General features: G+C 33.6%; 50 protein-coding genes, 11 long non-coding RNA genes and 1 other non-coding gene across 111 annotated transcripts; 28 read left to right on the forward strand and 34 right to left on the reverse strand.

Annotated features, from left to right (window-relative positions):
• The first annotated feature begins 21,558 nt into the window (after positions 1-21,558).
• On the forward strand, positions 21,559-32,021 carry LOC123670613. The gene is made up of 2 exons (XM_045604126.1): positions 21,559-21,673; positions 30,158-32,021. Exons 1-2 carry the CDS (start codon positions 21,665-21,667, stop codon positions 31,751-31,753), a joined length of 1,605 nt encoding a protein of 534 aa, XP_045460082.1. The 5' UTR covers positions 21,559-21,664; the 3' UTR covers positions 31,754-32,021.
• A 1,778-nt stretch (positions 32,022-33,799) lies between these two features.
• LOC123682321 lies at positions 33,800-37,599 on the forward strand. The gene is made up of 2 exons (XM_045620889.1): positions 33,800-33,954; positions 36,233-37,599. The coding sequence occupies exon 2, from the start codon at positions 36,233-36,235 to the stop codon at positions 37,556-37,558; it is 1,326 nt and encodes a 441-aa protein (XP_045476845.1). The 5' UTR covers positions 33,800-33,954; the 3' UTR covers positions 37,559-37,599.
• Positions 37,600-38,304: 705 nt separating this feature from the next.
• On the reverse strand, positions 38,305-39,057 carry LOC123684701. Its single transcript, XM_045624114.1, has one exon. The coding sequence runs from the start codon at positions 39,055-39,057 to the stop codon at positions 38,305-38,307; it is 753 nt and encodes a 250-aa protein (XP_045480070.1).
• A 2,182-nt stretch (positions 39,058-41,239) lies between these two features.
• LOC123679921 (DNA polymerase delta subunit 2) lies at positions 41,240-43,230 on the reverse strand. The gene is made up of 3 exons (XM_045617489.1): positions 42,679-43,230; positions 41,811-42,614; positions 41,240-41,448 (listed from the first exon to the last, which is right to left on the reverse strand). The coding sequence occupies exons 1-3, from the start codon at positions 43,061-43,063 to the stop codon at positions 41,333-41,335; spliced, it is 1,305 nt and encodes a 434-aa protein (XP_045473445.1). The 5' UTR covers positions 43,064-43,230; the 3' UTR covers positions 41,240-41,332.
• Positions 43,231-43,334: 104 nt separating this feature from the next.
• LOC123679905 (dipeptidyl peptidase 3) lies at positions 43,335-48,809 on the forward strand. Of its 2 annotated transcripts, XM_045617468.1 has the most exons (8): positions 43,335-43,576; positions 43,675-44,008; positions 44,717-45,010; positions 45,450-45,748; positions 45,813-46,039; positions 46,891-47,039; positions 47,710-48,078; positions 48,159-48,809. In XM_045617468.1, the coding sequence occupies exons 2-8, from the start codon at positions 43,676-43,678 to the stop codon at positions 48,597-48,599; spliced, it is 2,112 nt and encodes a 703-aa protein (XP_045473424.1). In that variant the 5' UTR covers positions 43,335-43,576; position 43,675; the 3' UTR covers positions 48,600-48,809. The 2 variants fall into 2 exon arrangements, with proteins under 2 accessions (XP_045473424.1, XP_045473432.1); XM_045617476.1 differs by lacking the exon at positions 43,335-43,576 and having other exon boundaries at positions 43,645-44,008.
• Positions 48,810-51,764: 2,955 nt separating this feature from the next.
• LOC123674638 (rho guanine nucleotide exchange factor 18) lies at positions 51,765-143,609 on the reverse strand. Of its 13 annotated transcripts, none has more exons than XM_045609640.1 (25): positions 143,271-143,598; positions 133,542-133,592; positions 88,341-88,592; positions 82,041-82,220; positions 79,032-79,146; positions 78,788-78,968; positions 74,464-74,624; positions 72,214-72,312; positions 65,906-65,960; positions 65,735-65,843; positions 63,704-63,777; positions 63,549-63,652; positions 62,319-62,375; positions 61,920-61,979; positions 61,139-61,382; positions 60,871-61,081; positions 60,270-60,811; positions 58,947-59,104; positions 58,696-58,802; positions 56,990-57,168; positions 56,699-56,932; positions 56,207-56,608; positions 55,813-56,077; positions 54,001-54,275; positions 51,765-53,812 (listed from the first exon to the last, which is right to left on the reverse strand). In XM_045609640.1, exons 3-25 carry the CDS (start codon positions 88,504-88,506, stop codon positions 53,591-53,593), a joined length of 4,200 nt encoding a protein of 1,399 aa, XP_045465596.1. In that variant the 5' UTR covers positions 88,507-88,592; positions 133,542-133,592; positions 143,271-143,598; the 3' UTR covers positions 51,765-53,590. The 13 variants fall into 13 exon arrangements, with proteins under 13 accessions (XP_045465596.1, XP_045465604.1, XP_045465564.1 ...); XM_045609648.1 differs by lacking the exon at positions 143,271-143,598 and adding an exon at positions 137,342-137,421; XM_045609608.1 differs by lacking the exon at positions 133,542-133,592 and having other exon boundaries at positions 72,214-72,300.
• Positions 143,610-143,892: 283 nt separating this feature from the next.
• LOC123681966 (G2/mitotic-specific cyclin-B2-like) lies at positions 143,893-146,178 on the forward strand. The gene is made up of 2 exons (XM_045620353.1): positions 143,893-144,095; positions 144,827-146,178. Exon 2 carries the CDS (start codon positions 144,827-144,829, stop codon positions 146,057-146,059), a length of 1,233 nt encoding a protein of 410 aa, XP_045476309.1. The 5' UTR covers positions 143,893-144,095; the 3' UTR covers positions 146,060-146,178.
• A 2,227-nt stretch (positions 146,179-148,405) lies between these two features.
• Positions 148,406-149,652, reverse strand: LOC123681977. Its single transcript, XR_006747746.1, has 2 exons — positions 149,346-149,652; positions 148,406-149,212 (listed from the first exon to the last, which is right to left on the reverse strand). It is a non-coding gene; the product is annotated as an uncharacterized LOC123681977 (long non-coding RNA).
• Positions 149,653-162,514: 12,862 nt separating this feature from the next.
• On the reverse strand, positions 162,515-163,227 carry LOC123684372. Its single transcript, XR_006748137.1, has 2 exons — positions 163,094-163,227; positions 162,515-163,044 (listed from the first exon to the last, which is right to left on the reverse strand). It is a non-coding gene; the product is annotated as an uncharacterized LOC123684372 (long non-coding RNA).
• Positions 163,228-173,541: 10,314 nt separating this feature from the next.
• On the reverse strand, positions 173,542-180,319 carry LOC123684205. The gene is made up of 6 exons (XM_045623378.1): positions 180,124-180,319; positions 179,062-180,047; positions 178,770-178,994; positions 176,639-176,872; positions 175,199-175,431; positions 173,542-174,997 (listed from the first exon to the last, which is right to left on the reverse strand). Exons 1-6 carry the CDS (start codon positions 180,206-180,208, stop codon positions 173,788-173,790), a joined length of 2,973 nt encoding a protein of 990 aa, XP_045479334.1. The 5' UTR covers positions 180,209-180,319; the 3' UTR covers positions 173,542-173,787.
• A 452-nt stretch (positions 180,320-180,771) lies between these two features.
• On the forward strand, positions 180,772-182,069 carry LOC123689031. Its single transcript, XR_006750149.1, has 2 exons — positions 180,772-180,835; positions 181,966-182,069. It is a non-coding gene; the product is annotated as an uncharacterized LOC123689031 (long non-coding RNA).
• On the reverse strand, positions 180,862-181,973 carry LOC123689030. 3 transcript variants are annotated; one of them, XR_006750147.1, is made up of 3 exons: positions 181,640-181,973; positions 181,434-181,580; positions 180,862-181,179 (listed from the first exon to the last, which is right to left on the reverse strand). It is a non-coding gene; the product is annotated as an uncharacterized LOC123689030 (long non-coding RNA). The 3 variants fall into 3 exon arrangements; XR_006750146.1 differs by lacking the exon at positions 181,434-181,580; XR_006750148.1 differs by having other exon boundaries at positions 181,434-181,973.
• Positions 182,070-187,994: 5,925 nt separating the features above from the next.
• LOC123671343 lies at positions 187,995-190,017 on the reverse strand. Its single transcript, XR_006746082.1, has 2 exons — positions 189,547-190,017; positions 187,995-188,770 (listed from the first exon to the last, which is right to left on the reverse strand). It is a non-coding gene; the product is annotated as an uncharacterized LOC123671343 (long non-coding RNA).
• A 1,523-nt stretch (positions 190,018-191,540) lies between these two features.
• On the reverse strand, positions 191,541-193,740 carry LOC123671342. Of its 2 annotated transcripts, none has more exons than XR_006746080.1 (5): positions 193,312-193,740; positions 193,003-193,194; positions 192,571-192,928; positions 192,262-192,463; positions 191,541-192,212 (listed from the first exon to the last, which is right to left on the reverse strand). It is a non-coding gene; the product is annotated as an uncharacterized LOC123671342 (long non-coding RNA). The 2 variants fall into 2 exon arrangements; XR_006746081.1 differs by having other exon boundaries at positions 191,548-192,212; positions 192,571-192,765; positions 193,312-193,449.
• An 8,416-nt stretch (positions 193,741-202,156) lies between these two features.
• LOC123671341 (LHFPL tetraspan subfamily member 3 protein) lies at positions 202,157-228,092 on the reverse strand. Of its 3 annotated transcripts, none has more exons than XM_045605115.1 (7): positions 227,921-228,092; positions 225,516-225,615; positions 225,298-225,445; positions 224,459-224,577; positions 224,339-224,405; positions 202,639-202,869; positions 202,157-202,392 (listed from the first exon to the last, which is right to left on the reverse strand). In XM_045605115.1, the coding sequence occupies exons 1-7, from the start codon at positions 228,010-228,012 to the stop codon at positions 202,196-202,198; spliced, it is 954 nt and encodes a 317-aa protein (XP_045461071.1). In that variant the 5' UTR covers positions 228,013-228,092; the 3' UTR covers positions 202,157-202,195. The 3 variants fall into 3 exon arrangements, with proteins under 3 accessions (XP_045461071.1, XP_045461070.1, XP_045461072.1); XM_045605114.1 differs by having other exon boundaries at positions 224,456-224,577; positions 227,921-228,090; XM_045605116.1 differs by lacking the exons at positions 224,339-224,405; positions 224,459-224,577; positions 225,298-225,445; positions 225,516-225,615; positions 227,921-228,092 and adding an exon at positions 212,134-212,676.
• Positions 215,665-222,155, forward strand: LOC123671340 (RNA polymerase II-associated protein 3). Its single transcript, XM_045605113.1, has 6 exons — positions 215,665-216,332; positions 216,390-216,638; positions 218,114-218,241; positions 220,657-220,867; positions 220,942-221,659; positions 221,969-222,155. Exons 1-6 carry the CDS (start codon positions 216,204-216,206, stop codon positions 222,058-222,060), a joined length of 1,527 nt encoding a protein of 508 aa, XP_045461069.1. The 5' UTR covers positions 215,665-216,203; the 3' UTR covers positions 222,061-222,155.
• A 6,781-nt stretch (positions 228,093-234,873) lies between the features above and the next one.
• On the reverse strand, positions 234,874-258,586 carry LOC123671251 (ATP-binding cassette sub-family A member 2-like). Of its 2 annotated transcripts, XM_045604992.1 has the most exons (23): positions 258,370-258,586; positions 257,965-258,289; positions 257,695-257,883; positions 257,381-257,637; positions 253,606-253,846; positions 252,546-252,716; positions 251,067-251,263; positions 249,425-249,644; positions 249,070-249,224; positions 248,854-249,009; positions 247,712-247,922; positions 247,403-247,652; positions 247,289-247,341; positions 247,131-247,228; positions 245,021-245,276; positions 244,652-244,948; positions 244,111-244,332; positions 242,378-242,731; positions 240,978-241,411; positions 240,678-240,825; positions 240,380-240,623; positions 236,363-236,711; positions 234,874-235,901 (listed from the first exon to the last, which is right to left on the reverse strand). In XM_045604992.1, exons 2-23 carry the CDS (start codon positions 258,287-258,289, stop codon positions 235,629-235,631), a joined length of 5,100 nt encoding a protein of 1,699 aa, XP_045460948.1. In that variant the 5' UTR covers positions 258,370-258,586; the 3' UTR covers positions 234,874-235,628. The 2 variants fall into 2 exon arrangements, with proteins under 2 accessions (XP_045460948.1, XP_045460947.1); XM_045604991.1 differs by having other exon boundaries at positions 248,854-249,224; positions 258,370-258,566.
• On the forward strand, positions 258,203-273,128 carry LOC123671252 (peroxisomal leader peptide-processing protease). Of its 4 annotated transcripts, none has more exons than XM_045604996.1 (7): positions 258,203-258,340; positions 258,902-259,533; positions 266,551-266,717; positions 267,122-267,228; positions 267,290-267,461; positions 271,519-271,812; positions 272,740-273,127. In XM_045604996.1, the coding sequence occupies exons 2-7, from the start codon at positions 258,902-258,904 to the stop codon at positions 272,805-272,807; spliced, it is 1,440 nt and encodes a 479-aa protein (XP_045460952.1). In that variant the 5' UTR covers positions 258,203-258,340; the 3' UTR covers positions 272,808-273,127. The 4 variants fall into 4 exon arrangements, with proteins under 4 accessions (XP_045460952.1, XP_045460949.1, XP_045460953.1 ...); XM_045604993.1 differs by lacking the exon at positions 258,203-258,340 and adding an exon at positions 258,567-258,703 and having other exon boundaries at positions 258,895-259,533; positions 272,740-273,128; XM_045604997.1 differs by lacking the exons at positions 258,203-258,340; positions 272,740-273,127 and adding an exon at positions 258,567-258,703 and having other exon boundaries at positions 258,895-259,533; positions 271,519-271,595; positions 271,648-271,806.
• Positions 258,789-258,862, forward strand: Trnai-aau. Its single transcript has one exon. It is a non-coding gene; the product is annotated as a tRNA-Ile (tRNA).
• A 96,398-nt stretch (positions 273,129-369,526) lies between the features above and the next one.
• LOC123683497 (ion transport peptide-like) lies at positions 369,527-379,986 on the forward strand. Its single transcript, XM_045622591.1, has 3 exons — positions 369,527-369,780; positions 378,423-378,543; positions 378,927-379,986. Exons 1-2 carry the CDS (start codon positions 369,527-369,529, stop codon positions 378,541-378,543), a joined length of 375 nt encoding a protein of 124 aa, XP_045478547.1. The 3' UTR covers positions 378,927-379,986.
• A 4,678-nt stretch (positions 379,987-384,664) lies between these two features.
• On the reverse strand, positions 384,665-389,127 carry LOC123688773 (calcium-independent phospholipase A2-gamma-like). Of its 2 annotated transcripts, XM_045627434.1 has the most exons (8): positions 388,978-389,127; positions 388,549-388,922; positions 388,355-388,492; positions 388,033-388,303; positions 385,926-386,131; positions 385,665-385,856; positions 385,186-385,405; positions 384,665-385,036 (listed from the first exon to the last, which is right to left on the reverse strand). In XM_045627434.1, exons 2-8 carry the CDS (start codon positions 388,861-388,863, stop codon positions 384,783-384,785), a joined length of 1,596 nt encoding a protein of 531 aa, XP_045483390.1. In that variant the 5' UTR covers positions 388,864-388,922; positions 388,978-389,127; the 3' UTR covers positions 384,665-384,782. The 2 variants fall into 2 exon arrangements, with proteins under 2 accessions (XP_045483390.1, XP_045483389.1); XM_045627433.1 differs by having other exon boundaries at positions 388,549-389,047.
• A 1,125-nt stretch (positions 389,128-390,252) lies between these two features.
• On the reverse strand, positions 390,253-395,559 carry LOC123684950 (calcium-independent phospholipase A2-gamma-like). 4 transcript variants are annotated; one of them, XM_045624490.1, is made up of 8 exons: positions 395,053-395,559; positions 393,786-394,188; positions 393,496-393,633; positions 393,081-393,357; positions 392,727-392,932; positions 392,482-392,673; positions 392,215-392,428; positions 390,253-390,652 (listed from the first exon to the last, which is right to left on the reverse strand). In XM_045624490.1, the coding sequence occupies exons 1-8, from the start codon at positions 395,103-395,105 to the stop codon at positions 390,384-390,386; spliced, it is 1,752 nt and encodes a 583-aa protein (XP_045480446.1). In that variant the 5' UTR covers positions 395,106-395,559; the 3' UTR covers positions 390,253-390,383. The 4 variants fall into 4 exon arrangements, with proteins under 4 accessions (XP_045480446.1, XP_045480438.1, XP_045480460.1 ...); XM_045624482.1 differs by having other exon boundaries at positions 394,902-395,099; XM_045624504.1 differs by lacking the exon at positions 395,053-395,559 and adding an exon at positions 394,460-394,754.
• A 1,572-nt stretch (positions 395,560-397,131) lies between these two features.
• Positions 397,132-401,543, reverse strand: LOC123671696 (protein tamozhennic). 2 transcript variants are annotated; one of them, XM_045605669.1, is made up of 5 exons: positions 401,523-401,543; positions 400,542-400,704; positions 400,242-400,441; positions 400,006-400,185; positions 397,132-399,852 (listed from the first exon to the last, which is right to left on the reverse strand). In XM_045605669.1, exons 1-5 carry the CDS (start codon positions 401,526-401,528, stop codon positions 398,569-398,571), a joined length of 1,833 nt encoding a protein of 610 aa, XP_045461625.1. In that variant the 5' UTR covers positions 401,529-401,543; the 3' UTR covers positions 397,132-398,568. The 2 variants fall into 2 exon arrangements, with proteins under 2 accessions (XP_045461625.1, XP_045461626.1); XM_045605670.1 differs by lacking the exon at positions 401,523-401,543 and adding an exon at positions 400,933-401,078.
• Positions 401,192-406,672, forward strand: LOC123671697 (protein FAM166C-like). The gene is made up of 4 exons (XM_045605671.1): positions 401,192-401,506; positions 401,566-401,727; positions 405,288-405,397; positions 406,445-406,672. Exons 1-4 carry the CDS (start codon positions 401,336-401,338, stop codon positions 406,596-406,598), a joined length of 597 nt encoding a protein of 198 aa, XP_045461627.1. The 5' UTR covers positions 401,192-401,335; the 3' UTR covers positions 406,599-406,672.
• A 64-nt stretch (positions 406,673-406,736) lies between these two features.
• Positions 406,737-413,176, reverse strand: LOC123671698 (glycine-rich cell wall structural protein 2-like). Its single transcript, XM_045605672.1, has 3 exons — positions 412,924-413,176; positions 410,435-410,771; positions 406,737-406,932 (listed from the first exon to the last, which is right to left on the reverse strand). The coding sequence occupies exons 1-3, from the start codon at positions 412,985-412,987 to the stop codon at positions 406,929-406,931; spliced, it is 405 nt and encodes a 134-aa protein (XP_045461628.1). The 5' UTR covers positions 412,988-413,176; the 3' UTR covers positions 406,737-406,928.
• A 162-nt stretch (positions 413,177-413,338) lies between these two features.
• Positions 413,339-414,416, forward strand: LOC123671699. Its single transcript, XR_006746157.1, has 2 exons — positions 413,339-413,511; positions 413,704-414,416. It is a non-coding gene; the product is annotated as an uncharacterized LOC123671699 (long non-coding RNA).
• Positions 414,417-415,782: 1,366 nt separating this feature from the next.
• On the reverse strand, positions 415,783-446,517 carry LOC123671700 (ankyrin repeat and LEM domain-containing protein 1-like). Of its 3 annotated transcripts, XM_045605674.1 has the most exons (7): positions 446,226-446,517; positions 427,979-428,137; positions 426,894-427,132; positions 418,178-418,496; positions 417,605-418,120; positions 417,297-417,517; positions 415,783-417,130 (listed from the first exon to the last, which is right to left on the reverse strand). In XM_045605674.1, exons 1-7 carry the CDS (start codon positions 446,306-446,308, stop codon positions 416,499-416,501), a joined length of 2,169 nt encoding a protein of 722 aa, XP_045461630.1. In that variant the 5' UTR covers positions 446,309-446,517; the 3' UTR covers positions 415,783-416,498. The 3 variants fall into 3 exon arrangements, with proteins under 3 accessions (XP_045461630.1, XP_045461629.1, XP_045461631.1); XM_045605673.1 differs by having other exon boundaries at positions 417,605-418,496; XM_045605675.1 differs by lacking the exons at positions 426,894-427,132; positions 427,979-428,137; positions 446,226-446,517 and adding an exon at positions 423,686-423,826 and having other exon boundaries at positions 417,605-418,496.
• On the reverse strand, positions 420,987-423,595 carry LOC123671701. The gene is made up of 2 exons (XR_006746158.1): positions 421,089-423,595; positions 420,987-421,030 (listed from the first exon to the last, which is right to left on the reverse strand). It is a non-coding gene; the product is annotated as an uncharacterized LOC123671701 (long non-coding RNA).
• A 273-nt stretch (positions 446,518-446,790) lies between the features above and the next one.
• On the forward strand, positions 446,791-459,458 carry LOC123681912 (inhibitor of Bruton tyrosine kinase). Its single transcript, XM_045620277.1, has 8 exons — positions 446,791-447,304; positions 447,376-447,782; positions 447,892-448,253; positions 454,839-455,250; positions 455,761-456,408; positions 457,493-458,435; positions 459,012-459,169; positions 459,245-459,458. The coding sequence occupies exons 1-8, from the start codon at positions 446,962-446,964 to the stop codon at positions 459,389-459,391; spliced, it is 3,420 nt and encodes a 1,139-aa protein (XP_045476233.1). The 5' UTR covers positions 446,791-446,961; the 3' UTR covers positions 459,392-459,458.
• Positions 459,459-461,022: 1,564 nt separating this feature from the next.
• On the reverse strand, positions 461,023-462,212 carry LOC123679934 (UDP-N-acetylglucosamine transferase subunit ALG13 homolog). Its single transcript, XM_045617514.1, has one exon. It carries the CDS (start codon positions 462,187-462,189, stop codon positions 461,701-461,703), a length of 489 nt encoding a protein of 162 aa, XP_045473470.1. The 5' UTR covers positions 462,190-462,212; the 3' UTR covers positions 461,023-461,700.
• Positions 462,213-464,766: 2,554 nt separating this feature from the next.
• LOC123681259 (U6 snRNA-associated Sm-like protein LSm6) lies at positions 464,767-465,285 on the reverse strand. The gene is made up of 2 exons (XM_045619550.1): positions 465,037-465,285; positions 464,767-464,986 (listed from the first exon to the last, which is right to left on the reverse strand). Exons 1-2 carry the CDS (start codon positions 465,125-465,127, stop codon positions 464,838-464,840), a joined length of 240 nt encoding a protein of 79 aa, XP_045475506.1. The 5' UTR covers positions 465,128-465,285; the 3' UTR covers positions 464,767-464,837.
• A 5,834-nt stretch (positions 465,286-471,119) lies between these two features.
• LOC123683776 lies at positions 471,120-473,282 on the forward strand. The gene is made up of 3 exons (XM_045622668.1): positions 471,120-471,172; positions 471,230-471,748; positions 472,206-473,282. Exons 2-3 carry the CDS (start codon positions 471,290-471,292, stop codon positions 472,302-472,304), a joined length of 558 nt encoding a protein of 185 aa, XP_045478624.1. The 5' UTR covers positions 471,120-471,172; positions 471,230-471,289; the 3' UTR covers positions 472,305-473,282.
• A 405-nt stretch (positions 473,283-473,687) lies between these two features.
• Positions 473,688-475,210, reverse strand: LOC123683768 (phosphatidylinositol glycan anchor biosynthesis class U protein). Its single transcript, XM_045622657.1, has one exon. The coding sequence runs from the start codon at positions 475,084-475,086 to the stop codon at positions 473,734-473,736; it is 1,353 nt and encodes a 450-aa protein (XP_045478613.1). The 5' UTR covers positions 475,087-475,210; the 3' UTR covers positions 473,688-473,733.
• Positions 475,211-482,751: 7,541 nt separating this feature from the next.
• On the reverse strand, positions 482,752-521,731 carry LOC123686249 (NACHT and WD repeat domain-containing protein 2). 3 transcript variants are annotated; one of them, XM_045626270.1, is made up of 20 exons: positions 521,251-521,731; positions 508,047-508,261; positions 505,114-505,308; positions 503,609-503,776; positions 503,404-503,554; positions 501,474-501,681; positions 500,923-501,078; positions 500,574-500,869; positions 500,206-500,440; positions 499,531-499,902; positions 499,208-499,439; positions 495,623-495,810; positions 495,185-495,258; positions 492,273-492,803; positions 490,531-490,778; positions 489,795-489,867; positions 489,544-489,680; positions 487,363-487,563; positions 485,801-485,935; positions 482,752-484,364 (listed from the first exon to the last, which is right to left on the reverse strand). In XM_045626270.1, the coding sequence occupies exons 1-20, from the start codon at positions 521,316-521,318 to the stop codon at positions 484,150-484,152; spliced, it is 4,098 nt and encodes a 1,365-aa protein (XP_045482226.1). In that variant the 5' UTR covers positions 521,319-521,731; the 3' UTR covers positions 482,752-484,149. The 3 variants fall into 3 exon arrangements, with proteins under 3 accessions (XP_045482226.1, XP_045482232.1, XP_045482238.1); XM_045626276.1 differs by having other exon boundaries at positions 508,071-508,261; positions 521,251-521,730; XM_045626282.1 differs by lacking the exons at positions 508,047-508,261; positions 521,251-521,731 and adding an exon at positions 505,576-505,615.
• A 4,108-nt stretch (positions 521,732-525,839) lies between these two features.
• On the reverse strand, positions 525,840-747,719 carry LOC123676265 (rhophilin-2). 3 transcript variants are annotated; one of them, XM_045612077.1, is made up of 9 exons: positions 747,321-747,719; positions 549,153-549,397; positions 536,238-536,533; positions 534,488-534,729; positions 531,502-531,871; positions 529,887-530,081; positions 528,335-528,564; positions 527,839-527,991; positions 525,840-526,937 (listed from the first exon to the last, which is right to left on the reverse strand). In XM_045612077.1, the coding sequence occupies exons 1-9, from the start codon at positions 747,390-747,392 to the stop codon at positions 526,746-526,748; spliced, it is 1,995 nt and encodes a 664-aa protein (XP_045468033.1). In that variant the 5' UTR covers positions 747,393-747,719; the 3' UTR covers positions 525,840-526,745. The 3 variants fall into 3 exon arrangements, with proteins under 3 accessions (XP_045468033.1, XP_045468025.1, XP_045468017.1); XM_045612069.1 differs by lacking the exon at positions 747,321-747,719 and adding an exon at positions 648,394-648,891; XM_045612061.1 differs by lacking the exon at positions 747,321-747,719 and adding an exon at positions 566,427-566,909.
• LOC123676284 lies at positions 680,286-681,233 on the forward strand. The gene is made up of 2 exons (XR_006746903.1): positions 680,286-680,587; positions 680,796-681,233. It is a non-coding gene; the product is annotated as an uncharacterized LOC123676284 (long non-coding RNA).
• LOC123676277 lies at positions 684,952-689,341 on the forward strand. Its single transcript, XM_045612087.1, has 2 exons — positions 684,952-685,522; positions 688,688-689,341. The coding sequence occupies exons 1-2, from the start codon at positions 685,232-685,234 to the stop codon at positions 689,156-689,158; spliced, it is 762 nt and encodes a 253-aa protein (XP_045468043.1). The 5' UTR covers positions 684,952-685,231; the 3' UTR covers positions 689,159-689,341.
• Positions 747,720-755,084: 7,365 nt separating the features above from the next.
• LOC123676654 lies at positions 755,085-873,806 on the reverse strand. 5 transcript variants are annotated; one of them, XM_045612754.1, is made up of 23 exons: positions 873,608-873,806; positions 833,583-833,770; positions 832,491-832,593; positions 821,666-821,845; positions 820,120-820,311; positions 819,886-820,062; positions 810,296-810,478; positions 807,329-807,508; positions 801,000-801,201; positions 800,683-800,852; positions 800,425-800,629; positions 792,367-792,848; positions 788,714-789,046; positions 778,491-778,721; positions 776,678-776,984; positions 776,449-776,621; positions 774,407-774,592; positions 767,211-767,457; positions 767,006-767,157; positions 764,649-764,822; positions 758,589-758,768; positions 757,851-758,021; positions 755,085-756,109 (listed from the first exon to the last, which is right to left on the reverse strand). In XM_045612754.1, exons 1-23 carry the CDS (start codon positions 873,660-873,662, stop codon positions 755,901-755,903), a joined length of 4,680 nt encoding a protein of 1,559 aa, XP_045468710.1. In that variant the 5' UTR covers positions 873,663-873,806; the 3' UTR covers positions 755,085-755,900. The 5 variants fall into 5 exon arrangements, with proteins under 5 accessions (XP_045468710.1, XP_045468703.1, XP_045468730.1 ...); XM_045612747.1 differs by having other exon boundaries at positions 776,678-776,996; XM_045612774.1 differs by lacking the exon at positions 873,608-873,806 and adding an exon at positions 833,879-833,942 and having other exon boundaries at positions 776,678-776,996.
• LOC123676678 (cuticle protein LPCP-23-like) lies at positions 780,819-781,995 on the forward strand. The gene is made up of 2 exons (XM_045612784.1): positions 780,819-780,889; positions 781,346-781,995. Exons 1-2 carry the CDS (start codon positions 780,878-780,880, stop codon positions 781,805-781,807), a joined length of 474 nt encoding a protein of 157 aa, XP_045468740.1. The 5' UTR covers positions 780,819-780,877; the 3' UTR covers positions 781,808-781,995.
• On the reverse strand, positions 785,183-785,785 carry LOC123676682 (nuclear pore complex protein Nup58-like). Its single transcript, XM_045612799.1, has 2 exons — positions 785,637-785,785; positions 785,183-785,563 (listed from the first exon to the last, which is right to left on the reverse strand). The coding sequence occupies exons 1-2, from the start codon at positions 785,646-785,648 to the stop codon at positions 785,225-785,227; spliced, it is 351 nt and encodes a 116-aa protein (XP_045468755.1). The 5' UTR covers positions 785,649-785,785; the 3' UTR covers positions 785,183-785,224.
• A 10,418-nt stretch (positions 873,807-884,224) lies between the features above and the next one.
• LOC123688938 (myosin-2 essential light chain) lies at positions 884,225-886,859 on the reverse strand. Of its 2 annotated transcripts, XM_045627694.1 has the most exons (5): positions 886,718-886,859; positions 886,631-886,658; positions 885,975-886,156; positions 884,715-884,861; positions 884,225-884,576 (listed from the first exon to the last, which is right to left on the reverse strand). In XM_045627694.1, exons 1-5 carry the CDS (start codon positions 886,718-886,720, stop codon positions 884,493-884,495), a joined length of 444 nt encoding a protein of 147 aa, XP_045483650.1. In that variant the 5' UTR covers positions 886,721-886,859; the 3' UTR covers positions 884,225-884,492. The 2 variants fall into 2 exon arrangements, with proteins under 2 accessions (XP_045483650.1, XP_045483649.1); XM_045627693.1 differs by lacking the exons at positions 886,631-886,658; positions 886,718-886,859 and adding an exon at positions 886,214-886,532.
• A 26,170-nt stretch (positions 886,860-913,029) lies between these two features.
• On the forward strand, positions 913,030-915,800 carry LOC123681570 (DNA translocase FtsK-like). The gene is made up of 3 exons (XM_045619781.1): positions 913,030-913,174; positions 914,891-915,401; positions 915,493-915,800. Exons 1-3 carry the CDS (start codon positions 913,160-913,162, stop codon positions 915,669-915,671), a joined length of 705 nt encoding a protein of 234 aa, XP_045475737.1. The 5' UTR covers positions 913,030-913,159; the 3' UTR covers positions 915,672-915,800.
• Positions 915,801-947,440: 31,640 nt separating this feature from the next.
• LOC123670558 (gamma-gliadin-like) lies at positions 947,441-952,168 on the forward strand. Its single transcript, XM_045604053.1, has 3 exons — positions 947,441-947,819; positions 949,911-950,436; positions 951,840-952,168. Exons 1-3 carry the CDS (start codon positions 947,769-947,771, stop codon positions 952,076-952,078), a joined length of 816 nt encoding a protein of 271 aa, XP_045460009.1. The 5' UTR covers positions 947,441-947,768; the 3' UTR covers positions 952,079-952,168.
• A 15,722-nt stretch (positions 952,169-967,890) lies between these two features.
• On the forward strand, positions 967,891-970,822 carry LOC123671216. The gene is made up of 3 exons (XM_045604942.1): positions 967,891-968,084; positions 968,385-968,745; positions 970,488-970,822. Exons 1-3 carry the CDS (start codon positions 968,070-968,072, stop codon positions 970,631-970,633), a joined length of 522 nt encoding a protein of 173 aa, XP_045460898.1. The 5' UTR covers positions 967,891-968,069; the 3' UTR covers positions 970,634-970,822.
• A 2,977-nt stretch (positions 970,823-973,799) lies between these two features.
• Positions 973,800-975,398, forward strand: LOC123671215 (probable deoxyuridine 5'-triphosphate nucleotidohydrolase). The gene is made up of 3 exons (XM_045604941.1): positions 973,800-974,512; positions 974,587-974,738; positions 975,260-975,398. Exons 1-3 carry the CDS (start codon positions 974,161-974,163, stop codon positions 975,314-975,316), a joined length of 561 nt encoding a protein of 186 aa, XP_045460897.1. The 5' UTR covers positions 973,800-974,160; the 3' UTR covers positions 975,317-975,398.
• A 781-nt stretch (positions 975,399-976,179) lies between these two features.
• On the reverse strand, positions 976,180-976,802 carry LOC123671217. Its single transcript, XM_045604943.1, is given in 1 exon segment — positions 976,180-976,802. A coding segment is annotated over 1 exon segment (468 nt). The 5' UTR covers positions 976,663-976,802; the 3' UTR covers positions 976,180-976,194.
• A 402-nt stretch (positions 976,803-977,204) lies between these two features.
• Positions 977,205-977,849, forward strand: LOC123671218 (adenosine 5'-monophosphoramidase HINT1). Its single transcript, XM_045604944.1, has 2 exons — positions 977,205-977,381; positions 977,480-977,849. The coding sequence occupies exons 1-2, from the start codon at positions 977,271-977,273 to the stop codon at positions 977,747-977,749; spliced, it is 381 nt and encodes a 126-aa protein (XP_045460900.1). The 5' UTR covers positions 977,205-977,270; the 3' UTR covers positions 977,750-977,849.
• A 1,729-nt stretch (positions 977,850-979,578) lies between these two features.
• LOC123671214 (mothers against decapentaplegic homolog 3) lies at positions 979,579-992,391 on the reverse strand. Its single transcript, XM_045604940.1, has 8 exons — positions 992,032-992,391; positions 990,410-990,606; positions 988,914-989,040; positions 987,926-988,077; positions 986,920-987,097; positions 985,237-985,442; positions 983,394-983,538; positions 979,579-982,398 (listed from the first exon to the last, which is right to left on the reverse strand). Exons 1-8 carry the CDS (start codon positions 992,232-992,234, stop codon positions 982,275-982,277), a joined length of 1,332 nt encoding a protein of 443 aa, XP_045460896.1. The 5' UTR covers positions 992,235-992,391; the 3' UTR covers positions 979,579-982,274.
• Positions 992,392-997,829: 5,438 nt separating this feature from the next.
• LOC123683414 (angiotensin-converting enzyme-like) lies at positions 997,830-1,025,999 on the forward strand. 3 transcript variants are annotated; one of them, XM_045622434.1, is made up of 9 exons: positions 997,830-998,269; positions 1,006,417-1,006,713; positions 1,007,318-1,007,561; positions 1,011,266-1,011,572; positions 1,014,524-1,014,676; positions 1,015,681-1,015,826; positions 1,015,882-1,016,057; positions 1,023,491-1,023,774; positions 1,025,624-1,025,999. In XM_045622434.1, the coding sequence occupies exons 1-9, from the start codon at positions 998,144-998,146 to the stop codon at positions 1,025,910-1,025,912; spliced, it is 2,022 nt and encodes a 673-aa protein (XP_045478390.1). In that variant the 5' UTR covers positions 997,830-998,143; the 3' UTR covers positions 1,025,913-1,025,999. The 3 variants fall into 3 exon arrangements, with proteins under 3 accessions (XP_045478390.1, XP_045478397.1, XP_045478406.1); XM_045622441.1 differs by having other exon boundaries at positions 997,832-998,269; positions 1,015,681-1,015,805; XM_045622450.1 differs by lacking the exon at positions 997,830-998,269 and adding an exon at positions 1,003,111-1,003,227.
• LOC123683428 (transcription initiation factor TFIID subunit 8-like) lies at positions 1,025,565-1,029,436 on the reverse strand. Of its 2 annotated transcripts, none has more exons than XM_045622463.1 (6): positions 1,029,181-1,029,435; positions 1,028,945-1,029,093; positions 1,028,788-1,028,886; positions 1,028,542-1,028,729; positions 1,028,321-1,028,474; positions 1,025,565-1,026,717 (listed from the first exon to the last, which is right to left on the reverse strand). In XM_045622463.1, the coding sequence occupies exons 2-6, from the start codon at positions 1,029,084-1,029,086 to the stop codon at positions 1,026,443-1,026,445; spliced, it is 858 nt and encodes a 285-aa protein (XP_045478419.1). In that variant the 5' UTR covers positions 1,029,087-1,029,093; positions 1,029,181-1,029,435; the 3' UTR covers positions 1,025,565-1,026,442. The 2 variants fall into 2 exon arrangements, with proteins under 2 accessions (XP_045478419.1, XP_045478429.1); XM_045622473.1 differs by having other exon boundaries at positions 1,025,945-1,026,717; positions 1,028,945-1,029,096; positions 1,029,185-1,029,436.
• A 3,117-nt stretch (positions 1,029,437-1,032,553) lies between these two features.
• Positions 1,032,554-1,035,086, forward strand: LOC123685279 (oocyte zinc finger protein XlCOF6-like). 2 transcript variants are annotated; one of them, XM_045624939.1, is made up of 4 exons: positions 1,032,554-1,032,710; positions 1,032,996-1,033,104; positions 1,033,174-1,034,515; positions 1,034,578-1,035,086. In XM_045624939.1, exons 2-4 carry the CDS (start codon positions 1,033,036-1,033,038, stop codon positions 1,034,865-1,034,867), a joined length of 1,701 nt encoding a protein of 566 aa, XP_045480895.1. In that variant the 5' UTR covers positions 1,032,554-1,032,710; positions 1,032,996-1,033,035; the 3' UTR covers positions 1,034,868-1,035,086. The 2 variants fall into 2 exon arrangements, with proteins under 2 accessions (XP_045480895.1, XP_045480891.1); XM_045624935.1 differs by having other exon boundaries at positions 1,032,695-1,032,946.
• LOC123685286 lies at positions 1,035,038-1,039,045 on the reverse strand. Its single transcript, XM_045624943.1, has 2 exons — positions 1,038,607-1,039,045; positions 1,035,038-1,035,623 (listed from the first exon to the last, which is right to left on the reverse strand). Exons 1-2 carry the CDS (start codon positions 1,038,851-1,038,853, stop codon positions 1,035,280-1,035,282), a joined length of 591 nt encoding a protein of 196 aa, XP_045480899.1. The 5' UTR covers positions 1,038,854-1,039,045; the 3' UTR covers positions 1,035,038-1,035,279.
• A 1,614-nt stretch (positions 1,039,046-1,040,659) lies between these two features.
• Positions 1,040,660-1,047,759, forward strand: LOC123686612 (ATP-dependent RNA helicase Ddx1). The gene is made up of 12 exons (XM_045626848.1): positions 1,040,660-1,040,814; positions 1,040,867-1,040,918; positions 1,040,973-1,041,145; positions 1,041,210-1,041,432; positions 1,042,628-1,042,844; positions 1,042,914-1,043,093; positions 1,043,146-1,043,338; positions 1,045,086-1,045,273; positions 1,046,069-1,046,549; positions 1,047,121-1,047,236; positions 1,047,294-1,047,395; positions 1,047,447-1,047,759. The coding sequence occupies exons 1-12, from the start codon at positions 1,040,799-1,040,801 to the stop codon at positions 1,047,690-1,047,692; spliced, it is 2,187 nt and encodes a 728-aa protein (XP_045482804.1). The 5' UTR covers positions 1,040,660-1,040,798; the 3' UTR covers positions 1,047,693-1,047,759.
• A 584-nt stretch (positions 1,047,760-1,048,343) lies between these two features.
• On the reverse strand, positions 1,048,344-1,050,455 carry LOC123686684. 4 transcript variants are annotated; one of them, XM_045626915.1, is made up of 9 exons: positions 1,050,267-1,050,455; positions 1,050,157-1,050,208; positions 1,049,984-1,050,100; positions 1,049,869-1,049,926; positions 1,049,637-1,049,737; positions 1,049,319-1,049,530; positions 1,049,148-1,049,260; positions 1,048,686-1,048,999; positions 1,048,344-1,048,575 (listed from the first exon to the last, which is right to left on the reverse strand). In XM_045626915.1, exons 1-8 carry the CDS (start codon positions 1,050,275-1,050,277, stop codon positions 1,048,704-1,048,706), a joined length of 960 nt encoding a protein of 319 aa, XP_045482871.1. In that variant the 5' UTR covers positions 1,050,278-1,050,455; the 3' UTR covers positions 1,048,344-1,048,575; positions 1,048,686-1,048,703. The 4 variants fall into 4 exon arrangements, with proteins under 4 accessions (XP_045482871.1, XP_045482880.1, XP_045482888.1 ...); XM_045626924.1 differs by having other exon boundaries at positions 1,048,344-1,048,582; XM_045626932.1 differs by having other exon boundaries at positions 1,048,344-1,048,996.
• Positions 1,050,456-1,050,840: 385 nt separating this feature from the next.
• LOC123686678 (E3 ubiquitin-protein ligase RNF113A) lies at positions 1,050,841-1,054,161 on the forward strand. The gene is made up of 5 exons (XM_045626897.1): positions 1,050,841-1,051,084; positions 1,051,151-1,051,374; positions 1,051,512-1,051,677; positions 1,053,548-1,053,854; positions 1,053,942-1,054,161. The coding sequence occupies exons 1-5, from the start codon at positions 1,050,952-1,050,954 to the stop codon at positions 1,054,120-1,054,122; spliced, it is 1,011 nt and encodes a 336-aa protein (XP_045482853.1). The 5' UTR covers positions 1,050,841-1,050,951; the 3' UTR covers positions 1,054,123-1,054,161.
• Positions 1,054,162-1,060,193: 6,032 nt separating this feature from the next.
• Positions 1,060,194-1,064,499, forward strand: LOC123688687 (vacuolar fusion protein MON1 homolog A). The gene is made up of 4 exons (XM_045627310.1): positions 1,060,194-1,060,747; positions 1,060,816-1,061,013; positions 1,061,066-1,061,309; positions 1,063,604-1,064,499. The coding sequence occupies exons 1-4, from the start codon at positions 1,060,443-1,060,445 to the stop codon at positions 1,064,315-1,064,317; spliced, it is 1,461 nt and encodes a 486-aa protein (XP_045483266.1). The 5' UTR covers positions 1,060,194-1,060,442; the 3' UTR covers positions 1,064,318-1,064,499.
• A 2,588-nt stretch (positions 1,064,500-1,067,087) lies between these two features.
• On the reverse strand, positions 1,067,088-1,068,988 carry LOC123689088 (pre-mRNA-splicing factor Slu7-like). Its single transcript, XM_045627887.1, has one exon. The coding sequence runs from the start codon at positions 1,068,817-1,068,819 to the stop codon at positions 1,067,179-1,067,181; it is 1,641 nt and encodes a 546-aa protein (XP_045483843.1). The 5' UTR covers positions 1,068,820-1,068,988; the 3' UTR covers positions 1,067,088-1,067,178.
• Positions 1,068,989-1,069,046: 58 nt separating this feature from the next.
• LOC123670542 (flavin-containing monooxygenase FMO GS-OX-like 4) lies at positions 1,069,047-1,124,491 on the forward strand. Of its 5 annotated transcripts, XM_045604029.1 has the most exons (8): positions 1,069,047-1,069,195; positions 1,070,422-1,070,487; positions 1,114,725-1,114,920; positions 1,116,384-1,116,525; positions 1,116,581-1,116,880; positions 1,121,030-1,121,174; positions 1,121,227-1,121,390; positions 1,123,893-1,124,491. In XM_045604029.1, exons 2-8 carry the CDS (start codon positions 1,070,433-1,070,435, stop codon positions 1,124,184-1,124,186), a joined length of 1,296 nt encoding a protein of 431 aa, XP_045459985.1. In that variant the 5' UTR covers positions 1,069,047-1,069,195; positions 1,070,422-1,070,432; the 3' UTR covers positions 1,124,187-1,124,491. The 5 variants fall into 5 exon arrangements, 4 of the variants coding, with proteins under 4 accessions (XP_045459985.1, XP_045459987.1, XP_045459986.1 ...); XM_045604031.1 differs by lacking the exons at positions 1,069,047-1,069,195; positions 1,070,422-1,070,487 and adding an exon at positions 1,109,524-1,109,650; XM_045604030.1 differs by lacking the exons at positions 1,069,047-1,069,195; positions 1,070,422-1,070,487 and adding an exon at positions 1,111,634-1,111,776.
• Positions 1,071,053-1,073,759, reverse strand: LOC123670543 (RNA-binding protein 34). The gene is made up of 6 exons (XM_045604033.1): positions 1,072,980-1,073,759; positions 1,072,125-1,072,267; positions 1,071,572-1,071,813; positions 1,071,435-1,071,515; positions 1,071,283-1,071,366; positions 1,071,053-1,071,222 (listed from the first exon to the last, which is right to left on the reverse strand). Exons 1-6 carry the CDS (start codon positions 1,073,642-1,073,644, stop codon positions 1,071,163-1,071,165), a joined length of 1,275 nt encoding a protein of 424 aa, XP_045459989.1. The 5' UTR covers positions 1,073,645-1,073,759; the 3' UTR covers positions 1,071,053-1,071,162.
• On the reverse strand, positions 1,086,423-1,094,069 carry LOC123670544 (senecionine N-oxygenase). Its single transcript, XM_045604034.1, has 5 exons — positions 1,093,645-1,094,069; positions 1,090,688-1,090,826; positions 1,089,953-1,090,252; positions 1,087,762-1,088,070; positions 1,086,423-1,086,859 (listed from the first exon to the last, which is right to left on the reverse strand). Exons 1-5 carry the CDS (start codon positions 1,093,830-1,093,832, stop codon positions 1,086,548-1,086,550), a joined length of 1,248 nt encoding a protein of 415 aa, XP_045459990.1. The 5' UTR covers positions 1,093,833-1,094,069; the 3' UTR covers positions 1,086,423-1,086,547.
• LOC123670545 lies at positions 1,119,245-1,120,097 on the reverse strand. The gene is made up of 2 exons (XR_006745924.1): positions 1,119,510-1,120,097; positions 1,119,245-1,119,451 (listed from the first exon to the last, which is right to left on the reverse strand). It is a non-coding gene; the product is annotated as an uncharacterized LOC123670545 (long non-coding RNA).
• A 25,502-nt stretch (positions 1,124,492-1,149,993) lies between the features above and the next one.
• LOC123670548 lies at positions 1,149,994-1,150,429 on the forward strand. Its single transcript, XR_006745925.1, has 3 exons — positions 1,149,994-1,150,109; positions 1,150,164-1,150,272; positions 1,150,342-1,150,429. It is a non-coding gene; the product is annotated as an uncharacterized LOC123670548 (long non-coding RNA).
• Positions 1,150,430-1,153,433: the final 3,004 nt, after the last annotated feature.

Below are 1,153,433 nucleotides of genomic sequence, written 5' to 3' on the forward strand. Positions count from 1 at the left end.
TTTTATGACAATTTCAGCAATAAGCCAAACTTCGGGTAAAAACTCAACGGTTGATGAGTGAATGAAGACTCGCTTTGAATATTTCTGCTGAAAATTTTTTTTTTCGAATAAACCTTTTTCATTTTCGATTCTACAAATACGTTGTATTATAAGACTGTTTGCAGTTTGGATAAACAATGTACAGGGTGGGCAAATTTCGATGTTTTAGCACTACAACTTTTAAATCAAAGGAGATAGACAAAATCTGATACCCCATTCTCGGTTTTTTTTTCTGAGAAACTAAACTAACAAGGGTAGTATTCATTTTTGGCCACCTTCTTTTGTTTTCGAGTTATAAGCGAAAATTGGCAAAATGGCGATATCGAAAAACATTTATATCTCCGCTAATACTGATGATAGAGCTCTGAAATTGAAACATTATACAGGCACTTTTTCACGTAAAATCCAGTGGCGAGCTCGTCTTTCCAAAAGGGTTTTTTATTACGAACCTATGACCCAAACTTATGTTTTTTCAAATGGGAACACTACATTTCTGTGCCATTTATTGAAAGCTTATTTTTTTCTGATTTTAAAAATATATAACATCGTATGGTTTGTATTTAAAAAAACAACAGAAAATGGTCAAAAACCTTTTTTTATCTAAGAGTCCCAATATTTCTATGGTTTCAACTGTTGATGAGCACAGAAAAATTGAGCTTTCTATAACAAGAGTAGTGTCCTGTCGTCAATCTGATTATTTCTATGCTTTTTACTCATTTCTACAAAATTCGAATGTAGATATATTTCATAAAAATAGTTTCGAAAATATAAATGAACTCAGAGAAATTTTCCTAGGTTGCTTGAACACAGTTTCCAATATTCATCTATTGAATTCGGTGCGAAATATCGAGAAGATGTGTCGACTGTGCACTGTTGTCATTATTAGGTTAAATATTATTTCTTGTTTATTCCCTTCCTAATTACGAGTATATTGTTGAGTTCAATCATATATGCGTTGTTTCATATGCTATTTAAAATTGATTGGTACTTGTGCGTATTCATTCTGGAGTATTATAAAAACAATCTTCTGATACATCCATCTCATTACAACTCTTTCGATTGAAACATTCGATCTTGTGGATCTTTTCGTTATTTTCAATTCAATTTTTAGATAAAAATTTATTAAACATATCTAGATTCGAATTTCGTAGAAATTAGTGAAAAGCATAAAAATTATCAGATTGACGGAAGGACACTGCTCTTGTTATAGAAAGCTCAATTTTTCTGTGCTCATCAACAGTTGAAACCATAGAAATGTTGGGACTCTTAGATAAAAAAAGGTTTTTGACCATTTTCTCTTATTTATATCAACACAAACCATACGATGTGATATATTTTTGAATTCAGGAAAAATTGAGCTTTCAAAAAATGGCACACAAATCTAGTATTCCCATTTGAAAAAACATAACTTTGGGTCGTAGCTTCGTAATTAAAGACCCTTTCGAAAAGACAAGCACGCCACTGGATTCTACGTAAAATGTGCATGTATAATGGTTTCAATTTCAGTGCTCTACCATCAGTATTAGCGGAGATATAAATGTTTTTCGATATCGCCATTTTTCCAATTTTCGCTTATAACTCTAAAACAAAAGAAGGTGGCGAAAAATGAATACTACTCTTGTTAGTTTCTCAGAAAAAGAGATCGAGAATGGGGTATCAGATTTTGTCTATCCCCTCTGGTTTAAAAGTTGTAGTGCTAAAACATCGAAATTTGCCCACCCTGTACAGTTAATAAGAAGATCATGAACTTGGACAACTCAAATTCATCAAAACTCATGATTTCCAAATTAGAACCTTTATTTTTTATTATTTCAGTCAATTCTACGTACAAATTTAGTAGGGGTTACTCGAGCAAACCCTATACCTAAAATTAATACTCTAATAGTTATCGAGGAAGAACTTTGAATGAGGAAAAACCTCAATTCCTAAATGTGTGGCGTAGTCTATGACTTCCGGAAAACAAGGAAAGAAACTAAAATACGATGTTTGGATAACAAAATTCAAACATCTGATGTAAAATATCTGGTAATAACACAAGATAGTAGGCATATGTGGAAGAAGCGCATTGAGGTTATTGCTAACAAAGCAACAAAGGCCTTGATGACTGTCTGTCTGGTAAAACTTGGGAATGTAACCCACAAATACTGCGGTGAATGTACGTCATGATAACCTCTGGGGCAACAGTCTGGCATGACAGAGCAAGTCAGAACAGCAAGAGGAAGCCCTTGATACAATACATAGGTTAGCCTGTGCTTGTATCACTGGAGCTATGAGAACGAGTCCAACTAGTGCAATAGAGATCATTGCAGATCTCATCTTGTGATAGAGAGTGGTCTATTAGGCCACTCTAAGACTATCCAGGGAAGGAACCGGCAAAGAGTGAATTAGGAATCAGAGAGTCTTGTCCTCTCTGACTATTCACTTATTATCAGCGAATGTTCCCAGTGACAAGATGATAAAGAAAATTAGCATCGAGAAAACCTTCATTGCGATACTAATCAGAGAAGACGATTTGGAAAGGGAGTCCACAATCCCATTCCTCAAGAAGAATACCATTAAATGGTACACATATGGTTCCAATACCACGACGGAAACTGGCGCTGGATTATTCGGGATTGGCACCAAATACTCACTATCGTCTGGCCGCTATCTGAGTATCTTTCAGGCAAATACTTGCAATAGAAAGATGTGTGAACAACCTAGCAATTGTGATATAGCGATATATTCTCATAGTCAGGTTGCAATCGAAGCACTGAGCTCACATATCATCGATTCTAAGGTGGTATTGAAGTGCCGAAGAAAACGCAATGAAATAGGTAAGAATGACAAGGTCTAGTCTAGATTCCTAACCACTCAGGAATCAGAGGAAAAGAAGAGCCAACACACTTGCAAGAAAAGGACGCAAACTCCTTTCACCTTCCTGTGGTATAGGCAAATATACCTACCAGAAAGAGTATCAGGAGAAGAAAAAAACCGAATGAGAAACACTCTGGCGAAATCTTCCTGGGTAGAATCATTCCAGAAAGTTTCTTCGAAACTTTGAGACTGCGAAATCCAAGAAGTACCTGAATCTTAGCAAAAAACCTCCTTACTGGATTCCCCACAAGGCATTGTCACCTTACGAAACACCTCATGAGTTTCTGTAGGGAGGAGGAAGCAACTCCGGACCACCTGGTGATTGAAAGCCCTGCCATCCCTAGCCATCGCAGAATCTGCTTTGGACACTAACTAGTAGAAGTGAGGAATTGGCCTCCTTGAAGCCTTTCCAGATGATTGAGTTCATTGGAACTCTGGATTTGGAAGGCGAGCTGTAGATCACGTTATGGAGAGAATAGCTCTGATGCGGGGTACAATAGACCATTAGGTCGCAGTGAAACGGAACCTCCTTAATTAAATCTTAAATCTTAATCTTTCTATTTCGAACCATCCTCCCAAGCTGATACAATTCGAATCAGTGGCGTACCCAGATATAAGCATTGGGGGGATAAAGAGTTATAAACGAAAAACATATTGGTTATTCGTTTCCAATTTTCTTTGAATTTTCTTAAAATTGATTTTCACCTGTCGAAGTGTCACCTGCTTTATTCAAACGTGAAAAACTGAAAGATTCGCCTGCATCAATGTTCCTTCTCTTGAAGAAGCTTTCCAAAGAAGTTTGCTTACTCATAATAAGATTTTGATTAGTTTTGCAAAAAAAAATAAAAAAAGTTAAACATAAAATATAATAGAAAAATTTCATCTCATCCACCTCAAACTAATCAACAGAATATACTTAACCTAATGACCTATCTATGTGGTTGAGGATGTTAACGCAGTAAGTAATGGAATCTAATGTGCCAACAAAAAAATACTTTTCGACAAAGGGATAATCTATACTATATTAAACTCGTAAGCGCTCCTCCCACCGAAAATCGAACGATTTTGGACCGATTTTGCGGTCGAGTGTTCTCGGCTCTGGGAGAGATACGAGAAAAACTAAAAGTACGGAAAGAAAGAGAAAATGTCGAATTAACTAACGCGGATATTCCCGTTTCCCGATTTTTCGGGATTACCTGGGAATGAACGGATAAAGTTTGGGAAATTTCCCGACGAATTTCCAGATTCACGTCGACGTGAACGACCAATAGGAAAATACTACGATGTCCTTGGGTAGCAACGGGCCTAGCAACGTCCGCGGCAATTGACGTTTCTAGAATATTTCTAATTGTCGATCGAACCGGAAATAATGATCAATTCAGTTAATTATATCGATTCAATTACAGAAATTCCATATTTGACTAAAATATCGATACTAAATATGCCCCGATGGATGCTTTTCGAATTTTAGAAGCTGCAATAAGTCAATACTTGGACAGAAGACGACAAATGTCAAAATTTATTCATGCCGTGATTTCTTTCCATAATTATGATATAAATACGAAACGTCAGATGATATTCGACTAGAAACATTGAAATTTGGACGAATTCAGAGGGAAAATTCAAGAAACGATGATTCAGATTCGATTCAGATCCGTTTTTCGAGGTATATTTGATGATATTTTCAAACAGAATCATTTTGTGGCAGTCGAATACATTGGTTTGCTGAAGCTTCTATAGGAGTCATTTTGGTTATTTGAAGTGTTTTCAACGAGATATTCAAGCAAATAATGAACGGGAATGGTAGGAAACGTCCTTTTCTGATGGTATTTTTGCATTTTGTTGAGATTTTCATGGAAATTGGTGAAATCTTATAGCATTCCGTTTCATGTGAGTTGTCAAGGAGAGACTTGAATTTTTCATATAGGACTTATAAATCGGTAGGTACAGATATAAATATTCGATTTCCTTCATATCTAACGGTTTTTTAGACGAAAATCATGAAAATTATTCATATTTATAGAATCTCTGAGACCTGTGATTTTGATGATTCCCTATAAGTAGCACAAATGCACAAAATTACGCAATGCCATTCTGGCCGGGTGGTTAAGGATGCGGTCGAATGATATGAAGCCTCTATGGGCTGCAAGTTCAAATCTCGCTGCTGGTTGAAATTTTTTTCTTATTTTTTCGCCACTTATTAATTTTTATATTATTTGGCAGTGAATACTTTGGAATAGTGAAATGGATCAAATGAAGTCAATGATGATTTTAAAATAATAGGGATTCCCACATTCCCATTTCATACAGGGGGTACAATTTTCAAGCGTCAATTATACATTTCTGGAAAATCGAGACCTTATAAATCTGAAAATTGGAATTAGTGCTTCAGGTTAGTTTTCTTTTGCATAATTTGCGAAGATATACATGCGATGAATATTTTTTATACAGAGTGCACAATTTCCGAGTTCCAATTGGACGACTCTGAATAACTGAAACCTGTTGAAATCTGATTGTTGAGATCTTAGATCCAGGTTATTTTTTTTACATAATTCTTGGAGGTATACACTGAGTGGTTGACGATTTCATACAGGGTGTATTATTTTTGAGTGGCAATAAGACATTTATGCAAAATTGTAACCTATTGAAACATCGGATTATCAGCTTAAGGTTATTCTTCTTTTGCATAATTTGTGAGAAAATATATAATAATTGATTTAAAATTATATAGGGTGTATAAAATTGGGATACCAATTTGATATTTTTGGAAAAATAGGCAACCTGAAATCTATAAATTTGGATAACAGACAGCTTTAGGTTAGTCTTCTTTCTTTTACATAATTCGCGAAAATAAGTATGAATGAAGTTAATACAGTGTGTACAATTTAGAATGTCCCAATTAGACATTCCTGAAGAATTCATTCCGCATGGAATTCGAAAATTGGTTTCATAGCATTTGCTTTTTCTGCCATCTTGAAGGTATTCGATTAACGAGTCGGGCATGTCCATTGGTGTTTTTGGTTCCTTTTTTGTGTTTCAACAATAACTTCATATACAGGATGTTTCATGTCGACTTGATCATAATTATTCCTCAAATTACATACAGACTGTGCGTTGCTAACGCGTATTTATGGAATTACTGAAACCTTTGAGTCTCGCTGTATATTAGTCCGATATCGATAATACAGGAGGTATGCAGTATTTGAATGAATTTTATATAGGGTGTACATCTAGATCTGTGGCCAATGCAGATCTATGGACAATGTGGATCTATGGACAAAGAGGATCTATGGGCTATGTAGATCTACCTACAAGGTGTATCTACGGGCAAAGCGGATCTGTGGGCAACATTGATCTACCTACAAGGTAGATCTATGAGCAACATTGATCTACCTACCTATTGATCTATGGGCTACATTGATCTACCTACAAGGTAGATCTACGGCGCGTACTAGTATACTATATTAAACTCGTAAGCGCTCCTCCCACCGAAAATCGAACGATTTTGGACCGATTTTGCGGTCGAGTGTTCTCGGCTCTGGGAGAGATACGAGAAAAACTAAAAGTACGGGAAGAAAGAGAAAATGTCGAATTAACTCCCGCGGATATTCCCGTTTCCCGATTTTTCGGGATTACCTGGGAATGAACGGATAAAGTTTGAGAAATTTCCCGACGAATTTCCAGATTCACGTCGACGTGAACGACCAATAGGAAAATACTACGATGTCCTTGGGTAGCAACGGGCCTAGCAACGTCCGCGGCAATTGACGTTTCTAGAATATTTAGGTTTTATATTATTTTTACTGTGTCCATTAGAGGGCTCTTGATGAATAGAACTATTTGAAATATGAATAACTGTATAATAAAATCAAGGATCAATCTAATAATCTATTCAAAATATTCTGACGTTTTAACCAATTCTGTGCTCATTCATGAAATCGTCGAAATACAGAATGAAAATGGGAAACGTCAGATGATATTTTAATGGAAATGTTGAAATTTGGACGAATCGATAGGAAATATGCAAGAAAAGATGAATCAGATGCGATTTATATCCCTTTTTCCATGTATATTTTATGATATTTTCAAGCGGAATCGTTTTGTGTCAGTGGAAAGCTTGGTTTGCCAGAAGCCTCTACAGGAGTCATTTGGTTATTTGAAAAGTTTTTAACGAGAAATTTGAGGAAATAATAGACTACACCTGTATGTACCGCCCTTTTATGATGGTATTTTTGCGTTTTGTTGATATTTTCATGGAAATTGGTCAAATCTTGAAGCATTCCGTTTCATGTGAATTGTCAAGGTAAATATATCATTTTGGAAAGATATCAGCATTTGAGGCGAAGAAAACTGGTAGGTAGAGATATTTTAATTCGATTTCCTTTATATTTAACGATTTTTTAAACGAAATTCATGAAAATTCATCAATTTATAGAATCTCTGTCACCAGTTATTTTGACATTATTCTTATAAGAAGCACAAATGCACCTAATTCTGCAAAGGCATTGTGGCCGGGTCGTTAGGGATGCGGTCGTACAATCTGAGGTCTCTTTTGGGATGCGAGTTCAAATCTTGCAGCAGGTGATAATTTTTTTTTTCTTAATTTTTCGCCAGTTATTAATTTTTATATTATTTGGCGGTGAATGCTTCGGATTATTGAAATGGATCAATTTTTTGTTTAGTCTATTGTGTGAATGATTTCGTAGTATACACATATAATTATGTTTTTCAAAGTACATATAAGAATAACGATTATACATTGTTTTTTTTCAAGTTGCCTATTGGAGGTTTTTCGATAAATTGACCATATTATACAGGGTGTACAATTTCCGAGCGCCAATTATGCTTTTCTGTAAAATTGAAAACTTATGAAATCTGAAAATTGAAATTTCAAGTTAGATTTCTCTCACATAATTTGCGAAGATATACGTGCGATGAATAACGTTTATACAGAGTGTACAATTTCCGAGATGTCTCTGGAGAACTGAAAACTTTTCTTATAGTTGTCATGTTAGCTCTATAGGTTATCATTCAATTGCATAATTCTTGAAGGTATACAGGTGGGGATTGACGATTATATACAGGGTGTACAATTTTCAAGCGCCAATTATACATTTCTGGAACATCGAGACCTTATGAAATCTGGAAATTGGAATAAGAGCTTTAGATTTGTTTTCTCTTGCATAATTTGCGAAGATATACGTGCCATGAATTTTTTTTATACAGTGCGATATCGATTTTACAGGAGATATGGAAGTATTTATGAATGAATTAAAATATGGATCTATGGGCTATATTGATCAACCTAAAAGGTAGATCTATGGGCTATGATGATCTACCTACAAGGTAGATCTATGGACAACATTGATCTACCTATTAGGTAGATCTACAGGATATATTGATCTACCTACAAGGTAGATCTATGGGCGTACTAGTACAATATTAAACTCGTAAGCGCTCCTCCCACCGAAAATCGAACGATTTTGGACCGATTTTGCGGTCGAGTGTTCTCGGCTCCGGGAGAGATACGAGAAAAACTAAAAGTACGGAAAGAAAGAGAAAATGTCGAATTAACTCCCGCGGATATTCCCGTTTCCCGATTTTTCGGGATTACCTGGGAATGAACGGATAAAGTTTGGGAAATTTCCCGACGAATTTCCAGATTCACGTCGACGTGAACGACCAATAGGAAAATACTACGATGTCCTTGGGTAGCAACGGGCCTAGCAACGTCCGCGGCAATTGACGTTTCTAGAATATTTAGGTTTTATATTATTTTTACTGTGTCCATTAGAGGGCTCTTGATGAATAGAACTATTTGAAATATGAATAACTGTATAATAAAATCAAGGATCAATCTAATAATCTATTCAAAATATTCTGACGTTTTAACCAATTCTGTGCTCATTCATGAAATCGTCGAAATACAGAATGAAAATGGGAAACGTCAGATGATATTTTAATGGAAATGTTGAAATTTGGACGAATCGATAGGAAATATGCAAGAAAAGATGAATCAGATGCGATTTATATCCCTTTTTCCATGTATATTTTATGATATTTTCAAGCGGAATCGTTTTGTGTCAGTGGAAAGCTTGGTTTGCCAGAAGCCTCTACAGGAGTCATTTGGTTATTTGAAAAGTTTTTAACGAGAAATTTGAGGAAATAATAGACTACACCTGTATGTACCGCCCTTTTATGATGGTATTTTTGCGTTTTGTTGATATTTTCATGGAAATTGGTCAAATCTTGAAGCATTCCGTTTCATGTGAATTGTCAAGGTAAATATATCATTTTGGAAAGATATCAGCATTTGAGGCGAAGAAAACTGGTAGGTAGAGATATTTTAATTCGATTTCCTTTATATTTAACGATTTTTTAAACGAAATTCATGAAAATTCATCAATTTATAGAATCTCTGTCACCAGTTATTTTGACATTATTCTTATAAGAAGCACAAATGCACCTAATTCTGCAAAGGCATTGTGGCCGGGTCGTTAGGGATGCGGTCGTACAATCTGAGGTCTCTTTTGGGATGCGAGTTCAAATCTTGCAGCAGGTGATAATTTTTTTTTTCTTAATTTTTCGCCAGTTATTAATTTTTATATTATTTGGCGGTGAATGCTTCGGATTATTGAAATGGATCAATTTTTTGTTTAGTCTATTGTGTGAATGATTTCGTAGTATACACATATAATTATGTTTTTCAAAGTACATATAAGAATAACGATTATACATTGTTTTTTTTCAAGTTGCCTATTGGAGGTTTTTCGATAAATTGACCATATTATACAGGGTGTACAATTTCCGAGCGCCAATTATGCTTTTCTGTAAAATTGAAAACTTATGAAATCTGAAAATTGAAATTTCAAGTTAGATTTCTCTCACATAATTTGCGAAGATATACGTGCGATGAATAACGTTTATACAGAGTGTACAATTTCCGAGATGTCTCTGGAGAACTGAAAACTTTTCTTATAGTTGTCATGTTAGCTCTATAGGTTATCATTCAATTGCATAATTCTTGAAGGTATACAGGTGGGGATTGACGATTATATACAGGGTGTACAATTTTCAAGCGCCAATTATACATTTCTGGAACATCGAGACCTTATGAAATCTGGAAATTGGAATAAGAGCTTTAGATTTGTTTTCTCTTGCATAATTTGCGAAGATATACGTGCCATGAATTTTTTTTATACAGTGCGATATCGATTTTACAGGAGATATGGAAGTATTTATGAATGAATTAAAATATGGATCTATGGGCTATATTGATCAACCTAAAAGGTAGATCTATGGGCTATGATGATCTACCTACAAGGTAGATCTATGGACAACATTGATCTACCTATTAGGTAGATCTACAGGATATATTGATCTACCTACAAGGTAGATCTATGGGCGTACTAGTATACTATATTAAACTCGTAAGCGCTCCTCCCACCGAAAATCGAACGATTTTGGACCGATTTTGCGGTCGAGTGTTCTCGGCTCCGGGAGAGATACGAGAAAAACTAAAAGTACGGAAAGAAAGAGAAAATGTCGAATTAACTCCCGCGGATATTCCCGTTTCCCGATTTTTCGGGATTACCTGGGAATGAACGGATAAAGTTTGGGAAATTTCCCGACGAATTTCCAGATTCACGTCGACGTGAACGACCAATAGGAAAATACTACGATGTCCTTGGGTAGCAACGGGCCTAGCAACGTCCGCGGCAATTGACGTTTCTAGAATATTTAGGTTTTATATTATTTTTACTGTGTCCATTAGAGGGCTCTTGATGAATAGAACTATTTGAAATATGAATAACTGTATAATAAAATCAAGGATCAATCTAATAATCTATTCAAAATATTCTGACGTTTTAACCAATTCTGTGCTCATTCATGAAATCGTCGAAATACAGAATGAAAATGGGAAACGTCAGATGATATTTTAATGGAAATGTTGAAATTTGGACGAATCGATAGGAAATATGCAAGAAAAGATGAATCAGATGCGATTTATATCCCTTTTTCCATGTATATTTTATGATATTTTCAAGCGGAATCGTTTTGTGTCAGTGGAAAGCTTGGTTTGCCAGAAGCCTCTACAGGAGTCATTTGGTTATTTGAAAAGTTTTTAACGAGAAATTTGAGGAAATAATAGACTACACCTGTATGTACCGCCCTTTTATGATGGTATTTTTGCATTTTGTTGATATTTTCATGGAAATTGGTCAAATCTTGAAGCATTCCGTTTCATGTGAATTGTCAAGGTAAATATATCATTTTGGAAAGATATCAGCATTTGAGGCGAAGAAAACTGGTAGGTAGAGATATTTTAATTCGATTTCCTTTATATTTCACGATTTTTTAAACGAAATTCATGAAAATTCATCAATTTATAGAATCTCTGTCACCAGTTATTTTGACATTATTCCTATAAGAAGCACAAATGCACCTAATTGTGCAAAGGCATTGTGGCCGGGTCGTTAGCGATGCGGTCGTACAATCTGAGGTCTCTTTTGGGATGCGAGTTCAAATCTTGCAGCAGGTGATAATTTTTTTTTTCTTAATTTTTCGCCAGTTATTAATTTTTATATTATTTGGCGGTGAATGCTTCGGATTATTGAAATGGATCAATTTTTTGTTTAGTCTATTGTGTGAATGATTTCGTAGTATACACATATAATTATGTTTTTCCGATTTTCAAAGTACAACAAAGTACAAGAATAACGATTATATTTTGTTTTTTTTCAAGTTGCCTATTGGAGGTTTTTCGATAAATTGACCATATTATACAGGGTGTACAATTTTCGAGAGCCAATTATGCTTTTCTGTAAAATTGAAAACTTATGAAATCTGAAAATTGAAATTTCAAGTTAGATTTCTCTCACATAATTTGCGAAGATATACGTGCGATGAATAACGTTTATACAGAGTGTACAATTTCCGAGATGTCTCTGGAGAACTGAAAACTTTTCTTATAGTTGTCATGTTAGCTCTATAGGTTATCATTCAATTGCATAATTCTTGAAGGTATACAGGTGGGGATTGACGATTATATACAAGGTGTACAATTTTCAAGCGCCAATTATACATTCCTGGAAAATCGAGACCTTATGAAATCCGGAAATTGGAATAAGAGCTTTAGATTTGTTTTCTCTTGCATAATTTGCGAAGATATACGTGCGATGAATATTTTTTATACAGTGCGATATCGATTTTACAGGAGATATGGAAGTATTTATGAATGAATTAAAATATGGATCTATGGGCTATATTGATCAACCTAAAAGGTAGATCTATGGGCTATGATGATCTACCTACAAGGTAGATCTATGGACAACATTGATCTACCTACAAGGTAGATCTGTGGGCAACATTGATCTACCTACAAGGTAGATCTATGGACAACATTGATCTACCTATTAGGTAGATCTACAGGATATATTGATCTACCTACAAGGTAGATCTATGGGCGTACTAGTACTATATTAAACTCGTAAGCGCTCCTCCCACCGAAAATCGAACGATTTTGGACCGATTTTGCGGTCGAGTGTTCTCGGCTCCGGGAGAGATACGAGAAAAACTAAAAGTACGGAAAGAAAGAGAAAATGTCGAATTAACTCCCGCGGATATTCCCGTTTCCCGATTTTTCGGGATTACCTGGGAATGAACGGATAAAGTTTGGGAAATTTCCCGACGAATTTCCAGATTCACGTCGACGTGAACGACCAATAGGAAAATACTACGATGTCCTTGGGTAGCAACGGGCCTAGCAACGTCCGCGGCAATTGACGTTTCTAGAATATTTAGGTTTTATATTATTTTTACTGTGTCCATTAGAGGGCTCTTGATGAATAGAACTATTTGAAATATGAATAACTGTATAATAAAATCAAGGATCAATCTAATAATCTATTCAAAATATTCTGACGTTTTAACCAATTCTGTGCTCATTCATGAAATCGTCGAAATACAGAATGAAAATGGGAAACGTCAGATGATATTTTAATGGAAATGTTGAAATTTGGACGAATCGAAAGGAAATATACAAGAAAAGATGAATCAGATGCGATTTATATCCCTTTTTCCATGTATATTTTATGATATTTTCAAGCGGAATCGTTTTGTGTCAGTGGAAAGCTTGGTTTGCCAGAAGCCTCTACAGGAGTCATTTGGTTATTTGAAAAGTTTTTAACGAGAAATTTGAGGAAATAATAGACTACACCTGTATGTACCGCCCTTTTATGATGGTATTTTCGCGTTTTGTTGATATTTTCATGGAAATTGGTCAAATCTTGAAGCATTCCGTTTCATGTGAATTGTTAAGGTAAATATATCATTTTGGAAAGATATCAGCATTTGAGGCGAAAAAAACTGGTAGGTAGAGATATTTTAATTCGATTTCCCTTATATTTAACGATTTTTCAAACGAAATTCATGAAAATTCATCAACTTATAGAATCTCTGTCACCATTTATTTTGACATTATTCCTATAAGAAGCACAAATGCACCTAATTTTACATAGGCATTGTGGCCGGGTAGTTAGGGCTGTGGTCGTACAAATTGAGGTCTCAATGGGTTACGAGTTCAAATCTTGCAGCAGGTGATAATTTTTTTTTTATTTTTCGCCAGTTATTAATTTTTATGTTATTTGGCGGTGAATGCTTCGGAATATTGAAATGGATCAATTTTTTTTTTGATCTATTGTGTGAATGATTTCGTAGTATACACATATAATTATGTTTTTCCGATTTTCAAAGTACATATAAGAATAACGATTATATATGGTTTTTTTTCAAGTTGCCTATTGGAGGTTTTTCGATAAATTGACCGATTTGAAATTTTAAAATGATAGGGATTCCTACATTTCCATATTATACAGGGTGTACAATTTTCGAGCACCAATTATGCTTTTCTGTAAAATTGAAAACTTATGAAATCTGAAAATTGAAATTTCAAGTTAGATTTCTCTCAGATAATTTTCGAAGATATACGTGCGATGAAAAACGTTTATACAGAGTGTACAATTTCCGAGATGTCTCTGGAGAACTGAAAACTTTTCTTATAGTTGACATGTTAGCTCTATAGGTTATCATTTCATTGCATAATTCTTGAAGGTATACAGGTGGGGATTGAGGATTATGTACAGGGTGTATTATTTTCGAGTGGCAATTAGAAGTTTAGGTATTCTGTCTCATGGAGGAAATCATTGAGGAAATATTTAATAATTGATTAATAATCATACAGGGAGTAAAAATTTGGGATACCAATTCTATATTTGTGAAAAATTAGACTCAATAAAATCTGAAAACTAGATTAATAGTTTTGAGTAAGTCGACTTTTAGATAATTCGTAAAGATATGCAGTACTTATATATTTAAAATTTATACATCTGTGGCCATTGCAGATCTATGGACAATGAGGATCTATGGTCAATGTAGTATGGTCAAGGTGTATCTACTGGCAATGCGGAACTATGAGCTACATTGATCTACCTTCAAGTAAGATCTATGAGCAACATTGATCTACCTACAAAGTAGATCTATGGGCAACATTGATCAACCTACAAGGTAGATCTATGAGCAACATTGATCTACCTACAAGGTAGATCTATGGGCAATGTGGATCTATGGGCTTTATTGATCCACAGGATATATTGATCTACCTACAAGGTAGATAAGGGCGCGTACTAGTTAGATATAATAATTATTTTTTTACTTTAAGGTCCTAAAAAATTAGAAAAATTGTTATCAGGGGTGCCGTCGATTCAATTCGAGTTCGGAGCTTTTAATTTAAGATCTCATTAATTTTTGCGCGATTATTAATCATCAATTTGATCCGAATGTAAACAATGATTTGATGCATTCGTTGATTCAATTGTTCGCACGATTGAGCCTTGTGATTTATAATGTATATTCCTTCTGGGGGATACTTCCCATTATCTCCCCTTGGGTACTTCACTGATTTAAAAAACGGAAAAATATTCCAAATATGAACTCATGTTCAACTCTGAAAGATAGCATTAAATGCAAAAATATAATATCGTTCAAACATAGGAATGAAGAAAGTGTTGTTACTCTCATTTGTTTAAACAAAGTATTGTGTATTTAATATTAGGTATACAGGACGAAATAAAATAGAATTTTTTTTTTTTAATATCCCACATAAGGAATCGGACGAAACTTTCTATATACCGACTATTGAATCTATTTCATCATCTGATGCCCGACGCTTCAACCATTTCCCAGTATTTCCCAGTGCCAGAAAAAATGAATGAATAATAAAACACTATAGAGCTCACCTACTTCAACCTCGAGACAAAAGGCAAATAAAAAAATTCAGATTATAAGAACACTCACTTTTCACATACAATATGATAAAAAAATATTTTTTTTATAATGGAATGTGGTGTGGAATAACCAAAATTCTTATAATTCTTAAGAAGGATGAGTTGGAAATGGTGAAATGGAATCGTTTCTCATATATTTTGTATTCCATTCTGAGGAATCAACATCATGATTTGAGAATTGAAAAGAAAAATAATCCAGAAGCCACCCCAAAAAGGCAATAAAATTCGACAACGTTTAGCAAAGCGAACGCCGAAAAACCTAATGAGTGCATGTGTTTTTTTTCGTCAATAATTCCTAAACAGTTCTATGAGGGTATTTTGCGACATCTTGATATTTATGAGTATAATGCATAATGCGGCATTTTTGATGGTTTTTGATGTTAATTAAATTTTTCGGTATTTCTTCCTGTTGTTGCTGACCGAATTAAATCTCATTTGGTATTTTGAATTTCTACTCATGTGATTTTCGTTGATCAAGCTTGAAATGCCGCCCTTGAATTTAGGCGTCCTAGGCGACCGCCTACCCTGCCTCCCCCTCTAGCGACAGCCCTGTATATACCGATATAGGTACCTATAAAATTTCAGTCCCATTTTTGAAGACGAATTTACGAATACGTTTTAATCCTCTTTTTCTGTACAATTGAAGAGTACTTCTCCTATTATAAATATTTATTTCTCGAAATCAGCATCAACTATGGGAGAAGCTAGTAAGCAAATATAATCTTCGCAGATTTATAGGCAATTTTACCAATTAACTATTACTTAATGCCTAAACCATATTCGACCTCAAAGGTAGGTACACCGAATATTTAGGTCCTAACTTTTAATCCATTTTTTCGGTATCATCGTATTTAAGATATTGAAGATTTTTAAAGAAATGATAAAAGAAATTCGAAGTTGAAGATTTTTTATACAGATGTATTTATAATATGATTATTCCTTTACATCTATTTCAGAAACTACTGTTTTTTCGAAGCAGGCTTTTATTTTAAGGGTACTGGACCGACTGAATCGACTGATATTGTGAAAATAAGACCACTTCGAACTGTTCCCGATTTTCACCATTGTAAATCCAACTTTACTCATGTACTTTGTACTAACAATAATAGGAATAAATATTAGTACAGATAGATACGTCGGCAATAAAATATGGACCATAACTTTCATCAAATGCAGTCGTGGACTATTTGAATAAGATCTATGAGTGCATAATCTGAAATACCTTGGCTTAAATAGCCTGTATCCACTATTTACATTAGAATAGATATGAGTTCGATGAACCAAACAGACGTTAAATGAAGATTGAGAATAGAAAATATTATTACCTATCGAAATTGGGTCAAATAGAATGATAAGTCCGGGATTATTCTATTTTTCAATGGGACCTTCTTGGGGAAAACGGGTAAAAGAACATCTGCGGATAAAACAGAAATTGTTGCTTCGTCCTTCTCGCTTCTAAAAAGTCAGTCTCCTACAGTAAGTTATTTTCGATCTTGTAGCACTTTGATCTCCCGAAAGTATATAAGTTACGCATGCGCACAGCAAACACAAATTCCATCAAAATCGGAAGAGTAAAACACGAAATATTGAGATTCCGGGAAATAAATATTGTGTAATTACTAATAATATTGAGTTTCTGTGCCAGTGGATATTTGTTTTCTTCGGTGTCTTGTGTTTCCTTGGGGCTTTTTCATCGTAGTCGCAAGCCTTCCTTAAAGGTTCGCGTGATTTTTCACTTTGTTGAAGGTCTTCACACTTAGGTCTTCTAATTGATAGTCTAAGAATGGTTTGTGGAGGTCTTCATGCATCCGTACATTGTTGACAAAACATGGTCTCAGGAATGTCTTAGGAATGTATTCTGCACGACTTGAAGTTTCTATAGTTGAGACTTTATCATGACCGGACGAGTGGTGGACTTTGTAGAAAAGTTTGTTGAAAAGAGACATTTTGATGTTTTTACAAAGTAGCGGTGGAAACGATGCCTTTGTTGTCTTTCCCTTCGTCATAGCTGATATGACTTATTGTTTCCAAGTGAGCTTCTTGTCAAGTATCCCTCTCAGATACATAGCCTTGTTTTTCCATTCCAGAGAACATTCTTGCTCTTCTCAGGGTTCACTTCAATTCTCCTTCGAGCGAACCATGATTGAAGTCTTAAGATGACTTTTTGGAGGTACTTCTTTACCATTTGGGACACCAAAAACTGGCAAGAATGACGGTATCCTCAGCGTAAAGTACCATGGAGAAGTTCTCCATTTTCGGAATTTCGGATACATATAATGTAAACAATAACGATGACAGCAGAGATCCTTGAGGGACTCCGGCTTAAAGTGCCCGCTCTGAAGATAGTACTCGTTCAACGTTGGCTCTAAACTTGCGAGAATACAGGAAAGAGGCTATGTTGAACTATGGAGAGTCAGAAACCGGCCGCAAGCAGTTTATATAGCAGATCTTTGTGCCATACTTCATCAAATAACCACGTCCAAGAAATCCATTCGTGATTCATCCACTAATCGAATCACTTGTTGCACAGTGGAGTGTTGGCTTTTAAACCCGAACTGTAACAGTGAATATCGATTGGACTGGACTGAACTCGCCATCTTGTATTTTCCTGTATTTTTTCTATTCTATTTCTTTTTTCTTTGGTTGTTTTAGTGCACTTTCTTCTTACTTTAATCTCCTTTTATTTGACATTTAGGTCCCCGGTTAATGGATTTGTGTGTGTCTATCGATTGTGTCCAGATGCAGATTTAATACTTTCTCCACAAGAGAGGCTATGTGGTTATCCCCTACATTGTGGCTAATTCTGTGAGTTTTAGTTTTAGTACGATTTGTTGCTGGTAACTAGGCGCTATTAACATAGGTGTTCCTTCTCTTCAGTTGATGTTATTTTGATGTTTGTATATTTCAATGGCTGTCATAATCCTTCTTGGGTAATAGCTCTCAATATTTGAGATAAACATGAACAGAAGGGAATAAACACCAATGGTTCATGGTGCTTGTTTACCAACAATAGATCGCACTCAAATTAGCCTGTCAGAAGTAGAGAGGATGAACCCTAAAGCAATGCCTCTTCCGTTATTCGGCGAAATCCAGTGTTGAGTTATAATCTAGAAACTGACTACACCCGGGACTAAAGCTATAAAGCCCAGAATTGTCCAATTTTGTTGAACTAAAAAACATATTTTTTCTTGAAAATTTTATTTTATTCGTCAACATAGTCACCTAGAATGATACATGTACTCCAACGCTGACCTTACCTCAAAAATAGGCAATCACTTCATTAGAACCAAATGCCTTTCCATGGAGCACCTTTTAACTGTTATTTTCGATTAAACAAATGAATAACACCTATCAAGCCATTGCTATGTTGGCTCAGTGTTTTTTCCTATCAACTAACAATGTTTTGTGAATTCATGACACTTGTTTTTATCCATTTTTCAAACAAAAACAACTGTAGCATCACGTGGATTTTGAAGCTTGAGAAAATATTGGTATGAAGCTAGAGGTATCATCTGTGTGCCAAGGCCGGGATTTGAGTTGTACAATTCAATTGTTTTATTCATTTTTCAGTATTAACCTTCAAAGACTAATATTCTTTAAACAGCTGGAGATATCCTGTATTCTTGATGAATTCTGAGAAAACAGTAGTCTACTAATTTTAGAATCAATATCTTCATTTATGAAATAATTGTAATTTTTCAAAAATTATCACTATGTTTTTTTCAACGACTAACATTTTGCATGATATTAATTGATCAAATATTTTCCTATTCTGATCTAAAGTATCACTTGTTACATTATGGACGATAAGTTATGAGACATCAATCTATAAACAAACTACTTTTTTTAAAAACAAAATATCATGTTCTTTTGATATTTCAGTTATTAAACTTTTGAACTCAAATAATATGAATCAAAATTATTAGTATTTGGATGTAATTATTTTGCAATGTATGACTTTTCAGAAATAAATTTTTAGAATTCAATTTTCTACTTTTCCCACTGATGGATCAAATTTTTGAGAAGTGATATATCAATCAATCTTTGGGGCCTATCTAAATCACTTCAATGTTTTAGGCGAACAGATTTATTTTAGGGATCTATACATATATCCGAAAGTCGATATGATTCTTTAGGTTTCCAAATGGATGTCATTTTTAACCTAATATCAATTAAGACAGGAAGATAGTTGCATTCAATACATTTAAAATATATACATTAGAATCTTATAAACCGTTTCTTTACCTATTGATCTGAAGAAAGGTCAATGAAATGAACTTTATCTTCTCGCAAGTTTCTTTAGGCAAGCAATAATTCATAATATGCAACTGTGAATTGATAAACTTACCTAATTAAATTTCTTTATCATACTAGGTGCTCATAATCTTATTCATATTGTCATCAGCAAATAATGGAATAGTTAGAGATGTGAAAATTATTTCAAATTTTGCTCTAGATTCGTATTTCGTATCTAACAAAAAGATTTATAATTCCACTGTGCTTCGTTTTCTTCATCAATATATTTAATATGAGAAAATTTTGATGGAATTATTGCGATTCGAACCTGGATCGTCTAAATAAAAACACATAACTCAAAATTCCAACTGCCAAACATAAAGATTCTTGAATATCTTCAACCCAAAATCTCAAATCTAGGTATGGTAAAGAAAATATTTAAATATTGCATAATTTTTTTACAATATTCATCTTACATTTTTAATGGTTCTGGTAACGCTATCAACACAAAATTTTGCACCAAACTTGGGAATTACTTTTCCAATATTGTCCTTGAATTTCCTATTGATTACGCGATCAACATTAAATTCCGTACGAAGCTTGGAATTGTTATTTCGTATGAACACCTGAAACCTCGCACTGTCTGTTCTGTGGTTGCCGAAAGAATAAGAAATGTTTTTCGATGTTCTTGTTGAATTCGAAATAATAATTATTTAACTAGCATATATTGACGTTAAGATTGGATCAACAGGGAAACGCCCTATCATCTAAGGTGAGTAGCGATAGACTGGTTTCACTCTTTTTGGAGCTCATCAGTATTACATAACTCAACGTACGATGGCAACCAAATGAAAATTGAAGATCTTCTACTGAAAGCCAGCAGCAGCATTAATACTATATGTGACAATGTGACACCTGGTGTCCATTAATTTAAGTTTTCTTTTTCTTTTGCGGTCATTCGAAAATATAAGATAGGCATGAAATAGCAATATTGTAATAGTCATTTTCCTACGGAAAGCGGAAAGTTGTACTTTCCCGCACGAGATTGCTATTGCCTGAACGACGCGGAGCAAAAAATCGAGTGCGGGAACAATATATTTCCGAAACCGTATTATAAAAAAACTTAATGTTTTTTTTGTTCAATAAGCATTTGATCATTGAATAACGTGACCAAAGTATATTTGGATTGAGTACTTCATTAAGATCAACAGGGTACGCCAAAAAAACTTCCTCTTTGAAGCTGTTCACTTTCTTAACTTTGCGCACTAGTTTTTCAGACATCTCAACACAGATCTTAATTGTCCAGTTCTCTTTGATAATGCAATAATTCTCAAACAGAAAATTGCATTAATATTTATATAAATATAAATATTTACTTTCCCGCACTATTGCGAAAAAGTTACATTTGTCGAATCGAAAACAATGCGGTAAAATAGTTATTTAGAACCAAGGATCTATTGTAGAAAAATTAGATTCAATGAAAAATTCACATTATACATTCTAGTGACTTTTGTATTGTATCTTGGGATTTGTTGTGACTGTTACCAAAATTGACAAAATACAGAATTTGAATTTGAGTCGTATGTTTCGCATTTTGAAATAATTTTTAATTACGCATGAAATTCTTGGATTATGTCTGACGAAATCGATTCAACACCACCATTATTAAGAGAAATAGCGAGTAATGTTGTAAATCATTTCACCTTATCGAAATTATATTATATTGACAATTGACATGTGTTGAAAACAATGCTGTAATGAGTTCATTACAGCACTATTTTTAGAACTGTAATGAACTCATTACGATACTGAAATATAGGAATATATTTTGAAGTTTAATATACTTTTTGAAGTGTTAAAATGGTATTTTTCATTTTATTCATTACATTCATACAAGAATAATATTTAATAATTTTAGGATTTCATTATATACATTTTCTGAAATGAGTGCGATCTAATTAATTGAGTAGGTCATGGAATCATTTTTTGAGCGTAAGAAAAATTGTCTACTATCGATCGATTCATTCAGATCACTTAGCCAATCAAAAATTTTCAAAGGTGCTCTAGACGTTCTGTGGCTTATCACAGGCAAAGAATAGAAGGGAGATATTCGCATACCTATCAAATAATTTTCAGTTGAGGTATTCACTTGTTATCTCACGTCGCCAAAAGATACCTCTTCATACAACATGAGAACGGTGAGTTTGATGATTTCCTTCGATCTGATTCTTGCTAGTTAAGATATTTGTCTTTGATAAGATTCAAACACTTAGGTCAATAGCCGCCTAGAGAATCGCAAAAATAGTCATATTTTCTTTTTTTTTCTTATTGTGCCGCTTTCTGTGTGGTGATAAATCTCTCAAATGAATTGGCTTCATATCAAATGATGAAGTGATAAGAAAGGAAACAAAAAGGTAATAAAATTTCTTCTCAACTAAATTTTTGTTGCAAGAGTTTCAAATCTTAATTGAAATCCTCATAATGCCACTTATATATTTACTATTTGATGTTTTTCATAAGATACCATTGGATCATTTCATTTTCCAACATACTTTTTCAACATGAAATAGGAGAAAAATATTCCTTTACTGATAGATTGTGTTCAAGTAATAAATTCTTCCTAATTCAATAAAAAAGTTGTGAAAAGGTTGCTATGATTTGAATATTGAAGGATTTCTTAGAATTTCATATGATCAATGAAAGTGAAAAAATATATCATCCCATACTATGCCAGTATTTTGCATTCAATTAAATAATTTTTTTTTTATGCCAATCATTTTTGTGATTCAATTTTTTAATATTAACTGCTCCAAATTCACTATTAACGTCCTCAAAAGATCAAAATTGTATTTTTTTCATATTCTCAGCCTTTCAGACCTCATAATTTCCGAAGAAAATCTATGACATAAAACAAAAAATTCGAATTGCACTATGCTAAAAGAAAATATAAAATTTGCGATGTTAATTTTTTTTCATGTTTGAGACGCTATCGAAATCGAAATATTTCCTAATTCAAAATTATCATTAACAATTTGCAGTTATTCCAGGAAAAAATTTATTTATGTTTTCAACAACTATACAAATTAAGTTGAAAAATCCATTCATCTTAAGTTGTTCATCGCCCTAAGGTTTTGTCGAAAATTATAGGAGATATTCGCATTAAATTTAAAAACCAATCCATAAACCACATGAGTTCTTCTAGCTCGATTCATGAAATTCAAAGGCTGAAAATGAAAGTAACAAATAAAAAAAAATTATTTTCAGAAATTGAAACATTTAGGTATTGCTTTCCGGACGAATCGGAACGAAGTTCTAAAAATTTTGGAATTTTCATTCTGATTTCAAAATTAACGGGTTCAAACACATACAAGAGTTCCATTCAGTGCATGATTTTCTTCATATCAGATTAAATATGATGTGATCGAAAAATGAATAACATAAAATTTTCAGTATTTTCAGCATTTTAATCTGATGGATTAAGATTTCAAGATGTCATGATCAATTTAACAATCGATTTTGATATCTTATTCCGATAAAATTGTACCACATTGAGCCAAAGACAAACTTTGGGAGAGTTTAAAAAATTTGTCTTGATATTAATGCTTATTATTCAACACAACTAAATAGAATGAGACTACTACTTAAAAAATTTGTACGTACGAAATTTGAATTGATAGTAGATACCTATGTTATTTGATCTGAATGAACCTTATCACAAATCTCTACTCCTTAAAAATTAGTAATAATTGAAATTATAATTGTAACTAACAAAATGAATCGCAGAATATGTCAAACGAAAATGAATGAGGAAAGCATGAAGTCGCGAGCTTTTGAGCGCTCGATTATTCATACGCCAATTGCATCTTTGGAGATCAGAGAACTGTATATTGTAGGCATTTGTGGTCTTCAATAGCACAATTGGTGCATGAATAACGAGCGCTCAAATGCTTTCGTCAGTGCTTTCCTCATAGAATTTTTTATAATTTTGAGTACGATGAACAGGAAATTTTGAGTAAAGGATGCAAGCTTGCAAAATCTCAACTCAGTACGATCTGTGTCAATGAATCATTAGGTTTTTTTATCGATATTGTGCTTGAATTTACTGATGGTATCAGCACGAAATTTTGCGAAAGGTTAGAAATTGTTATTCTAAATATACACGCATAATCTTGTCCTGGTAGGATCTATTTCGAGGTAATGTTAAGAATTTCTTTTTCAATATTCTTCTTGAATCTTCTATAAGGTTCTGATAATGTAATCAGGTTGAAATTTTGCATGGAACTTGGTTTTTCATATCTGAACACATATGAGTAATTGAGGGTAATTCATTTCGTCCTTGTATTTTCTAGATTTTTGGCTAATTGATGAAAATTAAAATCTGCACTAAGCTCAAAATTGTAAAATTACAAATATTGTATTGAAATGATAGATCGATCTGTAAGGAGAAAATAAAAAGACTGAAGTAGGTAACAAGGATTTCAAAGTAGACTATAAAGATTCGGAATTTTCGTTGAGAGTCAATTTCAATTCAATATTTCTAATGCTAGGTACTTATATTGATTTACTCATTTATTTTATCAGATTTTCAAATCTATATATTTTCAAATGTCCATCAGAGATCTGATCTATTTGGAGGTCAATTTCATGAAATCTTTTGCGGGCCAAATCAACATGTTGAATAGGCCTACTTATCTATCGCTAAGGTTTAAAATAATTGAAAAGTTACTACTACAGTCTCTTTCATTTGATTCATTCAATTTTGTGAAGATAGTCCCATTAGAAGCATAATTTTTTTTGAACAATATCTCAAAAAGTATTCGACATTCGTAGTACCTATAGGGTTTATAAAAATAATGAACCATACAATCGCATCTCAACCAAATAGAGGAAAAAAAAATTAAAATCTTTTTCAAATCTAATAATGATTTCCAATTAATTTAGAATAGTTATGAATATCCTGAATAAATTTAAATCAATTCAAATAAACTATTTTTGAATAGTTCATTTGAATCAATTCAAGTCAGTCAAAGAGGAATAGAATCAAATTTTTTCAATTTAGAACGAAACTACAAATAGTTTCGTTCATTAAGTCTTTTCCCGAATATTGTTGTGATAAATAAATTGATCTGATTCCTCCTTGACTTTGCTCCAACCCTGTACAATAATATAATGATGTAGGTACTATTGTTTTCAAAGAGGCTAGCGTTGCCATGAGTCTGTAACTCGACAAATAAGCCGGTTAAGGCTTGACTTTATCAGAAATTCTGAGTATGAATGCCATTCTTCATTCATTGTCACATATCGACACAAAAATTCAGGTTTATTGCACTTAAACAATATCAATCACTGCTCAGAATCATTAATACGTTGTTGCTTTTAATCGATTGTGAGCTCACGCGGCACCCATTTGGCACACATTCTTCTCATGTACAGATATTCGTGAATGATATGATGTACACGTTGAGATGATATCTTCACAGGTCTCTATCTCGATCAACTCCACTTTACGGTCATTCAAAATTATTTTGTGAACTTTTTCTATTTTTTTGTCGGTGACAGCCTTTTTTGGGCGTCCACTGCGTTCGTCGTCTCCGGTGCTCATTTCACCACGTTTAAACTTAGCATAGCAATAAATGATGGTTGATTTTCCTGGTGCAGACCCCGAAAACTCTTCATCAAGCCAATATTTTGCTTCAACTGTATTTTTTTTTTCTTCAAAAAGCAATATTTTATCAATGAAATTTTGAAGAAATTGAGTCATTATTGAGCATCATTGGGGCTTTGAGTGCTTGTTCATCTTGGAAACCGCATATTCGGCAATTGGCGCATGAATGAACAGGCGCTCAAAGATCCTGAGTTCCCGTCAGTGCTTCCTTCATTTATTTCATTTGAAATTTTCAATGGTGTTGGATCAGTTTTTTCAAACGATTTCAAACGTTAATTATTGCAAGTTTATCATTCATCATTTCATCATAAGCAATTCCTTTAAAGAATCATTTGATAAATATCGCAAAATGATTTAAACCTGGGGTCATTAAGAATATTCTCAAAAATGAGGAAAGCACTGACGTGAAGTTGGGAACTTTTGAGCACCCATTAATGCATGCGCCCATGGAGACCACTTATGCCATTATACAGTTCTGCGGAATTCAAAGGAGTAATTGGCTCATGAAGAGCTTTCCTAATTTTTTCCGAGGTTTATTGTTCGGAAGACGCTATCCATACGAAATTCAACACAAAGCTTGAAATTATTATTTTTATATATGCTCGAAATAACATAATAACCACCTACTTGGATCCGTTGTCGCGGAAATATTGGGTATTTCTTGAATATTCTATTCTGATTATGGGATCAGCTTGAAATTTTTTATATTATTATATTTTCTTGAATATTCTATAATGATTATGTGATCAGCTTGAAATTTTATTTCCACACTCAAAATTTTATTTTCGTCAGATACATGCTCACAGCAATATTGGATAATTTTTTTTTTCAATTTCGTTCTTGAACTCTCCATGATTTTTTTGACCAATCGCCATTTAATTTGGCGTTAAGCTTGAAATTTTCATTTCACATCTAGAAGCAATTTTTTATTTCGATCGAATCTGTAGTTTAAAAACTATAGAGAAAACAAAATTTCGAATAGCCTAATTTACGGAACCCTTAGTCAAATTTTGTCGAAACTCAACCGTGACACTCGAGATCCGGGAATTTTTTGGATGTCTGTCGGAGAAATATACTGTTTACAGACGGACAGAATTAAATTGGGGGTATGATTCATCATAAGTGAGTAGAACGTACTCGTTTGAGACCATCCTCAGCTCGAATTCAAAAATTACATACAAGATCCGATCAGTCTGAGATTTTACTTGTATGTATTATAGAATAACCATTTCAAACTTGGTGTAGAATTTCATTTTGATATCGTCATCAAAACCATAGAAAATTTTTAAAGAATATAGAGAATAAATTAGGAAAGCACTGTCGCGAATTCTGGAACTTTTGACTACTTATTTATTCATGCTCCAATTGCATCCTTGGAGACCATAGGATATGCATATGGTATTTGTATATGTAAATATGTGGTCTCCAAGGGCACAAATTGTATATGAATGATCCTGACTTCACGTCAAAGGATTTCCAATAGGTAGGTATATCTCAAAACGAAATCTGAAAAAATTTGAGGTAGAATAAAATTTTTGATTGAACTTTTCAGAAGATTAATCATTAGACAAATGAACTGAAAGAAGAATTCTGACTATCAAGTGCATTTTCCTAAAATTGATAAGAAAAACGATGTATTCATACGGTGGATTCGAGAGGACGATATTTGGACAATTCTATTTTAAATAAACCTCTACATCCGATATATGCGTTTCGAATTGTGACAGATTATCTATCTCTAAGTGTGTCAATACGCCTTTATGTTGACCTTCCCGGTAACATCCAAAAATTCGTTATTGTAAGTACAGTAAATATCCAGTTTGTTCAAGATATCAGTTTACGGTTTACTTATCGATTTTGGGTGTATTTGTACTCGGATCGATTATGCGAATTTTTTGGGTGAATTTTATAAATAGGAAGCGTTGTCATGAACTAATGAAATGAATTTCATTCAACACGACAATAATTTTTTGCACTTATACATTGGTATAAGTATTTGAATCAAAACGTTCACAAATTCTAAATGGTTCATGGTAAAAGTGTCAGATGAACAATTCCTTCAATTCAAAATTAAATTCTTCGTTAGTATCAATACTTTCTATTTGTAACAACGATAATTTGTCAAAAATTTTATGAGATGGAAAAGGACATATTTTCATCAGATATAAAGACAAATTAAATAAATAGTAGTAAAAAGTACGAACTAATTTCAAACGGTTAAAGCCATCCAAATTTCTCCTTCGGACCTTTAACATCATTGAAAAAAAAATGGTTAGGCTATGTGGGACAAAATTTTGAAATTGAGCTGTCGAAACATTCCAGATGGTAATATAAATTCATCATAAAAAATATATAATTGTACTTTCAATGACTCTCTGATGAAACACCCTGTATAGTGTGCCTTAGATATGCGAGAACTTTAAATTAAACGGACTCCTAATATTCGCGTAGAATTGGTCAGAAAAAATACACTGATTCTGTTACCTTGAAGTGGCAATTTTTTGGAGTTTTGTGGAAAAAGAAAGAAGTGGTTGTACAATAAGTTTGTTGAGTTTTTGATCAAAAAGTCTTTATCATAATTCAAACAAATGATTTGATATTTTTCGATGGAACACGCGAGTATGTAACATACATTTCCAACACGTTTGCACATGGAGTTCCAGGTGCAATTCCAATTCCAATTCAAAGCATATCCCTCGTTCAGTATTTCCATCTATTGTGAGAATTTCAAATACACTTCTGTTTACCTGTTGACTTGGCATCAGGGGCTTTCAAACGCTCGTTAATTAGATCGGTCACAGAACTAAATAAAGGTATACAAGGTGTCCCAAAAAGACCACGTCGAACGAAAACGGAATGTAGATCATAATGTGCTCTACTCTACTTGGTGTGAAAAAATCGTTCGTATGAAAATCTCACAGTTTTCAAGATATTTGATGTTTTATGAAAATGTTGAATTTTTTCACTTTAAATCCTTTCTCTCATTCATTTATTCATACGGACAAGCCATTTTACATTATAATAAAATAAATAAAAGAAATACTATTCAAAACATAATATCACAAATAAACATGAATTTCCAAAATTCTTTTCGCCGAATTTTCATCTAGTGATCAAGCCTTGAGATTCGAAATGTCGCTTTAGTGAGAAAATTGATGCAAAGAATAGATCCATGTCGCAATCATTCGCTGAACGAAGTGCACATTCATAGTGTAGTTGGTAGGGTTGAACCTTACGTGAAACGTTTCCCTGGATCCCTGGATTTCCTGAATGCCATAGGTACAATACAATACTTTTCGAATCAGTTTTTTCCTTGAATTTTGTTGGATGATTGCTTCAATTAATGCACTGATTATAGCACAAAATACTATACCCACAGGATTCTGAAAAAAATTGTTTAAAATTTGGATCTTATTCGTTCTAAGGTGGTGAAAAAAAACAGGACCTTTTCTGTATGTAATGAGTCGAATATAATGCCTATTCTGTGTGGATTCCGAAAAGGTAAAATACAAGTTATAAACTCATTCAGAAATAAAAGATATTCAAATGTTTATCGAAAATGGGACATTGAATATATTTTTCTCTGAATGAGGTGTATCACCTGTATTTCATCTTTTCGAAATCCTCGCAGAATAATCAATTTTTCAATTCATTATGCAGAAAAGGTTCAGGCCCTTTTTTTTACACCACCTCAGATCGAATTCGGTACAGAAAAACACTTTCTCCAAAAATGGAATTTTAAACTTTTTTTTTAGAATCCTTGTATTATATTTTATGCTATTTTTCAGTGAAAAAATTGAAACAATCATTCAACATTATTCACAAAAAAAATATGATTCGAAAAGTATTCAATAGTACCTATGGCATGAGACAAAGTTGATTCAAAGTAAAAAAATTCAACATTTTCATAAAATATCAAATATTTCGAAAACTGTGAGACTTACAAATAAACTATTTTTTCACATCAGGTAGAGCACATTCTGATCTACATTACGTTTTCGTTTGACGTGGTCTTTTTGGGATATCCTGTATATATATAGTGCTCCTGATTTTAGTTCAATAACTTTGGCGTCGGACAGAACAACTCTTTTCATGAAAAAAAGTTCTTATAAACATATATCCTAACAAGCTTCGTTTTCGATATACAGGGTGTTGAAGTTTGGAAAAAAAATAGTTTTTTACTTATATCACTGGTATTATTACATTCATTGTTTTAATTTTCAAGTATTGAAGTCTAGATGATGTAATGTTTCAAATTAGGTGTCTCTTGCCAAAATTATTCAGTGGCATAGATATAGGGATGCGATGATCCTTTTCCTATTGAAAATCTTTTTTCGAGAAAATTATTTCATTTCTGAAATCAACAGAGCTTCAAGAAAAAAAATTTTTATGAATGTACCATTTTCGAAATAATCGAGAACAAAGCAACCACTATCCACGAAAATCTCCAAAAATTATTTTTAAAATTTTCCCAATAGTGATAAATCAAAGTACAAAAATTTACGTAGTGTATTATAACGCATTCAGATGACATTTAATTGAACATTTCAGAAAAAAAATTTATCAGACACAAACAATAAATAGTGCTGAATTAAATCCCATTTGAGAAATTAATGATGATTAATTAACAGCAGCGGTCCTATCACCGAGCCTTGGGGAACTTAGCCTTTAAATTATCTAATCATCGACCTGATATTATCAATATTCAATCCAAATTTTCTATTTGCCAGGTATCATTTAATTAATCTCGTAAGTTTGGTTAGAAATTTCATCAACTTCATTTTGTAAATCAGGCCTTGATACCACATTTTATCAAATGCCTTTTCTATGTTCAGAAATATTGCACCAGTGTCTGTAGGGAGGTTCATCTGGTCTTTAATATTTTGAGTGAGTCGTACCAGTTGATGGATCGTTGAATGTTCTTTGCAAAACCAAAACTGGTGATCTGGAATTATTTTCTTTTCTTCTACGAACTCAGATATAATACGTGGTGAACTAATATTCATTTATTTTGCAGCTCCTCCTCCTGGCGTTTCTAACAACAGCTATATCAGTTCAAGAAACATTATCAAAATGTTCCAGTCAACTTGCTGCTACAGAATGCACAGCAACAGAATACCAACATTACGTCGACTGTGTTCGAAATCGCATGAAAAGGAGCGCTGATTGCTATGACGACGACGAAGAAGATTGTTCTTCAGGTCAATGTGGGAACTCTTGCGATAGTTGCAACTGCGATGAATGTACAGCGAGAGATTGTGGCAATTCCTGCAACAAAAGATGCTGCAGTTCCTGTTGTGAGTTCAGGCAATGTTCAACAAACCACTGCTGTCACAGACTCTGTCACACTTCTTGTTCGACCTCTTCGTGTAGAAGCTCATGTAGAAGATCATGTTACAAATCAGTAAGGGAAGAAAAAGAAAGAGATATTGTTATCCCAGGAAGTCAAAAGTCGTTATCCAATTCATCAAATGTAGTGACTAATAGGGGTGCCCATAACATAACGACAGTCATCCATCTGCACAACCTCATCAACAACACGAATCTTATCGATGTACCTATAAACTTGAATAATTCCAATGTGAATAACATCACTGTTGAGAGTGCACAAAATGGTTCATCCACCTTTGGAGCCAACAGTAACTCCCCCTGTTGCAACGTTGTTGAACCACGACAATGTGTACCTACAGCGACGTATCCTTTCATCAATTGTTTCCATTTAAGAAGACAGCAATGCGGCCAGTTTTGCAGGAGTCCAGTCGTTCACAAAGTAGCTCAAAATGTTTGCTACAACTCTGCCAACAGTACACCTATTTGTGGTCAACAAGTGATATATGTTCCACAACCCCAATCATCTTGCAGCTACCAGAATCAATGGCCTTTCATCACATGCAACAATCAAATTGGAGGTTGTAATGGTTGCTATGACTACCTACTCAATCCTTTTAAAACGCAGAGATCATGTGGACCATCTTGCTACAACTATGGGATGAACCAGGGAATGATGTACCGACAAGGACCTGTTTTTGGACCAGGGTATTCACTACCACCTCCAGTCATGAATCCAATGATGCCATCTGGTTGTAATAGTTACACTGGATGTGGTTTAAATAACATGGCTAATTATATAAATCCAGGAATGTACTATGGAATGAATAATTATAATAACTACGGAATTTATGGAAGCTTCGCACCACAAGGAATTCCAGCTTATGGTCAAGATTTGGGGATGCAATTACAGGGATATGGAGGTAATATGATGGAATCATTAGGTGGAGCTAATTTAGGAAATATTCCTCTTCCACTTGAACAATTCGTACCTATGAATTTCACGTCTACAAATTCCACAAACATACTATATGGATTACTTACCAACCAGACATCACCACTAAATCAATTAAGTGGTATTCCTGATAATATGTTTGGTCAAGCAATAACTATAGATGAAGAAACCTTCAAAAAACTTTTGGGGGGACAGGAAGTCGTCAAAGAGACAAAAATCAGCGAAGTGGAAGTGGAAGCAGAAGCTAATCCTAACAAAGAAGATGAGGTTATAATGACTCCTAACAATGAAGATGAGGTTGTAATGACTACAACGTCGTCTTATTCATGAGTTAAAAATATTTAAATTTAAGTTTACATTATCATTAATTATGATTTATGTTTTACAGTAACAGTTTGATCTGTGAAAAATTTTCAAGAAAAAAATACATATTTGATATTTTCTTAATTTGGATCTTTTAGAAATGTTGCAAATATTCCATTCGAATTCCGTTGAATCATTCGACTTTTATCAGTCAGAATTAACAGTATACTAATATGTCTATGTGTAAAAATAATAACATTTTTCAATATTTTATTTAAATAAAAACTAAAAACTAGTTCTTAATGCATTCAATTCAGTCCTTCTTCACTCAATGATGTGTGACTAGAGGAAACAAACTGAAAAGAATATAGGAATAAATAAGTTCATTGAAATAATTGAATATGTTTTCTACGAAATATTTGAGATTAAGTATATATCTCTACAGTAATCATAATCATTTGCTAAATAAAGAAAAAAAAAGATAAAATTAAAAATTCATTTAAAAGCACATAAACATGAAATTAAAACATGTTAGCTTCTGTGATAATGAATAAAATATTTTCTCTATTTCAGTATAGTACTGAGTTCATTACAGTACTAAAAACAGTGCTGTAATGAACTCATTACAGCATTGTGTTCAGTTACATTTTTTAGTTTTATGGTTGTCTACAATGACTTCTAAACCTATCAAATTTCAACACACCTCAATTGTCAATATAACATAATTTGGATATAGTGAAATGATTTGCAACATTATTCGCAATTTTTCTCAATTCTAATGGTGTTAAATCGATTTCGTCAGACATTATTCACGAAATTAATGCGTAATTATAAATCATTTCAACATTCGAAACATACAATTCAAATTCCGTAATCAGTCAATTTTCGTTACAGTCACACCAACTGTCAAGAGACAATACAAAAGTCACTAGGATGTATAATCTGCATTTTTAATTGAATTTCGACAATATTTCACAAAACTTGACTGAAAAAGAGAATATATCATCTAATACTCGTTGCAAAAGGCAATTCCAACACTCATGCGTTCGAAAACTCGCTTCTCGTCGCTCGTTTTCGAATTTCGCATTCGTGTTGGAATAGGAGCCCATTCTGCAACTTTCGAATCTATTATCACTTTTTATTTTTTTACTATTCCATTGTAAATATTATTCTACTGTTCTTCACAGAAACGCATTACGAGAAATCATAATTATTGAAAGAGAGAAAATTATTTGTGTTTCAGTGTTATAATTATGAACTGCCACATGAAGGCGTTAAAAAAATATGTTTCCAGTGCCCATATTTGATCATTCGTTCTCCAAATTTCCAGTTGTGCTAAGAAATTTTAAGATTATATTGACTGGTATATGGTGTAGTTTGAACTTAGGTAATCAGGGTGATTTTTATCATGATTTCTGACAATATCAGAGAAATAGAGTTCAGTCCTGGAAATTGATAACTTCCCTTAGCCGTATAGACATCAGTGTAGCCCCCCTCAAAATTTCATGACTTTGTGATAATTCGTTCACCAAATAGAGCATTTTGAAAAAATGACCTAAAACTGGAAACCTAATTCAAACAAATGGTTGAAGACTGTGCTTGTGGGGAATTTTTAGAACGGCTGAGTGTTCTTTACCTGTATATGGAGTATGTACTACTCAACAGAGTTCACCCTGTATAAAATAACATTTTCAACCTCCATGCAGAATTTCAAGCTAATCAATAAATAGAATCATAGAAAATTCAAGAAGAATATTGGAAAAGAATTACCTAATACTTTCTCACAACAGATACGAGTAGTTTGAGACATGGTGAGGAGGGCCACCACCAGGATCGGGCGGACATAGTTGAATTTGGTCACGAATTCATCATTACCCACATTATCCTATGAAACTACATCTGGCTCAAAATCTAGAAATACATAGATTGCGACAAAATGATGTGGGATATACATCTATTTGAAAATCAGCATAAATATCGACGTTTGGTGAAAAATAAATCTTTTGGGCGCTAAACTCTTTTTAACGATTCTTTTTATCTCTAAATTATTTCTAAGACATCCAGCATAACAATTTTTGCCTTGACTTATGGCGTAGATTATCAGTGTTATCAATCATTCAAATTTTATTTTAGAATTCGGAACATCCTCATGTCTAAATTATCAACTGTAAGAGAAGTTACGTTCGTTCCTGTAATCAAGAAGGAAAATCCCTTTTTGCTCATTTAAGGTAAGTTGATAAATTTATATTTTCATTTTAATTTCTTCTCGAATGCAGGGTGGATCAAATAGTACAGTCTCTCAGAAAAATTTGAATTCCCCATACCCATCAGGGGGTATTCGAATATGCTACATGTTTGTTTTTTTGCAAGTTAAATTTTTACTTTATCTACTCCATCTTCAAAAATTCATATCTTTTTTTTTGTAGGTATTTTTCAGTGTTTTTTCTTGTTTCATGATTGCTTTGAATGTTACTTTCATACAAAAAATGATGAACTTTCTAACATTCCTACAAGTTACTCAAAAAAAATGTTTCGAAAAGAAGAATTTAAGTTTTTTAGTGGGATAGGCTTAAATTTCTAAATTCAATATAAAAATACGAAAATATGTTTTCATAGGTTCTAATTGGCTTTAAAAACTAAGCAAAAAACATTAACAAAATGTAACTTAACGGGCTATTATTCGCTGTAATCGGTCCGATAGGTTAAAAAACCGTATGACTGAAAGGATATTATTTTTATCACTCCTGTGATAAACTTCAGAGAAGAATTCATTCAAATAAACGCAAATTGATTGATTATTTGTTAAAGCTCAAAGAGATATGGTGTCATTTACTTTCATTCGATAGATAATAGACACAAATCAATAAAATAATTCTTTATTAAAACAAATTTTGGAAATTACGTCCTTCAACCTGAATACATAGTCGAGAACGTTATGTTTCTACTGTTGAAATGCGCTCGAATATTCTTCTCCAATTTTCTTTTCAGGTTATTTCAGTTTTTTTCTCAATTCTGCTACATTGTGGATTTTTCGCGCGTACATCAGTTCTTTTTTAACGCTTTTTTTCACGCTAAAACTAGCGGTGTTGAAAATCGGATGCCCTTGTCGGATTTTCGATGGCTCAGCTATGGTACTAGTATAGTATATCCAAAGTCACTTGAACTGATCCATGAAAATGCTTGGCCAGATATCCCTTTGAAGTAACGGGTGTTTTTTTTTCGAGGTATATAACTTTAAGTTGGCATTACTGTTCAAGATGGAAGATGGCGACCGATTTAACAGCTGCCAAGTGATTTATTCTCAGTTTGGTTTGGCAATTCATCATGAATAGATTCACGCCTGAACAACGCTTGCAAATAGTGCAATTTTATTTCGAAAATAATGGTTCTGTGCGGAATACGTATCGCGCACTACGTCCATTTTATTTTGTTTAGCGATGAAGCGCACTTCTGGTTGAATGGCTACGTCAACAAATAAAACTGCCGCATTTGGAGTGAAGCTAATCCTCAATAAGTGTATGTCGAAACACCGTTACATCCAGAAAAACTGACTGTTTGGTGCACTTTATGGGCTGGTAGAATCATTGGTCCGTACTTCTTCAAAAACGATGATCGCCAGAACGTTACAGTCAATGGTGATCGGTATAGAGCCATGATTACTAACTTTTTCATTCCTGAATTGAACAACCATGATGTCCAGGAGCTGTGGTTCCAACAAGACGGCACAACATTTCACACAGACCGTTTGGTGACCGCCTAATTTCACATTTTGGACCTGTGAATTGGCCTCCAAGATCTTGTGATTTAACAACACCGCTTGACTACTTTCTGTGGGGCTATGTAAAGTCATTGGTCTATGCGGATAAGCCACAAACCCTTGGCCATTTGGAAGACAACATTCGCCGTGTTATTGCCGATATACGGCCACAAATGTTGGAAAAAGTCATCGAAAATTGGACGTCCATATTGGACTACATCCGAGCCAGCCGTTGTTTTATTGCAATTTAAAGTTCTATAGCTCTAAAAAAAACACCCTTTGTAAGCCGGTTAAACAAGCATAATAAGTCTATATTGTCTATTTTAGATTGGTTTCACCAACTGTTAAATATTTGGCTCGACTAATTCCACTCTACTTGAAGGTCAATATACTTTTCCAAAAATGTATAAGCAACTGCATATTGAAAAAAGTAACATTTGGTACTTGAAATGAATTTCTTCTCTAAAATCTCGCATCACCTGAAAATTTGTCGAGTGCCTTCAATGATAATTATATTTTATAATCAATTGATAATGTGAAAATTTTTACAACCACAACCTCAAATTATGAATTAGGTATAATATCCTCATTATATCATTATCGTTGTCCAAACGGCGTTGAACATAATATATCATTTATATTCAGTTGAGTGTAATAAAGAGTTTACTTTGATCTGAATATTTTTAATAATATTCAGCCTCCTAGCATGTCTGGTTTTCCAATTTATCAATTTATTCTTTTCTTTCCAGATGAAACATTTTGTCTTTTTGGGAATATGCCTTTTATTGATCATCAGTTCTATACCATATGGACAGTCCGATTCTTCATGCACTTCTAATTGCGATGATGATTGCAGCAGTTCAAATTGTTCATCAGGATGTACTACGGACTGTCAAAGACCATGTAGAAAAAGATGTAACAACAACGAGTGCCGTAGTAAATGTGATGTGAAAGAACCCGAAGAACCAGTTGTACAGAAAACAAAAGAAATCTTAATAACACCTCAAAAAGATTCGGGAAGTAAAACAAACAGCGTAAACGATATCAAAAATGACTACAACGTTAATATTAATCCGAACATCACTCTGACTAACACAATAAGTAATATTAACAACATTAGCGTTCCTATAAATGTAACATCGATAAACATGAACAATATACGTGTAAGTACTGCTGATGCCAGAAGCACTCAAACAAATATTACGGCTGGTGGTTGCTCTGGGAAGAACCCACCTCCTGATTGCGGAAGGAACCAAAGGCCGATAATAATCCTCCCATATCCTCAAAGGACGCAACTACCTCCTCCACAACCTAGGGTTATTGTGCAGCCTATAGTTCGGGAACCAATAATTGTCCAGGCACCTCAAACTCCACCGCCACCTCAACGAATTCCAATTATTGTTCCTACTCCCATAATACAGCAAAATCCCGTTCCAGTTCCTGTTCCTGTTCAACCACAACCTATTGTTCAGCCCATACCACAGTACTACTGGTTTTCTCAGCAGTATATCCGACAACCACAACAAACTATAATCGCTCAACCTCAGCAACAAGTGATATACACGCCACAACCTCAACCTTGTGGTTCTCCTGAAGGACTATGCGGTTCTAGTTGCTTAAATCAACCATGTTCATCTCGAACTCAACAGATGATTCCCATAAATTATGGAATTCCCTCATCAACCTGTCAAGGAGGAGGCTGTCCAAGCAAATTCATGTACGCTCTTACTAGCCCTTATATTTCATCAAACCAAGTAGCTCAGTACAGTGGTGTTAATCCTTATTATGCAAGAACCGGTCTCCCACAGTATGGTGCAATTGGTTCCATAGATGCAAGAAATGGACTCTCACAATATGGTGCAATTGGTTCAGTAGATGCAAGAAATGGACTCTCACAGATGGGAGCCTTGACTTCGTACGCTTCAAGAAATGGAGTACCACAATATAATAATTTTCAAAGTAATTTCATGAATCAACTACCAGTTGGAGTAGATTCATATTTTATACCAGATCAATTGTCAAGTTATCAGATACAAGGTGGAAATTCCACGAAAATTGCTAACACATCAAATTGATGTGTGATATTTATAAATAAACTCTTATGCTCACTTCTTAATCATAGACGTTATTCTTCATCTGTTCTATTTGAGAACTTCAATCCCCGAACATAATCTGAAAAACAATGTTTGATTATGTATCATGATCATTATTTAAATTCTTAAAATTGGGACATAACCTCTCCCCCATTAATTAGAAGAAATAGAAAAAAGTTGTAAGTAACAATTTAAAAAAAAATTATAAATAATTGAAAGATTTTGCTTTTTCAAAGTGTGGGTAACCCCCTTATGAGTCAAGTCTAGTTACGCCAATGAAGACTATGGTTTGCATATGTAGGGTACCTATTGACGTTCTCTTGAGAAGAATCAATTTTTCTTCATCAATCTTTCTTGTTTTTAAACTTCTACTATTTTTCTAATAGAATTATAATAATTCTATTTTATAAGTTGAACAATATTGAAAATATTAATTACTGGTATTAACCATTTATTGTTTGTACATCAGGTACAATACCGGTCAGAAAGGTTGATAACACTGGTGGCAAATATGACCTTAGGAGAGCACTTGGCGTGAGCCCAGAGAACTAGAGACCACCTTATACTTCGTTAATCTATGGACCACATCGGGCACAGCTTGGCGATATGTTCATATTAATTTGTATGTTGAATTAATGATTCAAGATTGACTTTTTTCTTCTTTTTCTTCTTCTTCTTCATTCTTCTTTTTTAGGCGATTCGCCTGTTTCTTTCCGTCGAATCTCTGCCTACACCGACAAATTGTCGCTCCATCGCTTTCGAGGGCGTCCTAAACTTCTGCGACCTAGTGGTGATTTATCGCGTGCAATTCTGACCATCCTTTCCTCGTCCATTCTACTTATGTGGTCGTTCCATTCTCTCTTTCGACCCAATACCCACTCATTGATATTTTCCACCCCGCATGTTCTCCTTATATTTTCACTTCTCTCCCGGTCGAGTAGTGTCTTTCCAGCTATTCTGCGAAGTACCCTCATTTCGGTGGTCTCCAGTAGTTGTCTTGTCCTCGCTGTGTCTGGTCGAGTTTCAGCGGTGTATGTCATAGTTGGTCTTACTACTGCTTTATAAATTCTGGCCTTTGTTTCCACTTTGATGTTTTTATTTCGCCACACCGTGTCACTCAAACATCCCGCCACTCTTGTTGCCCTCACAGTTTGTGCCCTCACTTCCTCCTCAACATCACCACAGCCTGATAATTCTATGCCCAGGTATTTGAATTTCATTTCTTGTTGGATGATATTGCCGTCGACTTCCAGTTTGCATCTTAATGGTGTTTTTGATGTTGTCATGCATTTGGTTTTCTGGGTTGATATTGTCATATTGAATGATTTGGCAGTGCAATTGAAACGATGTAACAGCCGTTGGAGGTCGTCTTCACTCTCAGCCACCAGTACGGCGTCATCGGCATAGCAGAGAATTTTTATTTCACGGTCGCCCATTCCGTATCCCTTTAGTGTCCGTACATTCCCTATCACCTCGTCCATAATGATGTTAAAGAGGAGAGGGCTCAAGGAATCTCCCTGTCGAATGCCACGGCCCACTGCAATTGGCTCAGTCAAGGTCCCGTTTATTCTCGCCCGAATCCAATTTTCCTTGTATACGTTCCGAACGGTCTGAATGAGAAAGAGAATGAGAAGACGTCCTTTAACTGCACACGATCGAACGCTTTCTCTAAGTCAACAAAACACATATATGCTGGCCTGTTGTATTCTATTGATTTTTCCTTGATTTGTCTTAAAACAAACACCGCATCCGTGCATGATCTACCCGTTCTGAATCCCTGCTGTTCGTCTGCTAAGGATGTTAAGCTGATAATTTTGTTGGCCATGACTTTAGTGGTAAGTTTCAGATTGACTTTTTTGACGATATTTTATCTTTAATTCCGAATTTATATTATTTATGATTATAATTTCAACGCTATTGCCAGCTATAATTTCTAGTTGCAGGAACATTCATTAAAATTTAATGCCACATTAAAATCAATCCTCCATTAAACGGTGCAGGTAGGCTCCTAATACAGTAGGATTAAAATTTTAATGACATCATTAAATTAATTCAATTAAATTTTAACTATTCCATTTTTGAATTTATATACAGGGTGTTCCGATTAAAAAAGTGTTACTTTGATCTATATCTTCGTTTTCTAACACTGTATATATGAAAATAATTTTAAATTGTGCTTCTTACTACCCTATATACATCACAAAGAAAGATTTATATATGTATAATATATCTTCATTTAAGGCTCCCACAAACCAATGTGTCAAATGCGAATATTAGTACCACGTCTGAGCCTCGATCCTATTGATTATTCAATTCGTAATTTTCTGTTACTCTGAAAATAAGAGTCGAAAACGATTATTTTATTACCACTATTGTTCTGAAGCCAATTTTTATAGTCTAAGATCCAGCGGATGGCAGACCACACACTAATAGAATTATTAAATTTCACCGAAATGTATTATTTTTGAATGAATTAAATTTTTATCCTACTACGCCACTTCTAAGCGGAAACGTGAGTCGGCCATATTCAGATACCCTTCTGATCACCCCCTGCCAGTACTGACGATGCCTCAGAGGAAGAGGCGAAGAGGAACGAAAGTTTATTCGAGGAGAAAGAGCGAGTTGTGAGGACGGAAAAGCAATGCTTAACATGCCATCGGCGCTGTCGCTGCGAATTCGCATCAAGTGAGGGGCTTTGAGTTGTGCCATGCGCTGCACATGTTGATCAAGACGCGAGGAGCCGTGATGTTGAGTCGCCACAACACAACGTTGTGCAAGCTGGTTACGACTTTTTCGCCCCACGTCGAGGCGAAGAGTTCTCAAGACAATTTTGGTTCGCCCGTTCTCGAAGGGATTGGGTGTTTCAACATACCCTCACCGATGGTATAGCCACTCAGTGATCCCTGCCAAATACTCCTCTATCTCCATAGCGGAGCATCGTGCCTTCCGATAGATGCGCAGCTCACAATGTCATCTCTCAAGCAAGCAAAGAGTAACTTCATCCATATTCTTATCTATTATGTACTCAGGCCAATTTTTTCAATAGCTATTTTCACTCAGTTGCCCTAAGTGAAGAGATCCCGTGCACAAAGTAATAATAACGATTGTGGTAATTTGGTATATTACTGTGATTCTTTGTGCTGAACAACATCAATTGTGTTTTGAAGCATTGCAATTTCTTGGGTATGTCAAAGAATAGATTCATAGCGGCAATGCGAAGTTAGCTAGAAGCTTCGAGGGCAAACTTAATGAACTCGAAAAAGAGAACAACATTAAGATTTCCCGACTTTCAACAAATGTATCATGAAAAAATGGAAGTCTTCTAACAGCAATTGATATCAGTACTGTACCTCACAACCCGACAAATATAAACGACCAACTTTCTAGCAGACCACTATCCCAACTCTTGATCCTAGGCCTCTGTGAGACTATTCAGATGCTTAGTACTCTTATAAAAATAAGATTTTGTTTTAATTATACATATCATAGTTTTATTGTATCTAATTACTCTGATTCAAATAATTCTTTTCACTACAATTGGTCATCATATTGTATTCAGGCATAAAGCAGATACTTTATAAGATGATAATTATACAAATATTCACTCTTTTGCAATTCACAACCACTTTATTTCATTATATTATATCCAATCACTAAGATTTCTAATGAAAATTAGGTTTATTTAAATGATGCTGTATATTCACAATGATATATCAATAGAAAACAAAAAATTAAAAATTAATTCATAATCTTAACTCAAGATGAAAATAAAACTGGAAAACATTCTGAATTTTTCAAATTTAACAAACATGCTTGATAAGTAGTTGAAAATTCTGGAATTGATAGCAAACATACTTCTTGGCCATCAGGACCTGAAATGTGAGAATAATAAAATATTAACAACAACTTTCTAGCACCATCGAAAGAAATAATTTCAATTTGAAGTTTCAACAAACCTCAATTAGAACTAAATAATACTGAAAAAATTAGCTTTGAATATTTTAAACCACTTAATTCCAGTTGAAAATTTTTTGAAGCAAGATATTCTATCAAAAATTAACATTAGAATTTGAGAGATCAAATAATCATTCTTAGAAATATAACATATGCATTTAAATTGATATGAGTCCTAGTAATACCTTTACATTCTGAATTAAAATGGTATAATCATTTGAATAACAATAAAAAGAGAGAATTTCTCGAATCAGTGTACAGTGATTGAAATGAAACTCACCTTTCACTTTTCTTGTACCAAAATTCTCCTGATTCCCTGCAAAAAATACATGAGGACAATCGTCAATTATGAATGGATCCTCTTCATAGAAGGGAAAGCAACCTAATGTGTCAGGAGCAGTTGGGGCCAAATGGGACCACTTCAGACAACTTTCTAGTGCATCGAGAGGATCTTTCAGTTCAGAAAAACGTAAAATATCTCTTATTGGTTGTCCAGATGAACCTAACACCGTCAAACCTCCTAAAGAACATTTATATGGATTTGGAACTTGATTGAATGACTTATACTTCGAAGATTCTGGGAACATACAGTGATGGAGAGGCTGCTGTGGCAGGATATGATTTGAAGGATCATTTTCACCAGGCATAATATCGACATCAATAATTTGGCATAGATTGACTAAGAATCCATCTAAAATTTTTACAGCATCAATAGTATCAGTCGATTCTGGAACTCTGGAAGTCATGGATATTGTAGGTTTAGCCTTCTCAGGAATTGTCCTTATACTATTTCCAGCTATAATTACTCTGCATATATCTTTAGAGTTAATTTCTTGATTTAAAAGTATCAAACCAGACAGCCATTGTATTATAATTTGTAAAAATATATTAGTCTTCTCTAAATGAACCAAATCTAATCCACTCAGAAACAAAACATAAATATTGTGTTCAAAAAGAGGACGTTGTATCTGATTATGAAAACCCACAAATATATAGTCCTCGACTGTAAATTTTCCTTTACCAATATCAGAACCTAATAAGGCACATGTTATACCTGTAACGAGCTCCTCTTTTTTCAAGTTTCCTGAAAAAATATATATATCTCAGCATTCATTAAAAGTAAAGGGCAACTTAAAATGATAGCTTACCTAATATCTGATACCTCTGCAATTCATCTTCAATCAATAAAACATCTGAATCATCAGTGAAATTAGTGAGTATTGGCTGGGGAACTAATTGATTAGCTTCTGATAGTTGTTTAACAATGGATGGTTTGAGTTTCTGATCCTTAAATAATGTTCCAATGACTATACATTTATCACAGTCTGTTTCTGAAAGTTTATGTAGTTTCACAATGAGATATTCTTCTCCCCATTTCTCTTTAGCTTTTTGAATAAGAACATTCCGCATAAGTTCAAGGCGAGTTAAATATATACTGCAATATTGTTTTTTGTAATTTCTAGTTGATGTTATGAACTTCTTCGAATGATTTTCATATATAACAGAAGATCTTTTCACTAATGTATTGTCCATTTCCTGCTACTTTCAAATCTATGGAATATATTGATGATATATATTAAAAAAGATACTTTTGTAAAAGCAAGAAATATCATGCGGGAAACTCAGAAAGGAAACATGAAATATTTATAGTGAATAATAACAAATAATACCCTTCTATTGTTCTAGGTTAACATTCAAATTAACCGCGAACACCAATTTTTTTCTTATTATCTACTGAAAAAATGCAAAAGATCTACTAACAGAAGGGATACTTCAATTTATACTTATGGCACTATTGAATGTCAGTGGCAGTCAAAATAAAAAAAACAGTACAGTGCTTTCGCTTTGTCAGCATCAGCTGTACCTAGTTTGTCGTATATATGTGTATACATCACATGAACTTTTTAACCACTGTTTATGCTGACAACTTGGATATTTTATATTAGAAGTCTCTGAGCAATATATTTCACAACAGAAATATACACTGATAGATCTCATATTTCCAGAAAGCATCCTATAATTTAGGAGCGTTAGAAAATTCTTCAGGTGAGTAAGCAAAAAACTGATTCTTCACCCCATATATTCTATTGGTATATAGCATTTAATTTCAATAGATAATACCTAATTCCGAAATTTTTCGGCAGAATGAGCGATACATTAGATAAAAGTCTTTATACTTTGCCGTCTGATCAGCCAATTGTAGGCTTAGAAGTAAAATCTGCTTTCGATGGATTGACTGACAAAGAAAAAAAATATGCTCATTTTTTGAGCAAAGCATCTTGGGTTGGGGGCTTAGTTACCATGATTCAAACCAGTTTGGAATCAGGGCCCATCTTTGTATTACTACATAAACTTTTCTCCAAACAAAGTTGCAAAGATTTCAAGGATGTTTGTCTTGAAAAAGGATTCTCAGAAGAAGATATCAACGCCCTGTTAATTTATACTTGTGGTGTTTTTGCAAATGCGGGTAATTACAAAGTAAGTTCAACTTTATTCATTATAATATTTTATTATTTTTGTGTTCATTTTACAACCAGTTGCATTAACGTTCATTAAAATTTAATGCCGTCATTAAAATTTTGACTCTCCAATAGGCTTCATCAATTTGCTACCTGCACCATTTAATGGAGGATTAAAATCTTAATGCTTTATTACATTTTAATGAACGTTCTTGCAACTGGGTGTTAATAAATCTATAAATTACTATTTCTTCAAAATCTGCCAGTCAAATGAATATTTTCCTCAAAATATATTTTATTCTGAAGATAAATGTAATTTGAAAATAATAAAATAAACATGTTATTTTCAGATTTAATTTCTTATCTGAAAAACTGATAAAGGTTTATTATTTAATCACATCAGAATTAGTAAAAATATATTTTCAGGTACAAAATCAACAACATATGTATTAAAAACCAAGATAACTAAGAATAATAAACCAAGATAATTAATTCTGAAAGATTAATGAATATTTTTCTCCAAATTTCAAGTTGTGCTTCAAATGACATTCAACACAAAATATCCATTCTTATATAAATATATAAAACATGTATATCTTCAATTACATTTTTTTAATTTTTGCTTGGACAAGCTTCTATAGTTCAAATATAATATGCAGAAAAAATAGTAATCTAACCCTGTTGGCCTATCTATATTCATTAAATCACAATCATTGTTTCTATTTAGGGCTTTGGTGACACCAAAATTATCCCTAACATTGAGTGCACAACATTTGAAAATTTGATCAGGGTAAGCAGTGTTTGGTCAGAGCTTGAACCAATATGGAGCCAAATAAAATCAGATGTTTATAATTTAGAAAAAAGTAAAAGATGTTTAGGTTGCAACCCTGAAGGCTGTACAACATACTTATCGAAAAACTGCACTAAAGAAGATAATGAAACTGTTACCAATTGGGTAAAAAGTAAGGATTTGGAATTATGGAATACAAGACTTTTCAAATCTACAACAGAAGATGGGAAGGTATATAAAATTTATTTTGGCATTAGCTTCATTCAGTGAATTTGGGAAAATAATGTATGATACTGTTCAGAAGGCTGTTTCTAACACTTGTTCATTCAAAATTCATGGGAGAATATTAATGCCTTCTGCACTTGTATTATAAGTATCATATAAATAACTATTCTTCAATGGTTTTGAAATATTGAAAAAAATAAATACTGTTTGCCTATTTTGCCAATTAATAATGATAAGTAAATGAAAGAGAAATGTACTCAAAATAGCTCTGTGCTTGTGAGTTCTTTGGTGAATAATTTGCATTTTTTGTCCAATTAACGTCATCAATATTATTACATAGTATAAAGCTTATTATAAAAATAATTTGAAGTATTTACCTACTTTCACATATAATTGAAGAAAATTATCTATATTTTTAATTGATTATAAAAATCATGATTATTAGGTAGAATATGAAATTCGTTTAGCTTCGAAGGAGGCAAAAGAATTGAAAAAAGAGACTGTAGGAAACATAACGTATCGACTCACATCTGGTGATTATTCTCCTCTTATGTCCAAAATTGCTGAACATCTACAACAAACTGTGTCATATGCTGCCAATGAAACACAACAAAAAATGTTAGAATCTTATATTTCTTCATTTACTAGTGGATCACTAGATGAGCATAAAAATGGATCGAGATTTTGGATTAAGGATAAATCACCAGCTGTAGAAAATTACATTGGTTTCATTGAAACATACAGGTAAAATTAGATAGTCTTGTAATAACTTCAAAAATTCATATTTTAATTGATAACATTATTTTAGAGACCCTACAGGTGTGAGAGGAGAATTTGAAGGTTTTGTAGCTGTTGTCAACAGGGAAATGTCAGCGAAATTCAACACTCTTGTATCTGAAGCAGAAAAATTCTTGCCTTTATTACCATGGAACAAAAATTTTGAAAAGGACAAGTTCCTCAAACCTGATTTCACCTCTTTGGATGTACTCACTTTTGCTGGAAGTGGAATACCAGCAGGAATCAATATTCCCAATTGTAAGTTTTACTTCAATCAAATGTTATGTTCTTTAGTCTTAAATTCTGATGTATTATTATTATTGAATCGGGGACATTACTGCTGGATTGAGTCGTTGATACATTAAATAAAACTAATGACATCCTAAGTAGCTTTGGTTTTCACTTCGTGATTATCCAGCACTGACTTTTCCATATGAGTGGTTCTTAGACTAGTCAACCCCGAACATTTGTATACCATGTGTTCGGCTGTTTCTACATCTTTCCCACAGAGCCTACAAATCTCAACTGCTGACTTACCTATGCGGTACAAAAGATATTTGCAATGACAGTGTCCTGTGAGCAGTCCCACCATTACCCAAAGCTCAGCTCGTGGTAGTTTCAAGAGCTTCCTGGTATAGGTCCGTGAAAGCACCACAAATTTCTTTGCCTGAACAAGACAAGGAGTGTTCCTCCAGAAGGTTATTCTATAATTCCACTCTCATTGTTAAACTGCTGCCTTACTCTTCTTTTCCAAGCCCACAGAAAGATTAGCTTCTGATGTAAGGATCGCATTTTTATTTTAATCGTATTTGAATATCTGTAGCAATGGGAATAAATAATCAATCTTATAAAAATTAAGACAAGAAGCTGAGAAATATCAATTAGTAATGTTTGATCTTCATGTGTTCTCGAAACCCAATTAATTACATTGTAATTACATAATTATTATTATTATTATAGCTTTTATTTCATCTTGTTGAGATTGAATAACCAAACTCACATCGTTTCAACTGAACTCTTAATCACCATTTGAATCATTAATGAAGAAAAGAAAAAAATTGAACAATTATTAATAATACTGTGCTCTAATTGAATTCTTCTTCTGATAGATGATGACATAAGGCAAACAGAAGGGTTTAAAAATGTGTCTTTGGGAAATGTAATTCCTGCTAGTTATCAAGCTACAGTGAGTCCATTTTTGAGTGAAGCTGATGGAGAATTACTACAAAAATACAGAATACCTGCCTTTGAATTACAGGTATTTATTAATTCAAACATAACTGTATTATTCAATAAATATAGTGTTATTGTTGGTTAACAATAATTTTTTGGTAATTGGTATAGTTGAATTTGAAATATTGCTTCTTATTCCTTGGCATACTGTTATAATAATAACTATTTGACGAAGCACTCTAAGCCAATTTTGAAAGTGCGCCCTCTCTCAGAGGATCGCGGTCTTTTATTCCGGAATGACTGATGGAATCATCAGTATGTCAACATTATTCCTGTCATATTCACCTCTCATCTCCATAACGAAGCATGATGACATTGCCATAGAACAGTAGACTTTATGTTCCAAGCAGTGTCGTTCTTTCGAGAGATGCGCAGCCCACCAAGCCCTCTCAGGCTAGTAAAGGGTCACTGCACATGTCAGAAGTCAGTACCGATTGAAGAAGTACGAAGGTATATACGAGGAGAGAGCGTGAGCGAGTTGCTGTGAAGCCGCAACAAGTGGGGGGCTGTAATTATGCCCTGCGCTGCACATTTTGATCGCTTGTGTCCGAATCGCTCTATTCAATGAATATAGAATAAAATTCAGTAACAAGTCTCAACAATTTTTTTTTTCTTTTTTGACTTTTTGTCACAAGACTTAATATTTTAACGATAATAATGCTTAATATTTATTTCACATTTTTTTAATCTTACAGGTTGGTTTGCATGAACTCTTGGGCCATGGATCTGGTAAACTATTGAAAAAAGAACGTAATGGTACCTTTAACTTTCCATCTGATCTTGTTGATCCTTTGACAGGTGAAGTTGTGTCCTCCTATTATGAATCAAGTGATACATATGATTCTAAATTTGGATCTCTCAGTTCAGCCTATGAGGAATGTAGAGCTGAGGCTGTAGGGTTATATCTTAGTTTAGAACCCTCAGTGTTGAAGATTTTCGGACATGAAGGAGAAGAAGCTGAGCATATTGTGTATGTAAATTGGTTATCTTTAGTGTATGCCGGTGCAGGCAGAGGCTTAGAGATGTGGGCCCCAGGAAGAGGATGGCTACAAGCTCACTCACAGGTAGAACACTCTATTTTATAGGTCTTCAATATGAATATCACTTTGTAAGCTTTGTTACTTTCATATTCATATTTTTTCAGGCAAGATTTGTACTAGCTCAAGTTCTCATCCAAGCTGGAGTAGTCAAAGTTACTCAACCAACGAAAGATGATCTTTTGGTCACCCTTGATAAAACACAGATAAGAGGTGCTGGAAGGAATGCTATTGGTCATTTCTTACTACAACTGCAAACATATAAAGCTACTGGAAATATCAAAGCTGCAGAAAAGCTCTTTAATCATTATTCTGAGGTGAAAGAACCATGGCTCAGTTGGAGATCTATAGTTTTGGCTAAAAAGCAACCAAGAAAAATATTTGTACAGAGTAATACTTTTATTGATAATGAAAAGGTTACTCTGAAAAGTTATGAAAATAATGCAGAAGGTTTAATTAATTCCTGGGTAGAGAGATTTGATGAGCCTGATATTCTATACAAGGCTCTTTTGGACTTGTCCAAAAAAGATGCACATCATTTTGCTTGAGACATTATTACTGAAAAATTAAATACTCTCCTACAACAGGGAAATATTTACTTTAATAGAAAATTCTATTGAAGCAAGTTAGCAATTTAAAGTGAAATTTTTTAATGTATTTAGTAGTTTATGCTTTGAATATAATTTAAAAAAAAATTATGCTGTAATTTTATAAAATGAGAATTCTATATAAAATTTATGAATAAAATATTATCCAAAGTAAACTTTTATTACCCCTGTTCGGAAATAAAGTTCCAAGGTTGTGCTCCTATTACATAGATGTGGAATATCGTGATAGATGAATTGGACAATGAAGTTTTTTTTTTATCTCAGTCACCGGACCTCACTTCATGGTCAATTGCATCTAACGCTTTTCAAAAAGTGATATTAGCAATAATCTGAAACAAAAATTATTGAAGAAAGTAGGGCGATTTCCACATAGTATGAGAGGAGTACATAAATAAATTTCTTTAATCTCAGGAAGTACATGATGCACATTTGAAACACTAATTTCATCAAAACTCCCTTGATTAAAAAGGAAACTAAAATTTCAGAATTCATTTTTTTTATCCATCAAATCAACATAATACTTGTTAATTATTTTTTATCCAAACACTGTAAGGTTAAATGGATGTAGATTATATATAATTATTTTTTATAAATTTCAAATGAGGTAAAATTTGGTAGCCCCTTTTGAAATTGTTGGTCAAAGTACAGTAGAAACCCCTTTATCTGGACTAATTTAATTGTTGTCATTAGACATTTGGATAATCAAAAATCTGGATAATCGATGAGAGATTATACATATTGCAAAAGTTGTGATTTACTTTGACTTGTACTTATATTTTATCTGAAGATTCCTGAGGTCAAAAAAAACTTCCACTCCATGGGCGAAATAATATAACTAAAAGTTACATTTTTTTATGGATTTTCAACAGCCTGTATCTTATCAACCAAGCCAAATCTGAAAAAAATGGTAAAGGAAATTAGTGTTTTCTTTGATCTCAGGAATCTTCGGTTGAAATATATGTACAAGTCGAAGACTCACCCTATATATTGATTGAGGGATGCCACTTGGCATTTTTCTAGATCTATCCAAGGCATTTGATTGTGTGGAAATAGACATTTTGTTGAAAAAACTCGAAAAATACGGAATAAGGGACAAACAATTGAAGTTGCTCGAAAGTTACTTGAAGGAAAGACCTCAATCAGTGGAAATGAATATCAACAACAACAAATATCAATCAACTAAAAGGAAAAATAAAGCAGGTGTACCGCAGGGAAGTATCCTAGGCCCTATTCTCTTCCTGGTATACATAAATGACCTCCCTCTGGTCCTTAGACTAAGGTTACTCAAAAGAGTCTTGGCTGAACTGATTGCCTTTGCGGATGTTGCAAATTGTATGCTAACGTCTCCATTCCTGACACTAACAATCGAAGAAGCGAATTCTATACTAGGAAACATAAACAGATGGTGTGAAGAAAATTGCCTCGTGATGAATATGAAAAAAACTGAATGTGTAGTTTTCAACTGTAATAGATCTTCAGCAGACATTCCCACCAATATCAACAGGAATATATCAGTGTCCAGCACAGTGAAGTTCCTAGTAATATATCTGGACGAAAATCTCAAGTGGAACACACACATAGAAAATCTGATTAAGCGCCTGAATTCTGTGATATATTCAATGAATGTGTAGAAAACTAAAGTTGATTTGCCAATTCTGAGAATCGTTTATTTTTCAAATTTTCAGTCTTTAGTATCATATGGGATAATTTTTTGGGGAAGTGGCTCAGGAATTGAAACTGTGTTTCTGAGGCAAGAATTCATTTTGAGAATCATATTGAAATTAGGTTTTAGAGAATCATGTAGGGGGCATTTTAAAGAGAACAAATTTTTAACATCATATGGTCTATACATACAGGGTGGCCATTTGAAAACGAAACAGACGAGATTACAGACGAAATAAAGTTTTTCGATAGAAATGCTCGGACAGGTCGATTTCTGTTTCGAGGGGGACAACTTAAGATGTAGGTTACGGACGCATAGCGCTTCAACCCTTGCTGCTACAACCCCCACCCCCAATTTTTGAATAGGGAAGATGGGGTGAGTGATACCTCAATTTAAAGGTATTTTTATACTGATTTCAGCACAGTAATTGTTTTTTCATTTTATGCATTAGTTCTCGAAATATTCATGCGTTAGTTAGTTAGGAAGAAAGCCACAGTCATGGTTGTTTTGAAGCTCAAAATGTCGATTTTTCACAAAACACTACAAGTGCCATGAAAACACCACTTCATTTTCAAATACTTAGTTAAGAATATTTCGAGAACTAATGCATAAAATGAAAAAACAATTACTGTGCTGAAATCAGTATAAAAATACCTTTCAAATGAGGTATCACTCACCCCATCTTCCCTATTCAAAATTTGGGGGTGAGGGTTGTAGTAGCAAGGGTTGAAGCGCTCGAAACAGAAATCGACCTGTCCGAGCATTTCTATCGAAAAACTTTATTTCGTCTGTAATCTCGTCTGTTTCGTTTTCAAATGGCCACCCTGTATATAGGGTACTCATTTTCATGATAGGTCATCCAGAATACTTCCAACAATATTTAAACTGTAACAATACTAGGCGCACAGACACATACTTGTATCCACGTCACTCTTTAACCTTAACAGAGAAGTCGCCCTTGTACATGGGTCTAAGGCTATTTAATGCTCTGCCTCAAAGTTTGAGGGGCACATCCAACTTGAAAGTTTTCAAAAGAACTCTGTATAAAGCAATTGTCGACTGTGAGCCATATTCTATAGGTGAATTTTTTGATTTTTGTAAGAGTGGCTAGTCTTGAATTATGTATTTTGTTTTGACGAAACCAACCTTATCGTAATTTCAATAAGTTTTTGATTGAATAAATATATTATTATTATTATTATCAATAATAAATTTTTTTTTTTGTTCTGATTTTTGAAAAGCCAGTTTGAATCTTTTAACTAAGGAGGGCAGACATTTATCATTATAAGATCAACGGTTCTCAAGATGAGAGTATCTAGCACTCTTTTCATTTCCTATTATCACACCATACTACAAAATTTTCACATTGTTTATAAACCAGAAAAAAATTATGTTTCAGTCCATGGGCGTACTGACGCTGGATTTAAAAAAAAAGTTTTAAATAGATATTTATATGGATTTAATTTCAGTCTATATCTATACAAATGTCACTTCATTATAGGAGTGATAAAAACTGTGAAATGTGTACATAGTTTCTAAAAACTGAAAATTAAAAATATCTTAGAATAATGTATTGTCAAGATTTGAGTATGTTATATAACATCAATACTGAAGATTAAGGAAGACCATAAAATATATTTTTGAATACTATAAAACATTCAAACGAACTATCACTTTATGCTACAGTTCATCAATTCAGAACTATTCTACTCCATTTAAATGAGCAAGAACGATAGTCAGTTATTTGTAAATGTCACAAAAATAAAGTCTATACAAGAATTATATCGGAAGTCTTGAACACCTTTGGAAATAATCACTACAAATACGGTTATTGGGAAGTATCTACATTTGATGAAATTAATTATGCAGAGGAAGAATATTATGGTTTAGATCAATACACAATTTCAAATTGTTTTCAGATTCACGTCCAAATTATTGCCTATCAATGTGTGATACATAGATTTGTTTTCAAACTTTACAAGAACAAAAGGTGATATCCATTAATTTCAAAACTAGTTTTGGTGTTGGAACTTGTTGATAACAAAAATTCTTTAAGAGTCTTCAATTTTTGCCAGAATCTTATTATATTTAATGCAAAAGTCATAAATATAATCTGCCTAATGATAGTATATTTTTGGTTCGAAATTTTCCGAAAGAAAATTAAAAGATCACTTGAAAACAAATTAATTTCAAATAGAAGATTTTTGGATTGAACCTGAAAATCAAAAATTAAAATTGAGATGTCGATCAATTTTCTTATGATAAGGTCTCCACTATTTGTTAAAATATATATTGGCACAACCTTCCAATACATCTTTTCTTACAACTTCAAACCTCAATAAATTTTAGAATATATAACAAGGAACAGTCAATTGGTTTTGAAAATTGTCAACAAATATATCTCGAAGTTTATCTTCTACATTCAAATCTAAAATAAAGCAAATATATAAACATTATATAAGGCAGAATGCATTTCGCTAGTTTTATTAGAATATTTCATCATATTATATACAAAGTTTAAGACATAAATAAATAAGAAATAAATAAAAGACATATCAATAGAGAACAAGTATTAAGTAGATACACTAAAGACATTAAAAAAGTATTTTTACAATTATTTGGAAAGTGTATACCACACAATAAAAAACAACCAACCTTCTTCATATTTCAGTGATGACACATGAATAAAATGAAATTTACACATTATCACAAATGAATTCTCAACATTTATAATTTCAAGCGCGATTAGTCATTAATGTTAATAAATAATACAATCAGTCAATTTGTATAAAAAAATATTGCAAAATAATAAAAATTAACATACACATAGATAAAGAAGGATATTCTTCAACTGTTATCGAAAAATTGAAAATTAGAAAAATTATATTCATTATGCTTAAATGAGCTGTTATGTTTTTCTGATGCAATTAGCAATAAGTATAAATGAGAAATGAAAGTTATTGAATGTTTATTTGAAATATTGTTCTCTTTAAAATTATATAAGTTGAGATGCTTGAGTTCAAGCTATTTTTTTTATTTTCCAACAATGGTTTTATAAAGTTGAAAATCACATCTTAAATAAACCTTTCTAAAAACTCAAATGCCATTTTTCTGCTTCCATTGAAAGATTTAAAACTCAGATGAATGTTTTTTTCTTGATCTGAGATATCAAATGATTTTTTTTATTGCACACTTCAAATATTACCATATCGCATCTTAACACGCACCAAAAGATGTTGGGTAAGATAAACTTCTTACATCCTTTTTGTCAGAAATAAATCACTTCTTCTTCAGTAGTTTGTTGTTGCTGCTGCTGATTACTTCTCACTCGAAATTTATCGGGAAATTTAGGATAGGTGTTGGTGCGAGATGCTTTATTACTCGAATTTTGTTGCATATTCTGAGGATTTTGGCCAGTTGGTGAAGAACACTGTTGTATCAAGGCTGGGCTTGATCCAGTTCTACTATGAGCATGTGGTAACGTTGGAGTCTATAGAAAAGAAAACTCAATTCAATTGGGAACTCGTTTCAATTTACAAAGAATGCATGCTAATAAGTTATGGTAAGAATTTAGGAATCAATTTTCTTCGATATTTTCTCCCCTATTCTCCTATATAACTCTGTAGCTTATGAATTAGAAAAGGAGGGATAATTAATTGATTTAAGATAGTAACTCACGGTTTCTCCCGATGTAGGACTGAAACTATCTGAACCCAGTCTTTGGTAACCAGAAGTACTTGTTCTACGTTCTTTCTCATCAAGTTGACTGAGCTTCAATGGCAAGACTTGTTGGACCCCAACTGGGCTAGTTGCTGTTCCTGTATTTATACTTCCGGCACTAAGCCTGGAAGCTAATTTAAGAGGTAATTGTTGTCTAACTGCACTCTGAGATACTTTGTACTGATTTGTGGTACTCATTAAATTCATCGGTAATTGGGATTTCATTTGATTTCCTTCAAGAAAAAAAAGATTTATTACAATGTTACTGTGGACCACCACCTGGCAAAAACTGGTTGAACAAGTATGTTAGTTCGAAACAACTATTTACCCTTTGATAAAAATTAATATCAACACTTTTAATCAAACCAAGATGAATTTCCATCAAGTAAGGAACGAATTCATTAAATATAAACTAATTACTTTTATGTTAAGTAAGAGTTTTCCAATCAATGGCTCAGTCTGTTAAACTATGTACAGTGCATCCCATTTTGGGTGAGACAGCCAGGTTTCTCGCTTGTTATTTAAGATAGAGCCTTGCGGTTTTCACGTTCCTGTCCTACTTTTTCGTGAAACTCAAGTTGGTCTAATCAGAATAACTGTTTCCGTTCAAGAGATACAGGGTGATTTTGGAAATTGATACTTTTCAGACCCCTCCTTTATCTCCGAAGTTATTGAAAATAATGCTGAGGTAAAAACTACGTCTGAATCAGAATTTTGCGTAGAACCCAGTGGCGTACTCTATTTTTTTTTCGGGGTATGGTTTTGAAGATTCAACACAAACCTATATTTTTTTTAATGGAACACCATGTATATCATTACTTCGTTGAATTCGTTATTTTTTTCCCTTCAAAATGATGTATGATACTATATAGGTAGGATGTTCAAAAATCTCAAAAAAACACTAAAACATCAAATAATGATAATTTTTTGTAAATGGGCCATGAATTTTCTAGGTTTCAATAAGAGGATTATTACTTTTGATTTTTGAAAGTAGTAGGTCATTGATGATACAAATATCCTTGTTGTTATTATGGTTACTAAGTATTTGGGAGCATTGTTTTATCAAGTAGGCATTGGAGGAAAAAAACCAATCTGATCTAGCTGTCATCGCTATGAATTATTATTATTATTATTGATTCTTCTTTTATATGGGAAATCCATTGCCCATCAGCAAAAAATCATCATTATTTGATGTTTTAGTGTTTTTTTTAACATTTTTGAACATCCTACCTACATAGTATCATACATCATTTTGAAGGGAAAAAAATAACGAATTCAACGAAGTGATGATATACATGGTGTTCCATTAAAAAAAATATAGGTTTGTGTTGAATCTTCAAAACCATACCCCGAAAAAAAAAATAGAGTACGCCACTGGGTTCTACGAAAAATTCTGATTCAGACGTAGTTTTTACCTCAGCATTATTTTCAATAACTTCGGAGATAAAGGAGGGGTCCGAAAAGTATCAATTTCCAAAATCACCCTGTATCTCTTGAACGGAAACAGTTATGCAAAATCTGATTAGACCAACTTGAGTTTCACGAAAAAGTAGGACAGGAACGTGAAAACCGCAAGGCTCTATCTTAAATAACAAGCGAGAAACCTAGCTGTCTCACCCAAAATGGGATGCACTGTACTCAAATAAGATTGCATTTTACTTTAGAGAAAATGAATGAGCTCTTCCAAGCTCCCGATACCAAGTCAGTGTTTTTCTCGAATTCTTATACCAAAATTGCAACATACTAAATTTACAAATTGTAGTAACTTACCTTTATTCCATTTAGAATCCTTCCTTCTTTCTACAGTCGAGGTACTGTAGGTGCTTCCTGAGAGAGAAGTGGAATTGGAATTTGAACTATCTGATTGTGGACTATTTTCTTCAGAAGTTTCTTTACTACTGTCATCAATTTGTCCCGTAACAGGTAGAGCAATATTAGGAGAAATCAATAAACCCTGACTAGTAAGAATCTCCATTTTTCTGTATAGCTGATCTCTTTGCTGCTTAATGTCATTTTGCTCAATTTTGATCTGCTCCTGATGAAGAAAAAAAATTCAGTATTATAATTTTGTTGAAGGAAACGTATTTTTGACAAATGCTAGTTCATACAGAATAGCAAAAAAAATCATTCGAGCAATCAATTTTTATTCTATTTTTAACCTTACTTGCACTCTTTGCAGTTCTTTCCGTTTTTCTTCTAACTCCTGCATTTCCTGTTCCTTTTGTGTAGCCCATTCTGCTTTTTCTTTGCTTAATTTATCCTGCAAATTTCTCAATTCTTCAAGCTGCTGGTTATGTTTGTACTGCTTTGAACCATCAGAATTCTTGATTGGCATTGCTTCAGCCTGTAGACATTCATTGGTGGTCATAAGTTGTGAAATTATACACAGCAAAGTGTAAACATAATGTGATAATTGGATGGCTGCATACTGTTGTTCTCTACCCAATGAGATGAGATTAGCATCAGTTGGGGGTCCAGGATTCTGAGCACCGACATCATTATTATTTGGGTTACCATTGGTTATTGAATTCCCACTGATGACATAATTCCTGAAGGGTAAGCTCTCCTACAAAGAAATTTTATTTTATAGTTACTCATGGAATTACTATTTGTGAGCAAACACTGAAAACTAAATATAAATTAATCATTGCCTCACCAATAATTTTGAATCATGTGGCCTCAAGTTCTCGAATTCATCAGGCGAATTTGATTTCCGATTGAAAAGTCTGAAGCCTACTTGATTGGAGTTGTCAAAACCACCAAATGTTTCAGCCCTTTTAGGAAGTACAGGAGACACATAAGTTTCACTGTGGTGTTCCCCTGCTGAACTAACACTTCTTGATAGATTTGTTCCAGTGGTATAAAGTGAACTAGCCAAGTGTGTAACTTCCTGAAAAGTAATTTGTATTTGATAATAGCCCCAAGTTTAAATTCTCTAATCACTTACCTGAACTGCCATAAGAACTTCTTTCCACATTTTTTCAGTATTGGCTGTCTCACTCACTAAATGACGATAAGATGGAGGTGATGGCGGATCCAACCCTGCTACAGCCATAAGGCGTAACTGGAGGGACATTTTTTCTTCTAATAATAACGCTTGCTCTACATCCTTCTGTCTCAATAAGCCTATAAATTTAGAAAACATTATTAACAGAGATTTAAAAATACTCGTGATTATATTATTCCTAATGTTATATTTTTATTTAATAACTAAATTTAATTTCCAAAAAATCACCTAAGTAATTTTAAAAACCATTTGAAAAAAGATGCTACCTTTCAAACTCCACTAGTAAATAATAAAAAAAATAATGAGGTAATAACCGAAATATCACATACACCTATATATCTCCAAGGCATTAGTGCATGATAAACGAACGCTCAAACTATATGTATTTTTTTTCGGTATTTTTCTTGAATTTTCTATGGTTCTGGTTAATCGATAAAAATGAAATTTTGCACGAAGCTTGAAATTGTCATCCTACATCTCGATCATCTCGACCAGTTTCAGAACAAAATTATAAAATTACAGTCATTGTGACAAAATGATAAAGCGATCTATTTTGAGAATGAACGCTTAAAGATCATCTATATAGGGTATGGTCCGTATATCGCCGAGAATTTAAGAGCCGTTACTAGTAGTTTTCAATGCGTCAGGTAACCTGCTTCGTATTCACAGACCACTTGTCAATGATCAACTAATTTTTCATTGACAGAATTTTGGAGGTTATAAATGGTTGATCCATTTTGATTTGAAAATAACTAATAGTTCTTGATGGCTATGAATAGTAATTGTTTCATCATTAAAATAATACAATTTTTGAGTGTTAGATGTCATGGAAAATATTCATAAACAATAATCTGAAAATAAAAATGACAACTGCCAACCGGAGTGGGCGTGGTTACCGAACCTAACCAGAATAAAAGTACGGTTGCTCTGGTGACAGAGAACTCACCAAAGTTTGAGGAAATAGTCACCAAGGGATTTGACATATACGGACTACCAACTCACTAACCATATTAACCAAGGTGATATACAAACCATACCCATAGTTACTCTAAATAATTGGTCTATACTCAAAGACAAGTATGTGTAACGAGAGTTTTCATATAGATTGAAAAATAATATGTAATATTAACAAATTGAAACTGTAGAATTCTTAAAGGAAAAGATTATTTGAAGATTCCACTAGTGTATCTCTAAAATGCAGCTGATACTGTTGAATAGTTTTTAGTTATGTGAGCTGTCATCATTCATTTTGAGGCAAGGTTAATTATTTAAATAATCATGCGGCTAGTTGGCTAGTAGTCACCAAAAAATTGAAATAACATTTCCAAAAAATTATCAAATTGTTCAAAAAGTTGGGTTTTCAGTGCATATGTTATATGTAGGTAGAATGACCCCTGAAAGAGTTGAAAAAATATAGGAAATATTTCAAAGAAGTTTTTTCAGTGCAAACAACATTCATCTGTGAATATTTATATTATGAAGCATGCACCAACACCAATTACCTTCAATATCCAATTCCGATTCTGTTGAATACAACACACAAATATACATTAAAGAATTTGTATGAGAAGAAGATACAACAATATGATAGTAGACTTGCTGTTACATGCAAGTATTCAAAAAAAGGACAACATGTTTAGACATACCCACAATATGTTTGATTTGGTTTTGTCTGTGAAGCAAAACCAACTTCTCATCAGAACTCATAGCTAATTCCTCTTCTTCATCTTCTGGACACATTTGAACAGCTTTCCTGAAAAATGAGGAAATTACAATCATAAGTAAAACGTCGACCAAAATTTGAAAAATTATTGACAATTTCCTAGAAGAAAATTTTCTTTCTTTGCAAGAATTCAAAACTACCAATATTTGAGGATAGTATTATCAAGCTTATCACCTTATTGCTTGAATCCATGTCTGCTTATCTTTGGGTTTGTGAATTTTCAACTCGAACATTTCAGGTTCAGCTGGATTGGATGAAATCAGATAAATACCTCTAGAATCTTGACCTGCTTTTTCCCTAACCAATAGTTTCTGTAGAGACACAACGCCAGCCTGAAAAATGGTTGAATGTTTTAAGAATTCATTATATACAGTAAAACCTCCCAACTTTGTGACAAAGGTTCTAACTTTGCGACACAGAGAGTTCTTGTCATATTAATACTCTATTCCCTCTATTAAAAATTATAGTTATTAAGGCCTCTTATGTGTAGTCTTATTGCAGGTATTGTTTATATCTTATATCATCTGGATTATTTTTATGTGTCAGTAAGAATTACTGCAACTTATTAATGGTGAAGTTTTTGAAGAGTTGGAAAAGTATTGTTGGGCTTACTAAGGTCTACTAAGCTGACAAGTATGATTATACTTTCTTAACAATATTATAAGCTACAACCTTTATGGATTCAATAGGATAGAATGCAAACTCCCTTGTTTCTACTTTTTCACATAAATTTGTTTTTAAGTCATCATCACATAGCTGAAATGTATCAGAATTCAAAGTAAAATACACAACATTCTATCCAGCATACTGATTACTGAGAAAGTTGTATTTGAAAAACACGGAAAGTGTCACATAGTTGGAGGTTTTATAGTACATATTTTTGTAATGAAATTCCTATAGAGGTCATTTTTACATCACTTTGTTTTTTTCATTTTAATTTCATCATCATATAATTGAATTTTGAATTATATTATTCTGTTATTATAATTTCGTTTTTGAATCTCATCTTTGATATTCGTTCTTTAAACTGTTCAAGATAAGGAGCTCAGTGGAGAACTGCAATCAAATGCTATATTTGAAAAAATTAGCTCATATAGTCTCCGAAAAAAACCTGTATTGTGAACCAAAAACGGTGGACAGACAGTTTTTTCTTTCATTTTTAATATGTGCAACACTTCATGATATATAAAATAAAAATTTCAAATTACAATCGAAATAATTCTAGGACTAACAAAAATACATTAGTTATGTTCATATCCAATATATATCGAACCAACTATATGTCTAATTTGATTTTAATGTGTTTAGATTTGGAGGACTATTGACTACTGAACACTAAAGACGATATTTTCGGTCAAACTCTTTTTTATTGTCAGAAAACTGCTAATCATATATTCTCTTTTTTAAATACTAACTTGATAAACAAATAATAAAATTCTATACTAAGGTATCTGGGAATTCTCAGATAATATATAAAAAAAAAGGACAAAAACTAACCTTGTTATCCGGAGTAAAAAAAGTATATTTATGTGAATTCTCCTGGAGGAAGAAGAGCACATCTGATAGTACAATAACTAAAACCAACTGCATCTTCCCTCTACCTTGCATCAACATAGCAACGCCTTCGAAGCTTAGTGAACGATTACCTTGTAATATATCTGATTTTTTGAACTTGTGTCCTCGATGTATAGTATAGGATTTTGCATCAATTCTATTATAAATTTCTAATTTTCGGTCTTCTTGTTCTTTCTCAGCCACCTGGGCATTCACTTCAACTAGTATATCTTTCACAAGAGTTAAAGCTTTCTGTAAAATATCTTGTTCCAGCTTATTGTCTTTACTTGTTTTTATCAAAGGTTCAATCAATAATGGATATTTAGTCAGTCTATGAGTAACAAACAGAATACACTCAGAGATTCCCCTCTTTTTCAATAAAGGATTGTGTTGACAATGTCTAACGAACTGACCAAATCTTGGATCATTCTGCATATAATACTTATTAATCTCTAAAGCATAGCCATGCCTGCTGCACAATTCTCCTGTGAAGGAAGTATAATATAATTTGAAAAAAAAATTAAGAGTATAATTTAGAACTTACCATATGCAGATTTCAGCTTAGCAGCATAAGTACCAGAAAACATGTCCAATAAAATATCTGCGATAGAATTTATTATTGGCCCTTCCTTTTGCTTCTGTCTCAGTCTTGTTAGAAATCCCATATGTAAATCGATCAAATCAGCTAATCGAGGAAACATTCTTTCTAGATTTGCCCCTAGCTGAAAGTGTTTCTGTAAGCCTTCCACAAAAATCTGAAATAAAATTATTGTTTCATTAAAGAATAAACTTCAACTCAATATCAATTTTACCTTCTGCATCACTAATAGTATCATACAGTGGTGTTTTTCAGTCATAATGAATTCATATATGTGCTCTTGTCTTTTTATTTCTTTTTCTTTCAGTTTTTTCGTGACTTCCCTCCCAACACATTGGCTCCATGATTCTGGTTCTGCTTCACTAAATCCTAAACTATAATCACTGCACAAGTCTGAAGCTATCAGAGGAGAATCTGATAAAAATTCCGAAGGGACTAAAGGTACATCATCTGGAAAACTTAAAATGAAAAGATCATGTTATAAAAATATAAATTTTATGAATCTATCTAGATATAAATAATCTCATCAACCAATATTGTTGTTACTTATTAGTAAAATCAGTCGAAATCGATAAAAATCACTTCACTCAATTAAAAGTAAAAGTGATTTTTGACAAATTCTTGTTAATTTTCTTAGTGTTGTACACTCTGAATTCTTGGGAGAAGGTGAAAGAGTGGATAAAGGATATTATCCAACCATGAATCCATGATTATCGGTTAAATATTCAATGAATCTTATCGAAACCCCATATTCCCTGTATATGGCCTCGGCCTGTTTTTTTTTTTGTTTTTTCAAACCTCAGGTTACCACTCATGAACAACCATTCTTCACGAATATTTCACTTTTTTTTTGATTTGTTGGCCAAATTCCAGAAAAATTTCTGACATATATTAAGATCGATATGTTTATAAGATAATTTAAGTTACTACTTAATATGTTAATATTATTAATATATTAATATGTTAGCGGTTTCAAATATAAGTTATAGGCTTACTTCACTGACTCGTGATGTCCATGAGAATCATTATCCTTATCATCTCCCATCAGTATTTGGCTGTAAAAAAATAAGAGAAATTAAATTGGAGAACACTAGATCATATTTCTAGCCCACTGCGAAGGTTAGAGGTGAAGAATACTGCTGTCACAACACACACTGCTCTTCTGATGGCAGAACGGAGCATTTTAGCGCAAATTCAACAACTTACATAAGAAGAAACTCGTGCAAAAGAAAGCTATGAGGAGAACAGATAAGCGGATATAATGTCAAGACAATAAAAAATTTGGTGTTGGTCCAACAATGAGAGTAGTATGAGAGAAGAAATGAGGTAGCTTCGTGTAAGAAACAGTTGATGTTAGAAAACATTGGGCTACAATATTAAGGGGAGGGACTTACTTCACTCCCAGTTTAGTGGCAACTCGCCGCCATGGTGAATAGCACAGTTGACTCCTCCTATTGCGGAGGGACCAGGCAAAAGGTTAATTGTGTTAGCCAATCCATCAATATATTTAACACTTAAATGATCCAATGGGTGAAGTGACTCAAATTTGTGCATTTTTAATTTTGAATTTATATATCGAGTTTGGTAGGAATCTGTTTTTTGGATATGTCCCAAGGATTGTGATGTATCTTAGATATATTGTGTAAACTCAAAACTATGCAAGCAAAAAGCAAAATAGATTATTGAAGCGAAGCAAAAGAAATTAGTATTTTCTTATATTCACGACAAAAATTGATGCATATCTACAACTATATACAAAATATTAAATCTTTTGTCCTCGCTCAAGAGAATTTGAATCATTAAATCGATTGAAAATATTAACTTGGCCCACATAACTAGATAATTCATAAACGCTTCTCCTCAATCTTCTTGAAGAATGATGATTACCAGAATCCTGAGCGCAATAAATTTGTAGATTCATCAAAACATATATTGATTGATATCATAAACCATCGTTCTCAAAGAGAAAATATAGTTTTATTAGTTGTAATTTGTGAAAAACTCTACTGATCAGTATCATAAATAGAAAAAATTTATTTAAAATTTCATGCATTGTCCTTTTTTATTGCAGGCTCTTAAGGGCATGACAACAATAAACACTACATATTCCTTCCAACTGATATAAATATTATCCATGGATTGAAAGAGGAGAATGGCCAATGGAATGGTGCATTAAATCGAAAAACGTGCATTTCATAGGTGTGCAAAAAAATTATTTAAAAATCCACATAGTTCCGAAGACTCTATTGATGAAGTCGAAGTATTGGAATTAATATTCCAAATAAAATCCAAACCAACCTTCAGAATAAGTGCTTGACATTTAATTGCAAAGAAAAACTTTTTAATATTATTATGGAATACGCAATTTTAAAGTTATTCAAAACTGCAAGATGAGAAATGCAATTCGCGTAAAAGAAAAATCACTTCGTTAAGTTAGCCCAGCTTAGATCATTATTATTAGTTATTAACATGACATTCACTAGATATAATTATTAGTTAGTTATTAATATGACATTAATGAAGACATAGAAAAATTTAGACCCAAAAAAGAATTACACTTCTAAAAGTACTCTCTTTTGCTTTCATTGTTAGTAAAAATATGTATAAAATTATAATCTACAAACCTGGAAGAGTTGTACATCCCTGGAAGAGTGCCTGATCCTCTTTTTAACATGGAATTCTTATTGTTAGGTAGAGTCACTGAGAATGTTGCTAGTTTTCCTGAAGACTAAGAAGGAACATTCATTATGGAGTAAAGAGAATAATAATTTCAACTCACTTTCATTCCTTTTGGTTTTGTGCATTCTAATATGTTATCTTTACAGCTATTTTGGTGGACAGTAGTACCACAACCTGAAATCACCAATAGTTGAAATAGGTTTGTCAAACTTTTAGGAGAACACCATTTATTATGAGCAGTTTATTTATATTATGTTGAAAATTTGGTATTATTTTTTCACACGATTCCGCATGTATCTTTTACTTAATTAATGAACATGAAATGACGTGATATGCATTAAAACCATTGAGATAGAATATTCTATCTCGATAATTAGAACAGAGGCTCCATTTTGAATTGGTTGTCATCTCTGTTGGGTTGTACGTAAGATGCCTAGAAACCCTGCTGTGTCTAGTTATACCTTCTAAAACTTTGGGACAAAACAAGATATTTATGCTTACTTGATTTTGAGAGATCATTTGAGTTTTAGATGGCACATACATCGTTTATGTTTGACATTTCTCGTCTCGACATTTTCTCGCGTGACTATGTAAAGAGGGTAGAGATATATCTCTACCCTCCATACCCGTGACCTTTGAGTATAGAATAATAATATTTTATGTGCTCTGAATAGACCAATAGCCGTCTGTCATTATATTCGATCCAATAATTTCATCATAAATTCGATATGAACTAATATGTAATTTTAGAGATAGCCAGAATTCGAACAATTTTGGAGAGAATCACCTTACAGAACTCAAGTAAGTTCTGCCCAAAGCAACAGGTGGACCATCTCAAAAAGTACAAAACAAAATCGAATCAGTGCACGCACCAGGGTTTTCCGGCATCTTAGTTGTACAATACCAAATTATTTAATAAGTAGAGAGAGGAATCGACTCTAACAGAAAGGTGAGACGTAAGATTTTTACACCTTGTGACCAGAGACCCAACCAACCTAGCGATGTTTTGATTGGTTGAACGTTTCTAGGAGAAATACAATATTTTTGTCATACACGAACATTTCGGATCATGTGATTCGGCTTCCCTTATCATTGATTGAAATTTAAACATCTTTATCCCCTCTCTCGGGATCACGTGACATGAGGCTCAATCTTTATCTCTCTAATGTTGGAGTCAATGCTTCGACGACCACCCAAGGGCGCATCAATGTATTATTAGATCACTGATATGCTTCAAAATGAGCTACATCGATCTATCGCTATTTACCTCAACCCTTGACGTATTTGTCAATGGTCGATCCCAGTCACAGCTTTATTCTTTATTTTATTGAAACCAACAATGTGGCTTATCAATGCCATTCCATTTTACCTGAGAACTTGTCCATTCTATATTCTGTTTTGTATGAAATCGCGAAAATGTAATTTTGAAATTAGGTTTTCAGTTTTATTTTTGTATACAAATCAAGAACTATTGAAGTGTACTTTTTTGAAAAAAAAAATTTGCATGCCTGATTTAAGTGAGATCATTGTAAGGCTCAAATTATTTGAATAATTTACCACTAGTAGCCTTCTTTCGAACTAATTTAAAACTTCAAAGTTATCGAAAGAACGGTGACTTATAAGTTCAGCTTGATTAGATGACTTAGATTGATTCGAAAGAACGCTACTACTATATTATAGTAGCAAATTATCTTGACCAAATCTAAAGAGTTAAATGAAGAAGTCTTGATACATTCATTGTAAATAATATATTGAATTGAATATTAAAAATGTATGGATTAATGAAAAAACTAAACTCCGAATTTCATTCCTTATCATAGTTTTCTTCAATTATTTATTCATTTATATTTGAAATTCTTTGTTGGTAAATACTAATTTATGATCATAACTGAACTTTCAGATAAATGGGTTTCCCATGTGTTCTATAGTTAGATTAAATATTCCAAAGGGGCACTAAATAAGAATAATTTGAAGAACTCTCTGGAGGATTTCTATGAAGTGGCGCTTATAAAATAATGCCCATATCATAAACAATATTGGTAATGCAATAATAAATTATAAATACTTTCAGAAGTGTCATTCTACGTCGAAGTATGAATAAAAAATGTAGAGAAGATATAACCTCACTTACATTCACAATACAAAGCCGGTTTATTGCTGAGTTCTTTATTGCAGGAATCACAAACTTGAGATGAGCCATAGCATGCCGAAACCCACTGGTGCAGTTTCTTGCTTTTATCCTAGAAATAAAAATAACGTTATCATTATGATTTAGGGAGAAATACGTGGTTGAACTACGTGCCTTTTTCTTCCTGAAGAATAGACTTCCCCTTTTCCTCCTCTTCTCTGAGCCAACTCTGGAATATTAAGAAATTTCAAGTATTGAACAAAAGGAATACGAAAATTTATTGAATTAAATCAGATGTAAAATCATCAATGAAACGTCAACGTTTATTTCAATAATATTTGAATGTCCGGGAAAAATTAATTGAAATTCATCCATATGAATTGGGAAAGTTCTTACTGTAAGCAAAAACAAAAACTAGCATCAAATCCAAGAAACCTTTCCACGGCAAGGTACCTATTAGGCCAATTGAAAAGTCCCCGGTCTGATGCACAGATGGCGGTGCTAGTATTAAATCCATATGATTTTTAGTTAATACCAATCTTCAAACGATACGTGTCAAAATTTGATAGCAGTCCTACCCTTAGTTTGTGAGATATTGCGTTGTGAGTGTAGCTACTTTGGTTATTTGAAAAAATATGAAAAAAAAGGATTTCGTGTGCTGATAAATATTGCTTTTTGAAGGGAAAAATACAGTTGAAGCAAAATCTTGGCTTGATGAAGAGTTTCCGGGGTTTGCACTAGGAAAATCAACCATCATTGATTGGTATGCTAAGTTTAAACGTGGTTAAATGAGCACCGAAGACGGCGAACGCAGTGGACGTCCAAAAGTGGCTGTCACCGACGAAAAAATCAAAAAAGTTCAGAAAATAATTTTGAATGACCCTAAAGTGTAGTTGATCGATATAGCAGACATTGTGAAGATATCATCTGAACGTGTACATCATATCAATCACGAATATTTGTACATGAGAAAGCTGTGTGCAAAATGGGTGCCGCGTGAGCTCACAATCGATCAAAAGCAACAACGTGTTAATAACTGTGATCATTGTTTGAAGCTGTTTAAGTGCAATAAACCTGAATTTTGCGCCGATATGTGACAATGAATGAAACATGGCTCCATCATTTCACTCCGGAGTCAAATCGACAGTCAGCTGAGTGGACTGCACACGATGATCCGAATCCAAAGCGAGGAAAAGCACAACAGTCAGCTGGCAAGGTTATGGATCAGTTTTCTTGGATGCGCAAGGTATAATATTCATTGGTTACTTCCAAAAGGGACAGACCATCAGCAGCGATTATTATATAACGTTATTGGATCGTTTAAAGGATGATATCATTAAAAAACGGTCCCATTCGAAGAAAAAAAGGTTCTGTTTCATCAACACAATGTGTCGGGTCACAAATTAAAGAAAACAATGGCAAAATTATATGAATTGGGCTTCGAATTGCTTCTGCATCCACCGTAGTCGCCAGATCTAGTCCTGTTCTCAGACCTCGAAAGAATGCTCGCTGGAAAGAAATTTAGCGCCAATGAAGAAGTAATCGCCGAAACTGAGGCCTATTTTGAAGCTACAAAAATGGTACCGAATAGTTGGAAGATCGCTATAATCGCTGTATCCCCCTTGAAGGCGACTATGTTGTTTATATAACCGAATTTTTCCAAAAAAAATGTGTTTTACTATGGTAGACCGAGGACTTTTCAATTGGCCTGTTAAATGGTTGAACGGCAATATCAATAAAAGAGTAGAAAAAATTCAATTTCAAGATTTCTCTATAAATTATTTTTTCATAATCGATATGTTTATGTTTCCAAAGAGGTTCAAAGACTTATTGAAAATAAGAGCCGACATGAAGAATACATCATTTAGCTTTTCTTTTGCGAAAAAACCTGCACTTGATTATCGATCAATCAATTCTCACAATGTCTTAAAATGAGTGTGGACGTTCTATTGATGGGAGAACTTCATCTGATGAATGCGATGGAATGGGAGAAGGTTCCATCTCGTTAAAAAAGATTTCCTTTCTTCCTAAGTGTATTAGATGTTCCCCGAGATCGAATTTGCAGTGAGAGCTTACGTGTTTCGACTTCATTCTTTCCCTAATTTGAACACCATACAGCTCTTGTGCACATATCGACTCTGGTTCATGAATCACGAACTTTTCAGTCTGTTGAGGGATACCCGAAGATTTATTGTTGGGAACTTTTCTCGATAATAGCGTTGCTTTCACAATTCCAATTTCGTGCAGATTAAGTGAAAGGTCAATATTTTAAAAGTCTTCCTTCAGGATAAACCTTTTTGGTTCATTCATTTTCAAACATTGAAACAAACTGAAATGTTTCAAATTTAATATTAAATAGAAAATTCCTATCCGCCGTATGTATCGCTTTTTTTTTTTGTTTATAAGTCTTTGTATCCCCCCAAGACTTATGTCATGGTACGCCACTGGCCTGTGTTTAAAAGTTAGTACAAACAATACCGCATTCACTTTTCAGGTTTTTAAATCAAAATCTATCAATTGCATTCAGTTAATGGTTAAATGATATTCTGTCAAGAAACTATCAGGAACTATTGATCATTTGAAAGGATGTCGAAATCCTATTTATTACTCAATGGGATCAGCAATCCCTTATACTCACTCGAGGTTTGAGAGTTCAAGTTCAGTTCAGTTTCTTAGTGCTAAATTTAATCAATTTAATCCAAGTTCCTAGGTGTTACGATGCAATGTATCGGCTGTTCCAAATTCGATTGTCTAATGAGAGGATCTCAGAATCCCTTCGAGCTAGAAAAAAATGAATGGCACATTTTCGGACTCGATTGTTGAGAGAATAAATTAACTGAAAACCGTAACCGCATAAATTCAACTGTCAATTTGCTATCAGACAAAATTAGAAAATGGCGTGAAATGAACAGTTTCCATATTCTTTATTATAGGTGCTACAAAAATGAAATAACAACATTCTAGAAGCACTTTTTTTTGTAGAATCCATTGGTGTTATCATATGTTTTTTTATTGTAATTAGTTTTGAAGTTATAATACGAACTTTTGTTTTTTTAAATGTAAACCATAAAAATTTCAATATGAAATGTCTTCTTTTCCATTTTTAATAATTTTTAATACAACAGTTAAGTTTCACACGTAAAATCAACGAAGTGCTATGGTGAACTTCAAATACACTGCTCAACAACTGATAGGGATCACTTACTTGTTCTAAATTTATTTCTGAAATATTCGCTCCAAGATTATAAATTTAGTCAGATATCAGAGTATTTTCAGTTGATAATATGGTTCACTTGAGAAAAGAATGAAAAAATGGAAAGTTGGAGAGAAAAAAGACTTTATTAGGAACACTCAAAATTCTGTGTTTGAATAACATAAAAATTTTATGATGAAACCACAAGAAGGCTGAAGTTTCGGTTAAGCTAGTACCTAGTTGGTCCCTCACGAGCTCGTCTCAAGCATTCTACCCTACGAGGCATACTTTCGATCAAACGATTTATAAAATTTTGGGGCAAATTCGTCCAAATATCCCGTAAAGCGTTAGAAAGGTCCTCCAGGTTATTGATTGGTTGTTCTAAGGTTGACAATTGTCTAGACATCTCAGACCAGACATGTTCGATGCAATTCATGTCTGGAGAGCGAGCTGGCCAGTCCATCCTATCAATAGCATGAGTTTCTAGCGCTTCATTAACCAGACGACTACGGTGTGGACGGGCATTATCGTCAATTAAAATTAAATTCTCGCCCACGGCAGCCGCAAACGGAACAATTATGGGTTCAATAATCATATCGTGATATCTCTGGCTGGTCATGGTGGTGTTCTGCAGAACAACCAACTCTGTGCGTTGGTTCAAACAAATGCCTCCCTATACACATATAGAACCTCCGCCAAAAGCTGTTGTGGGTACCATAAACTGTTCTGCATACCTTCGACCTCTTTCCCTCCAAGCAAGAATACGTCCATCGGAGTTGACCAAACGAAATCTAGACTCATCCGTAAATAAACATCGGCTCCAATCTTCAAGTGTCCAATTGCGGTGCTCCTCAGTCCATTGCCGTCGATGAACCCGGTGTTCCCTATTCAAACGGGGATGTTGTACCCTCCTACGTACTCTCAAACCACGAACATGTAGTCGTCGTCTTAAAGTCTGGTTCGAAATTAGAACTCCTGTTGCAACTCTCAGTGATCTATTGAGCCGCGACGCCGGGTAAGTGGGATTTCTCCTAACATTGAGGATCAAGAGACGATCTTGGGCAGCTGTTGTACTGCGCTGCCGACCTCACCCATGAACATAAGCTACTGAGTCGTTTTGGATGAACCTATTCCAAGCCCGACTCACGACACTTTGCGAAACATTCAACCGCCGGGGCACTTCTCGCTGGGACAAACCTTCCTGTATCCACCGTATGATTTGGTCCAGTTGCACAGGAGCCAAACGTCTTCTCGGCATGACTGATAAGCTGATATTGTTCTCATTTATTCAATTATTGTCACCTTATGTGTTTGAACGAGAGAAAAAAACAGATTTAATAACAAATACCACATTGCTTTTCACTCCACCTGTAACAACCTACAGATAATAATCGATTTTGTGAACAAGAGCCGATGAAGTGAGGAAGACTTTGATTCAATCAACTCAAAACATCTTACTTTTTCCTTAGAGAACATATAATGTACAGATATTCACGAGATAACTTGAAAAAAATACAAATGAAGAGAAGTTCATAAGTGATCCCTAGCAATTGTTGATCAGTGTAATTAAAATATTCGGTAAGCACCAAGGTCTTCGGATTTAACATTGTTAAATTCTCTCGAATATTGAGCCAAAAATGTGCCATTCATTTTTTCTATCTCAAAGGGATTCTGAGATTTCCTCACTAGAAAACGAATTTGGGACACCCGATAAATAAATATTCAACAAAAAAAACCGTCTTAAATCTTGCATTAAAAAAAGAATTTCGTGTATACGAGTAAGATACGGTTTTCCTTTTATGATACCGGCCCTATGAAATAAATATTATCAGTTTGAGTGATCAAACCTACTGATCAATTCCCATACCACTTAAATATCCTCATATTGTATAATGAATTAACATTCGATTTTTTTTTTGTTTCAGTCATAACAAATCTGATAGCATTTTCAACTTCATTTTATTTATTTTATATTCAGGCAGGTAAAATTCTATAGAATCAAAGAATTTCTAAGAATTCGGACACCTGTGACATCTATTGCCATTAATCTGGAATGGACAGTCTTCAAACTAAAGCTTAAATTGTGTCGAATTATGTTTAAATAGAAATCAGTTAATTAAGTACAGGGTGTCCCGAATTCTATGCTCACTGAAAGCATCTCGAGAACTTCAGAACTATACGATGAATGGCGGTACGTACTGACTAGAAGGTATCCCAAATTCGATGCTCACGTAAAGTATCTCAAGAACCATAATGCCCGCCACTCACGAAGCGTTTTTTCGAGCGTTTGGTAGCAGGCGTTCAAGAGATTCCAGTCGGGCAGTCGAGTTCATTCTCTGATTTACAGTCGTGCGGTCGTGTCCCGAGCTGCCCGACTGTAAAATTATCGAAACGCTCGAACCTGGGCGCATCGTGAGTGGCCGCCTTAAGACTTAGAGCAAACGTTTCCAAGGATACCCATCCATACCTAGAAAGAGATCATAGATATCTTGGTTCGTTCTCAAGTTAGAGGCCGTTTCTGAAAAACTACTGTTTCAAATATTTCGCAATATCTGGGTTTCTGTTCGAGATATTCGAAAAATTCTGAAACGTTTTTTTTTTCATTAATTGTTATGGATATGATACTCGTAACAGATGGTAGAAATTAATTAATTACCAAGTAGGTGATTCTTGAATGCGACACCCTATATTTTTCAAGGCAACCATAAAAATTATCAAGATATAGCGAAATATTTGAAACGGTAATTTTTCAGAAACGCCCTGTAACTTGAAAACGAATCAATATATCTATGATCTGCTTTCTGTCATCTTATTATTTCAAAACAAGAGATCGTGGCTCCAAGTCGTATATCGTCGGCTAAGAGTGTAAATCTGCTATGTCCATAATGAACAATTTTACAGGAGACAAAAAAAAACCGTACAGTACAGTGTTATAATAATAATGATAAGAGAGTTTATTCATGAAAATACATTCAATAAACTCTATTGGATGTATTTTCTAGAATAAACTCTCTTATTATTATTATTATAACACTGTACTGTACGGTTTTTTTGGTCTCCTGTGAAATTGTTCATTATGGACATAGCAGATTTACACTCTTAGCCGACGATATAATTCTCGAGATGCTTTCAGTGAACATCGACACCCTGTATAGTATTCCAAAATATCGACATGCACTATCACGAGAACATGTTTTATAGACAAATATACATCAATACAATGGACAGTACATAACAAAACAAACTATGTAGGTGGTGCAAGTTAAGCACATGCGTGCCATATACTCACTTGTGAATGATGTGAGAGTTGTACATTGCCCTCACCAACTGGACGCTTTCTTCTTCTGTCTCGCTCTCTGTACAGCTAGGTCGGGCCCTACACAACAAGCTAAGCACATGCACTACACCATAATATTCACAAAAAAATATATATATCTACAACAAATAACATTGATTGGAGGTCCATCCCAACCCTTTAATACAGACTCACAAGAATAAATAAATCATAAGATCGAATGAAAAAACAGATCGTTCCAATAAAACTGAAACCAATGATTTCAGGTGATGCGGAAATTCTTTGGAAAAATGTAATGTATCTGATTTTTATTTCACCTATTCTATTTGATATCATCGCAAATTCAATTCGACGAAAAGAATAAATCAAAAATTTATCACTGCCAATTAAAATCAACATTTTTGTATCACCTGAAGAATTTTTCTAGTTTCAATTGTGCCAACCTGTATTTAAATAAGACTTTGTTTTTTCTTTATCATTCGGGTGCTTTTTTTTTGAGCTCTCCATTTTCATTTCTCTTGATATTGATGTATTTTCAAATGAAAATTCATAATTATACAAATACTGATTTGTTCATAGGCTGTTTCTTTATGAGATGAATACAACGGAGAAACTTGTTGAATCAAGAGAATGAAAACAGAAGCGATTACAAAAAATCTGCATAAACATACATTCAGCATTCAAGCGATGCAGATGTGTGCAACATAACAATAGGCTAGATGACAGGGTTTGATAGTATAATTCATTATCAACCTTATTTCGGCAATTAAGTCAAATTTTAATCAAATTTGTTTTTCTTGTTTGCATTTAACGCGCAAACGCACATAGGTACATGGCTCATGACGTAATGGTTAAGTAAACCTTCCACCTTCCCATAAACTTTCATTGTGTATTTTGTATCTATGCTGAACCATGAGCAAACGATGGACAACAATTTATTAAGACAAAAATCAACATCAGAGGCAATAGTAATACTACCACCCCCAATCGTATGATGTACATAAATGATTTTCATATTTCATCCTACCACCAGACAATCCAAGAAAAACTGCATGGAAGACATTTCAATGAGTTGAACCAGGATCATATCGACATTGAAGCGTCGAACTTTCGGCTCACATCAGGTGAAATGTATTCAGAAACGGAAGGATTTATGCTACCAACCAATATCAAGTGAGCTTAATGAAAAACTACAGCAAGCATATCATAAAGGATCCGACCATATTAGGACATTCTGAAAAAGTGACGTACTACAAATACAGGCTGAACACCACCCTGGAAAACGAACGCTGTTAACTGAAGTAAAATCGTTCAGTTCTCAATGACAAAATAGTTCCCCTCAACAGAACTGATATTTAAATAGTAGATAAAGATGAAAAAACAACAATACTTATCGATGTAGCAATCCCAAATAATAACATGAGCCAAAAAGGAGTAAGTACTAAACATTTCAAAATACATATGGGGGCCTGGAATTTCAGATAAAGGGGTTGTGGGGAATAATTTCAACAAGACTATACCAAATATCATCTCAACCATGATTTAAGTACCTAAAAATCTCAAGAGTAATATCAAGCCGCTAGGACTTAGTGAGTATATAGTATAATGCAGTGCGCTGTTCTTTTAATTAAAGCAAGGACAGTGAGAAAATTCCTGAGAGGCGACCGACAGGTCAAAGACTAGCGGAATCGAGAGGACGAGGACCAGAAAGGCGTCGAAGGCCGGACACGACCGATGTTTATCCTGAATATCTAGGATTGAGTAAATGTTCCCCTTAGCGCACATGAATATAAACATGAATAATTTATTCATGTTTATATTCAAAAGTGACGTTTCGCTCTGGTTATTTCAGGTAATAAGACTGATTGCTCTTTTTCATTGAAAATCTAAATCGATTTCAATGTTTAAATTGAAACTGAGACTTTTTCAAGAATCCTTTAAACATATATTATTCTCTAAGAACAACACTCCTTGAATTGTCTAATACTGCCATCTAGCCTATTATGTGATCGTTAAGCCCAGATTTTTTTCAGTGCGTTCGAAAACCAGGTATTTCCAGAAAACGCTTTCGTTGTTGGTGCTTTTTCGTGCTGAGTGATATTTACAGGCGTTCTAGCAGAAGCTCCTGAAAACGGCCCAAAACATCACAAAACAAACGGTTGCCTGAGTCGAAAAAACTAGCACAAGAAAGCATCTTGTTTACGCAAAACACACAAGATTACTTTTAAGACGTCTACAACTTACATGGGGAGCGTCGGTTGGGCACCCACTAGCGTCGGCTCGACAGCTAGATCCCCTGCAGCTATTATTGATGGCGTCGAGATGGATTTTTGAAGAGGCAGTCTCTGAGGCGAGAGTCTCAGTTGTTCCGCTTCCCTCTTGGCTTTCACCTTGTTGAAGTCATTCTGAAAACATGTGAGAGAACATTTCAGTAGGTTAATTTCAATAATATTATCCGAGGAAATGTGTTTAAGTAATCTCGAATGTCATGTCACAGATCGGTTGCAGTTAAAGTTAATGAATATAACCCAAGATGATAAGGGAAAATTCAAAACATTCAACATACATATAAGGAAATAATTAATTCAGAAATTAATTTTGTACTAATTCAAAATCATTTTTAAAAGGCGAACAAATTGGGAAAATTTATGTCAACAAATTAAACCCAATTGTTTTTTCAGAGATAAGTTGCATTAAATTACACTTGTAATGGATCGCATCAGTATACAGGGTGTTTCCAAATTAGACGTGAACCTTCTAAGGAGGTGTTAGTATTTGCTCCCCATTGAGCCATGTTTATTTATAACCGAAAATAAGCACTTTCCGAGATATTTTAGTTCTTGTGTTTTTCAAAATATTTCTCACCTTACTTCATTCTTCGTCAATTTTTTCTACGTTGACCAAGTTTGATTTAAATTTTGGATTATTTCCATCAGAAAAGGATATGATATGTACGAAAAAAGCTAAACTATGCTGTATGAGATGTTGAATAAGAATTAGTATGATTTGAAAGTTGATATATGAAGAAAGGAGAAGTAAATTTAGGTCTTTACTACATGAAATTTCTAATATGAATTCGACAGCAACTTTTGAATTCCACAATTTATGTAAGACAGAATAATTTTAAAAATTCGCCAAATTCCTTATTTATTCCCTAAAATAGTTTCTCTATTTCAGTATCGTAATGAGTTCATCAGTTCTAAAAACAGTGCTGTAATGAAGTCATTACAGCATCGTTATCAGTTATATTTTTCGTTTTGTGGTTGTCTATACTGATTTCCAATCCTATCAAATTCTAACAAACGTCAATAATCGTCAATATAATATAGTTTGGATATAGTGAAATGATTCGCAACAATATTCGCAATTTCTTTTAATTCTGGTGGTGCTGAATCGATTTCATCAGACATAATTCACGAATTTAATGCGTAATTGTAAATTTTTTCAAAATTCGAAACGAACGATTCATATCCAAATTCCGTAATCTGTCAATTTTCGCAACATTCACACCAACTGCCAAGATACAATACAAAAGTCACTAGGATGTATAATCTGATTTTTCATTGAATTCCGACAACATTACAAAAAACTTGACAGAAATAAAGAAAATATCGTCTAATACTCGTTGCAGAAGGCAATTCCAACACTCATGCTTTCGAATTTCGCATTCGTATTGGAATAGGAGCCCATTCTGCAACTTGTTTTAGAATATACTATTTCGTTAGAATGCAGGCACTAGTTTTGTTTCTGCAGATTTTGATTCCAAAGGAGAAAGAAGCAAAGAAAATAAAGTAACGAATTGAATATTTTTTATTGCAATTAAACTCAGAATTTCAGTAGAAAATGTATTCATAAATTATGCTTGAAATGACCTCATTCCTTATACAAGCACGTGCCCTCTTTCTTATTTCTTTAGTTGTTACTTTCCGACTGAAATTTAATTCTAACGGTGTTAGATCTAGGCTTCTCACTGGCCAAGAAAATAATCCAAAATTATAATAATGTCGTCATCGGAGAGATAATTGACGAAAAATGAAGTAAGGTGAGAAATCTCAAGAACTCAAATATCTCGTAAACTACTGATTTTCGGATATCAATAAATATGGCTCAAACGACAACAAATGACTCATATGAACACATCCTCCAAGGTTCACGTCAAATTTGGAAACACTCTGTTTATTATCCTCCAAAATTAAACAGATTAAAAATCATTAACTGTATTGTATGATAAGATTAGATAAGGTAACAGGAGGGGTGATAAGGCCTTGTTAACCTCGGGGACATTTTAACCTAAAGATCTATTTATTGTGCTTCCCCGCACTGTTTAGCAGCAGGGGCGGATACAGAGGGGGGGGGGGGCATGGCCCCCCCTCGCGGACCTTATAAATATAAAAATGTATCCTGAAAAATCGAATGAGTGTAATAAAAAGGAATTCATTATTTTTCTAATAGATGGATTTAGTTATCTGTATCTCGTGTTGTACAAGTCCGATCGGGTTTCACTATATGGCTTCGAAAAGATGAGATTTTGCACTACAAAAACGTTCTGACAGTTTTGTGATGAGTTGACGCAGTTAAATTTGAGCGCGCCACAAAGATGGACACTAGCAGAAATAAAATACGCTGAATTTTATAGTTTTTCTTAGATAAAGACAAAAATACCAGCCAGACGGCTGAAAATGTTGATAGTGTTTTTGGACCTGATACTGTTATAGCCAATCACGTGCAATTTTGGTTTCGTCGATTCCGTTTCAGTTTTTTCGATGCCAATCAGGGCCGCACATTTTGCCGGGGCGCCAAATCGTAGGGTCGGACAATCAGTAAATAAAACATAACTTTTTGCACCTTTAAGAACTCGTTGTTTTTTACTATTGATTTATAAATAGTGCGTCATACTTTTAAACAATGTAGGACGTTTTGATATATTTGAGAAGGTGATTTTAAGTTGGAAAATACGATTTCATATAAAAGTTAAAAAATGCCTGAAAGGAATAACAGAGGCTCCTTCAAAGAAAATTTAGATAAATTAGCCAAAACAGGGCGGTGAAATTTTTTATTTCGCCGGGGCTCTAGAATGTCTGGCGGCGGCCCTGAGGCCAATTGTCGAAAATATCGATAAAAGAATGGACATTGTCGAGTCCTGTTTCGATTGCTCAAGAGCTTAAGAGTGCACAATTAACCGTTTGGAACACTATTTGCATAAGGGTGATCTCAAGAAGATGCTAGATGTATGGATACCACATGAGCTAACGCAAAAAACCGCATGGACCGAATTTCCACTGCGAACGAGATTGCGAATCACTGCAGAATCGCAACAAAATTGTCCAATTTTTGAAACGCTTTGTACCTGGTGATGAAAAGTGGATCATTTATGACTACATCAAGCAAAAACGGTCGTGATCGAAACGCGGAGAGCCTTCGGAAACGGCCAGGAAGGTTTTGTTGTGTGTTTCGTGAGATTGGCAGGTAATTACCTATGAAGAGCTGTTCCCCTAAGGCACAACTGTTAACTTGGAACTGTAGTTATCGAACGAAACAGCGCATAATTGACCCCTAAATTGGATCATTCTAACTTGTTCCTCATGTAAAAATAATGTTTTTCTTTTTACTACACCTTATTCTTTCTTGCACCTGAGGTTTCTTATGAAATAAATCTACATATATTTATGAAATATGTGAAATTTTTTTTTAACTTGTTTTTGTCCTACAATAATTTTGGAAACTGAATATGATATACTTTACTAAAATTCATCTTTCTATAAAAAAAAAACACTTGACCCAGTAGGTACCAATAAAAATTTCCGCTATTTTGCTAACCTATATGAGCCGTGACTTCCTATGCCCCCCCCCTCAAACATCGTCTGGATCCGCCCCTGTTTAGCAGTCGAGCAGCAAAGTCGCCATAAACTTCACTTTGAAAACCACGAGTTAAGTATTGAAGCCATTTGCAATGGACATCTTCAACATTGCAAAGCAAGTATTCAGATGTTGCAGAGGTTTCTTGACAGCAACATTCATGTTCCGCAGATGATAATGATTCACAGGTCAATGCAAGTGAACGCGTCTTTTCTTCAGTTCTTGTTTACTGAGTTAGACAACCTTTTTAGTCCAGCTCTTTAAGTGGTATAACTTGGTCTGACTTTATCCACTTTATCTCCATGCAAGCTTCCTCTTTCGTTTTTCCATTTCTTAATTGACATCGACTGATGGCTGGTTGGTAAAAGACTCTGGTCCAATGAAAGGAGTTGTTTCAGCTTCTCCCGTCAGCTGACTTCTTCGAGTGCGTTGAGTGTCATTGAGATTTGGCCGAACTTGAGGTGAGTCAAGTGCTAGTAGGGCCGCTCTTCTGTGAGATACTATGTATATTCTCTTTTTTCTTGCTCTGCTTCAACATTACTCAAAGATCCCCGGCGAAAATTTACCGTGATAAAAAACTCCGCCTTTTCTAACCTAACAGGGCATATATTGGTAATTTTAGGCCGGCTTTTTACAATAAACATCACCTGACGTGTATTTTTGATGGCCAATAAATTAATATCCATGATTCATTAATATGTACAGAACTTACTTGTAAATCGGCTTCATTCAATGAATGTGTACTAGCCCCTCCCCCGGATGTCCTATTGACACGATGTCTTATAGAAACAGGTCTCTCTGGTCCAAGAAGGCGAACTGTGCTGCCATCTATATTATCTACATTTTCCCATATAGATTCGTCGGCTTCGGACTCCATACTACTGAGCGAAACGCTAAGAAAGTCATGAAACGTCATTATTGAACAATTTCAGTTCGAAATTAAAAACAAGATTTACCTTCTTTGTCTTCTCTGCTTAACCTTCTCTCTGCCCTCTCGCAAATCTTCAAGTGCTGTCCATGACCTCCGCCGTTGCCTGCTGGTATCTGGCTGACGTAGCCAATCTTGTGCACCTTCAATAAAACCAACACAGAATTGAAATGAATGAAACTAGTCATTTATATAATATATATATGAATGCTATATATGCAATATATATATGGTATTGCAAAACATAATTTGAATTTTGAGACTGAGGGCAGGTTTTTTCACATTCGAATTAGTAAATTTATCCCTGCAACGCAGGATTTATTTGCAGATGAAGGAGTTTACTCGTAGATAAAACCTGCGCTGTAGGAATAAATGCATTTATTCACATGTATAGGTGAAATTATATATTATACGTATAGCATACTTTTATTTCATTTTTCATTGAAGGCTCGAAATTATTAAAGTAATTCATTATTATTATTGTCTATTTATTTATTTCATTCATTATAATTTCTAATAAAATCATATATTACAAAAAGTATATATCATAAGGAAATATCAAAATAAATCGAATATTGAACGCTACAGATAATCATAAAATTTCATAGTTCTACCTAATTACACACTAAGGGCTGATAAATAAATTTATCCCTACAGCTCAGCTTTCATTCGTAAATATACTCTTTTAAAATTAGGAACAGTTAAGTCCAAAGTTTCGTAGGCGCAGAATGAATGGTGATCCATTCGACGACAAAGGCTTACTTCATCAACTACATGCATATAACTCTCACCGAAAACAATATTAACAACTTCACTCAAACTTATAATCTACTTCGGGTGATTAAGCACTGATAAAAAGTAGTTCTTGGAGATTTCGCTGAAATATTCGTGTTGGTACAATAAACCGAATTCACTTCATCGAAATGTTTCGAAATTCATGACATAATAGGATATCCGATATACAACTCGGACAAACCACATAGGATGTCCATACCTAAAATAATCTCAAATAACACTGAAACCACTCAATAAATTCAGATTTTGAAGTATTATACTAAAAACAATTTGTTACCTTGGCGATCAAACCACATTCATATACAGGGTGTTCTGATTTGTTTCCGACAAACTGAAACGGGTGATAGATCACATCATTTTAAGCAAAAAAGTTCCTATGAACATGGGTCCGGAAATGCTTCGTTTCCGAGATACAGGGTGTTAAAGTTGAAAAAATAATTCGCGTTTTCTTTGATATGTTTTGACTGCTTCGAAATCCTTTCATGAAATTATTCCTATTCAAATATTAAATTTAAATTCATTTTGAAAATTTCTAAGGCGAAATGCATGCGGATTTTTTATTGCCCACTAATAAGTAGAAGTGGTATGCTATGTAATTGTTGTTTTTAAGTGTTCTGAATATTCCGTTTCCTGAAATATTGCGTTGTTGGGATGCTTTACGAGTTTTTATTTTCTTCGAAGGTCTGTAAAATCCTATTTCTCTGTAGATGATTTCTTCTTTGTATGCTTCGTTCGGGCCTTTGGTAACCAATACCATTTTCCTGTATTTGTTGATAAGCTATTAACTTAGTTAACAATAATTATAATTAATGACATCTGAACCTAACACACTTTAAATCTGTCATTGTGTATAGCCATTTTAAATCTATTGCCGCAACAATTGTTGAATGTAAAACAATCAATCATTCGAAGATGTCATTTGTGCATTCAACAGAACGGTGGACATTTCGAACACCTTGTTTAAAAATTATTATGTTATTTTGTTTTGTTCTAAATTGTTACTTCTAAAAAATATTTAATTTAAAATTATTACAAATTTGTTTCTACATGTTTTAGAGATTACAAAAATATGGATTTGGCTTTAAATGCGTTTTTCTCTGAAACGGTTGCCCCTAGCAACTTAAATGAGTTATACCTTTTTTAACTAGAAAAGTTAGGGGAATCGATTTTTTTAGTCCAGAATGACGTACAGGGTAGCACAGAAAAGTTGCTACGGTTTAAAGGGGACGAAATGATTGCCAGTGGCGCCCTCTAGAAAATACAACCAAATCGACCACAAATTTGAATTTCTCACCTCAAAAAACCCTATGTACCAACTTTCATGCAATTATTTGGAATCAGTCGAAAGATATTTAAGAAAACGCGAATTATTTTTTCAACTTTAACACCCTGTATATCGGAAACGAAGCATTTCCGGACCCATGTTCATAGGAACTTTTTTGCTTAAAATGATGTGATCTATCACCCGTTTCAGTTTGTCGGAAACAAATCAAAACACCCTGTATGTATATTAATTTCGATGGCATATGAGATTATACATTTATGCAAATCACCTGCATACCACTTTATAAAAATAATAATAATATATCTTTATTGAAGTTGACATAGAATAAATCAGTTGATAGAATTCTACTGTTTTCCTAATGAAATGTTCATTTGAAAATAATGAATAATAAATTGAAGAAAAAAGTTAAGTATAGTTGAAACAAAAATGAAATGATAGATTAAAATCTAGAATATAGATAGAAGGAACGAAAAGTAAACATTTGTGCTCGATCCCGAATACATGAGAGATGGAAGTTTAGTTTCACCAATCAGAATCGGGCTAGCCGATTGTGTGTGCGAGCATGGAGAATCCTTATTTGATTGTTGAATGCTTTATCGGGAATCCTTTTTTTTTTCACAATAGATAAATAATTAAACTGAGAAAAACATTGAACCTTTTGAAACACGAAAGAATTTTTATGAATAAATCACATTGTAAACTATTATTATTAATCAAATTATGTGGCTCTACTGCTATAGTGTCCCGTCAGACAAGGAGTGACGAATGTTGGCATCAAAACAAATGCATCAGTTACAAGGCGATTTCCATTCATCTCATTAATGTTTTAAGACAATACAATAATAATATACTTCTTTTAGCTGATGTCACTTTACGACATCGTATTCGAACTGAATGAGAAAAAATTTTGACACGTTATAATAACAAGCTTAAATTGTGTTATTCGCGACAACATACCACTGTTTTTTCTGCTCAGGACAGGGTGCATGGGAGAAGAGCCAAGTGATCCTCCTAATGTCTCGAGTTCTGTCATCATTTCGTTCAGGGCTGGACAGCTGGCACTAAGTCTAGCCACCTGCGTCAGGAATGGGTTCAAAGCCGATACCGGTATCTCTTTTATGGGAGCAACGGCAGAACCTGGAACACAAAACGGGCCTAATTTATATTTGAATCCCGCACTATGAACATCCGTATTATAAAAATCGCTATCTAATGTCGCAACGAAAACGGACTGAAAAATAAAAATTTCTTTCTGGCGAAGAACTGGTGTTTGAGCGATGGTTTAACGAGTGGCATAATTAAAGAGCGATCATGAGCAGACGACAGCACTTTAAGAATTCGTTCATGGAATTCCGCAAGATAATGGAATCTATTGATGAGTTTCTTTTGAAATTCGAGAACTTATTCGTAGGCAAGTCGAAGAGGTTATTTCAGCCTTTAGCTCCCAGATACATCTACTGTGCCAAAGAAAAGTTCTTTCGTTATCGCGATATAAAAACCAGAATTTTTGTTGCAAACAATCAAGTCTTCTTCGATCAATTATTGAACATTTTCAGCACTTCATCAAACGAAATTCTGTTTCATATCTAAAAGCCTATTGATAGGATTAGAAGTGAGAATGACATGGATGAAATATTGAAATTTCCACTGATAGTGTGGATACTAATTTCGACACCTACTAAAAAAAATGAGAAAAGCACTGTCGTGAAAGCAAGAGCTTTCGCGCGTTTGATCTGATTTTTAATCATGTAATTTTGTATGAAATTTCAGATGAACCTCAATTCCGATACCCTACAATGAAATTCAATCATCTGAATTCTGAACACAAATCTTAGTTTTCAGATTTTCAAAATAAGCGTGCACCTAAGTTTCCTTTTAACAATCATAATAATAAAATGAATCGGAAAGGACCAGGCAGCAGCCTAATGGAAATTTTGTCACCGGTTAATTTTTCTGAAAGTTGTAGAATATCACATCCTGAACAAGAAAGTCTATGGGTCCAACTCAATCCTATTACTATTGTAGTGTCTCGTCTGCTCACAGATGGAGCTAGGCTGTTCGCGCCACACTATATCGGCCCCGGCGGATTTGAATCCTTTGAACTTTGAAGGGGCCGTCGCGTTGCAACAGAGTCACTTCTCCGAGATGGTGTGATTTAGGCAGAGATCGCTGGAATGCCTAACCGATGAGTCCACCAGCGATCTCGTAATTTGACTCGAGAACAACTCGCCAAACTATTCTTAGAGATATACTGTGTCGAAGTTGAAAAATATAATTTCTTTGAAGTAACATTTCTCGTAGGAAAACATCTTGAAAAACACTTTTTAGCGACAAATATTGCATACCCATAAGATAACAATTTTAGACTCCCACTAAACATGTAATAATGTAATGTTACAAAATATTGCCACAATAATACTTAATTGATGATAATATTATGAAAATCCTGGAAGGGTCTAGAAAAAACTTAACCTGTTGAATTGAACTGCACGCACTACTTAAAAGCAAATTGAATACGTGTGTATAGCAATGAGTAAACATCGCTTGTGGTGCTGTAGATTTGATTCTTGCCTGTAAACCGTTTACTTCTCCCGACATTACACTAGCCCCATCATACGTTTGAGCCACTCATTTGGAATGTAAGTCAAATTTTCCAAATTTGGCCAGTGGCGGCTTGTCCTATGACACAGGTGAGGCAGTGTATCACCAAAGAAATTCTGGAAATTACACGTATTAATCAAATATTTTATGAATCCATTTCAACCTCAATTTCTGTCACTTGGTCTCTGTTCCATAATAACCATATCAATCTCACGATTCTTGTGTGTTAATCTCATAACCCCTTTAAGAAGTAAACGGTCTGCGGCATGCCTAACTCGCTTCCTTGTCTAGCATTATAAACATATGTTCAATGTTAGGGCTACAAAGAAATATTTGGAGAAGGAGAGAGGAGAAATATGCGTCTTTACTGCTACCAAGACTCACCACCTCTTTTTTTTTATCGTTACTAGTTTCATCTCTATATTTTTATATACACTATCATAGTATAAGGAAAGGATAGTAAGCCAGTGTAGTGCTTTTTTCAATTTTGTTGATGTTGAGCGCCATCTAGTTGTACTCACTTTTTACTCGAATTTTACTGTCAAAAATTGGTCCGTAAAGTGGAGCCCTCTGAAAAAATCGGTGTTATTTTGGAGAACTAAAATATTTGAAATAGAGTGGTCAGAAGATTTCTATATTTTGATATTTTTTCTGCTCTGTAATAAGCATTTACGCCAGTGGCGTGTATTTGTGATAACTTAATAATAACATAAAAATTGTTGGCAATGTCATGCGACCCCTGAATGCCACTGAATGAATTATCGTATTATTTCTGCGCCATCTATAGCTCATGATTCAGCGCTATCCATTATCGAGTTACTTCTCCAAATCCAAATCCAACTACCGTAGCGACCCCTGGTGACTATTTCCTTACCGTCAAACGGCGGTTGGCTTACTATCCTTTCCTTATACTATGACACTATGCTCGCCGAGATCAAGTTTGACATTATTGAAACTACAATTTAACCATGTTTCTGTGAGCAATATCACATCCAAATTAACATTGGACACTGACTTTGCAAAATTGATCATTTTTGTTCTTAAACCTCTCTTCACATTTTGGTAATAGCAATGGATTTTGAAATTACCTACCCGGAATTTATGAGTGGACGATCTAAGGAAAAATTCCTTTTCTTTCTGTACGAAATGGTCTGATTAGCGTTCCTTCAGGCCAAATTTCATCCGCAAGTAGCTGTAGGTCCAAATCTCTACTTCCCATATTAATGAATTTCCTTGCATATTTCGACTTAAGATCAAAATACAGAATGTCATATTCATTTCAAGCCACCTCCTAACTCAAAATTTGAGATTTCTACATAAACAAAACGCTTACCTGCACACTTCAAAGTTTCATTAGTTACTACCCAACATTAGCGGACTAGTGTACATAGAAAGCAACAGATGACGCTAGGGGTATCGTTTTCGGTAACTCATAATATTCTCGAGCGACGACCACAGTTTCTAACTAAGTAAATTTTAATTTCAATATGATAATTCACAAAGAACGTATGTCTGAATTGTGTACCGTAGGTCTGAAAGGGTTAAGAAAATGACCTCACAACATAATAATATTATGTATGAGTTTACAGGGTGATTTACCCGGATGGCCTATTAGACGTTTATGGAAAACATCATTTTGAGCTGAAAATTTGCATATTGGGTTCGAGACAATGATCTGTCTCCCTGAAATATTTTCAGATCTCTACAACTTCCGGTTGTACCGGAAGCAGACTACAACTTCCTTATTCCGAATGGCACACCCAGTATATTATTGCATTATTAGATAGCTTTTTTGATTTTTTTTTCAGCAATATGCCATACCTTGGGTATAATATACCCAATAGTTGATGAGATTCTTATGAAAAAAATGGTGGCGACAAGGTCCAACATTTTTCTGAATATTTCTGCAGAAAAAGTATTTTTCGATTCTGTGAATACGTAGTATTTTGAGACTTTGCGGTTTGGACCAAAAATGTACAGGGTGGGCAAATTTCGATGTTTTAGCACTACAACTTTTGAACCAGAGGAGATAAACAAAATCTGATACCCACTTCTCGATCTCTTTTTCTGAGAAACTAACAAGGGTAGTATTCATTTTTGGCCACCTTCTTTTGTTTTCGAGTTATAAGCGAAAATTGGAAAAATGGCGATATCGAAAAACATTTATATCTCCGCTAATACTGATGATAGAGCTCTGAAATTAAAACATTATACAGGCACTTTTTTACGTAGAATCCAGTGTCATGCTTGTATTTTCAAAAGGGTTTTTAATTACGAAGCTATGACCCAAAGTTATGTTTTTTTAAATGGGAACACTAGATTTTTGTGCCATTTTCTGAAAGCTTAATTTTTTCTGATTTCAAAAATATATAACATCGTATGATTCGTATCAAAATAAATAACAAAAAATGGTCAAAAACCTTTTTTTACTTGAGAGTCTCAATATTTCTATGGTTTCAACTGTTGATGAGCCTTCCTATAACAAGAGCAGTGTCCTTCCGTCAATCTGATTATTTCTATGCTTTTCACTTATTTCTACAAAATTCGAATCTATATTTAGTTTATACAAATAGTTTCGAAAAGATAAACGAATTTGGAAAAAGTTTCCTAGGTAGCTTGAACACAGTTTCAAATATTCATCTATTGAAATATCGAGAAGAGGTGTCGACTGTGCATTGTGCAATTGTTGTCATTATTAGGTTAAATATTATTTCTTGTTTGTCCCTTCGTAATTAAAATGTTGAGTTCAATCAGATATGCATTGTTTCATATGCTGTTTAAAATGGATTGGTACTTGTGCGTATTGATTCTGGAGACCTATGTAAATAATCTCCTGATACATGCATCTCAATACAACTCTTTCGATAGAAAAATTCGATTTTGTGGTTTCTCCGTTATTTCCAAATCAATTTTTAGATAAAAAATTTATAAAACATATCTTGATTCGAATTTCGTAGAAATAAGTGAAAATCATAGAAATAATCAGATTGACGGAAGGACACTTCTCTTGTTACAGAAAGCTCAATTTTTTTGTGTTCATCAACAGTTGAAACCATAGAAATATTGAGACTCTTAGGTGAAAAGAGGTTTTTGGCCCTTTTCTATTATTTATATTGATCCGAATCATACGATGTTATATATTTTTGAAATCAGGAAAAATCAAGCTTTCAGAAAATGATACAAAAATCTAGGGTTCCCATTTGAAAAAACATAACTTTGGGTCATAGCTGCGTAAATAAAAACCCTTTCGAAAATACGAGCACGCCACTGGATTCTACGTAAAAAAGTGCCTGTATAATGTTTTAATTTCAGAGCTCTATCATTAGTATTAGCGGAGATATAAATGTTTTTCGATATCGCCATTTTTCCAATTTTCGCTTATAACTCGAAAACAAAAGAAGGTGGCCAAAAATGAATACTACCCTTGATAGTTTCTCAGAAAAAAAGATCGAGAAGTGGGCATCAGATTTTGTCCATCACCTCTGGTTTAAAAGTTGTAGTGCTAAAACATCGAAATTTGCCCACCCTGTACAGGGTGTATTTCAGAAGATTATGAACTTGGGCATTTCACATTCATCAAAACTCAAGATTTTCGAATTAGGACCTATATTTTTTATTATTTCAGTCGATTCTCCGTACAAAAATAGTGGGGGTTACTCAAGCAAACCCAATACCTAAAATGAATACTTTACGAGTTATCGAGGAAAACTATAAATGAGGAAACACCGCAATTTATAACGGTTAGGAGTAGTCTGTGACTTCTGGTAAACACAGAAAGAAACTAAAATTCGATGTGTCCATAACTAAATTTGACATTTCAAGAATTGTAATGAATTATTCGTAATTGAAAATTGTATTGCTTTATGGATTTCTCAACAATCCCAACGAAAAATTAATTATAATTCATGAAATGTAAAATTTAGTTGTCCAAACATCGAACTTCAGTTTCTTTCTGTGTCACAGCCTATTCTACACAGTAAGGAATTGCGGTTTTTACTCGGTTCTTCCTCGATAACCATTAAAGTATTCATTCTAGGTATAAGGTTTGCTTAAGTAACCCCTACTATTTTTGTACGTAGAATCGACTGAAATAATAAAAATGTAGGTTTGAAAATCTCGAGTTTTGATGAATTTGATTTGTCCAAGTTCATGATCTTTTTATGGACACCCTGTACATGTTTAGTCCAAATCGCAAACAGTCTTATAATACTACGTATTTGCAGAATCGAAAAAGAAAAAAACTTTTTCGAAAAAAGCTTTTTCGAGCTGTCGAGAAAATTCAAAAAAACAAAATTTTTTCATAAGAATTCCATTCCCCTCATGAACCATTGAGGTTTTCCCCAAGATATGGCATATTGTCGAAATTGTCATCAAAAAAGTTATTTATTGATGCAATAATAAACTGGGTGTACCATTTGAAATGAGGAAGTAGTAGTCTGTTTCCGGTATAACCGGAAGTTGTAGAGATCTGAAAATATTTGGGAGAGAAAGATCATTGTCTCAAACCCCAATATGCAAATTTTCAGCACAAAATTATGATTAGTTTTCCATAAACGTCTAATAGGCCATCCCGGTGAATCACCCTGTATATGTTTACGGCTGGCGTAACCGTGGCATGTTCATAGTCTAGTAAATCAGGAAGTCACGGGTACTTACTTTGCGACATAGACTGGTGTCGCATCTGGTGTACGGTCTCCGAGAGGTCTCGCACCTGCCTCAAGCTATCCTCCAGCACAGGGTATGTCTTGTTGGCGGGCGAATGGGGCGTCACGCTTATGGTCGGAAGAGGGCCATGGACACCCTGCCCGCCCCCAGATCGCATCCCACCGGCAACGACTGACGCCACGTGATATTCTGTCACAATGTCCTCGTCACTGTCGGCCTCACCTCCACTAGCCCCGCACTCATCTTTAAAAAGAACAAAACAAAGGTTAGAAAGATGAGAAACATAACATAATTTTGATTCTATTACAAATGATAATAATAATAATAGTTTTATAAAATAAAAGAAAAAAAAATTATACCCAAACAAAAATTAAATCAGACAACAACTGAACTTAAATATTTATTTCTGCTATAAAAGCATCTCTCCGCTAGGAGTGATTTCACATGTTTCCTGAAACTCCTGTGTTGCAAAACCTTCAGCCTAAGAGGCAGATGATTGAAAGGGCTGCTGAAATTTAGTTGTACGGTGCCTTGAAAAACAAAGAGTTTCTTTATGTCTGGTATGATATTCATGATATTCAGAACATTTTAACATTGAATTAAAATTTGTATGTATATACAGCAGGGATTTCAACATGTATATGCAAGGTACAGTAAGAATTCTATAATTGATAAATACGGGTCTACAGGACTCCCTTGGTTTAAGATTGAACATCAGTCGAATTATTCTTTTTTGTGCCACAAAGACTGAATTGATGTCAGGCGATTCACCCCCACAGAATCACATTATAATTCAGGTGAGAGTACACTAGCGAATAGTATACTCCCAATAACGAATTCAACGGCAATATATTTTTTAATGCTCTTATAGCATAATAAGAACTACATAAATTTCTACAAACACTATCAACATGATTCCTCCAATCAAGAGTGATATCGACATGTAGACCAAGAAACCTCGAAGAGTCGGATGATTGCAAGTCTCCTGAAGGGACATTTAAAATAAGTCGCCGACCTGAATCACGAGTTTGAAAATAAATAAGATCTGTTTTATTAACATTTAATATGAGAGAGTTCCTGTAGCACCAATCAGAAAAGATTTGCACCAACAACTCGCACTTCATCTTGAGTTCCGTCAGATTCCGCGCTGTGGTGAGAAATGAGGTATCATCTGCAAAGAGCAATACTTTGACGGAAATATAAAGTGACGGGTAATACTTATTTATATGATTGGGTAGATCCTTCACAAATATGATAATGATGAATAAAAAGGGTCCTAGAACAGATCCCTGCGGGACACCAATCTTCACAGGATATCTACCGGAATCATGCTGATCCACACTCACATAAAGGCATCGACTAGTTAAGAAACTATGGACCCACTCTAGAAAAACACCCCTGAATCCACCATTCCATGGTGAATTATTGATTACACTCAATTTGTATCGTGCAAATAATGATAACTGGACAACATCATAATCCATAACTACACTCCTGGACAAAAAAAATACATTTCCCATATTATTTTGGATTTGAGTCTTGAATGCTTCAAATGGGAAGGAAGTAAACAATTATATTAGAAAGCGTATATTGATAATAAAAATGAAGAGAGCACTGACGTCCTAAACGACCATCTGAAAGACCTGAGCGTGAAGACCTTCAGTAAGATGAAAAATCACGCAAACCCTCTTATAAGGAAGGCTTGCGACTATGATAAAAAAGCCCCTAGGAAACGCAAAAGACCGAAGATGGCACTTCCCTAGGAAGTGTGTGTTAAAGCCAAACTCCTAATGGCACAGAGATTGTGTAATGTTTACACAAATCTTCTGAGTGGCATATTGCCACCTGCTAGAGCAGATCAAAATGGCTCACCAGAGGTGAATTATATTGAGATTGAGCAGTAAAAGGCTAATAGCCTGACTGCAAAAGAGAAAGAAGTTCCAAGTTCCTTGAGCACTGACGTGAAGTCAGTATCTTTCGAGCGTTGGTTCACTCATTCGCCAATTGCGAATAGAAGGATCTCCAAATGTCTAATTAGTGCAGGAATGAACGAGAGATCAGAAACTTCACGTTGGTGCTTTCTTATTTTTTTTTTGATTCTGCTTGAATTTTATACGGTTCGAACGAAGCAAGAAAACAAGAAAATGGTTATTCTATATTAAGGGTGTCCTGAGAAGAATGCGACAAACGGTAGGGATTCGTTAATCGTTAATGTAGCTTGACATTTTTACCAACTACTTGAGCTTGGCTTGACTTGATTTTAGATATTTATTGCTTGACTTGATATGACTTGATATTACTTGAGCTTGATACGCACGGCATATATTTTTGCAATCTCGTGCGGGCTTAGACTCAATAAATGGATTCTTAGAGCGCTGAGAAACTGAAGCATTCGCCAGTGTGACTTTATTAGTAGTTTTCTCACAATTCTATGAAATCTTTTTTTAAGATTTTGGTGGTTTCAGAAATATCTTTCTCTAATTCTGTGGTTACTCCGTTCATTCTTCCACATCTTGTAGAACAAAATCGTGCGAGAATATATCAGAAACGCACAGTTTTCATGGTTATATTTTATTATTATATGTTGGTACTCCGAACTTTCCGCCACGGCTTTATCTGTCAATTCATCAATTTGCCAAGAAATCAGTTCTGCCAACCAACATTTTTCAAGCCAAAAATCACTAAATGATATTTATGGAAATATTTCATTAATTTCAATAAGAATGCAATGAATTAGAGAAAATAATGTATAATACTCGTACAGAAGGCTCATTCTACCACTCGTTCATTCAAAAACTCGCCACTTCGTGGCTCGTTTTTGAATTTTGAACTCGTGGAAGAATATCGATGCCTTCTGCACTTGTATTATAAATAACTATTCCAAACTTGGTCGAAACGGCCAAGGATTTTTTATCAACGCCAGCATTATCAGCTCCTGTTGAAAAATAATTTTCCAAAGCTGCTCTTACAGTTACAAAAACCCGCAATAGGTTAGGCGACAAATCTATAAGATGTCTCATGAGTTTTAGATCCTGGTTGGAAAATTAAGAAATCAAACAGTCTGGAGGTTTCTCAATATTAAGAAACATTATTTTTTTATTATTTTTCATTTTGTTATGATTTATAGTGATTTAATTTATGTTTCTATTAAAAAAAAGTTGATATTTTATGTTCTTTTATACAATAAGTTGAATAGATAAAAGTGTTTTTTTGCAAGGTTCCTCCTCATTTCATCCATTTTTATTGATGTTACACTACTCAATAAAACTGCTGAAAATCAAGTAGCTTAATATGATTCAAGTACTTGATATATAAATACTTGACTTGAGATTGAAAACTACTACTTGATTTGAGCTTGACTTGAAATCAAGTCAACTTTCATATTAAATAAATTTTGCAGTTTTTCATCCTTTATGAATGCCTTCCTTAATTTTTGTTACATTTTTAGTAATGGCATAGTTAATTGTCAAATGTCAAAAGATGACAGCTTCAAAGGTTATAGCTGCCTAGATAATGAGCCTTTCAAAATGAACTAACTGGTTATTTTTTTTTCTATTTGAAATATCAAATTGATTGCTACTATTCAACCCCACAGAGCTGAAAATACTTCAAATCAATAAAACATAACCCAAGAAATCCAAATTTCCATGTTATCCTCATTTCGTTTCTCAAGAAACGTATTATAGGCCATAGAGTTTGGAACATCCTGTCTGTGATATAATAAATCCTTCGAATATTACAATTTCTTCGTAAATTGTCCTCAAATATTCTACGACATAAAAATATCGATAAAAAACTGCATAACATTATCGTACATAGCGCTTTATCAACGTTTTCTGAGAATTTCATGCTACTCCGTTCAACCAAAATTTTTAACATTAAACGTAAGCTCCACGTAAACAGAACAGAATAAACAATCGACCATTTAAGTACCGAAATTCGTCGACGTCGATCATCTACCAAAACGTGTAGGAGAGAACAATTGCACGGTCGATAGTTGGAAATACCTAACTGCTTACTGCATCGCATCGCAACAACATTTTTCACGGTTCGACTTGTTCATTTCTTGTAATAAAACCGTTTATACCTTCATTTCCGTATCTTAGTGTGGGTAAACTGTAACAATAGTATGACGAGGATAGCAAGAATGTTTCCCGCGCTATATCCGTTCTTTCGAATATTTAACGGATACTCGAAATGCATGCTCATTGCTTCAGAATAAAGAGGATCTCCAGTTCCGGGAATGTTCAAGAATTGCGCTGTATTCGCTTTCGACGGACTTGGTGAACAGAAGATCCAAAAATAAAAAAAATATTGAAGGGGTTTTTGTAGCTACAAGCGAAGTTCCGATGGTTGTTGTCTGTAAAGATTGTGTTGATATTTCTGTTCAGTTTTCAGTAAAATTTGGCAATTCATCAACATAAATCGTTCAACTCTAGGACAATAACGCTTCCAAATTGTGGAAATTCACTTTGAACAGATAAATCTGATCGCGAGGCTCATAGATCACTTCATCTATGTTACGGTCAATAGAGCAAGCAACTCGTGCAGTCATCGCACTTATTTTACTCTTCTAGATTCAAAACCATCAAACAAGACAAAGAAATGTGCGTGCCAAAGAAAATATTGCTACTGTAGTAACACACAAAAAATCTTCTGCCACAACCGTAATATGTAGTAATCACTTCAAAACAGAGGACTATTATGTCAATCTCTATATGGAACCAAAATTTTGAAGGAAGGAGCCATACAATTATGATATTGAGAACAAGTGTTACTAAAGTAATAATGAAGACTATACAGCAAGTTCCTGCCATTCATAGATACGCAGTTATGAATTTTTGACCATGATATTCCAGTTTCGACGCCTTGATTCGAATCTCTTCGTCGGATGTTAATCATAATTTTTTTTATATTGATATTTATTATATGTTTTTTTTCATATGTGCTTGCATATTTGATGATGAAAGGTAATATAATAAACCATGTATAAAATTTGCAGTACTTTCTTAAACCGTTAGAGTAGAGTATACTTTTGGATTGTAAGGCTGAATTTGTCCTTTGATAGGAAAAATATGGCACTTTCATTCCCAATAACACTCACTATCTCATTTCCTCAGTCGATTTCTGAAAATATTTGAGCTATTTTTTCTGAAGATAAAATATATAAAATTTTAAAAATTTCTTTTGTGTTTTTACTTATCACAAATTTTGAATTTCCTAAAGCTCAGTTAAACTTGTAGCTACATTATATCGAATATAAATTTAATTATCTATAATATTATTGATATACTGAACTATCTAAAAACTCAGGAATAGAAATTGAAAAATATTTTCGGGTAGCACTCAATAAAATTCATCTTTTTCTGAAATAAATTTTAGATAACATTAAAATCTATGCCATACAATTCCTAAATGTGATTCATTTAGCTTTTTCAATACTATTCTCATCCGAATATCTCAATATTTTTCTTAAAAAAAAAATCAAAAGCACGTTATTCCCATAGCCATATCAAGCTATTTCAATTCTATTTCCATACGAATAACTCAATATTTCTCATTAAAAAAATTAAAAACGTTTTATTCCCATAGCCATTTAGCTATTTCAATAATCAACTAATGCGAAACACTCAATATTATTGTGTGTTAAAGAAGACGTCGATACGTCGCCGTTCTCAACTTGTTGGTCTATGTCCTTCGACTACGTGAAAATCATGATTGATGTGTCTATGAAATTCAGCTCGTGGATGAATTAAAGTCAAATGGCCATCGCTACGTTAAATTTTTGCAGATTGGGATAATTTGAAAGTGGACGAAGATGAGCATTTTGTGTATAGTAATGAAGCTCATTTATGGTTAAATGAGCTTCGTTAATAAGCAAAATTGCTGTATATGGAGCAAAGACAATCCTTAAGCCATTAACGAATGGCCATTACATCCATTAAAATTAATTATAATAAAAATAATAATATGGTCTTTATAATGTAGTTTTCATTAGATCACTAGAGGGCGAAGTCTAACAGAGCTTCAACTTAATCCCGACGATGCTCTGTTCTTAATCCATACAATTTACAAGTTAAGCTAGAAAAATAAACAAAAAAACGAACAAACCAATGATGCAAGTTAACTTCCAACAAATTTTGTCTCGTATTGTTATTTAAAGTTCTCAAACTCTTAAAAAACAAGCACTGTTAAAAAAGCTGAAGCGCCTTAATATTTTCATTCAAATAGGTACTAACTGTAGTTAACTGAGTTATAAGATCTAGGTTTCCAAGCATGTAAGCACTCAAACACGGAATACCAATGGAACGATTATGAGGGCATCTTCGCATGCCCCCTTCACTTGGATCTATATTGCCTTTAAACAAACTGTTTAATGACATGTTTAATTGTCCTCATCTATTTGTTGAGTGTAATTTTTGTTTCGTCATTCTATACTCGAATCATGTTTGTTTTTCATCAGACAACACCACGTACAAATTACATAAAAAACCAAGTAAAACCGTTTTCGGCTTGTATCTTTGTTAAGTCTTATTTGTATTGTAATTGGGTTTCGGTATCCATCAACTAATTTATAAATAATTTTTTAAATATTTTTTTCATCAATTACTGTAGTCTTGTTTCAAGTAAGTAAATACATAAGTACCTACATTAAGATCGTTCAGATGGAAAATTCAAACTAGAATCCTTGTGACGATTCGTGAAAAATAGTTCTTACAAAAATGTTGTATTTTTTGCCGTAGAATAATACGAATATGCAATGAAAAACGGGGTTTCCCTTTTGAAATTCCAAAGAGATTCTGGCATAAGTGGACTTCCCCCTCAAAATCGTCAACCTTTTATTCGAAACATTTTTCTGTAAGAAATTTCCTTTTCGAGATTTTTGTCTGATTCTTCTTCTTCAACTCGAAGAAATCATCCGGTATACTTATGATACACTGAATGGTTTTCCAGAAAATGCAAAAAAAAAATTTCTAACAGGGATTTCAATACAATTGAAAGCATTTTGAATATTACCTCATGTAACGAATTACTTCTCATAAATTTTGACAATAATCAGTGAACATATCATATACATACAGGATGATTCAACGCGATGGCCGATTAGACATTTATGGAAAAATAATCATAATTTTGAGTGGAAGCAGTCTGCTGAAATTGTCGTCAAATAAGCATCTAGTGATGCAATAATAGACTTGATGTGCCATTTGAAATAAGGAAGTAGTAGTCTGTTTCCGGTATAACCGGAAGTTGTGGAGATCTGAAAATATTTTAGGGGGAAAGATCATCGTCTCAAATCCCAATATGAAATTTTCAGCTCAAATTTATGATTAGTTTTCCATAAACGTTAATGATGAATCACCCTGTATATGTAAAATAATTTATTTTTATTGAACTTATACTTTAGTCAAGAGTTACAAAACAGTCAAAAATGTAACCATACTCGATAAAATATTACCCCACATATAAGTTAACGTTATCAATATCGCCTAATGTTCGGCAAAAGAATAACAACATAAGAACAGCACAAAGTGGAAGCGTAGAGAATTACCGAGCAGTGTAAATCTTTATTTCGGCGTAATACTCTTGAATAATGCAGCAGCGTGGTGTAATAGATTTTCATATGGATTCTCGGGTGGACTTTCCTGAATTACCTACAACGATTTTCATGGAAACGAATAAGGCATAATCGAATTAATTTCTTACTGAAACCCTATAAGGTTTCCGACCTCTGGAAAACTACGTTGTCGGCTGGTTTTCGTGGAAATCTCTACTTCGAAGTTTTCAACGGTATTCTCCAACTACGGAGTTTCTGTATTTGAAATCTTTATCACAATGCGATTTCCATAAAGTACAGGGTGGGCAAATTTCGATGTTTTAGCACTACAACTTTTGAACCAGAGGAGATAGACAAAATCTGATACCCACTTCTCGATCTCTTTTTCTGAGAAACTAACAAGGGTAGTATTCATTTTGGGCCACCTTCTTTTGTTTTCGAGTTATATACGAAAATTGGAAAAATTGCGATATCGAAAAACATTTATATCTCCGCTAATACTGATGATAGAGCTCTGAAGTTAAAACATTATACAGGCACTTTTTTACGTAGAATCCAGTGGCGTGCTCATATTTTCAAAAGGGTTTTTAATTACGAAGCAATGACCCAAAGTTATGTTTTTTCAAATGGGAACACTAAATTTTTGTGTCATTTTCTGAAAGCTTGATTTTTTCTGATTTTAAAAATATATAACATCGTATGATTCGGATCAATATAAATAATAGAAAATGACCAAAAACCTCTTTTCACCTAAGAGTCTCAATATTTCTATGGTTTCAACTGTTGATGAACACAGAAAAATTGAGCTTTGTATAACAAGATCAGTATCCTTCCGTCAATCTGATTATTTCTATGCTTTTCACTTATTTCTACAAAATTCCTTGTTAGTTTCTCAGAAAAAGAGATCGAGAAGTGGGTATCAGATTTTGTCTATCTCCTCTGGTTTAAAAGTTGTAGTGCTAAAACATCGAAATTTGCCCACCCTGTACAGTTTTCTATATCTCTTTATCTCGTTTACCTATATCAAAATATTCATATTCCAAAATAATCAATCTTTGGAGGCTTATAATTCTACATAACATATATACAGGATGTCTCAAATTTGATGCTCACTGAGAACATTTGGAAAACTAATTTGAAACAGTAATTTTTCAGAAACGCCCTCTGACTTGAAAACGAATGAAGATATCTATGATCTGCAGCTTTCTGATATCTTTTTATTTCGAAAACAGAGCACGGGATCTTTGGATATTTTTTCTTTATTTTTTGTAGTTTTCAAGATGCTTTCAGTGAGCATCGAATTTGGGACACCCTGTTCATAGTGTTCCACGTAAGCTGGTCATTGGATTTTGTGGCTTATCCTTCATCTTCAAGCCAAATTGAAAAGTGACCCATCGATATGATAGTATATTTAATGGGCTATCCAAATATGTTATTGGAAATACTATCGAACCAAGGCATGGAAAATTACTGAGGAAAATCCATTTTTCAAAAAAAAAAATGTTTTGAAAATTTGACTGATTTTCGAAATAAGAAGGTCTATTAACAATTTCTCATCAATTGTTTCTTCATTTGAACTTTTTGATTTTCAGGAAAACGAAATTTTTTTTTTTGCAAAAATATATTTCATAATATTTTTTCGTATTTTCTGAATGCCCAATCGATTCTGAACCCAAATATGTAAATATATTGGTAGTTTTAATTTTTTTTCAAGCTATTCTATACACAAATCAACCTTAGGCAATACAGATTCCATATTCGGGAAATAAATCTATGCTGTCTATAGATTTATAAATATTTGATTGTCAAATTTTGAAGTCTCTAGGCCTTCTTATTTTGAAACATTTGCAAAAAAATTCCTTTTTTTTTTGCAAAAACGGATTTTCATCAATAACTTTCCATATCTACGTTCGATAGTTTTTCCGATAACATATTTGGATAGCCCGTGAAAAATACTATTATTGTGATAGGTCACTTCTCAATATCACTCAAAGGATAAGCCACGAAATCCAGTGATCCGTTCACGTGAAACACCCTGTACATAGGGCGAGGACTAAATTTATTTAATTCAACCAAAATATAAAATACTATTATTTCCGTGACAGATCCGTACTATGTAATTGAAATATTGCATATATAGACTTTACGATAACAATTTGAAACTTGATGCAAAATTTCACGTTGATGCAGAACCAGAATCATAGAAAAATCAAACAGAAAAAAAATGCCAAAAGTATTAGTAACCGCAGTACTGATTAGGTTGAAATTTATTTAGTATTTAGTTCGTTCAATCAGAATTCCTCATTTATATAAAATAACGAACAAAAATATCATCATAATAAATGACATTTCATAACATATACCGAAACGGTTCTGTGGTCTCCAATAGTCGCATTAATATCGTCAAGTTAGTGATTTCTCAATTTTTTTAAAAGGCAGCTTCATTTAAAAGTCTCCATATTTTAACTGTTACATAATTTCTTCAGGTGAAGGTTAACATTGTTGAGATTTGTAATAAATAATTCATAATATTGTTCTATCGATTAATAAACAAAGCTCAAATAATAAAAGAGTGAAATCATCGTTGATTGGGCGAAACTGTAGACGAGAACCTATAACCGGAAAAATGACTATCTCAGTAAAAGTTACAGGAGAGACAATAAGTTTTATTCGAAGAATCAAACGAGCAGCAGTTTTGAATAATGAAACAAAAAATTCTTTCGAGAATAATCCCATTCCAAGAATAAGGAATCACAAAAAAAAAAGCATTTTTAACATGTTATAAAAAAATCACGAATCAAACCTGCCATGAAGGTCTGGAATTAATCGATGAGTAGTAAACACATCACCAGAGGGTGAAGCTATAAATAACCCAGCAGATGTTCCTTGGGCATGGGCATCAATTCGAACCATTTTTCCGGTGAGATATAATGAGTTAAAAAATAATAATAATAAGATTTCACTTTTCGACTGACAGTCGAAAATTAACCTGAAGATGCCTGAAGTTTAAGCGAAACTAGTTATATTAAAATTTTCGGGAATTAATTTTTCATATATTTTTGTTGTATTGGTAGGGATGTTAATAACTCTTTGATTCATATAGGTCATACTTACACAATTATTACTGATATTTTTGGGAAGAAAACGCGTTTTCGAAAAAATATTGAAATATTTTCTCAATATTATTCACATCTTCTTCACATCCCAAAAAAAAAATGTGGAAATGTAGAATTTTTGATTTCAAGAAATATCAGAATGGTGAAAAAATTCGACCATAATTTTTAAACTACAACATTATGTCCGATTGCGTTGGATTCTGCGAAGAAAAATATTGATTTATCATGATTATGCTCCTAAATTCAATAATTTCCGAGTTATTTGATATTTTCTTGATTAATGTTGAAGTGTCCTATATATCGAATTTGTATTCTTACATTATATTCTTATGAAACAAATTGATAATAGAACATAGATTTAGAATATTGATACTAAGGGTAGTTGATGATAATATAATAATAATAATGATGAAGAAAAGGAAATTAAGTGTATTAGCCTATTTCGAAACTAATGAAAAAAAAATTAATCCACGTATCGGTTTTCTCAAATTCATAGTCTAGTGATGAGATCTCAGAATCCCTTTTAGCTAGAAAAAAAATTGAATGGCACATGTTCGGGCTCTATTTTCGAGAAAATTGATTTGGTGAAAACCGCAACCCCATAAGATCAATTGTTGTCAAGCTATAAGAGAAGATTGAAAAATGGTTTAAAATGAAAAGTTCTCATAACTTCTTTATTACTGGAGCTATAAACATTCAACAAAAACATGATAAGATTACGTTGTCGGATTGTGATATATTTTCAAATCCAAAATTTTACTATATCATTATGAATGTATAATATAGCGAATGAAATTCTTTTATTTGAGTGATTCTCAAATTCGAATATTTGGAATCTGATATTTTTCCTAATTGTCGAATTTATAACAAGCAGAATATTTATTATTTTCTGTATCTACCTTCTGAAATCCAAAGTTTGGCAACTTTTGCTCTCCTAGTGTCATCAGTTGTTTCACATCGTTTGGCGGGCTTGATGTTTGTTTTCTGAATTTCTGATATATTTAGGTATTTATTTCAATATATTTTGAGTAAATATGATTCACTATGGGACAAAAGAAGTGCGTTCCTTGTGGAGAAACTCGCGAATTGAGTGAAATATCGTATCACTGATATGTTTTCATTTCTGCGCGCTTCATGTCAAATTTGATAGTTCATGTTGGGGACAAAATTTGCTTACTGAAAATTACATGCTCCCTCTATCTATGTTTATTACTTTGAGTGACTGACATCTATGTTCTCCATAGTCGTCGTGTCGGGCTCACTGAGAATAATATTCTGCTCTAAGAAAATAATGTATGTAATTCTTTTCAAAATAATGAGGAGTCATTTCGTGGAATACGAATAAACGCAAAAATAATGTTGATATAAAATCATATTATGAATATATTGTTTTCAATACTCGAATGAGGATAATTCAAGGTTACCAAGGCATTACCTTATGTAAGTTCACTACTGAAAAATCGGTCTAATGGGATATTCGAAGAAGACAAAATAATACTTTATGTTTGCCTTGAACTAGAAATGAATTTCACCTTTATAACACGCAGAAGAAAGTAGGTATATAAATATTCTCCTGGTTTTTTCAAACAATAAAACAATTAAATAGATAGCAGTAAAGCTATTTGTCGAATTCCTTTCAGGTGTAAGTAAGCGAGAAAATGAATATTCAACAAAAACAATAAACAGAAGGCGATTTTTCACTTGGAATAATAGGTATGTCTGTTAAACTTGCAAGAATTTTTTTTTTGTCAGATAATAACTCGGCATGAACAATTTTCAGTGGGCCGTGAAACTGATCAACAGAAAGAGGATATATTTTTATTGGCCAATTGCTATTCGACTATAAGAAAGCCTCATGCGTGACCGTTTCAACTTGCTGAAGCAAATGAGAGGAACATGCCTCTACATTCTCAGTCTTTTTAAGTGTCATACTTGAAAATGGGAAGATGGATTTCGAAGGAAGAAATCGTGAAAAATAAGAATCTGTACGGTTATAGAAATGAAAATTTAGCTATTGCGGAATTGACATATTAAGAGATTTTTGAGAAACATGGTGTTTCAACACCGCCAAATTATTAATTCTTTGATGATCATTTAGTACAAAGTGATTGTAATTAATACTCAAACATTAACTACAACAAATAGCCAAAAACTTCCTTATTTCAAATGGAACATCCGGTATTTCTATATCTTATGGACCTTAAAAATTAATTATCTTTGTTAGGTTTGCCTACATCTAAAACTTATAATTTTTTAGGCGGTGTCATTTATAATAAGAAAGAGTTAGGCCATTATTTGTGGTTAATGTTTGAATATTAATTATGTTTGCTGTGTAATCAATCCAGAGTTATTTTTTGCTCTGTATAGAAATATCTGATATCTCTACTCGAAAAAACGTTGTATCAGTGGCGTAACAAGTATCTTTAATAGAGGGATTACCACCACGTGGTTTTTCGCGTATCAGTCAAACTTTGGGACCCATTTTGGCATCATTGCGATATGGAAACACTGGAAACTATGTATGGTATACGAAGTTTAAATTTACTTCATCTTCTTTTTTTTTTCCTCAGAGTAATAAACATAGATAGAGGGAGCAGATGTCATTTTCAGTAAGCATATTTTGTCCCCAACATGAACTATCAAATTTGACATTGAGCGCACGGAAATGAAAACATATTAGTGATACGATATTTCACTCAATTCGCGAGTTTCTCCATAAAGAAGGCACTTCTTATGTCCCATAGTGAATCAACGTTTCATATCAAATCATAATATATTGAGATGAATACCTAAATATATCAGAAATTCAGAAAACAAACTTCAAGCGCGGCAAACGACGTGAAACAACGGATGACAGCAAGAAAGCAAAAGTTGCCAAACCTTGGATACTATAAATTCGGCCATTAGGAAAAATATCGGATTCCAAATATTCAAATTTGCATATTTAATTGAGAATCACTCAAATAAATATATTTCTCTAATTCTATGGTTATTCCGTTCATTCTTCCACATCTTGTAGAACAAAATCGTGCGAGAATATATCAGAAACGCACAGTTTTCATGGTTATATTTTATTATTCTATGTTGGCACTCCGAACTTTCCGCTACGGCTTTATCTGTCAATTCATCAAATTGCCTTAAAGAAATCAGTTCTGCCAACCAACATTTTTCAATGCAAAAATCACTAAAATATATTTATGGAAATATTTCATTAATTTCAATGAAAATGCAATGAATTAGAGAAAATAATGTATAATACTCGTACAGAAGGCTTATTCTACCACTCGTTCATTCCAAAACTCGCCACTTCGTGGCTCGTTTTTGAATTTTGAACTCGTGGAAGAATACCAATGCCTTCTGCACTTGTATTATAAATAACTATTCACTCACTATAAAATACATTCATAATGATATAGTTAAATTGTGGATTTGAAAATATATTACAATCCGACAACGTAATCTCACCATGTTGGGGACATGGAAATTGCGTATACTCCCTCTATCTATGTTTATTACTCTATGATTTTTTCGAAGAAAATAAGTACATGACAGCACTGTAAGACGACTTTCACGGAATTATAATTTTAACTTTTTTGTAATGGTTTTTGATAAGTTTTTTCACGAATATTTTGAGAATATATCAATGCTTCGTACAAAGTACATATCATCAATTCAATTGTCAAAGACGGTAAGTTACCAAAATTTTCTCTTTTTTTTATTTACAAATTTTTTGTGGAAAAACGTAAATATTTTTATATTTACTTTCTTCCACGCAGATTATTGTTTAAGGAAATTATGTGAAAACCATTTCAAACTCAGTTACTTGTAAGAAGAAATATCTCTAATTCCGTTTTGAACTGAACAACCACGTGGTGTTGTTCCCTTTTAATTACCATTTAAAAAAACATTTTTTTCAATTTTTCGCCATTTTTATTTGAACTTTCCTTTCCATATTTGAATCCATGTATTGGGTGTTACATTGAAAAAATTGTAACTTTGATCTATATACACCCTGTATACATGAAAATAATTTTAAATTATGCTTCGGATTACCTCATATACACGTCACAAGAAAAGATTTTCAAAATATCTTTATTCACTCCCTTAAAATGAGATCCGCCCATGTGGTGAGCCTCCCGGTAACTATATCCAGTTATGTGGATTTCAAGGGCTCATTCGGCGATTGAATGAACGACCGCTCAAAAGTGTCTGCCTTCACGACAGTATTTTTCCTAGTTTTCAATATATTATACGTCCTAGTAATTTCGACACCCAACCATAATACATCACACGTCAAAAGCTCACCCCGTATATTTCCTATTATACAGAACACATTTACCCACGACAAAACAGCTGAGGCCCATGGCGGAGAGCACGACCTTCTTGATCCTGCTGCAAAATCGGCACCCACCTAAAGGGAGTCCCGTCAGGATCATATCATCCCCATTTCGTTAAGCACATCGCACACACACACATACACGCGCTGCTCTCGACTTCCTTGCAGGCATACGCAACGAGATCCGCACGATCACCATCCGAAGAACTATACGACCGAGCGAGCATTCGCGAGAAGACATCAAGTCATCGCAGGGGGCCTGTGAAATACTAACAGTCTCTTCATTTCAGAAACAATCACAATTAGACCAAGAATGCGTGGTGACTGCCTCGCCAGTGGCAGCGAAGTAGGTGGAACTCGGAAGGTACAGTTATGGTGCGGTCTTCCGGTTCGACTTGGTATATCACAATAGGTGCAGCTCTAATTGACGGTCATCGATTAACAATTAGCAAGTTAACGAGTTGAATTTCGTATTTCTAAACGTTCGTTCCCGATCTCATAATTTCTGTACGATGTCAATTTTTAAATTTTAAAGCGGAAATGGTTGATTACGATAACGTTCGACTCGCTGATGCAGTAACGGATCTTGGATTTTATCGAGGGGTGACAAAATCTGAGAAATATCGCCCTATCAGCAAATGCACCCTTGCCATTATTATCAATCAAGAATTTTCAGCCAAAGACGTCCATAACGTTAAAACTTCGCTCGCAGCTTACCGTTGCAGTATGGAACGTATATATAGTATAGAGTAAATTCGTAGTGTAATACAAATCCAACTCCCTTAGTTTCATGTCTGTTATCTCAAATCCAAGTAAATTTTGAAATGTATGTAATGTTTTCTCTTCAGAATGTTTAATTTGTTTTTTTTCCCTCAAAATTTTCAAAACTAATGATCTCTGTTCACGACTTTTTCTGGAATTTGTAATTTTTCATATTTAATTCTATTTGTTTTTTAATGAGAATATTCTGTTTTTGGTTGCTCTTGATTTTTTTTTCTTTTAATTTAATATTAGACCTAAGCAGATTCCAGTTTACTGGAACTCTGATAATTGAGGCCTTTTGTTGCCCCATATGAATGTGAGACTTAACAATGAATGGATTTATTATTATTATTAAATATTGAAAAACGCATCCTGTAACTTGAGAGTATAGATGTGTTGCAGGAGATCAAAAGCGTTAGCTTACCTTATATTCCTAAATGAAAGTTGAGATTGATCTTCAAAAACACTAGACGTTAAAAACGTCCTGTCAAAATTCGACCGAGTTTCTTGGGTGTACATATAGATTAAGAATTTTAAGGTTTGTTCAAAATTTCAAACAAAACAAATCATTAGAATCGTGAAAAATTCGAGACGAATATAAAGGGGCCCACTGAACAGGCTTCTTTTTGAAGCATTCGGAGTCGGGTATCTCGGGACTCGGGCGCCCGACTGTAAATCAATGACTAAAATTGACTGCTAGACTGGAAGGGGGTTCGAATGCTCGAAAAAGGCTCTGCCTGGTGAGTGGCCACTTTTAGAAAAAACACCCAATATGTCCATTACAATAGATTTTTTTCGACGCAGTATTATTAGGCTCCATTAGAGGTGCACTATCAAATACTTTGTAAATATAGAGGTGGCATTTAAACAAATGGACATATATGACCAAACATATGTTTTTCAATGAATTTTCAGATTCCATGGAATAAACGAACCGAAACTTTGGTTTGATATGCTTGAAACAGGCCGTTTTTGAAATATTTTGATTTCTCATAAATTGAAGGGTCTTTGAAATAACCTGATCCCGAAATAAATTAATTTATTTCAATTAAATTTTGAAAATGAATCCCAAGAGGAATCGGGATAAGTACTGACTTTCTGATTGAGAACTCTACTGAGTGTTCAAAATCAGATAATACATGATGACTCATTCAAACATTAATATCTAGCTTATTCCAAATGGCATACGCTGCATTTTATTTTTTATTAAATAGCAAATTTTATAATTTTCTAAAAATTCTCTATCAAATGGGAAAATTAAATATAATTTGTGCCATTTGGAATTAGTCGATTATTGACATTCGAATAAATCATCACATTTTGAAAACCCAGTAGAGTTATCAATCATTATCAAAAAGTTAGTACGTCTTTCAATGGCCCTCCTAAGTAAGTACGCCGGTTAGTTTGAATTATATGAAACTTTGAATATTGAATTCAGTCCTTACTTGATGAAAATTCATATTAATTTTATTAAAATAAGCACTTAAATTCCACAGAATATGTGGACATTAAAAGTGTTCATCTTTATTAAATGAAACCTTGAACAAAGTTGGGTTCATTTATTACATAGAATCTGGAAATCAAATTGAAAACAAAATGTCCCATAAGAAAAACATAGTTTGGTAATTCACACAGGTAAGAGCAAGCTAGGTATAGATATTCAATAAAAACAGTAAAAACTGTAAAAGCTAATCACTAAACCACTCAACGGATTTTTTTTAGGTATATTGTTCAGCCCAGGGTAACAGTAAGACTCTGTTTCATTGAAATCGAATGAAATTTAAACTATAATCGTCGTTCAAAGACAGAATTTTACACGGATGGAGTCGTGTTTGAGATCAATCTATTTTTATATGAGCAATCATCAAGCAGCAGGTTGATGTAATCCAGAAAAACAGAGGAAAGTCATCCACAAAGCCTTCTTTAACTGATTTTATCAAGAAGATAGATAACGGTCCAAAATTCGAACCATGCGGAATTCCAAATTTAAAATTTTGTAGTTATATTGTCCGGTTATAAAATTCGAATTCAAAATGTAAAGTATATTTCGTCGAAGGAAAATGTTGATGTTATTCGGTACAACAATTTAATGAAACCAAACAATACAGACTTATCAGAATCAGATTTTTTGAACGTAAGGTTTTTTTTGCCGTTGGATAGGTTAGGTTAAATTTTTTGGAGAAATCTACTACTGATGATTTTTAGTGTACGAATTAAATTGTCTGTAAAATATCAGCTAATGGCTTCTGATGAAAAACACCAAGCACTGTAATCATCTCATATCGAGAGGAAATAACTATGAGGAATACATCTGTGCAGCCTAGCAGTTCTTCAAGAAAAATATTGAAATACTCATTGAAAGAGAATGCTGAAATGAATGGAAATTCTGGTCAACCAACACAATTTTCCGACGCCACTGGTGCCAATTCACATCATTCACGTCTCTTTGTGGTTGAATTCAGATAGCGCGATACTATTGTTGCTCTTTTCACACCACGGTTCTTTCCAGATTGATAGAGGCAGCCGAGCACATGGAAAAATGTTCATAATATACACAAAGTTCATTATATTCGCTCTTATGCGGGGCGGGCACCTTCTTTATCCAAAAACTGTTATAATAGCGCATTGTTGCCGCTAAATACAATATTTATAATTGAAATCGCAATTGGCGCGTTTTCTGGACAATGACCGCGTTTTCGAAGAAGTTATTATTACTCAGGTCTCAGGTGGTGAAGGGGCATACAATGAGAGTAATGATAATTTTAAAAATAACTTTCCTATGATGTGAATCAGTTCTCAGTGGCTCGGCACTATACTTAAAATTAAGAGCTATCTCTATTACCCTTTGCCTGACCTTCATTTCAATAGAGCACTTTTAGAGCAAGATATAGGTATTAAAATAAATGGCATAACAATAAACAATTTTAAGATATGCCTATAACACGGTTGCAATTGTAGAAACTCCAAAAGATCTTCAGATACTAATTAATAATATAGTAGAATGCAGTGAAGAATACAGATTATCAGCAAAACAGAACAAATTGTGCATGGTCAAAAAATTGAACGTGTGAGAAAGTAGAATTACCTTGGAACTGTTATCAACGAAAATAACGGTAGCTCTGAAGAAATGAGATTCAGACTGGAAAAAGTCACATTTGCTAAAATAAAAAGGATATTCTGTGAATAAGATCTAAGCCTCAACCTTAAAATTCACCTTGTGAGATGTTACGTGCTATCAATTCTTTTCTACGGAATGGAAACATAGACATTGAAGAAGATCGATACCAGAAGGATGGAAGCATTTGAGATGTGAATGTACAGTAGAATACTAAGAGTATCGTGGTCAGAGAAAGAAACGAATGTGGAAATTTTACGAAGAATGCAGAAAGAGAAAGAACTGACTATTAAAAAGATCAAACTGCAATACCTGGGACATATTATGAGGGGAGATAGATACCAGTTGCTTCAGTTTATTGTCCAGAGAAAGATAATGGGCAAAATATTAATATGAAGAAGAAAGAACTCATGGTTGAAGAGCTTGAACTACTAAATATAAAGTGAAAATATACTTGAAAGAATGGTACAATTGCAACACTTGCCAATTGTTTACATCTACAGTATCTAAAATAGGCATAGCTTTGATGATAGCCAAACTTCGGAAGGAAGGAGACACGTGAAGAAGATGTTCATTTTTCTAGTTAGCAAAATGAATAACATATCATCAACAACTGTCAGAGTTGAACCACGAGCTACTAATTTTGGGTAAAACAAGAAAACTCCCCAAGTTCACTTCTTTTCAATATAATCATAGACGAAATTATAAGAAATGTGCGTGAGCTGAGAGGATACCCAAAGGGTGAATAAGAAATCAAGAATTTGGGTTACGCAGCTGATGCAACCCTGATCGCCGAATCTCTTACAAATGTACAATCGAGCAGCCAAATCACTCAATATGCTAATTTCACATCTAAAACCAAATGCATGACAATATAAAAAATACCGACACGTTACAAGCTGCCTATTGACGATAAAATCATCGAAACAGTGAATGAATTTTAGATATCTGAATATAGAAATGTCAGGATATGGGGATGTAGAAGCCGAGGTAGAAGAACAGACCAACAAAGCCACTAGAATATCAGCATGCCTTAACAACTCAATTTGGCGGCAAAAAAATCTCCGAACAGAAACAAAGCCAAGAATTTATAAGGCTACAATAAGACCACTAATGATCTGCACTGTTGAAACTCGTCCAGAGACGGCAAAGACTAGAAGAGTACTGGAAAGGGTAGAAATGCGGGTGGAGAATTACTGAGAAGACATTTCTGGAGCTGGATAGGGAGCGAAGCGAGCAAATCAGGAAAACATGTATGAGCGGATAGTGAATAGAAAAGTCGAATGGATGAGGCCTAACCTAAAGTACCTAATTTAGAGAATGAAGAAGAAGAGATTGTCAGCAGAAGTTAAGAGTTAAGCCGTAGCCAAACAAAGGAACAATTAGCGTGAGGGTCATTAAGGACGTTGTTGGTTCCAGTTTCATGAACGCGTTCAATTCGTACGTCAGATGGCTCAGGCAGCAGTGGTGTGCGACTATGAGTGCATTGGATTTTTGACGTGTTTTTATTGTATTGTATTTTATAGTAGCTTAAAAATTTTTTTCTGGATGCACTTTTGTTTTTATCTTTATATCTTATATTTTCCTTTTTTTTTGTGAATATATCGGGTGTCCCAAGGTGAGTGGCCTATTAGATTATTATGGAAACTATTGATGGTAAAGATTTCAAATTTTGTGGATAGATATTTGGCCATGTAAGGTACATTTTTAAAATAATTTTACATTTCCAGTGTTGCCGGATGTACGACAATTTGGCAACAACTTTGTTATTTTGAATAGGACATCCGGTATTTATATTTTTTTTATGATACTCTATAAAATATTGAATCTATTCACTCTTACTTTTCCATCCCTATCTTCAACGGTTTTTGAGTTATTAATTATTTTTCGAAATTTTAGATAAAATTGGCGTATTACGAAAATGACTCTAGTTCGCTCAATATTTGAGATTTAACTCAGAAATTTTGCAAGTCGTTAGATATTGATCTGATCTGTGTCACTGCTTTTGAATTATGGTTGTCAATAATACAGGACGGACCAAAAAAAATCATCATTTGCCAAGTTACAAAATTGTAAAAAAGTCTATTTTTTCAAATTAGATACCTAGTATATTTTTTAATTCCTGGAATCAGTACAACACACTCTACAATTTTTCTATTCACGTCCCTATACCTATCTCAACTGGATTCCGAGTTATATGCGTTATATGTGTATATCTTTCTTGAGCCATTATTTATAGAAAAACCTCGGAACAAAACACCTGTTAGGCAATAATTGTTTATTTTGACATTTATGGATTGAACTGATTCATTGATATATCGATCTATGAACGACAAAGAGAAAATAACAATACAAAAGAAATTAACACTTATTGAATCAATGTGAAATCTAATAAACGCATATAACTCGGAATCCAGTTGAGATAGGTATAGGGACGTGAATAGAAAAATTGTAGAGTGTGTTGTACTGATTCCAAAAATTGAAAAATATACTAGGTGTCTAATTTGAAAAAATTGACTTTTTCACAATTATGTAACTTGGCAAATGATGAATTTTTTTGGTCCGTCCTGTATTATTGACAACCATAATTCAAAAGCAGTGACACAGATCAGATCAATATCTAACGACTTGCAAAATTTCTGACTTAAATCTCAAATATTGAGCGAACTAGAGTCATTTTCGTAATACGCCAATTTGATCTAAAATTTCGAAAAATAATTAATAACTCAAAAACCGTTGAAGATAGGGATGGAAAAGTAAGAGTGAATAGATTCAATATTTTATGGAGTATCATAAAAAAAATAGAAATACCGGATGTCCTATTCAAAATAACAAAGTTGTTGCCAAATTGTCGTACATCCGGCAACACTGGAAATGTGAAATTATTTTAAAAATGTACCTTATATGGCCAAATATCTATCCACAAAATTTGAAATTTTTGCTATCAATAGTTTCCATAATAATCTAATAGGCCACTCACCTTGGGACACCCGATATAATAATATCTATTAGTCTATTGATATTGATGGCTTAACAATTATTCATGCAATTTTCGAATGATCTGATGATTCTTGAAATAAAAATGTTATAAACAGTGAACGGTGACTACTAAAGCAGCATTACTGGCAATTCTAAATGGTTATTATTGGGAAAAATTAAAATAGCTGACATGTACAAAACATTCTGACTATCCATTGTATATTTCCTTTTCACCTATTCATGTTTAAAGAGCCCATATTACGCCCAATATATGTATACCTAGAGTTCAATACATAAAAATAACATTCGAAGAAAATGACTCACATCCTTTTCCCAAAAGAGATTCATGAACCCATGATAATTAAAGGAAATCCTACGCCCGTCAAATCCAGTAATATTTTGGAACAAAAATGAATCATTTTTAACGATCCCGAGATGTTTACAGATCGATGCCAGAAGCGAAATACAACAGGCCATTATATTTTGGTGTTTGGGTGGATAAGACGGAAAACTCGTAACAAAGAACGTTGGCCCTTCAAAATAGTGAACACAAATGGTTGATTATTTCTTTCTCAAGCGCGAAAATCTCATCACCATTTTTTTAAAATCATTACAAGTATGATGTACTGATGAACATAAAACTCTTAATTGCATGTCAATAGATATGCGCAATAATGAGCACTAGGAACCCACCAATGCCGCAGCAGATAGGAATTCTGCTAAGGCAGACAATCTACTTTGCTACCAAGTTGAACCTATAATTTTTTTCTTCGATTGTTTATAATGAGATGGACAACCTAAGACCGTACTAGGCAAAGAAGAGAAGAAAGAACAGGGAACAAGAGTTAATACGTAGTCAAACAAAAAAACAACATATGTAGAATATTGTATTTGAAAATTTATACAATTACCAGAATTTTTAAATTTTTCCTTATAAATTTAAACAGATTTTGATAGAAATCGCAATTGATGGAATGGTTGGTTTCTATGAAAATGACAGTCAGCTGAGTGGACTGCACATGATGAACCGAATCCAAAGCGAGGAAAAACACAACAATCATCTGGCAAGGTTATGGCATCAGTGTTCTGAGATGCGCAAGGTATAATATTAATTGATTACCTCCAAAAGGGCCAGACCATCCACAGCGATTATTATATAGCGTTATTGGATAGTTCAAAGGATGAAATCGTTAAAAAACAGCCCCATTTGAAGAAAAAAGGTGGTTTTTCATCAAGACAATGCGCCGTGTCACAAATCAATGAAAACAATGGCAAAATTTCATGAATTGGGCTTCGAATTGCTTCTGCATCCACCGTATTCGCCAGATCTGGCCCCCAACGACTTTGTCCTGTTTTCAGACCTCAAAAGAATGGTCGCTGGAAAGAGATTTAGCGCCAATGAAGAAGTAATCGCCGAAACTAAGGATTATTTGGAAGCGAAGGACAAATCGTACCACAAAAATGGTATCGAAAAGTTGGAAGATCGCTATAATCGCTGTATCGCCCTCGAAGACAACTATGTTGAATAATAAAATCGAATTTTGCAAAAAAAAATGTGTTTTACTATGGGAAACCGGGGACTTTCCCCTTTATTCCCTGTTATTAACCTGCAAAATATTACTTTTTCGGCCTAGGCAGCAAAGTGGAGAATTTCCTATCTAGGCTGGAAAAGTATTATTTTGCTGATTGATATGTGAGCAAGCAAAGTGATATGCATAGTTGATATGGCAGCAAAGTGAGGACGTTCTTGCCTAGGCAGGAAAAGTAATACTTTGCTGATTGATATGTGCCTGCAAAAGTAATATTTGCTGTCAATTAGAGAAAAACAAAATTGTTCAGGATTATCTGAAATTAATCTTGCGAGCCTAACCTGAATTATTTTTATTCCAAAAATGATTGGAAGCCAACTCTGACGACAACAACCGACCATGTGCAACGACCCCAAAGAGCGACCAATTGTGAAACCTGCCTCAACAGCCTCCCACAAGAGTCAAAAGACGAAGAAGATTCAGAATACTCATAATAGAACTGGGGATAATTACTATTCGATAACCATCTTATAATCGAACGTTCGACACAATCGCAGGAAATATGACGATATAATCCGGTTGAAGATATAGAATAACTCCTATAGACTAAAAACCCCATTTCTTATCCGAAGAGATCGAATAAGATCTGTAAGCCATTGTTTCATCTCTCGGCTAGTGCGCTAATTGGGAATTCTGTTTCATCCGAATTGAATACTGCCAGCAGTCGGAACAATGGGGATTCCAATTCGTGAAATCCGATTCTTTCTGGGTTAAGGGGAACGACAGACCGCAGCTCTCGTGTACGCGCTGCTGATACACTGAGAGAAGTGTTTATTTGATATCATCGAAAATGCATTATAGTTAATGAATCATTTATTGGATATATGGACAAACAAATATTAGTTTAATGGAAATAAATAATTCATTTGAAATCCCACCAATAATCATCATTTATTATTACACTTCATTTATTTACGCATAACTTATATCAATAATGCTGAATAAATATCCATTTGAAGGAAATAAATATAGTTGAAGTTTATATATAATTGAGTAATAATTGATAAACCTTATTTATATGTAATATGTATCCATGCTTAATAAAAATCATATTTCAATTCAGTAATGGTTATCGTATTTCTTAGATAATTATTTTGGTTGTTTCTATTATCCGATTGTTAGGGACCGAGGAGAACCGTTTGCCACACTAGCTAATTTTTTAGAGTTCATATTGAGGGAATCCGAGTTTGAACCCTAGTCATATTGATTGCATCTGTTCTGCCAACATCACTAATAAAATAAGCAGGTATAGTATATCCAAAGTCACTTGAAGGAAGCCTGAATATTTCAATTATACAAGGGTTGTCCAAGTTTTCAAAAATTCCTTTGGAATTCATGAAAATATTGCTATCAATACTCTCAAATAAACCCCGGTATTTAGCATATCGTCTTGGAAACAAGAATGTCCCGATTTGATTGATCTCATTGGCTGAATATTTCCCCTCGTATTCCCCTTTCCACTTTGAGAGCGTTTTGGTTACACTCATTGGCTACATCTATCACTTCTTAATTACCTTCTAATAATTCGCATAGACCAGTGTGGTCCATAGGGGTATTATTGAAATGCATTTTTACGTAGTTTTAGTTCGTTGTGTGACTGATGCTTTTAATGATTTCGACTATGATGTTTGGCACAATTCTATGGCTTATGTAAAAAAAGATGAATATTTCGCAATCAAATATATTCTTCCATTTACTTTCAAAGTCAGATCCATATATGACGGTTCTGAAGAAAATTATTTCGCATCCTAAATATCTTCATTCCACTGAAGGAAGAATTGATTAAAATGAGATTAAACAACAATTTTTTCATTACATTTTCTTATTTTAGCAATGTTATTACTGGTTTGAGAAATCATGTAGAATAGGCATATGATGTAGAGGCTCTTAGTACGTCAAATTAGCAGCTACGTAACCAGATCGATAAATCAATCAGGTATTGTATAGAAAATAGAAATATTTCACCATTTCCTGCCATCAGTTGGGACAGTTTTAATAATAGGTTACATATATCTTTGAATATTTATTCTGATTCTGAATACGAAAAATTTAAGAGTTATCGAGGAAAAACTTAAACTGAGGAAATACTACAATTTCTAACTGAGTGGAGTAGTCTATGACTCGACCTATGACATCAATTATTCGTAATTGAAAATTTTATTGGTTTATGGATTTTCAACCATCTCAAAGAATAATTTATTACAATACGTCTTATAGGCCATCGCAATGAATCACCCTGTACGTCATTATCATTCAACCTTCTGCTTTCACTGAGGAACATAAATTTTGCCTTACAATAACGAAGAAATAAAATTCAATTCGGCAACGTAGCTGCTAATTTGACGTAGAAAATTCGATGTCATTCAAGCATCTCAAGGTCATGCACCTATTCTACTCTAGTTTGTCTTATATTCAGACACTACATTTCCGAATTCATCTCAAACATATTCGTGCTCTTATAATTCTATGCAACGATCAGTTCATCATCGTTGATAACGTTCCTTGATAGTATATTACAGGTCGAGAATAAATAATAATCAAATTATAACACCGTAGAATGACATAGTATTTTTTTTGATGTAACAGCAAAAGCTACTCACGTCACAAATTTTCTGAAAGAAAAAGAATCGACATCTGAGTCCCATACATACGCAAAAATATTATTTTCAACTCAAGGGTTTGAAAAGTGTGCGCCTATGGTTTATGACTGTTTTGCAATTATCTCTGGCGAAACGTTTTTATAGACTAGTTCAAGTGACTTTGGATATACTATACAAACGATCTAAACCCAAAATTCAGAACAGATGTGCTAAGCGGCGTTCTATAAGCCCATAGTAACACAGATTTTATGTTTTAAAAGGAAATTCAAATCATAGGAAAAGTTCAAGGACAGATCCTTCAAGGAGATGTGCTTCTCTTTGAGGGATGTGTCCTTAAACTTTTCCACAGATTGGATCGCTAGAATTATGTTAGTTTGTTAATTATAAATAAATCCTATATTCTGAGTGAATCAATTATTGAATTCTTGTAAGAGTTTATTCATAAATAGCAAATGTTCTTTAACTACCAGTTGAAAATTTGTTGACAATGAGTCTATGTTATTTGTGGAGATAACGTAAGTTCATATAAATTATTTATCACCGAAATATATTGAATTGTATCAAATACCATGTAAACAAATATTTATTAATATCTATTAATATCTATTAATATCTATTAATATATATAATAATATCTATTAATATCTTTTAATAAACTTTTTTGAATGCATAATTCAACTACTAATGAATATATCAAATATAAATCTGCTGTAATAGTTGTGAATAAATAACCTCCAAATAAGTGCTTTATTAATAAAAAAATATGGATTTCTCTCAGTGTAGGATTAATGGCAGCACCGGAGGATGTTGGCTCCTTTAACCGTTGCATTTTCCGTAAGATTGCGTTACGTTCTCGCGTAAGGAGGCGGACGACGACGTGTTCCGTGAAGCGTGCTCCACAATGCCTCGTGAAAAATGATCTGATACCGATGAGAATAGCGATTATTATGATTAATGGTGAAAGGTTTCGAAGTTTTCCTGAAGATACACGACTTTATCTAACGGGATGTCAATGGTGGAGTTCTACGTGAAAAACTATAATGAAATATATTTTGTCAAGAAAGTATAGACAAAATTTGAAAGGCCTGGTTAGAGGGATTGTAGATAATCTTTTCATCGCCGTGAAAATGACCCTTACCCTATGTCCTACGTGAGCGACTAATGTTACGACGCGAGCGACGCCAATTTTATGTACTACGCGAGCGATGTGAGCAGCGCGACTTTTTTTGTCCTACGTTGAAATCTACAAACGCGACACGACGCGACATAAATATGGTAGGGTTGGGATTGTTCATTGCGGAAGATCAGTCCGTTGTCATACGCTTGTAGAGAAACAGTTATAATGAGGTGGTCAAGAAAACGTAAATTATTCATATGTGAAAATGTGGCTTTAAAAATGCTAATTGTAAGACGCAGAAAAATGGGAAGATAGAGAAATCCAACAAATAAAATTTTTTTGGAACGAATGAATTTTGGAGAGTTTCACCACTTATATAAACAATTAAGGACTTCTGTAAATTTATTCCACAGTTATTGTAGATTGCTTCCTACAACATTTGACTATATAGTGAACATTTGACTTTATAGAAACAGTCAAAAAAAATCTAAGAAATACGTTAACCTTTACTGAATTGAAATATTTTTTTCAATCTGCATGGATACATATTACATATAAATAAGATTTATTTATTATTGCTCATTGATATATTAACCTCAACTATATTTATTTCCTTCAAATGGATATTTCTTCAGCATCATTAATATAAATTATGCGTAAATAAATGAAGTGTAATAATAAATGATGATTATTGGTGGGATTTCAAATAAATTATTTATTTTCATGAAACTAATATTTGTTTGACCATAGATCCAATAAATGATTCATTAACTATAATGCATTTTCGATAATATCAAATAAACACTTCTCTCAGTGTATATAATACTATAGTTAATTCGTCAATCTTACTTGTTTCACCCAGTTCATCGGCAATTCTACTCTATTCTCTATCCACCAACAGTCGATTATGATATCTTTTATCAGTCTTGTCCCAGAGTATACTGGAATTTCTAACAGCCAGTATTAAAACTTCGTTTAAATCATTCATTGTAGAGCGGTCGAAGTAAACGTGCCTGCATCAACAAGAACTACTGAAGTTCGCGCGAATTCCACATGGAAATATCAATCAATTTGATCGCCGACAGAGCGCGAAACAGTTTTACGACCGATACGACTGCACGTAGGACAGCGCTATTATATTCCAAGGTTTGATATATCGCGTTTGGTCGCGTCGCTCTAATCGCTCGCAATAATTCGCTCACGTAGGACACAGCGTTAGAGTTTTATCGTTAATTATCAATCAGTCTCTAATGCGATTTTCACAACCCCCTTGATTGAGCTCTACGTGCTGGTGACCAGTGGGTCGGTGGATATAGATTTGTTTCATGTTACAGTTTTTAAACTAAAGTGTTTTTTTGAAGTGTTTCATTAATTTATAAACTTTTTTGGTTGAGGTTTTATTTCTGATTGTTTATTTTTTCAAAGAATTTATGTAGCCTTGGTTAATCGATCGTCTAGAGGTATGATTCGATTACCTGGCCTTTCGTCTTTTTTTCCGTGACTTTGTTGGATTTGCAATAATTAAACTCTTTTGAATTATTTACATCTATTTACAAAGCCACACTTATACAGTACAAACTCAGTATTGAGAAGATCTTAATTACGTCTTAATTACAAGTTTCCCACTACGGTACTGAATTTTGTCTTTAACTCTAGTTTTAATTACTCGAAACATCTTCGATTATCACGTCTTCGTCGTACCTCAAGTTTTCGGTCGTCTCGTCTCTAACTTGTTCGCGACTCGTCTTAATCTAGTCCGCGAACCGTCTTTTCGTCTTACGTCTTAAGCTGACCGACCGAACTTGACTCGTCTTCGTCTTAACTTTACCCGTCTTCGACTTAATTTGAACTCAACTTTCTGCCGATTAGAACCTACCCTGTCTCGAATATCGACCTCCCTTCTTTCGGCTTGACTACACCCTTAGGGAAAGTACCATCCCCTAGTCCAATAAGAATTTTGCCGTACCGCCCGCAAAGATCTTCGCGGATTCCTGGAAATCGAATATTCTCGAAAGACTAGAACCTGATACACAGATGTTACACATCTGGTACGACCGCGTTGTCTTCTAACTTTCCCAACCCCCCAATAAATCTCTTCAAGATTCACCACTCCATGACATATCTTCGACACCTCGAAGAATTACACATCCTTTTTACATTATCTGTACAATAACAATTCGTTCCCTGTAAATTCATTGAAACTGTCATGCCCTCGACACTAGAAGAAACTAATAGGTCTCCAAGCATCCGGTTGACCATCGCAATTATTTACAGGGAACAATAACTGGATCCTACATTTATGTTAATTTTTATTCTATACTTCATAATATTTGTAAAATGGCAAGTCCGTTTATGGTTACGGTCTTAAATTTTTCATTGCAAATGGAATTTCGTTTGTAGAAGGCTGAAAATGTTATGAGAGGTTCACGATGAATGAACTAACAAAAACATATGCACATGGTACAGGGTGTTCCACGTAAGCGCGTCACTCGATTTTGTGGCTTATCCTTTGAGCAATATTGAAAAGTGACCCATCGCAATGATAGTATTTTTCAGGGGCGATCCAAATATGTTAACAGAGAAACTATCCAACTAATGCATGGAAAGTTATTGAGGAAAAACCATTTTTTTTTTTTTGCAAAATTGACTGGTTTTCAAAATAAGAAGGTCTAGGGACTATTTCTCACCAATTTTCTCAATATTTTCCCTTATTTTCTGAATGCCCAATCGATTCTTAATCCGAATATATAAATATATTGATAGTTTTTCATTCACATCAAGCAATTATATTCAAAATCAACTTGAGTAAATTCAAATTCAATATTCGGAAAATATTTTCATTCTCGATTATAATAGAAGCGAAAATATTAAGCCTGAATTTTCATTCAAAGCTCTCAATATGTTTACTCTTGAAAAAAGAAGTGTTATTTTGGAAATAGTTCTCCAAGAGTAAACATATTGAGAGCTTCGAATGAAAATTCATGCTTTATATTTTAGCTTTTATTATATGAAACCTTCAAAATTTGAAAATCAACCACAAAAAACATGGATATATTTTCCGAATATTAAATCTGAATTTCCTCATGTTGATTTTGGATGAAATTGCTTGGAATAAATGAAAAAAACTACCACTATGTTTACATACTCGGATTCAGAATCGATTGGGCATTCAGAAAATATGGAAACATATTATGAAGTATATTTTGCAAGGAAAAATTTTCGGTTTCTAGAAAACCGAAATTTCAAATGAAGAAACAATTTGTGGGAAATTGTCTCTGTACCTTCCTATTTTGAAAACCAGTCAAATCTGCAAAACAAAATTTATTTAAAAAATTGTTTTTCCTCATTAAATTTCCATGTCTTGGTTCAATAGTTTTTCCGATAACATATTTGAATAGCCCGTGAAAAATAATGTCATAGTGATGGGTCGCTTATCAATATCGCTCAAAGGATAAGCCACAAAATCCACCCGCTTACGTGAAACACCCTGTACAGTGCAGTCATAAAATTTGCTTAGCACTTCTTGGTTATCAACGCCCCCTATTAATCTTTTCAAATTATTTGAGTTAACAATTAATATCAGAAGGTGGAGGTGCTGAAGAAATGCTAGAATGTGTCAATTTCGGTCCCATATTCGTACTATCAATTAAACCTCTGTCAAAAAGATCCGGCCTAATAATTAAAAAACATTTTTTCTTGAAAATACGACTTTATTCAGCCACTTTCAGATTTTTCATGTATCGGTTGTCCTAAATTCGTTATACAGTTAGGCGATCTATGAATCCTCTTGAACTAGAAAAAAAATTATCTACATTATCATGAAAACAAAATTCCAAACGAAATTGTTTACGGAACCCTAGACGAATTATGCTCATTAACGAATTTAATAGGAACAGTTGAGATCTGAACCTACCCTAAATTTCTAGGTATTCCCGTTCGTGTGTGAAAGGACAAAATAGAATTTGAGATTCTTCATCATTGAATCTAACTTTATCGTTTAGAAACATTCCCGGCTCAAAATTAGAAAATTACGGACATTGTGACGATCTGTTGGCTGAACGAGCGCTCAAAAATCCCTGTTAGTAGGTATTTAGTATTAACACAAACATTGCGTTTAAAAGAGTTGTGAACATTGGATTTTTATTCGAGTGTTTGAGTATCTTTTATTTCGAAAGGAGCCTACTTTGACGGCAGTTTTATAAATTTTGACGAGTAATCCATACTTTTCTATGATTGTTTAATTTGGAGATTTTCGGTTCTTTTCAAAGACTAGTTTTTACCAACAGCTCAACTACCTAAATGAATTTTGATAATATTTATTGAATGAACAAAATTATGAGGATCTTTGTGAAGGATTTTCCAATAAGAAGTTTTATTTTGATATTAACAGTTGTAGCACCATATCTTTTTCATGGAATACTCCATGAACAGTTCGTAAGGTATGCTAATCAATGTACTCAGTTGTTCTTGATCGACGCACACAGTTTCGATTTTTCCCAACAGCTCAAATTTTTGACCAGTTTCACTATTGCCGGCAGAGAAGATGATTCACGACGACCCTAAAGAGCTTAAGTTTTGTGAACTGTGACTGCAAAATATTCACCATTTTTGTGGTTAATTTCAAACAATTTCAATGCATAGTTGAAGAGTGTATCATTCCATTTTTAGTGATGACGAAGTTTTTACTTATCGAATGTTAAAAAATGGCACCTTCAAAGTTGGCAGCTGCCCAAATAGATGGAAATTTAAAATGAAATCTCTTATTGGAAAACCCTTTATTAATCTCGAATCAATGTCAAAAACTCGGTTAACTTTTTCGACAAAACTTTCAGCAAATTTTTTTTTCCAAATGTTTAACTATAAAAATAGATCTCCGTTTATACTCCTATGTTAACCCTTGCTGCGTCTAAACAAGGAGATATGAATATAATTCATTGTTTCAGATGTTAAAGGGTAAATCTGTCAAATGTCACCACGAACGATGTTGCAAGTCCTGATTGCCTAGAAACATATTTCAGCAAGCTTATCTCCGTCTCCCCTAATGTTCAACGTTCATCGGCATTCGGCAGCCTTACAAAGGCCTTGACATACATGCGAGGTTATTGTTTGCTTTCTCTAGTTGTAGGCATTATTATTCTGCGTTAACAAATTATCTACGGGAATTCAGTTGCATTCGACCATTCTCGACGATTCAATTAAGTCAATTCAAGAAAGATAATATGATTATTGATTCACGAAATGTTGGAAGAAACCTTATTTTATATCGGACAGATGAAATGAATTATTCTATTTCTTTTTTGCTGATATGCTAATAAACAAATTTTAATTTCAATCAGAATTTTATTATATCTGCATAAAATGATGAATTAAAAAATCATCAACTCCATTAGCTGGAATGGGCATCAAACAATGACACTTTTTAGATGAATTGCCTTTTTCCGAAACACCAAAATTTTTTATTATTATCCTAGTGAAAGTGGCCTTAATCATTGAGAATGTTTTTTCTCTAACTCTTTAGCAAATCCTTTCATTGTCGTATCTTGTAGAACAAAATTGTGCAGTAATATCTCAGTTTCACACATGTTTCATGGTTATATTTCATTATAATATGTTGGTACCTACTCTGAAGTCAGGGATTTATCTATATCAGTCAAATTTATGATACAGAAAACAGTTCTGCCAACCAACATTTTTCAATGCAAAAAAAATTTACGAAATTTATGGAAATATTCCATTAATTTTCAATTTCCTCCACATTTCGGATATGCCTTCAAAAAATGTCATGATAATAATCACCCGCAGATTTAGATTGGCTGGCTAGGGAAATATGACATCAACAACGATATGGTGAATGGAATTGGACCAGTGGTTTGTCCACCTAGGTCAACGGATCTAAATCCTCTGAACTTCTACGTCTGGGTGAAATATAAGATGTAGTAAAATGAAATCCATTATATTTGCTTGAAAAACAAGGCTTTAATTATCATAGTTAGATTGATCCGATTTAGGTAAAATAGGTTTTTTTCGATAGCCCCTATTGCAAAAAAAATGAGACAGTTGATTTTTACAAGCCACTGTTAAAGCGATTTCTTCTTCAGAAAAATTGTTTTCCATGAACAGGAACAAATATTAATCACTTGGTGCTATGTCCGGACTAAAAGGTGGATGCATAAGAACCTCCTAACCAAGCTCTGTCAAGTCGCTAACGATGTGGGTGGCCTGGCGTTGTCATTAACCAAATTCCCCTCATATTGGCCAAAGCTAGACGCTTCTGGGCGATTGCCAACAATTATGCCGTTGGGGAGCAGCTCATACTAGATAATTCTCTGCCAATCCCACCAAATACACAGTGAAAATCTTCCTGGCCGTCATCCTAGTTTGACCATCGTTTCCGCCAGCCCACCGCGTTTCGACCACGACCGTTTTCGCTTGACGTTGTCGTAAAATATAGCGTATTTTCATCAATAGAATTCAAACTCTTTGTTTAGTTGATAAAAAAAGAAAAGAAAGCTTTCTTCTTACAAATTAAATGCGGAATTCGAAATTGATATTTATTCAAAAGAAAAGCAGTGGCGTAACAATTTTTTCCTAAAAAATGTCCATTCACGCACTAGTGCGGACTTCACTGGTATTAAAAAAAATTGTTGTTTCCATCTGAAAAACGTGCTACCATGAAGGAAATAGAAACTCAGAAAATTTCATTCGAATATCTTATGATATGAGTTTTCTCGTTCATTAATAAAATTGTGATGCACTATCTGAACCAACTAAAATAGAATCAGGAGTACCACAGGGAAGTATACTGAGTCCACTGCTTTATCTCATATATTCATCCGACATTCCAGAGAATCAGAACACTACAAAAGCATCGTTTGCAGATGACATAGCAAAACTCACAATCCATGAAAATGCGGCTACAGCTTCCGTGAAGCTCCAAGAACATCTGAATGAACTGGCGAAATGGTATCGAAAGTGGCGCCAAACTATCAATGAAACAAAATCAGTCCGAGTAACTTTCACCAACAAACGAAACATATGTCCACCAGTTAAAATAAACGGAAATCAAATCCTGGTTAAAACAGAAGCCAAATACCTAGGAATCCACTTAGACCACGCCTCACCTGGAAACAACACATTTTAAAGTAAAAAGGCGCAAATAAATATCAAATTCCGACAAAGGTACTGGCTTATAGGCAGAAAATCTAAGCTATCCCTCCAAAACAAGGTACTGATTTACAAAACCATAAATAAACCAATATGGACATATACGGCATTCAATTTTGGGGAATATCCAAATGATACAGAGACTGCAATCCAAAATACTTCGATCGTTAACAAATCCACCATAGTACGTTTCCAATTCGACCATACATAATGATTTGAAAATCCCCTTTAGTAATGATGAAATCAAAAAAAGATCAAGAAAATATCAACAAAATCTATAAGGGCATGAAAACAACATCATAGACCAACTAGCAAAAAACCCGTTCAACAGAAGGAGACTACAGAAAATTTGGCCAATTGAAGTTTTGTGAATAAGAAGTGTCAATATGTTTGATAACTTCTACATGTCATTTTAAATTCACCACATTTACTTAATACTTGTGTAGAGTAGATTGTAATTTCTAATAAAGGCTATAAAAAAAATTAATAAAATTTAGTGTTTGATTGTCTCAGTCTTTACTTTTCGGAAATTCATCTTGATGATTAAAAAGTAAAACAACTTATTTCCGCTTTATATATTTATTTTCACAACAATTGTTTCGTCATGATAACATGACTTCGTCAGGTGAGCATGGTAACTAACTACATATTTGGGATACAGTTCTTTAAATAGTTGAAAAAATATGGTGTGAAATATAATAAAATCATGGAAATTCTTGAGTTTCAAAACAGGTTAAGTAAGGGTGATTTATTTAGGTCCGTTTGGTCGTTGAGGAGAATCTGTTTTTTATGGTACCTATTTATCTCCATTGCTTCAAGGAAGTTCAATTTTAGGGTCTTATTTTCTACGTGCAAAATTTCGAAATTGTTGTCGAAATCATGCCCGGTCTCTAACAGATGTTCTGCATATGTTGAATTACAAGTTCCGCTAACGTATGCTTTCTGATGTTCTCCTATCCTAGTCCCAAATGATCTTCCTGTTTGACCAATGTATACATATGGGCAAGTACCACAATTCAACTTATAGACTCCAGACTTTCTATCTTTAGCGACTTTATCTTTATTGTTTTTTTTTTCATTAGGAAATTTAATAAAAAACAATAAAGATAAAGTCGCTAAAGATAGAAAGTTTGGAGTCTATAAGTTGAATTGTGGTACTTGCCCATATGTATACATTGGTCAAACAGGAAGATCATTTGGGACTAGGATAGGAGAACATCAGAAAGCATACGTTAGCGGAACTTGTAATTCAACATATGCAGAACATCTGTTAGAGACCGGGCATGATTTCGACAACAATTTCGAAATTTTGCACGTAGAAAATAAGACCCTAAAATTGAACTTCCTTGAAGCAATGGAGATAAATAGGTACCATAAAAAACAGATTCTCCTCAACGACCAAACGGACCTAAATAAATCCTTACTTAACCTGTTTTGAAACCCAAGAATTTCCATGATTTTATTATATTTCACACCATATTTTTTCAACTATTTAAAGAACTGTATCCCAAAGATGTAGTTAGTTACCATGCTCACCTCACGAAGTCATGTTATCATGATGGAACAATTGTTGTGAAAATAAATATATAAAGCGGAAATAAGTTTACTTTTTAATCATTAATAAAATTTATATTATTTTTCGATTCTTCTGGCTTCTCGGCCTTTTGAAACTGAACCACCCTCTAGAAAAATGATATGTAACTAACATCCAGGAGTTGATACCTGCCGGATTAGGATCGATGCGCTCACTCCTTTTGCTCCATTTTTCAGTAATCCTTCCACGCGCCCGAATCACAGATCAAGATGAAATCTTCCTCTCGCATCCTCGGATCACATTTGAATAACCTCTCGAGCTCTTCGAAATGAAAATTACTATTTTTTGAGAACGGCATCCGAGATTCAATATCGGGAACGTGGAATCCGTGTGAGCAATAAAGTTTTATGCCGTAGGAATTACAGAAGAAAGTATTTGATTGCTTTATTCATTCGGAAATGCGTGAGAGATTCATATTCAGAAATGATTATTGTGATCTCGGTCGTATAAATGAAGGTGTGAACTTTTTCTGGCACAAGGGAATGTTATTGAAGAATCACGAAAGCGAGCTTATCGGGGACTCATTTCCATTATTTCTGTCCCACACAACTTATTTTCTATGGAGAATTAAATTTTTTCCGATGAAAAAGTGATGAGTTTCATTCTCACTGTTGATATGCAATATGTAAATGTTCTATTCAGGAAGTCGTAAGACCTACTGAGTGATATTCAAAGTGGCAACAAAGATATTTTTTTTTTAGACGAACGCGTTACTAGTATTCATTATAAATTTCTTTTTTCTTCGAGTGCCTATCCACTTCCCTCAATTCTCTGCCCTGCATGTCCGCTGCCAACCGGAAAAACTGCCTGGATCTCTTGCCAAATATGAATTCAAGCTTATCTATCGATTATTACCTGTTGATTTGAAGAATTGATAGGGGTGGATAGAGTAGATGTTTTTCATCATAAAATTGTTTAACATGTTTATTTTAGGGAACAGAACGTCTCATGAAATAGAAAGTAATCCTCAGAACCAGTTTCACCACTTGCTATACTAAAATTCCTGATATATACAGGGTGTCTCTTTTAAAAGTGTCCACCCTCAATAACTCAACAACGAATCAGAATTTGTGAAAACACTGAGACAGGTCGATTTTTGATGACAGGGGCACAGGATCTGGGATACAAAGTTTGTTTCTACTAGCAACCCCTTGAATAGGGAAAGTGGGTAGTTTTGTAGCACAAATGTATGCATGGATTCAAATTTGTATAAACCTACAGTTTGTGTTCTATGAAGTGAATATTCACAACGTTACAGAGTGTTTTCTATGGAATTATGGTACCGATAAAACTAAATGAAACAGAGATGTTCTAATTGATCGTATAATTTCTATTGAAAGAAAAATATTTTTCTTCGAAGACGAAGCAAAAACAAACAAGGAGGCGATTAAAAAGTGTTAAATGACCTTTTTTCTCTTCATGCTTTTCAGAATCTGCAATGCCTGGTGTAGGCAATACGCAAAGAGATTATTGCTTTCAGAAAATTTCGTTTCAGTATTCTATATTGCAGAATTTTCAGACGTGCGTTTCTTAATGAAAATCACAAAATGGTTTACACGTTGGAGGAGAGAAAAAAAATGTTTAAAATTAATTTTCAGAAAAATGACTGTGCTAGGACTACTGCGAGGATTTTTTTGGAAACTAGAAGGGGTATGCTAGTGTTGAGTTTCATTTATAAACTTGTAAATAATGGGATAGACTGTCCAGCATTGTTGGAGAATTTACCAATACTTGTTCCACGTTTAGAGAGCAGAAACAATTTATTTTTTTATTTGAGAGCAGGAAAAACAAATTTGAGTTTAAGGTCACCAATTCACTACATGTGTAGTACTTATATTAAGATAGCTCATAGATGTGACGTTAACATTGAACCTCTGTATAAATTACTCCAAGTTTATGTAGAATTGGATAGGTAGTTCCTAGATTTAATTCTGTAATTTTTGGTTTTTTCTATGTATACCCATTTTGAGTATGACTTTGTGTTGTTGTGTTTATTATTGTAATTGAACATTTTTTTTCCTGTAATTGGGTTGTAAACCTGTTGGAGAATAAAGGCTTATTATAACTAATGGCTGAACGGAAACAATGTGGAAGTGTTAGAAAGTTGTCACATCAGGAAACTGGATATTCAAGGGCAAGTGTTCACAGAATATTGAAGCTGGCTAAGTTCCATCCTTATAAAATGACACTTGTTCATGAACTGAACGAACATGATGGTGATCGAAGAATGGAATTTTGATAAATAATTTTGCAAGAAATGATTGCAAATCCTGTGTTTTTGTACAATGTGTGCTTTACCTTAACGGAAACGTCAACAAATATAATTGTAGGTTTTGGTCCGATGAAAATCCTCACCTTTTTAGGGAGCACCATTCTTAACACCCACAAAAACTCAACGTCTGGATAAATATTTTGGGAGATCACTTGATTGGGTGATCTTTTAATCACCGAAGCTTTGGAGGCAGATGAAAACCTTTTAGAAGATGAGTTACGCTTTCAGCAGGACGGAGCTCCGCCATACTTTGCAACTCAGTTGAGACAGTACCTCAATGATAGGTTTCCTGGACGTTGGATAGGCCCAGTGGAGTGGCCTGCGCGATGGCCGTATCTAACACCGCTTAATTTTTTCTCTGGGTTCACTTGAAATCACAAGTTCATAAAACCAGAATTGCAGATTTAGATGACCTTAGAGCATGAATTGTGGCAGAATGTCGTAACATTACTCCTGAAATGCTACAGCATGTACGAAATAATGTTGAAGAACGATTGTATCGCTGCATGCAATCTAATAGCGAGCACTTTGAGCATTTGCGGTAGAGTTTTACTAATACTGTTCGTTAAAAATATTTTTCTTTCAACAGAAATTATAAGATCAATTAGAACATCTCTGTTTCATTTAGTTGGTGATTAAAATTCAGTTTTTTTTTTTTTCTTAAATTCCAGTGAAGCTAGAAAATAGATATTCTGTAATTTTCGTGCACTGGCAAAGAACTAACCACGGATATTTTTCAAATATTTCTGTTATATTATATCGGGGTGAAATTAGCAACCCTTACTTTATTTCATATCAAAACTTTCAAAAAATTTCATAATAAAATTATAAATTAAAATCCTTATTTTGTTTACATTTTTTTTTATTCTTGATTTTTTTTTCCCAAAACCAATAGCTGAAGAGAAGAATCATATTTTATAACCTTTCTGATAAATTGAGTGGAAAACAGTACAGATGAAAGATGTGGAAGGATTCAAAATAAATGCTGGAAATGACCACCTCTATCTTGGAATTTTGAAAAAAATACCTTTGGTTAGTCCTTTGCGAGTTCAAGAAAATTACAGAAATTCAAGTTTCTGGAATTTTAGAAAAAAAAATAAAAACTGAATTTTAATCACCACCTTTTGAAGGTGATATTTCGGAAAGGGTTGAGCTGAGGAAATTTGGTTATAGAAAAGACCCATTTTAATTTCACACGAGCATTCACCTCCTGAATTTTGACGCATGAATTCAGGAACACCCTGTAGGTAACTCTATTGCGAAAGTAAGTTTTATCCAAGTTTCATGACTCAGAAATTATTATACATATTATAATAAAAAGAAAATTACTGTTGAACGACAAGCATCTTATGGAACAACCTCAGAAAGTAATTTCGAAGAGACAAAGGTGGAAAATGATTCCCTCGAATCTTTCACGCTTGCTGAGCGGTAAGCTCCTCTTTTTTAGTCTGTTAATTGAAACTTCCGCCCGATGGAGAAATTCAAAGGTCAACGAAACAGAATATCTGCGCTTGAGAGTCTTCGGCCGTCTCAACTTTGATTTGCCGCAACAACTTCATCCTCGCCAGTACTTTTATCCCTGGGACGTCTTCCTGGAAGATTGATTTTCACTGCGAACAGAACTAATGAGGGACTTAATTACTGATCACTCCGTCTATCTCGACCTTAATGGCATTTAAGGAGTTTTATCATTGGTTTTATTGATGTGTTTATTATGCCTGGCATTGGATTCGAACGCGATTCGCAGATATAACTCACTGTTGTCTTTTCGACGATCGTTTCTTCTTGTTTGTTGATGTAGAACGGTATATTTCAATCATCGACGCAAAAACATCTCGAAAAAACTATTTTTTCAATCAAGGTGACTAGTAAATATGCTGTTTTTCGGGCTGAAATATGTTAGATAAATTGGCTGTTATTGTGCAGGAACATGTTGTTTCTATTAGAACTACAATTTCATCTCATATATCTATATACTGTATAAATAGTTATGTGGTCCCGAGAGCGTAATAGTCGCATGAACCAACGAACGCTCAAAAGCACCTAACACCAAGTAAGCGAGTCTCCAAGGATCGAATTTTTATAGTTGGACTCACTGGAATCACTGAATACGTAAATTTTGGAAGAAATTCATTGTAATGGTGAAATATACGTTTCGGTTATTCTTGCTCACTTAACCAATTCATACTCTGGAACATATTTTCCCCGCAACCCTGAATTGACGCCTATGGAATTTTACCTGTGGTGTTTCCTAAAATCTAAAGTTTACGTTTGTAAACCAACTGGCCCATTTGAGAGAAAACAACACCTCGTGTCTGCACAGTTTGAAACGAAATTAGAGATATTTCTTTTAACGAATCGCCGATTATTATGGGGTTTTCACATAATTTCCTCGAATTTATTTTATTTTGTTTTTCCCAAAAAAAATTGATGATATCTAATTTGTACAGGGTGGGCAAATAAGCGAGGTAAGCGGCTATATCTCAGGATCCACTCATCGTAGAGACTTGCGGTAAAAACACACTGGAAATTGTTTTGAAGTTCATACCTCTTCCGCTAGGGGGCGTAATAGCTACCGTCGAGTAGAAAAATGAATTTTACTCGAAAATGTTTCGTATAAAGTTGAACAAAAAATATCATCACTGTAATTCTTGAAAAATTCTCTATCTTTTTGAATTGTCACTTTCGATTTTACGACGAATGCCTGTAACTTCAGTTTGTTTCAACATTTTTGAGCAAATTAGATCTCGTCTGAAAGATAATATCTTGTTGATTGATGACAAAATATTCTCATGATAAATTTGTTTTTGCTGCTTTCGATAGGGAGCGCTAAGTCAGAAGTTCATTGTTTGGTTCGTTTTACTCCGAAATTTCAAATGTGATGATAGGATTTTCTTAACAGAAACAGGAATTCCATCAAATTTGCATGAAAAAACCTGGAGGTCGCAAAGCGATAGTTTCAGGCGTTCTGGAGTTATGGCCGAAAGAAGATATTCTTCAACTGATGCACTGAAAAACTAAATTGTGTCTTCTTTCGGCCATAACTCCAGAACGCCTGAAGCTATCGCTTTGCGACCTTTTGGTTTTTCCATACAAATTTAATGGGATTTCTGTTTCTGTCAGAACTTAAAGACACAATTTGGTTTTTTGCAGTGCATCAGATGAATAATATCTTCTTTTGGCCATAACTTCAGAAGGCCTGAAACTATCGCTTTGCGAGCTTCAGGGTTTTTTAAGCAAATTCGATGAAATTTCTGTTTCTGTTAAGAAAATCCTATCATTACATTTGAAATTTCGGAGTAGAATGAACAAAACAATGAACTTCTGACTTAGCGCCCCCTATCGAAAGCAGCAAGAACAAATTTATCATGAGTATATTTTGTCATCAATCAACAAGATATTACCTCTCAGACGAGATCTAATTTACTCAAAAATGTTGAGCCAAACTGAAGTTACAGGCATTTCAATCAGTCAGATTTATCCCTTTCACCTACCCTTATTTGATGTCGTAAAATCGAAAGTGAAAATTCAGAATGATTGAGAATTTTCCAAGGATTACAGCGATGATATTTTTTCTTTAACTTCATATGAAACATTTTCGAGTAAAATTCATTTTTCTACTCGACGGTAGCTATTACGCCCCCTAGCGTTAGAGGTATGAACTTCAAAACAATTTCCAGTGTGTTTTCTTGTACACTTTAGTGTTTGAATTTTTACCGCAAGACTCTACGATGGGTGAATCCTGAGATATATCCGCTTACCTCGCTTATTTGCCCACCCTGTACAAAGTACAAATATAGTTTTAAAATATTTATGAAAAAGAAAATACCAGAAATCATTACAACATGAAAAACTATAATTTCGTGAAAAAAATAATTGACCGTCATACAGTGCTGCCACTGCTGCCGTCTACTTATACGCTTCGATAAAAGAAAGAATATACAATGAATGTACAACTTCGTACACCGTGCAAAGTTTGGTCATCGCTGGAGAGCCAGAAGAAAAATGAATGGGTACCAAAGTTTGACTGATACGTGGTGGTAATTCCTCTTAAAACAAAATATTCGCCATGAAATTGGGGCCTTCACAGAACATACTTGCAAAGCCGTCATCAAGAATCAGAATCAATCAGAAATAAGTCTTAGATTTAATAAGTGTCGCGAACGAGAGGGTAGACATTTAGACGACATTATTTTTAAGTAGTAATTTGTAAAATATGTTTTCAAATGTATTTTCATGATTAATTAACATTTTTTTGACAAACCCCTTATTTTATTTTGATCGCTTTTCACATATAAATTTTCTTTCGACTCAATTTGTATATCAGGAATTATTTTCATCTTTTCAACTTTTGGAATCAAGCATAGAGTAATAAACATAAATTTTTACATTACAATTTATACATGTTCCTAACATGGTTAGATTACGTTGTCAGATTGAGAAATATTTTCAAATCCACTATTTTACAATATCGTTATGAATATATACTATATTGAATGAAATATATTTTTATGAGTGATTCCCGATTGAATATGCTAATTTGAATATTTAGAATTCGATATTTCTCCTAACTGTGCAATTTATAATAAGCAGAATATTTATTATTTTCTTTATCTACCTGCTGAAATCCAAGATTTGGCAACTGTTGCTCCCCCAGTGTCATCGGTTGTTTGGCCCGCTTGAAGTTTGTTTCTGAATTTCTGATATATTTAGGTATTCATTTCAATATAGTTTGAGTTAATATGAAACTCTGATTCACTATGGGACATGAGAAGTGCGTTCTTTGTGGAAAAACTCGCGATTTGAGTGAAATATCATAACACTGATATGTTTTCATTTCCGCGCGTTTCTTGTCAAATTTGATAGTTCATGTTGGGGACAAAATTTGCTTACTGAAAATGACATATACTCCCCCTATCTATGTTTATTACGCTGAGTAATCAGGCAAGGAAAAACATGTCTTAACTCTCCTTGGATATTCTACAGTTTACGTTTTGTTATACTCGAATTTAGAATCAAAATCGAACAACAAAAACCGACCGTTCTACATCGAAATACACAGCCAGGATTTCCCTGCACTTCCATTCGAAATTCTCAGCGGGCTTTTTCGAAACTAACAGTTTTTTTCAGTAGAATTTCGTTCACCTTGAGAAACCTCGGACTGCACGTTTCCTCGTATTTTCATACCTATTGTGCATCAACAAGTATGCAAATACCTCGGCCATCACAAAGTTGACCGTAACCCAGATTTTACGTAATCGGGGTAAGCGAAACGCCAGCCAGTGGGTGTGCGAGTGGCCAGGGAAGCTTGCGCAGGGGCGGCAAAGAGATTCAGAATGTAGTATAGCCGATCATCTGTTAATATACGCCAATTATAGGGCCGGAATTGCATAGTTGATAGTCTGCTAATTTTCTGAAGTGCACCTAAGAGCGAAACCCTGTTCAATTGATCAACCAATAGCATCTTATTATGACGGTAATAAATTTTGGAGAACATAGTTACTAATGATTACAAAGTGTTCCCTAATAATTACTAATGATTCTCCAACAAAAATAAAAACCACTGTAAATGTTCTTTACTTTTTTCTACTAAGTATATAATGGGTTAGAGGAGAACTAAAGGGATGTCGAAAACCGTGAGATACAGGCCTATATGGCGGTAATAAATTTTGGAGAACATAGTTACTAATGATTACAAAGTGTTCCCTAATAATTACTAATGATTCTCCAACAAAAATAAAAACCACTGTAAATGTTCTTTACTTTTTTCTACTAAGTATATAATGGGTTAGAGGAGAACTAAAGGGATGTCGAAAACCGTGAGATACAGGCCTATATGGCTTAAATTACAAAACGTTATTTAGGGATTACTGTGTTGGTGTTACCAGATGCAAAATATCTCCAATGGTTCTCGAGATATCTCGAAAAAACTAAAAATGGAGATTTTTCTTTATTACTCATTTGTTTCTGGAGATAACTTCACGAAATTCGGTTTATAGCCATTATCCAATATAGAAATTCTAATGGTGTCGTCAGATTTTTTCTATTTTCCATTGTTCCAGAGACGCGATAGTCATTTTTTTTTCTGATGGTTTTGCTTATGAGGCAATGAAGAAAAAAAAAATCGAATTCAACAATGTATCACACCCTACAAAAATATCGAGTGCAAATTTGAACTTCCTTTTTATTTTTTTGTTTGAGTAATAGGCTGGTGCCAGAATTGTCAAATAACTTGTTCCTTCGTTCAGTTGTTATGTGAAACCATCACTTAATATTTGCAAAAACCTAAATCCTGTTTGATAAAAAAAGGTCTATTAATAATTGTTCTCGGTAGAGCTAGATAAATGAAAAAATCACTTGGAATCGTCGAACCTAGAAACTTCAAACATCGTACAATGTATACCTCGGACTGCGGAGTTCAATCCACATAATACTCGAGGAATCCGGCATGATAGACTGTCCCTTAACAAGGGGTGAGAAAAGTTATTACGAGGATAATAATAAACTGAAACTACACACAAAATCCAAACAAACGAGTCCATAGAAATGATCTGATCAATAATGCATGCATTAGCAAATTTAAAACGTACCTAGTACGTGGTGCATTAACAAACATAATGAAATTCTAAGAAAACTGTTTCTCAATACCAAATTAACGTGAAAACATAGCTGGTTCAATGTAAAGTATCAAATCCAATGAATCAAATCCATTCAAATTGAGGAAATATTTTTCCGGAGAAATTCAATTGATACTATACAAAAACACAAATTTCATCAACTAAATGATTTTTTCATTTCAATCGAAATGTTTTAAACATTTTTCCATCATATTAAGGGAGTAAATACATTATATCTACGAGATCCACAAAAACTCTAAAAAATCAAAACTTGTGCAATATTCCTAAAAACCATCAAATCAGGAAAGCATGTGCAAAAAACAAGCAGGAAATACAAAAAATCAACTTAAATCTTGCATCAAGCACAATGTACCTGTTGTGATCCGGTCAATTCAGATATTCTTCTCCGGAGTTCTGCTATACGCTGAAAATGATTGAAAATGAGATCTGTAATATCTACTGAGCATAGACAAAACAACATACCCTGATGATATAACACAAGTTTTACTTGAAGTATTAGAATAAGTACAAGTAGGTTTTGTGGTAAAAAAAATTCATTAAGTTAAGAGGGTGTCAGCAATTGGTCAATTGCAGATTTAGGGATTAAAAATTCACGATAATGCACAATCTCACTAGGGTATCATTACGAATGAATTTCTGGTCCAAAAACTCAATTCAAGACAGATAATTTGATCGTAATTTCAACCATTGCAAAAATCGCAAAACATGCGTGACATGATTTGCAAAATAGAACACTATAAACAAACTGAAAGACAGGTGGTGCTCTACTCCACTTGTTTATAGAGTGCTAATTATTCAATTGTGGAGTGCTAATTGATCAATTAGTACTCTATAATCAAGTGCAGTGCAAATTGATTAATTAGCACTCTATAATCAAGTGGAGTAGAACACCACCTGTCTTTCAATTTGTTTATAGTGCTCTATTTTGCAAATCATGTCACTCCACTTGATTATAGAGTGCTAATTGATCAATTAGCACTCCACTTGATTATAGAGTGCTAATTAATCAATAAGCACTTCACTTGATTATAGAGTGCTAATTAATCAATTAGCACTCTACAATCAAGTGGAGTGCTTATTAATCAATTAGCACTATAATCAAGTGGCTAGGAGGATCAATGCGATATAGCAACCGATTTTGTACCAAATTACATGCCAATAGCCCTTCAGTTTCTGAGAGAAGGTCTGAAAGTGGACGGATGGATGTTTTATTCGAAATGTGGATTCTATACATTCCAAAACGTGACCTATGAAAATTTCAGAGGAGATAGAATTTTTACCCACCAACGATTCCAAAGATTTATTATTTATTGCAAATGATAAAACAAAATTTGAGAATCACAATTATTAACGAACAATAACATAAAATCATGAATTTTTCACATTTAATAGTTTCAGAGTCATTAAATTTTGGATTGTTCAACTCATATTATTTTAATTGTTAAGGAATTTTTTTGTCATGCAGCTTGCATGTGAGATCTCAACACCATGAGAACTGAAAATATTCAGTTTTCGAAATTTAAAAGAGAACAACTTACTATTCCAAGACAATTCTCATCTTTTCTTTAGAAAATAATTGCCTTTTTGTTGGCTAGCCGGATGGACGAGATTAAATCAAAATTCTTCATCAGTGAGTCTAATCCAAACGTTCAAAACTTTCGCGACACAAAGAAAAAAAAGTGCACAAAAATATTCGACAAATAGGTCTCTGAAATCCGAAACAACAACATTCCCAAAAGGTGAACATTTTACAACAATTTAAACAGGATGTCCAAACACTGATCATAAAACGAAATGGGTATACAGGTTGTAAAATGGAATGTCAAATAAGCACTACCTGAACTCAAAGCACCAAGATTGTCACTTGTACCGAATTGCTGAGAGGTACAAAAAAAATAACCTTGAAAATAGAACCGAAACAAAAATCGACCAGAAAATAGGGGTCTATATCTTGCAGGTGTCCTAAAGAAAAAATTTTTATCTTCATTTAGAAAGACAAGAATTTCTGAAAATAAATCTAAAACTTATGTTTATACGAACTTTTGTCATGAAATCATTCATACAGGGTAGTTCACCGCAAAGGCTTATTAGACGTTATTGGAAAACTAATCCTAATTTCATGCTGAAAATTTGCATATTGGGGTTTAGGACAATGATCTTTCTCCCTAAAATATTTTCAGACCTCTACAACTTCTGGTTATACTGGAATAGACTTCTACTATATAATGCAGTAGCCAGTATTCAAATAAATTCACAAATCAATATGAAAATTAATATAGAAAATTTGGTAATCGCAAGTCTCGTAACATAATAAGTTTTTGCATAGAAATTAATAAAAAAAATTCCTACAACTATGTTTAAAATTCAACTTGAAGCACTCAAAAGAGTTCGTATAGAGCTTCACTTTTTGAAATGAGAAAAAATAAATTAATGTCAAACGCGTGTGTTTCCATCCTCTTTACTTCACACACTATTCGCATGAAGTGTTTGAAAATCTATCCTACATACAAAAAAAATGTCCACTTTTGGAGATATTAAGAACAAAGTATAATGAAGTCAAGTTTCATAAATAATGTATCATTTTTTTATACAGATCATATCAGATGAGAGCAACTCACAAACTACTTTTACCGAATATTCATTTCTATTACAGAATAATTTTGTATACATATTCAGGGTGCTTCAAGTTCGACGGCCTATTAGACGTTTCTGGAGAACGGGGCCGATTTGAAATCTGAAAATTCGGAATATGAAATTGTTCATGTCGCCCTATTCATTTTAAATATTTTCGAAGTTCCGGCACTTCCAGTTATACAAGAAATAAAAAAAATTCTTCGAAAAAAACTTTTTTTTTTCATTTTATATCTCAGATATTGTCGAGATCTCCATTCTCAATTACTCTTTTTTAAAATTATTGCGTTAGTCCTTATAGTTTTCAAAATATTAAGAAAAAAACAAAAAAAAGAGAGAATTTCCTAAGTCATAATTACGTGAATTATTTTCACTGTCAATATCCTATGCGTATACTCAATTAACATTCTCAAACTAGAATGATATAGGAATATCGTGCATATCTTGAACTTGAGAAATATCATCACATGGTGTTTCAAATATTGTGCCAAAAATTGTGAACAAAATTTTATCATCATCATATCAATTTTTTTTTAAGAATTTTTTTTATTTCTTGTATAACCGGAAGTGACGGAACTTCAAGAATATTTTAGATGAATAGGGCATCATGAACAATGTCATATTCCGAATTATCAGATTTCAAATCGGCCCCGTTCTCCAGAAACGTCTAATAGGCCGTCGAACTTGAAACACCCTGTATGTAATACGAGTATGAAGGTCCTTTTTCGCTTATGTAATGGTAGCATTCGTTGAAAAAATACTTTTTCACCACTTGCGTCTCTTTCTAAATTTCTCTCGAATTCGAGAAAAACCCCTATAAAAAGTGATGGAGAAATGTGATTGTACTATAGCCTTTGAATTGAATCACTGAATTAAGGCTAGAACAGTCGAGAAGAAAACTAAAAAGTTTTCATCTAAAATTATACACCTACTTACACTTAAATAATTCAAATTTTCGGTGTTCTTCTTCCACAAATGAATGTTTTACAAAAAAATTCAACTAGTAATTTGATATTCTAGTCTAGTGAATATAGGATGCATTAATCAAAAAAAAAATTCTGAAAAATTAGAGAACTTCACGAATGAATCTAGTTGGTTGGAATACCAAGATTTGATTATAAAAATCATGAGAAAGAATTTCCGCAAGTTTATAACTTCAAAATGTCCCAATGAAAAATATACAAACATTGGAAACGAAGTGAATTCAAAATTAACAATTAACAATTTCGACAAAATTTGAAACCATTAACATCCTTTGTTTATTTGGACAAACACGCGGTCTTTTTAGATGAAAAGTCATTCATAATATACACTCAAGATAATGAAAATGGTAGCAACTCACAATAAATAATTCCGTAGTAGAAACGAAAAATAAATCGCAATGATAAAAACAAAAACGATGAATCGCGACAAATGAAATACCCTTGAACAAAGAGTTGAAGCCAAAGTCAGCGATGTCGAAAATCGACGTTCGCTAAAATGGCCCTCGAGTCGAGTGCCCACTTAAAACATGAAAAATACCTGTTGTGCTCACCAAGCGGCGACGCTGGTCGCGAACGCTATAACCGACGTTAGGAACGTAACGGGCGTCCCGACGTGACTGCTAGTCGGTACAACCGGGAGAGGCGCCGCGACGGCCGATCGATGGACGACGCGGGCGCAGAATACGGTGAAAATCCACCGCACGGCATCGGAAATTGAAAATTCAATGGACACTATATTTACATAGCCGGTTAATTTATAAACCAATTAATAATCGGCAAACAATGGTAATGAGACCTGGAAGTTCAAGAAGAAAAAAATCAGTAGTTACTTCAGGAACGTCAGCCACCTCCATTGGTTCTTAGGAACAATAAGCTTAGGTATTTGTAAACATAACGCCATCGAAATATCAGTCAAATTTGTGTCTGCATCATAAAGTTATTCTCGATTAAACATGTCAGCTTACGAGCCAAATTCTCGTCAATGGACTAGTTTAGTGATGTTGATAATACTATATTTGACACGATAGAATTAAAATATAGAGCAAAACTGATAAATCAGTGAAAACATTTTGGAAATCCATCAATAAATGAGAAATAGATTATTTAAATTTACGTATTTTAGCGCGGAACGTCTTTGGTCTGTGACGTCACGGCACTTGCCTGTGATCGCTACACCATAAATTACGTTTAAATACTTAGCCGCGCCAAGGCTCTCGCGCCGTTTGTAGTTGTACAGTGTAGTTTTAACTCGAGTTTTGTTTTTATGTCACCATAATGGAAGAAGGCTTCGTGAAAGAACAAAGTGACAATTTGCCTAAAATAGATATATTCGCAGTGATGGAGTTTTTTTCTTCAAATCCATCTTATGTCAGTGCTAAAATAAAAGGAGTTCAACTTCTCAAGTAAGTATCTACTTTTGAGTTTGCTTCATCATGGTTCAACTTATAACGATGATTTATTTAAAAAACGTTTCATAAACAGTTTGTAGTTGAGTACTGGTTGTTGAAGTCTATCAATGGCAAAACATATTTATGTGTGGAGTAAAAAGTAAAAAGAGAAAAAAGCAATTTATATGTATGTATATAGTAAGTTATTTCAGCCATCGTGTAACGAACAAAACACGACACGAACGGCACAAGTGATTGTACACCAATGAATTCGTAAGCACTCTGCGAATACCAGTCGTCTAGTGTGTGACGTCACGCCACTACACGTACTATGAAATTATTCTTCCAAGCGCAACTTCAAAGTCCCATAACTTTTTCATTTCTAGAGATATTTCAATGATTCTTCCACATTTTTGTTTCATTTTACTTAAATTTTTAGAATTAATCCTCAACAAAAAAATGAAAACTAGTCCATTGCGGGAGGTTTTGATTTTCTGCTTCAATAAGGAGAAATCTATGGCTGAGGCTCATCGAATGCTCTCAAATACCTATGGTGAGGCCGCTTTTAGTGAAAGAACGTGCCGAGAGTGGTTACAACGCTTCAAGAACGGTGATTTTGACGTCGAAGACCAGCATGGCGGTGGCAGAGAGAAGGTTTTCGAAGATGCAGAATTGGAGGCATTATTTGATCAAGACTCGTGTCAAACGCAACAAGAATTAGCAGAATCATTGGGAGCAGCGCAACAAGCCATGGGAAATGATTCAGAAACAAGGAAATTGGGTGTCGTACGAGTTGAAGCCGAGAGATTTGAACGGCGTTTGTTTGCTTGTGAACAGCTGCTTGCAAGGCAAAAACGGAAGAATATCTGCATCGCATTCTGACTGGAGATGAGAAATAGAAAATTCAATGAACACTATATTTACATAGCCGGGTAATTTATAAACCAATTGATAATTGGCAAACAATGGTAAGAACTGGAAGTTCAAGAAGAAAATGATCGGTAGTTCCTGCAGGAACGTCAGCCACCTCCAGTATCTTAGGAACGAAAAATGCTGCAGACAATATTTTATGAAGGGCTTCAAATATTGTTGTGAATGACTTGAATTTTCAATTTAACAGTCTCAAGTTTGGATGCAGAGTTAACAAAATTCAAATGAGAAATGGTAATACACAATTAATGATTGTTAATTTCGGAAATTTATCATATATCGCTTGAATTTCTTGAGTTGAATCAGTTAAAAATTCGAGAAGGAAACATCTTAAGGGTTTCTCACTATGTTCTTCGGTTCAGATTCATTTTGATTCTGTGCAGAAATCGCTTGATCTCCCAATTTTTTGAGAAACCTTTGAATAGCAGTTCAGAATGAACTCACTGATTTTTTTTCACAAAAAAATTTATAGTTTTTGCTTCATATCACTTTGAAAATTGAGAGGTTTCTCAATGGTATCTCAAATACCTCCTTGATGTATTTCAAAATTTCTGGAATTTTCACATTCTGACAAAAAAACACATACAATGTATTCAGAATTTTTCCTAAGAATTTATAAGTTCACGAGTATTTCAATTTGAAAATTTGGAATATCAATAAATAGAAATCCTACCAAATAAGAAAGCAATAAATTACTATTGGCTCAAAGTAATGTTTTAGAATTAGTAATTTCATGACATTGAAAATATTTTGATATTCATCATTGAAATAGTTGAGTTCCGTTTGGAAAAACTTACAAGTGTACAACTTTGCTTCCGCCGTTTTGCAATAGATGGGTGTAGCGTTAAGTGGTAGTCGAAATAAATAGATCGTAGATATCATACAACAAGCTTAGGTATTTGTAAACATAACGCCATCGAAATATTAGTCGATTAATGTCTTCACCATAAAGTAATTCTCGATTAAACATGTCAGCTTACGAGCCAAATTCTCGTCATATGCGGGAGCTTTCGATTTTCTGCTACTATAAAGAAATCTATGGTTGAGGCTCAACGAATGCTCTCAAATACCTATGGTGGGGCCGCTATTAGTGAAAGGACGTGCCGAGAGTGGTTTCCACACTTCAAGAACGTTGATTTTAATAAAACTATTTATCACATGAAAGTTCGAAGCTTGGGTCATTCTTCAAAATGTGTTCAAACTTCACTTTCAATCTAGGCGAATCACCTTATCTGATAAATAAATGGAGTGAAAGACATCTTAATTGAAACATGAAAGAAACTACTTTTTTGAAAAACTCATATGTAATTCAGAAGATTATTTATTGTATAATTCAACTTAATCAGGGAAATGTGTTCACTTATCACTTAATGAAAGTGCACAGCTCTTCGTTCGGAGCCAATTTTGATTTATTATTTTCGATAATAAACTATTGAAATCGGTCGAAAACAATTTTCACATTCTACGTGTTGAAAAGTATAGGATCCAAAATTCGAAATCGAATAAGAAAATCGGCCCGTGTCGGAAAGTAAAGGATCCAAAATTCGAAATCGAATAAGAAAATCGGCCCGTGTCGGAAAGTATAGGATCCAAAATTCGAAATCGAATAAGAAAACCGGCCCGTGTCGGAAGGTATAGGATCCAAAATTCGAAATCGAATAAGAAAATCGGCCCGTGACGGGAAGTAAAGGATCCAAAATTCGAAATCGAATAAGAAAATCGGCACGTGTCGGAGGTAAAGGATCCAAAATTCGAAATCGAATAAGAAAACCGGCCCGTGTTGGAAGGTATAGGATCCAAAATTCGAAATCGAATAAGAAAATCGGCCCGTGTCGGAAAGTAAAGGATCCAAAATTCTAAATCGAATAAGAAAACCGGTCCGTGTCGGAAGGTATAGGATCCAAAATTCGAAATCGAATAAGAAAACCGGCCCGTGTCGGAAGGTATAGGATCCAAAATTCGAAATCGAATAAGAAAATCGGCCCGTGTCGGAAAGTAAAGGATCCAAAATTCGAAATCGAATAAGAAAACCGGCCCTTGTCGGAAGGTATAGGATCCAAAATTCGAAATCGAATAAGAAAATCGGCCCGTGTCGGAAAGTAAAGGATCCAAAATTCGAAATCGAATAAGAAAACCGGCCCGTGTCGGAAGGTGTAGGATCCAAAATTCGAAATCGAATAAGAAAATCGGCCCGTGTCGGAAAGTAAAGGATCCAAAATTCGAAACCGAATAAGAAAACCGGCCCGTGTCGGAAGGTATAGGATCCAAAATTCGAAATCGAATAAGAAAACCGGCCCGTGTCGGAAAGTATAGGATCCAAAATTCGAAATCGAATAAGAAAATCGGCCCGTGTCGGAAAGTAAAGGATCCAAAATTCGAAATCGAATAAAAAAATCGGCCCGTGTCGGAAAGTATAGGATCCAAAATTCGAAATCGAATAAGAAAATCGGCCCGTGTCGGAAAGTATAGGATCCAAAATTCGAAATCGAATAAGAAAATCGGCCCGTGTCGGAGAGTAAAAGATCCAAAATTCGAAATCGAATAAGAAAATCGGCCCGTGTCGGAGAGTAAAAGATCCAAAATTCGAAATCGAATAAGAAAATCGGCCCGTGTCGGAAAGTATAGGATCCAAAATTCGAAATCGAATAAGAAAATCGGCCCGTGTCGGAAAGTATAGGATCCAAAATTCGAAATCGAATAAGAAAATCGGCCCGTGTCGGAAAGTATAGGATCCAAAATTCGAAATCGAATAAGAAAATCGGCCCGTGTCGGAAAGTATAGGATCCAAAATTCGAAATCGAATAAGAAAATCGGCCCGTGTCGGAAAGTATAGGATCCAAAATTCGAAATCAAATAAGAAAATCGGCCCGTGTCGGAAAGTATAGGATCCAAAATTCGAAATCGAATAAGAAAATCGGCCCGTGTTGGAAAGTGTAGGATCCAAAATTCGAAATCGAATAAGAAAATCGGCCCGTGTCGGAAAGTAAAGGATCCAAAATTCGAAATTGAATAAGAAAATCGGCCCGTGTTGGAAAGTGTAGGATCCAAAATTCGAAATCGAATAAGAAAATCGGCCCGTGTCGGAAAGTAAAGGATCCAAAATTCGAAATCGAATAAGAAAATCGTCCCGTCAGCCGTCCATAGCTATTCCTGGAAACTGTCACAGCTATCAGTCTATGCACAAACTTTCCATAAGAGTTTAAGAGAAGATTTTTACAGTTAAATACGACCAGAGTTAATGCCTGAAGAAAATTTTATAATAATTTTTTCTTGAACCACCCTATAACAAGTATTCCATAAAAATCTCTATGAATTATGAAACGGTATAAAATATTAGAATATAGAATAATTTCACAACGAAGGACCGTACTTTTTAGTAACTTTTTTGTTGCGAATTGTCGGTAGAATCATCTTGTGGAATTTGACCAGTGATAACTTGGGCATCCTGTGTTTACATTAAAAATTTTCAACAGAAGCATGCAACCCTATAAAATTTGCTCAAGAAAAGTTCAAATTCCTGATACAAGTTATTTCTAAAATAATGTGAATGATTTCAATTAGTGGTATTTCAGCCAAACGATATGCTTCACATAAAACATGCGATATTTTTGCAAGAGGCATTTATTACACTTTAAATATTTATAAATGGCGAAGACACTTTTGATTACCGGACTTGTCATTCAATATTGAATAATACCTTGGGAAATTATTTATGTGTTCAGTTAGTTGGCTAATCTACTATTTTACTTATAAATAGAGTAATATATAAACAGGTATTGCCATCAATTGAAAAAGTTATTGTTGTTATTGAAAATCTCTCTCACTATGTTTTTGATTCCGTCATATTTCAAAAATAAATTGAACTTAATAAAACAGTGAATTTCAGCAATATTTGACAGAAATGTCTGAAGTAAATCAATTGATACTGAATTGAATTCAAGATCTAAGCAATGGTTTAATTTCAATACTCAAGAGTATGACAAGTTCTCATTTACAAATAAAACCAGAAATATATTTTTGATAATTCAGTTTGAATACTGAATAGAACATGTTATACGGAAATTGTGTGTGCTAGTTAGAATACTCTTTTAATGTTGCTCTAACTTCATATATAAATTAGAAAAAGTATTTTTCAATATAGAAACTTACCGGAAGAAAAATGAAGCATATTTCTTGAAGAATTACTATCCATCATCTCAAATATAAAATATATAATCCTTTTAGCTATCACACAAAACTCTAAAAGAAACCAATGAAGAATGTTGTGTTTGTAAATAGCACCATGTTAGTAAACAAAAAAAGGACTAATTTGGAGTAACTTCAGAAATTGATGAAATAAGGAAAAATAATCTAATTCTGGCCCTTTATTGCCAATTAATATCGTTTTTACACAAATACAACTGTTTGCACGAAAATAGAAGTTTTGACAACAAGACAACTGTTGCATCGCCATGTATTATCACAGAATTTGATACCACAGCAGGCCACAGATTGCTAGTTAGTCTTTGATAAAAAAATACACAAACATCATAAACCAAGTGATACCAATCGTTAAAAATCAAATTTTCACGCAATCAAAGTTTTTTATATTATGCATTCATTTTATCAATTTTCGAAATGCTGAGTTCATAATGTCTGCTTTTGTTGTTTCTGATGATTTATTTGACATTGAAATCAGTTATAATCTCAAAATTGTTCTTTACTGAAAATGTAAAATTATTCTCGGCTGTTCCTAAGAATATTTTTCTGTGATCGCTAACTATTCTATGCAAAAAGCCGTTGCGATATTAGTACGTTTTATGTGTTTGTAGTATACTTCTAGTTTCAGTTTATATAGTTATAAATATAGATTGTGAAATTAAAATTTAAACATAGTTGTCATAGATACTTTTGCTGTCTTATTTTGAAAATCTCTTCTACTGAAAGTGGAATGAAAACTATCTTTTATTTCTGGAACTAAAATCAGTTTGAAGGGTATGTTGAAAAAATTTAATGCACCTTCAAATTATTCTTCGTTTGTCCATTGAATCTATTTATATGTATGCTCATTATTATGTATTGCTCTAGAGCTATATCAGATTTTGAAAAAATTATTCTCTCAGTTCTTATCATCCATTTTATTTACCTTTGCAAACACAGATGTTCACACTTTTTGTTGTGATTAAATATTATTGTAGATGCAATTTATATTTTGACGATTATATGATATTGATCAAATTACGTCAAAATCATAATTGTTTTTATAATATCGAAAAATTTCGTCATTCTATAATATTCACCCTTACCTATATATCAATCTTTTGATGAATTATGGAACGAAAAATTTCCCTAATTTATAGCTAATATCTTTCACTTGGAACACCATTGTTATTTGTTTGATTATTTGCATTTTTCCATATATTTTTGGCTGAACTTAGTTTTGGATATGGCAACCAGCTTTAGTTTTCAGATACATCCTGATAATGATCATTTTGTACACTTGTTTCCTCAATTATATTCTTATTATTTTGAGCAAACATAACAAGTACTATTGGACTCACAATAGTCCATTATCCATCATAATCTGTCCAGTTCTTATCTGTTCTTGAATCAAGATAAGTGTCCTGCCCAAATTTTGTTGGGCCGTAATATTTATTATATTATGCTCAAACCATAAAACAAAACACCAAATGTTAACTGCAGGCAAACATGTTTTTTTTTTTCAGATGGAATCCAGAAGATTAAGAATACCTCTAATCAGTGACCAGCATCGTGAAAATGTTATAATCGGTAAAAAAGTAAATAACAGTACACAAGCAAAATTCCCTACATGCAGACCTGCGCTTCGAGATCTCAGCAATAAAATTGGATCACAGATATCTAACAATGGACCTTCAAAAAATATTGTGAAAAAGCCTCTTGTGAAAGCAATCCCAAATATTGACTCTACTAATGATAAAATAAATAAACTTAAAATTTCAACTAATAAAGTTGAAACTAATACAACAAAAAACAAGCCGGTAAAGCCTATAGCACCCCCTAAGCCATTAAAGAAGCAAGAAAGTTTAATTACTATACCACCTGCATATTCTTCAAAGCAGTTAGTTATTTATGATCCTGATGAAAATACTAGAAAAGATGTTTGTTCAGTGACCGAATATGTAGAGGACATATTTTCATATCTTCGTGAAATGGAGGCAATGTACAAAATTGAAAAAGATCATTTAGAGGACCATAAGACAACACCCTCAATGAGATCAACTTTAGTAAATTGGCTGATAGAACTTCAAATAAATTTTAAACTCAATATGGAAACTTCCCATATGTGTGTATCTCTCTTAGACAGATATCTTCAGGTGAAAAAGGACATTGGCAGAGAAACTCTTCAGCTTGTGGGAGTTGCTGCTTTAATGATTGCCTGCAAGTACGAAGAGGTTTACATACCTGAAGTTAGTGATTTTGTTTATGTATGTGACGATTCATTCTCAGCACGAGAAATCTTAGCAATGGAACGCAATATTTTAGCAACTTTGAAGTTTGGTTTGGGGAAACCAAGTTCTATTCATTTTCTGAGGAGGTATAGCAAGATTGCAAGAGCTGATCTACCACAACATTCTCTTGCAAAGTATTTATTAGAATTGGCATTAATTGATTATGAAATCAGCCATGTTCCACCATCTTATCAAGCTGCTGCAGCATGCTGTCTGGCTATTGCTATCTTAACTGATGAAATGGATTTATCAAAGATCTGGTCCCCAACACTAGTGCATTATACAACATACAAACTTTCTGATTTTAGACATATAATTCGTAGATTTGCTATATTATTAGATAGAGAAGAAAAATCCAAATATCAAGCTGCATCAGTAAAGTATGCTTCAGCTTCAAACTATAAAATAAGCACTAATCCAAAACTGAAATGCAAACTTGTGAAGAAACTACTTTTAGAAAAAAATTGAGGTATGTTAGTTTTATATATATAAGATATTAACGTATATTGATATTTAGATTTTATATTTTATGTGTGAGTGTACATTTTAATTTCTTTTTCAAGATTTAATAAAGATCATCCAGAATATATCATTTTATTTTTCATTTCTCATGGAAGTAAATAAATTGATGTTTATGTTCAATGTGAAAATTAAATTTTATGACTAAATTGTTAATTTTACAGATTAAGTAAAATAATATTAACTGTGAAACGTAAAACAGTACTGGTAATCTATTTCAGTACCTTTTTTTTTACTAATTGAATTGAATATTTGATTGATTGTATTTTTGTAGTGTATTAATTAGATAGGTAGATGATAAAGAATGAATATTATATCAATATATGTTCATTACAGTTATATTGTATTGTTCTTAGTGTTTCACAGGTCCAAACTACCTTTAGGTATCCTTAGATATATGTGAACTTAATTTAACAGGGAATTCAATGGTAATAATATAAATTAATAATAAATATTTTTATGAGATATTCAGTATTCGATTCTATAAATCTAAAATGAGTGTTGGTAATTTCAATTGACAGTCATTATTGTATATTATATAAATGTTACTATGTATATAATATGCAGATATCAATATAGTCCACATATACCTAAACAGGTCCATCACATTTTGAATAAACATCCTTTTTTTCAAAATAAATGTCGAAAAAAAAAATTAATTTTTAAGTGTGTAGATGTTTAGATCGATAAATATTTGATAAAGCTTTAGAACTAGTTAGTATCTGCTTTTTGATTTGATAAGTAATAGCATATCCTTTCCAGTTATATTTACTTTTTATTTATTAAATAACTTGATCAAAGAAAGATGAAAAATTAGGATCTTTAGCATCAATTAATTCTTGTACTAAATTTAATAAACCTATTTATCATTGATCCTAAGAAATGTTATATGTCTATGGGTGACAGAGAAATACATTTACCTATTATAAGAGCTAATACAACAAAATTTCTGTCACATCAAACACTTTCACATATTAAAAAAAATAAGAATTTGTATATAAAGAACAGACAATGATTGTAGCACTATGCTTCAAATCCTTTTTGTTTTTAAAATCACTTCTCTACAGCAGTAGGCTATTTTCGACCATATACCTGAAAATTAAAATGTACTCATGGTGTCGACAGAATCCAAACAATTTGTGCAGAACGCGAAATATGGTCGATATGGAAATGCATACCAGGCATACACGTTTGTGTATACTGTATAGGCATCTGAAAATTACAGTGACTATATTACCACAGTGGCGACAACTGGCCATAAAACTGTCAAAAGTCCGCCATGTTTCGTCAAGACGTTTTTGGCGGTATTTTTGAATTGTATATCGGTAACTTACGGCAGTATTTCATATTATGGGTCTCAATTTCTTTAGAAAGTAACATTATGTTTCATGAATTCGATCCAAGGTACGACATTGCAAATGAACTGAATCGTGCTATCTATTTTTCCAAAGATACAGATCGAAAATATTGGTTATCTTTAACTTCTAACTTAAATAATTATTGAGAAAAAACTCAACTACTACATGCACAAGTAAAGATTATTATTTTCCAATAATAAATTCACCTGGAATGACCAGCCATGGGCTTACTGGCCATAACTCGTGTTTTTCGACTTCATTCTTAATCTGTAGACAACAAAACGTCTTATTATTTTGAATTCGATCTTCGATCCAATGTATAACATCTCAAATGAACTGGTAATCATGCTATCTATTATTTCGAAGATACAGATCGAAGAAAATAATGATTATCTTCAACTTCTAACTTAAATTATTATTAAGAAAAAACTCAAGAACTAGGTACATAAAAATGTAAAGATTATTATTTTCCAATAATAAATTCACCTTGAATGATCAGCCATGGGCTTAATGGTCATAACATAACTCTCTATAGTCTTTTTTGACCTTTTTCTTAATCTGAAGGCAACAAAACGTCTTATTATTTTGAATTCGATCTTCGATCCAATGTATCACATCTGAAATGAACTGAATCGTGCTATCTGGTTTTCCGAAGATACAGATCAAAATTATTAGATATCTTCAACTTCTAACTGAAATTATTATCAAGAAAAAACTCAACAACTACATGCACAACTAAGATTATTATTTTCCAATAATAAATTCACCTGGAATGACCAGCCATGGGCTTACTGGCCATAACTCGTGTTTTTCGACTTCATTCTTAATCTGTAGACAACAAAACGTCTTATTATTTTGAATTCGATCCAATGTATTACATCTCAAAAGAATTGGTAATCATGCTATCTATTATTTCGAAGATACAGATCGAAGAAAATATTCGTTATCTTTAATTTCTAACTTAAATTATAACTAAGAAATAACTCAAGAACTACACACAAGTAGGAATTATAATTTTTCATTAATAAATTTACCTGGAATGACCAGCCATAGACTTACTGGCCATAACTCTGGAAAGAAGTTTTTTTTTTTTTGACCTTATTCACAATCTGTACACAACAAAACGTATTATAATTTTATGTTTCAAATTATGACGATGGTTTACAATTTCTGACCGAACAGCAATCATTTTATCAATATAAAACTTCTTTAGTTCTACATTTTGATTTTCAATAACATTTATATATTGAACAAAAATAGATTTTAATTTAATGAAAAAATTGAAGGTTGTTTCATTGCAAAAGAACAAAGAATGAGTCCTGAATCTTTTCAATTGTGTGAAATTTGAATATTTATTATTTGTAGGACTTTTTGATCCAACAGAGGAGATGCAAGTGTTACACACTCTCCAGGTTCTTTTGATGCTTGTTATCAGGTATCCACATATGTTATAAAAGGAATTGAGTTCAACACTTTTCGGAATTTTAACTGCATCACATTTATAGATCTTTGGGGTAATAGTGTCTAAAAATCCTGATAGAAACTCTCTATCATCATTGTCGTAACTACTATTACTTGGGTTTTTCAAATATTGTGCAACAGATATCAGCTTCAGGTTGTTTTTTACTTGCAGAGCATTGGGTACTATCTGCTTGCTTCTCATTATTGTATAGGAAAGGAAATATTGTAGGAACAGCATTGTTTCAACTCTCACCTTCTCTCACATATCAGGAGCGAAGTGTGCCTGAAATATTTTATGTTTAATAATATGTATAACCATTTCTGGGTACCCTTAGAGCCCATATTAATTGCATAGAAATTATATTTCTTAGAAATTTGGTTTTTTATTTGAAGATTAACTAGTAAAATGAACTTACTTCACACAAATAAGAATTATTAGTGGGGAACCAGTTAGCTCGTCTTGTTCTTAATGCCCAATCATTTCGTCTGACAGGATCCCTTGGAAAGCATTTCATAATGAAACCCTTCTCTGTAGAATTTGAACATCCAACAGCTGCATTTTGAAATATGAAAAATTCGGATAATCGAAAGTCGAAGCCGGTAATTTCCACAAACTTGACAACTCATCTGCTGAACACGTTTTGACAAATAAACATAAACAAACTAAATCTGAAATCTGCGCAACTCCGACGAAACATGGCGGCCAACCAATAGAAAATGAGATACGAGTTGTCGCCACTGTGGTAATAAAGTCACTGTACTGAAAATAAGAATGCAGCGCCAAGGTGAGCAGACGTAGAACTATAAATGTTGACATTGGAGTGTTTTGTTGTATTAGTTGTGTGTGTATTTGCGTTATTAAAATTTAATTTTACAATAAATATAAAAACTTTTCAGACTTCTATTGTGAACAAGTGTGTTACTGTGTATATAATATTTTCATTTTAGGTAAAGGCGGTAGGTATCGTCATTTGTTTCAGTTCAGTCTAGTGATATTGAAAGTTATGCAAGGATGGAAGACTTCGAAAAATGACGAGTAACAATCGTGTGCATATAATATGTGAACGGTTCAATCAACATTATTATACTACAGGATTCTAAAAATACCTTTTTTAGGTCCAAATGGCAAGACTGAGTTTAATAGAATACTTGGGGTATCTTAAAGGCACAAACACTGCTAGAAGTGTTTATAAAGGTGAAGAAGTTTTGAATGCTGGTCACATAATAAAAATGTTACATGTTATTTGCATGACTAATAAACTTTAGTTGAAAGGTTTTTTTACTTATCCGAATTGATCATTTCACGTTACCCTTCAATTATACAGTCCCAACAAAATATTACAAATGCTAATGTATTGAATATTTTTAGGAATACTTCAGAAAGTCACATATCCATTTTTATTTATTTATTAAGAGATAACTCAATTTACATAAAATGTTTCTAAAAATAAATTTATATAACTAGGTTACTTGAAACTACTCATATTGATACCTATTTATCGAATTATATTATTGCTTGACTAATGAATCATCAAAAATAATGAGAATTCAATTGAAAATATTTCACTTATGAAATGTGTTTATTTTGAAAATATATTCGGCATATTATACAACTATTCTAAAATAATTAAAATGTGATAGAGAAGTATCATCAGTGTGCCCTGAAAAAAAAATATATAGAATTTCATTGTACATGTCCATATTTCTAAGGAATTTTTCCAATATTGTGTAAAGGTACCTTAGATTTGAAGACAATGTATCTTTGGCACAATTCTTGTGAAATGCCAAATAAAACAGATAATGTCACATATGAAAGATCACATTTCAATTTTATTGAAACTAAAACAATACACTGCTTGATTGTTAAACGATGTGATCTTTGATCACTGTAAATAGATTGTACTGCTTCTTCTATTGTATCTAATAGTTTCATATCATTGAGACCAGTAAAACTGTTTAGAGCACTATCTGTTGTTATCAGGTCACACAAAGAAGATACTATTGAAGCCTGAAGCTTTAGAGCATTGAATATTTGTATGTCAACATAGAACTTGTTGATTAGTTTATTAATCGTAGTAGTTTAAGAAAAAAAAAAGAGAGTTGAGTTATATTGATTGAATAAATCAGTCGCAAAAACGAGTTCGTACTTCTTATTATTTTAATCTAGAAAAGATCTGTTTATTATACTTCAACATGGTAGCAGAGCGCGGTTTGTAGATTATAAAACAGAAGTCTACATCTGGAAAAATAAAATAATAAAAAAGTTTCGTAAAAGGTATTTGTGACAGAAAGGTTTTCTCCTTCAATAAGAAGTAAAAAAGTATTTTGGTGGAGTAAATAATGGATGCCAGCAAAGTACAGATAGGCTTACTAGAGGGAAAAGAAAATTGGTCGACTTGGAAGTACAAGATTGGTATTTTACTGAGGTCAGTGAAAGGAGGATTGGAAGTTTTAGAGGGCAAACTTCAAGCTCCTAAACCCTTGGAAGAAAATGCAACGCAAGAAGACAAATCCGAGTATGACAAAAATCTTATGGAATTCAATCAAGCTGATAGCAGTGCTCTTTTAATTTTGACTGTCAATATGACACAAGAAACTTTGGAAAAAGTCATGCGTTTTTCGACTGCAAGAGATGTTTGGCTGGAATTGCACAGACTTATGGATGGAAATGTCGAGAAAAATACATATGATGTTTGTATGCAATTTTTCAATTACGTAAAACAAGCAGATGATGATATCGCAATGCATACTTCGAAGCTGAAGAATTTGTGGAACAGTTTACAAAAAGAAATTTCCAAAGATAAAATTACAAATGGAAAGACATGTAATTGTGAGTTACCTGAAATTCTTCTCATTTGTAAAATATTAGACACGTTGCCTGCAGAGTATTTCTCATTCAAGTCTAGCTGGAGCTTAATGTCCGATACAGACAAAAATGTGGACAATTTGACAAGCCAGTTATGTGTATATGAGAAAGCACTAACAACAAAGTCTGAAAGCCGACAAGAGGTTTTTTACAGTGGTACATTCAAGAGAAATAACTTGATCTGCAATTACTGCAAACTGGAAGGGCATAAAGTGAAAGATTGTTCAAAATGGAAAGCAGATGGCAAGCCACCAAAACCTGTGAAACCTAAGAAGAACAATGGAGTGAAAACAAAAAACGTTTCTTTATTAACAGTCTCCAGTGATGTGTTGTTGTGCGAGAATGATAATGACAATTGGTATGTTGATAATGGGGCAACAAACCACATCACCAACCAAAGTGAGTTGTTTGAAACCTTCACACCATTTGATCAAAATCACCAAGTAAAAACAGCAAATGGGGACTCCGTACCAGCGATTGGATTTGGTAAAATTCGTGTACAATCTTGGGTGAATGGAGAAAAATACGAGTTTTTTCTATCTCAAGTATGGTATGTCCCAAGTATAAGAAAAAATTTGTTTTCAACATTATCAGCACAAGATAAAAACCCTGACAGTGAATTTGTTTCTAAGGCTGAAGAATGCTATTTCGAATTATCTGGAGAAAAATTGATTGTGGGTTCGAGAAGTCTCTCAGGAGGCCCATATAAACTTGATATGAAAGCCATAAGAGCAGAAACTTCGAATGAAATCAATTTTATTAATAAGGAAAATGCATTACAGCTCTACCACGAAAGATTTGGCCACCAGAATAAAAGACATGTGAGAACAGTATTGAAGCGTGAACTAGGCATTGAAGTCAACCTAGATAGTGACGTTTGCGAGGGGTGTATTTATGAAAAAGCTCATGTACTCAAATTTGGTACAAGAGAACGAGCCAGCTCACCTGGTTTACTGATACATACAGATGTTTGTGGACCTTTCGAAAGCAAGTCAAAATCTGGTTACCGCTACTATGTGCTATTCAAAGATGACTATTGCAGATACCGTTTTGTCTATTTTATCAAGCACAAATCTGAAGTTGTGGAAAAACTGAAAACAGTAATTGCTGAAATCAAAGCTGAAGGATATGGCATAAGAGAGATTTTGTCAGATAACGGCAGTGAATTCGACAATGGGCAAGTGCGAAAAATTTTAAGCCATTATGGAATAAGACAGAGACTAATTATGCCATACACGCCTCAACAGAACGGTTGTGCTGAAAGGGAGAACAGAACAGTTCTAGAGACAGCAAGAGCTTTGATGCACTCAAGAGAAGGATTATTCGATCAGACTTTTTGGGCAGAAATGGTGAATACAGCTACATACATTTTAAACCGAACAAGCAATTCAGGGATCGATAATCAATCACCTTTTGAGGTATGGCACAAGAAGAAGCCTAATCTCAAGCATCTTAGAATTATAGGTAGTACTTGCTATGCTCATGTTCCGAAGAAAAACCGGAAGAAAATGGATAAGAAAGCAGTCAAAGGTGTTCTCATGGGTTATGATAACGACGATGGATACAGAATTTGGTCATTTGAAAAAAGGAGATTTTTCAGATCAAGAGATGTCATTTTTGATGAGTGTAAATCCTTACAGATAATGAATGAGACTGAGAAAGAGAATCTTTCTACACTTCCACAAGAAAATGTTCTTGAATTCATAAAAAATAAGGATTCACTGAAAAATGATGAATTTGAAGATCAATCCGAAGAAGAAATGATAGAAGATATCCATGTAAATCCAGAAATGAGAAACACACAGAGAGAAGCTATAGAAGCAAAGCAAAATGTTCTAGAAGACGAACATATAACTGAAGAGATTGTCTTTGATGAGATTAAAAAAGACGACATCGAATTGAGGAGACAGCTGAGAAATAGAAGAGAAACGAAGTTGCCTAAACATTTTGAGAATTATGTCATGGCAGTTGCAGCAGAAGTCAATGAGCCTAGAGAACCATTATCCTACAAAGAGGCGATATCTTGCAATGAAAAAGAAAACTGGATTTTAGCTATGGAGAGAAAGATAAGATCACTGCAAGAAAATTGTACCTGGGAAAGGAAAAATTTACCAGCAGGAGACAAGGCAATACCTTGCAAGTGGATATTCGAGTTTGAGACAAATCCGGATGGATCCATTGACAAGTACAAAGTACGTTTAGCAATCAAGGATTATTCACAAAGAAAAGGTGAAGAATATGAGGACTGTAAGCCTGATTTGAAGCCTATAATAAAAAAAGCATTCAATTAGGGAAGGAAGATGAAGATGAATTGAATTGCATTTTTGCTTATAGAGAAGCAGTCGATGCTTTATTGTACTATGTACCTGATACTCAGACTACAAATGTTAAGAAAATGCATTGAGGTTGACTACAATGATTCAATGAGGGAAGGTATTGAAGCCTGAAGCTTTAGAGCATTGAATATTTGTATGTCAACATAGAACTTGTTGATTAGTTTATTAATCGTAGTAGTTTAAGAAAAAAAAAAGAGAGTTGAGTTATATTGATTGAATAAATCAGTCGCAAAAACGAGTTCGTACTTCTTATTATTTTAATCTAGAAAAGATCTGTTTATTATACTTCAACAGATACTTTAAGATTATTCAATTGCACTTCAAAATCCTTGAAAGTTTTAGGCCCATTATAATCAGGCTGACCCCGAAGAAGCTGTAATAGACCTTGTGCAGCTTCGATTTCATCTTGGGAAGTAGATTGTAGAGCAGGTTCGATTTCTTCACAAGAGCATTCTTCAGCAACAAGTTTTTCTTTGTTGATATTTCTTTGTTTCAATCTTTCAGATCTACTACTAGAACATTCAGGTTCTTCTTTGTGGTAGTAGATCCAACAGGAAGATTTCTGGAAGGCACAGCAGTCTTTATCAAACATTTTTTCTGTGTAGAACTGGAATCTGTAAACAATTACTATTATTATTATTATTATTATCCCCATAAATATAATCTAAAATTTCATGTGCTATCAGTGCTTACCTCGATAAAAATAATAATCATCGATAAAATGCAGGGAACATACATTCATATTTCTTTTCACCGGGTTATCGATTTTGAATTTCAGTTGCCAAGCTTTTTGCCGATCCATCAGCACTTTACTCCCAAATTTCCCTTCCATCCAAACACGATATTTATTACCTGTTTGAGGGAAAGCATGGAACTTGATATTTGAACTTTTTTTCCTAGGAAGAACACTGAGGAACTGAACAATAGCGATTCGAACGACTCATAACTATTAAAATGATTTAAAAAATATATAAATATTTGTAGAATATCACACAAAAACAAAGCACAATACAAGAACCTCAGAGAAATGGAAAGGACTGACTACCTCTGAGGTAAACCATGTCAACATTTCTAGTTACTCTGATTGTCTCCAGGTGGCGTAGCGCTTATGTTGATTCGCCTATAATCTATATGGTGGGTTTATGCACCATTCCTAAAAACTTAGGACTAAAAACTACGAAATAAGAACTAAACCTAAGAATTCAGTGGCGTTTATGTACCCTCTTGTTACAGGCGCGGATCCAGGCCCCACTTTTGGGGGGGGAACTTTTAGATACTCAAAATGTGAATCCCAGATACTTCCGCCATTTTGGGAAGTCATTTTTTTTGCCGTTCATTAAAATGGGTATTAAAAATGTATTGAAGGTGAAATTCTTGATGATCTTGTAATTATTCGAGCCTTAGTATGTCAAATTCTAGGAGGGCCGGCAAAATTTAAGAGGTGCCCTGGCCATTTGGGGGGGGAACGTTCCCCCAGTTCCCCCCCCGTGGATCCGCGCCTGTCTTGTTAGTTCTTAGTTAAGGCATGCGCACGTGCTTGAACTACTTTCTATTTGTTCTATACTTTGATGTTTGACATTGATAGTGAAAAAATTAAATTACATTTTTTCAAATACACCTAATACTTTTCATCGATAAACACGAATAACGGAACATAAAATGATAGAAACTGGTACTCGTTAATATTGAAATTCTATGCGGCGTACGCGCACTTCTATATTTTAAATGAGCCCTTAGTTATGGTGGATTTATGCACCAGTCCTAAGAACTAAGACTAAACCTAAGAATTGAACGCTAACAAATCAATGAGGGCGTTTATGCACGTTTCCTAAGAACTAACACTATCTGGCCAACTGTTATCTAAGTACTATTACTACAACTAAATTAGTTGTCTAACTAATTTCATATGAACTGTCAGCCGTTATCTCGGTTGCTATGGATTCTATGATTCTTTTCCGGACTAGTCCAGGAAGTACGTACTTTCTGGACTAGGCCGGGAAATGCTGCTTTCTCATAGAAAAAGCGTCCGGGAAGTGAGCACTTCCCGGACGGTTGCTGAAAAAATATTTTTTAATGTCTATTCCAGACTTTTAAGATTGTCCAGTATATGAATAATTAAATTTATATTCGATATAATGTAGCTACAAGTGTAACTGAACTTTAGGGAATTCAAAATTTGTGATAAATAAAAACACACAAGAAAATTCATGAAATTTTGTATCTGTTGTCTTCAGAAAAAAATAGCCCTAATATTTTTGAGAAATGGACTGGGGATATAGTTAGTGTTATTTGGGATGAAAGTGCTAAATTTTCCTATCAAAGGACAATTCAGCCTTACGTTCCAAATCTATACACCTTCCTTTACTCTGACGGTTTTAAAAAAAAATACTGCAAATTTTATACAACGGTTTATTATATTACCTTTTATCATATAACATCTAATAAATATCAACATAAAAAAATTATGATTAATATCTTATGGAGAGATTCGAATCAGGGCTTTGAAACTTGAATAACATGGTCAAAAATCTATAACTCCGTATTTATAAAGGGTGGGAATTTGCTGTATAGTATTCATTATTATTGTAGTAACAAATATTCTCAATATCATAATTGTATGACTCCTTCCTTCAAAACTTTGGTTGGCCTGCTTTCTCTAGTCTATGTCTCCTGTGACCTGGATTGCCAGCTATCTCATTGCTTTAGTACTTATTTAATGGGGGTTTGTTGTCCCCTGGTGAACTTTGCCATTCTGTCTAAGCTCATTCTGTCCACAAGATGGTTCCACTCTCTCCGCCTCTTTTTTATCCATCTGACCACATCATCCACTTGGCACTTATAACAGAATTTCTCCGTCTGTCCGCCAGTTTGTATCCTGTTATTGTTCTTAGGGTCTTCCTTTTCATTTGTTCGCAATATCCTCTTTGTTGTAGACGTTTCAGCTCTGGTCTCCGCTCCGTTGATAGTTTTCATTTTGAAATATAAAAATTCACTTATATTCTATATTCCAGGTAAATATCGATTTTTGTAATATTAATCCTTACTAAGAAACAATTAACCACGCCACTGGAATGTTTACTGCACCTCTATTTGTCAATTTTGGGTTTTGTTGTTTTTCTACCTCACTTTATCATATTACTGTTACAATTCATTACAATATAACTCCATTTACGTTTAAGGCCACTCCTATGTTTTTCTTCCTCTGAGATCTTTCAATCAAATGGACACGTTTTATGTCTTTTAAGAGTTTCTTTCACGCTTGAAACATACTCACATAAGTGACATTTTTGTTCTTTTTTATTGAAATGGACAGAATCCATATTAACTTTGAGGTAAACTTACCTGTTGGCTGCATAATCACATAAGTAATTCTCTTATGTTCAAATGGACATAATCTTTATGCTTTTTGAAATTATTTTTCTGATTGGCTGCAAACTCACATAAGTGACATTTATGTTCTTTTTTATTCAAATGAACATAATTCATATGAATTTTGAGATTATCTTTCTTGTTGGCTGCATAATCATATAAGTAACATTAATGTTTTTTTTTATTCAAATGTACAGAATCTATATGCTTTTTGAGGTTATTCTTCTGATTGGCTGCAAACTCACATAACTGACATTTATGTTCTTTTTTATTCAAATGGACAGAATCGATATGAATTTTGAGTTGATCTTTATGATTGGCTGCAAACTCACATAACTAACATTTATGTTTGCTTTTATTCAAATGGACAGAATCTATATGCTTTTTGAGGTCATGTTTCTGGTTGGCTGCAAACTCACATAAGTGACATTTATGTTCTCTTTTATTCAAATGGACAGAATCTATATGCTTTTTGAGGACATGTTTCTGATTGGCTGCAAACTCACATAAGTGACATTTATGTTCTTTTTTATTCAAATGGATAGAATCTATATGCTTTTCGAGGACATGTTTCTGATTAGCTGCATAATCACATAAGTGACATTTATGTTCTTTTATATTCAAATGGACAGAATCGATATGAATTTTGAGTTGATCTTTATGATTGGCTGCAAACTCACATAACTAACATTTATGTTTGCTTTTATTCAAATGGACAGAATCTATATGCTTTTTGAGGTCATGTTTCTGGTTGGCTGCAAACTCACATAAGTGACATTTATGTTCTCTTTTATTCAAATGGACAGAATCTATATGCTTTTTGAGGACATGTTTCTGATTAGCTGCATAATCACATAAGTAGCATTTATGTTCTTTTTTATTCAAATGGACAGAATCTATATGATTTTTGAGGTTTTTTTTTTGATTGGCTGCAAACTCACATAACTGACATTTATGTTCTTTTTTATTCAAATGGACAGAATCTATATGCATTTTGAGGTTATTTTTCTGATTGGCTGCAAACTCACATAAGTGACATTTATATTCTTTCTCATTCAAATGGACAAAATCTATATGCCTTTTGAGGTGAAACTTCCGGTTGGCTGCATAATCACATAAGTGACATTTAAGTTCTCTTTTATTCAAATGGACAGAATCTATATGCATTTTGAGGTTATTTTTCTGATTGGCTGCAAACTCACATAAGTGACATTTATATTCTTTCTCATTCAAATGGACCGAATCTATATGCCTTTTGAGGTGAATCTTCTGGTTGACTGCATAATCACATAAGTGACATTTATGTTCTTTTTTATTCAAATGGACAGAATCTATATGCCTTTTGAGGACATCTTTCCGATTGGCTGCAAACTCACATAAGTGACATTTATGTCCTTTTTTATTCAAATGGACAGAATCTATATGCTTTTTGAGGTCTTTTTTTTGATTGGCTGCAAACTCACATAACTGACATTTATGTCCTTTTTTATTCAAATGGACAGAATCTATATGCTTTTTGAGGTTATTCTTCTGATTGGCTGCAAACTCACATAAGTGACATTTATGTTCTTTTTTATTCAAATGGATAGAATCTATATGCTTTTTGAGGGCATGTTTCTGATTAGCTGCATAATCACATAAGTAACATTTATGTTCTTTTTTATTCAAATGGACAGCATCTATATGCCCTTCGAGATTGTTTTTCTGGTTTAAAGCAAACTCCTCTTTTTCATATTTAATAGACGATCTTATTCCATTCTCATCAGTGTAATGCTGAACAATATCCATGAATTCAGTCTTTTCATCAATATGCCCCCAATCAGTTGTGTCCTGAAAACTAGAACCAAAAAATAATTGTAACATTTTGATTTTCAATTATAAGAGGTTCGAAGAGAAAACAATTTCAACAAACACTGAAAATTTTCATTCAAAAGTGTTCTTCTACAAAATCGAATTTTCAAAAAGATATTTCAAAGGAATATTTCACAAAGTGTGAAGTCTTCATAAAAAGTATTGTTGCTAAACTACATTCATTTTCCTAGTTAGAGAATTTGAAAGAGAAATTTCAATATCACATAATAGAGTAATCAATAAGACTTTATTTCATATTTCATAGACATTATTGAAATCTTCAAGATCTAATCTACACAATTTCAAATTAAATAAATTTTAATAATTGAAATTATTGCAAAATAGAGAAAATTATTATTAAATTTATTTATTTATTGATGGAAAATACACAATACAATGATGTGCATCTCACAGAGGCAATCAAAATGCCTGTTTGTGAGCTCGATTTAGATCAACCGTATTTGCACAATTCGTAGCCAACAAGTACTAAACAATAACAAAAGCAGAAAAGTAACAACAATTATCAAATACCAGCAAATGAAATAAACTTGCCTTAATAAAAATAAAAAAACGAAAATCAATGAAACTCAGCCGCAAACCACCTCTTTAGTTTATTCTTCCTGAAATAATCATCATCCAAAACCTTGAGTTCATTTGGAAGAGAGTTGAAAACACCTATTGCTCTAACAATGCTACTTTTGGAACTTACAGTCCTGTATCTTATAGGTAATTGAATACTCTTGTTTCTAGTGACACTTCCTGATCTTAAAAATTCACTCTTAAGGTTTCGGTAATGGTATCTCAGTGATTCCAGTAAAAACAATTTTTCAATATTTAGGGGGACGTCCCGAGCAACTTTCAAGATTCTTTTTTGTTGAATATCAAGAGATTTAAACAATTTCAATAAGCTCTATCCCAAGCAAATTGTAACTAAATATTTTATATTATTCAAAACGAGAGAGATGGTCAATATATTCTGACATTTTTCTTTAAAATCAAGAGATTAAGACTAATAGGGATTAAAGGCAAACAACAGACTCTTTTTAAAAGATCTATATTGCTACAGTTTCAAGCTTACTTTGGACTCTTCTTCTGGCTAAAAAATGAACAAGAAAAAATTAGAGAACGAAAACCACAAACAGAACTAATACCAAAACAGATCAGTGTAGAAATAATTAAAACTTTCATAATCGTAAAAACAATCAACTTAACTGAAGAGACAATATGGCAATTTCTCTCTAGAAATAACTTTTTTTACAATGAAAAAAGTGAAAGTGAAAAAAATGGCCTACAGTATTAAGAAAAATTAATTAATGCTTACTCCAAGTCAAATGAGTTTCCTTTTTCATAGCTATCATCTTCTCCCATTTCCATCTTTACTCTGTGATGATTAATTTCATCTAGGAAAATTTTTGAGTATGTTTCCATTTCTGGCTTCAACACTTCGCAAATTCTTAATTGTGAAAATAAATATGTACAAGTACAATTCGAGAAATGTGCACGTAAACACGAAACTTGTCTTTTCTTCCCCGACTAAAAATATTTATATCCCCACGACACTCTTCATGAAGAAATAACAACCATAGATGAGTAGATGTAGATAATGACATAGAGAAATGAATATTTGTCTATGCTCTATATGGTGGGTACATAGAATTAATAAAACCATGGAAGGAGTCTAGAGAGAGACTTGCGGTAACGTGAATGAGATGGACGATAATCAGCTGTAATAGGGCAAAACATTGCATCGAGTGGTTAAATATCTCTGCTGAAGTGCATATTTTGTTCTGTAAAAAGTGCTGAAGTTGAATTAATTATTGTTTCTTGCAACAATTGAAGAGTAGTAGAATCATATTTTTCATCATGGTTAATTCCTGTTCTGCATATAATTGTACGGAAAGGTTCAAGAAAGGTAGTGGAATATCTTTTTCTCGTAAGTACTTCCGCAGAAATAATACGTAAAAATATTATGTAGTACTTACATTCCTAATTCTACAGATTTCCCAGTGATTCAAAATTGAGATCGCAGTGGGTGTTAGCTCTGAAAAGAAATAATTTCCAGCCATCAAAATTCTCTACGTTATGCAGTAAACATTTTATTGATAGTGATATTGTGCGTAACTTTGGACAGGTGAAGCTTAGAGAAGGCTCCATTACCTCAATATTTGATTTTCCGGAACATTTGAAAAAGAAGACTTCCTTGCCTAGATCTCATAGAAAAAGACCTATGAAGACTTTGGATGATAAAAATGAACCTAGTAATAAAAAAAGGCTCAATTTGGATATTGCTTCAACAAGGAATTTTTATGAATAAATCGATAATTTTAAGCAATATTGCAGAAGTAGTAATGTGGAAATATCGAATTAAGAAGTCTTAATATGAATATCATAATTTAATTCTCCTAAAGTATCTAGGATATTCAAAAATTACGAATTATCCTGTGGCGACCGCAATTCCGGTTCAAAAACCGAGTGTTTTGCCCTGTATCACGTGGTCTCCGATTGATCATCTTTGTCAAACTTGTGCAATGCGTATTAGCTCTATTTCTCTCTAATGCGCGTTTCCCATCCTGGCACCAAAATAGAAGCATAGACTCCTTCCATGTATTATTAGTTCAATGGGTGAGCATACATTAATTGTACGTAACTACACATTTATCTCGACCAATCCCGGACGAGCACAATTCTGCCTCTAGCGACAGAGAGGAATGTTGTCTGTCTCTGTCATACTACCACAGAATAGAGAGGTATTATTCTATATTCTGTGATACTACTTCGCCGTTTAACTGTTTTTTTCAATCCTTTCAGACAACACGTGTAGAAACTCTCATTTGTACGTTGTGGACTGAATTTTGAATTGATTTCAGTGATTTTTTCAAAAGTCAGTATAATGTTAATCATCAGAATCTGAACTCTTTTCACATATAGTGAACAAAATAAAACATTCCGTTGAATTGAAATATTTATTTGTAACCTAAATAGTAAAAATGAAATTTTACACAAACAGTAATAAATAATAGTTTGTATTGAGTTGTTTTATTTATTTCTCTTTAAACTACAAAAATTGAATATTATCAATCAATTATAATTTATTATATAAAGGAGGATCTCCAGATCCAAATTTCAAAATGTTAGAAAAAAAAATTACATATTTAATTCGTAGAAGTGACTTTTCACGGCTTTAAGACAGTCTTACCATCTTAGATGACGCTTCTCCTCCTTATGAAATAATATACTATTTCGAAACTTCTAATTTCCCTAGATTAGAGGAGGAGCGAAAGATTATCCGATCAAGCATGCACCTTGACATAAAGATCTATTGTGCATCTAATATACCTAGCTAGAATTAATTTACATACCAAACAATTCCATATGAAAAATTGTATCCAGTGAAACATTATGAAGGTGGCTAATTGAGGAAAATGTTAAATCAAATGAAGTAAAATCACTATATAAAAATATATGTAAGCTTAATCCATCTATGAGTATTGGGTTTTCAACTCATATTTAACAATAATATGGAACTCAATCAATTGAAATTTTTACTTTTCAGCTTTCTTTGGAGGTGCCAAGAATATAGATGAACATTTTCTGGTAATATCGAAACTTCGCTTGTTTGAATCCATTAACTTTATATACAATAAACTGTACAAGTTAAGTTTATTGAGTAAGTCTTTGAAGATCAAATCCTACCTAAAAATAAAATATTTATTGAGGAATAAAACAAATCGAACAATATCACCTTTCGAATAGTAACTATTGCTGGAGGTTATTATTTATTATACTTTATACCCACAGCTGATAAATGAAGAAGGCTATATTATGTCATACCAAAAGACGTATACATACGTAATCTGCTGTCAAATTTGAGATTATTCGCTATACATTATTTGGTATATGCACCACTTAGGCCCAGTTTCACCAAATGCTTTAATCTTGACTTGGCTCACAAGTGAGGCCTTAGATCACGATTAATGTAATGTAGCGTTTCACCACACTCCAAAGCGCCATTTAATCGGCCAATCGCGATTTAGCACTAATCGGCCATTTTTGGAGGATTATAACCTTTCAAGTTGAGATTAATAATTATTTATCAGTATGGAACTCTTGTCTATGTAATTATTTTTCCGGAAATTTCTAATTTTTGGGTCAATTTTATCAAAATATGACTATATGTATAGGCTCAATATTTCCCATTTAAAATGCACGTAAACTTTGTTTTTGTTTTATGAAATTTATTGCAAAGAATAATTTATTGATATGTTTGATTGAAATATTATTTAAGAAGCAGTTAAACTTGTTAGTAAAAATAAATAAATTAATAAAATTACTTATATAGTTTTTTTTTCCAGAATGTGTGGTTTTGTGAAATGGGATAATTTCTTTTTAACTTCTGCAAGTTTCCGACATTTCGAAGCACATCACTCGACATTTTCGGCAAAAATTAACTCTGTTTTTTGTTTACAATATGACAAATGATTTGAAATGTTATGAGTTATGAATGAATGACACCTGACACCTAGCGCCAATGGTGGTCATCACTGCGAATACGATACAGAACACTATATAACTTTTTGTTCACAACGTTGCCAAATGGTTTGACTATTTAATCGCGATCATCTTCGGACGGGTTGATGCTTGGTGAAACAGAAAACACTGTTAAGCCTGCTTTAGTAACAAGCGGAGTTTAATCAATCTGGGATCAAGTGCTGTTTGGTGAAACTGGGCCTTAGAAGCGAATCAAGATAAGCGCTACGGCACCTGGTGACGATCAGAGTAACTAGAAATGTTGACATGGTTTGCCTCAGAGATAGTCAGCCCTTTTTATTCCTCTGAGGTTCTGGCATTTTGCTTTGTTTTTGTGTGATATTCTACAACTATTTATATATTTTTTAAATCATTTCAATAGTTCTGAGTCGTTCGACTCACTATTGTTCAGTTCCTCAGTGTTCTTCCTGGGAAAAAAGGTCAAATATCAAGTTCCATGCTTTCCCTCAAACTGGTAATAAATATCGTGTTTGGATGGAAGGGAAACTTGGGAGTAAAGTGCTGATGGATCGACAAAAAGCTTGGCAACTCAAATTCAAAATCGATAAACCAGTGACAAGAAATATGAAAGTATGTTCCCTGCATTTTATCGATGATGATTATTTTTATCGAGGTAAGCACTGATAGCACATGAAATTTTAGCTTATATTTATGGGGATAATAATAATATTAATAATCGTTTACAGATTCCAGTTCTACACAGAAAGAATGTTTGAAAAAGACTGCTGTGCCTTCCAGAAATCTTTCTAGTCTAGTGAAGAAATCGAACCTGCTCTACAATCTACTCCCCAAGATGAAATCGATTGTTACTCGTCATTTTTCGAAGTCTTCCATCCTTGCATAACTTTCAATATCACTAGACTGAACTGAAACAAATGATGATATCTACCGCCTTTACCTAAAATGAAAATAAAATATACACAGTAACACACTTGTTTACTATAGAAGTCTGAAAAGTTTTTATATTTATTGTAAAATCGAATTTTAATAACGCAAATACACACACAACTAATATAACGAAAAACTCCAATGTCAACATTTATAGTTCTACGTTTGCTCTACTTGTCGCTGCATTCTTAATCTCAGATGCCTATAGAATTATAGATAGTGCATAAACGCTCTCATTGATTTGTAAGCGTTCAATTCTTAGGCCCAGTTTCACCAAACAGCACTCGATCCCAGATTCATTAAACTCCGCTTGTTACTAAAGCAGGCTTAACTCTCGACATTTTCGGCAAAAATTAACTTTGCTTTTTGTTTACAAGATGACAAATGATTTGAAATGTTATGAGTTATGAATGAATGACACCTGACACCTAGCGTCAATGGTGGTCATCACTGATAATACGATACAGAACACTATATAACTTTTTGTTCACAACGTTGCCAAATGGTTTGACTATTTAATCGCGATTTGGTTAATCGCGATCATCTTCGGACGGGTTGATGCATGGTGAAACAGAAAACACTGTTAAGCCTGCTTTAGTAACAAGCGGAGTTTAATCAATCTGGGATCGAGTGCTGTTTGGTGAAACTGGGCCTTAGTTCTTAGCAGGGGGGTGAAACCGCTAGTGCTAGCATTGGCAACAGATGTGACGTCACATACACTCAAAATACACGGTATACATCATGCATACATATCACGATGTAAAAAATTTATTCTCATAATAAGCCAATCAGCGTTCGAGTTTTTCAATATGATTTTATAACCAACAATAAATTGTGATTGTATTTGTAATTGACCATATTCACCGTCGCCATATTGTTATGCGACAATACCAACTACCCAGTGTTCCCAACGAAGAAATATTGAGTTTACTAGAAAAATTCCACAATATAAAGTTTATATGTGAAGTTTATGTGTACCTCTTCTGGCTGCTACGCCAGATAGGCTTGTTTGGGACAATATTTCGCAAAAATTTCACCTTTTGGAAATAGAAACATTAGTGAAAGGTGGTTTTACGAACAAATTAACTGCGGCCGAGTGTATAAATGAAGGCTTCGCTCCATTTTTGGAAGTGGTCAGTGGAAGAATAATCTCTATGGCTGATAGTATTTTTGATATTAGCGGTATTTATCTAGTAAACTCAATATTTCTCCTTTGGGAACACTGGGTAGTTGGTATTGTCGCATAACAATAATATGGCGACGGTGAATATGGTCAATTCTTGTATGGTGGCAATGAACAGATAAAGTAGTTTTTACTGTCACTTATTTATTACAAGTTCTGTTTTAGGTTTCAGGTAAGGTAAGGTCAGGTAATCCATGAGAAAATAAATTTAGAACAAAATAAGACCGGGTTTTTCAATGCTCTAATATATCTGAGATCCTTACTTGTGATTATAATAATCCTTCAGAACCAACTATATTAAAGTTAAATTCTGTTCCTCGGCATTTACTGAAGTATCAAATTTATAATCATCAGCCCTATGATTGTGGAACTTCCCCAAATGTTTCTTGTATGGAAAATATTAATGATTCTAATAATAACCATCTACGTGATCCAGAATTATCATATCAAATTAAAATGAATTACCTACTAATTGATCGCTATTTATAATCTTTTTCTTGCATATCCACCTACAACCTCCAAATGAGCTGAAAATGAAGTAACAAAGAAGACCTGTGATAATTAAAGTGAATTACGAAATGAGCACTGTAACGCAGGAAGATAGATTAAACCAACTGAAGATTTTTATCTTTCATGTATGTGTAGAAATTTGAATATTGCTTCAGAAATGTATCAATTCAGTTGTTCATCAGATATAATTTTATAAAGTAGGTATAAATAGGTATTTTTTTTCAGTCAGGTATAGTGTAAATCTCCCAATATAATGTATATTATGTATTGATTTTTATAAATAATTATTATTTTAAGCAAATATGTAAATTTCCTTTGATAAATAAAACTTTTCAATGATATTTTCTTGTTTTAATTCGAAATTATAACAACATAACCTAAAATAAATACTAATAATATTCCAACAATTTCAATGAATTGTCATACCTTCATATTCAAATTTTCCCGCCATATTACACTTAATGATGGCGGACAAAATATCGGCCATATTGTTGCCTTGATTTAACACGGCCTTAGCACTTCTTATATATTTAGTATTCTGTGGTTCTTAGCATAGAGAAAGGAGGAAAAGAGTGACGACTCAGGGGTAAAATAAATAAGCGTGATTGTGGCGACCTTATGGGCAGGGATTGGAACTAACGATGTTGATTCTGCGCATTTGGCGCCTTATTATTGCATAATTCGAAAGAACTCACAATTTGAATGAAAACCTGCACCGAAAATTGTGAAAAAACTGTAATATCAATTACAATTTGTTCAATATTTCAGTGAGGTTTTGCATCCAAGTTAATTTTTTACCTCAGTAATAATACTCAATAAAATTGAAATACTTTTTATTGCAGATAATTATACAAATTGATATTTATGAACAGAAATTGATGAAATATTAGATTATCGTATATTATCGTATTGTATCACTTAACTATTGAAGAAGGAAACATTTCATTTGAAGATTAACAATAAAATAACAATATCTGTGATTACTGACAACAATCCAGGAAATCGAAGGGTTGATTTAGAATTGGAATCTTGAATTCTTTGGTAGAACTCCCACATAAGCTGTTCGAAACCTGGAACAAAGTGAAAAATTAACGGTGATCCTGGAAAGATTTTTGTAAAAAGTGAGCTGATAACAAAAGAACAATATGAAGTGAAAGTGAAGCTCTGTTTGTTTCACTTTTTTTTTTTCTTTTCGCCCTGAGGAATGAAGAAGCTCTAACAGCCTTTCTATATGTTAACTGACTCTTTCGCTTGATATTAATTTGATTTAAAATGCCAGATCTTTGCTTCGCAACAGGGGAAAGAGTCACAGTACTTGGATGGTTATTGTTGATATCTAAACTTGTACTCGGCTCACAATTAATTAAATCATTCTGATCAGAGAGCAGTGCATAATTTGGAAAATCTGGCAGAGCTGAAGGTAAAAGTCTGGTTTTGAGTGTATTATAAAAATTGTCTTCACTGAAATGGTCCTCACATATCTTACTTTGTTTAGTTATATTACAGCCGGAATGTACAGATTTAATTGCTTTATCCCACTCTAAAATTTTAGTTGGAGGAGGCCGAAAAAAGTGCTTGTTCGTGGTTGAACCCCTATAATAAATATTCGCACAATTTGGGATGCAACATGAATAACTAGATGATGACATGCTGATCAATGATGGTCAAGAGGTGCTTAATATTTATATACTTACCGTTACTTATACTCACAAAAAAAAATAAGAGATAATTAAACTTGAACCTGCTAAAAGCTATGTCTAAGTCAGGACTGCACTGAAACAAAAAACAAACTGACTAAAGAGAGGTTGGAATTTACGCTAGTCATCATTTTCAGTAGAAAAGGATGAAATATGTTTTTGTGTGAAATAGCGATACATTAGTTCCAAACCCTGTCTCTAAGGTCGCTAGCATCAACATTTCAAACGACTCTAGGCAGTCGTCAGTCTTCTCCTTATTTGTCTATGGTTCTTAGGTTTAGTCTTAGTTCTTAGGACTGGTGCATAAACCCACCATAAGTCACTGTATTTATTTGAACTTTGGTAGTTGGAATCCTCCACCTTTCTGTTGTTCTTTATGTTCTCCAAAAGTTGATTTCTCAGATCCCCTATACTTACGCCCAACTCGTCGATCTTGATCTTCAACTTGGAAATCTCCTCTTGGTATTTGGTGCATGTGCAAGATATGACGGATTCCGGGTCTACGCAGAGTCTCTGCTATCTTCTGAAAGTCAGACAAGAAATACTGACTTAGAGTCTGAATCTGAAAATACCAGAAATTGTCATTTTGGGTCGTTGTTAAATTGCTTTTGAAATCACTGATTCTGAAACGTTAAAGTACACCTACTTCTTTCTCATTTTGAAAAAGTTGGCAAAAACTTATGTGTTCGAGTAAAATGATCTCAGAAAAAATGAGAAAAGCGAAAGCTTTTGGGCGCTTGTTCAAATTTTTATTAAAATAAATGGATCATTTTCGGGTACAGATAAAGAAGAGCGATATTTCACGAACTGTGATTTAATCACTGATATCAGAATGTCACGGTTCCGAAAAACGAATACAGAGCGTGACGGGATCACAGTTTGAACATTTCACAGATCTTTTCAGGGCATAGCATCGTCCGTTGCAATCGTAAATTATGAAGGCAGCCTGATGTTTTTATTGCTTCGGAACCTTTTTCGACTAACATAATTGCATATTTTTATGACAATCCCAGCATCGTAGGCAACTTCACCTGCTTTAGGAAGTATTTTTGTAGGACTAGTTAAACAATAAATACTTGCTACAAACAAATAATAACTACTGAATTACTGCATAATTGGTGGTGGAAGTAAAATTCTAATTTTATGCTTATCTTTGATAAACAACCCCAAAGAAATTCTTTCTATATTGAAAGCAATAAATGGTCTGTATTATAAAAAATTAACGAAAACACGTCAGAGACAATAATAATAGGCGAAAGACCAGCAATCTTTGGGCTTTCTTCACAAAAGTTGATATAAATTATGCTACTTGTAATTTATGCAAGTTGAAATTATCTTTCAAATTTCAAAACCACCTCTTCAAATTTGAGGAAACATTTGAAAAATCGATATCCTTCTGTTACGTTCCTAACTAAAGCTGAAATAAGGAAAACAGTTGAAAATGTAAGAAAAATGGATGTTTTCATAATAATTTTTCATTAATTTTGCTTTGCTTTGAATGACATGAGTGACCAATTCGAGTTGCAAAGATAAACGAACTAAGGTTTGGGTGATTCATACAAATATTAATAACAAGCAACCTAAACAGTGATCACGTCACGCTTTAATTTCACTGATATCATAAAGTAGCACGTTTTACAACGTGATCTAGAAATCACGGTATCGCTCATCTCTATTTGTGTATGCTTTTCACGGCGTGCGCATGCGCTCTGTTTATGAAAAAGCTTTAAATTCGTATAGGACCTTAGAACCAAAGATAAGGGGCCTTAATCTTTGCTTAGAACCTTGAAGAAGTTGAGGCTATTAAAATTAAGGGATTGCCGACACAGATCAGCAGACAGACTCGAAACAAAAGTTTTTCAGAATACTCTGAAATTGATTTTGCGAGCGGAAATCGAAGAATTTTTTTTTACATCAAGTGATCACAAAACTTCTTCGACCTTTGGTAGACTCGGAAGCAAAATTAAAATTTGTGCGGATATTTCATTCAAAATACGTTTTTCACCGCACTAATCTTCCAACGTCAAAATAAAAATCTTGATTTTTTCAAATATCAAATTTGAATTTACTTGATAGGATGATAGGATATTTTCTCAAACTTGTTCTTTTTATGTTGATACGATGAACAGCAGATATATGGCATTCTATACAGCGTAACCAGATTGGCATATGGTAAAATCTACTAAATTTGCCGCAGAAAATGTATCTGCCTTGTCGTTACCAGGTATCCCCGCATGGGCCGGACACCAGTTTTTTCTCAAAAAGTTACCACCACCCAGCTCACGCAGAGCTTTCCTGCACTCCTCTACTAATAAAGAGTCAACTCTAAAGACGGTCGGATAGAGATTTCATAGTTCCCTGACTGTCGCAGCATATGTAAATGTGCTCGCCAGAGTATACCCCTGCGAATATTCTCCAGCGCGCAGACTAGATTCAGAATCCAGAGGGATAGCCTGATTGAAACGAGGTCCTACAATTCGGGCATCAGACCCTGTTGATGTAACAGGGCCATCAGTGAACCACGTGGGACCTTCGGGTCTAAGAATACTAGTAGATCAAGACCATAGGTCTCTGTCAACTACCCTGTATGGCTCATCGAAGCAGAACCTAGTGCCAGCTTGGTCACCTCTTTGGAGAAGGGGAGCGTAAGCATCCTTCACCATTTTGAGAGCCCTTGCGTGCCTAATGAAGAGTCCTCCCTCACGCCATTGTCCCTCCTCCCAGATTCTGAGAGCTGTTTTCATAGCCACCACCTTCACAAAGATGCAAAGGAGGGAGACCTAGCAGTCTCTCTATCGCTGCTGTAGGGGTTGATCTCAGAGCGCCTGTAATACCTAGACAAGCTTTCCTCTGGCATTTAGATATAATGATGCGGTTACTGGACTTCTCCATAGAAGCCCACCACACCATAGAGGCGTAGGTAAGGATGATATGAATCTAAATAATTGAATTGATTGGGAACTAAAAGATATGTAAAAATTTTCTATGAAATTAAGGTCATCAGAAAAACGATTCTGTAATGTGAAATGGAATATCTATAAATCTAATAAATGAATGTTCAGCCACTTTAATTTGTCAATGAAATTCGAGTTACATATCCGGCTCGGCGCACTAGAGCCTCACGCCCTCGCTATGAATGGAACAAGCCAAAACCAAACTGTCAAATTAAACGTTAACAAACCAGCGTTCAGCAGCTGTCTCGTACTTCATGCAAAGAAACGCTCTTCTTTGTCTCTCACACCTGTCAAGTCTCGACGCACCGCAAATTCGTGGGGTTTTAGTTATCTACAGGATCGACGCACTGTTTACTGGAACAGTACAAATGCGCACTGGTAAGTGTCGGAGCTACGAACGGTAACTGGAAAGCACTTTATGCCTTTATTTCCGCCCTTAGAACTCACTCACGCTCTCTCGTATATGCCTTCGTACCTAATCATCATGGACCGTTGTCGGTACTGGTAGGGAAGAGTGAGGTGTTACCTTGTTAGCTCGAGAAATGTTACCGCACGCTTTTTTTTGGGATCCATAACATTTTTTAATGAATGAAAAGAATAACTTTCCTTTGTTCAATGGAAGCTTCCATTGTTATACCCCAAAGTTAGGTGTTACAACAGAGGTTACAACAATTTGGCTCCTGATTTTTAAAGCGGGAACAAGTGACGGATATAATAATAATAAATCTACTTTATTCAACGAATGTACAATACATTTGCCATGAAAAGGAGAAGATCAGCTAAAGCTACTCAATAGCTCCCAAGAAGTTAATAATGATTATTGGGACATTACTGCCGGACTGGCAAATAGCGCGAGGATTTTATTTAGAGTCAAGGTGCATTCGATGTCGGATGATCTTTTGCCTCTCCTCTAATCTAATTGTTACTTAGGGATACAGAAAATATTACGCTCTGGTGGGACTTTAATAAAAGGTCTGGAACGAAAAAATTTCAAAAATTTCCGATCGTAATTTGCATTTCAGACCATTTTGAAAGACGTTTATTTCGCATCTATCTGTTGTAATAAAACCCTTGTAGTAACATGAAACATTAACTCCTACAATCCTTATCTAATTTTAATGAAATTAAGTATGTCTTGTTTGAAATGATGATTTTGCGGGTATTTTATTTATTGTCTTCTGCTTGGGTGAATATAACCAATGTTTTCTATTCAACAAAGGGAATACGCTCTATTAGTGTGACGTCACACACCGCCATTTTGCCTCTCCTGTCAGTGTTCGGAATCCAAACAAATAAATTGTCATTCAAATTAGTACGGTATCGTTGAAGGAATTGGCTTATTTTCATAAATAAGAGTATTTTAGGAACGATTTCAGTATTCATTGATAGACAGAAGGAACGAGGTTAATACCAGTAAGTTTGAATCCTGTATCATTCCCCAGATTTTGTAAAAAGCTGTGTTTATTAGTTGAACTTCAAGTTAGAACTAACTGGCATTAATCTCGTGCCTTCTGTCCATCAATTAATAGAAAATCGTTCCTTAAATAATTTTATTTATCAAAATAAGCCAATTTCTTCAACGACAACGTACTAATTCGAATGACAATTTGTTTGTTTGGATTCCGAACACTGACAGGAGAACCAAAAATGGTGGTGTGTGACGTCATCACTTATAGAGCGTATTCGGGTTGACGTCGCAGACATGGTGGAGGGGATGCTGTGGGGCAAGCAACCGTTAATTCGCTTAGCATTTCTTCTGTTAGTTCTGTTATTTCAATCTACTGGTTCAATTGTATTCAAAATGTCATCATTTTGTTCGGTTGTTCAATGAGGGCGAATACAGATGAAGTTAATTTCTTCAGAACGTCAGGTATATTTGCCCCACATGAAACAGCTGTCAAAATTAGTTGACCCGAAATGCTCTACTATCACAACGAACGTCTCGATATTTGTATGAGCATATTTGAGTAAAATATGAATTGAGTATATGATGACTGGGAAATTGAGAATGTATTTGTGACACTCAATTAGCTCCATAACTTATCTCTGTACAAATGCAGATCAGATTGCTCCTAGCTCTTTGGTTAATATAAATGTCTCACTTGAAGAGTATTCACTGTCAATTGTTTAATTATTTGGAAGTAAATTATTAGCTGTTTATAGGATTAATCTCCGAAACACAGACTTAAGAGGTGGATGAACAAATGGAAGAGAAATATTACAGAAATTTTTTTTGTAACTACCATTTTATTTTTCAAGGATAGGTTATTTCATCAGTAATTTGTCACTCACAAGTCTTAATAATGAAATACTCTAAGTAAAATTTGTTGAATCAAATTATTTGATTCAATTTGGTATTATCCATCATATTTTTCATTCTGTATTTGTTATTATTCCTTTTTGCCCCAGATTTGAAATGTTTATCTTTCCTCGGTTTCCTTGAAGATGATGGAATGCTTTTATTGATTCAATTCTTTACTATCTTTTAAGTTTCAATCACTATGAAAAAACATTAGGCATACTCAGGATCTTCATAATTACCAATAGGAGCTCAATTTGTTTAATCTTTGTATGATTAAACTATTGCAATTTATTCCACATTTTCTTTATTGTTTGTGATAAGTTTTTTTTCTATATTGCTTTGCAAAATTATATTTTACTCTGCTGGTATTGTATAATTATTTTCAACTATTTCTTCTTCAGCTTCATCATCTGTATGTCCTGTTCTTATCATAGCAATTGGCAAAAGATTTTTATTGTTTACTTCTTTTTGATTACTATTGTTTGCTTTATCATCAGTAACCATATATATTTGTACCATTGGCTTTCCATCCGTTGTTTCTGAAGAAACCACCATAAGAGATCCAGGCTTTTGAAGGGGCTCAGGTTCAGGATTTGTTTTTCTAATTTTTTTAGGAATTGTTTCAATCAAGTTTTCATCTGTGTCAATATTTGGTTCATACATTTTCCTCTTCTTTGTTTTCCTCCCATACCTTGTTGTTTGAGTTGAGTTCCAGAAAGGAAGTTCCTCAGAATCTACACTTGCTTCGTCACTATGGTCACTTTCACTGCTGAGAACACTTAAAATATCGAGTTTTTTGGGATGTTTTGGCTGTTTTGGATTTTGTGGTTTCTGTCCCTTTTTTTTTAATGATTTTTCATGTACAGATGTGACCACTTTTGAATTTGTTGCATCACCATGACTAATCTCAACATCATCATATGAATTACTTTCCTGCGTAATTTTCGATAATTTGGAACTCTTTTTGTTTTGTTTTTTTTTATTCAGGTTGTTTAGCTGTTGTTGTTCAATTTCGAGTTCTTCAATTTCCATCAGTTGAAATTCGGATTTTAATTCTTCAAAATTGAAATTACAAGGCTTCATAATAGCTTGGTCTATAAGAGCTTGATTTGTTTTTTCTTCTTTTTTGAATTTCATCTTAAGTTCCCGTCTTGATCTCTTAGGAAAGAGCTCATTCATTAGAGAAAAATCAGTTCCAACTGTACTCAAAGCTCTATAAAATTTTACTGTTTCTGATTTAGACCAATCTTTGGGACGTTTGAAGCGTTTATAAAAACCATATGATCTATCCGAGTCTCCATCAATTGCTTTTGATTTTGCTATTTCTTCAAGAGCTTTTTTCGTCTTTTTATTCTCAATAACCAAGCTTTTTTCATCCAAGACAATCTCACCGTTAGGACCAATTTTTATCCGTGGAGCTATTCTTTCTTCTTCCTCATCACTTTTTTCTGCATTCCCCTCATCTTTTCTTGATGAATCGTCATTTCCAATTTCTGAAGGATTATCCACATTTTCTTCTTCTTCAGAAATTTCAGATCCAACTTTCACTTTCTTTTTCTCATTTCTGAAAAAAAATTACATCAGTATATCATTTTAATACAGAAACTATATTATTTCAACTACCACTTGATTTTGAGATGAAATTACATGAAAATTGATTTAGCCCAATAATGAATTGAGCTCCATTTAGGAAATGGATTGTAGAGTAGTAGTTTTTGCACATAAATTAGTTCTTACTGATCTTGAGATATCAAAAAAATCTTACCTCATAGGATTTGTAGTGGGATTATAGAAAATAAGATCCATCATAGTTAATTTTTTATGATCTGGTTTGCAATTAACATATTTCTTAGCAAACTCCTTTCTAGCTTCTTCTAATTTTTTTGATGCTTCAGTTTTTCTGCATTTCTTTTTTATTTCAGCAGTGTATTCATTTTTCTTCAGTATTGACGTTTGCTCCAATGTCGTTTCCTGAATACCAGAAATATTTGAGCATTGCTGAAAAAATATTATCAAATGAATTATGGAATTGATTAGAAGTTAGGATCATGGCAATCGGGAAAAAAATTCTAATTCAATGAAATTTTCCAATTCTATATTTATACAATCCAAAATTTAAGAATAGAAGATAAGTTCAATATATTCCCAAAAGTAAATAGATAAGTTTAGGTTTAGATAATTAAAAGAAGAATAAAATATTGTTTATTTATTTAATTTTTACTTGAGTGTCAGGGACTTCATTGAGTTAATGGTTGGCGAAGATTTCTCAGCCAATATTGATTTCATCCCAGGACCACTGGAGGAATCCTCAGTAAGGCAATTCAGTGGCCCCTCATACACCTCTTCATATACATAAAGGAGGGTGGCGACTTAGTTTATTGTTGAGAGAATTCATAAAACAGATTTGATATTGTAAATTGCATTCTCAAGAAAAACACAGTTTCTTATAGGCCACAGTTATTCTCTTCAAGAAATGGCAAATTATTTGAGAACTACTCAAGATAGCTATAGCAAATATAACAAATGAATGTGGAATTGAAAATACATCTGACTATGCAATGAAATAAAGGTTGTTTTGTTTGAAATTAGTTGACTTTGAAATTGATATTCAATCTACTCAATAGAATGTAGACCAAATGCAAATTATACTTTAAAACATTCAAAATCTGCAATTCAACTTTATGGACACACGCTATAGTGAAACATCAATTTTGGACATCAACAACTATATTTTTAAAAAACCGTGATCAGGCTGTGTATCAACAAACAAGAAGTCGAAAGAAATAGATCACCTCTATAAAAATTTCTTTCGAAGATCTCTATTTAGAACCAAGGAGACATTGAAAATATCAGTAATAACAGAATGTTCAGGAATATATTAAAAATGTGGATATTGTGTTTAGCAAGGATGCAGATAAATAAATGAGTAGATGGAAAAAATATTAGAAATTTGAGCAGTTTCATATAAATCATGTGTGGTATTATGTTTTCACTTTTTAATACAGTTCGAAATGTATATTAGCTTTGAGCTCCACGCACAGGTAATTCTTTCAGTTGGAACCATATATTTATTTATTAGTGCATGTTATTTTGTATTGTCGTATATTTATATTTCGATCCAATGAATATTAGTATAATCTTTACTTTGAACTAGCGGAAAGAATATTTTAAAATATTATACATCTATATTTTTTTCACTACTTACAGATTCTGTTCTTGTTCTAGAAGTTATTCTCTTACTTCCATCCTCTGAATCACTAGTACTAGAAAAATGTTTTCTATTTCCTAATACAGGAATAACTTTTTTTTTGCTCCTACATATTTTGCTAGGACTTAATGGAGGTACATAATTCACAGGTGAGGAAACATTTTCTGATAAAGAGCATTTGGCTGGAGAATTAGATGTTGAATCTTGAAGACATGTATTACTTGCAGAAACCTAGGAGAAAGGAAATGAAAACACTAAAGATAAATATAAAAAGATTGCTGAACTAAAAATATTTTAAAATAATGTATACATCTACTTCAGTTATAGTAAACACTTTATAATATTCCCTTGTTTGATGCTGATTATACCTTAAATTTAAATGAAATGAGCATGGCTTACTACTACCTATTTTCTTGCTAAGTCAGGCCTAAAATTGAATAGAACTTGCTTCTATTTTTTCCCCCTGAGGCAAATGGAATAGATCGTTCAATGAAACACCAGTTCAAACATTGAACTTAGAAGAACACAAAAATTCAATAAAAGAAAACCATTGCTTCTATTGGAAACTATGAAAGCTATTCAAATGATATTATGTGAAAATTTTAAAGAGAAACCATTTGTTGAAAACCTGACAAACAAAACATGCAATTATCAAATATTGAATAGGTATTGCTTTAATGACATTTAATACAATACTTTTCACCACAAAAATCAATGACTTTGATATTTCTTAATAGGGTAAATGCACTGGTTCTCGACCAGTTAACAGAAACATCGATTTGGAACACAACTTTTTCACACATAAACTTATCAAATTTCAATGGTGTTGGTGTTCATTGATTCTTTGGCTAGTTTTAAATGATTTGTAAAATAATTTTAAGCGTTCTCTTCGCATTTAACCTTTGAAATAAATCTTACAAAAAAAAAAAAAAAAATGTGAAAACATATAGAAAATCTCAATAACCTTCGGTTCACGACCACGCCGCAGAGTTCTCGACCATTTTTGTGTTAGTTTACGACCACTAATAATAGTGGCTGCTCCACTTGAAAAATTTATATAAAACTTTAGAGCGAGATGAGTGATTAGCACTTACTTTCGTACAGTACCATCGACATTACAACCTATCACTCAGATGGGTTTCAGATGAGGTAATTAAGTAAGAAACACTTGGAACGTAAAAAAAAAAGTTATTTTGCGAAAGTTTCCACTTTCTATAAATATTTCAAAATAGCAACATTTACAACATTCTTTGGTTATTTAGCTCTTAATATCTATTGAAAAACTAATGAGTAAATAAAATATAAAACACTGACCATCAGTGGTCGAGAATTGAGTACAATCAAATTGGTTCTCGACCACAAATAAATAAAAGGTAGAAATAAGTGTTTCAACGTCGCAAACTAATATTCAGAAAGTAGATGAATCAGGGTATCGAAAACAAACGAAAATCATCCAACAGAAATATATCGGTTGAAATAAACAATTATTGAAGTAACATATTGGTTCTCGACCACTTTGGTCAAGAAATAAAAGATACAAATTTTCCAATACCAGTTCGCGACCGCCGAATATTGAACAAAAAAATATACATTTATTTGCTTCTTGATTGAAATACACTCAAAAATATGTTTTATAGTTCATATGGAACAAAATATACACACATAATTCATTTAAAATAAAAAATAATTACTGTTTTCAGGTCATATATCACCAAAAACTTTTCTAAGAGAGGACGAGAAAGAACCCTTTTCAATGATAGACGATTATAAACTAATTTTTAGCCCGAAAACTTTGACCTATACCCCTACTATGCAAACTATCTTGGATATATTTTTATTATTATTTTATCTCAAATCATGGAATGGTCGAGAGCCAGTGCTGGTCGGCTAACCAGTGCATTTACCCTATGATTTTTTCTCAAACATTTTGTGAAGAAAGAAAGAGAATAACAAATAATTTTATTATGTCTCTCTGTAACATTTGGTGTTATTCAGTTTATTCATTGTATATTTGAAGATGATATCAGTATTATAGACGCAGTTTCAGCGATTTAAATCAAAGGCAAGATATTTTGCATTATTCATCATTTGTTTGTTAGTGTAATAGTCAATAATATTTTTCACTTACAGATTGTGTTCTTATTCCAGAATTAATTGTCTCACTTCCATCTTTTAAATCACTAGAGCCAGAAAAATGTCTGTTTTCTAATGCAGAAATACTTTTAATTTTGCTAGGACTCAATGGAAGTATTGAATTGATACAATTCAATGGTGAAGTAACATTTTCTGAGGAAGAACATTTGGCTGAAGAATTTGACGTTGATTCTTGAAGACATGGAGTATTTAAGGATTCCTAAAATGAGAAATATTTTGAAAACTTATCATTAAGTATTATATGTTAAGTTAGAAAATATTTTTACCTGAGTTGTAGTTGGAACAAAATGAGTTTTTGATTCTGTGATTTCTGAAGAAATTGACTTAGAACATGTTTTTCTACCTTTCAACTTAGGAACTACTTTAAATTTGCTTCTGTTCATTAGACCACAATTAATCACTGGTATTGAGTTTTCTTTAAGAGGTTCAGGAGTAACAGAATTTGTTGAACTACTTGGAAATTTAGAAACTATTGGAATATTAGAATGTTCTGTAGGATTCGGATTTTCTTGGTGAATAATTGGAGTTTTGGAGCTTTCCTTTGATGTGAATTCTGTGTTAGAAATAACCATTTCCGGAGGTTTAACTTGTTCATTTGGTATTGAGTTTTCTTTAAGAGGTTCAGGAGTAACAGAATTTGTTGAACTACTTGGAAATTTAGAAACTATTGGAATATTAGAATGTTCTGTAGGATTCGGATTTTCTTGGTGAATAATTGGAGTTTTGGAGCTTTCCTTTGATGTGAATTCTGTGTTAGAAATAACCATTTCCGGAGGTTTAACTTGTTCATTTGGTATTGAGTTTTCTTTAAGAGGTTCAGGAGTAACAGAATTTGTTGAACTACTTGGAAATTTAGAAACTATTGGAATATTAGAATGTTCTGTAGGATTCGGATTTTCTTGGTGAATAATTGGAGTTTTGGAGCTTTCCTTTGATGTGAATTCTGTGTTAGAAATAACCATTTCCGGAGGTTTAACTTGTTCATTTGGTATTGAGTTTTCTTTAAGAGGTTCAGGAGTAACAGAATTTGTTGAACTACTTGGAAATTTAGAAACTATTGGAATATTAGAATGTTCTGTAGGATTCGGATTTTCTTGGTGAATAATTGGAGTTTTGGAGCTTTCCTTTGATGTGAATTCTGTGTTAGAAATAACCATTTCCGGAGGTTTAACTTGTTCATCTTGAGATTCTTGAGCTAATTTTTGTTCAACATTTAGAGAATTAACTTTCTGTTCACTTGAATCACATTTTTCTAGAAAAAAAATAGAAGAATACTTGTTTTTAATAATTTCTATTTTACAGATAAATTTCATTGAAGTTTCACTTACCATCTTGGTTTTCTATTACTTTTTGAGAAGAAACCGTCTTTTTTTTTCCTACACAAAATGTAGCTTTCACTCTAGCTCTTCTCATGATCAAATGAGACAATAAAAAAAAACTTAGTCGAACTCAAATTTTATATTTATAGATATGGAGCTACAAAGGAATCAGACTATCAGAGTAAGAAAGGTTATGTTTAGTTTAGTTTCATAGACCTAATATCCATGGACCGAGTGTCACGTGATTTTTCAGAAGCTCGTAGAGGAAAAAGACCTAGAGAGAGAAGAATATATGATTTCTCTTGATTCGAACAGAGATGCTACTGATGGAAATCTGTAAAGAACCTAAAAGCAATAAAATAGGTGATTTATTACTCTGAGATGGTCAAATGTCAAAATCATCTGATTGAAAGATATAAAGACATGATATTTATTTATACGTTTTATGAACTGAATAGAATGAAATTTACATACTTTTTTATATTTATCATTTCGATTTGCCTAATTCAATGATGGAATAAAATATGGTATATATTTGGATGAACTTCTACCATGTGAATCAGGAAAATTGAGAAATTTTAGACCATACTTCTTTCTGACATTGTGGGGACAGAACAGGATTTAATGTAACAATGAGTTGGACTCGTTGATATCTCAAGGAAATATAATATACATATAAATAATTGCTTATAGGAATCAGCAATACTCTTATTGGCTATAGGTGAAGATAAGTAATATTCGATTCAATCATCTTTTGAATTGGTAATATTTCTTTTACTTCAGGTAGAAAAATTATGCTACAGAAAATTTTTATTAGATAAAAGAGAACATTCATTCATCCATGATTATCGAAATACCATTAGGATTGAGCATTGAGGTTCTATACTATTCCATTCTCCAACTCATGATCTATTTCACCTTTCAATCTATTTCGAATAGAATCAAATTTAATAGATTAAAGCAGCCATAAAAAATTTACCTCCATAATATTTGCCTATTATTATTATTATTTGTAGAAATTCTAAATTTGCCATAACTGCATAGATGATATTGAGGCTTCTTTACCTGAAAGGAAAGAAATAAATTTCGCTAGATAAAAAAATATTATCGGCTGAAAAAGAAAGCTGTGGGTAAGATATGGACTTGGGGTATCTTAAAGCACCATGATACTATGATTTAATAAATGACAAATTGAAAATAAATACTACTAAATTCTAATGTAATATGAAAAACTCAACATGATATTATCTTCTCTTGAAAATATTGTTTTTATTCATGATGGGAAAAAATGATATATTGCTGGAGATTCTTCAACTGACGCAGTTTTCCAGTTAGTCCCTTCGTTTTCATAAACTTCATTTTCCTGAAAATGATTGCTGCATATCCTTGAATATTGAGTAGGAACAAAATTGGCTCTTCTCAAAGCCAATATCCATTCATTTCTCAATGTGCCTGGATTCGGAAAACTGTAAATTCGAATGTTTTTCATCAGTTTTCGTTGCTTTAAAGGGATGATAAAACTTACGAGTGTAATGTTATATTCTCCCCTTTCTTTCTTTTAACTGTGCAGTTATATGCTGAGCAACTTTGAGGCATGATGGATGTTCTCAAAAGAACAAAAAATTTGAAAGTCTTTCTTTCCCAACAAAATAAATTTAGTAGCAAAATTCCACTAAAAAAAGTCTCTTCTTCTCACTAGATTCTCTCAAAATAAAAGTACACTGCCTTCGTAAGTAGCAAAATTTGTAGAGCTAGTATTCACAATTCTTTGCTTTAAATTCAAATTTGAAATAACGATTTAACGTTCAACTCTTCGAGTTGAAAGAGATGTATATTGTTCTCTTTCTCTAGGGCAATAAATCAAGAGAGTTGACAGACTTCCATCCGATGTTCCATCTCATTCGTTCTCTCGACTTCTCTCTCTAACGCGACGTCCATGGATATTAGGTCTATGTTTAGTTTCAAGTTTGGAATAAGGTTAGAATTACAAGTCATAGAGTAAGTATATACCTTAGAATCATAGACCTAATATCATTGATATAAGGTCTATGAAATAAATATTAGATAAATGATGAAACTCTAGAACACAACTCTTATAACTCCTCGAACACTTAAATATAAAAATTTAACTTGCAGAAATGCACGCCGTCAAAGCTTTCACTCCTACCGTACCTTAAGCCGATATTACAGTTTCTTCCGATAGGTGGCTTGGAGATGAACTTGAATCGCTAATATAGCGATTCAAGTTCATCTCCAAGCCACCTATCGGAAGAAACTGTAATATCGGCTTAAGGTACGGTAGGAGTGAAAGCTTTGACGGCGTGCATTTCTGCAAGTTAAATTTTTATATTTTAGTGTTCGAGGAGTTATAAGAGTTGTGTTCTAGAGTTTCATCATTTATCTAATATTTATTTCAACATTATGGATAGTAATTACTGTCCTAAAATAACGAAATCAAAAGTGTTTTGTTGTGTTTATGGATGCAACAGTAGAGCAAACAGAGAACCCGTTTCATTCCATAGCTTTCCCAAGAATAACAGTTGTAAACTGGAAATAATTAGCAAAAGTGGTATTGTCGAGAAAGTTGATGTACGAAAAATTTGGGAGAAAAATTTGAAGTGCGGAAAGAAAATAACACCTTCCATGAAAGTTTGTTCAAAGCATTTTGAAGAGTCTGATTTTCATATACAAAGTAAGTTGTAAAAATATCAATCGAGCTCCATGTGTAGTAATATTTTTCAATATTCAGGTAAGGAGCTGAGACACGCAGATTTGTGTTTGAGACCGAGAAAAACTAACTTGAGACGCCGAAATTTGAAAAGAAATGCAGTCCCAACAATAAACCTTCCTACAGGTACTCATGAGAACATAAAGAAGAAAGAAAGACGGAATTCAACTAGATATGATCCTGTACAACAACCAATTGTAATTATATAATGATCCTTTTAAATGAAAATAAATCTAATATTTACAAAATTTTCAGTTGAAATCTGACTGTGAAGTAATGATCCAAAATCAAGATGAAAATGAACTTCATGCTCAGGTAAAGTATTGAGATATTCTAGTTGAATCAAATGATGATATTGAAATTTCAGGAAATGATTCACAGGCCTGATGAATTTTTGGCTGCTGAAGCTCTATGTGCTTTTATCAATAAGGATAATTTGTGACAATATTACTACAAATCAAAAGCTTAACAGCTTGACAGGGTTGAATTCTTTCGAAATGCTGAAAACTATTGAAATTATAGTATTAAGAAGAAAAAGAGAAAATTTTGTTTCATCCCTCAATATTAGGGAAAAAATACATTTACAAAACTAAAGAATGACACGAGCTATGTTGTATTGTCTTTACTCTTTGGAAACATCAGTTCCCAAAGTATAAAAGAAATTTTTTATGACATGCTCACTGTGTTAATGGCAGTATTGAAACCTACGATCTATCTTCCACCTATTGAGTAATGTTTTACCGTGGAACCTGGTTCCTAAAATAGAAGAAATAATGATTATATGTTGTGCGATTGTAAACCTGTCCAGCCCCATTTTTTCTGAAGATAATTTCTGAATATTTTTGTATTTTGCCTTTATTTCGAGTAGCAATATAGATGTTAAATCTAAAGCTTCTGTGTAGCGAAACAATTGTTATTTATATATATATATATATATATATATATATATAATCTGTATCCCATTTGTTACCTTTCGGTGTATGGGTTAGTTGTTATTTAAATAATAAGTGGAAATAGAATAACTGGAATTTTATTTCAAAAAATATATTAATTTTTCAATTATTCATTACAAATATGGTGTAACATTTTCTCAATATATTTTTTTTCAAAGAAGTTAACATATTATATTTGTATTCTTCATCAAAGGGCACCTTAATTTCAATGAATGAATTATTGCTTGAAAAATAAATAATAAAGTGGCAAATGTCTAAATTTAGGATTGCAATTCCCACCTGCACCTGTGCAAAGTATTTATGTTTTTTTTTCAGTTCATAATTATTATTCTCTTTTATAATATATTTACAATTCCCCAAGTCAGAGGCTTGCTTTGCTGAAATATAAAGATATTTTTTTTTAATATTATTTTCAAGATGTTAAGGCGAACAATTCTAAGCATAATACTAATACTTTTACCTATATTCCCACACATAATACATGACCGGCATTCAAGACCGCTTCTCCTAAAATGTTTGTTTTTTAGATAATGGACGATTATTCTTAAATTAGAATGAATTCACCTTCTATCACATTCCTATTATTTGGAGTTGCTTCCAAATACCGGAAATATTCAGTTAAACTGAGGAATACACTATTTTCTTTGTCCATCATATTTCTTTCTTTACAAATAACACTCAAAATATTTTTGTTTACAATATCTTACCTTTAGCCGAAAAAGCATGCTGAAGAGGGCGCTGCCTACCCTTGAATCGACCTAATATCAACCTAACCTAGGTGATATCTTAGAACATTAATAATCTATCTATATTCTAAGATCTCAGACTTAGAACATTAATATTCTAAGGTTTGATCTGCGGCATAGACCTAATGGTCTATGATCTGCGGATGGAATTCGACCTAGCACATAGTAAAGGATAGAAGAAGAATCGGTGGTTCTATGTCCCAATTCGCCTTTTTCATTGATCTAATAATTTATTAATTTCATGGCCTATGTGCGAATGGCTGAGTCCTAGCACATAGTAAAGGATATAAGAAGAAGAAGAAGAATTTCATGGCCTCTTTACATAAATTTGTCTATGGTTGTAAAGTTGTTATTCACAGATTCTGTATCTGTGTTGTTATTTCTTCGTTAGTGTCGTGACTCGAGGGTATATTATCTTTTTACTCTGCGAAAACAGACAAGCTTCATGCTATCGTACACAGTAGAGATTATACAAAACAACCAGTTCTCGATTTGTAATTGTACATATTTATTTTTACAATTGAGAATTTACGAAGTGTTGAAGTCAGAAATGGAAACATACTCAAAAATTTTCCTAGATGAAAATAATCATCACAGAGTAAAGATGGAAATGGGAGAAGCTGATGATAGCTATGAAAAAGGAAGCACATTTGACTTGGAGTAAGCATTCATTATTTTTTCTTTATACTGTAGGCCAAATTTTAACTTTATTTTATTTCTAAAAAGAACATGGCTTATTGTCTCTTCAGTTAAGTAGATGTGTTTTTGCGATTTCGAAAGTTTAATTATTTGATTATATTTTAGTTCTTAGTGAAGGAAAACGCACGTCCTCGAACTACTTTTGAGGACTTTTTCAGATACACCGAATACTTTTCATCGATAAACACGTACAACGGAACATAAAACGAAAAAAATGGTACTCGTTACTATGGATTACTATGGGATTTTTTCTTTGTATCTATGGCGTTTTTGGTTGACTTTTTCTTTCGTCTTTTACGCTTTGAATCTTCCTGGTTTTTAGGTACTTCTCCTCCTGAAGAGGTATAAGTAGAAGTGCCGCTGACCTGGGACATTTCTAATCTGTAGAGAAGTTCGAAGACTGCGGCGCTAGCAGGAATCCGCTTAGAAATTTTATTTTATCGAATTTGTTTACTCATAATAATCACTACTTTGAAGAAATTCTCAAGGCACGTTGAAATTATTCACATGTGCTCACCATGAAGGTTCAACATGAACTGTTCAATATTATTTTCTCTATTTCGCAATAAATCAAATACACTAGAATACACAGATACAAGATGATAACTTTCAAAATATATTTATTTTGAAATTGTGTAGATTAGATCTTGAAGATTTCAATAGTTCCTATGAAATAAAGTCTAATCGATTATATTATGTGATATTGAAATTTCTATTTCAAATCCTCTAACTAGGAAAATTAAAGTAGTCAAGCAACAATACTTCTTATGAAGATATCACATTTTGTGAAATATTCCATTGAAATATCATTATGAAAATTCGATTTTTTAGAAGAACGCTTTTGAATGTAAATTTCCAGTGTTTGTTGAAATTGTTTTATCTTCAAATCTCTTATAATTGAAAATGTTTATTATTTTTTTGGTTCTAGTTTCCAGTACACGATTGAGGATAAAAAAAATGAAATCATGGATATTGTTCATCATTACACTGATGAGAATGGAATGAGATCGTCTCTTGAATATGAAAGCGGAAAGTTTGCTTTCAACCAGAAAAGCAATGTCGATGGGCATATAGATGCTGTCCATTTGAATAAAAGTGAACATAAATGTCACTTATGTGAGTTTGCAACCGATCAGAAAAATAACCTCAAAATGCATATAGATTCTGACCATTTGAACATAGAAGAATTTAAATGTCACTTATGTGATTATGCAGCCAACCAGAAGTTTCATCTCAAAAAGCATATAGATTCTGTCCATTTGAATAAAAGAGAACATAAATGTCACTTATGTGAGTTTGCAGCCAATCAGAAGAATAACCTCAAAAAGCATATAGATTCTGTCCATTTGAATAAAAAAGAACATAAATGTCACTTATGTGAGTTTGCAGCCAATCAGAAGAATAACCTCAAAAAGCATATAGATTCTGTCCATTTGAATAAAAATGAACATAAATGTTACTTATGTGATTATGCAGCCAATCGGAAAGATGTCCTCAAAAGGCATATAGATTCTGTCCATTCGAATAAAAAAGAACATAAATGTCACTTATGTGATTATGCAGTCAACCAGAAGATTCACCTCAAAAGGCATATAGATTCTGTCCATTTGAATGAGAAAGAATATAAATGTCACTTATGTGAGTTTGCAGCCAATCAGAAAAATAACCTCAAAATGCATATAGATTCTGTCCATTTGAATAAAAGAGAACTTAAATGTCACTTATGTGATTATGCAGCCAACCGGAAGTTTCACCTCAAAAGGCATATAGATTTTGTCCATTTGAATGAGAAAGAATATAAATGTCACTTATGTGAGTTTGCAGCCAATCAGAAAAATAACCTCAAAATGCATATAGATTCTGTCCATTTGAATAAAAATGAACATAAATGTCACTTATGTGAGTTTGCAGCCAATCGGAAACATGTCCTCAAAAGGCATATAGATTCTGTCCATTTGAATAAAAAAGAACATAAATGTCACTTATGTGAGTTTGCAGCCAATCAGAAAAATAACCTCAAAATGCATATAGATTCTGTCCATTTGAATGAGAAAGAATATAAATGTCACTTATGTGAGTTTGCAACCAATCAGAAAAATAACCTCAAAATGCATATAGATTCTGTCCATTTGAATAAAAATGAACATAAATGTCACTTATGTGAGTTTGCAGCCAATCGGAAACATGTCCTCAAAAGGCATATAGATTCTGTCCATTTGAATGAAAAAGAACATAAATGTCACTTATGTGATTATACAGCCAATCAGAAGTTTCACCTCAAAAAGCATATAGATTCTGTCCATTTGAATAAAAATGAACATAAATGTCACTTATGTGAGTTTGCAGCCAATCGGAAACATGTCCTCAAAAGGCATATAGATTCTGTCCATTTGAATAAAAAAGAACATAAATGTCACTTATGTGAGTTTGCAGCCAATCAGAAAAATAACCTCAAAATGCATATAGATTCTGTCCATTTGAATTAAAAAGAACATAAATGTGACTTACATGAGTATGCAGCCAATCAGAAAAATAACCTCAAAAAGCATATAGAATCAGGAAATGACCTCGAAAAGCATATAGATTCTGTCTTTTTGAACATAAAAGAATTACTTATGTGATTATGCAGCCAACTGGAAAGTTTACCTAAAAATTAATATGGATTCTGTCCATTTGAATGAAAAAGAATATAAATGTCACTGTGAGTATGTTTAAAGCTCGTGAGAAACTCTTAAAAGACATATAAGTTGAATCAGTAAGATGATAAAGTGAGGTAGGAAAACAACAAACCCGCAAAATTGACAAATGGAGGTGCAGTAAACATTCCAGTGGCGTGGTTAATTGTTTCTTAGTAAGGATTAATATTACAAAATCGATATTTAACTTGAATATAGAATATAAGTGAATTATTATATTTCAAAATGAAAACTATCAATGGAGCGGAGACCATAGCCGAAATATCTACAGCAAAGAGGGTATTGCGAACAACTGAAATGAAGATCCTAAGAACAATAACAAGATACAAACTGTCGGACAGACAGAAAAATTATATTATAAGAGAGAAGTGCCAAGTGGACGATGTGGTCAGATGGAACCAGCATGTGGACAGAATGGCAAAGATCACCAGGGACAACAAACCCCTCGGAAGAAGACCCATTAGATGACCACCAAAGCAATGGTGAGATAGCTGGCAATCCACGTCACAGGAAACATAGACCAGAGGAAGCAGGCGGTATGTCTTCTCAAGAAGAAAATGAAAACAAGCTAGTTTCATAATTTTTTTAAGAAATAATTTCCATTTTATGAGTTATTTTAGTAGATTTCTTATGTAAACAATATACAGTAAATAAACTCTCGTAAAATACAATGTTTTTAATTAATTAGTAATAAATAAATATACCTCATTTCTTACATAGTTTCAATAGAATGAAGAATTTCCCAAGATGAATATTCTGCGATCAGATTCTTCCATAGACCTATAACAACATGGACTGGCCCTCACGTGGCTTCTACTTGCATCGCTTTGCAGACTATCAAAGAAAGAGAGGTGTTGGGAAGGATGGAGTCATTGAATTATTGGTAACACATGCGAATATACTATGAGAAAAACGCGTTTCTAATTTTTTTTGGAGAAATACTGAGTTTTTTGCATGACTTGATTGTTGAAATGGCTATGGGAATAAGGCGTTTTTAATGAGAAATATTGAGTTATTCAGATGAAAATAGTATTGAAATAGCTTAATATGGCTATGGGAATAACGCACATTTAATTTTTTTTAAAGAAAAATATTGAGATATTCGGATCAGAATTGTATTGAAATAGCTAAACGATTCACATTTAGGAAGTGTATGGTACAGATTTTCATGATATCTGAAATTTCTTCCAGAAGAAGGTGAATTTCATTGAGTGTTATCTAAAAGAAAATATTGTTTAATTTCTATTCCCGAGTTTTTATGATTGATATTATATCAATAATATTATAGATAATTAAATTTACATTCGATATAATGTAGCTACAAGTTTAACTGAATTTTAGGGAATTCAAAATTTGTAATAAATAAAAACACAAAAGAAAATTTATGATATTTTTAAAATTTTATATATGTTGTCTTCAGAAGAAGTAGTCCAAATATTTTGAGAAATAGACTGAGGAAATAGTAAGTGCTATTAGGATACCAGTGTTGCTAATCGGTGGATTTTTATCCGACTTGCGGGTTTTTTTCGATTTACTGATTGATGCAATATATGTCGGGCCGGTTTGAAAGATATGGATTTCTTCAATTATGGTTATCATAAGTTACTCACTGAGACCCTAGGCTCTGAGGCATATTGCTTTCACAGGCTAATACATTCTATTGAGAATGCTTTAATCTGATGAAATATGTTGTGATGTTGATTAGTTATGAATCAAGGAATGTTTTGAATCTGGGTTTTATTATGAGCATTAACATTTCCATTTCAACTCTTCAAGCATCTTACCTAACAACTAAACCTAAGAATTCAGTGGCGTTCAAGCACTCTCTTGTTAGTTCTGCGCACGTGCTCGAACCACTTTCTACTTGTTCCATACTTTGATGTTTGACATTGATATTGATTGTGAAAAAATTAAATTTATTTTTTCAGATACACCTAATAATTTTCATCGATTAACACGAATGCACATAAAATGATAGAAATTGGTACTCGTTAATATTGAAATTCTATGCGGCGCACGCGCACTTCTATATTTTACCTAAGCCCTTAGTTAATGGTGGATTTATGCACTGTAGCTAAGAACTAAGACCTAAGAATTGAACACTAACAAATCAATGAGGGCGTTTATGCACGTTTCCTAAGAACTAAGAACTAACACCACAGATTACGGATAACATCCGTAATCTGTGACTAACACTAGCAGGCCAACTGTTGACTAAGAACTGAGGGCTCAGGTAAAATATAGAAGTACACGTGCGCCGCATAGAATTTCAATATTAACGAGTACGAGTTTCTATCATTTTATGTTCTTTATTCGTGTTTATCGATGAAAAGTATAAGGAGTATTTGAAAAAATTAAATTCAATGCGTTCGGCAATAGCATCCGAGAGCGGACGGATATTTTAGTCACGTGACCACAGATTTTCCAAATAATCAAGATTTATCTGAAATAAACGAACGGTACAGAGCTTAGAACCACAGACTAGTAATCTGTGTTAGAACAATGAGAGGAATGGCAATCGCCTTGTAACTGAAGCATTTGTTTTGATGCCAACATTCGTAGCTCCTTGTCTGACCGGCGTCTATGGCAGTGGCGTAACATATTATGATTTATTTCGAAATAATCAATTGGTGCTCAAAAATAGTTTAGAGTGTGATTTATTTATGAAAATTCTTTCGTAATTAGAAAAGGTCAATGTTTTTCTCAGTTTTATGATTTAGCCATTGTGAAGTTAGGAAAAAAAGATTTCTGATAATTATTAAACATAAATACGGATAAAATCTTTTTTGCTGTATGAATTTCAATTTAACACTCAAATTATTATTTCCCATTTCTTAAGATGTGAAGGGAGTCGGAATTCGCAGGGAATCTTTTGTTCTGTTGCATTTTCTCATATAAAATATTTTCTGTAAATTTCTCAAGAATCTTATTTCACGATTTATTCAACAATGAATGGCAGGATAGGCTGGTGGATTTCAATTGAATTTATTCAACTTTTTCAAAACATAACAAACTAGTGAAAACTATTTTTCATGAACAATGATTTACTGAAAATTTGGGTCAAATTGTCTTAGGCCCCATTTTGTATTTTCAGAAAAAAATATTTGATTAAGCACTAGATTCACTACTGAAATAATAAAAGAAAAATAATAAGGGCAGCCCCTCACAGAGAAGGTAAATAATATTTTAACTGTTGAGAATTTGTGGAACAGGGGCCAACGCATTTATGTGTAGCGATAACTTTATATGATTAATATATTTTATTTGGTTGGAATCAAGTTGAAACATGACAAAATTATGTAGTGTTGCTACTTCCATAAAATAAATAAAATTACTGACAAAAATCCAATCTTTCTTTAAAACATAAAAATCATTATTTGCAATTTCATGTCTTTTTTTCTGCTCTTATGGGTACAATAATATTCTCAGCAAATATACATATAATATATACTAAAATTACTAATGCGTCCAGAAGACTTCCTAGATTTGATATAAGGAAAATATCACTGTATATTATTCAATCATATGAAAACAGGTCATGAATGTAGCAATAGAGAGAAAAGACAACAGAATATATTTATCACAGAAATACAGAATATAAATACTTGGTTTACAAATATTATTGAAAAAATCTATCGGTTCAATAAAACAACAGAATATATTTATCACAGAAATACAGTACAAATAAAATTATTGGTTTCAAACATTATTAGAAAATTTTATTGATTTTCGAATATAGTTTTTATCAATCTACTTCTCAACCGATTCAAATATAATTTTGCACTCTGTCGATTTCTCAATTTATGATGAATCCTCAAATTGAAATTAGTTTCCAGAATCATTAAGAATCATTTTCGTTATAGCAGGACCATGGATTCTCCCTGGTTCATCATTAAACAGATGCTGATTGAAAACATTGAACAATTTTGGATCAACACTGTAGTGAGAACCAGACATAATAACAAGTTCGAATAATTTTTATCGAATATATTAAAAAACCTTTCTGTCCACCTAAATGTCTTCTCAGCCTGAGTATAGATATCAACTACAAATTGATAGGCATTGGAAAGATACCCCAAGGTTTTTCTCAAGTGTAGTTTTGACTAGGTGCTGTTTGACTTCAGGATGGACACAAACAATATTTTATTTTTGACCTTGAAATTGGACAGGATTCTTCGAGACAACCTAAGGTATTTCTTTCGCAGCATAGGGTTTTCCAAATAACGATGTGAATAGTCTCCAATATAAGCGGGGATTTGAGAAAAACCGTCTCGACCTAGAAAAGCAGAATTTAAAATGGAGTTTTTTTTTATGATATATCTTACTTCATTTTGGAGAAAGAAGTGGCACTAGAGCTAAATTATGCACATTTTGAAGGAGAGGTTAAAGTCAGTGTTTCTTCTGGATCATTGGTAATTGGAGTGTCAAATCTCAATTGTTTTTTTTGATGGAGATTGTACTTTAGAATCATATAGAGATTCCGTGGAGCCTTGTTCTTCAATACTTCCATTCCCTTCTGAGTAAGTCCTGCAAATTGCTTTATGTTATATGGTAATATTCTAAGGAAGATTTTCAATGCAAGGAATTATAAGAAATATGACAAATTATGGAAAAAAGTTTTCGTTACAACTTACAGAGGTATTTCCAATTTAATTTCTAAAGGCAAACCTCCTTTGATAAGCCGTAGGTTCTTAGTGTCACTATAGCTAGAAGATGCAGATTTTGAAGGAGAGTTAAAAGTAGCTGAAGTCTCAAATCTCTCTTGTGTTTTAGAATCAGATTCTGTAAAGTCCTGTGCTTCAATAGTTCCATTCCCTTCTGAGTAGGTCCTACAAATTTTTTTTATATTATATGATGATATTCTGAGGAAGATTTTCTTCTTCTTCTTAATTTAATCCTAGGGCTTGTATATTCCACTTTAGTCCTCGGTGGATGTAGATATCCAGGAGTCTTTCCAGCGCTTAGGGGGTCTGCCGACTGGTCTTCTGGTACCTGGGAAGATTTTCATTGCATGGAATTATAATAAATACGAAAAATTATGAAAATAAGTTCTCGTTACAACTTACAGAGGTATTTCCAATTTGATTTCAGAAGGAGAAGGCAAACTTCCTGGTATAAGCCTCTTTCATAGTATCATTAATCGGAAGCAATTTTCAGGAAAGTGATTTGAGCAAAGAAAATTTTTTTTTTCCAACACCGGTCGGTTCCAAGAAATTCTCTGCAACCATTTTTCTCGTTCAAGTTGATTCGATGGAAGTCTTAAAAAAAACATTAATTAGTCGTATAAATTAGTTTTGGATTGTTTTCAATTATAACTGAATATATGCTTTAAGGAAAAAAATCAGGATTCTGCACGCCTATGGGATGGAACTCACCTGTGAAGACTAATTTCACCTCCTACAATATAAGTGAAACCACACAAAAAACACTTGCTAGGCATATCTAATATCACTTCTAATGGTTATAAATGAAAATACAAAATAATTAAAACAAGGAATTATGAAGATTTAGCTGAGGAGGTCTAAAACCAGAACAAAATGACAGAATTCTCGAATGCACGTTGCCACATCGACAATTTATCTGAATTGTCGGAAAAATTTTGATATTCTCCTTCGTTCAATCCTTCGTACTGAAAATAGAGCTGGCAACGTTTTCAATTCGGCTAGCTCAATTGTGATTGGCGCGTCTAAGCTTTCATCTCTCTTGTATTCGGGATCGGGTTCAAATGTTTATTTACCGTTCCTTCTATCTATATTCTAAGGGTGATATTAGGTCTATGGTATATACATACTTGTTCTATGTTACAAGTGTCTAAAACATCATAGAATTCACTTAAAGTAAACCATAGACCTGATATGATATCATAGACCTCATATCATCTTTATAATTTGATATTAGGTCTTTATGGTGGATTTATGCACCAGTCCTAAGAACTAAGACTAAACCTAAGCACTAAGAACTAAGAATTGAACGTTAACAAATCAATAAGGGCGTTTATGCACGTTTCCTAAGAACTAACACTAGCAAGCCAACAACTAAGGGCTCAGGTAAAATAAAGAAGTGCGCGTGCACCGCATAGAATTTCAATATTAACGAGTACCAGTTTCTATCATTTTATGTTCTTTATTCGTGTTTATCGATGAAAAGTATTAGGTGTATTTGAAGAAATTAAATTAAATTTTTTCACAATAAATATAAATGTCAAACATCAAAGTATAGAACAAATAGAAAGTAGTTCGAGCACGTGCGCATGCCTTAACTAAGAACTAACAACAGAGTGCATAAACGCCACTGAATTCTTAGGTTTAGTTCTTAGTTCTTATGGTGGATTTATGCACCAGTCCTAAGAACTAAGACTAAACCTAAGACCTAAGAATTGAATGCTAACAAATCAATGAGGGCATTTATGCACGTTTCCTAAGAACTAAGAACTAACACTAGCAGGCCAACTGTTAACTAAGAATTAAGGGCTCAGGTAAAATATAGAAGTGTGCGTGCGCCGCATAGAATTTCAATATTAACGAGTACCAGTTTCTATCATTTTATGTTCTTTATTCGTGTTTATCGATGAAACGTATTAGGTGTATTTGAAGAAATTAAATTCAATGCGTTCGGCAATAGCATCCGAGAGCGGACGGATATTTTAGTCACGTGACCACAGATTTTACAAATAATCAAGATTTATCTGAAAAAAACGAACGGTACAGAGGTTAGAACATTAATAAGAGGAATGGCAATCGCCTTGTAACTGAAGCATTTGTTTTGATGCCAACATTCGTAGCTCCTTGTCTGACCGGCGTCAGACAATAAATATCAATGTCAAACATCAAAGTATAGAACAAATAGAAAGTAGTTCGAGCACGTGCGCATGCCTTAACTAAGAACTAACAAGAGAGTGCATAAACGTCACTGAATTCATAGAACAAGTAAGTATACTTACTCTATGACTGAATACTTAGGTTTCTTAGGTTCTTATATATTTAGTATTCTGTGGTTCTTAGGTACGGTCATAGACCTAATATCACATTTGATATTAGGTCTATGGGCACGGTGCATAAATCCACCATTAGTCCTTAGTTCTTAGGTACGGTGAATAAATCCACCATTAGTAAGATGCATAGAATACCTGGTGTGTTTACTGATTCGATTTTGTTCCAGACTTTTTGAGAGACCCACCTGTTGCTTCGGTGTTCTGCTTCACCATAGTTCTGTAAGGGGGCGCTCTTAAAAATTTTTCGAATTCCCGCTATCTGCCAGGTGCCGTTTAAAAGGGAAATACTGATTTCAGACACTGCAAACATTCACAATAAAAGTTCATGACAAGAGCGTAGAAATGGGGGTAATTACACGGTGTTCCTAAATTGGAGATACAAATGAAAATTTTAAGAAAAAAAGTTCTATAATATGAGTCCCCAAACATTTTGTCTTGAGATACATGTGTAAAGTTCAAGTTTTTTCTCGTATAACCTTTCCTTCACAAGATATTTAATTTGAATTGGCCATAGATATTCCAGTTTAAAGTTTTCACCATGTGATATGCTAATTTTGAATGCAAATCTACAGGGTGATTTTTTTCTCGAAGGATGCCTGCTTCCTTCCTTCAAACTATATTTTGGTGAATGGCTGTTAGTTTAGAAAAATGTAGAAAAAAACTCTGGTCCAGTACTACACTATTTGGTTTGTTATAGTTTTGTCGTATCTGCTATCGATTTCGAGAAAAAATCCTCAGGTAAATCCAAATTATTATAAAGATCCAGTTAGTAAGCTCTAATGAATGCATTAATTATAAGTTTTGGTATTTATTTACTCAATCTGTAGCGAAGATTGATGAATAAACTGATATAAGCATCACAAAAAGTACGACACACTAGAAACAACCTGTATATTGAAAGCAAAGCGTTTGAGTGCTCATATTCATGAAACTTATTTACTCAAAATTATTCAAGTATTTTCTTATTTTCCTTCGTAACTCTAATTTGAGAACACCCAGTATAAGGTGAGAACCACAGAACACTAAATATATTAAGAACAACCGAATTAGTAATAAAAAAATTATTTCGAGTAATTTGGTTCAAATCGTTCATCGAAGTACTGCCTCGTCTATACGCGTTTTGCTGTAGCTCTCAATCAACTTTAGTTAATAGCTGGTTATCTGTGTTCTACATTGATATTTTAGTGTTGAATGATACAGTTTTCAGTATTTCCTCAGGTAGGATAATATAATTTTCCAATTCACTTTGGTAAATCTATGTCTTAATTCTGTCGATTTTCTCATCCCACCCGCGCAGATAATTGTTGATCCTGGCGTTCTTTCCCCCCCTTCGTTGAACGCTCATTGGTTTTCGGTTTTTGATCCCCACATTTCACAATCTTTACATATTTCATTCTCTCGGCTCTGTCGTGGGAACTGCGTGGACCGCACTGGATCATAATATTTAAATTCAGCAGACCGATAATCGTAGCAAATTATTTCGCGGCCTGATCACCATTTTCTATCATTCCGTGGTCTTCCCTCTCTGTGAAAGTCTCTTGTATCGACCCACAAGAGTGAAAAGTTTACTTGCCTCTCCTTTCCTATTTAAATTAATATTTTTCTACTAATCATGCCCTCGTACTGCTTTAAATGTTCGAAAAAAGCCACCGAATCAGATAAAAATGTGTTAAAATGCTCTACCTGCCGCATATTCTATCATGCTTCGTGTGTTGATATATCGTGTGTTGATATATCGCCCTTTGACTCTGAGTTTATGAGGGAGTCGAAGGGTAAGTGGAGCTGTCCGCCGTGCCTGAGTAGCAAACGATTGCTACGGAGTAACTCGCAATCTGATCAGCCTGTAACACTCGAACATTTTTCTCTCCTAATGAGTAAAATGAGTTCAGTATCTGAGGATATAAAATCAATAAAATCCGATCAGTCTCTAATTTTGGCCGAGCCGCGTGAATGCAAAACAACTCTCGATGAACATACCTCGCAGTTAAGTAGCCATAGCTCCATTATTGACGAGTGTCAAAATAAGTTGTCTCAAATAGAGTCATCACAGAACGCTGTGGTTTCGAGAGTTGATGAGATGACTTACGATATAGTAAAGATTAAATCTACTCTATCCGCTGCTCCCGATAGACTACCATCTCTATGTTCTTTGGATTCCGCTGAGATTTTAGAGCGAGTCAAACGTTCTTATAACATTTTGCTTAAAAATGTACCTGAATCTGACCCAGAGGAGGGTGACACCAACGTGGCTGTCAAGATACTGGAATCTATTGATAACTCTATACAAAGCGCGATTGTCAAGATTTCCCGTATTGGAAAACGTAATCCATCCCACCCACGTCTGCTGAGGGTTTCCTTTTCGAACAACGGGGTTGTGGGAACATTGCTGAGAAACAAGAAGAAGCTTCTCAATTCTGGAGATTTCAAGCGCGTACTAGTTTCTGATGACAAGACTCCTCACCAGTTAGCAACTCTGAGTCAGCTTCGCCTTGACCTGAAGGAACGCGAAACGTCCGGAGAAAGGGACTTGACAATAAAGTACGTCAGGGGAGAGCCAACAATTGTATCCCAGACTCCAGAAAACTGAGTGGTAGTGGTGCCATGCAGGAATAGAGTAATTTATACTTACATTCAATCTCTCCATTCGAAATATCATGAACTTCTCTCATTTGTTAAGAGTGCATGGTCCATCGCTCATTTTCATTACTGAATCTTGGTTGCATACTGATATTTCTGATTCTGTAGTCCTTATTCCGAATTACCAATTATATATATTATACGATGGATGGTGTACTCGGCGGTGACTTTGTATATTTACCTTTGTGCTTTTTGGTTTACTTCAGTTTAGTTTAGTAATGTACTTCTGTTTAATTTAATTTTTATTTTTATTTTCTTTTCTCCATTTCTGAGCTTTTATAGGTTACCAACCTCAGCTCTTATTCCATGTAATAATAATAATAATAAAAAAAACTTCGTTATCAAACTTCTTTTTTTAACATTACAGATATGAGTAAAAGTTGTCGTCAAAAATTTTTTTTTCGATGCATCTCAGTCTTTAGTATTATATCAGATTGATCTTTTAACTTATTCGATTGGCTGCACCAGTGCGAATTATTTCGAATTTTTGTAGTGCTAAATGACATAATTAGCTCGAATTAATTCGAACTGGTGCAGCCAGCAGGCGCGGATCCAGGCCCCAGGGGGGGAACTTTTAGATACTTAAAATACTGAAAAAGTGGACCCCAGTCACTTCCGCCATTTTGGGACGTCATTTTTTGCCGTTCATTAATATGGGTTTTCACAAAATCTATTGAAGGTGAAATGTTTGCTGATCTTGTAATTATTTGAGCCGTAGCGAGCCGGCGAAATTTAAGAGGTGCCTGGGCGATTTGGGGGGGGGGTGGAGGTTCCCCCCCTGGATCCGCGCCTGGCAGCCAGTCGAATACGCTAATAGAACATTAATAAGAGGAATGGAAATCGCTTTGTAACTGATGCATTCGTTTTGATTCCAACATTCGTCACTCCTTGTCTAACGGGACGCTATAGCAGTAGCGTAACATAATTTGATTTATTTCGACATGATCAATTGATGCTCAAGAATAGTTTACAATGTAATTTATTTATTTATGAAAATTCTTCGAAAAGATCAATGTTTCTCTCAATTTATTGATTTAGCTATTGTGAAGTTATGGAAAAAGGATTCTTGATAAATCATTCAACAATCACATCAGGATTCTGCACGCCTATGGAATCGGCTAGTTCGATTGTGATTGGCGACACTAAACTTCCATCCCATCGGGATCGAGCACAAATGTTTACTTTCCGTTCTATCTATATTGATATTATAGGTCTATTAGTATAGGATCCCGATATAAAACGACCTTCACCGAGATGCTTATTTGATGAAACGTATTTTATATTTAATTTAACATGTCAATAAATATATCACATATGGGTTGCCTAACAAATTTTAGTCCAGAGTAGGTTTAATTAATAATTGAAAAAAATATTTTTTTTAAACATTTCACCGGTTTGATTATTAGATAAATTCTATACCAATCGAAAGTATGAAGCCCATAGAATGTGCAAACGTTACGTTGCCTATATTTTCCGGTCACAACTCTCGGGTAGCCAGGTATAAACAGGTAAATCTATACTAGCATTTTGCAACGGTCTGATTATTGAATCAAAATCAATAAAATTAAAGATGATTTTATTATGAACACGGTGGTATAGGGTTGCCTGCGAAAAATCAGTCCCGAATCCCGGTTGTCGAATTTTAAAAAGTTGAATATTGCTGCGAGTGAATGTGTGCGACTGAGAGGTCCCAATCAACTATCTCATGCGATAGAAGAGGACACAGCATAGCAGAATACCACCATGTTGGATATCATTAATTCAGAAAATTTCACGAACTATTTTTGTAAATTCCATGTGGCTTAATGCAACGGATCCAATATGCGTGAAACTTCAGCCTGAGAACTGCAGTTGGTTCTTATCTGAATATTTAAAACCAGTAGGAATCATTGGGGATCAAACACCTTTGAAGATAGAAGACATTGTCGAAAAAACTGAAACGGAGAGTGATGATTACGAAGAAGATTCACAAGTTGGCGATCATAGTTATATGTCCGATGACTCGGAACCTGAATAATTTAAAAAAATTTCTGTATTTATAATTTTTTATAATAAACAGAAGTATTTTTTAATTCTTGTTTTTTATTTTGTCGTCTAATAATAAATATAAAATTTTCAAGATTAGTATTATACATATATGTATTACTATAACCTTCTTTTTTAGTAAAGATGTATATATACTTTAGTGTCACATAAAAAAAATACACACATATAATTAATTGATTAAAAAAAAATTAAATAACTATTCCTTTATTTTAATAATTATCTACTCCAAAATGATGCACACATATACGAGTCTATCGCTATCCTTTTCATTTAGTATCACATAAAAAATATACACACATAAATAATTAATTGATTAAAAAAAAAATTAAATAACTATTCCTCTATTTTGATAATTATCTACTCCAAAATGATGCACGCATATACGAGACTATCGCTATCCTTTTCATTTCCAAGAACAAATAGCATGCGCACTCTCTTTCTTTCACTGGACGGACTTCAAACAGCTGCTATGCTGTGTCCTCTTCTATCGCATGAGATGGTTGATTGGGACCTCTCAGTCGCACACATTCACTCGCAGCAATATTTAACTTTTTAAAATTCGACAACCGGGATTCGGGACTGATTTTTTGCAGGCAACCCTATACCACCGTGTTCATAATAAAATAATCTTTAATTTTATTGATTTTGATTCAATAATCAGACCGTTGCAAAATGCTAGTATAGATTTACCTGTTTATACCTTGCTACCCGAGAGTTGTGATCGGAAAAAAATAGGCAACGTAACGTTTGCACATTCTATGGGCTTCATACTTTCGATTGGTATAGAATTTATCTAATAATCAAACCGGTGAAATGTTTACAAAAAATATTTTTTTCAATTATTAATTAAACCTACTCTGGACTAAAATTTGTTAGGCAACCTATATGTGATATATTTATTGACATGTTAAATTAAATATAAAATACGTTTTATCAAATAAGCATCTCGGTGAAGGTCGTTTTATATCGGGATCTTAGACTATATGAGTAAATATGTTGAAACAGTGTGTGTTATTTTATCTCATTATCAATTACATTCTTATTTTTCGCGAATCAAAGGTCGATTGTGCCATCTGCAAACATATATAGTCCTACCTTTAAATTTTGGGGGGAAGGTCACCGTTATGGGCTTCAAGTTTTTTGATGGGACCATTTCGTACATTGTCTGCTTGAAACGCATATTAAGTCTAAGGTAGTTCCTTTTTGGGGGGGTCATGACTCTCTTGACCCCCCCTGGGACCGCGCTTGACGTTTTTTGGAAACTTAGGAGGTAGGTATAGCCAGCTGTTTTTCAAGAAAATACAAAAAAATAACATATAGTATTGCTATTTAGTTAAAAACAAAATTCATGTTTGATGTTAGAACTAGTGTTTTTGTTATTTTAAATGAATATTTCAGATTCGAATCCTTATCCAAATGGTAAAACTGTATTGATAGAAAGCGAGTTAATGAAAATTTCTCAATATGTATTTCCATTATTTTTTTGGCAGGCGTCCTCAGCTAATTTCGAAAGTGCACCCTCTCCCAGTTTGGCCTCAGTTATCCCTGTCAAATAAACCTTCCATCTCCATAGCGAAGCATGCTGTATACAGAAAATTAGGGTGAATAAATTATAGGAAATAGAGCATGACGCTAACAAGACCTTGGTTAAAAAAGTCAAAAAACAGTCGAGTTCCAACGAACAGATCAAAAAAAAAATTGAATCCACAATAAAATCTGGCTCCTCAACAGATGATGATACACAAACCTTCTGTTTAGTACTTCGAACTTTGTGATTTCCAAGATAATCCCACCTCTCTGCAATCATTCCTCACATCATTGTTTGGGTTGCTATCGTCTGGTTTTACGTTTAGCAAAAATACAAAAAATAAGTAGTGAAAGAGCAGATCATCTTCTGGAGAATCCATGGTGAATTGACAAACTTGACAGGTAAACATGAAGAGTAAGTGCGTTAAAGTGGTGACGCCAGCTTTCAAGAATAGGGGAGCCAAGAAGGAGCCAGGATTTTTCAAGCGGTGCCAAGAATTCCAAGTCTAACTAGCCCACATTAAATTCATGTTGTATTTTTTTCTCATGCTATATTACCTGGGGGCTAGCAAAAATATAGGTAGGGACTGCAAAGGTCCCCCCTTGTGACACCAGTGGTGTTCTTCTTATGTATCAGGTATACATAATAATGTGTGGCCGACCTAATATCAATTCGACAACAATATTCATATATCAATATATTGAGTAACAATAAATGTTATAGTATATCCAAAGTCACTTGGAGGAAGCTGAATATTTCGATTATAAAAGGGTTGTCCAAATTTCCAGAAATTCCCTTGGGGCCAGTGAATTTATGGCCTAACAATACTTTAGAATAAACCCCGGTATTTAGCGGATCGCGGTATCCACTTCAAAGGGATATATAAGGCCAAGCGTTTTTATAGATTAGTTCAAGTGACTTTGGATATACTCTACCATAAGTTGTTGTTATTGATTTGGATCCCACCTCTATTGGTATAGTTAAGAGACAAGAGCTTTGAGGAAATAAAACAAATAACAAAACCTAAAATTTAATTCAATTATCATACAATAAATTATCAAATTTCAAAATTATGAGCACTATACGGTAAGTGACCTTGAGTTGAGTTATTGGTATGAATAGATCTGGGCCGCATCTGAGCGTAGAAATCCTCTTGACCTTCAGGATTTATGGAAAACAAAGGAAACAAATTGAGCGATTTTCTAGATCCTGTCATACTGATTGTATCACCCATATACGCCGTATTCACCCCACCTTAAAGGACATCAAAATTAAAAATGCAAATATGTCCAATAGAGATTATCGTTAAGGAAAATATGTAATAAGGTGATGATACAAAGATTATATACTTTTATTTATTTTTGCCTTATAAAACTAGAACCGAAAAGAATTGCCGGTTCTAGTTGTGTTATAGAACTTGATGATTTCTCCCAAACTCATTGAGATAAGCAGAAGGCGTAAGGAAACCTTTAGGAAATCATGGTACCTAACCTAACTCACCTTCGTATAGGCTCCCGGAATCAGATGAAAGCAGTAAATGGCGTGTAGCAAGTGTGAAGGCAAGGATGCAGAGAATAAAGGCGTCTAGACAAGCTATTACAGCTAGAAGATAACCCCAACGGAGTTCACATTTGCCTAGATTGAAAATGCCTGAGTCTGCACATATTCTTTGTACATTAACACCACTCCAACCCAATGGATATGTTAAGCATCCAGTCATCATGGAAATGGCTGGAAAAAAGTAATATCCATATTAATCTATTATCATCATGGCTGTATTTGATACTTTTATTTCGTTGAAAATCTTATTAATCTTAATGTTTAAACAACAGAGATGAAACAGAAGCGAAATCGAAGATCTAGTTGAAGGTTTTCACTACATATTCTGACTGACAAAGAAACTGCAACAGGCAGAAGGTGCTGTTTAAATTAAATTTTTTTTTTTGGTAAAACATAGATAGTATCTCAAGGAGTAAACAATTGAAATTCGGAGAAAAAAACGAAGGGTTTAGGATTTTCTTCAATAAATTTGTTGTAGTATATCCAAAGCATAGTATAAGGATACAGGGCCGTCGCTAGGGGGTAGGCAGGGGAGGCGACCGCCTAGGGCGGCAAAATTCTGGGGCGGCATTTCAATCTTGATCAACAAAAATCATATGTGTAGAAATTCAAAGTAAGAAATGAGATTTACATCGGTTAGAAACAACACGAAAATAAACAGACAATTTAATCAACATTTTAAACTTTCAAAGGTGCCGCATTATACACAACAACTCATAAATATCCAGATGTCGTGTAAACCCTCTCACAGCTGTTTACTGTTTACGAGATATTGAGGCTAAAAAACACATGTTCTAATCAGGCGTGTCGGCCTTCTCTTTGTACACTGCTCAATTTTATTGCTTTATTAGGGTACCTAGCCGGTGGAGGATATTTTTCTCTACAATTCTTCAACCAGAATGCCTATTCCCAGATGAATGCAAAATATACGAGAAACGTTTTCATTTCATCATTTCCATCTCATCCTTCCTAAGAAATACATATCTGAGAAGTTTATTTTATTTTATACCACGTTCCATTATATAACAATATTTTTTTGATCGTACTGTATGTGCAAAGTGAGTGTTATATTCTGAATTTTTCGATTTGCCTTTGGATTTAAGGATTTCAAAGTAGATTACTGAAGGTAAGTTCTATAATTTTTTATTTTCATCATTTCCTTATTATTATCATTTTTCGGCACAGGGAAGTACCTACGTTCGAAGCGTCGGATGATGAGATAGACTTAATAGAAAAAATCATATTCATTTATTTCAAAATGTAAGGTGCCGAAAGAGAAAACAAAAATTTCAAGATAATATTTTTCTAAAACGTTCTCATACTTCCCTCGCCCGGAACTTTCAATTGCTTCTTGAAGAACTTTTTCTTAATTAAATACTGAATCAGGGTCCGCTCTGGAGGCTGGCTAATTGGCATTTCGCCGGGGCGGCAAATATTGGAGGGCGGCATTTTCAATTTTTTTCAGAAATCCGAATTCCAAGAAGGAAGTATTGAATACTTTTTTTTAATTTCAAAGAATTTCACACATGATTTTTTATCAAATTAATTAGTTTTGGGGGTGGGCGCATTCGAATTTGAAATAATGGTTCATCCGTATCATCCGATTGTTACACACTATCATCTTAAAGATAAAAAACAAAATGTTCAAGTGTTTTATAAAGTCGGAACTCAGCAGAATAACCTGAGACCGCAGAGGGGCGGCAGATATTGGAGAAAGGTATTTTCTACTTTTTCCGAGGAATCTACTAGATCCTTAAAAGAATATATTAAATAGTTTTATTTTACTTTCACCGTGTTTTTTGTTGGATTAATAACTTGATTTTTTTAATGCTGAGTGGAAATTGGAATGTTATTTCAAATTCTATAAATCAATTATATTTTAAAATAATGTTAGCAAAGCCATCAAACTTACTTTGTAAGAGTATATAGATACAAAATAAGATACTTTTTTGCAAAGGTATCTGAATTTGAATTCATAAGAAATAATTACACTCAATACATTTTGCGTCCATAAAACCCTTCTAACTTTTTATAAAAATTCTCGCCCCGAACAAGGGCGTAGACTTGTATTTTTGCCGGGGCGGCAGAAACGCTAGAGCGGGTCCTTATTGAATATTATTATGAAATATTTTTACATTTATTTATTTATACTCGTGTATATTATTCGTTTTTACCAATCCTTAAATGCCAATTTTGACATTTAATTAATTAACTTTTCGATGATTTATTCAAATGATCGAAAAGTTAATTTTTGAATAATTCGTTGAATATTTTTTCCGGAAAGATATTTTTTGTTCTAGTCATTCATATTATGTATTCCTATTATTGTTCCTTACCAATCCTAAAATGATTTTCATTTTTTGTACAAGTTTGAACTTGTTGGTTTTGTTTATATTTTTCTATGTTATTATAATTAAAATTTTACAAACTGTCGCCTTCAACTTTTTCATATTTCGGTAGAAGACCCCGATAACCCAAAATAATTTTTTTGCATTCTGCAGAGTTGACTGTTAGGGCGGCAAATTGGGTATTTGCCTAGGGCGGCAATTTGGCTAGCGACGGCCCTGTAAGGATATATACTATGTCCAAAGTCACTTGGAGGAAGCCTGAATATTTCAATTATTGCAGGGTTGTCCAAGTTTTCAGAAATTCCTTTGGAATTTATCTTCATTCCACCGAAGGAAGAATTGATTAAAATGAGATTAACCAACGATCAATGAAGCGAAAAAACTATTGGAATATGTTCCCTAGTTCAAAAGTTATGATAATATTAAAGGCTCATTTTCACGGTGATATATAGTACTATCATGATAGTGGGATCGTGGTAGTAACTATCGCAGCAACTGTTACCATGCAAAATATTCGATAGTGTGAGATTGCTGTCATACTAATAGTACGACTAACTAACTAGTAGTGATAGTACTATTCATTCAAGATTATTTTGTGAACTTTTTGATTTTTTCGTCGGTGACAGCCTCTTTTGGGCGTCCACTGCGTTGTCTTCAGTCTCATTTCACCTCGTTTAAACTTAGCATACCAACAACGATGGTTGATTTTCCTGGAGCAGACCCCGAAAACTCATCATCAAGCCAATATTTTGCTTCAATGTTTTTTCCCTTCAAAACAATTTCATACTCCGGAACCACTTATGGAATCATCAGTATGGAAACTCAGAGATCCCTGTCATATACACCTTCCATTTCCATGGCGAACATATATCGAATTTTAAAAAATATTTTTTTTTTACGACATCGCGTTTTTTCCGTACGCGGAAAATCAAACAGATCGCTGCATATTTTACGCTTTTAACATTTACATTGAAAGGACTATATAAAATTAACCATGCGGTATTTGACATACATAATTAGACACAATTTTCAAGGAATTTACTTTTCTGTAATGATTAAATAGTCTTAAATGCAATGGTATGTTATAATTGGAATATTATTTAGCAGATTTAGAACCGGTTAGGAAGATTTTTAAAATCAAAGCACCATATGTCTGTAAATTCTTTTTATGAATATTACCCAACAGGCCGATTATCATTAATTTATTTGTCATTCACTTCTTGAATTCATAGTGAGCAAACTATCTTCCTCATGGAAATTGATAGAATAATAAATCGATCTGGTTACATTATATCCACGCTTATTTATTCATTAACTTTCACTCAATCGTCTCATTATTCATAAATACAATTGAGGTAGGTAGATCGCAATAGAAATAGATTGGTATTCCATAAATATCTCGAATTGATGAAAAAGACCATTTCCATTGATCTAAGATTCTATTCCGAGGGTTTTTGCGCCCTTATTAGGTTCACTAGACCTTTTTGATCACTCGTTCACCGAAAAGATCGATCTATTCTTTCGTCACAATGTTTTCGAATTTTAAGGCCAAAACTTTGAATAAAAAACAAATAGGAAGGAGAAGCCGTAACTTCCACCACTACGAAGCATAAAATAAAATCGGGCATCTTGTTCCTCTATTTATGACTCATTGTTTTGATTGGTTTCTGTTGTGGATTAAATTATTGAATTATGATGTGGTCAGTTATGTATCTTGCGGTCGATTTCTTTCAGCAGAAACTAGAAATTCGGGTATCTACACATAACATTTCAGAGGTGAGTGTTTTTTGTACAATTCTTCAATAAATTGTATGTATTTCATGTGAACAAATCACTTTTTTATTGGCACAATATAATTAAGCTGTATTAATCAAATCTGTGAGTAATTAAACATTATATTAAGGATGAAGTAGATTTCGATGAAGGTTATTTATTTAAGCTAGGTCAATTAATTTCAGGTGAGGTGAGGGCAATCAATCAAATGGTTATGTGATAGATGTTTAGAATGAATCGCAAAACCCAAATAGTTCTACTGATGCCCCCTCCAGAAACAGCTTTGTTAGAATAAGAAGAAACAGAAAAAGGAGAAATCCATAACATGGAAAGAATTAACTGTTTGAAAAATCACAAAATACTCAACCAGCAGAACATAATTTCTTCACTAGGTACCTTATGGTCTGTTGTGACTCCAATCAAAGCTGTTCTCGCCATCGTAGATTACAGCCCGTCCTGCAATTCCAGAGTTCTCATGAACTCCAGTATTTGGGATGGCTTCAAAGAGATTTCATCCATATCTCTTGTCCAAAGCATTTTTTGCGTTGGCTAACGATGGCGAGGTATTCCGTCACCAAGTGATCCGGAGTATCTTCCTCTTCCCCTCATAAACTACACTGGTTTTTTTCTGCTAGAATCATTCTCAAGAGGTGCTTCCTGAGGTGGCAAATTCCCATGAGGAATCCATAAGGAATTACAGCATATTCTGGATAAGATCCATATTCTTCCTAGATCTCGCAGTATCAAAGTTTCGACCCAACTTTTCGGAATGATCCAACTCAGGAAGATTCGCCAGTGTTTCTCTCCCGGTTTTTTCCTTCTCCTGAAATCCTTTCTTGTAAGATCATTTACCTATACAACAGTGACTTAATAAAACACAGTGGCGACAATTAGTTCAACTTGAGTCTAAAAATGGCTAACCATATGGCTTCACCTTAGAACTTAAGAAAACAATTAGTGGGCCTGGTATTTGATTGTATATAGAAAATATTTATTCAACTGAAGAATACTATAGTGACTTAATAAAATGAGCCTCACATTTTGAATAAATCTCAAAAATCAGGTAAACGGAGAATGTAAACAAAAAGCCGCCATATTTAGGCACAGCCAATCAAAAACGAGACCACGCGTATCGCCACTGTGGTTTATTAAGTCACCGTAACCTATACCACAGAAAGGTTCTGGGCCGAAGAAAGGAGTTTGTGCTTCTTTTCTGGCAAGTGTGTTGGCCTCTTCATTTCCTCCAATTTCCGAGTGACTGGGAACCCAGACTAAACAGACCTTGTTAATTTTTCCTATTTCATTGGGCTTACTTCGGCGCTCAAATATCAACCCACAATCGATTATATTTGAGCTCAATACTTTTATTGCAGCTGACTGTAAGAATGTATATCGCTTTATCACATTTCTGATAGTTTCTTACTAGGTTCATTTCCACACAACTCAATTGTAAGTATCCCTGTCATGTAGCATTTGATGGTATTCTTTTTGGGAGCTGGGATTATGAACACCCTTTTCCAATCTTCTTTTCTACTTAGCATCGTAATGTCGTCACTGCGAACGTCTGCTGATGGTATGTAATTGGTCAGAGAGGACCAGAATATCTGGTTAATAACTCCCTCTTTGTCGGTATGGAGGTATTGGAGGTGTGAGATCTCCAATAGTTGGGCACATTCTCATAGCTCCAATCATACAGACACAGGTTAACCTTTCTATCCTCGTGTTGTTCTGAGTTACCTTGGCAATCCAGACTATTGCCTCATAAGTTATTATCGGTCTAACAATCATGACGTACATCCATCGCATTGTTTTTGCAGTATTTTTGGGTTTACATCCACAAGTCTTTCCAGCCAGATTTTCAGCACGCCATCAAGGCCTTTATTGCTTTTTTAGCAGTAACCTCAATATGCTTCTTCCACAGAAGCTTGCTTTGTAGGGCTCTTGTCATAAATTTTGCTTCAGAATTTCACTCTATGATGTATCCATTTAGGGGGCGGGATTTCATAGCTTGAAGTTTTCTTTTCCGACTAAATGGGATTACTGCAGTGTTGGTTAATGTTTACACCATTGTCAAGCAAAGTAAGCATGCGTCTACAAAAGAACTGAATTCATTTGGGATCCCAGAGCGACAATTATCCTCGGGTCGCTTCGATCCGTTCATCCATATAGTTTTAGCTATCAATTTGATATCGTCGTCAGAACCATACAAAACTCAAGGATAATATCGAAAATAAATAAACTTATATTTCCGTAACAACAGATCTTGCTGAGTTTGGTGAACAAGTTTTATCAAGTTTTATGCAAAATTTCGTGTCATCCAAATCATAAAAATTTCGAGTAAAATATCGAAAAAAAATGAGGAAGTTCTGACTTGATGTCATTAGCATTTGAGTGCAGCAACAATTGCGTTTTTGGATACCACATATCTATATACAGTTCTATGGTCCCCAAGGCCGTAATCAGCCTTTTGTATTACTTAAAGTTCTAACGAAATTCCGTTCGCACTCAAGATTGAGATACTAAGATCCATATTATATTGCAAATAATATAAATGACATAACAAGTGGCATGAAGGCTCGGACTCTACATCCAGTAAACATAGGAGACAATTGAGTTTATTGAAGGACAAAAAATTTAGATTATCCTTTTGAATAATGAATCTCCGATGATGATTTCTGGTACTTTCTGTCCGAAATTGCTTTCATCCTTTGAAATTTGAAAATCTAATTCTAAATTTTCTTTTCCTACAAGAGGATTGATGAGCATGCTGGGTTGATGCTACTTCCATTTTTTATTATCAGCTTAGATATCGAATTTTGTTTTCAGCATTTCCAGTGATAGGAAACGGAAATTAGATTTCCATCTGTGTTGTTTTGTTCAACTTCTCTGATTCCTCTCAATTCTGAATATTCATCAGTTCATAAAATATTGATGATGAATAACAAAAGTTCAAAGGACATTATATCACCTGCTGCGTAACAATTTATAAGTAGATATTTTCTCCGCGAGTTTTAATGTGAACCTGCATATCTTAACCTTTATGCTAAGAATGTTGATTTGATATTTGGATCAAATAAGCTTTAGGTTCATTATTTTCAATTATTAAAGAACGTAATAATTCCAAAAGAATTCTTCACCCCCTGAATTATTTTTCATTGAGCTGCGAAGGAAAAAAACATCGTTTCTCAAACAATAAAAGCTATTATAAGGTGTGTGAATAAGTCTTTCCCGTTTTTTTTCAAATTTTGAGCCTTTATTGTGAAAAAATGGTTACAAATGAATTATTGAAAGTATTGGCCATCGCTAGCTACAACTTTTCCCCATCTTTCTGGCAACATACGAATCCCGTTGCGAAAAAATTCGACCGGTTTGGCCTCTATCCAGTCAGCCACCCATTTTTTGGCTTCCTCGTAGGAATGGAAGTGCTGGTCAGGCAGGCCATGCGTCATCGATCTGAAGAGATGGTAATCAGACGGAGCAATGTCTGGACTATACGGCGGGTGGGGTAGGACTTCCCATTTGAGCGTTTCTAAGTATGTTTTCACCGGCTGTGCAACATGTGGGCGAGCATTGTCATGTTGCAAAATAACTTTGTTGTGCCTGTCGGAGTATTGTGGCCGTTTTTCTCGCAGTGCGCGGCTCAAACGCATCAATTGTCGTCGATAGACCTCGCCTGTGATCCTTTCATTCGGTTTCAGAAGCTCATAGTAAACCACACCTAGCTGGTCCCACCATATACAGAGCATGAGCTTGGCGCCATGAATATTTGGCTTGGCCGTCGATGATGATGCATGGCCGGGTAGTCCCCATGATTTTCTTCGCTTCTGATTATCGTAACGGATCCACTTTTCATCGCCAGTCACGATACGATGCAGAAAACCCTTTCTTTTATGTCGCTGAAGCAGCTGTTCGCAAGTGAAAAAACGCCGTTCGACGTCTCTCAGCTTCAGTTCGTACGGCACCCAATTTCTTTGCTTTTGGATCATTCCCATGGCTTTCAAACGCTTGGAAATGGTTGTTCGGTCAACTCCCAATGCTTCAGCAAGTTCTTCTTGCGTTTGACACGAATCTTCATCAAGCAAAGTCGCCAATTCTTGATCTTCAAAGATTTGCGGCCGCCCGGAACGCTCCTTGTCTTCCACGTCGAAATCGCCACTTTTGAAGCGTCGAAACCATCCGCGAACACTTGAATCATCGACACAACCTTCTCCATAAGCTTCCTGAAGCAACCGATGCGCCTCGGCAGCAGATTTCTTCAAATTGAACCAATAAAGTGAAACTTCCCGCAAATGACGTCGACTCGGCTCAAATTTCGACATTTTCACGATTTCAAAAATTTATGATGCGAAAAAATTTCAACTAATGTGTTAGTGTGGAATTGTTGACAGATGAATAAGCTTTGATTATGACATATGTAACCATTAAATACTCGCACAGTATTGGTGGCGCCATCTCTTACAAAAAACGGGAAAGACTTATTCACACACCTGATATATTGAACCTGCTGTAAAATTTGAGCTATTGATTAAAATGAGAGATGAGAATAATCGATACTTGAAACTTAAACGTATGACTGTTTGGTGTGGTGTTTGAGCTGGTGTTGTGATTGGACCTTTCTCGTTCAAAAACGAGGCTGGTGCAACTAGTGCAACTGGTGCAAGCTTTGATTAATGATTTTTTATGGCCGGAATTGAAAGATTTTATTATGGACGGCGTTTATTTACAACTAGACTTCGCTATATGTACCAAACAAGCTACGAATCAATCGAAACTTAGCAAGAAAAGTTTTCTGGCCGTATTATTTCTCGAAAAGGCAAACATAATAGGCCACTAACATAACTTCATCTAAATTACATAACTTCCCCTCTACAATAAAATAAACATCCATTGATTTATCTTGAAATACACTCTTTTTATATCAAAATGAAATCTCTTAATGAAAAACCTTTTGGATACCTATAAGAGTTACATTCTAAATCAATAAAATGCATCTTATAATTATTTTTATATTGAGATTTGTTCCAATCTCATGTATGATTCAAAATTGTCATAATCAGGTTTTCCCAAAATAATGACGAACACAGAATAGCCATGATTTGCTAAAACTGTTCATTTGTTGTTCATGATTCAATGAATCATTCAATGTTTTTTTTTAATTCACGTCTTGCTTTTTGAATTATATGAAATAATTTGAAGTAAGCATTGAAATATATTTCCAGGAAAACAAAGAATTCCCGAAAACCTGTGTTTGACTCAAAAATGTAGGTATATAGAGTGAGAAAGGGATATACTAAAATTGATACACTTAAATTACCAGAAAATAGCTGCATCCATCCGCAAGTGAAAAACACAGTGCTAGAATGACAGCATAGGAAAAACAGCATGGCACAAAAGGTGAGTACGGCTGAAAAAACCGCCAGTCCAATGAAAACAGTAGCTGCTTGAAACGCCTTCCCAGGAAAACTCATGAAATTCTCCAGTTTTCCAATACACACTTCCCTGTCGTGGTCCACCACTGCACAAACAGACCACAAACCAATCCTTCCAGAAGAAGCATCTTCCTCTTGTCCCAACCACTCTGGCGTCAAGAAAGCGGTAATTCCAATTAATCCATAGCAGACTGTGAAGAAGGCCCACAGAATCCCGATAGCTTTAGAGTTTCTTGCATATGAGGAGTATGTGGATAAATTCTCCAAGTATCCCAAATTCGATGCCATGTTTAGGGTCGTACCATTCACAATCACATTCAACTTTTCAGCATGTTTATGGTTATACGATCTGCATGGTTGGAATATTCGAGTCCTTAGCACTCTCTACCGGTTCACATTCACCTGCACTCTAACTTATTCGTTGAATTGGTTGATTCGCGCCACCACTTTTTCGTTAGATGAATGAATTACGAAATGTCGTAACAGACAGGTAGTCTTTATAATTTGTAATTTTGCATAATTGCATTTGTATCTAGGAAAGACCTTTCCCTGATTCACATGCCATTGAATGGTGTCCGATAATTGAATACATATGTATGCAGGTATAAATTGCATAAACACTAATTTATCTCTATATGAATTTTGATTATTTTTATTTGTAATAACGAAGTTTATTTTCAGTGAAACGAATGACTTTGTTACTCGTTAAATATACGGAGTGTTAGTGAATGAATCCGACAAACTTCAAGGTGTGATTCTGTATGTTATACAAGGTGTCTAGGGATTCACGGCTTGACTTGATTTTCAAGCTACTTGGCTTAACTTTGCTTGAAATCAAGTCAAGCTCAAGTCAAGTAGTAGTTTTTCAATCTCAAGTCAAGTCAAGTATTTATTTATCAAGACATTATGTTATATTGAACATAAATTAGTTTTATATTTTGGACAATACGAATGAAAATTGGTGGCTTCTCAATAAGAAATAAATATATCTTTATAGAGGAGACTAAACTAGGCATTTCAAATATTACAATTGATGCCTTTTTTGATTAAATTAAATTTGTCTTGAAATCTAGTAGATCATTTTTAACCAAAAAATTAGAAATTAAGAATTGGTTTGAAAATAGGTATAGTATCCAAAGTCACTTGAACTAGTCCATAAAAACGCTTGGCCATAGATATCCCTTTGAAGTGGATACCGCGATCCGCTAAATACCGGGGTTTATTTGAAAGTTAAATTCACTGGCCCCAAAGGAATTTCTGGAAACTTGGACAACCCTTGTATAATCGAAATATTCAGCTTCCTCCAGTGACTTTGGCTGCTACTACTATACATACATGGAATGGTTGTCTCTCAGCATCATGCACGAATATGAGAATTTTGGAAATACAATAGTTATGAATTATAAGCCTATTATGCAAAATCTATATGTTTAGAGTATTTTTTATGTTTCGGTTATGTTGAAGGTAATTAAGAAATGATTATTTTAATAAAAAATAAAGGCTTATTTTACAAAGTACATAATTGTGTCTCAGCGAATAAATAAACTGCTCCACATGAGTTAGGGATATTGACTTAAATTGCAAAAAAATATAGTTTAAATGAGATTTTTGTGATGAAAATTCATATTAATATGATTTCAAGTTGCAGGAAATAAAATTAATTTTAGCCTGTAGTTCTGCAGCGTATACAGAGTGGTTAAGAAAAATCGAGTAAAATAACGAAATTTTATTCTCAGAGAATTCAAGCATTTTAATACAATGTATGGCCTCCACGGGTATCAATAACAGCTTGACATCTTCTTTGCATACTACACACGAGGTTGTTGAATATTTCTTGAAGAATTTGGTTCCATAAACGGGGCAGAAGCTCTCTCAGATCATTTAAGGATTCTGGGGTAGGTTGATGATTATCTAATCTTCTTTGGAGAATATCCCACGCATGTTCTATGCAATTCAAATCTGGTGAGTGCGGAGGTAATGGTAAATGTGGAATACCAAGCTCCTCGCGCGCATTCTCAACTATGGCTGCAAGGTGCGGTCTAGCGTTATCGTCTAGAAATTGAAAAGTTTCACCAATGGCACCGTGAAAATTTGTCACAACATTGTCAATGACATGCTCCCTATAGTGTAAGGCGGTCATATTCCCAGCATAAATGTGTAGATCTGTGCGCCCGTTGAAACATATCCCGGCTCATACCATAACACTACCCCCTCGGAATGGATGGACTTCTTGGACATAGCAACGATTACGGGGTATGCGTGGGATTGTCCATACCCTTATTCTTCGAGAATCTGAAAATCGTCCATATCTGGATTCATCAGTGAAAAGGACACTACGCCAATGATCGTTCCAATTGATATGTTGCCTTGCTCATTCCAGTCTTTGACGCTTATGGTCACGTGTTAATGGACGTCTAGAACCTAGATTCACCTCTCTCAAACGTCGTCTGATGGTTTCGATGGAAACTTGGACCCCATCTGCATTTTGAAGAGTATTCCGTAGCATTCTACAGGTAGATGTAGGGTTTCTTCTCGCCGAAACGGTGATGAAACGATCCTGAGCAGGTGTTGTTTTTCGTCGCCCATCAAGCCTTGGTCTTTCCAAAACGGAACCTGTCTCCTTGAACCGATTCCAAAGTCGCGGTCGCGATATCACACTTTGGCTGACTTGGAGCCTTTCCTCTACAACAACCTGAGTTAGGCCACCCTGTAGCATTCTGTTAGCCATATTAGCCTCAGCGTTTGTTAATTTACGTCTAGGCATTTTCAGAAAACTCGTTTCAAATCGAAGCCGTTGATAAACTATCTCCATTTCAAAATTAGAACATTCATGAAGCATAAGCAAAGAACCAAACTTCAGAAAAAAGGCGACCAGATTGACGAAATGTCTCATAATGATTTTTATTGGATCGATTCAAGTTGTTATTGAGTTTTAAATGATTTTACAACGATTTTCTCGAAGATTAAATTCTTTTCAAAACGATTGAATACGATATTCCTAACTCTTGTGGAGCAGTATATTTCATCCATGTTCAAAGAATACATTTTAAAAATCCTTTTACTGTCTTTAAATTGGTTCTCTGATTCATGATGCATATTTTCGATGTCTACAACATTTCCAACTTCTTCAATAAATGGTTCATCAACAATATCTTTCAAGATGAACACATTACGTATAATACATCCTGATATCAGGGGACAAATGGAATCTAGTCTGACCGTCTCCAATAATTTCAATCGACGAAATTGTTATTTTTCTTTCCACAAAACACATTCAAAAATTCTTTGATATCAGCCTCGTCATCGTTCGGCAAAACACGCACGCACCTCTTGCACCGTGGTCACGTGACCTATCAACCATTCGCAGTATTCGCAGTTCGCACCTTACACCGCACGCTCTGCAGTCTGCACCGGTGTGGATTTGCCGAACGCAGTAATTGAAAGGGATAAAGAACTATCTCCGAAATTCAACTTCTCAAAACATCAGGCTCAACGGCGTAGCAATAATGATGTCTATTTAAAGGGATTTACACATTTCCGAAGATAAAATAATTGAAGAACCTACATAAAAGACCTAAAGGACTAAATTGTTTACATAAAAGTGCCTATATCCGAAAAAACAATATTTTTTTTGTTTATACCTCTTTTATCCCCCCAAGGCTTGGATCTGGGTACGCCACTGGGTCAAAACCATAGACAGACCTAATATGATATTAGATCTAAGCTAAGGTCAAAACCAAATCTTCGAAGAATGGGGCATAGAAAGAAGGAAAATAATTTGAGACAACTTTGTGGAGATAACCTTCCAAATAATAACATCAAACAAAATAGTATCATATCATTTGAAAATATATCAAATAAGTTTCCATGTGAACCTAAGTTGTGATTGATTGATATTTTCATTTTCGAATCTCTTTGTGTTGAGCTGTAAAACTTGTGGACCTCTATTAATATCATGGATCCTTTACTAATACAACAACAATTGAAAAACAATACTGAGGCTTTGTTCGATTTCTCTAATGATTTGAAATCCTGGGGAGAAGAAATGAAAAGGAAGGATGAAGAGCGGAAATCACAAAAATTGGTAAGTAGATTTAATTGATCTCTTTCCTAAATTACTCTTATTCTCACCCAATTCCAGCAAGTTGAGAAAAAGGAACCTAAACGGCAAGAAATCATAAAACAAAAACTCGAAGAAAATAATAGAGCTAAGAAGGAAATATTAAATGAAAAAAATGAAATTAAAAAAAAACATATGTCATATGCAGATTGGGATAAATTTGATGCCGATAAGGAATGTGAAAAAGTGGATGAAGAATCTGATGCTGAATCCAATTCAGATTCATTGATAGAAGATCTAAGGGATCAAGCAATTATTGAAAAGGAACAGGTAAACAAAATTGTATTAATTGAATGGAATAGATATCAAAATAAAAACTACTCAAAAATTAAAAATATCCTGCAGAGAATGAATTATCCGTTTCTTCAACAACTCATTCAAAATTTCTTAACTTTGAAATTATGAGGACTTGGTGAGAAACATTCTGTTTAGTATGATTCCATCACACATTTTTAATTTAATGTTCTTCAAAGATTTTTATGTTTAAAATCGATGGATACTATTCTCAAGCTAGGCGTATCATGCATTCAGCTTTCAAGATTTCTAAGGAAAACTAGAAAATGAAGCTTTTTTTATTATATTCTGCACTACCCAAAACAAATTGAAGTTTTTTCAATGATCAGTTCTCCATTATCAACAATTAATTTTATATATACCATTGAGTATTATTTCAGTAGAAATCTATCTTAGATTTTATGTTTTTTATGAATGCATTTTTTCCATGAAAAACTGTGAACTCATTAAGGGAATTCAACATATTTCTATTCCAACAAAAATTTAAGGGAATAACTATTGAGATTAATCATTCTCAGCCAAAATTGATTTAATAAATAGTGATCATTCAATTTTTTATTAGTTGCTGAGAAAAATGCTTCTCCCTATACTAATGAATAAACAAATCTCTTCTTTGAAACTAGAATTTTCCCCTTGTTTGTAGTAATAATAATTGTGAAATGATGATAATGAGATTTATTCAAAATAAAAAGGTAGAATACAGTTTTATTAGTGAATGAATACAATTATGAATAGTTTTGATATAATTCACTCGCAAGTCAACAATTGATATCCCAACCAGCACATTCTATTTTTATTTACTTGACTTGTATCCAAACGATATTTCAATAGTATATTCTAAAACAAGTTGGAGAATGGGTTCCTATTCCAACACGAATGCGAAATTAGGAAACTAGCGACGAAGGAGCAAGTTTTGGAATGCATGAGTGTTGGAATTGCCTTCTGCAATGAATTTTTAATTAATTTATAATTACGTATTGAACTCGTCAATTATGTCTGATGAAATCGATTTAACACCAACAGAATTAAGAGAAATTACGAATATAATGTCGCAAATCATTTCACTAAATCCAAATCATATTATATTGACAATTTGACGTGTGTTGAATTTTGATAGGATTGGAAGTCTGTGTAGACAACCACAAGAAGAATAATATAACTGAAAACAATGCTGTAATGACTTCATTACAGCACTGTTTTTAGAAGTGTAATGAACTCATTACGATACTGAAATAGAGAAAAATAATTTTACATTACTATTATCAGTAACCACAAATTATGGTGACTTCAGCTCAAAGTATGGTATCGAGTCCATAAAGAACTCAAATCATTTAATTATTTATAGTGATCACTAGATGAAATATGTGATTAGATAAAACTATCCAGTGGAAATATTTTCAAAGAGAATGTGATATTACATTACACAGAAATAATAAAACTGTTTGTTTCAGGGAAATCAATTTGTGAAAGTTGCCAAATGGGATGAAGCTGTAATAAGTTATACTAATGCTATCAGATACTATGCTTATGATCCAATCTTTTATGCTAATAGAGCTCTATGTTTTTTGAAGACACATCAGTGAGTATTGATTATTATGACTTTTATTTTAATTATTTATTAATATTATAACCATTTTATCAGAATAATAATTTGATAATACCTAAATGAATGTTTACAAGTTTGTTTCCATAGACTCTTCACATACAAAATATAAAATTATTTTTTATTCAGAAAATGATCATCAATCTTAGTTTCCAAAGTTCGCCAATACCCAAATTCGTTTAGTATGTTTCAGCACCTATGATTTCCTATACTCTTGTAATTATTGTTTGATGACAGGGTTTAATTGATCCTTCAATATTTGTTTCATAGCCTTTGAATAAGATCCGTATCTTTTCTAAATTTGTAATGTCCTCATGTAACTTCACATCGACTGTCAACAATATCTGACAGCATGAATCTCCAGAATATTTTCAATGTAAACTAATACAGGGTGTACAAATCTTATATGTATAATAACTAAACATCTCATTTCTTTCCACCGTGGCAGAAGTGTCAACTTTGTCCACTGTTTTCTATATGCAATCTGCATAACTTTGTAACAGATCATTTTTAGCACAACTTGCAGTTTTTATCTGAATAACTCATAATTTTTTTATCGGGACTCGGAAATCTTTCTCAACTAAACCAAGTTTCCAGGATTTTTTAGGTGTGTTATCATTTAAGAGTATTACCTCATCATGTCGTTTTATAGGTCTGCTATTGTCCCTCTACTTTGATCTTTTTATCAAAGTTGGTAAATATTGACTCATTCACCTTTTCTAGAACAAATCTCTTAGTCCTTGAACTAATCTTCTATGTTTCCTCAAACTTCCATTTTCAGTTTCTTAAAGGTCAGAAGTGGTCAGGTCCATCAAAATTTTATAAATTTTGTCACAAAGTTTAAAAATCAATAATGTTGCAAATTTCAGTACCCTGGCTCAAATAAAAAAAAAAAAAAATCTGGTCCACTATAACATCTTTCGAAATCGAGATTGTTACCATCATCCGAGTAGGTCCTTGTTGCATTGTTAGCAGCATTTGACTTGGATGTAACCCAGACCCAATTAAAACTATACGTCCAATCTTGAATTTCGCCTACACGGTGATCTTGGAATTGTCCTAGTTTACTCCCATCGTTTTTAATCCAGCAGAGTACTGTTGTTGAATCAGTCCATATGTACATCTCAGTTATTTTAGTCTCCAATGTCTCGATAAACATATTCATGAGCCTAGCGCTCATCAAAGCCGCTTGGAGCTCCAGTTTTGGAATTGAAAGTGGTTTGATTAGTGCTAACCTACCTCTAGCCAGAAGATAAGATATTTAGAGGGATTTCTGGGTTATTATTTGAAGTTAGGAATTTATTCCTCGCTTATCACTTGATGAAACAGAATTTCAATATTAATAAAAAAAAATAAATAAGACACTTGATTATATGTTTCATAATTTTTTTTTATATTTTGTATGTGAAACTTGTGAAACTGAAATATATATTCAAGTGTCTCATTTATTTCTTTTATTTATGCCTTTTTGCTTGCGTCACAGAATATTTGAAGTTATATTTTTTCATAATTGGGAATACTTGATGAATAACACCTCGGTTTAGAAATATTAGAAATTTTCTGGAGGACCAAAAGCCATAATTCCCAAATTCAATTGAATCATCCTAAACCATTCTGGACTTCTCTATGTCTTGTATATGAATTCTTCCCCCAGATTGTTGAATTAAATAATACTCCTAATGGGTCAAAAATGGACATAACCAGTTTCAAAAATCAAAATGTGTTTTTTTTTTCGTTCCATCATTGGTTTCAATTGCAAAAATATTGGATTTCAGTTTAAAACAAAAGTTATCTAATTTTGAATTTCAGCAAAGTCCTACAATTTGTTGGATAGTCGTGTCAGTCGCAATTTTTTAAAATTTGATGTACAGACAACTAAATCGAATCCACCCACATTTTGAATATGTTTCATTTCGTATATTATGTATAAGGCTTTGTCTAGTGTACTTGTCGGGAAGCAGGTAGCACCAAATGTCATCACTTACATTTCATAAATATCACGTGGTTTCTGGGAATTTCTATCTCTCCAGAGGAATTTTTGGGAGGTCTGTTATGAAGGAATAATTCTAACTATAGAATATCTCCCGGAAATCACCGCAGAACGCGATCGTCGTTTGTCTGAATTTTATCAAAACTTCTATCAATGGTTGTAAAAGGTCTGGTATAATGATGCCCTCTACTTTTACAAATATGATAAAACATGAAACATTAGAGAATAAAATTCGGAAAATTATTTATAGAATCTCTTCTATTTTTACATTCAAAATATGTGAATTCTGATATTAATACTTCGTTAAGGCTGTCTTGCCTACTTTGTTTTTGAAGTAAGTATTCAATTCAATGTTGTCTGTATTATTTGGGAACATTAATATATGAATTTGTGATTTTTAGAATGGAAAAAGCTGAATACGATTGTAATATTGCTCTTAGATTAGACAACACTTATGTGAAAGCTTATTTAAGAAGAGCTGCTGCTAGGGAAGCTTTAAATAAATTGGAAGACGCCAGATTGGATCTTCTCAGGGTATTAGAATTGGAACCTAAAAATTCTGAGTCCAGAAAAAATTTAGAAGAGCTAACGATCAAAATAAAAACATCATTAGTAAGTTTGAATATTTCATTGGTTTACAATCACATAACAGATAAATGAAAATCATTACCATCATTAATTTTCAGCCTCAGAAATCAGCATCAAAATCCAGTCAATCTAGAGAGCATTCAAAAAGGCAATCTGAAATACAAAATTATGCATTATCTAAGGAAACTGCTCCACAACTGTTAATAAAAGAAATTGATTCAAAAAAACCAGAATGTATTTGGCCTAGTGGGGAAGTTGACAACATTGTGAAGGCTATTCAGAAACCACCCCACATGAGATCAAAAAAACCCCTTGTAAGAATGGAGATTAAAGAAATAAATAGTGCAATACCAGAATGTTCTGAAAGATTGAAGGATACTAACTCTGGACCCGCTAAACAGAATGAAGCTCCTACATTTAGCATGACTATAAAAACAGAAGAAATTAAAATCGTAGAACACAAGCATTCAGAAACTAATTCATTTGAAAATATTCAGAAAGATAATGTTAATGAACAGGAAGTGAAGGTTCAAGAACTTAAAACACCAAGAACGTCTGTACAGTTTCATTCAGTATGGAAACAACTCAAAGGATCTGATGATAAAAAGAGTGAATACCTGAAACTCATAAATCCAAAGAATATACCAAATCTTTTCAAAGATTCATTGGAAAGTCAAGTATTTAGTGAAATATTGCTTATTCTTGCTGAATATTTCACTAAGGAAAGAGATGAAACTTACGAATATATATTTTATTTATCCAAAATAAAGAGGTTTAGCGCTCTTTCTATGTTCCTTACTCTTAATGATAAAAATAGTAAGTATAGTTTTTTTTAATTTGAAGGCAATTCTCAAAATTAACAACTATTGGAATGAAATACTATATTTTTTGTAATATGTATTAATTCATCCTTATTTTAACCATGTGCTTGTCTGTTTGCCATCAACAGACTGCCTTTCAACATACCCGGCCACAGAGATGGTCTGTAATATATATTAATATGTTATTTCAACATAGAAAGAGATAGAGATCTCATATACATAGTTCTGTAACCCTTTGAGATTCATAACATCATACTTGAACAAAATAAAAATTCTTCAATCTACATTTTGATTGGATTTTCAGGTCTATGGAAAATGTTCAATCATATGAAGGAGTATGAAGGGCGTTGTAAGGAAGAAATCGACAGTTTGATAACAAAATATGAACTGCAATGATTATTTTTACGGAATTGTTTAATATGTAATTTACTTCTATGACCCAACTCATTTAATTGATTTGCTAATTGTTACCAATAAATTATGGAAAACTATTATTTTATTTACTTATTCATTCCCGTCTCCCAAACAGCAAAATCTTCTGGTGTTAGAGACTGAGTTAACATAATAGTTTTTAAACAACAATAATTCAATTTCAACAAAAAAAAGAACAATTTTATATACACAATACACTATTGAAGTTTAAGGTACTCCTTGATTTTCTTGATATTTCTGTTAGAGACTATTTCAACTGGTACAGAATTGAAGCCATCAATACTCTGATAAATTGGAGAATTCTGACATACATACATATAGTGAACTGTAGTATTATCCCTCAAAAAAATATTGATTCATCTTATTTAAGAAATTTATTTTCTAAAAGAAGTTTGAGAATCAGAAGTGCCAGAATGTTTGAATGAAAAAGTGCAATTTTGGTGTTGGGATATCAGTATCAGTTCTTGGCCCAATACATAATGTTCAAAATTTTTATGCATGATTCTCAGAATTACATGATATAATATTTTTCCCTTGAAAAACTGAGATTTTGACTTGGATTACAAATTTTCTGTACTCAAGATATGAGTATAATAGCTTTATTAGGATACAAATATTTTCAAATGCAATTTCTATATCTTGGGAGTATCATTTAATATTTTTCAGGTGCGGATAGTAAATGTTTATTTTTACAGAGAGTTGTTGAGTATGTCTAAAACTATTTTCTTTGTCAGTCAATCAGCCTTTTTTTATCAAAAGATTAATTACTTGATAACTGAAGGATAGAGTGGAATTTTTTCACCCTATTTTTGTTTTGTTTTGGTAGTATTGGGGGAACACCATCACACATGACTGCTTAATTCAAAACAAAATTAGAGCCATTTCTTCTCATAAATCGTCGATTTTAAAGGGATTTCACATAATTTCGTCTAACAATAATCTACATTGTATATAATGTATTTCAATATTTTTAATTTGCGAATCAAAAAAAAATGTTGGTAACCTCAAAAGAATTGATGATATGGTATCTCAAAAGAATTGATGATATGGTATCTCAAAAGAATTGATGATATGGTATTAATCTACTAAGCACTGACGCATTTTAGAAATATTCATACATAAAATCATTACAAAAGAGTCTCTAATTTTGTGAAAATTTATAAAAAGACTCGGTAAAGTACTTCCTTTCAACGAAAGTTGGTACTATTGTAATATTCGTAAATTCTGCTAATCATTCAATCGTTCTGGCAACACCGCACATTATTTTGGTCCCTTCTCCTCTGAACAAATAGTGACAGTGACAGATCACGTGGAGGTGCTCCCTCTATTTCCTTAGCCAGAGCCAGTGTGAAATTGAAAATATATTTAATGACATGATGTACAGGATGTTTCACGTAAGCGGATCACTGGATTTTGTGGCTTATCTTTCGAGCAATATTGGAAAATGACCCATCACAATGATAGTATTTTTCACGGGCTTCCCAAATATGATATCGGTAAAACTATCCAACAAAGGCATGAAAAGTTATTGAGGAAAAACCATTTTTCAAAAAAATTTTTGTTTTAAATTTGATTGGTTGCGATAGTTTTTCCGCTAACATATTTGGATAGCCCGTGAAAAGTACTATCATTGTGATGTGTCACTTTTCAATATTTCTCAAAGGATAAGCCACAAACTCCAGTGACCCGTTTACGTGAAACGCCCTGTACTTACATAAATTGAATGATTCCTTGTCCTTGTCCCTAAATCATGAGCTATATCATTTGGTCATGTCCACATTTTTCGAATTTTCTACAGACCAGTTTTTGTATGTTTTCATGCTATGTTTTTTCATTATTTTGTTATTTGAGAACGTATTCTTATGGTGTGATATCTGCTTTGCACCATGAAAAATGATTTTAATGGTAGTTGAATTTTGCCTAATGTCAAAATTTTTGTGAATTTCTAAATTTCTTTCTTCTTTCTCAAATGTATAGGACGGAGTTTAGAACATTAATAATCTATATTCTAAAGGAAGTTGAATGTGGTAATAAAAACAAAACTATACTCTATCAAATTGATGACAAGTTAAGATTGATATTTCTTCTCAAATATTTTATTTGCTTTATATCCTTTGATTTCATATCAAAATAAAAAATAATAGACATTGCTAACCAGTACTATGAGAAAATTATTTCATATAATTTATAGTATAGTATTAAAATCGGAAACTAAAAGAATGAGCGAATTCGGGTATTTTACCTACTGCATGTTGAAATTCCAAAGGACTAATTGCACCATTACTCTCTAAATCAAATTCTTCCAATAACTAAAAGAAAAGGATCAAAATAAAATTTATTCAATAAAATACTCACTTACTACTTTTATTATATGTTTCTTATTTTCTATTGCAATCTCGTTCCCAGTTTTTTCGCTTTGCGTTAATTTATCTATAACAATCATGAGGTCTTTTTCGTCCAAAGCACCATCTTCATCGTAATCTAAAAAAAAACAAAGGGTAATTTACTCCAAGAAATAGTGAATTATTATTATTTTTTTATTAGGTATTTTATAGGTGGATAAACTATGAGGTTACATTTATTAATTTATTAATAATTACTAAGCTATATTTGAAAGAGTAATTTATTATTATTTTCCAACCTTTACCGCTTCTGTGATAAGAATTTTCAGGTTGAACTTATCGAATAATTGAAATAATTTGTAATTCAATCCTTTTTGGGTTCAATAACTGATAGTTAACAAATTTTTTGTTACTGAAATTTCTAATGTATATTATATCTTCAATCAATTGGATTTATTTTTGAAATGTACTGTCTTTGATCTGTTATTATACGATGCCTTTTTCGTGCCTAGTTTCATGTTGTTTTCTCTTTCATCTCATAGCTTTTTTAAATCATCAGGAAAAAATATTCAATTTGATTCCTAGTCTCCGAAAAAAAGGTATTAGTGACATTTTTTAATACGCTTTCAACTATTTTCAGTTTCCATGCATTCTAAGCAGTAATTTTAAAATTTCTGAGGGTGTTGGAAAATTTTTGGTTTGAGCGCCAAGCAATTGGTTATTGTATTGTTGGATCTAAAATTCCAACAAAAATCTTTGGATCGTTTCAGAGGGAAAACGGAAACAAAATAGAACGAATTTTATGTGCACTATACTATTCCAAAAAATAAATATTATATATATATTATTGACAACTGACCAAATATTCTAAATGCCCAAACTGCTTTGACTTTATCAGGACATTTATAGGACATGACTGAGTAGAGATCTAACATATCCTCGAAGGAAAATTTTCCATCCTTTGTCGATGAGAATACTCTGAAAATCCTATCTCTAAATGGATTACACTGAAAAAAAAAATCTCGATTGAAATAGGTACGAGTGTCTTCAGATTATTTCATTTGGTTTTCACTATACCTTTAGTTGTGGGAAACATTCTTGAATATCTTCAATTGGATATCTTTTATTTAAACTGTCTATCTCATCTAAGCCTAGAGAGCTGAAGGCTTTGTACAATCTGAAAATAGGAAAAGTAAAATGAAATTTTATTAAGTCATTTTAAGAACCCGAAAACTAAGACATTCAATTAGTTGATATTCAATAGTTATTTCTCCCTTTTGATTCATTACATTTATAAAAAATGTTCGATATTTGGTAAAAAAATTTTGACTTATTGTCACTCTTGTAAGTAGGTACACCTGCGCTATAAGAATAACTAGATGCTTTACTAATATTCAACCTTGTACACTAGAGGTATGATGTGCGAAGACAATTTTAAATTAACAACATATCAATTTTATGCAGTGCTATCAGTGGCGGATCCAGGATTTCTACAAGAGAGGAGGTGGTGGTTGCGCACAGTACCGAATCCACATGAAAGTTGTGCTGAAGAAATTGTACAAAATATTGAAGAGTCTTTTTTCTATTTTTCAACATTAATTGCGTAGGACGAAGACGAAGCATCATCGCTCGAGGGGTAGGGGGATGCGCCACTGAAATACAAGGGCATAGATCTTTTTTTCTTGGGGGTGGTAATCGAAACAAATTTTTCTACAACAACGTTTACTCATATCTGTGATGTGAGAAAAAGAGTTTTAATAACGAACTTTGAACCAAATTACTAAAAATATTTTTTTTATTACCAACTCGATTGTTTTTACCTTAAACTGGATTTTTCTAAAATGGAGTTACGAATAAAAATGAGAGATTCCTTGGATAATTTTAAGAACATAAAGTCCCATAAACATGAGCCCACAAACGCTTTGTTTTCGAGATACATGGTGTTTCTTGTATAGTCGTACTTTTTAGTGATGATTACATCAGTTAATCAAATCTTTATTAATCTTAGCTACAGAATGGATATGAATAAGTACTAAAACTTATAATTAATTTATTCATCACAGCTTACTAACTGGACGTTTATAATGATTTGGGTTTTCCTGAGGATTACTACAGAGCTATGTATTTGATTTTTTTTTCTTGAAATCGATAACAGATACGACAAAACTACAACAAATCAAAAAGTGTAGTACTAGACCAGAGTTTCTTTTTACATTTTACCATGGCTTCACCAAAAAATAGGTCTCTACTGTAGGTTTGGAACACGTTTATGTTTTCAGCGAAATCCGACTAGGTCTTTTGTAAATCTGGTCGTTTGAAATGTTGCATTTAGATGAAAATAACAATTTCAATCTTCATACAAATCATCATGTTGATCGCGTCACAAAAGCCAGAAAAAAATCAAGAAGAATAAAAAAATTATTCAATATTTCAGTGACAACGGGCTTCCCTTAAATTTTTGCTGGTCCTCCTGAAATATCGCATGAGAAAAAAAATACAATATGAATTTAAAACAAAAATCTGGATGGACCTGAAAATCTTGGCTTGAAGATCTTGGCCCCCTACTCGGCCCCCCTATTCTTGAAAGGTAATTAAGGTAATTTGGTAATAACTCGAAAACCATGCAACTTTTACTGGGGTCATGTTAGGCTGGTTAGGTCCCTCTTTAGCTGACCTACCTCCGGTGTCACTGTGACGTGCCACTTATGGGACACCCTGTAGAAAAAGGCGGAAAGTGTGTAGGTATGAGGTTATTTCGAATTGTCCGAAATGTGGATATACCTATATTATCTTCAGAGAGATATCGACAACGTTGTAGAATGGTGTATTCGAAACGAAATGGAAATTAATATAAACAAGTGCCAGACTATGCGGTTTTTCCGAACCAACTCAATAATATTGTTCATTTATACAGTATATAATTGATATAATGCTTGTATATAAGATTTTGCACAATTACATCGACTATCACATGTTTCACAAAAAATAAATTTAAATGTTCCCAGGAATCTCAGAACTTGGGAACAATAATTCAATATAAAATTTGGCAGAAACAACTACTCAATGAACAATCCTCTCGATAGAGCATTGCGAGTTGCTGGTTCGGTGGAGTTTTCATTTGTCAATCTTCTCTTGAAAAGATATTTCGAAGTATTTTGATGTATCTGCTGATATTTTTTCTCTTTTCATTTTCGATCTAATTGATATATCTTTTTTTGATAATGTGGTTAATTATTATTAGTGTTTCAGTTGTTCCTATTTGGAAGTTGATCATGATTAAATCATTCAAATGTGTTCTGATTAGATTCGAGACTTGATAAGGATTTCAATATAGTGTCTGAGAAATCTGGGGACACAAACAACTGAATGTTGTATTCAATGTTACTTATATGTTGATGTAAATAAAATAAATTTAATTCATTTTAGCTGATACGCAGTTCATCTTATAGTAATAATATAAAATTATAGAAAAAAATACTCACGTCAGAATTTCACCTCTAGTAAGAAATGTCAAAACCGTATACTCATCAAGTAATTCCTCTGTGAAAACAGAAACACTTTGAGAGGTCCCCATCTAACTGAAATTCTATTCTTAACAAAACTAGCGGAAACACAATGACAACGAAATATCCGTTTTTCTGATAAGATAACTCTGTTACTTCAACCTATTTAATTAAATCTACCTATTTAGATGCATGATAATCTCAGTCTTATCAACTAAAGAATAATTGAAAACTTACATTGTTTATTTCGAAAAAAATATTCCATTTTTGGGACATGGCTTTGTCATAAAATTTAGGTATAATGAATATGAAATGTTCAGATAAAAGCATTTTCAATGTATGGCGATAATATCTCATTATCATATGAAGAGTATTTTTCATTAAAAGGCGACCGAGATTTTCTATGAATTTTCGTTAGTTCTAAATATATATACATACGTTTGTTATATTAGGTGTACAACTTTACTTCCGCCGTTAAGCAATAGATGGCTGTAGCGGTGTGGTAGGCGAAATAAATAGATCGTAGATGTCATACAATAAGCTTAGGTATTTGTAAACATAACGCCATCGAAATATTAATCGATTTGTGTTTGCATCATAAAGTTATTCTCGATTAAACATGTCAGCTTACGAGCCAAATTCTAGTCATTTGCGGGAGGTTTTAATTTTCTGCTTCAATATGAAGAAATCTGCGGCTGAGGCCCATCGAATGCTCTCAATAATCTATGCTAGGGCCGCTATTAGTGAAAGAACGTGCCGAGATTGGTTTCAACGCTTCAAGAACGTTGATTTTGACGTCGAAGACCAGCATGGCGGTAGAAGACAGAAGGTTTTCGAAGATGCAGAATTGGAGGCATTGCACGATCAAGGCTTGTTTCAAACGCAACAAGAACCGGCTGGATTATTGGGAGTGACGCAACAAGCCATTTCAAAACGCCTGAAAGTCATGGGAAAGACAAGGAAATTGTGTGCCGTACGAGTTGAAGCCGAGAGATGTTGAACGGCATTTGTTTGCTTGTGAACAGCTGCTTGCAAGGCAAAGACGGAAAGGATTTCTGCATTGCATTGCGACTGGAGACGAAAAATATTCCCTGTTCCGAGGTCATGCTGAGAATTTGGTATGACCAGCTTGGCGTAGTGTATTATGAGTTGTTTGAACCGACTGAAACAATCACAGGCGATCGTTATCGAACGCAATTAATGCGTTTGAGCCGAATATTGAAAGTCAAACGGCCGCAATACAACGAGAAACATGATAAAGTGATTTAACAACATAATAATGCAAGACCCCCATTTTGCGAAAGTGGTCAAGACATACTTGGAAACGTTGAAATGGAAAGTCCTACCACCCTCGCCGTATTCTACAGACGTTGCTCCTTCGGACTATCACTCGTTTGGATCAATGGCACACGGCCTGGCTGACCAGCACTTCCGATTTCATGAAGAAGTAAAAAATTGAATCGATTCGTGGATCTTTTCAAAAGATAACCATTCTTTTCAACGCGGGATTCGTACGCTACTCGAAAGATGAGAAAAAATAGGGGCCAGAAAAAAAAAAAAACTTTGAATCATAAATGTATAACCAGTTTTTACAATAAAGTCCCGGATTTCGAAAAAAACGTCGGAAGCAAAGTTGTAAGCCTATGTACCATAGATATAAACTTCCAAAGATTTATATAAAAGGAAATAATGAATCAAAAAGAAAAATGATTTAGGCATAACGCACACGACCGACAATTATTTATAATATAATAAAAGATCGATTATTATCAACGTTCTCTCTTACGTTGTTATAAACCCTGACTAACCAGGTATGTTCTGTATAAAAGGGTCGTCGACAAATCAATCTTCTGTATCACATATCGCCAAAGTTGAGTGATAATGTCGATTTGCTCTTAAGTGAAATCGAGTAAATCGTCTGTAGATAGTGACTTTTTTGACTTAGGTTAGGCTATGTTTATGCATGTTATAATAAAAGAGTTATCCCAATTTCGTTGGCGCTAAAGATTAAATATTTTTCTCTTGATTTTCTATTATAACGAATTGAGCTCGCTACCACCAATATTAGCTCTGATATTCATATCCCTTTATTTATGGCCAGATTGTCGTCAGCTCTGAAAACCGAAATAAACGGTGCTCCAGTGGCAGAGTAGGCGGCGCCTCATAAGTGTGTCTACTTATGATTCTCATATTTTTTACGCCGGACCAATCAGGAACTACTTCATCCGAAGTTGCACGAATGATCGTTGACTGTCAATTCCAAAGAACCGTACCGATTTTCCCGCGGCCGCGAAATGGAAGTACTGCACGTATTTCCGCTCAGGATAGCCACTTTGTTCTTAAACCTTGGAATGTTTTAGAACGTGAATACTGAAAGTTAGCTTAACAAATACCGATATCGTACATTTCGAGTGGATTATAAGTTAAAGAAGAAAAGCAACTATTATTGCTAACTGACCCATTCAATAAATATTGACTGTACATCAAATCAAGAACTTGTTATGGATAATCAAATGTGAGTGTATTGTGTTATACCTATCTGATTCGATGGTAGTTTGTAGCGAAGCCAAACCATTTTGTCAAAAGTGCGAAAATTACTTTACCTCTTCAGGAACAAGTATATCAGAACCATGCATCCTGAGATTAATCTTGAAAATAAATGAAGGAAACATTATTTGTTCTTCGTGTAGAAATGAACCATTCTCATTGTATTAACATCTTGTGGGACATTTAAATGATTTTCACAAAGTGAAGATAGAATCTTTTGATTTAAAATTGGCCAACTTTGAAGTATTTTTAGCATGGAAGTCCTAGAAGACAGAGATGTGGATTGGGTCTATAGTAGAACTGGTTTTTATCATTGTAACAGGAGTGATACAAGGGGTATCATATTAATTTGAAATTTAGTCACATATACTGTATGAATATTAATTTAAGAAATTGTTCCTACCTGTTATCATACTTATTAATTCATTGGCACTGTCACCAAAACTGTGATATCCATTATGAATTTTGTAGAATTATATTTTACTAAATTACATACTATAGATAAATACAAAAGTAGGACCCCTTAGCTATGTTAATACGAAATTAAGGCGAAGAGTAGGTGCTGAACTCGTCCGCCTTCGAGTACTTTCGAAAAAGATCGCTGCGGGATCCCACAGCTACAGGATTGCACCTTTAGTTCCTAGTACTCAAGGTCGGATCCATTGCTACAGGACCTAACACAGCCACGTCCCTCGCTTCGTCTCTTTCACGCACCCTCTTTTTGCTTCAGACTGAACCACTAACGTCAAATTTGGCAAACAGTTGCATAACGTAAGCACAAGATACATTTTTTGCAAGATGTCGTTCATTAAATAAAGCCGCTGTTGTTCGCGTAGAGTCGTTATTTCTAAAAAAAATTATCATATCCATTTCTAGGAAAACGGAATACGCTATTTTGATTCTACTACAAATTTTCAATCGCTTTAACACACTTGCAACCTTCTTAAAACTACATGATAGACTAAGGTAAATTAATTATGTGTCTATACACTCCTGGCAGTATGGTAGAGGATTTTTTGAAATGTTTGGAGAGGATGCTGGTGAGTTCGGTATCCTATGGTGGTCATATTGTACTGCTTGGTGATCTTAACATTCATATGCATTAAAGCGATAGGAATAAGCAAAAGGAACTCTTGTTTTCGTTATTGGGTTCATATAACCTAGAACTCCAGATCAGTACCTATATCAAGGATAACAAGCACCTCAAGGTCTCTTGTTGACAACATCGAGTGTTCTAAACAATAAAATATCAGATCACACAGCACAGAGTATCAGCTTCACTAGTAAGAGATTGAACGATATATATTTAGAAGAATTTTTAATGATCTAAAATAAGGATGATTTTAAGACCAGACTAGACAGTGCAGATTGGACCGAGGAATATGAATCAATTGACGCAAACGAGATTTGGAGTAGGTTTTATAACATCTTTCTGCATTTTTTCAATACCAGTTTTCCAATTAGGAGGATAAATCTGGAAAATAATCCTTCAGAACAGAATATCACCGATCCTGATATTCAAGAATGTAAAAGAAAACTTGATATTTTATAGTTCATTAGTTCTGTGAATATACCATTTAAACAGCAGTACAAAGAAGCAAAAATCTCATATGAACAAATCCTAACAAAAAAGAAGGCTAATTTCTACCAACGAAAAATTCAGCAATCCGATAATAAGTCAAAAACTACATGGTGTATAATAAATAGGATAAGAACAGGAACAAACACTAATAGAGATACAAGTTGATGGAGATAACATTGCAAATAGTTTTAACAAATATTTCCTAGATTACGCGATGAATATAGCACCAGATGATACCAAGGATTATCATATTGATTAATTGAAGCAGGTAGACAGAACCATGTATTTTAAGATCATTACAGAAGAAGAAATAATGAACATTGTAAAAAAAATCTGAAAAATAAACATAATAGTGGTTATGACAACATTCCAACATCAATAATAAAATTGTGCATAAATGAAATCATCACACCTTTAACACATGCTATAAAATCATCCTTTAAATCAGGAATATTTTCCTGATGCTCTGAATATTGTTACTGTCAAACCTTTGTATAAAAAAGGAAACATGTCTGAAATTGAAAATTATAGACCCATCAGCCTGCTATCTAGTTTCTCGAAAATCTCTGAAAAATGTTTGAGCGACCGACTGATGAATTATTTTATCAGAAATGATTTGCTGCACAAGAATCAACACGCATATCTGAAGGGAAGAGGAACCCACACTGCAATATTTGAATTAACTGAAAAGATTATTCAAACACTGGAAGATAAAACCATGGGTAATGGGTCTATTTCTGGATCTCACAAAAGCCTATGATTGTGTAAACCATGAAATATTATTGAGGAAATTGAAATTATATGGTGTAGATAGTGTTGCACATTCATGGCTCTCATCATACCAGTCCGGGAGGTTTCAGCAGACAATCATAAAAAAAACGGAATCACTTAAACATCAAAAAGAGAAATTGTGAAAATGGGCATACAGCAGGGCAGTATAGTTCTGAAATTGTTCATTATTTTTATAAATGATACTCCTATTTCTATTGCTCATGTAAATTGTGTCTTTGATGACTATGCTGATGATGAGAATTGTCTAATATCTGCTAGAGACTGCTGCTCGATGATTCAAATAGTTTTTATAGTGCCATATCAAATTGGGTTACAAATGAAGGACTTTTATTGAAAACTGTTTAATTTTTCAAAACAAAAAAAAAACATTTTGATAATCCAAATGAAATTAAATTGAACAGGGCAGATATTGGTGTCAGTACTGAAGTAAAGCTGCTGGGTTTGACAATCAATGATAATTTGTCTTGGGAGAACCACATTGACGAATTTAACAGTAGGCTCAATTCAGTTTGTTATATGTTAAGGGTGATGTCTTAGTACTTGGATGAGAGTGGCATAAAGAAAGTTATTTTTCGAATTTTGAAGCTCTAATAAGATATGGTATCATTTTTTATGGAAAGGAGAAAGCTGTTGAAAACATTTTCATAACACAGAAAAAAGCAATAAGAATCATCAATAAACTCAGATACAGAGTTTCTTGCAGGGGTTACTTTAAAGAGAGCAATATACTAACGACCGTGGCGGTTCATATTGGGGAGTGCCTTATATTCTTCTTCACAAATAGAGAATTCTTTAGGGATAATATCCTAGGCTACTCTTACAATAATAGAAACAGCTATTATATCTATCCAGCCCTCAGACTAACTGTAACAGAAAAAGGTGCCAAATATGTTTGCATGAAACTCTTCAATAAACACAAATTGCTAATAAACCTTGTGCCATATACAATGCGGGACTTCCTAAATGCTTCTATTTAAATGTTAAATAAAAAAAGTTTCTTTTTTCAATTTTTGAGTGTATTTTCATTCTGATTATGTGGAAAGGTTATCGAGGGTCAAATTACAAAGCAAGGAAAAAGAATATTGGACATTCCCTCAGGAGAAGCGCTAACTGTAGACACGTGTTTCGGGCTTTCGGCCTTCATCAGTACGGTGAAAAAGTGTTAGATGGGCAACACTTCAAGAAAAACAACAAACAAACGGAGTCCACCAGCATAACTACTAAATATCTTTGAAATGTGTCGGACACGAATAAAATACCCAAGATAAATTCCACATTGCCTCTTTCGCTTTTATTTTATTATCGATGGATATTTCGAAGCGAAATTTTAGGGTCAGATAGTACTCGATATGATCTTCAAAATAAGTTATCGCAACAGCCCTCATCCCTATTCAAAATCAAGGGGTTGAGCTCGACCCCGTTAGGGGGTTGAAATTACGGGGATGAAAAAAACGGAAAAGTTGTTCCCCCACGAATTAGAAATTGACGGCTCCGAGCGATTTTCCATATTTTCATTTTAAAGTTGGAAAATCCAGATGTTGAATTTAAGTTAGAACACCCTGTATATAGCTGACTTATGTTTTCTGTTAATTAAATTGACCAATTACCACTACACTCATTTATTTCCAATATTTGTACTCTGTTTCTGTTCGAATTATATTAAAAAGATTATATTCACATATTATACAAGAGTATTTATTTGAATATAATTTATTTTAATTGAATATCACACATCATTGGTTGATGACTACTCCTCGTGTCACTTCGTTTTTGTATAAAGGATGAGTCAATAGTGCTGGATTGATAGATAACTCTTGTAAATGTAGAATATAATTCGGTATTTGTACAATATTTAGTTCGATTATACTGAACTGAAATCTTTTTATTTTCAAATCTTTGTTTGTATCATTTTATTATATTTATTATATGATTTTATTATACATTATATAAGACATATAAGAATATGTTTCTTGCTCATTTCGGTTATAGTTGGGTTATATTTTAAAGTATCTTTTGTTCTTTGAACATGATTCATATTTTATTCCTTATTACATCTCTTTATTACATATAAATAAAATATTTGAATGAAATAAATGAACCTATAATAATATATTTATTGACAACTTTAAGTCGTGTCTATTATATGATAATGACAGACACTTACATATGATTTTTATAAGTGGTATGTTCACATACCACTTGTCCGTCTATTACATTGCACTCCATCGTATTTTTCTGTTTCTTCTTCTTCCTAAAACTTCCATTACCAGATCCTTTTGGTAGTCTATCAATGCTTGATTGCAGATATTTATGTATTTTACAGGTCCAGCCAACCCTTTTTTCATCCAGGGTTGGGATCACTGGAGATAGTTACTGAACTACTCAGTCTACTTAGCTGGTATTAAATATAAAATGTATTTGCATCAGACTTTCTGATGCACCTACTTGTGATTATGACAAGTAACCTGAAATATATATTTCCTTTCATATTTACAAAGAATCATTTCTCAACCTATGAAGTATAGTTCAATTCAAAAAGGATTTCTTTGGTCTATTCAGTACTAGTTTTTTATAACTGCCCAAAATGAATGAACTCATTTCTTTGAATATGTAGTAATAATCACATTGTCAAATGTGAAATAATTTATTTTATTTCAATTTAAATTGAAATATATATTGTTCATAAAATGATTCTTTCACATTTTCCCCATTTATATTTACAAATATGAACAAAACTTAAGAATATAAGATCAGTTTTTCAGGCCATCAAACCATATAGCTTTTTGAACTTGATTCTGAAGAACTTTTTGAATTCTTTTTAGAGGAAGATTTCGAACTCCTTTCTGAGGTTTGATTTGAGGAATTATTACTTGAATCTGTTTTGGCCACTGTTAAGAACACATCTTCTACAGTTGTCTCAGTAACAATGTAGTCCTCAATTAAACTGCATTCATTTTTGAGATTTTCCATGTCTTCAAATAGTTTACTCATTGTTTTCTTTGAGGACTGCATAGGTTTGACATGGTAATGTAGTAAACCCTACAAATAATATTGGAAAATATTGAATTACTTTAGCCAGTACTAATTGGTAGTTGATCATGATTAAATGATATAAATAACCTTTATAATTTCCATGTTTTTACTACAAAAAATATGGTGTCAACAATTTGGGGATTATATTGTGTAACCGTGCAGTTACAAACTTATTTTAAGTTCATGATCAGACACTGAAGATTCTACAAATGGTGTATTTATAAAGGCTCTTGTGCAAAAAAACCGATAAGAAATCAGAAAAAGGCTATAAAACATACTACAGATGGAATAGAAACTATAAAAATAATAACTGCGAACAATGGATTTAAACATGCTGTAATACAAAATCAGAAAATATCACAAATAAAAAATAAATAAATAAATGAATAATGTAATACCTAAATTATTAACATATTTTTGGTAGTAAAAACAGAAATTATAAAACTTGTTTTCAGAAATGAACTTACAGGATGTTCATCTTTGAGTACTCCATCATATTCATTTTCCAATATACGTTTTACGTAACTTAGAGAATCATTTGAATCCTCATTAGAATTTTCTTGATCTTCCAAATTTTCTTCTTTGGCTTTTGAATTATCGATCACTTGCATAATAAAAGAATCTGGGAAATCTTCTCTAGATGATCTACGTTCTCTTTTTTCAGATTGAATTACTAGGCTATCCATACAATTTTTATGTTGTTTTAAATTCTTCTGCTTCAATTTCAACTTCACTGTAAATCCAGTGTGGTATTTTTCTTTCAATTGTGGAATGGTATCATTGCATTCAAGTTGACCATCTTTCATAATCCCTAACCTAAAAATATTTATTGAATCCTTTATAAATACCATCATTATCATTAATCAGTGTCTATAGAGGATCTCTACCATACAGTTTAACTAAAATTATTATATTAGTGGGAACTATTGAAAATAGATAAGCGATTGTTATTATATGATTACTTCGTTTTCATTAGAAATAAAGTATCCTAAAGAATCAAAAAAGGTATGAATATGAGAAACTATCTAGCATACTGTTACTCAATGTAGAATTACTTGTAAAATAATAAATAAAATAAAACGAAGTAATTTCCACTATGTTATTTAATTGTTAGCAACAATTGTTTCGCCACACTGTGGCTTCATCAGGCTACATTTCTGAACTGATGAACTGATGAAATAAAAAAAAGAATTACTTGTATCGCGAAAATAAATTATTTATTATATTATTACTTGTATCACATTTTGGATTTATATAATTGAATAAAATAATGATGATATTAAATTGATTTGCGTTGGTTAGTGATGGCGAGGCATTCCTTCACCAGAGTGATCTGGAGTTTCTTCCTCCTCTCCACTTGTCATTTTCTGCTGATCCCATTCTCATGAGGTGTTTCCAAAGGCGACAATGCCCCGTAAGGAATCCAGTGAGGAAGTGTAGTATATTCTTGCTGAGATCCAGATTTGTTGGATATCGCAGTGTAAAAGAAACTTTTTGGAAATATCTGACCAAGGAAGATTCTAGCAGAGTGTTTCTCTTTCGGTTTTTTCCTACACCTGAAACTCGTTCTAGTGCTTTTGCCTATACCACAGAAAGGTTCTGGACTAATGAAAGGAGTTTGTGGTTCTTTTCTGGCTAGTGTGTTGACCTCTTTATTTCCTAATTGACTGGAAACCCAGACAAAAAGACCTTGTTATTTTTGCCTATATCGTTGAGTTTTCTTTGGCACTCCAATACCATCCTAGAATTGATGATATGTGAGCTCAGTGCTTTGATTGCAGCCTGACTGTCAAAATGTATATATCACATTTCTGATAATTTCTTACTAGGTTAATTTCCACACATCTTTCTATTGCGAGTATCTCTTAGACAGCGGATTAAAGATAGTGAATATTTGACGCCAATCTTATACTCCAGCACCAGTCCCCGTCGTGATTTTATAACCATCTGTGTACCATTTAATGCTATTCTTGTGTACTCCCTTTCCCAATCTTTTTTTCTACTTAGTTTACTATTTAGTTCTAAGTAATTAGTATCGTAGTGAAGATTTTCTCAATGCTAATCATCTCATCGCTGAGAAGGTTCGCTGATGGTATATAATTTGTCAGGGACGATCAGGTTTTCTAATTCCTAATTTCCTCATTGCCGGTTCTCTTCCTGGATAGTCTTATGATGGTCTCATGGATTACTCTATTGATCACAAAATGAAGGGGTGTAAGGTCTGTAATGATCTCCAATGCCCTAGTTGGCACATTCTCATAGCTCCAGTGATACAAACACAGCCTCTTAACTAGCATTATATGGAGGAACAGAACAACGAGTTCGGAAGTGAAAAGGATGACAAATTTTACAGAATATCCTTATAAAATATTTCAACAAAAAATTTCAGAAGACTGCCAATTTTACTTAGATTTATTAGATAGATAAACTGTTCTTTACTGATATGATAAAATGGCCATCGACCTAAGTACTTCAGCGGATAATATTAAAGTTACAGTATTTTTAAATGTATTTACAATATAAGTAGAAAGAGAAGGGAAGAAAAAAGTTAACAATGACAATATTTAGGAAGTTCTTAGTTTTTGTAGTAAAGTGCATGTTGGGAATTTTCTGCAAGGGTATTCTATTAGATCGTTGAGCATGAGCTCACTTATGGATTTTTATTCTTCTAGCCTATTCATAAATTTCTTGTTCAATATTTAATCGCTCCCTGATGGGTTCAATCCTTGTTTTCTGGTATAGCAAATGATTTGAAGTGTTATTTAGCGGGTTATTTGGGTCCTTAATTTAATTATTGTTCTGAGGTATGTTGTTTCAGCTACCTTCAGGCTTTTTATCACCGACCCTCTACAATTCGCATACATTTCATTGAAGTTGTTCTTCGAAGTAGAAGAGTTGTTCTTACCCATTTTTAAGGTGGGATGGCACTGCACTATACTACTACCCCTTGTGTTATTGACTTCATGGCCTATACTATGAGTATATATGAAGTGTATCCCAATCTCTATATGTTATATCATGTTCTTTCCTTATTTTAGCTTCTACAAACATTGAACACATTATATCGTTCTTTTCTATGAAGTTGTTAATCAGATATTTCTTGGATATGTAGCTGTTGTTGTTGTTAAGGATTTTAACGTTAGAGTTGAACTTGCCAATTTATATTGTTGTCTATGGGTTCGGTTGGTGATGGTTCATTGGGTTCTTTCATATCAAACATGAGTATATAGATCCTATTGCCAGAAAAGACAGCTGATGTATCTATTTTATATTGGGCAATGAATTTTTTTTTCAATTTGTTCAATAGTTCTTCCCGGTTCGTATTTTTGGGTTTATTCAGTTTTCTGGTATATTTGTTTACTATGTCACCATGTATAGTAATCGGTGCATGATTTCTACTGCCTTTTTTGTGAAGATCTTCTACTTCTCTTGACTTCCAGTTGAGAGGTTTTATGTTGACATTTGGTATGCCTTCTATGGGCTTTTTCGGGTGCTTCAGGCACTTGACTTACCAGGCAAGGCGATCTTCAGCTCCACATGCACTACATTTTGGTGGGAGATTTGTTTTGCAATTGGCAGTTCTATGTGTACCCTGACATTTGCTACATTTTAATTGTGGTAAGCAATTTTTGATAGATGATCGAATTGATAACATTTACTGCATGGTACACTTGGGTACACAAGGTGATGTCTGTTTTTAAAGAACATTCCCTCTAGTCTCCCACTAGTTGTAGCTCCATCTGTAATTATTCCTACATATGTTGTGGGTGTGTTGTAAGCTTTGGAGATTATTCTTCTACAGAATCTATGCTTGAGGTCCAATCCATTCAAGTGTTCACTGATGTCTTCATCTTTTATAGATTTTTTAACGCCTTTTATAACTGAATATGTTTTTTTCTTCCGCTTTCTGTTTGTCGGCTTGTTGAATGATGTATTCTCGTCTGATGAATTTTCCGAGTTTTTTTGGGATGATTTTTCAGCCAAATCGGACATTCTTTTCGAAAAAAATGTCTCGAAATCCGACGCGCTATATGAATTTGAGCGCGATATTTTCACCTTTATTCCTTCGTGAAAAGAGTAAAAAAACAACTTTATCAATTTACAAGTGTTGAGCTCTGAGGTGTTGAGCATGAAGACTGTCTCAAGACTAAGATTTATTATTTCTTCATAAAATGCCGAATCTACACTCGAATCGCGCTACATACAGAACCAGGCATCAGAATGTATGAAAAATGTTTACTGGTTAATTTCCAATGTTAGTATTGTTTTTTAAAGACTTTTAGTTTTGATTGAATGAGTTGAAGTAATATCAGATCACTCTGATTAGTTCGAAGGAACGCTAGTATCGATAGTTTTATAATAGAAATATTAGATCAATATTACTGTTTCAAGGGTGGTGTGTACTGTAACCTCGAAGGAAATTGAACTGAAATATCAATTTGCATATTAAACTTATTTTCAATCACTTCAAATTTTGAACTTACTTTGAGCATAATGCTTCACATTCTTGCATACTGTGTGAAGTCAAAAGGAAAGTAAGTTTCTTTTGGACCTGCATCTCTTTAATAATACTCCAAAAAATTCTCCTGCTAACTGGATCAACTCCATTAGTTGGCTCATCCAGAAATATATTTGGAGGATAACCCATGAGAGCTAAAGCTAAACACAATTTTCTCTTATTGCCACCGCTGTAGACGCCACATGGCTTATCCGCAAGACCTTCCAACTCTGAAATTTATAGAATGAAATACAAAGAAAAATCTTATTTAATGAGGAACTTACGCATCATTTTTAAGAAATGGTTAGCGACATAATCCAGGTCTTTGAAATGATATCCTCTAAAGTAGGCAAAAATTTTCAGTAGTTGCCTTGCAGTTAGAGCAAAATTCAAACAGTTGTTTTGGGGGCAATATCCAATCTGTTGAAGGTACTGAAAAATTTCATACTGATATTATAAATAATCTTAGGGTATTTATCATAAATTAAAAAAAAAACAAAGTAAATACATCAACTAGGTAATACTTCTTGGAAAATGGCTTGATTTCAATACAGATTTTGCAAAACAATAGAGTTTATATTTACAGTTTGTGATTCATCCTCTACATTCCCTTCATTTTTGAAAACAGCGGACTTTCCATCGGATTTCACTATTTCCTTTGTTAGCATCCTAAAAGTGGTTGTTTTACCGGCTCCATTTACACCCAACAATCCGTAACATTTACCACGGTCTACTTCAAAGCGTACACCTTTGACAACTTTCTCTCCACCAATATACTTTGTCAAATTATGACTGTACAGAACGTCTTTTTTACCGAGCGATTCTTCACTTGATGTTCTGTTATAGATCAGTTTATTTATTTCTTCTGTAACTATTTTGAAACAATCTGAATTCAGTAGAACATTCACAGTAAAATAAATAAAAAATGGAAATATCATCTTCCATAAATCTTTCCAAATACCCAGTTCTTCATTTTGGAAATAGTCCTTATGGATAAGACATCCAGGAGTAGTGTCCCCTAAAAGGTGTAAGAATATAAAAGATATCGATTTTTTTGAATTGTTCCATAAGACATTGGGATTGTAGGCTGGATGGATCATTACCAGATTTTTATGTTGAAATTTTAATTCTAATATTATAAAACATTATGCCCAAATATTTGGTAAAATTATGAAAATATACACACTGGCAAAATTAGTAGTTCATTTTCTCTTGAACCCTTCGACTGATTTTAGCAATTATTTTTTTAATTTTGAGAGAAATTACAGTACTTCATATTTACCGTTGATGAACCAGGAATTAATATTTTGAATGACAAAGCACTTCAACCATAAGTGTAAAAAAATTCCATGAAAATGGACATTGTATTGATGAATTCAGATATCATACTTCAACCGATGAACTGAAACATTAATGTAATTAATCGAGGAACAACTTCCTTTAAGCCAATGATATGTTCATTATTCGATTGGTTGTATTTTGTATCAATAATATATTATTTCTCATCAAAATTGTCTGAAGTAGTTGATGTACGACTTTATAGATATAATGAACAAATTCTTTTATCTAATGAATATTTAAGAAATTAAGTTGATTATTGTCATTCTTTAAACAATGAACATTTTTTTTCATTGTACTGAAATCACTCAAAATGCTCCGATTTCCCTCAAAATTGAGATACATTTTCTTATGTCAACAATACACTCCACAGGGTATTCTGAATATAACCTTACTTTTCTTTTTGTTCACTCCTATGAAAAGTAACTGACAAAGGCATTTAAACATTTGAAATGATTAAAAAAGAAAGCAATCAAGCTACAATTCAAAATATTAATTGTTCAAATCAGTCAAAGGGTTCAAGAGAAAATTAACTAAAAACTTGGGTGAAATTTTGTCTGTTCCTCTAATTTTACCAGTGTGTATAATTATTTTGTAGCACCAACATTTTATTGTCATCAAATTTTCGATTTCGAAAATTACTTACCAAAACAACAAGGGTTTTCATGAAATCGACAGATAGCTCTTCTTTTCTGTGAAGACATTGTATACCAATTATAATTCTGCACTGTTTTCCTGGCAAACTTGATCGAGACATATGATACTCCATAGTGTGGAAACAGCGTCAAAAAAATAATGTGTAATACATAACCTATATCTGTATAGTAATCATCCATGGACTGTTCTAAGGCATTAACAATAATGGTTAGTATTACCCCAGAGAGTAACGATATTATAAGAAGAACTGCATAACCACTGGACGCTGTCTTGAATCTGGTGAAGAGATAGGCAAATGGTATTGACGCTAATCCATAGAACACCATAATAACAGATAAAGGACCTAAAAATTTGATTTTATTAAAAATAAGTTATTTTTTTATTGATGATTTTTTATGAAAATGAGCTAAAGAATCTTATTGATGGTAAAAAGAGACTGAACTGAAATCAAGTTATGATATGAATGTTATGTCATTTTACACAGATATCCAATTACTATAAAAAAACTAAAGTGTTTTGTATTTATATGATGAATTTTGGATTCCCTTTAAACCATTGTTTGAAGTTGAAGATTCATTCCCAGCATTAAACTAGTCACCTCATCTATAACCAAACAGCAATGATCTATTTGAAAAAAAAATACTTTCAACATAACAAATTTATTATCTGATCGAAGAATTAAAACTTTGTACAGATTCATGGAGAGAAAATTGTTGGATATTGCTTCACAATAACGAATTTCTCATCAGAAACTTCAAAGAATCATATTGAACATCCCCCTTCCAATATAGACTTTAAATTACTTTGGGGTAGCCATTTTCAGTCGATAGCTGAATCTGCATTTATGTTTAACACCTCTGATTTTTCAAATTCAAAATAAAATATTTTTGTATTTTCCATTACTCCGCCGGATTCTGATTATATCTAATTCCATATACATATCTAACTTCATCGATTTTCGAGATATCAAATCTAAGGCAGGAAGACCAAACACATAAGTCAAAAACTGTAACTATACTCGCTTTGTTTGGTATGTTCCTATAAAATTAATATAAGCCAAGTTATGCTGTAGTGTGCTGATTAATTGAAGTAAAGGGACATAAAATATGGCGACTTATGTGCTTTTGTCAACAAACGAGTTATAAAAAATAATAAACTATTATACATGGATGTAGTGTCACATGACTTTTCAGAATAATGAATCGAGAAAAGAACCTATACGTTTCTTAGATACGACCACAGGTACGACTTGTCAAGAGATGTTCTATTTGAAATATCAGAGGTGATACTCGTCTTGTGAAAAGTTGCAACATCTCATCTTCAAATTTAAGACCTAAAGTGTAATAAATATCATTCCTCCTTTTTCTAAATGTTGGCATAAGTGTATTGTAGGGTTCTATTGTGATGATGACACACTAAATTTAGATGAATAATATAAATTTTATATTTCATTGATTCATTACATTTTTTACTGCAGGGTATGTTGAATTTGCACATTTTATAGTGTTTATGTTTCTTATCAATAATTCAAATCAGTTCAGTTTGTCTCAATATTGTTCAATACCCAACACCTGTGTCACTTAATAAATTCATAAATTTAAGACATCTAACTTTATAGAAATAACTGTATCTTATAAATGCGCTATTGTTTTCTTGATGGAGAAAATTTGAGTGTATCTTTCTATTTTATAACAAATTGCAGGATTAGATAAATTCACTTACCCATAGCATCCATGAAATCTTTCCATTCAAAAATGGTTGCAAATGCCCAAGTTATGGAAACTATTGAAACACTAGAGGCGATGAACAATGCAAAATCAAATAAGAAATTACTAAGCCAGTACTTGAAGGAAGAAGCCCCACACATAATTTGTAGTTGAATAAATCCTGTTGATAATTCCATTTGAGGAAAAACTATGAAACATGCCATTAGGAAGGCTAAACCTGAAAAAATAATGAATCTCTTATAGGAACAATAATTTATTGAAATATATTTTCACTTGGGTAAAACAGTTGCCTTGACATAATTGGAAATGTTATTATTGCTTTACTTTAAGATATATTATTATAATAACTGTTTTTTATTGATAGAGTCTAAAGGCCATCAACTGAAGACCTTCAACCTGCTCCAAATTTAAACATTCAATTTTTTTTTATGAAATATCTAATTATATTTCGAAAAAACCATATAATTTATAATTTCCATATTAATATACTATTATGATGAAAGTACTTGAAGCTGATATTATAATTTTATATTTACCTAAAGGAAACAATATAAGCCACAGCAATCCAACTTGCACTTCTGATTCCTCAGCGGGTTCAATTTTCTTCTCTTTGTTAAAAGGTTCATTAGAAGTCCTTATTGAATATTCATCACCAAGTGCAGCTTTAGCTATTGAATTCATCACAAGATTCAAACTAATAGGGGGACCATGAATTGCAAAGTGAGAATACATTGCGTTAATTCTTATAATGTCATTGGAAACATTGAATTCAGCCGCTGCTACCATGTGATTCTTATAAAATAGAAGGTTCTGGATGCCTCTTTTCAAGATACCTGCAAATACACAAACCATTAATTATGACTATTGGATTTTTAATTTGAATTGAATTGGTTTGTAATAATTACCATCAGATGTGCTATTTGCCTGAATGGCATAACTCTTCTGAGATTCCGTCTCTCTTTGATAAAAGTTTTTTATTTTTTCAACAGTTGGAAGAAGAAGTGGATTGAAATCAAGCTCAGACTTAACTGAATAATATACCTCAGTTCTTCCATATAACTCAAGATCCATGTGGATATTCAGTTTATCTTCTTTGGAATAATCATTAGATGTTTGCCCCAGATATATCGTCAATATAGTGAGAATTAGAGTGAAAATAATCTGTAACATTTCCATTTAATCAATTATTCAGTATAGATTTGTAGGCTGAAAAAATGTTTTAAAACATGAGGAATTCGTTGAATTGTTTTTTACTCAATAATATTGTTTTCATAATTTTTTTTCATCCCATGCTAAGGAAGATATCATGGGTTCAAATAAATGATTAAATTATGTTGAATTATTCTTGCTGTTGATGGAACTTGTTGGATGTTCGTTAATTCTTTTTTGAAAAGTTCTTCCTGTTTTTTCAATGTAAACACCTATTGCAAAAAAGTTTCTTTCTAAAAATAATTAATGAAATTAAACATCTGACCAGGCTCATCAACTTCAAAAAGAATACAACATATTTCACACATTTATTAGAATCAGGGCTTGTTTTCTATTTGCTATTTTATAACAAATATGGAAATAACATTTTTTGACGAGAGTTCCAATTTGGAATTTATACACATTCTATGAGAAAGGATACAAAAGATCTTCGGATCGAAAAATGCAAGAAACCAAAATGGTAATATACATTAGTGACAGGATGTAAAAACATGGAATATGAAATATTCTTGGACCTGGTGGAGCATTCAGTTGTCAGAGAAGCCGAGGTAAAACGACCAGTAATAACTTATGAGCAGCCGAACTGAAATGTCGACACCAAAGAAGTCACACAATAATTTAGCATACGATATTTCCCAAGTACAATATAAGACCATCTCGGAAAACACATTAATATCGAGCAAAATTGATAATCCGCCACACTGTTCTCATCTTGTTTTTACCAACATGAATATCACCATTACATAATATGTCCCGTCGATAAGACAGAATAATATTGTCCAACTCAAACCTTATCAAATCTCGTTTATTACGTGTTTGTAAATAAGGAAGATTAGACGTCAGACAAGTTGCGTGTTCGAGCTCCAGAATTTTCTCTCCCACATTTTTAGGGAACCATGCGAATTCATTTGCAGGACAACATCTAAATTTTCTCAATTGTCTAGGAAAAGTAACATTGAATCGTCGTAAGTCGAAAGTATTTCCATATTCGACTGTTCGGTGTTGTCAGTTCGTCATGAGATTCCTACGAAGAAGGAAACCAAACTGCAAATCCGCCATCGGATAACTTACGACATGGGTATGGTCCGTATATCACTTTGGTTACTATGGTTAGTAAGTTGGTGGTCCGTATATGTCAAATTCCTCAAAAACCGGTGACTATTTCCTCAAACTTCGGTGGGTTATCTGTTACCAGAGCAACCATACTTTTATTCTGGTTAGGTTCAGTAATCACGCCCACTCCGGTTGGCAGTTGTCATTTTAATTTTCAGATTATTGTTTATGAATATTTTCCATGACATCTAACACTCAAAAACTTTATTATTTTAATTATGAAACAATTACCCTTCAGAACCATTAAGAACTATTAGTTATTTACAAATTAAACCATTTGTAACCTCCAAAATTCTGTCAATAAATTAGTCGACCATTGACAAGTGTCAAGCGGTCCGTAAATACGAAGCAGTTTAGCTAACACATTGAAAACCACTTGTAACCGCTCTCAAATTCTCGGCGATATACGGACCATACCCTATATCTTCTTGAACGTGTGTTGATGGAGTAGCTCTGTTTTGTCCTTGAATGTTACCACATGGTGGTTCGAAAAACTAGCATCATAATTTGAAATATGAACGATTTGCGGTTCATCAATTCCGCAGTTGATTTCATTATTTGATTTTTCGATTCTACATCATCTGATGTATAAATCTATTTTGTGGAGTAATTTTTTCTATGGATTCGCAAATTTTGAAATGTACGCCATAAAGATGAACAGAATGCTGAATAACATAGAAAAAAGGTACTCACTGGAATGATGTAAGACAACGGCTTTTCATATAGGAAATAAACTCGTTTGAGTAATAATGGTAAAAATGTACTAGGTTCGAAAATTGGCAATTCCAGATCTGCAAAGTTAAGAAAATTAATTCTCATATAACATTCTGAATAACATCATTACTATTTACCATCTTTTACGAATTCGTCACTATTTAAAGAAGGGTCTATTTCTTTTCTTGAGCTGAAAGTTGAATGAATACATAGTCAGAAAACATGTCAAGATTAATATGACAATAAATTACCTGAGGAAAACATCTTCAAGTGTTGTTATATTTATTGAAATATTATTGATTTTGAATTCTTTTTTTCTCATCTCTAAAACGCTCAAAAGTTTCGAAAAATTATATTTTTCCTCAATAGGTAATATATATACCACATTGTTTCCATGCTGTTCTTTCAGTTTAGCTTTTGGAATAATATCATGAATAGTACTGCTTATTTCTTCCAAATTTTCTGTGTTTAGTAGCATTAAGGACAAATGATATCCAGTTTCTGAAAACGAAGTCTGTCTAGAGTTTGGTCTGACTAGAAAATTAATTTCAATGCCTTACTGAATTTATCTTTCAATTCCATAGGTGTTCCAAAACATTGTTTCTCTCCATTAGCCATAATTGCAATATAGTCTGCCAAGGCATCAGCTTCATCCATGTAATGTGTCGAAATCAGAATAGTTTTTGCACCTCTCCACTGCAATAAAAGATTCCAAACATCTCTTTGAGATTCAGGGTCCATACCAGCAGTTGGTTCGTCCAAAACAAGAACCTATAAGGAGAAACATTATGTTTTTGGTGTTTTTATAAATTCAAGAGAAATCATAGAAATTACCATAATAAAAGTATTTTTTCTACATTCATGCAAAAAGCAAAACTTTATTGAACTATATTTAGTGGAAAAAGAAGTTCTTTATTGCACTCATCTGTCATTCTACTTCAACGTGCTGTCATTATGACAAACAAATATTTCAGCCTGAAGGAAGTACAGTTACCAAGTACTAGTACGTTTACAGCAGTAACAAATCAAGAAGTGGATTTAAAAAGTACTTCACTACGAAATATTCATATTGAAAATTGCACCAATTGTTCATTCACTTTCAACATTGAGGGTAAAAATAAAGTTTGAGTTAAATTGTTTGTAACGTATTAGTTCCTGTTTCAATGCAAATCGATATTAATAATAAAGTATTCAAGTTGCGCTTTTCATTTTCCTACACCTAGTGCCGCACCTCAATAAATCATTTTTTGCTTTTTGCATGAACGTAGAAAAAATGTCGTATGCAACTCGTGCAAAAATTGTTTATTGCACTCGACGTATTGTCCAACTGTGACAATTTCACGTCGAGTGCAATAAACATTCACTTTTTGTACTTGTTGCATAAATAACTATTAATTGAGTTCGAATAATAACAACGGCTTTCACGAAATTACATTTGTGGCGATCGCCATGTTCAAATAATGTATATTGTGTCCAATTTCAGTTCCCTATACCTAAATGCCATCGTCGAAGTAGCAACATTTCAGTAAATCTTAGTATGTGATTAGCTCTTGTTTGGAAACTACTTGTTCGGTATATAATTTTACATGCTTATGTAAGCGGTGAGAATTCATCAAATGGGAGATTTGAAAAGTGAAGATACGCATGGATTGGTTCCTAGGAATGGCTTGGGACACTACCATTCTTGTGAATATCTACTTACCCGACTCTGACCTATAACTGCCATTGCTAAACATAACTTTCTCTTCATGCCTCCAGATAAACAGGATACCATTAAATCTCTTTTCTTCTCCAGTTTTAGAACCTGTAAAAGATCATTTGCTTCCTTTTTCACATCTTCCATTGAGTTCCCTTTCAACTGAAATATAATTGTTAGTGTTTGAGTGAATTTTTCCATGAAATGGCGATGTAAACTTACTCCTCCAATCAATATGAGATGTTCATATACAGTCAAATCATTAAATAAAAGGTTATGTTGTGGACATAATCCCATTAATTTTCTCACTTGTTCCTCTTCTGTTTTCATATCATGATCATAAACTTTTATTTTGCCTTTTTTGTAGTTAATCATACCTAGAATCCATACAAACATAAATTATTGATTAGGCACTCCAAGGTAGCAAACTTTCATAATTTCAATAAAATATAAATAGCAGAACATATTATTGATAAAAAATATAATAGTTTTATCTATTATTCATGCACAAAACTCAAAAGAAAAAATTATTATAACCCTTCAAACATTTACTACTACTACTTGAAAAAAAACATACCTGTAATCATAGACATAGTTGTTGTTTTTCCAGCTCCATTGTGACCAAGGAGGACAGTTATTTGATTTTTTTTTATATTCATTGACAAATTATTTACAGCTACTGTGGTACCAAATGTTTTCCTTAAGTGTTTGATTTCTATTCCAACATCACTAGCAGAATCTGAACCTTCTAATGGTTCTGTAGCTTCCCCATTGTTGACTTTATTATTAGTTAACAACTGAAATATACAATATAATTTGCATAAAAATATTGTGAAAAGTTCCAAACTCTCAAAAAAATTTATGATTTTTTTTAAATAACGAAGAGTAAATAATATTTTATAGCATTCCAAGAATATTTTGTCTATCAAAAACAAAAACCTATTCTTTACTATTCTCTACATACTCACTAAGGGTTGTAAGACAAAAGAGTCTTTGGCGAATATATTACGTTTTCTGAGTACTGAATATTTCCGTTTATTCTGAAAAATCAATGATTCTTCCATTTACCTTATGAATTAAATGTAAGATGTTATATGGGAGATGAAAAGATCAGTCAGCAATCATTCCAAATGAATGAAGGAATATGAACCAAATATTCAGAATTCTTTAGACTATAAAATAATTATATAATTCAAATATCTACATTTTTTAAAAGAAACCAAAGCGTTAATGAACTAAATAAACTACACTGAAAAGATGAAGTTTGATATTTATCTTGTGTTTTTGAGCTCCTAAATTGGAGGTACAAAAGAAAATGACAAATTCCTCAGATCATTTTATATCAGATCATTTTAAGAAAAAATGTCCCATAAACATGGGCACAGAAACGCTTTTTTTTGAGATGCAGCTTATTAGTTTGATTGTTTCAAGTTTTTTCTCATAGCACATACCTTCACAAGATATTCAACATAAATTTGGCATAGATATTCCAATTCAATTTTTCATCATGTGATATGCTAATTTTGAATGCAAATCTACAGTTAGTTTCCTTTGAAACTTTGGTTCGGTACTACATTTTTTGGTTTTTAGTTTTGTCGTATCTGCTACCGATTTTGAGAAAAAAATTTCAAAAAATTCGCTAGTAATCCTGAGGAAAATCCAAAATCACACAAAAAAAGTAGGAATACAGGAAACACCAGTATCTCGACAACAAAGTGTTTAAAGGCCAATGTTTATAGAACTTTATTTTTTCTTAATATTATCCAAGGATAATCATTTCCCTTTTTACCTCCAATTTAGGAACAACCTGTATAATTTTGTTTTTCATAAGGAAAAGCTCGTTAAAAAAAAAACGATTTATTGGGAATTTTATAATAGTCACATTGTCTAGCTATAATGAAATAAAAATCTCTATTGAGAAATAAGTATTAAAAATCTATAATTCAAATCAGCGTCTCACTGGACATTAGATGTATTTATAATATTTCTTATCTAAAAAGGGTATTTGCAGGTGTATTTCCGCATTATCATAAAAAAAGTAATAAACTTATATTTGTTCTTTATACAAGATAACAATAAATACATTGTTTGAGAAAATGGGGTTCTGACTGCATAATTATATAAGTGATATTACCATAGCCAAAACAAAGGTAAAAAAAATGTTAGTTCATTATTGTTGTTTCACCAAACGAACTTTTGTAATTTAATGAAAAACTCACCCCTCCTAAATATTCCAGAGGAAAACTCCAAGATCTAGGTATTCCATAAGGACCAGGGAAGACATTGCTAACATACAATGTTATTAGCATATAAACAATAATGTCGACAATAAACATTACCCAAACAGTGCCCATTGTAATTTCATCAGATGTCTCACTACCAGGTTCGAATAGGTTCCACCAATTTATTCCAATTTCTAAAAATATTATGCAGCATATTGAGAATGGATGATGATATCCATATAAATATAGTGACATCTTTTCGCAACTTTATTATTTGATCTACAATTGGATACATTTTTCACAAATATGTATCAAATAATATTATTCTGAATATGATTCATTCAGCTAGAAAAATGAACCCTAAATTAATCTTTTCAAAACTTAAGCTTTTAACATAATCAGGATTGATTTGTTGAAACTGAATAAAGGTCACTGAGAGTGATCTCAAACGTGAATTATCGGAGAATATTCGTATACAATGTGGCATACGTCAGGACTGTATTCTGTCCCAGTTACTGTTTAATATTTACCCGAAGAGATATTCAATACTGCGCTGCTTGACGTTTAGATGGGTATCAATGTGAACGAAAAAAAAAATCATATTAGATACGCAGATAATCCTTCAGATCTACAAAAACTTCGTGTTGAAGCCATCAATATGTGGTTCTATAGAAAAATGCTTCGAATCAGAAAACATAACTAATGAGAAGAAGTTAATATTGATGAACAAGAACTTGGAAACTGTAGTATTTGAGCCACACCATGCGGAATGCGTCAAGATATGGCCTACTCCAGCTGATACTCAAAGTCAAGAAAAAAAAGGGTTCGTACAGGAGGATTTCATGGCTTAGAAATTCAAGAGTTTGGTTGTCAACAACGACAGTTGAGCTTTTCCGGGGAGTGGTGAATAAGGTCACTATAGCCAGAACGATCTCTAATATCAGATAATGAATTGGCACCATTATTCAACCAGTGCAAATTGATATACAAAATAAATAATAATCTTGTCAAAAATGATTTACTGCTGGAGAAATCTGTTGAGTTGTATCAATATAATACCAGAAATAGGGAAAAATTTTAGAAAGTAAATTCTGAACTGAGCAGAAGATCTCCTGTTTATTCAAGTATCCTAACTATATCTTTGAGAAAGTGGGACACTTATTTAAAATTTGTTAATAAATGTACTAAATCTTATATTCTACGGGAACAACTTAGTTGATTTGTAGATTTAATGTAAAAATAAATGAAAATAATACAAATAAAGAAGAAGAGAGTGATCTCTAATATCTAATATGTAATAAATAAATAATTAAAAGTAGAAAATTCAACAATTTACTATATCCAAGTATTATGTGTGCATATAGAATAAATTATTCAAAGTATATATTTTTGAAAACTTATATCAATACTAGATATGAAAGATATTTACTTGTATTCCCTAGTACTAATAATACTACTAATAAGTGATTAACTTACCTCTGGCTTCATATATAGTCATAGTTTTGTAACCATAACTAAGGCACATGTTTGGGAAAAGGGCTAGTAATAGTTTTATTAGTTTGAATATTTGGACATTCGTCACCAAATTTTCTGGAACAATGTAACTTAATATCCAGAAAACAATGCCAACCACAACTCCAAAGAATGCTGAAAATTATTATGATGAAATCTAGTGAATTTCAGTTTACACACGTTTCTCATTAAATTTTTCGATATTTCAAACTACTAATTTTAAAAAAGTTATCTAAAAAATGTATTCATGCACGAAATCGAAAAACTATTTGTGAAAACACTTGTATAGGAAAACTTTTTAAATGTTCGATGTTCAAGAATATACCCAACATTTTGGTGAAAACAAACGAAATTGTTGAGATTTTGCATGCATTTTGCATGTATTCCTGCTGAATTTTGTGTTGGCAGAACCAAGTACAATTCAAGCAGAATATCCAAAACAAATAAGTTGTATAGATATATTATATTCATTCTTCATTTCGTTTAATCAATCCTGCCCCTGTGCTCTTCTAATTTTTTTTTCAATATTTTGTCAGTTTAGTAATTACTTGTAGTTATTTTTCACTCGTTCATAGTGTAGAGGTAGATATTTTACAATCCTTTAAGTATAGTTTATTTCTTTCCACATTTTTTCCTTGTATGCTTCTTTATTTTTAGTTGTTTTAGATCATGTTCAGAAAATATAATAAATATGAGTAGTAATTCTAAATGAACTGCATGAAGTAAAATTTTTCTTCTGTTAATCCATCCTTAGCTTTGATAACAGCCAGGTCGCCATATATGCATGTTATAATTTATATTAATAATTGAATATTTAAGATCATTTGCATGACTGTGTGCAAGCAATTGATTGTAAAGCTTGAATAAACTTACTTACATTCAAAATATTTACAAATCATTGTGACTGAGTTAAAATGAATATTAAAAAAAAATTATGATTACCCATTATGATTTCATAATTGAAAAAAAAACATACTTAATTTTAATTGAAATCATAATTAATATTTAACGTGAAGGTACTTACGTCTATTAAATAAAGATGATATTGCAAAGCAAAATGCAATTGACGAAACCAAATAAAGAAAAAGAAATATGAAGAAAACTGCAGTGTTGCAGTATTCAATTGAAGGTGTGTCAACTCCCCACATAGGTACTTTCATCAGGATAACAATCAATATAACAGACACAAAATTTGGAAGAAAAGCATGAAGGAACCATCCAAACCACAGCATCCAAGATTTCAGGCCAACCATTTTCATCAATTCCTGAAACGATTAAAATAAAAGTTTCTTATGACGGGATGAATAGGCAACAAGATTAAAACAGGTGATATTCTTGGAGTTGCAGATAAAATTTTATTTCTTTTCTTTACTCATCAAATTAATCAAACTTCAATATGAATTTATTGTTTTAAATGAATATAAGCAATAAGAATAAATTTATAACTTTTTTTTGTTCAGCAGTAGCAATCTTTGCTGAACTTAGGCCATGAGGGCTATTTTCCCTATGCATGAGTTTAGAGAGACTCAATTTGCAGGGAAGCTGGGAGCCTACAAGGAGAGGTCCCTCTCACCATAGGTGTTGGGTATCCTAGTAGTCCAGACGCTACGTCAAAAAATCCAGTTTTGACCTAGCGAATTTTGTGTTAACTTGAGCAGTTAAAATCAGGATCATCTATTTATCATTTATCTGCTGACCTGAACTCAGTTTTCTTTTTTCTATCTTTGAATATTTTATTTTTCACAAATAGTCGGTCCAAATTGACATCACCAGATGGCATTACATGATGAGATAAGATTGTACATATTCATTTTGGTATCCAATAAGTTTCAGAAAAATTTCCGGCCCACTATCACACCGAGATATCGAAATTCTAAGTAGAGTAAGACCAACCCTGTCTAAAACTGCTGACTTTATTGTTGGAGCTCCCAAGTGTTGTGATGATGTTTTTTACTGCGGCAGGTCCTCTCTATATCTCTTCTTTCAAGTAATTGATCATGCTAGTAGAGGTTTACTTAGTCTAGTGAAAAATGGAACAAAATATTTATCTGGTCCTTCAGTTTTTTGTGGTATTTGTTGGTTGTTTCTCTGAATATTTCCCTCCTGTCAGAAATTCTATGTATATGGAGAACAATTATCGAAAATTACAGCGATAATTGCATTGTAGGAAGCGAAACTGCACTGCGATAATTGTTCTGTTCATAGATGCATAGTTTCTATGCATCTTACACAGTTCGAATCTATGGCAATTCCATTCTAAATCCGTTTGACAAGTTATGTACCAGTTTATTTGGGAAATATTCCCCCGAATTACACTCGTGCATCAAAATGACTGGATAATTTCGCATTCCAGCGTGTTTCCTTTGAAAAACTGCATTCGGTCATTTTCATTTTTGGAGAAAGAGCCCTCCACCTTCGGTGTCGGGCTCTTTCTCCAAAAATGAAAATGAACTCATGCAGTTTTTATGACAACACGCTGTCATGCAAAATTATCGGTAATTTTGATGCACTTGTGCAATTACTTTCGATAATGGCCCTCACATAAATATCTCCAAGTTTTCATGATTCAAAGATAAAAGGGTACATATTTTATTATACTCAGTCTATTAGAAATTTATATTATATAATAAAAAAAATATAAAAATAAATAAATATTTTCTAGGTGACAGGCTGAAAATAATTGGCAGATACTAGGTACCTACCACAATTCAGATATTTAACTGGATTTCAAATAAAAATTGATTCCGTTGTTTTGAACATCTCTATCGAGGAATTATATATAATGTGATCACAAAAATATATTTGTGACCTTTGAGCCCAGATATTCAGGGCACCACTTTCTCATTAGGTAAGACATAATGAGGAAAATACCTTCAAATTTAGAGAATATCTGAAAGCTGCGAATTGGATCTTATTGTATTTGGAGGATGCTGAAAAACAATTCAATAATTTTCATGACAGACTTACCCAGTCATTCTGTTCCTGATTTCCTGAAACAAAGAAAAACATATAAGACCATGAACAGAATTAGATCTCTAAAAAATAAAGTAGATGTAATTCATACAATTGTCAAAGTAAAAAAGTAACTTTAGAAATTATTGAAAGAGCTATTGAAAAAATGTATTACAGAATTCAATAAATAAAGAAATTAAAGAATAACAAATGAAGAAGTTGATACAGTAAAAGCTTTTCTTTAGAAGAGAAGGAATACTTACCATTCCTTCAGTTTTCATACTTATCTGTGATTGACTTTTGTTCACCGGCAGCAGAACAAATTTAACAGAAACCAAGACAGAAACCCTGCTTATCACGACTATAATACATGTGAAAAAGACAAATTTTCCCTTCCCCTAATTAAGAAAGGTCATTATGTACCGAACTAGAGGTTTCTTCCAGATAAATTTTTTGTAGACATAGATGGTGATTGGAAATTCTCCAAATTTTTGAAAACACCTTATATCGCAAAAATGAGAGTCCTGAGATGACGTTAAATATAATGTCTCAACTTACACAGACTTTATTCACCTGAGGAACTCACTTGTCACCAGACACTGTATATATGTCCACATATTTATCTGTTTCAGATACAGGTATTTGGATGTGATTTAGGTGTACTAGGGACAATGGCCCCATCGTAGTGTTAAGTCTACTTGACAGATTTGTTTTCGCTCATCTTAATTCTTCACATATTTATGCATTAAATATTCAATCTGATTCGGGTAACTGTGTAACTAGTCTTTCCCCTGCCCAAATTGAGAAAGCTTAGCAGGGACAAACTACATCTACCTAAAACCATAGTATAAGGAAAGGATAGTAAGCCAGTGTAGTGCTTTTTTCAATTTTGTTGATGTTGAGCGCCATCTAGTTGTACTCACGTTTTACTCGAATTTTACTGTCGAAAATTGGTCCGTAAAGTAGAGCCCTCTGAAAAAACCGGTGTTATTTTGAAGAACTAAAATATTTGAAATAGGGTGGTCAGAAGATTTCTATATTTTGATATTTTTTCTGCTCTGTAATAAGCATTTACGCCAGTGGCGTGTATTTGTGATAACTTAATAATAACATCAAAATTGTTGGCAATGTCATGCGACCCCTTTTCAACCACGCCACTGAATGAATTATCGTATTATTTCTGCGCCATCTATAGCTCATGATTCAGGGCTATCTATTATCGAGTTACTTCCGCAAATCCAAATCCAACTACAGTAGCGATCCCTGGTGACTATTTCCTTGCCGTCAAACGGCGGTTGGCTTACTATCCTTTCCTTATACTATGCTAAAACGCTAAAACTTTACAATAAACTCTCTGATTTACTGAAGCAGTTAGTGCTGGGAGCGTTCAGCAAGGAAGTCAAGAGGATTTTACTACAGAGAACATTCATTCGTATAATGTAAATGAATTGTCTGGTAGGGAGTGCAATAGCTGCCACCTCATTTCTCTTTTAGCTCATTCATTTCTGGAATGATATGAGTTTGATTTCTTTACTTGATTACTTGGTTTGCTTTTTTAATTGCTTGCATAATCAGGTTGTTAAATAAACATAAATTTTACTGTTTATAACATTTATGAAGAGAGTTTATCATTGCTTTTATAAGGATTCATTGCTATCCCATATAGTTCAAATATTTAATTTTAATCAATAATGATTTCACTCATTGTTTATGCAAGAAGAAATCTTAAAATTTCATATCAAAACAAAATAGAGACTTCAGTGAAGAAATATATACTACAAAATGAAGATGAACTGAGAATATTCTATTCTTTCTATCAAATATTACTTATTGTAAAATGTACATACCCTAGTTCCAGTTGACTTTTCTTCAATAATTCTCATTATTAATGCTGGACACAAAAATATAAAGCTGAATATTGTGATATGAGATAAAAAAGGCATAAAAATATGTGTAAGGCCAGCATCATTTTTATGTGGAGGAAAAGGAAATTCCTGCATTGTTAAATATACTGGAACTTTAGTTTTATTCATCATTTCAATATAGGCCAGGTCTAGGGTGGTTTGTATTGTTATGAATCCACTTTGGAAATAACTATTTAGATCTATAAGAAAATACATATAAAATTTCTCATTTTTAGTTTGTTTTTATTATTTCTTACCATAATCAGAGTATTGAGGATCAGAAAAATACAATTCACTAGTTTCTCCCCTAATATATTCGTTATAAAATCGAATATCATAATCTAGTTTTTTAACATCATTGGAATTGAAAATGATAGCTACTAGTGATTGATTTACTTTGGAAAATTCCTTCAATAGATGTTCTTTGGATGAGAAATTGAATATTTCTATAAGAAGAAAAATGAATATCAATTGGTAAGGTATCATTGAAAAAGATAAAATGATTAGAAATGAAATAAATTAAATACCATTTGAATGCACCTGTAATTTTTCTTGTAATCTCTTTATCAGTTCATCTGTGAAATTGTTTGAAGGTGCATAAAAAAATAACGTACTAGAGATATCTATGACTGTGTATTGTATTTCACCCCTTTCGCTTAAGTGAATAGGTTGTGAATATGTTGGTTCAGTTATTTCTTGTTTTGCTATACCACTTATCTTTGATCGGCTATAAGACACTAGAATGAACAGAAGAACAGGCAATAATATCTCGAAGAGAGTTAAAACCCAATGCCTTTTTCTAATAAGAGAGTTTTTCCATAACACTAGTCGAAGTTGTTTTAAATGGGCCATCTGAAATAAAGATACCAATCAGAACATTCCTACTTGAAAGAGGAAGTTGAGGTAAATAATGAGGAAAAATTCTGAAATACCTTGTTTCTACTTTGAATATTATTCGATTTTTAACTGTTTAATAGAGTAAAGCCATGTAGCACTTGATGATGAACCGACTATATACCTAAAAACTATTTAAGACTCATAATTCCCAAGTTCCACTTGTTATAATCATCATTATTTTATAAAAACATCAATCAGTTAGCAAGTTTCAACTTTCTATTGTTTGCATATTGTGACACTTCATTTCGGAATTTACTACGCGTCGTTGGTACGTCAAAGATTACGGTTTTACCGACATTGATCTAATTATTGTTGATTATTTTGAGTTTATGTGGTAGATATTTTTGAAATACTATATTGTCTAATGCAGTAAGTTGTTTTTATAAATATATCAAATATTTTTATTATGTTGATGTTCCAGTTATATAAAGAAAATTGTTACATATTACTATCTGGCCCATTAGCTCAGTTGGTTAGAGCGTCGTGCTAATAACGCGAAGGTCGCGGGTTCGATCCCCCCATGGGCCAACTCTTTTTTTTTCTTACTACATTTCTAAAAGTTTTCAGATGATTAATTCTGTTTTGGTGGAATCGAGATATCGCAATGGCACATCAGTATTTAGCTGTTCAGGATCTATGGTTAATAATTGTTATGTTATTGTAACTTATAAGGCAGTTGCAAATTTTTTTGGAAATTCAGATTTGGACAAACTGGACTCAAAAAGAGCAGGACAGCTATTACAAGATTCCATCAATGTTCTTCGAGATATTTTAATATACACTCATGTCAAAAACGAAAAAACAAATTCAATCACAAAGTATGCAACTTATTTCGAACGATGTTTTCAGTCACACCATATAAAAGAATCTGCAAAGCGTGTATTCCGATATTGGTCATTCGATTCTGTAGATAATCATTTTGATCTGATGTCCTTATTTATCATCCTGAAAATTGCTGGCTCACAAAGCAGATTGGAAGCAGAAATTGAAAGTTGGTTGACTGAAATGCCTAAAACAACGTTGTATAAAGGGCAAAACTTGAAATGTTTAAGTTCAGCTTTCGGAAATAAGGATTTTATGGGTCATTTTAGCCAAGGAGTTGTATCGAATATTTTAGGTAGAGATAACTGCCTTATATTTAGTGATATGCCTTTAACGCCAGGTAGTGAGGGAAGCCCCGTATTTAGTGAACTTTCGAGGTAAGTTTCAAAACCAAGTGTTTCTTTGAGAAGGTAGAAAACTCTAAACCAACCTATTGCTTTTTCCATATCATAACGAAAATATTGAAATGAACAATTTTCAACTTTATACCATGTATGGTGGCTTTGAGTATAGAATAACTATACTCAAAGTTGTAGTTGAGTATACACTGTGTCCGTAAAGTATGGAACAAATTCATTTTTAGCTAAACAGACCATTTTAAGAAATAATCCTGAAATACGTCGATTTTTTATTTTAATTTACCGTATTTTAAAATAATAATCTAATATACAGGGTGAATTACTTTCGAGTAATGACGTCACCCGTCACCGTCTTTTTTTTTAAATGGAACACCCCCTATTATTATTATTATTATTTGAACTGGGGTCGTTTTGCTTCGGTGAGCCTTCCGGGAACTGCGACCATGCAGATCTTTTGTTCACTACCCTACTCATTCATAGAAACCCAGGGAGGTCGTCAATGACGTTAATAAAATTGACAACCTCCCTAGGGGCCTTGGCCATTACCTCTCTGGTATCCAGGACCGGCTTGCCCATGTGAATGGTTCTTAGGCCAGCCAGCTCTGGACACTTGCATATCAAGTGTTCAGAAGTTTCTACTTCCGATCCACAGAGCCTGCAAATCTCGTCTGCTGACTTACCCATACGGTAAAAATGATGTTTGTACCGACAGTGCCCCGTCAGCAGTCCCACCATCACCCGAAGCTCCGCTCGTGACAGCTTCAGGAGTTTTCTGGTGTAAGTAGGTGAAATCTTCACAAGTTTCTTTGCCTGAGCAAGTCTAGGAGTGTTAGTCCAGTGGATTGTCCTACTGTTCAACTCCCATAGCTGGACCGCAGCTTTGTATTGGTCTTTTCCTATCCCACAGAAAGGCTCAGGTCCAGCAGGTCTTAACCTTGATGCACTTTTTGCAAGCTCGTCCGCTCTCTCATTTCCTTCAACCCCACAGTGCCCTGGTACCCATAGCAGAGTCACCTTATTTCCTCTGGCCAGTTGCTGTATGGTGTTACGGCACTCCCAAGTCAGCAGAGACCCCTGACAGCACGATTCCAGGGATCTCAGCGTGGCTTGGCTGTCCGTGGTGATGTAGATATGCGCCCCTTTGAGGTTCATTTTGAGACACTCCTGGGCGCATACATAAACAGCCATTATCTCGGCTTGTAGAATCGAGGGCTCACTTCCCAGGGCTTTAGAGATCCTCAGTCTAGGTCCATATATCCCAATGCCGGTGCCCTTCTCTGTTTTTGATCCATCTGTAAACCATATGGATGACTTTTTGTCCAGACGATTTATGAAACTTATTGCACTATGACGGTCATTTATAACCGTTTCAAAGGGCGTTTCAAAATCGTAGGTGGTTGGCATAATATCTGATGGTTTTGCCAGGAGGTTTGAATCTAGTTGATTCAGTATCCTCATATGTCCAACCCAGTTCCCAGGAAGGAGCTTTCCATTATGGGAAATCCTTATTGCTTCGAGCAGGCTACATTTCCTTACATGTAGGTGTAAGGGAGGCAAGTCTAGTATGACCTCCAGCGCTGCCGTAGGAGCTGTGCGCATAGCTCCTGTGACACCAATGCACGCCAGCCTTTGCATTTTCTGCAACCTGATGCGTGTGGTGACCTCCTCGGTTTTTGTCCACCATGCTAGAGATGCATAGGTGACAATAGGGCGTACCACCGCTGTGTATAACCACAGTACCATTTTCGGTTTCAGTCCCCATGTCTTTCCAAAGAGTCTTTTGCATGCCCACATAGCCGCCGTGGCTCTGGAAAGAGTCTTATCTATATGTTTCCCCCAGTTCAGTTTACTGTCCAGGATAACACCTAGATATTTACACTCACTAGAGAAGTGCAGAGTCTGACCATTTAAGACCAGAGCTCTGAGGTCGAGATTCCTTCTTCTAGTGAACGGGATTATTGATGTTTTCGAGGGGTTGACAGTAAGCCCCTCTTCCCCGCACCAATTTTCAATAGTTTTGAGAGCAAGTTGCATTCGGCTACTTATTGGGCCCCCATGCTTGCCTCTAACCGTCACCACTATGTCGTCGGCGTAAGCCTGGACGTTAAATCCGCCTGTTGTAAGCCTCTCCAAGAGGCCATCCATGACCAAGCTCCACAGCAGGGGTGATAGAACCCCTCCCTGGGGGCATCCCCTGCACGTCAGCACAGTCACTTCGGTTTCTCCCAGATAGGCTGTAACGGTTCGTCCTTTCAACATAGCTGATATCCACTTTACAGTGGAGGGTTCTATCCCTTTCCTTTTGGCTGCATTGCATATGGAGGTATGTAGGGTATTGTCAAAGGCCCCTCCGATATCACCGAACATTGCAAGCAGAATCTCCTTTGCGTTGAGGGTGCCTTCCACCTCTCTAAGAAGATGATGAAGGGCGTCTACAGTAGATCTACCCGCCCTATAAGCAAACTGTTGCTGTGGAGTTTTACACTGCCTCGTATGTTGTTGTCAATTATTTTCTCCATGGTCTTCAGGAGAAAGGAGGTGAGGCATATGGGTGGAACACCCCCTATGTTTAATTAATAGCGTATTCGACTGGCTGCACCAGTGCGAATTAATTCGAACTGGTACAGCCAGTCGAATACGGTATAAGTCACTATATAAATCCTGATGATTTTTATTTAGCCCTAATCATAGACCTATAATAACATATTATTCTATGTCTATGGCCCTAATCTTCAAAAGATGCGTTTATAAATTTGACAGCTGTTGCGGTGGTTATTTCTATGGCTCTTAGACTATTAGGGCCATTTGCACCATTTGCCTAAACATTGATTAAAATTTAAACGTCGATTAATTTCTGATTTCTCTTAGGGCCAGTTGCACCATTTGCCTAAACATTGATTAAAAATTTAAACGTTGATTACTCTATGATTTCTTAAGAGAAATCAGAAATTAATCGACGTTTAAATTTTAATCAATGTTTAGACAAATGGTGCAAATGGCCCTTAAGAAATCATAGAGTAATCAATGTTTAAATTTTTAATCAATGTTTAGGCAAATGGTGCAACTGGCCCTTAGTTTGTGACATATAAATAACCATAAGGGCCATTTGCACCATTTGCCTAAAAATTGATTAATAGTTATTTATGCAACAAGTGCAAAAAGTGAATGTTGAATGAATTTTTGCACGAGTTGCATACAACATTTTTTCTACCTTCATGCAAAAAGCAAAAAATGTATGTATCATGAGGTGTGGTCTTAGTACAGACAGTTTGCTCTATGGAGGTAGACGGTTACAAATCGGTTCAGTTTTGATTAAGGAGTTATTCTCGGGAAGGCATTGTTTGTTTATCTCTGGCTGCTAACATTAATACAATATAATATTAAATATGTAACTGTTTAAAACGTATTGCCAATCAGATCGTACCACAAAATGGTATCAAAAAATTGATTTGACTGCTACAATCGTTGTATCGACCTCGAAGGTCGAAGGTCGAATATTGAGGAATAAAATCCAATTTTATAAAAAGGACTTAGTACTTTATAATAATAACAAGCTTCGTTTTAGAGATACAGGATGTTAAAGCTTGAAAAAAATAAAAAATTTAACATTTGTCAGACACTCAAACAATAAAATTTTTTTTGAATATTTTTAATTGTTTTAGTATCTGACAATTGATCTTTTTGAAATGTTCAATTGAATGCATCTGAAAGCGTTATAATACACTATGTCAATTTTTGTACTTACATTCATCCCTAATGGGAAATTTGAAAAATTAATTTTTGTAGATTTATGTAGATATCTACATCCACCGAGGACTAAAGTGGAATATACAAGCCCTAGGCTTAAATTAAGACGAAGAAGAAGAAGAAGATGATTTATGTTGATAGTGTTTGATTTGTACACGATTATATCCAAAATGGTACATTCCATAAAAAAAATTCCAGACTTGTTTTAAGTGAAGCTCTGTTGATTTCAGAAATAAAATAATTTTCTCGAAAAAAGACAGTGATGTAGATTCTCAATAGGAAAAGGATCATCGCTCCCCTATATCTACGCCACTATATAATGTTGGTCGAAGACATCACTTACCTAATTCGAAACAGTACATTATCTAGACTTCAATAACTAAAAACCAAACAATGAATGCAATAATACTAGGGCTGGGACTTTTTCGCCTTTTTGTATTCGAATATTCATCCATAAATTTATTCGATTATTCGAATAATTCATTCAAACAACTATTCATGCTTGATGATTCATGAGTAGTCATGAATATTCAACTATTCGTTGATTATTCAGTGATTATTCAATGAATATTCAGTCAATATTCAATGATTGAACTCATGTTTTAATGAACCAATAAAATCCGAGCGTTTTGATGAGTGAATATACCCTTTGCGACGTGGTATAATCGTTTTGGTGTTTTCCCTCTCGCCATATACGCTCTATTAGTGTGACGTCACACACCGCCATTTTTGGTTCTCCTGTCAGTGTTCGGAATCCAAACAAATAAATTGTCATTCAAATTAGTACGGTCTCGTTGAAGGAATTGGTTTATTTTCTTAAATAAGAGTATTTGAGGAACGATTTCAGTATTAATTGATAGACAGAAGGAACGAGGTTAATACCAGTAACTTTGAATCCTGTATCATTCCCCAGATTCTGTAAAAAGCCGTGTTTATTAGTTGAACCTCAAGTTCGAACTTTCGGCATTAATCTCGTTTCTTCTGTCTATCAATTAATAGTAAAATCGTTCCTCAAATAATCTTATTTATCAAAATTAGCCAATTTCTTCAACGACAACGTACTAATTTGAATGACAATTTGTTTGTTTGGATTCCGAACACTGACAGGAGTTATGCATATAATGTTGGATTTTCCATCTGTTGCCGCCTGTACCACAAATTCGAATCGTAGCCTTTCCATTTTTTTTTAATTTCAACTAGAATTGTCGTTTTATAAGACAAATTCTTATAGGTTGAAAGGAAATTAAATAAAACAATTGTGTTGCTCTGAAAACAAAGAAACGACAATTAAAGTTTCTATTCCAAACAATTCCCTTTCAATATTAATTCGAAATGAAAGATCTAAATGATATTGTTGATATTGTTCAGTATGTTGCCTAGTAACAATAATTGTCATAGGATTAAGTATTCAATATAACCCTGGCCTTGGCACCATAGACTCTGTCTATGGTAGTTAAAAATTAGCACAATCTATGGGGTCAGATTAGAATTGAAGAAATATAATTTACATATTTACATTAATAAAATGATTTGTCCGTAGTGAATCACAAAACCTTGTTTCAATCATTCCTGAATAGTGAGTCAAGTGATCATTCAAACTTTCATTCGTAACTTCATAAATATCCAACTACTCACTGAATAGAAAACTATTCACTGAATAATCAGTGAATACTCAACCATTCACTGATTATTCATGAATAGAAAAGTAGTCATTGATTATTCAACTATTCAGTGAATATTCATGATTATTCGAATAATGCAAAATGCAATTATGCGAATAATTATTCAATGATTATTCGAAGATTCAAATCATTCATTCATGATTCCCAGACCTAAATAATACTTGAGTAAAAAACTGATTTTTTTCCAAACTTTAACACCCTGTATCTCTCAAATTAACTTTTTTTCATGAAAAATAGTTGTTTTATGCGACGCCAAAGTATTTAACTGAAATCTGGACGAACCTGTATTTTTATTATTTAACTGTCTGCCAGGTCGAAGGAACCGACATACTGGTGTGCCTCCAGGAACTCCTGAAACTTCAAAGAATAATATATATAAATTTCAAGTTTCCTAAAATACTTTTGAAAAAAAAACTTTTTTTTATTTTGAAAATTTCACTTCAGAACCGCGATAATCGTGTGCCGTTTCGTTTTTGAATAGCAATAAGGGTGTATTTTGGCATAACCAAACGACAGCTTTCGTAAAATACTTTTTTAGTTCATAAAATTTCCACATCTGTCGTTCCTGATTGTAGCTGAGGTCACCGCAACAGCGCTTAGCTACCTACATCATGATTGCAGGGGCGGATCCAGAGAGGGGGGGCATGGCCCCCCTCGCGGAAGTATATAAATTCAAAGTGAAAGTTGAATTCATTAGACTGAATTATGTATTGTTTCATGGCAATAACTATATTCCTTAAAACCGTATAAAAAATATAGATTTCGAAGTCTAAAGGAAAAAACTCGATAATCTGAGTACTGCCCTGAAAATATTGAAATTACATTGATCGTTTTGAAGGGTTGCATCACATGAATGAACCCACAAAATTTAAACAAAATCGGACTGCTGATTCCCAAGTTATGGAGATCAGAAATTTAGGCCAATTTCCATGAATCACCCTGTATCCCCGAAACTAACAGTCTTAGGAAACAAAACAAGCTACTTTCCTGAAAGGCCTGGCTGACTTACATTCTCATCACTAGGCTATGAATAGACACACATGTTACACCCTGTATACGGACTACCTACTTAGTAACCATGGTAATCAAGGTGATATACCCCAAATGAAGGACTTGGCAGAGATGAATAAACCTTTTTTAGTCAAATGAAGAAAATGAATTGGTACATAATAAGAGAATTCCTAGAATAGCTTACCTTCATAGCGTTTGATTCTTCATCCATAGTAAAGAATACATCAGGCTCTCACAAACTAACGCGCCAAATTCGCATCATATTATTTCTTCAATAGATGAGTTCAGACCACTGGAACTGCACGATTTTTATCGTTGATACATTTCCGTTTGAACTTATTTATCGCAACAACAAATAACACAACGTTTTTTTCAGTAATCTTTATGAATCATATGATACTCATAACGGATCATAGAGATAGCGAAATATTTGAAAGTATTTTTCAAGAAACGCCCTTTGGACTCGAGAACGAATCAAAATATCTATGATCTGCTTTCTGACATCTAATTATTTCAAAAAAAGAGATCGGGAGTCCTTGAAGATTTTTTTCTGAGTAGATATAAGTAATAACAATTATTGTTCTTTACATTTTAGCCATGTTGCAATTGGAATAGTTATTTCAACATTAAACTGGTGGAAAGGAGAATGGTTGAATTTTACCGTAATAGCAGATTTTAGATCTTTATTTTTAGAGAATCTAAGTCAATATCCTTTTCGATTAATAAACGAAGACTTGCCAGATCCGAAGAGTCTAATACTCAGTAAGTATAAATGATAAAACACTGCAAATTTTGCAATCTTATTAATTAATTTTTTTGAGTATAAAATATAATAATCAATAAATTTTGTATAAAAATCTTTTAGTCGAAGTCCAAATAAAAATTTAAAAAGTTTATAACTCAGAAACTATTGGAGCTACCGGCTTTTGTACCGAATACCATGTGAATAGCTTTCATAGTTTTCGAGAAGAGCTATTTAAAAATCGTTAGTTAGCTCTATCGCATTCACTTTTGCCGTTCATATACAGAGTGTCAGATTTCATTAAAAAAAGCATTTAAAAAGTTCGAAGTTTGAAAAGAGATTGGAAGACTTCGTTCAAGCTGTGAAAACATCATGATTGTATGTATTTATGCCATTTAATAAAATGTGCCCAAATTTGTTATAGGTGCAGTAGAATCTAGTGTGTTTCAAATATATAATGGCACTATATGGGGTACTGCGATATTGATAAATAAAGAAGAAGGCATTCTCATAACCAACGCACATGTAGTGGTAGGTATTAAATATATAAGATAATTTTTGAATATTACCAGGATTATTTTCATTGCTTCAGGAAACTGCACCTAAACTCCAACTGTGCAGCAACAATGGCAGGATTGTTTTTTGTGATGTCATTTTCTCTAATTCTGTAGATCATCCCATTGATATTGCTGTTTTGAAGGCTGAACAACCGTTAGAGGAGTTCAGTCGTTCGATTTCTTTTTCGAGAAAAGAAATTGCATGTGGTAAATATTTTTCTCCACGACTGCTATATAATATATCTCTGTTCCTTCACTTGATATGTACCTAAAAAATAAAAATACATAATTCTACAACACCAGGGTTCGTAAGCATTTTGACTGAATTATATTCAATCACTTTTTGGCGAGTCGTTATCGTGCCCAATTTTGATGTTGCACCCTCTTTCTGAGGATTGCGGTGTTTCATCCCGAGATCAACTGTGGAATCTTCAGTTTGACAATCCTGTGATCTCTGCCAGTAGACCTTCCACTCCATCGTGGATGTTACCGTACTAGAGAGTGGCGCAAAGCGCATAACGCCATCTCTCGGGCAGATATAGTCACTACCGACGACGCCCCAGAAGAGGAGTTGCAAAGGTATACTCGGAAAGAGCGAGAGAGATAGTCCGCAAGCGAGTTGTGAGGGCACAAAAGCAAGGCTCAGCGTGTCATCGGTGCTGTCGCTGCGATGCCGCAACAACCAGTTGAAAAAAAATATTTGGCAAAATCCCAATTATCTCAGGGTTTGTGTGATATCTGGTCACTGTCTGTTTCGAACATCAACAACTCTTCTGGCAGGACCACTGGAGCCAGTAAGATTACGTTGAAAGGTCATGGTGGAAGAAATAGTATGTCTGTTGCTGAAGGATATAGAGGACAGGTATTTCCAAAAATTCAGATTTTGAGAATGCTTGAAGGGATACCTTCTGAGTATGTTCTTTATTTATAGTCTAAGAGCTAGCAACGTTTTCGAGAGAGAATTTCAGGTAGGCCAGTTTTTAGATATGCTATCTCTCTCACTCCCCCGGACATCATACGGGCTATCTGGCTGGCGGTAGTGGTTGCGTTCATCAGTGCGCATCCTACCTGTACAGGTAAAATATCGATTTTTCAAATCATTTTAAGAAGTTTTTTTTTTTTTTTATTATTTTTATTGAATTTTTCGCAACATGAATATATTATTGCCAGATATTTTTATCGTTGTTTAAATTGTGCCAGACGCTAATTTTGAATTGAAAAAAAAATTTTTTTCAAAATATTTCAGTATGGCTGAAATTTTTATATGATGTTATTTAAGTATCTAAAAACCTAAAATTAATTTGCCAAACAATAATTCGATTGTTAAACCTTCAGCCAGACCGATCTCGATGTTTGTGGATTAAGACACTTGCAAGACGTTACCGCAGACTTACAACCTAATCGGATTAAAATTTTTGAAAAACAACTTGCTGATTTTATCGATATTTTTGAAAAAAACTGTAATCCGTTTGATCCAGATCTAAACAAAGATAATATTTACAATATAGCTACTGGAAAGCCGGCCTCTCAACATATAGCTGAGTTCCTGCTGAACGTCGAAGAAAATGGTGATGAGTTAAGGAAACAGTTCATTACTGAATGTGCTATAGATGAAAGTAGATTTGACAAACCGATAAAAAAAATAAAATACCTAACTTCGCTGAGGCTCCAAAAAAAAAAAATTAACTCTCGGAAATAAAGTTGTCGAGCTGAGAATGCAACGCGATTTATTTGGGAGAATGTTAGGAATATCGTTAACTCATAAAGTTGATATTGAAAAAGTTTTAACATTTCCACTGACACCAGTGCCAACATCAATGTGCCACGCAGATGGCAGTATTTGTAAAACTGACAAATCTCAATTGCTCAAATTGATTGAGAAGAAAATCGGTGGTAACGTCGATAAGCCACCTTCATCTTTTAATTCAGCTATTTAAGATGGTTTCTTCATGTTACACTTAATGAAAGAAGTACCTGTAACCTTCGATGCTTTATCTAAAAAATTTCTGAGTATGATACTACGATTTAAATCCAATCGTGTCGATATTGTCTTCGATCAATATTTTACACCGTCAATCAAAGATTTTGAGCGTTCACGTCGGGATGAAATAATCAGCCAAGTTACAATCGGGCCCAATCAAATTCGTCCACATAATTTTATAGCTGAACTTAAAAATATATATTTTAAAGAAGCCCTTGTTAATTTTTTTATTGACCATTGGGCTGGTGATGAAATGGCTCCTATCATTGGAGATAAAATAATTTATGTGAACTTCAACAAGTGCTATTCATACCGGGTTGAAAGTAATAAAGTTATTAAAACTGTTGAAGATTCACTGTCTTGCGAAGAACACGAAGAAGCCGATTCTCGAATAATATATCACATTTGCCAAATAAATGTCGATGGTGAAGTTGTGATACGCTGCTCAGACACAGATATTTTAATAATACTTCTTGGTAACATGCATCATTTGAATGCATCACTAAAAATCTGGGTGAATTTGGGCGTAGGGAATCATGAGCGATTTATAAGCGTCAATCAAGTGCACGAAATTCTAGGGAATTCTTTATCGAAAGCTCTACCGTGCTTTCATGCACTCACAGGATGCGACTACACACCAGCTTTTTTCCGGAAAGGTAAACTTCGACCTTTTAAACTGTTAGAGCAGTCAGAAGAGTATCAATTAGCCTGTCAAAATATTATAACAGATGATGAAGAATTGCTGGATGAGACATTTAGGATCTTAGAAAAGTTTATTTGTCACATTTACGGAGCTCGTGATTCTTGGAACGTCAATGAAGTTCGGTTTCATCTGTTTTCAAACACTTATCGGTCTAAAAAATCAGATGATAATTTTGAAAAAAAATTTCGTAATTTTGATCCATCAAGCCTACCACCATGCAAAGCTGAATTGTATCAGCATTTACTACGAATTCGTTACGTTACAAAGTTTTGGAGAAATGCTCATTTACAACACCCAACATCTCTATCACCTCAAGCTTCTGGCTGGACCATAAATGACGATAAATATGATTTTATCTGGTTTGTTGGAGAGCAGTTACCATCATTAGTTGCCGACATTATCATTAAAGGTAAAAATTGAAAATAAAATACTAATAAATTTCTTTGCCGAAAGATTATAAAATTTTTCATTCTTTTACAGATAATAGCTTATTACAAGACGATGATAATCCAAAAGACGACGATGGCAATGAAAATGACAGTAGTGATGAAGATGATGATAATTATCAAGATGCCTCCGTTTTTTTTGACACAATTATGGATTAAAAAATATAATTTTTGTTTACTTTCATCCTTGAGATAGATTATTACATTAATTTTGCACAAAAATAAATAATTATTTTAATGCTATTATAATCCACAATTAATTCAATAGTTTTTAATTCTTTCTCTGTAATTTATTCGACAACTATTCCTATACCAAGCAAAATGGTACCACATCACTTTTTACTTTTAGATCGGTCTGGCTGATGGTTTAACAATCGAATTATTATTTGGCAAATTAATTTTAGGTTTTTAGATACTTAAATAACATCATATAAAAATTTCAGCCATACTGAAATATTTTGAAAAAAATTTTTTTTTCAATTCAAAATTAGCGTCTGGCACAATTTAAACAACGATAAAAATATCTGGCAATAATATATTCATGTTGCGAAAAATTCAATAAAAATAATAATAAAAAAAAAAAACTTCTTAAAATGATTTGAAAAATCGATATTTTACCTGTACAGGTAGGATGCGCACTGATGAACGCAACCACTACCGCCAGCCAGATAGCCCGTATGATGTCCGGGGGAGTGAGAGAGATAGCATATCTAAAAACTAGCCTACCTGAAATGCTTGTTTTCCCGACGTTGCTAGCTCTCGTACTATTAGAGAAAGTTGATAACCAGGCAATGATACTGATACACGAATCCATGTATGCTGCAGGCAATCTAACATTCTCGTGATATTTTCATAATTGCCAATTCAATATTAATTCCAATAAAAAATGTTGATAATATTTAGAATTTTGTTATTAAAAATTATTTCTGTGTTTACTTTATGCCCAAGGACCATAAAGTCTTTAGATTATGCCCCTGGGCATAATGTACTCGAAAATGACATTGGTAATTCAGAAAAAATTAAAATAACTGGAATGTCAATTAATATTTATATCTTTATTCAATATTTATATTTTTTTTATATATTTTTTTTTGAAGAAGATTAAGATGTTACATCCTTCTCATTTTTCAAAAGGAGATCCAGTTTATGCAGTTGGCTTTCCGATATTTCCGAAAGAAATAAATCCTGGTGCAACAATTACAAAAGGCCACGTAAGTCACATGCATCCGTATATGATCAAAACTACATGCAGCATCCATCCAGGAGCCAGCGGGGGCGCTGTTCTAGACGATAGTGGATATTTAGTTGCAATAATAGTTTGCAATGCTAAAACTTTAGATCCCATCAATATGACATATCCAAGATTGAACATGAGTATACCCGCCAAACTACTGGAACCAATTTTAGATGGATACTTTAAAAGTAAAGGTAAAATCAAAGATATCAACTAACTACATCCTGTTTTATTGAAGAGGTGAGGTTTTTTGAAATTCAATCGGAAATATCATTCAAGTGATTTTTTTTGGAGATACTAATATGGACAATCCGAACAGAAAGTTGGCAGGACTCGTTCGGTTTATCAAATCATTCGGATTATAGAATCATTTCTAAAGCGTGAAACTCATTTCCATAAAAAAAATGCTGTACTTTTGTATTTCTGCTCATCAAAGACATTAATTGAATGATATAATCGCCTCTTTAGTGAACATTTTCTGAACAGGTTCATCTTCATTGTCAGAGCTTTCATTTACCTCAGTGACATCAGCATAACTCATCACCTTCCTAAAACTCTGTGTCTCAATTTTCTTCGTCATCACCTCGTGTCCATTTTTGATTTTCTTTTTCATCAATTGGATCATAGTATGATTTGAATTGTTCACTAATTCCACTGAATCAAAACCTTGAGCTAGTCCTTCTCCTGATTCTCTCAAAGGAATCAAATCTTCTTCATTTCATTCTTCCGTTCGGATTGCAGAGTTCAGGCTGTTCGGATTATACATATCGTTTTACCAATTGGGCCGTTCGGATTATTGGGTTCTTCGGAGTATCCATACATTACTGTATATTCATCTTTGCAATGGAATGATGCTTTCCATCAGCCTTGCCAAACTGTTAGTACCAAACAAAAATTTCTTCTCATTTCTTGACACGTTCACAAATTTGGGCATATTTGTAACGTCAGTTACATTTTTTCTTGATAATACATACATGTACAAGAGGTCGAAAAGTCCTCAAGATTGAATCCAAGAAGGATAAAATACTCCTTTTAATTTTTTTTAATTCAAATATTTTATGAAAAGCGTGAGCAAAAGAGATTAATGTCTTGAATGATTTACAGTAATGTATTTCTTTCAGATGTAAAGATGTTAGAGAAGCTGTCGGAAATCAATGCTCCAATTTGGAACTTTTCATCAAAACTTTGAAATGCTTTTTATAAGGATAGGTATAAAATAAAGTCGTTTAAGTGGAAAGGAACCAATGCAATTTTCGAGTTTGGCGAATTTCATTAGAAATATCCGAATCAAAATGAAATGGTAGGGGTTTTTTATTATTCGTTTAATACAAATCTGCCTTATTATAGTGTAGGTATGTAAATATTTGATATTAGCAATGTGGTAGGGATCCTAGTTCTTTATTTTGTATAATAAAATTTTAAGATAATATTTGTTTTTTTTTTGACTCAAAAAGTACAGTACAGGCCAGGAATAATATTTTCTGGGAGAACCTATTATTTCCCTGTTGGTTAAAGAATAACAATAAAGTATTGCTGGTGTATAGGAGGTGAACAGCGAACAACGATTAACTCTTTTTAAAAAGAGATGCAATTTTGAACTAACGGTGCACATACGCGTAGATGACATATAGTCATCCGCGCTCAGTTCAGCCACGAACTGAAATAAAAAATTAAGAAAATTGATGAAAATTCAAGCAAAGCCTCAATATGTATGGTACATCAAAAAAAAAGCACAACAATATCTTTCAAAAAGGAAAATTATGATATTTTTCTTATTATTCATTTATTTGATTTAAGGCTGAAACGTTAATTTGAATATGAGTCTCATAATAATTGATTATTATTATCTCAAAATGTACTATACAGTATAGGCCAGGAATAATATTTTCTAGGAGAAACTTTTATTTCGCTGTTGGTTAAAGAATAACAGTAAGGTGTTGCTGGTGTATCCGGCCTCCTCTTGGCCACCCCTGTTTTTGAAAGCTGGCGTCGCCACTGATTCAGTGGCGACGCCAGCTTTCAAAAACAGGGGTGGCCAAGAGGGGGCCGGATTTTTTTTGGGGGGCCAAAGTAAAGCGAAACTGTAGTTCTGCTTATCTTTAAACCTTAGTATTAGTAACCTTGGTGTCGTCACTGAGGTGATTTCTTGCTTTACGTGAATCCTTGTTCCACCTCCATTTCCGGTTGGGCATTCTAAACGATACATGTTGTATCCTGGGTTCCCTGTGGGATGGCATCAGTTGTCTCGCTTACCATGATGATATCGAAGTTTTCCGCAAATGCGATATCTTCTAATTCCTCCCTCGCAGGCTGTAGATAGAGAATTTGTATTATTTCTTGTACTTTTTTATTTATTAATTTTTATTTCATAGAATATCTAAATCACTAGAACAAGAAGTTCTATGAAATATCGCGGTAAGGTCAGTGGTCACGATGGAAGTGTTAATCACTCAACCATAAAAGATACATTAGGTTTGTTAACATAATGATTTCTGAAGGTTTGTGTACATATTTTTTGTTTCATTTATCAAAATTGGATTTTTTTTATTTACAAGGTGTATTATGTTTTAAGTTCTTAGATCTTCATAAATTGATTATAATACCAATCGAGGTTATTAATCTGTTGTCGGAAGTTCAGAAATCTTCATACATATCATTTCCTCAAACTGTTTATTATTTATGGCAATAAATCCGAAATCTTTCACGCCTCCAGCGTTGATCTGTCACTTTTCACACGATCCTTACCGTTACCTGATCCCCATCAGTAATTCAGAGTATCAGATTATTAAGTTGCTCGAAGATATCAACTGCTTATCAAGAGCAAAAACGAATAGGCCTCTGGACATAAAAAAGGAGAACTTTGGAGTCGGTAAATCATAGTCAGATCTGGTTTTCTAGTCTTAATCGACATTGGCTGATTCCTGTCCACCGACTTTCCTTTTCTATTTTTACAATCTAGGTGTGTTCCATGATTTGATTGATACCGCTCTGCTCATTATATAACACCCAGGATCAAAAGCAGTTATTGATACAAGCATTTGATATACTTTATCGATGTTGGTTGGAACATATCTTCAACCTCAAGTATTTTAACTACATAAAGTTAAGAGAGTACCGGAAACTAATAATTTAAAGAGCTCGCTAATAGGGATTGCCAAAATTTGTCGTTGTTGAGAGCTGATTTAGCTGTCCTATCCACTCACGCGAGTTTAAGTGTCATCTGTCATTTTGTTTCTAGAGTTCTGTAATTTTATCTGAAATATGTTTTGCGAATGTATGAAATGAAGAACAAATAATTTTTCTCAAACTTCACATTGCAAATTGAATTTTTTGTGCCGAAAAGATGAAATTGTAAACATTATATATAAATGGTATGGTACATAAAAAAAGCACAGCAATATCTTTCAAGATGGAAAATTCTCATATTTTTCTTATTAATCATTTATTTGATTCAAGGCTGAACAGTTAATGGAAAATATGAGACTCATGAATTTTTGAGAGAATGAATTCGTCAAAAAAGGCCAAATTTTTTAAAGAATCCTTATGGAGTGTGTAATAAAGAGCCCTCCCTTTTCAAACAAAGCTCATTGTCAAAGAATTTCTAACCGGACACTCAACAAATCTCATCAACAACCTCCAACCTCGGCATATCCTGATATGGATCAAGCAAATTATTCATTTTTCCAAAGCGCTAAATAAATCATAACAAACCAAAAACTAACCCGAATTCCCGCTTCCCGAATAGTACAGAATAAGTGCAGTCCGCCCTGCAGCATCGGCGTCAAATTGTAGGGGCGCAAAGTCAGCTAATAAAACAAGTCATACTTTTTTTTTGACTTAAAATGTTTTCTTAGTGAAATTACCATTTTAAATCGCATAAGCGCTCTCAACTATAGTTATGAAAATACTTCATAGGTTCTGTAAATCACCTTCAAGAGGTATAATAGTCGCTCTCAACTAGCAATGAAAATACAAGTAGGTACTAAAATCCACCTTTATGATCTAAGTTTTTTTACTATAGGGAGTCATACTTTTAAACAATTCTAACAATTTTAAACAATCGATAAAACGTCCTTTGATAAATTTGGAAATGTGATTTTAAGTTAACAAATACTTTTTCATATGAAATTGAAAAGATGCCTGAGAGGAATAATAGAGGCTTCTTAAAAAAAAATCCAGATAAATTAAGCAAAGCAGGGCGGCGAAATTTTATTTTGCCGGGGCGCCAAATTGTCTGGCGGCGGCTTTGAGTGCGTTTGGCTGCATGCCGTAGACCATTTACTTCTCAAAGGGGAATAATCTACAGACTTATACATATATTTCAACCAAAGATCCCTAAGGTCAAAAGAAACACTTTTTTCCTTTCCTTTTTTTTCCCGATTCGATTTTTTGTCTCACTTAGTAAGCGAGCATTTTGGAGTTGATCGGACTCTGATAGAATTTTATGTTTGGAAAAGATCCATCACATCAATAATAAACTATATTTCGAATCTTATTTCTTTCGATTCCATTTCATTTGAGAGATATAACTTTTTTTTATAGATTCTCAACAGTCTGTGTTTTTTCAAATGAGCCGAAAGTCTCACTCTCTATAGTGCACAATTTTTCATTTCCTACAAGTCCATATCTATGAGGAAGGTAGGTATTAATATAACAATCCTAATGTAACCAATCGATCCACAGTATTTCTACGAATAGGAATAAATTAAAATATTTCGATAAGAAATTCTGTTCGACCTTGAAAATTTCATCATTTATTTATTGTTTGCGCTCGTTTTATTGAATAGAAATCAATTCTGAGCACACCTTTTTTCGATGGCTGCATAATAAGTGCGCCATGATTGAATGATTATTATCAATATTCAGATTTGAGCACGTGAAGGAAAATTAGCAGCGACTTGTGATGCTTCCTTATTCTCAATGTGGATTTCTCGGAATCACTCTTAAATATTTCATTTTTGCATTGATTTTGAGACTAATATTGAGAAAAGGCTTATTTTTGAGAACGATGAATATTTTCTTAGGTATTCAGAATATACAGGGTGTTTCATTTTCTACCGGACAAATCTATAATAGTCATGTAGATGCAGGGCCGTCGCTAGGGGGTAGGCAGGGGAGGCGACCGCCTAGGGCGGCAAAATTCTGGGGCGGCATTTCAATCTTGATCAACAAAAATCATATGTGTAGAAATTCAAAGTAAGAAATGAGATTTAAATCGGTTAGAAACAACACGAAAATATACAGACAATTTAGTCAACATTTTAAACTATCAAAGGTGCCGCATTATACACAACAACTCATAAATAGCCAGATGTCGTGTAAACCCTCTCACAGCTGTTTACTGTTTACGAGATGTTGATGCTAAAAAACACATGTACTAATCAGGCGTGTCGGCCTTCTCTTTGCTACACTGCTCAATTTTATTGCTTTATTAGGGTAGCCGGTGGAGGATATTTTCTCTACAATTCTTCAACCAGAATGCCTATTCCCAGATGAATGCAAAATATACGAGAAACGTTTCCATTTCATCATTTCCATCTCATCCTTCCTAAAAAATACATATCTGAGAAGTTTATTTTATTTTATACCACGTTCCATTATATAACAATATTTTTTTGATCGTACTGTATGTGCAAAGTGAGTGTTATATTCTGAATTTTTCGATTTGCCTTTGGATTTAAGGATTTCAAAGTAGATTACTGAAGGAAAGTTCTATAATTTTTTATTTTCATCATTTCCTTATTATTATCATTTTTCGGCACTGGGAAGTACCTACGTTCGAAGCGTCGGATGATAAGATAGACTTAATAGAAAAAATCATATTCATTTATTTCAAAATAGGTATAATGTTCCCAAAGAAATATGATCCGTGTTTCTTTCAGGTACGTTTCCGGGGTGGTAGTAGTGCGCCCCAAAATTGTCCAGGCGCCCCCTGGAGAAAAATTGGCGCGCTTAGATTCAGTTACGATATTCTACTTTATGAACAAAAATTCACATGTTCAAAATGTAAGGTGCCGAAAGAGAAAACAAAAATTTCAAGATAATATTTTTCTAAAACGTTCTCATACTTCCCTCGCCCGGAACTTTCAATTGCCCCTTGAAGAACTTTTTCTTAATTAAATACTGAATCAGGGCCCGCTCTGGAGGCTGGCTAATTGACATTTTGCCGGGGCGGCAAATATTGGAGGGCGGCATTTTCAATTTTTTTCAGAAATCCGAATTCCAAGAAGAAAGTGTTGAATACTTTTTTTTAATTTCAAAGAATTTCACACATGATTTTTCATCAAATTAATTAGTTTTGGGGGTGGGCGCCGTATCATCCGATTGTTACACACTATCATCTTAAAGATAAAAAACAAAGTGTTCAAGCGTTTTATAAAGTACTATATATATATTATGTATTCCTATTATTGTTCCTTACTAATCCTAAAATGATTTTCGTTTTTTGTACAAGTTTGAACTTTTTTTTTCTATGTTATTATAATTAAAATTTTACAAACTGTCGCCTTCAACTTTTTCATATTTCGGTAGAAGACCCCGATAACCCAAAATAATTTTTTTGCATTCTGCAGAGTTGACTGTTAGGGCGGCAAATTGGGTATTTGCCTAGGGCGGCAATTTGGCTAGCGACGGCCCTGTGTAGATGATACCGGGAGAATCATTCTTGCCTTATGACATATACATCGTTTTCAAAGCATAAGCGAGATACAGGGTCGCAACTTCATTTCTGACCAATATTCTATTGAGTGTGGTCAGTTATGTATAATCTTCGAAGTTACGGTTTTTGGTCGAATCGGAGTATTTTTGAGTGCTCAATTCAGAAAAGGTAAAGAACTTTGGAAAAAAATGATCAAAATGGCGGAAAACGTGCAACGTTAGGAATTTTTTTCCTCGGTTGTCAAATTGATTTTCATTTTCTGAATCAAATCATTTTTATAAGAATTTCTGTGGGAAATTTTTTTCAAAAATCGAACAAAAATGTTTTCTGAAATTCTCCTTGTCCGGATTTGATTTACTCGATTTCAGAAAAATTTTAAGAAGGCGATAATAAAAGGTGACAAAACTTCAAAATTTGAAATCATTCGGTCGATTAGTTAAAGAGTTATTGAACTGTGAAATTTCACTCTTAAGATGAACATCATCAGTGTATTCCAAACCATAGAATATCCTTATACTATGTCCAAACGAAGGCACTCAGGCTATTGAAGCTTCTTGATACGAGTCCTCCATGATGTCCTTAATTCATGGTATCCGTTTGTCGCATTCTTCCCGGGACACCCTGCATATTAAATAACTCTTCCATATTTAGTGCGAAAATTTGTTGACAGAATGAAGGGAACTGTAGAAAATTTGAGAAGAAAATTTAACAAAAAATACTGAATATTTCTTTGATTACGATCGGTTTGAGACTATACAGGTCTATATAGATATAGAATAATCATTTCAAACTTCTAGTAGGTATATATAATATTGAAAAAAATTATCCAATGATTCTGATTTAACAGTGGAGATTTCGAAAGTTAATATAAATTAACGATTCGAAGTTTTATTCAAGGAGAGGAGCACTGTCGTGAAGTCTGGAGCATTTGAGCGCACTTTCATTCATGCACTAATAGCAACCATGAAGAACACTGAACTTTTTAAAGATATATGTGATCTCCAATATCACCATTGACGCATGAATGAACAAGCGCCTACAAGCTCCTGATATCAATTGGGTGCTTTCCTCATTTTTTTCAGATATTCTGCTGGGATTGTTTTGCTATATACAGGGTGTGAGCCAATAGTGCTCGATCGGTCTATAACTCTTGGAAATTTTGAGCTAGGAGAATCATTCAAATTTTGACGAAATCGACAGTACTCTGCACATTATTTTATAGTCTACAGGCGGGTCCAAAAGTGATAGAACAAGATACCACTCTGCAGGGCCGTATCTAGGGAAGTTTTTTTTATTGTCGGATAGCGTTGTAGTTAGTCTTCATTTTTTGGTGGAACATGTTGTGCCTGAATGAAAATGAATATTTTTCAAAATGCTTCGCACTTCATGTTTGGTACGGGAACTGGCAGTATACGTTCCACGCTTACAGTTTCAAAAGGATAAACTACTCAACTGTGCTTAATCCCTACTAATAATATCAATTAAAGATAGGACAAAACAAAAAAACTATAGAGTAGAGTGATCCGTATCAGTAAATATGCAGAAGATTTTAAAGCTTTTCGGGAATTCAATAAAAAAAAATCGTACAATTATCTCGAACGGTTTTCCAAATATGATCTGTAGTTTGGGCCTGCGTTAAAAAGTACCACAGATAAATGATGACAAGTGGGTATTTTGAAATCAAAAGTTCATGAAGATTATGAGTACGATAAAACAATTAGGCATTCCCTTAAAAAACAGGGTTATATCATGTTTCACCACTTCCGGAACAGCCTGTAGAGTCAAAAATAATTTGAGCTTATGCGCTGAGTAGTATCGATACACTCGATACCATCAAAATTTGGATCATTCTCTTAACTCAAAATTTCCAAGAATTATCGACCAATCGAGCACTATTAACTTACCCTGTATATACGCAAAATTTTAAATCGATCGGAATGGTTGTCACTATAATAATTTCTTTTCTTTAATATTCTGCCTGCATTTTCTACGGTTCTGATGACTACTCGTATATCAACAAGAAATATTGCACAAAGCTTGAAATGATTATTCATAATATGTACCTTATACCTATACACGCAGAATCTCAACATGATCAGTGATAATGTGATCAGCTTTTGTAAGGTGATTAAAATTTTGTATCACAATTTAAAATTTTAAATATTTAGTTCTTTTCGTTCGTGAGTTATCGTCTACAGATGAATAGAAGGAAATTTGTGGTCGTTTGAGACCATTTCTGGCCCAAAATTACAGACATTGTGTCGAAATGATTAAATCATCCCTCCGAAGAACGTGTGTAAGCGTGTGACTAGCCTTAGTATGAACATCATTGGTAAAAATAATTTTATTACACCTACAAATGATCAAGGCATATGAGTCATTCTTGAAATTCGAAGAAAACTTGAGGAGAAATCTGAAGTTCTTCATATTATTTTCGTACACGATTCTACCCAATATAGATGGCGACACTAATATAAGACATTGTTGTAAATATTTTTTATATGGTATTATAAATATTCTTCAACCATGCTGTACTTCAATAGCTTTAGAAATACTGACGTGTTCACTGATTAGATTTTGTTGGAGAAGAATGAAAAGATTCACGTGGCGCGGACACGAGTCTGCTGATGCTTCCATTTACTTACGTAGGTTATGATAAAGAAATGTTTCTATTTACATGGAAACAATAGCGAAATTTGATGTGAGCGCCATAGCGAACGATGCGGAAATCAACTGAATCAATCTTCTTCAAACACGACTATAATCGCCAATTTCAACTTGAACTTTTCTAAGAGTCCCTATACAGGGTGAGTCTTTGACTTGTACATATATTTTAACCGAAGGTTCCTGAGGTCAAAAGAAATACTTTTTTCATTTACCATTTTTTCCGATTCGGCCCTGTTGAAAAGATATAGCCATTTTAAATTTTCAGAATGAGCTAATTCACCCCTGAAAACCGGAACACTGAAGTTTTCTCAAGCATAAGATATACCTTTTGAACCTTGGAAATAAGCTACTAAATTAGAAAAACCATCATTAACTCACGTTTAACATTCCATTTGTTGAACAAAGTAGTGTTTATAATAAAATGAATGAGTTATTCCAATTTCGTTGACGCTAAAGATTAAATATTCTTCTCTTGATTTCTATTTAATTTTCGATAATTATAACGAATTGAGCTCGCTACCACCCATATTAGCTCTGATATTCATATCCATTCATTCATTATATTTCATTTATATGATATCGTTGTTTATAAGAATTGCTATTTAACCTTAATATCTCAAATAAATAATATTTATCTATGAAAGTTCTAACACAGACTTAAGTAATCTGTGGTTTTAAGTTTGAATTTCAAATTTCGAGTGATGCCAAATATAAACACAGCAGTTCGGTTCGAATAATCTATGTTCTAACCTAAAATTTTCATTTACAGTTTACACTGTTATCGTTATAAGATATTTGTTATGAAATGAAGCATTTGATTTGTTCCAACTATCTCATAAAAATATTGAAATGCATCAATATTTTTGAAGCTATCAGTATGAAAATATGGAAATATGTAAAATATTCTGGCTCTGTAATCAATGGAAAATGTTAGACTCCACTTGTAATCAAATTTGTTCTTAATGTGTACCTACATTATAGCCAACTTTACTACTTAATTCATCTTGATTTTGGCATTGAAAATAAATGAGAAGTATTCAATTTAAATATCCACAATAGAATATCCAGTTTTTTTCATCTCACCTAATTTGTTTTCACATTAAAACAATTATGGCCCTCTTGGAAGTATGTCAATACAATGCTCTTAGGATGAATTTATGGAATAGCAAAAGAATAAAAGTATTCAATCTCAATCACATGAAAATTTGTCTAGTATGTACCTAGTCCTAGGGGTATGTTTCGATGTGAGTTTGAATGAGCCGAAGAAGAATACAGTATTGTTCGATAGCAGCAGTCTTTAGTGGGATATTGATTGTTGTCATTATAATTGGACTATTTTGTGAAAACTTTTTTAAACATGGGCTTTATGAATAATCTGGACCTTTCAAAAAGAATGTTGATTTTAGTGAAGTATCTTCTTATTATCAGAGCTGTGCCAAAGCTCAGTAATTTTTAATCAAATCGAGGAGTTGAGGTGAGCTTATTCACTTTTACAACTTCATTTTCAAACTAAGTTGGCTAGTACTTCAATCCTAAAATCTGAGACATGACATCATAGTAAATATTCATTTCTGTGGTTTTTTTTCCACAACAGAACAGAGTTGTATTCAGCCAAAGTACCCAATTTTTTGAATTTCACAGAATTTTTTTTTTTGAGATCAAGTTACTCGAAAACGACGCTTTGTACGAGAAAACATGAAGAATACTTTTATTTTTCAAATTAGCCAAATATTGTTCAATGAACGTTCAAATTACTCTTAAGAGTTGGTTTCTTCGAATTTCTGGTATTTTTATGGGATGTAATGTTCATAATAAAGAAACAGAAGAATGTGTATGGAATCTTGTGTTCGGATAAGATGTATCACATCAAAAAAAAGCTATATTTCAAAAATCATTTCCTTCGATACAACCATTTACGAGATATAGCCGAAAATCACATTTTTTTAACGATTTTCAACAGCCTGTATCTTTTTAACCGGGCCAAATCGGAAAAAATGGTAAAGGAAAAAAGTGTTTGTTTTGACCTCAGGAATCTTGGGTTAAAATATATGTACAAGTCAAAGACTCACCCTGTATACGTGAGACTATCATTATTTCTAGTCATGATTTCTATTTAGTTCGAAATTCTTGATACATGTACAAAGTAGTAACAATAAATAAAATCTAATTGAACAATTCGAAAAAAACCTCAAAATCATTCTCGAATTGATCGAATGAAAAACTGTACACTTATCATAGAGTATTGATCAATATATCGAAAAAAAGTGAACCCTCGGAAACCACATATACACAGTTCTGTGGTCTATAAAAGGCGTATGAATATCATCTTTCATGGAGATTAATTTACCTTTGAATGGCATTTTGGGTTTTCAATTGTTGTACCAATTGAATTTCATAGGGGTCAGCTTTAGATATTTGTGCAATATTCGGTGTAGTGATGATCTATGCACATCAAAAGAACTTGCACGCTTCCGAATGGAGAGGTCAGAATCATCACAAACAGACCGTTAACCCGTTTCAAGGGCGTAAATCCTTTTTTTCTTGAGGTGGTAATCGAAAAAGAATTTTTTAACGACAACGTTTACTCATATATGTAATGTGAGAAATAAAGGTTTGTAACGAAATTTGAACCAAAAATTACTCGAAATAAAAGCATTCTTTTGATAACCGATTCGATTGTTCTTAATACCTTATAGAGGATGTCCCTAAATTGGAGGTACCAAGAAAAATGAGAGGTTCCTTGAATAATTTTAAGAATGAAATGTCCTTTATATGCACACGAAAACGCTTTGTTTTTGAGAAACAGGGTGTTTTTGTAGTCCTACTTCTTTGTGATGCTTATAACAGTTTATCAAATTTTCATCAATCTTCTCTATAGATTGGGTAAATAAGTACCAGAACTTATAATTAATTTTATTCATCACAGCTTACTGGATCTTATAATAATTTGAATTCACCTGAGGATTATTAAAGAATTGTTCGACATGAACCGACAAGAAACCGAAAAGTGTAGTATTGGACCAGAGTTTCTTTTTACAATTTTATAAACTACCAATGGTTCACTAAAAAAAAGTTCTGGTGGAAAGAAGCGGACACTCTTCCGGAAGAATATCACCCTGTAGATTTGCATTCAAAATTAGCATATCACATGATGAAAACTTTATATCTATACCAAATTCAAATTGAATATATTGTGAAGGGAAGGTGCTATGAGAAAAAAAATGAACTTTAAGGTTTATCTCTTGAAAACAAATCGTTTGCGGACTCATGTTATAGTACTTCATTTCTTAAAATGATCCGAGTAATCTGTCAGTATATACCGATGACGAATGTAAAAATCAAAGATGTCAAAACAAGCGGGACGCCGACAAAGCGGGCAGATAAAGGAAAATATAAACCTCGGACATAGACGTGCTCGTAGTGCAATAAAAGTAATAATAAGCGATAATAAACTCATAAACCGTAAAAATGTCCGATTTTTTGCTGTCGTGTCGATTTCAAAGAAAAGTAAAAAGATTATTGGTTCATATTTTAAAAAAATTTCATTCTTCGCTTTTGAGAGAATTCTGAAATTTTATATTTTGGATATCTTGGGGGTAATTGCTTCCAGTACCCCCATCCCCCATTTCTACGCCCTTGACCCGTTCCAGGATTTTTCCGTTCTCAATAATTTTGGGCGCCGGGTTTGAATTAATTTAAATTTTTGAAACCCTGAATATTGGAGAGTTTGGAAGCCATTCATTTTGTTAGTGCTAAATTCCAGCATTTGAATCCAAGTTAGTACCTATGTGTTGCATGCAATCTACAGGGTGTCCTAAATTCGATGCTAACTGAGAGCATCTCGAGAACTTTAAGACTTAGAGAAAAAATCTTCAAGGACCCCCGATCTATTTTTTCGAAATGATAAGATATCAATAAACAGATCGTTAATTTCTTGCCTCTCTTTTAAGATATAATATATCTCAAGAAATAAGTTGTAAAACTCAATATCTTTGAAACTGATGACATTTTTGAAGGGTTGAAAAACCGGCAACAGGATGCTTTTCGACAATTCTGCGGCTAAACGAACTGCTTGCAAAATATAGTGTCCCGTTCAAAAAACAACTCTAATATTTTTCTTTAGAACGGCAATTAATTTTTATGATCTGTTATCAGTATCATATAGACCATAAAAATTACTAAAAAAAACGTTTTAGATTTTTTCGAATATCTCGAATGGAAACTTAGATATAGCGAAATAATTATCAGAAATGACACCTCATATTTTTAAACGCAATTTTCTTGGACGAAAAGCATCTCTTAACCGGGTTTTCAAAAATGTCACTCGAGAACGAATCAAGATATCTATCTATGATATCTTATCATTTCGGAAAAATATATTGTGCTTGAAGATTTTTTCTCTAAGCCTTATTATATATATATAAACAAGTTTTTTTCAGAGATTGGAAAGAACACCGCAAAACAACTAAAGAACACAGGTAAACTATATAAAGACTACTTGAAGAAGGTAAAAGCAGACACTTCCAAAAGTTGCTATCTTTTTTATTGTACCGAGGAGGAGGTGGGAAGATTATTTTCAAAGATCAAAAATAAAAACACAATGGACAAATACTTTCTGTCAATGAATGATCTCAAACTATTCAGTAATGAACTGGTAAAGCCTATCAGCATTTTTATTAACAAATGTTTCAGTAGTGGTTATTTTCCGGATGAGCTCAAGTCTTCCAGGGTAGTTCCAGTATACAAGAGAAAAGGAGATATAAATGAATGTAACAACTATAGACCTATATCAATACTCCCGAATATGTCGAAAATTTTTGAACTAGCAATCAAAAATAGAATGGTCAATTTTTTAGAGAAATACTCCCTACTGCACATTGGACAGCATGGTTATAGAAAGCAAAGGAGCACAATAACAGCTCTAATAGAAATTATACAAAATATCACGGAAGCTCGTGATAATGGAGAAATCATGAAAATGCTAAGTTTCGATCTTAGTAAAGCCTTTGATTCAGTGTCCCATGAAATTTTATTGGACAAGTTAAACTTCTATGGTTTCAGAGATGTGGTAAATGATCTTCTAAGGTCATATTTGACAAACAGAAAACAACATGTAGCATTTGGGGTGTTTTCATCCAGTGAAACAAATGTTGAGCTTGGAGTACCACAAGGATCGATATTGGGACCAATTCTATTTCCAATCTATGTGAATGATTTAAATGTTCCTGATTGTGTGAATACTTGCCTCTACTGTGATGACACATCAGTATTGATAAAAAGTAGAAACATCAAAGATATGCGAAACAAGGAGAAAAATACCAAAGAATATATTGAGGAATGGTTTACCACAAATCGACTTAAATTAAATGCGGATAAGACAGAAGAAATAAGTTTTCATTATAATGCCGAAGTTAAGTATATAAAATTTTTGGGAATTAATCTTCATAGCAACCTATCCTGGACAACACATGTAGATGAGATATGCAAAAAAATCTCAAAATCAGTATATCTTATTAGAAGGATGAAGCAAATAGCTACGCACCAAACAGCTAAGACTGCATATTATGCTTGTGTACACAGTCATCTCACATATGGAATTCTTCTGTGGGGTCAGTCATCAAGAGAAGTCTTCAAACAACAAAAGAAGGCTATAAGAGCATTAAAGGGACTGGGTAGAAGAGAGAGCTGCAGAAATTCATTCAGAGAAGAAAAAATACTTACGGTAACTTCAATATTTATCAGGGAATGTTTGAAGTACATACACCAAAACAAGAAGTCGATGAATTTAAATCAGGATCAGCATGAGCATGATACAAGAAGAAAACATCAGTTGATAACACCATTACATCGCTTAGCCCGGACACAACAATTTTTTGACTACTGGGGGGTGAAATTCTACAATTCCCTCTCATCAAGGATGAAAACCCTGCCAATGAATGAATTTGATCGAACCATCAAAGAGTTTTTAATTAACGGTTCTTTTCATAGCATAGAAGAATATTTAAGTTCGAGTATGTTATAATATGAATAATTTGACATAACATGTAAATTTTGATGTTGAATAAACTTTACTATTACTACTATAGTTCTCGAGATGCTTTCAGTGAGCGTCGATTCTGGGACATCCTGTACTTGGAATTCCATTTTCAAGTTTTAACAAGATTCTCTAGAGATATGATTTATGCCTTGAACTAGATCTTTATGATAATGTTGAGGTTCAAACTCAACTTATCCTTATAATACCTTTGAATAACTCAGAAGGTTGGAAAATATTGACAAATAGAAAAATAATTTGAAAGGACTTTTCTTGATTGAAATAATTTTTTTTCGATGTATGAACATTGGATTTAATCTGTCAACTCCCATAAATTCAGTAGGTTTGGAATAGGACTCATGAATTCGCTATAGTTCTTACAATGTGAATTCCATTTCAATTCAGTAACGATAAACAATCGTTCATTTTTCTGTAATACCCTTTTCTCTTATTTCCCCGGTATGATGATGAAAAGGAGGGAAATGAGATAAACATTTCTCAAAATGGGTTTTGCGCCATTCAATCAGTCGGAACTGGATAAACAGAATTGAATAGCATTTGTCTTTAAGGAGAGCAGAATTGGATTGTAACTTTACCTCCTACCACGAAAGGACCTAAATGGGCTTCTAGCAGAATGGTTAGACAATTGGAAGATTAAGCTCATTGTTCTATCGATAGAGGATTGAGGATAATTGAGTATTGTGAGAGATAATCAACTGCAAACATAAAAATGCTACACATTTCACACAGCGGTTTTTTCTTTCTTCATCACGTTATTTTCTTCACCCTCCACTTATATTTTCACATTATGTTATTTAGGTAGATATAAGTTTCATTTGTTCAAAAAGTATCAATATTGATTACGAATTTTGGTTTTTAAATATTTAACCTTTTGATGGCGCTATCCACATAAAATTTGGCTTGAAATCTCAACAAGATCGGATTTGTAAACATTGTTCTGATTATGTGACAGGCTTGACATTTTGCACGGATCTTAAAATTATTCTTTTATATCAACACTCAAAATCCCAAATCCCTCGATTCAGTGATCATGGAAATATTGGGTAATTAATTTTATCATCGCCGAAACTGATGCTATTTTGAAGCGAAAGCCAAATCGTACTACAGAAATGGTATCGAAAAGTTGAATAATAAAATCGAATTTTGCCAAAAAATGTGTTTTACTATGGTAGACCGGGGACTTTTCAATTGGCCTGTTTACTACAATCCTACGGTATTAGTTCCATGGAACATCACGTATCTGCAAGCTTTCAGTAGCTTATTATCAAAACGGGCAATGTGAATAAATAAAGAACAAAATCAGCATTGAATGAACAGCACTGTCAAGAAATAAAGGACGCAGGGGTCTGTTTAACATCATGGAACTTGCTCATGGGCAGAGAGAAAGCATCTTAGCGCACTTCAAAGACCAAACAAGTATATTGTGTAAAGCAAACGAATCAACACGTTGATAACTGCATTGTTTGACACCTGGACATTTTTTGATAGGATCTAGTTCAACAACATATCCTGAGAAAGATGTTACATTCACTTCTATGAATGGTTTATCCCTTTGGAAAAAATGCAGCCTGATTCAACAGAAATTGTGGTTACATTGGAAAACTGATTACCTAAATGAGCTAAAAAACAGACTTAAATGGTTCATTCCTTATAACAACATTTGTTGCGTCAAGTGAATTTCACACAAACTTTACGGACAGTTGAATATTCAGAAAGACGCATTTAGGTCGAAAAACCAACCCCTGCAGGTACAGCGAGGGCTAAAAATAGAACTGGCACATCCTCGGCGTCAGGTTAGCGCTACATATGGTCATCGTGAAGTCACATCTTAGGGCAAGGAACAAAGGAACAAAGACGTGGACCAATCAGGGACCTGGATTGCGCTTTGGTATGCAAAATCCAAAGCGATACTTAACATCCCCAGTAAATCGGGGGTATCATACCAGTACGCTCGTAGCTGTTACCTTGTAAACATATAACTTGTACAGCCATTGTTAATATATTAGTTAAGAAATCCGGTGTTTCATTATCCCAATTTAATAGAATTACAGTTGATCGATTCAACCAATAAACAACATTCAAGTAAACGATCTTGTCTTGTCGAAAGACGAACTAACACCACCGCTTAAATGGCCTTTAGCCCGTGTAATTGAAACGATACCTGGGAAAGATTCACGTGTTCGCATTGTTCGTGTTAAAACTGAAGGAGGAACGTCACTAGAACAATCACTATAAGATATATTCACTTCCATTCTGCACGTATGGTTGGAACTGATGAGGGGAAAACTTTTCGGTCCAGTAATTCTTCCAGATTGTCTCAATTCTGAAGAATTCAAAAATATTATCATAGAGAACCTACCAGGCATATTAGACCAAATGCCCCTGGCTACCAGACAAAATGTTTGGTTTCAGATGGATGGCTGCCCGGCCCATAATAGTCGGAATGTAGCGGAATTAATGAGCCAACATTTTGGAATGAGGTGGATCGGATGATACGGTGCAGTGAGATGGCCATCCAGGAGCCCCGATCTGATCCCTATAGATTTTTATGTGTAGAACACTTCAAAAGAGAAAGTGTACAAAACTCGCGTTCAGACTCGGGAAGATCTTATTGAAAGAATCCACTCGTGTTGTGGATAATTGCGTCAAATATGTAGTGAACTTCGAAGGGTGGTGGATTCAATAAGATGTAGCAAATGTAATGAACAAAGTTGAGGATATTTTGAACAAATACTTAAATGTTTTCATTTGTTCCGTTCATTTTTTTTAGTTTGATAATCAAATTTGGTTATCTTTTTAAAATACCTGTTTGTTGTTGTATGAAATATTAAGTTTAGTAGAAATTGATAATTTCCATGAGAATTATTTCAATATCCAGTCATAAGCAGCTCCGAAATAGAGCAAAGGAAAGTTTGAGTATTTTCGTCTTTTTCATTGACATCACGTTAGCCTTGATATTACAGCAGAAGGAAAGTAGCTAGCACAAAACTTGATATCTATGTCGTTGGAAAGCCTGCAAAATGGAGAAGTTTTTACTGCAAAGAAAACATATTCTCATTTATAGTTTTTCATTGATAAAACGATTGGAAAGATACTACTTATTTCGCTCTCTTCAGAATATTTTTATTCACCACCTCACCACACTCGTCAGTAAAACTCTTTTGCCACTCATGACTTCTCATATTAAAGCAAATTTAATGCTTTTTTGGAATATAGTATCAAATTCGATGAGGATGCGGAAATAATAATAATAACTCTTTATTTAGTGAAAAACACTAGTTACAACAGAAAAAAGAAATAAATGAAGAAGATATAATTGGTTCTATGGAAAAAAGTGATAAATTCCGTGAAATCAAGAAATTTTTTAAATTTTTAAATTTAGGCCGTTTTAGAAGTGTACACCCAGTATATTGACTTACTTCAATTTACATTTTACAAAATTCACTTAAATAGTTAATGAAAACTATGAATCAGTTTCACGCACTATCCAACAATTTACCGACTTGGGTATATTTGGATTAAATGTTTGCAGGAAATGAATTTAAAAAAGACACCATACTGTAGGGAAGATACTCCACTAAAAATGAGCAACCAAACCATAAGGACTAGTTATGCTGCACCCGGAAGCTCGCTGAAACCGTTGCTGAAGAAGCATTGCTATTTTCACACCCATGTGTACCTAGATGTATAATAACATTATCAAGTTTTCTTATGTTGATCGCGCATCAAAAAGTTCAAAATTTCTATACCAAGGAGTAGCTTCAAATTTAGTTGTACTTGAAAAATAATCATTCGAATGTTAATGTCGAATTTCAGGAGGATTACCAGATCTGCTCATCTAGATGAAATAACTGATAGCAATAACATAATAATAAATCATTTCTCATATTATAACAGGCGTATAAATGATGAGCGCTTAAAACCCTCAAACAAATTGGACGTTTTGAATGACATACTGGCGACCAAGAAGGTCAAAGCGAAGCCCAGGACGACCTCAGAAGGCTTCATAACAAAAAAAAATAAAAATAAGCAGGGAACAGGTGGTTTCAGATGGCACAAGATAGGACATGATGGAGAAATTTGAAAGATGACAGGACAAGATGTGGCTAATAAAGAAAAAGAAGAATGGTATGACTTGTTTCTCTAAATTACGTTGCAACTTTTTACTTCGCAATTTTAAATTGTTTTAATGCAACGTACATAATTCATTTAAGAAGTGAAAAGTTACAAATTCATTTGGTATAACTGGACCCAGGTTGATGTTTAGATAGTAGGGGAAAGATGCCCAATATAATAATAATAATAATAGTTTATTAAACATAAACATAATACACATAAATTACTCTTTTGTTGGCCGAATTCCTTTAGTATTTATCATTATACGAATATGTCAGTTGGACATTGAAATCACACGAAAAAATATTTATACAGGGTGAGTCAGGAGGAACGGGCCAAACTCCAGGAGTGTATTATACACGTGAAAATAATTCAAACTATCAATGATAATATTTATGCTAAATTTCAGTTGAATATATTGTGAAGTGTAGATATTAAAATAGAAAAAATGTTAAAAATTCTAACTTTAACATACGGTATCTCGAAAACAAATGAGAATCGTATAGGAACATATGAATTATATCAATCAACAAAGTGAATTATAATAAAGCCTGTTTCGATATTTTGCTTGAATTTCTATATCCCGATCGAACCTGTTTCTTGTTGTCATGGAAATAGTGGGTTATTCTTTTCATTTTTTTCTCGATTTTGTTTTTTCTTTGTCGATTTTGTGATCACGAAAATATTGATAATATTTTTTTCGATATTCTTCTTGAATTTTTTTCCGTTCTGGCGTTGTCATACACATAAAATATTGCACGAAACTCGAAATTATTATTTCACATCTAAATGCAAATCTTCTACTTGACCAAATCTGCCGTTTTGAAATTAAAAGAATTAGTAAACAAAATTCCGAATAGCATATTGTCGGATTATATATACCCATATACAGGGTTATTTTCCGCAATGGCCTTTTATATAAAACTAATTGAAATTTTTATGCTGAAAATTTGTATGTTGGGGTTTGAGACATTGATCTTTCTATTATAGCATCATTAGATAGCTTTTTTGATGACAATTTCATCAATATCTCATAACTTGGGTAAAAACTCAACGGTTCAGAAGTTAATGGGATTATTAAGGAAAAAATGGTGGCGAAAACGACTCTCATTTTTTTGAATATTTCTGCTGAAAAAATTTTTTCGGAAAAACATTTTTCATTTTTGATTCAGTAGTATTATAAGACTGTTTGCAGTTTACCAAAAAAGGTTTTTTCGAAAAAAACTTTTTCTGCAGAAATATTTAAAAAAATGTGAGTTCTGGAGAATATCCCATTCACTTAGGAACTTCATAAAAGGTGTCTTCAGTGCTATCATAAAAATATGCGAAAAATGAACAGAGAGGTAGTCATTTTCAGCAGTTTCTTTAATTCAAATTATGTTTTTGTATGGTTAAGAATTAAATGAAAGTCTCATGTTTTTATTTTTATTTTTCGCATAATTTCTCAACTTTTCTCAATCCAAACGAAAATTTTAAGCTGATTTTGAAATCCCTAGACCGAAAGTTGGCAGAATCCTCATGTTTTATCGATTCATGCTAACTTGCTAAGAAATTGAAGTTGAAGGAAACCCTTTTTGTAAATCAAGGGTAATTAGGTCAAAAAAGTCGAAAATTGAACTGGAGGTTTGTCACTAACATTTGTTTACATACCTACTTCGAATTTGGGAACTAGGTATAATGTAGAAGCTAAGCGATACTTATAATCAGTAATCACAGAAAATCAACCCTTATTTCTCCATAGCACTTTTATTCTTATTCATATATATTTCACTCATATCTAGATATAAAACATAAATAACAAAAAAAATATATATAAAAGCGTCATCAAAAGTATTACATGACATGTCAATTCAAAATGTTACATTCAAGAGTAAAAACAGAGATACATTATATACAACACTTAAATAACAATATATTACAAACAAAATATTCACTAAAAAACTCCTCTACTGTATATATCGTTATGTCCAGCAACATTTTTCTAACTTCCTTGCTGAAAGCAGTCATATTGAGATCTTTCACATGATCTGGGAGTGCATTATAAAGTTTCAGGCATGTGCAGTTTGGACCCTGCTGGGTTTATTTCATTCTTGAGAAAGGTATGTTGCATTCTTCTCGCGGGTATTATATTTATGATAGCTGGAGTTTTTCTGGAATCTTCCTTGTTAAAACCAGTAGGTATCCAGCGCTTTCTTCAGACTGACGAGCCAGGTTATTCGAAGTATCTTCATTTCCTGAGATGAAAAGAAAAACAGTATCGTCAGTATAATTGCCTTTTTTCAGAGAGATCATTCGTGAATAAAATAAACAACAAAGGGCTCAAAATTGAGCCTTGTGGAACTCCAGTTACAATTTTTTTCAGACTAGGTCTGAAAAAAACTTCTTCATTCCACTTCACGACCTGAAATATGTCCTTCAAATAAGAGGATGAGAGATCATATGCCTTTTGCCGCCATAAAAATTCATTTATTCATAAGGACTTCATGGCGAACAGTGCCATGCTGCTGTCCATAGAGTAATAAACATAGATAGAGGGAGTATACGCAATTTTTAGTTTTTACATGTCTATAGCATGGTTAGATTACGTTGTCGGATTGTGATATATTTTCAAATCCACAATTTTACTATATCATTATGAATGTATATTTTATTGAATGAAATATATTTATTTGAGTGATTCTCAGTAAAATATGCAAATTTGAATATTTGGAATCCAAAATTTTTTCTTTTTTTCGAATTTATATTATGCAGAATATTTATTATTTTCTGTATCTAGCTGATGAAATCAAAGGTTTGGCAACAATATATTTTGAGCTGATATGAAACGTTGATTCTCTATGGAAAATGGTGAAGTGCGTTCTTTGTAGATAAACTTGCGAATTTATTGAAATATCGTATCACTGATATTTTAATTTCCGCGCGCTTCCTGTCAAATTCGATAGTTCATGTTGGGGACAAAATTTGGTTACTGAAAATGACATATGTTCCCTCTATCTATGTTTATTATCAATTGGCGCCCCACGTTGGGCGCCAATTAATATGATATCTGATAGTTATATTGAAAATTTCAATGAATTAGGCTGGGTTCTAATCATTATAACAAAATTTTGAAATTCAAATTAAGAATTATCAATACACAACAGTAACTAAACTTAACTATAAATTAAATTATGAACACTCAACTTAAAATCTTTTTCTCAATGCCCGTTCAGCATTTGGAGTGGTAACAGTTGTAACAGTCGAAGACTTCCAATTTAAATATATTCTTAAGATATTCTTTTAGGAGTCTCACTTTGGTTTATTTATTCCATTAATGATCTTCAGCAAATAAGTTTTTCATCTAAAAACTATTTTCAATCATCCTTCTAAATGTTTTATTTGACGTCTACCTGATGTTTAATTGGCTATCGTCGATCGTAAATCTTCTTTCTGCCTTCGATGATCCTATTATCTGTGTACTGCCTAGCGATTATCTATGAAACTACTTTCTATGGCTTATCTATCAAAAGGCAGTCTCTTGAATTTTGGAATATCCTTGAATCACATTTTGTTCAATACACCATACTCTTCTAAATTATATATATTATATATTTATATTTCTAAATTATATTACAAAAATTTCAACATTGATGATATACAATTCTTATTTTGAATTTATGACCAATTTATAAAAATTACATAATATGAATCTTCTTTATTTGAATTTGGAAGTAATCAATAGTCATATCGTTATTTCAATATTAATTCCAAAAAAACCATAACAGTACATAATATTGACGGTTACTTTATTCGAAATTTAGAACAGTAAAAGTTGATTAGATATATCAACAAATGGCTACAAATTGGTATGAGTTTGCCATAGTGCAACGTACCACCAAGCATACCATCAATGAACGCAAGAAACCAGAACAACTCTAACGCCATCCCAGCCACATTAGGGCACGACTTCACGCTAGTCTATACCCTCAGGTCGTAATCTGCTTTGAAAGCTAATAATCATGGTTGGCGATATTCGCAGCTTGCTATAACATAAATAAAGAGCAAAATCATTTTGAGGAACGTCGTTGAGGGAAAAACTCGGACAACATATCCGAGATAATGGTACAGTATTTCCATAATCAGTAGGTACTCGCGCCGATCAAAGTATCAAACCGCCAGGCTTGCTCATCTCGCGGAAAATTGCATAAGCAACAAGTGAACTTAATCGAAGCCATGCTGTCTGGCCAACTCAGAACCGGGAGATTTAACATTCACTGTATGTACGTTGTTTTGTAAACAACGTTCACATAGGTACTTAGCATCGAGTGGGACGTGCTTTGAGTGTCATAATTCAAGACGTTATTTTGTTTTCGATTCTACACTTGGATCTTGGAATTGACGAGATGGGACGAATTGAGACTGCCATTTCAATGAATTCATGTTTTCTATTCTTTTGTTTTAGAAATGTTCTGGTGGATATTTCTTTTACGATATTTTTATTCCCTTCGAATATCAGCGAATTGTATTAGCATTTCATTATTATGATATGAAAGAGTTACTATAGTTGCCTACCACCAGAGCCATCGCTAGCCAAACTGCCGCCCTATAGGTAGAGACCCTTATTGCGCTGCCCTAACTAAAGTCAACGCTGGAGAATATAAAAAATTCTAAGTTTTTATCAAAGAATCAAAAAAATTGAAGGAATCGATAATAACTTAGTGGATATAATCATTATCAAAAACCAAAAATTTCCAAAATGTACAGGGTGGGCAAATTTCGATGTTTTAGCACTACAACTTTTAATCCCATTCTTGTTCTCTTTTTCTGAGAAATTAATAAGAGCCAGCAAAAAATTTGTGATATAATTTAAAAACAGATAACTTTGGTTTATAGCTTGGAAATTGAAAATCCTGCCGAAAACATAAGATAGCCTACTAGTCATTGTAGGCTATCTTATGTTTATGATTATGTTTCCAAGCTATGAACCAAAGTTATCCGTTTTTAAATTATATCACAAATTTTTTGCCATTTTTTGATAGGTTAATTTCTACTGCTTTCAAAAATATAAACATTGTGTAGTTTGCATCGATATAAATGAAACAAAATGGTCAAATGCCTTTTTTCATCTAAGAGTCTCAATATTTTTATGGTTTCAAATGTTGATGTGCAATAAAAATAGAGCTTCCTATAATAATAAGAAGAAGAAATAATATTTAATAATAATAGTGATAATACAAACCATACGATATTGTATATTTTTGAAATCAGTAAAAATTAAGCTCTCAAAAAATGGCACAGAAATCTAGTGTTCCCATTTATACAACATAACTTTCGGTCACAGCTTCGTAATTAAAAATCCTGCTGAAAAATCAAGCACGCCACTGAATTCTACGTAAAAAAAATGGCCTATATAATGTTTCAATTTCGGAGCTCTATTATAGTATTAACGGAGATATAGATTTTTTCGATATCGGCATTTTTACAATTTTCGCTTATAACTCGAAAATAAAAGAATGTGGGCAATGTGGCCGAATACTACTCTTGTTAGTTTTTCAGGAAAAGAGAACGAGAATAGGGTATCAGATTTTATTTATCTCCTCTGATTTAAAAGTTGTAGTGCTAAAACATCAAATTTGCACACCTCGTACAATGAATTAAATTCATTTTAGGATTGGTGAGAGAAAATTTCCCCGACCATAACTTTTTTGTAATCACCTCCAGCATTTATTTCTAGAGGAACATATCCTAAAAAATACTAGCAGATTCTCATAATTCTTTTGTCGCCTTTATTCACAGAATTATTTGTGGAACAATTTGGTATATCTACAAATCTGTTCTACGTAACGTACATCGTAAGTATTACCCAGTACCGATAAAATAATTAAAAAATAAAGAATTATACAACTTACTCACAAACTTAATTTGAAATCCTCAAATCCACAGGTAAATTGAAAAATTAAGAATATAACACTCACTCAAACGAATAAAAAATATTTTAATTGATTGTGACATGAAATGAAAACACTTATTTATTTCTTTAGAATGATAAGCCGGAAATGGTGAGATGAAATCGTTTCTCAAATATTTTGCATTCCTCTGAGTAATCAAAATTCCTGATTGGAAAATTGAAAATAAAAAATATTCCTGAAAAACGGAATAAAAGTCGGTGAAGTTTATAAAAGAGAACGCCGAAAGAAGCCTGATTAGCGTCAATAGTTCGTGAAAAAGTTCTATAACTGAATTACATTCTCATTCGGTACTTTGAATTTCTACAAATGAAATTTTTGTTGATCAAGCCTAAATACCGCTACTGAATATTAGCCCCCTAAGCAACCTAATAATACCTCGCCTACCCCTTAGAAACGTCCCTGATTACCGCAGCAATATTCTCAACTATTTTTGAGCGACGCAAACATTTTCGTTTCTTCACATCACTTGCCCCAACAGCTCAATTTTTTTACCAGTTTTACTATTGGCGGTCGTATATTCGCGTATTTCTTAGGATGTCCTACCAGTACCGTAGTGAATATATTATTATTATTATTAAAAAATGATGTCTTCTTTCATTGCAGATAGGTTAGGTTTTTTGTGAAAGAAAAAAGATTTGAAGCTAAATGTTTTCTATCTGTGAATTATAATTGTATTCCTCTCAAATGGGTTCATCATTTAATATAAATGATATATGTATTATATTGTATTGAAAAAGGATAATATGATAATTTTGTACATTTTATCATATTCTTTTAAAGACCAAATTCTAAAGGCAATGCCAATAGCTCATGAAAGGAACTAATATACATTATATTATTCATAAACCCAAAACGTACTCGTAATCGTAAGATCTTCTCAGATATTGAACAAGTGAGCAGTCGATTAAAAAAGCTTCAATAAACATTTCCGAATATACTGGTAATTAATTTCATCAATATATAATGGAAAATTTCGAAGGACACATTCGACCGTTACTGATTCTGTTAATAAGAACATCGATTCCATATAAGAAGACTGTAATTTGCTTATTTTTATGGAATTTCCTGTCAATTTGGTCTGAAATTTCAGTCGAAGGTCGTTGACCTGATTTCGGTAAGCATCCATCCATTTAATAATTTATTAAGGGGATCAATGAGATGGTCTTTTTTCCGAAAAAGTTCCGATTGAAATCACCGACCTACTTCTGATGATATAAAATGATTCCAGGTATATCTTTGGGTTACTGTTGCACAATGGAATATTTTTAATTCTTGATTGTTCGGAAATTCATTTCTAAGAGCATACATTTAATTTTATCACTTCCTTATTTAATTAAAGAAAAAAAAATTTAATTTTTAAGATATATCTGATTTTATGCAATATCTATTGTTTGCCAGTCATCTTAATTTCAATTATTTTTCTTGAGCAAAATTATCGCAAATATGGCATAAATCTCATATAATTTTTGCAATAGACTAGAGCAGAGTCTGTCGTTGCAATCAAATGTTATTTTAAGCAACAATATCTTTCTTCACAACACTTGAACTTATGAGATTTTTTTTCGGATCGATTTGAAATATTTTGATCATATCTGCATTCTGCAGTTTCACACAGAGTTAATGGTTATATTTTATTATTATATGTTGGTTCGCCTGTCACGAATTTATCTATCATTTGCCGAATTTTTGATACAGAAAACTACCAACTATCATTTTTCAATGCAAAAATCACTAAACGATATTTATGAAAATATTTTATTGATGTTAATGAAAATTCACTGAATAAGAGAAAATAATGTATAATACTCGTACAATAGGCACATCCTGCACAAGATAACTCTCGAAAGGAAATAACTAGAAATTAGGAATTTTCAAGGAAAATAAGGCAAAATCTAACTAGATTTTTTAAGAATGTAACCATTAGAATTGTAAAGTAACAATTTCATCATGCAAAATTACTGAGAGAAAATTTACAAATAATATCGGAAAAACTCAATATGGCAACATAAATTTAGTGTTGATTACGTCATCAGAACATTCAGAACCATAGCAAGTTCGATAAGAATATCGAGAAAAAAAAAACTAATATTAGAAGGACAAAAAATTCGACCAATTGGAAATTGAATGTAAAAATGTTTATGTTTCAATTTCAGGAGGGTCATCTCATTAGAACCTTCTTAACCCTCCAGTCGACATCAATGCCATCAAACATCAGGATTTTCAGGGCTGGAAATAACACTTAGCGAAGTAAAGTCACAATAAAACGACTTAAAAACCGTAAGACACCTGGTCCGGATAGTACGAGGCGTGTATTTGAAGTAAGGTCTCCATTTATTTTTTCCACATTAAATAACATTTATTTATGACGATTGAATCAAGAAATTCTTCCACTTCCTCTTCAAAACTGGCGGGAAAGTCTTGGGCACATTGGACACGTTTGACTTTGTGCTCTGGGGTAAGCATTTTCGGGATACACCTGGCTGACAATTTTCAGTATTGCAGGTTATTCAAAAAAATTGAATGAATAGAGTCTCTACTGCACACATCTTGGAGTTTTTCGGCCAACTCATTGAGAGTCAAACTGCGATCTTTCAGCACAAGCGCCTCAACTTTCCGCACTGTTTCGTCCGAGTGTGACGGCCAGTCGCTGCGCTCCTCATCGTGAACGTTTAGTCGGCCAGCATAAAATTCTCTACACCATTTTCGAAAGTTTTTCACATTCATACATTTCTCACCCCACACTTCTTCCAATTGACGATGAATTTCTATAGGTGGAGTTTTTTTTAGTGCAAAAACTTGATGACTGAACGTAACTCGCACCTGGCGGGAGCGACAACCGGCATTTTCATTGCAAATGGCTGCTACGTCAAGACTGAGCGTCCTAATGAGCTCCACCAGGTGTCGATTGGTGGAGGGGGGCCTAACGTATACAACAGTGTTGCCGGATTTCATCTAGCGCTACTTGCGGCGATACAATGGCTTTGGAGACCTTACTTTAAATACACGCCTCGTATCATGGAAAATATTGAAACTATTCGAAAACGACCAACTCAAAATTCTAACCACACTGCTCAACCAGATTCATGAAACATGAGTACTTCCTGCAGACTAGTTAGACTTTACCTTCATACCTATTTCTAAGAAACAAAATACCACCCGAACCAGTTGCTTTGCCTATAGGGTGATTAGCTCATTGAGTCATGTCCTCAAAATCCTTCTCAATTTTTTACACTCTTGAGTAATAGGAAGCTTGAAGGAAATAAAAGTGATGTCCAGTTTGGATTTAGAGGTGGATTTGGAACACAAGAGGCATCAGCGATAAGGAATTACGGCTTATCAGGAATCTTTACTTGAATCAGCAGGCAACTGTACGTGTAGGCAACCAAAACACTCGAAAATTCAATGTTGAATTATATTCAGCGACCGCCTTTATTCAACATTTACTCGGAGATGCTGTTCAAGATCAAAGATGGCTCTCAGCTGAATGAAAAAGGACATAAAAAACAATAGTTGAATCATCAACAACCTACGATATGAAGACGACATAGTACTTTTAGCTGATAGTGCAGAGGGCATGCTAGCACTAATAAACCGTATGGTCGAAACATGTGAGAAGTACGATATTAAAATGAACTGCAAAAAAAACAAAGCCCTTATAGTAAGTGAAAGCGAGGAAATTAAACATCAATTTACAGTTAATAATAACACTTTGGAAATAGTCAACAAGGTTACATACCTAGGAATCCAAGGATGCAGTCTCAACGTAGGATGGGATAACTCACAAGAGATAAGATGCCGCATAGAAAAGGCAAGGGCAGTTTTCAATCGCCTCAGAAAATTTCATGCAAAATGCATCTAAATATAGACTTGAGAGTACAAGTCTTAAAGTGCTATGCTGAGGTTTTTTGTCCGATAAACCTTCAAGCTCAAACAATAGTTGAAATTTTATTTTTATTTTGCTTTTTTATATTGATTTCAATAAATATATTGAGGAAATAATAATGTTGTAGTATTTATACAATAAAGTACTCAAATCCAAATTCGTGTATAGGAAGGTCATTCAAGAAATTTCCGAGTTATATACAAAAAAACCGCCAAAAAATGTGTTTTTTTTTGCATTATTCTAATGTTCCGTCACGAACTTTTGGTGACAACCCTCAGATTCGGATTCAGCACCTCAAAAATCGAAGAAATCAAAACTACCACAAAAAGTGGGTTTTTGCAGTTATATCCAAAAAAATGAAATTTTTAAATTTTTTTGCATTTTTTTCAGTGTTCCATCACGAAATTTTGGTGTCAAACCTCAGATTCGGATTCAGTATCCCAAAAGCATATGAAATCGAAAAAATCAAAACTTTCCCGTGAGGGTCCCTTGTGAGCACAAATCGACTTGACTTCAACTAATTCTACTGAATTTACAAGGCAAGATAGAAGGAAGATGGTCCCAAGGACGCCGACGAACATCATGGCTGTAGAATATCAGGAAATGGGCAGGAATGACGACCATTTAGATATATATTCAGAGCAGCAGTCGGTTAAGTCATGTGGACTAACGTGATTGCCAACATCCACAGAATAAAGGCACCATCAGAGGAATAAGAATACTCGTGATTTTCTGTGATTTTCAAAGGCGCGATAGGCGCAAGGAGCGCACTCAAAAGTTCCTGTCGCTAAGTCAGTGATTTTTTGGAATTTCTTCACTGTTTAGATATTCTCTGAGATAATAGGAAATGATAGATCATTGTTAAAATTTGCGACGTTTTTATCACATATTTGCAACCGATTACCACTAGTTCAATCCAACTCAAATGATCCACTCTTCTTCAATGAAGTTGAGTAGTTGGCAGCAGTTTCGTTCATAACGAACATCACAATCCGTTATTGAATAATGTGTACAGTTGGATGATTTCCAGATGAATGAAGATTCGAAAATTTTTTAGCTGGTAGAAATCGCACAGGTGTTCAAGAAGGAATTCGCAACTTTTTTTCTTACATAATGAAAACGATTTCGCAAGATTGATTGATTGGTTAATTGCTACCTGTGTGTGTTTGATCATAAAATTAATTACAGTTCAACTGATTCAGATAATCTAGTTTTCATCTGGGTTGTAAAAGAATGCGATCTTGGTCAGCTTGACAAGATGAGCGAAAACCGTATTCTTTTCATCATCTTCGATTATGAAACACTTTTAACATGTGCTTATGTTGGGACAGATTACGAAATTATCTATTGTTTGATTTAATAGGATTCCTTCTGAAGAACATCCTTCTACACAAAATAGAAGTAGGTACAGGGTGAGCCAAATTGGACACTTTTGAATGAAAAGTCCTATTTCTAAACTAGATAGACGAAAAATGCTGTCGGTGTCTGAGGGCCTATTTTCATGAAAAACTCATTGGCGAAAATCGCAACTCTATAGCTATATAACCATAACATAGTTACAGGGTGTTCTTCGAAAATATTTATTTTCGAAATATAGCAGTAACTTTCTCCTGATGAAATATTTTCATTTCTGTGAGAACCGTCTTGTAGCAACTTTTTACGTAGAATTCGATGACGTTAATGAAATTTTTCGCAAACTGATATTTCATGAGATACAAGCACCGTTCAACACATCCATATTTTCCTGGTAAGTATCATAAAAGGATATTATTTAATTACTGCTTCAGGATTTCAAAATGAAATATCTGCGGAATAGAAATATTTTAAATTCATTGGAAAAAATAACTTATCACAATTTAGTTTCTCAAATTATTGGAGGTTTTCACAAAACATGGAAAAATGAAAGATTCATAAATACTGAGTTCATAAGTTTATGAAAAATGGGGACATCACTGACTTGAACTCCAGGAGTGTTTGAGCACTCGTTCATTCACGCTTTGGATATATATTTTTTCCTATATTTCTCATTTTTGGGATAAAATCTCTTGATCTCTGGTTCTACAATTTTCTCTTGCAAAGCAATTACTTACACAGACATTTTAAAATTCATTTAGGCTGTATATTGTGTTCGGCAGTAATAATTCCTTCACTCTTTCATTGCAACTTTGTTCATTCAATCTTTTGATCTCATCGCGCAATTTATTTAATTTAGTATAATTTTATACATGTAAAATTTGGTCCTTGCTGGGACAATGTAATAAGTCGGACATATGGAAGAGCAAAGTTATGTTTCTCACGTGTATTACATTCATGGAATTGAGAGTTGGTTAAAAATTTATCTTTATTCTGATGAACATATTTCACGCAGGTGAGTATGAAACATGATACCGCAGTGAGAATCTTTTCAATTTTAACACCTCGGCAGCTTTCAGTTTGTTTCAGATCAAAGAGTGTTCTTATTGCCCTTTTTTGTTTTAGTAGAACCTTTTCGATGCAAGTATTTTGTCCCCATATAATGATTCCATATGACATCTGACAGTGGAAGGCCGAATCATACGTTAGTTTTGCAGTTTCCACACTTGAAATCTGTTTTAATCTACTTATCATAAATATCGCTGTCGAGAGCCGTCCACATAAATCCACAACATATTTATTCCAGACAAGTGAAGACTGAAAAGTTATTCCTATGTATGTTAAAGATGCATTAATTCGCATTTCGTTAGAAAAATTAGCTTCTGAGTTTTTTCGGTGTTTATTTGCAAACCATTGTCGTAAAACCATTTTTTGGTATCTTCTGGGGATTTTGCTTTCATGCCTTATAGGTTGTTTTTGGATATGTTGAGAACTGCTGTATAGTCTGCATAACTGCAGATTTTGTCAGCTTCTAGATAGGTCCCAATATAGAACCTTGTGGTACTCCGGTCTCGACTTTCCTTGTGCATTAGATGGTCCAAAATTTAAAAATTCTCAGATGAAAGGTACCCACGTGTTGAGGGAATATTAAAATTATTATTATATGCCTATAGGCACAGTGTGTTCGAAAATAAAAAAAATACATACACCAAAGTTACACATTTTTCAATGTAACAACATATACAGGGTGTCCCGTAAACCGACTTCAACCAGGCGCATGCTGATAGCTTAGGTCATGCCCGACACTCAACAGATGTTGGTATTTTGTTATTCTCCTTTCGATCGGAAATTACAGGCGAATCTGCCTAACCAGCATAACCAAAGATTTTTCCAAGGTGCTTATGGTAAGTTCAGAAAAAATAAATGGATCCAACTTTTTGATTTTTTCAAATATCGCCAACCAACTTTGATCGTTTCTGCTATGAAAAAATTATATCAGACTAACTCGGCACGTTACGCCTAAAGCCTTCCAACTAAAATTTTAGGTAAAATATACTCTTTGGCTTGACACGATGAGAAAAAAGACATTTTAATGAAAAAGGAGCTCATTCTGAGATTTTCATTTCTACATTTTTATTCGGATAATTCTTTGTAAATGTATTATTGTTGAATTAAATATTGGAATTGAATTAAATATTAGAAGACCAATCTTGTTCTTAGACAAAAATGCCTTTATTTTTGTTAGGCCCCTGTAGAATGAATATAACAGGTCATATATGAAATGCCTTCTTAATGGGCTCCATCCTGCATCAACATCATAGAAGCAGAACTTCTGTCCGAGTTCCCATCAGTGAACTATGTATAACCAAGAGCATTAATACCGACACTTTAATCTGATGCTTATTTTGAATCGTCTAAAAATATTAGTGTTGACATCGGAAATCTCAATGCTTTCGTTTGTTTTGTATCTACACCTGTGACGCGATTATACGCGAGAAATATCGAATATCATAAATTATGACTTCCTCCTTAGGACGTTATAACTCATACAGTGTTTTATTAATTTCGAAGAATGTTGAGTAGTCCAGAAAATTGGACGTGAAATATACTCTGTGAAATATACTTAGGTCTTGTTCAAATGAAGGCTCCTGATAGTAAGTGCTTCGACATATGTATTTCTGCAAAGTCATCACTTTTGGAGATGGCCATTGCAGATTCTTTGTAATAGGTGAGTGAAATTATCTATTGGGAATTATGTGGATCTTGATATGCTTAGAGTTTGAGAACCATTAGGAATAGATGGAAACGAAAATTCATATCAATGAAAAGTATAGTTTCGTAGGCCGAGACACTGAGTCTAGTTCGAACTAGCTATTCTCGTTCGAAACGTTATGATGATCCTTGAATAGAACATGAATACAACCTATCGAACGAATTATTATCGAACCTATTTTCAGGAGATGTAATTTATTTGTTAAATTCAAAAAGCGGTGCGTTCCTTTAATATTTTTCATTATTAATTGAAATAATGGCTTCCTGAATTTTACAGGGTGGGTTTTTAAAAACTTGTCATTAGCATATCTCCTAGGTTATAAGAGGTATGAAAAAACATTTGAAAATTTTTCAATAGGAAAGAGGAGGAACAACAATGGTATCTTTAGGCACCCAACCTGAACACTCCTCCGCGCTCTAGGCACACCAAAATAAAAAATTCTAATGAGAACTCCTTTGGTGATACATCATTTAAGAGCTCGTGAAGAATATTTTACAATTATGGTATATATGTGATCTCCAAAGGAGCAATTGGCGAATGAATGAGCTCAAAAATTCCTCATTTCACGTCAGTACTTAGGTATATAATATTCTTCATGAATTTTTTAAGATTCTGCCTCTGCGAGAGGCTAGAAATTGTTAGTTTTTATATGTGTACAAGGTGGGCAAATAAGCGAGGTAAGCGGCTTTATCTCAGGATCCACTCATCGTAGAGACTTGCGGTAAAAAACACACTGGAAATTGTTTTGAAGTTCATACCTCTACCGCTAGGGGGCGTAATAGCTACCTTCGAGTAGAAAAATGAATTTTACTCGAAAATGTTTAATATGAAGTTGAAGAAAAAATATAATTACTGTAATCCTTGGAAAATTCTCTATCTTTTTGAATTGTCACTTTCGATTTTACGACATCAAATAAGGGTAGGTGAAAGGGAGAAATCTGACTGATTGAAATGCCTTTAACTTCAGTTTGGCTCAACATTTTTGAGCAAATTAGATCTCGTCTGAAAGAAAATATCTTGTTGATTGAGGACAAAATATACTTATGATAAATTTGTTTTTGCTGCTTTCGATAGGGGCCCTAAGTCAGAAGTTCATTGTTTTGTTTCTTGATTTCTTTTTATTGATTGAAACAGAAATTTTATCAAATTTGCATGAAAAAACCTGAAGTTCGCAAAGCGAAAGTTTCAGGCGTTCTGAAGTTATGGCCGAAAGAAGATATTCTTCAACTGATGCACTGCGAAAAACAAATTGTGTCTTCAAGTTCTGACAGAAACAGAAATCCCATCAAATTTGTATGAAAAAACCAAAAGGTCGCAAAGCGATAGCTTCAGGCGTTCTGGAGTTATGGCCGAAAAAAGATATGTTTACTTTACGGATTTTTTTGAATTTTTCATTTAAACGTTGTAGTTCAGCCGTCTTCGGTAGGAAAACGGAAAATGACAAGTTAGATGTTTCTTCACTTTTTTTGGCACAACATTCACAAGTTGGATGTTAACGGTAAATGTTGAATTTTAATTATTTTTTTTTACATTTTTCTTCTTATTGTGCCTTTTTCGGCCATAACTCCAGAACGCCTGAAGCTATCGCTTTGCGACCTTTTGGTTTTTTCATACAAATTTGATGGGATTTCTGTTTCTGTCAGAACTTCAAGACACAATTTGGTTTTTTGAGGTGTATCAGTTGAAGAATATCTTCTTTCGGCCATAACTAGAGAACGCCTGAAACTATCGCTTTGCGAAGTTTGCGAGGTTTTTTCATGCAAATTTGATGGAATTTCTGTTTCTGTTAAGAAAATCCTATCATTACATTTGAAATTTCGGAGTAAAATGAACAAAACAATGAACTTCTGACTTAGGGCCCCCTATCGAAAGCAGCAAAAACAAATTCATCATGAGTATATTTTGTCCTCAATCAACAAGTTTTTTTTTTCAGATGAGATCTAATTTGCTCAAAAATGTTGAGCCGAACTGAAGTTACAGGCATTTCAATCAGTCAGATTTCTCCCTTTCCTCTACCCTAATCAAATACAGAATTCTTTGAATGTGACTGTTCGAGAAACTAGATACAAGATACTTTTCAAAATTGGTTCTGAAATACTAAATATAGAACACGTATTTTATGAAAAGGGTTTTTTAATTTTCAGATTTAGAATTAATCGAATTGATTCACGATTATCAATATTTTGATATATTTTTTTACTTTTGTGATTATTTCTTCCCTTAAAATTCAGTAATTAAACATATCGCCTAAAGTCTCACATTACAATATTATATGGATCTAGATGATAATGATCGAATTGATTGGGAATACAAATATACGTGGAAATTCACTGTGAAATAGAGGTAATAAAAAAACGATTCTGTTATGTGATAAATCTGAAATATTCTGCCCCTTAAAGTTAATTTTTTATTTCACTTAATACAATATATATTATAGAATATTTTCAACTGAAATTTAAACTGTTTTTAATGAGATTTAATACATTCACCGTTTTTACTTGTTTTCAGCAGACAGCCACCAAAGAAGTTTATGATTTGATTAGGTATGCGTAGATTCTTCTAGAATCACGCAGATCCTATTGAACAATGAATGATACATGGGAACTGTCTAGGCATCCCAATTCCCAACCGTCTCTTACCTCCGTTCTTCCGTCGCTAGAGCTAATACTCAAAATGTTAGATTTCTAAAACTACCAAAATCTACCAGCAGATTTCTGCCAAATAAAAATTTCATAGAAATGCGGGACAACTACTAAAAAAGTCACACTGGCTCGGGAAACCCCCTTATTCTGTCTAAGCGCGCATGAGCTTGAAGGTATATAAGCAACCATCAAAAATGCTCCGATGATCATTTGGGTTTAATTCTTGGACGGGCTGTTTTTTATAGACACGTAAGCGAAGATCCTCATGTAAAATTCTCCACGTAGTCGAAGGACAACGGCCAACAAGTAGAGAACGGTGATATATCAATATTTCGGAATCGCTACATCACCAATAATCTACTCGATACGCACATTTGTTTTGTTGATAGTTTTGAATCGAGAGGGGTAAAATTATGGCAAAAACGATCAATAACTCCGCGAATTGCTTGCTCACTATGAAGATTGTTGACCGTAAAATGAACAAAGTGCTCTATGAACTTCCTGAACAAAAATTCTATAAATTGAATTTCCACAATTTGGAAGCATTGTTAAATCCTCATGTTGTTTAAACCCTAATGAATAGAAATGTCAACATATTCTGACATTCTCAACTGTCAAACTATATAAAACAACTAAGATGTCTAAAAACCTGGTGTATGGACTGATTAGCTTTTGTTTAGCCTATTTTGAGAATATTAGTTTAAGCTTCTGATTGGCTAGGATCGGGTTTTGATTGATATATCCTGTCAAAATCAAAGGAAAAAAGATCGAAATGAAAGGTATGACATTGCGGCGCCGCCACGAAATAAAACTAATATTTTCAATTTGGTCGAATGTCATTCCATTCAAAAATTGATGAGTGCATTCACCATGTTTTTAGACATCTTAAAAACAACTAAGATGTCTAAAACAATGGTGTGTTCACTTACTCTTGAAAAACTTTGCAATGAAAGTGGCGACTTTTGAAGGGACCACCCTTCTTGGATTTTAATGGTATTGGTCCCTTTTAACTTGATTTCTGCATCGTTTCTTTGGCGGCGCTCACGTCGTCTTTTTGTCAATACCGTTTTGCGTTTAAATCAAAAATAAACTACTTTTGACAGGACAAATGAAAATTTCGAAATTATGCCTTTGATTGGTCAATTATTTGTATAGCGCCAGGAAGAAATTATCTTAAACTAAATGTAATCAGTGAACACGCCAGTATTTTAGACATCTTAGTTGTTAAGTAATATGTCTGGACGTTCTTTCGCATGCAATGTTGATACAAAATTTCAATCAATTTTCGAGGTTTATCATGAGAAATATTCAACCTGAAATAATTTTCAAAAAGTTCAAAAAGCCTCAGCAATTCATCACAATTGCTTGAAATTTGTCAATGTTTTCGTGTTAAATTCTTTTATATATTTTTTGAACACTAGTGGACCATACATATTTCGTACAAAATGAAACAAATTATTCAAAGACTTTAATATAATGAAAATAGACTAGTAGGTACTAACATAAAATGAATAATTCTAACTGGTATTTCAATCAAGAAAATACGTTAGCAAAAAATCAATTATCTCTATTAACGTAAGCTTACATGCGTAAGTCAGGTGTGATTCATCTCGTAAGTAAACTATGCAAAAATAGTTGGAAATTTGGTACGTTAAATAATGTGATGTTATTCGGTGAAATGTTTTGGTTTAGAGAGATTATTTTCTTGATGAAATAAGATTGTAATCACATTCCCGCTTGAAATAGAAAATTGTTTCACCTCTCGATCATGTGTTTTTCGCCTGATGCATTTCCGAAAATTAAGTTATCAGGGTTGAACGGGTATTTTTGATTTTATTGATGGAAGGTTTTTTCGTATCTATCTTTTGATGAAATATGTCATTATTTGTATTACGATGAGATGTCTTTTTGCAACTTCATGGAAACAGCGGCCCAAATATGTATAATTTTCTAATTTTTATTTGATTGTTGATTAACTGATAGAGAATTTGAGCTCATTATTGATTATGAGCCGTGTACATCATATTTTTCGACTGAAATGTGTCAAAAACTTGAAAATTTCATATATTTCATATATTCTATATTGTAAGAGTTGTTCCGGAGATATATCCATATGAAATTCTGTTTCATCAATAATTGAAAAAATATAAACCCGATCGAAAATATATAATTCGGAGATTAGAAGAATCTCAAAATCTATCCGTCAGATTTCACGGAAATTTGTTGTGTATAATAAGTTCATCTTAGAGTTCATCAGGAAAATAAGAGTTATTCAGTAGGTAATTCAGCAATGTAGCTTTCACACGGAAACAAATTTCTGTCAATGTACTTCTCTTTAAAAATCAGTTATTTTCGGCCTTTTAACACTATTATCCACATGAAAGTTATCAATACCATAATATCGGATGTGAAAAATTGTGCGGTACAAGGAATTTGACGTTTGCTCATGAACAAGATTCATCGTTTATTCGAAAAGCTTGAATTATGTTATTGTTTTGTTCTGTTATTGATAAAAATCCAGAAAAAAAATTTATTTCTTCATTTTGTTGGAGATTATGAACATTCAAATCTAAAATCGTGATCGTTCAATTTTTTCAAAATTCGATCGAATGATACAAAAAAATCGCTGCATGGATGGAAATGAAATTCTCAAGTGGTGATATTGAACTTTAAAACGCATAATCAACATTGATGATTTTTTCGATATTTTGAATTCAGCGCTTGATTATTCAAAAAGCCTCAGAAAGCCATTTTTTATCAACTTTCCAAATTTATGTAGAGAACGAAAAAAATGTTTCCGAAAATCCAATAGCTACTTCTTGTAGAAAATTCATTCAAGATTCAAAAACATCCCTTAAATTTTCTGTGCAATCATTGATTGGTGAGATATTGATGACAAAAAGGTCCTTTTCAATTCAAAGTTCGATATTTCAGCGAGAAGTGCTCGCATCGACATTTCGAAAAAAGGACATTGAAGACAAGTTGTCTCATCCATATAGTGGTTGAAATGGAAAAAAAATTCCAAGTCTGTATGCCAAAAATAAGAACTGAAAAAATTTCGCAGAAATTTTAGATACTGTATTCAAAAGGATTGAGCGGTACACGTTGCTTGAATTTTTTTTTTATCATGAGATCTTTAAACTATAAACTTCAAACTTCAAAAAGGTTTTTTTTCAAATATAGATACGACCATTGTTATCGAAAATACAGCCATTTGAAAAACCACTAAAAATTTCGAATTTTATTTTGATCCTTTAATTTATTCCACTAGTATATGTCAAAGATCGATGAAGTAAAAGCATATAAGGAAGTAAATATATATTTCGAAATCGTATTTTGTAGTAGAAATTTGCTAAAACAAAAAATTGTATCCAGACGTAACGATTTTTCAGACTAATTTTGATTTTGTATTTTAAGAGTATAAAAAAATTTCAGCAATGAAATGAACTCTAAATTCTTTTTTCGATGTCTTCTCAGTTTGTGTCATGTAAATTTCAACTAGAGCGAACTTATAGATTTTACTGTACAGAATGAAATTATACAAATTTACACTTCAAAACGAGAAAGTTATACTACTGCTATAAGTGCTAAGTCCATCTGCATATTTATAGGTGAACTTCAGCGATTTTTTATTTCCTTTAGAACCGAATGAATACCTACGCTTGATTACGATGCAATTTATACATTTCTTCGAAATAATCCCCAGGAATTAATATGGGAACATTGCACTCAACAATAAACATAAATCAAATCGATCTCCCCTATAACTGCCATTCTCTTGGAAAAGATCAAAGAAAACAGATCGAATGTTCAGCGAACACACAGTGATCCAAAATCAAAAGCAATTAGCAGTAGGAAATCATACACCAGAAGACAAACAAATTATCATCAACGGTACGCAATCGTCATAACGCTAATAACAACTCTTCAAAAATGACGTGAATCACGTTATTGACTTACTATAATTAACACTCGGACAAATCAGGAGTTATTTTCGTCCCATTAGGATCAAAGTATAACTTACAAAAATGGAATCATGGTCGAAGGCTTCGATAATTGATATTGTTCGGAAAACTTATAGAGTGAAATTCTATGAAGGCTTGAATAGAAACTCTTCCATCCATAAATTAAATATTGTTGATTTCCAATTTTTGCCGGCATATGCAAATTTAAAAATATACTAACTGACAGAGAAACTGCAACATCCAGAAGGAGCTGTTTAAATTTAACTTTTTTTTGGTAAAACATAGGTAGTATAGCAAGGAGTAAATGAATGAAAGGACCCCGCACGGTTTCTATGGAAAAAGGGTCCCAGTCGAATTGGCTGAAAATTTAGTATAATGTAGTTTATGAAATCCTGATCAAATGTCTCCATGGGCACAACAAGATCTAATGTACAGTTTTTGAGATACAGGGTGTCAAACATGCAGAGAGATGGTTTTAACTTACCTTTAGAAAATCAATAATGTGGCGATTTTTTTGTTACAAAAAGTTGAAGATAATAATTACAATCTCAATATTGCCGACACGAGTTGTAATAAGAAGTTATAAGACTTCGTATACAGGGTTATTAATAATTACATAATTTTTATGTAATTCTTTGAACAAACTCAGTCAAACGCATAAGCTGTAAATGTAAACCATAATCATGATTGAAAATGGAAAATATTTCATTATTACCTCTTATATTGAAATTCATTATTTCGGTCTTTCCTGTATTCAAGGTTAGCAAGTTCTTTTTTGACCAATGAATAATCAATAAGTAACGCTCTTTGGTCATCTCAGCCAAATCAGCACAATTCTCAACTTTAAATAAGTACATTCATATCATCAACATAAGCAATCACGACAATATTTGTAAACATTTGTTGCAAATCATCCACTCATCCACATAAACTATAAATAAAATTGGACCCATGATAGATCCTTGAAGTACCCCCATCATGATATCAACTTTTTCACTCCCAGTTTTCTGAATAACAACAAACTACGTCGGTTTTCTAGATATGATAAAAAAATGCTCAAAGGAAGGCCACGAATACTATACTCGGACAATTTGAAAATTAAAAATTCATGATTGACACAATCAAACACCCGAGAAAAGTCAAAGAATATCTTATCGAAGACTTCCTATCAATATTGTCAACAATATTTTGAGTGAAATTATAAAGTGCTGTTTCAGTAACTCTTCCCTTGAGAAAACCGTGTTGATTATCAGATCATACATTCTGTTTTTCAAAAAATTGTACCAACTGATCCTTCATATTCATTTCAAAAATCTTTGACAATCGAGACAACAACTAATACCACTATAATTATTAAATAAATTTTGTATCACCTAGATGATGGAAGTGACCACCGGATGGTAAAAGCCAAAAATTCGAATTAATATTTTATTTATTTTTATTTTTTATTTTATTTAATATATACAATGTTCTACAGGTTTAAACCCAACTACAGAACAAGGAATATATGCAAAATAAAGTATACACTAATATTACATTAATATCAAAAAAGAACGACACAAAATGGTTGAAATGACAAGACCGAAAAAAAAGAGCGAAGATTTTGCAGATTAAATGATTATACTAACTGGTATGTGAATGATACAATAGTTCACACAATAGCAGAATTCCAATACAAATTCTGCCATACAAAGATCAAAGAACAAACACTAAAACTCAAAGTCTGGAAACAAAATTCAAAATAGAAGAATAACAACTTCAACAGTGAGATCTCCAAAGCGATTAGGAAGGATTTAAGATGAAGCAAGGAAATCTTCGAACATAGGGACGATACAGGTGAAGCTACATCAAACAGAGAAAAAATTATGCAAATAGTCGAGAAATTCTATGAAACTCTTTAAAAGAATCAGCAAACATTTGATCAGGCGGAATATTTCCAGAGGAAAGTTCGGAACCAAGGATCAGATGATATTTCGGATATTTCAACAGATGACATTGAGATTGTTTCGAAGAAAATGGGCAATAAGAAAGCTCCTGGAGAGGATGGGGTGGCTGAAGAGGTCATAAAGATTGGAGGTGTAGCATTCGATAAAGTCCGTCGACTTTTTAATCTTCGTTTACACAGCCACAACATTCAATAATGATCTTATAGTGTATAAGAAGGGCGATAGAACGGACCTTGAGAATTATAGACCAATTAGCTTACTCAAGCTTCTATATAAATTGTACATCATTATAATAATTAATCGACTAAAAGCTAAATTGAATTTATATTAATCCCGAGAGCAGGCTGGATTTGGGGCCAACGTCTGTCTAAAAATCCTCATAGAAGAGTATAGAATACAACCGTCCGCTGGTAGATGCTGGTATTTGTTGACTTTAAAAAAACGTTCGACCCCGTGGAATTCCCTGCTATCTTGAAATATCTCCAGAAAGTGACAATCGATATTGCCAAATCATTGAAAACATATATGAATACGCAACAAGGACTATAAATCTTCATCCTTCTACTAAAACACTTTATATCAAAAGGGGAATCAGACATGACACTATGTCTCCCAAGTTGCTTAACACAGTTCTTGAACAGAAATTTCCTTGGAAACAAAAAGGAATAAATATCTTCACAGAGACAATCAAACTTGTAAATTGAGTAGAAGAATAACTTTGGCATGGGCAGCCTACGGAAAAATGAAAGTTGTGTTCAAGTCTAATATCCCAATTTCTCTAAAGCGAAAAGGATTTAACCAGTTGTGTATTCTGCGAGTTTTAACTTATGTTACAGAGACACTGAAGCAAATAAACTTAAAGTTACCCAGAGACAAATGGAGAGGTCTTTACTCGGAGTGTCGTTAAGAGACCAAGTTAGAAACCAAGAGATTCCCAGAAGCACCGAGGTGGTATAATCGAAAGTGTAACCATACAAAATGGAAATGGGCGGGACATATCGCAAGATTCGAAATGGAAGATGGACGAACAAACATATCCAGTGGAGACCGAGAGCCGATAAAAGAAGCTAAGGAAGACCCCCAACCAGCTGGACTGACGGCCTGAAGAGAATTTCAACAAATTGGATTGTGGCTGCTCAGGATAGACATGGTTGGAAAAGTTTGGAGGAGACCTATGTCCGACAATGGACGTGTGAGGCTGTATGATGATGATGATTCTCTAAAAGTATAATTCATCACCACTCTTGGAAGGAAGCTTTTTCCGGCTTCGCGCAAACAAGCAAGGGAAAAGCCTTTCTGGACATATAATAGACGATATTTTTCATTATATCTCTGAAAAAAGTTTTGATGGTTCATCAACCAAATAGCTTATGGGGAATCTATTTTTTCCTGCTATTCGATTCTTCAATGTACCCTTCAGCCACAGTTGGAGATTGCCATCCTCCATCTCTTCAGGGTGAAAATCTGCATCATTTTCCATTGGGTAGATTGATTAATACACTTATTTTTGCTGATGCTGTTAAAATCTCTTTAGGTACATTTTCGGATTGCATTGCATTTTGAAATTAATTTAATTTCACGTAATTAATTTTTATTTACATATATTTTTTACAATATATTCGTCTACTGAACGTCTGATGGTCATCGAAAGATTCGATTTGGAAAACAAGCTTTGGGCGCTTGTATCTAGAGGAATTCTTACTGATCGGTTCCGGTGTTTTTTCGCTTTTCCAAAAGTTTTGAGAGTTATAAGATGAGTTTTTTCTAATGGGCGAATATGTTTCTCCGACGACATAGCAACGAAGAGTCAAGATAATTTGGCAGTCACCATTTGGACCTTTCGGATAGCATATTCCAGGAGCTAGTTTTTTTGCATTGCAAAAAGAATCAAAGAACATTCTAATCTTTAGATTTTGATGTCTCAGATCATCACGAAGAAATATTAACACAATCCTGCCATAGTCTTCAATACATAATCGATGTTTAGACGAATTAAACCGTCTAGTGTGCGTGCACCAGAAATTCAGGAAATTAGAATCACATATCTTTGCTAGCAACCACTTGCCATCTGGAGCTTCATTGATGAATTCTGATACGTGTTGAAACAGTTAAAACTTAAAATTTTTTTGGTAGGAAACCAACTATTTGTTGTTTCAAAAACGCAATGGTTTTCTGAAAATCTAATACGTTCATATTATTTTCACAGCTAGACATATTCTGAGAATCTGCTGACAGATTCTAGACATACACTTCTACATTGGCGTGATGTTGGTGTCATGAAAATATTTTTCATGGTTCAGGGAGGCTCGTCAATATTGTTGGGAAACCCTGTTATAGAGAAAAGTCATAACTAGTTACCTATATCTGGGATAAATCTAGTTCTAGCATTCATACCAGCTATAATTGGATATAGCCAATCCCTTCACACTATTACTGAGAGTTTCATTTTAATGTCTCTATCGATAAATGTTGAAAATCCGGCTGTTTTGACCAAAATTACTTGAATTTTATGTTTATACTCTTTATTATCTGGAACTGCAAACCTGCTATCCCTATCTGATCACTCGCTTCGAAGAAAGATAGGGAAATAGAAATTGACGTCAACTTCTGAAGTTAAAGGTTATAGTGGAAAACGCACACCTATATTGTGGTCGTTCTTGAAAGTGGCATCGATACTTTGGATACTCATTTCAAACTGTTAGAAAATTGATTCATCAAGTTCAAAGTACAACTTTTTTAGTAGTTAGTCTCGGAACCTATTGAGTTACTCAATGTATAACCCAGAATCTTATTGTAGTATTCGCCTAAACCCGTTCATAAAAATCTGCTATTTTTAGGATCATTTCTAGGAAGTCCATTATCTCGATCCATGGGGTGATTTTCATTTCCATTGTTTCTTCGAACAGCATCCGGATATTTTGCATAAATTTCCATATAATCGCCAATTAAGGTTTCAATGCTGTGAGTGGCGCTACCGATGACTAGACGATATCAGAAAATATTACTATTGTTAATACCAAAATCCAGATATTTTTCGCACGAAATACCTCTGAATTCCCCAGAATATCATGAGATCGTACGAGAGTTTTGACGTAATGGAATTCCATGGTTGTACTAAATGAAATCATAGTAGGTATAACAGGAATATCTGGAACAACGTGACATTCTCCGAACGTCAACACCATTCTTTTTTAATTTTGCACGTTTCGGAATACCCAATCATCATTGGCAAAAAATGTGTAGCTGGCTTTTTCACCTTTTTATTATGCCAGCTACGTTTGGCTTACTTTCAGTCAGTAAATAATTTTTGCACCTGCATAATAATGTGGTATTAATCGCCTAAATACATGTTAGATGTTGCTTCGGCCTATAGAATTGTTTGAATATTTATTATTCTGCCGAATTCAACGATGAGGGTTGAAATTAACACATCTGCTTCGTGTTTGAAATGATAAATGAATATTGACTACTTTTATTTTCTTCAATTCAATCAATGAATATGGAATCATCAGATATATTTCCAAGAAGGTACGAGTGATTTCCAATCAATCAAATTTTTATTTTTGAAAAGTTTCAAATGTTTCATCTACATATCATCTATTGCAAGATTCCTGAAAAGTAAAACAAACATTTTGAAAGAAAAATGCATCGCATTCAAATCCTGAACGTATTATAAGTATATTTTTTACATGTTCTAGAAGTAGGTAGATGAATCACATCAAATAGGTAGCAAAAAATGAGATTTTGCTTGAATATATGGTAAAACAATAATCGCAATACTAAGAATTAAGGTAGGGTGTACGTTGAGTATACTCTTACATCAATATTTACTAGTTCTCTAAGAATTGCGCATTGGTGCACATGCGGAACTTAGAACTTCTCGGGGATAATAGTGCCCCATCATAATAAACTTTGAAGACCTGATTATTTTGAGGAATTACGAATAAGCATAGTGTTACACTCACTTAAAATTTGTATTCATTTCCATCAGAAATTGTTCCTTTTTTTTTGCGACCGTCTACGAACAGATCGCTCTATCATTTCGCCACATCTGTAATTCTTTAATTTTGGGCCAGATGTGGTCTCAAACGATAAGGTTAGACTAGTTTTTGAAGTTGACGGTTAAAAGAAATTTCTGCAGACAGACAGAGTTTGAAATAACCGAAAATGATGATTTTCACCTAGTGAAAACAAAAGGCACCATAAGAAATGTGAAAAAAATTTGGTAACCAGAAAAAACTTTCAATCACATCTTTTGGAAAATTTGAGTGATGTATTCAATGATAGTGATTAAAAACAGATTAATAATGTAGGTTATTGTATTGTATAGTATTTAGCAAATACCTTGAAAATTGAGAAAAACATGCTGTTGAGGATTTTAATAATCACTGTAATAAGGATTATCATAAAAAAATCTGTTTGATGAATGAATATTTACTATCAAATGTGTTCCGGGAAATAAAATTATGTCTATTTTAAAACAGCTTGACGAACCTAGGGCCGATGAATGCTTCGATAGGCAAATCTTGTCATCTGTAATAAAGGAAGTAATTTTATGTCGAACACAACGAATTCCTTCAAAAGGTGGCAGAAATTTTGGTACATTCGATATTCAAGAGAGGCCAACTGAGAATGAAGAAAAGAACAGAGAAAGAATGCCACTTTCTTAATTGTAAAAAATCCAAAATCAAATAATAGTAATAATAAAGATACTCAAAAAAGGCATGTACGTGATGTAGGCATAATGAAATGCTTCCGATTTTAAAGATATTCCAATCCAAACCTGAAATACGGGCCGCCCTTACTTCATTAAGCTATATCTCTAAAACGAACCTTGTTAGGTTATATGTATGTTTATATGAACTTTTTTCAAAAGAAAAATTGTTCTATCCGACGCCAAAGTTATTGAACTAAAATCTGGACCATTTTGTATAATGTTGGTGAATGGATAAAACCCCATCAGTTTGGAACAGCTCCTTCCATATTACGAATTGACTAAAAACAAGATAATCATTCAAATGCATAAAAAAAACTACAATTCAGCTAATAGCTTAATTTTGCATAGGAACCTATAGCAGATGCTGATATATACCTATTCCTATCAAGAGTATCAAGCCCCTTGTGATTTCTAATGATTGAATAAGTGTCGAAGAGTTTCCACAATGAAGTTTGAAGTAGTTATACTAAATTGCGATAAATATTGAGATTTGTAGTTGATAAAACTTTCCAAGTCAACTAGTCGATTTGGATAACACAGCGGAGCCGAATTTAAAAATTTTAATTGATATATGATGGAATCAGAATTATTTACCATCCACTATATTCTTATTTTTAGTCATAGTTTTTCTGGAATCGTGAGCACATGTTTGACTTTTCTCAGATCATTTCTCAAAAAACGGAAGTTATTCAAATTGAATTACTCGTCTATTATTATATTATCAGAATTGGGCTCAATTATTATGATATATTTTCCTCTCCAACTGTATCTATTATTCTATTGGATACAGTTAGAGATAGTTTTCCTTAAAAAATCACCGATTTTATAGGATTTCCACATGATTTCCTAAACAATAATCTACATGAAAAAAGGGAATAATTTTAATTTGCGAATGAATAATAGAAGAAATTTTGATAATTCTTCATTTTTCGCAAAAAAAAATTTGATGATGTGTACTTTGTACAAAGCACTGTGATATTATTAAAATATTATAAAATAATCCAGCAAAAATCCTCACAAAAGAGGTAACATTTTAATTCCGTAAAAGTCCTCATACAGTGCTTCCCTCTACTTATGTACTTCGACAAAAGAAAGAAGAAGTGAATGTACAACTTCTTACACCGTACACATTTTAGTCACCGGGGGAGTGCTTGAGGGGAAATCAATGGGTACCAAAGTATGACTGATACGAGAAAAACCACGTGGTGGTGATCCTTCTTGATGATCATAACATCCCAAATTAAGCTAAATACAAAATGCAAATTTCACAAATTCTAAGTTCTGTCACTTTATTGACTTTCGTTTTCGTTAACAGCGCCTTGTAATAGTTAACTTTTAAAATCACCTTAGGGGATCCTATATTACAGTATCCTTAAATGAGAGATCGCTTATTCGTAAGCAATAACCAGGGACGCTGCTAGGGGGTAGGCAGCGTAGGCAGTCGCCTAGGGCGGCAAAATTCATGGGCGGCATTTCAAGCTTGATCAACAAAAATTACAAAGTACCAAATGAGATTTAATTCAATCAGCAATAGCAGGAAGAAGTACCGACAAATTTAATTAACATCAAAAACCATCAAAGGTGCTGCATTATATTATATGTACTCATAAATATCCAGATGTGGCGTGATCCCCTCATAGTGCTGTTTACAAGTTATTGACGCTAAAGAAAACACATGCACTCATCAGGCTTGTCGGCGTTCGCTTTACGTTGTCGAATTTTATTGCCACCTGGGGTTCTAGATTATTTTCTTTTCCATTCTCTAATCAGAATGTTGATTCCTCACAATGTAATGCAAAATATAAGAAAACAATTCCATTCCATCATTTCCAAATGACCCGCCTTAAGAAATATAAGTTTCATTTTTTCATACCACATTCCAATATTTCATAATATTCTTCATTTTTTATATCAAATTAACTGGAGTTGGTCGGCATTCGAATTTAATAATGGTTCATCCGCATCATCCAATTATTTTACTTGATAATCTTAAACAAAAAAAAAACAAATTTTTCTTTTTCTAAAATCGAAACTGAGCTAGGAACCTGAAACTGCAGAGCCCACTCTAGAGGGGCGGCAAATAATGGAGGGCGGCATTATCTACTTTTTCTGGGAAATCTAGATTTCTGGAAAAACGAATTGAATATTTTCTGTTGATTTAAACGAATTTCAAAAATGATTTTTTTTAATCTTAAACATCTTTGCATCGTGAATATCTGTAACATCAATTCGAATTCAAAATAATTGTTCATTCGCGTCATCCGGTTGTTTAATTCAATCATATCAAAAAAAAAAAAACAAAAACGAAATGTTCGAGCGTTATATGTAGTTTTCAAACCTAAGCAGGAGGATCTGAAACCTGAATTCAATTAATATATTTTATCATTTATCCATTAGAATTCAGTTGAGCACGTTTACTGCTTATTGCATTCCACTTATCCTTAATCATCTATTGGATTAAAATTTGAATACATAAAAATAATTACACTTAAAACACATGTTTTTCCTTTTCATGCAAAAGTGTAAAGTTTTTCACACTTTACACTGAAAACAAATTCACCAAACCAACATCCACCCTAAAAGCATCAACCAACCCCCCCTCCCACCCCGCTCTTATTTTGCTGCTTAGTACAAAATCCCAAACCTGAAAGGATTCCGATTTGTATTTTTGCCGGGGCGGTAGAAACTCTTGAGCAGGCGCTGGACCCCGATTATCCAATATTAATTTTTAGCATTCTGCTCTGCAGAGTAAGCTTCTGTTAGGGCGACAAAATGGGTTTCTGCCTAGGGCGGCAGTAATAATTTCCGAAAAAACAATTTAAAAACTTACTGAAGAAAACGTCGTCTGAATTTTGAAATTTGATAGAATGTGTTTTGCTTTTACTGATATTTAGAATAGGTTTGTTGTTATACATTCATTATGTCCCCTCCTGCCAAAATTCAATCCTGGGTACGCCCTTGTGTTCTACTTCTACATCGTTTCAGAATTCATACGTGAATAACTGCAGAACTCTAAATAAACTTCATGCTATCCGCTTATCTCGGGATCTCATGTGTTCCAAGAAGTGTGTTCTCCCGCAAAATTCCCCGAATCTATTTCTAAAAACGAATGTTTGCCTACGACCTGGTCACCAGATGTTCTTCTTCTTCCTCACGAAATGGTACCTGCTTAGTCGTCATCCGGACTTTCCGCAAATTCCATATCAGCCTTTCCGAATTTTTCCTTCTCTTGAAATGGTGCAAGGTGGAACGGAAGTCGGATGGTAAATTCGAGTATCAAGTTTTGTAATCAGATCAGCGTATTTTTGTCGCGCGAAGGACGTGAGAAGAAACAACTCCACTTGTGTTATTCTTCAATCTTGGAATTGTTTTGATGAAACGGCACAGTTGAGGATTCCATTCATTCCTCGACAGATTTTTTTATCAACAGTCAATGGCGTTGTGGAATTCGGAAGCGTAGTAAGGCTTGAAAAAAAAACGCTGAAAAGTCAGAATTCTATTTCGGTGAATCAGATTCGTCACTGACCTATCCGAATTGATGAGTAGTTGTAAATGTGATATTGATATATTTATAAGTGAAGTTATTCATATAGAATGAATGAGAGTAAATATGTACTTCCGCTGTGGTAGAAGAAAAGCTGTACTAAGACTTATGTTGTTTTGCACGATGAATTATGCAATGTATTTGATTGATTGTCTCTATTTTTAACTACTTACTACTATTCAAAATTAATAACCTCAATTTCTTCAATTTTCAATACATAGGTATGGTATATCCAAAGTCACTTGAACTAGTTTGAAGTTATCATATCTCATTTAAATTGATTTGAAGATTAATTGATAAGAGTTCATAAGAACGTTTGGCCATTTGATTGTTAGGCAATAAATTCACTGGCTCCAAAGGAATGTCTGGAAACTTGGACAACCCTTGTATAATCGAAATAGACTTGAACGTGACTTTGGATATACTATACCATTATTTCGCTACACTGTGTCTTCATCAGGTTTATTTGACATCAAAAAACTATGCCAATTTGTGTGGCATTAAACTTCACCGTTCTTCACTCCTATATAGTCAGTTTCATAATTCATAGTATGTTATTTATGGTCTTGTAACATTACAATGATAATGTTACAAAACCATTAAAATACATTAATTAAAAAAAATGAAATAAACAAAAATAAAATAAAATAAAAATACATTAAATACATTAATACATACATTAAATACATAAAAATACATTATAAATTCTTGGGCGATGGCCCGAGAATTTATAATGAACGCATTTGTAGCTTCAAAAAAGTTAAAATTTCTATGAACTTTTGATCTTGGAACTCGAATATTCATAATAAACATATCCTGATAAGCTGATTTTTTCATCAAAATTGGATTAGTGCTTAACATCTACCTTTCATCTGAAAAATTTAAAACTTTGGTAAAGCCCTTTACATGTTACCGGCAATGTGTACCTATAATCCGGCAATCCTAAACAGGTCAGGCAGTGTATGTAATATTATTCATTTCATACGTTTTCAGATATTTCTATAGAATACCTAACCCCCAGCAGACAATGTGTGTAAAGAAGATTATTATTATTCGTTAAGTTTTTGTTAGTTTTATTGATTACCTGAAATCATGTTAATTAACTCAGAAGAATTCTAATTGAATCATATTTGAGTTAAAAAATAGTTCATTTTAAATAAGAAGTGAATATTGAACATTTCAACTAGAATCTGAAAACTTAATATTCAATGAAAATTTTCAAGTACAGTGGATGCTAATTCTACTGTTGAAAATACTTAACCTTTTATGAAAATGGCTTCTACGACCTAAATTTCCAATTTCAATTATGTTAATAATTTTTGTATAGAAATGGATTTTCAGATATCTCTTCATCTCTTCATTCCTTCATTAAAAGAGGAAAAGTAAAAAAAAAAGATATTAATATTTGAATCATATCATAATTTCAATGACATATTACAAAATATAATAGTACATACACATTCAGATAAGACAATGAACCTAAACACCTAAATCATTTCATTTCACACATTCCTGACAGACCAGCAGGAATTCTATACAATGCCTAGAAATTGTATACAATGCCCAGAAATTGTATACAATGCCTAGGAATTGTACACAATGCCTAGGTAAATCATGACAAACGCATTCATTTTATTTCTTACATTGCCCACGCATTTCGAAGGTGTTGTTTCATATAATTATTCTGAATCTTTGCAAAGCCTCGCTTTGATTTCATCAAATTCTACACTATTATTGCGATACATTCTTCATTATTTGAAAATCTTATGGATAATTTTGGTTTCTCACGAATGACTAATCTCGTCGACTAGAGTTCAGGATAATCATCAAATTAATAGTTCAGATGAATTTTTGATAGCGTTGATCAAAATTTATCAGACATTGATTGATTGATTGGATAATCAAAATTCCATGAGACCTACGGATAGTCTTTGAGAGTCCGATCGAATTAGTTTCGAATATCAGGCACCAAATCACTTCTAATATCTCAAACATAAACTTTGCAATTTTTTTCTACTGTTTTTATTATTATATTACATTGAAGAATGTCCAAACCATGTTAATTTTCTGTTATCTGATTATTCGCGCAATCAATATCTGCAGGTTCTTTGAAATGTCCTCGATTTTATATTTTTGAGGTGACAACCGGAAAGATTTTTTTCATTTCAATCATTATGTCAGAATTGATTGAGAGGTCACTAGTGAAAATATATTCTACACACAAAATCCATAACCTTGATTTCTTAGGTGAGATGTTTGAAATGTTTAGGTTATAGATATAGAATAAAATTTTTCGGTAAATCGCAACCCCCTACCTAATTCGAGAATTTTATTTTTGGATATAAAAAAAGGAATCGTTTACGAAGTAAAATCATAAAATTCTAGGCGTGTGATGTTTCCGAATACAAATCATTCTGTCAAGAAAGTTCCGAAAACAGTATTTCAATTTTTCAGTCATTCTCATGGGTATTTTGCAATATTCATTTATGATGAATAAAACAATCGAACAAAGAACCTGTCTTGAATTTTGCATTGTAAACTGAATGGCTCATGCCAAAGCACTCACAGATAGTTTCGATGGATGTAAAACAGCACAAGCTCCATTTTGTGACTTTAAAAATACATTCGACTGTAAGGAGAATGAGATATTCCTAGAAAAAATCGAATATTACAATGTGAGAGATAGCGCTATCGATATTCGCCTCATATTCATAAAACCTCAAAAAAAAATGACCTCGCAAATGACATCACATAACAAAGAAAATAGTTCTGTCAACTATCATTTATGGTATCCCTCAGGGATCGATTCTGGGACCTTTTCTATTCATTATGTATTTATATAAGTGACCTCCCAAAGAATATTAACTCACATTGTTCTATATGTAGATTATACTACCCTAGCTACAACAGATCACATATGAATAACTTATCTGCTAGATCAGAGGTTATTAACAAGCAAGCAACCAGTTGGTTCAACTCAAACAAATTATGTCTCGAAAAAACAAGAACATTAACTTTAACATATTCCATTGGGATACGTGTGATAAGCAATCTTTTAGGCGTTAAATTCGACACTAGACTTACATGGAAAAATTATTGTTATCCCAAACAAAAATGTCAGTCATCCATATACAATCATCAAACGCGTGCAGCAAATAATCAATCACCTTACAGCCCTTCTAACCTACTATGCATTATTCCACTCTATCATGGTCTATGGCTTAAAAACATGAGGTAATTCAAGTCATAAAAGGAATGCCTGTAACCCAAAAAAAACTTTTTCTCTATTTCAGTATCGTAATGAATTCATTACAGTTCTAAAAAGAGTGCTGTAATGAACTCATAACAGCATTTTCGTTCTGTGGTTGTCTACACAGACTTCCAATCCTATCAAAATTCAACACACGTCAAATTGTCAATATAATAACGTATAATTTGGATATAGTGAAATGATTTGCAACTTTATTCGAAATTTCTCTTGATTCTGGTGGTGTTAAATCGATTTCGTCAGACATAAATAGAAATAGAGAAAATATCGTCTAATACTCGTTGCAGAAGGCAATTCCAACACTCATGCGTTCCAAAACTCGCTCCTTCGTCTCTCGTTTTCGAATTTCGCATTCGTGTTGGAATAGGAGCTCATTCTGCAACCTGTTTTAGAATATACTATTAGAGCAATATATGATCCGACTGTTTACAACCTCAACTTCCTGTAAACCAATTCTCATTAAATATAAAAACATATTTACCAGTTGGTGTAGAAAAAATCATTATTGTGAAAAAAAAGATAATTCCACAAGGGATAAGTGTTTGTTTTGTATTTTTTCCATAGCTCTATATACAGTTTTTCAGGATTATCCATTCATTCTGATATACCCTGTATATTTAATGTCCGATCGGGCGCTTAAGTATAATCCATATTTTTGTGGAAGTTATCTATTAAGTAACTTTTTTATTTCAATGCTAGAGCATTGAAGCTTTATCCAAAGGTGAACGATCTAATATCTCTTAATAAGCAATAAATACTTTAATCGGAAATATAACTTCGCAGGAAAAAAAGGTTGTGTAATATTGAGATTGAGTATTTCAGGAACTAAAAATAACGAATATGAATTTTATGACTGTCTAATAATTCGTCTTTGTTCGAAATTTCAAATAAGAAGAGGAAAGCACGTCATATACATACACTATAATGTACATGTTGTAATTACCTGCATCACAATGAAAGTGTTAATCAAATATTTGTTTTGAACAAATTTATATCTTCATGAATTAAATCCATATTTGTTGAAGACTATGAGTATTAAACGAAAGACTTAAAATAGACTATTGGAGTTAAAAATACTCATTTTGGTACTCATAAGTTACCTACGTCTCTAATTATTTACACATGGTGAATGATTATTAATCTATTCGAATTTCTTCAAATTGTAATTTGACAAAAATAATGCTAACGCATTAATTCCAATAAAATATATATTTTTTCGATGAATCTTCTTTACTATCAGAGTCAAATTGTCAGGATGCCTCGAACTAACAGAAAAAGCAAAAACAGTGAAGTGAAGTTTATTCTTGTTGAGTACTCAATATCTACACATTTCCGAAGTTTCTATCAAGTGAAAAGTCACAACCAGGTCTTACTTAATGAGCTTTATTCATATATCTCCTAGCTTTCGACTGATGGCCCGTTCTTCTTCAAGGAAATTAAAAATATTTTATTATTAATTGTCCAAAAAGACGCTGACTTCTTTATATTTATTTAATGGACTGATGGAATCTTTTCAATGCGATCCACATAAAACTGTTCATCCAGCTCGAAATTACATATTATGAATCTACTTGAAAACTTTCAATTTAGTCGGATTTGTTGTCAGATTTTATTTTCGGTATTCTGCTTGAATTTTCTTGGGTTCTGATGACGCGATCGACTCGAAAGTTTTCATAAAGATTTGAATTGTTGTTTTATATACAAAAATTTTTGTTGATCGCGTAAGTATAGGGAGTTGAAAAATGCAAGTTGATTTTGCGTGTATAGGTAAATGGTGTCACGAAACTATGGTGCCAAATTGAAATGGAACATTCTTTTTGAAAAATGAATAGAACTTCACTAATATTTATTTTCTCAAACGTCAGTCGTTGCAGAGATACAGGATGTTAATTATGAAAAATTTTGTTCATAACTTCCACGTAAGAGAAAGAATGAAAAAGGGACCATAAGGGGCCTTCTTATACGTCACTAGTGGCAACTGAAAATGTGATTTTTTTCGAAATAAAACACCTATTCAACATAAACATTCTTTCAAATTCAATTGAATTTTGAAACATAAGAAAATTCTTATTTATTTTTTAAGGCAAATTTTCTGTTTCAAGTTGGCACCATAGTTTCGGGACACCCGTTACACACGCAATATCAACTTGCATTTTTCTACTTCCCTATACTAGCGCGATCAACAAAACATTCTGCATAAAGCTTGAAATTGTTATTTTCCATCTAAAAACGAATTTTTTATGAAAATATTTACGGAATCCCCAGTCGAAGTTTGCCTATTATGAACTCAATCGCGTATTCGAGATTCGAGGCTATCTTGAAAATATCAGGTTTTTCCGTTCAAGAGTTACCTTGTTCCTGTCTCAAAAAGTACAGAAATCGTGAGGAAATAATATATTACTCTGTTCAGAGGATGAGCGCTCAATAACTATCCTTGATGGAATTGGGTAAAACACCAACCAGTAGACGGAAAATCTCTTTCTAGCGTACTATGGATATTCCAGAATCCAGAGCGGTAGCTAGCAATCTATTGTGATTGAAAGCCATTTGTAACATTCTCTCCTCATACTCATACTATTCTCTGAATGTTCAGGTTTGAATATGTATACTTTCCTAGGAGCTCAAGAGTACCATGTATAAATTCAAGAAACAAAAAAAAAATTTTAACACTATGTCACATATACTTCATACTGAGAACAATATTTTTCCATCCAAAAGATGCAATCCTTTCCCGATTCAATGAACGTTTGAAAATTTTTACCAACTTTTAAACAAATAACTTCGAATTCCGACATCGAAGCTTTCCCACAATCTTCGTTAGTACTGTATGTGTATTTATTCCAAAAATGATATGACGTCAACGATTTGAAACCTTAGTTTGAACTTAGTCCAGTGTGGTTTCTTTTCTAGATCTACTAAATTTATGTTGCCCATTACTTATTTGACAAAAATAAAGGACTTGGATCATCATTTTCTATTGAGGTTGAGAAAACTGAAGTGGAATATACTAATTTAAAATAAAACATCCTTTTCAATCTCAATAATTCATTATTGTTATATGGAAGTGCGACGGTCCTATATCAGAAGATTCAGAAGTTAAAAGACTATTTGAAACACGAATAAAATGATTTATTCATTCAAAATACATACAACAGGCCGATGCCTAATAGCAGGTGCATACAACAATGATAATGAAATGAAAATGATATATCTATGATGATAAGAAATTTTTATGAGAAAGATCCCATACTACACTGCACTTACAATTAGAGCATGATATACGTATGAAATCGCTTCCAACAATGAGAACTCCTCACAAATGTGTACTACAAAACCCAGATATTTCATGGCACTAGAAGTTATACCTCTCATATGAGAAGGGAGAAAAATCACTAGATCTCTCGCCTCGATTACTTTCATCACTTCCAAGTTGATAACCAAAAATAAATGGTATCAATTTCCTCGTGAACGTCATCGCTTCACACTTCCTTATATGCAGAAATAATACATTCTCAACACACCATCTACATATTCTATTCAGATCATTTCGCGAAAGAAAGAAATGAGGTTAACTCCCTATTTCTCTGAAATCATCGGCAAAACAAAAAATTCATATGAACAAATGAATATCATCGATAAAAAGTACAAATAAAAGTGGTCCCAAATTAGATCCCTGAGGAATGCCTGAGATCGCCTTGAACGAAAATGATCTCAACTCATCGTATTCAACTCCAGTGCTACCTATAAGTCAGATAGGACTCAAAAAGAGATCACGAGACACAATCGAAGGCCTTGATAAAGTTAGTGTAGACTACATCAATCTGATTTCATGGGTCTAAAGATTTCGAGACATATTTTGTGAATATAGAGAGATTTGATACAGTGCTACGAAATCATACAAGCCATGCTACATTCCGGATACGTTTTCGAAAATTAGATCTGACAAAATGAATTCTATTAATTTGGAAAAACTGGGTTCGATTCAATCAGTCTTCAATATCGGTATTCTAACCGGACTCCAGAATAGGACATATTGTTCAGATATTTGGGAAAGTGTCTAAATATCATATAGGATATCATAAGGTTCATAACGGCTGAACGAATAGTTCGATATTATGTTTCACAAGATTTACTTAATTGTTCGTATTCAGAAAAAACCTATAGTTACTTAGTTTAGCATTACTGAGTTTCCTTTCAAAGTAGCCATTATGAAAGGATTTTCAGAAAATCACAATATATTCGTTCGATATTATTCACACAACCACAATATCCTGGATTCTATATCGGGATAATTTTGATTTGGTCATCTAATAATATACATCGATCACACCTTTTATTAGATCATTAGATGATGTATTGGTTGAATTCCTGAAATCTTTCAATAAACCCACTCATAAATTTTAATTTTACCTTTAAATGATGTAGCCATACCGTCATCAAAAGAACAACTATTGAAAATGGTTTTGAGTAGGTAACCAAAACTGATACGAATGAGTCTAATCACGTAAGTGATATAGTGCAAGCTCCTAACTAGTAAAGTAACTATACATACACCATACAAAACATAAAACAAAATATATCTTTGTTTTTTTCAATCAAAGTTAAAACGATTCACTCTACTCTTGAATTGGAAGATCTTCAAAGTATAGGAAAAAAATAATAATGAATAAACTGAAACACCAATTGATATCTACATAAACTCACTAAATGGAACATTTTCTACATCTGTTCTCTCTGATGGTCTATTTATAAATGGATTCCAACGTCCGACCAAGAAAGAAACAGTATAATTCGAAGAAGATGAATCGAGGAATACCTAGAAGACCTTCAAATTTTTTCGAGCCATGAAATGAAACTTCATGATACAATTTCTTAGTGACTTTCTTCTACGGCTGCGAACTAAATTCTACAAATTACAAGTACCTACCTTCGTTCAGTAAAAAGAAATATATGAATAATGGAAATGATGAAGCTCTAATAATATCTCTGACTGAGTACCCATACTAAAACTTCATCAATCAGAACAAAAACTAATAAGGAAATAAGCCTAAACTATTCTATAAACTAAGGAAAATAACAGAAAGTTTATATTAGAGTAACAAAACATGTTATCAAAAATTATAAAATACACAAATAAATTCCATAAAACCATTAAAGTTGTTTTTCAGGTTTTCAATTCAAGGATTACTGGAGAGCTCAAAAAAAATGTATCCATTTTGAAAATTTCATCCCTTTTAACTCGTTTTTTTGAGCTGTATTCCAAGTATGGATTTACATCTAACGATCGGGAAGACTAGTAAATCCAAAACGTCATGAATCTGATCATAATTTTTGTCGTGTGAGCAGGAGTTTTGAAATTCAAGGGACAAAAATCTGGCCCAAAAAAATTCTATATGGAAGCGACATAGGCTCAAGAACAGTGAATGGGCACCAAAGAATGATCTAGCAAAATGAGTTCATTTTTTGCAATCAAATAATAACTAGTTTTACCCGCTTATTTTAAAATCAGAAAAGTCATTGATTGTACTCGGTGTGTTTTGATACTTCATTTTAAAACAATGAAAATTTACACAAACTTCACTAGCGAAAACAAAGTTAAAATGAAGTATCAAAACACTAAACGAAAAAAAAAGACATCTACAAGTGAATAAATAAATAAATAAATGAATGAATAAAATATAAATAAATTAAGCAATTAATTAATTAATTGATCGAATCACAATTTCAAGCTGGAATTGAAATTTAATTTGTATTTGTATGTATGTATTCTAATGTGCATACCGAATTTCAAGAGGATCGTCTCCAAGGGCGCATGAATGGACGGAAGGTCAGTGTAATGTGTGTGATTTCATTCGTTCTGAGAGCCTTCCTAGCAAAGTTGCAGTTTCTATCGAAATGGGTTTTGAATTAGCATTTTAGCATAATTAATTTATCTAAATATGAATCATTTGATGAATTTCTTATAAGAATGAATTTCCTAATACGGATTTATTGATACGATGAATAAGTTATTTTTTACCGCTTCATCCTTGTTATGATGATCTCCTATGAAATTTTGACAAATTGGTTAGATACCTCATTACACTAGAGTAGGTATTCACCTACACTTAATTATTTTCATTAAAGTGAGTATATTCTTCGGTATAGGAGGAAATAATAAATCATTATATCAAATTTGCAATATTTGGTTTTGTGTATAACCTTTTCGGAAATTTTTTTATAGCTTCCTCCCATCCACATTATATCAATCAAAATGTTTTCGGTTGCGAAACAGAACATCTAATTTCATGGCTACTGTTGCTCAATTAATTAGCACAACTATTACGCCTACATAATGAATTCGTGATCCATTTATTGCGGAAATGTTTTCACTCCGAGTATTCAGGATATTCAAGCTAAAAACGAATTTCACTGAATAATAAAATTTCCAGACTCGTGTCCTCCACTGAATCCGCGCATTGCGAAGGCAGCGAAATTGCAGAACAAGTATCCATCGTACCACCACTATGCAGTCCAGACTCTTCGTCGACGTTCCCAGAAAGCTACGGCTATAGATGGTGTGACGCATAATAATTTTTCAACTTGTTGAGTGTAATTCATCAAGATATGTTACGACGCAATTCCATTCAACACGCCTCCATTTCAACCAATCAGAAGGTTTCAGCATACATATTTTAAAGAAACTCGTCAGTCAATTCTCACTATATCATTAAGCTTGTTTACGAACACTTCAAACTTGTTATCTTACTGTACAGGTGTGAAATTTAGGCTAAGCGTTGAAGAAGCCGACTTCTTGTTTGTTTTTAACTTATATCTAAAAGGTTTTTCAATAAGAGGTTTCATTTTGATTTAAAAAAAAGAGGTATATGTTAAGAGAAATAAATTATGGTTGTTTATTTCATTGTCAAAAGGAAAGATATCAGCCAAATGACCGCCTCGGCTAAGTTTGCACCACCATATCCCTATCATGAAATTTTCCATGGCCAATTCGCACATATGTCCACTATAACATCACGAATTCTTTCAGGTCTTGAATCGATTCTGGAGCATTTGCATGCATCTTATCTTTCACGTAGACTCAAAGGAAAAGTGTGAAGGTGTCAAATCACTAGATCTCGGTGGCCAATTTCTGTTCGGGAAATAACACGGTCAGGGAACTTTTTTGCAAAATTGCGATTGTTTCTTTGCTTGTGCAGCACGTAGCACCATCTACGTCGTCCACATCAATATATTCCAATTCCGGGTATAAAAAATCATTATTCATATCAAATCGTCAACACTATGGGCTACATCAGCAATATTCTCTGTTGTTCTTGAGGAACGCACACGGTTTCGTTTCTTCATTTCTAAATTATCCCTAATTATCCTAAATTAACAGATCAAAATTTTCCATTATTGCATCTACATCAGCAATATTCTCTGTTGTTCTTGAGGGACGCACACGGTTTCGTTTCTTCACATCACTAAATTATCCCTAATTATCCTAAATTAACAGATCAAAATTTTCCATTATTGCATCTACATCAGCAATATTCTCTGTTGTTCTTGAGGGACGCACACGGTTTCGTTTCTTCACATCACTAAATTATCCTAAATTAACAGATCAAAATTTTCCATTATTGCATCTACATCAGCAATATTCTCTGTTGTTCTTGAGGGACGCACACGGTTTCGTTTCTTCACATCACTAAATTATCCCTAATTATCCTAAATTAACAGATCAAAATTTTCCATCGGTTTCATTATTGCCGGCCGAGAAGGATGTTCATGGCGACCCAAAAGTGCTTTAGTTTCTCGAACTAAAGAATTGAAAAGTTTTCCCCATTTTCGTATTTTTAAATTTAACAATTTCAATGGTTTATTGAAGAGTCTAGCTTTCCATTTTTAATAAAATTCAAACCTCCTCGCAAAACCATCAGATATTATGCCAACCACCTACGATTTTGAAACGCCCTTTGAAACGGTTATAAATGACCGTCCTAGTGCAATAAGTTTCATGAATCGTCTGGACAAAAAGTCATCCATATGGTTTACAGATGGATCAAAAACAGAGAAGGGCACCGGCATTGGGATATATGGACCTTGACTGAGGATCTCTAAAGCCCTGGGAAGTGAGCCCTCGATTCTACAGACCGAGATAATGGCTGTTTATGTATGCGCCCAGGAATGTCTCAAAATGAACCTCAAAGGGGCGCATATCTACATCACCACGGACAGCCAAGCCACACTGAGATCCCTGGAATCGTGCTGTCAGGGGTCTCTGCTGACTTGGGAGTGCCGTAACACCATAAAGCAACTGGCCAGAGGAAATAAGGTGACTCTACTATGGGTACCAGGGCACTGTGGGGTTGAAGGAAATGAGAGAGCGGACGAGCTTGCAAAAAGTCCATCAAGGTTAAGACCTGCTGGACCTGAGCCTTTCTGTGGGATAGGAAAAGACCAATACAAAGCTGCGGTCCAGCTATGGGAGTTGAACAGTAGGACAATCCACTGGACTAACACTCCTAGACTTGCTCAGGCAAAGAAATTCGTGAAGATTTCACCTACTTACACCAGAAAACTCCTGAAGCTGTCACGAGCGGAGCTTCGGGTGATGGTGGGACTGCTGACGGGGCACTGTCGGTACAAACATCATTTGTACCGTATGGGTAAGTCAGCAGACGAGATTTGCAGGCTCTGTGAATCGGAAGTAGAAACTTCTGAACACTTGATATGCAAGTGTCCAGAGCTGACTGACCTAAGAACCATTCACATGGGCAAGCCGGTCCTGGATACCAGAGAGGTAATGGCCAAGGCCCCTAGGGAGGTTGTCAATTTTATCAACGTCGTTGACGACCTCCCTGGGTTTCTATGGATGAGTAGGGTAGTGAACAAAAGATCTGCATGGTCGCAGTTCCCGGAAGGCTTACCGAAGCAAAACGACCCCAGTTCAAATAATAATAATTATAATAATAATAATAGTAAAATTAGTCAAATGTCACGAGGTGAAAGCTTCAAAAGTGTAGCTCCCCAGATAGCGGGTATTCAAAATGAAACCTCTTATTGGAAAAACCTTTCATTTGAAAATTCTCAACCTTCCTGGGAACAATTCGAAAATGCAAATAAATTGTTGAAAATACTCAGCAAAATGACTTTCCTGAATAGTTTTCACGTTCATCACCGAACATTCTGAATTTTTTGTAAGGTGTTCGAATGCTACTGATCTGCGTAATCGAAGTACAATGAACTTCATTAAAAAAAATTGCTTCTTTTCAATGTTTTCTATTACAACTCTCTCAGACCTCAATGACACCTCTCAGAAGCTTAGAGTTTTTAAAACTCTAAAGCTTTAATCTTCTTTAAGCAGAACTGGTTGTGTACTCTGTAGGCCTTGTTACTGTGTCCCATCGACAGTTCTTTACACCTGTATTAGCTTTTTATTAGTTGTTTACATCTTGTTAGTCTAATACAATTTCATATAATTTCCATAAAAAAGTAACGGAAATTTTTATTTTTACTAGCCCACCCATAAAATAGTCGAAACAAAAATATTACTTTGCATTGTGTTTTTTCAATTCAATAGCTATCAAGTTTTGCTGCGGGTTAACTCGAAAAAACTGCTGATGGATGCTGTCATACAGTTTTTTCATCTAGAAACCATTTTTCATTCAAAATTGAGCGTTTGTGATTGGTGGAAATTAAGACGAGGGAAGTAGTCGATTCTAATTATGGAAAAAATGAATTTGCAGAGGATCTAAAATTCTGCATTTCAAATGAAAAATTGCCTGACAATTTTACATCGGGTCTATGTTGAATTAACTTTATCAAAGTGGTGAAAGATTTGCTTTTCTCCACTTAGTTGGATCAAACGTCTTTTTTCCTTTTATCGAAATGAAATATGTATACTTCATTTGTTGCAGAAACTCAAAATCATGTATGAATAAAAACTAATCTTTTTTTATATGCATAATAATTGAGATGTGTTTCGCATTGTTGAAATAAATAGGTATATTTTAATTGTATCAGTTTGTATAATTTCGTAGTCTTTTGAATGTTGAACTTGGACAACTTGGTGTTAGAAATTCGAGAAAATCGTAAATCAGAAACAGATTTCTTGCGATTAGCTCTCATAGTTTCAAAAAAGTTCTGGACAGATTTTTGAGTGGTCGTTCCCCGAACAGATGGGCTATCATTTTGTCGTGATGTTTGTATTTTCGAATTTTGAGCCAGGAATGGTGTCATACGAAAAAGTTCGACTCACTGATGACGGATTCGTTGTCGATTGAAATCATTTCTTTCTGGTCGTTCGAAAACACATTTACTCCCAAATGAAAATACTTATAGAATTTTAACATTTTCAGGGTATGCTCGAATCTCGAATGCCATGGTTAAATTTTTCTATGAACAAAATCTGACTTGGGATTCCGGAAATTTGGCCGGTCGAAATTTTGTTTTCCTAATGATTTCAAAATATCCAATTCGAACGCATAACCAGAAGCACAGAGGGAGTTCAAGAAAAATATCGAAAAGAATATCCAATATATTTAGGTAAATCATATATCCTGACATTATACCAAAAGAAATAACCTTAGTAATAATAAACATGTCTAACAGTATTATACATTCAGAGCAGATTTGGTACAACGAATCTCTTTCCGTAACAAAAGCATATTTACCAGCAAACTGCTTACATGTAGCAAATATTGGATAATTATGTTTCAATCAACTAGGGAGAATAAATGACTCATTAAAAACAACCAGAAAAATGATGACGGAAACTCCATCAGCTGACAGCAAAATAACAGCTTTAGTTTCAATTTGAAAATGATATCATTCATGAAAAATCTAACATGGTCCCACCTCTTTAACGTCTACTCGCGTAATTTAAATGGCAACAATGGAGTTCTAAGAAATGAACAAAAAAGTAGTCTTTTGCGTGTGGAACTTAACGTACGTTGATTCAGAATAATGAGTACGTTAGGAAAGTCCAGGATGATTCCGATATTGCATTTGGATTCGCATCATTTATGCGGTTATTGATCTGGACTTTAGATATGACGACCTTCAAAGTGTCGGGATCTTTGATTATCCGTTTGAGATCTGGATCTAGTCCTGGAACTGATGATGACGGAAAGAAAAAATTTATGACGAATTCCATTTGATGGATTAAATTGGGGGCGCGTCCAATTGAGAATGATTTATGTCTTCATATTCATGTACTTAATATCAAAAACTTGACGACAATCGCCTCTTTAGCACTTTATTACCTTTCATTAGTTCCATAAAAAACCACTGAGTTATAGAATATCTGATTTTGCATGAAAATAATGAATTTATAACTGCGTGGCTTGAATACTATTAAACTTTTTGAAAATTCATAATTCTAGAAGAATTTGAGATGTTTTCAATAAATTTACCTCTTTTGAATTTTAGCTTTAAATAAAAAAAATTCAAATTGAAAATGATACTTTTGTATTATGCTGTCAGCGACGGAGTTTCCATCATAATTCTTCTGGTTACTTTTAAAGAGTCATTTTTTCTCTCTGGTTGATCGAAACGTTATTATCCAATATTTGCTACATGTAAGCTGTTTGCAGGTAAATATATGCTTTTGTCAAGAAAAGAGATTAGTTTTACAAAACCTGCTCTGATGAATGTGTATTACTGTTTTACATGTTTATCATTTCTAAGATTATTTATTTTGGTAAAATGTCAGGAAGACAATTCTCATCCCCCAAAATATCAATTTCGTAGGTTTTGTAATCATGGAAATATTAGATATTTTTTTCGTAAATTTTCTCTGGTTCTGGTTATGCGTTCGAATTGGAAATTTTGAAATCATTATGAAAAATATATTTCAGCCAGCCAAATTTCCGGAATCCCTAGTCAGATTTTTTTCATAGAAAATTTGAACATGGCATCCGAGATCCGAGCCTACCCTGAAAATGTCAAGATTCTATAGATATTGTAGTTTGAGAGTTAATCTGATTTTCAATTCAGTAGAACCGACTAATACTCTGCACATTCCAAAACATTTTGGAATATCGGAGGATTTTTTCTTGAATGATCATGAAGAAAAATAATGTATCCTGCAAAACAACACAAGTATTTAAACTTCAAATGTAGAAAGATAATCACATATTGGTGGAGTTAATATTGTTTGTATCATTTTTATTGCTATTATTCGTCAAATCAAATTTGGGGATGTTCAAGACGAAAATTAAATTATAATGTCTTCTATTCGCTGTAAACCGGAGATTTTCTCGAAATGTATGTATTTGGCTCTTTCCTTTTTCTGAAAAAAAAGTTGTCGGTTGAAAAATTATGTTGGATATCTATTTTTATACTTAAAATTGTTACCCCAATAGTCCAAAAGTTTAAATATGCAGCGGATATTAATTTATAATTATTATTTATATTTATTATTTATTCCTTTATTGAACCCCTCACAAACACATTCTTGATAATAATTACATGTCAAGTTACAACTACAGAAAAAAAAATGTTTTGGAGACTAGTATTTTACATTGGCTGAAGGACTCAGGTCGATGGCCACAAATACATTTATTATTATTATTATTATTTTACAAATCTATTTGGACTTCATCAAGTATTTCATTAGTTACTATGATCATTTTATTGAAAGCAAATATACTCTTTGGATCTACACTAAAAATATCTATTATAATGATATTATATAATTTACTTTGATATTATATCATTTATTATTATATTCATTATAATTAATTTGGGGCATAAAAATTTTTAGAAAATTTCGTACGAAATGATCTTTGAAATGAAGCGTTGAAAGGCATTCAGATGAACTTGTTCCATTCACTCTGCTATTTTAAATAGTTGGATTCATATTCCAAAACGCGAATATTGAAAATTTAAGGTGGTTTATAATTGATTGTAATAACTCAGCATATATTAAATTTTTACAGATTCATATAAGCTCCTGATTACCATTTATCGAATAAATTCTTCAATGAATTATTATTTTATTGAAAATAAATTCAGCAAGAACTGTGGTGATAGATGAAGAATGAACATAATCCGAATTGTTGATATTTGAGCTTTTCAATGACGCGCACAAAATGATGTGTCAATATAACAATTAACAGCAGATGTTTTATTGATGTTTTTATTCTGGTTATAGAATTGTATAGTTGGACATCTTACATCTTCTCGCATTACCTTGATTAACTGGGTTGGTACAAAATATAATGGATTCGTTCAAATCGCGGTTTAGGACCATCAAAATCTGGCGATTAAATTAGACTATTTTATTATTCAACAAAGTGTTACTGTTGATTATCAATGTACTCTAACTCGAAAAAATCATCTTGATTCGAATAAATGAACAAATCTTCAAATCCTTCTATAGAATTAGTCACCTCCACGGAACATCCAACCATTAGTTGAGAGCAAAAAATTACGATTGGCGTTGGGACACATTAAAAGCACTGTAAATTTCACACTTTGCTATTATTACCTTTTTCAATCAAACAATCTAGACTTTTGAAAAAAAAATATGAAAATATCAACAACAAAATATTTTGATTTGTATCCAGTTCGATACGAGTGCTAGAACTATGGGGTAAAAAATTGGATTTACTCAGTATGATCCTACAAAAATATCTCTGCAATTTGATGAATTGGTATGTGTTCTTAAGTTTACGAAGAATTAATTTTTTCAATTTTTTTTTTATTTTTTCTTTAAAATAATAATGATCATGTTCTCAAACTGAAAGGATCAATGCGGTGCAACAAAAGATTTCATGAAAATAGCAATTAAATTGGAAGCTCGGGATGGAGGAAGGACGAATTTTTTTCATTCGATATTTATATTCTACCTATTTTAAAATGAAAACTGTGGAAATTTTAGTGGAGTGATATTCTGCATCGATTCTGTCAGTTTGAAAATCCGAACCCTCAATCATGAAGAATAGAAAAAACATAGTATACGTGTTGAAAAGAATAACTCAGTCCTGAATTCTGATGATTTCATAAAAATCGAATTTTAAATATACCTTCATTTGACGAGGAAGGAGTGTGGATATTTAGTGAATTATATCCATCTGAGCTGAATTGATTTAAACATTTATATATTTGGCTTGTTATTCTGAAATATATTATTTCATCGTTATTTGAATATTCATTAATTTTATTGTTAATTTGAAGAATACCAAATTAAAAAAAAAGCCTTCTCCGAAATCAAATAGTATATTTACCATAAAACTACACAGCTTCGATTTTTATAGCAACCAATTAGTGAAGTTCATAAACGTGTAAAGGAGTGAATTTTATAGAATTTTTTATCCTTCAATTAAACACATTTTCATGATACAAAAAATACCCAATGTTATAGCAAATGCATTTTTTGAAAGAATAACGATAGCTAATTAATAAAAAAAATTAAATTCGAACAGAATTTTTTTTATTGTGAGAAAGTCTAAGGGATTTGATTTGCATGTGGAATCAAGCCCTCTCGGCTTCACAGAAATATTGGGTATTTCTTTTTCAATATTCTTCTTAAATTTCCTGAAATCTTTATGAAGATATCCATATGAAATTAAGCATTAATCTTGACTATATCTACACTCAAAATTTCGACGCGATCGCTGAAACTTTAATAAATGAAATATTTGATATTTCTTTTCCGATAGACTTTTCGAATTTTTCATGGTTTGTTTAAGCGATGAACATGAATTTTACACCAGACTTCAAATTATCATTCTACATCCAATTGCAAATTTTCATTTCTATCGAATCTGCAGTTTTGAAATTGACCAGGAAAAAAAGTTAAAGCGGTAATATTTACAGAATTCCTGGTCGAATTTTGCACAGTTATGAACATAATATCCGAACCTAACCTGAAAATATCAAGTTTTTCGCACTTTTCGTTCAGAAGAAAGAAACGAATTTGTGGACAATAATTATGACGAAATGATCTGTTCGGTGACAAGGGAGCAAAAAATTAAGTATCTATCATGGGCTAGGAGTTATCAGTATAATATTATATTATATTCCTAGCATTTTATGCACTTTCATGACTATGTCTCGTCGAAGTTTCCGAGAAATTCATTTTTCAAAATTTTCTGCATATAGCTTTAAGAGTTGCAAACTTCGTGAACGGCAAATGAATGTATTTTTTATTCGGTTTTCAGTTCGACACATTCCAAAACATAAACTGTGAATGGGGAATGAAAAAATTAATGTATAATAAATAAAAAAAAACAAAATCGGTTTCCGCGATGAAATCCCAAAGGAGTAAACTTAAACATAGATGATCATGACAAGATCAAATCAAACTTGAAGTGAAGTCAAGGATCGAAATTTATAAATATTAAAATTTTGATGTTGAAACATAGACACGAAATACCGAACATGAAAGTTGCAAAATACGATCGCAATTTTTTTCGATCTCGGAAAATGACGTTCACTTTCCATCCGGAGTTTTCCGACTTGTACTTCCGAATTTCCGTGGATGACTGTTTGACCATATCCAATGGATCAAAATTATATAATCCTGATAGCAATTAATTAAGTGTTGGTTGTGGTGGGGGGCGGCGTAACTGTATGTAGTTATATACAGCCACGCCGCCGAGTTTTGAAAGCATTTCAGCCTCAATGGTAAGACAGTTTGTATTACGCGACCGTTGTTCCCATCTCTACGCTATCTAAGTAGTTTGTGGCACTAGTACCGAAATTGTTGCGGTTTTTCTCGTGGCATCTTCTCAGTGACCTATTGCGGTTTTTTCATCAAGTGTCCATTTGGCTTATTTTCTCCTCAGAGACTCTTCAATACCACAAGACCATCTACAAGTGAGTATTCCACTTTCAACTCTTTGCTCCTCGCATCAAAGCGAAATTAACCAAACGAAAACACTCCATGTAAAATTGAGTTAGATATCACCATAAATTAATGCCTGAAACCTTCTAATTCAAAATAAACATTGTAACCTCCATCAAATTTATAAAACCGACTAACAACAAAAAATATAAAAACAAACTTTGACAGTTCAACATTTTCACTATTATAAATTAATATTCTCAAACGAATTATTTAACCGAATTGTATTGTTTACAACCAAAACTATTTCCAAGCATATTTGACTCAACTTTAACTAGCCCGCCATTATAATACAAACACAATACATTCAAAAATAAAAAAGTCTTATTAGATAAAGAAACAACATTATCAGTGATTAGGTGCATTTAAATGAATCTCTGACAAGAAAATCCCACAAAACTTTCAATCTTGAAAGCACGGTGTTACGTTTTTTGACCGAATGCTCTTCAAGAACAAAACTGATATCGCCAACTAATATTTTTGTTTCAAAATCGTGTAGATAGGACGAACTTTGCAACTAGAATTTTTCATGTTCAACGAGATCCAATTAATTATGTTAAAATTGATTGTACCAATCAATCATAAAATAGATAACACATAAAATAGAAAATTTTAATTCCTTCGGTTTTGTTTGTAATTATACTTTTTTAAACCTATGTTATAGTCAGTTATAGTTTTTTTTCTAATTCGAACCTAAAAATGTTGCATTTTCTCAGAATAAAAAGGCAAATTCAAAAGTATCTCAAGTACAGTACAAATTTTGAGCCCTCTCGATACAAAAATAGAAAGCTCTGAATATACAACCGTCAAGTATTTATGAATGGTTTCTGATGCAATTCTGAAATGCTTACTATCATCGTTCCACTCTAGGGTACCGCAGCACTCTTCAAGAAGTAAGTGGTAAATAAAAAATTGAATTTGTTCCATTTGAATAAAGTATTTGTTCAGATCATAATGGAAACAAAATTGTATTCTATTCCGAAAAAAAATCCCTTTTTTTTCGATTTTGTTTTGAATTAGAAACTAGTTTAGAAATACTCTATTGAAACATGATATTGATGCTTGGTTGGTAGTCATGGTTTCAGGAAGTATGAAACTTACTGCAGAGCTTTCAATTAATATTATTTTCATAAATTTGGAAAGAATAATGAACTCTCAGTTCCTTATATATTAAATATAATTAAACAATTTTTCAATTAATTGAAAAAAATTTTTGTACATCAGAATTTTTTTTGCTCATTCAACAAAAATGTTCACTTACGACGCCAGTACTGCGAGTACGAATCAAGTTAAGATGTACCCCATTTTATCCATAATATTACACAAAAATTGGTACTTTCTCTTTCTGCCCCATTCTCATCCAAGAAAATGATATTAACGTAAACTCAATATCAACTGCAGAAATAAATGTTTTGATGGCAAGCTTCCAGATCCGGTTGCTATAGAATTGAGAAGTGAGAGTGCTCGCAATCGATGCATACTTGCTAAATATTACAATCCAAGTTTCTATCGGAAAGGTGTAAAAGTTTATTTTGATTGAAAAAAAATTGTTTAGTCTAAGTTGGAACTGCGCATAAGAGAAGGACGAACGATTGGCGAATTTTTAGCAGAAATGAGCGAATAATTTTTCCACGCTATACAGGGTCATTCACATGAGAGGAGTCTGGAATATGTCTCAATTATCTGAAATGTTCATCGTTCAATCCAAGTCCAGAGTTATTTATGGCAGATACGTGATGATTTCAGAAATCCATACAGATGTTATACTAAAGTTTTCAACTATTGAGATGAACTCCAAAAACATTCTACAAAACGCTCTACAATTCGTTCCTTGATTGTCAGCTTTAGAGGTTTTCATGAAAAATTTCATGCAGAGAAATCTCATGGTTTCCAGAAAAAACTCTGAAAGGTAATCAATGAATGAACGAATATTATTTCATTTGTATTTCGGATTCTACACAAACTCAAACCTTCAAAAGGATAGGAAGATCAAAGATTCACTTAGTACTAGGAATAAAAAATTAGAATCACAATTTTCTATACAGTTATCAAAACCTAAAGACGGCTAATACTTGTCAAAAAACCCACTCAAACATCAATAAGCTCGAACACGAAGGGTTATGTGGGTACCCTAAATGATTTCCGAGAGCTGGCTTAATCTGGAATTATCAGATGTGCAAATAAAAAAACACGTTCTCTTGACGTCATAGAAATATACCTGATGATGCATTATGGCAAGTGTAGTCCAAAGAACGCTCTTAAATTATGGGAAGAGTTCATTGATTTCCATGAATAATGTTTTATTAGTCTTTTTAGGGTCAAAACGAGATTGAAGAACACAGAGGCGTAGTTTCAGTTACTTATACCTGCTTCCCAACGGAACTAGTTTTATTGATTTTCATCGACAAAATGATTCATATTGATTCAGAAGAGATTAACTTGTTGATATATAGTTTCATTTTTTCAGTGTTCTCATCATATATGTATAGATATGTTACCCAAGAATTCGATTATCTACCAATGTGTGGCTATTTTCTTTAACAATATACTCATTCGATATAACGACTGAAATTTTGCTTTCCAAGAAATTTTCCCCATGAGTTTCATATAATATCAGCCTTCATTCCTCATAAAAACAACTAATAATTATACATTATTGTATACTCTTAAAAGGTTTTGGATGCGCTAGGCGGTATTGAATAAAGTTCACATAGAAATTCACAATATTTCGAAATATAAATATAGTATTCTGAACTTCGATTTATGATCTCGGCAAAGTTCCAGAAAATTCCGGAAAAATATGAGTTCATGTACCAGAAGTTCTCAGAGAAATTCATAACTTTCACTGCAATATTTCTTCAACTGTCGAATAATTTTGAAATGTATGCTTCTGCACTGAAAAGATCTCATGTTCGATGTCATAATCATTTATAAAGACCCTGTACTTATATACAGTTATGTGGTATGCATGGGCGCAATGGCCGTATAAATGAACGTCAGTGTTCTTCTCGAGTAAGTAAATTATCAAATTTATTCGAAATATTTCACTTACGTCAAAAAAAAACCAACAAAATGAAATTTTTCTTTCCACGGAAGAAGTTCACTACCTGGTGTAGTAGAAAATAGTATATCTTCATGATTTCGCTTTCGGAAGATGTTGCGTCAGCCGACAGAAAAGAGAACAACCACCCCTCCGCACCTTTTGATGCAGTTAACCTTCAGTCATCTTAATACTTATAATTTACATCTCCATTGATTATTTAGCTGACGCAAAAACGTTTAGTTCTAGTAGATATAAATGATATAATAATAGTGAAAGAAAACAATAATTAGTGTGAATTTCCAGGCTTGAAGTAACAGACTGGACTCAAGTCATTAAAGAATTAAGTTGATTTTAGAAAGGTATATTTGTATTTGTATCTACGTTCTGTACCTATTGAACTAATATTGATTGGTATGAGATTGGAATATTATTAAAAATCTCAAAGCTCTATCAACAGGCGGTTAGTGAAGAAGTGCGACAAATTTTCATGGGATGAATTTCTATATAAATTTTGTTCTAAAATGCATTGTATTCCAAGATAAGGTTGAAGTTATTCTTAAAAACTGTTTATTGCTCTCAATTTCATGAAAGAAAAATGGTACTCCATTAATATATTTCACAGATAAAATTCATTTTTGAATTGCTCGTTCAATTTGTGACAAGAAATCATTCTATATGGTTCACCGCCTTTATGCAAAAAATAAAAATTAAACATCAATAATTATCTAATAATTGCAAAGCGACTCATACGAAAAAAAGGTTTAGATTATCTGTCACAAATTGAACAAGGAATTCAAAAATGACTTTTAGTTGTGAAATAGATTAATGGAGTATCATTTTTCTTTCATGAAATTGAGAGCAATAAACAGTTTTTAAGAATAACTTCAACCGTATCTTAGAATACAATGCATCTTAGAACAAAATTTATATAGAAATACATGCAGTTTCTGAAATTTGTCGCATTATTCACTAACATCCTGTTGATGGCATACCATTTTCTCTTTCAAAATTAGAGATCATTAGCCGAATGAGCGCCAATAATGAACATAAAATTCTTAATTGCATGTCAATAAATGCGCAATGACTACCTCTTCAAACCCACCAAATTTCCAAGTAACTCGACCGGTTTCAAAACAATAAATAAATAAATAGTCAGTTTTTAAGAGAATCTTTCAACACCCCGTATCTCGGAATACAAAGCATTCGCTAGCAAAAGTTATATAGCAAACTGTAATTATTAAATCTTGCAGAATCACCCCTAATGTTTGTCAAACCCTAATTGTGTAATCCTGTGGAATAATTTCGTGGTCAATTTTTTTTTTCAAATTACCAATTATCAACAATATCAATTCATTCTCAACATTTTGGTTTTTTATTCATGGCTTTAAGTGCACTAGTTCATCTTTAAGGAACAAATAAAGTTTAACCAATTTGAAGAAATGAAGAAATTTTTACGATATCGTTTTGCTCATTATGCCATAATGTCAGTGCAAAAGCTCACTTTTATGAGTCTACCAATTAGAAGGCAACAATATATTGTTCAGTTTTAATGATAATAATCGATCAGTTCAAAATTTATTTATGCAAACTTATTGAATTCAAGTTAAAAATTTAAAACAAATCTATTCAATTTCATTTCTTAAAGTAAACCGTTGATGACCAGTACATTTCTCTCTTAAAAATGGAATGGTACACTTAAAGCCATGAACTAAAAAACAAACTTTCGAAAAGGAATTGATCTTAATCAGAATTGGTAACATGAAAGATTTGACCACCAATTGTTCCGTTTCAAAATTTGGGTTTAACAACAAACTTCTGATTAATCCTGTATAGAGACTAATGAGCCGGCATTTAACAGAAGATTGAATGTACAAGTTGAAATTAATAATTTCATCTACAGTTGAAAAAAAAAATTTTGAGAATTGAGCTAAAAATAAGAAAACTCAAGACTTTACCAAATATCAACTTGTTGCGTTTTTTTGCACCTGAGTGTAATATTTTCGAAAAATACATGAAATTAGTTGCATATTGTAATTTTATAGAATATGTCAACAACAGTCCCAGAATATAATACCGATAGTAAAGCAGTAATCAATGCATAACATATTTAATTCGGAAAAACAAAGCTTCACGCTTCAAGCATCAATAAGCTTTTCAACCGGACGAAACAATGTGACAATTCCCATTTGCAAGGACTTGTTGAAAGACGAAAGTAGGTATAACGTGAACGTTATGTCCACAATATAAATCCTATTGTTTCTGTGTTTTCCACCGCATGTAATATGCCGTTTATGCACCAAACAAAAGATTCAAGTTTTCAATTAAACCAGTTAGTATTATCCAATCGCTCGTCTCTTAGATTTTCCAATCTTTTCACCTATTTGATTAAAATTTTATCTCTCATGCATTCATTTGCATCTAGATTTACGAATTTGAAAGACCATCTGCGTCAGCAGATGTTGATACGCGCTGGCCTTGTGAGAGATGCGATACACAGAATTACCTATACTTATATGTCAGATTTTTTAACAAACGTCTCATTTCCAAATTCCTTAAAAATGATTGCAAGGCAATATTGAAGAGATAGTTGGTTTTCATCTCAGAGTAATAAACGTAGATAGAGGGAGCATATGTCATTTTCAGTAAGCAAATTTTGTCCTAAACATGAACTATCAAATTTGACAAGAAGCGCGCGGAAATGAAAACATATCAGTAATATGATATTTCACTAAATACGCGAGTTTCTGCACAAAGAGCACTTAAGTCCCATATTGAATCAACGTTTCATATTAACTCAAACTATATTGAAATAAATACCTATATATATCAGAAATTCAGAAAACAAACTTCAAGCGCGACAAACGACTTGAAACAACCGATGACACTAGGAGAGCAAAAGTTGCGAAACCTTGGATTTCAGCAGATAGATACGGAAAAAAAATAAATATTCTCCTCATTATAAGTTCGACAATTATACTCAAATACTCAATAATAATTTTCTTGTTGATTGCTTCCTTGAAGGCATCAAAAGATTGATAATAATAAACAATTGAAAAAAAAAACTAATTTCATTTACAAATTTTCATTTTAATCGCGTCATGAGAAATTCAAGAAAATATTTTAAAAAAATGCCGAATATTTATAATATCTATATTTATTATTTATAATTCATGCCAACCTCACAATATTTTTCCTCCATCAGAATGTTTATGATGAATTTTTATCAGTGTCAATATGTTGTCCCAGGATCAGTAATCTCACGGTCCTGTTTCTTAGTCTCATGATCATTTTCTTCTGTTTGTTATCGAACAAGTTTAAGATCTCAATTTTTGTAGTGAATGTTTGAAATATCCGATATTATCATTTCGAAAACGCCGTTTCATCCAGCTTTCCAAAGATAATATTTCAATCGGGAGCAATAGTTAATATCACACGAATTATTTTGATAGACCGAATCAAGCACTCGATCAAGTTGTTGGCTAGGATTCAGACTCTTTCAGACATCAGATAATTTCGGATGACAGGTTGTTACTGCAGATCCGTTTGGCACGGATCTGAGACTTCCGTCCTCTAATAAGGTGTGGCAAAAATAAATGGTCAAAGGCGAATCATTGAGAGGTAGATATAAAAAAATTGTCATATTTATCGGTCTATTTAATTCTAGCCAGATGTCGTATATTCTTGCGCCAAGATCGTTTTAATCGAATACAGGAAGGATATTTATGAGTCTGGTCCTTATGATTTTCAGCGACGTTGACGTACAAACAGCCCGTTGGCTTTCTCTGGAAAACCGGTCAATTTCAGATATCGTCGTGAATTATGATTTCGACGTATTCTCATGATTTACATTATTGGGAAATAAGTGAGACTTATCGCACTAGGCGCCGAATTGCTGCCGCCATCAAGAGTCCTCAATTCATCATTCTGAGCTGTTTCGAGCAATTATCCATTAATATATTGTGTTCCTTTGTGTCGATTCACCTTCATCCATAACTCCAAGCTCAGTGTCGCTTATCATGCATTGTTCTTTTTTGTGCGCTTATTCTTTAACGATTACTTGGTTTATTTTTTCTTTACGATGTCATGATTATAGGGAACAGTGCTCACATTTTACCCAAATATCTTTCATTTTCTAATTTTGAGTCAATTCATTCATTTCACTGCAAAATTTATTCAGCTGTCGAATAATTTTTAAATGTTTGCGTCTGACCACTGAAAATATTACTTTCCTTATGTTGTCTTCTATAAACAGACCTTAGCTAGAAAAAATTTCAGGGGGTCCGTTGACCCTCTAAAAAAAAAGTTATTATAAAATAGAAAAAGTTGAGATTATGTGAAATTAGAATCCCGTATTTCTGAAGAAATTTTGGGGGGAGTCCGAACCCCATCGGACCCCCTTGCTACAGCCTTGCAAACAGATATCTTTATTTTTCGAATTTTGAGTCGTAACAAAGCCAACCAACCTAACCTAACAAAATTTTAAAATTAATACAAATTTGTGTCTTCCAGAAAATTTCCCACGAGGGGTCAATTCAAAGTTCGGGGGGGCAAAGTATGCGAACATTTTAGAAAAATATTAACTCGAAAAAATTTTCAGAACATTTCATTGATAAAAGGATGTTATCAAGGAAATTAATAAAATGAAAGTCAAATTTGAATTTACAACATGTGAATTTTTCGTTCGTAAAGTAGAACGCCGTAACTGAAGCTGGGTGCCCTCATTCTTTCCTTGGGGGACACTGCCACTCCGGAAACATACTTGAACTGAAAGTAACACTGGTTCACACAACTCGCACAAATTTATCTAAAAGCTCTCGCAGAGATCTAGGAATATGATATTAACACACAGACAAGAAATTAAACAGTATGCAGTATTATACAGGGTGTACCTGAATAACACCGAAAAAATGTAAGCGGTGATACTGTGATGAAAATGAAGGTGAGTATTTGGTATAATTTTTTTTTTTGAAAACCTTCACTCGGAAAAGTTACAACCATCCGAAGATTAACAAAAATTTTTAAACAAATATTATAATTGTATTGTCGATATTCGACAAGTTTTTGTTCATTGTTTGTTCACTATTGTTTTAGTTGTAGAAGATTTGGGCTAGTAGAAACATAATTTGGTTGCTTCTTGTTCAATAAAATGCTATTCAACATGAGCTTGCCATACATTTATGTTTTTCCAGTAAATTCTCAAATTTTCGAAAAAATTATAAAAATGTTAGTGAATAAATTAGGCTTTTCAGCCATGTTTTTTCAAAAGGAAAATTTTCATCCAAAAAAAAGTTGTAAAAAAAATATTTTAGGGGTTGAATATTTCAACCCCTTCTGAGCATTCTTCAGGGTTGAAAATTTCGAAAAGTGTAGTTTCATTGACAAATAATATTCAACTAGTTTCGTGTCTTCAGCTCAATAAACATGAAGAAAAAAAAATTTTTTTTTTCATTTTCGGAGGTGTATAACTATTCTGAAGGGAAGTTTTTCAAAAAATGTTTTACCTGATACCACCCTTAATTTTTATCACAGAATCACCCCTTACATTTTTTCGGTACACCCTGTATATTAAACAGTTAACAAATATAGAATATTAAACTAAAAATTACTGAGATGAATTGAACAAATAAATATTCGTTGAAGAACAAATTATGCCCAATGTTGAAGAAGGCCATCTGAATTTTTGCTTAATACCAATTTCGAAGAAGAAACTTATCGAATTGAAATGTAATAATTGGTTATGAATAATATTTCAGAATATATTCGCCAAATGTGCGGCAATAATTATTTATAAGTTATTGAAACTTATAAATATATTTATCTATAGAAAACAAGTGTTTCAGAAACACTAATCCCATTCAATACTGCACGTGAATGCAGCTTTTATCATTTCGCAAGTTAATTTATCAAAATGGCAAATGAAGGAAACCCAAATGAAATCAATCAAGGTAAAAAAAGAAACATTATACTGATTTTATATTCACATGAAGTATGAGGAAATTGATACAAAAAAAAATAACATTTGTGGTCGTAAATTATGATAATATAACACAATTCAAGTTATCAATTGATTTCATTTATCTTCATAATTTTTTTCAACGGAAGTTAGTCGTTCAATAGATTCGAATAAATTTTTTGATCAAATACTGGAATAGAAATGACTTCCTGCCTACTAGGATCCGAAATAATTTTCCGCGAACTCGGATAGAAATAATCTCAGTAAGCTTAGCTGGCACTAGGTTTCAAATCTAATTAGTTTCAATTTTATGTCTGAGCGATTGAAATATGATTTTTGTCAATCCCTTACTGATACTTACAGTGAAAGATGGCAGTAAACTTTTGATATCCAGAGTTTTCAAAAAAAAATCTTTATTTTAGAATTACAATGATGCTATTGCATGAAATTTGATACCTGTTTGTACCAAGATACATTTTTTGGTGTACAAACAATTCCAATTCACTTTGTCTGGCGCAGGATTCGAAAAGGAAAAATTCAGGGACAAAATGCTGAGAGTTTCATGGGTTGATTTTTGTATGAAAATTATGTTTTTTGAGGTTATTCAGTTTTTAATCAAGAAATCAAACAACGGAAATGTTTTTGTTATATTTCTTATTCGTTTTTGAACCAAGTCGAGCCAATACGAAAATAAAGTTAAAAGTAAAATAGATCGAATTTATTCAGGAATTAAAGAAAATTTCAAAAATAATTGTTAATTTGAGAATAAGCAATGCCGTAGCATTCTTTCCCCTAAAATATTCAATGCTATATCCATATCAACGCCACTGGTAAAAATAATAAAATTGTGTGAATGTATATCAGAAAATTTATCTTGATGCAGTGAACCGTGTACCAAATTTCATAGAAATATTTGTAATAGCGTCATTGTGGTTTAACAAAAAGTTTTTTTCTAGAAACTTTACCATCCTGTATCTCAAAACATATAATATACGAAGCTTTTTCTTTAAAAAGACTGCAAGAATCGTCCCTTTATATATTTACATACCATTGTATTGTATTTTTTGATAAGCCTTAAAAATCACTTATAAATTCAATCCGTGACTTTTTCATTCTGAATTCTTTTATAAGGTTATTTATAGCCTGGCCACAAAAGAATAGAATGATTTTCAGGTCCTCCCATATATATAAAATCGCCAAAAGTTTTTATTTCATTTCGATGCTTAAAATGTTCTCAGATCTTTTCCATATAAATTTATTATTCGTTTATTCAATTTCAGTGAAATTTCTGGAAACCTACAATAATGTAGTCTTCGAAAAAAATAATAACCTTTATATCATACAAAAAATTTTTTGTTAGATATCTGAACAAGTGAAGTTGCTCATCGAATTATTTTTCTCTTTCATGTTTCAAACAAGAAACTGTATAAAATGTTTTGGTATACAATATATTTTGTTAACATTATAGGTAAAAGTATCCGCTAGTCTATCAAATACCCTTTTTCATGATTCATTAGCATAAGAGATAATAAAAAAAAGTTTTTCTTTCTAATTTCATAATTCCAACTTTGAGTGAAAAATATTTGCAATAAAAAAAATTATAGAACAGACCATCCATCGTCTTTGCTAATGTTAACCTTTTAAATTCGTATAAGTAATAAGTATAATAGTAGGTATTTATTTCAACATTTTATTCCGTCATAATTTTGAGATGAGCGAAAACGGCTCAAATACGTCGCGTTCCCCATGTTGTAATATCTATTTCTGCCTTGTCAAAGATAGCATAGCACAGACAACTTCCGTACGAGATCGACTTTCACGTTCCTCAATGAAGACCAAACTCTTCATCCATGCCTCATTTGGAGTTAATTCTTTGGCTCGCGATCAGGTGATTTTTGATTGTGAAATTTTAGCGAGAATTGCAAACCGAATGCAATTTTTGGTTGTATAATGAAATCTGAATGGAAAAGTGGAGTAAGTCTCTGAATTCATTATTCTGGATATGAAACAACAATCTCGAATTGAATTATTTTGAGGAGAATCATTAAAATTTATAAGTAACTAAACCTGAACACATATGACGCATATCATTCAAAAACTGAAAATTTATGGAATGTGTCGTAAATATTTTCTTGGGTATTAAATACTCGCTTATGTATTACTTTTCCATCCATCCTATCGTAGGTTAATAAATTCTCTTATTTCTTATTCAGATAATCTTGTTTCAATCCAATTCTATTTATATTACATAAAATTGTAAAATCCTTCTAGAATTTTCTCATTATATGGTTTCATTTCATTTTATTTTTATTTTATTCGTCAAAAATTTTAATTCAAAAGAACAATCGAGAAGACCGTGATGCTACACAATGTCAGGTTTTGGAAACAAAATCATATCAGTTTTAAGACATATAATATAAAATTATTATAATATTTTGTACTCAATTTTACAATTTGTTACTTTTCTACACTATCGAGGAGAACTGTGAATATTTATTGAGTAATTGAATCATAAGAAGAATAAATATCCTGTTCTTTGATCTGCTCAATAATATATTAAGCTTATTCAATAATTCCATATTTTCGGCATTTCTACAACTAATCAATGATGTATGAAAGTAGGTATATAAAAAATAACAATACTTAGTATAAAGCTATAAAACTGGATACAAGATGATAAGAATAAATGTATATCAATTTCAGCTTGATACGAATTAGATTGATAATTGGGTGGCATCAGTTGTTTTTTGGCCAGGGAACTTTGTTGTCATATACCTACCATCATGATAATTTCAAGTGACTGCTTGTTTTTTTTCAAACGGATTAAGTTCCATGTCGTGATTCAGTAAATTCTTTTGGCTTTAGAATCATCGAATATCTTTTCGAATCATACTTAAACGAATGATCTATCCTCAGAAAACAAGCAAAAATTTATGTGACAATATATAAATGGGAGCGAAACATGAAAAAACAGGATTTTTCTCATTTTAGGAAAAGAAGAATTCATACTCACAAGCACATCATAGAACATATAATGTAAAATATTATACAGGAACACATATCCTCATATATCGGTCGATAAGAAGGTTCTTCTGAATTCTGATAACGAATCGTAAAATTTTTGATGTTGAAGTTAACAAATTTGGGACGGCCAGGGATTAAATTCCTTACAATTAATGCATTATATTTTTATCAATCTTAAATGGAATCAACGCAATCTTCATCCGATATAAACGCAATTATTTTCATCAAATATCAACATTCATTACACTCCTTCCGTAAATTTGACCACAAAATATCGTTTATCGTCTTCTGATAATGCACTCCATTTAGTTTAACGGTCTTAAATAATTCAAGGGAGATATATAGTATGATATCGTGGACGTTTCTCAATCAGAAATAGCCTCATACAGTTAGTTTATCGTTCATATACCTAAAATTGTTTTTCGAATATAATCAACTGAAAATTGGCAAAAATGTTCCTTAATGAAGTAACTCTGAGGAGAGAATTCGTATCTACACAATTAGTGTAGAAGTTTCTACACGATTGTTATGGGAAACAAGGTTCTGAGAATTCATTCATTAAATTTCCCCGAAATTTTTCCTGTTCATATATTAGGCCAACTGAAAAGTCCCCGATCTGATGCACAGATGGCGGTGCTAGTATTAAAACCATATAATTTTTAGTAAGTAGCAACCTTCAAACGGTAAGCGTCAAAATTTGACAGTAGTCCGACCATTAGTTTGGGAGATATTGCGTTGGGAGTGTAGCTACTTTTGTTATTAGAAAAAAGATGGAAAAAAAAATTTGGCTTGATGAAGAGTTTCCAGGGTCTGCCCCAAGAAAATCAACCATCGGGGATTGGTATGCTAAGATTGCTAAGTTAAAACGTAGTGAAATGAGCACCGAATACGGCGAACGCAGTGGACGCCCATTTGAAGAAAAAAAAGGTGCTGTTTCATCAAGACAATGCGCCGTGTCACAAATCAATAAAAACAATGGCAAAATTGCATGAGTTTGCCAGATCTGGCCGCCAGCGATTTTTGTCCGTTCTAAGACCTCAAAAGAATGCTCGCTGAAAAGAAATTTAGCGCCAATGAAGAAGTAATCGCCTAAACTGAGGCCTATTTTGAAGCGAAAGACAAATCGTACCACAAAAATGATATCGAAAAGTTGGAAGATCGCTATAAGCGCTGTATCGCCCTCGAAGGCTACTATGTTGAATAATAAAATCGAATTTTGCCAAAAAAATGTGTTTTACTATGGTAGACCGGGGACTTTCCAATTGGCCTGTAAAAGTAAATCAGTAAATTTAATTACTTCATTAAATTACTAAATTTCTGATCGTGTAGTTACATTCGATGATCTTATAAAAACATGTATCTGAATAGAAGATTCCAAACAAAACATAAAGCATTAGCAAAATATTCAAGTCCCAAGATGTACCTGACGATATTCGCAAGCGCAGATTGAAAATTGAGATGAAGAGTCGAAATGAATTAACTGTTTTGACATCAGAGGTAGCACACTTTCATGAGAAGCTGAAATCAATTATAATTAAGGCCATTCTAAAACCTATTCAACATCATCCATCCGACTGGACTATAATTTACGAACATTAAAGCGAAGAGGAAGACATAAAACACATTATTAAATCGCCAATAGATTTGTAGAATTAATATTTGAAAACGTAAAAATCTTCCTCACGTAGACATAGTATCATCTGCAAATTATAAGGTTATTTCGCGGGCCCAAATGTAAATGTTGAGTTGGTCCAAATTGCCAACAGGTGTCCGATGACTGTAAATTTCGGCGGAACCTATAAATAACTATTTCACGACCGACATTATGCGCGTCGTAAAAAGCAGTCCTCTTGAGTGCCACTTCATTAACAACTGAATTGAAACAGAGAGCACTGAAGATGGAGACAAGCAGATTGAATTTTTTGTCGATGCCTATGCGAAATCGGTAAATTTATTTATGTTTGTTACTTTCCCAATACACAACTAGCATTATACAGGGTGTCCCGTAAAGACCACGTCAAACCGGGGGAGAATGTAGATCAAAGGATAACCCACCTGCTTTGGCAAAATTCCCATTATAAAAGTCTTACCGTTTTCGAGATATATACTTTATATTTTCTCTACAAATATTGTAAAGAATATATGTTTTCAATTACTACGAATACTTCTTTTATTGAATGCATTTACATTTTCTATGATCTATCTATTTATCATTTGTTTTGTTCCATAGTTTCAAATGACCAAGAACATAACATCTTTCATTGTTTTACTTTAAAAAAATATTAAATATAAATGTTCAAATATGTATATAGGTAAAGGTTATTTATAAGAATTGGAAACTTATATTTAATTTAACTTTATATAAACACTTTCTAAATGATCCTTTTCTTGATCGGTTATCAATTTACTATATAAAGTGTATATTTAAGTCTAATCTTGGCCTTCCTATTATTTGTTTCCACCAACCAATCCAAGTTCAAAATAATTTAGGTATATGGGTGGCTGTAAAAAAAAATCATTTCATATTGTGAGATTCTCAAGTCTACAGCTGAAATGGTTCATTGTGAATGAGTCAAACTATCCTGCTAAGGTATATTGAAACCAGCTCCATTGAACTTAAACAGCGCTAAATCCAATTTGAGGTATAAAAAATCATAGCAAAATACTATTCTCAAGAGGTTATTCTAAATCATATGTACCAAGACGGACTGACAACTCTTTACCACTCCTAACTCATTCTTGTCTTTTCACAATTTTATGAAGCATAAGCGACTAAAAATCATTTCGATATCACAAATTTTACCATATTAATTCGAGTTAATGAAATTTTATGTTTATCGTTCAGGTCAAACTCCTAAAATTAGTTGCACATAAACACATTCAAAATATTTTCGCACATTAATCACATTTGTCAAATATGTTTTTTCTAACGTCCATGTAGTGTGGAGATACGATCAAGTATTCAATGTTCTCAGACCAAATGACCTTCCAACCTGCCCTTGAACCGCGACGTTTCTGCAATAATTCCACATCCTTCAGAACAGTTATACCGACAATTTTTAGCCACTCAAGAATTGGTTAGTATCTCTAGCTTTCGATTAGACTAACAGAGTGTTAATTGTTGTGACGCATGTTGAAAATAATCATAATTATGAATTATTATCATCATAGGTTTGAGGAATGCCACGACAGTTCAGCTTGAAATTGATCGGTTGCATTGAGTAGAACATGTGATGCCAGTGAACAAGTGTTCCAAATCAAGGCCGCTTCTATCAGACTGCTTGGCGCTGCTAGGCCTGGCTCTGTTCTCTCACTGGCAATGTTTCTAGTCCGACAAACTTTACCAACGCGAAGTTCGCTCTCTACAAGGCAGTACTTTTCATACTTATCTATAAGGACTCTGTGAAAAAAATTTAGACCATTTCAATTATATTAATTCGCACAAAACATCCCCAAAGTTCAATGAACTCAAACTAACATGGATTTCATGAAGTTGTTTTCTGAACGATCGCCAACATACACACCTACTATCACATAACAGTCCAACTCGAATTATTTGTTAGCTTGGAATATTTTTCAAATTCAAAAACATTTTATGTACATAATAGTTGAAGAAGTGAGGATCGTTGTTTTTTGAAATGGGGTATCTTGTAGGTCATTTTTTGGTAAGCGCAAATGTATCATTTTCTTCATTTTTATTATTTTTATCATTCCATTATATTAGAGTGAGTACGCACCTATATCACCTGCCAATAATTCAAACCAATAATATTTTTGTTGAAATAAAGATCTTATTATCACACTGCGTGGTTTACACCTGAGTTTATTCTGAAATCTCATAGTCGGAAATTTTTGGATGAAATCATGGGTAATATTAAACGTGCAAAAAGGTCTAATTTTCTAATTATGTACTACCTCAGAGTGAAAAACATAGATAGAGGGAGCATATATCATTTGCAGTAAGCAAATTTTATCCCTAACATAAACTATCAAATTTGACATGAAGCGCGCGGAAATTAAAACATATCAGTGATTCAATATTTCACTTAATTCGCGAGTTTCTCCACAAAGAACGCGATTCTTATGTCCCATAGTGAATCAGCGTTTCATAATTAACCAAAAATATATTGGAATAAATACCTAAATATATCAGAAATTCAGAAAACTAACTTCAAGCTCGCCAAACGACGTGAAACAACCGATGACATTAGGAGAGCAAAAGTTGCCAAACCTTAGATTTCAGCAGGTAGATACAGATAATAATAAATATTCTGCATCCTATAAATTCGACAATTAGGAAAAATAAAGGATTACAAACATTCAAATTTGCATATTTAATCGGGAATCACTCAAATATATATATTTCATTCAATATAATATACATTCATAACGATATAGTAAAATTGTGGATTTGAAAATATATCACAATCCGACAACGTAATCTAACCATGTTTGGGATACTTAAAAATTGCGTAGGTATACTCCCTCTAATTATGTTTAATACCACCACTAAACTTTATTTCAATGTTCTTTCCAATTTAGTGTTTGAAATGAAGAAAGTTGAAAATATTTCAAAGTTTGATTTCATTAATAAATTAACTGTGTTGAACATTATTTTATAATGCGAATTATGTAATATTTTCAGAACTTTGACACACAACATTCTATTCGCAATGCAAACTACAAAAGAGATGATTTCTTCGATATTTATTGTGAAAATAACCCATAAAAGACTATTGCATTGTTAACGAACAAAAGGAAAACCGAATTACTTATTAATAAAAAGGACAGTTGGACAATAACAAAATTTCGATAATACCTCTCAGAGGGTCTTTGAGCGCTGGTCCTTCGAACGTCTTTATCATTTCTACACGATAACTTCATTTTGAGCCGGAAATGTCTCAAACTTAAATATTCAATCCACTGATGAGGATTCGTGGTCAAATTCAATTCTGTCCGTCCTTCAGACTGTAAACACGATAACTCTCGAACAGGAGATCTTGAAATTTTGGATTTTGAAAGCAACAGTTAGGTGTTTCCGTAAATAAGGTCATCCGATATTTTTCCTAATAATTTCAAAATTACTAATTCTATGGAGATGAAATTTCCTATTTTAGATATAGAATAACAGTTCAAAGCTTTGTGTAGAATTTCATGTTGATCGCATCATCACAGCCATAGAAAATTCAAATAGTATTAAAAAAAATTCAATTCACATCAGATAACAGGGACATCATAGTAAATCACATCACATATATAACATAGTTATATGAGATAACACGTATCTATGATCTCCAATATGCGCATGAATAAACTTCCTTTCAAAAATCCCTGACACCAAATCAGTGCTTTTCACAAATTCCAAATGATAATTCGCATTATGTTAAGGAAGTTCTTAACAGAATGCTAAAGATTATTTTGAGTATTATATGAGGTAATTACAATAAATCAATTTGAAAGAACAAAGTATTGGGCTGAAGCTAAATAGGCATATCTCAAACTAAAATAAATAATCTATAAGGTTATTACGATTTATAATCTTATACTAAGAGTGATTAAAAAGCTCTGTAATAGTTAAAAAAAACACTGAAAATGTGAAAAATCACATGTTTCAACTTAAGAGAATGTTTGAGTTCAATCTACTTCAAATCCATTTCTGCTAAGCTACTAAATCATATCGTTGTACTACTGGAAAGGAATTCATTCACTATCATGGATAACTAGTTTTCATTGCTTTTTTTCAAACACCGGGTGTCTTTTCAGAACTGTAATTACGAGTAACTCTCATTGAGTTGATAGCAAACCAATTTCTAAGGAATGCCACTTTGTTGCAATTCTCTTTCAGTTCCTCTATTAGTTTCAGACAATCTAAAGATATCGTGAACTTTCTTCGAATCTAATGTAAAAACTTCCTGTTAATTAATCAAAATTTTTTCCAATGTGGATAAAACGCATATTATGTTCTCATTGATCAGACTGCAAGTTATCATTCGAAACGTTCATTTCTCGTAAATATTCAAGGGATACTCTCGGAATATAAAAAGTAAAGCTGTTGGAAGAAGACCCCACGCAGTGTTGTTGGTATCTCCAAGTCGATCTTATCGAAAAAGAATAAAAATATATCTGCAGACTCTTATTTACCCGCCATCGTTGATGCAGTTAAATTGGTATACTAGGCTATTATAGTCGAGTTAATTTGATACGAAACCAGTTGGCCATGGAAATCTGGTTTGATTTCATCCATTTCCAACAAATCATAATGTCATTCGTAAAATCATATTATTCACGATACGTGGTTAGCGAACTTGTTCTTCGGTGGTGGCAAATACATCGATAGCCTGTTTTTGTGATTTACTGACCTTTGTAGATCCATACTGATTTCGTCATTTCCTTTTCCTGGGTACCGGGGCAATAAAGGTTGTCCAGACCTTGCTTTCATTCATTTCTGTCTTATCGGCAGGCGTCAGACGAATTTCCATGTTCGAACTCCTATTGGTCGGAACTATTCTATATTGGATTTACGATTTTGACCTTAGCTTCGAATTTGAATGAACCTTTCTCTTATCGAGCTGGAGAATTTTTGGTTCATGATAATAAAAAATATTTTATTCCGGAACAAAATATCAGACATTACATTAAATTTTCATAGATCTTTTCGAAGGTCAAGTGTCAAAAAACTAGCGGTAACTGATTAATGAAACATGAAATATATGTTACTTATTGATATATTCTTAGCAATAAAATTATCCAAACATTTGTTGAATTTATAGGGTAAATGCACTGGTTCTCGACCAGTTAACAGAAACATCGATTTCGAGCACGATTTTTTTCACACATAAACTTATCAAATTTTAATGGTGTTGGTGTTCATCGATTCTTTGTCGAGTTTTAAATGATTTGTCATATAATTTTAAGCGTTCTTTCCGCATTTAACCTTTGAAATGTGAAAACTTATAGAAAATCTCAATAACCTTCGGTTCTCGACCACGCCGCAGAGTTCTCGACTAATAATAGTGGCCGCTCCACTTAAAAATTTTATAAAAAACTTTAGAGCGAGATGAGTGATTAGTTCTTACTTTCGTACCGTACCATCGACATCACTACCTATCACTCAGATGGGTTTCAGATGAGGTAATCAATAAGAAACACTGGGAACGTAAAAAAAAATTATTTTGCAAAAGTTTCCACTTTCTATAAATATTTCAAAATAGCAACTCATACATCATTATTTGGTTATTTTGCTCTTAATATCTATTTAGAAACTAATGAGTAAATAAAATATAAAACACCGACCACCAGTGGTCGAGAATTAAGTACAATCAAATTGGTTCTCGACCGCGAATAAATAAAGGGTAAAAATAAGTGTTTCAACGTTAATTCGGTGGTCGCAAACTAACATTCAGAAAGTAGATATATAAATGAATCAAGGTATCGAAAAAAAACGAAAATGATCCAACAGAAATATATCGGTTGAAATAAACAATTATTGAAGTAACATATTGGTTCTCGACCACTTTGGTCGAGAAATAAAAGATACAAATTTTCCAATACGAGTTCGCGACTGCCGAATATTGAACAAAAAAATATACATTTATTTGCTTTTTGATTGAACTACACTCGAAAATATATCTTATAGTTGATATGGAACAAAATATACACACATAATTCATTTAAAATAAGAAATAATTACTATTTTCTGGTCATATATCACAAAGCACTTTTCTAAGAGAGGACGAGAAAGAACCCTTTTCTATGATAGACGATTATAAAGTAATTTTTAGCACGAAAACTTTGACCTATACCACTACTATGCAAACTATATTGGAAGGGTAGAATGGTCGAGAACACGTACCGCGAAAATATTTTGCACTACATGATATATTTTTATTATTATTTTATCTCAAATCACGGAATGGTCGAGAACCAGTGCCGGTCGGCTAACCAGTGCATTCACCCTATTCTAGAATTGACTACCGCCACGTTGTTTGATAAAAAGTCTTAAACTAAAATTGGTTATAGCACTGCAAAATCCAGTCTCGAAAGAATTTTGACAATACTTGGAAAATCCTTTTTGTAAGATCAATTTTCGGCAAGATAAAATGAATGATAATGAAAGTTTTGTTTTATGAGATTATTGTCTACCATTTTTTATAATTTAGTTAGATTCGAATTCATCTCATCACTATACTATACACGCAATAAATTATTCTCAGTGATTTTCAGTACTATAAGCGAGTTTTATTTGATTTTGATTATAAAATTCTGTAATGCAAAATTTAAATACAGTGGTACAAGAGGAGATGTGAGGATACAAGAAATATTCAAATCGTAAAATCCTATCGACCGAGTAGAGAAAATAGAATAGTGAAATGGCGGTCAAAGCTATACTAAAGTACTATTTATAAATGCACTTGCCTTGATCTGCACCATTCAAAATTTGAACGTTACTTCTCACGGCTTCAATGCGATAGGTCAGTTACTGCTTTTGCCTTGAGGGCTCATAACTGGAAATGACAATTGTTCCAGTTTTAACAAACGATTCTGTAAGTCGATATTATACATTTTCGAGATTGCCAGTTTGAAGTAGATGTGAAAGGTCAAACAATAAATCTAATAAAACTGTTAGACTATTAGGTATATATAGGAATAACTATAAATTTTCAAATTTTATATTTCACAAGAATTGAAATATTGTTAATCAGAATGGCCTTTTTATATTTTTCTGGATTAAGCATGGAAAATTCGTTTTAAGCTCGAGTATAAGGGAGAACTAAAGAAATAAGAACTTACAGCATTCAATAAAAATCTAGTTTTCGAACTCCAGAATGAAAAACATACATATTTTCTTTAAATCAATCAACTCTATAAGCAATCGGAATAAGGAGTATGTTTTTTCCTCAGAATAACAAGAATAACACAGGCCAATACACATTTTGGTGCCTGCGATTTTTTAACTGTTCCTGAGTAATTTTTGGATGCAGAGTGTAAAAAAGTTCTCAGATTTTGTCTATCAGATCTAGTTCTTGAGATTTTTAAAAAAATTGTGTATATAATTTACGTTATAACTGTTATAATATATAATATTACTATTGACAGTTAAAAAAAACAAAGACACATGGATTTAAGTATTTATTGCAAAAACTTAATTTACATAATTACATTAGTCACTAATCATATTAAAATTTTCTTTTATACGATTTTCTAGAATGGAGTTTACTAGGGCAGTCTCGCTGAAGGCTCCAGCAGTAGTCCGCCATCATGTGGCTATCCCATCGTCCTTGATTACGATCTTCCATAGTTTTAATATCCTGGTGGAATCTTTCCCCCTGTTCTTCACTACAATCACCTAAGTTTTCTGGAAAACGATCTAGGTGGCTGTGGAGGTAGTGAACTTTTATACTCATGTTACAGCCGATAATATTAAAATTTGAAAGCATAGTTTCCACTAATTCTACGTAATTCTCTGCTTTATGATTGCCAAGAAAATTTTGTACTACTTGAACAAATGAACTCCAAGCGTTAGATTCAGTCTCGTTCATTGATGTGGTGAATTGTGGATCTTTAACAAGTTGCCTTATTTAAGGACCATCAAATATACCAGCTTTTAGTTTTTCCGTGCTAATGCCAGGAAATTTACGTGACAAATACCAAAAACAATTTCCATCTCGATTTAAGGCCTTCACAAATTGCTTCATTAGGCCTAGCTTGATATGCAAGGGCGGAAGTAAGATTTTTTCTCTTGAAATCAAAGGTTCGTTGATCACGTTTTGTATTCCTTGAATCATGACATCTCTTGAAGGCCAATTTTTGTTAACCCAGTGCTCATTTTTAGCTCTGCTGTCCCAAAGGCACAAAAAACAAGGATATTTTGTATAACCACTCTGCTGTCCAAGGAGGAAGTTAACCATTTTTAAATCAACACAAAATGACCACTGATGTTCTTCGTATTTAATTTTTCTCAAAACTAATTCTATTGTTTCATATTCTTCCTTCATGGTAGTAGAATGACCAATAGAAATTGAGCCATATTTGTTACCGTTATGTAAAAGAACACATCTTAAACTACGTTTTGAACTGTCAATAAAAAGGCGCCAATCATCTGGAGTGTATTCAGGCAAACCCATTTTTCTAAGAGCCCTTTTATATTGTTACAGAATACCAAGTCATTTTCCTGAGTGAAAAAAGGCAGCAGATCCTTATCTCTTTTACAATAAAATGTAATATTAGTACCTCGACAAAGTAGATTTTTTTCTTTTAATCTGGATGCAAGTAATTCAGCGGATTCCTTTGAGAGATTCAGGTCTCTTATAAGATCGTTATATCATTCAACCTGTAACGTGTATCTCAAAAACTAGAGCTGATAGAAAAAATCTGGTGGCATTTTTGGAATCAGCACATTAAAAACTTTTAAAATCAGATGTTAGATTTCTGGCACCAAAATTTTTTTTTCATTTTGTTGGCCTGTGTAATCAGAAGACCTTTTTATATTTTTCTGGATTAAGCATGGGAAATTCGTTTTAAGCTCGAGTATAAGAGAGAACTAAAGAAATAAGAACTTACAGCATTCAATAAAAATCTAGTTTTCGAACTCCAGAATAAAAAACATACATATTTTCTTTAAATCAATGAACTCTATAAGCAATCGGAATAAGGAGTATGTTTTTTCCTCAGAATAACAAGAATAATCTATTGATAGATATATTCAAAGTTTTATTGCCTGGTTTTAATACAGATTGGATTGATTCTTACTGAATGTTCGTTCTTTTTTGCTATATTTTTCACCTCAGGTGTAATGTTACTCTCCCTTTTTGGACTGAGTCGACTTCGTATAGATTCCCGTTTTCCCATCACATGCAATTTTTCACCCAGTGCTCTAACCGTGTGTCTACTTTCTCCACTCTCTAGAATCCAAATAGATAAGGAACATGATTCCGTTATTCTAGAACAGTGGCATCGATAGTATAAGTGATGTACTTTTAAAAAGGTCAATAAATTCGAAGCACACATACATAAACAAGCAGAGCTAATTGCTGAGCAGACAATATGAGCTGTTTGATTTGTTGCAATTATCATAAGCCAGATCTAGCTCGCTGGACCAGGGGCGGAGTCTTGGATTGGCGGGGTCAATAAGAATATTAGCCGAACTGTCTGGGCAACCGAATCTGCAAATCTAATTGTTAAATACCTACATATTCCTGAATATACTCATTATCTGAATCAAGTACTGCTAAAAGTTTCAGCAATGTCAACGAATTTCTGAATTATTACTTCCAGTAACGAAACTTTAAAACCGAATTAAAAATCAATCCATTCGCCTCCCAGAGCTCAATCAAAATCAAATCAGAGTTAAAAATCGATTTTAGGTACATATAAAAATGAAAAAAAGAAATGAAATTCGGAAAAGAATATTTCCCGAAAACGCAAAACTCGTTGATATCAAATAATCGTAACAATAGAAGTTCTTTGAAATTAAAAATTAAGTCTTCAATCGCAGTGTAGACTTCATCATTTTTTTAGACCATTAAATTTTTAAGTTGTATGTAATCCCCCCGAAATAAATAAATTTTTAACGGTCGAACTTTTTTTCACCCTTGACACGAATATGAAAGCAGAATAAAAAATATCGTTCCGTTTTTTATTTTTTTAATATTATTTCAAATTTTCGTGCTGACTCCTAACCTTCTGATTTGGGACTGCTACAATTCAATTCAATTGTCAATGATTTTAAACATCAAACACCCTTTATCTCGTTTATATTTCGAAAACTAGGTATATGGCATAAAACAACAATTATTCTGATGTCATCTACAGAACTATACAGAGTGTTTCTAAATAAGTGCAAAAGTTTTTGGGGGGTGAATCCGAGAGTGACTCTTAGTCGAAAATAAAATGGTTCATTCATGCAAATGAAAGCTGTTAGGCCTTTCCTAAGAAAATTACAAAAATGAGAATTTAAAAAAATTTTTTATTGAAATTGCAGAAGAATTAAAAAAATGGCATATTATTTTGATTTTATTGTGATATTTCGAAGGGGTTAAATATGCAACACCAGTATTTTTCACCAGATTTAAAAATTCCTCAATTTATAAATATGTGTGAAAAATAACGAATCATTTCACAAATTATTCAATTCGTATGTTGTTTCCGTAAAATAAATAGTTTCCTAATAAAAAAAAAAGAGATACGACATTTTGCATGAACGTTCATTAATTAGAACTTGATCAAAAAATGCAATTCTTTCAACTTTTCAAAAATTTCAAGAAAAAAATGATAATTTTTTTCTTCATTTTGGAAGTCTGTAACTTTTTTCAATAAAAGCCCTAAGAGCTTTTTTACACAAAAAATTCCCTTTAATTTTCGATAAGGATTTAGTCCCTAAAATTTTTCGCACGTATTTGGTGAAATCCTGTGTTATGTTTGTCTTGTTGAGGGTATATAATAATGCCTTATCCAAAAGGTTCTCCAAAATAAAAAAAATCGGATAACCAAGACAGCTCATAACCGTAACCATGTTATGGAAAGCAGAAACGCAGTATTGTTTTTATTTTGTTCAGATTTAAATATAGCTCTCATTGATCGGTATTTGACCAAAATAAAGTAATTACGACATTCTTAGACCACTGGGGCAATCAAAACGTTATCGTCTGTATTTTTGATTGTGGATCTAAGAGTTGTACGATTGAAGTCAAGTCGTATCGATAACCTCAAGGAAGTCCGATAAAGAAATATTTAATTCAAACCAATTTGTAGTCGGTATACAACAAAAACATTCTGATCATCATAGAAATTACGACATAGTGGTCTGAAAGTATAACATTGAAACGTGGTAATCTTGCCGAAAGAATTGTTGTGGTGAGTCCCTTTAGAATTGGCGTCATATATGCGCTTGTGTATTTTGGAATTTAAACTCCTTGTATTCAAAAACGTGGAATTGATATTCACTTGTGATCAACAATTTCTTATCCTGAAAGAAGAATTCTACTAGAAAATCTACGTAAGTTGAGAAAAGTTTTCACAAAGTTCTTCATTTCAACTAAAACTTTATAAGTAATAACTGGTTTTCTTCTAATAAATAATTGAATAAATGGCTACAAAGCCGATACTTTCGAATAGCGATATCCTGAACATAATTCAGTCTCCATCCTACAATTTCATGTAATACATTAATTTCATTTATAGATTAGAAACAGTTTAATACTAACGGACGTTCTCCAGTCCATTACAATTCTGGAACTCTATTCCACTTCTGTTTTTGGAGTAAACTTTCGTGAAGAAAAATAAGATAGTCGAAACACTCCTTTCATCAAAGGCTAAAAATAGCATGGACCAGTTTTTAATGATCAACTGTGCAATTTTCTAGACTGTAAAAATAATGTTCCAGTGTGTAGCAGGTGTGCCCCATGGGAGTATAGCATGAGGTAGAACGAAGGTAGAAATTGAGAGCGTATATAAAGATATATGTTTCGGAGATTACGCCGATAATAAAGCTTATACGATAAACGGGAAATGGAAATTACACATTTCCATCTTGAATATGAACTATCGAAAAATGGATTGAGATCGGCTATATAATCTCTTCATCCTGTTTAGCAATCGATTATGTCCTTATTTTCATTCTGCTGTTCTGGTTAGTAACCGTGACTTTGTTACACAATGAGCATTTCCTTATTGTGCATTGAGAGCAGAAGATTAGTACTGACAATTCCCAAGGAGACGCTTTCCATTGAGAAAATGCTGCAAATTTCACACAATGATTTATTAATTTCGAAATATCTCTATTTATAAATATTTATCTCATAATGAATATCATACTGTGGGGTTTGAAATTTTATTCCGAAATCACAAGATTTTGTATTCAGTAGCATAACAACAATACAACAAATATTTCTATATCCACAGTTTTAGGTCGTGAGTATTGTTTCTTTAATTTGAGTCTTCCTTTGACTTTGATTTTGATGGATCGGATTTTCAATCTGAAAATATTCAACAGGATAGGTACTGCAATCGATTTTGTATCAAATTTGTTATGAATATCTCTTGTAGTTTCTGGGCAATATTTGGTAGATGGGCAAATTTTTGAGCCTCGTTCCCTGTTCGGATTAATCTATTATTTGGTCACAATTTCTGTGATTATTGAATTTTGAACCGTCCAAAATTTTATGTTTTAACCTAATCATATTCATAGAAATTTAATCAGACAAATCAGAATTCATATTTTGGGTATTGATATAAAATAACAATTTCAAAATTCGTGCAAAATTTCATTCTAATTTTCAAAAACTCTACTGAAAAAAAACAGATTTTTTCATGATGAGCTCATATCGGGGTGAAATTTCCAAAGAAGGATATGAATTGCATTTTTTCTGTGAGAATTTTTTATCTATTCCCATTCTCAGTTCTTCCACAGCTCGGTTTAATTTTTTTCCTAAAAACAACCCAGAAAGCCCGTAGAATAAAAGCGAATTGAATTCAATTAACTGACAATTGGTGTCGTTTACTTTAATTGAATGATGAGAAAGATCTTAATCGAACTGTTGGACATCAATTTCATGGAGAACTTGATCAAAAATCAATGATTAAATAATTTGCAGTACACACCTCCTACAAGAACTGATGCATGCCAACTATACAGCTTCGATAATGAATTAAAACATAAAACGTCATTTAAACGTTAATTTCAATCATACCAACCCATTCTAGATTCATCAATAAAAATAAATAATTGAAATAATGCAAGTCATTTCAAATGATTATCTGAGTTATTTATAGACATATTTCTCAGAAATCAGTGAAGGTTGAACTCATTTCTAGTGCCCAATCAATTAACCAACAACAAACCTGTTCAGTTTTTATGATAGATTTCGATTTTGTTTTTCATTTTATTATGAATGAATTTTTTGCTCCCAAATACGCTGTAATATACGAATTTTATTCAAAATTTGTCCCATAAAAACCTGTTCTTGAAACACTTCTGAAAATTAAAAAAACTGTCATTATAAGTTATAATAAGAACATATTACCACCTAAAACCTTGACATCTGAATCAAGAAATAATCGAATAAAACTGCTACCTGAATTATAATAAAAAAATCATTATTATAGGTGTAGCTGATGAAACATAATTGATTTGACGTCAGCATTATTTTCTCCCGAGTTAATTATAACTACATACTTCCTTTTCATTTATTCTAACAAATCACATGGACTACTTGGAACATATAAATATTCAAACACAGTAGGTAATCAATAAATTCGAAAAATTTTATTCGAACACTCTGAAAACGAACACCAATGTTTTTTATTCCTACCTGGAAAGCCTCAGCACATTCCAAAAATTAATAATTTCAAATTATGTGAAAATATAAATACCTGAATCCTAACATTTTACAGTTGAAAAATAAAATTTTAGGATGATTATCTCTGAAATTCCGAATAAATGACTAACATGAGATATTTTATATTCGTGAAATTTTACCATAACAAACATTTTTTTAGTTATTAACAGAATAGATAAACTCTCCCGGAAGTTCATAAACAAAATACATTCCATACAACTCGAAAAAACATAACACTTGCACATGTAATTTTTTTCAACTAATTGCGTTCATTTTCAAACCGATTCGCTCATTTAATTCTCAAAAGGAAAATGAAGACTGATTATGATTGTAATTGTTTGTCCATTAATGTTCATTTGGAGACCCATTTATGGAGGAAGGTTTTATAATCTGAACTATTAGAAAGTGAATAATAAATCTCAAGAATATTATCTGTCCATATTATATCTCATACAGAATAAACATAATTGGTTGTCTGTTATTCATCTACTGATAAAAAATTGCGGAAACTACTTCGATTCGTACTTCCTATTTCAGCAGGCTTGGTATGACCTTTAAAACTTCCAATTCCTCTTCAGATTTCTCATGAATAATGCAAGACATAGATCACATCAATCAAAACGAGAATGAAAGTAACCTAGTTTTAATATAGACTTTATTCCATAGTTGTATCATCATTTGAAGTAAAACGTCCAGCTGCATCTCCCAATCGGTGCATTTATTAAATTATTCATTATTATATTTGAATACTACCATCGACTGACATTAATAGGAATTAGAATTATATCTAGAGATTACTTTCGAAGAGAATTGTAATGTTAATACCTTGTAACATCATTTTATTTTTCATTTCACCATTAATGAACCTATGGTTGGAATAAATAACGAAAATTGTTGTCGGAATGGAGAAAAATTTCAAAACTGTTTAAAGATATCGATGATACAAATTGGTGCATGCGCTGGTTCTCCGAAATCGGCTAGAGTAGCACAGTAATTCTTTCACTCTAAAAAAAATCAACCAAAACAAACAACACCACAAAAAAATACAACAAAACAGCTCATACCGTTCCACATTTTTTTCAAGTCGATATCTCTTCTTGTGAATTTTTATTCTTTCCTTCAATATTTTCCCAAATTTTCGATAAGTGAAAAGCAACGATTCATTGTCTACCTTTTGTTACAGATGAATTACCTCTCATCAAAGGTTTCAACCACTCTGTTGTGGGTGTGCATGGCCTTCATCTTCTTCTTCGGCAGCTCTTTGGGGAATCCAACGAACAGATCTTCGGGTCTGCTATCCCACCACTTAGCCAAGAGATCCTTTTTCGACATTCAATGCAAGGGAGTTTATGACAAGAGTATATTCGCTAGGTTAGATCGCATATGCGAAGACTGCTACAATCTCTTCAGAGAACCCCAAGTACATTCCCTATGCAGGTGAGAAATTTGCACATCAATAAACAATTATTCCATCGTGTTGCCTAGAGTTGCGAGGCATATAATTCTCTTCTAGAGGAAATCGTAAATCAATTCATTGTGATGAAAATCAAAATTACGATAGATGCAAATAAGCAATTTCTTCGAATACATTTGTACTTGATTTCTCTGTTAATGCAAATATTTGTACGTAATAATCTTATCTACCTTTTATTTCGAAGCATATCACAATCCAACGTTGTTTCAATAAAATGAATCCATAGAATTTTAAGGTCTAGACTTTTCCTTTTAATTAATTTTCGAACTGCAGAATGGTAATTCCAGGTTTTTAGACTTATTCGAACCCAATCAGAAACTGCCGCGATATACGAAAATTTCTTGAATGCATTTTCAGTTCGTAATCGGAAAATAAACAAGAGAAAATATAAATGATACTTAAGCGATCTCTTATCTTGTATAACAAAGACTTGAACTTGAATCTTGAAGTCAAGTGTAGATTTTAATCAGCACACAGGATTGCTTAAAAATGGATTGATTTCCTGAGTCTATTCCGTGAAATGTAGGTCATGATTTTATTTTCGTAAGGCCAACTTAAATGAGGAATCCATGCGAAACTTTTCGCCAAATTAAAATTCCTGGAAAACCTGGGTGAACGATGTATATTTTAAAATGGTTAATTGAGAAAGATATCTATTCAAGCAAAAAATCCTGAACAGATGTTCAGTTTTTTTTGCCATTGAATCGAAATAGTAACTTTGTGTTCGATGCCAAAAAACAAGAATTGAGTAACATGAACCTTAATAGTATAATCGTTTTATCTTTATTTTAATGAGTTTTCAAAAAAATTCATTTACGCAATCCATAAAAAGTACGAACCAAGATAAATGAGAGAACGTCAATTGACAATAATATAAAAAACAGTGAAATTTGATTCTGAATAATGGAATATCGCAACTGGTATTATTTGAGCGTTCGTCCTTCATTCGCCTGTTGGACCTTTGGGGGCCACATAAGTCATTTGGTCTTCAATTGGCACTCAAAAAAAGCTTCTGACTTCTTGTCAGTGCTTTTCTCATTTTTTATTTCGGTATATTCTACTTGAATTCTCTATGAAACTGTACATAAAACTCAAAATGTTTAATTCTTTTTTTAGTGCCAATCTCAATTCAGTGGGATATATCGTCACTGAAATATTAGGTTTTTTACAAATTCTGTTTAGAATTATATTCTTATATATGGTTCTGATGAGGCTTTCAAACCGAAATTTGAAATTGTTATTCTAAATATAATTATGCACACAGAATCTCATCTGAAAATATTGGATACTCCTTCTCTAAAATTCTTCCTGAAATTCATATGGTTAGGATGATCTGATCATTATGAAACTGTGCACAAACAGGAAATTATTTCATATATCAGCTCCTAAAATCGGTTTTGTGGTCACGGAAATATTGAGTAATATTTTTTCGATTTCCTATGATTCTGGTTAGGCCACCAACACTAAATTTTGCAAGCCTTTTCTAAATATACCTTCATAAAATCTAATCGGGATTGTATCTATTGTCAGAAAAATATTGGGTATTCCTTTTCCAACGATGTGAATTTTTTATGGATCTGATAATGTGCATGGAGCTTGAAATTATTATTTCGTATCAACTACCAGGGCCGGCGCGAGTTATTTATAGCAAATAATTTTTCGGCGCCCCTAAGAGCATCAATAACAACATGACCTACCTCATTAACCTATTTATTAATGTATCAATCAATAATAAATTAGTAGGATCCCACCTCATGATAAGAACTTGCGAATGAGGTCGTAAACTAATTAGGATCACAAACATGTGTTTCGCCGAATTGTCGCCCCTCAAATAGAGGCGCCTGAATCTATCGCTTCACTGTTTCACCCCTAACGCCGGCCCTGTCAACTTGCGAATGAGGTCGTAAACTAATTAGGATCACAAACATGTGTTTCGCCGAATTGACGCCCCCCAAATAGAGGCGCCTGAATCTATCGCTTCACTGTTTCACCCCTAACGCCGGCCCTGTCAACTAGGTCGATTTTGCGGTCACGAAAATTATTTTTTTATATCCTTCTTGAATTTCAATTTGTTCTGGTTAAGCGATCCACAAGAAAATTTCTAGGAAGCTTCAAATTGTTATTTTAGATCGAAATGCGAAGATATATCTAGATCGAATCTATACACTCTTCAAATTAACATGAAAACAAATGAAGAACGGCTATATCAAAATTTAAAAATTGCAGACACTGTGACCAAATGATACGACGATCTATTCGAATAACGAGCGCTCGAAAAGCTAGATAATTTTTCGATTTCATGTAATGTAAACCGATAAAAACCAAATCATAGGTTATTACTTTTGAACTCTTTATGAGCCTTAATTTATTTTATTAGTGGTAATTAAAGGAAATTGACATTTCATGATTAAACAACAGGTGTTCGGAAAATACTGCATGTATCTACTGGTAATTTCATGCCAAGTACACATGCAACTAATGTTACCTTGGATCACCTCATGTCATAATTATAGTACAAAGTGTTCACTTCGCATGACGTACTCAAACATGGATACTTGAGAGATCTTACTACGTCATATCAACCTTCAAGAAAATGCTTCTTCGACATTTCATCATAATTTATATTCTTCTCGTTCCAAATTTAATTATTCAGTTATGAATTGACAGATATTCTTGGTAACATCATTGGAATTAAAATGTTTTGTCAACTGAAGAATTGTTACCCAATGATTAAATTTGGACGAACAAATTGTTACTTGAAATCTAATGAGTGCCTTCGATTGGGATATACAGGGTGATGTTCATCGTATGAGTGAAATTCACTGTTCAATAACTCTTTAATTACCGAATAATTTCAAATTTTGAAGTTTTGTCACCCTTTAATATCGCCTTCCTTCAAAATTTCTGAAATCGAAAAAATCAGATTCGGATTAGGAAAATTTTAGAATTTTCCTATTTTCGTGAATATTTAATCACCCTGTACGTTGATATCATGATTTTTTTCGTTTTCGTAACAACAAATAATTAATTCATAATGGAATATACATATTAACCAACTCGAGTATGCATCAATTGTTCATACAGCTTATTAAAATCCACTATAGCGAAAAATAATTTCTGTCAGCTGTATGGAAAATCGATTTATACTAGATTAGTTTTATTCAGGGTTAGTACCATTTAGAGAGGCATTACAGGGATATCGAAAACCGTTAAAAATACATGGTGGCATACATTGCAAAAAAAAATGGCGTTATTTAGAGATGAGTGTGTTGGTGTTAACAGATCCAAAATGTCTCCAATGGTTCCCGAGATATCTCGAAAAAACTAAAAATTGAGATTTTCTTTTTTCTGTATAACTCCTTTGTTTCTGGAGATAACTTTATGAAATTCGGTTTGTAGCCATTAACCAATATAGAGATTCTAATAGTGTCGTCAGATTTTTTCTATTTTCCATGGTTTCAGAAACGCGATATTCATTTTTTTGCTTATTAACTTTATTGGTAGTTGTTATGTTTTTGATTTATGTAGGACAAGACATTGCCAGTTATACGCTATGTAGAATGTTGCTATCAGCATGGTTATGTAATTAATAGAATTTTACTTATCAAGCAGTATTAAGGTTTTTACAAAAATTAAGTGATGGTTTCACATAACAACTGAACTAAGTAACAAGTTATTGGACAATTCTGGCACCAGCCTACCACTAAAACAAAAAAATAAAAAGGAAGTTCAAATTTGCATAGCTAATTCGATATTTTTGTAGAGTGTGATAAATTATTGAATTCGTAATTTTTTCTTTATCACCTCATAAAAAAATTGACTCTCGCGTCTCTGAAACAATGGAAAACAGAAAAAATACCATAAGAATATATATATTGGATAAATTGTTATAAACCGAATTTCGTGAAGTTATCTCCAAAAAAAAATGAGTTATACAGAAAGAAGGAATATCTCGATTTTTCGAGATATCTCGGGAACCATTAGAGATATTTTGGATCTGTTCACACCAACACACTCATCCCTAAATAACGCAACTTTTTTGTAATTTAAGCCACTCTGTATTTCTGACGGATATCTCTGTAGTGTCCTTCTAAACAGTTCTAACCCTGTAACGAATACCAACTCGAGCATAGACAATATATCTCGATTATGCGAACCTCTTCACTCGAAGTTCGCGAAAAACCACTCGAGCTGCGTTCTCGTGATGTTTCGCGAACTACTTACGTCTCGTGAATCGGTGTATAATCGAATATTGTCTATACTCTTCTGATATTATAACTGATTATTCCCGGTTTTGTTAACGTAGTAGTGCTGATGTTTTTTGCACCTTGAACTTTGAATCCCCCTCCTGATAATCAACTAGTGGTGGGTGTACGGAATATTCCAAAGTCCGACACTGGTCTTAGGATACCGAAACACTCACGGGCAGTTTCAGCGAGCCAACAAGGATGATAGACATTCCCGACCGCTGACTCACAGGACATGATGAGGCAGAGATACCGAAGTTCATTTCCAATTTTCTCACGATCGGGCTCAAACTCTTCTCGATAAGTTTAGTTCCGTTTCCCGAATAAAAATATAAAGGCGACGTAACAATACGGAAAAACGATAACGGCCGACGCTTTGAAATCGTTATTACGAGGGAATTATCGACATAACGCTGTGTTTCAGCGCTCGCACCTTATGTAAGATCATTCCGCATTAAATGGTAGATTATTTTTCTCCATTATCCACGACTACCTTACGCCACCGTGCTACCACCTGCTTCAAAGTTATCGCATCGCGGTTTGCCATAAAAGCGTCAATACACTCGACATAAAAATGCGTGAACATGACTCTGGAAATCGTTTGAGAGTAATGGAACCGCTTCGGTTAATTAGGAGCCATACAACCCTGATTCTGCCTATAGTGGCCCATTTCGTTTCATGCTACAAATAATCTATTTAATTAATACCAAACAAAATTAAGATAATTATAGGCCGTGTTTGGAGATTGTAGAATCATTCCCCCTGCAAGAATGATTCTGAACTCCCGAACACGGCTTATAGTAATCTTAATTTCGTTTGGCATTAAATGAATATATCCATATTCAAATTTTTCATCGTAGAAATTTCAAGGAGATTCAATTTTACTGCAGTTGTGAACACACTCTTATTCTCGCTCTAATTCATAAAATATTTCCAAAAACACAACGTACCGGTGACGACGCTAGGGGGGTTGGCAGGGGGGCACAGGCCCCCCTAAAATTTTGCTGTCCCCCCCCCATGAATTCGACACATACTAAAGCTAAAATAATTACAAGATCAGCAGAACTATAATTTTCGCGTATTATTTCGATTTACTTTTTTTCACAAAAAAAAAACCCGGATCCCCCTTGGCCTCTTATTTTTGAAAACTGACGTCGCTACTTCAACGTACCTACGCCTCTAGAGTTTTGGCACACATTTCTTCATACAATTTGTAAAAACATCGTTATACAGCAATTTTTCGGAACATTATTAAATTAATAGTTTCATCGGCAATGAAATTTTCATTTCAAATCAAATATAAAGATCTTCAACAATGTGCAGTTTTCTGGGTAAATCAAGCCTTGATCCGTTCAAAGATAAATTTGCCGAATTTTATTTAAAATACCGTCTTAATTCTTGATCGTTTTCCGCTTATACTGGAAGGCCCACCACATAGACGCTGTTCTTATTTTGAGGGAATAAATGAATATATTTTGAAACTTTTTTTGTGAGTTTTGTAGAGTAGTCATAAGCACAATTTAGGAACAATTATTTTCATATATTGACAGCGATCAATCATTCAATTCTTAATCTTTAAATTGAAAAGATATTTCCAGATATTCTTTGATATATCTGCTGATATTTTTCTCATTGTCATTTTTAGTTTATTTGATATTTTTTTCTTTTTTGATAATTTTGTTAATTATTATATATTAATATGTTAAATGGCTTGTCCGTAAATAACCAAATTAATGAGATTAATATTCAAACAATAACTACATATAATAGCCAAAAACTTTCTTAGGTCATATGACACTCCCAGTATGTATGTATGTATATCTTATTAAATATTGATTGAATAGATTTCGAAACTTTTTCTTTTTAGGTTTTTCTACACCTAAACATTATAGTTTTTCAGGAGGTGCCATTTGAAATAGGAATGTTTTTGGACATTTATTTTAAACATGTAGTTTTTTTTAATCATTTATTACAGACCTCAAAACAGGTGTACAAAACTGGCACCGAGGCCTTCAGCTAATGAATTATAACATATATAATAATATCAAAAAAGCAAACGAGGTTAATAAAACAATGAAAACGAATAAGGACATACACTCGTTAGCCTTTCCACATCAATAGTTAATGTTTGAATATCAATTATAATCATTCTGTATAATCCAGAGTTAGGTTAGGTTAGGTTAGGTTAGTTAATGTTTGAATATCAATTATAATCATTCTGTATAATCCAGAGTTAGAAATTCTTCTTTATAGAAATAGCCAATATCTCTTCTCGAAAAAGAATTATCTTTATCATTGGAGAAATTGTTTTTTTTTTAATTACCAATTGAAAAAAATCTATATTTTCAATTCTTTGCCATTTTCTCGTGTAATGTTCTTCTAAGATATAAAGGGACCTGAAAAACTCATCATTACTTGAGCTTTCCATACCATTTTTGAATTCATATACAGGGTTATACAGGGTGTTACTTTAAAAAAAGGGTAAGTTTGGTCTATATCTTTGTTTTCGAACACCATGTATATATGAAAATTAATTTAAATTGTGCTTCTGGCTACCCTTAACACATCGAAAAAAAAAATTTCAAAACATCTTTACTAACACCCTTAAAATAAGATACACGTGAGTGGTGAGCCACTCGGTAAACTATTCTAGATTAAATAACCCAGAAATCTTAAATTGGCCGAGCCTGCGATAAATTTGCTTTTTTTGGCACAAAAGGTATGTTGTGAGCATTCAAAAAATTTTGAGTGTAACATGCATAATGACTCAAAGTTAAGTCCGGCCAAAATATATTATCATCTTGAGAATGATTCTGGTGGATAAAATTAACCAGTTTTGTTAAGCAGATGATGAGAATATAGCGTTGACTGTTCACAGCTTCGCCAATAGCTTGTCCCACACATAAGGCCTGAAAATTTCAACAGTTGATATCGTGCATCAAACTAAAATCTTATCAGCAAATTTGGCCTTTTGTTGAATTTCATATTGTCTAAACAATTTTCGATATCGTGTAAAATCCATCTTTTCCCTCAAATTCAGAATTAATCAGAGTAGAGTACTTTTTATTATCCATGGCAATCACTTCGTTATGTACCTATTTGCAAAATGAATGCGCCTCAAATAAAAAAATTTGCTACTCAAATTCTGATGAAAAATTCTAGATTGTGTCAATTTGAAAAGGTACCACCCTTAACTTATCGACCCCCATGCAAAATCAGAAAGAATGCAAGAAAAGGTGAACTTTGGTTCGTGAGGAAACATATTATACGATTAGTTCCAATCAATTTCTGTTCCAAAAACTCAAATAGAATAGTTACGATAACAAGATTTGTAATGAAATATGAAAATAATTGAAAATATTTACTATAAAAAAGTGTCAAAATATTGTCCATTATTTTGTAGACAAAAATATAACCTTTTTCCAATTCGTCCCTCACTTTTTCGAAAACTTCAACTTGAATTTCTCGGCAATTTTTCAATAACCAACTTTGAATGTCACCAAAGCAAAAATTTAAGGATGTCAAGTCTGGGGAGCGTGGTGGTCATTCAACTGGAAATGATAAGTGGGTCATTGCCTATTCTATTCCGTTTTATTTTTCCGAAGAATTAGCAAATAAGGTGAAATGTAAGGCATTTTTCGAAAACCAACCGAAATACTCAACCCCCCCTTTCCATTTAAAATATTAGGGGTTGCCGTCATCAAGCTCACAGGGTTGATACAAATTGATTGGAACCAATCGTATAAAATATCCTCCTTCGAACCAAGGTTCAACTCTTTTGGCATTTTTTATGATTTTTTATGGGAGCGGAGATATTGAAAGTGGTTCTTTTTGAAATTGACATAGGTACTGCATATTTATACAATTCAACAAGATACCTCCAACATAATAGTACAATGCTGATATATTTCAATGAATTTTTCAATTTTTCGACCATAATGACCTCAGTTTTGCAGTAGTTGAAAAATCGCAATCTTGATGAGCAAAGTAACACAAGCTTTATTTTCAAGCAAAAGGATGTGATAAACAATCAATTATGAATAATCCAGTGATACATCCTAAACGTTAACATATCACATAACAAAATTGTTGTTCGAAATGAGACTCAAACGATTAATTCTTCAGTTCAAATAACTAGTTCAGTCTGAGCACCTTGATTATCAGTAAAGCCATCAATCGATTAGTAAGATCCTATGCATTGTTAAATATTTCAAAATAATTTTGCTTTTCTGTTGAAAATGATGTAACTCATCCTCGATTAGAAAGATACCTACATATATGGCAATACACAATTTCTGTTCTCTTGATTCAGCTAATTTACTTTTTATTTTGTTTTCATAAATACATTTTTATTTCAGGAAAAACTGTTTCACGACAGACTACTTCAAGGGTTGCCTTGACACACTTCAACTCTCAGATGAATTGCAACAAATTCAAACATGGATAAAACAGTTACACGGGGCAGATCCAGGGGTTTAGGTACACGAAAACACCTTTACTACACTAACAAACAATAACCCAATAACATAGGTATAATATTCAATTAACACCATTCACTAACATATCATTTTGGTTAACCCTATCCAACTACTGATCTCACTTCTAATACGAGGTTCGAAAAGTGTTATGCAAACATACACTTTAATTATGAATGAATCAACTACTTAGTCTAATCTAACATCATCACAAACATTAGAAACATACAACCAATGTTTGCAGATTGGGGTACCTAATTCTTATTTAATAGAAACCTAAAAATCCCAGTCATTGCTTCCTACAACTAATTTCATTTCGTTCGCCATTAATATCATGATTAAGTTAATAATACCTATCCAGATTCTAATCCGTTTGTTTTTTTTTAGGAATCGCTGCTTTTCTACTCGAATCTTCAAAGGGTGTGTCGACTCATTACTGCTTTCAGAAGAGCTGCCCAAATTTTCAAAAATGATTGAATATTTGGGAAAATGAATGGTTCGATGCTCCGAGGTCCTATATAATTCTAGTCCATATTTAATTGTCTTAAGGCAATTGATGTATTATAAGTAAAACATTTTGACAGAATCTTTCATCGATTTACTTCCTTGGTTTTTTAAGACTATTCAGAGAACTCTACACATAAACCGACTTTGAAGTTCTGGAGTCTCCGAAGATACGACTTAAAATGAGAAAATCGAAGTTTCCACTGTGTCAAAACAGAAAGAAAGAATTTTGTGAAATTATCACAGTTGGAAAAGTTTTGTGGAGATCAAAACATCACACGTTTCAGAGTATTATTTATGGAAATTTTTCGTAATCGAAATACACATTTATATTTATTTTCATTAAATATTTAATGATGAATTGCTTCATCGGCTGGCTAAAGTATTTCATCATTGATCACCTTTTTCTATTTAATTCATGAATCATTTTAATTAAGCTGATTTATATGTATAAAATTTATTTATTGATATTGTTAGATAATTTATCAGTAAGAAATTTTTTTTTTGAAAAATTATATTCCCAATTCCTCATATATTTTTCTGTATCATTTTTTGTTTTAGAAAACAAAACTATAATGATTTTTCTTTAATTAAAATTTGCCAAGTACTTTGTATAATGATTGAATATTATTTATGTAATGAGTTCCCAAATTGTAATCAACATAATGGAATATAGTTTTTTGAAAGCAAATTGCCTCTTTTCACATTCCGATATCAGTATTGCAGAAGTTGTCAATCAAGTTTCAAGCAGGTGCCAACAACTTTGAAGGATTCAATATTATAATCAATTAAATAAATGTCTATATGTGCAATTCACTATCTGTAGCGAAAAATATATTTATTGAATTGTTAAATTAAATACAACTGGCGTTGTATTTAAAAAGTATTTTTTTATTGTTATGGCAGCTTCAAAGATAGATATAAATATAAATATTTTGAAATCTGAATGTGTATTATTTCATAGATTCACCATATGTTTTAACTTAAACGATCATCGAGTACCAATCTAGAAAGACCAATTTGTCCGGCATCTACTATACCTACGTATTATAAATTTCTTATAATCCCCAGTTTAAATGCAACATCCCTATGGATTGATAAGCTTGATAATTGAAGAAGGGCTTATGCCATTATCATATCAAAAATCTCTTGAAATTTTAATTTTTGAAGTAAAGAAATATTTGCGGACACATATGGAAAAATCTTGATTTAAATCTTGATTTTTTAACATACTCATAGCAAGAAAGCATCATGATCAACATTCATCAGCACAATTTAGGAAATATAAGGTGTAATATCCGAAAATTTGGGCTGTTATATTATGGCATCTATTCGATTTTCGAGCTCAATGCGAGCTTGAAATCAGTGGTTCTACTACAAGTTGTAGCTTTACAATGCAATTTATAAAGTTATAAAGAACATATGAGTGAAATTACAAAATTCAAAGTTTCAACAAACAATATAAAACAATAAAAGCATTGAAATATATATACTGAATAATAAAGATGGAGGAGACATTAGGAATCGAAGGACTATGTCTCCTCATATACTCATACAACATAGCTACAAAATTACACAAACATACATTTTGGACATGTCATAAAGTTCAGAAAAAAAAATGTTTGTATATAGGTACTCGTTGCGTCTTATATTTAGATGAAAATCAATTCAATCCTACGCTACAAATGAACAAATATGTCAAACACATTCAGAAGCCTTAACTTATACTACTATGCTTAATGACGTAGATGACTATTTTCCGTCCACCTTCATCAACAATAATCAATATCAAGCGACTAATAAACTTATTAGAAATATCCTAGCCATAGATGTTAACGAATAGATGACGAACTCTAGCCATCATCATCGGTAAAAAAAGTGAAGCTTTTAATTATTGTGGTAGCCATTTTACCGGTAGGGTAAACCACATACTACAGATAATATTATGATGAGGGCCGAAAGCCTGAATCACGTGTCTACGGTAAGCACACTCCTTGAGAGTGTCTGTTATCATTTTCTTTGTATTTTGAATAACCCCCTCGTTATCCTTTACACATAATCAACGTGTAGTTTCTTTATGTTCAAGTTTAATGTGTTTAATTTTACCCAATAATACATAGATGCGCTCTTGACTGGTCGTGCAGTGCATAGCATTGACTTCAACATTATAGAAAAAAAGATTAAGCCCTGAGTCAAGTGACTACGAAGGGGGAAAAAGATGTTTGCTTTTCCGCTTTCACAACCTACTTCAGCTCTCTCTCTCTCTCTCTCTCTCTCTCTCTCTCTCTCTCTCTCTCTCTCTCTCTCTCTCTCTCTCTCTCTCTCTCTCTCTCTCTCTCTCTCTCTCTCTCTCTCTCTCTCTCTCTCTCTCTCTCTCTCTCTCTGTATGAAAGTTAGCTCTCTTCTTTCGTCCCAGCGTCAGTGGTCATCCTCGAAGAATTGAACTATCATGGAATCGTCCTATTGGCTCATTCCACCAGATTGCGAAGAATAAATAGTTGCAAACCTATGCATGATGCCGAACGCCTGGAAACTAAGTACATTCAAAAAGAGCTGTTGTCTCTGGACAACCAAATTTCAGCACTACCTGATCCCTGCTCGTGAACTTCTAACCATAAGTATCTGTTGGCTGACTTTGTAGCGTCGGCATCGCGGTAACTCCCTTACGTACTTAGCTATAGCTATCTACTTATGTTAGTTGCTACTTTGGAAGAGGCTGAAGAGGAAATTTGTGTGATAAATATAAATAATCAAAGGCTATACCCAGCGGAATATCTCAGAGATGTTAAAATGGATTCGAAAAAGATGAATTGAAGGGATGAACTAGAAGCTACCAATTATCTACTGAAAGAATTAGCAATAGAAGATCCACAAGAATACTTTGATAGTTTGAGAATATCTGAAAGTTGTGTAAATTTTCTGTTCAATGAAAATACATCAGAAAGTACCCAATTGAGAGACCCGATTCCGGCAATTACAAAATAACAAGCAGTTCCCTACTTCCTTTCTGTTTTCAATTTTCATTTTAATTCCTTTTCCAAATCCGAATATTCAGCCCGTTTCTTCTGTTGTTTTTGTAATGGGGAGACTTTATGTTCCACAAGCATCATATGGATTAGTCCACTGACTAATCGTGCCAACCTATATTTTTAGTAGTTTTTTTCAAAAAAAAATAATAATTAACATGTCTTATGAAGGAACGCATGTTAATTTTTTTTTTATTTGCTTCACAATTTGAGACCAGAATCAGATCTGTAGAGCAAAAGTTACCAAGGTACAGCCCTCCAGTGAAATTAGCTAGTAAAATCTTCACTCTTTATTTGATATTGTTGGATTTATAGGTTTAGCAGAGGATTCACTAATACACAGTTAAAGTTTTAATAGTTTAATATAATCTCTAGAATGTCTCTCTCCGAGCAAGCTCGATGTCGAATAGACTCATCCCTTAGATTAGACCTCTGTCATTCGCTCTAGATCATTGAAGAACTATTCTTGTTCTTTCTCTCGATGGCCTCGTCACTCGCTTAACGCTCTCAACGCCGCGATGAAGTGATACTACGAGTTGGGTAGGATGTAATGTTGGTTTTTGTCTCTCTCGTAATTTGTTCGGATGAAGTTATATTCTAACAGATATCTTAGGATGTTCTTATCTTCAATAATTCTTTATAAGATTTTTTTTGTTTTTTTACTGTAGCAATAAATTCCATAATAAAGATCAAACATTAAAATTTTGTTACATTTGATCAGGGTAGGCGTTAAGAGTAAAACTTTGAAGCGACCGTTTCAGACGCCTCTATATTTGAGGGGCTGAATTCGGCCCAGTTTGCTAGCCGTCTTTTCATATTTTATCCTTGATTCTTAAAAAAATATAAGGTCGTTCCGCTACGCTGCGTTTGTCAATATTCAATGAAAATCTCCAAACTGCCTTTATATACTAAGCCGCCTGTATAAATAACATATGGCAACCCTTAGAACATTAATAATCTATCTATATTCTAAGGGTTCAAATGTTTATTTTCTGTTCCTTCTATTTATATTCTAAGTGGCAACCCAACCAATATAAACAGAATTCCTTATTACCCCCGTTGAAAGAGGAATAAAATCATTAGGAATTTCAAAAAGGCGAAAAACAACATTACCTTCGCTTTCGAATCATTTGGAATAAGCCGATATTTATACATTCATTATATGGAAAATTCCTACGATTTTGCATTCGACAATAATTGCTCTTGAATGCCAAATGTTTTCAGCGGAACGTAACTCATTTTTGAAATTTAATCCCAATTAGTTTTCAAAGCAATACCGCTCGTTGTATCTTGTGATGTGATGATAATTCTTCGATCGTACGCAGTGTCATTGGATGTGAAAATCAGATAGGTACTTACGCATTATTCATCAGAGTCGAAGAAATACAGGAATAAATTAAGATACCTACAGCGGCAAAACATAAGGTAAATAAAAGCATGATTGCAAGATTCTTCATCGGAAGAAATTAGTTCTGTATTATAATCGAAGCAGGCGCTGTTTTGAGGTTATGAGGTCTTATTCTTTCTTAGTGCGAAAATAAAAAAAATGCGTTCTGATCAGGATATCATTACGAACAGAACCTATAACATTTCACGCATTTACTTACCATTTTGTAGTCTCTGATGAATTTGTAGAGTTTCTGTCACATCATAAGTAATATTATTAAAAGAATATCTAAAAGTTTCCATCTTTGCTATGTTTGAAATTCAAATTTCGTCCCAAAACAAATGTCACTTGTCACTAACTCAACACGTTACCAAAAAGGAGCTTAAAATAAATTCGCTACCGAAAATGGCGACCGCTCCGTAGCATACGCTCCCTAGCGGAAACTGATCGAACGCGTTCAGCAGAAAATTCATTGAATATTGACAACTGTTCCACAACTGTTGTGTCTGCTGAACGCGCCCATTGATTCTTTTTCATCATGGGCACCGAAAAAGTATTTGCTTCCGGCGCCAAAATTACCTTGCATTTGTTAACAGATTCAAGAGATCCGTCAGTGCCAAGGAGGCCCTATTTTAATTTTTTTTTTTCAGTTTTCTAGAAAAAATAACTCCTCGAGAGGTACTCGCACCCGCAACCTCCGAAATATATACATTGTGTCGAAATAATAGAGCGATTTGTTCAAACAACGATCGCTCAAAAAGGTGTCTGTTGAAAATAACCATTGGTTTTGAATACGAGTTCGCACAAGAGCGTTGTTCAACATTATTGAAAATTTAACTTTTTAATCATACATCTCAAAATCGAAAAATGATGTGCTGTTTCTGTTTTCACATATTAATTAGCTCAAAAACGTGCTATTTCCTTTTTCTAACTCAGACTGTCCCCAAGATACTCTCACACGATACAATACCCACTACCCCAAAAATTTTCAAAAATGCCTTTTTGTTTTTTTTCACTCTTTTCATTGAAACAGAAAAGCTGACATTCTTCTAATTCAACAGTTATTTCGACTTCGGTAATCCTTCTCCAGTTAGGATGTAACTGTAACTCCTAATCTTAAAAATATCCTTACATTCACTCATTTTCGATCAATTTATCATTGTAGGATAAAATGGGATCAATTCCATTGCAAAGAAATAAACAGTGACTAACATTGAAAATATATATTACATCAATTAAAGATAAAAATTTCATATGGTTATTAATCACATAACTTACGCTATAATACATAATACATAAAACATTCAGTAAATATAATTCATCTACTTAAAATTCATATGAATGCCTCTTGACTTTCATCCAATCCAATTTTTTTTGAAAATAACTCTTTGGTTCTGATAATGCCTTTGCCGCACCATGGAATTTATCCTCATTCCGTCTCAAATACATCAACGCATCTCTCTTCATCTGTTCTAGCTTTTTCTCATCTATCTCAACCATACTGATCATTTCTGTTAGATATGGGTTGAATCTATAGTAAACATTCTCTGGCAATAGATCACTCAATATTGTATGAATACCTAAAACATTCATAAAAATCAAGAGTGTTGATTCAATAAAAACATAATTTCAATTTTTCAAAGATCAGTGTCAGTATACTAACATGATTCATTATTCATTTTGAAGATAATAAAATGATGATTGTGATTGAACAATGAATTAATGTTACCTTCTGTATCTGTTGCACTATCCACAATTTTAAGAAACTTATTCTTCCAAGTTGTATTAACGGAGGGATCAATGGATTGGTTTTTATTTTTATAATTATTGTATGGTATCGTTCTGCCAGTACCAAATGATACAACACATTGAATAGGATGATTAGGCCACAGTAATTTTGCCTCGTGAATAGCAATAGCCGTTGGATTGTTAGCTATGATCCCACCATCCTAAAAATTAATGGTAAGAATAGAATGGATTAGAATAATTGACTTATATTTCATGGACATTTTTCGATCTTCTGCCTTCAGAGATGATAGACAGAGTTCCTAGATTAGTTGAATAACTACTAATTATTATATTGAATAAAATTCAAATATGGTTTTGAAGAAACTCTAGACTTTTCAGTTTTCTCAGACTTTTTTCATACTGAAGACTTGAATTATTTTATTTCATTTAATGTCATTATTGCGAAAAATGATCACCTACTTGATGAATAAAATCACCCAACTTGAATTCTTCGAAATAAGTTGGTGCAGCTGCTGAAGCTCTAGCTGCTTCCCATACCAAATGGTTACTGCTTCCTAAATACTGAGAGTGTACTTTCCAAGGTAATGAATAATTTCTAAAAATGTAAGCTGACAAATTGGACTGATTTACAACTGCTGACACCGCACAGAGCTAAAGAAATTGATTATGTAAGTATGTAGTAATATGGACTTAATAAATATTTTGTTACTTACCACTTACCTTTGGACACAGAGGATCACGAGCAGTTTCTGATAACCTGAAATCTCCAAGGTATTTCTTGAGATTTTTTTCCCATAAAGGGGTACTATAATAAGATTGAGTCCAAACAAGATTTCCTGTCCCCCATAAAGGAGACTGTTTGAAAACTTCATTGCTTATTTGCAAGTAACCTTCTGCTATTTCGTCCATCGACTTATGGTAGATGCCTAAACAGAAACAGAAAAAATTTCAGTGTACCTATGCAGTGTGAATAAATTTCCTATTTTCTTCCACAAATTTTTTTAACTAATTATTTCAAAATGAAATCTTGGATATTGGATCAGTTGAGAAATTAGCGACTGTTTCCTTGCAAAAATTTAATATTTATTACGAAAATGCCAAGAAGCTATTTGAAATATTGTGGGTAATATAGCCAAAACCAAAATATCCCGTCATCAATTAAGGATAATGATGAAAATTAATTGTATCATGATTTTCATAGATTGAAAGTATTAATTCTTATTTAAAAACTCTATTTTCTATTGATCTACAGTCATCAATGTCTTCGAACCTAAATTAACGCTAAAAAAACAAGTAAATAAAATTGAAAACATGTCTACCTAGGGTATGGAGAAAATGACAAATATGTGTTTTCTTATCAGAAAAAAGTAACTCCAGAACTACTAGAAACATAAAGTTGCATTCGGACGGCGCAATCAAAAGCTGACTAGACCACAGCTAGAAATTCTGTTGAATGAATATTTTGACTACGGTTCATTTATTCAAAGGTCAGAAATGCAATATCATGCTTACAGTAAATCTGCTAAAATAGTTTCAAAGGAACTCCACAGATATGGCCTATAAATATTTACCCTATCTTAGTTGTCAAAGTCATGCAATATTTTAATGAAAAACATCCTTTGAGAATGATCTAAAAATTTACTATCACTTGTCGTTCAAAATGATCCACAATAGATGAAATTTTCAAGAACTTTGTTTGCTGAGAAAAGGGAGTTTTTGATTTTCAGTTTATTATTTCCAATAATAAACCTTTAGCGTTTTTAAGGAGAAAATTTTAACTACTCAGAAATTTTCATTATTTTTTTTGAAAAATATCATTTGAATAAAAAAAAATCCAAGTGTTCACCATGAAGGGCTTCTCTCAGAAATCGTATTGATGCTCATACCTAAGGAACATAACCCATGCATTTTGAAGGCAAATATTAAAGGAATCTAATTTAAGATTCCTAACTAATAGTTTAGCTGTTATGAATTTTTGATTGAGAAACTTATGACCCTGGGTTCGAAACCTAATGCTAGATATTCATTACATTTTTTATATCAATATTTGTTATGTTTTTTTCCCTTGTCGCAATATCTTTCAATGGCTTGCCCAGTTTCACGCTGATGATGACACTAATCATTCTGAAACATACCCAGTAAATTCACGACGTTCACCAATGTAACTAGCAAGTGACACACATGCCATCTGAACCCACTTTAGGCTAAGTTCAGACGATCGCGCGTAAACGCGCGGTCCACAAACCGCGCGACTAAAAATAAAGAGAAGTCATATGCGCCATATCGCGCGACCAAATGAATTTTGACTCATCTGTATCTTTAGTCGTGCGGTTTGTAGATCGCGCGTTTACGCGCGACCATCTGAACTTACCCTTATGACATTCAAATAATGATTGAATTATGAAACTAGAAAGAAATCCTTTTGTAGCCATCTCACCTTAAAATGGATTTTATTACTTTGGAATTAGGAAGATATTACCCAGTAAACCAAGAAAGAGATGCACAATATATCATCAGGTTATCAGGGCACACTAAATACACTAATTTCTATAGGGTGTTCAGAACAAAACAAGCTTGCAATATAAGGATTTCCTAATGCTTTTTAGCTTTAACTTTAACCATCATTGTGATTCACAACAGGCAGGTCAATTTTCGCTGGGGGGTTTGACAGTTTCGAAGTGTAATGTGAGCTAAGAAATATGTTTGGAAGTCAATGACTTACCAAGAGTAATATTATAATAAAAATTTTATAGTGATGGCTCATATTCATTCTACCTACTTCAAAGAAATGTCTGGAACACAAATTATGAAATTGTCATTTACCTACCCATGGAAAAAGACAGAATGGCTCCTGTGCTTGTTCCACAAATCAAATCAAATAACTCATATATTCGTTTTCCAGTTAACTCTTCAAGTTTCTTCAGCATCTCTAATACAAGCAATCCTCTTATACCACCTCCATCTATACTGAGTACACGAATTCCCTTTCCTGGAACAGGATCTGTATAGCCTAAAAGTGCCAAAGCTTCACGAACAGCTGCCAGATCCTTATCTTTGAATCTCTCACGAGCATTCAACAATATTCTTATAGCTCCTTCCTTTAAAAAAAAATTTAAAGCATTCATTGCACTCTGTGAAATTGAACTTACTTTCACTGAAATAATGCGAGCACCAGGCACTTTATGGATAAACGATATGAATGCTCCTACCCTTGCTTGGAAAGAAGAGTTTGTTTGTGCTTCTTGTATTGATTCAAGAATATGTTGAGTCTGTGATATTATTATAGGCTGAAAAAAATTAAATTATCAAAAAAACAAAACAAAATTCCATGTTCTGAAGTAACCTTAGAAATTTCTGTTTTCCATTGCAAAGGGCTTGATGTTTCAATATTTAGAACATTATTTGCAATTTTTTGAGAAATACGTGAATCTTCCACGGCTTCTTCATCTTCTTTTAGCTGTACAGATTTTATAACAGCTTTGGAGAATTTAAAATTCTGAATAATTCCATTAGAATTTCTCAACAAGGCAACCTTCTGGATATATAGCGACAAGTCCTTTCTTATAATCTTCAGCAATACCTCTTTGCTAGCAATTTTATACAAAGAGGTTTTCAATACATTCAGAATTTTTTCATGATTAAATGACATCTTATTCATAATTGTTCTTCAATGACAAAAACTCATTGTTTTCATTTTCGCAACAATCCACTATTTTCCTAAAATGTAAGAAACAAAGTGATTTTTTTCAATTCAATTAAACGAAGCACCAACCACTGAACCAGTCCAAACACTCCAAACATTAAAGTGAAATGAAAATCAAAATAATTATCAATTTGAGTTAAATCAGCTGTTTCTAAAGGCTAATACGGACTAGCCTAGTCACGTAGCGAATGTTTTGGTCCATTCATCAATGCCTTGACAGTCCAGTCGCGGCTTTATTTCTGGTAACAAAATGTCCCTAAAAATTGTGGAGGTATTTTATTTTCTTTTTTATTTAACTTAAATGTTTGGACTGGTTCAGTGGATTCCGTTAGTTGAATAGAAAAAATCGCTTTGTTTTCTACATTTTGGGAAAGTATAGTATAGGGGCTCGCAGCGAAAATGAAAATAATGAGTCTTTGTTATTGAAGAACAATTTCGAATGAGATATCATTTAATCTTGAAAACATTCTGATATCTGAATGTATTGAAAACATCTTTGGGATACAAAAATGATGAAAACATAATGTATAAATTATATTTTTCGGCAACCGTCCGGGAAGTGCTCACTTCCCGGACGCTTTTTCTCTGAGAAAGTAGCATTTCCCGGCCTAGTCCGGAAAGTACGTACTTCCCGGACTAGGCCGGAAAAGAATCATAGAATTCATAGCAACCGAGATAACGGCAGTTGTCAAAAATTTGCATGTTTTTTCATCGCAATCGCAATAAAATATGGAAAGCAGCAGCGATAGTGTTATTTTACATGGTTGCCGAAAAAATATTGTACGCAACACGCCCGAAAATGGTTTTTTTGGACTCACAGACTTCCAGGACTCGCTTACGCTCGTCCTGGAATTTTGTCTATTCGTCCAAAAAAACCCTATTTTCCGGACTTGTTACGTAAATTACTATTTCATCATTTTCGTATCCCAAAATTTCGAAGCAGATATACATACTAATGCGCAGTGTGTTTCTTTCTATTTTGAATTTGATGTAGGAGTATCAGGATCTTCACTTTCAAAGCCACTATACTAGATATGCCTTTTCAGGTTTCATTCAACAATGAAATAATTTTTTCTGTTTTGAGCGCAATATAAAATAACTCAATAATACACTACTCAGATTATTCATCTGTTATATAAGGACTTAAAGCAACAATCCCCGATAAAACACTTCTCCCAAATAAATTAAAACTATTTGATTAAACCACTAGAAGGCATTTTTCAATTATACACCTAAATAGAGCACATTCAAAAGGTTTAATTCAGTAATTAGCACCTATTTTCTGCCTTGTGAATGCTGAACATTCAATCCATTTCTCCCACTGGATTTTTGAATAAAAAAACATTCAATATTAACAGAGATTTAATCAATATAAAAAACTTTAATAAAAGTATAAATATAGCCATTCTCAATATATTACCAGAATTATTATTAAAATTTCCTTACACAGCCATAACAATATCATGATTTGAAAATCAGTACTTTGAAGAAATGATGCCATTCATTTCTAACTGTAAATTAACATAATCCTGAAGTTTTTGTAATGGACCTTTTTTGATATTTAAGGTATCTGCAGCTTCTTGGAATTTTTCTTCATTTCTTCTTAAGTACATCAATGCATCCCTTTTCAGCAGACTCATTTTTTCAGGACAAATTTCTGAAATTCCTAACATCTCTGTCAAATATGGGTTAAACCTATAATAAGTCCTTGGTGGTAACAAATCTGACAACATGGAGTGAACCCCTGAAAAATTATAAACATTAGATTTTACAATAAAGATGAAAAATATTCTAGTGCGGTGAAGATGTTTCAATCAGTACAAAAAAGTCTTATATCAAATTCGAAGAGTACGCTACAATAATAAAAAAAAAACATAAATTAGTAGAAAATTAGCAAAAACTTCAACAAATTTAGCACCTTACATTCTTGCCATAGTTAATTAAGGGCCAAATAATTGTTTTTGTGATTACAAGAAATTTAGTACTCTTTTTGAGTCACTTAATACAAGCATATGAAAATTTTCAAGCATTTCTGATCGAAATTCAAGAATTAGCCTTCTCTACTATTTCATATCAAATTATTACTAAACATGATTTTGTTCAATAAGTTTTGAGGTTGGATAAGAGAGTGTGTTGCTACTATCCTAATTTTTTTTTCCTTATGTTGGTACACACTTCATATGAACCTGTGTGAAGTTTCATTTCAATCTGCCAATTCATCCTTTGTTTACAAGACAAGCCATTCAGTATCAACGTGTCACTGTATTTTTCGCAGTGGAAAAAATAAGTATCGTGTAGTAATTGAATTTTTATTTTTGGAAGGTTTAAAGGCAAAGGAAATTTATGAAAGAATGTTGAAATGTAGAAGGACTCTTCACCTTCAATTAGTACAGTAAAAAGATGGGTTGCTGAATTTAAATGTGGTTGTACAAGCCTTAAAGACGGTCCATGTCAAGGACGTCCAAAAACAGCAAAATCATAGAAATAATAGAAAAAATACAGGGTATCATATTGGAAAATCGTAGAGTGAATGAAAGAGATCAAATAGAAGCCCTAGGAAACTCATTGGTCAGTGTAAGCAATATGTTGACTGAGGAATTGGGTTTCAGGAAACTGTGTGCAAAACAGTTGCCGTATTCGCTAACAATGGAATAAAAACACATACGAATGCGACTTTCTCAGCAACATTCGAAGCATTTTCAAAAAGAAAAAGTGGATTTTGTGCGTCGATTCATCACTATGCGTATCTCTGAATATCACTGAAACAAAACATGATCCTAAAGAGTGGTATGAGCCTGATTTTTTCGCTCTGAAACGAGTTCATATACAAAAATCGGCCAAGAAGGTGTAAGCAACAGTTTTTTTGTTTGTGAATTACTTGAAAACTGGTAAAACAATAAATTCTAAATATTATTTTAGACCAGCTGAAAAAAAAAATTCGTGAAAAAAGGCCTGGGTTGGTGAAGGAAAAAATTCTCTTTCATCAGGGCAATCATGTCACAACAGCATTTGACAATGGCTAAAAATTGAAGTTCCAATTGTTACAGCAACCACCGTATTCGCCAGATTTGGCCTCTAGCAGTTCCATTGGTTTTCAAACTTAAAAAATCAATGTGTGAAAAGTGTTTTTCATCAAATGATAAGGTCATAATAGCTGTAGAAGTGTATTTTGCAACCCTTGCAGATTCTCACTTCAGGGATGGAATTCATAAATTGGAATCTCTTTGGAACAAGTGTATTGATGTTCAGGGAGACTAATAAAGTGATCGAACCGCAAAACTTAATGGACAACCTTGTATATCTTACCTTCAGTATCAGTGGCACTATCAATTACTGCCAAAAATTTACTTTTCCAAGAAGAAGCACTCGCAGATTCAGAATCTATATCAGGTTCTATTGAGTTTAGCTCAGTCCTTCCTGTACCGAAAGAAACCACACATTGTAAAGGAGTGTGAGGCCATAATAACTTAGCTTCATGAATTGCAACAGCTGTGGGGTTATTCACCAGAATACCACCATCCTGAAATAAACTTATATGATATCGTTTTCACAAAAATATTTTCAACAGCATACCTGATGTAACATATTTCCCAATTTAAATTCTTCAAAATAAGTAGGTGCTGCAGCTGAAGCTCTTACAGCTTCCCAAACTTTATGATTTGCACTTCCAAAATATTGACTCTGTACTTTACAAGGCAAATTGTAGTTCCTAAATATGTAAGCTGCTAGCCTTGATTTACTCATAACAGCTGATACTGCCAAAAGCTGAAAAATATCAATTTTGAAAATAGGAAACAACAGATATATATTTTACATACTTTAGGAGTTTTTGGTTTTCTTTGTGAACTAATCATTGTTTCTGTTCCAATTTCATCTTTGAGTAGTTTCTCCCACAAAGCAGTATTATAATAAGAGTGACTCCAAACTAAATTACTTGTACCCTTTATAGGGTGTTGAGTGAATACTTGAGTTCCTATACTTTCATATATTTGTTCTATTTCATCTAATGTTTTTTTTTGAACAACTGAAAAGAACAATTCAATAATCAGATGCATATTTACTGAAAGATATATACTTCACTATACATTCCGTATAATAAGGTAACAATATGAAAATCACTATTATTTAGTTATTAGAATATTCGTTTTTTTAATCTCTAATATTATACAAACCTAATAAACTAGCTATGATGGCGCCGGTACTGACTCCACAAATCATATCAAACATTTCTAGAATAGGTCTTCCAGCTAATTCTTCTAATTTTTTGAGCATTTGTATGACTAATAACCCTCTAGTACCCCCTCCATCTATTGATAATATTCTTAATCCCATTCCTTCAACATGATCACTATGACCTAAAAGACTTAGTGCCTCTTTGAGAGCACCTATAACTTCTGGACTCTTTGTTCCTTTATAACGTATTTTCAGCAAGCATCTAATACCACCTTCCTGAAAATGTCAAATATTATTATTTCTTCCGTAAAATATGAAAACATATTGAAGTTCGAATTAACGAATCCATCTATAAAAACATATTTCAGTGTAGCTCTTTAATATCTGTAATATACATATCATAGAAGTACTTACTTTAACAGCAATGTGCCTTGCATCGCTGTAACATTTCAAGTGCTCACAGAATTCATTAATCTTTGACAATCTATCATCATCATTTGATGCCGTTTTAATTGAAGTTAATAAATGTTCAGTTCTTGAGGCAACCATTTCCTGAAAGTTTAAACCTAATATTAACCATCATCATACAAATAATCAAAAAGTATTCATTTGAGCAACATACTGAAACTCAGTAATAAACATGTTTATTACTCTATGTACTGAACTAATATAAAAAACTCAACAGTTATAATAGAAATATTCACCAATGATACAACTGGCTTCGTCAACCACTTAGGTACAGTTTCTTTCATTTTAGGCACTTCTGTACCATTTATTTTAATTTTCAATGTTTCTAGAATATCTGGTATTGAAAGAGTTGGAATAGATTCTTTAGTGTCGGTTTTTTGTGTTTTTGAATTTTCTACCAATGTTGGTTGGGTGAAGAAACGTATAAGGTCACTGCCATATATTTTTGGTTGAATTCTTTGTAAAAAATGTGCAAATTCTTTATTCCATGCATGATCCAATAAATCTTTTTCAGGTATTTTGGCAATATATTTTTTTAGTTGAATGATTAGTTTCGATTGTGTTAAAAGTATGTTTTTAGCATTTGCTTGATGCATTTTCCCTGCATTTATACTGTTTGTACTTCCAGAAGTCAAAGATCTGTAAAAAGAAGTATCAATAGTGATGACAAACCATAATAGTTGAAAAAAAGAAAAAATCCAAATTAATTGAATCCATTGTATGTGAATGGATACATAAAATGAAGATACGATGTATAGTGCACAATAAGTAGTATATAATTAATAATGCAGATAAATATGTTGAACAATTTGAATATGAAATTAATTAAATTAAGTGTATACCAAATGAAGAGTTGAATGAATTTATAAAATGTATCAAGAAAAAAGATTAAATAGTCTATAGTACATACTTACAGACGTAAAGTACATCTTTTTATATTATTACAATTACAATGGGGCAAGAGAAACAATTCTGTTGGCACTGAACTTATTAGAAAACGAAAAATTTTATTTGATACTTTGAACTTTAAACCTAACTGAAAATTAGCATATGACTGAAAAGTGAAAAGAAAACAAAAAGCAAAACACTATCTTAATTGAAGTATGGAATCTGATTATTCGATCTACTTCAATCAACGCTACTGTTTTAAGTTATTTGAACTAAATGAGTTTTTCAATTTGAACACGCTAAAATTATATTTGTCTACATTACTGCATACTACATTGAGGGAAATTAAAAGTTGCTATATTTATTTTGTAAATCTCATCCCAGCATTCAGGACTCAGGAGCATTTTCAAATATTTTGTAAACATCTAAATTCATGATAACGAATAAACCGCAATTAAACATACCTATAAATAAATAATATTGGAAAAAACACAAATAGGAATATCTTCCGAACCAATTTCAAACCAGCAAAAAGCGAATCCACGAACCACTTGAACATTATAAAGATTCCTTTGCACAATATACATAAATAATAGGTTCCCAAAATATTCTCACCTTTTCGTATGCACTAGTGTCCGATAATGCTTGATATTTTTACTGAAAGACATCCTGTTCACTTTGTTATCAGAATAAAGCTTCAACCTATTTATAAACAATATTTCCTTCCTCAGATATGGAATAAGCAACGATCAATATGAGAGTTATCAACGTATCAATGTATTTCACCACAAATTCTGCGAAATATTTTAAAGCCTATTTCACTTCAACTTACTCGATTCTAGATTCGAAATAAACTGACGCCTTTATAAGATCTCAGCTTTTGTTAACTCGATCTCGATGATAAACAAAAACATGTTGATAGATTGTTTTCAGACAAATTAAAAAGTGCGTAAAATAATGAAGATAGTTATGCAGATGCCAATTTTAGAAGCGTGACGCTTATTTTTATTCGCATTATCCTTTCAATACAGTTCCTGTCTATCCTTCCACTTAAATTTTGGCACACGTTTATCAATGACCAATGCTAAAATATTTACATCACAGTTCCTGCCCGACCTGCCCACAAATAGGACCAATCAGAACCCGTATTTATCGGATGACAAACGTTGGCGTTGCACGAGGCTTCAAGGACTGACACTTCCCGCTACCCCCGTAACACCCGCAAATAGAGAAAGTCGATTCGATGTAAACACGAAACACATCATGTTTATTTTCATAACACATTCCGCTTCGAGAAAAACAGTAGCGTAGATGCCGGCGAATTCGTGAAACGGTGAAACGTACTCTGTTAGCTCCCGGCCGGCCAGCTCCACGGAAACTATTCATTCCACCACGGTCAAACACACTTTTATTTTTTATTTAAAATTTTGAAGCGCGAACGTAATGAAATTGGGTTCATCAATTTTTCGTTCACATAGGCTACATCTAGGGCCCATTTCTAGAATGGAATTGAGGAATATCCTGCCGGCCAAAGAGAATTTTGTGATTTTATATTTTCCGAATGAGTGGCCAAGAATGAATTTCAGTTCATGTTCATGTTCATATTATGAAGGCTATAAATAATAAACTATCGTACACATCGGTTATCTCTAAGGCCCAGCTCCAAGATTCGAATTAAAAATTATTTCATACCAGCAGAATATAGTTTTTCCTGATTTTCATGTTTTTCGAATAAGGCGACCAAGAATGAAATTGGGTCCATATTATAGGAGATTGAAATAGCTATAAATCATGTAGTTTTCGTTCACATTAGTTAATTCTAAGGGCCAGGATCCAGATTATGTAAGATCTCATGCCGACCGAATAGTATTTTGTGATTTTCATGTTTTTCGAATAAGGGGTCAAAAATGAAAATGGATCCATATTGAAGGGGATTCAAATAGCTATAAATCATGTAATTTTCGTACACATTAGATACCTGTAAGTGCCCAGCTGAAAGATCAGAATCGTATGATCTCATGCCGGCCGAATAGTTTTTCGTGATAAGCTCCCAAAGATGAAATTGGGTCCATATCAAAAAGGATTAAAATAGCTTAGATATGGACACAATTCTCTTTGGCCGGCCGCTCATTCAAAAAACATGAAAATCACGAAAAACTATTCGGCTGGCATGGGATCATATAATTCGGATCTTGGAGCTGGGCCCTTAGAGGTATCCAATGTGTACGAAAATTTCATGATTTATTGCTATTTTAATCCCCTTTAATATGGACTTAATTTCATCTTTCACGAAAAACTATTCGGCGCCATGAGATCATACAATTCGGATCTTGGAGATGGGCCCTTACAGTTTGAAACTCATGTGTGGGTTAATTACTCCCAGTACCCCCCCCATATCTACGCCCTTGGTAAGAGACAAGAGCTATAAATTGCCTCTATCAGATCCTCACCTCAGAGGAAAGAAAATTTTTCTTTCCTCTGAGTCCTTCACCAATTAACCTTCTCAAGATAGCTAATGCTAATGCATAGTGAGGTTTTCTTTTCTGAATTTTTAAACATGCCTATGTCTGAAGATTCTTTGGAAATCCTAGGAAAGTGACCAAGAGTGATAATCGCGGCATAAATTAATGTGGCTTAAAAATTTTTGATAAATCTTTCTATTTTTGAATTACTGCATCAAGAATAAAAAACAACTGATTTGCTTATCTTATTTATTTCAGAATATAAAGAAAAAATCACACACTAAATTGAACTAATTATTTCGTTTTTTAATAACATGAAGACACATTATTCAACTTTTCTATTATGAAATGTTTCATAGTCATGATTATAGTTCAAATACCTCAAAATATTTGCTTCAATTTTTCTCTGAATACTATTATCTGGTTAATTTAAAAAAGCAATACTAATTTCAGAAGCAAATATCAGCAAAAAAATCACAAACTATTTTTTCAAGATATATGATTACTATAAATTAATAATTTCCTTCTTATAATCTGCCAAACATCGTATTTAACATTGATCTCCAACAAAGCAAAAATTAACACACATTCTAATGAAGTCATTAATTGAATTGCAAATTAATATCATTTTGGTGTATGTAAATTTTATCAATAGAAACTCATAATGTATAATTTGTTTTCAATATATATAGAAAAAGTACCCCATATAATTATTATTTCGAATAAAATATCCATAATACAGGTTGGTCCAACTAAAATTATACTTGTGGTTTTATTAGGTAAAAAAAGTGTATAAAACAAAATTTTCATTTAGTGGATAGGGTTGTACTTTTTAATGTTTTAATGCTATCCCTACTTCAACCCTCCATTAATTTAGTTAAAATATTTTTTCGAAATTAAACATTTTGGCAAAACATCATTTTATATGGTCCAGGACAAAATTGTCTTACTTTTGCATTTAGTCAAATAGGTTTATTTAAAAGTTATCAAACAATAATGATTATTTTTTTTGATCACATGAAAAAAGATATTCAAAAAGTCAAGTTCTTATCGTCATCAAAATAAAAATTAATAAAGAATTTCATGCTACGATGCTACAATATAAAACGGAATTGTATTATTTATGAAAGCATCAACCTTTAATTATCAAAAGTATATTTAGTTTCATAATTTGTAGAAATATCCAAGATAATTGGAATTGCAGATTTTATAATATTTCTCATTCACTCAAGGGTTGAGGTAGCAATGATAAAAAAATAAAAATGTATCTCAACTCGAAGCAAACCAAAGTGAATCTTTTAATTTTTCTATATTTTAACAACTAAAACCTAAGAGTTCAATTTTTGTTGAGCTACCCTGTACATTTGTGTTTTTTTCCCTCCCTATTGTAAAAGTGTTTGTTAAGTATTTGCATAGTCAGTTTCATAAGCTTTAATTTCTATTAAACAATTATAACCCACTATTCTGAATAATTGATGACTCAAGCGGTTAAGTTCAACTCCATATCACAGCCTCCATTGCAAGCCCATCTCATATATCTGGGACTCTTAAACATAAACTTCTATTCATTGTTATTATAATCCCCTTTGAATTGATTTCATTTATATAGAATTCATATTTTGTAAAGTTAAAGCTATAAATTCAAATAGGTGACTTGGAAAGAGTAAATTCAGACTCTAGTAGGTGAATTTTCCAAACTTTTTCCACAAGCCTGACATACTTTGGCATCTTTAGCATTCACTAAAGTGCAATTTTCACACTCAGGTCCTCCTACCTCAATTTCCTCTTCTATATTGCACCTTGACTTGCTACACATTTCACAGATATTTGTTGAACTTTTATTTAAAAATGTGCACACCTTACACTCCCAATCGGAATTTTCTATTTTCCGTTTGTCTTCTTTTTTAATAGTTTTAGATGTTTGTTTTGTAATTATAGACTTATCCAAATTCTCCATTTTTGTTTTGGGAATGGGAGTTTTTGAAATTCTTCCGAGCTGTTTCTTATCGTTAGGAGATAAATTATCATATGAACTGGCTGGTGACACATCTATTTGTGACTTAGAATCCGACATCTTCCTCTGTTTATTTGTTTTGTCAAGTGTGTTTTGCTTTGATCTGCTACTAAGAGTCAAATTATTTATTGACATCTCAGAGTTTGGTAATTTGGTTTTTTTTAATGTTTCTTTTTCTTTTTTTTTCTTATCGGAGCTCTTGGAATCCATTTTTGTCCTTCCTTCTAATCCTCGACTCAGGACATCCCCTCTTTCACCTAAATCTTTATTGTAACCTTGTGTCTCTAAAGTTCTATAAACATAATCCCAATCTTCAAACTGAGAGTCAGTCTTATCAGAATCCCTGTTATCTCTAGCAATTAAATCTGCTGCATTATAATTGGCGTACATATCTCCCATATTGTGGGGCCTCTGAATTCTTGAGTGACCTGGCCTATCAACTACATCATAATTATTTTGAGGTTCCACCTCAATCAACTGTGCAATTGGAACTGGATTTGGATTATACATGGCATGATGATTTGTTGGTCCATTAGCATAATAATAACCAGTTGAATTAAATTGTGGTTTAATCAATTGGGAAGCATAAGACATACTTAAATGTTGAGGGCATGCCATTTGGGCATAAGACATGCAGGCGTTTTGACAGCAACCATTGACTCCATATAAATAATGAGGTGGAACCATAGGTGGTGGTTCATGGTTTGTTAAAGGTGATAAAGAATGGTTGGAATAACTTTGTGGTACATGATATAAATTCATATTTCCCTGTGGCCCTACACGACTATGATCTTGAAAATGTTTTTGTTGATAACCATATTTAAGAGATTTTATTGATTGTTCTGGACAACAGAGATGTGTTTGGCGAAATTCAAGAATTTCATTCCATGAAATGTTAATATTTGATGCTGTCATTTCCTCCCAAATGGCTTTCATAATCTGTAATCAAGGAATATATTTTTGTTGTAGCTAATATAGAAATAGAGGAAAAATCTTCTACAAGTATTAAGCTTTCTGTGAATAGGGGTTCATTCTGAGAGAAACTGAACTTTTAGTTATTCTGATAAATAATAATTATTATAAAAGAATTACCTGACATTCAACATAGGCTATTAAACAATCTTTCGAAACTGAAATTATCCGATCAAGATTTAGTGGTTCATCAAGAATTAACGTGGAAAGGGCCTTTGACTTGTATCCCATTGCTTCTAACAGTAATTCTCCATTTATTAAGTTGGCCTCCACATGATGCTTGAAAAAGCCAGAATATTTCTGAAACAACAAAACCTCATGAGAACTAGACAACCTTTAACGACTAATGTATTTACTCTAATTTGCTTGTATTCTTTTCTCCAAGGCTGAGAAAATAAATTTCCAGCATAGAGTTGTACAGCATTGAATCCAGTTGCTGCTTTGTATCCACTGAAATCTGATAATCCTTGCGAAGATCTGAATAATACTTCATATGTGACTGGTAAAAAGAATTTTTGCTTATGCGACACTATGCATAAAAATTCCCTGATCAAAGCTAAAAATCAAAGAATTTTATAATAAATTTGAATTGATGTTTATACCAGAATGAACTATATTATTATCATTATTAATCTTCCAAAAAAAGGACAAATTACCTTCTAATTTATTTCGCATTTCGATTTTCTCTGGACTTTCTTCAATATCCAAAAATTTGAGATGATAATGATCAATTTTATTCCATAATTCAGACAATTTGTCCTGTTGGTAGAAATTGTCCATAATTACCATATTATAACGAAAGTTCAAAATTTCTTGAATCTGAAAATGGAAATATCATAGGACCTCTTTAAAATCAATATATATTTTCGTTATAGCATCGAACAATTATTCGATTTTATCCTTAGGCAATAATTTTTCAATTTTTTTCCAAATATTTTTAGAATATGTCTCATTCCATGATAAATAATAATAAATGGAGAATTTTCTCCAAGTTTAGAAATTGACGTTTGTTTTTTAGGTTATACCATATAATATGAGAGAACTGACTTTTTTCGAATCTAGTACAGTTTTCAGCAATCTACTCGAAAACTTATTTCAAGTCTCAAATATGAATGAACATTTCCTTTTATGTTAGTGAGATTCAATAACATTCAGTAAGAAAAAACCCGACGAAACAGCTGCGTTCAAAAATAAACTGTGGCCTGAAAGAAAATGCTAAAGTAGATCACTGGGTCTAGTTTTGGATAATTATAATCAATCAATTAATTTTTGAGCAGTTTAAAATTAGTGATTTTCTTGAATACCAATAGGTTTACATCAGATAAACTAACTAATGACATGGAAATAATTCTTCCACAGAGCATTAAAGCTTTTTCAAATTCAAAAACTGTCATATTTTATTCATATCATATTTCTTCGAATAATCCAAATTCTCAGTAAAAAAGGAAAAATGGGCGACATCAATTTATCAGAAATGAAAGCAACTTATTATCCTCCTAAAATTCAACCTGGTTTCATGGGGGCTCATGCTCCTATCAAGTCCGGATATGGTTCCATGTATGGTTCTGGGAATATAAGCTATTTTCAAAACTTCAGAAATGAAAATATTTCTAGAATGCAGGTTTTTCTAATACTACCTTCATTATCAAATTTCTCTATTACTCTGAAAAATCTTTTTAGATGCCACTAGATGAATGGGGAATTATGAAAACGCCATATACTCCTAGACCAGATATTGCAGTTTTGGGTTCGACTAGAGCCAATAGACATTTGAAACTACCTAGCACCAAGATTTCTATGAACGATCCACAGCGACAAAAGGAAGTTGACGAGTTTTATATAGTGAGCAATATGTTTTATTATTTTTCGGTTGCGTGCAATTTTTTATCTCAAAACACTGATTTAACTCCATTTTCAACTTTTGTTAGATTTTTTCAGTGGTGGAAAAAATTATTGCGTCGCTGCCAAATTAAGAAAAAAATAAGGTGTTCTATGAGATTCTGAAACAATATATAGCTATTTGGCAAGGTGTTCTCGAGCCAAAATAACGTAGGTGCGTCCTCTCTCTAGGGATTACGGTTTCTCGTCCTGAGTTCGCTGGTGGACTCTTCAGTAAGCCAATCCAGCGATCTCTGCCTAAGATACCATCGTGGAGAGGTGACTCTGCTGCAACGCGGCGGCTCCCTTAAACCTGCTGGGGTCTCATTAAAGTGTGACACGACGCCCAGAAGGCCACCTCTCGGAAAGACAGAGTTACTACAGCTATAGCTATATATCTTCCTCACGCTAAGGCCTTGCGTCAAAAGACCCAGGTGGCGGCTTCCGGGCTGTTTCGTCTTCGACGAGCACTAGGAGGTGATCAGGTTCGGTCTCTGATCATCTTCTATAAAGGTATTTTTCTGCCAATAATTTCTTATTGCGCCTCCGCATGGTATCACCGCCTGGGTCCGACGGATCATTCTTTCGGCACAGTGGCATTTCCTCCTCCTTATTTTTCTATCGTATCGAACTGCAGCCACATATTTTCTTCAAGTTGTGACGGGTAATTTACCCGCACACCATTACTTCGTTCATCGGGCTGCAGCTTATTTTCTGAGGAGAGGATTTGAATTTCGTTTCGGAGAGCTCTACATTCCATCCGTGTCCTTGGACGACCCTGGTAGGGCCTCTGCGATCCGTCGGTGCATGGATGTGTCACTGCGCCATTTCTTCTCTTGTTGGCAGTTGGACTGGGAGACGTCTGACTCGGGTCGTTGTACCTTCGACTGGATCCCCTCTGTTCATTTTATTTCCAACAACCCTTGGTTCCGCCCAAGTTTCCCTCTGGCCTGTTTTATTTCAGGCCATGGTCCCTTCAAAGGTAATCTGTTCAGGCTGGGTCTGGTCGAAGAGGAACATTGTCCATGTGGTCGCCCACAGTTCAGCGACCACATCCTTAGAAACTGTCCCTTGTTTAGTGACCTCAGGGTCATTTACGGTCTATCTATTCTCGAGTCGCCGGATCTCAGAATGGCCGATTTTTATGCATCTCGGAATAATTTTGGCCCTTTATCAGCATTCGCGGCTGACGCTATATGTCGTCTCAACTCCTGGCATTCGGCCTAATCTGACATTCTTCCCCGGACAGCAATAATGTGAATGTGCCCAAGCGTAGTGATGAGCACTGCTCACGAACTACATTTTGCACTGCTGAGTATAGCTATATATCATAATATAATAATAAATAAAGTATTCACCTATAAGGAGAGCTGAATCGACTCCTGCCCACCGCAGATTCCAGGTGCTTCCTGACCCGGGAAGCTGAAACCTATCGAAGGGTCCCTGTCCATGGTAGCGGATGAAGTCTTGTAGAAATGGTAAGCAGCTCAAGAATTCTTCCATCGTAGCTCTGCAGTTCGTAAAAAGTGATCGAAGACCGTCTCCTCCATGACAGGGGGGAACCCATGAATGATGGTGAATTTAAGGAATATGAGATATTATTTCACTGAATCGGGGTCGTTACGGCTCTGTTAGCCTACCGGGAACTGCGACCCAATTAATTTTTTGTTCTCAACCCTCTACCTCTTCACATAAACCAAGGGAGGACGTCGATGCTGTTAAAGAAACCGACGACATCCTTAGGAGCTTTGGCTTCGTGAGTATCCAGAACTGACTTTCCCATGTGAGTGGTTCTTAGACCAGTCAGCCCCGGGCATTTGCACACTATATCTTCGGCTGTTCTTTCCTCCTTTCCTCAGAACCTCAGATCTCATCTACTGACGTACCCATGCGGTACAACAGGTATTTGTTCCAGATAGTGCCCTGTCACCAGTCCCACCATTCCCCGAAGCTCAGCTCGTGGAAGCCTCAAAAGCTTTCTGGTAAAGGTCGGTGAAAGCATCACAAATTCCTTTTCCTGAGCAAGACCCGGAGTATTCTTCCAGAGGGTTTTTCTATTGTCCCACTTCCATTGTTGGATCGCTGCCTTGTATTGGTATTTTCCATGCTCGGCTTTTCATTTCCTTCAATAGCACAATACCCCGGTACCCATAGTAGAGGTACTTTATAGCCTCTGGCCAGTTGCTTTATGATGGTATTACAGGACTCCCATGTCAATAGAGACCTCTTGCTGTATGATTATTCAAGGGACCTCAGCGTGGCCTACCTATCTAGCGATGTAAATACGCCCCCCTCTCAGGTTTCTTTTGAGACACTTTTGGGCGCAAGTATAGATAGCTAGTGTCTCGGTTTTAAGGATAGAGGATGAGAATTTTTACTTGAATTAATCAATCAAGTAGTACCTATATCTTTTATTTTTTATAAAGAAAGAAAAACGTTCGGATTCGGATATATAGGGCGATGCAAAAATTTTGAATCCATGTATGGTATGTAAAATTGTTACTAGTCCAATTTTCGTGAGAATTCAAGTATATATAATATACTAACTAAACTAACTATATACAAACTATACTATACTAACTGACGAAGAAACTGCAACACCCAGAAGAAGCTGTTTAAATTTAAATTTATTTTTGGTAAAACATGGATAGTATTCAAGGAGTAAATGATTGAATTTGGAGAAAAAAATCGAGAAGGTTTTTCATTTTGAAAAATTTTCGTTACTCAAATATTGTAGTCGTTTTTGCAAGTTTTTTCAAATTTTACAATAAACCAGATGAATCCCGATTCTCCTTGGGTGCACATGATGACCGAAGAAGGGTTAGACGACGTCGGGAAGAAAGACGTTAACCTCAGTTTGATGTTGAGCCTCATGTACACCGGACAGTAGGCGTTATAGTAAGGAGTGCTATTGCACATGCAAGTAGGTCACCTTTAGTATTTATTCGGGGTAACATGACAGCGCTGCGTTACCTTCAAGAAATAGTAGAGCCATATATTCTCCCTTACCATAACCGGCTCGAGAATCCAATATTTCAGCAAGATAAAGCCCGACCTCATGTTGCCAGTGTTAGTTTAAACTTTTTCGAAGCGACCCACGTGAATCTTTTGCCATGGCCGCCCAGATCCCCCGATCTTTTACCCATAGAGCATGATTGGAACATCATGGGTAAAAGGCTTGGAAATTTACCCCAGCCCCCACGGATTTTGCCGGCTCTGAGACATGGAGTACAGACAGGTAGCTTGGGATAGCATCCTCAAGAAGAAATAGACCATCTTATTGCATCAATGCCGAGACGTGTTGGGGGTGTATAGATAATCGCGGTGAACAAACACATTATCAACAAATTTATTGAAAAAAATTTGTAAACCCTGCGTTTTTTTTCCTCTAAATTTCAATCATTCACTCCTTGCTATACTATCTAGGTTTTACCAAAAAAAAAAAAATAAAATTTAAACATCTCCTTGCAGTTGCAGTTTCTTTGTCAGTAAGTATATTTTAAAATTATACGTTTATTTTTCAGGCATGCCAATTCCACAGAGATCAATATATGGATCATTCCCATAAATTGCATCCGTTAGATTACTTCAAGAAAGGAGAATTTATGTATCAATGTCCTCCTGATCCAACCAGGTATGTGCTGGGATATTAGATAATTTATTTGAGCTTAATATATAGCACATCTTAAAGGCTGTATATAGGTTCTCTTTTAATTATCATTAAAGGGTACCTATCAAAAAATCATAAGAAAAACGATGAATTCATTAAGTGATATATAAATGCAAAATATCTAAACTTTCCTGTTGGTGGAAATTAATTTTTAATGTCATACGTAAGGGTTGCAACTTAACCAATTAGAAATTATGATAAAAAGATGGAAAAAGTTGTACATTATTTGGGAAATAAAGGTTGTCTAAATAAAAGGGCAATGTAACTGATTTTGTGTAATGCTGCCTTGGAGTGGTACTTCATCTTCCTAAGGTTACATCTACATTGGATCTGTTTCTTACGGATCTGCAAATCCCATTCATGGACGAGACTTATACTGTACCAGTTCAATAAATGAATCTCGATCAAAATTTAGTTGCACAACAGTGCAACAAGTGGGAAAAGTTCAACTTTTCTCACGATTGTGGAAGTTCGCAAACACACGAGTGAGAAAAAGTATTTCCAGTATTAACGATTGTATAGTCTGGCTGGAAATCAAATCTTTATCGGAAGATGGAACAAAACCACCGGATGGGCAAAAAAAGTTGCTACATCCAAGAAAACGGAAGTGCATCCGTCTTTATAGACGTCTATAGAGACCGCTGTGGCGGAAGCTCATGATACAAGTTCCATGAGGCCCAGCCTAACGAAACCACAATGATGGAGGTAGAGACAGCTTTATAAAACTTTTAGAAGTGCTTTTTACCGAAAGGAGACTCAACAGCCACGAAAGAATCAATCCCATGGCGCAATCAACATCAAATTTTTATTTAACGGCAAAAAATACTAGAGTAAACAAAATTAACATCAAATCTTATTCTGTCAATACTTTAAATATACTTGTGAAAAATACCAACTTCCTGAGATAAATTACCTGCAGAAATCAGATCAGGCTATTTTCAACATTTTGATGATTGTATATATTTTAGATTTGTTGTTATCTGTTTCTAATTAAATGTTGTTTTATTTCAGTGTTTACTTGAAGAATCCAGAGCATTATGTGAAATACAAACAACCCCATGTATTCCCCCTTACATTGGAAAGAACTTTACGTACCCCAAGCTTACCGCATCGTGCCCTCACTGGAACTTACAATATAAGTAGCGATAACAGTTACAAAAGATAATTTTAATCCGTTAATTCGAAGTGTTTATAAGTTGCTAAGAAAGTAGAAGGAACAAATATATTTTTAACATTTCAGAACTTGTCTTTTCAATTTTTATTAAATTATGTATTTTATGTATAGGGTATTAAAAAAACGTTATATTAGGGTACTATTTAATTTGTAAAATAATTCACAATTTCAGAAATAATACAATCTTTGGATGTTATTACATATGAGTAATAAAAATGACCTACTTAATTATAATCTTCTTATTTCCAGAAGTTTATAACTTAGAAGCTCATAAATTTTGTTTTATGATTAGGTACTCTTACTTCTTGAAGAACATCCTCCTCAGCTGAAAAAAAAAATTGAATGTTTGTATTTTAGGTGGATAATAACTGAAATTTATTTTGAGATCTAATAAGAATTCATCTTCGAGAATTCATAATTATTAAAAAAAAATTATAACTAATAAAAACATATTATTACTAATCGGAATAATTAAATATTAATTGATGTTCAATTAATGTTTATTACTGTGAATTTTTTCAGAATATTATAATATAGTTTCTTGCGATTTGGTTTGTACCTACTAATTTAGAGCTTTTCAGTATAAAAATAATCATTTCCACAATGATGATATAAATTTGATCAGATAATTTCAAAGAGAAATAAGAGGTTGTCCAGATTTATCATTAATATATTTCAGGATGACCAATAATTTGCTTCCGAGTCTACCGAAGGTAATGGAAATTTAGGATGAAAAAAATTTTGGTTTTTGTATGTTTCATACGAATTTAATGAAAGTTGGTATGGGTTATTCAGTTTGGGTGGTAGATTGTCCTATACAAAATGCAGCTTTTTCATAATATGTATTTCCCCCTATATCTATAACTCGTGTTACAATTGTTTGATGTTCATGAAAATTGGTGTTATAACAAAAAAGTCATCAACAAACTTTTTTAAAAATGTCATATTCGATTGAATTTATTTAAAGCTTTCGCATCAGGTCATCTATGATATCCTTTTCGATTATAGGAGAGATATCTGTGCATTCATTGGGACATCTTTAAACTACTTACAAAAAATGATTTGGAATTGGCAATATGAATGTCGAATATTAATGTGACCATCTTTATGAATTCTTCAAATTTTAGTAGGAATCAAGATTCAATTCTCGTTTTTATCTTTCCTATACAGGGTGGCCACTTTTTCAATGGGATTGTATTGGTAACTTTTAAACCATAAGAGTTAGAAGGTCAGTCAAATGGAGAAAAAGTTGCATGCATAGAAGCATTATCAAGCAGTTCAAACAAATCGAGATTATCAGGGCCGGTTTTCGAGATATCATAAGAAAAGTAAATTATGTCATTTTGATTTTTCTTTTTTTCCCACTTTATTTCGAATATTATCAAAAAATGTTACAGGAACTTTTTATTCGACAGTAAATTATCCTCAATTTGACGTAATCAGATTTCGTATCCAACGTTTCGTACTCTCTGGGCCACCCTCAACCTCATTTTTTTCAATACGGACCTGCATATTTTATGACATTTTTCGAAATAACTTTTAACGCTGAATTCAACGATATATCATACAATGTCATTCAAAGTTGATTTTCAGGTGATTTTGACCCTTATCCAATTTTCTTCGGGTCGGATCTGTATTTCCTTCATTTAGTTTAATTAACAACATGCAATATGCAATAAATTTCGATAAGAAAATCAACTTACCCATCTTGAACCAAATGGAACATATTAGAATCAAAGCAAGAAACCAGTATACTGGTTTCTTGGTTCTTCTTTTATAATAATCATTTGAATATTTCAATTCATAATAATTAAACGAAAGTATCATTTAATGAAAGAAAAATCAAATGATTATTCCAAAGTAAATGTAAAGAAGTAAGTGTTCGAAAAGTCCACCATTTTGTAAAATGCACTTTACGGTTCTGGAACCCATACTTCTTATACATTTGCTTGTTTGGTCTCCTTGAATACCTTCCAAAACATTCTCAATTTTCTCGCGAGGTATCACTATTGTTGTATTTGTCATTTGAATCGTTGAAACAAATTACAGAATCGAACTTTTGAGATCATTACGATATAATTTTTGCAAGGCTTGGTATTCAAATTTAAAATCATTGTATTCGCGTCTCTTGACTATTTTATTACCAGCAGTTCTTGAAAAATTCCATTCACTGGCCACAGTTCTCGATTTTTTTTCTGGGTTCGATTGAATTTGGGTCAGAACATTGATATCGTTAATAGACTTGTTTTTTCTTACATAAACACCATTAAATTTGGATGAGGGTCAAAATCACCTGAAAATCAACTTTGAATGACATTGTATGATATATCGTTGAATTCAGCGTTAAAAGTTATTTCGAAAAATGTCATAAAATATGCAGGTCCGTATTGAAAAAAATGAGGTTGAGGGTGGCCCAGAGAGTACGAAACGTTGGATACGAAATCTGATTACGTCAAATTGAGGATAATTTACTGTCGAATAAAAAGTTCCTGTAACATTTTTTGATAATATTCGAAATGAAGTGGGAAAAAAAGAAAAATCAAAATGACATAATTTACTTTTCTTATGATATCTCGAAAACCGGCCCTGATAATCTCGATTTGTTTGAACTACTTGATAATGCTTCTATGCATGCAACTTTTTCTCCATTTGACCGACCTTCTAACTCTCATGGTTTAAAAGTTACCAATACAATCCCATTGAAAAAGTGGCCACCCTGTATATTGAATTGCTTTTCCCAAGTTACATCTGTATAAAATGAAATGATATCTAGACTTGCCATACTATATTTGCCTCAGATACAGTGAGTGAATTAATTGCATGCGAGAAATCGAATGAATCTGTTATGGTATTTGTTGTTTTTATTATAAACTTTGTTGAGAATATATTTTATGAATTCAGAGATTTTAGTACGTATTATTGTTGAATTAGGCTTGTGTATCTTGGTTAGATTGTAAAACTTATGAGAAATGCAATTGTATGTTTTCAGCTTCGTAGCTGGTTCAGACTGTTACGAGACTACTATTCTTTTCTATAATTTGCTGACAAATTCGTCTTATTTTGGGTTTCCTTGAAAATTTGGGTGATAGATTTCATCATTCAAAATATTAAGTCATTTGATCGACGATACATACTAACCTAGTTACTGAAAGTTATGGATGTTCTGATAAGCATACTCTTTTGATGATTCATAAGGACTCTGTGAGTCTTTCTCGAACCAAATCACGTAAGTGCGCCCTCTCTCTTGGGATTACGGTATTTTGTCCGAGATCGCTGGTGGGCTATCCAGTGATCTCTGCCCAAGACACCCTCCCACACCATCACGGAGAGGTGACTCTGCTACAACCTTCATAAACCCGCCGGGGCCGGACAAGAGCGTGGCGCGACACCCATAACGCCACCTCTCAGGCAGACAGTCAATACAGGACATTGTTATGATGCATAAATGTGGTGAAAACCTTAGTAACTTTCACTTTTGAAATTACTATCTTGCCTGATTTAACCTTATTTAAAATGAAATCTACATCAGTTAACATACTCTTAAGTCAAGTCTATCAGGATAATATATGCTAAATTTAGGGTCTAAGAATCAGTACTGAACCCGATAAATTCACCGTAGTCTATTGATATAAACGCAGATAAGATCATACTCTACCAACTGTAGTCCAGTTTGTTTTGAAGCTAATCAAGCTAATTATAGTCTGTATTTTTTGTTTTGATTTCTAGAGGAGGGGGCAAGGAGAGATGGGGTTTATTAAGATGCGTGTACGATTTTGAAAGGAATCAAAGATCAGCACATTTCAGCTAGAAAATTAAAGTGTCCTTACTAATCATAATAATCATATCCTCTTCTTGACTGCGCCTGTGACTGGCTCTGTGAGATGGAACCGCCGAAACCGAAAGGACCCAATCCAAAAGAAAGGCTTTGACTCTGGGCCTGGGCTTGAGCACCACCTCCATGCCCACCTCCTGCTTGGGCTTGAGCTTGAGCAGCACTGGCGCCGAAACCTCCTCCGTGTCCTGTGTTGTGTGAAGGTCCTTGATAATAACCATGCCCCCCATATCCTGCATTATATGACGGACCTCCGTGAAACCCTCCTCCTCCAAGGAGGCCTAATAGTCCTAATTTGTGGAACTTCGGTGATCGCGATTCACGAATGTTGCCTGCAATCAGTAGTGTAGGTAATAAGTAATGTTTGATTTGTGTCATTTTTTGAGAAAGGCCGTAGACTGGGGGTAATTACCACCCAAGACCGCAATAAGAAATCGTACCTTTTAACGGTTTATGAGATCATTATCGCTTCCAAGATGATTACATTTATTTTCCTTGATCTATCCGCTTTGTCGCCCCTTGTTTCGCCCTCTGTGGCAAACATCGTGGCAACATTTTTTTTTAATTTGTAAATTTCAATAGAATATTAATTTAATTCAATAAAGACTAATTTGAATGCTCTTCTTTCATGATTTGGTGACGTCGGTGTGGAATACCTGGCTACCAATAAAAAAGGGTCACTACGATTTTACACAGTTTTTCCAATAGTCTCACGTGATTGATTCAATAATATTGTCTTCCATTAGAAATCTATCAACTTAGATCAACTAAATGCGCAACATTTGGACATATGGGCTAAAAATCTCGATAAAATAAATCATCTTCGAATAATTCTTGAGTTGAGTTCAACATTGGTCCTTGAAGAGTTTGTTTTTCACTCTCTGAAAATAACAATTTCATAAAATAAGTTTACCAATTGAAGATTGAGCGAAAATAGTGAGCCAGATATCTGTTGCTACAAGGATGCGTGTTAGCTTAGCCTATATACAACCCAAAGAATATTGACAAGGCATCAGGAGGCAGGCAGGCTGACCAGAAGACCTGAATCTGGAAGAAGGTCGTTGAGATATGACAGATTCATGGCTTCCACAAGTCTTTGAAATTGCCATCTGTTGAAGTTCGGAATCGATTGATGGAGGTACCACAGGTAAATGTAAGTGAATGGAAGACTCTCAGTATAGAATTTATCACCATATGGAGTACAGACCTGCGAGAGGTCCAGAGATTCTCGAAGAGCATCGAATTGCGCGTCTTCAATTTGCACGAGATCACATAAATTGGTTAGAAGCTCAGAGGGCCTAGGTTCAGTCTTCAGTATTCGAGGAGCTGATGGTAGCAGACATAGAAAGATACAGCGTGTTCCATTCGGTGGAGGATCTGTAATGGTCTGGGGAGGTGTATCTTTAAAGGACCGCACAGGTTTCGTTTTTATGAATTGATCTTTAACAGCAATAAGGTACCTAGAGGAAATTCGTATGGGTCATGTTGTAACTTATATACCATTTCCGGGAGAGTAAGGGTTTGTTATGCATGACAATGCATGCGCCCACATACTGCTCTAATAGTGACAGCGTATTATACTTGAATGAGCTTGGAATTTCAAGGTTCAACTGGCCAGCACGAAGTCCTGACTTCAATCCCATCAACTGGGAAGGCAGATCAGAACTTCAAAAAGTTCCATCGCCCAATATTTACAAGAGCTCCTTGAAGCCCTTAGTCATGAATGGGAGGATATTCCACAAGAGAATATGTATATCAGAAGGCTTATAAGAGCATGCGAAGACGTTTGGAAGCTGTAATCGGAGCTAGGGGAGGTCACACGTTATACTGATAGTGAATTTTTCATATTTACTATACTTTTTTCAATTTCGAAATTTTTTAATTTTTCCAAAAAAAAACTTTCTATTTTATACAAATCGGATGAAAAGTTTCATTTTTCTTTAAAAATTTTCTTTTCTCTACCATTCCAGAAATTTCATGATTCTCGTAAAAATTTCAAGTAAGAAAGGCATGTGAATAGTAATAATCAAGTGACCTGGTTTTTCTACTCTCCAGTGTATTACATTATCATGAAAGGAAAATAAAAATTAGTCATTTATGGGTTTTAAATGCTTTTATGTTTCCCAAAGAAAATTGTTACAAAAAAATAATAAAGAACATTGAGTTGAAAGTATCAAAGCTCCTGAGCCGCCGCGCTAGTATTTTTCCTATTTTTTATCTTCAAAATTCTTTAATTCGGTTGATGAGCTACAGGCATGTTACAAATGAATAGAAATAACTGAAATAGAGAAAAAGTGTAGTCGGCGGCCATAGATTTGATTCAAATTTTGTTTTTACTAATTCTCAAACGTAAACTGGGAAATTTTCAAAAGAGCTGTAAAAAACCTTTCTGGGACCATTCTCAAAGTTTATCATTGAAATTAATAGGAGAAAAGCAACAATTAAACCCACTGAAGGAAGCACTCACTGTAGCACTCAATTTACCTTCACATAATCCTGAGAGAATCATAAGACATCCCAAAAAGATTGCTTTTCCACACATCTCCATCACATAAAACAGATCTCACAAACAGAGGACGGATATTCGCGAAAGCTAATATTTTCGCAATATTTATCTGAAAAGCAATGAGGAAAAATCCCTTCCAAAAATTCCAAGAAGCATTTCCTGACGTTCTTGAACATGACGGATAAACTGAAGGTTTATCTCCCATAAATGATATTATGGTAAATACAAAATAGATGCGAGACTTGCAGATTTACTCAAAAGACCCTTGGAATAATCAAGTAACACCCACTTGGTCAAAATTTCAACTTTTTTCAAATCAAATTCAATAACAGTACAAAGGTAAAGATATAAATCACTTCTGGAAATCTTTTCTACTCATCAAATCCGTAACGACCTTCTACCTCCTGATTCATCCTATAGTTTCTTGATCTTTGTGTTTGTTGGTCACCTTGTATTTTGCAGTGTATTGATATGTTTCAACGCAAAAGTTCATTGAAACCATCAATAGGAGAGCATGATAATTTGTTGTTGTTGTCCATGTGGGTGTAGGACTGGACTGATTGAAGGTAGCTTTAAAAACCGAATTTGAATATAATTATCACTATTTTCAACTAATTGAATAGAATGTGAAAATTCTTTCTTTATTTTTTCCTTCTTTTGGAGTGTTTTCCAAAGAACTTTGGGTGCTCATAATAAGATTTTGATTAGTTTTAATATCATGCAATACATTAAAAGTAAAACACGGAATATAATTTCAGGTCATCCACCTCAAACAAATCTTACAAATCAACATAATATACTAAACCTACTGATCTATGTATCTTTTTGTGAGTGAAAATGTTAACGCAGTGACTAATATGGAATCCAAAGTGCCAACAAAGGGATTTTTTTCGACAAAGGAATAATTAGATATTACTTAAGGGTACTAAAAAATTGGAGAAATTGCTAACAGGGGTGCCGCTGATTCAATTCGAGTAGTTCGGAGCTTTTACTTCAGGATTTCAATAATTGTTTAGCATTTATAGCCCGTATGTATCTAATTATTGTGCCGTCGACAGTCGGATCAGATCGAGTCCTCTCATAGATCCACTGGTTGATGAATTCGTAATATTCACGATTGAATATTATTATGATGGATATTCCTCCTGGGGTGGATATATCGCCCTTATCCACCCCTTTGGGTAGGCCACTGGTCTTCAGCACTTTCACCTTACCTGTTCATGATCTTTTAAAATCAGATTATGTATGCAGAATTCAATTTTGTAGATGGTATGCCTAAATCAACTAGACATTTGGGGACACAACCATGGTGTCTCCATGGCCCTAGTCTAAGGAGAATTCTCCTACTCTACAATAAAAGATAATTGGAGCCTACTCTATAGAATTTTTTGTTGCAAATTTCCTGAAAACTAGAGTATCTTGTATATGCAAAATTTCGTGTTGACAAAATAATAAACCATAATAAAAAGTTTTTTGCAGTTTTTGTTTTTAAATTTGATTCTTCGATTTCAGCACATGTAGTTCATGAAATGGATTCAGAACTAGAAGGATCAACTTGGTATGGTAACTATAACATTTTTTCCACAAACTAAAATTTTTTATTGAATATAGGTAATGAACCAATTTTTCGCTGATGTGTAAAAAATTAACAGTGAGAATTTCTTTCGGAATTCAAAGATCAAACCCCGCAGTATATTTTGTCTCCTTTTCATATATTTAGTATTCTGTGCTTTCCACCATTTGACTCATAGACAAATTTTCTCTATGATTTGACTAAGAGCTCTGAAATTTAATAGCAGATTTTTTTATATATTCTATACAGGATGTACACTTCTAAAACGGCTCAACTTCAAGGGAAGATTATAAAAGTGATTTGCAACAGAAAATGTCATACAACACATGGTCGTAGTTTTATGAATGGAAAACTATTAATGAGGATATGTTTTCTTTGCAGTAAAAAAAAAGATGTGGCAAATGTATTGAATAAAAGGGCAGGTCATTTTGAACAATTAATTGTTTCATGTTTTCATCTGTTCCGTTCATTTTTTGTATTTAATAATCAAATTTAGATATCTTTGTAAAATACTTGTTTGTATGAAAAATTAAGTTTAGTAGAAATCAATAATTTCCATGAGAATTATCTCACTATCCAATCGAAAGAAGCTCTGAAATAGGGCAAAGCAAATTTTTAGTCGTCTTTCTCATTATCATCACGTTAGCCATGATATTACAGCAGAAGGAAAGTAGCTAGCACAAAACTTGATATGTCGATCGAAAGCCTGCCAAATGGAGAAGTTTTTATTGCAAAGAAAACATATTCTCAGTTATAGTTTTTCATTCATAAAACGATTGGACAGATACGACTTATTTCGCTCTCTTCAGAATATTCACCACTTCACCCTACTTGTCAGTAAAACTCTTTTTCTCATATTAGGGCAAAATTAATGCTATTTCGGAATATATGATCAAATACGATGAATGAGAAATGAATAAGATATAATGGGTTTTATGGAAAAAAGCGAAAAATTCCGTGAAATCAAGAAATGTTAAATTGAAGAATAACCACCAACATTTCGACCATCTGTTATATGACATTTTTTGTTGCAAATCACTTGTATAATCTCCCCTTGAAGTTAGGCCCTTTTGAAAGTGTACACCCTGTATGAGCTATTACTGTAGAAAATATCCAAAAATCTTTGAATATCCTGAGTCATCATTCTTAAGTTGTTGGGAGAGACAAAATTTCTTTATCAGTGTCAATAGTATCTCCGAAAATGTATGTATCATACAGATCTAATAAAAAGGTATGAGGGGTTTCTTGAACAATAAAGCTTAAATAATTGCAAATTCTTTATTATAAAATATATCATGGATATAACAAATACGCTTAAAAAATAGCGGTCATTTTTATAAAAAATACACTAGACATGACTATAATTCACTTCATTATGTAAGCGTTGCCAAACTGAAATTCTGAACATACATTTCAAATAAAATTATGCATTGAGAATACTAGAATGGGATGGAACTATAAAAAATATATATAATACTGCAGATATATGTTAGAAATCCAGTTTCTCAACAATATTATAAAAATAAATTATTAATGAATCGATATATGGTCATGTAAAAATTAACATAGACGTAAAAAATTAGTAAAGATGTAAAAACTACATTCAAATAATTGAAATGTGCTAGATATGAAAACAAAACTGCTTCCTTATGGCAGTTCTTCACTGAACATCAAATGCTTTTTCATTTAAAATCTTGAAAAATTGTCCCTCCTTTGAAGTTAAAGTCTTTACGTCTATGAAAATTACAAATTAAATCAATTGAAAATGTCAAAAAAAAAAAGAAATGTATAATTTTTTGACTTATCTGTTCGATTATTGAATGTAGATTGAAAAAATGCGAATTAAAAGAATCTACTCAATGTGGAAAAAAAGGCACTATAGTTAAATTTGTATTTCTCAAGTTTGACTTATTTTTGTGTTTTTCTAAAGACCTTTTCGTTAGATCAACCCTCCCATTTCACATTATTGAAATTTATTTTCTATTCAATATCAGCAGGACACAATTGCCTTTCTCCCTCATTAAAAAAAATCATCATTGCTTTATACAATAAATATACACCTAACAATTTTTTCTGTTTTTGGGGCCAAGTGGAAGCAATTCCATAAAAGTCGCCACCTTTAACATTTGTCAAATTATCTAGTTTTAAGGCACTTATGATTGCTGCTTCTCGAGTATATGCTTCAACGGGAAGAACATTTTGGAAAATGTGCAGGCAAATGACTCCATTACCACTGTTCCATATATCTAAAATAAGGTTCAACTTCTTGTTGGGAGAAGATCGTTTGTCATTTTTCCAGAGTCCAACAGCCTCATATAAATGAGAATAAGGCCTGGATCTTTTTCCCTTCCCAACATAAAATATAGAAGATAAAAACACTTCCCACATATCCTTAGAATCCATTGATTCTGCTCTGCATGGTAAATTATTTGTTACCCTGGGATCTAAGAGAAGGTAAGTGAAACTTGTTTTGCTATATCCCTCTCTCCATTTTCTTGTATAATTAACAGTATTGAATTCTTTGACAATTGTTTCCTCTAGGGTTTTGTATACAGATGCGTCCTTCAGCCAATTGGCATCTCGCAGAGTACGTTCTAGCTCCACAGAAAAAACTGAAAATAACAATATTATATTATTCATTAAGTTTCAAAAAATCATGAACTAACATGTCCTAACATTAGGCAAGTGAAATTTAGTCCGAAAAAAAATTGAAGTTGAAGGAAAAATCATGACATGACAGTAAAAAATTAAAAATGTCAAATCAATATTAGTACTCACTTTTTCTGCTTTGTGGATTAGTTATTTGACTCAGAGGGTGTTTTTTGATTTGTTTCAATTTTCTCAGATAAACCCGTTTGGTTGTGAATGTGATTGGTCCTGGATTGTAACCATGTGTTGTCAATTCTTTCCTCAGAGTATCAGTGTCATAATCGACAGTGGCAGGATAAGAAGAGAGCTTCGAACCGATTGATGAGGACACTATACTTCCTGCATAATCACTGTAAGGGAACATAATTAGAAAAAAAATTCAAGAATACGGTGAAAAGTATGTAAATTGCATTGAAGTTAAATTCTTAGTCTCATACCTTGTCGCTGTTTTCAGCAATCGCTTCTCAAATAAGACTATTCCTTCCTCTTCGTCAATATATTTGTATACTTCGGACACACTAACAAAACTGACATCATTACTGCAAATTCCTTCAGACTTGGTGCTACTTCTCCTGCTTTTAGCCTCGTTTGTCGTAAGATTTGAAAGGTCATTGGTGATTTCGAAAACATTTTTATCAATCACAAATGTTGAGTTCGGTAATGCAGAGTTAATGCCAGCTGAACAAGTATGGTAATCCGTAGAGGCACTTATGGAGGCGTTTAAATTTTGAGTTATATCACATCCATTTACTCTGGGGGCATTAGGACAAAATGGAGATTCCTTATCATCAGCATTGGAAAAATCCTCAATCTTCGAATTCGGCAGTGTAACTATACCACTTTCAGCAGAAAACTCCTTTATTGTTGTGAATTGTGCAGCATTAGTTTTGTTATTTATACCACTTTCATTTTTTGAGGCAACTGCTGTATTGTTCACTTCAACGTTTTGGTATCTAGAAGGGGTGATCGTTTTTTTCTGCACACACTTTTTACTGCGAACTTTCACATACCTCTTACGGAACTTGATGGAATCATTGACAACTTTGTATTCTACAGATCGTTTGCCCCAGTCGGATTCGTCGTTGGAACTTTCGTGGGAATCACTATTATTCAATGTAGATTCGGTCTTGGTTACGACTTCTTCAGACTTTTCTGGCGATACATTGGAATGCAGATGATTTTGACACCATTTTATCACATATTCGGTAGTGTCGGTTTCAGGTAATTGTTGAAGAGAAGCGAGATTCGTCTGGGTCAGGGATTCAGTCTTATATTCTTGCACTAGCTCGTACTCTCCTGCATGACCTCCATTCTCCACTAATATCTTATCTGAAATAAGATATAACTCTGATTAATTGATGTTTTCATCTATAATGTGCTCGATTGCTCAGAGGCCTCTGAGGAACCAAGGACTAATCTGATTTTAACTAATAAACTGGTAGATTAATACAGCCAGTAGATAAATCGATAGAGTTGATATACATAGTCGTTAGATCCAAAGTGTTTCTAAATATATTCTATTTCAGGTAGTCTCATAAATAATGCTCTTCTTTTGTGATGAGACAATATTTGCATACATAAATTGTTGTTATTATTGGCCTATTTCACCAAAATACGTTGCAATACTCTCATAATTGACAAGTGTCAAATGAAAAGCTAAGGAAAAGTTGCAAAGTTGAATAGTGTAACTGGTTCTAGCATATAGTTATGAATTAGTATTACTTTTTCACTTTGTCAATTTGACAAACTGCAATGTGAAAAGTTGCAAAGTTCGGCACAGCAAGCCTCTGGATTTAATTCTAAATAGGTATTTACCGAGAGAGTTTCAATACCCTAAGGTATTACTATAGGATGTTGACACTTTCTCAAGTGTAGGATGATGCAATATTTGGGTTTTGACACGAGAAAATTGAAGTAGGAGTTGTATGCAAAAGTATTAATTGTCGAATTGTTGAGGTTGGTAATTAGAGGTAAAATGTAAATAAGATTAAGTTTTGTACTGATTAAAGAATTTTTCTAAATTAAAATACATTATAAGAGCGTCAATGGATAATTCATTTTGTAAGTCATTACGGCTGCGAATTAGGAATTGCGATTTTAAATTCTGATAATTGGAATCACTAGCTTCAGCGTGATGTATCAGTCGGTGACCTTCTTGATTTTGAGAATATTTATTTGCGAAGTTACATCAATTTCGCAACTTTTTGACTTATTTAGATTTGACATTGAATGATGGAAATATTTATAAGAAAAACCATGTACCGTAAAATTGATCTGATTACAACATAAAATTGATAATTAATTCATTTAATGTCATTTACATTAGTGATGTATAATGATTTTGATAGATGTAAGATATTTTTTAGTCTAAACAATTTTGAAATGCACTTTTTGAGCATTTTAAATTTCCTTATTAGGAAGAATGACAATAAAATAATAATTAATTATTTCACCAAAATAATTTGATGATTCTCATCTTTATTCGATATTTATTAACCCTACACTTCTCGAATTTTGTTTTTTGTTAAAAAAAATATAATTTCGATTCGTAGTATTGAGAGGAAGCATAAAAAAATAATAAAAAAATTCTAGAGTTTGTATTAAGTTTTATTTTTGAAAAACATTAGTTGTATCAAATTTGATACATAATGCATATGAGAATACATTTTCAAGGATTGTGGAAATTAACAAAACAATTATTATTCTTGTTGAGACACAAATGAACACCACATTTTGAACATTTCAAATGAGAGAATGATTTGCAAGAAGGAAATTTACATCTTTGTCTCACATCATCATAGGTAGGCCAGTGGCCAATAGAATCGGTCATGACGTCCTTCGGAGGAACATGCGAAAACACTATGGACTTTTTCTTTTTCGCAACAAGCATATTTTTGACGGAATCCTTGGATGGTCTACCTCGTTTCTTGTTTCTATTTTGTGACTTACAGAGTCATTCTGCTATTTCTAGCCGAACATCAACCTGTTTGAGCTCGTGCTTACCAATTCTCTTGTGGAGAAACCATGTTTTTACTAAGGTCATGTCGACAAAATGGTAAAATAGACGAATATACCATTTCTTAGACCTAATTTAAATTTTATTTCTGCCAATATAACTGTCCATGGCATCAACGCCTCCCATATGAACATTGTATTCCGGGACTAGGTTTGGACACTCAATATTCACATACTTTTTTGATTTTCTGTCCCACCTTCTCACTTCTTTTGGAGGCATTTTCCATTTGAATGTTGAAAGAAAAGTAACTGGCTCAATATCTAGCCATACTACAGATGTTATGTCAACTTCATCGATATTGCAGATATATTCATGCGAAGAGCCTCTAGGTTCTTCTATCAACTCTTTTTCAATTCAAATATGCGCTATGTATCAAATTTGATACAACGGAAATTGTGTCGAATATAATAATATCACATGGTATAAATGAATGAAATTATGTTATATTTGATATATCTTACCTTTATCGAAGTAAAAACAGTTTTTATAATGCAACTTTACGAAAATTCGAAGGATAAACAAATCTGAATCACCTCACACTGGATATGATATCAACTAGCTACCATTTTGAAACATAAACATGCCACAGATGGTATAAGCGCGCGGAAATGTATTATGAACCGTATTGAATCTTAAAATAAGGATGTATCAAATATGATACGGCGCGTTTTATGTAAGAAACTGCTAAATAAGATAACTTTAAATGAAGTTTATTTTGTTGTATCTGATTTGATACAATAGGCAGTGTAGGGTTAATTAGGTGGCCTGTTTAGGATGCTATTATCTAAAGGTTTCTCCTTTTCGAGCATATTTCCAGCCTTTCAATTTCTAGAGTTTTCATGAAATCCTGCAAAACAGCCTCATGGAGTTAAACATTTTTTTATCGGAAGATTCCAAAGATTTACCGTTGGAAGTTATAATACAGAAATCTGGTCATTCATCGTGAATTTTTCAGAGGTTTTCTCGGAAATTATAATAGCTATTTCCAATTTGATATAAAAATGTTTTCTAAACCGTATTCGGACTAATATGTCATATTACTATTGTGATGAGTTGGTTAAACTTCATCTACCATTTAAGTTGTTAAGAGTTCTCTATTTTTATCAGTTCATCTCAGGCGTGTTTTGCAATTTTGCCAATTTCTAAAATCAAATATCGAGCCGCAAAAGAATCAGTGTTGAATTTTGTATTGCCAAAAGAATTCATTGTGCCGAAGCGCATATTTCATAGAATATGACCAGAATTGTGGAAAGAATAAACTTTTGTCCTTTGTCCGTTCAAAAACAAGACGGAGCAATATAAACACAGTAAATCGCATGGTTTGCGTTTAGAAAATGTTATTGGTCAAACGGTCATAAAACCTATCCCTCCTTCATCCCTAACAGACTGTCAGGATCGTACTTGGAACGGAATGTGGATATCAATAATTATGAATTCATGATTTGTATATCCAATTCACAGAATAGTAAGGAAGAAAATCATTCTATCGGTGCTGAGGAATGTCGGAAATGCATAAAACACATCATAGAGGATGTTTGAAAAAAATCATGTGGCGACTTGATAACACTAGGGTGTCGACCATAGAGAAATGCTGTTATGGTCAAACTGACACCGAAAATGAAAGCGAATCAAATTCGGAATGATTTTTTTATCATTTTTGTATATTTGATTTCGATTTCAATTAATTTTTCGGATTGTTTTCATTTGGCCCACCTCTTGTTAGATTTGTGACATTACATATTTTTCTGATGATTGGATTTTTCCTCAAAAGGATTGTATTGTTTCGGAAGTGGCCCTCTTTGAAAGATACAAGATATTTGGAAGGATAATACTTATTGTGTATCATTGATAGATCTTCGGTATTTATTGACATAGTAGTATTTTTCACAAAAAATATATAGTGAATAATTCATACTTTCATTTTAAGGCAAATCAAATCAAAATATTTAACGCGACATTTTACCTGATTAGGCAGTACATAGACACAAATAATTGAACGCATGAATCTTTATCATCATATTCAGTATTAGAAGATTATCGTTTTTCGCCTGAACCAAATTGGGATCATGGAAATACAAATTGTTTACGTCACTGGCGTCAGAAGTCTTGCTTTTTGATCCTTTCTGCTCCCAGAATAATATGCTAAAAAATAATTAGTGTTGGAAAATATGTATATCGCAACCAGTCGGGCGATAGTGATTTCAAATAACAAATTCAACAGCATCGTTAATTAAAACTAGAGATTATCCCACGGATCACGAAAGTGAAATTATTCGAGACGTGATATGAATATGAATTTTTGAAAGTGTCTATTTATTCTAATGATATCTAAATGATCTCTATTCTTAGAAAAGTTGAGTAAACTCAAATTCATTAGGAAATAGTGTCCGATATTTCCGATTAAAAATCGATAATTCATGTCGACTGTTTTTTGTTTTTTTTTTTACATTGTCATCCTCAGAATTTATCTTATCCATATAGAAAAAGTTCAAGTAAATTGAAAAACTCCATGAAATGTAAATTACACATTTTTCACGAAATCATTTCGAAATATTGAAAATGGATTATGTCCTGAAAGCTATAGCTATACCTGTTGCAATCATGAATGTTCCCACAGAAATTTTAGGTATTTCTCTAGAATGATGATTCAATCCATAAACAAATATGAGAACAACTTTTTTGATGATTCAGATTTTTTAACAAATGTACTTAATTTCTAATTGTTAATGACCTAACAACATTCAAGCAATTCATTTATTGCAGTAGTTGATATCGATTTGAACATTCATTTTGCGACTTGAAACAAGTCATAAAGACATACAAATTTTACACTTTGGTTTATTATTCCCCCCACATTCAACGCAAAACATCTCGATCGTAATGAAAAAAATATAAAATTAGCAATGGAAATAAATTTTATGAATATCATATGTTCCTAATGAAAATTTTAAAAATTTATATCTCCGAAACTATATAGGACTATGCCGTAAAAATATTGTATTACCATCTATTTTAAGTATCATCGTAGCAATACAAGTTTCAAATTTCATGGGTGCTGTCAATTTTCTGAGAAATATTTTTTAAATGTTCAATGATTTTTTGTTTGAAATTTTTTTTTTACCAAAAAATACAAATGAAGGAAGTTAGTGAAGCATTTTTGAAATATACTTTGAGGCAATTTTTCAAATACTTCGAGAGTTAAAATTCTTGCACATGATGCTTTTTCCACATGGTGTAAATAATTTTTGGTTGGTCAAAATATGATAGAAAATAATCCAGGATCGATTTCCTAATTTCAGGAATGGTTAGCGAAAAAAGGTTTATGATCTAAATAGTTGCGATACCATGAATTTCAATCGAAGAAAATTTAGTACTATTTTTTGGATTTGAAGGAACCTCTAAATCGAGTTTCTGAATTAAAAAAAATATATGTACGATCAACTACGCAATACATAATTGAAAAACTTTAAACGTGTTGGTAAGATAATCGTAAAAAACTCACTCATAAATTTCATTTCCGTTGTAAATAACAATTGAAGCAGTCACCATAATTTCCGTTAGAATCGCTTAAACACTTTCAGATCAAAATCAAAATATACATAGTTGCAATCAATTCACATTCAATACTACTAAATTTTCGTTATGCGTTTTACTATTTGGAAAAGAGCGGCGCATAATTATTGAGCAGGCTTATAGAAAATATTTCAATATTGCATCATTCCTAATCCAGGCTGGAACGAATAAGATTTTAGGAAAAGAGCCTAATCCCTAAAATATTCCCAACTGCAGCAATACCCTGTATATTCTAAAAATAGAATATCAAAAATAATCGATCTAAGAGCAATTTGTTTTCGAATCGAAACACATTTTGGACAAACAACGTAATTAACCTCTAGAATTGCTTTGAAAAAAGTACATGTTTGCAAAAGTAAGCACTAAAGTGATAAAGAAGTTGCTTGCTTCATAGCAACACCGGGATACAATATTTCGAGAGAAGCACCGATTTGCATTAAGAGCTTTTGACCGTTCGTTCATTCGTGCGCGAAGTTCGCCCTTGGATACCACAAAACTATATTAGGCTAACTGTTGCTGTCGGCTAATTTATCTAGAATCGAGATCAAGGGTTTTGACCATACGATTCGTGAGAATTCGGGTGATTACTCCCTGATTCTCATAATTTTTGGCATCATTCCAAAATTGATTTGTGTAACATTATGGTAAATCTTCACAAATCTGTTTATAAATGACATCTATTCTACGTGACTTACATCATAAGTATTACCCAGTGGCAAAAAAAATGCTTGAAAAATTAAAAATTATAGAACTTACTTTCATTAACTTAATTTGATGTAAATACTCAAATCCAAAGATAAATTGCAAAAGTAAGAATTTGATAACACCCACTTTGCATATACATTAAACGGATAAAAAATATTAACATTAATTATTGTAGTATGTTTCTTTAGAATGATAACATCGAAATGGTGAAATGAAATCGTTTTTCCAATATTTTGCATTACTCTGAGAACATTCTGATTTGAGAATTGAAAATAAAAATTATTCCTGAAACATCAAGGAGCTGTCCCAAAAACGGAATAAATGGGATTCTACGTTTAATTTCTTTCTTTAAATTTTGAAATTTATGATTTTAAATTTTAGTTTCAAATTTGATGCTAGATGTAGACATTCCTGTAATTTCCACAAAACAATGTTAAACATGAATTGTCATTTACTATAAATCATATTTTGATATTTTTAACACGTATTATCTCATCAGAATATTCCTATACATATTGCCATGTGTGCCTGTTGCATTACTGTAGATTATTATAGATTTGAAACACTGATGAAGGATTCAAGAAACCTTCATTTATTATTGCGATTGTCATAAACCAAAAATTGTTTGTGTTTAATTACGTTCATTTTTCAATTTACCATAGATTTCAATTTAAAATCAATCGGATAAACGTTCTATCTAAGTTAATCTATACCTACAATTGTCCATCACAATAAGTAACCGTATTTATTAAAAATGAGGGTATCACAAAACACAGAAATTGATACCAATTACTTATTCATCCTTTATAATAAACAACTCATTTGTTCGAACATAAGAATGAAATATACGATCGAAACACATCAATAAGATGTTTTGATATATGAGACAGACGACATTGAAAGACAACGAATAGCACAAAATTCTACAAGACAGTATATGAAAAATGATAAGTCAACGTCAACGCCTTTTTTCTTGCAGTGACTCGTTATGGAAAATTCACTGTCAATTCGGAACGACCGGCCTGAAGGTCGAAGTGATAGTAACAATTCGCTAGAGTGATGAAAAAGATGATGCAAATATGAGTAGTATTTACTATAATTGAACCGCATCAATCAATCTCATTTCAAACAATAATTATTTATATTTCAATTTAATTTATTTCTTCCGGAAAATAATGTCTAATTGTCTAACCCGCCTTATCTTGAATTCTTTCCAACCTAGTACCTACAAATACGTCACTACAACATAATATTTTTGGACATACTTCTCAACATAATATTTTTGGACATACTTCTTATGTGAAACACGAAATTTATTTTGCCAATGAGGCTTGTTTCCGTGTAATTGATTTTAGAGTTTCTCTATGCGATCAATCTACCCCCAGTACTTTACTCTAGAATAGAATTTTATACTACGGGCTTATTGGTGTTTCAGATAACATTGCTGTATTCCTTACTTAAAAATCTAGTCATCTTTTGAAGCGATCCAATTTTTTACTTCTTCATAAAACCGGAAGTGCTGGTCAGCTAGACCGTGTGCCATTGATATAATTAAGTGATAGTCCGAGGGAGCAACGTCTGGAGATTACAGCTGGTGGGGTAGGACTTCCCATTTCAACGTTTCCAAGTATGTCTTGACCACTTTCGCACGGAACATGAGACCGATCATTGTTATGCTGTAAAATCACTTTATCATGTCTCCTGTTGTATTACGGCCATTTGTCTTTCAATGCTCGGCTCAAACGCATTAATTGTGTTCGATAACGATCGCCTGTGGTGGTTTCAGACGGTTTTAACAACTCGTAATACACTACACTGAGCTGATCCCACCAAATTAATATTAGGTTTGGCAATCGGTGTGGAAGCATTGCCGGGATATCCCCATGGTTTTCTGCGCTTGGGATTATCGTAATTATTCCATTGATGGCTTTTTGCATCACTCCCAATGATCCTGCCAATTATTGTTGCGTTTGACACGAGTCTTGATCAAGTAATGCCCCAAATTCTGCATCTTCGAAAACCTTTTTGCGTTGAAGCCACTCTCAGCATGTTCTTTCACTAATAGCGGCCTCATCATAGGTATTTGAGAGCATTCGATGAACCTCAGCCGCAGAATATTCACATTGAAATTTAAAACCTCCCGCAAATTACGAGAATTTGGCTCGTAAGCTGACATATTTAATCCAGAATAACTTTATGATGCAGACACAAATCGACTGATATTTCGATGGCGTTATGTTTACAAATACCTAAGCTACGACATCTACGATCTATTTATTTCGACTACCACTTACCGCTACAGCCACCTATTGCAAAACGGCTGAAGCAAAGTTGTACATCTAATATTATTTTCTAAGACTATTATCTTGGATTCTTCAATACTATTATCTAGCCATTCTAGCCTATTCTAAAAAAAAAACAACAGTATTTACCTAGGGTGAGATTGAAGGCCGGCTCTAAATCGGACCTGAAGACGAGACGCTGGCTTTCCATAAATGATAGCAGCAAGTCTTTGCACTCCTTAAATTCATATTCTTCAGCGTAGTCGATTGGTTTCTTGTAGTTAACATCACGAATATTTGGATCGCCACCACAACACAATAATAATTTAAGATTCTCTGTTCTACCATAGGCAGCTGAGATATGCAAACTAGTGAGACCATCGGAAGTTCTGGAAAAAGAATTTCAACTTTGTGATTGATTTTCAACACATTCAATTGAATTTGATAATCAACTTTAATGAAAATTTCTAATGCCCTTGCTGAAGAGAAAAAAAAATCAATAAAAATTATCTTTTATGAGATCCTAATTGATCATTTTGGTTAGCAGCAGTTTATGAAAGGTCTGATCAAGGACGAAGTAGATGTTTTGTAGTATAATACGTTCTAAATTTCTACTCTTCGAAAAATTCCATTGAAAATATTGAGATTAGGAGACCCACAATCCTAAATTTATAAGTAGGATCTGTATATCGATTGCACATAGAAAGTATAATTGTTTGTGTTCGAAAATTCTCTATTGTCAAGTCATTTGCGAAATTATCACAAATTCAGATCCGAAAATTCCAATTAAATTTACTTAATTTCTTAATTATCAATATCAGGGTTTTTCATCAGCAATTAATAAATTATTTTCGGGAAAGGTTTTCTTGATTTGATTCGAATTATCAAGCTAGGAATTATCGAAGATTTTCATTAGAAATGCTTTCGATTCTAACCAAAGCAATCACTTCGATTCGCAAATAATAAATAAAAAAACTCTAGGTCAGTGGTTATACGTGATAGCTGAGGGTATTCCATTTTTTTTCTCCATAAATTGACGAGACAAAAGTAGCTTTGTCATGTTTCATATGAACTATTTGAACACTATTGTTAACTTCAACGTTTTCTTCCATATTTCATGATTTCAGAAGGACCCTTTTGATTATAAACTGCACTACTAGATTTTGCATTGATGGTGGTGTGATGTTTTTTCACTTTGTGTACCTCCATAAGCTCTCGACAATAAAATTACTCACTTGATATTTGGGTCAGCTCCTTTTTGCAAAAGCAAAGCAGTATATTTTGTAGAGAATTCTTCGGATTCCTTTCCGACAACCAGATGAAAGGCAGAAATTCCACGACCAGGCAGAACTAGATTGAAATCGGCATTTTTTCCAAGAAAGGTATTGATGGCACTAGAATAAAAGAAAACAAATCAGTTATAATGTTAAATATCCCACAGAAAGGAATAAAACATAAATCATCAAAGTATATTCTTAAGATGTTGTGTACCATAAATTACATAAAATACATTTCGGTAGCGAGTAGGTATAAAGATGAGAATGTAGTTATCATGAAATATGATAGATAATTAAAAACTTCTGGATTCTCTTGAAAAATACAAAAAGTATACCAAAGAACACCCAAAAAGCAAAATCTATCTGTCGAAAAAAATTAATTAAACCTGTTGCATAAATTGAAACAATGAGCGTATACCGCCATCCAACATAATTTTAAAGAATATAAAAAAATACGAAAACTAAAAAAAATTCTGATACTTTTGATATAATTTGACCCGAGTGTAGTTTGAAAATTATATCCAAGGTGTGACAGAAATTCTTCAACTCACTCAAATTGTCAAAATCATGAGAATATTTAACATAAAATGAGACAAGGTTAAATCTTAAACTGAAATGAACTCATAATTTGCAGCTGAAATGAAACAACAGTGACTCTTATGAATAGAATGACTATACCGCTTTCAAACAACAATATCAAACGCGAATCAATATATTGATATTTTATTTAAATATTTATTTAAAAATGTTCTAGCTTTGTGAAAAAAAGGTTAGTTGAATGAACTCCAGCCATTAAAATTTTGATGTCTTCTGGCAGGTACTTTTCATAAAAATGTGCAATGTCTTTGCAACATATATGTAAATAACAACATATTAAATAAGTATAGCTTTATGCGAGAGGATAAATGTTTTTTTTATTTTCAAAAATTTATAATTTAATGACACACATCTGGTAGACATCACAAGATGTCTACCAGAATAGTATTTTTTCAATCGACCGTATTAAAAATTTTCTAGCTTTGTGGCAAATGGGTGAGTCAAATGAACAGCTAGTTCCTAGGCTATAAAAGGAATTGTATTACACTAAAAATTGATCAATTTTAATCGTCATTTTTCCCCATTTATTTATTTGCTTATGTGAATAATTCGATAAATTGCGACGAAATGGTGTTGTTAATTGTTAATTTAACTCATTATAATTACAGAAAAACAATTACTCGTGTTTAATGTGTACGATACAAGATAGTGACTTGACAGTATCACTCTTGATCCACTTTTGGTAGATTGTACCAAACGCGCATTAAATAGTGTTCCAATTTTCAAAACAATTCCCAACTGGTTACGTGAAGATCGCGCACTTTGATCTTTAACGAAAATTTCATTTCTGTTTTTGAGTTATACTCCGATTGAAGTGAAATACATGTTGTGGTATCTTGTTGATGCAGCGTCAAATTTTGGCCTTCAATGCTTCGAAGGTCGCGAGCTTATTGGCATAAACCTGTGACCCCCATGAACCCTGCGACCAAAAGTCTAATTTTCCTTAATGTAGGTAACCATACAGGGAGATGAAACGATCAGGAAATAACTACCTAGTAAAATTCATAACTTAACCAACAGCTATCCCTAAGAATTGTGTTTCATGCGATTTGTGTAAACATGGATATTTTTGAATATTTAGAGTTTATTAATTATTAATTAGCTTGTATACTCAGAGTAATAAACATAGATAGAGGGGGCATATGTCATTTTCAGTAAGCAAATTTTGTCCCCAACATGAACTATCAAATTTTACATTAAGCGCGCGGAAATGAAAACATATCAGTGATACGATATTTCACTCAATTCGCCAGTTTCTCCACAAAAACGCACTTCTTATGTGCCATAGTGAATCAACTCAAAATATATTGAGATGAATACCTAAATATATCAGAAATTCAGAAAACAAAATTCAAGCGCGCCAAACGACTTGATGACACTAGGAGAGCAAAAGTTGCCAAACCTTGGATTTCAGCAGGTAAATGCAGAAAATAATAAATATTCTGCTTATTATAAATACGACAATTAGGAAAAATATCGGATTCCAAATATTCGAATTTGCATATTTAATCGGAAATCACTCAAATAATTATATTTCATTCAAATACATTCATAATGATACAGTAAAATTGTGTATTTGAAAATAAATCACAATCCGACAATGTAATCAAACCATGTTGGGGAAATGTAAAAATTGCGTTTACCCCTTCTATCTATGTTTATTACTATGTGCTTGTATATCACGTCATTTTGCTAAAAATGATTATGAAGTTAATTATTTCGGAATCCGAATATAAATTTCAAATATTCTATACTACACAATAATGAGTAATGTGACTTCGCAGTAGAAATATTGTAATCAGTATCATTATAACAATATACATATTTAGGTCCCGAGTTTAAAAAATTTACTCATTATGCGTTGTTAAGTTTCCGAGAATTTTTTTAAATATGTATATCAATTATTTGACCTTAGAATGCATTAATAAGCTTATTCCTTCAGATCACAATGTATAACAGAAACAGGCACATTATAAAACCATAGCTTTCTTATAAATCATTCGCGAATTTTCTGATCCCCATATCTAGTGTTTTCACTGAAAATTCTAGAAAATCATTGACTTTGCGTCAGGAGCTTTCGATCACCCATTCATCCATATATCAATAGCGCCATTGGAGATTACAGTACTATAATAGAGGAATATATGAGATATGATTTATTATGATGTTATTGTTGTCGTATATATTTTGTAGACGAAGAGGGTTTCTGACGAAACGATCCTTCTAAAATTCGTCATTAGCATTGAAATGATTATTTGGACTATAAATAAATATCTATATACAGGGTGAGTCTCTGTACTTGTACATTAATTTCAATCGAAAATTCCTGAGGTCAAAACAAACACTTTTTTCCTATACTATTTTTTCCGATTCGGCCCAGTTGAAAAGATACAGGCTGTTGAAAATCCATAAAAAATGTAATTTTTAGTTATATTTTGCAAATGGAATGGAATCAAATGAAATTATTTTCGGAATACAGTTTTTTATTGATGTGATGAATCTTTTCCGAACATAAAATTCCATCAAAGTCCGGTCAACTCCAAAATGACCGTTATACTAAATGAAAGAAAAATTAATTGGAAAAAATAGTAAAGGAAAAAATTGTTTCTTTTGACCTCAGGAATCTTCGGTTGAAATATAAGTACAAGTTAAACACTCATTCTATATATATAAAAGAGGATCTGGGGATATAATGTAAGGGCCATCACGTTCAAACGACTGCACCAAATTGGATAATTCTTTTTTTGTTGTTGTTGTGTTCATTACAGTCATGAGAAGATTTATACAACAAAATATTTCCGACAAAATCGTACGGAAAGAAAAAGAAAGGCTTTCATTTTTCATCCGACCGAGCGAACAATCATGATTTGAAATGAACGATGCCTGGCAGAAATTGGTAGCCGGGCCGGGCAAAGATAATTTGTTACTTAGAAGGATGTATTCTGGGTTGTCTGACTGAACTGAAATTTTGATAAATAATGGTTTAACGTCTGTGTATTAACATATTAAATTAATTTCACGGCATTCAGACAATTTTTCAATTCTGAAAAATTACGTCCCCGAGCGGGACTCGAACTCCGAATTACTAGTCCGACGCTCTAGCTCCTCGATGGCTCAGTGGCTAGAGCGTCGTAATTCGGAGGTTGCGGGTTCGAGTCACGCTCGTGAAAGTACTTTTTCTAGAATTGAAAAATAGTCTGAATGCCGTGAAATAAATTTAATAACCATATTTTTTAATTGAATCGAGAATGATTCTTCCTGATTTCATTATAAGGATGCAAAAACATTTAGCAACACCTAATTCAGTTAATTGCGAGAATATATTTTATTGAACAAACAGTTGTCCAGGTTTCTCGAAATCGAGTGATAATGGAAAAATAACAATTTGACCACGAACTTGTCATCAATGAGTCGAACCTCATTGTTTAAGACTATTTCCGACCCAAAGTTCTAAATTATGGAGCGATCCGTTCGGGAAACGAGAGCCCAAAAACCATTTTGTGTGCGAAATCGTCATATACGAATACCATATGTTGTTCAAGGATTCAATCGATAGCTTGTTATATTGTGTGAGATTTTTAAATAACGATATGTCTATCACTAACAACGATATATAGGGAATAAAGTAAATCATTGTTATTATATGTCACTTATCGATCTGTCAATGGTCACTATGAAAACTGAACTCAAACTCCTTCAAAATTTTTAAAAATCTTAAAACTCTCTTAGAAAAGTCTAAGATAAAAGAAACAAGAATGAGACAGGTGTACCCAGAACCGTATTATATAATTAATAACAATAACAATAGCCAACAAAGACAAATTTCAGCACGGAAAGGATAAGCAAGTAACATATATGCATAAATATTCAATTGCAGCCAAACAACCACCTCATATCGAGAATTTAAAATTTCGATTGAATAAGAACTTCTTTAAAATAATGGGAATCGAATAGTTGTCTCAAAATCGAGGTCGAAGAAATAAAAATAAAATTATATTGAATGAATAAGAAGTACATAAACAATAGTTAACTAAATTCAAGATTGTTTGTGGTTATAATTATAACTAGTAACAAGGTTTCAAGATTCACAGTACAAATATAGTTTGACTGGGTTAAATATCCAGGAGATTCCCATATGCGAAGATAAGCATTATTCAAATGGAAAATTCCTCTAGAGACTGGAGAAATCGGACAAAATGAAATTATATAATGATGAAATCATTTTATGCAGCGGGAGAATGCCGTATCTCGTAGTAGGCAACGGTCGCCATTATCCTTTCTGAAATATAGTTGTTTACTATAATATGAGAACATTTATCATTTACTTTTAAATCAATCGATTTTATTTACTTCATTTTGTTTCATTTGTTGAAATCGTTCCTAATTATAGAATAAGTAACCGACCATGAACTCAGAGTTGATTTGCCGATTAATTAATTACTCTCTAATTGACGCGAATTTTATCTTCGAAGACATCCCCTTGAAGCGTGCAAGATATTGGCGAGGTATCGGTGAGATATTTGGTCGAAATATTTCGACATCTCCATTTTGGAAAACTTCCTAGGTTTGATATACCAAAAGTAAGTGGGCTCTATGAAAGATTCTTGACGCAATACAGTTTGTCTCTCAATAATATGCTACGCGTTATAGCGTAATTATTTTATAGGTACTCTAAAATTGAAAACTGCGGAAAAGGATTCACGCAGATAAGATAAGCCTGAAGGTAAAGCTATTAGGCCAATTGAAAAGTTCCCGGTCTGATGCACCGATGGCAGTGCTACTGCTGCTAGTATTAAATCCATATGATTACCAACCTACAAACGATACGTGTCAAAATTTGACAGCAGTCCTACCATTAGTTTGTGAGATATTATACGTTGTGAGTGTTGCTACTTTTGTTATTTGAAAAAAGATGGAAAGAAAGAATTTCGTGTTCTGATAAAATATTTCTTTTTGAAGGGAAAACATACAGTTGAAGCAAAATCTTGGCTTGATGAAGAGTTTCACCAGGAAAATCAACCATCATTGATTTATTATTACCTCCAAAAGGACCAGACTACCAACAGCCATTATTATATAGCGTTATTGGATCGTTTGAAGGATGAAACCGTTAAAAAACGGCCCAATTTGAAGAAAAAAAAAGGTTGTGTCATCAAGACAATGCGCCGTGTCACAAATCTATGAAAACAATGGCAATGTGCATGAATCGGGCTTCGAATTACTTCTGCATCCACCGTATTCACCAGATTTGGCCCCCAGCGACTTTTTCCTGTTCTCAGACCTCAAAAGAATGCTCGCTGGAAAGAAATTTACCGCCAATGAAGAAGTAATCGACGAAACTGATGCCTATTTTGAAGCTAAAGACAAATCGTACTACAAAAATGGTATCGAAAAGTTGGAAGATCGCTATTATCGCTGTATCGCCCTCGGAGGCAACTATGTTGAATAATAATTTCAAATTTTGCCAAAAAAATTTGTTTCACTATGGTAGACTGGGGACTTTTCAATTGGCCTGTTGATAGGGTATTAAATTCAACTGAATAAAGGTTGACGAATAAAGTCGAATTTCTAAGAAAAAAATTGTTTTTATTGTTTAGGCTCGGGAGTGAATTGTTACATTCTCGACGTCGACGCTAGACACACTTCATATAATCGTTTGTTTCTCCTCTCACTACAAGACATATATTAGATCCAAAACGTGTTAATCCTCATAGAATATTTGATCAAGAGATTTATATTAAATCTTTAGACAGTTGTAGAGAAATCAATGCTTTCGGACGATTTTTGTGCAGTCTGTCGGTAATGAAAAAAAAAAAAAAAATTTTGTGATTCACAGGGAAAAAATTTCGGAGAGCTCTGGTCATCACTGACAAAGTTTTGTTTTTATCGGTAAGTCGTTCGTGCGTTGTTTGGCTTGTTATACTTGCGGATCCTCCGCCATTTTGTAGCTACTCCTTCCACCATAAACTGACGTAAGTAGGTATCCTTCACATGAAAAGCATCATAAGAAGTTGGATTTGGAATACGCTCTATTAGTGATGATGTCACACACCGCCATTTTACTGTTCTCCTGTCAGTCTTCGGAATCCAAACAAACAAATTGTCATTCAAATAAGTACGTTGTCGTTGAAGAAATCAGCTTATTTTGATAAATAAGATTATTTAAGGAACGATTTTACTATTAATTGATAGACAGAAGGCACGAGATAAATGCCAGTAAGTTCGAACTTGAAGTTCAACTAATAAACACGGCTTTATACAAAATCTGGGGAATGATACAGGATTCAAACTTACTGGTGTTAACCTCGTTCCTTCTGTCTATCAATTAATACTGAAATCCTTCCTCAAATACTCTTATTCATAAAAATAAGCCAATTCCTTCAACGACACCGTACTAATTTGAATGACAATTTATTTGTTTGCATTCCGAACACTGACAGGAGAACCAAAAATGGCGGTGTGTAACGTCACACCAATAGAGCGTATACTATGGTCGTGAGAAATTTATGTTTATAAGGTTATTGACGTCATTCAATTTATGTATCAATTAATGAATTATTTACTTCATTCTCAACATCTCGACAATTTTTGAAAGTGGATTGTTATCTTTTTTATTAGTTTTTTTATCTAGCTCCTGCTTCGTTGCTTCCGAAATTTCAATACTAATTGTTTCAGATAAGAGATTGTTCCACTAGAATTACATCAAACTCTTATTCTCAAATTGTCATTCATCATCATCATCATCATAAAGCTTATCACGTCCACTATGAACGCAAGCCTCCTTCGGTCTTGTGCCGTCTGAATCCAGTTTCCAGCTATTCTTTTTATATCGTTTCATTTGCCCTTGAAGACATTCGTAGTTCACAAGAGAAAAAACCTTCAAAAACAAATCAATGAAAAGAAAACAGAAGGATCAAATAACTACAGATGCAGAATCTTGGTTCCGACAAGAGCTAAACAATGTTATCGCTAATGTATTACTAGACTTCATTGAGTCAAAGTCCTACTTCTTAATTATCATCAATAAAAGATCAAGAGATAAAAAAAATCGACGTAACATTTTGTGGGACATCATATACATCAAAGATTCAAACTAATGATCTCTTGAACCGGATAAAACAGGATATCTGTATTTTGTTATACAAAACAATTCATCATTTCAACTGCGGAGAAAATTATACTTTCGCTTCGATAAATTTGAGACGAGTCGATAATGGTTCAGACTTACAAACATACTTAATTGATGGATGGGACGAGTTTATTGAAGTACACTTTGACACTGAGCAGTGTCAAAGATCTACATTCGAACTGTAATTGTTTCACTATCGGGAAAAGCAATAAAACCGATTTAGCACCTGATAATGCTCAAAACAAGTCATTTTAGTTTATTTCTAATAAGAAACATTCGTTTGTCGAATTGAAAAATACAATGAATACATTAAATATGTTCTATTCCGGGCACTTTTCCAAAACTGTAGATAGATATGTAAAGGGTGTTTTTTTAGAGCTATAGAACTTTAAATTGCAATAAAACAACGATGGATTATTTGATTGACATGAATTTTATTTATCCGCAAGATAATCTTGTGGCATTACATTTTAATTATGATTTCTGGCATATGACCGCCACGGCTGGCTCGGATGTAGTCCAATCTGGACGTCCAATTTTCGATGACTTTTTCCAACATTTGTGGCCGTATATCGGCAATAACACGGCGAATGTTGTCTTCCAAATAGTCAAGAGTTTGTGGCTTATCCGCATAGACCAATGATTTTGAAAAGTAGCCTAGCGGTGTTGAATCACAAGATCTTGAAGGCCAATTCACAGGTCCAAAACGTGAAATTAGGCGGTCACCAAACGTGTCTTTCAATAAATCGATTGTGGCACGAGCTGTGTGACATGTTGCGCCGACTTGTTGGAACCACAGCTCCTGGACATCATGGTTGTTCAATTCAGGAATGAAAAAGTTAGTAATCATGGCTCTATACCGATCACCATTGACTATAACGTTCTGGCCATCATGGATTTTGAAGAAGTACGGACCAATGATTCCACCAGCCCATAAAGTGCACCAAAGATTCAGTTTTTCTGGATGTAACGGTATTTTGACATACACTTGAGGATTAGCTTCACTCCAAATGCGGCAGTTTTGTTTGTTGACGTAGCCATTCAACCAGAAGTGCGCTTCATCGCTAAACAACGTAGTGCGCGATACGTATTCCGCACAGAACCATTATTTTCGGAATAAAATTACACTATTTGCAAGCGTTGTTCAGGCGTGAGTCTATTCATGATGAATTGCCAAACCAAACTGAGAATAAATCACTTGACAGCTGTTAAATCGGTCGCCATCTTGAGCAGTAATGCCAACTTAAAGTTATATACCTCGAAAAAAAACACCCTTTATTTCTACATTCGAATTCTGTAGAAATTAGTAAAAAGCATAGAAATAATCAGATTGACGGAAGGACAATGCTCTCGTTATAGGAAACTCTTTTTTTTTTCTGTTATCATCAACAGAAATATTGAGACTTTTAGATGAAAAAAGAGTTTTTGACCATTTTCTATTATTTATAACAGATAACCATACGATGTTAAATATTTTTGAAATCAGGTAAAATTAAGCTTTCAAAAAAGACCCAGAAATCTAGTGTTCCCATTCGCAAAAGCATAACTTTGAGTCATAGCTCCTTAATAAAAAACCATGTTGAAAAGACAAGCACGCCACTGGATTCTACGTAAAAAAGTGTATGATGTTTTTGTAATTTCAGAACTCTATCAGCAGTATTAGCTAAGATATACATTTTTTTTGTAATAACTATTTTTTTTGTCATAACTATTTTTCCAATTTCTGCTTATAACTGGAAAACAAAAGGTGGCCAAAAATGACTATTAATCTTCTTAGTTTCTCAGAAAAGGAGAACGGGAATAGGATATCAGATTTTGTCTATCTCCTCTGATTTAAAAGTTGTAGTGCTAAAACATCTGAATTTGCCTAACCTGTACAATGTACAAAACACTGATATATTATTATTAGTGAAAAAATCTACAAAAAATCATCACAAAATTTTGCAAAAAAAAATAATCGACCTTCGTATAGTGTTGCCCTCTACTAGTCTACTTATATGCTTCGTAAAGAGAATATACATTGAATATACAACTTGGTACACCGTACAGAGTTTGGTCATTGCAGGAGCACCAGAGGGGAAATGAATGAGCACATAATGTTTGACTGATACGCGGAAAGCCATGTGGTGGTAATCCCTGTTAATGTAAAAATTCGAAATTTTGTTTACCTGGTAACTTAAAAACAGCTGATTCGATCGAAATGTAATATTGCATTTAGATGTGAAATAATAGTTTCAAGCTTCACGCAAAAAAATTCACGTGGAACACGTCACCGGAACCAGAGACAATTCAAAAAGAATATCGAGAAAAAAAATCTCAATATTTTCGTGGTCACAAAACCGAAAGTGTTGAGATTTCAGGTGTAGATATATTTAACAATTTCAAGCTGTAGCAAAACTAGGTGATCAAATCATCAGATCCGTAGAATCAAGATTTCAAGAAGAATTTCGGAAAAGAAATACATTTCAAATATTTCCTTGACAACAGATCCGATCACATTTTCTGTATTAATACAATCATACAAACAACAAAACATTAGAGTAAAATTACAAAAAGCATTAAACACTAGTAACTATTATAGACACCGACTTTCCTAATTTGAGTTCAACAGATGAAAGTTGTATTGGTCGACCTGAATTTATGAAGGAAAAAGATCATGCATGACTCCAGAGCAAAAATAAAAAAAAAAATAGATACGAAAAAGGTCTAGTGTGATAATGGGTTTACATAAACACGAACAAAATATATTGTTGAAATATTGAATTTATTCAAATTGTAAGACATCATATACCTATCATATCCAGTTGTTTTCAGATGAAATTGATATTATGCTCTATTGACAAACCAAATTAGCTGAAGGAATCAAATTTTTAACTGAAGTGAACAAGGTGATGAGAGTTTTCCATAAGAAATTGATTTTTGATGTTCTCCAAGTTCAAGATTTGCAAGTGAGAATTATTACATATTAATTTTTATTTAGTTGTGTACTTACACCTATTTCTCCCAGAATTGATTTCAGATTCTCTTATCTGAATGCATATCATAGTATATATTTCAGTTCAATTATAGTTCAGAATTGAAGACAATTGTCATTCGATCTCTTTTGCAATAGTTTATTAAAAAAAAATAACATTAATCATTTTGAATGAAAAGGATTAAAGGAAGGAAGAAGCTTCAATCCTTGGGCATTATCTTCGGAATTTACAACAATAATTAATTTGGCCAATACGATAATCTAATATTAAATTTTAATTTATAAAAATTGTTATTCTGTTGACAAGGATCAAGATAACAAGGAAGATACTACAAATTTCTAAGGAATTGGCGTAGCTATTGACATGATAATGAAAGATTTAAACTTCGGACTGTTTTCAACTAATATTCTGTGTTTTCAGAGGTTCTTTGGCGTCATGATATCGCTCAAGAGATATGCAAATGAAAACATTACGTAACATTAAGATGACTTTGGCTTCGAGTACACAGGGTTGTTTTTCTCATTTTCTTCAATTCTCGAATAGTCTCTCTATCTCTGGAGAGAGAAACTAATAAAGACGACATATTTATCATTTAAATAATTTATGGAAAAACACTATTATTCAAAAATGAAAATATCATGCATTCTTGAGCTAGGAGGATCAATGGAGTATAGCAACTGATTTTTGTACCATCGATTTTTGGATTCTATACATTTTCAAACGTAAACTATGAAAATTTCAGGGGGGTTAATTTTTTTTCACGGACGATTTGAAATCAATGAAACAAAATACTGCAAATTTTACACTATAGTTCATTATTTCCTCTTTCAACGCAAAATATCGGGATACGTGACGAAAAAAATATGAAATTATCAACATGAAAAAAGGTCATAAGTTCTGAAATCCAAATGAAAATTTCAATATTTCAAGTTCAGCATCATTGCATCAATATATAGGGTTGTCCACGGTCGATGGTATCCTGGACTTTTACGGAGAACGAAAGGTACGATTTTATTGCTCTGTCGATTTACAATATTTTGATATTTCAAATAGAACACCCTGATTATTATCACTTTTTCTTTTGTTCTGTTTTCGTGAAAAACATAGCTTCAATCAAACTTTCATCACTTTGGTACATCCAATTAATTAAATTAAGAATATTATTCTTAATAATAAATTATTATTATTTATAATAAATTATTTTTATTAATAATAAATATTAACAATAATAAAATACACCCCTAATCATAAAGGGTTGTTCAAACTCACAGTCTTGGACGAGACTTAGTAAAATAATAAATAGTGCGTTTTTTCAAATGGAATGACTTGCATATCATAAGGGTATTGAAAGTAAATTAAATTTCTTTTCAGACTATATAGCATGTTCCTATACCTAAACTGTAATTATAACTATTACTATATAAAAGCAAGTTTTCATAAAAATAGCAATAGTAGGATAGTTATATAAAGATATGGCGTTTAAAATCGAAATTATGCCAGATTCAACTGAATTCTTTTGAAGATTATTATTTTATGACGACTTAGAGAAGATTGTTGAACTTTTTTTTGGAAACGTTACAGCATATTCATGCTTTTTTATGTTTATCAAGAACGGCAAGTGAAACGCCAACAATTTTTGAAAGGAAAAGGAGACGTAGGTAATTGCAGAAAAAACATCATCCTTCAAGATTGTAAATGATGTGTATTTTATTGTTCCGAGATCTTTATATCAATTTTAAAAGTAACTGGTTGCTAACTGAAATGATAATATAAACAGTAACATTCAACCATAAAATATGAACCATAAAGTCTTCATATATCGGATGTTCAGAAAAGAACATAAATAAGCTCGAGGTAGCTCCCTTACATTTGACTTAGCTTACATCATACATTTAATTTAGAAAAAAATAAATTATCCCAAGAATAGTATATTCTAAAACAAGTTGCAGAATGGGCTCCTATTCCAACACGAATGGGAAATTCGAAAACGAGCGACGAAGGAGCGTTGGAATTGCCTTCTGCAATGAGTATTAGACGATATTTTCTCTATTTCAGTCAAGTTTTGTGAAATATTGTCGAAATTCAATGGAAAATTGAGATTATATATCCTAGTGACATTTGTATCTTGATAGTTGGTGTGACTGTCACGAAGATTGACAGATTATGGAATTTGAAGTTGAATCGTACGTATCGAATTTTGAAATAATTTATAATTACGCATTAAATTCGTGAATTATGTCTGACGAAATCGATTTAACACAACCAGAATTAAGAGAAATTGCGAATAATGTTGCAAAATCATTTCACAATACCCAAATTATACATTATGTTGACAATTATTGACGTTTGTTCAAATTTGATAGGATTGGAAAGCAGTAGAGACAACAACAAAACGAAAAATATAACTAAAAACGATGCTGTAATGAGTTCATTACAGCACTGATTTTAGAACTGTAATGAACTCATTACGATACTGAAATAGAGAAATATTTTTAATGAATGAAGTATGAGAACTGTATAGAATATCATCTTTTCTTTGCAGCTAACGATTGAGTGGAATGAGTTTAACTAAAAACGATGCTGTAATGAGTTCATTACAGCACTGATTTTAGAACTGTAATGAACTCATTACGATACTGAAATAGAGAAATATTTTTAATGAATGAAGTATTAGAACTGTATAGAATATCATCTTTTCTTTGCAGCTAACGATTGAGTGGAATGAGTTTAACTAAAAACGATGCTGTAATGAGTTCATTACAGCACTGATTTTAGAACTGTAATGAACTCATTACGATACTGAAATAGAGAAATATTGTTAATGAATGAAGTATGAGAACTGTATAGAATATCATCTTTTCTTTGCAGCTAAAGATTGAGTGGAATGAGTTTCTCCAAAATATTCGCAAAATGAGAAATATACAATAAAAATAATTATTAAGGTAGAAATAACACAAATTGAATTAGCTATCGAAATTTCGAATGATTGGCTAATACAGTTCGAAAAGCATCCCTCTTGCCTCTTCTTTAATCTTTGCTATAGATTGGGTAGAGAAGTACCAAAACTACCAGTGGTCCAACAAGAAAAAAGTTCTAGAGCAAAGAAACGGGCACTGTTCCAGACAAAAAAAAAGATTTGCATTCAAAATTAGAATATCACATGAAGAAAACTTCAAATTGGAATATCTATGCCAAATTTGAGTTGACTATCTTATGAAGGAAAGGTGCTATGAGCAAAAAAATAAAAAAAATCAAACTTCACTCCCTGTATCTCGAAAACAAAAAATTTGCGCTGGGCACATGTCCATAGGACTTTTTATGACTTGAAATGGTCCGAAGAATCTGTCATTTTTGTTTGTCCTCCAATTTGTACCATCAATTTAGGAACAGCTTGTATATCTTAATAACAAACAAAATTTTCAGTTACATTAATTTTTCCTATCGACAAATTTGGCCGTCAATCATACAATAATCATAAAAATATGTTGTTTATAATAAAAATGAACTAATACAAATCGGTTTGATAACTGTCTATGGCGCAGAAGTACCTATTTCTGATTGGTTCTACAATGCAATTTGCATATTATAATTAGAAGATATGTCTGTCAAGTAAGCGCTTCATGTAACATGAAGATTGATAGCCTCAAATTAAAGTTGACCTTAGCCGTCATTATTGAAGACCTTCATATGTAAGCTTCGATATTGATCTGATTGATATGAGGTGAATCAGAAAGTGAAAATTTACTATGAACTTGAATTAAGTTCAACATCCAATTAATCAATGTATAGATAGAATGCTACAAATTTTATGAGATAGCTTATCGCGTGTCGAAGAAAATACCGGGAGTTGGTCAATGAAACACAAAATATATACATATATACAAGTACAGTGTGTCAATTCGAAAATGTAACACCTTTAATATTAATTTAATTTACTCATTCTCAACATTGAAAAAACGGGCCTACTGTATTTTCAGACTCGGAACTACAGTAACGAACTCACTTTGAGACTCCCTTATGGAGACTTGAAGTCCTCTGACTGTGCACAATTTTTGGGATTGCGAATTGATAACACGCTCAACTGGCGAACTCACTGCGCTTATGTTTGCACTAGATTGAGTAGTGCATTTTTTGCATTGAAGCGACTAAAAAATATTTTGCCTTTGGAATCACTGATAGGAGTATATTATTCACTAGCCTACTCCCATATGAATTATAAAACCATTCTATGGGGAGAATCTCCTAGTAAGAGTGAGGTTTTTGTTTCTCAGAAGAGAATCCATTAGGTTGATGTTCGGCTTAAAACCCCGGGAGTCTTGTAGACCATCATTTATCAAGAATCGAATACTTTGTTTTCCTTGTATTTATATATTTAATTCCTTGCTGTTCATTCGTAAGAATATACATAGCCTAAAGTGCTCTGAATATCACAAGTATGATACCAGACATAAGGAAATAATCTGCTTACCAACTCACAGAACCACGAAATTTCAACAATCACCCATGTATGCTGGTATCAAACTGTTCAATCACCTACCAGAGCGAATTGAGCATCTTGAATATTTAAGATTTAAAAAAATTATCAAGGATTTATTACTAGAGCAGTGTTTCTATAGCAAAGAAGAATATTTTTGTTTCAGGTTGATTTGAATATTTTGTTTGATTTTTTTCCTGTTTACTTAATTTCTGACCTGTCCTATATAAATGTAAATTTGTCCAATGGGATGCAATAAATGATTATGATTATGATTATCTCGGCCCACATCAAAATCCGAAAAAATGCAAGAGATAAACTTTGGTTCATAGGAGGACATTTTATACGGTTGGTTACAATCAATTGCTATCAACCCTGTGAGCGTGATATCCGTGAAATACCTGAAATCTTGAATGGGAAGGAGAAGGTAAATCGATAGCCTTTTCAAAAATGACGTCCACTTGACCTTTTTTGTTAGTACATAGGCACTTCCGAAATAGAACATTTTTTAAAAACTTTACATTTCCTTATTTCATTTCATAGATAAAGCAACATATTCTTCTTATTGAATTCAAATGAACATACACATATTGCTGATAACAATAATCGTCCGAGCACAATATATTTGGTAATAAACAAAAATATGAACAATATTGACTGAATCGAAACTTACGCACAATTGAATTATGATCATAACCCCATATACAGGGTGATTCGATGGCCTATTAGATGGAAAACTAATCATAATTTTGGGCTGGAGATTTTCATGTTGGGGTGTGGGACCAATAATCTTTCTCCCTAAAATATTTTCAGATATCTATCAGAAACAGACTTCTACTTCCTTATTTCAAATAGCACACCCAGTATATTATTGCATCATAATATTGCTTTTTTGATGATAATTTCAGCAATATGCCATACCTCGGGTATAAACGGTTCATGAGTCATTCAGATTCTTATGAAAAAAATGGTGGCGACGGCGACTCATTTTTTTTTAATAAATATTTCTGCAGAAATTTTTTTTTCGAAAAACCCTTTTTCATTTTCGATTCTGCAACTACGTAGTATTACAATACTGTTCGCGGTATGGACTAAAAATGTACAAGTTATTTATCAGAATATCATGAACTAGAACAACTTAAATTCATCAAAAGTCAAGATTTTCAAATTAGAATCTACATTTTTATTATGTCAGTGAATTCTACGTATAACAAGAGGGGGGGTTACTCGAGCAACTTTAAGAGTTATCGAGGAAGAACATTAAATGAGGAAAAATTGCAATTTCTGTGTGGAGTACCTAGTCTATAACTTCCAGAAAGAAACTAAAATTCGATGTTTCGATAACTATAAATTTGACATCCCAACGAAAAATTAATTATAATTCATGAAATGTAAAATTTAGTTATCGAAACATGGGTTTTTAGTTTCTTTCTGTGTTTTTTCTCATTTAAAATTCTTCCTTGATAACTCTCAAAGTAATCATTTTAGGTATAGGGTTTGCTTGAGTAATCCTTCTCTTTTCATACGTAGAATTGACTGAAATAGTGAAAAACCTAGGTTGTAATTTCAAAATGTAATTAATAAAAAAAATTAGAAGTCCCCGTCACCACCATTTTTTTCATAATAATCCCATTAAGTCATGAACTGTTGAGTTATTACCCAAAGTTCAAGGTGCTGAAATTGGCATCAAAAAAGCTATCTAATGATGCAATAATATAGGAGGTGTGTCATTTGAAATAAAGAAGTAATAGTCTGTTTCCGGTGTAACTGGAACTAATAGAGATATGAAAATATTTTAGGGAGAAAGATCATTGTCTTAATATGCAAATTTTCAGCACAAAATTATGGTTAGTTTTCCTTGCACTCAGTAAATTTCGAAAAAGTTTTATAATCAACGCCAGAATAGGAAAATTTCTAAAGAAAACCTCACTGAATAATAATTTTCAGTTTGCCTTCAAAAGCAAGTATACTGTAATGCACCACTTCGGAAGAAAATCCTGGTCAGGGATTCTGAAAATTTCAAGAAACTTGAGCGAGGAATATATCGTTCCTTTACACATAGTATTGTCAAGACAAGGTCCATAAGCATATCTGTAGTATGTGAATAATTATATAAGAAACAATCCTATGTACTGCAGCAATCTCAATACCAATTACAAACAGAGACTGCTTTTTTTTTTTTCAAGATTAAAGAAATTATTGAAGAGAAAATCTGGATGATGAATTTTCTCACATCCAAACTTTCATTTAATTAAACTGTATGCAAAACTTAACAGTTTTGGGCAGCCTGATTGTGTATTTATTGTTGTAATCTAATGGTGGATGCGCAAATAGAGGAGTGCAATTATTTCAAAAACAGAACTTCCTATTCTGATATGGAGCCGTCTGCAACATAAGAAATAATTCGAAAATTTGGAGACATTACGAACAAAAAGCTCAATTTATTTATAAATATCTAAAATCCTTCGAACAAGCAACAAACATGAAGCAAGAGAAAATTAAATAATGAATAATAATAATAAATAAATAAACCACCCAGAAATCTGAACTTTCAGACATTCAATAATTAATTAAACCATTTCCCTCTCATCAATCTATAAGAGAAATCGTGATACATACATATAGCTTTGTCTATACATATATGTATACCTTTAAAACAATCTGTACGACAACCAAAAGAAGACTTGAAGTTGAAACTAGTGTACTGATTGAAAATAATGTTTCAATGAAATAAAGAGAGATAATTCTCATTTATAATCATTTTCCATGTGATAGAAAACTCACCAATAATGCATATTGAAATGATAACAGGTTATATCTTAGATGCCTCCAGAAATAAACTGTAGTAATAATATATTGTACAATTGTATATTCAATAGCAAAATATACTTTGAATTTTTGAAGATTTTTAGATGTAATCCAGAAATTATTTTGATACCACAACAACATAAGTGATAAAGAAGACACAGCTTTAGTAAATTATTGGGCATATTGTAGATATTTCTAAAGATGTAAATGAAAACAACTCACCTAATATTTTCGTCGTCTAATGCATCATATAATAAAGTTGCCAAAAACACTTCCTTAGCAGTTCTCCCTCTATAAATACTCATTTTCACATAGCCGACAATATTTTTTTATAACACTCAGTAAACAGAACAAAAAATCATTGAAGTAAATAATATATCACGCGGTAACTGTGCCTCTATTCTGAAACATAAGGTGTCACTCAGCACTGAGATTCGGGTTGTAATGATAAAATTTTTGCATATTTGGATTTATAAACGAACAGATAAGAAAACATAAAATTAAAAATATAAACATTAATTTTGTAGGTTAAAGTTCTGTCTTCTATTCTTCTACTTTCTTCTTCTTCTGCAATTCTTCTACCATGAACTGGTGGTTTTGAATAAAGAAAACCAAAGAAGTATCAGAGTCATGAAATAGATTTTCACAATATTAATTAAAATGCTTAACATACTAAATATCTCATTGATATCACGATTCCAATGAAACCCTTAAAGGCAAATATCTTCATGTAAGCAAGTAGGTTTAATATTCTGTAGTTAGCGATTACAGCCATCATCACCAGCTACCAGCTGTTTCCTGACACTTGTATGTGTTTGCTAATAATAAATAAATAATATTTATTATTAATGGTTGAATTCAATTTTATATCTGATTTTTGGACAAAGTGAATGGCAATTTCAATAGTTTCCAATTGCGTTGGAAGATTATTTAATGTTTCAAAAAATTTCCTAAAAAGATGAATAAAACATACAATTTTCAAAGAGATTGTACAGAATATTGCAGATCAGTTATACATGGAAATTTAATAAATTCTGCATTAACAGTTCTGGATGTATCTGGTCTTCAATTATGTTCATACTTAAATTATATTTGTACCAATTGTGATTCGGTCAAGGATTGCTTGGGAAGAACAGCTCTACACTCATCTGCATCTTATGGAAATTTGCAGGTTGTTAAATGGTTATTGAAAAACAAAAACGGGAATATAAATGCTAGAGATAATGAATCTGGTTATACACCTCTACATCGAGCTTTATATTTTGGTAGAATAAATATAGCAATAGAATTATTGAAAGCTGGTTGGTATGCTTTAATAATTATACAATAAATTAAGAATTATAGGACTTTTGCAGATAATATTTTATTGTAGGTGCTGATCCTACACTTCTTGATAGAGATGGATTGACTCCTATAGAGCATGTCATTGAAGACGGACTTAAGCCAAATGTTACCTATGGAACTTTATATACTTGGGGCCTTAATAATAATAATTCCCTTGGATCGTTCAGTTCAAGGAGTGCACCAGAATGTTTAGAAATTTTTCATAAAAAGTATCCTAGTGAATTTGTACAACAAATATGCATTGATAAGTTTCATAGCATTATCCTCACTAAAACAGGAAAGGCTTACTCATGTGGCCATGGGTTAGGGGGGAGACTGGGTTTGGGCACTGAAAATACTATTGTAAATCCTACACTTATTAATTTTCCAAGTAATGTCAGAATTGAGGCAATTAGTATTGCGAAAGATCATTCGTTATTTCTCTCAAATAGTTATGTAAGTATCATAACATCAATCATATTAATATGCTTTAACATAATATAAATTCTTCAATTATTATATTGTCTCTTTACTTTTGAATGACAGAGTATATTTTGCATTTCAGTTGTACTCATGTGGCTTGAATCTGTACAAAGTACTTGGTATTGTTCCTACTCCAGATAAAACTGTTTCCCCTGAAAAAGTGAAAATTCCATCCAATATTAATGGTATAAGTGCGGCACGTTACCATTCTACTGCTTGGACTTCCAAAGATTTATATACTTGGGGTCTGAATGGAGGTCAACTAGGTCATGAATATAATCCGGGAAATTTTTTTATCGTTATTCCTAAAAAGGCATCTCTTATAAATGTTGGAGACTCTTTGATTAGCAAAGTTGTTTCTACTGATGGTGCAATTGCTGTAATGACCAGTAAGGGTGACGTTTATGTTCTTCATGAATATCAATGTAGGAAAATAGCATCAAGGTAAATAACATTATTTTCTACATGTGCTTTTTGAATTAGTAAATATACATTATGAATTGTTTTCTATAAACGTCTAATAGACCATTGCAGTGAATCACCCTGTATATTATTCATTCAAAGGGTTGAATATATTTCAACCTAATGCTTTATATATACCTACCTTGGAACAAAAGGATCCAAAATTTCAGATTACCTGTTTTTTGGTCCACCCTGATTTGAAATTCGCACTCTATTTGGTAGTCTATTATATTGGATTTGAGAAAAAAAAATGACCAATATAGTATTTCACATTCATCTGGTTGCCATCCTAGAGTTCGGATGTTCATTTCGTTCATCGAGTGTAATAAATCGTTGAGGTTACCATACACGACAAGATTTAAATATGTCGCAGAATAATGTTGCTAACTGTCCGGTGTGCGATGAAATCGTCACGGTGAACAATAAATCAGTTTATTGCTCTATGTGCAAAGGGCGTTTTCATGGTCCATGTGTAGGGCTAAAAGATGCATTTTGTAAAGCTGTACAGGAAGTGAGGAATCTCAATTTTTTCTGTGAGACCTGTCTCGGCCAGTTCGATGATGAAGATCAGATAGGGGATAGGTTGGCAGCAGTCAATAATGCAAGTATAGATGTTAACTTGGATAGGATGACCACCGTGTTGAAAAACACCATAGTCGGAGAATTAGAATCCCATATGAATATTTTGAGGAAAGATGTCGAAGTATTAAGGGAAAGTAATGTTGATCTCGTAAGATTGTTTACTTCAATTAATCCGCCCGTCGGTACAACTGCGGCGGTTGTCAGTCTTGAGAGCACTGCTACCACTCAGAAAGCTATGGGTGTTTCAACAAAAGATAGGACGAAGACCGCTGATCCAACTGAGGGGGCTACATCGAGTGCATGGAATAACAAAAGGACTGAACAAGCTAACAAGTCCAAATTTCGAAAAGTTAGGCAGGGTATAGCTGAGAAGCCAGTCGATACTCAGAATTTTCCGACCCCAATTAATGCGTTTGTAAATTCTAAGAATGAGTTAATCAAGGGTAAGGGAACAACCAACCCGCTTCTACAAGCTGCCCCAGAAGGAAGAAATTGGATCTGGATTGGTGGACTATCTGATGCTACTACCGAGTCAAGTGTTTTGTCTTATGGCAAAGAAAAATGGCCAGATAAGGAGTTTTTGTGTTTTGACCTGAAGTCCAAAAGCAGGAGAAAAACGTTTAAATTTGGCAGTAAAATGGTCTCTTTGGAGGAACTCCTGGACGCGAAGATGTGGCCGGAGGGAATTACCGTTCGTCCATTTCGGAGTTTCCAATAATGAAAGAAATTTACCCAGTGATAGTATTAACGCCAAGTTGGACATTACATGCGAGAGGTTAGGTAATGAAATTTCATGTTATTATCAAAATGTTAGGGGTCTTAGAACTAAAACTAATAATTTCTACAAATCATTATCTTTGTACAATTTCGATATCATTTTATTGACAGAAACTTGGTTATCATCTGATATTGCCAATTCTGAATTATTCGATGATAGATATTCAGTATATCGTAAGGATAGGGATTCATTCACCAGCGATAAAAAGAAAGGGGGTGGGGTTTTGGTGGCTGTTCATAAAAGGGCAGCTTCCCGAATCTTACTTCATGAATTTGATGATTTGGAGCATATAATTGTTAAAGTTAATCAAGGTAGTTTGTCATTGTTGATATCAGTTGTCTATTTTCCTCCAGGTAGTGATTTAGCTTCGTATGAAAGATTTGGGGAAGATATTGAAAACTTGATGGATAAATATGACGCGCTTGACGTGTTGTGTTGTGGCGACTTTAATCTGCCGGGCATGATTTGGGACAATTCAGAATCGAATTATGAATCTGTTTGTTTGTCAAGTAAACATATGTTCTTGTGGAATTTCTTGTCGTTCTTAAATTTGCGACAGGTAAACGAAGTATTCAATGCTAATAACGTTTTACTCGATTTGATTTGTACATCATTGGATTCCATCAAGGTGGAACCAGCCATCGAACATTTAGTCCCTTGTGATAAACACCATCCAGCGTTATATTTTGAAATTTTTACCCACAACCGCTCCAATTTAAGTCAGCCGTTGTTTACATTTTTTGATTACAAGAACGCAGATTATGAATCAAATAATAATAACTGATCTTTATTGATATATCAACAGGCCATCGACCAAAGTCCTTCAGCCCATATTGGGTTGAAATACATTTCTAAATATGAATCTAAAAAAAAAAAAAAAAAAAAACATGAGTACTTTAGGAATTTAAGTAACTTCTTAATTTTTGGAGTAAAGTGCAAGTTGGAAATTTTCTGCGTGGGTTATCTGCTGGTTCGTCGTGCATGAGATCACTTATATCGTCCAATTCTTCTAGCCTATGTATGAATTTATTGTTGAGTTTCTCAATGCGCCCTCCAATGGGTTCTACCTTGGTTCTGCTATATAAAAGGTGATTTGGGGGATTGTGCAGTCGGTTGTTTGGATGTCTCATTTTGGTTATTGCTCGAAGGGATGTTGTTTCAGCAACCTCTAGAATTTTGATCACCGACTCCCTGCAGTTCGCATATAGGGGGTGTCCATACTCAATTATTGGTCGACATATAGACTTGTAAATGATCGTTGCAGTTTTCATGTCAATTCCTTGATTGTTGTAGGTCAAACATCTAAAGTGTTTAGCTCTAGCTATCATTTTCTTCTTTATGTTGTTCGCATGAAGTTTCAGGCTGGCTTTGCTGTCAATTTGAATACCCAGGTATTTTATTGATGGTGTTGGTTTTACTATTTTATTGTTTATTGCAATAGTTGGAGATTGGTGATTTATGTTGTGGTTGAATATGATTAACTGTGATTTTTCTGGATTGGCCTTCAATCTCCACTTTGAAAACCATGATGTGATGTTATTAACATGCTCTTGAAGATTTTTCATGCAGTCTTTCAATGTTTTCCCATGTGAAATTGCTAAAGTGTCATCTGCATATTGTGTATATGCAACAATATGGGTATTATGGATTGTGGGAATGTCACTGCAATATATGTTATATAGAAGAGGAGAGAGTGGGGATCCTTGAGGTGTACCCTGCATGGGAGTGAAGAAGTTAGATTCTGAGTCGCCAATTTTTATTTTCAATCTTCTATGCTTTAGGTATGAACCTATTATATGGATAAGATATGATGGTGTGTCTTTCTTGAACAATTTGTATAGTAAACCCTTTATCCACATGCTGTCAAATGCTTTATTAGTGTCCATACATACTGCTGCAGTTTTCCTATTGTTTAATTGTGCATTTTGTAGATTTGAGAAGAAAATTGTGAGGGGGTGAACTGTTGCTTTCTTTCTGCGGAAACCAAATTGGTATTTGGGAATGAAATATTTGAAGTGTTCCTCAAGTTTAGCTTTAATTATTTTCTCTAATAGCTTTCCTAGTACTGGCAAGAGTGTTATGGGCCTATAGTTTTCTACTTTTTTATGATCTTTATTAGTTTTTGCTATTAGAATGATGGTACCAGTTTCCCATATTTCTGGAAAGGTTTGGTTATTCAGACACCATTCATATATCTTCATTATGTGTTCGTGTATGTGTTGGTTCAATTGTTTGACGATACTCCAAGGAATATTGAATCATTAAACAACTTTTTCAGTACTATTCACTGGGATGATGTTTTCTTTAATATTGTGGATGTCGATTTGTTTGCTGAAAAATTGTACGAGATTATTATGAAAGGTATTGACCTGCATGTCCCTAAAAAGGTGTCCAGATCTTATTCATTCCCTTGCTGGTTTTCACTAGAGCTTAAAGCTTCAATATTCAGAAAAAAAGTAGCACACAAGACGTACAAGAAGTTTGGCAGAGAAGAAGATTATCAAATTTTTTCTCTTTTAAGAGATAAATGTAGAACCTTATCAGAATCTTGTTATACCGAATATCTTAATACAGTACAACAATCTATCAACTCTGATCCTAAGTTTTTCTGGAAGTTCGTCAATGATCGAAAAACTGAAAAAGGCTTTCCATCTTCTATGTATTTAAATGGTGTTGTTGCTGATTCTGATGGGGATATTGCGGAGTTATTTCGGTTGAATTTCTCTGAGATTTATATAAATTCACCAGCCAGAGATATTTCTTTTGTCGCGGACAATACAGTGGACGTTGTAGATTGCCCTTGTTCCTTAGATGACGTTCGGAGTCAACTGATGGCACTCTCGAATCGAACTGATTCCGGTCCTGACAATTTATCCGCTCTTTTCTTGAAAAATTGTAGTGATTCACTTTTGTTTCCCATTTGGTCCTTGTTCAAATTGTCTTTGGAATCGGGGGCGTACCCCTCGTATTGGAAACACAGCTATGTTATACCAGTTTTTAAGTCCGGGGATAGCAGTGACATAGAAAACTACAGACCCATTTGTAAAATTTCATATTTGCCCAAAGTATTGGACTCTATAGTTACATCTCAGTTAACTCCAATGTTCAAGCAAATTATAATTAACGAACAGCATGGTTTCGTTTCAAGAAGGTCTACCACCACTAATCTTTTGGTTTATGTTGATAGGTTGGGTAGGGCGCTTGAGAAGGGGCACCAAGTGGACTCCGTTTATACAGACTTTTCTAAGGCCTATGATAGAGTGGCCCATTGGATCTTCAAATTGAAAATCGAATCACTCGGGGTGAGAGGGCCGTTATTGAGTTGGTTGGTTGACCGAATTAGGGGCAACAAATTAAGGGTGAAGATATTCGATGTTTGTTCTGGAGAGTTTGAAGCAATATCTGGGTTGCCTCAGGGTTCTTCTCTGTCTCCTCTGTTGTTTTTATTGTTTATTAATGATGTATATAAGGTTTTTTCAGGTTGTTCTTTTCTACTCTTTGCCGATGATCTGAAGCTATTTCGGGAGATTACTAGCTATTCGGATTGTTCACTAATACAAGCCGACTTAGATTCATTGATGAGTTGGTGTGATAAGAACGAGATGAAACTGAACATAAATAAGTGTAAAGTAATGCGTTTCTTTCGAGGTAGGTCCCCAATTGAGTTCAGTTATTATATTTCGGGGCAATTTTTGGATAGGGTAGAGGTTATAAGGGATCTGGGAGTCTACTTCGATTCCAAGCTTGATTTTGTTTACCATATCAACTTAACCATTCGGAAGGCTTTCAGAATGCTGGGTTTCGTTAAACGAAATACAAAAGATTTTAATGACATCGATGCTTTAAAAAATATTTATATAACTAACGTCAGAAGCGTTTTGGAGTACTGTTCTTCTGTTTGGTCACCATACTATCAGGTTCACATCGGTAATATTGAGAAAGTACAGAAAAAGTTTTTGAGATGGATAGGTTATAAGCGGAGCATTCCGTCTGGTGAGATTGACTATGGTTTATTGATGTCCGGCTTATCCTTGAAAACTCTTCAGGAACGAAGGAAAAATTTCGGGATAATGTTTGTTTATAAGCTCCTTAATGATCTCATTGATTGCCCCTATCTACTGGCAAGATTGAATTTCAATGCAGTTCATGTTAATTTGCGTCACAGAGATTTTCTTGTACCTGAGTTTCATACCAGGAACTATTCCTATAACAACCCAGTGGATAGGGCGATGAGAGCATCTAATGAATCGGGTTTGGATTTGTTGAATGAGTCCCTATTCGCGATAAAAAGATATTTCAATAATTGAATAAAACTGTTTCATGTTCATATATTTTTTTTTTGTATATTTTCTGGGCCTTCAGCTGAGCTGTATTATTTCCTTTGTTTTATTACTGTTTATTTCTTTTCGTTATCATGTAAAATGGTTGTACCGTTGAAATAAATAAATAAATAAATAAATAAATTTCAAAAACAGAATTGAGTCAACTTCGATTCTAGAGCAAAACAGTTTTTTTGTACGCTCCTTTCTTGAACAGATATCTATCATTTCGTCACGATATTCTGTAGTAAAAACTAAAAACATATGAATCAAAAAAAACTTGCTTCAACTATGTTTGTAATTTTTTAATTTTATGCCGGAACTGTTGTCAAACAATAATGTTTGACTAAGATGCGTTATATATATATAATCTACATCCATTTTACCTTTCGGTGTTTGGATCTTAAACAAAAATACATTCCAATAAATAAAACTTAACTATGATCCAATGAATTCCTTCCATTCTGCCCTGTTAGTCGCTAACTTTCGCTTCTTTTAGGTTTTTTCCTATCCTCTGTATTTCTCTCTTTATTGCCCCATCCCAAGTTTGTTGTAGTCTTCCTCTCTTCGGTTCTCCTCTATTCTCACCTCCCATACCTTTTTAACTAGTCAAGATGCATTATATGCTTCTTAGTTTCGATTCACTGATGATTTCGCTCACAAATAGGATTCTGTTAGTTCTTACATAAACACGGTAACTCTTGACGAAAAGAGCAAGAAACTTCAAATTTTGAGTGTTCATACAAAAAAGTAGTTTTGGTACATTGTTAATTTTCATTACAATAGTGACAGGAGGTATCAGATTTTGCAATTACTCAACCCTTTACTGTCCATGAAATGTTGCTTTGTTTTTTTTCATTGTAAGCTAACTGGTATTATATTTCTCAGGTTATTAGATATCAAAGACTTGGATATCATTGGTGGAAAATTAAGCACATATTCACATGAAAGTTTGAAAAATGAATCCTTCAAAGAATTGAAAGTTGTTATTCTTACCAAGACGGGGCACTTGTTATTATGGCAGGAATCAGATCCACATCTTTGCAAATGCATTTTTTCAATTCCAAGGGTTCTTTATGTAACACATGTTTCAATTAACTATAATGGCATCTTATTTGTGAACAATTTTGGAGAATCTTTTACTGGAGTGATCAAATCCAGGAAGAAAAGAATATTTTGGGATAGAAAGCAGTCTCTCTTGATGCCAATAATGCCCATCACGGTATCTAAAATCCCTAGAATATATAGAGCAATATCTATAGTAAGTGATCCAAAGGGTGAAGATTTTTGTGTGATACAGGTGAGTAAGAAAAACAATTTCAAAATTTATAAATGAATTAGGTCCAAACAGAATCTGAACTGATTTGGTAACTAAAAGAATACATTTTTGAAAGACTATTTCTTAAAAATATTTAATTATGGAAATTATCATATTGACTTGTCAAAAGTAATAATGAAGAAATGGTAGTGGGGGTTAATGCTCATTTTGGAAGTGAAGACTAATCTGAAACTCTGAAATCAACAAAGCTTCCCAAAAAACTTGATTATTTTTCATAGAAAGTACCATTTTTGAGATAATCCCTGTACCTATATGTATAGTAGCAATATTGACCTACCTATCAACATTATTTTCTTTGGGGAGGGAGAGATTTGAAATGAGATTCACCTACTCAACAGGTCTCGAGCTGCCACTGTAAACCAAACTTGATTCACTTAGTTGAAAAGAAATAATCGAAAGTGCTTGACTTCCAATAATATATTACACAGAAATTACCATGTTTCAAAAGTATAAAATTATTGTTTTTACTAGCAAAACCCATATGGTCCCCAGATTCCAGAACAAAATGATCTGGAGATGGATATGAAAAAGCATCTAACTGAATTACTGGAAGAAGCAACTGAAGAAGATAATATTCACGATGTTGTAATAAAAATAAACCACCAATTATATCCAGCTCATAAGTATATTTTAGCAAATGAAAGTAATTTATTGAGTTTTTGTGATAACAAAAATGAAATAATACTGAAGGACATTAACATAGATCTTTTCGAAGAATTATTATTATATATTTATACTGGCACATGTACTTTATTGGAAGTAGGAGAATGTTCAAAAAAGTTCATGAAGTACTGCATAAGTTACAGTGATAATGAAGAAGAAATTAACAAGACACAAAATACTTCACAAGATCCTATTAGAATCTTACAAGAGTTATCAAAACGTTTTGGTTGTAAGAAACTTCAGAGAATTCTGAGTGATTACTACATGCAAAATATTTATATATTCAGAAAGGGTAATGAACATATTGAATCCAAGAATTATCTAAGGAAAGATTTTCCTGAATACTATGACATCACCATAAAGTGCAGTGATAGCAAAGAGATTAAAGCACATAAATGCATTTTAGTTGCCAGACTGGAATATTTCAGTAATTTATTTGCAACCAGATGGAACAATGTAAGTTAATAATATAATTAGAAATACATGTCAAAGAATTGAATAGTGCAATAGAAAAAACATTTGAATTCATTTTTGAATTGTTTTCTTCATTTCCACTCAGAACTAGTTATGTAGTATATCTCTATAGATTGAAGCTTCTGAGAGGTCTTGTGAACCGGGATAAAAACCATTAAACATCAAGATGCATATTTTCATGAAAAACTTTTTAAACACTTTTATATTTTCACTCATACTTTTTTGAGGAATTTAGAGATGTGACCTGTCAAACATTCGTAAGAAATTTGATTTTTGATCCTTAAATGCTAGGGACTGGGAAGAATGTATAATTTATTGTCCAAATGAAGGCTATTTAAGTGCGTCTTGGAGAGTTCAAATTATATTTTGTTATGTCTTACCAAACTATTTTGATTTCATTGCTAAGGTATGAAAATTTGAAGTTTTTATAGCCATTGCACATAATGTGAACAGAGAAATAAGTTTTATGTTTAATAGGTTTTATTAACAAAATTATAACAAATTATGAATACCATAAAAAAATGTTTCTGAATTAATTGGAATTGGCAACTCTTTAAGAATCTCGTGAATGTTAAATTGCCTCCAGCAAATATGGATTCATGTTTCATTGTCTGGTTATCTATTTTCTTTAAAGAAAAACCAGACTCAGAAGGTATCTCTGCAAACATTCTGGAAACCTCATTTTTCAAAGATATAGTGACCTCTATATATCTTTCAGCAACAGAGTCATATTTCCTTCAAATGTGCACATATCATAAATTTGGATAGTAATGCTGAAATATAACTGGGAAGCTTGGGGAATACCATCTTTGTATGGAGTGATATTAGTGAATTGGACAAATCTGTAATGGCCCATTCAATCCATTGCATATTTGGCAAAATAAATTTGATGGAAAATTCAATTTATTCCAATTGATAAGTTCAAATAGTTAGAGGTTTGATTTTGAAAATTGAATTATGATCAAAAGGTGCACATTTTAATTTATTCTGTTATGGACACTTTCAAATTCTTTGACCTGTATTATATAAACTATTGGTTCACCTATTGATAATGTTGTAATTTTAGGATACTAAAAGTAGTATTATCATACCATACCCAAGTAATTTGGTAGAAGCCCTATTAGAATTTTTATACTCAGACTCCCAAGATTTCTTATCAATGAAAGACGGAGATTTTTTATTGAAATTACTAGTTTTAGCTGATGAATATTTGGTGGATAAACTGAAAAAATATTGTTCAAGACTAATTCTCAATATTAACTACTTAGATCTCAAAAATGCAGTTGAAATTTTACAACTAGCTCATCACATTAAATCGTGTATCTTAATAGAAGGTGTTATGAAATATATTGTGAACAATATGGCCTACTTTTTGGAGACTAGGGCTATGGACGATCTCTCTGATGATATTTTGACTGACTTATCAATGTATTATATCACATACAGACAAATAGATCGTCGTTATCTAGCCTACAGTGCTGCTTCGGTTTTTGCTGAGGAAATAGTTGATATACATATGAAATATCCTGTGAACTTGGAAATTTCTGAAAAGAGGCACATTGGAAAGACAATACCAAAATTGAAACGAAGACCTAAACCATTTAAGAGTACTGTTAATGAGGACAATCCAAAAAAGAATTCTGATGATGAAGATAAACCTGAAGAAATTTTTACTGAGCCATATTGTGTACCTGATCTCTGTTATGAAAAAATGAAGGCTGAACAACGAGTGTCAGCGATTTGTGCAGCAATAAAAAAATTAAAAACTGCTACTGATGAACCAGATTTCATAAATTTGGGAAGTCTTTCCCTATCAGATACATTGGATAATTTTCCACTATTGAATAGTCCGCCAGAGAATAATTATCATAGGCGAAGTACTCCACTAGAAAGTAGTTCACCCAATCAGGAGAAATTTATGATGAAGAGACATCGAATGGTAAGATTGTCTCAAAAGGAGAGAATGAGACTCTCTTCGGAAAGCAAAAAATCTGCAGAGGCTACTACAGGTGAATAGTATTATTTAAATTTCAAAGATCATATATTTTGCAATCTTAATGGAATTTTCTTATTGGTATACTAATAATTTAGAATGAATTTATGACACCAGAATCCCATAGTATATTATTCAGTTTATTTCATAATTCAGCTTCTTTTGATTTCATTTTATTTTAGAGAGTATTATAATTCAACTGATTTGTCTTTTATTTTTTTTCTTCTTGATCTAAAATTAACGAAGCATAAAAGCTAAGTGAGTTTATAGGCATTGCCTAAACTTTAATCTATGTTTAATAATAATAATAATAAAAACTATATTTTTTTGAAAAACGGAAGATAACATGGAAAACTGTTTCTCCGGTTGTAAATACAAATGTGGCCACTTCTCCAATAGATTCAACATTCTGCGATATTTTATTAGGTGAGAAAAAATGTTGAGCACTTCACCTTGAATACTGGTGCCTACTTATCTTTTGTTAGAAGATTTTTATTATTATGTTTGTATTGTATTGTATTTTATATACTAATCACTACCTAAAAGTTGATAGCTAATAAAATATAATTCTATAAATTCATTATGATTTCAGAAAGCCCAAAAAATCCATGGAAAATCATTTCTCCTGATGTTTCCAAAAATATAGCAACTTCACCAACAGACTCAACTTTCTGTGATATTTTATTAGGTGAGAGGAAATTGAAAGAGAACTTGGTTAAAATTTCAAATAAAAAGCTTGTTCATACTCAGGTAGGAATTATCTCATTTCTAATTCATTAGTTGCTTTCACACTACTGAAATTACTGCATTTTTATAATGTTTTAGCTCGAGGATAAGGCAATAATGGATTTGGAGAAATTTTATAACATAAATGCAGTAGAAGATGAGGTTATTACTGTTCAAAGGGTTGAAATTGGTAATGTCGCCTCCCCTGTTTGGGTTCCTGGCAATAGAGTTCATTGCAGTCATTGAATAGTTTGTGTTCTTCCATATAAATATTTTAAAATAGATACCTTTAATATTAAATGAGTGTACAGGATTTTATCAGTTTGATTCACTTCAAATGAATCTCAGGGAAGTTTTTGAAATATTTTCTTCAGCAAAGCATGATAAGAAAATGAACAATTTTCATTAAAAATGAAAAAAAAACATAATACATAAAACACACAGTGTTATATTATTTTACATCATTTCACTTCCTTTCTTCCAGTGATATTTTTCCAAATGTTTGACTTTTAATGAACGAGGCTCAATATCAACAATTTACAAACCATATATCGTCAGAAGGGGAATAGTCACTAGTCAATAAAAAGAATTTCAAAAGATTCTGGTATGTAGAATCAAAAAATGAAGTTTGAACTCCCTATTAGACATTCTTCTAATGAGCCTCTTGATTTATTTCTTCAATTTAATCGAATGTTATTTGTAGGTTCAGAATTATTGACAAGTTGAACGCTAGTATTCCATCAAAATACAAACTCCAAATAATTTTAAAGAAGAGCTTAGGCTGAAGAAATTAATTTTCCTTCGTTAAATTAGTCTGTTCCTGATGATAACTTGTTTTACAATAGAAATTGAAAGCTCAATAATCATCATTTTAAATGCATACTATGCACGAAATGTTTGCAATTGGCTTAATGTGAACTATCCAGGAATATGGATTGGGTGAGGCAAGCGCGGTCCCAGGGGAGGGGTCAAGGGGGTCATGACAACACCCCCCCCCCAAATGGAGCCACTTAACACTTAATATGCCTTTCAAGCAGAAAATGTACAAAATGGTCCCATCAAAAACTAGAAACCTATAACGGCTGTTTATGTAAATAAATAAATTTAGGCTCAGCCAATAAAAAACGAGACCACGCGTGCCGCCACTATGGTTAATTTAGAACTGTAGGGACGAGTACAGTGACTTTATATACTACAGTGACAACAACTCCGTCCATCCGCCATTAAAGGTCGGCTGGAAATAATAGATTCAAGATTCAGATTATCGCCTGCGCGAAGGTTGTTCGACAGCTCGTTTCTTTTGATGACATCTTTACATTTTGAAACGTTCCAAATTAGACTGTCCCAGTCACTAACAAGTCAAACAAGAATGCTTCAAAACATGTAAAACAGCACGGCACTCAGCGTAAATAGTGAAAATCAGAGATCTCTGGTGAAAGTTCGATCTTTAATGGCGGACATGGTTCCTACCAATCAAAACTCTGACAAGCATTGTAGTACATAAAGTTACTGTAGTGACGCGTACAGTGACTATATACTACAGTGACGACACGGCTCGTCAGCGTTTTAATTAATGGCGGATGGCCGAAGTTGTCGTCACTGTAGTGACTCGAAGCCAGCAACTCTCGGGCATGCAGAGTCACTACACAATATCCAAGAGCAAATTTTCATCTCGATTGAATCTGTAATTTTGAAATTGACAATATTTCGGCCGGCCACATGTACGGAACTCCTAGTATGACTATACCATTATCGTTTGATATTTGAGACCATTCCCGACTCAAAATTCGAGCGACTGTTCAGGAACGAGTGCTCAAAGTCCTGAAGTGCCTGAATAATTCATTTCCAAAACTTTGGACAAATAAAATAGAGACTGATTCAACTAACCATACTCCTATATTTATTGTTTTTCTAGAATAAATTCGATTTGTAGTGAAGTAATTTATAATATGAGAAGTACTTCATTAGTTCCAATAAGTTTGAGTTTAAAACTATGCTAATGCAGTATTGAAATCAATTTTTGTACCATAATATAATAAGAACTATTAGAGTTCATCAGCCACATTAACAAAAGAAAATGGCCCCCATGTCTATCCTTTATATCTAAACATAATCTTATATAATTGGATCCAATTTTTGGTTTCAATTCATTTAATTGCTTGCAATGAATATTTCCATTTCACAATATTTCAAAGATGAAAAGTACTCATTATTACTTTTATTAGTATTATTACTTATACAAAGTACTTATATTGTTTGATGACACATTCTAATATTATCACGCATTTGAATTTACTTACAAATCTGTTATATCAATGCATTTGATATATAAACAAGAAAAAAAAATTTGATATCATACCTACATCAAATAAAAATCTTATATTGAGAATAATTTACAACACCTCATTTATTCATTCATTTTTCACTATAATATGTAAAGCAATATCTTCTACATTTGTAATAATAATTATCAAGGATTGACCTTTTAAATTCAATTATATTACTGTAAAGACCTTAGAAAAATATTTTCCAAATGTATGAATTTACACGACATATCATAATCTCATAATACCATTTAAATACTTCCCAAAAGTATCCACGTCTACTTTTGGATATGGCTCAAGAATATTCAAGTCTTTCGAAAGAGTTTTTTCTAGAGATTCGCAAGTACAATAATACAAATGTCCCTGCTTTGATAAATGTTCAGCAAGTTCATATTGATGATTATCCATTAAATCTTCGTTAATTACAACAATCAGAGGTTTTCCACATTGTAGTACTTCTAGACACGATCCAGCTCCAGCATGACTTATAACCAGGTCACTTCTTTTTATTTCGTCTTCAAAATTTTCAAAGAAACTTTTATATTTAATTTCTATCGATTCATTGGAGACTGTAGTAAAATTCCCATTTCCTGTCTGAAATTGGATGGAACTATATCCCAATTTGATTAAAGAATTCAAAATGTTTTCATTTGTCATTGCAGATATCAACTTATCGAATTTAGTAGTTCCTACTGTTACAAATATATGTTTTTTATTCATGATTTATTTAATATGATATTGAAACTTACTCAAAAAAAATCTTGTGTTCTAATATAACCTCAATCTATAAGGACTATATAGGGAAGTGAAGTTAGCTGCCCGCATCCCCTGTCGAGTGTCGAAGAGGATCCGAATCAGAGATACCAAACATGTTTTTTAACAAAATGCGATTTCAAGCAGATAACCACTAATACTAATAACCGCGGTAATAATATTACCGCGGATATTAGTATTAATGGTTATCTAGACCAGATATTATCTGGTCTTGCCCTTGGTTTTAGCTAAGATGTCTGAATAAAAAGTTTTAGACATCATAATTAACAATAACTAAAAGCTAAAAAAGCGCTCGGTTATGCATTTGGTTCCTAACAATGATAACCGGTTATTCGCTTGAAATCGCTTCTAATCTATAGAGATTGGGCCCAAACCAAATGAAACGAGCGTCATCAAATTGCGTTCCGTGATTTATTTAGCTGGATTTCTTCTGTTCCCGATTATTTTGGTTCGTTCGTGAAGGACACATCCCTAATACCTATACCAAATTCGTATAAAAATTGTAGAAGTTGATAGCTTTTACAAGAGTTTGCGGACTCACTAACAGTTACGAAAGTCGGAATTGCCTGAAATGGATTTTGTAGGCAAAATGGAGACTAACAATTTTTTTCATCCTGAAAGTGATTACAAATGCTTAGGGAATTTACAGTAACTTCAAAATCATGTTTTTTGATAAGATCGGTATGTTTCTTTGGCAAAGAAATCCTAATTTAATTTTATATTGATCACCAAGTTACTAACACAGACTATTCTTATGAGATTAGGATAGGAATGATTGCCAATATCTTAAAAATCATATCCAACAAAAAACTTTCTTATACTTCCGTTTTCTCCGATTTCATTAATGATTATTTATCCATAACTTAGAGGAATTAAGATGGAATTTATAGTTACTAATGCAAATTGCTTATATTAATGTTATCAAAAAAATGATTGGACACATTTCAAAAATTATTGATCTAGGGTAAATGCACTGGTTCTCGACCAGTTAACAGAAACATCGATTTCGAGCACGATTTTTTCACACATAAACTTATCAAATTCCAATGGTGTTGGTTTTCATCGATTCTTTGGCGAGTTTTAAATGATTTGTCATATAATTTTAAACGTTCTTTCCGTATTTAACCTTTGAAATGTGGAAACATATAGAAAATCTCAATAACCTTCGGTTCTCGACCACGCCGCAGAGTTCTCGACCATTTTTGTGTTAGTTTTCGACCACTAATAATAGTGGCCGCTCCACTTAAAACTGTTATAAAAAACTTTAGAGCGAGATGAGTGATTAGTACTTACTTTCGTACCGTACCATCGACATCACTACCTTTCACTCAGATGGGTTTCAGATGAGCTAATCAAGTAAGAAACACTCGAAACGTAAAAAAAAATTATTTTGCAAAAGTTTCCACTTTCTATGAATATTTCAAAATAGCAACTCATACAATATTATTTGGTTATTTTGCTCTTAATATCTATTTAGAAACTAATGAGTAAATAAAATATAAAACACCGACCACCAGTGGTCGAGAATTAAGTACAATCAAATTGGTTCTCGACCGCGAATAAACAAAGGGTAGAAATAAGTGTTTCAACGTTAATTCGGTGGTCGCAAACTAATATTCAGAAAGTAGATATATAAATGAATCAGGGTATCGAAAAAAAAACGAAAATGATCCAACAGAAATATATCGGTTGACATAAACAATTATTGAAGTAACATATTGGTTCTCGACCACTTTGGTCGAGAAATAAAAGATACAAATTTTCCAATACCAGTTCGCGACCACCGAATATTTAACGAAAAAATATACATTTATCTGCTTCTTGATTGAAATACACTCAAAAATATATCTTATAGTTGATATGGAACAAAATATACACACATAATTCATTTAAAATAAGAAATAATTACTATTTTCTGGTCATCTATCACAAAGCACTTTTCTAAGAGAGGACGAGAAAGAACCCTTTTCTATGATAGACGATTATAAACTATTTTTTAACGCGAAAACTTTGACCTATACCTCTACTATGCAAACTATCTTGGAAGGGTAGAATGGTCGAGAACACGTACCGCGAAAATATTTCGCACTACATGATATATTTTTATTATTATTTTATCTCAAATCACGGAATGGTCGAGAACCAGTGCCGGTCGGCTAACCAGTGCATTTACCCTATCATCTTGTCTCAATTTAAATGAGAAGATGAAGTATTTTGTACAACTCATAGAAGAAGGCCCCAGGCTCATCTAATCATTTCGTGTCAGGTAAACAATGAAGTGTTTTGCCTGAAGTAACAGAAGAGATAAGATAGCCTATACAGAAAATAGATTTCACAAGTTCAGAGCTCCACATCTGTATCTTGGAGAGAGTATATAAAATTTGAAATATTGTTTTTCTCTCAAATTCTTTTATAATGATAGCTGAAATCCTAAATTATTATATCTTCCAATTTTGTGAAGAATATATCAGTTCATTTGATTTTGTTCAAAGCTAAAATTAAGTTTTTGAAATAAAACAAAAGTCACAAGCAAATATTCACTCTATCCTCCCAGATTCATAAATTTAAATTACAAATTATTTCAAAATTCACACTTAAATACGGCGTTTCTGAGTACTTATATACAGAACATTGTTTCCCCTGATAAAAGCATCACCAAATTTATTCTTCAATTGGCCATTCACATATTCTTCTGTTTGCTCTAAAGCAATATTCATGTAGCCATCTAAACATGCTAAAACACCTAAAAAAATAGAGACTGTAAAATGTTAATTTTCTTTTTCTGAATAATACCTCTGTAATCAACTCCACTATTCAACTTAACTACTACAGGTCTCGCATGAATTTGTTGAATGAATGAAGATAATGCCTCTTTTCTATTCATTTTTCTGATTTAAATTATGGTTTTAGGTAATACTATTATATATTATCTCTTTTATTTAGATAATTTTAGCAAATATAAAATGGAAAGCCAGCTATTATCAGCAAATAAACTGAATAATTCTACTTCTGCTTTTTTTATTTCTACTTTCAGGTTAGGTTAGGATTACAGAGTATTTATATTCTTCTTCTTCTTCTCTTTCCAATGTGCCAGGCTATCCGTCATTTGAAAATGTACGAAGTCCTCCTTCAATCCTTCCAATCAGGGAATCAGGTCTTGACTTCCATATTATCTTCTAACTTGAAGGTTTGTTTTTTGAAGGTTCACCAACGCAGGGATTTGAAGAGAGGGCATACTATACTCAATACGTCACGAACATAAATCCCAGACATACATGGATACATGTGATCCAAAGGTTAGCCAGGTCCCTATAATTTCTCTCCCGAGGTCAGCACCTTGTCGTGGTGGGAGGGCTTGAAGTAGACAGTGAAACTCAGACTGACTAAAAAATGTGGCTAATCCCAGCCTGCTACATTCCCTTTACCTCAACAATCCCATGTTACCCCAAACACCTCTAATATATACCCTTCCAAACGACAGGTTCTAAAAGAACGAACAACACGAGGAAAAAAGCAAGGGGTCCACCAAAGATGAGATAGAGGCGCAGAACCGACCAGACAGTGGCCATAATGGTAGGTGGATCACTGACAGGTCTAGCAGAATGAGAAGGAAGCAAGAAGATGCCAACATTTGGCTGAGAGTATGTGGTTACTTATGTTTCCGCGGGCGCCAGTTTAGAACCTAGATTGGGATTGTCGGTACACTATTCGAGGAGTAACCATGATTTTTATGTCCTCGAATCTAAGGAAACGAGGATAACAAAAAAAGTATGTTAGCTCTCTGCTCAACGTCACTGTTCGAGATCAAAATCAATAAACTCCTTCAAAAAAACTCCCCTCTTATAACATCTCGACACGAACAGGGGTGAATCCTGTGCTGTGAGGACTTAGAATTTGCTTCAGTTGTGCTAGTTTGAAAAGGTCGCAAGACCCTTGGGTACAGACCAGGGCCTTCTCGTGGTAATAAGTTCTAAGGGAGGAAGCTTGCCCACAAAATCCCTGCAGGGAACTACCTCATGCTTGAGTTCCGTAATCAGAGCTATGGAGACAACCACGGAACGAGGGAGGTCATAGGTGGGTCGATGTCTCACACTTTTCAGGCTACCTACTAGATGACTCTACTACCTTCAACGAATTTTTCCTGCCCTATCCCATACTCCAAACAAGAAGGATATTCCGCCGTAAAATACCAAACCCATGGTGAGCCGACCGCACTGAGGCTGAATGCGTAAGAGAAAGGTTGGTGCCCTTGGAACCTTTGTCTACGGGTTCGGCAATGGTGTAATGGAGCTTTTTAGTGATCATGCCCTTAAGGTGAGCCTCACACTACCCAATAGGTGCCGATAGAAGCTGTCGACATTTGTTGGACGTCCATATGTTGGATGTCCCTCCATTAAAAGAAGGTCCCTTGGATATTTGAGCTGATTAAGAAATTGTCCAGCAGCCTGTAAACAATCACATCATTTGAAAATATCAAGGCGTAGATATTAATGCGGAAAGTTTTGATATTTACTTGAGTCTTCGTGAAATATTTTACAGTTATTCTGATTACTTCGGCAAGAGGAAAAAATGTGCCAAAAATCACCTTTGCTTCCACAATTACAGTTCGGTAATCCGAACTGATTACACGAAGTTTGAAAAGATGACACGAAGAGCAGCAGTGATTGGACCTCAACCTATTGACAATAGTAATATTACCTCTAGGGATATGGATCCCGGAATGGGAAACGTTTTAAAGTTTTGGCGCTGACATAGTATCAGTAAATACTTTCTTTCATTTGTGTGCTCCAAACTGTCTTCCATTTTTCCCAGATTTTGTACCTGTATTGTGACCAATAATAATAAATATTAATAATCTCTGAAGTCCGCCTTAAGATTAAGGAAGGTGGATTTTTTGGAACCTAATTTATCTGCTCTCATCATTTCCCTCAATGTTAATGTGGCTTGGTACCCAAATAAACCTCCTTGAACAAAAATTGTAGGATCGATTGGATGGCGAGGGAGATCATATCCAGCTGAGAGACTATTTTGAGATCTTTTCCAGAGCGCTTTTTGAATCAGAAATAAATATACTTTTTGACATTTCTTTTTTGATCTCCTTCGTTGCCTCTAGTATTGCGGTCATTTGAGCAGAACATATTGAAAAACAATCCGGGAGTTTCTGCCCAATCGGGATGTCGTTTGAACCGTAAATTGCAACCGATAAAAGCTGCTAATTTCAGATGAATTGGATTATCTGGGATGGGGAGGATCTCATATATCTCATGGCGTTTCGTAAGACAGCTTATTGTATCCGATCCATCTTTTCCAGCAGTTGTTTCGGTACAAGTAGTATTTACTACACGCAACAACACCTGTCCCAGTTTAACATTGAACGGAATTTCTATACCTACAAGGCAAAATGGCAAACATCTTGTACTACTCTTGGATCAGCAACTTACATGGCGGAAACATATAGAAGACAAAAGAAAACAGCTTGACATGAACAGTTTGAAAGATGTACTGGCTTATCGGAAAGAAATCAAAATTGACTATCCAGAAAAAACTGCTGCTGTATAAGACAGCCCTTAAACCCATCTGGACTTATGGTATAAAACTGTGGGGCTGTGCAAAACCATTCGTTATAAACTCCATCCAAAGGTTTCAGTCTAAAACTCTTTCTCTGATAATCAAATCACCATGATAGTCACAAACCAAAGCATACGAGATCTCCAAATACCATACATATCAGAAGTAATACGATCCATTTCCACCATCTACCAAGAAAGAATACAAAGCCACTCGAATGAGTTAATAGAAAACCTATATATGAAAAGATAACAGACGACTAAAAAAGACATTGCCTGAAGATCTCCCTGTTGGAATTGTTAACGAGTAGAAAAGTCACTGGACATTTTACTCCGCCTTTACTACTTTATGATATACCCAGCACAGATTACAGATAATATGGTATCTGTAATCTGTGGTGTAGATTGTATATTGAGCATAAGATGCATAGAATACCTGGTGTGTTTACTGATTCGATTTTGTTTCAGACTTTTTGAGAGACCCACCTGTTGCTTCGGTGGTCTGCTTCACCAGAGTGCTGTAAGGTGGCGCTCTTTAAAATTTTTCGAATTCCCGCATCTGCCTGGTGCCGTTTAAAAAGGAAATACTGATTTTAGACACTGCAAACATTCACAATAAATTACAATTCAGTTCATATCGAATTTTTACTCAAATGAATGGAATATAATGACAGACCATAGAATATAAAATATTATTGTTCTATACTCAAAGTTCACGACAAGAGCGTAGAAATAGGGGGATACTGGGGTTGATTACACGGTGTTCCTAAATTGGAGATACAAATGAAAATGACAGATTTCCGGATCATTTTAAGAAAAAAAGTCCTATAACATGAGTCCCCAAACATTTTGTTTTGAGATATATGTGTTAAAGTTTAAGTTATTTTCTCGTATAACCTTCCCTTCACAAGATATTTAATATGAATTGGCCATAAATATTCCAGTTTAAAGTTTTCACTATGTGATATGCTAATTTTGAATGCAACTCCACAGGGTGATATATTTTCTGGAAGGATGCCTGCTTCCTTCCTCCAAAACTATATTTTGGTGAATGGCTGTTAGTTTAGAAAAATGTAGAAAAAACTCTGGTCCAGTACTACACTTTTTGGTTTGTTATAGTTTTGTCGTATCTGCTATCGATTTCTAGAAAAATCTCTAGTAATCCTCAGGAAAATCCAAATTATTATAAAGATCCAGCTAGTAAGCTCTAATGAATGCATTAACTATAAGTTTTGGTAGTTATTTACCTAATCTGTAGCGAAGATTAATAAATATTTGATAAACTGTACGACACACTAGAAACAACCTGTATATTGAAAGCAAAGCGTTTGTGGGCTCATATTTATGAAACTTTTTTTTCTCAAAATTATCTAAGTAATTTATCATTTTCCTTCGTAACTCTTATTTGAGAACAAGGTAAGAACAACCGAATTAGTAACAACAAAAATTATTTCGAGTAATTTGGTTCAAACTTCATTATCAAACTTCTTTTTCTAACATTACAGATATGAATAAAAGTTGTCGTCAAAAATTTTTTTTTTCGATTATCCCTCCCCAAGAAAAAGAAGATCTACGCCCTTGGTTCACAAGTGTCGAGAATTGAGAGAAATGTCAAATGTAAACGATGTATGCGCCATCTGAAAAGCCCGCGATCCCTCGAAATCAAGTAGGTATAAATCCGAAAAATCTCCAGTTTTGTCTGAAAGTTTTACAGGTATAAGTAGACACACCAGGTATTATATGCATCTTAATTGAGCAATAAATGATAAGAAAAAAATTCGTCTAATTGAACAATTGTCAAAGAACCGAAATATATTTTTCGTAAACTTAAAAAAATTGTCGCGTCTTATTTCTTCCAAAAATGTACTGAGCAATTGTCAAAGGACCGAGATATATTTTTCGAGAACTCAAAACTATTCTCGCGTCTCTAATTTTTCGATTATTAATATTCAATAATAGAAATATTCAATTTTTAAGTTATTTCACCAAAACTTTGTAATGCTCCCCGGTTACTCGTTATTTCAACCAAAAGTTTTTTTTTATTTCCTTTTTATATGTGCTAGGCTCTCTTAACCATCCACACAATGAACATTTCATTTTCTATAAGACTCTTTCAAAATTTTTTATTATCCATCACCAGACATATACAACATCCATGACCTAGCCGGGATTCGAACCCGGTACCTTCAGCATCACAGTCAAGTCTTTAGTCCACCATACTACCGAGGTAGTCCAACCAAAGTGTGATACTGGCTAGAACCATAGAGTAATAAACATAGATAGAGGGAGTATACCATAGAGTAATAAACATAGAATTTTATTACTCTGAGGCTAGAACGGTAAGAAAGAGAAAAAAGGAGAAAAGTAAAAAAAAGAAAAAGAAATGTTTCATAGATATTAGATAGGTCATATGGCGATGGGGCAGTGCTGCCAACCCTACCTAAATTTAGGTAGATCTACCTAAATTCGAACTAATCTAACTTTTTTCAGCTCGATCTACCTTAATTCAGCTCCGCGCGAACTTTACGGTTTCAGATCAACGACAAACCGTTTTACCAGTAACAGTAACGTGACTATGAAAAAAACTATTCCTTATTAAAGCTCTCACATCGTAATTTTTACGCACGCCATTGGATACAAAGATCTGCGGAGATCAGCGGCGGAGTTTCAGAAACATACAGATGCAAAGAAAGGACCGAAATGGGTAATAAACTAATAAATAACGATGGCTGCGCCTCAATACGCACTTGCTTGATAGAAAAATAGCGATGGTAAATATGGTTGCATGTACGTAGGAATAATAGATAGGTTCGTATTGCTCGCAGATTAATTTAATCGATCCTTATGCTTAAAAAAAACAGAATAAAGTAAGATCGTCGAAAGGAATGAGATGAGACCGTCTGAATGCATCGAAGGCTGCCGTCGGGAAGCAATAAAAGACCCTTTTGGGTGTTAAAATAATAAAAGTTTTTGGACAACTAGCGTTTTCTTGCAAATTATCCACATCTGTTGAAATGAAATATTTGAAAGACTATTTATTCTTTCGTGTTCAACTAGTTCAAGTAGTAAAGTAATTTTAAATTATTACATAAATATATTTCTTACTTTATATTTTATTGTTTTTCAATTTTTTTTATTATGTAAATTCTTATATTTTTTTGTTAATTCATCAATATTCATCATTAATAAAGTATAATACTTTGGACTCAGTTCTTTCAAAACTCCTAAAAATGAAGGAAAAAATAATCTACCTAAATTTGGCAACATCTACCTAAATTTCGAACCTCTATCTATCTTTATTTGAGCTCAGTGGGTTGGCAGCACTGCGATGGGGCAATCTTTCTTAACCTAAACGTCCTAACCACAGAATAGAGAGGTATTAATAATATTAGTAATACCTCTCTATTCTGTGTCCTAACCTCACAAATTTTTCTACTATAATCTAGTATTTATAATATTAGTGATAAAGAAGATACAACATGAAATTTACAGAAAAATCTAAAAAGAAGAAGCAAAAGAAAAGGAAGGATGCCCTTATATCCGATATTATAAAAAGTAAAACTAAACAATTACAAGTTCCAAAACTCCTAGTGACAACAAAGAGAAATTTTGAGCAGGCTAAAACTCTTTTGAAGAAAATAAATGGTAGTGAATGTGATGGAGAGTTAAGTTTTTCAGAGGAACCTCTAAGGGAACTGTCACTTGCCGACATCATGGGTGCAATAAATGAATTAACACGTGAACCTGATATGGCAACCAAGTCTATAACTGACTGCTCATCTCATATGGCTTCGGATTCTGAAATATTTTGGACGTCCCCGAGGGTAATATTGAGAGCAATAAAACATTCAATTTTGAGAAGAGACTGGGATAGCATAACTCATTTACTACTACTTTTACTTCAGCATAAAGACCATTATGTTCCAATTGTTCAAAAGGTAAAGAAAGCACAAGTTACATAGTTTATATTTGAGAAATAGCATATTAACTAACTGAAAATTCCAAATAACATTTATAAAAAAGGGATATTTCTGGTACATAGTTTCAATCAATATCAATTCCATTTTTACATAAGGCAGTAACGTAAATAATTCTACAAGCTATATGTTTTTGATTAATTTGTCTGAGTAATTTTGTTGATTAATATTATAATATTCTTATTTTTGAATATTGCATTTTCACTGAAATTATATGTATTATTATGAAGTAATTGGTAAGAACTGAATTATTTAGTGATGCCTCGGTACCTCAAATAATCCTGAAAGCCAAATCGTTCAGCAATTTCGGAAAAATCAATTCTTTGAAATCACATATCACTCTTTGAGTACAAAGAAACTTTTCAATTTTATGAATATTTGTTCTTGAGCTTACAATATACCCAATAATTTTTTTCAGTTATGTATTTTCATTTCAAAATACAACCCAATGATTGAGAAATTGGGACTGCTAGAAGAATTCAATCAAATTTCAAGGATGCCTGAAAAAGGAAGATGAATAAAGTACCCAGTTCATTTGGAAATGACATAATATATTATTATAAATTTGAAAAAATGGATAAGGAATCAGTTTTTCTTCAAGAGAAAAATTATGTCAATATATTGATTCATAAGTATATTCATTGAAAGTTCTACAGTATTAAACAACCTGTAAAAGATATACAGGGTTGCCACTGGTCGATAGTACCCTGGACTTTCACGAAAAATAGAAGCTACGATTTAATTGAAAATTTGGATTCATGGGTACAAACCATTGCTCTATCGATTTGAAATATTTTCAGTGCTGTGTTTTCTTTTCAATACAACTTATGATAGGTATGCAGGTTATTACATTAAAAAAAACATACTTTTTATCATGCCTTGTTGAAGCCTGTGATTTCAAATTACCCTGTATGATTAGAGACATATTTTACTACACTTAAATGATACACAGGATATTGGTAATCTATACTTTCATATATTTCAGCTTTCTAGGAAGCCAAGTACCGAAATGATGAATGTTTAATTGAAGCTATGTTTTGCACAAAAAAGGATGTGAATCAATCAATTACTTGAAAACCGCTAAAGATAGGGATGGAAGTTTATAAATAAATAATCAAGTGGCTACGGTAAATTGAAAAAAGTAATAATATACAGGGTGTTATATTTGAAATATCGAAGTTATTAGTACTTTCTGATAATGAGCGTCAACACCACCGCGCTGAAAATATTTTATATTGATGGAGCAATGATTTCTAGCCTAGTATCCAAATTATCGATAAAATTGTGCATTCCGTTCTTCGTAAAAGTTCAGGGTACCATGGCTCGTGGCTCACCCACTATTTGGGTTTATTTTCTAAAATGATATTTTTCTAGGACTACTACACTGAATAGTTCAAAATTCAATGAATTAATCATTGGATCTAAGAAGATTGTATATTGGCAATACTCTCCTGTATTGTATTTATTCAATAATAATCAGCCTTTATAATAATAAATGGAAGTATTCTTTCTAATTTACCAGAAGAAAATTCATCAACGAAACAATTGTATAATCAATAAATATAAGCGGAAATAAAGTGTTAATTTTTAACCATAACTGATTGTTTGAACAGATTGTTTTTATTCAATTTTTTAATAAACAACCAAACAACAAATGCAAAATGACATTTAATTTCCAAATTTAAGAGAAATATTTGTCTCACACTAGAATTAGTATCTCATTAGTTATTACCTTTAACTAGGACGTAATTATCAATTTTTCTACTGGGAATTACTACATGAACTCACGTATACGAGGACAATTTATTGACACTTCACATTCATTGAGAAAATTTTACATCAAAGTAATTATTATTGAAGACATTCTTATTTGAAAATTGAAATGGAATAATAGAAAAAAATCTACAAACATTTTATTGAGACGTTTCCAAATACAAAATGATTTTCTATTCTAACACTAAAATGGCGTCTTTTCCTTTAATTTTTCTTTTTTTTCCAAAATATAAGGAAAATTCTCTTTTAATGTAAACAAATAGGATATCTGTTACAAGAAATATCTGAGCAACTGCAAAAGCTAAAGTAACGCCAAAATAGAAATTAGCATTAGCTGAATTGGAATATATCCAAAGATGCCAAACTATAGGCCCTAAACAGAAAGTTACCAGATAAATTACAAGGATCAGAAACTGTTGTTGTGAATAATTAAACAAATGTTTGAAACATGGCAATAAACCAATTACTAAACCTACATCTCCGACACATGGATACGACTTAAAAATTGTCAAGATGTAAAGTAAAGCAGTGATAAGTAAGAAAACATCATTTCGAAATTTGAGAGCTAATGGAATGAGATACAAAATTGTTGCATTAATCTGGAAAGAATAAATGAACAGTTCTCGGAAATGATCAAACATTTCAGTGAAGAAATACCAAAATAAACCTATATTTGGTTTTAAATCGGATACTGTTAAGGTAAAGCCATATACACTATGGAGGAATGTACCAGACCTTTCTAAAATGAATGCAATATACAATAGTAAAATTAAATTCAAAGTGAAGTATAGAATACTCAAAACAGCCCTGAGTTTTCCATTGAATTGCTTATAAAATTGCAACCACATTGGCACTACTAGTACTACACTGTAAATCGATACAGTTGAACATATTGAGAGAAAAAAACTACTCCAATAAGCCTTTCTGCTGAGCAAAAAGTATAGAAATAAAGATAGAAAGCAATTAAATATAGTTGTTGTTGCAAATCCTACACAATTGAAAATAGTATATGGATTGAATAAAAATGTTGCAGCTACATAAATTGGAGCTCTCCTCAGGTCCATATTGGTATAGAGATATTCCTCAGTGTCTTTGGCATATTTCTTCTTATTTACTTCTCTTTCCACATAAACCATAAACATGTATTGGCGTGTGGCAAGAAAGAGAACAATGGCAGTGATAATATCAAATATAATGAATATTATTCCTGTAGAAAGGCTTATGTTCTCTGTCAAATATCTGTAAAAGTACAATGAAGTTGGTGCTTCATGAAGTGCATCTCCCTCATAAGGGTTAATTCCAATTGATTGTAGATATAAACCTTCTTTCACTCTTTTCCAAGCATTAAGAGGTGTAGATACTTCTAGGTGATTGGCTATTATATTCTGATAATTTGAAAAGAATATTATCCAATATCTAATAATTGCAGCAGATATACAGAGGAAAGCTAAACGACCATATATACATTTTATCCAAGGTGTATTAAAGTTTCGAGAATTTTTTTCTGTCGTTTGTTCCATTTTCATTTATTGATTTCAAGAACAATTATTCAAGTTATGTGTTATTTATATCCATTTTTCTTTTTTTCAGGTTACTAAATGTAGAAGATTTGACATGTCAAATTATGCTGAGGACACAGAATAGAGAGGTATACTAAACCATTGAACTAATAATACATGGTTTTATTAATTCTATGTACTAAACTAATAATTCTCTATTCTGTGTTGAGGAGTAATACCACCATACCACAGACAACTCTTTAGTTTGGTAATTATGTGGTAATACCACAGACTATTATATTCAAGAATTCTATAGATGAGTGCAAACCAGAGAATGGATTTTTTTGTCATGGTAGCAATTGACCATATTCACCGTCGCCATATTGTTGTGCGACAATACCAACTACCCAGTGTTCCCAACGGAGAAATATTGAGTTTACTAGAAAAATACCGCTCATATCAAAAATACTATCAGCCATAGACATAATTCTTCCACTGTCTATTTCCAAAAATAGAGCGAAGCCTTCATTTATACACTCGGCCACAGTTAATTTGTATATAAAACTACCTTTCACTAATGTTTTCATTTCCAAAAGGTGAAATTTTTGCGAATAATGTCCCAAACAAGCCAATCTGGCGTAGCAGCCAGAAAAGGTACTCCGGAATTTACACATAAACCACAATTATAAACTTTATATTGTGGAATTTTTCTAGTAAACTCAATATTTCTCCGTTGGGAACACTGGGTAGTTGATATTGTCGCACACCAATATGGCGACGGTGAATATGGTCAATTGAACAGATAAAGTAGTTTTTATTGTCGCTTATTACAATTTTGTTTTAGGTTTCAGGTAAGGTAAGGTCAGGTAATCCATGAGAAACTAAATTTAGAACATAATAAGACTGGTTTTTTCCTCAGATTGTATTTCAATGTTCTAATATCTCTGAAATCCTTGCGATCATAATAATCCTTGAAACTAACTAGATTGAAGTTGAATTCTGTTCCTCGGCCTTTACTGAAATATCAAATTCATCATCATCATCCCTATGATTCCAGAATTTCCCCAAATGTTTCTTGTATGGAAAATATTAATGATTCTTACGGTAACCATCTACGTGATCCAGAATTATAATATCAAATTAAAATGAATTACCTACTAATTAATCGCTATTTATAATCTTTTCTTTTCATATCTCCACCTGCAACCTTCAAATGAGCTGAAAATGATGTACCAAAGAAGACTTGTGATAATTGAAGTAAATTATGAAATTAGTATTTTAACATAGGAAGATAGATTAAACCAAATGAAGGTTTTTTATCTTTTTATGTATGTGTAGAAATTTGAATATTGCTTCAGAAATATATCAATTCATTTGTTCATCAGATGGAAATTTATAAAGTAGGTATAAATAGGTACCTTTTTTTTTAGTCAGGTATAGTGTAAATCACCCAATATAATGTATATTATGTATTGATTTTTATAAATAATTACTATTTTAAGAAAATATGTAAATTACCTTTGATAAATAAAACTTTTGAATGATATTTTTTGTTTTAATTAGAAATTATAGCAACATAACCTAAAAATATTCCAACAATTTCAATGAATAGTCTTGCCATCATATTCAAATTTTCCCGCCATATAAATCACTCAGTGATGGCGGACAAAATATCGGCCATATTGTTGCCTTCTTTTAGTACGGCGTTAGCACTTCATATATATTTAGTGTTCTGTGGTAGCGATTCAAGGTACAATGACTTGATAAAACAAGTCACTGAAATTCAAGTTAATCTCCAAGGCACCTATCGACGGAACGGGAATTTCATATGTAGGGTCGAAAGCTTTGACGGCGTCCATTTCTGCAATCATTAACGGTTAAATTTTTATATTTTAGTGTTCGGTAAGATGGATGAGTTGTGCTCCAGAGTTCTTGTTTTTGTTTTTTCTATATTTGAACATTATGATAAGTGATTACCGACCTAAAACATCGAAATCAAAAGTGTTTTGCCAGATTGCAGGTCCTGATTCATACATGAATTAATTGAAAATTAAACTACCTGATGCAATTTACAGCTGTGATATGTTTACATCTTCCTTCTAAACTAGTCTTACAAGAACAGCAAAAAGTTGATTACATATTGAAAGCTGATATTGTTTTAGATCCTTTATCAATAATTTTTTTTCCAGTAATTCCTTGAGGTTCTTCTGAGAGAGCTGAAATTCGTAAACATAAACCGAATTATTCCAAGCAGCGCTTACTTTTCCCCAAATTCCCACACATATAAATATGACCGGCATTCAAGACCGCTTCTCCTCAAATGTTTGTGTTAGAGCCTCAATCTTAGGCTATATAAGTGGTATAAGTGATATATATTCTAAGGTCTCAATGTTACCTTGGGTTCTAAGGTACAGATTCTTGAGGACCCAAGGTGTTAAGGCTTACAGAGGAAGAAGAAGAACTACTGTGATTCTACTCGATGTTTTCTCCACCATGGTCCCACCTCTAGCGAGTGCTTCCAATAATTCAAGTATTCATTAGTTAATAATTCAGTATTCATTCAACAAGTATTCATTAAACAAGTTTTCATCAGTCATTTCACATTCAAGTATTCAACAAGTATTCATTCACTTGGTATTCACTAATTATCAAAATTATACAGTTATATTCAGTGTTTGTGTTAACATATTAAACAAGTAAAATCATTTGTATTTGTTGGACAGTGATCGACTGACACTGACTGATGCGGTGTGAGCCCCACACCCTGCTGTAGTGTCGTGGCTTGGGGTATTGTACGGGGGTAAACGATGCCAGGCACGTAAGGGGCCAACACCTTCATGTCTGATATACCGACATGTGGAATCTGCTGTTTGTGGTCATGTCTCGCGGACAGAGAACACATGCCGGTGGATTTGGCTCAACCGCCTGAACCAAGTGTATGAAAGTCACAAAAAAGACTTTCCTCAAGACAAGGTGCAACAGAATATGCCGAAGTCTGCATGGCTAGTGGGAAGATCTAGTCCTGAATATGCGAACTACGGATACCAGGCGACTCTTGGTTTAATTGACCTTCTAGGGGCATGCGGGGCTCTGGTGACTGATATTCCCTAGCTACTCGTGAGACATAATATGGACCAGGTAAATAATAAAGAAGGGCCTGGCACTAGCTCTAATGTACCAACCAGTGAAAAAGAACAAAGCCTCATTCAGCCTGGGGAACAGGGCGCAAGTCCTGGCCCCATGACTGAGGAAATGCTGCTGAGGAGCAGCGATGAAGAGGTCATAGATGGCCTCGAAAAGTTGGCGGTCAAGAAACCCAGATTTTCTAGGACTGCCAGAAAGAGGATGAAGTTCCTCATAAACAAGGGGATGGCGCCTGATGAAGACAGGGAAGTAGCCTCCAAACTAATTGGTCCCAGGCCGATAACAGACCGTGATCAAGAGAAACAGGTTGGAGGACAGCACGCCTAAAGGCAAAAAGCCTAAGCGTGCAAAGCATGAGGCTTCGAAAGCCTCACAGTTCTCAGGAGCTTCCAAGGCTCCTGCACAAATTGTGCCAATCTATAGCCAGGTTGCTATTGGTCTGAAGGTGAGCATAATGGACAAAAAGTATCCAGAGGTGTTCCTAGAAATGGACCAACTGGAGGCCATCAAGGAAGCAATTCTGGAAGAAAATTATGGCGCTGGAAAAAGAACACTCTTTAAAGCCTAAGTTCCAGCAATCCCATATGAGTTGGCTTGGTCTGACATGCTCCGATAAAGCAACAGTTGAGTGACTCATGAGCATCCAGCCAAAACTGAAATACTGGGAGGGAGCTGATCTGAGGATCACCGAAGAGGCATACTGCCTTACACGGAGATCCTAGTTGGCTCTCTAGTGAGAAAATGCTCACGCTGGTTGAGAACCAGAATGAAGGACTTAAAACCTTCAGCTAGAGGATCCTTCGAAGGGGACCATCAGGACCCATGCTTGAAGTCATCTCGGCTGACAGAATATTGGTCGAGAGACTCAGAGCACTGAACTGGCGAATTAATTACAAATTCAGCCAATCAAGACTTCGCCTTGAAGGCTCAAAGACAACGGTGGAGAGGGAAGAGGCACACCAGGCCTCTACATCTAGTCCGGTATCGGAAAAGCCCAAGGGGAAGGAATGGAGAGATGGAGAAGCCTCCAGGCATTGAAAAGGCCGGGGCCCCAAAGCCGACCACCAGCTTTAGGAGGGCTGTTCTGCAAAGGCGTGTGAAGGAGGAGTTCGTCGGGGTAAAATTGTTATGGCAATCAAAAAAAACTTGCAACCTAGTGTAGACATTTTTATTATGGTCCTTAATTTCAGAAGAAAGATTATAGTTTATACCTGTATTTAAATTAAGATAATATTCAGAAAATTTTAAGATTCGTTGTAGGTACTAAAAATACACGTGATGTTGAGAAGGGGGAGGGGGGGTGGTCTTAAACCTCACTACGTATCACCAATGGGGGAGGGAGGGTTAAAAAATGCTAAAAAAAGATCACGTGATTAATGGACAACCCCTAAGGGGCAGGTGTCTGACATGCGTTCAGATGAATCTCCAGCACTCGAAGGCAGCCTCTAATGCCTTATGCTCGAGAACGTCTAGAAGGCATATTGACATAGGGCCGATACAAGAGCCTTGGATTAATGGAGGCCAAGTTAGAGGCCTACCAAACAAATTATATCAGATGATATACTGCGAGAGTTCATAACACTCAGAAAAACACTAACCTGCTTTCCACTTACATGGTTCCTGACGAGGGATCTCGCTGAGGCACTGATTGAGGTGCGAACTGGGAACAGCAAGAGGCAGCTGGTTATTGCCTCAGGCTATTTTTCAGGAGACGCCACCGGAGGAAGTACAACGCCTCATCTGGACTACCTATTTTCTAATAATATAGAGATATTGAACGTGGGTAATAGTCCAACCTTTATGAATGCGATCAAAAGGGAAGTAATCGACACCACTTATTGTGGAAATGCTCAAGAACTGGAGGGTCTCAAAAAAACCACCATGTCAGACCATATGGCAATTGAATTTGATGTTGAAGTAACTGCTTCAGCTGATGTTGAGTGCAGATTACCCAAGAAGACTGACTGGGAACTCTATGTAGCCCATCTGAGGTCTGAACTGGAAGGCCTGAAATACAATAACAGCTCCAATGAGGATCTGAAAAACGCCTCGGCTCACTTCACATCATGTCTGAAGAGAGCATTCGGAAACAGTTGTCCACTCAGGAAGAAAACGACCTCCAGAGACGTCCCCTGGTGGAGTAATCATCTTGAAAAGCTCAAGAAAATGGCTAGGAAAGCCTTCAGCAAGGCTAAGCGAGCGAGAAAGCAGCTGAAATGCCTATCGGCTGGCCCCGACCAACTACAACAAAGAAGTCACGAAGCCAAAAGGCAGTCCTGGAGAAGTTTCTGCGAGGGAATAGATGAAACAGCCCCAGCAGCCAGACTTCAAAAGGTACTATGTTAGGATCACTCCAACCCAATTGGCCAAATAAAGAAGCCATGTGGGGACTTAACGAATGTTTCTGAAGATAGCCCTTTGGCTATCTTCAGAAACAGCTCTGCTAGAGACTCACCTTCCTGGCTCCAAACAATTTACCACCGAAGAAGGGAGGTATACAACCCCACCAGGCGGGATTTTCAGAAAGCTGGTAAACAACTCACACCAGAAAGAATTGAATGGGCGATAAAGAGCTTTCAGCCCTTAAAATCAGCAGGCATGGACGATATCTTTCCGGCCATGCTTCAGAAAGGTGGTGCGTCGTTATAACCCCGATAGCTGAATTTCTTTGAGAATTTTCAGAAATAATGTTTCTGCTTGCGATTATCCATTGTTTGGTTGATTGTTCATCCTTTGAAAAAGTATAATACTTCACACTTTTTGTATTTTTATAACAGCTTGTGCACGTAGGCAGTGGCGTACGCAAGAGGGAGGGATAAGGGGGATGTACCCACCCCCCAGGACGAATATCCATTATAAGTCACAACGCTCAACAGTTCAATTGTGTGAAAATTTGATCAACGAATTCATCAACCAGCGGTTATATCAAAAGGCTTGATCTGATCTGACTGTCGTCGGCATAATCATTATTTACTTAAGGGCAAAAAATTTGAAATTGATGATTAAAATAAACAATCGTGTAAAAATCAATGAGATTTTAAAGTAAAAGCTCCGAACTACTCTAATTGATCTAATCAATCTCAAGAAATGTCTGTAAATTCGAAGTACATCGGTACGAATTCACAATATTTTTTCTTTATCCCTCAACAACTCAATAAATAGTGATATATTTGAATCATTTGTCCTATTTTTTCATCCCATTTTTTCAAATGTTAACCAATGAAGCGACATTTCAATCAGAAATAGTTCTCGTTTGTCATGTGAATGTGGTTTTTTATGAATAAAACAATTCTATATGGAATGAATAATACCTGAATAATGAATTTAGATAACTTTCCGTTGATCCTAAACTAAGGCTGGAAGATATCGAAACAGCCTTATGGATTTCACCAATTTTATTAAAATATTCCATTCTTTCAGATATGTTTAATGAGGAAAAATTTAAATTTCAATGTGGAAAGGCCAACGAGGAGAATTGTTCATAAAATACTCACTTCTCCGTGAAGGACTGTCCTTATTCCTTTTTCATTGTTAAATATTAATTTTTATAGACATTTGTGGATAGTACTTCATTTCTACTCGATTTTCTCGAAAACGGTACATTCTATGAAAATAATTCAAAAGACCTTTTTTTAATGAAGCTCTGTTGATTTCAGAAATGGAACAATTTTTTCGAAAAAAGACAGTGGTGTAGATTTTCAGAAAGAAAAACATCATCGCACCGCTATATCTACGCCACTGGATAAGTTTGGCAGGAGACACCTACCTAATTCGAAAAATTACGTGCATTATCGAGACTTCAATAACCCAAAATTAAAACAATTGATATAATTATCAGTGGTGACTCCAGTTTTCAAAAACAGGGGTGGCCAAGAGCAGGTCAGAATTTTTTTGGGGGGGGGGGACAAAGTAAAGCGAAACTATAGTTCGGCTAATTTTTGAGCCTTAGTATGTCAAAATTTAGGATGGTCCACCAGAATTTTAGGGGGGCGGGGGGAGGCCCGGCCCCCTCTGGCCCCCCTAGCGTTGCCACTGATAATAATACTAGAATTATAAGTAAAAATAAGTTTTTTCAAACTTCAACACCCAGTATCTCGCAAACAAAGCTTGTTAGGATATATATTTATAGGATTTTTCTCATAAAAAGAGATTTTCTATCCGATACCACTATTGCACCAAAATCTGGACCACCCTGTATAATACGATTTCTGTTCATTACACTGAGATCAACATCGGCCATGTATAAGTCCTAGTGCTTAGTGGCTTAACGTTCATAAAATCACTACATGAAAAATTGATCAATTTCTTCATTTTCCGATAAAATATTTTAACGGAGTCTGGCAGAGAGACCGATCATTTTCTCATCATTTGAATTTTATAAACGTAAATTATGAATATTTCAGGTGGGATAAGGGGTTTGAAATATTTTTCCCTCGAACAATTTCAGGGATTTATTATCATTAGGAATAATAAATCAAAATCATCGAATTGATTCAAGAGAACTATTGATTTGATCAGATCTGAAAATTCAAAATTCGTTGTAGAATTTGTCACATTTATTTGGGTACACAATAATCACAACATACAAATATAATAATTGAACGAAATTTTATTTTGTTCCACATACCAGATGGGAATTCACCTTTATTAACAGCGATAATTATAAAATAATAACTTTGGAAACATGGTTCAATGTTTGTTGCCCTTGTTTGTCAATTCGAAATATTTCAATATTAAAAAATAAATTTATCAGCACATAAAAAAGTTTAGATTCGAATGTTGTCCAACATGTGAAAATTTGTGTTTCCAATGAATATATGGGTAGGAAATAATATTTCATCTTCACTTAATATACCGTCATATGAATGAAATTTTGCACTTTTCAAGCTGAAAATTATATTTTCAGTTGATTTAATTTTAGTTGAAGAAGATGGTCGTTTCAAAAACTCACATCCCTGAAAGAAGGATTTTAATTAGAAGCTTCAAGAAACAGAGATCATTATCGTCTGATGAAAAATGCTATTTGCATTGATAAAACATCAAGAATTGATGATTTTTTCAAATCATTAAAATTATCAATTTTCATAGAAATCATGGAAACTCTGGAAATACCTAAGTGTCCTAAGTATTACTCCATTTATCATATTGAAATTTATTATGTATCGAAGACTCAACATTGAAGCATTCCTTTTATGTTTTCATACCTATATTATTTCTCTTAAAATTTCAATACTCACATTAATTTTAATTTTGAGAGTCAATTTTTTCGGTATTAATTATAGAGAATTCTTGTTTATAATATCTTATACAAAATGTGAATTGATTTTCACAAAATGCCGACAAACACCTAAAAAAATTTGTAAGATATAATATTTGATACAAAATAAATGGGGTCCTTTCACCCCTTGCAGGCTGAATTGTCAGGGGGTACAACAAGGAATCAACTGTTGAATTTTTCATAATTAGGATGAATTAACTGTCTAAAGGTACTTTGTGATGAATGAAAATAATTCTTTTTATCAATATAGGTTTCACTTACAATTAGTAAATTTGAATGAAATGGTACTGTCCATTGGGTAGTTATCTTTGGGAAAGAAAAATTGTCATCTAGACGATTATGCTTTCATTTATGTAGTTGAAGTTTTTTTAAGCTTGTTCTGTGGTTTTCATATTAATCGGAAAAAATTTTCTACATTGTTCCCATCAAATATCTATTTCCCTTTATTTTCATATTTGTCACATTGAATCGATTCTTTCAATATTGAAATGTCTCTAACAGAGCATTTGTCAAACTGCTACCAGCGCCGATTGCAAATTGTCTCTGAATGTTAACAAACAAGTGAGGCATAGCTTTTTATAATTACATTTAGCAAACTGAAAGTTTCGCATTTCTGATCATCAGAGATACATCCCAATTTCTTACAACTTCATTTATCACTTCACAGGTCAGCATATATCAGTTTCTTTCAATTCGAAGATTTTTCCATCGTATTCACTATCACCGTAAGATTCATCCTCCATTGGTTTTACCTCAGTTCCACGCAGTTGAAGGAAGAGCAGATCTTTTAAATTTTCTAACCCTAAAACGATATGTTGGCCATTTCCAGTGATACTGTTTGATGTGATTTTGGTTTTTGGAGTATATACAGCAATCAAGTGACCTGAAAAAATGGGAAGGAAATTATTATTTATTTATTAATATTATAGAATACAGAAAGGATAAACGACATAGATATAGACATGAAAGATATCCAAGAATATACTGTATACAATACAAAGAAAGGGTTAACATTATAGGTACTCAAACAAAGAGAAAAAATGTACAGAATGGAGCAAAAAGTAATTGATAGTATTCATTGAAACACCCCTTAAGTGTTCTTTTAATTTTTATTTCATCGATAAAGGCGTAAATGCAAGCCAGGTGGCTGAAAAAGTAAATAATGGCCCTAATACTGTAATAGCCAATTACTCGCAATTTTGTTTTCGTCGATTTCGTTTCGGTAATTTCGATTTCAAAGATGCATCACGCACTTGAAGCCTAATTGTCGAAAATGTCGAAAAAATCATCGATATTGTCGAGTCCGAGAGACATGTAAGCACTGTTCCGATTGCCCAAGAGTTTGTAACCATTTGCATAAGGCTGGTCTCAAGAAGAAGCTCGATGTATGAGTATCACAAGAGTTAACACAAAAAACCTCATGGACCGAATTGCCATAAGCGTAACTATGGTAATTAAAGTATTGTTTTCATGCAAAAATAATGGATTTCTTTTTACTACACCTAAAATTTGTAGTAGTGATTGCTTTATATATTGAAGATTTTAGTCCATATTCGACTTTATAAATGAAAGGAGAAATATACTTCTATAGAGACGTCTATAAGTAGCATTGAATTAATTTTTGAGCGCTCGTTCTCTGAACCGATCACTTTAACATTTAGTCATAATGTCTTTAAATTATTAATATTAAGCTGGAAATGATCTCAAAACGATAACATATTTTTCACTGATGTCGAATCCGTCCTCAAATTCGAACCTTTTCGTCCGGCCGTATACACGATAACTTTTTAACAGAATGACCTAAAAACTTGTGATTTTCAGGCTGGTTAGGTTCGGATCTTGAATGCCGCGGATGAGTTTGTTAATGGGTGAAATTTGACTAGGAGTTCCGTAAATATAACCGTTCGAAATTTTTTTTTTTTGTTTATTTTGAAACTGAATATTCGATCCAATTGTATAATGCATAAAGCAATTTCAAGCTTTATGCAAAATTTCATCATGAAAACCTCACCAGAACTAGAGAAAATTGAAGAGAAATATCTAAAAAAAACAAACTTTATATTTTCGTCAACACACAACTGACGGAGTTGATATTTTTAGTGTTGCTATGAAACAACAATTTCAAGCTCTCAGCAAATTTCAAGTAGAACATATCATCAGAGCCACAGAAATTTAAGAAAAAATATTGAAAAAAAACTCAATTTGTACGTGATTACAAATCCTTTAGGTTTGAGATTTTGTGAGTAAAATAACTATGTCAAGTTTTGAAGATATATTAACATAACAGAATACTGTTGATAAAATCTCTAATTGACTTACCTTTATTGAGGTCCCAAAGTCTAATCGATCTATCTCTGCATGCCGTATCAGCTGATAAGCAGAGGAAGCCTGTTGGGTCTAATTTCAACATTGTAACAGGTGCTGTATGGCCTGACAATGACCATCGGCAGTTTCCTGAAACAAGTGTTTCCAAAGTTTTTGAATAAAATAAAATGGCAAAACAGAACGAATACATATACCTAAGTCAAAAATATCTAAATACACATAGTACAAATATCGTAAACATAAAAATCCAACCTCTACATGGCGCTGCGTACGATCGAAGAATGATCACCTATCACACCACAAGATACAAAGGGCGGTAGGGCATGCAAAATTTCAGTATTGCTTCGAAAACTAATTGGGTTTACAAATATAATGGCAACTAGTTTCGAATGCAAAATCATTCATATGTTGAATGTGTAAACATCGGCTTCCAATTAAATCGAAAGTGATGGTAGTGTTGTTTTTAGTCTTTGTGGAATACATAATGGTTTTATCCCTGTTTCAATGAGGGTAATAGGGAATTCTGTTTATATTGTTTGGGCTGCCATGTGTTATTCATTATATAGGCGGCTTAGGGGAGGCCGTTTGAACATTTTTATTGGAGTAAATGTTGACCAACGTAGCGGAGTGGAACAACCTTACGTTTTTTTTTTTAAGAATCAAGGATGAAATATGACCAGGCAGCCAGAAAACTGGGCTGAATTGCCGCCCATAAAATAGATGCGCCTGAAACGGTTGTTTTCCTGTTTCAGCCCTAACGCCGGCCCTGGCGATAGGGAGTTTTCAGATAGATTTTTACTGATACAAATGGAAAATAGATATAACCCTAAGTGCTTAGAAAAAAGAATGTTATGTTCATCATAAAAAGTCAAGTATAAATAGAATAAGCGAAGTAATATTGAAACCTTCAAAAAGGTTTGAAACGGTTAGATTTTGCTCACGTACGTACCTATCATATAGAAAACTCAAGAAAAACAAGCCCTGTTTAGTATGGGTTTCCGATCACTCGAGAATAAAAGGAAATGACGAGGTCCACACATTCGCCAGAAAAGGAGCTCATACTATTTTCATTGAACCAGAACCTTTCCGTGGTATAGATAAATGTTCCTACAAGAGAGAATTTCAGGAGAAGAAAAAACCGAAAGAGAAACACACTGGCGCTCTGGGTTTGATTATTTCTAAAATTTCTTCGAAATTTTGTTATTGCAAGATCCAAGACATATATGGATCTCAGTTAGAATATGCTACACCTCCTAAATGGATTCTTACAAGGTATTGTCCTCAGGAACCTCTTCATGGGAATGAGTCAAGTATAAAACGATGAGTGAAGGAGGACGAAACTTCACCTACTGATGAAATGCATCGTTTTGCTAGCCAACGAAAAATGCTTTGGTCAAGAGCAAAAGTAAAAGGGGGCAAGTAACCTCCTTGTAGCCATTCTATTTACTGGAGGTCATTAGAATTTTGGAACTGGAGGGCGAGCTGAAGACTACGACATAAGTTCGTGTTGCAATAAAACCCCTCCTAAAATTCAATCTAAATCATAAAGAACTTACCTGTAATTAGGTCCCATATCAGTATGGTAGCATCTTCTAATCCAGAAATTACACATCCTCCAGGAGAACTTATTTCTAGAGATACAGTATTGCAAGATGGTTTCCACTTTTTGAATGGTGTACCACTTAATAAATCGTAAACAACTATGAAATTCGGATTTGGTTCATCAATTTCATGACACACACAACATACGTAGCTACCTGAAAGTCAAAATTCATAATATGTGTAATAAGTGTGTTAATAGTTATTTATAATTCAAGTGCAGAAGGCATTGATATTCTTCCACGAGTTCAAAATTCAAAAACGAGCCACGAAGTGGCGAGTTTTTGAATGAACGAGTGGTAGAATGAGCCTTCTGAACGAGTATTATACATTATTTTCTCTAATTAATTGCATTTTTGTTGAAATTAATGAAATATTTCCATAAATATCATTTAGTGATTTTTGTAATAAAAAATGTTGGTTGGCAGAACTGATTTCTTTAAGGCAAATTGATGAATTGACAGATAAAGCCGTGGCGGAAAGTTCGGAGTGCCAACATATAATAATAAAATATAACCATGAAAACTGTGCGTTTCTGATATATTCTCGCACGATTTTGTTGTACAAGATGTGGAAGAATGAACGGCATAACCACAGAATTAGAGAAAAGCAAGTAGATTACAATTCGGCGAAGAAAGTTTTATATTTATATCAGTACGCCTGAGCAAGCTTTCGATGAACTGCAGAATCTTTGCAAATGCGAATGTCCAGATTGGTTTTCCAGGATACAGTCCTGAACATTCGCATTTTGCAAAGATTCTGCAGTTCACTTAAAGCTTGCTCAGGCGTACTGAAACCTTTCACAGGCGTAAGTGTACTAATCTTGATACATACTAATAATGCTTTGAAAGTTGAAGAACAGGCAATATTAAAATTCGTTTCGTTAGTTTTCAGACAAATTTTACTTTTTTTTTCATAGCTTATTTCTGATATTGTTAATTATTTATTCTTGTAAATAATCGCTTTTTATTATTAATCAATTTCTCTCCATTTGAAACACTCAACATTAGCAAAAAAATATGCAAATTGTAACTGTTCGGATTTTTTGTCCAGGGTTGTACGACGGGTGAATTGTTTGAGAAGAATAGTTAAAACCTGCAACTTTTATGGAGAAATGTTTCAAATAAAAGGTTGATGGTTTTAAGAGGGAAATCTAGTGATGCTAAAACCAGTTCTATTTACTTCCTTGTGGGGAGGACGGGGGTCAACTCTGGAATTTCAAATGAGAACCCATGAATGAGAGGTTTGCATGAACGTTGTATACGCCATACTCTGGATTTGCCAAGATTCCGTCTTTCCGTTTCGAGTCGAACTTTCACTAACGACACTAACAACGCAGTCACTGTTTATAACTCGGTTCATTTAAGTTATAAAACACGCTCAGAGACGTTTTAAAAATTAATGTTGAAAAATTATTTTTGAAATTGCAGGGTGAATAAATCGAATGAGACAACAAATATTGTTTTATGTTTGCATATTATTTTGTTTATCTTTTTTATTTCTTTCTTGATATTTTCAACAAAATATAATTTTATTTTTAGTTTATCATATATCAAGAATTATACTTTTTTTGTTATCACAAGTTTTTGTTCTATTTTGAACCAAAAACACAAAGAAACAATAATTTCCTAAAATAATTTTTTAACAAAAAGAAGTGAGTACTATTAATATTTTTTATTTATTGCCGTATGAATTTCTCTATATATTTTCCGAAATTTGACTGAATGTCTCCGATCGCCCCTGTTATATTTACCTCTCGATTTTTATTGAACTGACGCAAATACCCAAGGATGAGATTCTTGTTCTTCCGATAGCGTGGAGGTTCATACTTATTCATTTAAATAATTGAGTAAATCTTTCTATCATCCGGTACATTTCCACCATCCTAAATAACGTTTTTTGGAGTTTAGATCACCTATATTGAACGGCCGACAATCTTTTGGACATTGGCAATATTTAATGAATATTTCATTGGCACAAATGATGTATCAAATTAAAGGTTTCTGCAGGTATTTTAATTCGAAAATTGAAAATCAATGATTCTCCTATATCGCACAAGCTCTCCGTTTTTTAGAGCTCTCACAGAGGCCTAGATGAGAATCGAAATGAAAAAATATAATATCAATAGTGGAACTTACCCTCGTGGGTTATTGCAGAAAGAGAAGTAATAAAATCATGATAAGGTATCCTAAAATCGTAAAGTAATTTTCTAGATTGTAAATTCCAAACTAATAAAGGAAAAGGTTTTTGAGTTTCATCTCCACACACCAGAATCCTGTAAAAAATAAAAGTTTTAGTTGTTGACGACAACAATGAAATATTTCATATGCTCTTATTACGAAACTATGATTGCAATATTTCAGAATTTTGAAAAATATTAGGCGCTTACCTTCCATCACCCGAAACCAGCAAAGAATTCAAAAAACGGTCCTCACCAGCTTTGAAAGTAGTTACGCAGTCACCTGAAATTCAAATTTATATTATCTAAATTCAGATAGGAAACATATGATCTTCAATGAATATTTTTATTCAATATTCAATGCATAATTTCATTTTTAAAAATTAACATAACTTTTTTGAATGAATGTTGTCAATTCATTTCAAATGGAATTATGTTCATCAAGTGGTGAAAAAGAATGGAACTATTGAACACAATACAACATTTTGAAACACTATTAGTCGGAGTGTATCATTTGACTAGTTAGAATTTTTTTTTTTTAAATTATATTCTTAGGCGATACATATAGGTATTCCAGTCAACCACTTTATCAGCGGAAATATTGCAGCACTAAAATTTCACATATACAAAATGTTCCAAAACGAAGTTCATACAACTCCAGTTAGACAGGAAATAATAAATTATTGAAAATATTTCAACAATAAAACACATCCCCTCTTAGCTTTTCACAAACATTTTCTGGTTGATAACTAAATATTTTAGTTCTTCATAAATTTCTGAGATAAACATTCTGTATATAAATCTATTTCATTGCATTACTTTGTGGAGAGGAGAGAATTGCTTCAGAGTGAATTATTATTCACTAATTATTTCCATATTTCAGATTACATAATTCGACTCAAATTGTGAATTTTCAGCAACAAATTGAGGAGAAGTGAACACTTACCTGTTTCTAAATTCATCAAATTGACATACATTCTGTTTCGACTAAGGGCAACTAGGTGGTTTTGGTCATGAAGTCCATAATAAGGCATTTTTTGATTCATAACACCTTTCAGTTTCTTTAGGAAACAGCCTTGATTGAGATCAAATATCATCAGTTCTCTCTTACATAAAACTACACATTTATGCCTATCTATTGGAATTAAATTTGTTGGATGAGGAACACCTTTGATAGTTCTTATCCTTTTGCATCTGAAAAATGAATAATTAATAAAAATGAAAATATCCGAAAAAAAATTTTTTTTAGTATTTCGGATTGAAAATATTTGAACAATTGTTTCTTATTTAATATAAAGTATCACAATCTTTGTATTAAATTGAAACGAATACCTATCAATGCTATTTCTTCTTTATTGAATACATGTAAGAACTAATCTGTAAATAAATAAAGATAACTTTTTCTTTATTATTTGACTAGAATCGAATAAAGAGATTTTAATGACCAATTGAATAAAATAAAATATTAAATTAGTAGTATAGAAATCTTGAATACTTTTAAAGATTATAGTTTAAAATAATAGAAAAATCCACAAACACAAGACAAATATAGACAAAACAACAATGGATGTTGGATGGAGATTTTTAAGTCGATGGAGCAAAAAAGGTATAAAAACACAATAGGAAATAATAAATGAGAAAACAAAACATATAATGAAGCGAGAATTGCCAAAGAAAAATGGATAAGTGTTTTGAAAAGGAAGAGTTGAAACATGAAAAGGACAAGTTCAATATGTTTAAAAAATCAGAGAAATAGATGGCATGTAGAAAAATTCTCATACCATAACGAATTCAATAAGGAAAATAATAAGAGACGAGGAAGAAATTCGTAGAATTTTTGGTTTATATGAATGAGGATTATATGTATTAACAAAAGGAGAAAAATATTCAAAGGGGTGGTTTCTCAGATCATTTAATCAATTATTAAAATAACTTACTATAAACAAAGGTTATAAATAATTTTCAAGAATCAAGTTTTTTTTCAATCTATTTTAAAATTTGAGGCGTTGCTATAAGAAGTGAATAAGGCTTTCACTAGATTTGAAATGGTCAAGTCCAGAGGCGATCAGGAGGCATATAAATCCATATTTTCAACTAATCTAGATTGGTCAGAATTCATAAATTTGCAAAAAAAACACCCGAAAAGTTGTTGCGATAACAGACTTAAAAACCTTTCAAAGTATGTAGAATAAGAAATGAATGTGAATATATAGTACAGTTTAGTCAAAAAATTGTCAGGAGGCATATAAACCCATATTTTTAACGAATCTAGATTGGTCAGAATTCATAATTTTGCGAAAAAAAAAACATCCGAAAATTGCGATAATAGACTAGGACAGACTAGGAAATACTTTCAAAGCATGTAGAATAAGAAATGAATGTGAATATATATAATAGTACGGTTTTTTCAAAAAATTGGATTGGAAGCATCAAATAGTGTACAGTACAAGTTATTTAGGATATTGAGACATTGAGCCCATAAAGAAGATGATTGAAAGAATTATGGAAAAATTATATTGATTCTAAAAAATACCAATAGAAGTTTGACAGGGCTTCTAACTGTTTTCATTCATATTTGGATGGAATTTTTGGAATATGGTGTAAATTATTCATTCATAGAATGAATCCCCGAATTTTGTTATACTAATTCTAAATTATCTTGAATATTCAAATATTTTATCTACTTACTCTTTAACGTCCCACACACAGATCATGTCACTATTTGTGGATAAAGTAGCCACAAACTGGTTGGTTTCAGGAAGGACAACTATAAGATCGAACATCACTTCTTTGAAACTAGGTTCAGAATCATTGCAAGTCTCCAAATCATCCAGACAAGAAGAATTGGCAGGAATCAATGATGAAACAGGCGGATTCTTGGATGAATTATGAAGTTCCACTAGACTTTCATCTGCACCTTCCAGTGTCAGTTCTGTCTTTCTGATTTTTTCTTCTAGGTATTGATACATGTGCGAATAGAATTGTTTTCCATCGTAGTTCAGAACGCTGGCATGGTTTTCAATGAAGTCTCTAAACAGTTTCACGAATGAATTGGTGGTGGCTGATTGTAAATTGATGTCTTCTAGCACTTGGTAGCAGTTGGATCCACATATTTTGCTATATAGCCAGCTTATATCATTGACGTAATCCGAATTTTCTATTGTTGAGTGTATTTGGAAATGATGAAAAGGCAACTCATCAAGTTTTCTTCTATTATAACTGAAAACAAAAACATACGAATGAATAAATGCAACTGCAATCAATAGAAAAATCTTCGAAATAAAAAAAAATTGTATTTTATTTGTGAACGTTGATATTGATACCTTTTTCAGCATTATGATTTTCTGAAATTCATTGACAGCTTGACTATCCCAGTTGTATTATTAGGTGTAGAAAAAAGAAATCCATTATTTTTTCAATAGAAGGCTTTAATTATCTGTATCTCGCGTTGTCCAATCGGCTTTCACTAGATGGCGTTAGAAAAATGAGATTTCGTACTACAAAACTTTTCTGACAGTTTTGTGATTAGTTGACTCAGTTTAGTTTGAGCGAGTGTCAAAGATGGATACTAGCAAAGAGAAAATACGCTATATTTTACAGTTTTTCTTCGATAAACGTGAAAATGCAAGCCAGGCGGCTGAAAATGTGAATAGAGTTTATAGTTCTGGTACTGTAACAGCTCATCACTCGGGTTATGCCTCTCTAATAGAAGCTCTCGTCCCTATTGCCAAAAAATTGAGACATTCGATTTTCACTTTGTTGAAGTGAAACCAGCAAAATTGTTAGCCATGGACAGGAACAGACGGTAATCACTTGGTGTCAGGTCCAGACTATAAGGTGGATGCATAAGAACCTCTTAACCAATATGTTTTGAAGGCTGATACATCTCATGATTTTTTTTTATATCTGACTCTGAGTAGAAGGCGCTAGTTATACGGTTCATACGAAGTAGTATTGAAATAACTCTTTTAAGGCTTGTTTCATTAATCAAAATTTTAAGTAATCTTAACATCATTCAATTTTACTCGATACAATATGCCTACCGTTTCCGAATATTTTGATTTGAAAATTATTAAGTAATAATAACCGATGCTGGTATACAAAGTAATGATATTTATCAATTATTATTATTAATTAGTATTATTATTAGCATTATGTGAATTGAAAATTTTTTGTCGCGTAAATGAAACCTCATCGATAAAACGGATACATGTTGAAATTTTTGGAATATATGGATTGGTAGAGGTGCATCAAAGCTTCCGATTCATTGCCCTCTTCGGTCATGCGATTCCAATCCTTTGGACTACATAGTTTGATCGTATCTTTAGAAAAAAGTCTATGATATAAAGGTAAATTGACGTTAAGAATTTAAAGACAGAATTCAACTCCAATTTAATGACCTCAGAGCTGACCCCCAACCGTTTAAAAGATCAATGGATTCTTTAGAAGAAAGCATAGACTTTTGTAATCGTGAAAACGTAGAACATTTTAACACTCACTCTAATTGAATTTTATATTATGTTCTTATTGTTTATTTTAAATTTCTCCTTGTGATATCTTATTTGACTAATAACTTTATCAGTACTTTATACCATTTTATAATTTATAATTTTCAAATCAAAATATTCCGGAAACGGTACATTGCATCGAGCTTTACAAAAATTATTTTTATGGTCTAAAATTGGATGAATTTTGATTGATAAATCTAACCTTAGAAAAGTTATGTTGAATACTTCTTGGTATAAACTAGCGCCTTCAATATGAGTCAGATTTATAAACAAACCCATCAGATTTTTTAAACATCCTATATATACGCTTACTAAGAATTGAATTCCAATGATTCAATATAATGTTACATGAAGTACATACATAAAGTTGAAATTCGTTTTGTCTTATGACAATTTTGTTGTTGAGTATTTCGTATGTATTTTGAATGTATTTGAGAATATATTTTAGGATAGGCTGGATGTAAAATTTGTCGGTAGTTTGTACTATATGAGTAGAGACCAATTACTTACAACCAAAAAAAAAATGAGAAAGAGAGTCTACAATAGGTAATCATAAATTTGTGGAACAGTTGAATTTTCTAGGGTTGGTTTAAAAAAGTTTGAAATCGTTTAATAAAAAAATCCTGCGGATGGTTTCGAAAATTCAATAGGTAAATTAACAATAATTGCTAGTATGTTATTCAATAAATACAAAAAAGGGAAATTATAAGCTGGGTGATTTGCGAAATTTTTTTCCTTTACAACACATGTATGTTATTCAGAAGATTAGAACTTAAAATATCAGATATGTTTGATACGAAATTTCTGAAATATGCAGTTTGAAGCTTAGGTGTATGTTTTTTCGAGTAATTCATTTGTTCTCGATATTCTTCCATACAATATTTTTCTCAGATTTATAAATTAATCAAATGGAAATTCAAACTTCGAAAATATGATAACATGTCAATTGTTCAACGGATGGGATTTGGAAACATGCTGGATAAAATAAATAAAAGCATTTCAGTACATTTATTCAATGAAAATAAAATTATCAAAAAACTGAAAGAAGCTCTTGAAAAACATGCAGTGCTCAACATTATTTTACTGGCATACCATTTTCCTAAATATGTATCTTGTGATATTAGTCTTGCTGTTAGGTTCTTAGGTTTATCCTTCCACCATTTGCCCTGAAAAAAAAAATGAAATTTCAAATGAAAAAATGTATTGAATGAAGGTTGAGGAAGAAAGATGAATTTTTAAGATTGATAAACTTGTGTTCCTACAACTGCTATGAAGAGTAGCCTACCTATATCTCATACCTTGTATTGCTCATACTGTGAGAAATATTATTCCTCACGGAACTTTTCCCACACCTCGCTTGATAGACCAATGAAATTGGGTTTCTGAAAAGTCGTTTCTATGGAAACGCAAGAAAAGCATAGGTACTGGGTCCGTTTGAATTGAACCAGGTACATCACTTGTATTATTTAATTTTGTGCAGTTGTAGGAAACACACTATTAATGTACTCGACAAAACCTGTTTCCACCTACCTGGTAATAATCATAAATAGATTGATTGCCACGTTTCAAATAGTTTTCATATCGAGCAGCAACAGTACGACGAACCATATTGTCTCTCCATTTTATGCCCAAAATTCCACCACTTAACGTCCATTGGAGAAATGGAGCTAAATGTTTGTTCAGTCTAGACCATATCAAACATGCTGGTGCCCAAGAAACTAAAAACAATTATGCATGAGAACAATTTGTCAAAAATTCCAAATATGTGAGCATAGCAGTTCGTCCAGCCAAGTATGAAAGGAAGAAAGCACTGACGTGACGTCAGAAGCTTTTGAGCCTTCGTCATTCATGCTCCAATTGTGCTCTTGGGGACCAAATGAAGTTATGTGACCTCCAAGGATGTAATTGCCGCTCAAAATCTCCTGATTTCACTTCACATCAGTGCTTTCCTCATTTTTTTTCTATATTCTATGTGAATTTTCTATGGTTCTCAGGGAAACTTGAAAAGTGATGTCAAATCAATACTCTTACACTATTGTCCCAATAAATATGGTGACATCAATATAAAAGGGAGCCTCGGGAAGAATGCGACGAACTGAAAACATGAACTGAGGCCATCAATGTGGACTCAAGATTTCTTGAGGGTCTTGGTTTAGGATATGCAGTGTTATATTGGCATAATGAGTGAAATGTGAGTGTTAGTTGTTAGTTTCAGATTGATTGCTCAGACTATAGTATATAACATTACTAGCAAGGTAAGAGGGTTTTTACTGGCGAATGGAGGATATAATTGACGAGCCGCAGGCGAGTCAGTTACCTCCTTGAGCCTGTAAAACCCGTTACCTTGCGTGTATTGTTTTATATTTTATTTGTTTCTCATTTGTAAAAAAATCTCAATAATTTGTCTTAAATGTCGTAAGCTATCATAGACATAAGTCTATGTAAGCGTTGGAAGCGTTGCCATGAACATGTCTGTTTATTTTTCTTTACATTTGTTTTGGCAAAAACGAGAATGAATGTACCAAAAGAAATTATTGAGGCAGCCAGTAGTGTAGCTTCAAGTTTATTACCTGCAAAATCAGCTTCAAGGTACGAGCGAGAATTCGACGACTTCAAAAAGTGGCAAAACAAAAATAGTGTGATTGGTGTAACTGAAGATGTTTTGTTGGTCTACTTGAATCAACTATCAGCTAGATTCAGCCCTAATACTTTATGGGCGAAATGGTCTATGCTGAAAAGCTGCTTGGAAATGAAAGAAAATGCCCCTGTTCGCAGGTTTGTTTTCCTCAAAAAATTTATTGAAAAATATGACTTCAGTTGTCATTTGCAGCTTTCAAAAGGTAATAGCGTTTCTGAAACGAAAAAATGAGCGTTATACGCCAAAAAAGGCCAAGGTATTAAGTAAAGAAGAGGCTGAACAATTTCTTTCACATGCTCCTAATGACCAGTGGTTGCTGGCGAAAATTGTAACAATATTTGGAATTTTTGGATGTTGTCGATGTGACGAAATTCTCTCCTTAAACATGAATTATGTAGAAGATATGGGAAAATACATTATTGTGACATTGCGGCAAACGAAAAATTTAACAACAAGAAGATTCACCATAACCGATGATGGCTGCAGCTTCAAGCCTTGCATGTTATTCAGAAAATATGTAAATCTTCGGCCTCCTGGAACAGAAAGCCTAAGATTTTTTTGACATACCGACATGGAAAGTGCATTTCCCTTAATGCTGGCCAGCACACTATTGGTGGTATCCCAAAGCAAATAGCGAAATATTTAGGTTTAAAAGACCCGGCTATACACCGGCCACTCTTTTCGCAGAACTGGATCCACTTTGGTTGCGGATTCGGGTGGAGATATTTTAGCACTAAAGCGTGCAGGAGGGTGGAAGAGCACCGAAATTGCGATGAGTTATGTAGATGATTCGGTCAACAAAAAATCGAAATGATGTCTAGCAAATTATTTGGTAGTAAGGAGAGTACAAATGTTCTGCAGTCCTCGAGTTCAGCAGTTTCTGAGTCAACGGATGGTTCATCATCTTCAGTATCAACTCTTTCATAATCAAAAATCTGTGTTACTGGAAATAACAATTGTACCATGATTTTCAACATATATGACGATAAAACAAAATTTTCTAATGTAAATAATACTACTAACTTGTAAAAATTATGCAAGTCAACTGTCAGTTTTACAAGTTAGTTATTTGATAAAATAAACTTTCTTGATTAATATTGTGTTTTTGGAAACTGACGTTTACAAATGAGAAACAAATAAAATATGTAGTATGTGGTCTAGTGTACTCTATGATTGTTTACCACGTATTTTTTCTTATCTTGAAACACAAGCTTGCATTCATTTCATTAATTAAGTCTACCCAAAACTCTGATAGCCTCTCTTTGCATTCCAAAGAGTCGTTTCACACCAGCGTCATGACCCCAGCACAAAATACCATATGTTATTCTTGGAATTCACGATACACAGACAATAATACTGAATCCGACACAACCCCAACTAATGATGCAAAAACACTTTACGTAATAGAATTACAGACTTTATCGAAGTTAGCATTCCAAGACAAATTACGCTCCATATGTACCCCTAAAAATTTGATTGGTTCAAGTGAATTCATTCCACCTAGATCCCTCATTGAAAAATACACTGTCTTCGTTTCATTCAAGCTGAGCTGGTTGCTATTGAAACATTCCGAAACAGAAGACACAACTCTCTTAAAATGTCAAGTATAAGCTCCCTAGACTGAGCCACTTTTGAGCTCAGTTGTGTCATCAGCGAAAAGAACAAAGTCCGCATCAGGGTCACAACTCACAAGATCGTTGACGTATATGAGAAAGAGAAGTGGTCCGAGAACCGATCCTTGTGGTACACCATAATCAACATTCGACAAGCCAGACCTCCTCCGAGATCAACACACTGCACTCTTTCAGCCAAATAGAAGCCTGAAAGTTCAACTGCACTCTGATCGAACCGATATCTCTGTAATTTGTGAATAAGATGCTATACACACACAATCAATATAGTGTGGCTTTGAATAACCACTGTTGGATTTAAATGAAACAATAGATAAACTCAATAACGCAGTAAGTGATATAAATTCAGTAAAAACAAACCGAAAAAAGTGTAACCTGAAAATTGTGAGAAATTCAAATGCCTGGAACTCTCAAGAATAAATATGAAAATAAAAAAACCAGGTCAGTTCGGTATATAAATGTGGTAATACTGGACACATCGCTTAGGACTACAGGTCAATAAATAAATGTGCAGAAGGAGTCCAATCATCGGGAAGACGAAGGAAACTATTACAAGAAAATACAAAAACGCAGCCTCACTGTCAAATAGTCCTCCAAAATCAATAATATAAATCTACTCACACATTTTGGAGAAAGAAAGGAAAGTAGCGAAAAAAAAAATTAAAAAATGAAAGTCTTCAGAAAATAAAAACAAATTGTAAAGACTTCTTTCTGATTAGCCAATTCTTTAAACATTCAATTTTACTATTACGATTTCTTGTTAAGGTACATAATTAAATGGATCTCATATTTAGTTTAGAGCGCAATTGGATGTGAAAAGAGTTTGAAATGAAGAAAATTACTTACTATAAGTAGTATTGCTTTGGAATTCCTCATCGAAAGCGAGGAGATCTATCATTTCAGAATCTGTAACACATTGTTTGGAACAGGTTATTAAGGCAAGAGCATGCTCTACTTGAGTTGCTCCTATGATTGTTTCTAATTCTTCCAACATCAATTTCAATTGATCATCTACATGACCTTTTGGCACTATATCGTGTTCTCTGTCTGCCCACCAAGAAGTTTGCCAAGCTAAAACCTGCAAAAGATATGATGGGGAATAAATGATATGCAAGTGTCGCTGAATAATACACAAGGAATAAATTTTCAAAGCTTATGCTAATACTAACCTTGGAATACATGGGCAATGTGCATTCCTGCACTGATTTTAGAACGCAATCTTGTATCTTAGAATTGACGCTATGATTATACTGCATGACACTGGACATGAGAATACCTTTTGCTTCTTGCTCTCCCAACAGTGGCATTTTGATGAATTTTCCTTCAGGTAACTTCTTTTTCAGGTCAGAATACATCGGACTCCTCTCTGATACGGATAGTATAAGTTTGATATTTTCTGGTAATTTCTCCGGCAACCAATCTATTGTTTTTGAGCTATAAGTTCTAACTTGATCCAGACCATCTATAAGAATGATAAGCGGTCTTTGAAGACAGCTGGCACCAAGAAGCGAAGGTAAGACTCTTTTATACGTCTCCAAATTCTGAAATCAGAGTTATTAAGCCTGTTAAAGCTACATATATTCACAATTATCTGCAAGCAATATCAAAGATGGTGACTTTTAAGTCGCAGTATTCTATAACTTCGAGAAATGTACAAAAAATTAGCAATACCGCATTTACTTAATTCGATATTGAAAGTGTGAGATAAAAATCTTTAATAATCAATGATGTGTATTAAGCTTTAAAAATAAGGCAATATTTATCGTTATGAATGAGGAGATATTCGGGGCAGAGCTTTTCATAAAAAAAATGTAATATGAATGAACCTTGCTACATTTACTCACATGGGTGGAGTAACACTTATGTCCATATGTTAAAATTGAACACTGGTTGGTTATAGAACTCAATAATTGTTCGATTGTACTAGATTGTGCACTGATACCAATGAATCTCAAGATGAGGAAGGCTTCTGGTATCCATTGGGAACAACATTGAGCTACTCTGGCTAGGAGTGTGGTTTTGCCACAACCCTCTGGTCCAAATAATACCAATGGAGAACTGGTAGGATTAATGATATATCTGTAAAAATGGTTAAGTTGGGTAATTCCGATTGAAAAGAAAAAAGTATCAGTAACATATTCAATGAAATAAATATGACTTTTTCAATCTTGAAATATTTTCAAAAAGAAGGTTTATAAGAAGCAATACATACTCTTTCATTTCATTTATGGTCTTCTCCCTGTTTACACTACATTGAGCTGCTTTTTGGCAGAATCCAGTCTGTTGGTTAAGCTCTTCAAATATTGGTGCTTCTATACCATAACTAGGTTTAAGCACAGCTTTTGCCTGATGTTCTTCTATTATGCCATTGATCATCTCTATCAAATGTTTCTTCAAATGTGCAGCAACCTGTTCAACATAATTTAAGTGTTCTGGAATTTCAACATTTAAACCCCCATCTACGTATTTCACGGATATGCGAACTATGTGTTTTTCAGCAAGTTGATCCTGAAAAATAACTATTATTGATGAAATCTCATTTCCATTTAGGGTCAACATGCCCTCAAATCCTTTTGCAATATATTCAGTCTCCTTTGTAGTTCTGCTTCCACTGGGCTCATATTTTCTGGAGTTTTTACTGTGGGAATGTATACTCTATTCATCCAAATACATCTTTTGGCCATTTCTTGGCTCATGAATACGGTGTTGTGTACTTCCTGAACAAAAATTACAAAAAGAATGAGTTTCTCCATATAAATATATCTCATATCATAATGAAGGCTGGTCTCGATACTGTATGCATTCTTTTTTGTGCTATGAATACATATTATTTCCTTACATAACAAGGACAATTACTAGATATGAAGAAGATTGAATTTTGACATTGTGTATATTTAACTCAGACCATGATTTTATTATTATGCTGATGTCTGAAGGTTGGATGTTCTATATTAAACCATGAATCATATTTTGGTTTCATGAATTGGAGAAATAATTAGAGTTATGTTATAAGGTTTTTCCATTCTATGTCAAAAATTTGAATGGAATAATAATGATAATGACGTTACATTAGAGTTTAGATATCGAACAATCAAAATATTGAATACCTTACCTGTTCCACTACGGTTGTCAGGTAAGTATCCCTTAATTCTTGAGAAAATACATTAATAAGAATTGTTAAAATTTTATCGATTTCGGAGCTCCATTCTTCAAAAGCCTTTTCCCTATCTTCTACTGATGTTTCCTTAAATCCAGGAATATGACTACTTATGGGCTGCAATCTATAGCATGGAGGTTGGGAATCACTATCTAATTGGTACCTACAAGAAGACTGAATTAAAGCGATCCAAATGATTAAAATAGTAATTTGAGATCGTCAAAGGATGAACCTCTAAGATTTCAATATGTTTGAAGACTTATTGAGAATTCACATTGCAGAAATTGATCAAGTGCTAGTTGAAATATTGTATTAAAACTCATTGTTTTCATGAAGCTGAATATTTATTCATTTCCAAAACTCATTTCAGAAACCAAGATTTTCAATAATATCTAGGAATCATCTTTTTCGAAGACATTGAATACCTCATTTATGAACCATAAAAATTCAAGCTACTTCATTGTGAAACTTTTCAATGTGTCTGCTTACAGGCTAATTGAAAAGTCCCCGGTCTACCATAGTAAAACACAAAAACAAATTCGATTTTATTATTCAACATAGCTTCCTTCGAGGGCGATACAGCGATTATAGCGATCTTCCAACTTTTCGATACCATTTTTGTAGTACGATTTGTATTCAAAATAGGCTTCAGTTTCGGCGATTACTTCTTCATTGGCGCTAAATATATTTCCAGCGAGCATTCTTTTGAGGTCTGAGAACAGGAAAAAGTCGCTGGGGGCCAGATCTGGCGAATACGGTGGATGCAGAAGCAATTCGGAGCCCAGTTAATACAATTTCGCCATTGTTTTCATTGATTTGTGACACGGTGCATTGTCTTGATGAAACAGCACCTTTTTTTTTCTTCAAAGGGGCCGTTTTTTAACGATGTCATCATTTAAATGATCCAATATATAATAATCGCTGTTGATGGTCTGGCCCTTTTGGAGGTAATCAATGAATATTAGACCTTGCACATCCCAGAATACTAATGCAATAACCTTGCCAGCTGAATGTTGTGTTTTTCCTCGCTTTGGAATCGGTTCATTGTGTGCAGTCCACTCAGCTGACTGTCGATTAGGCTCCGGAGTGAATTGATGGAGCCATGTTTCATCCATTGTCACATATCGACGCAAAAATTCAGGCCCAGAATCATTAGCACGTTGTTGCTTTTGATCGATTGTGAGCTCGCGCGGCATATTCGTGAATGATATGATGTACACGTTCAGATGATATCTTCACAATGCCTGCTATCTCGATCAACTTCACTTTACGGCCATTCAAAATTATTTTGTGAACTTTTTTGATTTTTTCGTCGGTGACAGCCTCTTTTGGGCGTCCATTGCGTTCGCCGTCTTCGGTGCTCATTTCACCACGTTTAAACTCAGTATACCAATCAATGATGGTTGATTTTCCTGGTGCAGACCCCGGAAACTCTTCATCAAGCCAAGATTTTGCTTCAACTGTATTTTTTCTCTTCAAAAAGCAATATTTTATCAGCACACGAAATTCTTTTTTTCCATTCTTCTTCAAATAACAAAAGTAGCTACACTCATAACGCAATATCTCACAAACTAATGGTCGGACTGCTTTCAAATTTTGACACGTATCGTTTGCGGGTTGGTACTAACTAAAAATCATATGGATTTAATACTAGCAGCAGTAGCACTGCCATCGGTGCATCAGACCAGGAACTTTTCAATTGGCCTAATATATACTTAGATATCCATAGGGTTTCAAGATGAAAAAGTGGATCCAGACAAAGTTGATATACTGATCCGAGTATGAACTTCACTGTGTAATGTAATTCGAGTAAGGCGATAAAGAAGAAGCAAACCAGTTCTTGAAATAATTCATCTGCGAAATTTCTAAATCGATTATTTCTTACCATTTGGATAAGATATTTTGGGCTGATTGACTTGTCGCACTATCCATTGCCATCTTGAAATCAGTACTCTCTATAGTATTTGGCAACAATGGCGTTCCTAAAGAATTATTGAGAAATAACACTGGTATTATGTATGCTACCTCCATTTGCCCTGAAAATTATAATTAAATCAGTGATGTTATTTCAACCAATTATATTCACATACTGGTAAGCTCTCCTATGCAAAGTTCTGGAAATTCGTGGTCCTGTTGTTTTTCTAGAAGAGTTTTCCAATGTAAATCGACTATGTGGAGTTCGTATCCTCTCTCCCTACAAAGTTTTCTGAGTTCTGGATATATTTGGTTATGTAGAGTCCCTTTTTCGACGCAGCAATCTAGAAACATAGATTAATTAATTAATGCTTACTTTTTTCATGTTGAAATGGCTATGAATAATGAATTGTACAACATAATGAATAGTTCCGCATGGTGTATTAAATGGGATTTCAATATCTGTTGAACCTAAGGGATACTGAAGAGAATAAATTAGAAAAGTTGGATTACATAAATTACTGACAAGGATAAAAACAGTTCAATTAGTTGGAAACCAGAAATAGGTGTGGAGATATAATTCAAGAGAGTTGCTCTCTAGGCAACAGAGCAATCTGATCTTTTATTCCATATGAAATTGTAGCAGAAACAGTTGAAAGATATTCAACGCTGAATAAGTGGAGTGGAATAACAAAAAGACGTACTTTTGAAATAAACTGTCTCAAAATAAGTCATAAATTCAAATCTAATCATTGAAAAAAAAAACGCCACGAGGTTTATTATACAAGGTGTTTCCAAATTAGACGTGAACCTTGAAAAGGTGTTAGTATCACTCATTTGCTGTCGATGGAGCCATACTTATTGATAACCGAAAATCAACAATTTACGAGATATTTGATCTTGTGTTTCTTTAAAAATTTCTCATCCACTTCAATTTTCGTAAATTTGGTTTGAATTATGGATTATATTCATCAGAAAAGGATACCTATGTATGAAAAGAGCAAAAGCATGCTGTATTATATGTTGAATAAGAATTAGTATGATTTGAGAGAAAAGAATAGTAAATCTCTAATATAAATTTGCCTGCAACTTTCGAATCTCACAATTTATCTATGACAAAATTATTTTAAAAACTTGCCAAATTCCATCTTTATTTCCTAAGAAAGTTTTCGTTAGAATGCAGGCTCCAGTTTTGTTACAGCAGATTTTGATTTGAAAACGGTAAGAAGCAAAGAAAGGAAAGTAATATATTAAATATTTTTTATTGCAATTAAACTGAAAATTTCAGTAGAAAATATATTCATAAATTATGTTTGAAATGACCTCCACCATTCCTTATACAAGCATATGTCTTCTTTCTTATTTCGTCAGTTGTTACCGACCTGAAATTTACTCTCAATCTTCTCGCTACTCCGTCTATTCTAACGGTGCTAGATCCGGACTCCTCGCTGGCCACGAAAATAATCCAAAATTATAATCAAATTTGGTCAACGTAGAAAAAATCGACCATTATCCAAAAGCAGTCTGCACCAGCAAATGTTTAAAGCACTAAGCACCTCCATGGATAAATTATAGGGAAAGCGTGATAAGAGAAAGGCATGATGACAAATGGGTTTAGATTTCTGGTATACTGCATAGGAGGAAGGGTTTCGAATAATAAGATGAAATATACATTATTTACCTTGAGAATCAGCTGCTCCCACGTATATAACAATTTTCCTCGTTCTTGTTGCTACCTTGGTTTGATTGACTCTACCCATTATAAGGTTCTGAAGGTTCTCGGTTAAGCTGGCAACTTCTTGCGGTATGGACCCCTGCATTTTATCAAAACCTCTTGGGCTCACCGTCGCTGGGGGTGAACTCAAAGACATCGAATCTAGGGAAAATATAAAAATATAAGTCAATTCAAAATATTTTTATATAAAAATATATTCCAATGGAAAAATCATTTCTAATGAAATTCAAAGCAGTTCTCATTCTACGTTTGGAAAGAAATATCGAACACCATCCTACGATAAGCTTGGTATGATAACAATCATCACATGATGTATTATTACGGATGAATCAATTGAACGTAATTGAAATGCACATATAAGATGGAGTGACAATAACAAATTCACCAATGGAGTGACCAGAACCTTACAGAACATCTTAGTGGAAGCATGATACTCGGGGGAAGCGACATCGTAAATAATCGTTTTTTTTATATATATACGAAAATATGTAATTTAATTAATTGTGTCCATCAAGTGATCTATGTTAATTGTAAAGGAATTTTCATTTTGATATTACAAGAACAATTATATTTTAAGAGGAATTAATGGATGTATATTTCTTATGTAAAAAGTAAAGAAAGGTATGCCATTATCGATGGAAAATTATATCAGCCAATTGCTGCTACGGCTATGGTTGCAGCATGAAATTTTTTGTGACAAATTCGTACAGGCTGTATGTCCTCGATAACTTCCATCTTTTTGTGGATCATTGGCATGGACATTAACTTTTTTCTTTATATGATCCCAAAGAAAAAAGTCTAAAGATGTTAAATCACAAGATCTTGGTGGTCAATTGTGATCAGATTTTTTAGAAATAACATGATCTTGAAACTTTTCTCGATTGTTTCGTTGCTTATGAAGTACGTAACGCCATCTTGTTGATAATAAGCCTTAGGTCCTATGTATTTATGCAAAATTCGATGTAATGTCGACAATATCGTTTATAGAATGGCTTATTTCTAAGATCGAAGAGGAATCGACCAATCTTGGTTTTTGTCAACACTTAGAACTACAAGAGCAATATTCACAGTTGTTCCTAAGTGACGCAGACAGTTTTGATTCTTCACATCACGGTTGTCCCAATAGCTCAAATTTTCCACTAGTTTCACTATTACCGGCCGAGAAGATGCTTCAGGACGACCTAAAAGTGTTTTTGTTTTGCGAACTGTGACTACAAATTTTGTAGTAAACGATGTAAACGTGTAACGATTTCAATTCGTTGTTTCCTTTTCAGTAATGGCCTAGTTATCACTTGTCAAATGTCAAGAAATGAAAGCTTCAAAAATAACAGCTGCTCAGAAAGTGTCCTATTCAAAATAATACTTTTTACTGGAAAACTCTTTACTTTACTGGCTGACTGGTGCTTATGGAATGGATGAAACTAAGAGATATGGAGTTATAGGTACAATATTTTCTTTGATTTTTCGTCAAGAGATCTGAATCTGAATGAGTTTCTTCCTCAGAGATATAAACATAGATCGAGGGAGCATATGTCATTTTCAGTGCGCAGATTTTGTCCCCAACATGAACTATCAAATTTGACATGAAGCGCGCGGAAATGAAAACAACAGTGATACGATATTTCACTCAAATTGCGAGTTTCTCCACAAAGAATACACTTCTTATATCCCATTGTGAATCAATATTTCATATTAACTAAAAACATATTGAGATGAGTACCTAAATATATCAGAAATTCCAAAAAAAAACTTGTACTCTTGTACCCTAGGAGAGTAAAAGTTGCCAAACATTAGATTTCAGCAGGTGGATGCAGAAAATAATAATTATTCTGCCTATTATAAATTCGACAATTAGGAAAAATATCGGATTCCAAATATTCAAATTTGCATATTGAATCGGGAATCACTCAAATAAATGTATTTCATTAAATATAATATACATTCATAACGATATAGTTAAATTGTGGAATTGAAAATATATCACAATCTGCCAACGTAATCTAACCATGTTGGGGACATTGCGTAAACTCCCTCTATCTATGTTTATTACTCTATGGTTTCTTTCAATGTAAAGATCAAATTTTCTATGATTATATACTCAAAGTCGCTTCGTTGTGTTTGAAACAACGTTTTCAAAAGTTTTCTATTTCGATTTTCCTAGGTCTTTGTGAGACCTCTCATAAGATTGTAGGAGTTAAGAGAATCAGTCGTGAACTGTGAAGGGGTTTGTTCTTATGTCTCATCGCCCCTACAGACATCATTTTTTACCCCTTCTGCGGTAGATTAGCTTTGCAGAGACCTCTCAATTGAAAACTTTGGCTTTCGCATGGCTGACACCTCTTCACGCTATGTAGAACCTATGGACTAGTGAGTAGGCCTATTATAAATATTCAATTGAAATCAAATTTTGGTTGAAGAATGAGAGCTCTTGAAATCGCCTGTTTCGAATAAGGCATAACTTTGTTGATGGACGCATCAGTCCTATTTTCTTTTCAATTGAATACACAAATTTTGCTAGATAAAAAGGCTTCAAAAATCGCATAGGTATATCTTTTTTTTCACGAAACTGGTAATTTTCCTCATAACACAAGAGGTTTAGGCTAAACCTACTATGTTAAACCGCTTAGCAGATATAATATTTCCTTTAAAAGAGATTCGATGAATTTTGGTGTCCAGTACAATAAAATGGTTTTCACAACAAATGAACAGCTACATTCAAAGCAAAAACTTGGCAATACATACTATTTCGATTTATTACGACACTGAACATTTTTCGATATGTTGAAAATACCTATAGCAAGCGTTATCCTCTAATTACCATTGCGTGTCAATGCAGTGACATCAACATGCAAATACTCTTTAAGAGGAAACTATTATACCCGAAATGCTCGACCCTGGCACACCTTTTAGCGCCTTGGCTAGACTTGGTTTCCTTCCTGTGTTGACGGGCGATGTCTGTGTTGAGGCTTGCTGGAGTGGATTCTGTCCAGCGGTGGCTGGTTGGAGGAGCACCGAATTCTTGCTGCCCACATGGTTCATCGTTATTTTCTGTGGTGTGATTGGAACTGATGCTCGCACTTGATAGCTGCCAGACCTGTGAAGAAGAATAAAATGCTTTAATTTTGGAATTGAGTAGTCCCTACTAGACGTGGATATTGCGTTAGGTTTTATATATGTGAAATGTTTCAATATTTTCATTCCGAATCTCTTAGATCTCTATGAGACCTCAACACTGTTATTTATATGTCAATTGTGAGCTTCACAGTGCGGTTTATTACTTCATTTGTATTGAAACATCTCAATGTCTTCGAATGTAAATGTGAAGTCAGGAGCATTTGAGCGCTTCTTCACTCTTGAGCCAGTTAAACCCTTGGAGACCCCATACTGTATAGACATGATTGGTCTCCAAGGGTTAATGAATGAGCGCTCAAAAATATCTGATTTTTTTTTTCGATAATAATAAGCAGAAGCACACTACATTTGCATGTTCAATCCTAAAATACTCTTTCGGTATAATTCCATATAGTAAGACAGATATAGAAAACCTGCAACGCAAAATGAGAATTCTGATGACAAAAGCACACAAGCACCATCCAAAAAGTAGTATTGAGAGGATGACAATGCCGAAAATTAAAGGGGGCAGATATCTGCTAGACATCATGGAACTGGCTCATGACCAAATGTTCAAAGGCAAAGTAAGCACGTCAGAAGTCTACCAACTATTGTGTAAAGCAGACGAGTCAACACCTTTACAACAACACAAAGAGAAATTGTCATACAACCACCAGACAATCCAAGAAAAACTGCAAAGATGGAGAAAGACGCCCCTACATAGACGACATTTCAACGAAGTGAACCAAGATCATGTCGACATTGAAGCGTCGAACTATTGGCTCACATGAGATGCGATGTATCCAGAAGCGGAAGGTTTTCTTTTAGCCATCCAAGATCAGAGAGCTAACGAGAAATTACTGCAACCATATCATAAAAGATCTAACTATTACTGACGATCGATGCCGAAATGGGTGTCCAAGCGAATAAGACAGTCCACCATTTATTTGAACACTCGTGCTTTCACCGGACGTCGTAGAGAACTGTTTTATGTCCCAAGAGCGCGCAGGTCGTTGTTTATAACTCCACTTTTTTATGCGGTTTTATAACTGGCAAATTTTTTGTATTGAGATTCACACATTTCTCAAGTTGCTTTTAGGGAAAAATTATATTTGTATCTATGTAGAAATCACTGAACTGTTTATTTTTAGTGATATTGTTGATATTTGAGAGTTTTATTTTATAGTTTATGTTCATTCTCAATTGTAAATTTCATTTTTTTTGTGGTGAATCCTTGTAATTGGGTTATTCCTGTTAGGATTCCTGCTTATGTTAAATAAATAAAAGAAAATAAATAAACATATCACTGGTGGATGTCAAATGCTTGCAGGAAATGAATATAAAGAGATACACGATGCAAACGATGCAGGATGCAGTAGGGAAGATATTCCACCAAGAATTGGCAACCATATTAGAACTTATTCATTTGGAAAAAGTGCCATTCTACTAGTACTGACTGGAGACCATCCTAGAAAATGACAGCTATAAACTGTACTGGGATAAAATAGTACCCAAAAATCTCAAGAGAAATATCAAGCAACTAGGACTCAGTGAGTATATCGGGTGTCCCAAGGTGAGTGGCCTATTAGATTATTATGGAAACTATTGATGGTAAAGATTTCAAATTTTGTGGATAGATATTTGGCCATGTAAGGTACATTTTTAAAATAATTTCACATTTCCAGTGTTGCCGGATGTACGACAATTTGGCAACAACTTTGTTATTTTGAATGGGACATCCGGTATTTCTATTTTTTTATGATACTCCATAAAATATTAAATCTATTCACTCTCACTTTTCCATCCCTATCTTCAACGGTTTTTGAGTTATTAATTATTTTTCGAAATTTTAGATCAAATTGGCGTATTACGAAAATGACTCTAGTTCGCTCAATATTTGAGATTTAAGTCAGAAATTTTGCAAGTCGTTAGATATTGATCTGATCTATGTCACTGCTTTTGAATTATGGTTGTCAATAATACAGGACGGACCAAAAAAAATCATCATTTCTCAAGTTACAAAATTGTAAAAAAGTCTATTTTTTCAAATTAGACACCTAGTATATTTTTCAATTTTTGGAATCAGTACAACACACTCTACAATTTTTCTATTCACGTCCCTATACCTATCTCAACTGGATTCCGAGTTATATGCGTTTATTAGATTTCACATTGATTCAATAAGCGTTAATTTCTTTTGTATTGTTATTTTCTCTATGTCGTTCATAGATCGATATATCATATGAATCAGTTCAATCCATAAATGTCAAAATAAACAATTTATTCCTAACAGGTGTTTTGTTCCGAGGTTTTTCTATAAATAATGGCTCAAGAAAGATATACCTACACATGAAGCTTTAATGAATTTATTTGAAATTTTTGGCGAATGTGACAAAGTTGTCGAGAGAACATGTCGAAAATTCAATGAAAGATATCCACAATTTCCTCGAATGAATCGAAAAAAGTTTTCAAGATTGAGACGAAATTTCTTACAATTTGGATCAAAATTACGAGAACAAAATAAAGTTAGACCCAGAGAAGTTAACACTGAAGATAACCAAATAATTGTTTTAACGTTTTTCGAAGTTCATCCTGAAGCATCTATAAGATACGCCTCAAGAGAATTGGGAATAAGTAAATCGTCAGTGCAAAGGATTTTATCAGAACATAGAATGCATGATTTCCAATATGTTAGGGTTTCAGAGGAGAATGGTATTTTGTGAAAGAATTAATACCCACATCCTGGAAGGTCCAAATTTTTTTATCTAAAATCATCTGGAGTGATGAGTCAAAATTTACTAGGGGGGGAATGTTTAATACAAGAAATCGTCATTTTTGGGCGTCAGAAAATCCACATGTTGAACGAGAATCTGGGCACCAAGTTAATTTTGGGTTTAATGTTTTTGCTTTGTTGATGGATAATAAACTAGAATATTTCATTTATGATGAAAATCTAAATTCTGAAAGATATATCAGTATAATAAGACATGTTGAAAAAAAGTTTGTTGATCGTTTGCCTCTTCAAAATTACAGTCAAATCTGGTATCAGCAAGATGGGGCAGGTGCCCATTTAACTGCCCAGGTTTCCGCAGAATTGAGAAGAATTTTTAATGATCGATGGTTTGGACGTATGGGCCTCTGGGATTGGCCAGCAAGATCACCAGATCTCACCCCCCTCGATTTTTATCTTTGGCCTAGGATCAAAGATATCGTTTATTCAACTCCAGTCAGTCCAGTCAACACCAAAGAGGAGCTACAGCATCGTGTGGTACATGAAATCCGAAAGGCTACGACGAGGGGGGTGCGGAACCGAATCCTGAAATGTTTGGAAACCAATGGTCGGCAGTTGCAATAATCGTTTTATTTATTTAGCTCGACAACTTTGTTACATTCGCCAAAAATTTCAAATGAATTCATTAAAGCTTCATGTGTATATCTTTCTTGAGCCATTATTTATAGAAAAACCTCGGAACAAAACACCTGTTAGACAATAATTGTTTATTTTGACAGTTATGGATTGAACTGATTCATTGATATATCGATCTATGAACGACATAGAGAAAATAACAATACAAAAGAAATTAACGCTTATTGAATCAATGTGAAATCTAATAAACGCATATAACTCGGAATCCAGTTGAGATAGGTATAGGGACGTGAATAGAAAAATTGTAGAGTGTGTTGTACTGATTCCAAAAATTGAAAAATATACTAGGTGTCTAATTTGAAAAAATAGACTTTTTTACAATTTTGTAACTTGAGAAATGATGATTTTTTTTTCGTCCGTCCTGCATTATTGACAACCATTATTCAAAAGCAGTGACACAGATCAGATCAATATCTAACGACTTGTAAAATTTCTGACTTAAATCTCAAATATTGAGCGAACTAGAGTCATTTTCGTAATACGCCAATTTGATCTAAAATTTCGAAAAATAATTAATAACTCAAAAACCGTTGAAGATAGGGATGGAAACGTAGGAGTGAATAGATTTAATATTTTATGGAGTATTATAAAAAAAATTGAAATACCGGATGTCCCATTTGTTTTTTTTGTTGTTGCCAAATTGTCGTACATCCGGCAACACTGGAAATGTGAAATTATTTTAAAAATGTACCTTACATGGCCAAATATCTATCCACAAAATTTGAATTCTTTACCATCAATAGTTTCCATAATAATCTAATAGGCCACTCACCTTGGGACACCCGATATATGTATCATAATATAATGCACATAGCTGCAAGGACGGTGAGAAAATGTCTAGTAGGTGACGGACAGCTACAAGGATCGGCGGGATGACGAGGACCAGGGGCACCACAAGGACCGGACACGACCGAGCCCTACCTTTCTGATATTTTAAATATCTGATGAGTGATTTGAGAGAATTTTCCTCCTCTTAGCAGGGGAGTGAGTTTTCTCTCCTACGTGTATAGGCTGAAGTCGAGGATAAGATTTTTATTCAATTAATTTCATGAAAAATAATTACAAACTCTCACAGTAATAGAAATAACTGAGCAAGATCCAACACACTGCATTGAGTGTTCAATCCAACACCTTAAATAATGTATACCCACATATATTATCATTATGATCAGAATATGTGCTTAACTTCAGGGCAGATGATATCAACGAAATGATCATTCTATTAAAAATTGTGTAGAACCTACACTTCTGATTTCCTTATATACAGGGTGGCCATTTGAAAACGAAACAGACGAGATTACAGACGAAATAAAGTTTTTCGATAGAAATGCTCGGACAGGTCAATTTCTAGCACTTCAACCCTTGCTACTACAACCCTCATCCCCAAATTTTGAATAGGGAAGATGGGGTGAGTGATACCTCTTTTGAAAGGTATTTTTATACTGATTTCAGCACAGTAATTGTTTTTTCATTTTATGCATCAGTTCTCGAAATATTCTTAACTAAGTATTTGAAAATGAAGTGGTGTTTTCATGGCACTTGTAGTGTTTTGTGAAAAATCGACATTTTGAGCTTCAAAACAACCATGACTGTGGCTTCCTTCCTAACTAACTAACGCATGAATATTTCGAGAACTAATGAATAAAATGAAAAAACAATTACTGTGCTGAAATGAGTATAAAAATACCTTTAAATTGAGGTATCACTCATCCCATCTTCCCTATTCAAAAATTGGGGGTGGGGGTTGTAGCAGCAAGGGTTGAAGCGCTATGCGTCCGTAACCTACATCTTAAGTTGTCCCCCTCGAAACAGAAATCGACCTGTCCGAGCATTTCTATCGAAAAACTTTATTTCGTCTGTAATCTCGTCTGTTTCGTTTTCAAATGGCCACCCTGTATATTATGAAATTTGCTAACACTTATTATGATCAATTTTGATTTCACCATATATTTCAAACTAATTTATCTGATGAATTTTAATATTTCCGGGACAAGATCCTTACAGAGACTAACCTATGATTTGATCATATTCTTTCTTCGCATTCTGCGTCGATGGTATACTTTTCATAAATACAATTACTTATAGACCTTATAATAATGAACAAATGTGGATCACAGTGAACTGAATATATTGCTTTAACATGATGTTTGTAGTATTGAAAGATTACGAAGAATTAATTTTTTATTTTTCAACAAAAATTTACAATTTCGTTTTGACAAATAATGATCCCTATATTCTATGACGCACTCGGAATGACGTCATTACGAACGAGGCTACTAAGGGACATGAACATTGAATCGAATTATTACGCAGCCTGACCTGATTTCCCAGCAAGGAATTTCTACTCGTGTAGAAGGGAAATCAGGACACGGCCTTGAAATTATTTGTTACTTCCAGGGTTTTGTACGAATTGTGGGGTTATAAGGTTTTAACTCGGTAGAAAATATGTACATACATATACATACATGTGTTTCATCTTTCAATTGCTATTTAGGCTTGTCTGTTAGGGTAAGGACTTTGGGGTCGAAAGATTGTATACGAAATTAGCTTACTAATAATTCTGTTGAATGTCATGATTATTTAAAGGGGTTTTCAATGAGAGGTCTAATTTTAATGTTCATAAAAAAAGACTTTATTTTAAAGGAAATCAATGGATATTTATTTCGTCACAAAGAGGAAGCTATACCAGTAACGATAGAAAACGATATCCTTATCATGAAATTTTCCACGATCAATTCGTACGTTTGCAGCTGTATGTCCTCAATAACTTCTATCTTTGAGGTCTTGAATCGATTGTGGATCATTTGCATAGACATTATCTTTTTTTATTTCTATGGCTCCAAAGAAAAAAGTCTAAAGATGTTGAATCACAAGATCTTGGTGGTCAATTGTGATCAGCTTTTCCATTTTTAAAATCTGTATTCGATTTTGGAGCAATGTCGTAGAACCTATTCTTCACGTGGCCACAAAGAAAAAAGTATGAATAAATATGATATATAACACGGGTAGGAAACTTTTCTTGCAACATTGCGATGGTTTCGTTACTTGCGTGGCACGTAATGCCGTTCTGTTGAAAATAAACGTTGTTTACATAAATATCTTCCAATTCCGGACCTAAAAAATTAGCGCAATCCATTCATCATAAGTTCAGTTGCACCAAGCTCATTTTTAAATGTATGATCTAATCATACAACCAGCTCAAAAACCTCCCCAAACAGTGACACGTTGATGATGGATAGGCTTTTCAACAATCATTATTCGATTTTCCGAGCTCAAAATGCAAAATTGACAGAACTCCGTCCTATTACAAGAGGAAGAAGAAGAAGAAAATGCAATCTGTTAATCAACGTAGCCTTTGAGGTAGAAATCAATGAAGATGATTTTTCGATGAAAATCTGGATAATTTTGATATATTTCAAGAACATAATCACAATCAGATGCTGTTTTTGGAATGCCTAATTCCCAAGATCGACGAGGAATCGACAAACCAGGGTTTTTATCAACACTACGGGCTTCAGCAGCAATATTCTCAGTTCATCTTGAGCAAACACATGGTTTTGATTCTTCACACTACTTACTTGTCCCAACAGCACAAATTTTTCCATTAGTTGCACTATTGTCTTCCGAGAAGGTGCTTCACGACAATCCAAAAGTGCTTTAGTTTTGCGACCCGTGACTGCACAGTTTTCACCATTTTTGTAACGAATATTAACAATTTCAATGCTTTCTTGAAGCGTGTATCATTTCATTTTTAGTGATGGTGTAGTTTATACTCGTTAAATGTCAAAATGAATGGTTCAAAAGTTACAACTGTTCGGATCGCGGGGTATTCAAAATTAAACCTCTTATTGAAAAACTCTTTATGTCGAATTAATTGATTTTCATCCTTAAAAATTCAAGGAAAATTCTCGAGCTAGGAAAATAAGTGAAGTGAAGCAATCAATTTTATTGCAAATTCATACACAGTTTTTCATAAATATCAAAAAAGAATTGGTTTAAAAAAATATTAAACAGTGGATCAATTTTAGTATGTTGATTTGAAAGATAGATCTTTGAAAACATTTGAGTCAAAATAATTTTTAATCCACTTTGAAATTTCTAGAGTTAATGATATGATTGAAAAAATCATCTGACAACGCTTCACGGCTTTTGTCATAAAGCATAAGAGCTATTTGCATGAATTTTGATGGGAATTTTCAATTCGAGAAGCATTTCCTCGAATTTGGAAGCAATATTTGGTTATCAGATATAAATGAAAATATAAAATGAGATGTACAGTTGATGACTGGTAGACACAGTATTTATTTTCATATTATTCAAAAAATTTGTTAATTTCAATAAAAATATTGATTTCATCCAAAATATACCAATTTGATGTTCGATGATTTGGTGGAGGTATATACCTAAGGGCATATGTCGAAAAAACAAAAATTGAACTTTTTAAGGGTGCATTTATAATTTGCATTTGCTTTTTGGTTCCTCAAAAAATTGTTTCAAAATTGTTGGAGGAATTTATTTGATAACCATTCTACAGGACAGGAACTTTCGTCTCGTTAGGATGCACCTTGTACAGAAAGTGTGAAAAAATAATTTCCCTTTTTTCATAATTTCATTCACGTTTGATGTCATTTTTAATTTTTCAAGAGGACAGAATCATCTTATGTGCTTCAGGAAACTATATTTTGTGTGGCAATAGCTTTTATGTCTTCTAAATAAATACTCTTGAGGAAAATATTTATTTAACCTAACGATGACAGCGCCAAGCTTATAAATATTAAATATAAAATAATATGGAATCTAAATTTGTTCTGCCAAAATACAGTCGTGATGAGAGGAGCCTATTTATTCAATATCGGTATGCGAAGAAGTGTAGATATCCAAACATTTGGTCATATACAGTGATCTCGAACGAATATGTTCAGGAAAATTTCCTTATAATAAAAAAATTCTTTAGTAAGCTTTATACTATATAAACTGTTATAGGATTAGCAAAGAGTTTTCAATTACCGTGGTGTACTTCTTGAATTTTTGGTGTCTCTAAAAAGTTTGGAAAACGTAAAATACAAATTTGAGGAAGACAGGAAGATATCGGATCGGTAAATATTCAGTATTCAGAATTCAGTATTACGTATTTTTTTTCCGATATTCTTATTGTATATTCATTCCAAAATCTCAATTTCTTTTAATCAAGGTTATAATGGGTAATTTTCTTTGGAGTTCTTCCTTAATTCACCATAATTCTGATTACGGGAACGATATGACATTTCTTAGGAGGTTCTGAATTGTCATTTTACATACAAATGCAACTTTCGATACTGAAAAAAAAACACAAAACTAGACCACGGTAGTCAAGTTTCTAGGTACTCCTTTTAGTAGTTGTTGTGTTTACAGACGGACAGAATCGAATTTGAGGACGTATTCGTCACCAGCGAACCTAACCTTATCTTTGGAGATCATTCCCGACTTAAAATTTGAAAAATACACACATTATGTCAAAATGATAAAAATAGTAAGAAAAACGGTGAAATTTGCAGTATATACAGGGTGTTCCTAAATTGAACGTACAAACGAAAAGGGGAAATTCCTTAAGTGAGTTTAAGAAAAAAAAGTCCCATAAACATGGGGTCGCAAACGTTTCGTTTTCGAGATACAGAGTGTTGAAGTTTGAATTTTTTTCAAGTTTTTTTCTCATAGTATCTACACTTCACAAGATATTTAACTGAAATTTGGCATAGATATTACATTTGAGAGTTCTCACCACGTGACATGGCAATTTCGATAGAAGATCTACAGGGTGATATTTTTTCTGGAACACTGCCACCTGTTCTTCTGCAGAACTTTTTTTTGGTGAGCAACTGTTAATTTGAAAAAATGTAAAAAGAAGCTTTGTTCTTATACTAAACTTTTCGGTCTCTTGCAGTTTTGTCGTATCTACCAACGATTTCGAGAAAGAAAATTTTGAACGATTCTCTCGAAATCCTCGTGAAAATCCAAATTATGATGGGAAGGCCACTTTGTAAGTTGTGGTGAATGAATTTATTGTCAGTTTTTATGGAAATTTTCCTGATCTGTAGCGATGATTCATAAAGATTCGATAAACTCGTATAATCAACACAAAAAATGTATTACAACAAGAAACACTCTGTATCCCGAAAACGAAACGTTTGCGACCCCATGTTTATGGGACTTTTTTTCTTAAACTCACTTAAGGAATCTCCCCTTTTCGTTTGTACGTTCAATTTAGGAACACCCTGTATATATATATGTGCATATTTTAATTTTAATGGAATAGGTTTCCTTGTGTGAATTTAAAGATTATGTTATTGCAGTTTTCATTCGATATGAATATGAATCATGGTCATAACATTTAACCTACTCAAGTTCATATGACAAAAAATTGGCATCCGAACTTAAAAATTCCGGGTTTCCACGACATGAGTCAAAGTGTCATTCTTATGTATGGACAATCCTGTTTTCCTGGTATCGGTGACAATTGTGAAGTTGTCGTATCTCAGAATGAAAAGGTTGGTAAACAGTCGTCGAAATTTCAAATATGTATAAATAGATCGTCCCTCTCGTAAATATCCACAAGGATATTTCAGGAATACTCTGGAAGAATTATCTCGAACATGGAAATATTTCGCGATTTTGTTGTTGACTTTGAATATGTGATAAGATCAATGTTTTCCTCTGGCAATATCGAAAAATAAACCAAATATTCGATGATTATATAATAATATTATATTCAACTAGAAATGGAATTTACTGAAAATTTTCGATGTATCTATAACAATATATAACTCTCTCTACAGCTTCCGAAATTGACTAAAAACAAAATAATATACTCTTTACCTTGTAATAATAATAATAATAATAATATATTTTTATTTAATATTTTCAATGAATGCTGTGTGTTCTAAAATAACGAGTTTGAATCTCGCCGCAATATTTCTATTAAGATTTGTCTGTATTGATATTTATTATATGATTTTTTCCATGAATATTTAGATGTTTTGCAATGAAAAAATAAAGTATATTGTGGAACGCTCCGTTTTTTATTTCCTGGAACTGATTTGAAAAATCTCATAATAAAGCCCTTGTGTGTTCACATTCTTCATACCAATGGACATTCTTACTGTCATTTATTTTTTTTGATGGTATTCAAATTGATTGTGTATCATCAGAATAAATATTTTATAGAACTTTTTTTCATGAAAAAATGCATTTTGGTGAGAATAAGCTATACATATTTGTATGTACATCAAGATACCAAATGATCAAAAAAAAAAAATGGATAGCAAGGTTTAAGAAGAATGAAGAAAACTACCTATATAGGCATTTCGAAGATGATTGTCAATACAATATTTCCTATAAAGTGCTCAACTGGCTAGTTTCAGAGTTACGAATTATAAGAAAGCCATTTCGAATTCGACTTAATAGTTATAATTAGTTTTTTTTCAAATATTTTATACCATATTCATTATTTCATTCCCAATTCTTCAAAAGTTCAGACTTCGTAGAGTTTGAATGAACTCATCTATCAAAGTAGGTATATTTTTGTCAGATAGAAATAATTCCTAGAACAATATTATTTGAATAAATTAACTGTTATTACTACTGTGAAATAAGTGGATATTTCTTTCATATTAGTATACCATTCATGAGAGAAAACCATTCGTGAGAGAAAACCACGAAAAACTGACATCTTCATAGTTTTGATAAGTTTATAAATGTTACAATCCCATGTAATGGTTTTTCATAACTCTCAAACTATTGAAAGCAGAAATTTCTATTAAGTACCATCCAACTATCTTCTTTTGAATTTCTAGGCATGTTTCACTTCGATTTTTTTTGTATGATTCTCTCTTGATCTACCATTCTACCATATTAGCCTTGGTCATACCTAGATGTTTTTAAGTTTAAGTTTACGAAAATTTAAATCCTTAGAAGTCGACATGTTTAGGGCCACGCTCCATAGAACGTTTTTTTTTGTGAGCCAACATCACGTCTTACATTGTATCTGAAGTGAAATAACTCTCTGAAGAAATAACCTATAACCTTGAAATTTTTATGAAAGGTTAAGATCTCGATCTCGATCGAGTTCGTTGATGTGCAAAATTCGATTAGGAGTTTCGTGAATATGACCTTTTAAAATCTTGTTTTCCTGATAATTTCGAAACTACGATTTCGTTCCAGATACAATTCTGCGATTCAATGTAAAAAACTTGCCTCACGCGAAATTTCATGTTGATTGCGTTACCACAACTAGAGAAATTCGAAAAAGAATGTCAAAAAAACTAAATTTTCAGAGATTACAAATCAAATTGAGATTTTGCCGATAGATAGAGAATAACAGTTTCAAGCTAGATAAAAAATTTCTTGTGAATCGCATCAGGTACTTACAAAATTCAGAAATATTGAAAAAAAAATGAGGAAAGCACTGACGTGTCATGAATGCGACAATTGCGCCCTAGGAGATCACAGAACTATATATATATACGTATATTTCTAGTCTTCAAGAGTGCAATTGGCCGCCCAAAAATGATCGAGCGTTCAACTTCACGTAAGAGTTTCTCTCGAAAATTACATAAACATTAAATTTACCAAGATTCATTGCCCACTTAGCCACTTAAAATGTGACTATCAAATTACAACATTTATTCCAGAGATAATACATAGGTTTGAAATGAAAAACTTCAATGAAAATTTCACCAAGTACCCTTAGCAGATTTGAAGTATGTAATAGATTTTCAAATGAAAGTTTGATAGATAATTTCTGTTTATGTCAAATTTGAAAATTTTGTTACATACATGGTGTCAGTGAATATCTGCGACAAACTTCAGAGGGGTGATTCTACATGAAAAGATAATGACATATAACTTTAGTTCGCAAATGATTCCGAGATAAGGGGTATTGGAGTATATTTATTGTTATTAATTTTTCGAATGAAAAAAATGGTACGCCACTGGAATATTTCAAAGTAAAAATCAAGATGTTTTTTTGTATGAAAACGGCGCTTAACACGAAAAAAGGCATTATAGATTTTTTGTCACAACTTGAACAAGGAAGTCAAAAATGATTTTTATTTTCAAATATTCCAGTGGCGTACCTTTTTTTCTTTCAAAAAAATTGAAATAATAAATAAACTTCAACACCTCTTATCTCGGAATATGAAGAACTTGCGAACTAAAGTTTGTCGCACATATGCACTTACCTACTTACACCCTGTATCTAACAAAAATAATAAGGAATGATGCATCATAAAAAAAACATTTTCACATTCTATAAATTCAGTTTATGAATTGCTATATAAGTTAGGACTACATGTAATGAACTTTCATGAAGTTCTTATTTTTAAAACTTTGACAAATTTGGAAAGGCCGATGTTGGATCCAACAGACTATGAAACTGTTGATTCAGTTATTGAATTTGTCGAATTATGTTTAATAAATTATCACTTTATTGAGTTGGCTACAATTGAAATTGAAAAATTTAAGGTGTACAGCTTCTTTTTCGATTTGATGAGTGAAAAGTGAATACTTACTCCTCGGATCTTTGTGACATGTTGTCTTTATCCTTATGAGCTTGTCCACTACTGCAAGAGTTTCCCATTTTGAAGGTTTTTAAATCACCACCGTTATTACTTATGCCCCAATCTCATCTTATTCGCTAATCCCCGTAGAATTTCTATAAATCTTTATGATGCCTTCTTGTTATAAGTTCCTTTGATGATTCTTCTTGGACTTGCATTATCATTCTCTTTATGTTTTCCATCATAGAAACCCATGAAGAATATACATCTATTGGAAAATCTCACTATCTACACGCGCGAAAAGATAAACTAATCACTAAAGCACTACGAGGTTTTGTTTAATTATTGAAATTAACAGTTTCCAATGTACATGAAGAGAAGAGCGGATTGATATCTGTCAGAGTGCCATGGGCTTGACATACGTTTTTTCCATTAAATAGAAATGGGAAATATAATCAATGCTGGCCAAGGTATCAAGCAAGCGCGTGCTATAGTGACGTCAAACTCGGTTCCCGACTATTTACAGTATAAGCGACGCTAGCGACGCAGGACGTCGGTAGGATCTGAGTCGTAGGAATCTATTCTGGGATATGCGAATCCTTTCCGATTGATTCACGAAGACCGTATTCTTCAAAGATGGCGCCAATTCATTAAATTCAGCATATTTTACATTTCTTCAAAAATTTCTCTTGGAACGTGAAGAAAAAAAATGAAAATATGACTTAAAAAAAAAAGAATATCCATCGGCGGGATTCGAATCCGAACTCAATTGTTTCGAAATCAGAATCAAAATTTCAAAAACTCCGAAACTAGATATTGTAAAGAGTGTCCCAACAATTCGAATTTTATAGTCTTATAGTTAAGACTATAAGACTATAAATATATACTTATTCGAAATAATGAGATATTATACTTACTTCAGGGTACCTATTATAATATCCAAGAATAACTCTCCGATGTATTTGTGATTTACGATCTGTTAATATCTGGTTTCTCTACAACTATTTTTTTTCCTCTGATCTGTCCTACACGTTGTTGAATGTCTTGAAGGATCAATTTGTTATTACTATTAGAAATTATATTCAGGGCGTTATTGAAAAAGTACTGTTTCAAATTTTTCGCCATATCTTGGTTTCTGTTCGAGATATTCAACAAATTCTAAAACTTTTTTTCACTAATTTTTTTAGTTTATATGATACTCATAACAGATCATAGAAATTAATAATGTTTCAGAGATAAAGGCGAAAGTTCGTGTTTCTTGAATGGGACATCCTATATTTTTCAACGTTCTTTTTTAACCGCAGATTCGTCAAGAAGCATCCCGGTATCGGTTTTTCAAAAATGTCATCCGTTACAAAGATATTGAGTTTTTCCAACCTCCTTATTTATAAATATTTTTCATTTATTTCTAGTTTAATTTATTTAGTGTCAATTCCATTATTGTAATTAATTATATTTAGGGTGTCAAATTTGATTAGATATAATTAGAGAATAATAATCGTTTTAGAGTATAAAGGGTAGTTGGTGTTTTTCAAATGGGACACACTATATATGACTTGAATACAATTATACAATGGACTCAAAATGAATTAAATCTCGAAATAAATGAAAAATATTTATTGTTGTTTCATCAAAAAATTAAATCGAAAAACTTTATATCTTCGAAACGTATGACATTTTTGAAAAACCGATAACGAGATGCTTTTCGAAAGATCTGCCGCTAAAAAATTGAAAAGTATAGGGCATCCCATTGAAAAACATCAACTTTCCCTTATATCACTAAAAGGGTAATTGATTTCTATGATCTGTTTTAGAATTTTTCGAATATCTCGAACAGAAACCAAGATAGAGCGAAATATTAGAAACCATCATTTTTCCGAATCACCCTGTAACTTAACATCGAATCAAGATATCAATGATCTGCTTTCTGATATCTTATTATTTCAAAAAAGAGATCGGAGGTTCTTGACGATTTTTTCTCTAAGTCTTATAGTTCTCGATATGCTTTCAGTGAGCATCGTATTTGGGACACTCTGTACTAGGAAATATTGTATTGAAAGTATCATTGCAATAGGCTTTAAGATCGCGTTATAAAGTAACCCCCAACACTAATCAGTAATATAAAATAAATAATTAAATTTTGTTTTCATGTCAGCTAGAGGTCCAACGTCGTATAACAACCGATGGTTTTTTTTTCAATTTATTTTTGGATTCTCACACATTCCAAAACTCGAAACTTGAATTCTCCTCTTGATCATTTTCAAAATTATTATTATTGACCATTTTCAAAGCAAAAAATAAATAATGAAAATAATAGACGAAAATTGAAGGTTTCAAAATTTCTTATAGGATAATTTAGTCAATCAATGCGAATAATGGGAATGAGAGGGAAGTATGTCATTGCCATGGCAACATTAAATGTTAATTATCTATTGAAGATGTCAGCTATTGATAGGGTTGTTATATTTGGCTAGGCTTTAATCAATATTGAGTGCATAACTGCCAATTTTACATTATCATTCATTACTCACCCTTTCATCTCAGACGATCTCGAGAGTTATGAAATACATTACAAGTTTACACTATTGTTTATATCCCCTTTTTATCTACTTATAAAGCAGAATAGTTCAAACTAAGAGATTATTAGTACAGAAATTCAAAAAAAATTCAGAAAAAAAAGTGAGTAAACATTTAAATCTATCATATACAAAAAAAATTCTGAAAAATACGGAAACTTTTGAAACAGTTTCAAAAGCTCTGAACTTCCTTAACTTTTGTGGTGCAGTTTATGTATTAATGTCTATGAAATTGAGTGAAATATCGTGTCACTGATATGTTCTCATTTCCGCGCCCCTTATTTAATAGTTCATGTTGGGGACAAAATCTGCTTAGGAACTGAAAATGACATATATCAACATTCTCTGTTTATAACTTTTTGAATGTTGCAACTGAAAAATATGTTGCTAGGGTGTATAATAATTCGTTTACCGAGTCTTCATCTTCATTCCTCCTTCTTGACAAACGAACTCGTTTGCTATGCTATACTTCCTATATCTATGTTTATTACTCTGAGTATGTCACATTGCCACATAATTGTACTCTCAAGATTCGAACTTTGATTTGAGTCCAAAAGTTTGAAGCGCACAAAAGATTTAGATTTCGCGGCAGTATTTCCTGATTGTTTTTAATAATATTCTTTGATTTTTTGCACTCAAAAGTCATGGTTCGTAGCTAGAAGAATGAATATTATATATTGACCGGTTTCTGTATCAAAAATAGCTTCTATAGTGTCTGAGACTATAGATTCCATACATTTCGAAACCTATGAAAACTTCATGGTCGTTAAAACCTTTTCCTTATTGCATTATTCCAGAGATTGCAACAATTTTGCCCGCTTCAATTCATGTTACGCTACTGGAATTTTCAAAGATGCGTTGGTTTGTCGATTCGTCATGTGTGGTTGGTCACCGATGAAGCGCCAACGGATGCGCTTATTTAGAGAAAGAAACATATTTAATTTTCTGAAAGATTTTCAATAATTATCGAGGCTTCAGGAAAGGTACGTACCTTGATTTAGATTTCAGCCATAGTAATGGCTGAAATTTAAATCTCAAATTAAACTAGTAAGTTTAATTTGAGATTTAGAATTTGATTTATCGGCGAGAATTGTGTCGAGATTCTCGTTAAGTGTTGACATGAACATTTGCATTCAACAAGTAAAAATCTCACCAGGACGAATTGATTAATTTTGAAACAGTATTTTTTTTAGAGTCATTCATCTTGTGGAAACGTATTTCAAGTTTGGTAGAATTCTTTTTGTGTCAAATAATTTCAGCACAACTTCTTCTCAGGTTTATTTTATGACAAATGTAATCATTTCTTTATAATTTCTTAGTTAGAAATTCGAGAAGGAGTTGTGAATTCAGGTTTACATATTCTAATATCGTTGTTCATTTTCCCAAACCACCATCAGTGGGATTGGAACAACAGAAACCTCCCTTGGAATTAAATAATAGCAATCTCCATTAGGATTGAAATATCTGAAAGAAGAACTTCCTTGAGATATAGAAGTTGGAATAGCACGTAGGTTGAACCGTTTTTACATCAACTTCGCTGAATGTGAATTGGAGTACTATAGATTCCTGCTATGGTCTGGTGTTAAGAAAATAATCTACAGAAGTACTCCATCCTAATATCACAGTTATTCATTAAAAAATTATGTAAGTTAAGTTTTTATTTCAATATTATTTGTTAAGAGTGGAAAGGATCGATCTTTGTATATTTTACTTTTATTAAATTTGTAAAAACCTGGGTAGGAGTTTTATTGCCAAATGAGCCAAACCACCCCAAGAAAACAGTCTTAGAGTCTCATGGGCAATTGCAACGTTACACATTTATTATCAGAATATACCAAAAGCATATCAATAAGTTGGTAATGAAGCAGTGGCAACCGATGAGGAAAAAGAAAATATTTCTTTCAACAAGGTCGAAATGGGATTATGTATGAATGGGTGAAGGATCTGTTATAAATCACACTACGACGTGAATAATTTTTTATCTTTGTGTCTTAAGTTTTTTCGAATTGTAGAAAAATCCATTGGTTATTGTAATAATTACATAATTTTATTCATATAAATAATACTTTACATAACAATTCAACAACATCAAAAAAATTGTTTCTTGTAGGTACATTATATGACTAAATTTGAAGTTCGATATAAGAAACGGAGCATCGTTCATAAAGAACCATTCTCTTATTTACAAATTGGCGAAATTCTACACACTACATTATGATGAATACCGGAAAATACGAGTAAGACTGCTGAATCTTGAAATGTCGGGCATTTCAGATTAGACCCAGTAATGCACGATGAAACAAGTGAAAATGCTGGAATGCCAATGAAGAATATAAGAAAGGCGAATTTAGCAACTTTATCCAACCAGCAGATAGTTTTCGTTCGAAATGAAATATTAATAATTTCCAAAAAGATTCTGAAGAAAATTAGGAAATATCGTTCATGTTATTAACAATTCTGTTATCATTGAAATAAAAATAAAAACTTTCGGAGAATATGTCGCCTTTCAAATATATTCTATCAACATTCGTGTTTGCTCACAATATATCTAATTATTTAGATGTATTTAGAACTTACGTTGATAAAGATGAAAATGATTAATGATTTTGGTAAGATATCAATAAATATGTTATCATCTATCAGTACATTAGACTTTTCGTCTCATATATTCAATAGCTTCAGGATATAATACAATATCTACCGATTTTTTCTACATTCAAACGTCCTTAATTAAGAAACTGCAAGTTATTTAAAGTCTTTTTTTTTCATTTACTAACTTCGTTCCAAACCAGATGATATTGTCGAAAACTGTTAATGGAAGTCAATTATTATAGTCCGGATTTGGCACAATCGAAATTCAATTTTTGCTCAAAAAATTTTTATCATCCCATGCAGATCGTAGACATAGAGCGGTTTGGAATAAGATCTGGATCATCTCAGTATCACGTTATCATAGAAGTCCTTGCCTTCGCGCGATGAAGAATGACGCTTGAAAGGGTTCCAATGCAGTCTTTTACCATTGGAATTGTGTTGAGCCATCGAGCCAGAGGGACTGGACATACCGCTGGAAACACCAGAGCTACTGCTGTGTGTTGATAGGGAACCCTTGTTGGATTTGGATGGCTGAAAATAAAGAAGGAACGCTTGTCAATGAAAATGAAGAAGATTTCTATGAAATTGTTATGAATTATTGCCAGAAGCACACAATGTTCATTGATAGTTTTCATTTTTCTTGATTTGAATTCATTTAGGGTCGTTAAATAGTACCCTATTGCAAATTAAGAAGAATCGATTATGATAATTTAGCTATATATTCGAAATATCGAATGCTGAATAATTTAATTAATCAATTATTTATTTTTTGACACGTGAATATTCAAAAAATTACCCTTTCCACAAATATCCACCAGAACTGTAATTCTTTGAGAATCATTATTCTAATCCTTCAACCTTTACTAGCTAGTTCATCAAGTGTGGTAGAAAATAGAATTATGCACTATGCCGAATTTTCTCAACAAAAGTCACTCTTTATGTACCTATTAGCAGTAATGTATACACTATTGAACGAAATTCTTTACTTTTTGCGGAAATATTCTTTTATCAATTCCCAAAATTTATTTATATAAGAATTTTTATTGAACTTGACTTATATGTTTTTGCTTTTATTTATTAGAACAAATAGAACTAAAGGTAGGTCTCGTTATTTTCAGTTCTAAGAAAGGCAAAGAATACTTCATTTTCATTTAATATATGAATTATATTTGTGGATATGTGTTATTCAGAATCTTTGGAAACTCGACTACTATCACAAATGTATCGTCAACATTCAGCCCATTATTTTTTATTTCGATTTCTTAATAGCTCAAAAGAAGATCTTTTGTACCCAGTATATCCTGACTGCTACAAATGATTTTTTACGTTTGTTCAGGTTTAATTCGATCTGGTCATAATTTTTTTTTTTTTGAGCTTTCAGGTTGAAAATATAATTCAGTTCCAATGGTAAGACTAAAAAATAGTAGCTCACCTTCAAATAATTTCGATCCATCGGGGTCACCAACTTTAGACTGAGAGCATCTCCAGCGTTTTTGATTAAAGATACAACCTCATCGTGAGAAGCCCATTTCACATCCTTCTCACCAATGGCAACGATGAAATCACCTTCTTTCACTCCCCCAAACTGTAAATCATGAAAAAAACTATAGTTATGCTATATTTACGAAAAATAAATATCAAGATGTATCGCAAGCATCACGATTCCAAACATTTTTTTTTCGATATTGGTTGAGATTATTATGAAATAAATATTTAGACAACAAATTATTCATTTGATTTACTAGTTGATTAATTTATTGATAGAACAAATAGCCCTTTTATATCGATATATTCCATGTCTTACGATTATGGGCACATGATTATGAAATATTATTTCCTATATCTATCGATTACAAATGAACCGAAAATGGCTAAAGAAATACATCTGGGAACTCCGGAAAAACCTAGAGAATTTTAAATATACTCACTTCAGCCAAGGAATTGCTCTCCACAATTGCTATTATCACTGGAGCATCGCCCCTAACAGAGAATCCGAATCCCTCTGTAGTCCTGCCCCTGTGGAGCTGTATTAATCTTGGTGCTGTCCAGTGCCTCTTCGCTGAAAAGATGGCTATTGGCCCGAGGGATTTGAAAAGGTCGCTGACTCGGTATTGGGCAAAGTCAGGAGGCGTAAGATTCAGTTGGAATTTGGTAGCCGCTGTGAAAATTGATATCATAAAGGAGCTGCTCATACATATTTTTGAGGGGATCTATTGTAAATCTAAATTTAAAATATCTAAACTTTGATCTCCCGTTTAAGTTTTGATATTTTCTATTTAATGAATCATGAATTTTATATACAGGAGGATATTCCGTAATGTATTCACATAATTTATTCTTTAAGTGTAAAATCAGATTTTGAGCTGTTATTAAACATAATTTTTGGATAATCATAAGGTATCCTAAATTTGATGGTAGGTACTTCGAATTTAAGTACTTCATTTACTTCTATATTTTCAGTGTGAGTAATTCAACAGACGAAACCTATGTAGTAAAATTTGAAATATTTTAAGCTAATCAAAAGAGTAGAAATTTGCTATGTTCAGATGGATTTAGTAGAATTGCAAGTCTACGAACTGGTTAGTAGGAACTATAAATAACTCTTCTCTTAGCTGTCAAGGTTTGATACATTTATTAGAGTTGAGAATATTGAAGAATACTTTTCTGGAAAGTGATAGTAGTAGCAATGAGTATTCAAAGAAAGTGTCAATTTTGGACGTCCTCCACTAAGAAGCTCTTTCTGCAACCTTAAGCTGATTCATTCTTAGAATGTCCGGGGAATATACTGTCAACGAGGGAATTAGGTATCAGAGAGCCTGGTCTTCTTTGATACAGTGAGATCTAATTATCTGATCTTATCAAGACCTCCTCACTGAATTCCTTACAGGACATTGCCGCCTTAGGAAGCACCTCATTGGAATGAGTCTAAAGGATATAGATGCTCTGGACAAAAGTCTTGTAGTGTGGTGTGGAAGTCATCCTAAATGCTGTAGTTCATTGAAACTGCAGGATGAGCTATAGACTAAGACAACTAATGGCGAGAATATCTCTGATGGGAGCATAATAGACCATAAGGTCTGCAATGAAACCCACCTCCAATCTAAATCTAAAAAATTTGCCTTGAACTGAACTTCAGGTTATCATATGTCGGAGCACTTTCCACATGAATATCTGTAAGGTCGTAAGCTAATCTCCTAGGACATATTTCAACTGTTCTCAGATAAGAAAGACAACACATTCCTCACATTGCCTTTCTTGAAGATATTTGGGAGTTGGAATTTGAAATAAGTAGCTCCCAAAGCAACATTGCTATGCTTTATTCTAGACATTTTTGTTTTTACGCTTTCTATCGAAGAAGGTTATATTTGGAAACTAATGCTACAATATTCTGAAAAAAACAACCGAAGATGGCGTTTGAAGTCCTAGAGTTTTGTAAAAAGAAGAACTACATCGTAACATAACACAACTATAGGTACTTACGCTGTATGTTTGGGGGATCCAGCATATCACTGAAGTCATCTTCACTTTCCGTTTTGGTGTACGCCTGTAACGTAACACGGTGAGCATTTCGAAGCACTAGAGTGAGTGCTTGTTTACCCCTCAGTTCTCTGCACATCCTGTGCAGCCTTTGACATTCTTCTTGTAACACAAGTGCTTCCCTTAGGTGCGTCCTACCTGCAGATGCAATGTTAAAGATAAATACTGTGAATATTTTTAATTGATCAGATAATAGTTATTTGTTTTACTTGACAGCAAAATAGTAGATTGACTGCGGCGGCTGATAGTTCATAGCCGAGCGTAGCCAGGCTAGGAATTCAGCCAAGGCTAATCTACTATTTTGCTGCAGAGTTGAATATATAACTTTTTTTCCGATTGTTTATAATGGTATATGTAGGATATTGTATTTGCAAATTATAATAATCCCCACAATCTTTTTATTTTTCCTGTAGTTATAAATTGACACGGAATTTAATAGAAATCGTAATTGTTGAAATTTTGTGGAAATTAGCAGTTTATTATTATTTATTTAAAATGAATTTTCATCAAGTGAAGACCGAATCAATCAAATATTGTTGGAATGGTTGGTTGTTATGGAAATGTATATGTCCTTAATAATTATAGTTTCACAACTTATGAAATATCTGACAGTTTTTTGGAAGAATATCGGATATATTCATATTATGGAGTATGGACAGTGATAGCAACTTAAGGCTCATTTTCACGGTTATAGTAACTATCGCGACATCACTCTCGCACTATCAAGATAGTAACTATCGAGTAGTTTACATGGTTTACAGTTACTGCAGTTACTATCACGATAGCACTATCGTGATAGTGCTATCACCGTGAAAATGAGCCTTAAGAAGTACTTACTCCTTCAAAAATAGGAGATGTAGCAAAAAATATTGATTGTCAGAAAACGTCGAATGTTTTATTACCATTTAGAATAATCATTTTGCTGCCTAGGCAGGGAAAGCAATACTTTCCTGAATGATATGCGTCTGCAAAATTAATATTTGCTGTCAAACGGAGAAAAATGGTTTTTATATCACTATCAGATCTTTTATTCGTGAGTGATATCCTATTAGACTTAAATAAAACAAAATTGTTTCTTGATGAGAGATTATGTGAGAATACAATGAAGCAATTCATAATTCCTATAATGTAATTGTAAAACTTAGTTTAGTATATATTGTTCCCTAATTGGTGCAAAGTAGCTGTACTAAGCCATTGAGGAAGCAATTAAAGGCAAACTATCACAAAGTTTATTAAGGGAAAATCCTTACTAGCACCACCTGTTCATTTTACAGTTATGAACGTTGATTATTTCAACATGGACGTAGAATCACTATACTGTACTGGAATTGATTATTCCAATTTATTCTCGAATAATGAAATCATCAATGTATTTTTTTAAGCATTTGCAGGAATCTATTTCAGTTATCGCCATGAATACTCTTTGATATCTCCTATTGCCCAAAGTGGTATTTTGAGTTTTGCAAAGAGAAAAATTTCGACCAGAGCCTTACCCATGAAATTGAGGGTACGTGTAGACTGTAGGCATGTTAAATTGAATAAATATTATCGTAATTACCTAAGAGTCGTCTTTCAGAATCGTCCTTTGGTATCCTTATGTCTAATTGAGTCGAGGCACATTCAACATGTAAAAATTGCAGTGTTTCTCTTGTGGCAGCGGATAGTTTGATTGCATCTTTATGTAGAACTCCTGTCGCCACGTGGAAATGAGCCATTGCACAGTAATACTCCCTCTTGACCATGACTAGAGATATCCAACTGTAGGGGACATAATCGTGAACAGCCTCATGGGAAATCAAATGATGTACATGATTGTAGCATTCGGATAATTGAGATGCTTCCTGAGCCAAGTCAAGGCATATGTCCACTGATCGTTTTTCTTCTGACTGTAGTTCCAACTTTTCCAAGAGACATTCTCTGGCTTGGGCCTGTAAGTATAAAGAATCATTGGTTACATTGCGCATTTCAATTTCCAGCAGTTGTACTAATCTAAATTTTTGTAGAACCCGATTATCGCATTGATAGTCAAGGAATATCTCCTCATATTTTTATTCCCTGATAATAATATCCATCAGATGTACAACTTTGCTTCCGCCGTTTTGCAATAGATGGCTGTGTGCAGTAAGTTGTAGTCGAAATAAATACATGGTAGATGTCAATAAGCTTAGGTATTTGTAAACATAACGCAATTAAAATATTAGTCGATTTGTGTCTGCATCATATCAGTTATTCTCGATTAAACATGTCAGCTTTCGATCCAAATTCTCGTCATTTGCGGGAGGTTTTCATTTTCTGCTTTAATATGAAGAAATCTGAGGCCGAGGCTCATCGAATGCTATTAAATACCTATGATGAGGCCACTATTAGTGAAATAACGTGCCGAGAGTGGTTTCAACGCCTCAAGAAAGGTTATTTTGACGTCGAAGACCAGTATGGCGGTGGAAGAGACAAGATTTTCGAAGATGCAGAATTCGAGGCATTACTCGATCAAGACTCGTGTCAAACGCAACAAGAATTGGCAGGATGATTGGGAGTTAAACTGTTTAACTTTCCGACAATAGTGGGAAATCCAACAATTTCTACAATAAAAATAAATCCGGAATGTTGAATCTTAGACGCAAATTAACCATGCTCCGCTATGGAGATGGAAGGTATATTGGACAGGGAATACTGAGTGTTATACTGATGATTCCATCGGTGTTTCCGGGATGAAACACCACAATCCTCGAATTTGGCTCTTTTAAAGAAAAGTTTGATAATCATTTACATTATTGAAGTTTCATCCATTTTTCAGAAATTATGGTGAAAAACACAAGAATTTAACAAATATTATTTTGATTTTAATCTTAAGCTCTATATGGGCATCGTTTTCTTCGTACGAAGGCACTGCATTATGCCTTACGAATTCAGGCAGAATGAACACGCTAAAACAAAGATATTATTTTTCGATCACAAAAAGTTTTCAATATATTGGTTACTCACTTCATCTTTCAAGTGTATCTCTACAATTCTTGGCCAGTGCTTGTTCTTATCGTTAAGAAGCTAAGAATAATTTGTTATTATCTTCGATTTATGTGTGATATATGGTGAAAACGGCAGATTACTCGGAATACTGGGTCGTAGATTTCACCTGACCAATAAAAAATGGGTTCTCTTCTGACAAAAATGAGTTTTGAGGTTTTTCAAGGCTGACTTTGACATTGAAATTAACCCCCTGTATGTCTAATTGAATTTGTAATTAACTGGGGAGAAGAATTGGAATATCATCTGATGGAAACTAAAAAATTAGAAATTTTGATGCAAAAATCTCAAAGTTATCAACATCGGAATGAAGCCCTTATTTGAGAAAAATTTAAGATTTTTCAGATTTCAAAGCCCTTTAGAATTCCATGAGTAATCTGATTCTGAATAAAAAAACTTACATTTGAAAAACGAAAGTAGGTATAATTTCCGGTGACAATGGAAATCGAGTAAATTTGAAGTTTTTTTTCAAGAATTCATTTCTCCCAACAAAGCTTAACTATAAAATTTCAAATGTTCATCTAGAGTCCATCTCTAATAATATTCTAACCGACGATCTTCGTGAATCACCCTGTATCGGTGTAGTGACACAATTTCCAAATGATAGTACATACATAGTTAATAGTTGGGGAAGAACGCGGTGGGGCAATAGTTATCATCCACTCGTTAATATGATAATGACAATTACCATAATTTTGGGTACGAAATACATTAACTGTTTCGTATCACTTCTGCTTCAATTTCGTTTAAATATCCAATACGATATTGATGGTTCTTATTATTTTTCATTGCTGTAATGAATATATGAAATGGATGGAAAATTATACTGAGCGACAAGGATAATAGGTACTTAATTATTAAAAATTATTCAACTGATTATGTTCCATTTGATGTTTCATCAGTTTTTCCAACTACTATAAAAATATTTTTTTTGTGTATTGGGGATCTCTGCCTGGCAGGTTCGGACGTTGTTGAATAGCAGAGCTTTCAAGGGGGGCGGTATGTTGCGTCAAGTGAATTTCACGCAAACTTTACGGGCAGTTGAATATTCAGAAAGACGCATTTAGGTCGAAAAACCAACCCCAGCAGGTACAGCGAGGGCTAAAAATAGAACAACAGCATCCTTAGCGCCACGTTGGCGCTACATATGGTCACCCTGAAGTCACATCTAAGGGCGAGGAGCGAAGACGTGGACCAAACAGGGACCTGGATTGCGCTTTGGTATGCAAAATCCAAAGCGACGCTTAACATCCCCAGGAAATCGGGGTACCACCAGTACGCTCGTAGCTGTTACCTTGTAAGCATATAACTTGTACAGCCAAATTCAATATATTAGTTAAGAAATCCGGTGTTTCATTATCCCAATTTAATAGAACTACAGTTGATCGATTCAACCAAAAACATTGTTTCTTTTTGGTTATTTTGATTCAGGATTGATACGTTTAATAGCTCGATTGTGAAAACTACGATTGAAAATAATCGTAAAATAGCGTATCCAAATAATGATGGAAATATATTCTTACCAGCATTAGTTGTACCAGCATCTCCAACATTTCTGGACCAAGATCCATAGATGGAGCATTTGTGAAGTTTTCGTGAATATACCTAAATGTTCCAGCAGCTCTTAAGAAACTATCTACAGCTGCGTCAAGGCCTTTGGAGGAACTTCTGTCTTGTTTAGCACCTATTTGAGTATATACAGCACCTATATTAAATAGCACACAAGCTTTCTCGAAGGCAACAGTACGTTGACAAGATGGCACACCTGAAATTGAAGGAAAGGAGTATTAGGTTTAACATATTATAGATACTGTTTTCGTTATGAAATGTCATGGTTGAAACAATTAATCAATGGGATTTCTTCCAATATTTGAAAAATGAGTATCAACGTGGACTCATGAGATTTTTAGCGTTTTAAGCATTTGAGTTTTTCGCCAACTGCATCTTCGCAAACCTCAAAAACTATATATGGGTACATATAAAATAACATATACCCTTAAAAGCTCATGACTCCACGTCAGAGTTTTCCTCATTTATTTTAAAAATTGATTTTTTTATGGTTCTGATAACGCTATCAAAACAAAATTCTGTATCAGCTTGACATCGTTATTTTGAATATACACACAAATTTCAACCCTATTAGATTTGAAGTCATGAAAATACTAGCAACTTCGTCTATTTGCTGATTGGGTCCTTGAAATGCATCAAAATGATTTTCATCGAAAAATCACCTTCATTGATGAGGCCCATTATCACTTCGGATGCTACGTTAATAAGCAGACTTATTGTATTTGGAGTTCAGAAAATCTAATTTGCACCAATCTCATTTTTGAATAAGTAAGGACACACTCAAAAATGAGGCTGATGCTGGTGAATGATTGCGCTACCGAGCTATGACAAATGATAAATGGCCAGAATTGAAAGATATAGATTTGGTCGAAATTTATTCTTAACAAGACGTTACTTAACACACAAACAATGAAACAATCGCAATTTTACAAGAAAAGTTTCCCGGCTGCGTTATTTCTCTAAGAGGTGATCACAAGTGGTCACCGAGATCTTGTGATTTGAAACCTTGAGACTTTTTTCTTTGGGGGCCACGTGAGAGATAAGTTCTATGACAATGCTGCATCATCGATTTAAGAATATGGAATTTGTTATCGAGGCTATACAGCCGCAAATGTGCAAATTGAAAAATTTCATAAAAAGGATATGTTGCTGCAACGGCTGTCATTTGGCTTATCATTTTACAATATTATTGACATACCATACTCTTCACAATGAAATACAAATCTTTTGATTCCTTCAAAAAATACCTACTCGTTTTTTAAAATCATTATAAGACCCCCTATTGGTAAACCCTTTACTAACTGATTATAATGAAATAATAAATCAACTTCTCATAAAGACACTTCTGTGGTCTTCAAGGGCGCAGTTAGTGAATAAATGAATGAACATTCAAATGTGCCAGGCCAGGAATGTGCTTTACTAGAATTTATTTTCCACTGAAATTCAAAATAATTAACCCATTATGTGAGTGTGTATTATGGCTGCAAATATTTGATTGGGTGACCACTCTGTTGTTTCGAACTTCAATTTCTGTAGTTTTTTCCAGTAAACAATCGGAAAAATGCAAGTTATACTTTCAGTATAAATAAGGAGATGAACAGAAAAAAAGCGAAAAACCTGCTGGTCTTTTGTCAGTATTTTCAAGACTCGATGAGAATTATTGCGAGTTCAGCGTTCTTTTTATTCATAAGGCGTTTCTCTCACCTGTGAGGGAATCGAACCATTCGAAGTATATCCCTAGGGATCTATCGGGCGGAAAGAATCTTCTCTCCACAAAATAGAGTTGGTTGTAGTAGCGAAAAAGAAGTGATATACCGCTGGAATCTCTCAGGGGTGTCCTCATCGCCTGTCGCGTGTCCATGAACTCCACAATGGCGTCCTCGTATTTGGTTGCGTCCTCGCTGTAATGTTCCAGAATGAAATCCTTGAAAGGTTCGCGGAAGTCTATATCTTTCGTCTCTTTCAGACCTAATGGTATCATTGGCATGAGGGCGTCGGTACTGCAACAGAGAAAAATAAACTTACTTTCTTCGTTCAATTACCTGATGTATTAAACAAAAATAATTTTCTTTAATCTTGGTTTCAATGTACAGTAGAACCTCGATTATCCGTGCGCGCTTTATCCGGGCGGCGGATTCTCCGTGCGGCATTCTGACAAGTGCAGCAGAGGTTGGCACGACACGTGTTCGACTCGGGGAATCCCCTATTTATGTATTCACTTATTAGTTTCGCCACTGACGCTACTTCCGTCTGACTCGTTTAAACGCGAACACAAAATGCAGCGTACCGGTGTTAATCAAAAGCGTAAGCGCAATGTTTTAACTATTGAACAAAAAATGGAAATTTTGAAACGATTTGAAAAGAACACAAGTGTTGCTGTGTTGGCTACAACATATAACATTGGAAAACAAACGGTTCGTGACATTATAAAGAAGAAAGCCGAATTACAGAGCTTTGTAGCAAAAGCTGATAGTGCAAAAGCTATTTCGGACAGGAAATCTCTAAAAGGGTCTACATTCCGAGAGCTTGACGACGCTATGACCAGGTGGTTCTTGCAGAAAAGATCAGAAGGTGTTCCAATATCAGGACATATGTGTGCTAGGCAAGCTGAAATGTTCCACAAGGAGTTGAAAATTGAAGGAAACTTCTCAGCATCCTCTGGTTGGCTATACAGGTTTAAAAAACGTCATGGAATCAAGGGGAAAAATTAAGTGCAGATAATGTCGCCATGGTTGAATTTTGCTATGATTTGGAAAATCTTATAAAGGAGCACGACTTGAGACCTGAGCAAGTCTATAATGGAGATGAAACTGGACTTTATTGGAAAGCAATGCCGCGACGAACACTTGCTGCAGGCTCAGAAAGTAGCGCACCAGGTTTCAAAGTAAGCAAAGACCGTGTAACAGTTTTATGCTGTGCAAATGCATCAGGAACTCATAAGCTTAAGTTAGCAGTCATCGGAAAATCCAAAAATCCAAGGGCTTTTAAAAATGTAAAAACATTGCCTGTTGATTATTATAATCAAAAGGCAGCTTGGATGGATAGAGTAATTTTTAAAAAGTGGTTTTTCGAAAAATTTATACCTCAAGTTGGAGATTATTTGCAAGAAAATAATCTTCCTCCCAAGGCTGTACTGTTACTGGATAATGCACCATCGCATCCTGATGTTGAACAACTGAAGTCAGCAGATGGGAACATATTTGCAGCATATTTTCCTCCGAATGTAACATCTATTGCCCAGCCAATGGACCAAGGCGTTATAGAGACAATGAAAAGGCTTTATAGAAAAGATCTTATGCTTCAAATGTTGGGAGAATGTGACTTTATGGAGTTTTGGAAACGTCTTAATTTGAAAGAAGCAATTTATGCTGTAGCTCGCGCCTGGAGTGAAGTGAAAGCGTCTACAATTAAAAAAGCATTTTATAAAATAATGACTTTAGAAGATATATCAGATGAGAAAGGTATTGAAGACGATAATGACTTAAATGAAGGTGAGTTATCAGTCGGAGACATAACATCTATAGCTTCCCATATCAAAGGTTTGGAAGAAATAGACAAAGGAGAAATTCAGGAATGGATAGATTGTGATGAAGAAGAAAAAGGTTATCAGATTGTAGATGTCGATTATTTGAATAATCAGACGTCCGCAGAAACCTCTGATGAAAGTAGTGATGACGATGAAAATAATTGCGTAAAAAAAATAAGTCATCGAGAAGCAGGGGATGCAGTAAATTTACTTATCCAATATTTTGGAGATCAGCCTGGAATTGATGATATTCTTGAGCTTCAGCTTAGAAAAATGAAGGAGATTATAAAGTCTAAAATTTACGAATCCCAAAAACAAACAAAAATTAGTGATTTTTTCAAGTGATTTTTCAATGTGACATACATATATACATTGTTCAATGTACGTTTAGACATTATGTATAAATATTGAAACTGTTATTTTTTGTTACATGTATCTAGCATAACGTTTTTTTTCTTTGTTTTACACATGGCTTTGTCTAAATAAATGATTGAAAAATTAAAACAAGGTCTTTGGATTATCCGTGTTTTCGATTATCCGGCGAAGGCTCGGTCCCGACTGGCACGGATAATCGGGGTTCTACTGTATTGGGTAGTGGTTTGTTTATATATCTTCTATGGCTCCATGAGCATAGTAAGCTAGTTTTTTCAATTGTACCCTTCGAAATGCCAGAAAAAGTTGAAGATACTATTCTCCCTATTTGGTAAAGACCAAAAAACTGTTCACCACCGTTTTCGGAAATCAATCGAAAATGTCAAACTCTAATTTCTTGAAAAAGGAATAAGGTGTCTCTATTTCAGTATCGTAATGAGTTCATTACAGTTCTAAAAACAGTGCTGTAATGAATTCACCACAGCATCGTTTTCGGTTATATTTTACGTTTTTTGGTTGTCTATACTGACTTGTGAGTTATTTCAAAATTCAGAACGTACGATTCATATTCGAATTCTGTAATCTGTCAATTTTTGTAACAATTACACCAACTGCCAAGATAAAATACAAAATTCACTAGGATAAATAATCCGAATTTTTCATTGAATTTTTTCAATATTTCACAAAACTCGACTGAAATAGAGAAAATACCGTCTAATACTCGTTGCAGAAGGCAATTCCAACACTCTTGCGTTCGAAATTTTCCATTCGTGTTGGAATATAAGCCCATTCTGCAACTTGTGTTATAATATACTATTATTTGATATGACATACCTACTACTACACCCACCGGCAAAAAACTTGGCCACCTAAAATATTGCCAAAGTTCGTCGACCAAGAACATTCGTAATTTTTCATTGATTTTAATTATTTCTACGCCAAATCGGAGATAAATTCTTTGGTATTGAAACAAAATCCAGTAAAGTTTTCCCAAACTTTTGAGAGATTATTTATACAGGGTAAAGAAAAACATGTATTTTTATTCCAATTTCTTAACACCCTGTGGAAATTTGTAGAGATCACGCTCAGTTTATTACCAAGACCATTCTTTTCGACATATTTCAGTTTTTATTTTTACTTGATATTTTGATTTATTTTGTAGATATACTCATTCAAATAAAATAATAAAATATAATATAATAAAATATAATATTGTTTTAGGGATAACATTTTATTGGTAATGTTTTTATATCCAAATTTCAAATAAAAAGAAAAACATAATTAGCATTTTTTAATATTTCATATGCCCTCCTTCATCAGAAATAACTGGTCGCCGAGGCATCGAATTGATAACACGAATGCGATTTTGAGAAATTGCAATCGGATTAAGATCTGTGAAACATGCAGGTTCTAATCGTTGGATATCAACTTCATCCTCATCTCTCATATTGGTTAACAATATTTGCTACATGCGGTCTTGCATTGTTGTGCATTAAAATGAAGTCATCTCCAACAAATGGAGCATAACGAACTAGGTACAGTTTCCTGAAGAACGTTTTGTATGTAACTTTGAGCATTTACAGTTCCGTTGAGCATTTGCTGCACTTGATAGACCGGCCTGTTCCACAATAGAGCTTGGCGAGTTTATAAACATGTTTTTTCAACCTGTGAAAATAAGTTATCAAAATTTTGGATAACTTTTAAAGAGTTTGTTTGAATACCAGAGAATTTATCTTCAATTTGGAGTATAAACAATTGAAATCAATGAAAAGAAATCAGCAAAATAGGTGGCCGAGTTTTTTGCCGGTGAGTGTATTTGATTGACATGCCATGAATTGGTCAATGAAATCAAAAGAGTAATTTTCAACCACATTATTCATCGAATTAGGCCCCTTCCAAAATAATGAACTTACAGTTTTTGAACTCACTGCAAATTCTCTCTTGTTGCCTTTAATTAAATATATTTGTTTCTGTACGATGGTTGTTCCATAAAATTTACATGTATACATATTTATCTCGATATTTATTTTACATCAAAATATACAGAGTTAATAACATAGTAGAATAAATGTTTAATTATTGCTCAGAAATTAGAGCGAAATAACACAAGGAAATAAAAATTTGATCGATTTTTTGAAGTAAAGTGTGTTTCACAAAACATTATAACCCTTTATTATGTTCAATTTTTCAGAAGATTTCAGAAGAACGATAGTTAATAAAACAAATAGGTAACATTATACCTTCTTTATTTCGAAAGGAGATTATTTGGGTTCAACACTACAACAATGTCAGAAAATGAAGTTGACTAATGAATTGAAAACATCTCCAATTCAATGTCAGTAAGTTAATGAAAAATTTTAGTTGCTTGCGGCCACGTAGATCGTTATCCAACGTTTCCAACAATTTTTAGTGCGTACCTCGCCATAAATATCTTCTTCAATTTTGTAGAAAATAGAGATTGTATCCTCTGGACTCTTATTGAGCAATTCAATATTCGAAAGTTCAGTGTTCGATACAACTAAGTGAACTTCCTTTATTTAATTAACATAAAAAAGCTCAGTAATCAAATGAAATTATATGCTTCGAACGGCAGAATCTCAAATTGAAGACACAGCATCTATTAATCATGGTTGTTATCCTGCTCACAAACCTATATTCAGGAGTATATAAAATATGAATAACGAAGACGAAGATTCATTTTTACTTTCGGTTCAAAATTTTCAAAATTCAGATATTGAAATGCACTTCGAATGGATTGAGTAAATTATTAAGAATATTATGAAGAACAATACCTAGGTATCGTATTTTTTGTAGTTCGATGTTCTTTCAGAATTCTCATGGTTTAAATTGTTTCTCTAATGGCAGTTCATTGTTTCCGACCAGCGCGAAATTGAAAGTACTTTGATTTAGATCTCTAACAGTAAAATTTGAAATGAAGGAAAAATTATTCATTTTTAATATCTTTGAACACTTTCATTTATTCGTTTCACAACTTTCAAAATTCCATTTTATAGCGGATATTGAGCATTTGATTGACTATTGTGGAAATTATTTTTGTTGTAGGACATTTCAAGATACTAAGACTTGGATCATACAGAATATTCTTATTCGGAATGCTCTATAAACAAGGCTCATTCCAAAATAATACTTGAGAGGGAGTTTATGATAAATAAATAATATTAAATGTTTTTTCACTTTAACAGACTCAATTCATACTGAAACAAGTATTCTGATGAGTCAAAGAAATGCATAAACAGCCTGTATTTTTCCACGCAGTTTTTTAGCCACAAATTAGTCTAAAAGTATTCCGTTATCGGTTTTTCAAGAAAGTCATTCGTTTTGAAGATATTGAGTAAATTGTAATCCATTCATTTATGGGGTGTCCCATTGAAAACACACCAACCCTTCTTTATGTCCATAGAACGATAATAATCAAGTTCTAATTAGATGAAACACCCTAGATATGACTGGATTACTATTATACAATGGCCATAATGCATACAATACAATACAATGAATTGAATCTAGAAATAAGAGAAAAATATTTATATGTATATAAGGCATCCCATCACAAACTTAAGTCTAAAAACTCAAGAGAGAGGGAGAGAGAGAGAGAGAGAGAGAGAGAGAGAGAGAGAAACCAAGATATAGCGAAATATTTGAAACATTCATTTTTCAGAAACGCTCTGTAACTCGAGAACGAATCAAGATATCTATGATCTGTTTCCTGATATTTTCTTATTTCGAAAAGAGAAATCGGGGATCCTTGAAGCCTTGAGCATCGAATTTGGTACACCATGTACTTTGTACAATTTAAATTCATCACATTGATCTGTGTTAATCTCTATCCCAATAAGACATAATTGTTGAGGATAATTTCCACTTAAAATTATTTGTTGAGAAAATTTACATACATCATTGACCAAGACGGTTTGTCGACTTCAATTAAATCATACTCTGTTGTTGCAAGACAATCATCCGTTTGTGTAATCTTTTGAATGAAATAATAATTACAGAACGAGAATAGCAACAACGGTTTAGTATTATGATGTTTTGAAAGACAACGCCTAAAGTTGGGCAACTCGACTACACCTTAAGGTCATTTCGAAACGCTATGGTGTAGAGATATTCAAATCCGAATATTCAACCTTGAATTGCGCAGCTTATAGTTGTAGATAAAAAGAAAACAATGGCATACTTCAGAGCAACAGTTAATTCTTCGATGGAAAATGGAATGAGAAATGCGATTATGTTCAATTGCATTTACAGTTAGTTGGATGGATATATTCATACTCCAGACTGAATAGAGCTATACGGATTTAATTCATATATGATATATGACCTAAATTCAATGGAATAGTGCTTTTTGATTCGAAATTGTCAAAACAGCACATATTCTACACAATGCTTTTCATTTCAACTCATCTCTCAGAATATCTCGAGAGAATCTTAAAAAAGCTATCTATATCGGATATCAGCAAATATTAAATTCCTAACGTCATTTCTTGGGAACAGACCATTTCAATAGGAAAGTAGATGTAGAGAAAATGTAGAGGAGAACGAAATTATCATCGTGTTGAAATATTTGGATCTTTAATTCAATATTTCAAAATAGTCTTCTATCTCCGCGCTGAATTCCTCCATCTAATGTGCCATAATCTTGAACCCTACTATCGTTAGTTGAATGAGAATTGAACGAAAGTGTAGGAGAAGTGCAAAATCTCATGATTCGAATAATTCCGAATGATATCCATATACCTATCCTACTACTATGATTGGTATTTTCAGTTTGAACGTGGTGAAATGAGCACCGAAGACGGTGACCGCAGTGGACGCCCAAAAGAAGCTGTCACCGACGAAAAAATCAAAAAAGTTCACAAAATAATTTTGAATGACCATATAGTGTTAGTTGAAGCGCAATAAACCTGATGAAACATGGCTGCATCATCTCACTCCGGAGTCCAATTTACAGTCAGCTGAGTGGACTGCACACGATGAACCGAATCCAAAGCGAGGACAAACACAACAGTCAGCTGGCAAGGTTATTGCATTAGTATTCTGGGATGTGCAAGGTCTAATATTCATTGATTACCTCCAAAAGGGCCAGACTATCAACAGCGATTATTATATATTGGATAATTTAAATGATGACATCGTTAAAAAACGGCTCCATTTGAAGAAATGAAAAGTGCTGTTTTATCAAGACAATGCGCTGTGTCACAAATCAATGAAAACAATGGCAAAATTACATTAATTGGGCTTCGAATTGCTTATGCATCCACCGTATTTGCCGGATCAGGCCCCCAGCGACTTTTTCCTGTTCCCAGACCTCAAAAGAATGCTCGCTGGAAAGAAATTCATCGCCAAAGAAAAAGTAATGGCTGAAACTGAGGCCTATTTTGAAGCGAAAGACAAATCATACTACAAAAATGGTATCGAAAAGTTGGAAGATCGCTATTATCGATGTATCGCACTCAAAGGCAACTACACTGCTCAACAATTGATAGGGATCACTTACTTGTTCTAAATTCATTTCTGAAATATTCGCTCCAAGATTATAAATTTAGTCAGATATCAGAGTATTTTCAGTTGATAATATGGTTCGTTTGAGAAAAGAATGAAAAAATGGAAAGTTGGAGAGAAAAAAAGACTTTATTAGGAACACTCAAAATTCTGTGTTTGAATAACATAAAAATTTTATGATGAAACCACAAGAAGGCTGAAGTTTCGGTTAAGCTAGTACCTAGTTGGTCCCTCACGAGCTCGTCTCAAGCATTCTACCCTACGAGGCATACTTTCGATCAAACGATTTATAAAATTTTGGGGCAAATTCGTCCAAATATCCCGTAAAGCGTTAGAAAGGTCCTCCAGGTTATTGATCGGTTGTTCTAAGGTTGACAATTGTCTAGACACCTCAGACCAGACATGTTCGATGCAATTCATGTCTGGAGAGCGAGCGGGCCAGTCCATCCTATCAATAGCATGAGTTTCTAGCGCTTCATTAACCAGACGACTATGGTGTGGACGGGCATTATCGTCAATTAAAATGAAATTCTCGCCCACGGCAGCCGCAAACGGAACAATTATGGGTTCAATAATCATATCGTGATATCTCTGGCTGGTCATGGTGGTGTTCTGCAGAACAACCAACTCTGTGCGTTGGTTCAAACAAATGCCTCCCCATACACATATAGAACCTCCGCCAAAAGCTGTTGTGGGTACCATAAACTGTTCTGCATACCTTCGACCTCTCTCCCTCCAAGCAAGAATACGTCCATCGGAGTTGACCAAACGAAATCTAGACTCATCCGTAAATAAACATCGGCTCCAATCTTCAAGTGTCCAATTGCGGTGCTCCTCAACCCATTGCCGTCGATAAACCCGGTGTTCCCTATTCAAACGGGGATGTTGTACCCTCCTACGTGCTCTCAAACCACGAACATGTAGTCGTCGTCTTACAGTCCGGTTCGAAATTAGAACTCCTGTTGCAACTCACAGTGATCTATTGAGCCGTGACGCCGGGTAAGTGGGATTTCTCCTAGCATTGAGGATCAAAAGACGATCTTGGGCATCTGTTGTACTGCGCTGCCGACCTCCCCCATGAACATAAGCTACTGAGTCGTTTTGGATGAACCTATTCCAAGCCCGACTCACGACACTTTGCGAAACATTCAACCGCCGGGACACTTCTCGCTGGGACAAACCTTCCTGTATCCACCGTATGATTTGGTCCAGTTGCACAGGAGCCAAACGTCTTCTCGGCATGACTGATAAGCTGATATTGTTCTCATTTCTTCAATTATTGTCACCTTATGTGTTTGAACGAGAGAAAAAATAGATTTAATAACAAATACCACATTGCTTTTCACTCGACCTGTAACAGCCTACAGATAATAATCGATTTTGTGAACAAGAGCCGATGAAGTGAGGAAGACTTTGATATAATCAACTCAAAACATCTTACTTTTTCCTTAGAGAACATATAATGTACAGATATTCACGAGATAACTTGAAAAAAATACAAATGAAGAGAAGTTCATAAGTGATCCCTAGCAATTGTTGATCAGTGTATAATGAATAATGAAATCGAAATTTGCTAAAAAATGTGTTTTATTATGGTAGACCGGGGACTTTTCAATTGGCCTGTTAATGACCATAGTGTGAAATTCGCAGTGTTTTTTTTTTACAAAAAATATTTTCTTTTCGTCGACTATAAGTCCTAGAAATTTAAGCACAGAATTCCGAAACAGCTTGCATAGGTCATTCTACCCCGAGAGCAAAGTTTCGTCTAGAAAGGTTGCCAAGTTCAGGTTCATATGCCAGTAATATGGCGTGGAAAATAAACGAATCGTCGATTGCATTTCTGGACGACCGTCTGGGGTCTGTTCTGAGGCTGCCCAAAACCACTTTTAATCGTTTTATGGTGTGAAAGACGTAACTCCCCAACACCGCTAGCTCGCGTTGCCGAAAACTTGGGATATTGTTCAATTCCATCGGAGTTGAAAAGGGAATATGAATATTTCACGTCACGTGGAATTCTGAAGTGAGTTCTAGAGTTACTTTATTTATGTCGCAACTTCCAACTTTTCTGAATAGTGTGCAATGAAGAATGACTTCTCTTGCTGTATAACATAAGATGCATTAAATTTCTCATCACAGTATGAAAGAATGAGGAGCTTTTTAGCGCTCATTATTCATGCGTCTATTGCACCATTGAATACCACAGAATTGTACAGAGTGCGCAAATAAGCGAGGTAAGCGGCTATATCTCAGGATCGTAGAGACTTGCGGTAAAAAAATTTACCACTAAAGTGTACAAGAAAACACACTGGAATTTGTTTTGAAGTTCATACCTCTACCGCTAGGGAGCGTAATGGCTATCGTCGAGTAGAAAAATGAATTTTACTTGAAAATGTTTCATACGAAGTTGAAGAAAAAATATCATCACTGTAATCCTTGTAAAATTTTCTATCTTTTTGAATTGTCACTTTCGATTTCACGATATCAAATAAGGGAAGAAATCTGACTAATTGGAGTGCCTGGAGTGTAAGTGCCTTCAGTTTGGCTCAACATTTTCGAGAAAATTAGATCTCGTCTGAAAGATAATATCTTGTTGATTGAGGACAAAATATACTCATGATAAATTTGTTTTTGCTGCTTTCGATAGGAGGCGCTAAGTCATAAGTTCATTGTTTTGTTCATTTTACTTCGAAATTTCAAATATAATGATAGGATTTTCTTAATAAAAACAGAAATTCCATCAAATTTTATGAAAAAGTCTGCAGGTCGCAAAGCGATAGTTTCAGTCGTTCTGAAGTTATGTCCGAAATAAGATATTCTTCAACTGATGCACTGCGAAAAATCAAATTGTGTCTTTAAGTTCTGACAGAAACAGAAATCTCATCAAATTTGTATGAAAAAGCCAAAAGGTTGCAAAACGATAGCTTCAGCCGTTCTGGAGTTATGGCCGAAAAAAGATATTCTTCAACTGAAAAACTAAATTGTGTCTTTTTTCAGCCATAACTCCAGAACGCCTGAAGCTATCGCTTTGCGACCTTTCGATTTTTCATACAAATTTGAGAAGATTTCTGTTTCTGTCAGAACTTAAAGACATAATTTGGTTTTTCGCAGTGCATCGGTTGAAGAATATCTTCTTTCGGCCATAACTCCAGAACGCCTGAAACTATCGCTCTGCGACCTGCAGGTTTTTTCATGCAAATTTGATGGAACTTCTGTTTTTGTTAAGAAAATCTTATCATTTCCTCAACCAAACCCTTTTCGAGATATCACCCTTGAAAGGTGTTGTGTCCTCTGTATGATGTAACAGAAATATTGAAACATAAACCCTCTACTCCTTCGCCAGGGCAAAAAAATCACAGAATTTTAAGTTTCTAGCTCTACTGGAATTTTAGATAAAAAATTGTCACCACCTTTGTAAGACCCACCTCAATTCCATACGAGCATTCACCTCCTGATTTTTGTCGCATGAATTCAGGAACACCCTGTATCATTTTGATTCATTAAAAAATCGATGTTATCATTTATTTTATACAGGGATTGACGTCAAAACGAAAATACAGGTCCCTCGTGTCATGGGCTATTCGAATCACCCCCATGTATGTTTTGCGATTTTTCACTGTTTTTGAGTTATGAATTTTTTTATGAACTTTGAGAATTTTCGACTTGACCATCTCAAAAAGGATATAAAAAAGTACAAGACTTTTCTGTGATTTTTTTTGTAACTTAATCTCCATGAAAGCTGAAAGAGAAGAGACAAGATAATTGGATAAATAGGGTGGCACATAGGTACTTCCGAATAAACCTTCTTTTTTTTATAGAAATAACTTTGAAATGGTTAAATGGGGTGGCACATATCGAAAATCATTGAGTTTTGATTTCTTGGTATTTAATAACAACTCTCAAAAATTGAATGATATTCAGAAAAAGTTTCTTCAAGAGAACACCTATTTAGCTCTGAGAAAAACAATTATTACGTTTTTGTAAATTTTGTAGCGCTTTTTCGTATTTCTTCATGGATGCTAAAATAAATAGTGGCAATCTCTACAAATGGTACCAACTTAATAGTTGTGATTTTGGATTTGACAGAAGAATAATTCGTGAATAAAATAATTCAATAATTCGTGATTTGAAATTCAATTCTGTCGTCTGACTAATTGCAGGTTAACAAATCAGAACTGAGATTCTCATGGTTTATTTGTGGTTAAAATGAATCTTTTAATACTCATAATCTTTTTATACTCGAGACAGACCAGAGACAACTTATAATGACCTGTGAATAAATTGCAACAACTGATAACAATAACAAAGGAAACTGCTCCGTATATTTCCTCAAATTGATATTTCTAATGTAATCAAGACTTTGCCCTTATCAGTCATCAATTCCGTCGTATCCAGAAATAGCACAAAGTCATAAAATGCAAACTTATCAAAATGCAGTTAGGTACTTTTCGCGTCATCGCGAATTGTGAAATCTTATTAAAAAAAAAACATGTTATCTCGGTAATAAACCGAATATAATCAAGTTACTCGAAACGTCACAATATCGGTACACCTTCTGTTCAGACCGTCAACCAATCGTAGAATTGGATTTCACTTTGGATTTTATATTTACCGTCCTTGAGAACCAACTGTGAATCGATAACAATTAGCGCCTTCTATAATGAGATCAGCTGTAGATGTCAATAACATCTTATACAGTTAGCCAAGGCAAAGGCTACCAGAAGAAGTGGGTCAGTATAATTACAGTTTAATACAAGATGCCTCAGGCTGTTGCCTCTGGATTTTATTCAAGGATAAAATTGAGGAAACGGAATCAACTATTCAGTTGATATGGTCGATAGGGTATTTGTACTGATCTTGTTTTTGTGATTGAGATTGCCAGTGGTCAAGAGCTGTATACCGTGAAGAAAGATAAATAGAATAGTAATTGTCGATGGAATTGCAATGCAAGAAAATTATAAATGAATATTCTTGAGTTGATGCTTAATTATTCTTCATCAATAGAATAAGCAGTTATTGCAATACTCTTTTCAGTAAACAAAATCATTCACCAAGTTTACTGTGATTGTTTTGCATTGAGATCAGTATTTTTCTTTTTTTTTAGGCATTGCCTAAATTTTAAACTATGTTTAATAATAATAAAAATAATAAATGAGAAATAATTATACGTTTCACGTTCAAATTCAGTCCGAAATACTCACTTCTCATTTTGGTAGAGCTCTACTGAAGAGTTGAGTTCTGCCAGCTGCTCTTTCAGGAGTTGAAGATTAGAATTGACGAAACTGAGTTCCAAGGCAACTGTTTCCTTCAGCTTACGATTTGTGGTAGCTTTGAAGAGATTTTCTGCTCCAGCCCTTAATCGGAGTTCCTTGTTGATTTCTTGATTCAGCTTGGAACGACGATTTTGTAATTTGCCACGACATGTCGCCACTCTTGGATCAGAACCCTGTAATAAAAAAACATAATTATTAAGCTACCCATCAATGGTACCTACTAAAAATAGAACTGGCCATTTAAAAAAAAATTGGAAGAACTTGACAAGATCCACAGCACCTCGGCTGCTGTATTATTATTTTCGAATAACAGATCATTTGAATCGTTCGAGGAAATTAAATTTGAACCACCCTTTGATTTTAACTGTTTACAAAATCGACTGAAAATAAAATTGTTTATTCGCCATCCAGAACATGACTTTTGAACTCTCACTTATAGTTCCGGATATGTGTCCTTTGGAAATTTTCATTCGGTGTTCGGAAATAATGAACCCGGGTTCAAATCCTGCCGATTTATATTCATTAAATTTTTTTTACAGTGATACAATTTTTTGTGTCGAAGCCGTTACAAGTGCTCATATATTTTCTTTTTTGAATAATAGAAATAAAAGGAGTTCAGATTGATATCATTCAACGATCATACATTTCTAATTACTTTTATTTTGTTTCTACATCACCGTTAGTTAATTCCTTAATTTTAAATAGTTCATTCAGCATTTTATTCTGATTATACTTGATTAAGTACTAACGAAATTTATTTTTCAGACCTTTAGTTGATAAGAGAAACCGTTTTAAAATTCTTCTCTTCCATATGTTCAACTAATGCGCTTTCAAGATTTCTCATTCAGGTTGAAAATGAAAGTTGCAATTCAATCCAATTAATGATACATATCAACTATATCAGGGAGCTTAGGTTTGCTAATACGAGTAACATTCCTATAAATTTATGATAAAATTGATGAGAAAAGCAATAACTTGTCGTTAGGAACATTTCAGCTTCATTCATGCGACTATTGCGCTCTTGAAGACAACATAACTGTATGGAGGTTTATACTAGTAATACGATTCATTATGATGTCATTGTTGTCATTTAGTTTATCTGAATGAGAGGCAATACGAACCCTAGTGGATCTGTTGTTACGGAAATATTGGATTATTTTTTCGATACTCTTCTTGAATTCCAAGGGTTCTAGCCCTTTATTTGAACAACGCTTGAAATTCTAATGATACCTCCACATGCAATATTTCATCTCCATCCGCTCGTGTGTTTGCGGCACTCGCCTTTCAGGCTCGTGCCACAAACTTCCACACTCGCGAGAAAAGTTGGACTTTCCCCTCTTGATGCACAATATACTATTTCCTAACAAGTGCGGAAAGTGGTACTTTCCATCATGTAACTGCCGTTTTTCGAACGACGAGCCGAAGAAGAGTTCCGTAAAGCAATTGAGTGCGGAACACTTTCCGCAACAGTTTGGAATAATATTTTTTATACGAGAGCATGAGATGAATTGAAAATCAAATGCTTGAATACTTTCTTTAAACATATGAATGACAGACATTATTCTGCATGTCGTTACCATTGTCATCTCATCATTAGCGTTAGCATTCGGTGGATAGAAACATGACAGAAATCAATTTTCTCTAATTCTGTGGTTATTCCGTTCATTCTTCCACATCTTGTAGAACAAAATCGTGCGAGAATATATCATTATCGCACAGTTTTCATGGTTATATTTGATTATTATATGTTGGTACTCCGAACTTTCCGCCACGGCTTTATCTGTCAATTCATCAATTTGCCTTAAAGAAATCAGTTCTGCCAACCAACATTTTTCAATGCAAAAATCACTAAATGATATTCATGGAAATATTTCATTAATTTCATCAAAAATGCAATGAATTAGAGAAAATAATGTATAATATTCGTACAGAATATCAATGCCTTCTGCACTTGTATTATAAATAACTATACTGTTTAGTGTTTGCATAGTGCCTACGAATAAAACTACTGTTATTTCATATGTTATATGGCAGCGGTTTTCCCGCACCGTGTGGTAAAGTTACTCTTTGCGACTTAAAATGCGTGCGGGAAAAGAGTTGAAAGCATGGATTGGACACCCTGTATATTATTTCAATATTTATTCAATGATGAGCATTTTGTCAAATGTTATTTATTTTTAACATTCTGTATTTATAATCTTTCAACAATAAACTTGAAATTCTTCTACGAATTCGTGTGAACGCCTAATTTTCGTATTGAAATAAAGTTTGCAATTTACTTATCCGAACTGATTTCATCAAGTTGCAATATCTCTGGGAATTTAATCTTACGGATCGATTGAATCTCAGTTGCTTCGACAATCCACTCGCCAGATGGCGGATAATTTACGGATTTTTAGAAAATTCCGTTCTTCGCTATACGACGTGATTGGATTACTTTCCATTAGTTGCTTGTAACTCTGTTTGCTTGTGGCTTGCTTCATTGGGGAGGCGGTGAATCATTTCTCCAAACTAGGGTAACAGTTGTGCCAATCAAGTAGAACATCGGAAATGGATACAGGGATACGGTTCCTTTGAGAACAATATAAGTGTGTTTCTTTGAGCAATGCTTGTAAATTAATAATGAAATAATAAAGAATAATTCAAATTGAAAGAATTCTGAAAGCTGGATATTGAACAAAACGGTTCCGAAAAAGTAACATAAAAATTATTGATAGTTTTATAAATAATAAAGTCAAGGAGAATGTTAATTTGTTCTATTTGAAAACCTAGGCATAACGCTGAATATTTTTATGATCCTATGGTTTTCGCCAGTTTACGGCAGATAGTGCACAGATGGAATTTTTTTCCATAGCAAAACGAGAATTATGAAAATACCACCACGTGAATACATTTCAAAACGAAATTATAGATTTTTCCTCTTACAACCACCGATTTCCATGGGGTTTTCAAATTATTTTTTGAAACAATAATTGCAGAATGAGTACATTTTAATTTGCGAATGAAAAACAACTGCCTTCTATAAGGAGAAAGAAGATAAAGTGAATGTACAACTTCATACACCGTACAAATTTTGGTCATCGTAGGAGCGCCAGAGGGAAAATAAATGGGTACCTGATATTTGACTGATACGCGGAAAGCCACGTGGGGACAATCCCTCTTTAATGCTTTTTTCATTGAATAATTTCAAATGTTTATTATTAGGGATAATAAATAGACCAAGAAGTGCGGGAGTTGGTAAAAAAACAGGATATCTGTAGTATTCTCAAGGATTATTACTAAAATATTTTCAGCATTTAACTCCATTTGGAATGCAAAATGTCAGACAGCTTCCTTTTTCGATGTTTTTATAACATATACATTTTAGATGAGCTGATAAAATGGAGCAGTGTGAATAAACTGAATGATTGATGTTGTATTAATTCACCCTGGAAAAGGTATACAGGACAGTTACAACAACTCTGCAATATGAGGAATTTCGAATCACCTTTGGTTTATTTGAATTATCAGTTGTTATATCAATATTTCACGAAAGAAAAACCCAGCCCAGAGGAGATTCAGTAAATAGGTGAATTCAAAATGATGCCTGAAATCTCGAATATATTTCGCAACAATTACCTACTGAACAAGTGCGCAAAATATTCTAATGTAAATTGGGAAGCATTCCTTATAGAAAAACTATTGGACTCATGATAGATGAACTTGTTATTTTGAATTTTTTCAATTTAAAATTTAACAGCGCCGAGCTTTTATAGTTTCAGATAATCCATATGGAAAAATATCTGAAATATACAAGTTTAGAACTATCTAGAGGGGCCCTACAAGAATATCAAAAAACGTTAGAAATACAGGGTGGCTTGAATTACGAATTCAACAATCTATCATACTCTACAAAAATATCGAGTCAGGTTACGAAAATTTGAACTACCTTTTTATTTTTTGTTCAAGTAGTAGGCTGGTGCCTAATTTTTTTTATCACGCCAAAAGAAAAACCAATATGGCGTCCATAAGAAAAAAACTGACTATCGCGTATCTGAAACAATGGAAAACAGACAAATCTGACGACACCATTAAAATATCTATATTGGATAATGGCTACAAACCGAGTTTCGTCAAGTTAACTCTAGAAACAAATGAGTTATGAAAAAAAACTTGGTTTTTAGTTTTTTCGAGATATCTCGGGAACCATTGGATATATTTTGGATCTGTTTACACCAACACACTCATCCCTAAATAACGCAACTGTTTTGTAATTCGAGCCACCCAGTATTTCTTACGGTTTTCGATATCCCCGTCCCTCTAAATCCTTTTAAACCTGTATAGTAAAATAATAGCTAATAGAATCGATTTTTTCCATAAGATTCAATTCAGAAGGATAATATTAAATTCCAAATATTTCCTAATATACACTGATCAACAATTGCTAGGGATCACTTATGAACTTCTCTTCATTTGTATTTTTTTCAAGTTATCTCGTGAATATCTGTACATTATATGTTCTCTAAGGAAAAAGTAAGATGTATTGAGTTGATTATATCAAAGTCTTCCTCACTTCATCGGCTCTTGTTCACAAAATCGATTATTATCTGTAGGCTGTTACAGGTGGAGTGAAAAGCAATGTGGTATTTGTTATTAAATCTGTTTTTTCTCTCGTTCAAACACATAAGGTGACAATAATTGAAGAAATGAGAACAATATCAGCTTATCAGTCATGCCGAGAAGACGTTTGGCTCCTGTGCAACTGGACCAAATCATACGGTGGATACAGGACGGTTTGTCCCAGCGAGAAGTGTCCCGGCGGTTGAATGTTTCACAAAGTGTCGTGAGTCGGGCTTGGAATAGGTTCATCCAAAACGACTCAGTAGCTTATATTCATGGGGGAGGTCGGCGGCGCAGTACAACAGCTGCCCAAGATCATCTTTTGATCCTCAATGCTAGGAGAAATCCCACTTATCCGGCGTCGCGGCTCAATAGATCACTGAGAGTTGCAACAGGAGTTGTAATTTCGAACCAGACTGCAAGACGACGACTACATGTTCGTGGTTTGAGAGCACGTAGGAGGGTACAACATCACCGTTTGAATAGGGAACACCGGGTTCATCGACGGCAATGGGCTGAGGAGCACCGCAATTGGACACTTGAAGATTGGAGCCGATGTTTATTTACGGATGAGTCTAGATTTCGTTTGGTCAACTCCGATGGACGTATTCTTGCTTGGAGGGAAAGAGGTCGAAGGTATGCAGAACAGTTTATGGTACCCACAACAGCTTTTGGCGGAGGTTCTATACGTGTATGGGGAGGCATTTGTTTGAACCAACGCACAGAGTTGGTTGTTCTGCAGAACACCACCATGACCAGCCAGAGATATCACGATATGATTATTGAACCCATAATTGTTCCGTTTGCGGCTGTCGTGGGCGAGAATTTCATTTTAATTGACGATAATGCCCGTCCACACCGTAGTCGTCTGGTTAATGAAGCGCTAGAAACACATGCTATTGATAGGATGGACTGGCCAGCTCGCTCTCCAGACATGAATTGCATCGAACATGTCTGGTCTGAGATGTCTAGACAATTGTCAACCTTAGAACAACCGATCAATAACCTGGAGGACCTTTCTAACGCTTTACGGGATATTTGGACGAATTTGCCCCAAAATTTTATAAATCGTTTGATCGAAAGTATGCCTCGTAGGGTAGAATGTTTGAGACGAGCTCGTGGGGGACCAACTAGGTACTAGCTTAACCGAAACTTCAGCCTTCTTGTGGTTTCATTATAAAATTTTTATGTTATTCAAACACAGAATTTTGAGTGTTCCTAATAAAGTCTTTTTTCTCTCCAACTTTCCATTTTTTCATTCTTTTCTCAAGTGAACCATATTATCAACTGAAAATACTCTGATATCTGACTAAATTTATAATCTTGGAGCGAATATTTCAGAAATAAATTTAGAACAAGTAAGTGATCCCTATCAATTGTTGAGCAGTGTAGATACAACTGAATTATGTGAACTGCGATTTATGTTTTATGTTATTGGGTCCTTCTTCTTATTCTTTCATGTTAAAGTGGCAAATGTACTCTTTAGAATGAACAATGGTATTCAGCAGACCTAGGAGATAACCAATAACGAGTTATGCTCATCAAATTAGTTCAGCAAAACAAGACAAAACACAACAAACTAGCAGTAGAAGTTAATAGATTAGGTACCATTTGTTCTCTCATTACCAATTTATTACGGCAAAAATAGAAAGCGTCCTTGTCTTCACGCACAGCCTAACACAATAAATGCCGAGTGGTACGAAAGACTTCGCTCTGTTAAAATTCCCAAGTGAACAAATAAGAACCGATCCAAACACAGATATCGAACGTAATTTGCACATTTTCACGAAGCGTGAATTCATTTTTTCTCGTTCGGTTTCTGCATGTAAAATGGAGAAGAAAACGTCTCTAATGCATAATTCATTGATTGACAACAATTGGAAACAGCGTATTACCATAATGGAAAAAATGCTCTCTTTATAGGCAGAATTCATGAATATGCAGCAATCTGCTGCATTCACCCATTGATTTCAAAAATTTTCACCGCCAGTCAATGGAATGATTCAGAGAGGAAAACAAATATCGATTGTGAATTGTGAATTCGGAAATATGAATGAACCCATTCCGAACAAAACGTCATTTTGGAATGAAAATAATGAATGGATGTTTTTTACTGGCTTCCAATAATGTAAGCGTTGCTAGTTTGTCGTCATAAACCTATAACTCAACAGAGCCGAATGAAAAATAATCGAGAGATGCTAAGTCGCACTAACGAGGTGGCAAGTAGTTGACAGAAACACTTCTGAAAATAAAATTGTTCCCAAATTGATTTTGCAATAATTTTTTATGGTTGCGCTGTTTGGCAAGTTACGCCATCTTGTTGGAACCAAATTTGGTCGATGCTTAAGGTTGTAGACTAGTTTGCGCTGAAACTGCAATTCCGCTAGATGGAGCTACCCGAAAATTTTTGGTAGATTTGTACCTGGCACACCCATTCAAGTTGAAGAACCGCCTGTTTGGTATTTATTGCCCCTAATAAAATCTCAACTCTCGATGAAGCCCAGCAAAGAGTAAATTTGTGTTTCTGTAAACTTTAGAAATTCAGTTCAGTTAAGATACAGTGGCGTATCCTAGGGGGGGGATAAGGGGGATATATACCCCCCAGAAGGAATATCCATTATATGTAACAACCTTATATATCACAATCTTATTATGAGTAAGCAAAATTCTTTGGAAAACTTCTTCAAAAGAAGGAAAATTTGTTATATTTGTTTAGTTATATATTACTAAATAAGATAATTACTGTAAATATTGTGAATACAGAAATGACAATGAACCACTGTCATGGACGTATATCGAATATGGATAATAGAAAAAAATATATGATTATCTCTGAGTGTATGATTTCACAGAGAAAATCATAAATAGTGCATATTGAGATTTCTAGAATGAAAAATTCGAGAAGCTTTTGAGTTCTCATTTTATGCGCCTTTGGAGACCACAAAAGTGGGTATAGGAATATAAGACATGTGATTTATTAGGTTATTGTTGTCGGTTTGTTTATTTGGATGAGAATTTCTGATATTTTACTGAAATTCAAAATGATTATTTGACATTTGACCAGTGACGGCTCGTGCCCTCGAAATGTGGGTCGGCCACACTCCGGAAAATTACGAACATATATATCAAATTTATTAAAATTCATTAGTTCCAAAAAATGAAGTGATGAAATGTTTTTAAACCTTATTTCAATTTGAGTTATAATTAAATCCAGAATTTCACAAAAAAGCCGTTTCATTGAGGAATTATCCGTGAGCTGAATTTCGGAATCTATTTTACGTTTTCGACGTCTAGCACTCGGTGGCATTACTTCTGGGAGTTTTTCTACTTCTGAATATAAGCGAATGAAATACTCATCTTCTGTGCGAAATTTTTTCAGAGTCGATAATAAAGAAGTGATTCTGGCGTTGCAATAAGTTATATCTGATAACTTATGCTGGATTATAGAAAAAACGGGATCTGTGTATGTAAAAATCAAATTAAAAGAGTGGAGAATGAACAAAAATTCGAAATCATTCAACATTTTCTTCAGACCGGTAGCTTCACGTATTGTAATATCATCCCATTCATCTAAATTGTCGCTGATATGATAAAAAACTTCAATTAATTCTTCTCTCTTATCGAATATTGTTTTTACAGCGCGAGATTTGAAATTCCAACGAGTTTCCGAGCTAGAGGGTAATCTTTTTTTGCAAATTTCCTCTAGAATATTAGTGCGTTTACTTGATTTAGTGAAAAACGACGAAAATCCTGAAAGATTCGAAAAAAACACGCGACACTCATTGATTTTCTTGGTCGAATCTTATAACACTAAATTCAATTTATGTGCATAACAGTGCGTGAATAGTGCTTGAGGAGCAATTGTTTTTATTCGCGCTTGTAACCCATTAATTTCCCCCGCCATCACAGCTGCCCCGTCATATGTTTGACCTACTAATTTAGTCGCTAAATTGAAATCTTTAAAATTGTCCAACAAGGTATTGAAAATATCATTCGAAAAAACCCCAAAATCGTTCGGATATTTTACCTTCTCGAACGACATGATATTTTTTTATACGTTTTATGAACTGAATAGAATGAAATTTACATACTTTTTTATATTTATCATTTCGATTTGCCTAATTCAATGATGGAATAAAATATGGCATATATTTGGATGAACTTCTACCATGTGAATCAGGAAAATTGAGAAATTTTAGACCATACTTCTTTCTGACATTGTGGGGACAGAACAGGATTTAATGTAACAATGAGTTGGACTCGTTAATATCTCAAGGAAATATAATATACATATAAATAATTGCTTATAGGAATCAGCAATACTCTTATTGGCTATAGGTGAAGATAAGTAATATTCGATTCAATCATCTTTTGAATTGGTAATATTTCTTTTACTTCAGGTAGAAAAATTCTCAATATTTTTCACAATTCTTTGCTTTAAATTCAAATTTGGAATAACGATTTAACGTTCAACTCTTCGAGTTGAAAGAGATGTATATTGTTCTCTTTCTCTAGGGCAATAAATCAAGAGAGTTGAGTTAACGAAAAAGATTATTTAAAAAAAATATTGCAATTTCTTAAACTTTTATGACATGAAATTTTCAAGGAGGTATGTATACAAGAATGGCTTCACGAAGCGAAAAATTTTTACTATAAATTTTTTCAAGTTAATATTAATGAAGGAAGTACGATAAAATTTTCTTAATCAAGAATTGCCTATTTTCAGGGTTAAATTTAAATGGTAAATATTGTAGATAGAGTTTCGGGAATAGGGAGTTTTTCAAAAGAAATTTTTTTTTTTGAGAATTTTTTGTCAGATTTCTGAAATATTAATAATTTTCCATATTTCGGCAAAAATCCAGATACCTTTTTTTCATCTTAATTTCTTTATGACTTTTGAAATTTTCTTTATGATACTAAGCGCTCAAAATGTACTTCTCCAGACATCATTACGAATAAAATCAGCTAGCATATATATTTTAGGAACAGTATCGTTTCTAATTCTAACAATGATTTCATAACAAGTTTTCTACCTTTCCCTATTCTTCAGTGCAATATTGTCATAAACTAGTAATGTACACAATTTTAGCCAATCAGAGAAACCCTACCCTCGTAAATCATAAAAGTGTCATTCATCTCGAGCCATAAAATACAGTCCAAGATTCTATTGGCGTTCATGTTGCAAAAAGGCGTAAACCTTTGGGAGGCGTTCCAAAAAGCATAATTCCATATGAAAAACATCTACAATTAGAGCAAATCAAGCAATTTTAAAAAATTTTTTGCACCAATTCAAAACACATAATATCACTGAACATTTGTGGATGAGTTACTTGAAATGAGAAGTCTCTCTGAAGCTGAATAGTCATTTAAAGAAAATGTTCAATTTCAAAGTTCGATTTGCGGAATACTATCGATTTTTTTTTGGAAATCGAAACGGGATCTTCAAGTTCACTATATCACGTCATTGTTCACTCAAAAAATGAAATGAATCCGACCTGTACTTTGGAATTGGAATGCACTGAAATTAGCACTGAAATAGCAGTGGTATGAACAAGGTATTGAACACCCTTAACTGATTAATGTTTGGAAATAAAAAATCAGTTAGCATGGCTCGATAGCGCTTGCCATTCACTGTAATTAATTTTGAAAGAAATGAAGACTGATGAAGCCGCCAGCGTGTAAACCACAGCAAACAGTCAATTTTTATGGATATAATGGCGATTCGTTAATGGCTTGAGGTTGGAAAATTTCCAAAATTTGGAAGCGTTGCTGAACAGAAATATCAACACACTTCAACATTCTCAAATGTCAAATCATAGACAACAACCATCGAAACTTGTCATGCCAGCTGAAAATATACCCGTTATATCAGTTATACAGTAAAAGGGATTTAGCTACTATAACATATTGATATCCGAGAATTTGATCTAGGAAATGAAATTTGAAAACTTCATTTTTCGAGTCATGAAGTTTTATTCAAATATCGAAACGAATAGTCCTGAATTTGAATTCAGGTATAGGTTTTTTCAGTCAAATTTTAATAGTCTACATTAATCTTCCGGGATTTTTCGAATCTGCATTCAAATTGTGTACATCCTTGTGCAAGTCCAAAACAAAATCTCTTTGCTTTTATTTTATCACTAGTATGTTTCGAGTGAACAACTCTTCCTTTGAGAGTTTATAGTTAGAATTGAGGTTGTTTGAATCAACAAAATGTTATGATCGAGTGGTGAATTCAACTTAGAACCTTGAATTAATGAGGAGCAATTTATTATCCTTTTCAAAAGGGTGTTAATTGTTAACAGAATTTTTCAGGAAACTAGCACCTGTGCGAACCATTTTGGAAAATAGTCCACTACTAATTGAGAAATGTGAAAACGTGTAATGGGTTTGCTGAGTATCGAACGAACCTCCTAAATTTCCCCACCATCCTTAATTTTGAAATTAAACGCATACAATTTCCGGACAATTGGAATAATTTTTTCTTGGACGATTAGAAAGTTTTGAACAGAAATAGTGAAATCAAAATCATCTAGTTAGATTATCACTATTTGAAATAATAAGATGACATTTGAATTATCTCTGATATCTAGTTAAAAGGATATTAAATTTCAACAGTAATGAAACTTTTGTCGTGACTAGTGGTATTTGAGTTGTAAATAACTACTCACATTATTATTCTTTAACATTTTTACTTGTATACCCGTAATTCGATCTATAAATTGAATTCAAAACTTGACAAGTTTATTTTGTTATTCACTAATAATTTATCGGAAAACATTCTCGTCATAGCTGAATAATTCCCGAATATTTCAATGTTCTACCATAACAGCGCAATATCTTCCTCTGTGAATATGATAATGCATATGAATTTCCCCATCATGATGATAATTCGTACTACCCATTCATACATATATAACATGTATCATATTAATCAATTGGATAGCAAAACGGCTATAATAATCGTATCAAATTAAATATGTTTAGTAATTGTGGGTTCATATATTTCAGATCATTTAAATAACTACCCCTCAGAGAAGACAATGAAATGCCCAGAGCGGTCCAGGGACGCTCTAGACCTTTCATTCTCTGAGATTTTCATGAAAAATATTAGCAATAGTCTTCTTTACAATTTCCCAAATTCTTTTATTTTCTAACTAACTCTGACTTATTAGGTTTTTTCTCCTATCTATATAAAGAATTCATTTCCTATTGGAAAAATTGATAGGCTAGGAGCAGTTATACATTTCATATTAATTAAATATAACATTTTGGTTATTATAGTTACTGGAAAAAAATCCCATTCTTAGAAAATAAAATAATAATGAGAGCTGATCACAAATATATTTTCCATGGATGAGGAATTAACAAGAGATATTATCAGAAACAAACGGAGTATCTAATTCCCATATCCAGAACACGTGAAACACTTATTGCTAACCATGAACATCACTTCTTCGTGTTGCTCCATGTTGAATACCTCTTTAACTTAGGTATATTTCACTGAAAGATTTCTTGAAGTAGAAAATTAATTACACCATAAATTGTTGAACTTAACGAAGGGTTGAAAGTAGACGAGCCTTTATTCCTTGTCCCGTTCATTCACGCGTCTCCACAAGATTTTGGTATATTTTTTCCATTATACAGTGCTTGCAAATCGGTATGTTGGGATGTGATTCATTGAATTGAAATGAGGACATAATCAATAACGTTTACTACTCTTGCCGTCCACAAACAGTAAAATTCAATTATAAACAAGAGGAAAATAAATCCCCAATCTGAAAATCATGTTAGAAGAATGATGCTTCAAATTTATTTCATTTTGATTTCCATTTAGTTTTCTCAAGAAAAAACTAAAATGAAATGAATTGGCTTTTATAGTATCAGAACCATAAAAAGTATTCTTTTCATTATAATATGAATTGCTTGTCCGTATCAATAAATGAATAAATAAATTCTATTCAAATTTTCAGCCACTGGCTTACCTATAGTGTCCATCTTTGTCGCGCGTGCAAACTAAACTGAGTCAACTAATCACAAAACTGTCAAGAAAGTTTTTGTAGTTCAAAATCTCATCCTTCTAACGGTACTAGTGGAACCCGATCGGATCGGATACAACGAGAGAAAACTAAAGCCATCTATTGGAAAAAATTTTTTTTTACTACACCATATATATTATTCTGTTTGAATATCCAAGAAAAGAAGTTAATCGTTGTTTTTTGAGAAAATTTGATCGTGATGAGATAATGCTTAATGTGAGGATTCACGACTTCGTGTTATTCGTGAGTAGGAATCTTACTATGTATATAATTGGAATGATATGATCGGTTTCCAATACTTCACGTGATTAATATGTAAATTGGTTATAATGTGAGATGAGTTCACATGAAATAAACGTAAAATATATTTCCGTTACCTTCAATTGGCATACTTATTTTTTATTCAATTCAAACTTTGGTAAATAATTCAGTATGATATCAAATTGCTTTTCCGATTAGATATTGTGAGCAATCAAGATAGGAAAAATGTCAATATTCCCTGAAGTATACGAATAATAAATGACATATTTCATATATTAGGTAATCATAATAATCATAATCTCTAAAAATATAGTTTGAAAGTAGGATGTTTCTGAATTCTTTAGTTGATACCATATTTTGAAGCAGATGATTCATAAGAGCAATAAGTTTGGGAAAAATATTAATATAAAAGCATGGTTTGAATTTTTTCACAAATATTTTCGAGAATTGGTGCATAAACATGATTTATTATGTAGTTGAATGGTGGATGAATGATTAATTGATAGTTATGTAGGAATGAATTATTGAATTGTAATATGCAAATACATAATGAAAATCCAGCATATTTCAGACTATTGTAGGCTCGATTGTAGGGACAAATTGTTTTCAGTATATTCGTATCCATATATATGCAATTGCATTAGATTTGAAAGATCGTCAAGAACAGGCCTAAGGCATAACATAAGAAGAAGAAGAAGAAGATATATTCAATTGAGGTTTATTACGAAAATATCTGATATCAATAATAATAATAATAACGTTTATTGAACTATTTCTCATACAGTCAACAAACAGAATAAATATGTTACAGAGGTAACCAAATTCAAGGGTTTGATTATCTGTGCGTAACTATGAATGAGGAAAGAATTTAATAATAATTTTCAGAAAACATAATTGTGGTGATGGTCACGTCACAACAAATTATTTCTGTTTTTCATTTCTGACATATTTCAGCCTGTAATCAACGAGTTGATTTGTGGAATAAAATTTTGTAAAACCTGCATTAGAGATTTACTTAGGAATTATTTCCTAGCATTAGTTGATTTATAATTTTTGTAATTTATGTAACGAGTTGTTCAGCTTGGTTGTCTAACAGACGAACTTTTGAGCGGTCGTTCCTCGAACAGATCGCCCTTTCATTTCGTAAACACGATAACTGTCGAACGAAGGAACCTACAAATTTGGAATTTTTAGGGTAGGTTTGGATCTCGAATACTGCAGTCATGTTCAGTAAAAGGCAAAATCTTATTAGAGTTCACATAGTTATGGCCTTTGGAATTTTGGTTTTCCTGATAATTTTAGAACTACAAATTCTATCGAGATGAATTTTAACATTCAGATGTAAAATAACTAATGTAATTCAAGTCCGAGTTCAAGTCTCACTGAGAATTTTAACTCGGATAGTTGCGCCAGAACCGGAGAAAGTTGAAATAAAATTGAAAAAAGAAGCGATCAATATTTCAGGTACGACTGAGTTGAGATTTTTCGAAAAGATATATTTCCATTACACTAAATTTGCCTAGGTTGAAATTTGGTTTGTACATGTAAAATGATCACTGGAAGCTTTCAAGAAGATCAGTAGTATCAGAGCCCTCATTCTAGTTAAACTGAGCGGCAACAATGATATCATGATGAATTACATACAGGTCAGTGCTTTTTTGAATGTTTGGATTATACATAACACAAAATGTAAGTACTGAAAATTTCAAGCAAGGTTAACAAAAATATTTCTTGATTAATTCAACAAGATTCGATTGAAGATAAATCACCAAGCAGGAAATTGTATTTTGTAAATTTTGAAACCTGATTCAGTATATTTAAGCCCATGTTTAGAATCTGAGGAATAAAATTTATTATTAACTCCATAAAATAATATTTATATCAGACTTTCAAGATGTGTTCTGTGAAACAGATATACAGCGTGCCACAAAAGTAAATCGTCAATAATTCTTGTACGAAGAATTATTAAGGAAAATCCTCGCAGCCGTAGATTTTTAATTTCAAACGCATTTTATTCTCTGCTCTTTTGAATTTGATATTTCTCACCCCCACACTCCTCTATTTAATTTTTTCAAATGGGAATATATGAATTGTGATACATCAAATGAAAGGTTATTTGATTACCTATTCAACGATGTGGCTAAATGTAGAATTGGTTGTGCTGTTTTTCATCAGAAAATTAGGAAATAATTTATAATTTGTGATCAGATATTGCCAAAGGAACTAACCACCTAACGTTTCTACACCTTGCCAGAGACTGTAACCTTGTTCCTAAGGGTCTCAAAGTAAAACTCCCAAAAAGAGGCGAAAGGGCAGACAGAATCTCTAGTAGAGCAAGCCAAGCACTTATAAGAGAAAGGCTCAACTACCACCGGTTCAACAAGGCTAACCTGATACAAACTTGTGAGAGCAATGAGAACATCAGAACAAGCATACGAGGCAGATCAAGCGCAGAGGACTTTGAAAGAAAATGATGGAAATAGTCCAATAAATTATCTAACATGTGATAAGAGAGCAACTGCAATCAGACCATTATTCTTTTACTAACTAAGAATTATTGAGCGAAATCCACGAATCCATGGATCTTTAATTTGATTCCAACAAGATGGTGCGCCTCCGCATTATGGAATTGAAGTGAGGAGGTATTTTGATGGCACATTTCCTGAGAAATGAATTGACAGGAGAGGATTAGTTGAATGGCTACCCCGATCTCCAGATTTGAACCCTCTCGACTATTTTCTGTGGGGCCATTTGAAGAGTACCGTTTACCAAAATCGGTCAGATAATTTGGAAAATCTGCGACTTAAAATTCAAAGAAGTCGCAAGAATACCTGTTGCTGCGTTTAGGGGTTTCGAAAAACGGCTTGCACATTGTCAAGCAGTCAACGCTTCTTAATTTGATACATTAACATTATTTTCCATCCTTGAATAGGAAACTCATCGATTTCAAAGTAACCATACCCAATTGATTATTTTCTAATGTTTTGATAAAAAAAAACGGTGCAATCAATTTTCCTTACATTCGCACCGTTGAGTGAGAGGCGTAGGGGGTGAGAGCTATTAAATTAAAAAAAGCATAGGATAAATTGCTTTTGAAATTAAAAATCGACTGACGCAAGGATTTTCCTTAATAATTCTTCGTACAAGAATTATTGACGAGTTACGTTACTGTTTTGGCACGCTGAATGTTTTGAATACGGTGAAAACTTTCATTATACAGGGTGTCCGGGAAAATGTGTGAAATTTCTCGGATTCAGATAAAACATAAAAAAATAAGATGACAAGTTCCCATTTTTTTTCCTAGCGGCCCTCCCTACGGAGATACGGCCTCCTAAATGACGTCACTGGAAATCCATTTTACTGGAATAAATTTCAAAGTACTTAATATAATTTGAAGAAAATTTGATATGATGCACAGTAGTAAGGACCTCTTAAAATACTGCCCTTGAATTTAAATTAGCCCTTTTATTAACCCCTTAATAACTATGAACTATAACGTGCCTTTCTGTGACAAAACTGCATAGTTAAAAATCTTTGTAAGTAATTTTGTCGGATTCGATAACATGAACTAGAACATTTTTGTTCCTTGAATAACTTTCGTATCACACTTTATTGCCGACAAAAAAAAATTAAGAATTAATGGTTCTTTTAAATATAAATGAAAAAATTAATTCCTTTGCTATTTTGTTTTTCGAAAACGGTTCATTTTATCGACGATGAATAAGAGTACCTTTTTTAGCTTAATGTTCAAGCTATCCAAATTTGTTTTTTTCTACTCCTTATCATACAGGATGTTGAAAATGTAAGCATTAAAATGTACAACCTAGAGCTAATTTGAATTTAAGAGCAGTATTTTAAGAGGTCCTTACTACTGTTCATCATATAAATTTTCTTTAAATTATATTAATTATTTTATTCCACTGTAATGGATTTCCAGTGACGTCATTTAGGAAGCCTGATATTCGTAGGGTGGGCTGCTAGGAAAAAAATGATGGCAACTTGTCATCTTAAATTTTTATGTTTTATCTGAATCCGAGAGATTTCTCGCATTTTTCCGGGCAGCCCTGTACATAGTTTTGAATTATCTTACAACGAATATTTGTAAACAAAATATCATTTTCGTTTCGTTTTGGACAAGTCAAATTGAAATTCACACTGAACATAGTATCAATTCTTTGAATTTTTCTAATTTCAATTCAATCATTTCGAAACAATTAAGCCAAATGAAACGAAAATACAGAACTTCAGCAACGAATTAACCGGCTTGTCGAGATTAATGCGGGACCATTGAAAATAGGCTTACCCTCGGAAATAAGTCTTCCTCCTTCAACTTCCCTTGCTCTTGAAATCTAGTGAATTGATTTCTGGGCACCCACTTTAACATATTTCATTATGGTTTTCGGTCGAGTTAGCCTCTTCACGGCTGCCGAGGACTGAAAACACGTCGGCACGAAAACTGCACTAAATTAACTAACAAGGTTGATTACGTCGGCTAGCTCTTCTCAGTTCCTGGTTATTCTTCTAATTTACAGTTTTCCTCCATGCAGGAATTCTCACATAGTAATGAGTCGTTAAGGATGATCCTAGTGATGATATCGTTGTTTACACTGTAGCACAATGTACTCTATGACGTGGATAGGTATTGAATACTTGCAATGTAGATCGTCAGCCATTTGCTATGTGTGTGTATCGTCGACTTATTATGACATATAGTTTGCTAAATTGGTAATTTACTGGCCCCGCTACTGCTTATCGTAATTACGGTGAAGAGGTACGGGAGCGCATTCGTATTTCAGACAAATATCCTTATCTTTATGCCTATTATAGGTGTTTTCAACTTAGACGTGAACCTTGGAGACCGTGTTTGTTTGACTCATTTACTGTCGTTTGAGGCATATTTAGTGAGTTTAAGAGATATCTGAGTTCTTGTGATTTTTTCTTCGTTGAAAATAATTTCGGATTATTTTCGTGGCCAGCGAGAAGTCCAGATTTAACACCATTAGAATGAAAGAAGCAGCGAAAAGATTGAGAGGCGGGAAGTAGCAGCTGAAGAAGTAAGAAAGAGAAAGGAATGGTGGAGGTCGTTTCAAACATAATTTATGAATACTTTTTCTACTGAAATTTTGAGTTTAATTTCAATAAAATGATATTTGATTCAATACTTTCATATTTTTGCTTCTTTCATTTTTCAAATCAAAATCTGCTGAAACAAAGCTAGTGCCTGCATTCTAACTAAAACTTTCTTAGGAAATGAAGAAGAAATTTGGCAAGTTTTTGAAATAATTTCATCGTACAAAAGTTGTGCAATTCGAAAGTTCGATAGTATTTTTTTCTTCACATACCAATTTTCAAATCATACTTATTCTTATTCAACAGCATAAGTTTTAAATGAATAATGTATTGGGTATAAAGTCACTTAAGGATCTTATTAAGTTCTTCATTAAACTTGGCCAAGATAATAAGATCCTTAAGTGACTTTATACCCAATACATTATTCATTTGATGTTGTTACAAAGTCGATAATTTTTTTCTTGCAGCATAAGTTTTGCTTTTTTCATACATATATTAAATTAGGATGAATAAGCTTAATTTTTATCATTATATCATATCCTTTTCTGATGAAAATAATCAAAAATTTGAATTGAACTTGTCAATGTAGAAAATCTAACAAAAAATTAAAAAATTATATGAGGTGAGCAATTAAAAAAAAAATAACTCAAATATCCCGGAAACTGTTGATTCTGATTATCAATAAATCAATCGACAGCAATGAGTGATAACAACACCTAGTTCACGTCTAATTTGTAAACACCCTGTATATTTAATGGATTCGGTCCTTACTTGCTGGAAATTCCTTACCAAATAAAATAAAATAATTTACGTACATATTTCAATGTTAACAACAATTGTTTCGTCATCATTGTCGCTTCTTCAAGTTAATTTTATCAGTCGAAATGTAGAATTAACCTGAACAAGTCCAAGTGCTTGTTTTTAACATTTGAAATTCTATGTAAAATTGTTTGTTTAATTTTATTTCATCCTAATGAATTACATCTCATACGTATGTATATACAATTCTATTGTTTTCAAAGAACTAATAGACCCATGAATATTCGAGCGCTCAAAAGCTCCTGAAGTCAACTGAGTGCATTTTTCGAATTTTTTATTATAGTAAAAATATGCTCGAAGTATTGTATACTTTTTACATTGAAGTATATTTATTTTGATTAAGACTATCTAGTGAAGAACCATAAATTAAAAAATTCTGATTTCTTGGATACGTTGATGAGAGCTAGTGATTTGTGTTAGTAACACAATTCGATACAGAAAATATTTTTTGAAACTTTTTGAAATGGGAATACACTTAGAGCATGTTTCTAGGGGATTATAGATATCTTTACTGTGAAAATCATTTTGCTTTTCTATTCCCAATAATGAATTTGAGAAGTCTTTCAAGAGAAAACCAATACCAACCCCTATTTCAAATTTTCACTGATAATGTTTTGGCTAAAATGTTTAACCTGAAATTCGAATAAAGAACAATCTTTCTATCAGCCATCTACAGCATTTCTCGGAAACTATGAGAATAATATGCATGGAATTGGGTATAAGCTATACCATACTGATCGTGCCAACTGTAGAACAGAATCCATCCATTTGAAAACATCGAAATAAAATTTCATCGTGAACTTAGAGACAATGTAATCTTAATAGTTTATTTTCGCAGTGACTATACATATATCATTTTACAGCCAAGTTCTATCAATGATTTTCTCTGTTATGAAATTATTCACATTTAAAACGAATTTTCGCAATTTCAAATCAGTGATATTTATGAAATTATTTTTTATATGAGTTGAGATATTAGAGTGAGCATTATCGATTTCAACCTCTAGGAAAAGTAGGAGCAAATATCGTTTTCAAAATCCAATTCACCGGTCACCAATGAATAATCAGTAGATTTTAATTACACAGTAAGTTAACTATAATCTATGTAGGAAGTAGTCTTATCTCACGAGTGTATAAGTGCAATGAAACGAAGATTGCATGACTACGTCACAGAAGAATCAGCGATCTTTAAAAAGATATCTTCAAAAAAGGCGAAGGAAAATTATTTTTTCATTACACTAAAAAATAATTATGTTTGAACCCACAAAAACTGTAGTCCATTGATTCTTTCTCGTATTCTATCTGTTGCGCCACGCATATTATAGTTGAACATAAAATTATGGAATAATAATCTTCTATCTATTTATTCTTTTTATTTCTTATATATTGTGTTCTGCAATCTTATTTTGTGCATATGTATATGTGTACCTGGAATGATGATTTATTCTGACGCATTATCATCTTCTTCAAGAGACGACTATATATATATAACTACTTTATCAAAATTGCTTGACTAGTTCTTTCATACAAACTAATCTAAAATATAGGTTCTTTGTTACGAATAATAAAACTGCTTCACGTACGCAGCTGTGAGTTAGATACCAATATCAAAATTCATATAATGTATAGATATCGTTATTACTAACACAAACAAATGGTGACAATAGGGGATTATAAGTGGAATATGGGGAATATGACTCATAAAGTTTTTATCCTCAGATATACAGTGTGGAAGTTTGGATCTGCTTTTTTCGCCACTGTCCTGAAAATATTTAGTTATGTTTTTTACGTTTTCAGTGAAGAAAAAAACGTTAGGTCTGACAAAATGACGAATGCGCCAGTAAGGATTTCACGAAGTATATTTCGAAAAATTTTCTATGGTGGCAAAAAACCTTTACGAGGGCATACTCAACAATTTTTTGAAAGTTCATACCTATGGACTTAATGGTGTAGTGATGCATAAACGACAAACTGACATTCATTTGCAGCAATCATTCTCTGAATGAATCGCACTATCATTTCATCAGAATGTCTGTTTATAATTTTCGGATTTTTAGCCAGGAGTGAACTCGAATGATAAGGCTGGTGACGAATCCGTCCGTAATCACGATAACTCTCGAACGAAAAAACCTAGAAACTTGAAATTTAAATGGTAGGATCGGATCTCGAATAGCGTTAGCTGAGTTTGTTAGTGGATAAATCTGTAACTATATGAATATTCGAAAATTTGTTTTCCTGAAACGACATAATTGATCCCAAAAAATATTTGCATTTGGATCTGAAATGACAATTCCATGCTTCGTGCACAATTTCATGTTGATCGCAAAACTAGAACCATAAAAAATTCGAAAAAATATCGAGAAAATGTGTCCATGATGAATGGTTAGGGTTTAAATTTTGCGTGTATAAAAAAATTGACGTACAACTCCGCTTCCGCCGTATTTCTCGACGATTCGAGGCTTTATTGTTATAAACTGGTTATACATTTAGATTCAAAGTATTGTCCATCGCTGGCCACTACTTTCCCCCATCTTTCGAGCAGCGTGGGAATCGATCCAATTTTTTAATTCTTTATAAGACCGGTTTATGCTAGTTAGTCAGGCCGTGTGCTATTGCTCGAAAGAAGTGATAGTCCGAGGGAGCAAGATCTGGAGACTACGGTGGGTGGAGTAGGACTTTCCAATTCAACGTTATCAATTATATCTTTCGCAACATGGGGTCGAGCATTGACATGCTGTAAAATCATTTTATCATGTCTCTCGTTGTATTGCGGCCGTATGTATTTTAATGCTCAGCTCAAACGCAATAATTGCGTAATATAGCGATCACCTGTGATTGTTTCAGTCGGTTTTAATAACTCATAATACACTACGCCGAGTTGGTCTCACCAAATACTGAGCATAATCTTGAAACCGTGAATATTCGCGTTTGGCCGTCGAAGTGGAAGCATGGCCGGGATATCTCCATGATTTTCTGCGCTTGAGATTATCGTAATGAACTCATTTTTCGTCTCCAGTCACAATGCGATGCAGAAATCCTTTCCGTCTTTGCCTTGCAAGCAGCTGTTCACAAGCAAACAGTGCTGTTCAACATCTCTCGGCTTCAACTCGTACGGTACCCAATTTCCTTGTTTATGATTAATTTCCATGACATTCAGGTGTTTTGAAATGGGTTGTTGACTCACTCCCAATGATCCCGCCAATTCTTGTTGCATTTGACGAGAGTCACGATCAAGTAAGGCCCCCAATTCTGCATTTCTGAAAACCTTTTCCCTTCCACCGCCATGCTGGTCTTTGACGTCAAAATCACCGTTCTTGAAGCGTTGAAACCACTCTCGGTACGTTTATTCACTAAAAGCGTCCTCACCATAGATATTTGAGAGCATTCGATGGACCCCAGTCACAGATTTCTTCAAATTGAAGCAGAAAATTAAAACCTCCTGCAAACGACGAGAATTTTGCTCGTAAGCTGACATGTTCAATCGAGAATAACTTGATGGCGTTACGTTTTCGAATACCTAAGCCTATTGAGATCAACGATGTATTTATTTCGCTTATCACTTACCGCTACAGCCTTCTATTGCAAAACGGTGGAAAAAAGTTATACACTTGAATTACTATTTCATGCTTTGTACAAAATTTCAAGTTTCCTGCGGAATTTAGTGAGGATAGCTTCATCAAAACCATAGAAAATCAAGCAGAATATAGAAAGACGAAATGACGTGAAGTCAGGTAGTATCCTCATTTTTATATAAAAAAAGATTAGGCTATAAAAAAATAGTAATTTACGTAACAAGTCCGGAAAATAGGGTTTTTTTGGACGAATAGACTCGCTTACGCTCGTCCTGGAAGTCTGTGAGTCCAAAAAAACCATTTTCGGGCGTGTTGCGTACAATATTTTTTCGGCAACCATGTAAAATAACACTATCGCTGCTGCTTTCCATATTTTATTGCGATTGCGATAAAAAAAACATGCAAATTTTTGACTACTAATTTCATATGAACTGTCAGCCGTTATATCGGTTGCTATGGATTCTATGATTCTTTTCCGGCCTAGTCCAGGAAGTACGTACTTTCCGGACTAGGCCGGGAAATGCTACTTTCTCAGAGAAAAAGCGTCCGGGAAGTGAGCACTTCCCGGACGGTTGCCGAAAAAGATAATTTATCGTTCATAATGATTTAAATCAAGAAACTCAGAGTTTGAAGCAAGGAGCAACCTTAGACACCGCTATGAAAAATGATCAATCCTTAAAGAAGTAGTACCTCCCGGATCGATTTTCGACACATTATCCCGTTTCGATTCAGCCAATCATTAACGAACGTTTCACTAGCGCAATGCGAAAACTTTTACATGGTAATTAAGAATGGCAATTACAAAGGTTGATGAGCTGTAATGGATTGGGTCGTCTATGATAATTCTAGACGGGTAGTTATTAGTGGAAACGTCGGAAATCTAGGAGCCGACTTAACAAGTCTGGCTGAGACCACATTCGGTAACTGGCAGACATGAAGTTGTTATAAGATGCAGTTGAAAGGGCACAAAGTGGCCATTCGGCAGATGGAGGGCGATTCGGCTATTCTGAGAGATTCGGAGTTGAAAGGAAAAACTGGTTGAGTGCTAAAGGAACGGCCTCAGGCTGGATTATGTATGGTCATTCAACAAACTTCCTCCGGCTGAACTTTTATTTTCCGCTATTTACGAATTGATTTTTCTGATTGAAGTCTAGGGAAGCGAGGGAGTAAACATCTTCGTTTGATCCTCTGTTAGGAAAATATCCGGCATGTATATTTTTGTTTTCTTGTTCTAGGGAACAAAGCAAACTCAATTTCGCGAATATGACTTTTTTTGAAATTGTGTGCCTGTGTCGTTTACCTATTGAAAGTCTACCTATATGCACTTTTATATGCATCTTTGAATTTGAACTCAGCAGTGAATCGACATGAATGTAAACAAATTCTAAAAATATCTCATCGTTTCATTTTATTCGATTTATTTTAATATTATATTAAATTTTTTTCAATAATAAATGAAATAATGAAATTACCTTTTTCCCTGGAAAAAAGTGAGGACAGGTAGAAAACTGAAAAATAATTGAGATTTGCTTCATAAAAAATTGTTGTAACGCCATCCGTATTCAATATAAAGGAAGAATATGCATTTTTTTGATTTTGCCGAAACTACTGATAACATTGTGATGAGATTTATTACGAATATATTTTGGAAGTTGATACATCCCATGACTTTCATAGAGGGTGCTAATTACACGTTTCTTACCAAGTAGTACTGAACATAACTTTTTTAGGGTTGAATTTCTTGATCAAAATTTCAGGTGAACTCAAATATCATTCAATTCTACACCAAAAAGTACTCTTGGTGAAATTCCATACAATGTACCGTTTCCGGAATATTTTGATTTGATAATTATGAACAACCAATGCTGGTAAATATTATGTACGAGTATTCTTTAGAAGGGATGATAGACTTTTGTATTTGTGAAAACGCAGGAAATTTTGAAAACTAACTCTAATTGAATTTTACTTTATGTTCTTAGTCTTTATTTCAATTTTCTTATTGTAATTTCCTGTTAAATTAATAACCTTATCTTCAATTTATACCAGTAACCTCAGAGAAATGAGCAAAATCCTAGGACATATGGGGAGCCGCTACAAACCTAATAAAAACGATATTGTTTGAGCATGACCACTATATCGGAGAATTTATGGTTCATGAAACGAAATTACAGAATTATGGATTTGTACAGTTCCCTTGCGTAGAATTACAGATAATAATCCAATACTGTTACATAAACGTGAAAGGGGATTTTACCGTTTTACTTGTGTACCTATACTTTCTGAGAAAATTGGAATCTATGGTCGGTATTCAATTTGCAGTAAAGTCTCATACCTATCAATACTGGTGGGAAATTCATAACCTATATTTATTTATATTTCGACATTATTTATGTTATTCAATAACGTTATATCAAATAATAAAAAATTGCTCAAAAATTATTTGTCTTATTCGAAAATTTTACTGTATACAGGAGAAAAGTACTGTGTATTGGTCGAAAACAAGAAATATTTTATCTTATTCTACCGTATTCATTGAATATCCTTCAAAGTCTGCTGTAATAATCACACCAATGAATAATTCAATCATCAAATCAATTATTGAAATGAATTTCCAAGACTTAACTTCAATAGTCGGAGACAATTTTCATTTTTGTGTCATTTATCTAATGAAAACGGTTGTTTCGAAGTGATAAATTGAGTTTTGGAAAATATGTTATCCAGAAACATATCAAGAGAATATGACAGGTTTTTGAGTTTAGTCAGAAATACCTTCAAAAGATAGCTTTGTGATGGGTGTGTAAATATAGTGCGAAATTCATCATTTTTCTGTTCACAAATTGTTATCTTATGATTAATAATACCCTGGAATCAATCAAAGAAAAATTCTCAATGGACATATCGACAACTGAGAACATCGCACAAAAAATAATCTAGTTCGAACTGCGATTTGGCGTTAGGAGATTTTGAGCGCGTCATTCATGCGACAATTTCTCCCACGCAGACCACATCACTGGATATATTAGGCCATGAAAAGTCCCCGGTCTGATCCACAGATGGCGGTGCTATTAAATCCATATGATTTTTAGTCAGTACCAACCTTCAAACGATATACATGTCAAAATTTGACAGCAGTCTGACCATTAGATTGTGAGATATTGCGTTGTGAGTGTAGCTACTTTTGTTATTTGAAAAAAGATAAAAAAAAAATAATTTAGTGTGCTGATAAAATATTGCTTTTTGAAGAAAAAAAATACAGTTGAAGCAAAATCTTGGCTTGATGAAGAGTTTCCGGGATCGGCACCAAGAAAATCAACCATCATTGATTGGTACCTATGCTAAGTTTAAACGTGGTGAAATGAGCACGGAAGACGGCGAACGCAGTGGACGCCCAAAAGAGGCTGTCACCAACAAAATAATCAAAAAAGTTCACAAAATAATTTCGAATCACCGTGAAGTTGATCGTGATAGCAGACATTGTGATTTGTGAAGATATAATCTGAATGTGTACATCATATCATTCACGGATATTTATAGATGAGAAAGCTTACACTTCGACTTCACCAAGACAATGGTTTTTTTTTGTTGATATTCTGCTTAAATTTTCTATGGTTCTGATGACGCGATCAAATTGGAATTCTTCACGAAACTTGAAATTGTTATTTTATAATACACTCAAAATTTAGACTCGCCCGAATTGGTAATCATTGAAATATTGTGTATAATTTTTTTCCGATATTATTCTTGAGTATTCTCTGGTTCTGGTAATGCGATAAACGATTGAAGTTTTCAATCATATTCTACAACAAAAAGCATATTTTCATACAAATTCGTAAATGTTTTGAAAAATAAGCGAGAAACTCAAGAAGTAACATTTTATCTTTAAACGGGCGAAATCAAATATAATCCAACAACCAAAAGAAAGCTGTTTCGAAGGTTCACGAGAGTATCGTACATTTTCAGGAGATAACACTTTTCGTAACTGTATGTACAGCGGCAACTGAAAATTTCAAAGCAACGGTAAGAGGAGATTAGAAGGAAGTGTCGTTTATCTTTCCGCTGGTTTTTCGAAGAGAATTTATCACAGCTTGTAAATCACGTGTCAGAGGAAGGAAGTCAATTATAAATTTTCTAGAGACGGTTCTTTCCGAATGCAAAGAAGGTAAAGATGATGTCAACTTGAGTAGATTAAACAGACATTTTATTCTTTAGTGGAATGATCTGATATAAAAAATTATTCATTTACAACGGTAAGAAGATTCAGATGCTGGTAGCAAATGGCGATGATAAGGGAATTTTATCACATCAAAAAACAAATCAATATACAGGGTGTCTCATTTAAAAGTGTCCACCCTCAATAACTCAACAACGAATAAGAATTTGTGAAAACACTCAGACAGGACGATTTTTGATGACATGGGGACATGATCTGGGATAATAAGCTTGTTTTTAGTAGCAATACTAGAGAAATGTAGGACAAATGTATGCATGGATTCGAATTTGTATGGACCTCTAGTTTGTGCTCTGTAAAGTGTATATATCCACAACATACATATACATACAGGCATGTTCTAATTGATCGTGTAAATTCTATCGAAAGAAAAATATTTTTAACAAACTGTTCAGGTAAAAATTTACCACAAAATCGTGATCATCTCTTGTTCGAAAACGAAGCAAAAACAAACAGTAAGGTGATTAAAAAGTATTAAATGCCTTTTTTCTCTTCATGCTAATCAGAATCTGCACTGCCAGGTGTAGGCAATACTCAAAGAGATTATTGCTTCCCAATAGAAGGTTATGGGGCAAGGATGCCCTTATTGGAGGAGAAATTATTGAATTTGAAAAATTTATTGCTGGAAACCGGAAAATACGATGGCTTCAGTTGGCACGTGGCATATGGTAAATCCATTTGATAGGAGTAGTAGTAGTAGTAGACTGACATGGAGTACTTCAAGCGTTGACCAACAAATATAACGGAAGAAGTTTTCAACAAAATTGATGCACATGCAAGTGATATAATTGTATAAGGAACATTAAATGAAAAATATTGAGTATTTCTCAGGGACGTCAAGAGGCAAAAAATATACAAGGTCATCCATTTTAAATAACAATTCAAATACCATTACAATATCGGCCATAACACAATATCCTTTCAAACCAAAATCATGCGATCCGTTTTTGAGATAATAGAGGCGTTCCATGTTAAAACTGAATCTGCATGTAGTATAGGGATGGTTGAATATGTTTCTGGTGCCAAAAACTAGTAAGTTCTACAACGAAAGGGAAAAAATTCGACATACATAATTCCGGTTATTTATGATAATGAATACAAGGTGTTCCTTACATACTTTTCAGGCTATTTACAGGAGCTATTTTTGGACCCATTTTAAGGAAAAATATTCATATGAATGGATGTCGTTATGAGATACAGGGTAATACATTTTTGATGAAAAAAAATTCCTGGAGTGAAATGAGTTATTGTTTTCATTCAATGGCTTCAAAAAACAAAAATTGGCACCCTGCAGGGTGTTCAAAAAAACGTAACTCCGTCTCTAGGGAAGGTGAAAAACTGAAAAATAATTAGGGTTTGCTAATAAAAATTTTTTGTAACGCCATCAGTATTCAAGATGTGTTGAAGAAAAAGAAGTTTTACACTTATTATATCATAGATGCTACACGAGTTGACAATAATTAATAACTTTATCACTTTCATCGAAAAAATGTGTAATTTTTTTTCAACGCCCTCTATCTCGAATAGGGATGGCGTTACAAACATTTTTTTTGTCAAGCAAACCCCAATTATTTTTCAGTTTTTTACCTATCCTAGAGACAGGATGCCTTTTTTTTAACACCCTGCATATTCAATGAGATTCAAAAAGTTGATGCATATCAAAAATTGATTTGGAATTATAATTCACTATATTTAATTTCTGGAAAGTTTGTTGTGTATTAATCGAATCCTCTTTTTAATGAATCGAATATATTCAACTAAACCCGGAATTCCAACAGCAGGACCAAAAGTAAAAGGGGATTCTTTGATACTATAAGTTTTTTCAAAAAAATTTCGCATAGTAAACAGGGCCAAAAACCTATTGATCACATAATTCATTCAACATACAAGCAGTGCACGACACCAATTTCAAAACGTATATTCAACACTGATTCACCATTGGCGTACATCACATTCAAGACGAACTTTAGTTCTTTCGTTATCTCGCGATCTACGGCACGTGTCTTCGAAGGATGGAACCTATTACGGCGTCAACGTAACACTGCATTATCACCATCATTGTCGCCACAATCACTAGCCTCGCTAGTAAACTGAGTCAAACACGCATTTCTACCTCCATCGGCAAGACTTGCAACGGGATCAGAACCTCTACCTTGACATTCACAAGCAAATGCGCCAAATATTATTATCGTGCTAACCGATATTCTCTCCCGATGATTCTACTTCCCTACAAATGAAATACTGTTAAGTTACTGTAATATCTCGGCAATGCAAACAATCGAAGGCATCTGGTCGACTTTGAAGTCGAAGATAATTGCTTCTTGAATAATTAACAGAATCCCTGAGATCGAATCTATTACGTTTGTATTTGTATGCATTCCGAACAGGTATAAGCCCAGATGTTTGCTCGTTTATGGGTACTTCGATTTTCCGGACTGAAAAGCGGGCCTGCTTCAGAAAATTAGTAGGATGTTGAGTTACGTATGTATATGTATATGTATTGACGGAAACCGTTATTGAGAGGTCAGAATCCCGTGGAAATGGGGAAGTTGATGTTAAATATTATTATCTATTAGGATATTAGGAATTGCATTTCAGTAGTTCAAACAGATTATATAAATGTTTATGTTGTTTATAATCTAAATGCTAAACATCTTCCTGAGCCGTTGCCTATTGGAATTCATTACCAATAACATGTTTTCGAACCGTAGCGTTAGCTCTGCATCAAATTTTGAAAAAAGATTTAATATACAGGGTGAGTCAACGCGATGGACTATTAGACGTTCATGGAAAACACTAACCATAATTTTTGTGCTGAAAATTTGCATGTTGGGGTTTGAGGCAATGATTTTTCCCCCTAAAATAATTTCAGATTATCAATATATTATTAAATAATAATAATAATAATAATATAGTTTATTCTCGATAAACATTAATCACAGAGGCGTGAGCTTGTACGTGATTTTTAATACAACTTATAAAATTAACCATAGCCAATATAAAACATACAAACTTAATAATAATTCTAATGTGACAGGAGTAAAGCTTCATTTAGGATCCTACGCAATGAATGGTTTTCATTCGATAGTAGTCATTGCAGAATAATATTTTAAAAAATATATAACGATCTTTCATTATGGGTTGATTATTGAATTAAAATATTCCCTTCCTCTTTCAATTACCCATTTCTTCAATTCCGTTCTACGTATTTTAGGATTCACTATCATTTTCAACTCATTGGGAACTACAGAGTATAATCGCGGAGCAAGGTAACTGAAACTTCTTTGGACAATACGTTTTTCTGCTCTTGGTGCAAAGCATCTGTCGGTCTTGTTTCTTGTGTCATAAGAGTATTCTCTTGGTTGGATCTGAATTTTCCTCGAACTTATGGAGGATAAGATTTTCAGTACAAATAGCTGATGAGGATTCATAATTTTGGATATTTCATATAAATCATCGGATGGAAACAAAAGTGGTTTTCCATAGATAATACGAAGCAACCACTTCTGGATTACTTCAACTCTTTTCATGTGACAATTATAAGCTCCACCCCATCCCATTATTCCATACTGAATCTGAGACTGACATCATTAGATAGATGCATCATTAGATAGCTTATTTAATGACAATTTCGACAATACTTAGGTAAAAACTCAACAGTTTATAAGTAATGATTAGATTCTTATGAAAAAATGGTGGCAACGAGTACTCCCATTTTTTTTTAATAATTCTGCAGAAAAAGTTTTTTGCAAATATAATTCAAAAATCTTGAATTTCGAATAATTTGAGTTGTCCAAGTTCATGATTTTGTAAGAACACCCTGTACATTTTTGATCCAAACCGCAAACATAATACAACTTATTTGCAGAATAGAAAATTGAAAATGTTTTTTCAACAAAAAAAAAACTTTTATCTGCAGAATTATTCAAAAACATGCGAGACTTCGTCGACATAATTTTTTCATAAGAATCCCATTAATTCATTAACCTTTGAGTTTTTGCCTAGGTTATTGATGGAATTGTCATATCAAATAAGCTGTCTAATAATGCAATAATATACTGGGTGTGCCATTTAAAATAAGAAAAAAGTAATCTGTTTCTGGTGAAACTGGAAGTTGAAGAGGTCTGAAAATAGTTTAGGGAGGAAGATCATCATTTCAAACCCCGACATGCAAATATCTCAGCATAAAATTACTATTAGTTTTCCATGAATGTCTTATAGGCTATCGCCGTGAATTACCCAGAATTTATTTATCTACGCGCTGTGAGTTGAAAACGATATAATATATCTATGATCTGCTTCCTGATATCTTATTTTATTTTGAAAAAAGATATCAGAGGTCATTGAAAATTATTTCTCTGTCTTATAATTTTCAGTGAGCATCGAATTTGGGACACCCTGTTTATAAGTAGTAATTCTATTTTATTGAGAGTCTTATGACAGGACATCCAGAAAAAAAAGGTAATCGTCTTTTCTTTCAGGTAAAAAAATCATTGATTTTCTTCCATAAAATATTTCAAATCTAGAAAATTGTATTCAAACTACTGAAAAAAGCAAAAGTTAGAAGGAGATGTTACCCTGTCGAACTGCCAATCTCACTGATGTAATTTCGTTGTTTTGTAATGGAAGTCGATATATGTACTTTCGACTTTCTCGAATGAATTATGTTTCACTTATTTTTTTTATTTCTGTTTCGCGAGGTTCTTCTCACAAATTCAAGTGTTTCTTTTATTGGAAATCTTCAGAAGCTATATGAAGCTTTGACAATTTCTCAAAGAAAATAACTCAAGACCTTTTTTTTTTGAGAAGCCAGGATATGAATAAGATAAGTATATAAAGTATTATTTCTTCTTTGATTGATTCGAATACGAAAAAAACCTAGAAATTTAGGACTCCAAATGCATGGGTATATATTATAGTCCAGTAGATATGGACATTTTTCCTAGAAAAAATTCCAAACTTAATGAAACTTCTACAGGTTGTTCGGGGGTACTGTATGATGATTCTGTAAAGTGAACGAACACGAGGACCCTGTGATAACTTGATGTGGGTCGAAGAATCTCAAAATTTTCAAGTATTTTTAGACCAAAACGTTTATTTTCGAAGTTGTAAAGCATTAAATTCTCTACAATTGTATTTGCATGAATTTTTTCCTTAACCTTATATCAACCAAGATACAGCCGATCAAAATTAGAGGAATTTTCTCAAAAAGACATAAATTGGCAAAAAAACGTGGACACCTGGGCAGCTCCAGCTCAAATTGATGAAGTTGGAGAGTAGTTCTTGTCGAAACTGTATGGAGGGAACATTAAACAGTGACAACCCCGATAACCTGAGATACCGCATTTTTACCAATTTCCATAGACAGTACCAATCATTTAGGACTTACCAAAAAGTCCAGACTTGGATGGAAAGTCAAGGGGTCTACGAAAAGCAGCCATCTGCTTGGGAATGGAATATTACCAAACGAGGTGGGTAAGATTACACTCACTTTTGTAACAAAGTAGCCAGAGTTAATTAAGTGATTCATATGTTTGTAGATATGGTTCCCATTTCCACAACAATGGATGCTGCACCAGAACAGCTACTCCGCATAGAACGCTGCATGAGTACCACCACTGGCTGCAAAACCTTCGTTTATTGCCATTTTGCGAAAATTCCTCTTATTTTGATCAACTGTATCTCGGTTGATACGAGATTTAAGAAGAAGTTGTCCAATACAAAATTGTAGAGAATTTAATGCTCTTCAAATTTGAAAAAAGTTTTGGTCGAAAACTACTTGGCTTAGAAGTTATGAGCAAAAAACCAAAACGAAATTTTTGAAGTTCTTCGGTCCTCCTCAAGTGAGCATAATGTTCAGAATGTCTACTGGACTATTATGTTTATTCGAAAAAAAAGCAACAAGTATTCGTTGAAGTCCTCGAAATTGTGTGAATTAGAAAAGAGAATTATGTTCTACGCAGAATATAAGAGAGCGTTGAAGTTCTTATCATTTCAATGTATGCATATGCATTCAGAATAGTATATTGTGCAACAAGTGGGAAAAGTCCAACTTTTCTCGCGAGTGTGGAAGTTTGTGGCACGAGCCTGAAAGGCGAGTGCCGCAAACACACGAGCGAGAAAAGGTCTTTCTCCACATGTTGCACACTATACTTTTCCTACAACTGCACAAATTTCAATAATTCAAGTAATGGACTTGATTCAAATCAAAATGGCCTTCGTTGACAGTATGTGCTAATTTATTGCGTTTCCATAGAAACGGCTCAAACGCACAATTTTATTGGTCTACCAAGCGAGGTGTGGGCAAAGGCCGTGGGGAATAATATTTCCCACAGTATGAGCAATACATAGTTTTGAAATTGAGTAAGCTGTGCAGAATACGCTACTTTTCATAGCAGTTGTAGGAAAAGTACATTTTATCATAGACGAACACTTGTGGCTCAGAAAAATCGAGTAGGTACCGGTTTAACGCAGATTCCTTAGGTTCTAATTTACGAACATTAAAAATAATGTCAGTGCTGAAACGAATTCTTTTAACGATTTGAGATACTTTTTGAGATAAGGTGAAATAATGAACCAAAGCATAAAAATTGCAGTATTTTTATTTATGTTTCCCACAGTAAATGACTATTTTGAAATATAATTGAGTAGTTCAGGAAAGATAATAAGTACTGCATAATGTGGAAATAATATGATCTTGTCAGATGAAATATACATAAACTAACAACTTAGCGAATCTCTTGGGTAAACATAGTGAAGACCGTTCTCACTGCTCCTTCAGAAAAAAAAAACTGAAAGGCTCGTTTGTAAACGTCGTGAATCCGCATAGACGGAGAAAAATAGAGGACAAAGTCACAGTTGACAGGTAATCGACAGAACAACAAAAACGAATCCACGCGCCGTTAGTTTCTCAAAGATAAAATGAATGGAACAACGGTGCAATATTATTAGCATTTTGTGGAAACAAAAGGAACGAATGACCTCGGTGACTTAGAGGAAATTGACCATTACTATGGGGCTGACATTCACGGTGAAGAATTAAAAATTAGATGTTGCGAATAAGGATCGCGATCTTCTTGGATTCAGAAGGTCATTAGTTACAGGAAGAAAGAATTAATTTCATAGAAGACTCTTTGAGAGATTTGGCGGATGTTCTATTCAGAACAGATTATAAGGTAGAGGAATACGTCGACTGTTTGAGACGTTTTTCACTGAGTTTATTAATATCATTAGTTTGTTGCCTATTTAAAATATTTGGGAGTAGGTATCCAGATTCCCATTCGAATTCAGGTAATGACGTCAGTTCCCAAAAATATCGATTTAAGATAAACGACAATTTTAATACTTATATATTTCAGTACAAGCAATTTTAGAATAGTCTCTATAATTTTGGAACCGATTTGAATTGGTTATACCAATGTTGGTTATTTAATATAATAAAAGGTTTAAATACGATAGGAATTTTTTTCATCAAAGTGTTGATTGCAGTAAAATATTTGTGACACAACATAAATTTCTTGAATTTTTGCAGGCTTTTTTTGGATCTGAGTAGAAATTGATCTCAAAGAATTGGATAAACCTTCCAAATTCCACTCTTTTAATTAATTCACAGGTAAAAACCGTCTGTTGAGAATCTTAGTTTCGAAAAGTTTTTTTCATATTCACTGAAATTAACTACGCATAATCAGGAAAATTACAATACTTCGCTCTGAATATAATACAGATATGAGTAATACGACCAAATTCTTTATCACATATTCTTATAGTCTAGTCTAGAGGCATACAAAATGTCCAACCGATTTCGCGACAACAGGTTCAAATCCGAAAAGATTTTTCTTTATGTCACGATTTTTTTTCTTTTTTAATAATTTTTGTATTTTGAATATTTTTTGAGCAGAAATAAATAATGAGCCATTGGGTAGAATTTGCAGGGTTTTTTTTTCGATTTTTTGTGATGACTATCAACATGAAAATTTGCAAGAATCGTGAAATTGTTTTTTAAATACCGTATTATTTTTCAAAATGAATTAGTTAAAAACCTCGAAAAGGAAACATCTTACGAAAAATGTTTGGTTTTCAGGGAAAAGTCCATTTATGAACCTACCATTTCCTTAACCCTCGTGAATTATAGAATTTTCACTAGAAACCCCTGTTTTTTATATTTGTTACGATTCACCACAGATGACTCTGTAATCGAATTTCGAATCCAAACAACTTCAAAGTATTCGTTCCGTTTACCATTCACTTGAAATTCCTGCTGAACTGTTTGTTTTCAGTGTTATATGTATATGGCATGGATCATTTCGAAATGGCGAAATTATTCTCTTGTATTCGTATTATTTTTGGTGTTTTGATTCAAAATACCCATTAATGAACGGGGGGGGGGGAATAAATTAAAAGAAAAGAAAAAATCAGAATTCAATGACTAGTTGGACAATGAACGACTGAAACTTTTTATGAATGATTAATGGAATGGATACTTTGAGGTCCTTCAGACGGAAAATTCAAAAGACAGTGACTTAATAAAAAACAGTGGCGACAAGAGTGATCTCCTTTTTGATTGGCTGTTGGTTTCTGAGCCTAAATATGGCGACTTTTTGTTTATATTCTGCGTTTATTAGATTTTTGGGATTTTATCAAAATATAAGGTCCATTTTATTAAGTCAGTGTAGTATTATTCTTCAGTTGAATAAATCTGTTCTATATGCAAATCTATCAGGCCCAATAATTTTGATTTTGACGAAGTGTCAGTTCAGTCGATCGTATTCTTAAGTTCTATGACTAAGCTTCGTCCCATTCGCCATTTCTATACTCAATTTGAACGTCACTATGTTTTATTGATTTACACTAATTCAAATTACAGTAGCTCAATAAAACACAGTGGCGAAAATTCGCCAAAATTGAGTATAGGAATGGTGAATGAGACGAAGCTTAGCCATAGAACTTAAGAATACGATCGAATGAAGTGAACTGACACTTCATCAAAATTAAAATTATTGGGCCTGATAAGATTTGTATACAGGGTGTTTCCTAAACATGCGGCAAAAATTCAGGGGGTTGTTCCTTGGACTATTTTAAGCATGTTTTGTCCTTGGATGATTTTTGAAAAACCTCTTTGTTTCGAAGATACAGGGCGAACAACATTTTTCATATTTTTAAAATTAATAATAGTTTAAATAAAAATGCTTACCGCACTGTGTTTACTAAGTAGGTACAATTTATTTTTAAATTTGTTTAACAACATTCCAATTACTAAAAACGGCCAGTTTTTTGACTAAAAATTGCTAATACATCACAAAACGAATTCAAATGAAAACCGTGTTTAATCTGTATTCCTTTACCATCTGCACTTATCAATTTTTAGTCAAAAAACTGGCCGTTTTTAGTAATTGGAATGTTGTTAAACAAATTTAAAAATAAATTGTACCTACTTAGTAAACACAGTGCGGTACGCATTTTTATTTAAACTATTATTAATTTTAAAAATATGAAAAATGTTGTTCGCCCTGTATCTTCGAAACAAAGAGGTTTTTCAAAAATCATCCAAGGACAAAACATGCTCAAAATAGTCCAAGGAACAACCCCCTGAATTTTTGCCGCATGTTTAGGAAACACCCTGTATAGAACAATTTTATTCTAATGAATAATGCCTAACATTTCGAATTAAACCCAAAAATTAGGTAAACGGAGAATGTAAACAAAAAGCCGCCATATTTAGGCTCAGAAACCAGCTGCCAATCAAAAACGAAACCACTCGTGTCACCACTGTATTTTATCAAGTCACTGTAATTCAAATTAGATAACAGAGCCATCTGTGACTAATCCTAAAAACAATTTCGTATTTCTTATTCCCATTTGAAATTTCTAAGTTGAACGTTAACCTCAGTGGCGACGCCAGCTTTTAAAAACAGGGGTGGCCAAGGGGGCCGGATTTTTTTTGGGGGCCAAAATGAATCGAAATTATAGTTCTGCTATCTTGTGATTATTTTAGCCTAAGTATGCCAAATTTTAGGGGCCGCTAGGCCACTGCTTAACCTTAAGGTTTTTTTAAAGTACTTGAGCACACCAGTGTTTTAGACATCTTAGGCATCTTCGATGATGCTCTTTTAGAAATATACCTCCTTCCTCTTTTTGAGATCGCTGATCAGTAATTAAATGAAGAGAATATAAAGCTTTGGATGCTACTGAATGTTATGATGCAGACTAAAATGATCCAAGAATATGTTGTATAAAGGGATAAATTGCAGGAGGACCTAATAAACAATGGCAAAAAAAGAAGAAGTGACGAATCACTGCAGAGAAGCAGAGAAAGGCGCTATGTTTAATCTGATGTTTGGTGCCAGTGCAATTATATCCGACATTATTGAAATGTTCAAGCTATATCTTTCGGTGTTTTTTCTTCTGGTGTCACTTCTCTCATACAAATGCCGCTCGAAGTTCCTTCTCAGTTGTCACATCACCATCCATTGAGATAATTCCCAGGCTGATACTAATCAATTATAGATATCAAGCCGAGAGTTTCCGACTTTCAGGAAATCATTTTTCATAATTGACGACTTTATTGTGTAGCATACCGGAAATTCAATAACGGCTTGAATAATAAATTTGTAATAAGCTGGCGGAAGTAATAGATGCGGCAAGAAGGTAGGACTATTTCGATACCGCAATGAACTAGATCAGTGGTAACTTACGGAAATATTGAGTTACGTAGGCATTCAAGCATTAAACCGAAGAAACTACCGGAATGGCGATTACGAGCAAGACGAAGCTGTGGAATTCCATTTGTGCCGGAAAAGTTTATGAGCTGATGGGAATTCCTTGATTGTCGTGGGCGGTAAACAGGTACGACTTGATTAACTGATAAATTGAAGATTAATAGATCGGTCAGAACAACGGAAGTGGAAAGGCGGATCAAATTCAAATCTGGTGTTTGTCAACATATGACCGGATATGTCAGTCTTTTGGTGTGAATGGTAAGGAAAGGATATGGTGGACCCAATAGTATTGAAGAGCATAAGTGTTATGATTGTGTTGCTGACGTTCGGTAGCTCTGAAATCTAAGGAAAGCATTTAAAGCTTCAGTCTCATCTGGGTGCTCATCAAATCTGGTTCACTTTTTGGTCATTCTAATGTCTGCAGGTCTGTACATAGCCTTGTCAGCTAGACCGATATTTCAGCCTACAATGACCTGTGATGAAGAGTCTCTTTAGATTAAGCTCATCCAATTCTACTATTAGATCTTTTGTGTTTTGGTTCGATACTTAGGCATTTTAGAATTTTTCAAGCACGGATGATATGAGAATAATTTCAGCTCATCTTTCTGCTTTTTCTGTTTTGATTGTAATAAGTTTGTCAATTCTATAATCAATAATTCTTGTTTGTGGTGAAAGTACCATCGGTAGGTAGAAAAGACAAAAACTACAAAATCATGTGTATGAAATTTTCATTACACAGGGTGTTTCCAAATTAGACGTGAACCTTGAAGGAGGTGTAGACTCATTTGCAGTCGATTGAGCTTATTTATTGATAACCGAAAATAACAGTTTCCGAGATATTGGAGTTCTTGTGTTTTGTATAAAATTTCTGCCTTACTTTATTTTTCGTCAATTTTTAAAAATATTCTTCAAATATTGGATTATATTCAACAGAAAAGGATATGATATATATTATTACTTGTTTATCATCCATTGCTGTTTAATTAATAAACAAATATTGGAGACGATTTCATTTCTTTGTTTTAATTTGTAAGGTTACTTATTCTTTATTTTTTAAAAGAGTTTTCGTTAGAATGCAGGCATTAGTTTTTTCTTCAGCAGATTTCAATTTGGAAGGGAAGGAAGCGAAGTAAAGGAAGTAATGAATTAAAAAAAAATTTTCGGAATAAAACTCAAAATTTCAGTAGAAAATGTATTCATCAATTATGTTTGTAATGACCACCATTATTCCTTATGCAAGTAGCAAGCCCTCTTTCTTATTTTCTTAGTTGTTAATTTACGCCTGAAATTTACTTTTATAATCTTCTCGCTGCTTCGTCTATTCTAACGGTGTTAGACCCTGACTTCTGGCTGGCCACGGAAATAATTAAAAATTATAAACCAACTTGGTCAACGAGGGAAACATTTTCGAGAAATAGAGTAAGGTGAGAAATCTTTTGATAATCACAAGAACTCAAATATCTCGTAAACTTTAAATTTATAAATGGCTCAAACAACAGCCAATGAGCCATACTAACACGGCCTTCAAGGTTGACGTCTAATTTGGAAACACCCTGTTTACAAATTTTCGACAACTTTTGTTATAACGGTGGCCCCTGTGTATCTCAAAAAATGGTCATAGCAAAGCCAATACCGTTGGACATTATAATAGGGTATTCAATCTAAAAATAATAACAAACAATTGAAATTCAACGGACGACTCTTTCAATTACAGGGGGAATGAATAATGTTTGACTCATCAAGTATCAACCAATAATCTGCATTAAAAACCAGTCTAAAATTAGTACCTTATGGGTAAGCATTATTTGTCGCTCAAAAGTGTTTCATGTAAGATATTTTCCTGCGATAAATGTTATTTTAAAGATATGCCATTTTTCACTTCGACACCCTGTATCCCGAAAACTTGTAATAGGTTTGAGTTGGACCCATGGACTTTCTTGTTCAGGAGGTCATATTATACAAAATTCAGAAAAATTAACCGGTGACAATTCTTACTTTTCAAGATTTACTCTTTTGCAGGGAATTTGTATTTTTGAATAATATGAGTCTCCAACAATTCTCGGTCAATAACTAACTTTTGGTGAAAAAATATATCAAAATTTACAAATAGCATCATCAATAACTGTTGCTTACAATTAGGTCTGATTTATTCACCAAACTTGCCGCTAACGCTAAAAACTGATGAGTTGAAGAGCCGAATTATGAATTAAATTTTATTGTTGAACTTCTCATAGTAAAAAAAGGAATTGAGATGGATTTTAACACTAATTTATCATTTCAACTCATTCTATACAATATTCAAATCGATTTGAATTTAAAAAAAATGGAATTAGTTCACGGTTGATCAAATCTGAGTTTGTTCAGAATTAAAAATGAAAGAACCAATATGTTATCAGTTTTATTTGTATTACGCTGTTGTTTACTTTCTTTTATTTTATGTGTTTATGTGACAAAGTCTTCCAGAAAAAATTATTTTAGATTTATATATAGATAAGAGGTAAACGCAATTTCTTCCACCAAAGAAGGCCTATATTTTCTCTTGATAGTTACTTATTTATCAGTGCATTTAGAAAGGCCCAAGTTATCGAGCGGGTCGTGTTTGATGTGCAAACTATTTGGTCGAATAAGAGAGAAATTATTTAGGCAGGCTTCTCTTCAAAGCCCGGTCCTAAAGCAGACGTAACTACACCCTTGAGGTTGAAACTGCTTTTCTGGGAAAATAAAAGAGGTAGAGATAGGAGAAAAATAATATTATTAGTGACCGTTTCCGTTTGTACAAGAGTAAGTCTCTATTTCCATATATTCATGAGCATTTTCAACTGAATATGATTCAAAAGCAAATGGACCAGGAATCTCATTCTAGTCCAGAAATAACTTATATAATATATAATAAATTTTTTTGATGGAATGCTAGGATTGATATACTTTTTGAAATCAAGAATACTATGATTTATTTTTCCTTTTGACTAAAGAAATATCTCTGGACTTATAGAAAATTTCATATAATAAATATCAATGTGAAAAATTGAATGAAAAAGTAGCGATAGGATTCAAATTCGAGGACCTTCGTTCAGAATTCCAATTTAAAATAGTATCAAGAACGGTAAGGACATTTTATCGATCGAAGATAATAGTTATTTTTGTCTGAGATCGACAGTCCTTGACGTTCGAGATATTTATAGCTTAATTGCACTTTTTACTCAAACTACAAAATACTTATCCAAAAAATTAAAATATCATCATTCGTGGCTTAAATGTCAATGCTGTGTAGGAATATAATAGAAAGCGTTGTCTTTGTGGTGAAAACTCATTGATTATAGATTGTAAAAGTGGCAATAATTAACTGAATTTACTCATAATAGAATTAAAAAATGAGTGATATCGAATCTTCTAAAAAAAAAAAAAAATTCAAAAAGCCAGGAAAATCGGCAGTTTTGCTGTTACTCAAATTCGAATTGTATGTGAATTATATAATCATTCCAATGAATATTTAGTCATTCTGATTCATTTTTCTGGTTGCTAAAATAAACAGAACAGTAATTTACTGTTCTGTAGCTCTATCGTGCGAAATATTCATAACTTTAAAACTGTACGGACTAGGAATCAAGGATAAAAAATTGTATCCTTTCATACGGTATACCTACATGTTTTCAATGCCATGATTATATGTCGCAAATTTTTTGAAACATTACTTATCTCCAATGCGGTTACTTATTTCTTTGTATTCAAAACTCATTCATCAATTAATTCGATCTAATAATCAAGTTTTGAATCAAATTTTAATGAATATTTCCCTCCTGTCAAAAATTCTATGTATCTGGAGAACAATTATCGAAAATTACAGCGAATATTTTCCTCCTGTCAAAAATTCTTTGTATATGGAGAACAATTATCGAAAATTACAGCGAATATTTCCCTCCTGTCAAAAATTCTATGTATCTGGAGAACAATTATCGAAAATTACAGCGATAATTGCATTGTAGGAAGCGAAACTGCACTGCGATAATTGTTCTGTTCATAGATGCTTAGTTTCTATGCATCTTACACAGTTTGAATCTATGGCAATTCCATTCTAAATCAGTTTGACAGGTAATGTAACAGTTTATTCGGGAAATATTCCCCCGAATTACACTCGTGCATCAAAATTACCGGATAATTTCGCATTCCAGCGTTTTTTTTTTTGAAAAACTGCATTCGGTCATTTTCGGTCATTTGAAAATGAACTCATGCAGTTTTTATGACAACACGCTGTCATGCAAAATTATCGGTAATTTTGATGCACTTGTGCAATTACTTACGATAATTGCATTGTAGGAAGCGAAACTGCACTGCGATAATTGTTCTGTTCATAGATGCATAGTTTCTATGCATCTTACACAGATCGAATCTATGGCAATTCCATTCTACATCAGTTTGACAAGTGATGTAACAGTTTATTCGGGAAATATTCCCCCGAATTACACTCGTGCATCAAAATGACCGGATAATTTCGCATTCCAGCGTGTTTTCTTTGAAAAACTGCATTCAGTCATTTTCATTTTTGGAGAAAGAGCCCTCCACCTTCGGTGTCGGGCTCTTTCTCTAAAAATTAAAAATAACTCATGTAGTTTTTATGACAACACGCTGCAAAATTATCGGTAATTTTGATGCACTTCTGTTTGTTTCATGTCACGATTTTCTTTTTTTTTCTTTCAATATTTTCTTACATTGTAAAATGACTGTATTTTGTTTTGAATGTAGACTAATCATGAAATAAACATTATAACTATTACTATTACTATTACTTGTGCAATTACTTACGAAAATTGTTCTCTAGTTTCAGAGAAGAGCTCAGGGATGTGGATACAAAATTTTTTCCTACTCGATTTGTTGATTTTAACTCGTAAATTGGACAGTTTAGGGAAATTAAACGTTTTTCCATTAAAAATTCCGAAAGTTCATTATTACAGATAATGAACAAAAAATCGATGAGTTTCCACTTCAATCGTGCGGTCATAAGTACACAGAAATATTCCTTGCTAATTTCTCCTTTGTTTGCAGAAATTAAAATGCTGTAAATTCTATACAATGGCTTGTTATTTCTTTTTCCTCCCAAAATATCTCAAATCGTAAAGAAAATAATGTGAATTTTATACAATAGTCAACAATATCCTCCTACATAACACAATACACAAACTCGTATGGAAATGTCATATAATAGATATGTATCTAGATTAGATACTCGATTGAATATTTCAAGAATTCAAAACTTTCACAAGAATATCACTTCTCTATTCGATAAAACCTATGGACGCAAGACGGATACATTTTTGGATTTTCAACATTTAATTATAGAAACTTTTGAAAATAACGTTCACTTCAATGTTCATCTATTTTGAGATATTTCATTTGTTAATTATATACAAAATAATAGACACCATAATTGCAGGTTTTGATGAATAATGGCGAATATTCCAAGAAGAGTTGTTTTTTCCGTTATTCTAAATGAATAGTGCTGCACGTCTAGCATAAGTGTTCAACAGCTTTTATATCGAGCATTGCGGTTCCGCTAAACAAAGTCAGTTGATTTATTACGAGAACGCCTAGGCAGAATACCTTCTACTGTATTAGGACAACAATAATGGTATATTGAGTATCAAGAACGCTTTTTGCATTTTTTGCACGATCCCATAATTTGTTGCTTGATTCGAATGAACTAATATCAAACTAATTACTTTGAAGTCACAAATGATACTTCTGCTACAATTCAGTTTCAATGAATATCAATTGCAATAATACACAAAGCATTATCGTAAATAATTTCACTAATTTTACGTTAAGTAATTTTGTTAACAAATATGTATTATGAAGTATTTTATGTATAGTTCTTAAGTTTTTTTCAGAATTGAATCGATTATTATGGAGGAATAGGTAAGTAATTCATCTGCCTGCCTAGGTAATGAAGTAATGAAATTCTTACAGACACCTGAGCCTAGCCACCACTAAATAAGTCTGATACCGTAAGTAATCAAGAAAGCTAGATTCTACTGAAGAGTAATGTTGTAGGTTGGTATGATTGTATTTAATTTAATTTTATGGTGAATATTTCAATTCGGACTGTGTCTTTTTCATAAAATCTTATTAATTTTTATATGGAAAATACTTTTTGTATTGAATGGGGTCACTTTGTCTCATTCAATATAACAAAAAGCTAAGGGCCAGTTGCACCATTTGCCTAAACATTGATTAAAAATTTAAACGTTGATGACTCTATGATTTCTTAAGAGAAATCAGAAATTAATCGAAGTTTAAATTTTAATCAATGTTTAGGCAAATGGTGCAAATGGCCCTAAGGGTGGGAAATGGCGAATGCGCTGGCATCGTATGTCTGTGAAGTTTTCATTCAGGTATTCATTGTTCTTTTTGAAAACTTTAAGCGGAGTGTAAACAACAACATATCAGGGTTTCATGGCGGTTTGATGAATTGTGTAAGAATACATAAAAATAAATAGACATCCTTCATTTTCCATAAACATAAAAAGTATTTTTGGAGTTAGTATTTTAATCATCAGAATAAATCAGTAGATTTCAGAAAATGAAAAATTATAAGAAAATATTCAAATTTTGAATAAATTCCATTCCGAAACTGAATCCAACATCTTAGTAGCAGTTCAAGATCATTTATTCATCGCGAGATAATAATAATAATAATAATATTATTGTAATATTCTGAATAAACTCTCTTATTAATAAGAGAGTTTATTCAGAATATTACAATAATAAACTCTAAAATACTGTAGAGTTAACTTTAAAATATTAACTGTGCACAGTAATAAACACATGTTCTTTGTTCTGTTAAAAATAATAATCGTCTTATAGAATACCAACTTGAAGCTTAATGCAAAAAAAATTTCGTGTTAATACCGTCGTTAAAATCATAAAAAAATTCAAGCAAAATATTGAAAAACAATACAGACAGAAATGTGCTCTTGGACTTGGATAGTAGGTAGAATGTCGTGCTTAGCGAAAATTCCGTATCTGAAATTGTCAGTTTTGGGGTTTTCGTTTCTATCGAGTTTCTAGGGTAAGTTAGTTAGGGAAAAAGTTCACTGAGAATACTATGAAGAATAAATCAACGTCATTCAAAATCCAAATGGCAAATGGTCCAAGATGGCGAAACCCTAAGTTTTTAGTGTACCTTCAGAATATTGGAATCAAACGAAAAAGAAAATCTTTCGTAAGGCACAATGATTGGCTTCAATCAATTACTTGTTTTGTTTAGCAAGATGAGTGTCATGAGGACTGATTTCCAAACTGTTTAGGTGAAGGAAAGCTTCAAAATCTAATCCAGAACTCTGTTTTGTTCAATCTTCAAGCTGAAAAAAGTTATTGAAAGGCTCGACTGTACAACATTAACTGGCAACTGACCATTAAAAAGAAAATGAATGGGCTAAGAAAGGATAAATGAAAATATAAAAAGAATAAATAGTAAAAAGGGGAGAATGAAGTTCAAATCGAAGAAAATCCAACAATGCATTTTCCTGATAAATACTCATTTATATTTTCCACATTTAAATCTCGCGACAAGCCTTTCTATCATATGAATTTCATAATGTGAATGCATTGGAGGATTTTCTTCGATTTGAACTTTATTTTCTCCTTTTCAGAGCATTTATAATAAAAGCTCATTTTCAAAATGATTTCTTACTATTTATTAATTCCTTTCAGCCATGCTCCATTCTAAAAAAAAATTAATATTGAACGTGATAAATTAACAATACAATGAGAACTGATAAATCTTAACTCGATCTACATATAGTTAACTATTCATAAATGTCAAAGGTATGAACGGCAATTTAATTTTTTCTCGATGAACGCTAATTCCGCATAATGCAATCGATGGACTTTCAGTGAATTTTCAATATATATTGCAGTAATTGAGCTTGACGCGAGAAGGAGCGCATGAATTTATGATCCTCTTAAAAAGAATTGCAGAATGTGTTTTTCTCTTAGGGAAACAGCCGAAGAACTCCATAATTCAAACACTCGACCGAATACCATAACTAACAATAAGTACAGACGTATTGAACCAGTTCCAAGATAAACCGATCCGCAATTTCGCAGTTTTTTACTCTTCCAAGTTGAACGGTACTTCTTTGCTCCTTATAGGGAGCAAATGGTAATTGCCCGTACTGAATATGGTCTGGATTTTACGTTTTAAATGTGAGCGAGACTTGAGGTTACTACGGTAACGGATGCTTCTACTGAATGAGCCTTATTTCTTGTAATTGATATAGTTGACCGGATACCGTATTATCGAGAACTACATATACTGATTTCAATAAGAACAACCTATACCGAATAGTTTTAATATTGTTATAGTTTGGATTCCAATCATTTTAAATCGATCCATATCGATTTAAAATTCAATGTTATTATTATGTTCAGAGAGAGTTTTAAGTACCATAGCCGTAGCTTCATTTATTTCGCACTAGATTTTTGAAGCTTTTGGTGTGCAAGGATCTTGTGGATATGGCCGATAATTTGGTGGTATTTGCATTGTAGTCAGATCTTTCTATTTTACCAAATGATAATGAACTTTGTTATTTCAAATAACCAAAAAATACTCAGTATTTTTCATTTGATATTCAGTATACCTAAATGCCATAATTTTGGAGATTTAGCTACATTTACAAAGACAGAAACTTTTGAGCTCTCATTCATCCATACGTCTACTCTATCCTTGAATATATCTGTAATAGTTTTGTGATCTCCAGAGGCGAAATTGCAGCATCAATGAATCAAAACTCGATTATTTTTGAATTGATGGGAATACGTTCTCGTCACCGTTAGTTTAAATGAAATTGTTCGAAAAATTAATTTTTTCATACACTCAAAAAAACCTGAAGGTGTAAAATTTAATTATTATTTTGTATTTTATTCATATTTTGAAATGAAGAGAATATCTAAGAAATGGTTTGACTACGACTATCAGAAAGTCATGCAAAATGCAAGAAACATCAGTAGAATAGAAATGCTTCAGAACCCATCAGACATCAATATTAGAAGGTATAAAATGACAAGAAGAGCGATCAGAAAGTTAAAAAGTAAAAAACGGGAGTATCAAGAAAAATTATAAAAAAAACAGAAAGTAACCATTAGAAATAAAACAAGAAAATAGTTCAAGCCGTTCCACGAAGTTTCCAAAGTCAACAACCGCAAACTCCCTAGATTGATAGATGGAGGAACCAAGAGGATATTTCATTTCTTATTACGTTTTCCAGGCCTGTAACAGACTACTACTCGAAGTGATCTCTGTTGTAGAATGTATTGGACCGCTGGTCAAGTACTAGTACTAGTGTTTTAATTCGTTGTTCAGTGACTCACAGTAATAAACATAGATAGAGGGAGTATATGTCATTTTCAGTAAGCAAATTTTGTCTCCAACATGAACTATAAAATTTGACATGAAGCGCCCGGAAATGAAAACATATCATTGATACGATATTTCAATCAATTCACGAGTTTCTCCACAAAGAACGCATTTCTTATGTCCCATAGTGAATCAACGTTTCATATCAACTCGAAATATATTGAAAGGAATACCTAAATATATCAGAAATCAAGAAAATGCTCTTCAAACGCGTCAAAAAAACGTGAAACCACCGATGACACTAGGTGAGCAGAAGATGTCAAACCTTGGATTTCAGTAGGTAGATACAAAAAATAATGAATCTTCTGCTTATAATGAATTCGACAATTAGGAAAAATATCGGATTCCAAATATTCAAATTTTCATATTTAATCGGGAATCCCTCAAATAAATATATTTCAATCAATATAATATAAATTCATAATGATATAGTGAAATTGTGGATTTGAAAATATATCACAATCCGACAACGTAATCTAACCATGTTGGGGGCATGTAAAAATTGCGTATACTTCCTCAGCTATGTTTATTACTCTATGGTCAGTGACTATATCTGTATATCAACTGCCTATTGTTGACACTGTAACTTGTTTACGTTTATGTTGTCTCTAAGCTTACTATTTTGTCTCTGAGTTTTTTATGAACCATAATAATGAAAAAACACCAATAGTATCTTTAAAAATACTAGTTAGAGGCCAAAAAACTGAAAATATCTGTACTTCTCAGAAACCGGTTCCTCGGAAACAAATATTAATGAAATATCCCACCTGCGCCAAAAATTATTGCAGATGAAATGTTGATATATCTTGCCTGAAATAAGTAAGATTCGAAGCTTTTGGATAGTTTCGACGAACATGGTAGTGGAAATGTTCGATTTTTTTATCTCCATTCACGAGTTCACGGGAAATTCCAGAGGGTCTTATAATTCGAATGCTCTTTCTCCGGATCCAGAAGCACGTATTACAAGAAAAGTTTATTTCAGCTATCTCTTTATGACCAATTCGACCATCAGTTTGTCAGAACTTTGGAAAATACTAACTTCTTCTTTCTTTTCGATAACGTGTGAGGATTAGGTTTACATTATTTTCTAACTACTTGCAAAATTTCCTTAGATTGATTTTCAGATACATTACGTTTTTAGACAGCTATTGAAAGTAACATAAACATAATCAACGAAGTGAGATTTATTCCAGAACATCTCTTCTATTTTTTCAACGCTTCAGGGAAATTACAAGTGTCACATTTAATTATTGATCAAATTCTTTGTAGTTATCTTCAATTTAAACTTTTAAATGCATTAAACTATTGAAATACTTTTTTTTTAATAATCTTTTCGCAGATAATGATAATGAATTAAAGAATAAATGAATCAATAAATAGATAAATGAATTATAATATCTATGGATGAATAAATGAAAAATAAAATATAAGAAAAAATAAATGAATGAATGAATGAAAAAATACAGAGTGAATAAATAAATGAACAAATGAATAAATAAATGAACAAATGAATAAATAAATGAACAAATGAATAAATGAATAAATAAATAAATAAATAAATAAATAAATAAATGGATAAATAAATAAATGAATGAATAAAAAAAATAAATAAATGAATAAAAAATAAAAAAAAGAATAAATAAATGAATGTATAAAATAAAAATAAGTCAATGAATGGAATGAATAAATAATAAATGAATGAATAAATCAATAGAAATATTTAATAACAAGAATGATGTTGGAACAACATTATTTTTTATTCAATTATTTTCTGTGCAAACTCTTTAAAGAAACAATTTAATCCGGTAAATTCAAAGGTCTTGTGTTCTCAAATATAACTAGGATGACATATGAAACGCATTAATCTAACAATCCTCTGAATTGGTAGAAAAACTAATCATAGCGCTGAAATGTACACGTGTGAATGTTTCGTGATGGCAGAATGCAATTTCCATAATAATGAATCAAATAATTTCGATATAACTAGAAATTCAACTTTCGAAATAAACCTCTATCGAAGGTTTTTAGTTTCTCATGCAGCAGCTTCACATCACCAAATTACAAACTTCCTCATTCGGTCGTGAGGAAAAGCAATATTTTCATACGACCAACACGAATTTATAGATGCTCTTTCCGTAATAGTTATCGTCAGAGTGAATTACAAGCAATTGAAAGAATAACTAAATTTATGTCGGGTTCATCTGAATTACCTCCCTAGATACATGGGTTCCGAGCAGCATTAATTTGGATGAAACGATCTCAGTGGGAGTAAAATCCCTGGTTGGGGTTTGGTTATATTTTTATCGGAAAATAAGATTACCATTGAACGTATACAGGGTGTTTCTTAATTGACTTGAAGTATTTTGAGAAGAATATTTTCAGCAATTTCAATTCAAAACGAGCCAATGAGTGGCGAGTTATTGAACGAACGGCTGTTAGAATGAGCCCTTTGTACGAGATTCATACACTATTCTTTAATTCACTGAATTTTTATTGCAATTAATGGAATATTTCCATGAATACCATTAAGTGATTTTTTTATTGAAAAATTTTGATTGGCAGAACTGTTTTATTCAACACAAATTTGACAGATAAAATAGATGAATCCGTGACAGAAGAGTTTCGAGTACCAACCTAAAATAATGAAATATGTGTGAAATGGAGATTTTCCCACAACATTTTGTTCTACAAGGTATCACAGAATGGACAATGGACAGATTTACCATAAAATTCGAGAGAAGAAACAACCTACATATTCGTCATTACAGATTCGATAGGTTTGAGTATAAATAAGCATTTCAAGTTTCACGCTAAATTTTTTTGAGAATAGCATGACCAGTGTCCAGAACTAAGCAGAATTTCGAAAAACAAAAACCTAAAATTTTAGTGACCACACATCCGACAGAGTTTATATAATGAGTCTTTATATAGAATAGCAATTTTAAACTGTTAATAGTGGCGTCAAAACTACAGAAAATTCAAGCAGAATATCGAAAAAATTAAGAAAGCACTGATGTGAAGTGCGTTGTCGTCCGGGTGCTGACGATGGTGTCCGGTAGTGACGATCTCCCCGATGTTGGCCGAAATATTCCGATATAAATTTTAACCAAGTTAGATAGATTATTTCTTCTGGAATGTGCATTGTTTGTCTGATGGAAGAGCAGAAATAATAATAATTAGCCATTTCTTTTCCTCAACTAATTTATTACAACAAAATGATAAATGACGTTGTGTTTGAAGACGTTCTATTTTTGATTGGCATTTCACTATGCAGATTAATTGAGTAATTATTTTTCATAAAGATTCGATAACTTTGGGAGCATCTATTCTGAGAACCTAGGAACCAGGAAGTTTGAACTTATGTCCAGAAGACTGAATAGAATATATTGAAGCAAAAATTTGCAATATTGGAAAATGTTGATCAAACGTTTAAAGATAAAATTTAATTGTGAGCACGATCGAGCAGAAATGTATTACTAGGTTGTGAGATAATGGTTTGAATGTTTATACGATATTTCTTGCGGAAATGACATAATTCAATATAATTTTGATTGATGGTAAACAAACAAAATTAGGAGATCACTGATTTTAAGTCAGGAATTTGAGGGTACTCGTCATTCTAGCGCCAATTGCCTCCTATATTATATCATAGTTATACTACAATTGCTGGTATCTGTGGTCTCCAATAGCGCAACTGGCACATGAATGAACTAGCGCTTCAAAGATCCTAACTTCATGTCAGTGTTTTCCTAATTCTGAATCAATTTATTCAATTTGAAAAATATCGAAATATCCAAAGAAAAAGACATAATAATAAGGAATCGATTCCTTTGTGATTTCGACATTACAAAAAGCAGCGAAGAAAGGCATTGAATTAATTTGAGCTATCTGCCAAATTTAAAGCTTCTTCTTGTTTCATGTATGGGATTTCAATAAAAACAATTTTTTCCTCAATTTCAAACATTACATGAAAACTCAATATCTGTGAGAGAATAACCTGCGAATTCGTTGGCTCTAATTTGGACAATGTTCATACTATATAATTTGTTTATCTTGATTTTTTCTTTGTTTTTTGTACGATCCATGAAAAATTTTATTGTCTAATGTTTATGTTTGATGTTTTTCATTCAAACTTTCCTCAGACTCTGTCAGAACTCTCAGGAATATAGAGGTTTTGCGGTTAGATCAACTGGTGATTTGAAATTTTTTTACCCTTTTCCATACCTTTTGATTTACGCAGTATCCACTGTTAATGTTTACACATCAGCTTATGTTTGATTTCATAAATTATTATATCTTTTACCAAATGTTCAAAATTTGAGCTGAATTTAATCTCAAACGATTGAGTTGGACTCACTGATGGATCACTGATCGAACTGAAAATTGGAAATCAGTCGCAAAATAACACTGCGAATTTTTATGTGAACTTTCATGAACATTGGTAGAAAGAAAAAATATAAAAATTTGAAAGCAGAAGCCGACATATAATTACATATATAGAAAAAATCGAACCTTTCAAGTATGCATTTATTTATCTCGAAATCTGATAAATAATAATGAGAAACACGTCATTCTCTATTTTATGGCATTTCATTTTTTGAAGGTATATTAAATAAAAAATCTACAAGAAAAATTAAGTGAGAAAAGTCAATACTTACTTTTCGTCTTAAAATAATTAGGAGAATATATGTATTGGCATGACAGACAATTTTTAATTCCGGAAAAAGTACCTCCTCTGAGCGGAAATCGAACCCGCAACCTCCGGAACTTTCAGCTTCCTTGGTAGCTCATTTGGTGAGAGCGCTGGACTAGTGTTTCGGAGGTTGCGGGTTCGATTCCCGGTCGGGGAGGTACTTTTTCCGGAATTTAAAATTGTCTGTCATGCCAATATATTTATTCCCTTTTTAGTGAGATATTACATGCATACAAATTCAAATAAGGGCGCCAATGCTTTCGACTCCTGTGCTTTTCAAAATTTTTCTGTCTACAATTCATTATGATCGTATAGTGTTGTAGAACATTAGGTCCTAAAGAAATGAATTTAGAATACGGACTATAATTGAATGACCATCTCGAAAGCTCATGGAATAAAACACTGGAAATAAAGTAAACGTAAATAAGACCTGAAATAAAAGAGATCCGATGCGACGACTTATCGGATTGAAAAATCACCTAACGCTCTCACCGGCAAGCTCGACATCCTATTAAATCTTCTAACAAAATATTTATCCTGTACTTACGCGGAGTTTGGTCATAGTTGTCTGGATGGTGCTTCTCGAAACGAGCGACTCGACGACGAAGAATCATGTGACGAAGAGAGATCCCGTTAGGTTTCCTGTGTCTCGTAATGAGGAAATGCCAGATTAGTTTGCGCGAATACATCATCTGCTATCGGGCCTGATCCGGATTAGAGTTGGAACAGTAATATCTCGTATGATTGAAGGTTCGACTTATCTTAACTCCTTTACGGTGCGGCCTCTGGATTCCGACCGCACCCCCGGATTCTGGCGGTAAATACTTTTAGAGATATGTCCGAAATTTCTGAAAGCCGTTTGGGATATCACGTCGATCGGGGAAATTTCACGAACCTATTGAATGAGATTGTGGCGGCCCTTACATAAAATTCGTTTCAATCTCTGGGATAAAAGCTGCTGGTTCCCATCAAAACGGAGAATTGATGGAGGATATATGATGGAAGTTATGGAGTATCATATTCGGGTTAAAGTAAGAAAGGTTAACTGCGTTTTATATGAGGTGATTTATAATTATCTGTGAAAATTTATAGGACGTTAGAGTTTTTAGGAACTACAGCTTCTACAAGATAAATGTCCAACAAAAAAGTCCTAATTTAATTAAGAAAGGAACAAATAAGAAATAATATTTAAGACCTAATAGTGATCACCAAAATCATACGATGTTGTAAATTTTTTAAACCAGTAAAATCATACTTAAAAAATGGCATCGAAATTTATTAGGTGTACAACTTTGCTTTCGCCGTTTTGTAATAGAGGGCTGTAGCGGTAAGTGGGAGTCGAAATAAAAGAATCGTAGATGTTATATAATAAGCTTAAGTATTCGTAAACATAATACCTCGAAATATTAGTCGATTTGTGTCTGCATCATAAAGTTATTCTCAATTAAACATGTCAGCGTACGAGCCAAATTCTCGTCATTTGAAGGAGGTTTTAATTTTATGCTTTAATATGAAGAAATCTGCGGCTGAAGCTCATCGAATGCTCTTAAATACCTATGTACGTGCCGAGAGTGGTTTCAACGCTTCAAGAACAGTTATTTTGACGTCGAAGACCAGCATAGCGGAGGAAGAGAGAAGGTTTTCGAAGAAGCAGAATTGGAGGCATTACTTGATCAAGACTCGTGTCAAACGAAACAAGAATTGGTAGGATCATTAGAATTGACGCAACAAGCCATTTCAAAACGCCTGAAAGTAATGAGAATGATTCAGAAACAAGAAAACTGGACGCCGTACGAGTTGAAGCCGAAAATGTTGATCGGCGTTTGTTTGCTTGTGAACAGCTGCTTGCAAGTCAAAGACGGAAGGGATTTCTGCATGCATTGTGACTGGAGACGAAAAATGGGTTCATTACGATTAAATCAAGCGCAGAAAATAATGGGATATCCCAGCCATGCTTCCACATGGACGGCCAAACCGAATATTTACGGTTCTAAGGTCATGGTCATTATTTTGTGGGACCAGATCGGCGCAATGTACTATGTCGGTCACAGGCGATCGTTATCGAACGCAATTAATACGTTTAAGCCGAGCATTGAGAGACAAACGGCCGCAATACAACGACAGACATAAAACAGTGATTTTACAGCATGACAATACTCGACCCAATGTTGCGAATGGTGAAGACAAACTTGGAAACGTTGAAATGGGAAGTCCTACGCAACCCGCCGTATTCTCCAGACGCTGCTCCCTTAGACTATGACTTGTTTCGATCAATGGCACATGGCCTGGCTGAACAGCACTAACGATATTATGAAGAAGTAAAAAATTGGATCGATTCGGTGATCGCTTCAAAAGATTACTAATTTTTTCAACTCGAGATTCGAACGCTTCCTGAAAGATGGGAGAAAGTAATGGCCAGCGGTGGATGATACTTTGAATCATAAATGTATTACCAGTTTTTCACGATAAAGCCTCGAATTTCGGAAAAAACGAAGGATGCAAAGTTGTACGCCTATATACAACACATAACAAATCAAAATTGAATAAGATTCGTAAAAGCGAATGTTGTTTTAGAGGTTTGCGGAAAGACACGGAATCAAAGTTACTCGGAATAATCAAAAACAAGATCTAAAATGTATTTGAAATAGGACTTTCAAATTCATGGACCAAAAATTATTTCAATTGTCAAAGTGATCGCAAATCTTTCTTCTAGCCTCATCAAAAGCGGAATTATCGTTGCAAAGCTGTATTCTGTACAAGTGTACAGGGACGAAATTCACGCATTTGAACAAGCTCAACCTTGACTTTCATATTCAAATTCAAATTCTTTATTGAACCCTTCGACATTGACTTTGAGTTACGAAAGACCTACGCCACTGACCACGTAATAACTCGCGTGCCGTCGGCGGCGTCGCGCACTAAACACGCGGCGTGCGGATGTGTACCGTATCGTAATGGTATTATTTAACACATGCGGGTACATCGAGTGGGCGGGGTGATTACCATAATATCGGAACGGGAGCGGCCGATTTATGGTCGAAGTTACGTTCGCAGATAGAGTACGGGATTGAACGTGTGCGAAAACTTGTGGGAGGAACTGCGTTAAGCTATGAGTTATGGAAGTTAAAGATCACGGAAGATAGCTCCCGGACTGAGTTATGTCTCCGGCTTTTCTCGCACAGGTATTTCAAGGATTCCGCATCGTTGTTCTAGGGTTGTGCAGAGTTCTGCGGTGCAACGCCCTCTTTCGGTTTATTGCACTAACACATACTGTACAATACGTTTCGAATCGATTCAAATGGTGTGGTGTGGAGCAAATGAACATCTCTACAGACACTGGTACAATATCCTTGGACATAAAAAAGGCATTTGATAAAATGTAGCATCAAGGTCTAATATACAAAATGAAGTTGATGAAATTTCAAACCAAACTTACGAGATTAATTCAATCGTACCTGGCAAATAGAAAATTTACGCATTCGCTATTTTGTCAATGTATTCAAACAAAATTAGATCACTTTCATAAAAATGAAAGAGTTTCAAGGAAAAAGTCACAATATCAGTTTAATGTTATCGTAATGAGTTATCTTGATTTCCTTTTTAGTAACGCGCGATGGCTAAGCTATTATTACATTTGAAAAATATTCTGCTAATGGTTGCAGCAATTTGCTTCTTATTATTTCGGTCATAAAAAGTCAGCGCTTCTAGTCTTGTAATACCTACTATTGCCTCTCCAGAATTTTCAGTTTCAGAATTCAAATGCACACTGTATTCTCGAAAAAACTGAAATTTCTCTGAGACTTTTCATTTCGACACCATAATGCTTGCAAAATATTAAGGTCACAAAAATTAAACTTCTGCGCATAATCAATCGGATTGAAATCTATGAATAAAATCAGATGCTTGAAAATTATAAACAGGATGAAATATATTATACATCATTGAACGATTACGGTTGAGCATCTAAATTTTAGAAATTTTTTTTCAACACAGTATCATTAGAGCTACATTTTCAAATTATTTGGAAACACACAGGGTTTACCAAAAAGGTGTAAATGATTGAACAAATGTTTGTTCTTATGGAACACACTGTTTTTATTTTTATTTTAGCATGAAATAAATAAACTCAAGTTTTTTCGTAGTTCCATATGCTTAAAAATAACCTTATGACATCTAAATTAATGAATTTATTTCAATAAGATTTTTGAGGTGTAAACTAGAAGGAACGGAGTTAAGTACTGACTTTTTGATAATCATTGTTTGAAATGAGTAGATCCATTGATGTTTCATTCGAACATACATATTGGGATTATTCCAAATGGCACACCCTATATTTTATTTAATTATTTGGTAGAAAATGTTGGAAAAATAATGAAATTTGCTATCTAATGAACAAATAGAATACAGGGAATACCATTTGAAATAACGTTTGATGAGTCATAAAATGAGTCATAAATTGTCTCATTTTGAAAACCCAGTAGTAGCGTTCTCAATAATAATCAAAAAGTCAGTATTTATCTGCAATCTTCTAAGATTCATTTTTAAAATCTTATTCAATACATTTATTTCGCAGTCATTAGGTTTTTCTAGAAACCCTACGTTCTGACTTGAGGTATTATTTAGTAACGTGATCACCTCCCTCTTCTAGGCGTGTAACGCCAATGTTCAAATCCATTTGCAATATTTGTATTCGAGGTCATATATTTTTTTTGCCGTATATAAATGATACAAAAAAATGGTTTTCGGTTAGGATTTCTCGAAGACCAGCTCTTTTACATTCGTTGCCAATATCTGATAATAATTGCATTTATCATAACGAAGGTTCATAAGATATCGTTTCGATTGTTCGCATCTGAGGCCTGTTTAAGATATCTTAACGAAGATAAGCACCGATTTATAGTAAGTCAGCTCAATGCACCGCTGTCTGTTGGTATCTACCATCATTTCAATCGCTTCAGAACACGATATAAAGGGGCCTTGTGATATATCGGCAATGTTCGTTCGATTCATTCCAGAGTACCTTCGATGCCTCAGAAAGATAAACGGCTTGAGATCTGAAATCTATACGATTTTTTCATCATTATCAGAGAGGATTTTTTCCATGGAATTGTTACATTGATGCGTTGTTTATTTTGCTTCCGAGTGTACCGTAAGGGAAAAGAAGCTTGTTGACCACATTGTTGGTCATCGAATTAATATTTTTCACTCTCAAACACTATACCGTACAACTTTGGTTTTAGTCTGCCAGTCAATCTGTGTGTCCAAACATCTTTGCTTTAACTTTTTCAATTCCATTGCGGAAATTTGTCATACGGTTTGGGTGTAAATGGTTCCATATCAATTTTAGCTTCTCTGGATATAAGTACGCAAACATGGAATTCTCGAGACATCCAAATCTCATATTATGAAGATCCGATTTTGATAACTTTCGGTATAATTTTCATGATACCATTATCTCGCGATCTAGCCTACATAGGTCGCAAGTTGTACCAAAACATTTCAATTTCTGCTTATGTCATATTCTCAGTAGGTGATGGCGGTGATTCTGGTGTGACTAATTTTTTTGTCTATTGTAAATTGGAACTATTTGAAAGACATTTTTCTTGTATACTGTGATTTTAGGTTTTCTATTTTCAGATACCCTTCTTTCAATAAACTGCAAGATGCCGTTCCTTTTTTTGCCCGTTTTTTGTCTTTCGTTAAGGAACCATCTCATAAGATGAATAATTTGACAAATATATTCGCCAATAGCACCATAATATCTCAAATGCCTTCAGACGCTTGAAGGCATCACTAGGTATGATTCAGGCCCAAACACTATCAATATGGTGAAAGTACCTCCAGCATTTTAGAATATGAGAACATTGTGAAAAATGCCTTCAAGATTTCATCGTGTAATAAACGTTTGCTACTTCAGAATTCCAAATTAGATTCAACTCATGTATGCCGGTGTCTTCAATATTTTGAAATTGATCCTGCGAAATTTACTTACGATTTTTTTTTTGGTTTTCATCTTTATGGAAGACTATTTGAACTCACCTGAAACAACAGAAAAAACTATAAATATACAATGTTTTGATCGATATTGAAATATAACTGAATCTCAAATAAGGCATAATCATTTGTACACCCGTACTTATATCGGGTGTCCCAAGGTGAGTGGCCTATTAGATTATTATGGAAACTATTGATGGTAAAGATATCAAATTTTGTGGATAGATATTTGGCCATGTAAGGTACATTTTTAAAATAATTTCACATTTCCAGTGTTGCCGGATGTACGAAAATTTGGCAACAACTTTGTTATTTTAAATAGGACATCCGGTATTTCTATTTTTTTTATGATACTCCATAAAATATTAAATCTATTCACTCCTTCTTTTCCATCCCTATCTTTAACGGTTTTTGAGTTATTAATTATTGTTCTAAATTTCAGATCAAATTGGAGTATCACGAAAATGACTCTAGTTCGCTCAATATTTGAGATTTAAGTCAGAAATTTTGCAAGTCGTTAGATATTGATCTGATCTGTGTCACTGCTTTTGAATTATGGTTGTCAATAATACAGGACGGACCAAAAAAAATCATCATTTGCCAAGTTACAAAATTGTGAAAAAGTCTATTTTTTCAAATTAGACACCTAGTATATTTTTCAATTTTTGGAATCAGTACAAACACACTCTACAATTTTTCTATTCAAGTCCCTATACCTATCTCAACTGGATTCCGAGTTATTTGCGTTATATGTGTATATCTTTCTTGAGCCATTATTTATAGAAAAACCTCGGAACAAAACACCTGTTAGGCAATAATTGTTTATTTTGACATTTATGGATTGAACTGATTCATTGATATATCGATCTATGAATGACACAGAGAAAATAACAATACAAAAGAAATTAACGCTTATTGACGCATATAACTCAGAATCCAGTTGAGATAGGTATAGGGACGTGAATAGAAAAATTGTAGAGTGAGTTGTACTGATTCCAAAAATTGAAAAATATACTAGGTGTCTAATTTGAAAAAATAGACTTTTTTACAATTTTGTAACTTGGCAAATGATGATTTTTTTTGGTCCGTCCTGTATTATTGACAACCATAATTCAGAAGCAGTGACACAGATCAGATAAATATCTAACGACTCGCAAAATTTCTGACTTAAATCTCAAATATTGAGCGAACTAGAGTCATTTTCGTGATACTCCAATTTGATCTAAAATTTAGAAAAATAATTAATAACTCAAAAACCGTTAAAGTTAGGGATGGAAAAGAAGGAGTGAATAGATTTAATATTTTATGGAGTATCATAAAAAAAATAGAAATACCGGATGTCCTATTTAAAATAACAAAGTTGTTGCCAAATTTTTGTACATCCGGCAACACTGGAAATGTAAAATTAGTTCAAAAATGTACCTTACATGGCCAAATATCTATCCACAAAATTTGAAACCTTTATCATCAATAGTTTCCATAATAATCTAATAGGCCACTCAGCTTGGGACACCCGATATATTCAAGTCACAGAAATGAAATTGATCAAAAATATAGAATCAAACATCAAATTGGAAGATAACGTTGAAAAATGAACTTCTTGAAATGGTACGTTGATGTTAAGGGTCCAATAAAAGGTTTCATTTTGAATTGCTTGCTATCTGAGCATCTGTCACTTTTGGGGCAATCATTTTTGGACATTTGACAAGTAAAAACTACGTCATTGCTAAAAATGGAACAATATACGCTTCAACGACTTCACTACAAAAATGGTGAAAATTTTAGCAAAATTAAAAAACTTTTGAGTCGACGTTAAGAACCTTCTTGGTCGGCAGTAGAGAAATTGGTAGATATATTTGAGCTATTAGAACAGAATCGAAAGCCTTCGGTCGCTCAAGAATAACTGAGAAAATTGTTACTGTAGACCGTAGTGTTGACGAAGACCCAGGTTTGTCAATTCCTCGTCGATCTTGAGAATTAGGCATTCCACAATAGAAATTACACCGTATTTCGCATAAAGTGAGTTCTTAAGGCTTTTAAAGTTCAGTAAACACAAGAACCCAATCCAGTCGATCACCAGCAACGTCGTATCTTCGCTAGTTGGGTTTTTGAAATCCATCAAAATGATCCGGATTTTATCAAAAAATTATCATCAATGATGAGGCTCATTTTTACTTGGGAAGCTACGTTAATAAGCAGAATTGTCACATTTGGGGAAAATCAAGAATTACTGTTGAAAAGCCTCTCCATCCTCAACGTATCATAGTTTGGTGCGTTTTTTGAGTTGTTGGTGATTGGACCTTACTTATTCGAAGATGAGGGTGGTGCAACTGTTACGTTAAATGGATTGTACTACCGAACTATGATTAATGATTTTTTTATAGCTGAAATTGGAAGATTTTGTGTGGCTGACGTGTATTTTTAACAAGACGGCGATATGTCAAACACAAGCGTCATGTTTCTTAAAGAGGTGATCACAGTTGGCCACCGAGATCTTGTGATTTAACATTTTTGGACTTTCTTCTTTAGGGCCACGTGAAAGATGAGTTACATGCCAATGCTCTGCAATCGATTCACGATCTTGAAGATGAAATGATCGACGACATACAATTTCAAATGTGTAAAAATGGAAAATTTCTTACAAAGGATACGGCGCTGCACCCTTCGTCGTGGTGGCCATTTGGCTAATATTCGTTTTCCATCGTTAATAAAGGCATACCTTCCTCTTTACAATGAAATAAACATATATTGATGTTTTTTTGATCGTTTCTTTTCAATATCAAAAACTTTTATTGGAACACCTTTTATCTCCACAGATACCTAGAAAAGTCTCAAAATACACATCTTAATATTTGAATTATATTTTTGTCCTAGAGTTTATTGCACTTATTGTTATGCAGCTATGAAAACCGAATATTTCAAAAATGAAAAATTAATTATTGTGATTTCATACTCAGCATGGTGTTTCTTATTAGGCTACAAGTATTTTGTGACAATTACAAAAGATGAGACAACATCATGTTTATTCAGAAGTACATCCATCTTCGGCAATGATAGATGTGTTTGATGTCACTAATTATTCTGTTATGAATAATTCCTTCAACAAACAATTAGTGTGTTATTATGCAGTTAGAAAATGTTGAATAATGTCTTCCGCTTGCAGGAAGTAAGCGATTACACTGACTTTCTTCGTGATTAGTCGATAATGTATCTATCCGTGTTACAGATATTATCTGTGTAAATTAGATACATACACCTGCATCTCATTATCGAGATATCATCGATATATGGGGATACCGCTTACCAATTGCTCAAAGCAGTTATGCTGATGGATAGCTTATTATTAAGGTATTTTAGCAGATATATGAATTGCAGATCTTGATCTTCACTCAGATTTACACGTCAGATAGGAAAGTCTAGTACATCACGAGAGGTCGTGATGACCTTTCTCATTTATTCTAGTTACCTCTTGAATATCTTCTTCTTCTTCTTTTGATAGGTTGACCTTAGGAATACAGTTATGGACAATTATGTCACGTTCAACTGGTATGAAAGATTATTCAAACGAATCAGGTTCCAAAGACGATGAATCCGGAAATAAAAATATTCCAATAAAATAGAAGAGAACGAACTACTATTATATCTATCAATTAAAAACAACCTAATGTTATAAGAAATCATCTGTCAATAATTCGGTGAAATTTAAAATAATATATCTAGCTGAAACATGAAGAATGGAAATAAAAACAAAGGGTAAATTCTGTCACGAAAATGCCGGAAAGTTGATGAATCAAAAAGTCAGCTTGAGAGGGTTTTCGAAATTTTCTTTGTTGCTTGTGCTTTCTTTGTAAATTGAAGATTCTTAAAAAATGTGGAATGCACTGAAGTAAAGTCAGTTGCTTTTGAGCGCTCTTTTATTTATGCAACAATTGCGCCCTTGGAGACGGCGTAACTGTATTTAGGTATAGGATCTATGAGATGTGATATATTGATCACTTACATGTGGGAATGATCGTACCTGAAGGTATTCCACAAATATTTTGTGAAATAATATTTTCTCATCATATTTATGGAAAGCCGAGATTTTCTGTGCGATAAAAAGTTATGAACGTCTGAGAGAATTTTGTAGTAGGCATTAATTTATTTAATTTTGTGTTGGCTCTCCTCGAATCAATGGTCTACATGCTCTGAATACGAGTATAATTTCATTATATTTTAATTTAACTTATAGCGTATAAAAACTAGAACGCGAATGAATAAAATATTTTATGCTTATCAATTGTTATTATAATGATAGAGTCAACACTTCAAACTGTAGACGAATCATTATTGGATACCTATCTGCAAACAGGGCACGTTCTTCTGCAAAAATAATGATTGATTGGACATCGAATAATGATAATTGGTATCTAAAAAAAAGGTTCCGCTAATATACAATGAAATTTTTAATTTAGATGTGAAATAATGATCTTCAACTTTTTGTAATCATACAGGGTGTTCCGAAACTTTGATGCCAAATTGAAACAGAATATTTGGCTTGAGAAAAAAATGAGATTTTCCTAATATTTCTTTTTTCAAATTTCTTCCGTTGCAGAAATACATACAGGGTTTTGAATATGAAAATTTGAGAGTAATTTTTATTCATTACAATTCCAGTTCCACAATTTTCACAATTTCTCAATTAAATTTCAAAGAATATTTATGTTCAATAGGTGATTTATTTCGAAAAAAAAATCATATTGTTGGTTTTCACCAGTGGCACACAAGAAGCGCATCATTGCCCCTTTTTTCCCCTATTCTGACCCCACTGGTAAAAGTAGAAAAATTACGCATTGTCGCATTCCCCATTCGATTTTGAGTGGAAAATGTATACTTGTTCAGATTCGGAAAAACTAATCGTATTCAAGAAAATTGCGCCTTTATGAATTCAAACAAGTTTACATTTTTTACTCAAAATTGAATAGGTAATGTGAAAAATGCATAATTTTTATGATTTCACGAGTGGCGTGCAAAATAGGAGAGAAAAGGTGCAATGATGCCTTACTTATCCGCCATTGGGGGCAAGTGAAAATGTAATTTTTTGTTCGAAATAAAGCACCTTTTAATCACAAATATTCTTTCAATTTAAATTGAAAAATTTCGGAAACTGTGGAAGTTATGAATAAAAATAACTTTCAATTTTTTATATTCAACACATTGTATCTTTGCAACGAAAAAATTCGAGAAAAAAAATTAAGTCCTATTTATTTTTCAGGGGGAATATTCTGTTTCAATTGGGCACCATAGTGTGGGGACACCCTGTATGTTTTGTTGATCATATTATGAGAACCTTAAAAAATAGAATAAAAATACCTTATTCTCCCATGAGTAGCGTATGAATAAACAAGCGTTCGAATGCTCTTGATTTCATCCCAGTGCTTTCATATTTTCTAGGATTATGTTATTGTTTGAATATAAAAAATATAAGAGGCTCTTGAAGAAAACTTTTAGTGGATTTCGAAATATATGTTATGAAATTCTTAGTTTGAATAAATTTTTCCCTTTAGCGTTAAAATGGTCAATTTCATGAATGAAGACCATCGTCATAATTATATTCAAAAAAATTTATTTATGCATTTATGCTATGCATATTTGGCGTGATCATTCATACAACCGGATTTGGTGTGAGCAGTGCCAAGTTCAATGTATAGGCTCCAGCAAATGGGAAATTATGTCGGCAGTCTACTCACCAGCTTATCGTATCTACATATTTCGAATAGGTCATACCATAACAGGAATTTCCTTCTAAAATGTTCTATGTTCGGTAACTTCAGTAGCATGTCCGGGTTTCGTAATGCAATTCATAATATTAAATGAGTTCAAGCAGGTTCAACTAATACGCTGAATAAATCTAGAGAAAAGCGAACGCTCCACGATCAGGTATCTCGAATGTGAAGTAGATAATGATTGAAGATATTTTGTGAATAAGAAAATTGAATTAGTAGAATTTAGGCTAAAATTTAACGTGCTGCCATCGAATTTGAGTAGCGATAAAACAGTGTCGTTCTTTTTGAGGCTCATCATTGGGAGACAGTTTATTTTTTTGGACGCCAGGTGTCGCATCGACGCATACAACATTGAATGCTACTATTGGCTTTCAATTCATTCGGTTGCAATCGATGATGGATTATGCGATACCAATGATATCCAAAGGGACTAAAAATGGTCTATCGCTACTTAAGAGTAATGAACATAGATAGAGAGATCATATGTCACTTTCAGTGAGCAAATTTTGTCCCCAACATGAACTATCAAATTTGACGTGAAGCGCGCGAAAATGAAAACATATCAGTGACGATATTTCACTCAATTCGCGAGTTTCTCCACAAAGAACGCATTTCTTATGTCCCATAGGAATGAACGTTTCATATTAACTCCAAAATATATTGAAATAAATACCTAAATATATCAGAAATTCAGAAAACAAACTTTAAGCGTGCCAAACAAACAACCGATAACACTAGGAGAGCAAAAGTTGCCAAACCTTGGATTTCAGCAGGTAGATACAGAAAATAATAAATATTCTGCTTATTATAAATTCGACAATTAGAAAAAATATCGGATTCCAAATATTCAAATCTGCATATTAAATCGGGAATCACTCAAATAAATATATTTCATTCAATATAATACACATTCATAACGATATAGTAAAATTTTGGATTTGAAAATATATCACAATCCGACAACGTAATCTTACCATGTTGGGGACAAGCAAAAATTGAGTAGGTATACTCCCTCTATCCATGTTTATTACTCTATGATCGCTACTCACATTCGATTGCAGCACTTATCCCTTCGTTTATTTTCTTATTCAACATTATGTCGTTTTAGCAAATGTAATGAAATGTAATCTTTCCTCTTATGTTATCTAAAAAAAAACGATGAGAAGTTGTAAATTTTCCTCTAAATACAACTTTTCAGATAGGAAAAAGTCACAGCATCCGTATATCTTAATATTCAACTCTGAACTTTCGCGAAGTATTTGATATTTATCTGAAAAAATTCGATTCTGTTAGCTAACTCCAGCCCATACCATAAAGTGTACTTTCACTGGAAAACATTTCTTTCCTCACTATCTGCAGAAAGTTCCATCGATGTAATAAAGTTTTTATCACCACCCCTTGGTCTTTGTCACTATTATTTTGTTCCGACTTCCTTTCATGCGCCCTCCCAAATCTGGGAAAAACTCATTTTCCCCTTAAATTCCCATTTGTATTCATTCACTTCTTTTCTTGCCTTTTATACGTAAATATCTAGGGGAGTCTGCGGCATTCGTATTTTGGCAAGAGAGAAAAATGTTTCTGCTTATTTATATTGGATTCCAACAAGTTTTCTCGCGAAAAATATATCATATTTCTGCTTTGTTAGATAAGGTTGATTCATGTAATGAGGGGTGAACAAATAAGTATTATAGGGACATGAATTCATGAAAACAAACACAACTTACACAATTTAGTCTGATGATTAGAATAGATAGATAATACAATTCAATTTTTTTAAAATTGAAGTTATGATTCCCGAAGAACTAAAATTTTTTTCATCTGAAAAATTATAAAAAATATTTTTCCTTTATATCTTAGAAATCACGTGAGATATTAAAATGACCGTTGAATTTAAGAGTGCTGAAATTTTTCGAAAAAATGGTCAGGGACGGAGAATGTAGAGATGGCGTGGCGTGAGGTTTATTTACCCATATTTGGAAATAGATATGTTGGACGATAAGCATAGAATAAAAAATAAATTTGAAACAGTAGTTTTGAGCATTCAGAAATTGATAACATTTAACAGTTATATTTTTGGTTTTCAGGAAATCAAGAAGAAACAATTCGAAAAAACCTCAACATCCTGTATTGCTGTAAGGAAGCATTTGCAGATCTGCAGTATAATTTTCTCTGCTTGAAATAATATCAGAAACCTGAAATTTTTTGACATCACACTGAAACACCCTGTTTAGGTGCCATTCAGGCAGAAACACTAATAGGATGAAATAATGTAACAAGATTAATTCCGTTGTTCATATTCTAAAATAATCAAATATTTTTTTATCAAAAAAAAATATATTTTTTTAATCAATTTTTAATCAACCCCTGTCAGATAAGCATCAATTATGCAAAACATGAAATAGCGTCAGAAGATAAATCAGCTCTATTCTGTAATTCGAATAGAAAGGACGAATCTATCGTAATCTGAGAAATCAGAATATTTCACTTTCTACCATGTCCAAATTTCGCATTCTTCATCCAATTCTTCTTCTATCGATAAATATAATTCGTAATTGTTATCCATACTTAGTAATTCTACTTGAGTTACAGAATACCAATTCGAAATGATTCTGGTGAATTTCTTTTCGATCCATACCATCTCTATTCGATTTGAAATTACAAAATAGGGCTGATTACATTGTGGAATTCCCGTTTAACAATAAAAGTTTTAACAAAAACCGTTGAAGTCAGCATCGAACCCTTTCAATAAAAAATATACTAAGTAACGCTTATGGACTCATTTCACTTTTGATATTCGTCAGAGATAATATGACTATCGTGCGTTACATCCAGGAGGTACCTTATATAAGGCCGCTCAACCACCTTTCCATCAAGATAGTGGGCACATATAGCCAGAATTACTTTGACCCAAAATGAAGACTATTAACCCCCCATTTGTGGCTTTGGCCCGCGAGATTTCCAGATTTTTCACCCCCTGGACATTTCTGGAACATAATGGCAAGTAGATTACGCGCAAAATCCACCCTCAATAGTCAGAGGTAACACAAGATGGCGTCGATAATGCAGCAGTCCAAAAGACCTTAGTTACAGGATGGCCTTGTTATCCTAATCACTCATCATCCAAATATCGAGTTGTCGCAAACCGGTCTCTAATGGCCATAAGTCTTAGATGTCGATCTTGAGCTTCATTTGTGCCCCTTCGACGTCCGGTGCCTATTCTTCTTTGATTTTGGGCATTATCAAACCACGCTTGACAACATCTCATAATAGTAGTTGGATTTCTGTTCGTACGGTTAGCGATTTCTCGAAATGAGAACCAGCCTTCCGTAGACCAATAATTCGACATCTTTCAAATTCACTTAGCTGGTGATAAATTCCGCGTTCACGTGCTCTAGCCATTTTAAAAACAAGTGAACATCGACTTTGGATCTCCTTGTACAGCTGGTTTGTTGTAAAATTTAAAAAACTCGCAAAAAACGACTACAATATTTAAGTAACAAAAATTGTTTACATGAAAAAACCTTCACGATTTTTTTATTAAAATTCAATCATTTACTTCTTGCTATACTATCCATGTTCTACCAAAAAAAAAAAAAAATTATGCTGCTCCTTCTGGGCGCTGCAGTTCCTTTGTCAGTTAGTATATTTAACGTTATATGACGAACATAGTGTTAAGTTTATGAAATGAATGGTTTAGATTTTTATTTGAGTTTAATTACAACCATCAAACTCCATCAAATTACACCCTACTTATCAGGAATATGCCTAGACGTATTGTTGAGTGCGAAAACATTGTTGAAGCCAATAACATTAGTAATTTTCAATAATTATTATATTCACTTGACATCTGAATCAATAGTAGTTGAACATTTCTTATTACTGGTCATTCTTATTTGTATGTCACTCAGTATAATTTTGAATCCGACTTTGTTCTCTCTATCATATATTAGCAATTTACTTTATATTCAACATATTGACCAATTTGTTGAATATAATGAAACGTTCTATCCCACATCTTAGCCTACCCCTGTCAGATAAGACTCGGATTATGCAAAACACGAAACTGCGGTCCGAAGACATCACCTTGTGGAATTCCCGCGGAACAATAACATTAATCACAAATCGTTGAAGTCGACATCGGACCGACTTCAACAGGAAACTGATTTTCAATCTCCTTCGAGATTTATGTACGGCGTATTCTGGATCGGAACCGTAATCGATGAATCTCATCCGTCGTCCGGACAACATGCAGATTGGGAAGAACGCAGCGGAAGAGATTGATGGTCACGTAGCCTAACAATACAGGGTCAGTGAGTGGATTCCACAGTTGCCTAAGGGGATTGATGGCATGACTCCAAAAAACCAGCCTTGCGGTCTGCGTTCCGGAATTCTGTTCGGGAAAATTCATGAGTGGTCGACTATAAAAACGTCTTTTCTCGGTTTTGACCGGATCCAAACATCTCGGAAAGATTTAGGGTTGTGTTTTTCTCGGCTCCCCGATACTCTCATATGCGTAGGGGGTAGATCATGCCTCCATGATTTTATTTCCACTGGAAATTTCCAGTTTTTTCTTCTAGGCCACTTCTGAGCTGAATTTTGATAGGTATCTCGATATTTTTATTTATTTACTTTCTAAACCGTTTCGGAATAGTGAGCATTGTTTGAATTGATTCGGAAGTTTTTCATTTTCATAATTGTCGAGCATTCTTTCATCATTCTATCATTTCGCCACAGTAGGTATCTGTAATTTTTTCAATTTTTGAACCGGTAATGTACTCAAACAACTCATTGATCAAGAATTCCTGATAAAATTCAAGAACATCACTCAGTAAACAAAGTAATTCCAGAACGCGAAGATCTAGATAGTTGAAATATTCATGGTAGGTTCGGATGACGATTGCCCACAAGAAGTTGGGTAAATGTGACCGTTCGAAATTTTATTTTCCAGTTAATCTTAAAAATTGATTGAAATTAATTTATTCAAATCGATTAAATTTAGATAACAATTTCAAGCTTCGTGCTGACTGCTGAATAATGAAAAACGAAATTACTCTATATTCCTGTGATCATAAGAAACCATGTAAATTTTGAGGGGTTGGTATGAAATAACAAATGCAAACTTCAAAAAAGTTTTCCACTTGTTATATTTTCAAAACCGAAGAAAATTCATGAGGAATATTGAAAAAAATATCCAACAACCGTGACAACAGATCCGATTGAGAAGAGATTTTGGGTTTATATGAAAAATTACAATTTCAAGCTTCGTGCTGAATTTTGTGTTGATAACATCTTTAGAATATTATACACTTCAAGCAGAATATCAAAAAATAACGAAAAATTCCAGATTCCATTCGAATTCGAGATTTTGAAAGTAAATATAAAATAATAATTGCAAGCTTTATTCCAAAATATATGTTGAGCCCTCTATTCAAAACAATAGAGAATGCAAGCAGGAAATTGAAAAAAAATTATATAACACTGACGAGAAATCAGGACCGTTTGAGCCCTCGCATTCATGCGCCGATTGCATCTTTGAAAATATCCACTTATATGCAGTTTTATGGTATCCAAGGAAGCAATTGGCTCCTGAATGAATGGGCACTCAAGGGCTCCTGACTTCATGTCATTGTTTTTTACTATGCGCCCTTTTCCTCCAAGTGTTTTTCTTTAGTTAGGGAAAAGAATTTCTGCACTGAATATCCTATCTAGCAGATAGTTGAACTAGATTCAGGTGAATCGTCAATTGTATAATTGTCTGAAATCCTTGCAAACAAATCATACAAGATCATCGAGATTTCTCATATAAAAGTTATATTAGATGACCACCATAATAATCAACAGATTAGGTTCGAAATATTTTAATCGGTATTTGATTAGTTATGTAGGTAGGTCTACCTACTTATATAAAACATTGTATTTTACCAAAATATAATGATCTATTTCCTCCTCGCTTTCCCCGATGTTTTCTCTCTAGTTTGTCAATTAGTATAATTCTCTTATTGATTACAAATATTATTTTCCTCGTATCCCAATTTAGTTTAGTTTTTCATTTCCTCCTTTTTTTCATATCAATTTATCCTATTTTTTTTTTAATAATCTTTTCATTGTTTGATGCAGAATATATATTCTCGATACGGTTCTGCCGTTTTCATTGAAAATTATAAAATTATACAAATTTATATACTATGTACCTACTCAGTCAGACAATTTTTTAAACAACCAGTTAGAAAATTTTTTGAATATCATGAATGTTTTTCCAGTAAAGTAGAATTAATAGCAAATGATTAACATTATAATAAGGTACATGGAATATTTCTGATATTACTCGTGTGGTCTGTTAAGCACACTGTAATCGAACTTTCTCACCATACGATATTCCTCCAAAATGTAGCAGGTTATTAGGCGGGTAATATCCAGAGTACAATATGACGTAATTGTCATTTCAATAAGCAGATTAAATATGTCTTTTCAGGCGAAGCAATCTCGTGATTTGAACATACACCGTAGAATCCATTCAAAATACATCACGCATTATCATTTAGGTTATTAGATGCATAGAGATCGTGAATGCTTCATGGACCGTTTGCTCAATTTCAATTGTTCATGAAAAGTAAGTGCTTCAAATAAAGCAGATGAATAATACATATAAGGTGAAATTGAGATCTATAATCTGCTGACAGGAATTGAATTTCGTTTACAATCTGGGAATACTACAAACAACAGACATACAAGGTTTTTCAAGTTTGAATCAATTTTACAGGTAATCGGAAATTCTTCTCGATTCAGTCACTTTCAATTCTCAAAACCAACTTTCTGTAAATTCAATTCTCCCTGGTATTACATACACATAGTAAATATATGTATATTAATTTATATTCTCTTCAAGTGACTATGGCAAGAAGACTAGTACGGGTAAATAAAAAGATCACTTCCTATATTATGTTTATTTAACCCAGAACGACGACAGTTTCACGGTACTCGGCAGCATTGTTTTTTGCTATCCACGTCATAAAATGTGTGTACTCTTTGTCACAAGAGTTTCGTGACCTTTTTAGCAATAACTTCTCAACTCTCTTTTTTGCTTTTTCGGAATTTTCTTATGGAATTTTTCAATTTTTATTCATTTCTTCAATGTTTAAATTTGAAGTATGATAGACCTTCCATACCAACTATAGAATCCCTCATGGAAAACATGCATTCGCTATCTGAATTAAATGACAGTTATTCTATTATTCTTCTTCTTCTTCTTCTTCTATATACTTTAAGCCAGTGGCTTGTATTTCCCAATTATTTATGCCTATTGGGAGATTGACGTATTCTATTCAAACTTACTTATTGTATAATTAATAATTGTTTTGTTACACAGTAGCTTCTTCAGGTTTACATTTAATAAAATCCGAAAAATCCCACCAATTGTTATTTATGTATGTGATTAAAGGGTGGCAATAGAATAGCTCTTATTTAATATCGGTTGAAATGAATTTTCATCAAATAAAGACGGAGTGAATCCAATACTTCATACGTTCACTATGATAAAATTAAATTTTGAAATTATCCTTATAGTAATTAACTATATGATAAAAGGCTATATGCAGCACCGGTATTAAGAGATGTTGATGTTCTAGGGCGAATTATAAAAGCTCTATGGCCAGAGGCCCTCGGTCTATAAACATCTATTCAATGCCCTTACATGAATAATTGTTATGTTATGTTATGATTGAGTTATGAGTTTCCGTAAGTGTGTTATTTTATAATTGACCTAAATTGAAGGATTTAGGTGTGCTATTCAGTTCGGTTTATCAATGGAAGAGTAATTTTATTGGAATAAATTTCAATAAACGTATTTATGATATTCAAGTGATGTATGTGTCACAAACGGAGATATATAATAAGGTGGAATGAACTGTATGTCTCCATTTTTCACTTCGTCTTCACTTTTGATAAATCAGCTAGTTAGCTGTTTGGGGAACGTCTATTCCATCTCAAGTTTACAATCAGCCAGTCAGTTTCGCTGTTCACTTTGGTTGAAACAAGATTACAAGGCAATTTATGCTCATCTCCATGTATTCTTCATCCAAGATGATCCATCTTTTACATTGGACTAGTACATCAAAATGACGTTTCATCAGATCGATTCTGGATTTCGATTTCTTAGGGGTTGGAACAATTATGCCTTCGATTTCACAATATTTGAAGTTGATGAATAATTGAGCTCATTCTGAATGAAATTTCTCAAATATTTACTTACTTTGTGGATATAAACACTATAATTGTTGTGACACCTCCAATAGTTGTTATAATTCGATTCTTTGATTTTTAGCCTTTTGAATTTACGGAGCAGATTCTTAAACTCAAAGTCCTCAAAAAGGTGTCAACTTTTTCATACTGAGAGCAAATGAATTCTAAGAAAATCTATAGACGGAAGACGAATGCATTTTTCTACTTCTATTTTGTTTCCGAGTCTACCGAACCATTGCGATCACTTTTGGCATGAAAACTATTTTTGGTCTTTGGTTTCAAAATTTCTCTTAGCAAAAGCATTTCAGGCCTTGTAACAGCTACTCCTTCTACAATTATTCTCCGATATCGATGGAATTTGGTGTGATTATTTACTTTCGGTTGTAGCTGGCCCCATTCAAAAAATGTGCCATTAAAGGAAAGAAAATTCAAGGATTTTGCAAGATAATTCAACATTTCACAAGACGTCACACAAGCGTGAACGAATTTCTGTTCGAAAACTACGCATTATTCTCTCGCTATGGCTGGAAGAAATTTTTTTCCATGTAGCTATTTTCAATTAGCGAATATTTCAATATCTCTATCTCATATAGATATAGGTACTCTCAATTAATTTCAGTAGTGCCTGACGTCACAAACGTTTTATAGCATCGTTGCTAGACAATGGTTTTTGTTCTAGTTCGACCATTTAATCAATATTAACCATCAGTTGTAAGAATATTCTCACGTTCGATTTTTTTTAATTTGATGATTCTGCGAAGAACTGATTGAAAAAACTTATTTATAACGAATAAAAACCAGACCAATCTTCAAATAATGAAATGCAAACGTCAAATTTGAATTACAATCGAAATGACACATGGCCCATCGGTAACATCCTGATGGTCACACCAGGGCGAGCAAATAACCGAGCTTTGATCAGTAACAATTATACGAGTATAACGTATTTGGTTCTTGGTTGGTACCAAAATCTATCTAAGTGCGCCATCGCTAAAATGCACTATAGAAGTTCAATATTTATTAACTGTTGAATTGTTCAAATCATAAAGAGTAGCATAATAATAGATATGTATATTTCTCCTTTTCTTCCAAATTTTTTTTAGGTATCAGTACTACGGGTTTCACAAAACAATTCACGGTGTGTTTCAATATTAGATTTCCCACTCTTTTCAGTGCAAAGAACTAATATTATGCAAGTATTTTGAAAAAAGTGAATCTCGCAGTTCGAATATGGAAACCGATAACAAATAATCCATAATGTATTAAGCATAGGCCCTTTACTCTATAATGAATCTTGCAGTTATTCATATATATGTTCAATTATTTTCTCAGTTAAGCATAAATAAGTCGAGTGAAAGTCGAATCGACTTTTCTTAAAAAAATTATCCTTCAAATGGAATTTGATATATTTGATCCGAATACAGAAATATCTGCTCTATTAGTTTTCAAACTAGAACAACTGCGTTATCGATCGAAATAATAAAAATATTTTGAATAATAATTCAGGTTAATGTACGAATGATTTGATGCTAAAAAATAATAATTCCGCGTTCTATTTGCATTCGCTTTTACTAAGTGTATAAATAATTTCAATAATTGATGAAATGGGAAATCACCTCCGTCTTCTAGCGAAGAATCTGGTCGTCGAACGGAATCACAGAAGATGATCTCCGCGCTTTTTGAAACGCCGCCAGGTCGATGGCTCTAGGCGTTCCAAGAGAACATTCTGTAGGTCATCTAACAATCAAGATGAGATACCTGTAATTATTTGTTCCAGAAGACTAAATACGGTCAATTTCGTCCTACTCCGAAAATTATGTATATTAACTTCTTTGTTGTTGTTTTTTCCACAGAAAATAATGAATATGGATGGCGCTCGTATGTAATTTGGCCGAGCTGAATGGATTTTCGTGAGTCATGGGAGTTTTTGGTAATGTCAGAGGTAGCAGAGGCAAGCAAAGAACAGCTTTCTCGGAAGAGGAGCTTCCACTTTTAATGATCATCAGCGAGAAGGATAAAACATTTTTGTTCCTTATTTTCTTTTATAATCTTTTGGAATCATTCGCTGTCACCTATATACAAACATTGGCTTCCAAGCAGGCCTTATCTTCTCAAATTTGGCACTTAAATTCCAAAATTTGATTTGTCATTTTTGCTCCAGATGGCCCTGTTTAAACTGTGATTTTGTATACATCAGTATCTGGATTCTAAGCGGAATAACTATATCTATATTAGACTCGATCTGCTCGTCTATATTAGATTTGATTCTATTAGTCTTGGTCTGCTTGGTTCATTGGCAACTTGCTATAAGAATGTTATTATATATAATAACCATAGGTGCTAAATAAAAATGAGAAATCTGTGTCAATAAATCCAAAGCAGCGTGTGCAGCGTAATTCTTATTTTCCTTTTTAAGGAGCTTCATACCCTCAGATAGAAGTAATGATATAAATGAAAAAAAAAAACATTGAAAAATCCACACAATGCTGTATTATTTCTTTTATCTCGCAGAACATTTGGACTCATTAAAAAATCGAGAAATGAGCAGACTTGCCGTTCCATAATTGTTGATGCTTGTATATATTCATTGAATTTTAACTCTGTAATATTTCTAAATATTACAATTACAAGATAAGTTGTGTTCACGGTGTATTTCAAGAATTGATTTCATATAATCTGTATTCTATATATTTAGAGCAAATTGAATTACTAACAGCGGAAACATAACTTAGTTAACTGCCAACAAAATAGCATAGTGGAGCGAATTCAAACTCCGGACGTCACTAAAATCACAGCTTCTCATAATAAAGTTCGCGTCATCCTGAAACAACAAATAGTTATAAATGAGTATAATCATTTATTATATCACTATGTTAGACTGTTTCTTGTTGTTAACGTTGAGGAATCAACAATTATTGTAATAACTGTTCTGTTCTATCCAACGAAATATTCTGGGATCTACTAATAAGTAATAATGAGTTTTTATATCAGGGGTTTCATTCTTATATTGAAAAAATATATTTGAACCGAAGATTCCTGAGTTCAAAAGAAACCTTCCTTTACTATTTTTTTCGATTCAATTTTTTTTCTCACTTAGTAAACCGAAATTTTGGAGTTGACTGGACTTTGAAGGAATTTCATGTTCGGAAAAAATTCATCACACAATATTCCGAAAATCATTTCTTTTCATTTGCGAGATCTATTAGGTGTACAACTCTGCTTCCGCCGTTTTGCAATAGATGGCTGTAGCAGTAAGTGGAAGTTGAAATAAATAGACCGTAGATGTCATGCAGTGAGCTTAGGTTTTTATAGACTTAACGCCATAGGAATATTAGTCGATTTGTGACTGAATCATAAAGTTATTCTCGATTAAACATATCAGCTCACGAGCCAAATTCTCGTCATTTGCGGCAGGTTTTAACTTTCTGCTTCAATATAAAGAAATCTGCAGCTGAGGTGCATGGAATGCTCTTTAATACCTATGGTGAGGCCGTTATTAGTAAGATAACGTGTTGAGAGTGGTTTCAATGCTTAAAAAACGGTGCTTTTGAAGTCGAAGACCAGTTGAAAGAGAGAAAGTTTTCGAAGATACAGAATTAGAGGCATTACTTGATTAAGACTCGTGTCAAACGCAACAAGAATTGGCAGGATCATTGAGAGTGACACAACAAGCCATTTCTGAACGCCTGAAAATTATGGGAATGATTCAGAAACAAGGAAATTGGGAGCCGTATGAGTTTAAGCCGAGAGATTTTAAACGGCGTTTGTTTGCTTGTGAACACTGTGAACAGCTGTTTGCAAGGCAAAGACCGAAGGGAACTCTGCATCACATTGTGACTGGAGACAAAAAATGGGTTCATTACGATATTTCCAAGCGCAGAAAATCATGGGGAAATCCCGATCATGCTTCCACGTCGACGGCCAAACCGAATATTCACGGTTCCAAGGTCATGTTCAGTATTTGGTGGGAACAGCTCGGTGTAGTATTATGAGTTGCTGAAACCGACCAAAACAATCACAAGTGATCGTTATTGAACGCAATCAATGCGTTTGAGACGAGCATTGAAAGACAAACGTCCGCAATATAACAAGAGACATGATGAAGTGATTTTACAGTATGACAATGCTCAGTCAAGACATACTTGAGAACGTTGAAATGGCTGTCTTACCTCACCCGCTGTATTCTTCAGACGTTGCTCCCTCCGACTATCACTTGTTTCTATCAATGGCACACGGCCTGGCTGACCAGCACTTCTGGTCTTATGAAGAAGTAAAAATTGGATCGATTCGTGGATCGGTTCAAAAGATGACCAGTGTTTCCAACGCGGGATTCGTAAGCTGTCCTAAAGATGGGAGAAAGTAGTGGCTAGCGATGGACAATACTTTGAATCGTAAATGTATAACGAGTGTTTTACAATAAAGCCTCGAATTTCGGAAAAAAACGGCGGAAACAAAGTTGTACGCCTATGTACCCAACTAAAAATTAATTTTCGAGCCGAATCGGAAGAAGTGGTAGAGGAAAAAAGTGTTTGCTGTGACCTCAGAAAGCTTCGGTTTAAATATATGTACAAGTCAAAGACTCACCCAGTATACACCATACACCTTTAGGTATTTAATTCTTTCTGTTGTGTCTATCGCCGCATGAAATAACTCTTCGTTAGGCGCGCTGTCTACGATCGTAGACCACCACTATTTCAACGGTGATATCTTTTTAATTTCATTGATTGTATAAGCGTGGCCTTTAGTAGCTGTCAATGATACCTCCTTTAACGATTCAGTATGCAATGAGCTATAGGAAATATTTTTGGTGCAGTTTAGGAGCGTCTGAATACGATTGGTCTACCATTGTAATGCACGCGCCTAACTGCGTTACGATTTTTGGAAGCATGTGTGTTGTGAGAAATTTGGTAAGTTATGTTTTTCTCCAATTCTGTGGTTATTCCGTTCATTCTTCCACATCTTGTAGAACAAAATCGTGCGAGAATATATCAGAAACGCACAGTTTTCATGGTTATATTTTATTATTCTATGTTGGCACTCCAAACTTTCCACCACGGCTTTATCTGTCAATTCATCAATTTGCCTTGAAGAAATCAGTTCTGCCAACCAACATTTTTCAATGCAAAAATCACTAAATTATATTTATGGAAATATTTCATTAATTTCAATGAAAATGCAATGAATTAGAGAAAATAATGTATAATACTCGTACAGAAGGCTCATTCTACCACTCGTTCATTCCAAAACTCGCCACTTCGTGGCTCGTTTTTGAATTTTGAACTCGTGGAAGAATATCAATGCCTTCTGCACTTGTATTATAAATAACTATTCTGGCATTATTGCAAATATAATCGAGTTCATTTCATGATTCTCAAAATTTTGGTTCATTTATGTGTTCTTATGATATTATTATTTCATGCAGTAGATACTTGTATTGACTGTTTGGATGGTTGAAAAAAAATCACAATTTTCAAGTCGAATTTCCATGCACACGATGACATGTTATTGATCGAATAAAATATATCTTTTACTTGTTATGTCCATAAAGCAGAATATTTTTTTTTTATTCATAATTGTTTTTTGTTTGTTATCCAAAGTTGATGAGAAGCCAATAAATGTGTGAAAAAAGTGATACTTGAGGTTTTTATTCTTCATAGTGCGATTTTTGGAAATTTTGATGGAAAAAAATATCCAACATTGACGCAGAGACGTGAACAAATAAACCCGGTGAATATTTGACTCAATATGACATTTAATGACAAATAATTATGGTCTACGATCGTAGACCACGCGCCTAACGAAGGGTTAATGAGCGCTCAAAGGCTCCTGTGTATATTTCATATTGTGTGAGTTAATTGTTTTTACGAACGATTTCAGAGGTTTGTTATAGAATACTAGTAAACCAATATAACATACGTTTCTTTAATACATAATATGTCGAAAATCGAGAAATTGTATGTGCTTGTTGCAATCAGTTTCGCCTTAATGATAATTGACCATTAAGGATCCCCGACCTTATTCGAAATGGAGAATTTTGTCAACTTTCCAATTCTCTACTCTTCTCGCCGTCTCCTCTCAAGAAAGTATCGAGGATCAAATTGTACTCACTAATCTCCATCCAAGCTAATTTAGTAAAAGCGTCGGGTTTCCCGAATTAACCGTCTGACATGGCGCAGCAGCGTTAATTAAATTTCATTAGAAGAAGAAATTTTCACTGACCTGTTAAAAAAACGACGAGGTACATTAAAAGAACGATCATCCTCGTTGGCCACGGAGAATCATTAAATCATCTAAATCAGCTGGTTGTCGATCACGTATTCGGGTGGTTATGGCTACTTTGAATGCCATTATTTCCCCATAAAACAATAAAAATGTTCATTACTTCGTTATGACAGCGATTGAATAATACCTATGGAAGCAATGATTTATGGTGAAAACTTGTAGAAATCAGGCGATGAGACGAAGTTAATGAAAGGAAAGTTGAATGAATGGTATATAACGATGTGTTTACTGTATTGGATAGAATTGCCTCATTGATCAATGTGAAACATATTGTAGGGAAATGGACTATAAGTATTCATGAAAAAAGTACTTTAATAGTGTTGAAAATTAATAAATTATTATTTACTGATGAATTTAATAATTCAACTCAATGATAGCGACAATATAAACCCAAAAAAAAACAAACAAAAATCAAAATTGAAATTTTGATCATGCCTAGCAATTCATTATTTTTAAACCGTCTGCTATCACTGTACGAAAACCCACAGTTTTCAATGTGGTGTGAGATCGACTCACAAACCAATTAGGTTATCTCTCGGAGTAATGAACAAAGAGAGAGGGAGCAAATATCATTTTCAGTAAACAAATTTTGTCCCCAAGATCAACTATCAAATTTGATATGAAGAGCGTGGAAATGAAAACATATTGGTGATACGATATTTCACTCAATTCGCGAGTTTCTCCACAAAGAATGCATTTCTTATGTCCCATAGTGAACTAACGTTTCATATCAAAATTGCCAAGCCTTGGATTTCAGCAAGTCTGCTTATTATAAATTCGACAATTAGGAAAAATATTGGATTACAAATATTCAAATTTGCATATTCAATCGGGAATCACTCAAATCAATATATTTTATTCAATATAATAGGTAATTCATAACGATAGAGTAAATTGTGGATTTTGAAAATATATCACAATTTGGCAACGTAATCTAACCATGTTGGGGACACCTATGGTAAAAATTGCGTATAATCCCTCTTCTTCTTCTTTATGTGCCATATCAGAGTTATCCGACGTTGGCGATCATCATAGCAAAGGCTTCTCGATCTTCTACCATATGGAAAAGTTGACCTGCATTTCAAATGTTTATTACTCTATGAGTTATCTAATTACAGGTTTCGTTTTGATATCGTAAAAACGAGTGTACAACGATTTTCGACAATCTTCAGGAGATGACTCCTCACAATATTCTAATATGAATTGTTCAAATAAATATATGTCCGGTAAAGCTTCGTTGCTAATACACCCAAAAGTAAGGACCTCTTGAAATGAGGAAACCGTAATAAAATAGGTGGCGCCCTTTACAAAAAACCACAACTACTCACACAAAAGTCTAATTAATTTCCTAAGCATTCTGCTGTACGTGCCAATTGTAATGGTGAAAAACTTCAACACGCATTGATTATCTGACTAGAAATTTACGTCAAAATATTTAGAAAACGGTTGCAGATAATCATGGAAATATCCCGGCCATGCTTCCACGTCGATGGTCAAACCGAATATTCACGGTTCCAAAGTCATGCTCAGTTTTTGGTTAGACCAGCTCGGCGTAGTGTATTCTGAGTAGTTAAAACCGACTGAAACAATCACAGGCGATCATTATGCATTTGAGCCCAGTATTGAAAGACAAACGGCCGCAATACAACGTGAGACATGATAAAGTGATTTTACAGCATGACAATGCTCGACTCCATCTTGCGTAAGTGGTCAAGACATACTTGGAAACTTTAAAAAGTGAAAATTAGAAAATAGCATCGAATTTCAGAAAAAACGGCGAAAGAAAAGTTGTACGCCTATGTAGTATATCCTAGTGAACTCAAATGATATAAGAAGAAGAACAAAAATAAGAGAGTGTTTTCGAGAAAATTCCAGCTAGTTTTTCAAATTGATGAAAAATTCACTTTCAAATTTGTATGCAGTACGATGAACAGTTAGTCGATCAACTGGATTATGTCGTATATTCGTCTTGAATTTATCTCAGTATATATTCACAAATGAGCACTGATTTTTAACATACAATTTAACAACAATCTAAACGTTGTTAAAGCGTGAGCTGTTCATGAACAAATTGCATGTTCCACTGACATATTATAAAAATAATACAGTGTGGATGTTAAAACCATTTCAAATTGAATCATTCCTATTGCAAAAACCTTCATTATATTTGCATCATTTTATGAATTCCCTTGGTCCTGAGATCATCTTTTGTGATTGAAATCATGAAATCTTTCATTTACAACCTTGTCAAAACTTGAATTTACAAGCTAAAATCCCTTAGGATTCATCTTTTACCATCCGAGAAATATTGCCCCATGAATCACAAACACCATATTCAACATAAAATCGCTGTTTTGGGCGACATCACAAATTCTACGTCCATACGTAATCTCGCGATCCGTGGTCAAGATAACTTTAATAACCGCAATAAAAGAGCAAATACGAAACATGTTTCAAACACGTATACGTTTTTATTAAACCTTTTTCACCTATGGAGAGGATACATGCAAAAATTTACGATTCAGACACTTTATTACTGCTCTGTTCAGATTTTTAGGCGTAAATGTCATCTGAAGACTTATTTATACATGGAAGTTGAACGGAAAATGGCTGTATGGACTCGTTCGAATTCAATTCCGAAGAATTTTATGACTTTTCACTTCATTCCGGGTCTCGGTTGGAATTTGTGGTTTTAATTTTGCGGCAGTTGAAGTTAATCATCTTTTCTTCGACTGCGAGGTCAACATGTTAGGAATGGGTGTTATTAAGTTAGATTTTGGTAATGGCTTTTTCTTATGAACTCATCTCGAACTTGGACAATACCGTTTTCCTCCATAAATCGCTGCCGTAAAGGTTACTATGATTTCAGTGGAAAAATACTTGAGGTTAATATCTATACTCATCAAGTTTAGTAGGAAGAAAACAAAAAAATATTCATGAAGAAAATATCCTTACTCCTAAAAAATTTTATTAAATATCGAATATTTTTGTGGAATTTTCATTATTGTTCGATGTTGTCGAAGAATGTTCTTCTACGAAATATATTCATTTCAGGGGATGGATGCAGAAACGTTTCACAAACCATTATTTACATATGGATATACTGATCTTCTACGCAGTTCAGGGATTACTTCTTCAAAATCTGCTCATTTTTGTATTATGACGATATAAATCTTTCTCCAACAGATATTCATTTTTGTAAAGATTGTAAGTCATCTTACATACGAGTTTGTACTGGTTGAGAATGAAAATTTTGTCAAATCTCGTAAACTGAGAATCACTGTACAATGTTGGAAAATAAAAAGTGCCTTAATAATAGGCCAATTGAAAAGTCCCCGATCTACCATAGTGAAACACATTTTTTTGACAAGATTCGATTTTATTATTCAACATAGTTGCCTTCGAGGGCGATACAGCGATTATAGCGATACCATTCTTGTAGTAAGATTTGTCTTTCGCTCAGTTTCGGCGAATACTTCTTCATTGGCGCTAAATTTCTTTCTTTTTTCTTTAATTCTGAGAACATAAAAAAGGCGCTGGTGGCCAGATCTGGCCAATACGGTGGATGGAGAAGCAATTCGACGCCCAATTCATACAATTTTGCCATTGTTCTCATTGATTTACACGGCGCATTGTCTTGATGAAACAGCACCTTCTTTTTCTTCAAATGTGGCCGTTTTTCAACGATTTCATCCTTTAAACGATCCAATAACGCTATATAATATGAATATTATACTTTTCGAATCACAGAATACTGATGCCATAACCTTGCCAGCTGACTGTTGTGAATTTCCTCGCTTTGGATTCACTTCATCGTGTGCAGTCCACTCAGCTGACGGTCGATTGAACTCTGGAGTGAAATGATGGAGCGATGTTCATCCATTGTCACCTATCGACGCAAAAATTCAGGTTTATCGCACTTAAACAGCTTCAAACACTGTTCAGAATAATTAACACGTTGTTGCTTTTGATGAAAGTGATGAATGTGAAGGACCCTCATCTCAAATTTTCTGTATACCTAAGTAGCTGACATGGCTAACTTGTTTAATTGGAGTATTATTAATGTCGATACAATTTAATTGTTGTTGTGAGATTTTGATGAGGCTTAAAGTGAAGAAATTCAGTCTTTTTTTATTGAATGTTTGTTCAGTGTTATATCAAGGTTTATTTAATCATTTAAGACAGTAAATAAGCAAAGAGCAGATGTACTTGTATCATTTAAAATATTGAAGAAATTACCCACGAAACATTTTTTTTCCTATTCTGTTTCTTTATGATAGAATAATTCATTCACATTGCGAAGAACCTGTTTTCCAGCGATTCTCCAATAACGTTTAGTGTGAAGAAACTGAGTCATGTGACAGATTGAAACTTCGAATGAAGGGTCCGAGGCTATCTGCTCAGAATTCGTTACGAGATTACAGACCGAACGTTTCCCCCTGAACCTGAAATCAGGTTGGAACTGCGTAGCATTGACAAAGGTAAATGTTTTGGGAAATTCAATCAGTCAAAACTTACAAAGACGTCGCTACAAGGAACTTCCAGGAGAGCGAACAACTGTTAAGTTCGTTAAGACGAACTTCGATTGTGATTTGAATAATTCGAAGAAGGTATTCCAACCAATATTTCTAATTTAATTAATTTCTTAGGAATTATTTAGGAACAGAGTTAAATTCAGATTTCCGAAACAGATCTCGGAAGATAGGACTATATATCTCGAAAAATTAAGTACCATTAATTTCTTCATTGGAACACAGAACTTCGTGCTGGCCAGTTGAACCTCGAAATTTCAACCTCATTTGAGTACCCTGTCACTATTCGAGTAGTTTGTGGGCGTGGATTATCTATCATGCATAAAATTTCCTTGTTATCCCAGAAATGGTATATGGTAAATGGTCCATAAGAATTTTCTTCTATGTACCTCACTGCTGTTAAAGATCCATTTATAAAAACCTCAAATGCTGAATCTGGATTCATCAGGAAAAATGTACCTGGGCCCACTGAGCTTCTAACCCACTTATGTGATCTTGTGCAAATTGAAGATTCGCAATTCGATGCTCTCTGAGAAGTACTGGATCTGTCGCAAATCTGTATGGTCGTAGATTCGATTCTGAAAGACGTTGTCTCACGCTCCATTGCATTTTGGACTTGTGGAAACCATGAATCTGCCATGCTTCAACGATGTGCACCGTCTTCTTTCAGATCCAGGTCTTCTGGTCAGCCTGTCTGCATCCTGATGGCTTGTAAATATTTTTTGGACTGTAGATAGACTAAGTTTCATTCTTCTAGCAACATTTTCAATAAGTGCCACTATTCTCGCACAATCATCAATTTGAAAACTCATTTTGTGACTTTGCTGCTTTCAGAGAGTGAAAAACAAACTTTTCAATTACCAATGTTGGACGCAACTAATGAACGATGAATTTATAGCGAAGAATTATTTGAAGATGGTTTCTTTTATCAAGTGTTTCAGCCTATATGTTTGCATTTGGCGCATATTCAATCGATTTTCTTATGAAAGATAGATCGGGAAAAAAATACTATTGAATCAATTAGAACACGTGAGTGTATTGGAGAAAACAGTGTAAAACCTTAGTGTATTAAGTTTCTTGCACTAATGCGAAATAGTGTAGGTACATTTTCGCAGTATATTTACTCTCAAAATTAAAAATAGTGTGGACAAGTGGTTACTTAGGTTCGGAAGGTTCGGTTGTACGAGTAGAAAAAATATGTTTTCCCCTAGCTAATATTCTATATTTGAAAAGCTAAATGCCAAACAAATATCAATTCTCTAGATCCTTGTTCGTAAGCTCCATGAAACGAACTTAAGAGTGCTTTCAAGGAAATTACCATTTCTCCGAGAGCTCCTCCGTTTTCATTTCTTTGGGTAATAATGCAAGTTGAAATCTGTAGAACCCTGCGATATAATAAGAGCAAAAATAAGTCTTCCAGCCCATTTATTTTGGGCAGACAGTTGAGCTGAAGAATGAGCTGCGCTCCCTTGCTAATGTTTTGAGAGGGTGATTACTCCGAATATCAAAAACATTTCAGCACAATTATTTCCCAACATGAATGGGGATGAAAGATTTGCATTCAACCTGCGTCCGAGCATTTCTGCATTGAATTATGAAAGCGAAAATATCCGAAACGTTATTGACCGATGTTGTGAATGGCGTTAAAAGTACAAACGCACTGCTTGTTATTCAGTAGATACATTTCCGGCAGGGCAGTGTCCGAATTTCGCATATGAATGGATGTTTCATATTCGAAGGTACAGATGCGCTAATGCGACAGTGCGCGTTGATGAGAAGTTTTTATATGAAAAGTCTACTGAACAAAATGTGTGGAATGATTGGCTCGAAAGCTTGTACAGGGTGTTTCACGTGAGAGGGTGTAACATGGTTTTGTGGATTATCCTTGGAGCAATATGGAAAAGTGACCATCATAATGATAGTATTTTTCACGGGTAACCAAATATGTTATCAGAAAAACTATCAAACAAAGACATGGGAAGTTATTGAGGAAAACCGTCTTCCAAGAAAAAGGAAGGTTCTAGAGACATGTTTTCACCAATTAATACTTCAATTTGAAATTCCGGTTTCCTAGAAAATAAAAAATTTTCTTGCAAAATACATTATAATATTTTCTCATATTTTCTGAGTGCTCAATGGATTCTGAATCTGAATATACGAATCAGAATAGTTCATATTGCTCATTATAAAAAATAAGATGAATATTTGAGTAACAGATCCGGCTAGGTTGAATATTATTTGTATATCTATGAAGTAAACATTTCTGCAATATTCGAGGCAATGTTCAGTAAGAACTAGAGGAGGATTGTATTATTAAAATTCATCATCTAGATAAAATAACCGGCAATAGTAACATCATAAGAGATCTTATATAAGAGTTCTGTGGTCTCCGATAGGTGCATGAATGTGAGCGCATATACTCTTGAACCAAGTCATTGCTCTCTCGAATGTTCAATGATGTTTCGTGATCTACGAGATGAATGAATCATACAATTATCAAAAATCATTAAATTACCTACTCTACACCATATAATAAAGAAACAACATGTTAAGGACGGAATCAACAGTGAAAGAGAATGAACATAAAAAATATGAGATCCCACCACGTGACTCCTCAGTTCAAAACGACATGGTAGCTTTTTTCCCCTTAAAACCACCGAATTTTATGGCGTTTTCAAATAATTTCTCTAAACAACAATCTACATTGTGGAAAGTTAATATTTTTAATTTGAGAATAAAAAAAATTTGTTGACTTTTGATTTTTCGCAAAATAATTGATGATATCCTGTACATATCATCAATTATTTTGCGGAAAACAAAAACTGTTGATTGAGAACAAAATATATTCATGATAAATTTGTTTTTGCTGCTTTCGATAGGGGACGCTTAGTCATAAGTTCATTGTTTTGTTCATTTTACTTCGATATTTCAAATGTAATAATAGCATTTTCTTAACAGAAACAGAAATTCCATCAAATTTTCATGAAAAAACCTGCAGGTCGCAGAGCGATTGTTTCAGGCGCTCTGAAGTTATGGCCGAAAGAAGATATTCTTCAACTGATGCACTGCGAAAAACCAAATTGTGTCTTTAAGTTCTGACAGAAACAGGAATCCCATCAAATTTGTATGAAAAATCCAAAAGGTCGCAAAGTGATAGCTTCAGGCGTTCTTGAGTTATGGCCGAAAAAAGATATTTTTCAACTGATGCACCGAAAAACTAAATTGTGTCTAATTTCGGCCATAACTCCAGAACGCCTGAAGCTATCACTTTGCGACCTCCAGGTTTTTTCATACAAATTTGATGGGATTTCTGATCCTCTTGAGAAAATCCTATCATTACATTTGAAATTTCGCAGTAAAATGAACAAAACAATGATCTTCTGACTTAGTGCCCCCTATCGAAAGCAGCAACAACAAATTTATCCTGATTATATTTTGTCCTCAATCAACAAGATATTATCTCTTAGACTAGATCTAATTTGCTCAAAAATGTTGAGCCAAACTGAAGTTACAGGCATTTCAATCAGTCAGATTTCTCCCTTTCCCCTACCCTTATTTGATGTCGTAAAATCGAAAGTGACAATTCAAAAAGATAGTGACTTTTCCAAGGATTACAGTGATAATTTTCTTCTTCAACTTCATATGAAACATTTTCGAGTGAAATTCATTTTTCTACTCGACGATAGCTATTATGCCCCCTAGCGGTAGAGGTATGAACTTCAAAACAATTTCCAGTGTGTTTTTTGTACACTTCAGTGGTAAAAATTTTTACCGCAAGTCTCTACGATGAGTGAATCCTGAGATGTAGCCGCTTACCTCTCTTATTTGCCCACCCTGTACAATGTACGAAGCACTGAAATATTTTTAATATACCTATTCGTGAAAAAAAACAACCAAAAATCATGACAAAAGAGATAATTCTGTGAAAAAAATAATTGACCGTCGTACAGTGCCGCCCTCAACTTATTTACTTCGGAAAGAGAAAGACAATGAAGAGAATGTAGAACTTCGAACTTCATACAAACTTTGGTCATCGCAGGACCTCCAGAGGGCAAATGAATGGGTATACCTAATGTTTGGCTCATACGCGGGAAGCCAGGTGGTAATCCTTAACTTGTTACATTAAACAAACCTAATATGGGGACTTGATTGCATATCATCTCACACAAAGCTATAGACTCGTTTCATAAAACAATTTTTGTTTAGATGTTCCTAAATTAACAATTTTCGAGTAAACGTTGAGACGTATGAGTTCAAGTTTTTTCGATGACTTGTTCCAAATGACCAGCAAAAATATTTCAAACTACAACTTATTTCTTGTTAAGCATAACAAGATAGAAAATTAAAGTAGTTTTTCGAATGAATCTTGATAAAACTGTCGATATATACTGGATCAAAAGAGTGCAAGGAATATGAATAGTAGTTTAATCAACAGTAAAAACACAAGAGCTTTTTTTTATCGGATAAATTCCTCTTCACAACGAAACAGTTTTGCCAATCACTAATTTCACGAGAAAAACTGACATGATAAAATCGCGGGATCGAAGGTGAAGCGATTTTATCTAATGTCAGTTTTTCCATAAAATTGGCAAAACTTTGAGTTCAGGAGAAATTTATCTGATAAAAGAAAAGCTCGAATGTTTTTTGGCAAGATAAATTAACGACAGAATATATGGTTGAACAACAACAATAATTATCTTCATTAATACAACAAAATAAATAATTACCACGCCGATTCAAAATAAAAGCACTATATGTTTAAAACTCAAAAATCTGACAGACTAATTCACAGTTTTACTAGATATTGAGGAAGAGAAGTTTTTATCCGATAAAAAAGGATGCACCTTTTTTATCGATGTCAAAGTGACAATAACATTTCCAGGTATATGACATTTTAACATTGGAGTTAATTTATCGATTTAAAATTTACTATCATTACAAATAAATCGTTTACATAACCTTCCTGCAAGTTTTTTTTACTGCTAGATTCCAGGGTTCGCATGCGGTACGTCCTTATATTTTGTCTACTTGTCCAAAAACTGTAATATCCGGAATGTTACATAATTAATGGGCAGCGCTAAATTCAACTGTAGAAATAATGTGTACAGGGTTGAATTTATTTAGGTACCTATTCGTTTTCATTATACATATATGTTAGAGAAGTTCAACTGGCTGTCTAGGATTGAATTTTGTGACTGTTCATTTGGAATAAAATATGGCTATTTTGAATTTTTTGTTTTAACAATCATAGATAGGTGTATGTTTTCAAAATGTTGAAAATATAGATCCCAGCTACATTTCCGTTCATTACATTCTAAATTCACTTTAGGATGCTCTTTTGGGAAGGAGATTTTCGACTCATTCTCGATTCAATGAACTCTTCACGAAAAATTTAATTTTCATTATTTTTCTAACATCATCGGAATTTTCGCACTAAGCTCAACAATTTTGGAAGTTTTCTGAATGTTTTGAACACATTCATACATTTCTGTATAATAATAATATAATAATTGTGAGATTAATTGTTTTTGGAGAATATTTTCTTTGAATTTTTCTTTTTCGATTTCAAATCGTTATGATAGAAACTTTTGATGATTTTAATAGTTTGATAAGATATTTATGTATCATGCTATATATTTTTGAAATAAGATAAAAACCGATTGTTTTCGATGCAGATATTTTTATGGTTTACATTAAAAAACACCAGTTCGAATTTTACCTTCAAAACTAATTGCAATATAAAAAAAATGGTTATACACCAATAGATTCTACTGAAAAAACTACATGAAGAATGTTTTTGTTTCATGTTTAGTGCACCAGTAATAAAGAAGTTATTATATAGGAACTTTTATTTAACGCCGTTTTTCAATTTTCTGTTATAGCTTGAAAACCAGTTGAATTTATTAGAATGCGGTTTTCACCAAATTAAGTCTCTTAAAGATCGAGCCCGAAAATGTGCCATTTTGGGATTCTGAGATCCCCTAACTAGACAACGAATTTGGGTCACCGTTTCATTGAAAGGATTTTTCACCCATGGTATCAAAGCATTATAATAACCAATTTTCAAACCGATGAATTGCTCTTATGGTTTTTGAGAAGTGCTTCGGACTACTGAATGACAAATTCTTAATCCGATATTCCACATTCCATGATGAACTTCAAGGTATTTCAATTCAATCGCTTCCGAAGTTCAAAATATTAATAAATATAATAAAATAAAATAGAGTCCTTGATTTAACCACTTATGAGAGTGGTGTTTAGATTCAGAAGAAGATTATTATGAAGAATGATTATGTAAGTGACCAGGAAATTTGATAGGTATCGGTTCATTTTGTCAAAACTTATATCACAAATAACTATTTGAAATCGTCTGTAAGACAAACCTAACCTTTCCATGATAACTTCATTGAAAACATAAAAGCATTTGTATAAAATTATTTGAAAATTTTCCTTCAAGAATAATTTGTTTAATAAAAATTTCAATATTTGGTTCATAATAGCCAATCCCGCCGCATAATAAATTTTTTTGTTTTCTTTAATTGTGTAATATTAGAATTGTATGTAATTTTAATGTGGAATATTTACGAAGCGGAAATTCCTTTTTTTCTGAGATATTTTGCGAGATTTCACAAAATAAAAAGTCCACTTCTTATACAAGCCCAGTTATAATGCAGCACCAGCTGAAATATTCAAATCTAAATGCGAGGTTAAGCTGGTTTTATTTATGCATTACCGGTTCATTCATCCGATTCAAGTCAAATATGATAACGGGTATCAAGAGAGCGTGGCACAAATCCTCCTGACTAATTAATTCCATAGCCTCCAGATATTCAGTTTTCCGACTGACAGAAAGAAGAATTCCAAGGCTAAATTTGTTCTATCACCCATTTAATGTTCGTGGACCGTAAGTGAGATTCTCTTCCGTTTTCGTGTTGCCGACAGTCGTGCTAACGGTAGCCACTTTTTGCCTATTCGCTTACTCATGGCATGCAGAAGAGACCTTATGGTGAGACAAAGAGGATGAAATGTTCTATGGAAGAAGAAACGAAGGGGCCGTCATGCAATGTTTTTTCATTATCAATTTACCGCTTTTAATCTGTCATTTTTTCCATCGAATTGATTAATGGTAGCTAATCAATCATGTGATGGACTTGATGTCTTGCAATGATTTCGATCGCTTATGTGTGACTTTTCCACACTGCGTTGTTTGAAGGCATACTCACAAGTTTGAAGAAAGGCGTCATTTCAAAGATTTGGAATTAAATGCACGAGTATGAGGGAATTGAGAAACTCACCTGAAAAAAAGAAAACATATTAGTATTGGTATGTAGAAGCAATGAATATTAACTTATTGAAATTCATTTGATGTATAAGTAATTGAAAAATTTTACATTATGTAACTATACAGGGTTAGAACTATTATTTAGAGGGGCACTACAGGGATACGAAAACCTTTAGAGATACAGGATGGCTTAAAATACTAAAAAGTTGCGTTATTTAGGGATTAGTGTATTGGTTTTAACAGATTCAAAATATCTCCAATGGTTCTCGAGATATCTCGAAAAAACTATTGAATTGAATTGAGATTTAATTTTTTTGTGTATAACTCATTTGTTTCTGGAGACAACTTCACGAAATTTGGTTTGTAGCCATAATCCAATATATAGAGATTCCGAAGGTGTCGTTAGATTTTATCTGTTTTACATTGTTTCAGAGACGCGATGGTCAATTTTTTTTCTTATGGATCCCATATTGGCTCCCTTTATGAAGTGATAAAAAAAAATTACGAATTCACAATTCTGATATTTATGGAAATGCACTAACAAAAAAGGTGAATAATTTTAGTTACTTGGGAGTTGACTTAGATCAATAAGGGAGACAAGCTATAGAAACAAATAAAATAATAAACAGCACAATGAAATTAAACCAAAAAAATACAGAAATTTCATGAGTAAGAAGGTGATATCTCAGAATTCAAAGTATATAAAACAATATATAGACTGACAGTGACATTTTTATGTGAATCATAGGCATTGAGTGGCAAACATAGAAGAAAAATACAAGCTGTGGAAATGAAATACCTAAAAAGAATGAAGGTCATAACTAGGATGCATAAAATAAGAAATGAAAAAATATGTCGAGATCTAGAAATAGAACCATTACACGAATTCATAGATAAAATACAACTAGCTGGTGAGGATATTTAAATGCAATGAACATCGAAAGACCTGTTACAAAAATGGAAGAGGAAGATCAGAGCAAACGTCGAATAACACTTCAACTGAAATAATAAATTAATTATTAGGACAAAAATGGAATGGAGCAAGACCTATGGCTATGGACAACAGAGAATGGATGGTTCGAAATTTTGTTTTCCTTACAATTTCAAAACTACAGATTGGATCGAGCATTTAGATGTGGAATTATTATTATTGAAAAAATAATGAAAAATGTATAAATATTGACACCTCAACACTTTCTAGATCGTCAACGAAGCTTTTCCAGACGAAAACGTTTTTTTGTGATCTGGAAAATACGCAACTGATATTTTGATACTGAATTTTGAAACGAATCCAATTTGTTGAATCTGAAACAAAGTTGTGAAAGATCTGCACTAATCCGTTGCTTAGATAACTTCTTCATCCGTATAAAAAGTGAACTACCACTGTATGGAATATTTTGAAGATTATTGGTAATTCTCAACGAAAAGTTGTTTAAGGATTTTCACGAAATTCCGTACTTAAACAGAGAAGTTTCCATGATATCTTGGGTCTGTTACTGGCGGAAAGCTCATGATCATAATTTACCACCAGAGGATTTAATAAACACGAACTCATAAATCTTCCTGGACTTAATTGAAGCCACAGACACGTAAACTTTTATATTTCTCCCTCTTCCTGGTAAAGTTCACAGGAAAAATATTGCTCTTCCGGAAATCTGTTACAATTATTTACGTAGAGCAATAAATTTTGCCCATTGACGAATCAACGGGCCTTGTGGATGGATCGGCCAATATTTGTAGATTGATTGATGATAGGCGATGTGCCTTGAATAACCATTTCAAACGATGAAGTAAAATGAGGTGAAACTGATGGAAACGTAAAATCATTACTTTGGCTTTTGTTGAATAAAAGTAATGGTGATTATTGATAATGTAAATTTTAGAATTCAAAAATTAAAAAATTTGAATATAACAAAGGGTGTTTTTTTTCGAGGTATATAACTTCAAGTTGACATTACTGTTCAAGATGGCGATCGATTTGACAGCTGTCAAGTGATTTATTCTCAGTTTGGTTTGGCAATTCATCATAGACTCACGCTTGAACAACGCTTGCAAATAGTGCAATTTTATTTCGAAAACAATGGTTCTGTGCGCAATACGTATCGCGCACTACGTCCATTTCATTTTGATTAGGGATGAAGGATGAAGCGCACTTCTGGTTGAATGGCTACGTCAACAAACAAAACTGCCGCATTTGGAGTGAAGCTAATCCTCAAGTGTATGTCGAAAAACCGTTACATCCAGAAAAACTGACTGTTTGGTGCGCTTTATGGACTGGTGGAATCATTGGTCCGTACTTCTTCAAAAACGATGATGGCCAGAACGTTACAGTCAATGGTGATCGGTATAGAGCCTTGATTACTAACTTTTTCATTCCTGAATTGAACAACCATGATGTCCAGGAGCTGTGGTTCCAACAAGACGGCGCAATATGTCACACAGCTCGTGCCACAATCGATTTATTGAAAGACACGTTTGGTGACCGCCTAATTTCACGTTTTGGACCTGTGAATTGGCCTCCAAGATCTTGTGATTTAACACCGCTAGACTACTTTCTTTGGGGCTATGTAAAGTCATTGATCTATACGGATAAACCACAAACCCTTGACCATTTGGAAGACAACATTCGCCGTGTTATTGCCGATATACGGCCACAAATGTTGGAAAAAGTCATCGAAAATTCGACGTCCAGATTGGACTACATCCGAGCCAGCCGTGGCGGTCATGTGCCAGAAATCATATTTAAAATGTAATGCCACAAGATTTTCTTGCGGATAAATAAAATTCATGTCAATCGAATAATCCATCGTTGTTTTATTGCAATTTAAAGTTCTATAGCTCTAAAAAAAACACCCTTTATAATCTGGATAAATTAGCTTTCAAGGCATTTCTGATTGAAGCTAACATTTAAAACCTTTCTTGGTGGTATTCAAAATTGTGGAATTCTTAATTTTAAGGCTCATGCTTTACAACTCCAGTTGACAAGATTTCCTCCAGCTATGTAAACTGCCTGCTTTCTGCTACCAATTTCAGTAAATTAAAAAAAAAATGGTCTTCAAGTATTACCATTAGGATATGGCTTTTCAAATAAAAACCGTCCAAATTTATCAAAAAAACTGACATTTTTTTATGCTTTGTCATTTTTACCTAATTAACAGAATATCTTAATCGTTAACGTGCTTTTATTGGTGGTGGACTACTCCATAGAAGCTCTCCCATTATTCGTTATTTGATTTGAGCTGATTTAATTCCTTACAATTTTGACTGTTTTTTTTTAACACTTACCTACAGATAAGGGGTAGTGAATTCCAGGATATCCATTTCGAAATAATAATATAATTTTCGAAAATCTATCAGAGTAGTTTGGTTATCAGTTATAAAATCGCGAAACATCACGAGAGCGCAGCTCGAGTGGTGTTTCACGAACTACGTCGAGTGAAGAGGTTCGTATAATCGAAATATATTGTCTATGCTCGAGTGGTATTCGTTACGATTATATAACGAATAATTTCAATAACTATAACCAAAGCACTGCATTTTGATAGTTCAATGACATTTCATTGAGCTTGACCTTTATTTCTTGACGTCCAGGATGTTACTATGGAAATGATCCCAATATGGCAAGAGGCGAAACACCAAAGGGTTATACCACGTCGTCAAGTAGTATTCACTCATCAATACACCGTAACTATGGGAAATTTACGGATTCTATTGGTTCATCAGAACATGAGTTGTATAATCATAATTATCATTTTTTGAGCCCTCTTGAAATTTCTAAACTACGTTTCAAGAATGGAAAAACCGAAAATAGTAATAGGTCTGTAAGTTCGTCTTCTAAAGAAGATCTGATTGCATATGATTGGGTTAAAAAAGCGGCTGATATTCGACATTGATCCTTTCAGCTCAAAGGATTGATTCCTAGCTTGACGCTTTAAAAAGTATTTTCTAGAAAAATTGGTGACATTCGAGCATGACATTGTATTGATCCGACGACACTGAATATGATATTATATACCGCGAAGTCGGAAAACCTTAATAGTTTCCAGATTTTGCTATGTTAAGAACCTATAGCTCAAATCCACAGAGATAATTTATTGAATGACACTTCTTATACGAAATAAAAAGGAATAGTAAATTATGGTAAACATTCCTAGCAACCAATTGATTTACTTTTTCATAACAAATTATTACCTGTAATTTAATTTGGAAGAAAAATAATTTCCGCGAGAAATAACCCGTAATCTTGAAATTTTTGAGTAGGTTGAAGCATTTCAAATTTTCCTTTATCGGAAATTGTCAATATGTACTGTTTTTTCCTGTTGAATTTGTTATGGGTTGTGAATGAAGGCAGGATATTTTTCATGTGAAATATGAATGAATTACGAATTCTGGGTAACAATATTTTCAATAGGCAAGGGGTTCAGTCGAAATTTAGAGAATTTTCGCACAATTCTAACTTATTCTACCCTCTTGGCAAGACTTGAGATACCCGAATCATAGGTTGCAGTGATAACCGGTTATTACCGAGGTTATCACTGATCGTATGGAATCCAGATGATTCAATCCATAGAAAAACGGATCTCATTTCCCCGGAATTTCCAAATGGCAAATAATTCGATAAAAAACCGAGGAAAGAGGCCGATGAGATAGGATTTCCAATCAACCGGAGATTCTGGAGGTAGAGGAAACGGATTTTATGCCGGAATAAGAACACGTGAAAAAACTGTGTTGATGGTGGAAGAAGAGAGAAGCGAGAATGCGGCATCAATTGATCATCTAATTTGTCTTGTTATTGAATTCTTTTGTGCTAGTCGAGTCCTCCTCGTTTGAAGGCATAGTGGAACAATTTACTCCTGTAGGGGATCACCCTGAAGAGATGGGCGTTCCATTATGGTTCCTTCTAGTTAACCATATCTTGGAAAATATTCGGAAAATTTACGTCATTGGATTTTCAGTTACTTCTATCATGTGCACAATAATCAATAAATAGTCAATTCGTTTCTTCATAGGCTAATTTGTAATCTTCCCTATTATATATAATTATTAATCTATGCCTATCACTGTTGAATAATCAAATCAAGGTTATGTGGAAAGCTCTTATGAAATATAAATGTCGTTAATTGTTTCGTATAACAAATGAAATTTAATATGGTAGAAAACGGATTTTATGTATGATTTTATTCTTCATTTCGGAGGTTCCTCATGACAATCTAATTATTACAGAAAAAATAAACGTTTACAGTTTTCTATATGATCAGGTAAAGTAGACTGTAGCAAGTTTTTTGTTAGAAATCTCTTGAAATTTAACGTTGTCCTTTCAGTTTTCTAGAAGAATCATGTAATTGAAATAATGACTATGAAATGAAATACATATTTGCCAAGCAATCGGTGCAGTCACTATAGCATAAAGGTTAAAGGTTTGTTCCCTCAAAAAAAAAAGCCACTACAATATGAATTGTTTTGAATTAAATTCAAACAGTGTTGTTGTATATGATAAATACAATAGTTCGTAGAATGTCACTGTAGACAAATGATATGCCAGAGAAGAAGCAGATCTAATTTTTCTACAAAATTTCGAACGCCCTTTTTACGGAAGCCTCAATCCGATTTTGCTCTTGAACAAATTCAACGGCATTCGGGATCGTAATCTATCTTGAAAAGTTCAATTTTCTAGGTCTTTCCGTTCCAGGAGTTATGGTATTTACGGACGGACAGAATAGAATTTTAGGATGCATTCATATTCAGTGAATCGAATTTTATTATTTGAGACCATTCACGGTTTGAAATTGGAGAATTTCATATACCGAGAGAAAATGATTGATATTTGAATACTCGTCATAAACTTTTAATTATTTCCAAACAAAAAATAATCAATTCGTTTTAAAAAATTCGGGCAATACAGCTCAATACGTTCCACTTTAAAATCTTCATTATTATCAGTACTTATTGATTATTTCTGTTCGGTCAATTTTCTAATCTATACTATACTATATATATTTTTAATTTTACGGGATAAAATAAAATGAATTTACTTCCGTAATATATATGCTCTTGAAAAGCAAGCACATAGAAGAGGTGTAAATTTTTTCTACCAATATTGGTGAAATGAAGAATATAAGCAACATTTAATTAATATATGATAATTATAGCATGTAGCTTGACGAAAGTTAATATAGTAGTAATATAGTAATATAGTATTGCATTAATTGCAATATCTATATGTAATATTCTTGTACGAGTCGTTTAGTACCATATCTTTCCATGGTGTTACTTTTATGTTATGTCATGTTTATTTTTTAATCCTAAATATTATTCAAGATTTCTCACAATTTCAAGTTTCATTGGAGAACATTAGAGATCTATTTGGGTGATTGTTTTGTATTTGTATATAAATAAAAGGTACACTGTGCTACAAGCTAGACGAATCAACCCTTTGGTTGATTATTATTTCAATGAATTGTTTCATTTTATTCGAATGAATAAAATTCTTAAAATTTACAATCAAAATAGCAGCTAATTTTACTCAATCGAAAACAAATAAACAACAGTTAAATTCAGGATCGCTAGAAAATCAAACAATTCGAGGAAAATTCCATCATCACATTCAGTATTTTTCTCACGTCGTAGAAGATTAAGTTAACTGGAATTCAGAAACACGACAAATTCAACAGAAGGTTCTACGAATTTACTTTACCATGAAATATTTCATCTCGAAAACAAAATCTGGATGCAAATATTATTTCATTGAGTTTAAAAGCGAATAAAACAGTTATTTGTCCCCATACCAGTCTAAACTTTGAAGAACGAAAAATAAAAGCAATATGTACCTATATATCTTAATGAAATTCCTTTGTAGATTAAAATTTATTTCAAGGTTCTGAAGGCTCATTCCCCAACAGAGGGCTGCAATTTTCGAATATTGAGCCGGGAACGGACTTACCGATAATTTTCGATTCACTGATAACGAACTCGCGGTCAAATTCAATTCTTCCGCTCCAGTCCAGCTGTCCGTAAAACACGATAACTCTCGAACGAAAACAATCTAAAAAGAAATTTTCGGGTTTCGAATACGGGGCCAATGGCCAAAATCATGTATATGGCCGTTGAAATTTTTTTTCCTGATAATTCCAAAACATCGGATATGGAATAATTATTTTATAACATACTTAATCGAAATCTCCTAAATATACAGGTTGTTCCTAAATTGGAAGTACAAAGGATTATTAGAAATTCTATGGACAATTAAAAAAAAATCCTATAGACATAGTCCGGCCAACGCTTCGTTTTTGGAGAAATAGGATGTTTCTTGTGATCCTACTTTTTGTGGTGATTTCACCAGTCTATCGAATCTTTATTAAACTTCGCTATAGATTGGGTGAATACCAAAATTTATAATTGATTTATTCACCACTGCTCAATAACATAACTGGATCTTTATAATAATTTCGATTTTCTTCAAGATTACAAGAGAATTGTTTGAAATTTCTGCAGGAATGAAGCGGGCACTTTGAATTGAAAGATCTATGCCAAATTTAAATTGAATATCTTGTAAAGAAAAGGTGCTATGAAAAAAAAAATCAAACTTGAACACCCTGTATCTGAAAAAACAAATCGATTGATGATATGAGGAATCTGTTATTTTTGTTTGTACCTCCAATTAAAGAATACTCTGTAGAAAATCATGATATCTCCTCGGATATCTCAATATTTCTTTGATCGGAGATCCGATCGAAAATTTCAAGCTTTTCGATCGAGTTGGGATTTTATGTATAGATATAAAATTTCAAGCTTTTGCAAAATTTGAATTGAAGTTGACTGCTTCCTAAGAAGCATAGAAAATTCAAGCAGAATTTTGAAAAAAATGTGCAAATTACCGTGCCCTATTTTGTCATTTCAAATATGCTTTCCAATTGATTCAATATATTAATATTTCGAATTAAACATTTTTCTATTCATTATACACAGGCGTCCAACTTCGTTTCCACCGTTTTTTTTTCGAAATTCGAGGCTTTATTGTAAAATACTTATACATTTATGATTCCAAGTATTGTCCATCGCTGGCCACTACTTTCTTCCATCTTTCGGGAAGCGTACGAATCTTGCGATGAAAAAAGTAGTCATCTTTTGAAGCGATCCACGAATCGATCCAATTTTTTACTTCTTCATAAGACCGGAAGTGCTGGTCAGCCAGGCCGTGTGTCATTGATCGAAACAAGTAATAGTCCGAGGGAGCAATGTATGGAGAATACGGCGGGTGGGGTAGGACCGAGGGCAGGACTTCCCATCTCAACTTTCAGCGTACATAATTTTCAAACGATATTTATTATTTGTCATTTATGGAATTTCTTTTGTTGAAGGGGTTGTTTAATATGAAGGAACCAAATTTACATAAGAAATATTCATGGATTCCTTCTGAACGATAATGCACCCAGAAGAATTCCTGGTAAAGAATTCAACGAATCTTCGAACCACCGTATTTTCCTGATTTGATACTGTCCGATATTCTTCTATTTTCAAAACTCGAATAACCACTTCGAGGCATCTGGTTTCAGTTAATGAGAAAATAAAAGAATATTCCGCAACTTCCATTCTTCAAAATCTGTTTTGATCATTGTATTTTCGCTGGGAAAAATTGAAGGCAATTGATAAATAAAACATATTTTGTGTTTAATGGACCTCGTACCAATCACTTTTTGGTGGAAACATCGAATTTATGAGTAAATGTTATTATTTAATCTGATGTATTGGGTATTTGATTTGTAGGGATTGTCCTTTACAAAATTTTTTATTTTGATTTTATCAACGTCAAAAATATAAAAAAACTTTTCGGGCTTAACCGAGGGCTGAACCCTTTTTCAATGTCTAAAAAACAATAATAAATCATGAACATCATATATCAAAAACAGCAAATAGTTATTATTCAATTTATTTTTCTTTATTATTACTATATTATGATTTATCATTTCTTCATAGCATGAAGTTTGTAGTAGGTACTCAACTACATATTAAAATTTGATAGTAATACTACATTGGATAATGAAAGCTAAATATAAATAAAACCGAATTGAATAAAAACTTGATGGAATTTTTATATTCATCAAAAACGATGTAGAATATAGCATTTCACATGAAATATAACAATTTCCCAAAAATGCTTATCAAAGATATGAAGTACCTCAAGCAAATTGTGCATTCATATAAGTAGGTAAACTCATTAATAGTCGAAAGTATGTGTTTATAATCTAATTGCAATTCAAGTAAATTATTTCACATGATTCCGATTGTTGGCTCTCAAATCCAAATTATAAACTATAGTAGTAATAGAATAAGATGTTGTTCGATATAATGAATAACGTCTTGAGTGCGTCAAACTTTCAACATAATTCGCAAGATTTTTTTAATCGAAACGCTAAATTCAAATCCAGTATGAATTAATGATGATATTGATTCTTTACACAAGTACCAATTTTCTCAAAGCCCACTTCAGCCAAGATATAGGTAATGAGCACGCACACCAACCGATCAGGAAACAAGAAAAGTAAAAGTCCCTATAACTATTCGCGATCTGGTCACTCCGCAATCAAGAGATACACATGTACCAATTAGATTTTTGCATGGACTACATTCGCGTGTAGCGATCTGTAATCCATCGGATTTGTTTTCCTCACCTGAGGCAACGTTATGTCCGGTATCAGCAACATTTGTTGGCCCCGATTTCCAAAAGTGCACACCTTAGCGCTGCTCATAACAGGCACCACACATATCACAACAAACAGAAAAACAGCAAATAACAAAAACTTCGTGTTGTCGCACCGCACCGGTTCCTGCCGAGCTTCCTCGCTGTGCGGACGTCGCGATGGTTTTCACCGAAATTCGAGAGAGCGGCGCGCAAAACAATCGAACGTCGCGGAGAAGAATGAACCGTCGTCGGATGCGTCGTCGGTCACAGGTGTCTGCGATACTGAAGAAGTTCAGTTACGGTACATGGCCGGGCATGGAGTTAGAAATGAGGTTGCCAGAGGAAGTGCCTTCGAAGAAGTAAGAGGTTTCGCCTGGTGCACTCCGAATAACCGAATCACTATGGGAGGGATGTCCGTGTATTTTCTCCTTTCGTGTATACGGGGTCGTGCGGCGAAGAACGAATTTTCATTCGGGAAATTCGGCCTCTGAAATATTAACGAAGTTATATCAATAATTTTGGTTGGAACAACCATATTCGAATTTTTTCAACATGGAAAATTCATTTTTGCGTCGAACCATCCTTTTTTTCATCAGGTGTTCCACATGGTTCTGTTATAGGAAACCTACTGTTTTATGACGTTGTTGAACATATTCTAAAATCACGCACGATATTCCAGTTTGCAGACTGCGCAAGGTTTTGTAATAGGAAACCTGATGCATAATAACTTTTTAAGACATATTCTAAAAGCACGAGCAAGATAACCTAGTTTGCAAACGACACTGCAATCTACTTTTTCAGCCGCAAAAACGTTATTATTGAACAAAAAATGACTATTTTTGTACCTGTCCATCCAGTTGGACAGTAGGTCATACTCAAACTTTTTCCACATAACGATACTTTCTCTTTCAGCGATTTTCGGGACGAAAAAACGACTGAGATTTGGAGTAGACGATGAAAAAATCGAACTTCTGGATGCCGACTGTTCAGACTTAGAATTAGATGATTTTTCTAATGATGAAGTTGATTTCGAGATTCAGCAAGATATCCAGGAAATTGAGGACGCTCCTGAGGACATTTTGTCTGAAGAAGATTCTGATGACGAGCCGCTAAGTGTGATTAGAGAAAGGATAACTACTGAACGGGTTTATAACAGAAACCGCATGAATTGGAAAATATTGAAAAACTTTATTCCACCAAACTTCGTGTTTGAAGAACCTGTTGACAACGTCGAATCTCGCAGAGATTGGAAAGTTCAGGATTATTTAAAAATGTATCTGGATGATGAGATTCTCCAGAATATTTGTGATTGCACGAATGTGAAATTTTTGGAAGAGAAGGGAAAATCAATGAATCTGATATTACCAGAAATTAAAAAGTTTATAGATATTACAATTTTGATGTCATGTTTGAAATATCCCCAAGAAAGAATGTACTGGGCAAAAACAACTAAAGTTAGTGCAATAGCTACTGCAATGACCAGGGATCGATATTTCTTGATTAGGAATAATCTGAAAGTAGTGATCGATAACAATGTCACACCTCAAGAAAAAACGCTCGACCGGTTGTACAACATTCGTCCTCTAATTGATCGTATTCGGAAGGGGTGTTTGATGTTACCGAGATACTCAGAAGTTGCCATCGATGAACAAATGATTCCCTTCTCTGGAGTTTGCAGAATGAAGCAATTTATTAGAGGTAAGCCTAATCCTGAGGGACTGAAAAATTTTGTTTGTGCGACCCCTGACGGGCTTATTCTCGACTTTGAAATTTATCAAGGAAAAAACACTTTTTTACATGAGAAATCTAAAAATCTAGGAATCGGCCCTTCATCTGTTATCAGATTAACTGAAACCTTGAAAGAAGGAACGCATATTTTCATTGACAGATACTTCACCACAATACCGCTTCTGGAATACATGTTGGAAAAAAAGATGACAGTCACCGGTACAATAATGAAATCTAGAATTCCCAGGAGTGTGCATTTAACACCTGAAAAGACAATGGCAAGACTTGGGCGAGGTTCTTCAGAAATGTCAGTTAGGGCAGATGGAAACATTTCGGTGGTACATTAGTACGATATGAAAAGTGTTCTGATTGCTTCTACGGCTTTACAAGTAGAACCTCAAGACGAGTGTAAGCGATGGTCCAAAAAAGACACCAAATACATAAACATCCCAAGACCGAACATAGTCAGCAAATACAATTCCTGCATGGGGGGAATCGATCTGATTGACAGAATGATAAGTTATTATCGTATCAGCACCAGAACAAAAAAGTGGACAGTGAAGACTATTCTTCATTTAATGGACTTGGCAGTAGCTAACTCGTGGATTCTATACAGAAACGATAGAAAAAAATTAGGTGACAGATCTGCAGAAATTTCGAAATTTCTCGATTTCAAGGTTTCTTATGCAAATTATCTATTTGAAATTGCGAACCTGGAGAGTGCCACTGAAAATAAATTACCATCAATAATAACCAGAAACAGTTTCCACATGTCTGTTTCGCAAGTTTCCTCCCCATCTGCTTCAAAAGGGAAAAATTTACATCTACCAATTGTGGCGAGTGAACTCAAGAACGCAGTCAGATGTAAAAATCCAGGTTGCAAATTGAAAACTAAATTTCATTGTGAGAAATGTACCCTATTTTTGTGCTTGACAGGTAGCAATAATTGCTTCAGAAATTTTCATTTACATAATAATCTATAATGATATCGTCCTGATGTCCATCTCATTGGACATTATTTTTTTTGTACTTCTCATTGAAAAAAATTTTTCAAAAAAATTTTGTGACGTTTTCAGTGTTAAATGAACCGAAATCCCAAATATCACCTTTATATCACCTTTAATATTATGTCGGGACTCAGGAGGATAATGCATAAAAAAGATAAATTCAAATAAGTTCGAAGCAATCTATTCTGGTGAAACAACAACGGAGAAGAAGAAATACCGAAGTATAATTATAAAAGGAAAAAATCTAATGAAATAAAGAAGCAATGTTTGGACACATAATTCATAATCAAAGCCCAAATTTCACCAATAAATTGGAGGAAAATACGAACAAAATGAAACAATTAGGTGAATCGGTTCCTAAAACCGTTATTGGACCTCATGAGAAAAATATCTTTAGAGAACAAAGTTAAAAATAATAAAGACAGTGGTAATTCCAAGCATCCCAGATTATGCAGCACAGTAACATTGTGGAAAGAAGTCGATCTTACAAAGTGCACTTCATTATAAATTATCAGACATTTCATAGGAGACCAAAGCACATATGAGAGACTATCTAAAAATATAAACTATTAAAGAGATGATAAAGAAACGAATAGTATAAATAACTTCAAACCTAATTAATTTCCAAAATTTATCATCATATTTTATTAGATTACCATCAAGTAGGGACCGAATCCATAAAATGCAAAGTGTTTATTTTTGAACGTGAGAAAGAACATATTAATAGTGAAATAGTCTTGATCAGAAAGACTTCGAGCTGTTGGGCGACATTAGTGAAGTCGCACACGGTTTCGATTCATTGAAACCGTGTGCGTCGCTCAAAAACATTTGATAATATTGTGTTGAAGTGAAGTGTTGAAGAAAACCTAGATGCCAAACAAGCAACGAAACACTAGCAATTTTGCAAACAAAGTTTCCTATCCTTCTTATTTCTCGAAGAGGTGATCACAACTGGCCACCGAGATCTTATGATTTAATGTGAGTGTAGACAAGAATTGACCACCACGCCACTAATTTGCGATTTGTGATACTTTTGCATATAGACTGGTGAGCCAACTGGCAGATGATTTTCGAACTCTTATGACGTAAAAGTGTAACACCTCTGAAGACAATGGGCCCCTTTGCTGTAACTCGAATAGGAACAGACGAATTGGATCGTTATCTGAGAAATGATAATAATAATAATAATAAATTTGGTATTCTGTATCTAATTATTTTTCTATAGCCAAATGTAATTCGTAATTGATATCCATAGTAATTCTATTTGAATTACAGATTTCGATCGAATTGGTAATTCTATACGATTCCGGTGCATTTCTATTCGATCGACACTCTCTATTCGATTTGAAGTTTCAGCATTGGACTGAATATTAAGAGCTGGACGTCTTGATACAAATTCGGAAGAATTGCAATTAGGAGTTAGTCTTACTAATATTAACTGGTTTTGTTGTTGTAAATTTTAGAGATATCTCAATAATCTCTCAAATATGCAATTTGGAGACAGAGACATTTTCTGAGAAATAATAATAATAATAAATTTGGTATTCTGTATCTAATTATTTTTCTATAGCCAAATGTAATTCGTAATTGATATCCATAGTAATTCTATTTGAATTACAGATTTCGATCGAATTGGTAATTCTATACAATTCCGATGCATTTCTATTCGATCGACACTCTCTATTCGATTTGAAATTTCAGAATAGGACTGAATATTAAGAGCTGGACGTCTTGATACAAATTCGGAAGAATTGCAATCAGGAGTTAGTCTTACTAATATTAACTGGTTCTGTTGTTGTAATTTTTAGAGATATCTTAATAATCTCTCAAGATAGAGCCATTTTTTTGCCAGGGGAATCTAACAATCATCTATCCTTCGTTGTGTAAGTGAACATAAACATAAAGTGGTAAATGGTCAGCCCTTGTATACGCCTACTGCGTAAATGCGTGTGTGGAGCCAGATGGATGAGTAATTACCACGTCTACAGCTTGAAAAATGCGTAGCCAAGAGGAAAATTCATCCGTATAAATACGGGTATGGAAAGCCGGCTACGTGAGGGAAAAGCTAAGACCTGTAATCTTGCGGAATCTGCTTTGGAGTACGCGAATCTTCGACCCCCAATCGATCAACTTTATGGACCATCATAAATTGCGGCCAGTTTACAGCAACTGGAAAACTCATACGATTTCATATATCGCTCTGAGCCAGGGCTCAAGCCTCCGTAATAACATAATAATACACCTTGAGGAGATGATTGAAATAAGCCTTAGGGAAATCCATTCCGCAGAATCTGGAGGTATCAGTGGAGAGTTACTGACCGAGATAAGGGGTTATATATAAAAGTGATTTATGGGTTTTGAAAAATCGCATAGAAATCCGAGGAGATAGGGAAGATGGAAAGATTATTTTCCTCCGCTTTGATCTCTGCCAACATCGTCAGAGAAAGTATATGAACCTTCGCTAGGTCAACCTCAATTGAAGTTAACTTCAGACAATGAATTTCCAAGGAAACTTGGCATTTCAGGTGAAGAAAATTGTACAGGAAAACATCAGAATAAAATACCCAAAAATAATAATATGTACCTGCTACAATTTCATTGTGAATATTATTATCGTACCATTGATTTCTTTCAATTTTCTATGTCCAAGAATAAATAAATATCAAAAGGTACACATTTTTGAGCGATCGTTCCCTAGATCGCTCTACCATTTCGTAACAATATGAAAGAATTTTTAATTTTCAGGCGGGAGTGGTTCAAATCACTGATGGCAAATCCGTCATCAAATACAATTCAGTCTGTCATTCCAGCCGTTGAAACGAAAACACTTGAACGGCATCAGATCTCGAATGCCGAAAACAAGTACGTTTTTCTTTTCTTTTTCAAGGCTAGAAAATGCTACCTTTCTCACGGTTCTTCATCGCAGATTCATTTTGATTATGTGCGGAAATCGTTTGATTGATTCTTTTAATTTTCGACAGAATTTTAAAATGAACTGTTTTTTTCCACGAAAAAATATATATTTTCTGTTTTATACCTATCACTTTGAGAATTAAAAGATTTTTCAAATGTATGTCACTCATTTCAAAGATGATTCCCAACATTTTTAAAATTTTTACATTATGATGAAATATGTATATCTAATTATGGGTTTAAAAAAAAAATTACACGTTCTCGTGTATTTCGATTTGAAACTTCAGAATATTGATGTTTCATTGAAAATTTGACTCGAAAGACTAATTTTTGGCGTAACATGCAGTGTTAGTCTGATATTTTTTATAGCAGAAATGATCAAAGTTGGATGACAAAATTCGAAAAAATAAAAGAGTGGGAACCATTCCGTTTTCCCAGCATACCACAGGTACCTTGGCAAAATCTTCGGTCATGTTGGCTAGGCTGATTGACCTTTAAATTTCGATCGAAAGAAGAATCACAAAAAACCAACATTTGTAGCTGTGGCACTCAGAACAATGACTTATGTGTAGATTTTGATTATTTTCATAAAACTGTCGATATTTCGAAACTTAGACATTTTTACTAGAATCGGTCGGGCATGACCTAAGCTATCAGCATGCGCCGGGTTGACTTCGGTTTACGGGACACCCTGAAAACAGTTTTGTGGTCCCCAAGGGCGCAATTGCTGCATGAATGACAAGCGCTCAGAGGGTTCTGACTTCACCTAAGCGCTTCCCACAATTTTTCAATGCAATCCTGAAATACACTCATAAAACATAATACACACTGTAATTTTGTCAAGTGATGCTGACCCACAAAAAACGTCTGACAATATACAGATTCACCTAAATCTGATAAAGCAGTGGTTGATTAAATGGAAAATGAGAGTAAATGAAGCCAAATCTTCTCAGATAACATTCACCCTGAGAAAACAAGTATGCCCCCCAGTCTCAATGAACAAGGTGCCCAAACCACAAACAAATTCGGTCAAATACCTCGGTATACATCTTGAACAAAAATTGACTTGGGAGCACCACCTAATGAAAAAGAAGAAAAAAATGAAAATCAAAATGAAAGAACTGCAATGACTACCTGGAAATAAATCTAGACGTTCCATTGTAAACATGATCCTCCTGTAAAAATGTGTCATCTAACCTATTTGGACGTATGTAATTGAACTTTGGGGCTGCGCAAGTGAAATATTCACTTAATACAAAGATGTCAGTCAAAAATTCTTCGACAGATGGTCCGTGCTCCTTAGTTTGTTACAAACCATACGTTACGTCGCTACACACAGACCTAAACATCCCAAAAATTCAAGAGATAATCAGAAGCAGATCTGAAACTTATCTCCAGAAATTAGATTTCCACCAAAACGATCTGATGTTAACTATGCTGATTCCCATAACAAACAAAAGATGAAACAACATTTGGCCAATTGAATTAACAAGTTTAACCAGGTGATGCCGAGGCGCATCAACCTGCAATGATTTTTTTTTGTTAATTTTTTTTTATTACCTTTTAATTTTGTCACCACTTTAGCTTATATATTCTTCTTCTTATTCTATCTAATTGCTGAATGAAGAATTTAAAAATAAAAAATAAGCGAATAATGAATCAATGAAATTAAAAATCCTAAAAATAACTTCGAATAGAAATATTCCATTAATTTTTCTTTAGGGTATTTCTTAATTCCATAAATTTCTGTGTCATTGAAAATCTCCTCTGTCGCAAAACTTCTGAGCCGGTTGGCTCTATTGATTCAAGCTCGAGCGATTCCGTTTCCAGATGAATACAGAATTATGTTTTAATCGCGTTCCGAAACCCTCAGTCAGGCTTATGATAATTTCGCAACCACAAAGGAAAATCGACATTAACCGGTATGATTTGCATTCGAGTAGTCAGACCGAGAGTTCTTTTTTCCGGATTCAATTTGCGCACCAATTGACGATTCAAGATGCTCATTGTTGCATAATCACTTGCTTGGTCATGGCTAATCAAGAGGTTTCGCATTACCATCGGACAAACGTATCATTTGTGCATACAGCCATTTCAGCCGGCTGTAATAACAAAATCTTTGAGGCCACAAGCCGAAGGACATCCGTTGAAAAGGTATATGAAGAGCTGCATTTGCATGGCTTCTCTCTTGCGATTCTCCAATTATCGGAATAACATTAACAATTTGAAATGAGTGGAAATACAGTTGAGTGAATTACAGCGGTTAGTAATTTTGTATCTGAGAGAGGAAATTTGGATTAGTATGAAAGTTGTGAATTATAATCAGTTATAATATCTCAGGAGCATAGACAATATTCGATTATACGCCGATTCACGAGACGTAGTTTGCGAAACACCACTCGAGCTGCGCTCTCGTGGTGTTTCGCGAACTACGTCGAGTGGAGAGGTTCGTATAGTCGAAATCTATGCTCGAGTGGTATTCGTTACGATTATATAACGAATAATTTCAATAACTATAACCAAAGCCCTGCATTTTGATAATTCAATGATGATTCACTGAGTTTGACTTTTATTTTTTGGCGAACGTCTAAAAATGTTACTATGGGGATGATCACAATATGGAAGGAGACGAAACACCAAAACGATTATACCACGTCGTCAAGTAGTATATTCACTTATTAATACGACGTAACTATGAAAAATTCACGAATTCTATTGGTTCTTCAGAACATGAGTTGTATAATCACGTAAATTCGTGAATAACATATGTTGACAAGTTTACGAACCATGTCAGTCAGGTGAACAAATGAGCAAAATTGCCAAAAAGCAACAAACTTGAATGAACCACGAGAAAACTTTGCCAAAAATTTTTCCACAACACTTTTTCTTCAATATCAAAGAACAACTTCCTTATTTCATCATAATCAATATCATTAAATTAATCAACATTTTTTTTGCAACATGAATAAGAGGAAAGAGTAATGCCAGATTTAGTTATTCCACTCAAGTGTAATAGTCTTTTTGCATAAATCAGCTTTCTGGATTACTGACGTATCTGTTGCCAAGACTTGGTCTTGCACTATGCTATACGACAATAGTGTCTGTTAGTGATTTTACTTTTATCTAAATCACTTACCTCCCTCTTCATTTTGATTATTATTATTATAACAGTTTATTATACATAAACATCAAATGCAGAGGCTTGTGGATGTACGCGATTTACAAATAAACATTTTAGTACCCAATATGTTCAATTAATTCTCATGAATCTACAAGAAATAAACCAGAACTCTTCAGCAGAGGGATGCATATAATTGGCAATCTTACATCACCCATCTGTATTGATAAGAAAAAAGAAAAGGAAATATAGCCTTTTTTCACTCAAATCTCGATCTCGATTTCTTTTATTTACCTTGGAATCTCGTTCTAAATGGTAGGTTTCATAAAATTTTTATCGTATTGATTTTCTTAATCAAATCATGTCTGCGTTTAATTTCAGTTCATTTTTAACACTTACCTAGATTTCAAACTTCAATCGAGGAGTTGATGGGTCAATCAATGTTTCATTATTAACATATATTATCATCAATTTTCGTTTATATAGACAATATCTGTCTTCTAACGAAGAGGTCTGGATTTTCATACTAAGTTGTCTTTCTCCCCTTTTAAAGGTTTGTCAATTGTTATACCATATATACCATGATACCTCTTATATTCAACTTCAGGTATTGATATTTTGGTGTCGATTTCTAAATTCCCATATGTAGAATTGCCGTTTCATAATACTGATTCTTAACTCATTCATTCCAAACCATGGCCGAAGATTTTCCCAAAAATTATCTATTTATGTAAATGAAAAACAGAAAAGGTCCCAATACGGTTCCCTGTGGTATCTTATATTCGACAAATATTTTTCCACTATGATTACAGACGTTATTTTTTTTAGTGTTATATTTTCTTTGAACATTTATCTGTTATGTAATACTTCTGCGAATAAAAAAATTTATTATTATTATTATTATTATATGGTTATCTATATTCACAGATTGTACTCTATATCAGTGAAGTTTTTCTTGATTCAGTTATATAAGCCGTCCCGGAAACCATAGTGATATAGCTTATGGGGGAGAATTTCATGTGAAATTGTGAAGAAAGCTTTTTCGAGATCTATAAAGCGACCGAAATCAACCGTCCCTCCATATAACCAACCATATACGTCTCCTTCTGATTCTGTTATCGCATCTTCTGTCGATTTTGTTGATTTTTGAATACGAGGCATATAGGTCTGTTATTTGATACTTTGTCTTGATCTCATGACTTGAATCAATTTGAAATAATCAATTGTAACCCTTCTTCAGTTTTACATTGGAGTGATGGTGTCCTCAAATTCAATTTGACAGCCCAATCAACAAAAGTAATAATTTTCATGATCGATTGAATTGAACGAATTTTGGTTCTCTTGTATATTCTACAGTGTATTTCACACTTCACAAGCAAAAGCCATGATAGGATAGATGAACATCATAATTCGATTATAAAAGCCCTTGTGGAGTCCTGAATTAATAAAGCCTTCATACTGAGTTGAAGTGAAACTGAATCAAGAAAATGAGTTCAGAAACTCTAATCCCAACGGAAGACTGTTCAAAATTACCTCGCGTAATTTGAACAAAAGTATCTCAATGGGATAGAGCGTACTAAAACTACACAGAAAATTAAATAAGCGATAATTGGCAAGTTAAATGATTTTTTCAACTGGTTAATTGATGTTAGTTCAGATACCTGTCAAAAACAAAGAAATAAATATATCTGTAGCTGCCTAAATGTGAATTTGCAACTCAAAATTATAATCTGATTAGCCAAATATTTAGCTGGAATTATACCTGAATAAAACTTCTTATACTAGGTTAACCGGCCATACCCAATCCCAATATTTATTTCATTCTGAAATTATCTATAACGCCCCTACCATAGCTTCTTCATTCCTACTAATTTTGAAGAAATCCTTGACCATAATTCAAGTTGTGCTATCGTTTTGTATGAATTTTCGTCGTTTTTTAGTTGTATATCTCAAGTCTCAACACTGAACTGAAACAATGGGCCCTATTTTGTCACTCGAATAGAAATGAAAGAATCGGATCGTAATATAAGAAATCGGAATGTTTCACTTCTATAGCGTTCAAATTTGGTATTCGGTATCCAATTCTTCTTCCATTGCCAAAAATCGTAATCCATATCCATAGTAATTCTACTTGAGTATCCGATTCCGGTGCATTTCTATTCGATCCATACTATCTCTATTCGATTTTAAGTTACAAAATAGGGCTGAATGACATCAACTAGCAGACTTATGTAGCTTGTTGCGTCAAGTGAATTTCACACAAACTTTACGGACAGTTGAATATTCACAAAGTCGCATTTAGGTCGAAAAGCCAACCCCTGCAGGTATCAGCGAGGGCTAAAAATAGAACTGGAACTTCCTTGGCGCCAGGAGCCACATATGGTCATCCTGAAGTCACATCGTAGGAACAAAGGAATGAGGACGTGGACCAATCAGGGACCTGGATGGAGCTTTGGTATGCAGAATCCAAGGCGACAATTAACATCCCCAAGAAATTGGGGCACCATAGAACCCCAGTACGCTTGTAGCTGTTACCTTGCAAACATATAACTTGTACAGCCAAATTCATTATAGTAGTTAAGAAATCCGGTGTTTCATTATCCCAATTTAATAGAATTACAGTTGATCGATTCAACCAAAAACATAGCTGTTGAATCATCTAAATGTTTTTTGTTATGTATGTGGCGGATACACTTCAAAAAAAGCCGAAAAACTATCCCTGACTCAGCTTATTGACAATTTGCGCATTCATTTGAGTGATCAGGATAAATCTTGGGCCCCACATTATGTAAAACATGGAATGAATATTTGCCACAGTAGACAGTTGTAAGGAGGCAGTCTGGCAGTGTCTTAAGTTTGGTGAATCATTGATTTTGAGCGAAACGCGAAACCATCCATGACGACGTATTTTTTGCTCGTTATAGGCATCTATAAAAACAATCGACAGGAATAGACATACCCTGATCTAGATTCTGCCAAAAAAATTGGGAGAGGAATATCCGTTTCTGTCTTACATTCGTCTTGAAGTTTTCGAAAATCCCAGAATATAATACAGATAAATCGTCTAATTTAGTTGAAAAAATTTATTATAATGACAAAAATGAATCTGAAATAGGTTCAACAACTCCGCAGAGATTCATTCAAAATAAACTTAAATACCTGAAGTAAAAGACCCAAACCTCTCAAAGGAATCTGATGAAACTGGCATCCAGGTTAAAAGAAAAAACCTGCTTTATCCAGACATTTTATCTTCAAATAAATAAGAATCTGCTCCCTTTTTTCGCTAAGGAAAACCTGGTATTCTGTAACAATATGGAAGGACTCCTAGCAAAAATGGGTTTGACAGAATAGCTACACTCCATACGATTGGAGCCTTTTTATCGACAGTTCGACACATAGTTTGAAATGAGTTCTTCTACATAAGTTAAACAAACATATTTCAATTTCTATTCTACTACCATGAAGGAGGAAAATGAAACAATTCCACTAGTTCAAACATATATACAAAGAATATCAATAGGCACTTTGTGTAGAATTAAAACCAATGAACCTCCTTGGACAGCAAACTGGATATACAAAATCTTTTGTGATAATTTTGTAATAATATGCGATTATTTCAGATGTGAGAATTTAGTTTAGTTTATTTATGCAATTGTGACGTCATTTCATTTCTTATGTATATATTATATTTGGAAATAATGATATTATTATTATAATTATCCTTGTTGTTTATTCCTTTGGGACAGCAGAGTTAAAAATGAATACTGGATTAATAGAAATTAGTCTTTGAGAAATGCCATGATTTAAGTGAAATGAAACGTAATCCACAAACCTTTGATAAGGAGAAATATTCCATCCATCATTACATATTCAGATGGGGCTCATGAATCAATTTGTGAAAGCCTTAAATTGAGATGAAAATTGTTTTGGGAGCCTATCAGGTAAAGTTTTGAAATTAGCACAGAAAAACTGAAAGCTGGTATACTTAATAATACAACTTGTTGAAAATTCACCAATGGATGGACTGAATTGGGTGATCATTTTCATTCTTCACTCACATTTTTCATCAATGATATTTGTTACAAAATGGTGTATTCTTAATTACCTAGATCTGAAATGTACGATAACTTCGTATGTTTTGTATACCTCCTTCCGTCTTATAAAAATGCATCTCATTTGCAAAAAGCACATGAACTCAACGGAAGTTCAGCATCACTATCATCACAAACTCCGTCAGTTCTCGTTTCTTCGACTCCTTGGACTTGATCATGATTTATTTCCGACACTCTTGGCAAAGTCAAGAGCCAAACAACTTTCTCCGTTAGCCCAGCCTCGTGCGAGTGTACCGAGGAATGCAATGCAATTAAACGACACCTTTAAGGTTAAGATCGATTATTATAAGTCGTAATATTCGAAGATATAAAGGAACGGATGATGTACCGTCTTGGCTGAAATATATCGCATATTTTAACCATGCCCATTTTGGAGAGAAGAGAGAAAGTCGTTCACTCTCTCGTTGGGACTCGGTCAATGAATGCTCAAGAAGAAAATAGTCCGAACGGAAAATTTTTTCATCTAGTTTATAGATTCAGATAAAACATAAATTTTCTTGAAAATGATCTGAACTGAAGAGAACAATGAAGTCCTTCTCCTCCTTTTGTATGATGAGATCATGTCCTGTTTCTTTAGCGAATTACGACTGCTGTGATATTGCTGTCCAGCATTCTCTCCATCTCTTTGGTGGTCGGGAAGAATTTGATGGGATTTTTGTTTTTCGCCCATCTGGCAATTTGATCGGGACAAGTGCTTATTCCAGAATCTCCGTCTAGACCTCGACCATCTAACGACATTCTGTACTTGTCAGATGACATCGCATGAACTGATTATTGATTAATTTTCATGGAGAAATTTTCGTGCTTCGTCTGGGTGAGAAATTTGAAACAGTAAATTTTGGATTTTTTGGGTAGAGTATTTATTGCCAGACCACAGTATAGCCTCATATCTACGCATTTGAATGATTGTGGCCGAGCAAAGTATGAATTTCATTGGTTACATGGCTCAACAAAAATATATTAGAATTCCAACACTTGGTACACTATTTTATATACAGGGTGGCCATTTGAAAACGAAATAGACGAGATTACAGACGAAATAAAGTTTTTCGATAGAAATGCTCGGACAGGTCGATTTCTGTTTCGAGGGGGACAACTTAAGATGTAGGTTACGGACGCATAGCGCTTCAACCCTTGCTGCTACAACCCCACCCCCAATTTTTGAATAGGGAAGATGGGGTGAGTGATACCTCAATTTAAAGGTATTTTTATACTGATTTCAGCACAGTAATTGTTTTTTCATTTTATGCATTAGTTCTCGAAATATTCATGCGTTAGTTAGTTAGGAAGGAAGCCACAGTCATGGTTGTTTTGAAGCTCAAAATGTCGATTTTTCACAAAACACTACAAGTGCCATGAAAACACTACTTCATTTTCAAATACTTAGTTAAGAATATTTCGAGAACTAATGCATAAAATGAAAAAACAATTACTGTGCTGAAATCAGTATAAAAATACCTTTCAAATGAGGTATCACTCACCCCATCTTCCCTATTCAAAATTTGGGGGTGAGGGTTGTAGTAGCAAGGGTTGAAGCGCTATGCGTCCGTAACCTACATCTTAAGTTGTCCCCCTCGAAACAGAAATCGACCTGTCCGAGCATTTCTATCGAAAAACTTTATTTCGTCTGTAATCTCGTCTGTTTCGTTTTCAAATGGCCACCCTGTATAATGATAATAATATGCTAGGACGGTGCGAAAATCCCTAGGAGTCGAGCGACAGGTCCAAGGAACGGCGAAATCACGTGGAGGAGGACCAGAACCTCGACGAGGACCAGAAGGACCATAAGGAATGGACACGACCGAGCTCTATCATTCTGATATTTTAAATATCCAGGACTGAATGAATGTTTCCTTAACGGAAAGTGAGAAAGCCGACTGCGAGGAGGTAATAATAAACAGAACCGACGGAGCAACCACCACAAAATAAAGCAAGACTTAATGATTGAGTATATTAGGCGGAATAAAAAAAATTAAAACAACCTCAACAACAAGAACATGACGACAGCTATCAGCTCATATATCTGAATACTGATCACCTGCATGTTATATGAAAATGTAAACAATAACATTGAAGCTTTATGCCCGCCACTCACAAGACATTCTCTCGAGCATCTGGAAGCCAGGCAAGCAGCCTGGCTGCCAGAGGCAGTCCACCGAGGCATCTACCCAGGCTGCCACCAAGGCGGCCACTCAAAACGTTGTTTTTTCAAGTATTCGGGTTGGATTTCAGTCAATCAGTATTTTACCGATTTGAAAGCCGAGACATATCTACCAATTATTCAATTCCATAGATCTTATGTCGGGATTGAATCTTTCACCGAAAAATGAAATATGTTTTATTATTAGATGTATAGATTTCTCCTTCCTCTTTTTACGATTTTGCTCAAATTTTTAATTGAAATTCACTCATTATGAATGTTGTTTAGCGTCAATCTAGATATTTATGATTGTAATGCATAATGCGACTCCTTTTTGAAGTTAATTGAATTTGTCAGTATTTCTCCTTTGAATTTCTACAATCTGATTTTTGTTGATTAACCTTCCAGCGGGCGCGGTGTCTTAAAATTTACGACAAACACATATAATTGCTTCTCCCACTCTAACGACTTGTTTGAGAGCAAAGAGGTTCGAGGTATTCCAGGATCAGTACCTCCCAGAAGTGTTTTATATCCAAATATTCGGGAAATTTTCATTGAGCGTAAATTTCACGACACGCGCCCTCACAGGTGAGTTTGTGGTGTAAACTTTCTTTTTCGTTTTTATTTCGAATTTATTTCTATATTTTTGTTATTATTTCAGCTAAATAAAATTTCATAGTGCCTCATTATGGGAAGTAAGCCGCTTACACAAGAGGAGCTAGTACAAATGTGAAATCCCGAAAGAATTCTTGCCAGACAAAAAAAGAAGTGTTGGATCATCTCTATTTGGTTTCCAAAAGGACAAAATGATGGTTTCCTCGGAAGAATAAATCCGTGACATTACTGTCAACATTTCATGACGACGACCAAATGGATCCAGACACCAGAAAGCCCCAAGTTATATTAGACTATAACGGAACCAAAGGTGGAGTGGACACCGTCGACAAAATGTGTGCTGCGTATTCTGTCTCTAGAATAACAAAGAGATAGCCGTGTGTAGTTTTCTACACTCTAATAAATATAGGAGGCATAAATGCTCAAATTTTACACAAATTTGCTTGCCCAACAAAGGCTCCAAAGCATCGGAGAATATTCCTGGAAAATTTGGCATTGAGCCTAATGAAAAAACATCTCATCTCTAGATCGACTCTGAGACATTTACCCCAAGACATTAGATGTTTCCTGAAAGTGACTTATGGTCAGTGTGTTGAACCAACAGAAGAAATTGAAGGAATAAATCTTCCACAACGAGGTGTATGTCGGGTATGTGTGAAGGAGAGGAAAAGAACCTCAGCATCGATGAAATGTTGCCGTTGTCAGTCCTTCACTTGCAAAAAACATGCTTCAATCAATGTGGTTTGTCATGATTGTGAAGATGAGAATGCTGATTCTGAAAATTAACTCGTTAAATGAATTGTTATGAAATTCATGATTTTTATGTTCTGGATGAGTTTTTGTTTATTGAATAAAACTTTATTTCTTCCAAAGTGATGTTGAATTTCATTTTTCATATGACCACAATAATTCCCGAACATGTTTATGAAGAAAACATAATTCACTGGATGATGCAAAATTTACGACAAGCGCCCGCTCATGGAAACTCAAAGGGCGCGCCCGCTGGAAGGTTAAGTTTGAAATGCACTTATCGATTTCATCACCAATCGATCTAGACAACCAAAGTTTGAAAATTTGACAATTAGAAAATTTATATTTTAGTCATCGCAAACTGTTTGGCTGAGTGACTCTATAAAAAAATTGTCTTCGAAATATTTCAATACTGATTCTGGGTTCTTGATGATTTTGCTTGTGCCTGAATCATACACCTTCTTAAATTATAATTGGATATTGTAATAAATGGTAATTTTGATTTCCTCGAAATAGTATTAACATCTATTGTTACCGATTTTATGAGGCTTTTAATTGAAAATTTGGTACATCATAATTGTTCATCGTTTTCTACATTGAATCATTCTTCAGAAGCGAAAGCCGGGTTTGAATGAGGCGTGAAGAATCTATTATTATTTCGTCTATTTTTCGTGCTTTAATTTTATATATTTCTAGTGCAAATGCTTATTGAAATAGTTCTATCTAGGCTCTTCCAAACAATTAGGATCTTGTTGGTTTGGGAAATTTGTATTTGCGGTAGGCCTGAATTCTAATTGAATTGGTTCACTAGGAAATAGTTTAGTAGTGTTTTGTGGTATTTGTTTTTCTTGATTTTATAGATTTGGCAAAAAACTCTGTTGATTTTATGCCAAGTGAAGGTTTTGTGTGGGTCATTTTAATTTCGCATGAAATTTATGAAATTCACTTATGATATATTATGATTAAAAATGAGTAAAATTCAAATTTATTATCGAACACTGGCGATACCGTTTTCCTCTTGCCTTTTAAAAAACGTTATTTTTTTCCAATTGTTTGAAGTGCTCATTTCAAATTTTCAAATTTGAGCCCATTTATTAATATTACTTGAAGAAACTGTATTATTACCAATCATTCTATGGAGTGGAGATCTATCTCTCTCGTTATTTGACATGTATACCTTATCCAAAAAAACTTGGTCATGAACATTTCTATGTAATATTAATTGTTTCGCCTCGTTCGCTTCATTTATCAGCAAGAGCTTAGGTTTATGAAAATAAAGATTGAAGCTTTCTCTGCTCAGCGTGAATAACCCTTACGGGATTGTATGTAATAATAATTTTTCAGAATTGAAAAAATTGTCTGAATATGCCATAGAATTAATTTCATTTATTAACACACAGACGTTAAACAATTATTCACGAAATAATAACAGTGCAAACTTTGCAATTTGATTTGATACACAAAGAGTTTCAAGTTAGTCAATAACATTTTTGTAGGTTTCTGCAATAAATTCTGAGTTGGTAGGGCATACCACATCACAAAAAAAAATTTCCTAATCGAATGAACTGAGAAGTGAGAATATCATTGATTTACATTAGTAGTTGTGTTCCGCCAAGCGGGTAAGCAGTGATTACAAAGACTTGTAAACAAATCATGATTTCTTCAAATCCTTGTTTGAGCAAAACCTTGAAATGGGCCTATTTTATCAGTAATCAACAAACTTCTGATGAATCTTAGGGTAATTTTGTTATTGGAGATGTTATATTGTATTTTTGTAAATACAAACAATTTATTTATTTCTATTTTTGAGGTGGATTTGAACAAATGAAAAATTTCAATTCCTTTGTGGTCTTGAATGAAATATAATTAGTTTTTTGGCTGTGAAAGTTAGTCCTGGCGTGTTTTTTTATGTACACCCTTTATCCTGTTATGTAGGTACTCAATATTCCTCACTTTATTGACTTATATCAATTCTTGAATGATTCATTTTTCTGATTTCATTATGTTGTCTCATGAAACTCCATTGGTCATCATTTGAATCTTTCATTTTAGTTCATCAATGAAATATGCCTGTCAACGGAACTGTGTCAAGTATGGGTTAAGATGTTGCATGTTCGAAAATGAGTACGTGAAGCCGTAATTTTGTATAACAGTGGACTGCCCTGTTGTACGGAAATAAAGAGAATTCTAGCCAGTCATCCCAATCGGACTGGCCGAGTGTAATGAAATGCTTTAGGTAATCTTTTAGAGTGCATGTATCCTTTCTAATGTTCTATTAGTTAGCGGGTGGTAACGACGAATGTAATGTATATTTTGAACATTTTTGCTATTTCATTGAATGGAGTATATTTATTTGTCACTGATCGTCCTTTGGTGTTGGGAATAATGATGTGCTTGGATGTACAGGCTGTCCCAAATTTGATGCTCACTGGAAGAATCACGAAACTATAAGACTTAGAGAAAAAATCTCCAAGGCCCAGGATGAGTGGAACAATATCAAACGTTCCTGTGATTCACCGTCCTTTTCAACCACATGCAAGAACTCAGAATAAATTCTTACATCTTCATTTTAATTTTAGAAGAACCTTTTTTTCAGGCTTTGACAAGACTTTGTGTATTATATTTTTATGTGAAAAATCATAAAAAATGAATGTTCGTTCGAAAAGTTGCATCGTGCATATATTCATTTTTCGATAAAAATTCATCTAATTCTTTTTTGTTTTCCATTTGAAATAAAATCATAAATAAGGACTTTCTGCAATTACGAACTCTTCAAAATGAATAATAGTGAAAACCTCATATGAATCGTTGTCTCTAGCGTAAAATAAGGCGTAGTCATTTTTGAACTGATCCTTGAAACGGTATAGAACCTTCTTAAGTGATTTTTTCAAGAATTTTCCGTTCGACTCTAACCAAATTATTTCATTATTTTATTGGTAAATTTCCGATTCATTGATATTTGGCCCCATCAGTGCCGCCGTCAGGAGCGGCATATCCGGTCATTTTGCCGGGGCGCCAAATTGTAGTCCATTAATGAAACAAGACATACTTTATGGAATAAAAATATTTCCTTATTGGTAATACCACTCTTTGTATTATCATAAAAAAATTACCAAGCGCCAATTTTATTGAAATCGAATAGGCAATCTCAACTGAATTTGAATTTAAGATCTGCGTCGTCTTTTTACTATAAAGCGTTGAACACTTGTAACGGGTGTTTTTTTTTCGAGGTATATAACTTTAAGTTGGCATTACTGTTCAAGATGGCGACCGATTTAACAACTGTCAAGTGATTTATTCTCAGTTTCGCTTGGCAATTCATCATGAATAGACTCATGCCTGAACAACGCTTGCAAATAGTGCAATTTTATTTCGAAAATAATGGTTCTGTGCGGAATACGTATCGCGCACTACGTCCATTTTAGCGATGAAGCGCACTTCTGGTTGAATGGCTACGTCAACAAACAAAACTGCCGCATTTGGAGTGAAGGTAATCCTCAAGTGTATGTCGAAACATCGTTACATCCAGAAAAACTGACTGTTTGGTGCGCTTTATGGGCTGGTGGAATCATTGGTCCGTACTTCTTCAAAAACGATGATGGCCAGAACGTTACAGTCAATGGTGATCGGTATAGAGCCATGATTACTAACTTTTTCAATCCCGAATTGAACAACCATGATGTCCAGGAGCTGTGGTTTCAACAAGACGGCGCAACATGTCACACAGCTCGTGCCACAATCGATTTATTGAAAGACACGTTTGGTGACCGCCTAATTTCACGTTTTGGACCTGTGAATTGGCCTCCAAGATCTTGTGATTTAACACCGCTAGACTACTTTCTGTGGGGATATGTAAAGTCATTGGTCTATGCGGATAAGCCACAAACCTTTGACCATTTGGAAGACAACATTCGCCGTGTTATTGCCGATATACGGCCACAAATGTTGGAAAAAGTCATCGAAAATTGGACGTCCAGATTGGACTACATCCGAGCCAGCCGTGGCGGTCATATGCCAGAAATCATATTTAAAATGTAATGCCACAAGATTATCTTGCAGATAAATAAAATTCATCTTAATCGAATAATCCATCGTTGTTTTATTGCAATTTAAAGTTCTATAGCTCTAAAAAAACACCCTTTACATCATAACAGGGTGATTTCAAGTTGAAAAATACGATTTCATTCAAAATTGAAAAGATGCCTGACAGGAATAACAGAGGCTCCTTCAAAGAAAATTGAGATTAATTAGGCAAAGCAGTGCGGCGAAATTTTTTTTGCCAGGGCGTCAAAATATCTGGCGGCGGCCCTGGGTCCCACAAAGTGAAAGGTTATAAAGATTGAAGTGATCAGAATATGTTCTTCAGTCGTTCAACGATTCTTAAGAACCTTCCAGTTGTTGAAATTCAACTCCATAGACATTGACATTGACTGGCATGTACCGTCCGTGCGAAAAGTAACAGTAATCCGTGGGTAATCTATCTGAAACCCCTAATGGCCAGTCATCTCATTATAATAATGCAATATTTACGCGAGGGCTATTATTATTCGCCGCACTACTTTAATAAGCCGAAGTGAATGTCCGAGATGTTGCGATCATCGCACTCGCGAACTTCAATTGTTTGACGGCACCGTGCCTAAGGTTAGGAAAGGAACCTGCTGACCGGAAACTGCTGCTTACAATGGTCAAGCGTGCATGTCCGGTACGTTATAACTTCATATGAATTGTCTGCGAAAATATATATACCAAGAAAAAAAATGTTGAGCTACTCATAATGGAAAGCACTGGAAATTTATGGTTTAGGAATCATTTCTTGCTTTCTAGTAGATTTTTTCAAGTCTATGAAAAAAAAAATATTCACATACATAAATTCAAAAACATTAATAATACAACGAAACTATAGGGGGTATTGAACCTTTTAGTGAAAAATATCTTAATTCCATTTGTGGTCATCTATTTTCTGAAACCTTTATGAATTTTTCAAAATTTATTTGATTGATTATGAGCCTATTTACATCATAGTTTACGATTCTTGAATATGAAGGATTAGTTAAATTCAATTTTGGTACTGAGTTTCATGTTACTACCTTAATAGACCAGAAAAACTCAATAGAAAAACATTTTCATTTTTTTTTTGCATTGGAATTCAGAGAATTTTACGTCACCTGAGAATAAGTAACGAATAGATTAGAATGAAAAAAGAAAAGAATTTTTTTATTTCAAATGGAGAAAGTATATATAACTGGAAATGCAAAATTGGAAAATAGAAAAACATTTTCATCTTTTTTCTGCATTGTGATTCAGAGAATTTTACGACAGCTGTGAATACGCAACGAATAAAAATAGAATAGAAATTTTTTATTTCAAATAGAGAAAGTATATAACTGGAAACGTGGAATTGAAAAATTCATTTACTGAATATGGTTTCTTTTTCAGTAGTAGTTTGGTTTGGTTTTCTCTTCGAAGAAGGTATTCTTTATTGTTTCAAGACAAACAAATGGATGTGTATAGCGACTGCTATCAGTATTTTATTCAATTGGAATATTTTCTAAATGATTCCCTGAATCCCAATGAGAAAATGGTGTGAAAGCTCTTTAGGAGTTTCAAAATTCATTCCAGTTAAAGCTTCATGAAAAATGATGTCGTATCTTTTCCGCCTTATATTTTGTTCCCAAGACTGTTTCATCAGTATATCTACTCAGAAAGCCCAGAGAGTAACAGATAGAACCGAGTTTTCCACATAAGTTGGAGACATTGTCATCCCAATTCAGATACTCCTCCATTGTCAAACCCAAGAATTAACAACTTCTCTCCAACGGGAGCTGAAAATAATATGTCGCTCTGATGTATAAAGAAAATTCAAAACATGCGTGCAATAAAATTGCCATTTTTTTGAGTGCTCGAAAATAATTGGACATATATTTACTTGTTGGTAGATTTCATTAGCCATATTGAATATATTCCTTTTGAATTGGTGTATGATTACATTTTATGCTCTTATGTGCTTTAGTTGATATTAGGAGTCTCATTAATGGGCAACTATGCTCAAGCTCGGCCATAAACAAATTTTAGTTTGCACTGAATATCAACATATTCAAGTAATGTTTCTCCACGTCTGCAAGAGGGTCAAATGTCTAAATCAAACGAATACCACAAAAATGCGAAATCCACTAATACGAAATTAGGCCTTGTTCAAATTCATATTCATACATGTAATTCTCCACGCAATTGATCGCCAATCATTAACTTTTTCTATTTCAATATCGTAATGAGTTCATTACAGTACTAAAAACAGTGCTATAATGAACTCATTACATCATTGTTTTTAGTTATATTCTTCGTTTTTTTTGGTTGTCCACGCTATCCGATCGTATCAAATTTCAACTCATGTCAATTGTCAATATGATATAATTTTTATATAATGAATTGATTGGCAACATTATTCGTTATTTCTCTTAATTCTGGCGGTGTTAAATTAATTTCATCAGACAAATTCACGAATGTTATGACTAATTATAAGTTATTTCAAGATTGAAAACGTAGGTAGGTACGATTCAAATTCAAATTCTGTAATCTGTAACTTTTCGTAAGAGTCACACCAACTGCCAAGATACAATACAAAAGTCACTAGGATGTATAATCTGAATTTTACATTGAATTTCGACAATATTTCACAAAACTTGACTGAAATAGAGAGAACATCGTCTAATACTCGTTGCAGAAGGCAATTCCAACACTCATGCGTTCGAAAACTCGCTCCTTCATCGTTCGTTTTCGTATTTCGCATTCGTGTTGGAATAGGAGCCCATTCTGCAACTTGTTTTAGAATATACTATTCTATGGGTTTTTTTAATAGAGTTGTTATATCCACCTTATAAAACACCAAATTTTTTGAATTTCACACATAATTTTTCTTCAAGAATAAATTACTCCAAAACGACGAGAAGATATGATGAATGCTTTTAATTATCAAAAAATATTATCATTAATGAGCGTCCAACTTACTCTTATTTCTGATTTCTGGTATTTTTATGAAATTTTATGGCCATTATGAAGAAACTGGATGATGTGCATAGAATTTTGTGTTCAAAAAAGGTTCAACAGATCAATGAGAAACTAAATTCAGAAATTAATTTCCTTCGATAAGACAATTTGCGAGATATACCTGAAAATTGCATTTTTTATGGATTTTCAAAAGCCTGTATTTTTTCAACCCAGACGAATTAGAAAAAAAAATTGAAGGAACAAATTTTTCCATAAGATCTCAGGAACCTTCTGTTGAAATATGTTTATTGCCCTGCATAGTGCATATTATCAATTTTAAAACGATCTACCTGTCACCTGCAGACTGCAGGTGACCAGATTGAAATATGGTGAATCTACTAAACTTGCCGCAGAACTCTACTAAAAATCTACCAACACCGTTCAGAAATCTACTAAAAATCTACTAACATATTTTTTGACAAAATTTCACAGATGACGCTGCATTAGATTTTAACATTATTCAGAATACACTTTATCTAATTTCTCTTATGGTTGAATTTTACTTCATGAATAGGATAGACAGTACAGATGCGTACAGATTAGAAAATAAAACAAGATTTCATTTCAAAATTCAAATGACAAAAAAAAAGGAAAAAAAACCGAGCAAAAACATAGAGGATCAAAATAGCAAATATAAACAAACAAATTTATATATTTAAATAAACAAAAGGATATAAATAGAAATAAAACTAAAATCTTTGGGATAAAATAACATTAAATAAAGAAATGAAATACTACAGTTGAACATAAAAAAAATAATTGAAAAATCAGTATCAATTTGCAGTCAAATCATTGTCTTTAACATCCATATATAAATTCTCACTATCCATCGATTCGAGCATATTTTTTGTAGGTTGAAAACGACAACAATCGCCTATCTCTTTAAGTCCTTCTTTAGCATGTTATAATAATGCTATCTTCTCATTTAGAAATCTGTTTCTATTTTTTGTTTTGATGCGGTTAATAGCCGAAAATTTTCTATTGCATTTGGCATTCGAAATCTGAAATATGCAGCCACCCAAATTTGTCAATGAAATTCCAGTTAAGACATATTTTTTGCACTAAATAGAATACCAAATGTGAGATAATGGTATATTTTCAACGGAAGTTTACACACCATCTGTTTTTAATGAGACACCCTTCGGATATTCCATCATTCTTCGTATTTATTCTCAGCCGACAGCCACCAAAGAACTTTTATGATTTTATTATGTTTAAGTAGGTACGTTCTTCTAGAAATACGTAGAACGTAGGACCTCAATGAGAATGAACAATGAATTGATTCATAGGAACAGTCTAGACATCCAAATTTCCATATTCCCAACCATCTCGGTTATATTTTTTAAAAGTACCAAAATCTACTAAAATCTACCAAAGGATTTCTTCCTACTAAAAACTTCATGATAATGCGAAAAATCTACTGAAAAAGTATATTTCTACTAAATCTGGTCACACTGCTTCCGATATTCATCCGATACTCGTCTAACGTGAAGTTGTGAATTCGAAAAACCCAATCGGAAATTATTATTTGCTCCATACTGCATCATTCAACAGGTGTTCGGTAAATCGTAGCAATTTCTACTCGAATTCGTCAGCAGTGAAACATGCAAAATAGATGGAATTCGCGATCGCGCCAACTTGAATGGCAAATAGCCGCCTTGTCGGCCGAAGAAATGCACATCTGCAGTAAAAAATTCGATTTTCGCGACATTACACATGACGAACATGTAAAGTGAATCGAAATCGAAGGTGCACACCATGATTTAGAATGCAACCGTTGTAACGGGAGAAAGGAAACGTTAAGAAATAAATTCGTATCGCGAGCGATCTACGTGACCCACGACTTCGATCCAGCACTCTTCTTTCCCGCTATCGAATATCTCATTCGAATGGCAGAAGATTCCATTTCTTCGCCGCCCGCAGAATTTGAATAAAAAAACTTGGTACATCTGCAGAGTCGCCAATACTTTACGACGGAGGTGGATGGTGAAAAAAGTTTAAATGCAATATTGTCGCTGCCTTGGGAATGATTGACTTTAATCACCCTCAAATGCAGACATAACTCGTGTGGATGGATAAGATTTGAGATGTGTCATTTGGCAGTAATTAATTATCACTAATTTCAGAAGAGAAATGGTTTCATCGGATGAGAATTCCCTCAAATATCCCTTCATCACTGTGCCAAAACCTTCACTATTTGATATAATATCTTCTTGATATAGAACGAGTGTTTTTTTAGCCGCATGAGAAATGCTGACGGTTGTTCTAGACTGTTGAGAATGTCAAACTGTGTTGATATTTCTGTTCTGTTAGGTTTGGCAATTCATCATTAACTAGGATAACACTTCAAAATTGTGGGTATTCACATTTAAAAAAAAACTGTTCGCGGAGTTCCCAGAGCATTTTTATACTCACAACTCCACACGATGTACTCAAAAATGTGTACGAAACTTTCTGGGGGTGATAGTACATTGAAAAATAAGTAAAATTTGATGAATAAACTTATGGCCAAAATGCTTATTAAGGGAGATATATCCTTCAAAACTTTCAAAAAAATCCCCGCAAATGGAAACAAATTTTTAACTTATTTTCCATTTCTTTTTTCTTTTTGCGTTGTACTCATTCTCCTTCCTTGATTCTCCTCCTTTATTTTCTTACATTATCTTGTTGAATTTCCCTCCAGAAAATTTTTGGATGGAATGTTCCAATATTTTTGCAAAATTTTTATATATATTCTGGATTCAATAAATTATTTGGTATTTGTATTTTTACATTTCTGTTCAATTCTTCTAGTACTGCATCTCTAATATTCTTTGTGAAATTCGTCTCCTGTCGTTCAATATTCATTATATTTTCTTTACAAATCTTTATTTCATCCCCCAATTTTTCCATCGTTTCATCAATATTTTATAACTCTTCTTGTGTTTGTTCAGTTTTAAGTTCAGTATTATTTCTTCCTTCTATCATATTGTGAACTTCTATCTTCTTTCTTGTTGAATCATTTCCAATATTGTTTATTTCTTCTTCAATTTCCTCCAAATTTCTTTCCAAAGTTTTCATTAAATTTTCTTCAGAATTTTTCATCGAATTTTTTTCTATATTTTCACATGAAATGTTAATTGAATTTTCATATCTTCCTCAAAATCTTTCATTGCATTTATTAAACTCGAAATAATCGGTTCATTTCTATTTTCTTCAACAATTTCCAAATTTCCTCTTGTATTTTCTTCATCCTCCTTTTCTCCAATCTTCGTTTCACGTCGTGTTTCCATTTTTTTTTTAATGAATTGATGTATAACAAATTGATAATTCGCCCCACGTTGGGCGCCAATTGTTTTGGAAATTTCGGAATTTGTATCATTCAATTCTTTTTCTTTTCAAACTATCTTTTGAATAAAGAAATCCATAACAGTACATACAATCACCCTCAGAAAGCTTGATACAAATTTTTGATTCACCCTGTATACTATAGATCAATATACTCACCTAACCAATTTATTTTCTAGTAGGTTGTCTATTACAAATTATTATATCAAAGGTACCTAAAAGAACTGGAATCTGTATACATAGGTATAAATTCGAAGGATCCTCCTATGAAGACGATGCAATAAATTTGGCAGATATTTGCTTCGTAGCTGGCACTTTTTTGACAAAGCAGTATCTGATATAATTTTCTCAGAGAAACGTCACCAGTAGTGATTCAACTGTTAGTAGCAGCTATAGTATAACATCTTATCTATCACTATCTAGGCAACACTTCTCTCAATAAAACCCGAGTATGACTTCATTCATGCTGATAGTAACCGAAAGGGGTGATACATTTTTTTCCATACCTCTTCTGTAGAAAGATTCGTCTTTGCTTTCGAAAAAATACTTAGCCTTAAAATCACTTCTTCATTAGGACAGACAAATTTGAAGTCACCTTTTAATTTATTGAGCTACGTGGTATATTATAGTCATCTCTTCAAAAGCACTCAAAAAGTGTTTCTACTTCTATATTTTCGAATTCCCAATATAAATTTCTGTAATTTCGAGTTCAATTCCGGTGTATACCTAAATTCACAGCGAACAACTTCGTTCTCATACAATTTGTTCTAATCAAAACAAGCCCGTTGATGAATGTGAGATGAATATTTTCCGTTAACGGTACATCAGAAATGAAATACCTTTATGTATGTAAATAAATTCATCTCATTCTGTAGGAGATGTACATGACGGATACTCAAGACACCGTGAACATTTCCTTGATGATGCCGGCGACACCTCCAATGGAATGCTGATGGATTCTTCCTTATGTATCGATAGATTATGCTTTTGCCACGAAATTATCTTTAACAACGTCCAAAAAACAGACATAAGCATTTTGTTAGATAATTTAGTTAATTTCCTATCCAGACATTAACATATGGATGTTCGTTTTATTGAATTCCAATCATTCCATACAAATCAGGAATATTTTTGCTATAGTTGTTTTTTTATAGATAATATACTCGTACACCACGTTTTTGGAAATTTTAGTGAAACTGAATGAATTCCATGAAGAATAAAAGGAGGCGTGATAGACGAAATAGGTACTCGGATACGTTAATTTTTAATATATTCATAAAAAAAAGTTGCATACGGGTCGTATTATACAATAGTTAAAAAAAAACAATCTTAGGAAAATTTCACACGAAATTTATATAAAATCTACAAATCTTCGACGAAAATATTAATGTCCAATGTAACTACTACGCTATTTCCGACAGCTGTCACTGAAATCTTGTACCGTATTTTCTCTATTTCAGTATCGTAATGAGTTCATTACAGTACTAAAAACAGTGCTGTTATGAAATAATTACACTATTGTTTTCGTAAGTAATTGCACAAGTGCATCAAAATTACCGATAATTTTGCATGACAGCGTCTTGTCATAAAAACTGCATGAGTTCATTTTGGTGGAGGGCTCTTTCTCCAAAAATGAAAATGACCGAATGCAGTTTTTCAAAGAAAACACGCTGGAATGCGGAAATATCCGGTCATTTTGATGCACGAGTGTAATTCGGGGGAATATTTCCCGAATAAACTGTTACATTACTTGTCAAACTGATTTAGAATGGAATTGCCATAGATTCGAACTATGTAAGATGCATGGAAACTTTGCATCTATGAACATAACAATTATCGCAGTGCTGTTTCGCTTCCTACAATGCAATTATCGTGAGTAATTGCACAAGTGCATCAAAATTACCGATAATTTGTCATGACAGCGTGTTGTCATAAAAACTGCATGAGTTCATTTTCATTTTTGGAGAAAGTGCCCGACACCGAAGGTGGAGGCCTGGAGGGCTCTTTCTCCAAAAATGAAAATGACCGAATGCAGTTTTTCAAAAAAAACACGCTGGAATGCGAAATTATCCGGTCATTTTGATGCACGAGTGTAATTCGAGAGAATATTTCCCGAATAAACTGTTACATCACTTGTAAAACTGATGTAGAATGGAATTGCCATAGATTCGAACTGCGTAAGATGCATAGAAACTATGCATTTATGAACAGAACAATTATCGCAGTGCAGTTTCGCTTCCTACAATGCAATTATCGCTGTAATTTTCGATAATTGTTCTCCATATACATAGAATTTGTAACGATCAATGCCTCCCATCTTCGAGAGGGATACGCCACTGCCATTTTTATGCTTCTGCAACCGGCTTGCGAATCGATCAAAATCGATCGATTTCGTTAAATGCGCGGACATTTTCGTTTTCCCAGATGAGAGAGGTGAAAGGGTAGCCATTTTTAGAAGGATTAGATTTTCTACCGTACTCGAGTGAGCATAGGCAGAGGTGTTGATATTTCCTGGCTTCCGAAATAGTTTCCTGATAGTCTAAGATCCCGATATAAGACGTCCTTCACCGAGATGCTTATTTGATAAAACGTATTTTATATTCAATTTAACATGTCAATAAATATATCACATATGGGTTGCCTAACAAATTTCAGTCCAGAGTAGGTTTAATTAATAATTAAAAAAAATTTTTTTTTCGAACATTGCACCGGTTTGCTTATTAGATAAATTCTATACCAATCGAAAGTATGAAGCCCATAGAATGTGCAAACGTTAGGTTGCCTATTTTTTTCCGGTCACAACTCTCGGTTGCCAGGTATAAACAGGTCAATCTATACTAGCATTTTGCAACGGTCTGATTATTTAATCAAAATCAATATGATTAAAGATTATTTTATTATAAACACGGTGGTATAGGGTTGCCTGCGAAAAATCAGTCCAGAATCCCGGTTGTCGAATTTTGGAAAGTTAAATATTGCTGCGAGTGAGTACACAGCATAGCAGCTGTTTGAAGTCCGTCCAGTGAATGAAAGATTATGCTATTTGTTCTTGGAAATGAAAAGGATAGCGATAGACTCGTATATGCATGCATCATTTTGGAGCAGATAATTATCAAAATAGATGAATAGTTATTTAATTTTTTTTTAAATCAATTAATTATATATATGTGTGTATATTTTTATGTGACACTAAATGAAAAGGATAGCGATAGACTCGTGTATGCGTGCATCATTTTGGATTAGATAATTTTTGAAATAGAGGAATAGTTATTTAATTTTTTTTTAATCAATTAATTATTTATGTGTGTATATTTTTTATGTGACACTAAAGTATCTTTACTAAAAAAAAAGGTTATAGTAATACATATATAATACTAATCTTGCAAATTTCATCTTTATTATTAGACGACAAAATGAAAAACAATTAAAATAATACTTCTGTTTATCATAAAAAATTATAAATACAAACATTTTTTGAAATCATTCAGGTTCCGAGTCATCGGACATATAACTATCATCTCCAACTTGTGTATCTTCGTCGTCATCATCACAGATGGCGCTGCATTAGATTTTAACATTATTCAGAATACACTTTATTATAATGTCTGTTATGGTTAAATTTGACTTCATGAATAGGATATACAGTACAGATGTGTTCAGATTCGAAAATAAAACAAGATTTTATTTCAGAATTTGAACGACAAAAAAAAAGGAAAAAAAAACCGAACAAAAACAAATAGGATCAAAATAGCAAATATAAACAAACAAATTTATATATTTAAATAAACAAAAAGATATAAATAGAAATAAAAACTAAAATCTTTCGGATAAAAATAACATTAAATAAAGAAATAAAAATACTACAGTTGAACATAAAAAAAATAATTGAAATATCAGTATCAATCTGCAGTCAAATCATCGTCTTTAACATCCATACATAAATTTTCACAATCCATGGAATCGAGCATATTTTTTGTAGGTTGAAAACGACAACACCTACCTCTTTAAGTCCTTCTTTAGCATGTTATAATAATGCTATATTTTATTTAGAAATCTGTTTCTATTTTTTGTTTTGATGCGGTTAGTAGCCGAAAATATTCTCTTGCATTTGACATTCGAAATCTGAAATATGCAGCCACCCAAATTTGTCGATGAAATTCCAGTTAGACATATTTTTTTCCACTTAATAGAATACCAAATGTGAGATAATGGTATATTTTCAACGGAAGTTAACACACCATCTGTTTTCAATGAGGCACCCTTCGGATATTCCATCATTCTTCGTATTTATTCTCAGCCGACAGAAGTTTTTGATTTTATTATGTTCAATAGGAACGTTCTTCTAGAAACACGTAGAACGTAGAACCTCAATGAGAATGAACAATGAATTGATTCATAGAAACAGTCTAGACATCCGAATTTCCATATTCCCAATCGTCTCGGTTATATTTTTTAAAACTACCAAAATCTACTAAAATCTACCAAAGGATTTCTTCCTACTAAAAACTACATGAAAATTCGAAAAATCTACTAAAAAAGTAGATTTCTACTAAATCTGATCACACTGTTCACGAGTCTATCGCTATCCTTTTCATTTCCAAGAACAAATAGCATGCGCACTCCCTTTCTTTCACTGGACGGACTTCAAACAGCTGCTATGCTGTGTACTCACTCGCAGCAATATTTAACTTTTCAAAATTCGACAACCGGGATTCTGGACTGATTTTTCGCAGGCAACCCTATACCACCGTGTTCATAATAAAATAATCTTTAATCATATTGATTTTGATTAAATAATCAGACCGTTGCAAAATGCTAGTATAGATTGACCTGTTTATACCTGGCAACCGAGAGTTGTGACCGGAAAAAAATAGGCAACCTAACGTTTGCACATTCTATGGGCTTCATACTTTCGATTGGTATAGAATTTATCTAATAAGCAAACCGGTGCAATGTTCGAAAAAAAAATTTTTTTTAATTATTAATTAAACCTACTCTGGACTGAAATTTGTTAGGCAACCCATATGTGATATATTTATTGACATGTTAAATTAAATATAAAATACGTTTTATCAAATAAGCATCTCGGTGAAGGTCGTTCTATATCGGGATCTTAGACTATGAATAATTTATCTTGTCGTCGGCAAGTATTATCAGATTTATTTAATTATCTTTGATACTATTCAGATTATTATTTTAGTTTATTCTTTCATTTATTTTTCAATATTCTTATGAATAAGTTTTTTCATTTGTTTTCTTAATTTTTTTGACACGCTGTCAACATTTTTTTTTCTCTACACTAGCTAGGAAATCTCAATTCCTGTTTGTGGTCAGGTGGAATATTACAAATGTTCAATTTATCTTTCTTGATTGATTTAATATTGATTGATTGAATTTTCTTGTCATATTTTTTTTCAAAATTTAATTAGGTGAATTTTCTTGTCATATAATTTTTCTTCAAAATTATTAATTCCAATCATTGACACTCATAATTTTTTTGTAATTATTTCTCCCAACATTTTTTTTTACCCTCGAAAAATTTTTGTGTATTTTTTTTATATTTTTTTTTTGGACAGACCTCATGAATTCAAACCAAATTTTTGTTATATACTGATTCCTCTTTATTATCTGTGGTAGAACGAAGAATTATAACGGGCTTTTCAAGAAAAGGCCTTACCATTGGAGTTTCGCCATATTCACATCCAATCAAGAAATTACCACGAGATCAAACTCTATTTTGGATCCTTCTTCTGAAAGAGTCGCTGAACGATTCCTCATCGTCGATAATTTTCCTGGTACCTATATCGAGACCAAATCCTCCCTTGGATCATTTTGGTGGAGCCGCAGAACAGTTGGCCATTTTGGATAATTTTCCTGGTACGAATAAGAATGAATACCCAAGGTATTTACCTAGGTTGGCACTTGATGAAGAGACCACAGCAATCACAATAATCCCATTAAAATCAGTAGATTCTCATAGTTGAATTCTGTCCTAGTTTTGTTACATTTATTCTCAATTTTGATTTCATTTTATTTTTGTATTATTTTTCGGGAGAAATATATTGTTAAAATTTTTTCTTATTATTTCTTCCTTCAGGCAACATTGATAATAATTATTATATCTTGGCTTATTCAAGCCTGGCGCCCAACAAATAAAAAAGTCAAGTTATCAATATTTGCAGTCAACCCCGACCCTCACCGGTCGATCTGAGCAGCCGTTAGGCTGAAGTGTTCTCCCTCATCAAGGGAGGTTACAAATTTTTGACAGGAGGGAAATATTCGTAAGAAATTGCACAAGTGCATCAAAATTACCGATAATTTTGTATGACAGCGTGTTGTCATAAAAACTGCATGAGTTCATTTTCATTTTTGGAGAAAGAGCCCGACACCGAAGGTGGAGGGCTCTTTCTCCAAAAATGAAAATGACCGAATGCAGTTTCTCAAAGAAAACACGCTGGAATGCGAAATTATCCGGTCATTTTGATGCACGAGTGTAATTCGGGAGAATATTTCCCGAATAAACTGTTACATCACTTGTCAAACTGATGTAGAATGGAATTGCCATAGATTCGATCTGTGTAAGATGCATAGAAACTATGCATCTATGAACAGAACAATTATCCAGTGCAGTTTCGCTTCCTACAATGCAATTATCGCTGTAATTTTCGATAATTGTTCTCCATATTCATAGAATTTTTGACAGGAGGGAAATATTCGCTGTAATTTTCGATAATTGTTCTCCATATACATAGAATTTTTGACAGGAGGGAAATATTCAGTTATATTTTTCGTTTTTTGGTTGTCAACGCTGACTTCCGATCCTATCAAATTTCAACACATGTCAATTGTCAATATAATATAATTTGAATATAGTGAATTGATTTGCAACATTATTCGCAATTTCTGTTAATTCTGGTGGTGTTGCATCAATTTCGTCAGACATAATTCACGAATTTAATGCATAATTATGAATTATTTTAAAAAAGGTGGGTACAATTCAAATTCCGTTATTTGTCAATTTTCGTTAGGCACACCAACTGCCAAGATACAATACAAAAGTCACTACGATGTATATTCTGAAGTTTTCATTGAATTTCGACAATATTTCAGAAAACTTGACTGAAAAAGAGAAAATACTCTAATATACTCGTTGCAAAAGGCAATTTCAGCTCTCATGCGTTCGAAAACGAGCGACGAAGAAGCGAATGTTGGAATAGCAGCCCATTCTGCAACTTGTTTTAGAATGTACTATTAACATTGAGAAGGGGTTGAAATATTTCCTTTTAATCCATAATTCCATGACACGACCTTCTCATGCAAAAAAACTAAAAATACCAAACGATATATTTAAGCATCTTTCCACACAAGCGCATAGGGACTTGTGTTAATTATTATCGAATGAATTCCATCTAGACGTTACTCACTGTATACTCTGACCAAGCGTCAAAGATCCAATTTGGGACATCTATAAAGGTGCTACATAACTATCTGACCGAAAATTAGATTAACAATGCTACTGAAAATTATATACCTCTATTAATGGCAGAACATAACATCTCCGGTCTAGTAGTGGCTCATTACGGTATTCAATTTCTCAGTGAGAAACTTTTTCAAATCCCACGGACATCTCAGTAGCCAAATCTGCCAGGCGAATTCAATGCAGGAAGTTTACTGTTGCGGTTGTGGCATACCACTTAGGATCTACTGCGAGATCTACTGCCTCATGAATAAAACTACCGCTACTATTGCCAAATATGCATAATTAATGAATGATGATGAACAAACTTTTTGGGATAGGTCGTGCAAGCAATGTTTTTATCTGACATAGACTTACAATTATATTTGGTCTTGAATTGATATTAGCAGCCAGGGAATTGAGGTAATATGATAGCTACCATATCCTGAAAACTATTAAAATGAAGAGTAGCTATTACAAGATGTCTTTCATAGAAAGTATCAAATTTCAGGATGAAATCAAAATCGCTATGCTCATTCGAAAACATTTGATCCAAGGCCGACTTTTGGTGAAGGGGACTTTTAGACATCTTTGTTTCAGAAATTTAGTTAAATTGAATTTTTGCTGATCATTTCAGCTTTATGGTCAGTTGCACCATTTGCCTAAACATTGATTAAAATTTAAACATCGATTAATTTCTGATTTCTCTTAAGAAATCAGAGAGTAATCAATGTTTAAATTTTTAATCAATGTTTAGGCAAATGGTGCAACTGGCCCTAAGTAGTGCCTAATGTATTAATATAAAAATAAAATTGAGTTTCTAACAAATAATAAAAATGAGACTTATAATACGAGAACAGCAGATATTAACTTTCCATATCATCGGTTATCTCTTTCTGAAAAAAATCCATCTTATATGAGTATCAAAATCTTCAATAAATTACCCTATAATATCAAGGTCATTCATGATTACAAGCAGTTCAAAACTAAAACCAAGAAATTGTTCATAGAACTAGAGCCATATTGTTTGGAAGATTATTTTAGTACAGCTTGATTGTATTTATTTATATTGTATCATTTTAGGACACTGTTTCATTTTTTGTTTTTATTTTGTGAGAAATATTATTTGAAATAAAGTTACTTATCTATATCTATCTATATCAAATTCTTGTAGAGTCAGCAATATTTAAGAGGGAACCCGTGCTCTTTGGAGGGGGGGAGGTTACGTTTCCCTAGTCCCCGCTCCTGGATCAGCGCTTGTGCTTAATCGTCACCTAAATAGATAACTAGTGCATGACATTTAGTTGAGATTGTTGAGAATACGATACAACATTTTGAAATTTTAAATGATCTCGCGTAATCCCCTCATAGTACAGTTCACGTATTAAATGACGCTTAAAAAATACCTACACTCATCAGGGGTGTCGGCGTTCGCTTTGCTAAACATTGTAGAATTTTATTGCCACTTGGGGCGGTTTCTGGATAATTTTTTTTCAATTTATCAATATTTCAATGTTGAATCCTCAGAAAGGAATACAAAATATAGAAGGAACAATTTCAGTTCACCATTTCCAACTTATCATTTTTAGGAAATATGAGAAGTTTTTTATTTCGTACCACATTTCATTATTTTATAATATTTTTGAATTTTTTTGTATCAAATTAACTAGTGTTGGACGTGGGCGCATTCGAATTCAAAATAATGGTTCATCCGCATCTTTCTGTTATTTTTCTCGACAATCTTAAAGAAAAAAAGCACAAAATATCTAGGGGGGGGGGGGGGTGGCGGAAAATAGAGGAGGGCGGCATTATCTACTTTTTCAGAGAAATCGAGATTCCTGGAAAAATTAATTGAATATATTCTTCATTTCACAAATGATTTTCTCATATGAAATGCTTAAACATCTTCGCATTGAGAATGCTATTCAAATTAAAACTAATGGTTCATCCGCTTCATCTGGTTGTAAAATTTGATCATATTGAAAAAAAAAGAAATGGTTGAGCGTTTAATGAAGTGGAAACTCAGCAGAAGAAACTGAAATCTGTTGAGAGCGGCAAATTTGGTATTTGTCTGGGGCGGCAGTTTGTCTAGCGACGGCTCTGAGGTTTTTTACGTTCGAGAGTTACCGAGTTTACGACCAGATAGAATTTAATTCGACAGCGAATTCGTCATCAGTGACGTCATCCTGCTCAAAATTCGAATATTACAGACATTGTGATGATGTGATCGAACGATATGTATGATGAGCCAGCACTCGAAGATAAAATCGTTTCCGAATTCGGGCCGGTGGACCTAAAACCGTCTCTGCGTTCTCAACGATTGCCTTGAACCGGAGCGAAACATTCCCCTACGGTTTTTAAGACGGTCAAAGCACGTAGCTCCATTACGTCTCCCAGCGAATACGTCGAATGTGTTCGGCCGAACGAGTCCGAATGATGCGTACGACGCGACGGCGCTTCACTTCGGTCTATATCGTACGTTTTCGTTCCGTTCGTCCACTGTTGCTAGCCAACATTCCAATGAACATCTTCCGAACTTCGTTCGTCTATGGAGACATTCGACGTCGCCATTTTGTGAACGTGAATCAGTTGTGAACGCTGTAAGAGCGAGTGCGCGATGAACATGACCGGCTGGACCGATTCCAAAATTTTATCCCTCATTGAGGAATATAAGAAACGTCCTTGTCTCTGGGATCCTTCTGATGAATACAACAAGGTCAGCTCGAAAAAGAACCAGGCTTGGCAAGAAATATCGTGCGTGTTGCATTACGATGTGAACGAAATCAAGAGGAAGGTTGCTTCGTTACTGGCATCTTTTAGGCGGGAACGAAAGAGAGGTCAAAGTCACTGGTACGCTTTCAATCAGTTATCTTTTCTCTTGGACAAATTCAAAGGAAGATCAGCTGAGGTGAGGAATTACATATTACTCATTTAATTTCCTGATAGGTCTATATGAAAAAGGTTGAGGTGGATGCGCTCACGGTCACATTATATTTAAGTGAAATGTTATGATGTTGTTTGTTATGAAAACTTCATTATTAAGATACCTATTTTGAAGTGTAGTGAAACTGGCCTTGCGCAGAAGAGCATATGTGTTGTGCTAATTGTCATTTTTTGTTTTTCTTACTAGATAAAATAAATGAATCCAAAATCAAATATCTACATCATTCCAGTATTTTAATTTTTAGTTTTGGGCAATATATATATTCAATCGAATTGATATTCCGAATGGACTCCAATTCAACGGAATAAGAAAAAGTTGCTTTTGTTGATTATATGCATTATTTACAACTCACCATTAGATTTTGAACATTGATTCGAAAATGATTTTAAAAGGATGATGCATTGGTTAGAGCCGAATGATTATTATTAATTAATATTAATATTGATATAATTAATAATTAGACGCTTATGGAAAACTAGTTATCATTTTGAGCTGAAAATTTGCATATTGAGGTTTGAAAAAATGATCTTTCTCCCAGAAATATTTTCAGATCTATACAACTTCGGGTTATACCGGAAGCAGGCTACTACTTCCTTAATAATTCGGGGATTTCGGGTGTGGTAGTCAAGCTCTATAAAACTCATCTCATTTATTGTATCATCCTAGCTTTCGGTCATCATTGTGAACATCTTCAGGGAGCTGAAATATTATACATTCAATTTCCCGTTGTCGATACCAATAAGTTGATTTTCCACTTCCTTATTTCAAATGGCACACCCAGTATTGCATCATTAGATAGCTTTTTCGACGAAAATTTCGGCAATATTAGTACATTTTTGGTCTTAACGGCAAACAGTTCTATAATACTACGTACCTTTTTGCAGAATTGAAAAAGAAAAACATTTTTCCGAAAATGGCTTTTTCTGCCGAATTATTCAAAAAAATGTGAGTCCTCATCGCCACCATTTATTTTATAAGAATCCCATTAACTCATGAACCGTTGAGTGTTTACCCAAGGTATGGCATATTGCTGAAATGGTCATCAAAAAAGCTATCTAATGATGCAATAATATACTAGGTGTGCTATTTGAAATGAGAAAGAAGTAGTCTGTTTCCGGTATAACCGGAAGTTGTAGAGAATTTTCAGCTCAAGAGCATGATTAGTTTTCCATAAACGTCTGAAATAGGCCATCCCGGTGAATCACCCCGTATTTCCAAGTATCTTCTTGCAACTTTACACAAAGTCTTGAGTTCAATTCATAGCAACCTAGAATGGTTTAATTACCCGGTATGTTTTAATTACCCGGTAAGTTTTTTGCATACCTCTATCTTATACATTCATGAAAAATTTCAAAGTTTCACTCGTTTACAAAGAAAAAGAAGTATTTGGCTTCCAAATCTACCAATAATACAAGAAGATTTGTGATGGATTTAAGCAACAACAAAAAATTGATTCCTGATTTCAAAATTTTCTTAAACACAATTACATAAAATAAATTTCAGACCATTTCGAATAACTTTTGTTTCGTGTTTGTTTGTGTGTCCGCAAAGCCTGTCTTTCATAACACTCATACAATTTTGATGAAATTTGGTTTGAGTATTCTGTTCTATATAGGAATTTTAGCAGTCAAGTAATAGGGTTTATCTCACGTTTTACTGGTTCGATGTTTATGGAATTTGGTATGTTTATTTGGTTTGGTAGTTTGGAAGTAGGTAGTTCCAAAGAATTTCAAACTGCCAAATGTTTTCTCATCTGCAAACGTGCAATTATCTCGATATCAATAATCTGGTGTTGATGAAATGAGAAGTTATTATTCAGATTGAATCATAATTAGTTCCAAAGAAATTTCAGCGCTTCTGTTTTATAGTTGGTATTGCTCATGCGCAAATGTGATTATTTTGTACTAGGTAGGTACTCAGGTTGGACTGGGTATTTAGGTTGGTCATTAATGCTTTTAAATAAATAATGGTTTATGTCTGTATATGTATAATATATCAAATTAATGCTTTTGCAAGAATTTCGACATCTTCGGAAAACGATTATTTATGACTAAATTAGAACCTCAAGAGAATAAATTATGTTACAAGATTACAAGTGAATTGGTTCCATTTTCATATGAAATTGTGTTTTCTGCAATATGAAAGGCGTTTAAAGTTCCTCCTTCAATACTTATTTCGATTTTTTTCCACGATGTATTAGATATTCGAGAAATAGGTATATGACATATCAATTATACCTTATTAAAACTATTCGTTATTCTACCCAGCAGTATTAAAAGGTCTAGGACATTGTGTAGGCATTTTTTAAAATGTAACCTTTCCAGTTACCTATACAATACTGGCAGTGATACTTCTCGATTTAGTGAATACCATTAGATAAAGACAGTAGATGCGGTCATTTGAACAATTACCTTTTGACCCTTTCCAACATGGCATTCAGGGAAGGGGGCAGCACGTGAATGTGTTCGAAATAATTCGGTCTAGATTATCTGAATTCTGAGTTAGTAATTTGTAGAAAACGATGTCTTCACGGTGACGTCCTGATCGTAATTCATTCGTATTTTGCGTCTTTATTGAAACGGCCAAATGTTTTTTTGAACCAATTTGTGGCTATTGAAGTATTGTGGTGATATTGCAAAGAAAATGAGGATTCATACGTGAACAGAATTTTTTTTATAAATTCGTTTTTTCTAGAATTTTTCGCCTTATAATCTCATGAAATTTCTATCGTTTATATCTTCTGAGAACATTTCTTTTTTCTAACCTCTTCATCTGCAATATCAGCTTTCAAATACCACTTAATATAATTGATTTTTTTACGCGAGTGAATTTCCTTTTGATTTGACAATTATTACTGCACATAAAGCTCTCACGAAAGGTTAAGTGGAATGGAAACGACGAGTATGCTGACAGCAGAGACGAATATTTGCAGTTATGAGATGACTCTCCTCTGTTTGGATTTTCATTATTTATGGGGAGAAAATACTGTAGTTCTTTGTTTGGCTTTCGGTATTTTTTATGCATTTCTTTCGAACACATTGATATGGACTTGCCAGCACTATATACAAATGTTGTAAAAAATTGCAGCATATTTTTTCGAAAATGTCATAGTTTCATTTCTTGTTACAGGAAGGAGAAGAAGATAATTCGACGGAATGGTGGAATGAACATGATGAACTAACCGACGAACCAGAACTACTGCCAGTGTCAGCAATTGATGATAAATCAGAAATTCAAATCGATACTAAAAATTGTTTCACAACTCAGTACATTCAAGCAAACCCCCTCAGCGATGCCGATGATCACATATCGCAACTTTCTCATTATACTGGTCACAGTTTACCTCCCAGGAAAAAACACAAACCAGACAAATCCATCGAGGCTCCTAGTAATGAAAGCTACAGTAACAATCAACATAGAGAGTTTATTGCACCAAAAAAAAAATCTGTTTCAGAATTATTCATTGCATATTTGGCTGCCAAGTTGGATACCTACACCGAGTATGAAAGAAATATAGTGCAGCACAAAATCAACGATATCTTATTTCAAGCTGATATAGGAACATTCGCGAAAGAGACCAAAGAGAATGAAAATTCCTAAAATCATTGACATGATGCGTGTTAAAATATCCTTACTGGAAGCTAAGGACGAAGTTCTGGACCCAGTCTCGTGAAGAAAATATATAATATGTTCTTAAGCAAAGAGAGAAACGACTGATATTCAAAGAGGATTATTTAGAAAATATTTGTGTACAAAATTCTATCTGTAAATAAAATTGTTCTATTATAAATTTTTTTCTCTTAGTTATAAATACATACCTATATCTATTTTCTCATTCATAGAAATAGTTCGAATTTGGTGGCTAATCAAAACATACTGTTCTTCATGTAAGAAAAAAATTTATACATTGAATTTTCAATCTCATCAAGTTGTATATCCTTTTGATTGTATCTACCGTTCGAAAAGATGAAAATTTCAAACTGCCGTTACAAATAATACTTCCAGTAAATCCAGGAAGTGACTAACATAGTAAAAAATTGAAGATGTGCCTCAAAATGCTCCAGAATCAGTAAAGGGCTTAGGGCATGCGTTTCAATTAGTGCTATCCGGTCAGGATCGTGTTCTTCCGGGGCTTAACGCACTTGATCTTCATGAAATCGGAGCATGCTAACACCAGACTGTAAAAATAAATATAAACAGGGCCAGATTGCAATTCCACCCTTCTTGAATTCTGTAACAAAGTTGACGTCCACGGTCTACATTTTGCAACAAAATTTTTCAGAGTAGACTAGCAGAACTTTGCCCTTCTTTTAGTTTAGGTCATCTTTTTACGGTTCACAACCCTCAAATTTTATTTTCTCCAGATTTCGATGTGACGATAGCATTTTTGTTTATGGTGTTTGAAATAGATTTTTTAAGAGCATAATTGACTATGATAAACACTATTGAATCCAGATGAATATCACAAGAAAGAATTTTTGCCGCATGTTCAAATGATAAAACTACCAACGCTAACAGTTGGTAGTTTTATCATTTGAAGCATATATAGGGTGTTTCCTAAACATGCGGCAAAAATTCAGGGGGTTGTTCCTTGGACTATTTTAAGCATGTTTTGTCCTTGGATGATTTTTGAAAAACCTCTTTTTTTTTTTTTTTTTTTTTTGAAAGGGTTCGGCAGTCAATGAGGATAAGATTGGATGCTTGTATGCTGGCTAGAGGTGGTCATTTTCAACAGTTTTTGTAGGTTGAGTTGAATTTTCATGTAATTTTTCATAATAAAATGTTATTATCTGAAATTTTGTTTCCCCTATATCTTCGAAACAAATAGGTTTTTCAAAAATCATCAAAGGACAAAATATTCTAAGAATAGTCCAAGGAACAACCCCCTGAATTTTTGCCGCATGTTTAGGAAACACCCTGTATAGCATCCCAACTGGACAACGATGATAGTAATGAGTTTGGTAAGGCTAATAGCAGAAAATTTCTCTTCCTTTAATTTGCAACTTGTTACATTTTAATAAATAAACATCACAAATTTGAGTTGTTTTTTATGAAACCTTTTTTTTTGCGTCACCAGAGTGTACGCTTTCTGTAAGCTGAATGGAAATTTCTTGTTTTTTTAAGAGTAGAGATTGCTGATAACACACACTTTATGAATCTGAGCCTAGCAAAGCCGGTGTTTTTTTAAATAGTGCAGATTGCTGTTAACGATTCGAAACCAATAATTTGCCATATTTGGGAAATTACCAATTTATTTGGGAAATTACCAATTTGAAATTATTGCATGAAATATTTTATGTGCACCACGTTGGGTAATTTTTTTTCAGGGTTTCGATATTCATGGGGGGGTAATTACCCCCATTATATGAAAGATTCGAGCATCATAATTCAAAAATCGGAAAGGTTTTGGAATCCTGACAATTGTTTTTCTGTTTTTCACCAATAATACCTATCAATTGCCCAGTTAACATGAGGAATTAGGCCTTATTGCTCATCTGTCATATTTTTCTTGAGTTATATTAAAACCGCATTCTAATCCTTATTTGGAACGAATGAAAGTGGTGTTCATAGTCTCCTCAATTCCTAAGTCGATTCCTAAAGAAACAAGATTTAAATCAAGATTTCCAATCCGGCCTTTAACGGTATCTTAGTGCATTTTATGGCATGTTTTGAAACGAACTAGCGTGAACGCATATCTCGTTATCATTAAGGAACTGGATTTTTCACATGAACTTTTACTACCAACGTCATTTTTTTCGAAGTATGCTAATTTCTGGTTCATCGCACGCTTTTTATCATTTCAAATGCAGGAAGCGATTAACATATGCGTAATAATGGTCTTCCTGTGGCATCGATTGGACAATTTGCGATTGCTGCATGGTCACATGTGCGTTCTCATAGTCGTGTTATGTTTTGAAAGATGATATAATGTACGGTTTCTTGCGATGACTGTAATAATGAGTATGTCGCATATATTAGTATAGTAAATGAATGCCAGTGGCGTAATTCCCTGCAAATGACCTCTATGAAGATATTTCTGGACTATTTACGACAATAACGTTCTGCAACAAACCAAAGCGGCTGTATTGTTACACAATGGTTTATTATTTTTGACGTCCCATAGGAGGTCTCGATGAATTATTCATAATAATAATAAGTTATTTAACAATTTGTTTCTTATAGAAATAGAAGAAAGTTAGAAGTTCCATCATCGAGGCTTTCAGTATTAGTCTTTATTTGGTAAATTAAGGGGCGAAGTCTAGCCAAGGCTACTCCACTCAACCCCTGACAAAATATTAATAAAGAAAAAAACAAAAATAGCAATCAATAAAATATAAAATAAAACATAAATTAATTCAATTAATATTCAACGTGAATATTACCAAAAATGAACATCATTTGCTAAATCTGTAACTTGCTCAAAAAAAATACATTCTTCATTTCTCTTCCCAATGAGTTCAAAGAGGAAATCCTACATGCAATTAGCATCTCATTATGCAATTTCACCGCATTTAAGGTGATAGTGTGCTGAAACATGGCTGAACCAAATCGAGACAGCATGAGCCTCTGCCCATGCCTTAAAGCAACACGGTGAACATCTCGTCTGTAGACCAATTTGGCTTTCAAATAAGGAGGAATACCCGTACATTCGATGTAATGCAATACGCATGTGAAGCCGAAAAATATTTTCGACCCTGTGCCTCACTAACCCATTAATTCCATCAGTGATCCCCCTATAGACAAGGATAAGAAACTATCAATTCATAGATCAGCTTAGACAGCACGAGTGTTTCGCAGAGATCCTTGCGTGAATGGAAATCTAAAAACTGTTTCTGGAGATACAGATGACGTAGTGCCAGAAAAGCGATGCTTCCTAAATCTTAGTCCACAATCGAAAAAGACTCCAAGATTTCTAAAGCAGAAGGAGGATGGAATCTTCTCAACACCTATCATAACCTCAACCTCCGCATGAAACGTTCTCGAAAAGAAGGGCATATAGAAACATTTTTTACCGTTTGTTCTCAGATTTTTCTTTATGCAATACTGCACATTGCTTGACAAATCTTCATTCAACTGCTATAAAAATGGCAGAGGGGAGGAAAGATAGGTGAACCTGAGTGTCGTCGCAATAAAAATATATAGATGTCAAAAAACTTAACAACCTTATACATGTCACCTATATATACAAGGAATATCAGAGGACTAAAAATGGAACCTTGAGGAACACCTGTAGTTCTCAGGCAGTACACCGAAAATGCATCACGTAATTTAACGCACTGATATCCACCAAAGAGATATGATCTGAAAAATCTCAAAGAAGATTCATCAAAACCGTAATAACTAAATTTAGCACGGAGCAACTCATGGTTAAGGGCATCAAACGTCTTTGCGAAATCTAACAGGGCAACAATTGAAGCCCCTTCTCCAAGGAGCGCTATAGCTTAAATCCAGTGCCACTCGTTCCAAATTCTGAATTAAATATTCGCATATAACCCTGAATAAGTACTTAGGTGTTTTCAATAGGGAATGCTAGTCAGTTTTGAGTTTTACGGCTTCGACTGCCAGAGCCATTTGCCATGTGAATTGAAGCTCAATTTGAATGTTACATACTGATTTGTGAGATATGTTACGGGGTTTCTTGAACCGCGACCTTTAGATTTATTGTACCCCTCATCGAAGTTCTTGTCATCAATGATCAAGTTACAGTTCCAGAGTTCTATCCAAATCCAGTATCTGGAATGGATTCAGAGAGGTTACATCCTCGTTCCTTCAAGTTTCTCGTCCAAAGCATTTTTTACATAATAAACAAGGATAATGGGAAGTAGGACAGCGAAGGACGTGAAATTGTTGTTAGTATCTTTTGCTCTGGGTTGCATTGGCGGGGAATTTGATGACCAGGTGATCAGAAGTTTCTTCATACTTCCCACAGAATCTGCACATGGTGTCTGAGGAGACACATGTTGGACTCTGTTAGGAGGCTAGAGATGAAGTGTATTCAGTATTATCGTAGCTAGATCCTCTCAGTTTCATGATTATTATTAGTCTTCATTATCAGATATTTTTAGAAATAATGGACCAAAAGGAATTCGTTCATAAAGTAAATTTTAAATGAACAAGCGTATGAAAACACAATCAATATATTCGACTTTGTCTCCAAGGTTAATGCAAGGTCAACTTAATTGATTTAAATGAAACGATACAATTTTTGGTTTGACGGAATATTTCTTATTACTTCCAAATATTGTAATAATTTCGTCATTATTATGTACTAACCCCTAATATTCTTTGGCCTGGAAATTTCGATGTGATTCTTTCTTTTTCTTCAATTAATTGTTTTGATTTCAATTATCATCATTGAATATGGTATATAATGGAAACTATAATATTCATTACTTCTTTCTCATGTTTTCTTGTTTTCAGATTTAGTTATAATAGGTATATGCATCATCAACTTCTGATGAAGGATGAAGGGATTTTTTTTAATTAAGAAGAAGCCCCTCAATGTACCTAAATATGTCAGCTCATTCCGTAAACAAATACACAAACCAATCATGTAACCTATACGTGGAGACAGAGTTTTTGCAGAGGTTTTCATATGTGGTCTTGTATCATACGTTGAAATGTAAGATACCCCGTTCACATTTTTTCTGCTTATACTGAGATTTATCGAGACATTCTTTAATGTTAGTCCTGAATATTTCTAATTATGCAATGTAAACAATGAAATGTGAAGCAGATAATGAGATAATATGCCACTTTCAATTACTAAAAAATAGCCTGTCGGCTCGAATAAGATGAGTTGGATCGTACAGAAGATTTTGTCGCGTTTTCATTTCAATACAAAAATTAGGCATGCCTTATGTAGACACCAGAACTTCACGAAAATAATCCGATCTTGCGGAAACTGATTAACTAAAATAATAAAACACCCAACCCGTCGAAGCGGCTTAAAACTCTGAGTGCGCCGTTATCAACATCATTGTTTTAGTCCAAAAGTTTCTCAAGACACTAATTAGAGAACTCTCTCGGCCTGCGCAATTTGCCGCGTTATCTCCTTAACGCTCATATTGGAACAGCTAGCGGAACAGCTGGAAGTAAGTGAGGGAGCAAGTTCAAAGTAACAATGCTGTGAATGGAATTATGGCCGTTTTCCACGCTGCAATACTGAATAACAACCCCCATGTTTGCCTTCTGCTCATTAATTTCAATTTGCGAAGGAGCAAATGCGGTGGACATTATCACCAGGGCGAGATCTATTATTCAGCCCATGGCAAACATAATTTTCAGGAATATGTTCCGGCCAATCCCGAACCCAAAGGCACATACGTTTAAAAAGTTCAGTGCAAGTATAGGTTACTGTTTTCACCCTCCCAAATATCTCAGTCTATTAAAGCAACTCAAAATTCACGTTTGAAATTGAAATCGAGAAATAATATCCTTCAAAAACTAGCAGATTTTTCATGGGGTGCTGATGCCAGCACTCTTCGTACGGTAGCCGTGGCCTTGGTTTTTTCTGCTGCTGAATACTGTTTGGTTCAATGTTGCTCATGTTCATAAAATTGATGCACAACTTGAAGTTTCTATGAGAATTATTAGTAGAACTATCAGATCTAAACCTTCATATTGGTTACCGGTGCTATCACATATAGTTCCGACTTATATTCGTAGACACGTTGCAGTCTAGAAATCTTGGGATAAATTACATTTCTACCAGAACTTATTTCCAATTGTATAATACCTCCCAGATACAATAGCTGCTAAATTAAACCTTTATGGATTAATACCTTCCTTCAATATAATGAAAGCGACAAGGAAATTTGGCGTTCGGAATGGAGTTCTTTTATGTCTCCAACAAAAGTCTTATGTTTGAAGTAAGCATATCTCATTTGAATTAATTTGAAGATTAATTGATAAGAGTCGTTTTTCCTCCACAATTCCGTGCCAACAATTATTATTGTTGATCCTAGTTCTAGATTTCAATCTTCCTAGGAATACTTGGTGTATTTTGAATCGACTTAGGACTGGTCATGGTCGTTGTAATAGTATGCTCTTCAAATGGAATTCTATTGATAGCTCACTATGTGAGTGTGGTGAAGAAGAAACCATTGATCACTTGGTGAACACTTGTTCAATTTATAAATTTCATGGTGGTTTCCCAGCTATCCATTCAGTTTCAGATTCTTTTTCAAAATGGGTCGCTAACTTCAAATCAATATAATGGAAACTGATATTAAGTACTCCTTTCTTCTTTTTTTTCTGTTTTAGGATTTAATTATAAGGTCATCAACCATTGGTGAAGAGAAAGGATGGAGAAGATTTTGTTTTGGATAAAGAAGAAGCCCTTCAAGTTTTGAAACTTCAGTCGATCTATCTTGCTTTTGCTGAAGAAACTGTCATCTTACCTATTCGTGGTGTCCGAAAATGGTAACGAAGTACCTTTGAAAAATGATCCTGATATGCTCGATGGAGAGTTGAAGCCTGGGAAGAATGAGGCTTGTCTCTTCAGTCGAAAAAGGAAAGATTCCTACAGGCATGTCGTTATGTTTGGTAGGGGGATTGAATGGAAAAACAAGGCCAAATATCTGGGAAGGGTACTTGGCGGCTTCGTTGCAGCAGCTATTTTGCAAAAACAGCAAAATGTCTTTCACCAACAAGCTTCTTCTCTACAAGATCACTATTCGTCCGATCATGACTTACTCATGGCTGGCTTGGGGATACGATGCAAGGTTCCATCTGCAGATTCTTCAAGTCGAGCAGTATACAATCCTTAGAGGAGACGTAAATACGCCATAGTTTGTGAGCAATGTGCGGAAACATGGAGACCTGCAAATACCATTCCTAGAAGACCATTTGAAAGTCCTGAATGTGAATACCTTCAACCAAGCGAAAAATCATAAAAGTCCCTTCATAAGGAAGATGAAAAAGTCCCGAGGAAACACAAGATACGGAAGATGACACTTGGGAAGTCAAACATCGACTGGCAGAAGCTGTGTAATTAGAAATTACACAAATACTAGCTTGAATATCTCTTGAATGGAGAAATATTTCATACTATTTCGAAAGAGTTCAAAGTGCCATTCTCTTAGAAAAAATTATAATTCATAAAAATAAATTACGCTGCTACTTCAATCATAAGTTTATTGTACCTTATTTCATTTAAATAATAATAATTATTTTGTGAAGGTGATAATACATGAAAGAAGCCGCATGATTAATGCACATTGGTAGTACATATCGACCTTTTCAAGACCCACATTCCTCTCGAGAGACGGATGAGATCCTAGTGAAGAATGAATTTCGAGAATGCTGTATATCCTGACCGGTATACCACTTATTGAGACGTTCATCATTATGCAGACCTTAAGGTTTTTCTTCCACGTTACATATAGTGCTATCTGATATCGTATGGTATTTATGTTACAGCATCTATTGGATTCTCTGTTTTTTTTTTGTTCTTGCTGATTATCATAGGAACCGACATTTTTTCAGATTATGCCATTTCAGACTGGAAATTCTTGATATCCCTACCATCAGAAAAAAGCTGAAAGCCGGGGAATTGAATTAAAATATACCTATTTGTTTCTTCGACGTTGAAATAAAATTAATAAATTAGAATCATTTTAACCACTCCAAATGTTTTTTTCGTGACAATTCACTATTCTCAGTTGTGTTGGGACCACTACTCTATTTGTTATTTCTGAATAATTTGCCATTTTTTTGGCTTTTTTTTGTTACTATTGTTTGCTGATTAGGAACTCCAGCAGGCTTATGAATTCGTGATGGCAGAGTTTTTTTAGGTGGTGCAGTTCGAATAAAACAATTTTCCTATATGAGAGATGCTCTCTGAAATTGAATTTTCTAAATGATAGAGAAACTTCAGCCGATCGCACTAAATTTCTTGGAATTCATTTTGACAAAAATTCAAGCTGGTCATCCCATATTGATTTCCCATGCAAAAAAAAAACAACAGTGCATTCTTTGCAAAAAATAGGCTTAAAGACTCATTGCCTCGTAGTTTCCTTATTGAAATCTATTATGGTCTTGTAGACAAGGTTGCTATAAACCTTGTCTACAACATCCTACTCTGTGAGTTGTTTGTTGTAAAAAATAGAATTATTATATTCATTTTCAATTTGATACATAGGTCATCATGCAAACCAATATTTATCTCTATTAAAATATTCCCACTTCCTTGTATTTATATCTTGAAATGTCTTATTTATGCTAAATAGAATGTAACAGAATGGAAATCAGTTTTATGCTACCATTAATATGAAACCAGAAATGTAATATTCTTCTTGAGCCAAAACATAAAACTCTTCTCATTTATATCATAGTATTAAATTACACATTCATTCACCATCCTTTGTAAAATCTTCGAATATAGGTACCTACTTATATCATATAAGAAATTAAAAATATGCTATCATGTTTTTATTCGATAATGAAATATTTCTCTGATTCTTCAATTTAAGATATTCAGTTTAACTAATAGGTGAAATGTCTTGCCTTGCAAATTATTTTGTTTTTGACCTATCCTATACACTGTGTATTGTATTTGAGGATCGATAAATTTTGTTATGTGATCCATTCGAATCCTGAAATAAATTATCGAAAACATGGAGTGAAAATTTGCCTTTTTTAGACTTCGAGTCTTTCAGTATACGGTATCGAACCAATTATAATGTTGAATTGGTATATGAAGGCCTGACATCTGCCATTTCAAGAATAGAGGAATTGTGTAGATCAAACGCTTTAAGTCTTAATGCCGATAAAACCAATATAGTGTACTTCTTCAATATAAGATCTCATAAGACATATCCCAAATGGAACAATGTAAAAGATGGTAATATATTACCTAGCTCAAGTACAAAGCTCCTTGGCATATTAGTGGATAGACACCTGACTTGGGATCAACATTGTGAATATTGTGATGTTTTAACATCAAAACTTGATACAGTAATCTACAGAATGTAGGATTTGAATAATCGAGTTGATCTAAGCATATTGAAGACTATATATTTAGCAAATTTTCAATCTCTGTTGTCATACGGCATTATATATAACTCTACCAGGTCTATGTACTTATATGATTTCACTTTTCTTTCGTAAACATCAATATTATTTTGAGGAGTTCAAAAATAATAACTCAACTAGGAGAACTCATGAATATTTTTTCCAATCCATGAATTTTCGAACACTGAGCAGAGCACATTATATATGGGAATAAAACTGTATAATCTTCTCCAACAAGTATAAGGAAGATATTTGTATATAATGAATACCGAAAGGCAGTATTTTCATTTGTATTAAATTGCGAACCCTATTCATTCAATGATTTTATAGATTTCTGTAAAACACAATAGATAGATAACTGTTGAGGTTCAGGTTGATTCTCAATTCATGATTTTTGTTAACTTGTTTTTATTTCATTATTGTACCTACCTGTATTATGATAATGATTCTAGAAATAAATGGATATTATTATTATATTTTTCTCTTCTCAATCAATCGGAACCAAATATAGCAATATTTGCGATCGTGAAAACATGTTCAGAATATCAAAAATATATGAATGGAGATTTCCATAATCCTGCTGAATAAAAACCATATTCGGTGCACGATAAAACCGTGATACTAGTAGCGAATCTGACGTTTTGCGCTAGGAATTAACAATTGAATCATTTAATTCCGAAACCCAGCCGCCGTAACCAATCAAGTCGATAGGCCCGATAATTGGTTCTACGCCAACAAAAATCCTTTCGAAATATTGCCCCGTACGAAATGTATGGATTGATATCCTCCAGAACGATGAACTGGAATGCGCATACATTTTTTTATACCTTTTCCTGGTTCGAGTAAAAAAGATCTCGCACATATAGAATCATAGAGATATTCATCTTAGAACTTTTATAACTAGATGAGCCTACCTATCTTGGTATCAATGCCCGCAGATGACTGCAAATTACCGGACTCATTTTAATTGAGGGAATAAGAAGAAAGGTAACGGTATCGAATGGACTATCTGGAAAAACGGATTGCTATGGCCGCGTAGTTCTGAGCCACAAATGTATTCATTAAGGAATACCGTTCCTGCTTTTTTTCTCATTCGTATGACATCAAGCTTAAGCTATGTATAACAGGTATTTTCCTATAGGTATGGATGTATTTATGTTCGTATTCGAATGTGACTTCCGCTTGCCTAAAATGAATAAAGTAGCATAGGAGGGTATTTTCTTCTCGATGCAATGCGATTTGGTTTCATCGTTCAGCAAAATTTTCTGCATTTGAGGGAGACATATATTTCTTCTGATTTGACATGACCTAAAAATGGATTGATATATTTCTATATATGAAATATTCCTCATAATAATCAAAGAAATGGGAAAAGTTCTCAAGTGAAGTCTGGAGCTTTTTCGCGGTTGTTCAAATTAGTTTTTATGTAATTTTTTTCTGTAAATTGTATATGTATATAATTTGTTTCAATACCTCAGTGACGTATTTATTGCGGATATCGTGTCTTTAGTCGCCTCCAACGTCTACGCCAATGGGGATAGGGGCTATTTACGATAATTTTCTGGTTTTCCTGACATAGCTTCACAATAAATGTACCCCTCGTAAAAGTCGTTAGAAGGTACGTTTTCGAGAAAAATGACTTCAACGGTAGATACACCAGTAGTTTGAAAGAAAAAATTATATTTTGCAAATATAAAGGGAGCTAATAAAAAGTGTTCATTACCCTAAGACTACCTTAGTGTCTTGATAACATTGACAAATATTCGAAGGAGTTTTTCATTTAATTATTAGGTGTACAACTTTGCTCCCGCCGTTTTGCAATATTTAGCTGTAGACTACCACTTGGTAGTCGAAATAAATAGATCGTAGATACAATAAGCTTAAGTGTTTGTAAACATAACACCGTCGAAATATTAGTCGATTTGTGTCTGCATCATAAAGTTATTCTCGAGTAAACATGTCAGCTTACGAGCCAAATTCTTGTCAGTTGCGGCATGTTTTAATTTTCTGCTTCAATATGAAGAAATCTGCGGCTGAAGCTCATCGAGTGCTCTCAAAAACCTATGGTGAGGCCTCTACTAGTGAAAGAACGTGACGATAGTAGTTTCAACGCTTTAAGAACGGTTGTTTTGACGTCGAAGACCAGGTGGAAGAGAGAAGGTTTTCGAAGATGCAGAATTGAAGGCATCACTTGAACAAGACACATGACAAACGCTACAAAAATGGCAGGACCATTGGAAGTGACACAACAAGCCATTTCAAGACGCCTGAAATTCATGGGAATGATTCAGAAACAAAGAAATTGGGTGCCCTACGAATTGAAGACGAGAGATGTTGAATGGTGTTTTTTTGCTCGTGAACAGCGGATTGCGAGGCAGGAAGAGATTTTTTCATCGCATTCTGACTGGAGACGAAAAATGGGTTCATTACGATAATCTCATGTTACGGTTCCAAGGTAATGCTCAGCATGTGATGGGATCAGCTAGATGTAGTTTATTATGAGTTGCTAAAATCGAATGAAACAATCACACGCGATCGTTATCGATTGAAATTTATGCGTTTGAGCCGAGCATTGATAGACAAACGGCCGCAATATAATGCGACTTGACAAAGTGATTTTAGAGCATGACAATGCTCGACCCCATGTTGCGAAAGTGGTCAAGATGTACTTGAAAACGTTGAAATGGGAAGTCCTACCCCACACGCCGTATTTTCTAGAGGTTGATTCCTCGGACTATCACTCGATTCGATTAATGGTACACGGCCTGGCTGACTAGCACTTCCGGTCTTATGAAGAAGTAAAAACCTGGAACGATTCTTGGATCGCTTCAAAACATGACCAGATTTATCAACGCGGGATTTGTACGCTGCTCGAAAGATGGGAGTAGGTAGTGGCCAGCGATGGACAATACTTTGAATCATAAATGTATAATCAGTATTCTACAATAAGGCTTCGAATTTCGGAAGAAAACGGCGGAGGCATAGTTGTACGCCTATGTACATTAAGGTTAATTCTCAACCCAATAGGATCTGTTATCGGAAATATAGCAGTTGTAACTAGTGTTTATCACTAAATAAAGAGTTATTATTATTATATTTTTCCAATATTCTTCCTGAATTTTCGATAGTTCAGATGTCTCCAAAATATTGATTGATATCCTTTCCATTTTCCATGGAAAAAGTTGCACGAAATTAGGAAACATTTTACATCCAAATTTTGATCTAGATTGAACTTGCTGTTATAAAATTAATAGGAATTAATGAGGAAGTTCTAGAGACATCATTGATTCGGACCTGATCATTTGAGGCATTTCCTACTCAAAATCCGAAAATTAAAAACATGACAAGAAGAAAGCGCGACTGCACTCGTTGTATCTTAACTTGTATATGGGTATCTTCATAGAAACAGTGAAGTTATAATTTCAGTTGACTAGTTGACAATATTTTCATGTTCACCATGTTCGCAAGCAATGAGCGATTCGAGCACTTAATCAGTAAGCATAATTCGAAACCATAACTGGACTTATTCATAAGCAACAAGTGAACGTTAATTGCTTTTTATCAGATATTATAATCAGTTACGACACAGGTAGTATCAGTAACCAATAACCGTAATTCATTGACATTACGTACGTCACGAAAGCATAATAAACGACGCTTATAACTCACAAAGGAGTAGAATAAAAAGTGATAACTTTCGAATAAAGTATCACTTTCACTGCATCTGCAACGTTCATATTTTATGAGTCTGGCCAGTCTCCAGCAATATCGCAGATCAGGATCAAACAAGAATTCTTTTAAAATGGAGTTTTTCCGGAATAGATAAGCCATTAAGAGCGACGGTAAAAACGTTGGTTTAGAGCGGTTTGATCTCTCTTCATTCGAAGCAAGGATAGAAGATTGTTTCAAATCAGATTCACGATGGCGAAATGAGAAAATTAAGGGAAGACGAAGGGAAACAGAAACATCTAGGAGAATGCACAACATCGATTTCACAGTTGTGTCTTGTTGTGCTTCGTATGAAGAGGAAATTGGAATCTTGTATTCCCAATTTCCACTTGTGATGAAATGCAAACATCAGAAGCATTGAATTATACAGGAATGAGAGAATCCTTGGATAATTTTAAGAAAAAAAAGTTCTTTAAACATAGACCCGCAAATGCTTAGTTTTCGGTATATAGGGTGTTTTTTGAAGTGCTAGTTTTTGTGTGATGATTATACGAGTTTATCGAATCCTCATGAATCATTGCTACAGATCAAAAATAGTTATTTTCCTAACAAGTGTGGAAAGTGCGCTTTCAACATGAGTTAGGAACAATATTTTTCCTTCTAGCGTAAATGGAACATATTCAAGCAGAGTTTTCGTCTTGACATCGACTGACGTTATAAAAAATTATATTTTTGTGCGCTCAGCCGCGAAGGGAAACTCAAAATTTTTTGATTGGCGCATAGACCATAGAGACATGCCAAAATTTTATGATTAATGCGACTCTTTAATATTTGCGTGCGGAAAAAACCCTTGCTATTCACTTTCCGCACTCATATGCGTGCAGAAAGTGAATAGCAGGGCTTTTTTCCGCACGAATTTGGAAAAGTACTACTTTCCAAACGTCAATGCGTGTGGAAAGTAATACTTTCGAAATGCTAGTAGGAAAAAGAAACATCAAAACTGATAGTGAATTCATTCGTCACAGATAACTTCATGAATTTTATGTTGATTTGGATTTTTCTGGCAATACCTACTAGTAGATACAACGAACTACAAGAATCCAAAAAATTTAGAGTTAGATCAAATGTTTTTCAAAAATTTTTTCATTTAGCAATGGCCAACTAAAAAAGTCCTGGGGGCACTGTTCCAAAAAAATATCTCCCTGTTGTTTTAAAATCGAAAATGGCGTATCATGCGATGCACACTCTAAAATGGAATAACTACTTTTTTTTCTGAAGATTATGTGGGGAATCTCTCATTTCCGTTTGTACTTCCAATTTAGGAACACCCTGTAAGAAATGTTGAGATATTCCCATATAGACGCTTAAGTTTAAATTTTTTTAGAAATTATTCAAAAGATATATGACCTCAAATTCGTGGAATTTCTCGTTTCTACTAATGTTGATAAGGATTACTGCGAAAGCACTTGAATAATTTTCGATGGTCTAGTAATATTTAAAGTTTCAATGGAAGAAAGGCATTTTCATCCATATCAATGGAAATAAAACTACAGTCATCCTGTCATCCATGTTAAGCTGTGAGGTTTGAAACCAGGAAAGTTTTAAAACAGAAAGGTTGATCGGATACCTATGTAGTCAACTAAAATAATTTTAGCTCGTTATTGTTTCAGACAAGCTTTCGGATAATATCTTATCCTTCTTCAGGGCTACTGAAAATTACAAAATGTTGTAAAAAACACACAGAAATCAATACAATAGAACTTATATAAATGTGAGTCTTAAATGTTGAAAATATTATAATATCCATATACAATATGTAACATGTAAGGAAATATATATACTTTCCTGAATCTTAATAATAGAAATACACAATGAGTCAAAACTTAAAAGACATATGAATGAATAATGTCGAAAGGTTAAAAACATAGAAAAACACAAAGACAAGAGACACAGAAAGGAATGACACTAGAGGACGAGTGACGTCACAAAATGAGGAAGTTAAAGGCGTTTTATAGTAAGAGAATCATCTTATTTGACTCATATTAATCAATTGAAGGATATTGCAATAAATGGAATTAATACCATTAAAATCCGAATTGATATTCAAGTTTCTTTCATGGTTCATGATTTCAACCGCCTCCAAAAACTCTCGCTTATATTTATTTCGCTCAGCTAAAATTATTTTAGTTGACTACCCGATCAACCTTTCTGTTTTAAATCAAAAATTGTTAGTCGAGATTTATAACTAGCCAGGAAAGTTTGTTAAATATTATCAAATAGAGATGAGGATTTGTGATTAGAAATATCAATAATCATTATGCAGTAATGTATTTAAGTATATTTCAAATTTCATTCATTTCAGAAAGGAAAACAGGTTAGGTTGTTGAGAGCGTCATTAAAAGCATAGTAAATCTAAGCGGAATATGATGAATGGAAAAACTTTATATTACAGTTTATATTTTTCGTTTATTTAGATGTTAACTAAAAATTCAAAAATTATGCATAAATTCAGTCGATATGGGTAATACCCAACACAACAACTGAGTATAGGTTGAAATTTATTTTTAATGTGTAGAATAATCTCTTGAATGTTCACAAAGAATTGAGGAGGGCCGTATCAGCTGAACCTGAGGCTGTACCCGTCATCTTCTTAAAGTAATCAACAACAATGACAATAATAAATCACATTCAAACAATCCATGGTGTTTAAAAGCCAAATCAGCGATTTCCCGATTTTTATTTTGAACAATTACGTTTTTCATTGAAAAGTATGAAATTGAGAACTTTTCTCGGTTAGAAAAACTCTTCACATTTTCTCTCCTTTCAATAAGTCCAATAAATGCACGTTACTCGATTACTCATGGATCAAACAAATTGCAACTATCAAGAGGATGTCCTCTTGCTTGCGAAACATAGAGTTCTTCACGCATAAACGAAAATCTATAATTTACCGATATCGTGATGTCATATCTACGCTTTACATTGTGGTTTCGTACGTGAGATAAGAGGAAAAAGGAAAACGTATACCGTTAAATGGCTTACAAATCTGTAATGGTTCCCAGAGAATGGAGATAAAGAACGTAATATTTCCAGGGAAACTTTTTATGGCTTAATCGATTTAGACCCTTGAATGCTAGTGGTTGAAAATAGAATACTGCCTGCACGAAAATATTCAGAAGTGGATATGTATATGTATTTTATTGTATTAATTTCAATATATCAACCTTTGACAGCATTTGAAAAAAGTATCTTGTTTTATGAAAAAAAAATAATGATAATATTTGAGCGATAATCCTTTATTTATTTCCTGTTAATTCTGTTAACCTGGTTCAAACATACCTATCTTCACTGCGCAAAAAAATTAACGCACATTATGGAAATCTCAAATTTATTCTACAACTGAAGGTGTTCTCAATGATAATTATTTTTATCAGAATTATGCATGCATATGTTTTCCACTTTCAACGTTTTTCTTCAATACAGCTTTTTTTTTCCCACCAGGAATAAAAAAAGATGAGATTATCAGATTTTGAATGTATTGGCTCCACTCTGAAATCAGTTGTTCTCGATCAATTCTAGTGATCAATTAGTTTTATTTTCTACCCAAGAGGAATGTGCCCAAGAGGTAGTTCTGCGAGAAGAAGGGTGGACATACACAAGAATTGCATAAAGGTTTGGAGTTTCCCATACAAGTGTGTCCAGAATGTTGCAGCGATTCAGGGAGACAGGTATGAATGTCCGAAGACCAGGACAGGGTAGACCATGGGTAACAACTGCCATTCAAGAACTTTACTTGAGAGTTTCTTCGTTGAGACAACGGTTTGCAACCGCTCGCCTACTTCAAAATCAGCTTGAGCAAACTCATGGGGTGCAAATTAGCACTCAGATAATAAGAAATCGCCTCAGAGAATATGATTTAAGAGGCAAGAGGCCCAGCTCTCACCCCAGCCATTCGAAGGGCGCGTTTGGATTTTGCGAGAGAGCATTTCCATTGGGAAGAGGCTGATTGGGAAAGAGTTCTCTTCACAGATGAGTCTAGATTCTAGATTCTGCCTCTACCATTGTGATCGACGTTCCCTTGTATACAGACGTCCACATGAAAAATATGCTCAGTGCAATTTCCTGAATACTACTGGTTACGGGGGAGGATCGATTATGGTATGGGGTGGAATACCTTTGACTGCTCGCACAGACCTAGTAGTCGTTGATAATGGAGCTATGAATGCTGATAGGTATTTAAGGAACATTCTTGAAGAGCATGTAGTGCCATTTGCCCCATACATTGGTGAAAATTTCATTTTTATGGACGATAACGCCAGACCCCATCGTGCGCGCATCGTTCAGGAGTACCTTGAAGAGGTCTAAGTCTCTCGAATGGAATGGCCAGCAAGAAGTCCAGATCTCAATCCGATAGAGCAGGTTTGAGACAACCTCAATAGAAGGCTGAGAAGTTTAGAAAATCATCCAGCTACTCTTAATGACTTAGGAATCCAACTCAGAGAAATCTGGGGAGGATTAGATCAGAACATTTTAAGATCACTCATTTTGAGTATGAACCGTCGTTGTCGAGCTGTAATTAACGCAAGGGGTGGCTATACCAAGTATTAAATCACTTATCAACATTCCAGTATTTCGAAAATTGTTTATTTCTCTTCTTTCACATAAGATTCGGTGAAATCTTGAATTTTTCTTGCATTTAATGTGTCTTGTATCGTTCAAAACCTTCCCGAGAGAACATAAAAAATAAGTTATAAGGACAATGTAGAGTTAACTTTCATTAAAATTGAGATTTTCAGAATGTGCGTTAATTTTTTTGCGCAATGTATTTATTGTTATGAAAAATCCTTCTATTTCCTCATTTCGTTAATAAACAATGGCAACATAGTGTTAATCAGTTTTTCATGAAAATGCCAAAACATGGCTGTAATAAGCTTGTCAAGCTAGACTTCCAGATATTATGTATGTTAGCAAATCATAATTTAATACTAAGCCCATGTAATATTAAAACCATAGAATTCTAAGCACATCCTGAGGCAATAATTGTCAGAATTAATCAAGCGCATGCGTCTCTATGATCGAACCCAATCTTCAGGGCAGGTACCAAGGTGCCGTGGCTCTAAAACACACTTTCGATAGGTATGGCCATCACTGGCATCACTTCGACTTAGATACTGTTTAGTGAGTTAGTTCAACTGTGTTTGTTATAATAAACTCTGCATCTTAGGTGAAATTATTATTTCTTACATTTTAAACTTCAGTTGAACAGTTTTCTTTCTTGCATTCAAAACTAATTATTTTTTTCAGCAGAATGAGAATTTCAACCTAGTCTGCACATTTGTGCAGACTAGGTTGAGCGTTATCGTGTTAGCGATTAATAGTGATACATACGATACTTGAAGTACACCAGCAATTCAGTGATTTATTTGCATATTTATTAATAGAATAAATATTTTACAAAAAAAATTCCCTCTTTCTTCAGACAGGGTATTCACAAATGGAAATGAAAAACAAGAATATACAAATATTCTAGCCTTTCCCAGAAAAAATCGCTGATACAAAGATTTACAAATTCAATTATCTTTAAGCATTACCAGGCCTGTCACTAAAGTGATTTCAAAACAGCTATAGTTCGAAATTCCAAGAATTTTGAAACAAATTGGGGTAATGCCAAATGCTGGACTGCAGATTCGTGAATTGTCAGTGATGCTTTCAATGTACATTCACCAAACTGATGCTGGTTTAACTCAAGGGTCATAAACGGAAAAACCCCAATTTGTTTGCTTGGTGTTTTTAGGCAAACCTGCTACTATACTACAAACCTGCTGAATAGTGTATATACCTGACAAGTTTGAATTGACCTACCTCTAAATTTGCCAACCCCTAAATCAGCCACTTGGGGCAAGGACTTCCGCTTGCTCCCCCTAGATCCTGCTCTGGCTATTTAAACCATTATTTCCACTGAATCATTGTCGATGTTGGCAGTTAAGGTATGCCAGAAAATATGTATCCAACCAATAAAATTTCTTTCAAGAACTCTAGAGTTTCGTGGGGTTTAATGACTGTATAAAACCAGAAATATTATTGGTGTGTAATGCAGTTGAGCTAGAATGTATCCAATATTTACAGTTTCAATCTACAAACACGGTGCAATAATTATTGCTCAAATAACTTAATCGGATTTTCTTGGCAGAGAAAGCCGACACAGTTGTCGGTCTATAGTTACTAAGCTGTTGTTTGTGGAAATATCAAGCTGTGCACAGTGTTCATTCTGGAATAGAGAGTCAGGACCGTATTTTTCGACTTCGAGGTACACCCTCGGGTACAGCAGGATTAAGGACAATATGATACGTCACAGTTAAATACTTTCAATGTTCACGTTATTTCTAAAAGCTATACTTTCTATAAACTATCACTGGAACTGATATGAATTGCGATCTATCATGTATAATGAAAATCTTTCGAATATTTCGAACGTGTGGTCGAAATATTGTGTCGAAAATACATAAGCATACAACTTTGCTTTCGCCGTTTTTTTCTCCAAAATTCGAGGCTTTATTGTAAATTGGTTATACATTTTGTTATAAAGTATTGTCCACCGCTGGCCACTAATTTCTCCCATCTTTCGGGCAGCGTACGAATTCCACGTTGAAAAACCTGGTCATCTTTTGAAGCGATCCACGAATCGATCCAATTTGTGTGCCATTGATCGAAACAAGTGATAGTCCGAGGAATCAACGTCTGGAGAATTCTAATATCGCATTAATTCAACAATTGTCCACTTTTTTGAACATTCACCTGCCTTTCCCCATTAATAAAAGAAGTCTTTGATGAACTTCGATGAAAACCAAAATTTGAATGAATGAATTTCTTATCCTTATGCTATTTTAATTCACTATCAACCTTTAGATTAAGACATGGGAAGCATTTTCTCCCTTAAAATTCTAAAGTTCATTAAATCATTGTATATTTCACACAATGGTTGTTCCACACCCAAATATTTTAACCCATACCTTTCTGGGCATGTGGCTCCAACTCTCGACTCGAAGAGTACGCGAATTTCCTCACTGGACCAACCTCCTTCAAACAGTTTGAAAATTAAATTAGAATTGTGATTATACATATTGAGTATTGACTAAGTATTATTAAACAACAATGGCCATAAACTCTTAAATAAAGCCGAGTTATTTAACCATACAGCCAAATAAATCATATGAGTTACGTCAGTGTTATTTTCTTGAAATTAGAGATTCTGAGAAATATATAGCGTTGTATATCGTGAATTCTCCCTCTCAATCTGTTGAAATTACTTCACTGTGTGCCGCGTAGTGTAATAGGTTTCGCTAGGGTTTCCTCTAATGGGGGTTAATCATTTAATGGTTGAGGTTGAGACGGTATTAGTCCTAATTCTACGCTATAAGTTCTATTGATTTTCGCTGAAGAAGCTCAGAGTTCTACGGTAAGAAGAGTTAAGTGAAACTAAATACCGAATACATATAAATTGAGTATTGAATAGAAAACGGAATTCGGATGGCCAGACTGGCTATTTATGGACGAAAAATGGATGTAAGGAAATACATACTTTGGCCTCACTTTTTTCTGCAACAATCATGGATTTGGATTTTTCTTCCTTCTCCTCATTTGTACTCACCTAGAAAAAAGAATAGTTTAGAGAAACATATTCATATCATATTTTAATGCAATACACTACAGCTATCAACCTCTCTTTGTCTATTATTTTTTCAAATACATATACAGCTTACTACTGTGTATTTTCAAAGCCATCTTTCATTTTTACAGTTCAGAATATTGAATCTGAATCACCAATTAAATTTGAATTGTCATAGACACAATGAAATATAATGGGAATAAAACATTGATTTTCTAATTCGGAATCGCACTTTTGTATTCCCTGATTTCTATGACATTCAACTTTTTGAGCTAAATGATTTCCGAAATGGGTAATAATCTATATTTAAAAAAATAAACAATAAATAAAAAGATTCGAATTTCCTCCATTCATATTCAATGAATATGTACATGACATAGATATCATTCACTGAAAATTATATTCCAGAAAAACGTTACCTACTTATGAGATATTTCACAAGGAAGTTGTGTATTTCAGTGTATAATTATTACTCGCTCTGCTCGCCGAAGGGGCTCCGCCCCTTGGACCCCGTCACTATGCCGGTAGATCCTTCACTGGGTATCCCTCTAGAAAATAAAAGATTTTTTTCGGAAACCTTGTATCGTTAGCTGATTTTAGACGATTCACTCGGTATCCTATGCTGATTCTAGGGTAGAATTCTATAAGACTTCTTGCCTAGAACATATCGTTTCGCCCTTGCTCACATGAAAATATTTGATGCAAATAACTTTCCATGACGACAAACCAAGGGCGGTCCTAGCCTTAAATTTTGAGGGGGTTCGCCGTTAAGGGTTTCGAGTTTTTCTATGGGACCAAATCCCAGATTACACCGATATCGAGCTTAACCTCTCAAAAATATTTATATTTAGATATTTATATGAATATTTATACAGGGTGTTTCAAGTTCGAAGGCCTATTAGACGTTTCTGGAGAACGGGGCCGATTTGAAATCTGAAAATTCAGAATATGACATTGTTCATGATGCCCTATTCAGCTAAAATATTTTAGAAGTTCTGGCACTTCCGGTTATACAAGAATTAAAAAAAAATTCTTCGAAAAAACCTTTTTTTTTCATTTTATGTCTCAGATATTATAAAGATTTCCATTCTCAATTACTCTCTGCTAAAATTATTGCGTTAGTTCTCATAGTTTTCAAAATATCAAGAAAAAACCGTAAAAAAGAGAGAATTTCCATAGTCACTATCACGTGAATTATTTTCACTGTGAATATCCTATGCGTATACTCAATTCACTTTCACAAACGAGAATGATGTTGGAATATCGTGCATATCTTGAATTTGAAAAATATCATCACAGGGTTTTTCAAATATTGTGCCAAAAATTGTGGATAAAATTTGATCATAACTTTCGATTTTCAAATCAGAACCCTATTTTTTTGTGATTTCGTTGAATTCTACGGTAAAAATAAGGGTAGTGTTCAAACATGATTATGCTCTCAAATTCAATAATTCAAGAGTTATTCCAGATTTTATGAATTTATGTTATACGTAGGGTCAATTTCATTCAATCTGTTTCTAGAGTGCGTTTCAAATATTCAATTATTTCAAAGTGACAGGTGTACTCATTATTGAATCTAGTAGATTATAATTTGATGATATGAATCCCCGTTATTCAAATAATGAAATTCTGGATCTATTCCATATCCACGGTGAATGCAACAGAATTGTTTCGAGAACTTGTCGAGCATTCAATCAGAAATATCCACATTTACCACCAATTGACGAGAAGATAATTCGGAAGGATGTTTCAAACTTTCTGTTACTCCCTTTTCATCACCACGCTGATTTTTTCCTGAATTCATAAAATGTATTCTACCGCTTTTTCATATGAATAGAATTGGCACACAGGAGTCCTGCATGATTTTATTTCATTTGGTAGGTAGAGGTTTTTTTCTTCTAGGTAGGTACTCCATCCAGTATAATGGATATTCATGAAGTATGCAACATCCTTTCAAGTAGATGAGGAAATTTCTGATTTAAAATTTGATGAGTTCTACCAATAATTCTATTGCATTCATCGTGAATATGGAATTAGATATTTATAATACAAGTGCAGAACTTATTGATATTCTTCCAAGAGTTCAGAATGACCGAGTGGTAGAATGAGCCTTCTGTACGAGTTTTAAACATTATGTTCCCGAATTCACTGCCTTTTTATTGAAATTGACGGAAATTTCCATAAATATCTATTAGTGATTTTTGCATTGAAAAATGTTGGTTGGTAGAACAGTTTTCTGTATCACAAATTTGACAAATAATAGATAAATCCGTTCCAGTCTATTTTGTTCCACAAAATGTGCCGGAAAGAACTGATTTGCCTCATAATTAGAGAAAAGTATATCCAGAATTTTGTCATTTGAATATCGGAAATTCAATTCGTGAAATCAAATTAGTGAAGCTTTGATAATGAAAATACCTGTCACATGTAAAGTAATTAGATATTTAACTTTCTATGGTCATAGAGTATTATTGCTAGTCTGTCTGGAAACAGATCGAATAAAATTGACCCTACGTATAACATAAATTCATAAAATCTCAAATAACTCTTGAATTATTGAATTTGAGAGCATAATCACGTTTGGACACTACCCTTATTTTTTACCGTAGAATCCAGCGAAATCACAAAAAAATAGGGTTCTGATTTGAAAATCGAAAGTTATGATCAAATTTTGTTCACAATTTTTGGCACCCTGTGATGATATTTCTTAAATTCAAGATATGCACGATGTTCCAACATCATTTTAGTTTGAGAAAGTGAATTGAAATAGGCATAGGATATTCACAGTAAAAATAATTCAGGTAATTGTGAATAAGGAAATTCTCTCTTTTTTACGGTTTTTCCTTGATATTTTGAAAACTATGAGGACTAACACAATAATTTTAGCAAAGAGTAATTGAGAATGGAAATCTCGATAATATCTGAGACATAAAATGAAAAAAAAGTTTGTTTTGAAAAAAATTTTTTTAATTCTTATATAACCGGAAGCGCCTGAACTTCGAAAATATTTTAGCTGAACAATGTCATATTCCGAAATTTTAGATTTAGGCGTACAACTTTGCTCTTGCCGTTTTGCAATAGCTGGCTGTAACGGTAAGTGGTAGTCGAAATAAATATATCGTAGATGTCATACAATAAGTTTAGTTATTTGTGAACATAACGCCATCGACATGTTAGTCGATTTGTGTCTGCATCATAAAGATATTCACGATTAACCATGTCAGCTTACGAGTCAAATTCTCGTCATTTGAGGGAGGTTTTAATTTTCTACGGAAATATGAATAAATCTGCGGCCGAGGCTCATCGAATGCTCTCAAATACCTATGGTGAGGCCGCTATTAGTGAAAGAACGTGCCGAGAGTGGTTTCAACGCTTCAAGAATGGTGATTTTGATGTCGAAGACCAGCATCGCGGTGGAAGAGAGAAGGTTTTTGAAGATGCAGAATTGGAGGCAATACTTGATCAAGACTCATTTCAAACGCAACAATAATTGACAGGATCATTAGGACTACAAGCCATTTCAAAACGCCTGAAAGTCATAGGAATGATTCAGAAACAAGAAAAGTGGGTGCCGTACGAGTTGAAGCCGGGAGGTGTTTGAACGGAGTTTGTTTGTTTGTGAACAACTGCTTTCGAGGCAAAGACGGAAGGAATTTCTGCATCGGATTGGGACTGGAGACGAAAAACGGGTTCATTACGATAATCCCAAGCACATAAAATCATGTGGATATCCCGGCCATGCTTCCACGTCGACGGCTAAACCGAATATTCTCGGTTCTAAGGTCATGCTCAGTATTTGGTGGGACCAGCTCGGCGTAGTGTATTATGAGGTAAAACCGACTGAAACTATCACAGGCGATCGTTATCGAACGCAATCAATGCGTTTGTGTCGAGCATTGAGAGACAAACCGCCGCAATACGACGAGAGAGTAGATGAATGGATTTTAATGCATAACAATGCTCGACTACATGTTGCGAAAGTCAAGATATACTTGAAAAAGTTGAAATGGGAATTCCTATCCCACCCGACGTATTCTCCAGACGTTGCTCCCTCGGACTATCACTTGTTTCGGTCAATAGCACACAGCCTGGCTGACCAGCACTTCCTATCTTATGAAGAATTAAAAACTTGGATCGATTCCTGGATCGCTTCAAAAGATGACCAGTTTTTTCAATTCGTACGCTGCCCGAAAGATGTGAGAAAGTATAGTGACCAGCGATGGGCAATATTTCAAATCATAAATGTATAATCAGTGTTTTCCAATAAAGCCTCAAATTTCGGTAAAAAAATTTGTACGCTTATGTATTTGTTATATTATAATATATTTATTTACTTATCACGGTTTTAGCCATTCAGGTAGAAATTAAAAAAAAAATAGTAAATCTATTGTTTCATATGAAAAAAAAAAGAAGACAATTGGCAAGTATAACACAAAATCTAATTTGGTCTGTGAACCCTTTGAAAACTAGGGATGGGACGGTATTTCAATACCGCGATTTTGGAACGGTATTTTTGAGTAACGTAGTCGCGCGTTCCAAAAACGTAAAGTAACCGGTTCCAAAGTAACGATAGTTACGTCGTACCGGGACCGGACGAATAATAACATCGAAACGGTTTGGGATATTTGAACGAGGTTTGGTAAATATGGATACCTCATTAAGGTTTCACGCTGAATACCACATCTTCAGCAATACACATAGATATAACTTCTTTCACGTAATACCTAGATTACCCGAGGATGGTATATTTCCATTGGAGTTTACACCATCTGTTTTTAATGAGTTGCCCTTCGAAGATTCTAACCTTTGTTGTTATTCTGAGTCACCAAAAAAATTTATGGTTTTATGATTTTGTTATGCTTGCAAACGTTCTTCTAGAATAACGTAGAAACTCAATGAACAATGAAAAATCATTCAACAGGACAGTCGACAAATAGTCTAGGTATCCCAACGGTCTCGTTTCTTTCGTTCCTCTGTCGCTGGTACTCAACTTAGTTGCAATCGCCTACGGTTTTGTTACCAGTAACCACAGTTACAAAATCGCGGTATTTAGGAGCGGTATTTTTCTGGAGCGGTCGCGAATGTAACGCGACTGGTGAGTAACCGGTATTCCCATCCCTATTGAAAACATTGTAATCACAGCGTCCTCGTCAACATCAATGTCCCTGTATATGTTCAGGAGGACTAAACTGAATCCGATGCCAATATCGAAAAAACCAGAATAACACCATATGAACTACCATTTATTCATTTCGAAAATAAACTTGCCGAATTTTCTGCTCGAATAGCTGTGCGAAAATTATGAGTTCCCATACAGTTTTATAATACGTCATAATCTCAAACAATCTATTAATATGAATTTCCACCAAGTAAAAAACCGATCCCATCAAGAAGATCTGGCATACAGGCAACGTTGCAGATTATTTCGCATCTGACCATAGACCTAATATTAGGTCTATGCATCTGACAGACGTTACGTATTAAACATGATGGCCGCCGCCATATATAAACAATGGATGAAACCATCGATTTTGACGAAAAAAAGGCATTTTCATTTCAGGGAAAGCTTGAAATGTGATTAATTAATCATTTCTAACGAGAATCAGTTAATAAAATACAAAAAAACTAGTTATTAATGTGGATAACCTCACCTTCATTAGACCAATTTCACAATTAAAAAAAAAAAAACTAGCTGGATTAAGGAATTTATGATAGCGGATTCGTGATCTAAGACCCAAAATAAGTAAGTCTGCTAAATTTCATCACTTTTGAATCATTATTCAAATTAATTCTATATAGTAAACATTGTTTTTCTTTTCAGAAGATGGATTATTCTCGTTTGGATGGATAATTATACAGGATATTTATTTGTCGAATATCAATTAGAAGTATCTAGAGATGTTGGACCAATTTGTCTGAAAATTGAGATTAAAGCTTCAAATTATTAACTTATTTGTAAAGAAATACACAATATTTGATCAACAATTATATAGGGTGTTTATATATTTGAAGTAGTAATTAGACATTTTGAAATCTGAAATTCTCATTTCTCTAGAAATGGCAATTTCTTTCTTCTTTAAAAAATTTGGGAAAAATGCATAAGCAAAATGTGAGAGTTATTATCAGTCAATAGAAATACTACCTGAAAAAGAAACTGCATTCAATGTTTATTTTCAGTTTTGACAAATATTGAATTTTCTTATTCATTCGATAAGATCTATGAAAAGACCTACAGTGAAATTTTTGTTTTAGGAATATTCAGTATAGCTATAATAAACTGAAAAGCAGCAGAATGAATAGATCTACCTTCCAAAAACCCATGGCTTATGTTGCCTCACAAGCAATCGTAACATTTTTGAGAAATCAGGTTATAAGAAGTCCCTCATTTCCAAGGTTCATCAATACTTTTTTCAGTTGAGCAACAAATAATTCTTCTATTCCATAATTTATTAAGTAATACAATATATGATCAACAATTATATAGGGTGTATATATTTAGAATACAAGGAAGGACACCTTTTGAAATCTAAAAATTTGGTTAATAGTAGGTTATTTTTCATAATTTATAAACTAATACAATATATAATTTGCAATTATAAAGGTAGGTTGCATAGATTTAGAATACCAAATAGTGATTTCTATTTTGCTTACTCTTCTGTTGCATATTTCTTGAAGGTATATGGACAAAAATGATTCTTGTGGGTTCTGGTGAACGATCGAAGGGATACAGAATACAGGTAACAATGTCATCAGTCGAGATGTAGTTATCATAGATAAGGGATGATATAGAAATTTCACTAGATAATTCTGATTCAGTGGAGGACAGCTTGTAGCTCTGGGTTTTACTCAGAAGTAAATTGAACAGGGCAATTTATGTCCTATATAGTAAATAAAATTTTGACAGATATTAGTAGAAAAAGATCAACAATTGAGCATTGTATTTACAATCCAAAAATAACTTGCTAACTGTTGTTGCATTGTACGTGGATGATTTCTTTGTTTTAACTAATGTTTATTATATATATCTGATATATATATATATATATATATATATATATCTGATAGAAAATTTAAGTGATAATTTTATCATAAAGAATTTAGGGAACGCTAAAAAATGTTTAGGGATGAATATCCCTAGAAATTATGAAAAAGGTAGTATAGTAATTATTTATATTCTTCAAATATGTATTGTAATGATTCAACATGTCTGATTGTAAACACATGAAAACTCCTTTGAAAACTTAATTGAAAATTGATTCAACATAAGAGAGTTGTAATGATGAACCATATAAAAAATTAATAGGTTTATCAACGTCTTTAGCAGTATTAACTAATCCTGATAAAGCACACTTTGTTAATCTCTTGATTCAATTTAATAATTATCTCATTATTGAACACAGGAAAAGTGCAAAACTCATTTCAAGATGCAAGTAAAGAAAGATCATCGTTCAATGTTTACTTCAGGACCTGTGTTCAGTATTTGAAATGACTGCCTCGGTACTAAAATTGTATCAGCCAATACTATTGACCCATGTTAGAGGTTTCGATAACTACACTGACTTGATTTTTTTCAAATGTTAAATCTGGATCTGAATCAATTAATAATTTAATTTTCACCAAAATCGAAAGCAATATGAATAAATCAGGATAGCATTTTCGAACTGGCCATAGAGCACCTATTCCTATAACGATTGAAAGATTGGAAACTTAAGTGAACAAATAGATATCTACATTTTTAAACGAGTTTAATCATTCATTCATGACATGGAAAGTTTTAATAAATAGTCACTTTTTAAAGTATTTTATACCTACATTGAATTGCTGGAAAATTTATACCAATTTCGAAAGTAACTGCCATGTCAAAATTTTTCATATACTGAATGGTCCTTCAAATTTTATTTCTGTCGTAACATTTTGACTAGTAATTCAAGTGAAAAATTTGAACTGATTTTATATATGTATATAGTATAGCTATAAATGAACAACCTGAAAAGAGACAGAATGAATAGACTTGCCTTTCGAATACCCATGGCTTATGTTACCTCATAAGCAAATTTAATATCTAGATAGAACCTTTTTGAGAAATCAGGTTATAAGTTTGAGAGTCTCTTAATTTCCAAGGTTTCAGTTGAACGACAAATAATATTATGATAATATAACAGGGTATATATGGTTGAAATTACACAACGATTTGATTTCTTCATTATAAATTCAACAGCACTGCACTCAAATTCTTCAAAAACTGATAGGTCACTTATATTTTTGCACTCTTCAGTCGTAAAAGTGTATATTTTAGATATTCAAAGAACACATGGAAATTTTTGAATGTCATCTGACTAACATGGCTCTTTTTCCAGTAATAAAGCCAATTGTGAATTATCTATAAGGAGTTTTTCTATCTGTTTAATACATGATCAGATGAAGCTTCTGTTCTCTTTGGTAGTTCCATCTTCTGTCGCAATAAATTCAAATTCTCACGAAAGAGAATGTAGTTTTATAGTTTGTGGAAAATAAACGAAAAATTCCTGAAATAAAGTAACATTCATATCCAATTGAATGATACAAACACTTAAAACAAACCTGAATTGAGGAAAATGCATTCGATGTTATAAATGTTCATTTCCAAATTTTGACAAATATCTATCGAATTTTCGATTCGCCGAAGACTTTGCATTTTATCTGTCGGCATTTATTTAAATATTGAATAACAATTTTGGAAACTGCAAACTTTTTCAAGAACTTTCATATATCGAAATGGAATATTTATTATTAACATGACACTGACAGCCAAATTGTCCACAGATACCACAGAAATATGGGACTTGAAATGTCAAAATGATCCGAAACACCCCGTATACTCGAAAACCGCGGGGAGAGTCAAAGGTTTGGGATTTTTCCCGGGATCTCCAGACGATTTTGAGGGGGGTCTTATTCTTGTCATTTTTGCTCTAGATGGTCCCGTTTGGGCTGTGATTTTACGTTTAAAGTTTGACGTATATGTGCAAGCGGTTTTATATATACTTAGATTATTGGGTCTCAATAAAGTATCTTATGAAACCTGTCAAGGCAAGTTCCTTTCGAGTGATTAATTTCCTTTCTTGCTTGATTATTGACCTAATCCAAACGTTCTAATGAAAATATTCAAGGAATGCAGTTGTTATTTATATCCTACAAGAATGCTCCCATTAATCCCATTATAGGTATATATTCTTGTTCTAGAACTTTGGATCTGCGATCAAGAATGAAAATGGGAATGATACTAGGATATTAAAATCTTTACTCATAGTGGATCTCATTTTGAAACAAATTTGTAATATCGAAATATTTTTGAGTAATAACTAACACCCGTATTTCAGTGTTAATATCGTCTACAAATATGTTTTTTTTTTCACATATTCTAATTTTAAAAGCACTGGACTATTCAATTAATTTTCTCTTGTTATGCTGAAATGAAAATTAATAATGAATGGTCATTTTCACAATGGATAAACCATGGTAATGAAGTGGTACTCGAATAATTGAAACAATATAATGACCCAGATTTTCTCTTCTTATACACATCATATAAACTTTGAGCAATTATTTCAACAATATAATATGATATAAATATTTCTACGATTTCATATCGTTAATTGGAATAAAAATCTATTGATCACCTCTTCATTACTAGTTTCACACAATATTTGATCCAATAACATGATTTCACCACTTAGTTGTTTTAGAAGTACCTATAATAAATCATGGTCCAGAAATCTGCTAAAATTACGGGTGTATGTGAGTATTACTCAAATCAAACATAAATTCAAGATTTCTACCTACTTGTTCTCATTTCAACAAGATCGATATCTGATGAAATGAGATTATATTTCAGTGATCTCAAGTCATCAAGTACCAATCTTCTAAAATATAATTGAACAGAAAATGTTAACTTTTATTAAGGTAATGATAGTGTTGTGGTCATAAAGCACGTTGTGCTTTCAACGTTTTTTGATATCCTCGATAAGTGAAGGAATCATTTGTCAATAAATACCACAGCTAACTATGAATATTCCGAAGAGACTTGATCGTTAACTAAGTTGTTTTTTATAGAATTTAGTGAGGTAGGTCGTATGTCAAAGTAAGAATAATATGAATATTTTCCTCTATTTCAACAGCAATATATGTATATGATAGAAAATTTTTGTTTGTTACTCTTTGCTTCATCCAGGATGATACAAAATAGGAAAATTGAGAATTAATCTAAATTTATCGAACCTATTACCACCTCTTTTTTCAATCAACTGCCTAATACGCCTAGGCATCTCCCGTGAAGTTCTAATTTACTCATGCACAACTCACACCGTATATTGAAATACTTTTAAATTGGTATGGCAACATTTAATATTGAAACCTGATTACCATCACCAAGATTCATGAAAATCGGACATTTCACGTTTGCGCATGAGTAGGACAGAATTGAAATTTTCATGGAAGACATACCATCTCATCCGAATATCCATACCAATTCTTTTTCTTTCATTGGATCTTGATATATGAAAATTCCGGAAATTTCAACTTTACGAATGATCAACTTTCTCTCCAACTGGAAAAGCCGAATAATTGTGAGGGCCATTCTCGCCAAAATGTGATCATAACGCTTCCATAATGTTTCGGTAGACTATGAAGCAAAGTAACTATCATTTAATTAACAGGAGGTCCAAGACGTTTGGTGTATTTTTGATTCTGCGAGAACCTACAGAAGATACATTTTTTCTGGACTACCTACTAGTACTACCATACTCAGTTCTTTCTGTGGCTACGACCTTGAGCCCACCACTTTCACGCAATTACAATGTTATGAATGAAATTATAAATTCTGTTGTATTCGCATGTAAAGGTCGATCCGTATATCATATCATTCTGCAACGATACTTAGGAGAAACATTTGGAACGTGCCTGACCTGGGGCTATAAACGTGATTGTGTTTGCTTGTGGTTGATTTCATTGCCTAAATAAATACTGCTTATATCTCTGGGTCTATTACGAATCGTAAATAAAGAAACTAATCTAACACATCGTTCTAGTAATATACTCAGCGACATTAGAAGTGTTACACGTGAAAGTAATAATTTTTTTAATTTGGTTCTTTGCTATCGAAAAAATATCAACGTATTAGTTTTGATGATCTTTGCAAAAAATTTTCTATGAAGCAACGAGCTCATGAAAGCCATTTATCTAATTCCACAAAACATTAATCGATGTGCTCAAATCATAGCTGTGAATAAGCAGTCTAGAAATATTATACCTTTTCAATTTTACATTGGGAATTCAAATTGAGAATAATCAAATTCAAATTGGGACGTAGCGCGTTCAAATTGGAAATGAACACATTCAAATTGGGAATAATCAGATTCAAATTGGGACAACATTCATTTCTATGTGAATTCATTATTTCACTTCTTGTATCTGATGTAAAAAACATTCAATAATGTAATTTTGAAAATATTCTTTCATTTTGATAGAGAGTATTTTTTCGAACTAAATTTTGGTATTGGTTCATTTTACCATAGAGTAATAAACATAGGTAGAGGGAGTATACGCAATTTTTACATGTCCCCAACATGGTTAGATTACGTTGTCGGATTGTGATATATTTTCAAATCCACAATTTCACTACTCGTTATGAATGTATATTATATTGAATGAAATATATTTATTTGAGTGATTCCCGGTTGAATATGCAAATGTGAATATTCGGAATCCGATAATTTTCAAATTGTCAATTTTCAGTGAGCAGAATATATTATTAGTTTCTGTATATATCCGCTGAAATCCAATGTTTGACAACTTTTGCTCTCCTAGTTTCATCGGTTGTTTCACGTCGTTTAGCGCGCTTGAAGTTTGTTTTCTGAATTTCTGATATATTTAGGTATTTATTTCAATATATTTTGAGTTGATATGAAACGTTGATTGCCTATGAGACATAAGAAGTGCGTTCTTTTTTGAGAAACTAGCGAATTGAGTGAAATATCGTATCACTGAAAGTTTAGAAGTATCATCATTGATCCTTAAAGTTTCATCTCTAAAGTGGACATCACATGAAATAGTCGTCTTTCATATTATATTTACTATTTATTACTCGATAGATAGTCTAGAAATATTGTTCATTGGTGATCTGAAGAGCACAAACGAAGTACAAGAACACTACTTGAAGATTGTCAAATGCTATCAGTAGAGTCAAGAAACTGACACCATCTGGCTCAAACTAGAAGGGTATGTATGCCATTTTGAAATTTTGAGAAAAGCTGCTGAAGTGGATATACATAGATTGTTGAAGAGACTTCTATTGATCATATAAGAAACGGAATATTCTTCAAATTGTCAACTCCAATGCAAGTTTAACTCGAAATTGACTGATTCAAAAACCTTGAAATTTCGATGATTCGCCTAGCCTGTAAACAAACAAGGCGAAGGAATACTCTAATACTGCCATACCTTTTATATGTGACGAAACTCTATTTCGATCAATTTCTGCATTTTCGTATATAAAGAGAAATATTCAAATTTCTATCATCCTTTTTCGCAATCTACATACTTATCCACTCGAACGTGGATGGTATGCAGGAAGATGGTACATAAATAAAGATTTCTCGACCTTCGCTCATGTCCCAACCTATGCGTTGCTTCAGGATAATCACCAGTTTTAACATTAAGAATTGTAATTACCTATTCAATTCTTGCATTGCATCCACACGATGGTCGATATGAGAAATAGTTTAAAAACGCTTAATTAGTTGCATTTATGCTATTACTCCAACGACAATCATTAAACTATGATTCATTTGATTCGAAGTTAGATTTATTGAAGATGAGTGTTACCATATTTACACGAGCGGTAACATAATGTAAAGAGTGCGACAACTTCATATAGAAATTATGAAAATGTGATATATCGGATGTCCTAAATTCGTTGTCTAGTGAGGAGATCTCAACAATCCTTTTAGCTAGAAAATGAATGACACATTTTCGGGCTCTATTTTCGAGGTTATTCATTTGGTCAAAACCACATCCATATATATTCAACTGTTTTCAAGCTATGAAAGAAAATTTGAAAATGGCGTGAAATGAAAAGTTCTCATGACTACTTTTTTATGTTTGAAATTGAAGTCGAGGAAGAAGATGAATATTCTTCAAAAATTAGCTGGGTCTTCATGGGGTGCTGATGCCAGGCACTTCTCGTACAGCTGCCTTGGCCTTGGAGGTCTCAGTCAAGACATTTTGGAAAAAATTTCATTTCCATCCAAACTTATTTCCAATTGTATCTTACCTCCCAGATACTAGAACTACTAGATTGAAGTCATACCAACCTTTATGGATTTAGACTTTCCTTCAATCTATTGAAAATGACAAGGAAATTTGGACAAAAGTCTAATCGTTAATCCTTCAGAGAGAGTTCTTGGTTTCAATATTTCTAGGAAAATTTGGTGTATTTCAAATCGACTTAGAACTGGTCATGGTCGTTGTAACAGTATGCTCTTCAAATGGCAATCTATTGAAAAGCCACTATGTGAGTGTGGTGTGGTGTACAAGAAAAACCATTGACCACTTGGTGAATACTTGTCCAATTTATAAATTTCATGGTGGTTTCCAATCTATCCATTCAGTTCAAATCAATATAATACATTTATTACTCTTTTCTGGTTCCTTTCTATTTTGTTTTCGATTTAATTATGAAGTCATCAACCATTGTTGAAAAGAAAGGATGTAGAAGATTTTGTTTTGGATGAAGAGGAAGCCCTTTAAGGGGAGACAGAGTTTTTGCTGAGATTTTCATCTGTGCTCTTCTATTGTATATTATTGAAATTAGTTATAATACAAACTTGTGTTTTTTCTTAAATATATGGAGGGCCACGGTCGTTGGTACCCTAGACTTTTACGGAGAACGGAAAGTACGATTTTATTGAAAATTTCGTTTCTTGGGTAGAAAATACAGCTGAAATTTCGGTAATAAATTACCATATATCATTTTCGTGTAGTAAATACGTCCCAAATCATTATAGGGTCGTTTGGAATCACAGGTTTCAACGAGACACATAAAAATGATAAAAAGTGCATTTTTTCTAATGGGGCGTGCGCCTCCTGAACCCCAACCCTTGTATCCGCTACTGCTCTAAGCATACTTTTTCGTTATTGATAAATTATATCAAAAGACGACATAAATGAAACTTTTGAAGGCATTTATTTCCTTAAATAAATGAAATATCACACACCGGGTGTCTCAAGATATTGTATTTAGGCAATATCTCGCTTATTTGACAAGATATGAAAAAAAATCGTTTTGAATAACATCAAAGTACCTTCCCAATGATTTATAAAAATATTTTTACATTTGACAGCTCTGAGGTAGCTACCCCCCACTTTTTATTTTCGAATGGCACTCCCTGTATATTGTCATATTGTCATATTGTCAATACTTTTTGTGACTTCTTTGAAATTATTTGATTATCCTTATAAAAATGAAATGCCCCCACCCATGTTTGTACAAAATTCAAATATGAGAAGTGGATGAATTTTTTGTTTTAAAAAACCGATGTTTTTTATAACAAAATTTTTTTTCAAATGTTCCTTCCTTCCTTTTTTGAATTGCATAGTAGGTATTTTGGTTGAAATTCATACTTCACAAAATTTTTTGTATTTGGAATACAACGATAACACATACCTACTTGGTATTTTTTTATTGATATAAAGATATACCAAGTATGTGCTTTTCCCACTGACAATATACAGAGGGTACCATTTGAAAATAAAAAGTGAGGGGAAGTTACCACAGGGCTATTAAATGTAAGAACCTTTTTTATACATCATTGGGATGGTACTTTGATGTTATTCAAAGCAATCTTTTATTTTGTCAAATAAACTAGATATTGTCTGTATAGGATAACTTGAGACACCCGATATGTTCCCATGATTTTTTTTTGTTAAAATAACATGGCCATTCATACGATAAAGTTTGTCGGTGGACTAATAAATCACCCTGCAGACAGTTATGTGTTCTCCAAGTTGAGATGAATGAATGAGCGCTCCAAAGCTTCTGACTTTCCTTATATTATGTTATTTTCATTAAGATTGTTATTTGTCAACGATTACAGAATTTCTGGTTAAACTTGCCAGATTTCCATATCTCGCCACTTCTCTAACGTCAGCCTTCTAATGACAGTATAGAAGGAAAAAGTGCTACGAACTTGTTTGCACTACTTCCCTAGTTGGTTGTTTCCCAAGAATTATAAATTCCTCGTATAATTAACGCCCATTATTCTGGAGTAATATTGAATAGTTCTAGCTCCAAATTGATATAAGATGGCTCATAAACGACATCAAATCTCCGTAATTACATAAGCTATTTCATCGAGAGGACAGCATTATTTATTGGATGATTGTGCTTTTCAGTTTAACATCACTTCTTCAAATATCAACGTATTATTTTTGCTCCTAATCATAGACATATCATGCAATCTTCTTCATAGAAAAGGAAGTGACAAAAACTGCGAAATATAAGATTTGCGCGGATGCCAATTTGGATAATATAGGAAGGTAATGGCGACTGCATCTGGCAAATGCGTAAGAACTAAAAGAAACACCATCATTAATTGATCATTAACGCCACCTCAAGGAGATAAGTTATGATAAGAATCTTGCTCCGCTTCCTTGTTCATTGAATTAATTTACAATTTAGTTATTCAAAAAGCTATCGAAACTAATGAATATTCACTGCAACAATTTTGCTACTTAGCATTCTCTATCTATCGTGGTTTGTTGCGAGTGAAGAACATCTTCGATACATTCCAACCATAATCCGTAACAAGTCGGAATATCTTCAATTTTTTTGGAATAATTGGATGTAATGAGCAGGAAAATATGGCGGAAATGAAAGGAAAAGAGTAATTTCTATCACCTACGTATAAATAACTGGATTCAATTCATTTCAACTCTGAGCTATGTTGCAGAAAACAAAGAACCTAGAGGCGATAGAGAAGGAAGCAGCAGAATTTTAATCAGATTATTACATGGGCTCCCGTCTTCTTGACTTATGTCTCTAATACCTTTTCAGTAACTATATCGTAGAATCATAGTTTCCTTTTTTTCCTTTCTTTCCGGTAAGAATATTTTCTTGTACAAAAGTGTGATTGAATCTAGAAAAGTGTAAATAATTTCAGTGTAGATTTAATAACGCTTATAGCGAAATGATGTATAAAGAATATAAAATACCGCGAAAAATATTGATAATTATTATAGAAAAAGTTGACATTTTTTTTAGAGGGATCCTAATGTAGAAGAAGACATAAGGAGTGACAATTCTAACTTGAGAATTAACTTCAGGGAACGTGATATCATTAAATGTGAGCTGAGAATGGACATAAACATCGGTTTCGCTCTTTTTAGATCTCACCAGAACCGTATAATCCAATCAACCAAATAATTTAAATGAAGCATTAAATATTCTATTTAAAATTTATATTGCTCAAGCTGTGAGGTGCAAGAAGAAGATACCGGCTTGAAATTTCACGGTAAGTTGCAATAACTCATATCGAGTTCAATGCTTTTTCACTGGTGGGAGATGAAAACGCCACAATAACATAACCATTTCTATTTGAATAAACATAAATTATATTATACAGGGGATTCAAAACTCAGTATCAATATTTGAGAGGCGTATTTTTCAGGTCAGAAAAAGACTGTTTTTTTAATAAAAATGCGTCCCCAAAAGCTTTGTTACAACATAGCGTTAAAATTTCAAGATCATTTTAGTTTTTTCTTAGTAGCTCATTCAGTTTTTGAGATACTCATTCTTATTTCTTCGAGGAAACTTGTAATTCAAATCACTAACCAAACACGTAGAGTTTGTTGATTTATTGTGATAATAGATGCCTGTCTTTTCAAAAACATTTCATTTAAATTTAAATTTAAATGTAGCGAATTACAAAATATGATTTTAACTTTTTCTCTTTAACGGTCGTAGATTTAAAGAGAAAAAAATGTTTGAAGAAAATATAGAATTCACACTTTCATTAGAAATCGTAAATAGGTGAATAGGATGATTGGACTGGCAGAAATCCAAGTTTATCGTCAACGTCAACCTCAGGAAACTTTCTACCCCCCTAAATTAATATTTGCCCATCAAATAATAATATAGTACCTACTATCAAAAATATTGCAAGGCGAGTCAAAAAGATATCACAATCTGGTTTATAGATATAGTTATTTTAGCAACGGTTAAAAAGAAACGATCGAATGCATCAAATCCGACCCCACTTTCATAAAACGTATTGTAACTTGTGATTAGACATGACTTTACGTTACGAGTCAGTGCAGACCAATCAAAAACATTCCGAATGAAACCATCAGAGTTTAAATAAAAAAAAAAAGCGACGGCGATAACTGATGTTGACATTTTTTTCAATTATGGAAGTGTTGTCCACTGTTGTGTGAATATTATATCAAAGTTATGCGCTGTATAAAGAAGCAAATTCGTTGGAAAAAAGTGATTTAAGAAAACCCATAATTGATGAATAAATTTTATTATTATAAGGTAGTTCCAAAAGGATATCACAGTGAGATGACTACTTTTTCTTTATTTCATTTAAGAGCTCCAAACCTAAGCGATATTTGCAAATTTTGTCAAAATCAACGATGAAGTATTTATTGTATGTTGATTGTTGAATTAATTGATTGATTCCTTCGAAAAATTTAAATTTTAACGTTGAAAGTATCCCTCAGTGATAAGATATAACTGAAAATAAATAAAAAAAGGATATCTTGGGAATATTACCCTTCATGGTTTATAGGATTGACGACCCCCCAAATAATATAACCTGTATTTTTAACTATCATATTCTGTGAATTCTGTGAAATGAAGACACTCAGGACTTTCAGAGAAGTGGAAGCATGATTCGACTCAAACTGTCCCCATTCGAATGTAGGAAAAACAGACATTTTGAGGGTTCAGTTCAAGAAAATTCAATATTTATGTTGAATCATGTTGAATATCAAAAAGTTATGATCAGTAGCATTCTTCTCAGATAGATTGAAAATAGTAACTACCCAAGGTGAGATACCTACTATGCTCTTTCCACAGTTAAGTTTTCTGGAAGAAAAAAGAGCAATAAGAACTCTAGCAAGAATTAAAACTTCGCAAGATTTAAATTTCTTACCTTACCTTGCCAATTCATTCATGCTAGTTTGCCTCTTGTTCATGAAAATAAGCTCAAATACATCGAGAGTGGTGAATTTCGTCATAATATGCCACATGTTACACTTCACTATTTAGGTTTGTATGCTGTTGCTATCGCAAATTATTTAGCAACCAAAATGTGTAATCATCTTGCGATGAAAATTGAAGAATCGTAATATTTTACAAACGCCTTAGACATTTTCTGATGTCAAAATGTCACTTCTCTGTGGACCAACTTCTTTCATATGAATTCATAAATCTATAATTAATTTTCAGTTTGACGCCCCCTCCCCAATTTTGAAAATATTTTGTATAGTGATTCGTTATGATTTTTTCATGCTATATTTTCAATTAGAGCACTGGCAAATCAGTAGTTATTTCTATTATGATTTGTTGAATAAAATTGATTTGAAGAAATAGTTTTCCTTTTCCATTGAAACTTTGAAAGAAGAAGAGGAATATAGAATAATGAATGAGATATTTGGAAGACTATTACAATACTTCACTCAATAAGTAGTGTGCCTAACCAGTAAAACACCTTTTTTTTTGATAATTCGACTTTATTCGTCAAAATAGACTCCTTCAAGAGTGATAGATGTAAGTACAGGGTGGGACAAATTCTGAATGGGAAGTTGTATTTCTTTATTAGATAGACAAAAACTGATGTCGCTGTACGAGGGCCAATTTTCATAAAAAACTCATTGACGAAAACCGCAACTTCATAGCTATCACCGTAACATAGTTACAGGGTGTTTTTCGAAACCAATCTTGTATCAACTTTTCACATAGAATCAATGACTAAAATTGAATTTTTCGCAAACTGATAATTCATGAACTGGCTGGTCACCTAATAGGACTTTCAGAAAAATATCGAGAATATTTTTGGAATATTAATTTTCAGCTCTATCGAAATAAATACAGGGTGTACCATTTGAAAATAAAAATCATAGCGATATCTCATGATTCAGAAAATATCAGTTTGCAGAGAATTGAATTAACGTCATTGAATTTCACTTAGAAAGTTGCTACAACGGTTGCTGACGGTTTTTACAAAATATAAAATCTTCAAGAGAAAAAAAGTTACAGCAATGATTTGAAAATTATTGTTTTTGAAAAACATCCTATACTATGTATTCAAAATTTCAAAAGTGTCCAATTTAGCCCACCCTGTACAATGGATATTGTGTATTTAATTGATAATTTCCGGAATTTTGTTTGAAAAAGTTGAATTATTAACTTATCCGAATCCTGGCTAGGTCATGGATGTTGTACATGTCAGGTGATGGTTAGGTTAGAGGCTAATGACCGTAGCAATCGATGCCTTCAACAGTAAAAAAAAACAAATTATCTTATTTTGTCATCGAATATAGTATTAGTTAACGAATGAAAGAAAGGTTGTATATTTTCGATAAATTAACGAATTCCATCTTTAAGGTGTTGAATCAATTGTGGAGCATTGGCAAAGAGTTGGAGCCAAAGAAAAAAAAATAAAACGGTGTTAAATCATAAGATCCAGGTGGCCTTTCCGAAAAATGACACGGCCAGGCAATTTTTCTTGAAAAATGGTGATTGTTTCGTTGCTTTTGTGACCCCTGTCTTGTTGAAAATGATAAATAAACGTCGACAAGAATTGACAAACCTGGGTTTGCCTATCAACAAATCAGAAAATATACAGGACTTATAACAAACCAGAGCTAATGTGCGGAACTGTGTTCCTCTCAAATATGTTGGCGCAATTACTCAAAATGACCATCACTTGTATATTATAAGAAATGAAAACACTATGCTTCAGGGAATAGAGGCGCAATTGTGATAGGAAAAAAAAAAAGTGGTACTCTTTATTGCTTCTTCAGGGTGTCTAAAATAAACAGATACAAAACATTAATACATTTACGTTAATTAAAATCATCTCGTAAATTACCGCAATTGAGGTTATACGGTTATATGTATAACCTCAATTTCGGTAATTTACGAGATGATTTTAATTAACGTAAATGTATTAATGTTTTGTATCTGTTCATTTTAGACACCCTGAAGAAGCAATAAAGTATTGCAAAAGCTTGGTTTAGAAAAAAGAGTACCACTTTTTTTTTTCCTATCACAATTGAGCCTCTATTCCCTGAAGCATAGTGTTTATAGTTAAAAAGGCTCTTATCTCAGATTACAATATTATAAGAAATGTATATCAGCACTGAAATAGTAGCCAAAATGAAATTTTAGGTCGAAATATATCTGATACATAAAAGCAAATGATATTATTCAAAATTGTAATGCAAAAAAAAAATTCCATTTTAATTTTCTGTTCGAAAGATCTCCTAAACCGAATTGTTCTATTTAAGTTTATCTCAAACATATGTCATTTCCACCCGAGCTCACTTCTTCTTTTTAAAATGCGAAATTGTGTCTTATTTCACATTGATAGAGTATATATTCGATAAAAGGTAGTACACATTTATCCAGTAATATATTATAAATTCCTAACTATAATTTTCCATTAGAATTTCATGCCTATTAAGGGATGGTATACAGCCATTCGATGAGGAAACCCCTATCGAGAATCCACGCAGGAGTTCAACAAAATAAAAAGATAAAATTACAACACCACAAGGTTATCGGATGTCCCCTATACAGCTCCTTGGGTGACTCACTACCGAAGGCGGCACGTTAATCAATATTAATGCCAGGTCCATGTGGGTACATCACCGATACCCGATTGAATTCACTCCTTTAGGAGGAAAAACACCGACTGGCTTTTTGCAATCCGATACGACTGGAAATGGGAAGACAAGGGATGCCGAAACAGGCCCTAGGGGTATTGTCAAGGCCTGAGTAGGCTGGATCCTAGAAGAACACTTTACGTCGGTAAACTTCAGATCCAATTCTCATTTTCTTCTCTTTTACCCACTTCAGGAATTAATGATTAATTCATTAAGATCTACTGTGATCGAAGACAAAGGAGAGGAGATTTATGTTTGTGTCTTAGAGGCCTCATAAAATTGGTTGGTCAAGTTGTAATAATGGTCGAATATGTAGGTCAAAATAGCATTAGATTAGACAAAATCGAACCAGAACATATTCACATAAAATGATTCATAACTATTATTTCGGATGAATATTAAATTTCAAAAATAAAGACTGCAATTTTCAGTTTCTCATTTTTGTTTGAAATTTAAAAATCGTTTTTGAGCACAGAAAAGTCATATCTCACCTGCCGTCAGGAGTTTTTGAGAGTTCATTGGCCTGTTTCGGTCTTGAAGATTGACAATTGTGTACCTAAATGTAGAGAGATTTGAGATATGTTGTGATATGACGTAGTTGAATTTATGTCACTTATTTTATTATTTGGTATTCTGCCATTTATTGTATCTATCACCTTATTACTACTTAGACCTTTCTATTGAACATTTAATAAGTTTTGGAAAACTCTTTCAGCTCATGTAATTTAATTCTATATTTCGTTGTAATTCACATTTGGCATGATAATTATTTGATTAAAGTTCATTCGTTATTATACTGTCGAGGAAATCATCAAAATCTGTGTATTTGGTTCTTTAAGCCTTATTTCTGTGGCATTCAATTGTTGTGCAAAAAGTATCAACCCATTATTCAGAGATGAACAGGTTCGAAGTGATTCGAAGTATATTTGTTATTTAGTGCATTATTTTATAAAATGTGGGAAAAAAGTGTGTAGTATTGCCATTAGATTTGTATGAACAAAAAATTTGACACAAAGTTTGGTGCGATATTTTTATCAATTGCAAATATCATAAAACACACTTGACATAAACTATGATTTTAGAATAGTTAACAAGAAGAACAAATGATGCCTAAACTAGGATTTGAAATAGAGGATAGCTGGGTCGAAGAAAAGTATTGCGATTATCCCTCTGACACCCAGTTGCAGGAACGTTTTTCAAAATTTAATTTCGCCTTAAAATTTTAATCCTCCATTAAACGACGCAGGTAGCCTATCAATGATCAATGTACGGACATTATCGACAGAATGTAGCAACTGTGATGTTTTCGTTGCTCCTGGAAAATCATTACAAAAATTTAGATGTATTGTTAAGCCAAGTACTTTGAATATCACTCTCAGAGTTATGAACATAGATAGAGGGAGCAATGGCGTACCCAAGGGGGGGGATAAGGAGGATATTTCCACCCCCAGGAGGAATATCCATTATATGTAACAACCTCATATATCACAATCTTATTATGAGTGGACAAATTTCTTTGGAAAACTTGTTCTAAAGAAGGAAAATTTGAAAATCTTTTTTCTTTATTCCCCCCCCCCAGGCCTATGTCTGGGTACGCCACTGAGAGGGAGCATATTTCGTTTTCAAGAAGCAAATTTTGTCCCCAACATGAACTATCAAATTTGACATGAAGAGCGTGAAATGAAAACATATCAGTGATACGACATTTCACTTAATTCGTGAGTTTCTCCGCAGAGAACGCACAGGTGATGTCTCATAGTGAATCAAAGTTTATATTAATACAAAATATATCGAAATAAATACCTAAATATATTAGAAATTCAAGAAACAAATTTCAAGCACACCAAACGATGTGAAACAACCGATTACAGTGATTACACTAGGAGAGCAAAATTGCCAAACCTTGCATTTCAGCAGGTTAATACAGGAAATAATAAAATTCGACAATTAGGAAAAATATCGGATTATAAATATTCAAATTTACATATTTAATCAGGAATCACTCAAATGAATATATTTCATCCAATATAATATACATTCATACCTAGTAAAATTGTGGATTTGAAAATATATCATAATCCGACAACGTAATCTAACCATGTTGGGGACATGTAAAAATTGCGTATGCTCCCTCTATCTATATCGATTGCTCTATGGTTGACTCCCATGTCATTAGATCTCTGAAAATAAAAATTATACTGACACGTGAGTTGAGTACATCAAAAATTCTAGACAGGAATCACATTGTTCCCTATCTTATCATGTAGAGGTATATGCTTTATGATTAGGTCATAACAATTATGACCGAAATAAAGTAAACAGGTAAACAGAGTATATTGTGCAATTGTACCTGAAACCAACACCTTCTATGGGTATTGACATCCAAAGAGTTGAATTCCGATTCTCGGTGTTGTATCATTTGTACATCTCATTGTTACGCAATACAATCACCATTGTATGATGGAATAATAGTCTAATCTCTTTTAACGGAGGCACGACGCAATGACTTTTCTAGGGTTTCATTGAACCGATTATTATGACGGCGTAGGAACCTAAATGTGACTTGCATATCGATCGATCATTTACATAATCGTTGAATTGTTACAGGAAAGTTTATATATCAATAGAATAAAACAACTGAGGCTGGCTTCGGTATTGACCTAAGTAAGCCGCTGTCCTGACTGTCGAATAAAATTAATCATGAGTGATTAATAATTCCCCTGAAATACAGATTAAACGGATGATGCAGATCAGTTACAAACTACCTCTTATTAATGAATCTTATGTGGTCTTTGAGTTTTAGGAGTTAATATAAGACAAGCCATGCTTTTATTTTTGATATGGTAAGAATCGCGACAAATATACCAATAAAAATAATAAGTGTAAAGGATCTGATTGACAGATGACGCAGTTTTATCAACTGAGCAACAAAAAATGTTTGACAATCTAATCAATGAACTTTTGAATTATACTAACTGACAAAGAACTGCAGAAGAAAGACCCAGAAGGAGCTGTTTTGATTTTAATTTTTTTTTTGGTGAAACATAGATAGTATAGCAAGAAGTAAATGATTGAATTTGGAGAAAAAAAAGGTTTTTTCATATAAACATTTTTTGTTACTCAAATATTGTAGTCGTTTTTTACAAGTCTTTTTAATTTGACAACAAACCTGTTGTTCGAGGAGATCCAAACTCCAAAGTCGATGTTAAGTTGTTGTTGAAATGACTAGAGCACGTGTACGCTAACTGTACGAACAAACATCCAACTAATGTTATAAGTTGTTGTCAAGCGTGGTTTGATAATGCCCAAAATCGAAGAAGAGTAGGCACCGGACGTCGAAGGGGCACAAATGAAGTTCAAGATCGACGTCTGAGACTTATGGACATTAGAGACCGATTTGCGACAACTCGATCTTTGGCTGATGAGTGATAAGGATAAAAAAAAGCCATCCTGTAACTGTCCGATAAGGTCTTTTGGACTGCAGCATTATCGACCCCATCTTGTCTTACCTCTGACGGTTGAGCATTACCGTCAACGATTACAGTGGTGCAGAGAATGTCAACATTGGAATGTGGAATGGTATCAGGTCGTCTTTTCTGATGAATCTCGATTCTACTTGGGTGCACATAATGGCCGAAGAAGGGTTAGACGACGTCGGGGAGAAAGACGTGAACCTCAGTTTGATGTAAGGCGTAATGTACACTGGACAGTAGGCATTATGGTATGGGGTGCTATTACACTTGCAAGTAGATCACTTTTAGTCTTTTTTTGAGGTAACATGACAGCGCTGCTTCACTTTCAATAAATAGTGGAGTCATATATTCTTCTTTACCTTAACCAGCTCGAGAATCCAATATTTCAGCAAGATCATGCCCCCCAAAATCAGTTTCCTTAGAAGACAGGACAAGATAAATATTCGAAGACTCAGAATAGCCCCCAACACGAAGATGCTCGTCGTAGGTGTGGACTGAAGGATAACCTGAAGGAGAATTTTAGCTCACGCGATGCAGTCGAAAATACATTACATTTTCTGAATGTTATCCAAAAAGGTAGAATATAAGAATGTTGTGAAATTGATATTACATATAATATGATTAAGTGATTGTAACAGTCCCTCGTGTCAATGACCATAAGTGTTGAGACACGTCAATTAAATAAATAAATAATGGCCGACCTCATGTTGCCAGAGTTAGTTGAAACTTTTTCGAAGCGACCCATGTGAATCTTTTGCCATGACCGCCCAGATCCACTGATCTTTCGCCGATAGAGCATGTTTGGGACATCATGGGTAGAAGGCTTGGAAATTCACCCCAGCCCCCACGGACTTTGGCGGCTCTTAGACATGAAGTACAGGTAGCTTGGAATAGTATCCCTCAAGAAGAAATAGACCATCTTATTCCATCGATGCAGAGACGTGTTGGGGAGTGTATAGATAATTGCGGTGCACAAACACATAATTAACAAATTTATTAAAAAGTGGTAAACCCTTCGTTCTTTTTTCCAAATTTAAATTATTTACTCCTTGCTATGCTTTCTATGTTTTACCCAAAAAAAAATCAAAATTCAAACAGCTCCTTCTGGGTGTTGCAGTTTCTTTGTCATTTAGTATATTTCTTTCGACCTCAGGAATCTACTGTTGAGATATATGTGCAAGTCAAAGACTCACCCTGTATAATGAATATCAATAAAAGTTGATTCAAATGATCAGGAAATTAATGCCCTTTATATACTGTTGCCAAGAATTTCAACAACAACCGAAGAACAGAAATCAATACCCTAGAAAAATCAATCGTGATTGAACAGGTCTTGTGATATAATCACTTACATATCTCATCAGAATTTATTCGAAAAATAATAGTTTCTGACTAGTCCATTTTATAATGACTAATGGTGGAAACAAGTGATATAAATTAATTTTCGAGGTTTGAACGCTGTATATGAGAAGTGAGAATAATCTATTATAATTTTACTGACATAAGACAAATATTCCATAACATGCAAACAACATGGGATGTATAATTAATTCATTCATAATATATACTTTGCTCCATTCTCATTTTATGGATGAATTACTAATATCATTCAAGACGACCTTCTCTCCGAAATTGGCATCTGAAATTCATTGTAGGGGACCCCTGTGAAGCGGTAATAATTCAGACATAATTTGAATATTTTCGTCGAAACGGTGAATAATAGAAAAGGGCACTTTGAATGTATGGCGGAATGTCTTTACAGCAACTTTTTCGGAACATCTCTCGTGTAACTCGACACCAGCTGTGCAATAATTCATATTGGACTTGAAATATTCCATGGGTTGGACTGCACTGTAAATAGTGGACCAGCACCGATGTGCACATTTGAGTAAGTAGGTTATCCACGAAGGAAATTATGGTCGGACGGGAATAAAAAAGAAGAGAAAATATGTAAATTACTGAGTGATTTTATTCTGAAGAAAAATATCATTTCGTCTCCAAGTGCTACAACTTCAAAAATTCAATATATAAAGAAAAACATGTTGAGTGTAGTGAAAAAAAGATACTTTTAGGAGTTGGCTCCATATCCAGTTATCTAGTGCTCACAAGGCACCCTCTCGGTAAAGTTTTGGGGTAATTTTGATTTCTTGTATATATAAGGTATATGTTTTTGGAGTGCTAAAACCGAACCTGAGGTTTACCATTAAAAATGCGAAAAAAAAGTTTTTTGGTATATTTCTCGGAAAATATCAATTTTTCGGGAATGACTTTCCTATACAGAAACAAGGAATATGGAATTTCCTGCAAATTTATCCCACTAAGGTTTTTGTCTGATGATCCGTTTTGGCCCAAACGATAGTTGAAAATTGGCATATTTCATCTGTCTCTGCAAAAACTCATTTTTTGGGGTTTCTTCAATTTTAAATTTTTTTTTGGGGTGCTGAATCCGAATCTGAAGTTTTTCACCAAAATGTTTTGGCGGTCTTGTGCATAGAACTAAGCAAATATGAACCGCATAAAAATGTTATTCATTACAATATAAGGTGTAAGAAAACCTGCCGACTCAGGTCCTAAAAACCCTTTTAGCATTGTATTAACAGTGAGATTCGCCATTTAAAGCATACATTTCTCGAAACAATGTAAAGTTAAGTAGATGTTATGGTACCTGAACTTTGTTGTGAATTATATTCCTTTTTTATAATTTTCTCTATACGAATTTAAAATCAGCCAAATACATTGGAATCCCAAGATTTAAGTGCTGAAACGATCAAAATATTAAATATATGGATGGATAAGGAACATTTTCTCGCAGCATGTTACTGATTGATTATTAATTTCTAACAGTCATTTCCTCTTTCCAAAACTAACATTATTAATTCAAAGTGAACATTTTAGATCGATGAGAAGTTGGTGAAAAGACTTCATGTTCAATAGATATTCACTGATCTTGAAAATTCTTAATATTCCATTGTTCAGCGGATGAATAATGTTGAGTATTTGCATAACTTATTAACATAAGACAATATCGCCTTCGAAGATAATTAATGAAAATGCAATTACAACCTCTTCGAAATGGCATCTGAATTATGTCTCTTGTTAGGACACACCTTGTTCATTGCAATAAACTTATGAATTAATAGTAGAATGATTTGGTATATGTATATTATGCATTATGATATACCTAACTGGTGATAATGGTATAAAAGATTTCTTCATTAAAAAAATTAATAATTAATCTATGAAATTAATAGTTTGATTATGAATCGAAAGTTCCAGAAGAGCACTGACTAGGCACCTGGAACTTTTGAACTTTTGTTGATTCATGCGCTTATTGCTCCCTGGACACCACAAAACTGTATATGAGTTCTATTTAAGAAAAGCCATTCTCAGAATTCCATCTTCTATCTAGGACCTAAATGCAATGATAGGCATATGAGAAAAATGAAAACTTAGAGAGGATTCAAATCGGAATTAAAAAAGCTTATGTTGGAACTGTTGGAAGGCCGACTTGCCTTTGACCCTTTGACTCGCTGATTTCGTGATTTTATTCCTTTAATTAGCGATACTGGTGAAATTAAAATATCTAATTTTTTCTACTGTTTTGCGTCCACAACCGTTCACACCAATTCCTGTATTTTTTTCTGTTCAAACAGGTTTGGGGCCTAATTTCATCGGGGACTAAATAACACAAGCGCTATGTGCTTAGATGAGTTTCCGATCGTCGATGATGATATCCAGTATAATGTTCTATTAGGACTGTATTTAGAAAAGCTCCATACTTCAATATTCATTTCTTTGAATACTACCAAGCTTTATTGCTGAAACTGTTAAATTTAAAATTGGCAAAATACAAATGTGAAGTCAGAAGCTACTTTAAGTACGTTCTTATACATCCTGATTATTTTTGCTTTTTTCACTGGCCTTAGAGAAGACGATTTGAGTGAGTTTGTTCATTCGGATGTCCAATAAGAAATACATGAGTAAAAAACTCTATCGTTAAACCTATACAACGGAACAACGGAATTAAATGTAATGCCAATATACAAAAACCACATGATGATGTAAAATCTTCGAACCTCGCCTATTCCAATGCAATCGAACAAATTGAATTCCGAACTTTTATACATACAGAATTTCTACAGCTTGCCTGAACTAATTGAGTAATAAATGTTCGTTCTCGGAGAATTCCTAAGTTCCATTAGGAACTAATCAAGAGAAGTAAACAAGTAATAAATTCCGTGGAATATCGAGATAATTAGAAGGAAGCGCAGGTTAATTAGTTAGGAACTATCGGAAGCAATCCGGCGGCGTTGAATCAATTTCGATAAGGGGTATTATATTGGAAAATCTATGACTGGGATTCATTAGCCTATTTTGGGATTCCGTTTCGTCTGGATTACCAGACCGGGTTTATAATTTATATGGCACACTATGATTATTGTGTCAAACTTCAAAATTCCAAAACGTAAAAAAAAACATAAAAAATTCGAGCAGAATTTCAGGGGAATTGTGTCATCATAAGTCATAATTCAAATGAAGTAACCGATAATAACCTCAACATAATCATAAATCACATATCATATTAAATTCCTTCAAACGAATCTGTGATCTCCAAGGGCCGAAAACTAATATTTCAGCGATAATTCCCATCAGTAGAATTTTTGTGTTAATAACTTATACAGCTGTCCAAAACTTTAAGGCGAGATTCAGATTCTACAAGTGAGTCTCAACAAAAAATGTCATTTAAAACACATTGACGAATATTGACAGCAATTCTTCAAATCAACATTCTGTGATTTTACGAAATATCTCATTTATTTAAAAAAATCATTCACACTTCAGTTATCGTTGAACACATATCTTAATAGAGCATGAAATTGACACAAAAACTTTTTTGTGCCAGAAAATTCCTTTCTGTAGGTAAGCAGATAAACATAACTATTCTTAGTTGTATCGTCTGGATTACCAGACTAAGTTTATAATTTATATGGTACAGAGACAATAAAATATCAAAACAAAACAACAACATCCACACTATGGTTTATTATGTCAAACGCGAAATATTCCAAAACGTGAAAAAAATCAGGGAAGTACTGGTAGGGATCATCAAGCCAATTAGCTTGACATTTTAACCAACTTGAAAGACTTCAAATCAACCTCGTGAAAAATTACATACTTGAGCTTGGCTTAACTTGATTTTAGATATTAATTACTTGAGCTTGATATGCACGCGTCGCACGCCATATATGTTTCTGCTATCTCGAGCGAGCTTACACTAAATAAGTAATAAGGGGATTCCTCGAGCGCTGAGAGACTGAAGCATTCGCCAGTGTGACTTTATTAGTAGTTTTCTCACATTTCTATAAAATCTATTGGTAGATCTTGGTAGTTTCAAAACTATCTTCAGAATATCTTTCCACACTTGGTCAAAATGGCAAAGGATTTTTTATCAACGCCAGAGCTCCTGTTGATAGACACCTTTCCAGAGCTTCTCTTACAGTTACAAAAACCCTATTAAATGCCTCATGTGTCTTAGATCATGGATGGAAAATTATGAAATCAAGCAAAGCCTGGAAGTTTCCCAATATTAAGAAACTTCATTTTATTATTATTTTGTTATGATTTATAGTAATTGAATTTATGTTTCTATTTGAAAAAGTTGCTATTTTCAGTTCTTTTATATAATGAGTTTAATGAATCAAAATGTTTTTTGCAAGGTTACTTCTCATGTTATCATTTTTTTTATTGATGTGGCACTGCACAATAAAACTGCTGAAACTCAAGTAGCTTGATTCAAGAACTTGATAAATAAATACTTTGACTTGACTTGAGATTGAAAAACTACTACTTGACTTCTTGACTTGAGCTTGACTTGAAATCTAGACGAGTTTCAATCGCCTGAGTGCCTTCGTTGAGGATATACAGGGTGATGTTCATCTTATGAGTGAAATTTTACAGTTCGATAACTCTTTAACTAATCGACCGAATAATTTCAAATTTTGAAGTTTTCTCACCCTTTCCTATCGCCATCCTTCAATATTTCTGAATTCGAGTAAATCAGATCCGGACTAGGAAAATTTCAGACTTTTCCTATTTTCGTGAATATTGGTTCACCCTGTACGTAAACATTATGATTTTTTTACGTTTTCGGAACCACAAAGAATCAATTCATTATAAAAATGCATATCTCTGCTTGGCACGGTCATACAGGGTGATCAATAAACATTCCCTTATGAGTGGAATTTTTTTAGTTCAATAACTCTTCAACAAATCCACCGAATAATTTCAATTTTTCAATTTTTGTCGCCCTTCACTATTGCCTTCCTTCAATATTTCTGAAATCGAATAAATCAGATCTGGAACAACAAAATTTTAGACTTTTTCTATTTTCGTGAACTTCAAAATTTGAAATTATTCGGTCGATTAGTTAAAGAGTTATCGAACTGTAAAATTTCACTCATAAGATGAACATCACCCTGTATATCCCAAACAAAGGCACTCAGGCGATAGAAACCTCTTGATACGGTTCCTCCATGATTACTTCAGTTCATGGTATTCGTTTGTCACATTCTTCCCGGGACACACTGTATAAAACTGGAGGAACGAATATAGTCAAACTTAAAAAAATTTCTTTTGATTAAAAAAAAATTGCATAGAGGTTCACAGATGAAGTTGTAGTAGTTATTAGGTATCTCCTTTATCTTACGATGGGTGCCTACTGTTATTTTTGAATTTTTTTCTCTGTGATACCTCTTATTAACTCAGATTTACAGCATGACTTTTGTTGAAAGCATCTATTATAGAATTAAAATTTAGTGTTTGTGATTCCCTTCACCAAATACTCCTGTTAATTAATTATCTTGTCACTGAAATTCATCAAATGGATCTGAAAATATATTACCCTATAGTCTATACCTACTTATGAGTAAAAAATTTAAATCAAACTCCTTTCAAAGAACGTTCTATTCATAATAGATCATAAACTAAAATGGTGCAAAAAATGGCACCGAAAACCTAAATGGAGGAGTATTCGAAGTTAATCAATACGATAAACCCACGACGCTGAAAAATAGTTGAAAATTTTCAGAGTTCTGTGACAACAGTCGTATATATCACAATTATGAGATTCGAAGGCCATATATTAGGTCCACTGCGCGTTATTATGGCATGCCTGCAACCGCGCAAACTAACCGTGGAATATTTTATTTATTTCACCGGGCCAGAAACAGTGATATATATGGCCATTGCGACAATTTACAACCAAATTAGCGTATATTTTTCTTTATTTGTGACCCTTCGCACCCAGAGAGATTTACTGAATTTTTGAATTCGGGATTATGATAATAAAAATGCATATACATAAAGGGGTAAACCCTCAGAACTGATGGGTTTTGAATTGGGTGATTATTCTAACCCAACAGGTCATGTTTCTTCATAATGAGTATTAAAAATTTCATAAAAAATTTAAGATTTTCACTTTGTGTTCACCTTCCTTATCCTTTGGAGTACGTTATGTATCCGACATCAATGTTTCAAATTGAAAGAATCCGCTTAAATATTCATAAAGCCTCAAAAATCTGAGGACCAAATCATTCGTCAAACTAATCCAACAATAATTAAGAAGTTATGATAGTATAATATTAGCCAAATGACAACTTTTCAAGTTTATGTCCATTTCATTTCCAAATGTGTTATGTTACAATAAATGATATATTATGTTAATGAAAAATTAAACAAACAACATTCAATCAATTTAAACGTTCTAAATATTAAATGAAAAATGTCAATGATTTTCAACGATGAGAATATTTAGAATTGATCGAAAAGAAACAACATTACAATTTCATTAGGTACCTTTAATCATTAAAAAATTGGTATGTGAATATTTGAATGAATCAGTAATATGAGTCATAGTAGACTAACTGACATATACGAAACCAAAGTTATTCAGAATTGTATGAAATGCAATTTACGATCGGATATTTAAAATCGACAACCAAATTTTTTTTGTCATCCTGAAAGTGATCCCAACGCATTTTCTAACTTCGGTAGACTCCGAAGCAATTGATGTTTCAAACATGGTATTAAATAAAATGATTTTTGAAATTTCTTATGTAACTTGCGCTTCAGTCTTCAGCTATTTTAGTAAGCTTATTCTAGAGTTTAATGCCAATGGACATCCATGAAATTTGTTATATTAACAGTCAGCATTAACCAGAAAGCAATATCCAGAAACAATAGATGAAAATTCATTTACCACAAAAAACTTTTTTGAATCATAGCTGATAGCATTATTAGTCGTATTCTTTAGAAATTCACGTCAATAGGAATAAGTACATGTATATTCTCCACTGAAATGGTTAAATACGCAAGAAATCTCATCCATATTTCAACGATATCGATTTCAATAGAATATTTATTTTACTAAAATTATAAAACCCATTATTCCATTTTCTCCAAACCTTGAAATATCATATATATTCTAGGACATGAAATTGAAACATAAATTGTGGAACATTGCAATAAGTCATATAACGACCGTTTTGTATAACCGATCTATCCATGATCTGCAGATTTAGATCCCCGCCATATTGATCATTGTTTCGGTTACAAAAAACATAAATAGTTAGAAATATGTATTATATTTCCGTACGACTGCCGAAGTTATTATAGTGATAATTTTTGGAGATACAAATTTTTCTTCAATTTCGAAATATTTTTTATTGATTTCATTCTTGATGAACTCAAACTATCCACATTATGTAAAAAAAACAATACCTGTATTGATCATTTAGCCCGCTTAGAGGTGTTGTTGAAGTTTATTAGTGCCTATAAGTTGGTACAACGAGGTATTGCTAACAGAACTCCCTTTTAAATTTTGAATAATCAATTGAATTTTGCTATTCCACAATGGATAAAGATATAATGAATAAAGAAAATGAGTCTTCGATTTGGATTTTCCTTTAACTGTAATTTTTTTTGCAGAAGCGCTGAATATATTGTATGTATCAAACCAAAAATGTTATATGTATATCGTCGACATAATTTGTGTGGACTGTGGAGAATGTTAAGAATTTTGCAGCACGATGAACCACAATTTTTCCCCCAATGAAATGAATCTTGTCGAACATCATTTATATTTCTCGGCAATGGCCCTGGTCGACTCTTTTCCCTTCTTAATCTCTAATTACCATTTTCAGTTCAAGAGAATTATACTGAAACGAGTTTCTGAAAACACATTTTAAAAATGATCGCCGCCAGTCAACTTTTCTAAATGTGATCTATTTTGTATGCAATAGGTAGAGGTACAATAAATTTGTAAAGACGTTTATCTTGTGATTCATAGTAATCTATTCCATATTTTTCCCGACAAAAATCATTGTGGAAGAGAGGTGTCGAAATATGTTTCCCTGAATGACTCTCCTAAAATCTTACGCAAGTAGTGATTCAATTGAAAATTTAATGCTCATTAACAGCCTGATGCGAGCGTTGAAAAACAAGAAAAATAATGAATTTTGTATTAATCAGGAGTCAAATCAATCACGAGAAATGTTATCTTTATTTCAATCGAGGAATTCATGTTTTTGACACCCAATTACTCGAGGTGTTAAACGGTTATTTCAGAAAATAAAACGTTTTTTCTTCAATACATTTAGGTGAGTTTAGATACAGTTGTCACAAGTTATTTGTTATTTGAAATCGGAATATCCAGTATCCATCTGTAATATTTATGATACGATGGTCAAGTTAAATTGACTTGCAAGAAAGTCATAAAATTACAAAACGAAAGACGTGAGTTGCACCTTTTTTGAGGGATTATCCATAAGGGTAGATACATTCAGAGACATAAATCTGTGTAATGCACATAGAATGATATATTGGTTCATCCCCGTGAAGTTTTTTGCAAAATTTAGAAGGTTAAAAAATTGTCAAAGAAGTCAATTACTTACTGTTTCTTGCCCTCATTCAATTATTCAATGAAAACTTCTCTTTGAGATCAGTTATTTTCAGAAGAGAATTGATAGTTTAATCTCAATCGCACCGTTCTTGAATTGAACTTACATTGGTGACATCCTTCTTTGGAGCTTATATGTTGTCTGATGAAACTTCGTTGAATTCTGATCTTTAATATTCAATAATACTTTTGGGGGATTTCGAAAAATGTTATACCTATGCATGAAATGATGACGTTGAGCATAACTTCAATATAAGAATTTTGGTTATCGTACATTATATTATTTAGATTAATGAGTGGTCGAAGTCTATTGAAAACTTTCATTCATTTTATTGTGAACTCAAAATTTAAGCTGATAATTAATAAATAATGAGTTCAAGATATGAAATATATACTCATTTTGCCCTGAGGTTCATATCAAATGGATGCTACACAAAATTTGGTGCCATGTTGTAACAGGTTCCTCACACAAAATCGATAAATAGGGTAGATTTATTGAATGGAATAAAAATATTATACACTTTTGACTGAAATATTTTCTTTGAGTTTGCTGAAAATTCGAGTCTCTAGCGGAACAGTTCTAATAAATATTTTTTTAATATTTTTGAAATAAATATAAGATAAGAATAAACTCATCATTACATTATCATGGTTAGAAACCAGGAATGTTTCATACGTTCAAAATAGGCTCAAACAAAAACATTGAATGATGAAATAAAATAATAAACTAATATTTCAATGAAGATTTCGATGAGATTTCAATAAATTTGATTTGAAATTCGATTTGATTTGAATAGATAATACTGATGAATAAAAGGAGACTATTCAGAATATAATTACTAATATTGGATATCACTCACAGATATACAGTCCTATTGTCTATTGCTTTCCAAATAGCGCTCAAATTTACATGTTTAGGTTTCAGGACCAATTATACTAATTGAAATGATTTTATTTGACGTCGAATATAACTAAATGAAAAGAAGCGAGTAAGAAGTAGGGAACTGGAAGAAAGCTCCAATAAAATATTCTGAATGATCAAAGGCAACCTTGATCATTTATTGTTTTCCATTTCCAATAAAGAAATACTATATAAATACTAGATATTTCTGTGAGTAAGGATCCAATAGTATTTTGAGATCTCAGCATGATGGGATCCGAAATGACGGAAATATTAATAATTTATAGTATTTTTTTCCAATAATCTTCTTTAATTTTCTATGGTTCTGATTGCGCAATCAATAGGTAGATAATTTCATACGAGGCTTTACATTTTAGGTCCAAAGTTAATCGGACCGGCCGGATACATAGAATTGAAATGAATATGAGGATGGACTCGTTATCAGTGAGTTGAATTTTATCGTTTGAGTCCATTACCGGTACAAAATTCGAAAAACGTGATAAAATGATCGGTTCGGTGATGAGTACTCAAAAATGTGTAAAAATACATTTTTGGAAATTTATGAAGTCTTTAGTATGCTTGATATGATAAAAATATATTTTTTGGAATCAAAATATGACATTGAGCATAGGTTTCTAGTCAAATTCACATAGGTCATCACTATCACCTGTCAAATTTGATAAACAGAACTGACATCCTGTTAAATCGTTGATTGTGATTACATTTTTATTGATTCCAAAAATGAACTCTATTTTACCAAAAAAATATTCAACCATACAAATAATAATAGAAGTTTAATGCAAACCACAATAAAAATTACAAATTAACACTCCTTTGCCAAAATAAGGCTTGAAGCTTACTTTCAACACCTGCACTGACTTCCTATAATGACATTGTATTTAAAAGATGTATGTTCCCTTTCCTAGAAACAAATTCTATGCCAATAGGACCTGCTATACCCGAACAGCAACCTGTACCTGGCTTTATACCAAACGTTGTTGCAAAATTCTTTCGAATTCATGTTTAGAGTGAATTTGCAAATATTGGTTTATAATAGGTGCTTCAATTTGTAATAGCAATAGATATACAAAGGGAATATTGGAATCACCTATTTCATTAGGTCATGTATTCAATAAATAATTCAATCATAATTCACCGAAAACATCGAAAACATAATGATTTTTCATTATGCGTAAATGCAGGTAAATATAATGTTCACTAATAATACCTTAAAAAGTTACATTTTTTAATCCTATAACAATCTTTAGGTGCATCCTTCTTTTGTGATGTCAGAGCATTTCCGCATCATAATGAAAAATCATTATGTTTTTGCCGAATTATGATTATTGAATACATGACCTAAAGAAATAGGTACTAGTAACATAACAAAAAATCATCCTTAGAACATTTTTCTGAGACGATTACCAATTTTGAATCGTGAGATATAACTATGATTTCAAAATCAATTGTATTCGTGCTATGGCAGATCTCGATGTGTAAATGAAATTTCTCACAACGACGCAGAATACCTACTGTTCAAGATTTGTTGATATTTGAATCGGAATTCGCTCACTTATCACTTGTACCGATTTTCTTAACACATATTCAATACAATGATTATGTTATCAGCAGAGGAGACCTGTTTAAGTTACAATAACCTGCATATTTGTTTGTTTCTATTCCAATATTGATTTGAGAGAAATTCGTGGATAGACTATTTTATAACGTACTTCTACAGTTCCAAAATTGTGTTAAATAACATGAAAATATTTCACTATGCACTATTATGAAGTGTATTCTAATTAGACATCAATTGATAACATGTGCATAAGAATATTCAGTGGATTTTGTGTTGACAAATGTTTTATGAAGGTGGGAGACGATGCAATTTAAGTACATTTATACTGAAAAAGCATGAATATTCATTTGCATTATAGAGTTTTCCGTTGAAACTAATTTTCGATAGTACCTATACATTTTTTGCAATGATAAGCAGGTGAAACATTCTTCATTTCTTTACAATATTTGTTCATATGGTTTAGTTTATTCATATAGTAATTCTAATTATGTCCCAGCTTATAATGATTGCGAAGCTATATTTGTGTATATAGAATATAGATATTATATTAAATCATATTAAATCGCCGATAACTCACCCTTATAAAAGGCTTCCTTATGGGTTCCGGTGATAGCTCGTTGACAATATCCTCTGACTCCTCGTCACTCATTTTTTAACAGAAGTTTCCGCAACTATTTTAAACACCAAACACACAAGAAAAACTTTTTCGAGCACACTTGAATCCACCGCACTAACTTTAACTTATTTCACGTGGAGTTGACACGGCTCACTAAGTTTCGATCTATAAAATTCAAATCGTACGTTCTATGAAAATCGAATATTCGCGGCCTCGACAGTCGATTGTTTTGTTGTAGAGCAGCGCTTGCTTCGTGCCAGTGATTGCGTCCTAACAATGCACTGTTTTTCTCCCTTTACAGGTAGATAGGTTAGGTCGCACTGGATATTGAATGTTTAGTTTGAAGTCAGTGCGCAACCTTTCAGTGTCAACTTTCCGCCTGTAAACATTTGAATGGCGGTAGGCGTCTGTTCAATCTCAGCCTTAATTGGTCGTCAAGAGGCGTCATTTAGAAATGTGGCCGAGGAAGTATTCCTACTTATCATTTCGAAAAAAAATTTAGATGTCAACCTTCTCTGAGAGTAGGTTGTTTTGTGAATATTGATGAATACCAGAGGCGATATAAACTCGTGGAAACTTACGCATGAACGAGGGCATTGTAAGATTGAGAGGACTTCCAGAATTAAGCCGACAATCAGTTTTGATGTGAAAATGTATTCATTGTAATTTCATAATTATATTTTTTCTTAGGAACAATTTTTTACAATTGTATTTTTTATTTCTAGAGAATCTTAAATACACGAAATCAACAAACAATGCGCTCTTTCATTACGCCATAATGTATCTAAATTTTCGAATTTTGAGCCGGTAAAGGTCTGAAACGATAGGGTTCTATTCACGTTCACGAATACTTCCTCAAATTTGATTCTTTCCGGCATACCGTTCGTGAGCACGATAACTCTCGGACGCAAAGTGCTAAAAATTTGAATTTCTAGACTAAATTCGTTAATGAGCAGGGCCGGCGTTAGGGGGAAACAGAGTGAAGCGACCGTTTCAGGCGCCTTTATTTGAGGGGCGGCAATTCGGACCACTTTGCTGGTGGCCCTTTCATATTTCATCCTTGATTCATAAAAACAATAAGGTTGTTCCGCTCCGCTATGTTACCCTGCATCGAAACTCCAAACTGCCTTTACTAATATATTTACTAACATATTCATACTCCTGTATAATAAATAATCTATGACAGCCCACCCAATATGAACAGAATTCTCTGTAATCCTCATAGAAAAAGCGATTAATTATGTATTTCAGAAAAACGAAAAACAACACTACCTTCGCTTTCGAAATATTTTCAAGCCGATGTTTTCACATTCAACAAATAGAAAATTTATATAATTTTGCATTCCAAACTAGTTATTGTTCAATGCTAAATGTTTTTAAAGGTACAATGTTTCACTAGAATCATTTTTTTTTTATACACGATTTGACGATTGAAACATTCTTTATCTGAAGAAGAAAGTTCTGGATTATCATTACAGCAGGTGCTGTTTTTTTTTTGGGAAATTATATGTTGTTATTGATGCTTTTTCAGTAGAGGCGCCGAAAAATTCTTCGATTCAGGCGCCAAAATTACTTTCTCCGGCCCTGTTATTGAAATCATTATCAGAACCTGGAAAAGGGTTCAGTAAATAACGCCGTTCGAAATGTTCGAATTTAAAATAATGGTTCATCCGTATCATCCGATTGTTTTACTCACTCATCTTGAGGGAAAAAAAACAATATGTTCAAGCGTTTTATACAGCCGAAACTCACCAGAACTACTCTATAGGGGCAGCAAATATTGGATTCAATAAAATTATATTTCGTCCACATCATCCGATTGTTTTACATAAAAAAAAACAAAAGTCGAAACTCGGCAGCAAAACCTGAAACCTCAGTTCCCTCTCTAGTAGGGCGGTAAATATTGGAGAGCGGAATTTTCTACGTTTTCCGTGAAATCTGACTGAATTCCTAGAAGAATGTATTCATTAATTTTATTCAATTTCAACAATTTTTAAGATGACTTTTTTTATCGAAGTCACTAATCTTGAACATCTTTGCATCAAGAATGTCTGCAATATGAGAATATATATTTGTTTGTTGTTATACCTATCGGGTCGTGGGCGCATTCGATTAAAAAATATTCGTTCATCCGCATCATCCAATTGTTTTTTTACTCAGTCATCTCAAGGATATAATCTAAATGTTCGAGCGTTTAATTAATTTCGAAAATCAGCAGAATATTATGGTTTATTATTTATTCATTGGAATTCAGTAGAGAACATGATTGGTGAATGTCCTCTAAATTTTTGATGCCTTGATTATAACAAGGATTTTATTATTACTTATATTCTATAATTTAATTTCAGTTAGGTATCGTCTTCTTCTTTTCCTAGCTGTTTATTAAAGGAATAACTAATTTATCCTTCCCCGAAATACTTCTCATAAAAAGCTTGTTCCAATCTGAAATGGTGAATTCACCAATCACCACCACCCGTCTCTTCCTTTCAGTACAAATCACCAAACCTGCAAGGGCGTCGACTTGTGTTTTTACACAACACAATTGAGTGAAAGAAGAGTAGAATTATAGAAAATTCAAGCAAAATGAAAAATATTGAAAAAGAAATTAGAAAAACAATGACGTGAAGTTATATAAATTATATCTGATAAACCTTTATACAGGTATGGGCCTCCAAGGGCGTAACTAGTGCATGAATGAACGAGGCATCAACAAAACCTGAATTCAGACGTCAGTATTTTCCCAATCATTTCTTCTGCAAATTCGGATACATTTCCAATTCTTAATATCACCTGGTAAATTGGAATAGAAATATTTGTTGGTTCAAGCGATGATGAAACTTATTTATAATCTGATGATGCTAATGATTAATCATCTTATTTCAATAAGTTTTGCAAAGAGAATGAGGTCAGCGTAAATTTGTATTGTTCTTATCGAAATCATAAATTCGGATAGGAGATGGTATTTATAATGCAAACATTAGTAAAATGTTTTTTATCAGCTTTTGTTTGATCTAATTCATGAAATGGTTGATTTTTGTGGTTAAAATTGAGTACAATTTTCATTTTGGTTCATTAATATGAGCTTATCATAAGCAATAAGGAACTCATAGAATCGGTCTACGAAAAAATCTCGAACCAAACTAAAATTTTCTGTTCATTTCTCAAATACGAATAATGAAGAAAATTGAAAACTGACATGAAAATGTATTATTTCAGACAGATTTGAGGCATTATACCCTGTACCGTGTCTCTCTTTCTCTTGAATGTGCATGTTGCAACACAAAAAGTCTTGATTGGTTCTTACCTAAAAATTTCCTAAGACAGGATAGACCTTCGGTGAATAAATAAATAGATTATTTATATTATTCCTTCATGATAGAATTCGAGCATCTTAAATAAGAAAAATGATCCCGAAAATGACAACTAACATAACAGATAGAATATAGGTACAATCAAAACATTTCACATCCCAATAAAAGCCTACAAACGTACATCATCATATAAATATCGCGATACATAACTATTATGATTGAGAAATTATGTTTTCTAATTGTCCCATCACAAAATGAAGAAATTTCAGAAGGAATTACTTTTTTCTGCTAAAATTGCAGAGTATTATAATAGAAGAAAATTCATAAATTCTTTATAATGGGCGTGGATCTCTGCTTCTCTGTCATCCGCTCTTATAAAGTCAGCACTCTACCACAGTCCACCCTAATGAATTTCGTTCTTGTATCACTGTTATTTGTTGGAAATATTTTTATGCATGCGCAATGCACACCTTCTGATCAAAAAAGCGTATATATAATAAAATCGGACCAATAGAATGCGAAATATAAGGATATAGGGAATTTCACGGTTGTCCATTCTCAAAGCCCAGCCTTTATCTGGAAAATCTTGAATTTGGATGGGACCAAGGGACCAACTACGACTTCCACTGAATGCCCATAGTAAATTTCATCGAAATCAGATGAGACCTGGAGAAGTTAAGGTTGTTACAATGATGTGCGGGCAAACAAACCAACAAACACTGAACCAAAGATGTTCAGGATGGTCTGAAATGCATTTCACGGGAATTATGAAATCCGAGACCAAAACATTTTTTCACACCAGAAGTTATCACAAAGCTTTCTACCTCGGCTTCCACTACCTTCGGTAGACACGGAAACAAAAAAGTATTTTTCCTCAGAACTCAGACCTAAGAGGATAACATCTGTGGTTTTTCAAATATTAAGCCCCAACTCTTGAGGCTCATGGATATACATATAGAGGTTACGTAGAAGACAATAACTAGAAACACTGCAAATTTCAAACTAAGTTTTATTGTTTCCTCATTTTCCTTCTATTTCATTTCAAAAATCATTAAATAAGGCGATTAATGAAAAGTCAAAAAGATAGGATAACGGTTGACTTGAAGCGGGGTGGTGTACTTCATGGGTTCGAACGATAACCCCAGACATTTCATCATAGGTAGTGCGAGATTATCATGATCATATCAGAAAATATTACAATTATAGTAATAGCTTGTAGGTAAATCCATATAGCCCGTGGATTAACCTTGTAGGTAGATCAATATATATAGTCTACATTGCCGGTAGATTCACCCCTTAGTAGCCTTCATGAAATGCAAGCTGTTCAAAAGAACAGGTTAAGCTAACAGGTTCTCACTTGGGACCAGAACAGGCCGGAACTGTTTGTTCATTTTACCTGTTCTCCAACAACTCTAGTCGCGGATTTATTTGTAGTTACCAAATTTCTCTAGTTTTATCATAGAAATAAAAAAATATGAATCAAACCTAGAAATGCATTTGGAGACTTGGCTTACAATGGCATTCACTTCTGCAAACCAAAATATTACTGATTGAGCCATTACTAACTTAATAATTTCCGGATTTTAATCACGATTATAGTCTGTTTAAGTGATGGAACATTCCATTTGAATTATCGATAATATTTCACGCTTATAATACGTCTCATATTACATTCTACAAATGTTTCTTTTCCGATTTGTTGATATAGATCTTGCTATTGATAAGACAGTTTTCAGCTGATTTAAGATGGGGCGTGGCTTAAGGTTTTACCTTTTTTGAATTCTAGGGCCGATGGAAAAATAATCGAGTTTACGAAAAAATGTTGAAATTTACTACATTAATCCCGATTAAACGATACGGCATCGAGAGTTGCCACATACTTCAATTAATCTCGTTCATTTGAGCTCGTTTTTTCCTTTAAACAACGGCACCAATTTCTGTCCGATTAGTTTTATAAAATGTACGATTTCATCTCATCGAAAAAAACTCAGAATTACGAAATTGACCATTTTCAAGAGGACGATTCTCGAATAAATCCACGTAGCCGCTTGAATTGAACGATTCCTTCTGCCTCGGTCGTTCTTCTTTCGATCTATCGACAAATCTCGCAAAATGCAAAACAAACCCTAAATCAAAGCATCACTTTTCACGAAGAATCTATACTGATCGACCTGCTTTAGTCAGATTAGTATATAAGCGTGTTTTAGTGTAATGAATTTTCTTTCGAGTCTACCGTAGGTGGTGTAAGTATCATTTTTGGGATGGAAAAAAATTCAAAATTTCCACTCTCAAAATGCATTTCAGACTATCCTGAACAACTTTGGTTTCATGACTGTTTGTCAGTATGTGTTTCTCCTTCTGCAATTTTTTAGGAAAGTACTGACTTGAAACCAGGAGCTGTTGAACTCTCGTTCATTCAAGCGCCAATGGCGCTATTGAAGACCTATATTTTATATTTAGTTCGGTGCAATCGGAGCTTGAATGAACAGGCGCTAAAGCTCCTGTCTTCAGGTCAGCACTTTCCTCAGTATTCAATTCGATTTTTAGATTTTACACATTCCAAAACGAAAACTGTGAGAATTTCTATGAGGAGATAACGAAAGCCTTAATATTGAAAAAAAATCAATAAAAATTCTGCGGGACTATTGGTATTAGGGCCAGTAGCACCATTTGCCTAAACATTGATTAAAATTTAAACATTGATTAATTTCTGATTTCTCTTGAGAATCATAGAGAAATCAACGTTTAAATTTTTAATCAATGTTTAGGCAAATGGTTCAACTGGCCCTTAGGATTTTACTATAAAGAAATAGACAAGCTCTTTCTTGCCATTAGAAGTTTTTTAGCACTTATTAATTCATGTACCTGTTGTGCTCTTGAAGACCACATAATTGTATTTAAGAATATATGAAATGTGATTAATTTTGTGATCATTGTTTTCGATTAGTTTATTAAGATGAGCTGTTCCGATGACTTGAGTTACGACCATGAAATTAATGATTTGGTGCCAGCGAAAGCCGGTTTGATAAGATATGAATAACATAAGGAGGAATATTTTGTCTTTTTCAGTAAAACTATTGTATTAAGTTTTGCTGTAAAGAATTCACCTTTCTACGGTAAAGTACTCCATCACTACACTCACGTTTCAGGATTTTGATATTGAAAAAAAAAGATATTGGATGTGGTGAGATGGTCACGTGCAAGAAGAAGGTACTGAAACGAACATGTTTCCAGAATGAGCGATGAGAGACTTGCTAAGATGGCACGGAATGGCAAGCCATCTACTAGAAGACCACCAGGACGCTTTCCGAAAAGATGAAAGGATAGCTGGTCATCAACATCAACATCTCAAGAGGTCACGTGAGAGGTGAAACAAGCCTCTGGCTTTCGAAATGTTAATGAAGAAGAATAAATAGTGAGGAGATATGCCATCAAAAATGGAAATCGATATCAGCCAAATGGCCGCCATCACGCCACACGGTTTCAATTAATCACATCATCAACTAATCCCAACAGCTCAAATTTTTACACCAATTTCACTATCTTTGGGGCATCCACCAACAGATCACATCATCTTCAATGCTTTTAATAATGCCCTAATACTCTTAATTGAGTAAATATGATTGCTGAATGTCACAAATTCCTTCCGAAATGAAAAAATGTCAATTTGTATATGGGTATTCGATAAATTGGCAATCAGCTCGTGACCCGTGGAATGCTATTTTATATAAGAACATTTACTGTTACTAATTACCTATGCTATACCAAAGCAAATAGCCTTAAGATGTTTACCTTCTTTCTAAATTTTTTTCCAGGTATTTTATTCATTAAAATATTGGAAGATGAACACATTTATCTACATGCTTTACATAACAATTGAATGCTCACATTTGATTTCAATGCTTGTGGCTATTGATTGAAATATGTGAGTCCATACTATCCTTTCTTTCTTTCCATCGGTCGAATGGCAATTGAAACTCAAAGAAATTAGTTGTAATTGATCATATTCATACCAAAAATGTGATTACATAGATTATATATGTACATAGAATTATCCTATTGAGTTCACTTTGTTTTCTCAATGCTAATATGTCAATGTTGGTTGTTCCAAACTTCTAATTTATTTCCGAAATAAATTATTATCTGGGTGATTTTATTCGTTTCAATTCCAAATCACACGAGATCTACGCATTCATTTATGAATTTTTGAAATGTTCTTTCCGATTTCATCATCGTTCAATTGTCAAATATGAAAAAATTGATTGTAGCGGCACCACTTTTTAGAGAGTGAAGTAGTCACCTAGAAAACAGTTCTGGGCACAGGTTTCCAACAAAAATTTTGATGAGTATTAGTATTGTGGAAGTATCAACACTATGTGTTCTATGCATCTTGGGTGAAAGAATAAAGAACTGATTCAAGATTCAATAAGGTATTTATTAAATTGAAAATAAAAATTTGTACATGCAAGTACCTAAATACTTCAAAATACACTACGAACAGCAACATCAATTAGTTACTTCCCAAATTTGCATCGAATTATACGAAAACCTCGATGACCTTGCTATAAAATCTCCATATACATACAATATTCAAGTATAAGGCAGGTAAGCCTCTTTCGAATATAGTAAACTAACAGCATTGCGGAAAGAAAACCTACAATCAAGGGACCAATTTATCAAAGTTAGATCTTCAGATTCGAAAGTGAAACACTAAAAATATATAACATAAATCGAAACTTAATTTATTCATTAGATATGTATCAATTTGGCACATTCACTTCAGTTGTGAAAATTTGATTATAATATGATACCGTAATCTCTGATGCTACTAGATGCACTTTTCCCGAGTATATATTTTTCCCTGGACGAATTAGTTCGAGATCAGACAAGAGCTGATGTTGGGACGGCTACAGTGATATAGTTTATTCTCTATTTTCTACACTAATCACAAACACACCTAAAATCGTTCCATATTATTTACTATTTCGTAAGTTATTGCTACAGTCCGATGCCCGGACTAGGTGAAAAAGATTTGAACACAATTGAAAACGTAGTTTTTCTAGATTTAAGAATAAATGAAATGGTTAAAAATCGTAAAAAGTAATATATCATTGAAAAGGAACAGTATCGCCAAACGGATTGACGAAATTGTCAACATTAGTTGAAAGATAACTTGCTATTCAACTAAAACATTTTTCACAGATTATTCACTATTGTTTCATTTCAGAAATTATCTCTTTTTCTCTATTTCGGCTTGCACGCATGTTGGTATAGTATTGGACCATTTTCCATTCTTCAAGCACTTCAACATGGATGCTCCCTTGAGGAGCAAGTCATCTTCGCAGGTGAAGGTGATGTTTTCGCCAATTTTGTAGAAGAACTTTACTGACGACATTCTTCCACTGATTGTTGTACCAGGATAAGAACAAGCCTGCACACCTAAAACACCAATTTAGTTAATTTCAATGAATTCACTATAACTAATTTAAACTTTTCGAAAGGATCTATGACAGAAATAAAAGTTTTATCTAGAGATATAGTGTTGAAGATTTCTTGAAGAAAATAAAATCCATTAAACTTCTCATCAACGTGAGATGAGTTGCAAAAAACCGAATATCTGGAAATCAGAAACATTAAAATATATTACAATGATATAAATTACGAATGATACAAATACAGTATTGCAATAATAGAAATGTTAAGATAACAAAACAAAAGTGAATTAAAACGTAATTTCACCAGTGAAATACAGATAAAAGGAATATAATTAGTCATTTTCATTTTCGAGCTTTTTACACAATATCAAAGAAAGTAATTATCAATCAACCCCATACTGGAAGGATTAAGACATCACGTACATCTACTTACTTGAAACCCAGCGCAATGTCATTGATCAAATTCGAATTCAAAACCAATCACAGTGTGAGTGCGAAATGTGTTTACAAAATGTAGAGTCTCACAGAGGCCTAGAAAAGTTGGAACAAAAAATAAACATGAAATATAATGTCAATCGCAGCGTAAAAAATGTCGTGAAGGTGTCTGCATGCAGATATGCATTGAACTATCTGAAATTACAGCAAAAATAGGTGAAATAGTATACCAAGGATAGGTATATCATGCTCTCCTTTTATCTTGACAGGTTCTCCAATTGCTGGACATCCTTAGGGTTTTACTTAGCTTCACCTTGTTATGTCAACCTCGTCCATTTATTTCTCGCCACAAAGGCCAATTTGGTACTAGCACTACAAACGCTTGGCAAACTATTAATGCAAGTGAAGTCCCTGTATGGAAAGATTTTTTTCACCGCTGGAAGTTAGGTGCTTATCGGAGCGCTACAGGCAAAAGTCTAGTCTCAAAGTGCAGCTCACATCATAACACAGAGGAAAAGTCGTCATAACAAGGAAAAGCAGAAGAAAACCATTTGGAGGTCCATCTATCAAGTGGAGAACCTGCCAAGATGATATTTAAAAAAGAAGCATATTCAACGAAATATAATTGAACATAGACCATCGCACTAAATATTTACTTCGTACGTCCGTACGAGTATATTATACGTGTTCTATTGTTTTTACTGTTTTATTCTTATAGAGTAAATATATTGCATTTTTGCTTCTTTTGCATATTTTCCTAAGCCAGAAGAGCATAATGTAACTAAACACATATTCGTGTGTTCTTGATGCAATTTCAACTCGCATGCAGAACCCTTTACGACATTCCATACGCACATTTGCCACCAATTGACATTATGTAAACACATTTTTCTTACTCGAACTGTGATTTATTTTAAATTTCAACTAACCAATGGCATTGCGCTGGGTGCCAAATAAATGTACGTTATGTCTAAACGCTAAGGCTCCTAAGGGAGGCACTGAGGCAGATCCGACAGATCTAAAGAGGGGACACCACCATGTGGTTGCTCAGTTCAAAACGAAATAAGAGATATTTTTTCTTACAATTATTACGATTCCTATGGGGTTTTCATATGATGGCCTTAAACAATAATCTACATGAAATGAGTATGTATTTTTAATTTGCAAATGAAAAAAAATTGGTAACTTTTCGTTTGTCGCAAAAAATTGACGATATTTTCCTGAAAGCCGTCGTACAGTGCTGCCTTCCATTCATTTGCTTCGAAAATAGAAGATGAAGAAAAAATTATTCAGCAAATGAAAGCACTCACATTTTGGCATTTTCTTGGACCATCTCGAGTTGTCCTGGCAAGCAATAATTGGCTGTCCTTCCATCATGAAATCAGTATTGCAGTTAACTTGTACCACATCGCCAGCCTTGTAAGGGCCAGTTCCTTGAATATATCCATTTTCTGGTGGTCTAGGTGGGTCACATTGAACTTCTGTAAATAACAAGTCTTTTCAAATTTTCGTTTATCGACTTAAGAATCCAAGGTAACCAAAAACTCATCGACATACAAATAGTACTTCAAGCAGAACTCCAAATACAGATACTCAAGGATTGGCAAGCCACAACTATGAAAGTAGGTTTTTTCGGTAACTAATGATCATGATTTTCAGCAAACGAAAATAGATGGAATTATATTGAAAATGCAAAGAAGACTCGACAAAGATATGTATATGAATTCAATCACCACAATTGATTGCAACTTAATGAAAAGAATTAAGGCTCTGAATAGTTTGACTAATTGGAACAAAGTTCAATTTCCGATAATAAGGTCTTCTGGAGAATGATCCAATGGATTTAACTCTTTCTCCACAAGATTGGAATTTGAGAGTAGCATCCCCATTTATAGCATGTGAAAACAATAATATGTCTCAAGTTGGCCTGATAAGTGATGAATAACTTCCAGAGAATCAATTAAATGACAAACACATGCAAATTGGCCAAACTTCCACAACATATCAATATCTCCGAATGAAGGACATAAGACAACAACGAAACTGACCTTCACATGTAGGAAATGGGGATGCCCAGTCTCCAGAAGCTTGACATACAGTTTCTAAGGGACCTTTGATGGAGAAACCTCCATCACAGGAAAAAACTGCGCGACCTCCAACCTCTCTGGAGATTACTAAGACCTTCAAGTGTGGAGCAAGCACACCTCCAACTTCTCCACACTCAATACCTGTGGGTATAAAATATTTCTCAGGTCATGAATTTTCGAAAAATATTTCAGCGACATATTGCAGAACAAAGGTTCTTTGGATCATCAACTAATTTCTAATCTCTAAAGCCGTAATAGCTTTAGAGAATCGTTGTAAATCCCCAATGTGGTTTTTCATGAGATGCTCAGTATTTGACATTTGGTTACAATTAAATAATTAAAGGTAGCTTTTTCCAATTATATGTATAAAACAATAATTGAACTATAAGTATTGCAATTTATAATTAATTGGATATAACTTAATCAGGAAATGGTTGAGGTTTGTGATTTTCTCATCACATTTGAAATGAACTACCAAAATGTATCGTACTTCTCATACAGTATAAAAATATAATTCTGCTTCTGAGAATGTGAAATTTAATGATGTAGTGATTCTTTGCTCGCCCGAGAGATGGCGTTCTGTGCACTACTCAGAATAAACTCAACCGGCGTTCTACGGCAAAGTCACCATGCTCAGCTTTGAAGATGGAGGTTTCTTATTTCAAGAAACACTGATTGCCATACTGATGATAAGTGTCCTGGGATGAAACTCTGCAATCCTCTGAGAGAGAGATAGAGAGCGGACCTACATATTGCCTGAGAATCATATTTTGAATATATGCAATTTTGAAACGGAACATTCGTAATAAAATCAAGACAGCATCAGGTAACTTTATTTCATTTAATCAATCAAATTGAATATAATTTAATAGTACTAGTGGAATCAGCAGACATTATTATACTCGGCTTTCGAAACATTCAAAAATATGAAAATCATGTTATCACCACGAATATAATTTCAAGTTATTCCTATAATAACATATGAACTTTTAACAGAATTATATACCAAATGTTCATTGCAGGTGAAATTTCAAATTCATAATGAAATCTGACCTATAGGACTTTTAAATGTCGAATTATAGAATTTCATATCAAAATTATAATTTTTACTTCATTTCGAATGAAAAATTTCAAACGATGCTCTAGTACCTAATCCTCAGAATAGTCCATATAATTATAAAGATCCAGTTTGTAAGCTATGACTAATAATAATGGAGTTTATTTCGGTAAATAAACGAATTAATTAATAAATTTATTAAAGGTTTGAGTACTCATTTACCCAATCACTGGCGGATATTAATAAATATTCGATAAACTGGAATAATCATAAAAATGTGGGACCACAAGAATCTGTCTTTTGAAAACGATGCGTTTGTGGGCCCAAATTATGGAAACATTTGTGTCAGCATTTTCAGGAATCACCTACTTACTGGTCAATTCTCTCATAACGGTTCCTGACTCTGAACTCCATACTATCGATAGAAAATTAAGTGCCTTGAAGTGTTAATTTTAATTTTGGAAAGAAAAAAAATCTATGGGAACTATGTCAGGGGAATGAAGAGATTTTTATTCGACCAGGTTCGTTCTACATGAAAATTTGTATTGTAATGCAATATCAATATAATTTCTACAAATCTTGTCTTTAAGGATGGAATGGAAAACAAATTCTTAATCAAAAAAGTGCAACATGAATCCATTGATGAAATAATATTTACATTCAAATCGTTAATTCAAAGTAATTGCAATCTGAAATTCTTAATGCAGCGCTCAATACAAATAAAATTAAGGAGGTAAATTGAAATTCTATAGTTTGCACGAAACAACAAAGTAATCAAACTAATTCCTCCAAGTTGGGATTGCTCCTCAGGACAGAACTCGTAAATATTTGAACGAGCTAATAGCCTCGTTGAAACAAACAATGGTACATTACTGCAAGAACCGTAGGTTAAAGAAATCATTCGATATGTTGCTTAGGCAAACATAATAACAGGTTCCGTTATTGTTGCTTGCTCATTCCGAATACAATCGCCCTTAGAACTTTACATACAGACTGATATAAGAATATGGAAAATCGATTTGATTATTGGAATATTTGATGGAAAATTGAAATATCAATTTTCTTCTTGAATTTTCAGCATTTTCAGTTTGTGTTCAGCGAATAAATAGTGAAGACCTGCTCAGCTTCGCATAATCAAAACGAAAAAATTGGATGGAACATGGAACTGAATTTACAGATGATGGAATTAGTATTATTCACTATTTTTCCAAATCCTTTGTACAGGGTGGGCAAATAAGCGAGGTAAGCGGCTATATCTCAGGATCCACTCATCGTAGAGACTTGCGGTAAAAATTTTTACCACTAAAGTGTACAAGAAAACACACTGGAAATTGTTTTGAAGTTCATACCTCTACCGCTAGGGGGCGTAATAGCTATCGTCGAGTAGAGAAATGAATTTTACTCGAAAATGTTTCATATGATGTTGAAGAAAAAATATCATCACTGTAATCCTTGTAAAATTCTGTATCTTTTTGAATTGTCACTTTCGATTTTACGACATCAAATAAGGGTAGGTGAAAGGGAGAAATCTGACTGATTGAAGTGCTGTAACTTCAGTTTGGCTCAATATTTTTGAGCAGATAAGATCTCGTCTGAAAGATAATATGTTGTTGACTGAGGACAAAATATACTAATGATGAATTTGTTTTTGCTGCTTTCGATAGGGGGCGCTAAGTCAGAAGTTCATTGTTTTGTTCATTTTACTTCAAAATTTCAAACGTAATGATGGGATTTTCTTAACAGAAACAGAAATTCTATCAAATTTGCATGAAAAAACCTGCAGGTCGCAAAGCGATAGTTTCAGGCGTTCTGAAGTTAAGGCCGAAAGAAAATATTCTTCAACTGATGCACGGCGAAAAACCAAACTGTGTCTTAAAGTTCTGACAGAAACAGAAATCCCATCAAATTTGTATGAAAAAGCGAAAAGGTCGCAAAGCGATAGCTTCAGGAATTCTGGAGTTATGGCCGAAAAAATATATTCTTCAACTAATGCACTGAAAAACTAAATTGTGTCTTCTTTCGGCCATAACTCGAATCTAGAACGCCTGAAGGGCTCTTTGCGACCTTCTGGTTTTTTCATACAAATTTGATGGGATTTCTGTTTTTGTCAGAACCTAAAGACACAATTTGGTTTTGAGCAGTGCACCAGTTGAAGAATATCTTCTTTCGGCCATAACTTCAGAACGCCTGAAACTATCGCTTTGCGACCTGCAGGTTTTTTCATGCAAATATGATGGAACTTCTGTTTCTGTAGGTAAAGAAAATCCTATTATTACATTTGAAATTTCGGAGTAAAATGAACAAAACAATGAACTTATGACTTAGCGCTCCCTATCGAAAGCAGCAGAAACAAATTGATCATGAGTATATTTTATCATCAATCAACAAGATATTATTTCTTAGACGAGATCTAATTTGCTCAAAAATGTGGAGCCAAAATGAAGTTACAGGCATTTCCATCAGTCAGGTTTCTCCCTTTTCCCTACCCTCATTTGATGTCGACAATTCAAAAAGATAAATAATTTTCCAAGGATTACAGTGATGATTTTTTTTTTTCAACTTTATATGAAACATTTTCGAGTGAAATTCATTTTTCTACTCGACGATAGCTTTTATGCCGCAGGGCGGTAGAGGTATGAACTTTCCAGTGTGTTCTCTTGTACACTTTAGTGGTAATAGTATATTATTCAACGAGCGGTAATGTAGGTCATAACTCACGCAGATGATGTTTGCAGCACGAGCCGCAGGCGAGTGCTGTAATTCATCAAGTGAGTTATGACCATTACCGCAAGTTGAATACTATACTTTATCTACGACTATATCAATAAATACTAAGAAAAAAATACAGACTTAGAATTAAGACAGAAGGAACGGGAAATAAACATAATGTGCTCGATCCCGTACAAGAGAGATGGAAACTTAGTGCTACCAATCACAATCGAACTAGCTTCGGCTTGCTCGAATCCAGTACATAGTACAGACATAGAAACCTTAATAATTGCCTATAAAAATGCATTAAAATATACCAAAAAATATTCCCTGTAAACGATTACGATCTTACTGCTACACCAATCTTGAAAATTTTTTCAAACTCCTTTATATTTTTTCGGGCAATTAATTCTGTATGGTAACATTAGCTGTTTGTCTTTTGGAAATGTATACCTTTATAATATTTCATCTTCACTATCTGAATTAATCGTTTTCAGCAAAACATTCACAATAATTAGATATCAACTTAATTTGAAAACGTCAAAAGTGACATTCCCTCGGACATTCCTCCCCTCAATAACAATAATGGAATGTTCCCTTTCGGCCAATCGAACAGAAGCAGAGAAGTATAGAAGCACAGATCCATATTTTCCAATTTATAATAGTGAGTTATGAGTAGTGAGTTATTATAAATCACGCTGTTTGTTAATAGATACTATTAATTGCTCAAAAGCAGTTGAATAATGAGTTTATAATTCAATAGGAGTAGATAAAAATTTTTACCGCAAGTCTCTACGATGAGTGGATCCTAAGATATAGCCGCTTACCTCGATTACTTGCCCAACCTGTAAAGTTACGATTACATTTTCTGATTTTCAGTCAATTTGTAGACTATTCAATTTTTCGTACCGATTCAATGACAAATCCATCTCTTTGCTTGAACTTGATATAAAGCATATTTATATTATATTGAGGACATAACCCGCCCCCTCATTGATTAGAAAAAATGAAAAATTTTCTAAGTAACAATTTTTAAAAAATTCATGAAAAATTTAAAGATAATGCTTTTTCTGAGTGTTGTGACCCCCCATGATTTTCATAATTTTTAGTTGTTTCAGACCTGGGTTTTCGTTGTGATCATCAAGTGATTCATTTTAGCTTTGAATAAGAAAGATGTGTGCCTTATATAAAAAGCTTTAATGGGTGTTTTGCTTGTTTTGACCTCAAAAGAAACGAATGATATTCACGAATCACCCTGTATCTCGGTAACCAAGGTAGTCAGACACAATAAATGGGGTATATCTAGATTTTTAGGAAAATTCATCAGGGACATAATGTTCTTTGCATTGACAAACTTTCTCTGAATTGATGGTATTTTGAGGGGAGGGGTACACAGCCCTAATAACCCCTCATCTAGCTGCACTGATGTAGGAATTATTCAGGGACATATTTAATCCTTATAAACTACTTGGATATCGCATCGATCCTCTTGAACCATGAATTCAAATGATTCAAAATGCATGTCGGAGACTGATTTTTGGTGTGAGGAAGTTCCACGGCCCACCTTACCTTTATAAGAAAATCATCTTCCGAACGCAGGTACATAATCTTAACATTAGGTTCAGGGGAAAAATCACTCCACCATATCATAAAATCTCGATGTTTGAAAGAGGTTTCTCTTTCAATATTGCAAGATTCTTAATAGTCACCCTAAATCTTAAATGAAACTATCTAGAGCAGCTTTCAGGAAATGTTATAAGGAAATTATTGTCAGTGCAAACATAACTTAATTGCGATGAATGCCTTTCTATCCTGGATACAAAAGGAATGTTTTGCGTGTACATGGATAAGAATGTGATATTATTTTTTTTTCTTTCTCTTTTTCTTAATTTCTCTTATTGTTCAGATTGGAGCACTCTAAATTCAATGGTTGAGTGGATCAGGGAGTCTCCTAGGGGACTCATCTGAACTTCGCCATATTTCTTGCCTAACACGTATATCAATTGTATTTTTTTTTTTGTTTGATATAAGTTTAGCTGGAAATAAAGACAATATACATACATACATACATAATTTGGTACTTCGAGCCAAATAAAATCATACATTCTTTCTGATCTTTCGAACTGGATGAAACAACACCCTGTATAAAACTAAATCTTGATTGAAGCATGGAAACCTCTCGAAGAGGAAAATTGAAAGCCTTCGAGTGTTGTTTATTCTCAAACCTATTACTCAACAATATTGATGAAACTTACTCTCGCAGACAGGAAACGGAGCACTCCAGTTGCCGGAAGGAAGACATATAACTTCCGGCGCTCCTATGAGGGAGTTTCCGTTGGAGCAAGAAAACTTCAGATGGGTGTTCATTTTGGTGCTTTGATTATTGACCGCCAGACCTCTTCTTTGGGGAACAACGGGGCAGTGGACAGCTGAAAAAGATCATTATGTAGAAAGATTCAAAAACTTGTCATAAACAAGCTTTCATTCATTGGAGGTCTGAACGGAAGAAGAATCGAACTTATTTAGTTTTATAAAATATAGCTCAAGTTATTTTATGACTCTTTTAATAAAATTATCATTTTTTTAGTATGTACTTAAACTCAGCAATTGAAGGATATTAGCAAATGGGTTAGTTTTACTTTTAGGACTGTTGTTTGAAATCATCATAAAACAATTTTTGGGCTACTGATTACGCAGGCGATCAAACGTGGTCTGAAAAAGTTGGGTTGAAATGAACCGGCTTTTACATTTTTGAGAAGTTCTCGAAATCAAAAGAAGGTTGCAAATTATGGCAGTTCAGGAATGAAATGCGTAAAACAGATATGGTATGCGATCTTAAGAAAAATGCAGCTCAATCCCAAAATAAATGTTTCATCTATCAATTGTGAGAATACGAGTAGAATCGGAATACATGAGGAACAGGAATAATAATATTTCAAATTTCTGGATGTATTAAAAAAAATATATTCATATCCAGAAATCATTTTAAATAATGTATTGATTTGAAAAGATACAACTGCTGCATCATTGAGTAAGGCATTATTGGGTAAAAGCAACGAATTTAAAATTGAATTTTTTTTATCAAGTCAACAAAAAACTTTGTTGGAATACAAAAACATCCAATGTAGAAAGTTCTAAACCGTAAAAAATCAAAATTAACCTCAAATATCGACGTCAGATTATGAATTTCATTCACGCATGTCTCAGTTCATTCGCGCATGACTATTAGTTACCACAGAGTTCTGATGGTCCGAAACCAGGATTCTGCATAAAACGCTAGCGGATTATGATCCAAGTGTTGGTTTCGTTTATGCATGAAAGCCAATATTTAAATGAGAATGCCTTATCCGGTACCGAATTGGACGAACTTGAGCTGTACTGAAACAAACCTAATAAATTGGTTTCCAATCAGAGGTTTCATATCGAATAGCACTCCAACAGAGCCGCTAACCAAGGTTTTTCGATTACTCGTCGATCTTGGGATATATCTATGATTGATAGTTTTTATTTGAATTGAATTGAATTGAAAGATATTTATGTGGACGATGTTAATTTTCACCAAGACGGCGATATGTGCCACACAAACCACGAAACAATCGCAATTTTGCAGGAAAAATTACCTGATCGTGTTATTTTTCGGAGAGATGATCACAATTGGCCACCGAGATTTTTAGATTTATTACTTTTTGACTTTTTTCTTTGGGACGACGTGATAGATAAGTTCGATGCCAATGCTCCACACTTTATCCAAGACCTTAAATATGGAATTCGTGAAGTTCTCGAGGACATACAGCCGCAAATGTACGAATGGGTCATGGAAAATTTCATGAAAAAGATATGTTGCTGAAACTGTAGCCGTGTCGGTCATTTGGCTGATATCGTTTTCCATAGTAAATGGCATTTCTTTTTCCCAATAAAATAAACATCCGTTCATTTCTCCCAAAATATGCTCGTTTTTTTCATATCAAAATGAAACCTCTTATTGAAAACCCCTTTGTGACTTCGTAGAACAATATGTAATGAAATAATACCTTCAAATAGTTTCACGATTTATGGTGATTTATGGTGGTACCTAAGAACTAAGAATTGAACGCTAACAAATCAATGAGGGCGTTTATGCACTTTACCTAAGAACTTAGAACTATCACTAGCACTAGAAAGTTGTCCTTTTAACTAAGAAATAAGGGCTTAGGTAGAATTTAGAAGTGCGCGTGCGCCGCATAGAATGTCAATATTAACGAGTACCAGTTTCTATCATTTTATGTTCCGTTATTCGTGTTAATCGATGAACAGTATTAGGTGTATCTGAAAAAATTTAATTAAATTTTTTCACAATCAATATCAATGTCAAGCATCAAAGTATAGAACAAATAGAAAGTAGTTCGAGCATGTGCGCATTCCTTAACTAAGAACTAACAAGAGAGTCATAAACGCCACTGAATTTTTAGGTTTAGTTCTTAGTTCGTAGTTCTTAGTTTTTAGGAATGGTGCATAAACCCACCATTATAGATTTTAGAAACAAAAACTTGATCAATATGATGAATTGATGTCTTCATTTAATGATCAGATTTCATTTTATTGTCCAAGGGAACAAAGTATTGTTATTTTTTACCTCTGACATCAACCTCTATAGAATGAGAATATCTTGCGGGTGTGACACAAGTATACGTCCCTGAATCATCTTTTGTAGCATGGATTATTGATAGTCTGTACTCTAATGATGAATCTCTACCAGGATCAGTGGTCCATCCTTCAGGATATTTCCTGCAATTTGATCAACAATTACAAAAGACAAAAAAATTTTCTCCAATAAATACCTATGTTCATGGCTAATCGTCCATTTTGGAATACCAAATCGTCGTATCCACAAGCATTCCATGTGAAGAACTGTGCCAGGATAGACTATCAGCTTTCCTTCGTTCGATTGAGCTATAGGTCCAAGTTGATGCCTGAAAAGTATCGTTGGAGGTTTTTCCATTGAATAGTCATTTTCTTGATTTAATCCATAACAAGTTGGTTTCACACCATCCCAATCGCCTCCCATACAAGTTCGTTTATTCGATCCTACCAAGAATATAATAATAATAATAATAATAATATATCTATAATAAATTATAGGGGTACAAAAGCGGAGATTGAGAATATTTGAAGTTTTTCATTGCTGTTTTCCTATGCCTTTGGGAGTTATCTCAGAAAAGTTCTGGGGTTCTGTGAGTTGACACAACTAGAGACGCATATGTTTGTTGTGTGATGTAGTTATGTGGAATTTTTACTATTTTCTCTGATACCTGGACATAGAACTCTTAATTGTTTATATAAAACAACTGAGACAGTGGACGTGGCCAGGAATTTTTTTCTCTAACAGATTCGAATCTGGGACTTTACGGTCTCGAGCAGAAACACTGTTTACTTCCCTAACTAGATTTAAGTGGAAGTTAAAGTATGTGATGACTTCAAAACGTGTAGTTGAGATGGAGAATTATGTGGATCGGGATCACTTATTGAATGTTAACATATAAATTATATGGCAAATATATGTCGGTGCTGTTTTTATTCTACTTTGAAAAATATTTTTTACAGTTTATTTACTATATTTGTCGGAAATGATATAATGAAATGTCTATGAACCTATTGAGCATCTCATATCGGGAAGGTTGAAGGGATTTCCTTTGTTTGAATATATTCTAGTCGTTCTTAGAACCCTTCAGAAATGAATATACAGGGTGTAACATAAGTGACTGGTCATAGCCTAGTGGTGAATGCAGTTCATCAGGCCTTTCAGAAAAGTAGCTTGTTTTGTATCCTAAGACTGTTAGTTTTGGAGATACAGGGTGATTCATGGAAATTGCCTTAATTTCTGATCTCCATAACTTGGGAATCAGCGATCCGATTTTGTTAAAATTTTGTGGAATTATTAACTTCATGCAGCCCTTCAAAGCGATTTCAAATTTCAATATTTTCAGGGCAGTACTCAGATTATTGAGTTTTTCCTCTCGAACTTCGAAATATATATTTTTACACGTTTTAGAGAAATATCGTTAATTATTGGCATAAAAAAATATACAATTCAGTCTAACGAATTCAAAGAAATGCACTGACGCGAAGTCAGGAACTTTAAGCACTCGTTTATTCATGCGCCAAGTGCACCCTTAGATACCATTCAATGGTATTTCGATCTTGAAAAATAGACCGAAAAGCGTATTGATCTGAAAATATTTTAGGAAGGGACATAATTTTCTCAAATCCTAACATGCAAATTTTCAGCAAAAAATGATGATTAGTTTTCCATAAACTTCTAATAAGCCGTCGCGGTGAATCACCCCGTATACTAGTATACAGTTATGTGGTTTCCAAGGGCGCAATTGACGCAGGAATGAATCAGCGCTTGAACTGATTTCACATCAGTGTTCTCCTCATTTCTCACAGCTCATATCTACCTACTTGTTTTAATTTCTATTTTCTTCGATTGTGGAATGTGATCTCAATGCTGGTTCAAATTCCAAATTTAAGGATCAGCATTATACAAAATTTGGATTTTCCTCGATTGTTTCCAGACCATCACATTATGAAATTGGAAGGTGACTAATGAAAAAATTATGTATATATTGATATGATATGTTTGTTCAGGGGAACACTATTACCTTAGGTAAATATAACATCGATCTATCTCTGCTGGTAAACAGATAAATTCCAATCGTGTATAAAGTCGAAAAGAAACTCATCGAAGAGTGGTTTCAGAAACGTCTATGAAAATGAAAGCCGCTGTCTGTTTAGTTCTGTGCTTTTTATTTATTATCGCGGCGAAATGTGAATGGATAACATTCGTTGATTTTTTTGAAATGCATAAGTTGAACATGGCGAATTTGATTGACGTGAAATCCAACTGTCCTGCTGACGAGGCTCAAATAGTTCCAGGAGATTGTAGAGAGTTATATTGAAAAGTGAGTTCAAAAGCTCTATTTACTTTAACTAAACTTTTTGGTATAAATATGAGCAAATACAACTACTTCTTTTATATTTCATTCGAACAATTAGAGGATGCTCTTACTAATCAATGTTTGAATGAATTTAAACAAAAATTTTATTATGAATGATTTTTTATTGGAAAATGTTTTACCTTCTATGTAATGTTTTTAATGAATGAGATAGTATAAATCGACAAACCACGTTCATTGAATTGGTATCTGCGGATTATGACCCGATCTCAATTTCTATGGAATACCTATATCTATCCAATAAATATAAATAATCTTCCACTTTTTTAACATCTTTTTATATCTCATAATCACCATTCATATTAACTCAATTAAATGATTCTAAATAATGCAATCATTGTATCATCGATAATAAAAAATAGAAGAAGCTTCCGACTTCACGTCAGTGCTTTTTATATGTTAATCTTATTATTAGCTTTCAAGCTCTTGTTCATTCAGGCGCCAATCCCATCAATGCCCAATGGAGATCAGAGAAACCGTATATTTAACATAATTATCCAGAATGAAATTGATTTTAGTGTACTTTTCTATAACTAGTACACATATTCTTCATTCATCATTTTTCCTTTACTTCTTACGATTTCCATGTTATAGCCTCACCGACCATAAAACTGAATGAAATTAGATCAAAGAAAGCAATAATATTAACCTGAAAATTTAGAATAGTCAATCATCATCTATCGTTTCCCCTAAAACGCCCCATTTAATGATATGGAATGATATACAATTGGTGAAAATCCGTCAAATTGTACCTAAATTTTAGATCCACCCCCGAGCAAGCAAACACCTCGAACAAATCTCTGGCTACATTGCCTGAATTCTTTTTTATAATTAGTCATGGATGATTGACGACTGACGAGAGACATGGAATAGAGGATTTTTTACACGACAGCTATAGAATTAAACGATTCCAAATTAGAATCACAAAATATAAGCTTTGATCTTGATAACTATACTCTTTCTTTGTCCTTCGCTTTATTCGAAATAATGCTTCGATATCCCTTTCTTGATTTGAAAGCATTCTGGTAATTTGCATTTAATTTAATACTCTTCCCTCAATAAATAATTTAAACGTTCATTCACCATATATTCAATATACAGGGTGGCCATTTGAAAACGAAACAGACGAGATTACAGACGAAATAAAGTTTTTCGATAGAAATGCTCGGACAGGTCGATTTCTGTTTCGAGGGGGACAACTTAAGATGTAGGTTACGGACGCATAGCGCTTCAACCCTTGCTACTACAACCCTCACCCCCAAATTTTGAATAGGGAAGATGGGATGAGTGATACCTCATTTGAAAGGTATTTTTATACTGATTTCAGCACAGTAATTGTTTTTTCATTTTATGCATTAGTTCTCGAAATATTCTTAACTAAGTATTTGAAAATGAAGTGGTGTTTTCATGGCACTTGTAGTGTTTTGTGAAAAATCGACATTTTGAGCTTCAAAACAACCATGACTGTGGCTTCCTTCCTAACTAACTAACGCATGAATATTTCGAGAACTAATGCATAAAATGAAAAAACAATTACTGTGCTGAAATCAGTATAAAAATACCTTTAAATTGAGGTATCACTCACCCATCTTCCCTATTCAAAAATTGGGGGTGGGGGTTGTAGCACCAAGGGTTGAAGCGCTATGCGTCCGTAACCTACATCTTAAGTTGTCCCCCTCGAAACAGAAATCGACCTGTCCGAGCATTTCTATCGAAAAACTTTATTTCGTCTGTAATCTCGTCTGTTTCGTTTTCAAATGGCCACCCTGTATACATACATTACCAGAGGAACTACAGAATGCTATTCTGGGAAGTGCATATTTCCTCAAAATTCTTTCTGAAGATATTCGTTCAAACTGAGCTAAACATGAAGATTTTATTGGATATTGCGAATCTTTGGCATTTTATATGAGTATATTGAATTTCATTTCAAATGAATACATTTGGAAACCTTCATCTAAATAAATAATATAATTCAGAGAACTTGGATGTTCACATTTGTTGACTTCTGCGTCATCTCGATGTATAAACATTGAAAGTAGGTACTACAGGAGAGCATTAGCCCATTATGAACCCATTAAACGCTTATAACTTTCACCTGAACTGAATTTGGAGAAATGGTAATTGAGAAAATGTTTGATTTGGTTTGAGGATTCTAGGGTTCGACTTAATGTCCTTTATCACATCCTCTACAGGGTCAAACTCTAAGTTTTGCATTAAATTCAACTTATATTTTCTTGTCATCAAATAAAACACTTTTCTCTGGAAGAATGGTGAATGGAAAAAGTGTTTTCCTACAACTCCTATGAAAAGTAGCCCATGTTTCATACCTCAATGAATTTCAAAATTTGTATTGCTCATACTGTGAGAAATATTATTCTTCACGGCACGTTGCCCACATCTCGCTCTTTTCTATGGAAACGCAAGAAATGCATAGGTACTGTCAATTAAGGTCATTTTGAATTGAATCAGGTACATTGCTTGTATCATTTAAATTTTTGCAGTTGAAGGAAAAGAAAAGTGTGCAACATGTGGAGAAAGTCCTTTTTCCCCTCGTTTTCCCACTCGTGTGCAATATGACATTTATTTGATCAGAAGAATTTATGGTTATATTGGATAACATATCCCGTCGAATTTCGTCAGAAGAAATTCAAAATCAATAATTTTATTCTTTTATACTTTGAACATTTGAATGCAGCAGGCCTATTTTTGCCATTCTTAGAATCATGGTTTTTGAAGTATATCCTGTTTTCTAGGTCGCAGTTGATGTTCTCGTCTTCCTTTGAAAAAACTTCAAAATATACTCTCCTATTGGTTGGAAATCCGAGTTATCAACAAGTTCAGAAATGTTTTCAAACAGGTGTCTCATTTAAAAGAATCCACCCTCAATAACTCAACAACGAATCAGAATTTGTGAAAACGCTCAGACAGGTCTATTTTCGATGACAGGGGGACATGATCTGGGATAGAAAGCTTGTTTCTACTAGCAACCCTCTGGAGAAGGTTGCAACCCCATCCGGAATTTGAATAGGGAAAGTGGGTAGTTTTGTAGCACAAATGTATGCATGGATTCAAATTTGTATGTATTGTTTTTTATGGAATTACCGATAAATCTAAATGAAACAGAGATGTTCTAATTGATCGTATAATGAAAAAAAAAATTTTAACAAACGGTATTAGTAAAAATTTACCGCAAATGCTCAAAATGCTCGCCATTAGATTGCATGCATATCATTACAAAAGAGGTAAAACCATAGTTTTTTTTTGTGTTGATTTTTGGTAGGTTTTTTTCACGAATATTTTGAAAATATATTAGTGCTGAAAATAGTGATTGAAAATATTCACTGCATTATAGATTATTGTTTAAGGAAATTATGTAAGAACCCCATAAAAATCGGTGATTTGTGAGTAGAAATATCTATAATTTCGTTTTGAACTAAGCAGCCACGTGGTGGTGTTCCCTCTCAAGACGTTGGGAATCGAGCGTTGTTTGATTTTTGAATGTGCTATTATAACTACACGGGGAAGAGTAACAGTAGGTGGGGAATAAGTCCGTGCATTCTTCCGTATATTATTGGAAAAAGTGCCGATTGTCATCAACATTAACTCTTCACGTGGCGCCATAGCACGCAAAACTGACGATTCAACTCTACCGGAATTTCCCTCTGTCTGAGTGGGGTCCTTTATGTGCGGTATATTGCCAGCTGCTAATTCCAAATTATGCACACCTGGAGCACTCGGTATCGGCTGTGATATAATATCAGAAGGATCCGTGATACAACCGTTTCCATCGGTTATCACAATATCGGGATTTCTTCTCGGAATTAATATGTTGGAATTTCCCTTATCGTCATTAGATTGATTTTTATTATATTTATCCTGTTTCTTTATATGTTTACATTGCATATTATCATTGTCAATGTGAGAATTTTAAACTTTTCAAGGAAATATTTTCTGAGAATGTCGACTTAGTCATCAATTCAGCGATGATATAATTATACTACTCAAAAATTATTTTAGTTGAATTGCGTATGGCGAATTTTACCTACATACATTATGATGATATGATAGAGTGATCGGTTCGGAGAACCAGCGCACAAAGAGATTTTTTGGAGATATGGAAATTACTGATAGAAAAAATGTTGAAAGAACATGAATTTTTTCAAAAGCTTATTCATCAGAAGTCAAAGGGTTTAATGTTTAATTTCTACTTTCAATCTCACAGTTTTCATTTTATTGAATATATTTCATGTGATATGAGAAAATGGGAAAAATAGGAAAAATTCAACCTAACCTAATATTTTAGTGTACATTTATGTAACAATATTTCATTGCTCCCCAATGTTACAAATTTTTAGATTGTGATATTATTTTGAAAAGTTTATTGGGCTGTTTCCATCATCATCCTAAGGGTCACAGAGTAAATCTTCCAATAAGAGGAAGAAGGGCAGACAGAATCTCTGATAGAGCAAGCCTCAATATTACAACAATTAGAATTTCGGTATGGGCCCGAATTATATCAAGAGCTGGGGAAATATGAGAAAACCTCAATTGAATTTGCCAAAAAACTAACCACTTAACTTTTCTATACCTTGTCAGAGACCGCAACCTGGTTACTTAGAGTTACTAAGAGTAAAGCTCCCAATAAAAGACAGAAGGACAGAAAGAATCTCCAATACAGCAAGCCAAGCATTTATAAGAGAAAGGCTCAACTATCAGATGATGGAAACTACCAATTTACTATCCAACATATAGTCAAGCAACAATATTAAGATAACAATTGGTTTTATTGTGGAAAAGAAATGGAAGAGAAGAAATTATTCAATTTGCTATTTTATACGTATGCTCTCTATTCAATGTATTCCTGATATAAAAAATAAATAATTGCACATAAGGGATATATCAATATCCACTCGAATGATAGGAAAACGCCCTTATACGTAATGCTATCCTGATATTTTATAAATATAGATTTGTGATAAATCCTTTGCCGAAGAATCTAAACATACATAACTTACCAATCATTGCATATTTGCCAATATCCGCACACCTATTGATAAGCACTGCGCCTGCAGGAAACTCAACGACATCCTCTCTTATTTCTTGATCGTTGTAGAATGAGATGACATTGTCTTCCTCTTTCTTGAATCTACAAGTGTCATTATTCATAGGCGATGTTTGATGAGCTGCTAGATCTTCACTCTCTATAATGAAACATTGAAAATATTATATGATTATACAGGATGTCCCGGGAAGAATGCGACAAACGAATACCACGAATTAAAGTCATCAAGGAGGTCCCGTATCAAGAGGTTTCAATCGCCTGAGTGCCTTCGTTTGGGATATACAGGGTGATGTTCATCTTATGAGTGAAATTTCACTGTTGAATAACTCTTTAACTAATCGACCGAATAATTTCAAATTTTGAAGTTTTGTCACCCTTTCCTATCGCCTTCCTTCAATATTTCTGAATTCGAGTAAATCAGATCCGGACTATGAAAATTTCAGACTTTTCCTATTTTCGTGAATATTGAATCACCCTGTACGTAAACATTATGATTTTTTTCCGTTTTCGGAACCAAAAAGAATCAATTCATTATAAAAATTCTAAATCTCGGCTTGGCACATTCATACAGGGTGGTCAATAAACATTCCCTTATGAGTGAAATTTTTTTAGTTCAATAACTCTTCAAGAAATTCACCGGATAATTTCAATCTTTGAAGTTTTGTCTCCCTTTAATATCGCCTTCCTTCAATATTTCTGAAATCGAGTAAATCAGATCCGGACTAGGAAAATTTGAGACCTTTTCTATTTTCTTGAATATTGAATCACCCTGTATGTTGATATCATGATTTTTTTTTCGTTTTCGTAATAACAAAGAATTAATTCATAATGAAAATTTCAAATCTCTGCTTGGTGCCATTATTCAGGGTGATCAATAAACATTTCTTCATGAAAGAAATTTCATAGTTCAAGATATTTTGAATTTATCGGTAGAATTATCTCGAAAATTGAAGTTGGTTCACCCTTCACGACTGTCTCACCTAAATTTTCCTCAAATTATTTAGGAAAACTTTCAATCAACAAGCTGGATAAAGAATAGAACAAAAACAGCAAATAAATTGAAAATATTTGATCTTGAAAACAATTAATCAAAAATAAAATAATTTCAGTTCAGCAAAAAAATGATATTCCTCCATTTAAATGCATTTTTGAGCACGTTGATATGATATAGTTGTTTCACAGATTTCGCTGTCGTATTCGGTTGAATCGGTTGTATTTCTTTCATGAGGGAATGTTTATTGGTCACCCTGTATGACGGTGGCCAGCTGAGTTTTAGAATGTTGATTATGAATTAATTCGTTGTGGTTACGAAAAGGAAAAAATTATGGTATTGCGTACGGAGTGATCCAATATTCAAGAAAATAGAAAAAGTCTAAAATTTTGTTAGTCCGGATCTGATTCATTCGATTTCAGAAATATTGAAGGAAGGCGTAAGTAAAGGGGGACAAAACTCCAAAAATTGAAATTATTCGGTGGATTTGTTGAAGATTTATTGAACTAAAAAAATTTCACTCATAAGGGAATGTTTATTGATCACCCTGTATGACCGTACCAAGCAGAGATTTAGAATTTTTATAATGAATTGATTCTTTGTGGTTCCGAAAATGGGAAAAAATCATGTTCACGTACAGGGTGATCCAATATTCACGAAAATAGGAAAGTCTGAAATTTTCATAGTCCGGATCTGATTTACTCGAATTCGGAAAGGCGATAGAAAAGGGTGACAAAACCTCAAAATTTGAAATAATTCGGTCGATTAGTTAAAGAGTTATTGAACTGTAAAATTTTACTCATAAGATGAACATCACCCTGTATATCCCCAACGAAGGCACTCAGGCGATTGAAACATCTTGATACGGGTCCTCCATGATGACCTTAATTTATGGTATTCGTTTGTCGCATTCTTCCCGGGACACCCTGTATATACCAGAACTTCAGAAAAATGTTGTGCTATTCGGCAATTCCATGTTTATCAATTGAAAATGTATCACCTACCACAACTGAGAGATCGACCTATCCAACTTCCATCTTCGCAAACAATTTTCCAGGTGGTTTTTTCGCCCATGATACTCTCTATGCAATCGAAAGTTACCTCAGTGCCATCTTGAAAGTTATTCTCATCGTCAACGATAGGCTCACCATTTCTGTAGATCAACGAGCCTCTGACCCTGCAAACAAATTAATTCGAAAATTTGTTCAAACTCCATCACCGTCTCTGAATTACTTAGCAGGGGGTCCACAGGATTTGGCGTTACTTGATCCAATAACAGTGATATCTCCACCTTTGATTATGTCGGATCCTCCCATATAATGAGGTGAATCACTTTTACCCATTGCTAGAGCTGAAGGAGAGTAACAAGCAGGAACTTTGGGATATAGCTTTCCGAGTATACATTCGATAGGCTGTTTGGTAGATTTCATAAAATTTGTATCACATTGGAACTGAACATTTGATCCATTTGCTATGGTGAGCCCAGCTCTATATCCAGAAAGATATTGACCATTTGCAATCGGGGGGAGCTGACAAGGTACTGTAACAGAATCTATTCGAAATCATATTGTTTTTTAACTGACTGTTCCTTCATAATACTGTGATATCAAAGGGGATAAACAAATGCATATGAAATGAATTAGTTGGGAATTATTTTATGCCCTAGCCACTACGTACTTCCTAATCAATATAAAGTCTTATGAAATAATATATTCAACACAACCTACTACAGGTTGTTTTCTTTGGAAACAGAAATACCTACTTTAAAGATGACTATAGGTCATCGAAATGGTTATAGATATACCACATTTATTATTGGCTCTAACTGTCTTTGTTACAGAAATACCAAAGGGGTATTATGAATTTTACGCATTTATTCGGGGATCATAACAACCGAACCACCCTGTATATTTTCTTCATATTCGCCAAATTTGTTTCTTCTTCAATACCTACTCAAATTAATTACTAGCCTCAAGGAAAATCTAGGTTCGGATTAACTAAAATTAGGAAACCATTGCATGCTGGAAACAACCACCTTTTTATAGAAATTTTGAAAATCCATTTGATTATTCGTGAAGCGCACATGAAACCCAACTGAAACGGGTGCTTTACATTTTACGCAGAAAGATTTGCTGATACTTTACCGACGCTTTCCTAATGCTTGACCTACAATCTAAGCAGAGATAACGTATGTAAGTATTAGAGGAATCTTGATCGTACAAAAACACCTATTGAGCCTTCAGAACAAGTTTTGCATGGCTTTCTCGCAAGAGAATTATTTGGGCGATTTTTTATACATTTACAATCTTCAGGTCTTCCGACCTACTTGGATCAATTTTGAAAACATCTGCTTTGGGTTAACCCCAGAGATAAAGAGGGGCACAAATCTGGAAACCACAGCAAATCTGGAGACTAAAGGTGATGCTACAGAGAAATTGACTGACCCTAGAACATTTTCTGGAACTATAGCACTATTTGCTGGATCTAGAAACTGCCTGGATTATGCTTTCCAGCGAATTTTTAGAGTTTTTGGGGCAAGAGTACAGGCCACGAGAGACCATACTGCATAAGAAAGGCCCTATCTGTGCCAACTTTAGAACGACCCCTCTTTTTGAAAGTCAAGTCAACAAAACCACACTCTTTATCAAACATATTGACATATGGAAAACCTACACTATACTTCTTATTTTTAAAATGAATAAAATAACATTAATCGAAATCGCTCATAATTTGTTGAGAATTGGTTAAATTGGTGACGATGATGATGATATTCAAAAAATGTGGACGAAGAAATAAATAATAGGACCATAAAATAATTCGACCTATCAGTTCAGATAAAAACGTGTTCCGGAATTAAAGTAGAGAATTATTCTACTACCCAAAAAACTGCTAAAATCTAAAAATATATTCTTGTTGAAATAAACCTTAAAGAAAGTACAATCCTTTGAACAGGGGATCTAAAGTTAGCATTCAGTCGCTTTATTTGTATTTTACTGCTTCCTCAATTCTGACTGAGTAATCTATTTATCGTAGATCTGAAACTCACCTGGATTGCATTCAGGAAATGTTGTAACTGTCCAATCACCGTACCAACATTTCAAATGTACTGAGCCTTGGACACTATATCCATCCTCACAACCGAACTCCACAACAATTCCATTGGGTATTTCGACGCTCTCATTTAAGGGACTATCGAATGATAGTGTTAGGTTGATATTTTGTTCAGTTTTGGGCAATGTGAATTCGCCATGAGGTATTTCTGGTACTGTGCAAGGTACTGAAAAGGGAATTGGGTCAGAATGGGTAAATTTATGGTCACAAATTGAAGAAATATACAACAGTATAGGTACTGGAGGACAGAGCATACATCGAAAACAATCGACCTTTCTAACATTCAAGTTATGAAGTTCCGAGATGTATACTAATGTATAGAAGAGTCGAAATTAAAAATATCAAGCATAAAATTACATAAGTGTAGTTGAAACTCTAAACCTCGAGTCAGAAGCTTTTGCTCTCTAATGCAGTAATATATACTTGAATAATTTTCACTAATTGAGTGGAAAATTTTTTAAATTTTTTAACAGGTTTCCAAGAAAACGTTGATACTCTATTATGATGTTTTCGACTTCTTTCATCTGTTTGATGTCAAATTGACATATTATTCATGATATCTTTTCGGAATATGATATACAGGCATATTAGGAGTTGATGGAAAACTGATCACAATTTTGAGCTGAAAATGTTTGGTTTTGAGACAAAGATTTTCTCCCTAAAATATTTCCAGATCTCTACAACTTCCGGTTATACCGGAAACAGACTACTACTTCCTTATTTCAAATGGTACATCCAGTATATCATTGCATCATTAGATTGTTTCTTTGATGTCAATTTCAGCAATATGCCATACCTTGGGTAAAAACTCTACTGTTCATGAGTTAATGAGATTCTTATGAAAAAATAGTCCCGACGGGGACTCGCATTTTTTGAAAATTTCTGCTGAAAATGTTTTTTCCGAAAAACCTTCATCGTTTTCGATTCTGCAAATACGTAGTATTATAAACTGTTTCGCGGTTTGAGCTAAAAATGTACAGGGAGTTTATCAGAAGATGTACTTGGATGATTCAAATTCATCAAAACTCAAGATTCAAATTAGAATCTATATTTTTTATTATTTCTACGTATAACAAGAATGGGGGTCACAAGCAAACTCTATATCTGATATGAAAACTTTAAGAGTAATCGAGGAAGAACTCTGAATTAGGAAAAACTGATATTTCTCACTGTGTGGAGTAGTATGTGAAAAAAACAGAAAGAAACTAAAATTCGATGTTTCGCTTATTGAATTTTACATTTCAAGAATTGTAATTGTAGAAATGAACCCCCACTATATTTGTACGTAAAATCGACTGAAATAATAAAAATATAGATTCTAATTGGAAAATTTTGAGTTTTGATGAATTTTAGCTATCCAAGTTCATGATCTTCTTATAAACACCCTGTACATTTTTGATCCAAACAAAACAAAAAAAATTTCTGCAAAAATATTGAAAAAAAATATGAGTCTCTATCGCCACAATTTTTTTCATACGTATCCCATTAACTCGAGAACCGTTGAGTTTTTACCCCAAGGTATGGCATACTGCTGAAATTATCATCAAAAAAGCTTTCCAATATACTGGGTATGCTATTTGAAATAATGAAGTAGTTGTATGTTTCCGGTATAATTGGAAGTTGTAGAGATCTTTAAATATTTTTGGAGAGGCGGACAAGATTTTATGAAGGGAAACAAAAAATGAAAGAATGAAGGAAAAATAAATCAATAAATTTCCAAAAAGTTTGTTACAGTAGATCTGGCTAGGTTTAAATTCATTTTGTATATGTAAAATATCGTACCATTAAATCTTCCTCTGTAGATAAACAAATCGACGACGGTAATATCAGATTTAGACAAATTTCATAAATTCCTATATTTGTCTTCAACTGTAAATGAATAAACGAGCGCTCAAAAGAACCTGATGCCAAATCAGAAATTTTCACCATTTATCTATTCGTGACAGGAAATTTGACTTTTTATAAATTGTACTACCACAATAAATACAATGAATGATGAAACAAAAGACGAGATTGCTTAGCCTCATGATGGGCTTGAAATAATAAAACTACCTTATGTTGAAAAAAATATCTAAAAAATTAGAGTTACTCGCTATTCGAATAATTTATTCGATTCGATAGATGTTATCGATTATTCTGAATGAAAAACCCTGCGGCATTTTTATTGTATACAGCTCCTGTCTTGCTGAAACACGGAAATTTGGGCAGACATTTGGGTGTGACAAGGTTAGACTACATCAATACCGGGAACATATAAAAGCATCAAATATTCTTATGATTGGTATCAGTTGAACTTATTCTTCAGCCGAATTAAAAACTAAAATGAACTCCTTCGTAAGTATTTTCCTCGGTATTTTCGATAATTCACATTTTAAGGCATAAAATTTCAAAATAAGTAGTTGTAGTTTTGAGTTTATTATTGAAGAAATTAAATTTGAAAAAATATTAGGATATTTCTGAAAAAATATGAAACTTGAAATTTATTAAACGTATAATATGGTATCCGAAGATTATTCATCTTCTGATTATTTCTGGGTAGTTGGATTGTATTGCAGATGAAAATATTTTTCCCTTGGTTTTTTAGTAAGAAAGTAACTGCACCCAGATAAGAAATATACGGGTTTATTATATTCACAATTCGAATTACCAATTTGAGCCACACGAATTTGGTTGATAGAAGACGAAAGGAAGCTTAGGTGTCTATTATTGAGATATTCATGATTATTTGCATGACTATTTTACTCTCTTCATGGAGAATCGAATCGTAAATTTTCTTCTTTTTGTTTTCAGGCTGCTGTTATCTTCTTTGCTGCTTTGGCCGCTGCCAATGCCGGTTTGATAACCCCCTTGGCCTACTCCGCCATCCCAACCGGACACATTGTTCAAGGACCAAGCTCAAGAACTACCGTCGTAGGCCCAGACGGTAGTGCAATCTCCTCTGTAGCTCCAGGAGGTACCATCATCACCGACCACGATGCTACCATTGTTGCCCAAGCTGCTCCAGCTGCCGTCATCGCTCCCGCCGCCAGGCTCGCTGTTGCTCATGCCCCTCTTGTAGCTGCCCACTCTTCATTGATCGCTTCTCCAGCTATCACCACCTATGCTGCTCATGCTCCAGTCTGGGCTCATCAGGCTGTAGGAGTACCTGCCATCGCAAGAGTAGCTGCTGAAAACACTGTTGTTGCTGGACCCTCTGGCACCATCAGTCAAACCAGAGCTATAGACGCTGCTCCCCATGTTACCGTTTGGTAGATTGTGATGGTTTGCTTGTAAATAATATTGTTTGAATTTTGTGATATAGTTGTTATTATTTACCGAATGTTTCCATTGATTTTTCTACTTTTTATTTTTGATTTGAGTTTCAAATATTTTTGCTTGATGTATGATTGATTGATTGTATGATCAAAGGACCGAATAAAGGCATCAGAATTTTAAAATGATTCATAATTAACTCATTAATTCTACTAAATGAGATAACATTCATCATTGAATTCCTCTCATGAATTGAACATAAATTTGTATGAAACCTTTAATATCTACAGCTTAATTTCGTATAGGACTATAAAAGTCCAAACTGAATACCAATACTAAATTTAGTCGAAATCGAACTACTACCATAGTATAAGGAAAGGATAGTAAGCCAGTGTAGTGCTTTTTTCGATTTTGTTGATGTTGAGCGCCATCTAGTTGTACTCACGTTTTACTCGAATTTTACTGTCAAAAATTGGTCCGTAAAGTGGAGCCCTCTGAAAAAATCGGTGTTATTTTGAAGAACTAAAATATTTGAAATAGAATGATCAGAAGATTTCTATATTTTGATATTTTTTCTGCTCTGTAATAAGCATTTACGCCAGTGGCGTGTATTTGTGATAACTTAATAATTACATAAAAATTGTTGGCAATGTCATGCGACCCCTTTTCAACCACGCCACTGAATGAATTGTTGTATTATTTCTGCGCCATCTATAGCTCATGATTCAGTGCCATCTTTTATCGAGTTATTTCTCCAAATCCAACTACAGTAGCGACCCCTGGTGACTATTTCCTTGCCGTCAAACTGCGGTTGGCTTACTATCCTTTCCTTATACTATGCTACTACTACGCGAGATATATAGATCTCAGGTATTTTACGTTTACGCAAACGTACTAAAAGAGCTGAAATTTTCGAGAATAGCGATTTCAAATATTAATACCAATTTTCATTATCTTCGAGAAAGTAGATCGAGACTCGCGAGAAATAAAATATCAGGAATTTCTTTTCTGCACTTATTTTTTTTATCAGGAAAAGTTACCTGCTCTAACAGATAGTTCTGAAAGGCATTCAGCAAGTGGGAATTTTGAAACCCAAAAATAATTCTCTTTTCAAAAGTAACTACAATATTTAACTACCTCAGGTAAATTTAGGAGAAAAAACAAATCATGTTTCAACAAGAAAAAATAGAAAATTTTCAATATACGTTTGAAAATCACAAATATTGAAAGAATTACAATACTGACTGAGAGATAACCATCTTTCTTCACGTCAAGAACCCAAGGAGTAATGAACCGCTAATTTCCTGATTCTGATGTTAGCGAGAGTAGTCTCACAATAATATTGAGGATAATATCTTAAATGTTGAGGTGTGTCAAGGTTATGAATTTAATGCAGGCTCGAGACGATATAAAAACCGAAACTGAACTGATTCGCAACAGTGGAAATCCTAAAACAAAATGAAATAAAAAGGTATCATGAAGAGATATCACTTTTCCATTTAAATTTTCATGTAACTAAAACTGAGTTCAACTAAAATTTGAATGGATTCAAATAACATTTAAAGTTTTAATTAGGTGTGAGAATTTTTAAATATTCAGGATATTCCTAAATTCATGCGAGAAAATTCAGGAGGTGAATGCTCGTATAAAATTAAGATGGGTCTTTCCTATGACAAAATTTCCTCAGTCCCCCCCTTTCCGAAATATTACCCTTGAAGGGTGGTGACTAAAATTCAGTTTTAATTTTTTTTATAAAATTTTAGTGAAGCTAGAAACTTGAAATTCTGCCATTTTCGTGCACTGGCAAACGACTAACCACGAGTATTTTTTCAATATTCCTGTTACATCATACAGGGGTGAAATTAGCAACCTGTACTTTATTTCATATCAAAACTTTTTTTCGCAATGAAGTTTCATATAATGAAGTTATGAATTAAATACCTAATTTTGTTTAAATTTTTTTTTCGTGAATTTTTTCCAAAAACCAATAGCTGAAGAGAAAAACCATATTCTAATATTTTTTAATTAATTGAGTAGAAAACAGTGAACATGTAAAATGTGGAAGGATTCATGATAAATGTTGGAAATGATCACCGCCATCCAAAATACATGAACGTCTTCTACGTGACATGCATTGCCGTACATGTTCAAGATTTGGGATGCATTTCTTCTATTTCGCTATTTGAATACGATTCTTAAAATCGTTGATATCAACTATGGGTGTAGGCAAATGATTTAACATAAACAGAAATCACAAGAATTTAAATATGGAGATCGAGGAGGCCAATACTGGGGCCCTCCTCGACCAATCCAACGGTTAGGATATGTTGCATTTAAATGTTGCCTAGCAGTCCGACTGAAGTTTACTGGAGCATCTTTTCAGGGTGATATCTCGGAAAGGGGTGGTCTGAGGAAATTCCGAGCATACACCTCCTAAATTTTGTCGCATGAATTTAGGAACACCCTGTATGTAGATATGTATTATCTGGAAAAAGAAGTTCGCAACTAATGACTTTCACGAAATATTTCAGGAACGAATATTATAATCGGAATCAATTCGTAATCAATAAAACGGATTATCTAGTTACTCTAGTACTCTGGCCTATTTCTACCTATGGTTTCACCAGAAGCGAGCCTACATCATAAAATTGAAATCAAATACATAACACAATCACAGTAATAGCGGAGAAGCAATCTTTTGATCAGGGATTCTTAACTCTGACTAACTAGAACGAATTGTATAAAATCAGAAGCTACAATCCCTTTTGATACATTAATCCTAACTTTGAACCTAACACCACCAAATGATATATCAATTTTTGACCATAATTAGTGTTTTCTTTTCTAACAGCGGTTACCTACACATTTATAATTTGGACATTGTGTTCAGATTCCCCATATATTCCCCAGAACTTCTGAGGAGTGGAAATAAAAATCCTCTCATTGGCATATCCATTTTCAAGCAAACCATTGAAATTAGTTTGATTAATTGATATTAACAATAATTAATTGGTATCTATTTGTATCTGAGTAGAGTTAATGAGTACAAACCATCATAAATATATAATTAGTTGCTAGACGATAGATAGGCAAGCACCAATTATCATTGTTTTGGTGACAGGTGTGCCTCAATAACCTAAGCACAGAATAAGTAGGCAATACACGAACTGCTCAACTAAGGATGCATAGTATGATATAGGTACAAAGTAAGTTTTAAGGTACAGTATGTGCCCTTCACTTCTGTTACAGCAGGTATTTTTAATTGTCCATGATTACTCGAAGAGACTTCAGTTATTATATTCGTTTGATGCTGGTTTCAAATTTCTTATTTTTTTTACTCTGAATAAGGAACTAGGAGTAACTAATCATGTAGAATATTTTTTGAGATTTTAATTAAAAATACTATTCACAAATCATTTACAAGTAGAGTCCTCCATAAGTGTAAGCACTTGGGAGAGCGTATCTGGCAGCAATTGCTGGGGTAGCAATGCTGTTGGTCTTGGTGATGGTTCCAGATGGTCCAGCAACTACGGTGCTTTCAGCGGCATGTCCAAGGGCACCAGAGTAGGCAATTGGGGCAGAGTAGGCGGTGTAGGCTGGAGCGGCAAGAGCAGAGTAGGCCAAGGGGGTGTTATAAGCGAGGGGTGTAGAGTAAGCTGTGAGGGCTGGAGCGGCATAAGTGCTTGCAATCAAACCACTGGGAGCTACGATGCCTGCGCTAGCGGCAGCAACGACGGCAAAGAAAACTACGGCAGCCTGATAAAAAGATTTCGTTGATAATTCCATCAAAAATATAAAATATAAATATGAATGATTGAATATTACTTACGATTGAGTTCATGATGTTTGTTTTACGACTGGAGGATTTCCACTGAAACTCACTATTTGAAATGTAGCTTTTATACAAAATCAACCTCACCACACCCTTGGGCCGGATATGTAATTAATCCTCCCAAAATATCAGTTTGCAAACCAGAATAAAAATATCGGTTCAACAATATGGTGGTGTCATTGTTCTCGGAATGTTAATCAGTAAACTCGTATGAAAGGTCTAGGTCAATCCCAGAAAGATTGAGCTTGTTCATTTTTTGTTGTTGAATTTGGAAAGGCGATCATTCAGAAAAAGTGTTTCATAAATAATTATGTTGAATATTAACGAGTTTTTTTATAAGAATGTTATAAAAGAGAGTATTGAAAAAGTACTGGGAGTAAGTCGATGAGAAAAAAGCTTTGTATTATTCATCCAAAATGATTGTATCAGAACAATTTATAAGTGTGATTTCAGGAATCTCTCTTAGGACTCCCAGCGAATTATCGTCTATTATCGACTGACAATAGTTTTCTCGAAGTGGTAAGATCAAATTTAAAAGATGAAAATTTTCGGGAAGCACTAATGCCGATTCAGATGCTTTTGCTCTCTCTTTCAGTGTTACTCAGTAGTTTAACCGCAAGTGATTGAACTTTTGCCTATCGATTTATTTATTTGATAACGATATTATCTATAATATCAAAAGCAAAACCAATCTCTGAATCCACTTTATATTTGTTTTTTTCGAGACTCTTCCAGTTATCCTCAGATGTGTTTTTCGGTTCTAAATATGTTTTATGTTTTATTACTTATTCCACTATTAGTCTATTTTGTAGTCGGATTTTTGACTCACAGATTATGGAAAAAACTAAAATTTACAATATAAAATATTTATGTGAGCCCAAATTAAGAAAATGAACGAATTACTCCACCTGAATGCAATCGTTTTTTTATTCTAGTTTTTACTCACACTACAACCAGTTGACTAAATAATCTCTTATTTTACTTTCAGCGCAACCATCCATCAATTTCTTCAAATAAAAATATCCTTAACAATGAGAAAGATGGCAGATACTAACATAGATCCACAGCCGTCTTCAACTCAAGAAGGCTATGATAGATCCCTTTGTTAGACTACGAGCTTTGATGAGTTTTATACTCTTAGGTTTTTTGAAATTGAGAAATTCGGAAAGATGAATAGAACAAATACCTCAATTTTGCCATAGCAACATATGTTTCAATTATTACCCCTTTCCTCTCTACTGTCATGAAAATTTTTGGTGAAAAAATTAAATTGATCTAATTTCCTTAGTCAGCTACTATTTTTTTGATAATTTCATGTCTTGAAGTCGAGAGCTTTTGGGTGTTCGTTCATTCATTCGTGGATTGCGCACTTGGAGACCACATACACCTATATCCTGACTTCATCTCATGTACTCAAATTGTATTTTCTAGTAGAATGATCGTCATATTTTTGAATATCCATAGGTTCTCTATCTTAGAAATTACTTTTAGTAAGTCTTCATTCGATAGAAATCGGTATTTCTCCAATTATTGGAAAAATAAGATTTCAGATGGATATAACTCCCAAAATGTATCCTTTTACGAACTCAACCAACACATATTCCTAGCGAGTCGAACGTCACCTTGAATTTTCAAGTTTCCAGCCATTTTCTTTCGAACGGACGGCACTGAAAAATTCTGATCTGATCGAACTATGTAATAAGAGTTCTTTTATAATATACTAGATAGGTACTTAAAGAAAATTTATGCAAACTAGTCAACTTGTTGTGCGCACTTTAGATCTCCGAAGAAAAATTAATTTTAAAATCTCGACTACATTAATATAACATCGTGTCATTTCATTGAAGTTCATTCATTTTCAGAAGGAATATATACATTTCAAAGTGGCACTCCTAATCCAATAGAGAAATACGTCAAATTTTACACTATGCTTCATAATTTCCATCCTCAAATAGAAAATAACTACACTCGTGAAGACAAAATATAAAAATACCAACGAAAAAAATTTTAATAAACATTCAGTGGCGGGGTCAACCGTTCATAAATCCGAATAAATACTCATAATTCATAACTATTCACCCAGTTGCAGGAACGTTCATTAACATTTAATCCTCCAATAAACGGTGCAGGTAGCCAATAGTCTATTGGAAAATTGAAATTTTAATGACGGCATTAAATTTTGATAAACTGCCCTACAATTGGGTGTAAGCTAAGAGTCTAGAAGAAACTTAAGTTTCCTTGATTTTTTCATGAATTGCTAATGAATTGAATTCCCAAGCTTGGAATATCAATACGGTTTGGCACCAGATTTTTGTACCAAATTTCATGAAAATGGCACTAACAGTTTCTAAGAAAAGCTCTCTACGCAGACGAATGAATAGTTTTCCATTCCATTTTTGGATTTACACATTCTAAAACGTGAAATTTCAGTAGATAAACAAACAACCAAAAACCTAAGCTCGACAAAATGGCGAATGCGGAGGTTTTGAGCCCTTTTGAAGTTCATTTTGTTTACATTCAATGTGCTCATAACACATTTGAAACCAGTTATTAGTATTGGCATGGTTTTCAATTATAAAACGTTAACAGTGAATTTTTACAATTTCAGTGCGTTGTTGAATCGTATATCGATCCATTCTTTGTTATGAAATAGTTTTCACTTAACAAATTTCAAGTGACAACTGCTCAGATAGCGTGCTATTCAAAATGAAACCTTGGAAAACCTTGTACTAGGAGCCCTCCCGGAAGTATACCCAACAGTTTACAAAAGTTTCATGTCAATTTGAGGAATGGTTTTGTAGGCAAAGAAGGACAAATGCACATTGCTCTCAGATTATTATAGAACATAATAGAATATTATTGAAAATACATTCTCTCTATTCATTGGGTTCATTCCCTGAAAAAAATTCCCTCAAATCGATATTGCTCTTCACATTTACCCAATTCGTTTCAAATGCTTTCAATGAATTATTCAGAATTTATAAGTGATCCTTTCATAATTGTATTAAAACCTGATTCTCCCTCCTCAATTTCTTTCTCCTCCTTGTCAAAACAATAGTCAAATGGATACTCACGTATCGAACATTCAGGTTTCATTGGCTTCCATTTGCCCTTAAAACATTTGGCGGTTCTGTTCAGGGGCAAATTCAATTTATATCCTTTGCCGCAAGCCATCCTGACTACCGTACCGGGACTGAATGTGACGTTTGGTTCTCTTCCTTGCTTCACAATCTCAACGTTGACGTATGGCTCTACTGATAATGGACTGCACGGCCCTTTCGTTTTCGGCTTAGTCGGTTTCTTTACGACCATTGGCGATTCTTCTTCCTCCTCGAAAAAATCGGGTAGATTATTTTTGCCACGTCGTCTGAGGTTCAAACTTGAGCTGGATCCTCTATGGCCAGCACCTGAAAATAATCAAGTAATTGATTAAGTTCAATAGAAATATTAATTGGAAAAAAATAAAAAAAAATTTAAGAAAAATAATAATAATTCTCATTTCCCCCAAAATATTAGAATCAGTATGAAATATTCAATGGTACAAATTATAGTAGGGGAGGTAGCGGCAATTTTCACTGGATCATTTTACTCAAACTGAATTTTTTGGAATTGTTTCTCATCATATTACTCAGCCAAAATTTCCTTCTCAGCTGACGTGCCTACTTGCAGAGCTGTGCCAAAGCATTGTGCTTAGTGCTTTCGAAAGCACTTGAAGCCTTTTTGTGCTCCCGAGCACTTTTTAAAAGCAGTGTTTAGTACTTAGTAATCGAAGCACTTTCACAAAAGACTTAGTGCTCGCGAGCACTTTTGCGGATTACTTAGCAGCACTTCCGAATTTTTGTCATAACGCGAATATGCGCCGACACTTGAGTAGCCTTTAGTCGTTTTACATAATCTGATTGGTCTTCGATCGTCTTGAAATTCAATACAGTAACAAACATCTGACGCTGGCACTTCTGTGTGAATTTAATGCACAGTTGTATAGATCAGATTAGTTTTATTATGTACCTTGAAACATACAAATAAATAAATACGTATTATATTTATTTAATTCTATAAAAAATCAATTCATTTGTTTCGAAAAAGAGGAATAAGAAATTGAATTTTAAATCATAGTTATCAAGATTTTGAAATTTTACATTTCATAACAAATCTTGAAGGTAATGGAGAAAGTACAATTCTCTTTTCTCAATAGGGACGACATGTTTCTAATCGAAAAATATCAATAAGAAATTTAATATTTGCATGATTGCATGATTATACAAAGAAATATAATACCTATATTCTACCTTTTCAGTTTTTTTTTCATGAAATTTATTATCATATGTTAATGAAGTTATTTTGATCTCTTGAAATAAGATATTTTTGAACATTTTGCTATTCCAAACATGAAATATTTGATTATATATGAATAATTGATGTCTTGCTAGTATTTTTATTAAAATATTATTCATGAAATTAAGTCTGAAAATAGTTCTGTGTTTTCATAGAAAAAAATATACAGGGTGGCCATTTGAAAACGAAACAGACGAGATTACAGACGAAATAAAGTTTTTCGATAGAAATGCTCGGACAGGTCGATTTCTGTTTCGAGGGGGACAACTTAAGATGTAGGTTACGGACGCATAGCGCTTCAACCCTTGCTGCTACAACCCCCACCCCCAATTTTTGAATAGGGAAGATGGGGTGAGTGATACCTCAATTTAAAGGTATTTTTATACTGATTTCAGCAAAGTAATTGTTTTTTCATTTTATGCATTAGTTCTCGAAATATTCATGCGTTAGTTAGTTAGGAAGGAAGCCACAGTCATGGTTGTTTTGAAGCTCAAAATGTCGATTTTTCACAAAACACTACAAGTGCCATGAAAACACCACTTCATTTTCAAATACTTAGTTAAGAATATTTCGAGAACTAATGCATAAAATGAAAAAACATTTTGTGCTGAAATCGGTATAAAAATACCTTTCAAATGAGGTATCACCCACCCCATCTTCCCTATTCAAAATTTGGGATGAGGGTTGTAGTAGCAAGGGTTGAAGCGCTATGCGTCCGTAAGCTATATCTTAAGTTGCCCCCCTCGAAACAGAAATCGACCTGTCCGAGCATTTCTATCGAAAAACTTTATTTCGTCTGTAATCTCGTCTGTTTCGTTTTCAAATGGCCATCCTGTATAATCTGAAATATTTTTACAGTGTTTGACCTTATATTTCAAACAACCTTTGATGAAATTTTTGAAGTCCTAAATTGCACATCAAATTCATATATTGATTTGATTCTACGTTTAGGATTTCAAAAATAAGAATGATTTAGACATAATATATTGATGAATATGATAAATTGTTCAATTTCTTTATTATTATTCCGAAGAATTTCTATCTTGACGAGTTTCTATCTTCAATTCGGAATAGGTAAAAATATTTCAACTCCATTTCAGATGTAAATACAGCTGTCCGCTGTTACTGTTGCCTGTCGGCACTTTTGACAATTTTATTACCCTTGCCCGAGTGCACAAATTCTTCTAGGATTTTTTCTATCTGACGACTGAAGTTTCTCCGAGATGCGAAACAGGTTTATTTCATCCGGGCTTGTATTTTTAGAATCCCAAAATATAGATGCAAACACACAAAATTCCTGAATGAGTTTTTTTTCTTTTATCTTCTGAAACATCATAAGATGTCGAAAATCTATTCCACGTTTATACCCCTTAACATTATCTAACTCTGTTATTCGGGTCTAACGATGTATTCAGTTACTGAATCCCATGTTTATTATGCATACTCTGGGAACGGAAGGCAAAAAAAATAGACATTAATGAAGTTAATTGTTTGAAGAAAATTAGGCCTTTTTCCGATGCCGATAAGGCACTTCTGCAAAATCTATCCTATTTTATTTTGCTAACACAAAAATTATTGAGCTTTGTTGGAGAATCATAGGAATAATACGATGGCTTATTTCTTATGAATTGAAATGAGTCAGGCTGTTCCACAATTGGCGATGTCTTTATGGTGGAGGGCCTGCCGGTTAAATTTAGGCGAATGAAATCCTCCTTAAAAAAAGAGTCTTAAATCAAACAAAATCTTGAATATTTTCCAGACAAGAAACTGAAATCCCTTTCGTTATGACTAAATACTTTTCTGTCTCGATCATCCGAAATCAAATGAACTCTCTTCTTTGCACGAATTGAAAGAATGTTAGAGAAAATCAACAAAAAATTCACGCTCGAACTCTGACTGTATTTATATTATTTTAAAACTATTCTCGCGCGGTTTGAATGAATACACCCTCAGTCAGATTTTTCCTATTGTCGAAATTAACCGTGGCATTAGACTTCTGAATCAACCTTAAAAATTCAAAGTATCTATGTCTTTCTGTTCGAGAGCTAGTGTCTACAGACGGCATAATAGCCAGAATCAAATTTGAGGAAGGATTCATCATCAGTGAAAAAATCCTGGAATTCCAGATGTTGTGACGAATTGATGAAGTGACCTTGTTGGAAACAAAATGAACACAAAGGAAATTGCAGAGACATTACTAGTTCCTTCATAAAACAAACGTTCATATTACATCCAGGAACAAAGCTGCATGAATAAGATTATTCAAGTGAAGACACAAAGTAATCGAATCATCTTTGCTATATCTTTCCCTTATGGCTCATATCCCCCTACGTTAAATGAACCGGATCCAGTTAATACCTTATTTAACTGAGGTGATTTGACATAAACTCACCTAAAGCTCTACTGCCGCCTCCCCCTTTCAACCCTCGTCTCTTTCTGGTCCGCGTGTGATGCAAATGCAGAGCTGTCTGGATCCTTTCCGACAGGCTCATTGTATTCCTCGGTTTTATTGTTGTGTAAGAGCTCGCGTAGCCCGAATCCAATTCTCTTTTAATTCGCCTTCCGACTTGGTGCACTCGTAAAGCCCTGCGAATCCTGTTTGAAAGAACATAAGGATTTTCCGGAACTTTTATGGGATCCTGGCTGTCCGAATCCACCCTTAACTGGTCGGACCAGCCACCCTCGGTGAGAAGGGGAACTTCAGACTCGAAGAGATCACTGAGGTCCTTCTGTAGAAAGTTGTGTTGATAACTTTCCTCGTTTTCATTGTCTACGTGTTGGAAATGACGGTCGAAGGCCCTTTTGTACATATCCATTATGATAGATCGTCTACGTCTGTTCCAGCGTAGTCGTGGGTGTTGACCAAGAGAACATCTGGAAAAAATCCGTATATAAAAAAAAAAATTCAACATTTTTCAATTCTTTCGCTTTCTTGTATAATATCTTCAATATTTTATGAAATATTGTAATTTGTTTCTAAAATTAATCATTCTTTAGTTTGAACATTTTCATTGAAGATGAATTTCAAGTTTATTGATGATAATTTTATTTTTTGAGGAAAATTTCCTTAATTTTGAGCACTCGAAGTTTTGTAAGAGTTGTGGAAGGCGTATAGCCTATGAATTGATATTGTAATGTTCTACCCAAGTTTCAGTCTTATCATACAGGAAGACTGGATATGAGACACATACTCTTAGGAGGATCTAAGGGGATTTATTACATTATCATTTATTATATTAACGCAAGATATCTTGTGAAATTAATAATGAGTTCAGCAGCACTCTCATATACTGTATAATAGTCCATTAACAACGCATGCGAAAGTTCGAGAAATACCTTGCTCCTTTTAGTTTTTCCTCCTTTATTCGAAGATCCTATCAAATTGAAGAAATTTTGATATACAGGACATTTTTTTTGTGAATCTTATTTATCAATTTTTCCTAGGCTGGACCTCAAAAATGAATTCAGTTGTTTTGTCTATATGAAGTAGTTGTTGCAGAGAATGAGCGCACTTAATATCATGAAAATATACAGGCTGGTTTGAAAATTATGGGTAATTGAATAAATTGACAAAATAAATAAAACACACTGTATCTTGATTATAAAGAGAGATAGACCCTTCAAATTTAGGTTATTCTAACTCGCCTCAGTGTCCCCTATCTACCCTTAGATTCTGCCCATTCACCAATGTAATGTATAAAAGGATATCTTTAACTCAAGGTTGAGAGTTATTCACAACGTTCAAAGCTCCTGAAATACAGTTCACCTCCTCTTCCTCATACATATTTAATTATTATTAAAGTTAAACTTTGTTAAGACGCTTTACCGTAATATACGCTCTTTTCTGTCAGTCCCTCAAATTTTCCTATGCTAATACAGTAAAACAGTCCTCGGTAAGACGCTCTGATTAGTTTGAAAAAACTTTTTTCGGCACACATAGACGCTTCTCGTTCTTGAATGACAGGAGATATGTTTAAAAACTGGAATAAAAGTTATTTTTTCGGCAACCGTCCGGGAAGTGCTCACTTCCCGGACGCTTTTTCTCTGAGAAAGTAGCATTTCCCGGCCTAGTCCGGAAAGTACGTACTTCCCGGACTAGGCCGGAAAAGCATCATAGAATCCATAGCAATCGAGATAACGGCTGACAGTTCATATGAAATTAGTTGTCAAAAATTTGCATGATTTTTGATCGCAATCGCAATAAAATATGGAAAGCAGCAGCGATAGTGTTATTTTACATGGTTGCCGAAAAAATATTGTACGCAACACGCCCGAAAATGGTTTTTTTGGACTCACAGACTTCCAGGACTCGCTTACGCTCGTCCTGGAATTTTGTCTATTCGTCCAAAAAAACCCTATTTTCCGGACTTGTTACGTAAATTACTATTTTTATTGACAACTACCCTGCACCTACAAGAGACATCTTTGTCGCGAACATAAAAATCGTTTTTCTGTCACCTAATGAAACTTCTCTCAGATTAGGTTATTTTCGAAGTGGTCAAACAAAATACAGGAAATTATTATTCCAGCGGAACTTGATAGACATGGAGAGGGTAAAATCCAACCAAAAGGAATGTTTTACACTCTCAAAATTTTATTACTGATACTTAGGATGAAATTGACTCACTCATTATAACGAACTATTTTCGGAAGACTGAAATCGGATTTTCATACTAAACAGATACCACTGACAGCACAATAACAGAAACTGAGAAAATACACCAGAATTTTCCCGATTCAGAACAGTGGATGACGCCCTTATAACCAGCAGCATTCGCACTATTAATGACATGGTCGCCGCCGCCACCACCGACCCCGAGGAGATTGAGATAAAAGAAAATGACTCTGAAGAAGAGAATGATCATTTCCCAACATCTGCAGTTTCTGCTGACTTGCAAATTGTGGGCAAGCCCAGAAAACTTGTTTCCACCATCGAAAATGCGGAGGACATGCTATGTCCTCTACACACACGCTACCAAGAACCTCAAACATGTACCCTTGGTAGGTTTCTCTCTGCTCAGGATACATACATACTATTCATGTGCGTATTTATCAGATTCCTTTAAGATTATTATGCTTTTTCATGAATTTCACGTTGAATTTTGCAATCATTTTCTATTTTCGAGCATTTTGAAATGTTTTTTCCGGTAAGACGCTTTTACACTTAAGACGTTTTTTTGTGCCGATCCCTTGAAGACCTCTTGAAGAACTGGTACTGCATTAGCCTTATGAGTTTGTTTCCAATGGGCACAAGTACGTTGATATAACGTTGCGAAATGGTTGGGTAACCAATCGTTTATCATCAGTGAAAATGTCGCGGGCCATAACCTTTATTTGTTCGAAGTATGATATCAATATTGAACGTTTTCAAACGTACAAATCCGTTTTAATTATGAAATCAACAGATGCGTTTATCGAACACTCAAATAACAATTGTTCAAATATTTGAAAACACTTGAATATACAGGGTGAGTCTTTGACTTGTACATATATTTTAACCGAAGATTCCTGAGGTCAAAAGAAACACTTTTTTCCTTTATAGTTTTTTCCGATTCGGCCCGGTTACAAAGATACAGGCTGTTGAAAATCGATAAAAAAAATGTGATTTTCGGCTATATCTCGTAAATGGTTCTATTGAAGGAAATGATTTTTGGAATATAGCTTTTCCTTTATGTGATACATCTTCTCCGAATACAAGATTCCCTGCACATCTTTCAGTTTCTTCATTATGAACATTATATCACATAAAAATACCAGATATTCAAAGAACCCAACTCTTAAAAGTAATTTGAACGTTCATTGAACAATATTTGGCTAATTTGAAAAATAAAAGTATTCTTCATATTTTCTCCTACAAAGCACCGTTTTCGAGTAACTTGATCTTAAAAAAAAAAAATTATCTGTGAAATTCGAAAAATTGGGTACTTTGGCTAAATGCAACTCTGTTCTGTTGTGGAAAAAAAACCACAGAAATGAATATTTACTATGTCATTGCTCAGATTTTAGAATTGAAGTATTAGCCAACTTAGTTTGAAAATGAAGTTATTTGAATAAGCTCACCTCAATTCCTTTATTTGATTACAAATTACTGAGCTTTGGCACATCTCTGATAATAAGAAGATACTTCATTAAAATCAACATTCTATTTTGAAAAGTTCAGATCACCCATAAAGACCGTGTTTGAAAAAGTTTTCACAAAATAGTCCCATTATAATGACAACAATCAATATCCCACTAAAGACTGCTGCTATCGAACAATACTGTATTCTTCTTCTGATCATTCAAACTCACATCGAAACATACCACTAAGTACACACTAGACAAATTTTCATGTGATTGAGATTAAATACTTTTATTCTTTTGCTATTCCATAAATTCATCCTAGAGCATATGATTGACATACTTCCAAGAGTGCCATAATTGTTTTAATATGAAAACAAATAGGTGAGTTGAAAGAAACAGGATATTCCATTGTATATTGAATACTTCTCATTTATTTTCAATGGCAAAATCAAGATGAATCAAGTAGTAGAGTTGGCTATAATGTAGGTACATATTATAGAACAAATTTGATTACAAGTGGAGTCTAACATTTTCCATTGATTACAGAGCCATAAAACTTCATTTCCATATTTTCACACTGATGGCTCCAAAAATATTGAAGTAGATCATTATTTTTATTTTTATGAGATAGTTGGAACAAATCAAATGCTTCATTTCATAAAGGAATTACTTTCTATCAGAATGCACACTTATTTATTTTGTATCCACACAATTATTTTGGAAATTGTTTCTAAATTTCTTGAAAATATGTATGGAACTTCAATATTCGGTAATACCCAATATTCTGTTGGGTTTCTTCAAATCTTCGATGATTTTCATTTTATGCAAATATAATATCAAATATCATAATAACAATAACAGTGTAAACTGTTAATGAATATTTTAGGTTAGAACATAGATTTAAATTTGATTCACTCGAAATTTGAGGTTCAAACTTAAAACCACAGACTACTAGTCTGTGTTAGATTCACAGATGAATATTATTTATTTCAGAATGTAAGGTTAAATGTACGAAATTAAATAAACAACGATATAATATTATAAATGCGATATGATAAATGAATGGATATGAATTATGAATATCAGAGCTAAGCTAATATGGGTGGTAGCGAGCACAATTCATTATGATTATCGAAAATGAAATAGAAAATCAAGAGAAAAATATTTAATCTTTATCGTCAATGAAATTGGGATAATTGTATTATAAATACTACTTTGTTCAACAAATGGAATGTTAAAAGTGAAATTATGATGGTCTTTCCAATCTACTAGCTTATTTCCAAGGTTCAAATTGTATATCTTATACTTGCGAAAACTTCAGTGTTCCGGTTACCAGGGGTGAATTAGCCCATTATGAAAATTTAAAATGGCTACATATTTTTAACAGGGGCGAATCGGAAAAAATGGTAAATGAAAAAAGTGTTTCTTTTAACCTCAAGAATCTTCGGTTAAAATATATGTACATGTCAAAGACTCACCCTGTATAAACCATTGTTTATATATTTGAGTACTTACCATAACAAAAAATAGACACGTATGAATTACTCTGGTTATATTTCTGGTACATTTTGAATATTTCAATTACAATGTTTGGCTAGACTGACAATTTTTTGAGGAGATTGCGTTGTTTCATTCTAACATCATTGATATGCGGTCACTCATCCAAGTCCTAACTGCTCGGCTCTGCTTGGATTCAGTATTCTAACGTGAACTGACAATTTCAGCGTGTTATGGGTAATATTGCTGGACTTGCAATTAGTCACTACAAATGTGTATATAATATAGTAAACAACCACATAAGTAAATGTGTGAATGTTTGGATATCACAGATAAATATTAATAAGTATCATTCTTTCACTCCCACGTTACTCGAAATAGTTCACTATAGGGTAATTCTTTGAGTAGAATTGAAAAGTGACCCATCATTATGATCAGTATTTTCACGGGCTATCCAAATATCTAAGTATCGAACACAGGTATAGAAAGTTTTTAAGGAAAACCCGCCACTGATAGGTGGTCACCCATCCAAGACCTAACTGCGCTCGGTGCTGCTTGGATTCAGTATTCTAACGTGAACTGATAATTTCAGCGTGTTATGGGTAACATTGATGAACTAGCAAACAGTCACTACAAATGTATATACAGGATTAGAACTATTCAGGGGAGCACTATAGGAATATCGAGAACCGTTAGGTATACAGAGTGGCTCAAATTACAAAAAAGTTGCGTGTTGGTGTGAACAGATCTAAAATATCTCCAATTATTCCCAAGATATTTCGAAAAATCTAAAAATCGAGATTTTGTTTTGTGAAACTCATTTGTTTTCGGAAATAAGTTCACGATATTTGGTTTGTAGTCATTATCCAACATAGAGATTCTAATGGTGTCCTCAGATTTTTTCTGTTTCCCATTTTTTTCGGACACCATATTGCTTCTCCTCATGAAGTGATAAAGAAAAAAATTACAATTCAACAATGTATCACACTCTTCAAAAATATCAAGTTAAGCTACTCAAATTTGAACTTCTTTTTCATTTTTTGTTTAGGTTGTAGGCTGTTGACAGAATTTTCAAATAACTTGTTACTTCGTTCAGGTGTTATGTGAAACCATCACCTAATTTTTGTGAAAACCTTAATCCTGTTCGCATTCGTGTTGGAATAAGGAACCATTTTGAAACTCGTTTTAGGATATACTATTATCTACATGTATCTGAATTACGTTGGATTTTGAAACCAAAATGACAACGTTAAAAATTATAATTTCAATGATACAACGTTGAGTGAACATTAAATCAGCGTACGTGTGCTCATTAGGTAACACCTACTTTGTAACACCATATATAGGTTGCAAGTGTAAATAATAAGTATTTTAGAATTTATTACATGGGACATGATATTTTCTCTTGATGCAACGCACACGGACGATAGTCCGTTGTTGGTTGTTGATCTGTATATACTTGAATATAGTATTAGTATTTTGATACGATAATTGAGTATTCAAGATATATTACAGCTCATCAGACAAAAAAGTCATCCACCGATTGTCGGTCGTGTGTGTTAGGCCTTAATCATGCGTCTCCCTGTGGTGACTAGCGGATTAGTTAGTGGAAAATTGCATCAAAGCACACAAACGGCTACGCTCAGGGCCGTGTGCAAGCTATGATGCACTCTCACCACAATACACGTTCACGAATTTGTGGTTGCTAAGTGGGTCAAGCCTTGGAGTTAAAGAATCGAAATCCACAACTGAATTATCCCGATAAATATATTACACAGGGCATGTTCCTAAATTGGAGGAACAAAGGGAAATGCGAGATAATTTTATGAAAAAAAAGTCCTATAAACATGAGCCCGCATATGCTTGTTTGTGAGATACCGAGTGTTTCTTGTAGTCCTACTTTTTGATGAAGATTATAGGTACTAGTTTATCCTCGAGTTCATCTTTACCACAGATTCGGTAAATGATCAAAACTTATCATTCATTCACCACATCTTACAAACTGGATCTTTATATTACGAGTAATTTGGATTTTCCTGAAGATTGCTGAGAATTGTTTTATTTTTTACTCGAAATCGTTAGCAGATAAGACAAAACTACACCAAAAAGTGTTGTTCTTAACTACCAGTGGTCCATCAAAAAAGTTCTGGAGGACAGAAGCGAGCACTGTTCCAGAAAAAATGTCACCTGTAGATTTGCATTCAAAGTCAGCATAGAACATGAACTATTGGAATATCTATGCCAAATTTAAGTCAAATATCTGATTCAAAATTTAAACATTGATTACTCTCTGATTTCTTAAGAGAAATCAGATATTAATCGATGTTTAAATTTTTAATCAATGTTTAGGCAAATGGTGCAACTGGCCACTAAGCTCTTCCAAAAAAAGGGCCCGCTTTTTACATGTCCAAGCGTGAAACTCACGGGACCTCAATATTTCGCGCTCTACTAGTCGGATAAATATGAAATTGGGTATAGCTATTGGTGCCGAGTCATAAGCATTTTCGTATATTTAAGAAGTTTCGGATATACGGTATCCACTGGCATAAATTTCCTGAAATTCAATATTTCGCGTTTTACATTTCCGATTTCGATGGAATTTGGTATGGGCAGTTTGGTTGAGACATAAATGGTTGCATAGAGATTTCAGCTCTTTGCATGTACTCTGCATGTTGCGCATGCGTAAATTAGTACTTCTCGGCGAATAATAATGGTGCAATACCTAAAATATCTAAATTTTGAGGTGCTATTCTAGGTGTGAAAGATAGCTAAGCATAGTGCCCCACCCATTGACATATTTTTGGTAAATGTTTTGGCACAATTTTGTCATAATTTTGATAATAAAATTCCTTTATTTTTCATAAGAAAAGCAGAATTTATCAAGACTCACATGGGTAATTGTTTAGGACTCCAACGACCTCCGATGCATGTTGCTCCAGGTGGTCCCTCCGCTAACACATAGCCCTTATCACAATCGTACATTATCTGTTTGTTATTTACTACTTTCTTCACATACGGTCGATAGTCATAAAGCCCCATATTCCCGACAAGAAGGATCTTTCCATTTATCACTTCGCCAGGATATGGACAAAATACTGAAATAACAGAAAATTTAAACACAGTTCGCTCTCTAAATGTTAGTATCTACCTTCGTCACATTTTGGAGGGTCTCCTGTCCAATTTCCGAATGAACAACTAATGAGCGGATCACCTTTGAGCTCATATCCATCTTTGCATTTAAATCTTGCCTTCATACTGTGTTCCATTTTTGGTGCAATGACCATACCGTTTTTAGGTGGTTTCGGAAGGTGTTTACATCTATTTGAAAGACACTCTTGTTATCAGTGAAAAAAAGTATAAAAAAATAATGCTAGCAAGAATGAACAAAATTGATGATTTTCCTCCAGTGCAGTATATTTATAACAGAAAAAATTGTTTTTTCATCCTTTCATTATAATGACTTACCTAGCAGGCTCGCACTTTGGTATTTGCGTCCAAGTACCATTATTACAAGTAACTGGCGATAAGCTGCCTAAAAATTCATATTGCTGATCACATTCCACTACTAACTCCTCACCATGTATTACTACTGTCGAAGAGGGTGCAGTGTCATTTTTGGATACCAGAATCACTCTTCCTTGAGTTACATGAGGTACAACGCATGGAGCTGGGAAAATTGAAATAGGTACAAGTTATTATAAATTCAATTTGGAGGTACTGATATAACTAATGATGATGAAGAGGATTAAATCAACAAGAATTAGATAGCTTGACAGAACTAAGGTCAATGCAGCAATTTCTAAAAATGAAAAAAAAAGATTTTCACTAGTTGTTTAATGAAAGCGATTAATGATTGAGATATTTCAAGGTGCGAGCAAAACGAGGACGTTGATGTTCGATATTATTAATCGCTGAATTGATTTACGAGATGATGTTAAGATTTGAATTGAAATAAAGAATTATTGATTGAAAAAAATATATATTTTATCGGCAACCGTCCGGGAAGTGCTCACTTCCCGGAAGCTTTTTCTCTGAGAAAGAAGCATTTCCCGGCCTAGTCCGGAAAGTATGTACTTCCCGGACTAGGCCGGAAAAGAATCATAGAATCCATAGCAACCGAGATAACGGCTGACAGTTCATATGAAATTAGTTGTCAAAAATTTGCATGTTTTTTGATCGCAATCGCAATAAAATATGGAAAGCAGCAGCGATAGTGTTATTCTACATGGTTGCCGAAAAAATATTGTACGCAACACGCCCGAAAATGGTTTTTTTGGACTCACAGACTTCCAGGACTCGCTTACGCTCGTCCTGGAATTTTGTCTATTCGTCCAAAAAAACCCTATTTTCCGGACTTGTTACGTAAATTACTATTTTCGGCAACCGTCCGGGAAGTGCTCACTTCCCGGACGCTTCTTCTCTGAGAAAGTAGCATTTCCCGGCCTAGTCCGGAAAGTACGTACTTATTTTGTTATAAGTTTTCAATGGACCCTTCAGTATCAGAAGTAGATTTCTAACCTAACCTAACCACCAAGTCGTTTGAAAACTGAAAAATCTGCTCCACTGTCAGAAAGAATAGACGCAGAACAACGACCGATATAAAGATATAGTTGCTTTTATTTGGAGAACTTTGTGGTTATTGGTGATAATTTTTAAAATGTATTCATTCATACTGGCTGCATTGCTGTCTGAACAGCTGTATAGTTCCTATAAAACACCGAAAACCTTCCGTGTGGAACTGTTGAATGTGAACTAGTTTTAAGGATATACATCTCTTGATTCAATTCAAGAAAGCATGATATGCATTATCGACCACAAGGAATATGCTGTTTGATTTTGTTTTGGATAAGATGCACAGAAACCCTGTTGTGTGCACTGATTCAATTTTGTTTTAGACTTTTCGAGATAGTCCACCTGTAGCTTAAGTGCTTTTGGTTCTGTAAGGTAGCCCTCTTCACAATAGTTCGAATTCCCGCTACCTGTCTGGCGTCGTTCAAAAACGAAATAATGATTTGAGCCACTGCAAACTTTCACAATGAATTACAATTCAGTTCATATCGAATTTTTGATTAAATGAATAGACATTAAGACAGACGGCTATTTGTCTATTCAGAGTTTAGAAGATTGTCACGAGCATAGAATATAAAATATTATTATTCTATACCTGAAGTCATGAGACTCGAGAGAAATGTCAAATATAAACGCTGTATGCGCCATCTGAAACAGTCATAATCTCTCAAAATCGAGTATGTATTTATATATCTGAAAAATCTCCCGTTTTTGTCTGAAAGTTTTTCAGGTATAAGTAAACACACCAAGGTTTCTATGCATCTTAGTTTTGGATGAATTCACTGTCATCAAAATATTCTATCCCATATCTTAGACACCCGCAACTCCAAAAATCAAATCAAATATTGATTTTTTTGGGATGTATCCAACGTTTTGTTGTTTTATGACCACTATAAGAGTATGGGCTCTGCTAAATATCAATATTGTTTTTGATATTCAAAGTTGGTTTCAGCATAGAATATTTAGGCCATGAACTTGCTAGCAAACTCAAAGATGCTACTTTAACAATTTCTGCCACATCTGGCGGTATCTAAGAGAAATTTTCTTCGTAATTGGTTTTTGTTTAACGTAATCGGGAAAAGCAGATTCCAACTGAAAGCACATAAATAGCTTTGACAGCGCTATGGTGCCTCGATTTCACAGACAGAACTTAAATTGAAAATATGAGATACATTTCACGGAAGTTTTGACATTATTCGGATTGCTGCTGAATAATTCTATGTTACGTTGCCCATGAGGATTATACATTAATGATAAATCATGCTATTATGGAAGTACAGTTCAGTGTAGATTCATTTTGATTTTGGGCGGAAATCGCTTGATCAATTCTTTCAATTCTCGGAAGAAATCTTGGTATTCCTGTTAAGAATAAAATCACTAATTTTTTTCACAAAATAATTTATAGCTTCTGTTTTATATCACTTTGAAATTTGAGAGGTTTATCAATCGAATCTCAATTATAACATTCTGATGAAAAAATGGAAAAACAAGCCATTTAGTGTTCTTCAAAAAAAAAAAAAAAATACGTTCTCGTGAATGTCAATTTTAAAATTCAGAATTTCAATAAATGAAAATATTGTCAAACAAAAAAGCGATAAATAACAATTGTATCAAAGGAGTATTTTAGAAAAATTTATATATTCATGATAATGTAAAAATTTTGAAATTTTTCATTGAAATAATTGAGATACGATTGAAAAACTTCTCAATTTTTGAAGTGATATAAATCAAAAACTATAATTTTTTTTGTGATAAAAATCAGTGAGTTTATTCTGAGCTGCTATACATAGGTTTCTTCTCGGGTTTCTCTCAAAAATTGGAAGAATCGATCTAGCGATTTCCGCACAGAATCAAAATGAATTTGCACTGAAGAACCTAGTGTACACCCTGAAAATGATTCATTAATGGTGCGTTAAACTGAGCCGACGGAAAAATTTCATATGTTTGAAGACCTCGTAGAAAATAATACTCCTGCTCACGACGTCTAGGCATCCACAAAATGAGATGATCGATGCTTGCCTATGACACTTCGTTCTAAGCAACAAGAATATCATGGAGTTTTTATTCCAAAATAGTAGAGGATGGTGCAAAATAAACACTTCACTTCTCATCATATGTAACTCAAGTTTAATGAAATAAAATTTCTGTGAATAAAATGACCATTGCAAAACAATAACATAACATAACTTCACTCCCTATGGTGGCATCTTCACATTCTCAGAAATTTATTATTTTCTGTCTTCCAATACTGGCGTTCTCTTCAACAGATCAAATGTTTGACCACAATCAAATCGAAAGGCATGAGAATTGCCCAAAAACTTTAATGTTACAATAAAGTATACACAAAGTAATATAATAATAATAATAATAACATTTCTTTATTATCCAACAGGAATATCCCAATTATAGGGTAAAAATAATATACAATATACAGTGCAGAATAAACAAAAATAATTCAACACATCAACATGATGCATTACCCACTTGAAAATTCACTTCCCGAAACTCAACCAAAAACATTAACTTCTAGTTTATCAGCACTTTTACAAATACGGTTAATTGGAGATCGTTCAGAAATATTAGTCCAAGCCGTAGGTAAATAGAAAACTGGTGTCGACCTCGCTGCTAGTCTCGGCACGTTGAAAGACATCTTGGACAGAAGATATGGTGAGTCTATCCTGTTGACTAACAATCCACGGGCAAACCTGGCACATTGTTCTCCATGTCTATCAAGTAACGAGGATATCCTCAACTCCTCCATAACATCAGAAAAGTCTGCACCACGCTCAGGATTCCGCCCTGTTCTCTTGAAAAACACGTATTTAAAAAATCTCCTATGAATACGCTCCAATCGCGACAGATGACAGTCATAAATAGGGAACCACGCCAAGTGAGCATACTCCAACTTACTGACAACCAGCGCGAAATAGAGATTCCTCAATATCGACCAATCCCCGAACTCACTGCTGCATCTAAAAACAAAGCCTAAAGCTCGACTAGCTGATGCACAAAGCTGATCTATATGCGGGATAAAGCTGAATGAGGAGTCAAATAAAACTCCGAGGTCACATATTTCATCTTTATTGCTTAGAAATCTCTCAGCAATATGATAGCCATACGGTAGAGGAGTTGACTTTCTAGTGTATGTGACCTTGAAACATTTGTCCATATTTAACACAAGCCTGTTACATAAGCACCAACCATTAACATATTCCAAGCACGACTGGAGAAACAGCAAATCAGCTACATCACGGATTCTCAAGTAGAGCTTAAAGTCGTCTGCGAAAGCCAATGCTGGACATCATGTCTTTTTAACTCAATCGTTCATCGATTTGAAGAGTTGTAGTAAAATGGTCTCGTTTAAATAGGTTATCAATACACTCTTGGAGGTTACTATTAATAAGGTTGTTCTATTTCCTGGAGATATAGTCATTTTCTAGCCGAAAACTCCTTTAGGTTGACAGATTCAGGGAAAAATTCAATATTCTACCAAGCCCAAGTATATCTCAGTACATTGTTGATGTAATGAGGTCGCATTTTTCGTTCTTCAAATTGTTCATGCAGCTGCTTTGGTGATTTTCGACCTCTCTGTGAGATGAACTCTTTACTTTGACCCTTACATTCATCACTACAAATATGACTGCAGTGTGGTCGAAGCTTTCTCAAGCGATTTAATTGCTGTTGTTAATAAAACTCTGAAGTGTTCAATTAGAACTTGCCACTGGCCAACTCGATAATTTAAAATACCCATTCCCTTCATTATATCCTTGATAATTATACTTATATTATATCGTTCTTTTCCAGAATCAAATGCATTTATTTACTTAAAGAAATGAACATTTCTGATGAGAATATTTTTGTAATCCAATTTTCAGTTTTATTCGTTCATAACACACTCACATATTCCATTTTTGTCCTTACATAATTCAAATAGTTCATTCTTCTACCAGACTTGAGCTTAGTGAATTCCATCCAATTCAAACGAATCGGGAATAGAGATCTGAATAATTAATGACGTTTGTTCTGCAGATCGATCTTTGAATTTTAGAAACATTGAATAATGCATTTGGGCGAATGAGTAGTTACCTCCAAGGAGTTCCTGAAGTCCAATTTGAAGCAAAGCTCCTCTGTATCATCAATTCATTGAACTTTGGCAATTATTATTCGTATAAAAAGCAAACTTTGATCTAAGGTCCATCTCGACATCATTTAGTTGTGTTCATTGGTGTCTCAGAAAAATCATCTCGATTTCTCACGTTCTCATTGTAGCTATTAGCACTTCATATTCTAACTTTCTCAACATGTTATTAATATCAAATTCCAGAAGAATTTTTCAAAACTTCTGAAGCTGCATATCCATCTTTTCAAGATATAATATTTGATAAATATTATCCTTTACTGTGATTTTCTCCTATGTAATTCATCTATGAAGTTGTAACACCATCAAAGATTGATCCGTTTTGTTTGTTAGTTTCTAATAAAAAGTTATGTGATTTTTTTCTGTGCTTTTTTTTCCATAAAAAAATATATCTCCAAAGATTAAAAATATTCATTATATAAAATTTTATGAAATTAACCAAAAGTGGTATATACACTCATTATGTCTCCTTTAATGCTCATAATAATCATGATTTCTCCTAGAATTCGTTGAGAAAGACTCAAGTTAATTTTTAACCAATCATTCGAATTATTATTTTATCTCATGGTCAGTACAGATTTGTAGGTAATATTCAATATCTAAATCGTTCATGAGATATTTTCACGTTTTTGCCTTAGCTTCATATATTTGTCTGAACAACAATTTCGAACAATATCTATGAAAATTAATCCTGATAATATTTATGATTCAACAGGTTGAAATATTCTCGTAGCATATTTAATAATTGAAGAGGAAATTAAAATTCTTTGTGTAAAATCTGAGGCATATGAGAGCCACGACAGTGCTTGACGAACCCTCATTCAACAGAGGTATGAAATCAGAACGCCATTTCTTAGGTTTTTATTTAGGTTAACATTTTTTTCGAAACTCGATTTGTTATAGTAAATAACAAAATTATTCCTATTCAATTCTTTTCGTATTGAGTCGGTTCATGCTTAGTTTTTAAATTAAATCTGGTTGAAGAAAATTTCAGACGAACCCTTGAAAATGAATAAAAAATTCCCAACCTCTAGAATTGTATTTCGAACACCTACACTGTGGTCTGCAAAGGAGAAGTTCAACTTACCCAAGCATCTCGGTAAAGGATACCGCCACTTTCCATCGATCTGACATACCGTAGACGAATTGCCCTCCAGCAGCATTCCTTCGTGGCATCTGAAGATAATTGAGGCACCTAACCCAGTTCCACCTTCGATATTTTCCAACCATCCATTCCACAACCTGCCAGGATGACCACAGTTGATCTCTTGGAATTGGAAATTATGAAAACTTTATAATCTCGAAATTTTCAGTAGGAAACAATAAATAGGTTGAGAGTAGTAAGAGTACCTTTAGCTAATCTTTGCCTTTTCAGGACCAATTTGTTGAATAAATTTAATATAGATAAATAACTTTATCATCAATTTTTTATAGAAAATGAGGAATGAGCTACTCTATATTATTCACAACATCACCACTAATATCAAATCAGTAAGTTGAATAGTGAAATATGTTTATTAGATTTGGATGATCATTGAAATTTAAACTCTTTATACATTTTATGCGACTGGAATTTTCAGGGTAGGTTCAAAGTATGAATATACCAGTTTGATGGTTACGGAGCTATTTTTATGTATGTGTAATTTCATTTTCTCATAATCATAATCAAAATATTTAGCTGAAATTCAGAAGATTTCAACACCCAAAATCTTAACTCCGTCAGTTTTGTAGTTATGGAAATATTCGGTAAATGGTTCTAGTTATGATATTCCATTATATCCCGCAGAAGGCTTGAAATATTTATTCAATATAATATAAAGGCCTAATCTAAACTCGATCACGGAAATATTCTATAGCATAGTATAAGGAAAGGATAGTAAGCCAGTGTAGTGCTTTTTCGATTTTGTTGATGTTGAGCGCCATCTAGTTGTACTCACGTTCAACTCGAATTTTACTGTCAAAAATTGGTCCGTAAAGTGGAGCCCTCTGAAAAAATTGGTGTTATTTTGAAGAACTAAAATATTTGAAATAGAGTGGTCAGAAGATTTCTATATTTTGATATTTTTCCTGCTCTGTAATAAGCATTTAGGCCAGTGGCGTGTATTTTTGATAACTTAATAATAACATAAAAATTGTTGGCAATGTCATGCGACCCCTTTTCAACCACGCCACTGAATGAATTATCGTATTATTTCTGCGCCATCTATAGCTCATGATTCAGTGCCATCTATTATCGAGTTACTTCTCCAAATCCAAATCCAACTACAGAAGCGACCCCTGGTGACTATTTCCTTGCCGTCAAATGGCGGTTGGCTTACTATTCTTTCCTTATACTATGTCTATAGTATTGATGATATAATCAGCTTGAAATTTTGCAAGGACAGTCGTTTCGGAATTTTCGTATTATGGCGCAGCCAAGTTTTAGTTGGCTATTGGTTGTAATGAAAATTGAATATGAAAACTCATTCTTTAGTTCAACTGGAGATTGAAGTAAATACTAAATATAATAAATATAAATCATTTTAAATATTCAGTTTTCTTTCAGATGTTCCTAGGATATCTCATACATTCTCAATATCGAATTCAAAATCATCAAAAATATTCAGCAGAGCGAGCCTAGTTAATTTCACTTTCCATTGTAGGTACTTCTTGAATGCATTTTTGTTTTGGGAAGGAGTTCCAGCCTCCAAACATCTCTCCCCCTCCCCAGCTGCGCTAGTTAATTTTTTAATATAATTTTTCCTCATCAATGTCTTATAGTTCGAACAACTCATTAAATTTACAAACTTAAAACTTGTATAAAAAAATAAATAAATAACTGTATATTATTTCAAAAACTAATATTTTAGGAATATTTTAGGTTAACTGAAAGAAATTGTTTATCTGGTACGGATTCACAGAAAGCAATTTCAACAGGTAGTAATAGATCTTCTCTCTTACTCTTCTGTGAAATAGGTAAACAAATCAACTGAAATAACAAATTTTCAAAAGTTGAATTTTATCTTTTCGTTGATGTTGACTATAAATAATGAATGATTGAGTACTACATATTAGGCCAATTGAAAAGTCCTCGGTCTGATGCACAGATAGCGGTGTTTAAGTGCAATAAACCTGAATTTTTGCTTAGTTATGTGACAATGGATGAAACATGGCTCCATCATTTCACTCCGAGTTCCAATCGACAGTCAGCTGAGTGTACTGCTATGAACACGATGAACACGATGAACCGAATCAAAACCGAGGAAAACACAACAGTCAGCTGGCAAGATTATGGTATCAGTATTTTGGAATGCGCAAGGTATAATATTCATTGATTACCTCCAAAAGGGACAGACTGTCAACAGCGATCATTATATCGCGTTATTTGATCGTTTAAGGGATAAAATCGTTAAAAAACGGCCCCATTTGAAGAAAAAAAGGTGCTGTTTCATCAAGACAATGCGCCGTGTCACAAATCAATGGAAACAATGGCAAAATTACATGAATTGGGCTTCGAATTGCTTCTGCATCCACCGTATTCGCCAGATCTGACCCCCAGCGACTTTTTCCTGTTCTCAGACCTCGAAAGAATGCTGGCTGGAAATGAATTCAGCGCCAATGAAGCAGTTATCGCCGAAACTGAGGCCAATTTTGAAGCGAAAGACAAATCGTACTACACAAATGGTATCGAAAAGTTGGAAGATCGCTATAATCGCTGGATGGCCTTCTAAGGCAACTATGTTAAATAATAAAATCGAATTTTGCCAAAATAATGTATTTTACTATGGTAGACCGGGGACTTTTCAATTTGTCTATTACATCAAAAACTATTACATCTCTTATTTCATCAGCAGATGAGAATTTAAAAAGCGTTTCTGCGAACAAGAACCTATTTACGACCAGACCGGTAGGTAGGTACAAGCAAATCCAAATTATTTCAGGATCCGTATTTACTCTCGGATGAATAATGCTGCTTAAAATAACAATCCCAGCAAGCGGCAACTCCCGACATAACTGTATCCTAACAGGCACTTAAATCCTGAATACTCCGAAACGGGAAAGTTCATCAACATACCTTTACACTGAGGTTGAGATCCGGACCATTTTCTGTCCGCTCCGCATTTCCTTGTGCTCTCACCCACGAGGGTGTATCCATATTTGCACTCGTAGCTCACCACCGAGTTGTAGCTGCAAGACGTATAAATAGCCTTGCCGTGTCGGGGTGACTCCGGTGGAGGGCACTGCACGGCCGTCACCACTAAAAATATATAAACGACGATTATTAGTGGCCTTGATTTCGATTTTGGAGTGGTTCTCAGCTGGGTTGGTATTTTTAGGCGCAGTTGGGGGTTGAGGATGTTTTATTGATATTGCTGGTTTTGCATGCGGGGGACTTGGACAGAAATAATGAGGAGATGATGAAAAAAATTAAATTAATATTCATCTAAAGGGTGTTTTTTTCAGAGCTATAGAACTTTAAATTGCAATAAAACAACGATGGATTATTCGATTGACATGAATTTTATTTATCCGCGAGATAATCTTGTGGCATTACATTTTAAATATGATTTCTGGCATATGACCGCCACGGATGGTTCGGATGTAGTCCAATCTGGACGTCCAATTTTCGATGACTTTTTCCAACTTTTGTGGCCGTATATCGGCAATAACACGGCGAATGTTGTCTTCCAAATGGTCAAGGGTTTGTGGCTTATCCGCATAGACCAATGACTTTACATAGCCCCACAGAAAGTAGTCTAGCGGTGTTGAATCACATGATCTTGGAGGCCAATTCACAGGTCCAAAAAGTGAAATTAGGCGGTCACCAAACGTGTCTTTCAATAAATCGATTGTAGCACGGTTTTGTGACATGTTGCGCCGTCTTGTTGGAATCACAGCTCCTGGACATCACGGTTGTTCAATTCAGGAATGAAAAAGTTAGTAATCATGGCTCTATACCGATCACCATTGACCATTGACTGTAACGTTCTGGCCATCATCGTTTTTGAAGAAGTACGGACCAATGATTCCACCAGCCCATAAAGCGCACCAAACAGTCAGTTTTTCTGGATGTAACGGTGTTTCGACATACACTTAAGGATTAGCTGCGGCAGTTTTGTTTTTTGACGTAGTCATTCAACCAGAAGTGCGCTTAAATCGCTAAACAAAATAAAATGGACGTAGTGCGCGATACGTATTCCGTACCGAACCATTATTTTCGAAATAAAATTACACTATTTGCAAGCGCTGTTTAGGGGTGAGTCTATTCATGATGAATTACCAAACGAAACTGAGAATAAGTCACTTGACAGCTGTTAAATCGGTCGCCATCTTGAACAGTAATGCCAACTTAAAGTTATATACCTCGTTATACAGGGTGTTTCCTAAACATGCGGCAAAAATTCAGGGGGTTGTTCCTTGGACTATTTTAAGCATGTTTTGTCCTTGGATGATTTTTGAAAAACCTCTTTGTTTCGAAGATACAGGGCGAACAACATTTTTCATATTTTTAAAATTAATAATAGTTTAAATAAAAATGCGTACCGCACTGTGTTTACTAAGTAGGTACAATTTATTTTTAAATTTGTTTAACAACATTCCAATTACTAAAAACGGCCAGTTTTTTGACTAAAAATTGATAAGTGCATTAGTTTATACCACTCCAGTAGAAAATGTGGAAGACTTGCGAAATCGGATCATTGCTGGGTGTAACTTAATAAGAAATGATCCTGGTGTTTTTGAAAGGGTTCGGCAGTCAATGAGGAGAAGATTGGATGCTTGTATGCTGGCTAGAGGTGGTCATTTTCAACAGTTTTTGTAGGTTGAGTTGAATTTTCATGTAATTTTTCATAATAAAATGTTATTTTTGAAATTTTGTTTCCCCTATATCTTCGAAACAAATAGGTTTTTCAAAAATCATCAAAGGACAAAATATTTTTAGAATAGTCCAAGGAACAACCCCCTGAATTTTTGCCGCATGTTTAGGAAACACCCTGTATATGTTCTTTAGTTTTCGATGGATTTGGTATAATATTCAGAACTTTAAGAATGTATCATGTGTCCCAAATTCTTTGTTAACTGAGGGGATTTTAGAAACTTCTTGAGCTAGAAAAAAAGGAATGGCACATTTTCGAACTCGATTTTTGAGAGAATTAATTTGGTGAAAACTGCAACCTCATTCAACTGTTTTTGAGCTAAAAACAAAAATTGAAAATTGACGTGAAATGAAATTTTTCTCATAACTTTATTATTGATGCTATCAACATGAAACATAGACATCCTAGAGGCACTTTTTCATTAGAATCCATTGGTTTCAGCACTAAACCTTTTAAACTAAGGGGGATAGACGAAATGTGATACTCCATTCGCATTCTCTCTTTCTGAGAAACTAACAAGAGAAGTATTCATTTTTGGCCACCTTCTTTAGTTTTAGAGTTATAAGCGAAAATTGAAAAAATTGCGATACCGAAATAATTTATATCTCCGCGTTGAATCTGATGATAAATCTGAAATTAGGCACTTTTCACGTAGATTTCAGTGGCGTGATAGTATTTTGGTAATATTTTCAATAATGAAGTTATGACCCAAAGTTATATTTTTTGTATGGGAACACTAAATTTCTGTGCTATTTTTTTGAAAGCCAAATATTTACTGATTTCAAAAATATACATTCAAAGCTAGATATATTTTATAAATTCTTATATCTCAGAATGGATTCGGAAATAACGAAAAGATTCATGATCATTCATAATCGGTTTTGTTATAAGAAGCTCTATTCGTCTGTGCTAATCAATAGTTGAAACCATAGAAATATCGAGACTCTTAGACGAAAATGGGTTCAGACCATTTTCTAATATTTATATTGATGCAAACCATACAATATTATATATTTTTTTAATCAGTTAAAATTAAGTTTTTCTTAAATGGCACAGATATCTAGTGTTCTCATTTAAAACAACATAACTTTGGGTCATAGCTTCATCATTGAAAATACTACTAACAAGACAAGCACTCCACTGGATTTTACGTAAGAAAGTGCCTATATAATAACGTTTTAATTTCGGAGCTCTCTCATCAATATCAACGGAAATCTATTTTTTTTTCAATATCACAATTTGAATGAAAAAATAAAAGTAGGTGGCCAAAAATGAATACTACTCTGAAAAAGAAAACGAGAATGGAGTATCAGATACCTCCTCTGATTTAAAAGTTGTAGTACTAAAACATCGGAATTTGCCCACTCTGTACGCTGAACCGCAAAATTAAAACGAAAAAAAATCGTTTGAATTCAACCCTGAATAACTCTTGAGATTAGTCACCAAGTCCTATAATTTTTTGACAGAATGCTGATGCTTTGATCTTCCTCATATCCCGATATCGAACTCACGAACTAGCTGAATGGATACGTTGACATCCAGGGTAGCAAAAAAAATTCATTTCACGCTTAATTTCTAAATAGTCTATATAAACATCCAAGACCTGAATGATATTTTTCAATACGAAAAATCAAGAACCATATTTTCTGAAAAATATTTTTTTTCGGCAACCGTCTAGGAAGTGCTCACTTCCCGGACGCTTTTTCTCTGAGAAAGTAGCATTTCCCGGCCTAGTCCGGAAAGTACGTACTTCCCGGACTAGGCCGGAAAAGAATCATAGAATCCATAGCAACCGAGATAACGGCTGACAGTTCATATGAAATTAGTTGTCAAAAATTTGCATGTTTTTTGATCGCAATCGCAATAAAATATGGAAAGCAGCAGCGATAGTGTTATTTTACATGGTTGCCGAAAAAATATTGTATGCAACACGCCCGAAAATGGTTTTTTTGGACTCACAGACTTCCAGGACTCGCTTACGCTCGTCCTGGAATTTTGTCTATTCGTCCAAAAAAACCCTATTCTCCGGACTTGTTACGTGAATTACTATTTTATTCATGAAGAAAAGACACCAGTTCAAAAAAAATAATGCAATAATACTTTATTAGCCACAAAATAATTTAAAAAATCATTTCTAAATTTGGCTTTGTCTTTCTGCCATGATGATGAGCTATTTCCTTTACAACACTGCTTGTGAAAACATTTTGTGAAACACCTACGGATTTTTTTTTGTGTTTTGAAAGTTTTCCATGAAAGGTAAGTGCATTTGTTATAAAAGATGAGAAGAGAAGAAGTGGCACAGACCGTTGCATTACAAGGCGATGGTCGTCCAATTCGATAAATTGAAGAGGAACAACCTGAAGCAATCAATAATATCTCATATTCAAAAAGGTTTTAGTTCTCCAGGTTGAGATATTATGGTTTGTTAGTACCTACTTCAAATTGTTGCAATTATTAATCGTATGTTGTTTTCTTTTATGCATTTCAAATAAAAAAATAACCTAATAAGACCTGGTCGGGGAAGGCGAAGAGCCACAACAAAAGTGCAGTTTGTTTTTCTGCTTCAGCGAACAGCCTCAGCCTCAGCTCCAGCTTCATTTAGAAGATTGACAAAGGTATATGGTTTAGTTTCACCTGACACCGTAGGCAGAAGGTTGAGGGAATTAAATTTAATATCTCGTGTACCTGTTGCAGGTATTGGATATATGTCATCGAAGACAGCGAGTGAAAATTTACTCGAACTCATGCTGAATGGTGTATGAACGCCTGGAAAATCTCGTTTTATGTGATATATACCTGATGAACGTCAAAAAATTTGGAGAATACTCGGGTAACGATACTATAATCTAATACTGTTTCTCTAATTCTGTGGTAATTCAGTTCATTCTTCCACATCTTGTAGAACAAAATCGTGCGAGAATATATCAGAAACGCACAGTTTTCATGGTTATATTTTATTATTCTATGTTGGCACTCCGAACTTTCCGCTACGGCTTTATCTGTCAATTCATCAATTTGCCTTAAAGAAATCAGTTTTGCCAACCAACATTTTTCAATGCAAAAATCACTGAATTATATTTATGGAAATATTTCATTAATTTCAACGAAAATGCAATGAATTAGAGAAAATAATGTATAATACTCGTACAGAAGGCTCATTCTACCATTCGTTCATTCCAATTGAATTTTGAACTCGTGGAAGAATATCAATGCCTTCTGCACTTGTATTATAAATAACTATTCTCTCATGGCCTCATAGAGTGCAATTTGGAGGCGTGGGTGTGATGATGTGGGTTGGCATTTCTTTGAAAGCCCAAACAGACCTGGTTAGACTTCATGAGTGGGTTATTAATGCTAATAGATAAATAGAGAGGGCTTACAAGAACATGATGTACCTTATATGATGTTCATTGTAGAAAATTTTCTGCCTATGCACGTTGATTTTGGACCGACATAGCACAAATAACTAGACAATATTTTAATAAAACCAACGTTCAAGTAATGGATTGGTCCACAAGAAGTCCGGATCTCAACTCTATTGAACTTTTGTGAAATACACTAGGAAGGAGAGTTAGTTGCATTAGCACAAGCACAAACAAAAGAGTGGCATCAGATTCCCCAGGACGTTGTTGGAAGTTCAAATGAATCTATGCCCGAAAGGATTAGAGATGTTTTTCAATCTAGTGATTTCGATAAACATTATCACAATACCACTGTTGCCAAGTTATTTTTCCATTTTTTTGTAATTTGAGGATTATTATAATTAGGATTATTGCATTGTTTTCTTTGAACCCATGGATTTTTTTTTAAGAATAATAAAAAAAAATTTAATGAAGGGGAAAGTGTTCAACAATACTTAACTACTTTGCAACGTTTAGCTACGACCTGCAAATTTGGTGATTATCTTAAGAAAGCATTGAGAAATCAATTCGTGTTTGGCCTGAGAACACAAAATATTCAAAGTCGTTTGTTGGAAATGAAGGACCTGACTATAGAGAGGGCTCTAGAAGTAGCTATCAGTATGGAAACATCAGCAAGAGATGCGGCACAACTACACAGAAGCAATGTGGCAAGTGCAAGTGTAAACAGTGTTAAGTGTGAAAAAGGCAATAATGACCGATTTTCATCTAAAAGGGCTTTTGCAAAGTCTTCATCAAATAATTCCAAAAATGTTAATTTTAAAAATTATTGTTACAGGTGCGGATCTCCCACACATTTTGCAAATAAATGCAAGCACATTACCACTATTTGCTCCAAATGCAAGGTCAAGGGTCATCTGGGAAAGGTTGGTTTCAAAAGTAAAAATACAGAAAGTACAAATCAAATTGAAGAACTATTTTCTATTGAATCCGAACATATCGATTACAGGGAAAAATTTATGGTCAAAATTAAAATTGAAGGTAAAATTTTAATTTTTGAAGTAGACAGTGGAGCTGCTGTAAGTATAATGAGTTATTCTATGTTCAAAAATTTCTTTCCTACTTTACAAATTAAAAAAACTGATTTAAAACTAGTCACTTACTGCAAGAAAGTGTTAGATGTTGTGGGCTATTCAAGGGTGGGTTGCATTTATGAAACTGAAACTCACATTTTGAATTTATACATTGTTAATACCGATCGAAAACCTATTTTAGGCCGTGAGTGGATACGTCAATTGAACATTAAATTACAAAATATTAATCAAATTTCCGTTATGAATACACCTGAAAATATTTTACAAAAATACCCAATAGTTTTGGAAAAATCAATGGGTAAAATTCTTAATATTCAAGCTCATCTTAAATTGAAAAATAATGCAACACCTGTTTTCATCAGAGCTAGAAAGATTCCATTCGCTTTACAATCCAAAGTGGAAGAAGAATTGTTGAATTTAGAAAAGGAAGGAATTTTAGTAAAAGTCATGCGTTCTGAGTGGGCTACACCCATTGTACCGGTTGTAAAAGCTAATGGGAAAATTCGCATTTGTGGTGATTTCAAAATAACCTTAAATCCAAACCTCATTATAGATGAGTATCCTCTACCTTCCATCGAAAATTTATTTTCCACTATGGCTGGGGGAGATAAGTTCACGAAATTAGATTTACAACAGGCCTATTTACAATTAGAAGTACATCCGGATGATCAAAAATTTTTAACATTAAGTACACCTAAAGGACTTTTTCAATGTACTCGATTAATGTATGGGGTTGCTAGTGCGCCTGCTATTTGGCAACGCCTGATAGAAAATTTGCTGAAAGATATACCCGGTGTCTCAGTATTTTTAGATGACATCAAGATAACAGCCCCTGATGATAATACACATTTCGAGAGACTGGAAAAAGTTTTATGCAGACTTTCAGATCATAATATAAGAATTAATTACGAAAAATGCGAATTTATGAAAGATAAAATAGAATATTGCGGCTATGTTATAGATAGGTCGGGCATACATAAAGCGAAAAAGAAAATGGATGCAATCCAAAACGCAAAATACCTACTAATAAAACTGAAGTCAGGGCTTTTACAGGTTTAATCAATTATTACGGAAGATTTTTAGAAAATCTTAGTTCAAAATTATACCCTATATACAATTTATTAAAAGAAGGTGTAGATTTCAAATGGGACATTAAATGCCAAAGAGCATTCGATACTGTCAAGAAAGAAATTAGTTCCGATCGAGTATTGGCTCATTTCGATCCTCAGTTAACATTAATTTTGGCTACTGATGCCAGTCCCTATGCGGTTGGCGCAGTACTTTCACATGTTTATCCAGATGGTACTGAAAGACCTATTCAATTCGCTTCACAAGTTTTATCGACAGTTCAACAAAAATATTCACAAATTGATAAAGAAGCATATAGCATTATTTTTGGTGTCAAGAAATTCTTTTATTACCTTTATGGTAGACGTTTCACCCTGTATACAGATCATAAGCCTCTTATCCAAATTTTTTCACCATCAAAACATCTTCCAACTTTGTCTACCACAAGAATGCAACATTATGCATTATTTTTGCAAACATTTCAGTACGATATTAAATACAAAAATTCAAAAGAACATTCAAATGCGGACGCTATGTCCAGATTACCTACAAACTCGAAGCAAATTAATATGTACGATGAATCTGATGCATTTGAAATATATCAAATACAAAATTTACCTGTCACTTTCGAAGAATTACGAATTGAGTCTTCGAAAGACCGCAGTTTTTCCAAATTAATAAAATCTTTACGCCTAGGTAAACAAGTATCCAAAAAGGATCGCTTCAATGTCGAACAATCTGAGTTTTCCTTACAGCAAGGCTGCTTGTTCCGTGGACAAACAGTTGTTATACCACAATCTTTACGTCCAAAAATTTTGAATGAGCTTCACTCAACACATTCTGGTATAATTAAGACGAAAAAATTGGCTAGAGGTTACTGTTGGTGGCCTGGAATATCAGTCGATATTGAAAATAAAATTAAAAACTGTTCTGAATGTAATAAATTTAAAAATAATCCCGCTAAATTTCCATTTCATCCATGGGAAAAGACAAGTAAACCATTCGAAAGAGTACATATTGACTTTGCCGGACCTTTCATGAATCGTTACTTTTTTATTTTAGTTGATTCATATACTCGTTGGCCGGAAATACATGTTGTCAAAAATATGACAGTTCATACTACAATACCTCTACTTCGAAAAATTTTCAGTACTTTTGGTCTACCAGCTGTCTTAGTTAGCGATAATGGACCCACTTTTACGTCCTTTGAATTCAAGGATTTTTTGAGAGAGAATGGAATGGAAGTTCTCACCTCCATATCATCCTGCTACAAATGGATTAGCAGAACGATATGTTCAGTCTTTCAAGGGTGTTTTAAAAACTCTGGGACAAAATGAGAGAGACATCGAATTGAATTTGTCTAAATTTCTTATTAATTACCGAAAAATGCCTCACACCATTACCGGGGTGAGTCCTTCTTATCTTATGTTTGGTAGGGATATTCGAACAAGACTTGATTTAATTTTGCCTCCAAAAAAATACGAACTAAATATTTCTAAAAATACTGATTTTAGAGTTTTCAGAGAGGGGGAAAGAGTCATGGTTAGGGAATACCTGGGGTTCGATAAATGGCAGTTTGGTACTGTGAGAAAGAAGTTGGGAAGTTTAATTTATTTAATCGAATTGGATGATTCTCGAGTTTGGAAGCGCCATGTCGATCAAATGCGTTCCATGGGTGAGGACACACCTTTGAAAATTAGCAACACACCATCTAACACATTTATTGAGCTTCCTACGATATTGCCTTCAGCGAAAAATAATGACAATGATTATGTTGCTGAAAAGCAAAATACTTTGGACGGAAATGTTGTCCAAAATAAAGAAATTAAACCAGATGGTGTACCACTAAAACCAGAAATTCCAGATGACGCTTGTACCCTAAGGAGATCTACACGATTGCGTAAAGCACCCTCACGATTGGGAATTGAAAATTGCACTTAACTCCTACAGAGGGAGGAATGTTGTATCGTGTATTTAAATTGTTTGTATTTCCCGGGGTTTTCTTAGGCGCATATGTTGTTAGTGCGCAAGTTATGTGTGGTCTGGGAGATTTCCGTCTTGATCAATTCAATTCTCGTATGAAGATAGAACGCATATGTTCAGTGATATACATTTTCATATTTCTTTCAATAAAGAATTTAAGCAGTTCCACCGCAATTTATTACTACGTACACAACAGCACCAACAGCAACAGCACCAACAGAAGAAGACAAGAAGATTTTGCTACTGACATACCAAAAAGACCAATTTAGGCTTTTATATACTCACAAACACATGTGGGAAGCTCTTTGGGTGTCCACGTTCCATCAGCTTGACAGAATCGTTCCGTCTTTCCAACCAATTCATAATTTTCAGAACAGTGATATGTTATCCTACACCCATAAGTGTAGCATTCTCCAGCATGCCAGCTATGACTTATTTCAGTAGGAGCACCGCATGACCTCGCTGAAAAATGCCAATATTACTTGTTTTGTTCATTGTCCAAGAAAAAAAATTACTCACGTTCACAAGATATGTCTGGTCCGTACCAAGATGCCTGACCGTCGATCGCCAGACACTTGGCTCTTGGAAAACCATTAGTGACATAGCCAGTGTGGCAGTAATATTGCAGTGTAGAATCCAAGTCAAATGTTGTTTGCTCTGGAAGAGCGTTGTGTCTCGCATGATCAATATTTGGCGGTGCGAGACAATAAACTGAAATATTAAATAAGTACGAATAAATACAATACGAAATATTATGAAATTGCATAGGCGTACAACTTTGCTTCCGTCGTTTTTTCCGAAATTCGAGGCTTTTTTTGTAAAAACTGGTTATACAGTTATGATTCGAAGTATTGTCCATCGCTGGCCACTACTTTCTCCCATGTTTCGGGCGGCGTACGAATTCCACGTTAAAAAAACTGGTCATCTTTTAAACGATCCACGAATCGATCCAATTTTTTACTTCTTATTCATAAGACCGGAAGTGCTAGTCACCCAGATCCTGTTGCCATTTTGCAATATGGAGTGGAGCATTGTCATTCTGTAAAATCACTTTATCATGTCTCTCGTTGTATTGCGGCCATTCGTCTTTCAATGCTTGGATAAAACGCATTAATTGCGTTCGAAAACGATCGCCTGTTATTGTTTCAGTCGTTTTCAACAACTCATAATATACTACGCCGAGCTGGTCCCACAACGTACTGAGCATGAACTTGGAAGCATGAATATTCAGTTGGGCCGTCGACGTGGAAGCATGGCCGGGATATCTCCATGATTTTCTGCGCTTGGGACTATCGTAATGAACCCATTTTTCGTCTCCAGTCACAATGCGGTTCAGAAATCACTTTCGTATTTGCCTTGCAAGCAGCTGTTCACAAGCAAACGCCATTCAACATATCTCGGCTTCTACTCGTATGGCACCCAATTTCCTTATTTCTGTATCATTCTCATGACTGGCATTTTGAAATGGCCTGTTCCATCACTCCTAATGATCCTGATAATTCTTGTTGCGTTTGACACGATTCTTGATAAAGTTATGCCTCCAATTCTGCATCTTCGAGATCCTTTTCCCTTCCACACTTCCTTCGCTGGTCTTCGATGTCAAAAACACCGTTCTCGAAGTGTTGAAACCACTCTCGGCACGTTCTTTTACTAATAGCGGCCTCACCATAGATGAGCCTCAGCAGCAGATTTCTCCATATTTAAAGCAGAAAATGCAACCTTCCGCGAATGACGATAATTTGGTTCGTAATCTGACAGGTTTAATCGAGAATAACTTCATGATGAAGACACAAATTGACTATAATAATACCTCAACTTATTATATGACATCAACGGTCTATTTATTTCGACTTCCACTTACCGCTACAGCCATATATTGTAAAACGGCGGAAGCAAGGTTGTACACCTAATAGAATCATTGTAGCTTTCAACTTCATGTATTGTATTATTGAATTCACGCGAAATGAAATTTAATCTTTTACTTCTTTTAGTTCATATTTCAAAACGAGACACTAAGAACAATACACCACTAAAGTGGAGTGTTGTTCATATATGCTGTACTCACTATTCTGCTTGCAAGCAGGTGCGGAGCCAGCCCATTGTCCATCACCCTGGCAAGTGCGACTCTGCAAGCCTACAACGTGATATCCGTGTTGACAAGTATATGTTGCCCTGGAACCGAAGAGTTTTCCTCCGGCTTGTACACTGCCGAATTGAATTCCATCTGGCTCAGGACATTCTCTATCTGAAATATATGAAGGAAATGTAGGTAAAAAAACAACAATTTTTCTTTTCACTAATGACCAGTAAGTGACCGAATTTAAGTATGTCCGTCCTTCTAGCCAACCGTGAACATGATAACTCCAGACCGAAATACGTTTGCAATTTTCAGGATCTCGAATGCCGCGGTTAGGTTCGATCATGAGCATAATATGATTCCAGGATTCCAGGAATACGTCCGTCCAAATCTCATTTTTTCTGTTTATTTCAAAAACGGAGGTCCGATCAAGATGAAATTTGCATTTGGATGTGAAATAACAAAATCAACGAAATTGAGATTTTTGTCATGAATATGATTTTGACTTCACGTCAGTGCTTTCTTCATTTTTATATGTTTCGACTTGGAGGAATATGAAAATTCAGACATATACCTCATATACTTTCAGTCTATGAAAGTTTACCATTGATTCTATCCAGAAAAAAAAACGTTTATTTTTCCGTCTTTCAGTTCTTTTTATTTCGAAGAAGGAGCTACTGGAAGTTATGAAATTACTGGCAAATATTTCATGGAATTCTAGACGTTATTTCGATTCATTGGAATTCATGTAGCGCATATTGATGAAAGTAGGCTACTGAAAATCGCGCAAAACAGCGTGGGGCAATATTTCAACACGCATCAAATGAAAAAGATCAAAGCGAGCATTCCGATCGTTTTCCCATGCGGGATATTTTCTCGAATACTGTTCGTCGTGGATAGAATTTGTATTGAATCGCATGGAATAACTTCTTATACTTTCAGTAGAAAGGTAATTCCACAGTATTTCATTGTAACTTCAACCTCTTATTCATAGAAGTGAATTGATGGTGTCAGGGGAATGATGTCAATTTTTCGTTTCTAAAAGATTCGTGCTTGTTGATTTTGAAGTGTCAATTGTTGGTCAAATTAGGGTGGGTATTTTCATAACTTTCTACTTGTACATCTAGAACAACAGAAGATCTTCTCGGAGAACCAATTTGGTTTTCGAAAAGGGAAAAATACTATGTCAGCGATGCATTTCTTTTATGAGAACCTGGTAAATTTCATGGAAGCAGGGGAGTGCCCTGTTGGGATCTTTTGTGATCTTAGTAGGGCGTTTGACTGTGTTGATCATGGAAAATTTTTAAAGCTGATTGAAAGGTATGGTTTTGATGACAGATGTTTAAAGTGGATAGAGTCATATTTGGGTGAAAGACAACAGTATGTTTCCATAAGCAATATTGATTAAGATAATAATATAAGAAGTGTCAATTCGAATTTGTTGGATACCCTAACTGGAGTGCCACAAGGTTCTATCCTTGGTCCAATATTTTTCATTTTGTTTATCAATTGATTTAATGATATTGATCTTGATGCTTCATTTGCAGCTTTCGCAGATGACATATCATCCCTGATATCTGGTGGTTCTGATGTTACTCTCGAACGGAAATGTAATAATCTGATTGAAAGAATTGACGGTTGGTTTTCTGACTACGCACTTCACTTAAACCCTAATAAAACGACATTTATGCGATTTCACCATTCTCAGAAGAGTATTAATGCGCTGAATATCAGATTATGTGACCAGTCATTATCTTTTAGTGACAGCACAAAGTTTTTAGGCCTATATGTTGATGCTAACCTTAACTTAATTTGGTACCAAAAGTTAACTCTCAAAGCTATGTTCTGAGACAGCTGAAAACTGTTCTAACGGAGAAACAACTGATTCAGGTATATCATGGTAATGTTGATGCAAGACTGAGATATGGTGTATGTTTCTGGGGTTGGTCGACACTCTGTGAGGACGTATTTGTGGCCCAGAAGAGGTGTATACGTTCTATTGCAGGTACACCGAAAACTACTAGTAGCAAAGACTATTTTAGAAAGTTTAAAATTTTGACTGTTCCGTCGTTGTTTTTGTATGAAATGTGTTTGTATGTTTTTACAAATCCCGATAAATTTAGGAGGAATTGTGATGTTCACAATTTCAATACCGGATATAGCTCGAACTTGAGAAACAACATTTGTATGTCTAAAGTTGCATTTCGATCTCCCCATAATTTAGGCCCTCTAATATTTAATAATTTGCCAGAAAATATTAAAACTTGTCAATCACTAAATGAGTTCAAAATCAAGTTGAAATCTTTTTTGATTGAGAATTGTTTTTATCGTGTGGATGAATATTTAAATCGATGTTCAGGCATTCTCATCAAGTGGCCAAACCACCTTAGACCTCTAAGTTCGATCCGGTCAATTACAGACTCCCTAGCATGAAGACGATCTCTGATCACTTCATTCGTCACATGATCTAGCCGTGACGTTCTGGCACTCCGTCTCAAATAGTCCATTTCGACTGCATTTAGTCTACGTTTGAGATCAGCGTTTGGCGTCTGTTTGAGTGGGTTCCGCCAGGACGAAGAAAGCGAGGAAGGCCGAGGCGCTCTTGGAATGAGGGAATACGCCAATCTATGGAGCAGAGACAGCTTAATGCGGAACTGGCACAGGATCGAGAGGCTTGGAGAAGAGGACTGGGTAGACGGCACTAGGCTGTATCTTATTAATATGTTCATTGTATCATATTGTTAAGCCCAGAATATATATATATGAATATTTAAAAATTTTAATATATGTTATCTTGTTCTTAATTTTTTTTGTATAATTTAGTATTGATAATATATGTTTGGATTTGACTATTCCTATACAATTGTAAAATTGTCTTTGGAAATAAATGAATTTGAATTGAATTGAATTGAATTGAATACTCACTTTTCACCATTTCGAATTATAATAAGCTAATGACTGAATCATGAAAATTCGAGATCTCCTATGATTTATTCAGCAGTTACTTTTGCAAATATTTCAGTATGCCTTCAGCTTGCTGTATTATTTCCTTTGTTTTATTACTGTCTATTTGTTTTTGTTATCATGTAAAATGGTTGTACCGTTGAAATAAATAAATAAATAAATACCTAATTGCAATTAAATTTATAAATTAAAGAAATAAATTAATTTTTGAGGCATAACAGAGAACAGCAGATGTTTCCTTTCCGAGATTTTCAACTGATTCAATTTAAAGAATTCAACCGGTATATTCTTTGCATTTTTTTGGAATTTTTTTACTTGATGTTAAATTACAATGTATACAAATTTTTTAATTTATTACTTTATTCCCTCAAATTATAGAAAGATAAAGATGATTAATCTTATTCAAGCTTACATTATAACCACATTCCATTGAAGAGTCAATCATAAAAGTCATTTCCACTCAGATATAGCGTGCGCGATACCATATAAATTTCAAAATTCGATTATAATGCAAATTCATAAAACAGCCAACGAGCCGGACTAGTCCATTTAATTGAAACATTGATATTTCAGCCGTCAATTTGCATTCTCTCATTTCGGCCTTGCAATAATTCATCCGCGTGTGGAGCAATTGCCTCCGCAACGATTCATCCGAATGAAATAATGGTGTAACATTCGGTAGATTCGGCAGAAACGGGCGCATCTACCCTTTCGGTGATTTATATTTTCATACGCGGGAACGCATTGAGCGTTGCACATTTGTTCGGAGCCCGATAGCAATGCGATGCGATGCAAACTCGGCGTAAAAACTGCACGTTGTTGATAAATGGATCGGTTTTTGTTGCCCTGAGATCGATATTGAAATGCGGTAAACAATACTACGAATGGAAGACGAGGAGGTCTCATACCGGAAAGTCTATGTGGAGTATTTCATAGGGTGAAGTGATTACATTTCAGTCCACTGAATTTTTTCGAGGTTTTCGAAGCAACATTTAATTATAACACATTCTATGGTTTATATATCCGAGAGACGTCACATTTATCAAATGGCGTTATAATTGGACTTTTACACTTCTGATCATTATTCATTTCGAAAAATATTCATTCGAATTGACAGTATCCATTTCTCTACATTCTACACTATACACTGTGTCCGTAAAGTATGAAACAAATTCATTTTAGCTGAACAGACCATTTTAAGAAATAATCCTGAAACACGTCGATTTTTCATTTTAATTTACCGTATTCTAAAATAATGATCTAATAAACAGGGTGAATTACAGTACAACTTCGATAGTTCGGACAGTCGCTAGACCGGACACTCCAGTATTCCGGACACTGCTGTGATTCGGGCATTTTAAAATTTTTGCCTCTGAAATCCGGGCGCGAAAATATTCATTATGCAAAACAATAGCATTTTCCTGTCTTTTCATGTAAAAAAGGTTACATGTCGGTTGGAAACAGCGCGGCGACAGCATCTTTCATTGCACTTGGTTTTTGGACGCAATGGCTCCAGTCAAACGATCACATAAGACACTTACACTCACAGAAGAGTTTAAAATATTAGATTGCCTTGATATAGCAAAAAGTTCACGTCAAATTGCAGAGCAGTTTGGACAATCTTGGACGAGCATAACTTCAAAAAATATTAGAAGAAGTTGGTTCAATTTATTGCTCGATATTTCGGAACCAGAAGAATCAGATGACGAGAATATTCCACTGGCAGAACTGCAAAAGAAGCTTTGCCTAAAACGTCAGAAAGATTTGAAACAAATTACAGAGTCCTCAAAGATCATTCACCGAGAAAATAATTTAAACAGCGAAAACATCACGAAATGGGCTGTGAGAGAAAACGAGTTTGTCATTGATTTAACTGAAAAAGAGCTCATCCAGGATGCCGTAGGGGAAAATACAAAAGAATCTTCTGAATCAGAAAGTGATGTAAATATGGAGAAAGTAAAACATGCAGATGCTTTCAAAGCGTTTTTACTAGCTATCAGGTGGACTGAGGAGAATAATCTTCCCCTTGAAGATTTATTGCTTTTGAAAAGGCTTAAAGATAAGGCAACTGATATAGATGCATCCAAAAAGGTCCAAACTAAAATTGATATGTTTTTTTTTAAAAAAGTAGAAGATATTTCATTTTGCATACATACATATGATAATATTACATTATTATAATTACATGTACATATTTACATAACGTGTACTTAGGAGTTTTGTTCTGTTTTGTTTTATTTTATTAGAAAATTATATTTTATGTGACTTGATTTATAAACCTTATTTTGATAATTCATACGTACTTTATTTCAAAAATTAAAATCACTCCAGTAATCCGGACGCCTCAATAATCCGGGCAGGTACCGGAACGATATCTGCCCGGACTACTGAAGTTATACTGTACTTTCAAGAAATGACGTCACGTAATTTTTTTCAAATGGAACACCCCCATTTTGACTCAATTTTCCGATTACTCTAGCTGAGCTGATTCCAAAAATGTATCACATGTTGATTCCAATTGGTACAGCCTTTTTTTGTGTGTGCTCATAAAGTAACGCGTAACATTCTCTATTAGTTAAATTAACAATATTATCAAAAATAATTATTGTCTAGCGGCAATTGGTTTGAATGTAACACCCTATAGTTTGTTACATTTTTAGATTAATAAAAATGAGCTGTTTCCAAACATGTTTGGTACTTGTGGTCTTGCAGACAGAATATGAGCACACACAAAACTATTGTATTTTTGTCCACCCTGTGCCAATTGGAATCAACTTGTTGAACATTTTTGGAATCAGCTCAGCTAGAGTGATCGGAAAATTTAGACAAAATGGGGGTGACATCATCACTCGAAAGTAATTCACCCTGTATATTAGATAATTATTTTAAAATACGGTAAATTAAAATGAAAAATCGACGTGTTTCAGGATTATTAATTAAAATGGTCTGTTCAGCTAAAAATGAATTCGTTCCATACTTTACGGACACAGTGAATACATATCCGAGAGAAGTCACATTTATTAAATGGCTTTATACCAAAAGTTTCACATTTTTGATCATTGAAAATATTTACTCGAATTGACAGTATCCACTTCTCTACATTCTACACTAATAAACACGCTTGTGGAAGAATGTAGAGACTAATGTATACAAAATCACATCCTAAAAGGTGCATCCTAGAGCAAAAAGTGCAAGAGCACGATCCTGCTTGAAATCATCTGAAACCCCTAGGAAAACTTAAAACTTCGATTCTCCTAGCAGTTTTCGATATACAGGGTCTTTCGGATTATTTGACAATCTTCAATTGATTTCTAATTGCAATAGACCAATCGGAAGAGATTAAAGCAATCAACCAATCAGAAACTAATATCATCCTTCTGTCATTATATTCGATAACCTGATTCTGATTTCTTGTGAATTTTGAGAATTGAAGTGAATTAAAAAAACTAGACAGGTATTTTTTATTTTTAGTTTGGTGGGGTTTGGTGTTTAGTTAGTTTAGTTAGTTAGGCAATCTGTCTAAGACATACCCTCTCACACCATCGTGGAGAGGGGACTCTGTTACAACGCTATGACCCCTATTAATCTGCCGTGGCCAATGTATGTGTGGCGCGAAAATCTATACCGCCATATATGAGCAGACAGAGTCACTTCATCAGAAAATCTGATCAAGAGCTCCAACTACAGCAATTTTCATTGCTTCTTCAGGAAAGTCAGTAATTTTTATAGCCAAATTTACATTGTAGATTTTTCCAGAAAAAATGTCTAATATATAACTTCGTAATTTTTTTTTGCAAATACTATTGAAATCATGAAAATATTATTATTATTATTAAACAAAATTACAGAGTTGAGGTACATTAAACCTATAAACTCTAACCTGGAGTAGTAATACTATCGCAACGGTATATGGTGTAATCAGGTATATGAGCAACTATATCAGGCTTTTCTGGATGCAGCCACGTTTCCGTGATCATTATAAGAGAAGGCTTATGATATTCGACCAGTAAAAGAAGCTCATTGAACTTTGCAGTAAGGGAAGCTAGGTTGGAATATAATACTGGCCATACATTCAAAGGTAATGCTAGTTTTTTGAAGAAGAATCCTCTGATACAATTGTAGGAACACCCCTGATATATTTTATGGTGAGGTTGACCTCTCCAGCTCGGCGTCTTCTCTCAAGCACAGCGCGCAGGTCCTGTAGCTGCTTTGCTTGCATAGGGGTTTTATCATCAGTGATGCTGAATTTGCGCCAATCAGGCATACTAGCGATAACTCTTTTGTTCTTCAGGATTCTCGTGACTATTAGTGGATTATTAAAGGATAACTTGAGAATTCTTGGACGGTCACTCAGCGAAGTTTCTATTCTTGAGATGGAAGTGCGTTGTAAATTTGCGTCGGGACATATACAATCAAGCACCTGAGAAACAAGACTCACATCCACATCGGGGCTTGCTTCAGGAACTCCGCGTATTAACAGGCTGTGGGATCGACGTAAGCGTTCGAGCATTTCAGACGGTTCCACATTAGGAGACACAAAAAGTCCTGCGGAGGGTTGTATCCTCGAAGACTCGATTGCTGATATTCTACAGGCAGCCGAATCTACCGCCTCCGCAAGGCTTCTGTGAGATTCCGCCAAACTCAGCACCTGGGAAGTGCAGGACTGGACCTTAGCATCGTGCTCGCTGATTGACCGGGAATGACTCACAAGTACGTCATCATGACGCCGCAAATCATCCGAATGCTTAACCAAAATTGATCTACACTCGGATAAATCTGCTTGTAGTGCCATCTGAGTGGATTTAATAGAAGATATATCATTGGATATATCGTCGAGTTTGGCCATAAGGGCGGCAAACTGATCACAACTAAGCGACGATGCAGTCGAGGGATGCAAGTTTCCTGGCATGGCCGATGTACCAGGGCGCTGAGAAGGCGATGAGACCGAACCGCTACGAAGTAAGCGGCCCTCATTTACACAATAGCCACAAGTCCACTTCGCATCGATCAGGCCCAACTCGCTCGGTGACAAATTGAGACAATCAAAATGAAATGCTTTTTTGCATTTGAAACAATTAGCAAATCGAGTGGAGGTCGTCTGCTTCGAGCATATATGACATTTAGTCATCTTCCTCAAACTGTTGCGACACGGTGGAATGGAAAAAAGGAGAGACAAGCTTCACTCTCTTGGGCCGTTAAGAGAGACTCACACAGACTAGGTAGGCCACGGAAGGAGAATAGGGCAAACAATTGGGTTAAGGATCGAGTTGTTATGTCCGGGAATTTGAATAATTCGCGATGGAAATTACGAAGCTGTAGACGCACTGTATTCCTGCCCACCAGATGTACAAACCGCTCTCGAGGTAGTACAAGTACTGGGAGTATTTGAGTTTCAAGTATTGTAAAATGTGGTGCCGTGTTCGCTCGCAATATCGACTGTTACGCGCAACTGGTGGGGAAATCGACGCAAGCGTCAAACGTATGATGATAAACAAAGAATGTAATAGCAGAAACTAATGAAAAAATTATATACAATATCATCAAAACCAAACAATATCCTTCAAAAATTATTGTTGACCTCCTACCTTCAGATAAAATCAGGCACAACACGAAAATTTGATCTGGAAAAGATAAGTAATCTACGGAGAAAATTTGTCTTGATTATCGAGCCACTCGTAATACGTGTTAACACTCTCTCAGTTGTAACAATGAATAACATTTTCGTGACCTGTAAACCAAAAATAGTAAGTAAATATTTTTTTCGCGTACTTTTATGGTCTATTTAAAAAATATGTCTTCAAGGTTATGTTAAAAGAAGAATGATTTCAGATATATTGACAATCAGATTAGAAACCTACCAGGAAAGCATTCCAAGATATTCTACCTACTACATGTCTTGATATCAATTTTCTTGGGATAATTGTTAATATATGCTCCACATGGGATTATTTCTTGGGATAGAAGCAGAGTAGTACTCTTTGCTCATAGTAAGAATAATCTTTGCTATGTGATATAGGCATAGCTTTCATCACCGTTAATCAAATCAAATATCATAGAAAAAGAGACATAACATCCCAATAGCCGAAAGCTATAAAGTAATGTTTATTGTATGTCAATACAATATTTATTACTCAAATTTTACTCATTAAAGTACGTGCTCCAAATCATTTTCTCACATTTGATAATACCGAGCTAAGATATTGGTTTTTATACTATCTTCCATACTATCAGGCCGTTCATGTAGATATAGTAAATCCAAAGTCAATTGGAGAAAGTTGAATATTTCGATTATACAAGGGTTGTCCAAGTTTTCAAAAATTCCTTTGAAGCCAATAACTTTATTGCCCAAAAATACTTTCAAATAAACCCTGGTATTTAGTGGATCGCGGTATCCACTTCAAAAGGACATCTACGGCCAAGCGTTTTTATGGACTAGTTCAAGTCACTTTGGATATACTATACCTGTGAATTTTTTGAGTCAAAAAACCCCACCAATAATTCGAATGGCGTTGAATTCTGTGAACTAACCGGCCAGGGTATAGTAGGTCTAGTGTAAAAGAATCGTCCCGGAAAAGTAGTGTTCAAAAATTCCTGAAGTGGACGTGCATTACGACATTCAACTTTGGTGCTGCTCATTGATTGCAAAAGGTCCTACAAATATTATATTTCAAAAACCATTTCATACATTAAATTTTTCGGAATATTGCGTTCGTATTGATACAGTCAAATTTCTCAATTTTTTCAATTTATTTCCTGAAGACTAATATCTGGCTACTGAATGATTGTGATGGCCATATGGAGAAGATGGGGATTCATCGGTAAACATAATATTTTTTGTATGTTCCTTATTTTATAGAATATTGTTTATCTCACCTCACAAAATTCCATTCACCTGATACTATCTCTCGAGAAAATTTCGAAAGGAAGTTTTGAATATAGGATGCAAACACATGTTTTTTCAAAAAATGTCTAAATGTGCGGTCCTATATGCGAATTTTTTGAATGCTGGACATAGGCGAACCTGACCAGGATTAGCAAAATGATTCGCTCAACAACTTCATCCGTGCTATGAGCTGTCTGTTCACGCGAATACATTTACTTTTGAAATGACACTTTCTACTCTACAAAAGGCTCTCACGAAAGGCTGGGTGAAAATGGAACTACGCTTCGAGTATGATGATGACAGGGATGGAGATTTTCAGCTAACGGATGGACTATCTTCTTGTTAATTATTAGACTTCCACTGTTTGTGTGCTCTTCGTTTGAATTTTAGCTTTTTTTTATCATTTCTTACTAACACACCGATAAGAAATCATAAGAAACCGACTTGCCAGCTCTATAGATATATACTTAACTCCATCTGTGAAAATTTCAGGGCAGTAAATTTTCTCTCAAACTCTGTTATAGTTGAATTATCCGAAATTAATGAATATAATCAATAAGAAACCTTTTTTCAAGAACAGCAGAGTGCTCTCCTGAGGTTATCCCGCTTATAGAGGCAAATAATTTCAGTACATCATTACGATCTGAATGATAATTTTCAATTTGAGAATACAACTAGCATTTTCCGAACAATTTCAATTAATTATTATCAAATAAAAGACATACCTCATAAGTACCATGTGAAATCAATTAATTTCAATCATCATCACGTATAAGAATCACAGATAAAGGCGTTTTTGCTACATATAAGATAATATGTCTCGGATACATGCACCGATTTTTTTATCCCACCGAAGTAGCTTCCTTTTATTTTCTCCTGAACACAATTGCTGTATCAGTGAATATTAACACCTTAAACGTATTTTGTTAAGTTTTATTTTCCTCTATTCACTACATATCAGCTTACCTGGTTTAATACAAGACATTCCACAAGCTCCATCACAAAGGCACTTTTTTTTCTTACTTTTGCAGTCTTCATCAGAGGAACATTTTCTCAAACATTTTTGTCCCTGAAATGAAGCAATAAAATCAAATAACACAGAATATTGAAGTTGTAATAATAATAAATTATAATATATCACATCAATCAAGTTAAAATGTTAATCGCATACTTTAGTGCAAATATAATCTTTGCATTCGGTGTGTTGCATTTTTTGCGATAGATCGCAAGTTCATTCAGAGATGTTAATGGTTTATTTGATTTATATTTTGGCTCATAGGTAGATGTGCGCCCAGATATCACATTCAAAAATTGATAATGTACGTGAAGGTATGGAGTTGTCTGTTCAGTTCACAGGCATAAATCCCATGAAGCAGTATGGAAAATAATGCACTTCAAACTGAGTTAGCTTGAAATATGCCTTTATGCTATCTAATAATTTATTATTCAATGAAATAAAAGTAATTAAAAAAAAATGCTCAACCGATGATGCGATCGATTATAAGAAATGTTTCAGAAGAACACTCAAATATTCCATTTTCGATTATCGAATAAACAATGAATGTGTTCTAAGAATATCTAAACCGGGAATGGTTTCAAACTCACTTATAACGAATCCGTCCTCAAATTGTATTATGTCCGTCCGTAAACACCATGTCATGTTATTAATTGAGTAATTTAATTCCATAATGATTGAAATTCGGGCGCAAATATTTTAAGAACGATAATTTTTAAATATGTTTAAGAATTTGTATATGTAAGAACCCTTGTGATCGATCAAAGGAGACTACACGAAAATAAAAAATTAATTTTTCTTCGCCTACTTCTTTCGGTTCGCGTATCTGTGAAGTGTTCTTAATAAATCAACCACTCAACTTTTCGCTCGAAAAGTTTATGCTGAAACACTGCTAAAAGCCAATATCAATGTCTTTCAATTCAGAAGTTCTCCTCGGCAAGTTAATAATGCCAGGGAAGAATTTGACTCGAGTTTGAAAGAAAGAACTTTTTCGTTATTGTTCCATTTCAATATTGTTAGAAAGAAAGAGAACTTTTACCCACCAAAAGAGTTGCCTGTTCTTCGTCTCTGGGACAAAGGGTGGAAGGCGAATTTCTAGGGTTCTTATAAATCTTTCCATCGTCATCAATTTCGCTGGATTCTTCTTCTTCCCAGTCATCGTCATCTTCATCTGGGGTTGGAGTCGTTGTACTTGTTCCTGTAGATCTTTTCCATCTGAAGTTGCTTCTACCTGGAAAACATTGGGAACTAAAATTATCCATAAAGTATTGGGCTATTCGTATTTGAAAGATTTCATGTAATATGAATAGTGTGTTACGAATTTCTCATAAAATTTTACCAGAGGATCAGCTGAGAAAAACAAGAGGAACTCAATAGAAATTACATAAAAAGCTTGCCTGTCAAAATCATGCAATAACAATAAATGTCATTGAACTGGCGTTTTTAGTCAAATTTCAAAAATTTATAAATCCAAAATTGTATGTGAAGAAGATGAATTTTGTATTATAAAATTTTCGAATTTTTATCATCACTTTTTTGATATCGAACCAAAGGATCAAGAAACTGTGAATTTTCAGGATAGGTTCAGATCCTGAATACCGCAGTTAAGTTTGTTACTGACAGAATCGGACTAGGGTTCCAATCAAAATGATTATTCGAAAAGTGCCAATTAAAGCCTCGTACGGAATTTCATGTTGACAAGAACCGTAGAAAATTCGAAAAGAATATCGCAAAAGAATTACCTAATATTAGCATTAGGTACTGTGCCCACACAACCAAAAAAGTTGATATTTTGGCTGTTGATATGATATCACGATTTCCAGCTGCGTATAAATAGAATATCAGGCTGATCACATCATGTAGTTATTATTTTAGTTAATACGCAGTTTAAAAGAACTGAACTGAACGCAATATTTTTATTATAACTTCTACTAATGACATCAAAACAACAACTGTCAAATGTTACATAAGGTAACTCAAAATAATAAACAGCAGGAGTGTATATTGAAAATGTATTAATTCCAACACTCCTCCTCACGAACTGCTTGAGTAGAGTCCAATGCCTTTTAGTAACATAAAATGACGATTTCCATTCAAGGATTTTGTTAAAATATCGGCTAACATTTCATCGGTTCTTTTGTAGCCTATTTGAATGTCACCATTCTTCACAAGATCTCTTATGAAGTGTTCTTTTATCGATATATGTTTTGATTTTGAACTGACAATCGGATTATATGCCAATTTTTGTGCAGCTTGATTGTCATTGTAAATTAAAATAGTTTTATGATGGCATCCCATATCATTTATCAGATTTTTGAGGTGTACTGCTTCTTTTGATGCTTCTGTAAGTGACATGTACTCACCTTCTGCTGTTGATAATGCTACGGTTCTTTGTTTCCTCGATTCCCAACTGATTGTGGAATTGGCAAAAATAAAACAATAACCAGTGTAGGATCTTCTATCAATTTTACATGCACCCCAATCTGCATCAGCATATCCGATTATGTCTTGTCCAGTACTCTTGAATTTTAGTTGAAAATTTTTTGTACCTTGTAAATATCTCAGTACACGTTTTGCAGCAGTCCAATGTTCTAAACTGTAGCAGTTATCAAATTGGCTCAAATAACTGACTGCAAAAGATATATCTGGTCGAGTTGCTGTTGATAAGTACATCAATGCCCCAATAAGATTCTGGTAGGGAATATTTTCCAATTTATCTGGGTTTCCTTTTTCCAATTTCAAATTTTCTTCCATGGGGCTCTTCGCGATTTTGCAATTCGACAGACCAAATTTGATCAATACGTCATTGATGTATTTCTCTTGGTTGGCGGTTATAATGTCACAGTCTTGTTTGAATTCAATTCCAAGACAATAATTTAAAGCTCCCAAATCTCTCATATCGAAACTTGTCAAAATTTTCTGTTTTATGAAATTGAAAGTGTTTTCACTGGATGTTGCCACAATCAAATCGTCCACATATACTGCAATAATGGCTTTTTCTCCTCCTTTGCGGTATATGTAGATACATGGATCTGCATCTGATGATTTGAATCCAATTTCATTCAATTTTGTATCTAACTTTTTAAATCATTGCCTTCCGGCTTGTTTTAATCCGTAAAGAGCTTTCTTGAGTTGACACACTTTTTCCCTTGAATTTTTTCTCAAATCGTCCAACATTTTTACAGCTTTCAAATAAAAATCTATATCATCTTTCATACTCTCTTCCAAAATGATATCTTGAAGATATTTTTCAAAATTGTTCGGAATTTTCATAAAAATTTCTTCTTCTATTTCACCATTTAAAAATGCTGTGGTGATGTCTATTTGATTCAATTTGAGTTTTTCTTCTGCTGCTAGAGCTAATAGTAGTCTTATAGAGCTTAATTTCTCCACAGGTGCAAAAGTTTCCGTGTAGTCAATTCCTGGACGTTGACTGAAACCTCGTGCTACTAATCTTGCCTTTCTTCTTTCTAAACTTCCATCAGCATTGAATTTTTCTTTCAATATCATCTTATTTGTAACTATATTTTTATTTTCTTTTTTCTCAGTAATTGTCCAGGTATCATTTCTTATGTGCACTCGTATTTCATTTTTTATAGCTTCGTCCCATATTTCATCTTTATCTTCTTCAGCATCCTTCTCCCCAATGAAATATGTAACATAATCTTCTGTCCATTTAGGTGCTTGAATGTTTCTTTTGGGTCTAACTTCTTGTTCTTCTAGAATTCCTATTTCTTCTACGGATTCTCTCTGACATTCTTCTTGATTAACCGGATAACTTTTTTGCGTTTCTTGATTTTTCTGAGTGGTTCTATCTATTTTTATGTCAATCTCGAAGTTTCTGTTTTGCTTATCTTCTTTTCCCACTTCTTGTTCTTCTTGATCATAATCTGTTTCATACTGAATTATATCATAATCATTTTCTTTCTTGTAAAATTCAGACATTTTGTTGTCTAGTATTCTTACATCTTTTGAAACTACGATTTCTCTTTGACTTGGCATCCATATTCTAAATGCTTTAGATTTTTCCGAATACCCCATGAAAATACCTTCTTCTGAACGTGGTGAAAACTTTCCTCTATTTGGTTTTTTATTCAATACAAATGCTTTAGATCCGAAAACATGTAGATGTTTGACTGATGGCAAACGATGAACCCATTTTTCAAATGGTGTTTTACCATCTATTGCTCTTGATGGTGATCTGTTTATCAAGTAGTTAGCTGTGTTGATGGCTTCGGCCCAAAAATTTAACGGAAGTCCAGCTGCAATCATTAAACATCGTGCTTTATCAAGCAATGATCTGTTTTTCCTTTCAGCAATACCATTCTGCTGTGGAGTGTATATACAGGATAATCTTTTTTTGATACCATTTTGCTTCAGAAATGTTTCGAATTCTTTATTGACATATTCACACCTTTCATTATCACTTTGAAGAAATTTTATTTTTCTGTCGTGTTCATTTTCTACCTCGTTTTTGTATTCTTTGAAGATCTCTAGGACTTCATTTTTTCGTTTGAGGAAATAAATTTTGCAATATCTGGAGTATTCATCCGTAAACGTGACAAAATATTGAGAACCACCATGTGACTTCATTTTTATTGGTCCCCATACGTCAGAATGAACTATTTCCAAAATATTTTTTGTTTGATTTTCTCTTGGAGGAAATGGCAACCTCGTCATTTTTCCTTTTATACATATTTCACAATCATTCAATTTGTCTGATGTATTAAAATCTAAACCATTTACTATGTTTTTATTCATAGCAGATTTAAGATCAGTTTCATTAATGTGACCTAATTTTTCATGCCACAACATCATTTTTGGTGAATAAAATGAAATTTCTTGTTCATCATTGGATGAAATTTAATAATAATAATAATAATAATAATAAATACTCTTTATTTCAGAATCGTCTCAAGTTCACAACATGAAATGAAATGAAATATTGTCAAAAAAGTAGTATATTTTCTAGTTATTTCCTAAATAATCTTGTAGGCAATAGGGTTCCATATCCATCAACATCGAGAATATTTTCTTCTTAAATATTTTGTAGTTTGTGATGTTCTTTGTTTCATTTGGTAGATGATTGTATAATAGTAGACATCTGTATTCTGCTTGTTGTTGGGTTGTTGTTAGTCTATATTTGGGATAGTTATAATTCTGTGTTCTAGTTTCATATCTTTCCTTCAGATTCTTGTATTGTTCAAATAATTCATTATTCTTATGTATAAACAGAATGCATTCTTGTATGTATAAGCCATATAATGTCAATATCCTTTTCTGCCGGAAAAATCCTCTGCATGATTGGTTGTAATTCAAGCTGCATATTAACCTCACAGCTTTTTTTTGGAGTCTGAAAAGGGATTGTATGTTTCCAGATCCGTAAAATATCAGTCCATATCTCATTTTTGATTCTATCATTGCATAGTATACAGTTTTCGTTACTTCAGGATTTAGATATTTAGCTGTTACTCTGAAAGCATACAATGATGATGCAATTTTGTCTTCTAAGTTTGCTATATGTGTTTTCCATTTCATATCACCATCAATGTATATACCAAGAAATTTTGTGTGTTCTGATATCTTGAATTCTTGTTTGTTTATGTTGATTTTTCTAGGATTTTCTATATTAGAGTGTATTGGATGGAATAATATCATCTTGGTTTTCGTTTTGTTGAGTATTAAGTTGTTATTCTCTAACCATTCTTCAGTGTAGTGCATTATTTTTTCAGTTATACTCCTGAGATCAGGCCATAATGGTTGTACTGTTAGAAGGTTTGTATCATCTACATAGTGAACATTTGTTATTTCTGTTCGGTCCTCGATCAGAGAAATATGACCAAAGTCGTTAATATAAATGAGAAACATTACTGTCCCTGCTACGCTGCCTTGTGGTATCCCCATCTTGATTTGCCGTTCTTCTGATTTTATGTCTGATCCATTTATCCGAATTTTAACCTGCTGCGTACGTCCATAGAAATAGGATTTAATCCATCTTAATGCGTTTCCCTGTATTCCATAGTGTTCAAGTTTTTGGTAGAGGATTTCTGGGTCAAGACAATCATATACTTTGGACAGGTCCAGAAATATTCCTAGTGCCAGTTCACAATCTTCGAAGGCTTCCATAATTCTTTTTATAAATTGGAATATTGCTGTTTGTGTTGATTTTCCTTTCAAGCATCCATGTTGGTTTGAGCCAAGTAGTCTTTTTGATATGAAGAATTCCATTATTTGCTGGCAGAATGCCTGTTCGAATAATTTTGCAAATGATGAGATTATGCTTATGGGCCTGTAATTTCCATAATCTTCAGGGTCACCAGTTTTGAATTTCGGTCGTATTTCTGCTGTTTTAAGTTTTGATGGGAAATATCCTTCTGTGATAGAGTTATTAATGATATATGTTATTACCTGAATTATTTCCTCTTTGGTATGTTTAATTGTTTTGTTTGAGATTTCATCTATTCCACTTGAGGTTTTATTTTTCAACTTTTTGATAATATCCATTATATTTTGTTCATTAATTTTTTGTGTTGTAAATATATGTTGTGCTTTGGTATATGTCATTGGCCTTTTTTTCTGGTTTATGTTTTTAGTAAGGTTAGTAGCAGCATGTAAGATGTATTCATTAAATTCATTTGCTAAATTTTCCATGTTTCGTTTCCTAGGAATTTGGGTATCATAATTGTTTTTATGTAGAGAATTTACAATGGACCAGATTGTTTTATTTTTATTGTCTGAATTTTCTATGAGTTTTCCGAAGTTGTCAGTTTTGTTTTTGGTGAGCAGTTTATCATATTTTTGTTTTGTTATTATGTATTTATTCCAGAATTTTTTATTTTTAGTGCTCAGTATAAATAATATATCTAACTCATGTTTTGTTTGTTGAATTTCAATATTGTTGTGTTTTGGTTTGTGTTTTTTAGATTTTATTGGAATTTTTATGAGAGGACAGCTGTTATTGAAGTGTTCAAGATAAATATTATGGAATATATTAAATTGTTCATTAATGTTTTTTTGATCACACTCATAAACTGATGACCAGTTCTGTTGGGATATTAATTTTTTTTAATCGTTGAGGTTTTTTTCAGATAACGCTCTTATGTGAGTATAATTGATAGTTTTATTGAGTGAAAAAGATATTTTTTGTGCGAGGTGATCTGATATATGAGTTTGTAATATCTCTGTGCTATAAGGAGAGTTTACTTTGACATAAATACCATCTAAGCATGTTGATGTTGAGTGGGTTATTCTTGTAGGTTCAAATATTGTTTGCTCGATTCCGAAGGTTTTTAGGAAGTTCGTCCAATCTCTTTTTGTTTTGTTTTCTTGTAGCATATTGATGTTGAAATCTCCTGTTATTATTATTTCATAGTTTTCCTTTGTGAGTTTTTCTAAAATAGGTGTTAACTGTGTTGTAATTTGTTCTGTATTTCCATCATTATATACAGCAAGACATATCCATTTTTTGTGGTCTAAGTGGTACTCTATGGAATTTCACTCTGTATGTAATATAAATTATCTTTCCTTTGTGCTTCCAGTATTGGTTGCCCTTTTTTATCTTTTATTATTGCATTATTCTTCTTAAATAACACCGTGTACCCTTTGTCGGTAATTTTGCTAACAGACATTAAATTAGTTGTAAGATTTGGTACGTAAAGTGTATTTGGCAAGTTTATTATCTCATCTTCATCTGGAAATGTCAATGTGACTTCGCCTTTTCCTTCTATTGGTGTTGTTTGGTCTTCTGATGCCAGTTTCAAACAATCGTTTTCGGAATTTTCATCAATTTCTCTGAACATTTCTTTTGTAAAACAAAGATGGGATGTACACCCACTATCGAGGCACCAACTATTTACATGTCCTTTCTTATTTCCAGTGGCTAGATAAATTTCTTCGGTGTTAAAAGATTTAGGATTTTCATTCTTGTTTTTAGCCCTGCATTCTATGGTTCTATGATTGAAACGACCACAATTTTCACAGTTTGTTCTATTTTCTTGCTTGAAGGTTTTGTTCTTAGAAAATCTGTTTTCTGTTCCAAAATTATTGAACCCTTTATTTCGATATCTTCGGTTTCTTCCAAGATGAGCTTCTTCTCCATGATTATTACTTAGATAAGTTTTGGTCCTGGCTTCACTTTCTTCTAGAATTTTTATCTTTAAATTTTCTGGTGTAGGTAAATCATCTCTGGATTCTATGGCTATTCGGAAATTTTCAAATGACACAGGAAGAGAGTATAACAACATAATACTGAGTAAGTCATTGTTAATTTGGATATCCATTTCGGATAATTTATCTACTGTATCAGCAAACTTATTCAGATGTTGCCGAATATTGTCCCTTTCATTCATTTTTTGCAAAATTAAACTTTTCAATAATGTTGCTTTACGAGCAGGTCCTTTACTTTGGTAAATTTTGCTCAATGTATCCCAAATGTCTTTTGATGTTGAACAGTTTTTAATCTGTCTCAGTTCATTTGGTGATATTATTAAAATAAGTTCTGATTTTGCGTTTAAATCATCGTTAATCCATTTATTTTTAGTCTCTTCGTCTGCTGTGTCACCGGGTTTGATTTTCTTTCCAGACACATAATCCCATAAACCAGCTCTTGTTAAAATTGCTTGTGCTTGAAGCTTCCAAGTATCATAGTTATCATTTTTCAATGATTCTATTCTATAACTTGTTGATGCTTGAGCCATTTTCTTCGATCTCTTTTATGATATTTCAATTTCTCGAATTTTACGTTCTTTATTTGTTCAACAGTTGCAAAAACATTGGTCTTTTTATGCAAACTCAATGCCTGGGCCCATAACCTGTAGTTATTATTTTAGTTAATACGCAGTTTAAAAGAACTGAACTGAACGCAATATTTTTATTATAACTTCTACTAATGACATCAAAACAACAACTGTCAAATGTTACATAAGGTAACTCAAAATAATAAACAGCAGGAGTGTATATTGAAAATGTATTAATTCCAACACATCATCAGAATAATATATAAGAGACAATAGAAAATTCAAAATAAATATTGAAAATATCAAATAATATTTCCATGATCACAGATCTGATCGGATTCAGAAATTGCTTTCAGCTATAGAAGCTCCTTGAGGAATTTCTTGTTGATAACCTAAGCAGAACTACAGAAAATTCGAGAAGAATATCGACCAAAAAAATTTGTAATATTTCTGGCGGAGTAATAATTTCGGGTATTTATACATATTAAATGAAAAATTCGAGCTCCTTGCGTATTTTCAAGCTGATCATAACTTCAGAACAATAGAAATAATCCACCATTCCCTGACTGAACATCTAATTGAGTTTATATTTGATGAACATCAAAAATCATCTTGCGAGGTCGAATTATCGACATCTGTATCGATATTTAGAAAACGACTTATTTTGAAGGTATCTATTTATCTAATATCGACACCCCAATTTCTCTTTAAGTAGAAAAAAATATTACATTTTCCATGCAACTGAAGATAATCGAATATTTTCAAAAAATTATAATTCACTGAAATTTTGTGGATTTAGAGAGATTTATTCCATATTCAATGAGAAATTGACTCGGAAATTGGGGTGTCGATAATAGGTACATTTGAAATATTTTTTTTTTTAATATCGACACAGATGTCGATGAATTGGGCCTAACAAGATGATTTTCGATTTCCTATCAGAAATTCACTTTAAATATTCCTCTGAATAATTTTGTTGGTATGTTCAATTTTCTATGTACCATTTATTGACATACTGTTTTTCATCAAATTATCAAATAGGAATATAAAAGATTTTGAAGTCGATACAACAACAATACATACGATTTAATTATCAATTTTATAGAAAAATATCAATTATTATTCAAGTAATGTTATTATAGTGATTTCAAAAAATAATATAAAATTTCCCCAACATCAATCGACTTTCGTTTATGATTCTATTTGATGATTTTATTGAGCATTGAGAATGTCGAGAATCAGATCATTCCTCGGATCATTCATGTGATGGTTATTGGGTATATTTAATTTCAAGTCACAAGTTCATAAGACATAAGTAAAAGATGCGTACTAACCAGATCAGCAAAAAAAAACGATATTCTCTCGATGTCGACTGACGCTCGACAGATCATCATCTGCTATTATAGAGGTATGCTAAGGAGAAGTCGATGTCGACTGACGCTCGACAGATCATCATCTGCTATTATAGAGGTATGCTTAGGAGAAGTCACTGTTTAGCCACATGAGCGCTTGGGGCCGCCTCCCAGTAGTGACTTTATATACTACCATAGTATAAAGAATAAGGAATTCCTTATACTATGATACTACAGTGACGATACTGCTCGTCAGCGTTTTGATTGGTTGGAGCCCTGTCCGCCAGTAAAGGTCGAACTTTCACCAGAAATCTTTGACTCTGATTTTCACTATTTACATCCGAGAGCGGGGCTGTTTCACATGATTTGAATCATTCTTGTTTGACATTACTGATTGTGACTGGTTCAGGGGGTTCAAACCTCCCAAAATGTGAAGATGTTATCAAAAGAAACGAGCGGTCGTGTGGTCGATGATTTGAAACTTGAGATACCGCTTAATGTTTGAATATATTATTTTTCGTTGCCCTTTAATGGCAGATGGCTAGAGTTGTCGTCACTATGGTATATACAGTCACTGCAGCCTCCAGAGACCCTGGTCCCAGAAAGGGTGTGGACACAACCAGAGAACTAGATTGTGACTCAATTATAAGCCATTTCTCTCATAATAAGTCCCGAAAAAAAATGTTATGACTTTAATTTTTTTAAGTAATTGTATGATGTTATTTTCAATTCTTAAAATTTTCACCTTTTTTCACATCGGTATTTATTTTTGAAATAAAAATTGAATATTCAAATTTTGTTTCATTTTTATTGATTTGTTAGTGATTCCAAGATATCCACCAGTGTCAAGGCCGCCAGGGGGTCCGTCAATATTCAGTGCCCATGACCCAAAAAGACCTTAAACCGGCACTGAGTTATACCTTTAGAAAGTAATATGAACGAATAAATAAAGGTTACATGCCAAAAAAATTTCAGATAGTGTAGCAATTCAACCAATATGGTTTCAACCATTCATATCTACCTATCCACCTGATGTTGAAGTAAATAAGTATATATTCAGAAAAAAACCTATAATGAATCAAATTCCCTAGATCTTTTGGTGGAAGAGGAAGACAATAATCTGCCAGCGTTGCCCCCCAGCGAGCATATGAAGGTGAATGCATATTTATATGCGGATGATACCAATGTGGTGATATCATCACACAGTACTGCATGTGTATATGAGGGCCTAGTATCGGCCATATCTAAAATTGAGGAGTGGTGTGAAGTAAACGCCTTAAACCTCAATGTCGATAAAACTAAGATAGTCTATTTTTCCAATGTAAGATCAAACAGGACATATCCAATGAGTATCAAAGCAAAGGATTATAATATGATGACAAGTTCCAGTACAAAGCTCCTAGGTATAACAGTGGATAAACACCTGAGATGGGATCAACACTGTGATACGTTGACATCTAAACTGAGTAAGGTTGATCTACACAATGAGGGCTGCGAGGAAGCGAGTTGACTTCTGCACATTAAACACCATCTACTTTGCGAACTTCCAATCTCTTTTATCATACGGCATTATTTTTTGGGGTCCTAGTTCACAAGCTGATCAAATATTTATAATTCAAAAGCAAGCTTTGAGAACAATGTTAAATATGAATTTCAGAGCATCCTGTAGAGGTTGTTTCAAATCTAGTAACATCCTAACTCTATCAGGTCTATGTATCTATAGAATTTTACTTTTTTTTCGTAAAAATCCATTTTACCTTGAGGAGTATAAAAATAACAACTCAACTAGGAGAACTCACGAATATTTCTTCCCGATCCATATATTTTCAAGTACTGAACAGAGCACGTTATATATGGGGATAAAACTGTATAATCTTCTCCCGATAAGTATAAGAAGGGTAGCTGTGTATAATTTATTTCGAAAGTCTATATTATCATTCATATTGGATAGTGAACCCTATTCTTTCACAGAATTTATAAACTTCTGTAAAAAGTAATTAGATAACTGTTAATGTTGTAGATAATTCTGGTTTCATTTGACTTGTTTTCATCTCATTGTTGTAATGGTTGTTATAATGATGATTCTGAAAATAAACGATATTGTATTGTATTGCATTGTATTGTATAAAAAGGACTCTAGATATCCCAAATGAAAAAATATTTCAAATAATATTCAATCGAGCCGACATATACTTGGTGGATATCCATTCGAATAAATATCAAACGAGGTATTTGGAAGTCAAAATAACCCTATTCAATATTTATTTCCGATTCTGAAATTTTGAGGAAAAGCCTACCTCGATATATTTCAATATTCCGTCTCTCTATTCTCATTCGGTCGCAATGACCCCAAGTAAAAAAAAATATATAATGGGAGACGCCAACCATTTTTCATAATAAAGTGGCGTGGAATAAATAGAGATTCCAGTTTTTCCGAGAATAACCGTTATTCACCCTTATCTCTTGGGAGTCTGCGGCTACACAAATATGCAATATACGTACGTGTATTACGAATAATAACAACCCCAAATACTACCCCTGGCCCCCCCTTTTGAATATACTATGAGAGTGTTTCTCTCGCGAAATGTGTTCGCTTGCTACGTGCCTCGTTGCGATATGAACCCTGGGAAAGTGAAAGATCTTGGGTGGAAATTGTATTGTCGTTTTTATGTTATATATCATTTCATTCAACACGCAAGTGAGAGAAAAAGGAATATTCAACATTTCTGCGAAGGGAAGATGTGCGCGTTATAAATTACGAGGTCTTGATATTCTACATGATTTTTGGTTTCATTTTTCAGTCAAAGAAGAAAACTTGTAACAAAAAGTATACACATTAAAATAATTGTTTTTTCCACCAAGGACATAGAAGTAGTCTAGTAGTCTGTAGTAGTAGTTTGATTGGAGTAAGTATAGGGTGTTTTTTTTCGAGGTATATAACTTTAAGTTGGCATTACTGTTCAAGATGGCGACCGATTCAACAGCTGTGAAGTGATTTATCCTCAGTTTGGTTTGGCAATTCATCATGAATAGACTCACGCCTGAACAACGCTTACAAATAGTGCAATTTCATTTCGAAAATAATGGTTCTGTGCGGAATACGTATCGCGCACTACGTCCATTAGCGATGAAGCGCACTGCTGGTTGAATGGCTACGTCAACAAACAAAACTGCCGCATTTGGAGTGAAGCTAATCCTCAAGTGTATGTCGAAACACCGTTACATCCAGAAAAACTGACTGGTCCGTACTTCTTCAAAAACGATGATGGCCAGAACGTTACAGTCAATGGTGATCGGTATAGCGCCATGATTACTAACTTTTTCATTTCTGAATTGAACAACTATGATGTCCAGGAGCTGTGGTTTCAACAAGACGGCGCAACATGTCACACAGCTCGTGCCACAATCGATTTATTGAAAGACACGTTTGGTGACCGCCTAATTTCACGTTTTGGACCTGTGAATTGGCCTCCAAGATCTTTTGATTCAACACCGCTAGACTACTTTCTGTGGGGCTATGTAAAGTCATTGGTATATGTCTATGCGGATAAGCCACAAACTCTTGACCATTTGGAAGACAACATTCGCCGTGTTATTGCCGATATACGGCCACAAATGTTGGAAAAAGACATCGAAAATCGGACGTCCAGATTGGACTAAATCCGAGCCAGCCGTGGCGGTCATATGCCAGAAATCATATTTAAAATGTAATGCCACAAGATTATCTTGCGGATAAACAAAATTCATGTTAATCGAATAATCCATCGTTGTTTTATTGCAATTTAAAGTTCTATAGCTCTAAAAAAACACCCTTTACTACTTACTGGGTTACTATTGACAACTGGAAGTAAGTGGCAACTTACTTTCCTATAGGAGTAACCATACCATTGAAGACATTCATCTCGATGCTTGGTAATGCAACCAGCAGTAACCTTTCTTGGGAAAATGACGTGAGATCAATTGCTAAAAGTGTATTCCAAAAACTAGGCTTTCTGTTTCGTGCCAGAAGCTATTTCACTGTGGGTCAGCATCTCATGATCTATAAGGCACATATTCGACCTGTCTTTATAGTAGTAGAGTAGGTACTTATCCCATATTTCTGCCAAAAAAAATGCAATTCGTCTCGCCGGTGCCTCGCTTACAAACTCGCTCACTTCTCTGGAACACCGTAGAAAAGTGGGGGATCTGTATCTATTTTATAGATAGATATGGAGAAGAGGTGTCGACTGTGCATTGTGCAATTGTTGTCATTATTAGGTTAAATATCATTTCTTGTTTGTCCCTTCGTAATCAAAATGTTGAGTTCAATCATATATGCATTGTTTCATATGCTGTTTAAAAAGGATTGGTACTTGTGCATATTGATTTTGGAGACCTATGTAAATAATCTCCTGATACATGCATCTCAATACAACTCTTTCGATTGAAAAATTCGATCTTGTGGTTTCTCCGTTATTTCCAATTCAATTTTTAGATAAAAAATTTATAAAACATATCTAGATTCGAATTTTGTAGAAATAAGTGAAAAGCATAGAAATAATAAGATTGACGGAAGAACACTGCTCTTGTTATAGAAAGCTCAATTTTTCTGTGTTCATCAACAGTTGAAACCATAGAAATATTGAGACTCTTAGGTGAAAAGAGGTTTTTGGCCATTTTATATTATTTATATTGATCCGAATCATACGATGTTATATATTTTTGAGATCAGGAAAAATCAAGCTTTGAGAAAATGACACAATAATCTAGTGTTTCCATTTGAAAAAACATAACTTTGGGTCATAGCTTCGTAATTAAAAACTCTTTTGAAAATACGAGCACGCCACTGGATTCTACGTAAAAAAGTGCCTGTATAATGTTTTAATTTCAGAGCTCTATCATCAGTATTAGCGGAGATATAAATGTTTTTCGATATCAACATTTTTCCAATTTTCGCTTATAACACGAAAACAAAAGAAGGTGGCCAAAAATGAATACTACCCTTGTTAGTTTCTCAGAAAAAGAGACCGAGAAGTGGGTATCAGGTTTTGTCTATCTCCTCTGCTTCAAAAGTTGTAGTGCTAAAACATCGAAATTTGCCCACCATGTACAACCAATAAATAATGATGGCATAATGATAAATATTTCAGAATCCTCCAGTGTTCCATATGGGCTACCTAATTCATTCGCCATCAAATCTGCCTGCTGATCCGCAGGCATTTCCACAGAAAGCTCTATGTCTCCTGAACAAGTTGTTTATCACATTAATACCATAGTTTCAAACTAATTCCCCTTGCTCCGCTGAAACCAATTTCAGTTCGCTACTGATAAATTCGTGTGGATTCATTATTAATACATCCCGTACTACGATGGAGTTGCTCCTGATCCTTAATTTGTTTCAAACTCGTTAGGTGAGTTTAACAGATATGGTTTCAGTTATCTCAGTCAAGATAGGATGGAACAAAGGCTGAAGTTTTTATACTTGGTTATCATTAGTATCATCGACTAAAGTAACATTATTCTTGTAGTTGTGAATTGTTTTTAAGCCAAACGTATTACAATATAATTTCTAATGAATAAAGAAATGTCCATTGTGTGAATTTTATTTTCAAATATCATCAAATATTCCTGTAAATATATGAAAAGACTAAAAGTATGAATTTTGTTCTACAAGAGGTGGTTGAGAAGGATTACCATCGAATCAGTTTCAACTTTGGTAGCTATTCATTTCCCCTCTAGCACTCCTGTGATGACCAAAATTTGTACGAAGTTGTAGGTACATCAACTTCATCTTCTTGCTTTTTCCGTAGCAAATAAGTAGAATTATGATTTTACTTCTTATGTGATGATTTTTGATAGGTTTTTATTGACTAATATATTTCAAAAATATGAACTAAAAGTTACCAAAAATGTTGTTTGAGGAAATTATGTGAACACCCCATAAAAATCTGTGATTTGTAGGAAGAAATATCTCTAATTTCGTTTTGAACTGAGCAGCCCCTTGGTGGCGTTCTCACATTGAAAGACAAACGGCTGTAATACACCAAGAGACATGATAATGTGATTTTACAGCATGACAATGCTCGATCCCATGTTGCGAAAGTGGTCAAGGCATACTTGGAAAAGTTGAAATGGGAAGTCCTACCTCAACCGACGTACTCTCCAGACATTGCTCCCCCGGATTATCACTTGTTTCGATCAATGGCACACGGCCTGGCTGACCAGCACTTCCGGTCTCATGAAGAAGTAAAAAATTGGATCGATTCGTGGATCGCTTCAAAAGATGACCAGTTTTTTCAACGCGGGATTCGTACGCTGATTAAAAGATGGGAGAAAATAGTGGCCAGCGATGGACAATAAAATGTATAATCATTTTTATACAATAAAGCCTCAAATTTCGGAAAAAAAAACGGCAGAAGCAATGTTGTACGCCTATGTATGTAGGCTTGGTTAATCGATCGTCTAGAGGTATGATTCGATTACCTGGCCTTTCGTCTTTTTCTCCTTGACTTTGTTGGATTTGTAATAATTAAACTCTTTTGAATTATTTACATCTATTTACAAAGCCACAATTATACAGTACAAACTCAGTATTGAGAAGATCCTAATTACGTCTTAATTACAAGTTTCTCACTACGGTACTGAATTTCGTCTTTATCACATTTGTTGATTACTCGAAACTTCTTCGTTTATCACGTCTTCGTCGTTAATTCAAGTTTTCGGTCATCTGAGTCTTTAACTTGTTCGCGACTCGTCTTAATCTAGTCCGCGAACTGTCTTTACGTCGTACGTCTTGAGTTGACCGACCGAACTTGACTCGTCTTCGGCTTACGTTGAACTGTCCTGTCTGCCGATTGGAACTAACCCTGTCTCGAATATCGACCTCCCTTCTTTCGGCTTGACAAAACCCTTAGGGAAAGTACCATCCCCTAGTCCAATAAGAATTTTGCCGTACCGCCCACAAAGATCTTCGCGGATTCCTGGAAATCGAATATTCTCGAAGGACAAGAACCTGATACACAGATGTGACACATCTGGTACGACCGTGTTGTCTTCGAACTTTCTCAACCCCCAATAGATCTCTTCAAGATTTACAACTACATGACATATCTTCGACACCTCGAAGAATTACACATCCTTTTTACATTCTATGTACAATAACAATTCGTTCCCTGTAAATTCATTGAAACTGTCATGCCCTTGACACTTGAAAAAACTAATAGGTCTCCAAGCATCCGGTTGACCATCGCAATTATTTACAGGAAACAATAACTGGATCCTACATGTATTAGAAAAACAATGTTTCGAACGGCCATATTGACAGAAACCCTAGTCGACTTCTACCCTTGGCGAATTCATCCACGGCATTCGAGATGCCGAATCTACCCGGAAAATTTCAATTTTCTAGATTTTTCCGATATAGAATTATCGTGTTTGCGGACCAGCTGGACCGGCCGAAAGGTCGCAGGGAATTTGAGACCATGCCGGGCTTATTATTCAGAAAATACATATATGTATCGGGTGTCCCAAATTGGTTGTCTAGTGAGGGGATCTCAGAATCCCTTTGAGCTAGAAAAAAATGAATGTCACATTTTCGGGCCCGAATTTTTAGAGAAGTAATTAGGTGAAAACTTCATAGTCCCAAATGTTTTCAAGCGATGAGGGGAAAATTGGAAAATGACGTGTAATGAAAAGTTCTCATAACTTGAAATGTTGAAAAAATTCAACAGTTATCAATACGAATACCTTGGCGGCCATCTGAAGTTCACAGGTTATCATAGATAGGCTCTTGGTTGATTTGCCGTGTGAAATTTTTGATGATTTTTATAGTTTGATAAGAAATTATTATACCATGTTATAAGGAGTGTTTCATTGGTAAATGGAAAAACTCGAACAGTAAATACAGGTCGCCAAGGTGATTCTAGATATAGCCCATTTATTGGGTCTGATTGCCTTGGTTACCTATAGATACAGAAGGATTCATTGATTTATTGATTAGGTATTTCTGAAAAGGGAGAAAATTTCAATTTATTCCTCATAGAAATTTTTATGGTTCACATTTAAAAACACACTATTTTAACTTCAACTAATTCCAATAAAAAACAAATCATTACACCCAATATGCTATAGTTATACCGAAAAAATTGCCTGTAGGATTTAGGAGGTTTACATTAAAAAACTTGAGTGTTTTTGAATTTGTAATTTGTATTACAACTTCCACTAATTTCAATAAAAGACAAATCATTACCCCAAATGTGTCATAGTTATACTGAAAAAAGTGCCTGTAGGATGTTTTTGTTTCATGTTAATAGCACCAATATTGAAGAAGTTATGAGAACTTTTCATTTCATTTCGTTTTCCTGTTTTCTCTTACAACTTGAAAACAGTTGGATTTATAACGTTGAAGTTGTCATCAAATAACTTCTCTGAAGAAATTCCATCACTAAACAACCGATTTGGGACACCCGATGCATACAAACAAAAATAACTAACCAGTTTTCTGTGTCTTCTCTCAAATGTCCATCTATTACGTAATGTAATTTCATACCCAAATTGCAATCATTAGTATTTATAAATTTTGGTATAAGCACCAAACTCATTGTTCAAACCGAAGGGATTGCGTAAATGGTCCGAAACAACGTAAATGCATCCAGAGTATGGCAAGATGAAAATTCCTTCTGCTGGTTGGGGACAGCTTCTGTAGGGTGTGTTAATTTCTAGCTCAATTATTACAGTAATCGCCCCCATCGTAATTAGTTGGCTTGAATTCTCGTCTACATAATTAGGTTTCCGAAATTGTTTGGAGCGACCAGAACCACTGAAGTTAAATTATCGCTTTTATGGAAGTTTTCTTGTTTACAAGATGAAAATTTCCAGGATGAAAAATTTGTATTATTCACGATAATTATAGAACGAAATTTCAGTTCATATGATCGTATAGACTAAAGAGGTATATAGTATCAAACGATTGATACTGCCTCATTTCATAATTTCACCGAACTATACAGCCTGAAAACAAACGTTGGAAAAAAGTAAATATCCGATTTTTTCTATGCCACTTCAGAAACTTTTAAACTACAATGATTTTTCATCTTAATCTATTATATACGTACATAATATACATATTATGTACGTATATTATGATATAAATCTATATTATGATAAAATCTATGAAAAAATAAAAAGTGATCATTTCAATATTTTCCACATCTCAAGTAGAAATTTTGTAGTGACTGGTGGCACATATTATCTTCAGGGTTAATGGATTTTACGATGAGGCGAATCTATGTACTAACGTTGAAGAAATTTCTTCATGAAATGGCTCTCAACATTTTTGGGAAGGCGTTAGTCGAAGAATCCCTTGACTACGACTAATCTTCCACCAGATACATGCTTCCAAAGCTTCGAGTCTTTCGATGAGCGTCAATCAGCCCTATTCTGCAACTTCAAATCGAATAGAGATGGTATGGATAAAATGAAAATACACTGGAGAATTGTTTTTTTGTAATTCAAGTTGAATAACATGAGTATGAATTACGAATTACATTTGTCGATACATCAAGAAGAATTGGATACATAATATGAAATTTGGACGCGATAGAAAGTGAAATAGTCTGATTCCTCAGATTAGTATCCAATTCTTTCTTTCCATTTCGAGTTACAGAATAGGGCTGATCATTTAATCAGACTCAATTTCACTCAATCTCCCCCCAAAAGATCATTCAGCCCATGTATCGTTTCTAAAAGCCTTTCGAAAGGTGATTGGCAATACAAAATTCTGCAATTAAATCCTTTCAGAACAGGATGAAGAAGTCTATTTTATAAGGGCCAAATGCACCGTTCAAAAAATGAACATTGTTTCCGTAATCAATGTTTGGTATTAACCGATTGCACTGTTTGCTTATTACCGATGTTTAGCTAAACAGGAGATATGCTTGACAACGTTACGAAATTTCGACGGTAATCATAGAGAAATCATCAATATTCCGAATCCTTACTTCAATTTTGAATTTTCTAACAAAACTAAACACACCCGCAAAAGCGACACAATAAGGTTATGTTTATAGAGAAATTTTGTCTATGGTTATGTCTATAAGTCATGACGTTTTGAGTTGCGCAGATCCCTGTTTAATTAAAACTAAACTAAAACTAACTAAAAAGCAATTAGACATAATGTCTGTATCTAGCCGAAATTGCCGTCACTATACTTAATATAAATGTACCTGTATTAGTGTAACAATGGTCTTTCGTGGTACTTGTGCATACAACTTTCTCATTCAATAGAGAATATCTTTCCCCTGCCTAATTAGTGTGCAGGTACAATGATAGCATTGCGCAGGAATAGAGAATAAGAAAAGGGAGAAGAAATTCACGGTGTACAATATGATTTTATATTTGTAACCCAGGTAAAAAACTGGGAAAAGGAGAGTAGACTGGAGTTAGTTACGAGGTAATGACCAGTTGAGTTAGTAGAGTGTTCAAGGATGTTTCCAAGGGCTATACCACAATGAAGTTCTCGTCTGTAGTCCATCAGTGTATTAATAATCCCCACGAAAACGTAATATCCCAACATTTATACCGGTTGAAATCTTGATACTAAATTTTGAATCACACTGTAGTGTACCTCCATACCGTAATAGGGAACAATATCAATAAGTTGTACATATAGAAATCGATATAGCACTTCCGAATATTGGAGATAAATCACAAAATAATTTGTCCCCAATTTATCGTTCACTTTCCTTTTCACTTTTTCCGAAGATTCACCCTTCAATTTCCCGAAGGAAAGTCATCCTACAGCATATAAGCCCTATATCTCAATCAGCCGAAACGTGGTGTTACCATAAACCCGTCGATTCGTGAAATCGTTCAAGGGATACGAGGTTATATCGATGTAAAATATGGCCTTGACCCCCTACATGGAAAGACTAATAAATTGCGGGAGAATCCACGGAAATCAAACCGTGCTAGGCGAGCAAGGAAACGCCTAACGGCTTTTTATCGGTAGGCATTAGCGAACTCGGGAGAATGATCACTCCCCTTATCTCGACTTCAGTCAACATAAGGCGCTATATTCAATCTTGTTCCTGAACTGGATATTCTAATATGCTATGAAAAGAGATTAGGGGTAACGATTTTTTAATGTTTATTGATGACAAAAAATTAATTGGATTTTTGCCATGAAGAATTACGAGGGTACTTAATTTTAAAAGATGAGATGTAGTTTGAGTAAAAAATATAAATATACAGGGTATTCCGGCACTACTCAGGTGTGAATAAAGTACATATATAGCCACGAATCAGATTAACCATGTTGATCTTTTTTTCTTGAGGAAGGAGGGTTGTTTTTGGTTGAATCGATCAACTGTAATTCTATTGAATTGGGATAATGAAACACCGGATTTCTCAACTAATATATTGAATTTGGCTGTACAAGTTACGTGTTTACAAGGTAACAGCTACGAGCGTACTGGTCTATGGTACCCTAATTTCCTGAGGATGTTAATCGTCGCCTTGGATTCTGCATACCAAAGTGCAATCCAGGTCCCTGATTGGTCCACGTCTTTGTTCCTTTGTTCCTTGCCCTAAGATGTGACTTCACGATGACCATATGTAGCGCCAACGTGACGCCGAGGATGTTTCTGTTCTATTTTTAGCCCTCGCTGTACCTGCTGGGGTTGGTTTCTCGACCTGAACGCGTCTTTCTGATTATTAAACTGCCCGTAAAGTTTGCGTGAAATTCACTTGACGCAACAAGGGTTGTAATCGAGAAAAAATTTCGTTAAGTACACATCAATTATTTTTATCAAAAATAAAAACTTATAAAACGTATACACAACAAACAGTGCCGGTTCGAAAAACAAAAAAAAATTGTTTCCCGTAAGAAAACATCCAAAAAAATTATGATCATAATAAACAGAAAAAACATAATATAACATACCTACAAACAAATGACCGAAAAACAATTTTCAAAGGGAAATAATATTCATTTTTCTATTGTATGCCGTCGACCTCAAATTTTTCAGAACGGTTAAGGGAGTGGAGGACAGTATTTTGATACAGCAGGACATTGATACCTAGATAGATCATTGCCCAGAGAATAGTCTTTTCCTAAACTATGACAAATGTCACAAGGTTATTCTTAGTAGAAATGTACATCTTATAGAACATCAATAAACCATGGCCGATTATTCTCTTTTGCCGTTAGATCATATTTTGGATTTAGGAGTAACGTCTCTTATTTGATCATCATATCGAAAATCTTTTGCGGAATGCAAATAGGTTGCTCGAATATGTTTCGACACTGTAGAACTTTAAAAAATAATGAAACATTCTTGATATTATATTTCTCGTATATCAATACTTGACTGAATTTTGCATTAACAGTTTGGAATCCTCAATACAAATACTATATAGAGAGAATACAAAATAAATTTCTCAGATTCCTAGCCTTCAAATAAAGTTGCGGCAGTTGATTTCCGTTTTGATTCATTCGACGTTATTTGTTTTTCGAAAAAAGACTGTGAGAAATTGAATTTTCATTATTCTGGTGAGTAATCAAAATAAAACTCTTCCATCGCTCGTTGAGATGAACTTTTTCTTCAGCTATTTACATCAATATGAGTTCTAATGGAAGACCATTGAGTGAAAAAGAAATACTGAAGCGGAGAAGCGGAAAAATTGTTTGACGAGGAAGACGAAGATTTTGAGCTTGAAAGCCCCTAGGATTTTGACACTGATGACACCATTAGAGATCCAGACTTCCAGGACTCTTTTTCCAGCTTATCAGAAGACAGTACAATGGATGATCTTTATAATAATGACGACCTTCCAGTGGGTCTTGTGGTTCCAGAAAAAAATAATATAGTGAGTTCTGCTTGGAGAGAAGTGGGAAACTTAAGCCAAATTTTGCATTTGTCGGAATCGGAAATGAAGGTCTAAACTTAATCATAACAAACACTTTCACAGAACTCGATGCATATTCTTTGACCGAAGAATTGCTAGAATCAATAGTTTTGGAAACCAATCGAAACGTCGAATAGGTAAAGCCTTCTTTCACTTTGGAAACCTGTAGATGTACCGGAAATGAAGAAATTTCCCAGAAACTTATTTTTACGCGACATTGTGATGCGCACCCTTGCTCGACACGAAATCAACTGAGAACTCCACAGTTGAACCCCCACACACTGTCAGTTCAGTTAAACCTATCCGTTAAAAATATGAACAATTTCATTTCTCTCAGTTGAACTGTTCAGTTGAAAAATTCGAGTTGAACTGAGACTGAAATCAGGGGCGGATCCAGAGGGGGGGCCATGGCCCCCATGGCCCCCCCCTCGAGGACCTTATAAATATAAAAGTGTATCCTGAATTACCGAAGACTCTTCACTCATTTAGTTTTTAATTTTTTTTCCAATAGATAGCTTTAGTTATCTGCATTTCATGTTTTATAGGTCCGATCGGGTTCAACTAAATGGCGTTAGAAAGATGAGATTTCGTACTACATAATCTTTTTCGACAGTTTTATGATTAGTTTACTTCGTTTAGTTTGAGCGCGCGTTAAAGAAAAAATACATTATATTATAGTTTTTCTTCGATAAAGTCGAAAATGCAAGCCAAGCGGCTGAAAATTTAAATAATGGTTATGGTTTTGATACTGTAATAGACAATCACGCGCAATTTTAGTTTCGTCGATTCCATCTTGGTAATTTCTATGTCAAAGATGCATCACGCACTTGAGACCAATTGTCGAAAAGATCGACAGAATCATGGACATTATCGAGTCCTGTTTCCATTGCTCAAGAGTTGAAGATTGCACAAAAAACCGTTTGGAACCATTTGCAGAAGGCTGATCTCAAGAAGAAACTAGATGTATGGGTGCCACATGAGTTACCGCAAAAAACTTCTTAGACCGAATTATAATCTGCGAATCGCAACAAAATCACCCCGTTTTTGAAAAGGTTGGTGGCTGGTGATGAAAAGTGGACGACATCAAGCGAAAACAATCGTGGTAAAAAAGCGGTGAGCCATCGGAAACGGTCAGGAAGGTTTTGCTGTGTATTAAGAGTGATTGGAAGGGAATTATCTACAAGCTGCTCCCCTAAGGCACAAATGTTAACTCTGAACTGTACTGTCAACATTTGGACCTTCTGAAGGAAGCAATTGCCCATAAGCGACCAATAGGAGAGAAATTGTGTTCCATGGAGACAACGTAAGTCCAAACACATTGATAGTGACTTGCCAGAGGTTCTTATGCATCCACTTTATAGTCCGGAACTAGCCCCAAGTGCATCTCTTGCTGTCCATCGCAAACAATTTTGCTGGTGAAAAATTCGTTTCAACAGAGGCTTGTGAAAATAGACTGTCTTCATTTTTTTTGCCAATAGCGACAAGGGTTTCTATGAGAGAGGCATACAAAAAACCTTCAATAAGTTATAGAACAAAACGGCGCATATTCGACTTAAATTGGATCATTCTAACTGTGGTAATTGAAGTATTGATTTTATGCAAAAATAATGATTTTTTTCCATACCTCATATTTTCCTGTGCCTGAGTTTTCTCATGAAATAAATCTACATGTATTCATGAAATTGTTTGAACTTGTTTTTGTACTACAACAATTTTGGAAACTGAATATGATATGAATTACTTAAATACATCTTTCTTTAAAAAAAATACTTGACCCTGTAGCCACCAACAAAAAAATTCCGCTATTTTGCTAATCGATATGAGCCGTTACTTTTTATGGCCCCCCCCTCAGACATCGCCTGGATCCGCCCCTGACTGAAATACCCACTCACGTAGAGTTTCGACTGACAGTTTTAACTGTTCAGTCGAAACTGACAGTTTCAACTGTACGTGGATGGCCGGCCTTATATAGGCTTAGTGCGTTATCCGAATATTGCAGCTTTTGGAGCACAAATCCCACGTATAAAAATAGTCAAGTACCGAAAATGATGGCAAGAAACAAATTTCAACCTCTATTACGCTTCTGGAATTTTTCAGATAATGAGAGCCCAGCGGCAGAAGATAATCATCTCCATATAATCGAACCTTTAGTTACTCTCTTCAATTCAAGGTATAAAGAAGTGATGAAGCCAGGAAAAGTATTAGCAATTGATGGGACCATGATTCCCTTTCGGGGACGTCTGAAATTCAGACAATATATTCCTGGATAGCGACACAAATATGGCATTAAACTATTCAAACTGTGCGATCAGAAAGGCTAAATCTATTCATTCTCTGCTCATCAAGGCAAAAGTACGAAGAACCAACAATTGTCTCTACCAATGTCTACAGAGCTGGATTTATGTAAGGATTGTTCGGATGAAGGAAGAGTTGTGATGAACGACAACTTCTATACCAGCATTCCCCTTGCAAATCAACTCTTTAATCGAAGTACACACTCACTTGGAACACAGAAAAAACAGGAAAGGTCTACCAATAGAGGTTTCATCGGCAAAATTGAAAAAAGGGGAGATAATTCGCAGAGAAAATGAAGAGAGAATAGTGGTCTCCAAATGGAAAGATAAGAGGGACGTTTTTCACGATTTGAAAATCGTGAATACAGGAAAAATGAACAGGAAACGAGAAGACTAGAAGATTCAAAAACCCCAATGCATTATTGATTATACAATACGGGAAACTCAGAAATTGATTCATCAGATCAACTTGCAGTAAAATGTTACCACAAACTTGCGATCGAATTATTGATGGGAGCATCTGAAGACAATGACTTAGTTGTATATAAACAAGTGCATCCGTCATCTAAAATATCCATTAGATTATTTCGCGATTCTTCACTTTTGGAAATAAACGTTCTTCAATAAAAGTTCTTCAACAAGACGCGAAGCAAAAATAATACAGCACGAAATGAGAGAGACTGAAGAAAAGTGCAAGAGATATTGAAAAATAAGAAAAAGGTGTATCTATATTGCTACCAAAAATTATCGGCGAATCAAGGCTGGAAACTGGCTGCAAAATCCGCGAAGAGAGTATCTAGTTATTGCAATACTGGTCCGGAAAAGCCTTTCATATGTACTTAATTTTTTTTAATCATTTCTAAGCACATGTTTTCATGAAATTTATTTTTTAAATAGCAAAAAATTATTAAAAATAAATATTTCATTTTTTGATCAATGTATTTCACCTTCCAAGGCACTGATTCCTAAACCAACAGTAAACAAGTTCACTTGCACGCCGAGCAACATTTTTATTCAAGGAATTGCCTGGAAACTGGTCCACCAGCTTACAATCACTTAAAAATCTAATGGCTAGATAATATTTTTTGGATTTTCAATAAAAATTCCGTTAAATTTTGCCTGAAACCAGATTCATATTTTCTGTCTTATTCTCTTTTGATATTCGATGAGCGATATACTTCGAAATATGTATACTTATTGAAACGGTATAGTAGCCCCCTGCTATACCGTTCCAGGGATCAGTTCAAAAATCAGAAAGTACGGTTTATTTTATGCTAGAGACCTTAGATTCTTATGAGGGTTTTACTATTATTCATTTCAAAGAGTTCGTCATTGCGGAAAGTCCTCATTTATTATTTTTTTTTTTAGAATGGAAAAAAATTAGAAGAATTTTTTATTGAAAAAATATTACGCAAAAAGTGATTTCTTTGTTCCTATAAGCAGAGTAGAATTTATCTATACAATTCTTATGAAATTTCTCATCAAGCTTCCTGCTACCTTTTAATGAACTTGACTAAAATATCCTGACCTAACCTGATAATTTCAACTCTATCACATTTTGTTCAAAAATTATTTCATACGTGGAATCCAGGATGAACGAACGCAATGGATTTTGACTTCAAATCCTTCATCAGTGAATTGATCCCGAACATCCTCGTCTTAAAACTCAAAAATGATAGACATTAGTGCCCTATGTTCCCTGGAATAACCCCCAAAAAGTCAAACCTCAACGGAAAATATTTAGGATTACACTTCGCAAAATATTTATTCTCATGAATATTCAGTGAGAATTTTGGTGAACCGGATGAGAAATTTCCTCCACTCAATCTTTCACGAGACCTGACCTGAAATTTATATTCCTTTGAAGATCAGCGAAGGCGGAACTAAAGTAGGTATATCAGGAGCGTAATGATCCTCTTCTTCTTTCTAGGCCGGGGATTACAACATAATATATTCAAAAGGTAGATCCTATTAGAGGGCATTTTCAGCCTCCCTCGCTTTTGTCAAAGGGCCATTCATGAAGCGGCATTCGATCTCTTCATTTGCTCGTCTCAGATTGTAGATGGGACGGGGTGGAGTTCCAGCCAAGTGGACTAGATCTCCTCGTTCTTTTTATTAGCCTTAAAAGCACTTCACACACTTCAGAGTTCGAAGAACTGATTTTCGTTTTGTTCCTATTTATAAACCTTAGAAATTGTTGAAGAGAAAAATTCATGTATTCAAAATTCGAAATAAGTATCGAATGAAAAATAGCTCCTTCTCAAGAATGAATATTGATATGAAAATGTATAATGAGGTACAAGTTCTTTGTCAATATTTTCTGCTTCGAAATCTTACCCATCAAATAAGAAAGGTTTCATTCGAATTTCAGGACTCATAACTCTAAATTACTGCGAAGAATGAATTTTTTTTGTACTTCAAATTGTTTATTGCAGTTTCAGTAAAACTGTATAATTCCGCTTATAATCCATAAAATCTCTTTCCTACCGCCAATTTTCTTCCCATGTACAGGACAATGATAAGTTAAGAACTACCGCTATTTTACCAATAAATGAAAAGTACATAATAGTAATATTTATTTGGTGCTAGTTACAACTCACATTTCATGTCGAATTACACAGATCAAAACAGAAACATACATACAGTCATGCAATATGTGAAATAGTTCAACATTCAAATGAAAAACAAATCATCCGACAGAAACTCACCCACACTGAAAAACGCTTTTTTTCTTAAGATACTTCTAAGGATTCATCAAGCCAATTAGCTTGACATTTTAACCAACTACTTGAAAATCAAGCTCGTGGAAAATTACATACTTGAACTTTACTTGACTTGATCTTAGATATTTATTGTTCGACTTGATATCAAGCTACTTGATATCACTTGAGCTTGATATGCAGGCGTCGTTCATTGCATATATTTCTGCAATATAGTGAGCGCTTAGACTAAATAAGGGAATTCCTCGAGCGCCGAGAGACTGAAGCATTCTCCCGTGTGACTTCATTAGTAGTTTTCCCACATTTCTATTAAATCTATTGGTGAATTTTGGTAATTTCAGATATATCTTTCCAAATTTGCCATTTTGGCCAAGGATTTTTTATTAAAGCCAACATCTTCAGCTCTTGTTGAAAGACAATTTTCCAGAGCTACTCTCACAGAAACAAAACCCGCAATACGTTGGGCGACAAATCTATAAGATGCCTCATGTGTTTTAGATCCTGAATGGATAATTATGAAATCAAGCAAAGCCTGAAGGTTTCTCATTATTAAGAAACTTCATTTCATATTTTGTTATGATTTAATTTATGTTTCTATTTCAAAAAAGTTGATATTTTCGGTTCTTTTATACAATAAGTTTGATAAAAAAAGGGTTTTTCGCAAGGTTCCTTCTCATTCCATCATTTTTTATTGATGTGACAATATACAATAAAACTGCTAAAAATCAAGTAGCTTGATATGATTCAAGTACTTAATAAATAAATACTTGACTTGAATTGAGATTAAAAAACTAGTACTTGACTTTAGCTTGACTTGAACTAAAGGCAAGCTCAAGCCAAGTAGCTTGAAAATCAAGCCAAGCCGTGAATCCCTAGATAGTTCAGTATTATATTTTTAAAAACTGGTGATGGCTTGTCTCTCAGGTGCTCAGGCATCAAATGAAACATTTTGTAGGTCATATTCATATTGACCTTTTGCATGACTATGGTGTATAAAGCTTAACAATCTAGGATATATTACTGAAATCTGCTGCTATATATGTAAGAGCTGGAATTCGCTAAGGGTATATAATATCCAAAGTTATTTGACTTGAATTCAAAGATATCAGTTAAACTAAGTATGTCCATATTCCACTGGCGGTGCCAGGCCACATACCACTTTTTTCGAACGGTGTTGAATCCGGAGACTTTGGTGGGAACCGAATATTTCAATTATCTGAATTCAGAACAGATTATCATAGATAATCACTCAGTCACTCAGTTGATTTGACATGTGAAACTGGAACTTTCGATGATTTTTATTGTTTCATGAGAAATTTATATATAATGTTACATATATATTTTCGAGAAGGCAAAATAAAGAGACTTAATTTTTTACAGAAATTTTCATAGTTCACACTAAAAAACACAAGTTTGTATAACGACTTCAGAACTGATTGCAATAATAAACGAATAATAACACCAATAGATTGAAAAAAGAATCTGAAGAATGTTTTTGTTTCAGGCTTATAGCGCCAGTAATAAAGAAGTTATGAGAACTTTTCATTTCAATCCATTTTTCAATTATCTGATATAGCTAGAAAACAGTTGAATTTATGAGGTTTTCATCAATTAAATGTGCCATTCATTTTTTTATAGGTCAAAGGGATTCTGAGATCCACTCACTAGACAACGAATTTGGGACATCCAATACGTGGGCACCTTAGGGTCCACAATTTTTGATAAGCCTACGTTTTCATTACATGATGGAATCTGTCCCTGAAGGTATCGAACTATAATAATCAACAAGCAATTCAATTATTTCAAGGTAAAAATTATAACGAAGGTGACACAAAAATTAGCTCATTACGATCCGCTTAAAAATTTTTCAAGTGCTTCTTGAAACAATTAACGACTTCACATCTTTCATCACAAAGATAATTATTTTTCCGGCAAGCAGGCTCAAAGTCCCTACCATATTCGTTGACCTTTATGCATTCAAAGGGAATGAGATCAGACGGTGGAAAGTGGATTTTTCCTTCGTTTTATCTCGACAAAGAGAATTGGATGGCGATTGGGAAATTCCAAATCTAGTTTCATTGGATGACGTTTAACTTAAAGGATAGGGGACAGTTAGGAGGTGGTTTCGGACGTATCAATGATTTTATAATTTTATTTATATATTTATTTATTTTATATATATACAGGGTGAGTCTTTGACTTGTACATATATTTTAACCGAAGGTTCTTGAGGTCAAAAGAAACACTTTTTTCATTTACCATTTTTTCCGATTCGGCCCTGTTAAAAAGATATAGCCATTTAAAATTTTCAAAATGAGCTAATTCACCCCTGAAAACCGGAACACTGAAGTTTTCTCAAGCATAAGATATACCTCTTGAACCTTGGAAATAAGCTACTAAATCAGAAAAACCATCATAAACTCACGTTTAACATTCCATTTGTTGAACAAAGTAGTGTTTATAATCAAATAAATGAGTTATTCCAATTTCGTTGACGCTAAAGATTAAATATTCTTCTCTTGATTTCTATTTCATTTTCGATAATTATAACGAATTGAGCTCGCTACCACCCATATTAGCTCTGATACTCATATCCATTCATTCATTATATTTCATTTATATGATATCGTTGTTTATTTTTCGTGCAAGAATTAACCTTAAAATCTCAAATAAATAATATTCATCTATGAAAGATCTAACACAGACTATAGTAATCTGTGGTTTTAAGTTTGAATTTCAAATTTCGAGTGATGCCAAATATAAACACAGCAGTTCGGTTCGAATAATCTATGTTCTAACCTAAAATTTTCATTTACAGTTTACACTGTTATTGTTATAAGATATTTGTTATGAAATGAAGCATTTGATTTGTTCCAACTATCTCATAAAAATATTGAAATGCATCAATATTTTTGAAACCATCAGTATGAAAATATGGAAATATGTAAAATATTCTGGCTCTGTAATCAATGGAAAATGTTAGACTCCACTTGTAATCAAATTTGTTGTTAATGTGTACCTATATTATAGCCAACTTTACTACTTAATTCATCTTGATTTTGGCATTGAAAATAAATGAGAAGTATTCAATGTAAATATCCACAATAGAATATTTGGTTTCTTTCAACTCACCTGATTTGTTTTCACATTAAAACAATTATGGCCCTCTTGGAAGTATGTCAATCATAAGCTCTTAGGATGAATTTATGGAATAGCAAAAGAATAAAAGTATTCAATCTCAATCACATGAAAATTTGTCTAGTATGTACCTAGTCCTAGTGGTATGTTTCGATGTGAGTTTGAATGAGCCGAAGAAGAATACAGTATTGTTCGATAGCAGCAGTCTTTAGTGGGATATTGATTGTTATCATTATAATGGGACTATTTTGTGAAAACTTTTTTAAACATGGGTTTTATAAATAATCTGGACTTTTCAAAAAGAATGTTGATTTTAGTGAAGTATCTTCTTATTATCAGAGCTGTGCCAAAGCTCAGTGATTTTTAATCAAATCGAGGAGTTGAGGTGAGCTTATTCAAATAACTTCATTTTCAAACTAAGTTGGCTAGTACTTCAATTCTTAAATCTGAGACATGACTTCATAGTAAATATTCATTTCTGTGGTTTTTTTTCCACAATAGAACAGAGTTGCATTCAGCCAAAGTACCCAATTTTTTGAATTTCACAGATAATTTTTTTTTTTTAAGATCAAGTTATTCGAAAACGGCGCTTTGTACGAGAAAATATGAAGAATACTTTTATTTTTCAAATTAGCCAAATATTCTTCAAAGAACGTTCATATTACTATTAAGAGTTGGTTTCTTCGAATTTCTGGTATTTTTATGGTATGTTATGTTCATAACAAAGAAACAGAAGAATGTGTATGGAATCTGGTGTTCGGAGAAGATGTATAAAATCAAAAAAAAGCTATATTTCAAAAATCATTTCCTTCGATACAACCATTTACGAGATATAGCCGAAAATCACATTTTTTCAACGATTTTCAACAGCCTGTATCTTTTTAACCAGGCCGAATCGGAAAAAATGGTAAAGGAAAAAAGTGTTTCTTTTGACCTCAGGAATCTTGGGTTAAAATATATGTACAAGTCAAAGACTCACCCTGTATATATACTTTCATCTAAATTATCTTACCAGAGTTATCCCTATATTGTAAATATTGTTTATATTTTACTATTTATTTATATATTTATTTATTTTATATCTACACATTCATGTCTTATCATGTTAGTCGAAGCGAAATATTTACTTTTGCCCATAAACAGCAGAAGAAGAAAGTTATCTCACATTGAGCTTTAATTCACACGGCTAATGGCCCTGGTAGTCGAAGTCGTAGAACTTAAAACTTAACTTAATCATCTTTTCCTGGCTCGAATTCAGAAAAATTTTGCGAATCATCTGAACCACGATAATTGCACCCTAGAGATCGCAGAGCTTTCATTTTTATCGATATTTTGATTGAATTTCCTACATTGTGACTCCGCTATTAAGAGGAAACACCACCACTTGTTTGCTCATTTCAAAATGAAATTAGAAATAGTTTTATCTTCTTAGAAATTCTCGATTTTTGTGGGGTTTTCGCAATAGAATTGGTGATATATAATTTGTACAAAGCACTGATAAATTTTAAAAATATTCGTGAAAAAACAACTCCTCTACTTATTTGCTTCGAAAAAAAAAGAAGATGAATTGAATGAATAACTTCGTGAACCGTACCAAGTTTGGTCATCGCAGGAGAGAAGGAAAATGAATGGGTACCAAAGTTTGACTGATCCTCAAAAAACACGTGGTGGTTATCCCTCTTTACACGAAATTCTGCATGAAACTTGGAATTGAATTTCTTCATATTCCCAAAAAATTTGAACTCAATACTTGTTGGTTGTTAAAATTTCGCAGGAGGCTTGAATATTCTTCTTGAATGAATTTAATATATTCTTCTAGAATGAATTTTCGGTGGTTCTTAATGACCGATCTTCATGAAATTTTGCATAAGGCTTTAAATTATCATTCTCCATCCGAATACATTTTCTTTTCGATCGAAAATGCAGGGTTGGAATTAAGAGCAACACAGAATTAGAAACACACATATTTAATATGAAGATTAGGAAGTGGTCTCAAACAATAATATTTCGACTTCGAATAAATCCTCAAATACAATCCTGTCCGTCCGTGAATACGTTAAATCTTAAACGGAAGATCCTATAGAAAGTAAGAATTCATGGTGAGTTCGGATGTCAAATGCTACGGTTAAATTTGGCTATTCGAAATTTACGGTTACATTTTTCTGATAATTTTATAATAATGAATTTGATAGAAATTGAATTCTACAATCAGATGTAAAAAGAGCAGTTGAAAGCTTCTTGCTAGATTTGATGTTGATCTCGTCCAAGAAACAGAGAAAATTCAAGGAGAATATCAGAAAAAAATTACTCAGTGTAACAAATTCGATCGTGTTAAGATTTTACGTATGGATACAAAATAAAAATGTCAAGCTTCATGCTAAACTTCATGTTAATCGCTGCACTTAAACTTCAATTTCGGAGTGCACAAATTCAGTGATCCATCGATATATTTTGGACTCTGAAAGATGATCTGTATCAAAGTCATTTCGTGTAAGAACCTTTCATCGAAAGACGCTTTCTCATATAAAATTGAGGTCGTGTTAGGTTGAAGCTCAGTGGAAAACATATTGAGTCGATTCTCCATCTATCATTCAAGCTTATATCCAATGAAAGACACGAAAAAACTTCAATTCATCATGAAAATCCATATGATTGATGAAATTGTAATACGTTAGATGATGAACGTGTATTTTCCATTCAAGGTGCAACAAAGTTTAGACTAAAGCGAATCCTTGTCATCCCTATAGTTTTATTCTTGATAAAGTATGCTTATTACTCATTTGATTCAAATCAGAGATAGAAGGTTAGTACAAAATTTCCTTGAAGAGTTAATAATTGAACTCAGTAGACAAGAAATAAATATAAACCAATTCACAAATTGAAAGGCTATAATGAAAGAAAGTAATTTCAACTAAACTTTCAACGTTTTGAGAATGCAATGGCTTCATTTCGACTAATAACAAAACAGAACTTGTAGACGAATTTATATCGGTTTTTTCGGTGGTAAACATTCATATTTTTGTCACCGATTTAAGTTGATCTACAAGACCTGTTTTTTTATTAGTCGAAATTCCACCTGATGAAGCCACAGTTTTGGCGAAACAATAGTCACATAAAAGATAAGTGAAAATGACTTTGTTTTATTTCAAGTTAAGACCGAATCCATATATATCCGAATCTATAATATACATAATATATAAAATAATGTACTATTTGAAAAGCTATTATTTGAAGTAGGTTCTATATCGTTTGTTTTCATGATGAGAATTAAGGAAAAATGATCTTAACCCTTGCTATTTGGACTATTTATATTTTGGAATCCAAAAATTTTATATTATTTTTATAATCCAAAAAAACTTGTACGGCTTCCGAAGGTTTGTTTTTGGAATCTAAGAGATATATTCATACGGTATTCAAATCGATGTTTGCACTATACGTTCATGGTTTCAACTCGACAATCAAAAGTGCAGACGAGGACTGGCCGCAACATGTATTTAAATTCATGAAATCTTCAAGTTACAAATGAACCACCATTCATCTGAATGGTCTTCATGTCCTTCAAATTAATTATTTATTATTTATACGAAAAACAAAATTACCATGTAATCTTAGTAACTCAAAGATTCATTCAAAAAACCAATAATGCAAGTTGAGATTAATTTATTTGTGCAGCACCCTTTAAAATTCTTCTTTTGACCTATTTTATCAATAATTCAAGAATCCGACGGAATATATATAGGTATGTATAACCTTCGTTCACAACATCGAAATATTTAGGAGCCAAAGTCCAACAACCCTAAGGGCAAGATATTCCAATTTTATCAACGTAGAAAAGTTTCAACTTTGACATCCTGAAGCTATAATCTCGTCTCCAAGTTTTTCTAGATACCTATAAAACTTGGTTGATCCAAAAGGACGTGTCTTGAACAGAATGCAATATGAAAACATTTCTTGATGATTTTCATCCGTAGCCGATTTTTTCAATGTCAATTCGACCCTGAAAAAAAACTTGAACTTGAAGATCAATTAATTACACATTTATTTACTCATTAGTCCTGCCTGACTCTACATATATGAATCTCCGAAACTATCGAATGAATTTCTTTGCGCTTTTACCAGGTAGATTTAGCTAATCTCTGATCAGCATTTAGATTTTATTTCATCAAAATACAATAAAACCAAAAATTTAAAATAAAAATGTCTTCCAGTATTATTATTCCAGTTTTAACCAACATTGAATGTATAGCTTTTACTGGATTACACCATGTATATTTCTTACTATGAACCTTATTACCTCTTGGGTAATGGTGACTTGCAACTTTTAATGGTATTTTTTATCAATGTTAGATTATTTTTACGACAGAATATGTCCAGAAATAAGTGTACAGGAATTCAATAAGGATTTCACTTCCTATACTACCCTAAAAAATAAACAATGGCAGGTTATCTCTGCCTAATCAGGAATAAAGTAGCAGACTGGTAAATTAAACTGGTGAACTAAATTCTCAATTATGGTGGATTTTTGTGTGATTTGGAAAAAATCTTTGAAGGATAATCCGAGAGGTCATCCGAATCATCGAATCTCTGATAATCGTATTTTCAGTGGGCTTTTTAATCATTGTAAACGACATGACCACGAAGCCCCAACAAATGAAGATTTCAATGTTAACAATGTAGATCAAAAGGTTCAAAACAAATAATTAAGTACACGCCGTTTCATAGTCAGTGCAGAAAATTTTAAAGATTATTTTTTCTTTGTAATTCTATTTCACTAATTTTTCAATTCTTGGTTAAGGTATGTCTATGTATAGTATTTTTCTAATAAATACGTGATAGGTATTATATTTCAATAGCAATTTAAGTATCATCTTTTGAATATGATTCGAGGATTATGTGTTTCCTTCAGAAATTTTAAATTGCCAATATCCAAAACTGAATTCTTTTACCGTTCAACAACTATGTGCAAATTTGGCTGGTGCTTACGGACCACCGTCTGACTTATTGTTTCGATATTCATATCTCTTGAGCCTAGCATAGTGCAGTATGAAACAAAATAATCAAAGAAGGCTTAAAATGGTCTTAAATTACAGATTATGTCGAATTAACTGAAGAAATACTCGTAGAAAAGATATATTGGCAACGACATTTGATAGCTTGTTGTAAATCAGTATGAAGGTCTTCTAATAAAAACCAACGTTTGGACTATGGGTTGCTAGTCACCCTGTATTCAGGATTGGACAATATTCAAATTATGTAAACTACATAATTGAAATACAATACATATTTGTATTTCAATGACTTCTCAATAATGTAATTGACGCAGAGGTATTTTGTAGTTAGTATTTTAAATACTAATGATATCAAAATACATTTGAAAATAAGTTCATTTATATATCTCATTAAAAAGTGCTTTTTACAGAAAATAGCTCTCGGAACTTCCGCAAGCAAAATGGCGAAAGCTAAATACGTCAATATTTAAAGGCGAGATTGTACGTCAAACTGTTAAATATCTTGTCAACTGTCCTTTTCAGTCCTAAACGGTAATTTTCACGAACTGTGAGTGAGAGTTTATCAGCTTTACCATTACTATACTTGAAAGCTATCCAAATATAAAAAAGTATCCAAAAAATATAAAATTCGTGCTCATCAGAACTTGTAGAGATTTTCCTTAGCAGGTTTCATTAATTTCTAAACAAAAGTTAGTTTGTCGGATAATATCTTGAGAATAAATTCTTTTTTTACTGATTAATATAATAGGCCGTTATGGATGAGTTATATTCTATTCAAAACATGCTACTACTGTATTTGGTATTTTAAATGAATATATTTAGAATACTCGACTCGAAAATATATTGTCTTTCTTGTTTTAAATACAAAAGTAGATTATATCTTGTAATTTATAGTTTAATTAAAGCAGAACAGCATTTTACTCAGCTCTACCTGTATTTCATTACCAATTTGAGTTACTGGTCTCATTGATTAACTTTTATCAAATCAACATATCTCCTCTCAATTTCCTCCAGGGGTAAGTTAAGTACGAAAAATCGACTATCTTCGTGGTTTGGAGTTACTGCGCCAATAAAGCGCTTGATTTATTATTATTGTTTGGAGGAGCACTAGAAAGAGATATTGCCTTTGTACTGAACTCAGACCAATACAAATATAAATTCCGATAAGAACAACTACATTAAGTCTCAATGAATTCTAAAAGGAAATGGATTTCATCAATAAAAAAGAAGGTTGCAAGTGATATATAAATATTCTACGCCGGTAAGGTTAGCTCCCGGCCGGCCAGCTCCACGGGCACCATTCATTCCCCCACGGTCAAACACACTTTCGTCATTTTCGATATTTGAATTGAATTTCTAGATGCGTGAATGTAATAAATTTAGGTTCATCTTATAGAAAAATGAAAGATCTAGCAAGTAGTAATTTTTCGTTTACATAAGCTACATCTAGGGATCAATTTCAGGATGGAATTGAAGAATTTCATGCCGGCCGAAGAGATTTTCATAATTTTTATATTTTCCGAATGAGCGGCCAAAGATGAAATTTAGTCGATGGTATGAAGGATTGAAAAAGCCATAAATATTTAAATTTTCGTTCACATTGGTTAACCCTATGGCCCCAGCTCCACGACCTGAATAGTCTGATATCGTGCCGGTCGGATAGTTTTTCGTGTTTTTTATGTTCTTCGAATAAGCGGCCAAAGATAAAATTAAGTCCATGGTATGAAGGATTGAAAAAGCCATAAATATTGTTTTTTTGGTTCACATTGGGTACCTCTAAAGGCCCAGCTCCACGACTTTCGTTCTTGATATAGAAGCCTGACTCCGAATTGTTGTAATTTCGACAAAATAGAGGAGAGGTTATCTTTAAGCGGTATATGGAAAAGGAATCAGGTGGTGTTGGCTAGAGGGGGCTAGTACTGCCTTTTTTAATTTCTACTCCTACGTACAGGTAACAAAATGCTTCAACTCTGAAAAGCTCAAAATTGTTGCCTAGTGATATTTGGTTTGCTTGAGTGGATCTGATAAAAACCAAATTTCATTCGACTACTCATCGACGAAATAGGGACTTCTAGTTGTCTGAAGCACCTATTTCAATTTTCAGACAACCAGCTCTTCCGGACTGTTATGTTATTATGCGTCAAATGGCATACTTATGGTCAATTAGGGTCGTTCTATCACTAAGTACAATTCATATCTGTATTCGTTTTGGTTTTTTCCATACCAATCACAATTAGTTTCTTCTTGGCACTGTACAGGATGTCTCAAATTCGATGCTGTACGTTATTCAAAATTCAATGTATGTCCTTGAAACGCAATGCTTCAAGAATTTATCAATCGCCTAATTTTTTCGATGCCTAGATGCATCTAGGCTAGGTAAACATCTACGAAATCTCCAAAGTATCATCCATTCTTCTTTTTTTTTGGATCACATGTAAATACAACTTTTGCGAATATTATTCTCTCATTCTCGTGAGACTTCAATATAGTCAAATATCAATGAGTAGTAGTTATTCTTTGTAGGAATGTAACGGCGTATATTTCAAAATAAGATGTCAACTTCTTGAGTAGCTAAATGGTGGATGCGAAGGTTTCATCCCATAATCCAAGATATATCTGGATACAGGAGATATGCTTGATTTTATATTCTTGTTTTCATTAATTTTGTTATATTAGGTGGACTAATTTTATTTGTGATACGTTAATTTCAACTTCTCAAGGTAAATATACCTTTTGGAAATGTGTTTTTATTTCGTGTCGCATATTTCGATGTCTGAAAATGCATTAAATTTTTGAGCCTCATTTTTCGAACAGATCACTCTATCATTCCGTCAAGCTATCTGTGAGAACCTTGAAATGTCGGATTCCCTAAATAAGGCCGTTTAAATTTTTTCTTTTCCTGATTATTTCAAAACTGCAGATTTTATCTATCGAGGTGAAAATTTACATTTGGATTTAGAATGACAATATCAAGCTCCCTGAAAATTTTCCAATCGATCTCGGGACCCGAAACAGCAAAATTAACTCTGGATACCAAGAAAGTGAATAAATTTTCAGTTGTATTCACATCGCTAATATATGTAGTAATCTATTTCCAATAAACGGTTATTGGCTTCAGCCCGTATACGTTTTTGTTTTTTAGTATATGAGTTTTTGAAAATTTAGATTAGGAAAACTACCCATAAGGTTAGTGAATCATTTCTCCAGTGGTTATTCGCTTTGCTCCAAGTACAAAATTCAGGAGGTGAATGCTCGTATGAAATAAGATGGGTCTTTCCCATACCAAAATTTCCCTAGCCCACCCCTTTAAGAGATAACTAACTAAGAAATAAGACGGATGATAATAATGTGAATATAAGGGTTGCTAAAATATCCCATGATCCATAAGAAGTCAATAATTTCTTTAAGGGGTTTACACCACGTGACTTTCTCTTGATCTGCCAAAGTTTAACTACTCCTCCCTCCTCAGTGTTTTTGATATTCACACAGGCAGTCTCGCCCAAAATGGGATGCACTGTACAGTGCATCCAATTTTGGATGAGACAGTCAGGTTTCTCGCTTGCTATTTAAGATAGAGCCTTGCGGTTTTCACGTTCCTGTCCTACTTTTTCGTGAAACTCAAGTTGGTCTAATCAGATTTTGCATAACTGTTTCCGTTCAAGAGATACAGGTGATTTTGGAAATTGATAATTTTCGGACCCCTCCTTTATCTCCGAAGTTATTAGAAATAATGCTAAGCTGAAAACTACGTCTGAATCAGAATTCTGCGTAGAATCCAGTGGCGTACTCAATATTTCTTTTCGGGATATGGTTTCGAAGATTCAACACAAACCTATATTTTTTTCAATGGAACACCATGTATATCATTACTTCGTTGAATTCATTATTTTTTTCCTTCAAAATGTATGATATGTATGTATGATACTATGCAGGTAGGATGTTCAGAAATGTTGAAAAAAGCACTGAAACATCAAATAAAAATATTGAGTACGCCACTGGATTCTACGCAGAATTCTGATTCAGACGTAGTTTGTACCTCAGCATTATTTCTAATAACTTCGGAGATAAAGGAGGGGTCCGAAAAGTATCAATTTCCAAAATCGCCCTGTATCTCTTGAACGGAAACAGTTGTCCAAAATCTGATTAGACCAACTTGAGTTTCACGAAAAAGTAGGAAAGGAACGTGAAAACCGCAAGGCTCTATCTTAAATAGCAAGCGAGAAACCTGGCTGTCTCACCCAAAATGGGATGCACTGTACGACTTTATACATCTAAAGAACAACGATCATTCAACATCAATTTCTAAATCGTGAAAGAATGAAATTACATTTTAATGATGAAAACAAGTTCATGAGTGCCATTTCTTGATACAATGAACAATTTTTTTTGTGTTCTGAAACTATTCATAGTGCTGTAATTTCTCACAAAATCAAAATATCACAGTAACTCAAAAACGAAATGTTTAGAAAACATGAGGAAACATTTCGTCTCTCAACAATTCACTTCACAGGGTCTTCTGAAGAAATATTTACTTTTTATTATTTTTTTTCACCCCTGTTCAACAAAAAACAAAGTAACCGAGGACGGCATTTGAACAATTATGTTGAAGGTATCATATTATCAACTATTATCATATCAAGCAACTCTTCCAAAAAAATTGCTAAAATAGACTAAAGGGGTTCAAGACAAAATGAGAGCTTCGTTGAGATTTTGTCTCTATTCCTCTAATTTTTCCGGTGTGTATTATTTATTTCATATAATAAGTATAAGATTGATGAGTACGAACTGTTCGATGCATAGTTTTCAAACAAATACATTAGTTCCATTTCAGGAAATGAAACTTATTTGTTTAGTTTTCAATAAAAATACTTTGGTTAATTCATAAAGAAATCAAGGTAGAAAGGTTTACTTTAAACTAAATTATTGTGATAATACCTTGCACTAACGTGTCAAGGAAAGTCATCAGCAAGATCCAGAAAATCCACTTCATGGTGCACTCTTACAGTTTGTCCACACCTCTAAAGTGAATTTCGGCAGAAAATTCACATAACTTCGAAAAAACTCGATCGACGAAAAAATCGAGAGTGCGCTTATCTCGCTATTCGACGGAGATACAGGCAACCTGCCAGCAAGGCCGTACAGCATCAGACTGAGTTTCCAAATCTTCTGGATCCCCGTTGGGATCCCAGAGGGCGACGCATCAACTTGGAGAGGACCCCGTAACAATTCAATCCCGCGAAAGATTCGCGTGTTTCACTTTTGTGAATTGCATTAGAGAATATGGGCGCGAAATTGAGGCTTTGTTTTTACTGAATTATGGCAACAGAAAGGACCCGTTCCCGCTTTCGTTGAAATTATGATTCGAGCAGTTTTCTTTGGAATATGGTATTTCATTTGAATTTTTATGGTCATAAGTCAACTAAGCCATAAGCACTAGAAATTTTTATAGTATTAGATCATTCGGGAATTGAATTGAAAAAATTCGTCCGTATTTTTTTTATTTTTTTTTTATTTGTTGAACTCATAACTAGAGAACCGTTAAACCGAATTAGGAAATAGTATTTGTTCGTTAGGGGTGAAACAGTGAAGCAACCGTTGCAGGCGCCTCTATTTGAGGGGTGGCAATTCGAACCAGTTTGCTGGCCGCCTTGTCATATTTGATCCATGATTCTTTAAAACAACAAAGATTGTTTGTCAATTTTTCCTGCAATAAAAATCTCCAAACCGCCTCTAGTATGCCGTCTGTGTTATAAATATCACATAGCAGCCCAACCAATAATAATAATAAGAGAGTTTATTCAGGTGCTGCATAAATGAACTCTATAATACTGTAGAGTTAAGTTTCTCAGAGATGAAAAACAACACTATCTCCGCTTTCGAATGATTTGGAAGCTGATTGTGACACATTCAACATATGGAAAATTTCTACGATTTTGCATTCGAAACTAGTTACTGTTAAATGCCAAATATTTACAGCGGAATACATTTTTGTAATCTCAATTAGAACCAGATTCATAAACGAAAGTAAAGTCTCGTTTTCCGTGAGAAGTCTCCTTCACAAATGAAATGTTTTTTCATAAAACAATTTTGAGGTTAGGTTAGGTTAGGTTAGGTGATAGTTTCGAATGATAAAATCATTATGTATTTCTCAGAGAAAATATTTAGGTACAGCGGAATACATTTTTGTAATCTCAATTAGAACCAGATTCATAAACGAAAGTAAAGTCTCGTTTTCCGGCGTGAGAAGTCTCCTTCACAAATGAAATGTTTTTTTATAAAACAATTTTGAGGTTAAAAAAAAAGTTTGAAGTGTCCTTTTTCATTAAGTCCTGATATTGGCCCTTTATAGCTAGAAAGGGATTCTTTTCTTCACTCATGCTCTATAACTACAAAACATAATCATTAACCTCATTTTGTTGTGTCATTTCCATCTCACGTTTTTCTCTACCACACAAACTTTCTTGTTAAAATTATCATATTTGAAATTAAGGAGCTTCATTTACTTTCATTTTATACACAAAACTTCAATTCAATTTCAATTTCTATTAAATATTACCAAAGGCAGACAATAAATCACTAGTTCTCAGAGTAGCCAACCCTAGGAAATTTCACAAAGGAAGATTTCTCAAAAAAATGGTCAGAATATGTTCATCAATTCGAAACCACATTAGTTTTCGAAGCAAAACTGAAACTTGCATGCTCTACCGCCTTTTTTATCTTGTGGTGTGAAAGGTGATCATTCTTCACTCGTACGTAGTGCGCAGTGTCATGTAGATGTGGACATCACTTACTTAGGCATTATTCATCGGCATCGATGGAATCCAGGAATAAATTAAGATACCTACAGCGAGTCACTGTAGGTACCTCAACTTATTCCTCTGACGCTTTTTCAGCAGTGGCATCGAAAAATTCTTTGTTTCAGGCTCAAAAATTACTCGCGCTGGCCCTGCCAATGAACTTTTAATTTTTTTTCAATCAAGGCAGTGTCGAGAAATTAGAATTTTTCTAACAGAAAGCTAATAAATAGGTACCCTGTACATCATTCTCATAGTCACCAAGAACCTTTTATCACGTTCAAAGGAGTATTTGATCATATCAACAATTTCACGTCCTTCGCAATGTAAAATAAACAAAGATAATGGGAAGTAGGACAGTCAGTAAAACACAACTTTATAAGTGAGCGACGTTTCGTATATATATTCAAACTTCTTCAAAACTAGAATACAATAATAGACCATTACAGAGTCTTTGAAAAACTTTAGGTGGTGACTCACCCTTAGTTAATTGTTGTCGGCTAACGATGTGATACATAAAACATTGAACACACAGTGTATAAATAAAATTTTGTCAAGTATTTACACTTAAATAATAAATTAGAACAGTAATCACATTTGAAAATCTAAAATGGAAAATTTACATGTCAAATGGCAATTTCAACTTATGAGCAGATGTATGATGACACAATAACAATACCGGTTGAATGCGAAACAAGGTACAGTATTTGATCATCTCTTTTTTTGAGTATACTCTAAATTGTCACATTCTTCTTTCGGCTAAGTGATATACTTGAAATTAAAAAAAAAGTTGGTAACTGATTAACGGATTAATTAATTCATCATTTGACAACAGATTATGATTTAATGCTGAAGTAACACGAATAGGAAATTGATTAATCAACATTCTTGCAGTTGAAGCAGATCCCTGCAAAACAGAATTTTTCATTCAGAAGCTTGAAATTTCCAGGGTAGATCCAGATCTCTAATTTTGAGATTTAGTTTATTAATTGCCAACCTAATAGTCGATGTAGAATAGAAATTCAAGAAGAATACCTACCTATCCAAATATTTCCGTGGCCACAAAACCGACGCAGTTGATATTTTGGGTGTAGATACAAAATAACCATTAGATGCTTCGAGTAAAATTTCAAGCATCACCAGAACCATAGACAATTTAAGAAGAAGATAGGACAAAAACAAATTTTCGTGACAACAAATCTAAACCTGTTGAGATTATCAGTTTTCAGTTTCGTGCGAAATTTCTTCAGTACAATATTATCCAACTGTTATAACTCTTCCAAGTTATCAGCAATCAAGACGGTGTCGTCGGCTTACCGGATGTTGTTGACCCAAATCCCATTAATTTTAATACCAATTTCAGCACCATCAGATGCATCTCGAAATACTGCCTCGGAGTAGAGATTAAATGGAAGCTGTGACAGGACGTATCCTTAGCTCACCCCTCTTCTAATGGGTAAGCTGTTGGAGAGATTGGTGCCCAATTTAACCTGAGCAGACTGATGCCAATATAGGTTTTCGATACATCTAATGTCGTTCTGGTCTATGTCCAGATTCTTGAAATGAGTTTTTGGTGATCTACTGGGTCAAAGGCTTTTCGTAGTCCATGAAGCATAGGCATACGTCCTTTCTCACATCGTAACAGTTCTAAACCCATGTAGGGAATCTGTCGATTCCCTCGAAAATATTCGAGTTAAGTTAAATTTCGAACCAAAATGCTAAAAACAGAAGAACTCGGTGTAAAAACTTGGAACAATCAAAGCCACACCCCTAAGAGATCTGTAGAAAGGCTTTGCTAACGGTCGAATGGAAAACGGCCTGAATGCCCATAAAAATCGACATTTCAGGGCGATTAATTCAATTGAGTTCAGTCCCGTCTACAACTACAACATATGTGCATCACTTGCATCGACAACGAGAAGAGTAAAGATTATCATATCTGTTCCCGAGACCGGCGAAAAAGTACCTGCGACCGAGCTGCAACGACCCAAGTGTTCAGCGACCCTTGAAAACGATAAGATCTAAATATCATCTCCTTCAAACTCTTTTAGTGGGTTGGAAATAAATTGAATAAGTGTTTTTATCCCATTCTTTTATTTCCCTAATTTGTCCTTGGCCGTGAACTACTTTAGTCACAGTATAAGGACCACAACCCACACCCATGCAATAACGGCAGTTAACGCTTCTCTTGTGGCCATACCCTGTCTGGAGCCAAACTAAGATTAGCTTTGACTCTTTCACATTTTTTGATTATGCGTTGAAGAATTATCTTAAGAAAGATTTCAAGGGTAGGTATAGCTCATAAAGCGGATTTTTAGCCCTGTTTACCTTGGGTAGTGGGATAAATAAACAAAGATTCTAGCCTATATAGGATAGCAACCTGTGTTATAATATTGTGTTGAATATTTGGCATAATACGGTAATGCCATTCAAATTTCCTCTGGATATTCATCCGGTCCTGGTGTTTTATGATTTTTTCAGTTTTGAATTGCTTTGTTTATTTATTCCCTAGATATAGCAGATACATGGGCGCCCGCAGGGGGGGGCCAGGGGGGGCCATGGCCCCCCCTGAGATTTTGATTATCTCATTTTTCAGCACAACACCCTCAATATAACTTTCTCAATCCAAAGGGCAAGGAAAAAAAGAAAGTAATGGATTCACAACAATTTTCCGGTTTTCAATGACAATCATGGACGCCTTATCGTTTTTGAATAATTTTCATTTTGCCCCCCCTGAGAAAAATTTCTGCGGGCGCCCATGAGCAGATATACACATTCCTTGTTTTCGGACCTTCTTTTGTGTCCGTTTTCGAATAGTTTTCCGATATACCTTTCCCAGATTTTGATTTTCTCTTGAATTTCAGTAACTATTTGTCTTTTTTCGTTGACCAATGTTTTTCCTTTTCTCTTTTAATAGACACCAGCTATTTATTTACGCTTTTTGTGTAATTTTAAAATGTCATGTAGGTTCTGAAGATGTTCTATCTCTGCGCATTCTTGTTCTAGATATCTGCCTGTTAACGTTCTCGCTATGTTCTCTTTTACGGCAAGATTTTCAAGCTTGTCTCATGCTATTCTCCTATAAATTTTTGGTTTTGTGCTCTTTGCCAAGGACACAATAAGAACTACTGCCAACAGAACTTGGTCTGATCCGTATCGTACATCCGTATCGGGATATGCACAAGCATTTCCAATAGATGAACTAAATTTTCCGTTGATCAAATTTATAGTCTACTTGGTTCCGCACAGGTTTATCCGAAGTATTTGCTGCTGAGTGTATACGTGTATAAACGACAGGGATGATGTTGAATTATGTATATATGAATCAAAGATGCGAAATTAAAAAAAAATGACATGAATGCGAGTTTGAATCATTGGGCAGAAGCCCTATTTTTAGATCAATGCTTCTCTAATATTTCTTACGGCTCTTGTGCATTTTATCAAAAATTTTAAAAAATTATGTTGAAATCAATAACATGCTAAATAGAAAATTTCGAGCAAAATCTAACATCCATTTATTTCCAAACTATGAAAAATATCTCAGTCATTTCTTTCGCAATTCGAAAATCTTCAGTTAAAATTCACTATAGGATGATCCTTAATCTTCAGTTTTCTTCTTGATGAGTACATAGAAAGAATTAAAGCAATAAGAATAGAGGAAATATGATAGGATTAAGGAAATGAGGAGAGAAATAATACTTGGTATAAAATTGAATTTTTTTTTCCTTATTCGGAAAAAACTTTCCCGACAACAGAAGGTAAAGAAGTTATATATAATGAAACTGAAATATTCCTATCTTTCACACAAAATTACCTCTTGTGCCATTAAGCCAATGAAACTGTCTCATCATTTTCCACTGCAATATTGCTGGATGATGGATATGCTTTATTATTAAAACGATGTCAAAATTGAACGAGAGTTCCACAGATGTTACCCGGGTTATGTGTATCGCTCTCCGAGCCATCTGTTTTAGCTGAAAATTTCCGTTGAAAGCGTTTCGCTATCGACAAAAAGAGGCCAAGATGATCGTAAATTTCGTCCCTGATACCCCATATTTAAATTTCAGAAATGTATATATACATTTCTGAAATTTAAATATGAAATTTCTTACAGTTTTTTGGAGAAAATTCGGATATATTTATATCATGGGCAGTGATAGCGACTTAGAAGTAGGTACTTACTCCTCTAGAAATTAGGAAGGTGGCAAAAAATATTGATTGTCAGAAAATGTCGAATATTTTTTTCCCATTGAAAATAATCACTTTGCTGCCTAGAAAGGAAAGTAGTTACTTTGCTGTCTAGGCAGGAAAAGTAACTCTTTGCTGATTGATATGTGTCTGCAAAATCAATATTTGCTGTCAATCGGAAAAAAATAATGGATTTCTTTTAACTACACCTTATAATAACTTCATGCACATACATTTTAGGTATTACTTCATCACTGACTGTCCATAATATTATGGACATATACATTTCTATAGCAACCAACCATTCCAACAATTGCGATTTCTTTCAAATTTTGTTTCAATTCATCTCTATAGGAAAAATAAAAAGATTGTGGGAATTGTAATAATTTGCAAGTACAATATCCTACATATATTATTATAAACAATTGAAGAAAAAAATATATATGACACCAAAGTTGATTGACTGCTTGGGCTGAATTCCTAGCCTCGCTATGAACTATCAGCCGCGGCAGTCAATCTACTACTTTGCTGCCTAGTGAAACAAATAACTATTATCATGAAAAACAAGGCTTTAATTACCATAGTAAGAATGACGACGAACAATTCAAATTGTTCGTCGTTGACAGGAACATATGGTATAATCATTACTGCTAGCTCTGGACTATAAGGTGGATGCATAAGAACCTCCCAACCAAGCTCCCGTAGCTTTTGGCGAGTAACAATCAATGTTTGTGGCTCGTCGTTGTCCTAATGGACAAGCGGACACTATTGGCCGCTTATGGGCGATTGCTTCCTTCACACGGTCCGATTGTTGACAGTACAGTTCCGAGTTAACAGTTCCGATAATTCCTTGCCAATCAAGGGCGGTCCTAGCCTTAAATTTTGGGGGAGTCGCTGTTATGGGCTTCCAGTTTTTTGGTGGCACCATTTCGTACATTGTCTGCTTGAAATGCATACTAAGTGTTAGGTGGTTCCACTTGAAAAAGGGGGTGTGATCATCTAGACTCCCCCTGGGACCGCGCTTGCTGCCAATCTCACCAAACACACAGCAAAACCTTCCTGGCCGTCAATCTTAGCTTGACCACCATTTCCACCGGCTCACCGCATTTCGACCACAACTTTTTCTGCTTGACGTTGTCGTAAGTGATCCACTTTTCATTAAACTTTTCATCACCAGTCACCAACCGCTTCAAAAATGGGTCAATTTTGTTGCGATTCAGCAGCAATTAACAAATGGAAATTCGGTCCATGAGGTTTTTTGCGTTAGCTAATGTGGTACCTATACATCGAGCTTCTTCTTGAGATATGCCATATGCAAATGTTCCAAATGGTTTTTTGTGCAATATTTAACTTTTAGGCAATCGAAACAGTGCTTACATGACGGTCAGACTCGATAATGTCCATGATTTCATCAACATTTTCGACGATTAGCCTTCCAGTGCGTTGTGCACCTTTAACATCGAAATTAACCGAACGGAATCGTCGCAACCGAAATTGCGCGTGATTAGCTGTTACAGACAGTGTCAGGACCAGGAACACCATTTACATTTTTAGCCGTCTGGCTTGCATTTTGACATTTATCGAAGGAAAACTAAAAAAATATAGCGTATTTTCTCTTTGCTAGTGTCCATCTTTGACGTGCGCTCAAACTAAACTGAGTAAACCTTAGAATATGTTCTAAGGAGTTAACTACTCACAAAACTGTCACCAAAATTTCTGTAGTACAAAATCTCATCTTTCTAAAGCCATCCAGTGGAACCCAATCCGACTCATACAACGCGAGATAAAGATAACTAAAGCCATTTATTGGAAAAATAATTAATTTCTTTTTACTACACCTAATAATAATAATTAATTATTATTAATATTAATATATGAAATTATCATTTGAAAGTATATATGGATAGATATTCCTCAAATAACACTGAATAAACATTTAATAAACAGATTTGTTTCTTTTTCTGAGCTCCTCCATTGAGTAACTTTATCGTATTTCATCTGAGATCAGAATCTGTTTCAATATGGGATGAAACACACTGCAAATTGCACACCTTGGTTTATCATTTCCTATTATGAGATTTTTTTTTTAAAATTGATTTTTTCGGCAACCGTCCGGGAAATGCTCACTTCCCGGACGCTTTTTCTCTGAGAAAGTAGCATTTCCCGGCCTAGTCCGGAAAGTACGTACTTCCCGGACTAGGCCGGAAAAGAATCATAGAATCCATAACAACCGAGATAACGGCTGACAGTTCATATGAAATTAGTTATCAAAAATTTGCATGTTTTTTTATCGCAATCGTAATAAAATATGGAAAGCAGCAGCGATAGTGTTATTTTACATGGTTGCCGAAAAAATATTGTACGCAACACGCCCGAAAATGGTTTTTTTGGACTCACAGACTTCCAGGACTCGCTTACGCTCGTCCTGGAATTTTGTCTATTCGTCCAAAAAAACCCTATTTTCCGGACTTGTTACGTAAATTACTATTCTTTGAGCCCTTCAACAAGCAAAGAAAATGAACAAACAGTTTCAAACTAGAACATTCCCAAAATTATAATCTCTAAGCATAAACATTATAATATTTTTCCCTACAGGGGCGGTTTTTTTCTCATCCGGATGCGAATAAGTAAATTTATACCTGATTTTTGTAGGTTTTTTTCACAAATATTTTATAAATATATCAGTGCTTTGTACAGAGTTCATAACAATTTTTTTGCGAAAAACGAAGTTATCAAAATTTTTGTTTTTTGTTCATTCGCAACTTAATAGTTAAGTGCGGAAAGTGGTACTTTTCCGCACGGTTACGCGGAAAAGATACTTTCCGAAAGAGTTAGGAACAATATTTTATCTTCAAGCTCTTGAAATAAATCGAAACTCAAAAGATTTCATTAATTAATCATATACACATGAATGAGAGACGTAATTCTGCATGTCGATACTATCTACTTATCTATGGTCGGTACCATAGTTATGTCATCCTAGACGTTAATTGGTTCGGTGCATAGAGACATGACAGAATTCAATTTATTCTTTAATACTTGCGTGCGGGAAAATCCTGCTATTTCTTTCCCGCACGCATATCCATGCGGAAAAGAAATAGAACGGGTTTTTCCCGCAATGTGTGGGAAAGTGACTCTTTCTGACTTAAAATGAGTGTGGAAAAGGAGTTGAAAGCGCAAACTTGTAGAAACAAATTTTAACTTTCTTCCATGTAGATTATTGTTGAAAGAAATTATGTGGAAACCCCAAAAAACGGTGATTTCTAATAAGAAATATCCCTTATTTCGTATTGAACTGAGCAACCACGTGGTAGTGTTCTCTCTTGATAGACAAAATTCGAATAGAAGCTCCATAAATATGACCGTTCGAAATTTTGTTTTTGTAATAATTTGAAAACAACGAATTCGACAGAAATGACATTTCGCATTTATCTTTCGTCCGACCATTCACTGATGGGTAAAAATCAACAGTGCTCTGCCTGAAATTCTCACGGGACACAGTACAACTCGCACAAGCTCTAATGCCCGCCACTCACGAAGAGTTTCTTCGAGCGTTTGGTAGCAAGCGTCGAAGAGATTCCAATCAGACAGCTCGGGACACGGCCGTACGAGTGTAAATCAGAGTATGAACTTGACTGCCCGACTGGAATCTCTTCGACGCTTGCTACCAAACGCTCGAAGAAACGCTTCGTGAGTGGCGGGCATTAGAGGACTCATAGAGGCCTAGGAGAGTCGGTAAAGAAAAACAAACATTCAGATTTATAATTTCGAGCTCAATGCGGAATTTTCAATAATGTAAGGGACTTCACAAATGATTGTAACACTGTCATGGTCTTTGAAATGATTTTAAATTACACATAACGGTTTGGAAACGGAAAGTTCAATTTGAATTAATTCTTAAATTTCTCTCAGTATTTAGGAATGAGCACTGATTTTGATGAAACAATTGAACAAGTCCTATATGTTGTATCTTTACTAAGTTACCTATTTCTTTCCAATTCACTGATTAGAATAATTTTAAATTTCCTCATTCTCACCAAACATGTTTTTAAAATGCGAAGAAAAAAGGAAAGAAAAAGAATTGAAACTTAAAAAAATCTTCTTCTTTTTCTTTTTTTTACATTTTGTTGAAGGCATCGACTTCTACGGTCATTAGCCTCTAACCAGTCTAACCTAACCATCACCAGACATATACAACATCCATGACCTAGCCAGGGTTCCAACCTGGTACCTTCAGCACCACAGTCGACTTTTCAGTCCACTGTATTATGGAGGCTGTCCTTTTTCATTTCTTGTTAAAAACAAGCAATTTTATTATATAGAAAAGTTACCAATATTAGTCAAAAAAGGTGAAAAAACTTTCAGAGGCTACTGCAGTGCAACAATATTCTCAAAGAACCTGGAGCATTGCATGACATATGGGTCAAAATTGAGGTCAGTAAGAATTCATGAGAAGATGTGATTCAAAATCAATAGAATAATGCCGAAAAAAAAATTTCTATACCCTATCCTCTGAAAAACCTTTCTGGCTGAAATTATGAAAGAGTTTATATAAAGAAAAAAACAGAAATTCCAATTGAAGAACTTTATACAACCTTATTCTCATAAGATAAAAATAAATAAATGTGTCAATTACTGACTTCCAAACATAATAAATGGCAATAATTTTATAAAAATTCAAAATACATAGAAATTGGAATGAAGGCACTAACGATATAAATAATATTGAATGAACATATAGAATTCAAAGTAAACTTAAAATTAACCAACATTCATTTTTAGCCTAATAAATGCAGTTTTGTCGAATGGTGTTATTCATTATAAAGCTTCCAAAAGCTTCAACCAGACATAACCAGTTTAACAAACTCTTCATAATTCACATTGCCTTGAGAATCCTCCTGGCCCTGCAGTAACTGTTCTACCTGTAGAGTAAAATGATTAAATCAATTAAATATGTATATAACAAAATTAATCTGAATAAATACATTTCTCTTTAATGAAATGCAGTCATCTTTTTTTATAATTGTCTATCTTGCTTTGAGAATCATGAAAAATCCTACCTCATCATCTGTGAGCTTTTCTCCAAGAGTAGTGAGAAGATGCCTCAATTCAGCAGAACTTATGTAACCATTACCATCTTTATCGAAATGTCTGAGACCTTCAATGAAATCATCGGCTGTCTCTGCACTCCTGGATTTTGAAATTTGCTACAAAAGACATTATAATATTACTGATAGCTTCCATGAATATTGAAGACAAAAATCAAGTAAATAGAACAATATTTTCAATATTTAAATTGTAGCTGAGGAATCAGAAAAGAGAAAGTAATGATTTCATTATATGCCTCAAGTATGTAGAAGGTTTTCATTAATCAAGAAATTTCATACTTTTTCCATTATAGATATTATCGAATAGATCCTATATAAAATTAAGGTTACAAATAATCAACTCCATAGATAACAAATAGACTAGAATCATAATTCTTCTTTCAAAAATTCAATAACAACGGCATATTTCGACTGACAAGATCATCCAAAAGTTCTACTTTTCCTCCACCGGAGGTAAAAGTGTTGCTATGCCAATGATGACTTACTGTTCCGTCCACAGGAGGGAAAAGTGTTGCCTAGCAATAATAACTTTCAACTATTATACTTCATATCTGTCAAAATTTATTTAGCATGACAGCCTTAACTAGGCAAATTTTCCATTGATCAATAAATTATAACTAGCGTTAATATAAATCTTATTTAAAGTTGGATCTCCAGATTTTTATAAATTTCAAAACGTTTGAAAAAAAATATCATATTTTATTCAGAGGAGAAGTGAATTTTCATGACTCGTCTTCTCATTACCTGCCTCACTATATACTTTCGACAGGTAAATACAGGCTCTCCATGAAAAGTGACTATTCTCCCCCTTATGAAATAAAATACTATTATTTTATCCCTTTCCTTCGCTGTAGAAATATACCAGAAATATATATTAATACACCAAAAACAAGGTACAAAAATAATACAATAGAATCCTGACAAAATTACTTAATTAGTTTAAGAAGAATCATAATTTTCAATAGATAAAATAAAGATTAATAGTTTCCATCAGAAATTTGTATAATTCCTATTTTTTCAATATCAATAAAAAATTGGGCAGTTGAGTCATAATATATAATAATATGATCAAATCCTATAAAATAAGGTCATAAAAAACATTTGCACTTTTGTTAAACCAGAGACAAGATGACTCATCTAAGATATCATTCAAAGAAGGTTCAGGTAAGTAATCCATCCAACAGATAAATACAAGATAAGTGTATTACTCACTTGATAAATAGGAAGAAAAACTTCAAATGACACTCTTTCATCAGGTTTATGTTGATGTGTGAATTTTTTCACATCTGATTCAGTTGGATTTTGTCCTAGTGCCCTCAAGGCATCTCCAATTTGACTAACATGAATTTTACCATCTCCACGATTGTCAAATAGTTGGAAGGCCTCTTGGAATTCTAAAATGAAAATATGGTTAATGGTTAAATGAACACTTGAAAATTACCTAAATATACCTTCAACCGAAGTCAAAGTTAGTTTACTTGGGGGTTCATAAAGATACATATTAAGAAAAGTATTGAGCTGATGTGCTACCAATATGAAAGCTTATGAACATCTGCTGTGTTGATTGCAGCAATAACGAAATTACATTGAGTTACTTTCAAAATCATACCATAAATGGACAAAATCAACGGTATGAATCATTGCAACAGTTTAGTTGAAGTACTCCAATCATTCATTGGTGTTACTTATTGATTTGAGATTGTTTGTGAATTAAAGTTTAATAATTTGTGCATAAATGATAAATAAAATTATGATGATCACGGGAAATATAGTGCAACCAATCAAAAAGTATAATAGTATAAATAAGAGGTTTAAAATTCAAGGTGGGGCATTTTATGGGACAATTTCCTATAAGATAAACAACTCACCGGCCATCTGGTCTTCAGTATAATTCGCCTGGAATATAGTACAAAAAATTAATTGTTTGATATCCTCTTTTTCCTATGAGAACTTACCATTTTTGATATATTTAAAACAAAAAAAACGGATTATTAGTTTTACAAAGAAGCAACCAACACAAACTGTCAAAAAATTCTACACTTCAACCTCAACGTACCGAATTACAAAGTAGACACTAAGCGGAAACGGTTGTTAAGGAAGCTTCATTTGACGTTTGCAATTTTATATTAGATGGCGCGTAATTCAAAATAGGAAACTTTAATTAGCATATTACACAATATGCTTTTTTGAAGCTTGTTTCAGGGGCGGATACAGGGGGGGGGGGTGCATGGGGGCCATGGCCCCCTCGCGGACCTTATAAATATAAAAATGTATCCTGAAAAATCGAAAAATATGCGTGCGCACTCACAAGGGTGAAGGATTGGATATCAGCTAGAATGGTTGAAGACAAATTGAATGTATTGGCAATTGGCATTAATGCATATACATAGAATCATTTGCAGCAGTCCGAATGTTGAAAATATTATACAAAGATACGCTAGTCAAAAAAAAGGAGACTAGAATGTTATTAAATTTTTAATATTTGATAATATGTTTTTATTCATTAGGAATTCATTATTTTTCCAATAGATGGCTTTAGTTATCTGTATCTCGCGTTGTACAAGTCCGATCGGGTTTCACTATATGGCGTTAGAAAGATGAGATTTCGCACTACAAAAACATTCTGACAGTTTTGTGATGAGTTGACTCAGTTAAGTTTGAGCGCGCCACAAAGATCGACACTAGCAAAAAGGAAATACGCTATATTTTATTATTTAGTTTTTCTTAGATAAAGACAAAAATACCAGCCAGGCGGCTGAAAATGTAAATAGTGTTTTTGGACCTGATACTGTAATAGCCAATCACGTGCAATTTGGGTTTCGTCGATTTCGTTCCGGTAATTTCGATGTCAAAAATGCACCACGCACTGGAAGGCCAATCAGGGCCACCGCCAGGAGCGGCATACCGGACATTATGCCGAGGCGCCAAACCGTAAGGGCAGTTAATAAAACAAGACTTTTTCCATCTTTAAGAACTACGTCGTTTTTTTGCTATAGATTTATAAATAGAGCGTCAACAATGCATGATTTTTGCAGGCTTTTAAACAATGCAGGACGTTGTGATGAATTTGACAAGGTGATTTTGAGTTGAAAAATACGATTTCATATAGAATTGAAAAGATGCCTGAGAGGAATAACAGAGGTTCCTTCAAAGAAAATTCAGATAAATTAGCCAAAACAAGGCGGTGAAATTTTAATTTGCCGGGGCGCCAACATGTCTGGCGGCGACCCTGAGGCCAATTGTCGAAAATATTGATAAAAGCATGGACATGTAGAGTCCTGATTAATCAAATCAGGACTCAAGAGCTTAAAGTGCACAATAAACCGTTTGGAACACTATTTGCATAAGGCTGATCTCAAGAAGATGCTAGATGTATGGATACCACATGAGCTAATGCAAAAAACCGCATGGACCGAATTTCCACTGCGAATCACTGCAGAATCGCAACAAAATCGCTGTAATTACTGTACAGGTGTGAAATGTAGGCTAAGCGTTGAAGAAGCCGACGTATCTGCTACCATATCGACTCAATCATAGTTCTTTTGTTCTTGAAAAAATTCTTGTTTGTTTGTAACTTCTATCTAAAAGGTTTTCCAATAAGAGGTTTCATTTTGATATTTAAAAAAAAGAAGTATATTTTAAGAGAAATTAATGGATGTTTATATCATTGTCAAAAGGAACGTATGCCATTAACGATATCAGCCAAATGACCACCACGGCTAAGGTTGCACCACCCTATCATAACATTTTCCATGGCTAATTTGCACATTCGCATATATATGTATGTCCACTATAACTTCATTAACTTCACGAATTCCATCAGGTCTTGAATCGATTCTGGAACATTTGCATTCACCTTATCTTTCACGTAGCTTCAAAGATGAAAGTCTGGAGGTGTTAAATCACTAGATCTTGGTGGCCAATTTCTTTTTGAGGAAACTTTTTTGCAAAATTGCGATTGTTTCCTTGCTTGTATAGCACCGTCTTGTTACAAACACATCAATATATTCCAATTAAAAAAGTAAATCATTTTTGAAACGCTTGGTACCTGGTGATGAAAAGTGGATCATTTATGACAACGTCAAGCAAAAACGGTCGTGGTCGAAACGCGGTGAACCTTCGAAAACGGCCAGGAAGGTTCTACTGTGTGGTTAGTGAGATTGGCAGGGAATTATCTACGAAAAGATGTTTCCCTAAGGCACAACTGTTAACTTGGAACTGTAGTTTTCGAGCGAAACAGCGCATATTGGATCCAAATTGGATCATTCTAACTATGGTAATTGAAGCCTTGTTCTTCATGCAAAATATTGTTTTTTTTTTCACTACACCTTATACTTTCTTGCGCCTGAGTTTTCTTATGAATTGAATTCACATATATTTATGAAATATGTGAATTTTTTTTTGAACTTGTTTTTATTCTACAAAATTTTAGAAACTGAATATGATATGAAAAAAAAACACTTGACCCAGTAGGTACCAACAAAAATTTCCGCTATTTTTTTAACCTATATGAGCCGTGACTTTCTATGCCCCCCCCTCAAACATCGTCTGGATCCGCCCCTGGCTTGTTTCAAGTGCCAGGGGTGGTCTCATGTAATTACCGCTCTGCAGACCTTGAAATTATTATAGAGGTTGTATTGATGTTCATAAATATTGACATTAATGTCATATTTTTTGAAATAAAACGCATCCTCCAAAATTAATGAATAGTAAATTTTGGACCTAGGCAGGCGCGGATCCACGGGGGGGGGGAACTTGGGGAACGTTCCCCCCCCAAATGACCCAGGCACCTCTTAAATTTTGCCGTCCCTCCTAGAATTTGACATACTTAGCCTCAAATAATTACAAGATCAGCAAAAATTTCACCTTCAATACATTTTGAGAAGATCCATATCTATGAACGCAAAAAAAAATGACGTCCCAAAATGGCGAAAGTGTCTGGGGTCCACATTTTCAGTATTTTGAGTATCTAAAAGTTCCCCCCCAAAAGTGGGGCCTGGATCCGCGCCTGGACCTAGGAAGATCAATGCAGTAAAACTACTAATTTTTGTAACAAATTTCAGGTGCAAATAACTCTCAAAAGTTCCGAGAAAATTAATACGAAGCATATGAGATGTCTCAGTTTGAGAAATATACAGGGTGTTTCATTTGGAAACGGAAATACTTCACAGGTGCAAAGGTGGCACCAAGGTGGTTCTGAAGATACCCCATTTATTGGGTCTTACTGTCTTCGTAGCTGATATACAGGGTGTTTTATGAATTTTGCGCGTTTCTTTCTGAGGCCATATCAAACGAACCACCTGGTATATTTTCTTCATATTTGGAAAATATGTTCCTAATTTAGAGCCCAAACGTATCATGCAATAATTGCTTTGAAAATCCAGGTCCGGGTTAACAAATAATTATGAATCGTTTGAATCCTCGAAACAACACCCTGTACATCGGAATTTTGAAAATATGTGTTAATTATTCTACAGATGAACGTTGTTTCGTACAACTCAACCTAAAAGGAATACATTCCACGAACTTTTGGATCCCACGAAAAGAATCCAACAGTTTCAGAAGAAGCAATTGTAAAGGTGGGTGTAAACCAAAAGAACAAAGAGCAAAATCTAGAACAATAACATTCTTTGTTGATCTTGTAGTGTAACGATCGAAGCTCTTCTTCAACTTCAAGTTTCACACCAAAATATCTGCGAGCAAAATTATTGGTGAATTTTGTTCAGAGATTCAGTGTGGAACACTGAAATTTAATTTCCTAGTACCTAATACCTAATATAGTAATCAAGGGATCAAACATTTTAAGGGTATTCACTATGCTACACTGAATTCTAATGAATAAATTATGAACTATAATATGAATAGAATTCAGGTTTCATATTCTTCTGCCTAGTTTCGACTTTATAAAACGCTGGAATATTTCATTTTTGTTTCTTTAAGATAATTGAGTAAAACAATCATATGATACAGATGACCTCTTATTTTGAATTATAATGCGCCCACGCTCAACACTAATTAATTTGATAAAAAATCATATGTGAAATTCGTTGAAATTAGAACAAAGTTTTTTATTACTTTCTTCTAGGAATTCAGATAGTTCGTAAAAAGTAGAAAATGCCGCTCTCCAATATTTGCCGGCATCTAGAGCAGGCCCTGATCCTAGATGTTCATCTAGGATTAGGGATTTGAATTGATTGATTGTTCGAAATTCAAAACAAAAAATACTAAAAATAATCAGAAAAATGTTAATATTAGTAATGGATTGGCCTACTCGTACAATCTTCGAGTATAATAATACTTCACACTCAATTGAACGGAAAATAGTTGGACCGTGACAAAAAAAATCGCTTTTTAATCTAGTTGTATTTCAAAGCAGCCTCACATAAATTTGACATAAATTCCTTCATTAAAATACTGTCTGATGTAACAAACTAACGTTAGAGAATTTCTTATTCATACAACATTATGCGTAATAATGCTTAGCATGCACGAAAATGACTTGAAGCAGGCAGGTACTGTTCCATTTAATGGATTTCTGCGGTTAAGTTGCCATACTTTCGATTGGAAGTCAAGTTCAATTTTGAGTAAGAGTTTATAGGTAGGATGTTCGTTTATAATTTTTTTTTTTTTAATTTTTGCGATACGTATTATTGTTCTAGTATTTTTCCTGTTATAAAAAAGTCTTGAGGAATAATATTCCCTTCAATAAGAAAACATTGTATTCTGTACCAATAAATTAAAGGTAAAATTTTTCAAAAATTACATGAGAAAGCTACGATTGACTTTCGTAAGCTTATACAAAATTTCATGTTTATCGCGTCATCTCAACCAGAAATAGAAGGTACGAGCAGAATATAAAAAACCCACTATTTCCGACTAAGTTGAGATTTAGTTTGTTTGGTTTTCCAATAAGAGGTTTCAATTTGATATTAAAAAAGTAAAAAAATAGTAATTTACGTAACAAGTCCGGAAAATAGGGTTTTTTTGGACGAATAGACAAAATTCCAGGACGAGCCTAAGCGAGTCCTGGAAGTCTGCTATCGCTGCTGCTTTCCATATTTTATTGCGATTGCGATCAAAAAACATGCAAATTTTTGACAACTAATTTCATATGAACTGTCAGCCGTTATCTCGGTTGCTATGGATTCTATGATTCTTTTCCGGCCTAGTCCGGGAAGTACGTACTTTCCGGACTAGGCCGGGAAATGCTACTTTCTCAGAGAAAAAGCGTCCGGGAAGTGAGCACTTCCCGGACGGTTGCCGAAAAAGTATATTTCAAGAGAAATCAATGGATTTTTATTCAGTTTTAAAGACGAATGTGTTCCATATGGAAAACGGTATCAGCTAAATGGTCGCCACGTCTATGGTTGCAACCCGTATCTTTTTTTAATGAAATTTTCCATGTATATATGTAACTTTACGAATTTCATCTTAAAGTCTTGAATCGATTATGGAGCATTGATATAGACCTTATACTCAACGTGGCCCCAAAGGCCCAAAGAAAAGAGTCTAAAGGTATTAAATTACAAGATCTTGGTGGTCAATTGTTATCTCATCTTCGAGAAATAACAAAGCCAGTAAACTTGACTTGCGAAGTTGCGATTGCTTGAAATTGCTTGAAAGTAAACGTCATCATCTCTGAAAGCCTTAAGACCTAAGTCCTTATGAAAAATACGATGTGATATCGTTGATGGAATTTTTCCACCATTACCGACCGAAAACCTGCTTCACGAATCACGACGACCCAAAAGTTTTGCGAACTGTGATTGCAAATTTTCCCAATTTTTGTAGTGAATTTTAACAATTTCAGTGAATTGCTGAAGCGTGCATCGTTCCATTTTTAGTAATGTTTTTACTTTTGAAAAGGAATAGTCATGTTTTTTCAAAAGGAAATTTTTCATTCAAAAAAAAGTTATAACAAAAAAAATTTTAGGGGTTTAATATTTCAACCACTTCAAAGCATTCTTCAGTGTCAAAAATTTTCCGAAATGTGTAGTTTTATTGACTAATAATATTTACCACGCTTCGTTTTTTTAGCTTAAACAGGGGAAATAAAAAAAAAATTTTCTTTGTTAGTTTTCAGAGGGGTGCAACTTTCCCGTGGGGTGGTTTTTCATAAAATGTTATACCTAATACCCAACTTAATTTTCATCACAGAATCACCCCTTTCATTTTTTCGGTGTTATTCATATATACCCTGTATAATATTGGATGGAGTAGTCCATTACCTTGTGATAGTTGATATCAAATATATAATAATCCTAAAAGATTTCTCGAAAATATGCTTTTGGCAATTTTACAACAGGTATACCTGAAATTGGGACTATAGATTCGTAAACATAACATTTAAATTCGAAAAACTAGATGACATAGCTATTGTATATGAATAATATAGCAGAAAATTAGCTTTTTGTAAAAACTTCAAAGATAAAAAAAAAATATTCAATTCATGTTAAATTCGCAACAGATGATGTAAAAAAAATCATTGATTTTTGAAATAACTGTTACACATTATGTGGAATGGAATTCCTTTTTTTTATCTTATATAACAACTGAAGTTTGTTTTACCAATAATGCTGCTTGAGTAATTTGCATCGAACCCTATTGATTGAAGTAGCTAGGCTATGTAATTAAGTAAGAATGAAAACAATTCGAAATATAGTTTGTGTACCTATGTAGATTGCAGAGTATCTTTAATGACCACTAATTTCCTATTTTCATCACGTTTTTTCGCAACTCACGTTTACTTTCTCATGATATGAATGAATTCTAAGAAAACTAAGACAAATAAATAATTACCACGGATGAATGGCACATCGTGAAAAAGTAAAAGTTCATGCGAAGGAAAGTTAAACAGAAAATTTTTTTTAAAATCAATTTGATAATTTCTAGACAACAGAAACCGTTATCTAGATTGAAATAATATTTGATCAATTCAGCTCTAAACGGCAGAATAGATGGAAATCGATAGTTTCAATAATTTATTACCAAAAGTGACTTATAACCACTTTTGGATATCCAATTTCTCAAAAACTTCACTTTCAAGTTGAAAATTGATGCAACAAAATTGCCTTCGCAAAAATTTTAATTACGTGACTGTTTTTCGTGCTTTTCTCAAATCTAAAAATGAATTTCCAAAATTTCGATATACATGGTGTAGTTTCAAGGATACGATCGTTTCATTATTTTTTGGTATTCTGTCCTGGATTTTACTTGTGATCATTTAGTGTTTCATTTAAGATTCAAATAAGAAAGAAGTATGCCAAATATAAAAAATATACCTATACTGGGTGGTTCGCTTGTTATGGTCTCGGAAAGAAATGAGCAAAATTCATTAAGAACCCTACATCCCGGTACCTAACCAAGGCAGTCAGGCCCAATAAATGGGGTGTATCTGGAACCAGCTCGATGTCCTCTATACACTGTTTTTCCGTTCACTAATGAAACACCCTGTATATGATATAAAACTGAAGCATCTCCGCAGGAAGGTCAGAGTATATTTTCAATTTTCTTACTACTTAGTCAACTATAAACAGTCACACACAAATATAGGCTTGATGGGTAGTAACTGCTAACTTCTTGCTGACCACCTCTTTGTGAACTGCTGAAAAAGATTTTCAGGAATAGAGAACTGAATTAATTAAAAAATGGTAACAGCAATCATGTGAAGTCAGGAGCTTTTGCGTGCCTGCGAAAATTCATATGCATGTATTTTGTTCACGAAATTCCGCATGTAATTTTTCTTCAATATAGATAGTTTTTCAAGTTTTTCAGAGGTTTTATTTTGGTATATACAGGGGGAACGGGCGAAATTTCAGGAGTGTATTGAACACGTGAAAATAATTCAAAAAAACTCACATGTTCTCATACAATTCTCATTTGTTTCGAGATACAGTGTGTTAAATTTAGAATTTTTTTCAAGTGTTTCTCTTATAGTATCTATACTCCACAAGATATTCAACTGAAATTTGGCTTAAATATTATCATTGGTAGTTCACACCATGTGACTTGCCAATTTCGATAGCAAATCCACAGAGTGATATTTTCTCTGGAACACTGTCCACTGCTTTCCCCCTTTAAAACATTTTAATTTCGCTATATCTCGGAAACAAATGAGAATCGGATGAAAACAAATGAGAATCGTATAAGAAGATATGAGTTTTTTTTCAATTATTTTCACATGTACAAAGCTCCTACTTTTTATCAAATTAACAGTGGCTCACCAAAAAAAAAATTTCTGGAGGAAAACAAGGGATAGTGTTTCAGAGAAAATATTACCCTGTGGATTTGCTAGAGAAATTGTCACATGGTTGAACTATCAATGATGATATTTATGCCAAATTTTAGTTGAATATCTGGTGAATTGTAAATACTATAAGAGAAAAACTTGAAAAATGTTTGACTTTAAACACTGTACAAAAAATGAGAATCGTATAAGAAGATGAGTTTTTTTTAAATTATTTTCACGTATATAATACGCTCCTGGAGTTTGGCCCGTTACTCCCGACTCACCCTGTATATTTTAGAAGAAATCAATGGATGTTTATTTCATTTTGAAAAGGAAGGTATGCCATTAGCAATGGAAAACGATATCACCCAAATGCCTCCGGCTGCAGCACCATATCATTTTTTTTCCGTGGCCAATTTGAACGTTTGCGGCTATATATCCACGATCTATATTTCCTCGATAAATTCCTAAGGTCGTGAATCGATTGTGGATCAATGACATAGATATTTTCTTTTACGTGGCCCCAAATAAGTATATAGGTGTTAAATCACAAGATCTCTATGGCCAATTGTGATCTCCTCGAAAAATAAAACGGTTAGAAAAATTTTATTGCAAAATTGCAATTGTTTCGTTGCTGGTGTGTCACGTAGCGCCGTCTTGTTGAGAATAAAGGTCGTTCACGTCTTCAAATGCCTGAAATGCTGAGTCTTCATTCAAAATACGGTGTGATATCGCTTATAAAATGCCTGATTCCCAAAATGGACGAGGAATAGACAAACTTGGGATTTCTTCAACACGACGAGTTACAGCAGCAATTTACTCAGTTTTTTTTGAGCGACGCACATGGTTCTTCACATCTCTTACTTAACCCAACAGCTAAAATTTTTCCACCAATTTCAGTATAACCTGCCTAGAAACTGCTTCACGATGACACAAAAATGCTTTAGTTTTGCAAACTGTGACTGGAAAATTTTCACCATTTTTGTAGTGAATTTTAACAATTTCAATGCGTTGGTGAAGTGTGTATCGTTCCATTTTTCGTCATGGCGTCATTTCGTCAAGGATAACAGCTACAAAAGTGACAGCTGCACAGATAGCGGGCTTTTCAAAAAGAAACCTACCTAATTTTGAAACTTTTTGGGCTGTGAAATGCCATGAAAACATAGAATGACGTAATACTTCAACATAATTTTATTGATCTCTATTCGCTAAAAATTTTCTTAAGGAAATGAAAAGGTTTGACTTTTCCCCTTTCCATTAGTCACGTTTAGTATGGGAAATGGCTTTCCGTGAATTTTTGATATGTTGTAGTTCTTGATGAACTGATCAGAAAAGTCCTTAGTCACAAAGCTCAAAAATGAACTGTTTTTGAGATATGGAGCTTTGAAAATTGATTTTTTGCAATTTTCGGGGTTTTTGCTCATCAATCATTTTATTGTTATTATTATTATGAATGTTACTCTCATTATTATATTGTTTTTGATTGATCTACTCATTTATTTGGCCAACGATCATATTATTAGATAGTATTCATTCGTATGTGTGAAGTTCAAAAAGTTCATAGAAAAAAAAATATTTTCAAGAATTCGTGGGTTAATATCGGAAGTTCCATTCATAGTTAGCTTCCAACGCTTGGACTTCTATATTCTACCCGTATAGTACTATATTGCATCAAAACTGCAGACATTTTCACGGATTCGTTTGTCTGTGAGATGCTATCATCAATTTCGAGACATTCTGAGGAAAATGTCTTGGCACCCCATTGTCAGATTATCGAGATTTGTGAGAAACAAATCACATATCATATGTAAATGACATCAATAGTGATCACAATTGTTATCCCTGAGGATATATGATTATGATTTTCCCGTTTTCCCCCATTACAGCTCGTGATGCCTGGTTATGAACATTTCGGCTATGAATATTTGATATTATTGGACATCAGATATATGAGGATTCAGTTATTATGGTCTCTCTTAAAAAAATCTCACAATATGTCGTTTCTCGGTCATGTGAATTATTCTGGCATCATCTTGTGGCATGAAAAGATGTATGGAAGATCTCGGATTTTGTATCTCATTTCATAGCCAATGTGGAGCAGTGTATAAAAAAATTATGGATGGCGGTGCCTAATATAACCAAGGAAGATCATTTCTCAGTCGGGTTCTGGCCGCCGAACATCCAAATTCCATCAAAACTAGAAATGAGTGCTCCCCGATTGATGAGCAAAAACCGCGAAAATTGCAAAAAATCAATTTTCAAAGCTCCATATCTCGAAAACTGTCCATTTTTGAGCTTTGTGACTAAGGACTTTAATGATCAGTTCATCAAGAACTACAACATATCAAAAATTCAGCCAAATTCACGGAAAGCCATTTCCCATACTAAACGTGCGGGGTCCTTTGTCTATTTCGAATGAAATCGATCTTTTCATTTGAATTTGCTAATTTGAAAAAATTTTTACGCAATTTCTATCCTGTGTTGGATCTTCTTACATTTTGACATTTATTCTACTCTCCCTGAAAATAACTGAAAAAATCGAAACAAATCAGTCCTCTTCTCTTCTGTAAATATGACCCTGAATAAATCCATAAAGTTTCTTCGTGCTGCTCTCAAAAATGCAATTCCTCAATCGAACAATAGCTTCGTTATATATAGAAACGTTCCATTTCCTATCTAACCTTGCTCACCCATACACATCCCTCTTAATTACATTTTGATCGATAACCTCTTAACGATTTATGCCATCTCTAGAAGTGCTATAGGAAATGTGAATATATCTACTTCACAATGAACCTAATTAGATTTCTAGAGTCAGATACCGCTCGTTACGGCACATTCCATTGCCCAACTGCATTTGTTGTCAAAGTGTCAAAGAAATGAACGGTGTTGTCCTTCCTATGTAGGCGTTTGCACCCACTTTCAATTTACAAATGGTTATTAGAGCGAAATATTATTTCAGAACTTTGTTGTTATTGTTTTGGTTTTATACTTCACGGAATAGGCGGATTTAGGGGGACACATGAGGGCAAATAAGGACAGACCTAAATTCCTAAGAAGTTTTCAATTTTCCCTCATGTTACTTGATTTATTTTTACCAATAGGTACCATACACATCGGCAAAATGAGGGGAACGAACTGAATTTCAACGGAGATTTCAGCAACAAATTTTTATAAATTATAGCTTGATTCCAAGGGTACAGATGCCGTCTTCAGTTACTACTTTTTTTGTTATATACAGGGGTAAAAACAAAATTAAATTAAATGTAAGCTTCCATTCAGAACATCTGTGGAGTGAATTGTTGACGATCGAGAATGTTTACGAACACTCAGATGAGGCTTTATTTTCTCGGTACATTTTCTCTTTTTATTTATTGCGATATTTTAATTTTTAGAAAAATTACAGCACTTCATATGGTACCGTTGTTGCACGATAAATTATTATTTTGAATAGAATAATATTCACGTCCTTATCAGTTATAAAAACAATAAAGGATAATGGGAATAGGACAGCATTTCAAAAACAACTTCTCAATTGAGCAACGTTTCGTCTGTTTATTCAGAATTCTTCACAGCTGAAAATATGATTAATCAAAAAACAATAAAAGACATCAAGCACACAAGAGGGAATCACCCAAAACTAATCATTGTAGGCTAAACAAATTATCGAATTTACAGGGTATGAGTGAAATCTCAGTCAAATATATCAACAAATCGCAGAAAACATCAAACTTAAAAAATAAGACAGTACAATAAGAATAACACAAACATGTGTATTTTATTCGTCGTAGTTCAGAACATATGTTTTCAGCGTGGTTATCGAATTTGGGACACCCTCTACGCTGTATCAATGAAATTGAGTTGATTATTGGCATTTTTTAATATAATGAATAAATTCATATAATTTACTGAAACAACTCAAAGTGCTGTTTTCTTCCCTCAGATTAGGACATCACAATTACTCAGGCGCGGATCCACGGGGGGGGAACTGGGGGAACGTTCCCCCCCCAAATGGCCCGGGCACCTCTTAAATTTTGCCGGCCCTCTTAGAATTTGACATACTAAGGCTCGAATAATTACAAGATCAGCAAAAATTTCACTTTCAATACATTTTGTGGAAAACCATATTATTGAACGGCAAAAAATGGCGTCCCAAAATGGCGGAGGTGTCTGGGGTCCACATTTTCAGTATTTTTAGTATCTAAAAGTTCCCCCCCCCCAAAAGTGGGTACTGGATCCGCGCCTGCAATTACTAAAAAAAGGAAATGTTCCGAAAAAATGAGGCATCAGCTAAGTGTTCAAAACATTCTCGTCTGTTAACGAATAACTTCACGGGCTGTTCTGAATAAAACCTTTCTTTTCATTATTTTTGTATATAAAAAAAATAAGTAAATGAGGACAGAAACTGAACGTTTATTTTCCCGAAGAATCAACATACTAATCAAAACAAAATTTCGAAATCGGACAAAGGGTTTAAGAGAAAATGAACTACGAACTTCGTTAATATTTTCCCTTAATTTTCTCGGTGTAGTATATTATTATTATTATTAGCTCTCCAACCAACTTTGCTATATTGAAGGTCATGTAATTAAAAAAAAAACATATGATCGATTTCCAATATTTAAGGAAATACATGGCTTCAAAAGTTTCATTCATGTCTATTGATTTGATTTATTTATAACAAAAAAGTATGCTTAGAAACAAGCGTAAATATCTACACTTGTCCATATTATTTTAGTCTGTCGAATCAGTTTTCTCAAAACTTGAAACTAATCTTCATAATGAGTACAGTTTTTTCTGAAAATAATACTGATTTTTCATTGCGCAAAACATATAGACTGTGCAGAATATTTCAGAAACATTCGGAACAGACGTAATAACAATAACATCAACAAAAAATTTGCAATATGCATTGGTCTGAATTATTACCGATACACTTCATTTAGTGCAGAACATATTAAGGTAAACATATACAAGCAAGTACCTTATTAAATTTGACACATTATAAATCTCCTTCACGCTTTATTGGGCGCGTTTTGGTCAGAATTTTACATAAACTATAATTATGATTGGACCTTGTGCATAGATATATGAATCAATATTAGAAAATGTTAAAATTTGAACGGTAATTGATTTCGATCGCTTGTGGCTTTTATATCATAGATGTAAATATTCTTCATTTATAAATCACTCGAAGTAGGAATTATAATATAGGTTCAGTTATGAAATGAAAAATGAATATTATTATTGACCTTCGGCAAGTCAATATTTTTTAGGTGTTTGATAGAATGTTAACGGTCGAAAAATTATTCATCGAATACCTACAATTTTCCGAAATTAGGGAAAGTGTTAAATGTTGAGTACGTGAAAGAAGTTTTATGGATTCATAAAGTACGAGTCATGGATAAGAAATATTTTCTCTAAATTATGAATCAAAGTAGACTTCAAATATCTTGAATAAACTCGTTGCAACCAAACTCATCTGATAAAATGGAAATTTAGCTAGAAGTTGATGAGAAAATTCTTATTTCGTGAAGGAATTTCTACATGAATAAATTTTCGGTTATTGAATTTGCATATGAATTGAAGTTTATTCTCTCATTATTATGATTGATATTAAATCATTCAAGAATGCAAGAGTTTCTTATGTTAAAATATAGTGTTTGAAAGTTTATTCTCATTGGATATTGCAACACAATATTTGGCATGTGATTTTTCATTATGTCGAATCAGCATTTAGATCTCCTTTCATGGAAAGGCTCTATTGTTTGCTGATTACACAAAAATTCAAATGAATAAACTATATATTATATAGGTAATCTACAAGAAAAGTACTACACTACCGTTAAAAAGAGCTTCGCTCGGAGACAGATATTATTTTGAGATTTTGGAGATATATACCTTTATAGCTGAGAAAGGCATGAATTATTAAATGAGAGATTGACTTTTATTTTCATCAGTTGCTTACGTAGCACCTCGTTTGAAGAAACTGCCTGTCCGAAATAAAGTAAAGTCTATCACTTCTTATTCGATTCTAAGAGGAAAATGTTTCTAATTAGAAAAATATTGATCTAACGTCTTAAGGAATAACATAATGGAGTTTTATGTATTTAAACTTGAAATATACGACTTAAACTTTTTTTGAAATCATTGAAAAATAAATAGCTCAATAAATCTGTATACCTCTCATTATTTTGAATGAGTACCAAACTTGAGTATTTAGATGGGGTGAGAGATCTTTAGATTGAAATGGCAAAATAACTATGAAAGCAATAATAAGTATTTCAGTAGATAAGGTAGAATACTTTATTTGGTTTGCATGAAAATCCAATATGTAATATATCGAAATATAATTAAATAATAAAATGGCGGCCACGCAGCAATTTGAGAAGTAGAGGGCGACCGCAAACAAGATGGACTGATGATATAAAAAGACTTCTGGACACAAACTGGGGACAGCAAGCTCAAAACAGGGAAACTTGGAAGAAGTTAGAGGAAAAAGATGTGGAGAGATGGACAAAACTAAGGGAGACTTAATCCGACAATGGGTTGTTAGCTGAGAATGATGATGATGATGATGAATTTTTCTAGAATTCCCAAATGTTTTTACAACAAAATAACGATCATTATGAAAGATAAAAAGATCGATCATTAAAGGATGCCTTTCTGGGCGAGTATACCTACCTAAGCATTTCTTTGGATTTTTGAAAACCCTTGAATATTCTCCTAAAACATGCAGCTTTGGAATAATCTTTAAAATGAATATCTTCTTAGACAGATTTATCTTCTAACTGCACTGATTATTATTAATATCCATTAATATAATAAAAAAGATCACAAAATAAACCAGATCAACGACTGAAGATTGCACCAATGATTTATCAACAAATCGACTTGATTAATAGAATCAGAAATTACCTGTTGGGTTCTGACAATTTTATATAGCATAATTAAATATAGTTCACTACGAAAAATATTTGAGTTAAATGGCAATCTATGGTTTTTTTCAGTTGAAGACATCGACTACGAAAAAAACAATTTGATAATAGATTTGTTATTCATAATATTCTGTTATGGTCATAAAAAATGAGTCTTGTTGATGTATTGCATATTTTTCAAATAGATTCTTGACAATTCAATTTTCTTAACTTTCGGAAATACAAATAAGTATGAGGGCTCAAATATTTTCAGTCCAGGACACCATTTCATTAAATACGCCGCTGATGTGAGTATGACATTCAAGTAAATACCTCGGTAAATACTGATGAAGTGAAGTACGTCGTGTTCGAATTTTTATTACATTAACCTAATTCCTACAATTCTTTCGATCAAGATGTAAATATAAAACTGTCATATCCAGAAAAAGATACATAAATTATTATTGATCCTCAGTTAACTACGATTAAAAACAATCTGAACAGCACAGTGATTAGTGAATATCAATAAAATCGATGATTGCAACTGTTAATAGTAGGTATGTTACTGAAGACAGAATTTGTGGGCAATTGTGCATGTATGCAACATATAATATCGGTAACAATAAATAACAATTATGCAAAAACTGCCTTAACCTCTTTCATTTCACTGGAGATTTTTATATTCAATTCTGTCCGTCCGTCCGTGAACATAGATAACCCTCAAACGGAATAACTTAGAAACTTGATATATTCAGGAAAGGTTCAGACCTCAAAAGCCTTGGTTATGTTAGTTAATGGGTTGAATCCGACTAGGGGGACTATAAAGATGTCCGTTCGAATTTTTATCTTCCTTGTGATTTCAAAACTAGTATTTAGATGTGGAATATCAATTTCAAGTTTCAAGCGTTCAAGATTTCATGTAGACCAGAGAAATTCAGGAATGATATCAGACAAAATACCTAATACACCAGATCCGACCGAGTTCAGAGTTTACTTGTATTTAAAAAATCACAATTTCAAGCTTCCTCCATCAAAACTGTGAATTGATTCCTTCATCAGAACCATAGGAATCTCAAATATAATATCAAAAATGAGCCTGATATTTCAGTAATAACAGATTCCACCGAGTTCAAATTCTACCTGTAGACGTAAAGGGTGTTTATTTTAGAGCTATATAACTTTAAATTGCAATAAAACAACGATGGATTATTCGATTGACATGAATTTTATTTATCCGCAAGATAATCTTGTGGCATTACATCTAAAATATGATTTCTGGCATATGACCACCACGGCTGGCTCGGATGTAGTCCAATCTGGACGTCCAATTTTCGAATACTTTTTCCAACATTTGTGGCCGTATATCGGCAATAACACGGCGAATGTTGTCTTCCGAATGGTCAAGGGTTTGTGATTTATCCGCATAGACCAATGACTTTACATAGCCCCACAGAAAGTAATCTAGCGGTGTTAAATCACAAGATCTTGGAGGCCAATTCACAGGTCCAAAACGTGAAATTAGTCGTCACCAAACGTGTCTTTCAATAAATCGATTGTGGCACGAGCTGTGTGACATGTTGCGCCGTCTTGTTGAAACCACAGCTCCTGGACATCATGGTTGTTCAATTCAGGAATGAAAAAGTTAGTAATCATGGCTCTATACCGATCACCATTGACTGTAACGTTCTGGCCATCATCGGTTTTGAAGAAGTACGGACCAATGATTCCACCAGCCCATCAAGCGCACCAAACAGTCAGTTTTTCTGGATGTAACGGTGTTTCAACATACACTCGAGGATTAGCTTCACTCCAAATGCGGCAGTTTTGGTTGTTGACGTAGCCATTCAACCAGAAGTGCGCTTCATCGCTGAACAAAATAAAATGGACGTAGTGCGCGATACGTATTGCGCACAGAACCATCATTTTCGAAATGAAATTGCACTATTTGCAAGCGTTGTTCAGTCGTGAGTCTATTCATGATGAATTGCCAAACCAAACTGAGAATAAATCACTTAACAGCTATTGAATCGGTCGCCATCTTGAACAGTAATGCCAACTTGAAGTTAAATAACTCGAAAAAAAACACCCGTTATAATAACAAATTTGATGGAGAATTTCATATTGATCGCGTAATCAACATCATATAGAAAATCCAAGCAAAAAAATGAACAATATTTTCGTAACAACAAATACGACTTAAAATTCAGTGAAAATAATAAACTGCCGAAGATTACCTATCATCAGAATCCCTCATTCAGATAAGCTAAACCATATACAGTTATGTAGCATCCAAAAAAACAAAAGATGCTTGAATTAACGAGCGCTGACAAAGATCCTAGTCAATACTTTTTCTCGAAAATTCTTCATGAAAACCCTGGGGGTACGTCTTGAATCTGGAACTTGTGTTAGTTGGGACGCGGTTCAGTCAACTTGTGGAACCACTGCTTTAGAGCAGGTAATTCAACATTCAACAGCTAATAACAAACAAGATGAAAAAATTTTCAATTTCAATTACTTCAATGAGGGAGCCCTATCTCCGATATTGTTTGTTTTGTAGCAAGAAAAGGCCAAAAATTATAAGGATTAGTCCTTCGGTGTCCAAATTATACAGTTCCACCTATCATTAGACGACATTATACGATCAAACCCACAAGCAATACATTATTCAACCTGACTTCCTATTGAACCGTATAGGAAACAGGAGGGGCATATCCAAATTGATGAATTTCCAGCATTCGGTTCCTCAAGAAAACCAGTTCGACTATCTTGAATTTAACACGGCTCACCATCCACCTTTAATTGCAAGAACTGGAGGCTGCAACTAAGGTCACCGGGACTAATTCTATACCGATATAAAGGTCACTTGTAGGTGCAGTCCCTTTGAGTGGAATACCGTTTTATGTATGTAATAGAAAAGATAAATTGCAGTGCTTTGATATGCATTAATATCGACTGTGTTTCAGTGGAAATTGTAATAAGGTTATTGTGTTGGGTGGAGCTGCGCTATAAAAATAAGAGATGATTTAAAATGATGGCCGTAAACAAATGTACCATTTCTAGTAGTTCACCGGTCTAGAACAAAGACGGCATTCTTATCGCAGAAATGTTCGAGATACCAAGATTTATCACCTCTACCTTTCGTGAGAATGCCCAGTTGAATGGTCGATTGAATTCGTTAATTGCTATCGTTTGAAAAAAATGTTAGTTCAATTTGAATTGTCGAGCTATTGCAATAATGTCTAGATCAGAGTCTTTGTAAAAACAGGTTAATCTAGCTTCTAGATTTATTATTATAAAATGATTGCACGAAAGTCTCCTAGAATAAATAATTCAGGAACAGGTTCAAGGTTTCTTAAGTGATATTTCACTAAATTCATAACATTGCCCAAAATATCGATTTAAAACCACTAAATCCCATATACTTCATATTATTATTTCTATAAATGAAAAATAAGAGAATCGATATATTTTTGGGAGTGTATGGAAATCAGTTACAAAAACTATCACAAAAATTCAATTATCGTGAACACAGAAAACAGAATATAGTTTCTATCGGAAAGAATGATTCAGCCACTGCGGGATTTCTGAAATTGGAACACAAATTAATGCTAAAAAATGAAGAAAACGCATTCTATTAGCTGTCTCGAACACTGGTTTTATCTTCTTGCAAGATAGGTATCTGCACAATCAAAAATTCCCGTGAAAAAATTGATTGTATCAATCAGTTACTTCATTCATCGAATGAAAGATAACCAAATAAAGAACTTTTATTGAAGTTATGCAAGAACTGGCAGAGATCTACAAAATTATACAAAACGTAAAAATGCATTCCAATGAGGAGCAGACAGCATCCCTTCTGCAATATTTTGAATCGAATCCACGAAGCAGACGAGTATCTGTACAATTGGATATAAGCAGAGAAATGGGGGGATACTCCATATCTCTAGATATACCAGTGACAAGACTAATAATGAAATTCTGAAAAAAAATCGTCTTCAGTCATTCCACCACACCATTCGCGTAAAGCTGTGGATTATATCCGAAGCGATGCAGGCTTTACATTAGAGAAGATGTCATATTCAGAAGTTTTGTTATATTTTTGTTTTATTTTTCAAACTGATACGAATGAAAAAGAATGTAGTAGAAGAGACTGGGAAGGGTTGATACATTTTTTACAAAATTGTTAATAAAAAATTTGTGTTCAACATTTACAAATCCATTTATGTAAGGGTGAAATTTAAGGACTTCGCTTAAACCTTCAGCAATATTTGATAACTAAAAATGGAAATTCCAACCTTGATTATGAGCTCTTGAAATTGTCAGAGCAAAGTGTCTCAAAAGGAAGGTTTGATACAATTAGAAATGAGATACAAGCAATAAGACGAAATCATTTTTTTATTATCATAACACTACCTGATTCCTACATAATTCGCAAGTAAACATTTTTATTTTACTAATGACACTTGCACAGGCTGAATGACATTCCATTTTCTGATAAAGATGACGATCCAGCTTGCATCTACAGCAATTACTTATTTTCGGCGTTCATCGTAAAATTGATCTTTTTCATTTTTGTCCTCTGGATCCAAGTCATCAAACACACTTTTTTTTGTTTTCGCATTTCTATTTAAAACTTTTCTCAGGTGAGATTTACTGTATCAAACCTCCCTAGAAGACAAATTTAGAAAATATAGGACGTTAACATATTATAATATTCGATTGAAAATCTGTTCTTCTGTTCTAAAATACGCATCAAAAATAAAGTAATGTTTCAGTTTTTAATTTCCATAGGAGTTTACAAGGCGGAATTTAGAGTAAGCATTGACTAAAGATTATGGCTGAAAATATTTCACTTTTTCCTTAACAACCCAATGATAAATAGGAATTTCATTAAAATCTGCTTCTTTCCAATGATGTACAATTAATGTTGATTAAGATGATAGTTTTCGAGTTATGCTATATTTTCAATGGAAAAATCGTGAAACGTTAAAAACTATCAGAATCTTGAATAAATACGAAATATAATAATATATAATATAAATAATGGGATCAAATCAAAATATAATGGGACCAAACTCCTTTTATTGGAAATTGCGTATAGAATCACCTGGTGAAATTTGACCAGATATAACTAGAGTATATTCGACAAATGGCTGCCTATTGTAGAGAAAAATCTTGAAAAGGATTCACTTTGAACATCACAGCGCCCTATTGAAGCACACTCTTATATCAATATAAATTTTCATTTCCCTTGTAGAATTATTCTCCAAAGACGCTTGGTCATTTTACTCCAGTGCTGCCAACCCTACCTAAATTTAGGTAGATCTACCTAAATTCGAACTAATCTACCTATCTACCTTTTTTGAGCTCGATCTACCTTAATTCAGCTCCGCGCGAACTTTACGGTTTTAGATCAACGACAAACCGTTTTACCAGTAACAGTAACGTGACTATGAAAAAAACTATTCCTTATTTAAAGCTCTCACATCGTAATTTTTACGCACGCCATTGGATACAAAGATCTGCGGAGATCAGCGGCAGAGTTTCAGAAACATACAGATGCAAAGAAAGGACGGAAATGGGTAATAAACTAATAAATAACGATGGCTGCGCCTCAATACGCACTTGCTTGATAGAAAAATAGCGATGGTAAATATGGTTGCATGTACGTAGGAATAATAGATAGGTTCGTATTGCTCGCAGATCAATTGAATCGATCCTTATGCTTAAAAAAAACAGAATAAAGTAAGATCGTCGAAAGGAATGAGATGAGACTGTCTGAATGCATCGAAGGCTGCCGTCGGGAAGCAATAAAAGACCCTTTTGGGTGTTAAAATAATAAAAGTTTTTGGACAACAAGCGTTTTCTTGCAAATTACCCACATCTGTTGAAATGAAATATTTGAAAGACTATTTATTCTTTCGTGTTCAACTAGTTCAAGTAGTAAAGTAATTTTAAATTATTACATAAATATATTTCTTACTTTAAATTTTATTGTTTTTAAATTTTTTTTATTATGTAAATTCTTATATTTTTTTATTGATTCATCAATATTTATCATTAATAAAGTATAATACTATGGACTCAGTTCTTTCAAAAGTCCTAAAAATAAAGGAAAAAATAATCTACCTAAATTTGGCAACATCTACCTAAATTTCGAACCTCTATCTACCTTTATTTGAGCTCAGTGGGTTGGCAGCACTGTTTTACTCATTGCCACTCTTACTCTTGTTAAACTTACCAAGTTCATTGGTAATATTGCACAATTACGTATAAAACTCCTTTTGTTTATAAAAAGCCTAACTCTACATAATAATTTACATCTACAGATATTATCATGAAGATAACCGGAGGAGTAAAATATGAAAATTTATTAGGAGCTACTATTATGATTCAGGAAAGGTGTTACCATTGCATTCAATGACCTCTCAAACGTCTCACCATGTTTTGCCAAGGCTGTGAAATTCTTAACTGGGGATTTGTGATCAGAATATGTTCGGACTGCTTCTACAATATCTAACCGATTTTGAAACTACATATGCCTCATTAAGAGATCTGGGAGCAGCGTAATTCATAGGAATATTGAAAATATATATCGCTACAAACAGGTGGTAACACTACTTATACTTGGCAAAATGTCAGGAGATAAATGTGGGTGCAGGGCCCCCGCAAGGGTCATCAACGCCCGCGTGCCGAAAATATTTTGGCGCCCCTTAAGGGGGGAAAGTGGAGAAAAACGTCGCAGGATAATCGGCAAAAAATGTTTCAGTTTTTGTTAGGAATTTATTTGTAGAAGGGTTAAAAAAATTATCAGCAACCTTTATTGAATGCCTTAAGAACATTTTTTAAATGTTTCATTATTTTATTCAAGCATTCGATCAAAACCGCATTTTATTTTAATTTTGTAATGAAACTGCAGAGTTTTCAAAACCTGAGCTTCATTTTTCTTTAAATTATTCATAATATTATATTAAAATATTAATATTATTATTAATAATTATTAAATATTATTCCATACACCCAGCCATCTTCTCCCTTTGTTGAACTCTAGCTTTTTTTTGCTCTCGAAATTTTGCATCAGAAGGTCGTTTTCTCTTGTATGGCTCCTAGAATTTAAAAAAAACTTGATCCAAAATTGGTAAGGACATTCACCCATGATTTACTTTGCGCCATCCCTTTGAGAATAACCCGTATGTTTTCATTTTTATGAATTTTAACCTTAAATCCGAGCCTTTAAACCTAAACGGAGGCAAAGGTGACATATAATTTTTTTAGAATGTCAAACGGCTACGAACATCAAATAAATAATACAGATCCAGGGTGCATATTAAAAAAAATTAAGTATAATATGATGGTGGCCCCAGGTAACAAATTCAAAATATCAAAGTCGATTCAATTTTTTCACGATTACAAACAATAATTCCCTCTTTGAAGCAAATAAAAATAATATTATACTATATAGGTATGGGCTAATTTAGGATGTGCACCATTTTAAACAGAAAAAAAATATCGAATTTTATAGACTAATAGAAATGCTAATACTGTATGTGGATAGGTACTTACCATTTCATAAAATTTAATTTAATCACAACAAGAAACAGTAAAACAAACCATAATTACACAAAATACAAATCTTTCCAATTATCTGAGTATTTTAATTTTTTGCGTCTTGACCTCAACCCGTTTCGAAACAAAGTAACTATTCTTTGGATAGGTTTCTGCTGTTATAGCATAGCAAGCAGATTTTGGTTGTTTCAGAAATTCTCTGTAACATGTAGTATTTTTCCTACAGATGGTGGCGAAAGTTTCAGTAATTCCCCTGGTTAAAACTATCGCTTCGGTATTTATGATTGTTTATGTGTACCATATGCGTTTTAGTGATGATCGAAGAAATGGTGCCCGCCGTCCGGTGCAAGGTGGTCCATAAAAAATCCCGTACCGACAAAGGGATGATTATTTATGATTTGTTTACTCGAAAAGAATCGTATAATTGCAATCTGTGGCCGAGGTTATTTTATAGGGATTGTGACGTTCGGGAACTTGTTTGGATGTGTAAAAGATGTCTTTGCACGTTTAAAATTGTTGAAAAAATAAAAAAAATCTTTTTCAAAAACTTTTGGTCTTTCGGATTTTCATGCGGTCTATAAGAGATTTTGGCGCCCCTTAAGAGTGGCGCCCGCGTGCGGTGCACGCGTTGAACGCGCGGTTGCGGGGGCCCTGTGTGGGTGTAGTAAAGTCTCACAGTAAAGCACAACTCTCAGTCTTACGATATGAGATTAAGTGAAAATTATCATAAAAAGTCACAAGAGGGATGTTTCCAAAAATGTATAATGCAGAATTCCGTCAGGTGGACAGACATTATACAGAGTGTACAAAATAGTGAAAATATGCTGTATATATTTTGTTTGCAAATGCTTCGTATTCCGAAATTGAATTGGAGTTCTTAAAAACTGACTACTTATTTATTGATTGTTCTGAAACCGGTAGAGATATTCAAATGAAAAATGGTGGGTTTAGGAGGTAGCTATGCGCATTTATTGCCATGCCATGCAAGAATTTTATGTTCATCATTGTCGCGCATATGGCTAATTTTTTCCTATATTTCTTCGACCCTCCTCACGAATAAAGTTCGAAACAAGTTATGTATTTCTTATTGGAACGCTCGTTAATCGAATATATTGCTCTATAATTTCGTCCCAATGTCATCCGAAATTTTGTTTTCATGCATACTTTGAAACTTCATATGCGATCGAGATGAAACTTATCATTCGAATGTAAAGTGACAATTACAAGCTCTATTTGAAAAAATTTCATGTTAATTGCGTCATCAGATTAATGGGAAATTCAAGCAGAATATCGAAAAAACGAGGAGACACTTGCGTGGAGTCAGAAACTTTGAAGCGCTCACGCATGTGCCAATTGCGCTCTCGACAACCAAATATTAGGCCAATTGAAAAGTCCTCGGTCTAATGCTCAGATGGCGGTGCTAGTATTAAATCCATATGATTTTCAGTAAGTACCAAACTTCAAACGATAAGTGTCAAAATTTGATGACAGTCTGACCATTAGTTTGTGAGATATTGCGTTGTGAGTGTAGCTACTTTCGTTATTTGAAAAAAGATGGAGAAAAAGAATTTCGTGTGCTGATAAAATATTGCTTTTTGAAGGAAAAAAATACAGTTGAATCAAAATCTTGACTTGATGAAGAGTTTCCGAGGTCTCCACCAGGAAAATCAATCATCATTGATTGGTATGATAAGTTTAAAATGTGAAAAATGATGAAATGAGCACAGGAGACGGTGAACGCAGTACATATTTGTACTTGAGAAAGCAGTGTGCAAAATGGATGCGCTGAGCAGTGTTTGAAGCTGTTTAAGTGCAATAAACCTGAAATTTTGAGTCGATATGTGACAATGGATGAAGCATGGCTCCATTATTTCACTCCGGAGTCCAATCGACAGTCAGCTGAGTGGACTGCACACGAAGAACCGAATCCAAAGCGCGGAAAAACACAACAGTCAGCTGGCAAGGTTATTGCATCAGTATTCTGGGATACGCAAGGTATAATAACAATAACAATAACAATATTTTATTGATTTCCCATATATACAAAGTAGAAAGGAAAACAGGTCATCCAAAAAAGAAGAACAAAAAAATATTTCAAATATTGACTACATTATCCCTACTTGAACAATAAAATTCTTCAATGTTGTATGGCTCAATATGTAAAAGAAAACAATAAAGAGACTTCCCGAAAGACCCATGACCATATAACCTTTGAATGTTCACTGGTAAACTGTTAAACAGTTTAATATTCATTGATTACCTCCAAAAGGGCCAGACCATCAACAGCGATTATTATATAGCGTTTGAAGGATGAAATCGTTAAAAAACGACCCTATTTGAAGACAAAAATGTGCTGGTTCATCAAGACATTGCGCCGTGTCACAAACCAAGTAAAACAATGGCAAAATTGCATGAATTGGGCTTCGAATTCCTTCTGCATCCACCGTTTTCGCTAGATCTGGCCCCCAGACTTTTTGGACTTTTTCCTGTTCTCAGACCTCAAAATAATGCTCGGTGGAAAGAAATATAGCACCACTGAAGAAGTAAACGCCGAAACTGAGGCCTATTTTGAATCGAAAGACAAATCGTACTACAAAAATGGTATCGAAAAGTTAGAAGATCGCTATAATCGCTGTATTGCCCTCTAAGGCAACTATGTTGAATAATAAAATCGAATTTTGCCAGAAAATAGTAATTTACGTAACAAGTCCGGAAAATAGGGTTTTTTGGACGAATAGACAAAATGTGAGTCCAAAAAAACCATTTTCGGGAGTGTTGCGTACAATATTTTTTCGGCAACCGTGTAGAATAACACTATCGCTGCTGCTTTCCATATTTTATTGCGATTGCGATCAAAAAACATGCAAATTGTTGACAACTAATTTCATATGAACTGTCTGCCGTTTTCTCTGTTGCTATAGTAATGATCAACTGCATTCATTAAAGATATACCTACCAAGATTTTCATATTCACAATGACACAAACGACGTGATTCTTTTCCGGCCTAGTCCGGGAAGTGGGCACTTCCCGGGCGGTTGCCGAAAAATGTATTTTACTATGGTAGACCGGGGACTTTCCAATTGGCCTTTTATAAAAAGTTATGTGGTCTCCAATTAGCGCATAAATGAACGAGCGCTGCACAATTCCTGACTCCAAGTCAGTGCTTTAGTAGGTAATTTTTCAGCTGTATATAAATGTCCCCATTTCACTTTCTGAACAATACTAGAAATAGGAAATCTACGTAAAAAAACTTTTACATTTTCACAGCAAACTGAGATCAGGAAAACCAACAGTTTCATCAGGCGATAAAACTTCTAGCCTTCCGTGACATACCATATATCACTGACGAATTATTATTGATATCAAAATCAAATGGGTGTGAGTTATAGGTGTTTATGCTAAATCGGGCGAGCATTGAGAGCTAAAATCATAACCTTCTACGAAGAATAGAGATAGGAAACAATAACCGGGTACATAGACATACAAAAGATATAATCAAAATTAGCCTACTAAACATAAAAAGTGATCTGAATAGTCATCGGATATGCGAATACTTGGAACGCTTTAGGAATGGTCAGATTCTGTAAGTTCAGGGTTGACCATCAAGGGTGTGGCCTGTCTATAAGAAGTATCAAAATTCGGAGAACGACATTGTTTTATCAGGAACTGTTAAATTATAAACACCATGAATTCGAAACTGGTAAGCGACAACTTTTATTTACTCGTAATATTCTCATTTTATGCATTGCATTTTCACGATAACCATTGGGGTAGATTGATTTTTTCTTATTTCACCATTGATTTGTGTGATATAAACAATTAATTCCGAAAAGAATTTTCAAAAAAAAAGTAAAATTTCTAATGCGGATTACAACGTGGAATATAGCCAACGCAAATTTCAATATTAGTTTGAGTTATGTGGAAATAATTTATTGATGAACAATAATAATTATTCAACTCATTATTAATCAATTATGTAATCATTTTTCTGGAATATCTTTGCAATTAACTTTTAAAATATTGGAGGAAATCTTTCGATTACATAAAGCAGACCGAATTAAAACATTTATATGATTAGATATAAAAAGTTTAACTGTAACAATGATCTACAAAATTTTTTGGAATTGGTCGTTTAATATATGATCCCTATTAAATTTTAGAGTTCTTCAATATATTTATCAGTGGAAATTGTCCAAGAGTTTCAATGTACCTATTTGGTTTATAATTTGTAGTAACTTAGTATATCCTTCGAAATTAATTTACTGCTAAAAAATATTATATTGAATAACTCCCACATCTATATTCTAATTCTAGTATTATTTTCAGTAATACTTAAATTGATAGCATAATTCTCATATGGTTGTATTTTACATTTCTAGCGATACTTGAATTTATAGGTATAGCATAAATTTTGTTTGAAAACCAATATGTATTTTGAAAATCAGAGGAATAGAATTTAATTGAAAAATAAATTATTTATGTCATACCTGGTCGTTATCCACCAAAGTGATATTTAAATCGAATTTGAAGTTCCATTTTTTGAGTAGGTGCTTATATTATGGATAAGTCTTAGGTCTATCATTTCATAATTTTCGAGGAATAGATTCGAGAAGAAAGTTGTATTTCGAAAAACTATTCAATTAACAACGAATCAATCATTAATCAAAAAAGTATTGGAATTGGCAAAATTATTCAAGAGTTGATATATCTTCAGTATAATTATATCTACCTATTGTTTTAAAATTTTAGGATATTTCCAAAATTTAGTCGATATATCCAAAGGATACAAAAAATAATGCAATATCATCGCTCCAATATTTTATTCCTTAATGAATAGATCAACTTCTATGCATATAATTTACATAGCAAAAACATATAATATACTCACATTACTTATTTACAAGAATAAAATATACGATATTTCCATATTTCTCATACAAGCTGAAGAACATTTTTATCCGGTAATACATTCTCTTAATTAAGTTAGATAGAGGTAACCAATATGTTTTCTGATAATGCGATAATTATTACCATTTCATATTCCATTTAATTTATTCCTGTCTAGCCAATGACAGGGTATACACCCATTTCTATTCTCATTAATATTCATTGAAAAATAGAGGCGGGCGTACAAGCACTTGATTATAATTCGGTCAGGTCTCAATCCTGAATTTGAATCGGAGCAACATCATAAGATCAGTGGGTTTATATTCAGTAACACTAATCGTTTCATCAACAAGCAATCATACTCCCTTCTTTTTCATTCCGTTAATTCGATATCAAGGTTTTGGTATATGATTATCATTATCTGGTTTTTCTGAATTCACTCACAAACCATAAAATATCATGTTATAATTATGAAATGTTTCTCCTTTTTTATTGATTGTCTGAAATGAATTATTGTTCTTTCTTCAAGATGATATTGGCTTGCGCCTTGGCTCTCACATCTGGTGCTTACAATGGACCATTGGCTGGAGGTCAACCAGCTTCTCAGTTCCCAGCAGGAATTGACCCCAAAGCCTGTCCTAATTTTCCAGACTGTTCGAGCCCTCTTGTAGCAATAAGCCAAGCAGCATCACTTCCCGGAGTACAACATGATCCTCTTCAACAATACAGTCATTATCAACAACCAGCTCCACAAGCTTCAAGACAATTCGCACCACAACAATATAATCAAGCACCACAACAATATAATGCCGCACCTCAGCAATACAATCAAGCACCTCAACAATATAACCCTGCACCTCAACAACAGTACAACGTTCCTCAATACAACCTTCCTCAACAACCACAGCGAGTAGCTCAGCCTGCCCAACCACAATACCCTCCTGAAATCCAGAATGCCTTAGACAGAGGAGAATACATTGGAGATGGAGATTACCATGGAGAAGGTTTGGCTGAAGCTATGGCTGTGGGAAAAATCAATCGTGAGTATAGATCATTTTATAGTTTCAAAGACTTTTGTTGAATAATACTAAAATATTCAAATAATACTTAATTAATTATCTGTTTCAATAGAGCGACCAGCAGCTTACCAACAAGGTTACAATCAAGCCCCTGTTAATTATCAACAACCCCAGGCTGCACCTCAGTATGCTCCCATTCCACAATACAGAGAACAAAGACAATCAGCCCATCAGTTGCCTGCAGGAGTTGATGGTGCAAGCTGCCCTAACTACCCCTTCTGTGGACAATAAGTTGAAGATAAAGACTGGATTTTTTCATAAGTTTAGATATGTATATTTTTGTAAAAAGTTGTGAATTGAATGTTATAGTAGTTTAACAGTTCCTGTTTGTGATTTGATAATAAAAATCTAGAAGTTGGATAGTTATTTCTGGCTATCAGTTTTAATAACTAGATCATGAATAATATATGGTAACTTACGATTACGCCTATATTCTAATATTCAAAGTGATTCCGGCTATAGTAGACAAACTATATTTTCTAAGCCTTTCAATCAAGGAACGTTTCATAGACTGTGTGCTGCTTTCAGTCAATAGTGGCTAAATTATTGCAAACAAAAAATTTTATTGTAAAGATCCAATTTTTCTTTTATACTCAAACATAATATAGTGGGTAAGCATCATCCTCAAGGTCAAATACAGTAATCAAGTGTATTAAAATCTGTATAGTTCGAAGACTATACAAATGTATCAGTTTCTGTTGTTGTTCACTTTCCATTATCATATTGGTGTCAGTTAGTAGACTAGACGCTTCATTAAGGTTGTGCATTACATCATTTTCAAAAATCATAGTTTTATCTCAGCATAGAGTAAATAATGCAGCATTATTGATACCTACATTTAAGGTTGAGAAAAGGTGGAAATCATCTATGTCAGGAGCTATAAATAAAGCTGAAGAATCATAAATAAAGCTCGTTCATTCATGCGCGAAGTGTGCCTTTGATGAACACATAATTATACTGGGTGTTTCTAAATTAGACGTGAACCTTGAAGGAGGTATTGGTATCACTAATTTGCTGTCGATTGAGCCATATTTATTTGATAACCGAAAATCAACAATTTCCGAGATATTAGAGTTCCCGTATTTTTCATAAAATTTGTCATCTTACTTTGTTTTCTGTCAATTCAGTTTGATTTAAATTTTGGATTATTTTCATTATGAAAAAACCAAAACTATGCTGTATTAGATATTGAATAAGAATTAGTATATGATTGAAAGTTGGCATATCACTATTCTTCACCTCTATAACTTGAATTTTCATTTGATTTACTTCTTTATCTCATTACCTCTGTAAGTTGAATTTACCCAATCAAGAATAATCTGTATAACTCGAACTGTGCGATGTCGAACTATACGTAACTCGACGGAAAATCTTGGTCCCATGGTGTTTCGAATTAACGAGAGTCCACTGTATTTTCAAATCTACAATTTCATTATATCGCAGGCGCGGATCCAGGGGCAGGGAACTGGGGGAACGTTCCCCCCCAAATGGCCCAGGCACCTCTTAAATTTTGCCGGCCCTCCTAGAATTTGACATACTAAGACTCAAATAATTACAAGATCAGCAAAAATTTCACCTTCAATACATTTGGTGAAAACCCATATCAATGAACGGCAAAAAAATGACGTTCAAAAGTGTCTGGGGTCCACATTTACAGTATTTTGAGTATCTAAAAGTTCCCCCCCCCCCCAAAAGTGGGGCCTGGATCTGCGCCTGTTATATCGTTATGAATGTTTATTATATAGAATGAAATATATTTATTTGAATGATTCCCGATTGAATGAGCTAATTTGAATAATAGGTTTCCGATATTTTCCCTAATTATCGAAATTATAATAACAGAATATTTAAGAAGTGCAATCTTTGTGAAGAAACTCGCGAGTTGAGTGAAATTTCGTATCACTGATACGTTTTCATTTCCGCGCGCTTCATGTCAAATTTGATAGTTCATGTTAGGGACAAAATTTGCTTACTGAAAATAAAATATGCTCCCTCTATCTATGTTTATTATTCTGAGATAATAATCAAAAACATAATCAAAGATGAAAAAACAGTTAGAAGATATATCAAAGCACTTTGAAATAGCTTTTCAATTGAGAGATCTAAACATGAAAAAGATCTATCTCCAACGAACCAGCAGCAATGCTTTATCGTGAGGATTGTTCATTGAGCAGTTCTTCTTCTTCTTCTTCAGGTGCCGTCTTCGTTCCGAAGTTTGACTATTATCAAAGCTATGCCTATTCTCGATACTGCAGATCTAAACCATTAGCAGTTGGCTCTGCCAAATTTTATATTGAATTTCTCTCAATGTCGGTATTATCTTATCTCCAAATTCATTGATCTGATATAAGTATAAAAGTCCAAATTTCTGAATTCTCCCAAATTAAGACATATATTATTTCATAATGAATGTGATGAAGCAATCCATTTACCGAGAGGATATTCATTTTTTATTTGTTTAAAATGAGTGTATTATTTTGGTTTCTGTATTCGAATGTATTGTATTTTGCATATTGCATACTGGCTTGCGCTTCAGCGATTCATGTTTATAACTGATTTTTCAGAATAAATAGACTACGATTATTATTATTTTTAGATTATATTGATAAGGGTGTAATTTTCTTGTTTGTTCTGTTTTTTTCTGTTGGAAAAATTGGAAATAGATATTTGTTCATGTCATAAAGTTTTTTGTGAATCATACATTTACTAGGCTTTATCTGAGCCGAAGATAAGCGCAATTTTTTTTTCATTATACGTATTGAAATAAATCATATTTTTCTTTCTCTGCCTTCATCTCATCCTTACAGAAAGAAATATCACAAGACAGGATGAATCCCACAATTTTCGTAATTTCTTGGGAATTCTATAAAAACACTATTTTTATAATATTCAGTGGAAAGCAGCACTTCCATTGACATATACTCCAATGGACTAGTTTTCATTTTTTTGTTAAGGATCAATTCTAAAAATTTAAGTAAAATGAAACAAAAATGTGGAAGAATCATTGAAATATCTCTAAAAATGAAAAAGTTATGGGACTTTGAAGTTGCGCTTGGAAGAATAATTTCATAGTCTAGTGTGTGACGTCACGCCACTTACACGAGGCGACTGGTATTTGCAGAGTGCTTACGAATTCATTGTTGTACAATCACTTGTGCCGTTCGTGTCGTGTTTTGTTCGTTACACGATGGCTGAAATTAAAAAAAAAATCCTACAAATATTGTATTGTGCCTATGTGTGGAAGCACGACAATTAAAAACCCCAATAAATTGTTTTTTTATGTACCAAATGACATGAATCGAAGGAAGAAGTGGTGCAAATTAATGAGGCGTGACTTAATTGGACCTAAAACTACTTTTTATGTGTGTGAAGATCATTTTGATGTAAGTATCATTACTAGCTGTCTATTTCTGATAATAAAAATACTAAGGTATAAGTTGGTTTGAAATAAGTTATTGAGTAAAAATAACTTTGTCCTTTCACGAAGCCTTCTTTCATTATGGTGACATAAAAACAAAACTCGAGTTAAAACTACAAACGGCGCGAGAGCCTTGGCGCGGCTAAGTATTTAAACGTAATTTATGGTGTAGCGATCACAGGCAAGTGGCGTGACGTCACAGACGAGTCGAAGACCAAAGACGTTCCGCGCTAAAATACGTAAATTTAAATAATCTATTTCTCAATCATTTATTGATGGATTTTCAAAAATTTTTTCACTGATTTATCAGTTTTGCTCTATATTTTAATTCTGTCGTGTCAAATATAGTATTATCAACATCACTAAACTAGTCCATTAGAGGGGGTTTATTACAACGTCACCGTCGTTGTTACTGGTCGAAGATACTGAAAACTCGGTCTTCGGTCGTTTAACACGACTTCGTCGCTATTGGCGACGCTCTGAATAAGCGTCGTTAAATACGGCGACGTCGCAATATGCGACTTTCACTGTATAGGGAAATATTTTGAATTTGTTGAATATTTTTTTTGGGGGACACAGTGTCTCCAAAAGCGCAATTAACGCATAAATTTCGAGCGCTCAAAGTCTTCTGAACAGTGGTGTGGAAGGTGGGGTGTCGACCTGCAACGCGAACAATGAGAAAGGCAGTTACGAATGCGAATATGAATATCGATCCCAGAGATATCGGGAATAAAAGCGGTAAACCTTCTGAATTCCACTTTTCTCGGTTGCCAGGTCGGAACAGGCGATGGCAGAATGACTTTTCCCATAAAAATGAATGCAAGGCCAATCCGAACGACTTTTATTAGTGCATTCATTCAGAGACGGCGACCGTTTTGGGATTCAAAGAGGCGGATTCGAAGAGAAAGATCTACCCACTTAATCATTTCATTTTTACGACCTTCCATGGAATCGTTAAGCGGATTTATGTGGAAAGTTGGAAGGATGACTTGCAGGATCTTTTCGAACTGAATTCTTTGGTACTTTTTCTATGAGGTTCGTGTTGATCGTTTTCGATCTCTTTGCATTCTTCAGTATTGACCTTCAACTGTAATGAACAACAATTATTCTTTATGGATGACTAACAAAGTTCGAATGTTCCTTCCTGATCCAGAACTGAAATATTCGAAAGGAGCATTGACTTAAAATTTAATTCTTCTATCGCCTTTTCCAAATGTTAATTCTCGTTTGAAAGGACCCCGCACGTTTTCTATGGGAAATGGCTTTCCGTGAATTTGCCTGAAGCACAAAAATGGACAGTTTTCGAGATATGGAGCTTTGAAATGGATTTCTTGCAATTTTCGGGGTTTTTGCTCATCAATCGGGGAGCTCTCATTTCTGGTTGGGATGGAATTTGGATGTTCGGCGGTCCGAACCTGACTGAGAAATGATCTTCCTTGGTTATATTAGGCACCGCCATCGATAATTTTTTATACACTGCTCCACATTGGCTATGAAATGACATACAAAATCCAAGATCTTCCATACATCTTTTCATGCCACAAGATAACGCCAGAATAATTCACATGACCGAGAAACGACATATTGTGAGATTTTTTTAAGAGAGACCATAATAACTGAATCCTCATATATCTAATGTCCAATAATATCAAATATGTTAGCCAAAATGTTCATAACCAGGCACCGCGAGCTGTAATGGGGGAAAATGGGGAAATCATAATCATATATCCTCAGGGATAACAATTTTGATCACTATCGATGTCATTTACATATGATATGTGATTTGTTTTTTACAAATCTCGATAATCTGACTATGGGGTGCCAAGACATTTTCCTCAGAATGTCTCGAAATTGATGATAGCATCTCACAGACAAACGAATCCATGAAAATGTCTGTAGTTTTAATAAAATATAGTACTATCCGAGTAGAATATAGAAGCCCAAGTGTTGAAAGCTAACTATGAATGGAACTTCCGATATCTTGAAAACTGTCCATTTTTGAGCTTTGTGGCTATGGACACTTCTGATCAGTTTATCAAGAACTACAACATATCAAAAATTCAGCCAAATTTACGGAAAGCCATTTCCTAAAGAAAACGTGCGGGGTCCTTCGATATAAAGATTTGTCCGATAAGAGGCTCCATTCCTAATGGCCCGCTATCAGGTCATCTGTCACTGTTATACATTAAATAAGTACAAATTACGCCATTACTAAAAATTGAACGACACTGGCTTCAGTAACGCATTGAAATTGTACAAATTCACAACAAAAAAAATGACATTCACAATTCACAAAACTAAAGCAACTTTTGGCTCGAAAAATGTGAGCTGTTGGGACGAGTTAGTGATCTGAAGAATCGTAACCGTGTGCTTCGCTCAAGAACAAGTAAAAACATTGCTGCTGTAGCTTATAATATCCACGAAAACCAAGGTTTGTCGATTTCTCTTCGATCTTGTAAATTGGAAATAAGGTTTTTTTTCAAGGCTTTTGAAGTCTTATCTTCGCTTATTGGGTCCATTTAATGCATTAAAATTATCCAGATTTTCATCAAAACATCTTTTTCAGTGATAAGGCCTATTTTCACCTCGAAGCCTACTTCAATGAGCAGAATTGTCGAATTTGGGGCTCAGAAAGTCCAAGAATGATTGTTGATAAAGATTTTCCTTTTCCAACGTGTCACTGTTTGGTGCGCTTTTGGGGACCTTCTCATTCAAAACTGGCCATATTCACTATATGATACAAATTTAAAGATGTGTGTGGCGAATCAAGAAAATATTGGCTTGACTGAAGACGACACCGACAAGATTATTTCTTCCAAATGTAGAGTCAATTAAATTTTACTTCAAGTTATTTGATCTCTTAAGTTTATTAGTGTGACAATAATAATTATAGAAATCAGTAGATTTTGAATATCTACTTATGTGGTTTACATAAATGAAAACATAATTGTTTCAAAATTCGAAATTTCGCATAAACGAAAGGTCTACATTGTTGTTTGTACAGGGTGGGCAAATTTCGATGTTTTAGCACTACAACTTTTTAATCAGGAGAGATAGACAAAATCTGATTCCCCTTCTCGGTCTCTTTTTCTGAGAAACTAACAATGGTGGTATTCATTTTTGATCACCTTCTTTTGTTTTCGAGTTATAATGTAATAAATGGGAAATTGGTAAAACCTTCCAAATTAAATCAAACCAAATTCTACGCAGTGCGAGAGATTCGAATTATCGATAATTCATAATTAGATCTTTCAGCAGTTTCTTTGTTCTGTATCTCAAGTATATTGATCATTAATGCCACATAAATTGAGTGGTCAACACGGTTTTTAAATTTGTCTTTCAAGATTCAATACGCAGTTATGATGATCTAATATATTTGAACGGAATAATTCTTTGGAAAAATATTTGGTAAATAACATGAAATTGCTTTTAGTTCCCTCAACTAAGCCCCTCTGTAAGAGATCAATTGGGAAAAAGGATTAGAAGAGTTAGTCAGTATCGCTTAGGGTCTCTTAGTAAGAACGGTTAAATTAGGTCAGAAGTAGAAAACTAGGAATTTTTGGGATAAAGTTAGAATTTGTTTTTTTTTTTGAATCTCTTTGGAATAAATTAGGTCAGATCGGAGTTCGCGGATCGGGGAGTGAAGTTTTATATAAGAAATTACACGTTTTTCGAGTGAGCAGTTTGTGAAAAATTAAAACTAGGTTTAGGCAGGGCCTAAAATACTTACCTAGCATCGCGGGATAAGGGCAAGTCTTTTGGTTAATTAATTTCATTTTATTTGTTGATGTTTGAATGTTTTTTTTTAATGAAAATAAGTATTTGAGTAGTCCTGATTCTCCCAAATTCAAAGTTGATATATTGTTCCGTTTGTTTGAATAACAGATTATTTGAGATATATTTTTCTGCATTGAAAGTTTTGGCCGTTGAGTCAAATAGTACAAATTTTTGAATACTGTAACTTTGGTTTTTGCTTTATTATATTTGATTTTAAAGAATCAATTGAGTTTGATTAACCTGGAAATATAATCCTGTCCCCAAGAAAGAAAAATCAACAAAAAGACCTGTCCCTAGTGCGACGGGCCGAACCCACAATAACAACATCTTTTTTTTTTTTATTTTTAGTCAGTGGAAAGCCGCTCTTCCATTGACACATATATACCCCCAAAGAAGGGGTTTATTACAATTTGGTGACAGCGGTGGGATAATTGATGATTTTTGTTTTTGGGATTGGATATTTTCCGAAGAGTTATTCTTGGTAGTTTATGCGTGAAACTGTTGAATTGGGAGATTTTCGGATGAACAGACTTTGTCTCATTTATGTAATATATTTTGGAATTTGAATTGTTTTGAGCGTATTGTTGTTAAATGGTGAAAACATATAATTTTGTTGAGGTAGAGGAGTGTGACAAATTTTGGTATGTTATTTAGGTAGTTGGAGAACATCAGCTGTTGTGCCTGAATTATATTTAGTTAAAATTTTTGTTGGACGTTCATTTTCTAAATCCACTAGAAGTAGAAGCGAATAAACAATTTTTTTCATATTTATTTGAAGTAAATTGTCTCGAGACATTTTTTTATTGAAGTGATTTTTCTTCCAAAATTATTTTCAAGTAGGTTTCTGATTTTATCTTCCGGTTTTCAAATTTGAAAAAAAAAAAAAAAAAAAAAAATTTTTTGTAGTTATTGAAGTCAGATTTGTGCTAGTTTTGAAATTTACAGTTTTCGGGTTTTCGGTGGAAGAAATTTAGGGATTTCAGGTAAAGGTCAGACAGTTGATCAACGTGGGATATCGAATATATAAGGATAAAGGTAAAACTAATATTGTATTGGTTGTATTATTGTATTTTATTTTGTATATTCAAATTTTATCAAAAATGTCGATTACACCTCCTCTACCTGGTACTATTAATAGCGCTACTTCAAGTTCAGTTAATGCGCCAGGCGGAAATCAACCTGTGAATCCGGCTTTAATGAATATGCCACGCTATTCGTTAGGAATGATGTCGACTACTTTGGAGAATTTTACAGGAAAAGAAGTTTTGAGATATTTTGATAAATTAGAATTAAGGGCAAAATTGGAGGGATGGAGTGAGGACGAAACCCTCACTCTATTGAAACTAAAACTAATAGGTGAAGCATACAGCTATTTTAAATCAGATGTTACCTTAAATTTATTAAATTATGCAGAATTAAAATTAAGATTAATTCAAAAATTTACTTCACAAAAATTGCCGGGGGAATGTCAGTGGAATTTGAGCAGATGCATGCAAAGGCAAGATGAGGATGTCTCTTCATTTTGTTCCAGATTAAAAACTATTGGCGCAGAGTTATTGAGCGAAGATTTAGCCGGTGCAAATGTGGAGGAGGAAGTAGGTTTGAGAAAGAAAAATAAGGATTTGATCCTGAATCAGTTCAAAATTGGATTACGGAAAGATGTAATGAGGGAGATCGGAATATTGTTATTACGGGAAAAAGATTTAAATTTGGAAAAAGCGGAGGAATTGGTCATTTTGCATGAGACAACAACTAGAATGTTACAGGGAAGATTAGCTAATATGAAAATATCGACAATAAAATCAGAAGAGGTGTGTCAGTTTTGTGAAAAGATAGGTCATTCAGCGAAAGTATGTAGAAGTATTCGGGTGAATTGGGAGAAAAGAGAACAAAATTTTCATAAAAGATGTTTCGCGTGTGGCAGATTAGGCCATATTTCGAGAGATTGCAGGGATAATGATAAATCAAGGAAAAAATTTCAAGGTGCTTGTTTTCAGTGTAATAAGTTGGGACATTTGGCGAGAGAATGTCCCGGGAATGCCCGAAAAGATGGGCTTAGTAAACGACAAAATTTTAATAATGAAAGTAGAAGAGATGAAAATGGAAGTGAAAAGCCTCAAGGGGCCGAGGGAAGAGACCGGCGATATTCTTTTGGGAAAAATGATTTTTATAGGTCAAATAATAGTTCGCCAACAGGTGCGATTCCAAAACAAAAATTTTCGCCTTTTCCACAAAGAAAGAATTTAAACTCCAATGGCCAAAGTCCTTCCGCCGGGACGGAGGCTACAAATATGTAAATAGGCAGAACGGATTTCGTTCGCCAAAAGGGCGGCTACCTAGTAGAGAATTTAGGGAACGTACAGTCATGGTCATTCCGGAAGTAAATTCGGCAAGAATGCATGACGTACCCCACTTGATTAGATTAAGTATCAACGGAAATATAGGTGTTTGTTTGATAGATACAGGGGCAGCGGTGTCTCTCGTAAAAAGGGGATTGATCTCAAGAGAGGAGGTCAATGAATACGGTGTTAACTGTGAGTTAACAAGCGTATCGGGTCATAGTGTACGTACCTGGGGTACGGCGAATATTGCGGTGAGTCCAATAGGAGAAAGATTGAGAATAAAATGGACGTTTATATTAGTGGATGACCAAACATTAGGGAACGTTGATATAATACTAGGTAGGGATTTTCTTAAGGAAAATCAAGCGCATATTAAGTATGAACAGGAACCATCGGTAACTATGTGGGGAAGAGAGTTTAAATTTATGAATAAAGATTTGAATGAATGTATATATACAGGGGATACATATACAGAGGAAAAGAGAGAGGATATACAAGTTAATAAGGTGCGGAAAAGAGTAACTTTTAAAGATGATATTTTGGAAAAATTTGATGTAGATAGAAAGTTGGCGACTTTTAAGGATATAGGTAATCAGACGGAAAATTACAAGGAGAAAAGAAATTTAGCGATGAGGGATATCGGAATTCAAGTGGGAAATTTAGCGGAATTTGAAACAAAAGGTTTTTCGAAACGTGAAGGGATAAATCTGTCAGATAGTGATATTGAAGAAATAAGGGTTGACGAAGCGATAGGGATGACAGAAAGGGACGAGAAAAAAAATCGTGGAAATGAAATTTTAAAGCAAAATGCAATAGGTATTGATAATCGTAGGGAATACGAGGAAAATAAATTTTGGGAGACGGACATTATTTCGGAAATAAGATTTAGTATACCAGCGCGCACGGAAGCTCTAGTACCAGCAAAATTAAAAAGAGATATAGAAGGGACAGACATAGTATGTGAACCATTGGAGCAAGGTATAGGATTCATTTACGTTGCAAATTGTTTAATGAAAAAATCCGAAAAATTGTGGATTCGAGTAGTAAATATATCTTATGAGGAAATTACATTAGCAAAACGACAAAAAATTGCTAAAGCCATGTCTTGCGAAGTAATGAATGAGAAAGAAGTAGGGAATGGTCAATTAATAGGTCGAATAAATTTCGAAGAGAAAGGTTGGGGACTTAGCGGATTTGAATTTGGGCATTTAAATGAAGATACGCAAATAGAACTTAAGAAACTTATTTTAGAATATCAGGAACTCTTTTTGGATGATAATGATAAATTGACCAGTACTACAAAAGTAAAACACGGTATTACGTTAGAACCAGGGACACAACCAATTTGCAAAGCTCCATATAGAATTCCCTATCATCAGAGGGAAGTGTTACAAAAAGAAATTGATCGATTATTAAAAGCAGGAATAATCAGACCTTCGTTTAGTCCATGGTCTGCTCCCGTAGTTTTGATTACAAAAAAATCATCGAATGGGGAAGAAAAAATAAGAATGTGTATCGATTATCGGGGACTTAATAACGTTACGAAAACGGAGTATTATCCCTTGCCAAATATCTCGGACTTAACTCAAAATTATCAGTCGGGAAAGAAAGCGTTGTTTTCGGTCATTGATGTGGCGGAAGCTTATCATCAAATCGATATGGAGGAAAAAGATATACCTCTCACGGGCTTTAGTACCTTTCAAGGACACTATGAGTATACAAAGATGCCGTTCGGGTTGAAGAATGCACCGTCTACCTTTCAACGGTTCATGAATATTATGTTAACAGGGCTTACAGGCGATATTTGCATGGTATATTTAGACGATATTATTATTTTCAATTCTACTGGGAAGGAAGATCATTTAAATGGAATAAGGAAGGTTTTCGATAGATTGAAAGAAGCGAATGTGAAGCTTAAACCGAAGAAATGTCAGTTTTTGCTGAAAAAAGTAAAATATTTAGGTCATATAATTACACAAAATGGTGTTCTTCCAGATCCCGAAAAATTAGAATCTATCCATAATTTTCCTATTCCGAAAACAGTGAAAGGGGTGAGGTCGTTTTTAGGATTAATAAATTGGTACCGAAGATTTATTCCGAATGCAGCAGAATTGATAACTCCTTTGTCTAATTTAACAAAAAAAGATGTAAAATTTGAAATAACTTCAGAAGTTTTGGATGCTATATCAAAAGTGAAATCAGTTTTAACGTCAGATAAAATTCTTATTTTTCCGGATTTTAGTCAACCTTTTATTGTGGCAACAGATGCCTCAGGGTTAGGAGTAGGTGCGGTATTAAGTCAACTAAAAGATGGTTATGAGAGGCCAATAGCCTTCGCAAGCAGGAATTTCAAAAAAGCAGAAATAAATTATTCAACAACAGAGAAAGAACTTTTTGGCGTAATTTTTGGAATTCAGTCATTCAGATGTTATTTATATGGAAGGAAATTCACGGTAATTTCCGACCATCGACCGTTGAGATGGCTTCTTACTTTGAAAGATCCTGGATCTAGACTTGCTAGATGGGCATTAACTTTAGCTGATTATGACTTTTCAATTATTCATCGACAAGGAAAATTACATGGAAATGCGGATGCGTTGAGTCGGATGTATTGTAAGGATGACAATTTTATAGATATGGAATATGATGAATTTGAAGAATATAAGCGGTTACATACGATCCCAGAAATGAAAAAGTTTTCAATCAAAGAGGGAAATTTGTTTTCAGTTTCAGAAAATTGGGCATTGGCCCATTGTGTATCTAAAGATTTGGCTATGGGAGCTGGGATCGCATTGCAATTTAAACAAAATTTTGGCTCAGTAGGAATGCTTAAACAACAAAATAAAAATATAGGGGAAGTGGCAGAGTTAAATCTTCCAGAAAGAACTATTTATTATATGATAACGAAAGATCGCTATTATGAGAAACCATCATATAGAGGACTATGGAATGCACTTCGAAATTTAAAGTTTTGTTGCGAAAAGAATGAGGATAGATATTTAGCCATGCCAATGATAGGGTGCGGCCTTGACAAATTAGATTGGGAAAAAGTATCGGAAATGATTAAATTTATATTTTATAATTCGGATATTCAGATACGAATATATACAGGTAGTAAGGTAGTATTATCTATTCATGTTAAAGAAAGTGAACATTTAGAGCCGGAATGGGATAGAGAATTACTAAGGAATGCTCAAGAGAATGACTCTTATTGTCAAGAGATTCGATTAAATTTCAATTCAGAAGGAGAAGATATCGACGGTAATTTTTATCTTTCAAAAGATAGTATAATTTATAAAACAGAGGAAGATGGGGATAAGTTAATTGTACCTCGGAAATTTGTGCGAAAAGTCCTACGGGATTTTCATGATTCACCTATGGCGGGTCATCAAGGACAACAGAGAACATTGAGTAGTTTGAGGAAAAGATTTTTTTGGCCAAATATGAGAACAGAGGTAATAGATTATTGTAAAAGTTGCGAGACTTGTAATGAAAGAAAAACATCTCCCCATCATAAGAAAGCGCCGTTACAACATTTTACACCGACTACCAAACCTTGGGAATTAACGTCTATGGATATTGTAGGGCCTTTTGTAACTTCCCTAAATGGAAACCGATATTTATTAACTTTTCAAGATTATTTTACGAAATATATAGAAGCTATACCTCTACCTGATCAAAAATCTGATACGATTGCTAGAGCTTTTGTGGAATATATAATTTTGAGACATGGTACACCGGAAAAATTATTAACAGATAAAGGTGCAAATTTTACTTCAAGTTTGTTTAAAGTAGTATGCAAAATTTTGGGAATTAAAAAGATTCAGACATCGAGTTATGCACCTACTACGAACGGACAAATTGAGCGAATGCACAGGGTACTTAAAGATATGTTATCTCATTATACAAGTAATGATCAAAGAGATTGGGACCAGTGGGTTCCTTTTGTAGTCATGGCGTATCGAGGAAATATTCATTCGTCAACAGGGTATAGTCCCTATTTTCTTATACATGGTAGAGAACAAGTATTACCTACGGATAGTTTCATAGGATCTGATAGAGTGAGGTATGATTATGACGAGAATTACGCAGCGGAATTAACTGAGAGATTGAGGAGAGTATATCGAGAGGTGTATCAAAATACGGAGAAAGTAAAAGCAGATAGGGTTGCAAAATTTAACAACAATACAGTGGATCCTCAATTTTCTGTAGGGGAATTAGTTTATTTGAAGGAAATGGCGGTGAAACGGGGAATATCAAAGAAACTAACGAAACCTTGGGTAGGACCTTATAGAATCGTGGAAATTCTTGGTCCAGTTACGTGTAGAATTAGAAAATGCGGGGGTAAAGATGAACAAGTCGTTCATGTAAATAGATTAAAACTTTATAGAGGTAGAAATGAATTTGAGATGGATATAAAAGAACCCGACGGTTCGGAGAAAGTAGATACGGACGGTAGCAATACCGAGTCAGATGCGGAACGTACTGAGATAAGAGAATTTTCGCCAATGATGATTCCGATGTGGAACCGAGCGCAATTTGAAACTGAGGAACAAGAAGAAAGTGAGGAAATAGAGGAGGAGGAAATCCCTCTACGTAGATCGACTAGAGTACGTCGCCCACCGGATCGATGGGGTTGGGACTCATAGAGGACGGTACCTACAGATAAATCCATTATAATATAGGTTATTCATATTTTAATGAATTTTTGGATGCTTAACGGAAATTTTGGTAAATTTTGATGAATTGTTTCCTTTTTTTTTCATATTAGGGAAATATAGCGAAATGAAAGTAGAAATTTTTTTTTTGAACAGTTGGACTTTGAAATAGTTGAGGAAATATATGAAGTAATTTAGATATTATTAATTTGTTTGAGGATTTAATTTATGGAATCAAAGACACTAAAGGTGCTGAGTAACGATGATAAATTTTTTTTTTGGATTTATGACGTATTTTCACTAGAAGTTTTGAACGAGGAATTGTTAGTTGAGTTTTATTTAGGATTTCATATGATTTATGGGTAACGTGGGACACCGATCCCTCAGGGAATTGAGTCGACCCTGCCCAACGTGAGATTCTGGCGGTTCCTTCTTCCCCCTGTATTGTCCACCTCCTTGTTGGCCTCCCCTGTACTGACCATCACCTTGTTGGCCTCTCCTGTATTGTCCACCTCCTTGTTGGCCTCCCCTGTACTGACCATCACCTTGTTGGCCTCTCCTGTATTGTCCACCTCCTTGTTGGCCTCCCCTGTACTGACCATCACCTTGTTGGCCTCTCCTGTATTGTCCACCTCCTTGTTGGCCCCCTCTGTACTGACCGCCACCTCTATTATTATGCCCCCCTTGTCCTTTCACTTCTGGTTTTTTTATAGTCTTTTTTTTTTTGGGACTATTATAGAGAAAGTGAAATCTCACAAAGTTTCATTTGGAAATTCAAACGAATATTAAACATTTGAAATAGCAATTAGATGAAGTGAAGTGGATCTGTAGTGTGCCCTTTTCTATGAGACTAGACAGTAATGAGTATTAAATATTTGGAATGAAAATAGACTAATGAAGACAATAGGACTTTTCAAAATTTTGATGAGAAATGAGAAATATGGGAGACATATATATGTGTATATATGTATATATATGTATATATATGTATATATAAAAGTAAGAGATATCGGATTTTTTGATGAATATACTGAATTTGACGTAAATACTATTGATTGTGACATCGTCTTGTATGAATAGGATGATGGGGTCTTTTTGAACCTTTTCGACCTGAAGAAAAAGTTTCCATGCCCTGATTCTTGTGTCTTTGGTCTCGGACACAAGATGACTCAAATTGGTCTTAACCATGCTTATATTTTTCGGCTTAGAGGCAACAAATGGCTCAAAATGATACCTAATAAAATACGCATATACTTTGTATATGGGTACAGAAATTTTCTTTTGCGAGATTTTGAGCGCTATAGAGTGGGCATGTCCGGGCTTCGGCTGGGTGATGATAGTTGTCGTTGAGACGACATCCTCACCCCTCTTCTATTACCGATTAGTTTATAGAAGTGGCCTTCAGCAGCCGAACGCTCTTTAAGTGTTTTAAGATAATGATAAGATTATTATCAAACAACTTCCTCAGATGATTGAGCTGAATAGTAGAAGAGACTAACAGTTAAAAGGTGGTAGGTTGTCGATAAAGGGTTCTTACCCCTAATGTAGGATATAAATATATGAATAATTAATGATTTGTTCACTGAAATTATGTGTTGTGTTGTTAATAACAAAAAACAAAAGAGAGATTTTTGTTTTTGTTTATAAATAATTAAGGTGGTTATGTTTAGTATTGTTAAATGAAAATTTATCGTTCTGATTTGAAAAAAAATTTGTTTTTCTTAAATAATGTAATTTTATATAGGGAAACACGAGACGTCATCAAGATGGATTTCACGTTAGTCAAAGGGATAACCTTCCTCCTATCCTTATGCCTTGGTACCCATGCCTTAATAGCTTATGATTGCTCCGATAAAAACGCCGAAATTTCAGCAGTATCTATTCGGGACGTCGCGGACTGTCCGATTGTAGAGACAACTTATACAAGTGAGCCCGTGCAGATAAACGTATTACAAAAAGATGAAATTAAATTAAGACACGTGTGGACCTGTTGTGTCGAAGTCACTCGAATAATTATGCATTGCGGAATGCATAGTCATAGTTCAATCGTGACCGGTGGCATATCAAACTCTATTTATCGACTGGGTGCGGAAGAATGTAGATCCATTCACCGCTATAGAATATTGAAACTGTACCGTCAGGAAATAGGCGGAATAAATTTGAATGGCACCACCTCAGCCTCCCTCACGATAGAGGGAGCATTGCATTCCGATGGAACATGTAAAGGAACAACCTATCAGGAAAATGGGCAATCATGGCAGGATGTTGTTATCATCGCGTCAATAAAAATAAGAGTTTCTGACTATGAAGCTAAAGTCAAAATTGAAGAGAATGAAATAAGCCTTCTCGGAGGAATTGTGTGTCCGTTTCTAAAAGGCTATTGTTTTGATACTACAGTTGGTGAGGTAACATGGGATAATGAACCACTAGCAACTTGTGAAGAATCGCTAAGTCTCCTATACCAAGGCCAAGCAGAGAAAATTTCAAATCAAATTACTACCGAACAGTTTATGGTTATAGAAGATAATACTAAAGTATTTGCCTTAACTTTGATTAAAAAGGTCATGTTGTGTCAAATAGAGATATGGCAGTCAGAACACCCTAGAATATTGGTCATAGAAGGAAAACAGCGAAATCAAATTAACCCAAAATTAAAGATTTTGCCACATAACGCTGACTTGATGGCTTACGTCAACAGCAAGTTTTTATATGTAGAACAAGCCTATAATAGAAAGCTAGATCAATTATACACGGATACAGTTCATCGAAGATGTCTAACACAAAGAGAAATACTCAAGAATCGGTTGCTGATGGCTCCATTGGTACCTAATACTCTGAGTCAATTAGTAAGAGAAGGAGGAGGATATGTAGGACGAGTATTAGGAGAAGTCCTTTACATTATGCGATGTGTACCTAGGACAGTAGAAATAAGAAGGACTACGAAATGTTACAACGAACTACCAATCTTGGTTAATAATCAGTCGAAATTCATGGCCCCAGTCACTAGAATTATACAAAATTATGCAGAGGAGATAGATTGCAATGGTTTGATGCCCCCCCTTTATTGGATAAATGAACAATGGATGGGATTAAGCCCCTATCCCATAGCGAAGAAGTCTCCGGAAAAACTCATACCTGATTCAGAGTCGAAACTAAAATTTAACCCAATTCAACCAATCGGTGCACTTGGAATTTATACGCAGGAAGAAATAATGAATGCTCAAAGGATTTTAAATTTTGGAATCGAGCGTAAAGCTGTAGAAAATATTATAGCAAGACGAGTTGCAGGATTGGATACCTCAGATCAAGGATTCTCGACCATCAACATGTTCAACACGGCAGAAATGAAAGAATTAGCCCATAACACCATACGACAAATATGGGGATGGTTCACTGATCTTGGAATATTTATGAGTGGACTGATGGGATTTTATGCTATATTTAGGATGATCAAGTATGGTTTTGGAGTAATACTAAACGGATTGCATTTATATAGAATTTTTGGGTGTGGATTAATGATATTAGCCAGTTTTTGGAATACCCTTTCGGTATTTGTAACAAATCGTCATCATGCACAACGAGAAGAATTGAGAGGAAATAAGGAAACTGATGAAGAAGTTCCGGAACAAACTCCGACCTGTTCTCTGTATCCAAATTTATCTGCGTCTGCCCCACACTGGACAGATGGACAGAATGTTGGTAATGTCATAGAACGTGCACCAGGACTAAGTGCCGCGTAAATTACATCGTGTAAAGTGCGAATTAAAGACAATTTAATCCATATCCCTCCCTTAATCCCTGAAGGTAACTCCCGTAAAGAAGGTTCGATTCAAGGTAGAACAAAGCACCAATCTACAAGTCAACCCATCTAACTGGCACGACGAAACCAGGAAGTGCCGCGAAAGTGAATTTTGAAATTCCGAAAAGTGAACATACTCCATGCTGGAGAAAGTGAAGTGATTAAAGAAACCTCTACTTGTCTAAACCGACATTGTTAATTTTTTTTTTCTCCCTTGATTGGAGAAATTTTTGTATTAGGATTAGGATTTATTTGTTTTCTTTATTTGAGTTTATAAAATTGGACACTTGTCGAATCATTGAATAATGTCGAAGAACATACCACCATAGACTTAAGTTTTACCTAAGGGAAGGAAGAAAAGATATAGTTTTTTCCTTAAGTTATGCTTTGAAAAGTTTGGTAAATAGGTTATAGTTTCATGTTGCATCTATTAATTCGTATTTGGAAAGTTGATGATGAGCTTTATAATTTAAGAATTGAAAATTTTAATTTACGTTTGAGCTAGTTTCGATATTGAAATAGGTTAGTGTTATTGTAAATTCTGGAGAGGAAGGACTACATTAATAATATGGCTAAAAGTAAGGGAAAAGTTATGGCAACCGATGCCAAAACTTTTTCGAAGAAGGGAGTAGTGTAATAAATGGGAAATTGGTAAAACCTTCCAAATTAAATCAAACCAAATTCTACGCAGTGCGAGAGATTCGAATTATCGATAATTCATAATTAGATCTTTCAGCAGTTTCTTTGTTCTGTATCTCAAGTATATTGATCATTAATGCCACATAAATTGAGTGGTCAACACGGTTTTTAAATTTGTCTTTCAAGATTCAATACGCAGTTATGATGATCTAATATATTTGAACGGAATAATTCTTTGGAAAAATATTTGGTAAATAACATGAAATTGCTTTTAGTTCCCTCAACTAAGCCCCTCTGTAAGAGATCAATTGGGAAAAAGGATTAGAAGAGTTAGTCAGTATCGCTTAGGGTCTCTTAGTAAGAACGGTTAAATTAGGTCAGAAGTAGAAAACTAGGAATTTTTGGGATAAAGTTAGAATTTGTTTTTTTTTTTGAATCTCTTTGGAATAAATTAGGTCAGATCGGAGTTCGCGGATCGGGGAGTGAAGTTTTATATAAGAAATTACACGTTTTTCGAGTGAGCAGTTTGTGAAAAATTAAAACTAGGTTTAGGCAGGGCCTAAAATACTTACCTAGCATCGCGGGATAAGGGCAAGTCTTTTGGTTAATTAATTTCATTTTATTTGTTGATGTTTGAATGTTTTTTTTTAATGAAAATAAGTATTTGAGTAGTCCTGATTCTCCCAAATTCAAAGTTGATATATTGTTCCGTTTGTTTGAATAACAGATTATTTGAGATATATTTTTCTGCATTGAAAGTTTTGGCCGTTGAGTCAAATAGTACAAATTTTTGAATACTGTAACTTTGGTTTTTGCTTTATTATATTTGATTTTAAAGAATCAATTGAGTTTGATTAACCTGGAAATATAATCCTGTCCCCAAGAAAGAAAAATCAACAAAAAGACCTGTCCCTAGTGCGACGGGCCGAACCCACAATAACAACATCTTTTTTTTTTTTATTTTTAGTCAGTGGAAAGCCGCTCTTCCATTGACACATATATACCCCCAAAGAAGGGGTTTATTACAATAAGCGAAAATTGGAAAAATGGCGATATCGAAAAACATTTATATCTCCGCTAATACTGATGATAGAGCTCTGAAATTAAAACATTATACAGGCACTTTTTCACGTAGAATCCAGTGGCGTGCTCGTCTTTTCAAAGGGGTTTTTAATTACGAAGCTATGACCCAAAAATATGTTTTTTAAATGGGAACACTAGATTTATGTGCCATTTTTTGAAAGCTTAATTTTTCCTGATTTAAAAAAATATAACATCATATGGTTTGTATTAAAATAACTAACAGAAAATGGTCAAAAACCTTTTTTTACCTAAGAGCCTCAATATTATTGATGAGTGTTAATGAGCACAGAAAAATTGAGCTTTCTAAAACAAGAGCAGTGTCCTTCCGTCAATCTGATTATTTCTATGCTCTTCACTAATTTTTACAAAATTCGAATCTAGATATATTTATAAATTTTTATCTAAAAATTGATTTGGAAATAACGAAAAGATCCACAAAATCGAATGTTTCAATCGAAAGAGTTGTAATGAGATGGATGTATCAGAAAATTATTTTCATAGGTCTACAGAATGAATACGCACAAGTACCAATCCATTTTAAATAGCATATGAAACGACGCAACCATTTAATTAAACAGGAAACAAATAAGAAATTATATTTAACCTAATAATGAGAACAATTGCACAATGCACAGTCGAAACATCTTCTCGATATTTAGCACCGAATTCAATAGATGAATATTTGAAACTGTTTTCAAGCAACCAAGGAAATTTTCTCCGAGTTTTCATATTTTCGAAACTATTTTTATGAAATATATCTAGATTCGAATTTTGTAAAAATTAGTGAAGAGCATAGAAATAATCAGATTGACGGAAGGACACTGCTCTTGTTCTAGAAAGCTCATTTTTTCTGTGCTCATTAATACTCATCAATCATATTGAGGCTCTTAGGTAAAAAAAAGTTTTTGACCATTTTCTGTTAGTTATTTTAATACAAACCATACGATGTTATATATTTTCGAAATCAGGAAAAATTAAGCTTTCAAAAAATGGCACATAAATCTAGAGTTCCCATTTGAAAGAACATAACTTTGGGTCATAGCTTCGTAATTAAAAATCCTTTTGAAAAAAAAGGCAAACCACTGGATTCTACGTAAAAAAGTGCCTGTATAATGTTCTAATTTCAGAACCCTATCATCAGTATGTGCGGAGATATACATGTTTTTCAATATCGCCATTTTTCCAATTTTCGCTTATAACTCGAAAACAAAAGAAGGTGGCTAAAAATGAATACTACCCTTGTCAGTTTCTCAAAAAAAGAGACCGAGAAAAGGGTATCAGATTTTGTGTATCTCCTCTGGATTAAAAGTTGTAGTGCTAAAACATCGAAATTTGCCCACCCTGTACATGAGTGCCTACATTTTAAAAACAAGATGTGATCAACTTGAAATTTTGACCAAACTATGAAATGCAACATTTTATTTCGATTGAGTTGGTTGTTTTGACATTATCAACAAGGTTTCGAACGGCTATATTTATACCTAGACGGATTTTCCAAACTTAGCCGTGGGATTCAAAATATGAACCTAGTGTAAACATTCTAAATTCTTTCTTTATTCTGTTCTAGAGATATAACAGAATTTGAATAATTTACTCAAATCTTATTGTTTGCGACCATTCCCAGATCAAAATTCGAAAAATCGTATAATATAGCGCTCTGTTCAGAAAACGAGCGCTCAAAAACTGACCTTATTGTTCGGATTACTATAAGTGTTTGGAATGAGTCGCCAGTCGCCTTGTATATAACCCTAGCAAATTTCAAAGATTGAATTTGATCAAAAAATAAGTTATGCACTGATATATGGATGACATAATTTAAAAGTGAATGGAGAGATGAAGGCTGAGTAACGCATAGTTGAAAAATGTGCTCTAAGGTTAAATGGAAATTGAGACGGCAATATATTTCTGCGACGGTACTAGTTTTTTTGTGTTCGTTCTTCGAGCAGATCGCTCTATAATTTCTTCACAATATCTGTATTTTTTAAATTTTGAATGGTCTCTAGTGATTCTGTCTGCCTGAGAGGAGGCGTTATGGGTGTCGCAGATTCATTTTTTACCATGGTGTGAGAGGGTATCTTCGGCAGAGATCCTTGGATAGCCCAACTGAAGAGTACATCAGCGATCTCGGGACGAAACACCGTAATCCTAGGAGACATTTTGCTCGAAAAAGACTCGCCAAAAGTCCAAAATGACGAATCCGTCCTATAATTCTATTATGTCCAGTCGAATTCCTAGCAACTTCAACAATGAAGAAAACCAATTTGAATCTTCTTGCAAAATTTCGTTCTGACAGCATTCGAGAAGAATATCGAAAAAAAATTGAGAAAGCCCTGACGTGAAATTACAAACTTTTTAACACTCGTTCATTCATTGTCCAATTGCACCCTTAGCGACCACAAATATACCAATAAAGTTAGTGATCTCAAGATACAAGGTTCAAAATTGGCGAATTAATTAATGTGCGCTAAAAAGCACATGACTTCACATCACGTACTTTTTTAAACAAATTTCGTCTCTTCTTTGGTTTCAGGTTGAACCAGCTCACAGGGTGTCCCAAGTTATCGTATACAGTCAATATCTAGCTTATTTGACAAGATAATACAAAATTTCTTTGAATAACATCAAAGTACCTTTCCAATGATGTATAAAAAAGGTTCTTACATTTGACAGCCCTGAGGTAGCTACCTCTCCCTTTTTATTTTCTAATGGAACCCTCTGTATATTGTTAGTGAAAATTGCGTGTCATTTTATTTGGAATACAACGATAGCACATTCTTGGTATTTTTTCAGTAATAACAACAAAAACTTTAATATTTTGTGACTTCTTTTAAGTTATTTAATTATCCTTATAAAAATGAAATGCCTCCATTCATATTTCTACAAACTTCACATCTGAGAAGTATATGAATTTTTTGTTTTGAAAAATCCGATGTTTTTTATAATCGTTATATTCCAAATAGAATGACCCGCAATTTCCACTGACAATATACATGGGGTGCCCTTTGAAAATGAAAAGTGAGGAGTAACTACCACAAGGCTGTCAAATGTATGAATCTTTTTTATACATTATTGGGAAGGTACTTTGAGGTTATAAAAATAAAGTAGATATTGCCTGTATACGATAACTTGGGACACCCGGTATAAGTTTCGATTTTGGGCATGCTTTTATTCGATTAAAAGTGAATTATTTTTGTGTAGAAAATAATTCTTGTGGTGATTTTCCTGAATTATTCAACCTGACTTAAACTGGTGACATCCTCATTAATTTCAGGTAGAACTTTTCCTATCTAGATCTACTTGGGTGAGTTAGGTCAATTATCTCATAATATTCAATTACTGAACAACAAATGTAAATCATAAATGTCTGTTGCTTCCAGCTTAGAAATAATCCCATCAATACACATATGAATATCTCTTTAGGGCATATGGACTGGTTATCCATCTATTAGTGAAGGAATACTTAATCAGTTACAACGATGAATAATGAATCTATTCAATAATTATGACAAAAAAAAGCTTCTGAATTTATTTTTTCATATGTTTCAATCTATCCAAACTTGATTAATTTATATGATTGTTTTAGATGCGAATTTCAAATGAACTCAATACTGTTAATATTTTGTTATGATCCTCATTGTGAAACAATATGAATTTTTTTTAGAATTGGCAATTTTGATGGCGTCAATAAAGTATATACATAGTATAAGTAGTATTATGGTATAGCGGTGGAAGTACTACTATAAAAAAATAACTAACTCAACAAAATCAAAGAATTTTCATATTAGATTCAGATATTAAGTTTAAATTATTGGAAAGGAAATGCATGATTTAAGCTTGTTAGTAGGTATTTCTTTACAATGGGATGTTAATATTTTTTCATATTTATGATTTTGGATAAGATACCATACCTTTCATTTCAAATTACTGATCTGCTTTGATTCATTATAATAGAATTTTGTACAAATCATCCTCCCCATTCAGTTTAAAAATCAAGAAGGACACTAATTTGCCCACAGGAGCATATGAGTTCTCGTTCATTCATTGGCCTATTGAGCCCTGGGAAACCCCAAAACTGTGAAGGAGTTTGTAAGATGTTATTAAGATGTCATTTTAGTTAATTAATTTATCTAGTTGTGAGTTTCTGATTATTCGATACTCCTGAAATTCGGCACCAACATTCATTGATTAGTTCACAAAAATGCAAACTAAATTTCAACCTAACCGGATCTTCTGTAACAAAAATATTGGATAATTTTTCAGAAGTTCTGCTTGAATTTACTATAACTTGAAAATTTGCATAAAACTTGAAATTATTATTATACAGGGTGTGGCAATAGTTCTCGATCGGTCGATAACTTTTTAAATTTTGGGCTAGGAAAATTATTCAAATTTATACGGAACCGACGACAGCTTAAAGCTTAAATTATTTTTGACTCTACAGGAGGCCCGAAAGTGGTGAAACACGGTGCCACTCTGTTTTTTAAATGAGAATGTACAATTTTTATATGATACTCATAATCTCCATAAAATTCTGATTTCGAAATACCACACTTATCACCATTTATCACTGGTACTTTTCGAGGTAAGCAGCTATTTTCAAGGAAATTTAAATTTAAAATGGTTATAATGGTTTAAACTGAAGATCATATCTTGAAAACCGTTCGAGATAGTTTATTTTGAATGAATTCCCGAAAAGGTTTCAAGTCTTCTGAAAATACTTTATACTTACTGGTAATATCATTCGAAAATGAGCCATATCAAGTTAATCATCAAAATATTTGAAAACATTCATTTTGACAAAATGGAATGGAGACCACTGGAACATAGTCTGAACTCTCTTGAGGAGATCGAAAGGACTGCATATGTTCAGCTGAAAAAGTCACATCAATTTTTGTCAATGTCTAATGATCTGCTCAGATGCCTGAAATCTTCTTTCAAAATTCATGGCATGCTTTTTTCAAATCGAACTGCACCTCATTTCAATCATATTGAAATTATTAAAAAAGTCATCTGAGATTCTGAGCTGATCATATGAGCGATAAAAATTGATTTTTTCAGCTCAATATATGCAGTTATTATAATTTTAAAGAGCATTTAAAATATGTTCTTGTTTTTTCACCTGGTCTCCATTTCATTTTGTCAAAAGGACGTTCCCAAATATTTTGATGATTTCTTTAGTTGATATTATCAGTAAGTATTAAGAAAAAATGAATACTAATATCCCTTTGAAAGTGTATGCTTGAAAAGTATACTTCCAGCCTCAATACCCCAAAAATATGAAAGGCAAAGTATTTTGAAAATTATTCAAGCAAAAAAATGTATGGCATGCTTTTGAATAAATTGACTTATCGACATCTTTTGAAGGTCATTTTAAAAAAAAATTGCAGTGACTTTCGAAGAACCTGTAAATTTGTAGAATACTTGAAAACTTTCGCTGAGTACATTCGATTCCGTCGAACGAGCACTATAGACTCACCCTATATATCTACATTCAAAATTTGTAGACCGTACTGTTGACATTGAAATCTAAGGTTTTTTTAGATATTTTGTTGTACTTGGTCCTGGGTCCCTGCTCGATCAATATAAAATTTTACATGAAGCTTGAAAGTGTTTATTTATATATACACGCAAAATTCGAACTGGGTTGTATCTGTTGCCTCTGAAATGATTTTTTCTCGATATTTTTCTCTTATTTTCTCTCGTTCTAGTGTCGCAATCAACATAAGATTTTGTATGAAGCTCGAAATTATTATTTAACATAATTTCAACTCCGAACCTTCTCAGAAAATTTCAAGTTTCCTGATTTTGTCATTTTGAATCAAAGTGTTCACGGGCAAAATTGATTTTGCCACTGATTTGTCATCAGTAAGTGGAACGTCATCATAGATCTGTGAGTTAGGTAGATATGCGGCGCGTCTAAATAAAAGGAGGATCAGGAAAGCTGAACATCCAAAACACGATGGAGGTTTGTAGAAAGATTTTTCATAAACTCAATATTTGTTAGGGAATTGGTACTTATATTTGAAATTATTCTAATAGTAAATTATACAACATGAAATTAGATAATTCGAAGAATTTGTTACGTTTTTGCTGAATTTTGGTTCAATATCAGCGATTCTTTACAAGAGTTCCAGGAAAAAAATAAATTCAAAATAATATTTAATTGGAATGGGTAGAAATCGAGCAGAATTTTTTCAGTGAAAATTTCGAGGTCGTAAAAGCAATCTTCATTGAATGTTGAATATTTAAAAATACATATTCGAATTCCTTCCTCATCCTTCTCCATTTCATTGACTAGCCCCTCTATGTATTTCCGCTAAATTAAGATAAATGGAATCTTCTATCCTAATTCAATAGGACTAACGACAGATAGTTATAATGAATTAAAACGTCCACCTCCTCTAGGCGCTTAACAAATGAAGTAGGTTGCAGATATTTCGTTGAATATTCAAAATAATTCGATCGATAAGGTCAAATAATAAGTAGTTCATTAAACTATCCCACGGTTTATCAGCTTCCGATAATGTGGCTTAATAAGGAAAGGTGTAAGGAGTAGGTACCAACGTAACATTGCAGCGTTTTGAATCAGACTATGAGAAGGAATTCCTTCGAAACTCGGTGAATGTCACTGGCTATAGGAAATATGCACTATACCAGAAAAGCATTCCATGCAATTATAAAATTCAAAGGTGTAATAAATCGATATATTCAGAAATTATTTTATGTGCAACTAGTAGATATCTATGTGAAAATAAAATTAGGGAGCACAAACGTAAACTCAGGAGCTTTTCAGAGCTCGTTCAGTCATGCGACAGTTGCGCCCTTAAAAATCACAAATATCCCTACATACATATATATAGTATATATACTATTCGAAGGTCTCCAAGAGCGCAATCAAAGCATGAATGAACGAGCGATCAGAAGAAGTTCCTGACTTGACGTCAGTGTTTTCCTAATTATATTTGGTTTTTTATTTACTTTATTGTAGTAAAATATCGTGTACGTTTATGGATAATTATACAGGGTGATTCATCGTGACGTTTATGGACTTATCATAATTTTGTGCTAAAAATTTGCATGATAAGGTTTGAGGCAATGATCTTTCTCCCTAAAATATTTGCAGACCTCTAAAACTTCCGGTTATATGGGAAACAGGCTACTACTTCCTCATTTCGAATGCAACACACAGTATATTATTGCATCATTAGATTGCTTTTTTGATAACAATTTCTGCAATATGCCATACTTCGAGTAAAAACTCAACAGTTTATGAGTTAATGGGATTCTTATGAAAAAAATGGTGGCGACGAGGACATTTTTTTTGAATTTTTCTAAAGTTTTTCCAACAGAAACCTTTTCTATTTTCTATTCTGAAAATATGTAGAATTATTAGACTGTTTGCGGTTTGGACCAAAAATGTACAGGGTATTTATCAGAACTTGGACAAATCAAATTCAAGATTTCCAAATTGGAACCTGTATTTTTCATTATTTTGGTCAATTCTACCTATAAAAAAGTGGTAGGTGATTACTTGAGCAAACCCTATACCTAGAATGAATTATTGAAGAGTTATCTAGGAAGAACTTTAAATGAGGAAAAAACGCAATTTCCAACTGTGTGGAGTAGCCTGTGACTTCCGGAAAACACAGAAATAAGTTAAAATTCAATATTTCGATAACTAAATTTGACACTTCATGAATTGAAATTAAGTGTTTGTTGGAATTGTTGAGAAATCCAAAAATCAATAAAATTTCTAATTACGAATAATTGATTACAATTCACGAAATGTCAAATCTACTTATCCAAACATCGAATTTTAGTTTCTTTCTGTTTTCCGTGATTCAGCGACTACTCCACACAGTTAGAATTAGCGGTTTTTCCTCATTTAAAGTTCTTTCTCGATAACTCTTGAAATATTAATTTTAGTTCTTTTATTATTAGTTATAAGGTTTGCCTGAGTAACCTTTTTTCTACTTATAATTCACGGAAATACCTATAAGAGAAAATATAGGTTCTAATTTGAAAATCTTTAGTTTTGATGAATTTGAGTAGTACAAGTTCTTGTTCTTCGGATAAACACCCTATAAATTTTTGGTCCAAACCACAAACAGTCTTATAATGCTACGTTTTCGCAGAATCCAAGAAGAAAGATGTTTGAAAAACAAATGTGAGTCCTCGTCGCCACCATTTTTTCCTTAAGAATCCCTTTAACTCATGAACTATTGAATTTTTATCCAGAGTTCTGCATTAAGGCTGAAATCGTCATCAAAAAAGCTATCTGATGATGCAATTATATAATGGGTATGTTATTTCGTTATTTGGAATGAGGAAGTAGTAGTCTGTTTCCGCTATAACCAGAAGATGTAGAGAACTGAAGATATTTTAGGGAGAAAGATCATCGTTTCATACCTAAACATACACATTTTCACCACCAAAATTATTATTTGTTTTTCTTAAACATCTTATAGGCCATCGCGGTGAATCACGCTGTATAATAAATACCAATCGCTCCTTTTAAAGTGAACCGTTAGGTACTAAATAAAATCGATAACAATAAATAATTAATTCATTGCATCGTGCAATATGCACAAATATCATATTGCTCCAAAAAGATATGTGGTGGAATCATGGACTTGAATGTGATAGGGAAAAAACAGTTTTATTTTCGTTTCATGGCTCTACTGTAAAATTGGATATTTTCATTCAGCAACGGTTCACCTTTAAAGGTGCGCAATATAAAAACAAATGAGGAAAATACGTAAAGTCAGCAGCCATTATACAATTGTTCGAATTCATATTGACGTAATTTTTCCAAGAAAAGCGGTATGAACTTTCAAACCAATATCTCACAACCTAGTAGGTAGGTACCTACCTAGTATAGGCTTGATCGTATTCATGATTCAATTTATATTTTCATAAAAATATTTCAAATATGATCAATGTGTTCTAATATTGAAGATGAATGCTTCAATATATTCTAATCAGTTTTCTGAAAACAAATTGGAATTCTGAACTTCTTGGTTTTTTAATTTTCCAAATATGTGATCCTCGAAGTGGTATGGAATACAATTACTGAGGTTATCTACAAAATTACATTCCATGAAGAAATTTGATTAAAGTAGGGTACTTTCAACACAACATTTACCTTATCACTTTTTTAAGGAAACGAAACGGCTTTAGAAAAAAATTCGAAACTAGTAGAAATATTCGCCAAGCTGTCTATCTTTATACTCAGAACGTTTTCCATTGTTTTAACGAATATTTGAACCATTTCATGTGAATAATCAATGGAACGAATACATTAAGGTCGTTCAGAGGGAAAATTCAAACTCGATTACTGAGCCACCTGTGACGATTCGTGAAGAATTGTTCGTACAAAACTTTCGTATTTTTTACCGTTGAATAAGAATCTGCAATTAAAAGCGGTGGTTTCTATTTGAAGAACTGAACTTCCCCCTCAAAACCATCAATATTTCATTCGAAACATTTTTCCGTAAGATGTTTTTTTTTCAAGATTTTTTATTGATTCAACTTCAAATCACCCGGTATATTGTTTCTTAATTTTCATTCTAGTAAAAGCGCGGGGCTGAAAGTTCCGATTTTCAAATAACATGGAGTTTTTCTTCATAACCGGTACTTTCAATTCTATACAGTCACCATATTCAAGTCTCAAAAAAATGATTATTTATCAGAAGAATTTGAAAGAATTATTTTAATGAAGAGCAGTTTTCACCTTTATTATACTTATTGTTAGATAAGGAATATTTAAAGTTCCCATCAGTAGAGTCTGGAGTGGATTTCCTTGAATGCTGAAGTAACCACACTCTTCACAAAATGTTTATCAGCATTCCACATCGTTTCGGACAATGATTTTGTCATCTTCAGAAACTAGAGGTCACCATCTCGGAAAATGACAACATAATTTTCGAAATAATGTTACAAGCAAATTTGAATTCTGTGGACAGAAGTTTAGTTACTTCGACTCATCGAAGGTAAACATTTCTATGAAATAGATATATGATGAAAGAGTTCTTCCTCAGGAATGATTGTTACGCCAAGTTTTGTTGCCAGTATTTTTTCTTCGGTTCTGAAAAAAAAATTCCAGCTTATATATTCACAATAATATATCTGTATGATAATATTTAGTTTATTTTTGTCTTGGAATATATTCCAATTCTAAAAATGACAAATTTAATAATTATCCAAAAGAAAATTCATTTCATTCATTTTGAATTTTCTTTTGGTTGATTATTAAATTTGTCATTTTTAGAATTGGAATATATTCCAAGACAAAAATAAACTAAATATCACACAGATATATCATTGTGAAGGATTAGGCACAAAGTTGTCAAATTATTTGATATATATAGAATATCCTTCTTTTTCTTATTATCTTATTTTTCTTTTCAAACTATAAAAATCATTAAAAAATTCAGTTTCACATAGCTATTCAACAAAGGGCCTAAATATAATTATCTGTGAACTTCAGATATTTAATATATTCGGTGGCCACCAAGGTTTCCGAATTTACACCGTTAGATTTTTTCAATATTTGAACATTTCCAAATTGATAAATGTTGTTCTTCAAATGTGACCACAGGAAAAAATCAAATTATTATTATACATAGGCACTTGACTTACTTGCCGTGTGAAACTGAAACTTTTGATGATTTTTATCGTTTCATAATAAATTTATATATCATGTTATTTATAAGGGGTAAAAATTAAGCGATGTTATTTGTTATAGAAATTGTTATGGTTTATATTTAAAAAAAATAAAAGTCTGTATTATAACTTCAAAACTAATGACAATAAAAAATAAATAAATACACCAATGGATTCTATTGAAAAAAGTTCCTCTAAGATGTTTTTGTTCCATGTTAATGTTAATAGCACCAATAAAAAAGAAGTTAGAAGAACTTTCATTTCACGCCATTTTACAATTTTCTTCTACATCTTAGAAACAGTTGAATTTATATGAGGTTGCGATTTTCATTTTCATGAAAATAACTCTCTCAAAATGTTTTGTGGCATTTACATTGGAATTCTTGAGGATGTAGAGGAAATAATGAGGGTCTTCTCCATGAGGGATGTGTCCTTATACTTTTTCTTTGATTTTTGAGAATATCCACATAAAATTTGACGAAGGGAATTTGTTTTCTATATGAGAGATGATTCTAATTTTTTTGGATTTCCCTTATAAATTCAGAGCTCCTACTCACAAGAAGATGAGATTAGTTCAATCATTGTATCTTTGTTAAAACATGGTTTCATTCAAATCATTCATAAAAAATCTTGATCTTGCTCTGTTTCACTCCCTTTAATTCCTGTTTTTGAATTATTTTAGAGAAAACTTTATAACAATATTTCTTAGAATCTTATTCAAAGAGCTGTATTCGCTAAGAAATGCAAATGCAGAAATAATTTTATTGAAAAAATCTACACTTCATTTTCGATTAGGCAATTATACAGGGTGTTTCCTAAACATGCGGCAAAAATTCAGGGGGTTGTTCCTTGGACTATTTTAAGCATGTTTTGTCCTTGGATGATTTTTGAAAAACCTCTTTTTTTTTCTTTTTTTTTTTTGAAAGGGTTCGGCAGTCAATGAGGAGAAGATTGGATGCTTGTATGCTGGCTAGAGGTGGTCATTTTCAACAGTTTTTGTAGGTTGAGTTGAATTTTCATGTAATTTTTCATAATAAAATGTTATTATCTGAAATTTTGTTTCCCCTATATTTTCGAAACAAATAGGTTTTTCAAAAATCATCAAAGGACAAAATATTCTTAGAATAGTCCAAGGAACAACCCCCTGAATTTTTGCCGCATGTTTAGGAAACACCCTGTAGATAGGTCCTCAATATAGGTATTATAAGTTGTAAAAATTTCGATTCCGCATATTGAATTTATTGTTTCAGACGATTGTTCAAGTCAGATGGACTTTATGAGACTTCTACATCAACAAAAATAAAATTCAGTTGGCATAAAGGATAATTCGTCTCAAATTGATTAAAAAAAAATCATTTCAATATAAAAGTTTTGGTTCGCTGAGAAATCAATTACCAGAAGTAACATCAATAACAAACAATAATTCCGAAATCATTCTACCTATCTAGAGTTCATATTAACAAAATGACGGCAAGACAAAGATACAGTTTCTACATCCGTGAACCGACAACCTTGATGCAACCAGATATGCATTTACTCCTACAAATCCGAATGTGAAAGTATAAACAAAGTTAGATCCAATTTCATCTCTTTCATTGTAAATACCACGTAAAATTATAATCCCACTGAAGCAAGGAATTACAATACTCCGCATCCTCTCTACTCACGATGGATGCTGATAAAGATCATTTAAGCTAGGAAAGGACCGATAGAAAAACAAACTCGGTTCATGAAGTGTCCCATCTCACCTGTTACCATTTCTGGTATACTCCCTCATCTCGCGAAGAGGAAAGAAACTCTAATTATAAGTGTGATTACGGCTATTGAAATACACAAGGATTTGGCAATGGGTCTATGAATTCGTACTGGTGGTAAAGTAAGACAATATGAAGTTCACGGTGACTCCCTGGGTGTGGAGAATGGTATATATGGGTGAAAATTTGGTAAATGAGCCATTGTGATTTTGATCAGCTAGTAGGCAACATGTTTTCGAAACTGGTAAGTTGTGACAGCGTATTGGTCATATTCTTTTTTCGGTTGTGTTTACGTAGTGTGCTGTGGGGATGACTCGTTTGAGTTTATGGAATTTCGTTTAAGTGTTTATCGTGAATGAATGTGATGAAGGAATATACCAGTGCTACTTCATCCCTATTTTGATTATACGGAAATTCAATTACAGTACGATTTTTTTTTCTTGAGAATTGTGGAATTTCAATAATTGGTTTTTGGTTTTCGCGTAGTGGTCTGAATTGAACTAAAATCATTACTGAAAATTTGAGGAAAACATAAATGAATTTGGATGTTTACAACTTTTTTCTGGTTATGAGTCGTTTTGTTTTTACCTTTTTAAATTTAAAATTTTTTTATAATTTTTTTTCGGATAAAGATCGACGCCATATTGTTAAGCTCAATTTCTCAAATCTTGAATCATTATCTTTTCAATATCAAATTTATTCAAATTTCTCAATCTATGCATCAAAGAGTTGGTTAAGTGAGAGAAACATTGATTGATATTATTAAATTGAATAATAATTTGAAATTCAAAATGACTCTATTATTGAAGATTTTTTCGCTATATACAGGGTGGCCACTTTTTCAATGGGATTGTATTGGTAACTTTTAAACCATAAGAGTTAGAAGGTCGGTCAAATGGAGAAAAAATTGCATGCATAGAAGCATTATTTAGTTTTAGTGGGATTTCAATGTTTATTTACATCTCAACTGTTCTTTTGTTATCTATGTAAAACATTTTTTTGGTGAATAAACTTATTATTATTATTATTATTATTATCAAGTAGTTCAAACAAATCGAAATTATCAGGGCCGGTTATTGAGATATCATAAGAAAAGTAAATTCTGTCATTTTGATTTTTCTTTTTTTCCCGCTTTATTTCAAATATTATCAAAAAATGTTACAGGAATTTTTTATTCGACAGTAAATTGTTCTCAATTTGACGTAATCAGATTTCGTATCCAACGTTTCGTGCTCTCTGGGCCACCCTCAACTTAATTTTTTTCAATACGGACCTGTATATTTTATGACACTTTTCGAAATAACTTTTAACGCTGAATTCAACGATATATCATACAATGTCATTCAAAGTTGATTTTCAGGTGATTTTGACAAAATGACAGAATTTACTTTTCTTATGATATCTCAATAACCGGCCCTGATAGTTTCGATTTGTTTGAACTACTTGATAATGCTTCTATGCATGCAACTTTTTCTCCATTTGACCGACCTTCTAACTCTTATGGTTTAAAAGTTACCAATACAATCCCATTGAAAAAGTGGCCACCCTGTATGACCCGTATAAACTCCTTCTTCTTTATTATTAGCAGCATTCAATTTAATGTTCATCTTGACAAAATGGGAAATAGACTTTGAGACTCATAAGATCATATATCTCGAAAAAAAAAGCTAGTCACTCTCATTTCATTGTCTTATATGTTTAATTCCATCCTATACTATGGATGATGATATTTTTTTATTTTTTTCTCAATTTTGTATTAATTTTGTAAACCACTAATAATGAATTCTTAATTCCAGTTGAACAAGAAACTATTACAAATCATTGCTATATTTTTGCAGATACGCTGCATTATAGAATTTTGAACTTGAGTTCAAATTTAAAATTATTTTTAATTATTATATTATTATTATTATTTATCTTAAAGAGATATAGTTGAAAGATTAATTCGGAATAAATTACTTATTACGTTCCATCCACATTAAATTAATTCTAGGATACTTAATATGAGAAATGAGTTACTCTATTTCTGAAAAAAAATATTAATATTAATATTAATTTCCTTATCAATATTAATTTAGTGTAAGTAGTGATAAAAAATCAACATGAAGCTGAAATGAGTCGTATAAAGTTCCAAACCTTTACAAGCTATCTTATATGTAGAAACTTTGAATGGCGATGAAAAGCTTCAAATCAGTTCTACCTTTGCCTCCTGAAGATGTTCTTGGATAGTGAGAATCGATTTCTATTAAATCAATGTCAATTTAATTTATATTAGTTATATCCAAGAATATTTATTTTATTCTATCTCCTATATAATATAAACTTTTGGTTTCAGGTAGTGGTAGCTTTGTTCTTGGCTGTAGCAAACTCAGCCTACACCGGACCACTAGCTGGTGGACAATCAGCAGCCCAGTTTCCAGCTGGAATAGATCCTCAAGCTTGCCCAAACTATCCCATCTGTGAAAATCCATCAGTTGCCGTTAACCAAGTTGCTGCTTCAGCCTATGCCTCCCCTTACCAAACACCCCAATACAGTCAAGCCCAATATGCTCAACCTCAATACACCCAACCTCAATACAGTCAACAACAATATGCTCAACCCCAATATGCTCAACCCCAACTAGATCAATCTAGATACACCTCAAGTCCTGCCCAGCAATACAATCTGCAACAACCCGCAGTTCAACTCCAACAAAGACAATATAACCTTGCTCAACCACAATTTGCTCCTAATCAAGCATACAAGAGTGCTCAGCCTCAATATCCCTCACATTTGCAAGCTGCTTTAGACAGAGGAGAATACATTGGTGATGGAGACTATCACGGTGAAGGACTCGCTGAATCCGGAGCTCAAGCCCAAGGTAAGTTAAACAATGAAAAAGTCCAGATTTATGAATGATGACCAAAATAAGAAATCATATGGCGTTTCTGGTCGGAAACTCAATAAATCTCATCGAACAATTATAATTTTTTCGCTTCGGGGAAACCGAGTATCTACTGAAGTAACTTTCTGAGAATGTGTCCAAAAATGTTTTGACGATTGGATTAGGTTAGTGTAATTTTATTATGAAGGAGCCAGTTTTGGAACAAACATAATACATTTTAATGAATAATAGTATATTCTAAAACAAGTTGCAGAATGAGCTCCTATTCCAACACGAATGCGAAATTCGAAAACGAGAGACGAAGGAGCGAGTTTTCGAACGCAAGAGTGTTGGAATTGCCTTCTGCAACTAGTATTAGACGATATTTTCTCTATTTCAGTGAAGCTTTGTGAAATATTGTAGAAATTCAATGGAAAATTCTAATTATACATCCTAGTGACTTTTGTATTGTATCTTGGCAGTTGCTGTGACTGTTACTAAAATTGACAAATTACGGAATTCCAATTTGAATCTTACGTTTCGAATTTTCGAATAATTCAAAATTACGAATTAAATTCATGAATTATGTCTGACGAAATCGATTTAACACAACTAGAATAAAGATAAATTGCGAATAATGTTGCAAATTATTTCACTATATCCAAATTAAACATTATATTGACAATTATTGACGTTTGTTGAAATTTGATAGGATTGGAAGTTGGAAGGTAGTAGAGACAACCACAAAACGAAAAATATAACTGAAAACGATGCTATAATGAGTTCAGTACAGCATCGTTTTTAGAACTGTAATGAACCCATTACGATACTGAAATAGAGAAAACCTATTTCAGTTGTATAAATTGCTGTGAAAAAATGTGAAAAGAGCGACGAGACCATTTTCTTTTCAGATCTCTAATCCTATTCGGATTCACTATACATACTATTTTCAACATGAAGCCAACACAATCAGACATTGAATTGTACAACTCACCAAGTTATCTAATGGAATCAATTGATTCAAAAGAAAGACAACCTCGTATCGGTTGTACTTGAACCTCGCACGTAATGAGTTCACATTCTAAATAATTGTTCCGTCTGACCACAGACATGGATAAAAAAACGGTTACGATTTTCTCAATCATTTTGTCCAAATCAAGGACTGAAGACTTATTTATTGTGAAATATAACCACAAAAAAACACATATTACCAACAAAGGTTTAATATTTCCACGATAATTCATTACCTTCGTCTCTCGAAATATCTCAGTTACAAAAAACGTCTACGTGCTACTATCTATAGAAATAAATTGAAAATAAAAATAGAAGATTTCAGAGTCAAGTAGTTCGAATATCGAAGTGTTCTTGTGTATTTTTTCCTTAAATACTCATTCTTTCAGGACCAGTAGCCCAAGCATATAATCCAGCAAGCTACCAACAAGCTTATTCCGCCCAGCAACAATACCAAGCTGCTGCCCAAATACCACAGCAGCAATACCAAGTTGCTGCTCAAATACCACAGCAACAATACCAAGCTGCTGCCCAACCTGCAGCTTACCACGGAGCTCAACAACCAGCAGAATTGCCTGCAGGTTTGGCACCTGGAGCTTGCCCTAACTATCCCTTTTGCCAGCAATAGGCTGAAAGAAGCTTTAAGTTTTGTTAGTTAAGTTTTTTAAGCTGTGAATACCTCTGTATAATTTATTTCATTAAAAAAGAATAATTCATATGTTTTGTAGTAAGTTGAAAAAAGTAGATAGAAATCGATATTTCAATACGGAATTGAAGTATCCATTGAAAGGGTTTGTTGCAATTTATTCTTTGAAGAATGTTTCAAACAAATTATGAATCATGAAAAAATACTCGTTTTTGACTTCAAACAATTTTGTACTGAACATGACCTTATTAAGTATGACAAAAAAAAGGTTGCTGTATTTCAAATATACTTTATACCATTAAAGAAGAACAACGACTGAAACAGAAGAAAGATAATCCTTTAGGTGTTATGCATACAGACATCATCTCTGTCATTATTTATGAGGGAAGAATGATCCTTGCCTATGATTCACGGGGTCTTTATAAATTATTGTAAAGACGTAGTAAACCTTTTAAATGTTCCTCATCGTTTTTTACTAATACGAATAGTAGGAGCTTTTTAGACCGTGTTCACTTGTGCGCCAATTGAGTGTATTATATTGTAAGTATGAGACCACATATATAAGTCAAAAATGTAGCCTGACGAAGCCAAAGTGTTGGCGAAACAATTGTCGTAGACCTTATTCATTGATATAGTTATCTTCAAGAATGATACATATTACATATAGGAAAACGGTGAGAGATGACGCACCTTTCGTAAAATGCGCCGGACATCCACTGTTTTGAACTGATCGTGGTCCTAAAATCATAAATAATTCTTTGGTTATCAATCTTTTATATTATAACATCAACATGAAAAAAACTCAAACATTTTTCTAAAATAAAATAAAATACAAAATTTTGATTATGGCAATCTCTCCCGCATCCCATGGGTGACACGACGCATTGGGTTTGGGTGAAATTGCTCAAGGGGCTCAACATAACATGCTTACGTTTTGGCAATTGTTTTTTTCCCACAGGTCATACACTAGTTTTTGAAGGATTTGCACGTGTCATAAAGCCACCTGCGTCACTCCACGTACTGAATCCATTCCACTGTAGCTTTGGTAAGCTCCAAGCAACCTTAGCATTCATTTTCGTCAAAAGTTTTGTCGTCTATGGAATCGTTTTCCAGCGACCCATTTTCTTCATAGGAAGAACTTACCAAACGTCGTTTTACACGTTTTATTCTAGTACGGTTGTTTGTCATCAACTTCTTGGGTATGTTTTTTCTGATGTCTTTTGTGATGTTTTTCTAATTATTTTTTCTGACATTTCATTCTCCTTACGGTTTCCTTCTTTTTACCTCTCCAATCTTTTTTTTATCTACAATCAGTCGAGTTCTGTGCAGACAAAAGCTCAAAATATTTTTGCGCCCTTCTTTGTTCATACCTTCAGCTCGGTACATGGATGAATCTTTGGCCTTTCGAATGCTCAAAGTGGGATTTTTTTTGAAAATAGTGTAAAAAGTCGGTATTTTGGGTCTGAAAATAAAAAACTATTATGCGTCATCTGTCCCGAAATATCATGCGTCATCTATTCCAAACCCATGGGATAGATAACGCACCTGCTTATGTTACAAAAAATTTCGAAAGGTAGAGTTAGCTTAGTGAATATAGCTTTTATAATAACCCAACTTCAAACTAAATTCGTCAGAACGTCGACTTTTACCGTATTTCTTATTAATAGTGGATCAAACTAAACACCTTGCAATCTTTTTAGGTACTTATCAACTATATATCACCAAATATCTTGTAAGTATATCTCACTTTCATTATGATTTTTGTCGAACAGCAAGAGTAAACCGTCTGTATACACCTGTCTTGGGCAACCGGCGCTGCGTGTACCACTAACGCGAATTATCGATCATCATACCACTTTTCAACTGTTTTTGTCAATGGTGTTTATTCAATGCACAAAACAATTTTTATACATTTTTCAAATAACAGCCATTATAGCGTCACTTCAATACCTCGTTCCAGATTTAACTCTATGTTTTAATCAAAATAATAAATCTGGTATGACAATGACATAAACATTATTTTATACCACCATTCAAGTGTACCCAATCCAAGTAAAATGGGGTAGATCAAGCAATTCAAAAATAATTCGAAGAATTTGCAATGCATGGTACATTCCATAATAAACTTCGAGGTCACTTAAACCACTTCAATGGAAGCGATCATGATTGTTCTCATTACTCAGTGAAATCCGATAAAAACTGCACGGCAAGGTACTCCACTTCCTTCTTCATCACCGAATAACTCAACGGAATCAAAAACTCTTGCAATGAATATTCACGAGAATTGAAGCCACTAACACAGGTTTGGAGAGTTGTATGTACTACTTTATTCAATATTTCTTAACTGAAGACTTTTGCGGTAGAAATATATTATTCATTCCTATGGTATGCTTTCTCCATTCTATGAATCAATAATTTGTTGTTGAAGATGTTGTTTGAAGATTTAGCGCGAGGAAATAGCGCTCAAAAACATTTCGTCCCGATATCTGGTAGAGTAAATTAAAAGGGACGCGTAATATGAAGAGCGGAAAATTCAAAAGAATAAAGTACTTTCGTTACATATGTATTAAAAAAAAGAAAAAATACTTAATATTTCATCGACAACAAAACTAACCGAATCGAAATTTTACGTTTATACATGAAATCAAAATTTTAAGCTTAGTGATATTTCACGTTGATGAGCAAAACCAAAGAAAATTCCAGTATAATATCGAAAAAATTTCCGTACAGCAGATACTTTGAATTTAATTTGTAGATTTAAAATAATCACTAGAATGTTCAAGCCAAATTTCAGTATATCATATCCTCCCATATCCAGCCCTTCATTGAGGTAAACTGACCGACAACACTGTCGACATTACATTATATCACATTACTTGTTTGGTAGATAAGGGACGGAATTTTTGGTTTATTATTTTGAACCATAAATCTTTGTAATCGCATCAAAAAACCAGAACCTCTTGTCCCCATTAAAATATTGAAAATGTTTCTGAATGTAAATGTTTATTATTTTCTTGTGTGATATCTGAAACTTTCCTCTGAAATAATCAAAATTTTTTACAAAAAAAATTAAATCTCTCTCATTAAAAATTGTACAAAATAGAATTTAAAAATTGTGCTTACTATCAGCACTCAGCAGTTGGTCTGAGATGGCAGTATTTGGATAAATTGATTTTACAAAAATAAGTATGTGTAGGATTTCACGTATACCTACTTATGCGTTTCGACCCTGGCACACACACCGGACTCATCAGTGTGACTTTGGTATAATTGTGTGTGCCGTGTCACAGACGCTTGGGGAATTTATTATTGTCGGGAGCCGCCGGGACTCGAACCCGGGACCTTGTTGCATCTCGGTGAGTGAGAACACAGTCTTAGCCTCTAGGCCACTGAGTGCTGTGTTTTATTATTGTTGCTATGTGGGCTTTATGAGAAGCCGCCACATGACTCCCTCCCCAGTGACGGAGGAACGAGGGTTACGCGTGTTACGAGGTCATCGGTGCAGCTGGGTGATTGCCGCCTAATCAGAGCTGCACCTCGCGGCATCGTGCGGACGGTGAATGCCGCCTATTCAGGTCCGCTATACCTTCGGCAGACCAAGGAGCACGTATTGCACGTCATGGGAATGGGCGTCTAGAGTTTCGTTGGAAATTGCAGATATATGGGAGCTATGCATCAACCTTCTGCTTTCCAGGAAACATCGTTAAGATGGCCTTTCCCATCACGTCGGGCTTGCATGCTGTGACGACGGAAACACGAGGCTCGGCGTGCCATCGGCTCTAGTGTCCGACGGACACCCCAGTAGCCGTAACGTTGAGCGGGGCAGTGAGTCGCCTCTGCGCTCCAACGCCGCAGTTTTCCGCCATCACGTCGGGGTCACCAATGTAGGATTTCACGTATACCTACTTATGCGTTTCGTCCCTGGCACACACACCGGACTCATCAGTGTGACTTTGGTATAATTGTGTGTGCCGTGTCACAGACGCTTGGGGAATTTATTATTATCGGGAGCCGCCGGGACTCGAACCCGGGACCTTGTTGCATCTCGGTGAGTGAGAACACAGTCTTAGCCTCTAGGCCACTGAGTGCTGTGTTTTATTATTGTTGCTATGTGGGCTTTATGAGAAGCCGCCACATATGTATAACTGTAGGTAGAGTATATTCAAAATCACTTAGAGGAAGCTGAATATTTCGATTATACAGTGGTTGTTCAAATTTCAGAAATTCTTTTGGGGCCACTGAATTTATTGCCTAACATACTTTCGAATAAACCCCGATATTTAGCGGATCGCGGTATCTTCTTCAAAGGGCCATCTATGGCCAAGCGTTTTTATGGACTAGTTCAAGTGATACACTGCGAATGCAGGACAATTTGTATAATCTGAATCAGTGTTGAACGCACTTGAACGCTTTCATATATTTTCATGAAAATATCGAGGATTAAGTCTAGGGCAATGACTAATATTCAGTTCTCGAGTAGCTCAGGCCCGTACTAAGAAAATTAAATTTTCGATGTTCCGTGAAACAAACTCGTGAAACATTAGTTTTTAGAAAAAAATGTACGCTTACCTATATCGAATACTCTATCAAGCAAACCTATTAGCAAGATTGCCAATATCTGTAATCTCATTTTATGTAGAGGTAAATAATAAATATCGAATATACTTCAAAATCGGTATGAATACGCACATGTTAATCTCTGAATAATGCGTTCAGCTATTTTACGCAACAATAAAATGATTAAATCTCATAGTAATAGATCTTGAAAAATGTGCTGCATATCAAACCCAAATACATAAATTTTGGGATGTCAGGTGTTGTTTATTCAGGTGAAGATTATTTTATCAGTAGCATTGTATCGAATGAAATTCTTTCAAATAAAAATCATATCAACTTTAAACTACAGATGGATGGAGCTTTCAATCTAATTAGCGAAAAGAGAAATAACCCTACGTTCAAAAGCCTGATCTGAGTAGTAGTAAGTATTATTAAGTGAAATATGAATATGAATATGAAATACATATTTCATTATCAGAATGTTTTGAAACATTTTGTATATATCTCGAATACACAAATCAAAACAATATCTAAAATAGCAGGAGGAAGAAAGAACAATGGAAGTAAATTCATTCAAGTTCAAATTAAGAAGTTATCTAAAAAACTTTGAATGCACGGATCACAAATATTAATCAATTACTAGATGGCGAATGCGCCGGTGCTCTTCGATATTGTTTCATTTATTAGTTCGCAAATCAAAAAGTTGATACAATTTTTGGTTTAAGCAAGGTTTGCAAGGAACATTATCAACTATGATGACATGATTGTTTCATAAAATTATAAGCACATGAAAGGTTTTTAGATGAACTTAGAAGTGTTCAGTCTGAAGATAAGGCAAACTTGTAATAACATTGATCAGAAAATGTAGAGGAAATTATATTGGTTGATTTTCGTTTTCACCGAAAATCTTTACTCCTTTAACTTTCAATGTGTGTTGCATGATCTCAAAACTAATCAAAATCTTATTATGAGTAAGCAAAATTCTTTGGCAAACTTCTCCAAAAGAAGGAAAATTGATGCAGGCGAATCTTCAAGTTTTTCGAGTTTGAATACAGCAGCTGACACTTGAACAGGTGAAAATCAATCTCAAGAAGTGTCTGTAAATTCAAGGACATTGGAAACCAATAATCAATATTTTTTGTTTTGTTTATAACACGTAGAAGAGTTGAACCAGAATATACATATTCACATCTCAACTTTATGGTCATGGAAATGTTAGGTAAATTTTTTTCATTATTCTCATTGACTTTTCCTTGGTATATAGCTTGAAATATCTTATTACTGTTATTTACATTCTTATTCAAATTTTCATCTTGATCGAATATGCAGATTTAAAATTAAAATGAAGAGGTGTTCATATCATAAAAACCTGAAATTCAAGAAGAATATTGGACAAGTAATACCCATTTACCTATTAACTTAACGAAAGGAATGAGATTTTAAGTATATATTTAGGAGCCGAAAGCCTACAAACCCCCTTGCTTCATGCAAAATATATTGTTTTGCTTCCATCATCAGGACCATATCAAATATAAGCAAAATTTAGAAAAAAACTAATAGGTATCTCAGTGACGACAGATTTTAGATTCGGCGAATAGATATTTATTTATTTTTTATTTTATTTATTTATTTATTACACTATTCAACAGCCTTAGCCAATTACAGAATGGGCAAAAAAAATTACAAAAAATGAAACTTTATAAAACTAAATACATTCCATGTGAAAACTAAAAAACAAAAGAATTCGAAGCCAAGTGCGAGCTATGCAATGAGTAAACAAAAGAAAAATAATAAGAAGTGCCCACACCTAGCTTCACATTTGGTCATTTAAATCAGACTATGATCCAAGGAATAGTCCTCCTTATAACAGACGGTCTACTATCGAAGATATCAAAAACATCCTCTACAGAGAGGTAGCTTTGACATATCCGGTACAGAGGCGAGAAGAGAAGTACATTTGTGCGTGGAAAAGGAAGGTAAAAGGTAGTCGAAACACGCACGGGCAATCTTGGCACATGTAAATTAACCAGAAAAAGTAAGAAGGGACAATCAATTCCTGAGCAAAGAATTTTCTGAAGAAATACTAGACCCATATAGTATAGGTGCGACGCCTATCCAGACTATCGACCTTAAATCTGCCCAGCAGCCGTTCATGTGCTATACCACGGTTAGGGTAGATTCCATCAAGTCTAAAAACTAACATACTTCAAAAATCTGCACTTTTTCCAAACCAGAAATGTGAACACCGTATCCCGGGTTCCAGACAACGCACGCGTACCCAAACTTTGACCTCACGGGAGCGTTAAACAAAACGAAGAGGGTTCCAGAATCAATTAGCCACTTAGAACTCCTCACCAGAAAGCCAAGCGCCTTGAATCCACAAGATATAACCAGACGCACGTGGGGTGTGAAAGTCAATCTCGAGTCAAACACAACACCCAAATCTTTATACCCCCTGGACAAAATGTGACCCTCAATATTATATTGAAATTCAATTTGTGCCATCCTCCGACTGAATGAAATTAAGCAACATTTATTTATGTGAGAGGAAGTGAATTTCTTGCACACCAACGATTCAACCCATCAATATCACCCTGAAGTTCCCAACAATCCTCAATATAATAAATTAGTGCATGAAAGACTCAAAAATTCTTAACTTTGCGTCACATTTTTTCTTTATATTTTTGCCTTATATGCTTAAGTCAATCAAGCATATGTGTCGATGAATCTCAGTATTAGCAGAGGAAATGTAACGGGGCATCATACATTTCAACGTATGATACGAGAGAACAGATAAAAACCTCAGCCAAAACTCTGTCTCCCCGTATCGGTGTAGTGACTGGTTTGTGTAAACGTTTACAGAATAAGCTGACATAATTTATATTGAAGGACTTCCTCTTCAACCAAAACAAAATTTTCTTCATCGGTTGACGACTCTATAATTTCCAATTGGATCCTAAAACAAAAAAAAAGAAGCAGAATAGAGTACTAAATATTAGTTTTCATTATATCGATTTGAAGTTAACTACCCATTCTAAAAAAGAATCTGAAACTGAATGGATAGCTTGGAAACCACCATGAAATTCATAAATCGGACAATTATTCACCAAGTGGTCAATAGTTTCTTCTACACCGCACTCACATAGTCGGCTATCAATAGAATGTCATTTGAAGAGGGTACTATTACAACGACCATGACCAGTTCTAAGTCGATTTAAAATACACCAAATTTTCCTAGGAAGATTGAAACCTAGAACTTTTTCTGAAGGATCAACGATAAGACTTTTGTTGAAGACGTTAGAAGAAGTCCATCCCGAACGCCAAATTTCCTTGTCACTTTCATTCGATTGAAGGAAGGTATTAGTCCATAAAGGTTTGCGTGATTTCAATCTAGCAGTTCTAGTATCTGGGAAATAGGATACAATTGGAAATGAGTTCGGGTAGAAATGAAATTTATCCCAAGATTTCTTGACTGCAACCTGTCTACGAATATGAGGCGGAATTATATGTGATAGCACCGGTAACCAATCTAAAGGAGTAGATCTAATAGTCCCACTAATAATTCTCATAGAAACGTTAAACTGTGCATCAATTTTATGAACATGAGCACTATTGAACCAAACAGAACAACAATATTCAGCAGAAAGTTATGTGTGAAGAAGAAATGACGGGATTCTAGGTCATTGAAAGTCAACAGAAAAATAATATTATGGAATATACTCGGGAGTATATTACCCAAAAATCCTTTGCAAGATGACACTTGATAACATCACTCATTTTATTGAATTTATGTCCTATATTTTATACCTTAATGTAATTTCCGGTTTGACCTTGGTGTTCTTATCAATTCATTCGAACAATTTAATATTCAAAATTGTCGAGTTGAACTTATGTAAACGCTTTATGGCGCGTTAAATAATGCAACTATTTGAGCTCTTTCCGTTTCCACATGAGGACAATGTGGCAATAAAATATTATCATAAAATATACATTCAATTCCCAGCCGACTTCAAGAAAGATTATAAAAATATCCTCTCACGAAAAGAAAACTTTTCCACCTACATTTAATGCATAACGATTTCTTAACGCGCCTATACACAATCGTTCGACTTGGTATTCATGAAACAAATGAACCATAGTATCTAAAAATGATGAAGGATTTATCGAAACAAACCTCAATATAACAAATGAAATTATTTCTTATAACCACACGCATTCATTATTTTGATTTCTTGTATATTTACATTTCTACGATTTGTAAGTAACAACCACAGTTGTCTCAAAATATTCTAGGATTAAAGTTTCTCAAACTAGGTAAAAGTGACTAATTTTCATTACTACACTATTTTTTTATGTAAAAAATATAAGTCAATTACTATAAATATTCAAGAACCAAATTCTCCCACTCACAATGTTGGATAAAATTCAATTGGAATTTTCTTTTCAGAATCCTTTTTTTTTCGAATTCTGTTTCCAGGATACAGCTCATCAGGCATTGAGCAATGAAAAATATAGTAATTTACGTAACAAGTCCTGAAAATAGGGTTTTTTTGGACGAATAGACAAAATTCCAGGACGAGCGTAAGCGAGTCCTGGAAGTCTGTGAGTCCAAAAAAACCATTTTCGGGCGTGTTGCGTACAATATTTTTTCGGCAACCATGTAAAATAACACTATCGCTGCTGCTTTCCATATTTTATTGCTATTGCGATCAAAAAACATGCAAATTGTTGACAACTAATTTCATATGAACTGTCAGCCGTTTTCTCTGTTGCTATAGTAATGATCAACTGCATTTATTAAAGATATACCTACCAAGATTTTCATATTCACAATGACACAAACGACGTGATTCTTTTCCGGCCTAGTCCGGGAAGTACGTACTTTCCGGACTAGGCCGGGAAATGCTACTTTCTCAGAGAAAAAGCGTCCGGGAAGTGGGCACTTCCCGGGCGGTTGCCGAAAAATGTATTTTACTATGGTAGACCGGGGACTTTCTAATTGGCTTTTTATAAAAAGTTATGTGGTCTTCAATTGGCGCATAAATGAACGAGCGCTGCACAATTCCTGACTCCAAGTCAGTGCTTTAGTAGGTAATTTTTTAGCTGTATAGAAATGTCCCCATTTCACTTTCTGAACAATACTACAAATAGAAAATCTACGTAAAAAAACCTTTACATTTTCACATTTCATATTTCCATGTTTTCCATATTTCATTGCGATTGACATAAAAAAACATGCAAATTTTTGACAACTAAATTCATATGAACTGTCAGCCGTTATCTCGGTTGCTATGGATTCTATGATTCTTTTCCTGCCTAGTCCGGGAAGTACGTACTTTCTGGACTAGGCCGGGAAATGCTACTTTCTCAGAGAAAAAGCGTCCGGAAAGTGAGCACTTCTCGGACGGTTGCCGAAAAATATATTTTCATCTTCAATTGGCAATTTTAGAAATCACAGGCAAAGAAAGAGACATGAATATTAATTTATGCATACTTTTATTCAACTTTGACATATAATGTAAACCTTTTTCCAGGGCCGTCGCTAGGGGGTAGGCAGGGGAGGCGACCGCCTAGGGCGGCAAAATTCTGGGGCGGCATTTCAATCTTGATCAACAGAAATCATATGTGTAAAAATTCAAAGTAAGAAATGAGATTTAAATCGGTTAGAAACAACACGAAAATATACAGACAATTTAATCAACAATTTAAACTATCAAAGGTGCCGCATTATACACAACAACTCATAAATATCCAGATGTCGTCTAAACCCCCTGAAAAAAAACAAAATGTTCAAACGTTTTATAAAGTGGAACTCAGCAGAAGGACCTGAAATCGCAGAGCCTATTCTAGAGGGGCGGCAAAGATTGAAGGAAGGTATTTTCTACTTTTTCCGAGAAATCTAGGTACTAAATTACTAGAAGAATGTATTGAATAGATTTCTTTTTACTTTCACCGTGATTTTTTTTTCGGATTAATAACTTGATTTTTCAATGCTGATTGGAAATTGGAATATTATTTCGAATTTTATAAATCAATTACCTATATTTTAAAATAAAGTTGACAAAGCCGTCAAATTTACTTTATAAGAGTATCTAGATACAAAATAAGATACTTTTTTGCAAAGGTATCTTAAGATACTTAAAAAAAAAGAATTCAAATAACTATCTGAAGATTCTTTTTCAGATACTTGATAAGGTACTTTGTCAGGTGTTAAAATGCTAGGTACAATTCTGAAATTCGGAGGGTCTTGCAATTTTGTTTTCGGTAGTAGGCATAAGAGCGATATTAACGGAACTGAAATAGTTATCATTCGAACATTTGTAATAGATTCCATTACCACATTTTTAACATCTTAAAAACATTACGGACCGTGACGTGCCTTTATGAGAAATCGTCCTTGCTTCCTTTCATAACTAGCAATTGGTTTCTAGCACAGTTTTATCACTTTATTGCCTCTGTCGAAGATCGGTTTTGTTTACGTTATACCAGCTGCTGAAATCGAGGGTAGATTTTTGTGACCTAATACGGGTTTACGAACAATTCATGGAAAAAACCAAATATATTCAAGTAATGGAATTTTTATCTGTTTCGTCCAACAATTTTCATTGATTTCTTTAGTAGTTTATCAATTAATAATGTTTCCTGATTAAATTTGAATTCATAAGAAATAATTACACTCAATACATATTACGTCCATAAAACCTTTTTAACTTTTTATAAAAAAATCTTATCACGAATTTGCAAGGGCGTCGACTTGTATTTTTGCCGGGGCGGCAGAAACGCTAGAGCGGGTCCTTATTGAATATTATTATGAAATATGAAAGGACGAAAGGTATTGGTAGCGAACTCCATCTTTTTGATTCTTTACAATTTACGGCATAATTTGAAGAAAACTTAGAAATGTCGGCAAAAAAACGTACCGAATTCGTTATATTTAATTCGTTTTCTTTTCTCTTTGGTTCAAAAAATGGAAATAATGTATAACTTCGATCATTTTTTCCAATGATCGAAAAGTTCATTTCTAAATAATTCGTTGAATATTTTTTCCGGACAGATACTTTCATTTTTTGTTCTAGTCATTCATGTGTTCCTATTATTATTGTTACTTACAATCCTAAAATGAATTTTATTTTTTGTATAAGTTTGAACTTGTTGGTTTTGTTTTTGTTTTTTCTATGTTATTATTATTAAAATTTCCCAAACAGTCACCTTCAATTTTTCCATATTTCGGTAGAAGACCCCGATAAGCCAAAATAATTTTTTTGCATTTTGCAGAGTTGACTGTTAGGGCGGCAAATTGGGAATTTGCCTAGGGCGGCAATTTGGCTAGCGACGGCCCTGCCTTTTTCTCTTGGAGATCACAGAGCTGTAAGAGAATTCAGAATTAGATGTGATTGATTATGATATCATTGATTGTTATCGGTTAGTTAATGTAGATGAGAGGTTTTGATGACATGATAGTCCTGAAATTGGGCATGAATATTCGAGTGAAATATTTCACACATACAAATTGAATTTCAACCTAGTCCGATATGTTGCCAAGGAAATATTGGGCATTTTTTTATATTATCCTTGAATGATGTATTATTCTGATTGTTATTGGTTAGTTACTGTATAGATTAGAGGTTCTGATGACACGATACACTTTCAATTGGGTATTAACATTAGGGTGATAATTTTGCACATACAAATTGAATATCAACCTGGTCCGATATGTTGCCAAGCAAATATTGGGCATTTTGTCGATATTCTCCTTGAATTATCTTCTATTATTATTATTCAACGACAAGAGCTGAGGCTATCCCTATGAAGCTCAGAAACAAAATAATTGATACAGTATGTAAGTAATAAAGTAAATAAAAAAAATCACATGAAAAATATTTACAAATTTTAGAATTCGTAAAAGTGAGTTTACTTTTCTATTATTTATATTATTACGAATCATACGATATTATATATTTTTGAAATCAGGAAAAATTAAGCTTTCAAAAAATGGCACAGAAATCTAGTGTTCCCATTCGAAAAAACATAAATTTGGGTCATAGCTTCGTAATTAAAAACTCTTTTGAGAATATGAGCACGCCACTGGATTCTTCGTAAAAAAGTGCCTGTGTGTTTTAATTTCAGAGCTCTATCATCAGTATTAGCGGAGATATAAATGTTTTTCGATATCGCCATTTTTCCAATTTTCGCTTATAACTCGAAAACAAAAGAAGGTTGCCAAAAATGAATGCTACCCTTGTTAGTTTCGCAGAAAAAGAGACCGAGAATGGGGTATCAGATTTTGTCTATCTCCTCTGGTTTAAAAGTTTTAGTGCTAAAACATCGAAATTTGCCCACCCTGTACTGTCACAATTCAATAAAATATTTTCATTTGTTTCGAAGAAAATTGGGTTTAAGTGAATATCCCCTATCGGAATCTTACAGTATTTCCTGCATTATCAACCTATCATTTCGTAAATATTTTGAAGGTAAAACTGAGTCATCAAAAAACTTAATGAATTATTCTTAAAATTTCCTTCACGCATTTCTAATTACAAAAAAGTGCCACCTATACATCAAACAACTGGTCCTATAATTGAACGTCATTAACCTTGATGACTCAAAAAATTAGAAAAATCTGAGGAATCTGCAAACCGGTAGCGTTTATAGAAGGAGAGTTATATTCTCAATCAGGTTGTGAACTGTTGAACTGAACAGTAGGTATTCCACGTTCTTGAAATGTGTCGCTTTGTTAAGGTCGCAGTCTCCTGAAGTGGAATAGGAAAGCCTCGCCTTAGATAGGTATTTCAACTTTTTATATCTATCATGTACCTACAATATTTTTTAAAATAGTTGATTCAATGGCACATTGAATATTTGCCGTGGCAATGAAGCAGGTTTAACCTTGGGATCAACCTACAGAAAAGAAATACAATCTTTCCAATATCTTGGGAATTCAACGGCTGTTCATCAGGAAGGAAAATATTTCTAATATTATGAATTCAAGTAGAAAATATGGAAATTCTTCCGGTTTTTGATGATAATAACAATAAATTTCATCATTATCGAGGATTTTCGTCATTTCCTAACAATTTTTATATTATGACCAGTCTTGAAATTTAATTTGTCAATTGAATGTGACAAAGAAACTAAATACATTTAGAGATAGCAAGAGAGATAGAGATTCAGGTTTCAGATACATCGGTATTCGGCACTCCCTCAAATTTTTCAGCAATAATTTATGCTCTGAAAGAAATAGATATTGAATTAAAACAAAAAACATGCATATACGAATAATAATATGTATGTCCGCTAGCTCTCCACTCAAAATTGTTATTTCAAATGTACGAAAAACGACAACAATAATAATAATAATTTGCATTTTTCATTTTTTGTAGAACAACATACAACTCTCATTATAGAAAGTTCAGTAAAGGGTTAAGTATAAACCTGATGGAAATAATCTGTTGATCACTGGATCTATTAGCACTTTACTGATGAAGGTACCTGCACTATTGATCTATCAATTCACCGGATCTACGAATCTCTATGGCTCTATGTATGTGCTAAGTAGATCTATCAGCTAGATAGATCAGCTGACTTGATAATCTGATATCTGAATAACACTGAAAAAATGTAGAATGTGATTCTGTGAGGAAAATTTGAGGTGGGTATTTGGTATATATATTTTTGAAAAACCTCCCCTTCCGAAAATTAACCAAAAAATTATTTTTTTTTATTTTCCATGTTTATTGAGCTAAAGACACGAGACTTGGTAAATATCATTTGTCAATGAACCATTTCGAAATGTTTTCAACCCTAAAATATGCTCAGAAGGGATTGAAATAGTAAACCCCTAAAATATTTTTTTGTTATAACCTTCTTTGAACATATTCCTTCCAAAAAAACATTACTAAAAAGTGGTGTTACTTTTCCGGATGGAGCTTTTTCAAAAAACTTATACCAAATACCCACCTTAATTTCATCACAGAATCACCCCTTACATTTTTTTGATATTATTCAGATACATCCTGTATACTTAATGAAGGCATTGCCTTATCGTTGAGTCCATTAGGCATGATTATTATTATCTTGGCTTTCCGGAGATCTGGAAACAAAACTTTGAATTTTTAGTGTAAGTTTGAGTAGTTAATACGCAATATTTCCTCCGAGTTTTTGGATTTATAGCAGATTATATTTTCTGGATAATTCAAAAATACTGATTCTTTACTGAAACTCAATAATTCGTTGTCAAACCTTACCAGGAGTATTATGAGAATTTCGGCAGGAAATGAAAAAAAATAATATTTCAGAACTTCGACACCTTTTAAAATATTACCCAGATTTCAGTAATAATTCTCGAATAGAAAGTTTATTCATCAGTAAAATTCAACAACATAAATGTGTTAATATTCTTCGAGAAAAGAAAATATTTGAAATTGTTCTGATTTATTTAAGGGGTAAATAAATGTCTTCGAATGTTCTGCTTCTAATTATATCGGTATAAATCGAAAAAAAAGAATCCAACTTCTTAATTTCCGTAATATTATTCTGAAATTTAAAAAAATTTTTCTTAGAATAAATTTAACATGATTGTATTTCATGTAATGAAAAGAAGGCTCTGGATGAGATCAGTATATGGACAAGTGCGCCAAATTCTTTTTTTATGATAGTGCTTCTCTGAAGATTATTTTATTTCAATGAAATATATTTTTGAATAAGGAAAATGTGAATGTCCATTTATTATATTTTCAAAACTCAGATTTCTTATATTTCAGTTGCATTAAATTCCAACATTGATTTCAGTAAGAATTCGCAAAATATTCCCATAGAAAAGTAGAATAATGTCCTTTTTTAGAAAAAAACTGAATCTTGGTTCCTGATAACAGATCTTTCAAAATTTAATATTTTGCCTAGAATATACCGAAAAATGTCACCTCTTAAAGTTGTCGAGGTACTCATGAAACACATTTTATGCCCACAATAAAATCATCCCGATCCAGATAGGTACATCACATCCAAACTACACTGCATTAAAACCAGAACCGAACTACTACAAGAATTCCTCCAATCCACGCACCTATTCCATTGGCGTAACAAAAAATCGAACGAACCTTGATCGCCATTCGGAAGTATCGATAAAGGACAATCGTAATGCGAAATGAACGCAAATTCTTATCAATATTTCGTCATGTATATCTCCTATTAAAATCACCCCATTTACTGAATCGAGTGAACGCACCTGCTTTCAATTCAAGGATCATACCCTAGATATAATTATTCCAATATTTTATTCCATATATGTGTGGGATAGGTTTAAAAATATCGTAACTGTTGCATTTCTTTACGGAACGGGTAATGAGGGCGTGGTAAATGTATATATAGGACACGAAATGGATTATCTGTCACAAAGCGACACATCTCTTAAGACAACATGTTTGTAAAACTGGTAAGTAGTGTCTGTAGTGATCTGCAGTGATAACAAATGGATTAAATCAGTGTATTCGTGTGTGGTGTTCTGTGCTCCCTGTTCCGGCCCCTAAAACGCACCAGAATTTGGATCTAGCAGTTAGGACTATCTCAAAAATCGTCGCCAACGATAAAACCTAAATTTCACCCTAAGTGTAAATTCGTGTGGAATACAGAAGTGCCTTAAATTTCAATAACCCCCAAGTGATATGAAAAAATAACGAGAAAATATCTAAATCATTTCATTTTGGTTATTACAAATTTTTCCTCGTATTTGCAGGTAGTATTGGCTTCAGCGGTGGCCTACGCCTCAGCAGTATGGAATGGACCCCTTGCAGGTGGTGTACCAGCTCACCAATACCCAGCCGGTGTAAGTCCCCAAGCCTGCCCCAATTTCCCAAACTGCGCCAACCCTGCAGTAGCAGCTAATCCAAATGCCCCAGCTCCAAACGCATGGGCACAACCTCAACCTGCATGGAACCAAGGAAACCAATGGAACCAAGGTAACCAATGGAACCCAGCTCCAGTCCCACAATGGAACGGAGGTGGTCAGAATGCTTTGGACAGAGGCGAATACATCGGAGATGGAGATTACCATGGTGAAGGGCTTCGTGAAGCTGGTGCTTACGGAAGAGTAGATGGTGAGATATTAGTAGATTCAGCTCAGTTCTATGAATTGCTTTTACTAGGCTCTCCGAGTATATTTCTGCCAATGAAAGTTTGTTTCGAAACATAGAAAGAAGCATACGATGTTCGTTAATTTTAATCTATACCTTGTTGAGGAAGGCTTAAGCTATTTATCAATTATAGAACCAAATTTTACCTCTTAGAAAGCTGCGGGGCAATATAGTGGTTCTCAGGGAATTGTTGCTTTATTCTTTATATGGAAGGTTAGTTTAATATTGCCAAATGTGGTCATTTATTTAATGAAAAAATGGCAATAATCACCTACTAGTTAGTAGTTACTCATCGACCATCAAAAATCCAAACTGTGAATAATATTCGTATTTTCCACTGACAATTTTGTGCAGAATGTTTAATCAGTAAGAGAAAATTTTTTCGCAGTTAATGTAAACATGATTTTTAATGGTAAAATCCAACTAGGGGTTCCGTGAATACGGCCGTTCGACATTTAGTTTACCTGATAATCACAAAATACTGATTTGTTTGATTCATTTTGATAAGCTTTCAAAACTATAGCATCTTCTTAATAATTTTATTATATCAAAGAAACACTTGGATAATTTTTTGTGGCTATTCTAAGAAAATTAACTAGAAAATCACTGGCTAAAATTTTCTCTGAAAGCTGCAGTTACTTACAAACAACGCTAATATCATGAAATTGTTGCTACAGAAAGCGAAAGAGCATGAAAGATGCCAAAATTTGGCGTTGTCTGTCAATAAAACGAAAAATTTGTACATTCATCAATATTTATTTCATAGCATTCGAATTACGCTCTTTCTTGAATAATACACTTACGTCTAATAGTTATCCGACTATCCAGACATTTTCAAGCGCTTTGTAGAAAATCAACATCAGTAGCACTTCGAACTCTTTTCTGCATTGGTTGAAGCCAAATCAGGGTTAGCTGGTAGCTATATTAGATTTAAAATGTTTTGTAAAATTTTTTAGGGTCCGTTATCCACAAGTTTTTCTATCACCAATTGGGTGCAATGAGATCGACTAGAGGCATTTCTCAGTGGCTGCTTTTACAACACGTCATATGATAGTAACCAAGACTGTTTTGCCGGCAATAATTGTGCTTATTTACCAACAAAATGAATTTCGACAATCCCTTTTCAAAGGACCATATGCCGGTACCACACTTACTTTGTTGTACAGTCCACTAGATGTTGTATCTCCATTTCGCGCTTATACTGGGAGTGTCGTCAGCATCATAAAACATGAAGGTTTTCAGATTCACAGTAGACATAATATTTTACGGGTGTAGTAGTAAAAACACTCTTTTCCAAAGAACCTTAACATGCATTTAACGAACGTTTCGACAAAGATTTTGTCCTCTTGAGAAACTAAAAATAACTTTTAGTTTCTGGAGAGGACAACATCATTCTCGAAACGTTTGTTAAACTCTTTAAAGAATTTTGTGGATTAGAATGTTGTTACTACATCAGTTATGATAGGAGCCCAAATATAGTAGAATAATTTTCTCCTGGAATATTTGTTCCAGTCTTCAAATTAGTCCAAAGACGATCTTGCTAAATATTATAATCGAAATCAGAGCAAAACAGCTTGATATCTAACAACGAACATAGTGGAAAAGTAAAAAGCAATATTCATGTGACTTCGTCATCTCGGTCACATTTTCTACAAACTGCAACAGGTACACTTATCATCCATAGTATGTTATTATCATTTTTCTAGGCCCTGAAACTTGGACTAACCCACAACAAAATCAGTGGAACCAAGGTGGTCAATGGAACCCACAACCAGCTGCTCATGCCATCCCAGCTCAAATTCCTGCTGGAGTTGACCCAGGATCATGCCCTAACTATCCTTTCTGTCACTAGATTATTGAAAATCTCCACCACTGCCATCCTTCTTTAATAGGAAATTCCAAAAGTTAGACACCAGTTGACAACACCTCGTGTTTGTTTAGTTTTATAATGATAGTCGAAAAAGATGTGTTCTGGATATTTTGTTGTAAGATAAATGTATAGAATTTTTTTTTTATTTTGAATTAAAATGATTTTATTAAACTGTATGTCATTTTGTCTTCGGGATTATATATAGACACAATACGTAAAAAACGGCCGAAATTATTAGCAGTCTCAACAGTCTCAATCAAAGAAAAACCTCGTAAGCATTTTCATGCAGTCAAAAAGATTCAGTTTAACCGTCTTGGAATTGATTATAAAAACTAACAATTAAAATCAACTTCTCTTTCACGATGTTTTCTACGGTACATTCTGTACCCGAGCCTATCAAATAGTGATCTCTTTCGGGTTACAAAACATTTTTGCTTTGCTATTCAAAAACTTTCACTGCCAAAATTAATTCAAGACTATTCTGAACAATTTTGTTTTGTGTCTGTCCCTGTGTCTGCCGCTCTGGTTGTATTTCGGTCTGTCTGTCAGTGTGGCCGCAAACAATTCCTTAGGGAAGTGCCTTACTTTCAACATAGTATTGACTACATTCGTCAATGCTACTGAGATTTTCTGGGGGAGGTTTCTCAACGTCAAGTTAGTGATGCTGTCCGATCCTGGTGCGGTTTTCACTTTGCATGATATTATAGTGTTCTGGATTTTCTTAACGGTTGCGAAACCGATAGTTTCTATCGGCAGAGCTGCATCAACATTCGGCAAGATCATCTGCGACAGCTTCCTCCTTTTTTTCTGGACTATAGCATTCCTTGTAGAGCGTGAATTGGTGAGGTCCTATCTGAGCGCAGTGCCTTGGCCATTCGCCAAACACTGTTGTCTTCTCTGCCAAGAGAATTTTTCTTTTCCCAGCGATCATTTCGAACATTTTTGACAGCCTTCTTGTCTCAAGCGTTGAACTGATTGAACCAAAGACCAATAAGTGATTGAAGACTTGACGGACCTCAAGGGTAAGTGTGTTCTGAACTCTCAGCTTCGCCCTGTGCTTTCTCCCTTATTAAGCTCCTTGATATCTTCAGGGATTAAGTAATTCTAGGATTGGCTATGAGCTTAATTGACCCTTGAGAAGAGTGAGGCTGTTCTCTTCAGCCGAAAGAGGATAAATCACCACTGACACGTCGTACTGTTCGGTAGGAGTATCAAATGGACAACGACACTAAATATCTGGGAGTAATACTTTCCAATAAACTCATTTGGAAACAAGACGTCATACGTCAGCTAAGACGAAGGAAAAGCCAACAGCGGCGTCGATACAAGAGCTACTATGCAGAAGCAGCTCAATGTCTCTTTTCATGAACACCTGCGAATACCATTCCTAGACTACCATTTAATTAAATTCAGTTTGAAGACGTTCGACAAAGAGAAAAATCACGAAAACCTCCTTATAAAGAAGGTTTGCAGCTACGATGAAAAAGTCCCAAGGAAACATAATACTTAGACCGAAAATGGCACTTCCCCAGGAAGTAAAGGGTGTTTTTTTAGAGCTATAGAACATTAAATTGCAATAAAACAACGATAGATTATTCGATTGACATGAATTTTATTTATCCGCAAGATAATCTTGTGACATTACATTATAAATATGATTTCTGGCATATGACCGCCACGGCTAGCTCGGATGTAGTACAATCTGGACGTCCGATTTTCGATGACTTTTTCCAACATTTGTGGCCGTATATCGGCAATAACACGGCGAATGTTGTCTTCCAAATGGTCAAGGGTTTGTGGCTTATCCGCATAGACCAATCATTCACATAGATCCATAGAAAGTAGTCTAGCGGTGTTGAATCACAAGATCTTGGAGGCCAATTCACAGGTCCAAAACGTGAAATTATGCGGTCACCAAACGTGTCTTTCAATAAATCGATTGTGGCACGAGCTGTGTGACATGTTGCGCCGTCTTGTTGAAACCACAGCTCCTGGACATCATGGTTGTTCAATTCAGGAATGAAAAAGTTAGTAATCATGGCTCTATACCGATCACCATTGACTGTAACGTTCTGGCCATCATCTTTTTCGAAGAAGTACGGATCAATGATTCCACCAGCCCATAAAGCGCACCAAACAGTCAGTTTTTCTGGATGTAACGGTGTTTAGACATACACTTGAGGATTAGCTTCATTCCAAATGCGGCAGTTTTGTTTGTTGGCGTAGCCATTCAACCAGAAGTGAGCTTCATAGCTAAACAAAATAAAATGGACGTAGTGCACGATACGTATTCCGCACAGAACCATTATTTTCGAAATGAAATTGCACTATTTGCAAGCGTTGTTCAGGCGTGAGTCTATTCATTTGCCAAACCAAACTGAGAATAAATCACTTGACAGCTGTTAAATCGGTCACCATCTTGAACAGTAATGCCGAACTTAAAGTTATATACCTCGAAAAAAAAACACCCGTTACATATTTAGCCACAAATCGACTCACACAAAGAATGTGTAATTAGTAGTTACACAAATACTTTTTACTGGCATATTGCCACCTGATAGACAAAACTCATTACTTCACCAGAGGTGAATTGCACTGAGAAGTATTAAAAGGTCTTACTGCAAAAGAGGTTGAAATTCAAAGTTCAATCGAATTTCAGTTAGGAGAAATCCAGCGTTGAGTTACAAATCTACGATCTAGAATCATCTCAAAATGCTTATTACCGCAGTAGTGAGCGAAAAATAAGGTGAACAAACGACTAGACTCACTAGACCATGCACGGCCAAAATCCCGGAATTTTCAAATTTTGTTATTCCTGTTATTCCTTCTGCTTGTCTGGTTTTAATGAAAGTTAATTTGTATGTCCAGGTTGGATGGAAAACTATTGAGAAGGAATTTCAGCTTTTCCAGATATAGGGTACGCGTTGAGTATGCGCGAACGTGGAATTTCTGGTATTCCGATATCTCGCCATATCATTATTTAGCGTAGAAATCGTTACATTCTATCGAAGTTATTTTAGAAATAAATATCTACTTACCAGCTGGTCAGGGTGTTATTGACGCAAGTAATCTTTTAAATAAACTAATTCCACCCATATGTTTGAATCTATGGTTTTTTGTTTTCTGTGGTTAAATCAGTAAGAAAAATTGCGAAGTATTTGTTAATATATTAATGTTTTAATTGTTCTTATCCAATTTTTTTTGTTATTTTATTTGCAGTCGAAATCAGCACAAAGACGATATCTGATAAGAAACATTCTTCACCTACCCCAACCTTCAAAAGGCGAAAAAAATTTAATCCTGCATCGAATATTCAAACTGAAAATCAATACCTATTTCCTGCTATTTGAATTTGATTGATTTCTACTTACAATATATTGATATTTTGCTGTCTCCTTAAATCCAGATCAGAATAATTTTTAGTAGGCCAATTTTTTGATGAAAACATATAACCGAAACCGATTTAACCTCTACAAGTTTGCCGCGTAAAATTTAGCGGTTTTATTAGTATGACTTCTATTTCTGCAATTTACAGATCTGTTAGAATTGTTGACCTCCTCAGTAGTAATCTCTTTGCTAGTCAAATTAAACAGTTTAGTATTAATAAAAAGTTCCTTTCTTGTGATACAATGAGTTCCTGCGTCCTAAAATTCTCAAAAATTTTACCTGAGGCTAACAATCCGGTAAAAGGGTCCACAAAGGCAGCAGGATACGACCTGAAAAGTGCCGTAGAATGTGTTGTTCCTCCACGCGGAAAAGCCCTAGTAGACACCGGTCTTGTAATAGAACTTCCTGAAGGATGCTATGGAAGAGTAGCTCCTAGATCTGGGTTAGCAGTTAAAAGTTTTATTGATGTCGGAGGTAATAAATAGTTTTAACAGAATTTTCAAAGATACCTACCTAATTTTGTTATTTCTCAATGTTTTATCATTTAGCTGGTGTTATTGATGAAGATTACCGAGGACCTCTCAAAGTTGTCTTGTTCAATCATGGGGAAGAACCATTTACAGTAAATGTTGGTGATCGAATAGCTCAACTTATTTGTGAAAGAATTTACTACCCAGAGCTACAAGAAGTTGAACATAAGGCAAGTTTTCCATATAAAAATCAAATAACTTGATCTTTCACAAAAATATGAATAAGATTAGGAAGTACCCAACATTTCAGTAGTTGATTTAAGTGGGGTTTTTTTGCACCGCGACCTTACCATCTAATAAGCTTACCTAACTGTGATCTGGGTTCATATAACTATCAATAGGGTGTGAATATAAATTATCATTTTAAATCTTTTTGGCATTATAGAAATCAGGATTGGAGAATTCCGGACTTGTTAGCCGTGTTCTAGTCGGCTTTTCACCTGAAGATATCTCAGAATTCTCCAATTCTGTCATACAATGCGGCCATGAAAGCCTTCACCACTAAATAATAGAAACCTTTTCAGTTACGATTCATAACAATAATTCAAAGTGTATTGACTTGTTATATAATAAAACTCTGTATGGCTAGTATATTAAGCTAGAAGCAAAAGATTTTGTAGAATATTTCAGTTATATGGATAATGTGACATCCTGTATACAATTTACTTCATTAAATTAATTACTTTTTCAGGAACTGGTGAAGACTGTAAGAGGTGATCAAGGTTTTGGTTCAACTGGTATAAATTAAAACCAATTTTTTTTTTTTTATTTTTATATCCCCATTTTGTGTTGATTTTACTCTGCCGTTTTTGTTATTATGAATTACTAAATAAAGGAACTTTATATAAAGCTGTATTTTGGTTTTTTAAAATATATTCCTTTCTTCTTTCCTAAAATGAGTTTCAATCATTTCACCACAATTAAGATATTTCTTATTACTGACTTGTAAACAAAGTTACAAGAACAATTCAAAAAAAAAAATAATAATAAGTGCACCTAAACGGTAGAAAAGCATTCAGGGAGAATATACAAAAATAAGGGTTTAATTCAACTTCATATATTTGACATATAAAAATATAACAAAACAATTTTATTAAATATTAAAAAATACTTTCAAGGAAAAGTCCTCTTGAAAGAATGTACATTTTGAAGCTTAAAAATTATAAAGATTCGATAAATGGACGGAATCTGTTAAAAATGTAATTGATAAACCTATGTTCTATAAAATATCCCAATCTATACATTATTAACAAATCTGAAATTGTTAACAAGGAAGTGGGATCCACTTGTCATCAATTACATATATGAGATATGTAAAATCAATCCTTAAAAAGTATTTGCAATTGACAATAAAATAACATTTGATTAAATGGACATAATTTGTTAAAAATGGAATTGATGAAACCTTTGTTTTATAAACCTATCTTCTATAAAATATCCTAATCTATACATTATTAACAAATTTGAAGTTATGCAGAAATTGTTAACAAGGAAGTGGGATTCACTTGTCATCAATTACATATATGGGATATATAAAAATCAATCCTTAAAAATTATTTGCAGTTGACTATAAAATAATTAACATATCGACTCAAGAAAATGTCTTGATTATGTTTTACCTTATAATCAAAGTATTCATAAATTAATAAACAAAATACTTGACAAAATTAGCCCAAGAGAAGGTAAAATAAATGAAGAACCATTACATCTCTGATCTAAAAAACAAAAACACCATGTAGTAGAATCATAATAGTCTCTTTTAATATCCAACTCTTTAATGCTATTATTCACATATCTTGCAAGATTTGCATTGACTGAAGCCTTTCTGCATCCTTCATACCTATCAGCAGGTATATCAGTACGTTTTCCTATTAGGTTACTCAAACAGCTTCTAGTTATCACAGTCTCACTATCCTTTTTCTCTAAAATTTTCACACAAACATCATCGTCTTCCGGACATACTGTTGTCCAATGCCATAACCAATTGAAGTCTTCTCCACATCCTGGAGTATTAGAAACACATTCATAACACCAAAGTGCAGATGTCTCTTTGGCCAAATAGATGAAAAATACGGTAAATAAAATACTCCTCATTTTGAAATAATAACCACTTTCAAATATTTACAGTAGGAGTTCTTTCCTAAATTAGATGCTCAACTAATTAATTAGGGAGCATTAATGAATCACCAAAAGCCAAATATATTTAATTCATTCACTTATATATAAGTAAAATTCACTACTGATAACACTATATTCGTTTTCTAAATTTCAATATTTTATTCAGTTACATCAAATATCAATGAAACTTTAAATATAATTCATAATATGAATGATGAATATAAATATTTATTAATTTTGAAGAAGCTGACAACAGTGACAACACCCATTATTTGTAAATAATATCTACCAAACCATAGAGCAGACAGAATGCTCAGTGGTACTACTAACTACTGACACTACTTTGGGAAATAAGATAATTCAAATAAATGACTCGGAGCAATAAAATATTTTTCTTATATTATTATACTAAGGTGGATCACAGCCTCAGGACTACTGTGGATAAATGACTCTTCCTCTGCCATAATCTTCTAAAATAGTTCTGCACTATTTCATTTTTCTAAATTGTCATCTGTCATTATTAGTTATTGGCACTTGACAGGCAGGAGCAGAATCCATCAGGAGAAGGATCATAATCCTGCAGGATGGCTGACGAGGTTGAGCTAGCTCAAAATGCACAAGCTGGAGATGATACAATATTTGGAAAAATTTTAAGAAAAGAGATCCCATGTAATTTTATCTATGAGGATAATTTGGTGAGTATTGTCCAGAAAATTCAAAGATACTAGAATTCCAATTTTATATACAACTAAACCGTTGCAATTTGAATTTCATAAAAATAATAATATTTCAGTGCGTTGCTTTTGATGATATCAGTCCACAAGCTCCAGTCCATTATTTGGTAATTCCAAGAAAACCTATTACCCAATTGTCCAAATCGGAAGATTCAGACGCTGAACTCCTAGGTCATTTACTGATAGTAGCTAAAAAAATCGCCCAAAAAAGAAATCTGAAGAATGGTTTTCGTATTGTTATCAATGATGGACCTATAGGAGCCCAATCTGTTTATCATCTTCATATACATGTTTTGTCTGGAAGACAAATGCAATGGCCACCAGGTTAAGAGTAATGAGTAATCTATTAGTTTAAAATATTAGAATTCTTGAATAGTTATTTTGATTGTAACAAAGTTTTTCAATAAATACTTGGGAATTCAAGAAAGAATTACTCTCTGTAGTATGTGTAGTGTAGTAATAGGGTTGTGAGAAATTGTTGACTTTCTCACATGTTGAACTCTTCTTTTATTATTTAGATTTTAAAAATTTCGAGTGTGGATAATAATAAACAGTTGGTAAATGATCGCATTCTGGATAGAGCATCTTGTAGAACTCTCAAAGATGTGCATGCCACCATTGTATTATTAAATTAAAAACATGATAACTTAGGCAAACCAATACTTGATGATCCTGCCAGGATCCTTATTATTTCGTCACAATGTACATAATTTTAGAATTTTGAGTCTCAAACGATAAGATTTAATTCACTGATCACGAATTCTATTCTATTCTGTTCAATTGTATACATGACAATTTTCAAACAGAAGGACCAAGACACTTCAAAACTGCAGATTCAATCAAAATGTAATATTGCATTTCTAGCTGTCTGTAAACATGATAACTCGCGAAAGGATAGACCTTGAAATTTGCAGTGTATTGTGTTTTGAAAAACAAACGAAGGTCCACGAAAATAATTCTGATTTCAATTGTAAATAAAAAAAATATCGGCTTGGCTTCACTCGCCAAGCTGCGCGAAACTGCGTTGTGCCACAATTCAATCCTCAAATTGTTATTATCCAGTTTTATTGTGTTATTCCAAAATATTCATGGTTTTCTCAAATAATACCTGGGATTTCCATAATGGACAAAAATGTTATCCGACTTTACAAAATTTAATTTTATAGCCCTTTCTTGGTTTTTCCAAGCAATTCTTCAACTAAAAAAAAATAGGTTGTAGATACCTAGATATATTGGTGGGGCTTTGGCCAAGAAAAAAAAAGTTTGGGAACCACTACTCTAAAACCACAATGGAAAATGCTCAATGCATTTGGTGCCAGTCCCATTAGGCCTCTGTCTGGGCGTCTTTCAGACATATACTTGCATTACTTGCAATAGAAAGATGTGTGGAAATTAACCTAGCAAGAAACCATAAGAAATATGAGTGGTTCCTTCTGATAGTCAGGTTTCAATCAAAGCACTGAACTCACATATCATTGTTTCTAAGATAGTATTGGAGTGCCGAACTAAACTCAATGAAATAGATAAGAATAAGAAGGTCTTATTAATCTGAGTTGAAGGTAATTGAGAGGACATCACACTTGCCAGAAAGAGAACACAAACCCCTTTCATTTGCCTGGAAGCTGTGTGTGGTATAGGCAAATGTACCTACAAGAATTTCAGGATAAGAAAAAAACTGAAAGAGAAACTGGCGAAATCTTCCTGGGATATATCATTCCAAAAATTTTTTTTCAAAACTTTGACAGAGATCCAAGAAGTATTTGGATCTTAGCAAAAATAAACCTACATCTTCTCAGTGATCATTGTCGCCTCATGAGAATGATTGTAGCAGAAAATGATGAGTACAGATTCTGTAAAGAAGGAAAAAACTCCAGAACAACTGGTGACGGAATGCCTCGTCATCACTAGCCAATGCAAAATCTGCTTTGGATAAGAAACTTTTAGAAGTGAGGAAGTAGCCTCCTTGAAGCCATCCCAGATACTGGAGTTCATTGAAACTCTGGACCTTGAAGGCAAGCTGAAGATCATGTAATAGGGAGAATACCTTTGATGGGGGCACAATAGACCATTAGGTCGCAGTGCAACGAAACTCCCTTGATTAAATAAATAAATTAAATTTTAAGGAGAAAAAAATTAGTTATTTCTAAAAATCCAATAATTAACGATTATAAGTATATTTTGTCAAAAGTAAAATACATAAATTTGGTAATTGCCTTATCAAATTAAGTGTATCTATATCTATACAGTATACCAAAATAACACATTATTGGGCATTTGTGAATTTTAAAGCATATAAGACAGCGATATACTTGCATATTCAAGAATGAAATGAACATGAAACAAAGTATATAAAAAAATATTTGTGAGTTGCTTGGATTTCCTCAGAAATCCATATTTGTACTATTGATTAGTCTGCTTTCGCTGAACACAGTAAAAACCATTGTGAATAGGTTTGTTTCAACAAGAATAAAATAACAATATTTCTTGAAGAAGGGCTCTGAGCATAGTTCAAGATTGAATATATGTTGTAACAAACCTACAAATATGTTAACAAAAGTGGAAAACATGATAGTATAAAATCTCTGTGTTATATGCTCATTATCAAAAAACAACTTCAATATTTGGGGTTCCATTTCATTTTGCTGACATCACTAGAAACAGTAAAATATTTCCAAATTCAATTGACTGAATGTTTTATAACATATCCTGAGTTTGTTGATCGATTGCTATTTAATATTTTGTACTTCATGGTTCGTTTAATTTTAGGGCAAATAAAATGCCAGCAAAGATTTGTCACCCAGTATAACTATTGTATGTTTGTGGAAAATTGTAACAAAGAGAAATACAGTAAGCAAGTTTTAGAACACAATCATACTTAAAATTAGAAACTTCAGTAACATTCATACGATTACTGATTTTTAACAAAGAGTTGTTAATGCTGTAAATAACAGTAGGATTAAATCAACACATATAAAACTATTCAGTTTTGATAAGTGAAAGCTTAAACATAGTATTATGAAATTAAGGAAAAAAATTGAGATTTTGCACATCACTGAATACAAAATATAACTATTTTCACATAGAATTATTACTCTTTATATTATTCATACAGAATAATTCAAGAATTCTGAAATTATTTCAAAATTCCGCAGCAGTTTTGAATTGTTTGAGTCTTCCTTAAGTTTGTTGTGTGAAATTATGCATAATTTTTTTTTTCATATTTCAAGTTTTTTGATAAGATAATGAAAAAATTTCTTGAGAAGATTCATTAATTCAAAATTCCGCGACAGTTTTGAATCGTTTGAGTATTTCTTAAGTTTTATTGTTATATGAAATGATTCATACAACACTTTTTTCATTTTTATATTTCAAGTTATTTCGTGTTTTTCAAGATATCGAAGAAAATATTCCTTGAGATAATATTTTTTGGTGTGCAGTATTTAAGATTCATTCCAAATAATGTTCATTTTTTTTTAACATGGTTATTTGAGAGGATCGAAAACAGTCAGAAAAAATTATATAGGATGTTCAATAAAAAAATCTTGAGTTAATTGTAAACTAAGTTAAAACTGAAATAGTATATTGTGCAACAAGTGGGGAAAGTCCAACTTTCCTCGCGAGTGTGAAGTTTGTGGCACGAGCCTGAAAGGCAAGTACCGCAAACACACGAGCGAGAAAAGGACTTTCCCCACATGTTGCACACTATACTTTTCCTACAACTGCACAAATTTCAATAATTCAAGTAATGGAATTGATTCAAATCGAAATGGCCTTCGTTGACACTATGTGCTAATTTATTGCGTTTCCATAGAAACGACTCAAAAGCCCAATTTCATTGTTCTAACAAGCAAGATGTGGGCAAAGTGCCGTGGGGAATAATATTTCCCACAGTATGAGCAATACATAGTTTTGAAATTGAGTAAGCTATGAAGAATACGATACTTTTCGCAGCAGTTGTAGAAAAAGAGTATTTTTTCTTACTTACAGATGAATTATTATTGCAAAATAACCTTCACTTAAATATTGATTTGATAAAACCACACAGTTTTTGATTTATTAAAATTTTGAGAAAAAGTGAATACTATTCCCAATAAAAAGGAGTCTAGTTTATGTTAATATTCCACCATTTCATTTGTTAAAGTTTGGATAAAAATTAGGATTATATATTATGTTTTGTTGCAAGAATATAGGATAAAAAAATTCCTTACAAGAATATAGGAATAAAAAAAAATAAATATTTTATCCATTTTTGAAATATTGAAAATTTTAAAATTAGTTTATCAACAATTAAAATTATTTAACTTTATCCCCTTCAGCAAAACCATTCTGGAATAACTTAGGGATAAATTAGAATAAAGTCCAATAAAGTTATAAAAAAGTATATCAGTGACTGAAGCTAATTCTATTCGTTTATTGATAATTCTTATCAAAATATTGGGAAATGTATAATGATTTTTCAACATCATTTACTCAATTAACAGTTGTGAATTTTGAATACAATAAAAAATCTACTAAAAATCAATTTCAGCAGTAAATGCTACTCACAACACTAACATAACAATGATTAAAATTTTTGAAATTTATATGATAGATTTCTAAAAAGCTAAACAGTAACTTTCATGTGTTAAAATTCTGAAGTATGTATTTATATACTCAAAACAACATATAAAAACCCAAATGTAACAAAAATGCATATATTCTGGTCAAAGTCAGAAATGAATTGTTCCGAATTATTCTCACTTTTTTCTGTAATTTTTGTTTCTTTAAACTTCAGCATATTTATCATGAAATTTGAAACACGAAAAACAAACTTAAATTAGAAAACACATACAGTCTTTCCTTTCTTTGTCTTTTTTATGACATCGAGCTGCACGGTAACCTTGGGGAACCCATCTGCGTTAGAACTCTGTCAAGCCATTGCAAAGGTCCATTCAAGTGCAATTCTATCCAACAAGGAGTCGAGGTTACTGTTTGCCTCCTGAAATATTAAGACACTCTATAAAGGCAATAACTTCAGAAAAGGCATTATTTCTCAACATTTTCTTTTATTAATAAATTAAAAAAAAGCTCTGATGAGATAATCATTCTTATCAACACCTTCTATTTGGTGAGAAAATATTATGTTATTTAATTAAAGAGAAAATTGTATAAATTTCCTTTCTAAAAAATAAATTATTCAAATGAAATATCAAGCAAATTTCCAACAAGGTATTTCATATTCATAAATTTTAGATGTTTGAAATAGAGGACTTCAAAGATACATCACCAACTGAACCTACTCTCTGTTCTAACCTAACCTAAGATTTTTTTAATTTTATTTGAGGTACATTTGAACTTTTGTTTCATATTGGGATTTTAATCAGTTTTATTATTCACAATTCGATAATTATTTTTATTGAACAATATAATTTCTTTAATTTCGATAGTAAAAATAAAATGAATCACATTTAAAAGGTAAACTAGACTCTACCCTTGTCACCATACCTAAGTAGATACAAAATTATAGACATTATTGTCATTATGGCACAAATTATCATTTGAATTTGAACTTAGTAAAAATAATTGAGGGCTCTTTAGAAGAAACAACTTACAGCTAATATAAATACCTCTTTTTTGGTTCTCCCCACAACAAGGCCTAGGGTTCACCACTTTCCCTGTTTCTTTACAATATATTATACAGCAGCGAGGTTAAATAATATTCAACTTTTTTGTTATCAAATTAACACTTTCAGGAAATAAGTTAAGACACAATAAAGTTGGGAATTGAATTTGTCTTATTAAATCAATTTTTTTTAATATGAAAATAGTTCAAGTGCTTCAGATCGGTACTTCAACATGTAGGTATGAAAAAAAAACCATTTTATTCCACCTTTAATAGCCAGCAACTTGGAGAAGGGCTTAGAGCAAAAATTCATATGATCTCATAAGATCTACCTTAATTTATAATGAAAAAATTATAAATATATGTATTACCTGTATTCTGCACCCCATCCCTTGACAAATGACATTCTGATGGTGCACATTCTTGTTAGATGATAAACTGCTTCAAATCCTTCACTAACAGACTGTGATAAAAGCGCCGCAAACTCTTGGTTGTTGAATATTTTCAAATTACAGCCTGAAATTTTCAAGTCACTTAAATTGTAGTAGTCCATCATTTCGAAATAAATAACTTATTAATATATGGAAAATTTATTTTAATTATGAACTAATCCTCAAATATTGTAAATGATGAACCAAGAATGGAGAAACTACTGATAAAATTTGGAAATCTTCCGATTTCTCTATACATACACTTCGTATCGCAAAAATGTGGAAAGGGTTAAAGCAATCATCAATAAAATTAAAAAAAAATCAATAGTGCTCAATTTTTTCTTTTTGATTAGTGCTTTAATTCATTCATTTTTAGTATTGTGTTATATACAGGGTTTATCATAAGTATTTGAAAATATTTAACCCAAATCAACTAGATAAAATCTTTCTCCTTGAGATACAGGGTGTTTTATTTCATTTTTGAAAATTCTGAAAGTACAATCCTGATTATCCGAATCGCGATTTTCCCAAATCCGGTTTATCCCAAACAAACTCTTATTTTTTTCCGATTATCCGAAAAAATTCACATAATACGAAACGCGCCTGGGAACCATCTATACTACTAGGTGGTTCCCAGGCGCGTTTCGTATTATGTGAATGGTGTTTCACGGCAATACGAAGGTCTAAAATGCATAGTTTTGGTAAGCTGACATAGTGTTACAAGTACATATGTATTATCGCAAAAAGAGTAGTTTCATTCTCGAATATTTTACAAAATGCAGTGTCAGAGCAATAAATGTAAACTCCTATTTTTCAAAAAAAAAAAAAAAACTTCGGATTAACCGAAATTTTGATTATCTGAAATGACTTTGGTCGACATTATTTCGGATAATCGAGACTGTACTGTACTATTAAGATGTCTAAAAACCTGGTGTATGGACTGATTAGATTTTGTTTTGCCAATTTTGAGAATATAAGTTAAGTTTCGTTATGTCAACTGTAGGTAGCGCTTTTTACAAATTTTGAAAGATTCTTGTTATTTATTATACATAATTTTTGTGATATTTTGTACCTATGTATCTTTCATTATAGTTATGACCTGTGTAAGCCATTTTCGAAATTTTAAGAACACCAATAAACTTTATCTTTTTCAATTTCAAATATTTGAATTAATTCTAGTAAACGTTTCGTGTTTTGTTTCACTACTTTGCACGATCATACTTGGTTATACATCACTTTTGTATTGGTCAGGATCGGGTTTTAATTAATCCAATCAAAATCAACGGAAAAATGATGGAAATGACAAGTATGACATTGCGGCGCCGCCACGAACTAAAACTAATATTTTCAATTTGGTCGAATGTCATTGCATTCAAAATTTGACGAGTGCATACACCATGTTTTTAGACATCTTATCTTATGTACTATCAACCCTATTAAATTATGCTAAATAACGTTTCTGGCTACCACCAAAGATGGAATTGTAATTTTACCATAAATTTTTGATTCTCTAATACTTTCCATTTAAATATCGTACTTTTCTCTCATAGCGATAACATCACTATTTTTCGCGATATTTTAAGTTTAACATGAAGCTGCATCTTTATTTCGATTGAAGTTGAATTTCCATAGTAATTGCAATCTAATGATCCAAAACACTGAAATATTTGATACGAGTACTTATCAACATCAAAATAATCAGGCAGCTTCATGTTTAATTTGAAATTTTTGGAGAAATACTGACTATATGTATATTGGGAATACATATATAAATAGTACCTACCTGGTGGTATTTTGCAGACAGTTGCAGGGTGCCAACCATACCTCTTATTGCAATTGGGAGATTGAACAAATATACTTGAATCACTCAAACATTCTGCAAAAACTTCACCACCAATATAATACAGTCTTACTCCCTTTCCTATATGTCTTCTTGTTTGTTCTACAACCGAGTTTCGGTTCACATTGGATAAAAGTCCTAAACAAAACCTGTAAACATTTTCCATATATGTATGTACATACATTCTATATTGCTGACGTCCAAATTGAAAATAATAATTTTTTTGAAATTTCAACATATATTTTATTTGAAATTAAGTGCCTTATACAGCTAGCAAGCAGACATCTTGATATGCTGAACTAACGTGTTGGAAAGAAATGCATACAAAATACCAAAAGTCAAACAGAGACCAAAGTTTTCCTCTCTTCCCTTCCACAAAGTGGAAGTGAAAGTCCAATTAGGAAGATGAGGGTAGCCCATACATTGGCGTACCCAGACAGTAGCTTTGGGAATGAAAAATCGAAAAGGCAATACATTTTTATTGGAAATTAGGGTATACCTTCATAAAACAAAATCTATTCGCCTAGATTTTCTTGGCAAGATCAATAATTTTATCTTCGGTAATAGGCAACTCCCTAAGAATAGACATCATTGCTACGCCGTAGAGCCTGTTTTGAGAAGTAGAATTTCAGGAATAGTTCTCTATTCTTTTCAGGGTTGAGAATGATTTCTCTGGTGTGATTGTGGAAACCGTTATTGGTCATGGACAAGCTACGATTTCATATTGGGTTGGCTACTCTGATAAATGCGCCTCGATTCAATTTCAGTTTTTCGAATAACTCAGGGTTACAGCAGGAGTCTGTTGCTCCAAACTAATCTGCACTTTGGGCGCAATATGCGTTACGATCAGTTGTTTTTTCTCCGATCGGCAGATACATAAAGCCCTGGAAAATTTGTTCATGATTTACAGCCTTTTCTTCAACTGGATGAAGAAATGAACAATTTATGAAATATAAATGACAACTCAGAAATTATCCACTACTGGTACATCTGAAGCTGAAGGATCTGGTGTTGTCAAAGCCGCGAGACCGAAGTTTTATGATCAGGTCGGTAATTGTGAGGTTCATGGAAAAATATTTTTGGGCACTTTTGTTCATGGGTTGCTTTTAATTAATCAATCTATTTTAAAGTTTCAGAACTATAATTTTTTGATGATATGCATGATTTTTTTTGAATAACAGTTTTCATTTCGTTTTTAAGCTCAATGCTAATATTCAAAATTTTGAATTGCTCGAATATAACAGTGATCATTACGTCAAATTACGACCATGGCGTCACCTTGAAAACAACGCAAAATCAAAATATTATTTCATACAAAATACTAAATTAGAATAACTCAGATTCTAGACCAACTCATTTTGAACACGCTGAAGTGTACCTTTCCTCAAAGTGATATTGGAAAAGGAATTTTTCAAATGACCTTATCATTTTATTTTTATTTAACTAATAGGATTTCTTTTATGATCCTCACACAGTTATTACCATATCAAGAGTTACAATTGCCAAGCTTATATGCAAAGCTTGGCGATTGTAACATGGAGTGATTTCTTCAGCCAAGAAAAAGATTTTTATGATTAAACATCTTTCGAAACGTCAACTATGTGGTGAAAAAAATTCAACACTTACCTTTCAGAATTACTAGGATCAGTAAATCCATCAACAGTGATAGAAGGTTGACTAGCATGGAAAGTCTCTCCAACCCTTGTATTCAATTCATAATAGCTGATACTACACCAGAAGGCTGGTTCACAGTATAGTACTGGTTGAGCATCAACTGGAGGACTGGGAGATATTCTGGGCAAGCCTAAAAATAAAAAATGGAAACCCTCATTTACCCTGCGATAACTGAAATAAGTGTATTTATTATTGTTTATAGACCTCACTATTATTACGTCACAGAGAAATTTTGATTTACAATCCTTGTACAAGCTCCAAGCTTCTTAGCTTTCTCACCAAAACTCTACACGCGCCCTTGGCTATCGTGTAGTCCAGAGAATTGACTCCAACATTAAAGAGAGAAAGGTTTCTCCAGTCACGTGAACATGAAGGACAGAATACAGAAGTTTGAATTTCAACCATTGATAGGATGGTATTGATTAATTCAATATGCAGAACCAATCAAAACTATGTTGTCATTCTGGTCAGTTGATGCAAACATTATGCATCTCACTCAATTCCTCTCTCTCTCTTTTTCTATGAGCTATTACATATTATATCATTGAGTCTCGCAGAGGCTTAGGAGAGTCGGTATCGAAACATTGTACATACTGATATAGTTATTGATGCTCTATTATAAGTTTCAAGTTTCTAACTTGCAGACTTTGAAATATTGTAGAAAGTTCTAAGTTATCTATTATTAGCTCAAAGAATATGTAAATAATTCTGATTGCTTGTAATAATTATGAAAAGAAAAATAATCTTTTGTGAACTCGACAAAAATAGTGTGGGTTAGAATGGAATATCTTCAGATGAATATTTAAATATGCTAGGTTTTCATGAGAATTGTATCCTTCATTAAGCTTGGAACCGTTGAATGGAGATGAATTTGATTCTATATCAATTTGTTTATTTTGTATTAGAAATAATAACTTCAATTTAAAAAAAAACAAAAATCACGTTTTAAACTACTCACTCATATTATCGTTAGGATCCATTGGATCTCCGTCTTCCGACATATATCCTGGAGGCGGACTCTCAGTTGGTGGAGCAGAGTTGTGCGGAGATTCAATGCCATTTGGAATGATTCCAACATCCATATAGCCACCAGAATGTTGTAAAGATAAACTGAAAAATATTAATAATATCAATAAAAAAAAATTGTTGACACTGTTTCACTTTGTGTCCAAATAACTTGTAGTTTTATGGATAGGATTTGAAATAAAGAACCATTATTATTATTTTCAAATATTTCCTACTATAGAAACTTTTCAAAACAATAATTGTGAAATTAGGGTAAAAATGAAGTTAGATAATATTTAACACATCAATGTCGATAATTATTCAAATTGAAGTAAAAATTGACAGGCAATATAAGTTTCTTGTCTCTGTATAAATTATTCAATATGGTGATCCGAACCTGAGGCCTCGCTTTCAAATACAATAGCTTATTTGCTTTAACTGAATGAAGTGGTCAGAATTTTCAGAAATAATTGTGAACTCAATTAAATATAGAGAATTTAGAATTATATGTAGTAATATAACAGCAAAATAGCACATATTATTACTTATATTTACTCAAAACGAAATGCTGAAAATAATTATTCTCTAATTTCCTCTAAATTGAAATTTATTTGAATTCTTTTTGAGCTGATGTATACTATTTAGAAATAAAAAAAATGTTTTTAATATGGTTCAAAGTTGCTTCTTTCAGTTGACTTCCTTTCAACTTCAATTTTTATTGAATTGCAGAAAATACATAAATTTGGAGTAATTCAATAGGTTTCTTGTGTATTAAGCAAGAAATTCTTATTATCAACAAGAATAAGAAATAGTTCAGGTTTAAACAATGAAAACTTGTATTCAACTTTAAAAAACACTGTATAGTAAAACAATGCAGATAATTTTTTTGAGTAGTTCAACTAAGTGAAAAAAAAAACAATGAAAGGCTTGTCATACCATACCTTAGACTAGTGGTATTATGAGGAAACGAGGTATTTTCGGGAACTGAGGTACTTAAATCTTCCAGAGAATGTGGAAAAACATTGTTTTCATCAATTGTATGACGAGGCACCAGAATTGCTGGCAATGCTAAATAAGAAATAATATATAAAATTAAGATTATATCCTCAGTGCTACATTCGAAAAACATTTCTTCAACTTGATTTATTGACAACAAGTTTCTGCAAGAGATTTTTTTTCACACATAACTGATATGTGATATACATATAGTCTCCAATCAAGAGGATTGGTGATTGGCCACTACAGACAATAGCCCCATGAACGATCACTTAAATAGTCATCTACATTACTCTCAACGATTAATACAATCTCACATAATCACTATTTTATTCTTCTAAAACCATTGTGCTGACCTAAGTAGAATAGAAATTCATTGTTGAAGATAATATTATGTAATTCAGTCTGCCAACTTCACCATTCTCTGAACCAGTTCAAACATCGAAGATAGTGGTCTATAGTCAAAGGAAGCACAAATCCACATGGAAACAAGCAAGATGGAATAAATACATGGTTTTGTTATAATTAGACAAATGAATTTCATTATTATTGCTATCTATCAGCAAAAATTTAAAACTCATTTACTTGGATAAAAATCTTACAAGTGTCCACAATATGAATTTTATGCATCTTGGAAACAAGTTTACCCTCTACAAACTATTGGTTCATGTTTTAAGAAGTAGTAGAAGTTTCTATGGTTGGCCTTGTTGACCAGTTGGTTTTGGTAATGTTCTTCTACCTTCTGTGGACAAACAAAAAATACGCATTTCCGTAGTTGTTGCATAATGGACTTGTAGAACTAGTTGCTTCCAGCGTCTATTTTTATGCTTTATGGTATTCTCTGTTTATCAGTGGGTCTACTTTGGGGTTCTTTTAGCTATTACTATCTATACACAACATACACACATTGTTGCACTATAATTATGTTCAATTTTGTGATAGAACAAACCAACATCTTGAGAGCCAACCTCTCTACCCGTTGAGATTAGCAAAATATTTTACTATTTCTTTTGATATTTTCTAATTCAAGACATCTATCACACTAGTAGACAAAACCACCATCTCTAAATAGTGAATATGAATGGCTTTTTTGATCATTCAAAGTTCTTCTAAACAATGTTTATGTAATCTATTACATTTTCTAGGCTTCTATGAGATCTCTCAGCAACTTAGAGCTTGTACGAGTTAGGGGAACCAGTTGTGTTTTGTAGGCTGAGTTTCCCATCGCTAGGAGTCTGGCCTATAAAACCAGTTTCTTTCAATAAAAACCAAGATATTGTCTTTTTTTATAAAAATAAACTATGAAGAGCAAAACATTAAAATTGCTTCAGTACAGGGATTAAAATTGTCATGTTGCCACAAACCCAAGTTGAAGAAATATTTCTGTTTTCAACACTTCAATTTCTACTGAGAATAACTAATTTTAACTTTCAAAACTCACATGGTGTCTCTATTCTTGTATAGTGAAATGGATTAACACAAATTTCATCAAGGTCTTTTCTGTGATTGTAGCCCCATTCACAGTGATCCAATGGTCTTAGTTCATGATGTGAAGTGAGATCTGGCCATCTCCATAATCGACAGTATATCACATGAGGTAGTCCTTTCCTCTGTTGATTCAATTCATTCGGACGAATCCTTGAAGAGAAAATTTAATATTTTTATTGATTATAAATTTGTTAGATTGGTTGTTTTGCCCCAATGTAGCCTTACTGCTCAGCAACCTTCTTTTTTGAATAATAAAAATAAGATAGATATTTAATAATTTAATTGAAAGATCTATTAACATGAATAATTCGACAAAATTTCATGGATTGATAAAAATTAAACTATTTAATTGTGATTTTGAAGGGACTTATTTCTGAAAACTAAAATTACCGAAAAAATAATAAAACCAACAAACTTTTGTATATTTAATCAGTCATCACTGTTTTAATTTCTTATGATACTAAATTGATAAAAATATATACATATATTATCTAATGGTGAATCATTTAAAAATAACTATTTTTTATTGAATAACTGAGTAACTGAATCAGATATTTTTGTCCCTTCAATTTCCAAAACGTACTCTTCTTGCCTCTGCTAGTTGTAAGGAACTCTTCAAAGTTTCTTTATTGGATCTGCTAAACCAATAGAATAGAGCCCAAAAATTTTGACACAATTCGAGTAATACATTGCCAATTCTTCTTTGAACATCATTGTTTCTCCCTTCTGAAAAGGATTTTTCTATTGTATATTCAATGATCTGCGCTTTTTAAGAACTACCCCATTAATAAATATAGCCTGACTTATCTTTAATGAAAGGAATTTAAGATTATAAATATATAATTAATTCAAAAACACAGATTGGTAATTAAGAAACCCCCTAGATAATATAATATCTGCATGATGATAATTAGTACCACAAAAACAAGATGAAGATGAATATGAAGTTCCAAACAAAAACAAAAGGAACCTTAATACCTATAATTGTATAAAGTAAACGATACATTGTTAGTAATCACTGATCAGATGAATAATTACCGAATTACTTGTGAAAATGAGAGAATGAGTGAGTTCTACAACATTATAATTTTTAAAATCAGTTTGAATGATTAGAATAAACGAAAATTATAAATCCCAATAAATTCATTATGATTCACATGTAGACATGGAAGATGTGATTGTTTTGAAACGTTGACAATTCCCGGCAGTAACAACTCATAAGTTTTACTGTCAAAAACTTTATAGAAATTTGCAATTTTTTCATGATTCATTAATAATTTACCCCTAATCTACGTCAATGGTTCATATATCTAACTGAATTAGTTATCTATTTTTAAAAAGAAGGGCATTTCCTGTTCCGAGGGACCAGTCTTACTAAAAATAAGTACCGAGACTGGATATTAGATAAAGGACACTATCAAAAAGGCAAATCAATGGAATTTACGTCTACCTCATCCCATAGACATTTGGGAAAGGTCACAAGCCAGACGTGGTGGAGTGAGGGGGAGGATAAATCCATAATAATGACCTTAAACTTCATATATAAACATTGAATTCGCGAAAGGAAAAACTAACCTGGGAATAGTTACACATTTTGTGTTTTGATTTTGTGAAGATATCGCTCTTTCAAGTTCCTCAAGAGCACCTGACTTTTTCAGCTTTTTCACTAAACTTTTGACTGCCTTTTCACACCATTTGTCATCTGCGTCTAGGCCTTTTTTCCAGCCTAACAGTCGCTTAACTACTGGTGGAGTAAATGACGAAAGCATCGAAGTCATTACAAATCAACATCAAACCGAAAAGTTTTGTTTTTCGTTCACTGTTCGAATTTAAAATTACTCAGTCTTATACAAATTTTGAGTATATTTGACACACACTACTGCCATATTGTTCTCGAGACTTTGATTGTATTCTGCTGATTCATGAATCAAGCAAAGACAAGGTAAATGAGAGATCTCTCTTAATTTTTTCAGGCGAAATCCTGAATAAAAGTTGGACGTATGACGTTGATAAGTTATGGCGCAAACGCAGAAGCATCTGTAGGGCATCTCAGTGGCGTAGATCAGGAATAAAGAATGCAAATTTCGTATAGGAATGCGCGTCAATTGCAGATTTATAAATTGCAATGCCGATGAGCATATTATATTCATCGTTTTCTCCATACAGAATATCAATTAATTACTTCGAATTCAAGGGGTGATTCCTTATTCTTCGTTGAAAAATAAGATGGGTATTTCTTGAGCACATTAATAAGAGTATCTCTATGAAGATTCGCACTTGTTCTTATAAGAAAGACCTACACAGGTAGGAATTTCTTATCCTATCCAAAACTTTGATAAAAAAAATTTTTTGACGACATCGTTTATTCATGTCTGTAATGTGAGAAAAGGAGGTTTGAACCAAATTACTCGAAATAATTTTTTTTATTACAAATTCGACTGTTCTTACCTTATTTTATATTGGGTGTTCATAAATAAGAGTTACGAAGGAAATAATAAGAGATTCCTTGGATAATTTTGAGAGTAAAAACTCTTATAAACATGTGCCCGTAATAGTAATTTACGTAACAAGTCCGGAAAATAGGGTTTTTTTGGACGAATAGACAAAAAAAGTCCAAAAGTCCAAAAAAACCATTTTCGGGCGTGTTGCGTACAATATTTTTTCGGCAACCATGTAAAATAACACTATCGCTGCTGCTTTCCATATTTTATTACGATTGCGATCAAAAAACATGCAAATTTTTGACAACTAATTTCATATGAACTGTCAGCCGTTATCTCGGTTGTTATGGATTCTATGATTCTTTTCCGGCCTAGTCCGGGAAGTACGTACTTTCCGGACTAGGCCGGGAAATGCTACTTTCTCAGAGAAAAAGCGTCCGGAAAGTGAGCACTTCCTGGACGGTTGCCGAAAAACGCTTTTTTTGCGAGATGCAGGATGTTTCTCGTAGTCGTAGTTTTCAGTTTATCGAATCTTTATTAATCTTCGCTACAGAGTGGACAAATAAGTAACAAAACTTATAATTTATCTATTCATCACAGCGTACTAACTGGATCTTTTTAATAATTTGGGTTTTTCTGAGGATTACTAGAGAGCTGTTTGAATTTTTTTTCTTGAAATCGATAGCAGATTCGACAAAACTACAACAAACTAAAAATTGCATTACTGGATCAGAGTTTCTTTTAACATTTTTCTAAACACCCAGTGGTTTACCAAAAAAATAGTTCTGGAGGAAGGAAGCGCCGGGCACCCTTCCAGAAAAAATATCACCTTGTAGATTTGTATTTAAACTTAGCATATACATGATGAAAACTTTAAATTATTGGAATATCTATGTCAATTCAAGTTGAGTATCTTGTGAAGGGAATGTGCTATAAGAAAAAAACTTGAACTTTAACAATTGTATCTCAAAAACAAAGCGTTTGCGCACTCATGTTATAGGACATATTTTCTGATAATGATCCGAAAAATCTGTCATTTTCATTTGTACCTCCAATTTAGGAACACCGTGTAGATGAATTCAATTCAAAACTTATATCTTCACAAATAAATTGCAATTTGAATGAAACATAATGAATTGTAGAACACAGCCCAGACAATTTTTAAATGCGATGGCGATGATGCGAATTACTCAGTTCAGTTCTTTGATAATCACAGTAGTCGGTATTGAAACTTTGTGGCGAGATTGGCGAGAATGATACAAAAAACGAAAACAACAGGTAATTGTATACCGATGACGAATGCGAAAATTACAGATGGTAAATAAAACCGACAAAGCGAATAGATAAAGGAAAATAATAAACCTCGGATACAGATGTGCTCGTACTACAATAAAAGTACTCATCTTGAAAGCGATAATAAACCCAAAAACTGTAAAAAGGTCCGATTTTTTACTGCCGTGTCGATTTTCAAGGAAAGTGAAATGATTATTCGTTCATTTTTATGGAAAAATTCTGAAATCTGATATTTTGGAAAATATATATTTCTACGCCCTTGGAGAGCAATAAAATTAATCATCTTGAAAGTGATAATAAACTCATAAAGCGTAAAAAGGTCCGATTTATTATACCATGTCCATTTCAAATTCTTATTATAGTCTTTCCACCAAATTTTTCATGCGCTTAACGCCGTTTTATGATATTGATATATGTATTTAGAAACTGAACTGATAAAGTCAGGTGCTTTTGAGCGCTTGTTCATTCATAAGCCAGTTGCACCATTGGAGACCACATTACTGTATATAGGTCTCAAACCACATAACTGTGTAACGATATATATGTTTTCTCCAAGGGTGAGGTTGGTGCATTAATGAACGAATGCTCTTCGTGACGAATATGTAAGATATATGTAATATTCTTTAAAAGTTTAGGTACGTAGATTAAAATCTCAATTTCATGGTCGGAAAGAAATCTTCAATGTTTCTTTTGACAATTACTTTCTGGATAATGGCACATCTAAATTACCAAAAAACCTTGAATATAAAAGGAGACGAATGAAAGTACCGACAAATTTCAATGCTCATAAAATTCATCTGAAGGGTATACCCAATAGCGGATTTAGTATATTTCGAAAAAAATTATTATAATATTATGTACCTAAATATACATATATCAGTAATAATTTTTTTCGGCAACCGTCCGGGAAGTGCTCACTTCCCGGACGCTTATTCTCTGAGAAAGTAGCATTTCCCGGCCTAGTCCGGAAAGTACGTACTTCCCGGACTAGGCCGGAAAAGAATCATAGAATCCATAGCAACCGAGATAACGGCTGACAGTTCATATGAAATTAGTTGTCAAAAATTTGCATGTTTTTTGATCGCAATCGCAATAAAATATGGAAAGCAGCAGCGATAGTGTTATTTTACATGGTTGCCGAAAAAATATTGTACGCAACACGCCCGAAAATGGTTTTTTTGGACTCACAGACTTCCAGGACTCGCTTACGCTCGTCCTGGAATTTTGTCTATTCGTCCAAAAAAAACCCTATTTCCGGACTTGTTACGTAAATTACTATTAAAAGCGAAAAGTATCTCGTTTTTGATTTTACCTTAACTCGCAGATCTAGTTGTAACATTTGATATTATTTCAATCATTGAAATGTTAGATAGTTATTTAGGCTGTTTCCATCATCTGTGCGGTTAGTTGTTACCGACGTTTCGGCAAGCATTCTCCTGATGACGTCTTAAATATGGTGGTCCTGAGAAGGACCGATTATTTGGTTCTGATTTTGAGTATAGAATATACTCAAAGGGTTCTGAAAATAACAGTTTGTAAATTAGGCCTGTCTGGACTTGTAAGACCATACTTTTTTTTTGAGTTCGTATTGAGGGGTAACAAAATATGTTGCGTACAAGCCCGACGGGTTCGTCGGGCTTGTAGTTTGGCAAGCGGTTCTTCCCAGAGTTTCGAAAGATGCGCAGCCCACGACGCCAAAACCAAAGAGACACTACATACGCTTACAAGAAAAAGTAGAATTAGATTTCCAAGGAATGTTCTTCTTTTAAAATGAATGATTTCTGAATTTTTTCAGTTGTTGGTGTATAGGATGTCCCAAATTAGTTGTCTAGCGAGGGGATCTCTGAACCCCTTTGAGCTAGAAAATAATGAATGAATTAATTAATTTTGTGAAAACCGCAACCTCATAAATTCAACTGTTTTCAAGCTACAGGGGAAAATTGGAAAATGACGTGAAATGAAATGTTTTCACACCTTCTTTATTATTGGTGTTATTAACATGAAACGAAAACATCCTACAGGCACTTTTTTTTAGTAGAATCTATTGGTGTCATCATTTATTTTTTATAACCATCAGTTTTGAAGGTATAACACAAACTTGTGTTCTTTGAATGTAAACCATAACAATTTCTATAACAAGGTCATTTTCCTTTTCAAAAATATATAACATGATATATAAATTTCTTATTAAACTATGAAAATCATCAAGTTTCACACGCCAAATCAATCAAGTGCCTATCTATAATAATCTGTGAACTTCAGATAATTAAAATATTCGGTGGCCACCAAGATCTCCGTATTTAACACTATTAGATTTTTTTCAATATTTCAATATTTTCAAATTTTGTTCTTTAAATGTGACCAAAGGAAAAAATAAAACGTAGTTAAACCCGGAGACCTTGGGGCCTCCAAATATTTTAATTATCTGAAGTTCACATATTATTATACATAGGCACTTGGTTGATTTGTCGTGCAAAACTGAAACCGTAAATCGGTCCTCAAGCTGTGATTACCTATTTTGTTGATTGATTACAAGGACGAGATTTGAATACCACCAAAAATAAGACCAGGTTCACAATACAAGCGCTCAATGCGTGTTAACAAGTGTTTTTGTATAGTTATTTATAATACAAGTGCAGAAGGCATTGATATTCTTCCACGAGTTCAAAATTCAAAAACGAGCCACGAAGTGGCGAGTTTTGGAATGAACGAGTGGTAGAATGAGCCTTCTGTACAAGTATTATACATTATTTTCTCTAATTCATTGCATTTTCTTTGAAATGAATGAAATATTTCCATAAATATATTTTAGTGATTTTTGAATTGAAAAATGTTGGTTGGCAGAACTGATTTCTTTAAGGCAAATTGATGAATTGACAGATAAAGCCGTGGCGGAAAGTTCGGAGTACCAACATAGAATAATAAAATATAACCATGAAAACTGTGCGTTTCTGATATATTCTCGCACGATTTTGTTCAACAAGATGTGGAAGAATGAACGGAAGAACCACAGAATTAGAGAAACTATATTTTATTCAAAGCTTATACATGATAACGCGCGTTTTTATGAAGCGCGTGTTGAACGCTGTGAATAAAATACATGTACTTATAAATGCGCATTGCCAAAACGCGCGTTGAGTGCTTGTCATGCGAACCTGCTCTAAAGAAATTATGAGATATTTTCATTTCACACCATTTTTCAATTTTCTCTTTTAGCTTGAAAACAGTTAAAGTCATAAGGTTGCGGTTTTCACCAAATTAATTTTCTCAGAAATCGAGCCCGAAAAAAGTTAATTTTTTTCTAGCTCGAAAGGGATTCTAAGATCCCTTCAGTAGTAAACGAATTCGGGAAACCCGATACACATTAATCGAAAACCGAAGCTTCAAAGAAGTACCTACAATATTTTGTACCTTCATTAAACAATTTTCATGACACAAGGAATTGAGATTTTATACAAGTGCAATTCTTGTGAATTATTCCAAAGGTAGGACAAATCCAGTATCATCAATAAGAAATTAATGTCAGTTGCTCTTAATTACGACATCCTCAATAGATTTATCTACACTTCGATGAGTACTTAGGTCAACTGAGGATCAGTCAAGCATATCACATTTCTCACATAACTTTTACAAGGAAACCCTATACTAAACATCAATCCTTCGAGAAAATTTCGCGTTTACACACTTCAGTTGTGGTATAGATCGTTATTGGGTGAGCACTTCCGATTCTTCATCAGTGAAATCGCCGAAAGAAGGAAATTACCAGGGGCTAACCAAGCACCTTTCATTGTGCGGCGTGTGTCGGAGGCTTGTCACAGTGCCATAACTCGGAAGAGACACCAATTTGTCTCGCCATCAGAGAAGCATTAAATTGGAGGTGTATGTGCTCTTCTAAATCGGTTGTGCGACTTCGATTTAGTGTATCAGAATATTTTGCGACAAAAACATGAATCATGGTAAAGTTAGGAACTGGTGAAGATTACGCGTTGTCCAAAACCCTACTGGTAATTGTACTTTATTTCTGGGATACGAGGAGGTATGTGGGGGCGGAGGTTGTTGCTGATGAGAGGCTTGTTCAGGTGAATATTTTGATTGGAAATTATATTAGGCTAATTTCGCATATGTAATATTTTCCTTCGACATTTTACAAATACATACATATAGTTTTTGAGGATAATAACCATTATGATGACAAAAGCAAAGATTCAAATTTTACATTGGTATTCGTTTATTATTTTTCCAATATCACAGACTGTGTTGCCGTTTATTAAAAAAGTACTAACAACTTCAATATTTCAAATAGAACACCCTGTATATTATCACTTTCATCGGTTTGCCGTACCCTCTTGTTTATTTATGTATTAACTTCCTTGTTCTTATCTTCATCGATTTTCGAGTAATATATTGATTGATTTACTTCTTCTTTTATTTGCAAAACATAGCTTCAATTAAACATGCATGCAATTCGGTACTTTGGAATCCTAGAAATCTGAAATTTCGGGTACCTATAGATTACCAATATCCCGTGTATCATTTACGAGTAATATAATACGCCCTTAATCATACAAAGTTGTTCGAAATCACAGGCTTCAGCGAGACATATTGAAATGATAAAAAGTGCGTTTTTTCGAATGGAATGACCTGCATATCATAAGATGTAATGAAAGAAAATGAAATTTCCTTTCAGAAGATATAACATGTTCCTATACCTAAATTGTAAGGTTTCCTAATTAAAAGCAAGTTTTCATCCCAATGGCAATATTCAGCTACATTCATTTAGATATCCGTGAAATGTTATAAACTTGTGAATAATGATTGTTGTTGTTGTTTTCCCGTTCTTTTTTCCTTAGAAAAGAGGTGCTTGGTCTCGGTGAATTATGATGATTTGACTATCCGCATTGGTCAAATTATCATAATTTGAAACTTCTATATCATTTCATGGATATCTAAAACAAACGTAGCCTCATATTGCCATAAGGATGAAAACTTGCTTTTAATTAGGGATCCTAACATTAAGGAATAGGAACATTTTATATCGTCTGAAAGGAAATTTCATTTTCTTTCAATACATATTATGATATGCAGGTTATTCCATTTCAAAAAAGTAGGACTTTTTATCATTTTAATATGTCTCGTTGAAGCCTGTGATTTCGAACAAACCTGTAGGATTTCATTTGTTTGCGAGATACAGGGTGTTTTCAGTCGTAGTTTTTAGTGATGCTTATTACAATTTATAGAATCATTATTAATATTCGCTACAGAGTGGGTAAAGAAGTAACAAAACTTAGAATTAATCTATTCATCACAGCGTACTAACTGGATCTTTATAATAATTTGGATTTTCCCGAGGATAACTAGAAAGCTGTTTGATTTTTTTTTCTCGAAATCGATAGCAGATACGACAAAACTACAACAAAGCAAAAAGTGTATTACTGAACCAGAAATCCTTGATATATTTTTCTGAACAACCAATGGTTCACCCAAAAATAGTTCTGGAAGAAAGAAGATGGTACCCTTCCAGAAAAAATGACACGCTGTAGATTTGCATTCAAAATTAGCATATCACAAGATGGAAACTTTTAATTGGAATATCTATGCAAATTCAAGTTAAATATCTTGAGAAGGGAAGGTGCTATGGGAAAAAAAACTTGAACTTTAACACCGGTGTCTCAAAAACAAAGCGTTTTTTAGGCTCATTTTACAGGACATTTTTCTTAAAATGATCCGAGAAATCTGTTATTTTCATTCGTACCTCCAATTACGACACACCGTGAAGATATAGTCAACTCAAAACTGATATCTTAACAAATAAATTACAATTTGAATGAAACACAATAATTTGTAGGTACAACAGCCCAGAAAATGTTTTTATGCGAATTACTCAGTTCAGTTCTTTGATAACTACAGTATTGAAATTTTGTGACGAGAATGATACAAAAAACGAAAACAACGGGTAAGTATATACCGATGACAGATGCAAAAACCACAGATGGAAAATGAGGGGCGACGCCGACAAAGCGAATAGATAAAGGAAAATAATAAACCTCGGATATAAACGTGCTCGTAGTGCAATAAAGTGCTCATAACGTAAACGGATCCGATTTCAAATGAGAATAAAAGGATTATTCGTTCATTTTATGGAAACATTTTCATTCTTCGCCTTTGCGACAATTTTGAAATTTTATATTTTGGAAATCTTGGGGGTTAATTACCCCCAGTACCCTCCTATTCTACGCCCTTGTGCATTTTAAAGAGTAAGCTAATACAACTTTGATGCATTTTAGAGAGTGAACAAAGGTGTATTTTAGTGAGTAAACAATGATGTATTTTAGAGAGAAAGTTAATAGAAACTTTTTTTCATATTTTTGGAGGAGCTATCACATCCTGAAATACTGCGCATATATTGTGAAACACCCTGTAGACAGTGGTATTATTGTGCGCAAATGGCGCGTTAATGAACAAGACCTTAAAAAATATTAGATTCTTTCCGGCCGTATCCATGATAATTGGATTCAAATTTTGAATGGCGCGGTTAAGTTCTTATAATTTGCGAAATCCGACTAGAGGTTGGTTTAACGTAGGACGGTTTACAGTTAAAGGACGACAAAGTTCTTGAAGGTGTATTTTAGTACCTATTCATATTTTCATAACTAGTTGAGATTGCCTTCTCGATTACTTCAATAGAATTGGCACTTAGCAATTTTTAAATTTCACTACAAAGTGGTATTTTCACTAAGAAAACATTTTTGTGTCGAAAATTAGCTAGCATTTGTATTGATAACGGACTGCGTCCGGCAAAATGTCCGGTATACATATATGCCGGTCCTGGCGGCAGCCCTAAATGACGTCACTTGATATAATAAAATAAAAAAGCTTTAATGATAGTGATAAACTTATTATAATTTAATATTTTTTATAGTGGAGATTACTTTTATTTATTACTAACATTTGAGTAAAATGAGAGCACGCTGTTCCCCCTAGAACAAGCGTAAAGATACAGTTAGATAACTTAATTTTTTTGGATTAGTGTATCGAATTTTTGAGGATTAATTAAATGGGAAGACAATTTTTTGTAGTTACCATCTAGCTCTTACAGTTTCTTAAGTAATTCCAGTACGAAATTTGGAATCCTTACTTTATTTATTTCCTTTTTACCGAATACTTCGTATCAATCCTGGAATTAATGGTTCACACTAGACTATATAGTTAGTAAGTTAGGCAAGGTTTTATCTGCATTACATTCGAATCAGAATATCACAAACTTGAAAAACCAAACTGCAAATGTATATTTGAGTTTGCTCTTTTTTTGTCCGATTTTCCAAACTCGAATTCGGTGGAGTAGTTGGTTATTTCGAGAAGTTCTTTTGGCATATAATAATGTGCAGGCTTTTCCAATAAGAGATTTAATTTTGAATAACACGCTATCTGGGCAGCTGTATCTTTTGAAGCTGTCATCTTTCGACAAGTTAAAACTACGTCATTATTACTAAAAATGGAAGAATACACGCCTCAACAACGCATTGAAATTATAAAATTCACTATAAAATGGTCAAAGATCGCAAAACTTATAGGTACTTGAAAAATCGAAACCGAATATTGCTATATACTGTATGTTGACGAAAACTCAAGTTTGTCGATTCCTCTTCGATCTTGTGAATGAGGCATTCCACAAACGACATTGCACCGTATTTTGCAAAAAGAATTAGGTTTCAAGGCTTTTGAATTTCAGTTAACACAAAAAGTCAAACCGGTCAATCACCAGCAACATCGCATCTTCGCTAATTGGGTCCTTGAAATACATCAAAATGATTTGGATTTTCATCTTCAGTGATGAGGCCCATTTTCATCTTGGAGGCTAAGTGGCTACGTTGATAAGAAGAATTGTCGCATTTGGGACTCGGAAAATTCAAGAATGATTGTTGAAAAGATTGAAAAGGCTTTACATCCTCAGCGTGTCACTGTTGGTTGGTACGTTGGTGCAATTCGATCTTAGTATCTTACTTTTTCGAAAATGGGACTAGTGCAACTGTTACGGTGACTGGATTGCGCTACCGAGCTATGATTAATGATTTTTAAGGCCAGAATTGGAGAATATTGATGTGGACGACGTTTATCTTCAACAAGATGCATCTACGTAACACGCAAACAACGAAACAATCGCTATTTTGCAAAAAAAGTTTCCTGGTCGTTTTTTTCTGAAAGAGGTGGTCACAATTGGCTATCAAGATTTTGTGATTTAACACCTTTAGAATTTTTCCTTAGATAGCACGTGAAAGATAAGGCTTATACCAAAGATCCACAATCAGATCAAGACCTTAAAGATTGAATTCGAGAAATTATCGAGAACATATACCCCCAAATGTTCGAATTGGTCATGGAAATTTCTATGAGAAAGTTTTGGTGCTGCAAGCGTAGCCATTTGACTGATATCTTTTTCCATCGTATATAATATTCCTTTACAATGGAATAAACTCCCATTGATTTCTCTTAAAATATACTCGCCGTTAATATCAAAATGAAACCTCTTATTGGAAAACCTTCAAGACTTTACTTTTCCAAATACGTATTATCTATGGATATTTTCATTATTTAAGAATCAATTCATTCATCACGATGCAATGAGAACTTTCCTTCAATTGCCCAACTCTAATGAAAAATTTGAATTAAAATCGTCCATCCATAAATACTTTCACTTATCGTAAAACAATAATAATAATTAAGCTGTAAGAACTTCCTTTTGTGAATCGCGAAATTTTTATCCACCTGAATTAATACATAAAAACAGAGAGTGAAGAGTACCTCTACTTATAATCATATTCCGTTAAATTTCTAGAGGTTTCCATATGAGTAATTGTAGGTCGTCACGCAATTCTTTCATATGCGTTCATATTTCAGGTGTATTATTGTGGTATGATGAGTTTACTGTTTGTTTTTTTATGAATGCCAAGATTGATACGGATATTAAACATGTCGCTAAATTAATAGATAACTAGATAGTAGATAGTGTATACAGAATGTCAATGTCTGATATATAATGGTACCAAAATAAATACATCTAACAGACGAGTTGATAAAAAAAAAAACCTTTAAATTTCAATCCACAAACAATATATTTATGTTCAAATTTCTGAGTATATGATGACCGATGAAAATTGTGTGTAGAGATATTTTGTCGAAGGATTCTCAACCAATTTGATGACGCGCAATTTTTCGGGAGATTGCGGTGTTTCATTCCAGCTCCACTGATGGAATCGTCAATAAGGCAATTCGGTGACCCCCGTTTTATACACCTCCACACAGACATAGCAGAGCATAGTGATTTTTCCATAGAACGTTCCCAACACGAAAAAAAGGATAAATAAAATTAACATTACCTACAGACCTGGCTGGTGAGTAGCGGGGCTAAATCAACCCCTAAATTTTTTAAAATATTATTTTTTTTTCCCAAAAAATATATTTGAGGCACTACGCAATTCATATATGTTGCAGTGTAATACTTAATGAATACGAAAGAAAATAAGCCAGATAATTTAATCGGGGTTTTAACATTGCCAGACGCGTGCAAAAATATTTTGCAAAAAATTATAAAAAATGTTTTTGAGGCAGCTTGAAATTTTAATGGAGTGTTATTTATAACTAAAAAATAAGATTCCCAAAAAGACAGATCATTTCGGTGGGGCTTTCTACCTGCCAGGTGATCAAACATTTTTTCAAAATATAAGGTGTGTGAATAAGTCTTTCCCGTTTTTTTTCAAATTTTGAGCCTTTATTGTTAAAAAATGGTTACAAATGAATTATTGAAAGTATTGGCCATCGCTAGCTACAACTTTTCCCCATCTTTCTGGCAACATACGAATCCCGTTGCGAAAAAATTCGACCGGTTTGGCCTCTATCCAGTCATCCACCCATGTTTTGGCTTCCTCGTAGGAATGGAAGTGCTGGTCAGCCAGGCCATGCGTCATCGATCTGAAGAGATGGTAATCAGACGGACTATACGGCGGGTGGGGTAGGCCTTCCCATTTGAGCGTTTCTAAGTATGTTTTCACCGGCTGTGCAACATGTGGGCGAGCATTGTCATGTTGCAAAATAACTTTGTCGTGCCTGTCGGAGTATTGTGGCCGTTTTTCTCGCAGTGCGCGGCTCAAACGCATCAATTGTCGTCGATAGACCTCGCCTGTGATCCTTTCATTCGGTTTCAGAAGCTCATAGTAAACCACACCTAGCTGATCCCACCATATACAGAGCATGAGCTTGGCGCCATGAATATTTGGCTTGGCCGTCGATGATGATGCATGGCCGGGTAATCCCCATGATTTTCTTCGCTTCGGATTATCGTAACGGATCCACTTTTCATCGCCAGTCACGATACGATGCAGAAAACCCTTTCTTTTATGTCGCTGAAGCAGCTGTTCGCAAGTGAAAAAACGCCGTTCGACGTCTCTCAGCTTCAGTTCGTACGGCACCCAATTTCCTTGCTTTTGGATCATTCCCATGGCTTTCAAACGCTTGGAAATGGTTGTTCGGTCAACTCCCAATGCTTCAGCAAGTTCTTCTTGCGTTTGACACGAATCTTCATCAAGCAAAGCCGCCAATTCTTGATCTTCAAAGATTTGCGGCCGCCCGGAACGCTCCTTGTCTTCCACGTCGAAATCGCCACTTTTGAAGCGTCGAAACCATCCGCGAACACTTGAATCATCGACACAACCTTCTCCATAAGCTTCCTGAAGCAACCGATGCGCCTCGGCAGCAGATTTCTTCAGATTGAACCAATAAAGTGAAACTTCCCGCAAATGACGTCGACTCGGCTCAAATTTCGACATTTTCACGATTTCAAAAATTTATGATTCGAAAAAATTTCAACTAATGTGTTAGTGTGGAATTGTTGACAGATGAATAAGCTTTGATCATGACATATGTAACCATTAAATACTCGCACAGTATTGGTGGCGCCATCTCTTACAAAAAACGGGAAAGACTTATTCACACACCTGATATTTTTGCACGCGTCTGGCAATGTTAAAACCCCGATTAAATTATCTGGCTTATTTTTTTTCGTATTCATTAAGTATCACACTGCAACATATATAAATTGCGTAGTGCCTCAAATATATTTTTTGGGAAAGAAAAATAATATTTTTAAAAATTTAGTGGTTGATCTCCCTCGTTCTGTGATTTCCCCCATAGCTCTGATTACGGAACTCAAGCCTGGGGTAGTTCCCCGCAGGGACTTGGTCGGCAAGCCTCCTCCCTTCGAACTTGATCTTCCACGAGGGGACGCCTCTTGACCCTGGCCTCGACCCAAGGGTCTTGCGACCTTTGTGAACTTGCACAGTTAATCCAAACCCTTAGTCCTCACAGCATAGGATCAACATTAGTTTGTGCAGGAAAATTATAAGGATGTGGGTTTCTGAAGGGTGTTCAGTAGTTTTGAGCGTGAGCAGTGCGGTTGAGCAGAGTACTAACATACTTTTTCGTTATCCTCGTATCCTGAGATTCGAGGTCATTGTTACTCCTCGAAAAGTGTACCGAGAATAACACTTAAGGTCCTAATTATATGAAAAAATATTATTGTACATTTTGTTTACCTTTTTTTTTACCTGAATTTCGGGGTGAAATTGAAGAATTCAATTTCACCCCGAAATTCAGGTAAAAAAAAGATAAACAAAATGTACAATTTTACGAAACTCAAGAAAACTGAAAATGAAACTCGCAACAAGAAGCATATGTTACTCTTGAGAAACAATTTTGAATTTGGCCACGTTTTCGTCATCAGTCGCTAACCATACCCGGCTCAAAATTCGAAAGTTAAAGACATCGTAACGAAATGATAAAGCAAAAAATCATTACTCAAAATGGCCAAATCAGTATTCATTTAACTTAGTTCAAGGATTCAGTAAATGGCATTTTATGATAATTATTGGAAATAATGAACACAAATCGAAAATCTCGTTTTTAAGGTAAGAATTATAATGACCCTTTGCAGTCTTTGCTAGCTCGATAGATGACGTCGCATATTGCCATTCTACGATGACAAGGTCATCAAGCTCCGCTTTACAGATGCAAGGTGTATATGGCAGGGATCATTCATGATTCGATCAGTGTCCCCAGGATGAAACTCCGTTATCATCTGATAAAGGGTGCACCTTAGAAATTGTCTGAGAAAGCTTCACTAAAAAATATTACTCAAACCTCATCTAATATTTACCATCATTATCATATTTTTCAGGGAACTAACGTGAATCTTGGTGATGCCCTCCAGTTCCTGAGAGAATTCGATGTAGAAGCTTCTAGAATATGCTTCAGTGTTGGCACAACTCAATGGTCTTATGCCACAAACATTACCGATTTCAACAGAAGGAGAATGGTTGAAGAACAAACGTTGAAGGCGAAATTTGACAAACTAACATGGAACAGAGCAATAACTTTTGATTGGACAAGGATACCTGACCCTATGGTTAGGAGACATCTTAAATTCTTAGTCACCGGAAACAGAGGAAGCTTACCAGATGAAAAATATAATGAGGTAAAATAATAGTATATTATGAGAAAATAGTATAAATAAACATTTAAAACATTCTCAACTCAGTCCGACGCGAAGCGGAATGATCACAACGTTGTGAGTGATTATAAGGCATTTATACAAGGAGTTACAAAAGAAATTTCAAAAGTAAAAAAGAGATTAACAATAAAAAAGCCTTTTGTCGATAAAATGTTTATTAATTATGAAAAAATACTATTTTGGAATTTATTTATTAAAAATAATGTCGTCTGAATGTCTATCCTCGCGTTCACGACAATCATTCAATCTAAATCTTAAATTTATGATGACATGCTCCGCGAAGGCTTTCATTTCATGACGAATATTTTGTTTTTACTGGACCAGAGAACTGGGTTTACAACATAAACTTTTGATATAAGGAAACTCCATAGGTAAAAGTCAATAGGCCTCGAATCAGAGTCAGCTCGTGTTTATGTTTTGCATCGGTCAGCCCGAGTTGACGTTTTGCATCGCTCAGCTCGAGTTTACGTTTTGCATCGGTGGGACCCTGTTTACGTTGTAGACATCTTTCTTTTTAAATTTCGATCATACGTAGTTCATTTCCTACTCCTAATTAACTAAATTTCAGATATATCATCTTATTTCTGAAATGAAGGATATTTATACCCACACCAAAGTATGTCCCTATGAGAATTTCGAAAATATTAATTGCGAATTGGAGTTAGAAGATATATCGAAAATCATGGAGGAATCTAGGAACCCTCTCGAATTGGCACATATCTGGAAGGAATGGCATGACAAAACAGGACCTCCTATGAAGAATAAATTCATGAGATATGTGGAGATAGCGAATCAGGCATCTAAAATAAATGGTAAGATAATTATAAAGTAGGTACTTATAACATAGTATAGATTTCCAGAATAATTGAGCGAATATTCTCTATTCATGATAATAAGAAAGATGGTCATAGTTACTTGCCGTGTAACGTTAAAAGGATGAAATTTTCAATCATACGATCAATGTTACATTAAAATTCAATAGGGAATTCAAAAGCATGATACTTCATATGTACTCTCATTTAATTGTACTCTCTTGAAGACCACATAACTGTATATAGGTATACATATATGTGGCCTATTAGGGTACAATTCGCGCGTGAATGACGATCGCTCAAAAGGTTCTGAATTCAAGTTCATTTCGATGTTTTCTATGATTCTAATGACATCATCAACACTGAATTTTGCACGAAGTTTGTGATGATTTATCTAAATATGCACGCAACATCTCATCGCAATCGCTTGTGTTGTTACGGAATTATTGGGTAGTTAATTTCCAATATTCTTCATGAATTTTCTTTGATTTACATGATGTGTCAACTTTTTTTTTTAATTTAGGGAAATCCACCTTATGGACACTCCAAAAATCTCGATAAGTGTGAAACTCCTGTCGGCACCTGCTTAGTAATTTGAGGGACTCCCTTAACCATAACCTCCATTAACTCCCCCATAAGATTATACGCACTAAAAATTTCAATTACATCTCCGCCGAACCCGTGGAAAAAGGTTCCAAGTACGCCAACCTTCCTCTTATGCGTTCAGCCTCTGTGCGGCCGGCTCACCAAGGGTTTGGTACTCTAGGACGGAGTGTCCGTCTTTGTGCAACGCTATTCTGCCCTAAGGAGGGATAGGCAGAAGTAATTCGTTTCTGGTGTAGAGCCATCCAGTATGTAGCCTAAAAAGCGCGAGGCAACTACCCACCTATGAGCTCCCTCGTTCCGTGGGTTCCATCATAACTCTTATTACAGAACTTAAGCCTGAGGTAGTTCCCCGCGAGGACTTGATCGGCTGATCTCCTCCCTTCGAACGGCGGAATGTCCTTCTTGTTTCACGCCGTCCTGCCCTAAGGAGTGTAGGATAGCGCAGAAGCAATTCGTTGAAGGTGATAGAGTTATTCAACAGGTAGCCTAAAAAGCGTGAGGCAACTACCCATCAATGATCTCCCTCGTTCCGTGATTTCCCCCATAGCTCTGATTACGGAACTCAAGCCTGGGGTAGTTCCCCGCAGGGACTTGGTCGGCAAGCCTCCTCCCTTCTAACTTAATCTTCCACAAGGAGACGCCTTTTGACCCTGGTCTTGACCCAAGCGACCTTTGTGAAGTAGTACGATACCACAAATCCACAAGTCCTCAGCATAGGATTCACCTTACTTCGTGCTGGGAAGTTATGAGAGAAGAGTTTTTAAAGAGGTTTAGTGATTTTGACCGTGAACAGTGGTATTGAACAGAGAGCTAACATACTTTTTGTAATCCTTGTTTCCTAAGATTCGAAGGCATAAAAGTCATAGTTACTCCTGGAATAGTGAACTGAGAATTATACTCTAAGTCCTAATCTGGCGCTCGCGGAAAGTAGCCTCTATTCTACCACGTACCTACTCACAGCCAAATATTGGCATCTTCTTGCATCCTTCTCGGCCTCTTGTGTCTTGTTTTTCTAAACCTGTCATTAATTTACACCTATCTTCATGCCCTCTGTATGGTCGGTTTTTCACCTCTACCTTCTCCTTGGTGGACGCAGCCAGCTGCTCTGATTTTCTCCTCATGTTGCTCGTTCTGCTACAACCAATCACTCGGAAGGGTAGTGATTTGGGTGTGTTTTCAGGAGTGGGCGAGATATTGGCAAGAATGTGGTATTTGGGAGAACTTCAGATTGTTGAGGTATGGGGAATGTAGCAGGCTGGGATTAGCCACGCCACATTTTCTAGTCAGTCTTAGTTTCGCTGCCTACTTTACAGCAGGCAGTTCCTTCAAGCTCTCACACCACGGCATCTCGGGAGAGCGAAAGTGTCAACCTGAAATTTTGAATGAAACTTGCTCATTTTTAATTGGCTTAGAATATTACGGTTTTAAATGAAAGTATATCTGCTGATTTGGGCAGTTCTTGGAATAGATTTAGGAATAATTTATTTGGTACAATGAGAGAGTAAATTTACAGGTCGATTCTCTCAGTGCTTATAGTGTGTTGTTGGCATCATTTTCTCTTATGCTGAGCAGCAGTTTTGTTACAGAATTTGATAAGTTTGATTTGTAATTTGCAAAAGGTATTGATCCCGTTTCATTTATTTGTTATTATGATTGTAAACAAATAAATACTTCATTCATTCAAAACCTCCACTCCGTCGGTTTTGTGGTCACGGAAATATTGGGTAGTAGGTAATGGATATTTTCCTTGAATTTTCTATGGTTCCGGTGACGCGATCACCATGAGATTTCGCACGAAACTTGAAATACATCCAAATGGAAATTTTATCTTGATCGATCTGCAGTTTTGGAATTATCAGGAAAACAAAATTTCGAACGGTCACATTCGAGGTACCGTGTGCCATCCATTTTTCTCTAACTCTAATTCTGGAGATCTCATCATTAGACATATCATTTGAGGCATCCTGTACAAACCTAAAATTCTAGGTCGTTGGATATACATACAAATTTGAGCTCTTTCGAATATACAATGCGCTCTCATGTAAACGTGAAACTCTCGAGATCTCAATATTTCATGTCTTACTCTGATCCATATTGATGGAAGTCGGTATGTGCATTTGTATCGGGTTATAACTAATTTCATTGCAATTTCAGTTCATTCAGATATACGGTGTTCGTTGCATGTACAACGAATTCCTTAATTTAGACAAGTAATTCAATTTGTGGTTTGTGGTCCTTATCTTTTGACTAACACGTAGTTCACGGCCAAGGACAAATAAGGGGAATAAAAGAACGGGATAAAAACACTTATTCAATTTATTTCCAACCCACTGAAAGAGTTTGAAGAAGATGATATTTAGATCTTATCGATTTTAAGGGTCGCTGGCCACTTCTCGTTGCGGCTCGGTCGCAGTTACTTTTCGTCGGTCTCGGGAACAGATGTGAAAATCTTTACTATCCTCGTTGTCGGTGCAAGTGTTGCACATATGTTGTAGATGTAGTTTCTCGTAGACTGGTCTAAACTCAATTGAATATTTTGCCCTGAAATGCCGAGTTTTATAGGCATTCAGGCCGTTTTTCATTCGATCGTTAGCAAAGCCTTTCTACAGATCCCTTAGGGTGCGGCTTTGATCATTCCAAGTTTTTACACCGAGTTCTTCGGTTTTTAGCATTTTGGTTCGAAATTTAACTCAACTCAAATATTTTCCAGGGAATTGATAGATTCCCTACAAATTTAACAATTCTCAAGAGATATTAATATTGCAAGACCAAAAATAAAGTATTGAGAATCTTTGAGTTTTTAGGAGCGGAGGATAAAGGAGCATATGGTGCCACATCCATTAGAAGGATAAAGTATAGAATAGAAGACAACAGATTTTTGTTCATACTTGTTGAAGTCTATGATATGAAAATGAAAGAATATTATTAAGTTATATAAAAATCCTGTAATATTTGCTGGGTGTTTTTAATTTATCTCCTAAAGTACTTTTCAGGAAGGGAGAGAGAATGTCTAAAAATTGGAATAGTTGTTTTTCTCAATGAATTTCACAAAAAACCTCTTGAAAAAAAATTATTATTTTTTATATCGTCATTCGCAGGGTTTCAAGATGCAGGAGAAGAGATGCGCTATATTTATGAAGATCCGAATTTCGAAAACGAAATCTCAGAATCTTTCCGAAGATTACAACCTTTATACAAAGAACTTTTTACGTATGTCAGAAGAAGATTATTAAATCAATACGGATCAAGTGTTATCCGCCCAGATGGACCTCTTCCTGCTCATGTCCTAGGAAACTTGTGGGCACAAGAATGGTCCAAAATAGGAGATATTGTAACACCATATCCAAGTGCTGCCAAAATGGATGTAACTGACGAGATGCGGAGACAAGGCTTCACACCGCTAAGGTAAAGAGTGTTTGTTTTGAACTTTTAGATTTTAAATGGGCTGTCCGGGAAAATATTTCCACAATTATTGTTGATTTGATAGTTTGCAACTGATTTGTGATCAATACATAATCACCTGATTATCATTATTTATGCATCACTACATCACTAGTCCAGAGAAAATTCAAGAAGAATATCGGCAAAAAAACTCATTTCAGTGACAATACAACAATTTAAAGCTTCCTGCAAATGAGTGGTGATCACATCATTAGAATTACATAATTAGAACTACAGAAAATTCAGGCAGAATACTAATACAGTATTGACAAAAAAAATGTCTCGATAGAGTATGAAGATAATATCTAATGCAAGGAACAGAGATAAAATTCCATTTGTATGTAGCTTTTCTTTGTCAACGCATTTTTGTTTTGTTTTTTGGTTGAATGGCTACATCCATACTCAAAATTGCAGAAACCAGAGGAGGTGAAAACTATTCATACACGCATACTTAAATTTGCCTTAAGAAAGGGACTTTGCGAACCATTGTCTTTTTTCCTTCATGAATTACTATTTTGTTGTATATTTCCTTTGTTACAAATCACTATTCAAAACCACTAATATAGATATATTTCTGGATACCGTTGGTATGACAGTAATGTACAGGGTGTTCTGATTTGTTTCCGACAAACTGAAATGGGTGATAGATCACATCATTTTAAGCAAAAAAGTTCCTATGAACATGCGTCCGGAAATGCTCCGTTTCCGAGATACAGGGTGTTAAAGTTGAAAAAATAATTCGCGTTTTCTTTACTATGTTTTGACTGCTTCGAAATCCTTTCATGAAATTATTCCTATTCAAATATTGAATTTAAATTCATTTTGAAAATTTCTAAGGCGAAATGCATGCGGATTTTCTATTGCCCACTAATAAGTAGAAGTGGTATGCTATGTAATTGTTGTTTTTAAGTGTTCTGAATATTCTGTTTCCTGAAATATTGCGTTGTTGGGATGCTTTACGAATACTGAGTTTCATTTTCTTCGAAGGTCTGTAAAATCCTAATTCTCTGTAGATGATTTCTTCTTTGTATCCTTCCTTCGGGCCTTTGGTAACCAATACCATTTTCCTGTATTTGTTGATAAGCTATTAACTTAGAAAACTATAATTATAATTAATGACATCTGAACCTAACACACTTTGAATCTGTCATTGTGTATAGCCATTTTAAATCTATTGCCGCAACAATTGTTGAATGTAAAACAATCAATCATTCGAAGATGTCATTTGTGCATTCAACAGAACGGTGGACATTTCGAACACCTTCTTTAAAAATTATTATGTTATTTTGTTTTGTTCTAAATTGTTACTTCCAAAAAATATTTAATTTAAAATTATTACAAATTTGTTTCTACATGTTTTAGAGATTACAAAAATATGGATTTGGCTTCAAATGCGTTTTTCTCTGAAACGGTTGCCCCTAGCAACTTAAATGAGGTATACCTTTTTTAACTAGAAAAGTCAGGGGAATCGATTTTTTTAGTCCAGAATGACGTACAGGGTAGCACAGAAAAGTTGCAACGGTTTAAAGGGGACGAAATGATTGCCAGTGGCGCCCTCTAGAAAATACAACCAAATCGACCACAAATTTGAATTTCTCACCTCAAAAAACCCTATGAACCAACTTTCATGCAATTATTTGGAATCAGTCGAAAGATATTTAAGAAAACGCGAATTATTTTTTCAACTTTAACACCCTGTATCTCGGAAACGAAGCATTTCCGGACCCATGTTCATAGGAACTTTTTTGCTTAAAATGATGTGATCTATTACCCGTTTCAGTTTGTCGGAAACAAATCAGAACACCCTGTATATGAGTTGGGTTGACGCATGCTTGTATATTTTTTCAAATATCTCATGGCCTCAGTTGCTTTCCGAGTGATTTCCACGTAGCTCCCCTCGTATCTTAGGAATAGATCTAAAGAAGCAGAGTCTATACAGGGTGGCCACTTTTTCAATGGGATTGTATTGGTAACTTTTAAACCATAAGAGTTAGAAGGTCGGTCAAATGGAGAAAAAGTTGCATGCATAGAAGCATTATCAAGCAGTTCAAACAAATCAAGATTATCAGGGCCGGTTATTGAGATATCATAGGAAAAGTAAATTATGTCATTTTGATTTTTCTTTTTTTCCCACTTTATTTCAAATATTATCAAAAAATGTTACAGGAATTTTTTATTCGACAGTATATTGTTCTCAATTTGACGTAATCAGATTTCGTATTCAACGTTTCGTGCTCTCTGGGCCACCGCCAACATAATTTTTCTTATGATATCTCGAAAACCGGCCCTGATAATCTCGATTTGTTTGAACTGCTTGATAATGCTTCTATGCATGCAACTTTTTCTCCATTTGACCGACCTTCTAACTCTTATGGTTTAAAAGTAACCAATACAATCCCATTGAAAAAGTGGCCACCCTGTATAACCATTCTATACACCATGATTATGATTGGGACTTGAATTCCGTCTTGCTGGTTCAAATAGAAGTTGCACTTAATATACAGTTCTATTCCTTTCGAGTTTAATATGGATTCGGAGAATTTCTTCAAGAGATAATTTGATTTGACTTGGTTGGCTTCCCATAGAGAGAAGTTGGCTACATGGCAGTGATTGGCCATCATTCACTGTTACAAGAAAACTTTTCTCCTTTTCCCAAAAAGGTTGGTTTTATAATTTATTCAGTTATACTTTGTCGTAGAAGGACTGCACATTTTGTTGGTTTTTTTATAGATAGAAGTTATTGGATATTTTCTAGGTAGATAATGAATCATATATAGGTACATTATTTTCATGAGTTTCATTTTATTTTTTTAAACTTCTAATTCTAAATAAAACGCTATTCGGAAAATAGTTAATGGTTATAGTTTTATGATAAGTTTGATAAGCTATTTTGTTTGACACTGTTTTAATTACAGGATGTTTCAAATGAGCGAAGAATTTTTCACATCATTAGGATTGAAATCGATGCCACATGAGTTTTGGAGGCATTCAATGATTGAAAGACCTGTAGACAGAAAAGTGCAATGTACAGCAAGTGCTTGGGACTTTTGCAACAGATTAGATTATAGGTGAGCGAAAATGGCCTCTTCTTATCTGTAATTCTACTCATTTGCAATTTTAAGTATTCAAACTTTGGTGGCTATTTGCTCCGTTATGGAGGTGAAAGATGCTATATGGCAAGTACCATTGATGATTTCATCTGAGATGAAACGTTATGGGCTTCACACCTCACTTTAGTGCGCTGCGGTACAGCAGAGTGGGAAGGTGTATTAGGCAGAGATCCCTGGGTTGCCTAACTGAAGAGTAAACCAGTGATCACAGGACGATACACCGAAATCCCCAGAGAAGGGAGCGCACCGTCAAATTTGGCTCGAGAAAGACTCGCCAAAGAGGTGCCTCCGACGTGGGACAGAAAGCTGCGACTTTGGAGCGGTGAGGCGACTCAACGTTACGGCTTCTATTTTGTTAATGGGACGCAAGCACCGATGGCACGCTGAGTCTGGCCTTTCCGCCCTCGTCCTCTGGAGTGTCGTCGGTACTAGCAAGGGAGTGCCTAGTGACTCTGTCTGCCCAAGAGGTGGAGTTATGGCCTTCGCGCCACACTCTAGAGCGTCTCTGGTGTATTTGAAGGGGTCGCTGCGGTACAGCAGAGTCATCCATCATCGATGGAGTGGAAAATAGTATTTGGTAGAGATAACTGAATTGCCAAACTGAAGATCCCACAAGTGATCTCGGGATGAAACAGCGCAATCCCCAAAAAGAGGGCGCACCTTCAAATTTAGCTAAAGGGAGACTCGCCAAAGCTGTATGGTTTTTATTCGACTTTTAGATTCTATACATTCTAATAAATCTTGTGGATACTACAAGGAGAATATTTTTTTTATTGAGAATAATAACTCAAAGTCGGTTGCTATAACGTCTTAATTCTCCTAACTCGAGTGCACGATCCATGGATATGATCTAAAATCAAGGAATAAAATGTAGAATAAAATTGCAAATGAATTCTTTTCCACTTACCTACAAGGTTAGATTCTGATTCAAAACAGTATTTTTAGCTATCCTAAAATTTCAGAATAAAACAATGTACAGAAGTCAAATTGTCAGATTTGATAACAACGCATCACGAAATGGCCCATATACAATATTATTTATATTACGCTGGTCAACCTTTTCTCTACAGAGATGGAGCTAATCCAGGTAACTATATTCTCATGACGAGTGAGTCATAAAAACTTGAAGGAAAACTATTTAATTTTTAAAATATCCCCTTCAGGTTTCCATGAAGGAATAGCAAATGCTATTAGCTTGTCTGTTTATAATCCAACTCATCTACATCTTGTTGGATTGTTCAATAATGATACGAGCAACTATGAGACAAATATAAGATTTTTATTTGAATTGGCATTAAAAAAGGTTGCATATGCACCTTTTGCCTATCTTGTTGATTTGGTGAGTAATAATTAACAATATAAATTTATAATATGCCAATATAATTAGTATTTGAAGTTTCGGGCTTCTACCATATTCCTGAAATGCTTTATGGCTAGTAGTTCTCGGTCATAGATTCCATATCGGATTTCTGGTAGTGAGAGCTTCTTCGAGAAGTATGCCAGTGGTTGCCAATTGTTGTCGACCATTTGCTAAAGAGTCACTCCGACTGCAGTGTCTTATACGTCGGTTAGCAAGGCTAGAGGTGCGCCAGCAATGTTGCTGGGGTTAGCATTTTCTTCCTTCCTTTCTGCAAAGGCTGTAGTAGCTTCTGAGGTCCACTGGATTTTCGCTTTCCCTTTTAGCGTTGGAACCAGTAGGTCGTTGAGCGGCTTTATGTATAAAACGAGGATAGAAGTTTAAAATACCCAAAAATCGTCAAAGGTTTTTGGCGGTGGACAGTTTGCTGTACTCCAGGATGTCTTGAACTCTATCTGGTAGAGGTTTTGTACCTTCAGGCGAGACGAGATAGCCTTCGAACTTCACTTCGAGTTGTTCGAAAACACACTTCGCTGTATTGAGTATGATGGAGTAGTTTTGGATTCTCTCAAATATGATGAGAATGTGTTCCATATATTCCTCTTCGGATGATGAGGCGATCAGCAAGTCATCGATGTAGCTGAAGCAGAATTCCAGTCCTCGTAAAACTTCATCGATGAATCTCTGGAAGGTCTGGGCAGCATTTCGTAGTCCAAACATCATAACCGGGAGCTCGAATAACCCAAATGGAGTCGTGATGGCTGTCTTGTCTACGTCTTCTTTGGCTAAGGGAATCTGGTTTTACGCTCGCAATAGGTCGATGGTTGAGAAGATTTTCTTACTTTGAAGGATGTGATCGTAGTTCTGGATGTGCCTCATAGGATACTGGTCAGGGATGGTCTGGGAATTTGTTTATCTCCACACGGTCTGCATTCTTCTATACCCTTCTTTGGTGAGAGGTGCAATGGGAACGATCATGGGCTGTTGAATGGACGGGCGATTCCTATAGTCGGAGCATGGCTTCGAACTCATTCTTGGCTGCTTTGAACTTCTCCGCTGCTAAGCGTCGTGGTCTCGAATCGATCTTGATATGATGCCTGGTGTTGTTTTTGATTCGTCCGAGGGCAAAGACGTAAAAAATTCGTGGTACCTGGAGGATACGTCCACAATATTCACTTCTGGGATGTTACACTAAGTCATTTCACCTCGGATAGTGAGTTGGGTGGTTCCGTCTTCCGTCCAAGTCTAGTCTTTGGTTCCTTATGTCCACTAGCAGGTTGTAGAAACTCAAGCAGGATACATCTGCTATGAGAAACCTCTATGAGAAATCTCGGCGTACTTATAAGTTCAGCGTGAGGATGGTTAATGTACCATATGTGGCGATGGGTATCACATTCGCTGCTTACAGGACGTAGTCGGACTGCTCTCTTCTGCCAGTGACTCCACTACGTGGAAAGACGCGCAGATCTGCTCAAGTGTCGACCAGAAACTGCAGCTTGGAATCCATACACGTGATGAACATGCGGCGCGTCAATAGGCTGGGATCACTGGCCATCTCCTGTGAAAGCCTCCCTCGTTTCCTGTGTTGGTAGACCTGCCATCAAATCTCTAGTGACGCCAATACTTGCCATCGGTTGTCTGTCGGTTTCGACTATGGCTTTTTGGGCGATGATAGGAATGGCCTCGGCTTCTGTTTCTCCGGGATCGGTCTACATGGGCTGCCAGCTGCGCTCTCAGGGTTGCTATCTCCTGGTTGTTACCTGTTGAACTGGAAGGTCGAGAGGCTTCCATTATGTGGTCTGTGTAGACGACCAAGTCTAGGAGGTTGCTGTATTTGACATTGGCCAACGACAAACGTTTGGACAGACGGTTCATCCACAGGGATTTCATCAGGCTTTCCTGGACGATTCGATCTGCAAAGCCCTCTTAAGGGGGAATAAATTGTGATGGCTTACGATCTCCCATTTTTTCACGCTCCAGGTGCGTCGAGTCTTTTCTTCTTGCTTGGCACACCGACGTTGAATCAGCTCCATCCTCAACCTGTAATAGGCCTCTTCGGTAGAGATGGATTCATGATTATGTCCTTCACCTCAATTGCGTATTTGTCTGGTAGGGCGCCCACGATATATCTGAACTCAGTCCGGTCCTATATGTCACCCTCGCGCTGTGGAAATTTCCTTCAGCCATGGCAACCATAATTCAGGATCGGCGGAGACAGATTCAGGCATACGGACGGCGATTCTTGATACCATGATAAACTGTTTTCGATTTGTTGAGAACTGTGGTTGTTTGTCACTCACACCATAAATTTACAGTTTCTTCAGGAGGAGAGATCATGCTGCACGTAATCAAATGCTTTCGATAAGTCCAGAAACACTCCAATCGGAATGTCTCTGGACTCCATTGTATTAATTACAAACTTAATTATTTCGAAAAGTGCTGTCTCCGTATTTCTGCATCTCATAAAACTGTGTGGAGATTTCGAAGATTTTCGAGAAAATCAATCGAACACTTTTCTATTAATACTGCCTTAAACGCTTTATTTTCATAATAGTCTTGAAACGGTTCGCCTTCTCGGAAAAATATAGGTATTTGTAATACACTCTCGTTATGATGAATTCATAGAGTAATAAACAGATAGAGGAAGTATACGCAATTTTTACATGTCCCCCAACATGGTTACATTACGTTGTCGGATTGTGATATATTTTCAAATCCACAATTTTACTACATCATTATGAATGTATATTATATTGAATATTGAATGAAATATAATCATTTGAGTGATTCCCGATTAGTCTAAGATCCCGATATAAAACGACCTTCACCGAGATGCTTATTTGATAAAAGGTATTTTATATTTAATTTAACATGTCAATAAATATATCACATATGGGTTGCCTGAAAAATTTTAGTCCAGAGTAGGTTTAATTAATAATTAAAAAAAATTTTTTTTTCGAACATTGCACCGGTTTACTTATTAAATAAATTCTATACCAATCGGAAGTATGAAGCCCATAGAATGTGCAAACGTTAGGTTGCCTATTTTTTTCCGGTCACAACTCTCGGGTTGCCAGGTATAAACAGGTCAATCTATACTAGCATTTTGCAACGGTCTGACTATTTAATCAAAATCAATAAAATTAAAGATTATTTCATTATGAACACGGTGGTATAGGGTTGCCTGCGAAAAATCAGTCCAGAATCCCCGTTGTCGAATTTTGAAAAGTTGAATATTGCTGCGAGAGAGGACACAGCATAGCAGCTGTTTGAAGTCCGTCCAGTGAAAGAAAGAGAGTGCGCATGCTATTTGTTCTTGGAAATGAAAAGGATAGCGATAGAATCGTATACAGTGTGACCAGATTTAGTAGAAATCTACTTTTTTAGTAGATTTTTCGCATTTTCATGGAGTTTTTAGTAGGAAGAAATCCTTTGGTAGATTTTAGTAGATTTTGGTAGTTTTAAAAAATATAACCGAGACGATTGGGAATATGGAAATTCGGATGTCTAGACTGTTTCTATGAATCAATTCATTGTTCATTCTCATTGAGGTTCCACGTTCTACGTGTTTCTAGAAGAACGTACCTACTTAAACATAATAAAATCATAAAACTTCTATCGGCTGAAAATAAATACGAAGAATGATGGAATATCCGAAGGGTATACCATTATCTCACATTTGGTATTCTATTCAGTGGAAAAAAAATGTCTAACTGGAATTTCATCGACAAATTTGGGTGGCTGCATATTTCAGATTTCGAATGCCAAATGCAAGAGAATATTTTCGGCTATTAACCGCATCAAAACAAAAAATGGAAACAATATAAAAAAACATCGCATTTTTATGAAAAATTATTCTGCCAAAGAAGACAGCGAGCACTTCTTAGAAAAAATAAAAGGCTTCGACTCCAACTCCATACCACCATGCTGGATATCATTAATTCAGAAAATTTCACGGACTATTTTTGTAAATTCCATGTGGCTTAATGCAACGAATCCAATATGCGTGAAACTTCAGCCTGAGAACTGCGGTTGGTTCTTAGATGAATATTTTAAATCAGTAGGATTCATTGGGGATCATACACCTTTGAAGATAGAAGGCATTGTCGAAAGAACTGAAACGGAGAGTGATGATGACGAAGAAGATACAGAAGTTGGAGATCATAGTTATATGTCCGATGACTCGGAACCTGAATTATTTCAAAAAATTTTTGTATTTATAATTTTTTATGATAAACAGAAGTATTTTTTTAATTGTTGTTTTTCATTTTGTCGTCTAATAATAAAGATGAAATTTGCAAGATTAGTATTATACATGTATTACTATAACCTTCTTTTTTAGTAAAGATACTTTAGTGTCACATAAAAAATATACACACATAAATAATTGATTAAAAAAAAAATTAAATAACTATTCCTCTATTTCAAAAATTATCTACTCCAAAATGATGCACGCATACACGAGTCTATCGCTATCCTTTTCATTTAGTGTCACATAAAAATATACACATATAAATAATTAATTGATTAAAAAAAAAATTAAATAACTATTCATCTATTTTGATAATTATCTGCTCCAAAATGATGCACGCATATACGAGTCTATCCCTATCCTTTTCATTTCCAAGAACAAATAGCATGCGCACTCTCTTTCTTTCACTAAACGGACTTCAAACAGCTGCCATGCTGTGTCCTCTCTCGCAGCAATATTTAACTTTTAAAAATTCGACAACCGGGATTCTGGACTGATTTTTCGCAGGCAACCCTATACCACCGTGTTCATAATGAAATAATCCTCAATTTTATTGATTTTGATTAAATAGTCAGACCGTTGCAAAATGCTAGTATAGATTGACCTGTTTATACCTGGCAACCCGAGAGTTGTGACCGGAAAAAAATAGGCAACCTAACGTTTGCACATTCTATGGGCTTCATACTTTCGATTGGTATAGAATTTATCCAATAAAAAAAATTTTTTTTTTAATTATTAATTAAACCTACTCTGGACTAAAATTTGTTAGGCAACCCATATGTTATATATTTATTGACATGTTAAATTAAATATAAAATACGTTTTATCAAATAAGCATCTCGGTGAAGGTCGTTTTATATCGGGATCCTATACTACAGTGACGGCTCGTCAGGGTCGGCAGGGTCGGCCGGGCCGACCCAAAAATTATCAGGAAATAGAAAATAGTTCTAGATATTCAATTCATTCAAACTCAATCGGAGTTATCGATTTCGATATCCAAATTCCCTCGGTAATGAATATTTCCACTCAGAACAGGATAATATAACTTATACCGGCCAATATTTTCTTTCGGACCCACCTAATATTCGATTTCCAAAGCATCCAGCGTTGTTATTCCCTTTCATAAATTGTAACAAACCACAATCGTAAATGGTTACTTTTCGTAACATCACCCCAAACAAGTTATTCCAGAATTGTACGTAACACCGTAACATTAGGTCTGAAATGTAACACAAATGTTACAATTATACAATTGCAACTCCTGGAATATCACTGAAAGCATCTCATCAGTCATCACGTTAGGTCGGCCGAGAGCCGATGGCGGAACCAGCGCTACCGAGAGCGCTACGTAAAGGAAAAGATACTACGACATACGCCCAGAATACGACCACTCAGTAGAACGGCACAACAACTCGATGTAAGGTCGCTTCCCAATACACAGGGTCGGCTGGCCGGTTATACTATTGCAGAGCGTCAAGCAGGAACTTTTTACAGTTTATTTCAAATATTTGATAATTAAATGAATGGTTAATTATGAGACATTATGTCCTAATCAGAAAAGAACTTATTTATGCCGTTCGATAGTAGCTATTGATTTTCAGATCATGAAAATATAATAAATATATTCAAATGAATGGTTGATTATGGGATATAACGTCTTAATCAGAAAAAAACTTATTTATGCCGTTCGATAGTAGTAAGGTATTGATTTTCTGATCATGTACTGGGACAATGCTATCTTCGGCAATTCAAATATGCTGAATGGTATTGCGGAATTCATTTTCTCAAATAATATTGTTTCCGATGTTCCTGAATTATATAAGTTATTTTGTATGATTTTGTCCCTGCCACCAACATCCGCGTCAGTAGAAAGAAGTTTTTCAGCGCTCAAAAGAATAAAATCTTTCAGTAGGAACATGATGTCTCAAGACCGTTTAAATAACCTGGCACTGATATCAATCGAAAGAGGTTTAGTTAAAGAACTAGCCAGAGGAAACATTTTTTTCGAGAAAATAATTGATGACTTCGCGACAAAGAAAGATCGTCGAATTGATTTGATCTATAAAAATGAATAAAGGGTAAGCAAGCTCATACATTTTCGACCAGAATACATGCGGTCATTTCCACAATATTTTTTGTGGTCTTTATAAGATTTTTTTATATTTTATACATTTATTTATATGTTTTCCTGAGAGGTTTTCTCTATGTTTATTCAAATATATATTTTATGTTGATAATTGAATATTTTATTATTTCTGTTTTTTCAAGAGTTTCATTTTATTTCAGTTTTCATTGATTTGAGAACTACATTTTTATATTGGGTTATAATAGGGCTATTCTAGGTGAGGTTTCCCATTAAAAACAAAAAACCAACCCGTCCTCTTGGGTGACGTGGAAATCTATTTGTTTATATATATTTATTTATATAGTTATAAGTATGATAAGGGGTGTGGGAAAATTTATATATATATATATATATATATATATATATATATATATATATATATATATATATATATATATATATATATATAACCACGCTAGTGTGAATTTAAAAAAAAAAAATATATATACCTATATATGTGTGTGTGTGTGGCCGACCCACATCTCGAGGGCACGAGCCGTCACTGCTATACTAGATTAAAAATGCAATTTCGAATATTTGGATTCCGATATTTTTCCTAATTGTCGAATTTATAGTATGCAGAATATTATTTTCTGTATCTACCTGCTGAAATCCAAGGTTTGGCAACTATTGCTCTCCTAGTGTCATCCGTTGTTTCACGTCGTTTGGCGCGCTTGAAGTTTAATTGTTTTCTGATTATTATATTATTTCTGGTATATTTAGGTATCTATTTCAATATATTATGAGTTGATATGAAACGTTGATTCACTATGAGACATAAGAAATGCGTTCTTTGTGGAGAAACTCGCGAATTGAGTGAAATATCGTATCACTGATGTTTTCATTTCTGCGCGCTTCATGTCAAATTTGATAATTCATGTTGGGGACAAAATGTGCTTACCGAAAATGTTTATTACTCTGAGGATGAATTTAATCTATTTGTTTCATCAGATGAGCCATTTAAATGATCAATTACCAATATTTTCTTGATAGTATACATAAAGTTTAAAATTTGATAAAAATAAATTCTGATTTTAGTGGCGTTATGAAATCTTCAGGAACGGAGTTTCAAATATGAATTCGGACTGGTGGCAACTCCGTATCAAATTTCAAGGAATTGTTCCACCTGTACTACGAAGTGAACAACATTTAGATGCTGCTGCTAAAAGGCATATTCCAGCTGATATACCATACATGAAATACTATGTAGCTCTACTATTGGAATTTCAAATCTTTGAAGCGCTTTGTAATGCAGCTGGACATACTGGACCTCTGCATAATTGTGATATTTACAGATCTAGAGAAGCTGGTCGTATTTTATCGTATGTGGAAAGGAAAACAAACAACAATAGGCATTCATGCCAGGCAATTAGCTAGAGAGAAAAAATAAATATTAAATTGAGACTACCGGTCATTCATGTGTCAATTGCGGTTTTTGAGACCCCAGAACTGTATATCGATATATCCATAGAGTAATATTACTCTGAGGGTATATCCAATAATACAAATTTGTAAGGAGCTTGTAGAGAGAAATAATTCTCTTTCTACAAGCTATACACCCGACTGTTGTAAACATCATGCATCTGTTTGCATCAGACTGGAGTATTATAGCAACATATAGGACCAGACTTAAGTCACAACATAATTTTGATTGATTCCAAATACTGTCCTAATTTATTCTACCATTTGCTGAAATTGAATCTTCTGTATTCCCTCCTTAGTGGTCATGTCACACAAATCGCAACATTTCGCTCTTTAATGTTGGAGTCAACACTGCACTCCCAAGTCCGCATCTGTATATTGTTAGATCATATGGGTATATCCAAGGGTGCAATATGCGCATGAATGAACTAGGGATGGGCAATAAATATCGATATATTGAAATATCGATATTTTTTCAGGAAATTTTCGATAAATATCGTCGATATTTTCTATTTCGGTACTATCGTTTGTCGATATTTTCAACCGCGATATTATCGATATATTTATATAGATTTCAGAGTATCAAATTCGATATTTTTTTATATTTCACATTATGATTTCGACCTCACGAAACATAGTTCCATTAGTCGAAAATCCTGATTTAGCGGACTATAAAATAAATATCGAATATTTCCGATATATGTAGCAGTTTTGATAATCTACTCATCGAAAAAAAAAGTTATGTCTCGATCTTGCTGAAAGCTCAAGAAAAAATAGACATAATAAAATTGTAATAAAATTCAACGGCCGTTGTTAAATACCTTTCTTTCTGTACATAAACGTCCTGAACCATTAATTGGTTATTGATGGAATTCCCAAGATCCCTTTTACCTACTCCATATTAATCCATACAATAAGCATTTTCAGTTTTGAAATTCTACATATATTGAAAATATGCAAAACTGCTAAATATGATGTTTTCAACTGAATCTAGTCACGATGAATCTGGATTTTCGTCTAATGGAACTAGAGCATAATATGTCTCGTGTGGTCAAAATCATAATGCAAAATATTAAAAAATATCGAATATTTTCGATATATTTAATAGTAGAATTTCAGAAACTGAAGTACCTACTTCATTTTGAAAATATTCTTTAAAAATGGAAGCAAATTACTAAAAATCTGGATTTTCGACTAATGGAAGTAGATCAAAATATGTTTCGTGTGGTCGGAATCATAATGCGAAATATTGAAAACTACTAAATATGTCGTTTTCAACTGAATCTTATTATTATCCTCTTTGATAGAAAAACTTTACTGAATTCAAAAAAAAAATTCCCACACTAAAATATTACAGCGATATATATCGATATTTTTACTCCAACATATTTCGATAGTGTCAGAAAATATCGATACAATATATATCGATAGTTTTCTGTCCCTTGCCCATCCCTAGAATGAACGCTCAGAAGCTCCTGATTCACGTCAATGCTTTCCTCATTTTTTTTTATATTCTTGTTGAATTTTACGTCACTCTTAGAATTTATAAAAAATGTAGACAATATTCTTTTCAGCTGACTATTGCAGGGTAATCCAACTTATAGTTGAGAGCCAATATTTTACCACAGTAAAGCCTTGCATGGAAGTCTAGAGTTGTTATTCACAATTAAGCATAATTAAAAGAATAAAATTAGACATTTTCATAGCAAAAATATATTTAAAATTGAATTTAAAAAGATTTCATTTCAGAGATATCATGAATATTGGGAAATCAAAACATTGGAAGGATGTGGTTAAGTTATTAACTAAAGGAAAATCAGACAGGATATCTGCTGACTCTATGATAAAATATTTCCAACCTCTTTTCAATTGGCTGAAAGTGCAAAATAAGAACGAGAATATTGTAGGATGGATGACCAACCAAGAAGATGCTGCTTTATTTCAGCACTTGGTTTCAGCAGAAAATAATTTGAAGCACTCTAGTAGTATCATAAGATCAGTTATTATTACATTGTTACCAATTTTGATATTAAAATGATATTTTTTGTATAGAACAGACTTTAAATAAAATATGAAATTGGATCCTATATAATCTCATCACTATAATATTAGACTTCTCACTTAATTTACTACATAAAAACTAATTGCAACAACCACAATTTGAATATATCAACATAAATGGAATATAAACATAATTCCTGATAAAACTAGAAAATCATTCAAAACACAAATTTTACAAATATTCAACATCAACATCCTAAACAAAATCAGCTCTCAATAAAATACATTTTTCTTTTGCCTTGAATTTTTTGGGGATGCTTTGACAAGCGGTTTTTTGAAATTTGAAGTACCATGAAAATCTTAATCATAACAAAAATTCAAAAGTGAAAAAATCAATACCACCAAATTTCCAAACATAAGTATCCATTAAAAAAGGTTCATGTAAGTAAATAAGTAGTAGCGATAAATGAGAAGTAGCGAACAAATAGACGTAAAGATTGTTCAAGGTTTTTTTCATTAGCTCACTAGCCTTCAGAGTAAGTATTTTTATTTTTCAAAAAACTTCAATTACGACATATCCATATCTTCATCACTGGGCAATTTAGTTGCGGCAAGATAAGGATTGTCAATGAAGTTATTTGAAGAATTTGGATCTTCGCTTCTTGAACTTTCACTGACCTCTTCTTCTATTTTCTCCATCTTCACATCTTCTTTTCTTACATGTTCTTTTTTCTGTCCAACAACTTCTTTAGAATCATATTCAAGGTCTTCTTGATCAAATATTTGATCCTGCGGCAACAAGGCGCTCAGATATGGTGTGCTGGTTGGTTGACTGGCAATTACTACAAACAAATAGAATATTGTTACAAACTGGGTTATTTAAAATGATCACATATGATTAATATTTATAATCTTAATAATAGGTTTCATAAAACTTTGATTGATCGATCAACTCATTGATTATAGTTTGAAATTTATGGAAGTGTCAAAAATGAACTGAAATTGCACAAAGAAATGATTTGATGAAGTAAATCACCACGATAAAAGTTTTATGAAACCCACCAAATATCTGCTATCGTATCGAAACGCCGGCGCGTAACAATTGTTTATTTGTTTGTAACATCATCGCGTAACTTATAAAGGTAAGAAATGTAGAAAACCGACAACCTAAGAGACGCCTAGATGCAAGGTATTACATTGTTTTGTTCTGTGTCTGTACGCGCCTTTAGAAGTACAGAGTTTGTGAGAGTAGCGAGAATAAGTTGACTAGGCTTGTTTCTTATGCCTAAATAATTAAAGTTGAGCTCTACAAGTAGTCAGGATGTACCGGGGTCTTCACCATAATTTGACCCCCCCTTTAACTTTGTTACTAAAAGAGGTACAAAAAAATGTTTTCTACAAAAGTTTCACGAAATCGACTAGTGTTTTTTGTATTGATTTCACAAAACGAAATATATACAGAGTGAGCAACATATTGATTGCAACTTCATTTTTTCAAATGGAAAACCCTGTATATTTTTCTATATTTGACTAACTCTTTTTTCCCTGATTTCGAAAATATAGCATATGTTCGGTCTATCTCTCTTATTCTGAGTACCACAGAGTTTCAAATTTTAAGAATCACCTGGCATGCTCAGTAATCTGTTGTCAATTGGTAGGCTGCCATAACTCAAAATGCCCTTTCTTGAGTTGACAACGATATGACATACGTTTTTCACTATAAATTGGAATTGGATGCAACTCCATATATTCTCTCCTTGTAGCTTTCTTATTTTTATTGTTCTCCACATAAAGTGAAAATATTTCAAATTTTTCCGCTTCTGTGTAGTGCATATACGATGAATAGTTCCATTCAATCACAAACGTATATCATATATAGTTGCCAACGAGATAACTCAAAAAGGGGCATTTTGAGTTATCGCAGCCTACCACGTGAAAACTGATTACTGAGCATGCCAGGTGGTTCTTAAAATTTGAAACTCTGTGGTACCATGAATTTGAGAGGTAGACCAAACATATGTTATATATTTGAAATCAGGGGAAAAAGAGCTAGTCAAATATAGAAAAATATACAGGGTGTTCCATTTGAAAAAATGAAATTGCAATCAATATTTTGCTCACTCTGTATATATTTCATTTTGTGAAATCATTTTAAAAAACATTAGTCGATTTCGTGAAACTTTTGTAGAAAAAATTTTTTTGTACCTCTTTTAGTAACAAAGTTAAAGGGGGGGTCAAATTATGGTGGAAAACCCGGTACCTTAAATGTGGAGAAAACTATTCTAGCCTAACCTAACTTGTATGTATGTACTTTTATCACATTAAAAAAATTTAATCTTAATTTTTTTCATCTATGAATGAAAATATGGTATCCAATATTAACAAGAACTGAAAATATTTTACAATTGTGAAACTATTATAAATAATTTTCAAGATATTACTCACAAGGAAATGCATTTGTATCATCTGTATCGAACAAGTTATGAGTGGATGGTGCTGTTTTAGCAAGAAATTTGGTCAACGCTCTCTCTACATCTTTTTTTTGAATTGCAGCCTTTTCTCTTACAGATTCATAATCGATTGTTGGCTGTCGATGGGTCTGAAATAATTTATTAATTGAACAATTATGATAAAAAGGGCTATCAGGACACTAGAAAAATACTCACAGGGGTCCTAATATATGCGTGCGGTACAGGAAACTCAGGAAGATGGGAAGGAATATGTGGTGGTAAAGATTGTCTAACACCTGCAGTGAGCATATTTGGTTGCTTTGGAGGTTGCTGAGGAACTATAGGTGGCAATGAAGGATATTTAGAAGTTTTCATGTAATCTTCCAATGTTGGAACCGTAATTCCTTAAAAAAATATTCAAATCAATTTCTTGTTATCAAAATATTACTCTGTTAACTATACCCAGTTCAACAAATGCTAAGATTATGTCAGCTACAACAGGTTCTGTTCTTCCAGCCAATTCACAATAATTTTTACTTGACAATCCTATTTGACTTAGATCTGGAAACATATTAATGTAATAATATTCATTACATTATATAAAATTAGGGTAACTAACAGCATTGCAACATTTCTACAAGTGTTCCTAGAGCATCTTTTTCAATAGTATCGAAGCCTTCACCAATACAAATGCTACCGATAGCAGCTGCAAGCATTTTTCTGTTGAAAGTCTCTGGCGAATCAGGTTGTGCAGACGCCATTTTCAATCTTGTGGAGAGAAAAATAGAGAATTAAGTACTTTTCAAATACTCGAAATGAAATTAGTCAAACAAGTTCAAATCATAATTGATATACCTTTTTTTTAACCTTACACTTCAATAAAAATTGTATTCTTTATAAACTTCAACAATTTGGTATGATGTTACAAGTAATGTAGACTGTAGAAAAACTTTTGATAAATGTCCTGTAGAATCTAAGGATTGTTTTTTTAGGTGAGAAAGAATGAAATCACAAGAGCAATTTTCGATCTTGAATCTTGAAATAAGATGAAACGTTAATTGTCAAATATAAAAAAATATGTATCCCTTTAATTATATATATATAATAAGTTCTTCTTCTTCTTCTTTCAAGGTTACCCTTATTGGAAGGGCAATTTGGGCTCGACCGGAGGTCATGTACCCAGTCACTATATTACTATTTCTCCCCTTGTTCCCAAGGATGGAAAGGATATTTGACGTACACAGGGCTAGAACATCACATACATAATGTTAGTTACACATAAACTTACATTCGATTGACTACAATTTCAACCCTGAAGCTTTTTAAAAAACTAGTTAAACACTCTATAATCTTAATCGACTGGCTAAAAACGACATCGTTCACACTAATTGGGCATTCCATTCCCAATTGTGTTAATTTATAGTATAATATATCACAGTTTACCCTGTTCAGCTGACAATTAAACAGTATATGTACTATATCTCCGTATTCTGCACACTGACAATTAGGACTATCGTATACTTTTATTTTAAATAAATGTTCCGGAGACAGGCAATGATTGGAACGCAATCGCGTCATCGTTGATACACTGTATTTGTCAAATTCAGAGTCAAACAAAAAACATTTTCGAATTGGCGTGAACTTTTTATCTCTGTTTCTCTTTTGTGAATCTAGTTGGAGTTCCATCGTTTAATAGAATCGTGTTATTTTCTTCTAATATTTTCTCCATGATTTTCCCGTTATAATTTATTATATCAGAGCCCCACATCGGGCTTTGTGAATTAAGATCTCCGGTTAATATAAAAGCCCCGTTAATTTGGTTTAAAAAGGATGATAATTTATGATTATTAAGTTTTAGATCGGGTGGGTTATAGATATGTATTATGGTGAGGTTCGTTATCTTAATGATCATTCCTTGAGTTCTTTCTGGTAATATGTCATTTTTAATTTCAAAATTCTGAAAATCAATTGTATTTCTTATTAAGGCTGCTAAACCTCCTTTACCGTCATCTCTGTCTTGCCTTACCGTTTTGTAGTGTTTTAATGTTAATTTTTGAATTGGTTTAAGAAAGGTTTCAGATAGTAGAATTATATCTGGATTAAAGCTCTCTGCAATGTTAATCATATTTTCATAATTCGAATTTATAGATCTAATATTCCATTGTATAATTTTTATTTTGTTTGTCATTAGATTTTTTTTATTATTTTAATTATCTAAATTGATTTCCATATCGTCTTCTTCGTCATTTTTAAATTCGTCTGTTGTCTGATGAACGATTGCTGTAGCTTGTATTATTTTATAATCTTGATGTAGTTGAATTTTTCTATTGTTACTATTAGGTGAATTTTTAAAATAATGGGGGAGAAGATAATCTATTTGCGCTGATTTTTTTGGTTGTGAGTTGTTTGAGTCGTTCTCGATTATATCGAAATTTTCTTTTCTAGAATTATTTTTAAGTTCTTCCCAATCGTAGGGGATATTATCATTACATTGTGAATCTATTAAACATTTTTTATGTTCTTCATGATTATATCCCGGTATTTGTGGGGGTGGTCTTTTTCTTTGAATGGGTGTGCTGACTCTACGTGTGTTGTTGACGGTTTGTGTTTGTCTTTCTTTAACTTTCTGAGCGTACGATTGATTGTTAATGGTAGCTGGTGTTCGTAAAATATTTTCATCAGTTCTGTTATTTTTTGTTAGATTTGGAAATTCTTTGTCATTCGCGTATAAATTTCTACTATTGTTTTTCAAAATAATATTGGCTTCAAAGTAAGTGTATTTATGAACTGCCATCGCCTCTTTTATTCTTTTTTGTCTATCGAATTCCGGACAAATTCTATCTACTGCAGAATGGTTTTGACTACAGTAAATACAAATTGGTTTTTTTGCTTCGCATTCTGTCTCTTCGTGCTGTGAACCACAATTTCTACACCTTTTTTTACCCCTACACTGTTTTGCTGTGTGTCCATATCGCAAACAATTATAGCATTGAATTACCGGGCTTATATATTGGTCTACATATATTATGTTGTGAAATAGTTTGATGTTATTTGGTAAATTTTTTCCGCGGAATGTAATCACACATGACTTCGCGTCTACGTAAGTCGTTTTACCGTTTATTGTTTGTCGTCTTTTTAAGCGTCGTACCTTTATGATTTCAGATGTTGAATCTGCGTATTTCATAATGTCTTCCTCGGAGATGCTTAATCCGATATCTGAGATGACCCCCATACTTGTTAACAAATATGAAGGTATGAAAACATCGTAATCTACGAAATTATTTTTTTCCACAAATAAATTTGCCTCGCGTGAGTTAGCAAAGTCTACACCAATTCGATTTCTTCCCTTCCTAGCTATGTTCTTTATATTAAAATTGAAGTCATCGTTATCGAAAAACATCTTTCCCAACGATAATGGATCGAGGTTTCCAATATTGCTTGATTTACTTTGTATGAATACTGTATAAGGTCCCTTATCGGACACCGCATATGTAAAGGATTGTTTATTCGCACTTTTTGTTGCTATTATGTTTTGACTAAGAGATTGAATTTGTGATAGCATTTCGTGATCTCCTTCTTCTGTGGCTTGTTTTTTTAAAATTTGAATTTCATTGTTCAATAATGTTAAGTCTGCAAATGAGAATTTATTCTCGTCTTTCAAGTTATTAATTGTTATGGCTGTTTTAGGGGTAACTGATCTCATTATCCGGGGAAATATCCCCGGATCTTGTATACTCATTTTTTATGATATTATGTCTCTCTTTTTTTTTCCGTCAATATAAGAAAAATTCAATATATTTATTCAAATATAGTCAATCAAATATTAGTTTTCACTCACCACCAACGATAGCACTGAGGATTTAGTTGTAAAACACTTAGGGAAATTTTTTCGCCCGCTTTGTTTCGCGTCTAACCTCGGAATCATATAATAAGTTCATTCTTTAATCATTAATACTTATTACACTTTTGTTGTTTACTTTACACTTAACAGGTCCTGGTTGTTTAGTTTTTATCATAGACCTAATATTAGGTCTATGGTTATTATCGGGATTATTTCTATGCATCTTAATCTTAATCTGGATTATCTATGATCTGGATCTAGATTCTACCCATAGACCTAATATCCATGGATATTAGGTCTATGATTCTACCACAGATTACTACCACAGATTAGTTAGTCTGTGTTACTACTATTACTAGTCTTTGATTCTACAGTCTCTTGTCAGTACTGTCATATCTGTTTGAATTTTTCACTTTTTCGAGTAGAGTAGATCAAAAGCTACGAAAATAAGTAGTTCACAAATTGCAATAAAAGGCACATCATTTATTCAGTTTTTATTTTTTTCACTAGTAAATAGAAATGATAAATATCAATATTTTCAAAGGTATATAATGCAGTTATTGACGTTTTTAAGTATAATATTTTTCAAAACTGTTGACCAACTTCAATAAAACAATCAATGTTGCTCCATCAAAAGAATTTGTCATATAGTTGGAAATGAAAAATGAAGAAATTTCAGTGTTATATAAATATTTTGCTTCTTATTTCGTTGTTATTGTCCTTAATTGGAATGTGGTATTTTTGTGATATTTCAAATAAAAAATGCGGGGAATATGAAATGTAAATCTGAGTACAGAAATTATGAATTAGATTAAAATTTTGTTTTCAGGTGTGATTTGTAATGAAATATTAAATTCATAATTATTGAAATGAAGACAGAAAATTGTATACCGGGAGATCCTATATGGACTAACGGGGCTGGAATTTTATCTAATGATGTGAGTCGTATTTATTTGTTAACATAATATAAATTGAAGTTATATTCATAAAAATTAACTTTATTCTAGGAATGTTTACCAGTAATAGGGGGATGTCAAGTATCTTCAATACTATCTACTCTAGACCCATCAGACAAATCATTGATGAATAACTTGGAAACTTCTCAAACTATGGACATAATAATATTAGAGTCCTCAGATCTGAAATTACCAACAAATGAATTGAACTTTCAACAATCTAACAATTATATGATACTGAAAGATAAAATAGAACAAAAAAATAATGGGCATATTAAAAGTACTATCAACAACAAAAATGAATCGGCCAACTTAGAAGATTTACTATATTTTGTATGTAATCTATGTCCTTTTTTGTGCACAAGTAATGAAAAGATAGCTGATCATTTGAAAAATGCTCATTCTAACGAAACCATTAGGAAACAATTACATCTTAAATGCCCAGCTTGTCAAAATATATTTTACCATAAAATATCACTGAGGTCTCATCTTATTCATGATCATGGAGTAAGTAATTCAGATATAAACCAAATTATTCAAGCAGTTATTTATTATGCTAAAGTTAAAATGAAAGGGAGCGAACAAAAAAATATTAAAACTAAACTTAAAGAGAATCTGAAGGTAGAAAAATCAATACCACAGAATTCACTTAAAGTTGAAAATTTGAATCACTGTTCTAGTGACTCCTATAATATGGATACTGAGAAGACCAACTCAGAACTAATAAATCTAGAAGTTGATATGAATAGTGGCATATCTCTGAATAACTCAAACCTTAACAGCAAAACAAATAAAAAAGATAGAAATTTTGAACGAAATGCTAAACAAGGTCTTTCGAAAAACTGGATATCCAACATGATACAAAACAAGAAAGAACATGTTTGTGTATTTCCACTATGTCGAGTAAGAATGCAGGATATCAATAAATTGCAATACCACATAAACTGTCATACTCAGTCTGGTTTTAAATGTGGTGAATGTAATCAGGAATTCCAATTTTGGAATTCTCTTAGCGGACACTTATGGCGATTGCATAAAATTGATATGGAACTTCATTGTTGCAGTGAATGTGAATATAAGACGTACAGCTTAGCTAAGCTCAATAATGTGCATAAGCTTATACACACAGATATGAAAAACTTCATTTGCAACATATGTCAGAAGGGTTTTAAAAATAATAAACAATTGAGGAATCATAAGGTTATACATAAGGATAAATCAGAAAAAGTAGTACATGCATGTGATATTTGTTTAAGAAAATTCTCTGATAGAAGACAAGTTAAATTACATAAGGATACTGTACATAACAAGTTGAAGCCTTTCTTATGTAACTTCTGCGGGTACAAAAGCTCTTCTAGAAGTACCTTGAAAATACATATCCGACAACACACAGGTAAGTGAGGAATAAACGTAAATTGTTTAATTCATTGAACTCAACTCATTATATCTTTCTAGGTGAAAAACCTTTTTCCTGTGATAGCTGTTCTTATTCTACATCAGATCACAATTCTCTCAGAAGGCATAAATTGAGACACACTGGTGATAAACCATATAAATGTGCATACTGTTCTTATGCATGTATACAAAGTAGCACTTATAAAGTCCACCTTAAAACTAAACATCCTGGACTTGAGAAAGATCTCATGTTTACATGTCATGAATGCCAGTATCGATCTGTTAACAAAGATATGTACCTCTCACATATAGCACAAACACACAATCAGCGGTCACAACCAATAGAATAATTAAGCAGTGATACTTATGCAAGTAGAACACTATAAAAATAGGGGAATACAGTCTTCTTGACCTGAAATCTAATAATTCATTCAAACATTTTACATTTACATAGAGATAAAATACCTAGATAATTTGTAAATAATTCAAAATGTATTTATAAAAGAACAACAGAGCAAAATTTTTATGGAAAAAATCATTTTATTGTGCAATTACATGTATGTATATTATCAGACATTTTCATTATTCATCAAAGAACCAAAACTTATGAATAAAAAGCTTGTCTCACCTATGTCTCAAACAAATCAAACTCCTAGAAGTATTGGGTTATCTCACTCTATACTGGATATTTTCCATTTCAAAAATTATCAAATATTATAAAGCAATTTATCTCAGAGTCTCTATATTATCTCAGGAAAACTGTTAGCATCTTATATAAAAAGCAATAAAATCCTTAGTTTGTTTAACTTCCTTGTTACACTGTAGTTTCCAATTTGAAGAAGGAAAATGAACATTGAAAGGTTGGGGATCGGTGTGTCTTCCATTTCCATAGGCAGGTCCAATGATAATAACAGCATTTCCTGTATAACTTTTCACATATTCCTGGAAGGCTGAACCATTATTGAAGTAGCAGAATAACAATGCGTGATCTTTATTGAAAATTTTTCTCAAAGGAAATTCTGGAAATTTCAGATTTATGAAACAAGGATAGGCATAACGGCTTCTCCACCATTCTTCATTTATTTCAAAACCTTCCACTTGTAGGCCTGAAAAAAATTGGTAACGTAATTTCAGTAAAAAAAGATTAAGGCTTTTTAATTACTCGAGAGTTCAAGCCCTTGGTCAGGAATACACTTTTCGTTGTTTTACAAACCACGTAATTTTTTATCTAAATAGCCGTCCACATATTCTTCCTTATAAAGACTACACATGTTGGTTATTGTACAAAGAAGCAGGCATCGATCATCTCATTTTATCGATGCCTATAGTATATATTTGAAAATAAATAACTTATGTACTCATCAGCTATGTGTGGTCGCAATTAGAATAAAATTTGATACGAAATTTATTTTCTGTACCGCATTGATTCTCCTAGTTCCAGATCGTGATCAAGTAATTTCAAAGGCTAAAAAGCAAAAATAAAAAAAAATATCAAAAACTGAATATCAATGATATTGTGAATTCACGATCATCTAAAATAAAGATCGTTCATTATTGCTATTAAAATTATTAAATAACAATATTTTTAAAGTGAATCTTACATTTTCAGAATTATGAATTTGTTTATGTTTTCGGATCGGGTCGCTCGACATTCATTATATTTGTTTATAATCAATGGCATAACCAGAGTTGACTCATGGGGTATTACTCCCACTTTGAAAAGGCAAAATCTTCAAATTAAAAAAAAAACAAAAAATTTTAATTTTTATACTTACAATTTTTTTTAATTCTTCTAATAAATGCGGTCATATCCCCAATGATCTTCTTCGTTACGCCTATGTTTAAAATTAAATTAATTGATTCTACAAAGTTAGAATTTGAGCCTTGAGTGCTCCCCTCTCCAGTGGCGACACTAGGGGGGTGGCAGGGTGAAACGCCCACCTCCCTAAAATTTGACATACTGAGGCTAGAATAATTACGAGATCCGCAGAACAATAATTTTTGCGTATTATTCCGATTTACTTTGGCCCCCGCAAAAAAAATCCGGCTCCAACTGCTCCTCTCAGATAATGATATTTATTATATTAATATTATTTCATATATGTGATGTGAGATATATATTTCGCCATGAAAGAAGAAATAAACCAAAATTTAAGATATTTGTTTTTTCATTAAAAAATGTTAATAACAATGATTAAAATTTCATTTTTGATGTGAGTCAACTACGTACGTACTATTACCAAAAGTTAACTTTTTGGTAGATACAGTCAATATATTAAATTCTACAAAAAAATTTACCGCAACTTCCTAGAAAATAAATAGTTTTGCTGTTATGTATTTTTGAGATTTTTATTCGAGTTTTTTGAACAAATCGCCCCGGGTCAAATACCGCCGCTAGATATTCATTAAAACTACATATTTTTCTTCAAGTTTCAAGATACCTAGATAATTCGTGTTGAAAGAGGAAATAATAAACCGTGTATACCTACTTGTGTAAAATGCAGTGTTTTTCAATCGTATTTCAATGATGAATTTCAAACTATTTTAATTATTATATGGAATTAGCAATTTCTCTCAAATACCACCTACTCCGATAATCCAATTTTCATTTATTGATTTCTTATTTGACGATATTTCCATTTATGAATGTTCTGAATTTTCAAATTGAAATACATGAGAACATATAATAATTGTTTTTTGAAAAACTCTCTAATTAGATTGTATGTATTTTTTCATTAGAATAAAAAAAATTTAAAATTCATCTTCGAAATAATTGAGATATTATTGGAAAATCTTTCGATTTTCAAACTGATATAAAAAAAACTATAGATTTTTTGTGAAAAAATCAGTGCATGCATGAGCTCATTTCAAACTGCCATTAATGTTTAAGCCACAATAAACTACATTATTATTATAACGGATGACATCGTATTGATGGCGGGAACAAGGAGGAATATACAGGGAAATTTGGATATATGGAATGGAATACTGAGAAAATATGGGATGGAAATAAATAGAAGAAAGACAAAAGTGATGGAAGTGAACGATGAACGGGAGGATGATTGGAGATTGGAAATTGAGGGAGAGGAAGTTGAAAAGGTGGAATGTTTCAGATATTTAGGAGTGAACATAGAAAATACGGGAAGCCAAGAAAGGGAGATTAACGAGAGAATTGAAAAAGCCGGCAGATTATACCACGCAATTAATAAGAAATTCCTAAGAAGAACTGAAGTAGAAGAGAAAACTAAAATGACCGTGTTCAAGTCGATATTCAGACCGGTTCTATCGTACGGATGTGAAACTTGGAACACAACAAAGAGAATGAGGAGTAAAATACAGGCAGTGGAAATGAAATTTTTGAGAGGAGTGAATAAGGGGGTTACAAGGATGGACAGAAGGAGAAATGAGGACATAAGAGGTGAATTGGGGATAAAATCATTGGAAAGGTTTGTGGGTGCGAGGCAGTTGGGATGGTGGGGACACTTACATCGTATGGAGGAGGAGAGACCAATCAAACAAATATGGGAGGCAAAAGTCGAGAAAAAGGCAAAAAGGGGAAGACCGCAACAAACATGGGAGGATATGATAGAAGAGGAAATAAAAAAGAGAGGGAAAAGCGTCAGGGAAGCTGAGATGATGACATCAAATAGGACAGAATGGAAGAAATTTATTGAATCAAATTAGAATTATTTTAAGTTATTGTTAAGATAGAAAATGTAGATAATGAAACCCATACACCGAAAGGTAACAAATGGGATAAAGATTATATATATATATATATATATTATTATAACAAGGTTTCTTCCAAAAATTGAAAGATCTAGCTATTTTCGCACAGAATCAAAATTAATCTTATAGAGATAAAGGTGCACAGCCTTAAAGTAGGAGTAAAGCTCTTGGCTCATTAAAAAAAATGCAACTTCAATGGATTCGACTTGGCTGATTTTCTTAAGATATCATTTCACTCATAGTCAGATAATTTTGGTAGGAGTTTGGCCCCTTACCCTTTGTCATGTTTTTTATTGAGATAATAACGTCAAGAAGCGCAGAAAAAAATATAAAATGAGTATAACTCGAATTTCTACTAACCTGTTGCCTGTTCTAAAATCCATTCTAGCAATCCATTGCCGCATCCTATAGAACTTATTCCTTTCAAACCGTTCTTTAAAATAGATTCATGAATGAATCTTATATCATCTTCGTTTGGCCATACCCAAAGAATTCTATTCGCGTCAGGTAAATTGGAATGCTCATTTAATTTCAATATGTCCTTCCATTTTTTTTCCATATACAGATTTTGAACCATTGAAAATAATTCATCGTGAACATGGGACATTTTTATTGTTCAGCTGCAATTGATTCAAGTTCAAGTTCGGATTTTTGCTTTGGAACAAAATTACGTCATACACACGTAATAATTAGTAAAAGCAAGTATTGATTGGATGTTGGATAGTTCCCAAATTTATTTTTCACCAACTATCGCAGGTTTGAATCGATTTGATTTATGGTGACTCCTTTTGCGTAACGTTCAAATTATTGTCGGATACGGAGACCATCAACAGCGAATGTTAAATAGCGTTATTGGATCGTTTAAAGGATGAAATCGTTAAAAAACATGTCAATAACGTGTCATAAATCAATGAAAACAATGACAAAATTGCATGAAATGGGCTTCGAATTGCTTCTGCATCCACCGTATTCGCCAGAGATCTGACCCCCAGCGACTTTTTCCTGTTCTCAAACCTCAAAAGAATGCTCGCTGGAAAGAAAGCGCCAATGAAGAAGTAATCTCCGAAACTGAGGCCTATTTTGAAGCGAAAGACAAATCACGTACTACAAAAATGGTATCGAAAAGTTGGAAGATCGCTATAATCGCTGTATCGCCCTCGAAGGCAACTATATTGAATTATAAAATCGAATTTCGTGTGTTTTACTATGGGAGACCCCGGTCTACCATAAAAAAATGTATGAAAAATGCAATTTTTGCAAATGGACTGTAATGTATTTATTTGCGTTAAAATAATTGATGTTCAACTGACGATTTTTTTTTCGATTACCCGTCCCTTCGTCAAGAAAAAAAAAGACCCCTCGCTTAATTGTTCTTTTTTCGACAAAATATATTTCCTACAACGTCTCTACGGGTTCTCCCTGGTCCTTTTGGAGGTAATCAATGAATATTATACCTTGCGCATCCCAGAATACTGATGCCATAATTTTGCCAGATGACTATTATGTTTTTCCCCGCTTTGGATTCGGTTCATCGTGTGCAGTCCACTCAGTTGACTGTCATAGATAAGTAGATAGTTGACTGTCAATTGGATTCCGGAGTGAAATGATGGAGCCATGTTTCATCCATTGTCAAGTTTATTGCACTTGAACAGCTTCAAACTTAGACTATGTAAGTGATATATAGTCTAAGGCTTCAAACACTGCTCAGAATCATTAACACGTTGTTGCTTAGATCGATTGTGAGTTCGCGCGGCAACCATTTTGCACACAGCTTTCTCATATACAAATATTCGTGAATGATGTGATGTTCACTTAGAACAATAATTTATCTATATTCTAAGGATGTACACGTTCAGATGATATCTTCACAATGTCTGCTCTATCTCGATCAACTTCACTTTACGGTCATTCAAAATTATTTTGTGAACTTTATTGATTTTTTTTGTCGGTGATAGCCTCTTTTGGGCGTCCACTGCGTTCGTCGTCTTCGGTGCTCATTTCACCACTTTCTCAGACTTAAATCTAAGCATTATGAACCATTCTTTTTTTACACTGTACCTATACCATTGTCCGAAGAAAAAAACTGCGTGTAATAAATTTTTCGCTTGATCTCATAAAGGGACAATAACTTAAGATATTTCGTTTTCGAGGAAATCGTATATTAGAGTTTTAGTTCCCTTTTGGGATAAATAAATATATGGCAAAACTAAATCTCTAATCTTATAGCGTATTCGACTGGTTGCACCAGTGCGAATTAATTCGAATTTTTCTCGACCTAATGATATAATTAGCTCGAATTAATTCACATTGGTGCAGCCAGTCAAATACGCTAATAATTTTATAACCTATACGAGACAACTGTCAAATATCCTTATTGAATATCATAGACCTAATATCCATATTAGGTCTATGTTGAATATCGACCATATCCATCAGCGAGTTTTGGTCGGAATAAAACATAATTATTGATATCCTCTCATTTAATTATTTAATAAGCCACTGGAAATATTATATATTAAATAATAAATCGTCACTTCATTAACAATACCGCCATGACTGCTTTTGAAGGTAGGTATTAAATTATTTCTGAGTTTGCCGGCATAACTTTTAATTTTTTTAGAATTTGGAGTTTTACCGGAAATTGCGAAAGCCTTGGAAGAACTAGATTGGATGTAAGGACACATTTAATAATTGATTCTTCTTTATTTCATACATTTTTGGTGTAGGTTACCAACAGATATTCAAGCAGAAGGTATTCCTTTAGTCCTTGGGGGTGGAGATGTTTTGATGGCAGCAGAAACTGGTAGTGGAAAAACAGCCGCATTTTGTCTACCTGTGATTCAAATTGTTTGGGAAACTCTGAAAGACTTAGAAAAAGGCACAAGCTCAACAAAATCATGTATGAAAGATTAGTAACAAATATAAAGAACCACTTTAAGTACTAATTGAATATCAAATTTAAGCTCTACCATGGACGATGTCTTTGTATGATAGGGGAAATGCATTAGCTGTTGCTCCTGGAGGGCTCAGAGTTCAGTCAAGAGAACATAGAGAATGGCATGGTACACGATGTACTACAGGTGTTAAATCAGGAAAATGGGGTTTTGAAGCAACTGTAACTGATGAAGGGTTGTGTAGAGTAGGATGGTCTACATTACAATCTACTCTAGATCTAGGAACTGATAGGTGATGATTCATTTTTAATTAAAATTTTATTTAATCAATTTGAAAATGTAATCTAATTCGGCCGTTTTGATTAGGTAGTAGTTTTTCACCTGATGTTTTGCTTTCTACTGTGTATCATCAGAGGTTTTAATGTCATATATTTCAATTTGACTTTTAATATATATCAGATATTTTAAATATATCTGAGAAATCCTGCGTCAAGATACAATCTACTACCTAGAGACCTCTGAAGATTATTACTGCAGTAGTAAAAGGAAAGTCAGGTGAAAAATCGACAAGACCATGGATAAAAAAACTAATTTTCCAAATCTGTTGAGAAATTTATTTTTTGAGATTTCAGTTTATCTCAGTTTTGAACATTCAAAAGGTTTCTTTATAGAAGGCAGGTAATAACATATTATACAAAAAATTATAAGGTTATATATTTAATGTGATGAGTTAATATTCAGGATACAAAATTTGGTCACAATATGTGTAGCTTGTGTCAAATATTTTAGATTGGCATATATTCGTTCTGAATTGGATTTTTGTAATGATCTGTTTATATTTGAACTAATTAAGTCTTTCGATTCAACAGACTTATCGATATTTCAATTATCTGTTGCACCTTCTCAAAAATATTCTTATACTCAATTCATCCTAATCTGAATATTTATGGATGTTTGAAACAATGATTAAATTTAGGTAGTAAAAATTGATTGCGTAAGGATTTACATTGCATCGCAACTTAGAATCAGAGTTCTCACCACTGCACCATCTATAGCTCTCCTACCAGTTCTAGAGTTCTAATGAGCTCTAGTATCTGGAATAGGGAGATTACATTGTCACTGCGTCAAGTTTCTTGTTTAAAACCTTTTTTGCATTGACTTGGAGTGGCGAATAGAAATGATATTTTCACAAAAGACTTGAAAGTTGGGCCTCTTGTCCTTCCTGATCTGTTTATTATAATAAGGGAACTTTTCAGTGTTCATTTCTTTTGACAGGTTTTCATCCCACTAAAGAGCTTTCTTACTTAGTCAGAACTTGTTGATAATTGGAGTTTAAAGCCTTCATTGTTGCCACAGTAAATAAATAGTTACAGAATTTATTTATGTTTTTAATAATAGTGATAGTAATAATTGACTCACAGAGATTACTTCTTAATAAAGAGAATATATATCTTCTGCTTCAATTTCGGCTTAATCTAATTTTCCAGATTTGGTTTTGGTTTTGGTGGAACAGGTAAAAAGTCAAATAATAAGCAGTTTGATAACTATGGAGAACCATTTGGAAAGAGTGATGTGATAACATGCCTTATTGATATGGAAAATGGAACAGTAAAATTTCTTAAAAATGGCATAGATCTTGGACAAGCATTTACTATTAACAAACAAATTTTGAATTCAGCTTTCTTTCCTGCTGTTGTTCTCAAGGTATTTATGAAAAAATACTCAACTTTATGGAACCATAATTACATATCCAAATATTCATTAATTTTTTAGAATGCTGAAATGGCATTCAATTTTGGTGAAACTGAACTGAAATATCCACTACCTCCTAATTATAAACCTATTTGTCAAGCCAATGAGTCGGAGATAGCAATAAATTCAAATGAAGAAGCTTCTGATCCATGTAGTGCTCCTATTCAAAAGAGCAATGCCCCACAAGCTATTATTATCGAGGTAACTATTGTAGATAATATTTTTGTTTGATAGGTACTAATAATATTATTAGCCTAGTAGAGAATTAGCAGAACAAACTTGTGATCAACTCAAAAAGTTCAAGAAATATCTTGAAAACCCAAAAATTAAAGAGCTCCTTGTAATTGGAGGAGTGAATGTGAAAGATCAGATATCTCAATTGCAAAATGAGGGTGCAGATATAATTGTAGGAACACCAGGAAGGTTAGAGGATCTTATCCAAGGAGGTAAGTAAAGAGATTGCCATATGTTATAACCCTGAGAAGTATATTGTTATAATATAGGATTAGTCTTTCAATAGCTCATGAGCAGACAGTTCCTATCAATAAATCCCTCTATTATCACTTTTTTAGGTTTTGGTAGTTATGACAGCTCCCTAGCTTGTAAAAGGTTGATCAATGTAAATTTTAACTAATCTGTTGTCTGATCTAATGTCTACTATAATTTGTGATTCTCTCCAAAATTGGGAATATATTTTATTCGCATAACATTAGTTACACTGTTTGAACTTCAGGAATATTATCTGTTCATTAATGAACTAAATTAGTTTTACTTGAAACTTTGATCGAACAATTTAATGTTACATTTCAATTAATGAAAATTAAATACACCAGAAAAATCATTGAAAATTTAGTTATTGAAAAGCTTGAAATCACATGAAAAAATTATGTCAAAAACTTTTGACCGCTCATCATACATGAGCGATGAGAATGAATATAAATATCTGTGGTCTTCAAGGGTGCAATTGGCGCATCAATGTTCAAGTCAAGGGCTCCCAGGATTCTGACTTCACGTCTTCACTTCGCACTGCTTTCTTCATATTTTATGATGATGCTTCTTCAATATTTGATAATAAACCAAAATTTAAATTATTATTCTGGCGCACTTGATTTTCATTTGAAAAGTAGCATTAAATTATTTGTTCATATAATTTGTTAATAGATTAAAATTCATTGTCTAGTGATGAGGATATCCTGAGAACTATCTGAGCTAGAAGAAAATGGATGGGCTTTTTCGATTTTTCCTTTCCTGTCTGATACAAATCCGGAAATAGAACCGCCTTCTCATAATTAGATTTTGAGTAATGATCGATATTTAGAAAACTGTCATTTTATTAATTCTGAATGACTCATATTTAAAATGGATAGTTATTTTCCACAGGCACTTTAAGTAACTTTAGTAATTAAAAGGTGCATGTGGAAAAAGACTATCCATTTTGAATATGAGAAAGTCTAAGATTTAAATTTTTATTTTGGATATCCCTTCCGGGGCTCTGTACATTGCAACTAGTTCAGATTGATGGTGCGTCCTGCTTATGCGCAAACGTTAAACTCGGAACGCCATGTTTCGCTCTCTGCTAGTTCAATTTTGATAAATTTTGGAATGGGTCATGTTCCAATAGTATTTCAGCTTCTTTGAATATACAGTGCGTGTTGCGCATGTGTAAATTAAAACTTAGAAAAGACTAGTTTGAGACCGCGACTAAGCTCGCTATAACCATAACTTTTTTCACTTCAATCTGATTTCGATGTGCAGAGCTCAAATGGTGCTCGAAGCTTATCTCAATGTAACTATGAAAATGAAATCTGTGTAATAGTTTCAGAGATTATTGTATGTATACTTACAGACAGACAACAATTAAAATATATATGTTATATATGAATTTGCAATAAAGAGTTCTAATAATAATAAAAAAAAATGTATGTCTGTGTTTTGGGAGGGATTCCTTATTGCCTAAGCTAATTTATAATTCCATTATAGATAAACCATAGTGTAAAACTTGCAGTGTTTTTAGTTACTTAGGAGATTCTAGTTCTGCTTGAACTAACGTTTCTGAAGAAGTTTCACCTTTACGTTGATCAACCTTACAGGAAGCAGGCATAATAATTTGAAAGTTAATAATATCCTTTTTCCCCAAAATATGAACTGATTTTCTTGTTGGAATTTGAAATTAATCGAGTTAATTTTTTTCAGGCTATTTATCTTTATCTAGTTGTCGGTTTTTTATTCTGGATGAGGCTGATGGTTTATTGAAACAGGGTTATACTGATCTCATAGAAAGACTTCATAGACAAATGCCTAAAATAACAGGAGATGGTAAACGACTTCAAATGATAGTATGCAGTGCAACTCTTCATGCTTTTGAAGTGAAGAAAATGGCAGTATGTATATTTTATAATTTCCAAACAACTATAGTTAAAGCAGATGGTAGATCGAATTAATGATAAAAAATTGTAAAAATTTACTAGCCAGGGGATAATTCAGGATTCAGAATGTCTTCAATTCTCATTGATTGTTCATATATTTTATTTTATCTTTATGCATGAATTCAACTTATGTTATATACAGCTAAATATATCTTCTTCATTCAACTCCAAAAAAATATAGAATACATAATATTAATAACTTCTAACAGATTCTTTAACTTGATATTTTGGCAAAATTACTATGCTCGAAGCTTGTGGTAACAATGATAATGCTTCACAATAATAATAGTGAATTTGCTATATCCTTGATAATTTTTTGAGAATATTAATTATTATATCCGAGTTACTTGTGAAGAAACCTCTTTACAAGAGCTGGCTTGGGTAAAAATTTTTATTTATATATTGTTGTTTCCTATACTGATCTTAGGTATACCAAAATACCCACCCAGGGTATCAAAGACATCAATGGTTATGCTAATTACCTATCATTATTCAATGATCTTTCTCTATTTTTTTTTTAAAGTCACTTTTAATCTGGAATATTAGTTAATAATTATTATTAATTAATTTTATTCTTTGACTATGTCCTCTATAATTGGGTTAAATTCCTCAGGCGACATGGGAACACAGCCCAGTTACTAGGTTTTACCTTTTCATTCCAATTCTTACAATTACACTCTAGTCTTATTTTGAATATTATTGAAACAGTCACTTTTTTTCCTCTTTTGTTTTGTAAGCGCATCATTTCAGGAAAAACTCATGTATTTTCCAACATGGGTTGATCTCAAGGGAGAAGATGCTGTTCCAGACACTGTTCACCATGTTATAGTGAAGGTTGATCCTCAGCAAGATCGTAGTTGGCATAACTTGCGGCGTCAAATACAAACGGATGGAGTTCATGCTAATGATGGTGTTCGCCCTGGAAATAACTGTGCTGAAACTTTGAGTGAGGCAGTCAAAATTTTAAAAGGAGAATATTGTGTGCGAGCTATAAATGTCCATAAAATGGACAGAGCTATAATATTTTGCAGGACAAAAATAGATTGTGATAATTTGGAAAGATATTTGAAGAACATTGATAAAAATAAATATTCTTGTGTTTGTCTCCATGGTGATAGGAAACCTCATGAAAGGAAGGCGAATTTGGAAAAATTCAAGCGACAAGAAGTGAAGTTCCTGATTTGCACCGATGTAGCAGCTAGGGGATTAGATATTACAGGTTTACCTTTCAGTGAGTATTCATCACCTATTGATCAGATGTTTATATTATCATGTACCTTATTTACTCATTTACTATAAGGCCTTTTGATCAAATGGTTAGTGGAATACAAATTTTTTCCTTGCAAGACCAAAATGCAATATTGAGAGGACTAATGTTTTAGCCAGGCAGCTTCAGAAATACATGATAATGTGTTGAAGTTCAAATTACAAAGTGAAAGCACTGAATCTATACACAACTAGAGACATATTATGTTCCCTTTTACCACTTAATTATTCATTTGGTTTCATAAGTAAAGTTTTTTTTTTCATAAGATTTGGGTGGAAAGCAACGAGAAGACCTTGTAATAAAGAACTTTTGCCATGTCTCACTTCTAAAATATCACCATACTGATCAAAAAAGCATAGAGGAAATTCTCTTTAGCATCATTTCCCAATGGTTTTTTCTTTCCTCAAGAAAAATTTTTGTAGCTTTCTGAGGAATAACTTCAAATTTATATGAGCAGATGGATGAACATGTGAAAGCCTATTAACGCTTCTTTCAATTTTGATCATTTATGACAGTTTCATTATATCTTTTTCAGTGATAAATATTACTCTTCCTGATGAAAAATCAAATTATGTACATAGAATTGGTCGTGTTGGGAGAGCTGAAAGAATGGGTTTGGCTTTAAGTTTAGTCAGTACAGTACCAGAAAAGGTAACCCTTCATTTGAATAGCTTTTAATTTCTCTTTATTTTGTTACTTTTTATTTAGGTTTGGTATCACGGAGAATGGTGTAAAACTAGAGGACGTAATTGTTGGAATACTAATCTAACTGATGTAAAAGGTTGTTGTATTTGGTATAATGAACCCCAGGTGAGTTGAAAATTATTTTAGTGAATGAAAGTTTTCAAAAATTCTTTGCAGTATTTGGCAGATATTGAGGAACACTTGAACATAACAATTACCCAAGTGGAAACTGATATGATTGTACCAGCAGATGAATTTGATGGCAAAGTGGTCTATGGACAAAAACGCAAAGCTGGTGGATCTAACTATCAGAACCACACCGCTCAAATGGCACCTATAGTAAAAGAACTAACTAAACTAGAAAGTGATGCACAACTGATTTATCTAAATAGGCACCTCACAAAATTAGCAAAAGTTGCATGAGTATTTAGTTGAAATACTTTGTTCAAAAGATTTGTATTCAATGAAAATAAATATCATATTTATTGAATGAACTGAACTTTCCTGTTACAAATATTACACTATAGCTTACTATACTCCCTTCAGAAAATAAGTTATTCTCCCACAACTTTAAACGCAATACTTCTGCTCGAAACAAAAACTCTGTTGACTAAATTACTGGTCCTTATAGGTTGTTTGTTTATGTGTGGTTATGTTTGTTGCTTGTGTTAGAATAAAAATGCATATTTGAAAAGCACCGACTTGAAGTAAGGGATATATGTTAGGTATATGAAGTCACCAAGAGCGCATGAATAAATGAGCACACAAAAGCTTTTGATTTTAAGTACGCTCTTTCGTCAATTTTTTCAATATCGGGCTTAAATTTTCTATGGTCCAAAGACGCTATTGACACGAAAGTGTACAAAAAGCTAGAATTTGTTACTTTCAAGATACCCCCAAAATTTCAAAAAAATATTAGTTATTTTTTCGATATTTTGTTTGAATTTTCTATTTTCCTGATGACACAAAATTTTGTATGAAGCTTGAAATGGTTATTATAAAACATTTACACACGAAATTTTGATCCGATTCGATAGGTAAATATTGTTGTTTGTTTACTAGAATGAAACATAATATATTTCAAAAATTTTTAATATCCTTATAAAGCATATCATACAAATCTAGAAACTACAAGTTACAGATTGTGTTGATAGAATAAAAATGTAGTGTGACAAATTCCTCAATGTTTTCAGCATTGATGAACTGACTAGACACTTCTCATTCCTTCATTGTAGATTTTCCAACTACCCAACTCCATTTTTATTCTTTAATTGATCAATCCACAATAATTTGAATATAATGACAACTAGAAACTTAACAAAATGAAAGGAAGATATTCAATGGTTATATAATATTTAACAATTTATAAAATCTAAAATTTATAATACACATATTATATAAAATCCCTATAGTTACCTGTATAATAATAATTTATTATTTTTCAAGTTCAGCAATTTTTTCCCAGTCATCATCAATACTGCTATTACTACTTGCTGTATCAAGACTCAGAGCAGAAGCAACTTTTACTATTGTTTCATCTGACTTTGTTTCTTTACCAGAAAGATTTTTCAAAGGAGAATTTGTTGATGAAATGGAATTAGTATTAACATCACTTGATAAAGACTTTCGTTTTATTGGGCTCTTCTTCTTGGATCTAGTTTCTTTCTCATATTCTTCTAATAATTTAATCTGTTGTTCTTCTGTTAGTTCAATGCCATCTGCAAATTCTTCTGAAATGTTCCCATGAAATCTCAAAATACTATTTTTAAGTTTGCACAGAATTCAATGAGAAAATGAACTCAATCATCCAAGAGATAAAGTTGAAAATTGTTTGAAACAGAAGGCATATTAATTTGAATTAAAAGAAATTATACATACCTTTGTCCCACTTTACTTTTTCTTCAACAATTTTGTTTTCCTTGCATTCTTTTTTTTCTTGTATTTCTTGTTTTGCAAATTCATCTTCTAATAGCGCTTTTTTAAATAAATATCTAAAAATAGAATAATAAGTATTATACATACATTTTATAAAAAAAAAAATGAACAAACCTTGTCCAAAACTTATCTTTATCTACTTTATTAGGCACAAGTATTTCATATTGTTTTCTCAAAATATCTGATCTTTTCAGATACTTTTCTAATTTGTCATCATATACCTGTTCTTCACTTATTTGAAGCCAACAATTATACTGTTCTGATAAGAAAGGTTCAGGTTCAGTTGTAAATGTTTTTTCATTTGATTGTAGATCATATATAATTTGCTAAAACCAATTGATTTTATTGATAATGTATATCACCAGTAATATGCAGTTTTTATATGATCAATTCATAAATGAAAAGATGCAGATCGAATTGAATTCTATTTACCTGAAGTTTTGTCAATTTAACAGTTTCTGATCCTTCTACAATCATTATTGCTTCAGTATCAGAATCATCAGGACTTGGATTGAGAACAGTATTCATTTGATCTGAAATTATCAATCCCATTTTAAATTAAACATTACATGAATGTAAATATAGCATGAGTACACAATATTATTATTAATTTGAAAGTAATCATTAATGAATTATATGATAGATTGAATCTTAATATGACAACCTAAAAATGTGCTGAAACTCCTCTTTACAGAATTTGCAGTAGAATCGGGACTGTCCAACTAAAACAAATATTATATAAAAATAATGAATATAAATATCACTTATGAAATGCTTACACTGAGAGTTTTCTCTAATACATTTCCAGTGGTTGATAAGACATTGGAGGCACCTTTTGTGACAGCACCACCAAACTCTCCTAAGTCTTTGTAGACACTTTCTAATACTTCTGAATTCTATAAACGAACATGTTATTCTGATTGAAAATGTGTATTGCAAATAAATTGTATACCTTCAATTTCTCTTTGGCAGCAGTGAACCAAGATCCTAGCCAATTCTCATTACTGAAAACATATTGGAAATATACCTGGTTTTGAATCTACAATTGTAAATTGTACTTACTTCTCAGCCATTTTCAAACGAATATTTTAATGTTTTATATCAATACTGAAAATTTTGATATTATATATGCTGAAAACTCAAAAAATATATAATAAGAAAAGAGACATTCAAAACCTATTTGTTTTCATTGTCATATTTTGAAAAGCATTCACCATCACTATGTTTATCAATAAAAACTCTATGGAGATTGGAGTGTTAGGCGATAGTATCGATACCTTATATTTCGATACCAAGTAGATACTTGGTATCGAAATATAAGGTATCGATTCAAAGATTTGAATCGATATTTGAGTAACCGATACCATGGGAGTATCGATAAACTGTTTCTTTAGAGAATTTTTTTTCTCCCCAATCGCTGACCGCTGTACAATTTAGTTCTTCCTATTTAAATTTGATCACAACATTTTAGTATTCCATCACTTGATATGTAATAATAAATCTGCAACACCTGGTTTCCTAAATTTTTATTAAACCATAACTTGTTGTGGAGTTGTTTATTGTTGTTCACTGGTCTTTGGCGATCTCTATGGATTTGACAGCACCTGCACTACAGATGAAGGAACTTTTTGGTCTGTGGTACTATTATATAAATAACAACATAACCAATAATAATAATTGACAATTAAAAAACCAACATATTTATATTGACTTTAATATTGAGTTGTTTTGTTGTTATTAATCAATTATGCAAAACGAGGAGAACATCAACAATTCAAAATCATTTAACGACTCAGGACAACTAACATGTAAGTTTGTAATGAAACGAAAAAAATTTCAAAAGAACACTCGAAGAAGAAACGACTCGAGTAGCGAAAATGGTAAGTCGTTTACTTGAAAATTCAGTTTTGTAGCAATTCTTATTTGCGGCATCAATCGATTTTCAGAAGAAGGAGCCTCTGAACCTTCTGTTGTTCGTCCTACTAAAATTACAAAAAGAATTAATCCTAATGTTCAGAGTACTAGTGGCATTGAAAATAAACGAAAACTACAAATTACTGAGGATAACTCATCAGAGTCTGATAAAGAAGAAACTGTTTTGCATTCCTTCAAGTCAAACAAATCGGCACAGGCATCCGGTTCTTCTGATCAGATGGCAACCGCTACCTTGGTGAGAAATAATGAAATTTATTTATGTGTAGTTACGATATTTTCTTTACAACTTAAGCAAAATTTTACATATTTTGGATGGAATTGATGAATTTCTCTTTTTACTGTCACAAAATATAGAATCATTTTTAATTGTAGGAAATTGAAACAGAAACAGACAAAGATGCTCAAGCTATTTTTGAAAGAAGGCTTGAAATAAATAAACAATTGGAAGGTAAAGAAGATGATAAAATATATAGAGGAATCAATAATTATGCTCAGTATGTCAAACCTAAGGATACTTCTGCTGGAAATGCAAGTTCAGGTTAGTAATTAGTTGAGTAACAGTAACAGCTGGTTTCTGAAAAGTTATAATAATAAAAGTTTATTGAATCTCTGAGGATATAACAAATATGTATGAGATAAGTCAATTAAATACAAAATGATCTCACGAAGAAATTTGAAAAATTGATACATCAGGACTGTATGTCATTCAAAAATTCGGTAACACCATAAAGGCATTGACTTAATAGTTTTTTTGAACCTTCGAGTCCAGGCGTTTCACATTTTTGGTTATCTGAAAACGCTGACATTAGGGAAATGTTATCCTTAAGATACATTAGACAATTCAAAATAAATATACAAGGTACAGATAAAATTACATGCTTAATGGATGCGACTTTTAATTGAATAATATGTAAAGCATAATATTTATTTATTTATATACGGACAAGCCATTTTACATATTAACGAATAAACCAAATGAACCATGAAAAAAACACACAATCAAGTGGAAAAACAAAATTGATGAAAATTATCAAGTGATCTGAAATAATTCTTCAGTTGAAATAATGATACATTGAAAAGATCAACCTCCACCGAACCAGCAGCCCTCAATGCTCTATCGAGAGGATTGTTCATTCCGTAATTGGTTCTACTAAAATTGTTCAACTCAGTTTACAACTGAACAACTGATTGGTTAATATATGCGTAAATCAGCTTTTTTGAAAATGCTCATGAGGGATGTTAATGATTTGTGATTGAGTTTAAATATATGAAATCGACATGTTACCATAGTGGCAGCTAAGTAAAATGTGGTGAACTAGAGGTGAATAAAATGGACCTCAGTGACATTGGAAGTGATACAACAAGAATAGATTATTCCTTCTGGTTGGGGTCCAGGAATAGATTACCCTTCTGGTTGTATCACTGTATTGTCACTGAGGTCCATTTTATTCAACTTTTATTTTACCACATTTTACTTATCTGCCACTAAATCAGTCAAGTTGAAGAGATTCTCCAACTTAATTTTTTGGAAATCTGATTGTCTTACATTAGTTATGAAACAATGCTATCTTGCTAGCTGAATACACTAACTTAGTTTAGGTTAGGTTTAGGCATGGATGAAATGAGATTATTGTGGCACCATCTCGTAAGCAACATTAATCACGATCTGAAAACCATTGATCAATGATTTCAGGATTAATAACAGAAATGATCATATTTATCAAGCTGTAATTCAACCAGAAAAAATATTTTTATTGAAAGTTTTGATCTTTTTTGTTGGCTTTGCTAGTTGTAGATATACTTTTATACTTGGAATGACTTCTATAATTCCTCGAAGAAATGTTCCAAGCAGATAACTTGTCCTTTTTGTGGAGGTAATCACAAAATTTACAGGGTGCTCATCAGAAGATCATGAACTTGGACAACTCAAATTCGTCAAAAATCAATTAATGTTATTTTTGGACAAGAATGGTATAAAGAAAATTTCGACGAACGAAATTCTTTGATGCGAGGACAAAAACCGACTGAGCTCCGTCTCAGGCCAATCCCCTCGCGAAATTATTTCGCGAGGGCATTGCGGCTAGTGTAAACGTAGCTTCAGATAAAGTGTAGTATACCACTCGCAACAATGCAAGCTATCTCGGAATGCTTGGTAAATATTCTTTAGAAGTAATAACTATCATATTTGCTATCTCGGAATGCTTCATTAATAGTATAGTCCCAAACGATAAGGTTCGATTCACTGATGACGAATCTGTCATAATATTCAAATCTGTCCGCCGTAAACTGGAGCGAAACTTGAAATTTACGGATCTCAAATGACCAGGCAGGGCCAGGTTTTCATTGGTAGAGAAAAGATTATATTCTTACAAATAATCTTTTGTACAACTGGTCTTGTTCTTTTGAAGGAATGGTGAGAAGAGGTCCAATGAGAGCACCTGCTAATTTGAGAGCCACTGTCCGATGGGATTATCAACCAGATATCTGTAAAGATTATAAGGAAACAGGATTTTGTGGTTTTGGCGACAGTTGTAAGTTTCTTCATGATAGAAGTGATTACAAGCATGGTTGGCAATTGGAAAGAGAATGGGCTGAAGGCCACTATGGTCATGATGATGAAGATCCTAAAAAATATGAAATCAATTCAGATGAAGAAGATTTACCATTCAAATGTTTACTATGTAGGAAAAGTTTCGTAGAACCTGTTGTCACCAAGTAAGTTTTTATTCAAATAATAAAGAGAGTCTGAATAGATTAGACATAGAACATTGAAAAATTTATTATCAATAATTATAATTTAAGGTGCAAGCATTACTTTTGTGAAAAATGTGCATTAACAAGGTTTAAAAAAACTTCAAGATGTTTTGCTTGCAATGCACAAACAAGTGGCATATTCAATCCAGCAAGAAATTTGATAGAGAAATTGAAAAAGTTGGATGAAGAAGAGATGCCGAATGTGAAGGAAGAATCAGATTCTGATTGATTTTATGTATACAAAATATTAAAATATTAGAAGTTTGAACTTTGATGTATTGTTTTCCCCTATTTCACAGAATACTCCAAACCAGCCATACTCAACCTTTTTTCACCTCGGGCCGCATAATTGCTACTGTTCATTCTTGCGGGCCGCAGTAGTTTACCTAGTTTTAAAACTAGCTTTAGCCCGCGCGGTTTTCATTTATCGCGCATAATCAAAACTTTTTTTTAAATCGGTTACAAAGTAGCCTTAGTCCTTTCCAAAGCACTACTAGTTCCTGTCTGTGAACCAAATTTTATCAAAATCGATTCAGTGGTTTATGCGTCAAAGCGTAACAGACAGGCAGATTACGTTTTTTGCATTTGTAATATTAGTAGGGAAGTGCGAAAATAAAAATATACAGGGTGTTAGGGAAACGCTCCCAACAACGAAAACAGATACTATTGACGATTTTAAGAAAATTGGAATAATTTTTGTTATCGCAATTTTTTATTTTGGTAGGTACCATGATTTCTAAACCCTTTTATTAGCATAATTCACGCAATAATGCTAATAAGAGGTTTTAAAAATCATGATACTGACCAGAAAAAAAATTACACAATAATATGACAATTTAACTGTATAATCAGCTAAAAAACGCACCCAAGAATCCATAGAAATGAAAACTACAAGAGCAAAAAACGCGAGATAAGGTATTCTCGCTAAGAAGATTAGGTATAGTATGTATCATAAAGAATCCATTGTTTATAACGGGTGTTTTTTTTCGAGGTATATAACTTTAAGTTGGCATTACTGTTCAAGATGGCGACCGATTTTACAGCTGTCAAGTGATTTATTCTCAGTTTGGTTTGGCAATTCATCATGAATAGATTCACGCCTGAATAACGCTTGCAAAAAGTGCAATTTTATTTCGAAAATAATGGTTCTGTGCGGAATAGTTATCGCGCACTACGTCCATTTTATTTTGTTTAGCGATGAAGCGCACTTCTGGTTGAATGGCTACGTCAACAAACAAAACTGCCGCATTTGGAGTGAAGCTAATCCTCAAGTGTATGTCGAAACACCGTTACATCCAGAAAAACTGACTGGTGCGCTTTATGGGCTGGTGGAATCATTGGTCCGTACTTCTTCAAAAACGATGATGGCCAGAACGTTACAGTCAATGGTGATCGGTATAGAGCCGTGATTACTAACTTTTTCATTCCTGAATTGAACAACCATGATGTCCAGGAGCTGTGGTTCCAACAAGACGGCGCAACATGTCTCACAGCTCGTGCCACAATCGATTTATTGAAAGACAAGTTTGGTGACCGCCAAATTTCACGTTTTGGACCTGTGAATTGGCCTCCAAGATCTTGTGGTTTAACACCGCTAGACTATTTTCTGTGGGGCTATGTAAAGTCATTGGTCTATGCGGATAAGCCACAAACAATTGACCATTTGGAAGACAACATTCGCCGTGTTATTGCCGATATACGGCCACAAATGTTGGAAAAAGTCATCGAAAATTGGACATCCAGATTGGACTACATCCGAGCCAGCCGTGGCGGTCATATGCCAGAAATCATATTTAAAATGTAATGCCCCAAGATTATCTTGCGGATAAATAAAATTCATGTCAATCGAAATATCCATCGTTGTTTTATTGCAATTTTAAGTTCTATAGCTCTAAAAAAACACCCTTTATTATGGATATAGTGTTCTGTGTGTACGTAATAAGGGAGAAAACAAAGGTAAATATTGATACCGTTATTTTTGCGTAATTTCGAACCTTTATTTGTGATACTATCGTGAAACTTGTAATACTAGGCCGTTGCTCGGGCCGCATAAAAAGGGGCAAAGGGCCGCACGTTGAGTATGGCTGCTCCAAACCTTTCAGAAAAAATATTTACCCAATTAATCCCATAGGGTATTCTTACAAATTCGATTTCTAGACAATCATTTCCTTAAGAATTTATGAGCTAGGAGAATCAACGCGATGCAGTAACATATTTTTTGTATCAAATTTCATTGATAGTTTTTTGAAATTACAGATTTCAATTTATTTCGTAGCAATGTCTGAAATTTTCGAATTTTGAGCCTGGAGTGGTCTGGAACTATAAGGTATCGGCGAATTCGTCCTCAAATTCGATTCTATTTGAGTAAATTGATTATCCCACAAAGCCTCATATAAATTCCTATTTTAATCTTGTGGAACTAAATATTACTGCTAGATCCTATGGTGAGTTCTTTGTGTCACTTCGATGTAACAGCGGCAATGTAACATTTCGTGATGTTTTATGTAGCCACATAATAATTCAATTAGTTCAATATGAAGAACCAATCAAACCTTTGTTGTGACTCAGGTCAGCTGAAGTAAACATCATGCGTCCACTTCTATGTTGCAGTCAATTCCCCTCCCTTGCTCCCATTTACATAATAGAAGTGATATCATGTACGTAAACGTTAAATTTGACATTTTCGCAGGTACATTCGTCAGGATTTATTGGGTTTACCCAACGCTGTTTTACGGACACGTAAAAATCAATGCAACCAACTGAACATAAGAATCAGGTCGACGAGTTACGAATGGTGGATTTTCATATAAGATCGAATTATTATTTTTATTTTCAGGTAATATCCTTCATTTTTCGAGTTGGTGGCGGTGAGTGGAGTTGATATAAATGAGCCTGTCGCCATAACAGAGTACTTCTCAGGGAGGCTCAATATGGGGACGGAGAAAATCCTCCGACTTATCGAAGTTCAAAACTCCAACCTCAGTTGGGGTTTGGAAGATTCTGAACTCCAAGAGGGCTATGGCTCGAGCTCGGGTCAATGGAACAAATAACAGTCACTCGAAGATGGAACCAAGGAGGTACTGTCGGGTAACCTTGCGAGTCCCCGCTAGTTGTTCGACCTCCTGCAGGAAGGCGTTCACGCTGGTTGAACCATCGAATTGCACGTTCCACTTATAAACCGGTACGGACGGCTGATTGGAAGGATAGTTGAACGAACTATAGGTATCAGTCCTGTTACTTTGTCCTGTTCCACCTCACTCCAACCCATCTGATCCGCCTACGCGCGTAGCAACTAGCAACTCGTTTCAGAGTCACGCTGAACATCGTGAGGTACAGTCATGCCCAACCACAACTTCAATCACACGACCAGTATCAAGATCGCGATTCATTGTTGCGTTGACTGTCCCCGTCAGCGCGCACGTTTTACGTAACACAGTAAAGATCCCTGAGCTCGGTAGCGCGTCAGCGCGGCATGGTCAGCGACGCCGACACTTTGCGCGTACGCGCTCGATGCCTCAGCGCTGACGGTGATCAGCGCTGAGCCGTCGGCGTTATTCTAAAACGTTTCATAAGTAATGATACATATTGGCCTGTCAGCGCCGACGGTCAGCGTGACTCTAAGGCTGGTTTTAGAGTCACGCTGACCGTCAGCGCTGAAGCCTACGCGCGTAGCAACTAGAAACTCGTTTCAGAGTCACGCTGAACGTCGTGGGGTACAGACATGCCCAACCACAACTTCAATCAAAAAACCAGTATCAATATCGCGATTCATTGTTGCGTTGACTGTCCCCGTCAGCGCGTACGTTTTACGTAACACAGTAACGCTCCCTGAGCTCGGTAGCCCGTCAGCGTGGCCTGGTCAGCGGCGCTGATGCGTGGCGCGTACGCGCTCGATTCTCAGCGCTGAGCCGTCAGCGTTATTCTAAAACGCTTCATAAGTAATCATACATATTGGCCTGTCAGCGCCGACGGTCAGCGTGACTCTGAAACCAGCCTAAATCAGCTTGACCTTCTCTAGGAGTTGTATGTTCATCTAGATGAAACAGTAAATTGGACAAAACACATTGAAGAGGTATGCAAATCACTTTCAAGGATTTTCTTCTCAATGAGGGTGATATCAGGTTACCTAAATTTTTCCACCATGAAAACGATATACTATGGAGTCTTCGAATCCAGAGTTCCATACGGCATATTATTTTATGGTTCCTCAAAGAAGCTGTATAATGTCATGGTTATGCAGAAAAGAATCTTGAGGATAATGATGAAGCTGAAACCACTAGAGTCATCCAGAGAGAGGTTCAGGGATAATGGGATTCTGACAATCCCAGCGATCCATATTCAAGAATGCCTTTTGTTTCTCCATAACAATAGAAATGATTTCACTGAATAAGCACCTAAAACACTTCATACTTGAAATCTAGAAATAGCATACCCAAAACATCGTCTCTCATCCACTGCAAAAAGTGCTCATTACTCCTGCATAAGGTACTTCAACAAGTTGCCTATACCATTAAGAAGAGAAACAAATTACAAGAGATTCAAAAAACAACTGTTCTCCCTTCTTCTGGAACTAGAACCATATACAATAGAAGAATTTTTGAGTTAAAAATTGTATCAAACAGATTATTTTGACGATATTTCGATGCAATGCTTTCACTTGTGAAATTTTGATTATGAAATAAATGGCATTTATTATTATTTATTATTATAGGCTGCATTGTCTTCGATATCCCTCGGGTGCTCGTGTTCCAAAAATGGGAAAGAAATTAGCCGAGTTGACTCAGCCACCGCCGGCCTATTCCCTCGCATAAAGGGTCCGATGTTTCATATCAATCTGTTCTCCAGGAAAGAGTGAAGTTCAATCGTCGACGGACAGCTTCACAAATACTGCGTCTGTAACCGCCCGTAGAAATTCAATAAGAAACCTTCCTCACTAATCTCCGGCTGCAGAACCTCTATTTTGTCTATCTTGAAGGTACTTACGCTTCCCGCACCCACTGCTTGTTGATCATTCTATGGAGGATTCTCGAAGGAGATGAGCAGCACGCCTCTCTCCGATTGAGAGTCCTCGTCCAACTCGAGGTGCGCAGGGTTTTCTGAAACATCTCACAACGGTGCGTTCTGCATAAATTCAGCTTCGGCCAAGACCACGGCATCCCCTAGCATCTCGTCCGTTTGTTTCCATAACTCAGCAACCTCACCGGCCTTGGCCTGTTCCTTCACAGTGGTTGGTTTCATCTGGCTGAGACGGTTCTGTAGGTGGATGAGTCAACTCCTGATGCGAGGCTCATCTTACAAAACTCGAATATGTTCCACCAAACTTCTCAGGATTCGACTGGTACCGTTCAGCTCTTCCTCGGTGTCTCTTTTCATGGGACAGATCCGACATCCTGTGCGAACACCTTTCGTAGTTCCTTGCGATTTTTTTGGCTCAACGGTCGCGAACCTCCAACTCCCACATCAACTCCTCTGATCTCAAAATGTTCACATCCATCTTAACTTATACAAACGTTCCACAAAAATACTCTAGCTTTTTCAGTCGGTCCCTGCTCGGGCGCCAAATTGTGATTAGTAGTTTAAGCTGAAATGAAAAACAACTATAAAAATAATCTCTATAATTTACTAGAAACATACCAATAAAAATGAAAGGACATTTGATTACCTACCAATAATTTCACTGGCTCCCCATCCAAAGAAACTGCAAGCCATGTGTCTTACTGACACACTAAAAGTCCTATTTCCTGAATACGGCAATTTTTTTCTCTGAAACTTTTGTATGATAAACTACTAGGTGACAAAAATATAAATATATCACCTAGAATACACTGATTTGGCAGAACAGGACATTTAAAAAATACTTCTACTTCTTTCGTGAATTGAGGGCAGTAAATGATAAGTCCATAACTTCAGAATTCATTTTTAATAGTGTAAATTAATTAATGAAAATAAAATCAACTCAAAAGGCCCTAGAATCGTCAAACAAAGATTAATTTTAACACTACTTTGGCAGGCAAGACAATAAAAGCGTAATGTTTTGCTAATGCAAATGTTTAATTCCGCCTGGGAGGTCGCCACATACAAATTGAACAAAAGCTCAACTTGGTCGCAGTTCCCGGCTCTGAGTATAGAATAACTATCTTTTATTCTATACAATCTATACTCAAAAAAGTTCCCGGCAGGCTAACACAGCCGCAACGACCCCGATTCAGTGAAATAATGAATATGCACACCTATGAACTGCGTAGTTAAATGTAGTAGATATATTAATCCCAGTAGTTCCAGAAACTTAACCTTTTCAGTATCTGTCAATTTTTGTATCTCTTGATGTTCAAAGTATACCATTACCATATAATGTGGGCTGATTATTTCATTAATAATTTGAATACACTTCTCAAACAAATTAAAATTTAGCATTTAATAAATCTAAATACTTCAAAGATATGCACTATAATCAATGTTTAGAACATAATTAAAGATATTACTAATTATATATAAAAAATAATGTTAATAGAAATGTAATAAGGAAAAATTGGATTGCATTATCCAATAATGTCATATTTTCAAGTGGAACCCGGTGCAGCCGGAGAAAGTCTTCTCTCGACTACAGATAACACTGAAGATGTAATCGGTGAGCAGATGAGCTCCAGCTTAGAGGAAATCAAAAATGATGGTAAGCCGCAGGAAACAGAGGATTGCAATAATGAAACTTTAGGAAATGTTAGCAGTTATGATGACATTTCTAGTCCTGTGAAAGTAGATAATGATGATGGTGAGATTCTTCAGGATCAACAATGGGCATTAAAGGAAAAACATATTTTTGTTTTGAGCATGGCAGGGAAACCTATTTATTCCAGGTAATTTTTAAATATATGAATGGGTATAGAAAGTTTCCATAATGGGTTATCGATATTTATTTCGTTAGGTATGGAAATGAAGATAAGCTGGCCTGGCTTTTTGGAGTTATGCAAACTTTAGTTAGTTTTGTACAATCAAATGATGATAATTTAATCAGTATATCAGTAGCTAATGTGAATTTTGTATTTTCTGTGAAAAAACCATTAATTTTAGTTGCTGTATCAAGAAAACATGAAAGTATACCTTATCTACAGTCTCAGTTGAAGTAAGATTATATAGTTTTTGCTATCAGTTATACATTATCTCCTATATTTTAGTTGCATCTATAATCAAATAGCAAGTACATTGACAACTACAAAATTAATTAAAATATATGAACAAAGACAAAATTATGACTTGAGAAGATTATTAAGTGGTGTAGAAAGGCTAATTAGTCACCTTCTGGATTTCTCAGAAACAGAACCTGCATTTTTACTAGGAGCAATACAGTGCTTGAACCTTAGTTCAAATATAAGGGGAAATATTAGTTCAGCTATAATTAGCTCTTGTAGTAAGATAAAAGTAAGTAAACTGAGGAGGATGAGAAATTCTTTAAATTAATAACACATTAATCAAATAAGAATATTTACTAAGCCAATAGAAGCTTCATGTATTAAATAACCCTGTATTACACCAGGCTTTTTCATTTCTATTCTGACGCCTGCTTCATGTCAATTGCTAAAATACCAAAGGGGCAACTGACTAACAAATAACAAAGAAAAGTATTTTTGTCCATCGAAGGAGCACTATACTCCTGTCTAATTGTTGCTATGCAGATCATTTTTAGGTCTTTTCCTAGAATGTGAGCCAGCCAAATAGGCTCAGAATAGTGAATGAGTAGGAGATGAAGAGTGTTGACTACACACTGCATATTTGTTTGAATTCTAAACAAAAATAAAAAGCTCATAGTTATAGACAACCCATGAGACACAAATTTCAAAAAAATTACCTGACATTACCTTGTATTGACTAATGGGCTAATGTAGATATGGTTTTTCATGTAGAGTATGAGGTGTTCTACACCTATGGCTTGAAAAACAAGTCAGGACTAGAATATATGTATGTGGCTCCTCAATCTAATTACCCATTCTAATTGGTTACTGTTTCTCAGTATTTCAGGTAGAAATCCTTGGAATAAGACAGTTTATTTCATTAGATTGAGTGGAATACAAATATAAGAAAAAGAGAATATACATAGCATCTGACAGCAACCCTGCTAGCGCTTAACTCGCCTTTAGTTTGGTCAAGGCTAATTTCCTTTTTTTTTTGAATTGGAGGTAAATTACCTTATGGACATCCAACAATTCTCGACAAGTGTAAAACACCTGTCGGCACCTGTTGGGTAGTGTGTGGCTCTCCTGAAGGGCATACTCACTAAAAACATCCATTACACCTCTGCCGAACCCGTAGAGAATGGTTTCATGGACACCAACCTTCCTCTTACGCGTTCAGCCTCAGTGTGACAGGGTCACCAAGGGTTTGGTATTCTACGGCGGACTGTCCAGATTTGTGGTACACTGTCCTGCCCTAATGGAGTATGGGATAGGGCAGAAGCAATTCAATTCTGGTGGTAGAGCCATTCAAAGGGTAGCCTAAAATGTGTGAGGCAACTACACATCAATGAGTTCTCTTGTTCTGTGGTTTCCCCCGTAGCTCTGATTACGGAACTCAAGCCTGAAGTAGTTCTCCGTAGAGACTTGGTGGTCAAGGCTAATCTGGGAGTGCAAAATATTACTCAATTCACTCAGAAAATAATCAAGTCAATCTACTTTGGGTGCCTGGTCACTCTGTGGGTCACAGTTATGAAATGCCAGATCAGCTGGCGGGGGATGTGGGACAACTTCCTTCATTGAACCAGAGCCTTTCTGTGGTTTCTCAGCCAGCCATCAATCGATGGCAATTAAGGAATGTGAACTAGAAACGAAGCTTTCATTTTGGTGAATGGTCAGGTCTCCTAGTAGTGTCAAAAAAATTCTCTCATTCAGTGAATTAGAAGTGGAGAAATCAGGTTTTAATCACGGGACTAATCTTTGAATTATCATCTAAGGAACATTGGAACGTATCTAGACAATACCTGTCAGATTCTGTCAACAAGCCACTGAGATATATGAACCCTTATTTTGTGATTATGAAGCTGTCCACAGAAAAAGGTTACAACACCTTGGCTTGAGGTTCTCAAAGCTGTAACTAGTAATAGATGTCGCAACCATGAAGATAGTACAGTTTATTGGAAATTTGCTACCCAATGACGAAAAAGTGTGGGGTAGCAAAGTAGATCAAAGACTTGTGAGATCAACATGACCTCATCACTCATCCTTTAATCTAATCTTCATGTCTATTTTTGGGCGAATTTCTGACGGATGTCGGAACAATTACACAATGGTTTTTTGTTGCTTATTTTAGAGCTAATTGCAGAGCTGTAAACCTTTGAGTTATTTCTGAGGTAAAGTTTATGATCTTCTCATCAATATTTGAGAGATTGATATCACATTTTCTGTACTAATATAATAACACAATATTTAATGCATTTGCTCATAACTTGCTGGAAGTTCATTATCAAATAAAATAAAACAAAATTAATTTCCACAAATTTATTTTTTTACTAAAAATACTACTACTAAATATGAGTTCAACTAACTTAAACACTTCACTTCCGCGAAGGTGGCTTTTCAGACAAACATCTGAGTTATTGCTGCTTTTTATAAAGAATACTACTTCTTAATTGTTGCAAGAAGATGGAAGCTACCAATGTGAATACTACTTGTATTCAGGCTTCATAGAGTGTTCCATTTTGTATTTAAATATTTTTGTTTCAGAACATTGTATTTGCTATTCTTATGGCTAACAACAAATTAATCACTTTGGTAAGAATGAAGAAATACTCTCTTCATCCAGCTGACCTTCACCTAATATTCAATTTAGTACAATCAACAGAAAGTTTCAAAACTGTTGAAAGTTGGGCACCCATCTGTTTACCACGATTTGATCCCAGTGGATTCCTGTATGGTTATGTTTCGTATCTTGCTGAGGATTGTCAAGCATGTCTCCTTCTTCTTACAGTAGAAAGAGATGTATTTCACACTCTTAAGGAGGCGAAACAGCGGATTGTTGAAAAATTAAGACGTAATAATTGTTTAGAAGCAATAAATGAATCATTAGCCAAACCTGATCTAACCTGTATGAACTCAGGATTCAAAGAAGTAAGGCATTATTTATATAAATCAAAATCAACAGCACAGTTCTATCAACCATCTTCAAGTCCACCTTATAATAAATATCCTGAAGTGTTATCAAGTCTCTATAAAAGATTACACCGAAGATTACATTGTTCTGCTAGACCTCTAAAACTTTTATTTGAAAGAAGGGCCGCTGAAGCAATATTTGCATGGGATACTGTGGGTTTTGAATTGTATATAGTATTTGAACCGTTAATTGAAACTAGGGATGTTGTTGATATCATAGCTAAACTTTTAAGTTGGATGAAAGAAAGGGATGATAACTTATTTCATTTACATGTACCAACTTTTTGATTCATTTAATTTTCAAAAGAAATCTGTGAATCTTTTACTATCAGTATGATATGTTCATATCTTTTTTAAAACATTCTTTGCAATATAAATAGAATTTATTGTTATTTCCAATGATGAAGAGCTATATTTTACAATTTCTCTTATCAAATAAAGGATTTTTTTTGCATTTTTAATTCTCTCAATGAATATTGTGCATTTAATTAGTGCATTCATGCCGAACTTAGCATATTACATTTAACATTTCAAACTTTTTACAAAATCTCAAAAACTATACTTTAAGAGTACTGGTGATCAATTACTTGTATTATATATTTTTTTATAGAACTTGAAGGTAATGTTGTTACAGTGCAGTAACGACGCCAGCTTTCAAAAACAGGGGTGGCCAAGAGGGGGCCGGATTTATTTTTGGGGGGGCCAAAGTAAAGCAAAATTATAGTTCTGTTAATATTTTAGCCTTAGTATGTCAAATTTTAGGGGGTGCCTGGGCCCCCCGGCCCCTTCCTAGCGTCGCCACTGTTACAGTCTTGAAACTTTCAATCAACATATAGGGTGATTCACCACGATGGCCTATTAGACGTTTATGGAAAACTAATCATAATTTTGTGCTGAAAATTTGCATATTGATGTTTGAGGCAATGATCTTTCTCCCTAAAATATTTTCAGATCATCTTCAACTTCCGGTTATAACGGAAAAAGATTACTACTTCCTTATTTCAAATGGCAAACCCAGTATATTATTGCATCATTAGATAGCTTTTTTGATGGCAATTTCAGCAATATGCCATACCTTGGGTATCAACTCAACGGTTCATGAGTTAATGGAATTCTTATGCAAAAATGGTGGCGGCGAGGACTCACACATTTTTTTAAAATTTTCTGCAGAAAAAGTTTCTTTCGAAAAACCTTTTTCATTTTTGATTCTGCAAATACGTAATATTATAAGACTGTTTACGGTTTGGACCAAAAACGTACAGGGTGTATATTAGTGTTTTCTGGTTACCAGCAATTATACCTGTCAGAAAGAATAAAATCCCTAATCCAGACACAATCGACACCGAAAATTTCAAGTTTCTGGGTTTTTCCGTTCGAAACGTCGTAACGAAGTCATACAACGTTCCATTTGGGAAACATGCTCTCAAAAACAGAAATCACTTCTGAAAATTCAACATACATAAATAACAATAGCATATTAAGTATAAAGAATGGTAAGCATATTTTACGATGGAGACAATTATTTGGAGGAGGGTATTAGCAATGAATTATTGTCTTGTCTGAGATCGGTAGATCTCAAATCTCAACGTTCGTCATGCATATAAGCGCTTCTGTATGATCCTACGAAAGTGACCTTTATTTGAAAGAGAATTCTGCTACATCAGTGTCATTGAACATACCAATTTCACAAATACATAATGGTATTTATACAATGGTTATTGTATTAGAATATTTTCTATAACTGCGTTCGGAAAATCAATACCAGTGCAGAGCGAGCAGTGTAAGGCGTGTCGCCACTGTGGTTTATTAATAGAATATTCGTATAATTTACATTATACTCTTACACCTAGTCCAAGAATCTCTTTTTTTAATTAAAAGAGAACGAGACAACAACTCTTACACCTATGTTGATCAGTGAACTGAATGTTGAAATATTCAAAAAATATTTAACACCGACATGCATTTACAAATTTTTTCGTTAAAATATATGTACAAAATATATAAATTCTTTCAGCTAAATATAAATTTTTGGATAAAAATGTATAAAGAAAAAAGTGATGAGAATTAAGAACGATTTTCGTTAAGAATAAGTATGATTTGCTTTTACTCTTGCTGAATTTGAATATTTTTTAATTACATGTTAGTTTAAGTGAATTCCTAAATCTTATAGAGAAATGCATGTATCACCAAGACTAGTTCTGGGGTAATAATTATTATTGTCGCATTTAATTATAACTTCCAACTAGTGAAAATATTCAAAATTTTTCAACACGAACTTAACAAATCTTAAGGAAGTATTCTACAAAACATGGATGGTTTTAGATTTAATTAAGGAGGTTACGTTTCACTGCGACCTAATGGTCTATTGTGCCCCCCATCAGAGCTATTCTCTCCATAACATGATCTACAGCTCACCTTCCAGTTCCAGAGTTCTGATGAACTCCAATATCTGGGATGGCTTCAAGGAGGCTAATTCCTCACTTCTATAAGTTTCATGTCCAAGGCAGGTTTTGCGTTGGCTAGCGATGGCGAGGCATTCCGTCACCAGGTGATCCGGAGTTTCTTCCTCCTCCCCACAGAATCTGCACTCGCCATTTTCTGTTAAACCCATTCTCATGAGGTGTTTCCTAAGGCGGCAATGCTCTGTGAAAAATCCAGTGAGGAGGTGTAGCATATTCTTACTAAGATCCAGATACTTCTTGGATCTTGTAGAGTCAAAGTTTCGAAGAAACTTTTTGGAGTGATCCAGACCAGGAAGATTCCGCCAGTGTTTTTCTCTTTCTGGGCAAATGAAGGGAGTTTGTGCTCATTTTCTGGCGAGTGTATTGGCCTCCTCATTCCCTCTGATTCCCGAGTGGCCGGGAACCCAGACTAAAAAGACCCTGTTATTCTTACCCATTTCATTAAGTTTTCTTCGGCACTCCAATATCATCTTAGAATCGATGGTATGTGAGCTCAGTGCTTTAATTGGATATTCAAAATTTGTCAACATGAACTCAACAAATCTTAAGGAGGAATTCTACAAAACCTGGATGGGTTATATTGGTATTAAAATTCATTTTGTTTATTATTACAAGATTTTATTATTTTACATATTTACATATTATACAATTTGCAAATTGACAGTTTCTTCTTATTGCGAAATTTGTTCATTTCAGAAATGCATTCATTGGATCATCTTCTCGCCTTCTCTTTATATGATAAGCTTCCATTTCTTCCTCCGTAGGTTCTTTAGCTTCGAACATACTATTGTATGGTCTTTTTCTTTCATTCATTGATAGTAACTTTGCCATCTTAGCCTGATGTTCTTCTTCGGCTTTAAGTGCATTCTTAAGTTTATCTTCCTTTGTCATTTCTTGATTTTTGTTTTTCTTCAACTCCTTTCGCATCTTCTTTTTTTTCTTCTCCTTTTTTTTAGATTTATCTTCAGAGGACGATTCACTAGAGGAACTAGAGTGGACAACATTAGTAGCTTCTATAGGTTCTTCTTCAATAATAGGTGCAGAAGTTGTTAAATTTGCTTCTCCAAGGCAATATGAGTTCTTGATAAAAGATTTGCAGCATTTATATCCCCACTGACCACCTTGCCAGTATGATCCCCATACAGATGTATGGTTATTAATGTATACATCTTCTTCATATTTGGATTTAATTTCTTCTTTCTCCTGACCTTTTATTATTTTTCCAGATCTCGAGTATTCAATGTAATCTTCTGTTTGAGCTAATAGCAGAGACTTAGGAGGTACTTGTAAATGTTCTTCACCTCCATATTTTTCTAATACACTTTTATGTACTTTATTCTTGAATTGATCTTTTTTCTTATCATATTCCTTTTGAAGTAATTCCAATTTTGTGGGTTCAGCTAAAAGATGAACATCCACTCCTTTTTCATAAGCTTCCCAGGCAAATAACTGTGCACTAGCATGTTTCTGTGTGTCTCCTGTAAATCTAACGAAATTTTCGCCGGCGTACACATCATCTTTTCCTGGGTTTGGATTAACCCTCATTGACCTAGTTTTAGGATCATAAAACGCAGAGTTCGGATCTAAATTCCTTAAATACTTTGCGGTATCTTCTCGAATTCTTAAATTTCTTACTGTAATTCTCTGCTTACTGTCAACTTTTGTACCAGGCATATCAATTTCATCAACATATTTATCTTCATCTTTCTCTTCGTCTGAATCTTCCCCTGCATTCAACTTCTCAGCTTTTAGTTGTCGTTTAGCTTCTTCAATTTTTTGGAATTCTTCTATGACAGCTTTATGTTCTGAAGGCTCATATCCACTCCATCTATCTCGTTTGCCATCATAACTCAATAACAGGTTTTTTTGAACAAATTCATCAGGCGCTATTGAAGCATTGGTAAATTTAGCTCCAACTTTTCGAGGTCTCTCCATACATTCTTTCTTTTTATGAGTCATAGCTCCACAATTTTCACATGCTCCTTTCCTGAACTTTGTAACTACTTTAGAGGTATCGACTCCCCTCTTATACCATTCATCTATTTCTGAATATGATTTCTGCTTCTCTTCTTGGGGTCTTTGATGTTTTAAAGTTGGTCCATTAGTTCCATAATACCAAGGTGCAGATGAAATATATTGAGGAATATGAGGGTTAATATCTTTACCCTCCTCATCAACAGCTGCTGGGGCTGTACCAGCTTTTCTAGCTTCTTCTAATTCCTTGGCTTTTCTCCAATCTTCCCTTGATTTTTTCTTTGGTTCATCATCTAATTCTGACTTTGATTTAAGAATTAGTGACAATGGAACATTAGATGCTGTATGTGCCATAATTTTAATACGTGTGAATACTAAAATAAGTATACTTGTATTCACTGTTCTGTACTATTGTACATTGTTAACAAAAGTAACAAAACAATAATCGAATAATCAATCAACTGGCCCATAGACAAACTAATCTAACTAGTTTATCTATGAGCTGATTCATAGAATTAGAAATTACAGTCCACAGACGTCTTCTTCTTCCATCCTTAATAATGTGGGTCCACAGACCAAGATACCACCACAGAAAGCTGTGGTCAATTTTATTTTAGTTCATAGGGTCTATCAAAGACAAATTAATCTACTGGTTGGGCCTATGTTTTAGACCATTTCCATTATTTTTATTTTAGTCATAGAGAGAGTTTCAATTAATAATGTAGAGAAGGTTAGTTGATGTTATCTAATTTTTTTGAAATTCATTCATTTCTAGGGCAATTATGTTCGAAATGAGAAAAATTTTTACAACTTCTACCCTCAAAAGATACTTCTGTAATGAGAAAACTTCAGCGTATGTTCTTGAACATTTGAAAAAGAAATCATTAATAAGCGTAGTTGGTGAAGAAGCTCAAAGTTACTTGCAAGGATTAATAACTAATGATATAAATCACCTTTCCAACAACCTCTCTAGCTTATATGCAATGTTTTTAAATTCAAAAGGAAGGGTTTTATATGATTCGATAATATATAGGATAGACTCAAAGAAATATTTTGTAGAATGTGATGAGACCCTTGCACATTCATTAGAGAAGCATTTGAAAATGTACAGGTTGAGGCGAAAAGTTGATGTCTTCTTAAATAATTACCAGATTCATGTAATTTTTGATGATCGATACTTTAGTGAAATATTGAAGAATAAACGAAGTTCATGTGACTTAAAACAGAATTTGGATAAATCTATTCTCGATAATCCTTCTCTCAAAATCTTTCGAGATCCAAGAGTTTCCCAATTAGGATATAGAATTTTGTCTGAAGAAGGGATTGATGTACAGTCACAATTATTGCAGTTATTAGATATGAATATTGATAATAGAAATAGTTTAAGCTATCGAAAACATAGATATAGTTTGGGAATAGGAGAAGGTGCTGCTGACATTCCATTTGGTAGTTGTTTTCCTTTAGAGAGTAATTGTGATTATTTACATGGAGTCAGTTTTCATAAAGGATGCTATATTGGTCAAGAGCTAACAGCTCGAACTCATCATACAGGTGTTACCCGAAAAAGATTGATGCCCTTATATTTTAATAAGAACTTAGATGAACTACCATCAGAAGATTTGTTGTCTAACAATAATGTTAAATTAGGGAAATTGAGAGGTTTTGAAGGTAATGTTGGCTTGGCATTACTGAGATTAGAATCAATTATACCCAATTCAACTATAAATATTGCTGGAACTGAGGCAGTTGTTTGTAAACCATTTTGGTGGCCAATTAAAGCTCCTAAACAAATACAAGGGCTGAAGAAATGAAATGGTTCAAGATGTATATCACTCAAAATAGTCTAGTCGTTTACAGAGGAGGTTATTAATTTATATTATATTGAATTTAATTGGAGATTATATAATTAATTTACAAGTAATGGGAAAAATAACCTCAATGTTACTTTTTTTCCAGTTAGTTTTGCAATGGGCAGTACAGGGAAAACTGAAGATGTTAAAGATATTGATCTGGTGGAAAAAGGTGAGATTCAATATTTTCAATGTGAAAATTGTGCGTTCAGAAAAACGTATGATTATTTTGGCTTTGAACCATCATTTTTTAAGAAATATAGATTGAAGGAGGAGTCATATGTTATAGAAGATCCATTTTTACCATCAAAGATGGGTGAAATAATAATTCTAGGAGCCCGCTGCATCAATTGTTCAAAGGATGTTTGCAAAGATATAAATTGTAGTTTTTATTTTAATGGAACATATTGTATTCCCTGTGCTAAAATGAATTCTCATACATTTCCTTCAATTGTGAAAGATAAACTTGACAAAATAATATCTTAATGTTCTTGTTCTTTTTTGCTGAAATTACCAATTTAACTACATATTCTTAATGTGACATATGTAATAAAATATTTTTGGAGAAGAAATATTTTTCAATCAAAATGAGGAATGATTGAAATAAGAAAATTATTCAATTTGTTTACTATTCTTGTTTTGTCTAAGTGTAGATTTCTTGCCATAGCTAGAATTTAATTTGTAACTTTAGCAACTAAATTCTTTAGTTCTTAATTAGAGGATTAAAATCAATAAAGTTGTTGAAATATTTCTTTATTATGGTGAAGTTATTAGAAGGGGTTACTATATACAAAATTGATCATTTCCTGTATTATATTGTCAGCATAGTCAATAGTTTTTCCTGTAACTATGAAATCAATTTTTGAGCTATTCTGAGTTTTTTCAGTGCACCTTTGTTCTTCTTCTTCTGCAATTAATAAAATGAGATTAAAATTTGATATAGCATAACCATGATGGACTAAATTACCTTCTTTTTGGTCTGCACTTTTGTTCCTGCAAAGGATTGATCTGTCTCAGGTGTATGTGAAGTTTTCCTTTTTTTTATTTCAACCTATAAAAAGATATTTTGAATTAACTAATCTTAATTTTTGGCTAACTGAAGAAAAAATTTATTTTTACCTCTGTATTTTCATTGTCCTCTCTTTTTCTTTTGAAATTATTCTTGTCAACTGTATTTCTGGGTTTCTTAGGTTTGATGGCCTGTGAAAATAATGAATGTAATAATTCATTATAAATTAATTAATTTCTTTACATACCTTGACAACATTTTTCAACTTATTTTTCTTGGCAGCCTTCGTATTACACGGTTGAATTCTAATTACTCTTTTGTTTATTTTAACATCTTCCATCTCCAGTGCTAGTTGTACCGAATCAGAACTGGTAAAATTTATATAAGCAAAACCCTTTCCCATTCCAGTGTTGCTATCTCTAACTATTCTTACAGATTCAATATTTCCACATGATTGAAAAGTTTGCCAGAGTTGATCATCCTCAGTATCTACATTGGTCAAAAACAAATTCATTCATAATTGAGTTGGTTTTCGCTTAAATTCTTATTCACAACAAATAAATTTATAATTTTTGCTGGATGTTAGAACTTGTTAGTTTGTAATCAATTGACCTATGATGAAATATAGCTAAACCACATATTACAAAGTACATGGCCTACTGCGAACTCATTATTTATTTTTGCAGAAATAGTAGCAAGAAGTGCCGTTGACAATTGTTTATATTCTGGGTCAGAGAATGAAATATTAAACCATCATCCTAACTTTTCTACTTAATTTTTTGATTGAGTAATTTACTTACTTGGTGTTAAATTTCCAATGAATATAGCTTTACTTTCATCATGTTTTTCATCTGATTTGCAAATAGATACTCTGAGATGATGATCCTTATAAATTTCTCCATTTGCTTCTAGAGCCTTTTTGGCATCTTCTTCTGTTTGAAATCTTTAAAATTCACAAATTTATCAATAAATAAAAAAAAGATGTTTAAAAAACAAAACATAATTGAAAATTTAAATGTGTAATGTGCATGTATTTGCAGTTTCAAACATTTCTTTATATTCAAACTAGTGAACTGTTCTGTTAATACCTTACAATACCAAAACACTTTCTGCTTCAAATTATGGTCAATTTTCAATTAATAAAGACAACAATGAATGATAAATTTTGCTTCAAATGAAACTGCTTTTATCTGGGAATCATTCATTCAATGGTGTAAAATAAATTGACAACATGGTGGATCAGAATTCGTAAGGAAGTCAGAAAAATAGATAATTTTATTTAAAGTTCAGGGACCTTTCATCATTCATTTGGCTGTGTTCCTTATGAATTCTGATATAATTTTTTGTTTGAGCTCGAGATACCCTCTATAGTAAATATCGTTTGCAAATCCATCAATATTCATTAAAGTTGTAGTAACCACATTGTGATCCACAGAAACTTTACAAGCTTTTAGACGAAGATCTTGCTATATTCAGCTATATATATATATTGATAACTTTCAGTTTTTAAAGATGACAAAATTGAAAAGTTCTTTAAACTTGAAAAGATTTTGTGAATAAGAGTGTGGTTTTACTACTAGGCTCAGTATGAACTCAAAAATTTCATATTTCCCTTTGAAAATTGAAGGAACATTCAAGAATTTCAATTTACTTACTTCACATATGATATCCAGCTACTTCGTTCTGGATGATATTCTCCTTTAATGACAGTTACTTTTTTTGATGAGTTAATATTTTTTACTGGTGGACACCTGAATCTTACCGATTCAACTTTACCATATTTATTGAAAAATTTTTTGAATTTTATTTTGGTTGCTGTGAGAGGAACATTACCAACAAAAATTGTTCTTGTCCATTCTTCTGGGTTGTTGTTGAGTTCTTCTTTTTTTACTTTCAATTCTTTAAATTTCTTGACTTTTTCTTTTTTCTCTTTTAGGCTACTGATACTTATTTTTTCTTTAGGAGTAGTTTCTTTGTTCTCAACAATTTCCTTCATTGAGCCTTCATTGTTTATAATGTCTGTTTCTACGTCTCTTTCATTTTCATTTTTGACCAACAGTTTCATTTTCTTGTTTATAGTGTCTGTTTCGATGTCTCTTTCGTTTTCATTTTCGATCAACAGTTTCTTTTTCTTGAGCTTCTTACTTTTAGGTTTACTAATAACACCATCTTCAATTTTTTCGTCTTTTTTCGTAGTTCCGGAAGATATGTTCTGTTTAGAAGGTATTGTTTCATAACGTATCACCACCTTCTCCTTATTTTCTATTTTTTTACCAGTAATCAATTCTGATAAACTTCCTTTCTCAAATACCACTTCCATAATTGTCTTCGTCTATCACAAGATCATAACACAATTCACAACTCCAAAATATTGCAACCACACACCAATAAATTTTTACTTGTATAATATTAGGGTTAGGAAGCTATGACCATAGAGTAGAGAAAATATAGGTTAAAAAAGTCCGCATGAATATAAAACCACAGATTACTGTGATAAAACTCCTCTTCTTTTTTGCGATGATATTCACAGAAATAGCACAGAACGACAGAAAATAGTTCATCAGATTCCCGATTCAAGGGTAGGCTGCGCCCTCTACAGTATTCGTTTTCAAGTGTAGTTAAGATCATTGTAAATAATAATAAATAAGTTTATTGAAGCAGAAATGATAGTATTTCGTGGTTATTTGTGATATTTATTCAGGAAAAACATGATGAACAATGAAAATAGTTTTTCCTCAGTTTGACCGAATATTTTCGCTATTTAAAAGCAACTACAAATAATTTAGTAGTGTAATGGAAGGTTGAAAAATATCTTCATATTTCGACAGAACAAACCTCTAAGATGGTGAATTGTAAATATTTAATTTAAGAAGAACGATGATTATATACTTTGCCCAAAAACAGCAGCTGGGAATGGTAATTCCAAATTTAAATGTCATTTTATTGTTTTTTCTAACAATAATTCATTTTTAGAAATCAAGTTAGCCTTTGATGAAGAATTCACATATGTATATGTTATCTTCTTTGAAAAAATATACATATATCCACAATATGTTGCACTATATTTCTATTTCTCAATGATTGAATAATATATGTATATATTTCTTGAAATTGAATAACAGTTATTCTATTTTCACTTTTTGCGGTTGAGAGATTCACACGAAACATATATTCATTAATTTTTCAATTTTAGGAACCAAGTTCCACTGCAAAACATTAGGTACTCAAAATTTTGAAAATATTTATTCCTTGGTTCACATTAGGGAATCCAATCCCGTACCAAAATACAATCACGGAAATCCGCATGACAAAAATTATTAATCCCGCGGATCCGGAAGAAATTGTTCACTTCTGCTAAAGGACATAGAGATTCTGCAGGCCTGCGAAACGTTTCCTGAAATTTAAATATCAACGTTTGGTTCAACTGAAATATACATCTCAATACTTTACCTGAGCATGTGATCATTCTAATCTTGATTTTGTATGATTAGATCACAGTCAGGTTTCAACTGAAAATTTTTCAAATATTTTGATTTGAAAGGATCATTATACAGGGTTAGAACTATTCAGAGGGGCACTACAGGGATATCGAAAACTGTTAAAAATACAGGCTGGCTCAAATAAAAACAAATTTGCGATATTGAGGGTTCAGTGTGTTGGTGATAACAGATCCAAAATATCTCCAATGGTTCTCGAGATATCTCGAAAAAACTAAAAATCGAAATTTTCTTTTTTTCTGTATAACTCATTTGTTTCTGGAGATAACTTCACGAAATTCTGGATAATGAAGGATGAAACGTCTTGCCCACACATCCAATGTTCCGAAAGACTGACACCCTGCAAATTCTTCCATTGATCAAGAAGAAGTTCGAGCGCATTTTTTTTGTCTGATATACCTTGTATATTCAAATGAAACATACAGGGTGGCCATTTGAAAACGAAACAGACGAGATTACAGACGAAATAAAGTTTTTCGATAGAAATGCTCGGACAGGTCGATTTCTGTTTCGAGGGGGACAACTTAAGATGTAGGTTACGGACGCATAGCGCTTCAACCCTTGCTGCTACAACCCCCACCCTCAATTTTTGAATAGGGAAGATGGGGTAAGTGATACCTCAATTTGAAGGTATTTTTATACTGATTTCAGCACAGTAATTGTTTTTTCATTTTATGCATTAGTTCTCGAAATATTCATGCGTTAGTTAGTTAGGAAGGAAGCCACAGTCATGGTTGTTTTGAAGCTCAAAATGTCGATTTTTCACAAAACACTACAAGTGCCATGAAAACACCACTTCATTTTCAAATACTTAGTTAAGAATATTTCGAGAACTAATGCATAAAATGAAAAAACAATTACTGTGCTGAAATCAGTATAAAAATACCTTTCAAATGAGGTATCACTCACCCCATCTTCCCTATTCAAAATTTGGGGGTGGGGGTTGTAGCAGCAAGGGTTGAAGCGCTATGCGTCCGTAACCTACATCTTAAGTTGTCCCCCTCGAAACAGAAATCGACCTGTCCGAGCATTTCTATCGAAAAACTTTATTTCGTCTGTAATCTTGTCTGTTTCGTTTTCAAATGGCCACCCTGTATTCAATATTTGCTTTGGTTTCGATTCATTTTGTCTGTGTCCATCTTGTAATGAAAAAAATTCTTAATTAAGACACCTGAAGGCCATTTACTGTCATGAAGAACTTCTTCTCTTAGAGAAGAGTCGAAGTTGAGTTTAATGCTGCTGTTTGAGCCCTTACCTTTCAATTTCATACATCGAATTTCTAAGTACTGCTAATTTGATTTGAGAAACTGGTTCATACCATCTTCACTGATGTCACCATATATTTTGCTAACATAAATACTTTTTTATACTGGAGAAACCTGTATTTTGAGGGGATTATTCTTACATTTGCCAGCCATTCTGAGCTTAAGATTGAATTTTGTTTATCACCTCACTTTTTTTTTTTAATGGAGGGAAATCCACCTTATGGACACCCAACAAATCTCGACAAGTGTGAAACACCTGTCGGCACCTGTTGGGTAGTGTAAGGCTCTCCTGAAGGGCATACTCACTAAAACCTCCATTATACCTCCGCCGAACCCGTAGACAAAGGTTCCAAGGACGCCAATCTTCCTCTTACGTGTTCAGCCTTAGTGCGGCCGGGTCACCAAGGGTTTTTTCTACGGCGGAACGGTCCGTCTTTGTGTGACGCTGTCCTGTCCTAGGAGTTTGGGATTGGACAAAAGCAATTCGTTTTCGGTGGTAGAGCCATTCAACAGGTAGCCTAAAAAGCGTGAGGAAACTACCCGTCAATGAGCTCTCTCGTTTCGTGGTTTCCATCATAGCTCTGTTTACGGAACTCAAGACTGAGGTAGTTTCCCGAAGGGACTTGGTCGGCAAACCTCCTCCTTTCAAACTTAATCTTCCACGAGGAGACGCCTCTTGACCCTGGTCTTGCGACCCATGCGAGCTTGCGCAACTAACGCAAACCCTAAGTCCTTACAGCATAAAATCAGCCTCAGTTCGTGCAGGGAAGTTATAAGGATGGGGATTTTTAGAGGAAGTTAAGTAATTTTGATTGTGAGCAGTGGGGTTGAGCAGAGTACTAACATACTGTTTTGTTATCCTCGTCTCCTAAGATTCGAGGTCATTAAAGTCATAGTTACTCCTCGAATAGTGTACCGAGAATTACACTTAAGGTCCTAAACTGGCGCCCGTGGAAACATAAGTAACACTTATTCTACCACGTACTCACAGCTAAATGTTGGCATCTGCTTGCTTCCTTCTCGGCCTCTTGTGTCTCGTTCTGCTAGACTTGTCAATGATTTCCACCTACCTTTATGGCCTCTATCTGGTCGGTTCTGCGCCTCTCTGGTGGACCCTGCTGGCCGGCTAGCTGGCTGCTCTACTTCCCTTCTCGTGTTGCTCGTTCTGCTAGAACCTGTTGTTTGAAAGAGTAGAGATAAGGGGATGTTCTTAGGGGTGTGATGTTTGGGGAAACATGGGATTGTTGAGGTAGGTAGCAGGCTGGGATTAGCCACGCCACATTTTTTGGTCAGTCTTAGTTTCACTGTTTACTTTACAGCAGGCATTTACTACAAACCCTCCCACCACGACAAGGTGCTGACCACGGAAGGTATCACCTCACCTAGGTGTGTGTTTGTTTACGACTTTGATTGTCGGCATACTCGGAGTAAGGCATAGTAAGTTTATGAACGCTTCTGAGTAATACCATAGTATAAGGAAAGGATAGTAAGCCAGTGTAGTGCTTTTTTCGATTTTGTTGATGTTGAGCGCCATCTAGTTGCACTCACGTTAAGCCTCGAATTTTACTGTCAAAAAATTGGTCCGTAAAGTGGAGCCCTCTGAAAGAATTGGTGTTATTTTGAAGAACTAAAACATTTGAAATAGAGTGGTCAGAAGATTTCTATATTTTGATATTTTTTCTGCTCTACAATAAGAATTTACGCCAGTGGCGTGTATTTGTGATAAACAAGTGCAATGCTACAAGTTATCATGAAAACACTAATCAGGTCCAGTCGTCATGAAATGATATCTCTAGGTTTTTTCAGGATTGATGAATGGAATAAACTCCATTTTCCGGGATATCGATATTGCAATTGAATATATTTGAAGAATATTCGATTGATATTGTTTTGTTATAGATTGAGTGAGAATAGGTAAAGTTTCTATCAACATTAATTTCCTAATGTCGTAAGTTCCAATAAAATTTCTCAAAAGCTATATTTAGCATTTGACAGTTGGTTTCGATCATTTTTTCCCAACCTTTTACGATTCTTAGAGTTATGTATTTTATTATTCGACTGTAATAATATTTTCTGACCGAAAAATCAGCCCATGTTTTTATGAATATTTGAAGAAAAGTTTACCTTAAACAACCAAATTATATTGAAATATCTCAATGATGTTGAAAATAAATAAAATCATGTTTTATTTTTATATTTACCTTATATTTAAAATTGAAATGAATATTTTCGGGTTGTAGTTTGTGGATTGAACATATCAATGGATTTTTCATATAGCTCAGGAGCTTGAAATATTAGAGGTTTCCTAGTAATACATCTTTTTTGGTAAAAATGAAGGAAAAAAAATCGAAAATTGGAAAATTCAGTTTTAATATCAAATAAAAGAAATTTTATAAAGAGTTCAAGAGTTGGTAGAGACAGATGGAATTTTAGTTCTTCTATACATACTAAGCAAATAGCCACTCTTAGTGCTGTGCAGTTTTTTTTATAAAGTAAATAAGCTACTTTATTAAATCCAAGCTCAACCATTAACGAAGAAAGAACTGAAAATGATTTTTTAAATCAGAATCGTTGTTATCCTTGTTTAATTAAAACTCTTAGCTCTCTGGTTAACATCAGTTCTACAAGATCTTGTTCTAAATCTGTTATTTATCCAGCATTCGAGAAAGGACCTATTGCCTCAATCCCTTCAATATTCAAGTAAATGGTAACAAGTGAGTATCAAGGTGAATTTAGATGTCAGAAATACATTAAAGAATTTAGCTACGACCAGGTCAGAAGCTTTCGATTTCTAATTCAATAAAAATTTAGAGAGATTTCCTCAAATTTTACTGAATTAGAAATCAAAAGTTTCTGATTTTTTTTTTGTTCTTGGAAGGAAACAATATGATGTATTTTTTCGATACTCTCTATCATTTGAATTCAACCCGCACCAATTCTTTACAAAATAATTTTCTATGGGAATAAAGCTTTTCCGATATAAGACACTATACGATATTGATGAGGGTTATTGAGTCTCAGTGCTGCCCTGGTGATAATGAATTTGATGCTTTGAAAAGCACACAGTTTCAGTCAATAAAACCTTGTAATCATGAAGATACTGAGCGAATGCTCTTGCAACCATCAATAATCATTATGAATTAACTGGCAATTATTTCTTTGAAGTTGGCAAAAATAACAAATTGGGTACCGAGACCCATATATTTGATGGTTTCCTTGTCACTATATATAACAACCGTGTAGCAACTTGCAACGGATAAAAAATGTGGGCTCAAAAATTCATTGACAGAAAGGCTTATTCAAGATCGACTCAAGAATCAAATCCCATTGCAATACAGAGAATGTAAATCCCACAATAAGCATTCAAAATTAGCATTGTTACAAATTACATCTGCAACAGAGTCTACCTGCAAGGTAGTCAGCCATATGTTAATGAAAATATTTTGGTAGTATGACAACAATTCCGTTTATGATATGTTGAAAGCCTCAATTTTGATGACGCCATTTCATTATGATTTGAATTATTGTGGAATAAAGAGAATTATTTATTTATTTTTAGTAGTCCCACAATCGAATAGCTCGAACCGAAGTGACATTAGAAACATATTCTATTTTATCTTTATATTTTGAAGGTTATTTGGACTTTCCTTCTGTTCGTACAATATTAAGATATAAGTTGTTTTGCTTTTCTGTTCATTTGTAACGAATTTAAATCAATAAAGTCCTATTTTCTAAAAATGGGACTTTATTGATTATTATTATTATTATTATTATTTTGAATGATTAAAAATTGGCCTTTTGTATATTCAATAATGTTGAACAATTGACAGTTTCACATTTTTCGATGATTGCCGAGATTTAAGTAGTATATATTGCAGTTCTTAACAACAAATCTAAAATATATCTTCTATGTTCCGAGCAGATGATATTCGTTGCGAACCATTCGGGCAGAAAATTTTTAATGCATTTAACACTTTTTTTTTTCAAATTACACATGACTTTATCATTGCAACTTTTCCCTATATCTTTGCTGAAACAATCCAAAACTATTGTTGTGAATTTCTCCAGCAAAGATGTAGGTGCTTTTAATCCACATTCAAAATTTAAACCGTAATTTTTGAAAAAGATCAAGAGCTCATCTTCATTTTCAAGATTTTTAGGAGCCTCCAAAGTGATTTTACAATCTTCACACCCGAAACGCTCCCAACATTTTTTGACCAAATAACCTGCAAAATATACTACAGAACATTTTTCCAATGTCACTTCATCTCGAAATTCGGTGGCAGGAGTACTACTTGGACTACTTGAAGAATCCGAATCGTCCGATTCTGATGAAGACGAGTTTTCATCGAGATTCAATAAGGGAAAAGGTTCGTTGTTATCTGCCACTAAAATATTTTCATCGTCATCTGCCTTACTACCTGCATTGTCACTTGCAGATGGTCTTAAAAAATCTGATACAATGCTAATTTTGAATGCTGTTCTGAATGAACTTACTGTGGGATTTCTGTTATATCCCCCTCTCTGACGATACACAGAAAATTGATTCTCGAGAGGATCTTGAATAAGCCTTCCCGTGAATAAATAGTTGAATCCCTCATTTCTTTGATCATATGCAAATTGCTTCACGGCATTTATAGTTAATAGAAAACCATCAAAACTATCAGGCCTCGTTAATTTGTTATTTTTGCCAACTTTATACAAGTTTTCAATTAATTCATAACCATTATTAATGGCTGTTATAACTTCCGGATTTCTATCACTAAGTGCACGATTACAAGGTTTTGTTGAATGAAACCGTGTGCTATTCAAAGCATCAAATAAGTTGTTGATGGTTTCCACAAAGCGTGCAGTATTTTCGGCTGTTGCCGATACTAGTTCTCCAGTTCTTAGGGCTGTCATTATAGCAGCATAAACACTGTGAAAGGAGAAAATAAGATATTTACCCAAGTACATGTCAAATTCTATAGAAAAACTACCGCTCAATTGAGAGTGAGCAAAATAGGTACCAAATGGTATTTTATGATCCGGTCCTAGGGTCGTAGTGCGTTCAATAATCCTTTTGACCTTGTAATAAAAGAAATTGGAGGTACACAAGAAAACGCTCAAAAGATAGAAGTGTCTAACGACAAGAGATGTAATAAACCATAACAGGCACTTTGAAAATTTGCCGCCTGGCATTTCCTTATCATTTTAAGATAAATATAGTTAGTATGTTTCAGGATATACTAAAATACAAATTCAATTTAATGCATCCTCAAACCCCAAAACAATTTTCGTTAAAAAAATTGCATAAAAAAATCATCCAAGTAGACTAGCAGTATCATTCATTATCGCTCATTGTTCCAAATTATCGAGAAAATTAATACCGATCATCCAAAGCGGAGCTAATTTTCGAGACTAATTCTCAATCAAAAACCTCATTTTGGAAATCCATAAATAATTTTCATTACATGACAACGTTCAAAATACAATTATAGATCCTTATGTAGACGCAGTAATCGTACGCTGGGACACAGCAATACAATCTAAATGCCATAAATAAATTCATTCTCATTACAGGTATACAGATACAAAAAGAATGATCGAGCGGATTTTGAGAACATTAAATCCTCCAAGAATACACTTCGTCCTCAATTCTATGAATGATTCAAAACACTTTGTTTTTTTGATTCAGTTTAGTTAGAGGAGGATGTGTGTACATTTCAAGACCCCAGGTTTAAAAGAATAGAAAGATTCGTCGGTTCTCAATTCAGAATAAAAAAATTTTTGACCACTGAAATAGAGAAATGTCTAAAAATCACAATGCATAGGGAATAGAAAAGCAAGATTTCAAATGAAAAAACTTTGCCAACGATTTAAAAGACGGCAATACATTGCGAATGTGGAATCTTATATTATAATTTTTAGAACTCTTTATTGCTAAATTCATATGTTTGAATCTTATATTCAATTTTTATATTTTTTTCATTGATAATATCCCAATTTTATTCATATTTCTTCGGATGAAACCACTTTCTACTATTATATGAATAATTTTAATTCAATTGTATCTATCAATTTGTTTTAATTATTCCTGAATAGAGAGTTAAGTGATCATTCAAACTTTTATCGTAATGCAAAACGCAATTATTCGAATAAATATTCAATGAATATTCGAATATTCAAATGTAGTGGTAACTTAATAATAACATAAAAATTGTTGGCAATGTCATGCGACCCCTTTTCAACCACGCCACTGAATGAATTATCGTATTATTTCTGCGCCATCTATAGCTCATGATTCAGCGCCATCTATTATCGAGTTACTTCTCCACTTTGGGTAGTCAATAGTGTTCGATATATGCAACCCGTAAAACACCGGTTCCAACTACAGTAGTGACTCCAAGTGACCAGCTCCTTGCCGTCAAACGGCGGTTGGCTTACTATCCATTCCTTATACTATGGTAATACGTACTTACTCGAGTAAGTTTATGAACACAGCTTATGAGCAGACGGTATTGCTATCATGGCCATGTCAAAAGCCCCCGATTGGCAACCAAATACCTTCAAGACGCCATGATGTAAGCCGCCTGGAAGACTGGTGCCACAAACGGATAATTATAGTGGACCCAGAGTGCTTTCGTGGCAAAGAATTCAAGCGTTGAAAAATTCGTAGTGTTATTGGCAATCCTATTCAGCAAACCTCAATTATCAGCTTTTTGCTGTAGACCTTAATGACCATTGACAGCATGATATATTCATTCAAGAACTGAAGGTTATACTCGTAAAACTACTAAACAATAATTAAATAATAAAACTAATGCAAAATAATAAGTCTGAGATTAAAATAAGTACTAATAATTGATTGTAACGATTTCTTATTAATATATGGAGTATTCATACTGCAGAAGTATGCAATAAAAATAATTGCTGGGATTCCTTTTCGAGAATCATGTAGGTCATCCTTCAAAGATTTAAAAATACTCACTTTGGTAGGAATCTACATTTTTGAAGTTTGTAAATATGTGTTCATGAAAAGATATTTATTTGTTAATGATATCGAACATTGTTATAATACCAGAGGAAAATTTTTGTTAGCACTAAAAAATCACAGTACTGCGTATTATCAAAAAAATCTGCAGTATATGGGTTGCAAAATTTTTAATAGATTACCTGTAGAAGTACAAAATTCTCCAAATTTATTTATTTTCAAGAAGAGGGTCATTACTTTTAGATAAGAATTGCTATTATATTTCTGAGTTTTTTGAATGAATATATTTATTTTGACGTTTTCTTTTGTTGTATGCTCTCGCTCTGTATATTGAACATAAGAAATAAAGATTATTATTATTATTATTATTAATATACTTGATGGAATAACCTCTCACAATGAATGAAACCGCAGTGGTTAAGAGCGAGCGAGTTAACTGGTCGGACATGATTGTGTGTGCCTTAAATGCTTGTAAGCTACCAACGGTAGTGATTTTGAACGTCATCTTTCATTTTAAATTGTAAGTTTGTCATGTTGGCCTTATTAGCTAACATATCTTATTACAAGCACATACCTTAAGGCTATCACTATCAGTGGTGGGATTCTGTAACGGCAAAGCGAAGCGAAAACGTGACGAAACGACAGTTTTGCTCGGTTCGGTATTCTGTAAAGGGATTCGGCAATAGTCGTGTTTGCCGAAGCAAAGAACGACCTCATGACGATAACGAAACATTTTAGGGTTCGTTGTCATTACGAAAAGTCCGACGATGTTTTTGATTGGTTTACTTTTACCACGTGACCAAGTCTTAAGCGTCATATTATGACACTTGAATGATTTCGAATGTATTGATTCTCCATATGAGTCTTGATTAACGATTGGCGCCATATAAAGGAGTCATGACAACTTCCAGGAAATCGAGCATTGGCATTCAATATTAAAAGATCAGAATTGCAAATCAACTGCACATTAATTGAGTGATATCCTTTTCTGTTCAAAAAGGAATGCTCTTCTTCTGATGGCTTCAAGATTTTTATGTGTGTACAGTCGATTGCTCCAATTATTCCTGGTATTCCACATTTTTCAAAAAATTTCCCTTTATTTTGGTTCTTCTCAGAATCATTAGGGAATTTAATTCTTCCTTGGAATACATGGTTAATCAATTTAGTCACTTCACTAACACAACGACTGACCATGGGTTGACTTACTGCTAGCAAATATTCTTGTCCAATTCTTGTTGGTAATTTCCTCTGGCAAAAAATCTCAGAGTTATCAATATTCGCTGTTCAAATGGCGTTCTCGTGTTCCTCCAATAATTATCCATAAATGGTTTCAATTCATCGAATAGAACGTGAACTAAATGTTTCGACAAACGGAAAACGTCTATGAATCTCTCATCCGTTAAGTTAAATGGATCACTTCTATCTCGAAGAAATCTATTCTCCTCTTTTGTAAGAGTTAGACGAACTCTTCTTGAGATTTCCTCGTCGATGATCAGAATCATTGAAAACATGATGAATATTTCTTTATACCTATACCTACACACTATTAGTTGACTCCCCGAACTTATTTTGTAGTATGGGTAGGTTTTGTAACTGGAATAAGAATGAAGGTTTTAAATTATAATCCATTGAACGAGGTTCCATTTCGAATTTCTTCCAGTGCTCAAATAAGACTTTTTGTAATACTCAATATTTGCATTCAGGTGCTGTATTCAATTAGCTAATTCATTCTTAATGATAAACTGAACAGTTTAAAATGGTATGAAACCCTTTGTTAAGTAACTTCCAATGAGAGTCATAAATCAAAATATAATTTCTGACAATACTCAAGTTAAATACTGTGGATTATTCGAAGGACATTACAGCTAGAGTCCATAAAAGGGACTCTTATCTCATTGCTCTTATTAGAGATTATCTCAGGTACCTCATACGTCAAAACCTGCAGAATCCTACAGTAGCTTAAATATCTACTTATTTGCAACGTTGCCAATGTTCCTTCGTGTAAAGTCGGTAAGCTCCGACAACGAAACTAAAAGCGTAAAGATAACGAAACGATAAAGAAAAAGACGCTTACAGAATACCGCATTCGCTTCGCTTCGTAACGTTATCGCTTTCGTTTGCTATGATAACGAAAGTTACAGAATTCTACCCCAGGAGAGTACTATCGTGATAGTTACTATCCATGAAAATGAACCTTTACACACAGGGCCGTCGCTAGGGGGTAGGCAGAGTAGGTGGTCGCCTAGGGCGCCAAATTTCAAGGGCGGCATTTCAAGCTCGGTCAACAAATATCACATGTGTAGAAATGGAAAGTACCGAATGAGATTTGATTCGGAAAAATACCGACAAATAATAATCAAAAACCATCAAAGGTGCCGCATTATAATCATAAATAACCAGATGTTGCGTTATCCCCTCATAGTGTTGTTTACAAGTTGACGCTAAAAAACCCACGCATTCATCACTTTGTCGGCGTTCGATTTGCTAATAAACATTCCCGAATTTATTGCCATTAGGGGCGGCTTCTGGATTATTTTCGTTTTCAATTCTTCAATAATCAGAATGTTGATTGCACAGAATGGAAAGCAAAATATACGAAAAACGATTTCATTTCACCATTCAAAGCTTATTCTTCTTAAGAAATATAAGGAGTTTTATTATTTTGTAAAGCATTCCATTGTATTTTGATATTTTTCATTTTTTATATCAAATTAACTAGTGCTGAGCGTGGGCGCATTCGAATTCAAAATGATGGTTCATCCGATTGTTTTGCTCGATAACCTTGAAGAAAAGGAAACAAAATGTTAAAGCTTTTTATGAAGTCGAAACTGAGCAGAAGAACCTGAACCGCAGGGTTTCTAGAGGGACGGCAAATAACGGAGGGCGGCATTATCAACTTTTTTCAGGAAAACTAGAATACTGAAAAAATGAACCAAATAATTTTTTTTTAATTTCAACGAATATCACAAACGATTTTTTTCGTCAAATTCACTAATCTTAAAAGTTTTTCCATCAAGAATGTCTGCAACATATATTCGAATTAAAAATAATGGTTCATTTAATCATATTGAAGAAAAAAATGAATATTCGAGTGTTTCATGAAGTCGAAACTCAGCAGAAGAATCTGAAACCTGAATTCAATTCATATATTTCATCATTTATTCATAAGAATTCAGTTTTAGCATTGTGTAAAACTTCTGTTAGGGCGACAAATTTTGTCTCTGCCTAGGGGGGCAGTTTGGCTAGCGACGGCCCTGTTTACACAATGAAAGGTGGGTATTCTAAATATTTATGCTTGGCTTTTTATGCACTGAAAATTATTGGATAGGTCAAAATAATCAAGATTTCGAATTATCCACTGGATGTTATCAATAATTTAATTAAATACATAAATATTACAGTAAAAAAATAAAGAATAAGAAGAAATATAGCAGGATATAAGGCCAGATATATTCTTAAGTAACAGCGATTTGTGTATTATAAGCGAATTATTGCACCTTCACATAAGTATCATCATCCACAATTTTATATCTATTTTCTCTGAAGTTGTTGAGATCTTCATAGAGCCTTTTGACACTGTGATCCCTAAGTTTGATTATTACTGGAGCAATTGGTTCAGTATTGGCCATTTTGGCTAAGTCGTCATAATATTTTTGCTGGTCAGGACCCATCATATGTGCTTGGCGTCTACTGTATCCTTTTTCCCAACGTATTCGCATATCTTCTTCAGTATCATGGTGCATCATTTCTTTTGAAGGCAACATCATCGAACCATTCAGATATTTACAATAAAACCTTGCCTGAAATTATAAGAAATTCAAAACTTGATCTATATATACTAGTGGAATAAATTAAAGGATCAAAATAAAATTCGAAATTTTTAGCGGTTTTTCAAATGGCTGTATTTTCGATAACAATGGTCTTATCTCGATTTGAAAAAAAAAACTTTTTGAAGTTTATAGTTTTATTGATCTCATGATGAAAAAAATTTTCAAGCAACGTGTACCGCTCAATCCTAATGAATACAGTACCTAAAATTTCTGTGACATTTTTTCAGTTTCCATTTTTGGCATACAGACTTTTTCCAACTTAACCACTATATGGATGCGATAACTTGTTCATTCAGCTTATATATCCTTTTTTCAACATTTCGATGCGAGCACTTCTCGTTGAAATATCGAACTTTGAATTGGAATGGACCTTTTTGTCTTTAACCATCAATATCTCACCAATCAATGATTGCACAGAAAATTTAAGGAATGTTTTGAAATCTTGAATGAATTCTCTACAAGAATTAACTATCGGATTTTTCGGAAGAAATTTTTTTCGTTCTATACATTAATTTGAAAAGTTGATAAAAAAAGGCTTTTGGATAATCAAGCGCTGAATTGAAAATATCGAATGTTGAGTATGCGTTTTACAGTTCAATATCACCACAAAAATCCCAGAGAATTTCAATTCAATCCATGGAGCTGTTTTTTTGTTTCATTCGATCGAATTTTCATAAAATTAAAGGAACGTTTCGAATTTTATTATTATCCTTTAATTTATTCCACTAGTGTATCTTAATGATCCCTTAGTAAACTTTCAAATCGAAATTGAATATTAAAAATGAATATTTATTTCATTGGATTAAAAGCTTCGTAAATTTCGCAACTATGATTGACAACCCAACCAATGAAAATTAGGTACTTCAACTCACCTGTAAATCGAACATTTGGAAGGCACAAACGTTGAAAGGTATGCCAATAAAACACATCGTGGGCTTTTCAATATGGATCATGTGCTTGTACAGAGGTTGGATGTGATTGTCAGTTACTGTAATACCGCAAGATTGATGGAGGAATGGAAAACTGTATTTGAAGCCTGTACAAAGAAGTATACAGTCAAAACAACACGAAGTTCCGTCCACAAACTCTACCATTGTTTCGTCAAGTATACGACGAATATCAGGCTTCTGTTCAATGAAATTCATGCCTTTGGCTTCTTTGACGTGGTGACTGAGTACAACCTGCAAATGTTAGAATTTGTTGATAATTAATTAATTAATGATTATATGGGGGAAATATTAAAATCATATAGAAAATGGTCGTTATTGGGCCAATTGCAAAGTCCCCGATCTGATGCACAGATGGCGGTGCTAGTATTAAATTCATATGATTTTTAGTTAGGTAGTACTAACCTTTAAACGATACGTATCAAAATTTTACAGCAGTCCGACCATTAGTTTGTGAGATATTGCGTTAATGCGTTGTGAGTGTAGCTACTTTTGTTATTTGAAAAAAATGGAAAAAAGAATTTCGTGTGCTGATAAAATATTGCTTTTTGAAAGGAAAAAATACAGTTGAAGCAAAATCTTGGCTTGATGAAGAGTTTCCGGGGTCTGTACCAGGAAAATCAATCATCATTGATTGGTATACTAAGTTTAAACTTGGTGAAATGAGCGGTGGACGCCCAAAAGAGGCTGTCACCGACGAGAAAATCAAAAAGTGCACAAAATAATTTTGAATGACCGTAAAGTGAAGTTGATCGATATAGCAGACTTTGTGAATATATCATACGAACGTCTACCAAATCATATATTTGTACATGAGATCTATGGTAGACCGGGGACTTTTCAATTGGCCTGTTATAAAAGTAGTAACAAATCGAGAAAAATGAAGAATGTAGTGACGTGAAGTCAGGACTTTTCTTATGCGCCAATAGTGTCTTTGGAGACCACATAACTGAAATTTTGCGTCGAGCTTAAAACTGCGGTTATATGTACTGTGACAGTAATTTGGCGGATGCTAGTTTCGAAACATAAATTACATTATTTCAAAGATTCCTGCGTAGGCTTCCCACAATACATGTTTTCTTTTTTTTTTGCGAAGTTGTTTGATGCGCCATGTGCTCGAAAATTTGGTTCATGCTCTCTCATTCTTATGGTAGAACGATTGCGTTTAGCACAGCGAAACAACTATTGAAGTTTTTCAATCAGATATCAGATGCTGGATTATAGTTTCGAATTGTGTTTATTGCTTTTTTCACTTTTCTTTATAGTTTTGGTATTTTGGGAAGAAATTGTGAAATTTCCGTCTAAACGGGATCAAATAGCATCGTTCAACTGGGACTGCGAGAATCTGGATGAGTAAAACTGAACTATTAATTTTCACCAATATTTGACTTATATGAAACATTCTACTTTACTGAGACATTTTTGTATATTTTCCAATGTGAATGAATGCCGGCAATCATACAGATTAAACCCTTCAGGTAGTGTAATTTTTTTTCTCTTCTTCAGTAATTTGTCACATAATCATTATTTAATTGCAATAGTAATATTTTCATTATATCAGTTCATTCTAACCTACTTTCATATTTAATTTTCGTTCAAATCCCTGATATCAAATATTTTGGTGGTTTCTTGCGTCATTTTCAAGGGTTTGAGTAATTTTTGTTAAACCACCTGGCGCCCTGAATTTTGTTTAATTCATTTTGAGTATTCACCCCCTTTTCCACTGCAGCAAAGCCGCGAGCTGCCCCTTTGGAAATAATAAATGTGTTACGATATTTTAGGGACTAATTAAATGTCAATTGAACACGTAACGGTACATCTACCAGTAAAATTTCTACAAGGCCGAATTTATCTCGGAATTTTTTGTCACATAAATATTAGCCTTTTCGTTTCCTTTCGGATGATTTTGAAATTTTATTCAGACGACTCTGGGTTTGGCTCCCTCTGCCGGATATTCAAATATTTTTTTTTTCATTTTTAAATTTCTTTGTGTCGCTGAAAAAAGAAATGATAAAACATGAATAAAATTCGTTGTGTTTTTGTTTGGAACATATTCGAATATTTTCTATATGAAAATGCGTGTTGATTTTCTGTTTGAAATTTCTCAAATTCTAACCTTTTCTGCAACCTTGGATATATGGAGGGCCATATCCAATCCAGATGGTCCGGCGCCGACCACAAGAACTCTGAGTCCCGCAAACGGCTTTGCACTTCGATACTTGTGACTGTGGAATATTTCACCTTTGAACTTTTCTTGTCCTTCGAATTTTGGAATTGTTGGCTGATTATAATGTCCATTACAAATAATGACAGAATCAAACTCTTGCACAACCTTTGTATTTGTTGGCTTGTAGATGGCCGTTATTTGCCATCTATCCCCTTCCAAAGGCCTAATTTCTGAAACCATGTGATTGGTCTGAAACAAACATTTACTTATGAATACATCGATCTCAAAATTGAATACACCATGACATCATGCTAAATGTAAAAAAAATATTTTTTCTCATAATAATATACGTCGTGATAGTGAGCGCTGAAAACAGAAATGATAAACCAAGAGTAAAATTCGTTATGTTTTTGTTTGGAACTTTATGAATTACGAGTATTAATTATTTTAGAAATTTTTTTCAAGATATAAGAGATGAGAAGTTATTTACTGAGAATTGAATCCAATTTGGCCAAACGAGAGAATCATAAAAGAGAGACTTAATGATTTGAGAGATAGGAAAATGAAAACAAAATGTTTATCACATTATAGCATAACATATATGTTTAGAGATATCGCGACTACACCTATTCCTGAATGCCAAATGTGCATTTTGATGCGATAATAATTTTTGTGTTCTCTCACCTTTATAATCGGTTGAAGTCCAAAGTGCTCCACATATTGGGTCAGAAATTCCAAAATTTCAGCTTGAGTCAGATACGATTTATTCTGATCAGGTATGGGAAAGTCTGGAAAACCCATGACTTCTTTTGGAAGGTTAGTTCTGGAATGAAGATCATAATTTGGGTATATTGGCACTATATATTATTCAAATTCATGTCGAAATCTTATTCGTGTTGGTGCATGTAATGCCGTTATCAAAAATGTCAAATAATACTAGGTAACTCAAAAAAGTTCAAACACGCAATAGTTTTCTACTTTTCATGATTTGTTTTACGTGAAAAGCAGTAGGTAACCCAGTTGAAAAGTATCAAAGTTGACCTCTTCCTAGTAATTTTCTATTGAATGTTTACGTTCGAGATTATGAAATTGCATCAGTGCCTTATTTATCTGTTGTTTGAGTGTTACTTGGCGGACAGTTATCTTGGGTTTCCCATTAGTTTAGCTTCCGAATTTTGTTGAAGGCATGGAACAATTATCAATCTGCGCACTAAATGCACATTACTTTCAACACAATCTTATTCATCACTTTTTGGAGAAATGAGAAAGAATATAAAAATAATAAATGGATAATGCTGAGGTTCGATTTTTACCTTTCTATACAAGGTGTGACAATACAGAGTTTTTCAAGTGGAAAAATTAAGATTTTTGAAAATTACTTGTATTCCTTAATTTTGTTCTTGAGGGGAACATTTTCTTAAAAAATTAAAAACTATCATCATATCATTTCATACTGCTTCGCGGCAAACTCAACCCCTTAAATTTGAATAGAGAAGATGGTTTGCGCAATATGTTGTTTTTTCTCCTCAATATGAGAACATTTCTTCAAGATCTTTTGATTTTTTTACTCAATGATCGATTCGGAAGAACCTCTCAATTTTTCTGAGCATAAAATGAGACAAGGTGGGGTGATAAAATTTTGAAAAACGAGACAGGGTTACATAACTCTTTTTTTTTATATAAGACTCTTGATGAGTTAAGAGCTAGTTCGAGAAAATGGTATTTTGACTAGGGATTATGAAAATTTGCTTCAATTTGTAGTTTAATTAATTCATTGGACTTGAGTCTAAATTCATTCTTTCATAAGATAATTCATTTAATTTCATTTTCATTAATTTTTTGGGAAACACCAAAAGATTACTCATCTCTCAAATTAGTCTTAAAATGTGAATCGACATAACTTTCAAAATCATTATTTTTATTGGAAACATAAAAAGTTACTGATAATATTTATTACCCTACGATGTCATGAACTTCTAACAATGATGAATGAATTTGTAAAACATTAGATATTATTTTTATTGGGAATAAAATGAAATGAAATGAAATCAATGCTACTTTTTTACTGTTGTTTGGTATACTCGCACTATGAGTTAACCCTTTGTATAATAGATGATTAACAGTAAATTGTAAAAATAATTTGAAAATCAACTAAAAATCTATCTATTGGTATCATATAACATATCATATGATATAACTCTCCGAAAAACATTAAACATCAACTGAAGAATCCCAACTGATACTTTGGTCCTCAGCAGTAATAAGGTTAAGTCCTTCGAATATGAAATGAACTGAAAAACCTTCACGGCGATATTGAATTGCAACCAATATTTTGTTCTTGATTGAATATCAGAAACTAGAAGATTTTTCATTACTCTCATACTACCGGGATGTAATTTCAAAGTGGGAAAAGCGGCGATTTTTTAATGAGATAATTTTTTTAATCTTATAGTACTGAGTGAGAGATCATCTTATTTTTCCGATTTCAACGAAACAAATTCTAAATGCTGTTTAGTTATTTCGGAGATAGCGTCTACAGATGAAGAGACAAAATGCCAAAAAACGTTTTTTCATGTTATGCTATTTTTTTCTCATCGCCCACACTTTATTTCATGGTGAATTTATTGAATGTTAAAATATGAACTTCACCGATTTAATGTTTATGAATTGCCTTTTTTAATTTATACGAGCTTGAAATATACTATAATGTACCTATTTATTTCTTTGCATTTCTTCACAAAATTATTCACATGTAAAGTAACACAAGTTTGTGCGTTGGGGGTTAATGTATTTCAATATCCCCTGCGGTATTCATAATGAGTATGTGATAATTAATTTAAAATAGAGAATACTAATAAAATTCATTCGTTTTATTAAATAGAGATGAAAATACAAGTTTCACAGACATTGATATTGATAAATATCATGCATTGATCAATTCAGGATAATAATATATTCTTCAAATTGAATACTAATAAGTTTCACTGCACGTGGTTAAATACAAATTAAAATAGAAATTGATAGATGTCAGAATTTAAAATAGAACTTTTCATAATAATCCAAAAAACGTCAAACTTTTGATAGTGTTTCTTGAAAATTTCAGATAAGGGTCTTTTGTTTATGTTGAAATAGATGAAAATGTATCATATATGTAATGAGTATTGTTATAAAAAAATATTTTTTCGGCAACCGTCCGGGAAGTGCTCACTCCCCGGACGCTTTTTCTCTGAGAAAGTAGCATTTCCCGGCCTAGTCCGGAAAGTACGTACTTCCCGGACTAGGCCGGAAAAGAATCATAGAATCCATAGCAACCGAGATAACGGCTGACAGTTCATATGAAATTAGTTGTCAAAAATTTGCATATTTTTTGATCGCAATCGCAATAAAATATGGAAAGCAGCAGCGATAGTGTTATTCTACATGGTTGCCGAAAAAATATTGTACGCAACACGCCCGAAAATGGTTTTTTTGGACTCACAGACTTCCAGGACTCGCTTACGCTCGTCCTGGAATTTTGTCTATTCGTCCAAAAAAACCCTATTTTCCGGACTTGTTACGTAAATTACTATTTTAATTCTTGTCGCTTTTTGAGTTTATATTCACAAGAATTTCTTATTCGGGGAAATATCGCCTACACCTACCTCAGTTCTTGATACATAGCAGAATACACTGGAAATCCATATTTATCCTTTCCTACATCGTCAGTGTAAACCCAAGTTCCACCAACTTGAGCTGCCATCTCGAAGAGCAGGCAATCGTGACCTGCTGCCTTAACGTGCTTAGCAGAAGAAAGTCCCGCAGCACCACCACCAATGATTGCTACACGCATTTTGAAAATATTAAAAAAAAAAAATATATCACCACCAATAAAAAAATGAAAATAACAAAGTGGATTCGAAAAGCACTTGAGCACAGAAATCTAACGCGCTATGCGGGAAGAGATACTACTTGATTAATGTTTCTCCTATCGAGGGGAAGATAGATTAACCGTAGGACTGTAGGTCGATATCTTTTATAATTGGTAATTCATCGTGTGCGAGAACCGACCGATCTAATTGCATTTTCCATCTCATTTCATCACACTACTAGTGTTACTATCTATATGGGATGTGGGGTTAACATTCTTACGTCAGATAAGGATAGTGTAGACTACAATTGTGTTTTTCCTATTTTTGCGAAGGCTCTTATTTTCTGGGAAGCCCTTGTGTAAAACTTGTGGTGCGAAATACCCATATTAATCATTAACTTAAGCTTGATCTACCTATTACAGATGCAATTTAGAAGGGAATTAAATTACTTATTGTTCATAATTGGAACACAAATTGGTTCTCCGAGCCCATCGGTCTATCATCTCGTCACGATGTCTGTATTTTTCAAGTTTTGAGCTTGGAGTGATCTCAAACTGATGAAAAATCTGTTCTCAAATCCAAATTTTCCGGGTAGGTTTCGATCTCGAATGTCACAGTTAAATTCGAAAATGAATAAAATTTTCCTGCAGATCGAGAAGAAAATTTGCATTCGATGTAGAATATCAATTTCAAGATTCTTGCAACAATTTCAGTTTATATAGGCGCCAGAATCATAGAAAATTCACGCAAAATATCCAAAACAAAATGTTGAAAGCATTGACGTGAAGTCAGGAGCTTTTCAGCACTCGTTATTCATACACCAATTGGATTCTTGAAGATAACATACAGGGTGTCCCGTAAAGACCACGTCAAACCGAGGGAGAATGTAGATAAAAGGATAACCCAACTGCTATGATAAAATTCCCATTATAAAAGTCTTACCGTTTTCGAGATATTTTTTTTTTGTTGAAAATAATGAATTTTTACCCCTTTCAATAGTTTTGCCCTTACGGTTGGTACAATTTTACATCTTTCTGGTTAATTTTTTCAGTAAAATATTGCTGAAGAATGATTTTAACGTTCACATAAAAAACATCCTCCGAAAATTTTAAAGGGGGGCTATGAGAAATATTTTTATTGGAAATTTTGGTAGTGGATTATTTTGTTCATGAAGTTTAGCCCATCGTAGTGGAAAAAAATGACCGAATACCGAGCTCCTGCTGCACATTACACCAATAAATTGTCTATTTTATTGTGATTTCAAAGAGGTATCACACAAGTCATTTGTAATTCAAAAAAAAAAAAGATATGGCTCTTTTGATTCAAATGGGTACGTTTCTGACAAAATCAAGTTTGTCAATTCTGTTAAGAAATCTTCGATGTTGCATTACTTAGTGGAAAATGGCAATTGTTTTCGTGCGAAAATATTACTCGCATAATTAGTCACCTCAACGAAATTCAATTTTGCCGGCAAATTTTGGAAAACATCATGCTGATCCAGATTTTTTTAATAAGATCATTTGGAGCGACGAGTCTTCCTGTACCAAGGATGGGTATAACTATATACACTCATTTTTTATGTTTTCTAACCAACATTCGATTTATGACAGCAAGTCAACTAGTTACCAGAAAAGTTGTCAATTTTTTGAGAAAACTTTTTTGAACTTCTTCATGGATTATGTTGGAACTTTGTTAGATATGAGGTAAGAGGTAAGAAAACTGTTCGGCATCTAAAGAATTTGGCTAGTTTACTCGCGGCAAGTACAAGCGGCCACTAAACTTGCTATCCCAAAAAAGTTCTCTTATCATTTGCCGGCAAGCAAAATAGCTTTCTTTACGCATGGTAGTTTATTTGCCCCTGAGTACTTTTTGATAGTGAACTAGCCAAATATAGACAATGCTTTAGATAATTAAGTTAAGATACAGTTCCCTTGAACAAATTATTTTCACTGAGACTATACTCTCCATAAGTAATCTGAAAATTCCACATGTACCATACAAAAATAATTTTAAGGAACAACCAATTTTTCAACTGAGTTTATAATGACAAATCAATCCCGGCTCTTTATGTCCGAATATTAACAGCAGATAAAATATCTGTTGAATGAATTTTTCGGATAATTTTTTCTGTTCCACCACTCGAGTCCCGGATAAAATATTAACTAGATAACTATCTGATAATTTAATTTAAAGGTCAATTTGGCAACTTCTATGTATACTAGCTTCTTGTTGAAGAAACGTAGAATTAGGTCTTGTGACTTGTGTATTTGAGTCTCTGTGATGTCTTGTCCATAAAATCATAATGTTTTGGGATCAATTTTGGAGGTAAGTCTTTTTGTTAATCCATAAATTTCGAGCGTGTGGATTGAAATAAAATGTAAATTAATGTATCATTTCCTTCATGCACAGCCGGCGTTAGGGCTGAAAGAGTGAAGCGAACGTTTCAGGCGCCTGTTTTTGAGGGGCGTCAATTCGGCCCAGTTTGCTGGTCGTTTTTACATATTTCATATTTGATTCTTAAAAACAACATAAGGTTGTTCTGCTCTACTGCGTGTGTCAGCATTCCCTTCAATAAAAATCTCCAAATCGCCTCCACTAAGCCGCCTGTACAATAATTGACACATGGCAGCCCAATCAATATGAACAGAATTCCCTATTACCCACATTGAAAGAGGGATATCATCATTATGTATTTCCGAGTGTATTTCACAAAGATGAAAAACAACACTACCTTCGCTTTCGAATTTTTGTGGAGCCGATGTTTACACATTATGAAAATTCCTACGATTTTGCATTCGAAACCAGTTACTGTTAAATGTCAAATGTTTTCAGCTTGTTTGATGTTTGATGCTTTTTCATCAAGCGCGCCGAAAAATTATTTGCTTCAGGCGCCAAAATTACACGTGCCTACCCTGCATTTTTAAAATTTTAAGATTTGTAATGTATAGGTAAAATCCATAACCCGAATAAAGAAAAATTCGTCCATCCGCAGTGAAAAAATTACTAGGTATAAATGCATAACATTTGGTACAAAAATCGGAACTATAGCGTTTTGATCCCACTAGCTAGAGAATACAAAGAATTTTGAGGTCAAAAAATTAAGATATTCAAAAATATGGATTTTTGGGAAACTCATATTTTTGGGGTTTTGAATGTTTGAAATGTCCGCAATGAAAATGTCCGCAAGAATTATGTACCACTATGTATCTTTTACTACTAATTATGTATCTTTTTAACAGAGAAAGTTGGAATTTTGAAAAGCTTGTTATTGAAATGTAATTACCCATTTTTTTTTTACCTTGTCAACTTTATTTGATATTTCATTGTGCTCACAATCAATTGACCCATCACCTCAATTGCCTTTTGTCGGAAGCGGAACTTCCTATCTCCTCAGATTTATTGTATTTTAGAATGATAGTGACTATTTTATCACCTTCATTCGTTATGTCCCTTGCACTTAATTACAGATAATACTTATTTAAATCTTATTTCCATTTGGTTGAAACTTTCATCAGCCACCATAAAACGAATGATGTAATGTTTTTAGTTTCTAGCAATAGACTATTTCTTAGGATGCAACGCAATTTCATGTTTTACATTCACATCTTGAGGCATTTATTACATAATGTTTCTTGATGGGTGATGAAACTAATACTTCAAAATTTAGAATTGATGGGTATTTTGAAAATGATGAATATTCTCTACAATATTTATATATTTTATAGAGGATTATTCACCGCGATGGCCTATTAGCTTATGGAAAACTGATCACAATTTTGTGCTGAAAATTTGCATGTTGGGGTTTGAGACAATGATCTTAATCTCTAAAATATTTTCAGATCTCTACAACTTCCGATTATAGCGGAAACAAACTACTACTTCCTCATTTCGAATAGCACACCCAGTATATTATTGCATCATTAAATGGCTTTTTTTATGAAAATTTTAGCAATATGCCATACCTTGGGTAAAAACTCAACGGTTCATGAGTTAATTGGATTCTTATGAAAAAAGTGGTGGCGATGAGGACTCACATTTTTTGAATATTTTTGCAGAAAAAGCTTTTTTCGAAAACATATTTTTATTTTTCGATTCTGCAAATACGTAGTATTATAAGATTGTTTGCTGTTTGCACCAAAAATGTACAGAGTGTTCCGAGGAGTGTTCATAAGAAGATCATGAAGTTCGACAAATCAAATTCATCAAAACTCAAGATTTTCAAATTAGGACCTATTTTTTTATGATTTCAGTCGATTCTACGTATAAAAATAGTGGGTGTTACTTAAGCAAACCCTATACCTAAAATGAATACTTTATGAGTTATCGAGGAAGATCTTTAAATGATGAAAAACGGGTATTTCTAACTGTGTGGAGTAGTCTGTGACTTCCGGAAAACTCAGAAAGAAACTAAAATTCGATGTTTCCTTAACTAATTTTGACATTCCAAAATTGCAATAAATTATTCGTAATTGAAAATTGAATTGGTTCATAAACCTCTCAACAATCTGAACGAAAAATTGGTTATAATCCATGAATTGTTAAATTTAGTTATCCAAATCTCGAATTTCTTTCAGTTATTTCCGGAAGTCACAGACTACTCCATGCAGTCAGGAATTGTGGTTCTTCCTCATTTAGAGTTCTTCCTTGATAACTCTTAAAGTATTTTTAGGTGTACTTGAGTGACCTCCACTATTTTGTACGTAGAATTGACTGAAATTATAAAAAATATAGGTTCTAATTTGAAAATCTTGAGTTTTGTTGAATTTGAGTCATCCATGATCTTCTTATAAACACCCTGTATGTACATTCTTAATCCATACTGAAAACAGTCCTATAATACTACATATTTGCAGATTCCAAAATGAGAAGGACTTTTCACAAAAAAAGCTATCTATTGATGATATACTGGGTGTACCATTCGAAATGAGGATGCAGTAGTATGTTTCCCGTATAACCGGAAGTTGTAGAGATATGAAAATATTTTAGGGAAAAAGATCATTGTCTCAAACCCCAATATGCAAATTTTCAGCTGAAAATTATGATTAGTTTTCCATAAACGTCTAATAGGTCATCGCGGTGAATCACTCTGTATTTTTCTGAATTTCTGAAAATAGATATGAAAAACTCATGATGAATACTCATTTTGGTCAACAAAATTGGAAAATTCCAAGTTTTAATCGTGGTTTATTCGGTTCTTCACCTGACGTTCTACTTACTATTGCGGTAAGCACTAGTCAGATTCGGACTAAACCACCAAATAACGTTATAAAAGAGGTAACATTTTGTGAAAAAAATCGTACTCCGTACAAAGTTTGATGTTCATCGCAGAAGCGCCAGACAGAAAAAGTATGGGTACCAAAGTTTGATTAACATGCGGAAAACCACGTGGTGGTAATCCCTCTTAATGTGAGGCGAGCCTTACCTTGCCGTACACTTTAGGACATTTTCTGAACCTAAATACTTACAGGAAAGTTAAAAATGGCGGTTTTGGAAGAATATTTTTTACTTGATTAGTAGGATTTACTATTGCAAATAATAAACTAAAAAGAATTGCCCAATATATGGAAGTTCATAAAGGAGTGTGTACACTGTTATTACTTATTAGTTCAATGGTCTACTAGAATTGCGCAAATATTTCATTATTTCCGATGAAATTTTACTCGAAGTGATAACTCGTGGTTTTTATTAGGTATTGGAATTTTTCCATCTTCAATAATACAGTATCGCGAGCCAATAAGAGATAACGAAGCAAGGTTTCAATTTATAGTTGATATTTTTTTTTAATTACCCATATTGCTATGCAAAACCGATTATTCTTCATTTTCCATTATGAGTCATTAATAAGATTTGAAATAATTCACTTGAATTCATATATTAGTATACAGGGTCCTGCAATAGTGTGTTAGGCTTCCATAGCTGCCAAACCAGACGTTTTAGAAATTTAGTTGAAAAGCATCCCCTCTGTACTTTCGATTCTGCATCTCTGAAAATTATTTTCTGATATACAGGGTGTTCCCAAAAAAAAATTTTCAACAAATGAGTAATTTTGTAAACGAAACACCCCTTATATTTCTGCTTTTTTTCAATGCTCTTCAATACCTCTATCATGATGCAAAATATTAGGGATATTTTTCCAAGGGTACGGATCTTATTCAGAAAAAACTGCAAAATTTCGACGAAACAGTAGTTCGGTTTTTACCGATTTCCAGAATTTCGAGAATTTAAGAATTTGCCTAGTCATCGTTCGTAAATGATCAACCTCTTTTATACAGAGTGTCCATTATCAATGTCCAAATATGAAGAATTTCAAATTGTTTTTTCTCGAGTTTTTCAAATGTAACACCCTGCATTTTTTTCATGATGATGTACACTGTTTAAAACCTGACATTTCAACCAAAAATTTCAGGAATAATGATCATAATAACTAACGGATATTTTAAATGTGCCACACAATGAAACCAAACTGAATGACCAATTCTTGAAAAACTTTAAGACCCTTCCAAAATCATAATCCTTGAAGTTCAACATGAAAATGATAATATTTGACCGAATAATAATTCTAACGATTACACAGTTTTATCATCACAAAAAAAAATATTATTCATGAAATCGTTCATAATATGATTTTCATGTCGGAGCAGTGCCACAAAAATTGTTTTCAAGTATCGATCAAAATATTGTTATTCAGAGCTCAAAGTGATTTTCGAATACAATAAATTGAGATGAATTTTGGTAAAGATGAAATGGTTGATATAATCTTCATGTTAGGACAGTGCCACAGTCACTGTAGATCCTATGTTGTCGAATATCCTGAAACAAGACATACATATGTTTTCGGATGCTTTTAAACAGATTTGTGGAGACTAGAGATGTCAAGTATAAAAAGAAGAGAGGGTAAAGTCGGCCACTAACGAAGACAAGGAGCTCGAGGCTTTACTGCATGTAACTGAAAATCCACACACAAGCCAAAGGTAGCTTGGTGTAGCCTGTAGTTGGAGCGTTCAGTTCAAAGAATTCTCAAAAAGAATAAGTATCATGCCTACCACTTTCAGATGCACCAGGCGCTTACCGATAGTGATTTTGAAAACCGTCTGAATTTCTGTAACTGAGCAAGTTTTCAAATTGAACAGAACCCTACATTTTTTGGATTTGTTTTATTCAGTGATGAAGCAACCTTCCAAAAATCCGGAGCCGTCAATAGGCACAATTTTCACTATTACTCTGTAGAAAATCCAAGAATTATAAGGGAAAGAGACAATCAACACAGGTGGTCATTGATTGTCTGGGGAGCAGTAATCGGCAATCATGTGATAGGCCCCATTTTTTCGAAGGAAATTTAGATGGAGCTGCATATTTGAATTTCATTCAGACCATTCTTCCCGGAATATTAGCTACGGAAATACGAAATGAAATATGGTTTTAGCATGATGGAGCACTCGTCTATTATTCTCGTCCTGTGATGGATTTATTGGACCAACAGTTTCCAAATAGATTGGTAGGGGCGGACCGACAAGATGGCCTGCTAGATCACCGGATCTAACCAAAATAGATTATTTTTTCGGGGGACACATAAAGAGAATCGTGTATGATGAAATTCCAACAACAGCTTCCAATATGCGAGAGAGAATTGTGACTGCTTTCCGAAGCATTCCTCCAGCCATGCTGATGAGGGTGAGTGGGTCATTCAACGATCGGATCGCTTTGTGTTCTAGAGAAGGCGGACGACACTTTGAACATATCTTAGATCATTAACACAATTGTTCTTTGTTTTTTCCAACGCCCGTTCTTTTTTATATCCAATATATTATAATAAAATTTTTCGTTCTGATTTCATTTTTCGTGCCTGCTGGACGCAGGAGTGAAAATAGCCCTTTGGTTACTTCTGAAAAAATGTAAGGTTTCAAACATTTGAAAAACTTGAGAAAAAACCAATTTTTAATTCTTCATATTTGGACATTGATAACGGACACCCTGTATAAGAGAAGTTGATCATTTAGGAATGATAACTAGGCAAATTCTTAAGTTAATAGAAATTCTGATTAAATTCATGTTTCTTCTGAAAATCGGTAAAGGGCTTTTATCGAACAACTGTTTCGTCGAAATTTCGCTGTTTTTTCTGAATAAGATCTGTACCGTTGGAAAAATATCCCTAATATTTTGCATCATGATAGAGGTATTGAAGAGCATTGAAAATGTGTAAAAATATAAGGGGTGTTCCATTTAAAAATCACTCATTTGTAAAATAATTTTATTTGGGAACACCCTGTATATCAGAAAATAATATCTGGTTTGGCAGCTATGGAAGCCTAACGAACTATTGTAGGAACCTGTCTATGAAGATAACTTATTTTTATACGAAGTCAGGAGCATATTAAATCGAGTTTGCTATAGGTAAGTGAACGTCAACGAACTTCTTACTCGATCTAATTAAAATTATATTACGAGTAGATATGAAAGGGATTTAATCTTTAAGTATTTATATTTCACTCTTTTAAGAGAGAAGTATTTATTTGATCGATAATTCGTTTAGATGTACTTTTCAGTGTGAAGGCTATCAATTATAATTTGGGAATATTCCGAATTTTACACTATCACACATATGAAAGTTATAATAAATATCACTCTATGGGGTTTGAACCTAGGGCGATTCGTTTTGATATTGAACAAAAATTTTCATGATTTATAACCCCGAAATTTTGAAATTGAAATAATCTTAAGAAATGAGGACAGCTCTAACATGAAGTCATATGAGATGTGATTTATTAATCACAAAAATAGAATCCAGGTTTGTGCTAACCTATTTATTGACTTCAAAAGAGTATGTGATACTATCAGTCATCAACTACTTTTGGAAATACTTGAAGAGATAGGAATAAGGTGAATTTGTTATAAATTCATGGAGAGCCACTCAAACAATAGGTCCTAGATAGTGAAAATGAAATACACCAGGGCACAGCCAGTATTATTCAATCTATACCTAATGTATACATACATTAGGAACATTATGAATGATTTGTTGTAATAAATCAGTACTGCTCATTTCGGTTTGATTACAATAAACGTAAATGGAATTCTGAACTTCAGATATTCCCTTCGAAGAAATGAGGTCAGTCTAATTTTCTTTTGTAGCAGGGCCGTCGCTAGCCAAACTGCCGCCCTAGGCAGATATCCAATTTGCCGCCCTAATAGAAGCTAACCCTGCAGAATGCTAAAAATTAATATTGGATCATCGGGATCCAAGGGCCACTCTAGCGTTTCTACCACCCCGACAAAAATACAAGATTTGTACTACTTTTTTCATAGAAAGTATTTCAGGAAAGAAAAAATGTATCTTAAGTTAACTGTATTTATTTGGCTCAAGTCATAAACTGGTTAATTCGATAAAAAATTAAAAATATAATTTATATTCATTCATTATTTATTAATGAAATAGAACGTGGTATGAAATAAAAAAACTACTCATATTTCTCAAAAAGGTTAAGTTGAAAATGATGAAATGGAATGGGTTCTCGTATATTTTGCCTTCCATTCTGAGATGAGGTTAACATTCTGATTGGAGAATCAAAAAAAAAAAACAGAAGACGCCCCAAGTGGCAATAAAATTCGACAACGTTTAGCAAAGCGAAAGTCGACAAGCCTGATGAGTGCATGTATTTTTTTAGCGTCAATAACTCGTCAACAGCACTATGAGGGGATTGCCAGTCATCTGGATATTATGATGAGTATGATGAATAACGATGGTTTTTGATGTTAACTAAATTTGTCGGTATTCCTTCCTGTTGTTGCTGACCGAATTAAATCTCATTCGGTACTTTGAATATCTACACAAGTGATTTTGGTTGATCAAGCTTGAAATGCCGCCATCGAATTTTGAGCCCTAGGCGACAGCTTACCCTGCCTCCCTTCTAGCGACGGCCCTGTTTCGTATAAAGCCATATACGCTACTATATTACAGTATAGGGTGGTGCACTCCGAATACATCACAATCGCTTGGAAATATAGAGACAAGTTTTAGATACAATTTTGAAAAAAACCTTATGGACATCAGGCTAATATTTTATCAATATTTATCAAAATCCTACAAGAGGGCGTGAGATACGAGTATGCAAATACCTGTAATTTCATGTTTACGCATGCTTCACGTATAACCTTTATGCGAAAGAGCTGTTATTTGTTTGGGGTTATGCAGCACAGTCGCAAATTCCATTAAAATCGAAGAAGAATTGTAGAAGTTAACTCTATTACAAGTGTTTGCTGACACATAGACCAACAAACAAGCCGACATACAGATACGACACTAAACTTATTCAGAATAGTCTCGAACGCATTTTGACGACGAAAATTTTGGACCAAAAATCTATTTCATCCCGAAAACGAACACAAAGCTTTCATTACTTCCACCGGAAATAAAATGTAAAATATATACTGGGATTTCCCTGGAAGGGGAATCCCAAATTTTGTATTGATAGCTATAACTAATTCATACATGTTTAGAGATTTCGACCAAAATATTAGATTTAATGACGAAAGTGATGTTTTTACTGTTTGACATTAAAAAGGTCTCTTGTGGCCTCCATGTAAAATAACTGAATGACTGATAAGAAAGTTCACTTTCCTTGGGGGATTCCATTTAAATAATTTAATGGAAAGTTATTACAACTTTCAAGGTGAAGTTCTTTATCATTCATGGATTTTTATTTGAACACTTGATTGAATTTATTAATATCTCATTATAATTGTGGCTTATCAAATGATCATTGATAATATCAGATGTTGAGGAATAAATTTAGGTCAAAACGAAAAGTAGAAAATGGAAATTTACATTATTTTCCTAGATTTTGTTTTTCAAACTGAAATGAAAAATATTGATATGGAAATATAGGTTGCTATTTACGCAAAGAGTTTCAAAATTTGTTTTCATTTTCTAATCTTTTCCCTTTTCATATTTATTTTCATAAGATTCTGCTTTCGAAATGGGAAGTTTTGAGCAAGGATATGATCTTGTTTACCATTATTTTTGATTACCTATTTTTTCTGGGAAATGTTGAATTGGCAATATTATTTTATATTGTGCAAATATGGTTCCAAAGTTTTGTTATCGAATTTATACATATACATGTAAATATATATCGAATAATATGGTAGGCATCTAATTACAAGGTTCACCAACAGTAAATTGTGTTTGTGTATGTAATATGAATGGCCGGCCAAGGCTTTAAGCCAAGGTTAACAAACTTTGGAGTTTGTAAATGTGCTTTTACTACGAGGTACACATATTATTCTGAAATCGCAATCGTCATTATAAGAAATTCAGGATTTTTTAAATGAATAATGCTTTCCGATTACAATCTCATTGCCTATAAAATCGTTTCCTTGACAATCGAGTAGTTTATCGTTGTAACAAAAGTCAGAAAAACTGCACTTATTTCATTTCATACCTACTCATTTTCCAAAAATATTTGAAGTGGATAGTGATGAATGATGATTTTCAGATGTGCGGAACCCCACCAGAGTGGGTAAATGCTGCTGAAAATGTCTTCTCAAACTTGTTGCCGAATAAATCCAAGGAAAAATATGGATACCCTTACAAACGTTTTATGGATTATTGCCAAGAGAAAAAATACTTCTCCCATTTGTCTACGAAGTTAAAAGTATCGAAATCATTACTACATGCTGAAAGCTACACTCAGTTAAAAAAAAATATCGATACTGCAGATTATTCTAAATTACGTGCTTCTTTGAAACGCCCCAATGATAAAAATGAAACGAAAAATAAAAATTTTGCGTGATGAACAAATATGGTATACCAAGTGGTCCAGATATTAGTTCAATAACTTTGGGCTAGAATAAAACAAATGTTTTCATAAGAAAACTTCATATAAATCTTAGCATGCTTCGTTTTCGAGTGAAGAGGTTCGTATAATCGAAATATTTTGTCTTTGCTCGAGTTGGTATTCGTTACGATTACATGACCAATAATTTCAATAACTATTACCAAAGCACTGCATTTTGATAATTCAATTATATTTTCCTGAGCTTGACTTTTATTTCTTGGCGAACGTCCAAGAATGTTACTATGGATATGTTCACAATATGGCAGGAGGCGAAACACCAAAACGATTATACCACGTCGTCAAGGTGTATATTCACTTAACTATGGGAAATTTACGGATTCTATTGGTTCATCAAAACATGAGTTATATAAACACAGTTATGTGTCATCTAACGGAACAATTTGTTTATGCTTGAATGAACACTCAAAAGCCCCCGATGAAAGCTTTTCTTGAAAGTTCATGAAGCCATAACAACATTTTCTAGACAGAGAGAGGGAGAAATCGACTACAAAATAGGATGGAGACGCATGATGTTTAAATCACGTGACAGGAGTCCCACCTTCACTAAGAGCATGCATGTCAAAATTTTTGGTACATGAGGCTCAAGCTTTCTTTCTCTAATGAGGGAGTCAATGCTTTGCGTTGTAAAATCTCCCATCTATCTATAAGTTTTATTGGATAACTGCATTACAGAAATCCTTCGAATTACTCCGAACCCAGTCTTGAAAATTTCTTGAATTCAATGATGGTTTCACAGAACCTGATATCGAATCAATATGAGAAATTTTCATAACCAGTTATAATCATTCCTTCATCCAGATTAATTTCTACTTCTCTTCATCGATGCAATTTCACCGACACTAACTCGATTAACGAATTTATCTATTTCTCTCGATATTCTATTTCATATGTACTAGATTTAATTAGTTTGAACTAATTTTGGCGAATCGTCAATATCAGACCTGATTTAATTTCGGTAGGTCATACTGATCTTTATAATGTTATCTTCCTATTCATTTTTCCACACTTAATCGGTATTTGGGTTATTCCGTGTTGATTATATATCGAATGTTACCAAGGGACATTTCAATACTGTTGTGTTTATTTGAAAATAATTAAATTTATTTTACGTAGGAGTCGTTATGGCACATTTCACATCTTTAATTAGAAGTGGAATGATTTTATTATGTTGATGCCAATAATAATATAATTCGACAAATACTACTGGAATTATCGCTTCTAATGAGAAAGCCATAATTTATTTTATGATTGCGCTTGGACCCAGAAAGAAGAAACAAAAACATGAAAATATAATTATACCAGGCAGAAATTTGAGGGAAAGAAAAACCAAATATCTAAGATTGATTCACGGCCATAGCCTATGTTTCTTCAAAAAATTGAAGGATAATACGTAGAAAACGTTTCTTAACTCGATAAGCAAATTATCTTTGGAAAACCAAATGAAAATAATAATGTAGAGCATCACGTATGCTGGAATCTCATGGCACAATGAGGAAAATTATAAGAAGATCGTACAGAGTGCACTCAATAAAATTATAAGACATGCGATAGAAGCGTTATGGTACGTGGGCCACCAGAGACGATCTTACGATATGAACCATAGAAGAAACAGTAAACACTCTCTTTTAGGTACGTTGTTGGGATGGCAGCTCCCCCAGAGTAATTCACATTTTCCAAATTCAAATGTAAGTGGAGTAAGACGAAAACTTCCTAAAAAGCCAAAGAAGATATGGTGTCGAGGCCATATATTCGCATTAGCTGTAGCTTCATTCAAGAATAAAAATAATTCATGAACTAAGGAACATCTTAACATCTACAAACTGTTCAGCAAGTTATAAAAAAAAATCTGCACAAAATTCTCTTTTCATTTATAAAAATCTCAGAATGAATAAAAGTTAGATACTCGTAGTTGCCACACTATAGAATAACGAATGCTGTTTTCATAAATCTGAAGTCTATTTTGCTTACGAATACATACATAAGGAAGGTGCAGATTTGGCATCGCTTCCAGGAGGCGAGGTGCCAAGTGCATATCTTATGTCAGCAATGCTTTGCAAAGAGAAGACTTATGTCTGATTTGAGTGAATTCGTTAATTACAACAACAAAAATGCATCAAAAAGATATAACAAAAAACCATAAACCTAAAAATCGATTAAATTAAAGATGAAGTCCAACTCATACAAGACAAGAATGTTATAGAAACACTAAAAATCTTAAAAACGTATTTTGGCAGCGTATAGTCAATCAAATATGCGACAGGTTCAATGCTAAATCGTTTGGAGTTATGTTATGACTTTTTCAAGCAAATTTGAAACCTTCCAGTCATTTATGACTCTCACAGAAGATATAATCACGATTCTGTATCAAGTTACCAGCCCTCAATGCAGACATTGTACATAAGCAGACATACAATCTTTTAAATTTTACATTCAGGCAATTCTCAATAATGATTTGATGAAGATGAATGATGTGGGATACAGATAATTATAGAAACTCTGTGAAATAATTCTCATTAAGGGTGTTCAAAACCTCCATCCCCCTGAAATGTTAAAATGTTACCATTTATTGGAATAAAAAGACGCAGTATAAATGTCGACCAACTTTCACGCAACCGCAGTCGATATTATTAATCTTTAAACAATTATTTGCTTCGAAAAAATAAAGAAGATGAAGTGAATGTACAACTTCGTACACCGTCAAAGTTTAGTCATTGCAGTAGCGCCAGAGGGGAAATGAATGGGTACCAAAGTTTGACTGAAACGCAAAAAACCATTTGGTGGTAATCCCTCTTAATGCATTGTATTGAACGATCGGAGAGTTACTAGATAAAGTTATAGATTTATGTATTTGTATGAAACCTAGAAGAATTAGATTCTTATAAATAAAAATTTCATTTTATTTCTTCAAAATTGATTTTCATTCTATTATTTTCATACTTTCAACTTTTGGATATTTTAACCCTACCCCACCCGAAATTTTGAATTGTTCACTCGGGGAAAATTTTCTGGGACACACTGACAGTAAAGAAACAGACAGGAAGTATAGTGAAACTGGGAAAACTTCGCAGACATCGAAGTAAACTGAATTTTGGCTCTGAATCTTGAACAAAACCGCACCACTGCATGATTGAATAACTGCTGGGAGCAATAAAACACTCAAAACTCATAGAGAATAGTAATTTACGTAACAAGTCCGGAAAATAGGGTTTTTTTGGACGAATAGACAAAACTCCAGGACGAGCGTAAGCGAGTCCTGGAAGTCTGTGAGTCCAAAAAAACCATTTTCGGGCGTGTTGCGTACAATATTTTTTCGGCAACCATGTAAAATAACACTATCGCTGCTGCTTTCCATATTTTATTACGATTGCGATCAAAAAACATGCAAATTTTTGACAACTAATTTCATATGAACTGTCAGCCGTTATCTCGGTTGCTATGGATTCTATGATTCTTTTCCGGCCTAGTCCGGGAAGTACTTGTGTTCGTCCTTTTTTTCAATTCATACAGTCTCATATATTGGTCACAATCATTCTCTCAAACAATTCATCTTAAATGAATGTGATGATAGATTATTTCAGTCTTGGTCCATATTTGCCGGGATATTCTTGACTATCAGAATTTTAGACGAATATAATATATCAGTTTAAGATAACGTAGTGCCTTCGCGATGACTCGTTCAACAATCAGCCACATTTGACCTCAAAGGAACGAATCTATCTTGATTCAACTAGAATATACAGTCTTTAAAGTTACGAAATAGTTCTAGAAATTATTGAGTAAGGTCATATTACGAGCTTCAATACATAAGTAATCTTTCCTGTTTACGTATGCCCGAGCTATGTGCATCGCTGTAAATCAAAGCATTAACTTTATCTCGATAATAATTAATCTAACTCACAGTGCTTTATGTATCATATGATGATCAGTATAGTTCTATTTGTTTGGTAAATATAATTTGATGTACCTACACAAAAACAACAGATGATAGGGAATTAGTTGGGGTTTATTGTATACCGAAAGATAGATGTGAGAATTCTGTTCTCCTCTCTTATGTGCTTTATACAGGGTCTTTCACGAGGAACCTCACCCATATTTATACGGGAAACTACTGAACGTATTTTCATGAAATTCAGCACTTATAAGTATTTCACGATGCTGATGAAATCTAAAATATTTTCAAGGCATGAGCACCTCCGGTTTTTCCGGAAATGACGTCAACTTCCGTTTTTAAAATTAGAACACCATTTTTTTATTGCAGAAATAGATTCCTTAGAAAATTTCAAGTTATTTTGATGTAACATTTTTCAGTTTTGGTTGGAAAATTCTCTCTGAGCGGGAAAATTCGAAAAAAAAATCGAAAATAGAGCTCCGCCGAAACAAGAATAACTTCGAGGTTTTTGGATGGAAAATTTTCATTTTTGGGATTTTTCAAGATGTAAGATTGATGTATCCACTTTAAAAATCGAAATCGCGATTCATGATACAGGGGGTGAAAAAATCGCTTTCAAAGTTAGGGATGACAAAATCGTGAAAAATCAATTTTTTCAAATTAGAATCCCATTTTTTTATGGCAGATATTGAATCTATCATACGTTAAAAAATAATGTGAGTGTATGCATCACACCCTTGCCCTAAAGTGGATATTTTCTGAGTTATTCACAAAAAACTGTTTTTCGTCTTGAATTTTCAGCTATTTCTTTTCCCTTCACGCCGAAAAGATGAAATTTTCAGGAACTGTTACTTAAACCATGTTTTAGATTTTACTTCCCTAATATGCAAGAGAAAAAAGTTACAGGTTGTTCCTAAATAGATGGCGAATTTTGATTCGAATTTGTATCGGAAATCTCTTCATTTCAACTAATCGGCCATCGGTTTTCTCTCCAGTGATAAATAAATAATTCCTTATGAACCATATGCAAAAACTTACCATGTTTTACATTCTTTTTTTTTAATGATAGATATCATTAATTACATTTATTTATCACTGGAGAGAAAACCGATGGCCGATTAGTTGAAATAAAGAGGTTTCCGATACAAATTTCATCTTTTCGGCGTGAAGGGAAAAGAAATAGCTGAAAATTCAAGACGAAAAACAGTTTTTTGTGAATAACTCAGAAAATATCCACTTTAGGGCAAGGGTGTGATGCATACACTCACATTATTTTTTAACGTAGATTCAATATCTGCCATAAAAAAATGGGGTTCTAATTTGAAAAAATTGATTTTTCACGATTTTGTCATCCCTAACTTTGAAAGCGATTTTTTCACCCCCTGTATCATGAATCGCGATTTCGATTTTTAAAGTGGATACATCAATCTTACATCTTGAAAAATCCCAAAAATGAAAATTTTCCATCCAAAAACCTCGAAGTTATTCTTGTTTCAGCGGAGCTCTATTTTCGGTTTTTTTTCGAATTTTTCCGCTCAGAGAGAATGTTCCAACCAAAACTGAAATATGTTACATCAAAATAACTTTAAATTTTCTGAGGAATCTATTTCTACAATAAAAAAATGGTGTTCTAATTTGAAAAACGGAAGTTGACGTCATTTCCCGAAAAACCGGAGGTGCTCATGCCTTGAAAATATTTTAGATTTCATCAGCATCGTGAAATACTTATAAGTGCTGAATTTCATGAAAATACGTTCAGTAGTTTCCCGTATAAATATGGGTGAGGTTCATCTTGAAAGACCCTGTATAGTTTAAAATATTATTAGCAATATACATATATATTTTTTCTTCAATTTCATTGGTCAATAGAATTGCAGAAGAATTGTCGTCACATCACACCTTCTCTCTTGGGATTTGTTGATAATTTCATAACGACACAATTAAGTCCATTATCGTCTATTTGATTGATAATTAAGCTAATAATTAACCAATAAAATAGATTTCAAATATTGGAGATGATTTATCATAAAACAAATAATGTAAAGGTTTTAGACGCTGCTACTTGATAATTCATTTATCAGGTCACCTCTAGTTTGCGCACGAAATTTGCGTATGAAGTACACTTTTATATTCAATTATGATTAAATCATTGAGGGGTTCAAATGGTTTGATGAGTTTCTGGTGAGTTCTTCAATACTTCTTTAAGAAATAATGATTGCATTAGAAGAAAGAAAGTAGTCACTCGAGAGTATTACTATTGGGATCAATGGACGATAATTTTTTGATGTGTTTATATTTATGGTACGCATAAATTCTTTCATTTATATTCGTGAAGATATAAATATATTTTAGTGATCTAGGTTCAATATTTGTAATAATTAATATTTGGAATTTTTTCAACAGAATTATTTTAAATCCGTTTGAAATTTTCACAGTTGATGTTTTGAACTATGTATGTAGATTATCTAAGAAAAATAAGCCAGATATGCGCGAAATTTGGTAATAGAATCAGTTCACATAGATTCGATCTTAAAATAATAGTAAGTGTAGAAATCTATTCCATTAAAATAGTATTTACAAGTTTCGAAAATGTGGTAGTTAGATTGTTCCAAAAGGGTGACGCGGAAATGTCGTCTTTATAGAATTTGAGAAATTCAGTACCGAAAACTTATTTAGTCTTCACAACTTGTCTATGCAACGTTATTCCATGTATTATATCTATTTATCCATGTATACACTGTGTCCGTAAAGTATGGAACAAATTTATTTAAGCTAAAAATAAATGTGTTCCATACTTTACAGACACAGTGTATATATTTACGACAGTTCTGTTAATTCACCAGATAATTGAGGTGGAAATGATCTTCGTCACTCATTACCGATTTGGTATTCTCATTCTGTCCGAAAAGTCCTTTCACCTCTTGGTTGAAGGTCAGCAGCTGCGAGCAATCTGTCACAATTCTTACATATTGGTCAATTCGAGGATAGAAATAACTCTAAATGAAAAGTTCTCTTATGACTCATCACCATGCTACTAAATCTGATAGCAGTGATCATGGACCACACATAAAGGATTTTAAGTCAAGCTGGATTTCTGTGTATGCTAAAGCTGCTACGAAATTTGCGCCTAATAGAGCAATATCACCTGACTTCGCAGCCTCGTTAGGAGGACATTCAATGCTTCAATGACTGAAATAGGCTTCTGTTTCTTCACGACTACTGACAACTACTGCAAATGAGTGTAACCTGTCTGTTGGGCTATGAATGTACTTTCTTTATTGTTGCAGTTACTCCAGCAGCTAAACAGACAATAACAATAATAATAGTTCATTAATTCTTTCTGACAAATTGTAATTTGTATAGGATAGGTACATCATACATCAATATAAAATAAAAGAAGAAAAAAATTATGCCCAAACAAAAATTAAATCAGACAATAACTGAACTCAAATATTCATTTCTGATATAAACATTTCAAAAAGAAATACAACGAGAGGCTTATGTTGCTTTCCTGATGTTTACTTCCTCTTGTCTGTTCGTTTCCTGTGTTAAATTGAAACCAATATGTGTACAACCCAATATCTTCATCCTGTCGATTTGTTTTCCTTAAATTTTGCGATTTTTAGTATTGCCTGTTTCTTCTTCTTCAAAGCTTGTATTTTTTCTTTTTTTTTACTGTTGCTGTAACTATGTGAATCATGGCTCAACAGCACCTGAGTCTAACTTGGAAAGCTGAATGTAATGGCCATTTGATCCCATTTTTTTTTTCATTTCTATATTATATATAAGAGTTATAATGTTCATATTGGTATTAATAAACCTTGATTTTATTATTATAAAAGCATCTTTCCGCTAGGATCCATGTTTTCTGAAACTACTGTAAGGCAACATATTTTTTAAAGCTCTTATAGCATAATAATAACTACATAACTTTCTACAAACACTAACAACATGATTCCTCCAATCAAGAGTGATATCGACATGTAGAGCATGAAACCTCAAAGAGTCTCCAGAAAAGACATTTGAAATAAGTTGTCGACATGAATCACCAGTTTGAAAATGAAAAAGATCAGTTTTATTAACATTCAATATGGGAGAGTTTCTGTAGCACCAATCAGAACAGATATGCACCCACAACTCGCACCTCATCTTGAGTTCCGTCAGATTCCGCGCTGTGATGAGAAATGAGGTATCATCCGCAAAGAGCAATATCTTGACGGGAATAATAAGTGACCGGTAATACTTATTTATATGATAGGGTGGATCATTCACGAATATAATGAAAAATAAGGTCCCCAGAACAGATCCCTGCGGGATACCCATCTTCAGAGGATCAACCGGAATCATGCTGATCCACGCTCATCATAAAGGCATCGACTAGTTAGGAAACTCTGGACCCACTCCAGAAAAACACCCCTGAATTCAAGACTATATAATTTGTCAATAAAATTGCACAATCGAATGCCCGAGATTGGTCGAAGAACAAGCCCGCAACACAGATTCCATCGTCCAAACAGTCGTGCATAAAGTTGGCCATCACACAGGCTGCAGTCTCAGTTGATCTGCTCATTCGAAAGCCATGCTGAGAACTGGTGATCGCTGAAGTTTTGCTCAGAAATTTATCATTCTATTGTGACAAGCTTTTCAATTATTTTTGATAGCGAACTCAGCAGAGATATTGGCCGATAGTTCACAATGTTTTCTGTATCAGTTTTTGTGTGTACCGGTGTCACCTTAGCAATCTTTAGAATTGAGGGAAATTTACCGGTGGAAATAGACATGTTAACAATGTAGGCAACATGTTCAGAGATATGAGGCGAAATTGCTTTCAAGACTTTCATGGAAATCATGTCCCAAAATAGAGTGTAGATACTCTATACCGTGATCATCACCATCATCTAGCTCTCTCAATATTACTTATGGCAAAATCTTGATTCTCAGCACGATATATTAAAATGTTCGGCAATGGTTATGAACTTTGTAACATTGTTTCATAAAAATTGGCTCCAAACTGAATTTACATAATTTTATATCTTTGATTTATTTGTAGAGAATTGATATAAAAAATCCGTTAAATATGAAAAAATGGACTTTATTTTTTTATTGATACCTATATCAATCCTTTTCAGAATTCAAAATGAGGATAGCAGTAATAGGTGCTGGAGCATCTGGTCTAGTAGCAATCAAATATTGTATCCAAGATGGACATGATTGTGAAGCGTTCGAACAAACGGAATCATTAGGAGGTACTTGGAATTATACAGATGATGTTGGATTAGACAAAAATGGACTTCCCATACACACGTCCATGTATAAACATCTTAGGTATTTATGAACATACAATTAGTGGGTTGACTTTGTTTGCATATTCATTGATGGGATTAAATTTTTTTTCCGATGAATCAGGATTAATCTTCGATAATTTTTATTGTTACGAGTACCGTGGATAGAGAAATTGCTGAAATTCATGAAAATATGATTGAAAAAATAATGATGACATTATTAATCGCTACACAAAGAAAAATGTTTTGAAGTAATAAAAAAACACCCAGATTTTTTTCTAATTCAAAATTAAGATGTAGGTCCATTATTGTTTGTCATTTTTATAAACGTTCTTCTGTGCTGTCTTAGTTGCAAGGCCTATAAGAATTATTTGATATGACTTATTTGAGATTGAGAATATGTCGAACTGCTGATGTTTTGCGTCTACAATCGAGTCTGGAGTTTGTCCACGGACGGTGTTTGGGGAATGATATAATTTGGAATTTGAAAAGTGCTTCAAAGTTACTTACACGAGAAAAATTCAACTGCTCACTTTCAGTTATCATATTGGAGACCACCTGATTGCTGTTGGAGGCCACTTTCGTGACCTGGGAGTCCTATTTAACAGCTATTTGAGTTTTCTCCCACATGTTGAAGAGAAATGTGCCTTTTCTTGTAAGTCATTGAGATTCATCTTCAGAAGCTTTAAGAAATTTGATGATTTGTCTGCTCTCAGGAGCGTTTACTTCTCGCTTGTTGTTAGTAAGTTGGAATATGCTAATGTGCATATGGTTTCCAATATATGCAACTCATCTCACTACGGTTGAGTGAATCCAGAGAAAATTTCTGAAGTATGTCATGTTCAAAAGGACGAGGAGGTATTCTGAGCGTGGGGCTGATCTTTCGGTTATCATGAAGGAAATTGGAATTTCAACTTCCCTCACACGTCAGACCCTACAGTGTACAAAATTCGCATAGAAGCTCCTTAGCAGAAGGATAGACTGCCCTTTCCTGCTCTCCCGGGTCAACATCCTGGTGCCGAGAGTAGAGACTAGACGTCTGGGTCTGATGGTGTTTGACCTGCCTACTCCTCGGACTAACATTCTTCGGAGGCACCTATGTATCGGTTTTGTGAGATTGCTAATAAGCTTGGTTTTGATGTTCTTTTATATTTATAGTTTCGTTGTTAATTTTTATAGTTCTAGAAAATTTCGAGTTTTTGATTTCTGTCTTGTTTATGAAATGTTTATTTATTTTTACCCTCTAATTGGGAGCTCTCCTATTGGGTATAATAAAGATTTATCATTTTAATATTATCATTAAAATGTTTCAATTTGGTTCTTGGTTTTTCAAAATGCATGAATCGGATTTTCAAGCTAGGAGAGAGAATCAATGCAAATAGCGATTCCACCAAGCTCTATTCAATTTGACTTCATAGTTCTTGATTAAGATACTGTGGACAGATAAATTTAGGAAAACTATTTTAATTTATAAAGAGGCCAAATCCAATCCATATTATTTTTCAGAACAAATTTGCCGAAGGAATTGATGTTGTTTGACGACTTTCAATATCCCGAGGGTCTAAAGGAATCTTTTATATCTCAGAACGAAGTGTTGCAGTATTTGAATAATTATGCAGATAAGATGAACTTGAGAAAATATATAAGGGTGAGTTCAACAGCCAGATATTTTAACATATACCTACTGTTTAAATCTTATGTAGTTTCTGACACAAGTTACCTATGTTCAACCAATTGATGACAATAAATGGGACATTGAAATTCAAGATGTTATATCCAAAGAAAAAATTAGAAAGATATTCGATGCTGTTATTTGTTGTAACGGGAAATATAGTGTGCCTTATATGCCTCATATACCTGGATTGGATTCTTTCAGCGGGAATTGTATCCATAGCCACAATTATAGAAGCGAAGAGCCCTACAGGGATAAAACAGTTCTTGTCATTGGAGCAGGGCCATCTGGAGTTGATATCTGCAGTCATTTGAGCAGAGTAGCAAAAAAGGTAATTGATAAGAATAATGAAAGAAAAAATAAAAACAAGGTAATTTGACTGAACTCTTTAAATTGTTTTTATTTCATTTATAATGAATAACGATCGAATCCATTGAATATTAATATTACAGCTGATGAAAATAATATCGGATAACCGCAAGATTGAAATTAATTCTTTATTTGCAAAGGTTTCAGGTAAATCATTATTGAAATTGCCGATAAAAATGATATTATTTTCATCACCTGTAGAGTTGAATTCTATACATTGTAACACAAAAAAATTAAGAGATCACGAATTCATTCATCTACGGGCAAATTAAATGCAGTAATTTTATTTGAGAATACAACTTGAAAATTCATTCAAAACGAGTTTTATTTTTACAATTATCGAAATAATCTGGTTGGATTTCAAAAATCAACTCATTTAACCGGCAGTTCGTTACCACGACTGAAAAAATGAAGTCATTTCAAGTAGGTACCTAGAAAAATCTGTTTATATTGAATACGAAATTACAACTAGGATTGCTTATCTAGTTTGTATGAAACGCTAAAAATAATATAAAGCTAGGTTTCAATAATTTTTCCAGCAGTTGAGATACAGTAGTAGTAGATATTGATGCTGATTTTCGTTCTATTCCTTTTTAAGAGGGATTAGCATTCCCCCTCTGGCGCTCCTGCGATGACCAAACTTTGTACGATGTAGGAAATTGTACCGGGTTTTTCACCATAATTTGACCCCCCCTTTAACTTTTTTACTAAAAGAGCTACAAAAAAATGTTTTCTACAAAAGTTTCACGAAATCGACTAGTGTTTTTTGGAATGATTTCACAAAACGAAATATACAGAGTGGGCAACATATTGATGGCAACTTCATTTTTTTAAATGGTACACTCTGTATTTTTTTCCATATTTGACTAGCTCTTCTTCCCCTGATTTCGAATATATATCAATTGTTTGGTCTACCTCTCTCATTCTGAGTACCACAGAGTTTCAAACTTTAAGAACCAACTGGCATGCTCAGTAATCAGTTTTCAAGTGGTAGGCTGCGATAACTCGAAATGCCATTTTTTGAGTTATCTCGTTGGCAACGATATGACATACGTTTTTCACTATAAATTGGAATTGGATGATTTGGATGCAACTGCATATTTTCTATTCTTGTAGCTTTCTAATTCTTATTGTTCTTCACATAAAGTGAAAATATTTTTCCTCTTCTGTATAGTGCATATTCGATGAATAGTTTCATTCAACGACAAACGTATGTAAAACATAACTCAAAAAAGGGCATTTTGAATTATCGCAGCCTTCCTCTTGAAAACTGATTACTTAGCTTGCCAGGTGGTTCTTAAAATTTGAAACTCTGTAGTACTAAGAATAAGAGAAATAGGCCAAACATATGTAATATGTTCGAAATCAGGGGAAAAAGAGCTAGTCAAATATAGAAAAATATACAGGGTGTTGTATGTTGCCCACTCTGTATATATTTCGTTTTGTGAAATCATTTTGACAAACACTAGTCGATTTCGTGAAACTTTTATAGGAAACATTTTTTTGTACCTCTTTCAGTAACAAAGTTAAAGGGGGGGTCAAATTATGGTGAGAAACCCGATACATTCATCTTCTTTCTCCTTTCGAAGCAAATGAGTATAGGGCAGCACTATACGACGACTTTCGAGAAATTATAATTTTTCCTCTTTTATAATGATTTTTGGTAGTTTTTTTTTAATATTTTAAAAATATATTAGTGTGTTTTGTACAAAGTACTTTCATATCATCAATTTTGTTGGGAAAAACGAAAAGTTACCAAATGTGTTGTTTTTTCTTCATTCGCAAAAAAAAAATCACTTTCTTTCATGTAGATTATTGTTTAAGGAAATTATGTGAAATCCCCATAAAAATCAGTGATTTTTAAGAAGAAATATTTCTAATTTCTTTCTGAACTGAGCAACTCCGTGGTGGTGTTCCCTCTTAACTTGGCTTGTTATCTTTGACTGAGTAGTGCGAGATATATTAGGCCAGGCTTCAAATTTCCTTAAACAAATATGAAGAATATTAATGAAAGAAAATGAATTAGACACTTAACTACATGTATCAGCATTTTTTTTTGTAATAGTGAAATCTATAGTCAAGTGTCTTATTTATTTTCTTTTGTTGATATTCTTCATAATTTTTTTAGGAAATTTGAAGCCGAAACCTCGCATTATTTATATTCTTTCATTAATAATGAAATTATGTTTCACCATGTGACAAGCAAGGAATCAATTTTGATTAAAAAGAAGCCTTCAATGTGAAAAGTGGTCTAAAATGAGATATTTTTGAAGCTGATGGAAGTGTAGAACAACAAATAGAAGACATATCTTTATGAATAGGTATATACGATTGATATTTTCCCATTTATTGTTCGCTTCACAAAATCATTTTGCAGGCTATGACATTTGTTATCCGTTCATGGCACAAAGCAGTGGAAATACCTTACAAGATAATTAGTATATCCCGTTTCTTTATAAGGAGCTTATTAACGCTTATCATCCAACAACGGCCATTCTTCGGGTAACTTCAGTTATTTGTCCCATTCCAGCGGCTGAAATAAAGGTGAAAATAATCAGATTCCTGAAAAGTGTCCATTGTTCATGATATACCTTTCAAAGAATTAATTTGTGCAAGGTCAGAACACTGATTCTTCTGAAGAATTTGCTTTCTAAAATGGAGAATAACTTCTTTAAAAGATTTCATGCAAATACTCATGATGACGTGATCATTTAGCTATCATTATTTTTTTCTATATGTTGTCTAATTAATGATGTGACAAATATTGTTTTGTTTCTGTAAAATCCTTCAAATGTTCATTATATTCATAAATTTTAACAAAATCAAATCTCTACTAATGTTCATTGTTTTGTGTTGACCAAATTGAAGCATTATTGAAGTACATACCAAAGTCGCTATACTGAATTGCATTTGTCTACGCACTGAAGAGCATAACTTATCTTTTATTTTATTTATTTATATTATTATCATATTATTTTATTCCTTTTGAAGAAAAAAACTGTTTTGACTCATGTGCTAGATTTTCTGTCTCTGAATTTATTGTTGGGCTGTCATTATTGTTAAAAATATTTTAATTTGTTTGCTGTTGATGAATAAACCGTTTTGAATCGCCAATTTGTCCTCTTTTATGGGAGGAAGTGTTGAGGCATGCTTAATATTACAGATAAAAGCCAGGAGGGAAAAATTGATTAGTTCATGAGAAAAACCTGGAAAAGGAAAGATAATATTATGACGATTTGGCTGTAATTGCCTTGACACGATATGTCCCATCTGTTATTACTGAGCTTTATTATAGAGTGAAGAAAGGCAGAAATAATATAACAACAATTGTTTCACATAATTGATAGTGACAATTTCATATAGATAGACTTCTTTAGCAACCGAGGAAGAGAAAATATAGCTTTTTTGAATAATTTCTTCAAAAGAAATAATGAATATAAATCTAAACGATTGAAGAAAAAATATTAAAATTATACATTTAGAACAAACTGAACTTTATAGTCTGGTAGTTTTGCCTCTTGAAATTAATTAATTTTGTGAATGTATTTAGCCTAAAAAACGAGTGGTTTCTATTTTCTTGTTTTCCCTCACCAGGCTTGCCATTGATTGCTATCTCTTATTTCCTCGTATATTAATGAAGATCGTATTATGGGATTTCAACCCGAGTTCAATTTATTTCGAATTCTGAATCAAATATTTGAAATTTATTCCAATTGAGCGACTGCCACGGAATCGTTCAAATATTGGCGAACGTCAATATTTCCACCAATATTTCGTTTATACTTGAACAAGCATTAACGAAACTTTGATTCATTATCAGCTATTCGAGCATCGTTTTATTTCAGAATTAAAGTAAAACCGCTTATCGCAACTAATCTCCTTGGTGTTTCTTAATCAATTATTGGAATGTATAATCCAAAAATTGGAGAAAAACCATAGATGATAATGAAAACATTATTCCTCAAAAAGTTCTACTTTCTACTGCGTTGAATAATATCGAAAATTTAATTCGGTATTCTAATCATTATACACTCCATGAATATTTATAAACATAACTGCCCAATGAAATGATCGAGATGAACTAGTACTAAGTAGGTAACATTATTTTCAGGTGCTGTTGAGTATGAAATCATCTCCATTTTTCAAAGCATCATATGGAATAGTTGAAAAGGTCCCACTTAAAGAAATAATTGGAAAAAAAGGTGTATTCGAAGACCAATCTATTGAATTAATAGACGATATTATTATGTGTACAGGTGAGGGAGTACATAATTCATGACATTTCAATTGAAATCTGTGAATTTTCAGGATACGTTTACAATTATCCTTTTCTGAGTGAAAAATGTCAGATAACAGTAGATGACAACTATGTCAGAGGTTTGTATAAGGAGATAGTATGTGTTGAATACCCAACACTGATTGTTATGGGAATACCAGGACGTATATGTCCTTTTCCTACTTTTGGTCTTCAGGTGAGCAAAAAAGGCATCCATTATTTACATCTTATTGAACTTGTTTACAAAACTGAAGAGTAGGCACTTATCTCAAAAATGACCATTGAGAGTCAGAGCAATTGAAGAAAATGCAAAAAAAACATTTTCACCTTTCAGGAGAAGTATATCCAAACACAACTGGAAATTGTGATTTTCTTCGGTCATGCTGCATCCTCAAAGAGGATTGTTGATATAACATTCTTTTCTGTTCGTTTTTGTGTCAGTAACGTTTCGCAAATTACCACCTTCTTCTTGTTTAACATTTCTGTTAAGAGTGGTGCCGTTCAACCAAATATTCATTTATTTAAGTCATTCTAGTTACTAGCGTATCAGGGGGGAGCGGGGGCTTTGGGGCTGCAGCTTCTATCAAAGAAACTCATCATTTAAAATTTTTCCTCGGTTTTTTGTCAAATATAAGTATTAGGTGTACAAATTTGCTTCCGCTGCTTTGAAATAGATGTCTGTAGAGGTGAGTGGTAGTCGAAATGAAAAGATCGTCATACAATAAGTTAAGGTATTTGTAAACATAACGCCATCGAAATTTAAGTCGATTTGTGTCTGCATAATAAAGTTATTTTCGATTAAACATGTCAGCTTACGAGACAAATTCGCAACATTTGAGGGAGGTTTTAATGTTCTCCTTTGATATGAAGAAATCGAAGATGAGGCTCATCGAAGGCTCTCAAATAATAATATTAGTGAAAGAACGTGTCGAGAGTGATTGCAACGCTTCAAGAACGTTGATTTTGACTTCGAAGACTAGCATGGCGGTGGAAGAGAGAAGGTTTTTGAAGATGCAGAATTGGCATAACTTGATCAAGACTCGTGTCAAACGCAACAAGAATTGGCAGGATTATTGCGAGTGACGCGACAAGCCATTTCAAAACACCTGAAAGTTATGGGAATGATTCAGAAACAATAAAATTGGGTGCCGTACGAGTTGAAGCCGGGAGATGTTGAACGGCGTTTGTTAGCTTGTAAACAGCTGCTTGAAAGCAAAGACGGAAGGGATTTCTATATCGCATTCTGAGTAGAGACCAAAAATGGGTTCATTACGATCATCCCAAGAGCAGAATATCATGGGCATATCCCGGCCAAGCTTCTACGTCGATGGCCAAACCGAATATTCACGGTTCCTAGGTCTTGCTCATTATTTGGTGGGACCAGCTCGTCGTAGCGTATTATGAGTTATCAAAACCGACTGAAACAATCACAGGCGAACGCAAATAATGTGTTTAAGCCGAGTATTGAAAGACAAACGCTTCAAAATATTATCAGTTTTTTCAACGCAGGACTCGTACGCTGCCCGAAATATGTGAGAAAGTAGTGGCCAGCGATAGACAATACTTTGAATCATAAATGTATGACCAGTTTTTTACAATAGGGCCTTGGATTTCGGGAAAAACGGCGGAAGCAAGAAGCAATGTTGTACGCCTATGTAATATAAGTGATAACGATTGTCATCGTTGTCGGTTATTTAATCTAGATCGAGAGTTATGGTCTCGGTTATGGTGGTACGACCACCCAGAAATTCGTCATGAACATTCGAGTGAAAAAAGGAAAACCAATGTGAAAATGAATTACAAAGTAATGTTGAAATGATTATGGGTTCAATATTTTTGATAATTCATTGTTAAAAACACCTCAAACCTCTTTCAACTATCCAAGTTCTTAAAAACTTCACTTTTAGGTTGAAAATTTGTGCAGTAAAACTGTCTGCGCGAAAGTTCGAAGTACCCGTCTCAGTTTAGTTTCCGAATATTAAAACAGATTTTCAAAATTTCGATGTACAGGGTGTTGTTTCGAGGATTCAAACGATTTATAATTTTTTGTTAAACCGGACCTGGATTTTCAGGGCGATTTTTGCATGATACGTTTGGGCTCTCAATTAGGAACATATTTGCCAAATATGAAGAAAATATACCGGGTGGTTCGTTTGATATGGCCTCAGATAGAAACGGGCAAAATTCATAAAACACCCTGTATCTCGGCTACGAAGACAGTAAGACCCAATAAATCGGGTATTTCCAAAACCGCCTTGGTGCCGCCTAAGCACCTGTGAAGTATTTCCGTTTCCCAATGAAACACCCTGTATATATTTCTTGAAATATCTTCTGACGAAAAATCATCATTTCAAATTAGAATGAATATTTTACGTTCACAAACCAATTTCAACCTAGTCATATCTCATCCGCGGCATTTAAGATTCTCCACTTAGTAGAAAATTTTGAGCTTTTAGGTCTTTCAGTTCGAGAGATAACTTGGACGGACAGAATTAAATTTGAGGAGGGATTCGTGAGTGAGTCAAATCTTGTCGTTTGAGGATGGAGCTCAAAATAAAATTACAGAGAGAAAGACGTAATGATGAAAGATCTGTTCGGGGAAAGATTGCTCAAAAAGGCTGCCTCTCTCCATCTCATATTCTAGTGAATACATCTGAACTACAAATCGAATACTGATTTTTTAATGTTTTTGTTTCAGATGCGTTTCGTGATGAAAATGCTAAAAGGTGAATATCATCTGCCATCAAGGGAAAAAATGATAAAGGAAATACAGAAAGAAAGAGAAGACAAAAATTGCGCCAATAGACATTTTCATAACAAAGGTGTGGAGGGAGAGCTGATGTATTGGATAGATTTAGCAGAATCAGCAAATGTTGAAGGGATTCCTAAAGTATTTAGCAAATTGCATGCACATGTCATACAACATAAACGAGATGTTAAGAAAGGATATAGAATCCTGAATGAAGAAGAATTTCAAGAATATGACATATAAATATAATATTGTTTGCTTTATTTCTACCAATCAAAGAAATATAAAATTATTTTTGTATGGGTTAATGTTCTTTCACATGAAAATAAATGGAATATTGGAAAACAAGAAATTGATAGGTAATGGTAGATTTTACCAATGAAGCAGAATTTCACGCCACCACAATCTACAATAGTCAAGCCATAATACAGTTTAGTGCGTCTTCAGTTGCCTACCAGTAACGGCGCATCATTGACTCATAGGTAATATATACACTGTAAGAGATTGATTAATTATCAAATGAATAAAGAAATTTACTTTAGAATATCGATCGCTCTACAATTCTTCATTTAATTGGTGTTGTTTTATTTTTGTCAGTGTTGAGAAATCATATTTTCCAATTATAAAAAATTATACCGCACCCGTACCCCTGTGCAAGGGGGAATTAAATGAAAGAGGTTCTGGCATGAGCGATATTAAGCCTTTTATATTTTTTGAGGCATATAACTTTTTCGTTTTCAATATTTATAGAAATAAATATTAAAAACATTAGCGCCATTTCATTTTCCATAGATCTAATTCGCCTTTCAATAAGTCTCATTTCTCAAAATTTTTATGTAATATGAAATCGCTATCCTCAATACTGGGCTGTTTTTCTCAATAAACTGAAGGAATATTTGAAGTTGATAAATAAATAACCTATTCCCTAAAACAGATCTGTACTAAATGAACGTATGAATAAAGAAATACCTCTGAATAAAATTAAATGAAAGGTGTATTCAATTCGAAAAAGTTGAAAATATTAGAATATAGTATTTCTGAAAAAATTTCGGGGGTCCCAACCCTACCAGACATTTGCACACTACCTGTTTCTACCTCTTTTCCACAGAGCCTGTAGATCTCATCTGCTGATTGACCCATGCGGTACAAAACGTATTTGTACCAACAGTTCCCTGTCAGTAGTCCCACCATTACCCGAAGCTCACTTTGTGGTAGCTTCAGGAGCTACTTGGTATAGTTCGGTAAAAGCACCACAAATTCCTTTGCCTGTGCAAGACCAGGAGGGTTCATCCAGTTTTCTCTATTGTCCCACTCCCATTGTTGGACTGCTGCATTATATTAGACTCTTCCAAGTACACCGAAGGGCCAGGACCTACACGTGTCAACCTTGATCTCCTTCTTGCAAATTCATTGGCTTTTTTGTTTCCTTCAATATCACAATGCCCCGGTATCCATAATAGAGTTACTTTATTGCCTCTGGCCAGTTGTTTATGGCATTAAGGTACTCCCATGTCAATAGAGAACCCTGGCTATATGATACCAAGGACCTCAGGGTGGTCTGGATGTTCGTACGCGTCCCTTTGAGATTTCTTGTGAGACACTTTTGTCCGCAAGTATCTACAGCTAGTGTCTCCGTTTGAAAGATAAAGGGATCACTTCCCAGGGATCAAGAGATCCTCGTTTGGAACCCACATACCCAAATAAATGCTTTTTTCTGATTTTAAGCCATCAGTATACCTTATGGAGGACTTTTTGTCCAAGCAATTTACGGAGTTCATTGCACTGAGGCGGTCATCAATGACGTTTTCAAAAGGTAGGTACTCTTAAATCGTAGATAGTTGTTATCACATCCAAGGGTTTTCCAAGAGGTTTGATTCTAATTGATTCAATATCCTCATATATCAAATCCAGTTTTCTGAACGAAGGATCCAATTGCGGAATATTTTTATTGCTGATGCAATTTGTCATTTTGTCTTCGTTGTTCTCTCGTAGCTTTGTCATCAAAACGTAAACATGATGTCAGGAAATCAAACCCATTAAGCGGCATCGTAGCTCTAAATAGCAAAGTTCCAATATTAGGAGACCAGAGTTCATCCAAACTCAAATGTGCAGAACGTTGAAAGCCACATAGATAAAATAGCCCAAATGAAGCTTTTGCTTCAACACTATCTGTGATAAGACTGCCGAATATTTATCGATTTCCACCTTTTCCTCATTTCCTCATTAGTGCAAGCAATAGTTATATTTATAATATTGTCGGGAAATAGAAGACACCATGCCTCATGCGGACTTTTTACGGGTTTCGCAGCTCCTTTTGGACCAGATAAGTGACTAATCAGATTTTTTCTTTGGTTTCTTCCCCGTTTTACTGGAACTTCGTTGCTCCATCTATAACCGTTCTTTCCTTTGGTTATTGCAGTGTATTTTTGCATTATATGGACCTGGTTCTTTTGATTTCTTGCTTTGCTCTGAGTCGGAACGTTCTTGTTCTTCGACGTAGTCTTCATCATCGTCTGACTCTGGCTCGTCAAAATCAGATGGTTGTTTTTCATTTTCCATCTCAAACATCAAACGGTTCATTTCTACCTCGAGTCGCCCGATACCTTTCCCTATCGGACATTTCGATAATCTGTAAAAAACGATTTACTTCAGCAATATTACACCAAAACATACGAATTTAAACTTTCCTGAGAATATCACCAAAATTAATAAACGAAAAAGACACTCGGTAAAAAACCTAACGTAACGTAGCGAAGATTAATACCCTTCGCAGATTCACTCTTAGTAGTTGTCAACAGCCGACAGTCACCAAAAAGTTTTATGATTTCATTATGTTTGCGTTTATTCTTCTAGAATCACGCAGATCCCCAATCAACAATAAATTGATTCATGGGAACAGTCTAGGCATCCCAGTTCCCAACTGTCTCTGTTCCTACATCGCTAGAGATGATACTCGGAATGTTAGATCTTTAAGGCCCGGTGCACACATCCGACTTTTGCAGTTACGACACCCGTTGCGGTGTCGTACCTATTCAATGCACACTACATACGACACCGTCGTGGTTGCGGAGCCGGATCAATTCACTTCAATGAAGAGCTCAATATCCAATTCCCTCTCTGCCATTGTGCGAACTCACGACAAACGTCGTATGTGTGCGCAGGCCAATTTGGAATAGAGTACTGAGAGATCGCATGTACGACTGCGGCACAGTTGCGGCCTAGAGGGACATGCTACCAAAAAACGACCGTATGCTGGCAGTTACGACGTCGCAACTGCACGGCCGGTAGTGTGCATGCTCCCATTTGATTCTTTGTACCACAGGCCGCAAGTACGACACAGCAACGGTGTCGTAACTGCAAAAATCGGATGTGTGCACCGGGCCTAAAACTACCAAAATCTGCCAGCATATTTCTGCCTCATGAAAATGTCATAGAAATGCGGGAAAACTACTAAAAAGTCACACTGGCAATCATAGGTGTAATGAGGGGGCTTATTGGTTGATTAGAAGGAATAAAAAAAATTATGATTAACAATTTGAAAAAAACTCTGCTTTAGTTTCGCCTCTGCTGGCGATCGCTTCAGTCATCTTGGAGCTCGGGGAACCCCCTTATTCTGTCTTGCGACTCGTGCGTATCAAGCTCAAAATGTCAAGTAGCTAGTAGTAGTAGTCAAGTAGTTGGTTAAAATATCAAGCGTCTTGGTTCGCCTAGTGAGACTACACTCTGCAGATATGATATTTCACCATTTGAATAATTCCCGAGACTTTCATTACCGCAACTATAAATCTCTGAATTTCATTTTTATTCTCATTTAATCCTCTCACCCAGCACACCTATAGAATAAAATTTATCGACACTTTGAGTCCCTTACCGCGTTATTACCGACGGCGTTAAAACAAAGTTTCATAAGACGAATGCCCAATCACGTCGTCCGGCTCTTTATGCAGCAGGAGTACGGTCGGCAGGAACGGATGGAGTCAGCAGGAGTTCCAGCTCTTGGGTCATATGTCACTGCGATCTAACAGTCACGTCCGAAAATATAGATTGCAGGCACGTCACAAGGAATAGCTGGAGATGGAGAATCGAGAATTACGTGCTTGGTGGCTTTTTCAGAGTTATTTCCTATATGACGGAAACGGTCTTATTGAATAGTCGTGTTACAAGGTTTCTTGGGGTTTCCTGAAGCCTGGATTTATAAGAGTACACCGTGTCGCGGTGTCACTTTGTACATAGAGAGAAATTAGCGTTTTAGTCCGATTCATCTATTCAATCTGTTGAAGTTTGAAGTCATTTCGAAAGTGAATTTCACTTATTGTTATTTTATTGTTAGTTAGGCATCTGGATTTGTCTGAAGATTTGTCTTCTGTTACTCTCGTAGCAGTCATCCTTCGACATTTGACTATTAAAAACTACGCTATGACTAACAATTGAACAATTCGCACTGAAATTCAATTATTGTTACTTTATTGCTATTTAGGAAACTGGATATGTCTGAAGATTTGTCTTCTGTCACTCTACTTTGACATTCGACTAAAAACTAGGTCATTACTAAAAATTGAGCGACTCGCTCTTCAACAACGCATTGAAATTGTTAAAATTCTCTACAAAAATGGTTAAAATTCTGCAGTCATAGTTTGGAAATTAATTTATTTTACATAGGCGTACCACTTTATTTCCACGGTTTTTTCCGAAATTCCAGGCTTCATTGTAAAAAACTTGTTAAACATTTATGATTCAAAGTATTGTCCATCGCTGGCCACCACTTTCTCCCATCTTTCAGGCAGTGTACGAATCCCACGTTAAAAAAAACTGGTAATTTTTTAAAGCGATCCACGAATCGATCCAATTTTTTACTTCTTCATAAGACCGAAAGTGCTGGTCGGCCAGGCCGTGTGCCATTGATCAAAACAAGTGATCCGAGGGAGCAACGTCTATAGAATACGGCGGGTGGGATAGGTTTTTTTCTTTCAACGTTTCCATGTATGTCTTGACCACTTTCGCAATATGGGATCAAGTATTGTCATGCTGTAAATTCACTTTATCATGTCACTCGTTGAATTGCGCCCGTTCGTCTTCAATGCTCGGTTTAAATGCATTAATTGCGTTCGATAACGATCGCCTGTGATTGTTTCAGTCGGTTTTAACAACTCATAATACAGTACGCCGAGTTGGTCCCACCCAATGAGTATGACCTTGGAACCGTAAATATTCGGTTTGGCTATCGACGTGGAAGCATGGCCGGGATAATTCAATGTTTTTCTGTGCTAGGGATTATCGAAATGAACCTTTTTCTTCGTTTCTAGTTAGAATGCGATGCAGAAATCTCTCCAGACTTTACCTTGCAAGCAGCTGTTCACAGCAGACAAACACCGTTCAACATCTTTCTGCTTCATATCGTACGGCACCCAATTTCCTTGTTTCTGAATTATTCTCATGACTTTCAGGCATTTTGAATTGTCTTGTTGCGTCATTTCCAATGATCCTGCGAATTCTCGTTGCGTTTGACACGAGTTTTGATCGAGGAGCCAATACACATTCTGTCACTTCAAATATGACTTTTCCTTTTAAGAATTATGTCGGGTGGTAGCGAACGCATCAGACTGAAGTATAGGGTAATAATATGGGGAAACTGTGCCCAACATGAATCAGTCTTTAGACTGCAGCGACGTGCAGTTAGGATTCTGGGGGGAATAGGATATAGAGAATGTTGCAAACCAGTTTTTAAGAAACTGGAATTACTCACATTTCCTATCTTCATACTTGAAAACTTTTTATATATTCATGATAGTGATAAAAATTATCGTTTACAATCCGACATACAAGATCATTATACTAGGGATAAATACCACATCCGGAAAAATTTCCTGAGATCGAAAAAATCTCAAAAGAGTCCGGAGTACTGTGCGATATCGCTGTATAATAGACTACCCCTTGAACTTAGGAACTTGCCAAAATCCAAATTTCAAAAACAAATCAAGAATATATGAGTCAGCAATATGTTTTATTCACTAGAGGAGTTCGTTTCGTTTTGGAAAACATAACTCTTTATCGGTGTTTTTTATGTGTCCATTTTATTTTACACTGGGTGTTCATTTTGTTATTTATTTGTTAGTATAATCTGAATGTATAGTGTCTCTACAATGTGACCACATTTGTGGAAGCTGTATTTTTATTGTTTATACATTTCAATTTGTAAATACCATTTTATCCATTTACACTCAGTTTACTTTTTGTCTTTACATTAAATTTATTGTTCTATCTATACACTTAATTTATTGTTTTATCTATATACATAATTTATTCTTTCATCTATACACTTAATTTATTTTTTATCTATATACTTAATTTATTGTTTTATCTATACACTTAATGTATTATTTTATCTCACCATCCACCTAATTTATAATTTTATCTATACTCTAGATCATGCATTTCACTGCATGTGTGCTTCTGCACACTTCTCCCTATCTAATTCTGTTTTAGTGTTGTTTTGATTTTTGTGAAATTTTGTACCTCTTTATCTATCATTATAGTTATGACCTGTGTAAGCAATTCTTGAAATTGTAAGAATACCAATAAACTCTCTCTCTTTCTCTCTCTCTCTCTCTCTCTCTCTCATCACTAGTTCGAATATTTTAGAAAAACCTGAAAGAATACTAATAAGTCTATAATTTCCGCATTCATTAAAAATACCTTCTTTCAGAATTGGTTTAAAAATTGCTGTTTTAAACTGTTCTGTGAATTCATCTAGCTTAAATAAGAAATCGACCAGGTGTGCTAGGACACCAGTTATTTCTGGTAGGGCTAATTTCATGAACCTATAGTGGAATTTCAGTCCACACCACTTCTTTACTCATTTTTTCGATAGATTACCCGTTTCTTTCAGCTATGAAAGGGATTTTGGAAAGATAGATGTGACATAGGATTTAATATTGAATTTTGGATATATCAATGATTTTGAAATGATGCGAATAGAATAATAGTTGAATTCTTGCCTCGTGAGGGTTGACCAATTTGTTCTTTTCTTGTCTGAATTTTTCAATCCTTTTTTCGAACTGTAGCTGATGATGTTGATGAATCTTACCCTCAAAAAAATTGTCACTTTTAATCTATATTACCTTTCAAAAAATCAAGATGAATTCTCAAATAAAAAAAGCGCAAAATTGAAAAATTGGATGCACTTTTAGATAGAAAACCCAAAAGTTGTTATTGTTATTGACGATTTGAATTGAAAACTTGTAATTTCTGTATTTATACCGAAATTACAAGTTTTTAATTCGAATCGTCAAAGACAAACGCTGTTTCTTTGAATTCCTGAGAGTAACATTCAATAGCCGAGTAAACCAACGAGGCGAGCAAGGAGGGCAGGTGTTGTTCACGTCAGATCTAGTGATAATTTGAAATACGTACTCGGAAATACACAGTGCGAGCTGTTTTCTTGAATTAATTTCTCATTTGCAAAGTACACGATTTCGATACAATAGCCTTTAAGCTCGAATTTATTTACCTTTTACCGTTACAACAGTACGAGAATTCTTGGTACCTAATTTCTTAAATCGACGTCTGAATCCTTAACTACTGAATGGGAACCAGAGAGAAGAGCTTTTTGGAAAGAGCATGCTCATGAATATTTGAACATCCTTGCTACTTTGATCTGCCAATCTGATGTAGGTGAACGAAAAAGTAGAATGAAGTAAGTAGGTGTCTCATTTTCTTTAAACGATATATGTACATGACTTCAAGATTGTTCGAACGAAAATCTTAGAGAAGAATCACATGTTGAACGCAATTGGAAATTATAGATCTGTAGATTATTCTCGTCATCTTAACCATTTATTATATTAATATAAGTGAACTTTCGGAAGAAAGTGTCTCAGGTCGATAGAATATCAATATCAATTTATTTCATTTATATATAAAATTAGTTATCAATAATTGTGTGTCTTTTTTCACTTTTTTTTTCTTTAATTCTCCATATTAACCCTTATCCCATTTCCCCATCTATATCAACTATTTCATTTATATCCAATTTTTATAATATTCTCTTGTTTTTTCTATATTCAAATGCAATTCCTCCCAAAAATTGTTCCGCTTTTGCATCCTCATTTGGCCCATATAACATCATTATAGTCAAAAACTCTTATTTATTTTTCCTCAAACGTACACTCGAAATCCTCTACGAGTATACCTTACAATTTTCCAAGTATTTTCCCCATTTATCACTGATTATTCACACGATACCTACTGCTCAATGTTTCCAATTCCATTCCTCTCCCACTCCAAGTAACCAACTTCCAATATTCTTGTGGCCTTTTCCTGTATACTTATTCATTTTGCCTATTAATTCTCTTTATTTGTATTTTTTCATAATCCGATACTTTCTCTTGATTTGTCTTTTGCCATAAATATCTGTCCTTCGTTACCTATATTCCTTAGTTTTATGAAAAATGCGCCCAGTTCTTTGTTCTTAAATTTTCTTTTTTCTTCACTCCTTATTCATCTCGTACAAAAAGTTTTTTTGTAAAATCAATTTTTTTTTGTCTGAAACTTGAAGAAAAGCATCTTAATTGAATAAATGAAGCTTAAATTCTACTTTCTATACCCTCTAAGCTCTGATTTTTGTATCATACTGTTATTTATTTTTCCTTAATTGACTGCAAGTTAGCTTGTTCACTGAATGCCCTAAACGTGTTAAAATTCCTAGGAAAAATTCTGAAATCTGTCTACGATTAGTTTTGTATATTTTTAAAGAATTTTTTGACTTATTGATTTGTCGTTGAGTTCATGGCATCTGAATTATTAAATTTATCGTTTTATATTTCTCTTCGGAGATTTCAATTTCATATTGCCTTTGTTTTTAACTTGTATTCCTAGGCATCAGTAAGGGATTTTGTGATACGATGTTATCAATTTGAAATGTTGTTGAGCTTGGACGTATCTTGTATATAGTATATATTATGAATTTGGTTGATATACAGGGTGTCTCCGGAGTAACTGTACATACTCCTACCAGATCTACGAGTAGAGTTGGACTAAGTGAGTACAGATTGACTCCAAAAAATTAATTTCTGCCTCTACTACTACAGAGTGAATTCGCATATTCATGGAAATAAATGAAACCATCATCAGAACCAAACTTATCGGCGGAATTTATTGGAACTTGGGATCTAATTGACACATGCCGAGGTCGAGTCAGAGATATATTAATTTTTTTATTATTCCAGAACCGGACTCATTATTTCTCATTTGAAGTGTTCAGGTTGAAAATATCACTTTGTATTCTGAACCAGGAATCATTGTTCATGTTATCAAAAAGAACATAAATTCAGCTGCAATACTCGGTATCACTCAAAGTTGTCGCATCTAACATCTTTTTTTATAACATTTTGAACATGAAACGTAAAATTCTTCTTGAAAATCATTGAGAAGTTCAGAAGCTGCATTTAACTCATCTAATGATGAAACAACAACAAATGAAAAACATTGAATTTCAGTAATAAGTTGTCATAAAAATACGAAAAAAAACAATGAATTCTTTTTATTGGAATTCGAAATAAGTTATTTGAATTGAAACCATTTGATTATTTTTTAATATATCACAACAATTAATTATTTTATTCAACAAGTCTCTTGACTGGGTGTGTTCAGCATAAGCCATTTCCTTCAATTCTCCCCATAAGAAATAATTAAGTTGGTTATGATCTGGAGATCGAGAACCATGACACGGATCTTACTCGACATATCTATCTATTGGGATATGTATTATCAAGGTATTCTAAACCGAGAAGGTCCAGCCATAATGCCATAATGCCTTGCAGCATGCCAGGTTGAATATTTTGTAAGAAAAGATGAATCGAACTTGCCAAGCGGCTGTCAGAAAACTAAGTATTAAACACACCATCTTTGGTGAACTGAGCCTCGTCTATTTTCTTTACGCATTAAAAATACAAGAACGTAATATCAGTATATTCTCTATCTTCAAATTCGATCATTTTGATAATTCCAAAGCTATCGCTTTGCGACCTTTTGGTTTTTTCATACAAATCTGATTGGATTTCTGTTTCTGTTAGAACTTGAAGAATCAATTTGGTTTTTCGCAGTGCATCAGTTGAAGAATATCTTCTTTCGGCCATAACTTCAGAACGCCTGAAATTATCGCTTTGCGACCTTCAGGTTTTTTCATGCAAATTCAATGAAATTTTTGTTTCTGTTAAGAAAATCCTATCATTACATTTGAAATTTCAGAGAAAAATGAACAAAACAATGAACTTCTGACTCAGCGCTCCCTATCGGAAGCAGCTGAATCAAATTCATCATGAGTATATTTTTTCCTTAATCAACAAGATGTTGTCTGTCAAATAAGATCTAATTTGCTCAAAAATGTTGAGCCAAACTGAAGTTACATACATTTCAATCAGTCAGATTTCTATCTTTCCCCCACCCTTATTTGATGTCGCAAAATCGAAAGTGACAATTCAAACAGATAGAGAATTTTCCAAGGTTTACAGTGATGATATTTTTTTTCCAACTTAATATGAAAATTTTTCGAGTAAAATGCATCGTTCCACTCGACGATAGCTATTACGCCCCCTAGCGGTGGAGGTATGAACTTCAAAATAATTTCCAGTGTTTTCTTTTGTTTACTTTAGTCGTAAAAATTTTTACCGCAAGTCTCTACGATGAGTGGTTCCTGAGATATAGCCGCTTACCTCGCTTATTTGCCCACCCTGTACTTTCTGAAAATATGAACAAGGATTTCAAATACAAAATACAAAGTGATATTTTTAACCCGAACACTTCAAGAGAAATAATGAATCTCTGATCGGCATGTGTCAATTACATTCCAAGTTTCAATAAATTCCGCCGATATGTTTGGTTCTGATGATGGTTTCATTATTTCCATGAATATGCGAAATCACTCTGTAGTAGTAGAGGCAGAAATTAATTTTTTGGAGTCAATCTGTACTCACTTAGTCCTACTCTACTCGTACCTCTGGTAAGAGTATATACAGTAACTTCCGGGACACCCTGTATAATTCACAGCAAATTTATGTTTGATCTCATAATTTTAGATCTTCCGTTTAACTTCTACAGGTCCTTCCCCATCTGAACATTGAACTTCGCCATAATCGTTGAGGGTTCTTGTCTATTCTTCAGCTCAAAAAACGTTTCAAATTCAGGTATGGTCTTTTTTCTTCCTTTGTTGAACTGATAGAATAAATCCTGACGATCCCATGTAGCCCGTGTTCTTCTTCATATACGGAAGTAGTCCCGCCATTGGTACCGTTCACCTCTGACCCTTGCGTGAGGTTCTTGTTGGTTCTTGACAACAGATTAGTCGGGCAAATCTCGGCGGTGTAACTACTTTCGAGAATGCGCTGATCTTCGGGAAATTAATTCAAGAATCCTTAATCCGTTGCCGCGGCATCGGCAGAATGTGATTGGAAATTTCTTTGCACAAATTTGAGCTGCTATCCGATTGATGATTTTCTTCACCAGGCCAAGTAGGTATGATCAGTGCCGGATCCAGTGGCTTACCCAGACATAAGCCTTTGGGGATATAGAGAGTTATAAACGAAAAATATATTGAGTTTTAGTTTCCCATGTCCTTTGAATTTACAGACACTTCATGAGGTTGATTTTCAACTGTCGAAGTTGTTGTATTCGAATGCGAAAAACTTCAAGATTCGCCTGTATCAATATTCCTTCTTCTGAAGGATTTTTCAGAAAAGTTTGCTTACTCCTACAAAGATTTTGATTAGTTTTGAGATCATGCAATACTCATTAAAAGTTAAACACGGAATATAATACAGAAATTTCAAGTCATCCACCTCAAAATAATCAACAGTATATTTCAAACCTACTGACCTAACTTGGTGAGTGAAAATATTAACGCAGTAGGTACGTAATGGAATACAAAGTGATCCTTTGCGACAAAGGGAGAATTAGATATATAATGATATTATTTATTTACTTTAGGGTCCTAAAGAATTGGAGAAATTGTTATCAGGGGTGTCGTCGATTCAATTCGAGTACCTAGTTCGGAGTTTTTACTTCAGGATCTCATTAATTTTACGCGATTTTTTACATCGATTTGGCATTTATAGCTCGTATGAAAATGATGATCAGATCGAGCCTTTTGATAAAACCGCTGGTTGATTAATTCGCTGGCTGATTCAATTTTTGCACGATTAAATTATTGAGCGTTGTGATTTATAATGGATATTTCTCCGGAGGGGGATATATTCCCTATTCCCCCCTCTTGCGTACGCCACTAGGCAGATCCATGAGGTGAATTAAATAAAAATTCATATAAAAAGGTAAAATATGATATATTTCCAATAGACGTAAGAAATAATAAAATAAACAAATAAGTTTATAATTGTATTTTTTTTATTTGTATTATTCACAGGTAATTAACTTTTTAATTTTTTTATCATAGCTCACTGTGCGTACAATCCGAATGTTACTTCGATACTGACTTTCGAAAGGTTGCGTGCCAAAAGGTTGCGTAGTATTCTGTTCCTTTGGGATTTTATTACATCTCACCCAATAGGAATGTGGAAGCGCTTCATAGGCGTTGTCTAAATCAAATAGAAATTTTACAAAAATATATTTCCGGTTGACAATATCTGCTGAACATGGAATTAATTGAAAAACATTTTTTTTCAATTGTCTTATTAATAATAAATGAAACTATGGGGAATTCTAACGCCTACTCAGAAATCTATCAATAATGCAGACTTAGTAGAAAAGGGAAAACAGTATGCCTGATATTTTGTTCATACGAAATCTCTTCCCCTTCTTCCAAACATTGATTCAAAGAAGGGACATCTTCATTCAGAGAAGGGGCATCTCTCACCCTGGCATCAAACGCAGGTCGAAGTTTCATTGTACTGCTATGCTACACAGTGGCGATGAGGAAGATAGTTACCTTCCGAATCCAATGCTGAGCAGGAATTTCTTCTATGATAACCATTCTTGACAAACGTTATTCATAATATCCATCTTGTCGATTCTCGAAATCAATGAATCCATCTAGATTTTGATAATCGAAAATTATTAGGAAGAGTAGGATGGCCATTCATCCAGGGCATACCTACTTAGTACCTTCTTTCTAGAGCGAACAATGCTCTATAATGGCTTCTTTATGCCCCTTAGATGTTTTTTTTTTCATTTGGATCCATTATAGCCAAGACTTCCAAATTATCACTTATTTTCAAAGATGTGCTATTGCATGTGGTAGTGAGCATGGAGTTCGACATTCTGCTGTGTACAGAAGAGCTTTTGGTTTTTCCATCAAGGTTTATCCAAGTGAAGTCTTCAGGGCGACTAAACCACTCTTCAGGATATAACGAACTTCAGACACCAATTTTACAACTTCAGCTCCCAGAAGAATATCACATGGTTTTCTATTAATGATCTGGATACCTAATTCAGTGAGTTCTTGTTTATTCATGATTCAATAAAGTAACATAAATAAACATGATTACCACAGAGGTAATAATTCATTGCTAAAAAATTACCTGTACGTGGTAGTGAGTTCTTGTTTCCATGGACACTTGTGTATGCACTGTATTTACGATCATCAACTTATTTTCCAATTGAAGTTTGTTATTTAGGTTGAGTTGCGCGTAAAATCAACCGTGCAGTTGTCTTATCTTCTTCCTATTTTCTTCAGTTTCTCATCTAGAATTCTACCCAGCTATTTTTCCCTTTTTTTCATTATATTGTCTTATTTTCAATCTTAACGATTCCTGCTCTTCATTTCTTTACTATTGTACAGCCAAAGTAGACTGGAACTTATTTTGTCTTATTCACTTCGAGTCTCAATTTCTTCAAATAGTCCATCAGTTGATCTATGTATATATCTATAGCTGCCTGGTTATATATTTTCGTGCTCTGTTAGAAAAATATACACAGGTGTTATCTGCAAACTGGGAAATCTTGCATCTATTCATTTTTGGTATATCCGAAAACAGCGACCCTATAATAGATTCTTGGTGTACTCGATTTCTCTTATCGTTGAACTCGTATCATCTATATTTACCCTGAATTTTTTTTTATTCCATCGACCACGTAAGTCAAGTTGGGAATTACTGCATCTTCATTTTATATATCAATCCTTAGTGTCAAAATTTCTTCAATACCTTTTGGATATGCAAATCCCATCATAGCAAACGGTTGACAACACAAACTTAAGAAATTATACGGTTTTGTACGTTTTCGAGGTAAATATAATTGGTATTAGGGTTTCGTCATCCATGACGTCATGCAATTGCTATAATGAATATACTATATTACTATATATCCAACAGATAAAAATTGATTGAATTTTCTTTTATTCCATCGACCACGTAAGTTAAGTTGGGAATTACTGCATCTTCATTTTATATATCAATCCTTAGTGTCACAATTTCTTCAATACCTTCTGGATATGCAAATCACATCATAGCAAACGGTTGACAACACAAACTTAAGAAATTATACGGTTTTGTACGTTTTCGAGGTAAATATAATTGGCATTATGGTTTCGTCATCCATGACGTCATGCAATTGCTATAATAAATATACTATATTACTATATATCCAACAGATAAAAATTGATTGAATTTTCTTTTATTCCATCGACCACGTAAGTTAAGTTGGGAATTACTGCATCTTCATTTTATATATCAATCCTTAGTGTCACAATTTCTTCAATACCTTCTGGATATGCAAATCACATCATAGCAAACGGTTGACAACACAAACTTAAGAAATTATACGGTTTTGTACGTTTTCGAGGTAAATATAATTGGCATTATGGTTTCGTCATCCATGACGTCATGCAATTGCTATAATAAATATACTATATTACTATATATCCAACAGATAAAAAGATTTCCACTGAGATATGTATATTATATCTGTGAAAGGAGGGGTGCGATATAAATTTATATCTCGGAATATAATTTTATATCTTGCAATGAAAAGCCACTTTTACACTCAATAAGGATACGATAATCAAATACAGTTGGAGTATTAAACGAAGAATCTTCCTTCCATTCCTCTGTCATCGTCATTCCAGGTCGTAAGAAAGTAGCTGAATGTATGTCCCATTTGAATCACTTCCTTGTTTTCGTTATCTCGACAGATGTCTTCTTCAAGGAGTTATTTCGTTCGATATCAATACAACCATATTATCTTCTTGGCGATTTTATTCGCTCAGTTATCTCACAATTTACCGTGATACCCGGATAGTTAAGCCATGTACCCGCGAGATTATATGAAATGAGGATGTGCACTGTGAGTTATAATATGCAAGTAGTAAGCTGCTCTTGCCCGAGAAGCAGCGTTGATGACTTAGTGCAGTTCTAGCCGGCCGATGCGGCGTCATTTTTCAAATTCCCGATCATAGAAGGCTGCCATGCACGTGTTTCGAGCAGCTTTCTGCCGGTGTCGGCACCGTGAGAAAGTCACTACGAGAAGTTCGATGGCGAAAAAATTAATGTTATCGATGTTGCTGAGAAGCTTGAAATATTCCTCATTTCTGAAATATTCGATGCTTTTCAGATTGATGTTTCACTATCGTCAGGAAATTACGTCAGTGAGAATTTATTTATTGCTGGTTCGTTCTCTTTCATATTGATTAGCGGGAGTTGAGCTTTTGACCATCAACCATCTCTGTTTCTACTATACTGAAGAGTTGCAGAAAGACATAAGGGATAGGATGGTGATTTCATTTCACTAATCAGAATCTTCGTCTAAATAAAGGTTTGGCTTATTCATTTCATTAAGATTTTGAAAATTGATTTATAGGACAGCGTTTCTGTGTCTTATTTGAGGCAAAAATATTCTTTATTAGAAATTTTACAATTTATGACTGATTATTCCATAAAATATCTTAAATTCTTGAAAAAACTGCTCATGAAATGAAAAAATTCTCCTGGCTTTAGACTCTTTGACTTGTTGGGTACCAATTGAATGCCTTACTGACTCGGTCATTGCAATGTTTAAGTGATATGAAAATGAAGTTATGATGCTTATACCATATAGAAAAGTATATGCGAAAATTTCAAAAGTTAATTCCTTAGTTCTTTATCCATTTATTTTGAAAGAGTAAAGCAGATGGCTCTTAATGTTGGATGAATAATAATCGTGCAATTTTCGGGAAGGGAGTTTCAGTTCATCTTAGGTTATAACACTTGAACATAGTAATGAACTATCTCGGTTTCGTGGTCACGTAAAAATTTGAGTAATTAACAGGAAAATAAAAATATCAGGAGGCCATATTCAAGGAACTTGATGATGCCCATTAATGAACTAAACAGTGGCATTCGAGATAAGAACCTACCCTCCCAAGTTTCTAGGTCTTTTTGATCGGGAGTTATTTCGACCGGATGGATATTCTTTATAGACCATGAATTCGTCATAATTGAGTCATAGCTCATAAAAAATCGAAAATTATAGATATTGTGACGATATAAATATCAAAAAATTATATAACTTATATCTATTCCCTCACAAAAATATATCTTCATGATATATTTGGTTTATTTATGTCTTGGAATATAATTTCAATTCTAAAAATGACAAAATTAATAACCAACCAAAAGAAAATTCAAAATAACTGTACAAATTGAGTAAACGGGCAACAAATTGAATAACTAAATCAACATAAAGACAGACGTACGTTTCGGAATTTTTGTATTTACTTTTACAATTTTTCCTCTTCAGTGCCTTATAGTTCAACAAAATTACTGAATTACTTCACAAAAATTGCAATTGAGAAACTTCAAACTAACCAAGCTTGACTGTTTCTCTAGTAAGGATTCACAGAAAAAGCAATTCCTTCCTTGATAATTATATTGAATATTCGGCATCGAGTAGACTCGTTAAATCTTTATAATATTGTGACGAAATGATAAAAAGATCTGTTCAGGAGAAGAGCGTTCAAAAATATGTTGATCAAAATATTATTACTAAAAAGATCTTTCACAATCCGTAATTTGAGGAATTATCAGTTGATATCAGAGCTGAAATTTCGATTGACGTTAATTTCGGAAATGTTCAACGGAAATGCTGCAGGTTGGCGATATTCCCAATAAAAATTCAATTTGATTCTTCAAGGTATAATATGGTCGAATACATACGAAATTAACATCTGTTATAGTGTTCCTGACATAAAGTCGAAATTGATTTAAATACTTAAGTCAATTATTATGAAAAAAAATTTGGAGATCTCTGATCTTCATGGTTCTCGAGAAAATTCGAGAAAATACATGATAATCGAATGGACTCAATCGTCTTCTCAATAGTCAAAACTATTTCTGAAGAAACATGCTGATGGACGGTATAATGCAATTTTGAAATAAATAAAATATTTAGTTATAAACCTGTTCTCATACACAGATTCAATAATTTCTCTAATTCTGTGGTTATTCCGTTCATTCTTCCACATCTTGTAGAACAAAATCGTGCGAGAATATATCAGAAACGCACAGTTTTCATGGTTATATTTTATTATTCTATGTTGGTACTCCGAACTTTCCGCCACGGCTTTATCTGTCAATTCATCAATTTGCCTTAAAGAAATTAGTTCTGCCAACCAACATTTTTCAATGCAAAAATTACTAAATTATATTTATGGAAATATTTCATTAATTTCAACGAAAATGCAATGAATTAGAGAATAGTTATTTATAATACAAGTGCAGAAGGCATTGATATTCTTCCACGAGTTCAAAATTCAAAAACGAGCCACGAAGTGGCGAGTTTTGGAATGAACGAGTGGTAGAATGAGCCTTCTGTACGAGCATTATACATTATTTTCTCTAATTCATTGCATTTTCATTGAAATTAATGAAATATTTCCATAAATATATTTTAGTGATTTTTGCATTGAAAAATGTTGGTTGGCAGAACTGATTTCTTTAAGGCAAATTGATGAATTGACAGATAAAGCCGTGGCGGAAAGTTCGGAGTACCAACATAGAATAATAAAATATTACCATGAAAACTGTGCGTTTCTGATATATTCTCGCACGATTTTGTTCTACAAGATGTGGAAGAATGAACGGAATAACCACAGAATTAGAGAAAATAATGTATAATACACGTACAGAAGGCTCATTCTACCACTCGTTCATTCCAAAACTCGCCACTTCGTGGCTCGTTTTTGAATTTTGAACTCGTGGAAGAATATCAATGCCTTCTGCTCTTGTATTATAAATAACTATTCTCGCATTTTGCATTTGGTCATATTTCGGTACAAGTGGAAGACGAACAACGCATTCTCAATTGGAAAACCCCCATTTGTTATGTTCCGTCATTCACTTCGCACACTTAAAATTACTGTTACATCGACGCAGTTATGGTGCGGTAAATTGAACATGATCACAGCCAGCATTCAATTATTCAAAACAACAGCTCTTCATATTGTTCACAATTTGTGCGTGAAGTATTAACTGACCTGTACCTTTCAATCGCTGACAGGCCCTGACTTTGCCGCTCTTGCGAAAAACATGAATTGATTTTGAAGATTTCTCTGGGAATTATCTCAATTCAAGGATGTACCTCTTATGAGGAATGTACTGACGTGAAGTTAGTCCTCACGTTTATTCATGCAGCAATGCACCCTTGCAAACCACATTACTCTATATAGGTGAATATGTGCGCTGGAAAATTCCTGACTTCAAGTCAGTACTTTTCTCATTTTTCTCTATATTCTGCTCGGATATACTATGGTTCTCATGAAGTTATCAAAATAAAATTTCGCAAGGAGCTCAATATCCTTCTCGAATTTTCTATGATTCTGACAATGTGATGTGATCAGTAATTTTGCACGGAGCTTTTATGTTAAATCAACTACATCGGTCTTATAGTCAAGGAACCAACACACTTGCCAGAAAAGGAGCACCAACTCCTTTCATCGGCCCGGAACCTTTTTGTGGTATAGACAAATGTACCAACAAGAAAGAGTTTCAGGAAAAGGAGGCAACCGAAACAGAAAAACTCTGGCAGAATCTTCCTGGTTTGGATCACTCCAAACCAAGAAGATTCCGCCAGAGTTTCTCTACAAGTTCCAAGAAGTATCTGGATCTTAGTAAGAATATGCTACACCTCCTCACTGGATTCGTCACAGGGCATTACCGCCTTAGGAAACACCTCATGAGAATAGATCTTACAGAAAACGACGAGTGCAGATTCTGTGGGGAGGAGGAAGAAACTCCGGATCACTTGGTGACGGAATATCTCGCCATCGCTAGCCAACGCAAAACCTGCCTTGCACACGAAACTTATAGAAGTGAAGAATTAGCCTCCTTGATGCCATCCCAGATATTGGAGTTCACCAGAATTCTGGAACTGGAAGGCGAGCTGTAGATCACGTTATGGAGAGAATAGCTCTGATGGGTGCCACAATAGACCATTAGGTCACAGAGAAACTAAACGTCCTTAATTAAATCTAAATCTCTAGTCAAGGAAATATTGGGTAATTTTTATATCGATATTCTTATTGTATTTTCCACGGTTCTGTAATCTACATTAACTTTTCATGAAGAAACAAATTATCAATATATATCTTAATGAAGAATTTTATTTCGATCGATAATGCAGTTTTGAAATATAAAACAACGAAATTTCGAACGTCCATATTTACTGAACTCCTGCTTGGATTTTTCCAATTAGAGGATTCAAGTTCAACATTCAACGCCCGTACCTATACTGTACGGATGGATAGAATTGAAAACAGCAGAAATAGAGAAGTATTACTAGAAATACCACATCTTAAGAAACAGAATATTCTGAAATCACGTGGAAGTAATAAAGATGATGGAAGCAATTTTATTCTAGCCACCTGGTCCATTGCCTTTGATGGATAATGTTGCAGATGATTGAACGAAATTTAAAGTTTTCATGGAAGCCAATGGATATTCCAAAGAATCTGAAAAAAAGAATAATGCCATAGTCTTGAATGTATCTGGGGATGAGGCACTAGAGCTTCACAACACTTCTAATATTACGGTAAATGACAAAACCCTGGAAAAATACGAAGAATATTGTTCACCAAAAAAGAATTATATATTTGATGGTTACAAATTTCATTTCAGTTTTGTCCAAGTTGAAGGCCAGTCATTCGACATTTTTTGACTGAGCTGAGAAAAGCAGTTCAAACAACTGTGTATTCCAAACAGGAAGAATTGGTTCGTGATAGAATTGTTGGAATATTTGATCAGAACACCCAGGAACGGTTGTAACGAGAACCTCAACGCACTCTAGAAAGAGCAATTAACTTCTGCAGATCAGTAGAAACGAGAGTAAAAAGCCTTACAGCACGAAGCAAATATTTATGAAATCAAGAAAAATAAATGTCAGTATACACATGAACAAAGTAAATGTGAGATGTGTCATTTTGCTAGCATGTGCAGGAAAGAGAAAGCTGAACAGATGGGAAAAAATCTAGGAAGAAGAAAAAATAGAGAAAAAGAATCCACGAACTTGAAGCCAACCAAGAAGAAAGCAGTATGAGGGAGAATGATGAAGAATTCTTTATTATTCACACTCATACTGCTTTCTTCTTGTTTGGCTTCAAGCTCGTGGATTCTTTTTCTCTGTTTGATTATTCATATAATACACTACCTGCAAACTTAAGCTTTTACTGGTAAGAAGTATGGATACTGGATAGATAGATAGATACCTTTATTTCAAATATTCCCTGAGAATACATAAAGAAGAAATGAAATAGTGTCAATAATACAAAACTTAACTATACTCAACTAAACTCACCTGTGCATGGGAACATTGATATTGGCTGTTCTTGTATTGTAGGTGGAATTTGTATTATTTTGAAGTAATTCAGCTTTATTTTTGTGAAGATACAACAAACATTCATGCAAGTAAAGACCATATACCGTCAATATTCCCAAGGACCTAAATTTTCCCCTACACGATTCCCTATATCTCAAGTTCAAAAGTATTCTTACTACTCTTTTGAATAATAAATACCGACTGCACTGAGGCACTAATTCCCCAAAAAATTATTCCGTATCTAATCAAGGATTCAAAGTTAGCAAAATATAGAATTTTTTAAATTTTTGCATCCACATATTTATTTAATATTCTTTGTGCATAACAGAATATATTAAGGTTTTTCACCAAGTTGTTTATATGAGGGGTCCATTTTAAAAACTCATCTATGATAATTCCGAGGAATTTGGTGCTTTCTGCTGTGTTTACGGTGAAGTTGTTAAAATTTATTGTGTACGGTTTAGGTTTTATATTACTTGCACGAAATATTACAATATTGGTTTTAGTGGTATTCATTACAAAATTATTTTTCAAAAACCACTGTTTTGCCCAGTCGTAAATTATGGCTCATTTCTGCTCTAACTGATTGGAGTTCATATCTGCTACTAGTAGATTGGTATCATCTGCATAGTTGGTTATGTCAGAATCTTCAATCTCATCTGCCGAAAAAAATAAGTCATTGATCATTATCAAAAAAAGACGTGATGCTAAAACACCTCCTTGTGGAACTCCAACCTCAATTTTCAACCAATCTGAAGACACAGTAGTGTCGTTTTTAGTAATTTTTACGCATTGCCATCTATCTGATAGGAAAGAGACAAACCAGCTAAAGCATTTCTCACAATTCCATATTTCTCTAACTTACGTATTAAAAGTTCTCTATTAACGCAGTCGAAAGCTTTAGAGAGATCTATAAAAATTCCAGCAGCTATTTTGTCTTGTTCTAGGTACTTCAGAATATTGTTTATGAACTGTGCGACTGCAGTCTGAACCGATCTGCCTCTCAAATATCCATGTTGCGACAGACTCATAAGATTACAATTCAATAAATATTCAGTGATCCGCGATGACATAGCTAATTCGAAAATTTCTGAGAAACTATTCAGTAAGCTTATTGGACGATAATTTTCTCGTTTTTCTGGATCGCCGGATTTGTAAAATAGTTTTATAACAGCTAGTTTCAGTTGTTCGGGAAAAATGCCAAATTTCAAAGAGTTGTTAATTATATAACAGAGAATAGGTACTATATGTAGGTAGTATGAGCAGAAAGGGTCGAGGGATTGCTCAGAATCGGTACATATCAAAATACGCCCCTGCACCAACAATAAATTTCTTCGAGTATTCGACGCCCTGAAAGCAATAAACAGCTAACCATATCCAATTTCGATTTGGTGAGCTGTGGTGGTTATTCGGTTGCATTTAATTGGCAATATGGGTGGCGGAAAATGCGCGTTCAGTTCGGGTTCGCACGTTTCCACATATCCTGAGGTGTTACTTCACATAATAGAGGTAAAAATTCGGAACGACCAATCCCCAAGTCGACTTGTAAGTTCCACATCATCACTCTTACAAATACCTCGGAGTAATTTCTGGATATTTCTCGGAATCATTTGGCGGAGAATTAATGCATAACGAGAATAATGAGAACTCATTTTCAATTTGTAATTATTGGCAGTTGTTTATTGGTAATTTTGATGCTTGTTGTCTGGTGCGACGATAACTAGAATTCCACACTCTCTATGTTATGGGTCATAAATAACTTCAGTTTGTCTGAAGGATATTCATTTATTTCAATTAATATTCTGGGTTCCGAAGGGAGTAGACTCATTTAAATGTTTGTGAGGGCAAGGGTGCAAGTGAATGTTAGGTTAAACGGCAACCTCATAAACTGGCTGATTTTAATGGTTAAACTGTTTTATTTCGAGTTATTTTCTTTACTGAAGCAAGCGCGTTCCCAGGGGGGGTCAGGGCGGTTATGACTCCCCCACCCAAATGGAACCACCTAACAGTTAATATGCATTTCAAGCAGACAAGGTATGAAAAAAAATTTATAACAATATTAATTGTAAATTACAAAATTCATATATTTTCCGTCGAAGTGCACAAAAATTATCTTATTGGTACACAAAGGTGTAAAGGCATAAATATGAATTATTTCAAGGAATTAATATGTGAACGAGTTCACATCTTCAAAATATAGGGTTTTTTTTTCGAGGTATATAACTTTAAGTTGGCAATACTGTTCAAGATGGCAACCGATTTAACAGCTGTCAAGTGATTTATTCTCAGTTTGGTTTGGCAATTCATCATGAATAGACTCACGCCTGAACATCGCTTGCAAATAGTGCAATTTTATTTCGAAAATAATGGTTCTGTGCGGAATACGTATCGCGCACTACGTCCATTAGCGATGAAGCGCACTTTTGGTTGAATGGCTACGTCAACAAACAAAACTGCCGCATTTGGAGGAAAGCTAATCCTCAAGTGTATGTCGAAACACCGGTACATCCAGAAAAACTGACTGTTTGGTGCGCTTTATGGGCTGGTGGAATCACATTCAAAAACGATGATGGCCAGAACGTTTCAGTCAATGGTGATCGGTATAGAGCCATGATTACTAACTTTTTCATTCCTGAATTGAACAACCATGATGTCCAGGAGCTGTGGTTCCAACAAGACGGCGCAACATGTCACACAGCTCGTGCCACAATCGATTTATTGAAAGACACATTTAGTGACCGCCTAATTTCACGTTTTGGACCTGTGAATTGGCCTCCAAGATCTTGTGATTTAATACCGCTAGACTACTTTCTGTGGGGCTATGTGAAGTAATTGGTCTATGCGGATAAGCCACAAACCCTTGACCATTTGGAAGACAACATTCGCCGTGTTGTTGCCGATATATGGCCACAAATGTTGGAAAAAGTCATCGAAAATTGGACATCCAGATTGGACTACAGCCGTGGCGGTCATATGCCAGAAATCATATTTAAAATGTAATGCCACAAGATTATCTTGCGGTTAAATGAAATTCATGTCAATCGAATAATCCATCGTTGTTTTATTGCAATTTAAAGTTCTATAGCTCTAAAAAAACACCCTTCAGATAAGAATACAAATAAAGGTAACATTAAAATGAATATATAGCTCTTAGCAATAGGTTTACAATCCTCATCCCTAAAGAACGTGTTTCAACTGAAATTGCCGATGTAATTTCAGCTGTTACTGTCGGCACGTTTGAATGTTTTATGATTTTATTACCCTTGTTGTTGCTGTTACTGGTAGACCAGAAAGGGCAAATTTTTCTGAAATTTGTTTTCCGAGATTTTAATAAGAAAAAGAATAGGCATAATATGTTTCGTGTTTCAAAACTGTAATTGCAGAAGTAATTATGGGTATCGACTGTAACTGTACTGTCGTCACTCGGCTCGTTTGAATGTTTGATGATTTTATAACCCTTTTTTTTATTTGGGCAAATTTTTCTGGAATTTTTTCTATCTAGTTTTTTCGGGATTTGCATCGGATTTGGTTTAGTCCTCCTGAACATTCACATTGATGTTGACGAGGACGTTGTGATTACAAGGTTTTCAAAGGGTTCAAAGAACAAATTAGATTTTGTGTTGTAGTTGCCAATTGTCTTCCTTTTTTTGTCATATTAAACAATCGATATACCAATAAATTTTATATTAATTTCCACCTGAATGGTTGAAATCCTGATGACTAAATAAATATATTATAATACAAAGGCGTACAACTTTACTTCTGTCGTTGTTTTCCGAAATTCGAGGCTTTTTTGTAAAAAACTGGTTATACATTAATTATGTGACAGTCCAAGGAAGCAACGTCTGGAGAATACAGCGGCTGGGGAAGGAATTCCCATTTCAACGTTTTCAAGTTTATCTTGACCTCTGTCGCAATATGAGGTCGAGCATTGTCATGCTGTAAAATCACTTCATCATGTCTCTCGTTGTATTGCGGCCGTTTGTCTCTCAATTCTTGGCTCAAACACATTTATTGCGTTCGATAACGATCGTCTGTGATTGTTTCAGTCGGTTTTAACAACTCATAATACTCTACGCCGAGCTGGTCCCACCAAATACTGTGCATGATCTTGGAACCGTGAATATTCGGTTTGGCCGTCGACGTGAAAGCATGGTCGGGATATTCTCATGATTTTCTACGCTTGGGATTATCGTAATGAATCCATTTTTCGTCTCCAGTCACAATGCGATGCAGAAATCCCTTCCGTCTTTGCCTTACAAGCAGTAAACAAACGCCGTTCAACATCTCTCGGCTTCAACTCGTACGGGACCCAATTTTCTTGTTCCTGAATCATTTCCATGAATTTCAGGCGTTTTGAAATGGCTTGTTGCGTCACGCCCAATGATTCTGCCAATTCTTGTTGCGTTCGACACGAGTCTTGATCAAGTAATGCATCCAATTCTGCATCTTCGAAAACCTTCTCCTTTCCACCACCATGCTGGTTTCGACGTCCAAATCACCGTTCTTGAAGCGTTGAAATCACACTCGGCACGTTCTTTCACTAATAGCGGCCTCACGATAGGTATTTGAGAGCTTTCGATGAGCCTCAGCCGCAGATTTCTTCATAATAAAGCAGAAAATTAAAACCTCCCGCGAATGACGAGAATTTGGCTCGTAAGCTGACATGTTTAATCGAGAATACCTTGATGATGCAGTCACAAATTGACTAATATTTCGATGGCATTATGTTTACAAATACCCGAGCTCATTGTATAACATTCACGATCTATTTCGAGTACCATTTACCACTAAAAAGCCATATATAGCAAAACGGCGGAAGCAAAGTAGTACACCTTATATAAATGTATAAATATAAATATTTTTGAGAGGTTAGGACTTGATACCGATTTACATAGTTGTTCCCATAAAAAAACTCGAAACCCATAAGGGCGACCCCCCAAAATTTAAGGCTAGGAGCACCCTTGTACTGAAGAAGTATGAACTGTATCTTTTAAGGAATCGGCACCACTACAAGAGAAATCTCCAAATTTTCAATAAAAAACTTTTTGTTTCTGATAACAATTATAATTCATTCATAACAAAATTTACACATTTATATGTAGGCTTATAAATATATCTGATGTGCCTTCTATTTCAAATTACGTGCTTAAGATCAGGGAGGTGAAACTGTGGGTTCTATGATCACGATCCAAACAAAAATGGCTCATTTCCGGTTGCTGGTTGGACAGCTGGAAATTTGGAATGACATATGTCATTCATCTTTGTCGTTTGTGACGTTTGTGTTTTCCCTTACCGGATTGATACAAATAAAAGCAAAAAGAGCATTAATTATATAATTTTCGTTGTAAAAATATCACGATTATTAAATACCGAGTGAGTTCACAATTTCTAATAGTAATCTATAGATTAATAATCTTCATTATATAGGTCAATCTATAAATCTTTGAAGGATCATTACCATGAAGATTTTTCAATCAAGAAATAAGGAATGACCTATTGAAGAATGTTACATCTATTCTGATACTTCAGTCACTGGGTAAGTACTACCATATCCGATCTCTAAATTTCTCATCTTCCTAATTATATTCTATATTTAAAATTCCAGAAACTTCAGTAGTATCTCCTGATAATATGTACAAATCTTATATTTGCATATTTCCATTCTGCAATCCTATCCTCCTGCTGGTTTCAACTGAAAAAAGTTCTTCTAATTTCCTAGAGATATTCCCAGAAAAACATCTAGGAAAGAAACTTGCTCTATCAGTCCAAAATCTTCAATACCATTAACTAGCATGTATGCAGTGATCATTTCCCACCATTGATTATAATAATCCTAGAGGGCTTGAACATCTTAATCATAAGGCTATCTCTAGATTTTTACCCAATTTATGAAGTGATTACTAGAACATTTTTCGTATATAATATATTTTTTGTATGTAGTATGTTTTTTTAGCCTCAGTTCTTTTAAAAATACCTTGCCCGGTTTTCCAGATGTGGTTTCTTTTAATCAGTGGATGAATATTTGGTTTATGTAAGAGCGCCCCCACATTATACAATTGCTGTTAGGGAACATTTAGATCAAACATTTCCCGGAAGATAGGATGAGGAGTCCCAGTGTCATGGCCCTCTAAATTTCTCAGTTTGAATCCTTTGGATTATTGTACGAAATTTTTTAGGCAGGATTTTGTTTTATAGTAACTTTTAGTGGCCAACAATATAGAATGTACTGTAACCTCAAAATTTTGTACCCTTAAATCTGAGGATTTTACATGAACTACATACTTGGGTATCCGCGGCTTGCCTCAGTGGAGACAGGGGGATTCTTCAGGATGGTAAAATATGATAGGTAATGCAAATGGGCGCCAGGTAAATTTCTTCCCGAAAATACCCTCCAGTCAGAACACACAACTCTAAAATTTACCAAAAGAGTGTAATGATGAAAAGGTTCATACAGGTAGCACAAGATACAGCTGCCAATCGGCATTGACAAGAAGTAAAAGCAAATTGGTCGCAATTGAACGATGAGGAGGGGGTCACTGATACAAAACAGTGAGAAAGAGAAAGTGAAATTGAGGAAATCAAATATCGCGTCGCTTGAGCTCAGGCGCATGCGCGTAGTATGGTAACAATTCATGCTGAATTATTTCTTAACCAAATAAATATACGTTCAATCAGTAAATCACAAATGAGATAATCGTTGATATATACAGGCGATATGTCGTCAGGCAATGAGGATTGTAATCCTACTAATAACATAATAATGGCAAATTTCTCTATTACACTTGCATGAAAATAACCTCACTTGTAAGTGGTATATCGGCAAAGGTAATGAGATAATGTTATCTTTATGAAACTGAAAGTCTTCGCAGTTTGAACCTGCGTGGTAATAAAGTTCTTCACAAATAGTATATCAATAGAAAATAATCAGAAATAGGTAACTTTCACAAATACAGATGTTTCAACGATCCAAAACTTGCGTTAAAATCCTCAATGGTCCTCAAATTGATGGTTCTCCTCTCAGGAACTACTCATTCTATACTTCCCCAATCGCCTCTATTCCAAGTTGGCTGTCTCTTGAAATCGATCTCCAGAATTGTCGATAACTCAGCAATAATCTCACAGTTCTACGTAGAAAATGTGGTGCTCCACCAAGACGTTACGACACAACGACGTTCTACTTACACCCTGTAGATAAGGAGTGCAAATGAGGTTTCGACAGTTAAGTTAAATGGTTTAATCTTTATCACGTAGAAGAGAAATTGACCAATATTAAACACTAGAAAGAGCGAGGAACTTTTCAATACATTCCCAGTTATTCGGGGGCAGTCAATGAGACTTTTTTCTGTGAATTCCAACCAAATTTCACCAAATGCAACCCAGTTTACCGAAATAACTATTAAAGAGGAAATATCAGATGGTGAGAAGCATTGCAGAAAGTATATACTACGAAACATACCTGATTGACGGAATTTCCAAAGATCACCACATGCAATTAGAGCAGTAGAATATTCCTTCGAGAAAATACGGAAAATACCAGTTTCTCCAAAACGAAAAAGGGCTTGGATTGTGAATAATTCACAAAATACAATACGGAATAAATCCCACAATGGATGACTCTAAGTCAAACATTCGAGAAATCGCAAATGATCACCATCAGCACCTAACCAAAATTGCCATAATCACAAAGTCCCTGGCCCGTCAATTTTTCTCACTCGAATATCTATGATCGACAGTTGACACTAGCTAATGCCATAGTATAAGGAAAGGATAGTAGGCCAACCGCCGTTTGACGGCAAGGAAATAGTCACCAGGGGTCGCTACTGTAGTTGGATTTGGATTTGGAGAAGTAACTCGATAATAGATAGCGCTGAATCATGAGCTATAGATGGCGCAGAAATAATACGATAATTCATTCAGTGGCGTGGTTGAAAAGGGGTCGCATGACATTGCCAAAAATTTTTATGTTATTATTAAATTACCACTACATTTGAATATTCGAATATTTATTGAATATTTATTCGAATAATTGCGTTTTGCATTGCGATAAAAGTATGAATGATCACTTAACTCTCTATTCAGGAATAATTAAAACAAATTGATAGATACAATTGAATTAAAATTATTCATATAATAGTAGAAAGGGGTTTTCATCCGAAGAAATATGAATAGAATTGGGATATTATCAATGAAAAAAGTATAAAATTGAATATACGATTCAAACATATGAATTTAGCAATAAAGAGTTCTAATAATAATAATAATATAAGATTCTATATTCGAAAATATTCATTTCAATTGTAAATATAAGGTAAATATAAAAATAAAACATGATTTTATTTATTTTCAACATAATCGAGATATTTCAATATAATTTGGTTGTTCAAGGTGTGCTTTTCTTCAAATATTCATTAAAACATGGGCTGATATTTCGGTCAGAAAAAATTATTACAGGTGAATAATAAAATATATAACTTGAAGAATCGTAAAAGGTTGGGAAAAAATGATCGAAACCAACTGTCAAAAGCTAAATATAGCTTTTGAGAAATTTCATTGGAACTTACGACATTAGGAACTTAATGTTGATAGAAACTTTACCTATTCTCACTCAATCTATAACAAAATAATATCAATCGAATATTCTTCAAATACATTCAATTGCAATATCGATATTCCGGAAAATGGAGTTTATTCCATTCA

This window comes from Harmonia axyridis, chromosome 1 (genome assembly GCF_914767665.1).
Source record: "Harmonia axyridis chromosome 1, icHarAxyr1.1, whole genome shotgun sequence".
Classification (NCBI taxonomy): Eukaryota; Metazoa; Arthropoda; class Insecta; order Coleoptera; family Coccinellidae; genus Harmonia; species Harmonia axyridis.

Coding starts and splice junctions, on each gene's coding strand:
- LOC123681912 (XM_045620277.1), top strand. CDS start 446,962: ATGAATAAAACATACAATTTTCAAAGAGATTGTACAGAATATTGCAGA. Junction 448,254..454,838: donor TGTAGGAAAATAGCATCAAG/GTAAATAACATT, acceptor TATATTTCTCAG/GTTATTAGATATCAAAGACT. Junction 456,409..457,492: donor TTGCAACCAGATGGAACAAT/GTAAGTTAATAA, acceptor TTGTAATTTTAG/GATACTAAAAGTAGTATTAT.
- LOC123681570 (XM_045619781.1), top strand. Junction 915,402..915,492: donor GGCTGTGGGAAAAATCAATC/GTGAGTATAGAT, acceptor CTGTTTCAATAG/AGCGACCAGCAGCTTACCAA.
- LOC123686684 (XM_045626915.1), bottom strand. Junction 1,050,101..1,050,156: donor CTGCCAAAGAGAAATTGAAG/GTATACAATTTA, acceptor GTTCGTTTATAG/AATTCAGAAGTATTAGAAAG. Junction 1,049,000..1,049,147: donor AAAAGTAAAGTGGGACAAAG/GTATGTATAATT, acceptor GGAACATTTCAG/AAGAATTTGCAGATGGCATT.
- LOC123671251 (XM_045604991.1), bottom strand. CDS start 258,289: ATGGCCCATTTAAAACAACTTCGACTAGTGTTATGGAAAAACTCTCTT. Junction 247,923..248,853: donor CAGTTATAGGTCAGAGTCGG/GTAAGTAGATAT, acceptor TTCTCCTTATAG/GTTCTTGTTTTGGACGAACC. Junction 245,277..247,130: donor CGTTGTCTTACATCATTCCA/GTGAGTACCTTT, acceptor GAAATGTTACAG/ATTATTTTCACTCTAATTCT.
- LOC123671252 (XM_045604993.1), top strand. Junction 266,718..267,121: donor TCCGAAGAGTCTAATACTCA/GTAAGTATAAAT, acceptor AATTTGTTATAG/GTGCAGTAGAATCTAGTGTG. Junction 271,813..272,739: donor TGGATACTTTAAAAGTAAAG/GTAAAATCAAAG, acceptor TATTTCTTTCAG/ATGTAAAGATGTTAGAGAAG.
- LOC123679921 (XM_045617489.1), bottom strand. CDS start 43,063: ATGGACAATACATTAGTGAAAAGATCTTCTGTTATATATGAAAATCAT. Junction 42,615..42,678: donor GCAGAGGTATCAGATATTAG/GTAAGCTATCAT, acceptor ATATTTTTTCAG/GAAACTTGAAAAAAGAGGAG. Junction 41,449..41,810: donor TGGTACAAGAAAAGTGAAAG/GTGAGTTTCATT, acceptor CTCACATTTCAG/GTCCTGATGGCCAAGAAGTA.
- LOC123686612 (XM_045626848.1), top strand. Junction 1,043,339..1,045,085: donor AGAGGATCTTATCCAAGGAG/GTAAGTAAAGAG, acceptor AATTTTTTTCAG/GCTATTTATCTTTATCTAGT. Junction 1,047,237..1,047,293: donor TCAGTACAGTACCAGAAAAG/GTAACCCTTCAT, acceptor CTTTTTATTTAG/GTTTGGTATCACGGAGAATG.
- LOC123688687 (XM_045627310.1), top strand. CDS start 1,060,443: ATGTCATATTTTCAAGTGGAACCCGGTGCAGCCGGAGAAAGTCTTCTC. Junction 1,060,748..1,060,815: donor GGGAAACCTATTTATTCCAG/GTAATTTTTAAA, acceptor TTATTTCGTTAG/GTATGGAAATGAAGATAAGC. Junction 1,061,310..1,063,603: donor GCTCTTGTAGTAAGATAAAA/GTAAGTAAACTG, acceptor TTTTTGTTTCAG/AACATTGTATTTGCTATTCT.
- LOC123671696 (XM_045605669.1), bottom strand. Junction 400,442..400,541: donor AATGCGAAATAAATTAGAAG/GTAATTTGTCCT, acceptor TTTGATTTTTAG/CTTTGATCAGGGAATTTTTA. Junction 399,853..400,005: donor TAGCCTATGTTGAATGTCAG/GTAATTCTTTTA, acceptor CCTTGATTACAG/ATTATGAAAGCCATTTGGGA.
- LOC123671698 (XM_045605672.1), bottom strand. CDS start 412,987: ATGGAGATGTGTGGAAAAGCAATCTTTTTGGGATGTCTTATGATTCTC. Junction 410,772..412,923: donor TCTCTCAGGATTATGTGAAG/GTAAATTGAGTG, acceptor TACTGATTGCAG/GCAACATTCGTGAATCGCGA.
- LOC123684950 (XM_045624482.1), bottom strand. CDS start 394,996: ATGTTCAAGTGGTTCGTGGATTCGCTTTTTGCTGGTTTGAAATTGGTT. Junction 393,634..393,785: donor CGAAGCCAGTTGTATCATTG/GTGAATATTTCT, acceptor TTAAACTTTCAG/GAAATGGTTGCCTCAAGAAC. Junction 390,653..392,214: donor TAGTGCCACTGATACTGAAG/GTAAGATATACA, acceptor ATAATTTTTCAG/GGGTTCACTCCATGTTGTCA.
- LOC123681966 (XM_045620353.1), top strand. CDS start 144,827: ATGGAATCCAGAAGATTAAGAATACCTCTAATCAGTGACCAGCATCGT.
- LOC123670544 (XM_045604034.1), bottom strand. CDS start 1,093,832: ATGCGTGTAGCAATCATTGGTGGTGGTGCTGCGGGACTTTCTTCTGCT. Junction 1,090,827..1,093,644: donor GCTATGTATCAAGAACTGAG/GTAGGTGTAGGC, acceptor TCTTCATTCCAG/AACTAACCTTCCAAAAGAAG. Junction 1,088,071..1,089,952: donor TATCCAAGGTTGCAGAAAAG/GTTAGAATTTGA, acceptor TAACATTTGCAG/GTTGTACTCAGTCACCACGT.
- LOC123685279 (XM_045624939.1), top strand. CDS start 1,033,036: ATGAAGACAGAAAATTGTATACCGGGAGATCCTATATGGACTAACGGG. Junction 1,033,105..1,033,173: donor CTGGAATTTTATCTAATGAT/GTGAGTCGTATT, acceptor ACTTTATTCTAG/GAATGTTTACCAGTAATAGG. Junction 1,034,516..1,034,577: donor ACATATCCGACAACACACAG/GTAAGTGAGGAA, acceptor ATATCTTTCTAG/GTGAAAAACCTTTTTCCTGT.
- LOC123674638 (XM_045609578.1), bottom strand. CDS start 103,459: ATGATCCTGACGGGACTCCCTTTAGGTGGGTGCCGATTTTGCAGCAGG. Junction 82,221..88,340: donor ACACCAGTCTATGTCGCAAA/GTAAGTACCCGT, acceptor TTTGTGTTCCAG/GTTCTGCCGTTGCTCCCATA. Junction 72,313..74,463: donor GCCCAACCGACGCTCCCCAT/GTAAGTTGTAGA, acceptor GCATGTGCTTAG/CTTGTTGTGTAGGGCCCGAC.
- LOC123683414 (XM_045622434.1), top strand. CDS start 998,144: ATGGTAAAGTTAGGAACTGGTGAAGATTACGCGTTGTCCAAAACCCTA. Junction 1,007,562..1,011,265: donor TCAGGCATCTAAAATAAATG/GTAAGATAATTA, acceptor CGTCATTCGCAG/GGTTTCAAGATGCAGGAGAA. Junction 1,011,573..1,014,523: donor CAAGGCTTCACACCGCTAAG/GTAAAGAGTGTT, acceptor TTTTAATTACAG/GATGTTTCAAATGAGCGAAG.
- LOC123683428 (XM_045622463.1), bottom strand. CDS start 1,029,086: ATGGCGTCTGCACAACCTGATTCGCCAGAGACTTTCAACAGAAAAATG. Junction 1,028,887..1,028,944: donor TGTAGAAATGTTGCAATGCT/GTTAGTTACCCT, acceptor ATATGTTTCCAG/ATCTAAGTCAAATAGGATTG. Junction 1,028,730..1,028,787: donor CTTAGCATTTGTTGAACTGG/GTATAGTTAACA, acceptor TATTTTTTTAAG/GAATTACGGTTCCAACATTG.
- LOC123671218 (XM_045604944.1), top strand. CDS start 977,271: ATGGCTGACGAGGTTGAGCTAGCTCAAAATGCACAAGCTGGAGATGAT. Junction 977,382..977,479: donor TTATCTATGAGGATAATTTG/GTGAGTATTGTC, acceptor ATAATATTTCAG/TGCGTTGCTTTTGATGATAT.
- LOC123679934 (XM_045617514.1), bottom strand. CDS start 462,189: ATGAATAAAAAACATATATTTGTAACAGTAGGAACTACTAAATTCGAT.
- LOC123671341 (XM_045605114.1), bottom strand. CDS start 228,012: ATGGGGACCTCTCAAAGTGTTTCTGTTTTCACAGAGGAATTACTTGAT. Junction 224,406..224,455: donor AGAAACATATAATAAAAGTA/GTAAGTGAGTAT, acceptor CTTTTCTTTTAG/TTATTGGAAGAATTTGATTT. Junction 202,870..224,338: donor GGAATTTCAACATGCAGTAG/GTAAAATACCCG, acceptor ACTTTTTTCCAG/CCATTTCCATGATGACTGGA.
- LOC123688773 (XM_045627434.1), bottom strand. CDS start 388,863: ATGAATAAGATGTCATTTAATCATGAAAAAATTCTGAATGTATTGAAA. Junction 388,304..388,354: donor CTCGCATTATTTCAGTGAAA/GTAAGTTCAATT, acceptor TTTTTTTTAAAG/GAAGGAGCTATAAGAATATT. Junction 386,132..388,032: donor CATTCTGTCTTTTTCCATGG/GTAGGTAAATGA, acceptor GTTTCTGTTTAG/GCATCTACCATAAGTCGATG.
- LOC123670542 (XM_045604029.1), top strand. CDS start 1,070,433: ATGGGCAGTACAGGGAAAACTGAAGATGTTAAAGATATTGATCTGGTG. Junction 1,116,881..1,121,029: donor TGAGCAGAGTAGCAAAAAAG/GTAATTGATAAG, acceptor CATTATTTTCAG/GTGCTGTTGAGTATGAAATC. Junction 1,121,391..1,123,892: donor TTCCTACTTTTGGTCTTCAG/GTGAGCAAAAAA, acceptor TTTTTGTTTCAG/ATGCGTTTCGTGATGAAAAT.
- LOC123688938 (XM_045627693.1), bottom strand. CDS start 886,262: ATGTATCTTTATGAACCCCCAAGTAAACTAACTTTGACTTCGGTTGAA. Junction 886,157..886,213: donor AACTTTGACTTCGGTTGAAG/GTATATTTAGGT, acceptor TTTTCATTTTAG/AATTCCAAGAGGCCTTCCAA. Junction 884,862..885,974: donor TTTTTCTTCCTATTTATCAA/GTGAGTAATACA, acceptor TGTCTTTTGTAG/CAAATTTCAAAATCCAGGAG.
- LOC123671215 (XM_045604941.1), top strand. CDS start 974,161: ATGACTTCTATTTCTGCAATTTACAGATCTGTTAGAATTGTTGACCTC. Junction 974,513..974,586: donor AAGTTTTATTGATGTCGGAG/GTAATAAATAGT, acceptor TTTATCATTTAG/CTGGTGTTATTGATGAAGAT. Junction 974,739..975,259: donor TACAAGAAGTTGAACATAAG/GCAAGTTTTCCA, acceptor TTACTTTTTCAG/GAACTGGTGAAGACTGTAAG.
- LOC123679905 (XM_045617468.1), top strand. CDS start 43,676: ATGAGCGATACATTAGATAAAAGTCTTTATACTTTGCCGTCTGATCAG. Junction 44,009..44,716: donor CAAATGCGGGTAATTACAAA/GTAAGTTCAACT, acceptor GTTTCTATTTAG/GGCTTTGGTGACACCAAAAT. Junction 48,079..48,158: donor GGCTACAAGCTCACTCACAG/GTAGAACACTCT, acceptor ATATTTTTTCAG/GCAAGATTTGTACTAGCTCA.
- LOC123671697 (XM_045605671.1), top strand. CDS start 401,336: ATGGGCGACATCAATTTATCAGAAATGAAAGCAACTTATTATCCTCCT. Junction 401,507..401,565: donor AAAATATTTCTAGAATGCAG/GTTTTTCTAATA, acceptor AAATCTTTTTAG/ATGCCACTAGATGAATGGGG. Junction 401,728..405,287: donor AAGTTGACGAGTTTTATATA/GTGAGCAATATG, acceptor TTTATTTTTCAG/GCATGCCAATTCCACAGAGA.
- LOC123683497 (XM_045622591.1), top strand. CDS start 369,527: ATGAATTACCTCTCATCAAAGGTTTCAACCACTCTGTTGTGGGTGTGC. Junction 369,781..378,422: donor CAAGTACATTCCCTATGCAG/GTGAGAAATTTG, acceptor TTTTTATTTCAG/GAAAAACTGTTTCACGACAG.
- LOC123676265 (XM_045612061.1), bottom strand. CDS start 566,507: ATGTTAAAGTGGGTGCCCAGAAATCAATTCACTAGATTTCAAGAGCAA. Junction 536,534..549,152: donor GAGCTCTACCAAAATGAGAA/GTGAGTATTTCG, acceptor TCTCTGTTGCAG/TACCGACGCCCTCATGCCAA. Junction 530,082..531,501: donor TTCTGAAAGACGACTCTTAG/GTAATTACGATA, acceptor TTGCATCTGCAG/GTAGGACGCACCTAAGGGAA.
- LOC123685286 (XM_045624943.1), bottom strand. CDS start 1,038,853: ATGTCCCATGTTCACGATGAATTATTTTCAATGGTTCAAAATCTGTAT. Junction 1,035,624..1,038,606: donor GATTTTAGAACAGGCAACAG/GTTAGTAGAAAT, acceptor AATTTTTTTCAG/GCCTACAAGTGGAAGGTTTT.
- LOC123676654 (XM_045612747.1), bottom strand. CDS start 873,662: ATGAAGTGGATTTTCTGGATCTTGCTGATGACTTTCCTTGACACGTTA. Junction 820,063..820,119: donor ACCAGACATATCTTGTGAAC/GTGAGTAATTTT, acceptor GGCATTTTTCAG/CGAGGTCATGCGGTGCTCCT. Junction 776,622..776,677: donor TCCTGTGGACCCCCTGCTAA/GTAATTCAGAGA, acceptor ATTTGTTTGCAG/GGTCAGAGGCTCGTTGATCT.
- LOC123670558 (XM_045604053.1), top strand. CDS start 947,769: ATGAGCCATTGTGATTTTGATCAGCTAGTAGGCAACATGTTTTCGAAA. Junction 947,820..949,910: donor GCAACATGTTTTCGAAACTG/GTAAGTTGTGAC, acceptor TTTTGGTTTCAG/GTAGTGGTAGCTTTGTTCTT. Junction 950,437..951,839: donor ATCCGGAGCTCAAGCCCAAG/GTAAGTTAAACA, acceptor TCATTCTTTCAG/GACCAGTAGCCCAAGCATAT.
- LOC123683768 (XM_045622657.1), bottom strand. CDS start 475,086: ATGAAAATGGAACAAACGACAGAAAAAAATTCTCGAAACTTTAATACA.
- LOC123686678 (XM_045626897.1), top strand. CDS start 1,050,952: ATGCAAAACGAGGAGAACATCAACAATTCAAAATCATTTAACGACTCA. Junction 1,051,085..1,051,150: donor CGACTCGAGTAGCGAAAATG/GTAAGTCGTTTA, acceptor ATCGATTTTCAG/AAGAAGGAGCCTCTGAACCT. Junction 1,053,855..1,053,941: donor GTAGAACCTGTTGTCACCAA/GTAAGTTTTTAT, acceptor TTATAATTTAAG/GTGCAAGCATTACTTTTGTG.
- LOC123671700 (XM_045605673.1), bottom strand. CDS start 446,308: ATGAGTATTTATAGAGGGAGAACTGCTAAGGAAGTGTTTTTGGCAACT. Junction 418,497..426,893: donor GGCCTTCAATCTCACCCTAG/GTAAATACTGTT, acceptor ATCTTATTTCAG/ATAAGATATTAGTGGAGAAT. Junction 417,518..417,604: donor TTGCTGAAAACAGCGACAAG/GTATGAGACTAA, acceptor GTTCCCTTACAG/TGATTATGCAGGAAGTATAG.
- LOC123671216 (XM_045604942.1), top strand. Junction 968,746..970,487: donor TGCTTACGGAAGAGTAGATG/GTGAGATATTAG, acceptor TCATTTTTCTAG/GCCCTGAAACTTGGACTAAC.
- LOC123670543 (XM_045604033.1), bottom strand. CDS start 1,073,644: ATGGAAGTGGTATTTGAGAAAGGAAGTTTATCAGAATTGATTACTGGT. Junction 1,071,516..1,071,571: donor AGTTGAAAAATGTTGTCAAG/GTATGTAAAGAA, acceptor TTATTTTCACAG/GCCATCAAACCTAAGAAACC. Junction 1,071,223..1,071,282: donor AAGTGCAGACCAAAAAGAAG/GTAATTTAGTCC, acceptor TATTAATTGCAG/AAGAAGAAGAACAAAGGTGC.
- LOC123681259 (XM_045619550.1), bottom strand. CDS start 465,127: ATGAATAGAAAAGAGGCATTATCTTCATTCATTCAACAAATTCATGCG. Junction 464,987..465,036: donor TAGTGGAGTTGATTACAGAG/GTATTATTCAGA, acceptor CTATTTTTTTAG/GTGTTTTAGCATGTTTAGAT.
- LOC123676277 (XM_045612087.1), top strand. CDS start 685,232: ATGAACATGACCGGCTGGACCGATTCCAAAATTTTATCCCTCATTGAG. Junction 685,523..688,687: donor TCAAAGGAAGATCAGCTGAG/GTGAGGAATTAC, acceptor TTCTTGTTACAG/GAAGGAGAAGAAGATAATTC.
- LOC123686249 (XM_045626270.1), bottom strand. CDS start 521,318: ATGGGAAACTCTTGCAGTAGTGGACAAGCTCATAAGGATAAAGACAAC. Junction 492,804..495,184: donor GATACATATTTAGGAAAATG/GTATGCCAGTAA, acceptor TTTTGTTTTCAG/TTATAATAGAAGAAAACTTG. Junction 489,868..490,530: donor TTTGATGAATTTAGAAACAG/GTAAGTGTTCAC, acceptor TTTGAATTTCAG/GTGACTGCGTAACTACTTTC.
- LOC123683776 (XM_045622668.1), top strand. CDS start 471,290: ATGAAATTTACAGAAAAATCTAAAAAGAAGAAGCAAAAGAAAAGGAAG. Junction 471,749..472,205: donor ATGTTCCAATTGTTCAAAAG/GTAAAGAAAGCA, acceptor AATTTTTTTCAG/TTATGTATTTTCATTTCAAA.
- LOC123684701 (XM_045624114.1), bottom strand. CDS start 39,057: ATGGACGAGGTGATAGGGAATGTACGGACACTAAAGGGATACGGAATG.
- LOC123682321 (XM_045620889.1), top strand. CDS start 36,233: ATGAAACATTTTGTCTTTTTGGGAATATGCCTTTTATTGATCATCAGT.
- LOC123671214 (XM_045604940.1), bottom strand. CDS start 992,234: ATGACTTCGATGCTTTCGTCATTTACTCCACCAGTAGTTAAGCGACTG. Junction 989,041..990,409: donor TACAAGAATAGAGACACCAT/GTGAGTTTTGAA, acceptor TTTCTTATTTAG/CATTGCCAGCAATTCTGGTG. Junction 982,399..983,393: donor GGATGGGGTGCAGAATACAG/GTAATACATATA, acceptor TTAATATTTCAG/GAGGCAAACAGTAACCTCGA.
- LOC123684205 (XM_045623378.1), bottom strand. CDS start 180,208: ATGAGAAGAGCTAGAGTGAAAGCTACATTTTGTGTAGGAAAAAAAAAG. Junction 178,995..179,061: donor TTGTTCCAACTACAACTCAG/GTAAAAATATTT, acceptor TTCTCATTTTAG/GAATCCTTAAATACTCCATG. Junction 175,432..176,638: donor CTAGAACAAGAACAGAATCT/GTAAGTAGTGAA, acceptor ATATTTTTTCAG/CAATGCTCAAATATTTCTGG.
- LOC123671340 (XM_045605113.1), top strand. CDS start 216,204: ATGGATCCTTTACTAATACAACAACAATTGAAAAACAATACTGAGGCT. Junction 216,639..218,113: donor CAATTATTGAAAAGGAACAG/GTAAACAAAATT, acceptor TGTTTGTTTCAG/GGAAATCAATTTGTGAAAGT. Junction 221,660..221,968: donor TACTCTTAATGATAAAAATA/GTAAGTATAGTT, acceptor TTGGATTTTCAG/GTCTATGGAAAATGTTCAAT.
- LOC123689088 (XM_045627887.1), bottom strand. CDS start 1,068,819: ATGGCACATACAGCATCTAATGTTCCATTGTCACTAATTCTTAAATCA.